The sequence below is a fragment of the Microcaecilia unicolor genome, chromosome 2, assembly GCF_901765095.1.
Source record: "Microcaecilia unicolor chromosome 2, aMicUni1.1, whole genome shotgun sequence".
Lineage (NCBI taxonomy): Eukaryota > Metazoa > Chordata > Amphibia > Gymnophiona > Siphonopidae > Microcaecilia > Microcaecilia unicolor.
The window spans coordinates 560702113-561855545 of record NC_044032.1 but is presented as its reverse complement, the minus strand read 5'-3'; the positions used below and the strand labels follow the sequence as shown (position 1 = coordinate 561855545).

Here is a 1153433-nt window from a genome sequence, read left to right as displayed (position 1 = left end):
AAGACCACCACTTAGTAACACTTAGTAAAAGGAATTAATAAAAACTCATACATTTCAAGGATTGTAAAGATTTTAATAAAGCCTTTGGCAGTGTACTTTGTCTAATGAGAACAGCAGACGTTGTCTTCCATTAGGACACCTATTCAATCTTTTCTTTAATCCAAATGTCAAAGTGCTACTGTGTGGAAGATGATAAACTGGAAAATGAGCACTAATATCTAATGAATATATTGCAAAGAGAAGGCACTTAGGCATTTTATTTCTGTCCATATCTCTGAACGGTACACACAAAGGTGAAGCATTATAGTAGATTAGATACTGTTATAATTTCACAGGACTCAAAAGTTGAGCTGCTGCTGGTTTTCCACTAATTGCCACATAAGAAATGATTGGGAGAATGGAGCAAAAATGGGTGACTTCTCTCCTCCTGTCAGGAATCAAAATACAGGAGATTCTTTGTAGGATGTGGTTTCTTTGTCAGTGGCCTACTTATTGTCATTTTATAAGCATTTCCACTATTAATTGTTCATTCACAAGAAAGCCTGCTAAAATAGAACCTGTCCAAAAATGGAATTTAGGGTATGAGTCTGTTCACTCACATTTCATGAATATTGTATTAGAAATGACTGCATTGTCATTCCATATGCTACAATTTAATAATGATTAAATACAAAAAGCCAGGTAAGAATATTTTGAGGACATGTGAAGGACAATTATATAACCTAGGCATCCACACATAAATACATACCCTCAATATTTAGTGCTATTAACCAGCCAGAAACAATTGCTGACCAGTTAAATAGTGTTTCTGTTGGTAGTGGCCTAGTGGTTAGGGTGGTGGACTTTGGTCCTGGGGAACTGAGGAACTGATTTTGATTCCCACTTCAGGCACAGGCAGCTCCTTGTGACTCTGGGCAAGTCACTTAACCCTCCATTGCCCCATGTAAGCCGCATTGAACCTGCTATGAGTGGGAAAGCGCAGGGGAACAAATGTAATTAAAAAAAAAAATAACCGCTAACATTCAGTGTGAGATAACCAGTTATCTCCGCTAAATATTGCTGGTTAGCACCGAAAAGAGAAATGGCTCTATTGCGTGATAGCTAGTCATATTCAGCGCTGACCGCTAAGTTTAGCAGACAAATCAGACCACCTAAATAGCAAAGCTGTCTTTGGCTGTTATAAACTTAACTGTCCAGTGCTGAGTATTGACATAGCTGGTTAGGTTTGAGCCAGCCAAGAAAAACCTCGATAGTCAGTGTCGGTCACCGGAAATGGCCCAGCATTGAATATCTGGTATCAGCGCCGATCATGATACTTAGGCGGATTGCCTCCCATGGGCTGAATATCGGCCTCATAGAACACTAGCGCTTACCCCCAAATTCTATAAACGGTGCTCAAATTTAGGCATGTAATTAGGTGCACAGTTATAGAATGGGGTCAGTTACACATGTGAACTAATTAACTTAATTGATGATAACTATCCATTAATTGTCCTCAACAAACACTAATTGGCACAAATTAGCAGTTATTCACGTAACAGATCAGCGCCATATTCTATAAACTACAAGCTTGATATTCAGCCAGCAGTAGTGAGTGTTTTGCTCACTGACAATGGAGATATTCCCAGAACGTCAAGTTGGCACCTGTCCAGTCTTCGGCTTTGAATATCCAGTTATTTTTGAGCCAGCTAACACATAGCTCAGAAGTTCCCAAATGTTTTCAGTTCACGGCACCCTTAGTGTTTGAGCAATTTTTTGTGGCACCCCCCCCCCCAGCCACATGGGTCTCCACATCCCCACGGCCACATAGGTCTCCTTTTCTCTGCAGCCCCCTCTTCCCAGAAAGTCCAGCACACCATTCCCTGCAGGCCCTCTCCTCCAATAATCCAGCACACCTGTGTCTTCCCCAAATCCAGCAACTCGCTACCTTCTTTTCTGAAGGTTGAGGATCACTGCCACCCTTCTCCGTCCCCCGCCACCGCTGCAGTGCTTGCAGCTTACATTTTAGGGACGTCCACAATTCATACAGGCAGGCACCCCAGGGCCTTCCCAGTCCAAGTAAAGTCGGCCAAATGCTCGTCAGGGCCGCCCTTCTTTTTTCCATTATCAGCCGAGGATGGCCATCTCTTAACCATGCCCCTGTCCCGCCTTCGGTACACTGCCGACACGCCCCTTTGAACTTTGGTTGTCCCCAAGACGGAAAGCAGTTGGGGATGGCCAAAATCGACTTTCCATTATGCCGATTTGGGCGGCCCTGAGAGAAGGACTCCCATCTCCCGATTTGTGTCGGAAGATAGGCGCCCTTCTCTTTTGAAAATGAACCCGATAGTAACATAGTAAATGATAGCAGATAAAGACCTGTATGGTCCATCCAGTCTGCCCAACAAGATAAACTCATTTTACATGATATGTGATACTTTATATGTATACCCGAATTTGATTTGTCCTTGCCATTCTCAGGGCACAGATCATAGAAGTCTGCCCAGTACTGTTCTTGTACTAAGTTCTGAAGCTAACATTGAAGCCCCTTAAAATTTACACTCCAGTCCATCCCTATCTATTCATTCACGATCATGGCATAGACCATAGAAGTCTGCTCAGCTCCTGTTTTGTTTACCTATTACCGGCGTCGCCACCCAATCTCTGCTACGATGCCACAGAACCATTCCTTCTACTTGAATTCACTGCCTAAATGCCAGTAGTAGTTAAGCATGCCAATGCCAGGTTACACTAATATCCTATAATGGAGTCTGGGCACTCAGATTCTCTTATAGAATGGGCTCTCATTGGATGGCACCTAAATAGAGGCACCCACTTATAGAATTGTTCCCATAGAGGAATATTTATGTTCCAATTATGCTTGTAAATTATTAAAATAATGGCATACATGTGTAAATATTAAAATTCTGTCTAAGTGCTATTCTGTAAATATACATATATCTTACATAGCGAGTATTTTACAAGTAGGTATACACATAGGCAGAGTCTAGGAAGACCATGGGCAGGATATATACTATATATAGTACTGAAAGTTACACTAGTATTTCTAGCAGTTAGGTGCTGGCATTTATAGAATCAGAGAAAAATGTAGGTAGATAAAGACCATATGGCCTATCCAGTCTGCCCATTCATGCCATCTACTCTCTCTATCACTCCTTTAGAGATCCTATGTACTTGTCCCATGTTGTCTTTAATTCAGATACTGTTTTATCACTTCCACCGAGAGGCCGTTCCATGAATTCATCACCCTTTCTGTGAAGAAATATTTCTTCAGGTTACTTCTGAAACTATCCCCTTTCACCTTCATCCTATGCCTCCTTGTTTCAGAGCTTCCTTTTAATTGATAGAAACTTGCCCCTGTACATTTATGCTGTATAGGTATTTAAATATCTCTATCGTATCTCCGCTTTCTTGCTTTTCTTCCAAAGTATACATATTGAGATCTTTGGGCTTGTAAACATATTGAGATCTTTGGGCCTGAACATAGGCATCTTGGTTTGGGGTAGAACAGTAGTGTCCATTTTTAAGCACCTAAAGGTTAATCAACACTTGTTATTCATTTGTCTACATTTAGGTCATTTTGGAATGGTTAGGTGGCATTTATATGTCTGAAAAGCCAGTTTACATGTATAAATTTTAGCAGTGATTGTGGATGTCAAGGGGTCACGCTCTGGCATGGTTTGGACAGCCATTACGTATATTTAAAAAAAAAAAAATCCCCCTAGACATTTACACCATCTCTGAATCACATATAAATGTGAATCAACTGCTCATTTGGATCTAAGGGGGGCAATTGTGCCTATCTCTCTGGTCTTAAAAATCACCTCATAAAGATAAAAATGTAGAAGCTGCATTTTTAATGCGGGAGCACTTCTGTTAAGGTGTTTTGTTGTAAATTGACAATTTGCACGCGTTAGTCATGTGTTATTTATTTTTTATAAATATTTTGGAAGGGGTGTGGCATGGGTTGGGAATGGACATATAAACATTATCCAGCTAGTATGTTTTGATTAACGCATACTAACAAGATAAGAAGGACGTAATGCTGGAGCAATTACCACCCCCTAAATAGGAAACGGTAAGTGCTCCTGCATTAAAAATTTTTTTGCAAGTCCCACACACTAATGGAAAAATTAGCGTGAGACCTGAAAAAAATATATATTAAGAAAGCCCTAAATACCGCAACATAACATCTGGGCTTCATGTGCGGGAAACACCCACATTAAAATGCATTATGCCCAAATTTTAATGTCAACAAACACACTTAGCACGTGAAAAACAGGCTAATGCAAATCAGGTTAAGGCATTTTGTAGTATTTTGCCTGTTTGCACTTTAATTGTCTTTTTAAAATGCTATTTACAGGGGCTGTGTGATGAGCAGAGAATGGGCATGGAAGCAGCTAGCATGTTAGAATTATTGTGGAGTAACTGGTTAACACGTGGAAGGGCATAATCGAATGGGGCACCCAAGTTTTCCTGAGAGCGTCCTCGCAGGACGTCCTTGGGAAGGGGCGGGGAAACCCATATTATCGAAACAAGATGGGCATCCATCTTTTGTTTTGATAATACGGTCGGGGACGCCCAAACCTTAACATTTAGGTCGACCTTAGAGATGGTCGTCCTTGGTTTTCAGCAATAATGGAAACCGAGGACACCCATCTCAGAAATTACCAAATCCAAGCCATTTGGTCGAGGAAGGAGCCAGCATTTGTAGTGCACTGGTCCCCTTCACATGCCAGGACACCAACGGGCACCCTAGGGGGCACTGCAGTGGACTTCACAAATTGATCCCAGGTGCATAGCTCCCTTACCTTGGGTGCTGAGCCCCCCAAAACCTACTCCCCACAACTGTACACCACTACCATAGCTAGATGTGGGTACAGTGGGTTTGTGGTGGGTTTTGAAGGGCTCACATTTACCACCACAAGTGTAACAGGTAGGAGGGGTGGGCCTGAGTCCGCCTGCCTGAAGTGCACTGCAGTACCCACTAAAACTGCTCTAGGGACCTGCATACTGCTGTCATGGAGCTGGGTATGACATTTGAGGCTGGCATAGAGGCTGGCAAAAAATATTTTAAAAGTTTTTTTTAGGGTGGGAGGGGGTTAGATACCACTGTGGGTGTAAGGGGAGGTCATCCCTGATTCCCACCGGTGGTCATCTGGTCAGTTTGGGCACATTTTGAGGCTTGGTCGCAAGAAAAAATGGACCAAGTAAAGTCGGCCAAGTGCTCGTCAGGGACGCCCTTCTTTTTTCCATTATCGGCCGAGGACACCCGTGTGTTAAGCACGCCCCAGTCCTGCCTTCGCTATGCTTCCAACACGCCCCCGTGAACTTTGGTCGTCCCCGCGACGGAAAGCAGTTGAGGATGCCCAAAATCGGCTTTCGATTATGCCGATTTGGGCGACCCTGGGAGAAGGATGCCCATCTCCTGATTTGTGTCGAAAAATGGGCACCCTTCTCTTTCGAAAATAAGCCTGTAAGTTAACACTGGATCACTCAGTGCTTCATAAATAAGTGGCGGTAAATGCTCCCATGTTAGCTTTTTGCAGGTACCATTCACTAATGAAGAAAAATGTTTTTTTAAATGCTGCATAAAATCTGAGCACATGGGAAAGGCCTGCATTACTAAGCCCAGATCTTACCACACTTTAGTAAAAGAGCCCCTTAGGTCAAGTGGTAATGGCTGTTTGCAGATAAAAGACCTGGAAAAGGTGCAATGCTTCATAGTAAATGTAACAACATATGAGGTACAACAACCAATGCAACCTTCTGAGGTAGCTGAACTAAGAACTCAAAGAAAGAAATAGTATCTGAAGTAGTAATGGATGTTTTGCTTTGCAAAATCAATAAATAAATCAGATTCTTACAAATATATCCCCCATATTGTATGGGGTTACTGAGAAGATAGGTAGAAGATCACCGGGAGGAATATCCTGGAGCTCCCTGGGTGGGAAGTAAGCCCAGCCCAAGGGGACGGGTTAGGAAATAAAATGCTGCAAGATGGTGCAGAAAGATGATGTTGGGAGGAGTTAGGAGGAGATAAAAGGGTTATCATGTGCTTGCACACAATTTTTTTGGTGGGCCAAGATTCCCCTGCCTTAGATCAGTGGAGAGAGAAAGGAAAGTCCCAGATTAAGAACTGGCAACCCATGGCTGAGGGGTGAGAGAAGTCATAGTCCACATGGACAGAGACTATCAGGAGCTCTGGAGAGTGGATCAAGGAAATCACTGCCAGAAGCTGGAGAAGGGAATTGGTGGGGTCAGGACACTGGAGCCTGGGGCCTGCGTGAAAAACGAATAGAGCCCGTTGGGGTTGATTACTACTGAGGGGTTGGACAAGAAGAGGTGCTGTATAAAGTGTACATATTTTTGATTTGCATTCCTGTAAATATATAATCAAGAATCAATTCAAACCTGTGTTATACTGTTATCAGTTTCTTTGGCTAGAACAGATTGAACTGCTGGTTGCAGAGGTCAATAAAAGTTCCAGTTATTTTCATATAAACTATCAGACTGTGGAGTGAGTTCATCTTGGACAGGACCGTTGAGGTTAATGGCTTACTGAGGAGGGTTTAACTAGCTGCCAGCTTACATCCCACAGGGGGCTTGAGCCCAAGACTAAGTTCCTGGTAGAAGAAGAGGGTCTCCAAACCCACTAACTTCTTTTTCCCAGGTGGAGACACCGCACACCAATTGAGAAGTGAAAGGGTCCGAAGGAGTCTACCCATCGAGGAGGATCCCTGCCCTCTCAGACCCTGGACCCAAGGAAGCACCATGGAGGCACTGCTGGGATTTTAATGGGCAGAAGATAAAATTTGTGGGATTAGCTGGCTCGAGGAGAACTGTAAAGTGACTGAGAGAAGTACTGGTTTCCAGCAACAGCACTATTTGTGGATTACAAAGTTGCTTTTACTATTGAATTGCATGAACATTTGATTTTCCCATGGATTACAAATTATTTGGACCTGACACATAGGCCTGGGTTTATAAATTTCGTTACCAGAGAGACTGTGGAATCCAGCTTGGTAAAAATTCAAATTTACTACTACTACTCCCAGCTGAAGCTCGCACTAACAGATAGAGTGAAGAGTGCCAAAACTGTGAGTACCTGGAAAAAGGGTGAGTTGATCTTGCATAGGCATTGTGACAGTGATTTCTGAGTCAGCCGGGGAGGAGGAGTGTGGATAGTGCCCGTGATAGTAAACTGGAGAGACATTGGGCATCTGTGGCCATTGCACAGTGGAGCAGGTGATGTCACTTCCCTCTCTCGGAAAGGTGGAGGACAGGCACGAACAGTGGACATGCATTCTCTCCATATAACAGGAGAAGCTGATAGCCCAGGCAAAATGGCTATAGATTTGAGGCTAGGCATGCCCTTCGGTGCAGCAAAACTGGAAGTGACCATTGTGGATGGAAAAGCGGTGGGGCAATTTGTATATAGCCAGTGCAAGGCACAGGGAAAACCTGCATTGCTCCCGTGGTTGTGTGGGGAGTGCAAACCTAAGCCAATGTCTCCAGAGCCCCCGGAGGATGACGACCAAGAGAGTTCCAATGGTGCAGAGAAGTTGAGAGAGATGACTAAATTCCCAAGAGTAGAACTCAGACTGGTCCCGGACAACACTGAAGGGGAGCTGGTTCAGGGGATGCAACAGTTGGGAGAAACCCAAACTGAGCAAGCTTGGCTACAAGGCAGCCCTCGAGAGAATGGCAGACTCCAAAGTCAGGATTCAGTTGAGTGAAGTCAGAGAGGCAGTACAATTTGTGCCACTGCTTCCCTGTGTAGATGGAGGGGCCAATGAATGGCAAGTTGTCCAGAGGAAGTGAGCCTGGGAAATCTGGATGGGGGAAAGAACCCTGGGTGAAGTGTGCCATCCTTGCCTCGCTGGGTATGGCCTGACCTGGAAGGATGCTGCTGGAGATCAGAGTTTTCCCAGTGTTTGAATCAGCAGGTAGACAAGTCTCTCCAGAAGTGCATGGAGGAGGGGACTCGCCACAGTTATACTGAAAGCTCTTTCTGGGCATCCTGGGACCGATGGAATGAGAACTGGAAAGCTAAACCAAAGCCCAAGTAGGACGGATAAGCGCACAGCACTGAGTGGAATTATAATGCTTGGTTGGACTGGTATCCGGGTTTCATTGGACTCATTCAGAATGTGCAGAACTGAGTTGAAGTTTCTGAACTGATGTTGAATTATGGAGGAAATTAAGTAAAGTAAATGGTTGGACAATAGGCCCTTGGAAAATGTTATAGATTATGTGTGGAAATGTTTAGGAACTGTTGGGTCGGGGGGGGGGGGGATAAGAAAATAATGATGTGTTAAAGTAAAAGTTATTAATGTTTAATAAAGTTTCAATTGCAGAGATTCTGAATAAGAAGAGGATGGCTGAGCAGGGTGCCTCCTCTGGCAGGGTGCCTACCATGGCTCAAGCTGGTTGAGAAAGGAAATAAACAGAATTTGCTTAAATAGGATGCCAGCTCTGGGATTGCTGGAGAAACACTGTTTGAAGTACAAAGGGTTGGAGTCTACCTGACCCACAGAAAAGCATTATCTCCCTGTATGAGGAGATTGTGGAAGGAAAGAAAAATGTTTCCCTTAAGGGAGAGACTAGATGAGTGTGTAAAAATAAAATGTAACCTCTTCATTGATAACTTGCCAATGAGTGAGGTAGGAGAGGAGGGAATAGGACTTTCTTCTGGTATGTGATGGGGAAAAAGGCAGTACTGCTTCTCTCACAGGGGAGAGATTCGGGTTTTTAATGTGAAGAGAAAGAAATGTTCTCTTATAGAGTATTTCCATTGATACCCGTACAGTGGAAGAGATAAGAAGAGGCCTTCTTTGGTGGAAAATAAAGTACTGATTCTCTCACAAGGGAGAGATTTGAGTTTTAATATACAGAGAAAGATATGTTCTCTCATTGGGTGAAGGTGTTGGGAGATAGGATGATGTGTGAATGGCTATTATCTCCTAGAAATAAAATGGAGGGGGTAGAGTCCAGGTCCATCCCTTGAGGGCAAGAGATTAAGAAACTTGGGGGAGAATGTAACCTCCCTGTTGCATAAGATTACTGAGATGACAGAGCCCTGACAGAATGTCACTGGGGGGGGGGGGGGGGGGAATAAAATGTAGCAAAATGGTGCAGAAAGATGATAAGTGACATGTTGAGGGGAGTTAGGAGGAGATAAAAGGGTTATGTGCTTTACATGGTCTTTTGGTGGTCCAAGATTCCCCTGCCATTAGATCAGTGGAGAGAGAAAGGGGAGTCTCTGATTAAGAACTGGCAACCTGTGGCTGAGGGGAAAGAGATAGTACACATGGACAGAGACTGTCAGGAGCTCTGGAGAGTGGGTTAAGGGGACCACTTCCAGGAGCTGAAGATGGGAACTCTTAGAGGGGTTGGGACACTGGAGCCCAGGACCTGCATGAAAAGGAGCAGAGCCCGTTGAGGTTGATTACCACTGAAGGGATGGACAAGGAGAGGTGCTGTATATAGTGTATATATTTTATATCTGCATTCCAGTAAATACTTCATCAAGAATCTAGTTAAGCCACTATTGCACTGTTATCAATTTCTTTGGTTTGAACTAACTGAACTGCTGCTTGCAGAGGTTAATGAAAGTTCCAGTTATTTCTATATAAACTATCGGATTGTGGAGTCAGTTAATCTTGGACAGCACCTTAGAGGTTAATAGCTCACTAGGGCTGGTTTAACTAACTGCCAGCTTACATCCCACAGGGGGTTTGAGCCCAAGACTGAGTTCCTGGTAGTAGAAGAGGGTCTCTGAACCCACTGACCACTTCTTTTTCCCAGGTGGGTGCACTGCACGTCAACTAAGAAGTGGAAGGGTCTGCCCGCTTGGATCCCGGACCCGAGGAAGTGCCAGAAAGGGGGCGTTTCACAAAGTTGCATCACTGTTTAGGAATCTGCATGAACCCTAAAGACGTCTGAGAGTACCATAACATTGGCATTAGGCAAAAGACCTCTGATTGTAATGAGGCATGCAGAAACATACAGAGACAGAACATCATTTCACTAGATACATTGTTACCTGGGACCTGTAGAACATGGAGAAAGATTAGAACAGCAACAAAATATAATTTAACCTAAGGAACAGAACTAGAAGGAACTAGATAGTACTAATTAGTAACACACAGCTAGCATTTCTTTATTCTGGATTTCTTGTAATACACTTCAATCTACCAATTTATCCACGTACCATTATGCCAATTTTCAGTCAAACTATCTGTTTAAGTAGATCTACCAAACACGCAGTTTTAAGCTTACATTTATTTATGTATTTACATTAATGTAGCTATTTATATGGTCTTAAATGAATAAACTGAATAGTAGTTAAATGCCATGTTTAAAGTTGAAGCCATGCCCTGGGACACCTTTGATGCATTCCTTTTCTATTAGCATAACCTTTGGCCATAGGTTGAGAAGACTAGCCAAACGTTATGCATTAACTGGCCTTAAATTTTCACCACTAATGATTTATGTGACTAAAATGAACTGCCTATATCACTTTAAAAGCAACCTCTTTCCTTTTTTTAATCTCAATATTGACACTACTTTCACTCCATATTTCTAAAACTAATCAGTCTTCTTCGAATGCCACTTGATCAATAATACAAGAACCTGTATGTACAAAGAGTCATCTGTGATTGAGTTGTACTAAATCCAAGGAAGAAAGTTCAGGTTCCATAAATATTGTAACTGAAGTCTCAAAGCTGCCTTGTATACAATACAAGAGAACCAAAAAACATCTATTATTACAGAAATTTTAGCTAGAACTGCTAGTACTGTAGTACATCAATAAGAATATGGAATGTAAATAAAAGTACCTTTACATAGGGAAAATCGTATTCATGGAAGGACATTTTTATAGAAGGGTGGGTAAGCTGTGAAGCTAAATAAGTGCATATGTTGTGCCTATTTTATGAAGGCCACGCCCCCTCCCCTCACATCTCACTCCTGAAAGTGTATGAATGTTCTGCATACACTTGTGTATATATTTGCATATTTTAGAACATACAAGCATGTCTTGCAACTTCATTCCCAGCTCTGCACAGCCTCCATCTCTCAAGACACCTATGCTTGCTTTGCAAATTAATAAACTTTTAAGCATGTACACCCCAGGCAATTTTACAAGCCCAATTTTACTTGTCATAAAGCTTTGAAAGTGGATTATACATGTAAATTCTTCTGTCAAAGGAACACATGTGTCAAATGAAACATATGCAAAAAATGATAATAATCACATAATTGTTTATTCAGTAAATGACTGCTTTTCAGATCACACCCATGCAGATAAAAATGGTTCCTGCATTTTCATATAAATCACAATTTTTAAATTGAACCTTACCAAACGTTAAATATCTATAAAATTGTTCCATATTTTTTCAGTTTGACTCCTTTCAAATTTGGAAAAGCCAGGGTCACATTTTGAGCAGAGTGAGTATCAGTAAGATTGTTCACAAACATACAATAATTTACTAGCCCTACCGAGTTTTGGTCTGTCAGTGATTTATAAACCATATAAACTATCTTAAATTCTATTTTAGAATTTGAGGGCAGCCAATGGAGACTCTTCAACAAAGAAGAGACTTTCTCAAATGTAATTGTTCTAAAAATTAACCTGTCCATGGTATTTTGAATAACTGCCTTGAGTGAATTCTTTCAAAAAGGTGGTAAATAAATCTGAATAAATAAAATAAATAAAATGGCAGCTATGATAAATTGAGGAAAATGGTTAAAAGGAGCAGCTGCAAATATTAAGAATTTAAACAAGGGCTGCGATCCTGACACCATTTTTGAAGGGTTTATGGTTATTACAACCTATACATTCAGGGCTCATATTCCTAAGACTCCTGACACAGGCAGAAATGCTGAAACAAGGCAACATGTCGAGTGAAGTAGAATCATGCCTTGATAAATAAACATTTACAATAAAAGACTTTTTAAGGTCACTTTTTGTTGGAAGTCTCATCGTAACCCTTACAACTTGTTGATTGTCTGTGACTTTTCCAAGTGGTGTTCATGTTCCTTCACCTTCTATAGCTTCCAGTACAAGAGTTTAAATCAGGCATGGATGCTGTTAAAAATACTATCTTGGAAGCCCAGATCATATGTATTCCACATATTAAATAAATGTGGAAGAAAGGCCAGCATGGTTAAAAGTTAAGATGAAAGACACTCTTCTAGCCAGAGGAATATATTTCAAAAACTGGAAAAAGTATCCAAATGAACAAAACAGAAAGTAGCATAAATACTGGCAAGTTAATACAAAGCATTGGTAAGGATGACAAAAAGAAAATTTCAAAAGAATTTTGAAATACAGGTAAACATTTTTTTTCAGGTGAATTAGAAGCATGGAGTCTGTGATGGAGTCAGTTTTGACTTTTAGATCATCACAAAGTAAAAGGGGAACTGTGTTCAGTACTGGTCTCCGTATCTCAAAAAAGATATAGTAGAATTGGAAAAGGTACAGCGAAGGGCGACGAAAATGATAGTGGGGATGGGACGACTTTCCTATGAAGAGAGGCTGAGAAGACTAGGGCTTTTCAGCTTGGAGAAGAGACGGCTGAGGGGAGATATGATAGAAGTGTATAAAATAATGAGTGGAATGGATCGGGTGGATGTGAAGCGACTGTTCACGCTATCCAAAAATACTAGGACTAGAGGGCATGAGTTGAAGCTACAGTGTGGTAAATTTAAAACGAATCGGAGAAAATTTTTCTTCACCCAACGTGTAATTAGACTCTGGAATTCATTGCCGGAGAACGTGGTACGGGCGGTTAGCTTGACGGAGTTTAAAAAGGGGTTAGATAGATTCCTAAAGGACAAGTCCATAGACCGCTATTAAATGGACTGGAAAAATTCCTCATTTTTAGGTATAACTTGTCTGGAATGTTTTTACGTTTGGGGAGCGTGCCAGGTGCCCTTGACCTGGATTGGCCACTGTCGGTGACAGGATGCTGGGCTAGATGGACCTTTGGTCTTTCCCAGTATGGCACTACTTATGTACTTATGTACTTAACTCAAGGAGGATAAGATCATAGTGTAGAGACTAAATAAATTCTTTGCTTCATTCTTTACTGAGAAAGATGTAAGGGAATTACCCATGCCAGAAAAGGCATTTAAAGGTGATTATTCAGAGGAACTGAAACAAATCTCGGTCAACTTGAAAGACATACAGTATTAGGCCAAATCAATAAGCTAAAGAGCAGCAAATCATCTGAAACAGATGCTATACACCCCAGAGTACTAAAATAAATAAAAAATGAAATTGCAAAACTCATTCATTGCGGAGAACTATCATCAAGATTGTTTATAGTACCTGAAGATTGGAGGGTAGCCAACATAAAACCAGGTTTGAAAAAAAAAATTTTAGCAGCAATACAAGAAACTGCAGACTTGTAAGCTTGATGTCAGTGCTAAGCAAAATGGTAGAAACTATTGTAAACAATAAAATTACTGAACATATAGATAGGCATGGTTTAATGAGAAAGAGTCAATATGGATTTAGCAAAGGGAAGTCTTGCCTTTCCTGTATGCTACATTATTTTGAAAGTGTAAATAAACATTTAGATAAAATTCAGACAGTTGATATTGAGTGGGATTTATTTAAAATGTCAAACTCAAGAATATAAGGACAGTGCTAGTATTTTAGATCAGGAGTTGCTGATGAAGAGCTGGCTGACGTCAGGAGATGTTACAAACCCAGGCAGCCAGACATGGAACGTTGGAGGTGCAAATTATTATTTAGGATTAGTGCTCATTATTGCTTAAGCGCTGTTAACAATGATAATTAGGTTGTTAAGCAAATTAAGTTATGCATATTGTTATAGAATACACTTGGATTTCAGCACGGAATACTGGGTGTCATTTATAGAATATTGTTCTATGCTGATTTTATCTGCACCCAAATCTGGGCACCATTTTTTGAACCTAGTCCTTAATATTCAGTAAGTGCAGTGTGTTAACTGCCAAATGTCTTTCCAGCCCACTCTCCACACCCTCTGAAACAAAATGGAGTTCAAGCATGGCTTACCCTGTGTTAACTGCAAAAATACCCGCAAAGTCTCTTAACACAGATCTGCACTGGAAGTTACTGTGTGTTAACCTTGCGTTAAGTGCTTAAAATGGTTCAGTAAAATGGCCCCTATGTTTTAAAATGATCTAAAGTATTATACTAAAAAAAAGAGAAGAATATTATCATTAATGTTTTCAATAATATTACAAATCAAGAAATTGAAAAATATCAAATAGAGGTATCATATGATTTCACCAGAAGATTGTAGCATTTATTAACAGATTCTAATTATGTATCTCAAAAAACACCATGATAAATTGTCTAAATCCAATATACTTATAAACAATCATAGATTTCAAAAACACAAACATCAGTAAAAATCTGGTTTGAGTCATCGTCAAATATTCACAACAAAACTGGTGATTCTATTGTTTCAGGTCTATTAAACCCTTTATGGTAGCATTTTGGCAACCATAAGACCAAAAGAACATTAGTGTTGCCATACTGGGACAGACCGGAGGTCTATCAAGCCCAGCATCCTGGTTCTATCGGTGGCCAATCCAGGTCATAAGTACCTAACAAGATACCAGAAAAGTAAAACAGATTTTAGGCTGCTTATCATAGAAATCAGCAGTGGCTGTTCCCAAGACCATCTTAATAATGGCTAATGGACTTTTAGGAAATTATCCAAACCTTTTTTAAACCCTACTAAACTAACTGCTTTTGTCACATTCTCTGGCAACAAACTCTAGAGTTGAATTACATTTTGAGTGAAGAAATATTTTCTCCTTTGTGTTTTAAATTTACTACTTAGTAGTTTCATTGTGTGTCCCTTTTCCTAGTATTTTTGGATAGAGTAAACACTTGATTCACCTCATTATAGGCCTGTATCATATTTCCCCTCAGCCATCTGTTCTCCAAGCTGCAGAGCCCTAGCTACTTTAGCCTTTTCTCTTAGGGATGTAATCTTGTCCTGCATCATTTTTTGTCAAAACAAGATGGGCGTCCATCTTTCGTTTTGATAATACGGTCGGGGACGCCCAAATCTTGACATTTAGGTCTTCCCTAGAGATGGTCGTCCTTAGACTTGGCCGTTTCTGATTTTCGGCGATAATGGAAACTAAGGACGCCCATCTCAGAAATGACCAGATGCAAGCCCTTTGGTCGTGGGAGGAGCCAGCATTCGTAGTGCACTGGGCCCCCTCACATGCCAGGACACCAACCGGGCACCCTAAGGGGCACTGCAGTGGACTTCATAAATTGCTCCCAGGTACATAGCTCCCTTACCTTATGTGCTGAGCCCCCCAAAACCCACTCCCCACAACTATACACACCTACCATAGCCCTTATGGGTGAAGGGGGGCACCTGGATGTGGGTACAGTGGGTTTTTGGTGGGTTTTGAAGTGCTCACATTTACCACCACAAGTGTAACAGGTAGGGGGGATGGGCCTGGGCTTGCCTGCCTGAAGTGCACTGCACCCACTAAAACTGCTCTAGGGACCTACATACTGCTGTCATGGAGCTGGGTATGATATTTGAGGCTGGCATAGAGGCTGGCAAAAAATATTTATTACATGTTTTTGAGGGTGGGAGGGGGTTAGTTACCACTGGAGTAGTAAGTGGAGGTCATCTCTGATTCCCTCCAGTGGTCATCTGGTCAGTTCGGGCACCTTCTTGTGGCTTAGTCATAAGAAAATAAGGACCAGGTAAAATTGTCCAAGTGTTCTTCAGGGATGCCCTATTTTTTCCATTATGGGTCGAGGACACCCATATGTTAGGCACAACCAAGTCCCGCCTTTCCTACGCCTTCGACACGCCCCCGGGAACTTTGGTCATCCCCGCGATGGAAAGCAGTTGGGGATGCCAAAATCAGCTTTCCATTATTCCGATTTGGGCGACCCTGTGAGAACATCCATCTTGTGATTTGTGTCGAAAGATGGGTGTCCTCTTTTGATAATAAGCCTGCTAGTCTGGTAAGCTCCTTTTGCTATTTTTCATAATCCTCCTGTGATTTTACATCTTTGAATAACTTTGTGTAATCAGCAAATTTAGGGGCTCTTTTACAATGCCGCATAGAGCTATCATGGCATTGGTACGTGCTAATCTGACACTACTGCCGGCCCATCGTGTAAGCCAGCGGTAGTGCTACCCTCACCGCTTGTCATTTTCAGTGCATCTGGAAATATTTTTTTAACCTTTACTGCCGGGTTAGTGCGGGATCCCTTACCAATTCCTAAATAGAAGGCGGTAAGGACTCCTCCAGGAAATGGCCTTGCAGCAAGTTTGTACTTACCACACAACTGTTTCCTTTAAAAAAAATGCTGTGGTAAAAGGGGCCTCGGCATGCGACAAATCCACACACTGATGCTACCGCAGAGCCCCTTTTACCGCAGATTGGTAAAAGGGCCCCTTAATTAACTTACTAATTATTCCCATCTTTAAATCATTTATAAATATTTATAAATACTGACCATTTAACCCTATTCTCTGATTTCTGTATTTAACCCATTTTAATCCACAATAGGACATTACCTCTTATCCCATGACTTTCTGATTTCCTCAGGAATCTTTCATGAGGTACTTTGTCAAATGCCTTTTGAAAATCCAGATACACAATATCGACTGGCTCACCTTAGTCAACATGTTTATTTACCTCTTCAAAAAAATGTAGTAGATTGGTGAGGCAAGATTTCCTTTGACTAAATCCATGATGACCTTGTCTCATTAATCCATGCTTATGTATATGCTCTGTAATTTTATTCTTTGTAATAGCCTCTACAATTTCTCAAGAGAAAACTGTGGAATGCTTGTAAAAAACAAGCTAAATTAACCTGGAAAACAAGCCAAAAATAAAATAAGTATACCTTCATTATTATTTCAAAAGGATTGCTTAGAAGAAAAAAATGCATGCCTAACCAGCTTATTTTAGAAAGAGAAAGACGCCCATATTTCGACCCAAATCGGGAGATGGACGTCCGTTTCCCATGGCCGCCCAAATCGGTATAATCGAAACCCGATTTTTGGCGTCCTGAACTGCAGTCCATCACGGAGACGAACAAAGATCATGGGGGTATGTCGAAGGTGTGGCAAAGGTGGGACTGTGGCGTGGTTATTGGCCGAGGAGAGATGGGCGTCTTTAGCTGATAATCGAAACAAGAAGGGCGTTTTTGACGAGATTTTGGTCCGCTTTATTTGGACCTTTCTTTTTCAGGTCCAAGTCCCAAAAAAATGCCCCAACTGACCAGATGACCACCGGAGGGAATTGGGGATCACCTCCCCTGACTCCCCCAGTGGTTCCTAACCCCCTCCCACCAAAAAAACCCACTTTACAAACTTTTTTCCCCAGCCTGTATGGCAGCTACAAATGCCGTACCCACCTCCATGACAGCAGAATATGTTCTATCCTGTGACAGCCTTTCCCTGGTTCTGTTGTGGGTCTCGGGTGAGTGTGACACCTTTTCTGTTAAGGGCACTGCAGAGTCACATCAGCAATGCATTGTGGTGGGTGTAGGGTATTGGGCTCCGTGATTCCACTAGCTTGTGTTAAATGCTCACGATGTTGGTAGTTGGTAGGCTCTACTCCCATGGTGCTTTTCCCTCTGCTTACTGGGTCAGAGTGTGCCCTGTTTTGTTTCCGGTAGTCATTGAGGTAGTGGCCATTTGTGTAAGACACTTTTAGGTCCCTTTCATGTGTTAGCCACATTACAGCACTTAGTTCTTACCTTGATTGTTGCTGAAAGAGGGCATTGTGCACCATTCTGCCAGCTCGGACCTACTGCTAATCTCAGTACCAGGGAGACTCGTTGCCAGTGGGGCACATTCTGCAGTTAACTGTGAGTAAACGTGCTTATTCAAATAAAGGACGTTTTCAGCGAGATTAGTCTTCAGGTGTGAACTGCTGTGCCAAGGTTATACAGCAGCAACAAGTCCTGTCCCTGGAGCACTTTTAGTGGGTACTGCAGTGCACTTCAGGCAGGCAGAACCAGACCCATCCCCTCCACCTATAACACTTGTGGTGGTAAATGGGAGGCCTCTAAAACCTACTGTACCCACATGTAGTTGCCCCCTTCACCCCTAAGAGCTATGGTAGTGTTGTACATTTGTCCCTCCCACGACCAAATGACTTGGATTGGGATGTTTCTGAGCTGGGCATTTTTAGTTTCCATTATCGCAAAAAAAAAAAAAAAAACCGCCCAGCTCAGAAAGGACCAAATCCATGGCATTTGGTCCGTCCAAACCATATTTTCGAAACGAAAGATGGATGCCCATCTTTTTTGATAATACGGTCTGTCCCGCCTCTTCACATACCCGTTTTTGGACATAGACGCCCATGGAGATGGGCGTTCGTGTTCAATTATGCCCCTCCATGTATACTTTCAAACTGAGCACACTGCTTCAAGAAATGCCACATGGATATGCGTACTGTTCAAAAAAAGAAGTTATATCGGTTTCCCAAACAATCATTGATGATGTTTCAGCCTAATCAGCCAATACACTGAAAAGATAAATGAAATTAAAAGAAAAAACTTTACCAATGTATTTCATTGTTAAGTCCTGCAGGAACCACTATATTAAAACTTTCAATTAAATGTTGTTCATGGCTTAATAAATTAACACTTTAATCTTTGGACCAAGGGGTTTGAAAAGGTACATCCAAAACTGAAAAATGCAAATTTTCAAAATAACAATTAAATGCTATGCAAGGAAATATTATTCTTATATGGAAGGCTGATTCCCTAGTGGTAGTACTGTAAGACTACTGTTAGAGGTTGGCAATACCATTTTCAATCCATGCTGGAGAGAGCAGGAGCACAGGGGGACCACTTCCACTCCTTGCCACTAGACCACAAGGATTTACCTCCAGGTAAGTTGTGGAGATGGATGAGTTGAGTTGAGGACAGGCAAGAGGAGCTGTACCTCATGTGAGGGATATGGCTAGGGGTTGGGGGAATCAGAGGAAAGATCTACAGTGAAACCTCGGCTTTCGTTGATAATTCGTCCGAAAACTATCGACGAAAACCGAAACTGACAAAAACCGAGGCAACAAGCAATTTTTCTTTTAAATGAATAAAAAAGACTAATATGGCAAAACGACGAAAATTTGGTCAAAAACCAGCAGGGACTTTTATACAGGCACTCAACCAGCAGCAGTAGTAGTGTGGCAAAACGACAAAATTTGGTCAAAAACCAGCAGGAACTTTTATACAGGCACTCAACCAGCAGCAGCAGTAGTGTGGCAAAACAACAAAATTTTGGTCATAAAACAGCAGCAGTGTGATCCCACAACCGGAAACAACGCCCCAGAAGAATGACACGTGAGAACACAAGAATAGCTGCGTGGGCACGCCGATGAAATCCGAGGCGATTGATGAAAACCGAGATGAAAATTTCGCGAAAGAAATCGACGATAACCGAAACCGACAAAATCCGAAGTAAATGAAAACCTCGGTTTTCTTCGATAATTCGTCTGAAAACCATCGACGAAAACCGAAACCGACAAAAACCGAGGCAACAAGCAATTTTTCTTTTAAATGAATAAAAAAGACTAATGTAGCAAAATGATGAAAATTTGGTCAAAAACCAGCAGGGACTTTTATACAGGCACTCAACCAGCAGTAGCAGTAGTGTGGCAAAACGACAAAATTTTGGACATAAAACAGCAGCAGTGTGATCCCAGAACCGGAAACAACGCCCCAGAAGAACGCCCCAGAAGAATGACACGTGAGAACGCAAGATTAGCTGCGTGGGCACGCCGACGAAATCCAAGGCGATCGACGAAAACTGAGACAAAAATTTTGCGAAAGAAATCGACGAATAACCAAAACCGATGAAATCCGAAGTCAATGAAAACCGAGGTTTCACTGTAATTGGGGGTGAGGAGTGCACGGAGGGTTGATTAGAGAATTGGGATTGGGGGTAATTGGAGGGCCAGGAACAGGTGATGTCTTCCCTGGTAGCTGTCATGTTGACAGAATTCAGGCCGTGTTACATGCATGACTTGATAAGGCAAAGGGCCTGCTCTAATGGTCCATGCATGAAATACAGTGCCCGAGCAGGGGGTGCCCCCTGCATTTACTGCATAGGTTTTGCATTTACCCTGCATTCATTTTTGTTGTTTATGCACAGTAAGTACAACACTTCTGCACTTCAATAAAATAACCACATTGTGGGCACTGATTTCCTTTGATACAATTCACTAGATGGTATTGTATGACATATCATATTACCTATAAGAAAGACTGCTTAATTTCATACCAAACTGTATTGTAGCAATCTTCATGCAAAGTTCAGAGATATGTCCATAGTTAATTCATGTTGTCATTGCACTATAGCACTCAAATATTTTTGCTTCTTTAATTATAAAATCAGGAGATGGTTGTTCAGAGCAGGTTGTCAAAATCTGGTTTTATGCAGCTAGCCAGAAAGCAAATAAAGCTATATTTTAGCTGTTAGTGTACTTCACTTCTGAGAGCCACTTCACATTCTACCGAATAAAGTATTGCAGGCAGAAACTGGCTGGTCCAATTTTTGTGATTTGTGGCCTGGGACTCAATCCAGAACCCTATTGAATTGGGATTTGTTTTCATTTATTTCAATACTGGTGTATGAACATGACATACCAAAGGATTTTTCCCTTTAGACTAGGAATTACAGTTCAAAACAGAGAAAAAGGTTATATCTGCCAAATATAATGGTTATGTCCCCACTTTTAGAAAAACATAATCAGTCATGAAGGGATTAGGAAAATAGATATGAGAAAAGAATGGGCCTAATATTTAAAAGAAAACATGCATTTAAGGGCCAATTTGATTGCACTGAAACACCGCTTGTACATGACCCATTATTACACGACTTCGAATAATGCGCAAGCAACATGTCTCCCAGTTTTGTTTATACATGCTCCTTACTTTAAATGCTCTCTTTGACCAGGTCTTCAGCAGTGACAGCTATTTACAGTTAGCAGATTTAAAGTTAGCAGATTTAAAGTAAAGTATCATAATTGAGTTTAGATCTTGCTCAAAAACAAAGGAGACAATCATTGTTCTAATATTGCTGATATATTGTCCACATTAATACCAACTTTTTCTGCGTCTTTTCTCTCTCCTTCTACTCTTTTAGTCTTGTTAGGTATATAATAAATTTTATTTATTGAAGGTATAGCTTCTTGTGGAAGTTTTAAGTTTTCCATCAGGAATCTCTTAAACAATTCTAAGGGGGTCGTCCCCAGAAGTTTAGGAAAATTTAACAAGCGCAGATTCAATCTTCTGTTGTAATTTTCTATTTGTTCAATCTTTCTTTGAATATCCATGTTATCCTTTACCACTTTTGCTTTAAACTCTTGTATTTGTTCTACTTCATTTTGTAAAGTTGAAACCTTTAAAGAAAGTTCTTGTGTAACCAAATCTACGGTATCTTTCAGTTCTTCAGTCTTAGAGTTTAAAGCTTTTACCTCTACTGAATATTGAAGTAAGGTTGTGTCCATTTCAAGAAGTTTCAGCCAAATCTTTTCCAGGCTCACCTCTGGTTTTCTCTCCAAGGATTCAGAAATCACCTGATCCCTGGGTCTCAGCGACGCCTGTAGCGAACCCAGGTCCCCGCTGGGTTTTCCTGCAGTCACACTTCTGGTGTCTGTTTGGATTACCTCTCGGATCGCTAGTGTCGCTGGACACGGAGGTTTCATAGATGTTAGTGGGGGGGACAAAGATGTTTCATTTTCCCGCAGTAGGTCCGCTTCACTGGATCCGCCCACTGCGGGATCTACCCCACTCACTGTTTGAGAAATCCCGGGGAAAAGCGCTCCAGGTTTGATTGAATCGGCGAGGAGGTCGAGGTAGGCGGGGGCACTACCCGCAACGTCCCTTTTCTCTTTGAATGTGGCATTTTAGTTAAGGAAACTATTCCCCCCCTCAATTTGATTATTGTAATGCCTTATACAATGGTCTCAATTGTAAAGCTACTGTATCCATTGCCTTCAGCTTGTGGAAAATGTTGCTATAAAATTGATTACCGGTTCGAGGAAATTTGATCATGTCACCCCACTTCTTCTGGAAGCACATTGGCTTCCCATCAGACATAGAATCACATATAAAACTATACTTTTGGCTTATAAAATCAAAATGTCAGGTGAACCTCAATATCTTTCTCGTTATTTGATTCCATATGCTCCAACACATACACTACGATGAGCAACTCAGTCTCTATTCATTATTCCATCTTTCCATGAAATGTTTCATGAACATACACGGTCTGTTATTTTTTTCAATTCAAGCTTCAAAACATTAGAATTTGCTTCCGCAATCACTGAGAGATCAAGTGAATCTCCAGGCATTCAAAACAGAACTAAAACCATTTCTTTTTTTATGATACTTATGCTTAGAGTATTCATTTATACACCAGCTCCTCATTTATATAGTGAGTCTGAGATGCAGCGCACCCTATCTTTGTACCCAACCCCGCTGTCTTATCGATATTGTAGTTCTGCCCTTATTTCCTTTTGTGTCCGTTTTTACATTTCCTCAATGTTATTTTCCTATTTTTAGTATGTTAGGCACCCAGGAGTCTCATTTTCAAAGCACTTAGACTTTGTAAGTTTAAGTGTTTTGAAAATATGACTCCAGATGTGTTTGCTGATAGGCGGGGCAGAGAATCTATAATAAACTTGAAATGTCTTCCCTATAATCCCCTTTTGCTTATTTTGTCCCTCCAAAATAAAAATAAAGAACTTCAGCATCTGTTGTTAGTTAGTAGCATATTTACGTGTAGGTTTGCAAAATGGTATGCATACAGTTGTAACTTATATATAAGTTGTGAAACACCACGATGCTGGTGTACCTTGCATGATCTCACTTCATCCATGCACTTACTGCTATCTAATGACATCATCACTGGAGTAGTGCTCCTGAGGTCTAAGGTGGGAATGAATGAGGATGGTGCCCTTCTCTGTAAGACATCGGCAGGCTTACGCCGGTTCCAGCAGCCTTCCCTTCCCTCGTTGCAAGTCGGATGATGGCTCCGCCCTCGTAGAAACAGGAAATACGTCAGAAGAGGGCGGAGCCATCATCCGACTTGCAACGAGGGAAGGGAAGGCTGCTGAAACCGGCGTAAGCCTGCCGATGTCTTCAATGCCGGCTGCCCGCGACTCCAGCAAAACTATAATATTTAAAGGTACGGCGGGCGGCGGCAGCAGCGGCGGGGGGCGGGGCGGGGCAGTGGCGGGCTGGGGAGGCTTAGCCTCCCCAAGCCTCTTATACGGGGCGCCTATGAACATACATATTTTATTGTGTATATATGAAGAGGTTCACACTCTTGATAATGATCTATATAAGGAAGGCTCCACACATATGAACACATGGCGAGTTCCAGAGGAGCGAACCGCGCCACGCGGCCCATCTACCTGCAAACGACCAGACCCAGAGCAGCCGAACTCGCGGGGTCGTTTAAGGAGAGGCAAGTGCCCTGACCGAACCGGAAGGGTTCGGACACCACTGGAGCCGAGGGCCTCGTTCCGAATCACCCAGCCTTGCTGATTTGGGAGACCTGATCTGACCCGGAGGCAGACGCTGGATCCGACCTTCCGGGCCACGATTCGGAGATCGATCGGCGTCGGAGAAGACAGAAGGGTAAGCCGCAACTAATCTGGAGACTCAAGCGGCTCGCAGAGAGGAACGCTACCGGGCTAAGAGCCACGGACCTGCCTGCAGAACCCGACTCTCCGAACCCCCCCGCAAGACCGCAGAACCTCACCCGCTAAGCTCCAGCCGACCGTTGAAGCCCAAGACTGACCGGGAAGACTAACCTGCTCAGCACCACAACCAAGGAACAGAAGTCGCACCGCCGTGAATGAACAGAGTAATTAAATGCCTGCTCACCTTAACCACATGCATGCACTGATTTCGCATGATTTAAAAAACCCTCGCTACATCTGCTTTGCTCTGCACACCTTAAAGTGAAAGCAACATGCATGCACTGCCTTAGCATTACTTAAAAATGCTCGCTTGATTTGCTTTATTTGCTTTGCTCTGCTCCGTTTGCCTACTAATGAACTGTTATCAAGTAGTAAGTGCAAGCTGGCCTGCAATAAACTGTTGCCAAGCTTCAAATTAAATTAAATTGTGGCCAAGCTTGCCAAGCGTAAATACAAATACAAACACCACCTAACCTGCCTAGTACGGAACTGCTACCAGCTTTAAATTAATTGTTGCTAAACTAATAGCAATTGCCAGCACTACCTCGCTTGAATTGTAGCCAAGCTTAAATGCAATTGTAAACTTTAACTCGCTTAAATTGTAGCCAAGCACAAATGCAATTGTATACCTTTGTACCTCACTTGAATTGTAGCCAAGCTCGAATGCAACTGTAAACCTCTGTACCTCACTTGAATTGTAGCCAAGCTCGAATACAATTGTAAACTTGACTCACTAAAAATACACCTGATACATATTTGCCACAACGCCTAGTACATAGACATGAACACCAGCAGTGCACTCCTAACTATCCAGTGTCTCACTATACTCCTACACGCACTCACAACCCACAGCCTAGTCAACAACAACCCTACTACTCACAAACCGCATAACACTCACATACACACAATGCACGCCCAAAACAACAACCACAACAACCCGCTTACATCTCACCAATCCTATGCACAACCTTTAAACAACCTACCAAATCAAAGACTCAACAACCAACCAATCGCAATAACCTCCGGACATAAACACCACCGACAAAATGAGGAAAACAATGACAACAACAAATCCAACTACAGAAGAAGCAGACAACTAATAAAAATAAACACGTCACACCCCACCCTGGAACCACATCACTCAATCCAACTAGGATACATCAATGCAAGATCAGCAGTACGCAACGCAGTAGACATACTAGATTGGATCATCACAGACAAATTGGACCTCCTATTCATCACAGAAACCTGGTTCCATAGTCCCACAGACCCTACCATCTTACAAACGTGCCCACCAGAATACAAAATCACGCACTGGACAAGAAATGGAAAAAAAAGAGGAGGCGGAATAGCTATTATATACAAACCTGAATTCACCATCACAATCACAGGCGAATCCACCTCACCACAACTTGAAATTGCATCGACTAGAATCAACCATCCAAGCCTAACAGGACACCTCAGCACAATCCTATTCTACAGACCACCAGGAAAATGGCAAGACGCCCAAACACAACTCGTGGATTTCATCTCGAATACCTGCGTATCAGCCTCAAACATCCTCATACTAGGCGACATCAACTTACACCTAGAAGTTGACACCTTACCCAATACACGAGAATTCAAAGAATTCCTAAAACTCTGGGATCTGCAAACACCTAACATACAACCAACTCACGAAAAAGGACACACACTAGATATCATAACGAATAGATTCGAACCGGACTCATCTATCATACTCGCTAACGTAACATGGACACCCACATTATGGTCAGACCACCATAAAGCAAATGTCACTCTTTACTGGCGAAAAACACAACTAAACACAAACACCAAACACAAACGAACAACCTACACCACGAGAGGAAAAATAGACCCCACAACATTCTGGCAACAGATCTACCAGAACGAATGGACTACAAACGCAGACACCACCCAATTCCTCCAAGAATGGGACGATATAAGCACAAGAACATTAGACAAAATTGCCCCAGTCCAAACAAGAACATCACACAGGAAAAATGCAAATCCATGGTTCACCGAAGAGCTGAAAAAACTAAAAACACAAGTCAGGAGACTAGAACGAGCTTGGAACAAAAAAAGAGACGAACAAACACGAAACGACTGGAAACTACTCCGAAGAAAATACAAATATACCATAAAACAAACAAAAAGACTACACTACAAAACACTAATAGGACCAAACTACAAAGACACACATAAACTCTTCAACCTCGTGAACAAACTGTTAGACACCACACCAGTTACAACCAACGGCAAAGATACACCAAGTGTTGACAACCTTGCGACATACTTCAAGGAGAAAATTATACTACTACGACACAAAATACCCGCCAGCCCTACAGAATACACCACTCTTCTAGACTGTCTAGATCCAGAAGAAGGAACACACCCAGCAGACAGAACCTGGACCGAATTTGAACTACTGTCAGAAGACCTCATCTCGATAACTCTCAAAAGATATGCCAAATCCAACTGCAAACTAGACATATGCCCAAATAGCCTCATGAAATCTGCTCCTCAACAATTCATACTAGACCTAACAAACCATATAAATCACATGCTACAAAATGGACTCTTCCCAAAGGAAAAAGGAAAAATCTTACTCACCCCAATTCCTAAAGATACAAAGAAAAACACGAGCGAAATAACCAACTACAGGCCAATAGCATCCATACCACTAATAACCAAGATAACTGAAGGTATGGTAACTAAACAGCTCACAAACTATCTAGACAAACATTCAATACTCCATGATGCCCAATCAGGATTCCGTTCGAATCACAGCACAGAAACAGTATTAGTCACTCTCATGACCAAATTCAAACAAATAATTGCAACTGGTAACAATATACTCCTCTTACAATTCGACATGTCAAGCGCCTTCGACATGGTTGATCATGGAATCCTACTACACATACTTGAATACTTTGGCATAGGAGGAAATGTCCTGAACTGGTTCAAGGGGTTCTTAACCATGCGCTCGTATCAAGTCACATCAAATACAACCACGTCCAAAGCATGGACACCTGAATGTGGAGTCCCACAAGGATCGCCTCTATCACCAACTATATTCAACCTAATGATGATCCCTTTAGCCAAACTCCTATCAAACCACAACCTCAACCCATACATATACGCCGACGATGTGACAATATATATCCCATTCAAACAAGATACCAAAGAAATCTCCTACGAAATCAATCAAAGTCTACACATCATGAACACATGGGCAGATGCATTCCGCCTGAAACTAAATGCAGAAAAAACCCAATGCCTGATACTCACCTCCCAATATAACACAAATGAATTCAACGCAATAAACACACCAACCCTAAACCTTCCAGTCTCAGAAACGCTAAAAATCCTTGGAGTCACCATCGACCGCCACTTAACACTCGAAACCCACGCAAACAACACAACCAAGAAGATGTTCTACTGCATGTGGAAATTGAAAAGAATAAGACCATTCTTCCCAAGATACGTCTTCCGCAGCCTAGTGCAATCCCTCGTCCTCAGCCACCTGGACTACTGCAACTCACTATACGCGGGCTGCAAAGAGCAAATACTGAGGAAACTTCAAACAGCCCAAAATACAGCAGCCAGGCTCATCTTCGGAAAACCAAGATATGAAAGGGTACAACCACTACGAGAAAAATTACATTGGCTTCCACTCAAGGAACGCGTTACTTTTAAAGTTTGTACACTAGTCCATAAGATCATCTACGGCGAAGCCCCAGCGTACATGTCTGATCTAATAGACCTACCACCCAGAAACGCTAAAAGATCATCCCGAACACACCTAAACCTCCACTTCCCCACTTGCAAAGGCATGAAATACAAGACGTTGCACGCGTCAACCTTTTCCCACAAGAGCACGCAGGCATGGAATACACTACCGCGTAACCTGAGAAGGATTGACGATCAAGCTTCCTTCCGTAAACTACTAAAGACTCACCTGTTTGAACAAACTTATGGAAAGAGCCAACTCACATAGAGTCCACACTCACTATTCATCAATGCATTTTACATCCACTTTGATCCCTCATCCCGCACCCCAATCTATCACGCACCTATCCACGGAACTATGGACACCATATGTCTTTGTCTAACACTACCCTTTAGCTTCCCATTGCCCCCTTCCAATTACTTCTATGTTGATATCCCATTGTCATATTCCAAATCTGATATTTGAATGTCTCTTATACCTTTGCACAATGTAATCCATAACCAAATTGTAACAAATGTATTTCTATTATTCATATCCTATTGTAAGCCACACTGAGCCCGCAAAAAGGTGGGAAAATGTGGGATACAAATGCAATAAATAAATAAATAAATAAATACTAATCCAAATAAGGCCCCACACATGTGATGACGGTCCATGCACGTCATGGTCATCCACTTACTGACGCATCATATATGGGGCAGGATGCCCCTGATCTGCCCATATCCCTCCCACAGCCACACCCCCCTTTTGGGAGTTCTGCATAATATTTACATGCAGATCCAGTTGTGTAAATATACATGTCTATTGTTTAATTAATGCCAATTATCATCAATAACTGATTGCTAGCTCTCATTTATCTGTGTTAATTGGCTTATTATTCAATTAAATTGCTCACACAAATTGGGTGTGCGCCCAAATTTGCACATGCAATTTAAAGCACCATATATAGAATTAGGGGAATGATGTGCAATTGCACAGTCATACTGAGCTGTAGATTTTGTGAACATTTTACCAAGTTCTTACCCTGTCTATACATGTATGTTAGACTAGCTTCTTGTCTTCCCCTCTCAATCTTCATTGATCTTCCTTCCCTTTTACTGATTTAAAAAAAAAATGCCCTGGTCTATTTGCCTTATTCTCTATTGTTCCCTCTGAACTCAGCTTCTTTCCAACTGATACAGCCTTATGCACTCTAATATAATGGTGGATGTCAGACTGAGCATTCTTGGAACTGCTGAGAGATTGAAATACCATGAGAATGACTAGAAGCTATAATATCTACAATATTTCATTGCAAACTAGAAACAACTCATCCGGTACTTGAGATCTGTGGATTGAATTTCTGGTGATAGTTATTTTAGATAAAACTGTAGTTATCTTCAGAGCAGCAACACACTTTTGAACATACTTTGGTTGCAAGAATTCATTCAAAGACAACATGTAGTACAATGTATACAAGTAAATCCCACCTGCTTGCTACAGAACAGCATCTAGTTCACATGGAGGGGCACAATCAAACGGGGCACCCATCTATAAGGGCGCCCATCTCTAATGACGGCCCCATAAAGTGGCGTACTCGACCATATTATCGATAAGGGCGGCCATCTTTCATTTTGATAATACGGTTGGTGCTGGCCAAATCTCAACATTTGGGCCGCCCTTAGAGATGGCCAACATTGGTTTTCGCCGATAATGGAAACTAATGGTGGCCATCTCAAAGCCAGCCAAATCCAAGCCATTTGGTCATGGGAGGAGCCAACATTTGTAGTACACTGGTCCCCCTCACATGCCAGGACACCAACCAGGCACCCTAGGGGGCACTGCAGTGGACTTCACAAATTGCTCCTAAGTGCATAGCTCCCTTACCTTGGGTGTTGACCCCCCCCAAAAAAAAATCCCAAACCCACTCCACCACTATCATAGCCCTTAAAGGGTAACGGGGGCACCTAGATGTGGGTACAGTGGGTTTCAGGTGGGTTTTGGAGGGCTCCCATTTACCACCACAAGTGTAACAGGTAGGGGGGGTGGGCCTGGGTCCGCCCGACTGAAGTGCACTGCAGTACCCACTAAAAACTGCTCCAGGGACCTGCATAGTGCTGTGATGGAGCTGGGTATGACATTTGAGGCTAGCATAGAGGCTGGCAAAAAAATGCTTTTTTTTTTTTTTTGAAGGGTGGTAGGGGGTTGGTGACCACTGGGGGAGTAAGGGGAGGTGATCCCTGATTCCCTCAGGTGGTCATCTTGTCAGTTCGGGCACCTTTTCAAGGCTTCGTCGTGAACAAAAAGGGACCAAGTAAAGTCGGCCAAATGCTCGTCCGGGCCGGCCTTCTTTTTTCCATTATCGGCCGAGGACAGCCATCTCTTAACCACACCCCCTTGAACTTTGGCCAGCCCTGCGATGGAAAGCAGTTGAAGCCGGCCAAAATCGGCTATCGATTATACCGATTTGGCCGGCCTTAGGAGAAGGCCGGCCATCTCCCGATTTGTGTCGGAAGATGGCCGCCCTTCTCCTTCGAAAATAAGCAGGATAGGCGCCTACCTGTCAATTAATGGTGCCTTTTGACACACCTACTACTACTACTTATCATTTCTATAGCACTACTAGATGTACGCAACGCTGTACACTTGAACATGAAGAGACAGTCCCTGCTCGACAGAGCTTACACCTAAGTAGTTCCTACCTCTAGGCACCATTTTATAGATTGGGGTAATTTATATAGGGTGCTAAAAGTTAGGTGCCTAACATTTGTTGCTCAAACAGAAATTAATGGCAGCTAAGCATACAAATTGGGGGGCCGATGACAGTAGATAGGCATCTAAATGCACTTAGACACTTTTTTTTATATATTAAAAAAAAAAACTAACTGTAAAGGGGGCATTAACACAGAAGGAGCATGGGAGGGTCATGGGTATTCCAATACTTTCAGTGTGCACTTTTTGAATATTTGCAAGCACTTAACTGCTGCATGTAGGCACTCACATTTACACATGCCTAGAACAGGCATAAGTGGTGGCTCCTAACTTTAGGCACCTAATTGCAAAATTATTTTAGTATTTAGTATTAGGTACACAAATCTGTTGTTATATAATACAAGCTTAGCGCCTAGATTTTGGACTCCTTGGACCCAATATTCAGACCACCTGAGTTAGTCAGGCTGACTTCCACCATTGGCACTGGGCCCAGATATTCAATGCTGGGCCATTTCCAGTGAATATCTGTTTTATGTTTGGCCGGTTCCAACTTAACCAGCCAAGTCAACATTCAGCACTGGCTGGCTGAGTTGAAACTGGCCAAATATAGGCTTGCTATTTCAGCAGCTGAATTTGGCTGCCAAACCTATCCAGCAATGCGCTGAATATCAGTGGATAGCCAGCTACATCACACAATATAGTCAGTTATTCTCTAAGCACTGACCGTGAATATTCAGTGGGAGATAACTGGCTATCTAGTGCTGCATATTCACGGACAACGCTATTTAACTAGGACCCATTCTTGGCCAGTTCAACAGTATTGAATGGGCTGTTGGCATTACTGCATTACCAGCCACTAATGCAACTTTGTAAACAGGGGCCTTAGCTTGGTATCCTAGTACCTAAAACTACGCGTCTCCATTTACACCAATGAAAACATGGTGTAAATCCTGGCATGTAGATTTAGGCACAGAGGACCATCCTATATAATAAAATGCACCTCCAACATTCTGAAGCTGACTACATGGCTGAGGCATTCCTGCTCTCTGTATCGATCTCCTGAATTGACATCACGTACTTCCGGGTTCATCACAAGCAGAAGTGACCAACCACACGAGGTTTCTCGGCTTCAGAATGTTGGAGGTGCATTCTATTAAATAGGATTGGTCAGTTCCTTGAAGCACAGCCAGAGCTCAGCATCCTGCACAGTAACGCTCAGACACCAGAGAGAGAGGGGGGGGGGGGGCTGACACCAGAGAGAGGGAGGGAGGGGGGGCCTGACACCAGAGAGGGGGGGGGGGAGGTATCTCTGTCACACACACACACTCTCTCTCTCTCTCACAGTCAATGTCTTTCTCTCTCTCACTCTCACACACCGTCTCTCACACACTCCATGTCTCACACTGTATCACATTCACTCTCTATGTGTCACACAGTCACTTACACACTCTCTTGGTCTCATACACTCAGTCTCACAGAGAGTCTGTGTCTCACAGACACTCTCTCTCTCTCGCACACACTGCATCTGTGTGAAACACACTGAGGGGCATAATGGAACAGAAACGCCTATCTCCATGGGCGTTAATCTCCGAGAACGGGTCCGTGAAGGGGCGGACCAAACTGTATTTACGAAAAAAATAGACGCCCATGTTTTATTCGCCAATGTGTGAGCTGGGCGTTTTTGCTTTTCAGCGATAACGGAGAATGAAAGCGCCCAGCTCAAAAACGAATAACTCCAAGGCATTTGTTCGTGGGAGGGGCCAGGATTCGTAGTGCACTGGTCCCCCTCACATGCCAGGACACCAACCGGGCACCCTAGGGGGCACTTTTACAAAAACAAAAAAACAGGTAAAAGAGCTCCCAGGTGCATAGCACCCTTCCATTGTGTGTTGAGCCCCCCCAAATCCCCCTCAAAACCCACTGCCCACAAGTCTACACCATTACTATAGCCCTAAGGGGTGAAGGGGGGCACCTACATGTGGGTACAGTGGGTTTGGGGGGGTTGGACGACTAATAAGCATTAAGCAGCACAATTGTAACAGGTAGGGGGGATGGGCCTGGGTCCACCTGCCTGACGTCCACTGCACCCCCTAACAACTGCTCCAGGGACCTGCATACTGCTGCCTGGGAGGAGGGTATGACATTTGAGGGTGAAAATAAAAAGTTGTGAAACATCATTTTTTTGTGGTGGGAGGGGGTTAGTGACCACTGGGGGAGTCAGGGGAGGTCATCCCCAATTCCCTCTGGGGGTAATCTGGTCATTTAGGGCACTTTTTGGGGCCTTATTCGTGAAAAAACAGGGTCCAGGAAAAGTGCCCTAAATTCTAGCTACAAACGCATCCATTATCGGCGAAGGGCGCCCATCTCTGTTCGGGTGATAACCACGCCCCAGTTCCGCCTTCGACACGCCTTCGACACGCCCCCGTCCACTTTGTCCGCATCCGCGACGGAGTGCAGTTGAAAGCGACCCAAATTCGGCTTTTGATTATACCGCGTTATTCGTTTTTGTGAGATAAACGCCCATCTCCCGATTTAGGTCGGAACTTGGGCGTTTTTCTCGTTCGATTATAAGCTGGACTGTCTCTCTCTCACACTGTGTCTCACATACACACTTGCACACACTCTCATTCTCACACACACACTCTCTCTCTCTCTCACACACACAGTCACTCTCACATACACTCTCTCAAACAGACACACTCCGAGGAAAACCTTGCTAGCGCCCATTTCATTTATGTCAGAAACGGGCCTTTTTTACTAGTATTCTATAACAGTGCATTTACATTTTGAAATGCCCATGAAACACCCATTTCCCTGCCTATAACCACACCCCTTTTTGCCTGCACGCATTAACATTTAGGCACAGTGTGTTACAGAATATGCTTAGAGAGTTGTGCACATAAATTCTAATTATTACCAATAAGGACTCATTATTGCTTGTTAAGTGCTGTTAACAACACTGTGTTAAGCCAATTAAGCTATGTGCACTTTTATAGAATATGCTTGGATTTTGGCGTGGAATACTAGGCACACTACATAGAATCCAGTGGTATGTGTCTGACAGTGATGAATGATACACATAATAAATTAAATATAGGAAATATCCCATGAACTGTGCTTAGAATAAAACTGAATATTGTATTTTAATAAAAAAAAAGCATTGATGAAACTAATTAATTAATCTTCAATGTTATATGTAATTTGTTTAGCTACTAAGAAAAGAAATTGTGAGCAGAATACCTTATATTTTGAGTTGATTTTTTATGACATTTTATTATTTACAGTGTTACGTCTAAAGGACATTTACAAACAGAACAGGATGCTGGGCTCGATGGACCCTTGGTCTTTTCCCAGTGTGGCATTACTTATGTACTTATGTACTTAAATCTTACAGCATAATTTGGACTGCAAAAATAACTAAACTTCTCTGATTACAAGCAGTAGCAGTGTGGCCATAGAGATAGGTCATATGAATCCATTGTGAATTGACACAGAATGTTCCAGAACATTTTAATAAAAAGTTTCCTTGTGCTATTGGCCCCTAACATGTTATAAGAATATAAGTATTGCCATACTGGGACAGACTGAAGGTCCATCAAGCTCAGCATCATGTTTCCAACAGTGGCCAATCCAGGTCACAAATACTTTTCAAGATCCCCAAAAAAGTACAAAACATTTTATGCTGCTTATTCTAGAAATAAGCAGTGGATTTTCCCCAATTCCATTTTAATAATGGCTTATGGACTTTTCTTTTAGGAACATATCCAAACCTTTTTTAAACCTCACTAAGCTAACTGTTTTTACTTCATTCTCTGGCAAATAATTCCAGAGTTTAATTACACATTGAGTGAAGAAATATTTTCTACAATTTGTTTTAAATTTATTACTTTGTAATTTCATTGTGTGCCCCCTAGTCCTAATATTTTTGGAAAGAGTAAACACGCGATTCCTGTCTACCCATTCCACTCCACTCTTTATTTTTTAGACCTCTATAATATCTCCCGTTAGCCATCTTTTCTCCAAGCTGAAGAGTCCTAACTGCTTTAGCCTTTCCTCATAGGGAAGTCGTCCCATACCCTTTATCATTTTCATCACCCTTCTCTGTACATTTTCGAATTCCACTATATCTTTTTTGAGATGCAGTGACCAGAATTGCGTACAATATTGGATGTGCAGTCACACCAATGGAGCAATACAAAGGCATTATAATATTCTCATTTTTGTTTTCCATTATTTTCTTAATAATATCTGACATTCTATTTGCTTTCTTAGCCACCACCACACACTGAGCAGAGGGTTTCCTGGTTTGTGACTCCTAATATAGAACCTTACATCATGTAGCTATACTTCAGGTTCCTCTTTCCCACATGCATCACTTTACACTTGCTCAAATTAAATGTCATCTGCCAATTGGATGCCCAGTCTCCCAGGCTCGTAAGTTCCTCTTATAATTTTTCACAAAGCTTTTGCAATTTGACAACTTTGAATAACTTTGTGTCATCAGCAAATTTGATTACCTCACTAGTTACTCCCATCTCTAGATCATTTATAGATATATTCAAAAGAAGCACTTCCAGCACAGACCCCTGGGGAACCCCACTATCTACCCTTTTCCATTGATAATACAGACTATTTAACCCTATTCTTTGTTTTCTTTTAACCAGTTTTTAATCCACAATAGAGTACTACCCCCTATCCCTAGTTGGGGTGTTATGGAGGCGGCTGTGGTTTCGGTGGTGAATTTTTCTCGGTATATTAGTGCTATGCCTGCACCTCTCTTTTCCGATCTGGTTCGGTGGGTGATTTTGTAACCTGGCGGGCACAGTTCAAGGATTATGGGGTCGTTTTGGTTGTGAATCCATGTTTCATTGATAAAGATGAGATTGAGGTTTTCTGAGGTGATCCAATCTGATATTGTTGTTGTTTTGTTGATTACGGATCTAGCATTGATGTAGCCTACCTGGATGTTTTGGTATGGGGCTTCTAGGTTTGGTGTTATGTGGATTTTTGTTAGTTGTCGTTCCTTGGGTGATGTGTGTTTGTTGTGGTCTTTCCTCTCATTTTGTTGGTGATGTCCATGTTTAGATAGTTTTCCTTTATTGTGATGAGAGTCAGTTTGGTGGAGTGTGGAATGTTTGATCAGTCTTTGGTGATTTTGTAGGGTGGGTATGAAGTAATGTTCTGTGAGTGGGATGGATAGTGCTAGGTGGATCAGTGAAAGGGAGTAGATTACCAGAAGTATTTTGATTGTGTTAGGATATATAGGTTACTCACAGTCAGATGCTTGGGAGTGAAGTCCTGGACAACTATAAGTCAGGCTTACAGTGAGAGTGGGAGCTTAGCAGTTCTCATGGGAATACAGGCTCACAGTGAGAGTGAGAGTTCAGCAGGTCTGATAGAAGTAGAGCCTCAGAAGCAAACTGCCTATTGTGGGAGGTGCTTTCTGGTGTCACCAACAAAGAATACAAAGAATCTCTGTTTTGCTTGGTTTCAGGCAGAGTTTATTGTTCTTTGTCCATTCCTGAGTTGCAGTTAGACAGTCAGTTTACTCAAAGCTGTGGGCAGATCTGTTTCAATGGTTATGAGTATTTGCACATCATCAGCATAAATTTTGTGTCCATCGACTGAAGCAGCTGAGCCAGAGGCTTGAGGTAGATCTTAAATACAATGGGAGACAGTGGCACCCCACAGTCCAGTGCCCAAGGTGATAATATGCTTTGCTGAACAGAACTGATTGTTGTCTATCTGACAGATAGGATTTGAACCAAGCAAATAATTTGCCGCTCCTATTTCTGCCAGTCTTGTAAGCATGATACTATGATCCATGGTGTCAAAGGCTGTTGAGAAATCGAGTAACACTAGTATCGAGGCTGATCCCTTGTCACAGTTTATGTGCAGATAATCAAGAAGGCTCACAAGAACTGTTTCTGTTCTGTATCCAGGTCTGAAGGCAGTTTGACATGGGTCTAGCCAATTACTTTCAATTAGCCAGTCGTATCAGTACATTTGTATTATTATTATTATTATTAATAATAATACAAGCAAATACTATAGGAACAATTCACAATACCATAGTCCAGAGTTATAAAAGTATAAAGTCCATATTAAGAGGTAACAATTTACATGACTATAACCATAAAGGAAAAAAAAATATATAAGTTTCAGGAACAGGCTTCAAACTTATTTAACTTTAAAATGTAAAAAAGAAAAAAAAAAAAAAAAGAAATGGCAACGGAACTCTATGCAAGGAAAGTTAATAAAAACAAGAGGAAAAGGAAACCAGTATAGTTCTTCAAACAGATGACTGAAAAAAATAAATGCAAAATAAGCAGCATTCATGAAGTACTGAAGAATGCAAGAAGAGAAGCATAGAAAAGAATACCAGGCAAAAAAGCAATGAGAGAACTCTGATTATTGAAAGTGCAGGTGGAAGAAAAAATGGCTAAAGATGTAAAGAGAGGTGACAAGACCTTTTTTCAGATATATTGGAGAAAGGACAAAGACTAGAAATGGAATCGTGAGACTGAAAGATACTGAGAACCTCTATCTGGAAAGTGATGCGGAAAAAGCAGATGTGCTAAACAAATACTTCTGTTCTGGGTTCATGGAAGAAAATTCAGAGAAAGCCCCCAGTTGACTAACAAAGGTATATATGGGAATGAAGTAGATATCACACTGTTCACAGAAGAAAGTGTTTATGAACAACTTGAAAAACTAATGCCTCTGTTTACTAAGCTGCCCTATAGGCACGTTAGTGTCTTTAACACATGTTAACCATGTATGCATATTAACCGTGTATGCACCTACAATATCCTTATAGGTACCTACACAGTTAGCGTGTTTGCTAATTGTAGGCACGATAAAAACTCTAATGCACCTTAGCAAACAGGGCTCTAAAAATGGACAAAGTCTTAGGATCAGATGAAATCCATCCCATGATATTGAGAGGATCTTTTAGAAAGGCACGGTAGCAGTTTTAGTGAGTGCTAATGATTAACATGCGCTAAACACTAGAGACGCCCATAGGAATATATGGACGTCTCTAGCGTTTAGCACATGATTATTTTTAGCGTATGCTAAAAACACTAGCGCGCCTTGCAAAAGGACCCCTTAAAAAGCACTGGTGGATCTTCTCAAAGATTTGTTTAATAAATCCTTGGAGACAGGTGAGGTTCTGTGGGATTGGACAAGAAGGAATGTAGTCCTTCTTCACAAAAGTGGTAACAGAGATGAAGTTGAAAATTAAACGCCGGTAGGCCTCATTTTGGTGGTTGGAAAAGTAATAGAGGTTCTGCTGAAGGAAAGAATAGTGAACTACCTGGATTCCAAAGGGTTACAAGATGTGAGGCATCATTGCTTCACCAAGGGAAAATCATGCCAAATAATCTTTGACTGAATGACCAGAGAATTGAATCAAATATATGTGCTAAATGTAGACTACCTGGATTTCAGCAAAGCCTTTGACATGGTTCCTTATAGGAGGCTCATCGATAAAATTTCTATGGAGAAAACAGCAGGAGACAAGGAAGTGGGAAATGAAAGAAGACTCAGCAGGCAATGGGACTTGTGATGACACAATGCTTTATTGACACAAAAATTCCTTAAACTATACAAAACACTTTTCTTTCATAAGAGACTTGACAAAGCACTGTGTTTCGGCTAGTGTCTGTCTCAGGAGTATTACAGCAACTGAAACAAGCATAAACATTAGATAGCTACCAAAAAGGTAGACCGGAGGTCTTTAGAAAGACCATTTTGAAATTGGAAAATATAGTAACACACTTCAAACTTGTTCCTGAAGTCGCCAGCAGCGGTAGCAATTTGCACATGGCAGAAGTAGTGCTTAGATGGTAGTTCCAGCAGTGGGGAAGTGAAACCAATGCCAGATTTCTACAGTCTATGTCCCATATTTATTTATTAGAATTTATTTACCGCCTTTTTGAAGGAATTCACTCAAGGTGGTGTATATGGCAAGACAGAGCAGGATGGACTAGAGTGAGCTTTCAATGGCAACTCCAGCAGTTGGGAAGTGAGACCAATGGACGAACTTTAACAGTTTGTGTTCCATATATGGCAAGACAAATTAGGATGGACTAGAGAAGGCTTCTATGGTAAGTCATAAGTACATAAGTACATAAGTATTGCCATATTGGGAAAGACCAAAGGTTCATCGAGCCCAGCATCCTGTTTCCAACAGTGGCCAGTCCAGGTCACAAATACCCGGCAAGATCCCAAAAATGTCCAAAACATTTCCAGTAGTTGGAACATGACGACAATGTCAGATGGATTTTTATGGTCTATGTCTTATACTGTATATGACAAGAAAGATCAGGATGGGCTGGAGTAGATTTTGATGGCAACTCCAGTAGTTGGAACGTAGGGTCAGTGCAGGGCAAACTTTTATATGGTCTGAGCCCTGAAAATTGCAAGGATAGATCAGGATCAAGTATGCATATTTTTATACCACATTCATATTGTATGCTATGAGTGCAGATCCTGTATATCTCAGTGGGACAGGGAAAGATATCGTAAAGTGGAACTTAGCAAATAAAATGTTGAAATAATACTATTGGATTGTTGGTTCAATAACAATTTGATAATCAATGTGACTGTTCAGCAGATTAGATAGACACGCAAGTCTTTATCTGCCATCATTTACTATGTTACCATGTTATATGGGGCTACATTTTAAAAGAGAAAAACGTCTAAACATTGGCGTAAAGCAGCATTTGGATGTTTTTCTCACAAAAATGTCCAAATCAGTATTTTTGAAACCTATTTTTCAGACATTTTTCTATACTGTTCTTCTGCAGTGCGTCCAAATATCAAAGGGGTGTGTCGTGGGTATGTTAAGGACAGGATTTGGGCGTTCCTAAGGCTTGGACATTTTTCAGCCATAATGGAACAAAACAAAACCATCCAGGACTAAAGCTAAGACGTTTTGAGTTAGATCTGTTTTTATAACGAATACGACACAAAAAGGTTCCCTAAATGACCAGATGACCACTGGAGGGAATTAGGGGTGACCCCCCCAATACCCCCCAGTGGTCACTGACCCCCTCACCCCCCTCCCCCCAGAAAATGTGAATTAAAATATGACTTACCAGCCTCTATGACAGTCTCAGACGTTAAAGTCAGGTCTATTAGAGCAGGAAGCAGGTTCCTGGAGTAATGTAGTGGTCAGTGCAGTGCACAGTGGGGTACCCAGGTCCCTATCTCCCTCTACATGTCACATTTGTAGTGGAAATTGTGACCCCTCCCAAAGTCACCAGAACCTTACTGTACTCAATATAGGTGGCCCCTACACCCATAAGGGCTATTGTAGTGGTGTACAATGGGGTTAGTGGGTTTTGGATGGCTCTAAAGACAGGATAAGGAAGCAAATGTGAGATATGTACCTGGGGGCATTTTTTTTGAAGTGCACAGAAGTGCCCTCTAGGGTGCCCCATTGCTGTCCTGGGATGTCTGGGGGACCAGTCTATTAAAAATGTTGGCTTCTCCTACATCCCAATAGCATCAATATCAGTGTGCGGCAAATCATGCACTGCCACTAGAGCAGGGCCCCCTTTGCCGCAGCTTGGTAAAAGGGTTCCTTAGATTGTTCTATATAAAGAAGTTCACAAGGACAACACATCATATACATAGCATTGCTAGATTTACACATAATGGAGTATGCAATATCAATAAATCTGCTACCCTTCATCCACCAGAAGGATTACCTCCTGTGTGATATCACAAATAGAAAAATGTCTACATTTTCTATGTCCTGCTTCATGTTGGTCCTAGGCAGTCCAAATGTTCGATTTACATAGCTTTTCAAACAAATTTGTGTTACATGATTAAGAAATCATATATCGAAAATCTGCTAAAATTTGATATTCCAATTTAGTTGTACCATAGCTGCTATCTTTCTTGACATCCATGTGTACTTCCGAATGCAGTAAACTGTTGATTCCTGCATTTATAAGTCTTGTGTAAGGAAGACTGAAAAAGCAAGTAAACGTATATGTTTGTGTTCAATTCACACGTGATACACTGCCTTTCTGTAAATGCATTCAAAGTAGTTTACATATTTGCCTTCTAATCATATATTTCATATAGCCATATTCACAAAATGTATTCTGCAAATCTTTAGCTTCTATCTTATATTTATTAGTGATATTACAAACCTGAAAAATGTTTCCACAAAAGCTCTGGTATGTTCTGCATTGAGATTTTTTATGACTTATATGTGTGGTTCATTATTTTTGTTTGTTTTTAAATTAGGGAGCATCCATTACAGATAAGCAATTTAATTTTATCTGATCCTAACCTGTAATAACTGACAAGAGATAAAATTTTCAGATTCTGCTTCATTATTTTTCCTAAATACCATGTCATGTACAATATTGATGTTATTTTTATGCGATTCATAGACTGCGATTTGTAAGAAATTGTAGAACAAGCTTCCTGTTCATAGCAAAGTCCATCTAGAAATATACCTTGAAATAGTTACCTCCAAATTATAGGAGACAAGGTTAGGAAACAAATTGATTTCCAGTCATATGAGATTCTAGCTCTCTGACTGAAAAATAGAAAAATGAGATTATAGGTGACTTAAGTATTGGAGCCTTGGTTAGCCTGGGGCAAGAGGTTTAACATGATTAGCTATTTAGGGCTGCACCCTAGAAAGGCTTTCCTCAGATGTATGCAATTTCAAAGAATGAACCATTCCCAGAAATGTTTCCTGTGTTGCAGAGAGGAACAAGTGGGAATGTAGCTGCTTCTTCTTGATATCTAAGCAATTTTATATAAAACAGATATAAAACCCAGTGAAAAAGGATATTAAGGATTTTTTAAGTACCAATATCAGTGCTTTTACTCTGAGAGTAGAAAACAGCATGCTGAACATGCATGTGCTTCAAGGAAAATAAATTTCATTTGAAAATGCTCTCTAAGAAGTTCAGCGAGCCTTCACTCTATTGAACATATGGCATGAAACAGCTGAATGGCACCTGACTCCGTTATTGCTGGTAAAACAATCCAAGGCAAAAGTCTGCCTGTTAGTTCAAAGCCTTAGCCGCTATCATAGAGATGTTGCTTTCCAAATTTAACCCAAATCATTATTGAACAGAAATTCACTAGACACATATCTGGCATTTGCAGATGCCAGTCTGAAGTTTACATTAATCACCAATGAGTAGAGCCAGCACTGCCACCTCAGTCAGTACAGATACAGATTTCTTTTTGCTAATTTTATTTTTGTCATATGTAACTCACTATTTATGAGGCAAAGTTTTCTGTAAAATAACATGCTACTTGTTGAGTTGCTGAATAAAAAAAGGAATGCAATTATATAAAATGCTTAAAAATAAATAGGTGAGTATTCAAATGTCAATATGTTTGCTTGTTTGTTTTTTATGTCAGCTGCAGTGCTTAAATACATCCCATATATTCAGTAGGGATGTGGATTTGTTTGAAACAACATTGGAAATGTCAACTATATTTTCTATGTTGTTTTTGCACAAAACAAAACATAGGAAAAAAAATCAGTATGTCAAATATAGCGTTTTGGCAGGACTGCAAGGGGCTGTAAACAAATTAAAAAAGAAAAGAAAGCCTCAACGCTCTAACAGGCTACTAAGACAACAGAGCCAACCATTAGCCTGATATTCATTAGAGTCCATTTTCATCATAGACTTAATTGCAAAATGGTAAACAAAAGGCTGTGTGGAAAAATACTCCACCTAATGTGGAGAAAAACTGGACTGCCCCCCCCCCCCCCCCCCCGCCAACAAAAATGATACAATCAGCTAAACCACTTACAATCACAGCTAAAGTCTACTACAAAAATTAAACATGGCAACTTAAAAAAAACATATACAATTAAGGGTGTGGAAATGCAAAATCGCTAGACTAAATAATAATCAAAATCCACTAATTGAAAATGTCTTATGAAAGGAAGGAAAAAGTCCTCAAAGAGCTCATAAATCACACAGATTTTTTAGAGTTGAACAGATCAAAAAATCTTCTCTTCATCATCAGTCAAAAAACCTTCCTTGTTTATATCCATATCTTTTTCTTATTTTCTCTAATTATGTTGTCCATCACATCTAATTCATTTTATCTTTTTGCGTTTTTCTATTTTTTTATGAATATAATGTCCAAAACAAACCTCAGGGCGTCTTTTACTAAGGCGCGTTCATGTTTTTGATGCATGCTAAAATTATGGGCATGCTAAATGTTAGAGACGCCCATAGGAATGCATTGGCAAAAATGTGAGCGTGTCTTAGTAGTAGACCCTCTCAGTGATGTAATCTTGTATCGAGCTACAGCAAATTAACAAAAAGTCCAACTCTTAGCTGTCACTGCCAACTGATGCAATCACACTAGCAAAAGCACAAAAAAGTGTCATAGCATTAAATATTGATTGAATCACTTATTTGAAAGGCATGGTGGCCAGTGTTTCGCATTGCTGCTTCAGGGTCCTGGTAGCGGGGCACTCTAAACATGGAAAAAGAAACAAAATATCACTAATGGTTCACTTCACAACAGTCTCAGTTATGAAACACAGGCAGTCTTGTACTTGAATCTATAGCACGTCTGCTTCTCCATGCCTGACCCAACACCTGAAAGGTTCAAAATAGCCCCCAATATATTACCAAAATGATGTCAGACGCTGTCACTCTTTCCTCCTATCCGAGTGGTGCTAAAAAAAAATGGCACCACTCAATGCGTGCATTGAGTCGAATAGGTTCAAGGGAGTGCACTCTGTAGATCCTCTTCTGTTCCTGCTGAAGTAAAGTTCACTGATGATCTCCTCCTCTCTAAAATCCCAATAAGGCTTGCAAAATTACACATTTCAATTCAAAAAAAGAATGATGATATTTTATAAAGTGTGAAACTAAAGACAAACCAACCTTGCAAAAGCATGTAAGGCACTTTTGTGCTCAGTCAAATGAATAGCTAGTTTTCGGGAGGTCTGCCCTACATACAGTTTGCCACAGGGGCATTCGAGGCAATAGATGATGTGATCTGATTTAAAAGTCGTTCTGGCTCTTAGAAAATAGGTTTTTTGATCAAGTGGGTTAATGAAAACAGTGGTCTCTTCCATAATTGTACAAAAAGTGCAACTACCACATTTATATTTATTTACTTCTTTATTTATAACATTTATACCCCGCACTTTCCCACTCATTAGCAGGTTCAATGCGGCTTACATAGTAAATATTGGCCTGTGATTTCACTATGAGAGACAAGACCGGAAGCAGGATCTGACAAAATTGCTGGACTCAAATATTCTTTCAAATTCCTGCTTCTACAGAATGAAAAACAGAGATATAAATCCTTAAACAGCAGTAAAGTTTGAACCAAAGTCCATTGCTTTCTTATGGCCCTTGCAACCCGTGGAGAAAGAGGGTTAAATTGTATTACATAAGTCAGGCTATCATTATTTTCAACAAGATTGACAGTCTTGGGCATAAGTAGAAGTTCCCAACGATTGAAGTTTGCATGGACATATGCAGTATGAATGACATCTTTGGGATACCCCCGTGATTGTAATTTCCTTGACAAATCCCTGGATTGCTTTTTGAAGTCCTCATCATTTGAACACACACAGCGGTATCTTAAAAATTGTGAGAATGGCAAACTGTTTTTCAAAGCAATAGAGTGATTCAAAAAAGTAATTCAAAAAAGTATTCCTGTCAGTGCTTTTATGGTAAACCATGGTATTGAATCCACTCCCAGTGTTTTTAACTAGTACATCCAAAAAAAGAAATTTCTAAAAAATCCATATGTAAAACAAAATGAATACATGGATGACAATTATTTAAATAGAACACAAAATGCTGCAGGAGGTCTGCACTTCCATCCCATAACAAAAGTATATCATCGATGAAGTGGACCCAAAGGCACACATGTTTATAAAGATCAGCTGTATATACGTATTTTTGTTCAAAATACGTATACCTCAAAAGACCATCTTGCAAAAGGTTCAAGCACTTAACTTCATGCAGTAGCAACAGACAATTTCAAAGCAAATCTTCATCCATGATGATGAAATGCAACATGTTCCACAATGTTCAAAAGCACACCAAACAGATGGTCAAAGGAAAGCAACCCCAACAAGGACCGCTTGTTTTGCCGAGCTGCTTCAGGAGATGGAACTGAATAGAAAAAAAATGGTGGGTTCCTTTCAAACACACACCATCATCTAACCAACCAATCAGAAGTCAAGAAAAGTCTTGAAGGCAGAATGCCCTTCAAAAGAATGCCTGCCACACTTTAGGAACTTTTAAACCACCAGGCTCCCCAGTATCAAGCCAATAAATCCACCATTGCTCATGCTGCCTAGTGCTTCGCTTAATGTCACCCCACTCTCATATTTAATTTAATTTGATCAATGATCACACAACACAAAACCTGAAAATTATGATGGTATTGTACACAGTGACAAACCTTAATTAAATTCCACATTAAGGGCCCTGTTTACTAAACCATGCTAAGAAAAAGTTAGTGTTTCTAGTGTGCACTAATGATTAACATGTACTAAACCCTAACGGGCTCATTTTTGAAGGAAAAGGAGTCCATCTTTCGACATATATCGGAAGATGGACGTCCTTCTCCCAGAGACATCCAAATCGGTATAATTGAAACCAATTTTGGCCATCTCCAACTGCAGTCCATCGCAAGGACGGCCAAATTTCAAGGGGGCGTGTCATAGGTGTAGCGAAGGCGAGACTTGGACATGCTTAACACTTGGATGTCTTTGACTCATAATTGAAAAAAACAAGGACGTCCCTGATGAACACTTGGACGTTTTCACTCGGACGTGTTTTTATTATGATTAAGGCACAAAAAGGTGCCCAAAATGACCAGATGACCACCAGAGAGAATCGGGGATGACCTCCCATTACTCCCCCAGTGGTCACTAACCCCCTCCTACCCTCAAAAAACATCTTTAAAAATATGTCATGCCAGCCTCAGATGTCATACTCAGGTCCATGACAGCGCATGCAAGTCCCAGGAACAGTTTTAGTGGATACTGCAGTGCACTTCAGAAAGGTGGACCCAGGCCCATACCCCCCCTACCTGTTACATTTTTGGAGGAAACAGCGAGCTCTCCAAAACCCACCACAAACCCACTGTACCCATATATAGGTGCCCCCCTTCACCTGTAAGGACTATGGTAGTGGTGTACAGTTGTGAGTAGTGGGGTTTGAGGGGGTTTTGGGGGCTCAGCACCCAAGGTAAGGGAGCTATGTTCCTGGGAACATTTTATGAAGTCTACTGCAGTGCCCCTTAGGGTGCCCGGTTGGTGTCCTGGCATGTCAGGGGGACCAGTGCACTACAAATGCTGGCTCCTCCCATGCCCAAATGGCTTGCATTTGAACGGTTTTGACCAGGACATCTTTGGTTTCGAAAAATCGCCGAAAGTCAGAAATGCTCATGTCTTGGGACGGTCAAATCTAGGGATGCCCAAATTTAAGGATTTGGACGTCTCTGACGGTATTTTCAAAATAAAAGATGGACGTCCATCTTTTTTTGAAAATATGGGTTTCCCCACCCCTGGATTTCACTGTTTTGCAAGGACGTCCAAATTACAACTTGGACATATCTTTTGAAAATGCCCCTCCACGTCACCCATAGAAACATGTAGGTGACTCTAGCATTTAACACACTCTAAAAATGCTAGAGCACCTTACTAAACAGGGCCCTATGGTCCCCAAACCTTCTCTTAATTGTAATTAATTTAATTCCAATTAATAATTTTAATTTTATACCCAGCATCTCCACATAAATTAATTAATTAACTTTACCTGGATCTCCCAATCCTGCAACCCAATCCTGCAATTAAATGGTTCCGTCTTACAACATGAATAAACTTTAAACTAATTTTCATGCCATTAATCCTCCTTTTTGTCATTTCACCCCCTCTCCCTACCCCATCCCACATCATAAATGCACTACCCAGCTGGCATAAATTTCAGCTGGAATGATGCCTATGTTATATTGCCCTCAGGTAATTCATTGGGCTTCCTTTATGGGGAAAAAAAGATTTCTATTTATCCCCACATTTCAAATAATTATTTCCAATTCTTAAATCTAAAGGTCAGGAATTCCATAGTAAAGCAGCCTGACTTGAGAGAGTCTGAGAATGAGGCCTTTTTAATTTAACTCATTTTAATTATAGAAATATTTATTTATGCATGTATATAGATTTTGCTCACACCTTTTTTTAGTAGTAGCTCAAGGTGAGTTGCATTCAGGTACATTGAATATTTCCCTGTCCTCGGAGGGCTCAAGATCTAATTTAGGAATTTCTGATTGTCAAAATGATACACATAATTATCTCTAATTGGAAAGTGAAACAGTGATGTCATATAGCCTGGTGCTAACCCATAGATGCCTCAAGTGCATCTTAAAAATGGCTTATGTACTTTCTTGTAGGAAGCTAGCCAAACCTTTTTTAAACCCCGCTAAGCTAACAGCTCTTACCACATTCGCTGGCAAAGAATTCCAGAGTTTAATCACTCGTTGAGTGAAGACATTTTTTTTCCAATTTATTTTAAATTTACTACTTTGTAGCTTCATTGTGTGCCCACTAGTCCTAGTATTTTTGGAAAGACTAAACAAGCTATTCACGTCTACCCATTCCACTCCACTCATTATTTTATAGACCTCTATCATAGCTCTCCTCAGCCATCTTTTCTCCAAGCTGAAGAGCCCTAGCTGCTTCAGCCATTCCTCATAGGGAAGCCATGCCATCCCCTTTATCATTTTTGTCGCCCTTCTTTGTGCCTTTTCTAATTCCACTATATCTTTTTTGAGATGCAGTGACCAGAATTGAACACAATATGGCCATGTTTTGGCAAACAACCTGTGTCGGTGGTCTCAATCTTCCTGACTGGTTTCACATGGAAAATGAATACGAAAAGAAAATGCTGTCACATCCTCTTTAAGCCTCTGTCGGCCCACTGTTCAAACTGTTGCATAAATGCTGTCTATCAGCCTTGACGTCTTCCCACTGAACTATCATCTCTTTCTGATGTCATAAAAGCATTTTGAGTGTTGATAATTTGAGGGAGGAATTTCTGCATCTTATATCTTCCAGAAAGTGATTTAGCCTATCTCTCCCTGGTTGTTTAGATTGTTGTGAGAGTTTAGGCAGATTTTCTGAGTGACAAATCTAATTCTAGCCTATTTTTATTTGAGATAATTCTACTCCTGCATTGCAGAGAGCTGCAGATATATGACATAAGCCCTAAGCAAAATTAAAAAGAGAAAGAACATAATCAGACATAAAAAAGGTAAATTGATTCAAAAGCAAGGGAGCAGCAAGGAAATGTTTTGACAGCAGCATCTATCCAGTGACAAAAACATAAGCTAAATTACATCTGTTATCAAACATAGAGTCTTTTACTAAACTGCAATACAAATTTTCAGTTACCATGAGACAATTGACCAAATTACTTTGCAGTAACTGCAAAAACTGAGTTAACTCTTCAGGGTGTTTTCAACATCATCTATCCATGGACTAATATGGATAAACAAAAAAGTTAATTTCATAACGGGACACCTAATTTAAGAGGCAAGTAGATGCCTACTTAGGTGCTATTTCATATAAAAAGATGATTATTTTAGCAGCTCTAGTCCTGTTTTAGATGTCTGAAAACTGGCATTTAGATGTCCGTGTTATATCAACGTCCAAATTCTGACTTTATAAAGCTAGAAAATGGACGTATAAAACTGTAGTGCATCCATATGGCAAAGGGGGCGTGGTTTGGACATTTTTTTGAAGGACTAGGGAGAGGCCAAAAGATGGATGTCCAACTTGGACTCCTATTGCAGAAGGGGAAAGGACTTCCATGTCCAAAAAGATAGATGTCCAGGTGCTCAGAAGTCACAGTAGATTTTGTTCTGTCCCTGGCAGACTTACAATTTAATAAAAGAAATAAGGAAATTCAAACAACTACAGTAGGATTTGCACCTGTGACCTCTAGATCTCTGCTCTGGTTCTCAACTGTAATATGGCATACCTATGCTGCCACAAAAATGTTCATGTCCCCTGTTTTGCCCAGTTCATGGTTTGGATGTTTAAATTTCTAAAATGGATGTTTAAGCATCCATTTCTCATGTGTTTTAGAACATGCTGTATGTTAGCAAATCCTTAGATTACGCCTGAGCCTACAACCTTTTAATTTCATCCTATGCCCTCTCATTCCAGAGTTTTCTTTCAATTGAAATAGACTTGCCTTCTGTACATTAATGCCATGGAGATATTTAAATGTGTCTCTTCCACCTTTCTTCCATATTATACATATTGAGGTCTACATGTCTGTCCCTATACACGTCATGATGTATCCCATGACCAATTATCTGGCCATCTTCTGGACTGAATCCATCTTGTTGGTCTCCAGAATTCTACACAGTATTTTAAATGGAGCCTCACAAGAGACTTATACAAGTGCACTATCACTTCTTTTTTTCTGCTGACTATTCCTCTCCCTAAGCTCCCGAGCACTCTTCTTGGCTTTGGATATTGCATTATTTAACTATTTGGCCACCTTAAGATTGAAGGATATGATTGCCCTCAAGTCCCACTCTTCTTTCATACACAGAAGTGCTTCACTCCATGTACTATACCTCTCCCTTGGATTGTACAGCCCAAGTACAAGACCCTTCATTTTTTAGCGTTGAATCTTAATTGCAATTTCTGTACCATTCTTCAAGGTTCATTAGATACCCTCCTCATACTATCCACATCTTCTGGGGTGTGTACAGTATTACAGAGTTTGGTATCATCCACAAAAGGCAAACTTACTAGAAAGCCCTTACACAATATTACACACAAATATGTTTAGAAAAAGCTGACCCAAGGTCAGATCCCTGCAGCATACCACTAATAACATCCTTTTTCCATGGAGAGAATTCCATTTACCAGTACCCTCTGTCTCCTTCCACTTAAGTGATCTGCGTTATCTGCTACCCATTTCCTATACATTCCCCACTCCATTCCATGCTATTCAATTAATACACAAATTAGTACATGCATTGTCATGTTAACTAATAGCACCTAACAGTGTGCACTAATTCCCACATTAACTGCTTAAAATTATTTAGAAATAGGGCCTTCTTTTCAGAATAAACAGTTAAGGGAATAATTTCTCAGTTTATCCTAATTTATATAATCATATATCTTGTAATTAGAGATGGAAGCCCAGAAATATTTTGTTTTGTGTATGTTTTTTTTATTTTGGTTAGAAATGAATGCTGTTAAGAGAACAAACTATGTGCACATACCCTCAAATTCTATATAATGTGATTTAAATTCTGTATGTAAATCCAGTCATATTCTAGATTTGCACACACAATGTAATTAGTTAACAAGCTAATCAATGCTGATCATTGCCACTTAATAAGCAATTATTAAGTGGCAATGTGTATACACTTAAATAATGTGATACACATAAATTCTAGCTCACATAGTTGAAAAGGGGACGTGGCCAAGAATGTGGAATGGGCAGATTATGGGTGTTTCTAAAATCTATGCGCATTGTTATACAATACACCTATCTGCGTCTAATTTAGACACTGGCATTTGCACCAAATTTTACTTGGCATTGCTGCCCATGACTAAATTTAGTCGCCCGGACAAGCACTCAGTGTATTCTATAATCCACATGGAAATTTACATGTATTCTATAAAGTACACCTAAATTTAGGCATACTTTATAGAATACGCCTAGGCATATATATTTCGGTGCAAATTTTTCAGGCCCCATATACAGAATCTAGCCCATAGTGTTCACTTTAAGAAAAGAGTTCATGCTATTTCCACATCATGTGCACGTTATTCTGATATTATATGCATGCATGAACCAGTAGACATGAACAAACCATCACACGTGTGTGCTATCAGGAAAGAGTATGCACTATGTGCAAAAATACTTCATCCTCAGAGGAGAATGTTCCCGTTCTGGACCTCTATATCACCATGGAGACCCCCAGGTAGGCCCTGGGGAGGGTGGGTTACATAGTAACAAGTAAAGTGGAAGGGTTATTTTTGATATGATGTTGAATTCCAAATTGGGACATTTTGCCAAAAATAAATGTCTAGCTCACAGCCATAATCAAACCAGAAAAACATCTAAATTTCTGGTTCAATTATGGCTTTGAGCCAGGTGTTTCAGGCTGAACACATCCATCTGCAGGTAACATTTTTTAAAATAAAAACATCCCAGAGAAAAATGTCAAAAAAACAATCCATAAGGACATCTGTCTGGCAGCATTCTTAGTGCAATGTTTCCCCAAGTCAGTCCTGGAGAACCCCCTGGTCAGTCAAGTTTTCAGGATTTCCACAAAGAATATGCATGAGATAGATTTACATACAGTGGAGGCAGTGTATACAAATCAATCTCCTGTATATTCAACTGTGGACATCCTGAAAACCTGACTGGAAAGAGGGCACTCCAGGACCAACTTGGGAAACATTGTCCTAGTGAACTGGCCACACAGATATCCCAGCAGTGCAGAGGGGCAGCCTAGTGGTCAGTGAAGTGGACTTTATATAAAGGGGCCCAGGTACAAATCCCACCTAAACCCCTTCGTATTGTATGGTGAGCTTTTCAAGAACAGAGATAAACTACTATACCTATAGGTCCTCCACTAGAATAGCCCTTAGGCTTGCAGGTCACTTATATATTTAGTTAGAGGAGGTCTGGTTGGGGGGGGGGGGACTCACATATTTGTACTGAAATAAAAGAGTTAAAGTTGGAATTTAACCTGGGTCCTGTTGTTCACTGTGCACTGCTAGTTGTTTTCTTAGAAATACCTATAATACCTGGAGCTGTCATAGATCCTGTCACTGTCACATCTTTGAGGGATGGGAAGGGGGTCACTGACCACTGAGGTGAGGTCATACTTTCATCCCTCCAGTGGTCAGTTGGTCAGTTATGGCACCTTTTCGGACTTAGTCATGACTGAAACAGGTCTAGATAAAAACTAAGGCTGTACTAAATATTTGTATTTGATTCAGCCCTGAATAGTGCCCCAAATACATTGCTTGTATTCTGAATAGTGATTTGAATTAGAATACAAGTAATGTGAGGCTCTACTGTGCTAAATGCTACTGAAATAAACACTTGATCTCTGATTTCATGCCGATTCTTTTAATGTTTGTTATGCTAAAGCTCAGTGTCCATTATTTGTATTCTGCTAAATAATATTTTCCATTATTTGTATTAAGCCAAATAGTAAAATATGCTATTTGGTACAGCTCTAATAAAAACATATTTCTTTTTTGCACCAGCCCTTTTTTCTGTTCTTTTATTGTAGAAAAATGATCAGATTGTAAATCTGCCCAAAACACGCCTCCAAAAACTCAGTAAAAAAACGTTCCAATTCTGTCTTTCTAAAAGTTGTAATTTAGACATTTTGGAGGGAAACAATAGCAGGGGGGGGGGGGTCAGTGGTGCCGAAGGGACTAAAATGTGCCCCCTCACCTCGGGCTCTGGACCCCCTTCCGCCGAAGTCTGGCTATGCCCCTGGTTGAAGCTGAAAGGCTGATGAAGACCAAGAGTGGCTGGTTACCCCACACTAGTTCCCCAACAGTAGACCAGAGGATTTTGAGATAAAACCAAAAATACTTGTGGAGATTATTGTGGACTGTAAATTTAATCATGAGGAGAATGTCAAGTACCTTGTTGTGGCTGCAAATGGATGAGACTTTGAAAAAAGAACTGAACTGTTATTTATTTGCTAATACTGTATGGGAGAACCTGTTTGAGCTGTGCTAAAAGACCTTGCATTGTACAGACCAAGTTATCAAATTTATCAATTGCTTTTCAAGTTGTGTTAGTAAAGCAAGTTGAAGTTTATTGCAACTGAGACTGTTACTAATTATTGAGTGAGTGCCCAGAGAAAGAGTACCCTCGGCCTACTGGAGTAAGTCCAGCCCCGGCCAGCACACAGCCTGGGTGAACTTGCCAGTGAGAGCTGTATTTGTGGCAGAGAAGATTAATATCTATTTGTGTGACCCCAGCTCTTGGTTAAGGAATGAAGCAACCCTGGGATGAGGAGCTGAGCTGGAGGATTGTGCCTAAGGTTACATATGCATTCAAGATTTTAGAATAAGGGAGATGGGGGGTAGTTTTATAAAGGATAGGTCATGCTTAATACATGTTTTACATGTATAAAAGGCCTCTAATAAAATTAAGTGATGGATCACACATGTAAAATTACATGTGATGACAAGAAGCGCACACTTTTATGTAACTCCAGTGTAGGTGTGTTCTAGAGTACAATTTGGATGGAATGCAGGTCACATACAAGCACTATTGGTTAAATGATTTATACTCTCTGTCACTGAAATCGTATAATGTATTGTTTATATGTTTTATTATGAATGTTTTATTGTGAGCTACTTAGGAATGTATGGATAAGCAGAATATAAATCCAATAAATGAAATGAAATTTGAAGTTCTCACTTGCAGGTTAAGTAGTTCAGATCAAAGTATACCCTTCTAGTCCAAGAGGTTAAGACGGCTAGAACTCTTTAGCCTGGAGAAAAGGTGGCTGAGGGGTGATATGATAGAGGTCTACAAAATAATGAGTGGGGTAGAGCGGACAGATGTGAAGCGTTTGTTTACACTTTCTAACAATAATAGAACTAGGGGACACAAGATGAAATTAGAATGTGGTAGGTCTAAAACAAATTGAAGAAAGTTTTTCTTTACTCAGCGTGTGGTTAGACTCTGGAACTCATTGCCGGAGAAGGTAGTGACGGCAGCTGGCCTTGCTGAGTTTAAAGGGGGTCTGGACAGATTCCTGAAGGAAAAGTCCATTGATCGTTATTGAATTTGGGGTTTTTGCCAGGTTCTTGGGGCCTGGATTGGCCACTGCCGGAGATAGAGTGCTGGGCTTGATGGACCTTTGGTCTTTTCCCAGCGTGGCAGTGCTTATGTACTTATGTCCAAGTACTTTAGCATTAGGCCAGGTACATGGGGCATATGGGGTTAACTAACAGTAGCATATAGGGTTAGCCAACCCTCAAAATGCTGGGTAGGCTTTTTGGAGCTAGCAGGTGCCAAGCTCCTAGGAGAGTTTCAAGCCTCCATCCAAGTAGGTTTTAGTTTCATGTCTAGCCCTAAATGACATTGAGGTTTTATTGATTTACGACATTCATTACATCAGTGGTTCCTAAACGTTTTGGGTTCATGGCGCCTTTAGTGTCTGTGCAATTTTTCACGGCTCCCCTCCCCCAGTACACATTTCTTCCACCCTCTAAGTATGTCTTTGCACCCCAAAAAGGTATTATGGGGGAAAATAGTTTTCATAAGGAGTGTGCCTTTAATTCCAGAATGAGCTCTCTTGTACTCACTGCTGTCTGCTACCGGCTTGTTCAGCTGCTGCTGTGGTCAGGTGCCAGTAGCTTTTACTGCCTATACTGTTTTCCCTTGACCTGTCTCCTGCTCCTGCATGCCAGGACCTGGTTTATCATGTGTTAACGCATTAACTCTGCTTGCCGCTGGCCACGGGTTGGGTCCTTCTTCCTGTCATTGGAAGTTCCTGTGACAGGAAGAAGAACCAGACCCATGTCCGGAGGCAGAGCTGAGCTAACATGTTATTATGTGATAACCCAGGTCCCGGCACACAGAAGCAGGAGACCAATCAGCCTGTGCTTATTATGCCTCTCCCTCCATGGCACCCCTTTTAGTTTGCTGTGGTGAACCAGGATACTGCAGCACACAGTTAGAAAACGCTGCATTACATACTTCTAATATCAAAAGAACCAGCTCAACAGAGATATTTTTCCTTCTACTTCAAGAGCAATTAAACTAATTACACCTACTCATTTATCAGTTCTCATTATTATACCTTTCATCCACATATATCATTAATCCTTAAGACTTAATAAAGTTCTAGTTATATAATCATTTTAATCTAATATACACAGTATTTTAGCATACTTAGGGGCTCATTTATGAAAGAGAAAACCCTCTAAAAATTGGCATAAAGCAGCATTTGGATGTTTTTTCTCACTCAAAATGTCCAAATCGGTAGTTTTAAAACCCATTTTCCAAACATTTTTCTATGCAGTTTGTCTGCAGTGCATCCAGATCTCAAGGGAGCATGTCAAGGGAGTGATATGGGTGGGATTTGGGTGTTCCTAAGACCTGGATGTTTTGCAGCCATAAAGGAACAAAACAAAAACATCCAGGACAAAATCTAAGATGTTTTGAGCTAGATATGGTTTATTAACAACTAAGTCATAAAATAAAGTCCCCTAAATGACACTAGAGGAATAAAGGAAGATCTCCCTTACTCCCAAAGTGGTTACTGACTCCCTCTCCCCCCCCCCCCCCCCAAAGATATAAAAGAAACAGTACATACCAGCCTCTATGACAGCCTCAGGTGTTATAGCCAGTCCTATTAGAGCACCAAACAGGTCCCTAGAGTAGCCTAATGGTCGGAGCAGTGAGCTGTGGAGAAGGGGACCCAGCTCCATTCTAATTGTTAGACTTGTGGTGGAAAATGTCAGCCCCCCCCCCCCCATAAAAACACCAAAAACCTATTATACCCACATATAGGTGACACCTGCAGCCATAAGAGCTATTGTAGTGTTGTACTGTAGATTTTTGGTGAGTTTGGAGGGCTCACCATACAATATAAGGGAGCAACGGTGAGATGGGTACCTGGTACCTTTCATGTGAAGTCCACTGCAGTGCCCCTTAGGGTGCCCCTCTGCTTTGTTGAGATGTCTGTTCCATCCAATGAGCAGTTAAAGGGGTTTCCGGTTTAGCTGTTTTAATGTTACTAATGTATTCCCCATTGTGTATCTTAATCTCGCGCAATGTCTGGCCGATGTACATCAGACTGCATGGACAAACAATGCCATACACCACACCCGCTGAATTGGCAATTTGTTCATTCCTTTAAATAAAATATTCTTGTGGTGTGCAGCATACTGATCCATGAGGTCACCAAATTATACTGGCAATATAAGCAAATCCCACACTTAAAGTGGCTAAGCTCACCACTCACAAACCTGGGAGTGGTGGACAATAATTCACCCAGATTTCTACCCCTTTTATAGACGAACCTTGGAAATTCCCTTAGAACTGCATGATAACCCAAAATATGCTCATTGGATGGAATAGGAACATGACATTTGTGATCTATGCTTTGTGGTTCTTCTGCAGGTAGCAAACCCTCAGGGTGGATCTCTTACTGAAGCATTGATACGCAAGGAACAGAAATTTATATATACAGTACTTGGAACACTATTTATCCAGCGGGTTTAAGCAAGGAAATTGTAGGAGAGCAGTCAATATATGTCAATTCCTTTTGGTTTAAATCCATCATGGTGTGTGCTTTCAGCACACAGTGGTTTCTGTGTTGCTTGGACTTGGATACTCACGGAGACAGCATCCACAAGTATATTTAAGAATTATGTATACGTATATATTTGTGATGAATTTATTACGTAATCGATAAATTGCTTGATTTATTTAATTTGTGTATGTAAGATTTGTTAATGTTTTTTGTTATAACACTGGGGTTAACATTTGGAGTTCCCTTTTGAGAAAGCTCATGGTGAAACTTGGCCAGAGTCAAGTGAATGCCGAGGGGGTTCGCTGCATGATTTAAAGCATGATTCGAAGTTCACAGTCTAGGGCAGTTGGTCTAATGGGTCCGGAGGGACGTGGTCTACATAAAGTAAAATCATCTGGGGTGTCTCTGCTATGAACATTCTACAAGATAAGTAATGTGTTTTATTATATTAGTTTAGTGTTATGGACTTTTTACATGACACTTTCTATGGTTAGAGGTGTTGTATTATATATAATTGTGGTATTGCATATGATTTCCTGTTTGGCATATGATTAACAGACAACTTTTTGTTTGTGTATATACAGTGGGTTCTTGTTTGGCATATGATTAACAATTTTTTTAGGCATATATACACAAGGTATTAACATCTGCTCTCGGCAGACAGTTAACGTATGTACATATGGTTGATTTCAAGGAACAACGAATGTGCAATGATGGTTCCTCCAGTTCAACCAAATGAGCAGCCTTGGTTGTAATGGGTTGAATGGTTTGAACTGAGCACATTTATTTATTTCACATTAATTTTTGATACTTGAGATTATAGTTAGATTGTACTGTTTTATTTAATTATAATTTAGAAGTATGGGGGATTCTTTTTGTTTTATTTTCCCAGTATTTAGTTTTATTAAATTTTAACTGCCAGACCCTCAACCATTACTTTAATGTTTGGAGAATCCTTCTCATTGTTTCTACTCCCTCCTGGGTATCAACTCTATTGGCTATCTTTGTGTTGTCTGCAAAAAGGCAAACCTTTCCTTCCAAACCTTCAGCAATAACTCTCACAAATATATTAAACAGAATTGGCCCCAGCACTGACCCCCCTGATCCACTGATCACCTTCCCTTCCTCCGAGCAGATTCCATTTACCACTACCCTCTGCCACCTGTCGGTCAACCAATTTCATATCCAGTTCACCACTTTTGGTCCTAAGTTCAGCCCTCTTAGCTTTTTCATGAGTTTTCAGTGAGGTACCATATCAACGGCTTTGCTGAAATCCAAGTAGATTACATCTAGCAGAAGTCCTTCATCCAGTTCTTTAGTCACCCAGTCAAATAAGTCAATAAAATTCATTTGGCAGGATTTTTCTTTGGTAAAGCCATGTTGCCTAGGATCCTGTAATTCATTGGCTTCTAGAAAGTTAACTATCCTTACATTCAGCAGCGACTCCATTATTTTCCTACCACCGATGTGAGACTTCCTGGTCTGTAGTTTCCCACTTCTTCCCTGTCTCCACTTTTGTGAAGAGGGACCATATCCGCTCGTCTCCAATCCCGTGGAACCTCTCCCATCTCTAAAGATCTATTAATTAAATCTTTAAGAGGTCCCGCCAGGACTTTTCAGAGCTCCCTTAGTATCCTGGGATGTGTCCTATGTGGCCCCATAGCTTTGTCCACCTTCAGATTCTCAAGCTGTTTATATCCACTCCATTCCCAGATATTCCCTTGGCAGCCAACTGCAGTCCTTCTCTAGGATTTTCCTCCATGAACACCAAAAGGAATTAATTGTTTAGCATGTTCGCTTTATCCTCATCACTCTCTACATAGCCATTCTCATTATCTTTAAGTCTTGCAATCCCATTCCTATCTATTCTTTTTTCTCCAATATATCTGAAAAAGGTCTTGTCATCTCTCTTTACATCTTTAGCCATTTTTTCTTCCATTTGCATTTTCACTAGCTATATTTCCCTCTTTGTTTCTTTAAGTTTAATCCTATAATATTTTCCGTGATCCTCTCGTTGCGTTCTTCTGTATTTCTTGAACAAAGAAATACAGAAGAGGGGCACAGATCAGGCTATTACATGCCTATTCTGGGATGGAAAAAAACGGTCAGCTTTTTGCTGGTGGTATTTTTCTAGTAGTAATACAACTTGCAGCGCTCAGTGTACGATACATTATTCAATTTGCATAATACTGAGATTTGCATAAATTTTCATAATTTGTACCCCATTACTGTGTAACCCGTGGTACTTCACATTAAAGTACATTATGGTACTGCAAAGAGCAATACCATGATCATTAGAGCTATCATGCACCTTAATAACTACCCCTCCTAAATGTTATTTTTAAAAGATAGTATTCTGAATAATATTGTCACATCTAATTATTATTCACATAATGCTGTAGTAAAGGTCTTTGTAAAGTTTAAAAATGTGATTAAATATGTTCATAATTTTAAAAATGATGAGAAAGGATTAACAGGATTTATTGTTCATATTGATTGCTGCTAATTTTTACATGACCTTTTAGGTGTTTTGCCATCCTTTCATTAAGAATTGCCTTTAATACCTTTGGCAGAATTTAAGCCTTGTCTATTAAACTATAGAAATTTAGCTTGTAGAATTTTCATGTACGATATATACTGCATGATCTTTATACTACTTCTTGAATACCCTACTACATCAAGAGACTTATAAAGTATTGAGTGTTGTAAGAACTATAGAGAGGAATTTAACAAAGTGGGCTGCTGTTAAGACATGTTATTTTACCACTAACTCATGCTATTTTTGTTCAGATCCCAATTTATGCAAAGAGACCTAGTTAATAATAACACGGTAAAATAATAAATTGTAGTGATAACCCACATTGATAACTTCCCTCCAAAGTTCATTAAAATCACTAGATGAATGGCAGATGGTTCCAGCCACTGTTCCCTCTAAGCTGAGCTTGAGTCCTCCACCTACAATCCTGCCAGTGGGTGATGCTATTTCACTATCACATTTTTCAATAGTGAGGGACAGGCAAGCTCTGCAGGACTCTAGGGAACCTGCCTGTCCCCAGTGATTGAAAACATTATATTGAAGCACTACTCCTCCCCCCACTGGTAGCAATGCATTTAGATGACTCCTGCTCAGCTTAGAGGTAACAGTGATTCCAGTGCTCTCTTACCTTGGATATATTTAAATTTCACTGTACTTTACACCATTAAGGGAGGACGTTATCACTATGGGTTACCATTAAGACAGGTTATTTTACTACAAGTCAAGTTATTTTAGCACAGGGTCTATATATTTGTGTAAAAAAATTTATATATATATATATATAATATCGATATGCAGTAGTGCTGTAGAACTCTCTAACACGTTACAGTATCTAATGTTAATTTTACATCCTATAGAGTTCCCTTTGAAAATCCACCCAGTGAACACATTCCCCTTAATTTTATAAACTAGCGTACTCAAATTTCCAAGTAGCACGCACATTTGCATGTATAAGTTATAAAATAAGGTCAGTTATACGCGTAAATATTGCTATAGTCTTATAACCCGCAAAACACCACAAAGTTCACTGCGAGAAACAACAGACCAAGACCTATGTTTACTGAGAGGCGCTATGGGCGCGTTAGCATTTTTAACATGCATAAATGGTTTATGCGCGTTAAACGCTAATGCACCCATAGAAATGTATAGGTGCATTAGCATTTAACATGCCTTAAATTTACAGGTACGTTAAAAATGCTAACACACCTTAGTAAACATACCCCCCAAACTGAACAAACATCAAGAATTACAATGTTAAAACCAATTATACATTATTTTCCAAAAATAGAAAAGAAAAACTCAGTTACCACAAATTAATAACATTTCTTAAAAACTGAAGATAACCACAAATTTTTAAGAGAAAAGAATTGCAAAACTGTGCAGCCTGATATGGAAAAGTGGATTGAAAAAAAATCATTTTTGCCTTTACATGGTGAAAAGAAGGAAACTTTAATAAAAATTGATTTCTAGTAGGCCTAGAAATAAAATCAATTAAAAAAAACAAGATGAATGCCTTAATAAGCAGGGGTAGATCCATACAATGCTTGATAGATCAAAGTTAATACCTTAAATTGAAATCTTGCTTCTAGTACTAGCCAATGCAGACAGAAATACAAAGGATTAATGTGGTCATATTTGTCCGCTGCAATTATTGGCTACAATTCACCTTAATTGGCATTAATTGGCACCAATTAGGAATTACATATGTAACTGCCATTAGTCACTATAGATTGCATGCTGAAATTCCAGAGCACCCAACTTCAAGGAGGCATGGACCTGAGAGAGGTGTGGGATGTCAGGGGTGTGCCAGTCAGTAGATGCCCACGGGTTATAGAATTTTATCTTTTACCCACCTATAGTTAGGTGTAAGCATTTTCACCAGCCATTGAGCTGGCATAAGTACTTGTGACTATAGTTAGGTGCGTAAATGCAGACTAACTCTAGTATTCAATAAAAACAGCTGCATGCACAACTGCTGTTATAGAATTCATACTTAATGTGCATCATCCCGACACCTACATTTCGGAAACCTTTTGAAAATTTACCCCATCATGCCTTCATACCAGTAGCACAGAGAGGAAATTGTCAACATACTTTTTAACATAGGTAAACACATATACAAACTTTTGCCTTGTGCTCAGATTAAGTATTTTGCTACAGAGACAAAATGGGGGGAAACATTTTGCTATATCAGGCCTATTAGCTTTGCTCTTTAGGCCACTGTATAGAAAATGGCAGCAGAGAGCTTGATACTGCAAACTATGAATTCTCTTCTTACAATAGGATTGCTAGCATTACTGTCCTTTGTTAGGGAGAGCACTCTTGGTATTGATTGTTATATTTATTTTTACATTAATGATTTGATTGGTCACTACTCTGTGATTTCATTACATTGTAAGCTCTGATGAGCAGGATCTGTCTCTTCATTTACAAGTATACAGTGCTGCGTACATCTAGTAGTGCTATAGAAAAGATAAGTAGTAGTATTTGTTACTTGACATTGTTCATATGCTGATGGTAATATTTGCTGTGTTGTTTTGAATGATGATTTGGTGCTCATAAATTGTTTCCTCTTGCATTCAACAACAAAGTCTTTAAAAAACGGTAAATTGAGCATTTCTTGAATTGTACTTGTTGCTTTCCCTCAGCCTAAGGGAAATGAACTTGTTCTTTTTACCTAAGAAAAAAATTGAATATCTCTGAGTAGAATGCTCTTTCTCTACTGGGGTGATGACAAAGATGTCGCTGAAACCAGGAAGCAGGGGAAGAGGAGGGGAAAGAAAGGCTTATGATTTGGCTCACACTTTTTTCAGTTGTAGCTCAAGACAAGTTAATATTCAGGTGGAGTAGGTATTTTCCTGTTCTTGGATGGCTTATGCTTTAAGGACTCGGGGGCCCTTTCACAGAGCGGCGGTAAGCCCAATGCGGGCTTACTGCTTGCTCTTCCGGGACTACCAATGGCCCTTCGTGGCTTCCAGCGCCATTTCCAAGAGAAAAAGAAACCCCCCTGCAAATGACTTGTGTGGCGGTAACCCAGCGGTAATTGGGCATCGCTGTGTGCTGCCCAGTTACCTTCGGGTTAGTGTGGGAGCCCTTATCACCACCTCAATAGGTGGCAGTAAGAGCTCCCCATCGCAAGGCCATGTGGTAAGAGTTCTCTTACCACATGGCCATGCGTGCCTGGGGTCTTTTTTACCCGCTGCGGTAAAAAGGGCCCTGGCATGTGGGAAAAACAGCCCCCGCCGCTAGTGCAGGGCCCTTTTTCCCGCAGCTTGGTAAAAGGACCCCTCAATATTTAAAGTTATTTATCTGGGTTGCAGGTGCTACTCCCTAGATAAACAGTGTTGATTGATAATTTACAGTGATATAACCTAGGTACGCACACCATGTCCTTGCAGAACCAAAAAAATAACACTGCAAAATAAAGCATTATACATCTGCTACTACTACTACTACTTAACATTTCTAAAGCGCTACTAGGGTTACGCAGTGCTGTACAATTTAACATAGAAGGACAATCCCTGTTCAAAGAGCTTACAATCTAAAGGATGCGTGAGTAGCCAGACTGTGGCAGTCTGGAATTCCTGAAAGGTAAGAGTTAGGTGCCGAATGCAGCATTGAAGAGGTGGGCTTTAAGCAAAGACTTGAAGATGGGCAGGGAGGGGGCTTGGCGTAAGGACTCGGGGAGGTTGTTCCAAGCATAGGGTGAGGCGAGGCAGAATGAGCGGAGCCTGGAGTTGGCGGTGGTGGAGAAGGGTAATGAGAGGAGGGATTTGTCCAAAAATGTTTCATGGCAGAACATTGGCCACAATTTTATTTAACATTGTCACAAAACAGATTAACATTAACCAGCAATTATTAAACTTGCACCCCTTCCCACAGTGTTTTTTTTTTCATTTTCCACCAAACCTTTTGACATGCACTAGTTGATGGACACCTAGATACCAGAAGATACACACACTGAAATATTTAACAAACCCCTTTTTGCACCCTTGTGAGACCTGTGATAATTTGGGGTTCAGCCCACACTTGTGGAAGTGCCAAACACAAGCTAAAAACATGCCATTTTATTTATGTGTATATTTATTTATCTCATTTCTAGCCCACCTATCAACTAGATGGGCTACAATAAAAAACATACATAGAGGGTCATTTTTTGATATGACGTCTAATTCAGACTTTGGATGTTTTGCACTAAATGTCTAAAATCTGAATAGGAAATATAGTACTTTTTGAAACCAGAAAACATCTTTTTTTAATACTATTTGTAACAAGAATTTGTGTATTTATTTTATCAGGCCATTCTTTTAAAAAGTGTACAAGTGAAAAATGTAGAAAGTCAAGGAAAATGTCCATCTTTTTTCAAAAATACCATTTCATACAAGGTTTTGTGCATTGTAGAAAATCAAGCCATTGTGATGTTGGAGGGGCCAGCATTTTTAGTAGAGTGGTCCAAAGACATCCTTGGAGAGCAATGGAGCACCCTAGGGAACACTGCTGTGGACTCCATATACAGTGGGGGAAATAAGTATTTGATCCCTTGCTGATTTTGTAAGTTTGCCCACTGACAAAGACATGAGCAGCCCATAATTGAAGGGTAGGTTATTGGTAACAGTGAGAGATAGCACATCACAAATTAAATCCGGAAAATCACATTGTGGAAAGTATATGAATTTATTTGCATTCTGCAGAGGGAAATAAGTATTTAATCCCTCTGGCAAACAAGACCTAATACTTGGTGGCAAAACCCTTGTTGGCAAGCACAGCGGTCAGACGTCTTCTGTAGTTGATGATGAGGTTTGCACACATGTCAGGAGGAATTTTGGTCCACTCCTCTTTGCAGATCATCTCTAAATCATTAAGAGTTCTGGGCTGTCGCTTGGCAACTCGCAGCTTCAGCTCCCTCCATAAGTTTTCAATGGGATTAAGGTCTGGTGACTGGCTAGGCCACTCCATGACCCTAATGTGCTTCTTCCTGAGCCACTCCTTTGTTGCCTTGGCTGTATGTTTTGGGTCATTGTCGTGCTGGAAGACCCAGCCACGACCCATTTTTAAGGCCCTGGCGGAGGGAAGGAGGTTGTCACTCAGAATTGTACGGTACATGGCCCCATCCATTCTCCCATTGATGCGGTGAAGTAGTCCTGTGCCCTTAGCAGAGAAACACCCCCAAAACATAACATTTCCACCTCCATGCTTGACAGTGGGGACGGTGTTCTTTGGGTCATAGGCAGCATTTCTCTTCCTCCAAACACGGCGAGTTGAGTTCATGCCAAAGAGCTCAATTTTTGTCTCATCTGACCACAGCACCTTCTCCCAATCACTCTCGGCATCATCCAGGTGTTCACTGGCAAACTTCAGACGGGCCGTCACATGTGCCTTCCGGAGCAGGGGGACCTTGCGGGCACTGCAGGATTGCAATCTGTTATGTCGTAATGTGTTACCAATGGTTTTCATGGTGACAGTGGTCCCAGCTGCCTTGAGATCATTGACAAGTTCCCCCCTTGTAGTTGTAGGCTGATTTCTAACCTTCCTCATGATCAAGGATACCCCACGAGGTGAGATTTTGCGTGGAGCCCCAGATCTTTGTCGATTGACAGTCATTTTGTACTTCTTCCATTTTCTTACTATGGCACCAACAGTTGTCTCCTTCTCGCCCAGCGTCTTACTGATGGTTTTGTAGCCCATTCCAGCCTTGTGCAGGTGTATGATCTTGTCCCTGACATCCTTAGACAGCTCCTTGCTCTTGGCCATTTTGTAGAGGTTAGAGTCTGACTGATTCACTGAGTCTGTGGACAGGTGTCTTTCATACAGGTGACCATTGCCGACAGCTGTCTGTCATGCAGGTAACGAGTTGATTTGGAGCATCTACCTGGTCTGTAGGGGCCAGATCTCTTACTGGTTGGTGGGGGATCAAATACTTATTTCCCTCTGCAGAATGCAAATAAATTCATATACTTTCCACAATGTGATTTTCCGGATTTAATTTGTGATGTGCTATCTCTCACTGTTACCAATAACCTACCCTTCAATTATGGGCTGCTCATGTCTTTGTCAGTGGGCAAACTTACAAAATCAGCAAGGGATCAAATACTTATTTCCCCCACTGTAAATACACTCCATATAAATTCTCCCAGGTACACATCTCACTGTTGCTCCCTTATTTTGTCTGCTGAGCCCTCCAAAACACACCCAAAATCCACTACCCCCCAACTGTACACCACTACAATAACCCTTATGGGTGAAGGGGGCACCTTTATGTTGGTACATTTTTTTTGTGAGTTTTAGAGAGCTCACAGTTTCCACCACAAGTGTAACACGTAGAGGAAGGTATGGGCCTGGGTCCACCTATCAACAGTGCACTGTTAATGAAGGCATAGAAGCCAACTCTGAGGGTGTTGTGGGTGTTTCAGTAGGGTGGGGTAATTTCCATTGGGTTTAGTACCCCCAATCATTTTGAAAAGTTGGATCCTATGAAAGGTATCATAAATTGTCATGTCTACTACTACTACTACTACTATTTAGCATTTCTATAGCGCTACAAGGCATATGCAGCGCTGCACAAACATAGAAGAAAGACAGTCCCTGCTCAAAGAGCTTAAAATGTCCCTTCAGATCTCAATACCCAAACTGGCTGATAGTCCTCCAGTGTCTGAGTCATATAAAATGAACATAATAACATAGTAGATGACGGCAGAAAAAGACCTGCATGGTCCATCTAGTCTGCCCAACAAGATAAACTCATATGTGCTATACCTTACCTTGATTTGTATCTGCTATTTTCAGGACACAGACCATAGAAGTCTTGCCCAGAACTAGCCCCACCACCCAAACACCAGCGGCTAAGCTTCTGAGGATCCATTCCATTTAACCAGACCATTTAACATTTTATAAACTAAAATTAGGAGTTTAAATCTAACCTTCTAATAGACAGGAAGCAAATGCAGTTCTTTCAAAGCAGGAATAATGTGCTCAGTACTATTCTGCCCCACCACTAATCTCACTGCCATATTTTGTAGAATTTGTAATGCCCTACTTCTCACCTGCATCAAACCCAGACTTAGGACATTACAATACCCCAGTATTGATAAGACCAGGCTATCCAAAAATCATTGACAGATAACATTCCCCAACACCCACCTCAGCACCTCTCAAATGGCATCCATTCAACCCACAAAAAACACCCTCTGCTAAAATTTCTACAACAATGTTTTGGTCAGGGGTCAGTAACTTCTACATACTCCTTTATCTCTACTGTCACCTGCTCACTGTATCTTCCTCCCACCCAAACTATACAATGTATATTCCAGCCTGTCCCCCACTAACCTTGCCATCACCCATTCCAGCACAACCCTCCTAACATTCCCTTCCTCCTAACAATACCACTATCTCCCCCTCAATGGTAATCCCTTGTTCCCTTTTCCCCATCCCCCCCCCCCCCCTCCATGGCTACAGGAGTGGGCTCAGCCATGTTAAACAGCATCAGCCTAAACTGAGGGCACATATTATCTTGACAATGCCACTAAAATGATCTCTGACTGCCCAGCACTATCCAAATTGTGCTGAGGCAGTGTGGCAGTGGAACTATGGCGGAGACAGGAGTTACCCAAGTAGAGGCCATTGTTAACAAAGTCAAGAAAGCAAAAAGACTGTCCTAAATTTAGTTACCTTCAGGTATCATTCTGAATATCTTTGCCTCTATATACTCAGTTACAAAGCACCAGCATATGGGTGTGGCCCAGTTCTGAAAATCCAGTCAGCCTCTGGAAAAAACAAAAAACATTGACTGCTGTTGGCTGAATATTACCCTCTAAGGGGACCTTTTACTAAGGTGTGCTAACAGATTTAGTGCATGTTAGCAATTAGCATGCACTAAATGATAAGACACCCATAGGAATATAATGGGCATGTTATTATTTAGTGCATGCTAAATTAGTACACACTAAATCCATTATCATACCTTAGTAAAAGGACCCCTAAATTGTGGGTTAAGGGGGTCTTTTACTAAACGTTAGCTCGATTTATCTGCAGCAGGGCTCATTTTATTCCTACGGGCCCTGCTGCAGATAACTCGAGCTAATTTTTAGTAAAAGACCCCCTGAGTAACTTGCCCCAAATCACAAGGAGTTGTAATGGGATTTCAACCAGGCTTCACTGGTTCTCAGATTCTGTTCTCTAACTATTAGGCTTTTCCTCTACATAAAGGAAAAACACATCATTCTGTAAGATTGCCCTTACCTCTACAGGAGATGTGTTCTTTTTTGCCACTGTTGTTGTTTTAATTAGGTTCACAATCAGCTGAACAATATAAAGGGACTGGAATGCATGCAATTATTAAAAAGCTGACATTCTTCAGCAAATTCTGTGAGTGCTGCTTCTTTGTTCCTATTTCTTCACGGTGATGATGTACAATGTCCCACACAAAATTAAACACCTGTGGAATTGCTAATGAGATGATTTTGCCAGGTTTCACAGCTCATTAGCAATATTTTCTGTAGGTTTTTTGAACAGGTTTGCAAAGGAAAAATAGCATATACAAACTTCTATTTACTTTACTTATTTCTTTCAATTTCATTAATCATCTAACAAGAAGCTATAATATAACTTTGTCAATCACACCATCCCCCATACATTAATTCAATCATACAGAATAACATTAAATAATTAGAGTTCAACAATGATAATGGAAAAACTTGGCTGCAGTTTTAATAAATAACTTCTATAGGCAAGGCATTGAATAAATAATTATTATCACTTAATTTAAGTATTTGTTACTAGATGGTGCCATCATAGTCAATCACCTCAAACTTGAAATCAACATTCTCCACTCAGCCTGTGGTGTGGCCAGACTGAAGCACACCGGAGAAGAACTGGAGCAAACAGAGTAGGGACAACCAACAAATCAGGATAAGAAACCTAGATCCCAAGAGCTAATTGAACTATGAACAATAAGTTTCAGACCATCAGGTTTACAAGGACTTGGATTGTCATAGCTAACAGTATTTGGAGAACTGGAGCTCCATAGCATACCAAAGCAAATAAATAGAGTATGGATGGCCAACAAATGAGGATATGAACCTAGATCACAAGAGCTAATTGAACTAAGAACAATAAGTCTCAGACCACTAGGTTTACAAGGACTTAGAAGTTAGATTGTCATAGATAACAGCGTTTGGGGGTGCTCACTGGTACCTGAAACTTAGCATTTTGATGATTTGTTTGTCTGGTTGTTGTTGTTGTTGTCTTTCTTTCCTATTATTAGTTGGTGTTATTTTTGGAATTGAATTTATGGATCATAGTTTTATGTTGTAATGTGCTTAATGGACTTTCCAAGCAGCTTATCAAATAAAATAACCTTGAACCTTGAGTTGTGTTTCTGTATTTCTACCTGCATCAGGAGTCCATGGATTCTAAAACTAAAATTCAAATAAAATCATCAATTCATTCATTATGAAAGAGACAACTAAGAACATATATGTATATGTGTACAATGCAACAAAAATGGTGATGAAAGTAAATACATAACAAATGCCATACTATCATAAAAAACCATAATCGATGAGCCTTTCATTTTTACATACAAATAACCAATAACATATGTATAAATGGCATTAAAATCAGACTATAAATAATCAGAATTTACATCTATCACAGTCCTTTATGTATGCCAACAAAATTTGGGAAAATACTAACAAGGACATACTTCAGATGATACAATGAATAGTGGTGCAGTAAGCACTGTAATATCTTCCAGCAACAAACTACAAAGACAAAAAAAATGGCTTAAACAATATTTGATAGTGCCAAAAGGGAGAATAAGCTTTGTTAAAAAATGTGAGAAACCTTGTGATATTTATTTATTTACATAAGTACATAAGTAATGCCACACTGGGAAAAGACCAAGGGTCCATCGAGCCCAGCATCCTGTCCATGACAGCGGCCAATCCAGGCCAAGGGCACCTGGCAAGCTTCCCAAACGTATAAACATTCTATGCATGTTATTCCTGGAATTGTGGATTTTGCTCACACCTTTTCAGTAGTAGCTCAAGGTGAGCTATATTCAGGTACACTGGATATTATTGTGGGATATATTTTGCCACAATATTTATTTATTTATTTATTTATTTTATTTGTTGCATTTGTATCCCACATTTTCCCACCTATTTGCAGGCTCAATGTGGCTTACATAGTACTGTCGACGTTCGCCAAGCCAGTAGAGAACAAATACAAAATGGTATTATCGTAAAATAAGGTTGATGTGTTACAGACACATTTGGGAATCGTAGAGAGGAAGAGTTGTGTTATGTCCATTACTAGTTTTAGTTACCTGTGTAGCAGGCTTCAGGAAATTAGGTTGTGTCAGTAGGGTATGCCTTTTTGAATAGGTTGGTTTTTAGTGATTTCCTGAAGTTTAGATGGCCGTATGTTGTTTTCACGGCTTTTGGTAATGCGTTTCACAGTTGTGTGCTAATATAGGAAAAGCTGATTGCATAAGTTGATTTGTATTTGAGGCCTTTGCAGCTTGGGTACTGAAAATTTAAGTATGGTCTTGTTGATCCGATTGTATTACACTAAGCCAAATGAAGAGATGTTTGCCTGCCTCATGTTACCTCTCAAACAAACCTTTTCGGTCACCTGAGCAAACTCTTGCTATCCGGCACTCTTCACTATGTGAAGACCCAAAACATCAAGGGTAAATCAATGGTCTTTGATGAGGATTCTGTCCCTTCTGTCTCCTGGTTTCCTCTCATATGGGAGACATTTCTGCAGCTTCCCTGATTTAATACTACTACTACTACTACTACTTAACATTTCTAGAGCGCTACTAGGGTTACGCAGCGCTGTACAAAATAAACAAAGAAGGACGGTCCCTGCTCAAAGGAGCTTACAATCTAAAGAACAAAATGTCAAGTTGAGCAGACTAGATTTCCTGGGTAGAGGTGAAGAGGTTAGGTGCCGAAGGTGACGTTGAAGAGGTGGGTTTTAAGCAGAGATTTGAAGATGGGCAGGGAGGGGGCCTGGCGTATGGGCTTGGGGAGTTTGTTCCATGTGTGGGGTGAGGCGAGGCAGAAAGGGCAGAGACTGGAGTTAGCGGTGGTGGAGAAGGGTACTGAAAGGAGGGATTTGTCTTGAGAGTGGAGGTTACGGGTAGGAACGTAAGGGGAGATGAGGGTTGAGAGGTAAGGAGGGGCTGCAGATCGAGTACATTTGTAGGTTAGTAGCAGAAGCTTGAATTGAATGCGGTACCTGATCAGAAGCCAATAAAGTGACTTGAGGAGGGGGGTGGTATGAGTGTATCGGTTCAGGCGGAAGATAAGACGTGCAGCAGAGTTCTGAATGGACTGAAGGGGGGATAGGTGGCTAAGTGGGAGACCAGTGAGGAGTAGGTTGCAGTAGTCAAGGCGAGAGGTAATGAGACAGTGGATGAGAGTTTGGGTGGTGTGCTCAGAGAGGAAAGGGCGGATTTTGCTAATGTTATAGAGGAAGAAGCGACAGGTCTTGGCTATCTGCTGGATATGCGCAGAGAAGGGGAGGGAGGAGTCGAAGATGACACCGAGGTTTCGGGCAGATGAGACGGGGACGATGAGGGTGTTATCAACCGAAATAGAGAGTGGAGGTAGAGGGGAAGTGAGTTTGGGTGGGAAGACAAGAAGTTCGGTCTTGGCCATGTTCAGTTTCAGGTGGTGGTTGGACATCCAGGCAGCAATGTCGGAAAAGCAGGCTGATACTTTGGCCTGGGTTTCCGCAGTGATGTCAGGTGTGGAGAGATAAAGCTGGGATTTACCCCACAGTAGCACTGAGTAACACAAATAAAGTGAAAGTCGACTAGAAAAAGGGAGGGGGGCCTTTGACAAGACTCATATTCTTTAACATCTGTATCCTGGGGGAGGAGGATAAGAACACATGCCTATGGGTTGATAACACCAGGGGTTGAGCCCATGCTGGGCCTTTAAGAATCAGAGCTTTACCTGGTCATTGTACTACCTTGGGCTGCCAGTTGGTGGCAGCCACGAGTCACATGCCCAGTCTACATTGTTTTTCATTTTTTAATGCACTCACCAATGCATTTTGCTACTTGTAGTTTATCATTTCTCCCTATGCATGCAAACATAGGAGCCCTTTTACAAAGCTGTGGTAAGCATTAATGCGTGCTTACTGCAGCAAAAAAAAAAAAAAGGCATACCACGGGGCACACTGAGGGTCCACAGTAAATTTGCCATGGGTGCACATGACCCACGTGCTAAAAATTAAAATATATTTTTTGGTGCAGGGGGCATGTCTGGGTAGGGGGGGGGGGGGGTGGAGAGTGGGCATTCCGAAGAAGCTGCATGTTTGCATGTTGATGTATCCATTGAAAACAGCACTGAAGATAATGTCACCATATGCTCACAGATAGAGTCATACAGTGTTGGGTTTTGCTCAGACTCCTGATGCAGACATATCCATCACCAAAACATGGCACCGTGTCAAGTCTATGAGTTAAATAAATCCTATATATGACTATTTGGCTCCCTCATATCCTTAGAAGGGTCATTTTTCTGCACTACTCCTTTGACTTTTCTTTTATTTTTGTTTCATCTTCTTCATTGCTCCTTGCTGGTATTTATGGATTATTTTTATTTTCCATTTTGTCGTTCGTGCACATTTGTCATATTTATCTCTAGCAATTCTTTTACTAAGGTGTGCTAAAAATCAGCTGGCGCTAAACATTGAGATGCCTATTATATTTCTATGGGTGCCTCAATGTTTAGCACCAGCTGATTTTTTTAAAATCTTTATTTATCAATTTTTTAACAAATTTTACAAGCATTAAACTTGTGTTCAGAAACACAGCAAAATATTATTCTACATTATTCTCAATCATAAATCAATTTAGAATTTGGTTATATAAAGAAAATATAATACATACTTGAGAATATAAGAATTTAAACATAAAAGAAAATACATTTACACTTTCTTAGACCTCCAAATGAGAGGGGGGAATTATGAAATTAGAGAAGTTATCAAAAAGGAATAAAGATCATTAAGCAAGGCTGACAGACCTCCAAAATATTTCATTAACATTATTTCAATTGTTTCAGGTCTAGAAATGATTTTAGTTGTTCTGGTGCATAGAAAGTATATTTTGTTTGACCCAATTTGACCACACAGTTGCATGGATATGCCAAGAAAAAAGATCCCCCAATCTCCATTGTCCTCTTTTTCAAGCACCAGCTGATTTTTAGCACAATCTAAAAACACTAGTGCATTTTAGTAAAAGACCCCCTAAAACTGCCATTGTTCAGCTTTGCAGCCCGATGAATTAAAAACACACTGTAACATTGTAAGGCTGTAAATTAGATAAAAGTCGTGTGTATTTTTTTTAAAGAAATGACTTGTATATCTAATTTAAGGAAGAGGGTATCTCATACTTCAAAATTATTTATTTTCTGAACCAGCATATAATAAGACAAACAATGTGGAGCTTATTTACGAAGCATATGGATGACTCAAAATGCCCAAATTGATCTCCTTTTGCTCGAAACATCCAAATCCTGATTTTGCAAAGGCAGAAAAAGGACATCCAACACTGTAGTACATCCAAATGGTAAGGGGGAATGTTGTGGGTGTGTTTTGGGCAGGACTAGAGAGAGCTCAAAATCAGGACATCCAATAGAGATTACTGAATGGGAAGAAATGCCTAAACCTAATAAGTTACTTATCTTGTCTTATTTTCAAACAGGTGTGCTCACAAACCCCGACAGGTAGCCTGTTTCGCAATACTTGCTTTGTCAAGGGGGAGCCCTTCACCACATCTGTCAAAGTACAAGCAAATATACCTTAAAATTGCCTTAACTTTTATATAATGTTAAGAATAAAGAGTGAAAATTTTAAGTATTGGTAGGTTGGAGGTAAAAGTCAATGATTATAATATGTATACGGCAAGAGGTTCACCGAGGGAGTGAAGTGACACCAGCCGTTGAGCACATATGAGACTTACCCGTTACAACTTGCTGTAACATACTGTACTTTTCGATATCCTCTACTGTATACATTGTTTTGAGTTTATATTCTAGTAGAGAAGTGCCCTTAAATTTTGACAGTAAACCTAATAAGGGCATCCTAAATTAGACCTGTTTCTATTACATCCAGAATACAAAAAGGTGCTCTGATTGAGCAGCTAACCACTAGAGGGATTATGACATGGTACCTTCTTAATCCCCCAGTGGTTGCTGTCCTCCTCCCTCTCCCTCTCCCTTGAGATTGAAACTGAAAGGGGATACCAGGCTCTATCACTGCTTAAGGTATTATAAGCGTTCTTTGCAAAGCAGGAAGCAAGTCTGAGGAGTAGCTTTATTCAGCAGATATTAAAGGACTCAGGTTCAAATCCTACTTTAACTCTTTTTTTTATTATTATCACGAGCCCTCCAGAAACTGAATCATACTGTACCTAAAAACATAAGCAACCTGGAAACCTGAGACTATTGAAGTGGTGTTTATTCAGGTACAGTATGTATTTTTCTGTTCCAGGAGGGCTCACAATTACAAAATAAGAGCTAAAGTAGGATGTGAACCTTGGTCCCTTGGTTTAAAGTCCACTGCACTAACCACTAGGCTGTCTTTCTGTTCTGAAGGGATGTCCATGTGGCCATTCTTCTAAGAGTGCTGCCAGACAGACGTCTTCTCCCTGCTTTTTTCTGCTAATATGTTGGCCGTTCCAGTTTGTAAAATAGCCTTTCATGCTGGATGTCCTCAGCATATGGATGACCATCTCACATATTTTTGAACAGTAAATCCTAATGTATTTCTTGTTGGAAAATACATTTGGGATGGATGTCCATTTTGGATGCTATGAGCTGGATGTTCTATTTAGTCTTGGTCATCCTTTCAAAAATGTTCATAAATCAGTTTTTTATTTTATCTTTTCAAATGTACATATAAATGTGTGAAAATTCAAGCTGTAAACACTATTAGCCATATCACTCAATATTTCCACATGGCGGTGTCAGATGTGCACTAACATTGAAGATTAATAGTCTTCAATCCCTTTTGAGAAACCCATCATGCAAAACAAAGTGACTGTCAAGGTCTCAACGAGAATGGATGAGTGGATGAGCACACTTCTTAACCTTAGTCCTCCCTGTCATCCATGATCCTTAATGCCTGGCTTAACTGTCTCCTACATCTTCGACTTCCTCACTCTTCCAACCTATCTCTCCCCTTCAAACACTCTTTGCAAAAAGGTGGAGAATGGGCTCAGCCATGTTATACTACCCTCCCTGAACATAATGGATATCAGGTTAATTTTAAATAGGTATTCAATAATTAAATATTACAATATACAAAACTGCAATGCAAATATCAAATAATAACACATATAACAATGTACAAATAAGACAAAAAGTAAAAATTATGCTAACTAACCTTAACATGTCACAAAAAAGAACAACAAACTCAGAAGAAATAGACATGGAGACTCATTTTCAAAGCATATAGACTAAAACGTAAGTCTATATGCTTTGAAAATGAGCACCTAAGTCATATAAGATCAACCATTTACCTATGAAGAAAATGTAACATTAATAAAAATCCTAATCTAAGAACCACTCAAAACCTAAAAGCCATTTCAAAAACCATATGTGTTCTTCTAGGATTTCTCCATCTTTGTTTAAAGAGCATACATACATTCACATGTCAAAACAAATAGCGTTCAAACTCACTGTTGAAGAGCAGCTATCAAAACAAAGCTTGTTATCAGCTTGACTCCTGGTCATATTGCCATAAGGATACCACTAGGGGACTCGTTTTCTAAACAGTGGCATAAAGCAGCATTTGGATGTTTTTCTCACAAATATGTCCAAATTGGTGTTTTCAAAACCTATTTTCAGATGTTTTTCTATGCTGCTCATCTGCACGGCATCCAAATCTCAAGGGGGCATGTTGGGGTGCCTTAAGGGTGGGATTTGGGTGCTGCTAAGAATTGGACATTTTTCAGCCATAATGGAACAAAACAAAACTGTCCAGGAGTAAAATTAAGATGTTTTGAGCTAGACCTGTTTTAGAAAGAATAAGGCACAAAACTGTGCCCTAAATGACCAGATGACCACTGGAGGGAATCAAGGATGACTCCCCTTATTCCCTCATTGGTCACTGACACCCCTCCCACCCCCCAAAAATATGATTAAAAACATTACTTACCAGTCTCTATGCCAGCCTCAGATGTTATAATGCTGTTCAGTGTAGCTTGCAGGTCCCTGGAGTAGTATAGTGGTGGGTGTAGTGCACTGGAGTCAGGTGGACCCAAGCTCATACTACCTCATACCTTTTACACTTATGGTAGAAAATGTGAGCCCTCTGAAACTCATCCAAACCCTATTGTACCCACATATAGGTTCCCCTTTCACCCATAAAGGCTATTGTAGTGGTGTACAGTTAGGGGCAGTGGGTTTGGGGGGCTCAGCAGACAAGAAAAGGGAGCAATGGTGAGATGTGTACCTGGGAACATTTATTTGAACTCCACTGCAGTGCCCTGTAGGGTGCCCCATTTCTCTTCTGGGATGTCTGGGGGACCAGTCTACTAAACTTTCTAGCCCCTCATACATCTCAAGGCACAAAACCTTGTATGAAATGGTATTTTCAAAAAAAAGCTAAGACATGTTCCTTTTTTTGAAAATGGCCTTCATTCCTATTCGGATTTTGGACATTTTGTGTAAAATGTCCAAAGTCGGATTTAGATTTCATATTGAAAATGTCCCTCTAGGTGTCTTAGGCAACATTTTGAGCCCAGGTACCCATTGAGTGACTGGGGATTGATCATGCTCCCTGCTGGACACCAGGGAAACCCCTGTTAAGAACCAGGTGGATCAAGAGGTAGGAGGTTCAAGAAAGTTGTCAGGGACTTGTTCAGAGTAGTGGATTCAAATAAAGGTATCAGGGATGTTGGAAGGGGGATTCTAGTAAAAATGTTGGGCTGTTTGAAATGTATCTGCAGTGATGGTTCGATGCAAAAACAGAAGAAACAGTTCTCCGCAGGAATACAGAATGTCAAACAAACAGCGAAGATGACTTAAAAAATGGACGACGCTCCAGATAAACAAATATCTTTCTTAACAAAGCCATAACGTTGCCGAGTGTAGGAAGAATAAATTAAGATTATAGGTAAAGCCACACACAATCAGGCTTATTTTCAAAAGAGAAGGGCGCCTATCTTTTGACACAAATTGGAAGATGGACGTCCTTCTCACAGGGTCACCCAAATCGGCATAATTGAAAGCAGATTTTGGGCATCCTCAACTGCTTTCTGTCGCGGGGACGTGTCAGAAGCATAGCAAAGGTGGGACTAGGGCATGCTTAACAGATGAGCGTTCTTGGCCGATAATGGAAAAAAAAAGGGTGTCCCTGACGAACACCTAAATGACTTTACTTGGTCCTTTTTTTTTAACGACCAAGTCACAAAAATGTGCCCTAAATGACCAGATGACCACCAGAGGGAATCTGGGATGACCTCCCCTTACTCCCCCAGTGGTCACTAACCCCCTCCCACGCTCAAAAAAATTAAAATAATTTTCCAGCCTCTATGCCTGCCTCAAATATCATACCCAGCTCCATGACAGCAGTATGCAGGTCCCTGGAGCAGTTTTAGTGGGTACTGCAGTGCACTTCAGGCAGGCGGACTCAGGCCCATTCCCCCTACCTGTTACACTTGTGGTGGTAAATGTGAGCCCTCCAAAACCCACCACAAACCCACTGTACCCACAACTACGTGCCCCCCCCCCATTCATCCCTAAAGGCTATGGTAGTGGTGTACAGTTGTGGGGAGTGGGGCTTGGGGGGCTCAGCACACAAGGTAAGAGAGCTATGCACCTGGGAGCTTTTTCTGAAGTCCACTGCAGTGCCCCCTAGGGTGCCCGGTTGGTGTCCTGGCATGTGAGGGGGACCAGTGCACTACGAATGCTGGCTCCTCCCATGACCAAAGGGCTTGCATTTGGTCGTTTCTGAGATGGGCGTCCTCGGTTTTCATTATCGCCGAAAATCAGGGGCAACCATCTCTAAGGACGACCATCTCTAAGGTCGACCTAAATGTTGAGATTTGGGCGTCCCCGACCGTATTATCGAAACGAAAGATGGACGCCCATCTTGTTTCAATAATATGGGTTTCCCCACCCCATCACGGGGACGTCCTACGAGGATGTCCTCAGGAAAACTTGGGCACCCCGTTCGATTATGCCCCTCAATGTAATTCCCAGCACCATAGTTTGTAAATTATGCTTCTCAGGATGAGATTATTGTTATTGCAAGAATTTTAAATGTAAACTTTATAATAACCTATTTGGAAAAGACAATATAACATTTTATAAGTAATATTTATTTTTTAAAAAGACAGATAAATATTGAATATGGTTGGGAAATCAACAAGGCAATGCATTAGAGCACAAGTATTTCCCCTTCAGAAAGCAAGGTGCGATCCATTTTATAAGAAATACAGAAACCATTAAGTGTGCCCAGTAAAAAAAAAAAAAAGACTTGTTAGCAAGATCTTGTGGCCATCAAATCAAGCAAAATGAAGAGGGAATATTTTCCTTGATTTAAACCTGAGATCATGAAAGAAAGTAGTGAGAGTTATTTCTCTACCATAACACCAGAAGAAACCAGATTGCTAAAAATCTAAACATTATAAATATGCCTCCAGCTGCTGCCCAATCAAAAAATAGATCAGTATTCAGCTACTGGCACTCAGTGTTTTGTTGATCACCACCATCTTTATGCATTGTTCGGGCTACAGCATTGAATTTCTGGGTTTATAGAGATGGTGAAACCAGGGGCGTATCTGCGTGGGGCCACAGGGGCCTGGGCCCCCGCAGATTTTGCCCCGGACTCCCCTACCGCCGTTAACCCTCCCTCCCTCGCCTACCGCCGTCACCTACCCCGAGGTCCACTTCCTCCGGCTTTTTAAAATATTGCTTCAGCTGGCGGGGGACCCCAACCCCCCGCAAGCCCAGCCGCGATCTTTAACTTTTTCATCCTCGTAGTGCAGCGCGCTGTGAAAGCTGCATGCATCTTTAGATCCAGTTGGATGGAGTCTGACGTCGCAGCACGTTGTAACGTCAACGTGCTGCGACGTCAGACAGACTCCATCCAACTGGATCTAAAGATGCATGCAGCTTTCACAGCGCGCTGCACGACGAGGATGAAAAAGTTAAAGATCGCGGCTGGGCTGGCGGGGGGTTGGGGTCCCCCGCCAGCTGAAGCAATATTTTAAAAAGCCGGAGGAAGCGGACCTTGGGGTAGGTGACGGCGGTAGGCGGGGGAGGGAGGGAGTGTTAACGGCGGTAGGGGGGGTTGACAGCGGTGGGGTGGGGTTGATGGCGGTGGGGGGGTGTTGACGGCGGTAGGGGGGGCTATAATGTGCCCCTTCACTCTAGCCCCTGCCCCCCCTACCGCCAAACCTCAGATACGCCCCTGGGTGAAACCATAGCTGGTTAAGTGAGATATTCAGTGGCATTCTAGAAAGGATGTTCAACTCAGAATATGGATGTCTAAGTCAGTACATCACAAATGGACGTCCACCTCATTTGTACTTTAGAATAGGATACATCCAATTTTAAAATACATGTGAGATGGACATCCATGTGCTGGAAACCTCCGGCATGAACAACCATTTTACAAACTTAAATGTCCAGATCATGAATGGGGAAATAAGGGACATGGATGTCTGTGTGGCAGCATAGAGACATCCATCTTATAAAATGGCCACAGAGACATCTATGCAGAGTGGAAGGGTAGCCTAATATACCTGAATGTATGCCACTTCAATGGACTTCAGGTTTGTAGTTGTCAGAGACAGTAGTTATTTTCCTGTCCCTGCAGGGCTCACAATTTAAAATAAATAAAAAGAGATTTAGAACACTGGTCTTGACATCCAGAGATTTCTGGTTCAAATCCCTCTACTCCTCCTTGTGATCTCGGGCAAGTCACTTAACCCTCCATTGCCTCAGGTAAAAACTTAGATTGTGAGCCCTCCAGGGACAAGGAAATACCCAGTGTACCTGAATGTAACTCACCTTGAATATAGAATATAGAACCTGGACCCTTTGGTTTTCAGTCTACTACCATAACCATTAGGCTACTCCACAGAGGTGCTTGGTGTTCTGTTAAGAGTATCCATACTACTTGAAACTGTCATAGAGCCTGGTACCCCTTGCCAGTTTCACATTCAGGGGAGAAGGGGGGCAGCAACTATTGGGGTTTAAGGAAGTGTTGTGCCATAATCCCTCCAGTGGATAGCTGCTCAATTAGAGCACCTTTCTGTAATCTGGACATGCCAAGTACCAGGTCTAAATAACATCCATCTTTTTAGATATGGATGTTCCTTTCACTTCTGTGATCGGAGCTGGATGTCCATATTTTGGCCACTCCTTAATCCCTCTAAAACATGCCCACGCCATACTTCCTTGCCATATGTACATACTTCAGTCTTAGCCATCCATACCCTGGCTTTATGTAATCTGAATATGGACATCCATGCAACATGGACATCTAAATGCCAGTTTTCAGATGTTGAAAACCAGAATGGAACTTCTGAATTAATCACCATAGTTGCACAGAATATCCACATTTTGACCTTAGTGCACCGTGGTTCTATCCAGATAGCACTGTGGTAGTCTGTAAAAATTCTCAATAACACTATTTATATAGATCCACTAAGATACATAGATTGTTGCCGCTATGAATAACAGGCCATAAGCATTCAGTGAAGGAGGAAGGAAAATGTGAAAGGCAGCTCGCAGAGTTAGCCAAACACGATGCTTTCAGTATCAATGTCTAGTTTCCTTGAGTGACTAACAGCTTGAAAATGTGAGCCAGGTTTGGATTCATACTATTGATAAGACTCAGGGTAGAGCCATTACATTCAACTGTTCTCTTCCTAATGCTAGCTAAGAAGATATCAAGATTAACATTTTTCCTAATCAAAACAGAAGTAATTTCCCTGGAGCCACTTATCAGTCATAGTGCACACTATTTTTGCCAAGACGACAGGTGGTATTGGCCCATTTTGCACAGAGTATTAGATGTGTGAACCCATTCACACTTCATTGCATTTCTTCCAGGTGGGCATTATTACAACATACTATTTACTGAATAGTATATAATGAATAGCTTGTCCAATGTGCTATAATAATGTCTTAAAAATGCACATTATAGCCTGCATTTAACACATACTTGTAATTAGGCCCCTAATTTGTTGAAAAGTAGGATGAAAGTTCTCAACTCTCGTATAGTGCTAATAATTAATTGCTTACACCTTTCTCACTTTTGCATAGTGTTAGGAGAATTAAGAACAGCTGGCTGCTATTTTTATGCTTGGCTAATAATCTTCTAAAATTAAAGATAATTCATTCATGTTTTAAAGTATGTGTTGCAGAAGAATTTACTATTGTAAATGTGTTATACCTATGACAAACTAAAGGACCTTTTGCTAAAGCTTAGCATGCGATAATGGACTTTAGCACAAGCTAGATGCTGCACATCGTATTTTATACCTATGGGCTAAGTGGCACTTGGCACTTACTGCTGGATTCTATATAGCGCCTAGAGATCCATGCCAAAATCCAGGCATATTGTATAACAATGCATGTAACTTAATTGGTTTAACAAGCTAATTAGCATTGATAACAGCACTTAACAAACAATAATGTACACAAATTGGCAATAATTAGAATTTATACACACAACTCGCTACGTGTATTCTGTAATGAACTGCACCTAAATTCTAATGTGCTCAGCCAAAAGGGGGTGTGGATATGGGCAGGGAAATGGGCATTTCGTGGGCATTTCAAAATTTGCATGCATAGTTGTAGAATATGGCCTAGTATCTGTAGATCTACGTGCATGGATTTACGCCATGTTTTTGTTGGTGTAAATGGAGGCGCATAGTTTTAGGCGCTGGGTTATCAACTAAGCATATTCTGTATATCACATCTAAATCTAGGCACTGCTTATAAAATATGCTTCGGCGTAAATGTTTACCATGCAGATTTTTTAGGTGCCTTACATTGAATCTGGCCCTTAATGTCCATTAGTGCATGTTAAGTTTTAGTAAAATGACTCCTAATGCTTTTATAATATATCCATAAAATAGTTATAGCAAGCAAAATACACTGGACATTGTAAGGGAACTGAAAAATAGGCTGCACAGTGTAAAATATGCATTGGTACTTCAGAGCTTGCTATCATTACATCCAGTGTTTAAAAGAAAATTGCCTACATTATTTCCTGTTAAAATGTTCAGCCCCAAAATACATATATTAAAAGTGCCAGCATGCTCTTGCAATTGCAATTGGTGCATATGGGGAAGCATGCCAAGTACCATGCATACTTTTAAAAATTATACTCCTGAGGATTCCTCTTATTAACCTGAGCTAAAAGCATGGGCATTATGAAGTCTACACTTAACGTTGAACTGGGCAGAGAACACTTTTCAGACCAGTTAGTTTCACCAAGTAAATCACAATTTACTGGCTAAAGGCCTTTTAAAAAATTGTCCTCTGCAAGATGACTTTTTCTTGACATATCTTGCTTTAGGTTTGTCCAAAACCATTTTCTTATAATCTGCATTCAGTACAATGAGTGTTGATACTCCCCCTTGTGGGGAAAATTAAGACTTATCCCCACTTTACCTTTGCTCTTGTTTTTTGAGTCCTAGATTTCATGCAGCTGTCATAATCTGATGTGACTCTAATTAATCACACAGAAATGAGTTTCAGGCAGTAATCATTCCTCAAGGGGGGATTTCTTTTTTTTTTTTTTTGGTCCCCTTTGCACATTGCACTAAACAAACAAACAAACATTTAATCCAACTCACTAGTCATGCCCACCTTGTTCCCTTTGTTGCCCTTTGTATCATTGTGGCTCCTTCAGCAACAAAGCCCAAAGATTATAACAGATGGGGGTTCTCTTTAATTATGTTTCCGTTGTATTAATGGTTATCGGCTGACTGCTAGAGAGTGATTACACAGCCTAATGCTACAAATAAGAGCAGGTGCAGCTGTAAATAGTCCCTGATTAACAATTTCATTTAAATGTTATAACAGACTTCAGTGGGGCAAATTACTCCCAGAGGTATGAAGGTGTACTTTTTTTAATATAATATAATTCACTAAACCAGGAATTTAATTATGCCAGCAATAACAAAGGCTTTCACTGTGCCAAAAGACTCAAAAATATATTGAATCTTAGTATCCAAACAGCTACAGTAAAAACAAATGAATTGTTATTGCAAATGTTCCTGATGGACTCACAACTTAAATTATGTCTTTCAGTGTTGTTTGTGAACCATATGTAGTATCAGAAAATCAAAATTGGAATGAATAGAGAGATTTTTGTTATCTGCTCTTAATAAGAAGGCCACTTTATACAGAATGTGGAGATTGGAATTAAAGCATCTAGGTTAAAACATCTAGTTTGAGACATAGACCCTTTTCTAAAATACCTGCAGGACTGCATTTGTATTTGTCAGCACATAGCGCAGAAACAGTCATTCTAGAAATATGCACGTGAATAAAATGAGCAACACAAACCCAGCAGCTTTCATATGAAAGTGCCAATTTCTCAACTTTCACAGGTTAAGTAGTGTCATTTCCATGTGTAGCTATCCTATTTTGCAAACCTGCACATCTAAGTAGTGAGGCTGCAGTTTTAATTTGATGGTGGAAAGTACGAATAGAGGATTAACAACAATGACTTGCTTAATTCCCCATATAAAGCCTGCTGAAAAGTGAAATAATGTCATGCCTGATAGTTTCCTTTCCTGTAGTCAGGCCATACCATTCCAAATGAGTAGGTATTAACCCATCCTACCAGCAATTGGAGGTAGAGAAAACTTATCTTTTCCAGTGAACTCACCAATATAACCTACTGGTGCTCAGTGGAAAACTCCATTATGCATCTGCAAAGCAGAAGAATGTCCCTGTGTAATGCACACCTATGCCTCATCAATGACTACAGCTGCAATGATCATCAAGTGAGCATACCAACACAGCATGGCACTTGTTACTCTGAATATGGACGAATTGTGTCTCATTTTTTAAAAACTGTAAGGAAAATAGCTGAGCACCCCATGAGCTCCAACATCTTCAATTAACAGAAATATAACATAAAATACTGCTAAATTAATCCAAAACATAAAGTACTACTGTCATAGTTTCCAAAACTATACTGGTCAAAGGAAGGCTTGAACAAAAAGCTATGTTTTTAATAGTTTCTTAAATTGCTGGAAACTAGTAGTTAAGCAAAGCTGACCTGCAAAGTATTCCACATTAGTGTTCCCGCTATAGAGAAAGCTGAGATCTGAGTAAAGACATAATGCACTGAAGATACCAATTGCAAACTCAGATACTTAGTGAAATCCGATCTTAGAGACAAAGTTTTTACTTTATCTACATCTTAGAGACTTTCCTGATGTAGACAAAGTAAAAACTTGACCAAAATACCAAGCTATTTTACTATATATTACTTGATGAATTATGCTCAAAACTTTATGCTGCACTTGATATTTCATGGGTAACCAATAAAGCTGTTTTAAAAGTGTGAAGTAATATGTTCAAATCTAGAAACACCAAATACTAACCTAGCAGCTGAATTTTTACTATTTGTAAAACGTTGATCCTATACTCTGGAACACCTAAATAAAGAGAAGTATACTAGCCAATTTTTGACAAAATCATAGTCTGGATAACATTCCTGAAATCTACTGGACATAACTGGATTTTAAAGGAAACAGCATCCACAATTGATGGAAAGCTGATTGAAGTACATGCATAATTTGTTCTTTCATTGAAAGATGACATTCCAAGATTACACCCAACAACCATATCTCCTTCTGCACTGGTACATCAATTGCACCCACATGAAGAGTCTGAGGCCAACATTTATCCTTCTTTCTCCCTATCACAAGAATTTCAGTTTTATCTACATTTAAATTAAGTTTATTAGCTGTCATCCACTTATAAATTGCATTTATATAAGATGTCAAACGTAAGCACAAGTTCTCCCCATGATACTATTGAAAAAATGTATATAATCAGCGTAAAGCCAGTACTCAACATCTAATATTTCAAAAACTTCAAAGGGCCATATAAATATTAAACAAAAGTGAAAATAAATTAGATTCCTGTGGGACCCTTTCAAAATGGGAATAGATTTAAAAACCCCTCCTCTGCTAACAAAACACAGTCAGACAAATAGGATGCAAACCAATCATACACTTTAAACCCTATACAAAGCTTCCATTGCCTAGCTAACAAGAATCTTCATCAACTGAATTGAAGGCAAATGACACATCCAATGAAGACAATAGCACACATTTTTATTAATACCCCTTTTCATTACATCTACTGTAGAAATTAATAACATCTCCACTCTGAGCTTTTCTAAAACCATATTGAAATCTATTAAATAATCATTGCTTCAGCTTTTGATATGATTGATGTTGAGTAAATTGTGTAGTATGGGCCTCTGTGGCTGTGTATTGGATTGGCTTACTTCTTACTTGACTGGAAGAACTTCTCAGGTACAATTGAATGGCTTCATCTCAGATACATTTGCGGTTGACCAGGATGTTCCACAAGGCTCTGTGCTACTTGTGTTGCTTTTCAATCTTCTTTTGACTTTTTTCGAGAACTGAGTGTTTTGTACAGAATATATGTTGATGATCTGCAATTTTTTCCCCAATGCAGGGGGTGATATGGAACCCAGATTACGACTGAGAATAATTTTGGATAAGATCATCGAGAGGATGTTGAGGCATAAATTGATGTTGGATTTGTCAAAGACCAAAGTTCTGTATTTAGAGAGACAATTGGACCCTACATTACCCACTGTTATCAGAACGTGGATATTGTTGTGATACATCATGTTTGGAGTTTGGGAGTATTTTTGGATTTTGTCTTAGTGATACAAGGTCCAGTGCAACATGCTGTGACATCTTTTTTTTTCAGTCTTAACTTTTAAGTTAAAACCAATGCTGTTTGCGTCTTTTTTTCAGAATGGTTCTACAGAGCCTGGCTCTAACTAAAATTGATTACTGTAATTTACTTTATTTGGTAATGGTGCCAGCTCAGTTTTGGGCTGTGCAGATTGTACAGAATTCAGTGGTGAGATTAATTACCGAGGTGCCTAGTTCTGCTCCTGTTACTCCTGTTTTAAAGACTCTTCTTGGGTTACAAGTTATGTATAAGCTGCAATTTAAACTTTTGCTACTGATTCATCAGATAATATATGCTAACGTTCCTGCATATATTCAGAGGGATTTGAAAATTCACCACCCTTGTTGGACGCTGAGTCCAAAGCAATTAGTGGTACCATCACCATTAGGTTATCATTATGCTGAGACTCATGCTCAAGCTTTTTCTGTTGTAGGACCTGTAATGTGGAACAAGCTCCCTGGTATTTTGAGGCTCTATGCTAATGAGTTTCAAATTAAGAAATATTTGAAGGCTCATCATTTTGTTCAAGCCTTTTAGTATAGAGCTGGCCTGATTTTTATTTCATATTAAGGACAGATTGGATTATTGTTGTTTACATATGTTTTATGTAATTGTATTAAATGTGTTTTATTGTAATCTATTTTGGGTTAAAGCAGAATATAAATGTAGATATATACATATAAATTTCAGGGGGGGATCGGGATAGGGTGAGATAGGGGATCGGGATCCAGGTAAGAATGTTTTCTGCAGAGAGTGCAGTGGAATATCAGCTCTGACCTGTTCAAAAAAACCTGGGCAGGTCATGGGTAGTACAGAAAGAGGCATTGAAGAGGATCTGACTGTTATGTGGGTGCCAGCAACATTCAGTACCAGAACCCACCTAAGCGGCTAAAATTAGGACAGCTTGTTTAGTATTATGAGGATTCCACAAGAGGTCAGGGCAGCTATTTTCTTCAAGCAGTCACAAGGGTCAGAGGCAAGTGGGCTTTGTTCCTGCCCCCATTACCCCCACTGGACCACATGGGAGTTAAGATTGGCTCAGGGAGGTCCTACCCAGACAGGGTGGGTTGCGAATGGGGAGACATTCGTACTGAATGATGTGGCCTGAGAGAGGGAGAAGGAAAGGAGAGTGCTATTTCAAGGGATGGGAGGAGACTCCCAGGGCTTCAGGCATTATTTACATGGGTATGTGGTTTCCAGACAATATTCAGCCGGGGCCCGCATATCTGTCTAATGTGAGGCCCGGCTGAATATCAGCCGGGCCCCACATAAGTTCCAGCAGCTTGCAGCAGGAAAATTAGCTCTACTATGGTGCAGCACTGAATACCTGGAACTAATCTAGCCAGCCACAGTCAGTGTTTAAAAAAATGCTAAGTGTCACATCTGAATATTACCCCCCCCCCCCCCCATAGATATTTGAGATATCTATCATTGAGGAACAAGGAAAACATTAATAAATCCTTCAAGTAAAATGTATGTATTACCAAAAAAATTATTCAAGGAGACGTGGGAGGTAAGTTTAGAACTAGGGGGGTCTTTTACAAAGGCACGCTAGTGTTTTTAGTACATGCTAATGATTAGCATGTGCTAAATGCTAGAGACACCCATAGGAATATATAGACATCTCTAGCATTTAGTGTACTCTTATTTTTAGTGAACACTAAAAACGCTAGTGAGCCTTTGTAAAAGAGGCGCTGACAGCATAAATGAATGTGGCCAGTATATGGGTAAAAGTGGCAGTTTTAAAAGTCCTGATAGCTAGTGTGCTGTGAGTGCTAGACAAACCTCTTCTCTGCCCATGTCCCACCTGGATCACCCAACTCAACCTCCACCTTCATCCATTATAAGCAGCCAGCATGCAATTTCTACCAAGCTGGATGGTTTTAGTATGTGGTGCTGTTAGCTTGTTAACACATGGTTTTGTGCTAATGACCACTGCATGCTAACACCCATGCCAGCAGCTTAATGCAGTTTAATAAACATTCCCCTAAGTTGATACCTGATGCAATAGAAGGCTGTGATTTCCCCAAGTTTGCAAGGAATCAGAGAGCTTTCCTATAATTACTGATAAACTGAGCAAAAAAAGAAGTAGCCTCACATATATGAAAAGGTGCAACAGGTTCTTCTATCACCAGAAAAAAATTGCTGCTGGCAAAGAAACTAGAAATTAAACTTCTTGTAGAATATTTAATAAGAAGCTGAAATCCCTCAGGGAACTTTTTACCAAACTGCGGTAAATGTTGGTCGTAACACACTCTCATGCAGGTTTTTCCCACGCAAACTGTGATCATTTTTACTGCAGCTGGAAAAAGACCGATTTTCTATTTTTTCAATTAATGACCAAAAAAAAAAAAAGCAAGAAAGTTTGCTAACAAGATGGATAACCCAGACTATGGAAGGGCTATAAAAAATCTCAAAATCTTCTCATAACACAGCTACTCAAAATACCTGAGAGTTCAATGGTAATTGTATCTTGAAATACTTTCAAACATTGGCAATCTGAGAAGAGATCAAGGTACAGGCACCTATATAGTGAGGAGGAATTACATTTTGTTTGTCTAGATCTAAATTTGCAGCGCAGTAAAAACAGATCATTGGCAACATGAAAGCAAGTTTGAATTGTTCTATCCAACAAGTATGAGAGTCACTGTGAATAAAAAAGCTAAAGAGATTATGGATGGTTTATATTTATTTATTTGTTGCATTTGTATCCCACCTTTTCCCACCTCTTTGCAGGCTCAGAGTGGCTTACAATACATCATGAGTAGTGGAAGAATGTTAGTAAATAAACATTTAGAATTGCAGGGTTTTGGTCAGCAACAAATCGGAGAAACTTTTTCTTCACCCAACGTGTAATTAAACTCTGGAATTCGTTGCCGGAGAAAGTGGTGAAGGCGGTTAGCTTAGCAGAGTTTAAAAAGGGGTTGGACGGATTCCTAAAGGACAAGTCCATAAACCGCTACTAAACGGACTTGGAAAAATCCAAAATTCCAGGAATAACATGTATAGAATGTTTGTACGTTTGGGAAGCTTGCCAGGTGCCCTTGGCCTGGATTGGCCGCTGTCATGGACAGGATGCTGGGCTCGATGGACCCTTGGTCTTTTCCCAGTATGGCATTACTTATGTACTTATGTACTTATATTTCTTTTCTTTCAGAAAACAAAATGGAGTTTCATTGAGTCACATGCGCAGAAGGAGGAGACAAATGGAGAATGCCAGAGTAAGGCAGTGAATTTTACTACTGTTCTTGCAGTTAACAGGATAATGTTCAAAGTTGTTCCCACTAGTAAAACAGTGTTTTACATGCAGAAATGGAATTTTATATACAGTGAATAAAAGTACATACATAGAGGGGCATAATCGAACGGGGCCAGCCATCTTCAAGGTCGGCCCCTAAAGCGGCGTCCCAACCTTATTATCGAAACAAAATGGCCGGCCATCTTTCGTTTCGATAATACGGATAATAATGGGAGGAGCCAGCAATTGTAGTGCACTGGTCCCCCTCACATGCCAGGACACCAACCGGGCACCCTAGAGGGCACTGCAGTGGACTTCAAAAATTGCTCCCAGGTGTATAGCTCCCTTACCTTGTGTGCTGAGCCCCCCAAATCCCCCCAAATCCCACTCCCCACAACTGTGCACCATAGCCCTTAGGGATGAAGGGGGGCACCTACATGTGGATACAGTGGGTTTGGGGGGGGTTGAGGGCTCCCATTTACCACCACATGTGTAGCAGGTAGGGGGGGATGGGCCTGGGTCCACCTGCCTGAAGTGCACTGCACCCACTAAAAACTGCTACAGAGACCTGCATACTGCTGTCATGGAGCTGGGTATGGCATTTCAGACTGACATAGAGGCTAGCAAAAAAATGATTTTTTTTAATTTTGGGGGGGGGTGGGAGGGGGTTGGAGACCACTGGGGAGGTAAGGAGAGGTGATCTCCGATTCCCTCCGGTGGTCATCTGGTCAGTTGGGGCACTTTTTGGAGGCTTGGTCCTAAAAATAAATGGACCAAGTGAAGCCAGCCAAGTGCTCGTCAGAGCCAGCCTTTTTTTTCCATTATCAGCCAAAGCCGGCAATCTCTTAACCACACCCCCATCCCGCATTTGGTACCCTGTTGACACGCCCCCTTGAAGTTTGGCCGGCCTGGCGACGGAAAGCAGTTGAAGCCGGCCAAAATCAGCTTTCGATTATACCAATTTGGCCAGGTTTAGGAGATGGCCGGCCATCTCTCGATTTGTGTAGGAAGATGGCCGGCCTTCTCGTTTGAAAATAAGCAGGATAGTGTCATTTTATATCTACAGTTAGCTAATGTGTGTGTATGGGGGGGGGGGGGGGCAATGCCTGGGTTTGGGATGTGATAGACTACAGTTTGAAACTACCTGCGTATTTGAATTTTCGTGGCTTGGTCGTAACAAAAAAAGAACCAAGTAAAGTCATCTAAGTGCTCGTCAGGGACACCCTTCTTTTGTTGATTATGGGTCGAGGACGCCCATGAGTTAGGCACGCCCCAGTCCTACCTTCGATACACTTCTGACATGACCCCATGAACTTTGATCGTCCCCATGACGGAAAGCACTGAGAGAAGGATGCTCATCTCCCGATTTCTGTCGGAAGATGGGCGTCCTTCTCTTTCGATTATGCCGCTGATAGTCTCCGTTTGTAAGCACTAGGTCTAGAATAGCACTATCCCATGTCTGTTCCATTACCCACTGCTGAAACAATTCTTCTTGTAGAGAATCCAAGATCCCTTTGCTTCTAGATGACCCCACAGCAGGGGCACCCCAATCGACATCCAGCATATTAAAATTGCCTATCAGTAGTACTTCCCTTTTCCTAGCTATCTTGTGGATACCTTCAATTAAGTCTCTGTCCAATTCTTCTGACTATGAAGGTGACCTGTATATTACACCAATGTAAATATATTTTCCTTTACCTCTTTCCAGTTTAACCCACAGTGCTTCTTCCTTACCCCATATGTCCTGTAGTTCTGTCACTTTAATATTATTCTTAACATATAATTCCACTCCTCCACCCTTTTTCCCTACCCTGTCCTTCCTGAGTATATTATAGCCAGGTATAACTATATCCTAGTCATGGTTCTCCATGAACCATATCTCCATGACTGCCAATAAATCCAAGTCAGCTTCTATCATTGCAACCTCTAGACCTTGACATTTGTTTCCCATACTAAACACAGTGGTATACAAGTCTCTCCAGACATTACTCTTTTTTCCCCTTTCTATTAAGATATTTGGTGTCTTACCTTCCTGATGGTTATTAATGACTTTGTGGCTTTTCTCACCCATCCCCAGCAAATTTAGTTTAAAGCCATCTTTAGTACATTAGCTAGTCTGGTACTGAAGACACTTCATCCCTTCCTTGAGAGAGGGATACCATTGTCGCTCAGTAGCTCTTGGAAAATCATCCCATAGTCCAGGAAACTGAAGCGCTGTTGTCGGTACCATCCACAGAACCACATATTTAGCTCTAGGATATAAGCTTCCCTTGTTGGACCTTTACGTTCAACAGGAAGGATTGATGAGAACACCGCCTGTGCACCTAGGTGCTTCACCTTCTGATCCAGAGCCATGTAGTCACGTTTGATATGTTCAGTAGGATATCTAGCAGTATCATTCATGCCAACATGGATAAGCAGCACAGGATAGTGGTCAGTAGACTTGATGAGTCTAGGCAATCTTTCCGCTACATCTCAAATCTTGGCACCAGGCAGATAGCACACCTACCTGGCAATTATATTTGGTTGGCAGATGGGTGCCTCAGTACCCCTTAAAAAAGAATCTCCAACCACCACTACCTTTCACTTCTTATTGGCCACCGATCTGGCTGCTATGGGATTTTTGATTGTTGTTTCCTCCTGTTCCTGAGATGCTTTCATCTCTTCTGCCACCAGTGCTGTGAACTGAATCTTTAGTTCTACAGAAGATGGAGTTGGGGGGTTGATTTTGCAGGATTTAGTGACCTGTGTCCAGCTATCCTCTTTCTGCATAAGATCTCTCCATTTGCTGGAGATCCCCAATATTTCAACATGCATCTCTGAGATTAGTTTCTGGTTATCATAGATGCTTCTTAGTCTTGCCACCTCCTCCTTTAGTTATTGTACTTCTTTCATGAAGGATCTAATGTACATGAATTTATCACATGACACCAGAATATTGTCTTGGGCCGAGCATTCAGTCTGGATAGAGGCAGAAGCTGTAATGAGACTGCAGTTTTAGGGGTACGGAGTTTCATTGCCATACTTCAAGTGTAGGATCAGTTTGTACCTGCACCATTCACTGAAAAGTGCTTAGCACCAGAATCCACTACTAGATTTAGGCATGGCCATTTACACCAATGCATTTAAATTAAAGGAACACCCCTGATCTGCCCATGGATGAACCCCCTTTTTGTACCCATATGTAAAATTTACACATGTAAATTTTAATTAAATCAAATTAGCACTAATAATTGCTTGCAAAGACCTGAATTATCAGTGCTAATTGGCTCATTATTCAATTAAAATGGGTGTGTAAATTGGGCACATTTTTATAGAATTTGGGTGTTAATGTAACTGCAAAAATATTGCAACGCCCCTTAAAGCAGCAGTGCTCTAGCAGTTACCATACTGTAAATGGTGGATTAACCCCCAGGTTAATCCACCCTTATTTTATCGTCCTCACTTTAATATTTCCTTATCTCTTGTTTGTCCTATTTGTCTGACCTAATTAGATTGTAAGCTTTATCGAGCAGGGACTGTCTCTTCATGTTCAAGGGCACAGCACTGCGTACATCTAGTAGCGCTTTAGAAATGATAAGTAGTAGTAGGTTCTACATATACAACCAAAATTGGGGGCCGATCCAAGATGTGCGCCCAACTAAATTGCCAATTGAGCTAATTAATGACAGTAATTGACACTAATCAGATTTGGGTACACATCTTGCTATGTGCTGCTCTATAAAAATGTGCACCCAAATCCCCTAGCATGCAACCCAAAAAGGGGTGTGGCCATGTGTGGATCTTCTAAAATGTGTGCTTAGTATTATAGCTGAGAATTTGCACCTAAATTAGGCAGCAGGAATTACACCTGGTTTCATCAGAGATAATTCCTGGCACCCAAATTTGGCTGCCGAAATCAGCACTCAATGCTATTCTCTATTCTCTATTCTGCTGATTTTTTTTCGGTGTTGAGTTTTGAGCCTCATTTACTGAATCTAGCTCTGAGTGCTTAATATGGTTTAGTAAAAGGACCCCTAAGTTTAAACCTGTTATTTTTGTATTGGCGCAAGGCTCATTTCTAATCTACAACAGAGAATTATGCATTTCCTTACCTATAGTTATTTGATTTATTTTTGTAACATTTAGATATTTGCAAAGATATGACATTTAGAAAAAAAATATTATTATGAATTCATTATATTTACTTTTCTAGATACAAAATTGGATATGAATATGACCTTTCCAGATGTCAGATGTATGGTGTATCTATTATAGTGATATGGCAAAACTCACAAGTAATTATCATCACATAATTAGGCTAGAAAGATGGTACCACTTTACTGTTTTTATGAACATGCTTTATGACATTGTTTAGCAATACAAATGACACTTTGCAGTAATTTAAATGTGATGTCCATATAAATTATTTTTATGACAGCTTAAACTAGAAGTGTGTTCATGACTACTGCAGATGGACAAATTATGTATAAACTTCATTGATATATACAGTCAGTGGGCTGGTAGTGAATTAATGGCAATGAAAAAGAAGGAGTTGATAAATTCTTACTGTACATTTATATTAAGATATAAAAAATAATATTGATTATACCATGAGTATTATACTTAAGAAATAGCATCTTTCTGCCTGAACAATATTAGATTCACAGTCAATAATCTCATGATTAGTTCATTTTAATCAAATTGAACTTAAGTGCCAAATCATCATTAGTATCTGAAACATTATTAATTTTTTTTTTTAGATATTCTGGGAAACCTTCCATGTGTACATAATAAGGAGAGATTTAAAACTATTTTAGACAAAAAGTGAAATAACATATGTGTGAAACTTAGGAGGATAATTCTCAAAGTAATCTGCTCTGATTTATTTTTTAAGTTTTAGCTTCATTAATAAACCATCTAAAAATTTGCACTTTCAATGATAAAAGACCTATGGCAAAAGACATATAGGTCAATATTCAGAAACATGGTGAAAGCAGGAAAAGCAGCTTTAAAATAACTGGATATTTCTACACCTGTAGTTTGAAAGTCAGAAAATAACTAGATCATTTTCTCAATATCTATGATTTGGCAACTGCATATTCAGACGAGACTGGCCCATAATCACATTAATCAATATCTACATTGGTGCCCTACACACTGGCTACTATTAAATATGACACACAAAGACCTTATTCTATAAAAATTACACTTCTAAATTTACGCTCCTAACATTTATGCTCTCAATTTAAGAGAATAAATTATGCTCATAAATTTAATTTTAGGAGCATAAATGTAGGCGCTTAACCTTTATAGAATAAGGCCCAAAATGGCTATGTGTTGGTCAGTCAGCACTGAATATCAGCAGGGACAACAACTGTATCATACAGTCATATCTCAAAGTAAATAATACTAGCTTGAGACTGACAGGGCCTAACTAGGGTAAAAATGGAACTGACAAGAGATTTCAGAAGTCATGCTCCCAGGTGCAGACGATGTTAAAACTGAGTACGTTGTGCTACATAACTAGAAACAAGCATCCTGGTAACTGGGCATTTGGCATGTTTTCTTGGCGGCTTGCTCCATACCAGAATTCCTGGAAAGGTGCCCCTGGATTGGGAAGGAGTTTTTCCTTAGGCTGCAGCCAATCTGTGGCTGGCAGGTGCTGAGGGGAAATGCCAGCCTTTGAGAGCCATTAGTGGAAAGAAGAAGCTGTCCTGGGCAGATGCCCCACTTATACCAGGAATCTACCTTTAAAAACTGATGGCTCCTCTTTTCCCTGAACAGCATAGAAAGGTTGTTTACCCTGGGGAGAAGGGAGAGAGGAAGCCCCAGTCTTGAAGCAGACTATTCCAAAAGCTGGGGTGGATCTCTAAGAATTGCATGGGAGGGAAGTGCCACCCATTGTCCTTGGAGGACAGCCAGTACATGACTGCCCCAGAGCTTCTGACTGTCTCTGGCCTCCACCCAGCACTAATCTAGAATGGTGTAGAGGAGCAAACCCAGAGGAGAGGGCAAATAAACTGGCAGCCAGCTGATGGGTTTCCAATGCAGTGGGAAAGTAACCCTAAGGGGAAAAACGTCTAGCCCTTGAGGGGAAAGGGTATCTCCTGTTGTTACTCTTTCATTTGGAAGGATTTGTTGGGCTTTATATATCCTTGGGGCTGATTCCTCCATTACTGTTTCTATCACATACCATGTAAATGAGTTTATCTTGTTGGGCAGACTGGATGGACCATACATGTCTTTATCTGCCGTCATTTACTATGTTACTATGTAAAGGAGAAAAGGAGAGAGATCCATAAGAAGAAAGGGTGTGGTGCTCCTGTTCTGCACAGTTGTCTGTTAAACTCTGTTTGCCTGAGATTTAAGTTAACAGATGTTGTGGAACTGATGTTTTTGTTTGAAGTTGCGTCTTGTAGCGCTATATAAATGCTAATAGTAGTAGTAGTAAGTTACCTGAGAAAAGTTATAATTGTTTAGCTGCAGCGCTGTGCTGGACTTATTTTCTTTCATTTACTTTAAAAGCTCTGTCTGAACTGCCCACTATGTTTTAGAGCGTTGCTTGAAGAAATAAGCCTAATTGCCAAAGTGAGTATTTTCCTGGACTGGAACCCCTGGAAGTATTTTGGAGAAAAGACTGTATCTTATTTAGTTAGCCTGTTTAGTTTGAAGGTCAATATCTGCTTATATCCTGTGTTAGCCCAGAGTGCCTGAACAAATAAAGTGTGCACTACACAATACTGCACTGTGAAACAATCTGCAGACTCCCAGTCTGTGTTTTATAGGAGCGGTGTAGATCAGCCTAGAGAGCTAGAGGAGTATGGGACCCAGGGTTCTTATCACAATGTATAAATTCTATTATTTACATGTGGAGATGCTTGTAAACACCAGAATGCTCATGTTTATATGCACATTATCCTCCTAATTTTAGAAAGTTGTGCACCCAAATTTCCAACTAGAGTGCAAATGTGTGTGTGCAACTTGTAGAATAACATCAGTTGCACACATAAGAATAAACTAGCTGCTAATTGGCCTTAACAACCAATCATTGGCTATAATTAGTATTACTAGGTGCTAATTGGCACTAGTTGGTAGTTAAGCATGTAACTGCCTTTAATCAGTAATCTGTAAGTTATGGGCTCAAATTCTAGAGCTTAAAACTTCAAAGGCAGTGTGTTCCTGGGAGGGGCTTGGGCAGGTCGAGGATGTGTCAGGCAGTTACATAAGCAGGTTATACAATGCAGTACTAGCATTTATGCACCTACTGCCTACAGTTTGTTTATTTTCTCTGAATCTGCCTTTGCTAATCAAGCAGCGGAAGCAGTGGCCCGTCTCATCTCTCTCTGGGCAAAGTTACATATGCCCTCCAAATATCTAGCTTTCCCAACCTTGAATCTGCTCATGACAGGCCTACACCATCAGGCAGTATGGACTCTTGTAATTAGAAAGGAACCCAGTATGTAGTAGATATAATAAGATAGTTTATTACAATCTTACCAATGGTAATACAGGTAGGTTAACCATTCACATAATGGAACCGCATATCATGGCACGTCCTCTCTCTCTAGCCTTCTGGAGTCTCCCTTCTCTGTTCGTCTTCTCCTCTCATCTCCTTCTTCTTCTCGTCTCGTCTGAACTAATACTCCTCAAACTGCTGCTTATATACAATTTTGGCCCTATTCATTTCAATGGACCCCAGCTGTCTCAACAGGGCTCCTAGTCCTTATCAGTTGATCAGAATGACTTCACATGTTCCCAAACCTTCCTGTAGCCCCCCCTTTGGATGTTCTCACCTGGGGTGCAGCTGACCCAGCACTATCTCTACATAACCATAGCAACCCTTGCTTATGACGTCTTGCAGGTGCCAATCTCAGGATTGTTTATAGAGTAGATTGCCCCCCCCTTGCCAGTTCAGCACTTGCCACAGTGAAATGTAACTGTGTCAAAGGTGATCTCTGATTTTTACAAGCTAGCTCTCTTTTGTATCAGAGATGATTCTGATTTTAAGAAGCCTAGCTCTTATTATGAGCCATTGGCCTGTATTTTACTGAGAGCAAGGGCTAGCATAACTCTTCAAGTTAGGTGTGAGCATTTACGCTAGCCATTGAACTAGTATAAGTGTTTGGGGCTAAAGTTAGGCATGTAAATGTGAGCTTATGTTAGTATTCTATAATGACAATTGCATACAAAACTGCCATTATAGAATTTGCACTCAGAGTACATAGTCCCAGTTACTAACTTTAGGTGATCCAGAAAATTACCCCCTTAAGAATTGATTCAGTAAATTGTGCTCAAATTTGGGTGCAAAAAAATTGTGTTCTGAGAGCTATTCTATAAACGCTGCTCTGAGATGGGTGCCATAGTGCCAGGATCTATGCCCAAATTTGGGTGCCAGGATTTACACCAACTGAAACCTGATGTAAATCTTGGTATGTAAGTTAGGCACGGATACCCCAAATTTTATAATACTGTGCACATCATTCGTGAACACCCCTGCCCTGCCCACGTCCCTCCCATGGTCACACCCCCTTTTGAGTTGCACTCTATAAGTTCCAAATGATTGCCAATTAACTCCAATAATTGATTGTTAGCACCCAATTAGCTCTATTTGGCTTGTTAGCCAATTTGGTTAAGCACATATTTCAGAATAACATGCAATTTTGCATGTGTAAATTTGTATACCATTTATAGAATTCCTCTGTAAGTGTGCAAATATTTAGAATATTAGCATATACATGCCTATTTTGCACTAACAGGCATATATGCCAGCATGCTGCCTAAGACCTGTTCTGCAAATATTCACTTATCTTAAATAGCAGACATTTTCAAGAGGTCATACACAAGGGCGAAGCATGGGTGGGACAAAGCCAGGGCAGCCAAGAGGCAAACACCCCTCCTGGGGTTCCACATGCACCCCCTCGGGCCCATAACCCCCCCCCCCCCCCACACACACACACACACACACACAAAGGCCTGCTTACTTGGTTGTTTTCTCTCCTGCTAGCTCGACTCTGCTGCACAGGTCCTTCTTCCTGCCATATCCAAACAGAAAGTACTTTACACAGGAGGCGGGACATGGCAGGAGGAAGGACCTGTGGCCGTCAGAGCAGAGTTAATGCCGATAACGCAAATATCTCTGCTTGGTGCGCACAGAAGCAAGATAGCCATGCCAGTGCTGGGTGGGCACCAGGTCCCATTTGGAGGTGAGGCCCTGGGGAATATTGTTCCCCTCCCCCCCCCTCTCGGCGGCCCTGGACATAGGCAGAACTCCCAGTTGGTTATGCAAGTATCTGCCAGGTGTAGGCACTTTCACTTAGACCAGCTTTATGGCTGGCGTAATTATTTGTGCTTAAATATTAAGCATGTACTTTTGCAGTCATGCAAATATTCTGTAATGGAAAGCCCTTTATAAAATAGGCTCCCACTGTATGCCTTTCAGTTACCTAATTGTAGGCACTCTGTTATAGAAATGCCCCCATAATGCTTTATCCTTCCAAGGTTATATCCAAGGTTTATGTTCAACTACTAGAAATGTTAAGAAAAAAAAGTCACATATGTTTATGTTTGTTCCACACTTGATATAACACCTTTCTGTAGATACTGTCAAAGCAGTTTTCATATACTGTTTTTGTAGGTACTTTCTGTTCCAAATGGGCTCACAATCCAAGGTTATTTGTATCTGGGCAGTGTAGGGTTAAGTGACTTGCCCAGGGTCACAAGGAGCTGCAATGGGAATCAAACTCAGTTCCCCAGGTTCTTAACCCACTGCCTCAACAGTTAGGTGGTAGTGGGAATTGAATCCCAGGTCTATAACCCACTATAGTATAACACTAACACTCCACTGACTGCATGAGTACTTTTTAAATGTTGACATTATTAATATTTAATAAAGCACACATTGGCCATATCTTTCTTTTCTGTTATGCAAGTAGGGAAAGCATACAGTTAGGCCTTTCTATAACAGCATCTTGGTGTGTTATCATAACCTGGCATCAGTGTGCCTACATGAGTGTGCCCACAGCTGTATCCCTCTCATAGCTACAGTTGCATAAATGTGGCAAGGGCACCTGTAACTTACAGTACTCTTTATATTGCATATGTATATGGCAGCACTGCCTATAACCCTTCAATCCTCCATTCATGTGAACCCTCCCCCTTGTATTTATGGACCATGCCATTTGCATGAGCCCTAATAGAATGGTAGCAAAGTGACAAAGCACTAACTATATACATAAGTAATTCACTTACCTGTGAAAATGTTGGTGTTCTATGTGTTCACAAGTAGTGCTTAAATGAGGTGCCCAGTTATAGAATTGCCCTTCATGTGTATTTCCTATTTTAATATAGGAATGCACATATAAGACTAGATTCAGTAGATGGCACTCAGAATTCAGCACCCAAAAACATCAGTGCTAAAGGGTAAATTCTCTAAATCACAACTACAAAATTGGCATAGAAAAAGAAAATCACTTAAGTGCTATTCTTTAAACTGTGCTTAGTTAGGCATGATTTATAGAACACCACTTAAGCACAGAGGCCATGTGCAAATTTACGTGTGCCCATTTGCACCAACAAAAATGTGGTGCAAATGCCCCACCTAAATTTATGAGCAGAACACCCTTATTCTATAATTGCATGTTAACTGGAATCCATGTCCACGGTCTGCCCCAAAATATCCATGACCCTCCCATTTCCATGCTCTCTTTTCCAGGACATGCATAACATTTAGGTACGGATCATGTGCCAAAATTGTATTCACATACTTGTTAACTGATTTCAACTAATGCCAATAATTGCTTGTTAAAAATGCAATTATTGGCACTAATTGACTCATTCAATTAAATTTCACTCACACATTGGGCATGCACCAAAATTTGTATCCACAATTTTTGACAAATTTTATAAATTAGGGGGTAAGCATGATTCTATACAAGTTGTGCGCACATTATAGGATCACACTTAATGCCAATTCAACACCAAACTTTTAGACGGCCGATTTATGCCTGGTAAAAACCAGGTATAAATTCTGGTGCCAAAACCTGGGCACACTCAAGCCATATTCTGTAAATCTGTGCATAACTTTTAGGAACACCTCAACACGCCCATGGCCAAACCCCATTTTCAGATATGCACTATAAAGGTTAGGTGCTGAGTCTTATAGAATATGTGTGTGCAAATCATAATTAGTCAATTAACTGAAACAATTTGTTTCTAGTGCCCAATTATTGCTAGCTAAGGGCTTGTTACTCGATTATGTTGTACTCAAAAATTTGGGCACCATATATAGGATCCAATGGTAATTCAAAAAAATTTCCCTGCCAGCTTTTGTATTTTTTCTGAAGCATGCATAAACTTCAGTAAAGTGCTAGTTATGGCCTAGACTTAAAATGACTCATTCACATTCTTAGTTTCCCTTGTTAGCCTTTCAAATATAAAGATTTACCAGGATGTAGTGAAAATCAATAGCTCCACATATAATTGCTGACACTTATACATGGAAGATGCAGAGTGATGATACTCTTTTTCTGCATACAGTATGTAAAAGCTTTACTCCCATTGTATGTACCATGAAATGAGAAAACTGTGTATGCCTTGACCTGAAAATCCTAATTCCTAACTCAACAGCTTGTATAAAATGGGGTTTCACATATTTGTTTAGGTCTTCAGAACAGAAGCAGCATTGGTAACCATATTGTATGCATGTTTAGCACTGCTGACTATGCACTGGAACCCGAGTTTGAATTAATACAATGACTACCACCGCCACTGAAAGTTGACCTAATGAATTATATATTACTGGGACTGGTGCTATTTAACATGTTTATAAATGATATGGAAATTGGAATGATGAGTGAGGTGATTAAATTTGCAGATGACACGATTCAAGGTTGTTAAAACACATGCAGACTGTGAAATATTGCAGAATGACCTTAGGAAATTGGAAGACTGGGCGTCCAAATGGCAGATGAAATTTAATGTGGACAAATGTAAGGTGATGCACCATGAAAAGAATAATCCAAATCATAGTTACTTGATGCTAGGGTCCACATTGGGGGTCAGCACTCAAGAAAAAGATCTAGGTGTTGTTGTAGATAATACGCTGAAATCTTCTGCTTAATGTGTGGTGGTGGCCAAAATAGCAAACAGAATGCTATGAATTATTAGGAAAGGGATGGTGAATAAGACCAAAAATACTATAATGCCTCTGTATCGTGCCATGGTTCTACCACATCTTGAGTATTGCATTCAGTTCTGGTTGCTGTATCTCAAAAAAGATATAGCAGAATTAGAAAAGGTTCAAAGAAGAGCAAACAAAAAGATAAAAGGGATGAAACTCTCTCATATGAGGAAAGGCTAGAGGTTAGGGATCTTTAGCTAGGAAAAGAGATGAATAAGGGAAAATATGATTGAGGTCTACAGAATCCTGAGTGGTGTAGAATGAGTAGAAGTAAATTGATTTTATACTCATTCCAAAAGTACAAAGACTAGGGGACGCTCAAGGAAGTTACATGGAAATACTTTTAAAATAAAGTTGTTCCTAACACTTTGACATTTTACAGCCATAATGCAACAAAATGTAAATGTCTAGTACTATTCACAAATGGAGCCCAAAATGAACAGATGCCAACTGGAGGGAATCAGAGATGCCCTCCCTTTACTCCACACCCAAAAAATGTGAATAAAAATATTACTCACCAGCCTCTGTGACAGCCTCAGATGTTATAGCCAGATCTATTAGAGCAGCATGTAGGTCCCTGGAGAAGTCTACTGGATAGTACATTGCACTGTAGACATGAGGGCCCAGGCCCATACCTCCTTTACCTGTTACACTTGTTGTGGAAACCCACTGTATGCACATATAGTTGCCCCCTTCACTCATAAGGGCTATTGTAGTGGTATACAGTTGGTGGAAGTGAGTTTTGGATAGGTTGTGGAGGGATCAGCAGACAAGAAAAGGGAGCAACGGTGAGATGTGTACCTTGGATCATTTATATGAAGTCCACAGCAGTGCCCCCTAGGGTGCCCCATTGCTCTCCTAGGATTTCTGGGGGACCAGTCTGCTACAAATGCTGACCCTTCTACACCCCAATGGCTTGATTTTCTCTGTTTTTCACTTGAACATTTTTTTTTCAATAATGGCCTGAAAAGATAAATGCACAGAGCACTAAAACTTGTTACAAATGGTATTTTTGAAAAAAAAATAGACTTTTTGCCATTTCGAAAATGGTTATGTTTTTTATTTGGATTTGGCTCAACCCAGTATGCAGCCACTCAAAGAAAACCTTTACACAGTCTTCAGCCTAACTGACCTGAACTTGCAGGATCAGTACTTTCATGGAAAAGACTGTTCCTACCTTGGCAATCTTCTAATCTCTTATACACCCATCCACCCATTCACGCATATATGCACATTCCTCCCCATACAACACCTCCCATGTTCTCTCATAGACATACCATACCCACTTATCTTATCTATATTTTCCTCATATTTTGCATTTAGTATGCAAGTCACATCTACAAGACACGGTGCTTTCTTTTCTCTTGCCCCCTCTCTATGGAATGTTTTATCATCCATGATTTATGACGAATTAGTGTTTCCTAAGTTTCAGTCATTGCTGAAGACTCACCTATTCACTCTCGTGAAGCCTTGGATGTGGTGTAATCTTGCATTTGTACGGACAGATAGGTTGTTATTGTTTTTTCCTTCTCTTCCTATGTATATTTCCTTTAATGTACCTCACTTTTTTCTCCTGGCATATCACATATTGTAGTTCCTTTCTCTTTTTCGATTAGTGTGTAAACTGCTTGGCAAATACACTTTGAAAGGTAGTATAGGAAGTAATTAATAAATATGAACATATATTTATACTTTCCATTCATCCACGCAAGTTCCTTTCAAGTGGATTACAGTGCTACTGCCTCCTAATAGAGAACAGCAATGAGGAACATGAAAGTGCTTTCACCCTTCCCCTCAGGGAGGCTGCAGGTATGGAGAAGTCAGACTATTAGAGGAACTGTAAAGTGGTGCTGTAATGTACAGTCAGGCAGAGGCCCACCAGCGGATATGAGCTGCAACAACACTGGAATCCTTCTCAGCTCAGATCTGTCCACGGGATCAGATAGCCTAGTGATACCCAGAGATGCTTCTTTTATACCCCTTGGGCAGGCCTTATCTCTGGAGATAAGGTGACCACTTCACTCTATTCCAAACATCCTGACTTGGGTAACTCCAAGAATATCAATTTTACCCTCATCCACATTGCATTTCTGGGAATCCAGGCTCCAAAAGTCTTATTTGAGGAATTCGGAAGTCTCTAGCTCCATAGTGGCTGAAAATTATCTTGCCCTCAGTTCATGTTCTGTGCAAGATGTTTCTGATACAAAACTAGTCAACAGGTATATTTGCTGAGTGGGCCACAAGTAGTTCTTGCCAAGGAGCAAATTCGGGCTAAAGTTCGCTCTGCTTTAAGGCACAGTCTGTAGAACAAATTGCAGGAGGTTTCTAAGCTCTCTATTAAAGCTATATAGGCAGGGGATTAACCCATACATAACCAAAAATATCCCTTCTACAATTCTATGTGGAAAAATTCTCCAAACATTTTTAAAAAATCATTTATTTATGGATATTATGTCCCATGAGTCTTCCATATAGGACTTATCATTCCCCCCTTCCCTCTGAAAGTAGAAGTCCAGCATGTTTAAGTGCTATTGGAAAAACAGTAACTGTGTCTGATCTACAGATTCAAAGTTCTATTTTTACAGGGCTGAAAATATTTTTGCAATTCAAAGAAAATCAGTTCTTAATATATAAAGTAATTGCTATATTAACTATATACAACAAGCTATACCTGCTTCCGATCATGATGCTACAAAAGACCCTGAAATACACTGAAAATAGAAAAGCTAATTATTAACCATCAAGTATGATACCTTGCCACCACAATGTCTTCTGCCATTATTATCTGTAGAATTCACATTTAATAAATGGTATCACTGTGATTGATGACCGTTAATGAAAAGCTGCCCAACTCAAAAAGGTTCAGGCTCTTATTTTATACATCATGTGCAGTCAGGAAACACAATTCATTCCAGTTAATTCTGAAAGAACAAGAATTGGCAATTGTCTCTTCTGGGTGGGGGTGGAAACCTTGAGACTGCTATGAAAGGGATATATGATTGACATGGAAACCCCCTTGAAGTTCGTTGGGGGGAGGAAAGTTTTGAAAATAGAACAATTGAAATTCACATTTCTTTCAGTTTTAGAAGGGATCTCTCTCTCATTTTGAGAATTGATTCGGGGGGGGGGGGGGGGCAGATCAACTCATGGGGTAGTATCTACCTTAGGGGAACAGGTGATCTTTTCTTGGTGGGATGTTGAAGGAGACCTAACAAACAGGCCTACATTACTTGAGATATAGTTAAATTTCATAGGTTTAAAACGTAATGGAATTCTATAAAGTAAATGCCAAAATTTATGTGCAAATAAATACACAAATAATTAGATTTCTTTCACATATGTGTAAATGTAAATGTGTGTAAATAGAAAAAATCCATCTAAGATCTATTCTGTAAATATGGAAATATCTTACATGGAGGGGCATAATCGAAAGGGGCGCCCAAGTTTTCCTGAGGACGTCCTCGCAGGACGTCCCGGTGAAGGGGCGGGGAAACCTGTATTATTGAAGCAAGATGGGCGTCCATCTTTCATTTCGATAATACGGTCAGGGATGCCCAAATCACAAAATTTAGGTTGACCTTAGAGATGGTCGTCCTTAGAGATGGTCATCCCCGATTTTCAGCGATAATGGAAACTGAAGACGCCCATCTTAGAAATGACCAAATCCAAGCCATTTGGTCATGGGAGGAGCCAGCATTCATAGTGCACTGGTCCCCATCACATGCTAGGACACCAACCGGGCACCCTAGGGGACACTGCAGTGGACTACAGAAATTGCTCCCAGGTGCATAGCTCCCTTACCTTGTGTGCTGAGCCCCCCAACCCCCAACCCCCCAAAACCCACTCCCCACAACTGTACACCACTACCATAGCCCTAAGGGGTGAAGGGGGGCACCTACATGTGGGTACAGTGGGTTTGTGGTGGGTTTTGAAGGGCTCACATTTACCACCACGTGTAACAGGTAAGGGGGTGGGCCTGGGTCCACCTGGCTGAAGTGCACTGCGCCCACTAAAACTGCTCCAGGGACCTGCATACTGCTGTCATGGAGATGGGTATGACATTTGAGGCTGGCATAGAGGCTGGCAAAAAATATTTAAAAAGTTTTTTTAGGGTAGGAGGGGGTTAGTGACCACTGGAGGAGTAAGGGGAGGTCATCCCTGATTCCGTCCGGTGGTCATCTGGTCAGTTCGGTCACCTTTTTGAGGCTTGGGCGTAACAAAAAATGGACCAAGTAAAGTAGCCCAAATGCTCATCAGGGACGCCCTTCTTTTTTCCATTATCGATCGAGGACGCTCATGTGTTAGGCATGCCCCAGTCCCGCCTTCACTACACTTCTGACACAACCCCGTGAACTTTGGTCATCCCCGCAACGGAAAGCAGTTGAGGATGCCCAAAATCGGCTTTTGATTATGCCGATTTGGGCGACCCTGGGAGAAGGACGCCAATCTCCTGATTTATGTCGAAAGAAGGATGCCCTTCTCTTTCGAAAATAAGCCGTGTAGGTGCTTACGCGCACCCAATGTGTGCCAATTCGGAACTACCACATGGCCCGGGCAGTAATTTCATTTTTTATACGTGGCCACTATGTGCTCTGGAAAATGTATTTAATTTCTGGTGAGCGGCGCTAACAGGGTGGTAATCAGTATTGTACATGTACTGACAAATACCACCCGGTTAATGTGTGAGACTTTACAGCTAAGCCAATGGGTGATGGCAAGGTCTCAGACCCAAAATGGACATGCACCAGTTTTCATGTTGCCACATGTCCAGTTTCGGCCAAAAAAAAGCCTTTTTTGTAGGTGCGCTGAAAAATGAACCTGCACGCCAGTGCAGGCCACTTTTCGGTGCACCTTAGTAAAAGGACCACATAGTGCATATTTATAGGTGGGCATACAATGGGCAGAGACTAGGCAGAGCATGGGTAGGACTCACATAAGAACATAAGAATAGCCATACTAGGTCAGACCAATGGTCCATCCAATATCTTACTTCCAACAGTGGCCAATCCAGGTCACAAGTACCTGGCAGAAAGCCAATTAGTATATATACTAATGTGCCTCTTGACTCTTGACTAGTATTGTATCGGAAACATCTTGCACAGAACATGTACTGAGGGCAAGATAATTTCCAGCCACTATGGAGAATAAGGGGGGGGGGGGGGGAGCAAACAATCATACTCCCTCCAAAATATAAATATTAAACAAAGCAAGAGGAGGAGTAAAGTTAAAGTGGCAGCAAAAAACAAACAGCTTCTTCTATCACAACTTCTAAAAAAGAGGAAGAACAAAGCCTGGAGGCATCAGATAAACATATACCTGCTTATTTTCGAAGGAGATCGCTGGCCATCTTCCGACACAAATCGGGAGATGGCCGGCCATCTCCTAAACCCGGCCAAATCGGTATAATCGAAAGTCGATTTTGGTCGGCTCCAACTGCTTTCCGTCGCAGAACCAGCCAAAGTGTCGGCAGGGTAGCAAAGGCGGAACAGAGGCAGGACAGGGCATGGTTACGAGATGGGCAGCTTCGCCCGATAATGGAAAAAACCAAGCCGGCCCTGACAAGCATTTGGCCGAATTCACTTGGTCCCTTTTTTTTCAGGACCAAGCCTCAAAAACGTGCCCCACCTGACCAGATGACCACTGGAGGGAATCGGGGATCACCTCCCCTTACTCCCCCAGTGGTCTCCAACCCCCTCCCACCCCCCCCCCAAAAAAAAAATAAAAAAATATTTTTTTGCCAGCCTCTATGCCAGCCTGAAATGTCATACCCAGCTCCCTGACAGCAGTATGCAGGTCCCTGGAACAGTTTTTAGTGAGTGCAGTGCACTTCAGGCAGGTGGACCCAGGCCCACCCCCCCTACCTGTTACGGGGGCTGGAGATCCAGTGAACCTCTGGTCTCCCCGATGATCCCCCCCAGGTAGAGGAAGGGCTGGAGATCCAGTGGGTCTCCAGCCCCCCCCCCCCCACCACCTCCCCTCAACATTTCCAAAACAGTCCCTGATGGCCCCCAGTGGGTGACCAAAGCCCCCCAAGTGACAGGGGGGCTAGAAATCCACTGGACCTCCGGTCCCTCCGACGATCCCCCCAAGGTTCAGGGAGGGCTGGAGTTTCTCCCTTATATGGTGTGTAGCCCCACCCAGCACATCCCATAATACGCTGGGCAGGGCTGGGCGCCACCATTTTGTGGCGTCGAAGGACGAGGAGGGAGGCAGGCAGGCTACCTCCCTCCTCCAACTCACAAGATAGGGGGTAGGGGGTAGGTAGGGAGGGAGGAGGATGGATTGATCACTGGACCACCAGGGAGCCTTTGCTGGGGGGGGGGGGGGGTTGGGGCGCTGGAGACCTACCAATTAATTGGGGGGACCGGGGGGGGGGTTGGTCGCCCACTGTGCCGCCAGGGACTGTTTTGGAAATGTTGAGGGGAGTTACGGGTGGCTGGAGACCCACCGGATCTCCAGCCCTCCCTGAACCTGGGGGGGGGATCGTCGGGTGGACCGGAGGTCTCTGGGGGGGTCTTCAGGTTTGCTTTGTTGGGGGGAATGGGGGCCTGCTAGCATGCAAAGAAAAAAGTGAGTTGAATGGATGAGGATACCAAAAAAATGTATTTATTCACATTAAAATTTTTTTTTTAAAAATAACAAATTATACACAGAATGGACCCGACACGGCCGTGTTTCGGCCCTAAGGCCTGCCTCAGGGGTCTTTGTAACCTCAGAAGATATACATCGGAATGTATGCTCCAAGGGAGATATCGAAATGAAACTCTCTTAGGTCTCCTCTCTTCTAAAAAGTGTATATAGAATATGCTAAAAAGCAAAGCGAACTCGTATTGCTCCTCTCCGAAATTTTAGAACGCCCATTTCCATTTCCCCGAGCGCGTGAAACAACTTGCTTGAGGGTTCTGATTGCAGCTAGCATGCAAATGCATGAAAACAGGGCTCACCATTCCTCCCTAATGATCCGCAAACCCTAACGCCAGCTCGTAGTTGGCGTAGGGTTTGCCGCATCCAGCAACCCAATCTTTGGCGTGCTGGTCGCTGATCATTGGGGATGAATATGTTTAGCCCTGTTTTCATGCATTTGCATGCTAGCTGCAATCAGAACCCTCAAGCAAGTTGTTTCACGCGCTCGGGGAAATGGAAATGGGCGTTCTAAAATTTACGCACCTAGTTATAGAATATAACCTAAATCAAGGCACCGATTGTAGAATATGCTTAGTTGGCACTGATTTCAGTGCTGATTTTTTAGGCGCCATATATAGAATCTCCTCCATAATGTTTACAGTACTCTGTATATCTAGTAGTACTATAGAAATGGTTAGTAGTAGTAGTGCACAAATATGGATTATCTATATAGAATCTCGGGGTATATGTATTTCTCGGCATTTACACCAGATCTATGGCTAGTGTTTGTGACTATGCACATATCTACCTGATTATGCTTGTATTCTCTAAAGTAAAATAGGCACCTATTTTCCTTTATAGAATAGGCTTCTATTAAGTGCCCTCTAGGCACCTAATTCTAGGTGCTCCTTTATGGAATTCCCTTCCAAATGTACTACATAATATAAATATGTACATTACAATATTAATGAGCTACTTTGCATGCATTTGCATGTGACACAGCTCATTAATTACTTTTGCCGGCTCCTCTAATTTTTGGCATTATCAATAATGCATACAACATACATTCACGTGTTTTTAAAAAGGAGTTGAATAATGTGTTAACCTGACTAGAAAATAGGCCTCAAGATCTGTAGTTGTGGAATGACATCAGAGATTCTATAGTTTAGTTAGAATGACTGGTAGTGTTAATCCCATTAATATTACTGGTAGTAATATTAATAGGATAATATTAATTTTGAGTGAAGTACATTTCTTTTCAATGACACTCTTTATACATTTACTTATTTATACACTATCTCAAATGGTATGTCTATGAAGACATCTTTTTTACAGCATTAATTTCTTTCTGCAGTAAAGATATTTGGGTCTTCCAGGAAGATATTCATCTATGTCCTGCAGAGATTTTTAATATGCACAATTTTTTGCATATTTCTGAGTTTTGGAGTTTAGAGGCCATGATAAAAATGAAAGTGCCTGTAATTCATTATGTGCCAAGTCAAGATTTATGATATCTTTTAATTTATTCCACAGGTCTAAAGGACAAAAGTATTAAAACAGACAAAAATATTTAACAGAAAGCAACAATAGATTGCATACCAAAATTATAAATGCCTACATAAAGTTGAATTGCTTGCAGGGTTTTATTAGCAAGACTAATTCAACTATTGCTTGAACTAAAAAAAATGAAAACATGAAAGCAAGATTTCCTTCATGAACAGAGTTTACTCATAGAACTTTTCAGAATGAGGTTATGCAACATTAGGCAATAATACAAAGCATTTGAGACTATCCTGCCAGCCTTAGGGATTGCTCTCCTCATTATTTCTCCTTCATCTTGATCCACATCTTAGCAGGCCAGATGCTACTCCTTGTGCCTAACTAAGTTACTATGATATAGGTCCTAAGATTTATAGGTTTTAGTGTCCATGAATAAGCAACTCTAGGCTTCAGAAATGTGAAGGAAGTGAGAGCTATAGGTTGGCCCCTGAGAATACTTAATAATGGATAAAGTACTTCAAACCAATTCCCTAGACAATGGAAAGGCCTGAATCAGATCTTAACACATCTCTAACAATGTGTAAAAATACAGCTATTAAAACAATATGTAGAAGTACAATCATAAAAACAGGAATTGAAAAATCCCAAGTAGAAGTGACTATGGCAATAGATATTTCCAGCAGGAAACAAAAGGAATGTTCCTACCAGACAAACTGCAAAAGTACCAAAACACAGCAGCAGAGTAAAAGTGAAAACTTTTTCAAAAAATTAAATAAATGAATTGTATAGTAAGTTCAATTAAAAAAAAAAAAACTAGAATGTTAAATAACAGCACAAAGTTTATTCCAGTAAAGAGAAGTGTCTTCAGCAGCAGACTGGCTAACTTACTGAAGAGGGCTTTAAACTAGAGTCATTTGAGTAGGGTAATCAAAGCCCCCAGGTAAGTACAAGCCCTCAGGTAAGTGAAGCATTAAAAATACCTCAACACAAATAGGAAAAGGAGCAACGGCTGGAAAGCTATATATACTAATGCCTGAAGTATAGGAAGTAAGGTTTTAGATCTTGAGGCTGTGATGGAAGAGGCTGATTTAGATTTAGTGACGATCATAGAGACATGGTTTATAGACAACCATGACTGGGATATAGTTATACCGGGTTATAATCTGTTCAGGAAAAACAGGGTAGGAAGAAAAGGACGGTGGTGGTATCATATGTTAAAGATAATATTAAAGCCACAAAATTGCAGAAACTGGAAGCCAATGCAACTATTTTAAAAGAGGAGATGGTCTCTCAAATTTATTTATTTTAAAAATTAACCTAGCAGCTGTATTTTGAAGCAGCTGTAATCGACTCAATAGCTTCACAGTGATTTTTCCATATAAAAAATTATAATAATCGAGATAAAGGCCTGAACAACAGTTCTAAAGCTTTCAACCCTAAGAGTAGATCGAATTGCCATTAATTGCTGAAGACGAAAGTCACATTTCTTAACAAGGGCATTAATCTGATCTTTCAGAATTCATTTTGAATCTAAAACTATACCTAAAACCAGACATTTTTAATTTTTAAAATTTCCTCTCTAGTAAGCTGGAAAAATTTTGGAGGTAAAGAGTCAAAATCCACAAACCAGACATTAGTTTTCTGAATATTAAGCTTTAAAAAAATTCTTATAGGCCCATGAATCAATCAAAGAAGTGTTCTTAACCAGAATATTCCTATTGTTTTCAAAAGTGTCCAATGCTGGACAAAAGAATTATATCAACAGAGTAAAATATAATCTAAACAGCAAGAAAGTCAGTAACACTCCAAGCGGCCTCATATAAACATTCAAAAAAAGTGGTGATCATTGATGAACACCGCAATTGGGCAGCCATGTTTTCTTCCTTAAAAATTCCTCAAACCATTTGAGCACCTTTCCACCCATGCCCAATTCTCCAAGCCAATAAAGTGGTCTATAGCATCAAGGGCTGCTGAAATATCAAAATTGCAAAAGATCAGTCTGACCACCTCTACTTCAAACATCCTTAACCTCGGTTACTAGAGTGTCTAACAATCCTGCTTATTTTCGAAGGAGAAGGGCGCCCATCTTCCGACACAAATCGGGAGAGGGGCGCCCTTCTCCTAATGGCGGCCAAATCAGTATAATCAAAAGCCAATTTTGTCCACCCTCAACTGCAGTCTGTCGCAGGAGCAGCAAAAGTTTAAAGGGGCGTGTCGGAGGCACAGCGAAGGCGGGATGGGGGTGTGGTTAACACATGGGCGCCCTCAGCCAATAATGGAAAAAAGAAGGGCAGCCCTGACGAGCATTTGGCTGACTTTACTTGGTCCATTTATTTTCAGGACCAAGCCTCAAAAAGGTGTCCAAACTGACTAGATGACCAATGATGGGAATCGGGGATCACCTCCCCGTACTCCCCCAGTGGTCACCAACTCCCTCCCCCCCCCACCCCCAAAAAACATTTTTTTGCCAGCCTGAAATGTCATACCCAGTTCCATCACTGCAGTATGCAGGTCCCTGGAGCAGTTTTAGTGGGTGCAGTGCACTTCAGGTAGGTGGACCAAGGCCCATCCTCCCCTACCTGTTACACTTGTGGTGGTAAATGTGAGCCCTCCAAAACCCACCCGAAACCCACTGTACCCACATGAGGGTGCACCCCTTCACCCATAAAGGCTATGGTAGTGGTGTACAGTTGTGGGGAGTGGGTTTTGGGGGAGATTTGGGGGGGGCTCAGCGCCCAAGGGAAGGGAGCTATGTACCTGGGAGCAATTAATGAAGTCCACTGCAGTGTCCCCTAGGGTGCCCAGTTGATATCCTGGCATGTGAGGGGGACCAGTGCACTAGAAATGCTGGCTCCTCCCAGGACCAAAGGGCTTGGATTTGACCAGTTTTGAGATGGCCGGCTTCTGTTTCCATTATCGGCGAAAACCGAGGCCGGCCATCTCTTAGTCCAGCAATCTCAACATTTAGGTCGACCATCTGTAAGGTTGACCTAAATGTTGAGATTCGGCCGGCCCCAACCGTATTATCGAAATGAAAGATGGCTGCCCATCTTGTTCAATAATACGGTTGGCTCCTCCCCTTCCCGGGGCCATTCCCGGAGATGGGCACCCTTAGAGATGGCCGCCCCCATTCAATTATGCCCTTCAATGTCTCTTTACTATGTAAATGACAGAAAACATATTGAGAAGTGTTTAACCAATCATTAGTAAAAATGAAATCCTAAAATTGTTGACAAATTATAAATTACATAAGTTTGGCAATCCAAGGAATGCCTGTAATTGTCCATCATAGTTAGATCTGCACTAGGGGATTTTGGTATAGGAGTATGAATTATCTCAGCAAAAGAATTAGAATAACAACCCTCCTCCAAAAGCAACCTCATCAATTCTGTTAACCATTCCACTAAATGTATAGGAATTGACTGCAAAAAATAAGATGGACAATTATCTAATATACAGGACTTCTTAGAAAAAAAAATGTTTAGTAATTTGGTGACAGTTTCTAAAGAAACCCTGAAAAAGGAATTCCATATCCAATCTCCAGGAAAGTTATCCAAATCTGCAGATACTTCAAAACTGTGCTCCAATCAATCATCAGTGCCCATATTAACATTTTGTCTAATTTTTTGTACTTTAGTTTGAAAAAAAATTAGTTAAGCTATCCACAGAAGGTTGTGAATCCTGCAATGTAGAAACTATGGTGTCTAATTGCTTAACTTATTAAGGGGTCCTTTTACTAAGGTGTGCCATAAAATGGGCTGCGCTAGTGTAGGCACGGGTTTTGGGTGTGCACAGATCCAAAATGGATGTGCGGCAAAATAAAAATTGTTGCGCGTCCATTTTGGGTCTGATTCCTTACTACCAGCCATTGACTTAACAATAAGGTCTCACATGGTAACCATGCACACACGTAGAATGATGATTACCAACCAGCTTACACCGTACGCAGGAAAATACAAATTATTTTATGGCGTGCATAGCGGATGCGAGTAAAAAATGAAATTACTACCGGAGCCTCACAGTAGCCGGGCGGTAACTCCAAATTAACATGTGGACATGTGTACGCACCTATATGGCTTAGTAAAATGGCCCCTAAAGATCCAAAATAATTCTTTAGATGAATTTTCAGAATGCAGTTGATAATATTAAGGATGGATTATGAAAATGATAGGACCCCCCAGCTCAGAGGTGAATATCAAGAGTTAAACAAAAAAATGTGAAAATTAGCATAATTTGAAGAAAGGGCAGGACAGATGCATTTAACCTAGTTACAGTTTGCTAACACTTGCTGAATTAACAGTTTAAGTAATGAATGTCCTGATTCAGATACTGGGAAGCGCCACTAAGAATATGTATCTTCTCTCTCTCTCTCTCTCTCTCTCTCTCTCTATATATATATATATACTTCATAGGCGTAGTTTGACTGTTTCATTTGGGGGGGCAAAGGAAGGGGCGGGGCTTATTAGCATATTCATTTGCATATATGCATATACAAATTATGCTAATATGGTGGAAGGAAGGGACCAAGAGCTGGCTTTTTTTGGGAATAACCATAATGAATATGTATGAGATATCTCATACATATACATTATGGTTATTCCCAAAAAAGCCAGCTCTTTCTCCCTCCATTCCTTCCTTCTTTCCTCCTTACCCAGCACTCCCTCTTCCTCTCCAGTAGTATTTCCCCACCCCCTTTCCCATACCACAGATGCACATTTCCAAACACTGACATATTCCAATTAATAAATTCTGAATAAAATACCTTTTTCTACCTTTGTCTGATCATTTCGTTTTTCTATTCGCTTTGGTCCCAGTGTCTTCTTTCCATTTGATATTTTTTCACTCACCATGTCCACCATCCTTCTGTGTCCTTATGCGTCCAGTCTACCATCTGTAGCCCTGTCCCTATCCTTCCTCCAGTTTCAGTATCTGCCCTCAAAGTGTTCCGATCCAGTCCTTAAATGCATGTTTCCTCTCCATCCATATCCAACATTTCTCCTCCAGCAACTCTCCATTCTCCCCTGCCCTCTCCTCCATCCATCCATCTCCAGCAAATTTCCTCTCTCCTCTTTTCCCTCCATCCATTCATGTCCAGCAATTCTCCTCATTCCCCTGCCCTCTGCTCCATCCAGCAACTCTCCATTCTCCCCTGCCCTCTCCTCCATCCATCCATCGCCAGCAAATTTCCTCTCTCCTCTCCCCTTTTCCCTCCATCTATCCATGTCCAGCAATTCTCCTCCTTCCCTTGCCCTCCGCTCCGTCCAGCAACTCTCCACTCTCCCCTGCCCTCTCCTCCATCCATCTCCAGCAAATTTCCTCTCTCCCTTGTCCCCTCCATCAATCCTTTTGTCCAGCAATTCTCCTCCCTCCCCTGCCCATCCTGTTTTTGTCCATCCCCTCCCCCCTTCTATCCAGCGTCTCCCTCCCTCTCTCCCCCTTCGCAGCATCTGTAAAATGACAACGTGGATGCAGCAGCTCACAGGTTTGCTTGCTGTATTAAGTAAATGGCGATGGCTGCGTGGGGGAGTGGAAACAGTGATATCTTCCTTACTTACAGTGGATGAGATAGGCTGGCTCACTTCCATTCCACTCCCGAAGTCGCAGCGACGAACAGGCAGGCAGCGCTGCAGTAGTAAAAGCAACAACGAGGCAGGTTCGACTCCGCCCTTCACTTCCCTACCCTCTGCATCCCGCCGTCCTCTGATGTCATTTCCTTTCAGGTGGGCGGGACGCTGAGAGAGCAGGGAAGAGAAGGGCGGAGTTGAACCTGCCTTGTTGTTGCTTTTACTTACTACCGCAGCGCTGCCTGCCCGTTCGTCGCTGCGACTTCAGGTAAAAAAGTCACCGTTCCAGTTGTCGTCGTTTGGGGAGCAATGCCCCCCTCGCCCCCCCCAGTCTACGCCCATGATATACTTGTTGTTCAAGAGTTCTGTGTTCCATACCAAAATAGCATAGCAACTGTCTGACCTATGCTCTTTAGAATGCTAATAGGAGTTGAATATAACCTCAGCCAATAAGTATCTATTGTTTGTATCTTGTGATGTATGATGTAAACCTGTTGACATGTAACTCATGACCTAATACTTTATGCCAATGAAATGAAGCAGAAAGCTGGAAGAAGTTGAGACAGTTCTGGGTGACCTCACAGTCATTAGAGTGGTGTGTGTGTTGATTTCTTTTCTTTGGCCTCCTACAGATAGAGATAGGAGTAAACAGTCAAGTATGTACATGTTCCAGTGGGGGTCTTGGCAATCACTGTATCTTTTTATCATAACAATCAAGTTTAGCCAAAAACTGAAGCCTTACATTTCCTGATATTAGCATGCCAAAGCATATATCGAGACTAATCTTTAGTCCTTCTCCACAACCTTTCAGTTTTTCTGCGGGTTCTTTTCAGAAGAGGTAAGGATTAAGAATACCAAGGATTATTGTACTGCTTAGCTTTTTATTTTATTTTTTTTTTTTATTAACCCAGACAAGTCTGACAGAACTTTAGCTACCCTGAGATTCCAAACCTCCATTTTTGATTCATGAGTACCAGAATAACCATTTAAAAATAATTCAAGCTGTTTCCAAAATATGGAAGGGTCAAACCATGTACGCTTAACATAAGCAACCCCTTCCATATGAGATGATTTCACTACACATGGTAATTTAACAAAGGTTTAGAAGAAAATGATCTGATCAGGGCACTGGTTTCCAGTCTAAATAATCTAATATTGGGAATGCAAATCTGATAAACAAACTATAAAATCTAATGCATGACCTTTATAATGAGTTGAAGCTATCTGACTTATCTTAATATTTATTTAGCTGATATAAATTGACCAGAATCTTGATCACTAAAACATTCCAGATGCAAATTTACATCTCCTAAAGCAATATGTTTTTCAAAAAAAGTTGCATAATAGGAAATAACTTGTAGCCCAGTTTCCAGGTGGTCTATAAATTGGTAATAAACCCAATGAATAACAATTCTATGGATCAAACAATTTGCAGACCATTAGTTGCTGATATGCATCCACAACTACTACTACTACTATTGAGCATTTCTATAGCGCTACAAGGCGTATGCAGCGCTGCACAAATATAGAAGAAAGACAGTCCCTGCTCAAAGAGCTTACAATCTAATAGACAAAAAATAAATAAAGTAAGCAAATCAAATCAATTAATGTGAACGGGAAGGAAGAGAGGAGGGTAGGTGGAGGCGAGTGGTTACAAGTGGTTACGAGTCAAAAGCAATGTTAAAGAGGTGGGCTTTCAGTCTAGATTTAAAGGTGGCCAAGGATGGGGCAAGACGTAGGGGCTCAGGAAGTTTATTCCAGCGTATGGTGCAGCGAGACAGAAGGCGCGAAGTCTGGAGTTGGCAGTAGTGGAGAAGGAAACAGATATGAAGCATTTATCCATGGAGCAGAGTGCACGGGAAGGGGTGTAGGGAAGTGTGGAGAGATACTGGGGAGCAGCAGAGTGAGTACATTTATAGGTTAGTAGAAGAAGTTTGAACAGGATGCGAAAATGGATAGGGAGCCAGTGAAGGGTCTTGAGGAGAGGGGTAGTATGAGTAAAGCGACCCTGGTGGAAGACAAGACGGGCAGCAGAGTTTTGAACCGACTGGAGAGGGGAGAGGTGACTAAGTGGGAGGCCAGCAAGAAGCAGATTGCAGTAGTCTAAACGAGAAGTGACAAGGGTGTGGATGAGGGTTTTGGTAGAGTGCTCGGAAAGAAAAGGGCGGATTTTACGGATGTTGTAAAGAAAGAAACGACAGGTCTTGGCAATTTTCTGGATATGATCAGAGAAGGAGAGAGAAGAGTCAAAGATGACCCCAAGGTTTCGAGCTGAGGAAACAGGGAGAATGAGAGAGCCATCAACAGAAATAGAAAACGGGGGGAGCATATTAATCAGTGAAACATAGAAAAAAGTTCTTATAAAGAAGCATCAAACCACCACCCCTCTTATCTGGCAATGGGTAGATTATTATTTTATAACCTGAAGAGAAGATATTTACCAGATGGGGAGACCTTAAATCAGGGATCCAAATTTCAACTATAAAAAACTAAGCCTACCTGTGAATCCTGAATCAAATCATGAAAATTAAAGAACTGGGCGACACTCGAACAAAATAGAAGGAAATATTTTTTTACTCAATGAATAGTTAAGCTCTGGAACTCTGTGGTAACAGTGGTTAACTTATCTGGGTTTTAAAATGGTTTGGACAAATTCCTGGAGGAAAAGTCCATAGTCTTCTATTGAGAGAGACATGGGATTTGTAGTATGGAGTGTTGTCATGGTTTGGGAGTACTTGTGACCTGGCTTGGCCACTGTTTGGCCACTAGATGGACCCAGTATGGCTACTCTTATGTCCTTATTACAAATGGGGCGTGCATTTAAATAGAGACATTGAATTGGCAACATACAATCTGAAAATCCAGAAGATGTAGCCACAGAAACAGGAAGGTATTCTCCATAAAAGTCCAAAGACAAACCCAAGAAGTAGAGGATAACTTCCAATGGGGAGTATGGTCAAGTACTAGGCACCAGTGTTTTGGCAGAAGAGTCCACCTACGTCAGAGGTCAAATACAATTGTACTATAACAAAGTCAAATATAAATAATAATTCTTGTGGATTATGAAATCTAGGAAATTAGTTTCATGACAGTCATATTGTAGCTCGAAAGAAAGATGTGAGTCTCGAGGCTAGTGCTGTTTCCATGCCAGTGTATGAAGATGTCATCTATGTATCATTTGTAGAGAACCAAGTTGGAAGTGAATGGATTATCCTCAAGATGTGTTTCTTAAAAGTGGCCCACATAATGATTTACAAGATACCAATCTAGGGTATACGGTTTATTACCAGAGTACAAACTCACACTTATTTCATACATAAAGTACTCCTTACATAAAGGTTTGCAATGTCTGGGGCCATTGCTGCGCAACAGATTTTCAGATAGTATCAGTTAAGAAAACAGATGTAATTCTTGGTTAATGCTACTGTTGCTAATATCATAATTTGTACCTTACACTTTCCCACTCATGGCAGGCTTAATGCGTTAGGCAATGGAGGGTTAAGTGACTTGCACAGAGTCACAAGGAGCTGCCTGTGCCAGGAATTGAACTCAGTTTCTCAGGACCAAAGTCCACCACCCTAACCACTAGGCCACTCCTCCACTCAGGATTGCAGTCTAACCACAGCATGGAAACGGTACTAGTTACTCTCATAAATAATTTTAAACAAATGATTGCAACTGGCAAAAAACATACTACTGCTACAATTTGATATGTCTAGCGCCTTCGATATGGTTGATCATGGAATAGTACTACATATCCTTGAGTATTTTGGAATTGGAGGAAATGTTCTCAATTGGTTCAAGGGGTTCCTAACCACACAATCATACCAAGTGACATCTAATTTGACTACATCAGCCACATGGATACCTGAATGCAGAGTTCCAGGATCCTCCCTCTCTCTGACTTTATTCAACTTAATGATGATACCCTTGGCGAAGCTACTATCAAACCAAAACCTTAACCCATACATATATGCAGACGACGTAATGACCTACATTCCATTTAAACAAGATCTAAAGGAAATTTCCAATGACATCAACCAAAGCCTACATATCATGCACACATGGGCAGATGCATTTAAGCTGAAACTCAATGAAAAAAATACCCAATGCCTAATACTCACCTCGCAACACAACACAAACACATTCACCACCATTAACACACCAAAACTGAATCTTCCAATTTCGGACACCCTAAAAATTCTTGGAGTTACCATTGATCGACACCTAACACTTTAGAGTCACGCGAAAAACACAACCAAGAAGATGTTCCACTCAATGTGGAAATTAAAAAGAGTAAGACCTTTCTTCCCAAGAACCGTCTTCCACAACCTGCTACAATCAATCATACTCAGTCATCTAGATTACTGCAATGCACTCTACGCTGGCTGCAAAGAGCAAATAATCAAGAAACTTCAGACAGCTCAGAACACTGCAGCTAGACTCATATTCGGTAAAACAAAATACGAAAGCGCTAAACCCCTGCGAGAGAAGCTACTCTGGCTCCCACTCAAAGAACGTATCACGTTCAAAATATGCACCCTAGTTCATAAAATTATTCACTGAGACGCACCAGCCTACTTGTCAGACCTGATAGACTTACCACCCAGGACTGCTAAAAGATCATCCCGCACATTCCTTAATCTTCACTTCCCAAACTGTAAAGGTCTAAAATACAAATTAACGCATGCGTCAACCTTTTCCTACCTAAGCACACAATTCTGGAATGCGCTGCTGCCCGTCTCGTCTTCCTCCAGGGTCGCTTTACTCATACTACCCCTCTCCTCAAAACCCTTCACTGGCTCCCTATCTGTTTTCACATCCTGTTCAAACTTCTTCTACTCACCTATAAATGTACTCACTCTGCTGCTCCCCAGTTTCTCTCCACACTCGTCCTTCCCTACACCCCTTCCCGTGCACTCCGCTCCATGGATAAATGCTTCTTATCTGTTCCCTTCTCCACTACTGCCAACTCCAGACTTCGCACCTTCTGTCTTGCTGCACCCTACGCCTGGAATAAACTTCCTGAGCCCCTACGTCTTGCCCTATCCTTGGCCACCTTTAAATCTAGACTGAAAGCCCACCTCTTTAACATTGCTTTTGACTCGTAACCACTTGTAACCACTCACCTCCACCTACCCTCCTCTCTTCCTTCCCGTTCACATTAATTGATTTGATTTGCTTACTTTATTTATTTTTTGTCTATTAGATTGTAAGCTCTTTGAGCAGGGACTGTCTTTCTTCTATGTTTGTGCAGCGCTGCTTACGCCTTGTAGCGCTATAGAAATGCTAAATAGTAGTAGTAGTAGTAGTAGTAACTTAAAAATGATTTATGAACTAGCTAACTTCCAAATTCTACTGAAGACCCATCTCTTTAACAAGGATCAACAAATATGACCTCCTGTACACATATCCAGAACTGCCTTTACAATACTTGCTTGACAAACTACTACCATGTTTTCTCATTATCATGTTACCCAAGATCCTTCTGCTATTACTAAGTGTATATTTTCTCATATATTTCCACTATTCATGACGTATTGTAAGCCACATTGAGCCTGCAAAGAGGTGGGAAAATGTGGGATACAAATGCAACAAAATAAATAAAAATAAACAAGTTGGGAATTTGATGGTCTATGGTGCAGCTCTGTAAAACAGACTCAATAATGTGCAGTGGTTCCAATTGTGGTATATTTATACAAAGGCTGTCAAGGTTACCAGGATGATGTCAGAGAGGTCTCCATCAAAGTTATTCAATAAAATTATCATGTGTCCCGTGTCTCTGATGTAAGACTTAATTTTCGGGACAAACGGTCACAGGAAGTGGTTGACAAAAACGGATAACGGTTCCAACAAGGCAGTGAATTATTATCAATTCTGATAAACCTGTCCCTGCTATTATATATACCCTTAGATATTCACACATAGCAACCAAGATTCAAAAAATCTTCAAAAAGAACTGGCACATTCTTGAGAGCAATTAATGTTTCCAGAACCAGAACCTTGAGATAGTATATTCTAGAAGCAAGAATCTCAAGGACCACATGGTACCTCTTCCATTCCAGTTCCTGTGGAGGACTTGTTTTCAGACATTCACTTGGGACACAGAGCATGTGGGAAGTATAGTGTTTGTCCACAGGCTGTGGAGACTGACATCTTCACTCGCCCACAGATGAATAAGAAGTATCTCCTACACCAGCATTCCAATTGCAATACTTCAAATGTTAACATCATAAAGTGTCAATGTAACCTTTTATATGTTGGTAAGACCAAACGTCAGAATGAGACATGTCTAATTGACCACAGGAGCTGTGTCAGCCAGAACATCATCATTGCTCCCTAGTTAACTACTGGCACTCATTGAATCATTCTATAGATCAGGTTTTTGGTTTATAAAGTTGTCAAAATGTCCTGGAGAATTGGTGACAGATACTGCATGGAATCAATTCAGAGTTAGATTTAAGAACGTTTATATGATGCATTTTTGCTTTCCAGTAACATTATTGCAGAATTTCTAAGTACTCTCTTTTATATAATGATTCCTTGTTTTTAATATATATCTTCTTTTTATGCCTTTGCAGTAATTTCATTACAATTTGTATACATATTCTCTTTCACATATAATCTTTTTTAGATAACCATTTTTTGGTTATAACCGGTTAACCCTATAACCATTTTTGTTTAAACAACCATAGTGTGATCTGCTTTTATTCACTGCCTCATGGCAAAATTAACATCTAATACATTATTCATGTCTTCAGATTTTAATATGTAGCAGTCATGATGTAGTTCCATTTCTTGGAAGCTTTGACAGTGGCATTTTTAGCACCATAGTGTCTGTTTGAATTAAACTACAGGTGAGTTTATTGCCTTCTGTCTTTATGTTTTTAGAGCTTTTTATTTAGTGGACAATATTTTATACACATGGAGGGGCATTTTCGAAAGAAAAGTCCAAGTTGCAATTTGCACGTCTTTGCAAAACATCAAAATCCAGGGGCGGGGAAACCCGTATTTTCGGAAAAAAGATTTGATGTCCATCTTTCGTTTAGAAAATACCATCAGAGACATCCAAATCCTTAAATTTGGATGTCCCTAGACATAGACATCTTTGACTTTCAGCGATTTTCGAAACCACAGACGTCCATGTCAAAAATGTCCAAATGCAAGCCATTTGGTCATGGGAGGTGTCACATCCTTCGCTCTCTCAGGCTGCTCCTCTGCGGGAAGCAAGGGCCAGGAGGAGAGATCCGCAGCCAGAGAGCACTTACCCGACGGTTCCCCGGATGGCCGGCTATCTCGAGTACAGTCGGGGCCGAGCCGGTATTCCTTGCGGCGATGGCCGGCCTTTTTTGAACAGCGGCCAAAAGCCAGGACCCGTCACAGCGATAGCCGCCCTATCCGCGGTCGGGCCCGTAGGCCGGCGATCACGGCTTCCAGGCTCTCAGTCGCCGGCTACGAAGTTTGCGCTTACACTAGTAGGGAAGATGGAGCTAAGATGCAATGGCCAGCGTCTTCTTCATTTTCGGGCACGGGAACCCGAAGCTCCGCCTCAGAAGAACCAGATTGGGATGCCAGTGCTGTAGCTCCGCCTGAGAGGCCGGACGGAACCAACCAGAGGGATTTCTGCAGTAGCCAGGTTCCGATTGGCCGGCCATGTCGGCTGGGGCTGGGCGGTTGAATGCTGACAGTATTTAAGGAGCGGGGCTGAAACAGGACGTTGCTTCAGGTTCTGTTTCCCGAGGCCAGTCTTTGTGTGCTCCTGTTCTCTGTGCGATCCCTTATTTTCCTGGTTTGACCTTTGGACTGTTACTGGACTACCCTGATAGCTGCCTGCCCTGACTTGTTGCCTGTTTTTGGACGACTCTGTTAGCCGCCTACCTTGACCTGCTGCCTGTTCCTGGATTTCTCTGACTTTCCACCTGTTCTCTCCGCTCCCGGTTCCAGTGCTGGGTCAGTCCGTCAACCCTGCGGTTCCGGAAGTCTCGTTGGCCGCCTGCAGCTGGGGGCTCAACCCTCGGTGAACGGCGGTCGCCGCGGGTGAAGACTTGGGGTTGCACGGCTGTCCTCTGAGGTCCTTCGGGGCCTTAAGGGACCTAAGGGCTCACCTTCTTCCCAGACAAGACAGGAGGAGCCAGCATTGGTAGCGCACTGGTTCCCCTGACATGTCAGGACAACAACCGGGCACCCTAGGGGGCACTGCAGTGAACTTCATAAATTGCTCCCAGGAACATAGCCCCCAAAACCCACTACCCACAACTGTACACCACTACCATAGCCCTTACAGGTGAAGGGGGCACCTATATGGGTACAGTCAGTTTGTAGTGGGTTTTGGAGGGCTCGCTGTTTCCTCCACAAATGTAACAGGTAGGGGGGTATGGGCCTGGGTCCACCTGTCTGAAGTGCACTGCAGTACTGACTGAAACTGCTCCAGGGACCTGCATGCTCTGTCATGGACCTGAGTATGACATCTGAGGCTCGCCTAGATACTGTCCGTTGTAGATTTGATAAGGGTATAGATTATTTGATGGTGTCTTTAGATGATTCAGCTGTCTTTGATACAATAAATCATGAATTGTTGCTACTTAGATTACAAGCTCTTGAGATTTCAGGATCAGTCTTGGTTTAGTTCCTTTTGTATGAGAGACAGTTTCAAGTTTCATTAAGGTCTGACGTTTCCTTGTGGACTGATATCTATTCAGGGGTACCACGAAAGTCTTCACTCTCAGCACTGCTATTTAACATCTATATTGCCCCACTTTGTAAAGTTTTTGCCTGTTTAGGGGTGCATTATATTTATGCTGATGATATACAGTTTTCTTCCCTGTCCAAGAGAAGATGGAGGATACATTTGCATTTTTGAGTCAGTGTTTAAGATCCGTAAATCCTTGGTTGAAAGCTAGTAAGCTGAGCCTTAATATGGATAAAACTCAGATTTTGTTTCTTTCTGGGTAGAGAGATGTGGTAGCCATGTTAGTCCACTTTTAAAGGTAATCAATAGAAATAAAATAAAACATAGAAAAGAAAATAAGATAATACCTTTTTTTACTTTTTGATTAGCTTTCAAAAGTAGCCCTTCTTCATCATGAAGAAGGGCAACCTTCGAAAGCTAATCAAAAAATGTATTAAGTTAGTCCAATAAAAAAGGTATCATCTTATTTTCTTTTCTATGTTTTATTGTATTTTGTTTCTTTCTGGAAAATTGAAAAATGACACCCCAAAGCTGTTTAATTTTGATGGACATGCCATTGCTATTGTTGATAAGATGAAATATCTGGAAGTTATATTAGACTCTTCACTGACATTAAAACTTCATGTAAGGAATGTATGTTGAAATATATTTTTTTAAGTTGAAATGTTTGAGATGTCTAGATTTGGTTGAATAATAATAATTTTCATACAGTGATCCAGGACTATATATTTCCTTTATTTGACTATTGTAACACATTACTCTTAGTACTATCCAATATATCTTTAAGAGCATTACAAGTGGCACAGAATGCCACAGCTCAGTTGATTGAGGTTGTTCATGATTTTCACATATTACACCTTATCTAAAACAGCTATATTGCCTGCCAATTGCTTGGCGGATCAATTTTAAAGTTGTCTTTTTGGTATTCAAGTTATTGTTTGATCAGTGTCCAGCCTGTTTAGCTAGTTCTTTGAAGGTTTATACCCCTACTCACATTATAAGATCTCAGAATCAAAATTTGCTTGAGGTACCATCTTTTTGTCAAGTGAGACTTCACATGTATAGGGAGAATATTTTTATGATTACAGCACATAAATTATGGAACGGTTTGCCGCAACACTAGCTTGATGCACAATTGATTCTCCTTTTCAGGAAGTAGTTAAAGGCATTTTTATTCCAGCAAGTTTACACAACTGTGTAATATTCATAGCTAATGATTAGTTTGTATATTTAGGGGTTATTTTACAAAGGTGTGCAAGCATTTTCAGCATGCACTAAAAATAAGTATGCGCTAAATGTTAGAATTGTCAGAATATTTCTATGGGTGTTGCTAGTGTTTAGCGCATGCTAATGATTAGCAAGCCCTAAAACTGCTACTGCGCCTCTGCCTTTAGAATGCCCTCCAAATAGTGGTTAATTGCCACTGAAAATGCCTGGTTAGCTCCAGACAGGTGATTTAAATAGCCAGGAGCCTCTCCTGGCCATTAAAATAATTTTAAATATTGGGCCATAGAAATGTCTCTGCAATTATTTTATTGAATGCTTTCATTACATTAAGTATAAGGGTTTCCCTCAAATCACCACATTGATGTACCACTTTTCTCAAGAAATATTACTATAAAGAATTACTTGGATTTTTGCAACATAATTTGATAGCTATCTGTTTTGAACTGATCAATTAAGCAATATTTTATGGATATATACAACATATACTAATGTTCTAGAATCTTGTTTTCAACAGATTTCCGCTTCTCATTTTGTTCTTGCTTGGTGGCTTCAGACATGAAGCATTATCTATGTTATTTCTGAATTTGGAAGTGGTAAGACGTAATCAGCAACAACCTGTTAAGGAAATCAAATTTTTTTAAAAATATTTTTTTTAATATATAATAATAAAATCAGGTTGCTACTGTAACAGCAAATAAAGATGGATGAACTTGGATGCAAACTGCAGACTCAGTTCAGATCTGGGTTCAATTTGCTAGATCAATGGTAAGTTCAGAGAGCTGCTGTTTTGGAATTTCCATGATAGCTTTGAACCTCCTTATCTTATGCTGACTGAGGAAAGAAATGTAATAAAATGATTTCTGGTATCTCTCAAATATATATACGATTTCTTACTTCTTTCTAAATTATTTGAACATGAAAACCCTTGGTAGGGACATGAACTAAAGATTTATGATTGGTTTTACAGCCATGGCTATAGTATTTGGGGATGATTTTAAAAGCATTCCTGTGTATAAAATAGTATTTTATGTGCTTAAATGACCTCCTTTAAACTTGCCTGTGGTACATTTGGATTTTAAATTTATTGCTTGCCTCTTCCAAATCCATGCTGAAAATGAGTTACATTCAGGCACTTGAGTTATTACCCTGCTTAAAATGGGCTCATAATCGTAAGCTGTACCTTAGGCAGTGGTCGATGAAATAACTTGACCAAGATCACAAATATGGGTAGTTACTGAGCTGCAATAAAGTTTACCAAAATTTCCACATAAGGTACAAACCTCAGTACTTCAGGATAATGATTCATGTAGAAAACTTAATTTTACTTAGCTACAGCTCAGATTATCACACAGTCTGAGAGACAGTAATTCAAAGTTAATGGGTCCCAATTCAGACCCACTCTGTTTTACATGGACCATATTGATATCAATCAATTTCTTACCCCAGTACCTCCTTCTTAGTACCCTTCACATCCTGCCTTATAAACCCATTCGTTTTAATTTCCCCAGCACTGCACTATCCCCCAGCACCTACCAGGGTCTCCATGGTGTCTTGAATGGAGACGGGAAGGGAGACAGGAGTGATTCATAGTTTCTCCCATCTTTTAGGCATCCATGTACCAAATGATGTCTGAATTCCCCTAGAAGTAGTCTTGAAGTACTGCCACAAGGGTCAAGTTGCCAAATAAGAGAGCACCTCACATTTGCAGCTTTATCCCTAATGGTACTGCCTGACTACTGCTAGGGGGATTTGGCTACCATTTTCAACCTGGGAGCCAAAGGGATAGGACCAACTGAGGATTACTCATGTGCCCTTCACCCTCACCCCCATTAGCTACCAGAGAGCTCCATGGTAGTTACCAGGCAGGGATAGATTTATGCATGCTGTGAACCCTAGGCTGTAACATTTGAGCTTCTCCCCCCCCCCCCCCCCCCCCCCGCCCATTAAGTAGGAAGCAAATTTTAGGTTTAGTACTTTTAAATTCTAGTAAAGCGTTAAGTCCTTTGTGATTTGAGGCTCTAAGCTGTAGATTGTCTAGCTTATATGTAATTCTGGCCCTGATACTGGTGGTGGGGAGGGATTAGGGGGAGGGGGGGAGAGGGAAATGTTGGAAAAGGGGATTTTGAAGGATTGAAGGTTGTGGGAAGGAGATGGGCAAGGACTAGTTTGTGGTTGGAGTTTTCAAGAGATTGTAGGTGAGATTTTGTAAAATTGGTATCAGGGGATTGAGATCTACGGATTTTGGAGTAGCAGTATCAGGAGAGGGGGTAAATTGAATCTACCACCAGCCCCATTAAGAGGCACACTGGAAGCATCAGGTCAAATGTTAATGGCTGATGTTCCTAGGGAGAAAAAAAAGTAGGGATGTGCATTTGTTTGAAATGACATAGGAAATGTCAATGGCATTTCCCATGCCATTTCATATTATTGAAAATGAAAGTACCCCCCCCCCCCAACACACACACACACACACACACACACACACACAAAGAATAGTGTTTTTTAATGTGCAGTTAATATAGTGTGTTTTTCTGAAAGAATGCACATTATTCACTGAGTGTGCACTCTTTCTCAATAGTGTGCACCTGCACAAATAGTGCATGCATGTATTCACTATTGGGAAAGAGTGCTTATTGTTTGAAATTAGGGTGCACACTTTATGAATAATGTGCAGGATTTGCGAAAAAAAAAAAAAACAGGAGAGGCAAATTCAAGAAGCACAACAACTAACCAGGCTTGGAGTGGAAGAGTAGCCTAAAGGTTAGTGAAGCAGGCTTCTATCATGGTGACCTGGATTTGATTCTCACTGCAGCTCCTTGTGACCTTGGGCAAGTCACTTAACCTTCCATTTCCCCAGCTACAAAAAATTAGATTGTGCGCCCTCTAGAGACAGAGAAAGTAACTACATATATGGCGCCTAAAAAATTGGCGCTGATATCAAAGCTTACTAAACACATTCTATAATTGATGCCTAGATTTAAGCACCAATTATAGAATAAGCTTAGTTGATATCTCAGCGTCTAAAACTATGCACATCCATTTACACCAACAAAAATGTGGTGTACATCCCGGTCCACAGTTTTATGCACTCTGGGCCATATTCTTTAACTACTTACATAAATTTTGATACACCCAAGAAATGCCCATTTCCCCACCCATAACAATGCCCCTGTTTGCCTGCATGCATTGTTACAGAATATGCTTAGCACGTTGTGTGTGAATTATAATCAGTGCCAATTAGTGCTCATTATTGCTTGATAAGAGCTGTTATCAATGCTGATTAACTTCTTAAGCCAATTAGACTACATACATTGTTTTAGAATCTGCACGTCCATCTTTTGACATAAAACGGAAGATGGATGTCCTTCTCCCAGAGACGTCCAAATCGGTATACTTGAAACCCAATTTTGGACGTCTCCAACTGCAGTCCGTCGCAAGGATGTCCAAATTTCAAGGGGGCGTGACGAAGGTGTAGCGAAGGCGAGACTTAGGCGTGCCTAACACTTGGATGTCTTTGACCCATAATCGAAAAAAGCAAGAGCGTCCCTGACGAACACTTGGACGTTTTCACCCGGACATCTTTTTATTACAACTAAGGCACAAAAAGGTGCCCAAAATGACCAGATGACCACCGGATAGAATCGGGGATGACCTCCTGTTACTCCCCCAGTGGTCACTAATTTCCTCCCACCCTCAAAAAACATCTTTAAAAATATGTTGTGCCAGCCTCAGATGTCATACTCAGGTCCATGACAGCGTATGCAGGTCCCAGGAGCAATTTTAGTAGGTACTGCAGTGCACTTCAGACAGGCAGACCCAGGCCCATACCCCCCTACCTGTTACATTTGTGGAGGAAACAGCAAGCTCTCCAAAACCCACCACAAACGCACTGTACCCATATATAGGTGCCCCCTTCATCTGTAAGGGCTATGGTAGTGGTATACAGTGGTGGGTAGTGGGTTTTGGGGGACTCAGCACACAAGGTAAGGGAGCTATGTTTCTGGGATCATTTTATGAAGTCCACTGCAGTGCCCCCTAGGGTGCCCGGTTGGTGTCTTGGCATGTCAGGGGGACCAGTGCACTACAAATGCCGGCTCCTCCCATGACCAAATGGCTTGCATTTGGACATTTTTGACATGAACGTCTTTGGTTTAAAAAATCACTGAAAGTCAAAGACTTCCATATCTAGGGATGTCCAAGTCTAGGGAAGTCCAAATTTAAGGATTTGGGCATCTCTGGCAGTATTTTCAGAATGAAAGATGGACGTCCATCTTGTTTTGAAAATATGTGTTTCCCCGCCCCTGGATTTGGACGTTTTGCAAGGATGTGCAAATCGCAACTTGGACATTTCTTTTGAAAATTCCCCTCCATATAAACTCGGAGGGATGATGTGTACAGCACTGTGTATGTTTAGTAGCACTATAGAAATGATTATTAGTAGTATAAATTACCAAAACCATTAATAAGGTAATTCCAATTGGCTGTATATCAAACAATGAGTAAACTTTGAAAATATATCTTACATAACATGGAGTGTCTTGAGGAAGGGCCCTATGTAACAGATCTTAATAGATACCTGCAACCAGTGGAGGACACAGAGCATTGAAGTCATCCTGGCATGGGATCCATATTGTATCAAGAGATAGGTAGCCATGTTTTAGACCATCTGAAGAACTTGTAAGACATTGGATGGGAGCCCCAAATAGATTGTGTTACAGTAACCCAGCCATACTAACACCAAACACTGTATAATTAAATGAAAATCCTCTGCAGGCAAACAAAAGGAGTTGCAGTTTGTAAAATGAAGAAGAAAGAAAGAAAAAAAAACAAACAACAACTTGTGCTTTAAAATACAACTGAAAATCAAAGATAACATCAAGGTTATGCACTGAATATAACACAGACAACACTTTGCAGTGTCCCGAGACTTCCATGTGAAGATGCCCTACTGATTCACAACAACTTAGTCATCTAATGACTTCTCTGTATAACCTTTGGCTTGGATGGCTTTTCTTTCTATTTAGCCCCAGTATTGCAGAATGCATTGCCCCTTATCTTTTCTTTTAATTTCTAAAACATGGGTAACTGGTAGAGGGAATACTTTTGTGCCCTGTATGACAGAGATAGTGGCAGTACTATTACTTCTTTTACTTTTCTATTTAATATTTGTGTCTTCTTTTCATTATTTATTTTGGGGTCCTTTTACTTAGGCATGCTTAAAGCAGGGGCGTAGCCAAACCTCAAGGTGGGAGGGGGCCAGAGCCCAAGGTGGGGGCACATTTTGGTCTGCCACCCTGCCACCGCCCTGCTGCCCCCCCCCCCCCCATCGCCCTTCTGCTTCCCACCCACTGCGGTAGCAAATACCTTGACTGGTGGGGGTCCCCAATTCCCGCCAGCTGAAGCATTGTCCAGTGCCCACGCCACTGCATTGCCTGTCCTGCTCTGTCTTCCCCTCACATCTGGCACGCTCCTTTTAGTGAAATTGAGCATGCTCATTTTCACTAAAAGGAGCCTGCCGGACATGAAGGGTAGACATAGCAGGGCAGGTAACATGGAGGAACTGGCACTGAACAATGCTTAAGCAAAACAAGGAGCCACACAGAACATTTGGGGGAGCCCAGGCCTCCATGGCCCCACATAGCTACGCCACTGGCTTAAAGGTGGCTCACGCTACTTTTAGCATGTGGGTTTACCATGTGCTGTGGCCACATTTTGCATGCCAGTAAAATGGCCATGTTTGTGGCAGGGGCGTATCTGGAATCCGGCGGTAGGGGGGGCCAGAGCCAGAGAGGGGGGGCACATTTTTGCCTCCCTCCCCCCCTGCCGCCGCCGCCTCTCTCCACCCCCTCCCCGCCGTCAACCCTCCCCCGCTGCTTACTTTTGCTAGCGGGGGGCCCCAACCCCCGCCAGCCGAGGTCCGATCCGCAATCTCCATATTTCGTCTTCCTCCGTGGCCATGTGCTTCAAGGAAGTAACGCTGCAGTGCTGATTCGTTGACGCAGATACGCCCCTGGTTTGTGGGTTTGTTTAATGGTCATGCGCTAATTTCCCTATTAGACTGTGGCCATTACAGTGGGAGCCCTTGCCAGCACCCATTTAGAAAGCATTAAAGGCTCTCATGCTACTCCTACATTAATCGGGTAGTGCATGATAAAGTGCCAGTGGTACTTGATTAACATAAACACACCTACTCTATACCTATAGACACCCCTCTTTAAACTGAGAAATACAAAATATTTTCCAGTGTGGGATTAGCATACGCCAAGAGGAAAACTACAGTGGGATGCCTCAGCGCGTTGTGCTCAGCCGATGGCAATTACCTTTGACTGCTGAGGCTTTTTCTTCCTTTTTAAAAGGAAAAATTTCAGAATCTAAAGAAAAATATTTTAAAAAATGTTTTTTTTTTCAGTTTCAAGAACAGTATTTATTATCACTGGATTCAATCATTTTTTGGGAGTATATGGTTTCCACTAGTTTGATATTTTAGCTTCATTAAATACTGGAGAACAGTTCATTTTTGTTTGTGCTAAGATATTGGAAACCATCCATGACCACATTAGAAATCAGCAAGAATACAATTTCTCATGGGCCTCCTCCAATTTATAATTTACAGTAAATAGAATGGAATTTGATATTGAGAGAGGCTATGGATATAACAGTGCCTCAGGAAATGATGTGTGGTTAAAAGCACAAAAGGAATCTGTGGAATCATTCTGATCTTCTTTTCCACAAAGGTGGAAGTAGAGGGAGCTGTGTGACTCACAAGGCTAGACCTCTTGTCATAAAATGCTCTAGCTAGAAGACTGAGTCAGGTATTTAATTGCTTGTTATTGCAAAATGTGTCCAGTATGCAATGGCTTGCTATTGTGAATGTCTTTGCATAAGATACCCTTCTATAAGGAGTCAGGTAGGACTATGCAACCAAATACCATCACTTTCTTTGTGGACATCCCTGGGTAGGCCCTCTTTTGTCCATTCCACAGTTTGTAGTCCTATCTTTCCACCTATGCTAATCAATCAAAATCTTGGTGAAACCATTCTACTTATTGTGCTGGTTAACCAAGCCTTTAATGGAAGAAGTAACTAACCTGTTGTTACGTATTGTGTTGTCATTACAATTAGTATGTTTTTTCTCCTATTTTTGGAGTTTTTTTTACATTGGTTTATGAACACTTGGTCCTACTAGGATTGAAAAAATAAATAGGACCAGAGATAAGACTAGCTCCAGTGATAGCGTTGGCACTCATACAAATATTTAGTGAGTTTTATCTCTTGGACGTTTGCCAAGCTTGGAAGCATTGAGGTTTATTTGCATAAATTAATTAAGTGAAACACAAGCTGGGAGGAAAATACTCATGTACCAACTGGTAGGAGTATCAAGAAATAGAATTTAAACCAGTAGTTCCCGTAATTTAGATTAAGTAGTATACCATGCCATATTTTGTATTGTTACTTGAATATTTTTTCTGCTGTAATTGCCTATTGCTCATGTTTGATCTATTCTTACTGTACACAACCTTGAGTGAATTCCTTCAAAAAGGAGGTAAATAAATCCTAACAAATAAATAAATAACCAGGATTGGAGCAACAGAAAATGACCTTGTGCTCCTCAATGCTTTGAACTTGCATTTGTACTTATATCCACAGCCTTTATGTGAAGAGAAATGATAGCACATATTGACTGTAGCTGTAACCGTAGCTAATGTAGGTATACTGGTGCAACCATGCACTTGAGATCATATAGAACTTGACTGGCTGGCTGTCTCCTGGAAGGCTGGTGTTGAAATTACTCAATAAAAGCCTTGTGGGAGGTCAATGGTGAAATTACCCAGTAAGGACTTGGCCTTGTGGAATGCTAGTGTTGAGATTGCCCACTAAAAGAGCTTGGCCCTGTTGAAAGCCTGTGTTGAGATTACCCAATAAGGACTTGGCCTTGTGGAAGACCAGTGTTGAGATTACCCATTAAAATTACTTGGCCCTGTGGAAAGCTGGTATTGAGATTACCCAATAAAGGACATGGCCAGTGTTACTATGATGCAATTGAAGGACTTTGACCCCATGTAATGATGGTGTTGGTGTTGAGACTACCCAATAGGATGCTTAGGTTACACACAAAGGACAAAGAATAATGCCAGGAATAACTGTAAGTGTGGTACTCCTTTTTCCAATCTGATGTACATCCTGTTTTTGGTAAAGAACCCAGCCGCCCCCCCCCCCCCCCAGCCCTAGAAGGGCTATATATACCTCCGATAGAAACATTTGAAAACAGATGGTGCCCCACGGCCGAGTAATTGGTATGCTGCAGAAGCAAGACAGAAATCCTCGCTATTGCATGAGCTAATAGGAATAGCATGTGACTTCTATGCATGATATGTAGGAATCATAGCAAGTGCCTTACAAGTATGTAAGAAACTACAGTGTACATTTGGGAATTATGTGATATATAACAAACATGACATCCGAATGGTATCAAAGTTGTGTACATTCATATTCTAGTGATATATCCAAAAACTGCAAGCTGAAGGCAATTGAAATCAGAGCACCTTCAGGCACAGGTGGTATATAAGAAAACCTGGAAGGCCAAAGGCTATGGAAACAATGAACATGCAGGTGCAGTTAATATATGCAAACTGCCAGACCAAAGGCTATTAGAGCAGTGTAAATGCAAGTGCCATTAGTATATACATGAAACCTGCCAGCCTGAAGGCTATTGAAGCGGCATTCAGGTGTTGGTGGCATATAAGAAACTTGCAAGACAAAGGTTGTTGCAGTAGTAAAGGTGTAGCTAGTATATAAGGAAACCTACAACTAATGTATAAGGAAACCTGCAAGCCAAAGGTTATGAAGCAGTGTACCTCCACGTGCTTGTGGAATATCAGAAAGCATACAAGTTCAAAGGCTATTGCTGCTGTGTAGATTCAGCTGCCGGTGGTATATATACATAGGGTAGTTGTAATGGCAGAGGCTACTGAAGCCATATATGCATGTGTGGGTGGTATGTAAGAAAATGGAAGCCACAGCCTAGGGACGCGTTGTTCATTCTGATGCAGGTGGGAAAAACAAACCATGCTGAAATCTATTGAAATGGGACACAGGCAGTTGCTGGTGGTGTAGAAGCAAACCAGCCATGCACATTCAGCTGCAGATGGTAAGGCATTGTACATTTAGGTGCAGATAGTGTATAAGAAAACCCGCAAGGCCGCAGGCTATTGAAGTGGTGTACATCCTGCTGCAGTGAGTATATAAGGAACCTGTTGGCCGGCAGGCCATAAGGCAGTGTGCATTTTTGTGCAGTTGGGATATAAGAAAAACTGGAAGTCCAATGACTATGGAAGCTATATAAGCTATGATATTCAGGTACCTTTAGTATATAAGTACATTCAGGTGCAGTTAGGATATATATGAAATTTAAAGCAGTAATCATTCAAGTACTGCTAAGCTACAAAACATTGTAGTGCTAGGCTATTGAAGCAATAAGCTGCCTATGAAGCCAAATTAGATGCCTATGCCCTATGGACCAGAAGATATTAGAGAGCCAATTGAAAATGGAGTGATATGTTAAGTTACCAAAACCTGCCCTCATTAAGATACCCACATGGCCTAAGCATCTGCTATGTGATTGAGAAACCTGGGCTTGCAATGATGTTCATATCCCATCAGACATTGGCAGTCCTAGCTATCCACCCTACCCCCAGACTGTCATGTAAGGTTGCTACGCCCATCAACGTTTGGTTACTAAAGTGCTACACTAGAATGACCTCAAGCAAACCAGTAACCTGGAGAAGGTAGGGGGACTAGCATCTAGCGGACAGCAATTGCACAATAGGGAAAATCCATAATCTCCCCCTAGTGTACAATTGCTCTCCTGGAAAGTTTGGGGGACCAGTCTGCTCAAAATTCTGGACCCTCGGTTCCAAGATGGCGCTTTGACCGGACGCACCTGTGTTTGCTGCTGAGGTGACTCCGTTTTTTCCTGCTGTTCTCGCTGCCTCTGTAACCTCTACGATGGGGAAACGGAGGGGGAAAGTCAAGGAGCATTCCTCAGCTCCTGAGGCACCTTTGGCGTGGCGGCAGACGACTCTGCAGTTCCCGAGGCAGCTACCGGGACCTCGGGGAACTTCGACCCCTTCTGCAGCTCTCGACGCGTCGGCGTCGATTGAGAGCGCTAACGGGGCTTCCCTGAGCCCTGTGGAACGCATTGCTCCGCCTCAACCCGGAAGGGAATTGCTGGCAGCCCAAGCAGGGACGGAGAACGAAGGAGTACAACCCAAACTGCTCGAGGGAAGGACTGCAGCGTTAGAGAATGAACCCCAGCCAAGAGAAGTTCTAATTCAATCAGCACTACAGGTATTTCCTCAGGACATTGTTACTAAACTGTCTCAAGTTGGTGCTCAAACTCAACCCTCTCCTGGAGCTTGTGGCATGGTTAGACCAGCAACTGTGACACTAGAGTCACTATGGGATATGGTACATAACATTCAAATCTCTATGCAAACCACATTAAAAGAAAATACTGACAATATAAAAACTCTTTCTGAAGCTGCGCTACTCCAAGCACAGGTGTCTGCGCAGCAGTCCTCGAAATTGGAAAATATGAGTACTAAATTGCAAGAAATGGGAACTTTAGAGACTGCTTTGGTTAAGGACAATATTTTTCTTCATAAACGAACGGAATACTTGGAGAATCAGGCTAGGAGACTTAACCTTAGGTTCCTAAATTTCCCTAAGTCTCCTTTAATTCCACCTGTTGAAATGGTCAAGAAATATATGGTGGACATTTTTGGAATGGATAAGGATTCATTGCCCCCCATAACACGGGCCTATTACATCTGGAACCCAAAGGGAGGTGATGGAAACCCCCCAGTGGTGGGGGATGGAATGAATCTAACCTCATTCCTCGAGAGTTCACTGGAAATTATTACCCAGAGGTCTACTATGCTTGTCACTTTTGTTTTGGAGCCTGATCGCAATGCTATATTAAGACTTTCCTTAAGACATTTAGAAAACTTGTTTATGGGCTCAAAGGTCCGTATTTTTCCAGATCTCTCAAAGCCTACACAAACTAGACGCAGGGGCTTTTTGGAACAGCGTCCTAGAGCGTTGGCATTGGGAATAAACTTTGTATTACGATTTCCTTGTATATGTAATTTACTGCTGGAGGGCAAACAGTTTCAATTTGTTGACCCTAAACAGTTAAAAGACTTTCTTGATGCTAGAGTAGATATGAATGTTGTATGCCCTCCATAAATAGCAGGCTAGGGCCGTTAACCCGAGGTAGCAACTGGTAGTTTTTTTTTTTTTTCATTACCTTTTGTTGTTCACATTTCCTGATTCTTGGAACCAAATGTTTCTTAATTTGTGGACGAATAGGCCTTGAGATTTATTCTTATATGTATTTCCTGTTTGTAATGCCGATTGCATATTCACAATTTGTAGTGAAATAATGAAATATACCAATAAATAAAAAAATAAAAAAATAAAAAAAATTCTGGACCCTCCTACATCCCAGTGGCTTGATTTTGTGCATTTTTAATTTGTTCATATTTTTTAAATGGTCTAAAAAGATAAAAACACAAAGTATAAAACCTTATTTGAAACAGTATTTTGAAAAATAAGATACACATTTTTCTTTTTTCAAAAATGGGTATATTCCCTATTCAGATTTGGTATATTTAGTGCACAACATCCAAAGCCCGACTTAGACATACTATCGGAAATATCCCTCCACATAACTTTGTAAGTTTAAGTGCTTTGAAAATATGCTTTCACATCACAAATGGATGTCCATCTCAGATGTATTTTAGAACAGGATACAGCCTGTTCTAAAATACATGCAAGATGGATATGCTTGTGCTGGAAACATCCAGCATGAATATCCATAATAAATGGTAAATAAACAAGGGACATGGACGTCTGTGTGGCAGCATAGGAATGTCCCTCTTATAAAATGGCCTCACAGACTTCCATGCGCATTAGAGGGGTAGCCTAATAGAGAAGTGGGTTGAGAATCAGAGGACCCAAGTTCAAATCCCAATTGTGCTGTTTGTGATTTTATGTTAAATGTAAGCTATCTGGGAACAAAAACATACCTACTATACCTGAATGTACACCATTTTAATAGCCTTCAGGCTTGCAGATATCTTATATATTTAGGTATTTTTCTGTCCACAGAGGGCTCACAATTTAAAACAAGAAAAAGAGCTGACTTGCCAGTTTTCAGAAGTCCCAAAGAAGACTAGAGCCTTTAAAATAACCATTTTAGTCACTAGACTTTTGACTGTAGTTTAGTTTATTAAAAAATTGACATACCACCCTTCACAGAAATATTAAAGTGATGTACAATATACATTAAAAATCAGGAGGAAAGGAACTACATCGTGAAAAAGAGAGAGAGAGAAAAAAAATCAATATTCCTTAGTCTTGAAAATGAAGACTACAACTCTGCCCCTGGGTCCCCAGGGCCAGAAAAGATGGGAAAAGCCAACTTGAACAGGTGTAGTATTGATATATAGCAGAGCAAAGCTGCAATAAATTAAGCAGGAGTGATGCCAGGTAATGCTGATGGAGGAGGGGAGACCCAGACTTATGCCAAAGGTGGTCCTGATGGCGTAATTGATGTTTAAGCAAATGGAAATCAGCCCAATACCAGGGCTTATGAGAAGAACCACTAGACTGGGAGCAGGAAGGGATAAAGAGGAGTTCCAGAGACTGGACTGCTAAAGAAGTGGCTGAGAGACAAAATCATAGGGGAAGTAGGAAAATAAGGGGGTAAGACCAGAGGAATCTACAGCAGGGAAATTAGGATCCAGAAACAAAGGGGGAGGACAAAAAGGGGGAGGGGATAAGGTCAGTCCAGGGAAGGGGGATAGAAGAAAAGTCAGAGAGAAATAAAAGGATCAGTAGAAGAGGGAAGAACCAAAAACAATACGTGGCATGCCTCATGTGTAGGAAATGGGACATGTTGAACCAAATCGAGATCAGTAAAAAAAATAGAAAGCCGGTACCTATCTAAAGAATATGAAGAGGTGAAAAAATGAGCATTAAAATCACAGAGAGAGAATTACCAGATTCTGGAAGTGTGAAACAGAGAGGATGGAGCAAAAAGGGCCACACCCCTCCCCTCCCCTTTTCTTTTCTTGGTAGAATGGGGAGTAGAGAAAGCCACAGTTTTTAGAGTGGCAGTTCCTTGCGAAAACAGAGCCAGGTCTCTGTACAGAACAGAAGCAAGTCAGAGTATTGTGAAAGAAATTTAAAAAGCTAAGTCATTCAGTGTGGTATGAAAGTGTACATAAAAATAATACTTAGTGGCCTGTATTAAATCATGATACTTATTTAAATGTTGAATGATAGTGAGTTTTGTCCATAGCTGTATGTGTGCACTATAAATAACATTCCGCTTTTCTAAGCAAAAGCTTCTGAAATAGCAACCAAAATGATTAAGGGGATAGAACTCCTCTCTTATAAGGAAAAAGAGGTTAGGGCTCCTCAGCTTGGAAAAGAGATGCCTGAAGAGGGATATTATAGAGGTCTACAAAATCCTGAGTGGTGTAGAATAGATAAACGTGAATCAATTGTTTATTCTGTGAACAAGTACTAAGACTAGGGTCACTCAATGAAGTTACATGGAAATACTTTTAAAATGAATAGGAGGAAATGCTTGGAACTCATTACCACAGGATGCTGTAACAGCGGTTAGTGTATCTGAATTTAAAAAAAAAGTTTGGACTAGTTTCTGGAGGAAAGGTCCATAGTCTACTATTGAGATAGAAATGAGGAAAGCCACTGCTGTCCATGGGATTGGTAGCCTAGAATCTTGCTACTATTTAGGATTCTGCCAGGTACTTGTGACCTGGATTGGTCACTGCTGGAAGCAGGATATTGGACTAGATGGACTATTGGTCTGCCCCAGTATAGGTATTTATATGTTCTTTTGTTAGTTCCCTGAAACTAAGGCATCTGACTCCTCTGTGCTTTATATAACATCACAGACCATATAGGCACCACCTCATCCAGTACCATTACAATGGTTGATTTCCAACTGCCAACTAGCATTCTCAAGTCCTGAGTTCCAGACAAGGGAAAATGTAAATGAAATCCATTGACAAACTATCACCCTCAATTGTTCCTCTGGTTCTATGTATCACAGAACCCAGGCAATGAGTGACTATAGTGCTTATCTTATGATTAAGGTCAACAAAATCCTGAGTGGTGTAGAATGAGTAAAAATAAATTAATTTTTTACTCATTCTAAAAGTACAAAGGCTAGGGGACACTCAAGGAAGTTACATGGAAATACTTTTAAAACAAATAAGAGGAAATACTTATGAATACAATGAATAGTTGAGCTCTGGAACTACAATGAATAGTTGAGCTCTGGAACTCTGCTGGAGGATGTGGTAACAGCGGTTAGCGTATCTGGGTTTAAAAAAGGTTTGGACAAGTTCCTGGAGGAAAAGTCCATAGTCTAATATTGAGACAGTCATGGCCACTGTTGGAAACAGGATACTTGGCTAGATGGACCATTGGTCTGACCCAGTATGTCTAATCTTATGTTCTTATGTTGCTAACTAAAGCAGTCTGCAACTTTTTCTGCATCCTAGAATCAAATCAGTGATGTGTTTAGTCTGATGAGTGAGACAAGCAAGAAACTGGTCAAAACCCAGAGCCATCACTGCTTCTAAAATTTCTGCTACTTCCGCTTGCTAACTATCATTAGCATGAAGATTGACATAACCTATTATCATTGTAGTTTAACAATGGTCAATGTAGCCAGAAACTCTGGTATCTCCAAAAGAGCAGACATATGCATGTCTGGGGGATTGTAGCACAAACATAAAGTACATTTCTTAAAACCAACCACTAATGCCTCACAACCTCAGACTGCCCCAATGCTGCTTTATAAATAAGCAAATTCTCCTGCTCCTCCTGTCAGTTCACTGCTGATGGTTGTTTATGTAGCCAGATAGGAATGTCTCATTCAATAATAGCATGGCTTAGCAATACATCATATATCGATGCAAGTTTTCCATAATCAACTCAGCAGCAGCAGAGGGTTTGTTATGCACAACTCTAGTGTTAATGGCACCATCGAAGCAGGTGAGCTCATAGTCCTGGACAATAATAGATAAACCAACACACTTCATCCTTTTGAAATCCTTGATTGCTCTTCCCCTCCAAATCCTTGGCCCATTGTACACCTCTGCCCCAATACCATAAGAATACATCTATTGCCTAGAGATGGGTTGTCATTTGCAATGACAATGCTGCTGCTAATTCATAGCCATATGCACATTTTCAAGGTGACCAGGATCATATCCCATGTTGCATTGCACATTATTAGCTTATATAGCATTGAGTGCCAAAAGATTTCTACACCTGCGTTAGAAAACTATAAACAGAGCTTCAGTATTGATTATATCAGCTCTTCTCAAAAGACAACTAAATGTATACACACTCATCTTGCATATGCATAAAATTTCTCTGACTTGGTCAGAGGCATTCTCAGGGCAGGATCTGGATAGATTTGGGACACATATATATGTATTTTATGAATATCTTAATTTCTGAAAGCTATGTATGAGCAATTGAATAGTTCCCAAAGTTCACTATCCATAGCTGAAAAAGAGCTAGTGAATAAACCCTATGAGAACAGAAAGCATACTATAAATTGATTTGTCTTTATGACATATATTATAATAACAATGGTTATTCTAATATTTCATAAGCTCCTTGCCATCTTCATTACACAGTGAAATCATTATTCCTGAGATATAATTAAGATTTATTCTGATGAGCAGTGCTAAAGGCATTTTCTTCAGGCTTCTATTATTAAGTATCAAAGCAAAAGAAAAATCCCATTTCCGTACCATTAAATTTATGAAGCACTAACTAGAAAGATAATTTATGCCATTATGTATTCAAAAGTTTGTCATATTTTAACTTTTGACATCAATAAAGTTGTTAAAAACCTTTTTCAAGAATAAAAGCACTTTTTTTGTTTTTTTTTTGTTTGAAAGGATGTTGTTCCTTCTGCTGCTGCACATAAATGTCAGAGCATCAAAGTTACACAGCCTTCAATTTCAAAGTTGACTGTAATTTATCTCCCCTCATGGGTCTCTTTTATCAAGCCTCGCTATTGGTCCTCAGTGTGGCAATGCTGACAAAGCCGTACGGGAACCGCTAGTGCAGCTTGATAAAAGAGGCCCTAAAATTTGCAGGGCAAATGCTGACCTGTTTTGGGTATCAAGGGCTAGATTCTATATATCACGCCTATAAAATAAACACAAAAATATGCTTAATCTAGGCAAAGTTTATAGAATACACCCAGCACCCATTTTCTGCACAGAAAACCTGATATAAATGCCAATACCTAAATTACACATAGAATGGGCATATTCTATAACAGTGCATGTAAATTCTAGGAATGCCCATGACCTGCCAATGACCTGCCCATGGCCTTGCCCTCTTCCAGATCTATGTCTTAGAATTTACGTTCATCGCTTTATAGAATATGTTTAGACATTTGTGCACGTAAACTCTAATTAATGCCAATTAGTGTCAATAATTGTTTAAGTTCAATTATCAGTGCTGTTTGGCTTAAGCCAATTAAGTTGCACACATATCCAGAATATGACCAGATTTAGACGCACATCTCAAGTTGCACTATGTATAATCTAGGGGCAAAGGGGTAATTCTTTAAATGTGCACTATACACAGACACCAGAGGGCAACTGCTTAGCACATAGTCAATAAAGGGAAATATAATCCTACTTTTCTTTTATAGGATACTAAAGTAACCTGGTATATACACATGTAGGTACTTAGATGCGAGCATTTATGCCAGTCAGAGATGTTCCAGAGATGCATGTGTAACTTATAATATTGTATAAGTTATACACATAAATGTGCACCTCTATCCGCTCAGATGCTGCCCATGTGTTGCCTATCTATAAACTACATACTATTGGAGATACATACATAGTTACTGAGTAACGCTGAGGTGGCACATTTCTATATATGCATTTAAATGTACACAAACACCTATATGCTGGCAGTAGCATAGCTACATGGGGCCATGGGGGCCTGGGTCCCCCCAAATTTGCTCTGGGCCCCTGGTTTGGCTAGAAGGGGTCCCCAACCCCTGTCAGCTGAAGCCTTCATCCAGTGCTGGTCTCCGGCGTCACCACATTGCCTGCCCTGCTCTCTCTTCCCCTCATGTCCAGCACACTCCTTTTAGTGAAATTGAGCATGCCTACTGTGACCCATCCATTCCTGAGTTGGTTTGTTCTGTGACAGATGTGAGAAATTGGTTGGATGCTGGATAGTCTTGGAAGCTCCTTCAATTGTTCTTAATTGTAATTTCTGCTGTGGGCCCTGCTTACTAAGCCATGCTGTAGGCATGCAAACTTTTTAACACATGCTAAAAATTAGCGTGCGCTAATGCTAGAGACACCCATAGGAATATAATGGGTGTCTCTATCATTAGCGTGCACTAAAAAATTAGCGCACCTACAACTCGGTTTAGTAAACAGGTCCCTGTTGAACTCCTTCTTTATATTAGCAAGTTGAAGTCAGATGGGACAAGCCTTATGTGGGAATATGCATGTGTGCTGCGGAATGGGAGGTGGACAGTCTAAAATCTTTAAAAAGGGGGCTTATTTGATGCACTGACATATTCAGGATTATCAAACAACATTCTTAAGTAGAGTATTTGGCTAGGAGTCAAGAAATACAAGAGAATACTATGTGAAAGATCTTGACTTTTCTACATGTCTATGACTTAATATACAATTATAATATTGCATTAAATTGGCACGGTCAGGAAATTTATAGAAAACTAGTAAAAAAGGCCCGTTTCTGACACAAATGAAATGGGCGCTAGCAAGGTTTTCCTCGGAGTGTGTATGTTTGAGAGAGTGTATGTGAGAGTGACTGTGTGTGTGAGAGAGAGTGAATGTGCGAGTGTGTGTGTGTGAGAGAGAGAGAGAGAGTAAGTCGGGGTGTGAGTGTGTCTTTGAGAGAGAGAGTGTGTGTGTGAGAGAGAGAGTGTGTGTGTGAGAATGAGAGTGTGTGCAAGTGCGTATGTGTGAGACACAGTGTGAGAGAGAGTGTGTTTCACACAGATGCAGTGTGTGCGAGAGAGAGAGTGTCTGTGAGACACAGACTCTCTGTGAGACTGAGTGTATGAGACCAAGAGAGTGTGTAAGTGACTGTGTGACACAGAGTGAATGTGATACAGTGTGAGACATAGAGTGTGTGAGAGACGGTGTGTGAGAGTGAGAGAGAGAAAGACATTGACTGTGAGAGAGAGAGAGAGAGAGTGTGAGAGAGAGAGAGTGTGTGTGTGTGACAGAGATAACCCCCCCTCTCTGGTGTCAGGCCCCCCCCCTCCCTCCCTCTCTCTGGTGTCAGGCCCCCCCCCCTCTCTCTCTCTGGTGTCTGAGCATTACTGTGCAGGATGCTGAGCTCTGGCTGTGCTTCAAGGAACTGACCAATCCTATTTAATAGAATGCACCTCCAACATTCTAAAGCTGAGAAACCTCGTGTGGTTGGTCACTTCTGCTTGTGACGAACCCGGAAGTATGTGATGTCAATTCAGGAGATGGATACAGAGAGCAGGAATGCCTCAGCCATGCAGTCAGCTTCAGAATGTTGGAGGTGCATTTTATTATATAGGATGGGGAGCTTAACCAGTTAACTGTTAGCTCCTGACTCTAAACACATAATATTGAGATAATACAACTTGCTGTTGGAGCAAGGTTTTTGCTTTCTACTGCACATCAATTTCAAATGTTTACAGAGAGTTTTAAAGTTTCAGGTGCTGTGACCTTTTCCTTACTTGCTTTTGTGTCAAACAACTAAAAACTATAAACTAATTTAAATTTGTAGGCATGGTTGTAATCAGACAGCATTAATGGCTTTATTTAGTACTGAATTCTAAACAGTCACTTTGGCAATTGGAAAGAGATCTAGTTGACAAAAATTTATCTCACAAACATATTAACACTCCAGAAGATGTAGCTTCATCTGATATCTAGTTCAATTAATTCACATTCACTCATTAAGTCACAAACAACAGGAAAAAAAGCCTGCTTTTAAGACAAATTAGATTTATTTTTATTTAAAAAAAGGGCTGAATTTCACAATTTGAAGGGGGGGGGGGGAGGTCTTTTACAAAGGCATATGCTAGCATTTTTAGCACATGCTAAATTCTAAAGATGCCCATAGGAATATATGGGCATCTCTAACGTTTAGTGCATGCTTATTTTTAGCGCATGCTAAACATGATAGTGCACCTTTCTAAAAGGATCCCATTTTCTATTAGATATATGTGTCTAACTTCCTGCTAAAAATTAACCTAAACTTAAGAGCTTAGGGGGCCCTTTTACTAAGCCATGTAGGTGCCTACAAACGCCCAATGCACGTCAATTTGGACTTACCACCTGGCTACCGCGTGGCCCTTGCGGTAATTTCATTTTTGACATGCGTCCACTACACGTGCTGGGAAATAATTTTCTGGTTTGCGGCAGAAACTGGGCGGTAATCATCATCATTCTACGCTCATAGACGATTACTGCACGGTTAACACATGAGACCTTACCACTAAGTCAATGGCTGGTGGTAAGGTCTCAGACTCAAAATGGACGTGCGCCAATTTTTATTTTGCCACATGTCCATTTTCTGCAAAAATTTAAAAAGGCCTTTTTTTATAGGCATGATGAAAAATGGATCTGTGCATGTCCAAAACATGCGCCTATACTAGTGCAGCCCATTTTTCTGCGCACCTTAGTAAAAGGACCTCTAAATAATATACTCCTAAATGTAGGTCAGCCATTCAGTTGCCTTATTTTCTGAATCTAATTCAGGTGCCTAGTGATGAAAATCAGTGCTATTTCCCCAACATAAATCCTTTCCCGTTGCTACCCACGTTTTAGGTTTTTAAATTTGAGCATAGATTTAGGCACTCAACCCTAGTAAATTTTCAATGAGGTCAATTTGAAAACGTAATTATTAGGGCATAAACCCTTTGAATATCGTCTCTTAAGTAGTTTATTATTAAATTAAGATGCTGATTTTAGAAACATCATTTGCATTTTAGATGTGCATAAACCATAACTTAAATGTTTATCTTACATAAATATCTAAGGGGCCCTTTTACTAAATATTAGCATGCGTTAAATGCTAAGAAGTGTATTTTATACCTATGGGCTTCTTAGCATTTATGCCTCAATGTTCAAAGGTACATGTGGGTGCTAGAGGCCATTAGCACTGGACTAGCACCCGCATTTACTATGCAGAATGCTCAGAGGGCTCTAGTGCGGATGACAATGAGCATGCCAGGGGATACTGCCGATGACATTTAAATTAGATTAAAATGAGCTCCTTCCCTATTCCCCCTCATGCTCAGAAAACAATGCTGCAAATTTGGGTGCTCCTACCACTTTAAACCCTATGCCAGCTGAGCTGGCATTAGAGTTGAGAAGGGAAAAGCGGTTCTGAGCTGTCAAGACAATCCAACAAGAAAGGGAAATGGGACTTGATATACAGTCTTTCTGTGATATTTTGCAACTACAGTCAAAGTGGTTTACATATATATATATATATATATACTTATTTTGTACCTGGGGCAATGGAAGGTTAAGTGACTTGCCCACAGTCACAAGGAGCTGCAGTGGGAATTGAACCCAGTTCCCAAGTATCAAAGTCTGTTGCACTAACCCCTAGGCTACTCCGCCACTCCGAGAAGGTCTCAATACTAGCCTTTTTTTTTTTTTAAATGGACAGCAGAAACAGTGCCACTCACTGGTTTATCAAGGACTTGGGCTCCAGCCTGAGAGGGGGGGGGGGGGGGGGGGCAGGCACTGTCCTTCCTGGTCTTGCCAAAAAAAAACAGTGGGAAACCAGTGGTGGTGCCATTCTCCTTGTCCAGAGTTGCATCCTCTTGCAAAATGTTTATTTTGCTGTTCAAATTCACCCAGAAACTGTCCCAAAACTAGTGAAAGCACTTGGCTTTTGGGTCTCCCGCTGTAAGCAGCAAAATCAGCACCTCTTCCTCCTCCCCTTTCAAGCATTCTGAGCATGCGCTGAAGAGCTGTGCTTGACACACAACTCTTCAGCACAGGCACCAGGCATCATCCTTCCCCTAACTTCGAAACAGCTCCCTAATGCTCAGAGCTGATAGTGCACCTAAATTTGCATGACATTAGCGCTGAGCATTAGGGAACTAGTTTGCAGCACTATTGTGATAATATTATTCCGATGTTTTACTGAACTGCGCTGGAGTCACCTTACCCTTAAGAGCCAAGTAAACTCCGTAATAAAGAATATGTTCTACTCAATGTGGAAACTTAAACGATTAAAACCTTTCTTCCCGAGAGAAATTTTCCGAAACCTAATACAATCAATGGTCCTAAGCCATGCAGATTACTGCAATGGAATCTATGCGGGATGCAAAGCACAACTCACAAAAAAACTCCAGACTGCCCAAAAGCACAGCAGCCAGGCTGATATTTGGTAAAACATGATTCGAAAGTGCCAAACCCCCTCCGAGAAAAGTTGCACTGGCTCCCAATCAAAGAAAGGATCATCTTCAAAATCTGAACTCTGGTCCACAAAATTATCCACGGCGTAGTCCCAGGATACATGTTAGACCTCATAGACTGACCAACCAGAAATAGGATCGGATCATCATGATCATACCTAAACCTACATTACCCAAATTGCAAAGGACTTAAATACAAAACAACATACGCATCCTACTTCTCCTATATAAGTGCACAACTATGGAATGAACTCCTAAAAGCTGTGAAAACAATCCATGACCATATAAACTTCAGGAAATCACTAAAAACCAACCTCTTCAAAAAGGCTTACCTCACCGATCCACCGTAAATCCCCACACCCAGCAACACAGCATAACCAATGATAATATTGGACAATATACAATCTTCATTTTCCTCAACACTCATGGTACCTAATACACACCTACCTCATTAGACCACAATATAAGCTTGTATTTGTTATCTACCTACTTGGCGAACACCATTACGGTACTATGTAAGCTACATTGAGCCTGCAAATAGGTGTGGAAATGTGGGGTACAACTGTAACAAATAATAAAATAATAATAATAATAATTTCATTATCATGCTAAGCTTTAGTAAAAGGACCCCTAATTTTACAAAGCCTGGCTATGCAAGTCTAAAACTAAAGAAAGAGCAAAAAGCAAAAGGATATTGCCTGAGCATGTTTTGGACAGGGCTAAGGTTCAATTCAGAAGAAGAATTAATTGCTTTGTCCTTAACAGATCATCATAGGGATTCACATCTGCTACTAGAAGGCTCTAACGCTTTCATTTAATAATAGCAAATTAAGCACTATTTGCATGCTTACATTTAGACAATGTTGCTATCCACACAGTAATTGTGCACTTATGAGCATAAATGGCAGCAGCATTGCTAACCAATATTCTTTAATTATACTACTACTACTTATCATTTCTAAAGTGCTACAAGATGTATGCAGCACTGTACACTTGAACATAAAGAGACAGTCCCTGCTCGACAGAGTTTACAATCTAATTAGACAGACAAACAGGACAAACAAGAGATAAGGGGATATTAAAGTGAGGATGATAAAATAAGGGTTCTGAACAAGTGACTAAGGGTTAGGAGTTAAAAGCAGCATGGCTTACCCCTGGATTCTATATAGTGTGCCTAATGTTCCATGCTAAAATCTAAGCGTATTCCATAAAAAACACATGTAACTTAATTGGCTTAACAAGCTAATCAGCATTGATAACAGCACCTAACAAGCAATAAGGAGACCCTACAGTTTAGACTGTTGGGGCAATAACATTGACTGAGCCAGAAGGAAGGGAGATAAATAGTTAATAGAGGTGAGGGTAGGGAAAAGATAGAATGGTGTGGAAGAAGGAGTTGAGAGGGTTAATGTTGAAGTATGGGTAGGTTAGTAACAGGAGAGGAAGGGGATCCGATGATAAGGGGAGGTGAGGATTGGTGGTTGTCATAGGAATGGTTGTGGGTAAACAGAAGGGTTTTTGGTGTTTTAAAATCATTATTTGGGTGGGCAGGAGTAGGTGAGGGTGGATGAGGAGTTAGGATTTTGTGCCCTTCCCAACCCACCCTGTGTTGTGTGGTTTGTCTTTAATTACAATGGATAGTTGGTGGCATGTTGTGGGTTTATTGTAGAATGATTTTGGTGGGATGGTTATGGTGGGTATGTGAGTTTAGGTGGGGAATGGGAGGTCGGTAGCAGCTTTTGAGTCAGCTGGATATGTGGGGATAAAGAGGCACCAGATGCGGTTAAGTGGATATTGGTTAAAAGATATTTTGATGGAAAAAGTAACTTGTGGGCGGAACCACCACGAGTGAAATGTGGCTTGACAGCACCATGAGTCACATAGAATAAAGGGGGAAATTTTGGACAAGTCAGAGAGCCAGTTTCGTTACCGAATGGCTATGAACTGTTAAACCGCTCTGGGAATGCTAGCATTGGTATGGAAGAATTTAATGCATTGGGTAAAGGTTAAATTATAGAATTGAGTTATATATTTATGTATGGCTAATAAAGCTGTGGCCAAAATTTTATTCCAATGATGAGTTGTGGTATTATTATTTATAAATTAATAGATTGTAAGATGAGGACTGGATGATGTGCAAATTTCAATGTTATGAGCTCTAATTGGCAATAATTTGACTTTAAGCTCATAACTAAGGGCCCTGTTTACTAAGGTGCGTTAGTGTTTTTAGCATGCCTACATTTAGCGTGCACGCTAACCATATTGGCACCTATAGGGATATTGTAGGCACATACATGGTTAACGCACGTACATGGTTAGTGCGTGTTAAAAATGTTAACGCGCCTATAACGCTGCTTAGTAAACAGGGCCCTCAGTGTATTCTGTAATGAATTGCACATAAATTCTAATATGTGCAGTTCAAAAGGGGTATAGTTATGAGTGGGGAAATGGGTATTTCACGGGCATTCCAAAATTTACGCATGTAGTTATAGAATATGGCCCAGTGTGGGTAAATCTACATGCAGGGATTTATGCCACATTTTCATTGGTATAAATGTAGGTGCGTAGTTTTAGGTGCAGGGATATCAACTAAGCGTATTCTATATACTGTGCCTAAATCGAGGTGCCGCTTATAGAATACACTTAGCCAGAGGTGTTTACCGCGTGGATTTTTTAGATGCCTTATATAGAATCTGGCCCTTAGTGTGTAAATGCAGAGGGGCATTAAGAGAGGAAGAACATGGACATGTCATAGGGTTGACTAACATTTCCATGGGCTAATTACAGGATACTGTAAGTTGCAAACATAAATGCCATATGTAGGCATACGCATTAACACCAGGCATAGACCTAGAGTAAATGTGCACATCTGTATTCAGGCATGTCAATACTGGTTTATGTTAGTATTGTAACAAAGCTTTTACACACAAAAGTGTTCTTATAGAAAAGGTGCACTGCCTACACAAATATGACACCTAAAGGAAAAAGAAGAGGTTGTACCCGCTCGAAGGTCCAACAGGCAAAACAGCATAGTAGGGTAATGCAGACAGCCCTTCCAAGTAATGTCCAAAAGACAATTCCAAGGATGGGGACAGAGGTCAATCTTTATTGAAGCATTAAATTAAGTCAAGACTCGACAGCATGAAATACCTGCTTCAAAAGTCACAAAAACTACACAAAAAAGTAATGTCAGGAGAACAAGGGAGCTGGTCTCCAAAATCCAAAAATGTTTCCAGTAGGAGCTGATTTTCGATGCCAGACAGGCAAACACAATTCCCGCCTCAATTTCTCCTCCAAACCCCCAGGTCCAAATGGGATATTTGCCATGATTTATCTGTTATTTTAAACAGGTAATTGCTGTTGGGGAAGTTTTCAGAGGCATATAAATGTAATGCCATTTTAAAATATAAAATGCTTGTATATTTTGAAAGGCCAGGCAAACTACATCCAGAACACACTTTAAATTTCTGCATGCCATGGCAAAAATGTATAAATAGCTCCTCTTCTAAAACCACTACTTGTCTGCACATGTCAATTTGCATGTGTAAATGTGCTTTTTACATGTGCAAGGATGCATAGGCTTCTAAAACCCCCTCCATGATCTAACAGAAAAGTGGTTGTGCAAAAGGCTTCATTTTTATTCGACCATTACATATAAGTAATCATTGCATACAGGTATATTGTTTACTCAAAGATCGGACTCAGCTTGGCACATCGCAATGAGTTCATATTTATTCTTGAAGCTTTTTGATGGTCTGCTACTCAAAGCCCAGCTGCTCTTATTCTGTCATTCTGGATCTGGATGCTTCACTTCATGAGGTAAAGCCAGCCTTGGCAATCTGGACCTAGAAGGCTGGTTTGTAATGTGTCTGTTAGAATGTAGCCATCTATCATCCTTTAAATCTGGACTGAATAGATCAGTCTCTGTGATCCTTTTGCTGGCCCATCCTGAATACAGCCTCTTGGAGACATGTGCATTTGTAGGCTGCTCAATGATCATTGCATAATATAATTAAATGTATTATATGTGCTAATTGTAACCCACTTTGAATGTCTGTGATAGAAATATTTTAAATAAATAAATACAGTTATATTAGGTGGAAGGGTGTTTGCAATCATGCCCCGCGAGAAGCAAGTTGAAGAAGCATTTGTTCCTGCCTTTCCTGTCAGTTGTACCCTTATTCTCTCTACTGCAGCCCTTACTGTGTCCTGGAAGATAATCAAATGCAAGTCATTTGCTATATCTAACAGGTGAACTTCATCAGACCAATGCAGGTCTTGGCAACCATTTGTGTTCAGACTGTCATGCTGCTAAGTACATAAGTATTACCATACTGGGACAGACTGAAGGTCCGTTAAGCCCAGCATCCTGTTTCCAACAGTGGCCAATCCATGTCATAAGTACCTGGCAAGATCCCAAAACAATACAATACAGTAGAAATTGTAGAAATAAGCAGTGGATTTTCCACAAGTCCATTTTAATAATGGTCTGTGGACTTTTACTTTAGGAAGCCATTCAAACCTTTTTAAACCCCACTAAGTTAACTTCTTTTACTACGTTCTCTGGCAACGAATTCCAGAGTTTAATTACATGTTGAGTGAAGAAATAATTTATTTGATTTGTTTTAAATATACTACTTTGTAGCTTAATTGAGTGCCCCTCAGCCGTCTTTTCTTCAAGCTGAAGAGCCCTAGCCGCTTTAGCCTTTCCTCAAAGGGAAGTCGTCCCATCCCCTTTATCATTTTTGTCGCCTTTCTCAGTACCTTTTCTAATTTCATCTTTTTTTGAGATGCGGTGACCAGAATTGAACACAGTATTCAAGGTACATGACTTGAAAAGAGTAAAATATTTTCAGGAAAATGCTAACGTATTCCATTGATACCTGTTTCTGTCAGTCATGCTAGCATGATAACATCGAGACAAATCTCTTGTCTCAGTTTCTGTGAAGATCATCTAGTAGGGATATAAGGACTATTTCTGTTCCATAACCGAGTCTGAATCCAAATTGACACTGATCTAGCCAGTTTCTCTTTTCTAGCCAATCATTAAGTTGAACACAGACTGAGTTTCCCTAGAATGTTGGATACTGGCCTGTAACTTTCAAGTTTGTCCTGGTCAAGGTTGTTTTTCTTCAGCAGAGGGTGGACCACTGCCTTTTGTAATGCTGTTCGTAGCTGCCCATTAGAGAGAGAGGTGTTCACAATTTTTGTGGTGCCTTCTATAAGGTCCATACTTGTGCCATCTCCTTTCCAGTTTTCGTCCTTCGCGTTTAAGGATCCGAAGTTCTGGAGAAAACCAAGGTGAGCGTTTGTGAATGGGGCATAAGACCTTTCTTAGTGATGCTGTTTTCTCTAAGGTCTTGGCTAAGTGTGTATTCCAGATGTCAACTTGTTCTGACATTGTTGTTGTTGTCTTTTCATCCACATCAGTAACTGGGATTGGATCAGACCCTAGGAAGGAGCATTGACTTCACAGAATACAACAAACTTCTGGAGGCTTGCAGGTAGGGCTGCTTATGAGATTCTGCATGGAGAGCTTCTGATGCTGCTACATTTAGAGATCTGAGAAGGAGAAAAACAGCTGTGGAGTTTTTTCTCCGGTTTGATCTGCCACACAGCTACAGAAATGTAGATGACATGCTCCTGCTGCTGAGGATTCTCACCAGATGGGCAAATTCTGTCAGCTGTCTGCTCACACACTATGTTCTTCTGATTGCTGCTATTTGCTCTTATAACTGAATAATGCTTGGCAGAAATGAATCCTGGTGGATTCTTAAAATACCAGAATCATAATTTGATTGTTCATTTCTGCCCTGATGCAGGAGCAGTAGCGCCGAAACATGTAAGGCTTTTTTTTTTAATAAAAAATTGATTTTGAAGTCCAGATATATACACCTGAGACTGCTTCTGTTTGCATTTTAATAACATTGATTTTGAGCCTTTAGATACCTTGCTGTATTTTTTTAAATTCTCTATATTAGATTTGCAGGTTTTGTTTGCCTCTTTTTACATAGCAGAAGCATATACAAACAGTGCCGCAGAAAAATCATTGGAAACCCCTTAAACACTATCTGAGTAATGACATGGTGGAGTAAGTGTATTCCTCTTAATTCTAAAGATAGCTGGCAATATTCAGCTACTATCCATGTACCTATGCAGTTTAATTTAGAACAGTAAGAAGGGTGTCCTAATTTAAACTGTGTAGCTATGTGGCTAGAGAATGACTATTGCAACTGTGGACTAAAATCTGTATATGGTGCTGAAAAATCAGCACAGATAAAAATTAGCCCTAAGTGCTATTCTGTAAATGGCACTGAGAGTTGGGCGCTGCTTATAGAGTTTGGTGCTGGGATATGTGCCCAATATGTGCGAGGATTTACACCAACTGAAACCTAGTATAAATTCTTGTGCCTAAATTAGGCATGGATCTCCGTTATTCTGTAACACTGCACACAAATTTCAGGAATAGCCCTGACCCACCCATGCCCTTTCATGGCAATGCCCACTTTTTGGATCAATATATAAATTTTATGCACAGATTCTAGTGCCTACAGATGCATGTACAAATTTAAATTAATGCGAATTAGCACTGATAATTGATTATTAGTGTCCAATTATCAGTACTAATTGGCTTGTTTATTAATTAAGTTGTACATGCAAATTGGGCATGTGCCCAAATTTGTGCATGCAATTTTGAGCACCATATATATTTATAGCTAGTGGCAGTTAGTGGTCTGTATCTTTATTCAGAGCTACTGTTTTAGATTGGCAACATATTTGAACATAAGAACATAAAAGTAGTCATACTGGGTCAAACCAATGGTCCATCTATCCCAGTATCCTGTTTCCAACAATGGCCAATCCAGGTCACAACTGCCTGGCAGAAAACCAAATTGCAGCAACATTCCATGCTATCAATCCCAGGGCAAGCAGTGGCTTCCCTATATCTGTCTCAATGGCAGACTATGGATTTTTCCCCAGGAACTTGTCCAAACCATTTTTTTAAAACCAGATACGCTAACTGTTGTTTCCACATCCTCTGGCAATGAGTTCCAGAGCTTAACTATTCATTGAGTGAAAACTATTTCAATACTGAGGCTGGTTTAAAAGGGAATAAAAAGCTGATCATGGATTTTAAATGTTGACCCAGAAAATGACAGCATATAAAGACCATAGGGTCTATTTATTCTACTCATCCACAACAGCTGCTCTATTCAATCGCTTCCTTGCTTTCACTATGCCTACTTCAAAAACTAGGCATCATCATTTATATCTGGTCAGAGGCAAACTTAAGTGTCAGGATGGACAGGTATAATGGTAAGTTAATGGCTAATGTGCTGTTGGTTCATTATCTTAATTTGTGTTTTATGTTTGATATTTTTAAATTATGTATGTATGTTGTATGTTAGTCACTTAGAAGAGTAGATAGATGGATCATAAGTGATATGAAAATAGATGAATAGCTAATAAATACATACAAACATAAATAACACTAACCTAAGTAATGCAATTACTTTGTAGAATATATTCTTTTCCAAAATGGTTGTTCTCACTAGATGCATTATATGATGCCCTTGGATTCTATATATGGTGATCAAAATTGCATCTGTGCACAATTTAATTGAATAACAAAGCAATTAGCGCCAATAAGGGGTGCTAATAATTTATTATCTGTTCTAATTGGCAACGATTAGACTTTTATGTGCACATCTTGCTAGGTGCATTCTATAAAGATGCACGTGTAAATTCTAATGCGCACATCTGAAAAGGAGGCATGGCCATGGGAAGGGCATGGGTGGGTCATGGGCATTCCAAGAGGTTGCACACACTGTTACACACTCGATCCACTCCTAATTTAGGCATGGGGCTCAACACCAGGTTTCAGTTGGTGTAAATCCTTGGGCCTTAATGTTAGGCATGGATCCCAGCTGTAGGTGCTAATATATAAATGGTGCCCAACTTGGAGCACTATTGATAGAAAAGCGCTTAGCAATCATTTTTTTTTTGGGGGGGGGGCAATGATTTTTTTCAGTGCCATATATATCATGTTGTCCTACATGTATATTTCCCTAAGTCCTTATGATTTTTATTTTTTTAAAAAAGCTCCACATTCAGTGGAGAAACTGAGAGCCCCTTTTAATAAGCTGCATGAGTGCCTATGCACCCAACGTGCGCCAAATTGGAGTTACCACCCAGTTACCGTGTGGCCCTTGCAGTAATTTCAGTTTTTGCACGTGTCCACTATGCGCATCTGAACAATATTTTTAACCTTCTGGTATGCATAGCAGATGTACGATAAGTGGCATCTGACATGCGTAGGTCATTACCTCCCAAATTCTTTACCGCTAAGTCTATGGCTGGCGATAAGGTCTCAGACCTAAAATGGATGCGTGACAGTTTTGATTGTGCCGCACATCCATTTTCGGCAAAAAAAGACCTTTTTTACAGGTGTGCTGAAAAATGATTCTGCGTATGTCCAAAACCTGCGCCTACACTACCGCAGGCCATTTTTCAGTGCGACTTTGTAAAAGGACCCATAGGGTGTCTTTTACTAGGAACATCTGTTACCAAGGCGCACTCATGTTTTTAGCGCACACTAAAATTATGGGCGTGCTAAATGTTAGAGACGCCCATAGGAACGCATGGGCATCTCTAACATTTAGCACGCCCACGATTTTAGCACATGCTAAAAACAGCGCACCTTAGTAAAAGACCCTCTTAGAAACTGCACACATCCTGACTTGGAGATCTCATTTCCCATCAAGACTCCATATGCAAAATCGAGCTTCAAAAGAATATGTTCCAAGTTTAATTCTAATCTTTCGATGTCATTCTTTTCCATTATAAAACACTGGGTCATGGCACTGTTTTTCCATTGATTTGAAAACATGTTCACTTATGGGCCAGAAAAGGTTTCAAAGCTTTATTGTAGGAACCGCATACATTATTCAGGTTTCACCTTGAGTGGATCACTCTATTGTACTTGTTCCTGTCTGTTGAAAGTGCACCACTTATCATAGCTGAATAAGCTCAAAATATTTTAAACAACTTTTCCATCTTCCTGTTGAAATCACAGATTTCCATCTGTTCATAACTCTAAGGCAAATCTGTATTGAAAGAGTAGAATGCCTGTTTTAAAGTCCATTTCATAGAGAAACCCACTATAAAACTTAGATGTCAACATGCACTTTTGCATTGAATTTTCACAAGACCAATTTCAGAAAACAAAGCAAATTTCAGTTCCCAATAGAGGATAATTCATTATTAGAAACTGTAGTGTTCTATCTGCCTGTGTGTGTAGATAAACGATAAAATCATAAGACTTTAGAATTTTATCAGAAGAGGTACATTAAAAAAAACAATCAATGTGTTTGATTTGTGCTGTGAAATATTCTTACCAAAAGAGCGAAAGTAAAAACCCCTAAAATGATCATTGTATGGATGGTGGGGGAGGGGGCTATTAAGCAAAGCTTTACCACTAAAAAAACTTGCCCTAGTCTAACTTATATGCCATTAGATGGTAACTTGTCAAAAATGGTTTGATTTTCTAAGCCAGCTAAAACCTTACTAACAGAGAGAGCCACATTTAAATGATCAACACTCCTCTAGCTCATCTTATATTGCAAGATATCTGGGGTAGATGGGACTTGCAACTCATAAGCATAATGGACTAGATTCTGTAAATGGTTCCCAAATGTGGGCACTGAAAAAATCTGTGCGGAATGCTATTCTGTAAACAGCAATCTGAGTTACGTGCCATTTTATAATAGTGCCTTAGAGCCGATTTCCGTACTAAACTTTGGGTGCAAGGATTTACATCAACTGAAAGCTGCTGTAAATCCTAGTAGGCATGGATCCCTGATATTCAGTAATATTGAGTGCATGCTTAGTGACTCGCCCTACTCCCTTCCATGGTCATGCCCCTTTTTGAGTTGGTGCTTTGCAAGATGAATGCACAAATTCAAATTGTTGCAAATTAATGCCAATAATTGATAGCATTCAATGATTTGTGCTAATTGGCTTGTTAGCCAATTTAGTTATGTGAACATCTCAGAATAGCGCATAAGTTTGCTTGCATTAATTTGCACACCATTTATAGAATCTGGGCGATGGTGGTTGTTGGTGGCAAATTACCACTGACAACTATTATTATTAATATACTTTTTGTATTCTCAAATAACCCCAGGTAAATAGTGCTGCTGAAAATTCATGCATAGGAGACATACATTTACAGCTCCATTTTATAAAGAATGTAGAAATCAGAATCAACTTTAACCACATAAAATTGCAAAAAATTAGCTGCGGATGTTTCTGCATTTACTCAATTATAGCAGGAGCACCATATATGGAGCAAAGACCATTTGTTGGCTGTAAGATACTTTGAAATGTTTGAGTCTCAACCTCTGATGATGCATTTATAAGTGAAACATGGACCTCATTATTGCTGTTAAAGCAGAAATCATCCAGTAAATGTAGAAGCGTTCGCAGCTAATTTTTGTACAACATCATGTGGTTAAAGTTGATAGTCACTGTATAGCTGAATTTCATCAAATTTGCTGGAAGGACAAAATGACAATCCCTTAGAAAGTACTGAGATCTGGTAGTCAGAAAGGTTTATTATCCCCATTTGATTTGCAATTCCATTGATGTGGTCAGTTGGAATTTGCCTTCAGGGGATCTGCTGATGCCCATATTATTTTCCTGGAATGTTTGAATACAAGTTGTTTAGGTCTGCTTGATCAGGTGTTGTGTTGGTGATCCAAGATGAGATGCTGTTCTCGAGGGTTTTTAAGTCGATGATGACTTTTTCTATGGGCTACACAACGAATGTTTATGTGTAAACAACAGCCATAGCAGTTGAGACTTTTCCCTCATTGGCAAATTAACATCTGCTTTACAAATATTTAGACTCTCTGTGATTCTGCAAGAGAAGCCAGTTTTTTTTTTTTTTTTTTTTGCTTCCTTCCTTGGGAAAGCAGTGTTTGTTTTGTTTTTAACTTGGATATCTTGCAGTTCCTTCTTCAGATGGTCCAAAAGGTAAGGGTAATGTTCCTTCTCTCTGAGGGTTTTTTTTTTTTCATTTTCTTCTTTTTGTAGAGAGGTGTGGTAGCCGTGTTTGTCCACTTTTAAAGGTAATCAATAGAAATAAAACAAAATAAAACATGAAAAAGAAAATACGATGATACCTTTTTTATTGGACATAACTTAGTCCATTTCTTGATTAGCTTTCGAAGGTTGCCCTTCTTCGTCAGATCGGAAATAAGCAAATCTTGGTAGATGACAGTATATATAAGAGTTGATGTATATGTTAGTTTCTTACTTTCTGATTAGTGTGTCTGCAGAGTTTTTCAGCATAGTCAGAATTATAAGTAGTGGCCAAAGGATTTTTAATCTTCTTGAGTCCTTTGAGAATGATATCACTCTTTTGCAGATTGTCAGAAAGCAAAGGTGACTGTTCAGTTTTGTTTCTTTTTCTGTTAGTTTGCTCATTTATTTCTTCATATAGCTGTATGCAGTATCTTCCATCTTGGGCAAAGTGGTAGGGTAGTTGTATTAGTCCACTTTTAAAGGTAATAAATGAGCTCCATCCCAGGATATTGAGAGAACTCAGAGAGGTTCCTGGTGGGTCCTCTCAAAGATTTGTTTAATAAATCCTTGGAGATGGGAGAGGTTCCATGGGATTGGAGAAGAGTGAATGTGGTCTCTCTTCACAAAGTGGTAACAGAGAAGAAATTGGAAAGCCTCTCAACAGTGGTTGGAAAAATAATGGAGTGGGTTACAAGATCTGAGGCAACATGCTCTGGGTTATATGCAAATTTTGATTAATCTATCCATTAGAATCTCCAATCCAAATTCAAGAGAGTTTTTGTTTATACATTAGCCAAATCCAAATAAGATCCTATATAATAAAACTCACCCTCAACGTTCTGAGGACACTGACGTCAGTGTCACTTCCTTCAGGCACTTCCTTCAGGTTCAAAGGGTTCGTGGTGGTGAAGCCACCGAAATCACTGTCTCTGGGCCCCGCCCTTGCATCAAAAGTGATGACATCGAGGGCGGAGCAATGGCGTCACAGAACGAGGGCGGAGCAATGGCGTCAGTGGCTTCACGAGTCAGGAGATGAAGGTGGCATGCGTTGATGAGCTGTGGAGCAATGGCGGTCAGTGGCTTCACAACGCCGAAGTGGTGGGTGGGGGGATTTGGGAGGAAAACCATGCTAGCACCCATTTCATTTGCTCCAGAAACGGGTGTGTTTTACTAGTTATCTAATAAAACAATATTTTCATCTTTATTTCCTACCAAGCACCTAGCCATTGTAATTCATTATCAATAGATATAAGATGACAAACTAATTACAGAATATTTCATAAACTTTTGAAAACTTTTCCATTTTGTAAATTTGTCATTTTTCAATGAAATAAGTTAGTATCTACAGTATGTATTGTAAATTCACAGGAATGCCCAGTTTTTTTTTATGTAAGCCACATTGAACTTAAAAAAGCTAGTGTGGGGTATAAATGTCCATGTAATGTAATATAATTTGTAAAATAACATATGATAGGTCATTGACAGGTCCTATGTTATTTCAAATGAATGCATATCCCTAATTCATTATTTCCCCATTTAAGTGGAGTCTAATGATTAGTGCAGTGGGCTGACAACTGGGAGAACTGGATTCAATTCCCCCTTTAGGGCCTTTGAATTCTGAATATCACCACTATTGAGACCTGAGATCACCTTGGCTCTGCCCACAGACTGCCTTGATAGTACTGGTGATTTTTGGTGGTATTATCTGGATAATGCCTCTTGAAATCAAGGGATGTCCTTACCCAGTGCCACATACCCAGGTAATAGCACTGCTACTGGCTAAATACTTTTGAATATCAAGGTGAGATATGTGTAAGGGCCACCAATTTATAAAACAGACAGAAAACATGTTGTTGTTGTTTTTTTTAACTTGAAAGGCAACAGTAATACTTGGGAGATTACTGATGACAGTCCCCTCAATCCTTTATACAAAGCCATGGCTAAAAGCAGCACTTTTATCAAATTTGTACTCACTTCAGAGCAGGTACAAAAGCTGATAAACACATTATTTGGCATATGTGTGGATTTGTAATATTGTAAAATAGGAAATATACATATAACAGCCCATATCCTACAGGGGCAAGCCGGCTAAGTGCCTCAATTAGCACTGAGCCTAGATTTTCAATGCCGGGCCATTTCCGGTGACTAGAATTGAATATCTGGGGGACTTTTTGTTTCATTTTTTTGTGGCTGGCTTAAAATTAACTGGCAAAGTTAATATTCAGCGCTGGCTGTTTAAGTTTATAATGCCCAAAGATAAGACTGCTATTTATAATTTTATATTTATAATCACACCAAATTGTTCTCTCCCTGTCTCACAAAACTTGAAAATTCTTGGAGTCACCACTGATCGAAACCTCACTCTTGATACTGTTAATATGTGTTCTAGCTTGAGACCTATCCACTGGAATGGTGGTGGGCCAAGCTACACAGCTCAAACCAGCTGAAAAGCACCGACTAGGCCTGATAACCAGCAGATGGCCTTATAGCAGAGAGCCTGCAAGAGCAGGACTGCTTGGTGAGTCTTAATGAAACCTGGTACAACTTTCAAATTGAGTGTAACACTTACGATGTAGAAATTAATGACAAAAATGGTAAAAAGTTTGGTTCTTAAAATGGAGATTGTCTTTATAAAATGGCTCCCTGTATCACAAGATATAAAGACACAGATCTCTCTCTCAGGATTAGGAAAGAGGTTTAAAAAGTGTTGAAATTGGCACTATGAAGCAATCTTTGAGAGGAGGGGCAGGTGGGCACCTGACCTGCGGTTAAGTATGATTCAGAGATGAAGCAAGATTAGAAAAAAGTCCCTCTCCAATTGAGTTGTATGGGGACCAAATACTATATAAGAAGTGGGCATCAGAGCTATCGTTGGAACGTTTCCCCAACGCATCTGAGGGAGCGAAGCTCTGGCCGGTTGAATCCAGAATCTGTCCGATGAATGTACCAAACTGAAGTCCTGATTTGGGTGAGAATAAAAAGACTATTCCTTTCACTAAACTGTTTCTGTCTTTGTTTCAATCTATTCTCTCTCCTCCACCTGTTTCACAGAATACTACACACACACAAGTAAGATTTCTCACTCACATACATTTCATGGGGGAACATAAATGGCCAAAGATTCACTTAGATCCAGATAGACAGAAAGCTGTGGTCATGGGAATTAGATTTGAACTGCGCCTTCTGTTACCCTCCCAGCGCCAACACCCATGGAATGGGGTGTCACTGGAATTCAGGGAGGCGGTTAACAAGATCTTAGAAGAACAAACCCTCTGTACACCTCCGTGTGGAAGGGTCCTGCAGGGGTCTAGAGAGGGGTAGATAAAAACAATACCCACGTGAAAAACATGACAAAAAAGATGTTCTACTCCATGTGGAAACTCAAAAGAGAAAAAGAGTAAAACTGTTCTTCCCGAGATACATCTTCTGCACCCTGGTACAGTCAATGGTAATAAGTCATCTAGACTACTGTAATGCACTGTACGCTGGTTGTAAAGAACAGACTATCAAAAAACTCCAAACTGCCCAGAATACTGTCGCCAGACTCATATTTGGAAAAACTAAATATGAAAGTGCAAAACCCTTAAGCGAGAAACTTCACTGGCTCCCACTTAAGGAATGAATTGCGTTCAAGATCTGCATGATTGTACACAAAATCATTCACGCGGACTCCCCAATCTACATGCTCAACCTCGTAGACCTACCTCCCAGAAACGCCACAAGATCATCCCGCAAATTCCTCAACCTTCACTTCCCCAGCTGTAAAGGACTAAAATACAAGCTGATGCATGCCACTACCTTCTCCTACATGAGCACACAGTTATGGAATGCACTACCTACAGACTTGAAAACAATCAACAAAATAACTATCTTTCGCAAATCTCTGAAGACATACTTCTTTAACAAAGCCTACAATGAGATCCGATAACCGGCAGCATCACTAATATACCTCACAAACCCAATCAGTTATGAAAACCCACCCTCTATAACTACCCTAATCACTCCCTTCCTTCTTCTACCCTCCCTTACTTAAACTATGCAAAATTCTACTCTATCTGATATCCTGGCATGACAATGCTAACATAATCATGTAAACCACATTGAGCCTGCAAATAGGTGGGAGAATGTGGGATACAAATGCAATAAATAAATAATAATAATTTATGCAGTCTGATTTGGCCACTAAACTTAGCCGGTGAAATGCTGATTATTCATGGCTAGCTGGTTATATAGCATAATATAGCCAGTTAGCAACTATCCCCCGGATTCTATATAGTGTGACTTAAGTTGTGTGCGTAAATCTAGTCATATTCTGGATTTGTGCATGCAACTTAATTAGTTAACAAGCCAATCAGTGCTGATAATTGCCAATTAGCAAACATTGATACTAATTGGCATAAATTAGAATTTACAAGCACACCTGTCTAAGCATATCCTATAACTTAATGCAAATAAATTCTAAGTTGCATAGTTGAAAAGGAGGCATGGCCATGGGTGTGGAATGGGCAGGTCAAAGACATTTCTAAAATCTATGCACATTGTTATAGAATACACCTGGTCCACGCCTAATGTAGGCATTGGCATTTACACCAAGTTTTACTTGGTATAGCTGCCTGGGACTAAATTTAGTTCAATGGACAGGTGCTCAGCGTATTCTATAAACCGTGTGGAAATTTAGGCTTATTCTATAAAATAGGTCTAAATGTAGGCCTACTGTATGGAATTTGCTGAGGTGTATTTCATTTTAGTGCTGATATTTTAGGCGTGATATTTAGAATCTATTCCTATGTGCTTTCAGCGAGATAACCGGCTACCTCATACTGAATATTAGTGCTTAGCTGGCTAAGTTTATTTATTTATTTGTGGTACATTTTTACCCCACATTTTCCCACTAGAGCGGGCACAATGTGGCTTACAATGTTACAGAAGGTTACAAAGCAATGAGGGTAATGACATGGCAAGTCAGAAAGACGGGAAAGAACAGGAGGATTATACAAAGATGAATGAATAGATTGGAGTAGTAAACGAGTATAGACAATTAGAGATAGTCGGGGATTAAGCGTTAATTGGTAGCATAAACTTTCTCGAATAAAAATATTTTCAATGATTTCTTGAATAGCTTCAATCTCCTTTAGATGCCTTGGTAGAACATTCCAGGACTTTGGGCTGACGTAGGACAAAGATGAAGAAAAAAACAGTTTATATTTAACTGATTTGCAGCTTGGATAGTGTAAATTAAGGTAGGATCGAGCAGTTACAGAAGAATTTCTGGATGGCAGATCAATTAAATCTAGCATGTAAGCAGGGGCTTCCCCATAAATTATCTTGTGAGTCAATGAGCAGATTTTGAAGGTAAATGCTATTTAACCAGCCAAGAGCCATTCCTGGTCAGTTAAATAGTGCTGAATATCAGGGGGATTGTTTTTTGACCCACCCAAACTATGACTAGGACATACCCCTTTGAATCTCAGTTTACTGGCCCTGGCTTTCTGAAATCATTACTTACACCTGTAGCCAATCTATGCATGTAAATGCTACCTCTTATATATGTAGGTTCTTCTAAAATGACCTCATTAGTGTGCCAGGAGTTTGTGAATTTGTTTAACTCATGCTTTTTCAGGAAATCAACAATCCTACAGACTAAAAATACCATGGCAACAGACTTCATTGCTGGATTATATGAAACCAGCTGACTGCAGTAAACGTCTATCACTTCTTAGACACAGCATGTTCTATTGCTGGCAATACTGAGCTAAAGAAATACTAAAGTGCCTCCAAATAAGTTTCAATATTTACCTGAGAAAGGAAGCAGACAGAAAGTTTGAATTATTTTGCATTTTGTCCTGGGGGGGATTTTGCCAGCATACAGTTTGCTCATTTTCACAGAGCTGTTGAAATATTGCCTAAACACAAACTGGAACAGATGCTGAAATCCCATCAAACTAGAGCAGATGTCAGTGGCACAGATTAGAGCAGATGTTGATCTCCCTTCAGACTGCATGCAAATCTTAACCTGACTAGAGATATTGTTTTAATGGTACATGGAAACAAAGAAAACCCAATAAAATTAAAAACCTATCCCCAGCTAAGGACTAAGAAAAGCACAGATAATTTTGTCATGACAAATGAGAAGTTTCACTGCTCAGCTTATCATTCTTATATTCCCATAATATAAGTAGACGTTGAAAAACAGAAATTTTTGCCTCTAACATGAACAGTTTTAGTCTCTGTACCAAACTTACAGTGCCTCTGCTAACAATTTGTCCTGATTCTTTGAGGCACTTAGAGGTGGATTCTAAAGTGATGCATAAATGTACATGCTCAAAATTACACGATATCCTACATAAGTACATAAGTATTGCCATACTGGGACAGACTGGAGGTCCATCAAGCCCAGCATCCTATTTTCAACAGTGGCCAATTCAGGTCACAAGTACCTGTACATAAGTATTGACATACTGGGAAAGACCAAAGATCCATTGAGCCCAGCATCCAGTGGCCAATCCAGGTCACAAATACCCGGCAAGATCCCAAAAAATGTACAAAACATTTTACACTGCTTATCCCAGAAATAGTGGATTTTCCACAAGTCCATTTAATAACGGTCCATGGACTTTTCCTTTAGGAAGCCGGCCAAACCTTTTTTTAAACTCCGCTAACCTAACTGCCTTTACCACATTCTCTGGCAATGAACTCCAGAGTTGAATTACACGCAGAGTGAAGAAACATTTTCTCAGATTTGTTTTAAATTTACTACACTGTAGCTTCATCGCACGCCCCCTAGTCCTAGTATTTTTGGAAAGCATGAACAGACGCACATCTACCCGTTCAACTCCACTCATTATTTTATAGACCTCTATCATTTCTCCCCTCAGCCGCCTTTTCTCCAAACTGAAGAGCCCTAGCCGCTTTAGCCTTTCCTCATAGGGAAGTTGTCCCATCCTCTTTATCATTTTTGTCGCCCTTCTCTGCACCTTTTCTAATTCCACTATATCTTTTTGAGATGCAGCGACCAGAATTGAACACAATATTCGAGGTGCGGTCGCACGGTGGAGCGATACAAAGGCATTATAACATCCTCATTTTTGTTTTCCACTCCTTTCCTAATAATACCTAACATTCTATTTGCTTTCTTAGCCACAGCAGCACACTGAGCAGAAGGTTTCAAAGTATCATCAACGACGACACCTAGATCCCTTTCTTGGTCTGTGACTCCTAACGTGGAACCTTGCATGATATAGCTATAATTCAGGTTCCTCTTTCCCACATCCATCACTTTGCACTTGCTCACATTAAATGTCATCTGCCATTTAGATGCCAAGTCTCCCAGTCTCGTAAGGTCCGCTTGTAAGATCCCAAGAAAGTACAATACATTTTATGCTGCTTATCCTAGAAATAAGCAGTGGATTTTCCTGAAGTCCATTTTAATAATGGTCTAAGGACTTTTCCTGTAGGATCTCATCCAAACCTTTTTTAGACCCCGCTAAGCTAACTGATTTTACTATGTTCTCTGGCAATGAATTCCAGCGTTTAATTACACGTTGAGTGAAGAAACATTTTCTGTGATTCATTTTAAATTTATTACTTTGTAGCTTCATTGCATGCCCCCTAGTCCTAGTACTTTTGGAAAGAGGAAACAAGCGATTCATGTCTACCCATTCCAATCCACTAGTTATTTTATAGACCTCTATCAAATCTACCTCAGCCATCTTTTCTCCAAGCTGAAGAGCTGTAGCTGCTTTAGCCTTTACTCACAGGGAAATTGTCCCATCCTCTTTAAAATTTTTGTTGCCCTTCTCTATACCTTTTCTAATTCCACTGTATCTTTTTTAAGATGTGGTGACCAGAATTGAACACAATATTTAGGTGTGGTTGCACCATGGAGCGATACAAAGTCATTATAGTATTTTCGGTCTTATTCACTATCCCTTTCCTAATAATTCCTAGCATCCTGTTTGCTTTTTTGGCCACCGCAGCACACTGAGCTGAAGATTTCAGCATATTATCTTCAACTAGTAAAAAAGGCCCGTTTCTGTTTTAAAGGAAACGGGCGCTAGCAAGGTTTTCTTCGGAGTGTGTATGTTTGAGAGAGAGAGTGTGTGAGAGTGACTGTGTGAGAGAGAGTGAATGTGCGAGTGTGTGTGTGTGTGACACAGAGAGAGTGAGACTGTGTGCGAGTGTGTGTGTGAGAATGAGAGTATGTGCCAGGGTCCCCCCTTCCTCCCAGTTGCAGGGTCATTGCCCCCCCCCCCCGGGTCTGTCTCGCAGTTGCATGGGGTTCCCCCCTTCCCCCCTCCCCAGTTCCAGGCTCCCCCCTCTCCCCAGTTGCAGGTTCCCCCTCCCTCCTTCCTCCCTCCGAGTTGCAGGGTATGTTTGTCTCCCCCCTCCTTTTGTCCTCCAAGTTTTAAGGCACTGTCTATCCAGTTGAAAGAGCTTTAGACTTGTTTCAGATGGAACAACATTTTTAAAATGACAATGTGAAGCAGCTGCAAGTTTTTGCTTGTTTTTCAGTGTATAGCAATGACAGCTGCGTAGGGGAGTGGAAACAGAGATTAACCAATGGGCTTCTTTGCTTACCGTAGACTTGCTTTGCTGACTTCCACTCCTGTCTATTGAACTTGCTGCAGCCTTTGTTTTGAGTGAACGGGGATGACGGCTGCGCTGTAGTAGGAGCTGCTCCTCTTTGCCTCCTCCATCTTGCGAGTCGCCAGTGGACCCCGACCCCCATCCTGAGCCCTCACCCGCCTCCTGCAGATTCGACACTCGCCGCAGGCGCTTGCTCGCTGTGTCGCCGCCCTCCCTCTTCGTCCGCTCCGATTGAGGGCGGTTAGTGTGCGCGGGTGGTTCTGGAGGTTCGCAGGCAGTGTGCAGCAATTCCTAGGCAGGGGTAGGAGTAGGGAAACACGCTCTACATGTTTCCCTACTCCTCCCCCTGCCTGGGTCGCTGTTTGCTGTTGGCTGGGTCACGGTTTCCCTGGGTCGCTGTTTTCTGTTGGCTGGGTGACGGTTTGTTGTTGGGCGTTGGGCTGGACTCGGAGGCGCAGCCAATCAATGGCACTTCTTTCATGACGTCACTTTTATCTACTCCACTCCATTAAATAGACCACCTCTGGCCAGAAGCCATGGTTCCAGGCAGCCTCAGAACATTGGAGGTGAGAATTATTATATAGGATGAGACCTAGATCTTTTTCTTGAATGCTGACCCCACAAGGTGGACCCTAGCATCAGGTAACTATGATTCTGATTATTCTTTCCAATGTGTGTCACCTTACATTTGTCCACATTAAATTTCATCTGTCATTTGGATGCCTAGTCTTCCAATTTCCTAAGGTCTTCCTGCAATATTTCACAGTCTGCACGTGCTTTGACAACCTTGAATAGTTTTGTGTCATCTGCAAATTTAATCACCTCACTCGTTCTGATTTCCAGATTATTTATAAATATTTTAAATAGCACTGGTCCCAGTACAGATCCCTGTTGCACTCCCCTGTTCACTCTCCTTCATTGAGAGAAATTACCATTAAACCCTACTCTCTGTTTTCTGTTCACACCAGAACCTTGCCTCCTATCCCATGACTCTAAGTTTCTTAGGAGTCTCTCATAAGGAACTTTATCAAAAGCTTTCATCAACCAACTCACCTTTACATAAGTATTGCCATATGGGGACAGACCAAAGGTCCAGCAAGACCAACATCCACCTTTACCACATTCCCTGGCAACGAATTCCAGAGTTTAATTATATGTTGAGTTTTAAATTTACTACTTTGTAGCTTCATTGAATGCCCCCTAGTCCTTCACATCTACCCTTTCAACTCCACTCATTATTTTATAGACCTGTATTATATCTCCCCTCAGCCATCTCTTCTCTAAGCTGAAGAGCCCTAGTTGTTCATTCATGCCTTCAAAGAAATGAAGCAAATTGGTGAGACAAGGCTTCCCTTGATTGAATCCATGCTGACTCTGTCCCATTAAACCGTGTTTGTCTGTGTGTTCCGTAAACTATTTTGCCCATCACTGATGTCAGGCTTACTGGTCTGTAATTTCACGGATCACCCCTGGAACCCTTTTTAAAAAACAGCGTCACATTGGCTACCCTCTAATCTTCAGGTACTATGGACAATTTTGATGACAGGTTACATATTACTAATAGCAGATCAGCAATTTCATGTTTGAGTTCTTTGAGTACCCTTGGATGTATGCCATCCAGTTCAGGTGATGTATTACTCTTTAATTTGTCAGTTTCGCTCAGTACATCTTCCACATTCACCAAGATTTCTTTCGGTTCCTCCACATTATCACCCTTGAAAGCCATTTCTGGTACAGGCAGATCTCTAGGCATAAACAGTAGAGAAAGGAAAAAACCTCTCACAGATAGTGTCCAAAAGAAGTCTTTATTCAAAAAAGTAATAAAGGAGACCCGACATGACTTGTGTTTCGGCCCTACCGGCATGCATCAAGGGTCTAAAGAATTACAGAGAATATAGATAATATAAAATAATAAAAATTGCATCATAAACATACACATGAATAAGAATGTATATATATAAAAACAAGAAAGAAATATTTTCTCATAAAACATATGTCCATAGAGTAGTCGTTAAACAGGCAACTCTCCTATTAGCCATTTAAAAACATGAATGTAAGAGAAATTGCAAGAGATAAGAACAATATATGTATGTGTATGAAAAAATGGCATATAAATCTATATAAAACAAATGTCATATTTAAAAGCATGAATATACAAGAGATAAGAATATATATATATATATATATATATATATATATATATATATATATATGTGTGTGTGTGTGAAAAACAAATGACATATTGATTACATGAACGTAAATGAGAGAGAAAATTTTTCCAATAACATAATTCAATTTTACAATGGCATTGACTTCACTCCAGAAATTAGCTCAAATTTGATCATTTTATGATCACTGTTTCCCAGCAGAATTAATACCATTACCTCTCATACTATACCCTGCATTCCAATAAGGACTAGATCTAAATAATAGTCCCCCCGTCTTGTCAGTTCCTGGATCAGTTGCTCCAAGAAGCAGTCATTTATTATATCTAGTAATTTTACTTCCACCAATATTGGCATAATTGAGATCATCCATTATTATACTATTGATCAATATGCTAGCTTTCCTACTTTCTGTACACATTTCTTCATTTCTCTGTTTCTGTGTCCTTGTGGATGGTAGTATAGCCCTACCAGTATACTCCTCTTCAAACATGAAATTACTATCCATAAGAATTCCACGCTGCTATTTGTTTCATATAGAATGTTTATTTTATTTGACTCAATTTCCTCTTTAACATATAGTGTAACCCCACCCCCATCCTATTTGATCCCCTCTATCATTGTGATATCATTTATACCCTGTTACCACAGTGTCCCATTGACTGTCCCCCTTCCACCAGGTCTCTGAGATGCCTATTATGTCTAACTCTTTAATTAGTGCTTGTCAGGTTCTCAGGTTCAGAGCCCGCGGGACCGGGCTCTGGAGCAAATGTGAGCCCTTGGGCTGCTGACGAGGAGCGACAGCAGCAGGCAAAACCCACCAACCAATGCTGGGCAAGCACACCGACACTGGCAGGGACTGCAGGCACCGCCCAGTGAGCCGGAACACACGGACTGGAACACTGGACTGGAATTCCCCGGACTGGAGGACACAGGACTGGAACCCCGGACCGGAACACTGGACTGGAATCCCCCGGACTGGAATACTGGACTGGAATCCCCCGGACTGGAGGACACAGGACTGGAACACCAGACTGAACCCCCCTGGACTGGAGGACACAGGACTGGAACATCGGACTGGAACCCCCCGGACTGGAACACTGGACTGAAATCCCCTGGACTGGAGGACACAGGACTGGAACACTGGACTGGAGCACACCGGACTGGTCCACACAGCTTCACCTGCACTTAGCTACTAAGCCCCCCAGGAGTTGAGCTCCTGGGTTCGAGTAGCCGGCAGGACTTACTGGATGACACAGGGACCAGGACTAGAACAAGCTGTAACTGAAGTGCACCTAACTCCTAAAGTGACCAAAAGTGTTCCTAAGCCTAGCACCAACAGAAAAGCTCCTAAGCCCTCCACTAACAGCAGTGCTCCTAACAGAAACTAACAGGGGTGCCCCTACGCCCTACACTAACAAAAGTGCAGGGAAGCCATAAGGGAAAAGGAAGGGAAGACAAATGCCAGACCTAACACTGGTGCTTCCTAAGCACCAAGCTGCAGCAGCTAAACATGGGTTCTCACCCTGGTGCTTCCTAAACACCAAGCTACAGCAGCTAAACACAGGTCACAAGGAAAAGCGGGGAAGACACAAGGAAACAGTCAGGAAAGCCAAATACCCAAACAACAAAAGGTGCTTCCTAAGCACTTACTAACAAGGGTGCTCCCAGCACCAAACTCCAGCACTGCACCAACAGCAGTGCTACTCACCGTAACAACAGGGAAAAACAGGGAAGTCAAACACACAAGTCACAAATGCACACTGCACTAAACTAACCTGGACCTAAAGCAAGTAGCAAGAAGCAAACGCCACCGTTGCAAAGGCTCTGAAGGAAACAACACCACTTCCTTATCAAGGCCCTCCCTGATGATGTCACACTCCCTAGACCTAGGCAAAAGCACACTGACCCAGAGAGGCCCAACCCACACCAATGCAGCACCGTGAAGCACTTGAAGCCAGTACACCCAAAGAGAGGTAGAGCTAACTCAGTCCACCCACAAAGCTGTAGTAAAGTGAAACAATTCACCCCATGTTGCTGGAAGCTGCCAGCACAGAGAGACAGAGCCAGCTCAGAAAGGACAGACAAAAGAAACAGAAGCCAGCTAAGAAGCTGACCCCCAGGAAAGAGGTAAGTTTGAGAGGGGTTCTGACCACGATCATAACAGTGCTATGCACTCTAAATCTCCCATCTTATTTTTTAGGCTTCAAGCATTTGTATACAGATGCTTCAAAATGTGTTTTTTCCTTGCATTTACGAGCTGCTTAGAAGTTGATGGGGATAATTTGCATCCTATACTCCTGGCTGGCTAAATAGCCTGTTCAGGACAAACCGCTAATTTTCAGTGGCATGTAACCGTATAGTGCCACTGAAAATGACCAGTTAGCACCAAAATACAAACTGGCTATTTTGGGGGCTTTCCAGGGGTTTAATGCTGGCAGTGGTCAGTAAAACACTGATTGTAGCCGGCTGAATATATCAGGCCCATGGTCGTCTCCAGCATTTAGCGTGAACTAATCATTAGCGTGTGCTAAAAACATTACTGTGTCTTTGTAAAGGACCCCCTAATTGAATTAAAGTCATGTTAATTTACTTGTACATTCAAAAAATTCACCCATTGATATTCAAAGTGATTTAAGCAGCTAGGAGAGTCTCCTAGCTGCTTAAATCACTTCTGCAGGGCTATCCACGGATATTCTGTGTCACTTAACCAGTTAGTGTTGTGGAATATCAGCACTGACCCGTTAAACTGACAGCCTGCTATTTTGTGGGTAGTTCAGGATTGGAGTCAGCACTTATTCAGTACTTGCTTCTCACAGGTCTCCCACTTAGCCATTTCTCTCCTCTTCAATCTGTTCAAAATTCTGCTGCACGACTAATATTCCGCCAGTGTCGTTATGCTCATATTAGCCCTCTCCTCAAGTCACTTCACTGGCTTCCTATCCGTTTCTGCATACAGTTCAAACTCCTCTTATTGACCTATAAGTGCATTCACTCTGCAGCTTCTCAGTACCTCTCCACTCTCATCTCTCCCTGCATTCCTCCCCAGGAACTCTGTTCACTGGGTAAATTTCTCTTATCTGCACCCTTCTCCTCCACTGCTAACTCCAGACTTCGTTCCTTTTATCTTGCTGCACCTTATGCCTGGAATAGACTTCCTGAGACGGTACGTCAAGCTCCATCTCTGACCGTCTTCAAATCTAAGCTAAAAGCCCACCTTTTTGATGCAGCTTTTAATTCCTAACTCTTGTTCACTTGTTCAGAACCCTTATTTTATCATCCTCACTTTAATATTCCCTTATCTCTTGTTTGTCCTGTTTGTCTGTCCTAATTGGATTGTAAGCTCTGTCGAGCAGGGACTGTCTCTTCATGTTCGTGTACAGCGCTGCGTACATCTAGTAGCCCTATAGAAATGATAAGTAGTAGTAGTAGTTGTACTTGACAGCCAAATTGGACAGTATAAAATATAGCCCCATCTTTATGTGATGTCACAGGGGCCCTTTTACTAAGCCGCGTAGGTGCCTCCATGCACCCAATGTGCACCAATTTGGTGTTACCGTCTTCCTACTGCCTGGCCCTTGCAGTAATTTCATTTTTGTTGCACTTCCGCTATGCGTGTCCAAAAATTAATTTTCTGGCACGCGCAACCTATGCGCATCAAGTGGAATTTGATGCATGTAGGTCATTACTGCCTGGTTAACGTGTGAGACCTTCCTGCTAATTCAATGACTGGTGGTAAGGTCTCACACCCAAAATGAACACACGCCAATTTTTATTTTGCCGCACATCCATTTTCGGCAAAAATTTTTAAAAAGGCCTTTTTTTACAGGCACGCTGAAATATGGATCTGCAAGCCCAAAATCCATGCCTACACTACCAAAGGCCATTTTTCAGCACACCTTAGTAAAAGGACCACTTACCACCTTATTTTCGAAAGAGAAAGACGCCCATATTTTGACCCAAATTGGGAGATGGGCATCTTTCTCCCGTGGGCGCCCAAATCAGTATAATTGAAAGCCGATTTTGGGCGTCTTCAACTGCAATCTGTCACGGAAACGGCCAAAGTTGAGGGGGGTGTTGGAGGTGTGGTGAAGGCGGGACTGGGGCATGTTTATCGACCGAGGAGAGATGGGTGTCCTTGGCCAATAATCGAAAAAAAGGCGTTTTTAGCGCGAATTTGGGTCACTTTTTTTGGACCCCTTTTTTTCACGAACAAGTCCCAAAACAGTGCCCTAAATGACCAGATGACCACCGGATGGAATCGGGATGACCACCCCTGACTCCCCCAGTGGTCACTAACCCCCTCCCATCCAAAAAAAAAACAACTTTAAAAACTTTTTTTTCCAGCCTGTATGCCAGCCTCAAATGTCATACCCAGCTCCATCACAGCAGTATGCAGGTCCCTGGAGCAGTTGTTGGTGGGTGCAGTGGACTTCAGGCAGGTGGACCCAGGCCCATCCCCCCTACCTGTCACACTTGTGGTGGTAAATGGGAGTGCTCCAAATCGACCCCAAAACCCACTTTACCCACATCTAGGTGCCCCCTTCAGCTATAAGTGCTATGGTAATGGTGTACAGCTGTGGAGAGAGGGTTTTGTGGGGGATTTGGGGGGCTTAGCACCCAAGGGAAGGGAGCTATGGACTTCAGAGGTAGTTTCCTTTGTTTTTTTAATTGTTACAAGTGCCCCCTTGGGTGCCCGGTTGGTGTCCTGGGATGTCAGGGGGACCAGTGCACTACGAATCCTGGCCCCTCCCACGACCCAATGCCTTGGATTTAGTCGTTTTTGAGCTGGGCGCCTTTGGTTTCCATTATCGCTGACAAACGATACCGCCCAGCTCAAATCCACACAAATCCGATGCATTTGGCTGGCACAAACCGTATTATCGGAAAAAAGATGGACGCCCATTTTTTTTGATAATACGTTTTGTCCCGCCCCTTCACGTACCCATTCTCGGATATAGACGCCCATGGAGATGGGCATTCGCGTTCGATTATGCCCCTTTAGGCATTCAAGCACTGAATATTGAACTTAACTGCACAAGAGATAGCTGCCCAAAAATGAATATCTGGGAAAACTGCCAGCGGTAGATATAGAAAAGCTAACCACCACTGGCTGAACATCCTTCAAAAAATTGAGGAAAAGTGGTGCACAGAACAAGTGAGATTTAGAAGAAAAAAATCAATGATGTGTCCATATTTCTGACTTAAATCAATGCACACCAATAGGATCAGCACACTCAAACAGCTTTCCAATTCAGTTACCTTTCTGGACTCCATAGGTATAATTTTATAAGAATTTGCCTAGTTCTAGGCACCAAGAATATGTATATGTGGTGTTATTTTAATAATTTCTGTGCACAAGTGGGCACTCACAAACATACATGGCCAATGAAAAAATGTATGTTGTTTGTATGGCACAAGCTTTCACTGTGAGCATAAACATTTATTTATTTGGATTTATTTATTGCCTTTGTGAAGGAATTCACTCAAGGCGGTGTACAGTAAGAATAGATCAACCATGAGCAATAAGCAATTACAGCAGTAAAAAATATTTAAATAATAATAATACAAAGTATGGCGTGGTATACTACTTACAATGTCAACACAATACTAATAGAACATTTTAATTGATAGTGAAGGGTAAAGCAAAGATTGAAAATATAGATAGGTAAGAGAGTAAGAAGAGTTAGAAAGTAAGGTGACTAATTTAAAGAAAGTTGCACATGAGGTCAGAGAGATGGATAAATATTATCTCAGCTAGGGTAGGAGTAGATAAACATGTTCTGCTGCAGTATGTGCAGCCCATGTCACTCCTTGTGTGTGTGAGTGAGACTAACAAGTTAGTTACTTCTTCCGTTAAAAGCCTGGTTGAAGAGCGAAGCTTTCACCTGCTTCCTGAAAGTAGAGATAGTCTTGTGTTAAGCGGAATCTTTCAGGCAGTGCATTCCAGAGTGTGGGGGCTACTCCGGAGAAGGCTCGCTTGCGGGCATCACATCGTGCAATGTCTTCTGGAGAGGGTGTGGTTAGGGATACCCCTTGGGAGGACCTTAGTGTCCTTGGCGTGTGTGTAGAGGATTATCCTATTCTTCACGTACTCAGGACCATTCCTTTATGGGACTTGAAGATCAGACATAGATTTTTAAACATAGGTGGAGTTTAGGTCAATTGAGCATGTATGTACATTTATTTTGAAACAGAATCATTTAAATGCATACTTATAAAATATGGCCTTGGCCATTTATACCAACTCTAGGGTTTTTGTCCTCTGCTGACTGCTTAAGCTATGCTGAGTATCAACCCACTGAATTGTTTTAGCCATTTCACTATTGTTGTTAACTTTTGCAATTAATATTAGAGAGTTTTAGGGCAATGGGGTTTCATACTATGGATGATCATTTTGTTTTTTACAGCTGTGGTGCAGCTGCAGAAATATGGAAAAGGAAGTAACACAAACTCAGCCACAACTCATTAGGAACTGCTGCTGCAGAATCAGTTAATCCTATTTCTTTGTTTTACATTAATTTTAAGAGGTGTTTAAAATAATGAATGCATTATTATATTACTGCTTTCAAGCAAATCAATATTGATAATTCCTGCTTCCATCTTCAATCCAATACTGATATTTTAATAATATATATTAAACAATGTCAATTCTGGAAAAATATCTGAAATTAAGCCTATAATAGTTTCACTAAAAGAAGCCTTGAATTTTCTTTATGCAGATCAGGGTTTTTCCTTAAGAATCTTTGAATAAATGCTAAAGTTTAAGTGCATCAAACTCATGTGCCTCTGGGACATATATTTTGAAATATATTCATGGTTGTTTAAAATTACATATTTTAAGATTTCATAGTAACTTTACTCAATCATTAGATCATGCCTCAGATTTGTGGTATTGCTTGAAGCTAGCAGTAGAATGGTTGTACAACCTAATTTGTGCTCTACTGACTGGAGAGGAGCTGAAAGGTCTTAATATTTAAAAAGATTATAAACTTATATGTGAATTCAGGGAGCCACAATAAAGACAGAGAGAAAAAGTGAGTATGTGTGTGTGTTTGCATGCATGTGAAAGACAGAATATGAGTGTGCGTGTGTGTGTTTACATGCATGTGAAAGACAGAATATGAGTGTGTGTGTGTGTGTGTGTGAGAGAGAGAGAGAGAGAGTATTTTACATTCTGTATATATATGCCAAAGCATAAATGGGTCATTTTACTAAAGTGTGCTAATGGATTTAGCGTGTGCTAACAATTTGTGCATGATAAATGCTAAGAAGCTCATAGGAATAAAATTACTTCTTAGCATTTAGCACACGCTAAATCCACTAGTGCACCTTAGTAAAAGGAACTCAAAATTATTTTTAGGTCTGATGACTCCTCTCACTGGAAAATCCCAAAATAAAGAACTGAATTTAGGACCGTGATTCTAAATGTTATTGCTCTAATTCCATTCTTACTAGCTCCTGATTCCTGATTTTATGTCTTAGTAAACAGATCCCTAAATTTTGTTTTATCTTATATTGTTTTTATTCCATCATATTTTACATTTCAGCTTATATTTGGAAGCAAATTATATAATATACATCAATGATACTCATAATAAACAGTTCACAACTGCCTCTTGGGATTATACCAACCAGACACAAAGAAGTACACCAGTGATATAATAAATAGCTTTACAATTTCAATAATGTAGATGTCCATACAAAGTAGTAGACACCTAAAATATGGGTGCCCTCAGCCTTAAGCTGAAGGGCTGATAACACCGGCTGAGGTTTGAAGAACAAGGGAGGCAAGGGAGAAGGATAGTGAGTGGAGGCAAGAATTCAAGAGATGGTCAGGTAGATATGGAGATAGAAATAGAAGTGAAAGGGGAGACATTGAAGAGGAGAACTGGTTGGAGGTTGAGTTGTGCATAGATATTAAGCTGGTGAATCTGTGACAAAGTTTTAGCAGGCTGAAGGCATTTTAGGATTGGGATATGTTTGGGAGGGAGTGGGTAGCAGATTTGATAATTATAGGTTTTCCTTCCCAACCTCCTTATTTTCATTTGCTATTGGGGGTGGGAGAGACTTATTAGGCTGCTGTTGGTATTTTAACCTCCTAGGCCACAGGAAGAGATCATATTTGAAATACAGGAAGGTCTGGGAGTGTCTGACTGCACCAATATCATGCTCTAGCCTCCTGTACAAAAAGTAGTAGGGACATTGTGTACACGTTGAGTTCTTCATTGCATTGCTTGGCTGTTCGTCCTGGGGTGGTGCAGGTGGGTCAGGGTGATGGGACCTGAACTGACCACCCTTGATATAATCAGTCAAGTGTTCTAGCTGCTAGGCTATCTCCTCCCCTGCCTAGTAGTGCCTCTAGGAAGGGAAATGCAAAATGCTAGCAAGTGAGATGAATAACTCTGGGTGATAGGTGCTAGTGATGTGATTTGAATCGGCTACCCCTATTTCTAAACACTAGGCTACCCTCCTATATTCCATGGCCTCTGCAATGTGTCCAGTATCTTTACAGATCCACTAGGATGGCAAATGTTCATGCCCAGATTGTACGGTTACCAAATAGAAATACAAATGAGTGTTTATTATCCGCAAATACTGTTGAGGTTCAATGTAGATGACAATATAAGAGATCAAACAATTGTCCGGATTAAAATATCACAATAATTGAAAACCCCACATTAAAATAAAAAATAAAGTAAACATTAAAAAATCTTTAGGTGCTTTTTAAACAAGAAATGCAAACTAATTTTCCTTAAAGTAAGAGGTAAGGAATTCCATAAATGACCATATAGGGGCATATATGTCAAGACCTGCAATGTTGATCACTAATCCATCACAACAGTCTCTTTATCCATGTCAGGAGGCATACGTATATACAGACATTGGCATGATATTCTACACTATGAGATGAAGGTGGAGGCAAGAGCAGTCATGTCATGTCAAACAGCTATATGAAACATCTGTCATGGGCCTGGCACTCAACCCCTTGTCTCCAAACAGATGAAAGACTTGAGTAAACAGGCAGGTACCTGTGGCAGCACACACCAGGACTTCCTCTAGGGGGTGCACCATGAGCTGCAGGTCCAGGCAGATGATATTCTACACTGTGAGATGGAGGTGGATACAAGAGCAGTCATGTCATGTCAAACAGCTATATGAAACATCTATCATGTGTCTGGCACTCAATCTCTATGCCTCTCCCTTCCTATCCCTTGTCTTCATATAGATGTAAGACTTGAGTAAACAGGCAGGTACCTGTGGCAGCACAACCAAGACTTCCTCCAGGGGGTGCACCATGAGCTGCGGGTCCAGGCAGTTGAATAGCACTTTAGTATCAAATAGCCCACTTCATTTCTAGCTCATCTCTATGACAGCCACTATATAGCCAATAAGCAAAGGTTGGTCCTGAAACCCCAATGGTCAACTCCCAAACTACAATGCTCACCTTAGAATATTTAATGGTCAAATGTGCAGGTGATGGAAAGTATGACTGTAATCAATGTCTATGTTTTCCACCTTTGTAGCTCAGCTACTATCTGCAGCATCCTCCTGACCTGCTGCCACAGGATCAGGCCCAGTGTCCCTGATGGAAGAGGAAGAAGAGGAGAAGTAGGAAGAGATGGTGGAGAAGAAGAAAGAGAAAGAAGAGGATGGACACACCTCTGTTGCCTGCACAAAACAAATCCTTCCACCTGTTCACCCTGGACCCCATGTGCCACCGCAGGAGTAGATGAACCAGATTCAGTAGGGCTGGTAGCTCTCAGGGACAGGACAATGGCCTCCTGTATCTTTGCCTCTCTAATACAGAGAGCTGAGGCTCTTGCGGTTCCAAGGGCAGCTGCAGGTACAGTTGCACCTTGCCCTGCATCTGCCCCTGGAACTGAGGTTGTGTTGCAGAGGATGGAGTCGATGCACAAGTCCATTGACCGACAACTAAAGGCACTGGAAGCTGGTGTGGCCAGGATATTATCAGCCCTTCAGCAGACTCTTCTCAGAACTCTTAGTCTGCCCCATCTCCTAAGGCAGCTCCTGCAGCTCGGGGGGGGGGGGGGGGCTCTCTCCCTTTCTCCCCCATGCCCCTTTCCCCTCTCTCACCCTTTTTGTTATTGTATATATTGTCAACATTTTTATTTCTGATTAATTTATTACCCTCCCTTCCCTAACCCTTTTTCTAAATATGTTGCCTGTCTGTTACATTTTTGTGTGTGGTTTTATCATATTCTTGAAGTTATGCAGCAAATAGGTATTAAATATAAAAGTTTTATGTGGAAGTTTATATGAGTGTCCTGTGTTTCATCTCAATGCTTATGGCATTGAGTACTAGTTTCACTGTAGCACTGTGAACAGTCGAAGGGAGAGACGGATAGAACGTTCTGTCACAATGTCCTTTCAGATGCATGTGTCACCTGGAAGACTATCAATTGGATAGTTATGTGCAATACATGCTATTCTAAGGGATGGAATAAAACTTGTGTCATATATGAGCTGCAATACCTGATCTCAATGAGCCCAGGTCCCTCCTATTGCCTATTATCACAAAATGATAATAGAGAGGTGTGGTAGCCCGTGTTAATCCACTTTTAAAGTAATCAATAGAAATAAAACAAATAAAACATGGGAAAGAAAATAAGATGATACCTTTTTTATTGGACATAATACATTTCTTGATTAGCTTTCAAAGGTTGCCCTTCTTCATCAGATCGGAAATAAGCAAATGTTGGTAGATGACAGTATATATAAGTGAAACATCAAAGCATTTCAGTGACAGTCTAACAGGATGGGGGTGGATGGGTGAGAGACAGGTAGATATGCATGGAGACAGAGCATTACAACTTTATGGTTTATAATGGGCTAGAAAACCCAGATCTTTGTTAAGTCCTGTCTAGTGGGTGTCAAAATATTTGATCATTCTGACTTCAAAGGTCTTACGTACCTGTATTGTTTTAAAGTTACATAAGTACATAAGTATTGCCATAATGGGAAAGACCAAAGGTCCTTCGAGCCCAGCATCCTGTTTCCAACAGTGGCCAATCCAGGTCACAAATACCCGGCAAGATCCCAAAAATGTACAAAACATTTTATACTGCTTATCCCAGAAATAGTGGATTTTCCCCAAGTCCATTTAATAATGGTCTATGGACTTTTCCTTTAGGAAGCCGTCCAAACCTTTTTTAAACTCCGCTAAGCTAACCACCTTTACCACTTTCTCTGGCAATGAATTCCAGAGTTTAATTACACGTAGAGTGAAAAAACATTTTCTCAGATTTGTTTTAAATTTACTACACTGTAACTTCATCGCATGCCCCCTAGTCCTAGTATTTTTGGAAAGCATGAACAGACGCACATCTACCCGTTCAACTTCACTCATTATTTTATAGACCTCTATCATATCTCCCTTCAGCCGCCTTTTCTCCAAACTGAAGAGCCCTAGCTGCTTTAGCCTTTCCTCATAGGGAAGTCATCCCATCCCCTTTATCATTTTCTTTGCCCTTCTCTGCACCTTTTCTAATTCTACTATATCCTTTTTGAGATGCGGCAACCAGAATTGAACACAATATTCGAGGTACGGTCGCACCGTGGAGCGATACAAAGGCATTATAACATCCTCATTTTTGTTTTCCATTCCTTTCCTAATAATACCTAACATTCTTTTTGCTTTCTTAGCCGCAGCAGCACACTGAGCAGGATTCTTACTATGAAATCACTGGTACAGTGTTCTGGTTTTGTAAAGTGCTGCCCCACAGGTGGGGTATCCTGGCTGGCACTGGCATTTTTCATGTGATGTCTATGTAAATTAAATCTTTTCTTTAGCATCTGGCTGGTTTCTCCATTATAGCATCCTTCGTCACATTTTTTACACTGAATGATATAAACCACATTGGAAGATGAGCATGTAAAGGATTCCTTTATGTTGAATATTTTTCCTTTGTGCATGACTGTGGGGTCCTGTGAAATGTTTTGGCATAGTCTGCAGCTAGATATATTGCAAGGCTGTGTGCCATTTTCTTCTTTTTGAGTCTGTGTTGGGAGCTTACTTCTAATTAGCTTGTGTTTTAAGCCACAGACAGAATCCCCCTTATAGTGACATACAACCCAGAGCTGGAAAAATTAAGAAAAATCATAAAGGATCTACAGCCTCTACTCCAGGAGGATGAATTACTGAAAGAGATATTCCCATCGCCACCAGTGCTGGCTTTCCCACAGCCACCCAACTTAAACACTATTAGACTATTTTAATATCATTTACACAGGAATTTTTAAATTGTAACTTATAAAACTACACGATGGCCCGTCTGATTTTTTTTTCCAGCCCGTAAATTTTACAGTGCGTCTCCTTTACTGATAAAGCTGCACTGGCTTCCTATGGAAACCTGTTGCTGCTTTAAGGTTTGTATGACAATCTACAGAATACTAGATCCAGATTACATGTCTGATTTAATTTGTGTAAAGTCCTCTAGATAACACATTTGTGATGCTGTGCTCCCTCATTTTCTGAGCCCAAAAGGCTTGAAATGCAGGAATAGCTATAATGCTTCCTTTGTGTATCAAGCTCTTTTTATTTGGAATGATCTTCCGTTTGAAATTAGATCACTGCAAAGCTACCTCCTTTTTAGGAAACTTTGAAAACTTACCTTTTTAATTGATTTTTAAGTTCCTGTTAGACTATGATTTTTATAAGTGTATTTACATGCTGATTTTTGTTTGTTATTCTCCATTTATTACTAGATTTCATCGTGTAATCCGTATAAAACCTGAATGGGTTATTGCAGAATAAAAGAATGCATTATCGCACAATTATCAGCGCTGATTGGTTTGTACTTCAATTAAGTTGTGCGTTCAATTTGGAATTTTGGCCAAATTTTTATATAGAATCTGGGGCATAATGGGCAGTGTACATTATTGTTACACCATCACACACCAAACATTGTCATTCACAATGTTTCTTAAGTATAATGCAAAATCTCAGTCTTTATTGAGACTAAATTTCTTCTTCCATTCTGGGAAACTTAACAACACCTGCAAAAGTTTAAGGGGGAAATTTTCCAAGGCATTTCAGTACATAAAATAAGGGTTTACATGGGACGTGCATTCATTAGCATGTTTTAAAAAAATGTAGTGGTGAAAAATGGATTTAACATGCATAAACCCTACAGATTGGCATGAATACAATTGATTTGCATTTGCACCTTGCATTCTCCCTTGAACTAGGTCTCTGGTCAGCCAAAGAAATTGACCAGAAGCTCCATCGAGATCTGTAAATCGCAAGATTCCAGAAACATCACTATCCTCTTTTAGCAGAAACTCCATTAAATTACTCACTGTTGAGGTCATGCAAACTGGTCTGTAGTCCTAGGTTTCCTCCTAATTTCCACTTTTATGGAAAGGAACAATATCCATCCATCACCAGTTTTCTGGGGCCACTTTGAACTATAAAGACGCATTGAAAAGGTCAGTAGCAGAGCCACCAGAGTTTCCCTTTTCTAGTTTGAACAGTATTGATACAGCCATAAAAACTTGTAGTTGCCCTCCTGACATCGGCAAGGAATTAGCTCATACCTTACTTAAATTAGCTATCACAAAGGGGTAATGGGAAAGAGTTATGGGATTTGATATACCGCCTTTCTGTGATACAATCAAAGTGCTTTACAATTATTATATGTAGGTACTTCTCTGTCCCTAGTGGGGTCACAATCTAAGACTAGCAAACTAAATATATTCACTATGTAATAATCCATTGTAATCTCTGCAGAACAACAAATATTTTATTGCTGTCCAACTATTAAAATCATAAATGGCTTGTGTAGTTTGCAACCTACATACAAATGTCAACTAAAGAGTTATCAACACTTTGCTCTTGAGTACTATACAAATTGAAAACCAATTTCAATTAACTAGTCAACATGTAAGCCCTAATAAAAGGCAATGCATAATGCAATAAAGAACTGTGATCAAATGGTCAGACAACTTTATTGATCTCAGCTTGTGGAATCTTCATTAATAAAGAATAGCTCCCAAAGTACAATCATATTATAGGCTCAACTGAACAGTTACACTTGCAATAAGAGAAACGTGGTTTATCCTTTCATAACACTACTTTCCTAAATAAATGATTTTCCCTGAAATATCATTTCAAGGTGAAAATAGGGAAACACATTCTTAGAGGAAAATTCTATTCTACTCTGAGATTTTTATTCTGCTTTTTTGCCTGATAGCAAAAAGTGGATTACAAAATCAAGAAGTAGAAAATCCCAATCCGAAGGAATTTACATAAAATCAACATCCCAATCATGAACAAACTCCCAACACATAACCTAAGACATCTTATTTTGAATCGGGACACTGAATGAAAAATAAATAAGTTTTCAAGGCTGTCTGAAAGGAGCCATAAGATGTAATCAGGCGAATATCAACAAGTAAACTGTTCCATATCTTGGCTCCCTGGAGCGCAAATGAGTGCTCCCATATAGACTTCCAGTTCATCTTCTTCACAGAGGAGATATCAAGTATTAACGTTTTTGAACTTCTCAGATGATTCCTATGAATTAGGAAACAAGATGAGATCTCCTGCCATTTCTGAATATATACCATAAACACTTTTATAAACTAGACAAGACACCTTAAAATGAATGGAGTGGAAGAGTGGCCTAGTGGTTAGGGTGGTGGACTTTGGTCCTGGGGAACTGAGGAACTGAGTTCGATTCCTGGCACAGGCAGCTCCTTGTGACTCTGGGCAAGTCACTTAACCCTCCATTGCCTATCGCATTGAGCCTGCCATGAGTGGGAAAGTGCGGGGTACAAATGTAACAAAAAAAAATATATGAGATTCCAATCTCAACCAATGTAAACTATAAAAAAAGGACTTAGGTATACAGTGAAAGCAATCATTGAAGAACAGTCTGGAATGCAAAAGAATGTACTGATTACTGGTGTTAGAAGATACACCTGCAGCTGCTGTAAGCAGCAGAAGCTCCAAGCCCAAGAGGACTGCCTACAGGTACTGTGTATCATGCAACAGGAGAACTGGGATTCTGGGAATAATATCTGGCAGCAGCTTCTTGAGATCCAGATAGATCTCTATGATTACATTGAGGTCTTGTCCAGCACACTTCCTACCCAGAAGGGTGCTGACCCTCCCAGTGGAATGAGGCCACCATTCCACAAGCACCACCCTCCATATCAGCTTCAAGTGTCACCAATGCCCACACCACCCAGCCCAGCATTGCAGCAACTGCCTCAACTGTAGACAATCAACCAACATTCAAGCAGGTACAGCTGAGGCTCACAGGAATCCCAGGCCAGTGGGTCAACATTGAGGACAGGCTCCTCAAGAGCAGCACACAGGTGGCAAGATTTCCACAGAGCAGCAGAAGCAACTGCATATACTGGTGACTCTGTGTGCAGTAAAAGCACTAGGGGGGGGGGGGGGTCTCTGACACTGTGTTCATTCCTGCAAGGTCAGGATCATTCCCCCTCAACTAGAGGGATGGGGATGGGAAGGGAGATGATGAGGTAGGGTTGTGAGGCACTTCATTTTATTTCTGTGTTTGTGGTTGTGTGGTGTGTGTGTGTGGGGGGGGGGGGGGGCTGAGTGGAAGGGGTGGGGGTATAGAGGTGGTGCTGGTGGATATAAAAGATAAGTGCAGTATTTATTTTTGTCACCATAACTTTACTGGAAATTTCTCTTTATGTTTAAATCATTTTTATTGGTGAACAGAACCATATAATCACTTAATACATCTATTAACCAACTGTTAACCATCCATTTCTTTTTCTCCCCCCCTCCCACCCTTCCCCCCCCTCCCCCCCCCAAAAAAAACAGTTCCCTTATTCGACATTCAGTCTCACTATGCTATTGTATGCTATTGTAAGTTCAAAAGGTAACTTCGTGCTGATGGGGTTAGAGTGTTCCAGAATGGGGTCCACCGCTGTTGAAATTGTATTCCCATTTGCGAGTTGACATCAGGCACGCTCATTCTTTCCATGCGTAACATCCATATCATACGTGTCCTCCACTGTTGAAGTGTCGGGCCTCTCATCGATAGCCACTCTATTAGTATGACTTGTTTGCCCACAATAATAGCTCGTTGAACAAATGATGTGAAGCCTTTTCCTGTGGGGCGGCCTATTATTAGATGACCAAACAAAAGGGTTGAGTTATAAGTCCAACATTGTTTCCAAAGTGAGTTTACATATTTGATGACTTCTTTCCAAAATCTCTCCACTTCTCTGCACTGCCAAAACATGTGCCCCAAGTTTGCTCCTTCTGCTCTGCATTTCGGGCACTCCCCCCAGGGAGAGAGTCCCATATAAAATGCTCGCTTGGGGGGCACATGTGCGCGCAGCACGAACTTGTATTGTAATTCCCAATGTATAGACTGGTATGTGATTCATCTTATTGACAGCACATGGGACCTAATCTGGGCTGCACTAATTTCGGTATGAAGATCTGTTGTCCACAGTCGAGCCAAACGCAAGTAATCCGGCTCTTCTGCTGTATCTTTTATGTGGCGGTGATGGTAAGGTAAGGGTACTTTCTGTTGAGCCCCAAGGGAAAATGCCAATGATATTTCTTCTTGTGCATCTTCTGCCAAGGACTCCCAAGGCAGTGACATCACATAATGCTTCAATTGTTCATAAAAGAATTTTTCATTTTGTTGTATTCCATATTTTGTTTGTATTTCAATAAATGACTTCATGCGTCCTTCTCTAGTGATTACTTGCATTAAGTATTCCATTCCTCGTCTCTTCCACCTGTGGAACACTGCATATAACTGTCCCGGAGCAAATGCTGCATTGCCACAAATTGGTAAATATGGTGTCACTTTTGAAGAAAAGTGGTGGAGTTTACAGATCCACTTCCAGACTGCCACCGCACTTGGCATAATCTTTGTCCGTTTCAAAACACGAGGCATCTGTGTCCCAGCTGAGTGTAAATAATTACTAAAATGAGTCCCCTTTGTGAATTCAAGTTCCAGTGGAGTGTCTGTGAAGTCTGATGTGCCTCGGAACCAGTCATTAATTGTCCTCATACCACTAGCAATGTTTAAATACCTTATGTTCATCAGTCCCAGACCACCATGTTCCACTGGCACGCAGAGCGTGCTAAATGCGAGACGAGCTTTTTTGCCCCGCCAGAGGAATTTCTGCGTCAAGGTCCTCAACTTTCGTTCATGCTTGTTATTTATATACAATGGCAACATTTGCAATACATACAACCACCTAGGTGCTATGATCATATTGAATAAGGCAATGCAGCCTAATAATGAAAGGGGGAGCCCGGCCCACGCCTTCAGGCTAGTTTCTGTCTCTCTCAGAAGCCTATTAATATTAAGCTCATACAAATTATTGATGTCCGCCGGAACCACTACTCCCAAGTACTTTATGTGGTCCTTCGCTTGCTGAAAAGGTAACCTGTCCCCCCAGTCTTTCCCCTCGTCTGCCCCAATTCCCATCGCAATTGATTTGGACACATTTAATTTAAACCCAGAAAGTTTCCCATACTGTGTAATTTTTTGTAACAATTCTTTTACAGACCGCCCTGGACCCGTCAGGGTCAACAGTAGATCGTCCGCGTATGCCAGCACCTTGATACACCGAGTCCCTATGGGGACACCTCTGATTTTATCTTCCTCTCGGAGTGCACACAGTAGAGGCTCTAAAGATAATACAAAGAGCAGGGGCGAGAGGGGGCAGCCCTGCCTAGTGCCTTTTTCTATTTTAAACACATTTTCACGGAGCCCATTGACCAACACCCTTGCCGTAGGATGAGAGTACAAAGATTTAAGCGCTTGTAGATACCATCCTGAGAATCCCATCTGACCCAATACATTAAATAGATAATCCCATCGGACCTGGTCAAATGCCTTTTCTACATCTAAGGCAACAACCAACGCTGGCCACCCCTCCTCCGAGCAAGTTGCCATAGCCAGCAGGAGTCTACGTACATTTTGTGTTGCTTGTCTCTGTCGCACGAATCCTACCTGCTCTGGGCCTATTAAGTTAGGTAAAATGTCTGCCAACCGATTAGCTAGAATTTTGGCAAGTAATTTTATATCAACGTTCAACAACGATATTGGCCGGTAGGACTCCACTCTATCCATTTCTTTCCCAGGCTTGGGGATCAGCGTAATCAGGGCCTCATTAGCATACTGAGGAAATTGACCCCGAGCGATCACCTCTTCATAGTAGTCCAACAAAGCCACCAACGCACTGGGGGGAAGCAACTTCTAATATTCCCCTGTAAAACCCGTCGGGACCAGGTGCCGACCTGACGAGTTTCTGGGATTTAATGGCCTGCTGCAGTTCAGACATAGTCAATGGGGCATTTAATTTTTCAGCTTCTAGGTCTGTTAACTTGAGTCCCTCTAGGAATTCTTTGTGTTGTTGTTGAGATGTCTGCGGGCTGGCTCATATAGACCTGAAAAGTATTCGGTAAACATTGTCCTATACGTTTCTCTAGAATTGGTGAGAGTCCCCATGTGCATCCCGCAAGTAGGTATCGCCCGGGGCCCCCCCCCCAAATTTTTAATAATCCGTGCCAAGAGGGCTCCTGACTTGTTCCCCAATCTGTGTAACCGATATTTTTAATAAAGAGATGACCGTGTCGCTCGCTCGTGTCTGTAAGGTGTTTCAATGTGGTCCTGAATAATCTTTTAGTCATCTACTGTTGTCTGATTAGGTTACTTGTGTATTCCTTTTTTGCCCTCTGTAGTTTTTGTTCTAGCTGCAAGCTCCTCGCCGATCGTATTTTTTCCTCCTGCTACAATAGGCGATAACATCCCTCTTAGGTACTGCCTTTGAGGCGGCCCAGAATAAGTTAATTCGACCCCGAGCCTATTCACTGTTACTTCTTTTCATAGTCTTCCCATTTTTTACATAGAAATATCTTAAAATGTGGATTCATTTATACAAGAACGTTGGGCATCTCCAGCCCCCACCTCCTTGTTTGTCTTGTGGGCCTCTCTAGATCTATCCAAATTATAGAGTGATCTGATATCTCCTCCGGACCCACCTCTGCTGCGGTAACCATAGAGAATAGTGATCACTCTACCATTGTGTGGTCTAATCGCGCCATTGTGCCATGGGCTCTAGATCTATGAGTATACTCTCGCTCGCCTGGGTGTAATATTCTCCATGCATCGACTAAATCCAACATTCTTTGGAACATGAAAAACTCGTTACGCCTCTGCCCCGAGTAATAGGAAGATGACAAACTTGATAGTGTCTTGCTGTGGGTCTGAGACTAGGTTGAAATCTCCCACCACTATTATTTTGTTGTTTTTATATTGTAAACACCTATTAGCCAGACCACTAAGAAACCCAGGGATATGCTCGTTCGGGCCATATAAGTTACTAATATAAATTCAAGCCCTTGGAGCCATATTTTTACGACAAGATATCTGCCCTGCTTGCCTTGTTCAAGCACCTCTACAATACATGATATCCTTTCCTAGTTAGAATAGTAGGCCTCCCCCCCGCCCCCGCGCTGCGACTGAGTGCACTCTGCCTACCCAGCCTCTACCGCAATTTTGAATGTTCTATATCATTCAATCGTGTTTCTTGCAAGCAGGCCACGTCTGCCCTGTGTCTGTTTAGAGCTGCAATATTTTTGCTCTTTTTATGGGGTTGCTAATACCCCCCACGTTCCATGATATTATCCGGGCTGGCATACTGTTATCCCCTTCATCTCCCCTCAGAGAATCCAGCGCGGTCTGTTCCAACTGGGTCTTCTTAAATTTAGGGCTTTCCCCTTGGTCCCTCCATACCCCGATTTCTTCCCCGAATCCATCTGCTTTTGTCTGCCATATGGCCTTCCACAGCATACATAAACTTACAAAACTACAGGAGATCCCGCTTCCCCCCCCCCCCCCAACCTTCCCTTCCCCTCCAGTTGACCCGCTCCCTCCCCTTATTATTCAGGTGAAGAATTACAGATCCGTTTTTGTGCTGGGGTCCCCATCCCACCTGTACGCTGCAACAATAACCTTCATATTGATAAACTATGCAGTTAGTCACATCAGACTTTCTGATATTTCACTTACTCTCTGGGCTCAGAGCCAATTACAGGATTCAATGATATTATGGTCTACCAGAAATTTTTTTAGCTTCAGTCTCCGAGTTAAATGTCTGCCATGTGTCTTTTTATCATGACTCTGAGTCTCGCTGGGTACTGCACTGCAAAGCGGATCTTCTTCGCTACCAGAGTTGTGCACAACGGATGATATTGCCTCCGCCGATCCTGTACGTATGCTGAGAAGTCTTGGAAGATCAGAAGTTCCTCCCGTTGTGCTTGAGTGAGTATCTTTTAAGTCTAACTCCCCTGCAAGATTTCGATTTATGTCTGTAATTAGAGATCTTCGCTACAACAACACGCGGCCTGTTCTGAGTCTCCCTGTTTCCGGCATACACGATGGGCCCTTTCAATTACCAGCGCGCCCATTGTATCTGTTAAGGCAAGTTCTTTTGGAGAGCCAATTTTCCAGCCATACCTCTAAGTTACGCTCAGGGAGGGATTCCTCCAGTCCTACGATACGGATATTGTTCCGTCGGGCGCGGTTTTCAATTATCTTCGATCTTACTCGCCCTGCCTCAGAGATTTGCTGCTTTAGTGTGGCGATATCATGGGGCATAGCCCTGTGAATCATCCTCCAATGCAGATACCGGACCTCTGTGTCCGCCACCTGTGTTTTTAACCCATCGAGCTGTGAGTTGAAGCCTTCAAGCTTGCGGTCCAGGGCCGCCCATTTAGGCTCCAGGCTTTTGCGATGGCTGACAGTTAATTGGTCTAATTGCGCCTCGGTGAATTCTTTTGCCGCCACCGCCATGTCGTCGGCCATCTTGGGCTCCTCTCCGCTCGATTTCGTTTTTTTCTTTTTTGGTGGACACGTTGCGGCCATTCGGCCGGAATTATTTCTTAAATATCTGTCCATACGGTGGTAAATGTCCCAAGTAGACGAAGAAAAAAGATGCTAATATCTGGTATTATAGTGGAAATTTCTCTTTATGAGCATTTGTCTGGTGTGGACTTCCAGCTGGAGTGGTCCCTGCTCAGCTCTATGGCCAAGGGAGAACGGCATCAACCTTTTGGTCTGGAAGCTAATGCTGATGTGCGTCCTCTGACAGGGTTTGTCTTCTTTCCTATGCCAAGCTGTGCCGCATGCAGCAGGCCCATGAAGATCTTGGCAATTTTTTCTGGGTTGTAGAGGAGCTCCCTCCTCAGAATGGCAGAAACATCTAAAATCTATTTTTGTGCTGGTCAAAGGTGTACTCGATGATGGTCCGGTGTTCTTGTGGCTCTTTTGTATTACTCCTTCCCAGTCAAAATAGCCCCCGACAAAATGACCCAATAAAAAAGCCCCCATACAAATAGCCCTGACAAAAAAAATCCCCAAACAAAAAGGCTCCCAACATAATAGCTCCCAACATAACAGCCACTGTCAAAATCGACCTGCCCCAATAAAGCCCCTGACAAATTAGCCCCCAACAAAAGAGCCCAATCAGGCTGCCCAGAATATGGCCTTTGACAAAGTAACCCAAACAGTACCAGACAGGGGAAAACTTACCTTGTGGCACACCACAAGAAGATCTGCCCAAATTTACTTGTAGAAGATCCCTGTATTCGAGGAGAACTTATAAATTTACTTGTAGACAATCCCTGTATTTGAGGATCCCTGTATTTGAGGAGTCTATTTGGGTAAATGCCTTTGTTAAGGTAAGTGGAGGAGTAGCCTAGTGGTTAGGGTGGTGAACTTTGGTCCTGAAGAACTGAGTTCAATTCCCATTCAGGCACAGGCAGCTCCTGTGACTCGGGCAAGTCATTTAACCTTCCATTGCCTCAGGTACAAATAAGTACCTGTATGCAATATGTAAGCCACATTGAGCCTGCCATGAGTGGGAAAGTGCAGGGTACAAATGTAACAAAAAAAATAGACTGTGTTGGAATGCTTAACTAATACTAGTTTTATTACTAATACCTACAATGCTGACAAGCTCATTGTCTGTAGCCATAGTTGTCTGAGGAAATAAAACCTACAAAAGTGATCTAAGTATTTTTTGCCTAATAATCTTACCTTGCCAAAAAGGATAAAGTTGGTAAGACTATGAAAATGATGACCTCACATACATTTTGTCTCTCAATACCAGCACTTAGGGGCATGCACAGGTTTCCTTCTGATTCCAAATTATATAAATCTGGCAGATTTTAAAGAAAGAATCATGAGGATAATCCTCTCTTCAAACACCCTAATGCCTGCCTCCAAGCTGTGTTATTTTTTTCAGCAGTAAGGTAGCTTTGGTTTTGTGTGCTGTTCTCTGCGCCTTGGGAGGGAATATGAAATAACCTCATTAATATCCGCTTGACTACATTTAGCATGTTATGTGTGCTAATCTTTGGCACAAGGTGGCACAGTAGAGCCTCCTGAACTTCTGCACTCAGTAATATGAGTGCTAGTCTGGCACTAATCGTCTCTAGCGCCCCGCTGTTGGGTTCTGGACATCGGCCACCTACTGAGACCTAGCACCAGCATACAGCCCTCACACAAACAGCAGCAGCACACTAGCACTCACTCTCCCAGCACCAGCATAGAGTCCTCACACAAACAGCAGCAGCACACAGTATAGTTTCACACTGGGAGTAGCAAACAGAACAACAATGAGAGACAAACTACAAGCAGTAGGGAGGTAGAATGGAAAGTTTGGGGGTTAAGAGACTGTGAGGGTTTGGTGGAGGAAGGGGGCCAGATAAGTGCAAGGGATGGGTATGGCTGGGAGGGGGGCTATCAGGTGCAGTGAAGGATTTGAGGAGGTGAGACACAAAGAGGCAAGGCAGGAATGTGAGGGTCAAAAGAGTCAGGCTAGGGGTAAAGAAGCAAGGTTATAGACCACTCTCCAGACTTTTTCACAAGCAGCCAATCTACCTCTCCACTTTTCAACTCAGCAAATTCACAAGTGAGTCAAAAAATATGGCATTTTCATTACGGCCCCCAGGAAGTCTATTTGCTATCCATTATTGCAAAAAACAAATCATCACGTAATGCCGCCTTTCTCACACCCAGTGATGTGCCCATTTGAAATTGTACTTTTTTAGATGACTATTAGACTTATAATTTTATTCTGGGTATGATTGATTATATTGATTTGGACATTTTTGTGCGGAGAAATACATCCATCTGCCACTTGTGCCATTTTTTGCTTGTTTTTTTTATTTTGTTTGATTATAAGCCTCATGGATTTTTGTTTAGAAACAATACCCTTAGTCAAAAAGAAGGGAAATCATCTCTATTGCTTACAGAATTGTAGGCCCAGTTTTCTCAGATGCAGTATTCATAGCTATGTCAAAAGCTATAAACATGAAAGGTATACAGTAAGTATATTTTACATTAGGTGATAATATTAAGGGCAGGATCTAACCTGTCAGTTTTTCTTCATATACATTCCTTTTAGCATAATAACATTAATAGAAAAACAGTATTTAAGATAGTGGCATTTACTGTCCTTTTACAGACAATTGTTCAGTAACTGTTTTGGTAGTTCTGGTCTCCCAGGTGAGAAAATTGTATACCTCAGTTACTGTCTTGCCTAAGAATGTAATGAAGTCTCTGTGGTAACCTAATTGTACCAACTTAGCAAGAAAGTGGAATTCTAATTGACAACATAAAGTCAAACAAATTGCTCTATCAGAAGACACATGCTGACTTAAGCCCTGTTGAACACACGTCAAAAACCTCTTCTGTGGGCCTAAAAACAATAGCTACATTACTCTGAAATATTTCTTTCCTCAAATATGTATTGCAAAGCAAGTAATAGTGCAATGGATCTTAGTTCTCAGATAGGTCTTAGAAAGTATCCAGAAATGATTTGTTCCTACTCTGTGTAGATTAGAACACTGAAAGCCCAATGCATTCATAATGTGCAAATTGCCAATACAGAGCATGTCAAACAATGTTGCAGGCACATACCGTTCATGTATTCAAAGTGTTCTGAAAAAGATATTAACCAAAACGCAAATGCATTTTTATTGCTTGAGGTGGACGCCTGGAGATATTAAAAATGGAAACTGCTAATATTATTATGATCATTTGATCTAGTAGGTTTATTCCTCTCATCACCAAAATTTAGGTTTTGTTAAAACAGATTCTTGGGGTCATTCTGTTACCACCTTTAGGAAGCAGCTAAAGTTCATTATCAAGTTATTAACATATTTAATTGACTAGAAGCTGTAGAGGAAAGCAGTGGAATTCTGTGCTGTGCCTAAATAGTGTATTATATTTGCTGGGCTTATTATCTGCAACATAAGGGCAAGGTATAAGAGCATAAGAATAGCCATACTAGGTCACACCAGTGGTCCATCTAGCCCAGTTTCTGTTTCCAACAGTGGCCAATCCAGGTCACAAGTTCCTGACAAAATCCAAATAGTAGCAAGATTCCAGGCTACCAATCCTAGGGCATAGCAGTGTCCTCTCCATGTCTATCTCAATAGTAGACTATGGGACTTTCCTCTGCAAACTTTTCCAAACCTTTTTTTAAACCCAGATACGCTAACCGCTGTTAACCACATCCTCCAGCAGTAATTTCCAAAATATAACTATTTGCTGATGTGAAAAATATTCCTCCCATTTGTTTTAAAAGCAATTCCATGTAACTTCATTGAATGCCCCCTAGTCCTTTTACTTTTGAATGAGTAAAAAAATTGATTCACTTCTACTTGTTCTCTACACCACTCGGGCTTTTGCAGACCTCAACATATCTCCCCTCAGCTATTTCTTTTTCAAGCTAAAGAGCTCTAACCTCTTTAGCCGTTCTCATAGACGAGTTCCATGACTTACAGTATATCATTTTGGACACTCTTCTTTGAACCTTTTCTAATTTCACTATATCTTTAATTCCACTATATCTTTTTTGAGATACAGTGACTAGAACTGAAAGCAGTCTTCAAGTTGAAGGTGTACTGTAGGAATATATACTAGAGGACAAACCCCTGGTATTTAGTCTGAGGTACTTGGACTGGCAGAAAATTACTAATAGCAATTATTCTGGACAGTGGCGATCCTAGCCGGCTGACACTACTCGGGGCGTGAGCGCCGATGGCGCCCCCCCCCCCCCGGGGCACTCGCGCGCGCCCCCCCCCTGGTGAAATGACACCCCCCCGGTGCACGCCGCTGGAGGGGAGGTGCCACAGCGCGCGCCTGTCAGCTGAGTTCGCTAACTTCGCTGGCATGCTCCCTCTGACCCGGAACAGGAAGTCTGTTCTGGTGCAGAGGGACGCTGCAGCGAAGTTAGCGAAGTCAGCGAACGGTCATACGGAGCAGTCGCACGCGCGACAGTGCACCCCCACCAGCGGCATGCACCCGGGGCGGAACCGCCCACACCGCCCCCCCCCCTTCTTGGTACGCCACTGATTCTGGACACATTCTAGTGGATGAGTGTACCTCTTATTTGTCCTTAGTCTTTTCTGACTAGCTGTACCAATAAAAGGAACAATACCACATATATGAATATAATATTTATTATAGATATAAAAATATATCTGGCAAAATGCAAAGCATGTTACAAATATAGACTTGTACTACAAAAATAAATTATCACCAAATAAACTATATGAATAAGTGATAACTAATCACACCACTAATATCCTAAGGAGATTCTGACAACTTACACAACTAAAACATGTTGTGTAAAATACATACTTAGTAGCTAGTAATACCACAACAGACCACAAATCCTGAGACAAAAAAGCCTTAGACTAACTAAACCCGAGCTGTAGGTAGTAATCCACTTCTCTTACCCTTCAGTCCTTATTGCACACTTCCAGTGGTGAAGAATCGGATTTCTCCCTGCAACTCTAGCAGAATCCTCTGGGGTTTATCTCAGTCCAGGAATAAAATCCAAGGTCTATATTCTGTATACAATTATACAGTCTTTTCAGGTGAGGCCTAGTACTGTAGCTGAGCTGACCTTGTCAGCTTGTTAAAAGGTATTCAGTTCACTGGTTTGTTTAGAAAATCAGTCTCTCTCTCTCTCTCTCTCTCTCTCTCTCTCTCTCTCTCTCTCTGGTACCTCTCAGAGCAATCTATCCACAAACCAGTCTTCTGTTCTTTTCCCTTCTCCTCTTCCTCTTCAGTACAACATTGGTATCTTTCTGAGTCAGGTGATACCTATGGACCAATCACAAATGTTGTAATTTTGTCCAGCAGAATTCATGGTGGACAATGAAAGGTCTTGTGATAGCAGAAAGTCTTCAGTCACTAGGCTTCTGGTAGCAACCTCCCTCTTGATTCACATATACTCCCAGAGGCATTTGTCTTCTGTGAGGTAAGCTCCTCCACTCTTCCCAAGAGATAACTGGAGGCTAGTTTGCAGTAAACAATGCATCCTTGGATGAAGTCATCATAGGTATGCCAAGCAGTAATTTTCATTTGTAGAAAAGCTGGTTTCTGATGGTTTCAGATGTATTCAGGTCACAGGCTGTAGAATCCATGCAGATAGTAAAAGATGGTTCAGGCTTGGACAGGCCTCAGACCAGTAAAGGTGAGATAGCAGGAAAATACCCCTACAGTACAATGGAGCGATACAGAGGCATTATAGTATTGTTGGTCTTAATTACCATCCCTTTCCTAATAATTTCAAGCCAATTGTTTGTTTTTTTGGCTTCCACTACATACTGGGCAGAAGATTTTAGCATATTGTCTACAAATGACACCTAGACCTTTTTTTTGGGTGCTGATCCCCAAGGTGGACTCTAGCATTAGATAACTATAATTTGTGTTATTCTTCCTAATGTGCATCACTTTGCAATTGTCCACATTAAATTTCATCTCCCATTTGGATGCCCAGTATTCCAATTTCTTAAGGTCTTCCTGCACTTTTTCATAGTCCACATGTGTTTTAACAAACTTGTATATTTTTATGTCATCTGCAAATGAATTCACCTCACTTTATAAATATGTTAAATAGTGTTATCAGCTGTAGAATGTGAATTATGATGTTTGCATTATATCAATTACTGCCAAATGTGACATAGATCTGAATTCTATTAGTGATAAGTGCTATTCCATAAATGACCCTCAAAGTTGAGTGCCTTTTATAGAATAGCATTTGGACTAGGGGTCTGTGCCTAATTTTGGGTGTGAGGATTTACACCAATTAAAGCCTGTTGTAAATTATTGAAATCCTGAAACCCCGACCTGGTGAGGACTGAGGTTGGACACCCTTGGCCTAGTAGTTTGTGCAGTGGACTTTAAAACAAGGGACCCAGGTTCAAATCCCACTTTAAATATTATTACTATTATTATCATTGTGAGCCCTCTAGAAACAGAAAAATACCTACTGCAATAAATTATACAAGCCTCCTGCAAGCCTGCAAGCTATCAAAGTGGTATACATTTGGGTACAGTATGCATTTGTCTGTTCCTGGAAGGCTCACAATTACAAAATAAAAGAGTTAAGATCTCTTGGTCTAAAGCCCACTGTACTAACCACTAGGCTACTCCTCTACTATGTAGGGGCATCTGTGTGGCCATTCTTCTAAGAATGCTGTCATACAGATGTCTTTTGTCCGTGCTTTTTTGCTGTTCATGAGTTGGACATCCCAGTTTGTAAAATGACTATTCATGTTGGACATTCTCAGCACATAGACGACCATCACATGTATATTTTAACAGCAAAACCTGATGTATTTCTTTTTGGAAAATACACTTGAGATGGATATCTGTTTTGGACACTTTGAGCTGGACATCTCTATTCTGACTTGAACATCCTTTTGAAATTACAATCCCAAAGCTTTACAGTATTTGTAGTCTCTAATTCTGCCCATTGAACTTGATGCTGCAGGTCCCATAATGCATCAGGATGAGATTGTCAGAAATCCAGGACTGCTCTAAAATCTCTGTCCTGGAACTGGGCAACTTGGCAGCTCTGCAGATTTGACTAAATTACATTGTTTGTAATGCACACAGTCACTTTTAGACCAGTAGCATAGCTATTGGAGTCCACAGGGGTTTGCCTCTCCCAAAATTGGCTCTGGGGCCCCTGGTTTGGTTGGCGGGGGTCCCCAACCCCCACCAGTTGAAGTGTTTGTCCTGCGCTGGTCCTCGGCTCTGCCGCATTGCCTGCCCTGCTCTTCCCCTCACAATGCATGTATGCTCGTTTTAGTGAAACTGAGCATGCTCGGCACTTTGCACATGCTCAATTTCATTAAAATGAATGTGTACTTGACATGAGGGGAAAAGCAGGGCAGGCAATGCGGTGGAGACCAACGCTGGTCAAATGCTTCAGCTAGCGGATTTGAAGACCCCCTCCAGCCAAGGTATGTGAGGTGGCAGCGGCGGAGGGAGCAGCAGGGAGGCAAACCAAAATGTGCCCTCCACTTTGGGCTCTTGACCCCCCACGTCAAGTCTGGCTATCCCACTGTTTTAGACAACATACAAACTTGTCAGTATTCTGTACATTTACACATGTAATGAGAACGTAAATGATAGCACCTTGGTCCTGATGTTCAAAACTGTTTAACTAGCTAGGAATGGGTCCTGGCCAATTATATAGTGCTTTAGTGCTTAACCACGCTTATCTCCTGCTGAATACCCACAGTTAGCGGCTAGCCACTAACCAGCTATATCGTGTGACATATATGCAGATATTCAACATCAAACTGGCTATATTTAGTGGTTAAAATAGGCCGCGTAAATAGCAGGCCTATCTTTAACCGCTAATTGGTTAGTGTTGAATATTGGCTTAACTGGTTAAGTTACTGCAGTCAGAAATGAAACTGGATATTCAATGGTGGTCACCAGAAACAGCCCGACATTGAATATTTGTGTTTAATGCCAGCAGCAAACATCAAAAGCATTGCCCATCCCCAGCTGAATATCAGGGGGCTGGTTTATAGAATGCCTTTTATGTGACTTGTCTAAGATCACAAGGCACAGCAGTGGGATTTAGACCCTGATTTCTTTGGTTCTCAGCCTATTGCTGTAGCTGATAATCTACTTCTCCATTCATGTTGAACACTAGAAATCAGAAAGCATGTATGTTAAAAGCAGCCGAACACTAGAAATCAGAAAGCATGTATGTTAAAAGCAGCCACAGATTTTTCCACTTTCTGTTTTTGATGACTGCTGAGCTGGGTCAAAATACTTACATGCACATTTTGTAAATCAAATGGGCACCTGTTCTTTTCCTCTCTTGATCTAAATATGACCATAGGAATATTTTATTTGAAACAACCTGTGAAGGTCTCCATAAGCTTTTAGCTGGACAGAGGATAGTACATTTCAAACAGGTCCATTTACCTGGATAAATGGCTTTGAAAATGATTCTTCTGTGAGCAGTTCCATGCAAATTAACCAAGCTAAATTGGGCATCCATGAATGCCTGGAGATTTTCTATGGAAATTTTCTGTAGTTTAAAGAGCTGGGCTATAACTGGAACTTGATATAATCAAGAGAAAGGTTTTAAAAGACGTATTTTCATATTCAGCTTTTATGATAGACAATTCTAATCTGATATGAATGCAAGTATTTCTATAAAAAAATTCCTAATCCTGGAAGGGATCTGTTTTTAATAAATCAAAAACAAACCAGAAGAATGGCTCATTGAAATTATGATCTGTGAGTCACAATTTTAAATAGCAGCTTCTTTGATTCTAGTTTGCAATCAAATAGCATAAACATGACATATTCTTAGTGACTTAGCCTTTGAGCTCTGAAAGCATGGCCAGCCACTTGTCACTTGTCATTTCAGAGCAGCTCTTAGCAAGAAAGGTTAAATGGAGCAGCTCTCTGTAAGATTTGAGGGTCCAGAAACTTGGAAGGTAGTCGAGATAGGATGAAAAAAATCAAACAAAAAAAAGCAGTGAGAAAAGATAGTGAAGAATAAACACATTTTAAATGAGAAAAAAAATAGTCTGAGAAAGAATAGTTGGAGGCAGTGCTTTTGTATACTTTTAATTCTTCACTTTGTGGCTCACGCAAAAAACGTCCAGTTTTTCATAGTCATCTATGTAGAAATTGGGGAGTTGTGCACATCCTGATATGGACATCCCAAGTATTTTACAAAGGCTTGCTAAAGACCAGAGGGACAATAACACAAGAGAATGTTTAAAGCTGATGAAGAAACAAAAAAAGTTTCATACCTATTGTCAGCTTCAAAAGTAGAAACATGAAAGTGCAGTTCAGTCTTAAATATAAATAAGAGATCACCTCTACATTTTTAAATTGATGGTTTAGGCAAAGCTAAGTATCCAGGAGGGCATAATTTATTTATTTATTTATTTGTATCCCACATTTTCCCACCTTTTTGCAGGCTCAATGTGGCTTACATAGTACCGTAATGGTGATCGCCAATTCCGGTATGAACAAATACAAAGTGATGTTGTGGTAGAATAAAGATCATGTGTAACAGACACATTAGGGAATCATAGGGAGAAAGAGTTAAGTTATGTCCAGTACGAGCTTTGGTTTCTTTGTGTTGCAGGGTTCAGGCATTTAAGTTGGATCGGTAGGGAATGCCTTTTTTGAACAGGTTAGTTTTTAGTGATTTCTGGAAGTTTAGGTGGTCATACGTTGTTCTCACCACGTTTGGTAATGCGTTCCATAGTTGTGTGCTTATATAGGAGAAGCTGGATGCATAAGTTGATTTGTATTTGAGTCCTTTGCAGCTTGGGTAGTGGAGATTTAGGTATGTTCATGTTGATCCTGTTATGTTTCTAGTTGGTAGGTCTATGAGGTCTGTCATGTATCCCGGGGCTTCGCTGTAGATAATTTTATGAACCATGGTACAGATTTTGAACGCAATACGTTCTTTGATTGGGAGCCAGTGTAGTTTTTCTTGCAGGGGTTTGGCGCTTTTGAATCGTGTTTTTTCAAATATAAGTCTGGCTGCCGTGTTTTGAGCAGTTTGAAGTTTCTTTATGATTTGTTCTTTGCATCCCACATAGATTCCATTGCAGTAGTCTGCATGGCTTAGTACCATTGACTGTATCAAGTTGCGAAATATTTCCCTTGGGATGAAAGGTTTCACACATTTGAGATTCCCCACTGAGTGGAACATTTTCTTTGTTGTAGACTTTACTTGGCTCTCTAGCATGAGGTTACGGTCAATTGTAACTCTGAGAATTTTCAGGCTATCTGAGATGGGGAGGGTGTAATCTGGGGTGTTTAGATTGGTGGGTTTGTTCGTGTTGTATTGGGATGAGAGGATGAGACAGTGTGTTTTTTCTGTGTTGAGTTTTTGTTGAAATGCATTCACCCATGAGTTCATGATGTTCAAGCTGAGATTGATTTCATTGGTGATTTCTGTTAGATCATGTTTATAAGGGATATACTGTATATTGTGACATCATCTGCGTAAATGAAAGGGTTAAGGCCTTGGTTGGATAAGGACTTGGCTAGTGGGGCCATCATTAGGTTGAAAAGGATCTGCGATAGTGGTGACCATTGATTAGTCTGCTTCATGATCATAAAGACAAGATTCAGTAATGCAAACAAAATCTAATTTCTGTCATGGATTAAATCAAAAATAGTAGCAATCTTCTTTTCTAACAGAATGGGCATTAACAAGAACAAAAGAATATAACATGCAAGTGTAACTTACTGAATTTCTGCATTTCTGACATTAGGGACAAGAACTCATTCACGAGATATAATAGTTCTACAAAATTGACAAGAAGCCATATCTACCTTGCCCAGTTAACACAGGAATAAAAGAAAAGTTCATAGTTAAAACCAAGTAGTTAGCTAACATAAATTAATATTATTATTATTGCATTTGTACCCTACATTATCCCACCTTTTTGCAGGCTCAATGTGGCTTACAGAGTGTTGTTATGATGCAATCATTACATTATCTTAAATACATTCAATAATCGGTTGAAGGTGTATGGTTTAGGTGTATGGTGCTAGGTAAGGTATTGTGAAAGGTGTTTTGATGCACCTGAGTAATTTGAGAATGGTTTATTAGGATGTATTTAGTAGGCTTTTTTGAAGAGATGTGTCTTCAAAGCTTTGCGAAAGCTAGTTAGATTGTCCATAGTTTTCAGGGCCATGGGTAGTGCGTTCCAGATCTGTGTGCTTTTATATGCAAAAGTAGTAGCGTATGCCTGTTTGTATTTAATTCCTTTGCAGCTGGGGAAGTTCAGATTGAGGAATTTGCGGCCGATTTTTTGGCGTTTCTAGGCTGTAGGTCCACTAGGTTTAACATATAGAGTGGGGCATCTGCATGGATGATTTTGTGGACGGTTGTACAGATCTTGAACTCAATTCGTTCCTTGAGTGGTAGCCAGTGTAGTTTCTCTCTTAGAAGTTTCGCCCTTTCGTATTTAGTTTTTCCAAAGATGAGTCTGGCAGCGGTGTTCTGGGCTGTTTGGAGTTTTTTAATGGTCTGTTCTTTACAGCCTGCGTATAAAGAGTTACAGTAGTCCAGATGACTTATCACTAATGACTGTACTAGGGTGCGGAAGATGTTTCTTGGGAAAAAAGGTTTTATTCTCTTAAGTTTCCACATCGAGTGGAACATTTTTTTCATTATATTCTTCACGTGGGTCTCAAGTGTGAGGTTTCGGTCAATAGTGACTCCAAGAATTTTCAGACTTTCTGAGATAGGAAGTGTGCCGTATGGCCAGCAGAATGATATGTTCTAAGTCAGCTCTAAGGAATGCTCAAAGGTTCTCCTTAGTTGGCATGACAAAGGAAGCACCCACTTTTCTGATACATCATGCATCTGGTGCTTGCCTGCCCTTCTTCACCTTGCACCCTCGAGTGATGTTACTTGGGGGCAGGGCCAGCGATAGTCTGGGGGCACAGGCCAGAATGGCTGCTGACTGGTTACATAGTTCTTAACCAGTTATCCACCAATATTCAGCAGGGGATAACTGGCTATCTCCTGCTGAATATCCCCAGTTAGCGGATAGTGGATAGCTGGTTATACCATGTGATATAACTGGCTATCTGCCAATTTTTAAACCAGGTTTAGTGGCCCTATTTGGCTGCTTGAAAACCTGGTATATCTGGTTTGAAGATAACTGGCTAAATCTGAATATTGACTTAGCCGGTTGTCTTCAAACTGGCCAAAATTAAACCAGGTGTTCAGTGCCGGTCACTGGAAACAGCCCAGTGTTGAATATCTGGGCTTAGCGCCAAGCGTGAGAGTTAGCTGGTCTAACTCCCGCTGTCTGAACATTGTCCCCTGAGTCTACCTGCACATAGGAAGCCATCAGGGGTCGATTCTACAGAGATTATTTAATAGTACTTTGAAGATAAAAGGACTCTCAGGAATGATGTTTGCTTTAAGCAATGTGCTGGAAGTAGAGTTCAGACATGCTTGAGGTGGTGATTATCCCAAGTTGTACTCCACAAGCTTGGAGGAGGTAGGAGAATTTCAATCTCTTTCTGCTGTTCTTATCCAAGTTCTCCTTGTAGTACACTCTTCTTACATTGGAATATTCACTAAAGCATATGGACCAAATGTTTTCCATTTCAACAGAAGGTAAAGAGCAGATTCATCACCACAGACAATCTAGTTGATATTCAAAGTGATTTAAGCAGACAGGAGAGGCTCCTGCCCACTCAAATTTTGTTCAGTGGGCTGGATGCCAATATTCAGTAGAACTTTAGCTAGGCAGTGCCACTGAATATTAGCTCTGACCATCCATTTTTGAAGTGAGCCAGAGAAAATCTTATGAGGGTGGAGTCAGATAGGAACTGGCACCTGTGTGGGTACCGACAATATTCGGTGCCTGTGTTTGCATTGCTAAGCAGACAAATAGGACCACATAAAAAGCAGTCTTAACATTGGCTGTTAGCTATGTGGGTGCTGGCATTGAATATTGGCCAGAACTCGCATAGCTTCTGGGTAGTAGTCGAAGCTGTGGTTCAGTTTCCCTCTATTCTGTCCCCACTAACAAGGCCATACCCCCCTGATCCCCACCACCCCATAGACGGGTTTCCCTTTTTCAGCACATTCCCCCAATAACACACCCAGCCTCAATAGCAGACTTTCCCCTGCCCCCATCCACCCCAGCTCTCTAGTGGTCCATATATAGAAGGCTGACCTCTTGTGGTAATACCACAAGACTACCACTCAGGGCACCCATTTTCTACCATGAGCTGCTAGGAGCAGGAGTAAGTGTTGTTTCCTCCTGCCTGATTGACCCCACTGGAACACCTCAGACCTAAAGGTAATCTCTGGGGATTCCTAAAAGTGGGTGGATGAGGGGGGGACAAGGCAGGGTGTACTATTAGAGGAAGATTTCAGGATGGGGAGTCTGTTACCAGGTGTTTGTGTGTGGTATTGGGGGAAGGTGCCAGGGGGTTGGGTTTTTTATCTAGAGGGGAGGATTGGAATTGGGAGGGGAGGAGGGGAAGGACACTTCCTCTTATATGGGTCCCAGGTGATATTCAATGCTGGTGCCTAGACAGGTCCAGTATTGAATATTCAACAAATTATTTAGTCAGTGACAGCAATTTTTTTTTAAATGCTGACCGCCGCCAGCTGAATTTTAACCAGAATGCTTTTTGGATCATGGGAATAGGCTTTATATGTTGGGTTAGAAGTTGATTGGGTAGAATCATAAAGAAGTAGAGAGATCACGGAGGCCTTTCAAAGTACTCTGCTCAGACAAATGTTGATGGAACACATGAGGGAAGGAACAATGCTAGATCCAGTACTCATAAATGGGGACAGTGTGGCTAATGTCTGAGTGGGTTTGGTTTGATTTAACAGCTAAAGTGGAGGACAGCCACTCAAAACTCAAAGTATTGGATTTCAAACATGCTGACTTTAATAAAATGGGAGAGTACCTGAAGAAAGAGGTGATAGGATGGGAGGACATACGAGAAATAGAAAGACAGTGGTCCAGGCTAAAAAGAGTTACAAAATTGGCTAAAGACCTTTACATAAGGAGAGTAAATGAAAGGCAGAGAAAAAGGAAACCAGTATGATTCTCCAAAGAAGTGGCTGAGAAAATAACAGCAAAAGAGTTGGCATTCATGAAATACTGAAAAATTCAAGAAGAAGTACACAGAAAAGAATACTGGATGGAACTGAAAGAAGCCAAGAGAGATATGCATCTGTCAAAAGCACAAGCAGAAGAACAAATGGCTAGAAATGTAAGGAGGAGAGACAAAAACTTTTTCAGGTATATTAGTGAAATGAGGAAGGCTAAAAATTGAATTGTGAGACTGAAAGATGCTGTGGAGCGCTATGTGGAGAGTGATGAGGAAATAGCAAACATGCTAAATAAATGCATTTGTTCTGTGTTCAAGGATGAAAATCCTGGAGAAGGACCACAATTGGCTAGCAAACTTACATATGAGAATGGAGTAGATATCGCAGCATTCATGGAAGAAAGTGCTTAAGAACAACAAGGTGGACAAAACCATGGGACCAGACAGAATCCATCCTAGGATACTGGGGGAGCTCAGAGAGGTTTTGACAGGTCCTCTTAAAGATGTGTTAATAAATCCTTGGAGGTGGGAAAGGTTCTGTTGGATTGTACAAGAGCAGATGTGGTCCTTCTTCACAAAAGTGGTGACAGAGAAGTAGTGGAAAACTATAGGCTGGTAAGCCTCACTTCAGTTATTGGAAAAGTAATGGAAGCATTGCTGAAAGAAAGGATAGTGAATTTTCTGGAATCCAATGGTTTACAAGATCCAAGGCAACATAATTTTACCAAATGTAAATCATGCCATATACATTTGATTGAATACTTTGACTGGGTGACCAGAGAATTGGATTGTGGACATGAGCTACATGTTATCTACTTGGATTGCAGCAAAGCCTTTGACATGGTTCCTCATAAGAGGTCCTTGAATAAACTTGACAGGCTGAAATTAGGACCCAAAGTGGTGAATTGGATTACAAACTTTTTGACAGACAGATGTCAGAGTGTGGTGGCCAATGGAATTCTTTTCAATATATAAAATTTGTAACAGAGTGGACACTGTGGAGGGAGTGAAAAACATGAAAAAAGATTTACAAAAGTTAGAAGAACGGTCTAATGTTTGGCAGTTAATATTTAATGCAAAAAATGCATTTGGGGAGTAGAAGTCCAAAGAAGCCATATGTCCTAGGAGGTGAGAGGCTGTCAGGAAGAATAATCTTGGGGTGATAGTATCGGAGGATCTGGAGGTGATGAAACAGTGTGACAAAGTGGTGGTCATATGCTAGGCTGCATAGAGAGGGGCATAATTAGCAGAAGAAAGGAGGTGTTGATACCCATGCGCATATCATTGGTGAGGCCCCACCTGGAGTCTTGTGTTCAATTTTGGAGGCCGTATCTTGCTTAGGATGTATAAAGGCTTGAAGTGGGGCTTGCACCAAAAGACATATGAGAAGAGACTGGAAACCTTGAATATGTATACCCTTGAGCAGTGGTTCCCGAACCTGGTCCTGGAGGCACCCCAGCCAGTCAGGTATTCAGTATGTCCACAATGAATATTCACATGATAGACTTGCATGCAGTGGAAGTAGTAGACCTTTAAATACTTGAAAGGTACTAATATTAAAACAAATCTTTTCCAGAGAATTGGAAACGGTAAAACTCAACTAAAGTACATAAATTTAGGTGTGGGGGGGGGGGGAGGGTAGAATTAGTGGTAATGTCAGGAAGTTCTTTTTCACGGAGAACATGGACAATGCCTGGAATGCCTCCCTAGGGATGAGGTAGAGACAAAAATGGTGCTGGAATTCAAAAAGGTGTGGGATGAACACAGAGGTTCTTTAATTAGAAAATGGATGATATAAAAAAAACAAACATAAATGCTGAATGTGTATGGATGTGTTGCATGGTGCTTAGATGTGGACTCCGGCTTGAAGAACTAAGGCGGGTGCAGGATAGACTTTTACTGTCTCCATCCCATATATGTCAATCTGGTTTAGGATGGACTGGAAAGGGCTTTGACTGAAAATTTAGTAGCTGAAATGTGAGGACAGTGCTAGGCAGACTTTTACAGTCTGTGCCCCACAAACGATAAGATGGATTCAGATAGGGTAGAGTGGGCTTCAATTGCAACTCTGGTAGTTGGAATATAAGGACAGTGCTGGATGGACTTCACAGTCTATGTCTCAGAAATGCCAAAGACCATGATCAAGTATTTTATATCTCATTTTTTGTTGGTTTAATCATGAATTGATAATGAGTATGATTGTTGGACAGACTGGATGGACTGTTCAGGTATTTATCTGCTATCATTTACTACCCCCCCCCCCCCCCCCAAATTCTATATTTGGTGCCTTAAGTTGTGCGCAATAATCAATCAGTGCCAATAATTGATACTTAACCAATTAGCAGCACTAATTAGATTTATTTAGAATTTACACATACAGCATTCTAGGTGTATTCTATAGCACAGTGCGTATAAATTCTTATGAGTGTAGTTGAAAGGTAGGTGTGGTTATGGGCATGGAAGGGTGGGTTGTGGGCGCTTAAAAAAACTATACGCACTGTTATGGAATACACCTGATCTGCACCTAACTTAGATGCAGGCATTTAGGCCTGGTTTTAAGTGGCCTAACTGGGTGTTCCTAAATTTCATTACAAGAACAGCATGTGCACATATTCTATAAACTATGCATAACTTTAGGCGTAGTTTATAGAATCACACTAATCACATGATTCTTCGGCACCAATTTTTAAGGTGCCTTTTGGCCCTATGTGTATTACTTGTATGTTACTGCTATGTAAGATTTAAACAGGATGAAATTGGTCCATAGGGGAATATCCAATGTTATTGCAAATGACAGCCCATCACTAATACCATTGGGATAGATTCAAGAAAGTGTACCAAAAATTGGGCACGACCAATATAGGAGCCAGTATAGAATAGATCATAAGCCTTCACACATGTGCGTAGCTTTAGGAGTGTGTACTTGTACCATGTAAAAGGCTGAAACAATGTGTATTCCTTTCCTGAGAGCATACGCGTGTGCAGTGTTCATACATGCGCAATGGTGTACTTTTGCTGGCCACTGCCATCTGAATATTTATCCTTTAGCTGATATAGAGGAGCATAATCAAATGGGGGCACCCATCTCTAAGGGCGCCCATCTCCGGGGACTGCTCCGGGAAGGGGCGGAGCCAACCATATTATCGAACAAGATAGGCGTCTATTTTTCGTTTTGATAATACGGTCGGGGCCGGCCAAATCTCAACATTTAGGTCAACCTTAGAGATGGCCGACCTAAATGTTGAGATTGCCGGACTTAGAGATGGCCGGCCTCGGCTTTTGCCGATAATGGAAACCGAGGCCGGCCATCTCAAAACCCGGCCAAATCCAAGCCATTTGGTTATGGGAGGAGCCAGCATTTGTAGTGCACTGGTCCCCCTCACATGCCAGGACACCAACCGGGCACCCTAGGGGGCACTGCAGTGGACTTCATTTATTGCTCCCAGGTACATAGCTCCCTTCCCTTGGGTGCTGAGCCCCCCAAATCCCCCCCAAAGCCCACTCCCCATGACTGTACACCACTACCATAGCCTTTATAAGTGAAGGGGGCACCTACATGTGGGTACATTGGGTTTTGTGTGGGTTTTGGAGGGCTCACATTTACCACCACAAGTATAACAGGTACGGGGGGATGGGCCTGAGTCCGTCTACCTGAAGTGCACTGCATCCACTAAAACTGCTCCAGAGACCTGCATACTGCTGTCATGGAGCTGGGTAATGCATTTGAGGCTGGCAAAAAAAGTGATTTTTTTTTGTTAGGGTGGGAGGCGGTTGGTGACCACTGGGGGAATACGGGGAGGTGATCCCCGATTCCTTCCGGTGGTCATCTGGTCAGTTTTGACACCTTTTTGAGGCTTGGTCCTGAAAATAAATGGACCAAGTAAAGTCGGATAAATGCTTGTCAGGGCCGCCCTTCTTTTTTCCACTATCGGCCGCGGGCACCCATGTGTTAACCATGCCCCCATCCCGCCTTCGCTATGCCTCCGACCCACCTTAAACTTTCGCCGCTCCTGCGATGGACTGCAGTTGAAGGCGGCCAAAATCGGCTTTCAATTATACTGATTTCGCCGCCATTAAGAGAAGGGCGCCCATCTCCTGATTTGTGTCAGAAGATGGGCACCCTTCTCCTTCAAAAATAAGCAGGATAATGTACAAATGTGCAAAGAAGATCATCAATTTTTGTTTATTTGTTTGGAAAACTAGAGTTTAAAACATGATAGAATTATATTTTTCTTAAAAAAAAAAAAAGAAGAAGATAACTTCACCTCAGTGATTTCATCCAGGAGCTAAAATCTGTTCAATATTTTTCTACCCAATTTATGTACATGGGTAGCAAAATTTTAAGTGATCAGACCAGCAAATTAAGGGACACACTGTGAGTGAATAGTATATTGACCTTAAAGAAAGGTGATGGCCAAAAATACAGCCCTGATTTTTAAGCCATGCTACAGGCACACTAGCATTTGTAGCACGTGCTAGCACTAGAGACATCCGTGAGAAAACATGGCTGTTTCTAGCATTTAGTGTGCGCTAATTTTAGCACACAGTAAAAACGCTAGCACACCTTAGTAAACAGGGTCTATAGATTGGTACATATAATGGAAATTATGTAGACAGGAGGGGCCAAATAGTACATATCTGTTAATATTAAATCTATACGTATATAATCAAATCAAATGTATATAATTAGGTAGACAGATTGCTCCAAATTAATGTAATTCAGTTTAAAAACTGAACAATTCAGCAATTGTTATTAAATAGTATATTAGGAATTTGATTGGTATTTGATAATCCATTTCATATATAGAATTCTTGTTATGGCCTAACTGTAATACCTTATTATTAGTAACTACGTCTAGATGTTTTGTTGCATTTATAACAGATATGCTGTAAGAGGATTATAATAATATAGTTTTCATTGGGAAATTTCTTTACTTTATACTTAAGTTGAACTATGTAATGTATTAAAATTGTTCCAGTTGCATCTCCAAATCCTATTCCATGCAAAAGGGAGATGAAACAGCATTAAATGACATTATTAGTTCACACCATTGAACAGATTATTTCCAGCATGAAATCTATATTAAAATCTGAATTGGTTTATACTACATTATTTAAACGTGAGTATTCAGGCACTACCGCTTGATTAAACATTTTCTTCAGAATGTATGACTGAACATATTTGTAATACATTTTGAGGTCATTTTAGAAAGCGTGCATAGCTTTTACATGTAAATAGCATAATGTGGGCATTCACACACACCATTTCCTGTGTAAATAACAACAAATACAAGAATTGTTCCAAAACAGAGCCACAGCTTTATTTATGTACTTATCGAGATTTATTAACCACCTTTATGAAGAGATTCACCCAAGGCAGTGTACAGTTTCACATAAAACTTACAATTTTGTTAACATCATAACAATAGTAAAATGGCCATATAAAAGCATACATACAATACATGAGGTAAACTCAAAAACTGCAAATTGAAACCTAATAATAGGATTACCATGAAACAGTATCAAAAATATACACATTTAACAGCACTGAAATTCAAATAACACAGGTATAATATGATGTCAGCATAATAGTAATGAAACACCTAATAAGTATGCATTAGAACATTCAAATAACATAGATATGATGCTAGTGCTTTTCTACAATGCAGCTTACTGTATAGCCAAGAGTCCAAGTGAAGATATATATATGGGGACAAGATGGGTGGTACAGAGTCATTAGGGATATATAGATGGCTGGCTAAACTCAAGGCAGTTTGTGTAGCAAGCTGTTCCAGATGCAGAGTGGTGTACAGTCAGTCATCCTGTGCATTAAAAGCTTGGGAGAAGAGCTAGGCTTTCACCTGTTTCCTGACGTTGAGGTAGTCTTGAGTTAGATGTAGCCCCTCTGGAAGTAAATTCCAGAGTGTGCAGGCTACTCTTGAGAAGCCTCGCTGGTGGGTATCACATGCACAATTTCTTTTAATTTGGGTAAATATAGTGATGCTCCTTGAGAGGACCTTAGAGGTCTCAAAGATGTGTAAAAGGCTAACTTATTCTTTAAGTATTCTGGCCCAATTTGTCTTAGAATTTTGAAAATCAAACATATTTAGTAAACCAAACTATAACAATCCTTAACATTCAACAGTACAATGACATCATTCTAACCTAGTAACAAAGAATTCTCTGCATATTATATAATACCATGCTATAATGTATCCTCAGCTCCAACCTATAAACTGCCACATTCGGTGACCTAGCTAAATGGTAACATCCTAACCAAAACGGTGTGCATCAATTGATTATTTCTAGGCCATCCAAAACCCCCTGTAGTGACACCAGGTTACTTGATAAAGTCCAATGGGTCATTCCTTAAAATATCCTAAATACACCCAGCAGTGATACTTGAGAGTTAAAGATCCTCCTTGACCCAAATATTCATATGCATCTCATCCTTCTTAGGCTGGAACTTACCAGGGCTCACAAATATAACTCCACCACCAGCAAAGACAGCAACTTGCCTCCACATCAACTGTAGCCCTAACACTTGCCCCCCCCCCCCCACCCTCCAAAATATCCTGAAATTAAAATGATTAAACCTATAACAGAAGATGGACAGATGGACCCAATCAGGCTGATAAAGACCAGAACAATCAACAAGTCAATGATGCAACAAAACAACTCTAGTCAGTTTATCATTAACTCTCTTCAGCAAACATTCCACTTCCTTTACATTTCTGGCCCTGATGAGTAATGTGTAACCAAATAAATCACACTAAATAGAAAATGACCAGAAATTGTAACCAGATCTTTCATCATCTGCATGATGAGGTCCACCCCTTCAATAAAACAAATCATTACCCTCCAAGTGAATAAATGACCAATAAATGAGACGCCAACCACTCTCAGCTTTTGAAAGAGAAGGTAACTGTGGATCCCCAAGCATCCCATGAGTACCCAACTAATACATCCAGGATCTTGCAGTTGCAAGGTCCAAGTGAGTTCCAAGGTATGACTTCTCCACCAACTCCTGAGCAGAGAGTTGCACAGGGACAGAAATCCAACCCTTCCCAGCCCATCCCCACTGGAATCTAACCCATCCCCATCCATCCCCATGGGGAACCTAGCCAATCTCTGCCCATCCCCACAGGAATCTAGCTCATCCCCGTTGCAAGTAATCTCCTCTGTCACAGCTCCCGGCCCAACAAGCCCTAGCCATGCCGCAGATACCTTGACCCCCCCCCCCCCCCCAAGAAAGCCAGATTCTATAAGCCGTAGAAATACTAGTAAAAGTAACATAAATCATTTTCTTCTATATTCTAAGACAGCATATGTACAGATCAGCACAGGACCCAAAGCAGTCCAAATTCCAAAACAAGTAAAGTCAGAAACAAAAGAGTTTATACCTAATTGTTCAACCACCCTTAGGATTTACCTTTGGGATTAAAAGGCAAAACCATGTACATGTAAGGACTGGATAAGAACTGGATAAATGAATTAAAACAAAGTTTAAAGCAAATGCCCTTAATATGTAATGCTGGATGCAATATTCACATAGCATAGAACTCCCTCCTCCTGTGAATGCCACCTTCTAAATGGTGATGCCCTGTTATGCCCAGTGCATCCAGGATGCACTGATCTGGGCTTCAGTATCATATAAGGGCATTTCTCTCTTATATTTATTTATTTATTAGGATTTATTTACCACATTGTTGAAGGAATTCGCTCAAGGCGGTGTACAGTAAGAATAAGTCAAACACACGCAATGGACAATTACAGCAATAAAAATATTCAAACAATACAAAGTATGACGTGGTATACTACTTACAATGTTAACATAATGCGTAATAAAACATTTTAATAGTAGCATAGGGTGTAAACAAAGATTAAACATATAGATAAGATAGAGTAACAAGAATAAGAAAATAAGGGTCTACTTTAAAGAAAGTTACACGTGAGGTCAGAAAGGTGCTTGAATATTATTTCAGCTAGGGTAGTAATGGATAAACATGTCCTGTTGCAGTATGTGCAGCCCATGCCACTCATGTGTGTATGTGTGTGCGTGTTTGTGTGTGTGTGTGTGAGACAGAGAGAAACTAACATGTTAGATACTTCTTCCATTTAAGGCCTGGTTGAAGAGTCAAGCTTTCACCTGCTTCCTGAAGTAGAGATAGTCTTTTGTTAAACGGAGCCTTTCATGGAGTACATTCCAGAGTGTGGGGGTTACTCTGGAGAAGGCTCACTTGCGGGTATCACATCAATGTCCTTTGGAGAGGGTGTGGCTAGGGATACTCCTTGGGAGGACCTTAGTGACCATGAAAGTGTGTAGAGGGAGATCCTGTTCTTCAAGTACTCTGGGCCACTTTGTACATTGTACGATACCCATTTACACCTGTCATTGACTTGGTGTAAATGATTGCACCCAAATTTAGATGCCCCAGTTTGGATTTATACTAGTATTTCTATAACTTTATTGCCTATAGCACGTGCCATCAAATTATAGCAGACCACTGAATATTATCATTAAGACCATCCGCTTTAATGGACTGTAAAGTAAATATCCAATACTGTTACCAGAAATCAGATGTGCTTTCTTGTCTCCGTCATATGAAGCAAGAATCTGTTCAATAACAACATGGGTATTGAAGCTCCACCCGGCGCATCCCAGGATGCACTGAGCAAGGCAGGGTGCCACCATTTTGAAGGTGGTGCTTACAGGAGGAGGGAGTTCAATTCCTTACTCCTGCTTCATAAGGTATGGGGGAACTAGGTCAACAGGGCTTGGGGGCACCAGGCCACCGGGAGGAGGGGGTAGGAGTGGTGCCCACTGGTTCCCTAGGGAAACTGTTTTTCATGGGGGCTGGGGGATAGAGGTCCACTGGACCATCCCCTTTTCTTGGGGGCCTTTAAACTTTCAAATGCATGCTGGACATGGTTCCCCATTCCTTCCCAATGCTCTGCAAACCCTAACACCAGCTTTGAGCTGGCGTAGGGTTTGCTGCGGGAAAAGAAACCATGTTTGGCTTGCTTCCCATTGAGAATAGAAAAGGAATACCTAATGCCCTGTTTAGCATGCATCTGCATGCTACTTGCACTCAAATCTGATGAGCTTGTTGTTACTCACCAGCTCTGATCATAGGATGAAGGCAAACATGGGCACTACTGTGGCGATAATAGCCTCTAGCACCCATGTTTGCCTTTTATCATTGGCCCATTAGACTTACAAAGTTCCATAGGTTATTATGGGGCTCATTTTCAAAAGTGAAAAACATCCAAAAAGTGTCATAAAGCAGCATTTGGACAGATTTCTTCTCAAAACATCCAAATTGGAATTTTTAAACCTATTTTGCAGATATTTATATACGTAATCCATCTGCTGGGCAATTCAGAGGCGGAATTAGGGTGTGCCTAACACTTTGATGTTTACAGCAATAATGGAACAAAACCAAAGCATCTAGGGTGAAAACTTCAATGTTTTGGTCTAGACCTGTTTTTCTAATGAATAAGACACAAAGAGATGCCCTAAATAACCAAATAAATACTGGAGGATTCAAGGATAACCCCTCCAGCAGTCCCTGACCCCCTCCCACCCCCAAAAAATATGAATAAAAATAGTTCTCACCAGCCTGTATGACAGCCTCAGATATTATAGCCAAGTCCATTAGAGCAGCATGCATATCCCTTGAGTAGTGTAGTGGTGGGTTCAGTGCACTGTAGGCAGGTAGACTGAGGCCCATACCTCCCCCTACCTGTTACACTTGTGGTGGAAACTGTGAGTCCTCCAAAACTCACTAAAAGCCCACTGTACCCACATATTGGTATCCCTTCACCCATAAGGTCTATTGTAGTGGCATACAGTTGGGGGTAGTGGGTTTTTAGGTAGATTTTGGAGAACTCAGCAGACAAGATAAGGGAGCAATGGTGAGATGTTTACCTGGAAGCATTTATGTAAAGTCTACATCAGTGCTCCCCCCTAAGGTGCCCCTTTGCTCTCCTGGGATGTCTGGGGAACCAATTTGCTAAAAACGCTGGCCCCTGTTATATCCCAATGGCTTGATTTTGTACGTTTTTAACTTGTGTGTTTTATTTTTCAAAAATGGCCTAAAAAGATATTTGCACAAAACATAAAACCTTGTTTGAAATTGTATTTTTGAAAAAAAAGGAATTTTTCTTTTTTTGAGAATGGTTACATTTACTATTCGGATTTGGGATATTTGTACAAAATGTCCAAAATCCGACTTTGACTTCATATGGAAAATGCTCCTCTATGTAACTTTGTAAGTCTGTGTGCTTTGAAAATACACCTCCTAGTGTGATAGTGTCAAACTTCTCAATTTATTCTTATTTGGCAGTTCCATGCTGGAGTGTCCCTTTGAAGTTTCTTTTTTTTTTTAATTTTATTTATTATTATTCAAACAAAATCTTTACAAGTTAAACACTTGAGCGAGAAAACGGACAAATATTAACTTAAGTCAGCATAAACCATGAGAATTGTCATTCCTCATTAGATCACAATTGGAGTGACATATTCAAAGGAAAAATCTCAGGAAAGAAGCTTAGAAGAATATTTATCAGGAATGCTTAACACGCTATAACCCCGCCCCCCTACATTGCGTTATAATCTCAATTTACTGGATTACTACCTGTGGTCACTTTTTTAATATCTATAAAGGCACACAATTGTTCTGAAAAAAATACATATTTTAGTCACGTATATTTAACTACACATTTACATGGATAGTTAAGATAAAAAGATACCCCCAATGTCAAAGTTTCCATTCTCAGGACTAAAAAAGCCTTTCTCCTTTCTTAAGTTTGTTTTGTAACATCGTGGAATATCCAAACTTTCCTGCCATAGAATAAAGTTTGTAATATTCGAAAAGATAAACGCTTTACTGCCTCTAAGTCTTGCTCAAATACAAATGAAACAAGTAAGGTCGCTCTTTCAGAATCTTCAGATAGAGATGTCTCTAGTAATTCAGATACATTCAATGAATCTTTCTTATTAATTTCTTGAGGGATCATATCAAAAGTCTGCTTCGGAATTTTTTTTATTTAATATATAATATATCCGATTTATCGAGAAAATAGTTTCTGGGGTATAATTCAACATTTCAAACAAATATTTCTGAAATGCTTCCAAAGGAGTAACACCCGGGGTTTTTGGAAAGTTCAAAAAATGAAGATTTAATCTACTATTGTAGTTTTCAATCTGCTCAATTTTTTGATGTAATAACATTTTATCTTTTATCATTGTAGCTGAAAGATCCTGTAGCTTCTTACTACTACTACTACTTAACATTTCTAGAGTGCTACTAGGGTTACGCAGCGCTGTACAGTTTAACAAAGAAGGACAGTCCCTGCTCGAAGGAGCTTACAATCTAAAGGACGAAATGTCAAGTTGGGGCAGTCAAGGTTTTCTGAATAGAGGTGTAGTGGTTAGGTGCCGCAGGCAACATTGAAGAGGTGGGCTTTGAGCATGGATTTGAAGATGGGCAGGGAGGGGGCCTGGCGTATGGGCTCAGGGAGTTTATTCCAAGCATGGGGTGAGGCGAGGCAGAAAGGGCGGAGCCTGGAGTTGGCAGTGGTGGAGAAGGGTACTGAGAGGAGGGATTTGTCTTGAGAGTGGAGGTTACAGGTAGGAATGTAAGGGGAGATGAGGGTAGAGAGGTAAGGAGGGGCTGCAGATCGAGTGCATTTGTAGGTTAGTAGGAGAAGCTTGAACTGTATGTGGTACCTGATCGGAAGCCTTCTTTAACTTCAACCAATTACTATCTCTGGCTTCTTTATTAGAGCTTCATGCTCAGTTAGAACTCTCGTCAGGACCTGCCTTCTCAGTACCTTGAACCAGAGGCTTACCCTCAACATCTTCCGATTCAGGAGACCTCTGCTGGAGTGGGCATCTTTCAGGGAGAGGCGGTGAGTTGAGAACTGGGGGAGAGAGAGTAACATCCAGTCCTAAGTCTTCATGGTCTCCTCCTCCTAGAGCAACAGCAGGGCACCTCCTGGTATTTTGGACGGGGGTTCTCGCAGCGAACCTTTCAATGGATTGCTGTTGTGGAGAGGAGGTTCTGGCCATCGAGGAACCAGCCTTAACTGTCACATTACACTTGATATGCGGTATCGGAAATGTGGAAAAACTGAACAAAATAGTAACCAGCGAAAGAGCTGAGCCGCGATCAACAGTGTGCCACCATCTTGACACGCCCCTGTCCCCATACACTCCCTTTGAATTTTCTTTGTAGGAGTATGGCAATCTTAAAGTCTGATAGAGAGTGTCCTGAAGGGTGAAATATATTCCTACTGGCTTTTGGAGGTCAGATTTGAGTTAATTTATTCCTTTTATTTTTAAGACTAGCTTGTTTGTCCTATGTAAATAGGAGAAGAGTATTGCTGGCAGATGGTGGCATATATTACATTAGGAGAAGAGTAGATGAATGAGTACCAGCTGTTGTAGTTGATGTTGTTAATTTTTATAATAATGTACTTGAGTAGATATCAGGACAGAAATGGCATTTAGTTTTGTGGAAGAATCTGGTCCCTGAGTTTGTATTCTTACAGTGCAGTGTCTGGTCACTGGAGAATATTTTTTTGAGGTTAATGGATTGTCTGTTAACCAAGATAGGGCTGGCATGCAAGTCCTGTGAATAGATAACATCTTTGTTCAAAATGATTTGTAGGTCCTTGATGATATGTTTCTGTACCAGATTGTTCCTGGGTTTTTATCTAGATTTGTTTATGTTTTCTCATTTTATTGGGTGAGTATTGTTATTTCAAAGATGTCTATGGTAGATCTGCGAGGTGAGAATCTCTCTCAGAGTGTTGGAATCATATGCTTTGGTGTTGACTATAGCTATTAATGGAAGAAGGTGGAAGCATGCAGATATAAATATATTATGCCAGAAATCTACTAAGTATAATACATATGACTCTCATGCAGTTACTCAGAAGTATCAAGACAGTAGACTTACTGTGTATACTGTTCTTGGTTCCACTCGATAGTAGAGTCACATTTGTTAAATTACTGATAATATTTCTCCAGGAGATTCTTAACCATGAGTCAGATTATGAAGATTCTATCTCAGGAGGAGCTGAGGCTTCTGGGTATGGGAACTGAAGAATTATTGTTCATTAAAATGTTAACATATTGTAGGGCCAAGAGGGTACTCCATTGAAGTGCCATTTACTTTAAGATAGAAGTCCTCTTCAATTGAAAATGAATGGTTATGACGTGAAAGAGGCAGTTTGGTGATCAATTCATCTCTAGTGGCATCTAGGATGATATTTCTTAATACATTTAAATTGGTGTTTGTAGGGATGCTGGTGTTAAAGGATTCAGTAGCCATAGTTGAAGGAAGGTAGTTTTCCTTATGAAGTCAATAGTGGCATATAAACTGTTGGGAGTACTGGTGGCATAGGATCTAGGGATGGTATCCATGTTGCCAGACACTCATACTCTGATGATGTTGATACTAGAAACAATGGGATGTCCAGTATTTACTAGGTTATATATTTTGGGTAATAGGTAGAAAGTACTTCATTGAGGCTTGTGTAATAAATATATATAAAATGGTGAATTGAGTAGAACAAGATCATAAGGATCAGCTATTTAACCTTGCAACTAGTACTAAGACTTGGAGTCATGTCATAAATCCACCTTGTAGCAGATTTAAAACAAGTTTAAGAAAGTTGTGAAGATGAGGGTACTGTGAAGATGAAGCTCCCACCTCAGGATCCCAGGTCCCTCTTTCACTCAGGGTGAGCTGATTCCCAGTATGCAGATTTTATGCAAATTAGTCTACTACCCCTTTCTGCTCAGGGTGACCTGCTTCTCGAAAGGCAAACATAGTCAGGTCTCACCACAGGATATTTCTCATACAAATCTTTATTCCAGCCCCCTGGGGCACACTTCTTCCAGCTTAAAACACTTTTACAAGCTTCAACAGTTCTTCCAGCTTAAACATTTCTTCCTACTCAGTTCAATCTTCCAGCTTAAGCACCTGGACACCCAGTCCTTCCTTGTAACCTGGACACCCCAGTCCTTCCTTGTAACCCGGACACCCAGTCCATCCTTGTAACACACAGTTCTTATACCTGGCACTCTAGGGCCTTCTTACCCCAGCCAGCTTCCTTGCTTTGCACACAGTTCACCACCAGTCCAAAGGGCTTAGCCAGTACTTCACATGGGGACCTCCTGCTTCAGCTACCAGCTCTCGTCCTCCGCTGCTAGCTCTCCTCTCCCCCTCACCACTCAGGTGGGGTATTAAGTGTTTAATGGCCAAACAGGACCCAGCCCATAACCTGCTGCACCTGTTTCCACCTCCAGGACTCTCCCCGGTCCCAGCGACCTCCAGCTATACCTCCCCTTACTGGCTCCCTTCAGCGACTCACCCAGCCCTTCTCCCTGGACATTTTAGGGAAACAGCGCCCTCTAGGGGCCTAACCAGGGTAGGACAGCCTCTCCCTTCTCACAAAGTATTTTTTAAGTTAAAGCTCAGGAGAGCTATGGATTTGTTGATGGAGAATATAATCAAGGCTACTACTGTAGCTTGGATTTAAAAAGAATTAAGATTTTTATTTTGCCTGTATGTGACCTCCATATTTTGTGGTGCTGCCATGGACAATCATATCAATAGGTAAATAGTTTTTCTTTAATAATTGCATATCTTGCTTTTTTGGTATTGTGATATGCTTCTTGATTTTGAGGAAGAATTTATATTGTATTTGTATTTAAATCTTTTATAGGAAGTAAATGTAATGTCAGGAAGTATTTTTTCATGGAAAGGGTGGTGGATACATGGAATGCCCTCCCACAAAAGGTGGTAGAGATGAAAATGGTAATGGAATTCAAACATGTGTGGGATAAACACAAAGGAATCTTGTTCAGAAGGAATGGATCTACAGAATCTTAGCGAAGATTGGGTGGCAACGCTGGTAATTGGGAAGCATAACCAATGCTGGGCAGACTTCTATGGTCTGTGCCCTGAGAATGGCAAGGACAAATCAAACTTGGGTATATATATTGGGCAGACTAAATGGAACGTTCAGGTCTTAATCTGCTGTCATTTACTATATTAAGTACAGGCTCATTTTTTAAAGAAAAGGATGCTCATCTTTCGACACAAATCGGTCATCCCAGGGTCATCCCAGGGTCTCCCAGGGTCATCCAAATTGGTATAATCAAAAGCTGATTTTGGATGTCTACTACTACTATTTAGCATTTATAAAGTGCTACAAAGCATACGCAGCGCTGCACAAACTGCTTTCCATCGCAGGGACAGCCAAAGTTCAAGGGGGCGTATTGGAGGCGTAGCGAAGGCAGGATTTGGGGGTGACTAACACATAGATGTCCACGACCCATAATGGAAAAAAAGGGCGTCCCTGATGACCACTTGGATGACTTTACTTGGTCCTGTTTTTCTTACGACCAAGGCACAAAAAGGTGGCCGAAATGACCAGATGACCACCGGAGAGAATCGGGGATGACCTCCCCTTACTCCCCCAGTGGCCACTAACCCCCCTCCCACCCTCAAAACACATCTTTCAAAATATTTTTTGCCAGTCTCAGATGTCATACTCAGGTCCATCACAGCACTTCAGGCAGGCGGACTCAGGCCCACCTGTTATGTTTGTGGAGGAAACAGTGAGCCCTCCACAAGCTCACCAGAAACCCACTGTACCCATATCTAGGTGCCCCCCTTCACCCGTACAGTTGTGGGTAGTGGGTTTTAGGGGGGTTGGGGGGCTCAGCGGACAAGGTAAGGAACTATGTTCCTGGGAACATTTTATGAAGTCCACTGCAATGCCCCTTAGGGTGCCCAGTTGGTGTCCTGGCATGTCAGGGGGACCAGTGCACTAGCAATGCTGGCTCCTCCCATGACCAAAGGGCTTGCATTTGGTCATTTCTGAGATGGGCATCCTTGGTTTCCATTATTGCCAAAAATCAGAAACGACCAAGTCTAGGGAAGACCATCTCTAAGGACGACCAAAATTTCAAGATTTGGGCGTCCCCGACCGTATTATCAAAACAAAAGATGGTCAACCATCTAGTTTTGATAATACGGGTTTCCCCGCCCCTCCATTGGGACATTTTGCAAGGACGTCTTCAACAAAACTTGGGCGTCCCTTTCGATTATGCCCCTCTATGTTAAGATATAAATAAATAAATAATGATAATAATAATAATAGAGTGTAGCATCCTTAGAAATTATCAAACAGAAAGGAGTCACTACCTCTCATTCTGAGAGAAAGCTTTAGTGAATGGATCACTTCATCAGGGTCTGCTAGATACTGCCAAGTGACTTGTACTGGCCACTGTCAAGGTTAGGAGGCAGTTTTGTAACATTAACCCAAGCTGATATTTCTTATGACTGAAAAACCTAAAGATCAGACCTTTGTGCAAACTCTCTCTTCTTATATCTTATGGGATGGATCTCTGTTTGTCATCTGACTCCGTTCCATACCATACCATAACATACAAGCTAATACCTTACAGTTCAAAGCGGGTAACAAAGCAAGACAAACAACAAACCTCTGGGATATAATTAAAAGAGGGGAAAGAAAACAAATTAAATAAATTGTGTTAAAAAAACAAAATTCTGAAACAATGAGGTCTTAACCTTTTTTCCAAACATCATATATGAATCAGAAGAATAAAATATCCAAGCAAGCTCTTTCCACTTCATTCAGTGCCTGAAAGCTAATTCTTTGGAAATTTGGATTCTGCTGGGTTTTTTTTTCAATCTTTGAAGGAACATCTGCCCCCCCCCCCCCCCCCCCCCACCTGTTACTCATTTCCCTTTCCTTTCCTTTTCTTCCATGTTATACTTTTAAGCACAATCGGTACATTTTTGTTTGATAGAACTGATAATGTTTTGTTTTGGATTTATTTATTTATTTTGCAAAATTCTGAATGGTATAGAATGGGTAAAAATGAATCTATTTTTTCAATCTTTCACAAAGTACCCAGACCAGGGGACACTCAATGAAATTACATGGACATACTTTAAAAACAAATAGGAGGAAATAATTTTTCACTCAAAGAATAGATATGCTCTGGAAGTCTTTGCTGGAGAATGTGGTAACAGCAGTTAGCATATTTGGATTTAGAAAAGGTTTGTACAAGTTCCTAGAGGAAAAGTCCATAGTCTGTTATTGAGATGGACAAGGGGGAAGCTGCTGCTTGCCCTGAGATTGGTAGCATGGAATGTTGCTGCTATTTGGATTTCTGCCAAGTACTTGTGATCTGGATTGACCACTGTTGGAAGCAAGATACTGGGCTAGATGGACCACTGGTCTGACCGAGTATGGATATTTTTATGTTCTTAACATTTTTCCTATGTGATAATAAATTGTCTTGCTGTAAATCTTATAGCCTTATTTATTTATTTATTTGCTTGTTTAAAATATTTAAAACTCACATATATTGTCTTAGATATCATGCATAATTAAAAATATAAAACAAATGAAAGCAACACAATTGTATAATAAAATACTCATAACATTACAAAACCAATAATGTTGCCTTCTGCCATTAATGAATCTTCATATCTCTTTTATTTTACTCTATCACTGATAACCAAGGTAAAGTAAAAGCCTGTTTTCCATTTTCATCCAAAAGTTCATGGTATTGTTCAATCCCCCAAATTCTATATATTGTGCCTTAACTTGTGCACACTAATTTGGCCACATGGTCAATTGCATGTGCAACTTAATTAGCAAGCTGATCAATGCCAGTAATAGGTACTTAGCCAATTAGTGGCACTAATTGGCTTTAATTAGAATGTACACGGACAACTTCTTAGGTGTACTCTACAATGTGGTTCATGTAAATTCTAAAGCACACAGTCAAAAAGGGAGCATGGCCATGGCTGTGGAATGGGTGGATTATTTTTTAAAAACTATGCACACTATTATGGAATACACCCGATCTGCACCTAACTTAGGTGCAGGTATTTAGGCCTGGTTTTAGATGACCTAAATGGGTGCACCTACATTTTAGACACATGAATAACTTTAAGTGTAGTTTATAGAATCAAGCTAACCACGTGTTTTTTGGCGCCAGTTTTTAAGGCGCCATTTATAGAATATGGTCCAAAGTATATAATCCAGTGGTCAAGTGATTCCATAAAATTGGTCTAGCAACTGAAAAAATAAGTTCACACATCACAGATGGCTGGACCAACTTAACAGCGGGCACTCGGAACTGCCCTTGACTCTCAGATTTTAATACTCTTGTATTTTGATATCAAGCATATAAACGGCAAGTGATCGACTCAACTGTGAATGCGCAGTAGAGTCGGAACGCTGAGAGTGTAGAAGTCCAAGCCCCACCTCCACCAACAGTATAGCCCAATAGGGAGGAGGGCTTGGACATGGGCGTGGAAATCGGAGGAGGAGGGAGCAGGGAGGGAAGGAGGGGGCGGAACTGAGGGAAACAGATGCTGGGGGGAGGGCAGGGGAGAGAGCAGGGTTGGTGGACGGGGGGGGGGGGAGGCCAAAGGAAAACAAAAAACTAGCCCGTTGTTACGGGCTTAACGGCTAGTTGTACTATAATTTAGACTACACACACAAGGAGGAATTTCTGCATGCAAAGCTTTAAAAATCAATAGTAATGCCTTGAACTTTACCCTCCACACCATTAGAAGCCAATTTAGTTCAATCGAAGTGGGAACAATATGGTCACATCACTGGACGCAAAAAAAGAAGTGAGGACAATCCAAGGAGGATAAATAACAAAGAAGTCTTTATTTGAAATACTAAAAACCGAACCGAAACGACCGTGTTTCAGCCCTAAGGCCTGCCTCAGGGGTCTTGATCAATCTCTGGTGTTGCAGTGCAATATTCTACACCGGAGAAAATAAGCACACCAGTCTTGTGAATCAAATGCTTCATTTGTCTCCTCTCTTAAGAAAAATGCTGAATACCAAATGATGTGCTGTCAGCTGATAAGGATGATGCATTTGATTCACAAGACTGGTATGCTTATTTTCTCCGGTGTAAAATATTACACTGCAACACCAGAGATTGATCAAGACCCCTGAGCATGGGCGTATCTGCGTGGGGCCACAGGGGCCTGGGCCCCCGCAGATTTCGCCCTGGCCCCCCTACCGCCGTCAACCCTCCCCTCCGTCGCTTACTCTTGCTGGCGGGGGACCCCAACCCCCGCCAGCTGAGATCCGCTTCCTCCTCCGAGTCCTACCTTTAAAAATATTTCTTCAGCTGGCGGGGGACTCCAACCCCCGCCAGCCGACCCGAGATCTTCTTTAACTTTCTTCTATCTTCGTCCTCCGCGTGGCCGACGTGTTGCTGCTGTTGTGCAAAGCTGAAATCCAGTTTCAGAGTCTGACTGACGTCGTAACGTGCTGCGACGTCAGACTCCGAAACTGGATTTCAGCTTTGCACAACAGCAGCAACACGTCGGCCACGCGGAGGACGAAGATAGAAGAAAGTTAAAGAAGATCTCGGGTCGGCTGGCGGGGGTTGGAGTCCCCCGCCAGCTGAAGAAATATTTTTAAAGGTAGGACTCAGAGGAGCGAGGGTTGGCAGCGGGAAGGGAGGGGGTGTCCGGCAATGGCGGGGAGGGGGGGCTAAAATGTGCCCCCTCCCTCTGGCTCTGGCCCCCCCTACCGCCGGAGTCCAGATACGCCCCTGCCCCTGAGGCAGGCCTTAGGGCCGAAACACGGCTGTTTCGGGTCGGTTTTTAGTATTTCAAATAAAGACTTCTTTGTTATCCTCCTTGGATTGTCCTCACGTCGTCTTTTTTTGCGTCTCACAGTTCTGTGATGTCCTTTTTACCTCCTTTTTTGTTTCACATCACTGGACCCCAGTTAGGACATTTCCCACCACCTTTTGTATCAATTCCAATTATCAAAGAAGATAATTTGGCATACCCAGATTGATACTATTACAATTATCCAGATATCTTAAGACCAAAGCCTGAACTATGAACTACCAGAATCCAAAAGGGTTTCAATCTTCATGTCATTTTCAATTTATAAAATCTTTTCTAAACTATCAATTTAGCCTGCAGTTTCAATAATAGCTATGAATCAAGCTGTATTCTTATAGGGTACCCTAAGGAAGTTTGTTTCAGACTCACTTTTCCTACGTTTTCCTGTCTCTGATATCCTTTGCTGCTTTGAAAAGATTGAAATTACTACTTCTAATTTAGATATGCTGATGCAAAATGATGTCAGGACAGAGGTAACATCTGTCATCATGTAGCTTATTTGCTACCAAATTAATGAGTCATATTATTATCTTTAGTAACCTCAACAGAGCTGTGATTAAAAACAAAACACTCCAGGACACCAGGGCAATTGCAGAAATGATGCATTTCCTCAGTGCAGCCAATGAGAGGCAAGCCAGCTTTCTTTTCTCTATTCTCATTTGCAATTTTCTATATTTGGGTCCTAGCCCCTGTCATTACATATAAGTGCATATTACAAAGAGAAAACCAATATCCATTTGAATCACTAACTGCAAAGATAAATAGCAGTTTGTTTGTCCCTCAAAACAACAAAAAAATAGCCTCTTTTCTGAGATGGGTGTTTAGGTATTTTCTGTCTCTTTTCATTGGGAGAAAGATAATGGTGATGAAAATATCGATATTTGTGTTGCCAGTAATGAGGCACCGATGCTGTTTAAAATTGATTTTTCATTCGTCAGTGCAAAATGAGCAGAAGGAATATAGTAAGAACTGGGGATTTCTTGTTATCTCTGTGATCAATATTCCCTCTAAGCTGCTTGCAGATCTGCCAACTATTCTGTCACTGGGGCATGCTGCAGCGAGGGGCTGCTATATCTGTGCAACCTACTTGCCCTAGGCAGTACATTCTATGAAAGCTGCTACATAGCCTAAGGAGAGTTTGTTGTTGATGGAGATTAGAAAGAACACTGTGATATATATAGACAAGGGTTTTTATTTTTATACATGATGGACACTTACAATTTTTGTTTCACATCACATGGTTCCAGTTAATTGTTCATATTTTTTGTGTTCTTTTCTACATCTTTCCACTAGATTAGTTTCTTACATTATCTTTCCATATTCATATGTTTCCCTGTTTATTATATGTCAACCAGTACAGAGAAACTCCTTACTTTGCCTGGTGGACATAACAAAACCTCATGCTTGTCTCCTTATTTAAGCTTTTTCACCTAGAGTCCACCAATCACCATGTGGTATTTCTGCATCCTACCTTTGAAAAGCTCTTCTTATGGATTTGAAACTTGAAACATTCTTCAAAAAATTCAAATCTGGGTTCAAAATGACGTATGGCAATAATAAAGCATTAGGTTCTTAATTCCCCTAACCAGCTCCCTTATTTTATTGATATTTAGGTGCTGGATGCTCTGGGGCTGCTGACAGAGAAAGGTTTTTCCTGACGATAGTTCTTTACTTTCTTTTTATTACTACATTATTATAAACCACCTATATTCTGATTTGACTAGGTAATATATGAAATAAAATTGAAACTTGAAATAGTGAAAATATGGAGAGATGAGGACAAATGAAAGGCAGAATCTTATGTGCAAGTCAAAATAACAAAGGAGCCCTTTTATTAAGCTGCCTGGTGGTAATTCTGAAGTTGGCCCATGCTGTTTCCCGTTGTAGAACATTTTTTTTCTATTTTCTACCATGGGGGTGTTCCCGGTGGTAATCGGCAGCTTGGTCACATTGCCTTGCACTGCCTGATTACCACACGAGTAGTGAGTGAGCCCTTACCGTCAAGTAAATAAATGGCAGTAAGGGATCAGGCAATAAATAGCTATGCACAACTTTTAATATTAGTGCACGGCAATTTACTGCCCCATTTAAAAAGGTCTTTTTACTTGCCGCAATAAAAAATGGCCCAAAGCACACAAATTTCGCACTAGTGCAGGCCTCTTTTTACCGCAGCTTAGTGAAATTTTCCCAAAGATTAGCTTTTATATTTTCTTGATCATGGCAGTTCAACAAATTCCTTGTGTATTTTGGCCAACTACATGAAGGTATTTAGAACTGAAGTTTGAATTATTTTATACTAATTTATTTTACTTACATAAAATAGATGAAACCTAAAGAAGATTTGAGGCAATTGGAATTTGAAATTCTATTTTTGTTTATTTTTGTTGGTAAGTGGTTTATCAGTAGCTTACAGGAAGGATCAGTAAGGTTCTATTAAAAACTGCGAACTGGGAGAAGCCTGGTAGCTCAGTGACTGTATGGTGCACTGCCAAGAAGAGAACCTGGATTTATAGTCATGGCCAAAAGCTTATGACCGCCACCATTTTTATTATTTATGACTGATATTTAAGAACACACACATGAAATAAATCAGATTTTAAAACTACAACTTACCTATGTTGGACTTAGCATCTAGTCATTGTCTTCCATATTTTCTGCTAGATATCATTTTCAATGATAGCTATGAATCAAGCTGTATTCTTATAAAGTATACTAAGGAAGTTTGTTTCAATCTTGCCTCTGGTATTTTTTCTATCTCTTTCAAAGACAGAACATTAGCTGCTGATCACCCATAGAATCACTCAAACTCCTTGCCTTAGTCTATAAAGTTCTCTCTTCCAGTACACCCTCTACCTCTCCCACCTCCTGACCGCTTATATGCCAGCAAGGCTTATCCACTCTCAATCAGCTAACATTCTCAATATCCTTTCTCTATATTGTATGTCATAATTTTGTTCATCCCCACATATTTAGTATAATTGGCCATTCCCTCTAAAATGCCTTGCCTGCATCCCTTCACCTGGAAAGCTCCTTTTTCATATTTAAGCAGGGCTTTATAACTTACCTATATACTGATGCTTATAGGTTTTGATCAGCTGTAGTACCAGCCTGGCAGCTGCTGGCTTGTGGGGTCAGCATCCTAGCTCCGAATTCTCCCTCCCTCTCACTCCTATTCTATGAAATTTGTAGTTTTTTTCAGTTTATACTTTATATTTACACTATTGTAAACCACTCTGATAGCTGTATTAAAAGTGGTATATCAAGTCCTAATAACCTTGAAACTTGATATCCTTTGTTCTTAATATCCGTCTATATGAGTTCTGGCAGAATTCTGTAGTTATTTCCTGAGTCCACACAGCTTTCATCCAGTGTATAAGGTCTGCTTCAGATGTAGGATTGTGCATGGGCACTTTCTGCTTCATTAAGCTATGCCTGTGGCATGTTAAGCCGCAGGCATATAACCTTGCCAAGACACTTCTAATTAGAAAGCCAGGTTTTGTTGTTAGGGTTTGTGATTGGTGGGGATGGGGTTTGGGAACAAAGGGTGATGATTGGGTGGGTTTTGCTAGAGAGGAAGAATTGAAGGAGCGAATACAGAATTTAGGCAGGAAGAAAGTTTATTGTTGTTGGATGGGTGGTAGGGAGGTTGGCTAGGAAAAGTTGACCTCCCTCCCACTCATCGGATGGGGCTGTTTTCCTTAGGCTATTGGGGGGGGGGGGGGTATTGGGTTGGGTGGGTGGGTGGGGTGTGACTGTGGCTGTGGCTTGCTGGAAATTGATGACTTTGAATCCAGAGGTGGCAGGGTTGGGAATATTTATAACATCATTGTGGACTGAAGGTAAGCAGTTTATGTGCAACACCACCACAAGTTTGGAATGAGGCCTTTCCGACATTGCAAGTCCTTGATGTAGAAGGGCAAGTTGCTTTGGGGATTTAACATTCTTATAGTTGATGATAAATCCACATTTATGTCAAGTTAACAGTTATAACCACTAGGCTACCACCTGCACCTATAAATCCACATCTATAGTAGATAATACAAGTTATACCCTGGAAAGTTTGATTAAAATCTTAGGTATTATTATTGATTGTAGACTAACTATGGAGAAACAGATAAATCATTTCAAAATGGATGTTTCTGGGTAATGCAAAACATTATAAAGAATCAGAAAATATATTGTTCAGGAGCAGTTTAAATTAGTTGCGTACGCCTTGTAGCGCTATAGAAATGCTAAATAATAGTAGTAGTTGTTCAGTCATTAGTTCTAAGTAAATTGGGTTATTGCAACATAGTTTATTTGGGAGTGAGAAGAGCCTCTTTAAGCGGCTACAAACAGTACAAAATACTGTGATCCAGTTATTTTTTTTTTCTCTAAATACTTCTACTCATTTTACTCCATTTTATTTAATTATTCACAGGCTCCTGGTTGAAGCCCATATCATGTTTAAGCTCAGTAGCTTATTGTTTAAGATATTACAGGTTATATCCCTGGTTATATGTCATCGCTGATATGCAAGCTTACTTCTATGAGGTCTCATCTTCTATGTCATTATAATATATTAACTTTTCCTAGCCCTAATGGTGAAAAATATTTCAGACAGTATTTTTGTATCAAGCGGCTGTCCTTTGGTCATTTTCAGATACAATTAAATCTCTATTTAGTTTTGACCTTTTCAAGAAAGTGATGAAAATGTATCTATTTCAAAAGCATGTATTGGGTATTGTTAATAACCAGTGCATTTATCTATGATCCTAGATGTATGATCTAGCTCTCTTTATGTAATCCGCTTAGAAATAAATTTGGCAAAAGTAGAAAATAAGAAATGTAACTGTTCAAATCTAGGCTGTTGTCCGGCCAAGGATCTATTAGATGTTTACAAGTCAGTCATCCTTTAACAGCTTTTGATCCACGGCATAGTACATCATCCTGCTGGAATGAGTTATGTTATGTATTAGCATAAAGTTTTGCAGTTTCTCCTTCAAAACATTCAAATAAACAGTTTCACTGATTGTGGTATTCTTCATTTTAATTGATTGACTAGATCCTAATACAGCACCCCAAACCAAACGCTTTGGTACTTGTTTCACTGTTAAGTATAGCACACCTTGGGTTATATCTCTGATTTAAAGGTCACCTTACGTGTTTACAGAAGCTGTAGAACTGAGTTAATGTGCTTTCTTCTGAAAACATAATTTACTCCCATTGATCTGCTGTTCACTGCTCATACTGTGACAGGAAATGAGCTGATTGTTGATATTTTTGGCAGACAACTTCAGTTTTCAAGCAGGTCCATAAGATCAAAGTCCAGCATTGAATAATCCTGCATATTGTCCTGTTCCTTGGTTTCTGCAGTGGACTACCTGAAATTCTGCTCTGATAACTCTTGATGATGCTCTTGGGGAATGTTTAGCAGCCTTTATTATCACATTGTCATTTGCACATCCGTAACTCTTGCTTGACTTTAGCGTGCCTAATACTGAAAACTTCATCTCTTTATTTTGTCTGATTGTTGCTATGACAGTTGAATTAGTAACTTTCAGCTTCTTTGCAGTTCTCTTATTGGTGCTTTTTCTTTGTACAGAATTACAATCTGTGAATGTTTCTCTGAGGTAAGCCTTTTCCCACGTACCATGTTGCCGTATGCAAGTGAAAACCTAAAGCAAATCAAGCCAAATACACTAAGGGCCCTGTAGGCGCACTAACTTTTTATTGCGTGCTAAAAACTAGCATTTGCTAATGCTAGAGACACCATCAGGCTCATTTTTGAAAGAGAAGGATGCCTATTTTTCTACACAAATCGGAAGATGGGCATCTTTCTCACAGGGTCGCACAAATTGGTATAATCAAAAGTCGATTTTGGGCGTCCCCAACTGCTTTCCGTCGCGGGGACGACTAAAGTTCATGGGGGTGTGTAGGAGGCGTAGCAATGGTGGGACTTGGGTGTGCCTAACACTTAGACGTCCTCGACCCATAATGGAAAAAAGGATGTCCCTGACGAGCACTTGGACAACTTTACCTGGTCCTGTTTTTCTTACAACCAAGGCACAAAACGGTGCCTGAACTGACCAGATGACCACCAGAGAGAATCGGGGATGACCTCCCCTTACTCCCCCAGTGATCACTAACCCTCTCCCACCCTCAAAAAATCTTTAAAAATATTTTGTGCCAGCCTCAAATGTCATACTCAGGTCCATCACAGCAGTATGCAAGTCCCTCAAGCAGTTTTAGTGGGTGCAGTGCACTTCAGGCAGGCATACCTAGGCCCATACCCCCCCCCCTACCTGTTATACTTGTGGTGGTAAATGTGAGACCTTCAAAGCCCATCACAAACCCACTGTACCCATATCTAGGTATCCCCCTTCACCTGTAAGGGCTATGGTAGTGGTGTACAGTTGTGGGTAGTGGGTTTTGGGGGGGGGGGGCTGAGCACACAAGGTAAGGGAGCTATGTATCAGGGAGCAATTTCTGAAGTCCACTGCAGTGCTCCCTAGGGTGCCCGGTTGGTGTCTTGGCATGTGAGGGGGACCAGTGCACTACAAATGCTTGCTCCTCCCACGACCAAAGGGCTTGCATTTGGTTGTTTCTGAGATGGGCGTCCTTGGTTTCCATTATCGCCAAAAATCAGAAACGACCAAGTCTAGGGACGACCATCTCTAAGGATGACCTAAATTTCAAGATTTGGGCATTCCCAACCGTATTATCAAAACGAAAGATGGACGTCCATCTTGTTTCGATAATACAGGTTTCCCCACCCCTCCATTTGGACGTTTTGCAAGGACATCCTCAGCAAAACTTGGACGTCCCTTTCGATTATGCCCCTCCATGGGTGTCTCTAGTGTTTGCACAAGCACATTTTTATCATGCACTAAAAAGTTAGCATGCCTACAGCACAGCTTAGTAAATAAGGCCTTTAATAATATCTTATAAGTAGATTTAGATTTTCATTTTGTTGCACCTTGTAAATAATGTATATTTACTGTTTGTTTAACAATACAGAATTTTTTACTTAATTCAGCATCAAATTTTAATGAATCAGATTCTTTGTTACACTCAAGTTAATCAAGCAACACTAATACAGTGATCTAAGAGATCATTAAACATCCATTATGACTCACATCTATGACTACTATCTATTCTTATACTGACAAATGACAAATGTTTGATTGTACTAACAAATATATAAACAGGAATAGTATAAGATAACACCTGCTTTTCATGCAGGAATGCAAAATCCAAAATGTAATTATGAAAAAAATGCTTACTTTCTAAGTGACATATATTAAAAATATGTCTGAAACTATTTAAAAAATAAATACTTAATCCAAAACAAATAAAACTATAGTCCCAATTAGCCAAAAACAATATTAGTATTCAAAACCCTATCCAGCTTTTAATCGAAAGAGAAAAACGCCTATATTTCGACCCAAACCGGGAGATGGGCGTTTTTCTCGCAAAGGTGCCCAAATTGGTATAATCGAAAGCCGATTTGGGGCGTTTCCAACTGCATTCCTTCGTCAGTCAGAAACGAATAAAGTTGACGGGGCGTGTCAGATGCATGTCGGAGGCGTGTCCAAGGCGGGACTCGGGCGTGGTTATCAGCCAAGGAGAGATGGGCATCTGTAGCTGATAATCGAAAAAAAAGGCGTTTTTACCGCGATTTTGGGTCACTTTTTTTGGACCCTTTTTTCTCACGAACAAGTCCCAAAAAAGTGCCCCAACTGCCCAGATGACCACTGGAGGGAATCGGGGATGACCTCCCCGGACTCCCCCAGTGGTCACTAACCCCCTCCCACCAAAATGAAACCCACTTTAAAAAGTTTTTTTCCAGCCTGTATGCCAGCCTCAAATGCCGTACCCACCTCCATGACAGCAGAATGTGTTCGATCCTGTCACAGCCTTTCCCTGGGTCAGATGTGGCTCTCGGGTGCAGTACAGGGTCACATCAGCATTGCATTGTGGTGGGTGTAGGGTATTGTGTTAGCTTGTGTTACGGTCTCACGATGTTGGTGGTTGGTAGGCTCTTCTCCCATGGTGCTTTTCCCCCTGCCTACTAGGTCAGAGTGTGCCCTGTTGTGTTTCCTGTTGTAGTCCATGCGGTAGTGGCCATTTTTGTAAGCCAGTTTTAGTTCCCTTTCCCTTGAATGTGGCTGAAAGAGGGCATTGTACAGCATTCTGCCAGCTCTGACCTACTGCTAATCTCAGTACCAGGGAGACTCATTGCCAGTGGGGCACAACCTCTGATCTGCAGTTAACTGTGAGTAAACGTGCTTATTCCAATAAAGGACGTTTTCGGAGAGATTAGTCTTCAGGTGTCAACTGGTGTGCCAATGTTATACAGCAGCAACAAGTCCTAGAGGCCTGCATGTATGCAGGTCCCTGGAGCACTTTTAGTGGGTACCGCAGTGCACTTCAGCCAGGTGGACCCAGGCCCATCCCCCCCTACCTGTAACACTTGTGCTGGTAAATGGGAGGCCTCCCAAACCCACTGTACCCACATGTAGGTGCCCCCTTCACCCCTAAGAGCTATGCTAGTGTTGTACATTTGTGAGTAGTGGGTTTTGGGGCAGGGGGGTTTAGAGCTCAGCACCCGTGGTAAGGGAGCTATGCATGTGGGAGCTTTTTCTGAAGTCCACCGCACTGACCTAGGGTGCCCAGTTGGTGTCCTGGCATATCAGGGGGGCCAGTGTACTACCAATCCTGGCCCCTCCCACGACCAAATGGCTCGGATTAGGATGTTTTTGAGCTGGGCGTTTTTAGTTTCCATTATCGCTAAAAAAAACAAACGCCCAGCTCAAAAATGTCCATTTTTTTTTAATTCGGTTCGGCCCGCCCCTTCACGGACCCGTTCTCGGAGATAAACGCCCATGGAGATAGGCGTTTGTGTTCGATTATGCCCCTCCACGTGGTACAGTTCAAAATTGCTTGGTCGCACACTTCTTGCCATGATTGTAGTTCGTCAGTCAGAATTTCCTAATCTGGTTAGTACTGTGGATTCTGCAAGGCCACATTCACTATGTTGCTGGTGGAACTCATCATATAATTATTTTGCAGTTACCCCCTGATTCTATAAATGTCGCCAAAAATTGTGCACACAGGGTCCCTTTTACCAAGCTGCGGCAAAAGGGGACCTGAGCTGGTGTTGGCGTGTGTTTTTGATGTGCGCCAACGCCCCCTTTTACCACAGCTGGTAAAAGGTAGGTCTTTATTTTTTTAAAGAAATGGCTGTGTGAAAAGTGAAGCACTTGCCATGCGGCCATTTTGGAGGGAACCCTTACCGCTACCCATTGAAGTGACGGTAAGGGCTCCAGCATTAACCTGACAGTAACCGGGCAGTAACCAGGCAGCATGCAGCATTGCCCAATTACCACTGGGGGTGGAAAGTACCGCTGGGCTGCTGTGGTAGACCAGCGGTACATCCTTTTTAGTGAGTGGTAAGCCCGCAATGGGCTTACAGCCACTTTGTAAAAGGGGCCCACAAATTTGGACACATGCCCAATTTGCATATGCAAATTGAATAATAAACCAACTAGCACCAGTAATTGGCTTTTTAATAAACAATTATTGGCACTAATTGAAATCAACTAACATTTCCGTTTGTAAATTTAGATGTATGATCCATGCCTAAATTTTATGCCCTCCGGGGAAAGAGGCATAGAAACGGGAGTGTCATAGGCATCTCAGGACAGTGCATGGATGTGGATTCTAGTTATATGCACAATTATAGAATAAGGGGTTTCCATGTGTAAATTTAGGCGTGGGCATTTGCACCACATTTTTGAAGGTGCTCTGTGCTTTTCTATAAACTGTGCCTAACTTTATTTTAATAAACAGTGTATTTCTGCTTTCGCTCTGGTCTGCATTGTTCTCCTGTGCATTAGGAAGGAATTACGGCAACTAGAAATGATTTGGAGAAAATCTATAGGTAGTGATTTGAGATACGCATTTCTCATTAAATTTAATGAGTATAAGAAGGTTGAAATGCAGGCTAGAAATGACTTTTATCGCTGTAAAATCCAAGTTGCACTGAACAGACCAAAAGAGCTGCTTAGTGTAGTGAGATCATTGATACAAGTAAAAAGTGTAGAGGACAAACACCCAGATTTCATACAACGTGACTTAAGTTGCGTGTGCTAATCCAGTCATATTCTGGATTTGCGCATGCAAAATAAGGCCCTGTTTACTAAGCCGCATTGTAATCGTACAAAACTTTTAGCATGCACTAAATATTAACAAACACTAATGCTTGTGACACCCATAGGAATATAATGGGTGTCTCTATTGTTAGCGCACGCTAATTTTTAACATGTGCTAAAAAGTTAGTGCATCTACAGCGCAGCTTAGTAAACAGGGCCCTTAATTAATTAACAAGCCAATCAGCACTGAGAATTGCCACTTAACAATTATTGACACTAATTGGCATTAATTAGAATTTACACACAGAACTGTCTAAGCGTATTCTATAAAGTGATGCACGTAAATTCTAAGTTGCATAGTTGAAAAGGGGGCATGACCATGGGTGTAGAATGGACAGGTTATGAATGTTTCTAAAATCTATGTGCCTGGTTATAGAATACACTTTGTCCATGCTTAATTTAAGTGTCAGCATTTATGCCAAGTTTTACTGGGTGTAACTGCCAGCGACTCAATTTAGTCGCATGGATAGGCGCTCAGTATATTTAAGTATGATATATAGAATCTAGACCAAAATGTATCCTATTACTCCTGATGATTTGGGCATTTGATGATCATTTAGTAAATGAGGAGTTAGTAGTATCTAATGATTCTGAATGGAATCCCTCTACTCTTGTAAATGAAGAAAGTCATTCAATATTGAAAGTACTGAAAGTGACAAATTCATTTGAGAATGTATGTTCTCCATGTATAATACAAGCAAATGGAATCAGAGTCAGTATTGTTAATACCTCATTGAAAACAGGTGTAGTTCCTACTACTTTGAAAGTTGATACTGTACCACCACTCCTATAGAAACTATCTTTGGAATTAGGGAGCCTCTCTAATTACCTATGATAGTGAAAATTTTGGAGAAAATTGTTCTATGCCAGTTTGAAGATTATTTAAAAAGATTTGATATTCTAGATCATTTTCAATATGGTTTTAGGAACGCTCATAACACAGAATCATTGTTACTTTCTACAGTTGATCTTATGAAACAAGCTATGGGCCAATGTTGTTGATACTTCTTAACTGTGTTGGATCTATCGGGGGCATTTGATACAGTAAATCATGATATCTTAATTGGCCACCTGAGAAATTCTGGTTTATCATGAGTAGTAATAGATTGGCTTTTATCTTTTTTAAAGGAGAGACCATATGAAGTCTTCTTGGTTGCTCAGTTCTGTTAGAAAAAGAGTGTTAGTTACTGTTGAGAATGCTATTCAACGTCTTCAATCTGTATTCAAGGTTGTTATTGAATGGATGAAAAATAATTAATTAATGTTGAATGTGGATGAAACAGAAGTGATGCTAGTTGGGGAAACATATGAAGACTCAATCCCCAGTACTATAGATTGGTTTGGAATAGAAATTAAATTTGCTCATCAAGTATGAAATTTGGGTATCACTCTCAACTTTTATTTAAATATCAAGTTTGCAATGCAGTGAAATGTTCTTTTTCAAGGTACAATTGTTGAGCAAGCTAAAAGGTTATATTCCAGCTGAGGAGTTTAGAACAGTTGTGCAGACTCTTTTTATTAGTGGCCTAGATTATTGTAATGAAAGTATTACAAATCATACAAAATGCTGCAGTTCGACTCATATCAGGTTGTCTTCATTTTAATCAATTACATCTGGTTTAAAACAACCAGTGCAAGAATATATTTTGTTTAAAATACTACTCAAGATACACAAAGCCTTATATCAAAACTCAGTTTATTATCCCCTAGATTCTATATATGGTGCCCAAAGTTGCATGCCCAACTTTGGGTATGCTTCCAAGATATGCACGCAGCTAAACTGAATAATGAGCTCTGGACCATCAGTAATTGGATGTTAACAACCAATTATTGATGTTAATTGACACCCATAAAAATTTGTGCATGCGGCTGGATGTGCACTATTCTATAAGGCACAGTGACTACTCCTGTGGTGTGTATCTCCAGAGGGGGCATTCTGAAAATTTGCATGCGGAAGTATAGAATACTGCTGAACCACGTCTAACTTGGATGTCGGCATTTATATCGCTTTCAGCAAGTGTAAGTTCAGTGCCCAAAAGTTGGCATGGGAACCACACTAAACACTATTCTATATAAGGTATGTGCCCTTTATAGAATTACACTAAGGGGCCCTTTAACTAAGCAGCAGTAAGCCCACTGCGAGTTTACCATGTACCAATCCGGAACATAAGAACTTTAGAATAGCCATACTGGGTCACATCAATGGTCCATCTAGCCCAGTATCCTAACAGTGGCCAATCAAGGTTACAAGTACCTGGCAGAAACCTAAATAGTATCCAAGAAAAAAGGGGAAATAAGAAACAACATTCACTCCCGAATTCAATATAAAAGAAAATAAAAAGTAATGTAAACGTGGCAACTTTTATGTAAATAACCTCATGGTAAAACCCAATGGAAGAAAGGGCCTGGTGATAGTTCCTACCCCTAGCACGTACCATTTCCAAAATATGTCCTATTTCAGTAGAGCTGGAAGTTAACCAGAATTAATTGGGGAGCGGGACAGGGCGTGGTTACGAGATGACCGCCTTCGTCAGATAATGGAAAAAACAAAGCCGGCTCTGACAAGCATTTCGCCGGCTTCACTTGGTCCTTTTTTTTTTCAGGACCAAGCTTCAAAAAGGTGCCCCAACTGACCAGATGACCACCTTTTTGAGGCTGCCTCCTATTCACTTGTTCAGTTCCCGTGTCTGTTTATTATTCCCACCTTAAGTAATTCCCTTATTTCTCCTGTTTGTCTTGATTAGATTGTAAGCTCTGTCAAGCAGGGACTGTGTCTTATATGTTTAGTGTACAGCGCTGTGTATGTCTATTAGCGCTATAGAAGTGATAGTAGTAGTAGTAGTTGTTCAACATCCCAAAGTGCTAGTACAAAATCCTGCCCCCTTTCTAACCTTCTAAAAGAGTGCACCTTTTCTCAAAGTCACCATTCAGAAGGCAGCCTACAAGAGCTATGTAACAGTCTATCTGCTGGCACTATTCTGGCTGCTGAATGACACCTAGAGTTGTGTTTTACTACTATTACATGTGAATGCAGAAATTCTACTGTAAGGACCACAGCTGGAAATGAACTATAAACTATAGATTCATGTCAGTATCAAAGGAGGTTTTATTTCATTTTATAATAAATCAACAAAATTCTAGAGCTTATACTAGAATATTCGAGTGTATGTTGTGAGATAAATTCCACAAGAAAATTCCTGATGATGAAGAGAGCACATTTAGACATGAAAAACATACGAGGTCACTGTTTCAGAGAATCTCCAGAACAATAAAACATATTACACTTGAATATCAAGACACCAAAAGGGATATTCTAGAAAAACATGCAAAGGTCTTTGCTTGTGAGGGGAAGTCTGGAGATGATCTTGTCTGGTTTTTTTTTTTTGTTACATTTGTACCCTGTGCTTTCCCACTCATGGCAGACTCAATGTGGTTTACATGGGGCAATGGAGGGTTAAGTGACTTGCCCAGAGTCACAAGGAGCTGCCTGTGCCTGAAGTGGGAATCAAACTCAGTTCATTAGTTCCCCAGGACCAAAGTCCACCACCCTAACCACTAGGCCACTCCATTTATCCCTTGTCTTTTGAGCAATTTTTCGTTGAAACCTTGGGTATGGATGTTACTGCTGGCCTCTCAGAGTCCATGGAGAGAACATTAGAAATACCTCAGAAATGAAACGGTGAGTAACCTTCATAGGCAAAACACAAAATTAGAACTCTCAGTAAGAGTCCACTAAAATCCCTTACAGGGTTGTCTTAAAGGTCATGTCAGTAGGCTCATAGGAGGTTCCAGGTCTAATTGACAGAGGAGCTATTGGCTGGGCTGGGAGCCGAGTATGTTCTCAACCTTTTGAGAGGGTTGGTGGTAAAAGTGAGTTAAGTTCTTTTTGAAAAGTTGGTGTGTTTTTATAGCACAGATTTCAGGGTCAGGGAATTGCAACGTAAAGGTTTTGCTGTAGATGAGTCTGACTTTTTTGATGGAAGCAAATGGGCATACGGATACAAGTGCTCCAACACTATCTCTGTTTCTTTTCTCAGGTCCAGTGGGTTTGTGGACAACACCCCAAACTGCCACACACAGAGGACCAGTACTGGTGAACTCCACTGCTGACATAGACTGACATCAATTAGAGAAGCAAATCAATGTCAAAGAAGCATTGAGGTAACCTGCATAATGCAACAGTTATATCCAAACACTAATCTGCATTGGAGATAAAGAATGATTTGGGATAACCTGTATAATGCAGCAGTTACACCATAAAAAGCAGTGGTATAACTGTACTGAGCTTCTGAGATGGCTGAGGTCACTTGCATGTTTTTGGACAAGTCTCATTAATTCTGGTATATTTAGGAGATTGATGAAGAGCTTGGCAATAAAACATGGAAGTAGGACCTGGGTGTTAGTTTAGGTATGGGACAAAGTCTTAAAATAGCCTATCAGCAGTGGTGGTAGAGGCCAGAATTTGATTTAAAGCATACTTAGGACAAGTATAAAGGATGGTAGTGAGTAAAGGATTAACAAGACAGGTAAAAGAGAAGATGGGGTAGTGTTGCTATTGAATTACATATGAAAATGTATATGTTTATCTACTCAAAGTGAAATAATCTGATCTAGGCAAACTGAAGGACAAATTGTGTACTTATCTGCTATCATCTACTATGATACTGTATATCATTGCCATGGAGGCAGGTCATACACTATAAGGGTGACTGACTCACATACTCATATGATACTTAGCAAGCAGCTTCTGCTTGGAGGAAAAGTACCAATATCAGTGTTTAGCTTGCTCTATTAGGTCCATCCCATTGATGTCAGCGAGTGATCTGCAAAGTCTCAGAAGGGCTCTGGCATCTAAACATTCCTTTGGGTGGGGGGTGTCTCCAAATTACTTAGTTTTGCACATACAATAATGAACCTCATTCCTATGTAGAGTAAGGTCTAAGTCTGTTGAAATTACTGGTAACCCTTGCTATAGTATTTATTGTAAGATTAAAGAGACTGAGGCCTTTGCTTTCTGTAAGCATTTTGTGGTGTTTAAACATCAACAGCTGGATGACTTCAGTCACTTAAGAAAAGAGTCCTGCAATCCAACAGAAATAATTGGTGACTGCAAAAAAGCCACACAACTCAGGATCAGTGTTCAAACTCAAATGTCAACACTTCCAAAGTGCTTTTTCGACACACAAGCCACCTTAATGATATACTTCAGATGAATACCACCACCACCACTGAGAGCAATATCTACTCCCTGTCTTATTACTTCCATCCCCTGCCTGAGGACACAGCACCTGTATATCCCCACTGCAATTTTTTTGCATACTTCATATACTACCTGAGGAAATCATTCAGGACATAGAAAACATATGAAGCAGTTGAATATAAACTTGTAGAATGACCTTTAATTTTAAATAATTAAAACATTGAACCAAATGCACTAGGAAGTAATTAGTGACCAAAAACAGTTGTCATCTGTTAGCCTTTGTCTGAATCATTGTTGTCCAAATAAATATGGATTATTTTGGAAGTTATAAAGTGTATGTTGCCTTCCTTTTCTTTCTTTCAGATGAGAATCAGGGGACATATGTTAAAGCTCTGTGCATGGTTTCTGACAGATCTGGAGATAGGTATCCAGCAGCATATGAAGAGGGTTTTACAATATACCTGTGCTCTGTTGTAAAATTTGTCATACTGTGTGAGGTCTTTTTCTTTCTTTTTATATAGAGGCCTGAAGTATCACAGTAAGGGGTCCAGTAAAATAAAACTTTCTTTCCTAGTTTGGTGCCCTGAATAGGAGAAGCAAACTGTGATGACTGTTTTGTTTCTGAATTTTTTTTACTTACATATGGTAGGGGGCAGTGGGAATTCTGGTGAGCACAGATTAATATTGGATGCCATGTGGTACTTTACTGTAATGATATGAAGACCAGAACAGGTGAGCACAATCTTAGCCACTTTTTCTTGGGAATAACATAAACAATCACTTGATAAATCTAAACACCTGGACTATATTCTACTATGGAGTGAGCAGACATATGGATCTCATTATAATTGTTGTCTGGTGAATTCTCCATTCATTTTATAGAAAACTTTTAAAAAGTAATCTCTGTCTTATCGATAGTACAGTGTACTTAACTTAAGTGTGATTAGTACTCATGGGACCACTTGCCGACATGGACCGAACCCTGACACAGCTATATACAAAACATACAGCATGTCAGTGAACGGTCCCAGAAGTATTAATCACACTTAAGTTAAGTACACCACACTATCAATAAGAGGGAGGTGACTTTTCAAAAGTTTTCTATAAAATCAATATATTGAAAAAATATGACAAATCAAATCATAGAAAAAAATATGGAGTGATGATAAAAAGAGTTCTTGTTGATTCATTAAAGTAATTAATGACCGATGAAGAAGCAAGTTAGTCAAGAGCTGACTAGCTCTTGAAAACGAGTCGCTACTGAGGTCTTACTTACAAAGTATTTTGATTATGTATACTGATTGTGGTACTGAGATGTGTTAAAAGCATAGCTAGTGCTGGGTGAGTTATAGTGTATTGATATAGGACCCCTGCTACTTAAATATCTATCGTGGCCGAAACAAGAGGCCTTATCCTACAGGTGACATGTGCTATACATTTGTGCATTCTGTTCTATGTATTATATTTGATAGATCGTTGCTATAATAGAAACCAGTTTAAGTTTTGCTACTGTTGCCATTGCTTGGGATATTGAATAGACATCCTATTCTATCTATGTGTGGCTTGAAGAACCTGAAGGAAATATCTGTAGAGTGCTGTACTGCATTCCATCAACTGCACCAATTGCATCTTGACTAAGAGCCAAGATAACAGATCATACATGGGTAAGGGTCATGCATTTGATATACTGCCTTTCTGTGGTATAACCCAAGTGGTTTATATATTATATACAGGTATTTTCTCCATCCATAGAGGGCTCACAATATACAGAGCTCCACAGTTTGACAGACCGAGGCATAAAATAAGATTTGGCTATTTGATGATATTTGCTTGATTCTACAGTAGCTCTTTACTATCATAGGAGATTAATCAATGGATACTGATTACTTCTTGTAGACAGAGCTAGTTGGTCCGGGGACTAAAGATGCCTAGCAGCAGCTCTTTCTTTGTTCTACTTTTCTGTTCCTGTCTTCCTTGTTCCCCAGAGATTGTCTTTTCCTTTGTCTCTGTCACTAACCCCCCTCTCTCATTTTCCTATATTCTTCCTCTGTCTCTTTAGTCTCTCTCTTCTATGTTCTCTATGTCTCGATTATGTGATTGTCCTCTTCTCCACTCCTTAAAAAAAACTTTCATTGGACCCTACCTGTCCTTCCAACTATCGCCCCATTTCCCTCCTCCATTTCCTATCCAAGATACTTGAACGTGCTGTTCACCGCCATTGCCTTGACTTTCTTTCATCTCAAGCTATTCTTGATCCATTTCATCTGGCTTTCACCCCCTTCATTCAACTGAAACAGCGCTTGCTAAAGTCTCCAATGATCTGTTCCTGGCCTGATCCAAAGGTCTCTATTCTATCCTCACCCTTCTCGATCTATCTGCTGCTTTTGACACTGTTGATCACAGCCTACTCCTTGATATGCTGTCCTCACTTGGATTTCAGGACTCTGTTCTTTCCTGGTTTTCTTCTTATCTCTCCCAGCGTACCTATTGTGTATACTCTAGTGGATCCTCCTCTACTTGTATCCCACTGTCAGTTGGTGTACCTCAGGGATCTGTCCTGGGACATCTTCTTTTCTCCATCTATACTTCTTCCCTTCATACTCTGATCTCATCCCATGGTTTTCAGTATTATCTTTACGCTGATGACTCCCAGATCTACCTCTCTACACCAGAAATCTCAGCCAAAATCCAGGCCAAAGTATCAGCCTGCCTGTCTGACATTGCTGCTTGGATGTATCAGCGCCATCTGAAACTAAACATGACCAAGACTGAGCTTCTTATCTTTCCCCCTAAACCAACCTCTCTTCCTCCCCCATTCTCTATTTCTGTGGATAACAATCTCATTCTTCCTGTCTCATCAGCCCGTAACGTTGGGGGTCATCTTCGACTCCTCCCTCTCCTTCTCTGTACATATTCAGCAGACTGCTAAAACCTGTCGTTTTTTTTCTCTATAATATCACCAAAATTCGCCCTTTCCTTTCTGAGCACACTACCAGAACCCTCATCCACACTCTTATCACCTCTCGCTTAGACTATTGCAACTTACTTCTCACAGGCCTCTCACTTAGCCATCTCTCTCCTCTTCAATCTGTTCAAAATTCTGCCGCATCCTATATAATAAAACGTACCTCCAACATTCTGAAGCTGACTGCATGGCTGAGGCATTCCTGGTCTCTGTATCCATCCCTGAATTGACATCACGTATGTCCGGGTTCGTCACAAGCAGAAGTAACCAACCACACGAGGTTTCTCGGCTTCAGAATGTTGGAGGTGCATTCTATTTAATAGGATTGGTCAGTTCCTTGAAGCACAGCCAGAGCTCAGTGTCCTGCACAGACACTCAGACACCAGAGAGAGAGAGAGAGGGGGTCCTGACACCAGAGAGAGGGAGGGCGGGGGGGCCTGACACCAGAGAGGGGGGGGGGGAGGTATCTCTGTCACACACACACTCTCTCTCTCACACACTCTCACACTCTCTCTCTCTCTCTCTCTCTCTCTCACAGTCAATGTCTTTCTCTCTCACTCTCACACACTGTCTCTCACACACTGTATCACATTCACTCTCTATGTGTCACACAGTCACTCACACACTCTCTTGGTCTCATACACTCAGTCTCACAGAGGTACTGTGTCTCACACTCTCTCTCTCTCTCTCTCTCTCTCTCTCTCTCTCTCTCTCGCACACAATGAGGGACATAATCGAACGCCCATCTCCATGGGCGTCTATGTCCGAAAACGGGTATGTGAAGAGGCGGGACAGACCGTATTATCGAAAAAGATGGGCGTCCATCTTTCGTTTCAAAAATACGGTTTGGACGGACCAAATGCCATTGATTTGGTCCCTTCTGAGATGGGCATTTTTTTTTTTTTTAGCGATAATGGAAACTAAAAACGCCCAGCTCTGCAACATCCCAATCCAAGCCATTTGGTCCTGGGAGGGACAAATGTACAACACTACCATAGCTCTTAGGGGTGAAGGGGGAAACTACATGTAGGTACAGTGGGTTTTAGAGGCCTCCCATTTACTACCACAAGTGTTACGGGTGGGGGGGGGGGGGATAGGCCTGGGCCTGCCTGCCTGAAGTGCACTGCAGTACCCACTAAAAGTGCTCCAGGGACAGGACTTGTTGCTGCTGAATAACCTTGGCACAGCAGTTGACACCTGAAGACTAATCTCGCTGAAAACGTCCTTTATTTGAATAAGCACCTTTACTCACAGTTAACTGCAGATCACAGGTTGTGCCCCACTAGCAACGAGTCTCGCTAGTACTGAGATTAGCAGTAGGTCCGAGCTGGCAGAATGGTGTACAATGCCCTCTTTCAGCAACATTCAAGGTAAGAACTAAGTGCTGTAACGTGGCTAACACATGAAAGGGATCTAAAAGTGTCTTACACAAATGGCCACTACCTCATAGACTACCGGAAACAAAACAGGGCACACTCTGACCCAGTAAACAGAGGGAAAAGCACCATGGGAGTAGAGCTTCCAACTACCAACATCGTGAGCATTTAACACAAGCTAGTGGAATCACGGAGCCCAATACCCTACACCCACCACAATGCATTGCTGATGTGACTCTGCAGTGCCCTTAACAGGAAAGGTGTCACATTCACCCGAGACCCACATCAGAACCAGGGAAAGGCTGTCAGAGGATAGAACACATTCTGCTGTCATGGAGGTGGGTAAGGCATTTGAGGCTGGCATACAGGCTGGGAAAAAAAAGTTTGTAAAGTGGGTTTTTTTTTGTGGGAGGGGGTTACTGACCACTGGGGGAGTCAGGGGAGGTCATCCCCGATTCCCTCCGGTAGTCATCTGGTCAGTTGGGGCACGTTTTTGGGACTTGGACCTGAAAAAAAAGGGGCCAAATAAAGTGGACCAAATTCTCGTCAAAAACGCCCTTCTTGTTTCGATTATCAGCTAAAGACGCCCATCTCTCCTCGGGCGATAACCACACCCCAGTCCCACCTTCGCTACGCCTCCGACACGCCCCCATGATCTTTGTTCGTCTCCGTGACGGACTGCAGATGAGGACACCAAACATCGGGTTTCGATTATACCGATTTGGATGCCCACGGGAAACGGACGCCCATCTCCCGATTTGGGTCGAAATATGGGTGTCTTTCTCTTTCGAAAATAAGCTGGAATGTATCTATGTGAAACACACTCTCTCTCTCTCTCACACTGTGTCTCACATACGCACTTGCACACACTCTCATTCTCACACACACACACACTCTCTCTCTCACAGACACACTCGCACCCAGACTCACTCTCTCTCTCTCACACACACACACACTCGCACATTCACTCTCTCTCTCACACACAGTCACTCTCACATACACTCTCTCAAACATACACACTCCAAGGAAAACCTTGCTAGCACCCTTTTCATTTGTGTCAGAAACGGGCCTTTTTTACTAGTGACTAATATTCCGCCAGTATCGTTATGCTCATATTAGTCCTCTCCTCAAGTCACTTCACTGGCTTCCTATTCATTTCCGCATACATTTCAAACTCCTCTTATTGACTTATAAGTGCATTCACTCTGCAGCTCCTCAGTACCTCTCCACTCTCATATCTCCCTACATTCCTCCCCAGGAATTCCATTCACTGGGTAAATCTCTCTTATCTGCACCCTTTTCCTCCACCGCTAACTCCAGACTCCGTTCCTTTTATCTTGCTGCACCATATGCCTGGAATAGACTTCCTGAGCCGGTATGTCAAGCTCCATCTCTGGCCGTCTTCAAATCTAAGCTAAAAGCCCACCTTTTTGATGCTGCTTTTAACTCCTAACCTTTATTCACTTGTTCAGAACCTTTATTTCATCATCCTCACTTTAATATTCCCTTATCTCTTGTTTGTCCTGTTTGTCTGTCCTAATTAGATTGTAAGCTTTGTCGAGCAGGGACTGTCTCTTCATGTTCAGGTGTACAGTGCTGTGTACGTCTAGTAGCGCTATAGAAATGATGAGTAGTAGTAGAACCCTGTGGGACTCTACAATTAGGTATCCAAGTACAAAATACATGTCCAGCTTTTTCCTTACTTGGTACAACCTGTATTTGGAAAAAAAAAAAAACTCCAATCCATTCAAGGATTGATCTGCCTAAACCATAAAAATCCAAGTGATAATAATTTTCCATAATCTACCAGATCAAATATTTGGTTCTGAAATCTAGTGGCAGTATTACTGTTCCTCTCTCCTAATGACTCAAGGTCTTGTTCTATTTTACCTCTCTCCCAGTGCCGTGGGGGGGGGGGGGGGGGGGGTTGTGCCAATTGTTAATGCTTTTTTGTCCCATGCTTAGAAAATGTGTTAGTGATGTCAATGTTGCTGTTATTTTTGTAACCTTTGCCTTGTTTGGGATTTATGATAGATGAGCCTGTATGCAAATGTCTGAGCATACAGTCTGAGCATACAGATGAACTGGCCAGTCCCTAGAAAGATTGGTGTTTGTTTTCTAGTCAGTAGGATTATAAGCATCATCACTATAATTTCATTGTCTGAATGCTTATTATGATGTATCTCCTTTCCTGATTTGCATTGATGGTATTCCTTCCCCCAGAAGGGGAAAACTACTGGAAAATTATTGAGTTCTATTAACATGAATAGCTCAGATTTGTTTAAAAGTACCCTCTAGATGTGCCATCCCAGTCCTGTGTTTTTAAGATGAATTATTGTTGCTTTATACAGCAGAAGACTTGAAACTTATTACCGAACCTAAAATTAAGATACTGTTGCAACAGACCATAATGGATGGATCACGCACCACTTCCATAGATGAACTGGGCCACTTGACATTAAATTGTGATCATATTCATAATAAAAGGGGGGCATGATATTAAGAATGCATTATAAAATGATAGGACTCCCAGCTCAGAAGGGAATATCAAGAGTTAAGCATTAAAAATTTGAAACTGAGATAATTGTAAGACAGAGCAGGACAGATGCATTTAACCTAGTTACAGTTTGCTGACACTTGCTGAATTAACAGTTTCAGCAAGCTTAAATAATGAATGTTTTGTTCAGATGTTGGGAAGTGTCACTAAGAACATGCATATTTGGAAGGGAATAGGGAAGTAAAAGCGAAATATGCAGATGCCTGAACATGCAGATATAATATGGAATAATATATGTTAGTTCTGTATTCCTGTCTCAAAATTCCTCAGGTCCTCTGCTCTTTTATTAAGAATGCATTAAGTCATAAATTAACTGATTACATCACAAATCATGGGACACAAACTTTGAAAAATCATTGACTATATTATATTCTGCTTACATCTGAAAGTTCAGGAGATTCAGCATACTTCCCAAAACTGCTAGTAGTTCCAGTAAAAATCTAACATTTATAGGAATGTGGAACTATCAAGCCCTGGATAGTAAGTCACTAGGGAAGTCACTGGAGGACCTGGGAGGAGTTGATAAGTTATAAACTGGGAAGTTAAGGGGAAAAATTGTCCTTGGTTGCCTAATGTCTGACCTACCTATAGCCCCCTGCCAGGTGATGCTTTGCAGTAAAGGGGGGGGGGGGGGGGGAGGTCCTGTAGTACCAAACCTAATTGATTGGATTCACAGACAGTAAGCTGTCACATTGCATCAACCATTTGAGGAGCCAGAAACTCGGCAGATTGGGGCGTCTGGTCGTAACCGGGGCTGGGATGGTATGCAGTCTATCCATACCGGAAGCAAGACCTTCGGGGTGGCAGCCCAAAGGAAGAGGACAGTTATAAGGAGTCTAGCCTGGATGGTGTTGAAGTACATCGGGATAGTGAAATCCGCTCTGGGATTCAATTAGGCCACAGGACAGGCATAAGGGTTTTGCACATGTGTTAACCCAGAAAGATTATTGCTTGTGATCATCTTGGAAATCAATTGTGAGTTAAAACCTTGACTGTATTAAAATCAATGCAGTGAAAATCATCAGCTATCCAGTTCAATAAATATCCAGTTTTCTTATCCTCTGAGATCTGTGTGGTTCCTGACTAGAAGAGCCGATGGGATCTGGACCTAAGTAAGATGAGTCTCTAGAGCCTCCTTGCCTGGGATACTAAGCCCGGGTTACACTTTGGTCCTCTACATGTCTCTTGAGGTCTTCATTCCACTATTTGTGCAGCTTTGTCCCTCTCACTATGGTTTGGGATCTTTTTATCACTAGTGTTGCCTTCTGCCCTTCTTTTGATGCTATGGTATCTTGATGTTGTGGAATGCCGTTGTCTCTGTGGTTGTTGACTACTAGCAAGTTTTAAGCAAGTTTCTTTAACAAATAGATGGAAAATTCCATTGCTGGAGTGCACAATTGCTGTTTCCATTGACTCCAATTAAACCAAATACAATGAATGAAAAGATTTTGGGGATCCAAAAATGAACAAAAGGGTGAATGATCTGAAAATCAACTTAACTAAAAGTATTTCATGCACATCCTTATGATAAGATAAATTCATCAGTTTCTGTTGATTCCTTCTGCTGGGTAATACAAATACAAATACAGTTCAGTGCAAAGACCCAACCATGAACATCGACAAGCTGACAAAAGTGCTACTGTATAGAGTTGTTGAAAGGCACAGATCAGGGGATAAGTATAAAATAATTACCAAATCCTTGAATATTCCTCAAAGCAAAGTCAGTATGATAACCAAGACCCTACCTAGCTCAGGCCATCCTTCCAATTTATTGGTTCTGCAAAGAGAGTGACTAGTGAGGCAACCAAGAGTCACATGACCATTTTCAAAGTGTTACAGGTTTCCATGGCCAATTGGTCAACAAATGTGCATATGGCAACTATATGCCAAGCCCACCAAAACTCTAGCTCATAAGGTAAGTTGGCAAGAAAGAAATCATTACTCAAGGAACCTCAGTATCAGTCTCATTGGAAAAATTCAGACAACCCCTCACGAAATATTACAGCTACTGTATATGGCAAAAGGTGATATGATCTGACAAAACTAAGAGTGTTTCGCCTGAATGCAAAGTGTTATGTGTAGTGCAAAAGCAACACAGTATATCATCAAGAGAACATTATACTTACTGTGAAGCTTGGTGATGGCAGCAGCATGTAATATAGATATTTCTCATCTGCAGAGACGGGAACTTCTCGGGATGTGTATCCTAAAAATAAAATCATTTTGTTTAATTTCCAGTCTCATTTGTGGGAATTTTATTTTTTGTTTGTTTCAGGCTAATTTTATAAATAGTTTGCAGTCTTTGGGAAGAGTACACATTCATTCTCATTGTGTATGCATGTGCAAATGGTGTACGTATAAGCTCATAACATTGGCTCACAAATAAATAAACACATGACAACTTCATAAATGGATAATACTTGGCCTCAGGTTTGTTAATTAAAATCAAACATTTATAATAACATAAATATTGATATTTTGATACAGCCTTCACTTAAGTTCCTTCTCCTTTGCAAAGCTAGTCAGTGCCAACCCAGCTGCACATAGTTATTCCATCAAAGGTATTAATCATCAATAGCCCATCTTATAAAGTGAAACCTTACTTCCACTCATGGCGGTTTCATACACAAGCAGATTACAACATAACAATCAACATATCAAGTTAATTCATTGTCCTTAAATGAAGGTTTCTTGAAATTTAAATTCTTAAAATTTTAGCACCAAAAGCAATGATAACTTAGAGCTTACCACCACCACTACCCCCAACACCAACTGTGACCAATTACAACTTAACATTAGCTTCTAATAAATCCTGTATTGAATTTTTAAATATATCTAATCCTATATCCAATAAATGTATACCATCTAGTCAATGCAGCCCTGGACAATCAGTTGTCAATAATTCATGTGTGAGCACCTTTCTACCCAAAGAAACAAAACATTTAGAAATCTTCCTATTCACCCACTTACGAAGATGTTCAATTGCTTTCACTCGCTTGGCATCCCTCCATATCAAATCTGGAATAATCTGAGAGCATACCAAGTGAGTGCCAGGAAACAAATGTCAATGATAAAAAAAACACTTTTCATAGATCTAATCAAATTCACACCCTTAACATAAATCATTCCCCCTCCCCCCAAATCAATCAATAAATATCATGATACGGATAACGTTGAGCTTTAAATAATGTGGGGGGCAACTGGTCCCACCACATTCTATGCTGTCCCAACTATAAGGTACTAGACCAAGGGGCTTTTTTTACAAAGGCATGCTGGGCTACCACAAGGGTAGTGTGTACCAAATTGGCCCTACCGCTGAAGTAGCATAGGAGCCCAGCAGTATTTGGCATGTCCAGTTTCCCATGGTAGAAAATAATTTTCTATTTTCTACCAATTGAGCATTCCCGGCAGTAATCCACAGCGTGACCAATTGCCGCACACTGTCGATTGCCATGGGGTGGGCAAATAAGCCCTTACTGCCTACTAAATAGGTAGTGGTAAGGGTTCAAGCAGTAAATAACCACATGCTAATTTTAATATTAGTGCACAGCCATTTACTGTCCCATTTTAAAAAAGTTTTTTTCCCCGCTGAGGTTAAAAGTGGCCCAATACACACCAATTTCATGCACTAAAACTAGCATGGGACACTTTTTACCATGACTTAGTAAAAAGGGCCCCAAAATTCCCCAACGAATTTCTTCTGTATGCTTTGCAGCCCAAAATATATAACAATGGCCATGTAACCAAATATCCAGACATATACCGGATTGATGTACCTAGCAGAAACTAACAAAATATTATTAGTTAATATTCACAGGTCTGACATATCCCAAATATATATTAGAAACCCATCTCCCAACCCAAAAAAGCAATTGTGAGATTTCTCCTCTTCAAGCTGCATAAGAGGCCACCACAATTCTAAAAGAATGTACCCCAAACAATAAGGGATCTAAACCAACAAATGCTAAAGCAGCTTTCAAAATTGCTGCAATTTGAAAATGAGTTAAGGGACTATTGTCTCTATGAATCAACCAATACAATTCTCCTTTTGGGCATATTTGTATATACTGCCCTGCCAATTGGACCGGGCAAGAAACCAACTGAGGAAATCTATATAAATGCAACCAAGTCCCCCACCCCAATTGATTAGTTTTCGATTGTCTAATGCATAAACATAACTTATTCTGTTTTATGACCACATCTTTACTAAAAAAACTTCTCCTTTTACAGTCTTTGATGGTGTAACTAACTCACTCACCCTCATAGCATCAAAACACGCCAAAGAAAAACCGGACTGAAAAAGCTGTGTTCCAAAAATAAAAGATCAAATAGAAGGTAAAGCCCACAGAAGTTTTACCAAAATTTCATGTACAATTGGAAGATGAACTCTTTATACATCTAAAACAGCTGTTTGACTATATCCAGCCATGAACTTACATACTATAAATAAACTCATAAGATCATCAAAATCTCGTAACTTGGAATAAAATGCCAAACCGGTAAATACTGGGTTAATACTCCTTAGGAACATCCTTTGCTTTTTTCAGAAATAAGAAAATAAACCATCCACTCATTTTTAATAGGAAACAAAATTTCTTGACTAAATTCTCTCAAAAAACTCTGAAAATGACTCCAACCAACTGAGTAGGCTTTCCAAGTACTGGGTGCTAATGACTTCTGTAGCAATTGATCAAAAAGTCTTGAACACTCTGCCACAGCTCCACTGACATCTCCATAGGGCACATAGCTTCTACATTAATGGGAGACAGAGCCTTGACCTAGCACACTTGATATATTTGAGTAGGATGGTCACACTGACTGCCCTCTGTCCCATGAGATAACACAGCTATTCACTGGCTATATTTATGCCAGTAACTGCATCCAAATTGTTTGTAGCACCTGGCAATAAATTGAAAACATGAATTCTTTGACAATCCTCCCCATAACCCTATTCCACCTCCCATAGGTCTTCTCACTGACAGGTAAAGGTTGACCCAATTTTTCTGATCTTGATTGACTAGAGCTCGATCCCCTGAAGGACATGTTGACCCCTGAGGAGGTACCTTGCTCAAAAAAACAATGATCTGGATCCAGTCATCTCAGTAAGCCATCAGTCAACATCCCACCATCCCCAACAATCTGATGTATCTTTAGCTAAAGTATGACAAAACTGCTCTTCATAGTTAATCCATACCCATGCACCATAAGTCCCGTGGAGGGGCATAATCAAAAGGGGCATCCAAGTTTTCCTGAGGACGTCCTCGCAGGACGTCCTGGTAAAGGGGCGGGGAAACCCGTATTATCGAAACAAGATGGGCATCCATCTTTTGTTTCGATAATACGGTCGAGGACGCCCAAATCATGAAATTTAGGTCAACCTTAGAGATGGTCGTCCTAAGAGATGGTCGTTCCTGATATTGGAAACTGAGGACGCCCATCTCAGAAAGGACCAAATCCAAGCCATTTGGTCATGGGAAGAGCCAGCAGTCGTAGTGCACTGGTCCCCCTGACATGCTAAGACACCAACTGGGCACGCTAGGGGGCACTGCAGTGGACTTCATAAATTGCTCCCAGGTGCATAGCTCCCTTACCTTGTGTGCTGAGCCCCCAACCCCCCAAAAACCCACTACCCACAACTGTACACCACTACCATAGCCCTAAGGGGTGAAGGGGGGGCATCTACATGTGGGTGCAGTGGGTTTTGAAGGGCTCACATTTACCACCACAAGTGTAACAGGTAGTAGGGGGATGGGCCTGGGTCCGCCTGCCTGAAGTGCACTGTACCCACTAAAACTGCTCCAGGGACTTGTATACTGCTGTGATGATATTTGAGGCTGACATAGAGGCTGGCAAAAAATATTTTTAAAAGATTTTTTTGAGGGTGGGAGGGGGTTAGTGACCACTGGGGGAGTAAGGGGAGGTCATCCCCAATTCCCTCCAGTGGTCATCTGGTCAGTTCGGGCACCTTTTTGAGGCTTGGTCGTAACAAAAGAAAGGACCAAGTAAAGTCGCCCAAGTGCTCGTAAAGGACGCCCTTCTTTTTTCCATTATCAGTCAAGGACTCCCATGTGTTAAGCATGCCCCAGTCCCACCTTCACTGTGCTTCCGACATGCCCCCGTGAACTTTGGTCATCCCCGTGATGGAATACAGTTGAGGACGCACAAAATCAGCTTTCAATTATGCTGATTTGGGTGACCCTGTGAGAAGAACGCCCATCTCCTGATTTGTGTCGAAAGATGGGCACCCTACTCCTTCGAAAATAAGCCTGATAGGCTCTTAAAATTGAATCAGCATATCGCAGTAAACCTGGATATAAAAGTTTTGCTTCACCAGTTACTCTGGAATGTATATTAAAGGCTAATATCCAATTAAAAATTGCCCTATCTACTCACCTTTTCTTCTTTTTCCCATCATCTTTTCAGCACCTTTTCTCTTCTCTCCTCCCTACTTATGATGTTCTAACATGGAGAATAAATCCACATATTTTCCTCTAAGAATTTTCTGATGTAATTTTATAGATAACTGACAATCTAATGGGGCAATTTCACTCAATATATGCCCTCGCCTTGAAAAGTGTACACCCGAATTCCCACCACTCAGCTCACCTTCCACAGAACACACTCTGTGGCAACCTACCTACCTCTGAATGTTTCAGATGAATATGAAAGGGAGGAATCCCAAGAGTCAGAAGACTTCCACACTATCATTGGGTCACCTAAGCTTTGCCGCCTCACTGTCTTTTCATTATCAAGGTGCTTCACTACATGTTTCAGCTGTCTTAAAAAATGTTTATCCTTTGTCCACCTTCCCAACCATTAGAACCCCCAAACATCTCTGACCCAGCCAATTCCTCCATATTTTTTAACTCACCAGCTGTTCCTGCCATGGAAGGACCTATAGATACCCCACCTTCCATGTCCAGCTGTTTCCCTTCAACAACAAGGGCTTGCCTAGCAGAACTCCGACATTGACCACTCTGTGGCACTGTTCTCATGAACTCCTTTCTCTTTCCTGGAAACCCCATTTGAAGTACTAGGCTGCAGATAACAAGCTCTCTTATTAGCAGCTGTCTTAACAGCTGCCTTACAGACTCTTCCTCTTTTCTCTCTACCCGAGCCTGCTCTGTAGCTCCCAAAGCCTCAGCGCCCCATTTTTTTTGGTGCCATACGTAAAACCGGTCTCTATTTTAAACAAAATGAATATAATGATAATTATTATTACTTCAAAAGCAAACTGGCACCTATTTGGCCCACCTCAATAATGAGGCTCTAAAGAAAAAAAAAGTACCACTACTCTACAAAGACCTGGAATCAAGCCCCTCAACTTTCTCCCGGAGAAACAAGGCTACTACTAAAGAAAAAACAAGGTAAACTTCAATCTTCACTATTAAATTCCACTTCAGCTGATGAAAATAAACCCTTCCCAATTTCCTCATATGACTTCATCCTACCTGCCCACCCAAACTCCACAACAATCACCCCCCCCCCCAAATATTTCTCTTACATCATGATTTGATTTGCCCAGTCCCAAGCCAAAACACTACCAATTAATTCTCAGCCTCACTCAAAATTAACCCTTATCACCTCCCAAGACACACAATGTTGCAAAAAAATTACTTATAAATGTAATATACATATTTCCCCAACTTAAATTATAACTAATTATGTATTGAGTAATATTTTGTCCCGTCCCAATATATATAACTACCCCCTATTATTTTCTTTTCCTAGCCTCTTCTCTTAACCACAAACTTCTGAAATACTGTGGCATTACTAATATTATCCACCCAGAGATGAATCTATGGGCTCTATTTATTGAAAAAAAATATTCAGTCTTGAGAAAGAGTGCAAACTGTTTATGAAAAGTGCACAACACAGTCATTTCGTTTTAAAAATGATATTGCCCATCTTATTTCAAGTGATTATACAACCATAATTGGCCCAATCAAATTCCCAACCTCAGTTTAAATGAAAATCTATTGCATGAGTATAAGACCGTTGTCCATAATGCTCCCCATGGAACTTGGCAGAGTTTTTTTTTTAAGTTTTGTAATGAAGAATTGTATAATACTGACAAATCTAGGTAAGTAAAGTTGGTAGCAATTTATCCTAACAAATCTACACTTGTATTTGCTGCAAAAGATGCCTTCACAAATTATTTGGGGGAAGAGGGTGGAGACTTGGAGGGGCATTTTTTATATGGTCTAAAACTGAATTGAGACATTTTGTTGAAAACTTCTAAAAAAAAAAATAATCTGGCCAGAAAAAAACATTTAAATTATGGCTTTGAGCTAGCAATTTTTATACTACAATTATCCATATGAAGTACTTTAAAAAGAAAAAACAACTCAGAGAAAAACATAGAAAAACAAGCTATAGGGAAATCTGTCTGGCAGCATTCCTAGTAAACTGGCCACACAGATATCCCAACAGTGCCAAGGGGCAGTCTAGTGGTCAGTGCAGTGGATTTCTAGAAATCCCACCTAAACCCCTTCATATTGTATTGAGAGCCCTCCAGGAACAGAGAAAACCTACTGTACCTAAAGGTCCAACTTAGGTTGGCTCTTTTTACTAAGCCATGACAAAAAGTGGCCTCAGGCAGTGAGAGCACATTTTTGGGCGCACACCAGGTCAGTTTTTGCCACATTCTGGAAAAAGGGCCATTTTTTAAGGGGCCAGAGAATGGACATGCAGCAAAATAAAAATCAGCACGCATCCATTTTCAGCCTGAGAACTTACTGCCACTCATTGACTTAGTGGCAAAGTCTCACACGCTACCCGGGCGGTAGGCATGCAGCGCGCTTCCACTGACATTTACTGCTGGGCAAGCACCATGCAGTAGAAAATAGAAAATATTTTCTACCACGTGTTTTTGGTGCATGCCAAATTCAGAATTACTGCACAGGGCACACGGTAGCCAGGCGGTAATGCTGATTTGTCATGTGCTGGACATGCATAGGCCCTTATGCACCTTTTAAAAGGGCCCTTCATATATTTAGGTATAGGAGGTATTTTTATGTTCCTGGGTTCAAATATTTGCACTGAAATTAAAGAGTTAAAATAGGAGTTAAACTTGAGTCCCATTGTTCACTGTGCACTGCAGTAACCACTAGGCTACTCTCTCCACTTGGAGGCCATAATATCTAGAGCTGTTATACAGCCTGGTATCTACTGTCACTGGCACATCTTTGCTGGTGGGAGGAGGTCAATGATCATTTGTAGATTAAGGGGAGGGGGTCATGCCTTAATCCCTCCAGTTGTCAGCTGGTCAGTTATGGCAACAAACGTTTTGTGATTTAGTTATGACTGAAACAGGTTTAGAGTCTAGAATCTATAAACACATACTTCTTTGTTTGCCCTGGATGGTTTTTTTTTTCTGTTTCATTATCACTAAAAAAGTGTCTGATTTTAAGCCCACCCAAGTCCCTCCCAAAACACACCTGCAACATGCCCCCTTGTGATTTAAACAAACTACAGAGTAAGGTGTCCCAATTTTGAGTTTTGAAAATCTAGACTTAGATGTTTTTGCAAAAACAATGTCCATATATCACTTTGTGACACTTTTGAGATGTTTTTCTCTTTTAAAAATGAGCGCCTTGTTCAAATACTGTGTTTTTGTGTATGTGTGTGTGTGTTTTGAGTATATGCTTAGTCTCCCAATAAAACATTTTTACCTAAAAACTGTTGGGTATGATGTACTGATGAATAGGAAATAAACATCATATAAATGCAAACAAGTCTTGTGCACTGACAGAACAAAACGTTAACAATTTTGATGGGGGATAAATTTGTTACAATGGACAAGATGGTGATGAACTCAAAGGATATAAGGAAGTCTTTAATATAAAGTGCTTAAGAACGACTCGACACATCATAGAAGAGTTTTGCCGCCACGGCGTTCTGCAGCCCAGTGTTTGTTGATCTTACAGAAGTCACACAGCGACACCTCTCTTGGTAAAGGTAACCAGCCACAACACAAGAGATTCACTTGACCCCTGATGTAGGCCTTGTCAGGTCGTTTTTAAGCTCTTTATATTAAAGACATCCTGATATTCTCTTTGAGTTGTTCTCACTTTCTTGTCCATTGCTTTTGCTTATGTGAGTTTTCCTCCTCCTTTTTGTTTTCCTTTTGAAAAATGTTTTACAGCTATTGTATTAACCTCTATTTTGTAGTCATGTATATTCAAGAGTACAAAGAACATGATTTCTACCACTGTGAAAAGAGATAAAAATTTGGGTAACTGGCTGTGTCAAGTATGTCTGCATAAATGCATGTTGATAACTATATGATATAAATAATACATTGTCAATATTGATTATTTATGGGTAATTTGGGGCTTAGCAATAGAAAATCACCCACCAGTGACAAAATCTTATTATATAAAGGGAAAATTGAGAATTACTGACCAGCCACCTAACGAAGCTATAAATTTTACAGAATTTTTGGAAACCTCTGTTGAGAAGGAGCGTGCAACTTTACTGGTTTCTTTCACTCTTGAGCTGGACAAGATAAATCTGTTGCGGTTATGCTTTCGTCATATAAATGATTGTTTCATGGGGGAGAAAATAAGTATATTTCTGGACCTGGCTAAGGAAACTCAATTGTGAAGGAAAAAACTCTTGACATTTAGGTCAAGGGTTATAGCCCTAGGGGCTACCATCTTCATAAAGTTTCCTAGCAAATGCTGCATTTCCTTTGAGTCCAATAATTATATTTTCTCTGACCCCAAGAAACTGCAAGAATTTGTGGTTAGTAGGGAGCGGATGAGAAACCCCACTGGAGTTGCTTCCCAAATTAGAACTGCTGCCTGATTGTACCGCTGAAGCAGTGCTTTTTTTGTAGAAAAAAAGATGCCGGTACTCATTGTGGGCGGGGTCACCACACATGGCACCGCCCCTATTATAGCCACACCCACATTAGTTACACCCCTTATACCAGCCATGGCGCATATAAACAGACATCATTGAAAATATTATACTAGTATAGGAGAAAAAATAATGTGATTTTTTTTCATTATACATAATTTCTGTAAGCTGTTACAGCGCCAGTATACCCAGGGCAAAATAAGACAAATTCCAAACACTAAAATGAAAATAAAATGATTTTTTTCTACCTTTGTTGTCTGGTGACTTTGTTTTTCTATCCATATTGGTCCCAGTCTCTGATTCTGCTGCTATCTGTTCTCTTAACTCCATTTCCAGGGCTTCCTTTCCATTTATTTCTTTACTTTCTTCCTTTCTTCTTCTTTTGTTGCCCTGCAACCATAAGTAAAAGCTGGGTCCTCCTCCATGGAATTGACTGGAGAAGGTATAACATGGATCCAGCTTTTGCCTATTTTCTCCATCCATGTGCAGTTTTTCTCCTCTTCCCTTTCCCTCATCTCCATCCATGTGCATCTTCTTTTTTCTTTCCTCCCCTCCATTCATGTCCAGCACTTCTCCTCTCTCCTCCCCTTCCATCCATGTCCAGCATTTCTCATCTCTCTTCCCTCCTCTGTATCCATATAAAGCAATAATTCTCTCTCCCCTCTCCTCCATCCAAGTCAGCATTTCTCCTCTCTCCTAGCCAACTCCTTCATCCATCCATGTCCAGCAATTCTCCTCTATCTCCTGCTCTCCTCTCCATCCATTTCTAGCATTTCTCCTCTCTCCCCTCTCATCCATGTCCAGCAATTCTCTCTTCCCTGTCCTCCCCTCCCCATCCAGCGATTCTCCTCTCTCCCCTCCATGTCCAGCAATTCTCTCTTCCCTGTCCTCCCCTCCCCATCCAGTGATTCTCCTCTCTCCCCTCCATGTCCAGCAATTCTCTCTTCCCTGTCCTCCCCTCCCTGTCCAGCGATTCTCTCCTCCATGTCCAGCAATTCTCTCTTCCCTGCCCTTCCCATGTCCAGCAATTCTCTCTCCCCTGCCCTTCCCTCCCATCCCATGTCCAGCAATTCTCTCTCCCTTGCCCTTCCCTCCCATCCCATGTCCAGCAATTCTCTCTCCCCTGCCCTTCCCATGTCCAGCAATCCTCTCTCCCTTGCCCTTCCCTCCCATCTCATGTCCAGCAATTCTCTCTCCCCTGCCCATCCCATGTCCAGCAATTCTCTCTCCCTTGCCCTTCCCTCCCATCCCATGTCCAGCAATTCTCTCTCCCCTGCCCTTCCCTCCATCCCATGTCCAGCAATTCTCTCTCTCTTGCCCTTCCCTCCCATCCCATGTCCAGCAATTCTCTCTCCCCTGCCTTCCCTCCCATCCCATGTCCAGCAATTCTCTCTCCCCTGCCCTTCCCATGTCCAGCAATTCTCTCTCCCTTGCCCTTCCCTCCCATCCCTTCCCATGTCCAGCAATTCTCTCTTCCCTGTCCTCCCCTCCCTGTCCAGCGATTCTCTCCTCCATATCCAGCAATTCTCTCTTCCCTGCCCTTCCCATGTCCAGCAATTATCTCTCCCCTGCCCTTCCCTCCCATCCCATGTCCAGCAATTCTCTCTCCCTTGCCCTTCCCTCCCATCCCATGTCCAGCAATTCTCTCTCCCCTGCCTTTCCCATGTCCAGCAATTCTCTCTCCCTTGCCCTTCCCTCCCATCCCTTCCCATGTCCAGCAATTCTCTCTTCCCTGTCCTCCCCTCCCTGTCCAGCGATTCTCTCCTCCATGTCCATCAATTCTCTCTTCCCTGCCCTTCCCATGTCCAGCAATTATCTCTCCCCTGCCCTTCCCTCCCATCCCATGTCCAGCAATTCTCTCTCCCTTGCCCTTCCCTCCCATCCCATGTCCAGCAATTCTCTCTCCCCTGCCCTTCCCATGTCCAGCAATCCTCTCTCCCTTGCCCTTCCCTCCCATCCCATGTCCAGCAATTCTCTCTCCCCTGCCCTTCCCATGTCCAGCAATTCTCTCTCCCCTGCCCTTCCCTCCCATCCCATGTCCAGCAATTCTCTCTCCCTTGCCCTTCCCTCCCATCCCATGTCCAGCAATTCTCTCTCCCCTGCCCTTCCCTCCCATCCCATGTCCAGCAATTCTCTCTCTCTTGCCCTTCCCTCCCATCCCATGTCCAGCAATTCTCTCTCTCTTGCCCTTCCCTCCCATCCCATGTCCAGCAATTCTCTCTCCCCTGCCTTCCCTCCCATCCCATGTCCAGCAATTCTCTCTCCCCTGCCCTTCCCATGTCCAGCAATTCTCTCTCCCTTGCCCTTCCCTCCCATCCCATGTCCAGCAATTCTCTCTCCCCTGCCCTTCCCTCCCATCCCATGTCCAGCAATTCTCTCTCCCTTGCCCTTCCCTCCCATCCCATGTCCAGCAATTCTCTCTCCCCTGCCCTTCCCATGTCCAGCAATTCTCTCTCCCTTGCCCTTCCCTCCCATCCCATGTCCAGCAATTCTCTCTCCCCTGCCCTTCCCTCCCATTATTTCCAGCGATTCTCTGCCTCTCCCCTGCCCTCCCATCGACATGCAGCAATTTTTCTGTCCCTCCCCTGCCCTCACCTCTCCCATATCCAGCGATTCTTCATCCCCCAGCGTCCTCCTTCACTGCCTACCAGCCAGCGTCGGACGCAGAAGCGAACGGTGCAGGCAGCGATTGGCTGGCAGCGTCGTAGCTTCCCTCTGCAAGTCCCGCCTACAACTTCCTGTTTATGCATAGGCGGGACTTGCAGAGGGAAGCTACGATGCTGCCAGCCAATCGCTGCCTGCACTGTTCGCTTCTGACTCCGACGCTGGCTGGCAGGCAGTGAAGGAGGACGCTGGGGGACGAAGAATAGCTGGATATGGGAGAGGTGAGGGTAGGGGAGGGACGGAAAAATCGCTGCACGTCGATGGGAGGGCAGGAGAGAGGCAGAGAATTGCTGGAAATAATGGGAGGGGAGGGGAGGAGGAGAAAAAGGTGCCGGTACGCCGTACCGTTGCGTACCGGCACAAAAAAAGCACTGCGCTGAAGGAACCTCTGCTCTAGAATAATTTAATTAAAGCAATGCATATTAGCACTTAAAATGTTATAATTCCTAGATCCAGTGGCATTCCTAGGTTGCCTGACACCCGGGGCGGATCGCCGATGCGCCCCCCCCCCCCCCCGGATGCAGTGCAGCCCTCCCCCACCGGTGAAATTACACCGCCCCCCGGGAGCATTTTTACCTGCTGGGGGGGGGGGGGGTGCCGCGCGCCTGTTGGCCGAGTCCGCTCGTTCCCTCCCTGCTGCTTCCTCTGCCCCGGAACAGGAAGTAACCTGTTCCGCGCAGAGGGAGCAGCAGGGAGGGAACGAGCGGACTCGGCCAACAGGCACACGGCACCCCCCCCCAGCGGCGTGCACCCGGGTCAGACTGCCCCCACCCCACCCCCCTTGGTATGCCACTGCCTAGATCTTGGATCCAAAAATTGAGGGTGGAGAATGAATGTTATAATTCCTTATATTTTCTTATATTTTTATTTGTTTGGAATATTTCTAAGATTTCTGTTAATGTTTCTATATGATTGTAAAATATGGAAATAAATAAAGAAATTTAAACATAAAAAAATTAGGTAACTGGTTGTGTCAAGTATGTCTGCATAAATGCATGTTGATAACTATATGATATAATTAATAAGTTGTCAATATTGATTATTTATGGGTAATTGTATTATACTCCTTTCTGGTGTGTTTTGCATTCAACTCCTCTGGTGATAAAGCATCTTATAAACTGCTACATAAACAACTAGGAACAAATATTCAGTTGGTGGTAGTCAGCATTTTTTGGTCACCTCCAGCATTACCCCCAGATATTCAATGACGTGCCATGACTGGGCACTGGAGTTGAATATCCAGGAATATGCAACCGGCTAACACTTACGCAGTTAAGTGCAATATTCTTCACTTTATCAAATAAGGTGAACTGTTTTTTTATGAGGTCCTAAGTATGTGGTTAAGCACTGAATAGCAACACAACAGAATAAGGGCGACTGTGCCCCTGGACCACCCACAAATTATCCTGTTTCTATATATGGCACCTTAAGTTGTGTGTGCAAATTTGGCTTTACGACCAAATTGCACGTACAACTTAATTGATTAACAAGCCAATCAGCACTGATAATTGATACTTAACCAATTAGTGGCACTAATTGACTTTAATTAGAATTTACACGCACAACTTTCTAGGTATATTCTAAAATGTAGTGTATATAAATTCTAATGTGTGCAGTCAAAAAGAGGGCTTGGCCATGGGTATGGAATGGGCGGATTATGCGCACTATTATAGAATACACGTGATTTGTACCTAAGTTAGGCACAGGTATTTAGGCACGGTTTTAGGTGGTCTAAATGGGTGTGCCTAAATTTTAGTCACAAGAATAGTGTGTGAACATGTTTTATAAACTATGCCTAACTTTAGGCTTAGTTTATAGAATCATGCTAACCACATGGTTTTTTTGATGCTGACTTTTAAGGTGCCTTTTATAGAATTTGTCCCTTAGGAACTAACCATAGATATTTAGAGGGGCCCTTTTACCAAGGCTCATAGGCGCCTACATGCATCCAACACAAGTCAATTTGGAACTAGCACCCAGCTACCGCAAGCCCCGGCCGTTAATTTCATTTTTTACACGTGTCAGATACATGCGGCAGAAAATATTCTTTATTGTATACCGTGTGGCGCTAACTGGGCGGTAATTGGCAGTGTAAGCGTGCTGACGATTACTTCCCAGTTAACATGTGAAACCTTCTTGCTAAGTCAATGTGTGATGGTAAGGACTCAGGCCCAAAATGGGCGTGCAACAATTTTAATTTTGCCACACATCCATTTTTGGCCATAAAAAGGCCTTTTTTGTAGATGCACTGAAAAATGGACCTACGTGCGTCCAATACACACACCTACAATGGTGCAGGCCATTTTTCGGTGCACCTTAGTAAAAGGACCCCAGAGACACTAACCAGTTAACTGCCACTGAATATCCACAGTTATCCATGGACATGCAATTTAAACGGCTAGGAGTATCTCCAAGCCTTTTAAATCACTTTGAATATCGACCCCCTAGCTTTTGCCCTTATAGCTGATAGTATATTATCTTTTTTTTTGTTTTATAGATGACACGAGAACAGTACATACTGGCAACACAGCAGAACAATCTTCCAAGGACTGAAAATTCTCAATTTTATCCAGTAGGAATTTATGGATGGCGAAAGAGGTGCTTATACTTCTTTGTCCTTCTGCTGTTGGTTACCATGATTGTTAACTTAGCAATGACAATATGGATTTTGAAGGTTATGAATTTTACAGTGGTAAGTACTGCAGTGGATTTCTCTCCTTTGCTATTTATATAATGAGCTTGAAGTTGTATTTTTTACTCTTTATATGTTATCTTTAAATAATGTATGATGCTTAACTGAATGTTTGGAGTTGTATGAGATTAACAGACACTAGTTATTAGTCTGTTTTATCATTTGGTATTTTCTGTAGGCTTATTTTGAATTAGAAATGACATATCACATTTTATTCTGAAATGAAACTTGTCAGTTATGGCCTCCAAGTATGTGAAGAAAAAAAATCAAATATTTTTTAACAATTCATTACATTGGACTCATAGAAGACATGTTTTGATATCTATCTAGCTTCATTTTCTATTGATGTATCTAGTTTTAAGGTTCATTACACAACATATTTGTTAATGAATGTTTTAGTCTGCTTTTTCTCCATTAAACATTTTGGTGGCTTATTTGTTTTTCTCTGCACTGAAAGATAATTGAATAATATATGGTACCCTCAGTCACATATAGAAGTTTCTGAATCCTGTGTGTGTGTGGTGAGTCTGCAGTCAAAGCTATAACAAAGCATGTTTGAATTGTGGACAATGTGCATATTGTTAGTTAAAATATATTTTGGGAAATGATGAGAAGTCTGTAGTCTTCAGTATTCACGTCTCGATGATGCTAAAAGAATTGGTAAAATAACCTTTCTGCAAGAGATGCAATTGTACTTGAGAATTGCCATCAACCAAAGTATTTCCTGATGATAAAGGAGTTGAAATCCATAGCTCAAACTGTAACATATGTGAATTCTACATGAAAGAAAATGACATTTAAAAAACAGTCTTATTTGCCAGTTCAGAAAACTTTGCTCGGCAAGTCAACCATGATGAAATATAAAATCAAATCTCAACTGTAGTGAGCAAAGCAAATACATCTGTTCGACTGAATCTGCTTATTTTTTAGTGGATTGAAGCCTTTGCTTCAGTAGTTTGAGAGGTATGCATGTGGCTGAAGTAATTATAGAACTTCAAGCCTAATGATTTGACAAAAAATAATGTTTGAAGTGTAATGCACCTTATACCTAAATTCAATCTTTCATGACCTGACTGCATATGGTAGTTTTTCAGTAATCACTTAGCAGTTGTGAATTTTGACAGACTTCCAACATTAGAAAATCATCCAAACATTAGGTACTTGATGTCAAACTGACTGACTTTAATCAGTACAACATACCCGAATGATTCTCTTCTCATACCCACAAAGGTTTGGGGTAACGCCAAACCTCCACCCACTCTCATGATGGCATAACATAAGAGAAGGTTGAAATCCCATTATCCCTAAAGTATCCTCATGCCATTTTAGAATTGCATCAGCAATCAGCATTTTCCTATTACTTTCTCTAAGCTGCAACCCTCTCCTCTCCAGTCCACATCTCCCACTTCCCAAATTAGTTCTGCATCCCAACCACTAATTATAAGTCGAAAAAATCCCACATAGGTGGGTCAGGTGGCCACAACATTTTCAAAATGTGCTCATACCTGAACCTTTACTCTCACCATCTGCCAACCTGCTGAAACAATTTCAAAAGTATGCCAACTGCCACTCACCTGCTCCTTAACCCCTCCCTCTTGCCTCACCATACCAATGAATGCTGCCTCTATTACTCCCTTACTCTATTCCCAACATCCACTCCCCCACTGTGTGCTGATGTGCACCAGCCACATTATCTGTCCCCATCTATATTGATGAAGGCTTTCTTAACATCTGGGCAAATGAATTTAAAAAAGAAATCCCCAAAGTAATACTAAGCAAGAACAAGCCATCATATCCAGCACTAAATGATAACAGTAGATACATTGCTCTACGAACATTATTGATCTATCAGAAGCACGCTTCATCATTAATCCCATAAATGCAAATGCTTCGCTGTTAACATTGCATATTCAATTGAGCAAAATGAAATGAGTATCAAAATGTTCTAAAATACTGGCAAGATTGTTTCATTTCTGGTTGAATAAAATGGCAAATAGAGCATTAAAACAGACACCATATTACAAAACTTTCTCCCCTGTACTGTAGAAGAGATAGGGCCTAATTCACTTCTTCCTTTTATCTATGGGAAAATAGGTTAGTGAATGAAGCCCATAATGGGTTTGTTCAGTGAAATATAATACTATGGGGATGCATTCCAAAGGTTTTCAGAAATGCAGAATCAGATGAAGTGTAGTCTCCAGGCAATGTTTTGTAGAGATGAACAGTAGATTTTTAGATAAGAGGCTAAATTCTTTGTTCTCAAAACTATCAGTGTTCTGAATCATAATATTTATCAGGTATGTTCAGTGCAGACTATCAACGTGTAAAAGATTATGTGGAATTGTGTGAGCATTTTGTAAAGAAATGGCACATCATATTGGAACCCGCATATTACTCAGCATGTAATACCCATAATTATATATGACTGATTACTGTGGAGGGGGGAGGAATTCATCAAAGCTTTAGTGCATGCTAAATGCTAAGAAACCCACACATTTAAAATGGAGGAGTAGCCTAATGGTTAGTGCAGTGGGCTTTGATCCTGGGCAACCTGGGTTTGATTCCCACTGCAGTTCCTCTTGATGTTGGGCATGTTAGTTAATCCTCCATCACCCCACGTACAAAAAACTTAGATTGTGAGTCCTCTAGGGACAGAGAAAGTACTTGTATATAATGTGTATAGCACTGCACATGTCTAGTAGCACTAAAGTAGTAGTGTATTTAGGGGTTCTTTTAGCAAGCTGTGGTAAAAAGGGACCTGCGGTGGGGGCTGTTTTTATCATGTGCTGTGGTCCTTTTTACTGTAGCAGGTAAAAAAGACTAAAAATAACCATGGCCATGCAGTAAGATTGCTCTTCCCACGTGGCCATGCGGAGGAAGCACTTATCACCACCTATTGAAGTGGCAGTAAGGGATCCCACACTAACCTACCGGTAACTAGCTAGCATCTGGGTTAGTGCTGGGCTATAAAATATGGGCCAGTTTTTCCTAGCATGGGAAATGGTGCATGCTGGGGCTGGAACTACTGCTGACACCCGTGTTGGGCTGGCAGTAGCTCCAGATTAGCGCGCAGTAAGTTTGTGTTGGGCTTACTGCTGCTTTGTAAAAGGGCCCCTCAGTGCACACTAATTCCGTTAGCACACACTAAAGCTTCGATAAATTCCCCCCCCCCTGTAATTGCATATATTCACTATAAAAAATGAGGTAAAAAGATTTTTAAAAACAGAAACAAAATTACACTAAATATAGGAAACAGCTTCTTAGTTTGGTGTTTCTCAAACTTTTTTTCTACTGTTACTCCATTTAAGCACTAATTGGTAATAATTAGAATTTACGCGCATAACTCACGACATATACTGTCACTTACTGCACCTAAATTCTAATATGCATATTCAAAAAGAGGCATGTTAATGGGCGGGGAAATGGGCATTTCATAGACGTTCCCAAATTTACACACATTGTTATAGAATATGGCCCAGTCTGTGTAAATCTACGTGCAAGGATTTATGCCTTGTTTTCATTGATGTAAATGGATGTGTATAGTTTTAGGCGCTGGGATATCAACTAAGTGTATTCTATATACTGCGCTTAAATCTTATAGAATACACTTAGGGAAAAATGATTTTCATGCAGATTTTCCATGCGCCATATATAGAATCTCCCCCAGAGCGGATGTATTCTATAATAATGCATATGGATTGTAGAAACACCCACATCCCGCCTATGACCACACTCCTTTTCAACTATGTGACTTTGAATTTAGGCATACCATGTTACAGAATACACTTAGGGGCCCTTTTACAGAGTTGAAGCAAGCCCAACACAGGCTTATAGCTTGCTGTTCCGGGATTACTTTTGGCCCAACGTGGCCACCGTCAGTAGTCCAGCCCTGAGTGCGTGCCATTTCCGAGGGAAAAAGAAAACCCCTGGAAATGGCTTGCATGGCAGTAACTCGGCGGTAATCGGGCATCATTACGTGCCGCCCAGTTACCACCAGGGTAGTTCAGAAGCTCTTGTCGTCACCTCAGTGGGTGGCAGTAAGGGCTCCCCGTCACATGGCCACATGGTAAGAGTTGTCTTACCGCATGGTCATGTGTGTCTGGGGGCTGTTTACCTACTGCGGTAAAAAGGACCCGGGCATGCAGGAAAAATGGCCCCCTCTGCTAGTGGAGGGCCCTTTTTCCCACAGCTTGATAAAAGAACCCATTAGCGAGTTGTGTGTATAAATCTCAACTAATGCTAATTTGTGCTGATAATTGCTTGTTAATGTCCAATTAACAGCACTGATTAACTAGTTAACCAATAAAGTTATGCACATTGGTATAGAATATGCTTCGATTTCTACTCAGAAATCGAGGCACAATATATAGAATTTGAGGGATAATGCTGCTGAAGCATATCAGCCCTGGATCAACCATTAAGCAAAATAATCACATGCATAGGGCACCAAGGGAAGGGGGGGCACCACAGAGTTTTTTTTCCCCTAGCCCTTAACTCTTTCACTGTTGTGTACCATACCAAATATCCAACATGAATTTCAGTGTTTTTCTAATCATTACAAATATATATGATGTTTTGTTTTGTATAATAATTATATTTCTCAGCACTTATTGAGTTGTAGGGCCCTGCTTACTAAGGTGTGCTATCAATTTTAGCGCACGCTAAAATTTAGCACACGCTAATGCTAGAGACACCCTGTTTAGTATTCAGGGCCCTTAATGTCTTATCAGTTAAGCAATGGAAGGGCCAAGGGGCACCATTGTTGGGCTCTGCTTAGGGCATCAGTTGGCCTCAACCTGGCCCTGGTGCACATCCGCATGGTGGCTGCTACTATAAGGTTAAGCACTTTTGAATACTGGTGGTTTGCATGTTTTATTCTGCATTGTCCATTTTGTGATACATTTGGAAATGTTGGACCTTCTCTGTAGTAAACTTTCTACATATGTGCTTATTTCAATTCATAAATAATGAGCTGCTGAGATGCACAAACAACCAATTGCTGTTCACTAGTAATTAATTTTATGAAAATGGAAGAAAAAAAATTTAGTCCTGTTTTTTTTTTTTTTTTATTTTATTTTTTTTATATTTTAAGATAACTACACATCCATGGACAGTAAGATGTATTTGCTTGTTATACTTTTGTGTGTACCTTGTGTTTCATTTTCCAATAACATTTTGCTCTGAAGCTAATTTGCATCTGTATCAAACTTTCCAGTGACGAGACCTCATTCCAGTGGAAAATCCTGAGGTCTAGTACAGCGACCTCTTCATCTTTTAAGGGACAATGTATTGTGGCTCAAGCAGTTATCCTTTTCAGAGAGAAAGAAAATAACCCATTTAACACCATTAGACTAAGTACTGAATGTAATAAGAGGCAAAATGTATTCCAGCTGCTGGGTAACCATAGTTACACGCTTTAACAGAATCCGTATTTATTAACAAGTGGCAACCAGTCCATTGCAATGCTCACAACAATGAGAGGTACCATCAACAGAGCCTCTATTGCATAGTATGGTTAACATATAAAATTGATCTTATGTGTTTACCAGCAAGAATAACACTTTGAATATACATTAATTGCAGTTCATTATGAGCCTGTGCACAAGCATGGCTAATTAAGGGACCTTTTTACCAAGCTGTGGTAAAAGGGACCCTGCACTAGTGGCAGTGCATGTTTTTGCCATGTGACAAAGAGGGGCATAATCGAACGTTGCCGGCGAAATAGATCGCCAGCGATCTATTTTGGCGGCGGCACTACAGCTGGCCAGAACCGTATTATCGAAAAAGATGGCCAGCCATCTTATTTTTTCGATAATACGGTTTAGCCTAGCCAAATGCCAGGACACCAACCGGGCACCCTAGGGAGCACTTCTAAAAATTGTTAAAAAATATATAAATACCTCCCAGGTGCATAGCTCCCTTACCTTGGGTACTGAGCCCCCCAAATCCCCCCCAAAACCCACTCCCCACAACTCTACACCACTACCATAGTCCTTATGGGTGAAGGGGGGCACCTACATGTGGGCACAGTGGGTTTGGGGGGGGGGGGGGTTGAAGGGCTCAACACTTACCACCACAAGTGTAACAGGTAGTGGGGGATGGGCCTGGCTCCACCTGCCTGAAGTCCATTGCAACCAACATAAACTGATCCAGGGACCTGCATACTGCTGTCAGGGAGCTGGGTATGACATTTCAGGCTGGCATACAGGCTGGCAAAAAAGGTTTTTATTTTGTTTTAGTATGGGAGGGGGTTGGTGACCACTGGGGGAGTACGGGGAGGTCATCCCCCATTCCCTCCGGTGGTCAACTGGTCAGTTCGGACCCTTTTGAGGCTTGGTCATTAAAATAAAAGGACCAAGTAAAAGCGGCAAAATACTAATTAATGCCACTTTTTTTCCCATTATCCGCAAAAGCTGGCCATCTTGTAACCACACCCATACCTGCCCATGTCCCGCCTTCGCTTCGCCACCAACATGCCCCCTTGAACTTTCGCCGGCTTGGCAACAGGAAAGCGGCGATGGTGTCAAAAAAGCAGTTTTCAATTATACTGATTTCGCCGCTTTTGCGAGATCGCCGGCCATCTCCCGATTTATGTCGGAAGATCGCTGGTGATCACTTTTGAAAATAAGCCTGAAGGCCTCTTTTACCACAGAGAATAAAAAGGTTTAAAAAATGGTTGTGTGGTAAGTTTGCACTTTCCGTCCAGCCATTCTGTAGTGCTGGAAATGGTGCACGCTGGGGCAGAATTACTGCTGGGCTACTGGAGTAGCCCGGCATTCGTTTCGGATTGGCACACAATTGCTGCACGACAACCCTTTAGTAAATGGGCCCCTAATACATTCAATAAGAATTAGAAGGAAATCTATGTATAAGTGCATTTGTACTAATGCAAAAATGGATGTAATAGAAACATTGAAATATTAAGAAACTACATCTCCCCTTATGTGCCAGTCTATGAAATTGCTATAGATCCTAGTTCAGAAATACTCATTTTCAGTCCTTGAGGATGGCAAACGTATAAGGTTTTCTGGCTGTTGGCAATGAGTATATAAGAGATAGATTTGCATACAGTGGAGATCATGTGCATGCAGATCTATCTCATTCACATTCATCCGAATGTCCTTAAAGCCCTACCTTTTGCGGGCCCTTGAGGACCTTCAATGTGTCTTAATCTATCCATTGTCTTCTCCCCCTTTTGCCCTGCAACTAGGTTCCCTTTTCAGCTTATTTTTGAAAGTAAAAGATGTCCATATTTCGACCCAAATCGGGAGATGGGCGCCTTTCTCCCGTGGGCGCCCAAATCGGTATAATCGAAAGCCGATTTTGGGCGCCTCCAACTGCAGTCTGTTGTGGGAATGAACAAAGTTGATGGGGGCATGTCGGAGGCGTGGTGAAAGCGAGACTGAGGCGTGTTTATTGGCAGAGGAGAGGCGGGCACGCTCGGCCGATAATGGAAAAAAGAAGGGCAGCAGAAGCAAGAATTTGGGCCGCTTTTTTTTCACCCTTTTTTTTCACGAACAAGTCCCCAAAAAGTTCCCCAACTGCCCAGATGACCACCGGAGGGAATCGGGGATGACCTCTCCTGACTCCCCCAGTGGTCACTAACCCCCTCCCAACAAAAAAAAAGAACTTTAAAAACTTTTTTTTCCCAGCCTGTATGCCAGCTTCAAATGTCATACCCAGCTCCATGACAGCAGTATGCAGGTCCCTGGAGCAGTTGTTAGTGAGTGCACTTCAGGCAGGTGGACCCAGGCCCACCCCCCTACCTGTTACACTTGTGATGGTAAATGGGAGCACTCCAAACCACCCCTAATACCCACTGTACCCACATGTAGGTGCCCCCCCTTCACCCATAAGTGCTATGGTACTGGTGTAGATTTGTGGGGAGTGGGTTTTGGGGGGATTTGGGGGGCTCAGCTCCCAAGGGAAGGGAGCTATGGACTTGGGAGGTATTTTACTGTTTTTTTTACTGTTTACAAGTGCCCCCTAGGGTGCCCGGTTGGTGTCCTGGCATGTGAGGGGGACCAGTACACTACGAATCCTGGCACCTCCCACGACCAAATGCCTTGGATGTGTGCTGGGCACCTTCGGTTTCCATTATCGCTGAAAACCGAAACCGCCCATCTCAAATCTGCCCATCTTTTTTAGAAAATATGGTCTGTCCTGCCACTTCGTGTACCCGTCCTCGAAGATAGTCGCCCATGGAGATGGGCGTTCACGTTCGATTATGCCCCTCTTTGTGTATGTCCCAAGTATGCTTGAATTTTGTCATAGTTTTGACTTCAAACACTCCACTGAACGTCTGTTCCAGGTATCTATCATCTTCTTCAGTGAGGGGTCCTATTACTAAAGAGTGTTAATGAATTTAGCGTGTCCTAATGATTAATGTGTGCTACATGCTGCATAGCCCATTGTATACCTATGGGTTACATGGCACTTAACGCTCACTAATTCCTTAGCACATGCTAAATCCATTAATGCACCTTAGTAAGGGGGCCCTATAGTATTTTCATACATTCTTTCTGAACATCCCATCTTACTGCTGCATTTATCATACATTCTTTCTGCATTTCATACATTCTTTCTGAACATCCCATCTTACTGCTTACATTTATCATCCTTTAAAATCTGGTTCTAACTTTATGCTATCTTATTGGAGCCTCTTAGATACTATATACAAACATTTCCTTTCTTTCTTCTGCATCCTTAGTGCCTTAAATTTCTTTGTGTATGATATATAGTGCAGACCATCCATCATTTTGATGACCCTTCTTTTAATTGTGTCATCATTATCATTATCCTTTCAAAGCTGTACTGTATTTTCCTGGATTCAGTATTGAAGATATATTTCTGTGGAATTTTTTATATGGAGGAAATACTGGTTTATTTATTGATTTCATCTATTTTAGACATTTGATTATCCATCTTTCATCAAGAAATCTAAAAGCAAAAGTTTTGTATGTGCACTTGATGCAAAACAGATAAATTGAGAAGTAAAGTTTAATGCTTATTATAAATCACCAACAGTATATCAAATATGACCTTTCAGAAGTTACAACAGCTTGGCATTCTAGAAGATCTTACAGCAGTGTACTAAAATAAATGTCCATCTCATTTCATGCTTTCAGGACATGATATGGCCTATCCACACTGCTCATCTACACCATCTGCTCTTCTTTACAATCCCTTCCTCTGCTTCAGAGATTCTTGTGATTCCCTCATGCCTTCTTGTATTATAATACTGTTTTTGTGTCTGCCACCTCCTCTGAGAGCCTATTCCATGCATCTACCTATCCTTTCCACAAAGAAATATTTCCTTTCATTACTTCTGAGACTGCCCCCTTTTACCTTCAACATATGACCCACTAGTTCCGGGGCTTTCTTTCCTTTGAAAAAGGTCTCACTTTGGAGGATTAAACTATCTCTATTGTATCTCCCCCTTCCTACCTTTTCATCGTTCCATATGCTTAATGACGTAGTTCACTAACCATTTTAAGAGATGTCCTTCATCTGGTTTATCTTTTTGCATATATTGTTTCCAGAACTGTACACAGAACTCCAAATGCTATGCACTGGTCTCACAAGAAACCAGTACATAGCAAATATTGCACTTCTTTCTTACTGCTCATTATCAGATCATTAGACCTACCTCTTTAACAAGGCATACCACAATAATCAAGAATTCTAAATGTAACACTTCTCCACCTTACCTATATGTAGAACTACTTATCTCTGATCTCTTTTATTTGTTTGCTTAATCTACTATGCCAGACATGCTTTCTTTGTAATACAATCTGATATCTAAATTGTTAAGGAGAATGCCATAACCATACAGTGTAAGCCACATTGAGCCTGCAAATGGGTGGGAAAATGTGGGATACAAATGCAATAAATAAATAATCTCAGATCCTATATTTCTGTGTGCAGAAGAACTAAATTGTACTGGTTACATGGGATTTTTGCAATTCAAACCTATCATCCTGGTCATTTATTCACTACACTCAGTGAATGAGCAATCTGTGTTCAGAACTAACACTCCTGTTTACTAAGCCGCACTAGCGACTGATGAGCGGCAATGCTGACACAGCCCATTCAATGTGTCGACATTAGCGTACAGTTTAGCAAACAGGGGGGGTAAGTCTGGATGGGGATTCAGTCCTGTATTGACTGTCAGTTCAATTCTGACTAGGAATTGGCTATCCTGGAGAATGCCACTGAAAATATGGTTAGACCTCTTTGGCACTATCTGGACAGTGCAGGAGTGGAGTTTGACTGGAGCTGGGTGTTACCCAGTTAGTGGTGATATGTGAATCTGTTAACTGAGGACCCCTTTTACAAAGGCGCACTAGCGTTTTTAGCATTTAATAAAAATTAGCATGTGCTAAGTTAGAGATGAAGCACAAGAGAAGTAGAAGCTGGCCACAGACTGAACCAACTTGGGAGATAATGCTGAGCAAAACACTTTATTGATAATTCAAGGGACCCGACACGGTCCATGTTTCGACGCACCAAGGCGTCTGCCTCAGAGGTCGCAAAGGAGATTCACAGAGTACAAACATTAAACAGAATTACAACCAAAGGTGAACTCTATGAAATCAAGTTTCCTTGTGAAAATGTTAGAGATGTCCATATATTCCTATTGGTGTCGTTAGCATTTAGCGCATGCTAATCATTAGCATGCACTAAAAGCGCTAGCACACCTTTGTAAAACACCCCCTAAGTAACTGTCCAGATAAAATTAAGATGGCAAAAAGGTTGTCCTAACTTATTTATGTATTTATTTATAACCATTATCCCTACCCCCCCCCCCCCCCCCCTTAAACCAAAGAGGCTCACAGCAGAACATACACAATATCTTATCTGGGTACATAAGTACATACTTATTGCCATACTGGGAAAGACCAAAGGTCCATCGAGCCCAGCATCCTGTTTCCAATAGTGGCCAATCCAGGTCACAAATACCCGGCAAGATCCCAAAAATGTACAAAACATTTTATACTACTTATCCCAGAAATAGTGGATTTTCCCCAAGTCCATTTAATAATGGTCTATGGACTTTTCCTTTAGGAAGCCGTCCAAACCTTTTTCAATGCATTTGATATACTTCCTTTCTGCGGTACAACCAAAGTGGTTTACATATTATATGCAGGTACTTTCTCTAGGGTTACCATATGTCCTCTTTTTGGACATCTTCAGATACGTCCTACAGGATTTTTAATTTTTAGGAAAATGTCCTCTTTTTTTATGTGCCTATGATCAACACACCTACCCACATGAGAGAAACCATCTCTGGCTTATTAGTCAGTCTGGACACATGGGGGTGCTAAAGGGAGAAAAAGGCATTGCTGATCCCCCTCTCTGCTCCCCTGCTGGCTGAATCTGTGAAAGGAATTTTGTTCGTGCAGAACGATTTTAAGCACATGTCATGCAAAGGACTTTCACACGTATCAAAGAAACCAGACAAAGGGATATGTGCTCTTATGATAAGTACGCTTAGGCTCAGACTCAGTCGAACTCAAATCCAGAAATTCTTGAAAAGTAGAATGTCTACTGCTGTATTGTAAGTAAGTCACTTTGATGTGTGTTCATTAACTACAATTAAATATTTCTTTAGCAAAAGTAGCAACCATTTTTTATTTTTTCTGTCCTTTTTTTGTCTCCATAAATATGGTAACCCTAACTTTCTCTATCCCTAGTAGTAACCTGAATATCACCTATACCTAGATATCCGGTTAGGTAGTGCCTCCCAAGTTATACTTGGATATTCAGTGCTGATCTATGTTAAAAAAAAAAAAACCCAAGGCATCTGGCATTTAAAAAACACTGCTGTGATTTGAATTTTAACTCTTTAATTCCAAAGTCAGTTGACTTTATAAGGAAATGTGCAGCTCAGCGTCATTACAGCTGCACTTTTCCTTCCCCTTATTTTCTGTTACTAAACCTGCTGTCCCCAGTGTAGGCATGCCTAGTGATAATCAGTTAGGACCGCTATCTTGCCATTCACCTACCAATTAGCACATGGTTACAGCATGATCTCTTTACGCCTACTAGAAAATGAGTGCATGGCCATTAATTGAGAAAATGAAACAATGGCCATTTTACAGCTGTTTTTCATGTTCTACTTGTGTGATTTGAGGTGAAGGATTCTTCTAACGTGTACTCTGTCTGTGTAGTGTTAATATGTGTTCTAGCTTGAGACCTATCCACTGGAATGGTGGTGGGCCAAGCCGCACAGCTTGGAACAGCTGGAAAGCACTAATTAGGCCCAATAACCTACTGATGGCCTTATAGCAGAGAGCCTGCAAAAGCAGGGCTGCTTGGTGAGTTTTAATGAAACCTGGTACAACTTTCAAATTGAGTGTAACACTTAAGATGAGGAAATTAGAGATACAAATGATAAAAGTTTGGTTCTTAAGATGGAGAATGTCTTTGAGAAAATGGCTCCTGGTATCATGAGATATAAAAACACATGATCTCTGTCATAAGATCAGAAAAGAGGAAGTGAAAGTGTAAAAGTTGAAATTATTAAGCAATCTTTGGGAGGAGGGGCAGGTGGGCACCTGACCGGAGGTCATGACTCACAGATTAAATAATATTAGAGAAAAAAATCCCTCTCCATAGACTTGTATTGGGACCAAAGACTATAAAAGAGATGAGAATTAGACAGATTTTTGGAAGATTCCCCAACGGCTCTCCGAGGGCAAAGCTCTGTGCAATTGAACCTAGAATCTGTCTGACGAATGTACCAAATTGAAGACCTGATTTTGGTGAGAATAAACACTTTATTTCTGTGAACTATTTCTGTCTTTATTTCTATTTATTCTTTACCTGTCATTTGTGCTACAAAATAATCCACACACAAGTAAGGCGCACTCACTGAACCAAATTGGGTTGATTTTTAATAGTATATATGTGGGAACATAAATGGCCCAAGATACACTTAGATCCTAATAGACAGAAAGCTGTGGTCATGGGAATTAGATTTGAACTGAGCCTTCTGAAGCCTCCCCAACGCAGATACCCATGGGAAGGGGTGTCACTGGAATTCAGGGAGGCGGTTAAAAGGATCTTAGAAGAACAAACCCTCTGTACACCTTCATGTGGAAAGAGCCAGCGGGGGTCTAGAGAGGGTTACATTAAACAGTAGGAATCTGTATCAGTCCATTTTGTTCCAGTTTCCCAGTAGCAGGTCTATTAATAGTGTCTATTCAGTCTCTCGGTATGCTGTTGCTCTAGAATCCAGTGTAATATTTATAACACAGTCTTTTCATAGGTAGATTAGAAATTGTATGGTGTGGTAAATTTCCTATATAGGTTTTGAGTTATTTTGCAAAGTGTAGGCCATATGTGAAAGCAAACTCTGAGGCAAGGGATGTCAGCCCATGCCATCCAAATAAAAATGCTCAAGGCCAGTGGTCTCTTCATCTCGTAGTGTCACCCCACAAACAAGAAGCTGTCTGCTTTTTTTTAGAAAAAGTTTGTTAGTTTACTTACTTTATTTATTAGGATTCATTTACTACCTTTCTGATAGAATTCACCCAAGGCAGTATAAAGCAAGAATAAGCTGAACATAAGCAATAGATAATTAGAGCAGTAAACATATTCAAATAGCAATACACATTTTGTTGTGTTAGTATGCTGCTTACAATGTCAACACAATGCACATTAAAACATATTAATATACTACATATGGTGTAAGCAGAGAAGGAACATATAGACAGATAAGAGTAACAGGAGTTATATAAAAATAAAGATTACTAACTTAAGGAAAAATTGCACATGAGTCTGAAAAGATTCAGGAAAATGATTTTGGTTACAGCAGTGTTAATCCTTGTGTGTGTGACTAGCTAGTTAGTTTGCTGTCCCATGGACTCAATTAAATAAAGGGATTTTGGATTAACATCATTCCTGCTGCTACATGAATATGTGCTTTTAAATAATGGCCTTTACCCTTTGTGTTACCTATTGAGTAATAGGCATAATATATATGCAAATTGTGTGAGATCATTTTTTTTTTGAATCGTCTATATTAGGGGGGGTTGGGTACTATAGCATCTTGATTTCTTAAGTGTTATTATGATTAAAAAAATGCAGCCATATATTAATCCCACTCGGCGGTTCTTGGAATACTATTTTCTAAATATACAACCCCCTTTTGTCAGTAAATCTACAATGTCATAGGTTTTCCCAGATTGTGTCACGACAGTACCTGTATGTCCCCATTTTCACAAGCAACCTGGGCAGTCAGTATCATTATTTAAATCATCCAGTTTTCTCAGTTTTAATCTGAAGATCTGAGTTTTTTATTTATTTTTATTTTCTATACAATCATTGAGGTTCTGAACATTACTAAAAGTATTTCACATTTTATTTCTAAGAACTGAAAGTTGTACAGCTGGTTTTAAGTGTCTTAAAAAGTGTCAACTTAAAATATTATTATTTACCTTAAACATCCTATCTCTTCCTTGCATGTCTTTCTGGACTCCATACTACATAAGTTGTATAAAAATGAAACAGTATGCAAGAATTTATCATAAGATTTTTGGAGGTTTTTTTTTAACTAAGCTGTGTGAAGCAGTTAGCACAGGTTTCACCATGAAGGAGATATTAACAATGATCCTTGCTATTATCTACCGTTCATTAAAACCATCAGCACGGTAAACAACTTCTGCTAGATGCCTAATGGGGGGTAGGGGAGGGAGTTGGGTGTGACATGGGAGGGTTACGAAATGGCTGTCTATCCAGCTTATTTTTGAAAGAGAAAGATGCCCATATTTCGACCCAAATCGGGAGATGGGCGCCTTTCTCTCATGGGCGCCCAAATCAGTATAATCGAAAGCCGATTTTGAGCGCCTCCAACTGCACTCTGTCGTGGGCACAAACAGAGTTGACGGGGGCGTGACAGAGGCGTGGTGAAGGCGGGACTGAGGCGTGTTTATCGGCTGAGAAGAGATGGGCGCGCTCGGCCGATAATGGAAAAAAAGGGCGCCAGAAGCGAGAATTTGTATCACTTTTGTTGGACCCTTTTTTGTCATGAACAAGTCCCCAAAAAGTGCCCCAACTGCCCAGATGACCACCGGAGGGAATCGGGGATGACCTCCCCTGACTCCCCCAGTGGTCACTAACCCCCTCCCACCAAAAAAAAAGAACTTTAAAAACTTTTTTCTCCAGCCTCAAATGTCATACCCAGCTCCATGACAGCAGTATGCAGGTCCCTGGAGCAGTTGTTAGTGGGTGCAGTACACTTCAGGCAGGTGGACCCAGGCCCATCCCCCCCTACCTGTTACACTTGTGCTGCTAAATGGGAGCGCTCCAAACCGCACCCAAAACCCACTGTATCCACATGTAGGTGCCCCCTTCATCCATAAGTGCTATAGTAATGGTGTAGAGTTGTGGACAGTGGATTTGGGGGGGGGGGGGGTGGGGGGCTCAGCACCCAAGGGAAGGGAGCTATGCACCTGGGTGGTATTTCAATGTTTTTTGTTACTTTTTACAAGTGCCCCCTAGGGTGCCCTGTTGATGTCCTGGCATATAAGGGGGACCAGTGCACTACGAATCCTGGCCCCTCCCACAACCAAATGCCTTGAATTTGTTCGTTTTTGAGCTGGGCGCCTTCAGTTTCCATTATCACTGAAAACCGATACCGCCCAGCTCAAATCCGCCCAAATGGGATGCATTTGCCCGGCACAAACCGTATTATCGAAACAAAAGATGGACGCCCACCTTTTTCAAAAATATGGTCTGTCCCGCCCCTTCGCGAACCCGTCCCCGGAGATAGATACCATGGAGATGGGTGTTCGCATTCGATTATGCCCTTCCACGTCAGCTTGCGCACAGGTCGGTACTAGGCATCGGCTGTCATGAGTGCCAATAGCAAGGCTGCACTTCTTGGCATTTTGATATTTCAGTCACAAATTTATGTTGCAGGTCTTACACCCCACATTTCCACCCTCCTTTCTGGTTCCAATTCCCCCTCCCCCCCCCAGCTCCTCGATCCCTCCACCAATCTTTCACTGACCCAATAACCCCTCTGATCTCATATTCCTCAATCTGATCCTCCAATCCAATTAAGATAAACTGCTCTGATCCCCCAACTCCCTGATGCTGCCCATGATACGCCACTTCTCCAACTCCAAGCCCCATCCACGTTGGCATTTTACCACCTCAGAGTTGGTAAGCATCTATTTTAAATTTTACATTATGAACTATATATATATATATATATATATATATATATATATTTGTGTTTTCTAATTTGATTTTAATATACATTCATGTTATTTACAGTTATACTCCTGATGAAGAAATTTTAAAACATAGCCATGTTGGGTGTTTGTTTTCCATGAACCAATAAAGACTTTTGAACATTTTTGTTCTTGTCCCAATCAATGTTCAGCTTGAGGTGGTCAGTACCCCACATATTCAGTGCCAGGCCATGTCTGGGCACCAATTCTGAATATCAGGTGCTAACTTCAATTGCATTGACCGCTGGAGCTTATGTGGGTGCCAGCCAGTATTCAGCATTAGACAGTTATGTGGGCCCCAGCTGAATATTATTTGGGACCCACATAATAATGGAAATGTGCCTTTTCCTCTCTGATCCCCCCCTCCCCACCACTCTGGAGAGATCCGTTCCCCTCCCACCCCCCTCGACATGGCAAGACACCCTCCATCCCACCTCCTCGCACGACCCATACCCGTTTCCATCACCCAACATAGTAAGATCTTGCTCCCCCCTGATGTGGCACGACCCCCCTCCCTCCACCCAAGTGAGGTGGTACTGTGAGACTGCCATGAAAGGTCATGGCAGCCATTATCTAGAGGCAGCTGCTAGGGGCAGGAGGGAGTGGAATTTGCTTCTGTTCACATTGCTCCCACTGACCCACCAGAGACTTTAGGTAGAACTACCTGAATTATTGTGATGGCCAGGGTGGGAGTAGGTATGGACCAGAGGGTGTGGGAGGGGGTCTTGCCATATCAGGGAGTGGGATGGGGTACAAAGCTCACTTGCAGGGTGGGGGGAGGGTTTTGCAACATCAGAGGTGGGAGAGGATAGAGGTTGGATCTCACCAGGGGATGGGAGGGTGGTCTTACATATCAAGGGGATGGATGGGAGGGAGGGAGGGTGACTGGAAGGGAACTATGTGCTTCTGGGGAGGTGAACAGGAGGAAGGGGTTTGAAAACACATTTGGGCAGAACCCAGAAGTTAACCGAGTACCAGCCAATATTCTGATCCATGCTCAATTAATTTCCCTCATAATGTTAGACCAGTTTTTTTCTGTCCTAACTTTATGCAGTTGCTCAGCCAGTGAGCAGACTGAAACTCGCCACTAACCAGATAGCTTCCATTACACCCTATCTTTGCACGTGGACTGCCCACAAACTAATCCGTTTCAGCATGGGTGGTTAGAAAGGATATCCAGTGGCTCTGTCCACTTAAAAGTCAAAGAATATCTCAGTAGCCCCATACAAGTGATTTACATGGCCACAAGCCTCTCCTGTTCTTTTAAATTGCTTTGAGTATATATACTGATGTTGATATGTGAAGAATGAATTATCAAGAAATTATCAACATTCTAGATTATGTATCACTGTACCCCTTGGCCAACAGTAAAATCAGTCCAGAGATTTTAAACATATGATATATTGAAGCTGTCTGCAATGCATTTCTTACAAGAAAAAAGAAACAGAATTTACCTTTTTCTGCCGTCCACAAAATCACTTGTGACTTGAAAATTACAAAAGTCAGATTCATTTCCAGGGGACTAACTATGCACAATTTAAACCTGATGCAGTCAAATTATTTGAAAAATATTTTCAGCGGGAAAAATCAGTAGATTTCCATTTATCAGTGGCATAGCCACAGGTGGTCCGGAGTGGGCCAGTGCCTGCCCACTTAGGGCTCAGATCCACCCAGCAGCGGTGCACCTTTAGTAGTAGCAGGCAGGGATCCCAATCCCCACTAGCTGAAGACCTCCCCCTGATTGCACCAAAAATGCTGCTCTCCACCTCAGCAATTTGTTGCGGCTACCTGAACAGCTAATGCAGGCAGCCGCACATGCTCATTTTTCAGCATATGTGCAAAAACTAAGCATGTACCAGTTCTGGCAGTTCATGGAGCTGAGCAGATTGTCCAGATGTGGAGCAGCATTTTCAGTAGGAGGAAGGGTGGACAGTATGGGGGAGGGGAGAACACTTGGTGCCCATCCATTTCTTATCTAGGCCCATCCAAAATCTACTGCCTGGTTACGTCCTTGCTATTTAAACATTCTTTAACTGAGGAGAGCCCCAGAAAATGTATGGATTTACAACTACTCATATGTATTCTGTGAAAAGAAGAATGCTTGAGAGAACTTATGGGCTCTATCTCTATCTCTACTCTATCTGAATAGTGCTGAAGCACTTAGAAAATGCTATCCTTGTGAAAGGCAGTTCTATAAACTGGGAGCTAATATTTACATCCACATTGCATGCAGAAATGTTTAGAATACTAGCCGTGAAAATGTGTGGATTGATTAATGTCGCTGTCGTTCTACGCGGGGGTATGCCTTGATACAGCTGGAAAGCGAAACATAGTCTATGGGAACAAAATAAAAACCCAGCTGAAGTACATCTTTGAGACGAGTATTGCAAGTTAAACATCTATAGAAATGCTAAGTAGTATTAAAATTACAAGAATGGATTAAAGCTGAAATAATTTTAATATAAATCATCAAAGCAAAAAGATTTAAATATTTAAAATTCGATATTAGAAAATCATTACCATATACCGATGAGGAGGTGGGTGTGTAATTCTTGCTGAATTAAGACATGAATCATTGAGTGACACAACTGAGGGCTGAGGTTTGTGGTATATTTATCGTTCATGGAAGATCAGTAGTTTTGATATTTTGAGAGAGCTCCCCTAATAGAATTCAGTGTCTTTGGGAGGTAGAATACTAGTATATACATGAATATATGTTCACTTATGTGCATATATGCCAGCATGCTTCCTAAGCACTATATTGCAAATACCTGCTTAACTTTCATAGTGCGTATTTTCAAGAAGAGTTTATGCAGGGGAGGAACATGGATGAAGCATGGCCTGGGCATTCACTTACACACATAACTTACTGTAAGTTACCCACATCCTGCCATATTTATATGCCTGCATTTATACCAGCTTTATGGCTGCTGTAAGTGTGGGCGCCCAAAATGTTAGGTTCATCGAGGGTTACCATATGGCTCCAGAAAAAGGAGGACAGATTGAGCCGGTCCAGGATTTACTTCCATTGAAAGAAATGGAAGTAAAACTCCGCCTGGTTCAATCTGTCCTCCTTTCTATGGATAAAGCACAAAAAAGCACCAGAAGTCTTCAAAAATGGGACAAGTTTATTTCACAGTGTAGCTCAATCTTTGTACATCAATAACTCAATCTTGAACATCAATGACCCGACACAGGTCGTTTACACCACACTAAGAGGTTTTGAACAGTGTTGGGATAAGTTTCCTATCTTTTATCACCAGTTGTGTTGCTGGGCAGTTTCATTTAAAAAGACCCCTGACGCAGGCACTGTGCACCAAAACACAGTCCATGTTGGGTCATTGATGTGCCAAATTGAGTTATTGATGTACAATATTGATCTATGCTGTGGAATAAAAGGACTTGTCCAATTTTTGAAGGCTCTTGGAACTTTTTTAGTGCTTTGGGCTGTGTTTTGTGCTTTGAACCCTCTCTGTGTTGCTCCTTTTCCTGAAACCATGGTAACCTGTTCTCTAATATTCTATAATGGAACAAAGGAGTTTATGTTTTGTAAAGAATAGACTCTAAAATCCAGGACCCTTGTTATAAAATTGCCTCCATAGTGGCATTGAATTCCCAGGCCAGCAGTCTTTTATCTTTAGTGACTGCTGGCAAATATTTAAGTTCTCTTGAATATTGACCCTTGTCATACTATTGAGAAAAGTAGTGTAACTTGTTTACTGTATATCATGGGGTGTCAAATCCTGAATGTGGAGGGCCTTTAATCAGCCAGGATTTCAACAAAGAAACAATTTTTTTCTATAGCTATAGTAGCTAGTGCAGCAGCTTATTTAGAGAAATACAGTCTGGTAAATCTTACCACAGTTTTATGTGGTATCAAGAGCACTTTTTCTGCAAAAGTGAAAAGCTAGCATTTGGAAAGAGTGAGAAGATATAGTTCCCCATGGAGAAAACCTTAAACTGAGAGACAGAAAGAGAAATTGGTTTCTTAGGGTAATAGCACCTTAGGAAGCTGTGATAAGAGCAACAGTTGTTGAAAGGGTGATAGCAGCTAAAGATGTTATGGGATTAAAGGTCTGATCTGAAGGAAAGAAAAATGTAAGGAAACCACATGATAATTCACCCTTTTATCAAGAATATTTTAATGATAAATACTTTTTTTTCATGGCATTTGAATCATAGGTTCCAAAATACAGAATTTGAAGGTAGTCTCTCAGAGAAATGTACTAGCTTATTAGTGTACAGTGTGCTTGCATAATAAGATATTGAGGATTTCAGTCTTCTTATATGAACTCTTTTATTGACTGAAGACTCAGGAAGACCATCTGGGTGTATTTTGGATAACAGAGGCACTTCTTTAAGTGGTTGCCTCCATGTAAACACTTGGCCGCAAAGTGACAGCTAGATTCTGTTATTGCAGGGCTACTCAATTCCAGTCCTCGAGGTTCACAGGCTGGCTAGGTTTTCAGGATATTCACAGTAAATATGCAGGAGAGAGATTTGTATACCAAGGAGGCAGTGCATGCAAATCTCTTTCATGCATATTCATTGTGAATATCCTGGAAACTTGGCCTGCCTCTGGACCATGAGGACAGGAATTGAGTAGCCCTGTGTTGTAGAATATTAGCATAACATGGTACCAGTGTGGCTTACATTACATGCCCACAGTAAAACCAGTCATAGACTTGACATAACTGTGGGTGTGTACATGTGGCAGGGATGCATGTAACTTACAGTATATGCATAATAGCAGCCCACCCATATCCTTTGCATGTACATATTATTCCTTGGATGCCATATATTTTATTTTTTTTATTTATTCATTACATTTGTACCCCACACTTTCCCACACATAGCAGGCTCAATGCGGCTATATGGTGCCAGTATATGGCTATATATGGTGCCAGTGGGAGGGCATTGCAGGTATCTACCAACTTTTCCTTGAAAAGTATTTTCTGATGTTATTTCTGAGACGACCCCCTGAAACCTAAATTCATGACCTTTAGTTCTACTGTCTTCCTATCTCTGGAAAAACTCTGTTTGTGCATTAATAGCTTTCAAATATTTAAATGTCTATATCACATCACCCCTATCTCTCCTTTCCTCCAGGATATACATCTTCAGGTCATTAAGTCTCTCCTCATACATATTTTTGGCACAATTCCCATATGATTGTTGTTGCTTTTCTCTGAACCGCTTCAAGTTTTTTTTTTACATCCTTAGCAAGATACAGCTTCCAAAACTGAACACAACACTCCAAGTAAGGCCTCACCAACACCTTCTTACGCGGGCATCAACACCTTCTTTCTCCTGCTAGTTATGCCCCTCTCTGTGCAGCCTAGCATTTTTATGGCTTTGACCATGACCTTGTACATTGTTTTATCACCTTGAGATCCTCAGGCACCATCACCCCAAGGTCTCCCTCCTGAGAGAGACCTTGCACTAATCAAGATCAATTAATATATCTTGCCTCCTATCTCATATATCTCCTTTGGATTTCTGCACCCCAAGTGCATTACTCTGCACTTCTTTGCATTAAATTTTAACTGCCAGACCTTTGACCACTCTTCTAAGTTTTGGAGATCTTTTCTCATGGTTCCTACTCTTACCAAGGTATCCACTCTGTCAGTGATCTTCTTGTCATCTGCAAAAAGGTAAACTTAACCCTTCAGCAATGTCTCTCACAAATATATTAAACAAAATTAGCCTCAGTACTGAACCTTGAGGCACTTCACTACTCACCATCTTTCCTCTGTGCAAATTCCATTTACCACCACCCTCTGTCGGCTGTCGGTTAGACAGTTTCCAATCCAATATTAAGTTTGGCCTACCATTTGAACCCTCAGGTTTCCTCCTTTTTCCCCTTAAACATGCTTAATAGAAAGATCATTATTGACTACCCTCTTTATTAAGTTTCAAGAATGGGTGTAAAGGTGAGTCACAAAATATTGTCAATTGATTGGAAACGGTACTATTCCACTGTTCATGTTCAATTCCCTTCTGTTTAGGTAGTTGGAATCAAGTCTACTAAATTGAGTAGCTTGAGTTTGCAAGATCATACATAATCTGCCAGATTCTATATATCTCACTTTAATTTCTGTGTGGAAATTGAAGTGTATTCCATAACAATGTGTGTAACTTAATTAACTAGCTAATCAGCACCATCAATTGGATGTTAACAACCGATTATCAGCAATAAGATTTATGTGCAGGACTTGCTAAGCATATTCTGTAATGTGGCGCATGTAAATGCTAAGTTGATAGTGGAAAAGGGGCTGTGGCCACGGATAGGGCATGGGCGTTTCTACAATCTGTGTGCATTGTTATAGAATACATTCATTCTGTGCCTAATTTAGGCATTGGGATTTACACCAAGTAAAACGTGGTATAAATAGCCACAACTAAATTTGAAGACAAACACAAACAGAAGAAAAACTCCACTGAGGGAAAGCACCAGGCATCAAACAGTAGAGAAGAAAGAGGAACCTCTCGCAAATAGTGTCCAGGAGAAATCTTTATTATTATTACATTTGTACCCGCGCTTTCCCACATAATGCAGGCTCAATGTGGCTTACATAGTAATTTGAAATACAAAGTTAATAGAATTTTAATAAAAAAGTAGTAAAACAATGTAACGTTGGGCTTAGTAGTGTATGATAAGTTGAGCTAGATAATATATGACTAGGATAAAAGAGGGTAGACAGGATAGGATAGTGTAATTTGGGAGAAAGGGTAAGGAGGGATAAAATTAAGGAGAGATGGAAAGAGAAGGATGGGAGGTTGGTATTTAAGTCAGAACAGAATTGGGGGTGGAAGTTGGCGAGATTAGGTTAGAGCATTTGGGTAGGCTTGCTTAAAGAGATGAGCTTTCATCATTTTTCTAAAGGGCAAGAAGTCGTTTATTAATTGGATTGGTCTGGGTATAGCATTCCAAAGCTGACTGCCCAAAAAGGAGAAACTGGATGCGTAGTACGTCTTGTACTTAAGTCCTCTACAATTGGGAAGGTATAGGTTAAGATAAGTTTGTGAAGAATTAGATCTGCTTCTAGCAGGGAAGTCGATCAATTCATTCATGTAGCCAGGGGATTTGCCATTGATGATCTTGTGGGTCATTGTGTTGATCTTAAAATTTATTCTTTCTTTGATGGGGAGCCAGTGAAGCTTTGCTCAAAGAGGTGATGCACTTTTGAATTTCGATTTGCCAAAAATAAGTCTGGCAGCCATGTTTTGGGCAGTTTGGAGTCTTTTCAGTATTTGGGTTTTGCATCCTAAAAAAACACTGTTGCAGTAGTCAGCGTGGGTAACAACAGTAGACTGTATCAGGTTCCGGAAAGTGTTGAGTGGGAGATAAGGCTTCACTTGTTTCAATATCCACATCATATTAAACATTTTCTTCGTGGTGAGCTTAGCGTGGTTATCAAAAGATAAATGACTGTCTATCGTTACTGATATAAACTATCACAAGGGAGTAAATTTAGTTACGACAGGCATCAAACAGTAGAGAAGAAAGAGGAACCTCTCACAGATGGTGTCCAGGAGAAATCTTTATTAAACAACATTCTTCAAAAACCAATAAAAGGGGACACAGTACGACGCATGTTTCGGCCCTAACAGCCTGCTTCAGGGATCTTATGCACTATCATTACTTTTATTGATTATGTTTTCATGATATATAATTTTTTATACCCCTGAAGCAGGCCGTTATGGCCGAAACACGCATTGTGCTGTGTCCCCTTTTATTGGTTATTGAAGAATGTTGTTTAATAAAGATTTCTCTTGGACACCATCTGCGAGAGGTTCCTCTTTCTTCTCTACTGTTTGATGCCTGTCGCAACTAAATTTGGTCACATGGAGAGGCGCTCGATGTAATCTATATACCACATAGAAATTTAAGCCTATTCTATAAAATTTAGGCGTACTTTAGAGAATACACCTAGGCATATTTTTTTCCATGCATAACTTTCAGGCACCATATATAGCATCTAGCCCAATGGGATAAATTTTCAAACAAGCCGCATAGTTGCAAAGTACAAGGACACTTTTACTACACATATCTTTGAAAATTACCTAGTGGAAAGTATGAGGATTAAATAAAAAGTAAAGCCTCCACCTCCAAAACATTTGTTTAAATGAAGATTATTATAATGAATACAAATTTAAAATAGTGCTTGAAACGTGTTCTTTTAGTACATGTATTTACTTTTCTACGTAGTTGTTTGTTATGACTCTGCCCCGATATCATGCTCTCATTCATCTCGTCCCCTAGTGGTCGCAATGGACTGTCTGTTGATGGTTTTCCCGGTTCCAGAAGTCATGCCAGTCTGGTCCGGATTTTCTAGCCTGCCAGTTGGTCTCGAGACTTTTTGGAACTCAGCTGTTTCCGTACCTGGTGAACTCCCTGGCTGTTGGCCTTTATTAACCACCTGGAAGTGTTTCTAGTTTGCCTTGCAACAGAGGTCCTCAGAGGTGTGTCTTCTGCAGTTGTTTGTTGCTGTGCTTTCCCTGCTACTTTCAGTTTCTGCCTTTGAACCTTTGCCTGGACCTGGACTTTGACTTTGTGTGCCACCTGCCTTTGAACCTTTGCCTAGACCTGGACTTTGACTTTGTTTGCTGCCTGCCTTTGAACCTTTGCCTGCCTTTGAACCTTTGCCTGGACCTGGACTTTTGACTTTGCCGTCTGCCTTGGAACCCGTGCCTGGAGCTGGACCTTGATTTTGTTTGCCTGGCCCCAGTTCTGCTGGGTTCATGGACTGTCTTCCTGCTCCCTGCTGTGGCTTCTGTTCCGGTGGGTGTTCCTCCTGCCGCTGCCACCCTCGGCAGTGGCCCAAGGGCTCACTATCCAGTGTTTCATGTGAAGCGTGACATTGTTGTCACCATTCACCACATGTTTTGCCAACAATGGACAAATATTTGATAGCCGTTGCAAAAGAACTGCACATTGTATCTTTTCAGTTGTTCATAGTCCTTTTCTACTTCTTCATTCGAGTTAAACAGATGCCCCCAAAGGTACTTCCTTGAATTCCAGAAAAAGATGGAAATAACATGGCACTAAGTCTTGGCTGTGTGACATAGGTCTCACAGTCTTACCCCATATTTTCACAATTGACTCTGTGGTGTTTTGTGCAGTGTGGGGCCTAGTGTTGTCAAAATGCAACAAAATTTCCTCCTTGTGCTTCCGAACTCTTGTCAATCATTCCTTCAAAGTGTGAGACTCGTCCGTTGCCATCATGGGCCATCTACTTCATTTTTGATCACACAAAATTGCCCTTCTCTGTCGACATTCTTTACATCTGTTGATAAATTATGGCGTTAAGTGCATTTCTTTTCATTTAACCCTCTTGTATGCACTAGAAATGTTCATGTTCTTTGCTCCTGCTATTTGTATGGGCAATCAAGGGAAGTAGCAGCACCGTTACTTTTCAGAATCATATGTATCTGTCTGCTGTTTCACATCACTGAACTAAATTGATCCCCTGAAAGTTCCTCTTGTTAGCCCAGCAAATAGCATCATCTAGACCTTCACAGGACTAGAGTGTTTGATACTATCTGTGATTAATACCCACCATGCATTTCTACCTGACCATCAATCCTAAGACCTGCAGGGGTACTGTGATCAGTGCTTTTGTGGCTGATCTGCACAATTAGCTGGTCAACATAGTTTGCACAGTTTAACTGCTGGTTGTGATATTTTTTAAAAAATTGATCCGTACAAACTTGTAGCTAACTGCCATTAGGTATATGGAAAGCCGTGACATCCAGTTGCCTTCCAGGTATGAAGATAGACAACCTTACATATTTTTGAGGTACAATTTGAAAATGTGCTGAGAGGAGCTGAATGCACATAGTACAATGTGAGTACCAAAAATACAGATAGAATTTTGTGTAGGAAAATAATGACTGGAACCTCTATATTTGCATTCTAAGAAAGGATTCTAGTTTTCACTTTCAGGACTCCACAGGCAGACTCAACCCAGAGTCTCAATATATACATGAGACAATGATTCAGGAAAGCAAGTGTAACCCTGGCCTCAGCACACACACACAAACACACAGTTCCATAAGGCTGTAGGGTTTTGAGCTGGGGCTTTATTTCTATTTGTTCTCTGTTCTCTTTTTTTTTCTTTACCAGTGTGGGAATAAACAAGTTTCACTCTAACTCACTCCCTAGAGTTATGTAAAAGTAGCCAAAATTTACTGAATGTCTGCAATTCTTTCTTGACGCAAAACAGTCAGTTTATAATCCACGTAATGTCAGATGCAAATTATACTCCAAAGCAATTTAAGGAGAGGGTGTGTCTCTTTAAATGTAATTTATAATTGATTTGATTTGCTTATTTTTTATTTTTTGTCTATTAGATTGTAAGCTCTTTGAGCAGGGACTGTCTTTCTTCTATGTTTGTGCAGCGCTGCGTATGCCTTGTAGCGCTATAGAAATGCTAAATAGTAGTAGTAGTAGTAGTAATAATTCTAAAGTATGCATCATAAAACAAGCAGACCAAAAGATCAAAGGTACTGTGTTATTTATTCAAACAGTAACCTGATGTGGCCATGTTTCGTCATCAGGCTGCATCAGGGGTAATAACTAAAAAAAACAAAGCAATTAAAATCATATAAGAAACATAATGACAAAGCATGTTTTAGAAAGAAGCTTAGTTCTATTGGAACCCAATATAATCAGGGTGAAAATTGATCCCTATTGCTAACATTTTAAAAGGAGATAGAATATCATTTAAATTAGATTACAGAGGCATGCTGACAATTACTATGGAGCACATGGTTCAGACTTCAGTATCTTGAGATTACTGTCAAAACATAGAATTTAGAATATTCTGACAGGCAGGATATGCCAAAGGCAGGTGGTAGCTCAGGTGGGTTTAAATAAAGAGCAAACAAATGCAAATTATTCCAAATTACCAATATCAACTACTAATAATAAGCAGGTTGTGAATAGAAATACAAAACCTACTTCCATTTGTCTGTGTGTAAATGCTAGAAGTATAAAAAAGAGAATTGGATAGTTCTCTTTGATTGATACAGAACAGATTTCCTTTAGAAACCTCTAGGTTCAAATGCAGACTTGCCACTGTTGGGGGAAGGATACAAGGTTTGATAGATCATTGGTCTGACTCAGCAAGGCCTCTCTTATTGGGACAGATATTCAGCATGATTTAACTGGGCAGAAGAGAACAGAGCCACTGAATATTAGCTTTGAATACAGTGGCACTAGCTGGTTACAGCTGAGGCAGTCTAGGAGAAGTTTATTGTTTCAGGCAAGACTTATCACTGTTTAATACTGTAAGCATACAACATCACCAAGACAGAGTCTCAATTCTTGAGCAAATCTTTAATGTAGTAACTTGAACAAGGAGAAAATAACAGTTTATTGCTTGAAAAGTATGTAGACCCTGCTACCAGAGTCCACTCTCAACCAGTTTACCCCGGATGCATGGACTGGGAGAGTGATTTCATAACACACTGAGAGATAGTGCTGTATAGTACAGTAGGAGTGGTAAAAAGACTAAGGGGCCCTTTTACAAAGGTGATAGTCTGTGGTAGTGTAGACACGTGTTTTGGGCACACACAGAATCATTTTTCAGCGTACCTGTAAGAAATGCCTTTTTAAAATTTTGCTGAAAATGGATATGCAACAAAATGAAAATGGGTGTGCGTCCTTTTGGGTCTGAGACCTTACTGCCATCCATTGACCTAGCGGTAAGGTCTCAAGTGGTAACGGCGGTAATGATCTATGTGCGTAAAATGCCGATTACCACCTGATTATTGCCCTCACTTCAGAAAATAAAAATATTTTCTGGTGCATCAAAACTAAAATTACTGCAAGGGCCATGCAGTAGTTTGTTGGTAACTTAAAATTGATGCGTGTTGGGCTCGCATAGGTGCCTACGTGGCTTAGTAACAGGGCCCCTAAATGAAATTGCATTGCTTTTTGGAGGCATGAACTACTTGCTAAGTCATAGGGCTGCTTCCACTATGATCTCGGGGGAGGGGGGGCAGAAGAAAGAAGGAAGGGGGGAACTACAAGCCCAGCATGCTAGAAGGCAAGCAACCGATAGGAAGCATTCCATAAACCCTCTGCCCATCCATGCCCAGCAATTCTCTCCTCAGCCCATCCATGCCCAGCAATTCTCTCCCCTGCCTCCCTCTGCCCATCCATGCCTAGCAGTTCTCTCCCCTGCCCCTTCTGCCCATCTATGCCCAGCAATTCTCTCCCCTGCCCCCTCTGCCCATCCATGCCTAGCAGTTCTCCTCCCTCCCCTGCCCTCCCGCTCCCATCCAGGTCTAGTGATGTCCTTCACCCCCCACCCTCCCCAGCAATTCTCCTACCTCCCGCTCCCATCCATGTCTAGTGATGTCCTTCGCCCCCCCCCCATCCTCCCCTGCCGCTCCCATCCATCAGTTTCAATTACCTGCCTCGAAGCGCCACCTTATTTAAAGTCCTGCTGCCCGTCTCCAGCTGCCTTCCCTGCTTGCTTCTCAGGAGTTTGGTTCGCGCCCTTAGTCCTGCCTTCTGACATCATTCTGATGTCATTTCCTTTTCCCGCGGCGGGACTAAGGGCGTGAACCGAACTCCTGAGAAGCAAGCAGGGAAAGCAGCTGGAGATGGGCAGCAGGCAGGCCTTAAATAATGCGGCACTTCGAGGCACGGAGGCAGGTAATTGAAACTGACAGATGGGAGTGGCGGGGGAGGATGGGGGGGCGAAGGACATCGCTACACATGGATGGGAGCGGGAGGGAGGAGAATTGCTGGGGAGGGTGAGGGGTGAAGGACATCACTAGACCTGGATGGGAACAGGAGGGCAGGGGAGGGAGGAGAACTGCTAGGCATGGATGGGCAAAGGGGGCAGGGGAGAGAATTGCTGGGCATGGATTGGCAGAGGGGGCAGGGGAGAGAACTGCTGGGCATGGATGGGCAGAGGGAGGCAGGGGAGTGAATTGCTGGGCATGGATGGGCAGAGGAGAGAATTGCTGGGCATGGATGGGCAGAGGGGCAGGGGAGAGAACTGCTGGGCATGGATGGGCATAGGGAGGCAGGGGAGAGAATTGCTGGGCATGGATGGGCAGAGGGGGGCAGGGGACAGAATTGCTGGGCATGGATGGGCAGAGGGAAGCAGGGGAGAGAATTGCTGGGCATGGATGGGCAGAGGGAGGCAGGGGAGAGAACTGCTGGGCATGGATGGGCAGGGGAGAGAATTGCTGGGCATGGATGGGCAGAGGGGGGCAGGGGAGAGAATTGCTGGGCATGGATGGGCAGAGGGAAGCAGGGGAGAGAATTGCTGGGCATGGATGGGCAGAGGAGAGAACTGCTGGGCATGGATGGGCAGAGGGAGGCAGGGGAGATAATTGCTGGGCATGGGTGGGCAGGGGAGAGAATTGCTGGTCATGGATGGGCAGAGGGGGGCAGGGGAGAGAATTGCTGGGCATCGATGGGCAGAGGAGAGAATTGCTGGGCATGGATGAGCAGAGGGGGCAGGGGAGAGAAGAGAATTGCTGGGTATGGATGGATAGAGGGGCAGGGGAGAGAGGAGAGTTTCAGGACATGGATGGCGGGGAGAGCAAGAGAAATTCTGGATATGGATGGAGGAGAGGGAAGGGAGAGAGAAGAAATGCTGGACATGGAGGGAAGATAGAGGAAGGAGATTAGATGAGGGAAAAGGAAGTGAGGAGAGAAACTGCACATGGATGGAGAAAATAGGCAGAAGCTGAATCCACTGTACAGTCAAGTATGCGGAGGACCAGAAATGAAGAAGAAAGGAGGAAAGAAAAGAAATAAATGGAAAGGAAGCCCTGGAAACGGAATCAAGGGAACAGATAGAGAGCAGCAGAATCAGATACTGGACCAGCATGATCAGAGAAACAAAGTCACCAGACAACAAAGGTAGAAAAAAAATAATTCTATTTTCATTATAGTGTTTGGAATATGTCCACTTTAAGAATCAGGTGTTGAACGTTAAAAGTTTGTTTATTTACTTATTTATGACATTTTATCCCATATTAAACATGAATTAGATTGGAACCTGGGATCATGTAATTTCTTTTTCCTGGAGAGAGTAATGTGTTGGCCGCCGCCCTCCCCCCCCCCCCCCCCGGGTATAGCCAGCTCTGCAATTTTTTTGGGAGGGGGCACAGAGGTGGGTGGGGGGCGCAGTGGTGGACGGGGGGGGGCACCGAGGTGGATGGGGGGGGGGGGGGGCGCCGAGGTGGAGGGGGGCACCGAGGTGGACCGGGGAGAGAGCCTGTTGTTAAAAATTTACCAGCACACCACTGTATACAGGTACTTTCTCTGCTCACAATCTATGTTTTTGTACCTGGAGCAATGGAGGATTAAGTGACTTGCCCAAGGAGTTTGCAGTGGGAATCAAACCCAGGTTACTAGGATCAAAACACATTGCACTAAGCATTAGGCTACTCCTCCACTCACTGATTGGCCAGTTACATAATTAAATTGTGCATGCAAATCCAGAATATTACCAGATTTGTGCGCATAATTTTAGTCACGTTATATAGAATCCAGGGGTTAATGCATTTTTAACCAGTAGTACTTAGTTTATATTCACTTCTGTGAGGTTTCTGTATAGGAGATATAAGGGGTCTTTTAGTAACGCTTAGCTCGAGTTATCTGCAGCAGGGCTCATAGAAATAAAATGGGCCCTGTAAGCTTTATTAAAAGACCCACTTATATCTTTAGTTGTTTACCATATTATTTGTTTTGTATGAAACCTTTTAGTGTATGCTGATCTATCCTATTTAACTATGTCGTTCCTTTCCAACTTATTTTTAATTTTATTTTACTGTACCCCACCTTGACTTTCTGTAGTGATAAAGGCGGGTTTAGTACATTTTAATAAATGATTAATGTAAATAAGTGCATATCTTATATAACCCATACTTAACAGGTAGATGCACACATAGGTGGAGTCTGGGTAGAGCATGGGCAGAACTCACACTTACATATGTAACATAATATTCTGTAAGTTATGAACATATGCCCAGCATGTAGGCACAAACAGTTATGATAGATTTACGGCCGGTGTGAATGCTCAAGCCTAAATTATAGTTGTGTATTTTTGCTGTCCTGCTAGTATTCTATAAAAATCAACACCTTCATTCCTTTATAGAATAGCTCCTATCGGATTTCCTATCTGCACTTAATTGCAGGTGGGCATTTATAGAATTGTCCCCTCAATGTAGTTCTAAATATGCCTGGTTAGTTATCTGTTTCTGGCACTGAATAGCTAACGTACCCACATGTCTTCTGGGACATGCTGAACATCCAGATGTTCAATGCTCATACTAAGGGGCCCTTTTACTAAGGTGCACCGAAAATGGACTGCAGTAGTGCAGGCACATGTTTTGGGTATGCACAGATCCATTTTTCATCGCACCTGTAAAAGAGGCCTTTTAAAATTTTTTGCTGAAAATGAATGTGCGGCCAAATAAAAATTGGTGCACATCCATTTTGGGTTTGAGACCGTACCGCCAGCCATTGACTTAGCAGTACGGTTTCACAAGTTGACCATGCAGTAATCGTCTACACATGTCGAATTACGATTACCGCCTGTTACAATTGTGGCCGTGACCTCTCCCAGACTTACCTTATTCTGGTGGTCAGCTTCTGTGCTGGCTTCTGTTTCTTCTTTCTGTGTTGCTAGAGCTGGCTCTGTGTCTGTGGGCTGTCTGCTCCCAGCATGAGTCTAATTGCTTTACTATACTGCAGCTGTGTGTGTTACCTGAGCTAGCTGCCTCTGTGTGCTGGTTGCTTCCAGAGTGGCTCTAATTGCTCTGCTATACTGCAGCTGTGGAGGTTAAGCCTGAGTTAGCTCTAGCTCTGTTTCAGTATGCTGCCTGCCTGTGTCTGGTAGTGATGACATCATCAGGCAGGGCCTTGATAAGGAAGTGGTGTTCTTCCCTTCAGGGCCTTTTGCAATGTTTACTTAGTCGTTTGCTTTAGGTCCAGGTTAGTGGTAGTGCAGTGTACACTTTTGATCTGTGTTAGCTTCCCTGCTTTTCCCTTGTGGCTCCCTTGCTTTCCCTTTTGGTACTTTGGAAGCACTTCTGTGTTTGGTACTTTAGAAGCACTTCTGGGTTTGGTGCTTTAGAAGCATTTCTGTGTTTGGGGCTTTGTAAGCTCTGTTGTGTTTAGTGCTTTGGAAGCACTGCTGTCTTCTGTGTTTAGCTTCCCTGTTTTTTCCCTTTTGGCTCCCCTGTCTTCCCTTTTAGTGCTAGGAGCTCTGCTGGTAGTTTGGTGCTTAGGAGCACCGTAGTTAGTTTAGGGTTGTAGAGCTGTTGTGCTTGGTGCTTAGGAGCACCTGTGCTAGTTTTTGTGTTTAGGTTTCCTGCTCTTTCCCTGTGGCTCCCCTGCTTTTCCTAGTGGTGCTATTGGTAGCATTTCTGTTAGTATAGGGCTTAGGAAGTCCTTTTGTTGGTTTATTGTTGGGAACACTTTTGTTGGTTTCTGTTTGGAGTTCTTCTGTTGGTTAGGGCTTGGGAGCACTTATGTCAGTTTAGGATTTAGGAGTACTGCTGTTTCCAGCTTGTTCTAGTCCTGGTCCCTGTGTCATCTGGTATCCGGTAAGTCCTGCCGGCCACTCAAACCCAGGGGCTCAACCCTTGGGGGGTGCAGTGGCTAAGTGCAGGTGAAGCTGTATGGACCAGTCCAGGGTGCTCCAGTCCAGTGTGTTCCGGTCCGGTGTGTTCCAGTCCGGTGTGTTCCAGTCCAGTGTTCCAGTCCTGTGTCCTCCAGTCCGGGGGATTCCAGTCCTGTGTCCTCCAGTCTGGGGGATTCCAGTCCGTGTGTTCCGGCTCGCTGGGCGGTGCCTGCAGTCCCTGCCAGTGTCGGTGTGCTTGCCCAGCGTTGGTTGGTGGGTTTTGCCTGCTGCTGTCACTCCTCGTCAGCAGCCCAAGGGCTCATGTTTGCTCCAGAGCCCGGCCCCGCAGGCTCTGAATCTGAGAACCTGACACCGCCCAGTTTCTGCCATGCAGCGGAAAATAAAAATTATTTTTCAGTGCGTGTAGCAGATGCGCATCAAAAATTAAATTACTGCCTGGGCCACATGGTAGCTGAGTGGTAACTCCAAATTGATGCACATTGGATGTGCGTAGGTGCCTATTGGGCTCATTTTCGAAAGAAAAGGGTGCCCATCTTTTGACATAAACCGGAAGATGGACGTCCTTCTCACAGGGTCGTCCAAATCGGCATAATCGAAAGCCGATTTTGGACGTCCCCAACTGCTTTCCGTCGCAGGGACGGCCAAAGTTCAAGGGGGCGTATCAGAGGCGGGACATGGACGTGCCTAACACTAGGATGTCCTTGACCCATGATCAAAAGAAATAAGGACGTCCCTGATGAACACTTGGACGACTTTACCTGATCGTGTTTTTCTTACGACCAAGGCACAAAAAGGTGCCCAAAATGACCAGATGACCATCGGAGAGAATCGGGGATGACCTCTCCTTACTCCCCCAATTATCACTAAACCCCTCCCACCCTCAAAAAACATCTTTAAAAATATAGTTTGCCAGCCTCAGATGTCATACTCAGCTCCATCACAAACGTATGCAGGTCCCTGGAGCAGTTTTACTGGGAGCAGTGCACTTCAGGCAGACGGATCCATGCCCATCCCCCCCTACCTGTTTCGTTTGTGGAAGAAAGAGCGAGACCTCCAAAACTCACCACAAACCCACTGTACCCACATCTAGGTGCCCCCTTCACCCGTAAGGGCTATAGTAGTGGTGTACAGTTGTCGGTAGTGGGTTTTGGGAGGGATTTGGGGGGCTCAGCACACAAGGTCAGGAAGCTATGTACCTGGGAGCAATTTATGAAGTCCACTGCAGTGTCCCCTAGGGTTCCTGGTTGGTGTCCTGGGATGTCAGGGGGACCAGTGCACTATGAATGATGGCTCTTCCCATGACCAAATTGCTTGCAATTGGTCATTTCTGAGATGGGCGTCCTTGGTTTCCATTATCGCCGAAAATCAGAAACGACCAAGTCTAGGGACAACCATCTCTAAGGACGACCAAATTATTTAAACGATTTGGGCGTCCATCTTGTTTCAAAAATATGGGTTTCCCTGCCCCTGGATGGGGACGTTTTGCGAGGACTTCCAAATCGAAACAAGGACATTCCTTTCGAATATGCCCCTCCACGTGTCTTAGTAAAAGGGCCCATAAGATAAGTGCTGGCACTGAAGATCTGGGATTAATTCAGCTCACGGTGGTCTTTTAAGAAAATGATGATCCTGACCGCTGAATATTGACCAGTGTGTTTTTTTTTGATATATTGATTAAATAAAATTAGTCATGAAATTTTGTTTTGAAAAAAAGAATTCTAACTCTGAAGTAATTAATTATATTTTATTTTAAATCAATGTGACTAGGAATCTTTCAATTTCTTATACTTTGAACTTCAGTACAAATGGTAATACATAATCCTTGTCATTGTGAGCAAACGTGTACAATATGGTGTCATTTGCCTAATGTAACATCATTATTAACTACAACGATTATAATCTAATTAATATTTCAGCTGACAAACTCAGTGTTCGCTAGATATTTTCTGCAATAGATATATATATATCTATTTGCAGGGATATTTATTTTATAATTGCAATGTATACAGAAATATACAGAGTGCATAGAGCAATTGTTTGATTTGGCACACACTTGAACTTATGAACAATATCTTCTTCACTAAAACTTCAGGGACCCTTTTACCAAGCGTCTACATGAGCCCAATGTGCGCCAAAATGGAGATATCACCCAGCTACTGCGTGGCTCTTGCGGTAATTTCATTTTTGGCATGCATCCGATACACGTGTCCGAAAAATAATTTTTATTTTCAGACACACGTATTGGATGCGCACCAATTGGCATTTTACGTTCGCAGGTCATTACCACCCAGTTACCGAGTAAGACTTTACTGCTAGGTCAATGGTTGGAGGTAAGGTCTCAGACCCAAAATGGACGCGTGGCAATTTTCATTTTGTCACTCGTCCATTTTCAAAAAAAAAAAAATTTTTTAAGGCATTTTTACAGGTGCACTGAAAAATGATTCTTCACTCGCCCAAAACACGCGTCTACACTACCGCAGGCCATTTTTTAGCTCACCTTTGTAAAAGGACCTCTTAGTTTTTGCTTCTGCATTCAGTTTTCACATTCAATTCAGAAGCATGGGAGTTGAAACAGAAACTGAAATATCAGATTTTTAGGGATGCCCCATAGTGATGATACTGTGAAACCACCTCTAAATTTTGGATCATAACATAGGCCTGTGTGGGAGCGGAGGGAGATTGATCCCTGTACAGTGCTGTTGAAACACCAGTGAATACCCAGTGAGTAGGTCCTGAGCTGGGTCAGGGGTGCAGGGAGGGTCAAGTTTTAGAGAGACACCTTGTGCTTAGTGGCAGGGTTTTGGACTCGGATAAGATTCAGAAGGGTAGATCTTGATCCAAAGGAGTTGCAGGGGGTGTCAGGAGGGTAGATATTGAACCAAGGGGATGTTGGAAGGGTAGATTTTGAACCAAGGATGATGTTGGGGTGTTAGTACTATATATCTTGAACTGAGGTGGAGGGGGATTTCGGGGAGTGTTAGGAGAATAGATTTTGAATAGTGGAGAGGGAGTGTTAAGATTGTAGGTTTTGAACAGTAGTAGAGGTGTTAAGAGGATGGATTTTGAACAGAAGGTGAGGGAGTGCAGACTGTGAAATATTGCAGGAAGACCTTAGGAAATTGGAAGTTTGAGCATCCAAATGATAGATTAAATTTAATGTGGACAAATGCAATGTGATGCACATTGGAAAGAATAATCTGAATAATAGTTACCTGATGCTAGGGTCCACCTTGGGGGTCAGCAACCAAGAAAAAGGTCTTGGTGTCACCGTAGATAATACGATTAAATCTTCTGCTCAGTGTGTGGTGGCAGTCAAAATAGCAAACAGGAAAGTAATAGTGAATAGCAATAGGATGTTAGGAATTATTAGGTAAGAGATGGCGAATAAGACCGAAAATACTTGGGGAGGGGGGTGGCCAGGGGTAGAACTTGCACCAAGTAATATCAGGTGATGTTGTGGGGTCAGGATGGTAGATCTTGAACAGGGGTTGTCTGAAGGGTATCAGGACGGGATTTGGATGTCAAATGTATTGAAGGCTCTCAGGAAGAGGTTATGGAGACTGAGGGTGTTGGGGGTGTCAGGAGGAGAGATCAGAGTCTGGGGGGTATTGGAGGGATCAGATAACAGGAGATGATTGATGAGAAGATGGACAAGAGGGGAGAATTGTTGGGGGTGAGCTGCCAAGGCAGCTCCTTATTTCTGTGTGAGCCTATACTACATTACACACAGTGGCACATAGCGTGTTTCTGTTCTATCTGCCATTGCATATAATGCAGTGACTGTGACATAAGTGTGAGTTCTGTGCAGTAATTGCAAGGTAGATACTAGGCATAGGCCACTGCATTTACCACACAAGCTTTTCATTTACCTTATCCTAGTTTTTGCAACTAATGCATGGTAAGCGCAAAAACTTCCTACACTTTAGTACAAAGGTCCCCTATGTGTTGGTAAAATATTTAGATCTTCACAGTTATGCTTTATTGGAAACTGATCGTGCACAACATGACAGTTATTCATGTGAATATTATACAGTATTTAATGACCAAGGTTAAGAATTGAAGGATTGCAAAATTATTTAAAATAGTGGGCTTTAGATAAGGGAGGTTCTAAAAATTAAATATTCACTCAAAAATTCAAGAAATGCAAAACTTATGTGCTATATCATTCAATCTGAAACCAGTCCTTGAGTACCTCTTAGCTAGTCTATCTTTTGGGATATTCATATTGAATATGTACAAGATATATCTCTGTACAAAAAAAGGAAACATTTGCCTCTGTTTCTTACATATTCATTGTGGATATGCTGAAAACCAGACTGGCTAAGGAACACACAAGTACTAAATTGAAAACTAGGCTGCTTGAGGAAAGAAAAAAATCACTTTGTCTCTGAAACACCAATTAGTTATATAGCAGTTTATGACATCTGTAGTATAAAGCTTGAGTGTAGGATAAAGAAATAGGTGATAAGAGGAATGATACCATCCAAATGCTATCTTGATAGCTCCTGGGTGGTCTGTAGTTAAGTAAATGTTGTCATCTCTGCTATTGAGTTAGCAGAGATCAGTCTGATAACTGGATATGTACCCAGATAAAGCTAGAACAGTACTTCCTAACTGTTAGAAAGCAGGCTGAACACTACTAGAGTACTTAGCAAGGCGGTGGACTTCACTCCTTAAGAAGCTCAAAGCGAAACAGAGGCTTGCTGTAGAGCATCCCCAGCCAGGCAATTGCTACAAACTCAGATAAGTGCAGCCTATTTCTCTGTACATATGCAACCACAAACAGTGTTTCCATATCAGTCTACAGTGAGTACAAGTGGGAGGTTTTTGACTGATGAGGAGCTCGCCCGATATTCACTTTAAGAAGAAAACTCCTTCAATGGTAGATATTGTAGGCGTCAACCACGTACTGTTATTTCTATCAAAAACAGAGAAGGTTGAGCATCTGAAGTCTTTCCCTCCTCCACAATATCAGTAGCATATTTATGTGCATCTCTCTCTCTCTCTCTCTCTCTCAATATATATATATATATATATATATACTAGCCGTTAAGCCCGTAAAAACGGGCGAGTATTGCAGCCCTCCTCTCTCCCCTGGTCTCACCCTGTCCACTGATTCCCCCCCCCCCCATATCTAGCGATCCTCCTCTTTCCCTTGGCCTCCCCCCCTCCCCCCATGTCCAGCAACCCTCCTCTGTGCCCTGCTCTCACCCCAAGTCCAGCAACCATGGCCTCTCCCCCTTGCCCTCCTCCCATGTCCAGCTACCCTCATTGCCGCCGCTCCCTCCCCCCTCTGTGCCGGGCCCCCTGCACTCTGCTGCTGCCTGCAGTGCTTCCACACGGAGGTGAGAGGCGCTGTCAGGTCAGTGGAGGGGGCGGGAGCGGCGGCGGGGAGGGGGGGAGGTTGTTTCGCGCAATGTTCCTTTCCAGGCGGCAGCGTCCAACAATTCGACTCCATTTCCCTCTCTGTTCCGCCCTCTGACGTCATGACGTCTTGACGCGAGAGCAGGACAGAGAGGGAAGTCTGTACTGCGCATTTGCAAGTGAGTACGGTCACTTGCCGTTTATATGTTTGATATTGTGTGTGTGTGTGTGTGTGTGTGTGTTTGGGTGAGAGAGAAAGTGTTTCTCTCTGGGAAAGAGACAGAGAGCATGAGAGTGAGCTGTCACAGTGGTGGTGGTCAGTGCCTCCTTATATCCATTTTTTTAAAGTGGCAAATGGTTTGTTTGTTTTTTGCCTTACCCCACCCCTTCTTATAACACTGTGTGTGTGTCTGTGTGTGTGTGTGAGAGTGAGTGAGGAAGTGTGTTTCTGTAGAAAATTGACAGTGAGTGTGAGAGTGTGCAGCTAGTTCTCCCTGTCAGAGTGGAGTGTTAGTTGCTCCTTTGTTTTTTTTTTTTTTTAAGTAGGAAATCAGGGTGTGTTTTTCATTTGTCTGCCCCCACCCCTTCTTCTCATATAGTGTGTGTGTGTGTGAGTGAGAGAGAGTGCTAGTGAGCTGTTATGACTCCCTGTCTCAGTGGAGGTTCATTGTGTTAGGCAGTTGTTAGAGCTTTTTGAATGTCAGGTCCTTTTGCAATCGCGTGCCGGTTTTCTCCCCCCCCCCCACCCCCCGCATACATGTTGTTGTTGTTCTGCCCCTTCTGCTGACTCCCACTGTTCAATGAGCCAAAGGGGTGGGACAGCTATGCCTTTGCTTCAGGCAGAAAAGCAGGGCTCCAGCGTGTGTGTGTGTGTGTGTGTGTGTGTGTGTGTGTGCTGCATGTGAATGCACCTCCTTACCTCCTTTCCTTTTTCTGTGTGGCCGATAACATTTTTGGATCTCTTTTTGTTTTCTGCTGCTGTTCTTTGTTTTGCCTCGCCCATGTCACCGTTCCTGCTGTGTCCTTGCACATCGTGGTTCTCTTCTTTCCTTCCTTAGTTTCTCGTCGCTCAGGTCTCCGCTTTGGCTCCTCCCTGGATTTTAGCGCCTCTGCCCATTGGTTTTCATCATTCTTGGCTCCTCCCTGTTGCTCCTCCCACAATCGTTGCGCCTCTGCCCATTGGTTTTCATCATTCTTGGCTCCTCCCTGTTGCTCCTCCCACGATCGTTGCGCCTCTGTCCATTGGTTTTCATCATTCTTGGCTCCTCCCTGTATGTTAGCGCTTCTGCCCATTGCTTATGTTAGTGCAAGTTGCCGCAGTTGCTCCGCCCACGATCATTACGCCTCTGCCCATTGGTTTTAGTTCTCTAATTCGCCGTAGCGGCTCCGCCCATTGACGTTGCGCTTCTGTGCATTGGATAACATTGCTGAGCTCGTCGCTGGTGCTCCGCCCAGCTTCATATTGGATTTTGTTGTTAATCTTAACGCCATGCGAGGGGAGGTTAAACGCATGCGCAGAACGTTCAGGACATGCTCCCTACTGCGCATTTGCGGGTGAGTCGGTCACTTGCCATTTATATGTTTGATTTGCAATATTCAAGGCTATAACAATCTCTACTTCCATCCCCTTGATTTGTAGAAACACACAACCCTTCAAAAATAATCACATACTTAAACATGGAGCCCCTTTTCCTACTTTGTACTAAGCAGTTAGGGGTCCATTTACTAAGCTGCGTAAGTGCTTATGTGCGCCTAATATGCGTCAGTTCCAAGTTACCACCTGGCTACTTTGTGGCCTGGGTGGAAATTTAATTTTTGATGCACATCCGATACATGCATCAGAAAATATTTTTATTCTTTTCCACACGGGCAGTAATCGGCATTTGGACGTGCATTGACCATTACTGCCCGGTTAATGCATGAGACCTTACCGCTAAGTCAAATGCTGGCGGTAAGGTCTCAGACCCAAAATGGACATGCGCCAATTTTCAATTTGGTGCATATCTATTTTCGGCCCCCAAAAAGAGGCATTTTTTACAGGTGTGCTGAAAAATGATCTTCATGTGGCTAAAACACATGCCTATAGCACCGCAGGCCATTTTTCAGTGTACCTTAGTAAAAGGACCCCTTAGTTTGTGAATTAGTAATCAGCCGTTACCACATTAGTTACCACATTAGTACATGACAACAGTTATTATTAGGACTAGGGGGCATGCGATGAAGTTACAATGTAGTAAATTTAAAATGAATCAGAGAAACTTTTTCTTCACTCAACGTGTAATTAAACTCTGGAATTCGTTACCAGAGAATGTGGTAAAGGTGGTTAGCTTAGCGGAGTTTAAAAAAAACGTTTGGACGGCTTCCTAAAGGAAAAATCCATAGGCCATTATTAAATGGACTTGGGGAAAATCCACTATTTCTGGGATAAGCAGTATAAACTGTTTTGTACTTTTTGGGGGATCTTGCCAGGTATTTGTGACCTGGATTGGCCACTGTTGGAAACAGGATGCTGGGCTTGATGGACCTTTGGTCTTTCCCAGTATGGCAATTCTTATGTACTTAAGTATGCTGGCATAATCACATATATGGATTCACTTACAAACCAATTATGTTGTGGGGCAGGATATGAGCAGGTTATGTGTAGCTGTTGGTGAAGATCCCTTAAAATCAAATTCATATGCATTAAATCTCAAATGTACACATATAAATATAGCTACAGAGCAATTGATTTTAAAGCCTTACTTTTAAAAACTGATAGAGATTCCAAAAGAAAAATCTAAACTGAAAGAATGGGTGAGCCTTTGACTGAAATGTGTTAGAATGGCTCTTATAAAGTCAGTTGGAAGGGGTTGGAGTATTAGAAGTCATTAAGATCTGCATGATCAGTGTTTTGAGAATGATGACTGAGTCCTAGACTTCAGGGGTAGATAGTCAGCATTTGAGAGTATATTCCACATAATAATGTTGACAAGCAGGATGTTTCTCTTACTGATCATTATGGTAATCAGCAAGCCTAAAAGGACAGATACAATGACTGACTTGATATGTACATGACTACTATGGGAAAAGACAGATCTTGGTCAAATGCAAAAACAGCATGTGAAGAAATGCAAGATTTACTGGTTATTCTCACCTCTCTTTTTTATTTTCATCATTGATTTTGGAATATTTCCCCAGCATGTAACATGCACAATTTTGGAATAGTGGGGCAGTAGCCTAATGGTTAGATGAGTAAATTGAGAACCAGGGAAGCTCAGTTCAAATTCCACTGTGGCTCCTTGTGATTAACCCTCCATTATCTCAGGTACAAACTTAGATTGGAATACCTCCAGGGAGAGGAAAATAAATACTGGGCTTGAATGTGATTCACCTTGAATTACAAGTGAAAAAAAATAAGATCTGAATCCAAAATCCCTTCCCTTTCCTCTTCTCAATTTCAGCACAGGGACTAGAAGAGTCAGGTTTATATTCAAGCAGAGTTTTACATTCAACAGCATCCTCTGAAAGTATAAAGCTACTATACTTAGTTTTCTACCATTGTATGGATAGTGTTGGCCTGAAACCTCTCTAACCAGCCTGTCATGCTCCATATAGTGAAGGGACACAGGAAGGGTAAAACCAGGGCAGTGCCAAGAAATTGCCCAGTTAGCAGCTATAATCAGCTACTATTCAAATACGCTATGCATTTAGCTAAGACCCACTGAATAGCAGCATTAAACTAATTAGATGAGGGCAGAAGTCACAGCACAAGGGGGATAATTTTATAACTGGGCACTGCTATTCAGGTTCTCCGAGGCCATGTGGTAGGAACCTATACTCTAAGGAAATGGGTGCCTGGGTTCTTTTATAGAATAGTAGACTAACCTGTTATCAGTGCCTAACATCTAGATGCTTACACTTATGCCAGTCATAGATCTGCTGGATGTGCAGCCAGTCATAGATCTGTTGTAATTGCAAGCTCCTAAATATGGTAATGACATGCATAATGTACAGTATTTTATAAGTAACTCATATAAGTGGAAGACCCACCTATATACTGCGAATGTTCCAGCTCTGTGAATGCCTCTTTACAAATGTAAATGAGCAAGTATTTGCAGAAGCATTGACAGAATATTGGCATTTAAGTACATATGTGCATGAATATGCACATATATGTTATCATTCTAAACATTTTATAGATATAACATGCATAAATATAAACATCCTATTTATAGAATTGCCCTTAATGGAAGATGGTTTAAACATTCATACAAAATCAAAAGGAAAAAAGCAGGAGGTTACCCCTATATTTAAACCGTTTTATCTAGGACTGTTCCTTGTTACTCTGCATATTTAGAAAATTTCTTAGTTGTTCTGGTTAAAAAAAAACATATCGCTTATCATTAAATGTTAACAAACACAAATGTTAACAAACACAAATGTTGCAACACTTGCAAGGAAATCTCAGTTGAAAACACGCTTTTAACTCAATTAGTTCTTGCTTCATATCCAAAAACTTTTTTCTTCTCTGTTGTGTCCATCTGGAAATATCTGGAAATATTGAAACTTTATTTCCTTTAAACTCTGGCCGAATATTTTTAAAATAAAGTCTTAATAAAGCTTCTTTATCTTGAAGGAATACAAATGACACAATTAGAGTTGTCCTAGTTTCAAATTTCTCTATAGATTGTTCCAGAAAGTCTGTAATGTTTAATGTTTCTATTACATTATCCTGCTGTGATGTAGCCAATTGTTGTTTTAATTTCAAATCCAGATAGTATATTCTTTGTAATGGTGGCAAAGATTGCACAGAACACTTGTAAACCTCTTGTAGAAATTTAGTAAACATATCTCTTGGATTGATATATTGAGATTGAGGAAAGTTCAATATACAAATATTCAAATTTCTTGAAATATTTTCTAAATTTTCAATTTTCCGGTACAACAATAGACGATCTCCAGAAAGTTGAGCTTTCTAGAACTTTAGCAACTTCTGTTTCTAATTTAGATTGTTTACTCACAGCTTCTTCAACCTTTTCTTTTAAAGTTCTAATTTGTGTTGAATTGTTTAATGAAACAGAAATAAACGATGTACAGACCTTATGCAGAGATTCAAGGGCAGACCAGATTGATTCCAGCAAAATCTCAGAGGGTCTTACTAACGGCTGAACTGCCATAGCACAAAGGGTATCTCCTCTTGTAGCCCGATATTCACATTGGCATTTACCGTTGTTTCACCAGATATCATTACTGGGAGTTGCTGTTCTATCTCCCCTTCCATTGAGATGTTTCCTTTTTCTGCTTCCATTGAGGGAGTACGCCACCCCTTCGAGTCTGTCTCGTCTCCAACACTTGGAACAGCAATTCCTTCTGGTTGCGGTTGGGAGGGAGTAGCGGGTCCTAATGGGCTGAGTGATAAATCACTCTCCTGACTGGAGCTCTTCCTTGCCCCGGTAGCGGAAGCGCCCGCATGAGGAGTTGAAACCAAAAATGTGGAGAGAGACGACTGTCCCGGTAAGGAGGGTATTTGCTTCGGGAGGGGAGGTCCCTTCTGCTTACCCTTCCTTTTTGGCATTTTCTTTAAGGAAAAAGGTTATATTTTAGTGCAAAGTGGGAGGGTCTGTCTCACAAAACCTGCTCAGTTGCCATCTTGGATCTGAATTCTATATTTTTAACAATATTTTCTCTGCTTCAGCTTTAGAAAAACAGAGAAAAAACACACCATGAATATCTTAAACTACCACTGTTCTGATATACAAAGCCACACACAAGGTACACATTATTACCCACTACATGAAAATATAAGCTATTACTCATTTGATATCCTTTATTTCTATGCTTAATTTTGTTAGCTTACCACAGAGTTTGAGGGAACCTTTTTACATATAGTTCAATAACCAAGGTAACATTTTTATTCTATAATAGTGTTGGAAAGCTGCACCTACCTTACTAAAAGGGAGGAAATGCACTGTCTTGTTTTGTAATGTACTTCAGCCTGACATGTTTGGACATTTGAGATCTGCAAAGCAATAGACAGGAAGATCTTTGTAGGAAACTTACTGTTTCTCTCTTTTTATATACATCCTTTAAATTACTTGTGTTAACCTTCATACTTTCAACTTGTCACATAAAATATGGGAAAAAGCAAGAGGCAGTAAACTACAAACCTATTAGTCCAAATGTACCAGTAGGCAATACAAAGTAAAATGATAGCATGGCATCTTGAAACGAGTAGATTACAAGACATCTGCCAACATGGTTTCACAAAGGAAAGATTCTGTCATTCTTGACTGGGTTCTTTAATGAGGTGTCAAAAATAGTGACTCCAGGAGGGATGGTAGATATTGCCTATCTGCAGTTCAGTAAAGTTTTTGACACTGAGAAGCACAGAAAACTAGTAAACAAACTGAATGGTATGGAGTAGAACAGAAAGTTGTAATTTGTTAAAGAACAGATTTTAGGGTCTTGGGGATAAAACGTCTGATCTCCTACCTTGCAGGACCATATTTTAACAGAGACATTGAAAACATCAATGCAACATAATAATGAGGATAATTTTATAACAGCTCATCTACACTGAGTCTGCAAAAAGGCACCTGTTTGTGGCCTGTTTTAGAATGAGCACAGAAATTTCCATGCACCTTTTCACATACTCATAAGACTAAGGAGTATGTTTACTAAGGTGCGTTAGCATTTCTAACATGCCTTTAAGGTTAAGGTGCATTAAACGCTAATGTGACTATACATTTTTATGGGTGCATTAGCATTTAACGCACATAAACCATTTACGTATGTTAAAAATGCTAATTCTCCTATAGCGCACCTTAGTAAACATAGGCGTAAAATTTAAGAGCCAAAAAACTGAATGCTAAACTAGTCTTCTATAACAACAGAGTTGTGTTAAATCCGTTATAGAATATTAGCATAAGTCTGCAGTTATACGCCAACCTTTAGGCACAGTCACTTACACCATGTCTATGACCAGCATAGTGCCACCTAAATGCAGCAGTTGGATGCATAAATGCAATTATTCTATTTTGTACATTAAAAGTATATTAACACCCTCTTTGCATTTGTGTGTGACACAAGTTAGGAGCACTGTACATAGAATGGGGGTATAAGTTTGTTACATGCGCAATACCAAATTAGTGCTTGATAATACCAATTATTAGTATTTATCACCAATTTAGTGCAAATTAGTTAATTATGTTACATGCACCCCTGGCCCTATTCTATAACTGCCTAATTGCACACCTAACTTTGAGCACCATTTATAGAATTTAGTGAACAGTGACTAATGCTGCTATAATTCAAAATACTTCCAGAAAATGAGAGTTCAAAGGGGAAAACAGAGGAGGGGCTCATACATCAGACTCACATCTACATATGGCAGGTCTCAAAATGCAATGCAAAAATCATCATCCCTTGACGTCTCAAAACAGTACATCAACATAGAAATCCAATAGGAGACCTTCAAGCTCTCATATGTATAAACATCCAACAATCATCCTCAGGCAAAGCATAATAATGTCTCTGGGGACATCAGACTCTAAATCCTCTAATGAACCCATCAGTTTCATCTGACCAATGGGCTTCTTTAGGGAGAACTACAATCACACACACACACAAAAAAACAAAATCATCCGTCAACAATGAAATCAAGATCAAAAGTTATATATACATGCAAAGAGACACATCATCCTGCATCCATCTGGACAACTCATGAAAGAATACTAGTGCATGCATATGTCTGCTAAAGAAAGAAAACCTATTCAATGCAAGTGCAGTATATTGCACAATAAAATCAATCAAGAAAGTTACAATTTGTCAAAGAAACAGGTGCCATTAAATTTCAAAATTCAAACCACATGTATCTTCTGTTTTTCCATTTAGAAATATATATCTGTTCACATCTTCACAAATATTTTACAAAATCACCACCCTACAGTAAACAGCCTTCTTCTGCAACAAAGGCCCTTATTTTAGAAGTTCTGTTCATGATTTGACATCTGAAAACTGTGATTTAGACATCCATATTGCATGGACATACAAATCCCAACTTTATAAAGCTGCAGTACATCCTTATGGCAAGGGGGCAGGAACTAAGGGTGTTGGGGCAGAACTAAGGAGGCACCAAAATATGAACATCCAGCTCCAGTTTGGGAAGGGGAAAGAACACCTATGTCCACAAAGATGGATGTCCATATTTAGACCTGGTACTTGGAATGTCCAGGGTGCAGAAAAATGCTCTGATTGAGTAGTTTAAACTGAAGGGAGTAAAGGAAATCATAGTATGTGTTTTTCCGTCCTTGAAGTACTCTTAATTAAAAAAAAATACATTAAAATTACGAAAATCACAAAGAGTTGCAGTAAGATCCTGTGGTTCTCTTCCTTGGCACTCAGCCAACTGCTCTGACCATCACATCAGTGGCGTTCCTAGGGGGGCTGACACCCGGGGCGGATCGCTGATGCGCCCCGTCCCCTGGGTGCAGCGCCCCCCCGGAATAGCGTGACCCCCCCCGGCGAAAGAACCCCCCGATCCCCCGGTGAAAGAACCCCCCCCCCCCCGGGTGCACGCCGCTGGGGGGGGGGGTGCCGCGCGCCTGCCGGCTCTTCGTTTTCATGCTCCCTCTGTCCCGGAACAGGAAGTAACCTGTTCTGGGGCAAAGGGAGCATGAAAACGAAGAGCCAACAGGCGCGCGGCACCCCCCCAGCAGCATGCACCCGGGGCGGACTGCCCCCACCTTGCTACGCCACTGCATCACATGGAGGTCAGTGCAGCCATATGAATGTTCCTATGTTGTTACAATGATGTGCATGTCTCTTGGTTTGTACGGTTCATAGTTCAGATGTTTCAGTTATTAAAATGGATGTTTATGCTGGACATAGCCAGCACTTGGACAGCATGTTTCTCATACATTTATTTATTTAGATTATGCTCACACCTTTTTCAGTAGTAGCGCAAGGTGAGTTACATTCAGGTACACTGGATATTTCTTTGTCCCAGGAGAGCTCACAATCTAAGTTTGTACCTGGTACAATGGAGGGTTAAGTGACTTGCCCAAGATCATAAGGAGCAGCTGTGGGATTTGAACTGGCCACCTCTGGATTGCAAGACTGGTACTCTAACCACTAGGGCACTCCTCCACTACACATTGTAGAACAGGCTATATGTCAGCAGATCCTGTTATAAAATATATGAGAAATGGATGTCCATATGCAATGTACTAACTTGGACGTTCTTTTTCTGAGTTGGGCATCCTTTCTAAAATCTGCCTCAAAGTATCTTAGGTTTTCCACTTTGTGGGAAAATTACTTCCAATGGCACATCAGTGAAACAGAAGCTTTTTCGCAATGCATAGCAGAACAATGTTCAGTAATCTAAGTCGTAATGGCCTGGATAGTCTAACTGGATAGTCTTTCCAATCTACAGTTTTTCAAAATGGGCACATTATAGTATAAATGGCACTAGAAGAAAAAGTATAAAATTTTTGTAACTGATGAGTTTTATGAGATCTTGGAAAGATATATGGAAATTAGTGTGCTTTTTTTTCTTTTTAAAACAAAGCAAATTGAAAATTATGTGAGAATGAGAAATGCCTGAATTCTATATATTTTTCAAAGTTTTCTGTGTTCTGATGGATGAGATATATGTTTTTCCCCTTCACTTATCTGTCTGTATAAAATATAATCTGAAGTCCTATATAAATTGTTGCAGAAGTAAATTTGGATATATACATAGAAGCAGGTGTAAGTAATTGCATGTAAGTGTAATTGCACGTTTTATAAAATACAGGTACACATTGTAATTCTACCTGTCCTTTTACAAATTTATGTTCACCCAAATATACCTATATCCAGGTCTGTAAAAGTATGTGTGTTCTGGTCATCCTACATGCTATTAAGCAGCTATTGGTGACAGGGCAGGAGATTGAGTTTTAATAAATAAACAGATATGTGAAAATGCCTTTATAGAATTACCCTCATGTCTCAGTGAAAGACTATCTATATCTCTTTCTCTCCGTATCTATATATTTATTTATTTATTTATTTGTGACCTGATATACCGCCTTAACTGATGAACAGAGCAAAGCAGTTAACAGTACTAAGGGCCCTGTTTGGTGGGACTATATATCTATATCTATATCTATCTATCTATCTATATATATCTATATATATCTATATATCTATATCTATATCTATCTATCTATCTATCTATCTATCTATCTATCTATCTATCTATCTATCTATCTATCTATCTATCTATCTACCACGTATGTGTGAACTGCAACTGCTACAGTCAGGTAGATCAAGCTCTACTTGGTATCTTGCAAATTTTGTATTTTTGACCCAAGTAATTGCTAGAGACTACACTAGTAACTTTGAAAAATCAGGCCAGGGACAGGTAAAGTGTGCTGCTGTGCTGAGAAGCAGTAAGTTATACAGTAGCCCAGCAGGCCACAAGAGGACATTGTTACATGTATGGATTAGTTTTATATTGCCTTTTTTCTCTTATCTGTGAATGAAATAGGACCCCTGTCCTAACAGCTTTAATAAATGTTATTTTCGTTCACCTGCAACCACTATGTGGCTCTGTCTTACCTAGGCTCCAGGCCTGCCCTCATTCTCATTACCATAAGGTTATAAAAATAGAAACAAACTAGCATACAACTGGGCCTGGTTGCAGACTTGCATGTACTGTAATAACTAGAAGACCCAATAGAAATACATACATTAACAAAGCCAGGTCTGTCTGACAGGCTACTTATAATCTGAGATTTGGCTGATTTTTCTGCTGCATCTACTGTGCTAGTACTGAAGGATAATTTCAATGACTGAAAATCTTGACAATGTCAAGATACAGGCATCCCTGTACTTCAGTGGCAAGGAAAGAATATTTTGATTCTTGAGGATCTCAGAGTCACAACATAGAAAATGAAGACATTTCTTCAAATGCATTTTTAATAAGAAATATGCAAAATATAGTAGAGATAATATAATAAGAAATATGAAAGTCATTATCAGTCTGGTCTATCCAGGGAAGATCAAAGTCACTGGGGATAATACAACTAAAACATTTGAGATTCCTGAAGAACTACAAGGTTATATTGATTTCCTTTCAGAAAACTAAATGGAGTCTCAGTGATTCATATGTACAGAAGAAGACAAACAGAGAATGCCAACATGAGACAGGAAATTTAATGTACTATAGTCCTAACTAAAGAACTCTTTGCTGATTTTTGATTCACATTTTTTTATAGATGTGAATCCTGCTCATGCATTTTTAGCAATAGCTCAAGGTGAGTTACATTCTGACAGAGTAGGTACGTTCTTATCCAGAAGGGTCTTACCAACTAATTTTGTACCTAAGGCAGTGGAGAGCCCAGTTACTTAGGCCAGGAAAATTGCAGTCAGTAAGATTTGAAATCTGGCTTTTCTGGGCCTTAGACTACTGCTCTAAACACTAGATAACTCCTACCAGGGGTTATTGATTACAAGTAAGCTAACTGTAGAAAATCAGTGGGGAATGAGAGAATTAGAAAGAATTACTGTGAGCTGGTCAACATGAAAGTTTTATAATTTGAGAATTTCAGGGTCAAAGACACAATTGTTGTTGTGACGTCTGACTTTGTGAGTCAATTTATTGTAAAAACAAAATGGAGTATTCTGGTATCTTATGCAGTGTGAAAATCTTCCACTGACTTCCTGTGAAATTCAAAGAACAAACACACAGGGGTCCTTTTACTAAGCTGCAGGAAAAAAGGGGTCATTTTTCCTATTCACCAGGGTCCTTTTTACTGCAGCGGGTAAAAAGCCCCCCCCCCCCCCAAAATGGCCATGCAGTAAGATAATTCTTACAGCATGGCCATGCAGGGGGGAACACTTACCGCCACCTATTGAGGTGGCGTTAAGGGCTCCTGCAGTAACCAGGCAGCGTGCAGTGATGCCCGATTACCGCCCTGTTAGCATCACTCTACACAAAAAAAATTTCAAGGGAGCAACAGAAATGGCACTCACTCAACCCGGAACTACTGCCAGTGGCTGCATTGCCCCAGCGGTAGTTCAGTTTTAGAGGCGGAAAGCCTGCGTTAGGCTTACCACCACTTTCTAAAAGGGCCCCATGATGCATCACTTAGGGTGCTGTTTACTAAGCCACATTGTAGGCTCACTAGTGTTTTTAGTGTGCACTAAAAATTAGTGTGCGCTAATGCTAGAGATACCCATATGGGTGTCTCTAGTGTTAGTACGTATTAAATAAATAAACAAGGCCCTTATTATTTATTTATTTATTTAAGGTCTGATATTCTGCCCGCACTGGTTAACAAATTTTAAAGTGCTCTCTATCGCAGACAGAATCAGACTTGGATATCAGTGCAAGGCCTAATCCATGCACCAGTCTCGAATATCTAGGACATGCATGGCCACCAGAAGTTATTTGGGTGCCATCTAATTCTGAGACCAGTATCAAAATAGCTATCTGGATAAAGTTAGACCAGATTTTTTGCTATATTTGCAATGACATAGGAGAGGTCAACAACATATCCCATGTTGTTGCATGTCTCTAACAAACAAAAATGAGCAGAACACACACAGTGAGCACTATTTGCAAAGAGGGTGCACTTTGAGTGCACACTTTTTCTTGTTTAGTGTTCACAGGCACAAACCATTGCATGGGCACACAGATTATCATAAAAGAGAGTGCACTCCTTCCAAAATATCATACCCTGTTAGCAAACAGTGGGGGTATTTTACTTAGGCGCGCTGGTGTTTTTAGCATGCAATAAAAATAGGAGCACGCCAAACGCTAAAGACACCCATAGGAATACATTGGCATCTTTAGCATTTAGCGTGCGCCTATTTTTAACATGTGCCAAAAACACCAGCACACCTAAATAAAAGACCCCCAGTGTGCACACTTTGCAAAGACTATGTCCAAGGCTGCAAACATTAGAAATAAAAGAAAACAAACATTTTTGAACTGCTCACCCCTAGCACTTACCTAATTAGTTGACTGAAAATCAATGCTAATCGGTTTAATTCCTGCTCCACCCTGTTTTCCTCCTCACCCCCCCCCCCCCCTCCACCCAGTGAATCATCCCTGTATTGACCAGTTTGTAAGGTGCTGGCCCTCCTGGATTTTCAGCAGCATCTGGTCAGTACAACGTAACTGTACAGTATCCTTCCTCTCTGGATAAACCATTTTAATTATTTGGACTTTAGATTTTTTTTTTAAACTAACTAAACTTCTTGGTTGATGTATAGCATTCATTCATTAAACAGAAACAGACTTGCTGTCTATCCAACAAATAAAATTGCTTAAATTTATGTGTATGTTAAGATATTTCAATCATTTAAATGGCACCACTGAATGCATGTACAAGTGACAACTAGTAACATGCTTGATTTTAAAGATAAATTATATATTACTAACAATAGTTCAGCAAGTTCATTTTTCAATTCTGTCAATATTTTGGGATGAATACCATCTGATCCAGGCAATTTGCTACTCTTCATTTTGTCAAATTGCACCAGGTTTATAGAGATTTCATTCTGGGGCCCTTTTACTAAGCCACATAGGTTTCTATGCACGTCCAACATCTATCAATTTGGAATTACCACCTGGCTACTACATGGCCTGGTGGTAATATAATTTTTACGCACTTCCACTACATGTATTTTCTGGCGCACAGTGCTAACTTGTGGGAATCAGCATTGTAGGTGCACTGATGATTACCACTGGTTAACACGTGAGACCTTACTGCTAAATGGATGTGCGTCAATTTTTATTTTACTGCATGCCCATTTTTGGCAAAAAGGCCTTTTTTTGCATGCACACTGAAAAATGGATCTGCACGCATCCAAAACACGCACCTACACTAGCGCAGACCATTTTTCAGCACACCTTAGTAAATGAACCCCTTAGTTTCTCTGGTGCATCAGTTTGGAATACCATTTTCTCTCTCAAATCTTCCTCGATGAAGACTGAAGCAAAGAATTCATTTAATCTCTACATTATGACTTTATCTTCCCTGAGTGCCCCTTTCTACCCCTCAGTCATCCAGCAGTCCAACTGATTCTTTTGCCGGCTTCTTGCTTCTAATATACAAATATATAAATATATGTGTTTTTGCCTCCAACACAATCTTTTCTTCAAAGTCTTTTTTTGCCTTCCTTATCAGCGCTTTGCATTTGACTTGCTGTTCCTTATGCTGCTTCTTATTATTTTCAGTTGGTTCCTTCTTCCATTTTCTGAAGGATTTTCTTTTAGCTCTAATAGCTTCCCTCACCTCACTTTTTAACTATGCTGGCTTTCACTTAGCCTCTTTTTTTTTTCCTTTTTAATACATGGAATATAACTGGCCTGGGATTCCAGAATAGTATTTTTGAATTTCATCCATTCCTGATGTAAATTTTTGACTTTCTCTACTGCTCCTCTAAGTTTGTTTCCACCGTTCTTCTCATTTTATCATAGTTTCCTTTCTGAAAGTTAAATGCTATGGTTTTCCTGTGTATATTTACTCTAGAACCAATATCAAATCTGATCATATTATGGTCACTGTTATAAAGCGGCCCCAGCACCATTACCTCCTGCACCAGATCATGCACTCCACTAAGGAGTAAGTCTAGAATTTTTCCTCTTATTGGCTCCTGTACCAGTTGCTCCATAAAGCAGTCCTTTATTTTTTCAAGGAATTTTACCTTTCTAGCTTGCCTTAATGTTACATTTACCCAGTCTATACTGGGGTAATTAAAATTGCCCATTATTATGCTTTATGAGCTTTTGAAGGTATCTCTTCTTCGTCAGATCAGAAATACAGAAATTAGTAAATGATAACATAAAGGAATTTCAATGACAATCTCATGGGGAAGGTAGGGGATGGGTGGGGAGAAGGGTAAGAAATAGGGAGATATGGATTACCTTTGAAAGCTCATCAAAAATGTATTGTTATTCCAATAATAAAGGTATTGTTTTATTTCTATTTATTACCTATTAAAACTATTTTAGAAATGTATGGTAAAAATAACAATTTGAGCAAAAATGGATTAATAACAAAGAGGCTAAGGAAGCTCAAAAACACCCTATATGCAGAACCAAAATGCCAAATTCTGTAATATATTCAAATGTTGGTCTCATTTTTCTTGAAAGATAGTTTCAGAAAAGTTTTCCCTTCAAGAGAGTATATGATTCTAGAAATCTATATATATGAAAAGGCCTAGTTTAGACTGAACATAGAAACTAGAACTGATATTGTATCTCCAGGTCAGGATGTGTCCAGGTTTCTAAAACACAAGGATAAATCCACTTTTATCCTAATTCTATATATAGTGCTCAAATTTGTGTACATCTTTATAGTCACTATTCTATAAAGATATGTGTATACAATTTTCCACGTTAAGTCAAAAAGGGGGTATAGCCATGGGAGGGGCATGGAAAGATCAGAGGAGTTTCTAGGATTTGCACACAGTGTTTTAGGATTAGGGGGATCTGCTCCTAATTTAGGCAAGGGGATTTACACCAGGGTTCAGTTGGTGTAAATCCTCTCACTCAAAATTGGGCAGAGACCCCAACGCAAAGCTCTAGTCTATAAACGGTGCCCAACTTGGAGTGAAATTTATAGAATAGTGCTTAATGTACTTTTTTGGGTGCCCACATTTGTTTGCCATTTACAGAATTGAGTCCTTTATGTGGCAGCTACATACCACTGGGGCATCCATTTTAAAGTTGTCAAAAGACGAAAGCTGGAAAATGGACGTGCGGCAAAATTAAAACAAGCGCATGTTCGTTTTTGGGCTGAGACCTTACTACCAGGCGATAAGCAGCCAACACGTATCAACTGCTGATTACTGCCAGTTAAGTACAACGTGATAGAAAATATTTTCTACTGCATCGCTTGTGTGCACATTAAAAATGGAACTATCACCCGGGGCACGTGGTAGCTGGGCGGTAGTGCCAAATTGATGTGCGTTGGCTGCACATAGGTACCTACACGCCTTTGTAAAAGGGTCCTTGTATTTCTAAAAAGTATATTTTCCATGTATTTATTTATTTCTTGCATTTGTATCCCACATTTTCCCACCAATTTGCAGGCTCAATGTGACTTACGTTATGCCATAATGGCAATCGCCATTTCCAGATAGAGAATTACAAGTGGTATTGCATTAAGGACGCAAGGCGAGCGGGTGGGCGGAGGCAGTGTGGGGGGGTTCAAAGTGGTGGGGGTGCAGTCAGCAGCAGGGGGGGCGACTAAACAGTGCCCCCCACACCTCGGGCTCTGGCCCCCCTCTCGCCGAGGTCTGGCTACACCCCTGCTATAAACTACATGCTTACTTTGCACCTCCACTCCAGTTCTACCCAAATGCAACCCCTGAAAATGTCTGTACATGGACTTCATAAATGTACAGGTGATCTTGTGAGCACACATACATATATGCTTGTATTCACCTGAACAATTTTATAACATATTTGTTGCTTGTAAAATTGTTTTAGATGCAGAAAATACTTTGGGGCCCCTTTACTAAGCTGCATAGGCGCCTCCGCGTGCTCAACACATGTCAAACTGGAGTTACCGCCTGGTTAACGCGTGGCCCTTGGGGTAATTTCAATTTTGGTGCGCATCCACTACGTGCATTTGAAAAATATTTTCTGATGCACGGCAGCTATGCGCGTCAAGTTGAATTTGTGGCACATAGACCATTACCGCCCAGTTACCGCATGAGTCCTTACCGCTAGGTCAATGGCTTGTGGTATGATCTCAGACCCAAAATGGACATGCGGCAATTTTCATTTTGCCGCACGTCCATTTTTGGCAAAAAAGGCATATTTTTGTAGGTGCGCTAAAAAATAATTCAGCGCTCGCCCAAAACATGCATTTACACTACCGCAGACCATTTTTCAGCGCACCTTAGTAAAAGGACCCCAAATAAATTCCCACTATGTCTTCTTTATTGAATTTGATAGATATTACTTTTGTAAAGCAACAGAACATCGAAAAGCTTAATGAGAACTGAATTCCATCGAAGATGCAGTTATTCATACTGCATAATATGCTCCTTATGCCCAAAATTCAGGATGTCCTATAGGAAAGTATGTTAAGGGTGTAGTTAACAAAATAGGATACTGTTAAGATATGTTATTTTACCATTAACTCATGTTATTTTAGCACAGATCCCACTTTACTAATAACTGGGGTTGACAGTAAAACAACCCATCTTAAAGGATTCCTACATTGATAACTTCTTCCTCAATTAATTGATTAAAAGTACAATATAATCTGAGCATCATTCAATAAACAGTGTACTGAATTGCTGTGTAGCATGTAATTCTCAACATCAGCAATCAAGAAAGCCAGTTTTTTCAAAGAAGTTCAACAAGCAATAATTTATGTCTGGTTGGTTAGATGAGGCACAATAATGTTTTTATTTTCTCAAAATAGCAAAATCTTATCAACATTTTAATTGCTCAAGCATGCGGTCTGGAATCACACAGAGATCCTTTCATTAAATTGTTTATTGATGAGCTGACTGAGAAGCATACAGGGAAAGGACCTGCTAGAATAAAGCTGACACATTAAGAGTGCTTGATCATGATTACAAGAGTTTAAGGGGCCCCTTTTAACAAAGGCGCGGTACGCTCTAGGCGCGTGAGTTGCATGTGCCAAAACGATACTACCACCAGGCTAGTGCGCCACCCTGGTCCATACTGCAGGGGCAAATTATTTTTTAAATTTCCTACCGCACTCGGCGTTTCCGGCGTTAATTGGCAGTTGGCTTACGCCAACCAGTCACCATGTGTATAACGTGTGAACCCTTACCGCTAGTTCAATGGGTGGTGTTAAGCTCAAGACATAAACAGGGCGGCCGAGAGGGGGGTACATGGGGGACAAAATTCCACGGGCCCAGGCCTCCGGGGGGGGGGGGGCGCCGCCGCCGCAGTCGCCCTCCGTCACTCCCTGGCATTGAACTTAAGCACCTCACCTTCGAAAGCGCAGCAAGCAGCGGCAGACCACTCCTTCCTTCCGTGTCCCACCCTCGCCTGATATAACTTCCGTGAGGGCGGGACATGGAAGGAAGGAATGGTCTGCCGCTGCTTGTTGCTGCGCTTTCGAAGGCGAGGCGCTTAAGGTCAGTGCAGAGGCCCTGGGAGTGGAGACAGGGCCTGGTGGCGGGTGGAGGGGGGCCCGGTGACCTCGGGTGGGGGGGCCTGGGGTGGCCTTGTCCCAGGCCTGGCCCAGTCTCTCGGCAGCCCTGGCCATAAATCTCACAATTCACATTTCAATTCATTTTAATATACCACCTATAAATTACAGAAATTTAAAATAAGTGATTAGAAAAGGGTGGAGCCACAGTTAGAAGACTAAGTTAAATTTTAAGATATAAGGTATAAAATGGGGAAAGGCTGGGGAATGTAAAATTAAGCCGAGATATATAAGGGATGAAGTGAATAAGAGAGACTCAGACCTAACAGTGTTCAATGAACGCAACAACAGCAAAGTAGTGAAACCCTAGGGGTCTTAATTAGCAAAGGAAAGTGCTTTGATAAAAATGGTAGGTCTTCAGAGTAGATGTGAATTTAAAAAAATAATAATTCATTACATAATTCCATGGGAACCAAGTTCCAGAGAATCAGTGCAACTACTTTCAAGCAGGATATTCTAGCTGAGTAGGAATAACCATAAGATTTTGCCTGCACATTTATGATGCCTATACACAGTCTTAATCTAACTAGACAGGATCTATACATGTTATTTTCCTTAAAGAAATACACATTTGTTTCCTGTATATTGTAGAATAATCTTCCTCCAGATCTTCCTTTTCAGCCTAAATTTAAAACCGCATTGAAGATCTGGCTTCTAAGGTGGGCATTTGAAATTGTTTAGCAGCCCTTTTACTAAGCCATGATAAAAAGTGGCCTGAGGCAGTGTAGGCGCATGTATTAGATTCATGCCAGGCCATATTTTACCATGTCTGCATAAAAGGTCTATTTTTTTTTAATGTGATGGGGAAAAGACATGTGGTAAAACTGAAACCAGCATGCGTGTAAAACCAGCCTGAGCCCTTAACACCACCCATTGATTCTACCAACTGCCGATTAGCACCAGAAATGGCGCACTTGGGAGGAAATAAATAAATAATTCATCCAGGCATTATGGGTGCACGCCAAATCTGAAATTACTGCCAGAGGGTGTGCTGGCCTGGCAGTAGTCTCATTTGGGTACATGCTGCACGCGAGTAGAACCTACCGCAGCTTAGTAGAATGGCCCCGCCAGAAACTAAATTTTATTGTTTTACTATTTTTACAGGATTCTTTTTTTTCCTTTTTCCCTTACCTACATGTGTTCAGTTACTTCTGCTTCTCTTACTATTATATCATAGGTCTGAAGTTTGTTGTGCTATTCATACCCTTCCCATATTATATATTGTTAATTTTTGCTTTATATATTTGAGTTTTTAGGTTCAGTTAATAATACTCTCTATTTTAAACCACCTTGATATCTCAAGATCATTTGGCAGCATAACAAATGGTCAAATAAATAAATTGACACAATGGGAACCAAATTACACAAAAATATAGCAATCCCCAGGAACTAATGCCATATGAGCAACTAACTCACTAAAAATTACTTATAACAAAAACTCATTAATAATAATCATTGAAAGTGAAGTGGAAACATCAGACCTGAAGCATTCAAAGGCTAGATTTGAGCTTTAATTGTCAGGTGACCATTCAACCTGTATTTTAAACTCTAATTTGTCAATTGCTAGATTCTACTATATGCAAAATAATCTTATTTATCACATTTAAAAACTGTTAGCCTGTAATGGCCATCAAACAGCATTTGTCCCTTTGTATAACATCAAATTGCTCCACTGTGCTTAAATCAAAATGTTGCCAAAGAATAAAACAATAAACACCACTCTGAGTATACCATGCTGCACTTGATTATTGCTATGGTTTGGATTACTGCCAATACGCTAAAAAAAAAATACATATCCAAGCTTGCTGTTCAATCATGCTGTTACTCTGCTGTCATCGAATAAGAAATCTATCATAACCTTGTATATCCAAATCCATCATATGCTTCTGTGTTTAACACAGTGCTGGTTTTGTTCATCTAAATTAGGAACCAGCCCAATCAGTTACGCTGAAAGAAAATATACAATTAGAGCAAAGCCAAGCAGCTAATAAATGCAATGTTTCAATTTATGTACAACTGATCTATAGGCTCATTATAAAATAGTGTTGGCTTTTATCCAAAATGTCTATTTCCTCTTTGTATTTGAAATATAGTGGCACAATAGCATTATCAACAGTCAACCACATGACTGACTTGAACTTTATTACACTGACACTATGCACAATTGACTATATTCTAAGTTAAATGGTACTGGAAATACTCATAGATGATGGTATGCATGCCATTCAATGGCTTCATTTAGTCCAGTTAGTTAGTTATATCATTTTTAATTCAAATATCCAAAATTGTCCATGTAAAGTTAACTTAGCCAATCACCAAAAAAACCCCCAAGTTATCTTAATGTACACAATAACTGTGCTTAATCAATACCAAAATAGGCTTGAGGAAATAAATGTACTTTGAGGTGCTTTTTAGAAATAGCCAACTAGCCAACTATTTTAATAATGACAATCTCAATGGTAGTTTATTCCACATCATAGGTAAAGAACAGTGCTGCCTCTGCAGTAACATTATAATATAACTCCGTCAATAAAGACACCACAAGTTGCAATGAATTTTCTGATCTCAAAGAGCAATTTGGTTCATAAATTTGCAATATTCAAGTCAAATAACCAGACATCAAGCCACTCCATTTTTTTTTAAATAAGCAACAACTTAAATTGTACCCTGTTAAAAATAGGAAGCCAATGAAGCGTCATCATTTAAATCATGTAACAGTTTTAACCAGCAATCATATGCACTGCAGCATGCTGCACCATTTGAAGTGTGTGAAGTGTGCCTGAAAATACTTAAAAACAAACTTACAGTAGTCTAATTTTGATAGTACTAGACTATGAATTAATAGATGAAAATCAGATTAGGGTAACATGGCTTAATCAAGCCCAGTATCTTATTTCCAACAGTGGCTTAATCTTACTCAGAACCTTCAGTTGATAGAAACAAATTTGAACCACCCTTGAAATCTGAGCTTGCATGTTCAATTCCATCACTGTCCACCAAAGATGACAAAAATCATGATTAAATTATTCTATTCTTCTTCAGGAGCTGTTTGTGTCCTAGTGGCTAATTTGTTGCAATGTTCAATCAATCTGGTTTTTATCATCCAAGGTGTGCAGACCACATAAACGTTATTGCTTGGACAGTTTTTTTGTTACTATAATTTTAGGGTCCCTTTTACAAAGCAGTAGTAAGCTCAACACGGGCTTACCACTCGCTAAAAGGAAGTACAGCCTGGCTACTGCAGCAGCCTGGCAGTAGTTATCACCCCCAGCGTGCGTGTCTATAAATATTTTTATTTTTGAAGCACTGGTGTGTACCCGATGGTAATCGGGCAGTGCAGGGCCGTGCCAAGGGTCTGTGGCGCCCCCCTGCAGATGATCAGTTGGCCCCCCCCCCCCCGCAGACAAACAGTTGCACGCCCCCCCCCCCCATGAAGGTGATCGCTGCCCTCCCGCTCCCTGGGCCATGTCACAACTGCCCGCCCTCTTCTCCCCCCCCCAACAAGATCCCTTTTAAATTTACCTCCGGGAGCGAACGAAGGCGCAGCGTCAGTGAAGGAGGCGGCGCTCCCGACGTCTCTAGTCTTCCCTTCGCTCTATGTCCCGCCTTCTTCTGACGTCATTTCCTTGATGTCAGAAGAAGGCGGAACACTGAGCGAAGGGAAGACTAATAGAGACGGGAGTGCTGCCTCCTTCATGGACGCTGCGCCTTCGTTCGCTGCCGGAGGTAAATTTAAAAGGGATCTTGTTGGGGGGGAGAAGAGGGCGGGCAGTTGGGAGAGGGCAAGGTAAGCATGGCGCGGCGGGGCGCCCCCCAGAGGACGGCGCCCTCCTGCTGTGCTTACCTCGCTTACTGTGTTGGCACAGCCCTGGGGCAGTGCCACACGCTGTCTGGTTACTGCCAGGTTAGCGCAGGAGCCCTTAACATCACCTCAATGGGTGGCAGTAAGTGCTCCCCTCAAAATGGCCACACAGCAAGTGCTTCAATTGCTGCATGGCCATTTCCTGAAAAAAATAAAAAAAGAAAGACCTGCCTTTTACTCGCTGTGGTAAAAGGGGACCTTGGTGCACATCAAAAACAAACACCGACGCCATTGCAGGCCCCCTTTTGCCACAGCTTCATAAAAAGAGGCCCTTAATGAGTTAGTTGCTCATATGGCATTTGTTCCAATAGATGCTGCTTGGAATTTTTGTTTATTTTTGGTTATTATATATTTTCTATCTATTGCATTTGTGGACTAGACGCAGTGCAGTAACATAGGTGATAACACACATATGGGCTTATTATGTTATACATGTGCTAAGAATAATGTTGTTTATACATGTATATGCCAAAATTACACATAAGCACTATTCTATAAATACCTACTTGACTTCCATAGCATGTGTTTGCAAGGAAGGTGTACATATGGGCAGAACGTGGGGTATGCTTTACATGAAAACACAATTTGTATATGTACTTTATAAATGAAAAGAAAGGTGTGTTATTAAAATTAAATACTAGGTAACCCACTACAAAAGTAATATCATCCAAAAAAAGGTTCCTTATAATCATACCTTAAATATCTTGGTAGACCATCATAAAATAGGTGGGCACTATTTCTCCAAGTGTGAGGCAGAATATTTCTACACCACACTCAAAATCCTCATCAGTCCTTATTGTTGCATATGTTATTGTCACATGTATAAAGTCCACTGTGAAAACAATTCGTTTAGTGCTAAAATTCAAAGTTTTTATGTGTTATAAAACACTTATCACAAACAGGAGCATAATTTCACGCTGCCTTTTACAGTCAGAACTTTAAAAAAACTATGCTTCTGTCTACAAACTGCACTTCAATCCTTATGGTCCACAAAAAATGTTTTTCTAATGTACCTTATAAAAGCATGTGATCATGTATGTTATATGCACATATATTTACACCTGTTCTTAAGCAAGTATAAATGTATTTGGATGTGTTTAACCCACAATTTCTTCAGGATTTGTACTAGTATTTTAAGACACATAGATGGGGCATTTTCGATATGACATCTAAGTATAACAAGTGGGGAATATAGCCATTTTCAAAACAGAAAAATCTCTATTTTTTTTAAATGGCTATTTGCTAGATGCTTTTGTGCTCTGTGTGTTTATCATTTTGGTCCATTAAAAAATGTCCAAGTGAAAAACGCACAAAATCAAGCCATCGGGGTGTAGGTGGAGCCAACATTTGTAGCCTGGCCACAGAAACATCCCAGGAGAGCAATGGGGCACCCTAAGGGGCACTGCTGTGGACTTAAAATAAATGCTTCCAGTTAAACATCTCACTGTTGCTCTCTTATTTTGTCTGCTGAGCCCCCCCCCCCCCCAAACCCACTACCTCTAACTGCACACCACTACAATAGCCCTTGTAGGTGAAGGGACACTTATATGTGGGTACAGTGGATTTCTGATGAGTTTTGGAGAGCTCACAGTTCCACCACAAGTGTAACAGATGGGGGAGGAATGAGCCTGGGTCCACCTGTCTGCCTTGCACTATTCCCATCACTAGACTACTCCAGGGACCTGCATGTTGCTCTAATGGATCTGAGTGCAACATCTGAGGCTGGCAAATAATGTTTTAAATCCTATTTTTGGGGGGGTAGGAGGGGATTAGTGACCACTGGGTGAGTAAGGGGAGGTCATTCCTGATTCCCTCCAGTGGTCATTTGGGGCATTTGTTTTATGGCGTATTCATTAATAAAACAGGTCTAGACTAAAACATCTAACTTATAGCCCTGGATGTTTTCTTTTTGTTCCATTATGGCAGAAAAACATCCAAGTGTTAGGAACTCCCAGATCCTGCCCTTAACACACCCCTGACACTCCTCCTTGTGATTTGAACGCACTTGTGATGGACCTCATAGAAAAACATTTAAACATTGGCTTAAAAAATACCAAGTTGGACATTTTTGTGAGAAAAACATCCAAATGCAGATTTATGCCACATTTTGGACAGTTTTCTGTTTTGAACATGAGTCCCATAGACACCCATGTATCATTATAAATAAGCTGCACATAGATGCCTTTCTGCCTCACGATATAGACAACATTTTATACCCTCAGTACGTGCTTTAAAAAAGTATGGTGTTGTCTGCGTTCACAGATACAGTTCTGTAGGTGTAGATTATATGCCCTTTGCAAGAACAAATTTTCAAATGTTATATATGTAGGAGTTATACCATGAACTAGATATAGTCAGAGTTCCATTTTGGAACACTTTTTTTTTCCTCAGATCAGATATTTCACAGAGAAAATGAAAAGCTCCTCAAAGACCTCAGTGATCCATAAATGGTTGGTGTGCCAGGCTATTTAGTCAAAGTCACTGATCATCTTAATGCACTGAATGCTAGTTTTCAAGGGGAAAAAATGCCATCATTTCAGAAATGCACTCAATTGTGAAAAAATTTCAGCTGAAGCTCTGCCTATTTGAAAAGCACACAAAGAAGAACAATTGTGCACACGTTCCATCACTGAAATCTGCCATTTATGGTTTACAGAAGAAAAGAGCACAGAATCAATGGCATAATACATGTTTGTTATCTCATCTCTTATTTAGGGTTTATAAAGCAATTTGAGGACTTCAGAAACTGACAGAGCCATTCAAATATTCTCAGGCTCCTTCAGAAAGAGTGTACATGGAACATTTGAAAATTCAGTTATAATTAATAGAACTGCACTGTGGTGATATCTTTTGTATCCACCACCATCAAGAAATGGATTTGAAATATAGCTAATACCTTTTCAGTAGAAGCTTAATGCAAATTACATTCAGGTACAGCAGTGCTTTTCAATCAAGTCCTCAAGACACACCCATCCAGTCGGGTTTTCAGGATATCCACAATGAATATGCATGAGATAGATTTGCATGCACTGTCTCCTAAGTATACATATCTATCTCAAGCATATTGCCACAGGCTTAAGGACTTTGCAATCTATCACAGATTCAGGTAAGGTGAGCCCTTGGACCAAAGCCGGAGCTTTGGCAGACTAGTCACTTGGGTTGCAACAGGCAGGAAACAGAACAGACTGGAATAGAATAAATCAGGAGACTCAACAAGGCAGGACAGAGGTAACAAGGCACAATGAACAAGACCAGGACTGTATCCAGGCAAGGCAAGGAAAGCAAGGCAAAGGGCAGAACTTGAACCCAGACAGAACAGTCAGACTTGGAACTGGATTAAAACTGGGACTTGGACCCAGGCAATACACAGAACAAAATTAAAACTGGGTCCAGAAAAGGGCAAGACCAGGACAAGCCAATGACTGGATCCAGACAGGACTAGACTGAATGAGACAAGACAAGGCAAGGCACAACTAGACAGGCAAAACAGGGCAGGAGCGAGGCAACAAGAACAAACAGAAGCAAGACAAAAACAAGGCAGGAAGAGGATTCAGGAATGGACTTGGCTTTAGCAGAAAGCAGAGACAGAGCTTGGCTTTAGCAGAAAGCAGGGACAGACCTTGGTTTTAGCAGAAAGCAGGGACAGACCTTGGTTTTAGCAGAAAGCGGAAACAGAGCTTGGTTTTAGCAGAAAGCAGAAACAGAGCTAGGCTTTAGAAGAAAGCAGAAACAGGGTTTAACTGTAACAAGAGTCAAGAGCAGGGCTAGACTGAAAGCAGGAGCCAAGAGTAGAGTCAAACTGTTACAGACACCAAAAGCAGCGTGTGGCTCTACAGCCAGGCTTTCAGGAACAAGGTTCAAAAGCAAGGCACTCAGAAACAAAGCTTTCAAGTACAAGACTCATAGAAACACAGTTAAACATGAACAAGGGTAAAGCTTCAAGAACAAGGTTTACAGAAGCCAGGCTTTCAGGTACAAGACTCATAGAAACATAAGTAGGAAGAAGACTACACAGGAGAAAAGCTTCAGGAACAAAATTTACAAAAGCAAAGCTTTCAGAAACTTGGTAGAGAGACAAAACATTTAGGGACAAGACTTATAGGAACAAAGCTAGGCAGGAATCAAGGCATGCAGGAACAAAGCCAAGCTGCAATGGGACGTAAACAGGGAACACAAAGACAAGGTTAAGAGACCTCTTGCAAAGGCAAAGCATGAGAGTTCCAAGATGTCTATAAAGAACTTTGCTGATGATGTCACAACTTGGAATGAGGCTTGAATAGACTGGAATAAGGCTTGGATTGCAGGAACAAAGCTGTCCAGAGAAGCCACAGAACCAGATCACTGGAAAAAGGTGAGTCTGGATGCCGAGGCATGGCCACAACCATGACACACATTCATATGAATATCCAGAAAACCTGAGTGACTGGATTTACCCCAATGACTGGGCTGAGAAGCATTGAGGTACAGTAGGTATTTTCATGTTCCCAGAGAGCATGCAATCAAAGTTTGTACCGTAAGTAGTTATCAACATAGGTTACCATTAAGACATGCTATTTTAGTGTTAACTCTCGTTATTAGTATTAGGTTTCATTGCATAAAATGGGACCTGTGCTAAAATATTACAACTTAGTGGTAAAGTAATACTTCTTAACAGTAGCCCACGTTGATATCTACACTCCTAAGTGGCTTGTGCAAGATCACAATGCAATGGTAGTCAATTTAAACCCCAATGTCCCTTGTTCTCAGCTTGCTGCTCTATAGCTCAGTTTGCTGTAGTTTTTTAAAAAGTACTTGACAAGACTCAATTCATCCTGAGACAGGCAACAATTCTGAGCCGAAGGTTCTGTCAACATATATGTGACTCTAGTCTACTTGAAATAAGTAATTGACTTCAAACAAAGCAATAGTAGACTAATCTCACTCTAGTATACAAGTGTGTGTCAGGGGAAAGTCTCATACTGTCACAGGGACATAATGTAATCTACACCCGCAATGTGGGTGGAGCCCTTTTCATGACTCTTATAATCATAGACAAAACCCCCTCCTTCTGAATGTGTTGCTTATTAAAGCATGCACTCTCAAAGTGTCAGTATCCAATCTTTTTAAGTTTTTCAATTTTTTACATAAATCACACTGAAAATGGCAGGCAAAAAGCGGCCACTTGTCTTTGAGATCTGTCAACTCGATGGACCCCAACAGGTTCCTGTTTCGCTGAAGCTTTGTCAAGGGATCTTAAATGGTTGCAGATCTGCTAAGAAAAAGAAACCCGTTAGCTATCACACGAGTTGTACAAATACACAAAACTAAGCTTGAACTGGTGGTTTCTTACATCTGCTTGACTTCTTAACTTGCGCCACCAACAAAAATAAATGGCAGTGGCATCTTATAATGCCTTATAAACCGGAAGTAACTGAAGTGTGCAGAAGGAACTGATGGTACACAAGCGGCAAAACATAGCTGACTCACATGTAACAACCCCATTGCAAGTATGTATTGAGTCCCCTAGGTTCTAAAAAATCAAGACGGTAGATCCAAAATGTTGCTCGCTGCAGCAAACTTTTGTCTATACCTCCACCTCAATGTGTGGGATTAATGTGATCAATTACCATGCATGTCGAATCTTTTGCTGTGTGAGCCATTTGTGTACAATGTTACATTAACCTGCTTTTAATCGAAATAGAAATAAAGCGGTATAATCGAAATCCAAATTTGGACGTTTTCAACTGCACTCCGTCGCGGATGCGGACAAAGTTGATGGGGGCGTGTCGAAGGCGTGGTGAAGGCGGAACTGGGGCGTGGTTATCTGCCGATCAGAGATGGGCGCCTTTCGCCGATAATGGAAAAAAAATATGCGTTTTTAGCGAGAATTTAGGGCACTTTTCCTGGACCCTGTTTTTCCATGAATAAGGCCCCAAAAAGTGCCCTAAATGACCAGATGACCACTGGAGGGAATCGGGGATGACCTCCCCTGACTCCCCCAGTGGTCACAAACCCCCTCCCACCACAAAATATGCCGTTTCACAACTGTTTATTTTCACCCTCAAATGTCATACCCACCTCCCTGGCAGCAGTATGCAGGTCACTGGAGCAGTTATTAGGGGGTGCAGTGGACTTCAGGCAGGTGGACCCAGGCCCATCCCCCCCACCTGTTACACTTGTGCTGGTAAATGGGAGCCCTCCAAACCGCCCCCCAAACCCACTGTACCCACATGTAGGTGCCCCCCTTCACCCCTTAGGGCTATAGTAATGGTGTAGACTTGTGGGCAGTGGGTTTTGAGGGGGATTTGGGGGGGGGCTCAACACACAAGGGAAGGGTGCTATGCACCTGGGAGCTGTTTTACCTTTTTTTTTTTTTAAGTGCCCCCTAGGGTGCCCGGTTGGTGTCCTGGCATGTGAGGGGGACCAGTGCACTATGAATCCTGTCCCTTCCCACGAATAAATGTCTTGGAGTTATTCGTTTTTGAGCTGGGTGCTTTCATTTTCCATTATCGCTGAAAAACAAAAACGCCCAGCTGAAAAAAAGATAAACATTCATGTTTTTCGAAAATACAGTTCAGTCTGCCCCTTCACGGACCCGTTCTCGGAGATAAACGCCCATGGAGATAGACGTTTCCGTTCGATTATGCCCCTTTAAGGGGGCTCCAATGCTTTTCGTGGATATTTGTGAGCGATGCTCAATCATTCTTGCATGCAGTTATCTACCAGATTTCACAATATAAATGTAGTTGCATGGGGTATTTAATTAGATACACTGTATTTGTGGTTTGGCAAGTTGTGTGGTGCCATAAACAGTATGTTTGATCATTATGCAAAAACTTGGTAGTTTGTATTGACATCTTGCAAGTCTTGCAATTTGATTTATTACATTTTTAATATCCTGGTGGAGCAATAGATCTTATAGTCTCCTGTGTGGATAATTGCGCTGGACTTAAGAGCCCTTTCAGGTTATTAGACCTGGAAAATGCCATCCTCAACTGAGGATTTGCAAACATTGGATTCTCATAAAATCCCAATGTTGTTTAGTAATTCTGGCTGCTGCTTTGCCTCCTAGTACAACTCTCATCACAAAGGTCATCAATAGTTCCACTAGCTCCGATTATTGTTTGCCCTGAAGCAAAAGGTCCCTGTTGTTATATTTTGCATGGAGGTATGCCCGTCGGAGTACCTTCTGTGGATACATTCTTTGCCTTAAATTCTGATGGAAACTTTTAGCTTCTGCCTTGAAGTCCTCATCCACTGTACAGATCCACCTGAAATGAAGAAATTGAGAAAATGGTAAATGTTTTTTAATTATTTTATAGGCTAAAAGATTTACGTTGAATAGGCAACTCAATATATGTCTAACATTTATCCATGAAAAATTAGGAGGAGCTGGGACCATTCTTGGAGCAGGACCAACATTTATTTGGATAGCAGTGAAATTCAGCTTCTGTCTGGATAAATTTACCAGTTTAGGGGAAACGCACACAAGTAACAGTGCTAAGTTAAATGAATAGGGACTCTGAGTATCATTTAAAATGAAGATAAATTGACTGCTTATCTTTAAAAAGTACCTGTGCCTCTGAATATTGACCCCATTATGTTTTAATATATTTCAATACTAATAACATATTTACAGACATGTGGCTAAATTAATTTGGGCTTAATTAGAGCAAGTTCATCTAGTTAACCTCACCAAGTGATAGCACTTTTTGAAATATATATAATTAACAATTTGGATGTAATTACTTGCCTTTTCCAAATCCGAGCTCAAGGTGAATTATGAAGGTCACAGCAAGACTGTGAGCATTGCAGCATGGCTGAATTAATAAAGGGCCATTTCATCAGCAGTTGCAAAAGTTGAGAGGGGGACTGCTCCCATACACCTGGTAGCCAATGATTCAATCCCTGGAGCGTATGAGTGGGCTCATGGGCTCTGTTTTCTATTGCCCTTCAGAGTCCCAGGGCAGTTGACTGTATGGTTCTTCCGAGCCCACCTGTACAGATGAGGGGATCTATTTTGATGGTAGCAGCCCCTAAGATATTCAGTTGTATAATGTGCAATGATACTCTAGGAGGACTGTGGGTGAGTTAGGTTCGATATTTGAAGCCACTATAGAGTACCCTCCTAGAATGGGATGATAGATGCAGATCAATACTAGACAGTATTGCCCCAATTCAAACCAGAACCTCACATAGAAAGAACTCAATACCATGGTTCAATGAAGAACTGAAAAAAATTAAAACACAAGTTAGAAGGTTAGAACGAGCGTGGAATCAAAAGAAAGACAAACCCACACTTAACGCCTGGAAACAACTTAAAAGGAAATATAAATATACCATAAGACAAACTAAAAGATTATATTACAAAACTGTAATTGGACCAAACTACAAGGACACACATAAACTCTTCCAACTCATGAATAAACTATTAGATACTACACCAGTCACAACCAACAGCAAAGACACACCAGGAGCAGACAATCTTGTGAGATACTTCAATGAGAAAATCGCACAACTGTGAAAAAAAATATCTGTCAGTACCATCGACTACGCCGTACTCCTTGACTGTCTAGATCCAGACCCTGGTGTATACCCAGCAGATAGAACCTGGACCAAGTTTGAGATATTTTCGGAGGATCTCATCTCCCAAACGCTCAAAAGATTCGCCAGATCTCAATGCAAATTAGATATATGCCCAAACAACCTCATGACATATGCCCCTCAACAATTTATAACAGACCTAACGATTCACTTGAACTATATGTTACAAAATGGACTCTTCCCGAAGAAGAAAGGAAACATCCTACTCATCCCCATACCCAAAGACGCAAAGAAAAGTGCTAGTGAATTAACCAACTACAGGCTGGTAGCATCCATTCCCTTAATAACCAAACTAACGGAAGGGAAGGTGACCAAACAACTCACAAACTATCTGGACAAATACTCAATGTTACACGACTCCCAGTCAGGATTTCGGTTTAACCACAGTACTGAAACAGTACTAGTCACTCTCATGACTAAATTCAAACAAACGATTGCAACTGGCAAGAACATACTATTTCTACAATTTGACATGTCTAGCGCCTTTGACATGGTTGATCATGGAATACTACTACATATCCTCGAGTACTTCGGAATAGGAGGCAACGTTCTCAACTGGTTCAAGGGGTTCCTAACCACACGATCATACCAAGTGACATCTAATTCGACTATATCAGCCGCATGGACACCTGAATGCTGAGTTCCACAAGGATCCCCCCTCTCACCGACCTTATTCAACTTAATTATGATACCCTTGGCCAAACTACTATCAAACCAAAACCTCAACCCATACATATACGCAGACGACGTAATGATTTAGATCCCATTCAAACAAGACTTAAAGGAAATTTCCCATGAAATCAACCAAAGTTTACACATCATGCATTCATGGGCGGATGCATTTCAGCTGAAACTCAACGCAGAAAAAACCCAATGCCTAATACTCATATATCAGCATAATACGAACACATTCACCACCTTTAACACACCAAAACTGAATCTTCCAATTTCGGATACCCTAAAAATTCTTGTAGTTACCATTGACCGACACCTAACACTTGAGAGTCACGTGAAAAACACAACCAAGAAGATGTTTCACTCAATGTGGGAATTAAAAAGAATAAGACCTTTTTTTCCCAAGGACCATCTTCCGTAGCCTGGTACAATCATTGGTACTTAGTCATGTGGACTACTGCAATGCACTCTACGCTGGCTGCAAAGAGCAAATAATCAAAAAACTCCAGACAGCCCAGAACACTGCAGCTAGACTCATATTCGGTAAACAAAATATGAAAGCGCTAAACCCCTACGAGAAAAGCTACACTGGCTCCCTCTTAAAGAATGTATCACGTTCAAAATATGTACCCTAGTTCACAAAATCATTCACGGAGATGCCCCAGCCTACATGTCAGACCTGATAGACTTACCACCCAGGAATGCTAAAAAATCATCCCGCACATTCCTCAATCTTCATTTCCCTAACTGCAAAGGTCTAAAATACAAACTAATGCATGGGTCAACCTTCTCCTACTTGAGCACACAATTCTGGAATGCACTGCCATACAACTTGAAAACGATATATGAACTAACTAACTTCCGCAAACTACTGAAGACCCATCTCTTTAACAAGGCATACCACAAAGATCAACAAATGTGAACTCCTCCACATATATCCAGAATTGTCTTATAATACTTGCTTGTTATACTATTATCATGCTTTATCATTATCATGTACCCAAAATCCTTCTGTAATACTAAATGTCTATTTTCTTATATATTTCCACCATCCATGATGTATTGTAAGCCACATTGAGCCTGCAAAGAGGTGGTAAAATGTGGGATACAAATGCAATAAATAAATTTTATTTATAAATAAAGTTAAAACTGAACGCGGAAAAAACTCAAAGTCTAGTTCTCACTTCCCAATTCAACACAAACAACTACCTTACCATAACCACACCTTACTGCACACTCCCTATCTCAGAAAATCTGAAAATTCTTGGAGTCACTATTGATCGAAACCTCACACTTGATACCCACGTGAAGAACACAATGAAAAAAATGTTCTATTCGATGTGGAAACTCAAAAGAATAAAACCTTTTTTCCCAAGACAAATCTTCCGCACCCTAGTACAGTCACTAGTGATAAGTCACCTGGACTACTGCAATGCTCTGTACGCAGGCTGTAAAGAACAGACCATTAAAAAACTCCAAACAGCCCAGAACACCGCAGCCCGACGCATTTTTGGAAAAACCAAATACAAAAGTGCGAAGCCCCTAAGAGAGAAACTGCACTGGCTCCCGCTCAAGGAACGAATTGAGTTCAAGATCTGCATGACCGTACACAAAATCATTCATGCAGATGCCCCACTATACATGCTAAACCTAGTAGACTTACCGCCCAGAAACGTCAGAAGATCAGCCCGCAAGTTCCTCCATTTGAACTTCCCCAGCTGTAAAGGAATTAAATACAAACAGGCATATACTACTACCTTTGCGTACAAAAGCACACAGATATGGAACGCACTACCCATGGCCCTGAAAACCATGGACAACTTAACCAGCTTTCGCAAATCTTTGAAGACACATCTCTTCAACAAGTCCTACAAAAGTCATCCTTAATGAAACAAATCACTCCTTATACCACCCAAGTGCTTTAAAACATCTCTCACACGACCTTACCTAACACCTTTCCATCTAAATCCTCATCTATCTTCAGCTTATTATCGACTGTATCTAAGATTATGTAATGACTATATCATATTAACACCCTGTAAGCCACATTGAGCCTGCAAAAAGGTGGGATAATGTGGGGTACAAATGCAATAAATAAATAAATAAATAAATACTGTTACTAGAAAAGGCATGGTCAGGGAAAGGGCATCTTCTAATTGCAACTTACTAATTCAACAGGATGTTTGAGCCATGGGGTATAGCTACCGCATTTTGATTAGATTATTACCTTCTGGTCAACTGGCCAAGTTCAGCAGCTGCACTTCATTAAGGGTGACAAATTTCAAAACCATAATAATGACCCACTTTATGTGTGTATGCAAAACACAAAACACATTCCAACTATGGGAAGGAAAAAGTCTCAAGGAGCTCAAAACTAATTAGTCTATAGAGCTTCACATGATCACAATGATCTATACAGCGATCTATGTGATCTATTCCTCATCATTGGCCTGAAAAATTTTCCTCTGTTGTTAAATATTGTGCTTCAAAAAATACATAAACAACTTAAACCATCACCTCCCAGTGACTCCCAATGCAAAAGCATTCAAATTCCAAGAGCATCCTTAATGTAGGGTTAAAGGGTCCACAACTTAACTTGATGTAATTGTTCGTCCTTCACTCTCTGAATCCACTTAATGCAGTTGTTCATCTTTCACTCTCATAATCCTCTCTGACAATCCTCGGGATCAACGTTGGCCAGTGTTTCGCTCCCACTTTAAGTGAGCAATACTGTTGCTTCAGGGTCCACAATCCGAGGCTGCAAGAGATAAAAACATCTGCATAACTGTTGCATCTTAGCAATAATCATCACATACTCCACACTCTGGTCTTACACCAGTGACAGCGTGTCAGCAAACCTTCGCTGCCCGACGATTCCATGTCAGCAAAAAAAATGGCGACTTTTAAAAGTTAACATGACGTCAGATGCTGCAACAGGACATAGTCAATCAAAAAGAGCATTAAAGAAAATGACACCATTCTATGTGGGAGTTTAGCCCCTTAGGTTCCAGAGACCTTAGTAAATAAATCCACTTCTATTCTCTTTGAAGCAGTAATTTTCTAATGTCTCCCCCTCTTCTCAGAGGTTGCTGCTGCAAAACCACACATCGCAGTTCTTCAAAAGTATGCTGGTGATCAATGCAATGTGCCACCACTGGAAGGTTGGTTTTACCCATGTGAATGGCATGGACACTGCAAACAATATAAACACATTTCAATTTGCAAGACGTAGAACCTCTCAAATAATATATTTTTTTGTTTGTTCACTGGATTAACAAATTCTGAGGTTTCCATCATAATGTCACACACTGTGCATTGTCCACATTTCATGTGTTGGCCTCTACCCTCTGCCACTATACTTTGATTATTAAGTGGGATGGGGAGGTTAGAGAGGCAAAAAAGCTCTTTCAGATTTTTACCCCTACTGTAAGCAAATCTCAATGCACTTTCCTTAAATGTGGAAATAGATTGGACCAGCGACCAATGTTTACGTATAGAACGGACAATTCTCAAGGTGCTCCTATTGTATCTCATGACATATATATTTAGGTTCTATCTTCCTCTTCAGTAGGTCTTCTGGGAGTCAACTCCCAGTTGTTGAACTTTGCCCTTCGATATCCTTGTCGTACTTTCTGAATCTAGCTACCAGTCTCCTGTCAAGAGATTTAGATTTAATCTGAAATTCACTGTCTGTAGAACAAATTCTTCAGTATCTCAGAAATTGAGAGAAGGGGAGACTGTTCTTCAGTGAAGGTGGGTGACAACTCTAATAATTAAGAAATATATTTGAATCAGTATCCTTTTTGGAAAATAGTAGTAGAGAAACCGTCTGCAGTCTTCTTAATAAGGATATCCAAAAAAGATATCTCAGAATAATGACAATGCATGACAAACTTAATCCTGGGATGACAGCTGTTCAAAATACCCAGAAAGTGTTGCAAATGATCCATTCCACCATCCCACAGAAGAAAAATATCATCGATGTAGCATACCCATAGGCACACTTTCTCAAAAAGGCTTATTTCACATACAAATTTTTCTTCAAAGCCACCGAGGAAGCCAACCTATTTATGAATGACTTTGAAGAAAAAATTGTATAGTGTAGTGGCAGAGGGGAGAGATCGACACACGAAATATAGACGATGCACAATGTGTGACATTATAATGGAAACCTCAAAATTTGTTAATACAGTGACAAACAAAAAATATTATTGAAGAGGTTCCATGTCTTGCAAATCGAAATGTGTTGTATATTGTTTGCAGTGTCTGTGCAGGAATACTTACATTGGACAAACCTCAAGGGTGTTAAGAGTTCATTTGTTGGAACATCGGAGTGCCATTCACATGGGTAAAACCAACCTTCCAGTGGTGGCACATTGCATTGCTGACCAGCATGCTTTTGAAGAACTGCGATGTGTGGTTTTGCAGCAGCAGCAACCTCTGAGAAGAGGGGGAGATATTAGAAAATTACTGCTTCATAGAGAACAGAAGAGGATTTATAGGTCTCTGGAACCTCAGGGGTTAAACTCCTGCATAGAATGGTGTAATTTTCTTTAATGCTCTTTTTGATTGGCTATGTCCTGTTGCAGTGTCTGACGTCATGTTAACTTTTAAAAGTCACCATTTTTTTGCAGACACGGAATCGTCGGGCAGCGGAGGTTTTCTGAGACACTGTCACTGGTATAAGACCAGAGTGTGGAGTATGTGATGATTATTGCTAAGATGCAACAGTTATGCAGATGTTTTTATCTCTTGCAGCCTCGGATTGTGGACTCTGAAGCAGCAGTATTGCTCACTTAAAGTGGGAGCGAAATGTTGGCCAACGTCAGTCCCAAGGATTGTCAGAGAGCCAGCATTCGTAGTGCACTGGTCCCCCTCACATGCCAGGACACCAATCGGGCACCCTAGGGGGCACTGCAGTGGACTTCACAAATTGATCCCAGATGCATAGCTCCCTTACCTTGTGTGCTGAGCCCCCCAAACCCTCCTAAACCCCCAAAGTTTATTTTCAAAATAGATAGCTGATTCAGGCTTATTTTCGAAATATGGGCGCAACTGGTAGACATTTTTCACCTTCCAGGTTCAATTACTTATAAATTTGTGATACTCAGAGATCAATGCTACCAAAGTTTGCTGACTCATAGTGAATGGACTCTGGTTAACACCATGGTATCCTTAGCATTGAAGGTAATCTTCTCACATTGGAAGTCCTTACATCAAGTCACCTACCAGGAATGGTGGAACCTATTGCTTCAAATATATAAATACAAATCACACCTTGCTAAGAAATCTCCCCATTTTGCTTCATATAGAGAGAAATGGCTACCATTTGTATCTCATTTTAACGCTATACAGTGATATGTACAAAATTGGTGTAACTCATTGTTGCTTGTTGTTATGTTGTGAGCTCTTGTTTATTTTTGTACTGAAAATCAATAAAAGAAATTCAAATAAAATAAAGTAAAAATGAATAGTATAAAAATACAGATCCCTATTGTAAATCAATTGTTTTACTTTTATATCTAATATATTAGGGCAAAATAGGTATTCAGACTTCACTAATATCTGACTCACTAAAATAATATGAACTTAGAATCAACTGAATAAGCTGCAGCTGGCATTTTTGTCCCTTTAATTTGCATATAACAGTGGTAAATATTGAAATATATTTTGTTTTTAATGGAGTAAACCGGTCTTTGTTTAAAAAAAAAATAATCCATTGTTAGCTTTCTCCATCTCTTTATCCAGAAGCCACATGAGTACCAACCAGTCTTGGACCACTGTTTTGTATGTTCTCGCTCAGTAAATCTACATGGTAATTCACTAGTGGGCTTACAGAAACACAACTCTTTTTCTGGGTGTTTGCCTTTAGACCTGCCATCTTTTGATTAGCCAACAGGAATCATTCATGATTGACTGAAATACAATGCTTGCTACTGGCAAATACAAAAGCTAAGTCTGCACCTGTTCCTGATTTTCTTTTGTCAGCCTGAATCGTATCCTGTATACTGGATTCAGTTTCCTTTTTGTTATGTCTGTATCGGTTTCTCCTTCCCTTTCATACCTTGCCAGTCTTGAACTGGCAACCCATAGATTGGCTGTCAGAGACTCTGTTTTTGAAATCATGGAATTTAGATGTGACATGCAAACAGCTACTGTTTTGTTTCATTTCACATGCAATGCCTTTTTATTTTAAATTGTGTTATTTTTTTTTTAATTTTCAGTGCACATCGGGATCCTTTTACAAAGGTACACTAGCGGTTTTAGCACATGCTAATCACTAGAGATACCCATAGGAATATATGGGCATCTCTAGAATTTAGCACATACATATTTAATGCATGCACTAAAAACGCTAGCACACCTCTGTAAAAGGGACCCATTATGACTAGTGTGCATAAACAAGGTAATTTCAGAAAGGGTACCTATCTGAAAGGTCCATAAATGTGCCTGTTATGCCTTGTTTATAAAGGCAACAAGTGTATAACAAAAAGGCCTGATTATATTAATATCTTCCGGACATCAGTGGAGAAACTCAATGGGTAAGGCCCAGCTGACACAGAGGGGCATAATCGAAAGGCGCCGGCCAAATAGCTGACTGGCCATCGCCGGTGCCGCAAGCAGGTGGAGCCAACCGTATTTTCGAAAAAGATGGCCGGCCATCTTTTTGTTCGCTAATACGATTGGGCCCTGCCAAAGATCAGAGTTCGCCGGGGTTGAGATGGCCAGCCTCGCTTTTCGGCCATAATGGAAAAAAATGCCGGCAATCTCAAACCTGGCGAAATCCAAGGCATTTGGTCATGGGAGGAGCCAGCATTTGTAGTGCACTGGCCCCTCTGACATGCCAGGACACCAACTGGAAACCCTAGGGGACACTTCTAAAAATAAAAAAAAATAGCTCCCAGGTGCATAGCTCCCTTCCCTTGGTTGTTTAGCCCCACAACCCCCCCCCCCCCAAAAAAAAAAAAAAACCCACTCCCCACAACTCTACACCATTACCATAGCCCTAAGGGGTGAAAGGGGGCACAGTGGGTTTTGGGTGGGTTTTGGAGGGCTCCCATTTACTACCACAAGTGTAACAGGTAGGGGGGGTGGGCCTGGGTCCACCTGTCTGAAGTGCACTGCACCCACTAAAAACTGCTCCAGGGACTTGCATACTTCTGTCAGGGAGCTGGGTATGACATTTGAGTCTGGCATAGAGGCTGGCAAAAAAGGTTTTTTTTGGGTGGGAGGGGGTTGGTGACCACTGGGGGAGTAAGGGGAGGTGATCCCTGATTCCCTCCAGTGGTCATTTGGTCAGTTGGGGCCCCTTTTTGAAGCTTGGTCGTGAAAAAAAAAAGGACCAAGTAAAGCCAGTGAAATGCTCGTCAAGCCTGGCTTTTTTTTTCCATTATCGGGCGAAGCCGGCCATCTCGTGAGCACGCTCCCCCATCCCGCCCCCGTCCTGCCTTCACTACCCTACCGACACGCCCCCTTGATGTTTCGCTGACTCCGCGACGGAAAGCAGTTGAACCCGGCCAAAATCAGCTTTCGATTATACCAATTTCGCCGGGTTGAGGAGATCACCGGCCATCTCCCGATTTGTGTCGGAAGATGGCCGGCGATCACTTTCGAAAATAAGCTGGACAATCAGATAAGTTGAAATTATATTCTTGAAATATATTTTTCATAAGTTTTGAACAAGTGATTTAAAAAGATGTTTTTAAAAAGTTAAAAATGGACCCGTGATGACAAGGGAGAATAATTCTCGATGGAATAAGAAAATCACACCCATTGAGTTTCCTTACTGAGGTCCAGAAGGTATTATTATAATCTAATCATTTTTGATATATACATATTGTGATTATTGGGTACCTGAAAAAAACTTGCATTGCCATTTGTATAAGTTGTTTATAAAGGCAACATAGGCAGCATACCATGATACCTATTGTAACACAAAAATCTCCTCACACAATTTTATTCCAGCTCCAAATAAAATGTAATATATTTGTGTGTTCTGCGTATCTATATGCAGATTTTATGAAATGCATGCACACATTGGAACTCCACCCCAGCTCCACTCAGCCTATGCTTTCTGGAATGCCTATGCATAGATCACATAAAAGTAGGTACAATCTTGCAGGGCACCTGTATTTTACATGTATACACCCACATGCAATTGTCTAAGTCATTTTCATGTGTTAATCCATTCCATTCCTGGCTTTTTTATCCCACAAGTTTCCCAACAGGAGTCATAGCGAGTTACAGTAAAAATCAGTACAATTTAAATTTCATATTTCAAAATAATGTATCAAATAGGAAGGTTTTCAAAGCTTTCTTAAACATAAAGTAATCCGCAATACCACAAAGCTAGATTGGGTTTGAAAGAACCATCATAAAAGTGTTTATATTGGATCTTATTAAATGCTGGAAGATTTAAATTCAAAGAATAGTTTTATTGGGAAGGCTGACATGATAATGGGTAGGGCACTAAAAATATATGGTCTACAGGGTAACAGCCATAATAAATCTTTTAAGCCAAGCATGCCATCTTAAAGTAAAATCTGGCCCTAATTGGCAACCAATGTAAATCCATGATCAAACTTCATTTGACAGAAAATGCTTTAAGAAATCATCCCCTAAAAACATTTAGGGCCCCTTTTACCAAGCTGCAACAAAATGGGGGCTGGTGCTGGCGTTGGCGCATGTTTTGCATTCGTGCTGAGGTCCCCTTTTACTGCAGCTGGTAAAAGGGAAGCCTCTCCTTCCTGCAGGAAATGGCCATGCGGCAGGTCAAGCACTTCCCACGTGGTCATTTCAGCAGGGAGCCCTTACCACCACCCATTGTGGTGGCGGTAAGGGCTCCATGTTAACCCGGTGGTAACTGGGCAGCGCGCAGCACTGACCGATTACCGCTGGGTACATTCCGGTGCTACAAAAATAAGTAAATTTTTGTAGGACCGGAAATGACAGCATGCTAAGGGTGGGAAGTACTGCTAGCCTGCTGTGGTAGCCAGGCAATTCTTCCTGTATAGCGAGTGGTAAGCCCGCATTGGGCTTACCGCCGCTTAGTAAAAGGAGCCCTTAGTGCATGCTATTTGCAAATATTATTGACATTTTCAATAATTTTCAAATAACAGACTGAACATTGCTAATAAAAACTTTTACTCATGATATCAGCCATCAAGATCTTCAGTCCCCTCTGTTTATTCTGGTTCTACATAGCTGCTAGAACATTAGATTATAAGGACCAGCAATAATAAACTGTCTTGTGTAAACTAGGATGGCCAATTTGAAATGCCAAGAAGACAGGAAATGCTACCATGTTTTAAAAGATTGACCTTTATCTGTTTCCCTTCTTGTTGGATCAATAGCAGTGATGGCAGACTGGTGGCATCAGGTCATAGTAAACACGTGTAGTTTCTATGATTTCTTCAGCTGCTCCATTGCTTTCTGATTATCAAGGAAGAGTGAACCAAGGATGAAGAACAGCAAAAGGTTCTGGAAACGAGTCACCATAACTTTGCCTCGTTTGCCTGCCTGCTATAATGCTGCCTCTTGTATTGAATTATCTACAGCAGTTATGGATTTTGGTCAAGTCTTTGAGTTGTTTAGATCATTTTTGACAGGAAGGTCAGAGGAAGTATGTTTAGATGATACGTTTCTTATCACAAAAATGCTTATTACCAGAGTACCAAAGGGTCAGCATTGTCAGCTGTTCTGTATAATATCTCTCTCTTACCCCTGTGTTGGATATTGAAATCATTGAATGTGCATAACGCTGACAATCGCATCTGCTTCTGTGCTCACTCACAAATAGTGGAATGAAATTTGGCTGCAGTGTTATTTTAAATTATCTACATTACATTCAATTTTAGTTAACCATCTTATGCTGCTAGTCGGTGATGAAAGAGCCACCCAGTTTTACCACTCGCTATATTAAATATTCTCTCTCATATGTATTCCTGTGAGACCTCCAGTGTCAAGGTCTCACCTCAGCTTGTGGTGGTCTCAAACACCAGCATATAATACCCCCAAAGAAAAAATGATTTCTATTGTTACTGAAGGCCACTTGCTAATTGTTCCTAGTTCTTTCCCAAAGCTGTGACACCTCTCCTGACCAATTAACAACCCATCATACAACTGAGAATACATAAGAAACACAATAACCCCGTTCCTATCAACACTAGTACAAATCTCAATAAACAACATGGGGTGGGCTTAAAATTATCAAAATTATGATCTCCTCAGCCATGTTTATACTATCCACCACCCCAGCCCTTCTCCACCACAAAAAACCCTCACAAAATTATTAAACAATAATATCTTTTCTTCCCGCCTTCCCAATTCTCTAAGCAATGCCTGCCTTCCCACTGAGATGCTCCAATCACAATCTGCTCCCATAATCCTGCAATTCCCTTAGCAACACTACTAACTTTGCACCTAATACATGTCTAAATTGATTCTTTCTTAACTCTGCTTCCCCTACCGCTCTAAGTAATATTTAACCATAAAGACTCCCCATTCCCCTTCTGACCCATCTCTTACTGACCTATCCCCAATAAACCTTTAAATATAGGTTTCACTAAATCTGATTCATTTCTTTGAGTGGGTGACCAAAGATTTGGATCGAGGGAGAGCACTAGCGCTATAGAAGTGTTAAGTAGTAGTAATATATTTAAATTTTAGCAAAGCCTTGGACATGGTTCCACATAAAGGGCTGGATTCTATATAAGATGTGGTGAGCAGTGTGAATGCAGTCAATTTATATGTGCTACTCAATTGAGTAATGAGCAATTAATAATGCTAATTGGCCAATAACAACCAATTCTCATCACTAATTAGCAATAATTGGACTTTTACACAAGCTTCTTTTTAGATGTATTCTAAAAAGAGACACGTAAATTCCAATGCACATAGTTAAAGGGGCTGCAGCCATGGGAGGAGTGTAGTCATATCAGGGTATCAATCAAATGTACATGTGTTGCTGTAGAATTCAGGGGAACATGTGTACATTTAGGCAAGGACATTTACACCAGTGGCTTAATATACATTGACACCATATACATGTCTAAATGTATATGCATTCCCCTGGCCTCTGTGCTATTCTTATAATAGACATGGTTTGTAGAATAACACTACCTGCATTATTCTGATGCACCTACATTTTATTCTACATATACAAAATCTGGCCCAAAGTGACTGAATGGGTTAGGAAATGGTTGAATGGAAGGTAACAGAGGGGCGTGGCAAATGGAGTTTACTCTGAGGAAGGGGATATTACCAGCGGTGTGCACAAGTTTGGTTCTTGGACTGGTTCTTAAGATTTTTGTAAGTAATATTGCTGAAGGGCTGTCTGGTAAGGTTTTAGTCCTTTGTGGATGCTGCCAAATCTGCACTAGTATAAACCCCCACCTGATGGTGTGGATAGTATAAGGATGGACTTATCAAAGCTTGAGGAATGGTCTGGAGTTTGGCTGCTAAGATTTAATGCTAAAAATTGCAGGGTTATGCATTTGGGCAGCAAAAGTTCAAGGGAACAGTACAGTTTATGGGGTTAAGAACTTTTGTGCACGTATGAGGATGCAGGAATTGGGTGTGATCAAATGTGATGATCTTAAGTTGGCCAAACAGATAGAAGAGGCGATGGTGAAACTTAGAACAACACTTGGGTGCAGTTGGGAGAGAAATGGCCAGTAGATAATGCCCCTGTATAAGACTTTGGTGAGACTTCATTTAGAATATTGTGTACATTCTGCAGATCACACCTTCAAAAGACATAAGCAGGATGGAGGTCAGTCCAAAGGATGGTTACAAAAATGGTCAATGGTATTCATCACAAATTGCTTGGGGACAGAATTAAAGATCATATTATGTACAATTTGGAAGAAAATGGGAGAAGGGAGATATGATAGAGGACATTTAAATACCTAGGTGGCATATTTGCACAGGAGGTGAGTCTTTCAATTGAAAGGAAGCTCTGGAATGAGAATGCATAGGATGATGGTGAAATACTCTTCACAGAAAGGGTGATAATTCATGGAACAACCTCCCGGTGGAGGTGGTAGATACAAAAACTGTATCTAAATTTAAGAAAGCTTAGGATCTCTAAAGGAGAAGAAGGGAGAGTAGATGGCATGGATGGGCAGACTGGATAGGCATATGGTATTTTTCTGCATTCATATTTCTATGTTTATTTCAGGGATGCTTCTCTACTAAGTAGTTCATTAAGGTATACAGTCCACTTATCTGAATTATGAACAGTTCACATTCCATACATCACTTCCAAACAGTCCACTCTTCCATATGTGGACCACAAAATTTTACAGCAATGAGTGAGGTGCTCAAATATTTTATTTATTTAGGGTGATATATGAAAAGATTTAGCTAAGTTGTGTGGACATGCTCCAACATCTTCTCTTTCCTTGGGATGCCCCTACCTCCTCACCAATGCTTTGTATACTAGCGATGAGATTTCTTAGCCCCATCTCAACTTTAAAACTTTCAAAATCTGAGGATTCTGGACATTTCTCACATGCTGATTCATCAGGTTCTGTGTCTGATCAATCCCACAGCATACATTCATCAGCTGGGATCAGTGCCCCTCCTACTCTGCTCCATTAGCAATTACTTTTTCTGCTACTTGTCTTTTAGCCCCCTATGTTGTACTGCCTTCGTTTTCTCTCTGTGGAGGTAGAAGCAGACAACTGCACTTTCTCATTTTCATTAGGAGCTGCAGTTTTTTATACTCCTTTCTTAAAGAAAGGCATCTGCGACCATCTACTCTGTTTCTTACCACTGGTTTAATTTAATTTCAGCATTTTTATTCTGCAATTGACCATCAAGTTCTAGGAAGATCACACAGCATAATGCAAAATTCAAGGCAATGTACTTGTATATTCAATACGAGTCACATTGTAAGTAGAAAACATAACAATGTAAAATTCATTCCTGTATATATGATTGCAGTCAATTGGATCATAAGTTACTGGCAGATTTTGTCTACACTGGGAACAGAATGTACCAAAACTTATTTAATAAAAAAAAATCTTAAACAAATACAACTTTACTGACCTTCTAAGAGCGTATAATTTGTTCCTGTCTAAACTCAATCTGTACTGCTTGAAAATAAATTGACCTGTCTGACCCACAATTAAGTAGAAAATGATTGCTGAAGGAAACATTAATTTATATTGATGACCTGTCCTATTGGCCCTAGCAGACATAGTCAAAGACTTAAGTTTGCACTATACAAAGGGTCTATTCCATGACGTATCTTGAGTAGAGAGATGTGTAGCCATGTTAGTCCACTTTTAAAGGTAATCAATAGACATAAATATGGAAAAGAAAATAAGATGATACCTTTTTATTGGACATAATACATTTTTGATTAGCTTTCAAAGGTAGCCCTTCTTTCCGATCTGACGAAGAAGGGCTACCTTCGAAAGCTAATCAAAAAATGTATTAAGTTATGTCCAATAAAAAAGGTATCATGTTATTTTCTTTTCCATGTTTTATTTCTATGAAGTATCTTGAATACAAAAACATAAAAGCTTAAAAATATTCAAGGCTTGGATGGATATCCAGTTTAACCAGACTAGAAATGAGATGACCCTGTCACATGGTTGACCTCTGAAAATAGGTTTTGTATCAACATTTTGCAAACTCTGCAACTATTTCAGTAATCACAGTGGCAAACAATTATTACAATAAGCAAATAATGGCAATATCATGGACTGAATTACTCAAAGCATATTATTGGTAGAAAGTTGACCTCTAATTTAAAATATAACTTCCTAACCAAGGCAATATTATGAGTGTCTATATCCAAAGCAAAATCAAGAGCTGTATTTAAAATCTTCAAATATTTCACTAATGGAAGGGCCTTGCTTTGAATTAACAGGTTCAGTTGGGGTGCAGCATTTGCCGTTCCAACAATTCAAAACAAGTTTATTTTTTAAGGAGTCCTTTCACTAAGCCACATAAGCGCCTTCAAATGTGCCAAACGCGTGCCAAAATGGAGTTATCGTCTCACTATCGCATGGCTCTTGCGGTAATTTCATTTTCGGCACGCGTCCAATACACGCGTCTGAAAAATATTTTTTATTTTTGGTCGCGCGTAACAGATGCAAGCCAAGTGGCATTTCGCATGTGAAGGTCATTACCACCCGCTTACCGCATGAGTCTTTACCGCTAGGTCAATGGCTGGCAGTAAGGTCTCAGACCCAAAATGGACGCGTGGCAATTTTCATTTTGCCGCATGTCCATTTTCGGCAAAAATTTTAAAAAGGCCTTTTTTACAGGTGCGCTAAAAAATGGATCATCACTCACCCAAAACCTGCTCCTACACTACCGCAAGCCATTTTTCAGCATGCCTTTGTAAAAGGACCCCTAAGTTCAGTTTCAATTGGTTCTTAGTCATCCATAAGTTAAGTTTTTCTTCTGGCCTGACATCTTTCAGAAACATTAACCTTTTCTCTTCTTTATTGCCATTTTATAGAATTAGGGGATTGCTGTGCATCATCTCTGTGCCTAACTTAGGGGTCTTTTTACTAAGTCACGGTATAAAATGGCCTATGGTACTGTGAGCCCATCTTTTAGGTGCATGCTGGGTCATTTTTTACTGCGTCTAGGAAAAAGAGCCTGTTTTTAAGGAGCTGGAAAATGAACGTGCACTAAAATTAAAACCAGCACACATCCATTTTTGGCCTGAGACCTTACAGTCACCCATTTAACCAGCTGTAAGGGCTCATGCGCTACACATACAGTGACCAGTCGGCACTTGCCAGCTGCTGGTTAATGCCAGAAATGCCGTGCACAGTAGGAAATAAAAAAATAATTTATCCCAGCAATATAGACACATGCCAAAATCGAAATTACCACCAGGGGGTGCGCTGGCCTTGTGGTAGTCTGGTTTTTGCACATGCTGCATGCACATGGAGCCTACCGTGCCTTTGTAAAAGGGCCCCATAGAGAATTACCCCCAATGGGTGCATAAATGTGGGTGCGCAGCTTACAAAAAGTTACACTATTTATTGTCTTCATTTCTGTTTGAATCATTCAGGGACCCTTATACCAAAGTGCGGCAAAAGGGGGGGCGGCGCTGCCATCAGCGCGTGTTTTACACGCATGCCAAGGCCCCCTTTTACTGCAGCTGGTAAAAGGGAAGTCTCACTTTCTTACAGGAAATGGCTGGATGGCAAGTAAAGCACTTGCCGCAAGGCCATTTTGTGAGGGAGTGCTTCCCGCCATCCACTGAGGTGGCGGTAAGGGCTCTTGCATTAACCCACCAGTAACCGAACAGCACATGGCACTACCTGATTACCACTGGGTACACTTCGCCGCTACAAAAATAAATACATTTTTGTAGCACCGGAAATGACGGTACACTAGGGGTGGGACGTACCGCCAGACTTCTGTGGTAGCCCGGCGGTACTTCCTCTATAGTGAGCAGTACGCCCATATTGGGCTTACCGCCTCTTAGTAAAAGGAGCCCTTAATGAATAGCAAATATTTTACAAATGTGGTCTATATTTACAGCCATAATTGAAGCTAGTAGTTCTCCATGCTTTGTAGCATAGGCTTCATACAGAGATAAGAACAGATGCTGAACAATATGGCACATTCAGTTTCATGCTGCTCATGCGTGCCAGTTTTTGACAGTCCTGTGAGTTCAGAGGATTAGTAAAACTCATTCTGTTGGAACACTGGGCATGTACAGTGAGTTGCTGGCTCAAATTAAGAACAGTACATTTAAAGTAACAAAAATATTTGGGGGTCCTTTTACTAAGCTGTGCTAAAAGAGGCCATGCACTATGATTAGTGTGTAGGCTTCCCCGTGCTCTGAGGCCACTTTTAGTGCAATTGTAAAATGACCGTATTTCCATTTTTTTCCATTAACGACCAGGTTCTAATATCCCAATTACTGTGTGGCAATTAGCACGTGAGCCTTTACCAACACCTATTTAGTATGTTCAAAGTGTTCACGTACTAACCATGTGCTAATGGTTGGTTGAGGTCTACAACATCCTGAGTGGTGTAGAACGAGTAGAAGTAAATCGATTTTTAACTCTGTCCAAAAGTACTAAGACTAAGGGACACTCAAGGAAGTTACATGAAAATACTTTTAAAACAAATAGCAGGAAATATTTTTTTCACTCAATAAATAGTTAAGCTCTGGAACTCATTGCTGGAGGATGTGGTAAGGCGGTTAGCCTATCTGGGTTTAAAAAAGGTTTGGACAAATTCCTGGAGGAAAAGTCCATAGTCTGCTACTGAGGCAGACATGGGAAGCAACTTCTTCCCCTGGGATGTGTAGAATGAAGTGTTGCCACGATTTGGGTTTCTGCCAGGTACTTGTGACCTGGTTTGGCCACTGTTTGGAAAACAGGATACTGGGTTAAATGGACCACTGGTCTGACCCAGTATGGCTATTCTTATGTTTTTATGTTCTAGCCAATCAGCACTGGGAACAGCTACTCGTCCCCCCCCCCCCAAAAAAAAAAAAAAAACATGCTCTCAGAGCTAAAACATACAAATCATCAGATATTCAAAACTATTTAACCAGCCAGGAACAGTTCCTGGCTGGTTAAACAGCTTTTAAGTGCCTAACCATGGATATTCAGCAGGAGATAACCAGTTATCTCCTGATGAATATTCTGGTTAGTGGCTAGCCGCTATCCCCCAGATTCTATATAGTGCACTTAAATTTAGGCACCAAAATCAGCATGGATTCTTTAATACTGCACGTAACTTAATTGGCTTAACAAGCTGAGTGCTGATGCCAGCACTTAACAAGCAATAATGACCAGTAATTGGCACTGATTAGAATTTAAGCACACAACTTGCTAAGCATGTTCTGCAATGATGTGCACCGAACTTCTAATGTGTGCAGGCAAAAATGGGTGTGGTTATGGGTGGGGAAATGGGTGTTTTATGGGCATTCTGAAATTGAGGCGCCTAGTTATAGAATATGGCCCATTGTGCCTAAATTTGCACATCATGATTTATGCCATTTTTAGTTGGTGTAAATGGATGTGCAGTGGCGTTGCAAGGGCAGCTGACACCCGGGGTGGGTCGCCGCTGCATACCCCCCCGGGAGCAGCGCAGCGCACCCTCCCCCCTCCAGAGCGCAACCCCCCCCCCTCCGAGAACATACCTGGAAGGCGGTGAGGGGTGGGCGGGAGAGCCAATCCGCCGAGTGCATGCCGCTGGGGGGTGTCGGCGCCTCGCTGGTTCCCTGCTCTCTCTGCCCCGGAACAGGAAGTAACCTGTTCCGGGGCAGAGAGCAAGGAACCAGCAAGGCGCCGACACCCTCCAGCAGCGTGCAGCCGGGGCAGACCACCCCACCGCCCCCCCTTCCTACGCCACTGTGGATGTGTGCAGATTTAGGCAGTGAAATATCAGCTACACTTATTCTATAATCGGCGCCTAAACCTAGGTGTCGATTATAGAATACGCTTAGTTGGCACTGATTTCAGCGCCAATTTTTTGGGTGACATATATGGACTCTTCTCCTATCCGGCTATATTGTGCAAAGTGTGATCTCTTGGAGACCAGTCAAGCTTGGAAGCATTGAGGTCCAATTGGATAAAAGTAGTAATTTGGACATCTGCTGGGAGAGCAATACTCAAGTACCAATTGGGAAATAGAATAAGGAATGGTATACTACTTGCAATGTCAACACAATACGTAATAGAACATTATAATTGGTAGTGAAGGGTAACATATAGATGGGTAAGAAAGTAGGAAGAATTAGAAAGTGAGATGACCGATTTGAAGAAAGTTGCACATGAGATCAGAGAGATGGTCAAACACCATCTCGGCCAGGGTAGGAGTGGATAAACGTGTACCGCTGCAGTATGTGCAGCCCGAGTCAATCCTTGAGTGTTTGAGTGAGACCATCAAGACAGTTACCTCTTCCATTAAAGGCTTGGTTGAAGAGCCAAGCCTTCACCCACCTCCTGAAGTAGAGATAGTCTTGTGTTAAGCAGAGCCTTTCAGGCAATGCATTCGAGAGTATGGGGCCACTCTGGAGAAGGTTAGCTTGCAGGTATCACATCATGTAATGTCTTTTGGAGAGGGTGTAATTAGTGAAAGTAAAAGTTAGTTAAAAAAAACCTTATATTTGTTTCCATATCAGTTTCAATTTTTTGTACAACTGATGAGTGTGAATAGGCTGTGTTGGCATTGCCGCATGGCAATCGCTAGCATGGCCATGTAAACAGGGAGGGATAGACTTGCAAAGTTACATAGGTTACTAGTAACTTTGTAAGTCTATGTACTTTTAAAATGAGCACCTTTATTATTTTCGTAATCCCAAACTTATATTTTATGTCAGTTGATCCAATTATGAAGACAAAGATAAAATGACAGAGGGTTATGGTTTAGCTCCATTTCATAGAAGCCAATATATTTTAGTTGATTGACTTTAAAGTGCCCTGACTGTGGAGATATAAATGAAGCATTGGTAAAGACAATTTTCATTATTCACAATGTTGAATTTACAATCTTAGGAGCCCATGGAAGTGGAATTTATTCTAACATTGAATTACAATCCTTAAACTGATAATTGTGATTCATATTGGTTACATTAATGAATTTGACCATTTATAGGCAATTTAATTAAACATGCCAGAAATAGATACATAAATGTGGGGAAAAAAGAACTTGCTACTTTTTCTTTGATGTTCCCAAAAATGTTGAAAGAAATGAATATCTTTTTTGAAGAAGCTAGCACACCCCTATAATTTACATTTTCCATCAGATGAGCCTGATCATTTCATGGACTTATTTAAATTCACTGATTGTGGCATTTCCTGTGATTAAACCATTTTTAAACATGGAAAATGATTCTAAAAAGTATTGCATGGAGATATATAAGAAAAAATATAGGCATACAGAAAAATAACACCTACTTTTAAACTTGATATGCACATAAGTATGCTAGGCTCATAGTTTGGGAGGAGCAGGGACAAAGTAAAATATGCATATATGTGCTTAGAAAACACACACGTTTGCACACACCTCAATACAGGTGTAAATTTGTCGAAAGCTTTTGTTAACTTCTGGAGATAATTCTGGGAGTCTATTTAATAAAGGCACATAAGCATCTAATATTGCATTTATAAAATAGGCATAAATTAAAGTACAGGCACCCTATTATAAGATTACTGCCTTAGAAATTAGGTCCAAAATATCAATAGTTAATGAAATGAAAGGAAAAGATATTCAAACTCGGGGGCCCTTTTTTAAGCAGCGATAAGCCCGCCGAAGGCTTGCCATGCTCCAGTTCTGAACTATCGCCGGGCAATTTCAGGAGCCCAGCAGAAGTTCCCATCCCTAGTGTGCACCATTTCCGGTACTACAAAAGTATGATCTATTTTGTAAAGCCAGAACTTAGCCGGTGATAATCTGCCCAGTTACTGCCGGGTTAGTGTGGGAGCCCTTACCGCCATTTCAATGGGTGGTGGTGGTAAGGGTTTTCCCCTAAAATGGTCGCACTGTATTTCACTTACCACATGGCCAATTTTTTCCTAAAAAAAAAAAGACAGCTTGTTACCCAGTGTGGTAAATGAGGTCTCAGTGCACGTCAAAAGCACACACTGACCCTAGTGTAGCCCCTCTTTTACCACAGCTTAGTAAAAGGGCCCCCAAATGAGGCAATAAGTAGCAGCATTTCACACAAGGCATTATACAATTTGGGCATTAAAAAAGATGAGCACTGAGCACTATTCTATAAATGACACTCCAAGTTGGATACCGTTTATACGATAGCTCTTTGCTCTGGGATCTATGTCCAATTTTGGGCACGAGGATTTACACCAACTGAAACATGGTGTAAATCCTCATGCCTAAATTAAGTGCAGATCTCCCATATTTTCTTAAACTGCACGGATGTTTACTGAATATCTCCTGACACAACCATGCCCCTCCTATGGCCACGCCCCCTTTTCAACTGCACGCTGAAAAAATTATGAGCACATCTTTAGAAACAGCGCCTAGCAAGATGCACAATTAGCCCCATAATTGATTGTTAGCACCCAATAATTTGTGCTAATTCACTTGTTATTCAATTAAATTGCGTGCACAAATTAGGCATGCACCTAAATTAGCACCTGTACTTTTGAGCCTCATTTATAGAATTTGGGGGTATAGATGTATGTGTAAAGCAAACAGTTGTACTGCAAAAATCAACAAACACTCAGAGGGAGGAAGTTATCCATAGACTACTATTAAGATGTGTTTTTTACTGTTAACCCCAGTTACATTATTAGTCTTGTTTCATAAAATGGGACGTGTTCTAAAATAGTATGAATTAGTGGTAAAATACAAAAAAATTATCTTAGTGGTAGCCCAAATTGATAATTTAGCCCCTCAGCATTTAGGGTAATATTCTATTTCTTTGTGTTGGTGCAAAGGCCTTAGGCACTTTATACCAGTGGAATTTACAGCATAACCATTTCAAAGTGAAAATCACATGCTTATTTTGATACTGAGAGAAGTAGAAATAAGCCCACAAGTAATTGAGGAGTCCTTTTACTAAGCTGCATTAGGTGATACTACCCCATGTTTCCCTCATCCCAGAACATCAACCAGTCAAGATAGACCTCATGCTTAAAATAGGGTCCGTGGTGGTCTAGCAACTAGTTCAAGCAAGTGTGAGCCACACTCACTCCTGCCCATGTTGGCTCCTGTTGCAAAATGACTGCCATGATCTTTAGCGACAGTCTCACAATATTAATTTTAGCTAACTGGTTCCACCTTGATTCTGCTGGATATAGCACACACTAGGGGTGAAACTACCACTGGCACCCGCATTGGGCCAGCGGTAGTTTTAGGTTGCCACATGGCAACCCATTAGTAAAAATGCCCCTTAGTTAACTACTCTCATGATATATAAATATAAGGCTAGGTTTGCTAAAGTGCATCACTATGCAGCAGGAATTAGTAGGTCTTAGTGAATTAAGAGAACTAGCAGTAAATAACCTGTTCTTGTAAGCATTTGGTAATGTGGAGGGGCATAATTGAACGGGGACAACCATCTCTAAGGGCGCCCATCTCTGAGGAGTCCCAGTGATTGGGCGGGGCATCCCGTATTATCGAAACAAGATGGGCGTCCATCTTTCATTTCGATAATATGGTCGGGGACGCCCAAATCTCAACATTTAGGTCAAGCTTAGAGATGGTTGACCTAAATGTTGAGATGGTCAACATTAGAGATGGGCAACCTTGGTTTTCACCGATAATGGAAACCGAGAACGCCCATCTCAAAAACGACCAAATCTAAGGCATTTGATCGTGGGAGGAGCCACCAATCATATTGTACTGGTCCCCCTCACATGCCAGGACATCAACCGGCCACCCTAAGGGGCACTGCAGTGGACTTCAGAAATTGCTCCCAGGTGCATAGCTCCCTTACCCCCCCCCAAAAAAAAAAAAACCTACTCCCCACAACTGTACACCACTATCATAGCCCTTAGGGGTGGAGGGGGGCACCTACATGTGGGTACAGTGGGTTTCGGGTGGGTTTTGGAGGGCTCACATTTACCACCACAAGTGTAACAGGTGGGGGGATGGGCCTGCCTGGTTCTGCCTGCCTGAAGTGCACTGCACCCACTAAAAACAGCTCCAGGGCCTGCATACTGCTGTGATGGAGCTGGGTATGACATTTGAGGCTGGCATAGAGGCTGGTAAAAAAATGTTTTAAAATGTTTTTTTGGGTGGGGGGGGGGGTTGGTGACCACTGGGGGAGTAAGGGGATGTCATCCCCGATTCCCTCCAATGGTCATCTGGTCAGTTCAGGCACCTTTTTGAGGCTTGGTCGTGAAAAAAAAAAGGGACCAAGTAAAGTCGGCCAAATGCTCATTAGGAAGCCCTTCTTATTTCCATTATTGGCAGAGGATGCCTATCTCTTAACCACGCCCCCGTTCTGCCTTCACTACGCTGCCGACACGCCCCCATGACTTTGGTCGTCCCCGCGACGGAAAGCAGTTGAGGACGCCCAAAATCGGCTTTCGATATGCCGATTTGGGCGACCCTGAGAGAAGGACGCCCATCTCCCGATTGTGTCGAAAGATGGGCACCCTTCTCTTTTGATTATGCCCCTGATTGGAGCACATTTTAGTAAATCATGTACATGGTCATTATTAGTATCTTGGTTCAGTAGGAACCATTGTTGGGATAGCAGACAGTTCTCAGTAGATGAAGGAAATACATTTGAAAATACTCACATTCTTGAGAATACCACCATTGACAAGTTTAGCAGCAGACTCGTGGGGATGGATGTCATGTCAAGTCCCCACCATGGGAAGATATTTGATGGCTTTTTCAACTCATTTGGATCCAAAATGGCTCCAACTTAAAAAAACTTAGTGAAGACCACTGCCTTAGCACTTTTGAACAGACTAAAAATCATCTCAGTGTCATCTCAGAAGCTTTTCACTACACAGAATTGTTCCACTATTTGTTGGTCATTGAATCTGTAGAACTTTGAGTCATCTACAAACTGTAGGTGTGATGTAACCCCTGAATCATTAATGGAGTAAAGTTAAACCCATAGCCCTAAGATTATTCAATGGATTAATTTTCATACCAATCAAAAGTAGTGATAGGAAGTTCCCCTGAAATATGCCTCATTGGATCTTGATGTTAAGAATGCAAATTGTCCACATTTTAGATGGAATATGGTTTGCCATATTTTCATAGTGAACTTGATATACTTGACAAATCAAAACAAGTTACTATTCAGGGAGGTGAGATGCTATCAAAGACTTTCTTATAGTTAATCCATACTATATTTAGATTTCTGCTTTTCTTCTCACTGGCAATGTTGGTTTTATTTAGAATTTAACTGGTCTTTGGTTTTAAATGCTCCCTTCATATTGCCCTTTTGCTCTACTGCCATGATCTTATTGGAATCAATATGATTGTATATTCTATTGACATTTATTGTAGTCATCATTATCTTATTGACAGTAAGAAAGAAGTAATGCAGTTGCTAACTAAGAAATACATGCATCATTTATAGACTTTCCTGGCAGTAATTTCAGATTTGCGCTCACCCATAATGCGTGGCTGAATGGGTGGCATTAAGGGCTCAGACTGGTTTTGGGCATGTGCCGGTTTCATTTTTACCACAGGACCTTTTCCGGTCCCATTAAAACAAAGTCATTTTTTGTAGCTGTAAAAAACTGTGTGCACCCAATACATGCGCCTACACTACTGTAGACCACTTTTTACTTTGGCTTAGTAAACGGACTCTTTAGATTCTGAGCCCAGTAGGAACAAAAAAAAGTACCTGCAACTTTTTTTTTTAATTTGTACCCCGCGCTTTCCCACTCAAGGCAGGCTCAATGCGGCTTAGGTACTTATTTGTACCTGGGGCAATGGAGGGTTAAGTAACTTTGTATTGTTAGTTGAATATTTTTACTGCTGTAATTGCCTATTCCTCAGGTTTGAACTTTTTTTTATTTATTGAACATCAAACATATAAATGACAAGTGACCGACTCACCCGCAAATGCGCAGTAGAGACTTCCCTCTCTGTCCCGCCCTCGCGTCTAGACGTGATGACATCAGAGGGCAGAACAGAGAGGGAAACAGACGCTGACACTGACGCTGGAGCCTGGAGACGAAGGAACATCTGCTGCCTGCTGCCTGCAGCGCTTTCACACGGAGGTGAGAGGCGCTCTCATGTCAGTGCAGGGGGCCCGGCACAGAGGGGGGAGGGAGTGGCGGCGAGGAGGGTAGCTGGATATGGGGGGGGGCAGGGGAGAGATGATGGTTGGTGGACGGGGGGAAGCCAGGGGATACAGGAGGGCTGCTGGACATAGGGGGGGAGGACAGGGGAGAGAGCAGGGTTGCTGGGCATGGATCAGGGGAGGGCAGGGGAGAGAGGAGGTTTGCTGGACATGGATGGATGGAATGATTAGGTTCCATTTACACTTGTTAAAAGCTGGTTTATATATGTACATACAAAAAGTTCACACCAGCCAGAAAATTCAATCAGAAGATCTATCTGACACAATATATTATGTGTTTTTCAATATCACATGCAGCGACTGGTTGGCGTGCGCCAAGTGCCAATTACCGCTGGAACCGGCGTACATAGGAGGAAATAAATACATAATTCATCCACACATTATGAGTGAGTGCCAAATCTGAAATTGCTGCCAGGAAGGTATGCTAGCCTGGCATCATTTGGGTGCGCACTGCATGAACGTAGAGCCTACCGCAGCTTAGTAAAAGGGCCCCTAAGCTTTTGAACCTGTACATATCTTTCAATAAAATGTAAGTATGGACAAATCAGTCTTTCATTTCTAGTGTTTTTCTTGTAATTTTATATATCAACAGCAGTGTGCATCATAGAATATTTGTAACAAAAGTGAATTCTGATTTGCAGTTTTTTTTTTTTTTTATGCATGTCAGTGATATTCACTTTCTGTTCTCAAAGTCTGTTAATGGTTTGAGTTTTCAAGATGCCTATACATAACAGCCCACCTCCACAAAACATCCCTGCATTGAATTTGCAGTATTAGGGTTATGGCTGAAGGAGGGAGATGGAGAGGAAGTAGGGGAAGGGAGAGGGATTGCAGGTGGGGGAGGAATTTTGCCTGGTATAGCTGACACTGAAGAGTAGGAAGTCAGTCATTGGTTGGGGCTGCTTAGGCAGTATTTTGCACTGAGATGTTCTGCCTGCCCTTACCCAGTTAAGGGAAGGCTCCAGATCATGGTTAACAATTGGGAATGGGTTAGTTACTGCTGTAGCTTTTAGCAATATTTTGGGGAGAATACAATATCCCTCCCTTCAACCTTAGATCAGCATGGAAGAGAGCAACGGAGGAGCAGAGTGTACTTCTATAGCTTATGGGGCTTGTGTGTCATTGCTATGTGTTGTGGGGGGGGGGGGGGGCGGGTACAGGGGAGGCTCTGTTTGAAAAAAAGATACACCCCAACCTGGCATCACAGCAGTCTAGGAAGTTGGGGAGGCTGCTGCAGGGTATGGTACCCAATTACAGCTAGGTTGGCACCAGCTAGTGGGAGGCTGAGTATGTTGGCATCCAGAGATTTAAGGGATAATGATTATGGGATATGCTGACCAGGGAAAAGAAACCCCAGTTGATGATGTTCTGGATGTTCTTTATTGCTATTATTGTTATGGTGGTTTAATTTCAAATAATGCTGTGGCATGATTTTCCAGTACCTTTTTGGTTTCCTGATCAGATAGTGTAAGCAGAAAAAATAAGGGGCATCTGAATGCCCATTATAAATATGCATGAAACAGATTTACATATAATACAGAGATTATGCATCTAAATCCACTTTATACCTTTCAGACACACCAAATTCTTTAGGGAGCTCTCTCAAAACATCAATACTATTGATTTCCCATAAACAATGAATATACCAAAAACCTCAGTGGTGTCACTCACTGGTTCATACCTTAATTCAGCAAGAATTGCACACCCACCTCTTCATTGGGCTATGGTAAGGTTCTCCAAATATCAAATTGTAAATATTTAAGTGCTCCTTTTACTAAGCGACGGAGTGCATCTGCCCAGTTACTGCCGAGTTAAAGCAGGAGCCCTTAACACCACCTCAATGGGTGGCAATAAGCCCCCCCCCCCCCCCCCCGAAATGGCCGCATGGCAAGTGCTTTACTTGCTGCATGGCCATTTCCTGCAGAATGTCGAGACTTCCCTTTTACCAGCTGTGGTAAAAGGGGGCCTCGGCAGTCTTTGATGTCTAAATCCATCTTATACATAATTCATTAGGTATACCCTGAAACTCTGATCCATTAGTGGCCCTAGAGAACCATGCTAAAATAGTTGCTTTATTTTTAAAAGTCAATTTAGAAAATGTTTCCTTTGCTAATATTCTATCATTTTCATATACTGTAGTGTACCAATTTGCATTGAATGTTGTGGTCTGTTATTGAAATAAAGTGGCCATTAAAAAAAACAAAAAACAAACCTTGGAATATCTCTCTGTGGTTAGCAGTACCTCATTGAACTTGATACTAACTGTTAGTGCCACAGAATAGATAAAAAAAAAAAAGAAAATGATAGTAATGTCTGGCTAATATGCAATCAAGGTATTTTACAGTTACTTTGAAGAGTTTAATTTACTACACGGCTTTCTTAATATTTCACAGCATAATATTTCATAAGAATATGTTAATAAAGCAAAAGTAAATAATTAAACATATTCTGGCAGGTTCATTTTGCAAATTTTATTCATTTCATATTTGCAGCACATGAACAAATGATATTGTGATTCAATAATAGTTGTACAACTTTTTAGCATGGATGATATAATGGTGCAGGGAGGCGGGGTTAAGATTTGTTAACCCCGCCTCCCTGCACCATTATATCATCCATGCACCAATATATCATCCATGTTAGCAACTGGGCAATATTCTGGGGAAGGGGGAGCCTATTCTGGAAAGATGGGCTCCACCTTAACAGGATGTAAGCAGGCTTCTGGCATCAACATTTAAAAAGGAGATAGAGCAGCTTTTAAACTAGAAAATGGGGAAGGCCGACAGTCGCTCAAAAGATATCACCAAAACAGAGAAGATAGGCCATCTCAATAGAGAGGTTGCAATAAAGACCACAGTAGACTATTGGGCTTATTTTCAAAAGAGAAAAACATCCAAAAAAATGTCATGATGCACCATTTGAATGTTTTTCTTTTTAAAACGTCCACATCAGTATTTTTCAAACCTATTTTGTAGACATTTATCCATGCAATTTGTCTGCAGTACGTCTAAATTACAAGAGGGCATCTTGTGGTCATTTCAAAGGTAGGATTAGGGCATGCCTAACACTTGGATGTTTTATAGTCATAATGGGGAAAAATATAAATGTCCAGGTCTAAAACTAAGAGCCCACCCCCCAAAAAAAAGAAAACAGTGGTCACTGACCCCCTCCCACCCCGAAAATGTGAATAAAAATATGACTTACCAGCCTCTATGACAGCCTTAGATGTTAGTCAGGTCTATTAGAGTAGCATTCATGTCCCTGAAGTAGTGTAGTGGTCAGTGCAGTATGGAGTGAGGGACTCAGGTCCCCTTTCTGCCTCTACATGTCACACTTGTGGTGGAAACTGTGACTCCTCCCAAAGTCACCAAAACCCTTCTGTACCCACATATAGATCTATTGTAGTGCTGTACAGTAGGGGACAATGTGTTTTGGGTGGGGGTTTGGAGTGCTCAAGGGACAAGATAAGGGAGCAAAGGTGAGATGTGTACCTGGGAGCATTTTTATGAAGTGCACAGAAGTGCCCTCTAGAGTTCCCCATTGCTCTCCTGGAATGCCTGGGAGACCAGTCTACTAAAAACACTGGCTCCTCCTACATCCCAATGGCATGAATCTCTATGTTTTGCACGTATTCATTTTTTTTTTCCAAAAATAGACAAAAAAAAGTCCAAAGCACAAAACCTTGTTCGAAACAGTATTTTTGAAAAAAAAAAAAAAAGATATGCAGTTTTCTTTTTTGAAAATGACTTTCTTTGCTATTCAGATTTTAGACATTTTGTACAAAATGTCCAAAATCAGACTTAGACATAATTGAAAATGCCCATCTTTATGGTGCTCATTTTCAAAGAACATAGACTTACAAAGTCCTATAGGTTACTGTGGAACTTTGTAAGTCTAAGTGCTTTGAATATGCGCCTTCCAGGTGTCTTTTAAATACAGAGCAGACAGGTTTTAAAGATTGTAAATTATCACTGTCAACTACTGATCAAGTTGTAAATTAGAATCACAAACATTGTTTGAAATGTCTCTATGCAAATGCAAGAAGCCTAAGAAATAAGATGGGAGATTTAGAATATATTGCACTACATGAAAAGACCAAAAATTCAAATAGTGGATCGATAACACTTCAAATAAACTCCAGGATATGGAATATAAAATAGTAAGAGCAGACACATTATATTTCTTCTGTCTTTTCTTAAATATCATTTTGCTTTTCTTCTTTTGTTCTAAAAAAAGGAGAAAAAGACCTCAGTTGGCTGTGACTGTCTTACCTAACTGAAAAGCAGGCAAACCTGTGGTAAGGTAGACATTTGTGATTTACACACAGCTCACAGTTCTCTATCATTGGTCTTAAAAAACCTCCATGCTTTTTAATTTGAAGTATAGACATAAATTCTTCTCAAATCTTCTCATGCGTTGGAAAAATCATTTAACAGCAGGAGCATCCAATGGGGACCCATTTCACCTCATAGGCTTCCTCAGGGGAATGAGCTCTCTGTCAGCTATTTATGCTGCAAAAAACAAAATATATTTAAAAAACTTGAACTGAAGGCAACAAAAAACGACGCTCACAGCACACTGTTTTAAGCAAGGAATATACATGTTGGATTCAAATAAACTCACACAATACTCACCTGCCGTCACCTTTGGGCAGACTGTAACGCACTTAAAGCCCCATTTATTAAGCGGCGGTAAGCCCAACGCAGGATTACCGCTCACTAAACAGGAAGCACCATCAGGCTACTGCAGCAGCCCAGCAGTACTTTCCCACCCCTAGCGTGCCGTCATATCCGGTGCTACAAATATATATTTATTTTTGTAGCGCTGGAGTGTACCTGGTGGTAATCGGGCAGTGCCGCGTGCTGCCCAGTTACCACCAGTTAGCATGGGAACCCTTACCGCCAACTCAATGGGTGGCTGTAAGGGCTCCCCCCAAAATGACCATGTGGCAAGTGCTTTACTTGCCGTATGGCCATTTCCTGCAGGAAAGAGAGACTTCCCATTTACCCACTGCTGTAAAAGGGGACCTCGGCCCTGCGTGAAAACACGTGTCGATGCCACCGCAGGCCCCCTTTTATTGCAGCTTGGTAAAAGGGGCCCAAGACTGAAATGGAGCTCCGAAGCTTTTAAATTTAAAAGGACCCCAGCACTTCCGCAAAGATGTTCTTCAACATCACAGAATAAAAAACCCATCATTTTAAAAAATGCCACTCATTCAATCAATACTCAGTACCCTTTAAGTACTATACAAAGGATATTGAGAAGGAGTGATTGGAGTTGGGTAGTGATAAGGATTAATTAATGATAAACCCCCTCCACTAAGTTTGCAACGATACTATTTAAAGTGATAATTCATTCAATCATGGCATTCAAACCTCTAGGTTATACAGAATGCAGATGATGGATCCAACGTTGTTCAAGCTTGGAATAGTTTTTTTATTGATGTTACCGCCTATGATTTTATGCAAAACTCTATCAATTACCCAACATCTGAAATCTTGGAAGGAATGTGACTTAGCTATAGAATGAGCTACAAGAGGTGTTCCTACTTTATGCTGAGTTATATTGTGTCTATGTTCATTCATACGATTATTGAGCTTCCTAGTAGTTTTACCAATGTAGATCATACTGCAAGGACACTGCAAGATATAAACTACACACTCAGACTTACAATCGGTGCGTGTCTTTGAATAATAGATTTTTTTATCCACAGGATTGACAGTTATTGCTCTCTAATATAATGTGAAACTAAAATAATAATGTCAATCCCTAAATAAGATAGTGAATATCTAAGGATTAAACAGGGTGCTCACGGAGGACATCTTGAAAAATCTCCTGAACTCAGTAAACAACTTTTATGAGAGTTAAAGGAGGATTCAGTCTAGGCTGTGCATACAGCTGAGCCAATGTTTCATTGAGTCACACCGCAAGGAAGCAGCTCACTTGAAAAGCTCTGTACATCATAGGGTATCCTCCAAACTAAACTCTCTATGTGCTTTTATAAAGTGAATGCCCAAACCCTAATGGTAAAAAAATCAATTACCAATTAATAAGTTCTCCTCGAGCATACTGTGTCCCCAGAGGTCACCTAGAGCAGGAAAACTGTATGAACAAATTCTTTTTTTATGCTTGAGCATAGTCTTGATTTATACAAAACCTTCTTTAACTTGGAAAATAGACATGGAATAAAGAACCCAATAGGAGCTAACTTATCTGAACTGCAAATGCGTTGTTTATTCTCTGTGGGTCCAACACTGTGAATAAGTTTAGGAAACTAGTCCTCAGTGGAGCACATGACTGATGCAGGATGTAATAGTGCTAGTGCACTTGATAACAGCTTCACTGACCAAGTTGGGGCTCTTCTTTGCCTCCACAATGGCTATGTCTGTCAAAGGAGGGACCACAAAAGCTGCTGTGGGGTCTGACATGTTAACTAGACAGACTGGATAGGGGGAAGAGATTTCTGCAACTTGCCCCAACACGTAGGCATACGAAGTAAGGTGAGAAGGAAAGGTAAATTGAAATTAACCACAGCTTGCTCCCAGTATATCTCATTCAGATGCCATCTTTATCTCCTCTGTGCTGTTTATTCTGCTGTGTCTAGACAGACTCTGCTACTGGAATTGAAACACTAGTTTTTGGTGTCATTGTAGACAATCAATTTATATGCTCTGCACAATGTGTGGCAGTGATGAAAAAACAAGTACTTGTTAAGAATTATTAGGATAGGATTGGAGAATAAAACAAAGAATTATAATAGAGATTAATGACATTATGAATGTGGAAAAAAAGGGTTAATAGGGATTGGTTGTTTATTTATTTTTATATTAGTAGGACCAAGAGGACATTCAAGCAGAGGAGTAGCCGAGAAGTGAGCTGAGAATCTGAAGGGCTCAAATCTAATCCCCATGTCAGCTCCTTGTGGCCTTGGACAAATCAATTAACCCTCTTTTCTTCAGCAGATGTCAATGGCAAACCACTCCTGTATCATGCCAAGGAAACCACAAAAGGGTGTGGGGGTCCCTTACTGTGGTGGTCATCAGGAGTCAAATTTCTTATGAGGCACATCTGAATCTGAAAGAGTAATTCAATTAAAATAAATGCATCAGATTTAAAACACATTGGAGAAGTATTTATATTCAATGTACAGCTAAACTGAAATTTGTTGACAGAGGATGTTCTGAAAGCATCATAGCTGGGTTTACTAGGAGTTAGAACATATCCTAGAGGAGACATCCATACACAGTTATTAGCCAGATAAACTTGGGAAGGTGATTGCTTAGCACTGGTAATGAGATGCAGGAATGGATTAATTTCTTGGGATCTGCCAGATACTTATTAGTGACCCAGACTGGCTATAGAGACCGGATTCTGGGCTCAGTGGACCTTTGGTCTGGTCCAGCATGGCATGTTCTTAAAAAGCCAACATGTGTTGACAGCCACAATATATCTGTGTTTTGCTATTTGGAAATGTAAACAGACTACAGATATATGAACATTGTTTTGATATTATGTAGTAATTCTTTAGTGAAGGATTATAAAGACGCTATACAGTTTTATTTTTAAATTGAGATAGGACTAATAAAAGATCTGTGCTATTGTATATAATAAGACAAGAATTATTACTCTATTAACATTAATGACTTTAAAATTAAAATATGAGACTACTTTCAATTTAACCATGTCACTAACTCTGTATTAAAATAAGACTCAATGATTAGCTTTTATTCAGATAACAATGATATAAACAGCAAGCTCCAGTTGCAAAATATTCAATACTTAACATCAGCGGCTGAGCATTGTTGGAGCAATATGCAATAATTCAAAATGATGGAAAACTGAAACGGTTATAGATTGTGAATGTAAAGGTGTAAATATTATCTAAAACTGTTGAGAACATCAAATCTGACTTTGATTGATAACTTAGGACCCCTTTTACTAAAGCATGTAAAGCAGAACTAACACAGAAAAGCATGCCCACATAACATTACCACCTCATTCTATAAACTTGCTACCTAAAGATAGGTGCCGATTATAAGCATAGGTTACAGAACACTAACATATGTGTATAACATATACTTACACATGTAAGAGAGACACTATTCTATAACTTATGAGTACAAGTCACTCACAGATTCTATAAAGGGCTTGTGATCCTGTGATGTGCGAGGAATCTAATTGATTACTGAGCAAATGAAACCAATAATTAAATGTCAGCAATCAGTTATTGATGTTAATTGGCACCAATTAGGGTCATGCACACATGGCTGTGCACTATTCTTTAAGCCTGAGTGCTCAAATCCCACAGTGCACAAATCAAAAGGGGACATGGCTATGGGATGGGCATGGCAGTTTCAAAAGATGCACCCAGTATTATAGGATTCTGTGCTGAGTGTGGTTCGATCTGCGTTCTTCCAGCTTCACTTATTGGTTAAATTAATAAATTTGATTAAAATGTGATTTTCAGTCAGTGTACAGAGTTTGGTGATCTTTCAAATTGATTTCTGCAAAGCGCTGAACCTGGATTTGACCAAATCTAAGATGTAGGTTTTGCAGATGATACAGAATGCGTCTGCTCGGTTGTTAGTGGGCATGTCTCGGTTTGGAATATGTTTCTCTGATTCTTCGTGCATTGCATTACTTACCTGTTCACTCTCAAGTGTAATACAAGATGATACATCGGATTCATCAAGTATTGTATTCAAAATGTGTCCCTTGCTATCTTAAAGAGGTGATTCGTGTGTATCATCCTTTAAGGTTATTGCAATCTGAAAATGTGATGTTATTGACAAATAATAAACTGTATACTGTAAGATATGTTGGTACTTGGAATGCAGCTTGTATATCATGGCGAGCCTGGTGTGGACCGGACCCTGATGTAGCATAAGCAAAACATGTTGCAAGTCAGCCAGCGGTCCTATCGTCTATAGCAGGAAACAAAGCTAAGTAGCATATCATTATAATGCTTTAGGAGATATGAGCTAAGCAGTGTAATCTTTGGGTGTCAACCATCTTAAAGTATAAAAATGCAAAAACTGGGAAAGGCAAGCTAAGAGTTGATCTACCTCTTATGAAACGAGTCATCACTGAGGTCTATGACTTTTTACCTTAAGAAAACCCTGCTCTAATTCTGGTTCTTGGAAATATAAGATTCTGGGCTATATGAGACTGCCACTGCATGATATTGTGGTGCCTAGTTAGAGAATTGCCCCATTGATGCATTAGTTTGACACTTAGAGCTGTTATTCAGACTGCGGGAGTTAGCCCAGCTAACTCCATGTCCACACTAATGCTTGCTCATAGAGAATGACACGGGGACAAACTTTGTCCCCTACCCTCCCCAATCACATGAGTTCTGTCTCCCGTCCCCACCCCATCCCCTCAGGTTTGTCTCCGTCCCCGCCGGTTCTGTCCCCATTCCTATAGGCTCTGTCCTCATCTGTAGAAGCCTCGAACAATTATGATTTTATATTTAAATCTTTTTATTAAGGTATAAAAAGGAACAATATGCTGTGCAACTCTGTGTATAAATTACAAATAGAAAACTATAATAACAGCAAGCAGCTATAATAACCTTCCTCATCCTCTACCCTTCCAACCCCAACAATAGCTAATTTCTACTACTCCAGGAATCCTAATCCACCCTGTTAAAATGTCCAGGGGTACAAAATACAACCTGTTCTATATGCCCTAGAGGGGAAAATATGTCCTATGAAGCACTGTTATGATTTTTCATCATTGGATGAATAAGAAGTTATCAACAATTTCAGGATTCAGTCTAGCTCTCCTGTCTTCCACAGTCCTTCCTGCAATAGAAGATGTCTTCTTAGAAGGTGTTCTAGTAGCAGGATGTACAGGATCCCCCATGCAAATTTTGCTAGCTGTGGCCAGCATGTTGGTTGTTTTTCCCAAAAAAACAAAATATCATTGTCTGCATCACTCAAACATAAATAACAATCCAGTTCATTGACAGGCTTCAAAGTAGAAAATGACACAGGGACAAAGTTTGTCCCATCCTGTGGGCTCTGTCCCCAACCATGCGCTGTCCCCGTGGGACGTGTCCCCGTCCCCACCCCATCCCCTCCAGTTCTGACCCTGTCCCCATCCCGCAAATACTGCAGGTCCCATCCCCATGTCATTCTCTACTTGCTCATCTAAAGTAACAACAGTGAGAATTTAATGCATGTTTTGTCTTTTTGCTGACAGCATACAAGACCTGCAACGTTTTTCTGACCTCTATGAAAACCATGGGTTAAAAAAAAGGTGTGCTGGAAGAGCCATATTGTTCAGAGCACTCTGGTCTTTGATAAGGGAAGCTAGAACTGCACACAGGTCTGAGAAGAATGTAAGATCAGCATATACCTGCTCACATTCTAAAATGCTATTTTAAATATCAATATTGTAGGTAATTTATGCACAAAATAGGATTCCAGCAGATGCACAAATATGTGGCAATGTTTTTTTTTTCTGCTTAGACACAGGTTTAGATACCTTTAGCACAAAACTAGTGTTTTTAAGCATTTGGTGGGCTTGCTCAGATTTCACATAAGTTTTGTGCTGGGCCTATTTAAATATAATTGATCACTGCATTGACAAGAAAAAAAATTGATGGTATACTTGTGTTAGGAAATACTGTACTGTCAGTGTATGACTCTAGAGTATGCTTACTGCATTAGCCCCTGGGTAGAGATATCCCCTTTACTTAGTGTACCATGCATTCCATTCTGTTGAGGAGGTTGTCATCTGTTGGGTTCATAGGTACCATTTTCTCTTAGCTTGCATCACCCCCTGGCTCCATGCTCTCTGTTAAGTTGTTCAACTTATATATGGACCTTTTATGTCAGCAGTTCTGGACTTGGGATGTGCATTACAGACTGTATGCAGATGATATGCAGTTCTTTTTGTTTCTTTATTTTCAAAATTTTCAGATGCCTGTCTTAAGTTGCTTCGATGCCTTTTTTTTGTGTGGTATCCTCTTGCATGGCATTGAATCATTTAGGGCCTCTTTAACTAAGCTGTGCTAGTGATTCCCGGTACGGCAGATAAAAGGAAATCCATTCAGTTCCTATGGGATTCCTCTCATTTGCCACATGGGAATCGCTAGTGCGGCTTCATAAAAGAAGCTCTTAGGCACTGAACATTTCCAAGTAAATGTTTATTATGTTTTGTCAATATTTTTTAATCTATATTCCTCTTGTTTGGTTATTAATGACCACTCCAAATGTACTGTCTTGACAAATTGCTAGTTTGGGTGTGATCTTGGATTCAGAACTTACTATGGAACTTCATGTGGTCTGGTATAGAAGCTGCTTTCTATCATCTGCAGTGGCTTAAATAGGTTAAAGCCAACGTTAATATGACTGATTTTTGAACTGTTTTACAGACTCGATTTAGCAATAGTTCATGACTAAAATATCTTGTATCTAGGTCTCTATCAAAATCAGTGTCAAATGGCCCAGAGTGCTGTTGCTAGCCTTATTGCTGGCATGCTGAAGAATCATCATATTTCTCCAGCTTTGAGGGAAGTTCATTGGTTACCTGTTTTTTTTTTTCAACTAAAATTCAAAATTTATCTCTTTGATATTACATTGCAGCTTTGTTCAATTATTATGTTCATGTACTATAAAGGTATTTTTTTATTTGTCTTTTTTTAAATTAATTATGCATGTATATGTGTAATCGATCTTAGAAGGTAAACAAAATGTAAATCTAGTAACTAGATAAGTAAATAAATAAATTAACTAATTAATTAATTGTAGCACAGCAGATAATGATGAACAGTATCAGTAGGTGGCCTTAGGCGCATCCACATCATCTGCAATTCACTTATCTCATGTGGTGTTAACTCAATGGCAAGATGCTCAATATGCTTTCAACATTTAATGGAGAGAATTCGCAGATACCACCAATACATTTTGGCCATTAATGTATAGAAACTGTAAAATTTAATGTACTTTAATAAATGGAGTTATAGGGCAGGTGTGGCTTGCCTAGGGAATTATTTAAACCTATTCATGTTACAATTTGTTGGCAATAAGTAGTCCGAGAAAAAAGACTTCTGTGCACATAATGACTTAGGGCCCTGTTTGCTAATCCACAATGTAGGCATCCATAGGAGTATAATGGGTGTCTCTATCGTTGACACATGCCAATTTTTAGCGCATGCTAAAAAGTCACACGCCTGCAGTGCGGCTTAGTAAAGAGGGACCTTAATGTGGCATAACAGAAATTGCAAACACAAACATGAGGAATATACATTTTCTAGCAGCAGGCTTGTTACAAAGCATTATCATATATAAACTGATATATAATTTCCCTAATTAAACCTAAACCAATATATCAGAAAATCAGATGTGCTCCTCCAATACGAAAGGAAAAAATCTCTAGCAGACACCAAGCCAAGATGGAAAATAAAAACAGCCTTACAACCTTATGGCAGGGAAGGATGCCAACTCCAGATCCAGTTCCAAGAAGCAGCAGCTGCTCCATGTACATGCCAGGAGTTATTTCTTTGATGGTTCCCAGCCAACCCAATCTTGGGACAGTGAGCTTGAGTGTAAGAGCCTAAAAAAGTAAAGCCCTGGTGAGATAGAGAGGAGTAAGTGAGAAAGTGCAGGTCTCCTGGGAAGCCTGTGAGTCTTAGGGCATTGTCTTGGATGGCAGCACAAAGATGGATGGCAGCAGAAGTAATGGCCAAAAGCAATGCTTTGTCTCTGCAAGCATTTTTGTAGTTTCTGTTTATTGTTGTGTGCTGTATGCAAATGTATGAATATTGGAAATAGTCTGGCTTCTGATTTGCTTCTGCTACATCGGTAAGCTCCAATCCACCTCTTATTGGTTAGAGTGGAGCTTAATTGGGTATTCAAGAATATATGTAGTTTTAATTGGATATTAAAAAAAAATAATTTACAAATTTTATCAAATTATTGAAAGCATTCATCTTGTACATCATAAGAACAGAAGAACATAAATGTTGACATACTGGGACAGACTGAAGGTCCATCAAGCCCCGCATCCTGCTTCCAGCAGTGACCAATCCAGGTTTACAAGTACCTGGCAGGATCCCAAAACAGTACAATTCATTTATGCTGCTTATCCTAGAAATAAGCAGTGGATTTCCTCAAGTCCATCTTAATAATGGGTTATGGACTTTTCCTTTAAGGAAGCTATCCAAATCTTTTTTAAACCCCGCTAAGCAAACTGATTTTACTACATCTCTGGCAACAAATTCCACAGTTTAATTACATGTTGAGTGAAGAAATATTTTCTTTGTTCTAAATTTACAACTTTGTAGCTTTATTGTACGTCCCCGAGTCCTAGTATTTTTACAAAGCATAAACTAGCGATTCACATCTACCTATTTTTTCACCGTTCTCATTTTATCACTATCACTACAATATAATTTGTATCCTGGTTTGACAGTGTCCCACTGGTTATGCGCCTGCCACCATGTTTCAGAGATGCCTATTATATCTAATTTTTCACTTAGTGCAGTATTTTCTAACTCTTATTTCTTAGAGTTCTGGCATTTGGATATAGACATTTCAAACTATTTTTGTTGTACCTATTACAACTTGCTTAGCAGGTTGACAGTGAGAATTTGCAATTTTTTGGTCTACTTTTAATTTAAAGACATCTGGCTTACTATGGTCTGTATTGCAATCTCGCTAACGGGATACCCTATCTTCCTGTTTTGGCGATATCTTTGAAAGATACCTTGTTCCAAACCATGCACTTTGAACGAATGTCGGCCTTTCTCTAGTTTCTAATTTAAAGCTGCTCTATGGCCTTTTTTAAATGGTGATTCCAGCAGCCTGGTCCCACCCTGGTTAAGGTGGAGCCCATCATTCCAGAAGAGGATCTCCCTCTCCCAGATGTTGCCCAGTTCCTTACAAATCTAAAATACTCCATCAAAACTTGCAGAGCACCAAATATAAAGGAAATATAGTATGAAAGAAAAGAAAATTACCTGAACATTCTAAGATCAAAATAGTGAGAGGCAAGAACTAAAACCTATATTTGTCGTACTATTGATTTCTGAATGAAATAGAGAAATTGAGGCAGTGAGCAGGATCAAGACATATTTAAGATGAAATATTTAGGTAGTGATTTTAGAAGCTTAGGTGCTACTTGAAAGTGCATATTAGAAAATGCAAAAGTGCAGGCTTACATGGAACAACATTCAGTTTTAGATGTCCATAGGAGTAGGGGGAAGATGCCTATTTGGGGTGTGTTTGGGCGTTACATATGGTTAACTATTCTGAATGCCATATACATACAAGGTGCCAAATGTTCAAAAAGGTTGTTTGGTGCTGTGTTAATCCATCCCTACCTTTTTCCTTGAGACTGCCTTTGAAATGTATGTTTCATTATATTTGCTCATATTGTCCTGAACTGAGGAAAGTGGTTCTGGTCTTTGACAGCTAGTCACAAAATGTGGGTTTAGCTCAATAAAAAGAAATCATCTTCTTTTTTTTTTATTTGTTTTATTTTTATTTCTAAAATTTAAATGTTAGCTTTATACCTGCTGCAAAGCACACATACAAATTTCCATAATTTACCATTGTGACCTGCTCCTTGGTGAGGTTTCTCTGTTGGAGAACATTTGCTGGCACATGCTGTCCTTGATTTTTACTCCCTATTATTCTTCATTCCATTTCTCACTTTATGCTCTTCAGTCCTTGAAAGCCCTTCCTCCTTTTTCCTGTCTCCCTACTTCTCTCTCTCTCCTCCTCTGTTTGCTTTGACTGTGTGTTGATTTGTCTGTTTTTCTTGATTATAGTCTTTTTTTCCCTGAAACTTGTCAAAACCTTTTTTAAACCCAAATACGCTAACCACTGTTACCACATCATCTTTCAGTGATTGGGTGAGTAACATAAAAACATACAAATACTACTACTACTACTACTACTATTTAGCATTTCTATAGCGCTACAAGGCGTACGCAGCGCTGCACAAACATAACCATAATGAGTCAGACCAATGGAGGTAAATCTCACTTATCTGTACCCTTCTCCTCCACTGTCAACTCCAGACTCTGTTCCTTTATCTTGCTGCAACATACACCTGGAATAGACTTCCTGAATCAGTATATCACACTTCAGCTCTGACCATCTTCAAATCTAGGCTAAAAGCTCACCTTTTTGAGGCAGCTTTTTAACTCCTAACTCCTATTCACTTGCTCGATACCCATGTCTGTTTTGTCATTCCCACCTTAAGTAATTCCCTTCTCCCTTATCTATCCTGTTGTCTGTCTTAATTAGATTGTAAGCTCTGTCGAGCAGGGACTGTCTCTTATATGTTCAGTGTAAAGCACTGAGTATGTCTAGTAGCACTATAGAAATTATAAGTAGTAGTAGTAGAAGTGGTCTTTGATTCTCACTGAAGCCTCTCACACTTGGACCACAAAACATGACCAATCAGTGGGGGTTCCATAGACATAGGCCCTATACCTATAAAAACTACCTTTCACAAGCACCAGATGTGCCCCTTACATAGAACAAGCCATGGTGCTTTTAGGGAATCTGACTATGCGGTCCTTACAGTAGACATGATATAAGAGGGTTCTGCTTGGAGTCTGCCTTGCCACTCTAGCAGCCACAGCATTCATACAAACTGCTTAAGTGGCTCTATTCTATTAATGACACCTAGCCCTCAGGGTTCACAAGACTATATGCCATAGACATAACTAACGGACATATGGACTTCTCTCATGAGGGAAACAAACATGTGGAATAAAGGTAGTCAGGAGAGAAGAATTGACACGTTTTCTAGTTCCACAAGATAGATTTGAGGTCAGTCTATGATTTCTGGTCCACTGTGGGACCAGTCTCTCAGATTTACATGGGCATAACCAAGGAACACAAACATTAAACATCTTTGGGCTGGTAGTTTCAAAAAAACCTGGTCATTCCACAAAGGATCCTTCCTGGTGTAAGTTCTATAAACTGCATGCAGATTCTAGGAACACCCCTGACCTACCCATGCCACTCCCATGACCACATTCCCTTTTGTGATCCACATAAAAGAATTTACGCAGCATCTTTATAGAATACTGACAAGGAAGATGAGCACATAAATTCAAATTGTTGCTAATTAGCAACAATAAATTATTGTTAGCACCCGATTATTGGCGTTAATTGGCTCATTAATCAATTAAATTGCAAGCACTTCCAAATGCATGTGCACAACTTTGAGTACCATATATACAATTTGGGTGTTAGCTTGCAAAATTGCACATGCAGGTTATAGAATAATGGTGGTTATGTGATACCTTAATTTTAAATTAGGCACTAATTGGCACTAACTATGAATAATAGACTATAAATGGAGCTTGTAGATGCTAATTGGCAGTACTTTGCAATTATTCACCTAACTGCCCTTAGTTATAATTCTGTAACCTTAGTGCATAATCCTTTAACATGCAATTGCTAGTGGATTGTGGATGTGGAAGGGGCATGGGTGAGACAGAGCCATGCCCAGCCACGGCTGCCGAGAGACAGACCTGGGACCAAGACAGAGCTGCCGCCACCACCCCCCATCAGTCAGGCCACCCCTGCTCCCGCTCTCGGTCCCTCCCCACTCAGGCAGCCACTGCCCCTGCCCCGCCTGAGCCCAAAGAGGGTGAGTCTGAAAACTCATCTCTTCTCCGCCCTCCTCAGCTCCCTTCCGTTGTTTACACCCTGTGCAACTGGTGGTAGTGTCCCGGAACCACTGACATGGCTAGTCTCTGTGCATGCTTTAGGGTAGGGCAGCAGTGGCTCTGGCTCAGCTGCTGGATGGGTGTAAGTGTTCTTTCTGCTGAGAGCAGATCTTCAGCTGGCGGGGCTTGTAGATCCTGGCCAGCCACACCTATATAGCACTGATTTTGAGTAGGCCTGATCCCAAAGTGGAGGGGCCCAGGCCCTGGCCCACTCAGGCCCACCCTTGGCTACCTGGTCTGAAAGAGACAGACTGCGATGCTGGGCCCCCCCTTAGAGGCTGGGCCTAGGGGAATCTTAGACAGCCCTGTGCCCATCACTTATACACTTTGGTTCTAGACTACTGTCAGTTACATGTATTGCTGTAACTGGTGTAAATGGCACAAGCATTTATACCAGTCTTTGACATTATATAAGTGCTAACAACTAAAGTTAGGTACTAAAATGAACACATTAATATTTTATAACAGCAATTACATGTGCAGTTTCCAGTATAGAATTTGCACTTCAGCCATTCACCCAGTAATGTAAGCTGGGGATCACGCGAGGTGAAGAATATTGTTCCGTCAAAGCTGGGTGGGAGTTCTCCAACTACATTGTTGCCAGTGAGGGGTGGTACTTCAATATTATGCTTTCAATCTCTGAGGACAGGCAGGTTCCCTGGAATCCTGCAGAGCTTGACTGTTCCTCACTATTGAAAAAGTGATACTGAAACAGCATCCCCTACTGGCAGGACTGTAAGTGGAGGACTCCTGCTCAGCTTAGAGGGAACAGGTGATTCTAGGTGTTCTGTCCTACTTTTATGTCTGATTTTTACTTGAACAAAGAATGTTGTGCTTCCCTTGGGCCCTTTCTTTCTTGGTGTTGGACTATGGAGATTCAAGATCATGAACATATTCATGACAGATATCTTGTTCAGTTCATTGACTAAGGAAATGTAGGTAGCTTTCAGGTCACTAGTCTCCTGTGAAAAGCTGCAAGCAAAGAAGGAGGCATATCCAGAATCATCATATTTGGAGATTAATAAACAAGACTGGTCACATAGGCTTGGATTCAGTAAATCACTCTCAAAATTCAGAGCCCCAAAACATCAGCGCTATGTGCAATTCTATAAATGTTGTGCATGCTTTATACAATTGTGCTTTGAGTCAATTCTGTGCCAAACTTATAGGCACCGGAATTATGCTTGCTAAAAACGAGGTGTAAATTCAGGTGCTAAACTTGGACACTCAGGCCATATTCTGTAAATCCGCATATAACATTTTGACATACTCCGACATGTCCCTTTTCATATACATGCTATAAAAGTTATGCACCAAGCCTTATAGAATAGAGCACAGCTAGATGTGCATCCAAATCCTAATTGGAGCCAATTAACAGCAATAATTCATTGTTAGCACCAAATTATTGCTAGTTAAGGGTTCATTGTTCAATTACATTGTGCACTTATCTTGGGCACACACCCAAATGTGGGTGAGTGTCTTTGGGCACCATTTATAGAATTCAGGGATTATGTCTATTAAAGGTATATATATATATATATAAAACATTCTAAATTATATACAGAAAAAAGCAAACATAAACAATAAATGTGGTTTTGATTCTTAGGGAGCAAAGCTATGTGCCCTCAGTTGCAATACTGTGGAGTCAAGGCGTGAATCTCTGCCCTTACACATTTATTGTAGCTCTGTTACAGCTGTGGTTGGGATGCCCTGGCACTCTCTGAAACCCTTCAGAATCTCTTCTATTGTTTTTAGGGCCAGAGGAATGACAGAGTCAGCCATTCTTATTCCTCCTTTCCCAGGATCTCCTGTTCTTCCTCCTCCTTTTCATTTTCTTGCTCTGGGGCTTCTTCGTCCTCCCCTTCTTCCTTTTCATGTTCCTCCTCTTCACTCTTCTTCTTCTTCTTCCTCCTCTTGCTCCTTCTTCCTTGCTGACATGGTGGCTGGGCAGCTGCGGAAAAGGAAGAATACAACGATTGTAAGACATCAAAATAAATACAGACCTCTTCACCATTAATAGAGCATCCTTGCCATGTGAAGACATCACTCAAGATAACATTGCTATGAGTTCTGTAGGGCAAATGTCTATACATTACTGGATCCATATATGAAAATCTTATAGAGCTCATATGTTCCTGAATGTATAATCACATGATCGGTTAGTGTTAGCACTATTTAAGGAGTATAGCAATTTTGTAGATATATGATATGTTTTATTGGACTGTTTGATGGATGCCCTTAGTATGGGAAGTAAATTCTGGAGTTAGAATTTGTACTAGAAGAGGTAGACTTGGCAACAGTGGCGTACCAAGGGGGGGGGTGGTGGGGCGGTTACTTCCTTTTCCGGGGCAGAGGGATCATGAAAACGAAGAGCCGGCAGGCGTGCGCCCCCCCCCAGCAGCGTGCAATCGGGGGGGGGGTTCTTTCGCCGGGGGATCAGGGGTTCTTTCGCTAGGGGGGGGGGGCGTCGCGCTGTTCCGGAGAGGTGCTGCACCCAGGGGGCGGGGCGCATCGGAGATCCGCCCCAGGTGTCAGCCCCCTAGGAACGCCACTGCTTGGCAATATATTGGTGATTATGGAGAGATGGTACACAAAGAAGCATTCAACAACAAAAGAGTGGAAGACACCAAGACAATATCTAAGATGAAAAGTCACTTTATAAAAATGTAATAGAGATTCAATGTAATTGGATGTATTAACAAGAAATCCCTTTGTTAAAATGCAATAGAGATTCAATATAATCTTCACATGCAGTATAAAGGATACATTTGACAAGAAATCCTAACACAGGCCGTGTTTTGGCATGTATGTCTTCCTCACAAGACCTGTCAAGATGATGCATGTCACAACACTGCAAGTTGTAAATATGTTTGTCACACAGTGTGCAAATATTAATTCTCTTAGAAGCTCATGAAACATAAACATCATACAACAGCATTCATAAAAAGGCCCAGAAGCATGACTGGAATATAATTATATTGGGGTATAATCTCAATAGGAAGAACAGGATAGGCGAAGAGGGAGGCAGAGTGATGCTATACATATGTAAAAAAAAAACAATAATAATAATATTATTAAAGCCACAAACTATAGCACTTATGAGGTAAAATGGAGACACTGTGGGTTAATCTGGAAAGAGGGAATGGAACATCTATTTTGCAAAAGTAATCTAAGGAAATATTTCTTTACAGAATTATTAGCATGTGCAACAGCCTCCCGGTGGAGGTGGTAAAGACAAGAACAGTATCAGAATTCATCAAGAAAGCATGGTACAAGTGCTGAGGATCTCTGAGGAAGAAGAATGGGTTGTGTAGACAGGACTGTTGGTTTGGATGGAAATAGATTGGCTAGGCAAATGTTTGTTTTTTGTTTGTTTTTTCTCTCTATTGTCAAATTCTATGTTAGCTCATGTTGTGTATCAGTACAGCTAACAAAGAGATACACTATGGACCAGATTCTATATATGGCACCAAAAACATTGGTGCCAAAAAACACGCTTACTGCTATTTATAAAACTCGCCTGAAGTTAGGCATGGTTTCTAGAACGTACATACCGTGTTTCCCCGAAAATAGGGCATCCCCATAAAATAAGACCTACCGAGGTTTTTGGTGCCCTTAGAAAATATAAGGCCTCCCCCGAAAGTAAGGCCTAGCAAAGTTTTGTTTTTCCCGGTAAGTAGGGTCCCCCCCCCCCCTGAGATCGCCGGGCCCCCCTCCGTCGTTCTGAAACTAACCCCCCACCCGAGGTCATCGTCCCCCACCCGAGATGGCGCCCCCACCCGAAGTCGCCGGACCCCAACCCCCTCTGTCGCTCCGAAACTAACCTGCACTTAAGCCTCCTTTCACTTTCCTTCCAGTTCGCAGCAAGCAGCAGCAGTAGGAGGGCAGGCCACTCCTTCCTTCCGTGTCCCGCCCTCGCCTGACGTAACGTAACGTCAGGCGAGGGTGGGGCTCGGAAGGAAGGAGAGGCCTGCCCTGCCCTGCTGCTCCTGCGAACTGGAAGGAAAGTGAAAGGAGGCTTAAGTTCAGGTTAGTTTCTGAGCGACGGAGGGGGGTGGGGTCCGGCGACTTCGGGTGGGAGCGCCATCTCGGGTGGGGGGTTACCGGTAGTTGCAGGAGCGACGGAGGGAAGGTGGGCGGGCCAACCGTGTTTCCCCGAAATATTAAGACATCCCCTGAAAATAAGACCTAGCGCCTTTTTGGGCGCAAAAATTAATATAAGGCAGTGTCTTATATTCGGGGAAACACGGTAGCAGCCATTCCCACCACTAAAATGTAGGAGCGACCATTTACACCAACTAAAACCTAGTAAATGCACGTGCCTAACTTAGGTGTGGATCGGGCATATTCTATAACAGTGCATGCAATTTTAGGAATGCCCACGACCCGCCCATGGCCCTCCCATGGCCACACCCTCTTATGATCTGCGCATTAGAATTTACGCACACCACTTTACAGAATATGCTTCGAAAGTTGCAAACATAAATTGTAGGTAGTGGTAATTAGTGATGCTAATTGCTTGCTAGTGGCCAATTATCATCGCTGATTGACTTGTTAAACAACTATGTTGCACACGTAATTTGGGCACACTGCTACAATATGTGCGCAACTTCAGTCACCATATATAGAATTTGGGGGTATGAGGACAATTCTATAATGGCATTTGTTCATCAAGACACTGTTATAGAATATTAAGTACATAAGTAATGCCATACTAGGAAAAGACCAAGGGTCCATCGAGCCTAGCATCCTGTCCACGACAGCGGCCAATCCAGGCCAAGGGCACCTGGCAAGCTTCCCAAACGTACAAATATTCTATACATGTTATTCCTGGAATTTTGGAGTTTTCCAAGTCCGTTTAGTAGCGGTTTATGGACTTGTCCTTTAGGAAACCGTCCAACCCCTTTTTAAACTCTGCTAAGCTAACCGCCTTCACCACTTTCTCCGGCAACGAATTCCAGAGTTTAATTACACGTTGGGTGAAGAAAAATTTTCTCTGATTTGTTTTAAATTTACTACACTGTAGTTTCATCGCATGCCCCCTAGTCCTAGTATTTTTGGAAAGCGTGAACAGACGCTTCACATCCACCTGTTCCAATCCACTCATTATTTTATATACCTCTATCATGTCTCCCCTCAGCCGTCTCTTCTCCAAGCTGTATAGCCCTAGCCTCCTTAGTCTTTCTTCATAGGGAAGTCGTCCCATCCCCGCTATCATTTTAGTCGCCCTTCGCTGCACCTTTTCCAATTCCACTATATCTTTCTTGAGATGCGGCGACCAGAATTGAACACAATACTCAAGGTGCGGTCGCACCATGGAGCGATACAACGGCATTATAACATCCTCACACCTGTTTTCCATACCTTTCCTGATAATACCCAACATTCTATTTGCTTTCTTAGCCGCAGCAGCACACTTAGCAGAAGGTTTCAGTGTGTTATCGACGACGACACCCAGATCCCTTTCTTGGTCCGTAACTCCTAACGTGGAACCTTGCATGACGTAGCTATAATTCGGGTTCTTTTTTCCCACATGCATCACCTTGCACTTGCTCACATTAAACATCATCTGCCATTTAGCTGCCCAGTCTCCCAGTCTCGTAAGGTCCTCTTGTAATTTTTCACAATCCTGTCGCGATTTAACGACTTTGAATAACTTTGTGTCATCAGCAAATTTAATTACCTCGCTAGTTACTCCCATCTCTAAATCATTTATAATATATTAAAAAGCAGCGGTCCTAGCACGGACCCCTGAGGAACCCCACTAACTACCCTTCTCCATTGTGAATACTGCCCATTTAACCCCACTCTCTGTTTCCTATCCTTCAACCAGTTTTTAATCCACAATAGGACATTTCCTCCTATCCCATGACCCTCCAATTTCCTCTGTAGCCTTTCATGAGGTACCTTGTGAAATGCCTTTTGAAAATCCAGATACACAATATCAACCGACTCCCCTTTGTCCACATGTTTGTTCACTCCTTCAAAGAATTGAAGTAAATTGGTCAGGCAAGATTTCCCCACACAAAAGCCATGCTGACTTGGTCTCAGTAATCCATGTCCTCGGATGTGCTCTGTAATTTTGTTTTTGATAATAGCCTCTACCATTTTCCCCGGCACCGACGTCAGACTCACCGGTCTATAATTTATTTATTTATTTATTTATAGCATTTATATCCCACACTTTCCCACCCATGGGCAGGCTCAGTGTGGCTTACATTAGTTCAAAAAGGCTAACATCAGTGTAAAAAGGCTTACATCAATCTAGTAACAAACACCTAAATTTAGACACACCCACTTTTGCCAGGTCTATAAGGATGCACTTAAATACAGCAGTTATGTGCTAATTTATAGTATTCTGTAAGCAGTCTGCATAAACATTAGATATGCCTATGGCTCTCACATATTCCTCCCTGTGAATGCAAAAAAAAAAAAAAAGAGGGAAACAGAAGGCTGAACAACCAATGGGACATGAAGATAAAGCAGTACTTTTATTCATGTGACACATAAAGACAGTTTCTATGTGAAGCACATCACATAGACTGCTTATGCATCTTCTTTCTGTAGGATCATCTTTAGAGAATTGTTGAAAAATATATTAGCATTTTGTGCACAATCTTTTTAAAGACCAGCACATATCTATCATTGTAGCTGTTGAGATCCAACTGTTGGACAAAACTACAAGACTCCTGAGGTAGGCTTGCTGTGCCGAAACATGGTGCCGTGTTGAGTCTTTTATCTAACAGCAACAGCAAATTAATCAAGGAACTGTCTTATGTGTCATATAAATAAAAAATACTGTTTTATCTTCATGTCCCATTGGTTGTTGAGCCTTCTTCCCGCTTTTTATTTTTTGTATGTTTTCCATGAGATTCCTGTGTTTAGCTACTTCGTGGTTTCCTCTCTGTGAATGCCCCACTTGCAATTACATATTAAATTACGTGTTAAAAATTTGTATGCTGATATTATAGAACATGCACATAAGTGCACACTTACTTTGCATAAATGACAGTGCTCTATAAATGTAGACACACAAAAGGCACCTAGGACCCTGTTTACTAAGGCACACTTGCGTTTATAGTGCAAACTAAAATTTAGCACACACTAACGCTAAAGACACCCACATATTCCTATGGGTGTCTCTAGCATTAATGCACGCTAATTTTTAGCATGCACTAAAACCACTAGCGAGCCTACAGCTTGGCTTAGTAAACAGAGCCCCTAAATTTAAGCAATCAGTTTTAGAATTTAAGCAATTAGTTTTAGAATGAGGGAGTATATGTCCCAGTGTATTCTACATTGAAAAATACCTGTTTACTCAGGCAAAATGCCTTTAAAAGTAGTTTGAGTAGTAATATCCTATGTTAGTCACAAACTCAGTGAAATCATACTTCAGGCAGAAACTTTTAAAGAGATTGTGCCCTATTGTATTTGGCAGATCTGATTGTTCTTTCCTTTCTTGTGAATACAATTAAAGATTATCTCTGAAGCTATTTTTCCTTGGATCTTTTTGGTAATCCTCAAAAAAAATGCTGGGGGATGAATAGTGCTTGACAGTCACTTTGTCTTTTTCAGTATCTTGTAAGCCTGCTCAGACAGAGACTTCAGATTCAAAATGTGATGTTTTCTTTTTCATGGCCAAAGGTGCCATCTTGAAGCTCAATTTAAGTTATAGTCTAGTCAGACAGAAACAGCATTAGCTGTTCCATTTCTGCAGACAGACAGTGTGTGGAAGAACAATAGCATGTCCGTTTAGAAATGAAAGCCATTGGGCTCTATTCAATAAAGATGTTTCCATGGTGAATGGTTGGGGGAGGGGGGATAAGGCCCACCATATAAAAATAAGACATTCAGTTTGAAGTTTCATAAATTGTCAGAATTTCAAATGGTATTTACTAAGAAGTTAATTTTACAACAGGGTGCAAAGGTACATTTTGTACATGTGTGCCTATCACATATATGGGCCTCATTTTCAAAGCACTTAGACTTACAGAGTTCCATAGGTTACTAATATGTAACTTTGTAAGTTTAAGTGCTTTGAAAATACACCTCCATGTGCCTTTATAAAATGATCCCTGCTTCAAGGCATATTTAATTATGTGTACACTAGTGCCGGTAAGAATCATCACATACTTGTGTATCTTATAAAATATGTGCATAATTTATTTAGATTTAACTCCCACCTTTTTCAGTGATAGCTCAAGGTGAGTGGATAAAAAAAGTGGGAGTTAAATCTAAATACATTTACTAATAAACTATTTGAGCCAAGATTGAGTCTTTCCAGTCTCTGGTACCCAAGGTCCATCTCCCACCTTTTTTTTATCCACTTGTATTCTCCCGTGGGAACATTGAGTTCTCTGCATCAGCAGACTCTCTTTGGCAGCTCAGGGTGAGTTACATTCAGGTACAGGTACTTCCCTGTCTTTGGAGGGCTTATAATCTAACTCCTCTGTTTACTAAGCCAAGTGGCAATGCCGGAGACTTAAGTGATTTGCCTAAGATCAAAAGGAGCTGCAGTGGAATTTGAACTGGTCTCCGCTTGGTTGTGAACCTAGTGTTTTAACCACTAAGTTACTCTTCCACTTGTGCCATTCCCCCCCTTTATTCCAAATACTCTCTCTCCCTAGGTGCATGTATGTATATATATATATATATATATATATATATATATATAAGGGAAATAATTCAGCGCTAAGTGCTATTCTTTAAAGGACACACACGTTATGTAAAATAGCTCTTAACTTTTGGACACTGGACTTACACCTGCTGAAACCAGGTGTAAATGCTGCCGTCCAAGTTAGGTGGCTTAGGCCAAATTCTGCAAGCCCACGCACAACTTGGAATGCCCCCGACATGCCTCCAGCCACATCCTATTTTCAGAGAAGTGCTAGAAAAGTTGGGTGCCGATCCTTATTGAATCCAATAATCAAAATATCCCAAACACCTAATGTTAAATCATTTTTATGTATAATCGATCCTATCACAGTATACTCATTTATACATTCATTAATATAACTAATCGGGGATATTCAGAATCTTTAACAGCGCAACCATCCAAAAAATCATTCTTCAATATAATGATGGTGCTGTTTAACTCGTCATAATTCAACCCATTTTCTTTTTTATTTTTCCATTATTATTAATATTTTCTTAGATAGTAAACTTCTCAGATAGTAGACTTTAAATAAACAATTATAACTTAGCTTTTTAGCAGCTATAAGCAGCATTAATTCTCCAGCTTCAAACCTCCGCCGACTTGGCCAGGTTTCGAATTTCTTCGTCAGGGAAGAGGTTTGCTGAGAAGGAAACACAATCTATCAAAAAGATGTCCCCAGTAGTATTAATATTTCCTAATACTAACTCACTGTGAAATTACCGTCTTAGATTTAACTTCAACATCACAATAAAATGGCTGCGGCGTCTCATCTACCCCATCAATTTAAATAAACCACAGCTGATTCGAGTCCACCAGTTATAGTGCAGCCACGTCATACCTGGACCCACCAATCAAAGAAAGAAGGGAGAGTCATGCAATCTTAAAGGCATAAATCAAATTAAAGACCACCAATCTATTTCAGAGTTAAGTCCATAAGGATGTAACGTATGAAGATGAAAAATCCACCTTTGTTCTTTAGAATTTAGTAAAAATTCAATATTTCCACCTTCCCAACCTAGCTGGATATAGTCTATAATTCGCCATCTAATATCTTCAATTTGATGATTTTTTTCTATCCAGTGCTGAACTAAAGGAGCAGTCAATACTTTATTTTTAATCCGTGACTTGTGCTCGTTCAATCTGATTTTAATCGGGCGGCTCGATCTGCCTATATAGATCAAAAAAGCATATCGTAGAGCAAAATTTGCTTGTAGGGACTGGCTCTTACAATATAATGTGCGACAGGCAGAAGATAAGCTGGTTTTGGTTATTCTGTACTCTCCTTTGAGTTCGAACATCAATAGAAGTATACACTGGTATTGGAAAATGTTACAGGTTCATCCCTGTTTTGAAGATCATCCGATTTGTGCGTTTAAAAGAGGGGAAAACGATAGGTGAGATGTTGACCTACAAGAGGTTGGATTATATGGTATCGGATTCTGAGATCTTGGGACACTTTAAATGTAATTCATGTCAATGGTGTCAGTTCACCATTGAAGGAATATCTTGGACATCTCCTGGATCTACACAACCGATAGTGGCACGGGCTCGAACTAACTGTAATTCATATAATGGTATATATATCATTGTATGCCCGTGCCAATTGATCTATATAGGCAGATCGAGCCGCCCGATTAAAATCAGATTGAACGAGCACAAGTCACGGATTAAAAATAAAGTATTGACTGCTCCTTTAGTTCAGCACTGGATAGAAAAAAATCATCAAATTGAAGATATTAGATGGCGAATTATAGACTATATCCAGCTAGGTTGGGAAGGTGGAAATATTGAATTTTTACTAAATTATAAAGAACAAAGGTGGATTTTTCATCTTCATACGTTACATCCTTATGGACTTAACTCTGAAATAGATTGGTGGTCTTTAATTTGATTTATGCCTTTAAGATTGCATGACTCTCCCTTCTTTCTTTGATTGGTGGGTCCAGGTATGACGTGGCTGCACTATAACTGGTGGACTCGAATCAGCTGTGGTTTATTTAAATTGCTGGGGTAGATGAGACACCGCAGCCATTTTATTGTGATGTTGAAGTTAAATCTATGACGGTAATTTCACAGTGAGTTAGTATTAGGAAATATTAATACTACTGGGGACATCTTTTTGATAGATTGTGTTTCCTTCTCAGCAAACCTCTTCCCTGACGAAGAAATTCGAAACCTGGCCAAGTCGGCGGAGGTTTGAAGCTGGAGAATTAATGCTGCTTATAGCTGCTAAAAAGCTAAGTTATAATTGTTTATTTAAAGTCTACTATCTGAGAAGTTTACTATCTAAGAAAATATTAATAATAATGGAAAAATAAAAAAGAAAATGGGTTGAATTATGACGAGTTAAACAGCACCATCATTATATTGAAGAATGATTTTTTGGATGGTTGCGCTGTTAAAGATTCTGAATATCCCCGATTAGTTATATTAATGAATGTATAAATGAGTATACTGTGATAGGATCGATTATACATAAAAATGATTTAACATTAGGTGTTTGGGATATTTTGATTATTGGACTATGTTTTAATCCCCACACAAATAAATACGTGGTCCCTCTAAATTAGATCCTTATTGAATAGCATGCAGCCAAATGCGTGCACAACATTTGGGCATGATATATAGAATCCAGGGCATACAGTGTAAAAGTGGTTGGCTATGATTTATCTGTGCCTACATTTATGCATCTTACATCTGACACTTTTATAGAAGTCTATTTGAGCTTGTTAAATACTCTCTTCCCATATAAAACCCCTCCTTAATTTCACTAATAGCTACTGCTCAGAAAATATAGAGTGCAATATCCAGCTAGCAGCAGTCACCATATATTTAAATACTGACCACACTCAGAATGTCAAAAAAACTGTGCCTTATCTTGAAGTGTGTAGAGCAAATATTTGACTTATGCCAAAAGCTTAAAACTAATGAAACCTCAAACCTCCAGGGCTGTTACACATTTAACTGTCATCCCCAATGGAGTCCAATCACAAACTTCAGTCAAGAATTCAGAGGGGAAACCCAAACAGTGAAAAAAAACCTCACAAGCACCATGTACATTAAACTAGTGTTATCTCCCATTATAATGGAGATTACTAAGTGATGCCAACCCTTCCCTAGAGTCAATGGGGGGAGGGAAATTGTTTGGTAATGAAGATATAAGAAGCCCAGCCCCAAGGGGGGTGTTTGTGGAATAGTGCAGGGGGAAATGTTCCTTGTTGTTGAATCAGAATCAAAAATATGAAAACCCCAGAATAAATCACTGGTAATATAGAATCAAGTAAAATACTGAACCAGGGTCCCTGTCAGTAATGGGTACTATTGAAAGAGCAGATATAATTAACTAAATAACAGTGAATCTAAAACAATAATTAATATTTGTGTTGGAGTAATCTCAGAGGAAATAACTCACCCAAGCGACGAAATGCCAAAGCGATTTAAACCTCTAAGGGTGGATAAGCTGCTCAATCACTGATATACTCCGTGATTTTAAATTTTAAATTATCTCAAGTGAGTGAACACCCAGTGCTCTAAAAATAAATTTCTCACTCAAATAACTGTTCTCTCATAGTCCCATACTAACTCACTCACACTAACACCAAAAATAATAGTACTGTAGAAATCCTATATTTTAATTTTTTTTTTAATCTCCAAATACCCCCGTAGTCTATGTATGACATGTATGCTTTCTACTAGGGGGGGGGGGGGGGGAAACAAAGGAGAAAAACTATCCTGAGGCACTTAGCTTTTTTTGAAGGTGGTCCACTGTCATGTCATCCTTTAGTCCAAGATTCCTCTTGTATCAGCATTAATGGATCACACCTGCACCTCTTTAAAGCCAATAGCAGACGCTGGGAAAGTCACAATCTTTTCAAAAACTCCCTCGCGTTACTATAGCTCTTGATATCCACTCAAACATTCAAAATAGTTTTTTAGTTGTAATCCACCTCAAAACTCTGCATTGTTTTCCATTATCGCTGAAAAACAAAACCGGTGATCTCAAATCTGGCGAACTCTGGCATTTGGCCGGGCTAAACCGTATTATCGAAAAAAAAGATGGCCGGCCATCTTTTTCGATAATATGGTTCCGGCCAGCTCTTGTGCCGCTGCCAAAATACATCGCCGGCGATCTATTTTGCCGGCGACATTCGATTATGCCCCTCCACGACACATTTTAGAAACTCAAATAAAGAACAGGGTTTATGGTTTATTTTGTTTAATATACTGCCTATAAAATATGATCTAAGCCAAGGTTTCTTAACCAACGGCACATGCATCCCCAAAAGGTACAGGAAGAAGTCAAATGGGGTGCTGAGAAGAGTCTTGAAATCTGAGGCAATTTCTTGGAACATTCTAGACAGAGTGAAGGCAGTTATTAAGACACGTATTGGTCTGTACTACTGCAATTTTAGTGACAGTAGTTAGCATTGTTAGTGGCTAACAGTGACCTATATTAGGAGGCAGATGCAAGAGTTTCATTGATCAAAGGAGTGCGGATCAAGTAGCTAACCAGGCAGTAGCAATATTTATCCCAGTACCTGCTAGCTAACCAGATAAAGTTAATAAAGTTAGGATAGCAAAAAGGTGGCCTTAAAAAAAACAGATATTAAAAAAAAGAAAGACTATTATAATGTCTCTGTTTCACTCCATGAATATCTCACTGTTACTCCATGGTGAGACCTCATCTTGAGTATTGTGTGCAATTCTATTTGCTGTATCTCGAAAAAGATACAGCAGAATTAGAATAGTTTAAAGAAGAGCAACCGGAATGAGGAAAGGCTTAAGAGGTTAGGGCTCTGCAGCTTGGAGAAGAGATGGCTTGGGTGGGGGAGGGTTATGATTGAAATCTACAAAATCCTGAGTAGATTCATGGATAAACGTGAATTGATTGTTTACTCTTTCAGGGCCCCTTTTACCAAGCTGCGGCAAAAGGGGGCCTGTGCTGCCGTCGGTGTGTGTTTTGACACACGCCGAGGCCCCCTTTTACCACAGCTGGTAAAAGGTAGGTCTTTCTCTTTTTTAAGAAATGGCTCTACGGCAAATGAAGCACTTGCTGCGTGGCCATTTCAGGGGGGGAGGGGAGCCCTTACCACCACCTATTGAGGTGGTAGTAAGGGCTCCAGCGCTAACCCAGCAGTAACCGGGCAGCATGCCGCACTGCCCGATTACCGCTGGGTGCACACTGGTGCTACAAAAATCAATATATTTTTGTAGTGCCAGATATGAAGGCGCGCTGGGGGTAGGAAGTACTGCTAGGCTGCTGGGGTAGCCCGGCATTACGTCCTTTTTAGCGAGTGGTAAGCCCGCATTGGGCTTACTGCCGCTTTGTAAAACGGACTCTCAAAAAGTACAAAGACTAAGAGACACTCTATTAAGTTATATGGTAATACTTAAATAAGAGAAACTATTTTTTTTTCACTCAACAAAAAGTTAAGCTCTGGAACATGTTGCCAGATGATGTGGTAACAGTGGTTAGCGTATTTGGGTTTAAAAAAGGTTTTGACAAGTTTCTAGAAAAAAAGGTCTATAATCTACGATTAGAATAGACATGGGGAAATCCCTGGGATTGGTAGCATGCTACTCTTCGGGATTCTGCCAGGCACTTGTGACCTGGATTGGCAACTGTTGGAAGCAGGATATTGGGCTAGATGGACCATAGGTCTGATCCAGTATAGCTATTCTTATGTTATTATGTTAACTTTACCCTTTTTATTAACCATGTAGCAGGCTGAATATTGGCTGAAATATTTGGTCAATCCTGCCCCGAACCCCCTCCCCCAACAGCTCCCTTTCCCACACTTCCTTAGAGCATTGCCCTCATCCTGTACCCCTTCTCATGATCTTACTGCCCCTTCCAATGAGCAGCCCACCTCCTGCAACCTCACCCCCTGTAGGCCTGAAGGTGAAAGGGGACAGGCTCAGAAGTAACCTGAGGAAATACTTCTGCATGGAAAGGAATGACCTCCCAGTGAGGTAGAAATGAAAATTGTATCTGAATTTAAGAAAGCTTGGGACAAGTACATAGGATCTTTAATGGAGTGACAGGAAGAGTAGATGGCATTGATGGGCAGACTGCATAGGCCATATGTCTTTATCTACCTTAATTTTTTTCTGTTTTTCTGTTTCACATGTGCCTTCCAGGGAGTCTGCATGCTTTTGCCTTCATGCACCCTTTCCTACTGTTCCAGAGTGCAACCCCCTTAGAAATGTCAAGTGTCAACCATTCGGAGTGTGTCCTACCGAGAAGATGCCTGTTTCATACTACCATTCTTTCTGCCTCTTTTCTGCATGCTCAGAACCACAGTACTGATCCAGATTCATCTGTTCTTGAGATGAAAGTCTGAGTTAAGGAGAACCTTTATTTCTCAAGCAGTTGAATGACATTAGAGCACACCTTCCTGTGAAGTTTTCCTCTCTCTTCCCTAACAGATATCTATGCACATATTTATTGCCATTGTGTGTAGTGAATTTTCAAGTTGATGATTTGTGGTGACTGGTCCTCATATTATCTCTACTCCACTTTCTTTCACCAGCCTTCATAAGGGCTATTCACAGTTATTGTTGGTCTATTTTTCTATAGGAATGCTGTACATGTTGTATGTTATATACCGTGGAGACACTGTCTTAAAGATCTCACTATTTGACATGGAAACTCTCGTTCTTAGGGGATAGTTCCCCCTTCCTTGCTCATCTCCCTGTTGGCACTTTGTACATTTCTGGAGTAGGATGCCTTGCAATTAAAGCATCTGGCCAATCTTTCCCATGCTTGACATATTCTAGGCATAACCGTCCTCTGCCCTGGCACTGAGAACATGTGGTTGTCCTGTCCCCAGAAATAACCTGGGGAGGAGAAGGGTGTCCTGATCTCCAAAGTTGAGCTTTCTAACTCTGGCTGCCATTTTGGAAGTGTTTCCAAACCTGCTGCCACACCTGCACACACATCTTGTAAATACACAGGTACCTGTCACAAAATCGGTATATGAAGGGGTAGGGTTACCATATTTGCGGAGACAAAAAAGAGTGGATGAGTGGCCTAGTGGTTAGGGTGGTGGACTTTGGTCCTGGGGAACTGAGGAACTGAGTTTGATTCCCACTTCAGGCACAGGCAGCTCCTTGTGACTCTGGGCAAGTCACTTAACTCTCCACTGCCCCATGTAAGCCGCATTGAGCCTGCCATGAGTGGGAAAGCGTGGGGTACAAATGTAACAAAAAATAAAATAAATAAATAAATAAAAATGGTAACTTTGCTAAAAAGGGGGGGGGTAAAAAGGGGGGTATATACATGGGTAGGACTCACACTTACACAATTAACTTATATAAATAGTATACACATATCCAGGGCCAGTCTTAGGGCGAGGCCGAGGCATCCGCATAGGGCCTTGTGCCTTGTGCTCAAGGGGGCCCCGCGTAGCACGCCTGAACTCTGCCCTCCCGCCCTTGCGGAAACAGGAAATGAGGGCGGGACCAGAGCTGAGAGAGAGAAAGGAAGGCTCCTGAAGTGCCGAGCTCACACGCTTTTCACTGCTGCTGCCTGCCGCTGTAACCCGACGAGGTAAGAAGACTTTTAAAATTCAGAGGGAGGGGGACTGGAGCTCAGAGGGAGGTCTCGGAGGGAGGGAGGCAGGCCTCGGAAGGAGGGGAACCTTGGAGCTGGGAGGGAGGGGCGGAGGGGGGCCTTGGAGCTGGGAGAGAGGGAGGGCCATGGAGGGCCTTGGAGCTGGGAAGGAGGGAGGTGCCCTGGAGCTCAGAGGGAGGGGGGCCCTGGAGCTCAGAGGGAGTGGGGCCTCAGAGGGAGTGGTGGCCGGCCCTGGAGCTCAGAGGGAGGGGGACCCTGGAGCTTGGTGGGGTGGAGCTAGGGTGGGCGTGGAGCTAGGATGGGGTGTCACGTCTGTGGCCGTGACCCCTCTCAGACTCACCTTATTTTCTGTGGTCAGCTTCTGAGCTGGCTTCTGTCTGTTCTTTGTAAGTTAGTTCTGTCTCTGTCTCTGTCTCTGTGTGCTGTTCTGTCTCTGTCTCTGTGTGCTGGCTGTATTAGATTGTCGGTGTGCTGACACCCATTCCAGAGTTCAGCTCAGTCCAGCCTGGATCTTCCAAGCAGCCCGACCCTTAGTTGCCTGGTGATTGTTGCACCTGAGTCTCAGCTGCCTGCTGGGCTTATTAGCCATTTGGAACCTCTCTGCCTTTGCTTTGCATCTAAGGCCCTGGTATGTTGGTGCTTGTTGCACTTCTGCTAGTCCAGTGATTTGTCTGAGATTCTTGCCTTTGTTCTTGCCTGTTTCTAGTTAGTCTGTGTTTGGTTTAGTTTAGGTTTTACTTGTTTTCCTAGCCTTGTTTCTTGTTTGTACCTCAGGGTTTAGTTTCTGTTTGTGTGCTGGCTTTGTGGCTGCTTGCAGCTTTTAGTTCTGTGTCTTGTTGGTCAGTGTTTTGTTCCCTGTTTCAGTGGCTGCTTGCAGCTTCCAGTTTCTGTCCCCTAGCTTGTCCTGTCCCTGCCTTGTGTTGTGTTGTCTAGCCCAGTTTCCTGCCTTGCTGCCCCTGTTCCTTCCTTTCCCCTCTGACACTCAGTCCCTGTGCTGCCTAGCGGTTATCTAGCTCCTGCCCTGTCCTGCAAAGTCCTGTCAGACACCTGAAGCTGGGAGCTCAACTCCTGGTGGAAAGTGGCCAGGTACAGGTGAAGCCTAACTGTTGTCTGAATGCTGCCTTGCCCCTGGTGTGGGGTGGTTTTGCCTGCCACTGCCGCACCTCAGCAGTGGCCCAAGGGCTCACAAACCAGTTTCCAGCTTTGAAAACATGACATGGGGCCCCATCAAATTGGTCTACACAGGGCCCCGCACTTGCTAAGACCAGCCCTGCACATATATGTTGCATTTAAGTGCTTAAACTTGCATCAGCTCTGTGTCTGGCATAAGTGTTCATGCCAAAATTCTAATCATGTATACTCAATTAGATTAGTATTTTACAAAGGAAAGTAGGTGTCTGTGTTCATTTATATAATAGGCTCCATTTAGACACCCTGTTTTAGAATTGCCTTCCGAATGACTTATGAACAGAAAAGAAGAGTTTTTGCGACAATGAGTAACATGTATGCCACAAGAATGAGGATGACTCAAGACTTTTTCAGTGACTACTTTTATTTTCACATAAACACTATGGGGTCGATATTCAGTTGGCAGTATTCAGAGGTTTGCTGAGTGCTGCGCCCATTATGCTCAGAAATTCAACATGGGGACATGTCCCGGCTCTAACATAGAATTTCCAGGTTTCTGGAGCTGGCTACACTATAGCCGGTTAAGTGTGATTTTCAGCACTTAAGTGGCTATGAAGCACCCCATAAAGATAGGACTGAGGTTTATACAGTTAGGTAGAACTTGGCAAGTTAAGAGCTGAATATCGACACTTAAATGACCAAGGGCTGACTCTGCACCTGGAACACCCCAAAAATAGCTGGCTTTGCTTTAAGCACTAACTGGCCATTGTCAGCGGCCTAAGCAATTAAGTGCCACTGAAAATGACCGGTTAGCCCCAAATAGGAGATTTAACCAGCCAGAAGCAGTTTTGGCTAGATAAATTGCTCTGAATATCAACCCCTACACTAATAAAGAATGCTGTTTTTAATCTGGAATGAGTGATCAAACATTTATTTTTATTTTTCTATTTCTATGCTTATTTGCTCACTTTAATATGCCCCTTCTGTTTAAATTGCAAGGTGGTAGCAATGTTCCATAAAAAAGCGAGACACTTTATCTTTCATCATACATCACAGGGATGAAATATGCTTTGTTTGCCTTTATTCATGACATCAAAGTGCCCTTCCTGTCTTTTTTCTGTTTTGCATTTATTTGTGTGCTTTTAATAGAATAACAATTCCTTCTGACTTTTGTCTCAGTGCAGTGTTTGTGGTTAGTGCATTAGGGACTACATTCTATATGTGGCACCTGAAAAACTGGAGCTGAAAATATTTCTGCCTAGACGTATTCCATAAACCGCAGCTAAATTTAGGTGTGGTTTATAGAATATGTCTAGCAGCCATGCCTGCACCTAAATCTAGGCACATCCATTTATGCCAAGTAAAACTTGGTGTAAATAATGGCGTCTAAGTTAGGCACAGAGCAGGTGTATTCTATAATCATGCACATAGATTTCTGGAATGCCCACAGTCCACCCATTTCAAACCCATGGCCATACCCCCTTTTGGCAGCATGCATTAGAACTTATGTGCACCACTTTACAAAATACACCTAGCAAGTTGTGCACATAAATTCTAATTAATGACAATTAGTATCAACAATTGTTTCTTAAGAGGCAATTATCAGTGCTCATTGGCCTAAGTAATTAAATTGCATGCACAAATCCAGAATATGACTGGATTTGCATGCACAATTTCAGCCGCACTATACAGAATCCCGGGGTAGGGCTTTAAATTGTGAAAGAATGGTCTACTATGAACAAAAGAATAGCCATATTTGGTCAGACCAATGGTCCATCTTGCCTAGTATCCTTCTTCCAACAGTGGCCAATCCAGGTCACAAGTACCTTGCAGAATCCCAAATAGTAGCAACATTCGATGCTATGGATCTCAAGGTAAGCAGTTGCTTCCTCCACGTCAGCACCCAAGAAAAAGATCTAGGTGTCATTGTAGACAATACACTGAAATCTTCTGCCCAGTGTGCGGCAGCCATAAAAGCAAACAGGATGCTAGGAATTATTAAGAAAGGAATGGTAAATATGACCACAAATATTATAATGTCTCTGTATCGCTCCGTGGTGCGACCTCACCTTGAATATAGCGTTCAATTCTGGTCACCGTATCTCAAAAAAATATATAACAGAATTAGAAAAGGTTCAAAGAAGAGCAACCAAAATGATAAAGGGAATGAGACTTCTCTCATATGAGGAAAGGCTACAGAGATGGTTGAGGCGAGATATGATTGAGGTCTATAAAATCCTGAGTGGTGTAGAATGGGTAAAAGTGAATTAATTTTTCACTCTTTCAAAAAGTACAAAGAACGGGGACAGTCAATGAAATTACATTGAAATATTTTTTTTTAATAAATATGAGAAATATTTTTTCACTCAAAGAATATTTAAGCTCTGGAACTCATTGCCAGAGGATGTGGTAACAGCAGCTAGTATATCTGGATTTAAAACAGGTTTGGGCAAATTCCTGGCGGGAAATCCATAGTCTGTTATTGAGATGGACGTGGGGAAAGCTATTGCTTGTCCTGGGATAGATTCCATGAAATGTTGCTACTATTGTGGTTTTTGCCAGGTACTTGTGACTTGTTGACCACTGTTGGAAGCAAGATACTGGGCTAGATGAGTCATTGGTCTTACCCATTATGGCTATTCTTATGTCTATCTCTGTAGCAGACCCTGGATTTTCTTCCAGAAAAGAAAGAAATACACATACAGAGCCATTAGAAGAATTGACAAGTGATTGTTACATTTTAAGTGCAATTTTGTAACTAGGTGCGTTTATGTGCCACTTGCATGAACAAGTGTACATTATGCTAGCACTTTTGTGGGTAAATGTGCACTTATCTGTATAAGTGGCAGCAAAGTGACTATAATGCTCATTTTTGAAAGAGAAACATGTCTAAAACCTGTATTTTTGAAACCTATTTTTAGATGTTTTTCTATGAAGTCCATTAGAAGTGCATTCAAATTACGAGGAGTGGCCTAGTGGTTAGAGCACCGGTCTTGCAATCCAGAGGTGGACGGTTTAAATCCTACTGCTGCTCCTTGTGATCGTGGGCAAGTCACTTAACCCTCCATTGCCTCAGGTACAAGTTTAGATTGTGAGCCCTCCTGGGACAGAGAAATATCCAGAGTACCTGAATGTAACTCACCTTGAGCTACTACTGAAAAAGGTGTGAGCAAAATCCAAATAAATAAATTAGAGCATGGAAGTGCTACATTTTGAATGGATAGTTTTCTTATAGAAACATTGAGCAGAGCATATATCTGGAAAAAACTGAGTATATTCATAACCCAAGTACTGTCACTGTTCACCCTTTATCATGCTAGTGCTGTGCTATGCCAGCATAACTAATTCAGTGCCAAATGAATTTATTATTTGGCAGTAAATTAATGAAGCACATTATTATTTTTTCACTTTTTAAATGCGAGGGCATCTGAGGCTGGCATTATAAATACTGCCAGCATCAGTGTCAGAGCCAGTCTTCAGGTTAGGAGAAAGGTAGGAAAATATACTTCCCCAGCAAAGTCAGAAAGTTAGCAAATCAAGAAAACCACCTTGATGGTAAGTCAAATCAGTGGGGGGAAAAAACCCTCATATAACAGAAAAAAATAGCTCCTAAATTTAAACATCTATGCCCATTATATTCCTCTGGATGTCTCAGCATTTACCACCAGCTGATTTCTACTGCAAGCTAAAAACGCTACCACAGCTTAGTAAAAGCCCCCCTATGTTAGGTGACTACATTTTCCCCTATTTGAGTCAAGATTGGGGGCCTACGGAAGCCATTTTAGAAGGCTTAAGTAGCATTTACATTTGAAAATATTGGAGTACCAAGTAAAATGGCTCAACACATTTTGATAAGGAGGTTAGATAGATCTTCAGGAGAGGAACTCGGCACTAGTTCCCTTTTTTCTGGATAATACAGGACTAATGTTCTATTAACAAGCTTTAAAAGTTTAAAGGAATCCATCAACATGGTGTACTTGTTTACCACTAGGAGTGGCCTAGTGGTTAGGGTGGTGGACTTTGGTCCTGGGGAACTGAGGAAGTGAGTTTGATTCCCACTTCAGGCACAGGCAGCTCCTTGTGACTCTGGGCAAGTCACTTAATCCTCTATTGCCCCATGTAAGCCGCCATGAGTGGGAAAGCACAGGGTACAAATGTAACAAAAATAACATGCAGTTCCTTTTACTACTTAAGAAATAGCACATTAACATTCCTTAATCCCATCTCTGAGGACTCCTCACAGGAAGTAAGTATCCTTTGTTTGTCTTTATTCATGGCATCAAAGTGCCATGCCTGTTTTTTCTTCTGTCTTTTGCATTTATTTGAGTTCATAATATCAATACCGTCTGCATATTTTTAAAAATCAGGGGAGAGGATGTAATATCCTGTTGTGGATTGAGAACTGGTTAAGATAGACATCAAACACTCAAACCAAATAATCCAAAAAATCACTAGTAAAATGAAAATGAATTTAAGGAGGAGTGCCCTCAGATGTTTTAACACACCCACTTGGTGGTCAACTTCAGTGACCACTAAAGGGTGAAGTATTGCACTTTATTCATCGGGCAACTCACTCCGAGTGATATTGTCTGCGCAATCATGTGCCCAACTGTGCTATCAAATGAATGTACAGAAATATAATGCAATAACAATATAATATGAAAATGAATGAAAAAATATTTATCTTATGAGCCTGGCGTCAGCTAATGTTGAATGACGCCATGGGCTCCAGCAGGTACAAAACTTCCAGGATATATCAAAGATCACACCAGTTTGCTGCATGCACTGTCTTCCACTATCTCCACTGGCAAATTTTATTATCTCCAGTCTTGATTTTTTTTTTCAAGACCAATGTGTATAGGAGCAGGTCACTTCAGGCAGCCACCACAACAAAACTAAATGTGTGACAACAGTGAGAAAAATAATAATTTAAAGTCCCATATTAGCAATTCATTTCTTAGCAACACAGTAGAACAGGAGATTAAGCAATGTAACCAAAGACCGTAACGGACATTACCTGACTCTTCTTCCCCCTTTCCCTCTCAAAATTCCCCCCCCCCCCATATATGTACTTCATTCTACCACAATATCACTTTGTATTCATTCATACCATATATTTGTTCAGACCAGAATCGGCTAACGCCGTTAACAGTTATATGTAAGCCACATTGAGCCTGCAAAAAGGTGGGGAAATGTGGGATACAAATGTAACAAATGATAATAACAATAATATATATTTTTAAAAAATGAGACTGCAATTGAAATGTAGCTGGAAAGCAAGAACCACAATTAGCAGTTTAAGTAACAAAAGTTGTGATTTTTCAAACCTCGATGGTAGAGGCAGACTTTGATATTGTTACTGTCGCAGAGATATGGTTCAATGACCCCTAAGTACATAAACATTTCCCTACTAGAATGAGCCAAAGTCCCATCAAGCCCAGTTCCAACAGTGGCCAATCCAGACATTTACAAAAGGAGTTATAGTGGGATTTGAACCTTTGTCCCTTGGTGTACTGTCCATTGCACTAACCACTAGGTTAGTCCTCTGCTCTGTAAGGATGTCTGGCCATATTTTTTTAAATGATGCCAGGAAGACTTTCATGTCCCTGTTTTTTTGTCATTCAAAAGTTGGATATTTCACTTTGGAGAAAAGCTATTCATTTTGGATGTTTTCTGTGCAAAATCTATCTCACAGCAATAATCAAACAGGAAATTAAGACTTGTTCCTGTTTGATTATGGCTGTGAGATGGAGGGGTTTTTTTAGACGTTATGAGCAGTATGTTTATTTTTGGACTTAGATTTTTTTTTTCAATGCCCATCACTATGTAATTTGGAGTGTGCAATTTCATGTTATCATGCTATTTCATCTTAAAATGTGTGGGGGAGGCGAGGAAGAGCTCATGCTTGATGGCATATAAGAATTGATTTGCTCATCTAGGAAACTAGGATGACAGGATAGTCCAATTTGGTCTTTTTTCTGCTTGATTCTGCTATGAAGCTGGGTTAGCCCCTTACTTTTAAAATGTAAGCACCAGTGCCTTTAAATCTTGTGGCCTCTTTTAATATTTGAGTCCCAATTGCTTCAAATCCAATGTTTTCTTAAATTCTGATAATATAGAAAACAAAAGAGAGATGTTCAACACCAGCTTAGGGTTATTAGCTTTAGTTCAAGAAGCTCATCTTATAATTTGATATTTTGTTGGATAGACATCAGGCAACAAAACACAGCTGCCTCCTTATTTCACAGTGTACATGGAATTAGTGTAATACAAGCACAATCTGTTTCTGAACATATTGTGATGCAGCTGCAGATATCTAAATAATTAGGTGCTTGATGGGGTGTTGCATTTCTTTCCTTAGAATTACATTGATTTATTTAAGCAAAGAAAAGGTAGTAATGCTTTGTGCTTTTGAACATTTGACTATGATCAAAATGGCCTTCAGACAAGTTAATTAATAAGTTAATCAACACGTTTAATTATTTGAAGGTTAAGATTTTTATGTCACTCTTAAATTAATGAGACTCAAGCAGGCTTAGAAAAAAAGGATATTTGATGTGTTATGCCTTACTAAACTGTTTTAGTTACTTCATGGAAGCCCCATGTTTCTTTCAGAATGTCCAAGATAGATGTTGTAGTTATGAATTTTGATAAGTCTGGTGGTGGGATAAGCTAATAAAACTAATAATTGCTATAAAGGCAACTACAGATTCCAAGATGCCCAAGTTCAAGTTAACAAAATGGTGTTTGTTTGGTTTTTTGTTTATTGTTAAACTATAGAAACAGAAATAGGCCTCACTACAAACTTCCCAATAAAGTGGATAGATAAAGCCTAGTCATGTTGTGATTGTCCTGGTTTGACTGTATCATTCTCTTTCCTGTCACAATGATGTAGTTCCTTTCCTACTATTTTGTATTTTGTTTTTAATTTATTTGTAAACCGCTAAGTTCTGCAGTCAGTTTAGGCGATATATCGAGTTTTTATAAACTATCAGAGATGGACAGAGTACTCCTACCCCCATCTCAGTCCACTCCCTACTCCTAGGGGTGAATTAGGTCTCAAGAGGAGAAGGAGGGAGAGCCAGGCATCAGGTGGAACTTTTTTTTGCATTTTAGCGCCATGTTGGGGAAGGAGAAGGGATATTGGGCCAACTGGACCACCAAAGATCTGAAGATCCATGCAGTGTGTCCTCTAATTTTATGCAATGATTAGAGCACACACTTTTCATCTTATCTACTTTACCAGGGACTCTCCAATGAGCTATTTAGTGAAATGCCTTCTGAAAATCCAGATTCATTATATCAACTAGCTTACCATTATATTTGTATTTATATAAATGTTCTTGTTTTATTATTTTAGACCACTGATGCAGGCACTTTGTCACCGAAACCGGCCCTTGTCAGGTCTTGTCAATAAAGTACTTTTCACTGTCCTGTTTCTGGAGGTTGATATATGATTTTGTTGTTGTTGTAGAATACACCTATAAAGATATATTTATAAATTTTAATTAAAGCCAACTAGTACCACTAATTGCTTGTTAAGTACCAATTATCAAAACGGAATGGCTTATTAATCATGTTGTCCACGCAATTTGGCCATGCTACCAAATTAATGCTCACAACTTCTAGCATCATATATAGAATTTTGGGTTATGAAAACAGCAGGCATAAATGTGCCTACCTAAATGTGGCTCTTTAGCATGTAACTTACAGAAGTTACATGTGTAAATATTGGTCCACCCTCCCCCAGTGTCCCATCCATGCCCCTTCCCTTTGAATACCTCTTTGCATTTACATGCTTAGCAAGTTGTACATGTTATCTATAGAATTGTGCTGAACAGCACTCATGCATATAATTGTGCATTTATCTGCACACAATATAGTAGCATAAAATAACACACTATTTATATTAAACAATCACTCAGCTATAAGGTTCAATGTGGATCACAGTGATAAGAAGCTAGAACATTTCTCGGAAATTACAACTTTAAAAATAGGAATACATTATGTAACTGCTAGCATTCTATATTATAAATGCTGGATTCTATAAATCATGCTCAAAAATGGGCACCAGAAAAGACTGGCACTAAGCACAATTCTATAAAGGGTGTATTTGCTTTATAGAATTATACGTAGCATCGATTCCCATGCCTTAACTTTGGGTGCTAGCTGAAACCTGGCTGGTGCCCAAGTTGGGCATGCTGAGCCTGCATTCTGTAGCAACACACACAATTTCTTCCAATGCCCCTTACCCATCCGTATCCCTCCCATGGTCATACTCCCTTTTGAGTTACACACTATGGGATTTGGGCAACAAATACACGCCCACATGTGCACACAAATCCTAATTGCTGCCAATAAACATCAATAATTGGTTGTTAGCATCCAGTTATTGACAGTTGGGGGCCCTTTTACTAAGGTGAGCTGAAAAATGGCCTGCGCTGGTGGAGGCACTTGTTTTGGATGCACGCACGTCCATTTTTCAGTGCGCCTGAAAAAAAGACCTTTTTTATGGACGAAAATGGATGTGCAACAAAATTGAAACCAGCGTGCATCCATTTTCGGCATGAGACCTTTCCGCCACCCATTGACTTAGCGGTAAGGTCTCACATGTTAACTGGACAGTGATCATCAGTGCACATACACTGCTGATTACCGCCGGGTAAGCACCATGTGGTAGAAAATTTCTACCGCATGTTTTGGACACACATCAAAAATGGAATTACTGCCCAGGGCATGTGGTAACCGGGTGGTAGTTCCAATTTGACGTACATTATATGCATGTACGTGCCTCCGCGCCTTAGTGAAAGAGCCCCTTGATGACTTATTAAGCAATTAGGTTGCACATGCATCTTGGCAGTGTGCTCATATTTGGTTGCCATGTATAGAATCTACGCACCCAGTTATGGAATGAGGCAGAAGGAATAATAATAGAAGACATATTGGGGAATGATTTTCTGACTGATAATCAGAAGCATTAAAAAATGATAGCAAAGATCACATTGCCAATCCTGTCTGCTCATTCACACAAACTACTAATCCCTGCATTCCCTCCCTCTGTTTTAGGGCTCCCCTGTAATTTATCTCATCCTATTTTGAATCCAGTTATTTTATTCATCTCTACCACCTCTATTGAGAGTCTTTTCCATGTAACTACCACCTCTTTCATAAAGAAGTATTTCCTTAGATTAGTCCAACTCTTACTCTTTTTGTATTCTTCCTATGATCCTTTATTCCAGAACTTCCTTGAAATTAAAAAGAGGCTCACCTTATACTGTATGTATTTATACAGTGGTGGTATTTAAATGTTTCTATCGTGTCTCCATTATCCCACCTTTCATCCAAAATATCTATCTATATATCTATATCTATAAATCTTTAACTCTGTCCCCATATGATTTATGACAAAGACCACTGACCATTTTAGGGGCCCTTTTATTAAGCCGCGTAAGCATCTGCATGCGCCCAACGTGTGTCAAAATGGAGTTACCACCTGACTATCGTGTGGCTATTGCGGTAATTTCATTTTTGGCACGCATCTGATATGTGCATCTGAAAAATATTTTTTATTGTCGGTCATGCATAACGGACGCGTGCCAAGTGGCATTAGACACGCTTAGGCCATTACTGCCCAGATTTTTTACCACTAGGTCAATGGCTGGTGGTAAGATCTCAGACCCAAAATGGACGCATAGCAATTTTGATTTTGCGCACATCCATTTTCAGAAAAAAAGCCCTTTTTTACAGGTGCATTGGAAATCTATCGGCATGCACCCAAAACCCACGCTTACACTACCGCAAGCCATTTTTCAGTGCACCTTAGTAAAGGGACCCATTAGAGGGGCATAATTGAAAGGGGCACCCAAGTTTTCCTGATGACGTCCTCGCAGGACATCCCGGCGAGAAGGCGGGGAAACCCGTATTATCGAAACAAGATGGGCGTCCATCTTTCGTCGGGGACACCCAAACCTTGACATTTAAGTCATCCCTAGAGATGGTCGTCCTTAGACTTGGTCATTTCTGATTTTCGGCGATAATGGAAACTAAGGACACCGACCTCAGAAATGACCAAATGCAAGCCCTTTGGTTGTGGGAGGAGCCAGAATTCGTAGTGCACTGGTCTTCCTGACATGCCAGGACACCAACTGGGCACCCTAGGGGGCACTGCAGTGGACTTCAGAAAAAGCTCCCAGGTACATAGCTCCCTTACCTTGTATGCTGAGCCCCCAACCCCCCCCCCCTCAAAAACAACCCACTCCCTACAACTGTACACCACTACCATAGCCCTTATGGGTGAAGTGGGCACCTAGATGTGGGTACAGTGGGTTTCTGGTGGGTTTTGGAGGGCTCACATTTACCACCACAAGTGTAAGAGGTAGGAGGGGGATGGGCATGGGTACGCCTGCCTGAAATGCACTGCACCCACTAAAACTGTTCCAGGGACCGGCATACTGCTGTGATGGAGCTGGGTATGATATTTGAGGCTGGCAAAAAATATTTTAAAAGGTTGTTTTTTGAGGGTGGGAGGAGGTTAGTGATCACTGGGGAAGTAAGGGGAGGTCATCCCTGATTCCCTCTGGTGGTCATCTGGTCAGTTCGAGCACCTTTTTGTGGCTTGTCATAAGAAAAAAGTGTTAGTCAGGGATGCCCTTTTTTTCCATTATGGGTCAAGGACACCCATGTGTTAGGCACGCCCAAGTCCTGCCTTTGCTACTCTCCGACATGCCCCCGTGAACTTTGGTTATCCCAGAGACGGAAAGCAGTTGGGGACGCCCAAAATCGACTTTCCATTATACCGATTTGGGCGACACTGTGAGAAGGACACCCATCTTGCAATTTGTGTCAAAAGATGGGCGTCCTTCTCTTTCAAAAATAAACCTGTTGTAGTCCAAGCGGTAGTGGCCATTTTTGTAAGCCAGTTTTAGTTCCCTTTCCTTTGTTACCCATGTTAGAGAACATAGTTCTTACCTTGCATGGTTCTGAAAAAGGGCCTTGTACACCATTGTGCCAGCTCTGACCTACTGCTAATCTTAGTACCAGGGGACTCTTTGCCAGTGGGGCACAAACTCTGATCTGAAGTTAACTGTGAGTAAACGTGGTTATTTCAAGCAAGGACTTTTTCAGAGAGATTAGTCTTCAGGTGTGAACTGGTGTGCCAAAGTTATTCAGCAGCAATAAGTCCTAGAGGCTGTATGCAGGTCCCTGGAACAATTTTAGTGGGTGCAGTACATTTGTGGGTAGTGGGTTTTGGGGGGGGGGGCTCAGCTCCCAAAGTAAGGGAGCTATGCACGTGGGCGCTTTTCTGAAGTCCAGCGCAGTGGCCCCTAGGGTGGCTGGTTGATGTCCTGGCATGTCAGGGGGGCCAGTGCACTAAAAATGCTGGCTCCTCCCACGGCCAAATCCCTTGAATTTGGCCGGGGTTTGAGATGGCCGACATAACTTTCCATTATTGCTGAAAAACAAACCCGGCCATCTCAAACCCGGCGAACTCCACGGCATTTGGTCGGGCTAAACCGTATTATCGTAAAAAAGAGATGGCCGGCCATCTTTTTTGATAATATGGTTCCGACCAGCTGTAGCGCCGCCGCCAACATAGATCGCCGGCAATCTATTTGGCCGGCGACGTTCTATTATGCCCCTCATGGTGTTCAAAGGTATCCTTGTAGAAACAGTTGATAGAAAAAGAAAGGAGGCTTATTCAAATTTGATAATCATGATATCCTTAATACATGTGGAAGGACATTTTTGATATGACTTGTAAGTATAATTTTGGACATTTTGCACAAAACATCATTTTCAAAAAAAGAAAAACATCTTTTTTTTTTTTTTAATACTGTTTCAAACAAGGTTTTGTGCTTTGGACGTTTTGTTTTGTTTTGGTCCATTTTTGAAAAAAATAATAAGTACAAAATGTAGAGATTCATGCTTTTGGGATGTAGGAGAAGCCAATATTTTTAGTAGATTGGTCCCCCAGACATCCTAGGAGCAGGAGAGCAATGCGGCACCCTAGAAGGCACTTCAGTGCACTTCATGAAAATGCTCCCATGTGCATATCTCACCTTTGCTCCTTATCTTTTTTCCTAAGCCCTCCACATCCCGCCAAAAACCCACTGTATACCACTACAGTAGCCCTTAAGGGTGAAGGGGCACTTATAGGTGGGTACAGTAGGGTTTTAGTGAGTTTGGGAGGGCTCACAGATTCCACCACAAGTGTGACAGGTAGAGGGAGATAGGGACCTGGGTCCCCCACTGTGTACTGCTCTAGGGATACTTGCATGCTGCTCTAATAGACCTGCCTTTAACATCTGAGACTGTCATAGAGGCTGGTAAGTCATATGTTTATTTACATTTTTGTGTAGGGGGGGGGGGGGGGAGTCAGTTACCACTGGGGGGTATTAGGGGGTCTCCCCTGATTCCCTCCAGTGGTAATCTGGTCATTTAGGGCACCTTTTGTGCCTTATTCATTTTCAAAAGAGGTCTAGTCCAAAGTGTCTTGGTTTTCGTCCTGGATGTTTTTGTTTTGTTTCATTGTTTTGTTCCATTATGGCTGTAAAACATCCATGTTAGGCATGTCCTAATCCCACCTTTGAAACACCCCTAACACGCTCTCTTGTGATTTGGATGCACTGCAGATGAATTGCATAGATAAATATCTGCAAAATAGGTTTCCAAAATACAGATTTGTATGTTTTGAGAAGAAAAATGTCCAAATGATGCTTTATGACACTTTTTGGACGTTTTTCTCTTTTGAAAAGGAGCCCCGTAGACTCTAATTTAGTGGATATTCTCTTGAATATAGATAACCTATGGTCAGAAAACAGTAGTGGTATTCTGTCAGCTAATATGCTAACTAGTTATTTTAGAGATAAGGTTGCAAGGATGCATGAACAGCTGAATTTAAACACTGCCTGAGACCAGGAAATACTTGATCAGTTGGCTAAACGTTCGGCAGATAGCAGGTGGAATAGTTTTGAATCTATGACTACAGAGGACTACAGAGGAGGTTAAACAGCTGCTGATCAGATATTCCAAATCTAATTGTAGCTTAGACCCATGTCCGGCTCATTTAATGAATTTCACAAATGATGTCTTTTAGTTGGCACTGACATTTTGGGTTAATTACTCTGTATCCAATGATAATTTGCCTTCTCAATAGGGGGAGATTTTGCTTACACCAATTCCAAAAACTCCCAGTAGAGATTTGCAATTACTGTCACCCAATTGCTTCAATATCACTATTTGTGAAAATTATGGAAGCCTAAAATACTCTCTATATATTTGAATAAAGTAGCATCTTACATCCAACTCAGTTGGGCGTCGGGCTTCCGCAAGAACTATAGCATTGAATCACTAATAGCTTCCATCATTGCTGATGGTAAATCATTGTTGAGCACAGGTCAGAATGCAATCCTAGTTCAGTTTGACCTACCTGCTGCGTTTGACCTAGTTGATCATAATCTTATTGTCTAGGTTGGGTGACATAGAGGGGCATAATCGAACGTCGCCAGCGATCTATTTTGGCGGCGGCGCTACAGCTGGCCAGAACCGTATTATCGAAAAAGATGGCCAGCCATCTTTTTTTTCGATAATACAGTTTAGCCCGGCCAAATGCCAGAGTTCGCCGGGTTTGAGATGGTCAGTTTTGTTTTTCAGTGATAATTGGAAAAAATCTTGGCGATCTCCAACCCAGCGACATCCAAGGCATTTGGTCATGGGAGGAGCCAGCATTTGTAGTGCACTGGTCCCCCTCACATGCCAGGACACCAACCGGGCACCCTAGGGGACACTTCTAAATATAAAAAAATATATATACAAATACCTCCCAGGTGCATACCTCCCTTACCTTGGGTGCTGAGCCCCCCAAATTCCCCCCAAAACCCACTCCCCACAACTCTACACCACTACTACTACTACTACTACTACTACTATTTAGCATTTCTATAGCGCTACAAGGCATACGCAGCACTGCACAAACATAGAAGAAAGACAGTCCCTGCTCAAAGAGCTTACAATCTAATAGACAAAAAAAATAAATAAAGTAAGCAAATCAAATCAATTAATGTGAACGGGAAGGAAGAGAGGAGGGTAGGTCCTTATGGGTGAAGGGGGGCACCTACATGTGGGTACAGTGGGTTTTGGGGGGTTTGGAGGGCTCAACACTTACCACCACAAGTGTAACAGGTGGGAGGGATGGGCATGGGTCCACCTGCCTGAAGTCCACTGCAACCAACATAAACTGTTCCAGGGACCTGCATACTGCTGTCAGGGAGCTGGGTATGACATTTGAGGCTGACATACAGGCTGGCAAAAAAGGTTTTTAGTTTTATTGTTTTAGTGTGGGAGGCGGTTGGTGACCACTGGAGGAGTACGGGGAGGTCATCCCCCATTCCCTCCTGTGGTCATCTGGTCAGTTTGGGCACCTTTTTGAGGCTTGGTCGTGAAAATAAAAGGACCAAGTAAAAGCGGCGAAATACTGATTAAAGCTGCTTTTCTTTTCCTTTATCCGCAAAAGCCGGCCATCTGGTAGCCACGACCATGCTCGCTCATGTCCTGCCTTCCCTTCACCGCCAACACGCCCCCTTGAACTTTCTCCAGCTTGGTGACGGGAAAGCGGCGATGGTGTAAAAAAAGCAGCTTTCGATTATACCGATTTCGCCGCTTTTGCGAGATCGCCGACCATCTCCCGATTTATGTTGGAAGATCGCTGGCAATCAATTTCGAAAATAAGCCTGATAGGGATAGCTGAGAATGTATTAAGCTGGTTTAGAGGTTTCCTCACTATTCATGTTTGGGACATCTGAAAACCAGCATTTAGACACCCATATGGCATGGATGTGCAATTCAGGCCAGGATATGGACATCTGAAACTGTAGTATCTCTTTATGGAAATGGGGTGTGGTTGTTTTGGGTAGGACTTGGAAGAGGCCAAGATATGCACATCCAACTGTTGTTTCAGAAAGGGAAGGGACATCTAAGTCCAAAAAGATTGGCATTGATATGTAGACCTGGTACTCGGATGGTACAAAGATGACCCCATGATTACAATGAATAAGAGGCAGTGTGTTTTGTGGAAAGAAAATAAATTCTGCCTTGGCCATCCAGGTAGCAATGTCAGCCAAGCATGCTAAGATTTTAGAACTAAATTCCTAATGAAATCCCTGTATAAGGAGGTATATATGGGAGTAATCATTATAAAGATGGTATTGAAAGCCATGGGAGGAGATAAGAGGACAAAGAACATTGGAACAGATCTTGGAGAAGGCCTAGAACTGAGTTCTAAGGCACAACAACTGATAGTGGGATAGTGGTAGAGGATGATCGATCAGCAGACACACTAAAAAAAAATATGAACAGCCAATGGTCTGTCTGACCCAGTATCCTGCTTCTAACAGTGGCCAACCCAGGTCGCAAGTACCATGCAGAAACCTGAATAGTATCAGCGTTCCATGCTACCAATCCCAGGGCAAGCAGTGGCTTCCCCCATGTCCATCTCATTAACAGACTATGGACTTTTCCTCCAGGAACTTGTCTAAATCTTTTTTAAACCCAGTTATGCTAACCACTGTTATCACATCCTCCAGCAATGAGTTCCAGAGCTTAACTATTCTTTCAGTGAAAAAATATTTCCTCCTGTGTTTTAAAAATATTTCCATGTAATTTCATTTAGTGTACTTTTAGAAAGAGTGAAAAATTTATTCAGTTTTACCCATTCTACACCACTCAGGATTGTGTATACCTCAATCATACCCCTCTCCCAGCTGTCTATTTTCCAAGCTGCTGAGCCCTAACATCTTTAACCTTTCCTAATATGGGAGGAGTTTCATCCCCCTTATCATTTTGTTCACTCTTCTTTGAACATTCTCTAATTCTGCTATATCTTTTTTGAAACAAGGTGACCAGAACTGAATGCAACACTCAAAGTGAGGTTGCATTATGGAGTGATACAGAGGCATTATAATATTCTTGGTCTTATTTTGCATCCCTTTCCTAATAATTCTCCACATGGGTAGAGGATTTCAGCATACTGTCTACAATGACACCTAGATCTTTTTCTTGGGTGATGATTCCTAAGGTGGAACCTAGCATCGGGTAACTATGATTCAGATTATTCTTCCCAATGTGCATCACTTTTCATTTAGCCACATTAAATTTCACCTGCCATTTGAATGTCCAGTCTTCCAGTTTCCTAAGGTCTTCCTGCAATTTCTCACAATCCACAAAACAAGGTATTTTGACAACCTTGAATAGTTTTGTGTCATCTGCAAATTTAATAATCTCACTCATCCTTCCAATTTCCAGATCAGTATAAATATGTTAAATAGCACTGGTCTTACTACAGATCCCTGCAGCATTCCACTATTCACCCTCCTCCATTGAGAAAAATGGCACTTTAACCCTACCCTCTGTTTTCTGTCCAATAGCCAATTTCAGCTCACATTTATTCACACCTTCAAAGAAATGAAACAAACTGGTGAGGCAAGACTTCCCTTGACTGAACCCATGTTGACCCTACTACTATAAATCATTTCTATAGCGCTACCAGTCGTACACAGTGCTTCACAATTGAACATGAAGAAAAGACAGTCCCTGCTCAAAAGAGCTTACAGTCTAAATCAGGACAGACAGACAGGACCAATAAGGATAAGGGTAGAACAGACAGAAGGACACATAGGGAAAGGGACTATTGAAGAGAGGAAGACAAGATAAAGGTTACAAGCAAGTGACAAGTTAGCAGTCAAAAGCAACATCAACCAGGTAGGCCTTTAGCCCGGATTTGAAGGCGGCCAGGGACGGAGCTAGACTCTATGCCATTAAACCATGTTTGTCTATGTGATCTGTAATTTTATTCCTTATAATTGTTTCCACTATTTTGCCTAACACTGAAGTCAGGCTTACTGGTCTGTAATTTCCTGGATCACCCCAGAACCCTTTTTAAAAATCAGCATTACATTGACCACCCTCCAGTCTTCAAGTACTATGGACAATTTTAAATACAGGTTACTGATTACTAACAGCAGATCAGCAATTTAATGTTTGAGTTTTTTCAGTATCCTGGGATGTATACCATCTGGTCCAGGTGATTAATCACTCTTTAATGTGTCAATTTGACTCAGTATGTCTTCCAGGTTCAGTTATATTTCTTTCAGTTCCTCTGCATTGTCACCCTTTAGAACCATTTCCAGTAGAGGCAGATCTCCAACATCTTCTTCTGTAAAGAACAAAGCAAAGAATTAATTCAAACTCTCATCTATGGCCTTGTCCTCCCTGAGTGTCCCTTTTGCTCCTTCGTGATCTAAAGGTCCCACAGATTGCCTCACAGGATTTCTGCTTCTTATGTACCTGAAAAAGTTGTTACTGTGAGTTTTTGTGTCTGCATCAAGTTTTTCTTTTTTAGCCTTCTTTCCCAGTGCTTTGTATCTAGCTTAACAGTGCTTATGTTGCAGCTTATTTTCTTCATTCAGATCCTTTTCCATTCTTTGAAGGATGTTCTTTTGGGTCTAATAGCCTATTTCACTTCACCTTTTAACTATGCTGTCTGTTGTTTGCTTTTCTTATCACCTTTGTTAATACATGGAATACATCTGGTCTGGGCTTCCACGATGTATTTTTAAACAATGTCCATGCCTGATTTAGGGCTCCTTTTACTAAGCGGTGGTAAGCTCAATGTAGGCTTGCTGTTCGCTATACAAGAAGCACCACCGGGCTACCACAGCAGCCCAGCGGTACTTCCCACCCCTAGCGCACCGTCATTTCTGGTACTACAAAATGTATTTAGTTTTGTAACGCCGGAGTGTACCCAGCAATAATCAGGCAGTACTGCACACTGCCCGATTACGACTGGGTTAATGTGGGAGCCCTTACCACCACCTCAAAGGGTAGCAGCAAGGGAATCTCCCCCCCCCCCCTGAAATGGCCATGTGGCAAGTAACGAGGGAGCCCTTACTACCACCTCAGTGGGTAGCAGTAAGGGCTCCCCCCTCCCGAAATGGCCATGTGGCAAGTGCTTTACTTGCCACGTGGCCATTTCCTGCAGGAAGGCGAGACTTCCCTTTTACCAGCTGCGGTAAAAGGGGGCCTCGGCACGCATGTAAAACACTCGCAGATGCCAGCACTGACCCTCTTTTGCCGCAGCTTGGTAAAAGGGGCACCTAATGTCCTAACCTTTGAAGCTGATCCTTTTAGCTGAAGAGAGAGCAAAGTAGAAAACTAAGACAATACAGAGTTCTGAAATTCAAGGGAGGGCACAGTATTAAGGAGCAAGTTGTGATCAACAATATCATAATCAAATGAAAATACCTGGCTTTGTCCACAATAAGTTACTGGGGTCTTCAGCAAGGGCTGTTTCTTTTAAACGCAGAGGATTAAAAGATCTCAGAAGTTAAGAAGTCAGCTTTGGTAATGCAAAATACCAGGGAAGGCTGAGGGCTACAGAAGGCAATAGCTCCTCACTGTAGTATCTTAACAGGATTGTTACAGTGACTGTGGTCTGGCTATTATTGCCTAAATATGCAACAGGATAATTAAGTAAATGGATGGTGTATTACTGATTAACAATAGTTCAATATAAAATAAAGCAATTAGTACTCTTAGTTCAGTTATTTGGATGTCATGGAGGAAACAAAATGTTTATCTCAGGGTTGACATATGAACGGTTGAGCATCTGAAGTCTTTTCCTCCATGACATCCAAATAACTGAACTGAGAGTACTAATTGCTTTATTTTACATTGAACCAAATATGCAACAGACAAGATAGTTACCACCCCCATTTAAATTAAAGAAGACGTATGAATAATGAATTGCTTATTTTGGTGTGAATGACTGACCTGGTTAGGACTCAACCAATTTATTAAGCATTTGTTTTATTCTCCCTAAAAAAGAAACCCTGAATGTGTTTATATACTGCTTCATGAACTTCTTGAAGTTCAATCAGACTTTCCCTGTCAGATTTTGTCTAATGGAACTATAGCTGATTAGAGGGGAAAAGGTTACATTTTTTGAAATGTCAGAATATATCTTAAATAACACCTTAAGTTTCAGTGATCATCCCTATGCATAGATTTTACACATTTCTGAATTTTGTGGAATACTGTCATTAAATCCGAGGAGCTAATTTTATATATTTTTCAGAATCCTCAATCAAAAGGAATGCTTCATTTTCACCAACTCCTACAGTATGCTTATTCTTTTGTTCTTTAAAGATTTTAATGTTCATTATCAAAGTGTTTTCAACTTTCATGTCTGCAAAGAGTATGTAGGGATTAGGAGAACAAGAGTTTTCTGTTTCTACTAATTGTTTGTCACTATGTAATTACATTTATCCATAACCTTTCTGTAACTAATTATAGTTAGAACTAAGGCAACTTCTGAGTAATTTAGTGCAATTTTCAAAAAATGTAAGTTATGGAAGAATATGTGTGATTGTTGCTATTTTCATTAGCTGTTGTTTGAAACAAATGTCATTTGCTGGTAATAATGCACCTGCTTATTAAAGAATACACACTATGCACCAAATTATATATATTGTGCTAAAACTTGTGCATGGATATGTGGGCACGTTACCAGCTTTTGCACGCAATTTTTTTGTTTAGTGAGCCAGTCAGCACCTATAATTGGGCGCTAATAATTATTGACACTAAGTAGCAATGATTTGCAATTATGTGCGTAACATGCTCCGTGCTGTTCTATAAAGATGTGCACATAAATTATTTAGCGCACAACAGAAAAGAGGGTGCGGTTATGGAGGGAACTTGGGTGGTTTAGAGGCATTCACAAAAGACACATGTAGTATTATAGAATTTTGGAGGATTAGTGCTTTAATTAGGCATGGCGATTTGCAGCAGGTTTTGGCTGGTGTAAATCTTCTTACCTAAAATTTCAGGGCACATCCCAGTTTTACATGCTAATCTATAAATGGCGCCCAACTTGCAGCGTCGTTGATAAAGTTGCATTCGGTTCTGATTTTTGCAGCCGCAATAAACAGCGCTCAACTTTGCTTGCCTATGTCATTTGGGACTTAGAGAGCATGTTGTCATGCTGTACAGTGGAATCATGTTCCTCGACACAGCACCTCTTTGGTGCTTCACAAAGATGTGTCCTACCTAACCATGAAAAGCTTGGCTGTGAGGAGTCGGGTCCCAGGATTCTAACATGCTCAAGGGCAGATAATATGCACCCTTGAGAATGATCGAGCCTGGCCACAATAGCTTCCATGGCCTTTTGTCACAGGTCAATGGCCTCTGACATTAACCCCATCCTTTCCAGCACAGCTTTAGTTCTTGTGGCAGGTGCAGTGCAAGATGGGTCTGTACCTGCAGCTAGAACCTCAGCTCTCTGCATTGCAAATGGTGGGAAGAGACGAGGCCATTGTCCTTACCCTCAGAGATTACAAGCCCCCCTGAGGCTGGTCCAGCTGCTCCTGGGGTGGCACATGGGGTCCAGGGTGAACAGGTGGGGGGTGGTACTTAGTGCTCTGGAGGCTGCTGCTGTCTGCAGATCCTCCTCTATTTCCTCCATGTCCTCCTGTTCTTCTTCTTCCTCCTCTCCTTCTTCTCCTTTTTTTTCCTCCTCCTCATCCTCTGCTGGTCCTGGCCCTGCAGCAGCAGGCCTGAGGGGGGCGCTGCAACTGGTGGATAAGCAACAAAGTTGTGAAACATAGACCTTGGCTGCATATTTGATCATTACATATTCTACCACGGGCATTGTAGTTTGGGAATTGGCCATGGTATATGAGGGTTAGACACCAACCTTTGCTTATTAGTTATACATTGCCACCTATACTTTGTGGCACCATAGATGTTTACTTGCACCCACATGGCTGCCATAGAGGGGCATTTGACACTGCAGTGTTATTCACCTGCCTGTGCTTGCAGCTGGCGTCTCCCCCCCCCCCCCCCCCCGAGATATTCCACAGATATTCCGCATTATGCTGCCATTTCATCAAATCCTTTGTCTGTATAGAGACAAGGGAGGGATGGGAAGGGAGAGAGAGAGGGAGGTTGAGTGGCAGGTAAATGAGAGATGTTTCACAGTGCTACCTTGCTATGCAACAGTGATCTGGTCCTAAGTTATGGAACACTTTGTCTGTCAACATTAAGTCTGAATCCTAGCTTCTCTCTTAAAAAAAAAATCTTAAAACCTGGTTATTTGGATGAACTTTCTCTCATTAATTTTTTACTTCTGCATTTATTTTTCTCTTACTTTCTTCTCAGTTTTTTTCTTTATTCTTTCTTTTCTGTGATACCCTTTGTGGGATTTTAATTTGTAAGCTGCTTTGATACAACATTGCAAGCAGTGGTATATCAAATGTTTGTAAATAAGTAAATAAATTTTAATTCCAGGTCAGAACATAAGAGGCAAAGGCAATCTTGATGCTCTAAAATTAACATGCTGCCCTCCTGATGGATCAGTATAGATGCCTTACACAGTGTGCTATGGAATGGAGGCAGTAGACCACTGATTAAAATAGTGGACTTGGCATTCAGTAGGGCTGGTTCAAATCTCACCACTGCCTATCTGTCATCTTGAGCTATTCACTTCACCACCCATTGCCATAGGTACAAAATTAGCATGCAAACAGTGCTTTCTTGTACTGGGATCACAGCTGATATGTAGAATCAGTAGCTTACACTTATCCCTCTAGGGTAGGATGCTTCCATGTTATAGGAGGTGGTCAATCTCTGCCAGGCCCTCCTATATGACCTCCTCCTCCAGGAATGATGAAGAACATTTTTAGGTGCAATGGCATGGACTATACTATGAAGTTGTTTGTAGCTGAGGCTCAAGCTGCTTGTAGAGGTTCCTGATGAAGATTCCCTCTGATAAGTACAGGAGTTAGATTCTGGACTTTAAATCTTATGGTAAGGATGCTGCCTCTTAGCCCGCCTCTGTGCTCTCTGCCGTCCAAGCATAGATGCTTGAAGAAACCAGTCACTGATGGCATTCATTTTGTAGCAAGACCCCAATATCAGTGCCATAGCTATACATAAAGGGACATGCACCCTTCTATCACAACCATAGGAAAACATCCAAACCAAAAGACTGAGTGGGATCAAAAAAAGAAGAGGCAGAGAAAGATATGAGGGAAGGCAGGAAGGGATTTTAAAAGATAAAGGAAGAAACAGAAGTAGTGACAATCAGAGAACAGCAAATGCCAGCAAAAGTCTTCCAACAAACCCTTCACCAAGCATAAAGCCATGAAAGACTGTTTTGTAAGTATTTGTGTATACTTTATAGCAGATATATAAACCAATATTTAAAATTGATGTTTTGAACATAATCATAGTATGTATAGCATGGATAATCTGAAATACCACTCCAAACATGCCTTCTCCACAAATACGTAAAATCTTGTATTGTGCCATCCATACATATAACTATAACCTTTTCTAAAAATGCTACTTAAATGCATACACCACTTTCCAGATATAAATTTGCTGCTCAAGATAATGAAATAAGCCCACACAATACTGTCCTTCCTGCAGCAGAAAATAGCAGATTAATGAAAAAAAATTATCCTTATCTTTCTTCTTGGAACTTAGGTGCATCACCTCCATTACATACCTGAGTCTCACCAGCCCCAGTGTGCAGAAGGCTTGGACTTTTTCTATGCTATAGAGCTCCTATTGAAAACAGTGTAACTCTGCCTCATTTCTAACATCAGCAGTTGCCTTTATAACTTTTGTACCTTCTAGCCCAGGTGGGGGGGGGGGGGGGGGGAGAGCAAACAGGTCCTACAGCTCCAGGGGTTCTTGTGGTCCAGCATCTCCTCCCTTTTTCCTCACCACATCTGACATCTCCCTCCCAGTGTGTGCTATTCTGATAGGCTGTCTGCACCAATCTTTTACTTCTCCAACTGCTGCATTCCACCCAGGCAAAAACAGGATGTTGTGTCAGAGGAAACAGAATACAGCAGAGGGAAAGGTCAGAGGTTGAAACATATATCCTATCAGAATTGCTGCTGTGCCAGTATGCTCTATAAAGAAATGTCTTATAAGGCAGCCCAGGAAGAGAGGAATATGTTGGATGAGGCAGGGTGAAAGAGAGGAGATGGCAGGCCCCTGGAGCTGTTTCAAGGTAGACAAAGCTGGGGGTTGAGAGAAAGGGGAAAATGCTAGACTGGTGATGGGGAGAGGGGACTGAAGAAAGAAATTATAGACTGGGAACAGAAGGGAGGAAGGGAGGGAAAGAGAGATGGTGGACAGTGGGGTGGAGGGAGTGAAGAGAGTGGAAAATGTTGGACTCTGGAATGGAAAGGAAGGAAGGAAGGAGAAACATTTAGTGGACAATGGGGTGGAAGGTGGGAAGAGAAAGGAAAAGTTGTGGATCCTCTGGGGAGAGGAGAGGGAAGAAAGGAAATGGTCAACAGTGGGATGGAGGGAAGGAAAAGAATAGAAGAGATGTTGGACCCTAGGGAAGTGAAGAGGGAGGAAGAGAGAGAAATGGTGGACAATGGGATAGAAAGAAGGAATGAAGAGAGAGGGAGAAAGATGTTGGACCCCAAGGTAGACTGGAGAGAGAGAGATACTGAACAATAGGATACAGGAAGGGAAGAGAGAGGGGGAGATGTTGGACCCAGGGAGGGAGGGGTGTTATGCTTAGGGGCATGAGGGAGGGAAGATAAGTGAGCAGGAGAGATGCTGGATCATGGGTGGAGGAAAGAACAGGAAACAGACAGGATGAGATGCTAGACTATGGGTGGGCATGAGGGAAGAGGGATAGGTCAGGAAGATGCTGGGGGTAGAGGGAAAGAAGGGTGCAAGGGTGGGGGAGGAAGAAGAGATGCTTTGCTATGAGTAGAGAGAGAAGAGATAATGGAAATGGTGGGACCATGTGGGAGAGACGGGGTGGTCTCTCATGAGTACAGAGGTTGGAAATGTGGTAATGTAGCATAGATGGAATATGAAATGGAATAAATGTTGACTCTATTCCATTAAACCATCTTTGTTGCACCATGGAACAATACAAAGGCATTACGACATTCTCATTTTTGCTTTCTATTCCTTTCCTAATAATACCTAACATTCTCTTTTCTTTCTTCACCGTCGCTGCACACAGAGCAGAGTCTTTCAAAGTTTCATCAACAATGACACCTAGATCCCTTTCCTGGTCGGTGACTCCTAAGACGGAACCGTGCATCACATAGCTATAATTTAACTTCCTCTTTACCACATGCATCACTTTGTACTTGCTCATATTAAATGTCATCTGCCATTTGGATGCCCAGTCTCCCAGTCTCTTAAGGTTCTCTTGCAATTTTTCACAATCCTCTTGCAATTTAACAACTTTAACTTTGTGTCATCAGCAAATATAATTACATCACTAGCTATTCCTATCTCTGTTTCATTTATAAATATGTTAAAAAGCAGCAATCCCAGCACAAGTCCCTGGGGAGCCACACTTTCTACCCTTCTCCATTGAGAATACTGACCATTTAACCCTACTCTCTGTTTTCTATCTTTTAACCAGCTTTTAATCCACAACAGTACACTTCCTCCTATCCCACGAGTCTCTAATTTTCTCAGTCTTTCTTGAGGTACTTTGTCAAATGCCTATATTTGTATAAATCCAGATACACAATATCAACTGGCTCACCTTTATCCACATGTTTGTTCACCCCTTCAAAGAAATGTAGTAGATTGGTGAGGCAAGATTTCCCTTCACTAAATCCATATAGGCTTTGTTTTATTAATCCATGCTTATGTATATGCTCTGTAATTTTGATCTTTATAATAGTCTCTATCATTTTGCCAGACACCGACATCAGGCACACCGGTCTATAATTTCCCAGATCACTTCTGGAACCTTTTTAAAAAATTGGTATTATATTGACCACCCTCCAATCTTCAAGGTACCATGTTTGATTTTAAAGAGAAATTACATATTACTAACAATAGTTGTACAAGTTCATTTTTCAATTCTATTAGTACTCTGTGATGTATACCATCCAGTCCAGGCAATTTGATACTCTTCAATTTGACAAATTGCCCCATTACATCCTCCAGGTTTACATAGATTTGATTCAGTTTCTCTTTTAATAATATTTTCCAAAATCAGTCAGCCATTTCCATCTTAGAGATCAATTTTCAAAAGGGAGTTAACCAGTCAGGAGAATCTTCTTCCCAGTTAAACCCCACTAAGCTGGACCTTCCTGGATATTCAGCAGCCTTTAACTGGATAATGACCCCGAATATCCCTTCTGACCACCAAAGCACTAACTGGTGAGATTAGGGTGGTCCTGGAGCAGAGTGTGAATGAAGCCAGCACTTAACCAGTTACTGGTGATATTCAGTCCACTATCTGGATAAGTGAGTAGATAAAGTTAGGACAGCTGAAAGGCTGTCAGAACTTTATCTGCCAAACCGCTAGGTATGAATTGGCCGGTATTCTGTTAGCTTGAATGGTTGCTGCACTAGTCCAGATATTCAGTGCCAGAGGCCAGATATGCCCCAGAATTGAATATCTGGGTTTAATTCAGCCACTTATCACCGTAGTATCAACCTCATAAATATCATATCAACTTTCCAGTGCCTACCTAGCACCCTTGGTAAAGAGGGCATTTATATTCTGAAAGAAACTTCATCAACTGGCAACCCAAATGCTTTCAGAGAAGCATATTGCATTGTCCTTCAGTGAAAAAAAATTGTTTCCAACAAAATTCCTCCAAAGAAATTGTCACATACAGTTCATTTTATTTTTCCAATGTCATTATTTTGTCAATTTGTGCTGGAAAATAGACTTGCACATTTCTGTGCCATTTCATTTATTGTGCCTAAGTTTTAGAGCCAATAGTTGTGATCACTTATAAGATATACTTGGCAGAAGGCGAGTACAGATGGTATGCCCTGCATATTATCTTTGAACAGCCACGGTATCAACTCTGTAGATGCTTCCCTTATTGGCTTCTACTCAGTCTCGGTTTTCTGCTAGTCTACCAATCAGATGTGGGGGCTGTTATTGATTGGCAGACATACCCATCAAACTAGCATTTGTTTTTTAATTGTGCAGAAAGAACAATAACCAAGAATATCCCCCTTGTACAGAAATTGACCTATTTCCAATAATAATAATACAAAGAAAGTATTTTGGGAAAATTAACAAGTCATTCACCAAAGTCCACATTGGGGTGGGAGGAGAAAAGCTATTAAAGATTCTAAACAAGAAAAATACCTAAAAAGGAAACCCTTCTATTAAGGTGTGCTGAGCCCTAATGCAGGCTTAGCATGATGAAAAAGGCTTAACACAGAACATGCTAAAGCATCTTATGGTAGTTTTCCTTTTTGCGCATGCTAACCACACAGTATTTAATTTTTACAAAATTTATTTTTGGAAGGGGGTTGGGTGTGGAAATGCTATTCAGATAGCATAGTTAATGTGAAGCTTTTAGTGCCTTCTAAATAGGAGTCAGTAAGTCCTCCCACATCAACTATTTGCATTTGCAACACACTAATAACAGCACACGATCTGATACTAGAGTCCACCTTGGGGGTCAGCACCCAAGAAAAAGATCTATGTGCTGTTGTGGATAATATGCTGAAATCATTTGCTCAGTGTGCGGCGACGGCCAAAAAAGCAAAGAGGATGCTAGGAATTATTAGAAAAGGGATAGTAAATAAGACTGAAAATACTATAATACCTCTGTATCCCTCCATGGCATGACCTCACCTTGAATATTGCATTCAGTTCTGTTCGCTGTATCTCAAGAAAGATATAGCGGAATTAGAAAAGGTTCAAAGAAGAGCATCCAAAATGATAAAGGGGATTGAAATTCTTTTATGAGGAATGGCTAAAGAGGTTAGGGCTCATCAGCTTGGAAAAAAGAGGGATGAGGGGCGATATGATTGAGGTCTACAATATCCTGAGAGGTGTAGAACATGTAAAAGTGAATCGATTTTTTACTCATTCCAAAAGTAAAAAGACTAGGGGACACTCAAGGAAGTTACATAGAAATACTTTTACAACAAATAGGAGAAAATATTTTTTCACTCAACTGATAGTTAAGCTCTGGAACTCTTTTCTTGAGGATGTAGTAACAGAAGTTACTGTATATGGGTCTAGATAAAGATTTGGACAAGTCCCTGGAGGAAAAGTCCATAGTCTGCTATTGAAACAGAGATGGGGACACTACTGCTGCCTGGGATTGGTAGCATTGAATGTTGCCACTATGTACCTGTAACCTGGCTTGGCCACTGTTAGAAAGGATACTGGGCTAGAAGGACCATTGGTCTTACCCAGTATGGCTATTTTTATGTTGCCTGTTTGTGTGTATGTGTGTGTCTCCAGATACTTTTGCCTGACGTGCATATCTGTACCTGTGTATTTTTAACTCGGTCTGTCTGTCTGTCTGTCTGTCTGTCTGTCTGTAGATATAGTCCTGTGACATAGTTGGTGGTGGCCACCAGGTGGCACTCGCAGTGTGTGGTAGGTGCATTTGTTTTGAAATTGATACATGATTGATAGTGAGCTGTTTCAACTGTAGGTGTTGACCTTAGGAGACAGAAGCAACACAAGAGAAGGAGAGGGTGTACAGACCTAGAATACTGGAACTGATTGAGGAGCAATGTGTTGCAGGATCAGGTTTAATAAGGACACAATAGTACATCTCTGCAACCAGCTGGAGTAAAGCCTTGAGCCCACTACCTGGAGAAGACAAGCCCTGCCGGTCCATGTGAACGTGACCACAGCCTTAGAAATCCTGGCAATAAGAACCCTTCCAGATCACCCCTCCCCAAACTAGTCATCACTCAACACATGCCTGAACCATAGAAAGCTATGATGAAAGACAATGACAAAGATAAAGAAGGGGAGCTTTGCAAACATCAAGATCTAACACCTCCACAGGCATACCAGTGAGAACTAGCTGCAAGAAATTAGCTAATACTTACAAATTTCTTGTGAGAAGATGAGTAATTTATTTATGCTGTAGACATGTGCATATATGTAACCCTTCTCCCCATTGCAGTGACAGTGATAAAAGGTGGTGCCAACCAGAAAACAGTAACAAACCCCTGATTTCTTTACAGTGTGAATACAATGTTCTGTATGGGGCTGCCAGTGCAAACCCCAAAACAATACTGTGGAACTGCATTTACCAACACTTTTATGGGAAAGTCCAACAAAATCACAATGTGTATGATCTATGGGGGGGGGGGGGGGATATGCTGCATAAAACATACAAAAAAGGGCCATAAAATATTGCAAGGCTCCTGGCAGTACCATTGCCCAGATCAGCCTTGAGAGAGGTGTGGAGGGGCATAATCGAACAGGGCGCCCAAATTTCCCAAGGACGTACTTGCAGGACGTCCCGGCAAAGGGGTGGGGAAACCCATATTATCGAAACAAGATAGGCGGCCATCTTTCATTTTGATAATATAATCAGGGACACCCAAATCTGGAAATTTAGGTCGACCTTAGAGATGGTCATCCTTAGAGATGGTGGTCCCTGGTTTTTGGCGATAATGGAAACCGAGGACATCCATCTCAGAAATTACCAAATGCAAGCCCTTTGGTTGTGGGAGGAGCCAGCATTTGCAGTGCACTGGTCCCCCTGACATGTCAGGACACCAACCGGGCACCCTAGGGGGCACTTCAGTGGACTACAGAAATTGCTCCCAGGTGCATAGCTCCCTTACCTTGGGTGCTGAGCCCCCAAAACCCACTCCCCACAACTGTTCAACACTACCATAGCCCTAAAGGGTGAAGGGAGGCACCTACATGTGGGTATAGTGGGTTTATGTTGGGTTATGAAGGGCTCACATTTACCACCACAAGTGTAACAGGTGGGGGGCGGGCCCTGGGTCTGCCTGGCTGAAGTGCACTGCATTACCCACTAAAACTGCTCCACGGACCTGCATATTGCTGTCAGGGAGCTGGGTATGACATTTGAGGCTGGCATAGAGGCTGGCAAAAAATATTTTTAAAGTTTCTTTTAGGGTGGGAGGGTGTTAGTGACCACTGGGGGAGTAAGGGGAGGTCATCCCTGATTCCCTCCGGTGGTCATCTGGTCAGTTCGGGCACCTATATGAGGCTTGGTCACAAGAAAAAATGGACCAAATAAAGTTGGCCAAGTGCTCGTCAGGGACGCCCTTCTTTTTTCCATTATCGGCCGAGGACGCCCATGTGTTAAGCACACCCCACAGGGGCGTAGCCGGACACCCAATTTTGAGTGGGCCTGGGCCCAAGATGGGTGGGCAGAAGAACCTTCCTGTCCCACAAGTGATTTGGTCTCTTCCTCTCTCGCCTGCATGCCATAGGGTCTCTCAAACATCCCCCCTCCCCCGCATACCATTTATATAGCAGGTTTTCACCAGCAGGGAGCAGCAGCTAATACACACTGCTCATAGTGGCCCCACAGCCTTCCCTCTGATGCAACTTCCTGTTTCCACATAGGCGGAAATACATCAGAGGGCAGGCTGTGGGGCCAGTGTGAACAGTATGCATCAGTTGCTGCTCGCTGCAGGCAAAGATCTGCATGCAAGAAGGACAGTTGTTGCGAGTTTTCGGCCGGTGGGGCTTGGGGATCCCTGCCAGCTACATCATAGGTGTGCTGCTAATGGATGGGCCTGAACACAAAGTGGGTGGGCCAGGGCCCACCCAGGCCCACCCTTGGCTACGCCACTGACGCCCCAGTCCCGCCTTCGCTATGCTTCCGACACGCCCCTGTGAACTTTGGTCATTCCCGCGATGGAATGCAGTTGAGGACGCCCAAAATCGGCAACCCTGGGAGAAGGACGCCCATCTTGCGATTTGTATTGAAAGATGAGTGCCCTTCTCTTTCGAAAATGAGCCCAATAGTGACCACCATAGACCCTTTACTTTTTTCTCTTTCCATGTCCACACATCAGTGTTGGGGCCTGCAGATGGCTGAGTTGGGGGGGCACAGCTGTAGAAGGAGGTCCACCTCTACCCACCCCTAATAACCTCTCTATGAAAACTGAGTTAATCCAGGCATTAAAGCACAGTTCTGGTTAGCTGCACTGTGGAGTGGGGAATAGTGGGCTAAAGACAAGTGTGGAATGTGGAGAGGAGTGGTCTAGTGAGATATTATGAAATAAGCTGCTAGATGACAACCAGCATGCCAGCAGCCAGAGAAAGTGGAGTGAGAAGGTGATTAAAGGTCTGGAGCTCTATGGCAATGACTGAGTATGGTCACACCCGCCACGTGGGTAGAGCTCAGCCTTTAGCTGGGCCTGTTGGTTTTCAATGTTATCAGCAAGGATTCTAATAATGTCCTCATCCACCTCCTCATCTAGCTTAGGGCTGGTGATGTCAGCTGCTGCAGCATCCTTGGCATGCTCCTTCTTCTCCCAATGATCTGTCTCCCCTGCTGGCTGCACACCAAAAGGTTTCTCATCCTCCAACTCTTCCTCAACTTTCTCCTTGACCTCCTTTTCCTCTTCCTGCTCAGTTATCTTTTCATCATGATATGATGTGATATGACAGAACATTTATAGTCTGCTAGCTCCCAACAAAGCTGGTTCGAAGCAGAATACAACTAACTCTAAAAAGAAATCAATAAACTTCAGTAAAAAGATTAAGTTATCAAGTTTTTACAAAAAGATAGGTATGCAGGCATAGTTTTAATCTCTAAAGATAAAGAATTCCAAATCTGGTCTGCTTCCTCTGCAGCTGTTGGCTCAGGTGCTTAGGAAGCCACTGTATAAATTGTTCTTTAAATTGTGTGTTCCTATTTGGGTACCTGCTCAATTTAGTGCCCAACTGAGTTAAAGTTACACACCAAGAGTTTATGCTTATCTTTGTTCAAAATTCTTGATTTATCATCAAAATTGGACTGGCCAAGATTAGGCAATGTACAAATAAAACTCAAAAGAAAATAAAAAGGAATCTATTATAATTGGAAAGACATTTCAGGCAGATTAAAAAGAAAGAGAGGAATGAAGGGGAAAGGAAAAGAAGATAACAGGAAGGGTGCATTGATCGTTGCCATGATCTATCCAATACTCTCAAAAAATACTGAAGTGCTTATAGCTCAGCCCAAAGCTGCTGAGACATTTTTTTTCCGCAAGACAAGGGTCAGGAAAAAGAAAGCACAGATATGAGTGGCCAGCAACCAGGGAAAGTGGAGTGAGAAGGTAATTGATAAGCTCTTGATAAAGAAGGAAGGACCCCATTCTAGAATAGAGTGTATTATTTTACACTAAATCGTTGGCAATAGTGATAGTTATTGGGCCATGGACATGTCAGAATGCACCAACAGGTAAGACCCTCCATTCATTTTATTTATTTATTTCCTTGTTTAGGAAAACATCATCTGTGAGAGGACTTTTTTGGATCCATTGTGTGTGTGCGCATTTATTTATTTCCAGCACTTGATATACCACAAAATGTCCATATGGTGACTATCAGGCTTATTTTCGAAAGAGAAAGGTGCCCATCTTCCGATACAAATTGGGAGATGGGCATCCTTCTCTCAGGGTTGCCCAAATCGGCATAATCGAAAGCCGATTTTGGGCGCCCTCAACTATTTTCCTTCGCGGGGACGACCAAAGTTCATGGGGGCGTGTCAGAGGTGTAGCAAAGGCGGGACTGGGGCATGCTTAACAGATGGGCGTCGTCGGCCGATAATGGAAAAAAGAAGAGCGTCCCTGATGAGCACTTGGCCGACTTTACTTGGTCCACCTTTTTTTCATAACCAAGCCTCAAAAAGGTGCCCGAACTGACCAGATGACCACCGGAGGCAATCGGGGATGACCTCTGCTTACTCCCCCAGTGGTCACTAACACCTCCCACCCTAAAAAAAAAAACTTTAAAAAAGTTTTTTGCCAGCCTCAAATGTCATATCCAGCTCCCTGCCAGCAGTATGCAGGTCCGTGGAGCAGTTTTAGTGGGTACTGCAGTGCACTTCAGCCAGGCGGACCCAGGCCCATCCCCCCTACCTGTTACACTTATGGTGGTAAATGGGATCCCCCCCCCCAGTGGTCACTGACCCCCTCCTACCCACAAATATGTGAATAAAATGGTATTCACCATCATATATTACAGCCTCAGAAGTTATAGCCAGGTCCATTAGAGCAGCATGCAGATCCACAGATTAGTATAGTGGTGGGTGCAATGCACTGTAGACAAGTAGACCTAGGCCCATACCTCCCCCTAGCTTATACACTTGTGGTGGAAACTGTGAGTCCTCCAAAACTCAACAGAAACCCACAGTACCCACATATAGAGCTATTGTATTGGTGTACGGTTGAGATAGTGGGTTTTGGAGTGCTTAGCAGACAAGAGAAGGGGGTAATGGTGAGATGTGTACCTGAAAGAATTTATATAAAGTCCACAGCAATGCCTCTTATGGTGCCCCATCACTCTCCTGGGCTGTCTGGGGGACTAGTTTGCTAAAAATGCTGGCCCTCCTACATCCCAATGGCTTGATTTTCTATGTTTTTCACTCGTGCGCTTTTTTTTAATGACCTGAAAAGATAAATGCACAGAGCACAAAACCTTGTTACAAATGGTATTTTAAAATAAATAAAAAATAAATAAATAAAGGTAGATGTTTTGCTTTTTTTTTTTTTAATGGTTACATTTGCTATACAGATTTGGAGCGTTTAGTACAGCCCCCACTTAGTCCATTCTCTCAACCCTCCAACCCCTGCCTCCTTTTCTTCCTTTTCTGAAATCACTGAAGAGGAAACTACACATCTTGTTTCCTACTCGAAACTAACTACCTGTTCGTCTGATCCTATTCCCACCCATCTACTTAACATTATCTCTCCTACTGTCATCCATTTTATCTTTCATATCCTCAATCTTTCACTTTCCACTGCAACTGTTCCTGATGCCTTCAAACGTGCCGTAGTCACACCACTCCTTAAAAAACCTTCATTGGACCCTACCTGTCCTTCCAACTATCGCCCCATCTCCCTCCTTCCTTTCCTATCCAAGGTACTTGAACGTTCACTGTTGATTTTCTTTCATCTCAAGCTATTCTTGATCCACTTCAGTCTGGCTTTTGCCCCCTTCATTCAACTGAAACAGCGCTTGCTAAAGTCTTCAATGATCTGTTCCTGGCCAGATACAAAGGTCTCTATTCTATCCTCATCCTTCTCGATCTATCTCCTGCTTTTGACACTGTTGATCACAGCCTACTCCTTGATACGCTGTCCTCACTTGGAAGGGTTCTGTTCTTTCCTGGTTTCCTTCTTATCTCTCCCAGCATACCTTTAGTGTATACTCCTCTACTTCTATCCCACTGTCAGTTGGTGTACCTCAGGGATCTGTCCTGGGACCTCTTCTTTTCTCTATCTATACTTCCTCCCTTGGTACTCTGATCTCATCCCACTGTTTTCAGTATCATCTTTACACTGATGATTCCCAGATCTACCTCTCCACACCAGAAATCTCAGCCAAAATCCAGGCCAAAGTATCAGCCTGCCTGTCTGACATTGCTGCCTGGATGTCTCAGCGCCATCTGAAACTAAACATGACCAAGATTGAGCTTCTTATCTTTCCCCCTAAACCAACCTCTCCTCCTCCCCCATTCTCTATAGACTGTGGATAACACTCTCATCCTTCCTGTCTCATCAACTCGTAACCTTGGGGTCATCTTCGACTCTTCCCTCTCCTTCTCTGCACATATTCAGCAGACTGCTAAAACCTGTTGTTTTTTTCTCTATAATATCACCAAAATCCACCCTTTCCTTTCTGAGTACACTACCAGAACCCTCATCCACACTCTTATCACCTCTCGCTTAGAGTATTGCAACTTGCTTCTCACAGGTCTCCCACTTAGCCATCTCTCTCCTCTTCAATCTGTTCAAAATTCTGCTGCACGACTAATATTCCGCCAGTGTCATTATGCTCATATTAGCCCTCTCCTCAAGTCACTTCTCTGGCTTCCTATCTGTTTCCACATACAGTTCAAACTCCTCTTATTGACCTATAAGTGCATTCACTCTGCATCTCCTCAGTACCTCTCCACTCTCATCTCTCCCTACATTCCTCCCCGGGAACTCTGTTCACTGGGTAAATCTCTCATATCTGCACCCTTCTCCTCCACTGGTAACTCCAGACTCCGTTCCTTTTATCTTGCTGCACCATATGCCTGGAATAGACTTCCTGAGCCGGTACGTCAAGCTCCATCTCTGGCCATCTTCAGATCTAATCTAAAAGCCCACCTTTTTGATGCTGCTTTTAACTCCTAACCCTTATTCACTTGTTCAGAACCCTTATTTTATCATCCTCACTTTAATATTCTCTTATCTCTTGTTTGTCCTGTTTGTCTGTCCTAATTAGATTGTAAGCTCTGTCGAGCAGGGACTGTCTCTTCATGTTCAAGTGTACAGCGCTGTGTATGTCTAGTAGCACTATAGAAATGATAAGAAGTAGTAGTAGTAGTACAAAACATCCAAAGTCTGACTTAGATGTTATATATCGAAAATGCCCCTCTATATGTCTTTATAAAATATTAGCAGGTTATCAATAGAAATCAAACAAAATAAAACATGGAAAAGAAAATAAGATGATACCTTTTTTATTGGACATAACTTAATACATTTCTTGATTAGCTTTCGAAGGTATCACAAATCCTGCAGAAGACTGTGCCTAAAATGAAGCCAGAGACATTATGCAAGTGCAGATATTCACAAGTAAAGTACATGTAAATATGCATATTCTTATAAAGTGTGCACATACATTACAACTCCACTCACACTCTCCCTAAACTCAGCCCCAGAACTCCCTTACATTAGTTATATAGAAGTGTGTTCATTCCTGTCATTGTGTATACGTATATTGGCATATACACATGGATTTGCCTTTTAAAATTACCCTCCATGTGAGCACTATTTCTTTCACTGCTTAATCATAGCTCTAGAAATAATTCCTCTCTGTGCAGGTAAAAGTAAGTATATTGTGGTATAACACACGCATGTTAACCTGCATTGAAGGTGGGCAAATTTCAGCCAGCCATCTTACCCTTGCAAACTAGAATCTGCCTTTAACAGAACTGAAAATTATCCTTCTCATGTCAATGTCAAATATCCTCCTCATTGCCTTCATGTCAATGTGCGCTAACAGCTATTAATACTTGTTAGTGAGGATTATGGGTTTAGGGAATAATTCTATGTAGATGCTGCTTAGTTTTTGGTGGAAAGAACATACAGAAATGCCAGTATTCTAGACATTAATGTGGATGCACATGTGTATAAATGACCATTTACCAGCGACACTGAGATGCGATGGTATTTTACAGGTGGCATTCACAGTTCAGGCAGAGTGTGGGTGGGATTCACACTTATGCACGTAACCATGAAATCTTAAAATCTATGTACATAGATTTTACATTGTAAATCTAGATGTGAGGAGTATTTATACCAGCTCTATGTCTGGTGCAATTTTCTGCACCTGTAAAGCAGGCATGTGCACGGTGGTTCATGCTAGTATTCTCTAAAGAAAAAGGCAACTACTTTTCTTCCTAGAACAGGCTTCAAATGGGCACCCCCTTATAGAATTACCCTCCATGGAGTCTATTTCTTAAGGTGTGCTAGCTTTTTAACATAAGGATTAAAAATCTTTGGGGCCCTTTTAATAAGTCGCATAAGCACCTACGTGCACCCAACGTGTGCCAAATCTGAGTTACTGCCCGGCTACCACGTGGCCCAGGCTGTAATTTAATTTTTGACACGCATCCCTTAAAAGGCATCTGACATGAGTAGACCATTACCGCCCGCTTAACGCATGAGACCTTACCGCTAAGTCAATGGGTGTGCGGTAAGGTCTCAAACCCAAGGTGGTCGAGCGTCAATTTTCATTTTGCCTCAAGTACATTTTCAGTCAAAATTTTAAAAAGACATTTTTACAGGTGTGCTGAAAAATAGATCTGTACATGTCCAAAACCCGCGCCTACACTACTGCAGGCCATATTTCAACGCACCTTAGTAAAAGGACCCCTTTGACAACAGAAGACAATGCAGAGCAGTTAAAGCTACCTAAAAGGTATAGTTAACTGCATTGCTAACATTGGTGGTCTTTTACTACAGAGTAGTGCATGTTATATGCAGCAGGGCCCATAGGGATAAAATAGGTCCTGTGGCAGATAACAGGCACTAGCCTTTAGTAAAAGACCCTCATTACTAGCTGTGCTGTTAATACACAGGAGTGACATGTTCTACTACTACTACTACAAATAATTTCTATAGTGCTACCAGTCGTACACAGCGCTTCACAATTGAACATGAAGAAAAGACAGTCCCTGCTCAAAAGAGCTTACAATCTAAGTCAAGACAGACAGACAGGACAAATAAGGGATAAGGGTAGGACAGACAGATAGGACACATAGGGATAAGGGACTATTGAAGATAAAGGTTACGAACAAGTGACAAGTTAGGAGTCAAAAGCAGCATCAAACAGATAGACCTTTAGCCCTAATTTGAAGGCGGCCAGGGATGGAGCTTGACGTATGTGCAAAACTGCAAACTGGTGGCAATGAACTCACTTAACAGTATTATTGGCAGTTAAAATCAATTAGTGCCCAGTTAAACAGTCGCAAAATTGTGCACCCAAGTTTATAGAAATTCCCCCGGATTCTATGTAGCATGCCTAGAGATCCGCACCAAAATCCGGGTGTATTCTGTAACAGCACGTGTAAGTTAATTGGCATAACAAGCTAATCAGTGTTGATAACAACACTTAACAAGGGGCCACCTGGCTTTCGATCGCCTCTGGTATCCCGAATTGGTTGAGCCCTCTTCATTTCGTCCTTCGTCCAGCACTGCCTCCTCTACAACGGACTAACAGCTGATGAGCTCTTTCCTGCCGCCTTCACTGTTTTGTCTGCTGGAGTATCTGGAGAACGGTTCCTAGCCATGATGTGAAAATCTTCATCGTTTGGCCTCCCGCAAGATCTGATCTTCTGTGTCTCGGCGAGTTAAGATCTGATTCTGTCCTATTTTTCTTTCCTTTCTTTTTGTGTTCTTTTCCCTACCTATTTGCTTAACTTTTTGTATTTATATTCCCTTCCCTTTTGCCTTCAACTGTCATTGTGATTCTTTTCCTTAGTTCATTGTAAGCCGCTTTGGGGCTGCGTTATGTGGCAAAAAGCGGGGTATAAATGATCTAAAATAAATAAATAATAAGCACTAATTGCTAATAATTAGAGTGTTCTCTGTTTTAGCTACACAGTTACTTTCCCCAAAGTGCAAAGAAATGTTGCCAGCAGTTAATGCAGGGGGTTTGCAGTTGCAAGGCATTTTATTTGGATGTTTCAATATATAAATCTTTGAAGTTTAGAAAACAGTTAGCAAATATTACCCGTGAATAGTGCAAGTGCTAAATAACACATTAGATTGAATTAACATGTTAATGCAGGTTAGTAAATAAGGACCTACATTTAAGAAGATTGTACAGTGTAAAATGTGTTTTTTTCTTTACACAGTACAAACACAAATGAAAAATTGTAGGTAATAACTTCACAGAGCATTAGAGAGCCCTTAAAATTATTGTGAACTAATAACTGCAGTCTATTTAAACTGACAGTGAAACAATATTAAAATGTCTTATGGCCCTCTGAAACACAGGAAGAAATTATAGCCATTTAAAAGTTAAAAGGTCCCTTAAGATTTGCGCTTTACTATATTTTATTGTTCCTAGTATTTTAACTTACCCACTTGAACTATAGAAGAAGCCATTCTGAGCAATAAATGTTCTGTATCTTATTAATGTCTGAAGTCAATAATATAGAGGACACTATTATCATTAAAACATGCTACTTGGTAATGGATGCCAACAGTGTGAGATATTGCCATTTCCAGATGTTTTGCTAGCGCCTTTAAAAAAAAGACAAATTTTCAACATACAATGAAACAACAGATCCTAAGCCCTGAACAAGTGATGCCTTTAACTATCTTTACATCTTAATAAAATTAAAATATAATAAAATATTTATGTTGAGGACCTGCTTGCTGCTCTAATAGGACTGGCCATAACATCTAAAGTTGTCATAGAGGATGGTATGTACTGTTTCATTCACATCTTGAGGATTGAGAGGGGGTCATTGACTACTGGGGGAGTAAGGGGTGTTATTTCTTATTCATCCAGTGGTCAGCTGGTCATTTAGTGCACCTTTTTCTGGCTTAGTTGTGATAAAACGGGTCTAGACCAAAGCATCTCAACCCAGGCATTCACATACATCACCCTATCTAACCAGTCAGCATTATTATTCACACATTTTGATATGAATATGAATTTTACACTGAACATTAATTTATAACTTGCGATTTTTCATTTGTTATATGGTATGGAACTAACAATATTCACCAACCAATCATAACACCTAAATGAAAGGATCTCCGGTGACACAAGACCATTCCATTCATTTTCCCCTCCCCCAAGGTCCATGAAAGTGATGAACTTCACCCAATTCCACTTAACCCCACTTTTTCCCATCACTACCAGTGATAACTCTGCTTGTCACCCCCCCCCCCCCCCACACACACACACACACACCACACCCACACACACCCACACTTCTGCTGCAGACTGGTGAGGCTGGACACAAGCTTCCAAGATATCTTGAATGACAAAAATATATCTAAGCTTATCTCTAATAAATGAATCCCATCACCCCAAAACAAACCAGAACAATCCCCAGTAAGTAAATAATGAATTAATATTAAATCCACCAACATACTAACAAAGCAGGCAACTTCAGAATTCACCCTTTTCTGAAGTTTTGCAATGCCCTTAACCTTCCTTGCGTCCTTCCAGACCAAGCACAGAACAATCTGAGACCAAATTAACTGTGCTGCTGAAAAGGAACAACGTGCCATATGAAATGCTCTTTTCATTTGATGAATAAGATCTATGCCTTTAAGAAAACATATCAATTGCTGCCTCCCAGGTGTACTAAAATAATAGATGTTGTTGAAAAATGTGTCATCTGCAGCAAAAGCGGCAACAGTTTCTCTTACAGCATGTCTGATTCCCATCCATTGAATGCGAAGCCCCAGGTGATTCAAATACAAGTTAGGACCCCAACAGGATAAACAAGCTCTTTTCGGTACACAAAATATAAACGAGTGCACAGTAATCCAGTCACAAATCTCTGAATTAGGCAAACCTAGAAAAGAAAAAAACTGACAAGAGTTAGTGAACCTTATGCTCTGCGTCTACCCAAATATAACTGTTATATCTGTTAGAACTCCATCTCCCCAATTTCGTGATTAAAGAAGTTGGTGCTCCCCACAATGCCATCAAGGAAGCAGCACCTATTCTAAAGGAATACATTCTATAAACTGCTGGATCCCAACCACACATCATCATATAATGTTTAAATACTGCAGAAAACTGAACTTTTGTCAAAGGTCACCCATCTCAGTGAATCAACCAAAATAAAGCTCCCTGAGATCAATGTAACAAAAAGACCTGAACACAACTCCAGAGGCACATAGGTAAAGTAGAAACCCACCACAACACCAGTGTCACCCCATTCCTCAACTGGTCAGTTTTGAACAGTGCATTTTTTTCTAGTGAAAAAGGTGCCAGTACTCAAATGCCATACCACCCTTCAGGGATGGGGTGATCCTAATGGAACAACAATGGGCGGGGTAAAAACCATTACAGGTGCCAAAAAATATCAGAAAAACACATACAACTGATGCAAACTTGAATTCTGAAAATGGCATATGATATGCAATATTTTCCACCTTACATTTGGGCAGAAAGCTGGTCAGAGATGAAAGTTATCCTTATCGCATAGGTGATGCAGGACCTTTTCACACCACTGTACATGAAAGAGTATTGAAATTTTTGAGTAAGGAAACGGGGGCTAGTTCCACACTGACTAGCACCAGAAAATTGTTAATTTAATTAAAAGGTATTTGCTGTGTTAGATGACATTAGTTATGTACTTATTTATTTGCATGAAGTTTAAATAAAACTGTGGCCAAAGATTATTCCACCATAAATTGATTGAGAGTGTTTTTTGTTATTGTGAGTGAGTACTGAAGAGGATGCGATTGTCAATGTTATGTGCATCCTTTACCCTGCTCTCTCCTTAAATACACCTGCTTTTCTTTCATAATTGTTGAAACCTGAATGTACTGGATTTTTGCTGTTGAACATAACTTCAGAATGGGCAAGATGTGATTTCTAAAGAACATTTCCTACATTTAAATGAAAGGGATTATCATTTATAGGTTGTGGATTTTAGAAATCCAAAGTCATGAGGATTTGATTGAAGATTCAGTTTATTGACAAAGTTTAGGTGGCCCATACATGACCTAATAAGCCAGAATGTACCAAATATATGCTTGGTAGCATTCCTAGGAAAGAGCAAGCTTTAGATTTTAAAACAAAGGGAATTCTCATCAAAGACTTGCGATCACTGATCGCCAATTACCACTAACAACAAGGGTGCCATTCAAGTATCTCTGTAATTAAGGGGATCTTAAAAATGTCCATAGGAATCAGAAAAAGAAACAAGTCTAATTGGAAAATTTTGCCTAAGCTTCAGATTACAACGTGTCTGAATTGTGTCCGTCTGCCAGTCATCTTCATCTGCCTTTAACAGAAAAAAAAACTTCATGTGAACATTTCATTACTTGTAAGAGAAACAAACCTTTATACATGTGCACAGGCTTCTCATTAGGTTTTCTGTTTTCTTACTTTTCCCCAATTTTCAGATTTTTTTAGGATTGTTTCACGCCTTCATTTTAATCAAAAATGTTAGAATACATTTCAGTTGTTTTAACATGTAAATTGATTATATAATGTTAGTTCATGGGTTAACATATTAAGGGGCTCATTTTCAAAACAAAAAAAAGTCAAAAAAATGTCATAAAGTAGCAGAAGTGCAAAAAAACCCCCCAAAAAGTAGAAAGAACTCAAAAGTCCCACGCACTGAACAAAGTCAGAGAACAAGGAGTGGGAACTGGATCAAGCGCTTCAAAAAAAACAGACTCAAGACTCCAAAATGGAATTACAGGTGTTCACCTATAATTCCATTTTGGAGTCCTGAGTCTGTTTTTTGAAGTTCTTGATCCAGTTCCTACTCCTTGTTCTCTGATAAAGTAGCAGAAGGACATTTTTCTCTCAAAAACATCCAACTTACGATTTTCAACACCATGATTTTAGAGGTTTTGCTCTACAATTGGTCTAAATTTCAAGAGGGCAGGTTGGGGCTTTTGGGTGGGAAATGGGCGGCACCAAAAGATAGATGTTTTTCTACAATAATGGAACAAAATAAAAACGTCTAGGGCCAAAATTAAGACTTTTTGGATAGACCTGTTTCAATTGCAGCTAAGTGACCAAAAGGTGCCCTAAATGATCACTGGAGGAATTACTCCCCTAGTTGTCTCTGACCACATCCCCCCCCCCCCCCCCCCCAAGATATGAAAGAAACAGTACATATCAACCTCTATGACAACTTTAGATGTTATGGCTAGTCCTTTTAGAATATCAAGTTGGTCCCTGGAGTAAACTAATGATCAGTGCAGTGAACTTTAGAGAAAGTGACCCAGGCCCATATCCCACTCTAACTGGTACACTTGTGGTAGAAAGTATGAACCCTCCAAACCCCACCCAAAGCCTACTGTACCTTTATATAGGTGACACCTGCAGGCATAAAGGCTATTGTATTGGTGTATAGCTGGGCACAGTAGGTTTATAGTGGGTTTTGAAGGGCTCACCATACAATATAAAGGGGTAATGGTGATGTGTGTACCTGGAACCTTTTATGTGATATTCACTGCAGTGTCCCCTAGGGGGCTGGGATGTCTGCATGGCCAGTCTACTAAGACTGCAGTTCTCTATACATCCCAAAGGCTTGTGTTTGTGCGTTTTTCCCTTGGACTTTTTTCAAAAATGATCCTGAAATATAGATGGCCCTTTTGGACATTTTTCTGGTTTGAAAATGACCATGTTCGCTACTGGGGTTTTGTATGTTTTTCGTAAAATATCCAAAATCAGATTTAGATGACATATCAAAAATGCTCCTCCACATGTTTATTAAAGTGTGCTCAGCAATTAGCGTGAGTTTTACCAAGCACTAGATGTAAGTGCAAGCTCACACTAACGGCTAACACATACCAAAATACAGGGCCATGCCAATATGGTAAGCGGGGTAAGCTCCGCAGGGAGCGCCGACCTCTGGAGGGTGCCGCCACGGTGCTTACCCTCGCCGCTTACCTGAGCTCCGCGCCACTGAGGCCTTTAAACCTTTTACCTCCGAGGCTCCGACTGTCGCAGCAGCGTCAGTGAAAGTGCTGCCGACGTCTCCCCTTCACGCTCGTTGGTTCCCTCAGTGTCCCGCCTTCTTCTGACATCAGAAGAAGGCGGGACACTGAGGGAACCAACGAGCGCGAAGGGAAGGGAGACGTCAGCAGCGCTTTCACTGACGCTGCTGCGACTGGAGGTAAAAGATTTAAAGGCCCCAGGGCGCGGAGCTGAGTTAAGGGAAGGGCAGAGAGGCATGGATAGGAGGGCAGGGCCCAGGGAGAGGACAAATTGCTGGAAATGGAGGGGAGAGAGGTGAATTGCTGGCTATGGATGGAGGAGGGAAGGGCAGAGAGGGACAAGGATGGACATGGATGGGATGACGGGGCCCAGGGAGAGGACAAATTGCTGGAAATGGAGGGGAGGGGAGAGAGGAAAATTGCTGGCTATGGATGGAGGATGGAAGGGCAGAGAGGGACATGGATGGGAGGGCAGGGCCCAGGGAGAGGAGAAATTGCTGGAAATGGAGGGAAGAGAGGAGAATTACTGGCTATGGATGGAGGAGGGAGGCAGAGAGGGACAAGGATGGACATGGATGGGAGGACAGGACCCAGGGAGAGATGAGAAATTGCTAGAAATGGATATAGAGCAAGAAATGAAGAAGAAAGGAGGAACGTAAAGGAATAAATGGAAAGGAAGCCCTGGAAACGGAGTATGAGGACAGATAGCAGCAGAATCAGATACTGGGCCAGCATGATCAGAAAAAGAAAGTCACCAGATAACAAAGGTAGAAAAAAATCATTTATTTTCATTTTAGCGTTTGGAATATGTCTACTTTGAGAATTTGCATCTGCAATCTTATTTTGCAATGTATAGCAATTTGTTTCTAAGAATATTGCTGACAATTTCTGTCAGTGTGGCAAGTGGTGAGCGAACATTTTCACGGTTAAAAATCATAAAAAATTATTTGTGATCTATTTGTTGAGCAATGCCACAAAGATGCACTCCATCTTTCAGCTCCTATTTCCTTTGCATCTTGTGCCACACGGGGGGGGGGGGGGGGGGGGGGCGCCAACTGATAGTCTGCAGGGGGGCACCAGAGACCTAGGCACGGCCCTGCCTAAATAGCCAGTGCTATTAAATCCCATGCTAACTGCTTAGTGTGAGATGGACAGGGGGGAATTGGGCAGGGTATGGGTTGAAATTGCGCACAGAATACACATTGCAGACAGCAGAGAGTAAGTAGTTTGTGCTGTCAAACATTGAGAGGTGGTGTTAGGTGTATCCGTGCTAATCATGCTACTTCTACAAGGAGAATAGTGATGTTTCTGGAATCCAATGGATTGCAGGACTGGAGGCAGCATGGTTTCACTAGAGGCAGGTCTTCTCAGACAAATCTGATTAATTTTTTGGGGTGACCAGAGTTGGATCGAGGGAGAGTGCTAGATGTGGTGCACTTAAATTTTAGCAAAGCCTTTGGCACGGTTCAGCATAAACGACTAATAAATAAGCCATGTGCCTTTGGTATGGGCCTTAAACTGACTGTGTTAGGAACTGGTTGAGTGGAAAACAACAAAAGGGAGTGGTAAATGGAGCACATTCTGAGAATGGGGATGTTACCAGTGGTGTACTGCGAAGTTTGGTTCTTGAGCCAGTTATTTTTAACATTTTTGTAACTGATATTGCTGAAAGGCTGTCTGGTAAGGTTTGCCTCTTTGTAAATGATACCAAAATCTGCAATAGGGTAGACATCCATGATTGTGTCTAAAACATGAGAATGGGCCTAGCGAACCTTGAAGAATGGTCCAGAATTTGAAAGCTAAGATGTAATGCTTAAAAAGCAGGATCATCCATTTGGGCTGCAAAAACCCAAGGGAAAAGTGCAGTTTAGGGGCAAAGAACTTTATGTGCAAAAGAGTAATGGGACTTGGATGTGATCATATGTGATAATTTTAAAGTGGCCAAACAGGTAGAAAAGGTGACAACAATAGCTAGAAGAATGCTTAGGTGCATAGCAAGTGGAATGGCCAGTAGGAGAAAGGAGGTGATCATTTCTCTGTATAAGACTCTGGTAAGACCTGCACCTTCAAAAAGATAAACAGAATGAAGTTGGTCCAGAGGGTGGTTACTAAAATGGTCAGTGGTCTTTTTCATAAAGCATATGGGGACAGGCTTAAAGATCTCAATATGTATACTTTGGGAGAAAGGCGGGAGAGGGGAGATATGATAGAGATGTTTAAATACCTCCATTGCATAAATGCACAGGAAATGCTTCTCTTTAAATTGAAAGGATGTTCTGCAAGAACATAAGAGTAGCCTTACTGGGTCAGACCAATGGTCCATCTAGCCCAGTATCCTGTTTTCCATGACTGTAAGCGACTTAAAAATCGCTTAAAGCTGCAGGCTAAATATTGACCCCATAGTCCATGACTTTAGATAACAACAAACATAGCCTATCCAGTCTGCCCCACCTATCTTTGTTTCTAAAATCATGGCTATATAGTATATAAGAAAATGTTGAATATTATAAGGTTTGTAGGATAGGATACTTTTGTAACTATGCACTTAATTACTTAACAAGGCTTCTAGCCTAATGTACTGGCAAAGCTGGTTTTCATTATTCAAAGTCCATAGCTTAGAATGTCAAGTAGCTTACAAACTGTGCCATTTTAATTAAAATCATGTTGTTCTCGTATTCTATATAGAGAATTCTTATGTTCTGTCACCTTGGTTCATACAGGATTTTCATCACTAGGACAGATGCAAATGTAATGCTTTAAACTGCAAATGATTTCTCCACAGCTTGTCATAATTTCAGATTAAAATAAATGTCATGGGAAATAGAATAGATCACTGTAACTGGAGACATCTAATGCAATGCAGACCATGTGCTTGCATAATGATCAGATTATTTGCAATGTTGTAAAAAATAGTCATCAAGAACAGTTTTATAACTGCAAATTTATCTGATCTGAAATGTTAATTGAAAAACTATATTAAGGTTTTATAGCAATATGCTTTTTTTTCTTTTTATGTTTAAATAGCAAAGGCAAATGCTTTGTGACACAGATGAGCACATGCTCGTCCAGATTGGGGGGGGGGGGGGGTTGGAATTATCAAGGTGTTGTAAAGGAAGTCAGCAACCATCTGTAGCACAGTACCGCAGGCTGCTGACTCCCATTGTAAATGAATAACGCTGCTTTCAATCAACATCGTAAGCAACATTATTCTAACATCTTGGGAGCATCGGGTCACAAGCCATATCTCATGCTCCCAGGCAGTTAATAAAGGGACAGCCAAAGAGTCAGTCAGGTTCTTTTCCCTTATATGGAAACCTGACACCTATTGGTGTAGCCGTTAAGGCTACACTACTGTAGGAGTTGCCAGTTTCATTTGGAACCCAGAGCTGGCAAGGCCAGAGGTGACAGGGGATCACTCCGCTCAATTCCTATAGGGACAAGGATCTTCACGGTAGGCTCGGAGGACTTTTAGGAAGTGAAACTCTCAAAATGACTAGTAAGGACACCCAGATATGGGAAGCCCTTAATTGGGGAGCTTCCGATGAGAGGGTCTTTCAGTAGAAGAGAAGTTTCTGGGTCAGCAGGATCTTTGATTGGAAGGACAGCTCTCCTGGTGTAGGGGGTCTTAAGTGGATGAGGGCTCCAGATCAGAGGGGCTATCAGTGGAGGTCCTTCCAGTTGTGGGGGAGGGGGGTCCTTGGATTTGAAGGTCCTTGATAAGGAGCTCAGATACAGAGGTACTCCAGGTTTGGTGGGTTATGATTAGGGCGTGGGGGCCTCAGGCAATATCAGTGACCTTTTGGCAGTCTCTTTAAGAAATAAACTGGAGCCATCGGGCCGAAACTGCGGGCTCAACCAGGGCTGTAGCTAGGTGGGGCCATGGGGGCATGGGCCCCCACAGATTAGCCCTGGCTCCCTCTACTTTCAACCTTCCCCCACCACTTTTGACCCCCCCCTCCCGCCGCCGTCGCCAGGCACCTTTGCTGGCAGGGGTCCCCCAACCCCCGCAACTGAAGTCCTCTCAGCGCCGGTCTCCGGCACGTTCGCTGATCTGTTTCTGTGAGCCTTGACTCCTGATGTGCAGGACATCAGGAGTCAGGACTCACAGAAATAGATCAGGAACGCGCCGGAGACCGGCGCTGAAGAGGACTTCGGCTGGCGGGGGGTGGGGACCACCCGCCAGCAAGGTACCTTGTGGCGGTTGCAGTGGTGGGGGGGGGGGTCGAAAGTGGCGGTGATGGTGGAGATGGGGGGGGGTCGAAAGTGGCAGGGGAGGGGCGGTGACGCGGGGGGGGGGTCGAACGTTGCTGGGGGGTTGGTGGCACCAGAGGGGGGTAAAACGTGCCCCCTCACCTCGGGCTCTGCACCTCTTTCCCGCCGAGGTCTGACTACGCCCCTGGGCTCAACGATCCTAGAGTGGTAAGTTTCCAATGGCCTATGGTGTTCACCACAAGCCATGCTAAAGACACTACGTAGTAATGAGTGTTTGCATCACTTTCATACTTTACATCTCATACTATGTACTCTATGGTAACGTAAATAACCCTGAGTCATGACAATGAAACTTGCATTATCGTCCTTTAACATGTGTTAACGGGCACATAACATGATATTGCCATAACACAGCATGATAACTACCCCCTTAAGAGGGTAATTTTTATAACATGACACCTAGTTTAAGAGGGCAAGTAGGTGTCTATTTAGGAACTAGTTTATGAAGACCCTAAGGGGCTAAGTTTTGAAACAGAAAAACATCCAAAAAACAGAACTAAGTTTCAGATGGCCTTTTTTTCGCAAAAACATCCAAATCGCTATTTTTCAAAACTCATTTTAAGATGTTTTTCTATGTAGTTTGTCTAGGAGGTGCAATTTGGAGGTGTGTTTTGGGCGGGATTGTGGTGGGCCTACAATTTTGACATTTTCCTGCTATAATAGAACATTGTAAAAATGTTCAGGGCAAAAAATATGACATTTTTGGCTAGACATGTTTCAATAATGACTAAGTGCTAAAAAGGTGCCCAAATTGATCAGTGAAGGGATAAAGGCATGACCCTCCCCTTAATGGTTACTGACCCCCTCCCACCCCCTAAGAGGTGAAAGTGACAGTACATAGGCTCTATGATAGCTGCAGATATAATGGCCAGTTCTCTTAGAGCAGCAAGCAGGTCTCTGGAGTAGCCTAGTGGTTGGTGGAATGGACTGTAGAGAAGAGGACCCAGGCCCCTATCCCACTCTAACTAGTACACTTGTGGTGGAAAGTGTAAGTGCCCTAAAACCCGCAAAATACCTACTGAACCCACATAAGGTGACACCTGCAGGCCTTGTGACTCTGGGCAAGTCACTTAACCCTCCATTGCCCAGGTACAAATAAGTACCTGTATACAATATGTAAGCCACATTGAGCCTGCATGAGTGGGAAAGCACAGGGTTCAAATGTAACAAAATAATAAAATAAAATAAAAATAAGGGCTATTGTAGTGGTGTACAGTTGGGTATAATACCTTTTTTTTAATATTCTGGAGGGCTCACCATTCAATACCGGGGGTTATAATATGATGTATACCTATGACATTTTATATGAAGGTCCCAGTGCCCCCTAGACTGCCCCACTGCTCTTCTGAATGTCTAACAGGCTTATTTTTGAAAGAGAAGGGCGCCCATCTTCCAACACAAATCGGGAGATGGCGTCCTTCTCTCAGGGTCGTCCAAATCGGCATAATCGAAAGCCGATTTTGGGCATCCTCAAGTGCTTTTCCGTCGTGGGGATGACCAAAGTTCACGAGGGGTGTTGGCACTGTAGCGAAGGCGGGACTGGGTGTGGTTAACAGATGGGCGTCCTCAGCCAATAATGGAAAAAAGAAGGGTGTCCCTGATGAGCACTTGGCCGACTTTACTTGATCCATTATTTCTTGCGACAAGCCTTGAAAGGTGACTGAATGACCAGATGACCACCGGAGGGAATCAGGGAAGACCTCCCTTTACTCCCCCAGTGGTCACCAACCCCCTCCCACCCTAAAAAAAACTTTTTTTTTTTTTTGCCAGCCTCAATGTCATATCCAGCTCCATGACAGCATTATGCAGATCCCTGGAGCAGTTTTAGTGGGTGCAGTGCACTTCAGGCAGGCGGACCCAGGCCCATACCACCCTACCTGTTACACCTGTGGTGGTAAATATGAGCCCTCCAAAACCCACCCGAAACCCACTGTACCCACATGTAGGTGCCCCCCTTCACCCCTTAGGGCTATGGTAGTGGTGTACATTTGTGGGGAGTGGGGTTGGGGGGTGTTGGAGGGGGCTCAGCACCAAAAGTAAGGGAGCTGTGCACCTGGGAGCAATTTCTGAAATCTACTGCAGTGCCCCCTAGGGTCCCGGTTAGTGTCCTGGCATGTCAGGGGGACCAGTGCACTATGAATTCTGGATCCTCCCACGACCAAAGGGCTTGCATTTGGTCATTCCTGAGATGGGCGTCCTCAGTTTCTATTATCGCCGAAAACCAGGGACAACCATGTCTAAGGTTGATCATCTCAACATTTAGGTCGACCATCTCTAATGTCAACCTAAATGTTGAGATTTGGGCATCCCCGACCATATTATTGAAACGAAAGATGGACGCCCATCTTGTTTCGATAATACGGGTTTCCCCGCCCCTTCGTGAGGCCGTCCTGTGAGGACGCCCTCATGAAAACCTGGGCGCCCCGTTCGATTCTGCCCTCCATGTGGCCAGGCTAATAAGACTGCTGGCTCCTGGTTATCCCAGTGGTTTGTTTTTATGTGTTTTTCCCTTGGACATTTTTGTTTAAAAATGGCCTTTAAAGAAAGATGCAGTAAGCATAAAAACATCTAAAATACGGTGATTTTTAAACCAAAAAGATAGATGTTTTCTGGTTCTAGAATTACCATGTTTGTCACTGGAGTTTTGGACATTTTTTTGCAAAATGTCCAAAATTGGATTTGGCCATCATATCGAAAATGCCCCTCCATGCCACCTAAAAGTCTTTACCAGTGTAAATGGCAGAAATAGAGCCTACATTGCAGGCACAGTCATTTACACCTCCCCTGGAGTAGGTCTTAATGTCTGCACCTATCATTTTTATGCATACATGTAGATCAGTATATTTTATAATGGAGATAATATTCAGCCCGTGGCAGTAAATGACTTGTAAACTGTTCCAGTTACGGAGCTGAACTAACATGCAAAGAATGCAAATTTAGATCTAGGCAGATGAAAATTCATTTTGGTTCTAAGGATCTTTCTTGTCATGTGTTGAATTGTTAAGTGTTATTTTGTGTTGAGTTATGTCAATAAAACTGTTGTCCAAAAAGCTGAATTTAACATAACCAATGGTTTTTGGGAGCAGAATAAGAAAAAAAAGGGTGGAAGAAGACACTAATAGTCTGTTATGTGGAGGCATAGAGTAGAATGCTTTATGTTATGTATAATTGTCAAACCTATAATTAAGAGAAAAGGTAAAATTATGTATAATCATACCTGATAATTTTCTTTCCATTAATCATAGCTGATCAATCCATAGACTGGTGGGTTGTGTCCATCTACCAGCAGGTGGAGATAGAGAGCAAACTTTTGCCTCCCTATATGTGGTCATGTGCTGCCGGAAACTCCTCAGTATGTCGATATCAAAGCTCCATCCGCAGGACTCAGCACTTAGAGAATTACACCCACGAAGGGACACTCTGCCCAGCTCACCACCGCCGAAACGGGGGAGGGGAATTAACCCAGCTCATCCCCACACAAGTGGGGGAGGGGAATCCGTCCAGCTCATCCCCGCGGAGCGGGGGAGGGACACCACACCCGCCGATGCGGGGGGATCTGGCTTATCCTGCAACCGCAACCGCGGGAGGAGCTGACTGACCCTAACACCGCCGAAGCGGGAGGGGTACAAAGCTGCCCTACAGCCGCACGAAGCGGGAGGGAGTGCCGGCAGAATTTATGTCTCAATCCAGCCCCGTAAAACGGAGGGGAGAGGAATGCAGCAGCTCACTGTAACACAAAGTCGTCTCAACTCTTGAAGAATCCAAGTGAAAGAAGAACTTGAACACGAAGTCCCCTGAAGTAACTGAAGGCTAAACTTGAACCTAAAATTCAACCAGAATATAAACAGTACAGATATCTGGGAGGGGCTATGGATTGATCAGCTATGATTAATGGAAAGAAAATTATCAGGTATGATTATACATAATTTTACCTTCCATATCATCAAGCTGATCAATCCATAGACTGGTGGGATGTACCGAAGCAGTACTCACCCAGGGCGGGACATAGAAATCCCTGACCTCAACACTGAAGCTCCAAACCGGGCCTCCGCCCCGTGCAGCCACAGTCAAACGGTATGCTTGGAGAATGTATGAGCCGAAGCCCACGTTGCCGCCTTGCATATCTCTTCCAAGGAGACGGATCCGGCCTCTGCCATCGAGGCCGCCTGAGCTCTCGTGGAGTGAGCCTTCAGCTGGATAGGCGGCACCTTCCCCGCGGCCAAATAAGCCGCTGCAATGGCTTCCTTGACCCATCTTGCCACTGTAGGCTTAGCAGTCTGCAGACCCTTACGAGGACCTGCAAACAGGACAAACAGATGATCCGATTTCCGGAAATCATTGGTCACTTCCAAGTATCTGATGATGACTCGTCTCACATCCAGATATTTAAGAGAAGAGTACTCCTCTGGGTAGTCCTCCCTACGAAGGAAGGGAGACAGAGCTGCTGATTCACATGGAAGCGAGAACCAATCTTGGGCAGGAAGGAAGGCACTGTGCGAATAGTCACTCCTGCCTCAGTGAACTGCAGAAAGGCTCTCGACATGAGAGCGCCTGGAGCTCGGAAACTCTTCTGTCTGAAGTGATAGCCACCAAAAAGACTGCTTTCAACGTCAGGTCTTTCAGAGATGCCCTCGACAAGGGTTCCAAAGGCGGCTTCTGCAATGCTCTTAGCACCAGGTTGAGATTCCACGCAGGCACCACTGAGTGCAGAGGAGGGCGCAGGTGATTAACTCCCTTGAGAAAGCGCACCACATCTGGCTGCGAAGCCAGGGAAGCACCCTTCAGGCGGCCCCTGAAGCAAGCCAGAGCCGCTACCTGGACTTTAAGGGAACTGAGCAACAGGCCTTTCTCCAGACCTTCTTGCAGGAACGCCAACACTGAAGAAATTGGAGCAGTGAAGGGAGAAAGTGAGCCTGCTTCACACCATGCTGCAAAGATACGCCAAACCCTGGCGTAAGCAGTAGAAGTAGAGCGCTTCCTCGCTCTCAGCATAGTGGCGATGACCTTGTCTGAGAAGCCCTTCTTCCTCAGACGCTGCCCGCTCAATAGCCAGGCCGTAAGACCAAAGGGAGAGGGATCCTCCATCACCACGGGACCCTGATGTAACAGGCCCTGCTCCACTGACAGCCGCAGAGGATCGTCGACCTGAGAGCCTGAACAAGTCCGCATACCAGGGACGTCTGGGCCAATCCGGACCCACCAGGATTACCCTGCCGGGATGCTTTGCCACCCGGTCTAGCACCCTGCCCAACATGGGCCAGGGCGGGAACACATAGAGGAGCTCTTGTGTCGGCCACTGTTGGAGAAGAGCATCTACTCCCAGGGATCGAGGGTCCCGTCCTCTGCTGAAAAAGCGCGGCACTTGGCCATTGGCCGATGACGCCATCAGATCTAGGCTCGGCTGGCCCCAGCGCTCGTGATGTCAAGAACGCCTGAGCAGATAGTTGCCACTCTCCGGGCTCCAAGGTATGGCGACTGAGAAGTCCGCCTTGACATTCATGGACTCCGGCAATGTGGGCCACTGAAAGCTGTTCCAGGTTCGCTTCCGCCCACTGGCAAAGACTCATAGCCTCCTTGGCTAGAGGGGCGCTCTGGTACCTCCCTGGCGGTTGATATAGGCCAGAGCGTGGCATGTCCGACAGGACCCGTACAGGCTTCAACACAGTACCGGGATGAACTCCAATAACACCAACCGAATGGCTCTGCGTTCCAGGAGGTTGATAGACACTTGCCTCTGCAGGAGACTAGAGCCCCTGCGCTGTCCTTCCCAAGCAGTGGCTCCCCAGCCCATCAAAGAGGCGTTCTGTCGTGACGACCAATCCACTCCGGGGTCACCAGAGGCCAATCCTGCAGACAACTTGTCTGTCTGAGTCCACCAGCTCAGCGCCTTGCGCACTGCTGGGTCCCGGGAAGGCGCACAGCATAATCCTCCGACACGGAGTCCAGCGCAGCAGCAGAGATAGCTGTAGTGGTCTCATATGAGCCCTGGTCCCAGGGCACTACTTCCATCGTGGCCGTCATAGAGCCCAACAGCTGCACGTAGTCCCAAGCCCGAATAGGAGAGGCTACTAGGAACTAGTCCACCTGAGCCTGAAGCTTGACAATCCGATTGTCTGGCAGGAACACTCTGCCCACTTGGGTGTCGAATCGCAACTCCCAGATACACCAGGGACTGAGTCGGGCGCAGCTGGCTCTTCTTCCAGTTGATGATCCATCCCAGGGAGCTCAAAAGAGCAACTACCCGGTCCATAGCTTTGCCGCACTCTGCATAAGAGGGGGCTCGGATCAACCAGTCGTCCAGATAAGGATGGACTTGTACTCTTCCTTTAGCAGGAAGGCCGCTATGACCCCCATTACTTTGGAAAAGGTCCGCGGAGCAGTAGCAACCCGAAAGGGAGGGCTCTGAACTGGAAGTGTCGTCTCAGGACTGTAAAACGCAGAAAGCGTTGGAGAGGAGGCCAGATGGGAATATGCAGGTACGCTTCCTTGATGTCCAAGGAAGCCAAGAACTCTCCTGCCTTCACCTGCCGCTATACAGAGGCGGAGAGTCTCCATGCAAAAGTGCCTCACTTTCCAGGCCCGATTGACCCCTTTGAGGTCGAGGATAGGCCGGACAGAACCTCCTTTCTTTGGAACCACAAAGTAAATGGAGTAACGTCCCTTGCCAATCTGATTTTTTGGCACCGGAACGACCGCACCCAGGCGGATCAGGTTGTCCAAGGTCTGCTGCACTACCACAGCTTGACCGGGAGACTTGCAGGGAGAGAGTACAAACCCGTCTCTTAAGGGTTGGCAGACCTCTAGCTTGTAGCCGTCTCTGATGACTTCCAGCACCCACGCGTCTGAAGTTATAGTGGTCCACTCGCCCAGAAAACGAGGACAGCCGTCCTCCAATCTGCACTGGGGCGTGGACCAAGGCCCCGTCATTGGTACGAGACCCTGGGGGAGGAACCGGAGGGAGCACCTCCGGGACGGCGGTCTCTGCGAAAGGAATGCTGCTTGGGGGAGAAATTCCTCTTGAAGGAGAGGGGGCAGAGGAACCCGACTTGCCCGGGCGGTATGGAGGTATCGGGACGAGTACTAACCCGAGCCCTGACCTCTGGTAATTTCTTGCCCTTAGACGTGCCGAGATCGGTCCCGATTTTGTCCAGCTCGACCCCAAAGAGCAGCTTGCCTTTAAAAGGCAATCTAGCCAGGCGGGATTTAGAGGCGTGGTCAGCAGACCAATGTTTCAGCCAAAGCCACCGCCGCACAGAGACTGTCTGAGCCATGCCTTTAGCTGAGGCTCTCCAGACATCATACAGCAAGTCTGCCAAATAGGCTAAGCCCGATTCCAGGGCCGGCCAATCAGCCCTCAAGGAATGATCCGAGGGGGAAGCCCGCTGCACCATAGTCCGGCACGCCCTGGCCACATAGGAGCCGCCAACTGAGGCCTGCAAACTTAAAGCAGCTGCCTCCAAGGACGACCTTAAGGCCGCCTCCAATCTTCTGTCTTTGGCGTCCTTTAGGGCCGTGCCACCTTCCACCGGCAACGCCGTTTTCTTAGTCACCGCAGTGATTAAAGAATCCACGGTAGGCCACAGATAGCCTCACGTTCACTCACAGCCAAAGGATAGAGGCGGGACATAGCCCTAGCCACTTTAAGGCTCGTTCCGGGACATCCCATTGAGCCGAAATTAAGGTGTGCATGGCATCATGCACGTGGAAGGTTCTAGGCGGGCGCTTCGTCCCCAGCATAATGGCAGAGCCAACAGGGGCTGGGGAGAGACGTCCTCCGGAGAGGAAATCTTCAAAGTGTCCATGGCCTGTAACAACAGGTTGGGCAAATCCTCTGGGCTAAAAAGCCGCGCTGCAGAGGGGTCATCCGCTCCATCCGAGCGGGGATCTATCTCCTCCAAGGAATCCGCAATAGGATCGTTGGGAGACCTCAGACACGCTGCCCTCATCTAATCGGAGGAGACAAAAGTCCTCCAAGGCCTGGAAATCAACCCGAGGGCGTTTACCTCTGGGAACCTCAACCCTTTATCAGAAGAGGGAGCAGGGCAGCGTTTTGCATGAGGAAAAGCCTGATGCAGCAGCAAAACAAACTCGGGGGAGAAACCCCCCAGACTGTGCACTTCCGCAGCCTGGGCAACAGCCCTAGACGCACTCTCAACCGGCGCTCGCAATAGCGGGGGAGAGACATGCTGCGCATCCAAAATGGCGTCCGGCGCGAAACTCCGTGAAGGAGCCGCGCGGGAAGAACGGCGCTTAACTTTAGCCGCTTTTGTGCCGTCGCCCAAATTAAGGGCGTTCATGGCATTAATGTCTCCAACCTCAAGGGCGGCCCCGAAGAAGCCGTTCGAGCCGCGTGGCCGGCCAAGATGGCGGAGGCGAGGAGCGGGGGATGGGCGTTTATGGCGGTAAAAAACCGCCACGCCGGAGGAACGACCGGGACATTCATCGGTCACTAAACTATCACCCATCAAGGGCGAATCAGGTTGTAAAACCCCCGCATCCCCTCTAGAAGCGCTCCAGCGATCCGGGGAGCGACCCTTTGCGCCCTCGCCCTCCGACGCCATTGCACGAGGAGAAGAATCGGGGAACCCCCTGCCCGCTATAAAAGGTAAAATTACCTGCTTGCCGCTCCGAGCTGTAACGAACTGGTGTCCCAGTGAGTAGCTGCAATGAACGTTTAAAGAAACGTCGAATTAACGCCTTTAAAGACGTTTAAAATATATTTTTTTTTTTTTTTTTAAACGGAGCCAGCGGGAGGGGGAGAAAAGGAGGGACCTGGCACCACCAGGTTTGCACTTGCTCAAAAGAGCCCTCAACCCCAGGCCTCAACAAAACCTAAGGATTAGGCTTGGAGGCCTAGCCAGAGCTGCTGCTGTGTGTGACCACCACCTGCTGAGATAGAGAACATACTGAGGAGTTTCCGGCAGCACATGACCACATATAGGGAGGCAAAAGTTTGCTCTCTATCTCCACCTGCTGGTAGATGGACACAACCCACCAGTCTATGGATTGATCAGCTTGATGATATGGAACAGTAATTAAAAGCCATTAGAAACTGCAACAATTACATATGATACCCACTTGCTGCTAAAGAGGATCCATGTGCGTGGAGAACTCAATAGATCCCACGGGACAGCAAACAGAAATAAAAGAAGTGGGAAAAGTGAACCAGGCTTGTCCAAATAACTGGGACCAAACAAATATTTAATGATAAAATCAAAACAGTTTATTAATATTTCCTTAGAAATGACTCGACACAACGTTGTGTTTCGGCCTGATGGCCTGCATCAGGAGTCTTATATCTTAAGGAAAGACTGATGGTCTAATCTTACATTTAGGTTGAAAAACAGACGGCTTGAAATAGCAACATAAAGTTGGTCTTAAAAAAGACCGTTGTGTCTACTACTACTAATACTACTACTTAACATTTCTAGAGCGCTACTAGGGTTACGCAGCGCTGTACAAAATAAACAAAGAAGGACGGTCCCTGCTCGAAGGAGCTTACAATCTAAAGAATGAAATGTCAAGTTGGGGCAGTGTAGATTTCCTGGGTAGAGGTTAGGTGCCGAAGGCGACATTGAAGAGGTGGGCTTTAAGCAGAGATTTGAAGATGGGCAGGGAGGGGGCCTGGCGTATGGGCTCGGGGAGTTTGTTCCATGTTTGGGGTGAGGCGAGGCAGAAAGGGCGGAGCCTGGAGTTGGCGGTGGTGGAGAAGGGTACTGAGAGGAGGGATTTGTTGAGAGCGGAGGTTACGGGTAGGAACGTAAGGGGAGATGAGGGTTGAGAGGTAAGAAGGGGCTGCAGATCGAGTACATTTGTAGGTTAGTAGCAGAAGCTTGAATTGAATGTGGTACCTGATCGGAAGCCAATGAAGTGACTTGAGGAGAGGGGTGATATGAATAAACATAAGGCACTGAAGTAAGCACTATTGTATCATGATGCTATTTCAAGCCGTCTGTTTTTCAACCTAAATGTAAAATTAGACCATCAGTCTTTCCTTAAGATATAAGACTCCTGATGCAGGCTGTCAGGCTGAAACACAATGTTGTGTCGAGTCATTTCTAAGGAAATATTAATAAACTGTTTTGATTTTATCATTAATTATTTGTTTGGTACCTGTTATTTGGACAAGCCTGGTTCACTTTTCCCACTTCTTTTTTTTGTTGGCTTTCTACCCACTTGCTCCTGCCTTGTGCCCTCCTGTGAATCAAAGTGCCCATGAAGTAACACCGTGATATTACTGTTAGGTGTTAGGTTTCCATATATGGGGGAAATGCCCATACATGGAAGTCTGACCCCCCCATTTATTTATTTAATGTATTTATTTATTTATTGAGATATATTAACCGCTTTTATGAAGACATTCACCAAAGGCAGTATACAGTAGGTAGAGTTTAACATAAGACTTACAATTTTGTTAACAGCATAACAATAGTAAAATGGTCAAGTATAAACAAATACAATAAATGAGGTAAACTTGAAAACTTCAAATTGAATCCTAATAATAGAACTACCATGAAAAAGTATCAAAAATATGCACATTTAATAGCACCTAGAAGTAATATTGTAGTTTTACTAGATGTTACTGCTAGAGGTGCTGGTGGCCATTTTGATTCTCAGGAGGGCATGAAGTGGAAGCGAGTGGGCATTGCTCCTATTCACTAGATACTAGGGATCCCCAGCAAGTCTAGGGACTGGGTTGTGGGGTAGGAGGTGCGAGAACTTAGAGTCGAAGGACCACCTTCATGACACTTGAGCCTCGGGGAGTGGAGTCCATGGAGGATGCAATGTGTGGGGCTTGCGCCTTCATGTGGGAGCCTTCCCAACCAGGGAATAGGTCTGGGGGTCTTGGGAGGGTGGTCTCAGTGCTGGCAGAGGGGGGTCACACAGCTGGTGGGGTAAGGCTCTGTGATACTAAGGGGGATGATCTGTAATTCCAAGGGTGGGGGGGAGATGCCAGAGTGTGCTGGAAGGGGAAGAACTTGTAGCATGAGACCCAATACAAAAGGATGTACCAATGTTGACTCTAATCTGTGAAGGAGTCCTTCATCTATATTCCTGCCAGTTGGGATGTTGTATCAATATCACATTTTCAATTGTGAGGGACAAGCAAGTTCTGCAGGATTCCAGAGGATCTGCTTTGCCCTAGCTTTTGAAAACACAGTATTGAAGCACCACACCCCACTGGCAGCAGTGTGCTTGAAGGACTGCTGCACAGCTTAGAGGAAATACTGGGATGTACTTACCACTGAATCTTAAGCAGGCACTTGGGTGTGCCTTGGAGCAGGTCTACATCTGACATGTGGGTTTCGCACTGCAGATGTGCATTCCCTATATGCAATAAGGAGTGGATGTCTGTAGTGTTGACCTGCCCAGACAGCTCCCTCTTCCTGCCCTCCTTGTGTCCCCTTACGAACTGGATACACTTGATTTCCTGACATCTGAAAGGCCCCCATTCTAAAAATGGCTTTTAAATGTCTGGGCATCTCCAGACATTTAAATGAAGGTCTTAGACATGTATGATTCTAAAATGGATGCTTCTGCCACAACTAGCTGGTGCATAAATGTATTTTAGAATAGGCTTTGTTCTAAAATACAAGCAGAACTTGAGACATCCCAGCCTGGACTTCTTAATTCCAGTTTGTATGTCCTTTTTAAAATGCTGCTCTCAGTGAATGGAACCAACTTTAAAATGTATATTTCAAACTTTCAAAAAGCACCCAAACATCCTCATATAAACAACAAATCAAAAAGTTGTCATTCACCTCAGTAACATTCACACGCAGTTATAGATCACAAAATGCACATTGGTGTATCAGTTCTGTTATACAACTATCTATTGAGGCTGGAGTTGATTCTTGGTATTTAGTTACCCATTTACTCTTTTCCCAGGCCTCTGGGTTTCTCTATCTGACAGGACATAGACCACATCACAGAAGGTTATATGAGTGCAATATTCTACAATGTTCCGCATGTGAACAATGAATTAAGAAGCCAAATTCATAAAGACATTTTTTTACATTTTTAAAGACATTTTAAATACAATTGCCCCCTCATCACACATCTATATTGCAGGCTGAAAGGAACAGTTTGCTGGCCTTGGAGGAAGTAAAAAAGCCAATTAGGAAAAAAAAATAAAATATGTGTATATCCCTGTCCAAAATCTACATATTTAAATAGGAGTATTGGAAAACTGGTGTTTACAAAAGTATACACTAACACACAATGAAGGAAGTGAGGTACATAATAAATCAAACAGTCAAACAACCCCTCACTGAAAAATAGTGTACAGAAATTGCACAGTGGAAAAAGACTCAGCAAGCCTTAACCATGCAGAACGTGGTCATTTCAAGGCTTAATTGCAATCATAGGCATTAAAAAAAAAACCACGTCCATTATGTGAATAATATTTTTACAGTTGTTATATTTAATTTGAAAACACTTCATACTTAACTTATAGCAAAGTGCCCATCTTCACAGCATCACTTCTTCGGCTGACTATCCGCCTCCGACAATGACCAGCGTTTTGATAATTGCATCGGGGAATTGACAGAATTATTTCAAGTTAGGGCACATTTTGAAATCTGCTCTGCGTATATTGCTGCTTCTCCACATGTGCAGATGCCACACTGCCTTAATCTCCTTAATGTGTTAACTCACAGTAGTAAATAGAGTAATTAGGGGTCCTTTTACTAAGCCGCATAAGCATCTATGCGTGCCCAATGCGTGCCAAAATGGAGTTACTGCCCAGCTACCACATGACTTTTGCGGTAATTTCATTTGTAGTGCGCGTCCAATACACGTGTTATTTTCAGACATGCATATCGGACGCGTACCAAATGGAATTTAATGCGCGTAGGTCTTTACCGCCTGGTTACCGCGTGAGTCTTTACCACAGGTCAATGGCTGGCGGTAAGGTCTCAGACCCAAAATGGACTTGCGCCGATTTTGATTTTGCCGCATGTCCATTTTCGGTCAAAATTTTAAAAAGGCATTTTTTACAGGTGCGCTGAAAAATGTTTCTGTGTGCACCCAAAACATGCGCTTACAGTGCCGCAGCCCATTTTTCAGTGCACCTTAGTAAAACGACCCCTTACTTTGTTGGGTACAAACTAATTTTCACCTAATATCTTTACTGCTTGTGTATGCTGAAATTTAAAGTGAATGCAGGTGTACCTCTTATACAAGCTCTTGAGCTACGATAAAGATCCAGGGTGGCTATAATGTCACTACCCCATACTATCAAACAGGGATAACAAGCAACATCAGTTTATGAAGCCTATTAAATGGAAAGTGTGTACTGCAATATATTTTACAAGCTAATATCTTTTACTTATATGGCTTGTCAGAAGTAATGTTGACATACTTTAGAAGGTGTCTGATTGAAATGACTCTAGACTGTGCTTTTTACTTCTGTTCCTGTTCGACAATATTTTCAAATTCACTCAACTAAAAGGAAGATATTTGTCTTTTTCCCTCTCTAATAGATTTTACTATTATCTATTTTCTCAATATTTGCATTGTTAAGAATCTTTTAGTTTATCAAAATCTTTTAGCTAATCATAATAATCTGTTTTCCTCAATTTTGCCACAAAATATCATGAGACATGTTAAACAATTTACTAACGCTAATGAATATTCATTAACACACTTTTGCAGTTACAGAATGTTATAACAAATCTCTTCAAGACTAATGGTCCTTCTAAATTTCTAAATAGTACATTTATATATCAACTGTCTCTTTCTCATGCATATGCGAGGGTATTCTATATATGGCACTGAACATTAGGCTCTACTTCTGCACTGAAATTTTGGCACTGAAAAGCTTTCTAATTGATGTAAGACGCCGAAACAGGACAAAAAAGGCAGATCTGAGTGAAAACACACTTACATGCTCATTTATGGAAAAGCACCTAGTGCTAAAAGTTGAGCATGGATCCCTGTGCTACCCACTATTCTATAAAGAGCACCTACCCCAGAATATATTTTATAGAATACCATTCAGCGCCAATGTTTTTGGTGCTATATTTTGAGTGCCATGTACTGATTCTAGCTTCTGGAGGGTAATTTTATAACAGGGATGTTGCACCTGGTTTATAAAAGCAGTGTGCGCCTATTGGAAAGCAGTAGGTCCACTGTATGGCTGATGTAACTGTGGGCACAAATTGGCCGATATTCAGTCCGCAGGAGGCAGGCCGGCTAAGTCCCATGACTGCACCAAGCCTGGATATTCAGGGGTCCTTTTACAAAGCTGCGGCAAAATGGGGTTTGCGCTGGCATCAGCATGGGTTTTTGACATGCTCTGAGGCCCCCTTTTACCGCAGCGGGCAAAAGGCAGATTTCCCTTTTCTTAAAGAAATGGCCATGTGGCAAGTGAACCACTTGCCGCGCAGCCATTTCAGGGGAGAGTACTTACCACCACCCATTGAGGTGGCTATAAGGGCTCCCACGCCTGCCCGGTACTTCCTGATTACTACTGGGTAAACACTGGCACTACAAAACTTGAAATATTTTTTCAGCACCAGAAATGGCGCACGCTGAGGGAGGGAACTACCACTGGGCTGCTGCAGTAGGCCTAAGGTACTTAGCGAATGGTAAGCCCTCGTTGGGTTTACCACCACTTCATAAAAGGGCCCGTAAATGCTAGGCTATTTCTGGTGAATATTCATTTTGTTTTGTTTTTTGGCCGGTTTTAAAGTTAACCATTTCTGGGTGGTTAAATAGTGCTGAATATCAGCCGGCTAGATTTTAAGTGCCCTGATACCAGGCTGGGCTAGGATTCTAGAATGGAATCTGTTTGCCCAGATGCCATTACAGAATAGGCTTTTAACATGTGGCATCAAGGTGCCTAAAGGAAGCACCAATTTACTGAATTACCTCCAGTAATGGGCAATTTTATAACAGGATGCTTTATTTTAGGCACCCCAATACAGCACAGGAAGCACTTATCCTATAACAGCATCTGATTGCCTCAGTTCTGTTATATAATCTAATATAATAAAACGCACCGTGAACGTTCTGAAGACAACGTTCTGTGAAGCCGGAAGCTTGAAGCCGGAAGCCTAAGTTCTCAGGACAACGTTCTGTGAAGCCGGAAGCTTGAAGCCGGAAGTCTGAAGCCTTGAAGCCTTGAAGCCTGAAGCCTGAAGCCTGAAGCCTTGAAGCCATCTGACGTCACTCCCAGGCTGAGGCTGAAGGGTTCGGGGATTCGTGGTGTGAAGCCTCCCTTCAAGCCAGCCAGCCAGCCGTCTCTGCCCCGCCCTCGCGACAAAACAAACAAATCCGGAAGCGAAACGTCAGGGAAGGAGGCGGCGCTCCCGACGTCTAGCCTTCCCTTCGCTGTGTTCCGCCTTCAAAACAAGGCGGAACACAGCGAAGGGAAAGCTAGACGTCGGGAGCGCCGCCTCCTTCCCTGACGCTTCGCTGCACGAACCGCCACGGAGGCAAAGTTAAAAAGAATTAAAAAAAAAAAAAAAGGGGAGGCATGGATGCGAGGCATGGATGCGAAGGAGGGGGCATGGATGCGAAGGGGTGGGGGGGCATGGATGCGAGGGGGGGGCATGGATGCGAAGGGGTGGGGGGGCATGGATGCGAGGGGGGGCATGGATGCGAGGCATGGATGCGAGGGGGGGGGGAAAGAAGAGGGCGGGCCAGGCTGGGACATGGGAGAGAGTGTAGCATGGATGCGAGGGGGGGGGGGTCATGGAAGGGCGAGAGGGGACTTGCTGGAAAAGGATGAATGGAGGCGGCAGGGGACAGAGGAGCATGGATTACAGAGCAGGCCTCAGGCAGAGAGGGGAAATGCTGGATAGGGAAAAATGGAGGGGCCAGGTGACAGATGAGCATGGATGGGCATGGATTGGAAGGGCAGGACTCAGGGAGAGGGGAATTGCTGGATAGGGATGAATGGAGGGGACAGATGGGCATGGATGGATATGGATTACAGAGCAGGCCTCAGGCAGAGAGGGGAAATGCTGGATAGGGAAAAATGGAGGGGCCAGTTGACAGAGGAGCATGGATGGGCATGGATTGGAAGGGCAGGACTCAGGGAGAGGGGAATTGCTGCATAGGGATGAATGGAGGGGACAGATGGGCATGGATGGATATGGATTACAGAGCAGGCCTCAGGCAGAGAGGGGAAATGCTGGATAGGGAAAAATGGAGGGGCCAGGTGACAGAGGAGCATGGATGGGCATGGATTGGAAGGGCAGGACTCAGGGAGAGGGGAATTGCTGGATAGGGATGAATGGAGGGGACAGATGGGCATGGATGGATATGGATTGCAGAGCAGGCCTCAGTCAGAGAGGGGAAATGCTGGATAGGGAAAAATGGAGGGGCCAGTTGACAGAGGAGCATGGATGGGCATGGATTGGGAGGGCAGGACTCAGGGAGAGGGGAATTGCTGCATAGGGATGAATGGAGGGGACAGATGGGCATGGATGGATATGGATTGCAGGGCAGGCCTCAAGCAGAGAGGGGAAATGCTGGATAGGGATGAATGGAGGGGGCAGGTGACAGACGAACATGGATGGCCATGGATTGGGAGGGCAGGGCTCAGGGACAGAGGGGAATTGCTGGAAAAGGATGAATGGAGGGGGCAGGGGACAGATGGCCATGGATTGGGAGGGCACGGCTCACACTCTCTCTCTCATATACAATGTCTTTCTCACTCTCACACACTCTGTCTCACACTGTATCACATTCACTCTCTATGTGCCACACAGTCACTCACACACTCGCTTGGTCTCATACACTCACTCAAACAGAGAATCTGTGTCTCACACACACTCTCTCTCTCGCCCACACACACACACTCTCACTCACACTGTCTCTCACATACACACTTGCACACACTCTCATTCTCACACACACACTCTCTCACAAACACACTCACACCCAGACTCACGCTCTCTCTCACACAATCACACTTTCACTCCGACTCTCAAACAGTCACTCTCACATACACTCTCCCAAACATACACACTCCGAGGAAAACCTTGCTAGCGCCCGTTTCATTTGTGTCAGAAACGGGCCTTTTTTACTAGTACTAACATAAACCCATATTTGTGCTCCTGAATTTAGGTTTGACCATTTACACCAAATCTATGGCTGGCATAATGGACACACCTAAGAGCACCACACAATGCGCATAACTTATAGTGTTCTATAAGTTGTGGTATTGGAGACATGCCTGTTCCCCTCCAATGCTCTGCCCATATGTTTGCCCCTTTGCTGTTACATGCTAAAGCACTGCCTTACAGAATAGCAAGTAGTGCACTTAGGTGGATAAATGCTGTTTTTCTGTGCACTTATGCGTGCAAAGCATGTGTAACTGCACTTGCCCATTTATAAAATGGCTTTCAAATATCTATCCAATGCATGATTGAATTTTGTAGTTTTGGTTCCTATGTCTTTACTGGATGACTGCTCCAGGTGGTGTACAGTATGAAATGTCACAATGCAATATAAACAATAAAAATTATTAAAACTTCTAATAATCAATGCAAAAATCTGATGATCAAGATCATTGCTCTTACAATACAATACTCATAAGAACATAGGATCATAAGTGGTGCCATACAGGGACAGACCAAAGGTACATCATGCCCAGTATCCTGTTTTCAACAGTGGCCAATCCAGGTCACAAGTACTTGGCAAGATCTCAAAACAGTGCAATGCATGTTATGCCGCTTAATCTAGAAATAGGCAGTGGATTTTCCCATGTCCATCTTAGTATTGGCTAATGGACTATTCTTTTAGGAAGATATCCAAACCTTTTCGCTAAGCTAACCACTTTTACCACATTCTCTGGCAACAAATTCCAGAGTTTAATCAGTGCAGATAAAATCAATACATTTTCTTAAATAGCCAAGTGTTCAAAACTTTCTGAACTGGTAAATATCTGGGAGATTGCTACCTCTTATCTGATATAGCTTACTGGTTTTGATGTTTATGTTTTTGAATACCAACCCTGTACCATACATAAGGACAAACACACTCCCCTCCCCCCCCCCCCCCCCCCCCACACACACACAAATACATAGCCAGACATCCCCAGAAACACATACCCGAGACACAACAACACAAGTAAAACACAGGTATACATAAGGTGAGTAAAAAAAAAAAAGTAATCCCCTAGAGTTTTTTGCCATTGTCTCAGCAACTGCTTTGAATTTAGTCATCATACTTGCATATTGCTGTTAAACAACATTTAATTATCTTCAGCTGTATTGATATTATTGATATTTTAGCACATTTTAGCGATTTTTGCACATTAAAAATGTTTAAGCTAAAATACAGTAAAATGACATCATTCAAATGACACCATTAACAATGTGTCGGAATTTTGTTGTCACTGTGAATGCTCAGTGTCCATCCCGCAGGTTTAACCTCGCTTTGGGAAGTTCTTAACAGCCTTGTCGGTTCGTCTATGTGGCAGGCTGTCAGATCATCTGCAGTGCTTCCTTGAGTTTGGCTATTGTTTGCTGCTTTGGGTGGAGCTTGTGATAGGCCTCCAATATTGCTCCCCTGACTAATGCCTACACCACTGTGATGTCATTAACAGTAAGTTGGTAGCCCATATTTTTTTTTTCAAATAATGGTAGTTTTACAGTGCTAATTTTTGAATGCTGAAGAATCTTTATCAGAAACATCTGAAAGAGCTACTTTGTTGGTTTCTTTAATAGTTGAGCAAGATCTTAATACAATTAACTGGTTTTCCGTCATGCATCTGAGTTATTTCATGGGAAAAATATCTGGATTTATCCCGGTCACAAAAATTACCCAAGGAATTTGTTTCTAGTTATGAGGAAAGAGACAAAAGATTTGGGTGCAACATTTAAGTTGGCATACCCATGCAAATGTGTAGTAAAACGGAGGGACAAACTCTTTACCCCGGAGCAATTGAGAACTTTACTGAATATAAAGAACATCATCTGTGTGCCAGCCATACCCCATCTATATCCATAACCCACCTGGATCCTGCCCCTACCCATGCTAAGTAGCTACTAGCATATGGTAGCCATTGGCACGGGTCTGCAGCAGGGGCATAGCCAGACTTCGGCGGGAGGGGGATCCAGAGCCCGAGGTGAGGGGGCACATTTTAGCCCCCCGCCATTGCCGACACCCCCCCTGCCATTGCCGATCCCCCCCGCCACCGCCGCCACCACCACCAACAAATATGACCCCCCCCCCCTGCCGACGACCCTCTCAACCCCCCTCCCACCACCAACCCTCCCCCGCCGCCGCCTTCACCTACCTTTACTAGCTGGGGACCCCAAACTCCGCCAGCCGAGGTCCTCGTCATCCTTCGTTCTGTTTCTGAGTCTGACATCCTGCATAAACAACGTGCAGGACTTCAGACTCAGAAACAGAATGAAGGATGAAGAGGACCTCAGCTGGCGGGGCTTGGGGTCCCCCGCCAGCAAAGGTAGGCGATGGCGGGTTGGCGGTGGGAGGGGGGGTCGAGAGGGTCATTGGCAGGGGGGTCCAGGGCCAAATCTATGGGGCCCAGGCCCCTGTGGCCCCACGTAGCTACGCCACTGGTCGGCAGTAACAGCTCCTACATGTTAATACCCGCACTAGTTGCTTAGCACAGTTTAGTAAACATCCTCTTTAACATAAAGGACTAGATTCAATATAGGACACCTGAAAAATCAGCGCCGAAAATATTTATGCCTAGGCATATTCTGTAAATCATACCAAGACGCAGTTTACGGAATATGCCTAGCGGGTTTATAGAATATGCCTAGTAGCCATGCTTGCACCTAACTCTAGGTGCATCCATTTACAAGAAGTAAAACTTGGCATAAATGCCGGTGTCTAGGTTAAGCACAGAGCAGATGTATTCTATAACCCTGCGTATAGATTTTCAGAATGCCCATGCCCTGCCCATTCCACACCCATTGTCACACCCCCTTTTTGGCAATGAATATTAGAATTTACGTGCACCACTTTACAGAATGCACCTAGCAATTTGTGTGTGTAAATTCTAATTAATGTCAATTAGTGTCAATAATTGCTTGTTAAGTGGCAGTTATTGGTGCTGATTGACTTGTTAAGGGAGTCTTTTACACAGGTGCGCTAGTGTTTTTAGTGTGCGCTATTCATTAGCACCTGCTAAAATACTAGCGTGCCATTGTAAAAGGACCCCTAAGTAATTAAATTGCGTGCACAAATCCAGAATACAACTGGATTTGCACATGCAATTTCAGTCTCGCTATATAGAATCCAGTGGAAAATGGGCTTCATGGGATTCTACTTGGAGGGTAATTTTATGAACAGGGGTCACTTAGGTTACAAGTCCAATTGCACAGAATTTCATATAACAAGCATTGCCACAATTATGTGTAAACTAGTAAAAAAGGCCCGTTTCTGACACAAATGAAACGGGCGCTAGCAAGGTTTTCCTCGGAGTGTGTATGTTTGGGAGAGTGTATGTGAGAGTGACTGTTTGAGAGTCAGAGTGAAAGTGTGAGTGTGTGTGTATGAGAGAGAGAATGAGTCTGGGTGCGAGTGTGTTTGTGAGAGAGTGTGTGTGTGAGAATGAGAGTGTGTGCAAGTGTGTATGTGAGACACAGTGTGAGAGAGTGTGTGTGTGTGTGGGCGAGAGAGAGAGTGTGTGTGAGACACAGATTCTCTGTCAGAGTGAGTGTATGAGACCAAGCGAGTGTGTGAGTGACTGTGTGGCACATAGAGAGTGAATGTGATACAGTGTGAGACAGAGTGTGTGAGAGTGAGAGTCAGAAAGACATTGTATATGAAAGAGAGAGTGTGAGCCCTGCCCTCCCAATCCATGCCCATCTGTCCCCTGCCCCCTCCATTCATCCTTTTCCAGCAATTCCCCTCTCTCCCTGAGCCCTGCCCTCCCAATCCATGCCCATCCATGCTCCTCTGTCACCTGCCCCCTCCATTCATCCCTATCCAGCAATTCCCCTCTCTCCCTGAGCCCTGCCCTGCAATCCATATCCATCCATCCATGCCCATCTGTCCCCTCCATTCATCCCTATCCAGCAATTCCCCTCTCCCTGAGCCCTGCCCTCCCAATCCATGCCCATCCATGCTCCTCTGTCACCTGCCCCCCTCCATTCATCCCTATCCAGCAATTCCCCTCTCTCCCTGAGCCCTGCCCTGCAATCCATATCCATCCATGCCCATCTGTCCCCTCCATTCATCCCTATCCAGCAATTCCCCTCTCTCCCTGAGCCCTGCCCTCCCAATCCATGCCCATCCATGCTCCTCTGTCCCCTGCCCCCTCCATTCATCCCTTTCCAGCAATTCCCCTCTCTCCCTGAGCCCTGCCCTCCCAATCCATGCCCATCCATGCTCCTCTGTCCCCTGCCCCCTCCATTCATCCCTTTCCAGCAATTCCCCTCTCTCCCTGAGCCCTCCCAATCCATGCCCATCCATGCTCCTCTGTCCCCTGCCCCCTCCATTCATCCTTTTCCAGCAAGTCCCCTCTCTCCCTTCCATGACCCCCCCTCGCATTCATGCTCCTCTCTCTCCCATGTCCCAGCCTGGCCCGCCCTCTTCTCCCCCCCCCCTTCGCATCCATGCCCCCCCCTTCGCATCCATGCTGTCGTTTCTCCCCTACCCTCCCGCTCCCATTGTTCAACTTTACTGCCCACCCTCTTCTCTCCCCCCAACATCCCTTTTTTTTTTTTCTTCTTTTTAAATTTACCTCCGTGGCGGTTCCGGCAGCGCAGTGTCAGGGAAGGAGGCGGCGCTTCCGACGTCTAGCCTTCCCTTCTCTGTGTTCCGCCTTCTTCTGACGTCATCCTTGACGTCAGAAGAAGGCGGAACACAGCGAAGGGAAGGCTAGAGACATCGGGAGCGCCGCCTCCTTCCCTGACGCTACGCTGCCGGAATTGTTTGGGTTTTTTTCCGCCCTCGACGTCATGACGTTTGACGCGAGGGCAGGGCAGAGACGGCTGGCTGGCTTCACACCACAAATCCACGAACCCTACAGGGAGTGTTTGAGTGGCTTCAGAACGTTGTCTTCAGAACGTTCACGGTGCGTTTTATTATATTAGATGTTTGTATCCAGAAAGAAATGTATGAAATATTTGAGCATCTCCTCATTACTCTTGTATTAGACTTGGAATGCATACATAAATTATGTGGAGTACAAATATGTCAGTTGTGACAGAATGAGTATTTGAGAGAGGTGTAATGGTGTTATTTATATGAGAAAGAGTATAACAGAGGTGCTTAAATATTGTTTGAAGCAATGTAGGCCAATGTACAGGTGCTGTGCAACAGTACATGAACATTTACCACCGGCTAAAATGATATATTGAGCGTTAGCCTGAGAGATGATGGATTCCCAAGGGGAAAGGGGGAGAGGTCAGGGCAATTAATATATGATATTTGTATTTTTTGCCAGTTTTGATTGCCTCTTCCACTAGCAACCAGAACAATTTCCATTACCCACTGAAGGGCCGGGAGCAGGACTGCAGAAGACAAAGACAAACACAAATAGGAATGAAGGGGCGGTAGCCCCTGAACAATTTTCAGAGGATTGTGTTCATGAGGGGCTGGCTAAACTAAAGGTGAACAAAGCAATGGGGCCAGATGGCATACTTTTGAGTTTACTGAAGAAACTTAGGGAAGTTCTAGTGGTTCCACTCGTTGACCTTTTCAATGCTTCTCTAGAGTCGAGAGTAGTCCTGGAGAACTGGAGAAGAGCAGATGTGGAACCCTCTCCATAAAAGTGGAAGTAAGGAAGAGGTTGTGAACTGCAGGCTAGTAAGGCTGACTTCTGTGATAAGTAAATTAATGAAAATGTTTTTAAAACAGAGAATAGTAAAGTTTTTGGAATCCAATAGATTTTAGGGCCCGAGGCAACATGGTTTCACTAAAGGCAGGTCTTGTCAGACAAATCTGATTGATTTCTTTGACTGAGTGACAAGGGTGTTGGATTGAGGGAGAGCACTAAATATGAGGTATTTAGATTTTAGCAAAACCTTTGACACTGTTCTGCATGGACCACTAATAGATAAGCTGGGTATGGGCCCTCAAGTGACTGTATGGGTTAGGAGCTGGTTGAGTGGACCGGAACTAAATTTAAAACCCTGATCCACCAATTAATTAATTAAAATATTAATATAAAGTGCCAGGGGTACGGCAAAGATGCAGAGGGGTACTCTTTATGTGGACATAATTTGTGGTGCAATTTGCATTTAAATTGCAATCACACTTGTGCAGAAAAACCCGTGTGTGGCTCACAGTTATGAGCAATGGCTGCTGTGAATCAAGGGGGGGCCAGGTACAATGCCCAGAGAGCCTGATTTTGGTGTGATTTTTCATGCTTGCATTTTAACTATTGGGAGACTGCAAGAATACCTGCTCCCTATATTAAATATTAAAAAATGCAATTTGTAATTTTAAAAGGTGTAATGGTGGCCAAAGCAGGTGTTGTGAGTTCCCTTATGTGTGCTGTGTGGTTTCTAGGTGATAGCAAGGCTGCAGACGCTTACATTTAATAGTAAGTATATAGAGTCCAAAATAAATTTCTAAATGTTGCCGAAGTTGAAATTTTTTGATAAAAGCAGAGTTTAATGGTTACTAACCTGATTTAGGGGTCCTTTTACTAAGCTGCGTAAAAAGTAGCCTACGGTAGTGTGGACACACTCATCATTTTTACCACAGCTGGGAAAAAGAAGCTTTTTTAAATGGGGCAGTAAATTGCCGTGTGCTAAAATTAAAAGTAGCGCTTGACTATTTACTGCCTGAGCCCTTACCGCTACCCATTGACCTAGCGGTAAGGGCTCATATGCTACTCATGCAGTAATTATGCAAAGTGCATCAATGTGGCTGTAATGCAATTACCACCAGGAACGCCTTCACAGTAGAAAATTATTTTCTACCGTTGGAAACAGCATGCGCCAACTTCAGAATTATCACCGGGTGCCCGTGCTACCCCAGCGGTAGTACCAATTTGGCGCAAGCTACCTGCACGTTAGCCCTATGCTGCTTAGTAAATGGCTTTTCTCGTTCTATTTACAAGCAATGTAAGCTGCAAGTTGATTGACTGCACTACTCCTTGAAGGAACCTGTGCCTCAGAACTGTATGTAACAAATTACAGATCACAGAGTGACCCTTGGGGAGATGCTGAGAGTGTGTATGAATGAGAGAGATAAAATGTTAAAGAATTACTAGGGTTTGACTAGTATTTGTCAAGGAGCTTTAATTAACTGATAATTAGAGTATATACAGGCTTTAAAAGTAATTTTGGAAAAGAATCCACATGTTCTTTTGTTGAGAGAAAGAGAAAGAAGTAAGGTAATTGTTGGAATTCTAATTTAAAATAGATGTAATCAAATAACAGATCATTTAATATCTATTAAGTCAGAGGAGAAATCTGTTTCTCAGAAAATTATTTTAAATAAAATATTGCTATATATTAAATGAGATATTAATTTCATTTTAAAAAGAGAATATTTTGACAGTCTTGATTAAAAAAAAAAAGCTAAGGTCAGAATAATCTGATTGGGGTTCTGGTATGAACAACACAGCACAGAGAGGGTCCAAAGTCCAACGTCCAAATAGCAAAAGAAAGTACCAAGAGCCTTCAAAATCAGGGCAAACTATCTTTAATCACATAACTTGGATAACAATCTTCCAAAAATGACCTGACACGGGCCGTGTTTTGGTGCACAGCGCCTGTGTCAGGGGTCGTAATGGTTGTAGTAACTAAAAACGTATATTTGCTTTTAAAGTTAGAAATAGGTAAAAGAAGAAGAATAAAACTTTAAGAAAGAATTCCAAGACAAATGAAAAGAAAGCAGTAATACAAGAAAGCAGGAAACAAATAAGTGGACAGCATGTACATGGACATTTAGGGCCCTGTTTAGTAAGGTGCACGAGCGTTTTTAGCATATGCTAAAGTTAGCATCCGCTAACCATATAGATGCCCATAGGAATATTATGAGCATCTACATGGTTAGTGCATGCTAATGGTTAGTACGAGCTAAAAACACTAGCACACCTCTAGTGCAGCTTAGTAAACAGGGCCCTTAATTTTTCACATCAGAGAGAGAAAAAAAATTGAGCTCAGTGTATACACAGACTAACATATTTACTTGATAGCTTGAGAACAAATATACACCAATGAAGTCAATAATCATATTCTGGTGTTGACAAATACATGTTTTTCAAATTAGTTTATGTACACTGGATCCAGTACTGGTAAATGGACTTTTAAGGCTCGGTTTACTAAGTTGCGCTGTAGGCGCACTAACTTTTTAGCATGCACTAAAAATTAGCACATTCTAATGCTAGAGACATCCATTTATTCCTATGTGTGTCTAGCGTTAGGGTGCACTAAAAGGTTAGCGTGCCTACAGTGTGGCTTAGTAAACAGGGCCCTTAAAGTGTTAACATATTTTAAAGACATTTTAGATATTTTAACCTACTTTTTATTGTTTTTAGCTTTTTAAACATTTTAATCTGGTTTTAATGTTTTTTAACCTATTGATATTAAAAAATGTTTTAATTATAATGTGCAATAAAAACAACATTTTGCACACAATCAACTCAGTGTTACTTTATTTAGCACCTACTTCTGTAACACTGATCTAAGAATTGTGTAACACCTCTCTGATTCTTAAATCTAAATAAACCTAAAAAAAATTCAGATTGGAGTTAGCCTATCTGAATGATATCAGTCTTTAATGTATTTCCCTTTTTCCTGAGAAACAGGATTTGGTCTGAGGTATAAGTCATTGCATTAATTACATTTTGGGTAACAGTAGGACAAGCCCTGAGGGATTGGTATAGTTTGTGGGTAGAGACCTTTTGTGCAGAAAAGAGGAGCAGGACTTGAGTATGATCATATATGATGATCTTAAGGTGGCTAAACAGGTAGAAAAGTTGACGGTGAAAGCTAGAATGATGTTGGTGAGACCTCTTTAATGGTCAATGATCTTCATCATAAAACCTATAGGGACAGATTTAATGATCTCAATATGTATACTTTGAAAGTAAGGTGGGAGAGGGGAGACATTTAAATACCTACATGGCATAAATGCACAAGAGGTGAGTCTCTTTCAATTGAATAGAAGCTATAGAATGAGGGGGCATAGGATGAAGGTGAAAGGGGATAGACTCAGAAGTAACCTGAGGAAATACTTCTTCACAGAAAGGGTGGTGAAATCATGGAACATCCTCCTGGTGGAAGTGGTGTAGACGAAAACAGTATCTGAATTCAAGAGAGCTTGGGACAAGTACATAGCATCTCTAAGGGAGTGAAAGGGAGAGCAGACTGGATAGGCCATATGGTCTTTATCTGCCTACAGTTCTCTGAGGAGTCCTTTTACCAAGCTGTGGGGGAAAAGGGACCTATGCTAGTGGCAGGGGTTGTTTGTCCAGCGTGCCAGGGCTGTTTTTTCCACAGCCAGTAAAAGCCCCCCCCCACCCCCAAAAAAAATGGCCATGCAGTGAAATAACACTTACCATGTGGCCATGTAGTGGGGATCCCTTACCACCACCCATTGAGGTGGCAATAAGGGCTCCCACACTAACCTGGTGGTAACCAGGCAGCACACGGAGATGCAAAATTACCGCTGGATTATCAACGCACAAGCCATTTCCAGAGGTTTTATTTTTCCCCCGGAAATGGCGCTTACTCGGCCGCATTGGGCTGGCGGTAGTCCCTGAAGATCAAACGGTAAGCCTGCATTGGGTTTACTGCTACTCTGTAAAAGGGCCCCTATGTTTCTACTATTAGAATGTGGCACCAACCTGAACTTTGTAGGAAAACACCTCTAAACTGAATTTACAAACAGATTTTGCATTCTCTGAATAGACTGAAATGCATCTTGCTTAAGAGTAGTCTGTTGCTTTGAAGACCAGAGTATCTTTTCTTCAAAATTACCTCTAAAGTTTTAATGGTTAATTTATAAATATTAATTATTTGATGTACTGTTCTTGAGCAACAACATATATGTTCTATTTTAAACTGCAGTAAGGGTGAACTTGTTTTAATTTGTATGCAAGTAAGGTAAAGAAAGCACTGCTAGGATTAAATCTGGTTTTGTTCTGAAAGCTCTCTGTTACATTTTACTTTAATTACAATTTCTGCTAATTGAATTTTGGATTGATTGTCTTGCTGTTTCAGGTGTTCCTATTTGATTAGCAGAAATTATTTTGTCTTTCTGTATAGTTTTTTTCTATTCATTATTTTTGTATAGGCTTTTCCCTATTTCAATCCTGACATAGAAAAATAGATTACGACACCAAATAGACTGCTAGATCCATGTAGTTTATTCATTTTGGCTATCTGCTGGCAAAACCTCACATCATACTTCATCACTGATTTTATTATTACTTTAAGGAAATGGTACTTGATATATCTCCTTTCTGTGGTTTTTGCAACTACATTAAGGGGCCCTTTTACTAAGCTGCGTAGGCACCTATGCGCGCCTAATGCACGCCAATTCAGAACTACTGCCCGGCTACTGTGTGGCCCGGGCATTAATTTCATTTTGTACATACATCCAGTAGCCATGCAGGAAATATTCCTGCACACAGCGTTAACCAGGTGGTAATCGGCATTGTACGCGCATTGATGATTACTGCCCGGTTAATGCATGAGACCTTACCACTAAGTCAATGGGTGGCAGTAAGGTCTCAGGCCCAAAATGGAAGCGTGCCAATTATTATTTTGCCACACGTCCATTTTTGGCCCAAAAAATGTCCTTTTTTTGCAGATGCGCTGAAAAATGGACCTGCACACGTCCAATACATGCGTCTACACCAGCACAGGCCATTTTTCAGCGTACCTTAGTAAAAGGACCCCTAAATGTGGTTTACATAGTATATACACATACTTATTTATACCTGGGACAATGGAGGGTTTAGTGACTTGCCCTGGGGAATTGAAGGGTTAAGTTACTTGCCCAGAGTCACAAGAAGCTGCAATGGGAATTAAGCCCAGTTCCCCAGGATCAAAGTCCACTGCACTAACCACTAGGCTACTCCTCCAAGAGTGTAAGTAGGCACTCCAAGAGTGTAAGTAGGCATCCATTTCAAGCCTATTCTGTTAAGAAAAGTAGATGCCTATTTTTCGTTATATATTACCACTTACTTTAAAGGTGCAATCACACCAGCGCAATAGCTGATGAAATGTCCACACCTAGATGTTAACCATAGCACATGTAAATTATAGTGTTCTAGAATTCATGTATTTGCATGCTCTACCCAAACTCTGTTTATGCACATGCCCACCGGCAAAATAGTGCCATCAAAACATGATACATACTTTTTCTGTTAGTATTTTAATAAGAGGTCTTTTGCACATGTAAGTGGCCACTTACATGTATGAATGACTAGAATACCTCCATTTACATACATTCTTGATGCCTATAGACTTACCATCTAAATCATAATGTGGCACAGTTAATGCCACCTGAAGTGGTGCAGCTAACTGCATGGCATTATCTGCTATTCAAGATGAAGTTAAAAAAAAATATTCTGCATTAACGTAGGGGTCCTTTTACTAAGCAGTGCTAAAACATGGCCTGCAATATTTTTAGCATGTGGGGTTCCCACGCACTAAGGGCACTTTTAACGTGGAAGTAAAATGGCTGCAATTTCTAATTTTCCATTAATTGCCACACACTAATTTCCCAATTACTGCATGGACATTACTGAGTGAGTCCTTACCACCACCTATTTTGTAGGTGGTAAGGGTTCACTCGCTAACCCCATGCTAATTGGCAGTGTGCGGCAATTTGTCTGTACTAACCAATTAGCACAGGGCACGCCTACTCTACACCCTCAAATACACTCACACACTAATAAATATTTTATGTTTTTAGTGTAGGTTTGACTTACACCGATCCCAGAACTATTGAGCACATCCTGCGTACAGTAAGCACGCATTAATGCTGGCCGCTGCTTGTAAAATGGTCCCTTAGTGACAAAATGTTAGGATTGCCATTGATGTTAACATTAATTAATTAATTTTGGCCATTAATTCCTGGTAACTGAAAAAACCTTACCATACTTTAGTAAACAGGGCCCCTATTGATGTAAATATATATGTAACCTAGAGCAGAGAAGAGCTGACCAGATAAAGAGGAAATAAAGAGGAGAAAGAAATGCAATGCACGAAAGGAAAAATAATGCATAACAAACAACTTTTTTCTCCCAGACTAATACCACCAAAAGCTCCTGATACTTTGTTCTTATTTTAAGAATAAAGTACTGTGGTCAGAACATACAGGTTTTCTCTGATGTGGCTAGTGTCATGCAGGCGAAGTGGAAACATTTTTGGAAATTAAGTCGTGTCTTTTGGCTACAGGGGTTTCATTTTTTTTTTTACATTTCCTTATAAATGTTTAATTTCAATTCATGGAAACCAATATGTTTTGGGATTTCTTTGGTTATCCTGGGCAGTTACAACAGTTTAGATATGGGTCTGCTACCTGAGGGGCCCATTTACAAAGTGGTGGTAAGCCCAACACAGGCTTACCGCGTGCTAATCTGGAGCTACCACTGGTCCAACATGGGCACTGGTGGTAGTTTCAGCACCAGGATGTGCCATTTCCCGTGCTGGGGAAAATAGGGCTGTATTTTTTAGCATGACGCTAACCCGGCGTGCACTACCCAGATACCACTGGATTGGGACGGAAGACCTTACCGCCACCTCAGTGGGTGGTAGTAAGTGCTTCCCCTCGTATGGCCATGCAGTAAAAACAATCTTACCATGGCCATGGCTGTTTTCAGCCTTATTTACCCACTGCGATAAAAACGGCCACAGCGTGCAGTAAAAACAGCACCCCCCTCCCCCCGCTACTAGTGCGGGGCCCTTTTTACCATAAGTACATAAGTATTGCCATACTGGGACAGACCGAAGGTCCATCAAGCCCAGCATCCTGTTTCCAACAGTGGCCAATCCAGATTACAAGTACCTGGCAAGATCCCAAAAGTGCAATACATTTTATGCTGCTTATCCTAGAAATAAACAGTGGATTTTCCCGAAGTCCATTTTAATAATGGCTTATGGACTTCTCTTTCAGGAAGCTATCCAAACCTTTTTTAAACCCTGCTAAGTGTAATTCTTTTACTACATTCTCTGGCAACAAATTCAAGAGTTTAATTACACGTTGAGTGAAGAAATATTTTCTCTGATTCATTTAAAATTTAGAACTTAGTGCCCCTTTTACAAAGAGGCAGTACCTGTACTGCTGCTTTGCTACGTCATTTCGGCACTACCAATGGTCCACCGCAGAAGGTCGCGGTAGTGCTCTCCCCACTGTGCGCCATTTCTGACGTGACAGAATTTTATTTTTGCACTGGGGGCTTACCTGGCAGTAGCGGTGCTGCCCGGTTACCACTTGGTTAGCGTCAGATCCCTTACCACCTCCTAAATAGGTGGCAGTAAGGGCTCCCTCTAGAAATGGAAGAATGGCAAGTGCACACTTATTGCACAGCCATTTCTATTTTTTTTTTTTTTTTTGCCCTTTACCTTCTGTGCTAAAAGGGGCATTAGCTTGGTAAAAGGGGTCCTTAGACAGGGACAGTATAAAGAGGGATATGTAGAACAGTCTTGTAAATGCACAATAAAGTGTATTTGTTTGCCTTATTTAGGGGTCCTTTTGTTAAGCTGTGGCAAAAAATGGTCTGTGGCAGTGCATGCACATCTTCTGGGTGCGTGCCAGGCCAGTTTTACTTTGTCCTAGAAAAAAGACTTTCTTTAAGGGGCCAGAAAATGGACGTGTGGCAAAATAAAAACCAGCCTCAGCCATTTTTGGCCTGACCTTACCACCACCCATTGACTTAGTGGTAAGGTCTCACCCACTACCCAGGCAGTAGGCATGCAGTGCAACATCCACTGCTGTTTACCGCTGGGTAAGCACCATGCAGTAGAAAATAAAAAATATTTTCTACCATGTGTTTTCAGCATGCACCAAATTCAGAATTACCACCCGGGAAACATGGTAGCCGGGCGGCAATGCCAATTTGACACAAGCTGGACTCGTGTAGACCCTTACACGCCTTTGTAAAAGTGCCCCTTATTTTTTGTAAAATAACCATCTCTCGCTTCCCCTAATGTGAGTATGAATCGTATTATGTTGTTTATGAAAGTTGTTTTTCCTTTTCCTATTGGATATTTCTGAAAATGTATGTTTCTTTAGAAACTGATACAAATAAAGAGTAAAAACAACAACAACTTTTTTCTAATTAAAAGTGGATTTTAATATATAAGAACATTTTAGTTAAAAGGGAATAATTGTATAAAGTCATTTTGAGCTTGTTATAAAATATTGACTAACATAAAAACAATGATGTGACACGATAGTACATAGTTTCCTGATAGGCCAGTATAGGTGTGGAGTTTGGGCAGAGTTTACAAATACACACATAGGTTATAAAATAATCTTGCCAGGTGTTTGTGACCTGGATTGGCCACTGTTGGAAACAGGATGCTGGGCTTGATGGACTTTTGGTCTTTCCCAGTATGACAATACTTATGTACTTATGTAATTTATGCACAGACATATGTAATCTAGGCACAATTTTTGCTGCTTACCCTACAATTTTATAAATACACATAGACACCAATATAAGAACATAAGAATAGCCCTATTGAGTGAGACCAGTTGTCCATGTAGCCTAGTATCTGGTTTGCAACAGTGGCCAATCCAGGTCACAATTACCAGGTAAAAACCCAAATAATAACAAGATTCCATCCTACCAATCCCAGGGCTTCCCCATGTCTGTCTCAATATGGACTCCAGGATCTTGTCCAAACTTTTTTAAAACCCAGATATGCTAACCGCTGTTACTACATCCTCTGGCAAAGCATTCCAGAGCTTAACATTTCATTGAGTGAAAAAATATGTTCTCCTATTTATTTTTAAAGTATTTCCATGTAATTCATTGAGTGGGTTGTTTACTAAAGCTTAGCTCGAGTTATCTGCAGCAGGGCCCATAGGAATAAAATGGGTCCTGCTGCAGATAACTCAAGCTACGTTTTAGTAAACAACCGCCTGAGTGTCCCCTCGCCTTTGTACTTTTTGAAAGAGTGAATAATCGATTCTTTCTACTTCTTCTACACCACTTAGGATTTTGCAGACCTCAGTCATATCTCCCCTCAGCCGTCTCTTTTCCAAGCTGAAGAACACTAACCTCTTTAGCCTTTCCTCATATGAGAGGAGTCCCACCCCCCTTTATCATTGTGGTTGCTCTTCTTTGAACCTTTTCAAATTCTGCTATATCTTTTTTGAGATACCGCAACCAGAACTGAACACAATATTCAAGGTGAGGTTGCACCACGGAGCTAGGCATCCAGTTATAAAATTACCCCCAAAGTGGCTAGACTCGGGAATAAAACAACACATTTCTAATGGAGTTGTGGATGTATGGAATAGCTTCCCAGGGGGGTTGGTAGAAACAAAATGAGGCACCAAATCAGAGGCGAAGTAGTCTGCACAGTAAATGTGATCCAAAACAAAAGCATTACAAGAAGCAGCCCAAATGTACAAAATCTTTTTTCCCAATAAATAGTTAAAATGAAATACAGCAGCCCAGTGTCCAGTCACTTCTTCTGTACCAGTATTCACTCATGGTTCTAATTCCATTGACATTCCTTGTGATCTTGCGCCTCAATCACAAACTTAGATTATAAGTCCACTAAGGACAAGAAATGCCTGGAATACCTGAACGTGACTTGCCTTGAATTACAACTAGAAAGACATGAGCTAAATCCAAATCCCCATATAAGTCACATCTGCAGCTCTGTCAGCAAGACTGAAAAGAAACAGTATTTCCTCTCTGTTTATAGTTTACAATGGGCCTGATATTCAGAAAGCACTTACACATCTGAAAAAGGAATTCTATAATAAGACACTCAAAGTATGTATGTTTATATATAATTTCACACTGTCAATGTATATTCCTTCTCATTCTATAACAAGCAGCCTAAGTGGAGGAGTAGCCTAAGGATTAATTTATTTTTTTTTTTTGTTACATTTGTACCCTGCACTTTCCCAGTCATGGCAGGCTCAATGTGGCTTACATGGGGCAATGGAGGGTTAAGTGACTTGCACAGAGTCACAAGGAGCTGCCTGTGCCTGAAGTGGGAATCAAACTCAGTTCCCCAGGACCAAAGTCCACCACCCTAACCACTAGGCCACTCCTCCACTCCAATGCAGCAGGTTTTGATCCTGTCAACATGGGTTCAATTCCCACTTCAGCTCCTTGTGACCTTGGGCAATACACTTAACCCTCCATTTCCCCAGGTACAAAAAAATTAGATTGTGAGGAGCCCCCTAGAGACAGAGAAAGTACCTGTATATAATGTGTACAGCACTGCGTACGTCTAAGCGCTACAGAAATGATTAATAGCAGTAGTAAGGTGCCAATTGCATGCATAAGCTATAGAATACCAGCACTTATGCACATATCTGTAACAGTTACGTGTGAGTGCTAGGTGTGCACTCAGCAGGATTGCACAACCTTACACCCAGTAGGTTGCCCAAATTTGGGTTTCTGCCATGTACTTGTGACCTGAATTGACCAGTGTTAGAAACAGAGGGCTCCTTTTAATAAGTGGCAGTAAGCCCAACGATGGCTTACCACTCACTATAACGGAGGTACCGCCAGGCTACCGCAGTAGCCCAGTGGTACTTCCCACCCCTACCAAGCTGTCATTTCCGGCGATAAAACAATTATCTATTTTTGTAATGCTGGACTATACCCGGCGGTAATAGGGCAATGCCACATGCTGTTCGATTACCACCAGGTTAGCGTGGGAGCCCTTACTGCCACCTCAATGGGTGGTGGTAAGGGCTCCCCCTCCCAAAATGGCTGCGCGGCAATTGCTTTACTTGCCACCCAGCCATTTCCTGCAGGAAAGCGAGGCCTTCCTTTTAACCAGCTGCAGTAAAAGGAGGCCTTGGCGCGTGTGTAAAACACGCACCGAAGCCAGTGCCGGCCCTCTTTTGCCACAACTTGGTAAAAGGGGCCCAGACTATTGGTCTGAACTAGTATGGCTATTGTTTATTAAAACTTGCTATACTACCTATACTGATTGTGCAGAACTGGGTAGTTTACAATCAATAAAAGAAAGAACTGAAAGCAATTAAAAGAACTACAAAATTTATGATAGGAAAGAGAAGTAATAGCAGTCATAACAAGACATTCTTAACAAGCCAAGATAGTAAAGGGAGAAAATGAGGGAAACCAAGGGGAAAGACAAGTATATAGTGCAAGATGAGGGAGGACGGGTAGGAGTCTGGTTCCTAAATGTGATATTGGATCTACACTTAGGCACAATTCTATAAAGAACACACACCTCTTATAGAATCACATTTAGCTCTAGTTTTGAGTGGCGTATACTGAATCTAGACCATTAACCCCAGCATTCTATATATTGCGCCTTAATTTCTGCTTGGAAATCAAAGCGTATTCTATAACAGTGTGCATAACTTAATTGATTAACTAGCTAATCAGTGTTGTCAATTGGATGTGAGCAAGCAATTATCAGCACAATTGGCATTAATTAAGATTTACGCGCACAGCTCGCTAAGTGTATTCTGTAACATGGTGCACTTAAATTCTAAGTTGCAAAGTTGAAAAGGGGGCATGCCCATGGGTGGGGCATGGGCATTTCTAAAATGTGTGCTCTTTGATATAGAATATACCTACTCTATGACTAATTTTGGTGTCAGCCAAGTAAAACATAGCATATATGGCCGCGACTAAATTTGGTCGTGTGGAGACGCACTCAGCGTATTCTATATACTGCACAGAAATCTAAGCCTATTCTATAAAATATAGGCTTTGGTTATGGTACAGAAACGGTCCTTCTATCCCTACTAGATGATCTTCACAGAAACTGAGACAAGTGATTCGCCTCGATATTAGTACCGCTTGACTTCTCAGCAGCTTTTGACACCGTGGATCATGATATCATGCTAGCACGACTGACAGAAACAGGTATTAATGGAACTGTACTTGCTTGGTTCAGATCCTACCTATCAGACAGGCAACAATCCATAATGTTTGGCAGCAACTCATCACCACCATGGACACTGACCTGTGGGGTACCACAAGGATCGATACTGTCACCTATTCTTTCAATATTTACCTCAAACCACTAGCTGAGCTGATTCGGTCATTGGACACTCAGTTCTACATCTATGCGGATGATGTGCAGCTACTCATACCCACTGAACCTGACTTACCTACAGCCTTGAATAAACTGATTACCTGTTTAACATCAATTCAAGAATGGGCTAAACACAACAAACTTTGCCTGAACCCAAGTAATACCAAGCTTCTCTGGGTCCCAAACACAAGTGGATACATATCTGACATCAAAATCCCTTTTGGGAAGTATGAACTCCTCCTTAAATCACAAGTTCAGAACCTTGGAATACAGTCAGATTCAACACTTACTCTGATTCCCCAAATCCAAGCAAACTTCAAGAGCTGCTTCTACTATTTGTGACAGCGATGCTGCCTCTCTCCTTACATCAAGAAGGTAATTCTTATCCCAGTTGTACATGCCATGATAACATCAAGACTGGATTACTGCAATGCACTATACAATGGTCTGACTACAAAGGGCCTGCACCAGCTCCAGTTGATTCAGAATGCAGCAGCAAGACTCATAGAAGGTTGCAAACGACTTGAGCATATCACACCATTTTTGCAAAAGATTCATTGGCTACCAGTACAACACAGGGCTAAATTTAAAACTCTATGTCTGATCTTCAAGGCCCTGAGAGGAAATGGCCCTGAGTACCTGAAAAATAGGATGATCCTCCACACACCGCCAAGCATAGGAGCCAAGTATTCAAAATTATTGGGGGTGCTAAGTCCAATGAAAATAACCCCTCCCTGGACACATACAAGGAATTTTCTCAATATTAGGGGTGCTCAAGCACCCACAGCACCCATAGAGTCGGCTCCAATGCCGCCAAGGACACTAAGGTTCTCCCAAGGACTTTCACTAACCACACCCTCTCCAAAAGACATTACACGATGTGATACCCGCAAGCGAGACTTCTCCAGAGTAGCCCCCACACTCTGGAATGCACTGCCTGAAAGGCAAATACACATTCAGCAAACATTTTAACAATTGAGTATTTAAATAACAATGTCAAAACCTTAAACTATGAATGTTTCAACAGGGAGCAAATGCAATAGAAAAAGATTAGGAGTTACAGATCAATGCACTTACATCCTTTTGAGCCAGCTGTAATGCATGCAAAGTTATCGCAGAGAGACCACAATACAGTGAATTACAATAGGCCAAAAAGTAGACAAATTACTTCATAGACAGCACAACTGTGAAATTCAGAAGGTTCCAGCACAGGCACAATTGGTGTGTGTGTGTGTGGGGGGGGGGGGGGGGGGTAACGAAAGCAGACTCAGTGAGGCCTACCAGCTCCTTCCACCTCCAAAGGGGTGGGATATGGTAGGCCTTGAGCATGTGCAGATACTCAAGCTGCATGTTGCCATGATGTGGTAACAGTGGTCAGCGTATCTGGGTTAAAAAAAAAAAATGATTTTGACAAGTTTCTGCAGGAAAAGTCCGTAGTCTGCTATTGAGATAGCAATGGGAAAAGCCATTGCTATCCCTGGGACTGGTAGCATGAAATCTTGCTACTATTTGGGATTCTGTCAAATACTTGTGACAACTGCTGCAGCTAAGCTGAGCAGGAATACTGCAACTGAATTGCTGCCAGTGAGGGGGTTATGCTTCAATATTGTGTTTTCAATCACTAGGGACAGGCAAGTTCCCTGTAGTGACTGTTCCTCACTATTGAAAATGTGAAAGTGAAACAGCAACCCCCACTGGCAGGACTGTAGGTGGAGGACTCCTTTTTTAAGTTTAATCTCGTTATGGAAATTTTTAAAAGTTGTCATACAAAACCAGAACATATGTTCTGTACTAACTTAGTAAAATAATACAATATGAAATATATATTATGCTGCAAGAACATGATAATGTATGATCAAGAAATGACACTAAAGTTATAAACTGTATGTAAAGGAAGTGACCTATAACCAATAACAGCTTAACAACAACAACAACTAGGGAGCAGCTGTGATTCTCAGAAACAAACATGAAATTACAAGTTAGATTTCAAATTTTAGGTCCTCATAATATGGAAAAGAAAGACAATAAGATTAAAGATTATCAACAAAAGTATCTATAGTAGACCACGTTTTTGGATTTTTTTTGGTTATCACTACTAGGTTAGTAACATTAGCTAATTCAAGTTTTTTTTAGTAAGGCAGACTAAATTCCAACAATGGTTAAGGTGAATATTAGATATGTTTTCCCATGAGTTCAATATAATTTTTAGTACTAGAGTTAAGAATAAGCCTACCAATCAACATGTTAAGTGATCAGATAGACATAAGTGGGTAGAGCACCAAATAAATACAGCTAAAGATATTTCTGTTTGAAAATGACCAATTTCCTGTATCTTGGACCATACTTCATTCCAGTATATAATGTGAAGTGAACATTCAAAAAGCATGTGTGATAAGGTACCTGGCATAGAGTTACAGTGCCAACATTCATCAGAAGGCACACAGCTAATCAGAAATAGGTTCCTCAGGGTCCATTTAATAAGGTGTGTCACATAAAACAATGATTTAGCCAATGAGGTGGACATAGGAATCTTTAAAACTTTAGACCAGAATAAGGTCCAGTTCTCTTGGGACAAAGTGTGACCAATGTCTCTCTCCCATATTGATTGCATAGTGGTCCTGCTGTTAAATGTCTTATCAATAAGGGCTTTGTAGACATGTGATGTAACATGACCAGTAGCTTTAAGCGATGAAATCGCCAACAATATTTATTTATTTATTTATTTATTAGTGTATTTACCGCCTTTTTGAAGGAATTCACTCAAGGCAATGTACAGTAAGAATAAATCAAACATAAGTAATAATTACAGCAGTAAAAATATTCAAATAACAATACAAAATATGGTGTAGTATACTACTTATAATGCCAACCCAATACCTAATAAAACATTTTAATAGACAGTGTAGCGTATAAGTAAAGATGGAATATATAGATAGGTAAAAGATTAAGAGGAGATAGAAAGTAAGGGTGTAGTCTGGATTGTACTGGTAGCCAGTGAAATTTTGCAAAAAAAATGGTGTGATGTGGTCACTTTGCTTGTAACCTATTAGTCTTGCTGTAGTATTCTGAAGCAATTGGAGCTGGTGAAGACCCTTTGTAGTCAGACCAGTGTAGAGTGCATTACAGTAATCCAGTCTTGATGTTATCATGGCGTGCACAACTGGGATACGATTTACCTTCTGAATATAAGGAGAGAGGGAGCATAGTTGTCTCAAATAGCAGAAACAGCTCTTGAAGGTTGCTTGGATTTTGGGAATCTAATTGTATTCCTAGATTCCTGGCTTGTGATTTGAGGGCGAGTTCATACTTCCCAAAAGAGATGTTGATGTCAGGTATGTGTCCACATCTGTTAGGGACCCAGAGCAGCTCAGTTTTACTTGGGTTCAGGCAAAGTTTGTTGTGTTTATCCCATTCTTGAATTGATATTAGACAGGTAATCAGTTTATTCAATGCTGTAGGTAAGTCAGGTTCAATATGTATGAGTAGCTGCACATCATCCATATAGATCTAAGTATCCATCGACCGAATCAGCTCGGCTAGTGGCTTGAGGTAAATATTGAACAGAATAGGTGACAGCATCAATCCTTGCGGTATCCTTCAGGTCAGTGCCCATGTTAGCAATAAGGTGCTGCCAAACATTATGGACTGTTTCCTGTCTGATAGGTAGGGTCTGAACCAAACAAGTACTGTTCCATTGATACCTGTTTTGCTAGTCATGCTAGCATGATATCATGATCCACAGTGTCAAAAACTGCTGAGAAATCTAGCAGTACTAACATCAAGGTAAATCCCCTATAGATCTGAAGATTATCTAGTAGGGCTACAAGGACCATTTCTGTTCCATAACCAGGTCTGAATTCAGATTGACATGGGGTCTGAATCCAGATTGATATGGATCTAGCCAATTTCTCTCATCTAGCCAATCATTGAGTTGAACACAGACTGTTTGTTCTATAAGTTTTCCTAGATATGGGATGTTGGATACTAACTGGTAACTTTCAAGTTTGTCCTGATCAAGGTTGTTTTTCTTTGGCAAAGGGTGCACCTCTGCCCTCTTTAGTGGATGAGGGAGAGGTCTTGGCAGCCTCGTCAATGGCTTGCATATGTGATAAAGCATGCCTGAGCTGAAGCAATTTAATGTAGCAGGAAATTGGTAAACGATATGAAGTGTGAAGGGAAGAAAAAGTAATGATAGTTCTCCCAGCAAAGATATGATGAAGAGATTTGATGCCACACTTGATCCATTTCATCCAATATACAGGTTGCTTATTGATGCTTATTGATCTTTCACCTGGACCGATATACTCATATCACCCCTCTCCTCAAGTCACTTCACTGGCTTCTGATCAGGTACCGCATACAGTTTAAGCTTCTCCTACTAACCTACAAATGCACTCGATCTGCAGCCCCTCCTTACCTCTCTACCCTCATCTCCTCTTACGTTCCTACCCGTAACCTCCGCTCTCAAGACAAATCCCTCCTCTCAGTACCCTTCTCCACCACCACCAAATCCAGGCTCTGCCCTTTCTGCCTCGCCTCACCCCATGCTTGGAATAAACTCTCTCAGCCCATATGCCAGGCCCCCTCCCTGCCCATCTTCAAATCCTTGCTCAAAGCCCACCTCTTCAATGTCGCCTTCTCCACCTAACCACTACACCTCTAGTCAGGAAATGTTGACTGCCCCAACTTGACATTTTGTCCTTTAGATTGTAAGCTCCTTTGAGCAGGGACTGTCCTTCTTTGTTGAACTGTACAGCACTGCGTAACCCTGGTAGTGCTCTAGAAATGTTAAGTAGTAGTAGTAGTAGTAATTTGTGGATTATACCATAACAATTGATAATTGGAGGTCAGTCGGGTTCTTAGTAAAAGAATCAATTATTTCTAAAGCACATTTAGTAGATAAAAGTTCAGGGTTGTTATATTTGGCTGGGATCTTACGTGGAGGGGCATAATTGAACGAAAACGTCTATCTCCATGGGCGTTTATCTCCGAGAACGGGTCCTGAAGGGGCGGACTGAACCGTATTTTCGAAAAAAAATAGACGTCCATGTTTTATTCAACAATTTGTGAGCTGGGAGTTTTTGTTTTTCAGTGATAATGGAAAATGAAAGCGCCCAGCTCAAAAACGAATAAATCCAAGGCATTTGTTCGTGGGAGGGGCCAGGATTCGTAGTGCACTGGTCCCCCTCACATGCCAGGACACCAACCGGGCACCCTAGGGGGCACTTTTACAAAAACAAAAAAAAAAGGTAAAAGAGCTCCCAGGTGCATAGCACCCTTCCCTTGTGTGTTGAGCCCCCCAAATCTCCCTCAAAACCCACTGCCCACAAGTCTACACCATTACTATAGCCTTAAGGGGTGAAGGGGGGCACCTACATGTGGGTACAGTGGGTTTGGGGGGGTTGGACGACTAAGCATTAAGCAGCACAATTGTAACAGGTAGGGGGGGGATGGGCCTGGGTCCACCTGCCTGAAGTCCACTGCACCCCCTAACAACTGCTCCAGGGACCTGCATACTGCTGCCAGGGAGGTGGGTATGACATTTGAGGGTGAAAATAAAAAGTTGTGAAACATCATGTTTTGTGGTGGGAGGGGGTTAGTGACCACTGGGGGAGTCAGGGGAGGTCATCCCCGATTACTTCTGGTGGTAATCTGGTCATTTAGGGCACTTTTTGGGGCCTTATTCGTGAAAAAACAGGGTCCAGGAAAAGTGCCCTAAATTCTAGCTACAAACGCATACTTTTTTTCCATTATCGGCGAAAGGCGCCCATCTCTCCTCGGCCGATAACCACACCCCAGTTCCACCTTCGCCATGCCTCCAACATGCCCCCGTCAACTTTGTACGCTTCCGCGATGGAGTGCAGTTGAAAATGTCCAAAATCGGCTTTCCATTATACCGATTTATTCGTTTTTGTGAGATAAACGTCTATCTCCCGATTTGGGTCGAAATCTAGGCGTTTTTCTCTTTCAATTATAAGGTGGATAGTAACATAGTAGATGACGGCAGAAAAAGACCTGCATGGTCCATCCCGTCTGCCCAACAAGATAACTCATATTTGCTGCTTTTTGTGTATACCCTACTTTGATTTGTACCTGTGCTCTTCAGGGCACAGACCGTATAAGTCTGCCCAGCACTATCCCCGCCTCCCAACCCCAGCCCCTCCTCCCAACCACCGGCTCTGGCACAGACTGTATAAGTCTGCCCAGCACTATCCTCACCTCCCAACCACCAGCCCTGCCTCCCAACCACCTGCTCTGGCACTGACCGTACAAGTCTGTGCAGCATTATCCCTGCCTCCCAACCACCAGCCCCGCCTCCTGATCTTGACTAAGCTCCTGAGGATCCATTCCTTCGGCACAGGATTCCTTTATGCTTATCCCACACATGTTTGAATTCCGTTACCGTTTTCATTTCCACCACCTCCCGCGGGAGGGCATTCCAAGCATCCACTACTCTCTCCGTGAAATACTTCCTGACATTTTTCTTGAGTCTGCCCCCCTTCAATCTCATACATGAAATGATTTCTGAAAGGTGAAGATGAAGAATTAGTTGCTCTTCAATGTATACTCAATAAGGAGGAGGTATATCTGTTTGAGAATAAAACCACCTTGTTGCATAATGAATGTGGTATGATAGGAATAAAAGTTGGGAAATGTAAGATCACCACCAGTGCAAAGTATTTTCAGTTTGCATAGTGCCAGTCTAGGTGAGTAGTTGATAAGAGGTAAAAGCATAGTTTGTATTGTCTCCATGCGCCTCCACCAGTTGAGAGTTAAAGGGGACAAACCTGGTGATCACATCTTTCACTTTGTCTAAGAGACAACCTCTCTCTTTATGTACGGTTGTATCCACATTCATAAAAAATGTAATACCTAGATATTTGACTCCAGAAAACCCCCATTGAATACCAGAAAGTTCTGTGCCAGCTTTAGTGCAGTGAACATTCAGAGGAAGAATGATGGATTTCTCCCAGTTCACTTTATATCCAGAAATTTTGGAAAAAGTATTGTACAAGTTCCATAAATGGTGGTAGGGATGTCGATATGTCCAAAAGATATACAACCATATCACCCACATATAAGGACACTTTGCACTCAGTACCATGCAGGGTGATACCTGTAATCCATGAAGACTGTCAAATCGCCATCGCTAGGGGCTCAAGCTCAATGTCGAAAAGCAGTGGTGACAACAGACATCCCTGGTGGGTTCCACTGAAAAGATGAAACAGTTGTGATAGTCCTGAATTGATCTGCATTCTTGCAGTGAGAGCCTCATAACATGAATCATTTTGATAAATAATGCACCAAGGTTGAGGCACTCTAGCACTTGAAACAATAGGACCACTCCAAGCGGTCAAATGCCTTCTCCGCATCTAGGAAAAAGGCAGCCATTGATGATGATGAAAGCTTGGCTCCATAAAGGATGTTCAGAAGCAGACAAGTATTTGAACATGAATGCTTGCCTGGAATAAATCCAGTTTGATCCGGATGAATGATGGAAGCCTTGTAAGCCTTGTAGCCAAAAGTTTGGTGTAGATGTTTGCTCCAACATTAATGAGGGATATTGGTCTATAGTTCTTTTCTGTAGGGTCCCAATCTGGTTTGGGAAAAACTAATATCATAGCATCAGAGAAAGTAAAGCCAGTAGGTGGATTACACTGGTAATAGTGGAAAAAGTTCCATAAGCGTGGAAGCTAGAATATCACTGAAAAGTTTAAAACTCAATTGGGCAACATACCAGGAGATTGATTGGAATTTACCACTTTGATAGCAGTAAGAATCTCTTGTGTAACTTAAATGGTTAATTTAAAAAGTCTCTATCAGAAGCATAAATTGTGTTATTTGGCAATGAAGAAAGGAAAATCTTAGTTTCAGATCACATATCTTTGATTTCTGAAGTATAAACATGTTCATAAAATTGTTGAAATTGTTCAGAGATCTCGTGATCTGAACTGACCGCATTCCCAGCAGGGGTCTTGATACTGAGAATAGCTTGATGTAAGCATTTCACCCTGAGATAACCTGTGAGGATTTTTCTATATTTGTTTTCATAATATGCAGAAGATTTAAATACTACCGAAGCAGATTCCTCAGACCACAGCTTATTATACTCATATTTGTGAGTTTTAAGCTGTTGAAGAATAGTGCAATCATTTGAAGCTATATGAAGTGTTTCAAGCATCTTAATGTCAGCCTGTAAAGAGGCCAACAGCAGTTTGCATTGTCATTTACGATGGGATACATAGCTGATGATATGTCCTTGAAGAGTAGCTTTGAAGGCGTTCCAAAGCATGGAAATAGATATGGATGTTGAAGCATTTTCTGCATAATAGGACTGAAAATTATCCTGAACAAGTCATTTAAACTCATCCTCCTGGAGAAGACTAGAATTAAGCCGTCATCTGGGCATAGCAGAAGTCTTTAACAATGGAGTAAATGGTAGTCCAATAGCAACATGATCCAATATAACAATACTATGTATAGAAACATTAGTAACATATTGCAATAACATCTTAGACATTAAGAAGTAGTCCATATGTGAATAGGTTGTAAAGACTGAAGAGTAGAAAGTATAATCTCTGTGCTGGGTTAAATAAATGCCACAGTTCAACGAGATTATAGTCCTGCATAATAGATATCAGTGTAGATCTAGCATCAAATTTAGAATGATGAATGACATTTTTGCCAAGCAAGGGATCCGAAATAAGATTAAAATCTCCACCAATGATAATAGGGTCCGCGTCAGACAAAATATTCTGACAAACTAGATTTTTAAAGAAAGTGGAATCATATATATTAGGAGCATATACACATAACAGATGCATTGATTGATCATTAACTTTAACGTGCAACTTGACCCATCTACTTTCTTCACCATGAATGTATCTCAGAACTTGAGCCTGAGCGTATTTGGAAATCAAAATTGCAAACCCATTATGTTTATTTTTAGCAGCAGAAAAATATGCATCTTTAAACCAACTTTTCTTAACTTTTAATGGTTCATTATGGTTAATATGGGTTTCTTGAAGAAATATAAACAAAGGATGAAATTTACCTAAATATGTTATTTGGGTTATTCAAACCATTATAAAAATAATGTAAGGGTAGAAGATGAGATAATCACACAAAATATAGTTTAAATACAATCCTCAATTAGATTGAAATCTTCATTACACATCCACTAATATACTAATAATAGTGGGTGGAAAAAGCCTCAAAGAGATCCAGAGAAACCCCTTCGGAGCTAAAAACTCTTCATCAGTGGTAAAAAAAACCACTCCACATATATAAGTGCAAATGTTTACATATGCAATGAAAATTTACAACTTTCTAAATGATATAGACACAATCAAAATGCACTTATCTTGCCTCCTCCAGCTTAAACAGAAAAGTCCCCCAGCCAACACTGGCCAACATTTTTTGTTGCTGTCTTATGGTCAGGACATGCTGGAGTAATGGTTACTGATCACCTAGAGGAGATAGGAAAGGAGAGATATGCTGGACAACCTTGGTGATGAGAAGAGATGCTGAACACCTGGGGTGTAGGTAGAGAAGGAAAAATGCTGGACTACTGGGGAACAGGAAAGAGAAGGCAGACATGGAGGGCAGGGCCTTGACTTGTCCTTTGGTGTGGGGTTGAATGGTTGAAGGCTTGCTTAGGATATCAGTCACCCTTGGGCCAGCCCAGATACAACCAATCCAGTTTGCCTATACATACCCGCTACTAAGCTCTACATTCCCTTCCTCTCCTTAGAGATTCTTTGCGCTTCTTCCATGCTTTCTTCAATTCAGAAACAGTCCTCACCTCTACCGCCTGTGTTGGTAGGCCAGTCAATGCATTCACCACCCTTTCAATAAAACATTTTTCTTTGGATTACTCCACTTTCACCTTCATCCTATATTGCCTCATTCTAGGATTTCCTTTCAATCAACAGATTCCCACCTCCTATACATTTATCTAAAGGATTATGGATTTGATATACAACCAAAGTGGTTTATGTTTATTTTATGCAGATACTTTGGCCTTAGTGGGCTCACAATCTAAGATTTTGTACCTGATGCAATGGAGAGTTAAGTGACTTGCTCAGAGTCACAAGAATCTACAGTGTGAATCAAACCCAGTTTTCTAGGCTCTCAACCATCTGCACCAGCCATTAGGCTACTCCTCCACAACATATCTTTTTATTAATACTTTATAGTACTTTCAGTTTTATCAATATTGTCTCACTAAATGAAAAAAAAAAAAACAACTTCAGCATACCACAATCATTACCTATGTGTATTTTGATATATTATTTTTTTAAATATGGCCAATGAGTTATTTGTACAATATATAGATAGTCAATTGATGAAGAAAATGTAGAATTCCAAAACCAAAATTTTATTGGAGTAACTTCTGAGGTTACTCAGGTATATTGAATATCGACCTTAGAAGCCCTTTTACAAAGTAGTCGTAGAGCTGGTGGTACTGCTGCCCTCACTGTGCATCATTTCCAGTGCACTGAAAACTATTTTTTAATTTTTTTCCACTGGGGCTTACCTAGCAGTAATTGGGCAGCAATTACTGCCAGGTTAGCATGTGAGTCCCTACCACCTCCTAAATGGGAGGCAGTAAAGGCTTCCCCAAGAAATGGCCACATGACAAGTATACACTTAACACACAGCCATTTCTTTTTTTTTTCACAAGACACTCATTGTGGTAAAAGGGGCCTCAGCAACTGGGAAATTCATGTGCCGAGGACACCACAAGGCACCTTTTACTGCAGTGTACTAAAAGGACCCCTTAATGAGGTCATAATATTTATTTATTTTATGGCATTTGTATCCCACATTATCCCACCTCTTTGCAGGCTCAATGTGGCTTACATTTCGTCATGGGTACTGGAAATAGCATTGAATATACATTTGGTTTACAGAGGGTTTTGTGTTACATGGTAGTAAGATAGATGAGGGCGTTAGAGCAGAAAGGCATTATAAAACATTATAAGACAGTCTGGAAGTTTTAAGACTATACAGTTACACATGTTGAATTATACAGTTACACATGTTGATCTTTGTGATATATCTTGTCGAAGAGATAGGTTTTCAATAGTTTGCGGAAATTGGTCAATTCATAGACCGTTTTCAGGTTACGTGGCTATAAGGCTATAAGAACATAATCATGTCAGACCAAGGGTCCATCTAGCCCAGTATCCTGTTTCCAATATTGGCCAGATATTGACCATTCCAGGTCAGAAGGACCTGGTAGAAACCTAAAATGTAGCAAGATTATGTGCTACTTAACCTCAGAGAAAATAAGTGTCTTTCCCCGGTCTATCTTTATTATGATTTAAGCACTTTTCCTCCAGGAATTTCTAAACCCAGCTACATCAATTGCTAAATATCTATTGACATGGTCATTTGTATGCTTATTATCACTTGATATTATGTTTTATACAAGCATTCACATGTAGTAATGAATGAGAGATGGACAGTTTAACAATAACATCATTGAGTACATGGACTCCCGAAATTATCAACAACATTGTATAATCAAATGAAAGGTTGTTTAATAAAACAGCAAAACTTTAACATTAGGACTAGCATACTGCGCCATCTTAAACATTAATGCCATTAATACATCCATACTAATTTTCTATTGTTGTGAGCATTTACTATGTAAAGTACCTGTGTTAGGCAGTCCTTAGTGCCCTAACAGAAGGAGTTAAAGTTCCTCAATTTGCCTATGGCCACTCAGTTTATCTAGACCAAGACATCAAAGGCTAGCTAACATAATGGTCTTTCATGCTCTAGAGATCAATATTAGTATTGATTTTGATGCCCATAGAGATAAAGCACTGCTATCGATGTTGGAAGTAAACCTTATCCTCTGTGTCTGTAAGGATTTTGCACTGCTGCCAGCATCCGTATTGATGCGGATTAAGGTTGACCATGGTAAATAAAAGAATGTGAGCCTCCTGTTTACAGTCCTACAAAACAATCTTGAAGGGACAGATCAAAGAGAATATAATGCTCAACTGGATTCTTATGAAGAAAATATAAGCGAGAGCATGCAAGTAAAAGAGAAATGAGTCAGAGAGATTGCCTGTATTTCTGTCTCTGTATATGATTCTACTAGACTGCACAGGCAAACAAAAAATGGTTTCTTTTCAGAATTTTGGGAAGTTTTATCATTTATTATTTCACTTTAATTCACCCAGCTGGCAATTAGGCACGCAAATCCAGTTATTGTATAACTTCACACCTATTTTCTGGGAATACTACTGCTACTACTACTTATCCCATCAGGGGCATAGATATGTGAGGCCCCTGTAGATTTGGCCCTGCCCCCCACCGCCAACCCCTTCGACCCCCCCCCCCCCCCACTGCCACTGTCGGGTACCTTTGCTGGCAGGGGTCCCCAACCCCTGCCAGCCAAGGTCCTCTTCTCCAGCGCGGCCGTGTTGCTGATCTGCAAGCGCAAGCTTCTGTTTCTGTGAGTCTGACATCCTGCATGGCGGTGGCAGGGAAGGGTTGGCGGCAGCAGGATGAGGGGGTTGAAAGGGATGGTGCAGGGGGGGTCAAAGGTGGTGGTGGCAGCGGTGGGAGGGGTAAAAAATGGCAGGCGGGGGGTTAATAATGGCGCTGGGGGGGATAAAATGTACCCCCACCTCGGGCTCTGGACCCCCCTCCCGCCGAAGTCTGGCTACGCCCCTGCTGCCCATGCTCCTACCATTTCCAAACCCCCTTTGAGTTGTGCTCTCTGAAATTTAGGTGCATATGTTATAGAATAGGGAGAAGGGAAGATCTGTGTGTAACACTTAATTACTGCCAATTAAGTACTTGTTAACACAAATAATTGATTGTTAGCATTTAATTGACCAATTATTTTACATGCAGATCCTGGAACTATGCCCAAATTTGGGTCACCTGTGCAGAATCTGGGGGATAATGCCTAGTTTACTGTGCTAGTGCAGAGCCACATTAAGGGGCTTTGTGCTATTGGCCCAGTTAATGTGTGTTAAAACCAGACTTTAAGTAATTTTTGTACCAGGGGGCATAGCATGGATGGAGAGTGGGCATGGAAGTACTAGCTAGCTAGCATAGAGGGGCATAATTGAACGAAAATGTCTATCTCCATGGGCGTTTATCTCCGAGAACAGGTCCGTGAAGGGGCGGACCGAACCGTATTTTCGAAAAAAATAGACGTCCATGTTTTATTCGACAATTTGTGAGCTGGGCGTTTTTGTTTTTCAGTGATAATGGAAAATGAAAGCGCCCAGCTCAAAAATGAATAAATCCAAGGCATTTGTTCGTGGGAGGGGCCAGGAGTCGTAGTGCACTAGTCCCCCTCACATGCCAGGACACCAACCGGGCACCCTAGGGGGCACTTTTACAAAAACAAAAAAAAAGGTAAAAGAGCTCCCAGGTGCATAGCACCCTTCCCTTGTGTGTTGAGCCCCCCAAATCCCCTTCAAAACCCACTGCCCACAAGTCTACACCATTACTATAGCCCTAAGGGGTGAAGGGGGGCACCTACATGTGGGTACAGTGGGTTTGTGGGGGGTTGGACGACTAAGCATTAAGCAGCACAATTGTAACAGGTAGGGGGGGATGGGCCTGGGTCCACCTGCCTGAAGTCCACTGCACCCCCTAACAACTGCTCCAGGGACCTGCATACTGCTGCCAGGGAGGTGGGTATGACATTTGAGGGTGAAAATAAAAAGTTGTGAAACATCATGTTTTGTGGTGGGAGGGGGTTAGTGACCACTGGGGGAGTCAGGGGAGGTCATCCCCGATTCCCTCTGGTGGTAATCTGGTCATTTAGGGCACTTTTTGGGGCCATATTCGTGAAAAAACAGGGTCCAGGAAAAGTGCCCTAAATTCTAGCTACAAACGCATATTTTTTTTTCCATTATTGGTGAAAGGCACCCATCTCTCCTCGGCCGATAACCATGCCCCAGTTCCACCTTCACCACGCCTCCGACACGCCCCCATCAACTTTGTACGTTTCCGCGATGGAGTGCAGTTGAAAACGTCCAAAATCGGCTTTCCATTATACCGATTTATTCGTTTTTGTGAGATAAACGTCTATCTCCCGATTTGGGTCGAAATCTAGGCGTTTTTCTCTTTCAATTATAAGGTGGATGTTATACTTACCACATGCTAACTGGCTAAAAAGGACGTAGTAAGTACTCCTGTGTTAGCTCAGAGTTGGCACCACAGATTAATCCAATTGATAAAGCACAACCTCCAATTAAAAAAAAACTGTGGGAAAATCACTTCTTGATGCAGCATTATTTTGGGGTTTGCTGTACTTTAAAATTCAGCATTATAGAGTATTAAACCTCATACCTAATGCACCTTAGTAAAAGACCACTTAATACATTTTGAATCCTTTAAATGTCAGCTATGCCTTTATGTTTGCAGGATGGATTGCTACATTTAAGGATTTTTTTGGCAGTAGGCATTTTATTTGGCAATAGTGAATGGGATTACAAAGGAGGAGTTAGAAGTGGTAAGGTAGCAAGAGCTGGTGGTAGGTAAGAAATTATTGGAAGGTGAGGGTCAGAGATGTTTGTTGGAGTTTTCAGTTCCGTCTGAGGAGGTTTTGTATAGGTTAGTTGTAAAATTGGCAAAGAGAGGAAGTCCAGTGGATCTGTATGGTTAATTCATGCTCTGCCAGTGGTGTGTTATCAGTTTTTTCCATGCGGTGGTTTCAGGATCTTTTTCAACTGGGGTGTTTCTAGCACCTCTAAATTGGGCTGTTGTGCACCCGCTTTTGAAGGTGGGGCTGTTTCTTTGAGTGATATGGGGAGCTATAGGCCCGTTTCTTATCTTTCTTTTCTGGGGAAGCTGATTGAGTCTTGTGTGGCTCTCTCCAGCACATTCTGCAGCACAACCTGCAGCTGTAAAATGAGACAGCTACATATGGAAGTGTCAGCACTTGGATGTTGTAAAGTTGTCACTTTCACATATAAATGCTGACATGCTGACACCTCCATGAAGAAGCTTCCAGGTCAATGTCATTTCTTTTTCCTTCAGATCTGCTTCTTTGTTTTTACTATTTTACAAGCATACATATGTAATGCCCCCAGTAAGCAGTGAGGCTGTAATTTTAATGTGGTTTCATTTCAGAAGTAGACAAAACCTACATGGGTTTAAGGAGAATGACTCCTTCATATAAAGACCTGGATGAAATGAGCACTTCTAAAAAAACATATACATGCCATTGAGCAGGTATAAAAGCCAACATAGATCTGTTCCTTATGCACATGTATTCCCTTTGTGAAATGAGGAACAGATGTGTAGGGGTCAATTATTCAAAGGGATTTAAGTGGGTAGGAAAGGCTCATGCCTACTTAAATCATCTTCAGTGGGCCAGTCACCGATATTCAGTGGCACTTAACTGGGCAGTGACATGGAATATCAGCACTAACCAACCATTGTGAAAGTGGGCAGGAGAGGGCCATTATGAAGACAGGGTTGGGAAGGAGCTGGGAGTTATACAGATATTGGCAATTTTCAGTGCCAGGGCATGCAGAGCTAACTGGTTATGCAGGACTGCAAAAATCAATCCTAACTTTGCCTGGTTAGCTACAGGTATGTGTATGCCAGAACTGAATATTGCAAAAAAAAAAAAAAAAAAAGGAGAAACTCCAGTCCTTTTGAACATAAAAACCAACAAAAAGGAGTGAAGAAACAAAAACTGAGGAAGCCAAAGCTGAATGGTGTAAAAATAATCTTGTTTATTTTTTCCAAAGTATTGCTAACGTATAATCAAAGGACTCAGCACGACTGTGTTTCAGCAGCTGTGCCTTCGTCAGGAGCCCTAATAATAAATATATATAAAGATATTTTCTATTTTTGTGGTGCTGATTCTTACTCTGTGCTCTTACTGCTGGGTTAGAGTGGGAGCCCTTACCTCCACCTCAATAGGTGGCAGTAAGTGCTCCCACTGATATTGTCACACGATAAGTGCTTCACTTACCACATGGCCATTTCTGGTCAAGAAAAAATGACAGCCTTTTATCTGCTGTGGTACAAGGGCGTAGCCACAGGTGGGCCTGGGTGGGCCAGGGCCCACCCACTTAGGGCTCAGGCCCACCCAACAGTAGCACATGTTTAGCAGTAGCTGATGGAGATCCCAAGCTCTGTCAGCTGAAGACTTCCACCTAATGGTAACAAAAACGCTACTCTTAACGATACCGGAACCTGCGTATTCTCAGTTTTCAGCACATGCCTTCTGCAGACTGAAAAGGTGGAAAGAAGCATTTTCCTGCTAGCTTACATATTTGTTTGGTGGTGGTGGTGTGGAGAACACTTGGTGACCACCCACTTCTTGCCTAGGCCCACCCAAAATCTGTTGTCTGGCTACGCCCCTGCTAAGTGCCATGTTAAATCTGGGCTTAGGGTACAGGAGAGTCCCATTTTAAAACATGTTAAGTCCAGGTTTTGCCTCACTTTAGTAAAAGGGCCCCTAAATCTCTAATGCATGCTGCAATAGAATAGCTAATGCTGATTCGTTAGATTTAACCAATTTTTTTTCCGATTGCTCAGGACAATATTTCCTCTTGAGCTTTCCTTCTGTTACATTATCAAAATTTACTTAAATTAGGGGGTCTTTTTCAAGGCAGTGGTGAGCCCAACGCGGACTTACTGCATGTTAAATCTGAATTACCGCTGGCCCAATGTGGCCACCGGCGATAGTTCCTGGTCAAGCATACACTATTTCTGGCACACCAGAAATGTTTTTTTTTTCTAGCACGGCTGTAACTCGGCAATAATTGGGAAACTCTGTCCACTGCCTGATTACCATCGAGTTACCATGGGAACCCTTACCACCACCTCAATGGATGGCAGTAAGTACTCCCCAACGAATGGCTACATGGTAAAAGTTATTTTACTTCATGGCCATTTTGGGGGGGGGGCTTTTTACTTGCTGCGGTAAAAAGGGCCCTGTTGTGTGGGAAAAACGTAGGGCCCTTTTTCCCACAGCTTAGTAAAAGGACCCCTTATTATCTGAAGAAAACTGAGCATTTTTGTGATCTGCTTATCCAGATTTTTCCAAATGTGGCAAAGTCAACAGAATTGCGGCAAACTTAAATTGAAGCTGAGAGTTTTTGCATTTGATGCTATTTTATTTTATTTTTTGCAGTTCCCCTGCAAATACATAGTAACATGTAACATAGTAAATGACGGCAGAAAAAGACCTGCACGGTCCATCCAGTCTGCCCAACAAGATAGCTCATATTTGCTGCTTTTTGTGTATACCCTACTTTGATTTGTACCTGTGCTCTTCAGGGCATAGACCATATAAGTCTGCCCAGCACTATCTCCGCCTCCCAACCACCAGCCCCTCCTCCCAACCACCGGCTCTGGCACAGACCATACAAGTCTGTCCAGCACTATCCCTGCCTCCCAACCACCAGTCCCGCTGCCCACCACCTGCTCTGGCACAGACCGTATAAGTCTGCCCAGCACTATCCCCGCCTCCCAACCACCAGCCCCTCCTTACGATCTTGACTAAGCTCCTGAGGATCCATTCCTTCAGCACAGGATTTCTTTATGCTTATCCCATGTATGTTTGAATTCCATTACCGTTTTCATTTCCACCACCTCCCGCGGGAGGGCATTCCAAGTATCCAAGTATCCACTACTCTCTCCGTGAAAAAATACTTCCTGACATTTTTCTTGAGTCTGCCCCCCTTCAATCTCATTACTTTTCACGACCTATGTTAAGTTTATTTTGATGCTGTTCAATTAGTGAATTTTCTAATTGATAAAGTAATTGCTTTGAGAGAAGAAGTAAGACAATAAGGATTTATACATGGCGGCAGGTTGAATGTGGATCATATATATCACATTTATTGATAGTCTTTCTGTTAATTGCTTCCTCTGTCCTTCTTGACATGGGCTGGGTGTAGTCTAGTATTTTATTTTTCTTTTGTTATTTATGGAGATCAAACGAATGGATAAAGTTTTTGGAAGGTCAAACTTATTTGCATGAATTAACCAGTTGAACCCTAGACTGGACCTAACCTTCAGTAAAAATATAAAGTATAGGGGACATTCTCTGTACATTAGCTTAAAAGCAAGGCAAGGAATTTTAAATTCAATATGGGGTGTATAGTATACCATCAAGTGGTTAAATATGTGTTTTTTGAATCAGTTCAACTTTCTGAATTTATTACAGCCAGAACTCCTTAGAGGTTAGCTCTGAATGGACTATAGACACAGATATTAGACCGGTTTAATTTTCCTTTGAATTTACCTAATTTAATTCTCCAAATAGTTAATCTTGGACCTACAACTGTGGACTTGAGTGTACCTAGTCAAGTTAATGTTTCTTCATTATTGTTACTAAGATGTTATTGATGAAGGTACCTTTCCTTGTTTCAAATATGATTGTTATAAATATTTGAAATTAATAAATATATTTAAATATAAATTCAATATGGGCTTCTACTGGCATCCAATCAAGGATGTTAACAAAAGCATCCGCCTATTAATTTTGACTTACAAAGGATGAGCTCAGCAGCAGTATTATAGAATAGTCGCAAGCTTAATTGCTAGTCACAAATCTATTAAGTTACACCCACAAAAAGGTATCACCTCTTGCTTGTTTGCTTAAGTTTATTTTTCATATTCAAATGATCAAACATGGTAACAATCGGGTATGTTTACTAAAGGGCACTAGGAAATGGTCTTAGTGCATGCTAATGTGTTACTTTCATGTGCACTAAGCCTATTTCTAGCATAATGAGGATATAGGGCATTTCAATGTTCTTTTTTTCCAGGTCATGTGCAAATGTTTTGTATTAGGGAGTATTATCTGCAAAAAAAAAAAAATAATGAGGGAGCACTTAACACCTCTTATATATGAGGCAGTAAGGGCTCACACATTAAAAGTCTGCATTTACCAGATAACACTCACAAATATGGATATCCTATCTGATTAATCCTTCACTGCCCATGCCACACCACAGCACAATTAAACAAAAATAGAAAAAAGAAATATTGTGTGCTTAGCATGTGCTGAACAGTTACCTACTGCAAAATTCTTTAACACATCTTGTGGTAAGCATGGTCTCACATTCTAAGCATGTGTTAGGGCTTAATGCCCTTTAGTAGACATACCCCAATACTTTAGGATGTTTCCTATGTGAAACCTCAACTAATCAAAATCTGATCAACTATGAACTATGAAAGCCATTGTGGAAAGCATGAGAGTGTATAATACCTAGAGATAGTGGGAACAGTGTTGTAATGTGCATTCATTAGAATGCGAAATTGATGATATGTCCATAAACCTATGTATTAATGCACATACAATCAATTTGCACTCATTAGAACAGGGGTGGACAACCTCAGTCCTCAAGGGCTGCAACCTAGTCAGGGTTTCAGGATTTCCCTATAAATATGCATGGAAGCTATTTGCATACAATGGAGGCAGTGCATGCAAATAGATTTCATGCATATTTATTGGGGAAATCCTGAAAACCTGACTAGGTTGTGGCTCTCGAGGACCGAGGTTACTCACCCCTGCATTACAAAGCTCTAATGTTTGACAATTTGTACATTAAAAACACATGTATGAAATGTCCCCCCCCAAAAAAAAAAAAAAAAAAATCCAGAAACTGTGAAATATTTGGAAAGCTTTAAAAACAGACTGAGCACCCTGTTTACAAAGGCATGCTAATGTTTTTAGCATGCGCTAAAAATTAGCATGTACTGATTGTGTAGATGTCCATAATATTCCTATGGGCATCTACACAGTTAGTGCATGCTAAAAATGCTAGCACACCTTTGTAAACAGGGCCCTGAAATTATACAGTATTTTATCAATTCTCAAAATAAGTGGAGAAGTAGCTTAATGATTAGTGCAGTGGTCTGAGAAGAAGGGGAACAGGGTTCAGTTCTCACTACAGCTCCTTGTGGCTTTGGGCAAGTCACTTTCCTTTTACCAAGCTGTGGTAAAAGGGGGCCTGCACTGGAGTTGGTGCATGTTTTGTTGTGTTCTGAGACCTCCTTTTACCACAGTGGGTAAAAGGCAGGTCTTTCTTTTCTTCAGAAAATAGCCATTCAGCAAGTGAAGTTACCCAGAGGCAACCGGGCAAAGTGTGACAATGCCCGATGACCGCCGGGTACAACCGGCGCTAGAGAAATTAAAATATTTTTGTAGTGCTGGATATGATGGTGCACTGGAGGTAGAAACTACTGCTGGGCTGCTGCGGTAGCCCAGCAGGACTTCCTTTATAGCAAGTGGTAAGCCCACGTTGGGCTTCCTGCCACTTTGTAAAAGGGCCCCTTAACTCTCCATTGCCCCAGGTACAAAACCAGTACCAGTACATAATGGGTTAGATTCTGTGTATGGTGCCAAAAAAATCAGCACAAAAAAAAGTGCTAAGCACTAGTCTATAAATAGCTATTCTAGAATAGCATTTGGTGCCAGGATCCACACCCAATATCGGGCACAAGAATTTACTGGTGTAACTCATCATGCCTAAATTAGGCACAGATCTGCCTTATTCTGTAACACTGAGTGCAAATTCCAGGAACACCCTGACCCTCCCATGGTCATAACCCTTTTTCAGATCTGCACATGAAAATTTATGCACATATCTTTATAGAATAAGAACTATACAGGTATACATGTAAATTCTAATTATTTCCTATTAGTACCAATAATTGTCTTTAGTGCCCAATTCTTGACATTAATTGGCTTGTCACACAATTAAATTGCTCACACCCAGATTTGAACATGCAATTTTGAGCACTATATATAGAATTAGGGGAAATATGTAAACTGCTTTGATTGAAACCACAGAAAAGTGGTATATCAAATCCCATCTCCTTTAATTAAGGCCCCAATTTTGCAAGGCTTTTTACCTATTCTGTATGATTGAAAATAAAAGCTTGAGGACCCCTTTTACTAAGGCACGCTGGAAAATGGCCTGCACTGGTTTAGGCACGTGTTTCAGGTGCATACAGGTCCATTTTTCAGCATGCCTGCAAAAAAGGCCTTTTTGGGGGGGGGGCCGAAAATGGATGTGTGGCAAAATTAAAATCAGCGTGCATCCATTTTTGGCCTGATACCTTACCACCACCCATTGAGTTAACAGTAAGGTCTCACGCATTAACCAGATGGGTAAGCGCCACATGGTAAAAAATTTCTACCACGTGTTTTGGACATGCGTCAAAAATGGAATTATTGCCCAGGGCACGCAGTTGCCGGGTGATAGTTCCAATTTGACGTGCATTGGATGCATGTAGGAAAAGGGCAACTCAGAGTCTTTTCTCAAAAAGCTGTGGAATGTCAAAAATAACCAGGTTACTTTACTAGTGAATTCTACTGGCTCAATTCATAGCTGAAAAATTGGCTAGCTAGATTTAGGCCAACTATTTGTGTGACTGGAGTTGTACAGCTAATTATTTTTTTTTCCAGTTAATCCTGAAAACCCATGCTGTTTGGCTAAACTGACAGCTTTTCCCCTATGAATGCCTCCAAAGTTTCCTTTCCTCTGACTAGTCAAATATGGCACTTATTGATTTCTGTGCATAAATTTAGGCAGTCAAGAGGAGAAATCTTTCGCCTGGTTAACTTCTGAAGTTAGCTGGGTAATCATTTTCAAAAGTGGCTTAGTAGTAAAACATGATCTAAGTTTGTAGCAATGTTTCTTTAACTCAAACATATGAAATATGTGCTCTACCATTTGTAGGATGGAATGGGGAACTTACGAGTCACCAAAAATGGGATCCGACTTGAAGGTGTATCTGAGTTTCTACTTCCACTGTATGTGAAAGAAATTCATTCACGAAAGGTAAGTGTTGATGGTTTATTATCATTTTTAAAAAACATTTTAACAGCTTCTTTCCTTTTTTTTTTTAACTTTGGTAGAGAAACTGCCATTCTGTAGCAACACAAATTGATATTTCCTTCAGGTGTCACCAACCTTTAGTATTGAGGTACTTGCAGTTTAGTGACTCCCATGGTAAATATTGCTGTAGTCAAATGTGTTTGACCTGCATTATGAGGAAATAAATTTGATGGTATTAGACCATTCCTCATCGTTCCAGGTGACTATTAGGCATATTTTCAAAGCACTTAGCCTCCCAAAGTTCCATAGAAACCTATGGAACTTAGCCTCCCAAAGTGCTTTGAAAATATTATGTCACTCTCAGTTTTACATTCTAAATCCACATTGTGTACCACATCAGATTGTAAAGACTCATAAATGTTGTCAATCCTTGTTCTAAAGTGGTCAATAAAATCCTCATATGTAGGTACAGCTGCATATGTCTCTCTTCACAGTTTCAGGAATGTGAAGCCTGCGTGCATCCTACATGTGTCAATTTTGAACTGCCGCCTGGTTACCACATGGCCTGGGTGATAATTTCATTTTTTACACACGTCCACTAAGCATGCCGAAAATGGCCTGCAGTAGTATATACATGTTTTGGGCGCACGCAGAATCATTTTTCAGTGCACCTGCAAAAAATGCCTTTTTAAAATTTTTGCCAAAATGAAAATTGCCACATATCCATTTTGGGTCTGAGACTTTACCGTCAACATTGACCTAGCAGTAAAGTCTCACACGGTAACGGGACAGTAATGACCTACACACGCCAAATGACACTTGGTGACCGTAGCTGATGCACGCCAAAAATGAAATCACTGCAAGGGCCATGCGGTAGCCATGTGGTAACTCCATTTTGGCGTGTGTAGACACTTATGCGGCTTAGTAAAAGTGCCCCTTAATTACTTAATAAGCCAATCAGCGCTGACAATTGCCACTTCACAAACAATTATTGCTACTAATTAGCTTTAACTTGCAAGGCGTAAAGTGGTGTGTGTAAATTCTAATGTGTACTGCTAAAATAGGGGGCATAGCCATGGGCGTGGAATGGGCGGATTGTGAACGTTCCGAAAATCTATCCACACAGTTATAGAATACACCTACTCTGTGCCTAACATTAGTGTTGGTATTTATACCAAGTTTTACTTGGTATAAATGGACGCGGCTAGAGTTAGTTTCAGGCATGGCTGCTAGGCATATTCTATAAACCGGCTAGGCGTAGCCTATAACCTATGCCTAAAACTAGACATGCTTTATAGACTACGCCTAGGCAGAAATATTTTCGGTGTCCATTTTTCAGGCACCATATATAGAATCTAGTCCTTAGTGTATGAAAAAATCTAATATGTGTTAACCTATGAATTAACACATGTACAACTAATCTGCACGTGCTAAAAAGTTCTAAAGTGTGTTTTAAAAAGTTATTAAAACAAATGTTGGAAACTAACTGAAAAAAAACTTCAACATGGGAATGTTTCAATGCTCTTTGAGTTGTAGACTTGTGCGTTCTATGTCCTGAAAATGGCAAGGACAGCTCAAGATAAAAGTATGCATATGTTAAATCATATACTCGGAGTTTATCTTGTTGGGCTGACTGGTTGGACCATGTAGGTCTTTATTTACCTTCATCTACTATGCTACTATGGGACTCATTTTCTAAAGAGAAAAATGTCTAAAATGTGGCATAAAGCAGTATTTGGTATTTTTGAAATCAATTTTCCAGACGTTTTGTAATGCTGTTCATCCTCAGTATGTCCAAATCTCAAGGGTGGAATGCTGGGGGTGTGTTAAGAGTGGTATTTGGACGTTCCCAGTGGCGTTCCTACCCTCGATGACACCTGGGGAGGATCGCTGATGCGCCCCCCCCCCCGGGTGCAGCGCCCCCCCCCCCTGCGAAATGACACATCCCCCCCCGGCGAAATGACCCCCCCCGGGTGCATGCTGCTGGGGGGGGGGGTGCTGCGGCGCGCGCCTGTGGGCTCCGAGTTCGCTACGCTAACATCACTGGTTCGCTGCAGCTCCCTCTGCCCCGGAACAGGAAGTAACCCAGGGCGCCCCCACCACCACCCCCCTTGGTACGCCACTGGACGTTCCTAAGACCTGGACAGTTTTTCAGCCATAATGGAACAGAATGAAAATGTCCAGGACTAAAACTAAGACATTTTCGGCTGATATTACCCCCGCGGGAACTTAGGGTGACATGGTAAAATAACCCATTTTACCTGTAACCCACAGTGATAACTTCCCCCTTACTGTATCATATTTATCAGTTATCTTTAAATATTGCAGTGGCTTATTGAAGAGAAATAAAGGTCAACAGAAAAGGTATCTTTCAACTGGGTTAACAAAACATTTCTGATCAGCTTCTGTCTCTTTCTCATTGAAGTAGATTACTTCAGCAGATTTAAGTGGACTAACAAAATGTCATCATGCCACTTTTAAGTTATGCTATAAGAAGCTATAATTTAGGGGCACTTTTACTAAGCCGCGTAGGCGCCTGCTTGCATCCTACATGTGTCAATTTTGAACTACCGCCCAGCTACCACATGGCCTGGGTGATAATTTCATTTTTTACGCACGTCCACTAAGCACGCCAGAAATTTTCTGGCACACGGCGCTAACTGGGCGGTTATCGGCATTGTACGTGCATAGACCATTACTGCATGGTTAACACATGAGACCTTACTACTAGGTCAATGGATGGCAGTAAGTTCTCAGTCCCAAAATGGACGTGTGCCAATTTTCATTTTGCCGCGCGTCCATTTCTGAGCAAAAAAAAGAGATATATTTTTGCAGATGTGCTGAAAAATGGACCTGTGTGTGCCCAATACACGCGTCTACACCTGCGCAGGCCACTTTTCAGCGCACCTGCATAAAAGGCCTTTTTTGGGCTAAAAATGGACACGTGGCAAAATGAAAATTGTCGCACGTCCATTTTGAGCCTGAGATCTTTAAGGGCCCATTAATTAGCAAATCTAAATATAATATGCATATATTTTTCAAAGGAGCATTTTTAAAAGAACATGGTAAAAATGCAAACTCTAGATGAATATATACTGCAAAAGTTTATAGTATATGAGCTATCCAGTATTAATAATATAGAAATTCAATTAACAATCTTCACCACACATGGGTGTATTCTGTTTTGGTGTTAGCTCAGTGCACCAATATGTCTCAAAGAATGAGCGGCATCAAATTAAAACTTTAATGAATAATGATGAAAGATGAATTGGAAATGAGCTGAGGCAATGGAAAACCTAAATTAGTTCTTGTGCCAAGATGATGAAAGAGTGCTATGGGTTTTAGATTTCTGAATTATCTGAAGAGCACAGAAACCTTCCTGTAAAGATATGGATATAAAAGAATGTATCTGAGTTATCTTTAGTAAAATTCTACTTATAAGTTAAATAATTGCATTAACTGAGCCATTGCTAAATTATTTTTCTATGATCTCTTTTGTGTGGTATAATAAAAACGAAGAGGTAAATATTCAGAAGCACTTACCCATATAGGGCTAAATTCTATATATGGTGCCAAACAAATTGGCACTGAAAAAAGCACTATTCTATAAACAGTACTTAAAGGGGTCCTTTTATTAAGGTGTACTGAAAAATAGCCTGTGCTAATTTTAGGAGTGTGTTTTAGGCATGCGCAGATCCATTTTTCAGCGCACCTGCCAAAAATGGACATGCGGCAAAATAAAAATTGCTGCACATCCACCCAAAACACATACTAGGAAATGTAGTTGGAAAGCAATGACCACAAATGCTCACAGTCTAAACAATAAAATTCATGACCTTCAAGCCCTGATGTTGGAGACTGACTTGGACATAGTTGCAGTCACAGAGACATGGCTCAATGGTTCCCATGAATGGGATGTAAACATACCAGGCTATAATCTTTTTAGGAAGGATAGAGAGGGACGTAAAGGTGGAGGAGTAGCTCTGTATGTGAGAGATGATATCGCAGCAACTGAAATGACAGGGAAGTGGGGAAAGGAAGAAGCGATATGGATCACCTTAACAAGAGAGGATAGAACCTTGGTCCACATGGGTGTTGTCTACAGACCCCCGACACAATTGGAGGAACTGGATAAAGATCTGTTCACTGATATTCAAAAGTTGGGGAAGAAAAGAGAGGTCCTGTTGTTGGGAGATTTTAATCTGCCGGATGTAGATTGGAAGGTTCCTTCTGCAAAATCGGAAAGAAGTAGAGAGATTGTGGATGCTTTCCAAAGTGCTCTGCTCAGACAAATGGTGACGGAATCCACGAGGGAGGGAGCGACGCTGGATCTGGTGCTCACGAATGGAGATAGTGTGTCAAATGTCCAAGTGGCTGCGCACCTGGGAAGCAGTGACCATCAAACGGTTTGTTTTGATATAACGGCTCATGTGGTTAGCGGCCACTCTAAACTCAAAGTCCTGGACTTCAAGCGAACTGACTTTAACAAAATGGGGGAAAACATGAGGAAGGAGCTGATGGGCTGCGAGAACGCACAACATGTGGAAGGACAGTGGTCCAAGCTGAAAGAAGTAATAAACAGGGCCACAGACCTTTATGTAAGGAGAGTAAATAAAAGCAAGAGAAAAAGGAAACCGATATGGTTTTCAAAGCAAGTGGCTGAGAAAATAAAGGCTAAAGAGTTAGCGTTCCAGAAATACAAAAAAACTCTAGTAGAGGAACACGGGGAGGAATACCGGATGAAACTGAAAGAAGCCAAGAGAGAGGTACGTCTGGCGAAGGCGCAAGCGGAAGAACAAATGGCTAGAAATGTACGGAGGGGAGACAAAAACTTCTTCAGGTATATTAGTGAAAGGAGAAAGACTAAAAAGGGGATTGTGAGACTAAAAGATACAGCAAAACGCTATGTAGAAAATGATGAGGAAAAAGCCAATTTGCTAAATAGATACTTTTGTTCTGTTTTCACTGAAGAAAATCCTGGGGAAGGACCGAGAGGGACTGGCAAAAGTACACCTGAGAATGAAGCGGATAGAGCACCGTTCACGGAAGAGAGTGTGTATGAACAACTTGGAAAGCTAAAGGTGGACAAAACCATGGGGCCGGACGGGATCCACCCCAGAATACTGAGGGAGCTCAAAGAGGTTCTGGCGGGTCCTCTCAAAGATTTGTTTAATAAATCCTTGGAGACTGGAGAGGTTCCGAGGGATTGGAGAACGGCGGAGGTGGTCCCTCTTCACAAAAGTGGTGATAGGGAAGAAGCTGGAAACTACAGGCCGGTAAGTCTCACTTTGGTTATTGGAAAAGTAATGGAAGCCATGCTGAAGGAAAGGATAGTGAATTTCCTGGAAGCCAATAAGTTGCAAGATCCGAGACAACATGGTTTCACCAAAGGGAAATCGTGCCAAACAAATCTCATTGAATTCTTTGACTGGGTGACAGGAGAATTAAATCAAGGACGTGCTATGGACGTCATCTACTTAGATTTCAGCAAGGCTTTTGACACGGTTCCCCACAGGAGGCTCTTGAATAAATTAGAAGGGCTGAAGATAGGACCCGAAAGTGGTGAACTGGATTAGGAACTGGTTGACGGGCAGATGCCAGAGGGTGGTGGTAAATGGAGTTCGCTCAGAGGAGGGAAAGGTGAGTAGTGGAGTGCCTCAGGGATCGGTGCTGGGGCCCATTCTGTTCAATATATTTGTGAGTGACATTGCCGAAGGGTTAGAAGGTAAAGTTTGCCTTTTTGCGGATGACACCAAGATTTGCAACAGAGTGGACACCCCGGAGGGAGTGGAAAACATGAAAAAAGATCTGAAGAAGCTGGAAGAATGGTTTAAGGTTTGGCAATTAAAATTCAATGCGAAGAAATGCAAAGTGATGCACTTAGGGAGTACAAATCCAAGGGAGGCGTATGTGTTAGGTGGGGAGAGCCTGGTAGACACGGACGGAGAGAGGGATCTTGGGGTGATAGTATCTGAGGACCTGAAGGCGATGAAACAGTGCGACAAGGCGGTGGCCGTAGCGAGAAGGTTGCTAGGCTGTATAGAGAGAGGTGTGACCAGCAGAAGAAAGGAGGTTTTAATGCCCCTGTATAAGACGTTGGTGAGGCCCCACCTGGAGTATTGTGTCCAGTTTTGGAGGCCGTATCTTGCGAAGGATGTTTAAAAAAATGGAAGCGGTGCAAAGAAAAGCTACGAGGATGGTATGGGAGTTGCGTTCCAAGACGTATGAAGAGAGACTTGCTGACCTGAACATGTATACTCTGGAGGAAAGGAGGAACAGGGGTGATATGATACAGACGTTCAAATATTTGAAAGGTATTAATCCGCAAACAAATCTTTTCCGGAGATGGGAAGGCGGTAAAACGAGAGGACATGAAATGAGATTGAAGGGGGGCAGACTCAGGAAAGATGTCAGGAAGTATTTCTTCACGGAGAGGGTGGTGAACGCTTGGAATGCCCTCCCGCGGGAGGTGGTGGACATGAAAACGGTAACGGAATTCAAACATGCGTGGGATAGGCATAAAGGAATACTGTGCAGAAGGAATGGATCCACAGAAGCTTAGCTGAAATTGGGTGGCGGGGGGAAGAGGGGTTGGTGGTTGAGAGACTAGGATAGGGGAGGGCAGACTTATACGGGGACTGTGCCAGAGCCGGTGATGGGAGGCGGGACTGGTGGTTGGGAGGCGGGAAATACTGCTGGACAGACTTATACGGTCTGTGCCCTGAAAAAGACAGGTACAAATCAAGGTAAGGTATACACATATGAGTTTATCGTGGGCAGACTAGATGGACCGTGCAGGTCTTTTTCTGCCGTCATCTACTATGTTACTATGCTATGTTACATCCATTTTGGGTCTCAGACCTTACTGCCAGCCATTAACTTAGCAGTAAGTTTTCTCACGTTAACTGTGCAGTAATCGCCTACTTGCGTCAAGTCGGAGTTACTGCCCAATTTTCACTGTGCACCAGAAAATAAAATATATTTTCTGGCCCCCGTAGCGGACATGCATCAAAAATGAAATTACCGCACAGACCATGTGGTAGCTGGGTGGTAACTCCAAACTGACATGCATCAGGCATATGTAGGCGCCTCTGCGGCTTAGTAAAAGGGCTCCAAAATTAGGGGCAGTATATAGAATAGTGCTTATGCCTTGGAATCACTCCTAATTTTAGGCATGGCCACTTGCACCAACTGAAATGTGGTACAAATGTATGCACCTACATTAGGTGCATATCCTTGTTATTCAATTTATTTATTTGTTGCATTTGTATCCCACATTTTCCCACCTATTTGCAGACTCAATGTGGCTTACAATTTTCTGTCATGACTTATGTCATTTCAGAATACATTTACAATTGGTAATATATATAGAACATGAATTCTAAATGAACAGTCAGGTAAAAAAGGGAAAATATACAATTGGTATCACGTATTGAACATGGATTGCATATTAAAATTAAACAATACAATATAGGGAGAACATAATCCGATTGTTAAGTAAATGATGGTGAATTACAGTTCCAATTATAAGTCATTATGGTATATCTTATTAAAGAGATGTGTTTTCAGTGCCTTACGGAAGTTAATTAGGCTACAAATTATTTTCAGGTCCAATGGTAGAGCATTCCACGACGTGTGTTAATTGTAGGAACAACCCTGTTCCATCCATGACCCTCCCATTTCTGTGCCCCCTTTTCAGATCACGTGTAAAATTTAAGCATAGATCCCGTGACTAAATTTATTCACGTACCGTTCGATTAAATTAAATTTAAATTTAATAATTGCTTCTTAAGAAGTCAATTATTGGCACTATTATTGAATTAAGTTGCATGTGCAAATTGGGTGTGTGCCCAAATTTCTGTGCACAATGTTTGGTGACTTTTACAGAATTATGGGGATAGTGACAACCACTATAGAATGCCCAGTCTGTGAATTTTTACCAGTATTATACAGAAAGTGCAGTCAAAGCTTCTTAACAGACCACCCTGACACAGTTCAGATAGTACTGGGGTGGAGTGTGTGCATTCCACCTAGTTCTACAGGTAATCACTAAGCAGTTCTTTTACTAAGCCACAGTAAAAAGTTGACTACAGTAGTGTGGGCAGGTGTTTTTGGCATACACAGGGCCATTTTTTACCGTGACTGGGAAAAAAAGACTTTTTTAAAATGAGGGCAGTAAATGGCCATGAGCTAAAAATAAAATTAGCACGCAGCTATTTACTGCCTGAGCTCTTACTGCCACCCATGCACCTAGTGGTAAGGGCTCACACGCTACAAATGTTGTACTCGTGCAGCGCATGCTAATGTGCACACACTGCCGGTTACTGCCAGAAACGCCCCAGTGGTAGAAAATAGAATAATATTTTCTAACACTGGAAACAGCACGTGCCAACTTCGAAATTACCACCAGGTGTGTGCACTAACAGGGCGATAGTGTCTCGCTCTACACATGCCGCTTTGTAAAAGGGCCCCTAAATAGACTGTCTTAAAATAAACTGCATAGTAAGAAATAGCTCCAAAATGTATGCACCAGAATGATGCATGCTAAGTGTGAATTCTATAACAACAGCTCTGCGTGGAATTGCTGCTATAGAATACTAGCATAAATGTGGTCTAAGTTCTTGCACCTAACTATTGGCAGGTAGGCACTACTACTACTATTACTACTACTACTACTTATCATTTCTATAGCGCTACTAGACGTACGCAGCACTATACACTGGAAATAAAGAGATAGTCCCTACTCAACAGAGCTTACAATCTATTAGGACAGACAAACAGGACAAATAAGGGATATGGGAATTACTAAGATGGGAATGATAAAACATGGGTACTGAACAAGTAAATAGGGGTTGGGAGTTAAAAGCAGCATCAAAAAGTTGGGCTTTTAGCTTAGATTTGAAGACGGCAAGAGATGGAGCTTGACGTACTGGCTCAGGAAGTCTATTCCAGGCATATGGTGCAACAAGATAAAAGGAACGGAGTTTGGAGTTAGCGGTGGAGGAGAAGGGTGCATATAAGAGAGATTTACCCAGTGAATGGAGTTCCCAGGGAGGAGTGTAGAGAGAGATAAAAGTGGAGAGGTACTGAGGAGCTGCAGAGTGAATGCACTTATAGGTCAATAAGAGGAGTTTGAACTGTATGCTTAAACGGATAGGGGGCCAATGAAGTGACTTGAGGAGATGGCTAATACAAGCATAGAGACACTGGTTGAATATAAGTCGTGCAGTAGAATTTTGAACAGATTGAAGGGGAGAGAGATGGCTTAGTGGAGGACCTGTAAGAAGCAAGTTGCAATAGTCTAAGTGAGAGATGATAAGAGTGTTGATAAGGGTTCTGGTAGTGTGTTCAGAAAGGAAAGGACAAATTTTGGTGCTATTATAGAGAAAAAAATGACAGGTTTTATCAGTCTGTTGAATATGTGCAGAGAAGGAGAGAGAGAGAGGAGTCGACTTAATATTGCCATGGTATTTTAAGTCAAGTGGTGTTAGGACCCTTTAGGTCATGTTAAATAACACTTAACATCGCTTGATGAATCCCCCCTTTATGAGTTGGTCTCAGTATGATTCTGCTCTATGCATGGGTCACTCTCAAGTAATAGGACAATCAAATGGTACTGCACAATCCACAGGTCTCAGGTCTGAGAGTAACGCCTAGTATTATATACCTGTGTGCCTGTCCCTGATCCATTCATGCCCCTCCCATGTCCTTACTCTCTAGAAGTTGCAACTTCTAGAACAGCAACTAAGGGTAGTTGCATGTACAAATTCTAATTGGTGGCAATTAACGCCAATTACCACCAATTAAGCTAATAATTGTCCAGCTGCAACTAGCAGTCAATAAGTTGTGTACGCAACTGCCCTTATTCTATAACTTGCATGTGCAAATTTGCAGCTAGTTATAAATTTGGGTGTATAAGTTTATAGAATCTATGGGATGGTGTCTGAATACCACCACTGTCCTTATAGTGGAGGAGTGACCTAGTGGTTAGTGCAATAGGCTAAGAACTAGGGAATCAGGTTCAATTCCCACTGCAGCAAATAGTGACTGGGACCTTTTTACCAAACTGCAATAAAAAGGGGACTGCGGTGGTGTCAGCGCATGTTTTTGACGTACAATGAGGATCCCTTTTACCGCAGCAGGTCAAAGGCTGGGGGGGGGGGGGGTTGAAAAGAAGTGACTGTGCGGTAAATTAAGCACTTGCTGAACGTCCATTTCCAGGAGGAACCTTTATCACCACCTACTTAGGTGACAATAAGGGCTCCTGCGCTAACCTGGTGGTATCCAAGAAGCACATGGCACTTCCTGATTACTAAGGAAGCACAAGGGCAGACGGTCTGCAAACTCCAAGACGGAAAATGAACAAAGCAGATAGTTGAGAAATAAAACGTAATTTATTGATATAAACCAATTAAAACATATGTGTATGGGCTGGTTTAATACATGTATACATACACATATGTTTTAATTGGTTTATATAATTAAATTATGTTTTATTTCTCAACTTCCTGATTACTGCCAGGTAAGCCCTGGTGCTACAAAAATACAAAACTATTTTTGTAGAACCATAAATGGCGCACTGGGGATGGGAACTACTGCTAGGCTCCTGCGGTAGCCCGGTGGTAGTACTGGATTGGAATGTGGCAGGGGCATAGCTATCATGGGGCCAGGGGGGCATGGACCCCTGTAGATTTGGCCCTGGACCCCCCTGCCGCCTCCCTCTCGACCTCCACTTCCTGCTGTCAACCCTCCCCCACCACCGTCGCGTACCTTTGCTGGTGGGGGACCCCAACCCCCGCCAGCCGAAGTTCTTTCCTCGGCCACGCGGCGTTGCTTGCTGAATGATCTGATCAAGTTTATGTGTGTGCATCTGACGTCCTGCACGTTGTACGCACACACAGAAACAGATTCAAACTTGATCAGATCATTCGACAACGCTGCATGGCCGAGAAGAGGACTTCGGATGGCGGGGTTTGGAGTCCGCTGCCAGCAAAGGTACACGGCAGGAGAGGGTTGGTGGCGGGAAGTGGGGGTTCGATAGGGTTGCGGTGGCAGTGGCGGGGGAGGTCAGCGACGCCGGGGGGGGCTATAATGTGCCCCCTCACCTCGGGCTGTGGACCCCCCTCCCGTCAAAGTCTGGCTATGCCCCTAGCATGTGGAAAGCCCATTGCCATGTGCCACCCTTTTGTAAAAGAGCTCCTTAATCCTCCATTGCCCCATATACAAAATAAGTACCTCTTTATAATATGTAAACTGGTTTGATTGTAACCACAGAAAAGCAGTATATCAAATCCTATCTCCTTTATAACTGGTATCAGTCAGTGGTCCCTACATATATTTGGTGCCACTTGCTACATAGATACATAAGAACATAAGCGTTGCTATACTGGGACAGACCGAAGGTCCATCAAGCCCAGCATCTTGTTTCCAACAGTGACCAATCCATGTTACAAATACCTGGCAAGATCCCAAAACAGTACAATACATTTTATGCTGCTTATCCTAGAAATATATGTGCTGAATACATTTTTTAAATGTAACATTCATTTTTTTAAACTGCTTGATGCAATTTGCTGAATATTGATCTGGAAGTATGTAACAAAGTCCCTGTGGTATATAGAGAAAAACATTCCATGTTTTAGAATTTGTATATGTTTTTTGAAAATGTATTTTTTTTGTTATAGTATTATTGATCTTATAATTATTTTGAGGTCTTTGAGCTGAATGCACAGAAAGTTTTATGGAACAATACTTTTGATTTGATTTGCTCTTAAAGTAGTATCCACTGTAGTTCTTACAGGGTTAAGTCAAGTCTCTGGTAGATATGCTTAGTACAGAAAGAAAAAAGTATGGTATGGGCTTAGCTCAGTGTGCTGCATCCAAAATTTTGATGCTTCCATGTCAGTGTAGTTTGGGAAAAGGGAGCTATAATACAGTACATTCAATTCTTCTGCCTAGCTTTGGAATATATGAAATTCTGAATTAAAAAAAAAAAAAATAAAATTGCACTCTCAGGGCCCTGTTTACTAAGGTGCATTAATGTATTTAGTGTGCCTTCACTTAGCGCACACACTAACCATGTGGGCACATATAGGGATATTGTAGGCACGTACATGGTTAATGCACATACATGGGTGACACACGTTAAAAACGTTAACACGCCGGTAACTCTGCTTAGTAAACAGGGCCCTCAGTGAGTAATTTTATAAGAATTTTAATTTTTAAAAAAGTAAAATGAACAATTAAAAATATCTGAGGGCTTATATTTGTAAAAGTATGAACAGTATCAAGAAGGTGTGTACTTTATGCAAACCACAGGTATGTGTGTTCAGGGGTTGAGTTTGGTCATAGCCTATGTGGAGTCCTGATTTATGTATATAACAACCTGTGGCTTCAAATCAAGGCCTATTTGAGATAGTGCATTGAGATAAGAATTGAGGTGTCCATGTCAGGACACATTCAGTTTCCCCAACATTTCACCAAAGGCTCTGCTGATCTTGGAACCTTTAAGGAACGTTAAGTAATGCATGTCAAATTGGGTGCATGGCCAATTTACTGTATGTGCACCACTTAATTGAGTAACAAGCCAATCATTAAGGATAATTAGCTGATAACCAATTCTGACTAATTGGCAATAATTGGAGTGTATGCCGGCTTTTTAAAATATTGCTTCAGCTGGCGGGGAACCCCAACCCCCCCGCCAGCCCAGCCGCAGTCTTCTTTAACTTCTTCATCCTCGTCGTGCTGAAAGCTGCATGCATCCTTAGTTACAGTTGGACGGAGTCTGACGTCGCAGTACGTTGACGTTACAACGTGCTGCGACGTCAGACTCCATCCAACTGGAACTAAAGATGCATGCAGCTTTCAGCACGACAAGGATGAAGAAGTTAAAGAAGACCGCGGCTGGGTTGGCGGGGGGTTGGGGTCCCCCGCCAGCTGAAGCAATATTTTAAAAAGCCGGCAGGAGGAAGCGGACCTCGGGGGTAGGTGACTGCGGTAGGCGGGGGAGGGAGGGAGGGTTAACGGCGGTAGGGGGGAGGGTTGACGGCGGTAGGGGGCGGCGGCGGCAGCCGGGGGGGCTATAATGTGCCCCCTCACTCTAGCCCCTGCCCCCCCTACCGCCGAACCTCAGATACGCCCCTGCTGGAAAGTAGAGCCTTCAGCTCTATCAAATGAACACTGCTGAAGCTTTTTAAAATTGCTGCTCCTGACAAAGACAAACCCCCATCCCACCACCCACCGACAACACAGTGCCCCCCCCCCCTCCTCCCTCTGAAGAATTTAACAACTGTTGTCTAAGGGTAAAGCTGCCAAATAATGGTGCACATCCCTTATTTGACAGTTTTACCCACAGAAATTATATTCCAGCTCTACCATTAGGAGTTGACTGGATCTATTTTGAACCCCAGCTTCCATGGGGAAGTGTGTCCAGGGATTGCTCCTACCCCTGCCTTTAGCCATCTGGAAAACCTCTGGTAGGTGCCAGAGTGAGATCATTGGGACAGGATGGGAGATTCCTTTCTGATGGGAGGGGGGATTGGTGAGGTGAGGGTTGTACTCTGTAGTAAAAGGGTATCAGGGTTGCAGGGTGGGTACTGTTTCACCCCTGCCCCTTTGTTGGCAGCTGTGTGTGTTTTCTGGCAGGTGGAAAAATTAACATGGAAATTACTTCAAATAAACATACTCCCATTGAAAAATGGGACTGTCCAAACCTCGTCACTATCACAACCCCTAATAAACTAGACATCCCAAGGATCTAGTATCTACATGAGCAAATAGTGGTTGCATGAATACAAGGCCTATTTATGGCCGGTTTAAATTTAACTGGCCAGTGCTTAATATCGGCTTGACTGGCTAAGTTTGAACCAGCCAAAAATAAACCAAATATTCAAAGCCGGTCACCAGAAATGGCCTGGCATTGAATATCCATGCTCAGCACCGACTGCAGGAGCTAGCCGGGCTAGCTCCCACGGTCTAAATATGAAGCCCAGTAAGACCAAAAAATCTGCATCTTTGCCTTTACACCTGCCCCAAGACATGAATATGTACTAGCTTGAATGGGGGATGTGCATGTGCACAGGCCAATGGAAGTTCTCACACCTGAACCCTCTCAATTCCATCAAGAGAATCTCCTCCCCTTCCCTAGGCCCACTTGCTAGTATCAGAAATATCTCACTGAATCCCCTGTATCTCCTGACAAAGGTGTAGTAGCATTTCCACAACTTCCCTTGTATTGCTCCAACAAAGGAAGATCCCCTGACAATGACTTTTACTGCCCCCCCCCCCCCAACTCTTTCCCCAGATCTTCCCAGGAATCTCCATGATGTCTAGTAAGGTGTAAGGCTGATCTCCAGTTGATCCTGCTCCTCCTGGTGTCAGGTTCAAAATGGCAGTGGTTAACTCCTAGTGGTAGTCTTGTGAAAATACTGCAAGAGAGACAAGCTTCCAAATAAAGAGAAATACCCTTATTTGGAAGCTTTTCCCAAGCAAAACTATTGCAAGACAACCAGTACAATTTTCAACCAGGCACCAGGAGGGGCAGGAGCATAGGATATCACACCTGCAACACACTATGGAGGGCCTGTGGAAAGATTTGGGTGGGAATCATTAAAGTCAGAGTCTTCCTTATTGGGAGGTGTGGTGGATTCAGGGGTGATGTTACAATGCCTTTGTTGGTGAGTGCAGGGACATTCAGGAAAATGTTTTTGTTGTTACTGAGTGAGTTGTTGGGGGGGGGGGGGGTTCTGGTGCTATCAGGTGATTTGGTGGTGGAGGAAATGTTTCTGATGTTATTCATTGTATTTGAGGAGGAATTTCTTGATGCCTTTGAGGGGTGTTCTAAGGAAGAGAGTAGATGTTTCTGATGCTGTTGGGTGGTTTTGGAAATGGAGAGATGATTCTTGTGCTGTTGAAAGGAGGGCTAGGATAGGGGTGGTTCAGTGCTGCAGGGAGCATCAACTTTAAAAGGCTGCATATGTGGAGATTTGGAGAAAGCAGGCCCCACTTTTTCTCCACTTGCATCTTTTTAAAATTGCTGTTCTTACTGGACATGCCAGTAGATACATACTGTATGCATTCATATACGTCGTCATGGTATTTTTCAAAAGGCTATGCATTTTGAAGAGCCTTTTGTAATATACCAGGGGAATTGTCAACATTTTGGCCAGGGTGTCTCAATTCCCATCTCAACTTTCTATGTAAAATTGGGCTTAAGTATGGGGTAAATGGTTTAGTTTCTTGTCCTTAGATTGTGACTCATGCCATTCATCAAGCATGCTTTATGAAGTTTTGAATATTTCTATAACATATTAACATTAGAAGAGCAATTTTGCATAACTGAAAAGGAATAATGATGTTGATTCACTCTTTAATGAAGCCTATAATGCATTCTGCAAATCAGAAACAGATTTTTCTCAAATACCACATAAGTTCATTAAAAACCTATTCATCTCTTTTTGGGCTCCCAGTAATGGATTTTTAAAACAGCACAGAATTTTAAATATTTACATCACTTTTTTTTGACAGTTATTCACCACACTTCCCTTCCCCTCTTCTAAACAGCTGAATTGCCCCATCTTCTTTGAAACGTCTAGTTATATTTACTCACATATTTATTGACTTAAATTTGGCACAGACATATTCTATTGATGACATTGTCAATAGGTTTGTAAAATTCCAGTTCTGTCCCATTGCACATATAGTCTTGTATTCAAAATGGTTTAACCAGGCAGGAGAGGTCTAGTGAAATCCTGCTGAGAAGATCAGGAGGTGATATTCAGTGGCCCTTAATTGAGCAATGCTGCCAAATCTCCCCTCTGACCAACACAGCACTGTTCAGGCAGTATTGGGTCAATCTAGGTGTAGACTCTCTTGGTGAAGCCAGGAGTTCTACAGACATCAGTGAAATTCAGTATGGTTTACTGCATAGCTAACCGGTCAAATAGGACTGCTTAAATAGCAGCCCTATCTTTGCCCAGTTAACATGGTACTGAGTTTCAGTTGTAGCTGCATAACTTCCAGGTTTTGCCACTGTCTCAATATGACCTGGCATAGAATATCTGGGTATAAAAATGCTGACTGCCTCTAGCTCAATATTGACCTGTTTGATTTTACGAAAAGCAATTGGAACTCATAACTTCAAGCAAAAGGAAAAAAGACCAACTTCAACCTCTCTGGGAGTTTTAAGATATTGAGTACTTTGTACCCTTGGGCCTGCAACTTGATTTTTTAAGGGGAAATTCCCTGAAGACTGTCCCTTTAGAAATCTGCTGGCAGGTAGTCACTACTCATCTACTTAAAGATGCAATGTATGCAGGGTAAAGAATGTGTTAGCATTTCAAAATGAAAATCTTGTATATACTTCAATCAGCCCACATTTTTCTAGCCCCCTTCTCTCTGCCTTTTCCTTCCATATCGATGAAGGCAAATTTCAAAAAAGATTATTTCATAGGTAAACTCTCATTTACCAATGGAAATCCCTTGCAGAGTTGCTTTCATAGTGAATTAGAATCAAAACGGGATTTTATTTATTTATTTGCTGCATTTGTATCCCACATTTTCCCACCTCTTTGCAGGCTCAATGTGGCTTACATTATGCCGCAATAACAATCATAGTAACACAGTAACATAGTAGATGACGGCAGAAAAAGACCTGCACGGTCCACCCAGTCTGCCCAACAAGATAAACTCACATGTGCCATTTTTTGTGTATACCTTACCTTGATTTGTACCTGTCTTTTTCAGGGCACAGACCGTATAAGTCTGCCCAGCACTATCTCCATCTCCCAACCACCAGCCCCGCCTCCCACCACCGGCTCTGGCACAGACCGTATAAGTCTGCCCAGCACTATCCCCACCTCCCAACCACCAGCCCTGCCTCCCACCACCGGCTACATTTCTGGGGATCCCTTCCTTCTGAGCAGGATTCCTTTATGCTTATCCCATGCATGTTTGAATTCCGTTACCATTTTCCTCTACACTACCTCCCGCGGGAGGGCATTCCAAGCATCCACCACTCTCTCCGTGAAAAAATACGTCCTGACATTTTTCTTGAGTCTGCCCCCCTTCAATTTCATTTCATGTCCTCTCGTTCTACCGCTTTCCCATCTCCGGAAAAGGTTCGTTTGTGGATTAATACCTTTCAAATAATCGTCATTAACGGTGTGAGAAGAGCACATATCTGTAAAATATGGAACTTGTTGGCAACCCAACCTGTAGAGCCTTAGGGCCCTGTTTACTAAGCTGCGCTGTAGGTGCAAACGTTTAGTGTGCACCACTACAAGAGACACCTATAGGAATATAATGGGTGTCTCAATTGTTAGATTAACAAGCTCTAAAAGTTAGCGAGCCTACAGTGCAGCTTAGGAAACAGGGCCCTTAGTTATTTTAGAAACATGATGGAAGATGAAGGCCAAATGGCCCTTCCAGTTTGCCCATCCTCTGTAACCCCTATCTCTTCCTTTTCCTAACCGATCACACATGCTTATCCCATGCCTTCTTAAATTCTGACACAGTTCTCAACTCCACAACCTCCACCGCGAGTCCATTCCACGTTTCCACCACCCTTTCTGTGAAATAATACTTTCTTAGATTACTCCTAAGTCTTCATCATATGATCCCTCGTTCCAGAGTTTTCCTTCAATTGAAAAAGGCTCACTTCCTGTACATTAATGCCCTTGAAATATTTAAACATCTCTATCATATATCCTCTCTCCTTCCTCTCTTCCATTTTATACATGTTGAGGTTCATAAGCCTATCCATATATTTTTTGTGTTCAAGACCACTTACTAATTTCATAGCCACCCTCTGGATCGACTTCATCCTGTTTATATCTTTTTGTAGGTGTGGTCTCCAGAACTGCATGCAATACTCTAAATGGGGCCTCACCAGAGACTTACACAAGGGCACTATCACCTCCTTTTTCCTGCTATTCATCCCTCTCTTTATGCAGCCAAGCATCCTTCTGGCTTTGACCGTGCTTTTTCTACCTGTTTGAAAGCTTTGAGGTCATCAGACACAATCACCCCCAAGTCCCTCTCTTCTTTTGTACACAGAAGCACTTTACCCCCTATATTGTACTGTTCCCTTGGATTCTTGTGACCCAAATGCATGACCCAGCTCAGATTATAATGTGAGACTCAATTGCTTGCTCAGATGCTTTATTTTACAGTTTTACTATATTGCTTGCTTGATTGTCTTGTTTTGAATTGCCTTTTGTTTGTTTTGTTGATTATATTATGCATGTTTTTATTATAACCCATCTAGATTGGGAGGATAGAGTAGGCTATAAATATTTTACATAAATAAATATGACCTGAATGTTTTTTAACTCAGGGCCAGAATCTGGTGATTTTGGCATGGAATTTCAGTCAAACCCCTGACCTGATTTTAGATAAGCGACCCAACAGAAACCAAGTATCTCCAGAGCTATACAGTATATACAGGTTCCTATGCAATCTGGAGGATTGGCAGATCCATTGAAGCTCCATAACCCTGCAAAGAATCTGGCTGATATTTAAAACCATTTAACCGGCCAGGATTGGCTCCTGGCTGGTTAAATGGTACTTAACCAGCTATGCAGTGATATTCAGCGGGAGATAGCCAGCTATCGCCTGCTGAATATCGCTGGTTAGCGCTTAGTGGATAGCCAGTGTGGTGGCCAAATTTGGCTACCAAAACAGCAGGTATATCTTTGGCCAGATTTAACTTAACCAGCCAGCGCTGAATATCAACATAGCTGGTTAAATTTAAACCGGCCAAAATACACCTGGATGTTCAATGTTGAATACCGGAAACGGCCCAGCATTTAATATCCGGGCTCAGCGCAGACTGTGAGAGGCAACCTGGCTGCCTCACATGGTCTGAATATCAGGCCCAAAGACTATACTTTTTATTCACATGCTCACTTGCAAACTGATTACTTTTTAAGGTCTGTCTGCCTTATCCGTTTCCTTGACATAGCCAACATAGATAGCATTTTTCTCTCAGACCATGCAGGAATGTTACTGTGTCTAGATGTTCTAGGAAATGAGCTGCACTGCTTGCTCTGGCACTTTAATAGAGCCTTATTGCTCAGTGATGAATTTGTGAATCACCTGAAGGAGGCAATAAAATAATTTACTGAGTTAAATGATCCCTGCCCCTTTCTATAACATGTAAAATGAAAGACGTTTAAGGCAAGCTCAGGAATAGCTATCATCAGTTTCACTGCAATCCAACATAAATGACAAAATCTAGAGCTCAGCCAATTGGAATAGGACATTAGGACTCTGAAACTGGAACTGATGATAATATAGAATATGATGGGCCCTTTTACTAAGCTGCGTAAGTACCTACGCACGCCCAATGCATGCCAATTCAGAACTATTTCCAAGCTACCACGTGGCTTGGGCGGTAATTTCATTTTTTATGCGTGCCAGAACTTTTCTGGCACACGGCGCTAATTGGGCGGTAATCTGCATTGTACGCAAGCTGACGATTACCACCCAGTTAACATGATCAGGACAAATTTGAAAATAACAGGCCAGTATCCAACATCCCTTTTCTAGGGAAATTCATAGAACAAACAGTTTGTGTTCAACTTAATGACTGGTTAGAAAAGAGAAACTGGCTAGATCCATGTCAATCTAAATTCAGACCTGGTTATGGTACAGAAACGGTCCTTGTATCCCTACTAGATGATCTTCACAGAAACCGAGACAAGGGATTCGCCTCGATGTTAGTACTGCTTGATTTCTCTGCAGCTTTTGACATCGTGGATCATGATATCATGCTAGCACTACTGACAGAAACATGTATCAATGGAACAGTACTTGCTTGGTTCAGATCCTACCTATCAGACAGGCAACGATCCATAATGTTTGGCAGCAACTCATCACCACCATGCACACTGACCTGCAGGGTACCACAAGGATCAATACTGTCACCTATTCTGTTCAATATCTACCTCAAACCACTAGCTGAGCTGATTCGGTCATTGGACACTCAGTTCTACATCTATGTGGATGATGTACAGCTACTCATACCCATTGAACCTGACTTATCTACAGCCTTGAATAAACTGATTACCTGTCTAACATCAATTCAAGAATGGGCTAAACACAACAAACTTTGCCTGAACCCAAGTAAAATCGAGCTTCTCTGGGTCCCTAACACAAGTGGATAGATACCTGACATCAAAATCCCTTTTGGGAAGTATAAACTCCCCCTCAAATCACAAGTCAGAAACCTTGAAATACAGTTAGATTCAACACTTACTCTCATTCCCCAAATCCAAGCAAACTTCAAGAGCTGTTTCTACTATTTGCGACAGGCACGCTGCCTCTCTCCTTACATCAAGAAGGTAAATCTTATCCCAGTTGTACATGCCATGATAATATCAAGACTGGATTACTGCAATGCACTATACAATGGTCTGACTACACAGGGCCTGCACCAGCTCCAGTTGAATCAGAATGCAGCAGCATGTGACCATATCACACCATTTCTGCAAAAGCTTCATTGGCTATCAGTACAATACAGGGCTAAACTTAAAACTCTATGTCTGATCTTCAAGGCCCTGAAAGGAAATAGCCCTGAGTACCTGAAAAATAGGATGATCCTCCACACACTGCCAAGGACACTAAGGTCCCTCCAAGGACTTTCACTAACCACACCCTCTCCAAAAGACATTACACGATGTGATACCCACAAGTGAGCCTTCTCCGGAGCAGCCCCCACATTCTGGAATGCACTGCCTGAAAGGCTGCTCATAACACAAGACTATCTCTACTTCAGGAAGCAGGTGAAAGCTTGGCTCTTCAACCAGGCCTTTAATGGAAGAAGTAACTAACTTGTTAGCCTCTCTCACACACACAAGGAGTACTCAGGCTGCATATACTTAAGCATTGTATAAAGATGCACCTCTGAGTATTACTACAAGCCCAAAGATATATCTTAAGTAAATAAGTATATAAGTATTGCCACACTGGAACAGACTAAAGGTCCATCAAGCCCAGATTCCTGTTTCCAACAGTGGTCAATCCAGGTCACAAATAGTTGGCACGATCCCAAAAAAGTTGAATACATTTTATGCTGCTTATCCCAGAAATAGTGGATTTTCCCTAAGTCCATTTAATAATGGTCCATGGACTTTTCCTTTAGGAAGCCGTCCAAACCTTTTTTAAATTCCACTAAGCTAACCGCCCCTACCCAATTCTCTGGCAACGAATTCCAGAGTTTAATTAAATGTTGAGTGAAGAAAATTTTTCTCCAATTAGTTTTAAATTTACCACTTTGTAGCTTCATCGCATGCCCCTAGTCCTAGTATTTTTGGAAAGAGTAAACAAATAATTCACGTCTACCCGTTCCACTCCACTCATTATTTTATAGACATCTATCATATCTCCCCTCAGCCACCTTTTCTCCAAGCTGAAGAACCCTAGCTGCTTCAGCCTTTCCTCATACAGAAGTCGTTCTATCCCCTTTATCATTTCCGTCACCCTTCTCTGTACCTTTTCTAATTCCACTATATCTTTTTTGAGATGCGGTGACCAGAATTGAACACAATATTTGAGGTGCGGTTGTACCATGGACCAATACAATGGCATTATAACATCATCATTTTTGTTTTCCATTCTTTCCTAATAATACCTAACATTCTATTTGCTTTCTTAGCCGACGCAGCACACTGAGCAGAAGGTTTCAACATATCATCAACAATAACACCTAGATCCCTTTCTCGGTCCGTGACTCCTAACGTGGAACCTTGCATTACATAGCTATAATTTGGGTTCCTGTTTCCCACATACATCACTTTGCACTTGCTCACATAGACGTCATTTGCCATTTAAACACCCGGTCTCCCAGCCTTGTAAGGTCCTCTTGTAATTTTTCACAGTCCTATTGCGATTTAACAACTTTGAATAACTTTGTGTCGTCAGCAAATGTAATTACCTCACTAGTTACTCCCATCTCTAGATCATTTATAAATACATTAAAAAGCAGCTGTCCCAGCACAGACCCCTGGGGAACCCTACTATTCACCTCTCTCCATTGAGAATACTGACCATTTAACCCTACTCTCTGTTTTCTATCTTTTAATCAGTTTTTAATCCATAATAGGACACTACCTCCTATCCCATGACTCTCCAATTTCCTCTGGAGTCTTTCATGAGGTACTTTGTCAAACGCCTTTGAAAATCTAGATACACAATATCAACTGGCTCACCTTTATCCATACGTTTGTTCACCCCTTCAAAGAAATGTAATAGATTCATGAGGCAAAATTTCCCTTCGCTAAATCAATGTTTCAGGCTTATTTTTGAAAGAGAAGGACACCCATCTTTCGACACAAATCGGAAGATGGACGTCCTTCTCACAGGGTCACCCAAATCGGCATAATCAAAAGCTAATTTTGGGCATCCCCAACTGCTTTCCGTCGTGGGGACAACCAAAGTTCACAGGGGCATGTCAGAGGCGGAGCGAAGGCGGGATTTGGGCTTGCCTAACTTATGGGCATCCTTGACCCATAATGGAAACAAAAGGGCATCCCTGATGAGCAATTGGACGACTTTACCTGGTCTTGTTTTTCTTATGACCAAGGCATATAAATGTGCCTGAAACTGACCAGATGACCACCGGAGAGAATCGGGTATCACCTCAACTTACTCCCCCAGTCATAGGAGCCGACTCTGTGGGTGCTGTGGGTGCTTGAGCACCCCCAATATTGAGAGAATTCCTTGTATATGTCCATGGAGAGGTTATTTCCAATGGGCTTAGCACCCCCAATAATTACAAAAAGTTGGCTCCTATGCCCCCAGTGGTCACTAAACCCCTCCCACCCTCAAAAACAGCTTTAAAAATATTTTCTGCCAGCCTCAAATGTCATATTCAGGTCCATCACAGCAGTATGCAGGTCCCTGGAGCAGTTTTAGTGGGCTCAGTGCACTTCACTCAGGTGGACCCAGGCCCATCCCTCCCTACCTGTTACACTTGTGCTGGTAAATGTGAGCCCTCCAAAACCCAACACAAACCCACTGTACCCACATCTAGGTGCCCCCCTTCACCCATAAGGGCTATGGTAGTGATGTACAGTTATGGGTAGTGGGTTTTGGGGGGCTCAGCACACATCGTAAGGGAGCTTTGCACCTGGGAGCAGTTTCTGAAGTCCACTGCAGTGTCCCCCTAGGGTGGTCGGTTGGTGTCCTGGCATGTCAGGGGGACCAGTGTACTACGAATGCTGGCTCCTCCTATGCCCAAAGGGCTTGCATTTGGTCGTTTCTTGAGATGGGCGTCCTTAGTTTCCATTATCGCCGAAAATCAGAAACGACCAAGTCTAGGGACGATCACCTCTAAGGACGACCTAAATGTCAAGATTTGGGCGTCCCCAACTGTATTATGAAAACAAAAGATGGACGTCCATCTTGTTTTTTGATAATACGGGTTTCCCCGCCCCTCCACCAGGATGTTTTGCGAGGACGTCCTCAACAAAACTTGGGCGTCCCTTTCTATTATGCCCCTCTTTGTCTCATTAATCCGTGCTTTTGAATATGCTCAGTAATGTTGTTCTTTATAAAAATCTCTACCATTTTACCTGGCACTGAAGTCAAGCTCACCGGTCTATAATTTCCTGGATCTCCTCTGGAACTTTTTTTTAAAATCGGCGTTACATTGGTCATCCTCCAATCTTCCAGTACCATGCTCAATTTTAAAGATAAATTATATATTACTAACAATAGTTCTGCAAGTTCATTTTTCAATTATATCAGTACTCTGGGATGAATACCATCCAGTCTAGGAGATTTGCTACTCTTCAATTTGTCAATTTGCCCTATTACATCCTCTGCCCAGAGCTTTGATATCGCAAAATAAATACCTATTAGACATTCCCTCCTTTCACCAGGTTTGTTTGGATGAAGATCATTAATACATTTCTTATTGATAGTCTGAGTACGTAGAACGATCTTCAACTATAACTAAGAAAATTAACATCTTTAGTCTGTTTTAGGAAACAGCTTAAGACTTTTTTTTTGCCAACCCATTGGTTAATAATGAACAGCAGTGTATCATAAAAAGAAAAAAAAATGATTACCATGGTGATAAGATTAATAAGGCATCTTATTTAAATGATAGAGGATGAATGTTTAATTGTAATCTTATTTTTGTTGTAACATGTTTTTGACTAGATTTTATTATGGATGTGATATTGTAATCTGTTTGTACAGATAACAAGGGAAATATATATGATTAAAAAAATAAATAAATTATACTGTCACAGATCGAAGAGATATGTGCTTGATGAGCATTTTTATATTTGTCATGGTGGGGACATATGGAAACTATCAAGTTGTTTATTACTCCCACAATATTATATAAAATAAATGTGATATGCATATAACTTTCATCCTATTATAAAAAGAATAGATACTGTACTGCTCCAGATTACTTTGGAGCAGTGGTGTAGCCAAGGGTGGGCTTGGGTGGGCCCAAGCCCACCCACTTTGGGTTCAGGCCCACCCAGTAGCAGCATACCTATGATGTGGCTGGCAGGAATCCCCAAGCCCCACCAGCCGAAAACTCCCAACAAGTGTCCCTCCTGCATACCTTGTAAGTAGCAGATCTTCGCCTGCAGTGAGCAGTGACATACATACTGCTCGCACCGGCCCCACAGCCTTCCCTCTGATGTATTTCTGCCTAGGCGGAAACAGGAAGTTGCATCAGAGGGAAGGGTGTGGGGCCAACATGAGCAGTGTGTATTAGTTGCTGCTCGCTGCTGGTGAAAATCTGCTATTTCAAAGGTATACGGGAGGGGGGGATGTTTGAGAGACCGTATGGCATGCAGGTGAGAGAAGGAGAGACCAAATCACCTGTGGGATGGGGTGAGGTTCTTCTGCCCACCCATTTTGGGCCCAGGCCCACCCAAAATTGGGTGTCTAGCTACGCCCCTGCTTTGGAGAAATAAGATCACTTAGAGGGGCATAATCGAACAGAAACGCCTATCTCCATGGGCGTTAATCTCCGAGAACGGGTCCGTGAAGGGGCGGAGTGAACCGTATTTTCCAAAAAAATAGACGCCCATGTTTTATTCGCCAAGGTGTGAGTTGGGCGTTTTTGCTTTTCAGCGATAATGGAAAATGAAATCGCCCAGCTCAAAAACGAATACATCCAAGGCATTTGTTCGTGGGAGGGGCCAGGATTCATAGTGCACTGGTCCCCCTCACATGCCAGGACACCAACCGGGCACCCTAGGGGGCACTTTTACAAAAACAAAAAAAAGGTAAAAGAGCTCCCAGGTGCACAGCACCCTTCCCTTGGGTGTTGAGCCCCCCCAAATCCCCCTCAAAACCCACTGCCCACAAGTCTACACCATTACTATAGCCCTAAGGGGTGAAGGGGGGCACCTACATGTGGGTACAGTGGGTTTGGGGGGGTTGGACGACTAAGCATGAAGCAGCACAATTGTAACAGGTAGGGGGGGATGGGCCTGGGTCCACCTGCCTGACGTCCACTGCACCCCCTAACAACTGCTCCAGGGACCTGCATACTGCTGCTTGGGAGGAGGGTATGACATTTGAGGGTGAAAATAAAAAGTTGTGAAACATCATTTTTTGTGGTGGGAGGGGGTTAGTGACCACTGGGGGAGTCAGGGGAGGTCATCCCCGACTCCCTCTGGGGGTCATCTGGTCATTTAGGGCACTTTTTGGGGCCTTATTCGTGAAAAAACAGGGTCCAGGAAAAGTGCCCTAAATTCTAGCTACAAATGCATCCATTATCGGCGAAAGGCGCCCATCTCTGTTCGGGTGATAACCACGCCCCAGTTCCGCCTTCACCACGCCTCCGACACGCCCCCGTCCACTTTGTCCGCATCCGCGACGGAGTGCAGTTGAAAGCGTCCAAAGTTCGGCTTTCGATTATACCGCTTTATTTGTTTTTGTGAGAAAGACGCCCATCTCCCGATTTAGGTCGGAACTTGGGCGTTTTTCTCGTTCGATTATAAGCAGGTTAGTATTGCATTAAATAAGTTGTGGCTTCCTAGAGACAATGGAGGAGTTAACTTTCCTAACTTTCTTTTTTATTATCATGCATTCTTAGTATGCCAGGAGATGTGTTATTTGATATAGTACGATGTCCCCTTACATGGAGCTATAAACTCCACTCATTCCATGAAATCAGTTTGTGAAAGTAATTAATCTGCCTTCCTACCCCTACCTCTCATCCCTAAACCACAAAAAAACCCCAAAAAACATAAATTATACTCCTGATAGAAAAAAAAAGCTGTCTAGGGCAGATGAAAAAGAGTAGGCAACTTGGAGTGAGGCAGATACTTACTTATAATGTTTCTACAATCTTTTCTCTACCCCCTAAAATGAAATGAATTGAAAAACTCAGCCTTGATAAGGAAGGGGATGGGGAGAAGAAAAGTAACTGTAATCCTGAAATACATGTATACATGTAATAGGAAAGTTGCCGTGCTGAAAGATTAATGCAAAAGTGAATTCTCTTGTAAGTACTGCATTAAGGGGTGGAAACTCGTTTCTACAAAGTGAAAGAAAAGAGATCCAGAAATATGGTTTATGGTTATACCTATGGCTCATTGTATTTGCTATACGGCCTTTTGAAAAAAGCAAGTCAAGGCAGTTTACTATTAAATACAAGTAGAAGAAGAAAGCAGAACTTCAATAAATTAACTGGAAAAGATTGTAGAGGAAACAAAGTCTAGTCAGAAGTTAATATCCTGTCAATACAATATAATACAATATTAATATTTGTATTAAACATTACCCAACATATTAATTCAATGCAGATTATGGGAGAGGGGAAGGGAGGGAAGATACCAGTACAACTCTGGGAAGTGCATTTATTAATATTTTCTGAGAAGTTCTGAGAGAAGAGGACATTTCTCTGGTAAGTGAACATTTTTTTGTACTCTGTGCTTTGGTGATTTAAAGGTTGGGGTTTAAAAGAGGTAAGATAGGTTTATTGATAAAGAGAATTTTAAAAAACAAACTTTATTAACTAGTATCCCTACCCTTTCCCCCATAATTTCCCACATCATAAAGCATTAACAGATAGCCTCTAGAAAGCACAGCCTACGCACCCCAGTCTTTATTCCTACCCACCCTCCTGAACTCCCACCCACCCCTAGCATATCTCTTCATTTTCTTAACTAATAGTCAATTATTGTAATTAGGATAACAAAATGGGAGTTTTCATTAGCGTTTTAATTACATATAATGACGTTATGAGAAGAAAACAGTAAATAACTCACACAATAAACCATATAATCTTAAGGTTCTTTATATTAATGTAATATACCTAGTACCTTAAGAAGTTTAAACAACACATTAATACTAAGATGCAGACAGTCCAGCAGCAAGAGGAGTGCTAGCCAATCTTTTGCATTGTGTCACATGTATGATCATCTCCAAGTTGGCAAGAGGTTTAGATCTAATTTAGATCTTTTTCAGAGAATATGTCCCAGAGTGTATTGGTTAAATCTGAACTTTCTAAGCCTACATTTTTGAAGTATGGTGTACCATACTTTATTGTCACCATTACTTTTTAATGTTTATGTACACCCAGTTATTCATATTGTGCTGAGGTATGGAATTCATATCCATTCATTTGCTGATGATATTCAGTTATACATTTTGTTGGGATCAGCCCAAGAGCACCAATTGAAGAAATTGTGGATTTGTCTGAAATAAAAATTGAATAATGTTGAATAACTTGCAATTGAATGCATCCAAAACTGAATTTTTATGGATTAATAGAGATAATTGCCAGTTTTCTCATCCATCTTTATTATGGGAAGGGTCTAATATGGTGGCAAAAGACCAAGTACGTAGTCTGGGAGTTTTGTTAAATGCCGGATTATCTTTTGATAACTGTATTTCTCAGTTGGTCTCTTCCTCATTTTACTATCTATATCAATTATGCAGGATTTGAACTTATTTCACAGATTCTGATTTTGCTCAGCTGCTTTATGCTTATGTAATTTCATGCATTGATTTTTGCAATGCATTGTTTGTGGGATTACCTGATAAGAGTTTTAAAAGACTCCAGCGTGTTCTAAATGCAGCAGCTTGACTTCTGAAGAATTTAGATTTGTGAGATCATATTCCACTTACTTTTTCTGCTTTGCATTTGCTTCCTATTAAAAAATGTTGCATTTTCAAAACACTGGTGTTGGCATTTAAAGTGTTTCACGGCATGGAACCAAGATATGTTTCCGATAAGCTGCCAATTTATACTCCTAAGTGATCATTATGTTCTCAGGTTGAGAGGCTTTTTCTTTTACCTCCTGCTAGATCTTTTCAGTTGGAGTGTGTTTCGAGCTTACTCTTATTTCATGACTTGGTTGTGGAACTAGGCTTCTCCCTCTGTGAGATCCATTAATGATTTTTTGGGATTTCGTAGGGCTGTTAAAATGTATTTGTTTTAATTTAGCAATTTTATGAGTTGAAATGGAAATTGTAAAACTGGAACTATTGTCTAATTTTATTTTATTTTGTTATATGTTATATTGTTTTATTGTATTATGACTGCAATTCTGTAACCCCTTCTGAGGGGATGGACAAATGAAAATCTTGAATGGAGCAGAGGGCTGTGGATTGGGTTTATGGTGTGATTAAAGGAGCAAGGTAAAGTGGGCTAGCGTAAGAATTTTGAATTGGGTCCTATAAATAGAATGGGGAGCTAGTGGTAACAAGAGGTTTAAATGTGATTAAACATTTGGGAGTGTGATAGAATCCAAATTGAAGTGTTTTAAACCAATTATAAAAGTTTAATCGAGGTAGAGTTGAGGCCAGCATAAACTATGTCAAGGTGACTAGTGCATAGAGAAGTGTCAGATGGGCAGATTCTTTAAGGTAACAGTGGACTGCCAGGAAGTATGTTAAAGCTATGACCTTTCATCTGCATTCACCACTTCCTTCCTCTGTGTTTCTTTTCTTCACTTTCCTCATGTCTCTTCTTGTCCCTTTCTTATAAGCAGTCCTTGTACACTCTTGTTTTTAACCTTCTTATAAAGCAAGATCACTTGATACTAAAGAAAGGAGAAGAGGGGCTCTGTCAGGCAGGGGGATCACAACAGATGAGTGGAGAGGGGCATGAATGAAATACCTTCAGATGCAATCTGGTTCTCCCCCACTGGTTTCTGCTGCTGAAGGAATGCATTCAGCAGCACAGCAATGTAGTAGAGGCAGTAGTCTTATTGGCACATCACAGTTCTGCAGCACCACTGGATCAAGTCATGTCAAAAAAGGCTGCCTGAAGGATCCAAGTTCTTCCTGTACAGCAGACCTGGTAGTTCCCAAGAAGACTTCAGGAACACAGTCACTAAGGAGAGCCAAGTCTACCAGAAGCGAGAGCATCACATTCAGAGACTTTAGTCAGAAAGTGGGACTATGCAGGTAGGCCTCACAACTATCAATAGGTCATCTTGGCATTTGTATGCTGGCTTCAGATTTCTCACAATCTGCTGCGCCAAGGGGCTCTATTGTCTTCCCTATTGGGAAATACAGAGGGGTTCACAATTTCTTCCTCACAGTTAAAATCACCACTTTACTGGATAGTGAAGAAGAGCAAAGGGATCAAGTGGCAATGTTAGTGACTCGCTGACTCTGCCCCTTATAGACTAGCCATTTTTATTGTGATATGAGCTTCTGATGTGTGAAAGGGAATATTCAAGATATATGGGCGGGGCTGATCTTAAGCAGGGGCTACAGGGGCAGTTGCACAGGGCCCCGCTCTCCTAAGGGGCCCCGCATCTCTGGCACGTCCGTCTTCCTGTCTCGGAACACTTCCCAGCTCCGTACCTTAATGTGCATCCACATTTCAGTAGAGAGCATCAGGCAGCGGCAGAGATTCTCTTATCCCATTAGCTGCCAAGCCCAGAGCCTCCTCACTGCTGCATCCCACCCCCTTTTGATGTCACTTCCTGCTTCCGCAAGGGTGAGATGCAACATCAAGGAGGCTCTGGGCTCAGCAGCTGATGTATTATGAACATCATTGTCACTGTCTGCCGCTCTCTACTGAAACTGGTGGATGCACATCAAGGTATGGGGTGAAGTGGGGTACTGAGAGCGCTAAACCTCCTTGTAAACTCTGATAAATTATGGCTTATGGTGGCAGGCGGGGGGGGGGGGGGGGGGGAACTGAACTGGTCTGCACAGGGCCCCGCAATTGCTAAGACCGGCCCTGTATATGTGGGGGTTTATGGGGGTGTTCATAGATATTTATAAAGGCAGGTGAAAAGATACACAAAGTATACAGAGGAAGAGCATCATAATACCTTATTAGGTTCCTCATTTCCACTCCTAGACCTCAATACACAAAGGGTTGATAGCCTAATGTCATACACACTTTTTTGTTTTACTTTCCAGAATCTAAAAACATTCCTTTTGTCAAGACAGCTAAAAACATATGCATAGTAGGGCAACATATGCACTTATAGTCACATTTAGAAATGTTCCTCAGGCTTTGTTTTGGGCACAGCGTTTGTTTTTAAATGCTGACCATGGCCAGCTAAATTACCCCCAATTATTCAGTGTGGGTCATATGTTGGCACCAGAATTGAATATCCAGGGCAAACAGGCCAAGAATTTGCCGCCTAGATTTATGCAAGTTCTGAATAAGGTGCTTATGTAAGTCCCAACTGAATATCGACTGGGACTCACATAAAATGATTAGTCTTCCTCTCAGATCCACCCACAATATAAATCCCCCCAATACCAAGCCCCCCCCCTCCAGATCTGTCAATAGGCCCCTTCGGGCCTACCTTTACCTTTAAAATGGCGACTGTGACTCTAGTCTCACATATCTACAGTTAGAGGACAGCAGTCTACTTCTAGAGTCACAGCATAGGCGCCCCGTATAAGAGGCTTGGGGAGGCTTAGCCCAACCACGACCTTCCCCTCGCCGATGCTGCTGCTCCCCCCCCCCCCAAGTGAAGTGCTGGCAGCTCTCAGACGATGGTCCCTCCTTCCTTCCTCAGCTCCCCAACCGGCAGTCCTCCTTCTCTCCATTCCCCCCCCCCCCCCCCCCCGCGAGCATACACAAACACCCTTTTACTTTTCGTTGCAGCGACGTCAGTCAAGAAGAAGGCACTGCGGGATCGCCTCCAGCTTCTCTCTTCCCTCTTTGCACAGTGTCCCGCCCTCGCGGAAACAGGAAATGCATCATCAGGCGGGACACACTGTGTGAAGAGGGAAGAGAGAAGCAGGAGGCGAGCCTGTGCCTTCTTCTTGACCGACGTCGCTGGCACGGAAAGTAAAAGCGGTAAACGCGAGGGGGGCAGGAAGGAGGTCTGTTGGGGAGCTAAGGAACTCCGGTCATACTTGGCAGGAGGAGAGAGCCAGTTCCCACTTAGTCCCACAGTCAGGAAAGTCTCACAGACCGTGGAGGAGCCAGACTGACTGAAAGAGTCCAGCCAGCTCCAGTGCAGATAAGTTAATGTACACAGAATGGACGTAAATTATCAGGGCCCACAGCAGCAGGACATTGAGCAGAGCTTGTCAGAAAGAGGACAAACGTGGTCGGCAGGCTCTGACATTTACCTCCAGCTAGAGCAACTGGCTGCCGTAGAAGAAAGCACCCACCTTGAAAACAGTTCCATATTCCTGTCACTTATACGAACAGCTAATCAGAGAGTGATGCAGGTAGGAATTAAGGAGTTTGTACGATCTAGATATCCAGTACCAACGCTCTGCACTGTCAGCTTTGTTGTTTAACCTATACATGTCATCATTGGGGAATCTCTTGAATGAAATGCAAGTGAGTTATAGAATGTATGCAAAAGATGTACAGTTTTTCTTCCCCATAATATCAGAAGAGGATGTGTGAAAAGTTATATGAATTGCAAGGGGGGGTGGGGGGGGGGCTGGATGGAAACTAATAAATTATTGCTGAATCTGATGAAAGCTGAAATACTGATGATTGGGAACAATACGAAGCATTTACTAGATGTTAGTTGTTTGTTGAATGGTACTTGCACAACAGCAAATGAGAAGTTTGGGTGTCATTTTGGATGCCCATCTATCTTTTAAGCAACAGGTGGGGCAGGTTGAGATCTGTTTTTAAATTAAAACCAGTGTTGTGTACTTATGTCTTTCGGATCATGGTACAATGTGTAATTTTAACTAGATTGGATTATTGAAATGCTTTGTACTTAGGAATAACTAAATCATAGGTTGGAGCACTTCAGTTGATTCAGAATGCAGTAGCCAGAATGATTATTGCAGGTAGCAGGTTTGCACATGTTAACACCAATGTTAAAAAACAAACAAAAAACATTACATTGACTGCATGTAATGCATCGGATTCAGTATGAGGTTTTGACACTGCATAAAACAGAAGACACTGGGACCAAAGCTAATAGAAAAACTAAATGCTCAGACAGCAAACGTAGAAAACATTTTTTTATTCAGAATTTATTAATTGGAATATGTCAGCTTTTGGAAATGTGCATCTGTGATATTGTGCATGCAAATTTCAAATTTTCTAGTATTGCTGCATGCTCAGTCTGACTTGAGTTAACTTTCCAGTTCAGTATTTTGCCTTCATATTTTTTTATTTCTAGTTCCTTGTGTCATGTCTGTTGTGTCATGTGTTTTTCATGTGTGATCAAGATGCAGTATTCTGCTAGCGTGTAGTATTTGCAGCCCTTTTTTTTTTTTTTTTTTTGTTTCACTAGGTTGTGTACTGGTGTTTTAGAGCCCGGTGTAATTACAGTGCTGCCTTTCCACGCATAAAGTTGTAGCTCGTCCTGTCCTTGGAATTAGTGCTGTTATGGTTTGGTAAGGTTATGAGTGAGTTTTTGTACAAGTTTGTGTATAGTGTCTTGCAGTAGAGAGATTGTGTGTTGGCCTTACTGAGGTGGCACCAAAATATCAGAAAGGGTGCAGAGCCTAAATCATGACACACTACCTCTTGAAGGATCTACATATGATCGTTAATAAAAGGAGCTCATTGTTAACACTATCCACCCTAAAAGGGTGTTTTGTGGCTCTACATGAGAATTGTGATATTATGATCCCTTGTTTCAAATTGTTGACGGTCTGCATTTTCCGTATGGGTGGTATATTGGTGTATTAGGTCTGCCCAGTGTAATATTTATGGTACAGTAAGGTTCTGAATGTGTTTTTGCACAAAGTTGTGCATAGTGTTTTGCAGTTGAGCGATTGTGGTTAGTATATGCTTTGAGCAACCACTTTATTCTTTTTCATATGATATATATCTAATATCTAAATTTAATAAAAGGTATTAATTGTGACTATTTTATTTTTACTTTTTTTTCTGTGTGTTGTCAGACAATTATGGATGTAAGCTCCGCCCCTGGCCCCACCCTTATCCCCACCCCTTTAGCTTCCCCAAACATTTGGGCCACCGACCGCCTATGAGTCACAGCTACCATTTTAAAGGTGCAGCTGCTAGGGGCAGGAGCAAGTGGGGTTCGCTCCTGCCATGAAGACCCACTCGACCACCATAGAGGTAAATGTAGGACTGGGGGAGGGGCTACCGACAAATGGGGAGGGAGGCTTGGTATAGGAGGGATCAGAATCAGGAGGCAATATCGGAAAGGGGAAAGGCATTTGTAATGGTTGAAGGGTTTGCCGAGGTGGGGTTGGTCATGTTGGGGGGAGGGCTTAGAAGGGAGAGGAGAAGAGGGAAACACATTTATGCAGTCTAGACATCACTGACAGCTATGTGGGTGCCGGATAATATTCAGTACTGGCACCCGTGTAGCTCCCAGCTCTCCCCAAGTTTGCCTTTGGCATGCCCCTCTCCGGCCTACCTAACGCATGGCTGTTCAGACTTGATATTCAGCGGCACTGCCCGGTTAACTGCCACTGAATATTGGTGCCCAGCCTGCGGAACATGACTTAAGTGAGTAGAAGTCTCTCTTGCCCAATTAAATCACTTTGAATATTGGGCAGAGTATGTTTTGACTCCATTTTCAATCTACTCATCTTATTTTCTATTAAGATAGTACCTGCACAAAATGCAGGTGCAAATGTTTGCTGGTACAACATGTTCCAAAATGAAAGAGTAAACCTATTTTATCTTTGAAAATTGATGCTAAGTAGGGATGTGCAACTGGGAAATGTCCATTCTGTGTCATTTCCTGTGTCACTTACATGATGTTTTATTTTATTTGGGTTTTCTTGGACAGTTTGTTGTTATGGGAACAATGTCACTAATATCACACACTGCAAATAGTGTGCTCCTTCTTTGCATGAAGTGTGAACTCTTTGTAAAGATTGCAAGTAGTGTATAACATGTGCAAAGAGCACACACCATAATTGGCAAAAGAAAAAAAAACACAAAATGTAATGGGGTTTTTTTTCTGCTTGTTAACAACATATAATGTGTTCAATTCTGGTCACTGCATCTCAAAAAAGATATAGTGGAATTAGAAAAGGTACAGAGAAGGGTGACGAAAATGATAAAGGGAATGGGACAACTTCCCTATGAGAAAAGACTAAAGCGGCTAGGGCTCTCCAGCTTGGAGAAAAGATGGCTGAGGGGAGATATGATAGAGGTCTATAAAATAATGAGTGGAGGGGAGTGGAACGGGTAGACATGAATCACTTGTTTACTTTTTCCATCAATACTAGGACTACGGGGCACGCAGTGAAGCTTCAAAGTAGTAAATTTAAAACAAATCAAAAAAATATTTCTTCACTCAATGTGTAACAAAACTCTGGAATTCGTTGCCAGAGAATGTAGTAAAAGAAGTTAGCTTAGTGGGGTTTAAAAAAGGACTTGGGGAAAATCCACTGCTTATTTCTAGGATAAGCAGTATAGAATGTATTGTACTGTTTTGGGATCTTGCCAGGACTTGTAACCTGGTTTGGCCACTGCTGGAAACAGGATGCTGGGCTTGATGGACCTTCCGTCTTTCCCAGTATGGCAATACTGATGTACTTATGTACTTATGACATGGCATATTTTATTTCCTATGTCGTTGCAAATAACAGCCCATCCTTAGCATTAAGTCACCAAGGGGCCCTTTACTAAGTTATGTTAAAAAGCAGCCTTAGTGCACCCTTACACTGCTCTTTCCTGTGTGCTAAGGCCATTTTTACTGCATGAGTAAAATGGCCATTTTTTTATTTCCAACATTAATGACCATGTGCTAATTTTCCCATTAGCATATGAGCACTTAACTACACCTATTTTGTAGGCAGTAAGAGCTCACGCGCTAACCACGTGGTAATCGGTTAGTGCATGGAAATGAAGCTGTACTAACTGATTAGCACAGAACATGCCTTCTCTCTGTCCTCCGACCGACTAAAAACATTTATTATTTGCATGTAGGAAGCACGCACACATGCAATAATTACCATGGGGATGCCTGAGCACGCCCCACAGTAAGTCCTACATACATTAGTGCTTAGTGCAGCTTAGTAAAAGGGCCTCCAAGTAAAAACTATCCACAGAGTTTACTTCAATGCAGGCAATATGAAAACTGCCTACTGAATAGATTCAGCCCTGCTCATGTGTCTTAAGCTTAGGGTCATATGCTACCACATCTAAAAAAATTTCTATAAATGTTTCATGAAGTGATTTATTATTTTTTTCTATAATGGAAAAAAATAGGAAGCCATACTTTTTCATATGATCACATGACCTGAGAAGGACTCTGTAACTTCAATGTAATACATACCTACTGTACTTAGGGGGGTCTTTTACTAAAGCTTAGCTCGAGTTATCTGCAGCAAGGCCCGTAGGACTAAAATGGGCCCTGCAGCACATAACTCGAGCTAAGCTTTAGTAAAAGACCTTCTTATTCCCTTCAAAGATCTGTGCTGCTTCTCTGTAAGAGATTGCAGCTCTTACCTTTGAAATATGGCTTAACTCCTACCATGGTATCAAATAAATATAATTCTTGTTTTCTTTTAAATGTCTACTATTACTAATTCTCTCTCATGCTTTGGCATACTTTCACAACTCATGTTTACATGCTGTGCTGTTTAAAGGAATCAATATCATAAACAGCATTTTGCACAGCATCCGGACAAAAGATATACAATATCAAGCCTTAATACCTAATTTCAATATTTGCACTTACTATAATGCGCTTACTCTGATAATATCCCTCCAAAGGATTTGTCAGACTTATATTGCACTCATAGTTGTAGGCATTATTGAAGCATACAAAGATCAGCAAGAATTTTACTTTCAATTTTTTTTCTAGATCAGCGCCTTGCGAACCTCACTAAGGGCCCTTTTTGCTAAGCTGTGCTAGCGCACCTTAGTAAACAGGGCCCTAAATTTTACAGCAACAATGCTGGATTCATTAGCATATACAAAAGAAGACAGTTACATTTAACAATGTCAAAGTGTCCTTGAGCCTGACAGGCAGTGTAGAAATACAGGAAATATTCAGGCAACCATGACACTATTGTCCTAAAAAGATGGTGCCTGGCCTAGTCAGAATTTGGTTCATAGACCTCAGTTGCATAAAAGGTAATACACCGAGGACACTCCTACAAAACACTTTAGCATGTTTTGCAATAAGCCTTTTCTTGTTCACTAACCCCCGTTAGGGCTTAGCACATTTTAGTAAAGGGCCCCCTTACTTTGTTAGCATGCCTTATCGAATTTAGTGCATGTAAAATTAATCCCCACTAGGAGTTATCCTTCTATATAAGGAGCATTTCTCACTTTTTAAGCATTTTCCCTTATATGGAATGATGACCCCCCTCCCCCTGAAGGCTAGTATCATAAGATTACTGCTAGGAGTCATATCTACTATTTTGAACCAGGCACCATACTGGGGCTGTAGTGGAGGGGGGTCTGCTCCTACCCTAAACCATTAGACTCTCAAGGAAATCCTGAGATAGACCTATGATGGTTGGGGTAGGGGTTTATGACTTGGGGAGGTATGATAGACTGTGGCAATATTGGCAAGGAGATGTGACTTGGGAGTACAAAGGGAGAAAGTGCATGGCCTCACAAGAAACTCCCAAATAGCTATAGATAGTCCCATTGGAATTGGGGGGGGGGGGGGGCAAGTTGAGAAAGTGAGGCATGGCCAATTAGAAAATTCCTGGGACACTTGGGATTAAGTGTTGAGAATGTACCCTAATAAGAGCCATAATCATGTATAGAAAGAAGGTAGTATATCCCTGCAGGTGTGTAGATTACTAATCATATAAGTAGCAAATGGACATTCAGAACACTGATATGTGGGTGCTCATTGGAGTGGCAGAAATCCATGTTGCAAGATTATGTATGCCTGGATGCTGGCTATATGCATGCATGGATAATAACCAAGTATGTGCATCATTATAAAACAGCAATGCTCAGGGAATCAAAAAATGAAGAGACCTGCATAACAGAGTCTGCAAAAAAGAGACTACTTGATATTGTGAAGAGCCTGATGACAACTTACCTTCACCTCCCCACCCCCCCCCCACCCCCCCCCACCCCCCCCCCCAGAGACGGATGTACTAGCCACCTTCAGCAGATGAGTTATAGCTTATGCCACATTCCGCAATGCAAACTGGCTACATTATAGCACTCAGCCTTTATAATTTTCTAATGCAACCCACCCATCCATCTCCACTATGCCTTCATCTGTTCCTTACCATCTGGAAACGAGGGCCCTCATCTAATATAGGAAAGAGCACTTGGGCTTTGCATGTCATGCATCCATTACTGTTGATCTATATGTATTGGTGACATCATGATGATTTCCACAGTGGAGTCATGTTTCACTTCCCCCATATTACCTCCTTTCCTTCTTCTACCTGGGCATTCCTAAAGTGCAAAGTTGTGAAGCAAGCATAGCAAGATGTTTGGTTGTGGAAGGGGAAAATAGGGCATATGAGGGTTATCACATATTCACACAAGTCATATGGATGGTGGATATCATGAAGGAATGCAACACGCCTGTGCATGCTATTGCACATATGGTAAAGGAAAATACTTTTTAGACACATTGAGCATACTATCATAATGAAATACATGAAGGGGGAGGGGCATTAAAGGTACACAGTATACTTTGTGCATGTTAACCAGTCACTTACTTATAACAAATGTATCTGGATGAGTTATTTCTTGGAGCCACTGCATGCTGGTATGCCTGTGGAGAAGCCAGGTTCTGATGTTGCACATCCTCCCCTTTTCATTGCTGTCTGTGCCTGGCAGCAGTGGTCCCTCTGGATCTGGGAATACACATGTAGCTTTTGGTTCCACATAAGCCCCACCCAAACCATATCCGCTTGCAATCTATACATAGTACAGATCTACAGCTGTAAATACTGGTTTTACATATGTATGTTATATACACATTTAAATGCCAGATGTAAGTTGTGAATAGAGCTTCTAAATTATGGGCCATAGCTGCTGGAGATGACTATTCTCCATGGGTATTTAGCATGCACACCTATCCAGATACTACTACTACTACAAATCATTTCTATACTATGTGTATTTTTTAAACATCAAAGCCAGCATTTAAAAAAATTGCTCACTGCCATGGTTGAAGATTGAGTTTTTGGTTGCTGCCCTTCCTTCAACCTTCCTCTGCCCTCTCTCTGCTCCTTCATTATATGGATAGTGCTTGGGCAGTTAGAAGTGTCTTCACTATCCATATAGTTTCAGTATCTACGGACAGCAGAGTTACACCTTCACCGGCCACTGGTAAGCATATAACTCTGTTTTAAAATTGACTCCATAGTTTCATTCAGTAAAGGAACAGAGGTGGGGAGAAAAATATATTTGTTCAGATCTGCAAGGTTTTCTCTAGGAATTATTATCATATTATCCTATGTATTGGTGTCATGAAAACTGAAAGATAATTCTGCCCTTTTCTTGAGAAGTTAGTCATGCGAAGGCAGTGAGGGCTTCAAGATGAGACTAAAGAATATAGAGCCAGGTCAGATATTCTATTACAAGGACACTGTTGTGATGGAAGCACTTAGGGACACCATTATGCCAATCAGACATTTAACCTCCAATTATGTAAGCAAGTGGAACTGGATAGATTAAAGGCATTCATTTTTCATTAGCTTTCTTTGCCGGTGCTTCATAATCTTTATCCATTCATCATCATAATCTATGACATTATCAGGACTTTAGAGAATTTTCATAAGAACAAGCCCTTCATGTTTCTAGCCTTAGAAAAAGTATAATGCAAGCAAGATCCTCAGAAACTGTGAAAAGAAGATAGAGACATGGATGATCTCGTACAGCCTTTTCTTCCAACTTTGTCATTTTCAGTAATGAAGCAGACATTCAATATGCACTCAAGATGGGAGAGTGTGCATATATTCTGTGCTTTGGACATCCTGTATATTAACTTAATTATACATTCTTCTCTAAAACATGACTGGCATATATAAGGATGCTTCAAATTGCCCTTGAAGTCTGTGAGCATTTCAGAAATTCTGCCGGAGCTACAAAAATAAAATGATTTGCTACAGAATCAACAGAGGCAGGTAGATATCAGACTTCAACATATGATACTGAAACAATTAATCATCATCTTCACTGTAATACTGGAAGGGTAATTTTGTAACAAACAACACCTTACTTGAACACCCAGGGGCCCTCTTACTAAAGGGTGGCACATGGCAATCTAGATCTACAGCCGGGCTACCACAGGAGCTCAGAGGTAGTTCCCATCCCCAGTGTGCTCCGTTTCCGGCGCTACAAAAATATTTTCTATTTTTGTAATGCCAGTGTTTACCCAGTGGTAATCGGGCAGTGCTGCATGCTGCCCGGTTACCTCCAGGTCAACTCAGGAGCCCTTACCACCACCTCAATGGGCGGTGGTAAGTGCTCCCCCCGAAATGGTAATTTCTTTTAAGAAACAACCTTTTATCAGCTGCGGTAAAAGGAGGCCTCAGTGCGCATCAAAAACACATGCTGATGCTAGCGCAGGTTCCTTTTACCATAGGACACCCCAAATAACTTAAAGGGAAAGGGAAATGGAACTTGATATACTGCCTTTATGTGCTTTTTGCAACTACCTTCAAAGCGGTTTACATAGAGGGGGATAATCGAATGCGGACGCCCATCTCCATGGGCGACTATCTCTGAGGATGAGTTCGTGAAGGGCGGGACAGTCCATATTTTCAAAAAAGATGGGCGTCCATCTTTTGTTTCGATAATACGGTTGGTGCCGGGCAAATGCATCTGATTTGGGCGGATTTGAGCTGGGCGGTATCGGATTTCAGCGATAATGGAAACCGAAGCCGCCCAGCTCAAAAACGAACAACTCCAAGGCATTTGGTCGTGGGAGGGGCCATAATTCGTAGTGCACTGCTCCCCCTCACATGCCAGGACACCAACCGGGCACTTGTAAAAAGTAAAAAAAAAATTAAAATACCTCCCAAGTCCATAGCTCCCTTACCTTGGGTGCTGAGCCCCCCAAATCCCCCCAAAACCCACTACCCACAACTCTACACCATTACCATAGCACTTATGGGTGAAGGGGGCACCTAGATGTGGGTACAGTGGGTTTTGGGGGCGGTTTGGAGGGCTCCCATTTACCAGCACAAGTGTAACAGGTGGGTGGGGGGGTGGGCCTGGGCCCATCTGCCTGAAGTCCACTGCACCCACTAACAACTGCTCCAAGGCCCTGCTGTCATGGAGCTGGGTATGACATTTGAGGCTGGCATACAGTCTGGCAAAAAAAAAGTTTTTAAAGTTCCTTTTTTTGGTGGGAGGGGGTTAGTGACCACTGGGGGAGTCAGGGGAGGTCATCCCCGATTCCCTCCGGTGGTCATCTGGCCAGTCTTTAATTTTCAAGATCATCCCTGGAATCATTTTTTAAATTCGGTGTCACATTGACCACCCTCCAATCTCCAGGTACTATGGATGATTTTAATGACAGGTTACAGATTACTAAAATGAGACTCCCAATAAACTTAAATCACTTTATAAAGGCATAATCAGTTTTCTAATTTTTCTAATTTTTCAATTTTATACTATAAAAATAGGGAGGAAAAGCCTCAACAGACTCCTTCACAGTTGAACTGCTTCTTGGCACAAGAGCCGTTAACTCTTAACTCTTAGGAGTGCTTGTTGTTATCATAGGCAGAAAACCCTCCCCAATTGTTTTAATTACAAAGTCCAAACAAAATATCAAAAACTATTCTCATGAAGATGCACAGACTCTTCCCGCTGTCCATGACTGACAATGGCCAAAGTTTTGATAACTTTGGCAGGGTCCGTGGTGCATCAACTCACTTCACTCTACAGCTGTCTGGTTCAGCTCTACCCAGTTTGTACAAAAATTTAAAAGTAACACATGGAGAGACAAAGTGATGCCATACAGGTGTCTCAAACATCAAAGCATCCATTAGGCTGAGGTCCCGACTACTGCACAGTATTAGATACTCCGTGGTTGGGTCTCCAGAAGAAGCTGCCGCAAAACAGGTCCCCGTCAGGACCTCAGCCTAATGGATGATTTGATGAAACAGTGATACAACTAGCTGTGCATCTTAAGCTAAGTTAAGTAATTTTTCTTTGATTGTTTGGTGGATATTATTTGGGACAATAAAGTTGAAATGTGTTTTTGGATCCACTAAACATTAAGTCAATTTGGGATGTTTTTCTGGCCCATGATTATTGATGGACCAGCCACATTAATGAACAGCTGTACTTTAAGACAGTGGTAATTGTGGACTTTGGTCATTATGAGGTCTTTTCCTCCCTATTTTTGCATTTGGTTTCTTCATTCTATATTATATTATATATACCAATGTTTTATATAACATTGTTTATTTTAGACAAATTCTATAAGTTTACACTTAATATTTTTTTTAATATTTATTCATTTATTCAACTTATTACAAGAAACATCTTGCTTAGGAAAGTATCCAATAATAAAGACAAATATATAATAATCAGGATAAATAAGAAAATATACATTTTCAAAGGTAACTAATACTCAAGTCCTTAAATTCGAGATCCAAGATTTAGGAAATCTACGGGAGTAAATAACAAAAAGGAAAATATACAGGATAATGCAAACCTTGCTAAGAGGAGTTAACTTATTCTTTAACGCTTATCCACTTTTACTGAGGCTATAAGTGCCGATACGTGAGCAGGTTCTGTAAATACATATTTCTTCTCCCTAAGCTTTACTATGCACTTAAAGGGATATCTTAAAAAAAGGTTCCCCCCAAGTGCAAAATTTCAGGCCTAAGGAGCAAAAATTGTTTCCTCCGTCTTCTAGTCTCCTTAGAGACGTCAGGAAATAGTAATACATTAAAGCCCAAAAAAGGCTTATCTTTATTTCGGAAAAATAAACGAAAGATCCAATTTTTGTCTGGTAGTAATGCAATTATCGTCGTCACTAATGTAGCGGCAGTTGCAAGTTCAGAGTCAGAAGTCTGAAGCAAAAGAGAAACATCAATCGGATTATCAGGTTGGTTCAAGTCCTTCCCAGGAATATAATATGCCTTAGTTAATGGTGGTAAATTCGGGTCAGGAATCATCAAAATTTCACGCAGTTGACACTTAATATTAATGCCAGTAGTTTATAAAATAGTAATGCTTATGCACATACTTGGTGCCAATAATCATCATATATATATCATCATATATCATCATATATATCTACTATAATAAAACTCACCCTCAACGTTCTGAGGACACTGACGTCAGTGAAGCCAAGCTCTGACTTCCTTCAAAAAGGTTTGAAGGTTCGTGGTGGTGAAGCCACCAAAATCGCTCCGGGCCCCGCCCTCGAGGGCGAAGCAATGGCAGAACAACGAAGGGGTTGGCAGGGAGGGAGGCAGGGAGGCGGGGGGTGGGAAATCGCTCCTGGCCCCGCCCTCATGTCAAACGTCATGATGTTGGGGGCGGAGCAATGCCAGAACAACGAAGGGGTTGGCCAGGGAGGGAGGGAGGTGGGTGTTGGCGACGAAAACCTTGCTAGCGCCCGTTTCATTTGCTCTGAAACGGGCTTCTTTTATGTATGTATATATATATAAAAGTGCTAGGTGCTCATCTATAAACAACGGGCCCAATATCCACAGTGAATTAAATGGCCAGGAGAGGCTCCTGGCCGTTTAAATTGCTTGGTGTAGACTAACCAGCAAAATTTATTGGACCTAAACCAGACAGTACCACTGGTCTTTTTCTGCCTACATTTTTATTGGCCCTAAACCAGACAGTACCACTGGTCTTTTTCTGCCTACATTTTTCTATGTGTCCTGCAAATGACAAAACGGATTCAGATAGGCTGGAGTTGGTTTCAACAGTAACTCTAGTACTTGTAATGCAATTCCTAGCTGGCGAGTTTAGGGGTGGGCTGGGGGCAGAGATTGGGCAGGGCATTGCCCTAGCCTGTTAGTGGCAATATTCAGACTGCAAACTGGCTAAGAAAGCACATAAAGTTAGGGTAGAAAAAAAACTGTCCTAACTTTATGCACCAAGTTTAACCAAGTACTGGACTGAATATTGGTCAGGGCTTGGTTCAACTCATATCACACCTGGAATCTCCCCCCCCCCCCCCCCCACTCACCTCCCAAAGAAAATAAAAACATGGCCAAGTCCCCCCTCACCTCACTTCACCTCATCTTACCTTCGTAGGCCCCTGGCCTCCATGGAGATGACCCTGGTAGTCTAGGGGGTACTTGGGCAGGACTCAGGAGCAATATCCAGTCGCTCCTGCCCAGGACTGCCTCTTCTTGGAAATGGCGCCCGTGACCTCTAAGCAGGGGTGTGCTGGTAAATTGTTAACAGGGGGCTCTCTCTCGCCAGCAAAGTAAAAGAGAATTCAGGAGGGGCCCAAGCCCACATTTTGGGATCCATTTGTTAAAGTAGCCATGGAGAACCGGCTCCCAAAATTCTTCAAAACTTAACAAACGGCTTTCGAGAGCCTGTGAGAGCCTGCTCCAGCACACCACTGCCTCTAAGTATCACATTTAAAATAATTGCAGGCTGAATATTGACTAAGTGTGTCTAAATCGCTTAATTAGCATGCAACTGTCAGACAGATGTACATGTGAGCAAAGCATGGGTGTATCATAGATGTATGGCCAACCAATGAGACAACTTATATAATGCTATTGAATTCTATAATGATTTAGACATACCCACTTACTCCAGAATTGACGCTAAATAGCCCCTAAAATGAGATGCCAATGTATAGAATTACCACCAAAGCCAGGATATTAAAATACAGGAAAATATGTAAACAAAGACACTAAAAACTGGGCTACAAAACATTTATAAAGTATTTATTGTTAATAAAAGGCTGACCTAATTAAATTGGTATAGGTGCCATCTTGAAAAGAGCAAAGCTTTGTATATATAACAGCACCAGATTACTTATTTTAACAATCAGCTAAAACATGCATATTAGAAACCAGGACTTGTCACAGTGGTCAGGTGTAGATGGTGTCAAAAAATGTAATAAAAATAGGTTATTGAAAAAATCATGCTGAAATTTCTAACCTAAGTACAAATAGCCAAATATTTATAAATGGAATCATGGAAGATTTATAAGTCAGTTTCAGCAATCTCATTCATCAGGAGTGATGCCAAAATCTCAAAATATTTTAAAATCAAAATCATAAAGTGAATGGTACAGAAAATATACTTGTTCAATGCTTCCTTCAAGCAGTATCCGGTGACTCTCAAGAGTGCGTTAGTAGCAAAAAAGCACATTTAAAAAACACTGTTTATGCTTATTGCTGTAAATACTTGTTTTCCTGTGTTACAAACTCAGCTACAAACAAATATGACATATCTTAAACAAATATTTGTACATCAAATTAATGTTTTGTATCACTACAATGGAAACTCTAATTTTTTATTTGTATCTGAAAAAAATAAGGCCATGTAGAACTGGGATATAGTTGTGCTTATGCATCTATGGTTTCCATGGTAGCAATCCCCAGCAAAATCTCTCAAAATCATCTTTAGGGGTGAATTTATCAAAGTGTGTTAGGACCTTACACGTCATGTTATTTGGCTTTTAAAGCAGGAGCAGGACATTTAGGTACAACCTTTTAGGCCCCATTGTTTAGGCACTGCTGTTAAGGCGCAGGACATTTAGGGGCAACTAAGTGGTGGACTAAGTTACCTGCATGTATAAGTCATCAATCTAATTACATATTATTCCAGAAATCTTCAAAAACTTGACTATTTCAGAAATTTGTTTTACCTTGAATGTATCACTCTTTTGGCTTTTGCTACTGTATTTTAATAATTAGGCATCAGAGAGTAGTGCCTCTTCTAGTATTGTAATATTCTAGGACTATTCCCTACTTCTTTTAATTGTAAGCCACACTGATCTATTTACTGGTTGTAGATGGCATATAAGTATTAAATGTAATATAAAAGACTTACAAAGTGACGTGGAGGGGCATTTTCAATATGACGTTTAAATCTGACTTTGGACATTTTGCTCAAAACATCCAAGGATCGAGTAACAAGCACTGACAATTTTCAAACTGGAAAAAAAATGTCCAAGTGAAAAACACACAAAATCAAGCCATTGGGATGTATGGGGGCCCAGTAGTGTAGAAAAAGTGGGAGAGCGACCAAGGATACCAGAAACTGGAAGATGTTCGTTAATAAACAATTTTATTGAAAATTTGAAGACTCGACACAACATGCAGTGCTTCTGATGGACTTTTCTAAAACAGTCTTTTTAAAGACTGAAGGATCATCTTCATTGTTATTTCGCAATACTTTGCGCTAGAGACTGCTGTGAGATCTCCAAAGGTTTATCATCATCATTGCTCCGCAGCACTGTGCAAAGCAGACTCCTGATGCAGGCCTGACGGCCGAAACACAACGTTGTGTCGAGTCTTCAAATTTTCAATAAAATTGTTTATTAACGAACATCTTCCAGTTTCTGGTATCCTTGGTCGCTCTCCCACTTTTTCTACACTATTGTTTTTACCGTGGGGCGTTTGAGTTCTCCGCTTGTTGGCAGATTTTCTCTCTCATGTATGGGGGCCCAGCATTCTTAGTACAATGACTACACAGACATCCAAGCAGAGCAGTTGGGCACCCTAGGAGTCCTGCAGTAGACTGCATACAAAAGGTCCCAGGTACACGTCTCATCCTTAACCCTTTATATTGTATGGGGAGCTCTCTTATAACCACCAACAACTTACTGTACCCAACTATACACCACTACAATATCTCTTATGTCTGCAGGTGTCACCTATATGTGGGTACAGCAGGATTTTGTTGGGTTTCGTGGGGTTGACACTTTCCACTACAAGTATAACAGAGTAGATTGAGGACCTGGGATCCATTCTCCACAGTGCACTGCACCATGCACTAGGATTCTCCAGGGGCCTGCTTGCTGCTCTAAAAGGACTGGTCATAACATTTGAGGCTGCCATAGAAGCTGGCATGTACTGTTTCTTTCACATTTATGGGGGTGGGATGGGAGTCACTATCCACTGGGGGAGTAAGGGGGTCATTCCGTTATTCCTCCAGTGGTCATCTGGTCATTTAGGGCATTTTTTTGGCTTAGTCATTATTAAAACAGGTTTAGCTCAAAACATCTTAGTTTTAGTCCTAGGTGTTTTTGTTTTGTTCCACTATGGCAGAAAAACGTACAAGTGTTAGGTATGCCCAAATCCTGCCCTTAACACACCTTTTTGTATATGGCATTGGCCAGGCTGGAACAAAGGGGAATCACTCCTGCCTGGTGATAAGTGGGAGCAGGGAGGCCTTGGGGATAGAAGGGAGCAGTGTGGGGGGAGAAGATCAGGAGGGAAGGATGCTGCATGGGGAGGGGGTGGATCGGGAGAGAAGGATGTTGCATGGGGGGAAGAACAACTGAATGGGGGGGCCATTACAAGGAGCCTCACAGCCCCGTGCACATTGGGCTCAGAAGCATCATGCACAGTTGTTTAGCTCAATGCTCCCAGACGCATAGAATAATGATGCTTGTGAGGTGGCGGTACTGAGTTCCTTCAGGTTGCTAAATCCCATGGGAAATCAATGTGCAATAAAAGACGATCTTTTATCGCACATTGATGATTTCCCCCCTAATGTCCAACAAAAAGAGGCTACGATCTGCCCAATTATGCAAACCAAGAGAATAGCTGATCCAAATACAGAAAGGAACATATAAATATTAATTGTACAAATGTATCTCTATATATCTATGTATATCTATACCTACAAGTTTCAACTGATTACTACTATTATTTTCAGATACTTTGGGCTGGCTTTAGTCTTTGTTGTGGGCTGAATATTTTTTTTTTTTTAAATAGTTTCATCCATCTTCTAAATAAATCTCACTTAGAAGGTATGAATTTGGTGTTTTGTTTTTCATAAATACATATTGGATTTTGCATTACTGCATGGAAAGTATGTGCTACTTTTTAATATTCCTATTTGTAGCAGTGCTAACTGTGATTGAGAAAAGAGGTTCAATGATCTCTTAGACCACTGTATTAGTGTTTGATTAACTTGACTATAACAAAGAATCAGATCCATTAAAATGTAATGCTGAGTAGAGATATCGGTTCATGAGAAGTACAGAAAGTGCTGATGGTGTCGATATACTATAGAAGGAAGATCCACAAACAGTAGCCAGAAGACAACTTATATCCATGGTAATATAAGTCATTATAGGTCTTTGCAACTTTGTATATTGGTCAGCAGTTAACACAAGTGTGGTATTATAGATAGATAGATAGATAGATGATTACCACATTGGTTTCCCTACACACTGAGGCTAATTTTGTAAAATGGCCACATTTTCATTTTTCTATTAATGGCAAGGTGCTAATTTCCAAATTAGCATGTGGCCATTAACTTGTGATCTCTTACCAAAATCCTTTTTAGTAGGCAGAAAGGGCTCACATGCTAACCATGCTCTAATCGGTTGGTGTGTGGCAATGTAAATACCGGGCATGTCCACCCTCTGCCCCCCTCCAAACATGCTCCCAGCACCAGGGAAGCATGTGCAGATGCCTGAACCACCGCAAGGCACCTGAAGGCACACCCTGCAGCAGTGCATTTTAGTGCATGTGAAGCATGCAATAGTGCTTACCGTCGCTTAGTAAAAGTAACTCTAAGTCATTAAGGGCCTCTTTTACTAAGTTGTGTTTAGCGCTTTCATACCTAACAGAGCGAAAATGACCTAAAGTGAAATAAAAATTAGCGTAGAGGATCTACTGGTGACCCCATTAGGTAGAAAAGGGCCAATCTGCAGTATTAATACAATTTGATTTATCAGTATTCAGCTTAGTTGACCACAACCTGCTTTTAAAGTTTGATTCTACTGGAATAACTGGATAAGTCTGGTCTTGATTTCGATGTTTCTAAAACAAATCTGACATAATATATCATGAAAAATGGTGTGGTCTTCTCAGCTTGGTATCCCTGGATGCAGAGTTCCTCAGGGCTCTCCTTTATCCCCAATTCTGTTTAATTATTTTCTTCAGTTCATTTGGCTTAGAACTTAAAACCTTAGGTCTGGCATATTACATCTATACAGATGATTTACATATCATTTTCTGTAATTTCTTCTGTAAATAGTATTTTTGAATTCATGGATAGCTGCTTTCATAAAAATTTCAATTTGGATGTCACAACATTTCTTCAACTAAATGCAGAAAAAGCTACTTTGTGGGTTTCAATGAACCTGACTAATGTTCCAAATATTAATCTAAAACGTAAGAGCAAATTGCCCTTTAATTGAAAATTCATTGTATGGGTTTGTGATTGAACTCTTCCTTAAAAGGAGACTACCAGATTAAACATTCGAACCTCTTCTGTATTTAGACAGTTTCATTTTTTTGTGAAAAATTCAGACTTGTTTTACAGTAGATGACCTACAAAAAATTGTCCTTTCTATGATTTTTTTTCTCGCTAATTCTCTTTACATTAATATTATCAATAACTCCTCTCTAGATTGCAGTTACTTCAAAATACAGTAATAAAAATAACCTTATTCAAGTCAAAATATGAGGATGTGACTCCATTATTGAGATGTCTTCATTGGCTTCCTATGGCTACATGTGTGGAATTTAGGACCCTTTTTCTAAGCTGTGGTAAGCACTAATCCATGCTTACTGCAGCAAAAAAATGGCTTTATCATGGGGTGTGCTGAGGTATCCCATGGTAAGTTTTGGATATGCATATGTTAAAAAATAATGCATTTTTGGTGAGTGTGTGTGTGTGTGGGGGGGGGGGGGGGGGGGGGGGATAGTAACATAGTAGATGACAGCGGAAAAAGACCTGCACGGTCCATCTAGTCTGCCCAACAATTTAAACTCATAAGTGCTACTGTGCTACTTTATGTGTATACCTGACCTTGATTTGTATCTGCCATTTTCAGGGCACAGACCGTAGAAGTCTGCCCAGAACAAGGCCCACCTCACAACCACCAGCCCCGCCTCCCCCCACCGGCTCTGCCACCCAATCTCGGCTAAGCTTCTGAGAGTGTCTATGTTCTACACCAGTGTATTCCAGATCTAGCCCTGGAGTACCCCTTGCCAGTCAGGTTTTGAGGATATCCATAATGAGTATGCATGCATGAACTTGGTTTGCATACACTGCCTCCATTGTATGCAAATCTCTTTCATGCATATTCATTGTAGATATCCTGAAAACCTTACTGGCAAGGGATACTCCAGGGAAACAATGCTGTACACTGATCAGTTATTTATTTATTTAGATTTTGCTCACAACTTTTCAGTAGTAGCTCAAGGTGAGTTACATTCAGGTACACTGGATATTTTTCTGTCCCAGGAGGGCTCACAATCTAAGTTTGTACCTGAGGCAACGGAGGGTTAAGTGACTTACCCAAGATCAGAAGGAGCAGCAGTGGGACCGGGATTGCAAGACCGATGCTCTAGCCACTAGGCCACTCCTCCACTCCACTAATTATATTGTGTGCATTAACCGATTAGCACATAAGTGGTATGTGAACCCTCACTGCCTACATAATGGGTGGCGGTAAGGGCTCAAGCACTAATGGCCATGACCTAATGGGAAAAGTAATGTACAGCAGCAGTAAAAATGACCTTATCATGTGGAAATGAACAACACAAGGACGTGCTAAGGCCACTTTTTACTGCAGTTTGCTATGTTTAGTATTCAAGATTCTTTATGGCTACAGCCCACCATACATGCTCTCATTCATTCATTTATTCATTCAGTTAAGAACTGAGTGATGCCCTTGTCGCTCAATCCACATGAAAAAGCTTTACTTTCTACCTCCTAGTACTCTTAGATTGAAATGCTTCAAGTTGCCATACCAGGTTATGTGATTTTTTTTATTAACAGAGATTCAAATGGAACAACATTATTTAAAGTTCTTTAAATTATTAAAGTCCTGGATATTTCTATTGGAAGACTTAATGTAAAGGATTGCTGGTCTGGAACAATAATTATAGGAGTAGCAATACAGTAGATAAGTTAATTTATAAAAGATGTAGGATTTATGACAATCCTGAAAATGAATCCCATTATTGTAAACTATTCTGAGCCACAGGTTGAAAACAGTATACTAAAACCCTATGTTATGCTACGTTATATTATGTTATAGCAAGGACAGGTGTGGAGGGAATACAAAGACTGGTGCAGATATCTGTGGCAGCATGGTTCTTGGCTGGCTGCAGGACCTCACACAAATGTGGCAGACTCACACACAAGTTGCAGGTAAAAGTCAAAGGTACTTTATTTATGTACACAAAGTGGTTGTAGTCAGCTCTGTTACTTCACAGGATTAGTCCTTTTCAGTAGAATGTCTCTTTTCCTCCGTACAGTCCTAGTCAATACTTTTCATAGAGGAAAGGCTAAAGCAGTTAGGGCTCTTCAGCTGGGAGAAGAGACAGCTGAGGGAAGAAATGATAGAGGTCTATAAAATAATGGTGGAATGGGTAGACATGAATTGCTTACTTATTTACTCTTTCAAAAATACTAGGACTAGGGGGCACACAATGAAGCTACTAGTATAAATTTAAAACAAACCAGAGAAAATACTTCTTCACTCAGCATATAATTAAACTCTGGAATTCATTTCGGAGAATGTAGTAAAAGGAGTTAGTTAGCAGGGTTTAAAAAAAGTTTGGATCAGTTTCCTTAAGAAAAGTCCATAAACCATTGTTAAGATGGACAAGGGAAAATCCACTGCTTATTTCTAGGATATGCAGCATAAAATCTGTTTTACTCTTTTGGGATCTTGTCAGGTACTTGTGACCTGGATTGGCCACTATTGGAAATGGGATGCTGGACTTGATGAACTTTTGGTCTGTCCCAGTATGGCAATGTTTATATTGTTATATAAAGCCTTGAAGAAGGGATCAACAGTGATCCCCATGAGTTGTGTATATTTAGTATATTGATAGGGGTCAACTCCAAGAAAAACTCCTTTCCATACACTTACATATCTTACAACTTCTGAATGGTGATAGAATATTCTAATTCACCCTTGAGAGTGAGAACCTCAATTGGGGATTTTAATTAATCACTGAGGACCAGGCCTTCCACTGCCTAATAGGGAAGGTGATGATAAATGGGTTAACCCTGTGGTAAGAAAGCTCAAAGCTACAGTTCTGTTCTCTAGAAACCCTTTCAGACAATTTCAGAATAAAATGCTTTCATTACAGATGATACTATCCTTACATTCTGAGACAGGGTTTCTGTCAGCCAATATTCCTTTTAGACTTATGAGAGAATATTTATGAGGGCTTTCAAAAGACTTATGCCTTGAAAAGATATGTAGGCTACTGATGAGATATCTAAAGATGTTATGTAAATCATGTCTTACTCAATTTTCTTAATAATCCTGAATGCAGATACACTGCATTAGAGGTGTTGGTATCTCCCTCATAGAGGATGCAACTAATGAGCTCTGCAATCTTTTCTTCTCCATTAGAGATCTTTTGTGTTTATACCATTCTTTCTTGAATTTAGATAATCTTTACCACCTATGTTGGGATGCTATTCCAGTTATCCACTCCTTTTTCGTAAAGAAATATTTCCATAGATTACTCCTGAATCTTTCACCTTTATCCTGTGCCCCTTTGTTCTATTGCAGAGTTGTCCAACCTTGGTCCATAAGGAGGGGCATAATCGAACGGCGCCAGCCATGTAGATGGTTGAACCCGTAAAGAGGCGTCTCAACCGTATTATTGAAACAAGATAGCCAGCTATCTTCGTTTCGATAATACAGTCGAAGGCCGGCCAAATCTCAACATTGGGCCGCTTTAGAGATGGCCAGCATTGATTTCCGGCGATATTGAACTAATGCCGGCGATCTGAAACCCGGCGAAATCCAAGGTATTTGGTCATGGGAGGAGCCAGCATTGTAGTGCACTGGTCCCCCTCACATGCCAAGACACCAACCGGGCAACCTAGGGGCACTGCAGTGGACTTCAGAAAAAGGTCCCAGGTGCATAGCTCCCTTACTTTGGGTGCTGAGCCCCCAAATCCCTCCAAAACCCGCTCTCCACAACTCTACACCACTACCATAACCCTAAGGGATGAAGGGGGCACCTACATGTGGGTACAGTGGGGTTTTTGGGGGGGGAATTGGAGGGCTCCCATTTACCACCACCACAAGTGTAACAGGTAGGGGGGTTGGGCCTGGGTCCACCTGCCTGAAGTACACTACACCCTCAAAAAACTGCTCCATGGACCTGCATACTGCTGTCAGGGAGCTGGGTATGAGATTTCAGGCTGGCATAGAGGCTGGCAAAAAAATGTTTTTAATTTTTTTTTAGGGTGGGAGGGGGTTGGTGACCACTGGGGGAGTATGAGGAGGTCATCCCCGATTCTATCTGGTGGTCATCTGGTCAATTGGGGAACCTTTTTTGAGGCTTGGTCCTAAAATAAATGGACCAAGTGAAGGCCGGCCAAATGCTCATCTGAACCGGCCTTCTTTTTTCCATTATCAGCCGAAGCCGGCCATGTCTTAACCACACCCCCATCCTGCCCCTGTCCTGCTTCCATACCCTGCCGACACGCCCCCTTGAATGTTCACCGGCTCTCTGCGTCAGAAAGCAGTTGGAGCCAGCCAAAATCGGCTTTCGATTATTTTAGTTTATTTATTGCATTTGTACCCCACATTATCCCCACCTGTTTTGCAGGCTCAATGTGGCTTACAGAGTGAGGTTATGATAAAGTCAGTACATGATTTAAATACAGTTGGTCATAAGCTGAAGTAAGAGAGGTGATAGATGGGCTGATGTTGGGTAGGTTGTATGAGAAATGTTTTAGGTGTGTTTGGGGTGATTTGGGGGATGAATTGTATCATTGAGGGTGGTTATTGTAAGCTTTGTTAAAGAGGTGTGGTGTTTTATACCGATTTGGCCGGGTTAGGAGATGGCCAGCCATCTCCCCGATTTGTGTCGGAAGATGACCTGTGATCTCCTTCGAAAATAAGCAAGAAGGGCTGCAATTCCAGTTAGGTTTTCAGGATTTTCCCCAATTAATATGCATAAGATCTTTTTGTATGCACTGCCTTCAATTGTATGCAAACAGATCTCAATCATATTCATTGGGGAATTCCTGAAAATCCAACTTGGCGAGGGATGAGGATGGACACCCTTGTTCTAGAGCTCCCTTCAATGGAAAGAGGCATGCCTCTTCTGCATTTATGCAATGGAGGTATTTAATGTCTCCATCATATTTCTACCCTGCTGCCTTTCTTCCAAAATATTGAGTCGGTTCTCATACGTTTTTATGATGAAGATCATGACCATTTTAGTAGCTACTGCAGTGTTTGACATCCTTCTGTTATATAATTTTGAAGGTGTGCTCTCCAGAATTGTAGACAGTAACTCCAAAATAAGATTTCACCATTCTTTTTCTGCTGACCCTTCCTCTCCTTTTGCAATCAAGGATCCTTCTGGCCTTTGCCATAGCCTTTTCCTGCTTGTTTGGTTATCTCAGTATCATCAGATGCAACACCTCCTGGTCCTGCTCTTTATTTGTTCAAAAGAATTGTGCCCCCTATTTTTGTACCACTCTGTTGGAGTAGGGCAATAATCTCACTGGGCATCTACTGGTCAGTGTAACATAAAGACTGCAGTACTACATTATGGTAGTACTCGGAAAATTATATAATATTATTCACACTTGAAGTTCTCATGCCTTATCTATGTTTAAAACTACTAAACTAAAACCATAGAATAGAAAAGATTTTTGTTATTATAAAGAAATAGAACTATTTACAAAATGGAATATTGGCTAAAAGTGGAAATAGGATAAATGTAAGAATAGCCAAAAGTAGAAACAGTTCAAAATCACTATAATAAAAAAAAGTGTAGAAGAAAAGGGCACTTTAAATGCAAGAGTAATCATTAACCAATATTGGGACAAAACACACATTTTACCTGAGACCACACAAAAATTGGTGTCACCGTCTATACCCCAGTGGGAGTGATTATAGAACTTGGCTTATACCTGGCAGTGAGGCAAGTCTCTTCTACACAGGGATGACTGGAACTGCAGACCATGATCACAGGCAGTGTCTGGCACTGGGTATTCCATTATGATCATCTCCTTTCCTCCAGGGTATACATGGTTCAGGTCCGCAAGTCTCTCCTCATACGTCTTGTAACGCAAATCCCATACCATTCTCGTAGCTTTTCTTTGCCACCGCTTCCATTTTGTTTACATCCTTAGCAAGGTACGGCCTCCAGAACTGAACACAATACTCCAGGTGGGGGGCCCTCACCAATGACTTATACAGGGGCATCAACACCTCTTTTATTCTGCTGGTCACACCTCTCTCTATACAGCCTAGCAACCTTCTGGCTATGACCACCGCCTTGTCACACCTGTTCGTCACCTTCAGATCCTCAGATACTATCACCCAAGGATCCCTCTCTCCATCCATAACTATCAGACTCTCCCCCCTAACACATATTTCTCCGTGGATTTCTACTCCCTAAGTGCATCACTTTGCATTTCTTTCGCCATTGAATTTAATTGCCAAACCTTAGCCATTTCTTCTAGTTTACCGCAGATCCTTTTTCATGTTTTCCACTCCCTCCCCCGTGTCCCACTTCTGTACAAATCTTAGTATCGTCCGCAAAAAAGGCAAACTTTTACCTTCTAACCCTTCGGCAATGTCACTCACAAATATATTGAACAGAATCGGTCCCAGCACCGATTCTCCTGAGGCACTCCACAACTCACCTCCCCCTCCTCCGAGCGAATTCCATTCACCACCACCCTCTGGTTTCTGTCCGTCAACCAGTTCCTAATCCAGTTCACCACTTCAGGTCTATCTTCAGCCTGTCCAGTTTATTCAAGAGCCCTCCTGGTGGGACCGTGTTCAAAAGCTTTGCTTGAAAATCTAAGTAGATTACGTCTCACAGCACATCCTTGATTTAATTCTCGCAGTCACCCAGTCAAAGAATTCCGATTCGGTGGACACAATTTCCCTTGGTAAAACCATGTGGTTTTGGATCTTGCAACTTATTGGCTTCCAGGAAATTCAGTATCCTGTCCTTTAGCATCGCTTCCATTACTTTTTCAATAACCGAAGTGAGGCTTACCGGGCCTGTAGTTTCCAGCTTCTTTCCCTATCACCACTTTTGTGAAGAGGGACCACCTCCATCGTTCTCCAATCGCACGGAACCTCTCCCGTCTCCAAGGATTTATTAAACAAATCTTTAAGAGGACCTGCCAGAACCTCTCTGAGCTCCCTCAATATCCTGAGGTGGATCTCGTCCGGGTCCCATGGCTTTGTCCACCTTTAGGTTTCCTAGTGTTTCATTTCCCACTCTCTTCCGTGAACGGTGCTAAATCCACTCCACTCCACTCTCACATGTACTTTTGTCAGTCCCTCTCGGTCTTTCTCCAGGATTTCTGGCTATGATCAACATTTAAAGATATATTGACCTCTACCAGCTGAACATCAGGCCCAAATGTTTCCCTGAAATCCAAGTATACCACTCCCTACTTACACTCCAGATTTATGCATCTGGTTTTGTATTCCTAGAAATCTATTGGATTCATTTGGGCATACTGATTCAGATCCTGTGGCCTTCTGTTTTCAAGATGCTTTGCAATCCTATCAATAAGAAGATTCTATTAATGTTTTCATCACCGAAGTGAGACTAACCACCTTGCAATTTGCAATCTTTTAACTGATACTATGTTTTCAAAAGATGGACAATATCACCCCCTTCTACCGTCCTGTAGAACCTTATCCTCTCTTCAAGGAATATTGGAAGCAGGTCCTACAACAGACCCACCACAACCTCTCTGTACTTCATGAATATTCTAGAACTGTGGTTCTCAAAACTGTTCTGAGGGAACCCTCAGTCATCAGGATTCAGCATATCCCTAAAGAATATGCATCAAAGATATGTGTATATAATAAAGTAGGAGGTATTCAAATCTCTTTTATGCTGTTCATTGTGGATATCCTGAAAACCAGACTGGCTGGAGGTCCCGCATGACAGGTTTGAGAACTACCATCCCTAGGATGTATCCCATCCCTCTTCATGGCTTTTTTCATCTTGATCATTTGCTTATACAGTAAGAAAATTAATTTTCTCAATTTTATGTCTAATAGAAGGCAAGTCCTTGCAACCATTTGATAGAATACTGGAGAGTGAGTGGGTTAAGAAAACAGAATAAGTCAAATGGTCCTCTCTGAAAGGATTTTTAATATTTAATCTTTTTTTATATTTTAGTTTCTCTACCGCTTTTCTCTGCTCACCAGTTAGAGCGGTATAGTAAGTATAATAAAACTATAAACTTTAAACTTTAAGATTGATCAGTAACAAACTGGTATAAAGTTCCAGTGTTCGTCATCTGGGGGAAATTTCATTAGTCTTAAAGCATAAAGTCTGAATTTCAGGTTTTTTCTGCAAAGTTATACTGAGAGCATTATTATTTTGTCTCAGATGTTAATGACATTGATCCAAATTCAAGGAGGATATGTTCCCTCTATCTTTTTTTCCTTCAGACACAAACATTTGCTACTTCATCTCTTCAGAAATATAGTCATCCAAATGCCTTCTGTCTGCTGCTACTACTTCTAAGGCTATACCTTTGCCTGACCTTACTGTAGCAATTATACTTAATCTCCACAAAATGTCATCTAGTGGAAGTCAAAATAAATGTTTAACGCTTAAAGCACAGTTTCAACACCTGCTAAGTGACTAATCTATCTGGGTACTTCTGTCCGATGTTCAGTAGAACTTATTCAGATAAATCTGCTATTGAATAAGGATTGACAGCTGTAAAAAATTGTTTCCTTTTGGTTCTCAGGTCATTTAAATGAATTTTTGTAAAGTTTCATTACAAGTGTCTGGTAACACATGGAAACAACTCATTTTTTTTTTTTGGATCTTATACATTTTGAGAATTTTTTCTTGGACAAATCTACAGGTTAGAATATTGATTGATGTGAATATAGCTTGCTAAGTGCAGGTGTTATATTTTGGGTTAGTATAAGTTTCTTTCAGCCTGTATTTGATGTAATTGGAATTGAAAATGCTTTCCTATGGACTCATATGCAGTAATGTGATATTTATGCCAACCCCAGCTTTGGGGGGCTTTGTATGCCTTTCTTGCATATTTCTTATTATTCTTGCAACATATTGAAATGTTTTGAATACAAAATAAAGAATTGCTGTAATTGGAATTTTTTAGGCCATTTGTGCACTCTTTGCAAATAGGGGTGAATTCTATATATGGCACCGAAAAAAGCACTATTCTATGAGCCACGTTTAAAGTTAGGTGTGGTTTATAGAATAGTGCACATGCCTGGGACTGAAACATGGTACAAATGTACTTGCCTAAATTAGGTGCGTATTCTATAACTCACTATATTAAACTTGGGTTCAAAATAATTATCTTTTTTTATTTTATGTATGCACTTTAAAAAAATACTATAAAGTGTTTTAAATTATTTTAAATGTGCTCAGACCATACCGTTTACACCCATTATATCCCCAAGAGGAATATGTGGTAGCATTGTGATTGGTTATGTAAGATATGTGGGGGAAGTGAGATCAGGGTGTCATGAATTAACAGTTACCTCCTTTAGGTTCAACAAATGTTGAATGGTAATGTTTTATTATCCATGTATTAGATGGTAATAAGGAAAGCACCATAATTTATGGGTGAGGTTTGAGCTCAAGTCTAGCAACATTTAATGTGAGTAGTTTATGACCTATACATATGTATTATAAATATACGCATACACCGGTGATTAAGATCTACTTGGGCTCAGCTGTATGTACATACACAAATATTAGGAGGTGGAACATCATATGTGCAATGATGGTTCCATTGTGACACCACCACATATTCCTCTTGGGGATATAATGGTGTAAACGGTATGGTCTGAGCACATTTAAAATAATTTAAAACACTTTATAGTATTTTTTTAAAGTGCATACATAAAAATAAAAAAAGATAAATTATTTGAACCCAAGTTTAATATAGTGAGTTTAAGGTTTAACCTTGGTTTGTGGATTTGTTCTTCCTGATTTTTTGTGATTTGTTAAAAGCGTATTCTATAACGCCTAAATGCTAGGAACAAACCCAATCTGCCCACAACCCTCCTATTTCCACCCCCCCTTTTTTTTTACTCACGTGTAAAATTTTGGCATGTGAATAAATTCCAATTAAATCTAATTAGTGCCAATAATCACTTGTTAAAAAGCCAAATATTGGCACTAATTAGCTTGCTATTCAATTAAATTGCATGCGCAAATTGGGCTTGCATCCAATTTTGTACACACAATTTTTTGTGACTTTTATAGAATTAGAGGGGTAGTGTACACTACTTGCAAAGAATGCATCCTCTTTCTGAAAAAAATGTGCATTCTTTCCCAATAGTGTGTGCATGTGCACACTAATTCACACCTGCCCGATGGTTAATCCATGTGTGCACTATCAGGCAAGAGTATGCATTCTCTCTAAAAGAGTGCACCCTCTTTCTACATAGTGGGCTAGCTAGTAATGAATAATATAAGAACTGTGCATATTTTACCCTCAATATATATTAGAGATATGCAATCATTGGTGTGCGTTTGATTCATTATTGTACCTTTAAAAATCTGCTGCTCACTAAGGAGTCCTTTTACTAAAGTGTGCTGAAAAATGGTTTGCGGTAGTGTAGGCATGGGTTTTGGGTTTACACCAATCCATTTTTCAATGTGTCTGTAAAAAAGGCCTTTTTCTTAATTTTTGCCGAAAATGGATGTGCAGCAAAATCAAAATTGCCATGCGTCCATTTTGGGTCTGTGACCTTACCGCCAGCCATTGACCTAGTGGTAAAGTCTCATGCGGTATCCAGGCGGTAATGGCCTACATGGATCAAATGCCACTTGGTGCCCGTCCGATATGTGCATCCGAAAATAAAAATTATTTTTTGGCCGTGTGTATCGGATGCGCTCCAAAAATGAAATTACCGTAAGAGCCACGTGGTAGCTGGGCAGTAACTCCATTTTGGCATGCGTTGGGTGTGCATAGATGCTTAGGTGGCTTAGTAAAAGAGACCCTAAAGGGAGAGGGGGAGTTATCAATGTGGGCTACCATTAAGATATTTTATTTTGCAGTTATTAGAAACTAGCTTTCATTGCATAAACTGGGATCTGTGCTAAACAGCATCAGTTAGTGGTAAAAGAGCACATCTTAATGGTAGCTTACATTGATAAGTATTTCTCTAAGTTTCACCATACGTTAGGAATGCCTACACGCTGGCCTGTTTTTCTTGCATATACATTGTTTTCAACCAGTGAAGAATACTCACCAGGTCACAGGTTTCTTAAAAAACACAGGATAATATATATCCAAGGTAGCCCTTTTTATTCCTGGCAGGAAAATAGGATGACCTCTTCAGCCATACTCCACAGAGACATATTGAGGGCCAGTTTCATTATGACGTCTTAAATCGATTTTTAATGTTTTGTGAAAACATTCAATAATCCAGTAATGAACAAGGCCATTTCCAAACCAGAAATATGTCTAACATTTTGTTTCGAAAATAGTTGTTTTTCTGCTCATTCCCACAAGTTTTATATAGCACACACAGAGATCTGCGCTAAAATCCGGGCACGTTCTATAACAATGCACAGAACTTAATTTGCTTAACAAGCTAATTAATGTTGATAACAGCACTTAACAAGCAATAATGAGCACTAATTGGCAATAATTAGAATTTATGTGCACAACTCACTGAGTGTAGTCTGTAACACAGTGTGCCTAACTTTTATTATGCACAGGCAAAAAAGGGCGTGGTTATAGGCGAGGAAATGGGCATTTCATGGGCATTCTGAAATTAACGCACATTGTTATAGAATATAGCCCTCTGTGCCTAAATCTATGCACTGGGATTTACGCCATGTTTTCATTGGGGTAAATGAAGGCGCGTAGTTTTAGGCACTGGGATATCAACTAAGTATATTCTATATATCATGCCTAAATACAGATGCTCCTTATAGAATACACTTAGGCGGAATTATTTCTGCATGGATTTATCAAGTGCCATGCATAGAAATCAGGCCCATCGCGTCTATCATTTAGGACTATTTTCACACACACAAAAAAAAAATCAAGTGAAACATGCACAAAAACAAGTCATTGGGATGTATGGGGGGTCAGCTTTCTTAGTAGACTGGCTACACAGACATCCCAGCAGAGCAGTGGGGCACCATAGAGAGCACTGCAATGGACTTCACATAAAGGTCCCAGGTGCACATCTCACCATTATCCCCTTATATTGTATAGTGAGCCCTCCAAAACACTCCAAAAATCTAGTGTACTCAACTGTACACCTCTAAAATAGCCCTTATACCTACATGTGTCACCTATGTGTAGGTGTAGTAGGCTTTTGGTGGGTTTTGGAGGGCTCACACTTTCCACCACAAGTGTACCACTTAGAGTGGGATATGGCCCTGAAGCCCTTATGTACAGTCCACTGCACCAACCACTAGGATACTCCAGGAACTTGCTTGCTGCTCTAATAGGATTGGCCATAACATATGAAGCTATCAAATAGGCTGGTATATACTGTTTCCATCACTTCTTTAGGGGGTGGGATGGGGCCAGTGACCACTGGGTGGAGTAAAGGAGGGTATCATGCCTTAATCACTCCAGTGGTTATCTCATCATTTTACACACCATTTTGTGACTCAGATATGACTGAAACAGTTCTAGACCAAAATGTCTAACTTTTAACCCTGGGCATTTTGCTTTGTTCCATTATGGCAGAAAAATGTCCAAGTTTTGGGAATGCCCAAATCCCCCCCCCCCCCCTCAACCCTTTCCCCCAAACATGCCCCCTTGTGATTTGGATGCACTGCAGAGAAAAACGCCTCACATCTGAGTTTTGAAAATCAAAATTTGGACTTTTATTTCAGAGAAAAACATTTTTGAGATGTTTTTGTTTGTTTGAAAATGAGCTCCTTTTTAATACAGTGTATATAGGGGATGTATACAGGTCAAAACTATTTTGCTAGATTTGGTTCATGTGTATTCTTCCCTTTTTTCGACTTTGTTTCAATTATTTTCACATACTATTTAAATAAAAAGGTTTTAATGCACATTAGAGCTTTTTAATGTAGATAATCGACTCATCACACATTAATTTGCAGGTTAAACACGTTAAAATGATTTAGGGGTGTAGTTATCAATGTGGGCTGCCATTAATGGGTATAGTTACTAACATTTTAACATGTGCTATTTTACCATTCACTCATGATATTTAGCACATCTCATTTTATGCAATGAGACCTAGTTAAAAATAACTGAGGTTGACAGTAAAAATAACACATCTTAATGGTAGTTTACATTAATTGCTACATCTCTAAGACATGTTATTTTACCACTAACTCATGCTATTTTAGTACAGGTACCATTTTATGCAATGAGATCTACAAGCTGCTTTACTGAAGAAAACATGGTACTGCACAAATATATTCCATGTTGCTAAACCCTGCAATATTTTTTTAAGAATTTTCCTCTGAGGGGGCATGTTATGGGTGGGGAATGATCATTCCAGTGTTGTCCAGTTAGCATGTTATGATTAGCCTGAGCAAACTGGGTAATGTAGAGTTAGAAGGTGGTAAGTACTCAAGTGTTAATTTTATTGCAGGCTCCACAGACTAATGGCAACATTAGCTGATGACCCACAAAAAACCCCCCCCCCCCCACCAAAAAAAAACCCAAAAACAAAATAACAATGACCAAAAAAGTGCTGCATTAAATCTGGGTGTAGCACATGGGAAAATTCTATGTTACAGTGCTCTAAGCTCAGATTTTACTGCACTTTAGTTAAAAGGCCCCCCTATTTATTAATAACTAGAATTAACTGATAAATAGCATGTCTTAATGTAGCCCGTGTGCAGGATATTTTTAAAGGTGCACTAGTGAATCAAATGAACACTAATGATTGCACATCCCTAAAACCTATTGAGCATAAAGGGGTCCTTTTACTAAGGTGAGTTGAAAAATGGGCTGAGCTAGTGTAGGTGCGTATTTGGCCGCACACAGATCCATTTTTCAGCACACCTGTAAAAAAGACCTTTAAATTAGTGATTGGTCTTTCCTTGCATTTCGTTTTGATAAACAAGAACAACAACAACAAAATCCTGTTATAAGGAATGAGTAGCTAGTTTTACATTTTCTTGATGAGTCAGTTATTGATGATTACATTTATGGCACCTATATATCCTAAATTCAATGTCTTCGAAAAAGCTGACAGCTGGCCTTGTGGTAAAGGTTGGCTTTGCATTATGAAGGGATGCGCGGAAGTGATTTATTGGCCAGGGTAATTTTCTACTAGATTACGGCAATTAGAATAAATATGAATTGTCAGAAAGCCAGACAATTTGTCTTGACCTTTTGAAAGCCCTGTGCAAATAGGCACTATAGTACATTTGGAGCAAAGGCAGCTCAGGGACAAACATGCTGTAGGTAGCATGATTCATATCCTATCACATTTTCTATCACTGAAATTTGTCAATATAAAATGAGTTGTGCAGGCATCAGCAGGTGTGACACTTCATGAATGTCATCTGCATTCTGGTAGACCTGAATGCAGATGCCGCAAAACTGTCAACAGTTAATATAAACACAGATGTCTCATTTAGATTTCATAGGGAAACATAAATATTATGAGATTCAACAGTGATACAATCATGGTTAAATACAGGAAAACCACATAGAAGAGTTCAATATCACAAACAAAATGATATTCAGTAATTGGGAGAAAAAAAAACCCTAGCTTTTATACTGAGAGATTTACTGAAGGGTGCTATTATGTGAGTGTGTACTAACATACATTAACGTATGAAATTGACCTCAGAGCCCATTTTGAACTAGATTCAGTAAATGACACCCACATTTGGGTGCCGAGAAAAATAAACGCTGAGAGCTATTCTGTAAATGGTGATCTGTTGGGTGCTGTTTATAAAATTGTCCATGGCACGATGATTCATATCAACTGAAACTTGGTGTAAATCTCTGTGCCTAAATTAGGCGTGAATCCCCTGAATCCTATAATAGTGTGCACATCTTTAATTAACGCCCTTGATTCGCCCATGCCCCTCACATAGCCATGTTCCCTTTTTCAGCTGTGTCCTAAAAGATTTACACGTGCATCCTTATAGAATAGCACCTAGCAAGATGCACACATAAGTCCAAATCGTTGCCAATGAGCACTGATAATTATTGGTGCTAATTGGCTCATTCCTCAATTAAATTGCATATGCAGATTTGGGTACGCTCCCAAATTTGCTTGCACAACTTTGAATGTCATATACAGAAACTGGGGGATTATGCAATGAGACCCATTTAAAGATGGTATGAGTTAATGGCACTAGTGCATACAAATACAATAGCACCCTTTGGTAAATCTAGCCCTGACAGTAGTTAAAAAAAAAATAAACTGAGTACCTCATGCTGACAGAAACATATCAGATTTGAGCAAGACTGAGCATTTCTTTCTGAATAAAAGTCCTTAACATTTGAATTTAAGGGACCAATTAACTATTTTGTAAATGGGTCTCGCAGTAAATAATGAGCGTTAATGCTTGTGAGCACATGGCAACATAGTGGCATATCTACCGTATTTGACAACCAGAGCAGATCTTTTTTTAAACCCTTCCTCTCCTCTTAGACCAGTAAGAGATTTCCTCTCTACCCTTCCTGTGTTAAAATTAATAGCTTGGCTGGCATGGATGTCCAAGCCTCACCAGTGGAACAGGTCCTCAACCCAAGCCCCCCCCCCCCCCCCATGCCATCTGAACAGCGAGAAAGTCAGCAGCACCTTCCAGCTGCTGATGCATGGCACTTCCTGTACATGCTTAGTTTATACACCCCCTTATCGCCTGCTTCCGGGGCGGACCACTCCCACTGCTTCACCCTTGATACACCACTGTCTTGGTGTTGGGCTATGAAGTTTGGTTCTTCTATGTTTTGCTTGACAGTACTGATAGTAGTACAATTTAGGAAACGTAACCCATGGTGTGCATGTGGTAAAAGCAGTTAGGTTAGCAGAATTTAAAAAAGGTTTGAATAATTTCCTAAAAGAAAAATCCATAAGCCATTATTAAGATGGACTTGGGGAAAATGCACTGCTTATTTCTAGGATACACAAATTAGAAAAGGAGAGCTTATTGACACAACAGGGATGTATCGAAAATATATAAATATATATGTATATACAGGAAGCGTCTCATACAGTCACATGGACACTTGTATGTGTCTGGCTTTTGTTGAGCCGATATATTTGTGACAAAGTGTAATCATGGACTGCCCCCTACCACCTGTGGTGCACGAGCATTGCTTTCTGTGAAATTCTTTGTACTTAACTCTAAATGTGTGTGCTTTGATATCTTATTGTGATTATCACTCTTTTTAATATGTTTTTTTCTCTCAAGTGCACTCACGGGGTTTTGTGTCTTTTCTTTAAAAAAACTTATTGTCCTGTTGTAGTCATACAAAGCAATATAGGAAGGATAAGTATATATTTGACTTATCTCAATTGTCTCATAGAAGCTGCGGGTTACTGTGTTGCTTTCTTCCAGCAATTGTTGTACCCGTCGCGCTTCGCTTGTAGAAACTTGATCAGATCTCTCAGAACAATGCCCACCCGACAGGAGCCTGTTTCGCTATTGTTTGCTTTGTCAAGGGCAATAGGCATGTATCTGTGTGAAATATAAAAAACATATGCTTAATCTACAAGACTGTTGATAGATATTAGATATTTACGTACCGTATGAATTTATGGCGTAAGGTCTTACTTTAGCAGCATTCGATATAGGCAGTAATCTGATACAAGATGGCGCTGGCGTTCAACTTTTAAATGCAAATAGCTCCGCCTCCTAATGGTGACGTGTAGAGCAACTACACGTCACAGCAGCTGTGAGAACAGCTTTTTCACGGGCTCGCAATTTAAATGAATTATTGAGTCCAGCAGACTTGCCTCCACTGGGTTTGACACCCACTAGACAACAGGGTAGCCATTCTAAGTGTAATAAAACTGGCTGCAAAACTTGCCTTTCAACCATTGAGTTCGTCCAGTTGCATCACAACGGCACCTTATATCAATTGCAACATCAAACCACGTGCCGTACAACAAACATCATATACTACATTTTATGCCCTTGTGGCAAGGCATATATCGGCAAATCCAAAAGATCTTTGAATGCACGAATGGTAGAACATAGATCATGCATATCTGCAAAAACTATGGGCGCCCCATTAGTCCAACATTGTATTAATAATCAACATTCCAGTGAATCTCTAAAATGTATGGTTATCGACCATATAATTCCTAATGCTCGAGGTGGCAACATAGATAGGTTACTGTTACAAAGAGAGGCACGGTGGATATATCGCCTCAACACATTAGAACCACATGGCCTCAATACCTCTTTACATTGGACCTGTTTCTTTTAAGAACTGTGACGTGTAGTTGCTCTACACGTCACCATTAGGAGGCGGAGCTATTTGCATTTAAAAGTTGAACGCCAGCGCCATCTTGTATCAGATACTGCCTATATCGAATGCTGCTAAAGTAAGACCTTACGCCATAAATTCATACGGTACGTAAAATATCTAATATCTATCAACAGTCTTGTAGATTAAGCATATGTTTTTTATATTTCACACAGATACATGCCTATTGCCCTTGACAAAGCAAACAATAGCGAAACAGGCTCCTGTCGGGTGGGCATTGTTCTGAGAGATCTGATCAAGTTTCTACAAGCGAAGCGCGACGGGTACAACAATTGCTGGAAAGAAAGCAACACAGTAACCCGCAGCTTCTATGAGACAATTGAGATAAGTCAAATATATACTTATCCTTCCTATATTGCTTTGTATGACTACAACAGGACAATAAGTTTTTTTAAAGAAAGGACACAAAACCCCGTGAGTGCACTTGAGAGAAAAAAACATATTAAAAAAGAGTGATAATCACAATAAGATATCAAAGCACACACATTTAGAGTTAAGTACAAAGAATTTCACAGAAAGCAATGCTCGTGCACCACAGGTGGTAGGGGGCAGTCCATGATTACACTTTGTCACAAATATATCGGCTCAACAAAAGCCAGACACATACAAGTGTCCATGTGACTGTATGAGACGCTTCCTGTATATACATATATATTTATATATTTTCGATACATCCCTGTTGTGTCAATAAGCTCTCCTTTTCTAATTTGTGTAAGCTACAACCATATTGAGGTAGAGCTCAGCCATTTTTTTTCTTTCTTTTTTTGTATTTCTAGGATAAGCAGCATAAAATCTGTTTTACTGCTCTGGGATCTTGTCAGATATTGTGACCTAGATTGGCCATTGTTAGAAACAGGATACTGGGCTTGATGGATCTTCAGTCTGTTCTAGTATGGTGACACTTATGTTCTTATGTAACCTCTAATGATTCACCACAGGGAGCTAATTCTGTGATGGTAGTTAGATTTGGGTGTTGGCACTGTAACAATTATCATTTATTGGGCATAGGGAAGATCTTATATTGGGAGAAGAAAGGGCCCCATATGCACAAATTGCTGCTTGGGATTATGCCTGAGCTAAGCAGCTTTGTTCCTTTGGTGACTTAGCACAGAGAAAGTGAAATCAGTGATATATAGAAGACGGACATAATCTGCATATTATTTGCTTGCATAAATGTGCCAAACAGCTCATTTCAATACATACATTAAGATTGTCATCCACCAGTTATCATTCAACTTTTCAATTTATAACATAGTTGCTCTAAGGTACCCATCTTCAAATTGAACATGAATTTTGTCAACTAGATGACAAAATTGTTTCTAACCTGTAAGCTGCAAGGGTGTTCAAAATGTTGACTACCCTTCCTTCACTGTTTTAACCATGTTTATCCCATCATCTGCTCCAAACTAACCAGGACAAACATGGCCAATCTCTTGACTACTGGTCACTCTTCCAGCATTTCCCTTATTTCTGTTAAGATATGGTTCTACGGATGGCTATCATCTGTCACCGGGGTGTGCAGCACAACTCAAAGGTGCCCTTCTGCTGGTGTACCCTGCTATACAGTATCTGCAGCATGCCCCATCTCATCCAGCTGCCATTAGAAAGAGGTAGATGTGTGTAGCATTCTGACCAGTCCTGATGTTGCTGATGAAATGCACGTTACTCCTGTCTGTCTTTCCTAGGTCTTCCTTCCTGCACCCAGATATGCAACTGATTATAGATGCTGGGAATCACTCCCCTTCCCCCCCCCCCCCCCCCCCCCCCGTCTCTTTACTGTTTTTCCCATTCTCTCCTCCCCATTTTGCTCTTTCTCTTGTTAGTTTATTTTTGTTGTTAACTGCTGTGATATGCCTGTGGGCACTAACTACATTATAGAAAATGCTGGTAAATAAATACTAAAATATGTTTTGTAGAGCACTTGGTAATTGGGAGGTAAGAGATGCAGCAGCCTCGTAAACCCCACATTTTGAATTACTGGCAGTGTCTGGTCATTCAAGACACTCATTTCTATGATACACTGTGTTACTGCCTTTGATGATTCATGCTGCTTGCCCTGGGATAGTGCTTCCAAATATCAGTCCATATCCGCTATGGTTACTTGTTTAGATGCACAGAAGAGAAACAGGAGAACAACAAAAAATTCCTGCAGAAAACAGAAATGGCAAAAAGCAGAGACGGCCAGGGGTAATGATATCACTGGAGCCACACTCTGTTTATAAATTTTATTGTTTACCCGACACGGCTGTGTTTCAGCAAGTGCCTGGGTTAGAGGTCCTTGTTTTTCAATGTGAGTAAACACAATGTACTCACAAACCCTAGTCTCTCATATAATCAGTCACTCCAACAAAATACTGCTACACCATTCAAAATGGCACAGAGACTGAAAATCGTCACAAACTCACTCTTTAGTGGTCTGCTAAAACAGAGTCAGGTCAACACTAAAATTTATAACCAAAGTGTGGCTCCACTGGCATCATTACCCCACCCTTAGCCCGGCCATCTCCATTTTTGCTGTTGTTGCTTAGATGCACGAAAGGACTTCTAGCTGGCCACACGACTGGATAACAAAGCTGAGGGCTTAGCTTATGAAATGGTTTTTTTTTCTGTAGTTTTTACACCACTGCAACTTGCACTATTAAATGGAGATCCAAGCCTAAAATGATGGCCTATAAGCATTCCTCTGCTAATGGCCTTCCTACAGTAACTGCAATCTGCATGCCACAGTGCTGAATAATTTTAAAAAGCCTTTACATCACTGAGGTGTTATGAGACTTCCTCCCTGGTTCTTGAAAGCCACTACTGCTACTGTTGGACCTGGGACTGAGGACACAGAAAAGGATGAAAAGTCAGGGGTATCATTCCCATTCTCTATTGCCACCACTGCTTGCGGGGTCTTATTGGCCCTGTGAGATTCCACCAAGGCACAGAAATGCCAAGATCCCACGATGAAACAACAGCAATGAAAAAGGAGTGGGAAATAGACCAGGCTAACCAGAGACAAATGAGGACACTTCAGTCAACTGTAGATAATGTATTGGTTTACATATTTTATCCTAAAGACTCCTGATGCAGGCAACCAGCTGAAACATAAGTACATAAGTACATACAGTGGGGGAAATAAGTATTTGATCCCTTGCTGATTTTGTAAGTTTGCCCACTGACAAAGACATGAGCAGCCCATAATTGAAGGGTAGGTTATTGGTAACAGTGAGAGATAGCACATCACAAATTAAATCCGGAAAATCACATTGTGGAAAGTATATGAATTTATTTGCATTCTGCAGAGGGAAATAAGTATTTGATCCCCCACCAACCAGTAAGAGATCTGGCCCCTACAGACCAGGTAGATGCTCCAAATCAACTCGTTACCTGCATGACAGACAGCTGTCGGCAATGGTCACCTGTATGAAAGACACCTGTCCACAGACTCAGTGAATCAGTCAGACTCTAACCTCTACAAAATGGCCAAGAGCAAGGAGCTGTCTAAGGATGTCAGGGACAAGATCATACACCTGCACAAGGCTGGAATGGGCTACAAAACCATCAGTAAGACGCTGGGCGAGAAGGAGACAACTGTTGGTGCCATAGTAAGAAAATGGAAGAAGTACAAAATGACTGTCAATCGACAAAGATCTGGGGCTCCACGCAAAATCTCACCTCGTGGGGTATCCTTGATCATGAGGAAGGTTAGAAATCAGCCTACAACTACAAGGGGGGAACTTGTCAATGATCTCAAGGCAGCTGGGACCACTGTCACCACGAAAACCATTGGTAACACATTACGACATAACGGATTGCAATCCTGCAGTGCCCGCAAGGTCCCCCTGCTCCGGAAGGCACATGTGACGGCCCGTCTGAAGTTTGCCAGTGAACACCTGGATGATGCCGAGAGTGATTGGGAGAAGGTGCTGTGGTCAGATGAGACAAAAATTGAGCTCTTTGGCATGAACTCAACTCGCCGTGTTTGGAGGAAGAGAAATGCTGCCTATGACCCAAAGAACACCGTCCCCACTGTCAAGCATGGAGGTGGAAATGTTATGTTTTGGGGGTGTTTCTCTGCTAAGGGCACAGGACTACTTCACCGCATCAATGGGAGAATGGATGGGGCCATGTACCGTACAATTCTGAGTGACAACCTCCTTCCCTCCGCCAGGGCCTTAAAAATGGGTCGTGGCTGGGTCTTCCAGCACGACAATGACCCAAAACATACAGCCAAGGCAACAAAGGAGTGGCTCAGGAAGAAGCACATTAGGGTCATGGAGTGGCCTAGCCAGTCACCAGACCTTAATCCCATTGAAAACTTATGGAGGGAGCTGAAGCTGCGAGTTGCCAAGCGACAGCCCAGAACTCTTAATGATTTAGAGATGATCTGCAAAGAGGAGTGGACCAAAATTCCTCCTGACATGTGTGCAAACCTCATCATCAACTACAGAAGACGTCTGACCGCTGTGCTTGCCAACAAGGGTTTTGCCACCAAGTATTAGGTCTTGTTTGCCAGAGGGATCAAATACTTATTTCCCTCTGCAGAATGCAAATAAATTCATATACTTTCCACAATGTGATTTTCCGGATTTAATTTGTGATGTGCTATCTCTCACTGTTACCAATAACCTACCCTTCAATTATGGGCTGCTCATGTCTTTGTCAGTGGGCAAACTTACAAAATCAGCAAGGGATCAAATACTTATTTCCCCCACTGTAAGTAATGCCATACTGGGAAAAGACCAAGGGTCCATCGCGCCCAGCATCCTGTCCACGACAGCGGCCAATCCAGGCCAAGGGCACCTGGCAAGCTTCCCAAATGTACAAACATTCTATACATGTTATTCCTGGAATTTTGGATTTTTCCAAGTCCGTTTAGTAGCGGTTTATGGACTTGTCCTTTAGGAAACCGTCTAACCCCTTTTTAAACTCTGCTAAGCTAACCGCCTTCACCACTTTCTCCGGCAACGAATTCCAGAGTTTAATTACACGTTGGGTGAAGAAAAATTTTCTCCGATTTGTTTTAAATTTACTACACTGTAGTTTCATCGCATGCCCCCTAGTCCTAGTATTTTTGGAAAGCGTGAACAGAAGCTTCACATCCACCTGTTCCACTCCACTCATTATTTTATATACCTCTATCATGTCTCCCCTCAGCCGTCTCTTCTCCAAGCTGTATAGCCCTAGCCTCCTTAGTCTTTCTTCATAGGGAAGTCGTCCCATCCCCGCTATCATTTTAGTCGCCCTTCGCTGCACCTTTTCCAATTCTACTATATCTTTCTTGAGATGCGGCGACCAGAATTGAACACAATACTCAAGGTGCGGTCGCACCATGGAGCGATACAACGGCATTATAACATCCTCACACCTGTTTTCCATACCTTTCCTAATAATACCCAACATTCTATTCGCTTTCTTAGCCGCAGCAGCACACTGAGCAGAAGGTTTCAGTGTATTATCGACGACGACACCCAGATCCGTTTCTTGGTCCGTAACTCCTAACGTGGAACCTTGCATGACGTAGCTATAATTCGGGTTCTTTTTTTCCCACATGCATCACCTTGCACTTGCTCACATTAAACATCATCTGCCATTTAGCCACCCAGTCTCCCAGTTTCGTAAGGTCCTCTTGTAATTTTTCACAATCCTGTCGTGATTTAACGACTTTGAATAACTTTGTGTCATCAGCAAATTTAATTACCTCGCTAGTTACTCCCATCTCTAAATCATTTATAAATATATTAAAAAGCAGCGGTCCTAGCACGGACCCCTGAGGAACCCCACTAACTACCCTTCTCCATTGTGAATATTGCCCATTTAACCCCACTCTCTGTTTCCTATCCTTCAACCAGTTTTAATCCACAATAGGACATTTCCTCCTATCCCATGACCCTCCAATTTCCTCTGTAGCCTTTCATGAGGTACCTTGTCAAACGCCTTTTGAAAATCCAGATACACGATATCAACCGACTCCCCTTTGTCCACATGTTTGTTCACTCCTTCAAAGAATTGAAGTAAATTGGTCAGGCAAGATTTCCCCACACAAAAGCCATGCTGACTTGGTCTCAGTAATCCATGTCCTCGGATGTGCTCTGTAATTTTGTTTTTAATAATAGCCTCTACCATTTTCCCAGGCACCGACGTCAGACTCACCGGTCTATAATTTCCCGGATTTCCCCTGGAGCCTTTTTTAAAAATGGGTGTTACATTGGCCACCCTCCAATCTTCCGGTACCACGCTCGATTTTAAGGATAAGTTGCATATCACTAGCAGTAGCTCCGCAAGCTCGTTTTTCAGTTCTATCAGTACTCTAGGATGAATACCATCCGGTCCAGGAGATTTGCTACTCTTCAGTTTGCCGAACTGCCCCATTACGTCCTCCAGGTTTACCGTGAAGTCAGTAAGTTTCTCCGACTCGTCCGCTTGAAATACCATTTCCGACACCGGTATCCCACCCAAATCTTCCTCGGTGAAGACCGAAGCAAAGAATTCATTCAGTCTCTCCGCTACGTCTTTGTCTTCCTTGATCGCCCCTTTTACCCCTCGGTCATTCTTTTGCCGGCTTCCTGCTTTTAATATACAGAAAAAAAATTTTACTATGTTTTTTTGCCTCTAATGCTATCTTTTTTTTATACTCCCTCTTGGCCTTCTTAATCTGCGCCTTGCATTTGCTTTGACACTCCTTATTCTGTTTCTTGTTATTTTCAGACGGTTCCTTCTTCCATTTTCTGAAGGCTTTTCTTTTAGCCCTAATAGCTTCCTTCACCTCACTTTTCAACCAGGCCGGGTGTCTTTTGGACTTCTGTCTTTCTTTTCTAATTTGCGGAATATGTATGGCCTGGGCCTCCAGGATGGTATTTTTGAACAGCGTCCACGCTGTTGTACAGTTTTTACTCTCTCAGTTGCCCCCCTAAGTTTTTTTTTTACCGTTCTTCTCATTTTATTATAGTCTCCTTTTTTAAAGTTAAACGCTAACGTATTTGACTTTCTGTGTACAGTTACTTCAAGGTCGATGTCAAAACTGATCATATTATGGTCACTGTTATCAAGCGGCCCCAGTACCATAACGTCCCTCACCAGATCATGCGCTCCACTAAGGACCAAGTCTAGAATTTTTCCTTCTCTCGTCGGCTCCTGCACCAGTTGCTCCATAAAGCTGTCCTTGATTTCATCAAGGAATTGTATCTCTGTAGCATGTCCCGATGTTACATTTACCCAGTCTATATTTGGATAATTGAAGTCACCCATTATTATCACATTGCCCATTTTGTTCGCGTCTCTGATTTCTTTTATCATTTCTGTGTCTACCTGCTCATCCTGGCGAGGCAGACGGTAGTACACTCCTATCACCATTTTTTTCCCTTTTATACATGGAATTTCAACCCACAGTGATTCAAAGGTGTGATTTGTGTCCTGCTGAATTTGTAATCTATCTGAGTCAAGGCTCTCGTTAATATACAATGCTACCCCTCCACCAGTCCGGTCCACCCTATCATTACGATATACTTTGTACCCCGGTATGACAGTGTCCCACTGGTTATCCTCCTTCCACCAGGTCTCAGTAATGCCTATTATATCCAATTTTTCATTTAGTGCAATATATTCCAACTGGTATATATATATACCCAACTGGTACTGTGTTGAGTTTTCACCAATAAATTATCTACAATTGACTGAAGCCTCCTCATTTTATTGCTGTCTTATTGGCCCTGGCTCTATAAGTACTACCTACTCATCACTAAGTCAGACCTTATTTTGCTATTAAACTTTTCAATATCTGATGCTTCTGATTTAATCCCTCATATGAGGATCCATCAAATTCAGTATCTGCTTCTGCCTTCCTTTGCTCCTTTGTAGAGTGGGAGCTAACAACTGCTCTTTAATAGTTGCACCAGAACCTGCAGCTGTTAATTCTCTCCTATAAAATAAATACTTCTTTAGTTTGGTTGGTGAACTGCAGAGAGTTATATTCTTAGAATGCCTTCTCTCTTGCTCTACACATGTGCTTCTGGTCCTAGATGTCTTGAGTATCTTTATTCCTTCCCTCTTCTGCCTCTATAGCCATTTCCTTGCCTTCCTAAGCATAAAGAATGATTCAATTACACTAGATTTTAAGTTATGTAGAACAGGTACTGTCTCTCTTTTATATGTCTTTACAGTGCTTGTAACCTGATAATGCTGTGTAAATGATTAGCATTAGTAGTGGTAGTAGTAGATGTTCCTTTTCTGAGGACCAGGAAGGTGAGAGATTTTCATAAATCACTTGTCTCAGTTTTTGAGACAGATTCATTGATGACTATTTGAATCAACGAGCCCTGTCTGCTCTTTATGTAACTCTGACAACTTACTGACTACTATGCAGACACAGATCAGTAAATATTCAACCAGTGGCAGTCAGCGTTTTTTTAAAGCTCTGACTACTGACAACTAAGTTAGGCATAGATATTCAATGCCAGGCCATGTCCAGACATTGGCATTGAATATCCAAGTATGACCAGACATGTGCCGACCACCAGTGCTTACATGGGTCCCAGCCGAATATCAGTCAGTAACCACATAAAAGGATCTGTCAGCCCCCCCCCCCCCCTTCCATGATTCCAATACCCCTGATCATGGATGATCTGTCATTACCAAATTCCCTCCTCCTTAACCCTCCTCCTCACAAGAATCCCCCCAATGAGCACTGCCCACTCAAGAACCCCACCCCACCCCCCAGCCTACTTTAAAAGTGCCTCATGATCTAGTATAGGAAAGGCGGGAGTGATCACCACTTGCTTACCCATGTGGCTCTGATTCAAAATGCCTGCCACAACCTCTAGGAAAGTGATGCATGTCAGATACAGAAAGTCAAAGAAACTGTATGCAGTAGGAAGGGAGATGTTGAGTTGTATAGGATAGGAAAGAGATTCTGGAGTGATAATGTCTGATGATCTTAAGGGATTTAAAAATGTGATAAGACATTGACCAAAGTCAAAGGGATATTACACTGCATATAGAAAGACATATCCAGCTTAAAAAAAAAAAAAAAGTTGATGCTGATTGTGATGGAGTGCATAGGAAACTAGCAGACCCCCTTAAACACGTTCCCTCACAGGGACATTTTATGTTATCGGGCCAGAGAGTACTTACTACAGAGGATGTGGTTCACTCAGGGCAGTTTAAACCCCAGAAGGGAGACAAGCCAGGGAAGCCAGAGCAGGAAAAAGCAAACCTTCAGAGTGTGCTTACAAAATGTATCTTTGAAGAACCTAAGGGAAAATGGTGAGGTAGGAAAGCTTTTTATTTTGTAACTGTTCACACTGGAATTCTTTGTGGTCTGGTAAGAACCAGGCTCCATTTTATTTGGTTGCTATTGCATTCCCAGCAGCTTATGTGCAATATTGAGCTAGCAGCCTGTGAGAGGAACAGGTTTCTGTATGTTTTCTGTTTGAGTCACTTTTTGGGTTTACTTTTAAACCATGATGTGGCTGTGTTTATAAAGGCTCCTTGGTCTATGTTCGCTCATGTTACCACAATGCCCCATACAGGTTGTTCCTGAGGCTTTATTTGGATTACTGCATTTCGTTGTGTAGGCTATATCTCAGTAAAGATATGAAAAGTCTAGATGTGGTCTATGGGGAAAAAACAAAATAATATGAGTTCTACACCAGAAAAGAAAAAGCGAGGAAGAACTGGAAATATATAATATTGATATGTTACTGTAAATACTTGAAACATATTAATGCACTAAGAAATCATTTTCCAAATAAAAGGAAGCAATAGAGCTATGGAACATGATATGAAATTTCAGAAATATAAGTTCAAGAGTAATACCAGGAAACACTTTTTCATGGAGTTAGTGCTGAGGCCTGTAATGCCCTTCCAGACAATGCAGTGGGACCAAAAATGGTGATGGAATTAAAAAAGGAGTAAGACTTACAAGGAGGACCCTTAAATGACATGAGTACGGAAATCACGCAATAAACATTTAGGTCAACACAGCAGTGAGTTTAGCTTTTGCTCTTGTAGGAAGAAATGGGGATTAGCATGCATGGAGCAGCAGCTAACACGTTCTGTGAAGGGATAAATCTGCATAGCATGCAAGTTGTAACCCTAACTACCTTAGTGGGAACACTGGAAGGGACATTTCAATTTCTGCCATTACTAGAAATCTTGAAGCATAGTAATGTAGTAACAAATGGCAGATAATGACCAAAATGGTCCGACTAGCCTGCCCAGCAACGTGCAGGTTGTCTCTTCTGTGCTTTTGTTTAGGTTTGTTCCTGCTGCTGCTTGTGGATTACGCCCCCCCCCCCCCGGCTTTTTTTTGAAATGTACAAGTAATTTGTCTTGCTTTGATCCTATCCTCTTGCTAGATAGGAATCCACAACATTTACCCAGCATCGTTTTGAATTCTGTCACTGTTTTTGTCCTATCACACCCACTGGGAGAATGTTCTAGGCATCCACCACCCTTTCTGTAAAAAAGTATTTCCTGATGTTGTTCTTAAGCTTTTCTTCTTGCAGCCTCATTTTATGCTCTCTAGTTCTATAGCTTCCCCATTTTTGATAAAATATGTTGCTCCATTAATATTTTTCAAGTGATAAAACAACTGTGTCATATCACTCCTGTGTCTCTCCTCTTCTCTAGGGTATACATATTAAGCTCTTCTTCTATAGGTGTTGCTATGAGGTGGTAAGGATGGCAAATGTCACCCTAAAAATGGTATGCCACCCCAGTTGCAGTGTATATAGCTCTTCTACTGCTTCTGTTTCCTGTGACACAGAGCAGTGATAAAGCAGAGTGAAGCCGAAGAACCTTCCATCTTGCATGCACTGCTAAAGGCTCAGCCAGTCTAGGTCATTTCTACTCAAAAACAGGAAACAACTTCAGAAGGGGATGGGACCAGGACAGGTAGACCCATTGCAAGATGAAAGACCCTGTGGCTTCATTCATTTTACTTCCAATGCCTCCTGCACATAGCAGGAAACAGAAGTGGCAGAGGAGGCAACAAGGAGAAGAGAGGTGCAATATTGGATTGTGGCTAGGTGTGGAAAGAGGAGTTGCTGGATCAAGGGAAGGGAAAAGAAGGAAGATGTGCTTGGTCATGCAGGGGTTGGATACTAGAAACTGGTTAGGCAGTAGGGTGATAGAAGGGAAATGATGGATTAGGAAGGAGAAGTAAATGTTGGCTTAGGATCTGGAGAAAGAGAATGAAGGTGTTGGATAGGGTGGGAGTAAGGGGTAATAAGGGAGGGAATTGTAGAAAAATGGGGGAGGGAATAGTGTGAACTCTGCACCTACTTGTTGATCCTGTGTTTTCCAGATCTGCTTGGCTTGCTGCCTCTCCACCTGTCTCACTACTGCTGAGGTAGCATTCCTGGAAGTCCTACCCACCCAGACCCACCACTCAGCCAGTAGTGCTATTTTTAAGCCACTTAGTAGCGGCGGATGCTGTATTAGGTGCATGCTGCGTGTGAGCGCCAAAGGAGCATACAGAGGAACAGGCCCTGCTTCTTTGTATGCTCCTTCATGCACCATGAGTGTATGTTTTCAGCTACAAAGTTCACTTTGGCATCATGGAATTTTCTAACTAGAACTACGCTTTTAACTCTTTTAAGTCTTCTTCACTTTTTCATGTGCCTAGCACAACCTAACCCAGTTATCTGTGGCCAACCCAGAGCATTCGTCCTTTACCATTCCAGGACAGGTAAGATGCCTTACTAGTATTACTCTTTCTACCATTGCTGCATTAGTTTGTCACCCACCCCCCTTTCCCCCTTAGCATCATCTTGTGCTCTCCTTCAATCACTACTGGTCATTGGAGCCGACTCTGTGGGTGCTTGACTACCCCCAATATTAAGAAAATTCCTTGTATGTGTCCAGGGAGGGGTTATTTCCATTGGGCTTAGCCCCCAATAATTTTGAAAAGTTGTTTCCTATGCTACTGGTGGATTTCTGCCTTAATTCCCCCAATCCAGTAATTTTGGGGGACTTCAAACATCCACCTTCAGGATTCTCTGTCATCTTTGTCTAAGGATTTTCTCACCTTTATATCAGATCATGGCCTGATACAACATGTTAACAGCCTGCTGGGAATGGGTTGAGACAAGAAACTGGTCATAGCGAACCAAGGAGATATCATACAAATACAATGCAGTGATACTTCCTTAGCTACCAAAAGGAGTTCCATAAACCATGAACTTGAGTTGATGTTACTGATAGGAAGAACTACATTAGAAGCAAGTGAAGAAGGCAGCATATTATGGCCTGAATAATAGTGGCAAATTTTGAAGATAAGTTCTGTGGCTTGTTTGAACTGTATTATTGGACAAAGTGGAGCTTTGTGCAAAGAAGTTTGACTAAAAGAAGATATGGACATTATTCAACTTTTTAAAAAAAGGGAATGTTTGACCTATGATTAAAAGTTGGGCATTTTATGCTATAATGCATTTTGCCCTGTGGTGATGCAACAACCTTGCAAGCCAAATGAGGTCTTTTCTCCCATGAAATCCAATAACGTCTATATAAGTAAAAAAAAAAAAATTAAATACTGCAATCTCCACATCAGAACTAGCCTGCCCAGTCAAAACTGAACTGCAATGATTTTCCTGCATACATTGCCAACAAAATAACCATGAGTGTACAAACTTGCCCTCTCACACAGACATATTAGATTCTTTTAACCCAATAACAGAGGAGGGCCTTGAGAAAATCCTAAGAGGCCTTTAACCAACTACCTTCTCCCTCAACCCTTGCCCATTAAAGATAGTGCAACAGGCAAAGGGCAACTACCAACAGCATTAAAAAGGACAGTGGTGCGTTCTTTGCTAAAGAAGAACAACCATGACCATGAAAAGCTTGAAAATTATCAGCCAATATTTAATATCCTTTTCTAGGAAAACTTATAGAACAAAGAGTCTTTGTTGGACTCAACAATTGGCTAGAAGAGAGATACTGGCTAGATCCATGACAATCTAGATTCAGACCCAGTTATGGAACAGAAATGATCCTCATAACTCTACTAGATGACTGTCACAGAAACCAAGACAGGGGATTTGCTTTAGTGTTAGTACTGCTAGATTTTTTAGCAGCTTTTGACACTGTGAAACGTATCATACTAGCATGTCTAGCAAAAACAGATATCAGAGGTCCGTCCATACTGTTCAGTAGCACCCCTTCACCACTATGGGCACTGGCCTGTGGTGTATGACAAGGATCGATATTGTCAACTTTTCTGTTCAATATTTACCTCAAGACACTAGCCAACCTGATTTAGTCAATGGACACTCAGTTCTACATCCACATGGATGGCGTGCAACAACTTATTCCCATTGAATCTGACTTACCTACAGACCTGAAAAAAAACTGTCTACCTGTTTAACAGCAATTCAAGAATGAGATAAAAGCAAACTTTACTGAGCTTCTACGGGAACAGAAGTGAACATATACCTGACTTCAAAATTTATTTTGGGAAATATGAACTCCCCCTCAAATCACAAGTCAGAAGCCTTGAAATATAGCTAGACTCAGCACTTACGCTGATTCCCCAAGTCCAAGCAACCTTGATGAGCTGCTTCTTTCATTTGTGACAACTACACTGCCTCTCTCCTTTCACTGAGAGAAGGCAAGTCTTGTCACAGTTGTAAATGCCATGATAACATCAAGACTGGATTACAGTAATGCACTCTAGATCGAACCCAATATGTTTCTGTTCTCATGCATGAAGCTGGCTAAACTCTGGATATTGTCTTTGCTCGTTACTCATCCTTTCTCTACTACAGACCTTTCTAAAGAACCCATCCCCTGGACAGACCATTTCCTTCTTCACTTTCGTTTGGAACTCCCCTTGCTCATCCCCCATCCCAATTCTACTCTCATTTCCACCCTAATTTTACTGAAGTTGACCCTACTACCCTTCCGCTTTTCTTTACTCTTTTCCCCTCTGACTTTACAACCCATTCTCTATCCAAACAGTTTTCTCTCTGGAACTCTACTTTATCTGCTGTGGTCTCCTCGGAAATACCTTCTTGTATGACCTAGAGGCCTCTCTCATAAGCTCTGGTACCGACGTAATCTTAGACTGATTAAACGACAGCTTCACAAACATGACCGGAATGCCATAGAACTAGATCCCTTTGGGATTGCCACCGTTATATGGCTACTTTCCATTTCTATAATTCAAAAAACAAGGTTTGTAGAAAATTGCCAAGACTCAATTCCCTCAGGGGTCCTGTGTAATATAACTCATTAAATAAATGACACCTCAAAACTCCTAGTAGAGGACAATAGAACATCTATTAGGCAACCTCTATCTTACAAGAAGCCCTGTTATTATCACTGGTGACCAGAGAGAAAGAAAAAAGAATCAGTGTAAAAAAAATTCCAATGGAGAAAGACAACTGATTAAAGAAAAATATATCTGTCTCAATCACTAAAGCAGGCAACACCCCATGTGAATGATCCATGGCTTTAAAAAACAAAAGGGTTCCGCAATAACATACAAAAAATATCAGAAATACCATAACAGTGATCACAAATTACCAGAAAAGCAAGCTAACCAAGAAAAAACACATCTTGTAAGAAGAAATGTGTCTTCCAGCAATCCCCTGCAGAAACTCCACTGCTACTCTGATGCCTCCAGTGCCATGGGAATTCTGGGGCCCTTTTACAAAGGAGCATTAGGGTCTAAGTACATCCAGAGCATGCTAAATCAGCATTACCACCCGGCTACCACATGCCCCGGGCAGCAATTTTGAACTTGGTGCATGCCAAAACCACACAGTAGCATGTGAGACCTTACCGTTAAGTTAATGGGTGGCGGTAATGTCTGAGGCTAAATATGGATGCATGCTGGGTTTTATTTTGTCGCACGTCCATTTTCAGGCCCTTAAAAAAGGCCCTTTTTCCAGGACACGGCAAAAATTGTCCCATGCAAAAAAGACACGCTTGCACTGCTGCAGGCCACTTTTTTGCTGTGGCTTAGTAAAAGGGCCCTATAATTGAAGAAGCTCAGTGGTGTCAACACACTCCTTCATTATAACATCTATTCACCGGCAAAGCTTTAATGAGAAAGTGTGTTGACACCACAGAGCTTCTTTAATTACGGAGTTCCCACAGTGCTAGAGGCAGCAGAGTTGCAGTAGAGTCTCTGCATGGGATTGCTGGAAGACACATTTCTACATACAAGATACATTTTTTTTTCCTGGCTAGCTTGCTTTATGGGGGGCACCTTTTACTAAGTTGCATAAGTGTCTATTCACGCCCAACGCACGCCAAAATGAATTTACTGTCCACCTCTTGTTGTAATTTTTGGCGCGCGTCTGTTACGCGCATCTGAAAAATATTTTTTATTTTTGGATGTGCATCTTCAACTGCAATCTGTCGCGGAAATGGCCAAAGTTGACGTGGGCGTGTCAGAGGCATGGTGAAGGCGGGAGTGGGGCGTGTTTATCGACTGAGGAGAGATGGGCGTCCTCGGCCGATAATTGAAAAAAGAAAGGCGTTTTTAGTGTGAATTTGGGTCACTTTTTTGGACCCTTTTTCACGAACAAGTCCCAAAAAAGTGCCCTAAATGACCAGATGACCACCGGAGGGAATCGAGGATGACCACCCCTGACTCCCCCAGTGGTCACTAACCCCCTCCCACCAAAAAAAATAACTTTAACAACTTTTTTTCCAGCCTGTATGCCAGCCTCAAATGTCATACCTAGCTCCATTACAGCAGTATGCAGGTCCTTGGAGCAGTTGTTAGTGGGTGCAGTGGACTTCAGCCAGGTGGACCCAGGCCCATCCCCCCCACCTGTCACACTTGTGGTGGTAAATGGGAGCGCTCCAAACCGCCCCCAAAACCCACTGTACCCACATCTAGGTGCCCCCCTTCAGCCATAAGGGCTATGGTAATGGTGTAGAGTTGTGGGCAGTGGGTTTTGGGGGGGGGGGGCTCAGCACCCAAAGGAAGGGAGCTATGTACTTCAGAGGTAGTTAACTGTTTAGTTTAAATTGTTACAAGTGCCCCCTAGGGTGGCTGGTTGGTGTCCTGGCATGTGAGGGGGACCAGTGTACTACCGATCATGGCCCATCCCACGAACCAATGCCTTGGATTTGGTCGTTTTTGAGCTGGGCGCCTTCGGTTTCCATTATCGCTGAAAAACGAAACCACCCAGCTCAAATCCGCACAAATCTGATGCATTTGCCGGGCACAAACCGTATTATCGGAAACAAGATGGACACCCATTTTTTTTCGAAAATACGGTTTGTCCTGCCCCTTCACGTACCCATTCTCGGAGATAGACGCCCATGGAGATGAGCGTTCGCGTTTGATTATGCCCCTCCACGACTAATCTTCATGGTTCTTAAAGGAAATGGCCCAGAGTACTTGAAGAAAAGGATCTCCATCTGCACACCTTCAAGGTCACTATGGTCCTTCCAAGGAGTCTCCCTAACCACACCCTCTCCAAAGGACATCACGTAATGTGATACACACCATCAAGCCTTCTCCGGAGTAGCCACCATATTCTGGAATGCACTCCTGAATTTTCAATGTCATTTATAGAATCTGGTCTTGTGTGTCCACTTTATATACTGTATATAATTTGCCCTCCCAGGTGACAAATTGCAGACAGGGCAAGCTTAACCATTAGGCAGTCTAGGCAACAGCTTAAGGTAGCAGGTCTCACCTAAACATTAAAGGAGAGTGCTGTAGTAGTCTAGTGATTAGAGCAGTAGGGTGGCAGTTCAAATCCTTCTGAAGCTTTTTTGTGACCTTGGGTGAATCACTTCATCTTCCATTGCTTTCCCTCTGGGGACTGAGAAATTCCTACCAGTGGCGTAGGAATGGGGGGCAGTGGTGCGGTCCGCCCCGGGTGCACGCCACTGGGGGGGTGTCATCTCCGTTGGTTCCTTGCTCCCTCTGCCCCGGAACAGGTTACTTCCTGTTCAGGGGCAGAGAGAGCAAGGAACCAATGGAGCCGACGCAGCTCCCAGCGACGTGGACTCGGGGGCGGATCGGCCCTCCCGCCCGCCCCTCGCTTCTAAACTAAGTAAGAATGCGCTCCGGGGGAGGGTGCGGGCCGGAGGGGTGTGCGCGCCAAAGGGGGGTGCGCGCCGAAGGGGGGTGCCATGCTGCACCCGGGGGAGGGGGGGTGCGCAGCAGCGACCCGCCCCGGGTGTCAGCCGCCCTCGTTACGGCACTGATTCCTACTGTACCCGAGTATGACTTGCCTTGAGCTAGAAAAGAAAAATGTGAGCTAAAATTAAACAAGGTCCCATTAGCCTCTCAAACTCTAAGTACCACCAGGACATAGTTTTACCATCAGAGAGCCAATGATAAGACAAATGATATGTGACTGTCTCTAGGAAAAGATGATTAAAGCAGCGTATCCAAAATGTTGAGAATGACCGTTTTTTTTTTTTCATGCCATGTGTCCATAAGCAGTCTGTAAAATTTACACATTTGAACTTTTGTAACTTATTCTTTTTTATTATTATTTTTACAAAAAGGATGGGGTTTGGACTGTAATTACAAATGGTTGGCTCTAGCAGATTTTTTTTTTAAACCTTATGAATTTAAAACCTGGTGAATTAAGTCACTTTTTCCCCAGAGATGGTCACATGTGACTGATTTTGAAAGATTCTAGGCTTATTTGGGGGGTACATTAGGGGCTTGAACCACAACTTAACCCTTGGCTCAAGCAATTCTACTTCTGCTTTGTTAAGAAATTATAGTAACTACAATATAAGCAGTAGGGAAGGATCCCATGAATATAAATGCAAGAAAAGGATTTATTTTTATGATATTTAGAGTGAATTTTCAAATGGATTTATATCCTTATTTGGCTGCTTGATCCCTATTAGTAGTACTGTACAGATCAAGAGGTGCCATTTTAAGCTGGCATCTGAGGAGTTAGGAGCTACAAGATATAATAATTACTCCTGCCTTTTCACTAGACAACAGATAAACTTATGGTAGGTGTGAGGAGGGGGGAGTCTTGGTGATCAACACTGATGGGGGGGGGGGGGGTAGCAGTGGAGGGAGTGTCATGTCAGGGGTATCTGGGGATATAGGATCTCTGTATACAAGCCTCTTTAACTGATAGCTGACCTGACTTAGAGCCCACTATCTTTGCATTGATGCAGTCCTGAACATGTGATATTCCTAAATGCACCATAGAGTAGTAACTGGTATGGTAAATATTCTGTAGTAAAATGCATTATTCTACCACAATTTAGTAACTACTAGCCTAAGATTCTGGCTGGCTAATTAAGCAATTTTCCAAGGCATCAGGCACACAAACCTCATTTTATGTGCTCTAAAGCCAGCTAAGCTTTTGATTATTGCCATATGGTATGACTGAACCAGCTTTGCTGTTTGCTTCTCATCTTTAATCCAATACCTAGACACTGACAGTAAAATAAGTTCTCTGCTGAGATTCAGCAAAGGATGTTTTTGCTTCATTGAAAAAAGAGACAATAATCAAAGACTGCAATAAATTTTCCTTGGTTATTTCACAAAATCATTAATTTAGATTATTCTTACATTTTCAGGTGATCTGGCATAATAAGCAGGTATTGATTTCTGCTATACCCAATAGCAAGTTTATTGAGCTGCAAAGTTTCTGTTGATATTGTGTACCAATAAGAAAATGTAATATGTTGTATTTTTCTCCACTACACTGCAATAATATATTATTTTTCTTCATGGTATTTTTCAAGGATTTTTTTTATTAGTAATTTCAAGATGGAATGAGAAAATATTATTTTCAGTTATGCTGTTGTTCTACCTGGTGAACCTGTCTTGTTAGCAGCTGCAGCCCAAAAGGTCTCCACGGTAGTTCACACTTGTTTTGCTTTCCGATTTTCAGTTTCCTCTGCCCTTACCTAAGTAGGTCAGTGGCAACTACTTTGATTTTTACTTCAATAAGCAATTATTTAGATTATTGTAATGTCCTTTATAATGGTCTTCTAGAGTTTTTGCTTTGCCGACATCAGCTTGTCCAAAATATTATGGGTCAATATTCAAAGCAATTTAACCAGCCAGAAATGGCTCCTGATTGGGTAAATCACCTATTTGGGGCTAACTGCTAATTTGCATTGAGCTGGTTAGTGCCTTGAAAACATCCAGTTACATTCTATCTCAAAATCAGATATTATGGGGGCATCGAGGAGGGGGGGGGGGGGGGGGGAACCAGAACTTGGCTGGCTAAAAAGTGCCGATATTCAGCACTTAACTAGCCAGGGTAACTGCATAATTAGAACCACACAAAAGTCAGTCTTATCTTTATTTAGCCAGCCAATGTCAAAGCCCAGACATGGTCCAGCATTGAGAGGACCTTTTACTAAGGTGTGTAGGCACCTACATGCATCCAGCGCATGTCAAATTGGAACTACCACACAGCTAACGCATGTCCCGGGTTGTAATTTCATTTTTTACAAGTGTCCAAAACACACGATAGAAAATATTTTACATTTTCTATTGTGTGGCACTTTCCCGGTGGTTATCAGCAGTTTACGAGCACTGATGATTACCGCCCAGTTAATGCGTGAGACCTTACCTCTAAGTTAATGGGCGGCGGTAGGGTCTTATGCTGAAAATGGATGCACACTTGTTTTAATTTTGCCATATGTCCATTTTTGGCCACAAAAAAGGTCTTTTTTCCAGGTGCGCTGAAAAATGGACCTGCAGGCATCCAAGACATGCACCTATACCAGCGCAGGCCATTTTTCGGAGCACCTTAGTAAAAGGGCTCCTGAATTTATGAGCATGATACCAGCAGCATGAGACTGCTGCTTTCTTTCTCTCAGATGCTAATTCCATGTCATCCTACTAAAACCTTGAGATCTCAGACACAACATTAGTTGATCCTTCCCTCTCCTTCTGTTTCATAACATGAAAGTCTCACCAAACAGCTTTTATTTTTCTTTTTGGCCCCTGCCCCATGGAACTCAATCCCTACTTATTTTCAGGTTGAGAGCAGCCTTAATAGATTTAAGAGGGAGCTTAAAGCGTACTATTCTATTTTATTCTAGCAATTGAGTAGGAATAGGACTTAGGGTTTACTGGTCTCATGTCATGAGATTCTCAGCAGAATTATCATTCATCTTTTTTTCTCCTCTTCAGTGTTCCTTGTTTCTATTCCCTTCCCCTCATATTCCGTTTTCACCTTTCTTCTTAATTTATTTTATTATTGAATAACTGGCCTTGGTTATGCTTCATAAAGGCAATATATCAATGTTAAAATAAAGATAAACATAAACACTTGGAAACACTGCTGATGGTTTATTCTATGATTCAAATGCTATACATTGATCTTATTGAACTCCAATAAAAATTAATAGAATAATCCAATAAATATGAATCATATAATGGATTTAGGGGTGTAGTTATCAACATGGGCTACCATTAAGATGTGTTTTTCTATCACTAACTTGTGCTATTTTAGCACAGGTCCCACTTCATGTAATGTAATGTAATATGATTCTTTGTATCCCGCTAACTCCCACAAGACAGTGGTTCAAAGCAGTTAACAAAAGAATAAAAGAGAGAATAGATTGACAGACAGACCATGAGTTTTTTAAACAGATCAGTTTTCAATTTTTTTTACAAAAAATAAATAAAATAGAGATGCTTGCAAATCTAAGGGTAGAGAGAGCCAGAAGCACGCTGCCTGATAAGAGAAATAATCCTCCAGGAATCTTCTTGTAAAAGAAGGAAAAATTAGATGATACGGGTTTCTAGATTTTGAGGATCTGCAGTTAGATGGAAAAGACAGCAGTCCAAAAAAGTATCCTGGAGAGGACCCATCAAACACCTTATATACAATACACCCAAGTTTACAAAGAAGACAAACCTATATAGGAAGCAAGTGAAGAGAAATCAGTACTGGAGAGACTCTGTCATATTTCTTCAGATGAAATGCTAATTTGATGGCTGTATTCTGGAGAATCTGGAGCTTGGTGCATTGCCTAACTGTTAAAGACACATAAAGACTGTTGCAGTAATCTAGATGATATAAAATTATAACCTCAACCAGGATAGAAAGTGTTTTCTGTCAAAATAGTGCCGAACATTGTGCAGTTGCCGAAGTTTAAAAAACACTATTTGGACCAAATGGTTTTCTTGTGGCTCAAAAGAAAATAAAACCCATGATCTTAGAGGTCCATTCAATCTTTAGACACAGCTTATTTGTTATTATTAATAAACTATCTGGGATAGAACTGATACCACAATCAACCCAAAGCAGTTCAGTTTTGTTGGTGTTAAGTTTAAATCCGTGTATTGAACTATAGTGCTCTGTGACACCCCGAGAGTCTCCCACAAAAAAAATATTCAGGCCAATATTCAAAGGGACTTATTTATTTAGGGGCCATTTTACTAAAATGAGTAGGTGCTTATCCTGCTTATTTTCGAAGGAGAAGGCCAGCAATCTTCCGACACAAATCGGGAGATGGTCGGCCTTATCCTAATGCCAGCCAAATCGGTATAATCGAAAGCTGAATTTGGCCGGCTTCAACTGCTTTCCATCGCAGGTCCGGCCAAAGTTCAAGGGGACATGTCGGCAGTGTACCGAAGGCAGGATGGGGGTGTGGTTAACAGATGGCCGGCCTCGGCTGATAATGGAAAAAAGAAGGCCGGTCCTGACGAGCATTTGGCCGACTTTACTTGGTCCCTTTTTGTTCAAGACCAAGCCTCGAAAAGGTGCCCGAACTGACCAGATGACCACCGGAGGGAATCGGGGATCACCTCCCCTTACTCCCCCAGTGGTCACCAACCCCCTCCCACCCCCCAAAAAAAAATTAAATGCATTTTTTTGCCAGTCTCTATGTCAGCCTCAAATGTCATACCCAGATCCATGACAGCAGTATGCAGGTCCCTGGATCAGTTTTTAGTGGGTGCAGTGCACTTCAGGCAGGCGGACCCAGGCCCATCCCCCCTACCTGTTACACTTGTGGTGGTAAATGGGAGCCCTCCACCCCCCCCTCAAAACCCACTGTACCCACATGTAGGTACCCCCCTTCACCCCTTAGGGCTATATGGTAGTGGTGTACAGTTGTGTGGAGTCAGTTTTGGGGGGATTTGGGGGGCTCAGCACCCAAGGTAAGGGAGCTATGCGGCTAGGAGCAATTTGTGATGTCCACTGCAGTGCCCCCTAGGGTGGCTGGTTGGTGTCTTGGCATGTGAGGGGGACCAGTGCACTACAAATGCTGGCTCCTCCCACAGCCAAATGGCTTTGATTTGGCTGGGTTTGAGATGGCCGCCATTAGTTTCCATTATCGGCGAAAACCAATGCCGGCCATCTCTAAGGGCAGCCCAAATGTTGAGATTTGGCCGGCCCTGACCATATTATCGAAATGAAAGATGGCCGGCTATCTTGTTTCGCTAATACAGTTGGGTACGCCACTTGACGGTGCCATAGTTAGAGATGGCCGCCCTTATAGATGGTCGGCGCCGTTCGATTATGCCCCGTAAGTACAACACACGTCAAATTACAATTATCGCCTGGCTACCGCATACCCCAGGCGATAATTCTAATTTCTATGCGCGTGTAAAACACACAGCAGAAAATAATTTCCATTTTTTACTATGTGCGCTGACCAGGTGGTAATTAGCAGGTGCTGACGATTTCTGCCCGGTTAACGCATGAGACCTTACCGCTAAGTCAATGGGTAGCGGTAAGGTCTCAGGCCCAAAATGGACACGAGCTGATTTTCCATTTTCAGCAAAAAAAAAAAAAAGGCCTTTTTGAAGGTACGGTTAAAAATAGACCTGCGTGTTTCCAATACACCAGCGCAGACTATTTTTCAGTGTACTTTAGTAAAAGAGCCCCTTAAAGGGCAATTATATAAAGCACTGTTCCCTCTAAACTGAGCGGGAATACTCCATCTACAGTTCTGCCAGTGGGGGGGGGGGGGGTGCTGTTTCACTATCACATTTTCAATAGTGAGGGACAGGCAAGTTCAGCAGACTCCAGGGAACCTTCCTGTCCCTAGAGATTTAAAACAGAATATTGAAGCACCACCAGTTGGAGGACACCAGCTCAACTCAAAGGAAACAGAGCTATAAACTAGGCACTTACATGTACATTAAGTACATAAGTAATGCCATACTGGGAAAAGACCAAAGGTCCATCGAGCCCAGCATCCTGTCCACAACAGCGGCCAATCCAGGCCAAGGGCACCTGGCAAGCTTCCCAAACGTACAAACATTCTATATATGTTATTCCTGGAATTGTGGATTTTTCCCAAGCCCATTTAGTAGCGGTTTATGGACTTGTCCTTTAGGAAACCGTCCAATCCCTTTTTAAACTCTGCTAAGCTAACCACCTTCATCACTTTCTCCGGCAAAGAATTCCAGAGTTTAATTATATGTTGGGTGAAGAAAACTTTTCTCCGATTTGTTTTAAATTTACTACACTGTAGTTTCATCGCATGCCCCCTAGTCCTAGTATTTTTGAAAAGCGTGAACAGACGCTTCACATCCACCTGTTCCACTCCACTCATTATTTTATATACCTCTATCATGTCTCCCCTCAGCCGTCTCTTCTCCAAGCTGAATAGCCCTAGCCTCCTTAATCTTTCTTCATAGGGAAGTCGTCCCATCCCCGCTATCATTTTAGTCGCCCTTCTCTGCACCTTTTCCAATTCTACTATATCTTTCTTGAGATGCGGCGACCAGAATTGAACACAATACTCAAGGTGCGGTCGCACCATGGAGTGATACAACTGCATTATAACATCCTCACACCTGTTTTCCATACCTTTCCTAATAATACCCAACATTCTATTCGCTTTCCTAGCCGCAGCAGCACACTGAGCAGAAGGTTTCAATGTATTATCGACGACGACACCCAGATCCATTTCTTGGTCCGTAACTCCTAACGTGGAACCTTGCATGACGTAGTTATAATTCGGGTTCTTTTTTCCCACATGCATCACCTTGCACTTGCTCACATTAAACGTCATCTGCCATTTAGCCTCCCAGTCTCCCAGTTTCGTAAGGTCCTCTTGTAATTTTTCACAATCCTGTCGTGATTTAACGACTTTGAATAACTTTGTGTCATCAGCAAATTTAATTACCTCGCTAGTTACTCCCATCTCTAAATCATTTATAAATATATTAAAAAGCAGCGGTCCTAGCACGGACCCCTGAGGAACCCCACTAACTACCCTTCTCCATTGTGAATATTGCCCATTTAACCCCATTCTCTGTTTCCTATCCTTCAACCAGTTTTTAATCCACAATAGGACATTTCCTCCTATCCCATGACCCTCCAATTTCCTCTGTAGCCTTTCATGAGGTACCTTGTCAAACGCCTTTTGAAAATCCAGATACACGATATCAACCGACTCCCCTTTGTCCACATGACCTTCCAATTTCCTCTGTAGCCCTTCATGAGCTACAGAGGAAATTACATTGCATATGTAATTTTTTTAAAATACTGGCATATACACACATACAACTCATTGCCTTATACTCTCACTATAACAAGTACAAACCCTCAACCTTAATCACTCCTGAGCTTGCCCTACCAATCTCTGTGACTCTAACAATACTAGGAGTAATTGTTGATAGAAACTTAACACTAGAGCAACAAACAAACTCCATCACCAAAAAAGTATTCTTCTCGCTTTGGAAACTAAAACATATAACGCCTTATTTCCCTAGAGAAGTGTTTCGCAATTTAGTTCAATCACTAGTTTCAAGCCACCTTGCAATGGAATATACGCAGGGTACAAAGAAATGCTTCAAAAACATTACAAACTGCACAGAATACAGCTGCTAGACTGATCTATGGAAAATCAAGGTTCGAAAGTTCAGACCACTACGTGAGAAACTGCACTGGTTTCCTTTCAAGGACCAAATAACTTTTAAAATTTGCTCCCTGGTGCATAAAATCCTCTATGGTGAAGCTCCAGCTTATATGGATACCCTTATCAACTTGCCACCAAGGAATACTCACAAATCATCTCATTCGTACTTAAATCTCCATTACCCAACATGTTATGGCCTCAAATATAAAACCACTTACGCATCCACCTTTCCCTATATTAGGGCACATTTGTGGAATGGATTACCTAAATCTGTAAAAACTACTCACGATCCTCCGACTTTCAGAAAATCACTCAAGACCAACTTATTTGGTAAAGCTTACGCCAAAGTACCCCCTTGTATCCATAACTCCTGAACTGTAGCTATCATATCGGCATATTGAACTCTATTACCCTTTCTCCTTGTCTTCTCCTCGGTAATTACTCACTAACCTCTTCAACTTCAATGCACTTGATTGTTTGTTACTGGATTGATGTATGCCTTTTCAGACTGATGTAAACCACATTGAGCCTGCCCGTGGGTGGGAAAATGTGGGATATAAATGCTGTAAATAAATAAATAAAAATAAATAAATAAATATGTGTGCACTTATGCATTTATAGGTCAGTATACTACATAAATGCTATTCTGCAAATATCTGCTTAATTTATATATGTGGAAGGGGGCATACAAAGAAGTGGGACATAGGCAGGGTTCCCACTTATGCACAGGATATATAGAATACTATAAGTTACACATTTCCCTGCAACATTTATGTGCCCACACTTACACTAGCTTTATGTTAGGAGTGCTACCAAGGTTATGCTACTATTCTATAAGGATGACCTCTAATGGCAATGGCAATATACTTAACTCCAGCAATAACAACATATCATAAATTGGCATACTGGAGTTTAAAGCTCATCATGTCACACCACTCAGCAAGCCTCCTTTTCAGATCCGTGTGGTATAATTTACATGGATTACCTTATAGAATTCTGTAAAGGGGTCTGCTTCCTCCGCTCTGGGTTGGGGCCGGCAGCCATGTTAGGCTCACAGGTTTCCAGCAAAGAACCAGACTGCCATATGGACTTAAGATCAAAGTGCTTTATTTTCAATTCAGTTCCACTCTCAAATTTGAAATGCAGTTCACAAGCAGGGTTCAGGCCAGGTTCAAAACTCCAGCCAACATTCAGTTCCTTAACATTTCAGGCCCACTTCCTTTGCACTACCTTCCCCTCTCCCTCAGAAGGGCTCAGACAAAGTTCAGCCTGCTGTTCTATACATCCCAATAATTCAACCCTTTCATCAACAGTCTCTTCAAAAGAAACCACTACTTAATGCCCCTGTCCTCTTCACAGCAACCAGGAGGACCCTGTACCAAACAGGGCTGGCAGCTTTCCTCTTACCTCACAGCACCACACCCCTGTGGCCTCTCACACTGCCTTCATGTGCTGGACAGGGCTACATCTACATTCTCCCACTCCATGGCAGCTTACTCTTCCCCCGCAGGGAAGCTCCAGTGGCAGGCCCTTTCTGTCCTCCACCTACTCCATGGCAGCTTCTCTCTCAATCAGTTTCCTCTCCCTTCTGGTGGCTGGGAGCCACCCGGAAATCTCTCTCCCCTCTCACAGCTGCAGGGAATTATATACTGGTGATGTAGCTAAGGGACTGAGCTTCACCTCCCCTTCTCCCTCTAGTGGGGATGGGAGTAACTAGCTCCCCTAGCACTGAGCCACTGCTCCCCCTGCTGGGGTCGGAAATCCATTCCACCCTTTTGGGGCTACCCTCCTCTCTCCTGCTTGCAAGGGCTTCTGGAAACCATAGTTCAGAGAGCAGCTGCTTCTCTGTGGGGCCCCGAGTACTAGCTTTGTCACATAGTGCTTATAAAATACTGCATGAAAATTCTAATTAGTCCCAATTGGTGCTGATAATTGCTTGTTAACATTCAATTATCAGTGCTAACTGGATGATTAAGTTATAGGCACACTAAGAATCTGGAGGATGATTCTAGTTATGTATTTTATGTCGTCATTTGTCCTTGTGAATTCATTTAGGTCGGACAAACTATTAGAAAAATTAGAATTATTTTAACAGAATATTGAAGCCACTTATATACGGCTACTATAACAGCTCTTTTGGTGCAACATGTTTTGCACCATCAACATACAGTTGAAAAAAATAGTGGTTCATCATAGAGCACATATTGGAATCTCCAGTTGGAGATGACAGGGTGGGAAATGTTTGGATTCACCAGCTGGGTGCAACTACTCGATGAGGTTTAAATGAGACTATTGAGTGGAACACTATAATATAGATGGTATCTTTATTTACATGTTTCCTTTTATCTGATCAGCATCTTTAATCTTATTCAACCAAGTATCACTTTGGTATAGAATGGGTTTTTTTTTATTAAAATTGTACTATTTATCAAATTTTGGAATATGCTATCATTACATCATTGATGCACGTGCTGTTTTTGAAGAAGCTAAGGAAGGCGATCCATGGAGGCGTTGGGTAAGCCCGTGTTATTACACCTTTGTTGAAGTTTGAGCAACTAAAAATTAAGCATTTCGGACTGATTAAATATTGGTAGATGGAAGGAATGCCAAATTTAGGTCCCTGAAGAAGGAATTGAAATGAGACACCTCATTGGACGACATCTGCACACCCGCTTGGAGCAGTAGATAAGTTGCAAGCATTTATGATATACCTCAAGAACAATTTATGAAAACGTTATAAGTTATAAGGGCTCAGAGGGCTAGCTTGAAACTTCTCACACATATTTTTGTACATCTAGCACAGTGTGTTTGAGTATAAACTTACAAATCACATACAGTGTTTTATTTAAAAAGGGGGAGGGAGACTAATGACATGTGATTAAATTGACAGGTAGAGCTGAATGGTTTACATTTTGTCATTACCCCCCCCCCCCCCCCACACACACACACACAATTCTATATATGATGCTTTGAATTGTGCGTGTAATTGGGCATGTACCCAATTTGTGTAACCCACTTAAATTAAATAATGAGCCAATCAGCACAGATAATTGAACAATAACAATCAATTAGCACTAATTGACAATAACTAGAATTTACACATGCATCTTTTTAGGTGTATTTTATATAGAAGTGCGTGTAAATTCTACTGCGCGGGCCTGAAAAGAGGACATGGCCAAGGGAGGAGCATGGACGAGTCGGGGCATTCCTGAAATTTATACGTGTTGTTATAGAATTATGGGAATCCACGCCTAATTTATGTGTGGGGATTTATACCAGGTTTTCATTGGTGAAACTTGTCACACTGAAATGTAGTCGCGGTTCCCAGTGCTAAGCACTATTCTATAGACCACAGCTAACTTTAAGCATGGTTTATAGCATAGAACTAAGAGCTATTTATTTCAGCACCAATTCTTTAGGCACCACATATAGAATCTAGCCCCATATGAGTGCACTTGCCGGTGAGTATTTGGAAACACATAAAGCCTTTTCTCCTTTCATTAAAAAAAAATATATATGATAAAATATAAAACATGAACTTAATAGCATCATACACTGTGCTGGAGTTGTACTATTTGAGAGTTAATTTTTGGAGAATGTTTACAGTAATGGCATTTACGTGCATATGAGTGCACAAAACACACACCAATGCCAAAAATCTGCAAAAACACAATTCTGTAAATATGCACATAACTTACATTACATTACAGGACAGTTATACCCCACACATACATCCTGAGGTAAGTGTGGCTTACATGTCAAGAAGAATGGGCATTGCCAGGAATATTACAGTAGGTTAAAAAAACATAATAATATGCCAAATTTAAAATTAGAAGAAAAAAAAATCACATTAAAAATAACGAAAATGAAAAACCAAGACTATGCATAACAATCATTAAATCAGATAATTTCTAAATAAAAAGATTTCAACAACTTCCGAAATGTGACATAATTAACCTGACTTCTAATATTTTATTTATTTATTTTATTTATTTGTTACATTTGTATCCCACATTTTCCCACCTATTTGCAGGTTCAATGTGGCTTACATAGTACAGTAGAGGCGATCGCCAATACCGGTATGAACATAATTAACCTGACTTCTAATATTGTGAGGAAACCTATTCCAATGAGAAGCAGTTTGATATGCAAACATACTAACTAAATAATTCTTGGTTTTAACCCTTTTTAGGTTAGGATAATGGAGCAATAAAAATTCTCTATATTTAGGTACCTGAAGGGTGCCTATTTTATGAAACAAAGTAGGTACCTATTTCTTTTATAGAGTACTAGAACAAAGATAGTGTGTAGAACCACAGATGGGAGAACAAGACGGAACTAAAGTTCAAGGGAAGCAGTTTATTTCCCCAGGTACTTTCTAGGAAATATGCAAATGTTTAGTTAGTGTTATAATTGATCCATATTTGTTACCTGTTATTGTTTGCTATTTGCACTATTTTGTTCCACTGTTCAATATTTTTAAGAGAATAAACATACTTGTTTGTTTGTCCTGCTTGTCTGGACTGATAAAGAATCCTGGTAGTTTGTGTGTTAGGTCTGTGAGTGCTTTATGGGAACTGTGAGACCACTGGGAGTGTGGCCCCAGTAACCTTGAAATTACTAGGGATAATTTGAAAGTGGGAGACTTGCCCAGAGGCAGTTGTTACCCAGTCGATGGGAGGAGGGAGCTAGTGTAGAGCACAGGTGTCAGGTGCAGTCTGACCTGAGCTATGCTGGGGATAGACTCTCTAAGTGGCCGCGGGGGAACCCTAGGTGGGTGGCTAGGCATTTTGTGACAGATATGGACTAAACATTGTGGTTAGTTACATTATTCTACTGCAGGGGTTCCCATGCATGTCCTGGGGGAACCCCAGCCAGTCATCTTTTCAGGATATTCACAATTACTATGCATGAGATAGACTTACATATCAACGAGGCAGTGAATGCAATTCAATCTCATAAATATCCATTGTGTATATTCTGAAACCTGACTGGTTGAGGTTCACCCAGGACAGATTTTGGAATCACTGTTTTACTGTCACTGTTGGAGGTTGTGCAGCTACCTTAGTGCCTCCTAAATAGGATGTGGCAAGTGCATCTACACTAACTGTGAATGTAATTGTATAGGGAATATGCTGGAGTGCCCCAACATTTAAAACACAGGTTTTAACATTTACAGTGTATTTCACATGCCATAAGTTCAAAAAGTTACCAGACTTTAATGAACAAGCTCTTTAGGGCTGTTTTGTTTGGTAGTATATGAATTGAACTAAACTAAACCAAATTTCCCACGTGTAAGTATTTGAAACATAATTTATTCTGTCCAAAGTTTCATTTGCTGAAACCAAAGAAACTAAAAATGTCAGCACAGGGAATACTCATTTCACCTCCAGACTGTTTTTATTTCACTCATGATTTTTTTGTGATTTGGAGCACTATTGTTTGACTTACCACATTTCTGTGTAATTGATTCAATTATAGATAATGTTTTTTGTAGGGACAGATTGCTTCGACTCTTCTCAAATCATCATTTTATCTGCTTTTGGGAAATATATCTTGCATCCTTGCAGGTACACTTTATTGTAGACATTCCTGAAATGGTTCTCTGTTGATAAAAGTCACTGTAAAAATAAGCCCATCAGGTTTCTGCATGTAGCTACTCTGAGTTTCAGACCACACAGTGCCAGCAGTATAAAACTGTTAACATCTGCTAGGCCTCAAACGTATGCCTAGCAGCTCCATTAAGTTCAGTGGAGCTGTAGTTTGTCCACAAATCTATTTTAGCTGGCGGCAGTGTGTCTGATTGTTTAATCGTTTTCTTTATGTGCTCTATTATTACATAGTAAAAAGATGTTGTGTCTTTGGATAAGTTGCTGGGAATCTAACATCATTAGACATTGACAGCTGTTTGTCAGCTCCTGCAAGAAATCATGAAGAGCTCTGAAAGCTTCAACAGCCTTTTATTTCATCTAAGGGCTACTTTAAAGCATCTTGAGGCCTGCCCCTCCTTTCCCTGTGAAAGTAATGTATGTGACTTAAGTTATAGGTCACTGCTTGCTTTCTGCAGTGAAGTTTTTATTAGCTAAGATTTACCAGCTGAGCCTGCATGCTCCAATTTGAAATCTAAATGAGACGTTATAAATATAATATAAAAAAAACAAGTTACATATTGTGTACACACAGTCTACAGGCACTGCACTTTGTAAACAAAACTACAGTCCTATTTGCAAACCTGTGGTAAAATAGTAAGTTTGTGCACTATTTTATTGATTGAATATTTACCGCTGGATTCAATTAAAAGTTGCCTAAATTTGGGCACAATCCTGAGATGCGTGCACAACTTAATTGGTTAATGAGTCATAAACAAGTAATAATTGGATGCTAACAATCAATTATTGATATTAATTGGCACCAATTAGGAGTTGAACGTGCATCTTACCTAAACCTCCACTACCCAAACTGCAAAGGACTTAAATACAAAGCAACCTATGCATCCAGCTTCTCATACATAAGTACACAACTATGGAACACATTGCCTAAAGCTATGAAAACAACCTATGACCACCTAATCTTCAGGAAATCATTAAAAACCAACCTGTTCAAAAAGGCATACCCCACCGACCCAACATAAATATCTACACTCTGGAACACAGCAAAACCAAAGCTCGTAATGGACACTATATAACCTTTCCTCTCTTCGATCACCTTTGTACCTGAAACACATGTACCTTTATTTGACCACAATATCACCTTGTATTTGTTTCTCTACCAGACTTGGCGATTGCCAGTACGGTACTATGTAAGCCACATTGAGCCTGCAAATAGCTGGGAAAATGTGGGATACAAATGTAATAAATAAATAAATAAATAAATAAATCTTCTTTCTTGTTATTTTATAACTCTGGACATTCAAGTCGCATAGTGCGCAACCAAAAAGGGGGTATGTCCATGGGTGGGGCATGGGTGGATCAACGACATTCATAAGAACATAACATAAGAATTCCAATACTGGGACAGAAGGAAGGTCCATCAAACCAAGCAGTAGTCAATCCAGGTTACAAGTACAAGTTACATTTTATGCTGCTTATCCTAGAAATAATAATGGCTTATGGACTTTTTTTTTAGGAAGGTATCCAAACATTTTTAAACCCCGCTAAACTAACTGCTTTTGCCATATTCTCTGGCAACAAATTCCAGACTTTAATAACACATTGAGTGAAGAAAAATGTTCTCCAATTTGTTTCTAATTTACTACTTTATAACTTCATTATGTACCCCGTTCCACTCCCCTCATTATTTTATAAACCTTTATCATATCTCCCCTCAGCCAACTTTTCTCCAAGCTGGAGAACCCTAGCCGCTTTACCCTTTCTTCATAGGGAATTTGTCCCATCCCCTTTATCATTTTTGTCGCCCTTCTCTGTACCTTTTCTAATTCCACCATTGGGCTCATTATCCAAAGAGCAGGACGCCCATCTTTCGACATAAATCAGAAGATGGACGTCCTTCTCACAGGGTCGTCCAAATCGGTATAATTGAAAGCCGATTTTAAACGTTCCCAACTGCTTTCTGTCGCAGGGATGGCCAAAGTTCAAGGGGGCGTATCGTAGGTGTAGCAAAAGCGGGACATGGGCGTGCCCAACACTAGGACGTCCTCGAGCCATAATCGAAAGAAACAAGGACGTCCCTGACGAACACTTGGATGACTTTACCTGGTTGTGTTTTTCTTACGACCAAGGAACAAAAAGGTGCCCGAAATGACCAGATGGCCACTGGAGAGAATTGGGGATGACCTTCCCTTACTCCCCCAGTGGTCACTAATACCCTCCCACCCTCAAAAACATATTTAAAATATGATTGCCAACCTCTATGCCAGCCTCATATGTCATACTCAGCTCCATCACAGCAGTATGCAGGTCCCTGGAACAGTTTTAGTGGGTGCAGTGCACTTCAGGCAGGCGGACCCAGCCCCATCCTCCCCTACCTGTTACGTTTGTGGAGGAAACAGCGAGCCATCCAAAACCCACCAGAAATTCACTGCACCCTCATCTACATAAGTACATAAGTAATTCCATACTGGGAAAAGACCAAGGGTCCATCGAGCCCAGCATCCTGTCCACGACAGCGGCCAATCCAGGCCAAGGGCACCTGGCAAGCTTCCCAAACGTACAAACATTCTATACATGTTATTCATGGAATTGTGGATTTTTCCCAAGTCCATTTAGTAGCGGTTTATGGACTTGTCCTTTAGGAAACCGTCCAACCCCTTTTTAAACTCTGCTAAGATAACCGCCTTCACCACTTTCTCCTGCAACAAATTCCAGAGTTTAATTATACGTTGGGTGAAGAAATATTTTCTCCGATTTGTTTTAAATTTACTACACTGTAGTTTCATTGCATGCCCCCTAATCCTAGTATTTTTGGAAAGCGTGAACAGACGCTTCACATCCACCTGTTCAACTCCACTCATTATTTTATATACCTCTATCATGTCTCCCCTCAGCCGTCTCTTCTCCAAGCTGAATAGCCCTAGCCTCCTTAATCTTTCTTCATAGGGAAGTCGTCCCATCCCCACTATCATTTTAGTCGCCCTTCGCTGTACCTTTTCCAATTCTACTATATCTTTCTTGAAATGCGGCGACCAGAATTGAACACAATACTCAAGGTGCGGTCGCACCATGGAGCGATACAACGGCATTATAACATCCTCACACCTGTTTTCCATATTTTTCTTAATAATACCCAACATTCTGTTCGATTTCCTAGCTGCGGAAGCACACTTAGCAGAAGGTTTCAGTGTATTATCGACGACGACGACGACGACACCCAGATCCCTTTCTTGGTCCGTAACTCCTAACGTGGAACCTTGCATGACGTAGCTATAATTCGGGTTCTTTTCTCCCATATGCATCACCTTGCACTTGCTCACATTAAACATCATCTGCCATTTAGCCGCCCAGTCTCCCAGTCTCGTAAGGTCCTCTTGTAATTTTTCACAATCCTGTCGCGATTTAACAACTTTGAATAACTTTGTGTCATCAGCAAATTTAATTACATCGCTAGTTACTCCCATCTCTAAATCATTTATAAATATATTAAAAAGCAGCGGTCCTAGCACAGACCCCTGCCCCTGGATGGAGACGTTTTGTGAGGACGTTCTCATCAAAACCTAGACGTCCCTTTCGATTATGTCCCTCCACATCTTTTTTCAGATGCAGTGACCAGATCTGCAAACAGTATTTGAGGTGTAGTTGCACCATGGAGCGATACAAAGTCATTATAATGCCCTCATTTTTATTTTCCATTACTTTCCTTATACTATCTAAAATTCTATTTGCTACCTTAGCCACTGCACTACACTGAGCAGAGCGTATCAACGTATCATCAACGATGACACCTAGATCCCTTTCCTGGTCGGTGACTCCTAAAGTGGAACCTTGAATCACGTAACTATAATTTGGGTTCCTCTTTCTCAAATGCATCAACTTTGCACTCACACACATTACACGTCATCTGCCATTGGATGCACAATCTTCCAGTCTGATAAGGTCCTCTTGCAATTTTTCACAATCCTCTTGCGATTTTACAACTTTGAATAACTTTGTGTCGTCAGCAAATTTAATTACCTCACTAGCTACTCCCATCTCTAGGTCATTTATAAATATGTTAAAAAGCAGCGGCCCCAGCACAAACCCCCGGGGAACCCCACTAACTACTCTTCTCCATTGAGAATACTGGCCATTTAACCCTATTCTCTGTTTTATATCTTTTAACCAGTTTTCAATCCACAATAGGACACTACCTCCTATCCCATGACTCTCCAATTTCCTCTGGAGTCTTTCATGAGGTACTTTGTCAAACGCCTTTTGAAAATTCAGATATACAATATCAACCGGCTCACCTTTATCCACATATTTGTTCACCCCTTCAAAGAAATGTAATAGATTGGTGAGGCAAGATTTCCCTTCACTAAATCCATGTTGGCTTTGTCTCATTTATCCATGCTTTTGAATACGCTCTGTAATTGTATTCTTTATAATAGCCTCTACCATTTTGCCTGTCACCAATGTCAGTCTCACCGGTCTATAATTTCCTGAATCTCTTCTGGAATCTTTTTTAAAACTTGGCGTTACATTGGCCACCCTCCAATCTTCCGGTACCATGCTTGATTTTAAAGATAAATTAGATATTACTAACAATAGTTCAGCAAGTTCATTTTTCAATTTTATCAGTACTCTGGGATGAATTTCATCCAGTCTAGGAGATTTGCTACTCTTCAATTTGTCAAATTGCCCCAATACATCCTCCAGGTTTATAGAGATGCCCCGAGTTACATGTTAGACCTCGTAGACCTGCCTCCCAGAAATGCTAAAAGATCAACCCGCAAATTCCTTGATCTACACTTCCCCAACTGCAAAGGAATAAAGTACAAGCTAACACATGCGACTAGGATTATACATGAGATCAACACAATCTTTTTTTCGAAGCCCCTCTTTGCTTCCTTATCAAACTTTGCATTTCACTTGCCATTCCTTAAGCTTGTTCTTACAGGATAACCTGACGTCAGGAAGTTGCAGGCGTTTTCTCCCTTACTATAGGATTTAAAATAAAACAGGGGTAAGTTGTGATGTATGGCAAAGAGCTCAAAACTCTAGATTCCTTTTTTTTGTTTGTTTGTTTGTTTCTTTTTTTTTATTTTATATTTATAGAATTTAAATATTTCAGCAAGAAAAACACCATAGAAAACAGGTGAAATAAGAAATAATACACTCTATGAAAGAGAAAGAAAAGAGAAGGAACATCTCAATACAAGAAAAATATGAATACAATCACCCATAACAGTACACTAGAAGTGGGAGATCTAAGGCACAATACCAAGAAAATACAAAATAAAAATCACAGTATGCATGCACTATACATGCACCTTTGGTAAATCTCTTCATAAAGGCGGTTAATAAATCCCAATAAATAAATAAAGAGTGAAATTTCTTCATATTAAGGAATAGATGTCAATCCCATGGTCTCTGAAGCTACTTTTCTTAGATAATAAAAAGGCATTTAGATGAGGTAGATCATAAAAAATATATCTGACTACAACTTGATAACACATTTACTTATGTATTAGGATTTATTTACCACCTTTTTGAAGGAATTCACTCAAGGGGTTTACAGTTTACATGGGAAATTCAATCAAAATAGCCCACCAAATTGTAATACACTAGATCTCACTTCAACAAATAATTTTTGTCTTTTCTGAGTTGTGTGGGCCATGTCTTTAAACTCTAAATTCTGAAAGGTGATTTTTTTTTTTTCTCCATCAACTCAAAAGGCACCTTCATTATTGTTTATATGGTAGCTAGGACTCCAAGACTCATGGCCTGCAAGAATGCATTAATGTAAATGATGTGAAGCAAGGAAGTACAGATAATCTAGCTATCAGTCTTCATTTGGGGGGCAGGGAGACTTGTTTGTCATCTAGTAAATAGACAATAAATAAAATCTGCCACAGTGTAGCATAACAGTTGTACAGCTGGAGGTGCCTGATGCTATCAGGGAGGAGAGTAAGTAGCTGCCAGCACTCAGGCAATTAGAGTAGAAGGATGTCAGAGAAAGGACCTAGGTACCTACAGTTGGCTGAAAGTAAATGATTAAACATAAGAACATAAGTGCTGTCATACTGGGAGAGACTGAAGGTCCATCAAGCCTAATAGCCTGTTTCCAACAGAGGCCAATCCAGGTCCAAGTACCTGGCAAGGTCCCAAAAGAGTAAAACAGATTTTATGCTGATTATCCTAGAAATAAGCAGTTGATTTTCCCAAGTGTATCTTGATAATGACTTATGGACTTTTATTTTAGGAAATTATAGCTACCATGTCCAAATCTATAGGTAGGTACAATTCCAGTGAGGCACCAAGGGGATTGGTCCAAGCTTTTCATTATTTTGTAAGCAATATTGTGGAAAGGCTGTCAGGAAATGTTTTCTTCTATGGGAGATCCCAACAGGGTAGATATCCTGGAAGGTGTGAATAACATACGGTGGGATCTAGCAAAGATTGAAGAATGTTTTAAAGTCTGGCAATTAAGATTTAATGTAAAAAGGGGGGGGGGGATAGGTCATACATTTGGGCAACAAAAAACAAGGGAGCTATACAGTATAGGAGGTGAAGTATCTTTATGCATGAAAAAGTGGGACCTGAGAATATTCTGATGATCCTAAGGTGGTCAAAGAGATAGAAAAGGTGATAGCAATGTTATGATCGTGGTCAGAACCCCTCTCAAACTTCCTTGTGCCTGGGGGGTCAGCTTTTTTAGCTGGCTTCTGTTCTGCTTTTCTGTCCTGTTTGAGCTAGCTCTCTCTCTCTCTGTGCCGGCTGCTGCCAGCATGGGGCTAATTGTCTCACTTCACTGCAGCTGTGGGTGTAGTCTGAGTTGCTCTCTCTTTGGGTGTACTGGCTTCAAGTGTTTCACGGTGTTGCATTGGTGTGGGTTGGGCCTCTATGGTTTCAGTGTGCTCTCTGGGTCAGTGTGCTGTTGCCTGGGTCTAGGGAGTGTGACATCATCAGGGAGGGCCTTGATAAGAAGTGGTTGTTTCTTTCCTTCAGAGCCTTCGCAACATTTGCTTCTGGCTACTTGCTTTAGGTCCAGGTTAGTTTAGTGCAGTCAGGTGCACTTGTGACTTGTGTGTTTGACTTCCCTGTTTTTTCCCTTTGGCTCCTCTGCTTTCCCTTTTGCTACGGTGTGTAGCACTGCTGTTAGTGCAGTGCTGGAGTTGGTGCTGGGAGGCACCCTTGTTAGTAAGTGTTTAGGAAGCACCTTTGGTTGTTTGGGTATTTGGCTTTCCTGCTTGTTTCCTTGTGCTTTCCACCGCTTTTCCTCGTGACCTGTGTTTAGCTGCTGCAGCTTGGTGCTTAGGAAGCACCAGGGTTAGGTCTGGCGTTTGTCTTCCCTTCCTTTTCCTTGTGGCTTCCCTGCACTTCTGTTAGTGTAGGGCGTAGGGGCACCCCTGTTAGTTTCTGTTAGGAGCACTGCTGTTAGTGGAGGGCTTAGGAGCTTTTCTGTTTGGGGCCGGGCTTAGGAACACTTTTGGTCAGTTTAGGAGTTAGGCGCACTTCAGTTACAGCTTGTTCTAGTCCTGGTCCCTGTGTCGTCCAGTAAGTCCTGCCGGCTACTCAAACCCAGGAGCTCAACTCCTGGGGGGCTTAGTAGCTAAGTGCAGGTGAAGCTGTGTGGACTAGTCCGGTGTGCTCCAGTCCAGTGTTCCAGTCCTGTGTCCTCCAGTCCAGGGAATTCCAGTCCAGTGTTCCAGTCCGTGTGTTCCGGCTCGCTGGGCGGTGCCTGCAGTCCCTGCCGGTGTCGGTGTGCTTGCCCAGCGTTGGTTGGTGGGTTTTGCCTGCTGCTGTCGCTCCTCGTCAGCAGCCAAGGGCTCATGTTTGCTCCAGAGCCTGGCCCCGCGGGCTCTGAACCTGAGAACCTGACAAGCAAAAGCCAGAAAGATGCTTGGGTACCTAGGAAGAAGAACAGCCAGCAGGAGAAAGTAATAATTCTTCTATATAAAGCCCTCATGAAATCTCATAGATTAGTGTGTTCAGTTCTGGACACCACACCTTCAAAATGATTTATTTCAGTACTTATAACCCACAAACCTAAACTTCTATGTAAACAGGCTGGAGTTGGTCCAGAGGGCAGCTAATAAAATGGTCAGTAGCCTTCTTCATAAGGGAGGTCTGGAGCAAGGGTTCATAGCATGAAGGTGAAGAAAGCATGGTACAAGTACAGAGGGAGAGGAAAAGATTGTAGATCTTATCAGTGTGGATAGGCAGACTGGACAAGCAATATAGGATTAGAGTCTATATATGGCGCTCAAAAATGTGGCAACGATTAAATGTGTGCTAAGTGAAATTCTGTAAAGTTTGTATAATTTTATGCATCTTGCAATCCACGGGAATTCACCGAAGAGGAGAATTCTGAGATCCCATGAGATGCAACAGCAGTAGAAAAAAGTGGGAAAACAACTGTAGACTCCAGTCTATCTTATCTCTGAGGTCCACCGTCGTTTTTCCACTTTTTCTACTGCTCTTGTAATCCACATAAATCTGAATGCAGTGTATTGAATACACCTATTTTTCTAAGCCTGTCTTTCTCCATGCAGTATACAGAATACTCCTAAAGGGAAGGGAATGCCTTTCTGTGTTTTTTTTTTTTTACAACTACATTCAAAGCAGCTTACATTGTATATACAGATACTTATTTGCACTTGGGGCAATGGAGGGTTCAGTGACTTGCCCAGAGTTACAAGGAGATACGATGGAATCAAACCCAGTTCCTAGGGTCAAAGTCCACTGCACTAAACCCTTGGCTACTCCTCCACTCCCATACCTGTGTAGTATTTAGAATATGCCTAAACATCTGCACATTATATAGAACCTTATCGGCACTGATTTGACATCAGCACGTAAAAGCGTCATGACATCATGATGTGATGGTGCAGGGACATTTGCGAGAATGGCTTCAAAAAGGAGAATGCCAAATTTCTCATATCAAAATAACAAATTCCTTGCTATGCTGTTTCTCTGGAAGGAGAAATGCTGTCTTATCATCCCAGGCCACAGAAGAAAATACCTCAGATACTGAAGGGCCTTGGAAAGACTCACTGTGAGCTACAATTCCTAAGCCTCCATCCCCAGGGATGTAAGTATACTAAGTACTGTATAGAAGTAATGTCAAAATAACATAACTGCAGCCTCCTTTCAAGCAATATTGCAGTTATGTTATTTGGATTGCTATCCTGATGAAGAGCAGCAAACCTGGCCATATGTTCTGAGGTTCCAAGACAACAATAAGAAGAATATGAAGCATTTCTAGACACACTTTCTGTTGGTGTTAAAAATATATTTCGCTAGGTGATAATAAGGTAACTCTGCAGTGTGAGAGATTATCCTATTTAGTGGATTTATGAGGCAAGAACATGTAAGTTGGGGAAACCCCACCAGTGACAGAAATTTGAACTCCTCACCCACAAGAAAAAAATAAGGCAAGCATTCTAAGTACTCTGCCATATCCTTCCTTGTATAGAAATTTCCCTTTCAATGGGAAACCGCATCCCTTAAGACAGACAAGCAAAATGAATTCATTTGGGAGAAGACACTAGTGCGAGAACATAAGAGTAGCCATGCTGGGTCAGACCAGTGGTCCATTTAGCCCAGTATCCTGTTTTCCAAACAGTGGCCAACCCAGGTCACAAGTACCTGGCAGAAACCCAAGTCGTGGCAACACCATACTACAAATCCCAGGGCAAGCAGTTGCTTCCCATGTCTGTCTCAATAGCAGACTATGGACTTTTCCTCCAGGAATTTGTCCAAACCTTTTTTAAACCCAGATACACTAACCATTGTTACCACCTCCTCTAGCAAAGAGTTCCAGAGCTTAACTATTCATTGTAGTGAAAAAATATTTCCTCCTATTGTTTTTAAAAGCATTACCATGTAACTTCCTTGAGGTCCCTAGTCTTTGCACTTTTGGAATGAGTAAAACATTGATTTACTTCTACACCACTCAGATTTTGTAGACCTCAATCATATCTTACCTCACCTGTCTCTTGTCCAAGCTGAAAAGCCCTAACCTCTTTAGCTTCCCACCACAGGAATAAGGCAAGTGCTCTAACTACTCTGCCACCTTCTTCCAGTGGCGTTCCTAGCCTGCATGACACCCGGGGCGGATTGCCGATGCGCCCCCCCCCTACGAAATGACACTTCCCCCCGGCGAAATGACCCCCCCCGGGTGCACGCCGCTGTTGGCGGAGTCCGAGTTCGCTAACTTCGCTAACTTCGTTCGTTTGCTGCAGCTCCCGGAACCAGAAAGTAAACCTGTTCCGGGCAGAGGGAGCTGCAGCAAAACGACATGAACATAAGTTTAGCGAAGTTAGCGAACTTGGACTCAGCTGACAGGCACACGCCGCGGCACCCTCCAGCGGCGTGCACCCGGGGCGGACAGCCCCCCACCCCCTTGGTACGCCACTGCCTTCTTCACTGAGTAGTAATTCTTCCTAGAATGGGAGAGCCTGCATTCCTGAGGCACCAAGTGCAAAATGCATGCAGTTTGGGGGTGGGGGGAAAGAGAGGCAAGTACCAAGGACAAGATTTGAACTGCCTACCACAGAAGGATAAGGCACTTCACAACCCCAAATATGTCAAACATCAGCCCAAACACAGTTCATTATGTGAGCACACTCTAAATTCTACAAATAATGGATTTTAGCACTCTGACCCTCAGCACTGAAAGTACTGTTTCATTATTTCCACACACTGTATAATGGCAAATATATCTGCAAGAAGGAGACAGCCTAAATTTCTCTTTTGCAGATACAAAATTGCTGGCCAGACTGTTTCTCACTAAAGATACATTTATTTTATAGTCCCAGGCCATAGGAATCAACTTGAAATATAGAAGGGTATGGGAGAGGTTAACTCAAGTGTACAATGACCAAGCCTCATTCTTCAGAGATCCAGAGAGTGGGAAAGTCAGAGGCAGATGACAAGTAGGTGAGGAGCATCCTATAACCTCTACACCCATAAACAATAGATCACATCTCTCCTGTTTGTCCACAGGTGTGTGACCAATATGAGCCCAGCGGTCTGAAGGAGGACACTTGTAAGAACTGCCACCATACAACAAAAGGTATATTAACCTCATCTCCTCTCTCTTCAATACAGGTGACCATGGCTATCCCCTAAAGACATGGCGATGACCCGATCATCAATCCCAGAGGCCAGAGGAAGGTTCGGTACAATAGGGGCCACAAGGTGCTACACAGGGCAGTCATAGAGCAAATATTTGGCAAACATGTGGCAGCGAGCTATTATACAGTCCCCACCAAGTATGTGACATTGTTAGGCCTACTATGTGCTGCATATTTGGCAAATAGAAGGCAGATAGCCCGAGCAGAGCTGGGCACAGCCAGGGAGGAGGAGAGTGAGACTGAAGAGGAGGAACCCCACCTGGGGGACCTGCCACCTCACTGGGCCTACCAGAGAGGCCAGCAAGTGAGAGAGAACCTCATCCAGACATTTGGTTAACAGTGGGAATATTAGTATAGCGAGGTGACAATGACTAAATGTGAATTCACCCAGCATTCACTAGTTCCACCTCATAAACCCCACAAGCTTTGCCCCACGGGCCCCAGCCAGAAGAGGAGTCCTACTGTATGGTGGAACTGGAAAAACACTCTTAATGGGATTTTCTGTGGTACATGGTACTAAGTTGTGACACAAATCTCTCGGTCCCTGGCCTATAGTATCCTTGTCTAGCTAACACTCAAGCTATATAGTTCGTAAGTGGGTAAACAGTGGATAAGGTGGGGATTGACACTACTATCCCAGGTTCCTAGGCCACTGCCCTACCACTAGGCCCATGAGATCACTTCCAAAGCACCATAAATATGTCATATTTTTACCACTGTGGAGTTTCTATTCCCAGTACCAACTTTTCACAGTATGCACCTTATCCCCATGATCCATTTCAGCAATAGCAGAGGATGCCAACATTCTGCTGCTATAGGCAGATGAGGACACCGATTGGAGGAGGATGTTCTAAAGAAGAAGCCATGACCAAAGGAGAAGGAAGTGCCTGAAGATAATGCCCCACATGTCCAGATGAAGGTTGTGGCCACCCTGAGAAAGAACTAGAAGAAGAGGGGAGAGAATGTAGAGCAGTTGTGGAAGACAGATCATTGAACAACAGGTCTTGCTCAGGGAAGAGGACGCTGGCATGTGGGAGGAACTTGGTGACATCTGCCAAGAGCAGGCTGGGGTATGTCAGGAGATATCTCAAAAAAGATATAGCGTATTAAAAAAGGTTCAAAGATGAGTTACCAAAAATGATAAAAGGGATGGAACCTCCTCTTCATGTGAGGAAAGGCTAAAGAGGTTAGGGACTCTTCAGCTTTGAAAAGAGTCAGCTGAAGGGAGATCTGATTGAGGTCTATAAAATCCTGAGTGGTGTAGAATGGGTAGAAGTGAATTGATTTTTACTCGTTCTAAAAGTACAAAGACTAGGGGACACTCAATGAAGTTACATGGAAATACTCTTTAAACAAATAGGAGAAAATGTTTTTTCACTCAATGAATAGTTAAGCTCTGGAACTCTTTGCTGGAGGATGTAGTAACATCAGTTAGCATATCTGGGTTAAAAAAAAAGGCTTGGATGAGTTCCTGGAGCAAAAGTCCATAAGCTACCATTGAGACAGATTTGAGGAAGGCACTGCTTGCCCTGAGATTGGTAGTATGGAATGTTGCTACTATTTGAGTTTCTGCCAGGTACTTGTGAACTGGATTGGCCACTATTGGAAACATGATTCTAGGCTAGATGGACCATTGGTCTGACATAGTATGTCTATTCTTATGTTCTTATATTCTTATAGGAGGGGAAGGGGAAGAAGGGAAACATGGGATCAATATGTTACTTTTTATCACTTATTTGACTGTACTGCACAATGTGGGTGGGACAGGAGAGGGGGGAATGGTGTTTGCAGTTTCTATGGGTGTTCTATGTTTATATGGCTACCCTATCTGATACCAAGGTGCTAAGATACAGACCCTCCTCTAGCATAGTACCACAGAATGACAGAATGAGGAAGAGTTTATGAGGCCTTTATGGGCCTTTCACAATCACATTAAACAGAACAGGCATTGATAAATGACAACAGAGTCAGTAGAGTTCAGCAAATGGTATGAGACAGATAACAATAGAGACTAATTGGGAAAGTAACACAGAAGTCTGCTTGAAAACAGAACCATGATGCACTCAGGCCACTGACTTGTGCACTCTCTTCGTTACTGTAATGGAGCATCTGGTCTCATACCTACACACCCTCTCCCCCACTATTGTAATCCTGTTTCTAAACTAGGAGCCTATCAGGTTTATTTTTGAAAGAGAAGGGCGCCCATCTTCTAACACAAATCGGGAGATGGGCATCCTTCTCACAGGGTCGTCCAAATTGGCATAACCAAAGCCAATTTTGGGCATCCCCAACTGCTTCCCGTCGCAGGGATGACCAAAGTTGACGGGGGTATGTCGGCACCGTGGCGAAGGCGGGACTGGGGCATGATTAGGAGTTGGGCGTCCTCGGCCGATAATGGAAAAAAGAAGGGCATCACTGACGAGCACTTGGCCGACTTTACTTGGTCCATTTTTTCTTGCGACTGAGCCATGAAAAGGTGCCTGAACTGACTAGGTGACCACCGGAGGGTATTGGGGATGACCTCCCCTTACTCCCCCAGTGATCACCAACCCCCTCCCACCCTAAAAATAAAATTTTAAAAACTTTTGTTGCCAGCCTCAAATGTCATACCCAGCTCCATGACAGCAGTATGCAGGTCCCTGCTGGAGCACTTTTAGTGGGTGCAGTGCACTTCAGGCAGGTGGACCCAGGCCCACCCCCCCCCCCCACCTGTTACACTGGTGGTGGTAAATGTGAGCCCTCCAAAATCCACCCGAACCCACTGTACCCACATATAGTTGCCCCCCTTCACCCCTTAGGGCTATGGTAGTGGTGTACAGTTGTGGGGAGTGGGTTTCGGGGGGGTAGGGGGGCTAAGCACCCAAGGTAAGGGAGCTATGCACCTGGGAGCAATTTTTGAAGTCCACTGCAGTGCCCCCTAGGGTGCCTGGTTGGTGTCCTGGCATGTGAGGGGGACCAGTGCACTACAAATTCTGGCTCCTCTCACGATCAAAGGGCTTGGATTTGGCCGTTTTTGAGATGGGCATCCTCGGTTTCCATTATGGCTGAAAACTGGGGACGACCATTTCTAAGATCGACCATCTCAACATTTAGGTCAACCATCTCTAAGGTTGCCCTAAATGGTGAGATTTGGGCGTCCCCAACCATATTATCAAAACAAAAGATGGACGCCAATCTTGTTTCGATAATACGGGTTTTCCTGCCCCTTCGCAAGGCCGTCCTGCGAGGACACCCTCATGAAAACTTGGGTGCCCTGTTCGATTATGCCCCTCTTTGTGCCACAAACAATGAGGACATGTGGTAGAGATAGCTAAGTCCAGTACTCACCACTTGCTGCTGCTGAGACACAGTCAGCAGAAAGCCACTGAAAGAAGACAGCACTAGGAAGGAGGACTGGTTAATTCTAGAAACTTCCACCTGCAATTAAGATTCCTCAAAGCTTTCCAATTCTAAAAGCTTCCCGCTCAGATGTTCAGCACTGAGGCAGAGGAAGACCAAGAAGAAGAAGGGGAACTGGAACATGAGGCACATAATATTGCTGTATATCAGCAGTAGTGGGGTAGCTAGACCTGCAATTTTGGGTGGGCCCAGAGCTAATATGGGTGGGCATTATGCCCCAATATTCAGACCACATGAGCTAGCCGAGCTGCCTCCCACAGTCAGAGCTGAGTTGAATATTCAATGTTGGGCCATTTCCAGTTACTGGTATTGAATATCTGGTGTTTTTGTTTTGTTTTGGGGTTTTTTGGCCAGTTTAAACATATCTGGCCATGCTGATATTCTGTTATATTAAACTGGCCAAAGATATTCCTGCTTTTTGGTGGCCTAATTTGGCCACCATATTTAGATGCCAATGCACTGAATATTAGCGGATAGCTGGCTATATTGTGCAATATAACCAGTTATCTGCTAAGTGCTAACCGCCAATATTCAGCAAAAGATCATCAGCAATCTCCCACTGAGTACTGCCGAATAGCCGGTTAAATGCCATTTAACCTGCCAGGAGTCATTCCTGACTGGTTAAATGGTTTTAAACATTGGGCAGACTGAGCACACAAAATCTACAAAACATCTAGGAAATGGCCATTCTCTAAACAAAAAGGTTTTCTTGTTCGAAAATCTCTCGTTTCACCATTTGATTTTTGGTTGTTTTCAGCAAAACGTCCAAAGTTGGATTTAGACATAATATCAAAAATGCCCCCCCCCCCCCCCCCCTCATGTGTATCAAAGGCGGCATTTGGGTTTAATAGAACTAATAAGACATTTCCAACAATCATCAACTATGCCCAACAAAACAGTTTCCGTACTATGGAACTTTCTAAACCAGACTGAAACTCAGAAAGAACCCCCTGCTTCTCAAGAAAATCAAGCAATTGTGTTAAAACCACCTTTTCTAAAGCTTAGGAGTTAAAATTGGCAAATTGGACACTAGCCTAAAATTACTTGCTAGACCTGTCACAGCCTACAGCTAAGATGTTTCCTCTTACAGTTTTCCATAGAACAAATTCTGGTAGGACCTCTGTAATAGCAACACAAAATCCCGTCACTGCCAGACAGGGGCGTAGCCACGGGCGGGCCTGGACAGGCCCAGGCCTAGTCACTTTCCCTCCAGGCCTGCCCACCCAACATCCTTCAGTGCTGTTGCTGCCTTTTCTCCCGCAGCTCCGGGTACAGCCATCCGGAAGGCAGCGTTCAGCATTGCCTACCTGCTCTGAAATAATTCTTCTCCCCAGGCTCTGCTGCATTAGTCCCTGCATGCATTCTCTTTTTTGCCCATCGCGCAGCACTGCCATTCTCACAGGCAGCTCCGCTCCCCCCTGCCACGTCCATATGGCCCTACGTAAACAGGAATTGCATAGAGAGGGCCGGATGGGGGCAGCAGGGGGGAGCGGAGCTGCCTGTGTGAATGGCAGCACTGCGCGACGGGCGAAAAAGAGAATGCAGGCAGGGACCGATGCAGCGGAGCCTGGGGAGAATTATTTCAGGGCAGGTAGGCAACGCTGAACGCTGCCTCCTGGACGGCCGTACCCGGAGCTGCGGGAGAAAAGGCAGCGTCACAGCAGCGAAGGATGTTGGGTGGGTGAGCCTGGAGGGAAAGTGGCTGAGAGCTGCTGGACATGAAGGGAGGGAGAGTAGGAAGGGACTGGAGATCTGCTGGACAAGGGAGGAAAAGGAAGGGACTAGAGGGAAGGGACAGAGCTGCTGGACATGGGAGGGAGAGTAGGAAGGGGCTGGAGATCTGCTGGACAAGGGAGGAAGAAGGGACTGGAGAGAAGGGAGAGAGCTGCTGGACATATGGAGGAAGAGGAGGAGGGGACTGGATGGAAGGGAGAGAGCTGCTGGATGTGGGAGGAGGAAGAGGGGGCTGGAGAGAAAGAGCTGCTGGATGTGGGAGGAAGAGGAGGAGGGGATCTGGATGGAAGGGAGAGAGCTGCTGGACATGGGAGGGAGAGGAGGAAGGGCTGGAGAGCTGCTGGACAAGGGAGGAAGAAGGGACTGGAGGGAAGGGAGAGAGCTGCTGGACATATGGAGGAAGAGGAGGAGGGGACTGGATGGAAGGGAGAGAGCTGCTGGATGTGGGAGGAGGAAGAGGGGGCTGGAGAGAAAGAGCTGCTGGATGTGGGAGGAAGAGGAGGAGGGGATCTGGATGGAAGGGAGAGAGCTGCTGGACGTGGGAGAAAGAGGGGGAGGAGAACTGGAGGGAAGGGAGAGAACTGCTGGTACAGCACAAAGAGGGAGGGAAGGGAAACAGAGATACCAGACCAAGGAGATGAAGGAAAAGGGAACAAATACTAAATCTACAGCGTGAGGGAGGAAGGAAGGGAGGGCGGGCAGGCAGGGAATCAAGCAACCAAACCAGATGCTGGAAAGGGGAGGGAGGGAGAGAAGCTGGATGGGGTAGAGTAAGAGAGGGTAGAGATATAGTGGCACTGGGGACAAAGAGAGGGGAGAAGCTGGACAGAGAAATATAGGGACACAGAGTAAGGGAGATACTAAACATGGAGAAACCAGAGCCTGGGACCAACATGATTTGGAAAAATAAAATGGGCAGACCACAAAAGGTAGAAAAAATAATTTTATTTTTCTATTTTGTGATTAGAATATGTCAGATTTGAAATGTACATCCTGCCAGAGCTGGTGTTAGAATATGGCTGGGGCCCAAGGTAGATATTTAGGAGGGGACCCCAAAGCTTACTAACAGGCTGTACCTTCTTCAGCTTCCAGCTGGCCTGGGGTTCTATCTGGCTAGGGGGCCAAACGCAGTTGCCCTAGTTGTACCTCCCCTAACACTGTCTCTTGCATGTGCTATCATATTTTGCACAGTATAGGAGAAAATGCATCTCTTTGTATTTCTCTGTGCTATGCTAAATGCAAGGTCTGACTTCTTGGGATTTTGATTTAATTTGTTTATGGTTTGTGGTCACTTATTCTGTATTTGGCATTTGTGTTCTGTGTGTGTGACCAAAGTATTCTGTTAGCATCAATTTTCTATGTAGTATTCTATAGTACTTTGTCTTGTTCAGTTTTCTTCATAGATGTATTGATATTTTAGGGCCCCACTGTAATATTTAGGGCACATTTGGGGGAAGCATATGTGTGTTGGCGGACCGTGGCTCAGTGGAGGATGAAGAGTGCACCCTCTTATATTTCCCCTAGCTCTCAATGTGGCCTGCAGCCACTGAGGCCAGCACTGCTACTCCCATTGAAGTTATTGGGAGTGGGGTAGGTGTGCGGTAGGAGTAGGGGCGTGGGCAGGGCATATCAGGTGGCAGGTGTTTCTCTAGTGCCCATCCATCCAACCTGTTGGCCCACCCAAAAATTGCCTTCTGGCTACACCACTGCTGTCAGATTCTTTGTGAAGTAACATTAAATCTTATGAAGAAGCTTTTCAGAGCCTATGTAGCAAACCTTAACCACTCCAAATCTGAACACACAAATATCAATAACTATGAATATACACAACAGCAATATGTGTGCAATTGGAAAAGACAGACAAGTCAGACTCATATAGATCCCCACACAGACCACATGCCAGAAGAATCTCTTACCTTGGGTCCCATGCAGAACACAGACAAATCCTCACCAATTTCAGAATAAAGGATCAAAAATTAGAAAGCATCAGCCCTGCCATTCCTACCCCCATAGCACAACATCAGCCCTTCCATACCCCTCATATTCTGGCAACAGCCCTACCCTTCCCTCCCTCCCCTATAGTCTGACATCTCCCCTACCCTTCCCAATCAACCCCCCCCCCACACACACACACACACACACACACACACACAAACAAAGCCCACCAACATGAAATATAAAACTTAAAAAAAACCTGGACATTGCAGAGCCCATCTGCATTAAATATAGAACTTTTTTTTTTCTCCTGAGCACAGTGCAGAGAAGTTTCCACTGCAGTGATTCCAGAGAAGTCTACTGGCCTTGATCAGTGTGCACGTGGTGCAGTGCTGGAGATTGGCCACAGGGGAGTAGGCTTCATGTCAATGCCACTACAGAGGCTACTCACACACACTCCTGGAGTCTGGGACAGGAATATTATAAGTGCCCGGATTTTCCCAGCTACACAAGATGGAGCCAGCCAGGACAGCTAAGTTAAAGGCAGCATTGGCTGCCAGGGCTCCTGACTCCCCAACTTTGCCACAGGTTTGAGTCCCGGGGGCTCACTGGAGAGACTCGGAGACCCTCACCAGGAAGACACAAGAAGAAAATCCAGGCTGGGATCACATTTATGTCTTTATTTTCAGCACTTGATATACTGCAAGTGGTCCCTCTCGTGGCTCATTTTCAAAGAACTTAGCTTTCCAAAGTTCCATAGGTTTCTATGGAACTTTGGAAGGCTAAGTGCTTTGAAAATATGCGTGGTTTACAGTTTCTATTACAGGTACTTTGCATCGTCCCTAATGGGCTCACAAGTTATATAGGAGGGCTAAGTGACTTGCCCAGGGTCACAGGAGCTGAGAGGGAATTAAACCTGGTTCTCTAGGACTTTAATCCCCTGCTGGCCATCAGGCAGCAGCAGTAATCAAACCTAGTTCCCCAGGTCTGCAACCCACTGAACTAACCATTAGGCTGCTCCTCCACTTTTTTTTATTTTCAACCATGTAAATCACTGGAGTGGAGAAGGCTGGGGTCACTGAATGTATTTTACACCGTGTAGAGCATTGTGGGGGGGCGAGGGAAAGTGTGTGTGTGGGGGGGAGGGAGGTTGGGGTCATAATCACCATTTGTCACCTGTATATCATACATATTCGCTCCTTTTTCCCAATAGATGTCTGAATGAGGTTCTCTCTCACTTGCTGGGCTCTCTGGAGGGTCTGGTGAGGCAGCAGGTCCCCCAGGTGGGGTTCCTCCTCTTAACTATCACTATCATCCTGCATGGCCTGTTGGCTTGGTTGTGGCTCTTGTTCTGGCTCTAGCTCTGGCATCTGCCTTCTAATTCAAAATACAAAAGCAACAAAAGCCTTCAAAAGCAGAACAAGTATTTTAATTCACAACATAGCGATGCTGCATTGGAAATTTAGTACAGTGTTTGGATCAGGTTCTTGTTTCTTGCCTTCAGCTGACATGCTAGGCATGTTCATATTGGATAAATGTTTTCACACGACCCCTGACACAATTGCTGTGTGCAGAAAAAAACAGCCCATGTTGGATTATTGATGTACGAGATTGATTTATGTTATGAATTAAAAGACTTGTTCCACTTTTGAAGGCTCTTGGTGCTTTTGTGCTTTGGATTGTGTTTTGTACTTTGAACACTCTCTGTGTTTATTCACCTTCTAATTGCCAGATTGTGTAGCATGCAGCAGGCTGTTACAATGTCACATACCTTGGTGGGACTGTATAATAGCTCACTGCCAGAGCAGCGGTCAAGACAGCAGAATCTTGTTTTGAGAAGGCCAAATGTTCTCTCTATGACTTTCCTGGTAGTATGTGTTGCTTTATTGTACCGAATCTCCTCTGGCCTCTGGGGGTTGATGATCGGGGTCATCAGCCATGTTCTTAGGGGACAGCCATGGTCACCTGTATTGAGGAGAGAGGAGATGAGGTTAGTTAAGATACACACACCTTTTGTTGTCTAGCGGCAGTTCTTACAAGTGTCCTTCAGACCACTGGGACCTTACTGGCCACAAACCTATGGAGCAAACAGAAAGATGTGATCAATTATTAGTCATCCACCTCTGATTTCCCCATTCTGGAAGGCCTCATGAATGTCCAAGTGTGACAGCACATAGGAATCATGGCACGATCCTGGATAGTTGGCACATACATCTGTAATCTCAAGCGCTGCATTGCAAATAACCTGCACGTTGATGGAGTGGCATGCCTTTCTATTGTAATAGTCAGCTTCACTGTCACCTGGTGGCCTGAGGGCCACTTGACTCCCATCAACATCTCCACACACAGAGGGGAAACGAGCAATGCCATAGAAATCTGTCATTGTTTCCTGCTTTTCAGCTTCATGCATGGGGAAATGGATATCCATGGTGCCCCTTTTCCAGAAGGCCTCCAGAAATTGGCTAATGATATGGGAGGCAGCTAGCTGGCTGATCTCTGCTGTAGCTCCTAGTGGAGTCTGAGAATTTCCAGTAGCCACAAAGGCCAGGACATTGGTCACTCGTACATGCACTGACAGGGCATGCCCCCTACAGGCACTGGACTCCAGTTGCAGCTCCTCATACAGGTGTGCTATGGTATCCTTATGAAATCTAAACTGAACTACACACTGCTCATCTGTTAGTTCCAGAAACCTGGTCCTGGGCCTGTATACCAGCTGCTCCTACCATTGCTTTCTCTCTCTCTTCCACCCCCTTCTCCCTCCCCTGCTTGCCCCCCCCCCCCCCCCCCATGGACCATCAACCACCACAAGAATGCCTCTGCCATCATTGTGTGTTGCAGTCACAAATACACATACAAATACTCACACACTTATATAAACACACAAACAATGGGACAGCAACAATGGCAGGGACAACAAAGACAAGTGGCTGCAGCACACCACACACACACACACACACACACTATGCCAAATACTACTACACATAATAATATACACCAATACTGACACACCCACACACAAACACACCAAGTTGTATAAAGGGATGATAGATAGGTTGGGGGTGGGAGAGGGGGGATAGGGACGGAAGGTAGTGGGAAGGGATGCATGGACAGAAGTGGAGCAGGTATAGGTGGAAAGGGAAGAAATTGGAGATGAAATAGGTATAGGATTGAGTCACAGCACACTGCAAATTCACCAAGTAACACCAAAATCACAGAAGAGCATGCAGACGTACTCTCTGGAGCCCTAAAGACAAAATGGCATCAATTTCAGTACTAATTATAGCATCTGTGGAGACTGGAGTGGTAATTAAGCATAAATGCATCATTGCATATAGTGGAATTAGAAAAGGAACAGAGAAGCACAATGAAAATGATAAAGGGGGTGGGATGACATCCCTATGAGGAAAAGCTAAAGCAGTTAGAGCTCTTCAGCTTAGAGAAAAGATTGCTGAGGAGAGATATGATAGAGGTCTATAAAATAATGAGTGGAATGGAATGGGTAGACATGAATTGCTTGTTTATTGTTTCCAAAAGTACTAGGACTAGGAGGCACGCAATGAAGCTACAACATAGTAAATTTAAAACAAATTAAAGAAAATATTTCTTCACTGAACATGTAATTAAACTCTGGAATCATTGACAGAGAATATGGTAAAAGCAGTTTGTTTGTGTATTTATTTATTCATTCATTTTTTTTATTCATTCATTCATACTTATATCCCACAATTATCCAAAAACGAGTTTCGGTGCAATGTGGCTTACATTTAACAGTTGTTACAGATTACATTGATTCAATTACATTTACAAATTTACAAGGTTGTATGATGCAGTGTTTTACAGTGGTTGGCAAGATAACTATTAGTGCATATGGAATAGTCATTGGGTTTCTTGAGAAGATATGTATTAGTTCATTTCTTAAATGAAAAGATGCATTATAGTTAGAGGTTGCATTGTGTATTGCTGTTTCAGAATATTTAGTGCATATTTTACTCATAGAACTTCCTGAAGAGGTAGGTCTTTAGGACTTTTCTGAACTGGAGGTAGTTTGTGGTGCTTCTTATGACTATGGGAATTGAGTTCCATCATTTTGAGAACAGGTAGCTAAATCCTGCCATATAGGTGGACTTGTATAGTATGATTTTGCAGTTGAGCAGGTGAAGTAGTAGGTAACCTCTGGTTTCTGGGTTTGCATTTCTTGATGATAGTTTGATCATATCTAGCATTTTCCATTTCCATTTTGCTCATACCTTTTTCAGTAGTAGCTCAAGGTGAGTTACATTCAAGTACACTGGATATTTCTCTGTCCCAGGAGGGCTTACAATCTAAGTTTGTACCTGAGGCAATGGAGGGTTAAGTGACTTGCCCAAGATCACAAGGAGCAGCAGTGGGATTTGAACCGGCCACCTCTAGATTGCAAGACTGGTGCGCTAGCCGCTAGGCCACTCCTCCACTCTATTGTTCCCATTGTGCCTTGTACAGTATCTCACCCCTCGGTAGTGTTCATGTGAGAATTCCATAGAAAGCCGAAATCAGACCCCTACCCTTATGCCCGTAATAAAACAATTCTAATGGAGTGAGAGGTCTAAGAAAATCCTCTTTATGGGCCTGGAGATAGTGGTAAACCTGTGATACTGGGAAGACCCTTGCTTTCAGTACTATACCCGGTCCTAACTCCTTCCGGGTCCTAAACTTCCCTTGGCTGATATAATCGTACACCCTCCCCATGCCCAACTCTGTCATCCACTGGAATCTCTAAGAGTCAACCCAGCCAGGCTGAAACTCCGGGTCACTCAATATATTCTTGATAGGGGAGGAAGCTGGGTTAATACCCATCTCTGGAGTTATGTTAAACCATGTCTCTAGCATGGGACCTACTAGTCTATGTTCTCACCAGTTCTGGAGGAGTAGCCTAGTGGTTAGTGCAGCAGACTTTGATCCTGGTGAACTGGGTTCAATTCTCACTGCAGCTCCTTGTGACTGTGGGCAAGCACCTGTATATATGTAAACCACTTTGAATGCAGTTGCAAAATACCACAGAAAGGTGGTATATCAAGTCCCATTTCCCTTTCCCCTTTCCCTCCTTTGAAATAAGAGGAAACTCAAAGAGTGGATTCCCACCCCTCCTTCCTCCATCTGTGTCCAGTGCTGATCCGCAGTACTCCACTGCCAGAAGTAAGCAGTACGGAGTTGGGCGGCCCAATAATGCAGAGCTGAAAATTAGGGAGCGCCAACCCACCCGCCTCCAGTGGTAACTTCAGAGTCTGCAGTGCTACTCTGTTTTTTTTTACCTCCCTGTATGAATCTGAATACCATGGAGTCTAATTAGCAAAAGAAAAATCTTGGAAGAGCACAGGGCAGCATTGAAAACAAAAAGAGCAACTTTGGCAAGATATTCATCCTAATAACGTTAATTCTGGTCAGAAGAGAAGGAGCTAAAAAGCTCCATCTTATAAAATCTGATTCCATGACCCTGAGCATCTGAGGATAATGTAAGTGATACAACTCTGACAAGTTCGCTGAAACTTGAACCCCCAAATATCTTATTCGATTATGCCACTGAAATGCATGTAGTATGATGACATGCCAAACAGTATTTTGAAGGTGATTGTGCTGGTTTCATCTTTTGAATATCAATCTTGTTACTGTGTTTTGGATGGTCTGCAACAATGGTAGTAGGTTTTCTTTGCAGCCTACATATGCTACATTACAGTAGTGTAGTTGGGACAATATCAGCGTCGGTACTATAAGATGGAATGACTGTCTGGGGAAATAATCTCTGATTCTTCTCAGTTTTTATAGTGTTTTGAAGCTTTTTGACATGATCGCAGCAACTTGGTGTTCAAGGGTCAGATGTTTGTCAAGAATGATTCCTAGTATTTTTATTTGTGTTTTGATTGTATAAGATTATTGATCTATTATGAGGTTTTGTTAAGTAGTGGGATTGTGGTGGCTGGATAAAACAAGGAGTTTGGTTTTGTCTTGGTTTGGTTTAAGTTTGACAGTTGTGGCCCAATTTTCCATGAGGTTGAGTCCTTTTTTGGTCTTGTCCAGTATCTCTGTGATGCTGTTGTTGAAAGGTTTGTAGATGGTGACATCATCTGCATATATGAATGGATAAAACCCCATTTTTTCCAGCTTCTTGCCAAGTGGATCCATCAGGACATTAAATAATATTGGTGATATCAGGGAACCCTGAGGGATCCCATATTCAGGGATTCAGGAGGCTGAAAATTCATTTGACATCTTGACAAGGTAAGACCTAGTTCTTGGAAAACCGTTGAACAAGGCTGCTACTGCTCCAGTTATTCCTATGTTGCTCAGCAGGGTCATTAGCATTGTATGATCTACTAGGTCAAAGCCGCTTGACATATCAGATTTGTATATATTTTAGGGTATCCCCATTCTTCCCAGTATAGTGGTTCAGCCACTGATTAACTAGAAATGAACAGGATATCCTAGGCTGCAACTATGTTTACCCAATTTATCTAGACTCCGTCAGTGCCCAGTGCAATGCATTTACTCTGAATAAATAAGAAGACTATAAACAGGGTAATATTAGGAATATGAGAAAGTAGCTCTTTTTATTCAACACTCACCAAAGCAGATTATATCTAAGACTCCAAAGAATATACACGAGACATGTACAATCAATTGGTTATGGGAATATAGTACCCCAGCTGCACATAAGTGTTTTCTGGGTCTAAGTCTTTAATGTTATACTTTATCACTCAAAGCCTTGGTAGATATAAAAGACTCAAAGTTATTCATGAGAAGGCAAATGGATTATTTGCCAATTCAGGTGCAATAGATTGGTTTATCATGGAGAGAGCAGTTGTGACCGTCTCTCTGGCTTGAAGTAGGAAGTACACTCACTTTTATATGTCCATTCAGGATACAGGTAATATGACAGTAAGCACACCTGATTGGATCTATGTTAATGTCATAGTTAACACTGATTAGCTATGGTAATGAGTAGCTTGAACTCCTGTAAACATGTTTACATCTTTATATTCTCTACCACAAGTTTGTTCCTGAACCAATGAAACTTCAAAGTGGCTTTTTCAATGAAGTCTTCTTGAATGATTAAAAGTAATCTGGTGAATGTTTTTTATGATTTCATGTTTTATATTTTCTACTTACTAAACATAAATCAATATTAATATCTCTCTGTACATTGTCAACCATTTTCCTGATATAAATAAATATTGAAAAACAATCATGTGCAGAAAAGCTCCAAGTATAAGTCAAAATAATCATTTATTTTATGTGCTTAATTCTGCATTTAGAATTGTTATACTAATTTTACAGTTGAATGTTTTGTTTTGTTTTTCATTCATGTTCTTCTCTTTCTCTTTGTGTTAAACATGTCACAGGATAGCCCACTGGTCTTACAGTCTGACAGGAATGTAACTGTGAATGCAAGGAATCACATGGGGCAGTTAACTGGACAACTGACAGTAGGTGAGTGCTGTGCTATGATAAGAATGTATTAAATTAAGTCCTTTCCTTTCATATTATTTCATAGCCTGCTGTTGCATAAGACCACTAACTATAAACAGATAGTACATGGTGTATAAAATAGTTTCACACCTTTTAGTATTTAATCTTTGTCCTTTTAGTGCTAGTTTCCTTTATGCCTGACCAGTCTAATACAATGGATTAAATCACTCCTCACAGGATATAGAGACAGAGCTATATGTATATGTAGACTGATACAGCCAGCAAGTCAGTCAATATTCTCTGTGTCCCAGTGGCGATCCTTGGTCGGCTGCCACCCAGGGCGGATTGCCGCTGTGCACCCCCTCCCCCATTGGGTGCAGCGGCATCTGTCCCCCCTGGGTGTAGCACTACACCCCCCGGTGTGCTTCAACACTCCCCAGTGTATCATACCCCCTGTTGTATCACCCAAGCCCCCTCTGGGTGCATACTTGTCTGCTGGGAGCAGCCGCGCAGCTGTGGGTTCCACTGGTTCCCTGCTCCCTCTGCCCCTGAACATGAACCTGTTCAAGGACAGAGAGAGCAGGGAACCAGCGGAGCTGACAGCTGCGCGGATGCTCTCTGTACCCCTCCAGCAGCGTGCACCCGGTGTAGACCGCCCCCCACTGCCCCACCCTCGGTACACCACTGCTGTCTCCAGAAGATGGACAGATGTACAGACTGATGCAACAATGTCCTGGGTGGAGCTGGTTCTGGGTGGATTTGTGTAATACTAGGAATCTTGAGACAGAGGTTCTAGTGAGTCTACTTTCAAGTGGAACCCAAGGGCTAAGGTCAAGAAGTGAAGAAAAAATGACAGTTACATATGACTGTCACATAACCTTTCAAGGCCAGCATTCCATCCTATAGCAGTGAGATCATCTATGTCCTATAAAGCAAGAGAGTCGAGAGCTTTGGCTTCACTATGCTTGCAGCAGTGTCTACTTTGAAACAGGAAGAAAAGGCAGCAGCACAATTGGCAGGCCCCAGCTGAGCTTCAGCGCCCAACAAAATAGTTATGTTGGGGATGATGACAGGTTACCTGAAGTGCAAGCCCTGATATTCTGCAAAAGGAAAGGAATGGAAAACAAAAATGAGGACATTAAAATTCCATTGTATTGCTCCATGGTGCGACCACACCTTGAATACTGTATGCAATTCTGGCCCCTGCATCTCAAAAAAGATATAGTGGAATTAGAAAAGGTACAGAGAAGAGCAATGAAAATGATAAAGGGGATGGGACGACTTCCCTATGAGAAAAGGCTAAAGTGGCTAGGGCTCTTCAGCTTGGAGAAGAGATGGCTGATGGGAGGTATGACAGAAGTTTTGTAAAATAATGAGTGAAATGGAATGGGTAGATGTGAATCGCTTCTTTACTCTTTCCAAAAATACTAGGACTAGGGGGCACACAATGAAGTAGTAAATTTAAAATTAATCAGAGAAAATATTTCTTCACTCATTGTGTAATTAAACTCTGGAATTCATTGTCAGAGAATGTAGTAAAATCAGTTAGCTTAGCAGGGTTTAAAAAAGGTTTGGAAAGCTTCCTAAAAGAAAAGTCCATAAGCCATTATTAAAATGTCTTGGGGAAAATCCACTCCTTATTTCTAGGATAAGCAGCATAAAATGTATTGCATTGTTTTGGTATCTTGCCAGGTACTTTTGACTTGGATTGGCCACTGTTGGAAACTGGATACTGGGCTTGATGGACCTTCGGTCTGTCCCAGTATGGCAATACTTAGGTACTTATGCAGCTGTCTGGGAGAGGTATGGCACCTGTCTTTCTCAGGGGTATAGAAACATAGAAAAATGTAGGAAGATAAAAAAAAACATATGGCCTATCCAGACTTCCCATCCATGTCATCTACTCTGTTATTCCCTTAGAGATATACTTGTCTCAAGCTCTCTTGAATTTAGATACTGATTTCATCTCTACCACCTCTACCAGGAGGACATTCCACAAATTCACCAGCCTTTCCATGAATAAGTATTTCCTGAGGTTACTTCTGAGTATATTCCCTTTCACCTTTATCCTATACCCCCTCATTCCAAACCTTTCTTTAAATTGAAAGAGACTTGCGTCCTGTGCATTTATGCCACGTAAGATTTTAAATATCTCTATCTCCCCTATCCCATCTCTCTTCCAAAGCATAAATTTTGTGATCTTGAAGTCTGTCCCCATATGCTTTATGATGAAGATCTCTGACCATTTTAGTAGCTGCCTTCAAGAGTAACTCCATCCTGTTTATACCTTATTGAAGGTGCCGTCTCCAGAACTGTACACAATATTCTAAATGAGGTCTTACCAGAGTCTTATATAGGGGCATCATTATCTTCTTTTTCTTGCTGGTCATTCCTCTCCCTATGCACCCAAGTATCCTTCTAGCTTTCGCCATCACCTTTTCTATCTGTTTGGCCACCTTAAGATCATCACATACAATCACACCCAAGTCCTGCTCTTCCATCATACACAAAATTTCTTCACCCCCTAAACTGTTCTGTTCCCTTGGGTTTTTGCAGCCCAAGTGCATGAAGAAGTGAAGTTCAGGTTCTCAAGTGGGTCTGGAGAGTCTGTAAAACAAAAATTTAACACAAAGAATCAATTCCCTGCTAGAGGAAAATTAAGTCATTTAGTGGGATTTACAAAGAAATAAAGAAATGTTACTTGATCTTATCTGATAGCCTAGATATAGGTGTGGGGATACCCTTCTTCTTAGAGAAGGTAGTTCACTGAAAGTTACCTGAAAGACAAATTTATTAATTGATAAAACATTGTTTTATGTGAGAAATCCTGTTGTTAACATTTGCAATTCAAGCTTTTGAATAAAAATTCACACTTTTAACCAAAACTGGTGTCTGACTCATTCTGGTTAAATCCTGTAATTTAGCTTTTATGTCCTGCACCTGATTCAGATCAGATATACATGACTAGTAACTCTGAACCCCCTCACTGAATAGGAACAAGTTTGAGGTAATTGGTCATAACTACTGGGTAAAGTAGAACTTGAGCACTCTTCAGAAAGGGAGGGGGGGGGGTTCAATCATGTCATCCACACCATCAGGGGTGTCTACCCTAGTGCAGATTTTGGTATCATCCACAAAGAGGCAAACATTACAAGACAGTCCTTCAGCAATATTACTTACAAAAATGTTAAAAAGAACAGGCCTAAGAACCAAACCTTGCAGCACTGGTAACATCCTTTTCCTCAGAATGAGCTCCATTTACCACTACCCTCTGTTGCCTTCCACTCAACCAGTTCCTGTCAGTTTAAGGCCCATACCAACAGTGTTCAATTTATTTGTCTTCTACGCAGAACTGTGTCAAGGGCTTTGCTAAAATCTAAATACAGCACATCTAGCGTTCTCCCTTGATCCAACTATTTGGTCACCATTTTGTATTGAAACATAACTTGTTATACATTATTGTGAGTATATATTCCTAGTAATATTTTATAAAAATATTTTTTAAAAAGGGTTAGAAAAAATCCTCCTCCTTCCCTCACTGAGGGGCCTTTTTACTAAGTCGCATAGGCGCCTATGCACGTCCTACACATGTCAGTTTTGAACTAAAGCATGGCCCGGGCAGTAATTACATTTTTTACGTCCACTAAGCGCGTTGTCAATTTTCCGGTGTGTGTTGGTAGCCGGGCGGTAATTGCCATTGTTAATGCGTGAGATTTTACCACTAGGTCAATGGGTAGCGGTAAGGTATCAGACCCAAAATGGATGTGCAACAATTTTCATTTTGCCGCATGCCCATTTTCAGCGCTGAAAAATGGACCTGCGTGCGTCTAATACATGTGTCTACCCCAGTGCAGGCCACTTTTCGGCGCATCTTAATAAAAGGACCCCTCAGCAAACTCATCTCTGTGATATGAAATACCTTATATGGCAGCATCTGTATCACTAATTTTGCTCTTTAAACCAATAATTCTCCATCTTGTCCTGGGGAATCACCAGCCTGTAGGGTTTTGGGAACTCTACAATAAATATGCATGAGATAGATTTTCATTACAAGAAGATAGTTGACATGCAAATATATTCCTTATTCAATGTGGAAGTCCTAAAAATCTGATATGCTGGTGGTCCCCCAGGGTAGGTTTGTAAAAGCAAACCAAAAATGTTGGATTTGCCTACTTGTAATAGGAATGCTCTCACATATGTAGTATCAGTGTTTAAATCTAAAAGTATATTGACAGTGATTATTTTAATATTTTGATGATACATGAAGAGCTCTTATGCAAAATTGCCATATGGAATCAACTGCTTTTGACTGTGAAATGTCTAAATGCAAAACTAAATTGGTGGATATATTGATGGTTCTTAGCAAATAAAATTGATCCTTAATAACCGGAAAGATACTTTGCAGAAAACAGTGAATGTCTACTTGAATGATGCATGGAAGTATGAAGCAGTGGTTGCAAAAAGACTTGGGATACTTAATAATTCTATTACAAAGTATAGAAACTTATTGATGCTTTCATTTGTTGTAATGGGACAAATGCCTGGATATAGTCCACAGGTTTAGGGAATCAGAGCAGGCAAAATTGTTCCTAGACTTGAGGATCAGAGAAAGTAAGAAGGGTTTGGGGAACAGTGACACTAAGGGGATCATTTTCAAAAGAGAAAAGCATCCAAAAACTATCATAAGGTGGCAAAAAGACATTTTTTTCTCTCAAAAACATCCAAGTTGCAGTTTCCGACACCCCAATTTTATACATTTTGCTCCAGAGTTTGTCCAAATTTCAAGAGGGCAGGTTGGGGGTGTGTTTTGGATTGGACATGGGTGGCACCAAAAAGATAGATGTTTTTTCTGCAATAGTAGAACAAAATTAAGGGCCAAAATTAAGACTTTTTAGGCTACACCTGTTTCAATCACAACTGTGACCAGAAGAGATTAAAGCATAACCCCCCTTACTCCCCTATGGTCACTGACCCCTCCCACCCCCATCCTCTCCGCCCCCAAAGATGTGAAACAAGCCAGTATGTCAGCATCAGATGTTATAGCCAGTCTAATTAGAGCAGCAAGCAGGTCCCTGGAGTAGCCTAATAGTCAGTGCAGTAGACTACAGAAGGGGACCCAGACCCCTATCTCATTCTAACTGGTACACTTGTAGTAGAAAGTATGAACCCTCCAAACCCCACCAAAAACATTCTGTACCTACATATAGGTAACACATGCAGGTATAAAGGCTATTGTAGTAGTGTACAATTGGGTTCAGTTGGCGTTTGGTGGGTTTTGGAGGGCTCACCATAAAATATAAGGGGGTAATGGTGAAATGTGTACCTGTGACCTTTTATGTGAAGTCCACAGCAGTGCCCCCTAGGGTTCCTCATGCTGTGCTAGGATGTCTATGTGACCAGTCTACTAAAAATGCTGCCCCCCCCCCCCCCCCCCCATATACATCCCAGTGGCTTGTTTTTGTGTGTTTTCCCCTTGAACATTATTTTTTCAAGTATGGTCCTAAAAGATAGATGCAATGAGCACAAAAATGTCTAGCAAATGGCTATTTTAGAAACAAAAGTTGGACTTTTTCTGGTTTGAAAATGGTGTTGTTCCTTGTGGATTTTTGGACGTTTTTCGGAAAACATCTCAAATCGGATTTAGACGTCATATCAAAAATGCCATTCCACATCAACTATTGGAAGGCCCCAGAGAAAAAGCACCAGTAAAGATAACATGTCTGTTATTAAGCCTACACAAGATGTAGCTGCAGACATGTTGAGCAAATTGTTGTGACAGCACAAAGAGGAGACAAAAGAGAAAGACCTTACCCAAAATATTTATAGCAACAGGCCCACAAAGGTGGAACAGAAAAATTCCCCCCCCCCCTCCCAATGTCAAAATACCCTGAAATAACTAAGTGTACAACCAGAAAAAGAATCAGATTTCAATGCAGCAGATGGCAGCGAGGACAGAGAAGATGACCCTGCCCTATAAAACTGTCCCTTGCCAACATGGAACAGCGGCTACACTTGGGTGAGATCGTGCCAGTTGAAAAATTAGGTGTTTGGGATGCACACTTCTAGTCCAACCAAGATCTACATCCACTGCCTGTAAAGCTGACTATGTTCTATATCCTGTAGTAACACTAATAAAATTTCATTCAGGTGTCACCAATAACTGGGCATGTTTCTTTGTAATAACCCTGGACTGAAATGCAGTAAGGGGTCCTTTTTAGCATGTGCATTAAATATGCGTGCATTAAATGCTAGAGACACCCATATATTTCCTATGGACATCTCTAGCATTTTAGCACGCACTAATCATTAGTGCAAGGTAAAAACACTAGTGTGCCTTTATAAAAGGACCCCTAAGTGCAGAAGAGCCTTTCAGCGATAGCAACATTGTTCAACTGGTAAACAAAAAATAAAATAAAAAAAGCAACAACAACAAAAGCTAATTTGATTTTGCTTGTAATAAGTGAGAGATTTACATCTCAAGAAGTTATTATTAATATATTCTATCGGGTATTTCATTTGTTCTTTGATTGTATTTTGCATTGAAAAGATATATTTAATTAACGTTATATTAAAAACATTTCTGTCTAATACTAAACCTCCTCACAGATCATTTTTAACTTTATCCTTACCTAGTCTCATTTGTTCTTTTTCCCCTCCTTTCATATATCTAAGGAAGAATTTATCTCCATTATTAACAATAAACAATTTTCATTTCCAGTAAGTACTTATAGCACATTATTGCCTCAATTTATTATTCATGGTAATTAAACCTGTTCCTCTTTGTGTTATATGTATTTTTATTTTACCATCTCTATAACCTCTTTAGAGATCCATCTTGGTTTCTTACTATTGCCTGGCATATGGATTTTGTGTTTATTTATTGATACCTTTATTTTTGAACCAGGTTCTTCCATAGTCTTCATTTCTCAGCATGCCAGTAGGATCACTGAAGCATTATTACTCATCCACTTAAAATCAGCCCTCTTGAAATCTTAAGTTCCAGATCCAATGCAGTCTTTCTTCAATCAGTTTCATATGAAATGCCCCTTGTATGGAGTCTATGACTTCTCCAGTCATAGCTGACATCACTACAGACAGGATCTAATCCACATCTGTAAGATTAAAGTCACTTTTGGCAGTATCTTCCCTTTCATATCCTATGCTAGTATTGCCTTTCATGTTATCTGAGTCTATCACTTTCCCTGTACTATACTATACTATAATATCGGGCTCATTTTCAAAACAGAAAAATGTCTAAAAAATGGCATAAAGCAACATTTGGATGTATTTCTCACAAAAACGTCCAAATCAGTATTTTCAAAACCTATTTTTAGACGTTTTTTTCTTTGAAGGCCATTAGAAGTGTGTCCAAATCTCAAGGGGGGGGGGATATCAGGGGCGTGTCAGGGTGGGACTTGGGCATTCCTGAGACTTAGACGTTTTTTCAGTCATAATGGAAGAAAACAAAAACTCCAGGACTAACTCTAAGATTTTTTTGAGATAGACCTGTTTTATAATGGATAGGACACAAAAAGGTGCCCTAAATAACCACTGTAGGGAATCAGAGATGACCTACCCTTATTCCCCCAGTGGTCACTAACCTCCTCCCACCCCCCCAAAAAATGTGATGAAAAACATTACTTGCCAGCCTCAGATATTATACTCAGGTCCATTAGAACAGCATACAGGTCCCTGGAGTAGTCTAGTGGTGGGTGCAGTGCACTGCAGACAGGTAGACCCAGGCCCATACCTCCCCCCCCTACCTGTTACACTCAACAGAAACCCACTGTACCCACATATAGGTGCCCCTTCACCCGCAAAGGCTATGGTAGTGGTGTACAGTTGGAGGTAGTGGATTTTGGGTGAGTTTTGGGAGGCTCAGCAGACAAGGTAAGGGAGCAATGATGCGATATGTACATGGGAGCATTTTATGAAGTCCACAGCAGTGCCCCTAGGGTGCCCTATTGCTTTACTGGATGCAGGGGGATCAGCTCCTCCTACATCCCATGGCTTGAATTTGTGCATTTTGCACTTGGACATTTTTTTTCAAAAATGGACCAAAAAAGAAAATGTCCAAATCACAAAACCTTCTATTTTCAAAAACAAAAGATAGATGTTTTTCTTTTTTGAAAATGACCTTCTTTGCTATTCTGATTTTGGATGTTTTTTTGCAAAACATCCAAAGTTGGACAGACGTCATATCGAAAATGCCCCTCCATACTATGCTATACTGTTATTCCTATACCGCAGTAACCAAAATTAGTTCTAAGCAGTTTACATCAAGACATCATCACAGGCATACCTGAGGAAGATACATATCTTAATAACTCACATTTAAAATATACAGTGATTATGTTAACCTTAAAATATAAAATACAGAACCAAGACTAATTAGCAATTCAGAAGTTTCTCAACTACGTTTTAAGTACTTTTCTAAATTTTAGGATGCTAACAGTCTAAGAAGAGGTCATTCCAAAATTTGACCCCTATAAAGGAAAAGGAGGAGTGAAAAGTTCTTTTATACCTTATTAACCTCGGAGATGACAGATGCAGAAGCAAAGAATTACGTAGTTGTACAGTAGTGGTCTGACAAAGAATAGTAATCAAAGCTAACAAATACTCAGGAGCATAACCATGTAATATTTTATAAATAGCTCACAAAAATGTCCTTGATTACGTTTATGATCAAGGTAAGGGAGCAAAAAAGATATGGATAAAGGAAGTGGGGAACTTTCTCCGGGTAAATTGGAGGAGATATACCTTGATACAGCATTAGTTGCGAAACGTGAATTCATGTCGGTATGAGATCTCCGAGATGAATGAACAGCATTTTTAAAATACCTTGATGAAGGAGTCCTGGGTGGTGACGCTACAGATAGAAGCTAAGTGCTTATGCTTAAGTAAAAGAAACAAAAGAAAAAATAGAAAAAAATATTGATTTAACTGGTATTAATTGGTATTAAAATTTGTGGATCAAATGAGGAATACCTACCCACCATAAAAAGTGCCTGGCTCACAATATTAGCCTGTGTGGTGGTGATAGGAGAATCTGAAGGATCCTATACTATGTAATAAATATCTTTAAATACCCTTGATCATAAACGTAATTAAGGACATTTTTGTGAGCTGGGTAATTCTTGCATGATATACTATGATACCCCCTCTATTAAAATAACGACACCATATTTTTGGATATTTTATAAATAAGCATACAGACTTTAAAATATACCCTTGCCTAATTAGGTAACCAGTGTGCTCTGGTCAACAGGGGAGTAACCTGATCAAAACCCTTAGCAGAATACACCAGGCGAATGCCACGTTCTGTAAAATGTGTATCCTCTTTAAGATAGTTTGTGAACAGCCAGCTAATAAAACATTACAGTAATCTAGCTGACTTAAAATTAAAGCCTATACAATCAATTTGAACTGCAAAGGTTCTAAGGAGTGCCTAATTCTTCTTAATTTTCTTAAAGAAAACTTTTTTTTAGTTAAACTGGGCTACTTGTTTTCAAAAGAAAGTGAAGTATCTAACATTATACCCAAGATTTTGCGCTCTGGTTCCACTGGAAAGTTGACCTTATCTATGGTTATCATTTAGTATAAAACAGCTTGATGTGAGTTATAAGCTATAAAACATTTTGTTTTATCTACATTCAGTTTTAGACTGTGGGTTATAACCCACTCCTCCACTAATTTAACACAGTTTGCAGCTGAAGACTCCAAGCTTGATGCCCCCTTCTCCAATGCTTATATAAAATTTTTCAGTGCATTAATAGCCAAGATTTTGTATTATTATTTCCTGATGTCTCCAAGGAGACACGTAGACGAAGGAAACAATTTTTGCTCCTTAAGTCTGAAGTACTGCGCTTGGGGGGCACCTTTTTTTTAAGATACCCCTGCAAGTGCATAATAAGACTTGTTGAGAAGAAATATGTCTTTACAGAACCTTCACATCTGACAGCCCTGATAGCATCGTTGACTAGGGATAAGCGTTAAATTATAATTATATTAACTCCACTTAGTAAGAATAATGTGATTCCTTAGTTATATATTTTTCCTTTTGTATTTTTACATGATTTACTCCCTGAATTCCTAAATCTTGGATCCTAAATTATGGACCTGAGTATCATTGCCTATTTAAAGGAAAAATGTATTTTCATTTTCTGTAATATGATTATCCTTATTTTATGATGCTTTTCCATCAAGATGTTTTCTTGTATAATATGTTAAAAAAAAAAAATAGCCAAGATTTTACCAAGAGATGAACATCACTATGTTGTAAATAATGGGTGATAATGAGGATTCCTGGGGGACACCCCATCTTTGAGTCCATGGAGCTGACAGCTCATTGTTCATTTTAACCTGATAGGATTTAAGAGTTAAAAACTCCTTGAACACTGAGGCTGAGATGCCTAACCCATTTAGTAACCATATAATCAGTTCATGGTCAATTACATCAAACTCTGCTGACAGATCAAATTGAATCAATAGCACTTGAATACCCCTATTGATCCAATATTTTGTTTCAGATACCAGGGCACATAAAGCTGTTTCAGTGCTAAAATCTTTCCTGAATAAGTACATAAGTATTGCCATACTGGGACAGACTGAAGGTCCATCAAGCCCAGCATCCTGTTTCTAACAGTGGACAATCCGTGTCACAAGTATCTGGCAAGATCCAAAAAAGTACAATACATTTTATGCTGCTTATCCTAGAAATAAGCAGTGGATTTTCCCCAGGTCCATTTTAATAATGGTCTAAGAAATTTTCCTTTACAAAGCCATCCAACCCTTTGTTAAACCTCACTAAACTAACTGTTTTACTACATTTTATGACAATGAATTCCAGAGTTTAATTACAAATTTAGTGAAGAAAAATGTTCTCTGATTTATTTTAAATTTACTACTTCGTAGCTTCATCGTGTGCCCCCTACTCCTAGTATTTTTGGAAAGAGTAAACAAGCGATTCACATCTACCCATTCCACTCAGTGTTTTATAGACCTCTATCATATCTTCCCTCAGTCGTCTTTTCTCCAAGCTGAAGAGCCCTAGCTGCTTCAGCCTTTCCTCATAGGGAAATCTTCCCATCCACTATCATTTTCGTCGCCCTTCTCTGTACCTTTTCTAATTCCACTATTTCTTTTTTGAGATGCAGCAAGCAGAATTGAATACAATATTCGAGGTGCAGTCGAACCAAGGAGCGATACAAAGGCATTATAACATCCTCATTTTTGTTTTCCATTCCTTTTCTAATAATACCCAACATTCTGTTTGCTTTGTTAGCGCCACTGCACACTGAGCAGAGGGTTTTGAGGTATCAACAATGATGCCTAGATCCCTTTCCCAGTCGGTGACTTCTAATGTGGAACATTGCATTACGTAGCTATAATTTGGGTTCCTCTTTCCCACATGCATCACTTTGCACTTGCTCACATTAAACATCATCTGCCATTTAGATGCCCAGTCTCCCAGTCTCATAAGGTTATCTTGTAATTTTTCACAATCCTCCTGCAATTTAACAACTTTGAATAACTTTGAGTTGTCAGCAAATGCAATTACCTCACTAGTTACACCCATCTCTAGATCATTTATAAATACATTAAAAAGCAGCTGTCCCAGCACAGACCTCTGGAGAACCCCACTATCTACCCTTCTCCATTGAGAAAACTGACCATTTAACCCTACTTTCTGTTGTCTATGTTTTAACCAGTTTTTAATCCTCAATAGGACATTACCTCCTATCCCATGACTCTCTAATTTCCTCTGGAGTCTTTCATGAGGTACTTTGTCAAACGCTTTTTGAAAATCCAGTATATAATATCGACCGGCTCACGTTTATCCACATGTTTGTTCACCCTTTTAAAGAAATGTAATAGATTGGTGAGGCAAGATTTTCCTTCACTAAATCCATGTTGACTTTGTCTCATTAATCCATGCTTTTGAATATGCTCTGTAATCTTGTTCTTTATAATAGTCTCTACCATTTTGCCAGCACCAACGTCAGGCTCTATAATTTCCCAGATGTCCTCTGAAACCGTTTTTAAAAATTGGCGTTACTTTGGCCACCCTCCAATCTTCCGGTACCATGCTCGATTTTAAAGATAAATTACATATTTAGCCATAATTCCAGAAGTTCATTTTTCAATTCTATCAGTACTCTGAGATGAATACCCATCCAGACCAGGAGATTTGCTACTCTAAAATTTGACAAATTACCCAATTACATCCTCCAGGTTTATAGAGATTTCATTCAGTTTCTCCAACTCGTCCGCTTTGAATACCATTTCTGGCACTGGTATCTCTCCCAAATCTTCCTCAGTGAAGACTGAAGTGAAGAATTCATTTAATTTCTGCGCTATGGCTTTATCTTCCCTGATTTCCCCTTTTTACTCCTCGGTCATCTAGCGGTCCAACTAATTCTTTCTTGCTTCTTGCTTTTAATATACCTAACAAAATTTTTACTATGTGTTTTTGCCTCCAACGCAATGTTTTTTTCAAAGTCCCTCTTTGCTTTCCTTATTAGCGCTTTGCATTTGACTTGACATTCATTATGCTGTTTCTTATTATTTTCAGTCGGTTCCTTCTTCCATTGTCTGAAGAATTTTATTTTCGCTCTAATAGCTCTAATCCTGAATGAGATGAAAGAATGAAAGGATGCTATATGGATTTAAATAATCCACATGTTACTGTCTAACCAAAGCCTCTAAGATTTTAGCAAACAGGAATCAATGCCACTGGTCTGTAATTGCAGACCTGGGATTATAGCCCAGTAGAATTTTTCAAGATTATAGTTAAGATTATAGTTAAGATAATGTGACCTAGATAACTGGTATAGTGCTCCTGAGCAAAACATAGCAATTCAGCTTTTCCTTGTTCTTCTTTTATTTCAGTGGCTATTATTATATTTCTAATACAAAGAACTTCTTCTCCTATTTCTCTTTCCTGTATCTTCTGAAAAGATTGTATCCTGAGATGGTCAAATCCCAATTCTGGTCACTATTACAGTAAGAGGGGCATTTTCAAATGACATAAACATCAAAAAGAGTCATAAAAGGCACTTGGACAAATTTTTGGCAAAAAAATGTCCAAAGTGTATAATCAAACAAAAGAAAAAAAAACATTCCAAAACACCAGTGTGTCTGGAACTGAACATTCCCAAAGTTGGGCGGTCTTATGTAAGGCACCCTGACATAATAGCCCTGACAAAATTGCCCTGACAAAACAGACTTGTAACAAAATAGCCCTTGACAAGATGGCCTAGAACAAAATAACCCTTGACAAAATAGCTACCTAGAAACAAATACATCACAAAAAAAGATGATTAACTACAAGTGAAATCTTCATTGATAAAGAGGGGAATTTTTGAGATGACATCTAAGTCTGACTTTGGACGTTTTGCAAAAAACGTCCAAAATCTAAATAGGAAAGAAGGTCATTTTCGAAAAAGAAAAATGTCTCTTTTTTTCCTGAAAATACTGTTTTGTGATTTGGACAGGGGGGGGGGGGGGGGGGGGTTGGACATTTTGTGATTTGGACTTTTTTTTTGTCCATTAAAAAAAAAAAGTCAAAGTGCAAAACGCACAAAGTCAAGCCATTGGGATGTAGAAGGAGCCAACATTTTTTGTACACTGGTCCCCCTGACATCCCAGGAAAGCAATAGGGCACCCTAGGGGGCACTGCAGTAGACTTCATAAAATACTCCCAGGTACACATCTCACCATTGCTCCTTTACCTTGTCTGCTGAGCCTCCCAACTCCCCCCCCCCCCCAAAAAAAAAACCTACTACCTCCAACTGTACACTACTACCAGGGGGGTACCTATATGTGGGTACCATGGGTTTCTGGTGAGTTTTGGAGGGCTCACAGTTTCCTCCACAAGTGTAACAGGCAGGGGGAGGTAGGATCCTGGGTCCACCTGTCTGCAGTGCACTGCACCACTACTCCTATTCTAGACTATATGATATTCTAATGGACCTGAGTATAACATCTGAGGATGGCATTGAGCCTGGCAAGTAATGTTTTTCATCACATTTTTAGGGGGTGGGAGGGGGTTAGTGACAACTGGGGGAATTAGGGGAAGTCACCCCTGATTCCCTCCAGTGGCCATCTGATTATTTAAGGCACTTTTTTGTGCCTTATTCGTTATAATACAGTCTAGCTCAAAATGTCTTAGTTTTAGTCCTGGACGTTTCTGTTTTGTTCCATTATGGCTGAAAAACATCTAAGTCTCAGGAACGTCCAAGTCCCGCCCTGAACAAGCCCCTGAAATGCCCCCTTGAGATTTGGACGTACTTCTGACGGACTTCATAGAAAAACATCTAAACATAGGTTTCAAAAATACTGATTTGGACGTTTTTGTGAGAAAAACGACCAAATGTTCCTTTATGCCACTTTTTAGACATTTTTCTGTTTTGAAAATGAGCCCAAAAGGCTCCTACCAGCATTGCATTGTGTAAAACATATATAAATAGAATTCTATAGCTACCAACTGGTATTCATGATCTGTTCTGCTGTATATGGAAACTATTCTTCCATTAACATGCTAATTAAAATATATATATATATATATATATATATATATATATATATATATATATATAGTCATCATTTTCACAGTCTTACCAACCTTATCTTGTTTGGCAAAATAAGGTTATTAGGGGAAAAATGTATTTATTTTGAGGTTTGTTGGGATTCAATTAATTAACAAAATAGTCCCTTAGAAAAAAAATAACACATCACAAAAAAAGATGATAAACTACAAGTAAAATCTTCACAGATAAACATCACCAGCCGAACCCAGAACTCTTATCTCTATTGCTACTTGCTGTTACTGCATAGGGAAGACATGGCAGAGACAAGCCAGAGACAAGACTTCTGGGGTCGGCTGGTGATCAGTTCTCCTTGAATACAGGGATCATCTACAAGTAAATTTGGGCAGATTCTCTTGCAGTGTGCCACAAGGTAAGTTCTTTCCCTGTCTGGTACTGTTCGGATTACTTTGTCAGAGGCCATATTCTGGGCAGCCTGATTGGGAGGCTAATTTGTTGGGAGGCTAATTTGTCAGGGGCTATATTGTGGGCAGGCCATTTTGGCAGTGGCTGTTATGCTGGGGGCTATTATGTTGGGAGCTTTTTTGTTTGGTGATTTTTTTGTCGGGGCCATTTTGTGTGGGGGCTTTTTTATCAGGGCCATTTTGTCGGGGCTTTTTTGACAGGGCTATTTTGACCGGGTACTCTTATGGAATAAACGTCTCCAGCACATAATGGATAGCCAAACAATTTCCTACTGGTGGAAAAAAAAACATCCGCAATTAGACCTGCTTTAGAAGCGCCTAGGATAAAAGCCATCTTGTCTTTTGATCGATTTCCGATTTTGTGGAGTTGGAGAGTGGAGAGCTAGGAGCATTGGTAATTAAGAAAGTGTTACTGAGTGCTGTGTTACCTTTTGTCTGTTTGCCCCAGTCTCAACCTTGTCACCCTTACATTCCCTGACTTGCCTCCTCTGTGTCTCACCTCCTCAGCTTTTTGCCCACCCCTGCCAGCCTCTACCCAGCCACAACCACCCCTTCCTCTGTATCTGCCCTCCCCCATACTCACTGACTCCAAGTCCACACACCTCCCATTATACCCACTTACCTGTTTGACTTCTGTCTATCCTTGTTGCTCTGTTTGTCCTGTTTGCTGCTGCTGCTGCTGTGTGTGTGAGGATTGTTGGTTGCTTTTATGTGTGAGGATTGTTGGGTTGTGCTTAGTGGGTGTGTCATGAGTATTTGCTGTTGCTGAGAGAGTGATTGCTGTGTGCTGCTGCTGCTGTGTGTGGGACTGCATTGTTTGTCAGTGGTGGGAGATTGAGTGATTGCTTCTGCTGTGAGCGCTGCGTACGACTGGTTGCGCTATAGAAGTGATTTATAGTAGTAGTAGTATAAGGACTGTGTGCTGGTGGTGGGAGAGTGAGTGCCAGGTGGTGTTTGCTGGTGCTAGGCCTCACTAGACAAGTAGGTAGAGGTGTGCACAGTGGTGTGTTTGGGGTTAGTGAGTTGCACCTGTGGTGGTGGGTTATGAATGCACGGAATGTATTGAATGCACTGGTGGCTCACAAGTTGGAGGAGGTGGAGAGTTTGAAGAGGAGGCCCTGCAGGAGATACCCCCATCCCCGAACATTCAGGCCCTGCACCTGTTTCAGTGACCTCATCAATGCCCAATGACTCAACAGGTACCGGTTTGACAGGGCTACCATTCAGCACCTGTTTGACCAGCTCCAAACCCTCCTTCAGCCCAGGACCCATAGGATCAATCCCATCCCTGTTCACCTTAAGGTCATTGCATCCCTCTCTTTTCTGGCCACTGGTAGCTTCCAGTCTGTTCTAGCTGTGAACACGGGCCAGACCCAGCCTGCCATTTCCAATTGCCTAACCCAGTTCCTTGATGTCTTCCTTACTCATACCTCAGACTACATCACCTTTACTACCCCCAGACCCTGCAGAACAACATGACTCAGTTCTATGGCATAGTTAATTTCTCCTCAATCATAGGCATCATCGACTGCACACACATCGTACTCAGAACCCCGCTCCTCCCCAGGGCATGCAAGGCCACCTATAGGAATAGTCTTTCACTCTATGAATATGCAGATTGTATGTGATGCCCAGGGGAAGATTGTGGATGTGTCTGTGTGTGTGCCTGATACTCAGGTTCAACCCATAATGCTTAAATACTGCAGCATTCTGGAATCTACCGCAGGTTTGACTGAGATCACCAGCGGATGGCTCCTAGGTAAGTGCAACAGGGATCACCAACCCCATGCCCCCTCCTCATAAGTACATAAGTAATGCCATACTGGGAAAAGACCAAGGGTCCATCGAGCCCAGCATCCTGTCCACGACAGCGGCCAATCCAGGCCAAGGGCACCTGGCAAGCTTCCCAAACGTACAAACATTCTATACATGTTATTCATGGAATTGTGGATTTTTCCCAAGTCCATTTAGTAGTGGTTTATGGACTTGTCCTTTAGGAAACCGTCCAATCCCTTTTTAAACTCTGCTAAGCTAACCGCCTTCACCACTTTCTCCGGCAAAGAATTCCAGAGTTTAATTATATGTTGGGTGAAGAAAAATTTTCTCCGATTTGTTTTAAATTTACTACACTGTAGTTTCATCGCATGCCCCCTAGTCCTAGTATTTTTGGAAAGCGTGAACAGACGCTTCACATCCACCTGTTCCACTCCATTCATTATTTTATATACCTCTATCATGTCTCCCCTCAGCCGTCTCTTCTCCAAGCTGAATAGCCCTAGCCTCCTTAATCTTTCTTCATAGGGAAGTCGTCCCATCCCACTATCATTTTAGTCGCCCTTCGCTGTACCTTTTCCAATTCTACTATATCTTTCTTGAGATGCGGCGACCAGAATTGAACACAATACTCAAGGTGCGGTCGCACCATGGAGCGATACAACGACATTATAACATCCTCACACCTGTTTTCCATACCTTTCCTAATAATACCCAACATTCTATTCGCTTTCCTAGCTGCAGCAGCACACTGAGCAGAAGGTTCAGTGTATTATCGACGACGACACCCAGATCCCTTTCTTGGTCCGTAACTCCTAACGTGGAACCTTACATGACGTAGCTATAATTTGGGTTCTTTTTCCCACATGCATCACCTTGCACTTGCTCACATTAAACGTCATCTGCCATTTAGCCGCCCAGTCTCCCAGTCTCGTAAGGTCCTCTTGTAATTTTCACAATCCTGTCGCGATTTAACAACTTTGAATAACTTTGTGTCATCAGCAAATTTAATTACCTCGCTAGTTACTCCCATCTCTAAATCATTTATAAATATATTAAAAAGCAGCGGTCCTAGCACAGACCTCTGAGGAACCCCACTAACTACCCTTCTCCATTGTGAATACTGCCCATTTAACCCCACTCTCTGTTTCCTATCCTTCAACCAGTTTTTAATCCACAATAAGACATTTCCTCCTATCCCATGACCCTCCAATTTCCTCTGTAGCCTTTCATGAGGTACCTTGTCAAACGCCTTTTGAAAATCCAGATACACAATATCAACCGGTTCCCCTTTGTCCACATGTTTGTTTACTCCTTCAAAGAATTGAAGTAAATTGATCAGGCAAGATTTCCCCCACAAAAGCCGTGCTGACTTGGTCTCAGTAATCCATGTCCTCGGATGTGCTCTGTAATTTTGTTTTTAATAATAGCCTCTACCATTTTCCCCGGCACTGACGTCAGACTCACCAGTCTATAATTTCCCGGATCTCCCCTGGAGCCTTTTAAAAAAATCGGCGTTACATTGGCCACCCTCCAATCTTCCGGTACCACGCTCGATTTTAAGGATAAGTTGCATATCACTAGCAGTAGCTCCGCAAGCTCATTTTTCAGTTCTATCAGTACTCTAGGATGAATACCATCCGGTCCAGGAGATTTGCTACTCTTCAGTTTGCTGAACTGCCCCATTACATCCTCCAGGTTTACCGTGAAGTCAGTAAGTTTCTCCGACTCGTCCGCTTGAAATACCATTTCCGACACCGGTATCCCACTGAAATCTTCCTCGGTGAAGACCAAGGCAAAGAATTCATTCAGTCTCTCCACTACGTCTTTGTCTTCCTTGATCGCCCCTTTTACCCCTCGGTCATCCAGCGGCCCAACCGATTCTTTTGCCGGCTTCCTGCTTTTAATATACTGAAAATGTTTTTTACTGTTTTTTTGCCTCTAATGCTATCTTTTTTTCTTAATTCCTCTTGGCCTTCTTTATCTGCGCCTTGCAAATCTTCAGCACTGCCTCCCTCCAGGTGTTTCCACAACCCACAATTCCCACCCCACTGCAACAAGGTACCCAGACCAGCCAATACACACCCATGTCTCTCACTTTGCTTCCTCACACAGGTGACAGGATACCCACGGTGGACCTGGCTCATGACCCCGCTAGTGTATCCCCAAACTGCAGCAGAGGAGGACTATAACAACAGACATCAGACCACATGCAAGTTTCAAGTTTATTTCTTACTTAATACACAGCCCAATAGAAAACCATCAGGAGCAGTGGCGCCTAAACAATTTATAAATAACTGGAAAGACAAAGGAAAATAACTAGGTGGTTTGACCTAAAACAGTCAATCTGCTGTAGGTCAAACCACCCCCCTCACCACCACCACCATTGGGCCCCAACCAGACACCTATGTCCCAAAAGCTTAGCAAAACAAGTGAGTCTTGAGTTTAGCCTTAGCCATTCAGTGACTGCCTTAGGCAGAGATCCAACGGAAGGGCATTCCAGAGATGGGATCTTTCCTGCACCGAAGGATCCACTAGACCGCCAGGTTGGCTGCCTTCAGGTATGTGCTGGGATCCTATGTCTCGGGGGAGGAGAGAACAACCAGGTTGCAAAAGGTTAAAAAATTGAACAACCAGTTCTTGCAAGCCAGTGTGAGCTGGCTCCAGCCACCACTGCCCCCATCACACATAATCCTCCCACTCCCCCCAGCAAACTCCCCATCCCCCAGTACCCCCTCCCCGTCCCCTCCATCCAGTGCACAATAGCATAGGAAGGATGGAATCAGGACCCCTACCTACTTTCCCTTTTCCTTCCCCCTCCTCCCCCTTCCCCATCCCCTCTGGGAAGCACCTCTGCCCCCATGTCCATGAGCAGCTGCACATGGGATGCCCTATCCAGCAGCAGGCACAGAGTCTCTGTCCTCCCCATTGCTGCTGCTTCCACTGTCCCTGCTCTTCTCTGAGGTGCTGCAGGCTCTGCTGCTGCCTGAAAGTTCAGCAGCCTGGCTATCTGTTGGTCAGAGGGTGTATGTAGGTTGACCCTGAGTGGAGGAGTAGCCTAGTGGTTAGTGCAGCGTACTCTGATCCTGGGGAACTGGGTTCAATTCCCACTGCAGCTCCTTGTGACTCTGGGCAAGTCACTTAACCCTCCATTGTCCCAGGTACAAATACATACTTGTATATAATATGTAAACCGCTTTGAATGTAGTTGGAAAAAACACAGAAAGGTGGTATATAAGTCCCATTCCTTTTCCTTCCCTTCACTCCTTTGGACTGCTGGCCTTTTCTGGAAGTGCCAAAGTGGGCCTTTTGGCTGGTGGTTGAGGCCTAGGGGGTGATGCACGCTTGCTGGAGGGTGATGGTGGCATAGTACCAGTGGCCTCTGAGGCAGACGATGTGCCTGCCATGGCCACTGCAGATACCCGGAGATTGAAGGGGGCAGACTCAAGAAAAATGTCAGGAAGTTTTTCACGGAGAGAGTGGTGGATGCTTGGAATGCCCTCCCGCAGGAGGTGGTGGAGAGGAAAACGGTAACGGAATTCAAACATGCATGGGATAAAAATAAAGGAATCCTGCTCAGAAGGAAGGGATCTCCAGAAGCTTAGCCGGTGGTGGAAGAGAGGGCTGGTGGTTGGGAGGTGGGGATAGTGCTGGGCAGACTTATACGGTCTGTACCAGAGCCGGTGGTGGGAGGCGGGGCTGGTGGTTGGGAGGCGGGGATAGTGCTGGGCAGACTTATATGGTCTGTGCCCTGAAAAAGACAGATACAAATCAAGGTAAGGTATACACAAAAAATGGCACATGTGAGTTTTTCTTGTTGGGCAGACTGGATGGACCATGCAGGTCTTTTTCTGCCGTCATCTACTATGTTACTGCCAGACCCCCAGATGGCCGGACAGGAAGTGACTGGCCAGTTATAGCAGCTGGTGAGGGATAGCAGCTGGTGCTTGTGGTGGCGTGGCCCCCTCCATCCAGCCTGTGGTTCCTTAGCTGTCTCCTCAGTGACCCTGGACCCAGCAGCAAATGGGGGGGTAGAACCCCAAATTCATGGTGTTCATCTTCCCCTGCAGGTATCTTCTTGGTGTGGCCCTCTCCTGGCCCGTCAACACTTCCACTGCCCTCCTGTGAAGCCATAGCTGGTACAAGTTCTGCTCCTGGGTATAGGGTATGTGGGGGTGCAGCCCTTCCCTAGCAAATGCTAGATGCCAGATATTGGGCTGCCAGCTGCTGGTTCAGGAATTTGTTTTCTGACACATGTGCATGCAGTGGCAACATTCCTGTAACATGTTTATCAGACAGTAGGCCTTCCCATCTCACCAACTGAGAGGCCAGCCTGCCCCCAGGACCTAGCAGGGCAATATGTGGCCCCTTGACAGGGGTCAGAAAATGTCACACTCCCATAAGGCTTACAGCCATGAGCTGGCAGAATTGATTGGAAAGGGAGACAGCAGGCATGTGGATCCTAATCCCCTATCCCCCCTCGGGAGGGAGGTTTAAAAGTCCCTGTATCAAATGCTGTGGTGGAAACCTTAATTCAAATGGGGACACTTGACTTCACTTAAATGCAGTATAATAGAGATCCTCAGTATGATGGGTTGAGGTGTGTGCTGAGGAAAGAGGGGGGGGGGGGGGGCAGTTGTGAGACCTACAGGGCCTTCCTCTGCTACAGGGCCCATTGGAGCCCTGCCCTGTGGTACAGCATTTGACATTCAGGGGGAGCTGCTCTGATTGTGCACAAAGAAGACCCTTTGCACACCCCCTCTCCCCATCTGTGGAGCCTTTCCCCTTCCCATTTCTGCAGTCTCTCTGTTCCAGGGTTTGCCTAGTACTTTTGGCAGCACAATACCAGTCAGCCTGACATTTCAAGCTATCAACACAGTGTGCACAATGTAGAGACACAGACCTTTGCATGCAAAATTTATTATTATTACATGCTGCAATTATGACCACTAATAAACTATTTACAAGGGGGTGGGGCAGTCCTTTTCTCTCAATGAGTTTAGGGATGCTTCTTAAGGAGCTCTGGAAAAGGTTGGTAGCCAGGAGCAGGATCTGCTACTGTAACCTCATCTCTTGCAGCAGTTTGTTCCTGAGTCTTGCCAGCTCCTGCAGCAAGTGTGTCTCCATGGCAGCTACTTGCTGCTGAAGCTAGAGCTGGTGGTTTGCCTGTGTGGGTCCTCCAGCAGGCAGTGGAAACGTTGGGCCTGAACTCTAGCCACCTGTATTTTGCTGTGGCAGGGGGTAGGGAGTGCTGCTGTTCTTTCTCCTCCTCCTCCTCCTTCTCTTCACCCCCCTCCAGAAAGGGAATGCCCTCTGAAGGGTCCTCCCTCTCTTCACCCTCCACTGGGGGTGGGGGGGGGGGGTGATGATGGGAACATCCCATTCCCCTGGGTCAACCAGTACATTGGACTGAGCCTCAGCAGGGCTGGAGAGTGGTCCTGGGCTTGAGGCTGGTCTGCGGCTTGAGACTGGTCTGAGGCTGCTGGCTGATCCTGGGCTGGAGGATGGTCCTGGGCTGGAGGCTGATATGGGGCTGGAGCTGGTCCAGGGCTGTTGGCTGGTCCTGGACTGGAGGGTGCCCTGTGAGTGTAAAAGGTTTGCACTTTATTTTACCACATCCTACATGGCTTGCATAGTAGTGCAGCTGGCTGTCGATAGACAGGGGTGGAGATAGGTGTCGGCAATAGTGGTTACCTGGGAGATATGTCTAAGGTGTGGCATCAATGAGATGAGGTGTGGCATCAATGTCTGGCAGTGGATGTACAGGGTGCATTGGCAGTGCCCAGTTCTTTTTCAGCTGCATGCTTGGTGTAGGCGTTAGGTTTATTGGACATAAATATAACGGTTGTGGGTTTGATTCCCACTGTGGGAATTTGTGTAGCTTTTTTAAATTTTTTTTATTTAATGACTTTCAAATTATACAATCACATCCAATAAATGCAATTACCAGATATTCAGCAAAGAAAATCAGGAAACAATATCGGGGGAAAGAAAAAGTAACCACCTCAACTGTCCATAATAAAGGAAATGGATCCAAGAACAGATAATAAAAGAAGAGCAATAACTCTACTTAAGTGGTAACTTTTTTATTTCCCCTCTGTAGAGGTTGCAATGTGCTAGGTAGGTGTGTGTACTATGCAGAGCCCTTTGGTTTTGGTGGCTGGTGGAGTTTGAGCAAGAGGTTCCTCCATCCCTGTTCCTTTCCATGTCATTTCATAGGTTGGGTGTTGGGTGTAACACATATGGGGGCACACTCTAAGGAGGGTAACTATATCCTCAGCCCTTGATCTGAGACACATGTATTATTATAGGGGTGTTTTGATTGTGGTACTTACATTGGACCTGGAGGTGCTCCCGCATGAAAATGGGGTTCTCCCTCCAAATATGCCAGTACTGTGCCGGAGCAACTCCAGATCCCAATGTACATCAAACCGCCTACAAAACACAAGTTGGTAGAGATGGGGTTCAGGTGACAGGCCTTCTTGCCTTCACGTACATTATTCTATTTTAAGACAAGTTGTGCAATGCTCCTCACATAGGCTATGACAGACGGCAACAAGCAGATGGGGGGGGGGGGGTCATTGCTTGGGCTATCTGTTACACAGGCACAGGTGATATGTAAGCTGAAGTGTGTGCAGTATTGCAGGGATATGGTGATGGGCAGTAGGGTAAATTTGGTTTTCCTTTGGGCATCTGCATATACTTTAGGAAGCTACTGCCAATGTTCCCATCACTAGGTAGGTGGGGATCAGGATAAGGGGGGGGGGTGCAGGTCTGTGCAGCCCCTCATTATAGCTCTGCATGGTTAGTGGAGTGAGTGGCCCCCATACTTTCTAGACATTGGATGTGGTGTACATTCTGATTTCAGCAATGAATGTTGTGATTTCTATTTCTCCATTCTGTATTTATAGATGTGTACCATTTACAAACTTGATTTCCTTGGATTGAGATATACAGTAAGGAATTAGATTGGTAAGGGAGCAAGTGCATGTCCTGCAACATGAAAGGGACTTCAGTATTTGACCCTGTCTAAGTCTGGTGCTGTGATATGTGGGGTGGGGGGTTGGGGTGTACTGCTGGACACTTAACTTGTCAGGGTGTCTCTAATCATTCTCCACCTTCTCATGGAGACATAGGGGGTAGGTGGTGGTGATGCTTGAATAGCTCCCTCCTGTGCCTCTGACACTGAAGGACCAGGAGCTGGGTCTCCTCAGGGGAGTAATTGGGCTCCCTTCTTAAAGACAAGCTTTCCAACTGAGGAACATTCCTTCACATGCAGAGCTGTATAAGATGTGTTGCACACGGAGGGGACATCCTGCTATGACCATACATATTTTCTTGATGCGGGACCATATAATGATGATAGATATTTTGCATAGTGTATTTTTGAATGGAGGAGATGTTTTTTATCGCTGCTTGGGGATGTATTATTTCAAGAAGTATATTTTGCCTATTTTTAAATCTCTAGATAGATAGATTTTATTTTTTATTATACCCCTTTTACTTTGAACGTTTTATGATAAACGTCTCTAATGTCATTTAGATATTATATCGAAATGCCCCTCTAAGACTCAGAGATTGCAACTGTATCCAATTTTGCCTCTGCCTTGCTAGCAACAGCTTATTATTAGAGGTTCAGTAAAATCTCATGCACAGTTGGCTATGAGGCCTTTCTGCTAAAGGGTATTAAGCACTTAAGGGCAGAATTCTATAAATGGCACTTAAAAATGGGCACCGGAAAAGATTGGCATTATGTGCTATACTATAAAGCACACAAACCCTCTATAGCATAGTGCTTAATGCTGATTCCCACACCCAACTCTGGGCCCCAGCAGAATGCCCCTGACTCGTCCATGCCTCTTCCATGGCCTCATCCCCTTTTGGGTTGTGCACTATAAGATTCAGGTGCCCATCATTATTGAATAACATGCAGCCAGATGTGCACACAAACTCTATTGTCAATTAAGGTTGATAATTGGTTGTTTAGCATCCAATTATTGATGATTAACATCTCATTACCCAATTAGGTTGTGTGTGCATCTTGGAAGCACACCCAAATCTAGGCACTATATGTAGAATCCAGAAGTTAATATACAGTTAATGCATGGGAATAGGCTATCATGCAACCACTTTAAGGAGGTTGTGGTAGTTTGCCTGTTTCTGCACATTAAACCATGCATTGCTGATTTTTTAAAAGTTTTTCTATCAGGGGGCATGGTAAGGACAGAAAGTGGGTATTGAAGTGTTAGTCAGCTAGTTGAGGCATGACACAAAATTCAAAATTGAAAAGACATGCACTTATCTGAAAAATCGTAGCGCTATTAAGATCAGTCCTTTCATTACACCGTAGTAATCAAGCCATTCCAACAGTGTTTAAAGTCGCATTTCCTCAACAAGAGCGCCTTGTTTCGTTTTTCATCTTGCTGCATCTTTTGCTTTCTAGCACTGTCTTATAATGTCTTTTGCTTTAACACCATTATATAATTCACCACCATGTAACACAAATCTTCTGTAAACCTAATGTATATGCACTCCTATTTCCAGTACCCATGATGTATTGTAAGCCACATTGAGCCTGCAAAGAGGTGGGATAATGTGGGATACAAATGCAATAAATAAATAAATAAGAAGAAGACATAAAAGAGGACGTTGGATCCTGAGAAATAGTGAATTCTTCATCAAAATTCAGCATTTTTCTCCCAGTGCTAATAGTTATGAGGGGAAGTCCTCTACCTTTCAGAAAGAGATATTCTGCCTCTTGAGAGTGTGCTATAGCCAATTCACCAGTTGTGTCTTGTATTTCTGACTGATTGATTTCAGCAATCCTTGGAGTGGAGGAGTAGCCTAGTGGTTAGTACAGTGGACTTTGATCCTGGGAAACTGGATCTCACTGCAGCTCCTTGTGACTCTGGGCAAGTCACTTAATCCTCCATTGTCCCAGGTACATATAAGTACCTGCATACACTATGTAAAACTTACTTTGAGCAGTCCTAGGTCTTGTATTGTTATAGTCTAGTACACAAGCCTTAGAAGTTCCTGTTAGGGACACTGTGATGGAATTAACCAGCCAAAGTAAAGTCATCTAAATAAAAAAAAAGCTTATAGAAGAACTGAGCTAAATTTGTGTCTAACCCAAAAGGACAGAAAAATAAAACCCTAAAATGTCAGGTTTTGTTTTTTTGCAGCATTTTTCAGTTTTACCTTCAATCCCCAGTGTTAATACCCATGAAGCATAAGGTAGCCTTGAATCTGTGACACTTGGGATCAGGGCTGCCGAGAGGGGGGCAGGGGGGGACAAAATTCCCCGGGCCTCTAAGGGGGGCCCGGTGCCGCAGTCTCTGGTCTCACCCGCCTGCCCTCGGCTCCGTCAACCATTCGCCACTGGGCTGGGCCCCCTGCATTCAAATCACAGCGCCTCACCTCCGTGTGAAAGCGCAGCCGAAGGGAGGTGATCTGCTGCTGCTGCACTTACACACGGAGGTGAGGTGCTGTGATTTAAATGCAAAGAGCCTGGTCCGGTGGCGGACGTAGGGGGGCTGTTGACGGGACCGGGGGTGGGCGGGTGGAGACTGGGGACTGCGGTGCAGCGGCTTCAGGGGCAGACAGTGGCGACCTCAGGGGGGGGCAGCGGCGGGTCTCTCGGCGGCCCTGCTTGGGTTGAGACACAGCTGCCTTCCAGTCTTGATAGTCTGTGATACAAGGCAGTCAGAAATGTGTTGGCTATTTCTGATAATCTCAGTTCCTGTTTTGTGATCAGTTCAGCAGGAACCAGCTCAAAGCAGGTTTGAGCATTTCTTATCCATGTCTAGGCTTGTTTTCTGTTGTTTCAATGTTTTCTTATCCAGTTGTGATGTGAAAAAATAAAAATAAACAAAAAGAACATATATAAAATCATAATGAAACAAAATGAAAAGCCTTCAAATGGCACAGGAACTAAATACATTTTTTTTTGCCTCTACATCCCTAGGACAGATTCACTATGGGGTCCTTTTAAAAAGCCATGCTAAAAAGTGGCTGGTGTTGGTGTCAGCACTTGGGTTTTCCGTGCACTGCGACTACTTAGCGTGGCAGTAAAATGGCCACCATGCCATACTTTTTGTAATGGCCACACACTAATTTCCCCATTAGTGCATGGCCATTACCACAAGAGCCCTTAATGCCACCTATTTAGAAGGCGGTAAGAGCTCCCTTGCTAATCGGGTAGCACGCAGAAATGTGCCCACACTACCCAATTAGCATAGGCATGCCTACTGTCTGTCCTTGGGCATGCCTCCCGTTCTAGAAAATAAAAAAATATTCTCCAGTGTGGGATTAGTACATGCTGAGTAGAAACTACCACAAGATGCCTCACCGCATCCTGCGGTGGGGCCCATTTAGCCCGTGGTAGGCCCATGTTAGGCCTACTGTGCCTTAGTAAAAGAGCCCCTATGACAGGCCAAAACTTTTCTTTCTGTAGGTCTTTGAACAACCAGATACTAAGAGATATATAATTTTCACAACATTTTGCACTATGTTGGCCTAAACTTTAATTATATTTAAGTAAGAATTTCAAAACAGCACAATTCATGAGATATCCAGCATTATTATGTGGCAACATAACGTAAATAATCAATGTGCTGTGAAGTGGATTTAAGGAAAGATTAAAAGACCCTTCATAGAGAATAACTCAAAGACAAAGAAACAAGAGGTTAGGTGATTCATGTTCTTATTCTATCATGGTTCATGATTCATTAAACACACTTCCTTTATCCTATTCAGAAATCTTATTTTTTTCATGTGCTATTGAGCAGAATCTTTCTTCAACAACAAATCCAATCACCTGAAATGAAATAAGTGTGGGGATTTTGATGATAAATGATGATCCTATTGAAATTTGCTAATTAAATATGTTGTTCCCATAGAGGCACTGCAGAATGTTTGAACAGTTAATGTAGATTAAGAGCTTATGCTACATGAAACAGATCTAGTAAATGGACCTCTCATAATAAAAATAATAATACATTTTTGCTTTCAAAGGAAATAGCTAATTAGCTAAATTTTTCAGTTAATTCGACATTCAGTGTGTGTGTGTTTGTGTGCATGTAGATATATATTCTATTTAAACATTTTCATCTATTAAAAATTTTCATCTACTGCTTGTTATCTTTCCCTTTTCATTAGGGGTTCCTTTACAAAAGTGTGTTAGCATTTTTAGCGCATGCTAAAAATAAGCATGAGCTAAATGCTACAGGTGTCCATATATTTCTATGGGTGTCTCTAGTGTTTAACACGCACTAAGGGCCCCTTTGACCAAGCAGTGACACAAGGGGGCCTGCACAGTTTTGATGCACGCTGAGGCCCCCTTTTATTGCAGCAGATAAAGGGTAGGCCTTTCTATTTTTCAGGAAATGGCTGTGTGGGAAGTGAAGCACTTGCCACATAGCCATTTCAGGGGGTGGGGAGAGCCTTACCGACAGCAGTAAATCACCGGGTACTTTGACATATTCCCTGCTAGGCAGGAAATGGCATCTGGGTTCCTTTAGAGACTCCCCCCTCTATTCTAAGTGGGGAACTGTCACCAGCTACTTTCCTTTCTCTCTAGGAAATAGCTGTCCAACTCCTTCTCCTTCCAACAGAAGGTGCTAGAAAGTTGGAAACCTTCCCCCCCCCCCCCCCCCCCCGGAAAAAGAAAGTCCTCAGCAAAATTGTTCAGTAACCATAAAGGCTTCTTTTCACTCCCACAGTGAAGCTAGGTGGGGGACGAGAGGTTGGTGGTTGGGAGGCGAGGATAGTGGAGGGCAGACTTATACGGTCTGTGCCAGAGCCAGTGATGGGAGGCGGGGCTGGTGGTTGGGAGGTGGGAAATACTGCTGGGCAGACTTGTACGGTCTGAGCCCTGAAAAAGGCAGGTACAAATCAAGGTAAGGTATACACATATGAGTTTATCTTGTTGGGCAGACTGGATGGACCATGCAGGTCTTTTTCTGCCGTCATCTACTATGTTACTATGTTTCCTTTAGGGTGAGTGGTTCTCTAAACAATGCTTTGGTCCTCTTTTCTGGTAAGTGAGAAAAAGGCTCTTTCTTTTCTAGTTCATCTCCTTTCTTTCTCAATATGAAAAAGAAGGAAAAATAGCCATGCCCTTCATTGAAGATCAGGGAAAAACCCGCATGCAAATTAGTTCAGGTTCCTGCATTCACTTCTCTCCTTCCCCACCAGGGTCAGTCTAACTTTCCATGCCTGTCTCTTGGCAGCTTTTTTAAAACAAAGTCATTCAACAGTTTTGTTTGAAACAAAAGAAAACTCGTCTTCTGTTTTCAACAATGTATTTACTACAGTTCAGAGTCTTAAAAAAAACAAAACATTAGTTAACAAGCCTTCTCAGTCTTTTCTTAATTTTAACAAACAAAATTATTCACAAGAAAAGGAGTTTGAGCCCTCTCCCCTAGTAAACCTAAGGCTCAAACACTGGCAGACCCTAAACCCTCTACTCCCAATCCAGCAGGCTTATGCTGCATTGGGACCCATCCCACTCTGCCAGCAAACAAAAACCTGAAAAAAAACACAAAATTGGAACTTATTTCTTCATAGGTTATTCACTCAGTTCCTTTCTCTGAAGCACTGCTTAAAACTCATGACACTAACTTTATAGGAAGTTAACTATATTGAACTGCCATCTTCTCCTCTGGGCTTTGGACATCTGGTACACCTTCCTCATAGTCTTGAACATCCTCTGTTCTGGGATATTTCTGGACCTTGATGGGCTCGCTCATCTGTCACCCATCTTCTGCTTCAATGTGAGTCTTTATATGCTCCTGCTCCACCCTTGGAAGCCTCTCCCCCACTGGGCGGTACCACCAGGGTTTTTCTGACATCCCTCCCTCCTCCTGGCCTAAGTGAGTCCCAGTGCCCTCTGCTGGGAGAACCCTTCATTTCACTGAATTTTCGTCGCTGACCTTTTTCCCTTGAAATAAGAGGGAAATGGGGTGGGCCTATGGAGGTTTCTCCTTTTGCTCCAGTTTCCCTCTTACAGTACACACTGACGCTACAACAATAAAAATATTTTTGTAGCGCTGGATATGACACGCGCTGGGGTGTGGGAATTACCACTGGGCTGCTGTGTTAGTCCGGCGGTACTTCCTTTTTAGCGATCGGTAAGCCCACGTTGACTTACCACTGCTTTGTAAAAGGGGCCCTAAAAATGCAAGCACACCTCTGTAAAAGATCCCTTTTGTTTTTGGAGGTCTGCTGTTATCCTCAGTTTCAAGTTTCTTGATTGAAAGGATTTCTCTATTTTGCTACACTGACATAAGTCTTACATCAGGATGACCACAAGTAGGAAATGTGTGCAAAATAGAAGAAAGCTGACCTGCATATTTTTCAGTAATTATATATTTTTTTCTCTTTAATCATCTTCACATCTTACTCTAATTACTATGTCAATATCCTGGGAGGAATGCAGGATGTAAACCTTTTCTGAATAACTGGAGTTGAGAAGCAGTTCAAAACCTACTGCCAGGGGCGTAGCCACAGTGGGCTGGATGGGCACAGGCCAAGCCACTTTCCCTCCAGGCCCACCCACCCAACATCCCCTCGCATATCCTCCCCGCCGGCCAGTGGCATAGCTAGGGGGAAAAGTCGCTCCCCCAAACAGAGTTTTCAAAAAAATGGCGCCTATGCAGGCACATTTGTTTTTAAATTTGTGCTTTCTCCCCTCCCTTTCCTCCCACCCCACCTTTCCAAAACACGCCTCCAAGTCCCTTCCCAAGCCTACCACCAACCACTTTCTGTTCTCCCTCTCATTCTCCCACCCCTGGGCCCCGACTGTCAAGCTTACTTACTTTGTCTGCAGCAATAACAAGCTGATTGATTTGAGCCCGGCCGGCGTCAGATCCTTCTCTCTGCTTACATCACTCACGAGTCCCACCCTCGCGCAAACAGGAAGTGTCTGAGTGAGAGGAGGAGGAGCGAGATGCAGTAGAGCGAGAGAAGGATGTGACACCAGCTGTGGCAGTGTGCTATCGTCGCTGCTAAAAGGTTTGATGGTCGTGGAGGGAGGAGTGACAAAAGGGGCGCTGGACACAGGGATAAAGAGGGAGAGAGAGAGGAAAGGAGGGGAACAAAATGGTGCTGGACTCGGGGGGGGGGAGAAAGAGGGGAAAACAAAGTGGTGCTGTACTCGGGGGCGGGGCCGTTGGAGAGAGTGGAAACAGCGGTGCTGGACTCGGGGAGGGAGGAGGGAAACAAAGTGATGCTGGACTGGGGGGTTGGAGAGAAAGAGGGGAAACAGCGATGCAGGACTGGGGGGGATGGAGAGAGAGAGGGGAAACAGCAATGCTGGACTGGGGGGGTTGGAGAGAGAGAGGGGAAACAGCGGTGCTAGACTGGGAGGGATTTGGAGAGAGGGGAAATGGTGGTGCTGGACTGGGGGGGTATGGAGAGAGAGGGGGAAACAGCGGTGCTGGACTGGGAAGGGGGTTGGAGAGAGAGGGGGGGGGAAACAGCAGTGCTGGACTTGGGGGGGGAGGCTATCTAGACTTAACTCACAACAATAGTAAATGCTATTGAAAACAATAGCAAAATGATTATTCGAAATAAGGGACTGCCTATGTGTGGGTCCATCTGTAAGAAGCCTAAAGCTGTTCTAGTTGGATAGGCAGTGCCTTAACAGGTAGAGGACTATATATATATATATATATATATATATATACAGTGGGGGAAATAAGTATTTGATCCCTTGCTGATTTTGTAAGTTTGCCCACTGACAAAGACATGAGCAGCCCATAATTGAAGGGTAGGTTATTGGTAACAGTGAGAGATAGCACATCACAAATTAAATCCGGAAAATCACATTGTGGAAAGTATATGAATTTATTTGCATTCTGCAGAGGGAAATAAGTATTTGATCCCCCACCAACCAGTAAGAGATCTGGCCCCTACAGACCAGGTAGATGCTCCAAATCAACTCGTTACCTGCATGACAGACAGCTGTCGGCAATGGTCACCTGTATGAAAGACACCTGTCCACAGACTCAGTGAATCAGTCAGACTCTAACCTCTACAAAATGGCCAAGAGCAAGGAGCTGTCTAAGGATGTCAGGGACAAGATCATACACCTGCACAAGGCTGGAATGGGCTACAAAACCATCAGTAAGACGCTGGGCGAGAAGGAGACAACTGTTGGTGCCATAGTAAGAAAATGGAAGAAGTACAAAATGACTGTCAATTGACAAAGATCTGGGGCTCCACGCAAAATCTCACCTCGTGGGGTATCCTTGATCATGAGGAAGGTTAGAAATCAGCCTACAACTACAAGGGGGGAACTTGTCAATGATCTCAAGGCAGCTGGGACCACTGTCACCACGAAAACCATTGGTAACACATTACGACATAACGGATTGCAATCCTGCAGTGCCCGCAAGGTCCCCCTGCTCCGGAAGGCACATGTGACGGCCCGTCTGAAGTTTGCCAGTGAACACCTGGATGATGCCGAGAGTGATTGGGAGAAGGTGCTGTGGTCAGATGAGACAAAAATTGAGCTCTTTGGCATGAACTCAACTCGCCGTGTTTGGAGGAAGAGAAATGCTGCCTATGACCCAAAGAACACCGTCCCCACTGTCAAGCATGGAGGTGGAAATGTTATGTTTTGGGGGTGTTTCTCTGCTAAGGGCACAGGACTACTTCACCGCATCAATGGGAGAATGGATGGGGCCATGTACCGTACAATTCTGAGTGACAACCTCCTTCCCTCCGCCAGGGCCTTAAAAATGGGTCGTGGCTGGGTCTTCCAGCACGACAATGACCCAAAACATACAGCCAAGGCAACAAAGGAGTGGCTCAGGAAGAAGCATATTAGGGTCATGGAGTGGCCTAGCCAGTCACCAGACCTTAATCCCATTGAAAACTTATGGAGGGAGCTGAAGCTGCGAGTTGCCAAGCGACAGCCCAGAACTCTTAATGATTTAGAGATGATCTGCAAAGAGGAGTGGACCAAAATTCCTCCTGACATGTGTGCAAACCTCATCATCAACTACAGAAGACGTCTGACCGCTGTGCTTGCCAACAAGGGTTTTGCCACCAAGTATTAGGTCTTGTTTGCCAGAGGGATCAAATACTTATTTCCCTCTGCAGAATGCAAATAAATTCATAAACTTTCCACAATGTGATTTTCCGGATTTAATTTGTGATGTGCTATCTCTCACTGTTACCAATAACCTACCCTTCAATTATGGGCTGCTCATGTCTTTGTCAGTGGGCAAACTTACAAAATCAGCAAGGGATCAAATACTTATTTCCCCCACTGTATATATATATATATATATATATATATGTTTTCCATCTTGGAGTTTGCAGATCGGTTACCCTGCTGTTTTCTTAAAAATGTAGTGCATACTGAAACAATTAGGCTGTCCTAGAAAGCTCATACGCGTTAATGTTTTTTAATTAAAAAATGAGCCAAAAAAGTCTTAAAATCAGGAAAAATCCCAAACACACCAAAAGCAATCCAAAATTATTTGCTTTGTGCATATCCCTACTATATAGTATTGAAGACCTAACAGGAGAGGATGGATTTCGGGTGCTCCGGTCCCTTTCATTTTCTTGCCAGTTTTTATGAATGTGCTTATTTTTGGCAATTTGATCACTAGCTATGGGGACCTTTTACTAAGATGCACTAAAAAATGACCTGCAGTAGTGTAGGCATGAGTTTTGGGTGCGCATAGATCCAGTTTTCAGTGCGCGTGCAAAAAATGCCTTTTTTTTTTTATTTTTGCCAAAAATGGATGTGCAGCAAAATCAAAATCTGCGTGTGTTCATTTTGGGTCTGAGACCTTACCGCCACCCATTGACCTAACAGTAAAGTATCACGCAGTAACTGGGCGGTAATGACATGTGCGTATCCGATACACGCGCCAAAAATTTAAAAAATATTTTTGGGGCTCGTGTATCGGATGCGCGCCATAAATGACATTACCGCAACAGCAATGTGGTAGCTAGGCAGTAACTCCATTTGGCACGCGTTGGGAGCGTGTAGGCTCTTATGTGGCTTAGTAAAAGGACCCCTATATTGGCTTGTTTCTATATGAGAGTTATTTCTCCAACACACAATGTCCTTATTACAACTTATCAGCAATATATACTGGATTCTTCCTCAATAGGTTCAAAATGGGAGAAATTCCTTAGTAGCCTGGTCCTAGAATGATCTCTTCTAGTATAGATTTGTATCATGTTCTGACTATATACTATTTCACATAGGACCTATTTTACTAAACCATGCTAGCGATTCCCAGAGTGGCAAATGATAGGAAGCCCATAGGAACTGATTGGGCTTCCTCTCATTTGCCGTGTGGGAATCGCTAGCACAGTTTAGTAAAAGAGGCCCTTTGTTAAAAACAGGCCAAACTGAGGTACTGAATGCAAGATCTATTATTGCTCATATTTTTGTCTAAAAAAGGAAGCCACACGAAGTGTGGAGGTGCGCTTAATCCCCATGAAACAATATAGGGAGAAAAAGAAAAGAGTGGGGGAAGATAGGCTCTTTCCAATCAATAGGAGAGACGTATATTTGAAAAAAGTATAATATTTATTATTATAACAGGTTGACTCATATTTTTTTCCATTATTTAAGATTTATCTTCTTTTTAATGATTGCAGGAGCTGATGCGGTGGAAGCCCAGTGTAAAAAATTTGAAGTAAGAGGGAGTGAAGATGACAGTGTGTTGTTTTCTGCAGATGAAGATGAGATCATTATTGGTGCTAACAGACTGAGAGTAACAGGTATAATTTTAACTCTGAACTAACTATAAGTCATTACAAAAACTAGATGAAGCAGCTATGAGGTTGATCTTTAGGCTCATGCCACGTATGCACAGACCATTCACTTCTGACAATGCTCTAGAGGGAAAACTAACAACCATTCAGGAACAATAAAGTGAACAGGCCACCTAATTTTCAAGTAAGATGTGCATGCACTTTCCTTCCAAAAGTATTCACAGGTACAAAGAACTTTGGGAGTCTTTTACTAAGGCGCGCTCACGTTTTTGGCACGCGCTAAAAATGTAGGTGCGCTAAATGTTAGAGACGCCAATGCATTCCTATGGGTGTCTCTATCGTTTAGCGTGCTCACAATTTTAGCGCACGCTAAAAACATGAGTGCGCCTTAGTAAAAGGCGCCCTTTATGTCTGCAATATGTAGCTGTGGAATTTAAGAGAAAAATAACATGCATGTATTTGAAAATCCAGTTTACTCATGTTACTTTGATATTGAAACAACTCATCACATTCTGATAAAAATCATGCATGCTATGAAAACCTCCTATTAAATAGGCACCAGTCAATGTAAATATAAAGGAAGAGGCAAAAACATGCACAGTAATAATAAGCCCAGCTCCAAAAAATATTTTTCTTCAACGAACACTTTAAATATCAGTTGTAGAACTACTATTGGATCTGTCAGATGTGCATGCTTCAACCATTAGGCTAAATTAAATGAGCATGTAATCGTCATCTTTAGTTTTTCTTCCCCAATTTACAATAAATAACGAGTACTTAGCTCAGTTTCTTTTTATTACTTCATCATGGGATTCATATAAAATCATAATAGGAGACACATTATCACTGACATGAATTCACGTTTCACCAATGGTTGTCTCAAGGCCTGTCTTCTGAAATAGTGAAAAACAACTTTACAGTATAACATCTTTAAAATTATTTATGTATCCAACAGTTTAAATACCAACTGATGAGTCGGAGAACTGAATGAAATCTCTATAATCTTAGAGGATGTAATGGGGCAATTTGACAAACTGACGAGAAGCAAATCTCCTGGACTGGATGGGTATTCATCCCAGAGTACTGATAGAATTGAAAACTGAACTGGCAGAACTATTGTTAGTAATGTGTAATTTATCTTTAAAATCGAGTGTGGTACCAGAAGATTGGAGAGTAGCCCACGTAACGCCGATATTTTAAAAAGGTTCCAGAGGGGATCCGGGAAATCATAGACCAGTGAGCCTGATGTCAGTGCCAGGCAAAATAGTAGAGACTATTACAAAGAACAAAATTTCAGAGCATATTCAAAAGCATGGATTAATGAGACAAAGCCAACATGGATTTAGTGAAGGGAAATCTTGCTTCACCAATCTATTACATTTCTTTGAAGGGGTGAACAAGCATGTGAATAAATGCGAGCCGGTTGATAGTATATCTGGATTTTCAAAAGGCATTTGACAAAGTATCTCATGAAAGACTCCAGAAGAAATTGGAGTGTCATGGGATAGGAGGAAGTGTCCTATTGTGGATTAGAAACTGGTTAAAGGATAGAAAACAGAGAGTAGGGTTAAATGGTCAGTATTCTCAATGGAGAAGGGTAGATAGTGGGGTTCCCCAGGGGTCTGTGCTGGGACCACTACTTTTTAACATATTTGTAAATGATCTAGAGATGGGAGTAATTAGTGCAGTAATTAAATTTGCTGACGACACAAAGTTATTCAAATTTGTTAAATCGCAAGATAATTGTGAAAAATTACAAGAGGACCTTACAAGACTGGGAGTCTAAATGGCAGATGACATTTAATGAGAACAAGTGCAAAGTGATTCATGTGGGAAATAGGAACCCGAACTATAGCTACGTAATGCAAGGTTCCACGTTAGGAGTCACCGACCAAGAAAGTGATCTCTGCGTCGATGGCACGTTGAAACCCTCTGCTCAATGTGCTACGGCAGCTAAGAAAGCAAATACAATGTTAGGTATTATTAGGAAAAGAATTGAAAACAAAAGTGAGGACATTATAATGCCTTTGTATCAGTCCATGGTGCAACTGCACCTTGAATATTGTGTTCAATTCTGGTCGCCGCATCACAAAAAAGATATAGTGGAATTAGAAAAGGTACAGAGAAGGGCGACGAAAATGATAAAGGGGATGGGACGACTTCCCTATGAGGAAAGGTGAAGTATCTAGGGCTTTTCAGCTTGGAGAAAAGATGGCTGAGGGGAGATATGATAGCAGTCCATAAATTAATGAGTGGAGTGCAACGGGTAGACGTGAATCATTTGATTACTCTTTCCAAAAATACTAGGACTAGGGGGCATGCAGTGAAGCTACAAAGTAGTAAATTTAGTACGAATCAGAGAAAATGTTTTTCACTCAACATGTAATTAAACTCTTGGATTCATTGCCAGAGAATGTGGTAAAGGTGGTTAGCTTAGCGGGGTTTTAAAAAGTCTGGTCGGCTTCCTAAAGGAAAAGTCCATAGACCATTATTAAATTGACTTGGGGAAAATCCACTGTATTTCTGCGATATGCAGCATAAAATGTATTGAACTTTTTCAGGATCTTGCCAGGTATTTGTGAACTGGATTGGCCACTGTTGGAAACAGGATGCTGGGCTTGATGGACCTTTGATCTGTCCCAGTGTGGCAAAACTTATGTACTTATGTACATTCATTGTGGTTTGTAAAATGGCCGCAGTGTTTTTTGGTCTTTTATATTCAGCTCAACATCACATGAGTATGAGAGCACCAATCAGAGACTAGAGGTAAAGCAATTCCACCCAATCTAAAATCAAGCTTAAATCAACGTCATCCATTAAATTTCATGGTTCAATTCTCCAGGTATAACAGTATTCAAAGTAAAAATCCAGAACTGGTCTCTATAATTAAGTAGTTTTTCTAAATTTCCACCCTTCAGTAATATGATCAATAATCCGCCATCAGATGTCTGAAATTTGGTGTTGGTATTGAATCCAATGTTGGGCCAATGGTGTCTCTACTCTGACTTTTACATACTGTCAAAAATGCACCTCCATGTGTTCTGTTATTCTAAATTAATATTTTTTTTATTACCGTCTGATAAAAGGATTGATTCTAGTGTACAAAGCATTATATTTTATGTCCGGTACAAAAGATAGACCCTTCTGGAAAATCAGCTTCTCTGAGTTCGAAAGAGATATGTTGGATAAATTAACCCCCCTGTTTACTAAACCATGCTAGTGGATGCCACGCAGCAATGTCAACACAGCCCAGCTGCTAGCATGGCTTAGTAACAGGGCGGGTAAGTATTTACTATGAGGGTGATGTGAGGAATAATGGTCTTCTGGGCCTCTTCTGTTTCAAAGAAGGGAACTGTTGTGTATGGTCTGTGATCTCCTTCCCCTCCATTCCCAATTATTGCACATTCTCTCTAATATATATATATATACTATTTAGCATTTCTATAGTGCTACAAGACGTACGCAGCACTGCACAAACATAGAAGAAAGACAGTCCCTGCTCAAAGAGCTTACAATCTAATAGACAAAAAATGAAGTAAGCAAATCAAATCAATTAATGTGTACAGGAAGGAGGAGAGGAGGTTACAAGTGGTTACGAGTCAAAAGCAATGTTAAAGAGGTGGGCTTTCAGTCTAGATTTAAAGGTGGCCAAGGATGGGGCAAGACGTAGGGGCTCAGGAAGTTTATTCCAGGCGTAGGGTGCAGCGAGACAGAAAGCGCGAAGTCTGGAGTTGGCAGTAGTGGAGAAGGGAACAGATAAGAAGGATTTATCCATGGAACAGAGTGCACGGGAATGGGTGTAGGGATACTGGGGAGCAGCAGAGTGAGTACATTTATAGGTTAGTAGAAGAAGTTTGAACAGGATGTGAAAACGGATAGGGAGCCAGTGAAGCAACTTGAGGAGAGGGGTAGTATGAGTAAAGCACCCCTGGTGGAAGACGAGATGGGCAGCAGAGTTTTGAACCGATTGGAGAGGGGAGAGGTGACTAAGTGGGAGGCCAGCAAGAAGCAGATTGCAGTAGTCTAAACAAGAGGTGACAAGGGTGTGGATGAGGGTTTTGGTAGAATGCTTGGAAAGAAAGGGGCGGATTTTACGGATGTTGTAAAGAAAGAAACGACAGGTCTTGGCGATCTGCTGGATATGAGCAGAGGAGAGAGAAGAGTCAAAGATGACCCCAAGGTTTCGAGCTGAGGAGACAGGGAGAATGAGAGAGCCATCAACAGAAATAGAAAACGGGGGGAGCAGGGAGGTGGGTTTGGGGGGGGAAATGAGAAGCTTAGTTTTGGTCACGTTTAATTTCAAGTGGAGTTGAGACATCCAGACAGCAATGTCAGACAAGCACGCTGAAACTTTGGTTTGAATGCAAGGTGAGATATCAGGGGTAAAAAGGTAGATTTGGGAGTCATCAGCATAGAGATGGTAGGAAAAGCCATGGGAAGAGATTAATGAACCAAGGGAAGAAGTGTAGATAGAAAAGAGGAGGGGACCAAGAACAGAACCCTGAGGTACGCCGACAGGCAGAGGGATAGAAGTAGAAGAGGATCCACCAGAGTGAACACTAAAGGTGCGGAGGGAGAGGTAGGAAGAGAACCAGGAAAGGACAGAGCCCTGGAATCCAAGTGAGGACAGGATATCGAGGAGTATGCTGTGATCCACAGTGTCAAAAGCAGCAGAAAGATCAAGAAGAATGAGGATGGAATAGAGACCTCTGGATTTAGCCAGTAATAGGTCATTAGAGACTTTAGCAATCGATTGTGCAGAACAAACAAAAATCAATAGCTCACATATATAATCTGGCATCAGTCTTGCCCTTCCCTGGCCTTCCCAATCCCCCTTTTTCTTCCCCTTTCTTTCTCAAATTCAGGTTTTTTTTTTCTTATCTATTTCTGGAGAGGAGAGGCTAAGGAGGTTAGGGCTCTTCAGCTTGGAAAAGAGACGGCTGAGGGGAGATATGATTGATGTCTACAAAATCCTGAGTGGTGTAGAATGAGTAGAAGGAAATCGATTTCTTTCTTATTCCAAAAGTACAAAGACTAGGGGACATTCAAGGAAGTTACGTGGAAATACTTTTAAAACAAATAGAAGGAAATATTTTTTACTCAACGAATCGTTAAGCTCTGGAATCCTTTGACGGAGGATGTGGTAACAGTGGTTAGCTTATCTGGATTTAAAAAAGGTTTGGACAAATTCCTGGAGGAAAAGTCCATAGTCTGCTATTGAGACAGACATGGGAAGCAACTGCTTGCCCTAGGATTTGTAGCATGGAATGTTGCCATGATTTGGGTTTCTGCCAGGTACTTATGATCTGGTTTGGCCACTGTTTGGAAAACAGAATACTGGGCTAGATGGACCTTTGGTCTGACCCAGTATGGCTACTCTTATGTTCTTATGTTGTTTTGTCTTGTTGTTAAATGACATTTTTTTCTGATCTTTCCTAATCACTTCTGTTATCAATTCATGAGCTCCTATTGTTTTGTGGCCCTAAAATTTCTGGGACAGTGGAATAACACTGCTTGTCAAATTTATTGTACATTGATAACTACCCCCTTTAATATCGATTGTATGATTTGATTATGTTTAATTTATTAAAACATTTTATCTTTTTATATATGTTTTATTTTTGTTTTGTTTGATGCTGCTTCTTCTTTTCCCTTTTCAGTATTTACAGTACCAGTATCGCCTTTGATTTTGTTGTTTCATCATTCCTAAAATTCATCCATATATATAAGGCAATGAAATGTTTCTTCAATAATTAAACTATTACTGTAAAGTGGTATTTGTAAATTGGTACCTGCTCATTACCATTATCCAGGAAAAGAATTTGGATAGAAAGCATTGAGGGGCATTTTCGAAAGGGATGTCCAAGTTGCGATTTGAAACAAAAAAACAGCACCACGGGCCTTTAAAATGGAACAAAGTTCTTTAATGAATGAGCCTTGACCCGACCCAAGTTGCGATTTGAACATCCTTGCAAAATGGCAAAATCTAGGGGTGGGGAAACCCGTATTTTCGAAACTAGATGGACATCCATCTTTCATTTCAAAAATACCGCCAGGGATGTCCAAATCCTTAAACTTCACCGTCCCTAGATTTGGACGTCCCTAGACATGGACGATTCTGATTTTCGGCGACTTTCAAAACCAAAGACGTACATGTTAAAAATGACCAAATGCAAGCCATTTGGTTATGGGAGGAGCCAGCATTTGTAGTGCACTGGTCCCTCTGACATGTCAAGACACCAACCGGGCAACCTAGGGGGCACTGCAGTGGACTTCAGAAATTGCTCCCAGGTACATTGCTCCCTTACCTTGTGTGCTGAGCCCCCCCAAAACCCACTACCCACAACTGTACACCATTACCATAGCCGTTACGGGTGAAGGGGGCACCTAGATGTGGGTACAGTGGGTTTCTGGTGGGTTTTGGAGGCCTTGCTGTTTCCTCCACAAATGTAAGAGGTGGGGGGGGGGGGGGTGGAGCTGGGTCTGCCTGTCTGAAGTGCACTGCACCCACTAAAACTGCTCCAGGGACCTGCATAGTGCTGTAATGGACCTAAGTATGACATCTAAGACTGGCATAGAGGCTGGCACGGCATATTTTTAAAGATGTTTTTGAGGGTGGGAGGGGGTTAGTGACCACTGGGGGAGTAAGGGGAGGTCATCCCCGATACCCTCAAATAGTCATATGGTCATTTTGGGCACCTTTTTGTGCCTTAGTCGTAAGAAAAACAGGTCCGGGTGAAAACGTCCAAGTGTTTGTCAGGGACATCCTTGCTTTTTTCGATTATGGGTCAAGGACATTCAAGTGTTAGGCACACCCAAGTCCCGCCTTCGCTACGCCTCCAACATGCCCCCTTGAACTTTGGCCGTCCTTGCGATGGAGTGCAGTTGGAGACATCCTATATCGGGTTTCGATTATACCGATTTGGACGTCCCTGGTAACAATAATTCTAACTTCAGTCTATTCATTTTAGGAACTGAAGGTGCTGTGTTTGAACATTCTGTTGAAACGCCTCACATCAGAGCAGAACCATCTCAAGATCTCAGGTTTGTTTGTCCTCTATTTATTTTGACCCTTGCACATCAAATACAACTTTACTTATTGATGAATAAAACAATTGCATAGCTAATGCTGTGTATAATAAGTAACTGAGTTTAAGAAATGCAATTAAACAAATACCAAAGGAGATTGATTTATGGTATTTTCTAGCAAACCAGGAAAAATAAAGGGCCCTGTTTACTAAACTGTGTTAGTGCGCCTCCACTTGCCATGCATGCACGCTAATCATATAGGTGCCTTTAGGGAAATTGTAGGCACATACATGGTTAATGTGTGTACATGGTTAATGCGCATTAAAATCTCTAATGTGCCTATAACGCTACTTAGTAAACAGAACCCAAAGTATTTGAACTAATTCTAAGCAGAAAGTATCATGGAACTTGATATTTTTTTTTCTGAATCAGGATAATCATGATGTTTTTTTCTTTTATACTAGTGCATTGATAATTTAACTTTATTGTACGAAAAATATGCCAGTGGTGCACAATTCCAGTCTTAAAAGGCCACAAACCAATGAAGTTTTCAGGATATCCACAGTAAATGTACAGGATAAATATTTGGATATACGTAGATGTAAATATGGGGGCCAACATCCTCTTTAAAAATGTTTTTCCAATTGTATATTGGTTTAGCCTCATGAAATGGATTGCTAAATAGCCCATGATACAATTGCATTAAAATATTTGGTGTTCATCTTTATTTTTATTGAGTTTTTTTTTTAAATTATTTAACAACAGTACATTAGTAAAATAGTCCTTCTCAAATAAAAAAAAATCTGGTGTTCAACAAACAAATACAGTAATAAGAGAAATAGATCCCCATTTTAGATAGAGGTTAGTGATCAGAATTGAGGCATCCAGGTGGGCAAGCTCAATTCTGATGGTATTTTAGAAAAGGATCTGCCAGTATAGAGATTTTTTTGAAAAAATTGCAGGGCTGCACATGGATGTGATGGCTACAAAGGAGGAGCATCCATTTTATATGTATAAATATGGAAAATAACAATGGCAAAAACAAGGCAACTTACATGTGTAAATGTTGACAATTTGGCATGAAAGTTGTGACTGCTAACTTAATACAAGCAAACATTGGCATGTGTATCAGCTACAGAGGAGCACTGCAGGACAGGGGATGTGAGTTGGGAAGGGTTAAGACTCAGCTCCACTATAAATGCTCTTCTCAGCTGTATTAGTCTTTAATTTTACTCCTTTTCTTTCTCAGGATAAAATTCAGTTCAACATGAAACATTCAAATATACAATGGGAACGTAACTGTTGAAATGCTTTCAGGATACTTCTCAGTTCTTACGAACATCCAGAGTTTCTTTGCTCTCATAAAAAATAGAATAGAACAAAGGAAGATTGGTGTAGATAAGCACATATGTAAATTACAGTAGTTCCTGTAGCCACTTTAGACTTTGGCAATTAAGATCCTAATGGGACCAATGATTCTGTCTGATTCCACACAGCAAATAGATTCAATTTATTCAATAGTGTTTCCTTTACAGTTCTGGAATTAATTCTTTATACAGTGCTTAAAGTTTTGTATTGGCTCAAAACAGGGGTTGAAACAACCTAGTCAAAAGAAAGAAACACAGATTATCGTCCACCCCATGGCTGAATTGCACTGACAAAAATAAATAAATAAAACAAACAACAAGAGAATAGTTCACCTATTTGTATTCCTTTAAAGTACCAGTCTTACAGACCATTGTTGGCCACTGTCCTAACACATTGTTGGCTATTTTTTCCCACAGCTGGTAAAAGACCCCCCCCCCCCAAAAAAAATGACCATGCGGTGAGATAGCTCGTATCTTGTGGCCATGCGGCGGGGAGCCCTTACCGCATTAACCCAGCAGTAACCAGCCAGCATGCGGCAATGCCTGATTGCCGCTGGGTTACTGTGCAAGCCATTTCCAGGGGTTTTCTTTTTCCCTCAGAAATGGTGCATGCTCAGGGCTGGAATACCGCCGCGTTGGGCTTACTGCTCACTCTTCTGGGACTACTGCCAGCACAATATAAAAACTAAACAAAACAACAGGGGGTCCAAAGTACAATTTGCAGAAGTCAGACAGTAAAAACATTACTAAAGCAATACAATTTGGCACAGCATGGTTCCAAAAATAACCTTAGGTGGAAACACCACTTCTCAGCAGTTTATTTGTTACTGGTTCCCAAGTCTTCTCTATCCGGACTAGTTGATTTAGCTTGTAAGTGGCAGCCCACTTGTGCTTGTAACACAACAAGACAGAATTCGTAAATTCTTCCAATTGCCCAGGATATGCTGAAAAGCTAGGGAGATTAAGATGTCCTACAACTTATTGGTTGAAGGTGCATAATGAAGAGTTTTCAAGAAAGAATGGAAAATGAGAAGGAGTAGGAATCAGCTTATCAGGGATGAATTTATATACTATTTTCCAACCTTCTAGCCAGAAGTATGAATTTCTGGGCATTCAAATAGTATATGGGTCAGGGTGCCAGTTGCCTGACCATGATACCAACATGTTGAAGCTGGTAGCAGACCTGCTCTATGCAATCTACTGGGTGTCCATGATGTTCTGCGCATGAGGAAGAATAAAGTTTGCATTAAATTTGCTGACAGGGTTGGTCTTTTTATGGAAGTCCAAAAGTGATCCCAATGAGCATCAGCTGCAGAGATTTGGGTCTCTTCCACCCATAGGGCATGGAGAGCTAAGTGTTTAGCATGGGAGTTACACAAAGTTTTGTAGCACAAAGAAGCAGTGTACCCAAAAAGCTTACTTTTACAACGAAGCTCTAACAGCATTGGAGCTGGCTGAGCAAGGGTATTGAAGAGGAATGAAGCCTGGAGACAATGACACAATTGCTGCCACTGAGTGTAGGGTTTTTAGTAGATCATAATAAGTTTGTAGGGAAGACAATCTTCTCAACACTGAGCCACCAAAGTGTTGGCCAAGTGTCCAGATTCTTCTATGTGTCCAGGCTTTCTAATAAAACAGCTATTTCTATGTTTTCAAGTACAAGTTCCTCCAAATAGGTGGTGCTAGTTCTTTGGTCAAAAGGACAGTTTGCAGTGCATCAGCGAATCCCAGTGCTATACACATGTTGTGTATTACATAATGATATTTAAGAGATTTTGGAATGACCATAGCTCATAAAAGCAAGACAAGGAATGGGCTGTGCAAAAGTCTTTGAGTTGCAGCCACGTGGGTGTCACATCTGTATCCGCTTCATCATTCAGCCAACATAGACCATAGTTCATTAATTAAGAGGTGTGGTATAGGTAAAAATTGGGAAAGTTAAGGTCCCTAAATTCTTGCGATCTCTTTATTTTAAGGTTAGCAATTCTAGAAGGTATGTTGGTTCAAAGGGATTGGAGCAAGGTTAATTTGCAGTGCCTTGTAAAATGTTTGAGGAAATAGAAAAAATTGTGGGATCAGAATTTGTGGGATCAGCATTAATTTGTGGGATCAGCACCATTTCAAATCAAGTCCAAACACCCCCCACCAAGTCAGATGTTTAACAGACCATGAGTGTGTTGCATTCTGCAATATTGCCTCTATTTTGGAACAGGGGCGTATCTGAAATTTGGCGGTAGCGGGGGCCGAAGCCAGAGTGAGGGGGCACATTATAGCCCCCCCCCCGCCGCCGCCATTTCCGACCCCCCCCCTGCCGCCGTGGGTACCTTTGCTGGTGGGGGACCCCAACCCCCACCAGCCGAGGTCCGCTTCCTCCTGCCGCTGCGAGGTTTTTTAAGTTCTTCATCGGGATTCGTCCTCCGTCACTCTGTGCTGCTATTCAAAGAAGCTGCTAGCTGAATGCAGTTTCGGACTGAGTCTGACGTCGCTGCTGCACGTTGTACGTGCAGGACGTCAGACTCATGTACAACGTGCAGCAGCGACGTCAGACTCAGTCCGAAACTGCATTCAGCTAGCAGCTTCTTTGAACAGCAGCACAGAGAGACGGAGGACGAATCCCGATGAACTTAAAAAACCTCGCAGCGGCAGGAGGAAGCGGATCTCGGCTGGTGGGGGTTGGGGTCCCCCGCCAGCAAAGGTACCCACGGCGGCAGTAGGGGGGTCCAGGACGAAATCTGCGGGGGCCCAGGCCCCTGTGGCCCCACGCAGATACGCCCCTGTTTTGGAAAGCAGATGTTTTGCATTCTTTGTGATATTTCTAAACAGTTCCATTCCCAGATATGTAATGCCTGCACCTGCCCATTTGAAGTTAGTTACTACATGGTGCAAACAAAGGCTGTTCACTGGTATTAGTCCTGATTTACTCCAGTTGATTTTATAGCCAGAGAAAATTGAGTACTTGGAAATGATTCAAATGACTGCTGGTAAGGACTGCTTGCATCATGCAAAGAAGGCATAGGCAGCTAACTTGCACACCACTCCAGTGGTATCAATACCTTAAACAGTTGGATCGTGACAAATTGCTGAGAGCAGGGTCCCAAAACAAGGTTAAAGAGGAGGGGTGACAAAGGGCATTATACAGTACTGAGACACAGTTCAAGAAAACGTCTCCAAATCCAAGCCATTAAAGACCAGTGGTCAGAAATGACTATTCAGCACAGTCAAATGCTTTTTCTGAGTTGACTTTTAAGGTCACAGTTGGAGATTTCTGCTGCTGTGCTGCCAAGAGAAGTTTGTGAAAGAGTCTTGCATTATCAGTGATACAACGGTTCTTGACAGACCCGACCTGATCTGGGTAGATAAGGGTCCCCAGAGCCCTAGAAAGCACTCTTATTGTGAAAAATTGTGGGAAGAACTTAGCAAATTGGAAGTCTGGGTATCCAAAAGAAAGAAAACATTTAATGTGGAAAAATGCAAAGTAATGCACATTGGGAAGAAGAATCCAAATCACAGTTACTGTAGATCCAAGGTCATGTGACAACATTAATCAGTTTAAATGTTTTTTGTAAAGGCATTCTTGGAAGAATGACGAGTACTGTAAGAAGTGATTTTTCTCTTTCTGTAAGAATTTTATTGATGTTTGTTTTTTGTTGTTATATTTTTATTGATTATGTATGTTGATTTTGTTTCCCGCTTTGGAAAAATGTGGAATACAAAAAAGTGAAATAAATTGATACTAAGATCTACCTTAAGAGTCATCACCCACGAAAGAGATCTAGGTGTCACGGTAGACAGTACGCTGAAATCTTCTACCCTGTGTGTGGTAGTGGCCACAAAAGCAAATAGGAAAGGGATAGAAAATAAGACAAAGAATATTATAATGCCTCTGTATTGCTCCATAGTGCGACCAAACCTTGAGTATTGTGTGCAATTCTGGTCACCATATCTTAAAAAAGATATAGCAGAATTAGAAAAGGTTCAAAGAAGGGTGGCCAACATGATTAAGGGGATGGAACTCCTCTCATATGAGGAAAAGCTTAAGATATTAAATCTTTTCAGCTTGGAAAAGAGATGGCTGAGGGGGACTATGATAGAGGTCTACAAAATATTTAAGTTCCTGTTTACTATGCTGCGTTAAGGGTGCACAATCATTTTTTAGCACTTACTAATGATTTAGGTTGCCTAAAAACGCTAGTGCACCTTAGTAAAGAGGGCCTTTAATGGTGTAGAATGGGCAATTGAACTGGCCAATAGCTGTTTCTGGCTGATTAAATTGCTTTGAATGTCGACCTCTCAATGTCAATCGATAGCAGGAATGCTTTAATACAACTCCTCAATGACCTCACAATATGTTTTGACCACCCTCCAAAGAAGAATTCTATCTGAATCTTTTTGGGTTTCAGAAGCAGATGTTCTAAGATTGTGTACCACTGCCCATCTTGAGAATACGTGGATAAATCAAGCTAATCTGGGGTACTTATAAGTGCATATTGCATTATTTCAGTTTTCATTATTTTTTTGCCTTTTATTCTGCCTAGTAAGTACACTGTGATACTGTACCATTACTACTCTGTTTTATGTACCCATACTTTAATAGAAGAGTGACACACGCACTTGGAAACAGAATCAATGTGTGTGTGTGCCCCCTGACCTTCCGATTAAGGTTGCTGTGACCCTGTGGCACATTAAGGACTGCTACTCATTTCTGTGCATGCATACAGAATGCAAGACTTAGAATATCCTATATAATAAAACACACCTCCAAGATTCTGAAGCTGACTGCATGGCTGAGGCATTCCTGCTCTCTGTATCCATCTCCTGAATTCACATCACATACTTCCGGGTTCGTCACAAGCAGAAGTGACCAACCACACGAGGTTTCTCGGCTTCAGAATGTTGGAGGTGCATTCTATTAAATAGGATTGGTCAGTTCCTTGAAACACAGCCAGAGCTCAGCGTCCTGCACAGTAACGCTCAGACACCAGAGAGAGAGGAGGGGGGGGGGGCCTGACACCAGAGAGTAGGGGGAGGGAGGTATCTCTGTCACACACATTCTCTCTCACACACACTCTCTCTCTCTCACAGTCAATGTCTTTCTCTCTCTCACTCTCACACACTGTCTCTCACATACTCTATGTCTCACACTGTATCAAATTCACTCTCTATGTGTCACACAGTCACTCACACACTCTCTTGGTCTCATACACTCAGTCTCACAGACAGTCTGTGTCTCAGACACACACACTCTCTCTCTCTCTCTCTCTCTCTCTCTCTCTCTCTCGCACACTGTTTCTGTGTGAAACACACTTTCTCTCTCTCACACTGTGTCTTACATACGCACTTGCACACACTCTCATTCTCACACACACACTATCTCTTTCACAGACACACTCGCACCCAGACTCACTCCCTCTCTCTCTCTCACACAGACATATTCGCACATTCATTCACTCTCTCTCTCTCACACACACACACACTCGCACATTCACTCTCTCTCTCACACACAGTCACTCTCACATACACTCTCTCAAACACACACACTCCGAGGAAAACCTTGCAAGCGCCCGTTTCATTTGTGTCAGAAACGGGCCTTTTTTACTAGTAAGAACATAAGAATTGCCATGTTAGTTCAAACCAAAGATCCATCTAGCCCAATATCCTGCTTCCAATTGTGGCTGTTAATATGTGTCACAACTTGAGACCCCTCCACTGGAATAGTGGTGGGCCGAGCTCTATAGCCTAAGTTGCTGAAAAGCACTGACTAGGCCTGAAAATCTGATGATGGCCTTGCAGCTGAGTGCCTGCGGAAGCAGGACCACTTGGCAAGCCTTATTAGGATCTAGTATGACATTCAAATACAGTGTAAGGGCTAAGATGGAGGAATTAATGGCTAAAATAGTAAGAAGATTGGTTCATAAGATGGAGTCTGCTTTTGTTAAGATGGCGTCCAGTTCATGAGATATGAATACTAATCTCTGTATGTTAGGAAAGATGTTTACACCTCAGAAAATGGCAGTTATGAAGAAATAGGAGGGCACCTGATCTGCGGTTAAGCAAACTGTCAGAAAGTATGATTCACATAAGAAAAAAATGTGTGCCCATTGAATTGAATTGCCGGCAGATGGTATATAAGATTTGCAAATCTAGGCGCAGTTTGGAATTTTCCCCAACTCTACCCAGAGGGCAGAACTACGGTCGGTCCACCTGAGAATCTGACTGATGAGTGTGCCAGATTGAAGTTCCAATTGGTGAGAATCAAGATTATTTCTAACACTTACTCTCCTGGTCTGTGTCTAAATTTCTTGACTGCCTATCTGTTTCTTGGAACATTCCTACACAAATAGTGTTCACATAAGTAAGGAGGCTCCTACTCCTTAGTGCACTATGTGGGAGAGTAGATACCCTAAGATACACTTAGACACCAGGAGTCAGAAAGTCGAGGTCCGTGGTAACAGACTTAAAATGAGCCTTCTGAAACCCACTCTTCATCTCCGTGGGTACGGGTCCCCCGGAGGTCTAGAGAGGGGCAATTAAAACAGTTAATTCATTCTTACGGAGCACATCCCCAATGGAGGACCAGGAAGTGAACATCAGCACTAGTTATTTTAAACAATGTCACAAATAAACAGTGTTTTAGATGGCATATAATATAGAACCTTTCAGCTCAATCTACTACACAGACATTTAAGTACTTTCGCAATGTATTGCCTGAATGAAATGAGACAGTTAGTCCAGAAAAACTGTACACTCCAGACACATTGTAAGGGAATGCCTTCATAGTAAATATCTGGGATAATTATGCAATTTTCAAAGAACACATACACGGATGCACACCTATAAAATTAAAACTGTAAGTGGATCTCCTTAACTAAGAAGTCTGTTATATGATAGCTGAATAAGAATGACAAGTATGTCCAGTATATCTGTCTTATCCAGATTTAGAATCCGGATGTGAGTACCGGAGCCAACAATGATAAATTATCGAAAACCTTTAATCTATTTATAGCTACTAGAACTAAAAAGTGCTCTGATCTCTAGTGAAAGCAATTTGCTGGAAGTAAATAACAATAATTTTTATTTATTTTTGTTATATTTGTACCCCATGCTTTCCCACTCATGGCAGGCTCTATGCGGCAGGCAATGGAGGGTTAAGTGACTTGCCCAGAGTCACAAGGAGCTGCCTGTGCAGGGAATCGAACTCAGTTCCTCAGGACCAAAGTCCACCACCCTAACCACTAGGCAACTCCTCCACTCCAATCCTATGTCACAATACTATGTCACAAATCAAACAACATTGCTTAAATGAAATAATATACAATCCTGGGAAAAAAAACACTCCTTTGAGATTTACTACCACTGCAGTTGATAGGCAATCTCGCGGGGTAACCTTAGATCACTAATTTAAAACTAAAGAAATGATTCCTTAATAACTATCTGGTTTAGTTTATGCCATTTACCACAGGACACACAGGAACATATAGACATAAAATTAAAACAGTAACCTAATCCTGATAAGTAGAAAACTTAAAGTTTAGAAGAGGAAGCAACATATTTCCAAATGTAGTTCAAAACCAATCACTGGAATTGTGCACGGTTAAGGAATTGATTAGGGTTTCAAAACAAAAGACATAAAAATAAATATTCCAGTAGCCAATCACAAGTCACAGCACACAGACAGAATAGAAAAGGAAAACCACACTCATACACATACATAGTAATTGTCCCACATACAGAGCTGTCTCCGTGTATTGAGGACAAAGTTTTAATCCTAAATTTGGTAAAATAAAACATTTAAGTTAGAGCTAATCTAAAAGTCTATGAAAGTATACAACGGCAAGCTTATTAGTAACACATGCAGTAAATGAAAATATACTCACGATTCGTGCAATGTAATCTCCAGCGCAGAAAGTCAATTGAGAAAGAGGACAGTTAGCGGGATCACCACGCACTTCCGAACTCTCGGTGGCGTAGGGGGGGGGGGTCAACCGCAAAATAGAAAGGTCTGTTTCAGAAAGCCCCTACCAGAGATCTAAATAGATGTCAGATCACCAGTATCTGGTGTTGGGGGCGGAGGAGAAGACATGATATGACGGGTAGTGAACGATATTACCCAATATGTATAATAACGGGACCTAGTGAGCAAGTGGTCTACAAATAAGCTCCAGACCTGTAACATGCTATAGAACAATGATCTAGAGTAGTAATATATATATTGACCAGACCTAGAACCTGGTTCAAGGTCAGTGGTTCAAAAGGCAGCTTCAGAGATAGCAGGGAGACCTAGAAATGATAATGCTAACAGTTTACAAAAATATGCAATGATTATCCTGATAGTAGAACATGCAGAGACATAACACGATCATACTCACGCATCTGCTAATGTGCTCCAACGTAGGGACCCAAAATAAAAATTACTAATTGGCGGAAAGCTCCACGCTTGAACCGCAACTGACAATAAAAGGGAGAGAGACAAAAACTGCAAACAGAGATGTGTACTCGAGAAATAAGTGAGTAAATATTTAGTGTCAGCTAATATATGATTGCCGTATCTCACCGAGACCCGGCTCATTTCCTCTGTGTTGCACTTAACCTAATTGCCCCTCTCTAGACCTCCGGGGGACCCGTACCCATGGAGATGAAGAGTGGGTTTCAGAAGGCTCATTTTAAGTCTGTTACCCCGGACCTCGGCTTTCTGACTCCTGGTGTCTAAGTGTATCTTAGGGTATCTATTCTCCCACATAGTGCACTAAGGAGTAGGAGCCTCCTTACTTATGTGAACACTATTTGTGTAGGAATGTTCCAAGAAACAGATAGGTAGTCAAGAAATGTAGGCACAGACCAGGAGAGTAAGTGTTAGAAATATCTTGATTCTCACCAATTGGAACTTCAATCTGGCACACTCATCAGTCAGATTCTCAGGTGGACCGACCGTAGTTCTGCCCTCTGGGTAGAGTTGGGGAAAATTCCAAACTCCGCCTAGATTTGCAAATCTTATATACCATCTGCCAGCCATTCAATTCAATGGGCACACATTTTTTTCATATGTGAATCATACTTTCTGACAGTTTGCTTAACCGCAGATCAGGTAGGTCACAGGTATCTGGAAGAATCCCAAGAAGTAGCAAGGGTTTATGCCAGTATCCCCAAGGGGTAAGCAGTGCCTTTCCACCAATCAGCCTTAACAACAGTTTAAGGATTTTACCTCCAGAATCTTATCAAACCCTTTTAAACCAAGCTACAGTGACTGTTTTTTTACCACATTCTCCAGAAACAAGTTTGAGTGTTGAGGGAAAACATACTTTCTTCTATTTGTTTTAAAGTATAGCCATATAAATTAATGGCATACATCCTACACGTTAACAGAGAAAATCTTAGATTCACAAAGATAGTGTGTGCATACCCGTTATCCTGTCTTTCATTTCCCTGTCTTTGATGGTTCTCTGCTGTTTTATATTCAAGCTCCTCATTATGAACTCTGTCTTCTACTATATAGTCTGCAGTTGCAGCATACTTAGCTTCAGGATTTTTTTTTTTTCTGACACACAGACTGAGGACCAGATGCACAAAGCTTACCGTGCTATTAACGTTTGCTTTAGACTGGTTCTAGCCAGCAAGCAATTATGCAGCTAGTAATACACAAAGGCGTTTTTCATGGCTCTAACCTGTGCCGTTAGCTGCCATCGAGAACCCCATGCAAATAATTACAATGAACTCATTAGTATTCTAATGAGTTCATTAATATTCTAATGTGTATTCCAGGGGATGTACAGCTCCAGAGCAGCCATAATTTAATGAGAAAATTTAACAGCTGTTCTGGAGCTATCAGAGAGGAGGGAACTATAAGCAGGCAGTTGCAAAGGCTGCCTGTTTGTGCTTCCCACCTCTCATCTCCTGGTGCCCCCCCCCCCCCCCCCACCCAAAAAAAATCTTTTTTTAAATTTCCCTGGTGGTCCAGTGCACCATGACACTGCCCCCATAGCCCTCCCTGGTGCCCCCCCAAATCTTTTTTTTTTTAATTTCCCTGATAATTCAGTGCACCATGACATCCCCCATGGCCCTCCCCAACTCTTCTTTTTTTTGTAATTTTTCCTGGTATTCCATTTGACCCTGACACCCCCCCCCCCCCCCCTCTCTGTAACTCCGCCAAATCTTTTTTAAAAACATTTCCCCTGTGGTCCAGTGAACAGGACTCCTGTCCCCTGCACTTGCACACACCCCCTCCCGGTCCCAACCCCGACCCCACCTGAACCCCTCCCTGTACCTTTACAAGCTGGAGGCAGGAGAGCCTGCTCAGAACAAAATGGTGGTGCCCAGGCTCTGCACAGTGCATTCACTATATGCTCATCGATTTGATTACACTAGTTCTCTCCTGATTCCTTCTATGGACATTCCCAGACAGAGGGGATATTCAATGGTACTCTGCAGTTAAGTGCCACTGAATATCCAGGGATGGCCTGCTCAGGGTTTAAGCAGATAGGAGAGAGAGAAGGGCGACGAAAACGATAAAGGTGATGGGACAACTTCCCTATGAAGAATGGCTGAAGCGGCTAGGGCTCTTCAGCTTGGAGAAAAGACAGCTGAGGGGAGATATGATAGAGGCCTATAAAATAATGAGTGGAATGGAACGGGCAGACTTGAAACGTCTGTTTACGCTTTCCAAAAATACTAGGTCTAGGGGACATGTGATGGAGCTACAAAGTAGTAAATTTAAAACAAATTGGAGAAAATGTTTCTTCACTCAACGTATAATTAAACTCTGGATTTCATTGCCAGAGAATGTGGTAAATGCGGTTAGCACAGCAGAGTTTAAAAAAGGTTTGGCCAGCTTCTTAAAGGAAAAGTCCATAGATCATTATTAAACTGGACTTGGGGGGAAAATCCACTATTTCTGGGATAAGTGGTATAAAATGTTTTGTACTTTTTTGGGATCTTGCCAGGTATTTGTGACCTGGATTGGCTACTGGAAACAGTATGCTGTGCTTGATGGACCTTTGGTCTGTCCCAGTATGGCAATACTTATGTATGTACTTATCAAATATGTGGTCATGTCCGAAAATACCACAAGGTGGGGCTGAAAAAAGCTATCAAAGAATAACAAAAGTAAGCCATGAGACCAGTTCAGGTGGTAGGCAGAGAAAAACTATCAGAGAATAATGAACGCAAACCACTAGAGCAATGTTCTCTCTAAACATTTTAACAAGTAGGGACAGGCAGGTTCTCTGGAGTCCTGCAGAACTTACCTGGCCCTCACTATTGAAAATGTGGTAGTGAAACAGCACCCCCCCCCCCCCCCCCCCCACACACACACACACACACTGGCAGGACTGTAGATGGAAGATTCCTGTTCAGCTTAGAGGGAACAATGCACTAGGGTAGCTCAGAAACCTGATAAGGCCAGGTGGGGACCAGCATGTGCATCTACTACTACTACTATTAAACATTTCTATAGTGCTACTAGACTTACGCAGCGCTGTACAAATTAACATGAAAAGACAGTCCCTGCTCAACAGAGCTTACAATCTAAATTGGACAGACGAACAGACAGCTAGGGGTGGGGAAATTGCAGTGGTAGGGGTGATAAGTGAGGGTGTTGAGTAAGAGAGCCATGGTTAGGAGTCGAAAGCAGTAGCATCTCAGAAAATCTAGCACTCTCAAATCTTCATTCACGCCTATGGAAGAACATGAGCTCAGTTTGTACCTCCTTGCAATCTCTTTCTCAGTATTGTATATAGCTAGATCAGACACTGAAGTTTGCTATCCGTGGCCTTTGAAGATGAATAGCCATCTCCTCCTGCTTCATTGCTCCCTTCCCTTGGTCATTTGTCTGCACTAGTAGGCAAATTTTGACCAAGAAAATTATTTTGCTATAGGCAAAAAGAGACCTGCATATGTGGGCTTTAATTAGCTGAATTGCTGATGAGATATGGCTTTATTTTAAAATATATTTATATTTATATGCTTCATTTAACCTGCATTTTAATGTTCTATTTTAAATGTGCCACATAAAACAATAAATGTTCATCAAATTCTCATTTACCTACACCTCTGCCGCCTTATTTACACATATTTTTAAGTATGATTTCATAACCCCAGAGGTCAAATTATGAGCTAATTTGCATGCATTTCCATCTGACTGACATATTTGCATGAGCATTAGAACAACACTTACTGTGTTAACTGTTAGTTTGCTGCATTAAACTCTAATACAGCTATCATTAGTGGAAGAGTGGCCTAATGGTTAGTGCAGTGGACTTTGGTCCTGGCAAACTGGGTTCGATTCCCACTGCAGCTCCTTGTGACTCTGGGCAAGTCACTTAACCCTCTATTGCCCCAGGTACAAATACCTGTATATACTATATAAGCCACTTTGAATGTAGATGCAAAATCCACATAAAGGCAGCATATCCAGTCCCATTCCCTTTCCCTCATTGGATTACATTCATAAAATGTATATTAACATTTCCTTTATGTGCATCTTTAGTGCAATGCTTCTTCTTGAACATGTAATTTAGGTGTAATTTTAAAGATCATTTACACATATAAAACACTGGTTTATACTCATGTAGGACTTCTTTTAAATTGCCCAAACTATATGCAGGTAAAACTATCCACTTTTTGTGCACTCTTTACCCATGATGAACAGGAACATTCCTGATGAAGGATGTTTATACACATAAACTTTTGAGAACTATTTGTGTGACTTAAATGGCAGGTATTGTATGGGGGTAATTTCTATGGGATTATTTTCAATGTGAAACAACATGTATACTTTTTTCCTGCTAGAAAATGTATTTGTATACAGGCCACACAAGTTAGTAACTTTTACTTTAATTAATTAATATTTGATATACTGCCCTTCAGGCAACAATCAGCGCAGTGAACAACAGGACTGCCGAGGGGGGGGGGGCAAGGTGGGCAAGATTCCCCAGGGCCTGGCGCCAGCATAGCTGATTGGTCTCCTGCTCCTGTGTGCTGCAGTGTTGGGTTATCACATTAACTCTGCTCTGCCAGCTACAGGTCCTTCTTCCTGCATCATCCTGCCTCCTATGTGAAGTACTTCCTGTTTCCCCAAACACGAGAGGGGATGCAGCCAGAAGAAGAACCTGTGTGGCAGAGCAGAGTTAGTGCAGTCCTGGCACACAGGAGCAGGAGACAAGTATTAAGCAAATAAACGGGCCTAGGTGGCGCAGTCAGGGGAAGCCCGGGTGCATTCAGGGGAGGGGGCCCTCGGGTGTTTGCCCCAGGCCTGTCTTCGTCTCTTGGCAGCCCTGGTGCACAATAAAAACAAAAGGAAAGGAGCTACAAACATTCAAAACACAGAGAAAAATAAACTAGAGAGGAGAGCGTTGGTAGCTATTTGGCAAAACTAAAATATCTGCTTCTGTTCAACTGGAAGCAACAAATGGCTGGCTGAATCAAGTACAGAGGTTATAAACATGGAAAAGATAGTTTTAAATGGACAGACTTAGTGGTGTAGTTATCACTGTGGGCTACAGATAAGATGTTATAGTGCTATGAAGGTGTTATAATGGAGCATGAACATTCTACCCAACTATATGGAGAGTAGTGATATTGAGGGAGGAAGTTGTCAAGCTGTATTAGAGCTTTAAGTTGCATTATTTGCCCCTTAGCAAGACTTAAATTGCGCTGGCTATATTTAAGTCATTGTTGGTTAAATAGTAATGAGATACAAAACATGTATTACTTGCAGGTCACATTATAGGTAGAAAATGAGGTAAAATAACCCCAGCCAAAAGGAAAGGAACTACAAAAATTAAAAACAAAGAGAAAGCACAGAGAGGAATAAACTAGAGAGGAGAGCATGGGCATAGGAGTGGGATGGGAGGACATTTGGAGGCTTCATTGGGGGTGGGGGCTTGGATTGAGAGGTAGGAATGTGCTATGGGGGAGGGGCTTAGATTGGGGTTCGGGATATGCTTTGGGGTTAAAGCCCTATCTCTGACCCAGAAGCATGAAGCTGCAGCTTTGGGGTTTGATACTCCCGGGCTGCTGGAATAAAGCTGCTTGTGAAGTGGCTTACAAGCAGCATTATTCTTTCACTAAAGGAATCAGAAAACTGTGGGATAACAGTCCTGCAGGTTGCTGAATCCCATGGTAAATAAAGATGCAGTAAAACCTTGCCTTTTACCGCACCTTGATAACTTTCTCCCTACATCTGCTATCTTTATAGCTTTCTGGATAAATTTATCCTTTCTGATGCAATTTCCTGTGGGTGGGCACCCAAATCCCATAGTGCATAACTTATAATGGAGCATGGCCATGGGAGGGGCATGGAAGGATCAGAGGTGTTCTAAGAAATTGAGCACACTCTTACAGAATACTGGGTCAGTGCACCCAAATTGGGCACCAACATTTACACCAGGTTTCAGTAGGTGTCAATCTGACACCCTTTATAGAATCACACTTAAGAACATAAGGACATAACAAATAGCCATACTGGGTCGGACCAATGATCCATCTAGTCCTGTATCCTGATTCCAAGCCAGGTCACAAGTACCTGACAAAAAACAAAATAGTGACAACATTCCATGCTACCAATCCCAGGGTAAGCAGTGGCATTCCTATGACAGTCTCAATAGCAGACTATGGACTTTTCCTCCAGGAACTTGTCCAAACCTTTTTTAAACCCAAATATGCTAACCACTGTTACTACATCCTCCGGCAAACAGTTCCAGAACTTAACTATTCATTGAATAAAAAATTATGTCCTCCTATTTGACACTCAATGTAACTCAGTATCCCCTAATTTTTCTACTTGGTGCTGATCTTTTCTTGGCACCCATTTTTGAGCATGATTTATAGCATCCTCCCTTACGATATTTTTAAAAGCATTCATTTTGTTTTGTTTCCCGAAGTATTACAGAAAAAAAAACAAGTGGAAATGACTGAGGATAAACTTCATTTGTAACACGTGAAAAAAAGTACTCTCAGACATTTTAGCCATGTGGGCAGTATGAAAACTGCCCTTAGTGGGCACTGATGTATTTACAAACATTACAAATTGATTCCTTTTTTCAAAAGTGCAAATATTGGATGAAATAGAGGTTATATTTCATTTCAATGTTTCTCCCAGCAGCATTATATCAGAAATGGCTCATTTCATTCCACACATTTGAACAAAAGTGATGATGCCAGTTGGTTACGATATGCTCAGTGATCTTTCCATTATCCATCCATCCATACGCAGCTGCTTTCCTGTACATGCATGGCCAGGAACAACACGTCCAGGTCAAGAATGCAGATGCATGATTAATCTGAATTTCTGGCAGAGTTCCTAACAGCTGCTGACTGAAGAGGAAAACCCATGGCAAACATCACAGGAAGTGCTAGAGAGGTGATGAGGTGAAGAAGCCGGAAGGAAGAGGAAGGCTGGAGGAGATGGATGGGAAGAGGGTGTGAAAGAGAGTAAGGCTAGAAGAATGGGAAGGAAGAGTTGACACCTCCCTCCCCTGCCTTCATACCCTTCAGCTTGCTCTTTTCTGCGTGGTAATTACACAACGCTTTGCATAGATCTGCTTTCAAATTAATTTTAAGAAATCATGCCGAACATGAAGCAAATAAATCTATGGTTCAGATTTTTCCTTTTTCATCTGCATAAATTAGATAGAAATGTTTAAAAAGAACTGCCATATTACAAGATGCACAAAATCATTCTAGGAATTGTTTCAGATCTTTAAAGGGCCCTTTTACTAAGCCATGGTAAAAAGTGGCCTGCGCTAGTTTTGTTGTGTGAAATTGTCACGCACCGGGCCATTTTTACCATGGTGGGAAAAAGACCTTTTTTTTTTAATGAAGCAGTAAATGGCTAAGCACTAATATTAAAATTAACGCATGACTATTTACTGCCTGAACCCTTACCTTCACCTATTTAGAAGGCGGTAAGGGCTCACATATTACTCATGCAGTAATCGGGCAGCATGTGGCAATGTGGGTATGCTTAGGGTTACCATATTTTGTCCCCCAAAAAGGAGGACACATGCCCCTCCCCCTTTCACACCCCACCCACCCCACCCCGCCCCCTTTCACGGCCTCGCTCCACCCCTGTCACATTTTCCCATCCCCCTCTTTCCTGCCCAGAGCACTGCCTGCATGCATCCTTCCTGTTCATGATCTCGGCGCCGATTCAAAATGGCCGCCGAGAGTTGCAGTCTCGCGAGGTCACTTCAACTTTCGGCGGCCATTTTAAATTGGCGCCGAGATCACAAGCAGGAAGGATGCATGCAGGGCAGTGCTCCAGGCAGGAAAGAGGGGGTTCTTTCCTGCCCCGAAGGCGGAAGGGGTCACTATACCATCATGGCAGTAGTAAGTAAGGGGAGGGGAGGCTAGCAATCTGCCCATTTGTCCGGATTTCTGGACAAACGGGCAGATTGGCAAAACCCGTCCGGGTAAATCCGGACATATGGTAACCCTAGGTATGTTGCCAATTACTGCTGGGAAAGCCCCCTGGTAGAAAATTATTTTCTGGTGTGGGAAACTGCGCACGACAACTTCAGAACTACTGCTGGGAGCCCATGCTACCCTGACAGTAGGGTGGATTTGGCGCACACTACCCACCTGGTAGCCTTACCGTGACTTAGTAAAAAGGCCCCTAAATCTAGTGTCATACCTCAAAATAAAATTGTTCATCACTTCCACCATTGTCTCTGTAAAGCTCAGTTGACCAAAACTGAGGCAACTTTCATTTCTATGTGGACAACAATAAATCTTCTCCAGCTTTTCTGGTGGGGGTAAAGGGTCATGGATTTGATATACCACATTTCTGTGGTACAGTCAAACCTGTTTACATATATTAGATGAAGGTACTTTCTCTGTCCCTAGTGGGTTCAAAAGCTAAGGGGCCCTTTTACTAAGCAGCAGTAAGCCCAACTGCAGGTTTACCGTGTGCAAAATCTGGAGCTACCGCTGGCCCAGTGCGTGGTAGTTCCACCCCTAGTATGCAACATTTCCACTTCTAGCGGAAATATTCAAAAAATATTTCCGCAGGGGGTTAACTGGTAGTAATCAGGCAGCACCACGTGCTATCCAGTTACACCCTCACTGGGTGGTGGTAAGTGTTCCCCCCTCATGGCCATGCTGTAAGAGCAATCTTACCGCATGGCCATGTCTTTTTTTGGCCTTTTTATCCGCTACGGTAAAAAGGGCCTCAGCACACGACAAAAACAGCCCCGTCACTAGTACAGGACCCTTTTTACCACAGCTTAGTAAAAGGGCCCCTTGGATTTGTACCTGGGGCAATGGAGGGCTAAGCGACTTGTCCAGGTCACATAGAGCAGCAGTGGGAATCAACCCTGGATCTTCAGGTTCTCAGCCTTCTGTACTAATCAAGAGAGTCTAATTTACCTAAGCCTCTGAGAAACTGCCCAGGAAAATAGAAAATGCTACAAGTATGGCAAAAGGAAAAAGACACCCAAGATCCTTTTTTCTCTGCTCTTTGTACATGCCCACACTTCACTTTTTCCCTTTTTAATTCAGGAGGGAATTTCATCATTTCTACCGCAAGCTATAATTGCTAACACAGTTTAGTAAAAGACCCCCTTAGAGCCTAAGGGCCCCCTTTACCAAGCTATGGTAAAAGGGGGCCAGCACGTTGGCACTTTGGCATCCACACGGGGGTTATCTACAGACCTCCTGTGCAAACGGAGAAGTTAGACAAGGATCTGATAGAAGATATTCAAAAGATTGGTATGAAAGGGGAGGTGCTACTGTTGGGAGATTTCAATTTGTCTGACATGGATTGGAACGTCCCTTCTGCGGATTTGGAAAGAAGTAGGGAGATTGTAGATGCCTGTCAAAGTGCGTTGCTCAGACAAATGGTGACGGAAACCACGAGGGAAGGGTCGATGCCGGATCTAGTGCTCACAAATGGAGGTAGTGTTTCCAATATCCGGGTGGGTGCCCACCTATGTAATAGTGATCATACTACTACTACTACTTAACATTTCTAGAGCGCTACTAGGGTTATGCAGTGCTGTACAGATTAATAAAAGGACAGTCCCTGCTCCAAGGAGCTTACAATCTAATGGGAGAAATGTTTGAAATAAGGGTGCAGGCGGAGTGCGGACGCACAAAACTCAAAGTACTGGATTTCAGACATACTGATTTTGATAAAATGGGGGAATACCTGAAGAAGGAGCTGTTGGTGTGGAAAGGCGTAGGAGAAGTGGAAAAATAGTGGTCCAAGCTAAAGGCTGCTCTAAATATGGTGACTGATCTTTTTGTGAGGAAAGTAAACAAACACAAGAGAAGCAGAAAGCCTCTATGTTTCTCTAAGCAAGTAGCTGAAAAAATAAGAGCAAATGAGGCTTTGTTCAAGAAATACAAAAGAACGCAACGAGAGGATCACAGAAACGATTATTGAATTAAACTCAAAGAAGCGAAGAGGGAAATACAGCTAGCGAAAGCATGAGCAGAAAAAAAATGGCTAAAGATGTAAAAAGAGGTGACAAGAACTTTTTCAGATATATTGGAGAAAGGAGAAGAGAGAGGAATGGAATTGCGAGACTGAAAGGTAATGAGAATGGCTATGTGGAGAGTAATGACGATAAAGCAAACGTGCTAACAAGTATTTCTCTTCAGGGTTCACAGAGGAAAATCCTGGAGAAGGACCGCGGTCGGCTGCTGAGGGAACATCTGAGAATGGAGTGGATACTGCGCCGTTTACGGAAGAAAGAGTTTATAAACAGCTTGAGAATCTGAAGGTGGACAAAGCTATGGGGCCGGATGGGATACATCCCAGGATACTGGGGGAGCTCAGGGAGCTCCTGGCGGGACCTCTTAAAGATTTATTTAATAGATCTTTAGAGACTGGAGAGGTTCCACCGGATGGACGACGAGATTTGGTCCCTCTTCACAAAAGTGGAGACAGAGAGAGTGGAAAACTAAAGACCGGTAAGTCTCACTCGCGGTGGTAGGAAAAATAATGGAGTCGCTGCTGAAAGAAAGGATAGTTAAATTTCTATAAGGCAACAGGTTACAGGACCCAAGACAACATGGCTTTACCAAAGGAAAATCCTGCCAAACAAATTTTATTGACTTCTTTGACTGGGTGACCAAAGAACTGGATGAAGGATGTGCGCTAGATGGGAACCAAGCAGCACAGAGGTCTCAACAACATTGGTGCTTCCAAATTTTACAACATTTGCGATGAAGATGAAGCACCAATGTTGTTGGGACCTCTGTGCTGCTTGGTTCCCTGACGAAGACAATCGAAACGGGACCGTAGGAATCAGCGCATTATTTGGAGGACAACATGGCAAGATAAGTGTAATCAATAGACTTGCGTTTTTTGAAGACATTGAATGTTTATTTTTAAAGGGATATGAACTATTAAATTGAAAGCATTGATTGAAAAAATTGAAAAAAACATTAATTGAAAAAAATTATTGAGGGTTTTTTAGTCTGTGATGACTTTTTCTACGTGCAATTAAACAAATAAGAATTTTTGAATGTTGCCGTAGCAGTTGACACTTTTCCCTCGTTCACATACGATCACTTTGAGAATTTACATCTGCTATCTTATTTTGCAATGTATAGCAATTTGTTTCTAAGAATATTGACTGAACAATTCCTGTCAGTGTGGGCAAGTGGTGAGCGATCATTTTCACGGTTAAAATCATAAAAAACTAGTAAAAAATGCCCGTTTCAAAAGGGAAGGAAACGGACGCTAGCAAGCCATCCCCCACACCTCCCTCCCTCACTGTTCCAGACTCTGCCATCCCTCCGTTTTCACCCCCCCCCCCCTCTCCCCGACCCAGTCGACCCCCCTTCCAGCAAAAACGTTCCCCGCGGATCCCGTACCAGTGCTGACGGGGGACCCCAACTCCATCAGCAGAAGTCCTGTGTGGCCTTCGAGGCGTTGCTTCTTCAATGATTTTGTGTCCAAGTTGCTCTGCGTGCGTCTGAATGTTTTTAACTGATATTGATTTGATATTATATTTTATTGTATTATGTTTTTAGATTTAATCTATTTTTATTTTATATGATGTGATAGTGTTTTTAGATATGTTTTATTATCAAATATACAATGTGAGTTACTGTTTTATTCATTATGTAGTTTTATTTTGTCGGTTTTTTTTTTTACCCCTGACTGCAGCCTGCAGGCGCGAAATATGGCCACGTTGGATAACTTGTAATAAACCACTTCTTCTGTTACCCTCTTGTTCTATTTTTTTGCCTTTTTTGATCTGCTTTTTTTTCTTTTGATTTGCTATTTCTTTGGCAGATCTTTGCCTTTTTTTTGTTTCTGTCTGTATTTTGATAACATCCTCAACTATCTCCTATATGTTTATTCCACTTTTATATATTTTTTCCAGGGGGGAAGTGGAGATTCATTGATTTTACTCTGCACATACATATCTTGTAAAATATGGTTCATTTTCTGCACATTTTCTTGAACATGTTGATATCTACACATCCATGACCTATCTAAAATAGCTCTGTAAATATATTATTTATGTTACACAGAATCTTTTTTTTTTCTTTTTACTGAAAATATGCTATTCTAATAGAGATATCTTGAACAACAAAATAGGCTTTGAGAATCCAAAGCAAATTTTTCAAATTGGCCTTGGAATTCAATATTCAAGAAACAAATTTGAAAATCTTTCAAAAATGTTTCCATGTTCATTGAAATATTTAACATACCTGCTTTAAAGATACCTTAATAGCACAAGATGGAACTATGTTGAAGGGGTATGTTGTTGGTCATATTTATCACATCACACGAGTGTAAAATATTCATTTAGAACTCCATACCTCAACTCATGAATAAACAGATTAAAAAGTTAGGGCCCTATTTACTAAGGGATCCTTTTACTAAAGTGCACTGAAAAAATGGCCTGCGCTAGTGTAGGCGCGGGTTTTGGGCGTGCACAGATTCATTTTTCAGCATGCCTGTAAAAAGGCCTTTTTTAAAATTTTTGCCGAAATGGACATGTGGCAAAATCAAAATTGGCGCACATCCATTTTGGGTCTGGCATCTTAATGCCAGCAATTGACTTAGTGGTAAGGTCTCATGCGTTAACCGGGTGGTAATGACCTATGCACGTCAAAAGCCACTTGAGCGTGCCCGCTACGCATGTCAGAAAATAAAAAATATTTTTCTTATGCACGTAGCAGGCGCGTGCCAAAAATGAAATTACTGCAAGGGCCATGTGGTAGCTGAGTGGTAACTCCATTTTGGCACACGTTGGGCGCATGTGGGCACCTACGCTGCTTAGTAAAATGGCCTCTAAGTGCACTAAAAATACTGGCACACCTTAGTAAACAGGGACTTAAGGGGCCCTTTTACAAAGGCATGGTAAGCTGTATGCGCATTCAGTATATGCAAAAAGGAGACTAAAGCCAGCTAGCGCACCTCTGTGGTGGTAATTTCAGGTTTGGCACATGCCACTGGGACAAATTAATTTTTAAATTTCCTACCACGTGCAGCGTTTCCAGCATTAATTGGCAGTTGGCACATGCTGACCGGTCACCGCGCGTGTAGCACATGAGCCCTTACCGCTAGATCATTGTGTGGTGTTAAAGGCTCAGGCTGTAAGTAGGCGCACACTAGTTTCAGTTTTACAGTAGGCCCTTTTCCTGACCCATTGAAAAAAAAAACAACTTTTTCTCAGACACGGTAAAAACTGGCCCGCTGTACACCAAAAACACGCACCCACACTACCGCAGGCCACTTTTTGCCACGGCTTAGTAAAAGGACCTCTGAGTCTTTTACAGTCCATAGGTGACTCTTGGAAATTCGTTGTTAAAATAATTTTCTAGACTGATAAAGGAGTAAATAAAAACAACATAATTTGAGGCTGAGTGGTCAATATGAAAGACAGAACGTGTCTGGTTTTGAGTTATTAAGAGAGATTCAAACTGAAATGTCAGCCTAGAGCAAACATTCTGAAGGTTCTCCTTTTCCAAACAATTGTTCTTTTTTTTTCTCTCTTCCAGGCTCTCTCCTATTTGCAGAATGAATCTCAAGTCATTTGAAAGCTATTGCTTGTATATAAAGTCTTGTATATCAGCAAATAGTAAAGGTCAAAGTCTAGAAAAAGTGGTTTAGAGTGAAAGATTTTTGCAGAAAGTTTTGTTATTCTGCAATATGGAGTACAATCAATTGACTGCATGAAAGCTAAAATTGTGATTTATGTATGTATTTCGTTCATCGTCCTGGCTAAGGGCGGGTTGTAAATAACAAATTCAATTCAATCCCACTCCAAAATTCAAACCCCCAAACATGTAGGCTGGAGTAAAGAAACATGCAGTGTACACTACCTGCTTGGAGGGTTATCTTGTAGCAGATACCAGGCCAAGCAGGCACTTATGATAAACCTGTTTTTTATAAAGACACATGGGTGCCTATCACGTATCTATACAAAATTGCTTCAGAAAGCTGCCTAAATTCATAGCTACGATGAAGAAATTGACATTTATGCCTGCTCTAGAACAGGTATGAAATGTCTATGCAGTAAGAATATGTGAATTTGCATAATTTAGAACATATGGGCAAGATTCTCTATATGGCACCTGAAAAATCCGCATGGAAAATAAATACGTCTAGGCGTATTTTCTAAAGTACACCTACATTTTATAGAATCGGCTTAAAGTTTCACACAGTGTATAGAATACGCCAAGTGGCTCTCCAGGGGAACAAATTTAGTGGCATCCATTTAGGCCATGTTTTACTTGGCATAAATCCCAATGCCTAAATTAGGCGCAGAGCGGGTGTATTCTGTAATAATGCGCATAGATTGTAGAAACACCTATGCCCATGGCTATGCATCCTTTTCAATTATGTGACTTAGAAGTTAGACACACCACATTACAGAATCACTTAGGGTCTGGCTTACTAAGGTGCACTAGCGTTTTTAGTGCATGCTAAAAATTAGCACGTGCTAATGCTACAGACACCCGTAGGAATATATGGGTGTCTCTAGCATTAGCACGTGCTAATTTTTAGCATGCACTAAAAATGCTAACGCACCTATAGCACAGCTTAGCGAATTGTGCATGTAACTTTCAATTAGTGCCAATTAGTGCTGATAATTGCTAGTTATGCACATTCTTACGGAATATGCTTAGATTTCTGCACGAAAATCTCAGTGCGATATGATTATCACAATGCGATATGATTATTATGTGATATAATAGAATCCAGGAATGTATGCATAAATTGTGACTCTACCGGTACTTCACTCAAACTCAACCCCCCAAACACACCTCCACCTAAATAGGTATGTAGGTCATGGTCATCGCAGAGGAGGCATTCTATGCACATTTTTGATCAGTTGTGGATGTGAGAAATAAACAAGGAAGTGTCAGTATGGTTGATAGGGACCATTATTTTATAAGGCCAGGGCCCTTATTGTAGAAGCTCTATTCATGACCTCAGTGACATTCAGCGGGGTAAAACAAGGTACATTGAGATCATTGTGGCAGTATAGGAGCATCCGTGTTATTAAAAATGACTACATAGACATCCATATAGAGTGGATGGGTAGCCAGGGGACCTTGGTTCAAATCCCATATCAGTTCTCTGTGATTTTATTTTTATTATTTGTGAGCCCTTCAGGGACAGAAAAAGCCTTTGGACTTGCATTGCAGGTTTATTATGTACCACCTGAAAGCCCAAGGTTATTGAAGCTTTGTATATTCAGGTAATGTAGATACTTTTCCGTCCATGAAGTACTCATAATTTTTAAAAAATCACAAAGATCTGATATTCTGTTTCATATATATATGCTTATATCCCCATAATCCAAATGGAGTTTGGTTCTATGTGGCTTGCAGTGAAACAATAAACAGGTTACATTGAAACAATAGGCTGCCTACAGTGAAACAGTAATAGGCTACAACAATCAGTCAATTTAGCAAGTAACTGTATTTATTATTTATTTATTTATGCATTCTTGTATCCCACTGTTTTCAGTTCAAAGTGGCTTACAATTCCTTTCTGGGAAATTCTGAGAGGATAGTACACCACCAGGGGATGTACTATCTTCTTGCACCGAGGATGTCTCCAAGTTCTGCCCAGGAGGGAAAGGTTAGAACAGCTGTTGTAGTTGCTGATTTGATCATTAGGCATATAGATAGCTGGATGACTGTGGATGTGAGGATCGCCTGGTGACTTGCCTGCCTGGTACAAAGGTGGCGGACCTCACACATCACCTAGACAGGAGCTTAGATAGTGCTGGGGAGAAGTCAGCTGTCTTGGTACATGTGGGTATCAGTGACATACGAAAATGTGGGAGGGCAGTTCTGGAAGCCAAATTCCATGCACAGGATTTGGGCGTCCCCAACCGTATTATCGAAATGAAAGATGGATGCCCATCTTGTTTCGCTAATACGGTCGGGGACAACCCTATATGGGGCCGTCCTTAGAGATAGTCACCCTTAGAGATGGGTGCCCCTGTTCGATTATGCCCCTCCATGTAATCATTAGCGTGTGTTAAAAATACTAGTGCACCTTTGTGAAAGACTCCCTGAATAAAGTTAAAATAGTAATTCAGAAAAAAACAAATGCAATAAAATGTGACTGAAAAACATAAGGGAGAAGCAGTAAAACATGTATGATTTTGATTAATGGTGATATATCTGTTATTGGATAACAAAGTACATATAATGGATGATTAAAATAAATAGATACTTTTCATTAAAAGCCAACTTTCAATTCTTCTTACTTATTTTAAGGAAACTATGAAGCAGGGCCGTGCCAACACAGTAAGCGGGGTAAGCAATGCAGGGGGGCGCCGACCTCTGGAGGGCGCCTACCGTTTCTTGAGGTCAGCTCGCTTGCAAAATGTTTTACCTGAAGCTGTGATTCTCCTCTCTCCCCTGCCCTCCCCTCTTCGACCACAGTGCTCACTGAGGCAGGCAGACTCTGCTGAAGTTGTTTAAAAGAATACAACCAGTGCTATTTATGTCTTTGGTGTGGGACGAACTCCTCATTCAGGGTGAGCTTGAACAACATTCAAATTAAAGAGAACAGCCAGGTTTGGAGGGAGGTGTGCAAGTGAGACTGGGGAGAAATAAAAACTAAATAGTGTAATTGTTAAAATCTGTAAGTGGTTCAAAGTTTTTGTGTTTTTTTCTCTGAGCTTGTACACCAGAGGACTGCAATGATGTTTGCATAATTATAGGTAACCAGATATCTACAGCTAAAAGCCATTTCATTGGCTGATGGTTCCAACAATAGTTTCAGAGGAAGCTTTTAGCTGACGTGTAGTGTAGAAGAGCTGGTAGGTGAAAATCTGATTGTCTTCAATGATTTTGTGTCCAAGTTGCTCTGCGTGCATCTGACATCAGACGCATGCAGAGGAACTTGAACCAAAGATCATTGAAGAAGCAACGGCGTGAAGGCCAGCACAGGACTTCGGCTGATGGGAGTTGGGGTCCCCCGTCAGCACAGGTACTGGACGGCGACGGGGGACGGTTTTCGCCGAGAAGGGGGGTCGACTGGGTCGCGGAAGGGGGGTGCAGTGGGCTGTAACACAGGGGGAGGAGTAGGGAAACACGTGGAGCGTGTTTCCCTACTCCTCCCCTTGCTTTGGTATTAGCTGTCACTGACGTCACTGACGTCAGTGCGTGCCTACCTAGCAGACCACCTCCGAGGGAGGCACGGTCCAAGGCACATCCTGTTGGAGGTGAGAATTATTATATAGGATTATTTGCGATCAAGTATTTCACAAGAAAGGCTTGTAAGCCTTGCTATGATTGCTATTGAGAATGATATATGTGTTGGATTATTTGTAGTAAATAATTAGCAGATTTTTAGTACACACAGCTTCAGCTTTAGAAATGTTAATTTCTTTCTTCATCTCTCTCTCATTCACCCCTGAATAATTCACTGCTGAGTCACTTTAAAGTTGAGTAACAAAACATCTGTTTACTCACAGTTGTAGTAGATATAATCAGACAGGCTTATATACCTATTATATACATTTGTATTATCAGCTCTTTCCATGTGCTTAGATGGTAATGGATGCTCACACCACCATAGATCTCTCAGGTTAGGAGAGATCATGAGCTCCATGTGCTCCATGTGCTGCCTGTGCTGCATCTGCTGTGTCTAACCCCCACAGGAAGTGCATAGCAGTGTGACCTCTCTAAGTAATTCACATCAGAGGTCACAGGAGTAATCACAGAGAAATAATAGGTGACAAGCCATGCATGTAAAAATACAATACATTCCAACAAACCCCTTCTTCATGCATACTGTCATGCAATTATTTATCTCAACAAAGTCCAAGCTTTATACGCAGATTCACAAAATGTTCTCTGGGTAACGGTTTGGTCATGATGTCAGCTGTCATCTCACTGGTGTGACAATAGTGTAGGACTGATGACCCCTTCTTTCACCAACTCTCGCACGTTGTGGTATTTCGTTGCGATGTGCTTGGTGCTGACTGAACCTTGTCATTCTGTGACAGTCGGATGCAGCTCTGATTATCTTCCTTAACTGGAGTTGGTCTCTTTTCAGCTATTCCGAAATCCAGCAAAAGTTTTTCAATCCACATCAGTTCTCTGCACGCTTCCGATACGGCCACATATTCAGCTTCTGGTAGAAGACAGACTCACAATACTTTGTTTATGACTGGCCCATGAAATTGTACATTTCCATACATAAACACATATCCACTTGTGGATTTATAATCAGAATGATCCCCTGCCCAATCTGAATCACAGTAACATATTAGTTTGGATTACTATTGGCTGAAATCTTTAATTTACAATCAATGGTACCTTTAAATACCTTACCATCCTTTTAACTGCAGTCCAATCTGATTGGTAGGTGAGCTGACCCTTCTGCTCAAAATTCCTACTGCATTTGCTATATCAGCCCTGTATGTGGTAGCTAGATATAAAAGCTTACCTATGGCTGATCTATATTGGATGTTATCTGGTAAAGGTTCTCTTACTGTTTCATCCTTCAGAAAATCAGTGATCATGGGAGTGCTTACAACTTGGGCATCTTGCATACCTAAACTTTCAATAAGCTCATTTATTTTCTGCTTCTGGCTTAGAAGATAAGAACCATCATTTTGTTTCTCAATTTCTATACCAAGATAGTATGACACATTACCAAGTTCTTTTATCTCAACATTGTGGTTTAAACACTTTACAATGTCCTTGTACTCTTGCTCACTTTTGCTTGCAATGAGCAGATCATCAACAAAAGCTAAAATGTATGCATATTGTCCATTTGTGCACCTAGTGTACAAGCATTTATCTGCTTTTACCTTGCTTAAATCCTAATTTGTCAATATTTCATGCAATTTTTCATTCCAACATTTTGCACTTTGCTTTAATCCATAAAGACCTTTGTTTAATTTACACACTAGCTGTCTTGTTTTGTATTTATGAAACCTGTTGGCTGCTCCATGTACAAGTCTTCAGTTATATCTCCGTGAAGAAACGCTGTTTTCACATCAATGTGTTTGACTTGCATGCCTTTGAGACTGCAATGCTCAGAAGTGTTCTTATTGTCGTGTGGTTTCACTACAGGTGCAAACACTTCATCAAAATCTTCTCCATATTTTGAAGATATCCCTGTGCGACTAATCTGGCTTTATACCTTTCCAATTTCCTTGTGCATTCCTTTTTAACTTGAATACCCATTTGCATCCTATAGCTTTCTTGCCAGGAAGGTAATTTGTAAGAATCCAAGTATTATTTTTATCCAATGCATCAATTTCTTCTTGTGCAGCTTTATGCCATTCAGCAGCTTCTTCTGCTGGCATTTTCTCAATCTCATCCCATGTTAAGGGCTCTTGAGCTTCTGCTGACTTTGTTAGGTAAGACAGTCTTAGGGGTGGAACACCTTTGTTTTCCCTGGATGAGCGTCTGACAACAGGTTGGTCTGACCTTTCCGCATCCTCTAAATCTGAGAGTTCTTCTCCAATTGATTCCCCTTCTCCAACTGTACTGTCTTCTTCAATGATCCTTTCTGTGTCTGCTTCCTCTGCCTGTTCCTCGTTAGATACAGATGAGTTGCTTTCAGACATCTGCCTTGGTATGGCATTTATATACACTGGCATGTCTATTATGGTTCTAGTTTCATATTCTGGATGATAAGGCTCATCTGGGATAATCCAGCCTTTATCAACCCTTTTGTTTTCATCAAAATATGTAACATGTCTTATGCCAACAATGCCAGTTTTCAGATTCAAAATTCTATATCCTTTGTGTCCTGGAGCATAGCCAACTAAAATGCCCCTTTCTGTTGTGGAATCCAGCTTATGCCTTCTTTGCTTTGGTACATGAGCATATGCTGTACTTCCAAATGTTCTTATGTGTGACAGGTTTGGCTTCCTACCATGCCATGTCTCATGTGGTGTGCGCTCAGCGCCTTTAGTTGGCATTCTGTTTTGTAGGTACACTGCTGTGAGAATGGCTTCCCCCCATAGTCTTTTAGGGAGATTGCTATCTGACAGCATACATCTGGTCATTTCCACAAGTGACCTAAATTTTCTCTCTGCAACAGAATTTTGCTCTGGTGTATAAGCTACTGTTGTGATATGTTGAATGCCTTCTTGTTCTAGAAATGTGTGCATGCTTTGTGAAGTGAACTCACCACCATTGTCGGTCTGAAGAACCTTTGGTTTTCTTTCAAATTTATTGCTCACCATGGCTACGTATTTCTTCAGCATGTCTGTGACTTGACTTTTCTCTTTCAGCAAATAGGCCACACAATATCTAGAGAAATCATCCAAGAATATTAGCACAAATCTGTTATTTCCCAATGATGGGATATTAAACGGTCCACATAAGTCACTGTGTATTAAGTCCAGTACTTTATTACTCCTATTTCCTGTGTATGCAGGAAATGAGGGTCTCATACCTTTTTGAGTAACACAGTCTATGCATTTCTCAATTTTACCAGCATCTGCACTTATCTGAATGCCTGTGGCTAGTTGCTTACTGTAAAGATCCTGGATCACCTTAGAATCACGATGTCCCAGGCGGCGATGCAAGATTTCCAGACTACATTTACCATCATTCTTCCTTACTTGCGCCATATGTGAGGCTTCACCTGAAATGTTCAGCTTATAAACATCATTATGCATAAAAGCTTCAGCATACACTTCATCATTTTTAGAGATTGTGCACTTACTTTTTCAAAATGAATCACAAATCCCTTCTTATCTAATGTAGATACACTAAGCTATTGCAAACTGCTTGGGGAATATACAAGACATCACTACAGGAATTTCTTTAACTCATTAGACACTTGCATTTTAAGGATCCAATACCTTTTGCTTGGATCTTAGCAGTCCCTGCGTTTGCAGTTTTAAGAATACCTTCCTCTGGACACATTTCCTGAAAGAAATTCTTACAATTGGTTAAATGGCATGTGCTCCCTGAATCCAAAATCCAAGTACTTTCATTTGAATTATTATTTACCATAGTCAAAGATTTTTCTGCCATTAGAAAGCCCTTGTGTTTATCTTTGTCCTTCATACATTTTCTGGTTGAAAATTCTTAGTTTCCATTGGCTTATGTGAGCTAGAGGGAGTGTTTTGTGTTCCTTACACCATTTAGATACATGTCCTCCTTTCCACATGAGTAGCAAATCAGCTTGCCCTTGGGGTGGAGTTTTCCCATAGCTCCGCCTTCCTCTGTTCTTGCCAAGAAAATTTGTTTCATTTCTCTCTGACTTGCTTTGAGAACACATCTCCTCAGAATCATTTATTATGCATTCCTGCCTTAGTTTTGATGTTGCCTGTTCAAAAGATTGCCCTTCAATGCCTCATTTACAGACCTAAAAACATCAAACTTCTTGATAGTGAGGTAAAAAGAAATGCTCTTTTCAATGCATCACACATGGGAATTCCTGAAAGTTCTAACTTTTGAAATGAAGACATAAGATGCATAAGTGATCATTACATTACTTTTATCCCTTAATTGGTTTTCATTCAACTCTGCCACCAAATTGGTTGCTGCTTTGCATATGTAGTTGCATACATAGTTCTCAGCTTACATAAAATGTCCTTTGGTGTATCTTTTCCCTCCACTCATATGGCTTGTTTCTCTGAGAGAGCTTCCAAAAGCATGCACTTCACATAATAGTTGCATTGTCCCATTCAGCAATATTTTCAGCTGTTCTGTCTTGGTCTAAGCATATATTTAATCTTTTTGCTCGAAGGAGACTATGAATCTTAATCCCACTGCCGATAATTAAACTCAGTTAATCTAGGCACCTTGAGAGAATAGAAAAATGGTGAATTTCTTCCTCAGCCATTTTCTTAGCCTTCTGTCTGCTGTGTGGGGGGAGGAGAGAGACAGACTGAATCTTTCCTTAAAACTTAAGAGAAAAATGTGGCCTTTTTTTCTGCATGGTAATATTTCTCTTCTTTTTCAATTCCTGAGCCCTGGGCCCATATCCTTTTGTTGGATTATTTGTAGTAAATAATTAGCAGATTTTTAGTACACACAGCTTCAGCTTTAGAAATGTTAATTTCTTTCTTCATCTCTCTCTCATTCACCCCTGAATAATTCACTGCTGAGTCACTTTAAAGTTGAAGTAACAAAACATCTGTTTACTCACAGTTTGTAGTTAGATTATAATCAGACAGGCTTATATATACATATTACTATACATTTGTATTATCAGCTCTTTCCATGTGCTTAGATGGTAATGGATGCTCACACCACCATAGATCCTCTCAGGTTAGGAGAGATCATGAGCTCCATGTGCTCCATGTGCTTGCATGGCTGCATCTGCTGTGTCTAACCCCCACAGGAAGTTGCATAGCAGTGTGACCTCTCTAAGTAATTCACATCAGGAGGTCACAGAGTAATCACAGAGAAATAATAGGTGGACAGGCAATGCATGTAAAAATACAATACATCTCAACAATATGTGCCCAGTTAGATATCAAAAATTTAATTACTAATTTCGTGAACATGAAAGCACAAAAAGCTAAGTGGTTGTAACCCTCTATTTGGTCAGCAATCCACAAAGATGCACTCCATCTTTCAGCTCCTATTTCCTTTGCATCTTGTGCCACACGGGGGGGGGGGGGGGGGGGGGCGCCAACTGATAGTCTGCAGGGGGCACCAGATACCCTAGGCATGGCCCTGCTATGAAGGGATGTTACCAACATGGGCTACCATTAAGATGTGTGAATTTTACTGTTAACCCCAGTTTACTAGTAACTAAGGGGCCCCTTTTACTAAGCTGTGCTAGTAAATGGGCTTCAGGGCAGGCTCAAGAAATGGACTAGGTGAGGCATTGGCTCAGGGTGCCAAGCCTCAAGGGCATCAAAAGTCTGCCTCACTTGCTCCCCTGCAGTGGCCAAATCCTCCATCCCTGGGTCTGGCAACCCTCCTTTCTCTCAGGCCCACCCTCCCTCCAATCTACCTTTAATGTGGTTGTTATCCCCTCCTAAGCACCAGTATGGTTTCCTCTAACGTTATCCACACCAGCTCCAGTGTCTTCCTTCTGCCATGTCCCACCCCTCTTTGATATAGATTCCTGTTTCCACAGGGAAGTGACAGAGGGAAGATGCCAGAGCTGGTGTGGGTAACTTTAGGGGAAAGACTGCCAGTGCTCAGGAAAGGACAACAACCACCTTTAACGGCAGACTGGGGAAGGGTGGCCTGAAAGAGAGAGAGGGGGAGGGGGTTGTGCATCGATGGGATGGGGCATGGAGGGTGGGGATACCAAACCAAAGGTTGAACTGATGGGCTTTTGCAGACTTTTCCCACGCACTAAGCCTGTTTCTAGCGTGGCCATAAAAGAAGCAATTTTCTATTTCTTGAATACATGGTCATGGCTAATGTTATCATTAGCATTTAATAAATCTCAGTTTGAATGTCTCAGTAAACTCAAAATTGCAGGGGTGACAAATTATGTAATTAATAAAACCCAACACAGAAAATTCCTTGACCAAATCTTATATGTATGATATGCCCAAACTCAATAAGCATACATTACATAGTAACATAGTAACATAGTAGATGAAGGCAGAAAAAGACCTGCACGGTCCATCCAGTCTGCCCAAGACAAACTCATGTGTATACCTTACCTTGATTTGTACCTGTATTTCTCAGGGCACAGACCGTATAAGTCTGCCCAGCAGTTTTTCCTGCCTCCCAACCATCTGTCCCGCCTTCCATCACCGGCTCTGGCACAGACCGTATAAAAGTCTGCCCTCCCCTATCCTCGCCTCCCAACCACCAACCCCTCTTCCCCCCACCTGCTCTGCCACCCAATTGTAGCTAAGCTTCTGAGGATCCAGAGCCTTAGTAATAACTCTTTTCACATAGGGTACACAGCCCGTGTCGTACCTAACTCGTTATCAGCTGTCATCGGTAACACTTACCATGTGTGCTCCTCAATATTTATAGAAATCATAAACCAGCTTTAATAGTATTGTAGTAAGTCACTTATCTTTCTTTGTATTCAATATTCAAAAGCACAAAGGACTGTCACCAACAAGACTCATGTTTCAATGTTACTGCATCAGGGCGATGGTCCTACAATCATAAAACCATATATTTTTTTAAAACTACAAAATGTTAAATCTAATGCGCATATCAGTGGTTTCCAAACCTGGTCCTGGAGGCACCCCAGCTAGTCAGGTTTTAAGGATACCCACAATGAATATTCATGAGATAGATTTGCATGCAGTGGAAGCAGTGTCCCTTTATGACCAGGTTTGGGAACCACTTGCGCATATCATACTTTGTTGTGAAGAAGTGATTGGCTGTTACATCATAGATGTAATTCTATTGGTTTGCCAAGGCTCTCTCAATGTGTGTTTATTGAGTTCGGGCATATCATACATATGCATTTTAGTCAAGAAATTTTCTGCATTGGTTTTTATTAATTGTACTAATGAAAGAGCTCCTAAGTCTCATTGCAGAAAATGGGACCTAAAATAAAAACAGCACAAGTTAGTAGTAAAATAACACACGCTAACAGTAGTACACATGGGTAACTATGTCCCCAGGTCATCATAATACTCACTTTTAAGTTAACACTCTTTTTAGCTAAATGCATCTGATATAAAATGAGTAGCTTAAAGTATAGTTTCAATTGAAAAATAAGAAATTAAATTGAAAAAGGAAGAATTATATTTCTATTTTAATACACATTTCAATGTTTGTTCCTATATCTCATTTTTTATTGCATGCATTCACATGAACTCAGTACATTTTGCTACTGAAGGACTATCACGTAGGTCAGTTTGACACTACTATGCTCTTTAAGATCAGGATTTCTGCTTGTAAATTAATTGAATCTGACTTCCACTAACTGAGGCAGGCATCTCAAAAGAATCATGCTTCAGATTCAGTAATGGGATTGATACCTTCGTAATTGAATCTGCTCTTTTTCTTGGTAACTTTCCCTTTAAGCTTGCAATCAGTAAAACATAGTCAAGATTATAAACCATATTCTCATTTGCATAATAGCACATTAAAAGCATTTGGCACTAATTGCTAATTGTCTATGCACGTAAGACTCAAGCAGTTATTTTATGCTGAAAGCTCTGCCTTCAGTCATCTTCTTAATAGGGTTAAATTACTTATTGTAGGGGATATTTTTTTACTCTTTGGGCCTTTGGGGAGAACAAGAAGAGCACCTTTTAATAGCTTATTTCTTTCTTGTTGAGGCTAGTATTTCATTGACTATCAGCTAATCTGAAAGCTAATGCAAAGGCATAATGAGATGGAAATTGATCAAGCGGCACAGAAATGTCTGAAAGCTTGTAGAATCAGAATTTCTTGCTAGTCTGAAATTAAAGATACAGAAGTGGCATACAGTAGCTTTTATGCTTTCCACAAAACCATGATAAATAATTGTCAACTACCTTAAAAACATACCTACCACCCTATTTAAGCTAAAGTCATTGTTCTTGTTTATTTCAAGCAGAATTCTTATAAGTAGAACATTCACATACATCCCTTTCCCTTATTCAGTAAAGGAGTAGACACAAATATATGGCCAAAACAGGGCCACGGCTTTATAAACACAACATCTGTTATAACCTGGAATTGCAACAATATAATTGTTCAATCAAGACTATCACATCCCTTTTTCCAGTATAACTAAATTTAATATATTGCCAATATGTCACTTAAAGCATATTGGCAATTGCCACTTAAAGCTGCTGATTGGGTGTTAATTGCCAATTATCAGCACTGATTGGATTATTACTCAATTAAATTGTGCATGCAGTTTGGCCCTGTGGCCAAATTAGCACGCACAACTTGACCGGTGCCATGTATAAAGGTTAGGGTTGGTGTCGGATGTTGGAGGGCCCATCCTCCAAACCCTACTTTCCCGACTGTGGTAGTTTCTTAGGAGGTCACTCATTCCTCCACTTTGGTGCTTTTATTTTCTGTGATGAGTGGAGGAGTCATATGATCAAACCTTTTCTTATTAAATAGCAGTTTAATGGCTGTATTCTAAACAAGTTATTATCACCTAGTCTTGGATAAGGGGAGACCATGGGAAAGGGAATTGTAACAGACTATCATACTTTTATCTATAAGAGACTGGGCAGTGTTCTCAATGCTGTTGAAAGACTCCAGAGGAAACTGGAAAGTCATGGGATAGGAGGTAGTGTTCTATTGTGCATTAAAAACTGATTAAAAGATAGAAAACAGAGAGTAGGATCAAATGATCCAGTATTCTTAATGGCGAAGGGTTGATAGTGGGGTTCTGCAGGGGTCATGCTGGGACCACAGCTTTTTAACATATTTATAAATGATCTAGATATGGGGATAACTAATGAGGTAATTAAATGTGCTGATAACACAAAGTTATTCAAAGTGGTTAAATTGCAAGAGGACCTTACGAGACTGGGCATCCAAATGGCAGAACACGTTTAACATGAGCAAGTGCAAAGTGATGCATATGGGAAAGAGGGGCCTGAATTATAACTATGTGATGTAAAGTTCCACATTAGAGTCACCAAAAAGGAAAAGGAATCTAGGTGTCATCATTGATGATATGTTGAAACCCTCTGCTCAGTGTGCAGCGGTAGCAAAGAAAGCAAATAGAATGTTAGGTATTATTAGGAAAGGCATGGAAAACAAAAATGAGAATGTTATAATGCCTTTGTATTGCTCCATGGTGCAACTGCACCTTGAATACTGTGTGCAATTCTGGTTACTGCATCTCAAAAAATATATAGTGGAATTGGAAATGGTACAGAGAAGGGCGACAAAAACGATAAAGGGGATGGGACAACTTCCCTATGAGTAAAGGCTGAAGTGGCAGCTTGGAGAAAAGACGGCTTAGGGGAGATATGATAGAGATCTATAAAATAATGAGTGGAGTGGAACAGGTAGATGTGAATGCTTGTTTACTCTTTCTAAAAATACTAGGACTAGGGGGCACGCAATGAAGCTACAAAGTAGCAAATTTTAACAAATTAGAGAAAATATTTCTTCACTCAACGTATAATTAAACTCTCTGGAATTCATTGCCAGAGGATGTGGTAAAAGCAGTTAGCTTAGTGGGGTTTATAAAAAGGTTTAGATATCTTCTGAAAAGTCCATAGGCCATTATTAACATGGACTAGGATAAGCAGTATAAAATGTACTGTTTTAGGATTTTGCCAGGTCCTTGTGACTTGGATTGGCCACTATTGGAAACAGGATATTGGGCTTAATGGACCTTCGGTCTGTCCCAGTATGACAACACTTATTTTTCTTATGTTCTTAAGAACTGTCATATGCCTCATTTAGTTGTACAACTAGACAGTCATCCTAGCCAAAAAATGAGTAAATTGATTAGTATATAGCTAGGCAGTCTGAACTGCTGTGGTGATGCTAGGTTCAAGTCAAAGTCATTACTAAACTCATTAAGTGAAGACTATTCAACTCCCTAGTGGTAATGTTAGAAGTCATAGGGCCTCCAAATCCCATATTTGAATGCTTCCATTCTCCCTAGGCTGGAATTGACGGGGCTCACATACACAACTCCACAAGGAGGGAAGTCTACAACAGCTTGGACTCCTCATCTTGGAGAAGGGATGGCTGAATTGAGATATGATAGAGGTCTATAAAATACTGAGTGGAGTGGAATGAGTAGATATGAATTGATTGATTACTCTTTCAAAAAAATACTAGGACTAGTGGCCAACAATGAAGCCACTAAGTAGTAAATTAAACCAGAGAAAAACAGAGAAAACATTTCTTCACTCAACGCTTAATTAAATCTGGAATGTTTTTTTGCCAGAGAATGTGGTAAAAGCAGTTAGATTAGCAGGGTTTAAAAAAAAGGTTTGGCTAATTTCCTAAAAGAAAAGTCCATAAGCCATTATTAATATGGACTTGGAAAACCCCACTGCTTATTTCTAGGATACACAACAATAGTGGGACAAAACTTGTATGTGGCAATATATATCTTCTAGGCTGTAGAGGTTATCTCATAGCATTTTTAGCGACTGTGTATATCAGCATATCATATGCCTCACACGTCTGCAATTGTAATCATAGACTACCTCCAGCCAGCCAGTAGTTTCGTGTTATATTTAGACTTTTAATTGAAACGTACTGCTGTCTCAAAAACTTAACATTATTGCACACATAAAAAGCAAATAATGCACCAATTCGACTTAACTTAAGGGCTCCAGACTTTATGTGTTGTCTTCGGTAGTGAAAGTTCAACAGTTTGAATCCCAAATTTGTGGAGCCCTTATAGGCAACTCCGTTGTTGTGGTAAGCCCGACAGGACCCTGTTTCGCGGTCTCAAGCTTTGTCAAGGGCAAAACCTAGCAACAGTGTCTTCTATCTGAATCGCGATTCAGATATCTGGGCGATTCAGATAGAAGACACTGTTGCTAGGTTTTTGCCCTTGACAAAGCTTGAGACCGCGAAACAGGGTCCTGTCGGGCTTACCACAACAACGGAGTTGCCTATAAGGGCTCCACAAATTTGGGATTCAAACTGTTGAACTTTCACTACCGAAGACAACACATAAAGTCTGGAGCCCTTAAGTTAAGTCGAATTGGTGCATTATTTGCTTTTTATGTGTGCAATATGTTAAGTTTTTGAGACAGCAGTACGTTTCAATTAAAAGTCTAACTATAACACGAAACTACTGGCTGGCTGGAGGTAGTCTATGATTACAATTGCAGACGTGTGAGGCATATGATATGCTGATATACACAGTCGCTAAAAATGCTATGAGATAACCTCTACAGCCTAGAAGATATATATTGCCACATACAAGTTTTGTCCCACTATTGTTGTGTATTCATACAGAGCCCCCTTGGGAACAAAACATAGCCATTGATTTTGTATTTGTATATATTTCTAGGATAAGCAGCATAAAATCTTTTTTTACTGTTCTGGGATCTTGCCAGGTACTTGTGACCTGGATTGGCCACTGTTGGAAACAGTATGATGGCAATGTTTATGTTCTTATGTTCTTACTCTGCAACAAATCCAACAAAACAACTAGCACAGAAGGGAGGGCAGGGATTCTCTACCTAAGGGGACAGAACAAATATGACTGTTCCAGTTTTTCTTTTGTTCCCCTGATTGGCTACCATCTTTTCTAGTTTGAGGTAACCAAGCACTAGGGGAAGGGATTTTGTTCAGTTCTCATTATTCAGCCCCAGAATCTGGGGCTTCTTTTCATATGGGTATTCACATAATCCCTTTTGCTCATTCAGGAAAACAGCAGCACAAAATATATGGCAAAAAAACATGGCTAAAGCTTTATTAACCCAATAGCCAATATAATCTTTAATTACAACAATATAATCAAGACTAGTATATCCCCCTTTCCAATATATCAAATATTGTATATTGCCAATATGCCACTTAAGGCAGTTATAAGAATGGTCATATTCCTCCTTCTGCCACCTGGCTAGAGGGTGTCATCCTAGCCACAAACTGAGTGCATTAATTAGTATAGTTAGGGCATCTGAACTTGTGTGGTGATGCTAGATTGTTCAGGTCAAAGACCTTACTGATCCTTTCAGGGAAGCCCATTCACCTCCCCAAAGGTAATGCTAGAAAGCCGTAGGTCCACCTAATCTTACATTCAAATACAGCCATCCTTCTTAGACTGGAACTAATGAAGCCCTGTACCAAACTCATTGGGGAATAATGTGTGACCTAACTAAGCACATGGTAATTGATCATGAATCCACCCCAAATCCTTCTTTACCAATCTTCTTTTAACAAAATGTGTCATTAACCCCCCCCCCCAAAAAAAAAAAAAAAATAAAGAATTAAAAATAGATGTGAAGCTGCCAACCATATTCTGACCTGCAAAAGAGAATGTAACAACTTTATCCAATCCATTCCATGTATACCCAACCAATAGATCTAAATTCCTGCTAAGGCAAGACCCTAGTGAGATCCCAAATGCAACGTTTCAGCCTATTTCTGAGCACATGAATAACCACAGATTCATATAATAAACTCTTCCATCCAATGAACTGGAATAAAAGAAACATAAGCTGGCAATGCAAAACATGCTAGCCTACATAAGACTTAAAACACACATCCTCTGATATTCTGCCAGCAATGGTCAATGATTTTTAAAATGCTTACTGTTGATGGCTAACTTAGCCCCCAATATTCAGTGCTGAGCCATATCTGGGTATCAGCACTGAATATTGGGGGCTACATGAGGATACAACCATAGAAGAAAGGAATGCCAATAATAAACAGAAAGAAAACCACACACACACATATGCACAAAAAAGGGTTTTCCATTAAAAATAGTGTTCCTCAAAGCCTTGCAACATTACTCAGCATCCAAGGACTGGTCTCCATATGCTAAATTAAAGTAATACGCTTTGAGAAAACATTTAAAGTTTTTGAGCATGGGTTCAGAGTGAAGAGAAGATGGTAAATTATTCTAATGTTTTGGGGCTAGGAAAAAAATTTCTTGAGGACTCATAATGAGCTTTCCTAGGGACTTGTAAGACTAAATGATGGGAGTCTAAGAATCTCAGTGAACACAATGGAGGTATAAGGATTAGTCATCTTTGACAGATAGGAGGGGAGTCCTGAATAGTAGGTCATAGGGTTAGACAGAGAATTTTGAACTGAAGGATAAACACAAAGGAATCCTGTTTAGAAGGAATGGTTCCGTGGAATCTTAGCAGAGATTGGGTGGCGACACCGGTAATTGGAAACAAAACGGGAGCTGGGCAGACTACGATCTACACCCTGAACGTGACTGAATAGATAAGGGATGGGCTGGAGTATAAGTTTTAGGGGCTTCGATGTTAGCTTCAGAACTTATTACAAGAACAGTACTGGGCAGAGTTCTACGGTCTGTGCCCTGCGGAAGGCAAGGACAAATCAAACTCAGGTATACATATAAAGTATCACATACCATGTAAAATGAGTTTATCTTGTTGGGCAGACTGGATGGACCGTACAGGTCTTTATCTGCTGTCATTTACTATGTTACTATGCTTTCTTCCAGTTATTTGGAAAGGAGCCGGTCAAAAGATTTTGAAAAATTGTTGAAAGCACCAGAGGTAAAAGCCCATGTTTAGAAATGTTAGCCACAAGGATGGCAGGGGGTCAAGAGAGCAGGTGGTCAGATAGATGGAAGTAAGAATAGTTGGTAAAGATGTCAAAGTAGGTACACTAAAAATGATGTCCAAATAGTAAATAGTGGGACTAAACAATCTGTTATAAACCCTTTCCACATATGTCTTAATACTGAACCTCACAATCCAGAGATCAGTAGTTTCCAGATGATCACCCACTACAACATTAGGAAACACTTCCCCCATTTATTAAGCACCAGATCCAGTATGGCCCCATCAGGCATTGGTTCCCTTTAGAGCCCGACTGAAATTCAGTTTTAGTTTCGGTTCTGATGCCAAACCCAAGTCAAAAAGTTGTAATTTGGCAAGTTTCTGTTTCTGCAAAAAAAAAAAAAACGTTTTCTGCATGGTATCGGTTACGGCCAATACTGGTCTCTTGCTTATTGTGGTTGCTGAAACCCCACCCCACCCCCAGGCCTCACCTCTAGCAGCAAAAGAAGCAGCTCACCGTTTCTGGCAGCAAAAGGAGCAACAGCAGCTCAACTCCACTTAACAAAAGAAACTCACCTCCGGCAGAAAAAAATGTGTGCTCTAACTGCTGCTGCTATGGACAAGACACTAATGTTCAGTAATGACCCCAAGAGTGCAGTCAGTGCATCAGAATAATAGCAAGCAGAACCCAGATGCAAAGAAATTCAGAATCAATACATTTACTAGCAAAACAGGTTCTAAATGTGACACACTTAAGACTCTGAGACTGCATTGAAATAACATGTATAGCATAATTCCCCTTCAAGCAGCCTATTTACCTTAGCACAGTGTCTTCTACGCATTCCAGCTTTGAGCAGTCAATTACGCTCTTACCACTGCTGTTATGGGCAACATGGGTATTAATAAATTTGTTCACATTCACATAACAAGACTTAGGCCTTTTTCTATTACTTCAGTTTCCATTCTGGACGAAATCAAGCACCTAGTTTCGGCTACATTTTTGGTTTTGGTCGAAAATGGACAAATAGTTTTGGTGGCAGTTTCAGTTTTGCCTGAAACTGAAAAAAGTAGTTTCAGTCGGGCTCTAGTTCCCTTACTAACTGTTGAAACAATTGTCCCTATAGAGAATCCAGGATCTCTCCACTTCTATATGACCTCACAACAAGGATGCCCCAATTAACATCTGCCATATTGAAATTACCTATTAGTAGTACTTCTGCTTCCATAGCTATAGTGCGAATGTCTTCAATTAAATCTCTGTCCACTTCTTCTGCCTGTGAAGAAGACCTGTGTGTCACACCAATGTAAATAGATTTTTTAGAGGGGCATTTTCGATGTGACATATAGGTCAGACTTTAGACATTTTGTGCTAAACATTTCAAATCTGAATAGCAAATATAATGATTTTGAAAAAGAAAAATGTCTTTTAAAAAAAAAATACCGTTTATAACAAGGTTTTGTGCTCAGTGCATTTATCTTTTCAGGTCATTTTGAAAAAATAATGCACAAGTGAAAAACGTAGAAGTCATTGGGATGTAGAAGGGGCCAGCATTTTTATCAGACTGGTCCCTCAGACATCCAAGGAGAATAATGGGACACCCTAAGGGGTACTGCTGTAGAATTCAAATAAGTGATCCCAGGTACACATCTCACTCTTGCTCCCTTATCTTGTCTGCTGTATCTGGCGGTATTCAGGCAGTGTCGCGCGCTGCACGGTTACTGCCAGGTGGCGGTAAGTGCTCCCCTCAAAATGGCCATGCGGCAAGTGCTTTACTTGCTGCATTGCCATTTCTTGCAGGAAGGCGAGAGATCTCTTATACCAGCTGCGTTAAAAGGAGGTTTCAGTGGCCGTGTAAAGCATGTGCTGATGCCAGTGTCGGCCCCCTTTTGCCTCAGCTTGGTGAAAGGGGCCCTATATGCTAGGCTGATGTAACACGGTGGCCGTGAGTGAACTGTGTGCCTTGTGCTGTAATGCAGATTTTCACATGGACATTAAAAGAACTTAGATTATTCCAGCATAAGACACAATTTTACCTATTCAAAAATTGGACAGTAGATTTGGTTATGCAAGAGCAGATGCCTCAATATGTGTAATGGACTTGCAGTCTCAATTTTATTTTCTAGCTACATTACATGTTTATAATGTAATTAAAATGCCAATAAATGTAATGTTATAGAGGAGTTAGCCATAGACAAGTTGTACTTATGCACATGTAATGATTATGTGGTCTGCGGTTCACTCTTGAGATCATAACATCCTAGTGATGTAGCAGATGTAGGAGTGGACCTTGGATTCTTAGACCTCTGCAAGAGACATGGAGAAGAAATGGGGAAGCCACTGCTTCTCCTGGGATTGGTAGCTTGGAATGTTGCTACTATCTGGGTTTCTGCCAGGTACTTGTGACCTGGATTGGCCACTATTGGAAACAGGATACTGGGCTAGATGGACCATTGGTCTGACCCAATATGGCTATTCTTACGTTCTTATGTTTATCTCTTATCACTGTATCTTGTGTCTGTACACTGCTGCTTAATCAGCAGTCGTGTATATTTTCAGTAAGGTCCAATAATTTTGTTTTATTTTAAACTCAACAGTTAAATACTGCAATTCATAGAGAGCAATGAAAGTAATTGCTGACAATTCTGTGATAGATATTAATTTCTGAATTGCTTAATAATACTTGAAAAATGCAGTTAACTCCACAAAAAGCTTAAATCATCTGCTGTTGCTGCTGAATTATCCATTACTGCATTAATTAGAGCCATATAATTCACTTAAACATACTGTAGCCAGACCTCCAAGCTTTTTTGATCTAAACACAATTGCTGTCAAAACTTCATTGGAGCTTAAACTTGCTCTTTAGGGAGCTGGATTCATTGGGCTGGCTTCATAACAGAGAGTTATCACCACATGTCCATTTCCTGAAAGACAAAGCTAAAAACTCTCAGAGAATGAAAACATCCACTTACTAGCATACTTTCATAACACCCAGACTAGACCAGTATTGCCTTTTGCACAAGCTAACAAAAAATTACCTTGATAAGTAATAGTTTTGCTCCCCCCAAAAAACATAGAAGATAAGTTTGTATAAGTTGTCTATAGGACTCAGTTTCAAAAGAGGAAAAACAGCCAAAAGTGGCATACATCTGCATTTGGATGTTTTTGTCACAAAAAGTCCAAATTGGTATTTTCAAAACCAATTTTTAGATGGTTTTCTATTAAGTCTATCAGATATGTATTCAAATAACAAGGGAACGTGTCAGGGGTATGTTAAGGGTGGGATCTGGCGTTCCTAACATTTCGACGTTTTTCACCCATAATGGGCCAAAATGATAAAGGGGATAGAACTCCTCTCATATGAGGAAAGGCTAAAGAGGTTAGGGCTATTCAGCTTGGAAAAAAGACGGATGAGGGGAGATGTGATTGAGGTCTACAAAGATGTAGAATGAGTAGAAGTAAATCATTTTTTTTACTCTTTCCAAAAGTACAAAGACTATGGGACACTCAAACTCAACAAATAGTTAAGCTCTGGAGCTCTTTGCCAGAGTATGTGGTAACAAGGGTTAGTGTATCTGGGTTTAAAAAAGGGTTGGACAAATTCCTGGAGGAAAAGTCTATAATCTGATATTGAGACAGACATGGGAAGCAACTGCTTGCCCTGGGGTTTGTAGTATGGAGTGTTGCCATGATTTGGGTTTCTGCCAGTACTTGTGACCTGGCTTGGCCACTGTTTGGAAAACAGAATACTGGGCTAGATGGACCATTGGTTTGACCCAGTATGGCTACTCTTATGTTCTTATGTTTATGTAAAACAAAACCATCCAGCACTAAAACTAAGACTTTGAGCTAAACCTGTTTTATAACGAATAAGGCACAAAAAGGTGCCCTAAATGACCAGATGACTGCTGGAGGGAAATCAGGGGTGACCTCCTCTTACTCCCCCAGTGGTGACTGACTCCCTCCCACCCCCCCCCCCAAAAAAAAAAATAAATGTGATTAAAAACATTACTTACCAGCCACAGATGTAATGCTCAGATCCATTAGAGCAGCATGCAGGTCCCTGGACTAGTCTAGTGGTGGATGCAGTGCACTGCAGACAGATAGACCCAGGCCCATATCTTTTCCACTTGTGGTGGAAACTATTAGCCCTCCAAAACTCATCAGAAATCTGCAGTGCCCACATATAGGTACCCTCTTCACCCATAAGGGCTATTGTAGTGGTATACAGTTAGGGGTACTGGGTTTTGGGTGGGTTTTGAGGGGCTCAGCCGACAAGATAAAGAGCAATGGTGAGATGTGTACCTAGGAGCATTTATTAGAAGTCCAGTGCAATGTCCCCTAGAAAAGCATTGAACATCAAATTCCACGCTCAACTTTGGTGTAAGGACTTATGCCAGCTGAAACCTGGTATAAATTCTGGTTCCTTGCCTTGACCGTGTCTCCTTTTGAGTTGTGTGTGATTAGCACCCAGATCATAATTAGTGCCAATTAAGTACTTGTTAACTCCAATAATTACGGGGCCCTTTTACAAAGGGGCGGTAGATGTAGTTCAGACTCTTGCCGTGCACCAATTCCAGAGCGAGAAAATAGCCCGGTTACTGCTGGGCTACCGCCAGATCCCCTACCGCCTCCTAAATATGCTGAAGATCAGACCAGGACCTGCATAACTCTTTTTTTTTGTTTTTTGGTAAAAATTCTCCCGACCCCCTGCTCCCCATAACTAAGCCCCCTCATTCCCTCTCCCCTCCTCCCCTCCCTAAGCTCACACAAGAAAGGTCCCCTCGAACCCTGTACCCTGGGCCTACCTGTACCCTGGTGGTTTAGCGGTGGTCGTTGGGGGGCAGGAGTGCAGCTCCCTTTGCTTCTGCCCTTTGCGGTACCATTCTAAAATGGCTGCTGTGACCTCTCACAGCAGCTCACAGTACTTCATGTAGTACTGTGAGCTGCTGCAAGAGATCATGGCACCTATTTTAGAATGGCGGCACAGTGCCAGCACCCATATAATCCGGAGCTCCTCTCCAGTGCCGCCTCAATTCCCTGCCCATTTTTTAGTTGGGCAGTCTTTTGGGATATTCAGTGGCACTCTCTGGTTAAGTGCCGCTGAATATCCCCACTTAAGTGGCGGGAAGTGATTTAAGTGGGCAGGGCAGGCTCCTGCCCGCTTCAATCGCTTTGAATATCGGCCCCACTAGAAACATAGAAACATGACGGCAGATAAAGGCCATCGGGCTTATTTTCGAAAGTGATCACCGGCCATCTTCCGACATAAATCGGGAGATGGCCGGCGATCTCTCAAAAGCGGCGAAATCAGTATAATCGAAAGCTGTTTTTTTGACACTATCGCGGCTTTCCCGTCGCCGAGCTGACAAAAGTTCAAGGGGGCATGTCGGCGGCACAGCGAAGGCGGGACATGGGCGGGCATGGGCGTGGCTACCAGATGGCCAGCTTCAGCGCATAATGGAAAAAATGTGGTGTTAATCAGTATTTCTCCGGGTATACTTGGTCCTTTTATTTTCACGACCAAGCCTCAAAAAGGTGCCCCAACTCACTAGATGACCACTGGAGGGAATGGGGGATGACCTCCCTGTACTCCCCCAGTGGTCACCAACCCCAACCCCCTCCCACACTAGAAAAATAAAAACCTTTTTTGCCAACCTGTATGCCAGCCTCAAATGTCATACCCAACTCCCTGACAGCAGTATGCAGGTCCCTGGAACAGTTTTTGTTGGGTGCAGTGGACTTCAGGCAGGCGGACCCAGGCCCATCCCCCGTACCTGTTACACTTGTGGTGCTAAGAGTTGACTCCTCCAACCCCCCCCCCAAAAAAAAACACTGTACCCAAATGTAGGTGCCCCCTTCACCCATAAGGGCAATGGTAGTGGTGTACAGTTGTGGGGAGTGGGTTTTGGGGAGGATTTGGGGGGGCTCAGCACCCTAGGTAAGGGAGCTATGCACCTGGGAGCTATTTGAATTTTTTTTTTGTTTAATTTTTAGAAGTGCCCCCTAGGGTGCCCGGTTGGTGTCCTGGCATGTGAGGGGGACCAGTGCACTACAAATGCTGGCTCCTCGCACGAGCAAATGCCTTGGATTTCGCCGGGTTTGAGATGGCCGGCATTTTTTTCCATTATCTCTGAAAAACAAAACCGGCCATCTCAAACCCGGTGAACTCTGGCATTTGGCCGGGCCAACCCGTATTATCGAAAGAAAAGATGGCCTGCCACCTTTTGTGATAATACGGTTCGGCCAGCTGTTTGCGGCACCGCCAAAATAGATCGCCAGCAATCTATTTTGATGGCGCCATTCGATTATTCCCCCTCCATATGACCCATCCAGTCTGCCCATCCTCTGTAACCCCTAATTTTTCCTGTTCCAAAGCAATCCCACATGCTTATCCCATGCCTTTTAAAATTCTGGAACAGTCCTCGACTCCACCACCTCCACCGGGAGGCTATTTCACGCCTCCACCACCCTTTCTGTGAAATAATACTTTCTTAGGTTACTCCTAAGCCTATTCCCTCTTAAATTTGTCATATGCCCCCTCATTCCAGAGCTCTCCTTCAGTTGAAAAAGGTTCTTTTCCTGTACATAAATGCCCTTGAGATATTTAAACGTTTCTATCATGTCTCCTCTCTCCCTCCTCCCTTCCAGTGTATACATGTTGAGGTTCATAAGCCTGTCCCTTTAATTTTTCCATTCAAGACCGCTTACTAATTTCGTAGCTGCCCTCTGGACCGACTCCATCCTGTTTATATCTTTCTGTAGGTGCGGTCTCCAGAACTGCATGCAGTGCTCCAAATGAGGCCTCACCAGAGACTTATACAACGGCACTATTACCTTTTTTTTCCTGCTGGTCACGCCTATCTTTATGCACCCAAGCATACTTCTGGCTTTGGCCGTCGCTTTTTCTACCTTTTTGAAATCTTTAAGGTCGTCAGACACAATCACCCCCAAGTCCCGCTCTTCCTTCGCACACTGAAGCACTACACCCCCCCATACTGTACTGTTCCCAGGGTACAGGGTTCGAGGGGACCTTTCTTGTGTGAGCTTAGGGAGGGGAGGAGGGGAGAGGGAATGAGGGGGCTTAGTTAGGGGGAGCAGGGGGTCGGGATAATTTTTACCAAAAAAAAAGAGTTATGCACAAGTGCATGACCCTGCATTTTTTGGGATTAAACCTTAGTTGCCAAATATCGGTCCATTCTTCTAGCTTTGCTAGGTCCTTCCTCATGTCATTCACACCCTCCAGGGTGTCCACCCTGTTGCAGAGTTTATCTGGATAGCTAACTGGATAAAGGTAGGATAGCAATTTTCCTGGCCTGAATAGATATCTAGATAACAGCAGTTTTAATATCACCACTTTCCAGATAACTGTTGGCTATACCTATACCTATACCCCTCCCACACACTATGCAGATAGTGCTGCTGGATAAATGCTTTGAATATTAAGCCCCATGATTACAGCTTTATAATCTACCATGAACTTGAATGGGGCCCAGATGGGCAGGGTGATAGCAGTATAATAGACATGTAATGATTTTTGTTGTTCTCTGATTTCATTACGTATGTTACTTTATGGGCCCCTTTTACCAAGCTGCGGTAAAAGGGAGCCAGCACTGGTGTCATGCATCGAGGCCCCCTGTTACCACAGCTGGTAAAAGGGAAGTCTCGCTTTCCTATAGGAAAATGCCATGCGGCAAGTAATGTACTTGCCATGTGGCCATTTTTGGGGGAGCCCTTACTGCCACCCATTGAGATGGCAGTAAGGGCTCCTGCCTTAACCTGGCGGTAACCGGGCAACACACAGCACTGCCTGATTACCACCGGGTACACTCCAGTGGTACAAAAATAAATATATTTTTGTAGCACCAGAAATGACAGTGCGCTAGAGGTGGGAAGTACCGCCGGGCTGCTGCGGTAGCCCGGCAGTACTTCCTGTATAGCAAGTGGTAAGCCCGCTTTGGGCTTACAACCGCTTCGTAAAAGGAACCCTTAAGTTTTAGGTGGACTAAAATGCTTGAAAATAAATAAATGCCTGGTTAAATTAAATATGATTGAAAATATATGCCAAAAAAAGATGCTGTGCAGACATAAACTCACTCTCTTTTATGTGATCTGCATAACAAGAAGGAACAATATGGTACTTTCTCTTGTGACCTTGGAACATAAATTTAATTTCTCAACAATTGAACACAAGGAAGATATGGATGTTAAGCATTCCCGTCACGCCAATGGAATAATCATAAATGTGCTCTTGATAATTCCTGTAGGGCAGTGGTATACACTGATGGTATTCTAGGACCTCAAATAGATCAGGTTGTCAGGATACCCCTATTAATTATGCATGGGATAGATTTGAATGCATTATTCATCTATTGTGTACAAATTTGTCATGCATTTTCTTTGAGGATAACCTGAAAATTCTGCCTGTTTGCAGCCCTTGAAAATTGGAAATGAATACCACTTAGGGAGTTTCCTCTCTAGGAAAACACTTTCTATATCAAGTTGCTTAGAGTCCATTGTAGTGATTACTATCCAAGTTGACCTTCATTAGTATGCCATTTCCATTGCACTCGTGGCACAAATTATCAGGCATAGGAAATAACAGAACAAATATTGCTAAAACCTAGTCTTCATTCTAGTGTGGGGAATGAAAAACTACCAAACAAGGAATACCATTTTTTTTCATTGTCTCCTAGAAGAGACAGGAGAAGGAATTAATACGTTTTTCATCTGCTGTAGAGGAAACATAAATTAGTCTGTAGATTAGAGAGAAAAATAGTCAGGTCTCTCCTTTCATATTTTTTCATATCAAACAAGACTATATTAACCATCTTCCAAATGGCAAGAAAATTAATTTGTAAACCATTCCATCATTAATCATGCACATTAGAATGAGATTGACCACATGGAGGGTAATTTTGATAGACAGTTCCACAGGTAGATCTGTGCTTTACATGCAGAAAGAGGTTTTCATAAAATTGCCTACGTGATATGCATCTCTAAGAGAGAGGCAGGAATGTTTTGCACTTATAGCCTGTATCTGTAAGGGAGAGGCAGAAATGTTGTGTGCTGATAGCCTATCCAGCTTATAATCGAAAGAGAAAAACGCCTATATTGCGACCCAAATCGGGAGATGGGCGTCTTTCTCCTATGGGTGCCCAAATCGGTATAATCGAAAGCCGATTTTGGGCGTCTCCAACTGCAATCCGTCGCGGAAACAGGTAAAGTTGACGGGGGGGTGTCAGAGGCGTGGTGATAGCAGTATAACTGGGGCGTGGTTATCGGCTGAGGAGAGATGGGCGTCTTTAGCTGATAATCGAAAAAAAGACGTTTTTACCGCGATTTTGGGTCACTTTCTGTGGACCCTTTTTTTTCACGAACAAGACCTCCCCGGACTCCCCCAGTGGTCACTAACCCCCTCCCACCAAAAAAAAAACCCACTTTAAAAACTTTTTTCCAGCCTCTATGCCAGCCTCAAATGCCGTACCCACCTCCATGACAGCAGAATGTGTTCTATCCTGTGACAGCCTTTCCCTGGTTCTGATGTGGCTCTCTGGTGAGTGTGACACCTTTTCTGTTATGCGCACTGCAGAGTCACATCAGCAATGCATTGTGGTGGGTGTAGGGTATTGGGCTCCGTGATTCCACTAGCTTGTGGCAAATGCTCACGATGTTGGTAGTTGGTAGGCTCTACTCCCATGCTGCTTTTCCCCCTGCTTACTGGGTCAGAGTGTGCCCTGTTTTGTTTCTGGTAGTCCATGAGGTAGTGGCCATTTTTGTAAGCCAGTTTTAGATCCCTTTCACGTGTTAGCCACATTACAGAACTTAGCTCTTACCTTGAATGTGGCTGAAAGAGGGCATTGTACACCATTCTGCCAGCTCTGACCTACTGCTAATCTCAGTACCAGGGAGACTTGTTGCCAGTGGGGCACAACCTCTGATCTGCAGTTTACTGTGAGTAAGCGTGCTTATTCCAATAAAGGACGTTTTCGGAGAGATTAGTCTTTAGGTGTCAACTGGTATGCCAATGTTATATAGCAGCAACAAGTCCTAGAGGCCTGCGTGTATGCAGGTCCCTGGAGCACTTTTAGTGGGTACCGCAGTACACTTCAGCCAGGTGGACCCAGGCCCATCCCCCCTACCTGTAACACTTGTACTGGTAAATGGGAGGTCTCCAAAACCCACTGTACCCACATGTAGGTGCCCCCTTCACCCCTAAGAGCTATGGTAGTGTTGTACATTTGTGGGTAGTGGGTTTTGGGGGAGGGGGGTTGGGTGCTCAGCACCCGTGGTAAGGGAGCTATGCATGTGGGAGCGTTGTCTGAAGTCCACCACACTGACCTCTAGGGTGCCCAGTTGGTGTCCTGGCATGTCAGGGGGCGAGTGTACTACGAATCGTGTCCCCTCCCACGACCAAATGGCTCGGATTAGGACGTTTTTGAGCTGGGCATTTTAGTTTCCATTATCGCTAAAAAAAAACAATCGCCCAGCTGAAAAATGTCCATTTTTTTTGACAATACGGTTCGTCCCGCCTCTTCACATACCCGTTTTCGGACATAGACAGCCATGGAGATAAGCGTTCGCGTTCGATTATGCCCCTCCACGACTCTAAGGGAGAAGAAGGAATGTTGTGCGTTTTAGACTATATGGATGTAACTTTACCCAGGCTAAATGAAGCCATTCCTGTGTGTAGATTTGGAGAGGGGTTTGCAGTTTTGTGTATTCTTTTGAAAAAATGTGACCATATGCCTGTGAATTAATCTATAACATTTGTGCATGATAAGGACCAGGTGTGGATGTAAAAATAGAATTCTGCATCTTTCCTTTGGATGTATACATATACTAGGCATGTATTAAGTTATGCATGCATGTATGCATTTATGACGCCCTCACCACGCACACACACACCTTAGCCAGTAATGAGTCTATCTAGACAGGGATCTACCACTCAGAATCTATGCACTCATCCATGTTCAAGCAAGTTAAACTCTGAGGAGACTTCAGGAAACAATCCCATCTTTAGACAAACCATGGCCCATCTGTCATGACAATTCTGTGTAAGTCCCACAGGCAAACCAGCAAAGTAGGGTAATGCAATAAATCTTCCAAGTAGAGGCCAAAAGGAGTCGAAGGACAGGCTCAAAGATTAATCTTTACTGAAGTGTCAAACTATATTGAAGCATCAAACTAAAAGGACACTCGACATGGAACCATGTTTCGGCATCAAATGCCTTCTTCAGGAGTCACAATAACTACATACAAACAGAAAACACATAAATCAATTCACATGTATAAAACTACTAAATATGTAAAACATAACACTTAAAAGAAAAGATGCAAAAAGTATGTACCAAAGTAGTGTATCTAGGGACCATAATGCAATGAAAATAGCCAATGATGAGTGTCTAACAGTAAATTAATTATAATGAATAGCCAACAAATATATTTTATATTGGACAGCAAAATTAATATGATAATAAAAGGATAAGAGAAACAGAATATTGGTAAAATAAATAAAAATATATCATTTTAAAAACAATGACATAGCTTGATTTAAAAACTGACCTGTTTGCTTACTTACAGTATCTATACATGGTTGATATCGCCGTACTGGAGATACACACGACTAGAGCAGCAAAAAGGCAGCATTGCCCAAAGAACTCTTGAAAATAATTGAAAAGAGACACCCATGAATATATGGGTGTCTCAAGCATTTAACGTGCACTAATTTTAGTAAAAAGGCCCTTAATTTTTTTAATAATTAGAATGATTGCATTAGCTAAATTGATGTTATCCATTGATCTAAACTATATGATGTACATATTATATTTGCACAGACAAGCTATTTTAAAAGTCAACAAGCCAAAGTATAAGCCTAGAGTATCTAACCCACAGAAAAATGTCAGGAAGTATTTTTTCACGGAGAGAGTAGTGGATGCTTGGAATGCCCTCCCGCGGGAGGTGGTGGAAATGAAAACAGTAACAGAATTCAAACACGAGTGGGATAAACATAAAGGAATCCTGTTCGGAAGGAATGGATCCTAAGGAGCTTAGCCGAGATTGGGTGGCAGAGCCGTTGGCGGGAGGCGGAGATAGTGCTGGGCAGACTTACACGGTCTGTGCCCTGAAAAGGACAGGTGCAAATCAAGGTAAGGTATACACAAAAAGTAGCACATATGAGTTTATCTTGTAGGACAGACTGGATGGACCATGCCGTCATTTACTATGTTACTATGTTACAGTAAAAAAACAAAAAGCACATTTTTCTGATACTTTATTGCATGAAATTTTACTTTAAAACTGCAGGTGTTTATTATTATTATTATTATTATTTTGTATTGTTACACCCAGAAATATTACACATTCCAGCTATAGCAATGCTAATATAGCAGGTCCCAAGTCAACCCACCATCTTGTAAAGAAATGGCTCACACTGCAATAAATTATCTATCTATCTGTCTATTTATCTATCTACATAAGTACATATAAGTACATAAGTAGTGCCATACTGGGAAAGACCAAAGGTCCATCTAGCCCAGCATCCTGTCACCGACAGTGGCCAATCCAGGTCAAGGGCACCTGGCATGCTCCCCAAACGTAAAAACATTCCAGACAAGTTATACCTAAAAATGCGGAATTTTTCCAAGTCCATTTAATAGCGGTCTATGGACTTGTCCTTTAGGAATCTATCTAACCCCTTTTTAAACTCCGTCAAGCTAACCGCCCGTACCACGTTCTCCGGCAACGAATTCCAGAGTCTAATTACATGTTGGGTGAAGAAAACTTTTCTCCGATTCGTTTTAAATTTACCACACTGTAGCTTCAACTCATGCCCTCTAGTCCTAGTATTTTTGGATAGCGTGAACAGTCGCTTCACATCCACCCGATCCATTCCACTCATTATTTTATACACTTCTATCATATCTCCCCTCAGCCGTCTCTTCTCCAAGCTGAAAAGCCCTAGCCTTCTCAGCCTCTCTTCATAGGAAAGTCGTCCCATCCCCACTATCATTTTCGTCGCCCTTCGCTGTACCTTTTCCAATTCTACTATATCTTTTTTGAGATACGGAGACCAGTACTGAACACAATACTCCAGGTGCGGTCGCACCATGGAGCGATACAACGGCATTATAACATCCGCACACCTGGACTCCATACCCTTCCTAATAACACCCAACATTCTATTTGCTTTCCTAGCCGCAGCAGCACACTGAGCAGAAGGTTTCAGCGTATCATCGACGACGACACCCAGATCCCTTACTTGATCCGTAACTCCTAACGCGGAACCTTGCAAGACGTAGCTATAATTCGGGTTCCTCTTACCCACATGCATCACTTTGCACTTGTCAACATTGAACTTCATCTGCCACTTGCACGCCCATTCTCCCAGTCTCGCAAGGTCCTCCTGTAATCGTTCACATTCCTCCTGCGACTTGACGACCCTGAATAATTTTGTGTCATCGGCGAATTTAATTACCTCACTAGTTATTCCCATCTCTAGGTCATTTATAAATACATTAAAAAGCAACGGACCCAGCACAGACCCCTGCGGGACCCCACTAACTACCCTCCTCCACTGAGAATACTGGCCACGCAATCCTACTCTCTGCTTCCTATCTTTCAACCAGTTCTTAATCCATAATAATACCCTACCTCCGATTCCATGACTCTGCAATTTCTTCAGGAGTCTTTCGTGCGGCACTTTGTCAAACGCCTTCTGAAAATCCAGATATACAATATCAACCGGCTCCCCATTGTCCACATGTTTGCTTACCCCCTCAAAAAAATGCATTAGATTGGTGAGGCAAGACTTCCCTTCACTAAATCCGTGCTGACTTTGTCTCATCAGTCCATGTTTTTGTATATGCTCTGCAATTTTATTCTTAATAATAGCCTCCACCATCTTGCCCGGCACCGACGTCAGACTCACCTAGTGCTGTTTTCAGTTCTAAGAGTTTTCTCCCATCTTTCCTAATCTCATAAAATTGAAGATGGTCCCAGAACAGCGTTCTCAACCCAGTCCTTGAGATATGCCAAACAGTATTTTGAAGATGATTGTGCTGGTTTAGAAAAATAGTCTGGTCTTCATCGGGAGCCAATGTCGCATTATGAGTAGTGGGGTTGATCTATCATATTTCTACTTTTTGAATATCAATCTTGCTGCTGTGTTTTGGATGGTCTGCAATGATCATAATAGGGTTTCTTTGCAGCCTGCATATGCTGTATTACTGTAGTCTAGTTGGGACAATATCAGCGTCTGTACTATAAGGCGGAATGATTGTTTGGGGAAATAGTCTCTGATTCTTCTCAGTTTCCAGAGGGCCCCCTTTTACAAAGCAGCCGTAAGCTCGACTCAGGCTTACCACTCGCTAAAAAGGAAGTAGTAGTAGTAGTAGTAAAAAGGAAGTACCGACGGGCAACTGCAGCAGCCTGAGGGGCAGTTTCCATCCCCAGTGTACCATCATATCTGGCGCTACAAAAATATTTTTATTTGTGTAGCGCCGGTGTGTTCCTGGTGGTAATCGGTAAGTGCCAGACGCTGCCCGATTAACGCCGGGTTAGCGTGGGAGCCCTTACCGCTACCTCACTTGCTGCAAGGCCAATTCCTGAAAAAAATAAAGACCTACCTTTTACCTGCTACAGTAAGAGGGGGCCTTGGCATGTGTCAAAAACATGCACTAACGCACAGGCCCTTTTGCCACAGCTTGGTAAAAGAAGCCCATAGTGTTTTGAAGATTTTTGATGTGATTGCAATAAGTTGGTCTTCAAGGGTCAGATGTTTGTTGAGAATGATTCCTAGTATTTTTATTTGTGTTTTGATTGTTGATCTATTATGAGGTTTTGGTAAGCAGTGGGTTTGTGCTGGCTGGATAAAACCAAGAGTCCTTTTTTGGCCTTATTCAGTATCTCTGTGATGCTGACTTGTGTCACAAATCACCTAGCCACCTGCTTGGGGTTACCCCGCAGCCACTTAGAGTGTCTGTCCCAGCACAGCTCAGGTCTATCTGCACCTGCCACTCATGCTGTACACTAGCACCCTCCTCCCACTGACTGGGTCACAACCACCTCTGAGCAAACCTCCCACTTTCAAATATTCCCAGTGATTTCTAGGTTACTAGAGCCACACTCCCAAAAAACACTCACAGACCCAACACACAAACCACCAGGATTCTTTTATCAGTCCAGACAGTCAGAAAGAACAAACAAATGTGTGTATTCTCAGAACTTGGAACAGTGGACAAAAAAATGTGCAAATAGCAAATCGTAACAATTAAATGAAATATTGATCAAATAGAAAACTAACTAAACATTTGCATACATCCTAGAAAGTACCTGGGGAGTTCAGGACATATGTCTGTTCACAGAGTTTCAGCAAAGAGATCTCTCTCTCCTTCTTTCGGGCTGAAACTGAATCAACAGCCAGCATCTCTGGATAATTTCAAACACCAGGCCAATCAAAGCCCAGAACAATCAAGTTTCAAATAAAAACTGGTTACATCTCTACAGGAACTTCTTATTATCTGTGTGCCACCTAAAAGAAAGAGGTCAGTCCTCTATAACAGCTTTAAACATAAACATGCACCATCTGCTGGCCAAATAGGAGAAATACATGTCAGAAATATTTAAAATATCCAATCATTTTACAGGCTTAAAACACACGGTTTCTTCACAGTCTGTGTATACAAATGGGTTTAAACCCATTTTTTCTAGTTTCTTGCCAAGTGGAGCCATCAGGACATTGAATTATATTGGTGATATTAGGGAACCCTGAGAAACCCCATGTAGGGATCGAGGAAGCTGAAAATTCACTGGACATCTTGACAAGGTATGATCTAATTCTTAGAAAACCATTGAACCAGGCTGCTACTGCTCCAGTTATTCCTATGTTGATGAGCAGGGTCATTAGTATTGTGTGATCTGCTAGGTTGAAGGTGCTTGACATTACATTTCAAGGAAACAATTTTGCCTTTTTTTTCCTGGTCAGATGGAAAACATTTTTTGTTAGATAAAGAATCAGATGTGTCAAAGACAAAAGGTAAGAGTTAGAATTAAAAGGTTTAATATAATGCAGCAGGAATTATACTGTAATAAGCATTGTTTGCTTCTTATTTTTGTATGTAAATTGACACTCTGTACTCCCATTGATGTGTGTTTAAGAATTTAATTATTTTTTATTTTGTTGATTCTTTCTTTATTCTTTATAATTAATTTCTTTGGAAACTCTAATAAAAAAATTTAATCATTGATTGGGTACAACAATCTGAGTGTAGGGGGAAGGGGTATGTGGAGTACAAGTATGGTATCTACTCTATTAAAAATATTTTTGATCGATAAGGGTGAGGTCATTTTCAATTGTGTCAGGCTTGCAAGTGCTAGAAAAACCTTGCATAAGCGTGGTCTCTACACACTCCTTGCATTTATATGATATTTTAAGTGCCAGATAAATATACAGAATATTTTAACTTTATTTTCATGTGATGTGCATAATATAGCACCCATATTTAGGAACCACACCATACTTCTTGATTGTGGATTATTCCATGGCCATTTCCTATCACTTTCAGTGACTGAAGTAACAGGCATTTTATCTCTGTATCTTTCTTTGTTTCACTACCTCTCAATAGATATATAGGTATAGAAAGATACACAATTATGGATTAGAGTGCATATATTGATAACAATTATGATTTTTACCATTCCAAATTATGGTGTTGAGATGATGCTTTATGACAAATCACTGATATTGTTAGCCATAAAAATCAGGTTGGCTGCGGATCACCATGACAACTATAAGTATCAATAGCAACTATTATATGCACTGCCAGCAGCTGACAACTGTCAGCAATTCATGGATAACTGACGGTTTTATGGGCTGTGATAGCAAACACTTCTCGTTCCATTGATTTTAGTGGCATTCTAGACACTGCAGTTTGTCAGGCCTTTTATGAGGACAATATGTAAAATGGACAGTAGTAGATGGTCATGAAAAATGTTTTACAGAGAGAAACAACTTCACTTGCTGACAGAAAGGCAACATCTAAACTAGAACCAGGAAATTTTTGAATCTGAATTAAGAAAGCTTTACTTTTAAGAATTTGTCCTATCATTTTTCATCTTGGCCATTCTGAACCAGTACAGCAAACCCTTATTTCCCCTCCCCTTCCCTCTTCCCTGCAATTCTGAAACAAATAAACAAAATTTACAAATACTGCTTTATAGTAGAACAGCAATTGTAGGTGGGGGGGGGGGGGAGTGGAATCTTTATTCTACCAACAGATCTGGAAATCAAGTTAAGGAAAACTTCTCACGGTTTCTTTCTAAAATGTGGCGAACTGCAAGAAACAAGAAGATTTAGGGGTAATTTTACAAAGGCGCGCTGAAAAATGGCCTGCGGTAGTATAGGAACGGGATTTGGACACGCACAGAATCATTTTTCAATGCATCTCTAAAAAGGCCTCTTTTTTGCTGAAAATGGATGTGCAGCAAAATCAAAATTGCTGCGCGTCCATTTTGGGTCTGAGACCTTACCGCTAGCCATAGACCTAGCGGTAAAGAATTTGGGCGGTAATGACCTATGCGCATCAGATGCCACTTGGCGTGCGTCCGCTATGCGTGCCAGAAAATAAAAAATATTTTTCAGACACGCGTAGCAGACGTGCACCAAAATTGAAATTACCGCAAGGGCCATGCGGTAACCGGGCGGTAACTCTAATTTGGTGCACATCAGGCGCACGTAGTTGCCTATGCAGCTTAGTAAAAGGGGCCCTTATTTATTTATCTGTTTTATTTGTTCTTATATCCCACATTATTGAAAACAAGTTTCTATTCAACATGGCTTACAGCAGACAGTAATATAACAAATTGCATATAATAGACTGTATTGGACTCATATTGCAGGTTCTACAGTGCAATATATATATAGAGGAAGAAACTCACTGTGATATGAAAAAAACTCACCATACTTTGCTTCCCATGACACTGTCCCTTTTCAAATTTTTACGACAATGTATGCTGTCATTCAGTGCAAATATTTTACTCACATTTTGGGGCACAATTTTCAAACTGCATTACTATGAAAGTAAATATAAGTTTACTTATTTAAAAAGTTCTGAAATGGCCCTCGAGGGCATATGCTCTTTGGAATATCATGGCTTTTCTCATTGCTCACAGTGCATTATGGTAACCCTTTGACCTTTTCTAGACTAGCAATGGATGAACTCTTCTTATTATGTTCTTTTTCCTTCCACTTAACCTCAGGTATTTGTTCTCCTAAAATGTTCCGCCAGTTCCTCATCTTCCTTTCCACAGTTTCTAGTACATGGACGGGGCATTTTCAAAAAGATGTCTAGTTAAAAAAAAAGAAAAAGTCCAACCCATAATGTCCTAAAAAATTGTGCAATAATGGATAGAGACCAAAGGACATTTTCATGTGTACCAAAATCAGCACAAAACGTCTAAAATCTGAATGCACTGCAGACTGACATGGACATTTCAAGATAGTTGTTCTCCCTAGGTTAAAATAACCTAGTGAAAGTGACTAAATGCGGAAGTGGACATATGCTGGATGGATGGCGTGTGCTGAGATAAACGGGGTGTCCTTCTCCATATGAAAAACATCTATGTCCAGTGCACTTTATAGAATAGGCCTAAATTTCCACGTGGTTTATAGAATCTAGCAAATAGCGATGCCTGAGACTAAATTTAGTCTCAGGCAGTTACGCCAAGTAAAGCCTGGTGTAAATTATTTCACCTAACATAGGTGCAGACTGGGTGTATTATATAACAATGCATATAGATGTTAGAAAAATGACCCACCTATTCCATGCCCATGGCTACACCTCTTTTTCTACTATGCAACTTAGAATTTACATGCAGCACATTATAAAATACACTAAGACAGTTCTGCGCATAAATTCTAATTAATGCCAATTAGTGTCACTAATTGCTTGTTAAGTGGCAATTATCAGCACTGACTGGCTTGTTAACCAATTAGGTTATGTGCTATTTATGGAATATCCTTTGATTTCTGCATAGAAATCTGAGCATGATATTTAGAATCCATTGACAGAGAATGTGGTAAAGGTGGTTATCTTAGCAAAGTTTAAAAAACGTTTTGGATGACTTCTTAAAGGAAAAGTCCATAGATCATTATTAAATTGGACTTGGGGAAAATTCACTACTTCTGGGATAAGCAGTATAAAATGTTCTGTACTTTTGTGTGATCTTGCCAGGTATTTGTGACCTGGATTGGCCACTGTTTGAAACAGGATGCTGGGCTTGATGGACCTTTGGTCTGTCCCAGTATGGCAATACGTATGTACTGTGAGAGTGCAGGTGAAAGGGGATCCGGGAAGGCACGAAGAAAGGGGGTACAGGGAGCCGGGGAATCCCAACGGGGCAGATTTCATGTGCACAACACCCACATTCAGAAAGCTGAGCTACCGGAGGCAGAGAGGTTGGCTGGGTTAAGGAAGAAGGGGAGGAACTACCAGTCCCAGAATCCTTCTCTTCCCCACCCGGCTGTGCAAGAGTTAAGGGAGGAGATAGAAGATTGGGAAATGGTCTCTGAGGAAGGTGATGAGGGCCAGCTGGAGAGATTGGGGGCGGGGGAAGTTGGAGAGGAGGATAAAATGGAGATTACTGAAGGGCTAGGGGAGGAACAGATGGAGATTGGAGCCCTGGCTCAAACCCAAAAAGCTGCTGTAAGAGGGTGGCTAGCTGTACCTTAGAGAGACTGGTGGAAGACCGGAGGAGAGAGGCTGAGGCACTGGGGGAAATCTCTACTAAAGAGGAAACAGGTGCAGCCTGTGGGAGAGAAAGAGAGCTGGGCACAATTGAAACCCCAGCCTGAACCAGGTGGGAATAAAGCTGTGTAACCATGCTGTAAGAAGGTGCAAGAAAGACTGTGTAAACTGTTTCATACTAAAAAGGTCTGGGCTGCAACCTACCAAGCTATTGGGGTTTTCCCTCTGATAATGTACTGTTCCCTTAGTGACGTAATCTAAGCTAAAGTGAAGTGAAGTTATATGGACTGTTTTTGAAGCTGAGTTTGAAGTTATATGGACTGTTTTTGAACCTGAATTTGACTGTGTTGAACCTGAATTGTGCTCTAGGCTGCTGGCCTAAACAACCTGGAGTGAAGGGTGTTTTGTTTGATGTGAAGCAAGAAAATAAAAGCTCTTACTTATAATCATTGGGCTTTGAATGTGCCTCTGTGAAAGGAATGGAGGGAGGAGGAAGTCCTGGGAGTTCGCAGGGCCTGGAGCCAAGGCTCAGAGGAGCCAGATTGCTGTGGAGTGAAGGCAGCAGTCATGTGGAGGAAGAGGCAGCTAAGCAGGGTCAAGCCTGGCTGGGTCCTGGATGAGTGACCCAGCTATAGTACTTATGAGATAATGTTTAAATGAGTACATTGTGTATGATTCAGCTGTTAGGGGAACAGATTTTCTCATATGCTGTTGATATTTCTCTATTGATTCCTGTGCAATTGCTTACATCATTTCATTGTAAGAGTATTGAAGATTTTGTAACAAATTAGATGTTGGTCTGTGAATTATAGATTAAAACAACACAGAGAAGGTGAAATTTTTATGGTTTGGTTTGGAGACGGATATTATTCCAGAAGCTATTTGAGTACCTAATGGTACTAATTTTAAGATTGATACTGTTTCTAGAGTATTGGGTGTCCATTTGGATTCCTCATTAACCTTTGAACCACAGGTTAATATAGTTGTAAAAAAAATCTTTCTACAAACAATTATGGTTAGTTCATTCATATTTTCATCAAGAACATTTTAGAATGCTAGTTCAATCAGTGATTTTATCGCTGTTGGATTATTGCATTTCTGTATATACTGGGTTATCAATGAAGTTTATGAGAAAGTTATGTAGCTGGAGCTGCCAGTTGAAGTACATGTTAAATTCAAATTATGTTGTTTGGTATTTAAGACATTGTGTGGAGATGTTTCTGATAATTTGTTTGTTGAGTGGTCAATCTGGAACTCATAGTCATAAGTATTTGATTTTATCTTTTCCATTTGTTAACGATATTAGATATAAGAGGGTCCATCTAGAGTTATATTATTATTCTGTGGCTGAGCTTTTGAATTTATTACCCTTGTATGTCCAGAAGATTACATTTTACCCCAGCCCAGTAGTTGTTAGAGCTCCTGAGGCCCTGGAGACCGTAATTTGCTGTTCCAATCTGTCTCATGATTGATCAACCTCTGCAGCTTCCCAGAAGATGGGATTTCTGCTTCAAAGACTAGTTGTAATGGAATATCCAGCTCCATTCTCTCTTATGACTTGGCTTTTGAGAGCTCATGATAAAGACGCTGGGATTACACATAGAAGGTGGTACCATGCTGCTTCAGTCTAGGAACCATACACAAGGATTTGGCAAGTTTTTGATGCATTTGTTCGGAGAGAGCAATTTTCTTCCTTTTGGTGTGTCTTTGCTTACATCTTTGTGTTTCTTTAGAATTGACCTCCAGGAGATCCTTTAAAGTTAAAGTAGCAACTTCGTTATTCTTTCAAGGCTGTCTGGGTAGATTCTCTAGCAACTCATCCAGGTTGATATACATCCTATCTTGGAAAGGGACATCACGTTGTGTATTCCTCCTCTTCTAGGTGGAGTTTAATTTGGTTCTTAGTGTGCTTTGGAGCCCCTTAAAACAGCAATTTTGAAGGATTCATACTCAAAAAGATCTTCTGGTGGAATATCTTCATCTTGGAGGATTTCTGACTTAACAAAACTTTTTCATGCAAAGATTCCTTCTCCAGTTTATGGAAACAAGTTTTGATCAAAATGGGTCCATCCTTCCTTCCTTCCTTCCATAGATGATGTTGTCATTCCAAGTACATCAAATTCATTTTGCTGCCAGTCAGTTAACATAGAAACCATACAATTCTGGGTTAACAGAGCAGACAGTTAGGTATCATACTCTGCTGCCATCATGGGCCCCTTTTAGCATATTCATAAATTAAATGTATTTGCCTAATTGAAAAGTTGCTGTTTCAGTCTTCCCTAAGGATTGTTCACACAAATACTAAAATGGCTGCCTTTTATTTGGGAATGAAGCTGCAGTGGATTCAGTATATTCTGCTATGCAGTCATAAGAGGTAATAATCATTTTGTATGAAGATAAACTCATATTAAACCACAAAAAAAGAGGTTTAATTATTGCTTCTCTGTTACCTCAACTTCAAATGCAAGTAAAAGATGGTGTTAAATACAAAGCATGTATTATAATTGCATTATGAGTACCAAATATTCAAACAAATTCTGTGAGGAATAAAAAAAAATAGGCTTGCAGTCTTATGGGTATTTTCTTACCTTATATCCGGGGGGGGGGGGGGGGGGGGGAATCAAAATTGTGGACAATGTCAATAAGATTGTTGGAGCAGGTATTAGAAAGGGAAGGTTACAGAATTACCTTTTATCCCCCTAATTCTATAAAAGTTGCCAAACCTTATGTGTATAGTTTATTGAATAAAGAGTCAATTAGTGCCAATAATTGGCATTTTAACAAGCAGTTATTGGCACGAATTAGATTTAATTGGCATCTACATGCATAAATATAGGTGTGGGATCCACACCTACATTTTACACATGTCCAAAACAGGGAGTACAGAAATGGGAGGGTCATGGGCATTTCAGGGCAGATCGGGGGCATGGTTTTGAGTTACGCACATAATTTATTATTTTTATATATTAGGATTTATTTAGCACTTTTTTGAAGGAATTCACTGAAGGGGTGTACAGTAAGAATAGGTCGAACATGAGCAATAGGCAATTACAGCAATAAAAATATTCAACTAACAATACAAAGTGTGGCATAATATACTTCTTACAATGTCAACACAATACATAACAGAACATTACAATTGATAGTGAAGAGTAAGGCAAAGTTGTGTGGGGGGGGGGGGGGGGTGAAATAATAGGATAGTGTAAGGCTTGTCCTTGGAAGAATACATTGGCTCCTATTAGAGAAAGGTGTTTATTTAAGTTCTTGGTAATTATTTCTAAGTTATTACAGTCTCAAAGTCTAGAATATTTGTCCCTGTGCATAAGACCTGATAAAGCTTGAAATGTGATCATGTCAGCATCCACATTTGTCAGCGCTCAAGTTAAGTTGCTTAAAGAATGATTCTTTCAAGTAATAATAACAAAAATAATAATAATTAGTTGTTTGGGGAGCTATGATTGAACATTTTGGTTTTCTCTCATTTATTCTGATGGTACTTTTTGCTACACCTTTCTGAGTTATAGTTTATGTTGTGTTAAAATTATCATGTATATATATATATTTTTTTTGGGGGGGGGGGGTTGTATTTAAAGAATGTGTATTTAAGTTCTACCCCTCTTTGTTGAACCTTCTATTATCACATTTTATAATACAGATATTCCTATTCTGCCACAAAGAGGTTCATGTCCCTTGTTTTACTCCATTCATGGACATTTCAGTTTGTAAAATAGATATTTATGCTAGACATCACCAACACATGGAGTCCATTTCTCATGTATTTTAGAACAGGCTGTGTGTTTGCAGATCCTGTTCTAAAAAACATGACATATGGATATCTATATGTGATGTGCAAACTTGACATTCATATTCTGAGTTGGATGTCCTTTCTAAAATACCACTCTCTATGTTTAGCATATATGTCCGGGCTGTATGCTTCAGGTCATACTTGGTTTTGCACATCTAGCCCAAATGTGTACACTAGAGAGGGAATTCTATATGTGGTGCTATAAAAATCAGCACTGAAAAAAAAAGCACAATTCTATAAATCACAGTGATCCTCTCTGTCCTAAGCTGCAGAGGTGTGGAGAAGACCATGAGAGTGAGCAGGCAGTTACAGGGCACCCTTGGATTAGGACTTCTTTGACAACATTGGAAGGTCCCCGCTGAAGACTCATGTGCAATAGCATTTGCAGTGTACAGCATCCAAATATGGCCGCCACACTTAGCCAGCTGAGCGGTGAAAATTGCTCGATATTGGCTGATATAACTAGCTATCTTTAAGCTACTAACCGGCGACATTCAGCTCTGGATACCTAGCTATCTGGCACTGAATATCGCTGGTAGCTGGTGAAGTGCCGTTTCACCATCCAAATTGTTTTCAATATCAGCCTCATTGAATTTTACTTATACTCATTTACTTTCATCAGAGATTTTTTTCATAAATACTGTATATTAAGGAAGTGATGTCTTTGCCTAACACTGACTCTCTGTTATTGTTTAGTTAATTTATGACTGTATTTGTCTATTAGAGAAATTGCTCAAATTGTAGAGCAGGGTGCCATTGATGTGATGGGATCTGAAACTGATTTGGATCTTATAAAAGTTTTTGGAGAGGTCTCAGGTTGATTTCCCTTACCGTGCTATTTTCCTTGTCACATTTGCTTGTCAATTGATAATGTTTCTGTACTGAAAGCATATTTGAAACATAAGGATTGTTTGAATTTATCCTGATGTAGCTAAAGCCACGCAGATATGATATGTCAATTTTTGGTTTAAAATCTTATGTTTTGCATTGGGATCTTTTTATTTTTCCTTTTCTTTCTGTTGTTTGGACATTCCCATGGAAAGGCTTGATTGATTTTCATGAGTAAAATGATATTTTCTTTGATTCATTAAAGTTAGAGATGTTTTTGCTAGATAAGGAATCAGATGGGACAATGACCAATGTAAAAGCTTAGAAATTAAGGGATCCTTTCACTAAGATGTGGTAAACGCTAACACGTGCTTACCACAGGTTAAAAAGGACTTACTGTGGGGCAGGCTGAGGTGTCCTCTGAGTAATTTTGTACTCTGCTCTCACACATGCCATTCGCTAAACAAATTATTCTTTATTTTTTTCATGGAGGGGGCATGTCTGGGAGGTGGAGAGTGAGTGTTTCTTGCTAATCAGTTAGCGCATTGGCTTTAATTGATTACCGGCACATAGATTTAGGCACAGAGGGGCATATTCTATAACAGTGCAAGCAAATTTTGGAATGCCTATTTTCCCGCCCATAACCATGCCCCTTTTTGACTCTTTGCATTAGAATTTAGGTTCTCTGCTTTACAGAATACGCTTAACGAGTTATACACGTAAATTCTAATTATTGTTAATTAGTATCCATTATTTATTGTTACATGCTGTTAAAATAGCTAATTGACTTATTAAGACAATTAAATTACATGCGTTGTTATAGAATATGCTTGGATTTTGGTGCGCAACACCAGGTGCGATACATAGAATCGGGCAGATAGTCTGGGTAATTTATAAAAAGTTATTTATTTGCATAAAACATGCTTTTACCCAACAGTACATATTTCTTAAAAATAACGTATCCGATGTGTGTATGTGTGTGTGTGTGTGTGTGTTGGGGGGGGGGGGGGGTAGTAGGTTATAGTGAAGCAAAAAAAGGAAGGAGATATTCAAGATGCTTTGCAATACAAGTGCTCAGAGGGATGTTCTAAGCACTCAGAAAAGCATGGAAGTGACTCAAGAAGATTAGAGTTGTCAGGGAAAACAAAGTTCTGAATACAATGGCAAATAGGGGGAGGACAGTTAGCAATGACAAGCTCAAGTTTACTGTTTCAGTATTGGGTGGGAGGAGAAAGAGAATGGAGTGGGTCAAATAAGTCAAGCGTAGAGATCAACCTGACAGGCAGGGATCTAAAAGCTTGTCAGACTGTCTAGACAAGAAAGTAAAGTGAGGTTTAAGAGTAGGTTAGCAAGGAATGTATTTACATTTGTAAACTGATGGTATCTTACTTAGAAAATTTTGTGTATTAGCCATTGCAATTCATGACCTAAGCACTATTTAAAATGCTATTTTTTTAGTGAATTTAATAATAATTTGTTTGTCATGCCACTGGTGTGCAGAGTGCTATGTAAATCTATTCTTATGAGGCTTGATTATTCCAAATTATTTTGAACTCTGGAAAGCAAATATCAAGGAATTGTTGAATTACCAGAGAATGTGGCTGGAGACAGAAAAGCATGGAATAACTAGATTCAGTGAGGAATCTAGGGACCCTTTTACAGATCTGCAGTTTGCCCAACGCGGGCTTACCGCGTGTTCTTTCAGGACTACTACTGGCTCAACGCAGCCGCCAGCGGCTATTAATCCCGCCTCCTAAGCACTAGCCCCGCCTCCCAACTACTGGTGCTGCCACTCAATCTCTGCTAAGCTTCTGAGGATCCATTCTTTCTGAACAGGATTCCTTTATGTTTATCCCACACTTTATGTGTATACCTGACCATGATTTCTATCGGCCATTTTCAGGGCACAGACTGTAGAAGTCTGCCCAGCACTAGCCCTGCCTCCCAACCACTAGCCCTGCCTCCCACCACCGGTGCTGCCACCCAATCTCTGCTAAGCTTCTGAGGATCCATTCCTTCTGAACAGGATTCCCTTTATGTTTATCCCACGCATTTTTTAATTCCATTACCGTTTTCATCTCCACCTCCTCCCGTGGGAGGGCAATCCACATATCCACCACTCTCTCCGCGAAAAAATACTTCCTGACATTTTTCTTGAGTCTACCCCCCTTCAACCTCATTTCATGTCCTCTAATTCTACTGCCTTCCCGTCTCCGAAAAAGGTTTGTTTGCGGATTAATACCTTTCATGTCTGTAACATATCACCCCTGTTTCTCCTTTCCTCCAGGGTATAATGTTCAGGTCAGCAAGTCTCGCCTCATACATTTTGTAACACAAATCCCATACCATTTTTGTAGCTTTTCTTTGTACCGCTTCAATTCTTTTTACATCCTTAACAAGATACGGCCTCCAAAACTGAACACAATTCTCCAGGTTGGGCCTCACCAATGACTTGTAAAGGGTTATCAACACCTCCTTTCTTCTGTTGGTTGCACCTCTCTTTATACAGCCTAGCAACCTTCTGGCTACAGCCACCGCCTTGTCACACTGTTTCGTCGTCCTCAGATCCTCAGATACTATCACCACAAGATCCTTCTCCCTGTCTGTACATATCAGACTCTCACCGCCTAACACATATGTCTCCCATGGATTTCTACTCCTTAAGTGCATCACTTTGCATTTCTTTGCATTGAATTTTAATTTCCAAACATTAGACCATTCTTCTAGCTTCTGCAGATCCTTTTCCATGTTTTCCACTCCCTCCAGTGTGTCCACTCTATTACAAATCTTGGTATCATCCGCAAAAAGGCAAATTTTACCTTTTAACCCTTTGACAATATCACTCACAAATATATTGAACAGAATCGGCCCCAGCACCGATCCCTGAGGCACTCCACTACTCACCTTTCCCTCATCCGAGTGAATTCCATTAACCACCACCCTCTGGCGTCTGTCCATCAAGCAGTTCCTAATCCAGTTCACCACGTTATGTCCTATCTTCAACCTGTCAAGTTTATTCAAGAGCCTCCTATGGGGAACCATGTCAAAAACTTTTCTGGAATCTAATTACAAGGGATAAGCTGCGCTATGAAGTGACTCTATTTTTAGCATGCAGGTTTACTGCATGCTGAGGCCACTTTTTTTTCAATTTACCCCTTAATGGCCACACACTAATTTCCCAATTAGTGTGTGGCCATTATCACGTGAGCTCTTATCGCCAGCTACTTACTAGGCAGTAAGGGCACCTGCACTAAACCCAGTGCATGGTGATTTACCAATTAGCGCATGGCACCCCTATTCTATGCCTCCAAACATACCCCTGTGTTAAAAAATATCTTAGGGGTCCTTTTACTAAGGTGTGCTGAAAAATGGCTTGCGGTAGTGTAGGCACAAGTTTTGGGTGCACGCCAAACCATTTTTCAGCGTGCCCGTGAAAAAGGCCTTTTTTTGTCGAAAATGGATGTGCAGCAAAATCAAAATTGCCCCACATCCATTTTAGGTCTGCAACCTTACCGCCAGCCATTTGTTGGAATGTAATTGTATTTTACATGCATTGCCTGTCACCTATTATTTCTCTGTGATTACTCTGTGACCTCTGATGTGAATTACTTAGAGAGGTCACACTGCTATGCAACTTCCTGTGGGGGTTAGATGCAGCAGATGCAGCACATGGAGCACATGGAGCTCATGATCTCTCCTAACCTGAGAGGATCTATGGTGGTGTGAGCATCCATTACCATCTAAGCACATGGAAGGAGCTGATAATACAAATGTATAGTAATATGTATATATAAGCCTGTCTGATTATAATCTAACTACAAACTGTGAGTAAACAGATGTTTTGTTACTTCAACTTTAAAGTGACTCAGCAGTGAATTATTCAGGGGTGAATGAGAGAGAGATGAAGAAAGAAATTAACATTTCTAAAGCTGAAGCTGTGTGTACTAAAATCTGCTAATTATTTACTACAAATAATCCAACAAAAGGGTTATGGGCCCAGGGCCAGGAATTGAAAAAGAAGAGAAATATTACCAGGCAAAAAAAAAAAGGGCCACATTTTTCTCTTAAGTTTTAAAGGAAAGATTCAGTCTGTCTCTCTCTCCCCCCACACAGCAGACAGAAGGCTAAGAAAATGGCTGAGGGAAGAAATTCACCATTGTTCTATTCTCTCAAGGTGCCTAAATTAACTGAGTTTAATTATCAGCAGTGGGAACTAAGATTCATATGTCTCCTTCGAGCAAAAAGATTAGATATATGCTTAGACCAAGACAGAACAGCTGAAAATATGGCTGAATGGGACAATGCAAACTATTATGTGAAGTGCATGCTTTTGGAAGCTCTCTCAGAGAAACAAGCCATATTAGTGGAGGGAAAAGATACACCAAAGGACATTTTATATAAACTGAGAACTATGTATGCAACTACATATGCAAAGCAGCAACCAATTTGGCTGGCAGAGTTGAATGAAACCAAATTAAGGGATAAAAGTAAATGTAATGATCACATTATGCATCTTATGTCTTCATTTCAAAAGCTAGAACTTTCAGGAATTCCCATGTGTGATGCATTGAAAAGAGCATTTCTTTTTACCTCACTATCAAAGAAGTTTGATGTTTTTAGGTCTGTAAATGAGGCCATTGAAGGGCAATCTTTTGAACAGACAACATCAAAACTAAGGCAGGAATGCATAATAAATGATTCTGAGGAGATGTGTTCTCAAAGCAAGTCAGAGAGAAATGAAACAAATTTCTTGGCAAAGAACAGAGGAAGGCGGAGCTATGGGAAAACTCCACCCAAGGGCAAGCTGATTTGCTACTCATGTGGAAAGGAGGGACATGTATCTAAATGGTGTAAGGAAACACAAAACACTCCCTCTAGCTCACCTAAGCCAATGGAACTAAAGAATTTTCAAACCAGGAAATGTATGAAGGACAAAGATAAACACAAGGGCTTTCTAATGGCAGAAAAATCTTTGACTATGGTAAATAATAATTCAAATGAAAGTACTTGGATTTTGGATTCAGGGAGCACATGCCATTTAACCAATTGTAAAGATTTCTTTCAGGAAATGTGTCCAGAGGAGGGTATTCTTAAAACTGCAAACGCAGGGACTGCAAAGATCCAAGCAAAAGGTATTGGATTCTTAAAATGCAAAGTGTCTAATGAAGTTAAAGAAATTCCTGTAAGTGATGTCTTGTATATTCCCCAAGCAGTTTGCAATATGCTTAGTGTATCTACATTAGATAAGAAGGGATTTGTGATTCATTTTGAAAATAGTAAGTGCACAATCTCTAAAAATGATGAAGTGTATGCTGAAGCTTTTATGCATAATGATGTTTATAAACTGAGCATTTCAGGTGAAGCCTCACATATGGCGCAAGTAAGGAAGAATGATGGTAAATGTAGTCTGGAAATCTGGCACCGCCGCCTGGGACATCGTGATTCTAAGGTGATCCAGGATCTTTACAGTAAGCAACTGGCCACCGGCATTCAGATAAGTGCAGATGCTGGTAAAATGGAGAAATGCATAGACTGTGTTACTCAAAAGGGTGTGAGACCCTCATTTCCTGCATACACAGGAAATAGGAGTAATAAAGTGCTGGACTTAATACACAGTGACTTATGTGGACCGTTTAATATCCCATCATTGGGAAATAACAGATTTGTGCTAATATTCTTGGATGATTTCTCTAGATATTGTGTGGCCTATTTGCTGAAAGAAAAAAGTCAAGTCACAGACATGCTGAAGAAATACGTAGCCATGGTGAGCAATAAATTTGAAAGAAAACCAAAGGTTCTTCAGACCGACAATGGTGGTGAGTTCACTTCACAAAGCATGCGCACATTTCTAGAACAAGAAGGCATTCAGCATATCACAACAGTAGCTTATACACCAGAGCAAAATTCTGTTGCAGAGAGAAAATTTAGGTCACTTGTGGAAATGACCAGGTGTATGCTGTCAGATAGCAATCTCCCTAAAAGACTATGGGGGGAAGCCATTCTCACAGCAGTGTACCTACAAAACAGAATGCCAACTAAAGGCGCTGAGCGCACACCACATGAGACATGGCATGGTAGGAAGCCAAACCTGTCACACATAAGAACATTTGGAAGTACAGCATATGCTCATGTACCAAAGCAAAGAAGGCATAAGCTGGATTCCACAACAGAAAGGGGCATTTTAGTTGGCTATGCTCCAGGACACAAAGGATATAGAATTTTAAATCTGAAAACTGGCATTGTTGGCATAAGACATGTTACATATTTTGATGAAAACAAAAGGGTTGATAAAGGCTGGATTATCCCAGATGAGCCTTATCATCCAGAATATGAAACTAGAACCATAATAGACATGCCAGTGTATATAAATGCCATACCAAGGCAGATGTCTGAAAGTAACTCACCTGTATCTAACGAGGAACAGGCAGAGGAAGCAGACACAGAAAGGATCATTGAAGAAGACAGTACAGTTGGAGAAGGGGAATCAATTGGAGAAGGACTCTCAGATTTAGAGGATGCGGAAAGGTCAGACCAACCTGTTGTCAGACGCTCATCCAGGGAAAACAAAGGTGTTCCACCCCCAAGACTGTCTTACCTAACAAAGTCAGCAGAAGCTCAAGAGCCCTTAACATGGGATGAGATTGAGAAAATGCCAGCAGAAGAAGCTGCTGAATGGCATAAAGCTGCACAAGAAGAAATTGATGCATTGGATAAAAATAATACTTGGATTCTTACAAAATTACCTCCTGGCAAGAAAGCTATAGGATGCAAATGGGTATTCAAGTTAAAAAGGAATGCACAAGGAAAAGTGGAAAGGTATAAAGCCAGATTAGTGGCAAAGGGATATCTTCAAAAATATGGAGAAGATTTTGATGAAGTGTTGGCACCTGTAGTGAAACACACGACAATCAGAACACTTCTGAGCATTGCAGTCTCAAAAGGCATGCAAGTCAACCACATTGATGTGAAAACAGCATTTCTTCATGGAGAAATAACTGAAGACTTGTACATGGAACAGCCAACAGGTTTCATAAATACAAAACAAAGACAGCTAGTGTGTAAATTAAACAAAGGTCTTTGTGGATTAAAGCAAAGTGCAGAATGTTGGAATGACAAATTGCATGAAATATTGACAAATTTAGGATTTAAGCAAGGTGAAGCAGATAAATGCTTGTACACTAGGTGCACAAATGGACAATATGCATACATTTTAGCTTTTGTTGATGATCTGCTCATTGCAAGCAAAAGTGAGCAAGAGTACAAGGACATTGTAAAATGTTTAAACCTCAATGTTGAGATAAAAGAACTTGGTAATGTGTCATACTATCTTGGTATAGAAATTAAGAAACAAAATGATGGTTCTTATCTTCTAAGCCAGAAGCAGAAAATAAATGAGCTTATTGAAAGTTTAGGTATGCAAGATGCCCAAGTTGTAAGCACTCCCATGATCACTGATTTTCTGAAGGATGAAACAGTAAGAGAACCTTTACCAGATAACATCCAATATAGATCAGCCATAGGTAAACTTTTATACCTAACTACCACATACAGGGCTGATATAGCAAATGCAGTAGGAATTTTGAGCAGAAGGGTCAGCTCACCTACCAAATCAGATTGGACTGCAGTTAAAAGGATGGTAAGGTATTTAAAGGGTACCATTGATTGTAAATTAAAGATTTCAGCCAATAGTAATCCAAAACTAATATGTTACTGTGATTCAGATTGGGCAGGGGATCATTCTGATTATAAATCCACAAGTGGATATGTGTTTATGTATGGAAATGTACACATTTCATGGGCCAGTCATAAACAAAGTATTGTGAGTTTGTCTTCTACAGAAGCTGAATACGTGGCCGTATCGGAAGCGTGCAGAGAACTGATGTGGATTGAAAAACTTATGCTGGATTTTGGAATAGCAGAAAAGAGACCAATCCAGATAATGGAAGATAATCAGAGCTGCATCCGACTGTCACAGAATGACAAGGTTCAGTCACGTACCAAGCACATCGCAACGAAATACCACAACGTGCGAGAGTTGGCGAAAGAAGGGGTCATCAGTCTACACTATTGTCACACCAGTGAGATGACAGCTGACATCATGACCAAACCGTTACCCAGAGAACATTTTGTGAATCTGCGTATAAAGCTTGGACTTTGTATGAATAAATAATTGCATGACAGTTATGCATGAGAAGGGGTTTGTTGGAATGTAATTGTATTTTACATGCATTGCCTGTCACCTATTATTTCTCTGTGATTACTCTGTGACCTCTGATGTGAATTACTTAGAGAGGTCACACTGCTATGCAACTTCCTGTGGGGGTTAGATGCAGCAGATGCAGCACATGGAGCACATGGAGCTCATGATCTCTCCTAACCTGAGAGGATCTATGGTGGTGTGAGCATCCATTACCATCTAAGCACATGGAAGGAGCTGATAATACAAATGTATAGTAATATGTATATATAAGCCTGTCTGATTATAATCTAACTACAAACTGTGAGTAAACAGATGTTTTGTTACTTCAACTTTAAAGTGACTCAGCAGTGAATTATTCAGGGGTGAATGAGAGAGAGATGAAGAAAGAAATTAACATTTCTAAAGCTGAAGCTGTGTGTACTAAAATCTGCTAATTATTTACTACAAATAATCCAACACCATTGACCTAGTGGTAAAGAATCCAGGCGGTAATGACCTACGGGTGTCAAATGCCACTTGGCGTGCATCCATTATGCGCGTCCAAAAATAAAAGATATTTTTCAGATGGGCACCAAAAATGAAATCCGCAAGAGCCACATGGTAGTCAGGAGTAACTCCATTTTGGCGCACATTGGGTGCACATAGACGTTTACGAGGCTTAGTAAAAGGGCCCCTTATATTTTTTAGTGTGGGATTGGCACATACTGATCCCAGAACTATCATGGGACACCTAAGCGCATCCCACGGTACTGCCTTTTAACATACAATAAGCATGCATTAGTGCTTCCACTGCTTAGTAAAAGGGCCCCATAATATATTCTGCATATGCAGTAGACATATTTGTTGACAAATCTTTATTCTGAAGAAATGATTATTTTCCATCTGGATGCTATGTATACACCTCAATTATTGCACATCCAAACTTTGATGTTCATAAAACAGTAAACATTTTAAATTTTAATCATTTCCTTTCCTTTTCTGTTTTGTTTGTTTTTCCTTCTGCTTGACAGAGAGGGAATAAGTGTGAGAAAACAAGAACATTTCAGATCTTTTTCTGCTCTCACCAGCATTACAAATTTACCATAATAAATAACATCACAGTACAACAAGCTAGTACTGCACATTGGTGAGCCAGAGATAGTATTTTATAAAGCATAATAATATTGCAGCTCAAAACACACAGACACACACACACTGGTTTTCCCCTGGTCTCTGTAGTTAGATTTGCTTTTGTTTTTGAAATGGACTATAAACTTGTAACCACAGAATGAAGGGTAAGTCTCATTCAGGGGCCCTTTTATTAAGACACGCCTAAAAGTGGCCTGTGCTGGTTTAGGCACGTGTTTTGGACATGTGCTGGTCCATTTCCACAGCGAGCCTTGAAGAAAAGCATTTTTTTGTGTGTGCCGGAAAATTGACGTGTAGCAAAATTAAAACAAGTGTGTGCGTCCATTTTCGGCCTGAGACCATACTGCCACCCATTGACTTAGTAGTAAGGTCTTACACACTAACCAGGTGGTAAGGTTTCAAATCACGTAAACTGCTGATTATTGCCGGGTAAGCGCCATGCGGTAGAAAATAGAAAATATTTTTGACCGCCTGTTTTAGGCACACACCAAAAATGGAATTACTGCCTGGGGCAGTAGTGTCAATTTGACATGCATTGGAAGTGCATAGGCACCTACGCACCTTAGTAAAAGGGCCCCTCAATAACGTGTTTCCCCCTTAATCATAAACTTCCAAATTCTACACAGTGCAACTAGAATTGTGTGCTCAAATCTGGGCATATTCAACAACAATTGGTTAACAAGTCAATCAGCACCACTAATTGGTTGTTAATAAGCAATTATTGGCTCTAATTGGCACTAAGTGGCCCTTTTACAAAGGCATGTATGGGCCTAAGTGCATCCAGCATGCACCAAATCAGCATTATCCCCGGCTACTGTGTGCCTCAGGTGGTAATTCTGAATTTGAAACTTGCTGTAACTCAGAAGGGGCGGGGGAAGGAAAGGGGACAGATACTGGAACTGGGAGATGGTAGAAGGAGAAAGGGGAGGGACTCTGGTACCGGGAAGGATGGAGAGGAACGGAAAGGGGACAGATGTTGGACCTGCCAGATGGAGGGGTAAAGACAGGTAATTGATCCCAGGATAGAGATATGGAGGTGCTAGTCTACTGGATCTGAGGGCGGAGGGGAGGGAGGGACAGACAGGAAGAGATGCTAGACCCATGGATAGAGAGATGGAGGTGCTGGTCTACTGGATCTGAGGGGAGGGAAGGGAGAGATGGACAGATAGGAAGAGGTGTTGGACCCAGGAGTTAGAGGGAAAGGTAGAGGAATAGGGATAGATGCTGGACCAGATGGGGGAGTAAAAGGACGGGAGAGGGTGAGAGAGACGGAGACTGGAGGGGATGAAAGGAAGAGGGGGGAATACACTGGACCAAGGAATGAAAGAGAGGAAAAGACACTGTACCTAAGAGGGAGATGGTGGGCTAAGAGAGAGAAGAAGAGAAGGTGAAAGATACTGTCTCCAGGGTAGGGGATAGAGGATAGGGGATGTAGGGAGTGGGAGGTGTCCACATATATAGAAAGAGGCTCTAGTACATATATAGAAAAAGGCTCTAGTTCTGAATAATGATTCCTATAAAGTTCCAGTATTCTAGTACGTCTAGTAGCGCTATAGAAATGATAAGTAGTAGTAGTAGTAGTAGTACTATACACTACAGAAGGTGCACAAAACCCTTGTGAACCCCCCAGGCCGACCAATATACTATCGGTCGACCTGGGGGGGTTCACAAGGGTTTTGTGCACCTTCTGTAGTGTATAGAATACTGGAACTTTATGGGAATCATTATTCAGAAATTGGAATTCCTTTTGTGTGATCAGACTGTTAGCATAAGCTGCTCCAGTAAGCTGAAAAATATGTACCTTTAAGGTCTCTGTAGGATCGATATCTAGTTCCACATAATCCAAACTGTTCAGGTCCAATATAAACCTGTTTTGGTCCAATATTAAGGGGCGTTATACTACTAAAGTAGGAGGGTTTTTTAAGCCAATGATGAAGCAGTCCTGCTCCCACAGTTAAATGAGGCTGGGAGCTTCTTTCCTCCTCACACTTCTTAATTATTCTATAAGTTAGACCCTGAGAAGAGTATCTCTTGTTTGGTAGACTTGTGTAGATTGACTAATTTGAAGGGATCTCCCCCTTGTGTTTAGATTTAGTTTATATCCATGTACTAATATTGCCATTAGCAAGTGGTCATTACCAAATATTTATTTTATTTTTATTACATTTGTACCCCATGCTTTCCCACTCATGGCAGGCTCAATGTGGCTTACATATACAGGTACTTATTTGTACCTGGGGCAATGGAGGGTTAAGTGACTTGCCCAGAGTCACAAGGAGCTGCCTGTGCCTGAAGTGGGAATCAAACTCAGTTCCTCAGGACCAGAGCCCAGCACCCTAACCACTAGGCCACTCCTCCACTCCATTTGTACATGAGCCCTTACCAACATCTATTTGGTAGGCGGAAGGGCTAGGGTTACCATATTTTGTCCCCCAAAAAGGAGGACACATGCCCCCCATTTGACACCCCACCCCCTTTCACACACCCCCTTTGACACCCTCGCTCCGCCCCTGTCACATTATCCCCTCCCCCCTGTCATACACCCTGTCACTCCCCCTCCCTTTACCTTACTACTGCCCTGGTGGTCTAGTGACCTCTTTGGGGCAGGAAAGAGCCCCCTCTTTCCTGCCTGGAGCGCTGCCCTTCCTGTTCGTGATCTCGGCGCTGATTCAAAATGGCCACCAAGCGTTGAAGTCTCGCGAGGTCACTTCAACTCTCGCCGGCCATTTTGAATCAGGGCCGAGATCACGAACAGGAAGGATGCATGCAGGGCAGCGCTCCGGCCAGGAAAGAGGGGGCTCTTTCCTGCCCCAAAGGCGGAAGAGGTCACTAGATCACCAGGGCAGTAGTAAGTAAGGGGAGGGGAGGCTAGCAATCTGCCCATTTGTCTGGATTTCTGGACAAACGGGCAAGCTGGTGGGCGGGCCGTCCGGTTGTCCGGACATGTCCTCAAAAAGAAGACATGTCCGGGTAAATCCGGACATATGGTATCCCTAGGAAGGGCTCATGTGATAATGTAGCTGCTCTTAATGATTAGCACAGAAATGTTTTTTAGCACATGGTTTGTTCATGTACATTCGGAAATTAACACAGGACACCTCAGTGGGTTCCGTGGTAAGCCCATTTAAGCCGCAGTAAGCACATGTTAGTGCTTATTGCAGCTTAGTAAAAGGAGCCTTTGGGAATGTAAAATCCTGATTCTCCCTGATCTTACCAAGGTCATTAGCAGCGCACAGAAATAAATCCTGGCATTCAGACATTAACAAAAAATAATGGGAGCTCATTATGGGATGTTTCACCCTCCTATAATGCATAAGACTTTCATAACTTCACTCATAGTTCAAATACTAGCTCTTCTGAAACAAAAAAATCATACTTGCCTGAAAAAGGGTAAACTTGCATGAGCAATAAATTTAAGTACATAAGAATATACAAATATGCATACTGTGTCAGACCAATAGTCTATCTAGCCTAGTATCCTGCTTCCAACAGTGGCCAATCCAATTCGTAAGTACTTGGCAGAACCAAAATTAGTAGCAACATTCCATGTTACCAATCCCAGAGCAAGCAGTGGCTTCCTCCATGTCTATCTCAATAACAGGAACTTGTCCGAACCTTTTTTAAACCCAGATACGCTAACCAGTTACATCCTCCAGCAACAAGTTCCAGAGTTTAATTATTCTTTGAGTGAAAAATATTTCCTTCTATTTGTTTTGAAAGTATTTCCATATAATTTCATAGTGTCCTTTGGTCTGTGTACTTTTTGAAAGATTGAAAAATCGATTCAATTCTACCTATTCTTCACCACTCAGGATTTTATAAACCTCAATCATATCCCCCCTCAGCTGTCTCTTTTCCAAGCTGAAGAGTCCTAACCTCTTTAGCCTTTTTCTTATGGGAGAAGTTCCATTCTCTTTATCATTTTGGTCACTCTACGTTTAACCTTTTCTAATTCTTTTAAGCTATATCTTTTTAACTTGAAAATGTAAGGTTCTTTATGAAAATTAAAATGAGCAATGAAGTTTAAGAGAATACTATGAACAGTTCTTGTTACATCTTGAAATGTACTCAACGTTTTAAACTGTTTCCTCTTCATAGATTTGTGCTCCTTATTGGCAAGTTTATTATTCTACACTTTGCCTCTTTATTTTTCAGTCAGAGGATTAATTCTTTAATTCTTGCTCGTTGCTGCATGTGTCTTATTTATATGAATGCAAGTGTGGAACACCTGATGAACATTGTCTTTGTCAGTTATTTTGCTCCTATATGGTATGGAATGGGTAAAAGTAAATGGGTTGCTTACTCTTTGAAAAGTGCATATTGTAGGCAGTCAAACACCTTACTACAACTACTATTTAGCATTTACAGGAGCTAAACGCAAGAATTACATAACATCTTTCAGTATTCCACCAAATTCAGCATACAGGTTTCTCCCTATTCTAGTTATATTGACTCATTTCTTGTACACCTTCATGAGTTCTGAGATCTCAACAGCGCTTTTTGACTGTACCCTCATTTAGACAAATAAGATTTGATATAATTTGTTCCTCTATTTTCAGTGTCACCACTCCAACACTGGACCAACTTACCCACCTTTTTAAGGTTGGAACCCTTCTTCTAGAAATATAAGAGTACTTTATACACCTACATTTTTTGACAAAACATTCAAACCAAGTTCAAGTTTGATTTATTTTGATATACTGCACTATAGACACTCCTTCTGCAATAGTACCTGTGACCTGGATTGGCTACTTGTTGGAAACAGGATATTGGACTAGATGAACCATTGATCTGATCCAGTATGGCTATTCATATGTTCTTAATTCCAACTGTGAAAGAAAGGAAAGGAACTAGTGAACATAGGACAGAGGGGAAGAAAAAGGGAAGGAAGAAAATACAGATCCCATAGACCCAGTCCAGAGTATCCACACCTCTGAGATCCTAGTGGTGCCTTAGGCATCCTTAAACAAAAAGGCTATTAGCCTAATATGCCTAAGTATGCAGAGGTTGGATGTGAACACAGGGCCCTGGCATGAAATCAAACTGCAAATCACAAATTTTGGCTTCAGGTATGACACATTGCACAGAAAATATTTGGCATCTTAAGTCCTTTCACATATTACATCCTTATTTTTAAATCCTTAGCAATGACAGATAACCTATCTTGTCAAAACTAAAAGCTTTTGAGTTTATTACTTGATGTGGCCACCCTGAATGTCTTTGGAGGTTGGAAAAAAAGCACAAACTTGAACGCCCAATTTTGGCTGGAATTCAGTCTGTCTTACTGCAGCACCAGCTGCTGCTAAGAATAACAATGTGCTGCTGTTCTGTATATAATGGTCCTCTTTACAAGATTATCTTGATAATTTGTAAGATTTCCAAGATATCCTGTTACGATAGTTTACCACATATGTGCCACTGCAGTTATGCTCATTTGCAAGGGTATTTTGAATATTTTTGTGTTTGATGTTTTTATGCTGCTTATATATTGGAATTGAAAGAAAGATTGAATCATCACTATTGCATTTTCAGCCTTTGATGAAAGTGCTAACTAATCTTAGATGGTAATATTCTAACAGATCACCCATGTGTGAAGGCCTTATAGCTGCCTACAGTATTTAACCTAGTTTATAAAGTGTTTTAATTACCTCTTCTTATAGACCTCTTTCTGACTCTGTCACACGGGGGACTAAAGGTACTTATTTCATATATCAGGTTCTGTATAGTTTCTCTAACCTCCATTGTCACCCAATCACAAGGGGGTGGCATTAGGAGCCGTAATTGAAAACTAATTCCCATAACTACTGCTTTCTGTCCAAAACTGAGTGTCACTTGTATGTGATCTACCTTGTAGGCTAAATGTTAGGTAAAGAGAAGATAGAATCAATAAAAATAGAGACAGAGATAGGTTTAGATAGATAGGTACATTTTATTTCTTACCCAAACACAAGTCTTCAAGTTGATACAAATACAGACATCAGATTCTGGGTTTATCTGCACAGCGCCCTGCCGTCTGAGAGAAGCGTTGGGGAGGAGTTCCAAACTAAGGCAAAATCTCCCCTCTTTTATACACAAACCTCTCCATAGAAGTGAATGGTGAGAAACCTTGCTCCTAATCTTTCTCACTTTCTGAGATCATACTTTCCCACGCGATCTGCTATCTGATGTGCCCACCTCCTTCCGTTCTCAGCTACTGCTAATTATCAACATGTTTTGGGAAGCGTTGAGATAACAGTTTCACATCTTCCGGCTGCAATACTTTTCATACTTTTCATACCTTTCATACCATTTCATGAACTCTGTATTACCTCTGTATCATTGTATACCAAAACTAATAAGCTCCATTTTATTCATCTGATCTTTCATTACAGGTGCTATATTTGATTTAAAAGTTGTACCAGTTTGTATCAGGACTCATTGTTCAGACCTGCTTTTTTCAGATTCTCAAATATTAATTCACTTGCTTGCTGTTCGGCCTAGTCAGTATTTTTTTCAGTTGTTCTAGGCTGCATAGCTTTGGCCATCACTATTCCAGTGGTAGCCTTAAAGCTAGGCCATATATTAACATTCCCCTCTTCACCCTATCCCATAGGGTGACACCAGGGTTAACGTACCTTGGTACCATCCATTCCAGAAGGTATTCTATGAGGCCATAAAATTATCTGAGTCTTAAGATCAACTGGTACAATTTGTTTAGTTTTCGGTTGAGACTTACTCAAACCTGTAGCGAGAAATGTTTTTATGAATGGGACTAATCCATGAGCTCATTTACAAAATCCCATGAAATATAGGTATGCGGGTAATAGCAATTTCAGGTGGATCATACTAATAGGCTGTTTAAGGTTGTAGGTATTCAGAATCCTTAAACAGGTCGGGATTCCTGGACCTTACTAGTACTCATCATTGGCATCCAATCATGAGCACTAATAAGTGGATAGCAAGTATGAGGTTGCCTCATACAGCAAAAATGGTCAATCCTAGGAAAATTTATATTAACCAAGGTCATGCATGGATCTTGACATATGCATAATGACCTGGAAGTATGGGAAGCATTGTATATATCCGTTACCCCTCTTGGAGCTTAGTCAAACCTACAGAAAGACATGCAGCTCAAGTAAGCCTGCACCAAAGTTAAACAATTGCATAACAGGTTGATACTAACAGAGTTTACATCTACATTATGATATCTTAGCCAGTATAATGTTACCCTTGTATCTGAACAATATCAATTTCAATTTAAATTACATAAACAGAAATAACGGGGAAACTCGTGGAAAAACATTTAGAACAATAAAGGAAATAAAACCTTTTCACTATCTAGACAGGATTATTGCTAAACTGAAAATAAAACATAATATGAATCTATAATGTCCATAAACAGCAACAGTAGTTCTCAAATTAAGTATCAGTTCAAAAGTTTCTTTCATCGAACATGGTCGAGGCGGTGGAAGCGTTGAAGAATCTGGACGGAGTTCTGGAAGATCCAACAGGGCTGGGTTTTCAGGCTGGCTTGCTGAAGGAAGTGGCCGGTCTTGAGATGGTTAGGCTCGTAACATCTGGTTCTGCGGCTGAGTAAACACGTATATCTTTCACATGGACCCAAGACTTGTGGTCCAGTAGTTTGCAAGGTGTAAAGGTCATTGCCACAACCTTGGGGGATCTAACATCATTTGGGCCAGGATAGATTTTGAAGACGTACTTGTGGTGTACAAAGTGGGATCTTTTCATGTCTTTATTCTAGGCATACACCATCATAATCAGTCCATCAAGAGCCAGAGGCTGGCAAAGGAATAAGCAAAATAACTGTATGCCTGAATGATACATTGCTATATCTTAGTGGGCATAATGCGGTGTGAATTGAATAGACATGAAAGACAATGTCAACATGGAGAAAACAGTGTTAATTAGGTGCAAAAGCAAAAGGGAACCCAGAAGGGTTCAATAATGAAAAGCCAATTTACATAAATGCAAGACAGATTGGTAATTATTACAAAGGCATGATCAAATAACAATGGTAAAGTATATGGAACAAAAGAGAAGATTAAAAAAACAATTAGAATTTAGAGATGATGGTAAATGTTCAACTATTGATGTATGGAGGGCAATGCATCGCAATCTATCGCCAATAGATATGGAATCTTCACCTACGATGACTACCATTCACCAAGGGTTGAGCCCTCAGCTGCAGGAGGCCAGCAGGACTTACGAGCTAGATGATTCAGAAGGAAGGGTAGAGGCCAAAGCTTTGTGTAACTCCAGCAAGTGGAGAGCCTATCTCTTTTGCTCATGGACCAATTGATGCATCTGTCGAAACTCACGCTGAATAATGTCTCGTTTCTCACACCAGGTAATGTTGGGGTCTGTGCATCTGTCTTTTAATTTAGCGATTCTTTGCTGCAACATAGCCTTCAGATCAGATACATTATCGGGTAGCTCTTCTTTGCTAGCAGTCGTCTCCTCCATCTGGGGAAAGGCAAAACTTAAACAGACCAGTAGTGCAATTTATGTGGTTAAGTTATTGAAAGAAGTCAGAATGCTAGGAGGAGGGTCGTGGGTATAAATGGGGGCCAGGAAGGAGGCATGGTAAAAAACAAAGCATCGAGAATGGAAAAAATTAAAAAAATTAAAAAAGCACCCTGAAGGGTGTAAGATAAAAATAGGCTTAATAATAAAAAAACAAAATATGATACATCTGAATTGCAGCAAGGCATATTCAGAAGGCAATGCCAGAAAAAGGTTCCTTGAAAAAGACAAATGAAAAAAACATTCAAAAGTGCAGACACCAGTGATTGACCTTCACATAGAGTTTAAGTAACCCTTTTCAATCAGACAAAGAAGTAGGAAGAAGCATATCGCTTCAAGACAAATCCACCACGCGGCAAGAGTTAGTTGAAGCAAGGTGTTAGTTAAATACACAAAGCATGAATTCCAGGACCGTTGCACCAAATAATCTACACCAGTTTGTCTCACAATCACTCGCAGTGAAAGACAGACAGATAAAAAAAAGCAATAGTTGGGGTTATTGTGATTACCTGTTGTAAATAGAAAGGAATTAAAAAGTGGAGTGCATAATTTTCCTTATTCATGTCCGAAAGCTTCACCAATTCTCTGTTCAAGAATACTACAAATTGTATGATCAGCGCAAAATGCTCCCCCAAATGGCCAGTTCAAGGGAGTATTTCTCGCGTTTTTTCCATATAACGGATAATGGTTAGTAAATATGTCTTCTTTCTTAGACAAGGAAATAATGAAAAGCTTTCAGATGTCACACATATCATAGAGAGATTTCAAAAATGAAGGCTTTATATTCATAAAAAACTAAAGAAGTAAATGTCACATCAATTTAAACAGCTTAATAGTTAAAGCAGAAAACATTTTAACAATGAGCAATATACAGCTTTTATTTAAAAGGGATCTCGTATAAAGTAAAATGGCATAAATAAGTCAGTTCAGGTATATATATAAAAATAGACATAAATGAATATCCTCTGGGGATCGCTCATCCCTGCAGTTGATAAGAACTCCCCAGGGAAGGTATGCATAGAAACAACTAAATAACTTGCTGACTCAGTTAGGTCATTTGTATGGTACCATAAATATACACTTGAAATTAAACCAGGAGAAATATAAAATAAAAACATGTCACCTGTAATAGAAACAGAAACATCACACCAATACATATACAGAGAAATGGTTTCTGGATACTAAATGAGGAGCTGAGTATCATGAGTAAGTGTGAATTACAAATCATTATGGACGGGTGGGTAATATTGATCCCTAGGTCTGTGGTCACTGCGGACGGCGTTGATCTGAGTTCACAAAGGGAATGACTGCCGTTCTTGCCGTTGATTTCGGCGAATTTGATTTCTAAGTCCATTTTGTGGAGGTAGCGCGCATTCACGTGCATAATGACCGTATTGCTGACAGCGATAGCACTGGACATCTGGAAAGCGACCAGGACTAGGCCGGGAACGGTAGTCTCTAGGTCGTCTATTAGTGTCGGGGGGGCCTTTTTCAGGTTGAGACCGGCGGCCATGATTATCAGGGTAATCATTCCTACAGTCTTGGAGATGTGAGTTATTTAGCGAGGGGAGGTCATTCGGTCGCCTGCGGTCTCTCTGTGACTGTCGTATCTGCATCCGGGAGACACGTAGCGATGGGGAGTCCAAAGGAGGTTGACAGTATTGACTATGAGGAAAGTGCCAGCACGGACATTCCATGGCGTAATGCCCTAATTGGAAACAACGGTTGCACTGTACTTCAGTTCGGTGGCTGGGAGTAGGCTGAGAGCGATAGTCCCGGCACTGATTGTTAGCACTAGGACCATTGAATTTATGTGGAATGGGTGAATCGGCTCTTGCAGGGGGCCGTCTACTAGGCCGCGGATTAGGATTGGCCTCACCAGGTATCAATAACGATGTCAGATCGACAGTGTCTGGGATCACGTGATCAGTGATAGTCGATACCCATCTACTGAGGATCTGATAGTGGAGATGACGGGTGGAATCGGGTGTGTATGTGTAAATAAAGTCGAATAACCTTTGCAGAGTTTTGGTATTAAAGGTGCCTTTACGGGGCCACGAGAGTCCAGGCTGAAACTTATTCCAGGAATGCCATATTTGGCAAAACTTTATAAGGTTTATGCGGTCTCCTGGGAAGTGATTTATCACTCTTTCAAGAGGCAGCATAATGAATTGGGTACCAGAACTCTGGTATGATAGAACACCGATATCTGGGTTGTGTCAAATAATATTGGTAAATTTAGTCTTATAAAACACTTATATCACTACTATCTGTTACTATAAGTATATCCAAGGGGGCCAGATATACCAGTTACGCAAAATCAAACACCTCACTAGAGGACACCTTAAAACAGGTGTATATTCCAAAATCTATATTTTTAGTTACTGTCACCCCAACCACGGTTAACCTGCCTATGGCAGATATTAGTCCCAATATGGGGTGTTTTACCGCAATTCCAGCTAGTACCAGTAATTGTCAATTGTTCTAACGTATTGCAAGATATAGAAATATAAAAGGTATAGAGTATAGGGAATTGGAGTAAAAATTTCCCAATTTTAAATTACAAAATGTAAACAAGGACCTGGCAATAATCTCCAGCCTGGAACAGCAGAGCTTGGCATCAAGTCTGTATATGTACGTATATGAGGGACGGACTGTATGGCACCTCAAGGGCGGCAGCCGATTCTGAAGGCTTTAAGGATCCAGCTGCGAAATAAAAATAAAGTGTACATATTATATAGTAAAAACTGGGCCTACCTAATTGGTAATGTAAGGCAGAAAATAAACTGTAAAGTTATGTTGGGAGCTGTGTATGGAAACAAAATATAGATAGTAAACAAGACATGATACTTCTATATACTATAATACATCACCCAATATATATAATGACGGAACCTGGTAAGCAAGTGGTCTAAAAATAAGCTCCAGACCTGTAACATGCTATAGGAAAAAAAAATGAACTAGATTAATAATAATATATATTGACCAGATCTAGAACCTGGTACAAGGTCAGTGGTTCAAAAAGCCGCTTCAGGGATAACAAGGAGACCTAGAAATGATAATGTGCTAACAGGTTACAAAAACATGCGATGATTATCCTGATAGTAGAACATGCAGAGACATAACACATTCATACTCCAACATAGGGACCCAAAATAAAAATTACCAATTGGCGAAAAGCTCAACGCTTTAACCGCAAGTGACATTAGGAGAAAGCAAGACAAAAACTGCAAACAGAAATGCAACTAAAGAGTGGGTGTATAAGTGAATAAATACCTAGTGTCAGCTATTATATATTTATACTACTCTACCCCTAATTAATGAAAACTACTCCCCAGAGTGTGCTTCTAAAGGCATAAAGAAACCCGGTTTCCCAGCCTACCAAGAACTATCCCGTATACATGGCAGAGCCCCCAAAAAGGGACCTTGCAAACACTCCCAAAAAGGACTCAAGAAACCAGCGAATAAGGTGTCATGAGTCGAAGAGCAGCGGTCCAATGGGTTTTCGCTAACTAGTGAACTTCTCGTGTACGTTTGAACTTCTCGTGTACGACTAATCACCCCAAAGGACCTGTAGTTTGAGAACTTCTCGTGTACAACAACCCACTCAAATTTTTATGGTTAGGGAACATCTCGTATACGAATAACCAAACTACAACATTGGAAAGTTAGGAAACTTCTCGTGTAAAAGCTAACCATCCAAAAATATTGAATGCCCGAGTCAACCTGTATACAATCTCAACCAATGTCTTAGGCGTCCCTGTATTGCCACAGCGATCATCTATACAGGTAACCCCTATATGGGCAATAATGCCGAATCCGCAGGCCACTCCGAAAATGGAATGGAAGCCTGCCCCTAATAATTAAGATGCCGTCATCAAAGTTAATTGCATGACACTAGTACAATAAAGTAGAGAAAAAAATATTAAGAAATAAAGGAAGAAAGAAAAAAGGAAATAATAAATATCGCATATTCGTAGAAAGAACCTCTGAAATCTAATCCAGAAGTAGCAAGCAAAAAAAAAAATTATTTTAAGGGGAAAAAACATGTAAGCTCTTCGGGTAAGGCACCTTAACTTTACCGTGTATACTAAGGTTGCCACACAGCAAACTATGAAAGGAAAGCTTGAAGGTGGTAGAGCAGAACAGGAAGGAACAGTTTTGGTATACGTAGCTTAATGTTTTCTTGTATGGCTGATAAGATTAGTGTTATAAACATGTAAAGATTATAGATGAGCAGCGGACCAGCGCAGCCATCACGGAAGTAAAAGTTATGAAGATTTGAGCACAAATATTTTTACAAGAAAGAGTCTGTATCTAATATGCCTTGGAAACCACGCTATACCCCTGTGTCATAGAACACAAGCACAATATGATATCATTTAAATAGAACAATAAAACAAAATATGCAACAGCCTTCCTAAAATACTGCTGGTTAAGCATTCAGCAAGAAATACATTATAGTGGACTATTAAGACATATATCTAGGAAGTGAGTAATACCATTTACAGTATAAGTCATGGGGGGGGGGGGCCACTAGGACAAAGAAGGAAAGAGCCGGTTTTTAAAGGGTAAAGTCAAGTAATGTATGTTTGAAGGTGTGGCACGATAAGGTCTATCAAACCGTCACTTGCAGCACAAAAAGAAAGAAAAACCTGTCTCGGGGTTAAAATCATGGCTCAGAGACAAAAATGAGAAAGCATTAGAGTCTCAGACGGTCTATTGTTTAAGGGAAATGAAATAAAATAGAGGGCAACGCCCAAAAGTTCAGAAATTTTGGGGAGTGGGAGACAACCAGAGAATCAGATAATCTCATCGGCGTTAAGGGAAGGACCCTTGCATAAGTCCACCAATTTCGAGGGGAAACCGGATTTGAAAGATATGAAAAAGATGGATTCAGGAGCAATACAGTTGACAGAGGATAGACAGTGAGAGGTTAAAAAGAATATCTGTGTAAATGACTGTTTAACTTGTACCACTTCAGCATAGAACAGGGACAAAAACGAACGGAAAAGAGGGAGAGAGGGGAAAAAAATCACTTTCTTAGCTTTTAAAAGTGAACTGTAGAGCCTCCTCTGCCAAAGCAGTGCTGGACTGATAAGGCAGCTAAAGTGGGCAAGCTTCCCAGATTCTCATGTCCTTGAGATAGTGAACTACAGCACTTGTTAGGGAAAACCTTTAAAAGCTACCGAAAGAAATGGCAGTTTCGGAAGCCTGGATAAGGATATTAAAAAATGTGAGAAAAAGGGGTTTAGAACTTACAACTCTTCGGGCAAGTTTAAATAGATTTACAAAGGCAGATTCGAAGCCCAAGAGGGAGTATATATTTACTAGTAATGTAATAAACTTTGTCCCGGAAAGAGAATCAAACCTCACAGCACATGGGACTGAGAAGGAAAAAGAAAAGTTTTCTAGGAAATAAAAAAATAAAAATAAAAATGATTTCTGGTTTGCACAGGAAGCCAAAAAAGGTGTATGTAAGGTATTAAGTTACCCCAATTGGTACCGTGCGGGCCACACCCTTATAAATTTTACACGGACCGCAGACATATAGTGTAGGAGTCGGTAGAGCACCAGAGAGGAGGGCAGGGAGGATTATTGTGGCAGAAAAAGGGGGACAAGAACAAAATGTTGTGGAGGAAGGGATTCAGATTGGACTTAAGGAAAGAAAAATGGCTATGGGGGTGGGGTGAGAGCACAGGACTGAACAGCTGTAAAAAAGAGCAATCAGTTGAACCATGCAGTAAATAATAAAGATTTTGACAGGTGGAAATGAGAAATAAGAAAAGCAGAGACGGCAGACAGAGTGCAAAGACACACACAAAGATGCAAAAGGAAAAAGAACGGAATAAGAGATACTACGCAGTTATTCATGCTGCACTATGAAAAAGAGCCGAGAAAAGTGTGGACAGGAAGGGGGGGTGTGTCTGGGCTGAGTGGTTAGAGAGAAAGCATAGTTCAGAAGACTGAAGGAACTGATTAGATAAGAGGAAAACAGCAGTTGGACGACGGTAAGCAGCTACAAAGCTGAACACCGTAATTACTGTTTCCAATAGGAAAAAAAAATGAGGAGGAATAATAAAAGGGACAGTCCCGAGACGTAAAAAGAATCTCGTGGATAACTGTCGCACACACAGAGTGAAGGCAATAGCAGATGTGAAAAGGTGGGGGCTGTCTGTCAGTTTTGAAGAGTGGTTATAAGAACAGAGAATTCAAAAGGATTTTAAGGGAGAGAGCAATTTGAAAGCGTGCTGTTCTCCTAGAATAAAGGGACTTCCCTCGATACGGGAACATACAGAAGAGAAAAGAGCAGGATTAGACCCAGGGGACTAATAGGAGAGATAGGTAGAAGAAGTTAGGATGAAGGAGAACAGGAAAAGGGATTGGGGAGGAAAATAAGGTCGACAGAAGAAGAAAGAACAGAATACATGATAGTTCAGCACAGGGCATGAAGACAGCAAGAAGGTAAAAGAATAAGATAGGGGTAAGAACAAGAAAATTGGACAGAACAATAGTGCCCAATACCCCTAAAGTGGGCAGTGTCCATGATAGAAAAAAAAAAGGAAGGAATAACAGCAGGGAAAGATAAGAGAAAGAAAACATAGAACCTCAGAAGGCTGCGTGTTCGAATCACGTCGGGGTCACCACTGTTTTAATTACCTCTTCTTATAGACCTCTTTCTGACTCTGTCACACGGGGGACTAAAGGTACTTATTTCATATATCAGGTTCTGTATAGTTTCTCTAACCTCCATTGTCACCCAATCACAAGGGGGTGGCATTAGGAGCCGTAATTGAAAACTAATTCCCATAACTATTGCTTTCTGTCCAAAACTGAGTGTCACTTGTATGTGATCTACCTTGTAGGCTAAATGTTAGGTAAAGAGAAGATAGAATCAATAAAAATAGAGACAGAGATAGGTTTAGATAGATAGGTACATTTTATTTCTTACCCAAACACAAGTCTTCAAGTTGATACAAATACAGACATCAGATTCTGGGTTTATCTGCACAGCGCCCTGCCGTCTGAGAGAAGCGTTGGGGAGGAGTTCCAAACTAAGGCAAAATCTCCCCTCTTTTATACACAAACCTCTCCATAGAAGTGAATGGTGAGAAACCTTGCTCCTAATCTTTCTCACTTTCTGAGATCATACTTTCCCACGCGATCTGCTATCTGATGTGCCCACCTCCTTCCGTTCTCAGCTACTGCTAATTATCAACATGTTTTGGGAAGCGTTGAGATAACAGTTTCACATCTTCCGGCTGCAATACTTTTCATACTTTTCATACCTTTCATACCATTTCATGAACTCTGTATTACCTCTGTATCATTGTATACCAAAACTAATAAGCTCCATTTTATTCATCTGATCTTTCATTACAGGTGCTATATTTGATTTAAAAGTTGTACCAGTTTGTATCAGGACTCATTGTTCAGACCTGCTTTTTTCAGATTCTCAAATATTAATTCACTTGCTTGCTGTTCGGCCTAGTCAGTATTTTTTTCAGTTGTTCTAGGCTGCATAGCTTTGGCCATCACTATTCCAGTGGTAGCCTTAAAGCTAGGCCATATATTAACAAAAGACATATAGGTTCCTATAGGTAGAGGTTACAGTAGAAGCATCCCCATATGTAGATAGTTGCATTTGCATGTGTAGATCATATACATATGAAAATAGACTGGCTAATATTCAATTGGAGGTGGTCAACATGTTTATGTCCACCATCAGCTATATTCCCAGATATTCTATGTCTGGGCATTGGCACTGAATATCTGGTTTTAGGTTGGTCACTAAAATGTATGTGGTTAACCAGCTTATTTTCGAAAGTGATAGCCGGCCATCTTCCGACACAAATCAGGAGATGGCCGGCCATCTCCTAAAACCGGCCAAATCGGTATAATTGAAAGCCGATTTTTGGACACACTCGCCAGCATTCGGTCGCGGAGGCGGCTAAACTTCAAGGGGGTGTGTCGGCAGGGTAGTGAAGGCGGGATGTGGGCGTGCTTACGAGATGGCCGGCTTCAGCTGATAATGGAAAAAAGAAAACCGGCGATGACGAGCATTTGGTCGGTTTTACTTGGTCTATTTATTTTCACGACCAAGTCTCAAAAAGATGCCCAAACTGACCAGATGACCACCAGAAGGAATCGGGGATGACCTCCCCATACTCCTCCAGTGGTCACCAACCCCCTCCCACCCAAAAAAAAAACTTTAAAACATTTCCTTCCTAGGAGGGGAAGCCAGTCGGCCAGCTCGTAAAAAAAAAAAAAGGATCTTGCTGATCAGTTATGTTATGACTTACTTGTTCTGGAGTGCTGTATTTTGTGATACTGTTTTGAGAAATGTTCAAGAACGACTTCATACAAATTAAAAAAGTCCCTACCATTCATTTTCCTTTGATGGCCGTCCCTGACGTGCACTTCCCTTAATGGCCGTCTTTCTCCCCAAACAGGGAAATCAAAACAGGTTTTTTTTTTTAGCAGTAACAGTGGGATTTGAACTAGCCACCTCTGCATTACAAGACCAGTGATGTAACCACTTGGCCACAGCTCCACATACTTGGCTCTCCCTCCCTTTTGATTATACCCCTTCAGGTCTCTCTCAGCCAATCACAGTGTGTTAAGCTGTCTGTGAGTGGCTGAGAGAGACCTGGAGGGGTATAATCAAAAGGGAGGGACACACAAGTAAGTGGAGCTGTGGCCAAGTGGTTACATCACTGGTCTTGTAGTGCAGAGGTGGCTGGTTCAAATCCCATTGTTACTACAAAAAAAGCAGTATGCAAAAACTTTTGATTTCCCTGTTCAGGGAGAAAGACGGCCATCAAGGGAAAATGCATGGCAGGGACTTTTTTCATTTGTATGAAGTCTTTCTTGAACATTTCTCAAAACAGTATCACAAAATACAGCACTCCTGAACAAGTAAGTCATAACATAACTGATCAGCAAGATCTAAACATCCAGAAGTACCAGTGCACTACGAATGCTGGCCCCTCCCACGGCCAAATGCCTTGGATTTGGCCGGGTTTGAGATGGCCGGTTCCAGTTTCCATTATCGCTGAAAAACAAAGTCGGCCATCTCAAACCCGGCAATCTGTGGCATTTGGCCGGCCCCAACCGTATTATCGAAACAAAAGTTGGCTGGCCATCTTTTTTGATAATACGGTTCCGGCCAGCTGTTGTGGGGCCGCCAAACTAGATCGCCGGCGATCGATTTCGCCGGCGTCGTTTGATTATGCCCCTCCACGTGCAATATTCAGCCCTTGACCACATAAACTGAACCTCTTAAAGATAAGACTGCTATTTATGCAGCCCAATTTAAGTGGTTATATTATGCGGTCAAGGATGGTGACAATTCTGCCCTCGGAATGCCCACAAGTACATAAGTGTTGCCATACTGGGACAGGCGAAAGGTCTATCAAGCACATTATCCTGTTTCCAACAGTGGCCAATCCAGGTCACAAGTACCGGGCAAGATTCCAAAACAGTACAATATATTTAATGCTGCTTATCCTGGAAATAAGCAGTGGATTTTCCCAAGTCCATTTTAATAATGGCTCGTGGACTTTTTTTTGTAGGAAGCTATCCATAACTTTTTAAACCCCACTAAGCTAACTGCATGTACCACATTCTCTGACAACGAATTCCCAGAGTTTAATTACACATTGAGTGAAGAAATATTTTCTCCGATTCATTTTCAATTTACTACTTTGTAGCTTCATTACATGACCCCTAGTCCTAGTATTTTTGGAAAGAGTAAACAAGCAATTCATGTCTACCCATTCCACTTCACTCATTATTTTATATTCATCTAACATATCTCGCCGAAGTCATCTTTTCTCCAAGCTGAAGAGCCCAAGCCATTTCAGCCTTTCCTCATAGGGAAGTCATCCCATCCCTTTATCATTTTCGTCAGCCTTCTCTGTACCTTTTCTAATGCCACTATATTTTTTTGAGATGCAGTGACCAGAATTGCACACAATATTCAAGGTGTGGTCATACCATGGAGCAATACAAAGGCATTATAAGATCCTCATTTTTATTTTCCATTCCTGTCCTAATAATACCTAACATTCTATTTGCTTCCTTTGTTGCCAAAGTACACTGAGCAAAAGGTTTCAAAGTATCACCAACAATGAATCCTAGATCCTTTTCCTGGTCGGTGACTCCTAACATAGAACCTTGCATCACACAGCTATAGTTCGGGTTCCTCTTTCCCACATGCATCACTTTGCGCTTGCTCACATTAAACATCATCTGTCATTTGGATGCTCAGTCTCCCAATCTCGTAAGCTTGTCTTGCAATTTTTCACAACCCTCTTGCGATTTAACAACTTTGAATAACTTTCAGGTTTATTTTTGAAAGAGAAGGGCGCCCATCTTTCGACACAAATCGCAAGTTGGGCGTCCTTCTCACAGGGTCACCCAAATAGGCATAATCGAAAGCTGATTTTGGGCATCCTCAACTGCTTTCCATCGCGGGGACGACCAAAGTTCATGGGGGCATGTCGGAAGCATAGCAAAGGCAGGACTGGGGCGTGCTTAACACATGGGCGTCCTCGACCGATAATGGAAAAAAAGAAGGGCATCCCTGATGAACACTTGAACGACTTTACCTGGTCCTTTTTCTTACGACCAAGCCACAAAAATGTGCCCTAAATGGCCAGATGACCACTGGAGGAAATCGGGGATGACCTCCTCTTACTCCCCAGTGGTCACTAACCCCCTCCCACCCTCAAAACAAATTTAAAAAATATGTTTTCCAGCCTCTATGCCAGCCTCAAATATCATGCTCAGCTCCATGACAGCAGTATGCAGGTCCCTGGAGCAGTTTTAGTGGGTACTGCAGTGCACTTCAGGCAGGCGGACCCAGGCCCATCCCCCCCTACCCGTCACACTTGTGGCATTCAGTTTCCAGGATTTTTTTTGGCCACTAAAGCCAGTTAAACTGATAGTCATTGGCTGAATTACTAAGTTATAGTGGCCAAAGATAGACCTGATATTTACATGGGTCCAAATGGCTGCCGGTCAACCAGTGGTTCCCACACTTTTTCAGTTCACGGCACCCTTTGTGTCTGAGCATTTTTTAGGCCCCCCCCCACGGCCACACAGGTCTCCGTGCCCCCCAACAACACAGGGAAGGGAAACAGAAACTGACCTATTGGCTTCAACTTTTTGACTTCATCTCGTCTCCTGTTTTCATCCAACCTCCTTGGCAGTCGCCTCTGCAAGTCCCGAAGGCTGTCTGCTCCCTGTCCCCATTGTCACGACAAAAAAAAAAACAAGCACAGGGCTGCTGCAGTCCTGCGCTTGCTTTTTTTTGTTTCTGTTTTTCTGCCACTGCTGTCTGCAGTAGCGGTTCGGGTGAGAGGGAGGTCAGGATTTGCCGTGGCACCCCAGAGAGTTTGATGCGGTGCACCAGGGTGCTGCAGCACACAGTTTGAGAAACGCCGATATAGCTGGTGACCTGGCTAGCCACTAAGCAGTAATATTCAGCCAAGATAGCCAAATGGCATATTAAGGTCACAATTCAGGTGCCACACCCAGTCAAGGAGGGGGAAGGACTGCTTTGTACACCAGCTAAAGTCTGTGGCATCTTCATGGTATGTTGCATACTCCACAACCTAGACCTCACTCACAAGATTCTAGACCCAGATGGTCCACTGTGGCTAGGGCACAGACCACAGCAATGAAAAGGAGGTGGCTGTGCAACCTCGGAACCTGACTCCCACACAAGCATACCAATGTGCAGTAACTGCAAGAAATGAACTCATCGAGACATATTTCTTGTATGTAAGTGAACATTTATTACATGTGACCCAAAGTACAATATTGTCCTGCCTCTCTCCCAGTGTCTCAATATGATATTTCCTCTCCCTGCTATGGCTACACATTTGGGGTGGTGCCTTCAGACACATACTAAAGAACAGAGATTGCTGGGGTGATGAGAGCTGCCCTGGAGAGGAAGGTCCACCTTGATACACCCCAGAGTCATGTTTGGCCTCCCCATTGAAGTCAGGGAAGTCCAGATATTGGTGTTTTGCACCAATAGGGTCAGGCTCTGAAGTGAGGTGAGGTGGTCTGAAGTTGGGTAAGGGACATATTGGGGCAGAGATGGATTATGAAAATGCCGCTGATGTTGATGGCCACTGCACCTGTTAGGGAACAGGGAGTTTAGGATCAGGATCAGGGTTTGGAGTTCCATAGTGTTGATCACAAGATTAGCATTGATGTTACATAGTCCCATTTGTTCTTTGCCTCCTAGACATCCCTGTATAGGTTGCAAACCTCTGTTCTGAGATGGTGTTGTTGCCAGATGTCACTTGAAAGCACTGATATTATGTCGTCTTCCTGCCCAGGGCCACTGATGGAAGGCACTGCTGTGTCCTCTGCCTTGACTTTCTCCTGATGTTCTGGTCTGTCCCATGCTGACTCCCATGCATGATCTTCCTCATACTCCACTTCCTCTTCTGATAGCATCTCTTGCATCTCCTTCATCGCTTTGTTACCATATTCCTCTCCATGGAAATCTGCTGGATCTCCAGACGCTGCTTCCTCCAAACATGAGTCCTGGATGGTGCCAGGCAATGATGGTGGTTTCTGCCTGTTGGATTCCTGAGAATGAGAGGGGCCAGACTCCTCGACTATGCTGACTTACTCGCCAATGGGATTCAGCGTTTTCAGGATAAAAATAAGTGAAACATTATTAAGTACAGACTTCTGACAAAGTAAAGTTCTGCTGGCCAAGAACTGGCCTGGAGTGGATTCTCAACAGCAGATCACAGACATTGACTCTACTACTACTACTACTACTTAACATTTCTAGAGCGCTACTAGGTTACGCAGCACTGTACAGTTTAACAGAAAGGACAGTCCCTGCTCAAAGGAGCTTACAATCTAAAGGACGAAATGTCAAGTTGGGGCAGTCTAGATTTCTTGAATAGTGGTATAGTGGTTAGGTGCCAAAGACGACATTGAAGAGGTGGGCTTTGAGCAAGGATTTGAAGATGGGCAGGGAGGGGGCCTGACGAATGGGCTCAGGGAGTTTATTCCAAGCATGGGGTGAGACGAGGTAGAAAGGGCGGAGCCTGGAGTTGGCGGTGGTGGAGAAGGGTACTGAAAGGATGGATTTGTCTTGACAGCGGAGGTTATGGGTAGGAACGTAAGGGGAGATGAGGGTAGAGAGGTAGGTACTCTAATGTTGCTATTTATAGTATTGTTGCTGGAAAGCTGGAGCCTTAGTCCAATTCATACCAGTACCTCATGACACCATGACCATGCTCACAAGAGGCCTAGCACCAGTGAGGCAAATGATACATTGTGTTACCACACCAGTACATTAATAATTCCTTGCAATCTCTCCAGTGTATGCCTGTCAGCTGAACCAAATGCATGACTATATTAATCTTGTTATGCTTGCTTTACATATTTGCACTTTAAAAATGCCAAGGTAGAGGGAGGGAAGGATTATAGGATAGGGGAAGATTCCAGAGTGCAAATTGTCATGCTTTCACCAGTACATATAGGACCACAATTAGGGAGGCATGCTATACCAAGCTGAAGTGCCCTTTCCTATATTAGATGGGGGAGGGGGTGTTCTTATTTCCAGATGTGTTGGAATATGTGAGGGCATAGAGGGGAGTGATTGGTGGTGTAGGATGAAAAGCATATTGGATGAGCACTACCAATGTAACATAGATCATAACTCACCTGTTTTCCTGTGCGTACCTGCGTAGAGTATGTAAACCGCTTTGTATGTACCACAAAAAGGTGGTATATCAAGTCCATGACCCTTGAATCTTGTGCTGTTTCACACTCAGACCCTTTCAATGGTATCACAGTTATACTTGGCAAGGAATTCCCTCTCCAAGGTCTGTGTATGGGGGGGGGGGGGGGGGGGAGTATAAGGGTTATACAGCTGACAGAGCACTATCAATGTTGAGTGGCCTCCTTTTGCAGGCCTCTCTATTTTTTGTTGGTATATGGCATTCAGGTACCAGCAATTGTCATGCCATGGCAAGATCTGATTCGCACTGACACTTGCCCCAGCAGCCTCATGCAGCACATTCTAGTGCCACCTTACTACCCTGATCAGGATTCTGCCATCTTTCTGGCCAAAATTTGCATTAGCTGGCTTCCCTCCTCTGTACCATGTTGATTGCAGTGAGATCAAGTCAGGTGCCAATACACCTATTTTATAATGACACACATAATTGGCAATTATCCATGTGTGCAGATGGCCAACTATTAGGCACTTATAATCTAGCTGCACAAAATTAGCAATAAAATTGCTTACTTCTGTGATGAGCACCCACATATCTGTGTTCTGAGCATCAATTTACTAACTCTGTCATTAATAATCTACACATCCCACAGGGGAATGTTCTTAACCCTCCCCACATGGTTATGTCCCTCGAGGGGCTGGTGGTTGGGAGGCGAGGATAGTGCTGGGCAGACTTATACGGTCTGTGCCCTGAAGAGCACAGGTACAAATCAAAGTAGGGTATACACAAAAAGCAGCAAATATGAGTTATCTTGTTGGGCAGACTGGATGGACCGTGCAGGTCTTTTTCTGCCGTCATCTACTATGTTACTATTAGGGTGCATTCTTGGCACTTCATCACAAGTGTTCTATGACTTTTCTGATTAGCCATGCCTCAATGGATAGCAGAATGTATGGGAATTTTAGCTGTGTACACTCTCTCTAACTGTCCCCTACTTCAATGGGCCCATTCATGGCTAATTTGGGAGTTCCTAGTGGTCCCATATGTATATATTTATTATTTATAGCCTACCTCTCCCCCTTTGTTCCTCAGCAGGAGCATTCATCACAGTAAGCCTGCAGACATGTGTCTCTATAGGTGTCACTCACACTAAGGAAGCAGCTCTGAGTTGGTGAAATGCCTTTTTATTGTGTTTATGGACATCATAGATCTGCTCTCCACACAGACATTTCTGATGCCAAGCAAACAGCTATTTATGGTCCATTCCTGCTCCATGTTTGCCCCATTCAACTGCCTTCATAGAATTTAAGTGGCAATCATTTTACAAGCCAGAGGGATGTATCATTGCTAGGGCAACATCAAGGTATGGATAAATGTAGCATGTGCCTAGTGTCATGCATTTAGACGGATGTCCTTTTGCATGTGTTAATTCCATGGGAAACAAGGTAGAAATCTGGCATGGTAAGGCAGCCACTGGCAGAAAAAATAATAAGAGATGGTAGACAGGAGCCACTACAGCCTTCAGAGGCTAGACTTTTCTCCCAAACCCCAGCCCATTGTCCTCTACTTTCAGAGATAGAAACTTACCCAGGTTGAGGAGGAAGACTTCAGAAAAGTCCAGGATTTCTGACAATCCTATCTAGGATGTTAATTCAAAACCAGGACTGATTAAAAGAATTACTTCCTCATCTCAGGTGACTTCATATCTATTCAGAAGGGCTTCCCTGGCTGCCTAGCTACCTTATCTTCAAGGGGATAAAGGTATATAGTTTCCATAGACACATATCTCAATGAGTGAATTGCACAGTCTGACTCTGCATACATAGAGTTTGGAATGCAGCCGTACAATGACAAAGATAGTAACTGCTGGGGATGTGGGATGTAAAGCAGTGGCGTAGGAAGGGGGGGCGGTGGGGCAGTCCGCCCCGGGTGCACGCACTGGGGGGGTGTCTTTCTGCCCCGGAACAGGTTACTTCTTGTTCTGGGGCAGAGAAAGCAGGGAAGCAGCAGAGCCGATGCAGCTCCCAGTGACGTGCACTGGGGGCGGATCAGCCCTCCCGCCTGCCCCCCCGCTGAAAGGTAGGGTACATTTCGGGGGGGTGCGCTCCGGAGGGGGGGGGGGCGCCATGCCCTGTACCCGGGGGGGGGGGGTGCGCAGCGGAGACCCACCCCGGGTGTCAGGCACCCTCGCTATGGCACTGGTGTAAAGGCATTTTAATGTGACAGTGTGGACCATGAATATGCTTTCTGGGATCAATGTGGGTCACAAGCATTACATATGCCTCTCAATCACCCCATGATATGATTGTGCATATCTTTACATTGACTTCCTCTGGAGCACCCTGTAACATGTTTAAAGAGGATAGGGTTAGAGGGGAAGGATGAGCGTGAGGAGAAGTGGAAGCAGAGGGTTCACGACATGTGGTATGGCCACTGTCCTTGGGCCCTTACTCATATCAGGTGTCATGTTCTGCCTTGCAGATTAGGAGTAGGCTTCCTCATATTTAGCCAGGTCCATGAGTTATTCCCGAGGGGTGTCAGGACAATGCCCTAATGACACAATCCATAATTACATATGACCTCTGGAATGATGTCTGATGCATCATTTATCTGCATTGCTATGTATTTCTGGTTGTAGGATACAGTGCTTACATATGTTTAGGACTCAGGAACATGGCTTGGTATAGCTGCAGAAATGTATGTGTTGTCAACCTGTAGATAACACTTACCACGTCATAACACATATGTGTTCTGTGAACTTGGACATCCATCTCATGGGATGGTAAGGATGTGGTGTGCAGGTCTGGAGTTGCTCAAGCACAGCATACTGCTGATTGTCCAGTATTATTTCATGAGCCCAAAACCATGTGGCTATACCATTGCTGTAACTTGGAGTCTCAGGGGGGGGAGGGGAGTCATATGCTCACTGTAATGACTGTACATTAGAGCAAAACTGTTTTTTCTATGTGTCTTAGCAAACAACCATGTTGTGAGTTCTCGCTCTGTATTAGGCAAATAAAATTTACCTTTTTGAAATAGGTTGTAGGCTCATGTGTCTGGGGAGGGGACACCTACAGTGGTAGTAGGACAGCCACACACTTTACATGTCTTGTACATGGGTAATCTTGATGATCAGGAGCTGTAGTGATGGCTGGGATGGTAATGGTGTAAGATTTAAGACATACAGGGGATATATGGAATGGAGGCAGTATAGTCATTGCTGCTGAATTTCCTCATGTCAGATTAAATTCCTGCTGTCATGAAAGATTACAACTCTACCCAGCTCCTTGACTATATCTCCACTATGTTTACGGATGCAGATCCTTAGCCTCTGGTTTAGAGCCTCCTGCTGCAGGGCCATCTTCTACACCAGTTCAGCTAGTGTATCATCTCTTACAGCACACAGGGTTGCAGACTGAGCTTCCCTCCCCCACCCCATAAATGCTACAGGGGATGGTACATGGTTACATGAGGAGCAGGGGGTGTTGGCTGCTGAAGGACTTGGACCTTTTCACTGTTAGAGATTATAACCACATTCTGATTACCATCATATCTTTCTGGGGTGGCATAGCGGGATGACTAGGGCTGGGTGGTTGGGAGACAGGGTGGAAAAAGCTGTGAGTGATGGTTGGGAGGGAGGGGTGGAAGGAGCTGTGAAGGACTGTTGTAATAGAAGGGCACAGGGAGATGTGAGGGATGGTTGAGAAAGAGCTGTGAGGGACTGCTGTGATAGAAGGGTGAAGGGAGCTGTGAAGAATGGTTAGCAGGGTGGGGTTGGAGGGGCTTCAGCAGCCTCTGGCTTCTCCTCTCTCTTTCTCTGACTCTTCTTCCACCTCCATCGGTTGTGGGACTGAATGAATAAATCTTTTGGACATTAATTTGAATCCATTGACTTTTTTTATTTATTTATTTGTTACATTTGCATTTTGGCGACTTCTACCCCATTTGGTTCATCTGTTGACTTTCTGTGGAAGGTTTTTTTTCCCTTTTTTGTGTGTGTGATCCACATGAAATAGAGTTGGCATAAGGACCATGGCTTTTTCAGGATATTGGCAAACACACCTTCAGACCAGCAGTGCAATGAGACGAGGCAGGTGAACCGTGTTGAAGAGGCTGAGGGGTGAGGTGGCAGCGTAGAGTGATGTGTTATGCCTGTTGTTCGCAGGTACTTTCAACTGGCATAAACTGGATCTGGAATCTCACCTTGTCAGATCACTGATCAATGTACTATAGCTGTTGCAAGTCACACAAAGGCCGAGTCTACCGTGGTCACAGCAGACATGCATAGATGACCTCAATGTGCCAGCATATGAGTGCTTGCTTCTTACCTGTTTCATCTGGACATGGACCCTTTCAACTGAACCGATTCATGTGGTACAGATTCCCAGCCCGCTTCTTCGAGTTCTCAATCTGTATGTAAAAATAGAGGTGGAGAGAGAGGTTGAGTCACTATCACCCCACAGAGGTTCCTATCTGCTACCATGCTCGGTCCTCCATGAACTCTGTGAAATGCTAGGGATTGCTTCAGCCCATGCTGTCTTCTTGGGGTTCATAGGTACATATGTGGCACAGGAATGGATCTGCTTGACTACTACTACTTAACATTTCTAAAGTGCTACTAGGGTTATGCAGTGCTGTACAGTTTAACAGAGAAGGACAGTCCCTGCTCAAGGAGCTTATAATCTAAAGAACAAGTGTACAGTCAGTCAAATAGGGCAGTCAAATTGGGGCAGTCTAGGAACATTGACATGTCAACCTGTCCTACATTCTACCCACTTGTACCTTCTAGTCAATCTCCCTCAGTGTGTTGTGCTTTTATGTGGGCTTTATATATGCCACTTAAACATTGTAGAAGCAAAGGGTCTTGTGTTTTGAGATGGAGAGTTGAAGCCATACATTACATGGAACATGCAGTGTGTGGCCCTGCTAAAATGTGCTGTTCCTGTGGACATATGTGCTCCACCTTCACCTTTAAGATACTGAGAGCTCCTCCCCCTCAACCTTGTATTTGTTATTCATTGCAGGTTTGTCCTGCAGGTTGTTGACCTATTTCTCACTCCCACTTTGTTGCCCTCCTCTAGTGCTGTAGCACTGAACTTGTGCAGTGTTTTCTAGTATTTGATCGTTTGGAGCGATGTGTGGGCATAGTGCATGCTAGTGGGCCAGGCAGATGGCAGACATCTGAGCAGTACTTCCTAGGTCTTTGCTCTCTCCCCTAGGGCTACATTAGCTGTCAAACTGTAGCACATATAAGGAGTGACTACATGTGCAGACTTGTATTTAGGCAGATGTGGTAAGATGTGCCCCTGTGAGAACTGTTGGATCATATGTCCTGTCACCATGTTATATCCTCTGTCTTTCTTATAGTCCCCCATCCAATCCTGCTGTAAGAGTTGGTGATATATTTGTGGCTCAAATGCCAATCTAACCCGTTTATGCATGGGTGCCACTTCTGACCCATCTGTTTCCCAATCATACAGTATCCAATCTTGTACTGTTTCCCAAGCTCTGCCCCTCTGTTGGCACTTACCTTTCCAGGGAATGCAGCATTTCTATTAAAATACCTCTTCAGGATCTCCCAGGCCCTCCTCATTTTTATATGAGCCCTCTCCTGCCAGTCAAGTTCCAGGTTTATTACCATTTTGATTTACCACCCTTGTACAGAGGCCTTCAGAGCAGTTTACATAATAAATATAAAAAGTTAAAATCAAACGTGGAGAATAGAAGAGATGAGAGTAGACAGAAATAAGTGATAGAAAGATGGAACTCCATTTGGTATGGGACAGGGAAGAGCAGTATTAAAATTTAAGCAAAGTCACAGAGAACAAATTGTTTTCCTTTCTCACGGACACCCTGGCCAGGATGAGAGAATGTCTGATGCCCCAAAATTGGGTACTCTCCTGGTAGCAACCATTTTGTAGTGTCCCTGCCTCTGTGACATCAACATGCAAGTTGTGTACAACACACACACACACGTACAAGCAACTGCACATGCTGATCATTGGACATTCCACGACATGTGGGCACTTACATTTGTTACAGTATACGCACATTTTCTGTCAAGGACATGCCCAACTGTGCGCCTTTTATAATATATATCCACTCATTTTGATGTTGCCATTTAGGTGCACCCTTTATAGAATTGCCCTTCATCTATATTAGTGCACTCTGGGGCCCTTTTACTAAGCTGTGGTAGGGCTAACGCGCGGGTAGTGCATACCAAATCAGTACTACTGCCAGGGTAGCGCGGGCGCCCAGCGGTAATTCTGAAGTTGGTGCGTACTGGTTCCCCCAGTAGAAAACAATTTTCTGTTTTCTACTGTGGAGTCGTTCCTGGCAGCAATCATCAGAGTGCCCATATTGGTGCACACTGCATTATTACCACGCAAGTAGCACATGGTCAATGGGTGGTGGTAAGGACTTAGGCAGTAAATAGCCACTTGCTACTTTTTTAGCGCACAGCAATTTACTGCATTTATTACCCCATTGAAAAATGCCTTTTTACCCAGCCACGGTAAATAAAATGGCCCGGCACGCACCAAAAACATGCCACCACACCACCGCTGGCCACTTTTTACCACAGCTTAGTAAAAGGGTCCCTCTATACAGTACCATACTTTGGTAAATTTGGGTCATAGTCTAAAGCAGTGCATGTCAACCCTCTCCTGTAGACATCACTAGCCAGTCAAGTTTTCATAATACTACAATGAATAAACATGAGAAGCATTTGCATATATTGGAGATGCACTGTATACAAATCTACTGTATCTCATGCAAATTCATAGCAGTAATCCCAAAAAACCCAACCAGCTTGTTGTGCAACCAAGAGTGGGTTGGGAAGTACTGGTCTAAAGTTCCAAAGGAGATGTCGTACAGCAAACATTCATGGCCACATCCAGTATAACCCAGTCTCCAATACCCTAATGCAGGAGCGAAACACTGGCCACCATCGGCTTGGGGCAAGAGGGTACAGATTACTGAATGAGTGAGCAGAGGAGCCGCTGTACACAGACTCAACGCATGTGCATGAGCATGAGCACAGAATAAATCGATTGGTTCTTGAATGAAGATAAGTGCCTTTTGATTGTCTAAGCTCACCCAATGGTAGCTGAGTCTGCGTTGAGCCTGTAAATTAATTTAGCATAGAGAAACTGCAGAATTGATGTAGTGTGAATTATATACCACATTTCTTGCAAACTATATTGTGTAGGCAGTACTCTATCCTTGAAGGTTTTTCACGGCCAGTGATGAAGAGAGGATCAGCTGGATCCGATTAAGCTCTATAGATACAAGATATCCTTGAGCTCTTTGAGGCCGTTTTCCTTCTGTAGAAATTCCAGCAGGAGATAATTTACAGGTAGCTAAACACAGATTCTACCATTATGCAGTGGGATTCAGTATTTAATTATAGTCTAGCGATTTGTTGATCCCATCCCTTGAATAATAATTTAGTGAATATAATTTTAGGCCACTCCTATTTGTAAAATCGCTCTTGATGCATTCTGACATTTCTCCTGTTTTGCTAATAGAAATACTTAGAGTAAAGAAGTTATAGTGCTTCCCATGAATTAAAGTCATTTGTAAGTTTTACATATTGAGCTTTGTTCTGTTAGGCTAGAGTTGGATATTATTATTCTCTGGCTCCTGTTCATGAGAACAGTTTAGGATTTTTTTCAACAGGTTTGCCCTTGACTTGTGAGAAAGATAGCAGTAACATTGATCCAATAAATATCAGGCTGTTACTTGTTATAGACTAAAATGATTTTTTTTTGGCCTGTCACATTTGATAATGCACTGTGCCTTTCAGTATAATTAAAGTGTTTAATTTTTCTTTAACAAAACGTGAAGCCTGTCACAGGATTTAAGCCTTCTCACATCTTCTCTTAAACATGTTTTTATAAATCTGAAAAAAACTGTATTAATTCAAACAAAGGATGATGAGCTTATTTTAATTTTATTATCTTATTACAATGTTTCTTATAACCCCCTTAAACCTTTTAGGTTATAGGAAATTAAAAATGACCCCCTCCCCCCCCCCAAAAAAAAGAAAGAATTAGAAATAGATTTGAAGGTGATTGAAATATGATTTTTAGGGCTACTTCAGCACTGCAAGCATAGGGATCCTTTTACAAAGGTGCACTAGTGTTTTTAGCATGCGCCAAAATAAGCATGCATTAAACGCTGGAGATGCCCATATATTCCTATGGGTGTCTCCAACATTCAGCAAGCAATAATCATTAGCCCATGCTAAAAAATGCTAGCGCGCCTTTGTAAAAGACTCTCATAGTGCCTTAAAACCAAGGCACTGGAATAATTATAGAGAACAATGGCAAAAGCCATGTAATGGAAGCCCATAATTCTTGGCACACTAAACTACTCTATTTTGTTTTATTGCTATCATAATTGATAATTGTACTTCTCAGACATGTTGGAGCAGAAGAGAAAGTATATATTTTCTCATAATTTTTTTATTATTATATTTTCTCGAGACATAGGATCATATAACACCTAGAAAAGTAGTTCTGCCTGAGCAATTTTTATAGATATTTGATCTGCCCTATTTTAAATTCACAGACTGGAAATCAATGAACCGATTTTAAGAACCCTGATAAAGATGGTTTTCAGAGGACCTGTGGAGGGGCATTTTAGAACGAATGTTCAAGTCCATACTTCATATATGGACATCCATTTCTCATGTATTTTAGAACAGGAACTGCTGATATGCAGTCTGCTCTAATATGTATGAAAAATGGATGTCCCTGTGCTGGTGATGTTAAGTGTGAACATCCATTTTATACACTGAGACATCCAGAGTTTAATACTCAGCCAGCGGTGCTCAGTGTTTTGCTGACTGCTGCTAATGTTTTGTCCAGAAATTCAATAAAAGGTCATGACTGGGCTTCAACATTGAATTTCCAGGATTACAAAGCTGGTTTAAACATAGCCAGTTAAGGGGCCCTTTTACTAAGCCGCAGTAAAAAGTGATCTGCTATTTTGGGGGCAGTCTGAGGGTGGAATCAGCACTTAGCCGGTTAAGTGCCAATATTCTGCACTTAACCGGCCATGATCACTGCATAAATAGGACTGCATAAAAGTCAGTCCTATATGTGGTGTCCCATAGCCGATTAAGGGGCCCTTTCACACATGTGCAGCGCTCACCCAAATGAGATTATCGCCAAGCCAGCACACCCCCTGGCGGTAATTTCAGATTTGGCTTATGCGCATAATGCCTGGATGAATTTATTTAGGGGCCCTTTTACTAAGCCGCAGTAAAAGTGGCCTGTGGCAGTGTAGGTACGTGTAATAGACTTGCGCTGGGCCAGTTTTTACCACGTCTCCAAAAAGTTTTCTTTTAATGCAACTGTAAAACGGCATGCAGTAAAATGGAAGCCAGAGTGCGTCTAAAACTGACCTGAGTCCTCAATGCCACCCATTGATCTAGCGGTAAGGGCTCACGCACTACACATGTGGTGACTGGTCGGCACACCAAATGCCAATTACCGCCAGAAGTAGCGTGTGTGGGAGGAAATAAGGGGCCCTTTTACTAAACTGCGGTAGGCTCTATGCACGTGCAGCACACTCCCATATGAGACTACTGTCAGGCCAGTGTGCTCCCCTGGCGGTAATTTCAGATTTGACACGCACCCATAATGCCTAGATGAATTAATTATTTATTTCCTCCCACGTGAGCCATTTCCGGCAGTAATTGGTGTAGCTCATGAGCCCATACTGCTGGATAAATGGGTGGCGTTAAGGGCTCAGGCTGGTTTTAGACATGCTCTTTTCCCGTCACAATAAAAAAAAAACACCTTTTTTTGTAGATGCAGTAAAAACTGGCCCAGTTAGTGCTGCTGCAAATACCTTCACCTCCAGGAGATACTACATAAGCTTTTTTCTTTCACGAAACATTTATAGCCCTCTTTACTAAGGTGCGTTGGCGCTTTTAGGGCCCTGTTTTCTAAGTTAGTGTTTTTAGCGTGCCTACACTTAGCACGTGCACTAACAATTTAGGCACCTGTAGGGATATTGTAGGCATGTACATGGTTAATGCATGTTAAAAATGTTAAAGCACCTATAATGCTGCTTAATAAACAGGGCCCTAAGTGCATGCTAAAAATTAGTACGTGCTAACGCTGGAGATACTCATATATTCCTAAAAATGATATAATATGAATGTTGAGTTCTATTTTAATGTTTTTTTTTAATATTTATGTCTAAAAATGGTAGCACACCTATAGCACAGCTTAGTAAACAGGGGCCCTTATCATCATGTCCATTTTCTAACACTTCTGATGTCATCCAGCCTTCGGCATCAGATCTTGCTATTTATTTTACTAATAAAATTCAAGTTATTTACAGCAGTTTTGATCGTGGAGTCATCCCCATGTTGCATCCCTCCTGTTGTTCCTCTTTCCCTTCTCTGATGCTAATTCCTGTATTTTGTATTAATGTTGCTTAATAGACTATTGTACGCCACATTGAGCCTGTCCATGGGTGGGAATAATGTGGGATATAAATGCCATAAATAAATAAATATATCAAGAGCAGGCATTCCCAGGAGATAGATGCTGGGTATTACTTCATACTGTTACTAGCACTGTTGTACTCCTTAATACTCTCTAAATCTCCTTGCTTTCTAGATGTGTCCAGTATACGTTTCAGTGAACTCGTTTAAATTTGTTGTGGATTGGTTAACTTCTTTGGCTAATATTATCATGCAATCTGGTTTATTCTCTCCTACATTTGGGGATATTGTCTTCACACTCATTCCAAATGCTAGAGGACTGGACTTATCGCAACCATCAAATTTTGGAATGGCTGCAAGTATTCCTTTTTTTAAACACTGACCTTGCAAAATTGACATTTACACATAGATGACATTTTTATGTGTAAACGCCACTAGTTACACATTTGGGGATGTAGTTATTGGTAGTTGCTGTTAAGATGTGTTGTTTTACCACTACCTATTTTAACACAGGTCCAGTTTTATTCATTGAAACTTAACTACTAACAAGTGAGGTTAACAATAAAATAACACATCTTAAGGTTAGACCACATTGATAAATTCCCTCTTCAGATGCTGTGCATCCTTTCTAAAAATGTGCTCCAAGGTTTTTATTTTATTTTAAAATTATAGTTTTGCAGTTTTTTTTCTATTCTCTGTAGCTATCCAGAAAACTGATACTGTTTTATTTTTGATGTGATAAATCATGTTCATTTATGCTTGCAGAATGTATTGTTTATTATAGTTTTGCTTTCTTGATGGCTATTTTTTCAGACTTGAGTCTCCTACACGGTCTTTAACAATGGAGGCACCCAAGGGAGTTCATATTAGTGCAATTGCTGGAGACTTCAAGGCCACCTGTAGAAAAGAACTGCTGTTGCAATCCACAGATGGTGAGGTAAGCCAAACACTGAATCTAAAAGACAAATGGAGCCGATATTGAGAACATGGGAGGCAGCCTGGCAACCTCCCACGGCTGGCGATGAGGCTAGATATTGAATGCTGGTCATCGGAAATGGTATTGAATATCCAGTTCATTTTTGGTTGGCTTAAACTTAACCGGTCAAACCAATATTCAGTGATGGACAATTAAGTTTATAGCAGCTAAAGATAGATCTGCTATTTGGGTGGCTCGATGTGGCCACCAAACTTACCTCTATGTTTACCAAGTGGTGCTATGGGCGCGTTAGCGTTTTTAATGTGTGTAAACGGTGTACGTGCGGTAAACGCTAATGTGCCCATAGAAATGTATAGGCGCGTTATTGTTTAACACGCCTTAAATTTACAGGCACGTTAAAAATGCTAACACACCTTAGTAAACATACCCCTTAGCCAGCTATGCACTGAATATTTGAGAACAGCCAGTTATAGTGCACGATATAACCAGTTAACCACTAAGGGCCAGATTCTATATAAAGCTTCTAAAATATCTTCCTAAACGTATTCTATAAGTGGCACCTAGATATAGGCGTGGTATATAGAATATGCTCAGTTGATATTAAAGAATGACACAGGGACGGGGACCCGCAGTAACCACGGGGATGGGGCGGGGACAGATCCCATGAGGATGGGGACAAACTTTGTCCATGTGTCATTTTCTACTTTGAAGCCTTTTAATGAACTGGACACTTATTTATGTTTTAGTGATGCAGACAATATTTTGATTTTTTTTTTTTAAACAAGCAAACATGCTGGCCACAACTAGCAAAATTTGCATGGGGGATCCTGTACATCCTACTACCAGCACATCTTCTAAGAAGACATCTTCTATTGCAGGAAGCATTTTCCATCTCACAGATAGGCTGCAGAGAATACCTTCTCCTGCTTTAGACTTAGCCTGGCCTCAGAATGACATCCTATAGTATATCTCCTATCAAACTGAGCTCTCTTTTTCATCAAGCACTGCCATTTCCTCCCCTCACCCTCCCCACTGACAGTTTGAACTTCGTGGGTGTGGCTTGGATCTCTTTCAGGGAGAGAAAACTAACAACTTATAGCAGCAGCTTCAGAGAGCATTTTCCATCTCACAGATAGGCTGCAGAGAATACCTTCTCCTGCTTTAGACTTAGCCTGGCCTCAGAATGACATCCTATAGTATATCTCCTATCAAACTGAGCTCTCTTTTTCATCAAGCACTGCCATTTCCTCCCCTCACCCTCCCCACTGACAGTTTGAACTTCGTGGGTGTGGCTTGGATCTCTTTCAGGGAGAGAAAACTAACAACTTATAGCAGCAGCTTCAGAGAGCATTTTCCAACTCACAGATAGGCTGCAGAGAATACCTTCTCCTGCTTCCACCCACCCTACCCCTCTACCCACCCACCCCTAGAGTGACATGTCTTATATAACCTCCCTATCAACCCACTCATTACTTTACCTCACCCATTTCTATTCTTCTATCACCTTCTCCAACCAGAGTTACACCTAATCACACTGACCACCCTTCAACATCTTCTGTCCTTCTGTGACTGTTCTCTTGTGCTTGACTGCTTAAATATTTTAAATTTAAATGCTTTACTTTTTGTCTATTAGATTGTAAGCTCTTTGAGCAGGGACTGTCTTTCTTCTGTGTTTGTACAGCGCTGCGTACACTTTGTAGCGCTCTAGAAATGTTAAATAGTAGTAGTAGTAGGAAGGACTGTGGAAGACAGGAGAGTTAGAATGAATCCTGAGATTGTTGATGACTTCTTATTCATCCACAGATTAAAAAATCGTGCTTCATAGGATATATTTCTCCCCTCTAGGGCATACAGAATGGGTTGTATTTTGTACCCCTGGACATTTTATCAGAGTGGATTAAGATTCCTTGGGGTAGTAGAAATCAGCTATTGCTGGGGTTGGAATGACAGAGGGTGGTGGTGAGGAGGGTTATTATAGCTGCTTGCAGTTATTATTGTTTTCTGTTTGTAACTTATACACAATAGTTGGACAGCATATTGTTCCTTTTTATACTTTAATAAAAAGATTTAAATATAAAGTCATAATTGTTCGAGGCTTCTGCATGTTAGTGGTGTACAGTTGGGGGTAGTGGGTTTTGGGGGGCTCAGCAGACAAGGTAAGGGAGCAATGGTGAGATATTTACTTGGGAGCATTTTATTAAGTCCACTGCAGTGCCCCCAAGGGTGCTCTATTGGTTTTCTGGGATGTCAGGGGGACTAGTCTACTAAAAATCCTGGCTCCTCCTACATCCCAATTGCTTGATTTTGTGCGTTTTGCATTTTGATGTTTTTTTTTAATAGACCAAAGAAAAAAACGTCCAAATCACAAAACCTATTTTTGAAAACAAAAGATAGAAGTTTTTCTTTTTTGAAACTGACCTTCTTTGCTATTCGGATTTTGGATGATTTTTTGCAAAACGTCCAAAGTCAGACTTAGACGTCATATTGAAAATATCCCTCTATTTGTGTAAATTTTAGAATGCCCACAAAATGCCCATTTCTCTGCCCATAGCCATGATCCTTTTGAACTGCACACATTAGACTTAAGGCACAATTCATTACAGAATACGCTTAGCGAGCTGTGTGCCTAAATTTGAATTATTGACAATTATTGCTCATTATTGATTGCTAAGTGCTGTTATCAATGCTGATTAGCTTGTTAAGACAATTAAGTTACACATGTTGTTATAGAATATGCATAGATTTCAGTGCTGAATTCTAGGCGCGTTATATAGAATCTGGCAGTAAGTGCCGACCATGAATATTCAGCAGGAGATAACTCACTTATCTTTCACTGAATATTCATGGATAGCCAGTTAATTTCTATTTGACCAGGAGCCATTTCTGGCTGGTTAAATAGGGCTGAATATGGGGGGGAAATGTCTTTAAAAAAAAAAAGTAGCAATTCCCTGTATTTTAATACAAGATATTATGGATTTTATTGAACAGCAATATATCAGTACAAACAAATGGCCCTGTTTACTAAGCTGCGCTGTAGGAGCGCTAACTTTTTAGCACACTCTAAAAATTAGTGTGCGCTAATTCTAGAGGCACCCGTATATTCCTATGGGTGTCTTTAGCATTAGCATATGCCTTTATAGGTTAGTGCGCCTACAGTGTGGCTTAGTAAACAGGGCCCAAAAAGTATCTATGAACATACCTCAGTATTTTGAAAACAGTTGTAACAATTCCTTAGCATTGTTATACATATGTAGCATTGAAATCAGCATAACTTTACATTCTATTTTTTATACTACATTTATCATATTCCGCATCCCTGTGGAAAAAAGTGGGATATAAATGTGCAAATAAATAAATAAATAAATAATCGAGACTATCTCATTCCCTCATGAAACCTAATAGGATAAAAACCATACAAAGAAAATGTTGCCAATAGCAGACAAGTAAACATTATTAAGATCCATATAATATTAGTTCACAATCATAGGGGATCTTAGACACTATTTAAAGCTTAAAAACCCTTGACAACAGATTAACTTTGGGGCCCTTTTACTAAGCTGTGGTAAAAAGTGGCTTTAGTATATCCTTACACAGGTCATTCTTGCACCTTAAGGCCATTTTTTCTGCAGGGGTAAAATAGCCGTTTTTTCCTATTTCTAGCACTAATGGCTGCACATTAATTTTTCCATTATTGCATAGCCATTAGTGCATGAGTCCCTACTGCCACGTATTTTGTAGGTGGTAAGGGCTCATGTGCTAAACATGCACTGATTGGTTAGCATATACTAATGTCGCTACATTAACCAATTATCCCAGAACACACCCACTTTCTGTTCCTCCCCTTGACCCACCCCAGAGATTAAAAAATTAATTTTAGCACATGGTAGCTTGTACCAGTCCCTAAACTACCATAAGACGCCTGAGAGTGTCCCATGGTAAAGCATTTTTAGCATATAAAAGAAGAAAAAAAAAAAGAGGTAGGGGTAGACCAAATGTCTGTCCAAACAGTAGGTTTATTAAAAAAGCAATTCCAAAAACCACAGGTTTGTACAACAATTCAGTTCCAAAGACTCTACGCAGTCCTGTATTTTTTACGCTAATCATTCCTTCCTTAGCAGTCAAATGAAATATCTCTGTACAAAAAATATAGACATACATGTAAAAAAAAAACATTAAAATAGAACTCAACATTCATATTATATCATCAAATAAAACATAAATGAATTGATAAATATATTAGAATATGAATACATAAATTGTTGCATATGTGTATTTAAGTGTGTAAGTATATCAATCATTAAATGTACAAATCATAATTATAAAAAATTATCTAAAATTACTATATAAATGATAAAAAGTATATAAGAACGCATCATGTAACTTACTATTAAACCCCACAAAGTAATACAGAAATGAAACAAAACATACCAGCCACTGATGATAAAAAGACAAATTGGCTAGAGAATACAAAGTAGAGTATCTAATAAGGATTAAGAAGTAATCAAAAATATTATGACTTCAAAAGTAAACAATAATTACATAAATAATAAAACTTCAATAAAAAGCTGAAACAGAAATAAATAAAAAATATCAGATGAAAAAAGCTATAAGCTTAAGTTGATTTATATAATAAAAGTGTGTTATAATTGCATCAATGAGCAAATCTCACAGGAAGGAGTGAAAATAAAATTATTTGTAAAAGATCAAGGAGATAACAAATCTTAAAAATATATAAAGAAAAAAGAAAAGATGGGGATGAAGAGCTTAGCAGCTGCATAACAGAATCACTGAAACAAAATAAAACAAAACAAAACAAAACAAAAAGAGTAGAAATGAAAAAAGCAAAAAGAAGAACATTTTCAATGATAACATTAGTAGTGTTCTATGAATGTAGGTGTGCTGACAAAAATGTGAATATACAGTAATAAAATTTCAATAAAAATATACACACAAGAATAAGAATGTGGCAAGAACTGACACTTATACATGATTTAAAAATTATGAGTTCTGTTAACGATGGTATACTGTTCAACAATCAATACAATGACATCTCAGCGAACCAGCACATTCGGGAAGAAAGTGCATTGCTGCAAATACACAGATGCATCATTTTGAAGAAAAACTAATTAATTGATTGTATGAATAGCCATTTGCTATCACATACATAGAAAGACTATCATCATGGAATCAACCAGAACACAGTGGAAAAGCCCGTAGTGAAATCAAGTTTATGAATAGTCACAATGGTGTTTAGCTCACATGAAAAGATGTATAAATATATGTAAAACACAATATAATATTACTTTGGAAATCCGCCATTTAAGCACGCATATAAACAATTAAATGAATATAAGTACTGAGTTCAAAAATGCAGTGAAGATAAATGATTATAAAAAAACTGCTGACAATATAAATTTATACAGGATAAAACACTTTTAAAAATCCAATGCAACATACAGAATATTGTTGCACTAAAGCATAAATGAGAAGTGCTGAGAAGAAAACTTTACTTACCAAACTGGAACAAAATAAAATCTAGTCACACTAGCACAGATCCAAATAATCTGGTTCACAAGATATTTATATATTTTCATTCCCCTTTTTTGAATGTAGGTTCCCATGTACAGTCCTTTTTTTCATATTTAATTTATATTTAGATTTGACACTTTTTTGACTAGTTTTTTAATATTGTCCATAAATAAGATGTGGATTTGACTTTGCAATTCAGTTTTCTAGCAAAAGCCTCATTCTTTTTCCATCACAATGAGGCTTTTTACCATTTTTGCTTGATAACGAGGCTTGGCATTCCACCGTTTTAATGTGGATTCTTTCCCAAATCAAGGCTTGACTTTCTTTTTGAAAACGAGGTTTGATTTATTTCCTTTTACCATTTGTCACCAGTCTTTACTTTTTCACACCATTTTCAATGGTGATTTGCCAATTAGCTCACTCTTTTATTTTAGACCCTCACTTTTCAGCGGTTCATGCTTGTCTGCTGTTAACACGCATTTGGCTCTGTGCCGGTTTAACTAGTTTTTATTGTGTTCCATTTTGGTAAAGACAGTTTTCTTTTCAGAACTTCTCATTTATACTTTAGTGCAACAGAATCCTCTATGTTGTGTTGAGTTTTAAGAGGAATGTTTACTAAGGAGCGCTAGGTACTGGCATTGTCCAAAATCCAGACGCCAAATCCAAACTGGTGAAATACTTAGCCCCTTTGATAGTAGCAAGATTCTGATCCGGAGGTGCCATAGGCCACCTGGACAACGGTACCCACTTGTTTAGCTGATAGTAATCCAGTGTGAGTCTCCAGCTGTTATTCATTTTCAAAATGGGCAATGGAGGAGAATTGTACATACTGTTACATTGCTTAATAATGCCCCTGGCCTCTAAAATGTTGAGAATCTCTTGAACTGATTCATAGAAAGCTAATAGAATCTTATACTGGTGCACAAAGACAGGCTTGCTATTTGACTCAGTAGGAATTCTGGTGACATGCAGGTCCATAAGCCTACAATCATATGAGTCTACAGCAAAAAGGTCCTTGTACTTATATAGCAACTCAGTCAACTATCCTGCTTATAATCGAACGAGAAAAACGCCCAAGTTCCGACCTAAATCGGGAGATGGGCGTTTTTCTCACAAAAACAAATAAAGCGGTATAATCGAAAGCCGAACTTTGGACGCTTTCAACTGCACTCCGTCGCGGATGCGGACAAAGTTGACGGGGGCGTGTCGGAGGCGTGGTGAAGGCGGAACTGGGGCGTGGTTATCACCCGAACAGAGATGGGCGCCTTTCGCCGATAATGGATACGTTTGTAGCTAGAATTTAGGGCACTTTTCCTGGACCCTGTTTTTTCACGAATAAGGCCCCAAAAAGTGCCCTAAATGACCAGATGACCCCCAGAGGGAGTCGGGGATGACCTCCCCTGACTCCCCCAGTGGTCACTAACCCCCTCCCACCACAAAAAAATGATGTTTCACAACTTTTTACTTTCACCCTCAAATGTCATACCCTCCTCCCAAGCAGCAGTATGCAGGTCCCTGGAGCAGTTGTTAGGGGGTGCAGTGGACGTCAGGCAGGTGGACCCAGGCCCATCCCCCCCCTACCTGTTACAATTGTGCTGCTTAATGCTTAGTCGTCCAACCCCCCCAAACTCACTGTACCCACATGTAGGTGCCCCCCTTCACCTCTTAGGGCTATAGTAATGGTGTAGACTTGTGGGCAGTAGGTTTTGAGGGGGATTTGGGGGGCTCAACACCCAAGGGAAGGGTGCTATGCACCTGGGAGCTCTTTTACCTTTTTTTTTGTTTTTGTAAAAGTGCCCCCTAGGGTGCCCGGTTGGTGTCCTGGCATGTGAGGGGGACCAGTGCACTATGAATCCTGGCCCCTCCCACGAACAAATGCCTTGGATTTATTCGTTTTTGAGCTGGGCGATTTCATTTTCCATTATCGCTGAAAAGCAAAAACGCCCAGCTCACACCTTGGCGAATAACACATGGGCGTCTATTTTTTTTTAAAATACGGTTCACTCCGCCCCTTCACGGACCCGTTCTCGGAGATAAACGCCCATGGAGATAGGCGTTTCTGGTCGATTATGCCCCTCCATGCCTTCTATATATCAGTAGTACAAGCATCAGCCTGTTCCACCTGGTCTTTCACCACGGCATCAAACTCTGAGAAAGGTTGATTGGATGAAATGTCCACTTGCTCTTCAATTCCTCCTGTAAAGATGAAATTTCAACAGATTGCACCACTCTAGGCATCTGGGGTAAATACATCCTTCTAGACAAAATCAAGAAGTCATCGCCCAACTGCACTTGAGAACACATTGCATCATATGGTCAGACAAACTCAAGAGAGATGAAACCTCTGAGGGAGGTAAAAAAGATATTCAGGTGTTTCTCCATCTGGCAGGTGCTCCAAGAGGAAGGCAGCCTATCAATAATAAGCAAACTGATCTCTACATGAGGAAAGGACTCTCCCACCAGAAAACCAAGAGTTTTTCCTGCAGAAAGAACAACTTGATCAGGCTGAAGATTTGTGACTAACAAGTGAAAGGAAGAACCAGTCACCTCCAGACGTGGCAAAGTGCCAGTAGAAAACCCAAGGTCCTGAAAGAGAGAATGAGGACTGAAAAACACCACCTTGTCTAAAAGACGCTGACCCTGAGCAAGGCAGAGCTTGAGGGAAAAGTTCTGAACTCTTCCTGGGATCCTCACATCTTCAGCTCAGAGCACCTCACAGTCCTGGGGTACGGTCTATCCAGACTTCAGGCTGGAAGTCACAGTTTCAGAGTACACTGGGCTACTCTACAGGATGTGATTCACCAGGTCCACATAAACTCCCAGTCTGATGAGGTAATCCGACCCCAAATATAAGGGCTGTTGCAGGCCTCAGACAATAGTGAAGTGGTGGGTGAAACTCTTTGTTCCCAAGGTCAAGGGAAGACTGCAAATTCCTACAAGTGGCTTGGCACCTTGCACAGACACCTGTACAAATGTGGTGTGGCACTTCACAGATGGGATTTGCAAAGACTTGCGAAGAAAGCTGTAAAGAGTGTCACTGATGAAGAAAACATCACAAGGTAACAACAAAGAGGCCTGAAGTGACTGGGTGCCAACCATCTGGACTGTGATGGTAAAAGCATCATCCTTCTGTTGAATGGAAGTTAACATGTGAGGATGTGCATATCAGGATTAGAACGAGAAGAGGCTCCTTGAGGTATGTCAGTAGCAACATCCGCCGGGTCATATGCAGCAGGCGAGTCATTCAAAACAATCTCCAAATTGTCAATATGAAGAACAGTGTCAGCTATCTGAGCTTTCTGGACTGTGATTACTTCACCATGCTCCTCCCCGCCCCCCCTTGAAGCATCATCCAACCGGAGCTCCAGAATGTGAGAGTCTATTGAATGCTGGAAATTAATTCAAATGGAAGTGTCCCTAAGTTCTACAGAGATGGAACCTTTGCAGATCCTGACATGGAAACGTCTGTTGAATCAACAGATCTAAAGTATATCTATAATACTTAGGAGTAAGTTTACCCAGAAAATACCTGTGTTCCCTGATAGAGTCCCATGAAGGAAGCCACTCTAGGTCAGAGGGCTGGGTCCCTGCATACATCACAGCAGGCTCTTCAATGGCAGGATGCAGAGCAATAACTTGATGGTAGAGATGGAAGCCTGTGAAGAAAAGGTAGATATAGTTACTCATGCTGCTCCTCCTCGGAAGAGGACTGAGCAACCACCTCAACAGAGTTAACACTAGGCCCCACAGCAGGTTTGGGCCCAGAAGATTTATCCTTGGGCTGCTGGAATTTCCCTCCCCACTTCTGTGAAGAGGGCAACTTCTGATGGGGACTAGGGTCAGATGTATGTTGTTTTGCCTCAAGTTCAGCAAGCTGTGCTTCTAGAGCCCACATCTTCTCCGCAGCCCACTTCTTGCTAAAGCACTTCTTTTTAGACTGACACCAGCCTTCTCCATCCATGTGAGTCACCGTGCTGCCAAGCTGGTGATTCTGGGTATTGCCAACAGGTACCTATGAAGAAGAAGCAGACACATTACTCTCAAGAGAAAGTATGGATGTAGCAGCACAAATACTCACTTGAGCATCAGGCCAACCTTTAGAAGCTAAATTGGTGACAGGCTCAGCAGACAGTATGCAACAGATATTAAAAAATATCCTCTGTCTGCTTCAGAAGGCTGGAAAAAGGCTTTCTGTTTTCAATTCACAAAAAGATTTCAGAAATCACCAAATTCAAGATCCTTGGGGTGCGTTTCGCTTCTGTGGATCCACAAACAAATCATACCTGTTCTTTAAAGCCTGCTGCACAATAAGCAGGTTAGGGTTGTCTGCCATTATAGCCTTTAGATAATTCTGATAATCTTCATGAACAGTCCTTTTGAGTAAAGCCTATTTATCTGTAACAGAATGGACCTGGGGGGTTTTAAACAGGCCATGCACTGAATCCAGGTGAGCCTGTATAGATATATTGGACGATTCTCTGAATGGAACAATCATTGTTCAGTAACTTCATTATTTTTGACTGCTTTTCCAGATATAGCAAAGCTCCCTTTTGTGACTGCAAGCGGTAACACATTTCACCAGTAGGAGAAGAAAGCAGTGGAGCTTGTTTCTTGTGATATAGTCAGGGACTGTAGAGAGCTGAGACCTGAATGGACGGAGCATGTGATCAGATTTACTGCTGATGACTGCAAAACCAGACCTGACAGTGTTGAGTGTAGGTGCTGACACTGATCAATCCCAAGAAGGTAACTGGAAACTGTTATAATCTTCCGCCTGTTCCTGTCTGCTGCTAAGATCAAAAAAATAAAACTGACCTGCTGAGGAGCAGAAACCCGTTCAGAAGGGGCTAGATGAGTGCACTGAAAATGCAAGCTCTCAGAGGCAGAAGGCTGCCAAGCTGATGGACAATCCATAGGAGCATGAGGACTAGAAGACCATGAACCAGAAATGCTATTAGAGTACAAATGTGCTAAGTCAATTTCACAGTGGACAGTGAGCAATTCCTGTCTCACAACAGTAAACTCCTCCTTGTAATTTACCAGGGATGTGGAACAAGCATCTCTTTTATAAATGGCTAGCTTTAAGCACAGAGTGAGTATGTTATGTTTCTCCTGGAGGTTATGCAGTTCCCTATTAGCTCAGTGAAGGGCCTGACTGGCAGTGTCATATTCAGTAATTGACTTCCATAAGTCTCAGTTCAAAGCCCAGATGTCAGCCTCAGACTTCAGTTTCAGTTCCTCTGAGAGGGAGTGAAACCGGGCAGCCTGTTGTGTCTGTGCATCCAGCACCGCCTGTAAGTTAGAGACCTTCAGGGACACAGAACTGAGAGAGACTTCTTTCTAAGCCAGAGAAGTCTGCAAGGCTTGAATCTGAGCCTCTAACATAGATTTATCAGTCAACAAAGAATCGCATCGACCCTGAAGCTATTGACATTTAGTGTAGGGCAGAAAAAGGCCATCCACAGGAGAGCCATAAGTACTAAGTATGCCCTCCCCCTCCCCACCACACTCCTCAGCCAAGACCAGGGAAGAAGGGGGACGGCTGAGCTCAGTAGCCTGAGAAGTAGAGCTGCAAGTCAACTTTCCGACACTCAATCTCAGTCACTTTTACCTGGCACTGAAGCAATTCAGCATAGAGAGTATCACACTTAGCAAATCAGAAACTAAATGATGCTTCAGTGTGAATAAAGCATAGGACAGGTCCACCAAAGACTCAGTGGAATCTTGAGTCTTAGACTTAAGCACATTGTTCAAAACAGTGCCATAGGCAGAACTCTCATCTTCACAACCCCCTGAAACAAATTAAGCAATGAATCCAAATAAGACTCCAGCGTAGATTGCCCCAGGACAACAGTAGTGATCCTGGAAATAACAGACAGCTCTAGCTCGAACAACAAAGGAGAAGCAGATGCCATAGCACAAACAAAAATGCTACCAAAATGCCAGAATAAAACCTAAAGCTCCTCAATAGGTACAAAGCACAATCCCTGCACAGGAGCAGGGCAGCAAATATCCATGCAAGAGACAGCAATCCTTAATCCAAAGGACAAGTCCTCAGTCTGTACATAGTAACAGAACAGCAGAAATACCTGCAAAAGAGACAGATACTCTAAACAAGTTCCATACATAAACAGAAGCAGTGCAATAAAGTGCTTTCATAGACAGAATGCTCACAACCAAATGAGAACCCCATCTGTAGGTACTGTAGATTAGCAGAGAATCATTAATATAGTAATTAATCTGGACTTGTTTGACAAAAGGGGATGATCAGTACCTGATATATGTGGCCCTTAGATTATTGTGAGGCTGCCCAACAATGAAAGGAATAAAACCAAACTAGAAATATATTTATTATAGATATATTTTAAAATATATAAAAATATGGCAAATGCAAAGCAAGTTACACAACTATGTACACTATCAAAATACTGATTACCAATAGATATATGTATATGTAATTACACAACTATCCTATGCAAAGATTACCACCTTAGCAACAAAGTTAGGCTACTGACCACAAGTCCCGGGAAAACCAATCAGTTACAGGCAAAAACCTAAGCTAACTAATACCTGAGCCATAAGAAGGGAAGTTCTGAATCTCATCCTTGCAGTCCCGTAGGTCCAAGTTCAGGTGATGTGCAGAATCTGCTTCTCTTCTAGGCTCCAGCAGATTACCTACGAGCCCTTGTAGATCAAGATAGTCCAAGGTCCATGCTCAGTGCAGCTGGTTACTCAGACTTTGGGGAAGCCACAAAGTTGTGGCTGAATTGGATCATGTCAGCTATTAGCACAAGGAATTGCAGTTCACAGGTGTTTTGGGCAGATCAGTCTCTATCTCCTCTAAGAGAGATCCATACACTAGGCAAGCTTCTCGTCTGATTTCCTTCTCTCTCTCTGATACCCAGCATTTGCATTCCTCTGGGTCCAGTTGACACATATGGATCAATCACCAACCCTGTACCTCTTGTTTACCCACCTTCCAGCAAGAATCTCTCATCAGACACAAGCCTGATGGTAGCAAACTCCTCTTCATGGTTCATAGATGTACATGAGATTCTGTCTCTGTGACAGCTGCTCCTGTGCACCTCCCAGGAGATAGCTGAAGGCTAGATCAAAGTAAACAACATGACCTTGGGTGAAGCCAGCAGCACAGCTATGCCAAGTAGTTTTCCTTGAAGAAAGCTGTTTTCTGTTGTATCAGGCCTCAAGCTGCAAAATCCATATTGGTTCAGGAAAAGATGGTTCAGGTCTAGCAAACACAGCAGGAAAGACCCCTACAATTATTATCATGCAAGGTGTTTATTAGTCTCTCTGGAACCAATAGAAGACATGCAACAGAAAGGTAACACTATTTTGCATCAATTGTAGTTCTCATGAACTTGTTACAGTGCTAGCCTCCACTATTTTAGACCTTGTCATCTTCCTGTTTTAGTCTTTCTATTTTGTTTCTTAATAAGATAGTTGTTTTTCCCTCTATTTGTATTTATAATTACTCTTCAGATTCCCCTATTACATTAATTTATTTCAGTATTAAGGTAACCTAAACTATACCTCATGTGCCAAATGGGGACTTTCCAAATGTATTCACAGTTTAATTAATACTTCCTCATTCTTGTGGTTGATATGCACTTTCTATGCTTAAGAAGTCATAATACCTTGCTTTATTCTTTATGAATCTGTAATTACTTTTTTGTTAATTTAATTGAACTACTAAATCTTTTTTTTCTTATTTGCTTCTCAAATCTATAAATTGCTAAAGGAGAACTCTAATTTATTACCCAGTTACCAGGCATAATTCATAGTATGTTTTTCATCCCAGACAAATGTTTTCCCAACCTTCCTTTAAAGAAACCCTTCAATTAATTTTATACCCCACCCTCAGGTAATGTTCATTATCTACTCATTATCTACTCATACGATTAGAAAGCTTTTTAATACCTAACCTAAATCTCTTCTGTTTTAGTATGTCTATTAATTGATGTATATTTCTCCCTGGATAATAAAAATAATTCATTGCTTTGTATAATGTAACCCTTCTACATACAGGTACACATATACATATATATACATATACATCCACATATATGTTTTTCTCACAAACATATCCAAATCAGTATTTTTGAAACCTGTTTTGCAGACATTTATCTATTTATTTAATCTACCCAATGTTTGCTTTTGAATTCAAAATCTAATATCTCTAATGCAAACTACAAAGTACCACACAGTCTTAGCGGTGGAGAGCAATAAAACAGCAGACACTGCGAGAGGGCAACAACAGCGGGGGTTCAGCTCCTAATGAAGTGAATGCGAAACAGGAGCTCGCTGTAGAGCGAACCTACTAGAAAACGCCCAAAAAGATAAGTGCGAATAGTTGCATATAAAATATAAAAAGTGTATGTGAATTAGCAACACAAAGAGGATTTTAGACTGATGAGGATGCCCGCCTGTAACCGTACTGGTAAATCAACGAACCAATGGCAGAGCGGAGCGGTGCTTTTCAATACAGAGTGAATTTGCACCGGGTATTTGAAGTCTTTTACCTCTTAACAAAAGACTGTGTGGTACTTTGTAGTTTGCATTAGAGATATTAGACATTTATCTATACAATTTATCTGCAGTTCATCCAAATCACAAGAGGGTATGTCAGGGACATTTCAGGGGTGGGATTAGGGTGTTCCTAACACTAGGACATTTTAAATCCACAATGAAAGAAAATAAAAACATCTAGGCCTCAGACTTCAATGTTTTGATGTAGACCTGTTTCTAGAACAAATAGGGCACAAAATTTTACCCTAAAACAAAACGGATAACCAATGGTGTTTTCATGTGGATTTGTCATTTCTGGCCTGTTTTCATACCTTGCGTCCATTAGAATATTTTTCATTCTGAAAATTCAGCATGGATGTAGTGCCTAGCATTCAGCACCATATATAAAATTTCTCCAGTTGTGTACAAGTTTGGTCAATGCTTCTCAAAAACGATACAGCTGTATTAGAAAAGGTATAGAGAAGGGCAATCAAAATGATAAAGGAGGTAGAACAACTCTGCTATGAGGAAAGGCTAAAGAGGTTACAGCTCTTCAGTCTGAAGAAGGGACAGCTGAGTGGACATTTGATAGAGGTCTATAAAATAATAAGGGGAGTAGAACAGGTAGGCATGAATTGATTGTTTACTGTTTCCAAAAGTACAAATACTAGCAGGAACACAATGAAGTTCCTAAGTAGTATGTTTAAAACAAATCAGAGAAAATTATTCTTCACTTAGAGGCCAATGTACAAAACTTATCGAACTTTCAAAGTTTGCTTTAGACTGGTTGTAGAGCAAACACTATTAAGTGAGTAATGTACAAAGGGGTTTTCTTTGGTTCTAACGTGTGTTGTTAGCAGCTACTGAGAATCACAAACAAATATATTAAAACGAGTTCATCAGTATTAAGAGTATTCCATGCAATGCACAGAAAGGAGTGCGTAGCTTTAAGGAGTTAGATTTTACTGCAGCTCTGGAGCTGTTGGAGAGGAAGAAAATACAGGCAGTTGCAAAGGCTGCATGCTTGTGCTCTCTACCTCACTGCACTTTCCCATAAAAATCCTTGGAGGTCCAGTGGACCCCCTTGTGACTAGAGAGTTGCACAGGGACAGAAATCTTACCCATCCCCATTGGAATCTCTAGCACCTCCTTAAAGGAGACTTTCCGCATCTGTGCTGTTAAAGCAAGGAGAAGGAGGAGGAGGAGACATCACTCAAAGAACTTGGCACTCGGTACACTTCCATGGGAACCCTCCTGGTGCTCCCCATGACCTCCTGAATCAAAAATCCCTGGTGTTCCAGTGGACCCCCTCCTGACACCCCGCTGGTGGCCCTGAATCAAAACTCCCTGGTGGTCCAGTGGACCCTCTCCTAACACCCCAGTGCTCCCTGCACCCCCTAAATCAAAAATCCCTAGTGGTCCAGTGGACCACCTCTTGAGCCCCCTCATTCTTGTGACCCTCTTACTCTCCCATCCCCATACCTTAAAATGTTGGAGGCAGGAGGGTAGGAGCAACACCTCCTCCATCCTACCTCTGGCTCGCCCTTTACAAAATGGTGGCATGCAGCCCCTGCCCAGTGCATCACTGGAAGGGGCTAAGCACCATATAAGGAGTCACAAACAGTGACTGATGCACAAAGGGGGATCCATGCATCTTATTTGCATACCATTCCCTTTGTGCATCAGCAGCTGCTTACAACTTAACTTCTTGCCGGGCTGCCATTTTAATGGAGCCTTTGTGCATTGGGCTTTCAGTGTATTATTAAGCTTTACAATTTGTCAGAGAATGTGGTTAAAAGTGGTTAGCATGGCAAGGTTTTAAAATAGGTTTGGACTAGTTCCTAGAAGAAAAGGCTATACACTGTTATTAATGTGGACTTGGGAAAATCCACTGCTTATCCCTGGTATAAGCCAGTGGCGTAGCCAGAAGGCAGTTTTTGGGTGGGCCAGTGGGCAGGTTAGGTGGGCATGCATTTCCTCTTCCCTTCCCCCCTCCCCCAACCATGAACTTAAAAAAAATGAAATACTTTAGCTGGTGAAGATCTCTAGCCTACAGACCCCTGTTTAGAAAATCACAGCAGTCAAAAGCACTGCTCCATGCTAGTGACACTGGCTTCGGCACCATAGGCATGCTCAGTTCTCATGCATGACATATTCCAATCATTAAATAGAAAATAACATTTTTTCTACCTTTGTTGTCTGATCATGTTATTTTTCTAATCATGTTGTCCCAGTCTCTGGTTTCTGCATTCCTCTGTCTTCTCTTAACTTTTTTTCCAATATCCTCTGTCCAATTGACCTTTCTTCTCTCTCCATGTCCACCATCAATCTCCCTTCTGTGTCCATGTCTTTATCCTCCCTCTGTGTCCTTGCTCTTATCCTCCCTGTGGCCATAATCTCCCCCTATTCCTTACCTCATGTCCAACAAGTCCTGCACCCTGTCCTTCCTTGTGTTCAGATTCTTCTCCCATTCTTTGACTCATGTTCATCAACCCCTCTCTGTGTCCAGTCCTTCCCTGCATCCATTCTTCCCCCCTCCGCCGTTCCTTCCCGCATTCCTTCACTTATCCAGCAACCCTTGTGAGAATTCATTCTGGGTATCCAAAATCTTCCACCATTCTTCCTTCATAACCAGCATGCCCTCTCTATGTCCTGTTCCTCCCTGTGTCCACCCCCCATTCCTTCTCTTGTGAGCAGCATTCCTTCCCTATATCCCGACTCCCAATTCAGCATCTCCTCTATTTTCTGTCCTCCTCTGTGTCCTTTTTCCTCACCCCCAATCCAGCATGTCTTCTATTTTTCAGTCCTCCTCGGTGTCCGTCCTTATGCCCAGTTTTTCCCTTCTTGTTCTCTGGCACTTGCAAGTCTTCCTGTCCCCTACAGCAGCTCTCTCCCCTTCAACTGCCAACAGTCCTTACCCATGATTACCACTACTAAACCCAGCAACGATGCAGTCCTTGGAAGGCGGCGTAGGACCTCCCAGACACGTCATGCCGATGACTCTGCAGTGTCTCACCCCTAGGACACAGATTTCCTGTTTCTGTGAGGGCGGGGTTTCTGTGAGGGCGGGAGGGGCGGGAGTCCCGCCCCTCCTGCCCTCTCAGAAACAGGAAGTTCGTGTCGGGTGCCGCAGAGCCATCAGCGTAACGTGACTGGTCTGGGAGGTCCCGCGCTGCCTTCTTCCAGTTCCACGGACTACATCATTGCCGCGGCGGGCCCTCGAGCACATACCGTCCTTTTGCAGTGATCCTCTCTCCCACCCCTGCCGCAGCACCTGCCTTGCACTTTGTAGATGTGGCATCCTGCTCCAGAGCCCTCCTGCCGCTGCACTGATGCAACTTCCTGTTTACACAGGGACACGGGAGAGAGAAGGCCCCGGAGCAGGACGTCGCGTCTGTGAGTTGCTGCCAGGCAGCGCCGATAGTAAAGTGCAAGCGCCGCGGCAGGGGTGGGAGAAGGTGAAAAAGAAATGGATGCATGTTTTTGGGTGGGCCTGAGGCAAAATTGGGTGGGCCCAGGCCCACCCGTAGCTACGCCCCTGGTATAAGCAGCATGCAATCTATACTATTTTGGGATCCTGCCATATACGTTAAACCTGGATTGGCCACTGTTGGAAACAGGATGCTGGGCTTGATGAATCTTTGTCCTAGTACAGCAATACTTATGTACTTATAACATATCTGGGTAAGTGGACATTATTCAGCAATGGCATACCAGGATAAGCAGCTATTTTGCAATCCTGTAACACAGATATTTGTCTGAATACTGGTGTAGAATGCTGCCCATACCTGTATAAGTCCCAGCTATACTTTGACTCTGTCTCAGACCGTCCCGACACTATCTGGATAGCATTGTGGCAGCCAGCAGTGATTTTTAGCAACATTATCTACTGTAGATAAAACTCCCTGAAAATCAATGGCTAGCCTCAATGAATGACATTATCCTTGTAGGAACCACTGAAGATTGAGCCCATTCTTTATTGTATACTACAGTTCTATCCTTTTGCATATACCATTATTTAAACCAGAGGTGGACACTCTACACTCATCATTCTTGAACACAAACAAATCAGGTTTCAGCATATCCTAATGAATATGAGTGAAATAAATTTGCATATGCATAATCATTATACATAAACGCAGCTGTGGAATGCATTGCCACTTGATCTGAAAACAGTTTGCAACATTATTAACTTTCGTAAATCTTTGAAGACTTTTCTCTTCAATAAAACATACCACAACGATCCTTAATAGGAACTATAATGCATCTCCACTTACCTAATTATTCTGAATGTTTTTCCCTCTATACCAGTTACTTAATTCTATTATATCATCCATGTTCTTATGTAATGCCGATTGTATCTCTTACTCTGGAATGGCAACTGCCATGACAGAACATTGTAAGCCACATTGAGCCTGCAAATAGGTTGGAAAATGTGGGTTACAAATGCAGCAAATAAATAAATAAATAAACTGAAAATCTGACCAGTTTGTGTCTTGAAGAATAGAGTTAGCTACCCCTGATTTAAAGCCTCATGAACTCACTTCGGGCTCCTGTATCAGGAGTAGGTTTGGCAATTTCCAGAACATATGTACTCTTCTCTAGAGTCTGAATGCACCACTTTGTCTTATTGACCTGAACATGTATTCCCTGGAGGAAAGGGGGGGGGGGGGGGGGCAGAATATTACATAAAATAGAAATCAAAGTGAAAGCAGCTACTGAAAACAGCTTAAGCATTACTTATGTTTTAAAATACATACCTAAAGAGGTTAAATCAAAAAGTACACTTCTCTCTAGAGTAACAGTGAAGTTGAATTTTAAAAGCAGATATCAAATCAGTCTTACCAGTATCACAGAAAACTTTGCAGCAAATCTTCCAAGGATTCTCCAGCAAATCAACCTAACCTCTCTGGAGGTTTAAACTTCATAGCCAAAATTCAATTCCAAAAGTATAGAAGGGCTAAAAGACCTTACATGCTTTTTGATTTGATCTCTCTCTCTCTACACACACACACACACACACACATTATATATATATTAGTCTTTGGGTGTTTTATATAGTTATGCATGGTTTTATAGGACTTTCATTATTATCATTTTTAGTAATTTATGGTTTTATTGTTTCATAATATATGATTTTGCCTTTGATGCAGCTTTGCTTTTTGATCCTCTATAGTTGTGGGCCTGGATGTTTGTTCTGCTTTGTTTGCATCGCAAAACTTCTGCCTCTTTTGTGTCCCCTGTTTAAATCGTTTCTCGAGGGCTAACTGAACATATTCAGTAGCCCATAGCCTGATAGTGCCTCTGAATATCCCTAGTTAGCACCTAAGCCAAAACCGGCTACTTTGTGGACATTGCAGGGGCACAGTCAGCACTTAGCTGGCTGAAATAACTGAATAAATAAGACCACATTAACACAGTCCTATTTTTATGCAGTTCATCTTAACTAGTTCATTACTGAATATTATATTTAAGCAGCTAGGTATTATCTGGCCACATATGCTCAGATTGGGTATACAGTGCCAGTGCCCGGACATAACCTAGAACTGAATATCTGTTAATAAATCTGGCAACAGTCAGCATGTCACTGCTGGCTGATTAATAGGTCCTAATTGTATAAGAGTTTTGGGGGTGTTCTACTTCGGGCTAATACAGTGTTTCCCAAACCTGGTGCTGGGAGTTCCCCAGCCAGTCCAACTTTCAGGATATCCACAATAAATATTAATGAGAAAGATTTGTATGCTCTGCTTCCACTGTATACAAATCTTTCTCATGAATATTCATTGTTAATATCCTGAAAACATGACTGGCTGGGGAGCCCCCAGAACAGCTTTGGGAACCACTGGGCTAATATAAATTTTGGATGGGAACTCAATGTCAAGTCAAAATGTATCTGTTAAAATCTAGGAGGGATCTGGGGCATTCAAGGGTTGGGATGAAAATCTTCACAGATAACGGCCATCTTTAGCTGCTATCCAGACAAATGTATTCATTTAGGAGGAAGACACAAATAATGGTCCTCACTATCATAGCCCAAGTTATTTGTTTAAGTATAGGACTTCATATTTAGCAACCCTCTCCATGTTTATGGGGCTGCTGAATATATGGCATAAAGATAAGTACGTAAATGTATAATAGGATCTTCTAATTAAGCCTATTTTCTGAATATTATGGTATATTGTATTGTATTCTGTGTTCACTTCTTATTTTGGGGGTCTTTTATTAAAGCTTAGCTCAAGTTATCTGCAACAGGGCCCATTTTATTCCAATGGACCCTGCTGCAGATAACTCGAGCTAAGCTTTAGTAAAAGACCCCTTTGTAACCTGCAGTGAACTGTAATGGTATTAGCGGGCTATATGTTCTGCATAAATTAAATAAAAATAAATAAAATTATATTTATGTGGTAGCTTCAGGTTGGAATATTGATCTCCCTTAAAAATAAGTTAGCAAGAAAACTTGAATTCAACTGAGATTGAGAGATGGAAACCAATATCTCATTTCTTTTGTTTTCTAGATATTTCTAAATGCTGATACAATCCGACTAGGGAATCTACCACAGGGTTCTTTTTCGCCATCCACACCTGGCTCTACCAACCCTCGACAGACTGTCTATGAGCTGTGCGTCTGCCCCAGTGGCAAACTGTATCTTTCTCCGGCAGAAGCAGGCTCTACTTGTCAAACCAGTAGCAATGTCTGTTTATGGAGTTGAAAAAGACTTGGAGATCTCACACCAGAATAGCCTTTTGTTACTGTCCTTCTGCTTCACAGTCCTGCTTGATTTCCCTTGTGATAACTCAGAAACTTCAAATAGCCATGCAAGACCACTTCTTCCAGTATAAGCAGGAAAACCATACTGCCAACTGTTGTGCCCTATGTGACATCTGCCATAGAGATAAAATAAAGACTTTAAGAAGTAGACTTCATCAAGAAACGTGGCTCATGCTATTATCTTTCAAAAGGGAAAATAACTCAGGTGCCTTTGCTACTTGAAGTGAAGCACACGGTTTTAAATTTTTGCAGGAACTGGACAAGGACTGCATATCAATATAGTGTATACGAGTATACTGATCTTGCCCAATTTGGGATGGGGAGATGAGTTATCAAATTCTGTGTGATAAGTAACTTTACAGTTTGAAAGCACAATTTTCCATTCAACCTTTTGGATGTAAACTTTTATCCCCAAATTTTAACAATTTTGGAGCATTATGTGATGCTTGCTTTACTAAAGAATTAAATTGACTATATTGTTTGTAACAAACAAAAGGACCCAAATCCCTTACTGATTTTGATTTATGTTTCTTAAATCAACTGTTGATACATGTTGTCAGTTTCATGAAATTGCACTTTAAGATATTTTTGGGCCTATGTACTAAACACTGGCATGCATGCTAAGTCCATTTAGCAAGCTATAAAAAGTAGTGTGCTAAGGACTATCAGCCTAGCATGAACACTAACTGGTTACCTCTACATCTTAGTGGGATTCCTGAACAATTAGAACACCTCCAGAAATATTAGTTTGGGTCATATGGAAATGACGCTGTGGTAGCCATACCTGAAATAGAAGGCATGCTGTCCTCAGCTGCTATTTTGCACTTGCCAGCCAAGGCCAAAATATTTTAACATTTGTTTCAAAGCAGGTACCTTATTGCCCAACATAACAATTCCCCATGATAACTGGCCCTGAAATGGAAGGATTGGTTGGCAAAGAAGATTTTATCAACCCAAATCTCCCCTACAAAAGTGGATCCCCTCAACAAGTCTGGAACCTCCGATCAAGATCCATATAGCGGATCAATTCCTTACTATATCTGATATTTACCTAACTCCACTCAAGGAAGACCCCCCTCCCAATATGTTAGACCTTCTTGATCTTGACCTTCTCTTATCTTTTAGAATAAGTGTGCACCATTCCAGAGGGTCTGAACTTCACTGATATGAGAAAGTTGTCTAGTTGATAAGAGCAATGGATTGAAAACCAGGGGTCCTATTTACTAAACTGCGCTATAGGCGCACTGTTAGCACATGCTAAAAATTCGTGCATACTAACGCTAGAGACACCCATAAGAATATATGGGTGTCTCTAGCATTTAGTGCATGCTAATTTTAGCATGCACTAAAAACACTTGTGCACCTCAGTAAACAGGGCCCCAGGGTTCAAGTGTTACTTCTTCCACTGACATTCTTTGTAACCCTAGGCAAATCAATTTATTTCCCATTACCTCAGATACCCAATTTAGATTGTAAGTTTTTTGAGGCATAAATGCATTATAAAGGTGTGGATAATAGATGTGACAATATCATAAGACAGCCACTTGAACACAAACAGTTGGAGAAGATCACAAAATATTGACTTGAAGATGGAACTACAACTACAGAATTGCTCCGGTTCGTGTAATAATTGGTACCCTTAGCAATATTGGAAGACCTGGAACTACTTTGAAAACATTGGGCATTGACAAAATCACCATCTGTCAACTACAGAAGGCTGTATTGAAACTAGCCACATGCTGTGATGATACTACCGAATATTTAGGTTCTTGGGAATTACTTGATATTTAGATATCGTTATAATGAAATTATACATACAGCATAACAAAAAGATTTATATGGTATCACTAGAGAATTTGAGATTCACCTAAAAGCTTAGGAATTTTTCAGGTATTACTGCAAAAAAAAAAAAAACTTTTTTTTTTTTTTGTAAATCCACTTTTGTCAAATACAAAATTAAAGGTTTTGTAAGAATTTGTCCAGACTTGATGCAATTCCACGCAAGGCTCCTAAAACAATAGGTATGACAATATAATTTTCAAAGCACACAACAAAGGGAAAAAAACAACAAAATAAGGGGGGGGGGGGCACCACTGAAGTTTCAACTGCGGGATATTTATTAACAAATCAAAACCATACAATAAACACCCTAAAAAAGCTGTGTATGTATAATTGAATAGAGTATCTGTCTAAAAATGCAATGCTTGACCCACACCAATATGGCTTCCACAGGGCTCATAGTACTGAATTATTGATTGCTGCCACGGTGGATGAATTGCGGGGTGGTCTAGATAGGCATTTGCATTTGGATTAATTGTATGTTGATATATCTTTAGCATTTGATACTTTGGACCATCATATTTTGCTGTTGTGCTTGAAAGAATGTGGCCTTGTGGGAGATGTATTGCAGTGGTTTCAAGCATTTTTAACAGCTGAAGCATATCATGTACGAATTGGGGATGCAGTGTCAAAAATTAATATACAAAGCACTGAAGTTCCTCAAGCCTTAGTGCTTTCCGATGTGCTGTTTAATTTGTATTTGAAACATTTATGTTTATTGCTTAAAATTAAGGAGTGTCCTATTGAATATATGCGGATGATATTCAGTTTTTTGTTCCAGTACAATCATCCATAGTGACTGCAATATTACAGACACAAGAGGTGCTTGAGGGAATTCTGCAATGGATGACTGTTAACTATTGGTGGTTAAATGTGGGGAAAACGGAGTCACTGATATTTAAACCTCAAATTCAAGCAGTAGTTAGGAATTCACGACCGTTGAGCAAGCTTAAATCTTTGCTACCTAGAACTGATTTTTGAAAGGTTGTGCAGGCCATAATCTTTAGTGTTTTAGACTATTGCAATACTGTGTATCTAAGCCTGTCAAAGTCTTGTTTGTAGGCATTGTAGATAGTCCAGAACTCGGTGGCTCGGTTGTGACTGGCCTTGCATGGTTTGATCATATATCACCCATGTTGCAACAAAGGTGCTGATTGCTTGTGGCTGGTTCATCAGGGTTTATATCATGACTCTCCCTGCTATTTGTGTGCAGCTCTTTAGCATTATTTACCATCAAGGGTTTTGCGTTCCACTAATGCTGATTTGCTTATTATACCAGATCTAAGGTGTCTGCAATTACAACTTACAAGAGCTGCTACTTTTTCTGTGGCTGGACCTTAGGCATGGAATAAACTTCCCTTTTCTTTGAAATTCAACAGAACACTGCATCATTTAAGCAGATGTTTGAATGTTACCTGCTGGACCATCTTGTTGATCAATGATGCTTTCAGGTGTCTCTTGCTGCTGTACTTATGTTGAATTGTGTTAATGTATTGATTAGTGGTCTGTATTGCAGTTGTTTCTTTTTTATATTATGTATATTGTCTTGTTACACACCTTGGATATAAGGCAGAATATAAATAAACATATACCTAAATATGACTTGATGTTTCGGCACAGAAGGCACCTGCCTCAGGAGTCTTAGGGATGAATTAGTATACCAACTTGTATGGATGTCAGGATACAGCAAAATATGCAATAATCACCACCAAAAGAGGTAGCGTTATCAGCTGACACAAGACAAGTCAAATCAGGTCAAATCAGCAAACAAATGATATGACAAAATTCAAAAACACAATCTGCTAAATGTTGGTTTACTAATTCATGCTTAAGACTCCCGAGGCAGGCACCTTCTGCGCCATAACACAGGACTGCATCAAGTCATATTTAGGGTTTTTATTGTATGGTTTTGATTTGTTAATAAATATCCCACAATTGGAACAGCAGTGGTCACCCTCCCCGCCCCTTTTTGTTGTTGTTTGCTTTGTGTTGATTTTTCAAAGGGGATCTCTTCTGCTTTTATTTTTCTTAATATAATTTTCTCCAGATTCTTGCCATTTCTAATATCAGGTTTTGGATTTCATAATTTTTCCAATTCTTTCTGGCCAATATTTAAAAAATGGCTCCTGGCCTGTTAAATAACCTAAACCCTGTTAGGCACTAATATTCAGTGTGAGATAGATGGCCATGTTGGCTGAATATTACCACTTAGCAGCTAGCCCAATCACCAGCTATGTTGTGCAACATAGCCGGTTAATGCCAATATTCATTGGCTGACTGGCTAAGTTTAGAGGCCAGATAGACCCATGAAAATAGCAGGTCTATCTGGCTGCTAAAACTTAGCCAATCAGCAGATGAATATTGGTTTAACCAGCTACGCTTTTAGAAGCCAAAAAAAAAAACTACCTAGAAATTCAAGGCAGTCTCCAGCTACGGCCCCAGCCTTGAATTTCTTGGTTCACTGCTGACCACAGGAGTTAGCGGTGCTCCCTTCCGCAGTCTCAATATTGGCCCCTTTGCCTTTAATTATTATATCTTTTGGTATCACTATGCTGATGAAAGTCACAGTATTAGTTTCTATTACTGTTATATTGTGTGTTATATTCCAAATGTTGGTCCATTTGAATTTGAAAGTCCTGTAAAATCTTGATAATTTTTATTTTCTGTGACATTTTCTACATGGTGGTTATACCAGTATTTGTACAAGCTCCAGTGGATCATTGCAGCTACCCTATTGTGACATTGTATGTAATCAGTTTGGGTGATACTACTACTGAAAGAATGGACAATGAAATATTGCACAGTCCACATCTGTTATTAGTTGAAATATGTTGAATGCTCACTTTCATGCAGTCTAATATTTTTCCTGAGCAGCAAGCAAAAATCAGTCCTTCTGTTAACCTTCTTTTTTTATGGAGCTCAGTTGCATCTATTTTCATTTCCTGGTATTGTCCACAGTATTTCACTAAGGTATTATTTATTTATTACATTTGTATCCCACAGTTTCCCTCATAGCAGTAGGCTCAATGTGGCTTACAAGTTCCGGAGAGGAGAGTACCAACTTCAGGAATATATACAAAGTGGAAAATAGAGTAACAGTAGGTGCAAGGAAACTGATAAGGTTCCGGAAAAGAGAATACAACTCTGGGTCGAATATATAGTAGCATATAGAGAGAAGTAATCCCAATGAGGCTGATAAGTCTCTGGGGATGGGATTACAGCTTCTAGTGAGCAGTACAGAGTAGGATAAGGGTAAAAGTACACCCAAATATAACTGGAGTGGTAAAACTCGTACAGTTTGAAGTAATAGGATTAAGTGGAAGGGGTATTGTTCATTTCTTAGTTTGATAGATGTGATGCATTGTTCATGAATTATCCATGAAAGGCAAAGCCTTTCTAGTTAGCCATATGTTTTCCCTTTGTTCATTTCTTTATTCAATTTTGTCTCTATCACCTTAAGGATGTTTTCCCTGCAAACTTCAATTAGCCTTTTCTCAGTACTGATGCTGATGTAATCATTCAGTCCCTGTCTTACCTCTTCAACAGTTGGTATAACTTGGTGCAGACCATATTCACAATTTTTCATAATACAATGATGAGGATGATTTTAATGGCTTTGCACAGCCTGCCAAATGTACTTGGTTGGGTTTAGCACTCTAAATACTGAATCCTTCCCCAAAACCTAGGATAGTCAAAGGAGATATTGTCAATATCTAGAGTGCTCACATGTTATTCCAGGCTTTCAATATGTCTTCAAGAGACCACAACTGCAAATTTTTGCCAGATTGGTGTACTTAACTTCAATCTGCAAGTCTTGATATTTTGAAATCTTCTCCAACTGTTTGACTTCAACATGGCTGGCTCTTGATTTTGTCAATGATCCACATCTGCTTTTTTTCAGCCATAGTGATCAGATGCATTGTATGGCAAGTATTTGTCAGTCTGTATCCCAAATTCCTGGAGAGTTTTCGCTTGCTCATTTTCTACCAAAATTTTGATTTTGTGGTTACAAGTAAATAATACTTTCAGAAGATATTCCAGTATATCATGCCCACTTCTTTGTTCTGTCTTTCCTCTAGTCAGTCTGGGTGATCTTTTTGCATCCAGTGTCTAAGGTCCACAACCTCTTTGGCTTCTTTGCACAGGGGGCAATTGCTGCCATTGGATGTATTGTCTATTATTTTTATTATTCCAGTCAATATTCAGCCAGCATCAGTTACATATTTTTAAACGCTGACCTAAGTCAGACATAGATATTGAATGTTGGGCCCTGTCTGGGCATTGGACAGGTCTGACTGCACTACTGCTTCCATATATTGAAGGCTGACTTCTAGGGGTAGTATCGTGAGATTACCACTACAACAAGAGGCAGCCATTTTAACACATGGAGCCACTAGAAGCAGGAGTAAGTGGAGATCGTATACCCCAACTGGACCATAGGGATGTAGGTAGAGCCCCCAAAGGGGGGCATCTGGTCTTGGGGGTCCAGTCTCAGAGTTGATCTTGAGGGGGTGTCTGAAATGGCAGGGGTTTTAGGAGGGGGGATCTGATTGTGGGGGAGTTGGGAAAGGGAGCATTAAGGAAGGGAGATTATCCAATGTTAGCCACTACCCGGAAGCTATGCAAGTGCTGGCCAATATTTAGTACAGCACAATCATAGCTAAGTGACCAAATTAGGACTGCTTTTTTTATGTGGTCCTATTTGATTGATTATGTGGGCACTAGCACTGAATAGTGACAGCACTCATATAGCTGCCAGTTCTTCCTCAATTCTGCCACTGGAATACCCCTTTCTGGCCCATATTATAAATAGATGGTTAGTGCCAATATTATTCAGCAGCACTGCCTGGTTAGGTGACGCTGAATATAGATGGCCAGCTTGCAGAGCATGTTTTAAGCTAGCAGGAGTGTTTCCTGCCCACTTAAATCATTTTGAATATTGGGCAGCTTGTTTTTTTATTAATCCTCACTGACTCTAATATAGCATCTGAAACAAACTATTAGATGGTACTTTACGGTGATGGTAGTGGATAACATCAAATTACAGTTTAAAAATTTAAAAATAGGAACTTGAATAAAAGAGATATAAAAGCTGTATTTTTAAAAAATGCCTTAATAAATACGCCTTCAATTGTTTCTGAAATAGTGGATAAGAAGAGATCAATCTAAGATCAGCAGGTAAAGAACACCGCACAGAAACTGCTTGGCAAGGAAATTAAGTCAATAAAGACTTTTTATATTTAACTTTCACAAAAGATGGAAAATAGATAACACAAGAATCTATGACTTGGGATGAAGGAGACAATGGAAAGGAGAATAAAGAAAATAAATATTCTGGACGTGTACCTCTATAAACATCTTTTAAACCCAACATGACAATTTAAAAATAATGTGCTTTAAAAGGTAGTCAGTGAAGTTTTATCACAGTGGGTGTAATACGATCTGAGCTCTTCTGTCCCTGAATCATTTTAGCTACAAGGTGTTCTAAAACATTTGTAATCTTGCAATGAAACTAGCTGAAAGAAAACAATATAAACCATTACAGTAGTCCAGCATTGATAGGATCAGACCTGAGCCAGAATTGAAAAATGTTTTACCTAGAATACAGTTTATAAAAAGTGGATTTAATAACTGTGTCAATATGAGGTTTCAAAGAGATTTAGCAAGATAAATGCCAAGTATCCTTCAATATAAGCCCATCAGGCAAAGGCAGTTCTTTAGTTATATTTTGACCTACACAATCTAGCCAGAACAACTTGTCTTCTTTGTTTAATTTAGATCCATGTGCTGTACTTAACACTTCAAACTTTCCCGTACAAAGCAATATCTTAAATAAAGGTAATTGTAATAAATCCTGGATCGGTATCAACAAAAACATATCAGCATACGAAAAAAACTTGGCCCCAAGAAGGGGAAAATTATAACAAAAGGATGTCAAAATGATACTGGAGATTATAGAGAATCTTGGTGTACTAACATCATGGCTTCTGGGGGTCTTCCTTGTGGGAGCATCTCAATTAGGCTCATAAAGATTTCCCTTGGGGAGGGGGCAGTTTTAATTCTGCAAGGTACAGAGCTTGATCGGGGAGGTTAGCACTCTAAATTAGGGCAACGCTATTGGTAAGGTGTTTGACCATGACTAGTGGTAGGGGATGGGGGATAGGAAATTTCCCCTGTTAACACTTCTGACCAGACAGCAAGGGATATTTTGATATGCATTTAGTATTTGCTGCATTTTTTTTTCTTACCACGGATGCCTGCTGAAGTGGCTTCCTTTTAGTGGTTAAGCAAAATGTTCTAGTACGTCCTGCATTAAGTGGATGTTCAGCATGCACATTAAACTTAATACTGTGTGCATGTTAAATAAAATATTCTTATTTAGTACATAGGCAGCTGTATGCGTTTGCTGCTACATTACCTACCTTGCCTAGTTTCACATTAGCATTCTTGTTATTTGTTATTGCCTTTCCAGTATACTTATGGGGGTAATTTTATAACACCCTTATGTGAGAAGTCATCTGATTTAAGTCTATTGTATAAAAGCTAAACATCCAAGGCACCAGCTTTAAAAGTACTCAATTCAAGAGGTAAATTCAAATCAATATACAATTCAAAAAAATTTAACTTTTTTATAACAAGCTCTTAGAGGCAAAATGTTTTATTCGCAGTTCCTCAAAGATATATCCCCCATAATTACCATCAGGTCAAAAAAAGATTTTGATATAGTGTCCATTCAAATACATTTTTTTATATATTAAGGGGCCCTTTTACCAAACTACAGTAAAAAGTGGCCTTAGTACACCCTTATGCAAGTCTTTCCCATGCACTAAGGCCATTCATACTGCAGGGATAATATAGCCAAATTCCCTGTTTTCCCATGAATGCCCATGTGCTAGTTTTCTGATTTTTCAGCACCTCTTATAGAATCTACTTGGCGCCAAAAAATTGGCACTGAAAAAGTTAAGCACGAGCGCTATTCTATAAAGGATCCACATCCCTTATATGTGTATATATATATATATATATATATATATATATATATATATATATATATATATATATATATATATATAATAGAGCCAAGTATGTAATGTCTAACTTTAGGCACCGATCAAATCTATTCTGTAACAATGCATGTAAATTCTGGGAGTACTCTGGAATGCCCCCTTGAAATTAAATGCTATAGGAGTTCTGCGCACAGCGTTATAGAATTAATGGCAATAATTGGTTGTTTGCAAACAATTATTGGTGCTGATTGGCTGATCAATTAAGTTGCACATGCAACTCAGCTGTGCACACTGATTTGCACACGCAACTTTAAGCGCCATAGATAAAATCCAGGGTTAAGTGCTTAATGTGGTTTAGTGAAAGGGTCCCTGACTTAACAATCTTGCCTTACACAACCCACACAAATAATTCCTAATGCATTACATTCTAGAGATGACCCTGTATGCAAAAGTATTTTAAAAGTACAACCTATCAAAATTACCACTGCTATAGTTGTCCACAAGCTCTGTCATTTGTCCAACTAATTTGAGCTTGAGTCATTTACTCCTGTATAGCACAGATCAATAGCATAAGAGAAGAGATATTAATGAGGCATACATGGCTGATCAAATGATCATTTTCCAAGATACAATTACTAAAAGATGAAACCCAGAAAAATTGCATCATTTATGTTTTATTTTAAAGCCTATCTCATGGCCAGCTTTGTTGAATACTTGTGGTAGAACTATTATAAAATCAAGAAAGCTTGAAAACTAAAGAATTAATATTGTCTGCTTTAAGTGGGTGGGAGAGGCTCCTGCCTATTTAAATTAGGCTGATCAGGCCGTCTGCCAATATTCACTGGCGTTTGACTTGGTAGTGCTGTTTGATTGGCTCTGACTGCCCCAGCATAATCTGGGCAGTGCCAGAGCAGTTCTGGGGTGGAGGTATAAAATATGTGGGTACTGAGGATATTTAGGGGCCCTTTTACTAAGCTGCTGTAAAAAGGACCCTGTGCTAGCGGTGGGAGGCATTTTTGCCATGCGCCGAGGTCCTTTTTACTGCAGTGGGTATAGAGGCTGAAAAAAGACATGGCCATACGGTGAGACTGCTCTTACTACATGGCCAATCAGGGGAGAACACTTACCACCACCCATTAAGGTAGCGGTAAGGGATCCCAAACTAATCTAACAGTAACTCCTTGTGGAACTATTTCTGCTAGCCTCGGAAATGCCGCACACCGGGGGGTAGAATTACCACTGGCACCCTCGTTGGGCCAGCGGCAGATCTAGAATGGTGAGTGGTAAGCTAGCATTGGGCTTATAGCCACTTAGTAAAAGGGCCTCTCAAACATTTTTGCTCAGTTATCTATTGGGAGTACTGGTACTGAATATTGGCCGGCATCCCCATAATTTTAACTTCTGCCAATACAACATGACCCGACATTGAGGGGCCCTTTTACTAAGCTGCGGTAGGGCTAATGTGCAGGTAGCATGTGCCAAATTGACCCCAACGTTGGCAAATTACAGGCACCTGAATATCTGTGTGTAACTTAGCCAGCAGCAATCAGCATTTAAAGAAATGCTGACCGAGCTGAATATTGACCTGTAAAATTGTAGCCTCTAACCTCTTATCCATTTTTTCTAATATTATTTGTTAATAACTTGAAATAATAGTTAAAAATGCATTGAATTGTGCTGATCCTATCTCACACAATGTTTAACAAGCACGCCGTATATGTAAAGAGGTAATTCACTGTTGTACCTAGCATCTAGTTTTCATATTATTAGGTTATGTATTGTTTGGCTCTGGAGCTTACAGTTCATCATTATTTTTCATAAATTACTTATTTGATAAATTTGTTATTGATAAAATGCAATGTTCACGTTGTTTCTGCTTGAAAAAAAAAAGAGTCTGGCTATAACTACACAGCATGAGCATTTAGAAACTTGTACACAGACGTCACATACAATATGAAGGTGTCATGACTGCTGAAAGGTAAGACTGACTTCTGAATACCTTCACCTTTATCATAATTGTGTCTTCCTCTTGTAGACTCAGATAACAGTCTGAAAGAACATGAGGAACCTGGAAAGTGCACTTAAAAGAAGAAAGAACAGTACCATAATCATATCTATCCTTATTTTGTAGACAAAGGACTTAGATACTGTACCACAAATTCTTCTCTAGAAAGAGTTAATTCAGTTTTGTCATGTTGATTATTAGCATATCAGCTGTTATTATAGCTATTAACATTTCTAACTAATTTTCATCAACTTCTTCCATCTGTGAAAGAGTAAAAAAAATGTTAGCACTCATGCATGACACATTACAATTACTTCTTTGTTTATATTGGCCTATAATTTGTAATACAAGTAAAAGAATTCATAATTTTCTATTTTTGTTTTGTGGTTGTACTATGATGATAAAAGCTATGCCAAGCTAAATAAGGCAGACCACCATCTAAACAAGGCACGATAATAAATCTAATTAATTTATTAGGGTTTTTTTTTCTTGAACATGAAAAGTTAACAACTACTTTGATTTGCTACAAACCTAGAAATATATTTCACTAATGTGCTCTAAATTTACAGGTCCATTAACTTTAAACCTAAAAATAAATGGGAAAATATTCAGAAAGGCTTACCTTGTTAGCAGGACCTGATAATTGCATAAGTCCTGCTGAGTCCAATATTCAATGACACTATTAGGATAGTGCTGGAACAGGCCATGGGGAGCAGGGAATGAGCTGTCACTTCCAGACAGTGGTGATTTTCAGTGCTGCAATCTGCATAAGTCTCTGAGAGGCCCTTTTACTAAGCCACAAGAGGTGCCTACACATGCCCAATGAGCGCCAATTCAGAGTTATCGCCTGGCTACTGCGTGGCCCATGCAGTAATTTCATTTTTTACATGTGTCCATTACACATGCCAGAAAATATATTTTATTTTCTGGCATGTGGCAAAAATCAGACAGTAACTCCAACTTGATGCACGTAGGTGATTACCACATGGTTAACGTGATAGACCTTACTGCTAAGTCAATGGCTGGTGGTAAGGTCTCAGATCCAAAATGGACACACCAATTTTTATTTTGCCGCATGTCCATTTTCGGCAAAAACTTTAAAAAGACATTTTTTGCAGGTGCGCTGAAAAATGGATCTGTCCGCGTCCAAAACTCGCGCCTACACTATCGCAGGCTATTTTTCAGTGCACCTTAGTAAAAGGACCCTTGAGAAACTTAGGACAGAAAGACTGTTCTGGCTATCTAGATAGCAGCTGACTATTGCTGTTATCCAGCCGCAGCACTGCCTGCAAACTCCATATATTCAGCAGCTGCTGTTATCTGCAAACTGCTACAGAAGGTTGTTTTTTTTTGTCAGAAAAACCTATGTGTGATTTACACATATGAGTAGCAATGTTTATGTGTGTATATATATGGCATACATTTGAAAAAACTTGATTTTAGAAAACCAGTAGTTACACATATACATCTAGATCTACATGTAGATTGCAAAGGGTGCATGGCTTAGGCAGAACCGCAATCTACACATGTATTTCCCATTTGAGGAAGGGGAAAATCCCCTGGATTGTATATAGAGTGACTTGCATACACAAATCCGGTTGTATTCTGGATTTGTGCGTGCAACTTAGTAAACAAGCCAATTAGTATCGATAATTGCCACAAGCAATTATTGACACCTATTGCCATTAATTAGAATTTACGCAAACAACTGTCTAAGCACATTCTGTAATGTGATGTGCATAAATTCTAAGTCACATAGTTGAAAAAGGGGCATGGCCATGGATGTGGAATGGGTGGGTCATGGGCATTTCTAAAATCTATGCGCATTGTTATAGAACATACCCTGTTCATACCTAATCTAGGTGTTGGCATTTACACCAAGTTTTACTTGGCATAACTGCCCAGGACTAAATGTAGTCACGTAGATGGGCGCTCAGCATATTCTATAAACCGTGCGGAAATTTAGACATTCTATAAAGCATGCCTAAATTTAGGTATACTTTATAGAAGATGCCTAGGCAGTTTTTTTCAATGCCTATTTTTTTTAGGCGTGATATATAGAATCTAGTCCAATATGTGTAAATCATGATGTTTCAGTATCAGGATTTACAGATGCTCCATGGCACATCAATGTTTTACAACAGTGTTTTTTTCACCCAATCCTTTACTGGATTAAATGGGTTCTCCTCATTAATGGCCTGCTGCTAATTTTCCACTCCAAATAGTTTATAATTAAGGATTGCGACCTCTGTTAATTAGTGGCATATCTACAAGTAGATTTTGATGTGTCAGGCAACATGTATACGTGCCGACACATATATGTTGGAAATACCATCTTACACTAATAAATGTCACCATCTAGGCAAGTAAGTTGCCATGGTTGCTCTGTTCAGAATTTCAATATCCATCTTTGTAAAATGGTCATGCCTGCTGCATGTATAAGCATGTGCACATGTGCATCCATTTTAGAAGAGACTCCACATTGGCAGATCATTTTCTAAAACACTGTTGAAACTGGACACATTCTGAACTGAATTAATGAATTCTGATTTCTATGTCCTATCTAAAATGGGGCTGCACACATCAAATTCTCTACACATCTCAACAAACACCATTGGTAAAATATTGTTTTCCACCATCTCATTTTAGACTTTTCTGACCTTGCATATCAATAACAGAAAATGAGTTTACCATAGAAAAACTGAATAGCATGTGTACATTTCAATAGAGGCAAATGGAAAATTATAGTACTGATTTTAACAGTTAATAAAGTACATTATGGCCAGGTAATATATATTTTTCTGTTTAAATTCAGTTCATGCTGCCTTTAAAAATGATTTCGTTTACAAAGATAAGTAAACTGTATTTTCCAATGGTTTAGAATATGGTCATTTCAAAAACTGATATCAGATAATTCATCTTGAGTATTTTCCTTGAATAAGGCATTAAATACAAAAACAAAAATCAAACAAAATGAATCATTTGCTATAGTCACTATGCATAAGTAATGAATCACACTATAAAGAAAAAAAGAAACTTAGTGACGTGCAGGACATAATGCAAGAGGTGGTGGTGTTGAGTCCCCTGGGAAACAGTGATCATAACATCATCAAGTCTGAGCTACTATCAGGGATGAACTTGCAAAGGAAGTCTACTGTAGCTGCATTTAATTTTCAAAAGGGTGAATATAATAAAATGAGTAAAGAAGCAGCTAAAAGGATGGGCAGCTAAGGTTAGGACACTAAATCAGGTGTGGATGTTATTCAAAAATACCATCTTGGAAGCCCAGTACAGATGCATTTCACGTATTTTCAAAGGTGAAAAAAAAAAAAGAGAAATGACAGCCAGTGTGGTTAAAAGGTGAAGTAAAAGAGGCTATTACAGCCAAAAGATTGTCCTTCATAGAATGGAAAAAGGATCCAAATGATGAAAATAAGAAGCAACATAAGAACTGGCAAGTCAGATGCAAAGCATTAACAAAGAAGGCTAAAACAGAATATGAAGAGAAACTTGTCGCAGAGGCTAAAACTCACAGTAACAACTTTTTCAGGTACATCAGAAACAGAAAGCTTTCAAGGGAATCCATGGGACTGTTTGGATCATGAAGGAGCAAAAGGGGTGCTCAGGGAGGACAAGGTCATAGCAGAGAAACTGAATGAATTTTTGCTTATGTCTTTACGAAAGAAGTAAGAGACCTGCTTGTACCGGAAATGGTTATCAAGGATGATGATGCGGAAGAACTGAAAGAAATCTCAGTGAACCTGCAAGATGTACTGAGCCAAATTGACAAATTAATAAATCACCAGGACTGGATGGCATATATCCAAGTGTACTCAAAGAACTGAAGCATGAAATTGATGATGTTAGAAATATGTAATCTGCCATTAAAATAATCCATAATACCTGAAGATTGGAGGGTGGCCAATGTAACGCCGATTTTCAAAAAGGGTTCCAGGGGTGATCCGGGAAATTACAGACTGATAAGCCTGACATCAGTGCCAGGTAAAATAGTACAAACTATCATAAAGAATTAAATTACAGAACACATAAATAAACATGGTTTAATGGGACAGAGTCAGCATGGGTTCAGCCAAGGGAAGTCTTGCCTCACCAATTTGCTTCATTTCTTTGAAGGCGTGAATAAACATGTGCATAAAGGTGAACCAGTTGATGTAGTGTATCTAGATTTTCAGAAAGCTTTTGATAAAGTTTCTCATGAGAGACTCCTGAGAAAATTAGAGTCATGGGATAGGAGGCAAGGTTCTGATGTGGATTAGGAATTGGTTATTAGACAGAAAACAGAGGGTATGGTTAAATGGTTATTTCTCTCAATGGAGGAGGGTGAACAGTGGAGTGCCACAGGGATCTGTATTTCGACTGGTGCTATTTAACATATTTATAAATGATATGGAAATCAGGACGACTGAGGTGATTAAATTTGCAGATGATACAAAACTATTCAAGGATGCATGTGCAGACTGTAATATTGCAGGGAGACTTTAGGAAATTAGAAGACTGGGCATCCAAATGCACGGTGATACACATTGGAAAGAATATTGTGAATCATAGTTACCTGATGCTAGGGTTCACCTTGGGGGTGAGCACTCAAGAAAAAGATCTAGGTGTTGTTGTAGATAATACGCTAAAATCTGCTGCTCAGTGTGCAGTGGTGGACAAAAAAGCAAACAGGATGTTAGGAATTATTAGGAAAGGGATGTTGAATAAGGCCGAAAATACTATAATGCCTTTGTATCACTCCATGGTACGACTGCACCTTGAGTATAGCGTTCATTTCTGGTTGTCGTATCTCAAAAAAGATATAGCAGAATTAAAAAAGGTTCAAAAAAGAGGAACCAAAATTATAAATGTGATGGATCTCCTCTCATATGAGGAAAGTCTAAAGAGGTAAGGGATCTTCAACTTGGAAAAGAGACAGATGAGGGGAGATACGATTGAGGTCTACAAATCCTGAGTGGTGTAGAATGAGTAGAATTAAATAGATTCTTTATTTGTTCCAAAAGTATAAAGACTAAGGGACACTCGAGGAAGTTACATGGAAATACTTTTAAAACTAATAAGAGGAAATATTTTTTCATTCAACGAATAGTTAAGATCTGGAACTCTTTGCTGGAGGATGTGGTAACGGCGGTTAGCGTATGTGGGTTAAAGAAAGGTTTGGACAATTTCCAGGCTGGAAAAGTCCATTGCCCCAGGATTAGTAGCATGGAATGTTGCTGCTAATTGGGTTTCTGCCAGATACTTGTGACCTGGCTTGACCAGTGTTTGGAAAACAGGATACTGGGCTAGACAGACCATTGGTCTGACCCAGTATGGCTACTCTTATGTTCTTATGCTAATGTGCCTTTATAATTAGAAATTGAAATGAAATCTCAAAATCTGCATAGTGCTCTATTAATATAATTACAAATATATATGATCAAGTCTACCTATTTGCAGACATTCACATTAGTGAGATTGTCTTGAATTTACTGTAGTAATGTATTCACCCTGTGGTATGCTGCCATAACAGACAGAGAGAGGCATAATCGAACGGCGCAGGCCATCTCCGTGGCCGGCTCCGTAAATGGGCGGAGCGAACCATATTTTCGAAAAAGATGGCCGGCCATCTTTTCCTTCGATAACACGGTTGGCGCCGGCTAAATCTCAACATTTAGGTCGAATGTTGAGATGGCCGGGTTTAGAGATGGCCGGGTTTGGTTTTTGGCCATAATGGAAAGCGGGCCTGGCCATCTCAAACCCGGCAAAATGCAAGCCTTTTAATCATGGGAGGAGCCAGCATTTGTAGTGCACTGGCCCCCCTGACATGCCAGGACACCAACCGTGCACCCTAGGGGGCACTACATTGGACTTCAAAAATTACTCCAAGGTACATACCTCCCTTTCCTTGTGTGCTGAGCCCCCAAATACCCCCCAAACCCACTCCCCACAACTGTACACCATTACCATAGCCCTAAGGGGTGAAGGGGGCACCTACATGTAGGTACAGTGGGTTTTGTGGGGGGGTTTGGAGGGCTCAACATATACCACCACAAGTGTAACAGGTAGGGGGGATGGGCCTGGGTCCACCTGCCTGAAGTGCACTGCACCTACTAAAAGTGCTCCAGGGACCTGCATACTGCTGCGATGGACCTGAGTATGACATTTGAGGCTGGCATAAAGGCTGGCAAAAAAAAATTTTAAAGTTGTATTTTTGAGGGTGGGAGGGGGTTAGTGACCACTGGGGGAGTCAGGGGAGGTGATCCCCGATTCCTTCCGGTGGTCATCTGGTCAGTTACGGCACTTGTTTGGGACTTGGACCTGAAAAAAAAGGGAACAAAAAGTGGACCAAATTCTCGTCAAGGCCGGCTTTCTTTTTTCGATTATCGAGCGCAGCCAGGCATCTCAATGCACGCCACCGTCCCGCCTTCGCTACCGTGCCGACACACCCCTTTGAACTTTCACCGTCCCCCGCGACGGAAAGCAGTTGGAGCCGGCCAAAATCGGCTTTCGATTATACTGATTTGGCCAGATTCAGGAGATTGCCAGCCATCTCCCAATTTGTGTCGGAAGATGGCCGGTGATCTCTTTCAAAAATAAGCTAGATAATCTCTTTGGGTTTCACTAGGATGTAGTTAGATATAGAAAATTGTAAAGATTGGCATCTTCTTCAGTTGCCCAAGAAACCTCTCTTGAATGGAATATTGGCCTCACTATCATATCTTCCAGTATCTGCCATATATGGATTAACTTACTGGAAGTACAAAACATCACATTTTGCCTCGGTCCTGGAAAAGATGGGAGTGTAAGAATTTCCAATAAAATTATCTACCTCCTCTTTTTTGAAACATAGGACTAGCAGGAGCATGCAAAACATTGTTTCAAATACTGCCACAGTAAAAGTAAAAGAATGAAAATATAAATATACATGCATTAAGACTACTTCAACGAGAAAATTATAAAACTACGATCCATGTTACCACTTAATGCCACCGACCACAAAATATTCATTAACTGTCTGGACCCAATCCCCAATGAATACCCAGCAGACCGAATCTGGACAAACTTTGAACTACTGACCGACGAAACCATCACCCAAGCAATCAACAGGTTCGCCAAATGCCACTGAAAATTGGACATTTGTCCCAACAACCTTCAAGGCATGTATTTACCACAAATTTAGACACAGGTCTGTTTCCTGCTTGTTAGTCTACATTATGCATCCATTACACACATATATGCTTAGAATAATGGCATTTATTCATGTATGTGCTCATATATGTGTAAATATCAAAAGTCTGCGTAAACACTATTCTGAAAATACCCATTTTAGATAGCATGTATTTGCATGGGCTTAATCATGGGTGGAGCATAGGCAGAGAATGGGTAGGGATCAAACTTATGCACATCACTTATAGAGTACTATAATTTCAGATGTATCAATGACATTTAGCTGCAAACATTTACACCCAATCTATAGCTGGCATAAGTGCTTGCATCTGACTCTCACGCATGTATATACTGAGTTGCACTAATATTCTATAAAGGAACATAGATGCCTGCATTCCTTTATAGAATAGTCTCCTACCAGGTGTCTTCTGGGCACCTAATTGTAGGCCTCCTGTTATAGAAATCTCCCCCCGCCCCAACACTAACCAGGGTCACTTTTATAAAAAGATCAAGTTAAGATATTAATTTTTGCACATGGAGATTAAATAATAGGTGGGGATTTTAACATGCTGGTAGAAGCTATCCTGGACCACCCCAAAGGGACTGGAGCTCAAAACATGGAAAAGGCATGAAGCACCTGATGAAGGTATTCAACTTGGTAGATGTTTAGAGGTTACAGCATGTGATAGAAAGAAAAGGGGTACATATAACCTATGTCAGTAATGATAATCTGCTGTCAACAGGAACTTCAGAAACTGGAAGAATATTGGTATTTGACAACTGTCCAGTGTGGATGGAGTTATAGAGATTTGGAGGAAAAGGGGAGGTGCCATTCTGGAGACTAAACAAATCTGTTTTCAGTAAGAAGGTTGTAATATAGGATGTGAGGAAGACTATTTTAGAATTTGTGGAAATTATTTGTAACGTGCAGGTAGTACTGTGAATACTTTGGGATGCCCTCAAATTGATAGTCAGGGCTCTTTTGTAAAAAAGGGCAGAAAAAAAGGGATTAAGAGAAAAGAAAAGTGATAATAGATTGCTAAAGCTATTGAAACAGCATAAAATGAGACAGTCAGCAGAGAATCTAGAAGAACTGGAGAAAGTGAGAGCAGGAATTAAGAGCCTACAACTAGAAGACATTAACTTTGGCAGAGGTTCTATGAGAGGAGAGATAAACTGGGTAGACTGATGAGGCAACTCAAAGTGACGACTATCACAGCCAATGAGCGGAGATGTAGGGGAAAGAAGACAAAATGATTTACTATGGTGAGGGCATTTGGGCTCAACTTGCCCAATTCTATATGAATCCAGTGCTTTTTTTGTGCCGGTACGGTGTACCGGCACCTTATTTTCCTAGGGTTCCCAGACCTGCAATCCGTGCCTGCCGCCTGCTATACATTCCTGCTGCCCGTCGAGATCCAGCGCCCCTGCCCCAGCTGCCCGCCCTCTTGGCTTCCTGACAGCCCTGCTGCTTTCCGGTCCAAACCTCTCCCCCCCCCCCCCCCCCCGCGATGCGTTTCAATCTTTTATTTTTTTTTACGTGCAGTCACAGCACCGGCGTTGCTGAGAGGACCAAGCTCGCCTCCTCCTGCCTTCCTTCCCTTCGCTGTTCACTGCCTCTCAGTGTCCAGCCTTCGCGGAAACAGGAAACACATCACAGGAAGGCGGGACACTGAGAGGCAGCAAACAGGGAAGGGAAGGAAGGCAGGAGGAGGCGAGCCTGGTCCTCTTAGCAACGCCAGCACTGCGACTGCACGTAAAAAAAATAAATAAAAGATTGAAACGCGTCGCGGGGGGGGGGGGGAGAGGTTTGGACCGGAAAGCAGCAGGGCAGTCGGGAAGCCAAGAGGGCGGGCAGCTGGGGCAGGGGCGCTGGATCTCGACGTCAGGTGGGCAGAAGGTCTGATGTGGGGGCTGGATGAATGGCAGACCCTGGGGATGGGAGAACAGGGCACATGCTGGGCACTAGGGGTTGAGGAGAGAGAAGGATATTTTGCTGGGGCTGGGAGAAGGGAGCTGATTTAGGGAGAAGAGTCTGACTCTGTGGCTGGAAGAAAAAGGGACCAAGGACAGACGCTGAGGTTTGGGGCTGATCTGTGGAGAAGGGTCTGATGCTGGGGCTGGAGAAGGAGGGGAGGGGAGGGGAGAGGATAATCAGTGGACATGGATGGCAGGGGAGGACAGGGGGCAGAGAAGAATGGCTGGTCACGGATGGCAGGGGAGGACAGAGCAGAGAAGAATGGATGGCAGGGGAGGACAGGGGGCAGAGAAGAATCGCTGAACATGGAGGGGAGGGCAGGGGAGAGAGGAGACATGCTGGACATGGATGGATGGAGGGGTTGGCGGGGAGAGAGGAGAAATGCACTTGGATGGAGGAGAGGGGAGAGAGAATTATTGCTTTATATGGATACAGGGGAGGGAAGAGAGAGGAGAAATGCTGGACATGGATGGAGCAGAGGAAAGAAAAAAAGAAGATAAACATGGATTGAGATGAGGGAAAGGAAAGAGAGGAGAGAAACTGCACATGGATGGAGAAAATAGGCAAAAGCTGGATCCACGTTGTACCTCCTCCAGTCAATTCCACAGAGGAGGATCCAGCTTTTACTTATGGATGTAGGGCAAGAAATGAAGAAGAGGAAAGGAAAGAAATAAATGGAAAGGAAGCCCTGGAAATGGAGTTAAAAGAACAGATAGAGAGCAGCAGAATCAGAGGCTGGGACCAATATGGATAGAAAAACAAAGTCACCAGACAACAAAGGTAGAAAAAATCATTTTATTTTCATTTTAGTGTTTACATCTGCTGTCTTATTTTGCACTGGGTATACTTGGAGCTGTAACAGCTTACAGAAATTTTTTATAATGAAAAAAATCATGTTATTTTTTTTCTCCTATACTAGTATATTTTCAATGATGTCTGTTTATATGCGCCATGGCTGCAATAAGGGGTGTGGCCAATGTGGGTGTGGCTATCATAGGGGTGGAGCCATATGTGGTGACCCCGCCCATAATGAGTACCAACACCTTTTTTTCTACAAAAAAGCACTGTAGGAATCTATACGCTAAGTCAGATACTGGTGGAAGATATTGATGGGAACCTCTTGGAAGCTGGATTTTGTTTATAATGTGAAGGGACTAGTAGAAAGGTAAAAGGAGTGGGAGAATTAGGAAGGGGGTGAAGTCTTGGGAATGTGAGAATATATAAAAAGTTAAAGAGTTCATAATTGTGGAAGTGATATTGTGCTGTTCTTAAGATGGGAAATGACAACTGAAAATAAATAAAGCTATATAAAGAATATTGGGTGCTTCAAGAACTGGAGGGGAGTACTGTGTCCCTCTAAGCTAAGTGGGAGTCCTGCCAGTGGGTGGGGGGGGGGGGAGATGCTGTTTCATTATCACATTTTCAATAGTGAGGGACAGGCAAGTTCTGAAGGACTCCTGGGAAACCTGTGTTTCTCTAGCAATTGAAAACACAATATTGAAGCACCACCCCCTATAGGTAGCAATGCAGTTGGAGGATACTCGCTCAGCATAGAGGGAACAGTGGAGGAGTGCAGGGGTTACAGGGTACTTAGATGTGGGAATGATGGAGGGGAACAAAATGTTGTTCTCCTAGAGGTCTTTATCAAACTGCAGTAAAAAGCGGCCTTAGCACTTGTGGACTATGTTGTTTTGTTTATTCCTGTTCTACTATTGCCTAGCTAATGATGTCAGTTAGCAAGTTTAGAATTTTAATTTCCACAAGGTTCTTTTTCTCTATGATTGTTTAGCTAATGATGTTAATTGGCACATTCAACTTTGTTATTATTTCCTTTCAAAGTTGTTGTATTACTTTTAGTTTGTATATTATAAATGTAAACAGACAAACAAAAGTAGTCATTCCCACGTGCAAAGACCATTTTTGAGTAAAATGGCCACTTTTTCTACTTTTTGAATGGTCACATGCTAATTTTCCCATTAGCACATGGCAATTAGCTTGTGAGCCGCTATCGCCACCTATTTTATAGGTGGTAAGGGCTCACATGCTAAACATTCACAAACTGGTTAGTGCATGGCAATATAGTTGTGCTAACCAATTAGTATGGAACATGCCTACTTTCCATCTCCCGACCCACCCCCAGCGGTAAAAAATAGAATCTATTTTTAGCACATGGGAAGTGTGCAAAATTACCACGGGATGTCTGAGCATGCCCCATACTAAGGCATTTTTTGCTGTGATAAACATGTATTAGTGCGTACTGCAGCTCAGTAAAAAAGACCCCTTAATTTGTGTTAGAAATGCTGGATGCAAAAGGAACAATTGTACTCCAGCTGGTTGTTATTATAAGAAAACATACAAAAGGAAATGAGAAAAAAAATGTGAAAAGGGAAAAAAAGAAATTAAGGGGCCATTTTAACTAAGATGTGTTTAAGCTCGAATGTGCTTAACATAGAAAATATGGCCTAATGCACGACACACTAAAATGTTCTGTGTTAGTTTTGCCGCGTGAATGTGCTATGCATGCAATATTTAAATAAATTTTTGGATATGAATGTCAGGGGTGGAAAATGAGCATGGAAGTACTAGTTAGCTAGCATGCTGACATCACCTGCATGCTAACTGGTTAGTGCATCCATAATGCGGGAGCCCTTAGTGCTTTCTTAATAGGAGGTAGAGGAGTGTGGTAGCCATGTTAGTCCACTCTTAAGGTTATCAAGAGAAATCAAACAAAATAAAACATGGAAAAGAAGATGATACCTTTTTTATTGGACATAACTTAATACATTTCTTGATTAGCTTTCGAAGGTTGCCCTTCTTCGTCAGATCGGAAATAAGCAAAAACATTTTTTTGCTTATTTCCGATCTGACGAAGAAGGGCAACCTTCAAAAGCTAATCAAGAAATGTATTAAGTTATGTCCAATAAAAAAGGTATCATCTTATTTTCTTTTCCATGTTTTATTTTGTTTGATTTATATTGATAAACTTAATAGGGGGTAGTAAGTGCTCCTGTTAATTTTTTTTTTTTTTAAATGGCTGCAGGTTAATGCCAATATTTGCATGGCCAGACATTCAACAAATGGAAAAATACCTATTTTATGGCCATTCTGCAAATAGACTTAGTGTGTGGGAAAGTTCTGCATTAGGCCGCACTAAGGGGACCTTTTAAAGAGCTACTACCGCTTTGTTGCGTGCCAATCTGACACTTCCACTGGCTCACTGTGGGAGCCAGTGGTAGTGCCATCCCCACCATGCACCATTTCTGGTGTGCCGGAAATAATTTTTAAATATTTTCCACTGGGGGCATACCTGGAGGTAATCAGGCAGTGCCACGCGCTGTCTTGTTACCATCTGGTTAGAGCAGAATCCCCTACCGCATCCAAAATAGGAGGCAGTAAGGGCTCTCCCAGGAAATTGCAAAGCGGAAAGTATACACTTACCGCAAAGCCATTTCCTTTTTTCACAAAAACCCTGCTGTGGTAAAGGGCCTCAGTATGCAGCAAATGCATATGCTGAGGACACCACAGGGCCCTTTTACCACAGCGTAGTAAAAGGACTCCTAAACGTTCTCTTTACAAACTATATAAGTTTGTACTACAATTAACAAAGGAAGAAATATATATCATTTATTTATTTAGATTTTGCTCACACCTTTTTCAGTAGTAGCTCAAGGTGAGTTACATTCAGGTACTCTGGATATTTCTCTGGTCAGGAGGGCTCACAATCTAAGTGGAGGGTTAAGTGACTTGCCCAAGATCACAAGGAGCAGCAGTGGATTTGAACTGGCCACCTCTGGATTGTAAGACTGGTGCTCTAACCACTCCTCCACTCATACCAAACATTCCTACATACTGTATATTGGAATTTAAAAAATGATTGGAAGACATTATAACATGAAACAAATGTATTTGATTTTTGTTTCCAGCTATGGATTATAACAAATGCTATTCTGATGATTTCTGTGATTTGGAGTGGGGGGTAGGGATGGGAGTGTTATACATGATGGAATTCAGGAATATATAAAGAATTCTCCCAGTGTTCCTGGAGTGACCAGAAGAATATATACCACAAAATGAGCCAAAAATAAAATGTGCATCAGTTGCATTTAAAATTCTTATGATTGCACAGTGCTTTTTATAACATAATGAACTTCAATTTGGACCAATTTAGAAATGGAGGAGTATTAAGTATTGATTGAAGTTACAGCTATAGCAATTCCAGTAAACTAGCGAGTGCTGCTACAGATTATAATAATGGGTGATTTCAATTACCCCAATATTGACTGGATAAATCCTAGATGTAAGAAATGAATGCTTCCTGGATCAACTAATCCAAGAACTGACAAGAGGGAAAGATATTTTAGACCTAGTCCGTAGTTGAATGCAGGGCATGGCATGAGAGGTAACAGTGTTGGAGCCATTGGGAAACAGGATCTAAATGAAGAAAATAAGCAGCAACATAAGCAACGTCAAGTTAGATGCAAAGCACTGACAAAGAAGGCTACAAAAGAATATAAAGAAAAACTTTGTGCAGCGACAAAAACTCACAGTAACACCTTTTTCAGGTAAAATAGAAGTAGAAAGCTTGTGAGAGAATTCATGAAACTGTTAGATCCCGAAGGAGAAAAAGGGCCATAGTGGAGAGATTGAATGAATTCTTTGCTTCAGTTTTTACGGAGGAAGATGTAAGAGATACCAATACTGGAAATGGTTTTCAAGGGTGACAATGCGGAGGAACTGAAAGAAATATTGGTGAACTTTTAAGATTTACTGAGCCAAATCGACAAGTTAAAGAGTGATAAATCAACTGGACAGGATGGTATACACCCCAGGGTACTAAAATAACTCAAACATGAAATTGCTGATCTGCTGTTAGTGATCTGTAACCTGTTGTTAAAATCATTTGTAGTACATAAGGAGGGTGACCAATGTAACGCCAATTTTTTAAAAGAGTTCCAGGGTTGATATGGGAAATCACAGACTGGTAAGCATGACATCAGTGCCGGACAAGATAGTGGAAACTATTATAAAGAATAAAATTACGGAATAAGTAGACAAATATGGTTTAATGGGACAGAGTCAGCATGAATTCAGCCAAGAGACGTATTGTCTCGCCAACTTGCCTCTTTTCTTTGAAGGTGTGAATAAACAAGTGGACAATGGTGAGATGGTTAATTTAGCATATCTAGATTTTCAGGAAGCTGTTGACTAAGCTGCTCATGAGGGACTCCTGAGAAAAGTCATGGGATAGCAGGCATGTCCTTCTGTGAATTAGTAACTGGTTATTGGACAGAAAAGATAGGGTAGGGTTAAAAGGCCATTTTTCTTAATGGAGGAGGGTGAATAGTGGAGTGTCACAGGGATCTGTACTGGTACACGTGCTATTTAACATTTATAAATGATCTGGAAATCATAATGAAGAATGAGGTGATTACATTTGCAGATGACACAAAACTATTCAAAGTTATCAAAACACATGCAGATTGTGAAAAACCGCAGGAAGACCTTAGGAAACTGGAAGACTAGCAGGCTCATTTTCGAAAGAGAAGGGCGCCCATCTTTCGACACAAATCGGAAGATGGGCGTCCTTCTCACAGGGACACCTAAATTGGCATAATCGAAAGCCGATTTTGGGCGTCCTCAACTGCTTTCTGTCGCGGGGATGACCAAAGTTCACAGGGGGGTGTCAGAAGCGTAGCGAAGGCGGGACTGGGGTGCGCCTAACACATGGGCGTACTCGACCGATAATGGAAAAAAGAAGGGCGTCTCTGACTAGCACTTGGGCGACTTTACTTGGTCCATTTGTTTTACGACCAAGCCTCAAAAAGGTGCCCAAACTGACCAGATGACCACCGGAGGGAATCGGGATGACCTCCCCTTATTCCCCTAGTGGTCACCAACCCCCTCCCATCCTAAAACCCCCAACTTTTTAAATATTTTTTTGCCAGCCTCTATGTCAGCCTCAAATTCATACCCAGCTCCATGACAGCAGTGTGCAGGTCCCTGGAGCAGTTTTAGTGGGTGCAGTGCACTTCAGGCAGGTGGACCCAGGCCCATCCCCACTACCTGTTACACTTGTGGTGGTAAATGTGAGCCCTTCAAAACCCACCACACCCACATCTAGGTGCCCCCTTCATCCCTTAGGGCTATGGTAGTGGTGTACAGTTGTGGGGAGTGGGGTTTTTTTTTTTGGGGGGGGGGGTTGGGCGGCCCAGCACCAAAGTTAAGGAAGCTATGCACCTGGGAGCAATTTCTGAAGTCCACTGCAGTGCCCCCTAGGGTGCCCGGTTGGTGTACTGGCATGTGATGGGGACCAGTGCACTACGAATGCTGGCTCCTCTCTTGACCAAATGGCTTGCATTTGGCCATTTCTGAGATGAGCGTCCTCGGTTTCCATTATCGCCGAAAATTGGGGACGACCATCTCTAAGGTCGACCTAAATTTTGTGATTTGGGCGTCCCCAACCGTATTATTGAAATGAAAGATAGCCATCTTGTTTCGATAATACGAGTTTCCCTGCCCCTTTGCCAGGACGTCCTGCGAGGACATCCTCAGGAAAACTTGGGCGCCCCTTTCGATTATGTGCTTCCATGTCTTCATGCGAGCATGGAGATCCATAAGCAGCAAAGGTGAGTGTGAAGCATTGCCTCCCCCCACCCAGGATCACAGCACCACTCATGTGGAAGCACCATACATAGGGGGTCACATGCACCGAGGTCTCTTGGTTGATGCAATACATATTATTGCTTTTACATAAGGAAAAAAAAACATTACTGGAATCACAATGCACAGAATATCCAGTGACAACTAATTATACCCCCCTCCATTTACCTTGCAATGCTAAAATTAGGAGGATTCATCTTTTTGAGGTTGCTTTTAACTCCTATTCACTGTTCAGTACCCATCTGTTTTATCATTTCCACCTTAAGTAACTCTCATATCCCTTTTTTGTCCTGTTTTGTCTTTCTCGATTAGATTGTAAGCTCTGTCAAGCTGAGATGTCTCTTATGTGTTTAGTGTATAGTGCTGTGTATGTCTATTAGCACTATAGAAATAAGTAGTAGTAGTACCCCCCTCATCCTGGCCCATGCCTACATACTGATGATAATGTTGGCAGCAGCTCACTAAAGTACATTGAGACACCAAAAAGCACACCTGCTTTACCCCACTGCCCATACACTTCCCAGCAACAGTGCACATTTTCCACAGAAAGGCCACCATGCCACCCTATGTCCCCATGGCCACCTCAGCTCACAAAGCAGCTGTGCTTGTGTAATGTATACCCACCCCCTCACCCCCCCCCCCCCATCTGCATGTTGTCAGAGGCTATGTGAGGAGCATTGCACAACGTGTTCTCCGAAATAATAATGTACTGTATGTGACATCAAGAAGGACCATCATCTGGAGTGGAGGAGTGGCCTAGTGGTTAGGGTGGTGGACTTTGGTCCTGAGGACCTGAGTTCAATTCCCACTTCAGGCACAGGCAGCGCCTTGTGACTCTGGGCAAGTCACTTAACCCTCCATTGCCCCATGTAAGCTGCATTGAGCCTGCAATGAGTGGGAAAGCACAGGGTACAAATGCAACAAAAAAAAAAAACCCTGTCTACACCAACTTGTATTTTGCAAATGCTTTGGAATTCACTGGACCTTGAGTTACCCTGGCACCGGTATAGGCATGTCCAGGGTGAGGACCCCACCCTACTCCATGCATGTGGGAGAGCCTCAGGGCCTAACGTAAGTACCACAGACATGGCACCCTTATTAACAGCTCTGACCCCTATGAAAGCCTGAGTATATAGCTACCCTCCTTACAGTGCAACCACAACCTTCATATCTACTAGAATGTGTTGTAGCGAACCCCCAACCTGTGAGATTACATATAAATTAACGGAGGGAAGGGAGTAAGCCCTTTGGACAGCATTTTCCAGTGACCACTACAAAAGTGTCCAGCATGTCACATACTCCTACCTAGTATATTGGAGCAGCCATGACGGGGGAAATAAAACAGTAACCCCAAACACCCATACTAGGAATTGAACCCATGTCTCCTGCAGTTAGAGCACACAGCCCTAAACCCTACACCAAACACCCCTCTGACAAAGGAGTGCTCAAGGAGGACAGTGTATTGACCATAAAGGGCCATCATACCATCAGTTCCCCCCCCCCCCCCCCTCCAACATATGAACATATATTCTCTCATTCCCCCTAACCCACACTCACAGGATATACCATTGTCTGCTCTACAGTTTGGTATGCTGCTCTGTGAGACATCCCTCAAGGCCAAAGCTGAGGGCCCTTTAAATCTCCACATTATAGTGGGCCCCCAACGCCCACTATGGAAACTCCCACTTATGTGTACACTTCCGTTCCTTCCCCCCAGGCAGCCCAAAGTATGAACATGAGTCATGGGATGATATGCAGCCACCTACATTAGTGAGGGTCCTAAAGCAGCTAGCATTAGTACCCCACAGATAGATGCCCCCAAACCCTGGTTTCCTACCTTGATGTCTGGAAACTGCCTTTCTCCTGAGAGTCCCAGCAGAAGTGGCCAGAAGAATGGGCGGCTCTGACAGGGTCCCCTGTCATCTCACAGACACATAGGCATGGGGACGCACATGTGGTTTCTTGCTATGTCATCTCATTTGTGCTATACCTCAGATATGCCCCCCCCCCCCCCCAAGTAACAACTGCCCCAGGTATCACTGTCCCTGCCTTCCGAAACCCAGCTGCACCACTATGCAAGACGTAGGATGTATTGATCTCAACTGCAAACCCTTTACACACACAGGACACCATCCAGTTTTAAAACAGCCAACACAGGACCAGCCTCCCCCATCAGACCTTCCACAGAACCAGCCCAATCCACCAGAGCCTGCACAGTACCAGCCCAGCACACAAGAGCCTGCCTAGGACCAGCCTGCCCATGAGAGAGCATGGGAGGAGGGGTAGCTGTAGGAAGTGTCACTCCCCCACAACCTGTGGAGACAGAGGAGGGAAAGGAACCCTGGAGGGACATGTCCCCACTTGAGGGGGAAGAAGGGGTGCAGGATCAGCCACCCCTACACACACACACCGATGCTGGAGGGAATAGCTGCTGAGGGATGCCCTGAAACAGCTGCCACACCTTCTGGTGGGCTGACCCTACCAGACCCCCCAATTCCAGCTCCTGCAGAAAGTCTCAGCTATGCACAGAGACTTGTTGCAGGAGCTGGTGGCAAACACCAAATAATGGGCAAGATTGTGGGGGAGTTCAGAATGCGCCATCAGGAGTGGGTCAACCTCAATAAGGTCAATGGACAATAACCATCAAGTATGTAATTTTTAGTGTTTATTTGGGACAAATATAATGACTACAGTTTTTCCACATACAAATGTTTGTGTCTCAACACTGCAAAAAATGTATTGATTTCCTGATATGCAAGCGGACAGGTGCTGTGCGCTATTAGAGGTCCAATAGCTTGCTTTGTGGGCTGTCTGATGCCTCTGTTTTGTCCTCTTTTTAAGTGAATGCTTTGAAAGCATGAGTTTGAAGCATATTGAAATTAAAAATTATTATGAATAAAGGTTTTTGTTTTGGATATAAATACATTTATTTTTGAACATAATATGTTTTAGGCATGAGATAATTAAACATTGCAACACTGGTAGTACTACTGTTTTGTCCTGTCTTCCGCCGGGACCAACGCGCGCCTGCTCGCCGCTGGCGCCGGTGGACCATGGGGCCCGGGGCCGCCAGGGATGGCCGGCCTTCGCCGCGGGTCCTCCAGTGGCTGGCCATCGCCAGCCAGGAGGGAGAGGCGGCCATTACCTTTAGTCCGGCTGCAGAGGATCGCTGGTTGTTCCCGCCTTGTTCCCGCCGATGGCCAGCTTTCCAGTTCCGCTATGGAACCCCTGCAACATGGCGCCGGCGGTGGATAGCCGGCGTCTCTTACGGTTGCGGGGCCAAGCAGGGGAAGCGGTGACTGGCGTCACCTTGGATTGGTTACATAAAGGCTCAACCGCAGGAAGCACCAGCTCGGGCCCCACGCTAATGGGAAGGCCTACTTAAGGAGCACCACTCCTCCTGGCCAGTGCTTCGGCTTCTCGTTCCTGAGAGCTCCGCATCATTGGATGGAACTCTGTACCTTGCTATCGGACTTTGCCTGCCTCGACCACTGCTTGCTACTGACTCTCCTTGACCGCTGCCTGCCTCGACCACTGCCTGCTACTGACTCTCCTGGACCACGGCCTGCCTCGACCACTGCTTGCTACTGACTTTCCTTGACCGCTGCCTGCCTCGACCACTGCCTGCTACTGACTCTCCTTGACCGCGGCCTGCCTCGACCACTGCTTGCTACTGACTCTCTTTGACCGCTGCCTGCCTCGACCTCTGCCCGCTACTGATTCTCGTCGACCGCTGCCTGCCTCGACCCCTGCCTGCTACTGATTCCCCTCGTTCGCTGTCTGCTTCTTCCAGAAGCCCTGTCCGCCCCCTGTTCCCGAAGCCCTGTAGGCTGCCCGCACCTGGAGGCTCAACTTCCAGGGAACGGCGGCCTTCCCAGGCGAAGAGTAGGGGTGGGTCGGCTGTCCTCTGGAGAAGGAGGGGTTTACTCCGCCGTCTCCGGCCGGATCCAAGAGCTCACACCCGTAAGCTGCTCATCCTTTGGCGGAGCAAGACAGTTTTTAATTTAGGATTTATTCTGAGGAGTGGCCATTTTTCCCCCTTTTGTACATTTTGAAAGACTTTGAAATAGACAGGGCCCACCATGTGCCTTCTAATCATGACCTACACTAAATATCCATGACCAGCAGTCTTGAAATTATTACACTACTCCCAGGTAGTAGAAATCATGTAACATTCTCGTTTAAGTGCTCCGGTCAAATATGAAGGTAACATAATTCAATTTCTTCCTGATTTTAATACGAACACGGCTAAACTTCGCAAACTACTTGTCTTCCAACCCAAGCTTAAGGAAATAAACACCCAATTTGGGCTGCTCTACCCCGCTTATATGCGGGTGACACACCATAATCATAAAAGAAATTCTGATGACTCAGCTGCTTTGGCAAACTATTTGGAAGAGAGATCTACTATTAAAACAGATGCTACTTGAACATTGTCAATGGGCTTTTCTGTGTACAACTACTCAGATTTTCAAGCATTTACACCTCAAGTACCATTCCTTCTATGGATCTCTTATGTTAGTATCATGACTTTATATAAGCTACTTTGCTCATTTCTGATATGTCAGCATTAAACTGTTTGATATCTTTTCTGTTTAAACATAATGTATACTAACTAGTGAGTCAGTTCGTTTGCCGATATTTCACTGGGCTCCTCATCTCATGTTGTTTCATTATGTACTATATGTTAACATAATGTTTTCATGCATATAGTTAACTGGGTGTTTTTTTATCTCTTCTGATTTTCTTTATAATGTTGATATGCTCATAAGCGCTGCTTTACTATAATTAACATGTTTTCACCTCTGAAATGACCCTAACTTTTGTATCACTTAATGTTAAGAGTTTTAACAACTCAATTCAATGAAAAAAAAAGTTTAACACAATTATTCAAACAGAAACCTGATCTTTTACTTTTTCCAAGAAACTTACCTTACAGCTACTGTATCCTTAAACTGCAGACAAATTGGTCTCACCCACCTATTTACTCTCCTGCACATGGGGAAAAATGATCTTTTACTAGTTAGGAAAAGATCAGACATAATTATTGTATCAGGTGATAATGATGTCTTTGGGAGATGGGTAAACATCATACTTAAAACCCAAGATAAGTTGCTTACTTTGTTTAACATATATTCTCCAAATGTGGATGATCCTGCGTGAACACTGGCTGACTTAGTTACTAATGAGGGCTCTGCACCTTGTGTTATTGGTGATGATTTAAATTTAGCTTTGGATCCTGTCATGGACAGATGCTCATTTTGCTCTTACAAAAAATCCAAAGCATGGCTTACACTAAATGATTTTATCTCTCAACCGAATCTCCAGGGTGTATGAAGGGCTGGACATTGACTGATAAAGATTACACAACACCTATTCCAGTGTAGATTATTTTTTTGTTTTCCCCCTCTTTGCTAAATAGTGTTATTTATTCTAATATCAGATCATTCCCACATAACCATGCACTTAGATGGCATAGACCACCCTCCAACTCAGCCTCAATGGCATTTCAATGCCTCTTACATAGTAACATAGTAACATAGTAGATGACGGCAGAAAAAGACCTGCACGGTCCAGTCTGCCCAACAAGATAACTCATATGTGCCACTTTTTGTGTATACCTTACCTTGATTTGTACCTGTCTTTTTCAGGGCACAGACCATATAAGTCTGCTCAGCACTATCCCCGCCCCCCAACCACCAGCCCCACCACCGGCTCTGGCACAGACCGCATAAGTCTGCCCAGCACTATCCCCGCCTCCCACTACCAGCTCTTGCCACCCAATCTCGGCTAAGCTCCTGAAACGTTTGTTATTTTCCTTTGTAATGATTCCTCTTAGTAATATAAATTATTACTGTTGAGAATTGAGGGGTCCCGAGCCCCCCCAAGAAGGCTAGAGTGACCTTAATCTGACTCCATCTCCAAATAGCATTAGTACTGGGGTAATCAGGGAGTTGTGAAGTTCTAAGAGGAATTGCCACTGAGAGAGACGTTAGGTCTAAGGGACCCGCATTAGTCCGCCTCTCAGCACTGGCAAGGAATAGATACCAGCCTTATGACAAACTGGATTTAGGCTACAGGTTATACAATGCAGCGAATGATAGCCTGATACAGCAAAAGCATTTATACTTACAGCCTTTCATCATTAAGTGAAGCCCACAAATCATCATTTGGAATGAGGAGTTTATTTGCTAAGGTATAAGTCAAATCAGTGATTGACAACAGGCATGTACAATCAATTAATTATAGGAATATGATAAGCTGCAAACAGGTGTTAATTATTTGCTAATCTTTTATAATTTCTTTTACCAATTAGAGGTTTTACAAGGGAAAGCAATTAGGTAATTTGTCAATTCTGCTGGACACATTGGTTTCCCTTGGAGAGAGAGTGCCAACCCTTTTCTCTCTAACTCAAACCAGGAAATACCCTGATTTTTATAGGTGCCCTCAGGATATGGGTAATATGACAGTAGATATACCTGATTGGATCTATGCTAATGTCATGGTTGTCACTGATTGGCTCATGCTAATGTGTAGCTTCTATCTTGCTAACATGGTTTTATCTTTAGCTCGCTTAACCACAAATCTTAAGCAAGACCCTGCATCCAGCTACGCCTATCCTGCTCACAGGAAAGTCTCCCTCCTCTCTTGGACAGCTAGTTCCCTATTTTCTTTGCACCTGCTATGACTCACTCATTTCTCAACTTGTTTTTCTAACTTACATTAGAGAAAATTCCACTTTGTAACAGATACGGGCTTCCATTTTGTGCTGAAATCCTCCATTTTGTTTCCATATCTATTAACTTAACTTTTAGGCCTCAATCTGGGCTACAAACTAGGTCATACTTTTCCAGTAAGCTCCCAGTTATGTCAGCCATCAGATTTCTGACTCAGCCAAGGTCTGTAATGGCCTGAGCTCTATGACTGGGCCCCCCACCATTCCGGTGGGGGGGTCTCTGACTGTACCATAATTATACATTCCCCACTTGTCACCCCCTCTGGGGAGGGGTGACACAAAGCTTGTCAAGCTTGTCATCATCCATTCCAGAAGGTGGCAAGCTATCAAACGAGGGGGCGAGTTTTGGTCTTACAAATTGCTAGAAGATATGGTGCAAGATAGGAAACTTCATTCTCAGGTGATATATTATTTGGGCATATGGAATTCCCTTTATATTACCCAATCCCTTGGGCCTTAATCCTGATGTCATCTCTCTTGAGACTTACTCAAACCTGTAGTGAGAAATGTTTTATGAATGGGACAAATCCATGAGTTCATCTACAAAATCTCATGAAGTATAGGTATGTGGGTAATAGCAATTTCAGGTGGATCGTACTAATAAACACTTTCAGGTCTTTCTATGGCTTCTATTGTATCTGTTGCATAGTGCATGGGGAGATAATCTAATGTATCTATCTCAGTGGTCTTGGGAAGGACTAGTGGTTTTGATTAAGCATTGTTATGGGCTCAACAAATATATGGTTAGTACTCTGTTTGCAGGCTGTTTTAGGTTGTAGGTATTCAGAATCCTTAAACAGGTCGGAATTCCTGGACCTTACTATTACTCATCATTAGCATCCAATCATGAGCACTAAAAAATGGATAGCAAGTATAAGGTTGCCTTATACAGCAAAAATGGTCAATCCTAGGAAAATTTATATTAACAAAGGTCATGCATGGATCTTGACATATGCATAATGACCTGGAAGTATGGGTAGCATTTTATATATCCGTTACCCCACTTGGAGCTTAGTCAAACCTACAGAAAGACATGCAGCTTAAGTAAGCCTACACCAAAGTTAAACAATTGCATAACTGGTTGATACTAACAGGGTTTACACCTACATTATGATATCTTAGCCAGTATTAGGGTTTGATGTTACCCCTGTATCTGAGCAATATCAACTTCAATTTAAATTACACAAACAGAAATAACGGGGAAACTCTTAGAAAAACAATTAGAACAATAAAGGAAATAATAGGAAAATAAAAATAAAACCTTTTCAATATATAGACAGGATTACTGCTAAACTGAAAATAAAACAAAATATGAATCTATAATGTCCATAAACAGCAACAGTAAAACTCAAATTAAGTATCAGTTCTGAATTCTCTTTCATCGATCATGGTTGAGGCGGTGGAAGCGCTGAAGAATCTGGACGGAGATCTGGAAGATCTAACATGGCTGGAGTTTCACAGCAACTTGGGCAAGGAATCAGTAGAAGTGACAGTCTTAATACTAGGAATTGGGATTTGCAGAATGTATCCCCACTTCTGGCTTGCATAATATGCAAGACAGATTGGTAATTACTACTAAGAGATGATCAAACAACAATAGTTAAGTTTATGGAACAAAAGAAAAGGGCAACAAAAAAAAAACAATAAAAATTAAAATTTAGAGATGATGTTGATTGTTCAAGTTATTGAGGTATGGAGGGTCAGGAATATGGTGCACAAAAATAGTCAAAAGGCACGGGCAATGCATTGAAATCTATCGCCAATAGGTATGGAATCTTCACCTGCGATGACTAACATTCACCAAGGGTTGGGCCCTCAGCTGCAGGAGGCCAGCAGGACTTACAAGTTAGATGATTCAGGAAAAAGGGTAGCTTAGGAAATAGTCATAGTCAAAGCAGAAGACTAATGTGCAGAAATTTAAAACTCATAACTAGTCCAGGTGATGGAAGTATCTTGTGGAATCACGGTCGCTGTCTGTTGTAATAGAGAGCTCATACGTAAAGTGCCATGTAGGTTTTGGAAAAGATGAGCAGCCTGCAAAAATATTTAATACAATAGAATATTTAAGAGCATAACCAAGAAGGTCTAAATTAATGACATCATTTGGACAAAATAAAATTCTCATTGGAGAAGTTAGCGCTTCTTTTTCTTGCCAGAGGTCAGTTGTAGCACAAGTACCAAACTGGAATAGAGGCAGTAAACCAGGAATTGGATTAGCAGTCTTCACTCAACCTACAGAACTTAATAAATAGAGCTGATATAAGAAGTAATATCTAGTAGTCAAATCTCAGTACAGGACCATTAGAAAGAAAAAAATCAAAGAATGCATTGTTAGTTCCTTGGGGCACCAGTAGGTGGAGCATAGTCTCAATATATAAAATCACAAGTTACAAGTAGAAAACAATTTTTTCCTGTAGATTAGATATTGCTGGCACAGGAAGTCAACAGAGTCTGAGGAAACATTGTGGTCAGAGTCTGCTCCAGGAAAATACAGCAGCCTTTAATATGATATTTAGAGAGATAGAGAAAAGCCAATATCAGAAATGTAAAAACTATATATTTCTATGAGGCCTCCTCACGTGACCTTTACAAGGTTTAAATAGGTCAAATGAGAAGGACAATAACCTATAGTCCTCTGTAATAGTTCAGAACCAATTTGGAAAATGAAAATAATATTAATTTCGAAACTGATCCTTTCTATGCTTTCACAATTTGGGCTCTAAATTATGACAGCATATCAAGATTCACATTCAGAGGGATAGCTAAAAATAAGCTTATATATTCCCAGGAATCAATTTACAATTTAGAGTATATTTTAAATACAGAGGAGGAGCCGCTTTATAAGCAGGAGACAAGTAGGAGCATGTCTTAAAACATTTTAGTAAAATTCAAAATTCAAAAATCAAGAATATAATAACAATTTTTATTAATGCAATAAATGCATAAATTGACCAGTAGGATATGTGCATATGGACCAGTATGATAAATGGAACAGCTTGTAAACCTACATTGTAAATTGAATTCTAAACAAAGAGTAGCCAGGATAACACAGAATCATAGAAAAACCCATCTAGTTATTAAAAATCTGAAACACGTAATGAATTCCTGTATCATATACTGAGTCCAAAGCTTTTGTAAAAATGAACTTAAGAGAAAATAAGAATTTCAAGGGTTAATCTTTGTCATTCGGTCTTAAGGAAATCACGAAATAACGGTGCTTCCTGTGTCTAATTTGAGTTTACTGCTCACTGCAAGCATTGGATATTATGGTGACTGAAAATAGGGCTATACATCAGACCAAAACTGTAAGTTTTTATATTAATACTTCATGCTGGTGTAATTAGTCTTCATAGAATTAATACTTCAGGAGAGGAAAAGAGGAGAAGGTTATTACTTTATCTGCTACCAGAGGTACGGTTTTCAATAAAAAGGAAGTTGGCAATTGTAGCTAGTCTTATCTGAACATAGCTCTAAAATAATAGCAACCTGAATTTCTTTAGTTCTGATTTACCAGTTAGTTATGTTATGCAAGGGTTAATCTCTAAACCCGATTGCATAGATAATAAGGCAGGCACTGTAGTATTATGGAATCCGGAAATGAAATTTAACTGCGCCATTTGAGGTTTGAGAACCACAAAGGCTGGAATTCTATACAATAATATATCTTAAAACTATAAATCTTTAAGAGGCAGGGAAGGAAGTTTGAGAGTAGTAGATAAGACGTGAAAAGAAAAATTAAAACAGTTAATTCATTCTTACAGAACACATCCCCAATAGAGAGCCAGGTAGTGAACATCAGCATCAGCACCAGTTATTTGAAACAACATTTTAGATGGCATATAATATAGAACCTTTCATAGTAAATATCTGGAATAATTAAGCAATTTTCAAAGAACACATACACGGACGCACACCTATAAAATTAAAACTGTAAGTGGATCTCTTTTACTAAAAAGTCTGTCATATGATACCTGAATAAGTATCATGTCCGGTATATCTGTCTTATCCAGATTTAGAATCCGGATGTGATTACCGGAGCTAACAAAGATAAATTATTGAAAACCCTTAATCTATTTATAGCTACTAGAACTAAAAAGTGCTTGCATTTCTAGTGAAAGCAATTTACCGGAAATAAATAACAACAATCTATTTAATATCATGTCACAAATTAAACAAACATTGCTTAAATGAAATAATATACAATCCTGGAAAAAAACACTCCTTTGAGATTCACTACCACTGCAGTTGATAGGCAATCTCGCAGAGTAACCTTAAAGCACTAATTTAAAACTAAAGAAATGATTCCTTAATAACTAGCTGGTTTAATTTATGCTATTTACCACAGGACACACAGGAACATATAGACATAAAATTAAAACTGTAACCTAATTGTGATAAGTAGAAAACTTGAAGCTTAGAAGAGGAAGCGAGATATTTCTAAATGTAGTTCAAAACCAATCATTGGAATTGTGCACGGTTAAGGAATTGTTTAGGGTTTCAAAACAAAAAAGATAAAAATAAATATTCCAGTAGCCAATCACAAGTCACAGCACACAGACAGAAAAGGAAAACCACACTCATACACCTACACAGTTATTGTCCCACATACAGCGGTGTCCCTGTGTATTGAGGACAAAATCTTAATCCTAAATTTGGTAAAATAAAACATTTAAATTAGAGCTAATCCAACAGGCCATGAAAGTATACAACGGCAAGCTTAATAGTAACACATACAATAAATGAAAATATACTCACGCTTCGTGCAATGTAATCTCCAGCACAGAAAATCAATTGAGAAGGAGGACAGTTGGCGGGATCACTACGCCCTTCCGAACTCTCGGTGGCGTAGGGAGGTCAACCGCAAAATAGAAAGGTTTGTTTCAGAAAGTCCTTACCAGAGATCTGAATAGATGTCAGATCACCAGTATCTGGTGTTGGGTGCGGAGAGGAAGATATGATATAATGGGTAGTGAACAACATCACCCAATATGTATAATAACGGGACCTAGTGAGCAAGTGGTCTACAAATAAGCTTCAGACCTGTAATTTGCTATAGAAAAAATGAACTAGATTAATAATAATATATATATTGACCAGACCTAGAACCTGGTACAAGGTTAGTGGTTCAAAAGGCAGCTTCAGGGATAACAAGGAGACCTAGAAATGATAATGTGCTAACAGTTTACAAAAACGTGCAATGATTATCCTGATAGTAGAACATGCAGAGACATAACACAATCATACTCACGCATCTGCTAATGTACTCCAACATAGGGACCCAAAATAAAAAGTAGTAATAGGCGGAAAGCTCCACGCTTTGACCGCAAGTGACATTAGGAGAAAGCAAGACAAAAACTGCAAACAGAAATGCAACTAAAGAGTGGGTGTATAAGTGAATAAATACCTAGTGTCAGCTGTTATATATATATATTCTACTCTAATAAAAGAAAACTGTCCCCCAGAGTAGGCTTCTACAACTAGGATTCTGCTCTACTAGCCGCCAAGATTCGCTCCATTGGCCATGATTCACTCCAATGGTAGAACCCTCAAAAGAGGGGTGGCCACTACTCCTTAAAGAGTCCAGGAAGCTGCGAAATAAGCTCCCTGATCTCAGAGGACAGCTATCCTATGGATTTTCGCCGGTTCGGAAGATTCGCTCTATTCAAATGAAGATTCGCTCAATTCAACAAACCTCCATAGGATACTTAAATATACAACTAAAAATTTAGGACGAAGATTCGCTCAATTCGACTGAAGATTCTGCTCTATTCAACAAACCAAAATACACGTAAGAATTTAGAATCACCCGAGTCAACCTGTACACAATCGCAACCAAAGTCCTAGACGTCTCTTTATTGCCCCAGCGGTCATCTGTACAAGTAACTCCTACGTGGGCAATAATGCCGAATCGTGGAAGGCAGGCCACTCCGAAAATGGAATGGAAAATCTGCTCAAACTCTAATAATTGAGATACCGTCATCCATCGAAGGGTCTCCGACCCTCGGATGGGTGTAAGCCCCAGGCATCGATATCAAAGCCAATGGTTATAGCGTGACACTGGTACCTAAGAAAATAATAAAAGTATAGCATGTCCCAGGGAAGAATCCCTAAAACCTACTTCAGAGGTGGTAAAAAGAGGATAAAAAAGGAAATATTTTAAAGCAAAACAAAACACATGTAAGCGCATCGGGGAAGGTACAACCATAAAAAGAGCCATTAGTTGGAACACCTTAGCCAGAACAAAAAATGTGAAAAATTCCACGTTCATCATTCACTAGACAATATATTTTCCACTCAACAAACCACGAGAAGGAAACTCAAAAGCACTAGAGCGGAACAGTAACAATAAGAAAGCCTGCAATGCAAGGGCAAACAGTACAAATAAATTCATTCATGCAGTTATACCTGTAGTAAAAGAAGAACTATTTAGGAAAGATAAGGAAGGAAAAAAACTTTGCAGCTTGACAACACATCTAAATTCTAGCATTGAAGTCTAAAAAAAAAAAACGACATACTGTAAAACAGGAAGTGGGCGGGATTAATAAAAAAAAAAATAAAAAAAATTGACAGACAACCGTTGCGAACCGATGAGTAAGCAGTTGTATAAGGCTGAGCTAAACTTAACGCTGGCAGATAGCTCAGAGAAATGGATTTAGCATAGCAATCAATAAGTAGTCCATGAGATATACACAAAATAAATTTTGAAAGCCCTGTAACAGCATGGTGAGCAAGTCTTATTTAAGCTGAATTAAGGAATAGCAAGGGATAGAGTGAGAGTTGTAAGACAGAGCAACCAGGGGCAGTGCTTTAGGAGAGTAAGTAAGAGAAGAAAATTTTAATATGAAGGATGGCTAGGCACCTGCTGAAAAAACTGCTAAAACAATCACCAGCTAAGGGATAAATGCAGAAACCATAAAATACATGCAGCAATGGCAGGGGCTCTACCCACTTGAAAAATAAAATGTAAGGGACGTAGGGAAAAAATCCCAGGTAGAAACAAATTGAAATCAGGCTGACAGACTGGCAAGAGATTCAGTGAAACAGGAAATAAGCAGCGGAAACTGTTGCCAAGCAATAATGAGCATCTTAGAAACAGTTTCTACAGAGAAAAGGGAAGTGAAAAAATGTCGCAGCAAGTTTAATATACCCAAATAATGTTTAGACAAAAAAGAAACATAACTGGCAGTATGGGAAAGTACAATAAGTGAATGTTGGAAGCAGCTTTGGAAAAAAAAAAAGTTTAAAAGTAAAGTTAGTACTGAAAACAGAGAAACTTACAGTCTCCAACAGGAGGGAAGGGGGTATAGAGAGTGGAGGGAGAGAAAAAATCTCTCAGGAAGTATAAAAAAAAAAAAAACTACGCAGGAGAAATAGAGATAAGATTTAGTATTGAGAACTCCTCTATTAAGGAAAAAGAAGCAAACTTTTAAAACTTTATAACCACATTGTGGAACACGATAAGATCTATCAGGCTGTCTCTTGCAGCATAAAAAAATCTGTCTCTGAGTTTAAACGAAACCAGGCAACAGATTAGATTGCCAAATAAAGCATCTTAATTCTGAAAGACTCATAACAGTTTTAGAAAGAGAATAAAAAAAACCAAAATAAAACAGCAGTTTATAAATTCAGCCAAAAATTATGCTATGCAATGAAAATTAAACCCGGAAGTGCAGCTAAAGTGGCTACGGGGAACAGAGACGGAATACAGACCGGGACTTCTCAAGTGGAGATTTATGATATCATGAAAGTTTCAGACGGAGGTTTCCAAAGCAGGCAGGCATAGAAATAAGTGTGGTTTATCAAGTATAAAGCTGTATGACAGGAAGGAAAAGGGGGGGGGGGGGAAAGTGCCCATAGAGCCTGGCAGTAACAGAAAGATAAGGAAGCAAGACTTACTACGCAGTTTTAAATGTGAAGCAGGAAATGCCAACGTACAGCTAGAAAGCTGGCAAAGAATTGTAAGATTTAAACAGAATCAGAGAGCATGAAAGGTAGAGGTTAAGTACCTCTCAGAGGTTTAAGTACAGCACAGAGGAAATGAGCCCAGATCTCTATGAGGGACAGCAATCAATTGGAAGATAAAACAACAGAATTTTAGTCAAGAGCTATAATCAACCCCCACTTTGACAAAAATTCTCATGGCGTGTTCAAATCTAACGCTGGGTCACCAATGTTGTGAATTGAGGGGTCCCGAGCCCCCCCAAGAAGGCTAGAGTGACCTTAATCTGACTCCATCTCCAAATAGCATTAGTACTGGGGTAATCAGGGAGTTGTGAAGTTCTAAGAGGAATTGCCACTGAGAGAGACGTTAGGTCTAAGGGACCCGCATTAGTCCGCCTCTCAGCACTGGCAAGGAATAGATACCAGCCTTATGACAAACTGGATTTAGGCTACAGGTTATACAATGCAGCGAATGATAGCCTGATACAGCAAAAGCATTTATACTTACAGCCTTTCATCATTAAGTGAAGCCCACAAATCATCATTTGGAATGAGGAGTTTATTTGCTAAGGTATAAGTCAAATCAGTGATTGACAACAGGCATGTACAATCAATTAATTATAGGAATATGATAAGCTGCAAACAGGTGTTAATTATTTGCTAATCTTTTATAATTTCTTTTACCAATTAGAGGTTTTACAAGGGAAAGCAATTAGGTAATTTGTCAATTCTGCTGGACACATTGGTTTCCCTTGGAGAGAGAGTGCCAACCCTTTTCTCTCTAACTCAAACCAGGAAATACCCTGATTTTTATAGGTGCCCTCAGGATATGGGTAATATGACAGTAGATATACCTGATTGGATCTATGCTAATGTCATGGTTGTCACTGATTGGCTCATGCTAATGAGTAGCTTCTATCTTGCTAACATGGTTTTATCTTTAGCTCGCTTAACCACAAATCTTAAGCAAGACCCTGCATCCAGCTACGCCTATCCTGCTCACAGGAAAGTCTCCCTCCTCTCTTGGACAGCTAGTTCCCTATTTTCTTTGCACCTGCTATGACTCACTCATTTCTCAACTTGTTTTTCTAACTTACATTAGAGAAAATTCCACTTTGTAACAGATACAGGCTTCCATTTTGTGCTGAAATCCTCCATTTTGTTTCCATATCTATTGACCTAACTTTTAGGCCTCAATCCGGGCTACAAACTAGGTCATACTTTTCCAGTAAGCTCCCAGTTATGTCAGCCATCAGATTTCTGACTCAGCCAAGGTCTGTAATGGCCTGAGCTCTATGACTGGGCCCTCCACCATTCCAGTGGGGGGGTCTCTGGCTGTACCATAATTATACATTACTTAGTAATATTAATTCAAAAGGAGTGAAGCCTGTGAAACTGGGATTACCTTAATCAGTGGGAATTGGATTAGAGACTCAATAATTTCTGGTTTTAAAAGAGAAAAAAATGAAATTAGGTGTACTATTTCTACTAATATTGGACAATAAGTATGTTTTCAATGAAATAAAGTGAATATACACCGTTTTGGGTTTGAAGAAGCCAATCAGACAATCAATGTGGAATAATGATTCAGATAAATAATAACTGGGGATAATCAGGTTAATACCACGTTTTTTCTGCTTACTGATTAAATTGCTCAACCTGATTTTCAAGAACTAGTCTTATACCATTAAATAATATTTTCTATTTAATACACTGCAAGACTCCTCCTGGATAATGATATGAGATGCATTTAAGGCTTATATCTGAGGTACAATAATATGCTGGATTTACACATAAGAATAATGATGACTTAAGTAACCTAGCCACTTCTATTAAAAGTCTGGAAGGTTTGCATCAGGCTAATCCTTCAGATATGCAAATACTTGATAATTTAAGGAAGACTCGCTTTCAATACAATTCTCTATGGAAACAGCCTAACAAAGAACTATTTATGCAATCAGCCAAATATTACTCTGAAAGAAATAAGTCTGGTAACTTATGAGCTAATTACTTGAAATGAGTGTAAGACTATCTCTGCTATTAAAGATGAAAGTGATAATGTTCTTACTAACAATATTGATATAGCTAACAGATTCAAGGCCTTCCACACTAAATTATATGCAGCTGAAGTAGATTTTTCAAAAGCTGACCTTTCTTTTTTTGATGCGTAAAACATCTTGCCCTTACTTTAGATGACAATATAGGAATCTCAGGCTCTATTACTGAATCCGAAGTCCTATCTGCTTTGAAAAACATGACCCTTAAAAAGGTCCCAGACACAGATGGGCTCATTGTAAAATTCTATCTCACATTGTCATCCTTGTTGATTCCCAAGCTGTGTCCATTTTATAAACACCTCACTCAGGGCATCTTTTACTAAGGCACACTCATGCTTTTAGTGCATGCTAAAATTGTGGGCGTGCTAAATGTTAGAGATGCCCATAGGAATGCATTATTTTTTAATCGGTCCCAAGCACACTTACAGTTTAATGATCTGGAACATTATACAACAAAGTATTTTATGGAGGATCTTCAGACCTAATGCATCTCAGCTACCAGATCATATGATTTTTATGTAGTTAGATGCAAATCCTCATTAATCCTCTTAAAGTTCTTCAGTCATTTAAATGAATATTTTTTTCAATATTTTTCAACTTTTTTACTTTTGTTTAAATCTTATTTTACTCTTATTTTAATCATCTATTTCTTCACATCACTGAAATTGACAATCCATGTGTTACTAACGCCTTATGCTTACAGTGTAGTTAAATTCAGCTTTAAACAATAATTCCTGCCACAACATACCTATTTCTTCTCCAGTTCCCTTCCTTGAGTAAAACAAAATGGCTGCGGCGTTTGCCTACTACGCCCGCCCTTAAATCTTTGTCAGCTGATCCAAATCTCTAACTTCCGATTAGTGGACTGCCATACCCTCTGCACCAATCAAATGACAGACCACCAACCTAGCTCCAAATTTAATCCTCCTGGATACAGTATGTTCAAATCATAGGAATGCATTGCATCTCTAACATTTAGCGCACCTACAATTTTAACGCATGACAAAAACGTGAGTGCGCGCCTTAGTAAAAGACCCTCTCAATCTGGGGAAATTCATGGTTCCTTCACTGAAGCCACTATTATAGTTTGATTAAAACCTGTTAAAGACCCTCTCCAAGTACAGAAGCATTGTACCTTATCTTATAAATATTGATGCCAAAATATTTTCAAAAATAATAGCTCAATGTTTACTTACTGCATTAATCAAATTGATTAATACTGACCAAACTGGATTCATGCCTGGTAAATTTCTTCAGATAACACCTGTCTATTTACCGATGCATTGTTACAAGATCAGTTATCGTCAGAACCAATTGTAGCTATTAGACTTGATGCCAAGAAGGCTTTTGATCATGTTGAATGGGAATATATGTTTTATAATGGATTGTTTTTTCTCCAGAATTTATCAATGTGTTCAAAACACTATGGGCTAGATTCTATATATGGCACCTCAAAATTCTGTGCAGAAAAAAAATACGCCTAGACGTATCCTGTAAAGTATGCCTAAATTTTATAGAACAGACTTAAATTTCTATGCAGTATATAGAATAACACCGAGCACTTCTCCATGCAACCAAATGTAGTCCTAGCCATTTTCATCATGTTTTACTTGGTGTAAATCCTGACACCTAGATTAGGCACAGAGCAGGTGTATTCTATAACAACATGCAAAGATTTTAGAAATGCCCATGCCCCGCCTATGGCCATGCCCCCTTTTCAACTATGCAACTTGGAATTTAGAAGCACCATGTGACAGAATACACTTATCGGGTTGTGTGTATAAATCTTAGTGCCAATTAGTGCTGATATTTGCTTAACATCCAATTAATAGCATTGATTAATCAATTACATTACACACATTGTTATAGAGTATACTTCGATTTCCACAAGGAAATTAAGGCAGCATATATAGAATCATGGGGTATATACTAAACCTACTACTAGAATTTAATTAAATAACATTGTCTGAGACTTTTCACCCTACTAGGAGCACTCGCCAAGACTACCCATTATTGTCTTTGTTATTTAATTTAACTCTGGAACTTTTTTTTTTACTTGCTATTTGGAAATCCCCAAATGTCCATGGTTTTCCTTTTAGTCAGCACATGACCAAAGTATCTGCTTATGCAGACGATGTGTTATGTTACACTATCCCCTCATCTATACCTGTGATTTTGGATATAATTTCCAAATACACTGCTTTATCTGGTTATAAATTGAATGCCACTAAGACTAAACTGATGCCCATTAATTGCCCAACTATCAAACATGAGAAAATGCCCTATAAATTAATTTGCTCTCCAGAGTCTATCTATTATTGAAGACACCATGGGTAAGATTCTATATCTGGTGCCTAAAAAAAAAAATTAGTGCTGAAATCAGCACTAACTAAGCATATTCTATAATTGGCGCCTAAAGTTAGGCACAGATTATAGAATACACTCTTATATTTGTCTAAATCTATGTGCATCCATTGACACCAATGAAACATGGCATACATTTAAGCATGTAGATTTAGGTGCACTGGGCCATATTCTTTAACTATGTACCTAAATTTTGGAACACCCACAAAACACCCATTTCCTCGTCAATAGCCATGCCCCTTTTACTTACGCATGTTAGAAGTTCGGTGCACATCGTTACAGAATACACTTAGCGAGTTTTGTGCCTAAATTCTAATCAGTGCCAATTAGTGCTTGTTAAGAGCTGTTATCAGCGCTCATTAGCTTGTTAAATTGAATGCATTGTTATAGAATCTGCACCTGTTTCGGCCGCCGATCTTTAGGCGCACTATATAGAATCCAGGGGCATATGACTGAACACTGCTTATATTTTGAAGATCACTAAAGATCTGATGCAGAAAAGGTCTCCTCTACATTTAACCTGGTGGGAGCGCTTGGACACAATAAAAATGATGATAGTTCTGAAGGTGAACTATACACTCTGTATGCTGCCTTTCTTTCTACGACACGTGCCGTGTTTCGCCTCATGGCTTTTTCAAGGATATGCCTCAAATTATAAATCAAAAAGCAATACCTTATACTGCAGCCATCAAAGTTGCCACTGTATTCTCATGACTAAGGTGGCGTCAAAGGTACTCTTATATAGAAACTTTTCATATTCAGCTGATTATGTGGCAGCTGATCACAGCATGGCACAGTTATAGTAAACAAATTCCACTCAGTCTCAGCATTCAATGAGTACAGACTGTATTTAAAGAAAACATCTACCTCTGTCCCTTATAGTTAAGGTATCTCTCACAATTACCACCTTACCAACCTCCCTCCATTTCATTCAATATACTTGACGTGTTCATTCAAATGTAGTTTTACTGTTCGACTCACTAAGCTAAGTCTATTATACTATAAGTCTATCATATTATGAAAGTATTATTGAATTTATTTGAACTCAATGAATATGATCTATACCTCAAAGACCGATGACAAGAGAGCACATAAAGCTTAGAGCAATGAACATTTGAGAGCTCGGCTTGGTGCTGCTGAGGTCTGTTAGTTAAGAGGTGAATCCCTTCAAAAAGGTGGTAAATAAATCTTAATAAATATATAAATAAATAAATGTTTGAGACTTGCCAATGCTAAATAGTGGTGGATGTATGGCATGTTTTGTGGATAACTATTTGGGACAATTATTGGAGTCTGATCTATAGGCCTTTATTTCTACAGCATAGCACATATAAAGCCATTGAGAGTATTTTGTCTAAATTCCTATGGGTGAACAAATCTCCTTGCATTGCCTTAAAAAGATTGAAAGCCAATAAAAATAGAGGTGGGGTAAATGTTCCCAGTTTTTATGATCATCATGTGGCTTTCTTACTATGCCAACATGCATCCTGGATAACTGCTGTTGATTTATCTAGATATCCCATATGGATGCAAATTGAATCAGATGGATTCTCTCATACTCTATTGTGATTCTTACCTTGGGCATATATAAAAAAATCTAAACCCAACCTTATAATTTCAATCACTCAGGCAATTTTTGCGGAGATTGGATGCTGAGAATGCTGAGCATCTTATCACTCTTAAACACTACTAACATCCCCATATGGAATAATTCTCTCTTTAAAATTAATAATGGTCAATATGGCAAGCTGCCGGGAACCAACTCTTGAGTGGAGGAGTGGCCTAGTGGTTAGGGTGGTGGACTTTGGTCCTGAGGAACTGAGTTCAATTTCCAGCACAGGCAGCTCCTTGTGACTCTGGGCAAGTCACTTAACCCTCCATTGAGCCTGCCATGAGTGGGAAAGCGCGGGGTACAAATGTAACAAAAATAAATAAATAATGCTGATTGGCTTCCTTTAAGACTGTGTATACAGTTTAACCTAAATCCCATTTACTATTTTCAATGGTTACAGCTCAAACATTGTTATTACCTCTTGCTTAAATGTAAGCAAACTTACTATGGATACACCTAGTTACTGGCAACTGTGCTCAGTGCTTGCCAACATTCCTGGTGCTGCATCTAAATGCTATAAACATACACCAATGGAAATTCCTGAGCTCCACTGGTTCTGAATCAGTATGGGAAAAAGATCTGAATACTAAGTTATCTGCCACACAATGGCAGGACTTTGGATTGCATTAACTAAAGCTACTCACTCTGTTGCTATATCTCAATCTATGTTTTTTCCTGATACACAGGGCCTTATGGACACCATACAAAGTATCCAGGCTGGCAGATAATAGAGACAACACATGTTGATCCTGCAAAAACATCATTGGAATACTTGAGCACATTATATATGCTTGTCTTCACTTAAAGATTTACTGGATGTCTGTATGGAAAATGATATCCCAATGTCTGGATTGTCATGAACCTTTTTCATTTACAATTTTAATTCTAGGCCCTGATGGCTTGTCTTGGCCTGTTGACAGATACAGATCCAAACTGCTTAGGATCTTTTCCCATGTGGCTATTAAGACAGTGTGCCATTGTTGGACAGACTTATCCATGAGCCTACTACTACTACTACTTAACATTTCTAGAGTGCTATACAAATTAACAAAGAAGGACGGTCCCTGCTCAAAGGAGCTTACACTGACGCACAGTGGCGTAGCAAGGGCGGGGTGCTGGAGGTGGTGGGGGCGGTCCGCCCCGGGTGTCAACGGGTGGGGGGTGCATCCATCCACCCCCCCCCCCCCGGCGCAGCGCCTCCCCCCCCCGACACGGTCCCCACCTTTCTACGAGCTCCATCCATCTGCAGCGCTGCTGTAAAAATTGCTTTGTCGGCCCTTCCTTCACTCACTGTCTACCGCCCTTGAGGAAATAGGAAGTTAAGTCAGAGGGCGGGACACAGTGAGTGAGGGAAGGGCCGACGAAGCAATTTTTACAGCAGCGCTGCAGATGGATGGAGCTCGTAGACAGGTGGGGACCGTGTCGGGGTGGCGCTGCGCCGGTGGGGGAGGGTCCACGCTGGTGGGGGGGTGTCATGTTGGTCTGCACCTGGGGGGGTGCAGTGGCGATCCGCCCCGGGTGGCAGCCGCCCCCGCTACGCCACTGCTGACGCAGTTGGGAAAATGTGGGGTATAAATGTGATAAATAAATGATTCATTATCTTATATATTGGAACTTCTTATGCTTCACAGCTAAATATGAAAGAGTGGTGACAGACCGCTCAAGAGCATTACAATTGTATGAAAAGGTTTGGGCTCCTTTAGCTGAATTCTCATATTACCCTTAATATTACTTGACTTTTTTCTACTTCATATTTTATAGACTATGTTAGTTTCTTAATGCTTATTTATAATGCCTACACTTTGTGAATTTTATATTGGTTACACTTCACATCCCCATGTGCTTTTGTTTTATTATATTGCATCTGTTCACATGTTAATTGCTTTTATAGCTCACAAACCTTGAATAAAAATATTGAACTTAAAACATTTTGGGTTGTTTTAAGTATGCAGGTACGTTTCTTTATATTATCAGTATGAAAGCTTTTAAATTATGATTTATACTAGGTTACAGTATTATCCACTGATACAGACCAGAAGAGTATGAAACACGGCCATGTCGGGTTTAAGTAAACTCTAAATTTTAAACTTCAGTCTTTGTTATCTACTTTCTTTTATTGTTGCTTTGTTAGTTTTGCTTTCACTCATTCATATACATTGTACATTGCTCACCCTGCATGCTACCGGTATCATAACATGTAGTCAGGGTTTAATTCAGGGCCAGTTATGCCAGCTTCTCAGGACAAAGCCATTAAGACCAGGGGAAGTTATTTCTTTACCCAATACTATAACTTATTTCACTGCACTTAGAATATTTACTTCATCATCAATTGGTACAAGTAACAGACTCAGCATGCATTAATGTATTGTAAAATTCAATCTCTGATTACAATACAGAAAAGAACAGTATTTCACATTTTAAACCACAGGTTTTGTAAACGTGTTTTACTTCTAACACTGTCACAATGGGGTTTCCTTAACTGTATTTCCCCTTTAAGAATATTCTGTTGGTTCACTTCTTCCATATCTGAAATGAAAGGGTCAATAGCGCTGCAATCCACTCAGATTTCCCTGTTCTCAGGCCTATGGTTATTCTATTGGTATTACAGATTTGTGCAACTATTCCATGAGCTATTTCTTTGACTATTGTGTGTATATATTGTTCCTAAGTATGGCTGCTGTGAAACAGCCACATCCAGCTGAGTATGCTGTAGGCTTTTCTTTCTCTCAAGCCTTCTTATAGAAGAAATTACAATGTAAATAAAAATCATGGTTGTTAGACTAGCAACTCCTCATGCCCTATGATTTAGCAAATTAAGGGTGATTTCTTTGTCATTGTATTAAATATTTGTTTGCATGTGTGCGAGTGATGGTACATAAAGAAGGGGTGAATTAGTGTTTTAGAGTTTACAAATGAAATGGTATAGTGATGGTAAAGTAGACTGGCTTACTTGCCTTCTTTGCCTTACATAATTAAGGTATCAGGATACAAACATTCAGTGTAGTATCCATATCATTTTTTTTTATGGAGACTGGTGTTATTAAAGGAACTTTGCATGACTAGTATGGAATAAAGAGACTCATGCAAAAGAAAATAAGATGGCAAATTTCTAAGTAGTAATTTTTCTGTATGTAGGCTCTCTTTTCCAAGTGGAAAAAAAGGTTTTTATACAATTGTGCTGTTATATACATGCCTATATGAATGTACAGAGAAACCAAACACACTTTTAAATATGCCATGAGTAGGCATTCCTAGGATATAGTTTGGGTGGAGCAGGGGTGAAGTTGTGGTGTATGTGTATATTCTATAAAATACACATGTCCACACATAGAGGACAATTCTACAGCAGTGTGCCTATACTTAGAAGGCTCTTATCACAAAACAACACAGTAAATGATGGCAGATAAAAACCTGCGTGGTCTATCCTGTCTGTCCAACAAGGTAGCCAGAGTTGTATCTGTCATTCTGTGCATAATACACATCATAATTACCATATTTTCTCATATATACCCCACACCTGTATATACCCCACACCTATATATAACCCATAGGTAAGCATGGTTTAGGTTGGTAAGTTGTTGTACAGCCTGCACCCTTGGAGAGCCCACACCTATCTATAGCCCGTGGCTGTATATACTGGTAGAAGGTGTATCAAGCCGAAAAGCAAGTCATACACTATGGACTTTCGGCAATCGAATATGCCAAGGTTAATGGAAATCATGACATTGGGCAATTTTTCCTGTGGATGAAAAATCAATCCGCAAGTGTGGAAAGGAAGAATAAATGTTGGTGAAATTCCACTCACAAAAATGCACTCAGTGAGGTAAACCTCTAAAATTGGCCAACCATAGAAGTGAACCTCAAAAATTGGGTAATTACACAAAGAGAAAGTTGCAGCATTGTCTCCACCAGAAACATTAAATAGAAGGCCAGATGGTTAGCTACACAGATTAAAGTTACTGATTTCAATGGAGGGAAAAACTGGATCCATAATTACATTAGGAGAAATGGAATATCTGTTAGAGCATATACAACTGTAGGACAAAAGCTTACCATTCATCTCTCCCTACATTCCTCCCCGGGAACTCCGTTCACTGGGTAAATCTCTCTTATCTGCACCCTTCTCCTCCACTGCTAACTCCAGACTCCGTTCCTTTTATCTTGCTGCACCATATGCCTGGAATAGACTTCCTGAGCCGGTACGTCAAGCTCCATCTCTGGCCGTCTTCAAATCTAAGCTAAAAGCCCACCTTTTTGATGCTGCTTTTAACTCCTGACCCTTATTCACTTCTTCAGAACCCTTATTTTATCATCCTCACTTTAATATTCCCTTATCTCTTGTTTGTCCTGTTTGTCTGTCCTAATTAGATGGTAAGCTCTGTTGAGCAGGGACTGTCTCTTCATGTTCAAGTACGTCTAGTAGCGCTTTAGAAATGATAAGTAGTAGTAGGACTAGAAGAGAAAGTGGCAAGTTTCCGCAACTTTTTCATGGAAGAATGAAAGAAAGGCAATATTCAACCTGGAAATATAATAAATATGAATGAAGTGCCCATGGCATTTGACATACCTGCTGCACAAACAGTCACTGAATATGGCACCAAAACAGTGGCTATAAGAGGCCATGAAAGGATCAACTTCATGGTGGTATTCAGCTGTGCTGTGAATGATAAAAAACTGAAGCACTTGGTAATATTCAAGTGCGTAATGATGCCCTGTGAAAACTTTCCAAGAGGTGTGGTTGTTATATGCAACAAAAAAGGATGGGTGAATGAAGAGGTTGTGAAACACTGGATTGATAAATGCTTCTGAAGGAGACTAGGAAACTTTTTGTACCAAAATCTTTTGTAATATTTGATGCAATGGCCTCTGTGATATCTCCCATTGGGATGCCCCTTCTGGCTACAGGGATAAGGCTTCCTTCTGCTCTAGGAAGCCTCCCCCCACCTTTTGGGTTGCCCCCAATGAGACACAAATTAAGACCATTCAGGGTTCCTTTTACTAAGTGGCAGTAAGCCCAGCGCGGGCTTCCACTCGCTATACTTGAAGTACCGCAGTAGCCCGGCTGTACGTCCCACCTCTAGCACGCCGTCATTTCCTGCACTACAAAGATGTATTTTTATAGCACCAGAGTGTACCAGGCAGTAATTAGGCAGTGCTGCATCCTGCCTAGTTACTGCTAGGTTAACGCGGGAGCCCTTACCGCCGCCTCATTCTATATATTCCTGCAACATCTTACTTAAATCTCCTGTTTGACCTTGCTTGCACACACAATCCAAACCAGGTTTTCTTACTGGTCTTATACAGCATAGCTCTAAGCACAGCTTACTTTACAAACAAGCAATCAATTGGAGTAGCAGGCTTTGATCCTGGGTAACTGGGTTCCATTCTCACTGCAGCTCCTTGTGACCTTGGGGAAGCCACTTAACCCTCCATTGCCCCAGGTACAAATAAGTACCTGCATAAACTATGTAACTGCTTTGAATGTAGTTGCAAAAACCGCTAAAAGGTGGTATATCAAATCCCAATCCCCTTCCTTTCCCATATCATTTATAATAAGGATCAAATCACATTCCTTTTCGACCATTCAAGTAACTAAGGGATATTTCTTAACAGACTTTTCCCCCACTGTGCTACCTTACAGATTCAGGGTTAACCACCATTTCTTTTCACCTTTTAAAATTGGCCACAGGAGTCTGGATTTTCCACTAGCCCTTCCACCACTGTGTTACCACGTAACCAGAACAAACACCATTCTTTCATCACTTGAAATAACTATGGGGTTTCTGCATTTCCACTAGCCCTTCCCCCACTACGCTATCCATACCAGGGTAGTCTCTGTGCTCATTCCCACAGAATTTCATCAAACCCCTCTCCCCTTACCACATCACTCAGGAAAGCAAACACAAAGCACTGTCTGGGAACTTACCTTAACACAAGGAGCTCCTCTGGGTTGAGTGGAACTTCAACCCCCAACACTTAGCTCCTTAAACCCTGTTACAGCATGAACCCTCCTGTCCCAACCACTGGACTGGCTCCTAGCATCAAGGAATCCTGCTCCCTCATCCCAGGCACTGAACTTTCTCTTCACTCATCCACTGGAGTACTGCCCCCTCTTTGCCTCTCTCCAGGCTAGGGCTCCTTCAGCAACAGAGAGTTATCAACCCTGGTTTCCACCCTTTACTGGGAAGAATTTCCTTTCCCCATTCCAAGCACTGTTGTGAGCTGACAGGGTTGAACCTTGCCCTGTCCCAGTGCTGTACCAAGGGGGGGGGGGCGGTGGGGGCGGTCCGCCCCGCATGCATGCCGCTGGGGGGGGGGGTGCCACGGCACGCGCCTGCTCCGAGTTCACTAAACTTCGTCGCTCGTTCGCTGCAGCTCCCTCTGCCCCGGAACAGTTTACTTCCTGTTCCGGGGCAGAGGGAGCTGCAGCGAAGTGAAGTTTAGTGAACTCGGAGCGGGCGCGCACCGCGGCATCCCCGCCCCCCAGCGACGTGCACCCGGGGGGGAGGTGTAATTTAGCGATGGGGTGCGCTGCACCCAGGGGGGGGGGCACATCGGTGCTCCGCCCCGGGTGCCATCCAGGCCAGGAACGCCACTGCCCTGTCCTCTAACCTTAGAGCTCTCTCTTAGAGCCTCTCTAGAACCCTGGAGTACTGCTCTTCCCCTTGGGTATGTCTCCCACTAAAAATTAACATTCCTTTTAAATTCCTCTTCCAAATTCCAGGAAGGAACTGCTAAGTAGCCCAGTTGGAAGCCTGATGAGTCCACATCTTCCCCTTCTCTGAGCACAGCCCTCCAGGCTTCACAATGCATAGCCTTCTGGGAATTTAAGTCAAACCCCTTTTAAAGGGACCAAACTAAAAATACTTGAACAGAGAATTTTCCCTGTTATGTTCACTTTTCTGACCACATGCGCAACCCCAGGCTACATGCCATACCTCACATAAAAAAAAAAAAAAAAAAAGAAGAGTCTGTGCAGAAGCTGTTAAATAGTACAAGAGTGTATATCACTGTTATACCTGGCGGACTTACCAATAAGCTACAGCCTTTGGGCATTTCTATAAATCATGCATTCAAATGCCTCATTCATCAACAATGGGAAAAGTGGATGTGTGAAGGCAAGAACTCATTCATTCCTTTAGGGAAGCAACATCACACCACTTCTGCAGAAGTGTATTCCTGGGCGGAAACAGCCTGGGAAGCAGTAAAATCCTCCATGAACATCAAACAATTAAAAAAGGTACTCAGATGGATGCTCACTCAATGACAACTCTTGGGAAGATGATTATATTTTCTCCCATGAGGAACCAGCAGCTTTTGCAGCTGAGCATTTTGTAGATTCTTACCACAGAATCTGAAGGGTTCTCCACGGATGACACTGATATGTCTGATAGAGATAGTCCTTGTCACAAAACTACGGCTGCCTCTGGGACCCTGTAACTCATGTAAATATATATTGACCACTGTCATAAGGACAAAAATTTGTACTATTATTTCTTTCTAGTACTTTGAAGCTTTAAAAATATGTTGACCAGTGTCAGAACAAATACATTTTGTTTCCTTTCCATTATATTTTTTAAATTGTTGAATTGTTGAGATTTCAGAAATAAAACAACTTTAAACATTTAAAAATGTGTCAATCAGTGTCTGTTGTTTAAATTCATTATTCTGCATATAAAAGCTTGTATTGCCCACACTCAAGTATAACCAGCTGCACATCCCTTCAAAATGTAAAATCTTGTATTAACCTTGGGTACACATGAGAGAATACAGTAAACCTGACTTAGCTACAGCCTTGAATAAACTGATTACTTGTCTAACATCAATTCAAGAAAGGGCTAAACACAACAAACTTTGTCTGAACCCAAGTAAAACAGAGCTTCTCTGGGTCCCTTACACAAGTGGATACATACCTGACATCAAAATCCCTTTTGGGAAGTATGAACTCCCCCTCAAATCACAAGTCAGGAACCTTGGAATAAAGTTAGATTCAACACTTACTCTGATTCCCCAAATCCATGCAACCTTCAAGAGCTACTTCTACTATTTGCAACAACTATGCTGCCTCTCTCCTTACATCGAGAAGGTAAATCTTATCCCAGTTGTGCATGCCATGGTAACATCAAGACTGGATTACTGCAATACACTATACAATGGTCTGACTACAAAGGGCCTGCACCAGCTCCAGTTGATTCAGAATGCAGTAGCAAGACTCATAGAAGGTTGCAAGCGATGTGACCACATCACACCATTTTTGCAAAAATTCCATTGGCTACCAGTACAATACAGGGCTAAATTTAAAACTCGATGTCTGATCTTCAAGTCCCTGAAAGAAAATGGCCCCGAGTATCTGAAGAATAGGATAATCCTCCACACACCGCCAAGGACACTAAGGTCCTCCCAAGGACTTCCACTAACTACTCCCTCTCCAAAAGACATTACACGATGTGATACCCGCAAGAGAGCCTTCTCCAGCGTAGTCCCCACACTCTGGAATGCATTGTCTGAAAGGCTCTGCTTAACACAAGACTATCTCTACTTCAGGAAGCAGGTGAAAGCTTGGCTCTTCAACCAAACCTTTAATGGAAGTAGTAACTAAATTGTTAGTCTCACTCACACACACAAGGATTGACTCGGGCTACACATACTGCAGCGGGACATGGTTTATTCACTCCTAGCCTAACAGAGATAATATTTAACCATCTCTCTGACCTCATGTGCAACTTTCTTCAAATCAGTCACCTTACTTTCAAATTCTTCCTACTTTCTTACTCATCTATATGTTACAACTTTGCCTTACCCTTCACTACTAATTATAATGTTCTATTACGTATTGTGTTGTCATTGCAAGTAGTATACTATAATCTATGATATCTCACTCCCAAGGATTATCAGATGTGTTGACCAAGACCTCCAATGTTTAATCCATGTTGTTAATTTACCAAAATGACCTCAACACCTCCACCCCTGGTCTATCACCAACTGGTGAAACAGAACCTTAATATAAGGATTCCAGGGATTCTGTGGGGTTGTTCTTATCATAGGTCTTTAATACCCAATTGTCATAATTTTAACCATGCTGGGACAAACTCTTCTCGAGATAAAACCCAAGCCTGACAAAATAATGATCTTACCATGCACTGGCTGTCTTATGTCAACACATACTGTTACACCTTACATCAAAATTTATTTCTGTCTTAACAAAACTAATTATTTATTTATTCCATATCCGAATACCCTCCTTATTTTACTACTTTTGCCTAACCACACTCTCCCCTCAATCCCCTATGTAATACACTTAGCTGGTTTCTTTAATCTTCTCCAGCCGGCTGGTAAACGTTCTCTTTTCTTTCCAACAACGTCTCCTGTTCATGAGATCATGAGATCTGTGTGGTTATATTTTCAGTGGCATAAGTGGATTCGGTTCTCCTCATGGCTCCGTTCCTTCCGAATCCACTCATGCCAGTGGTGGAGGTGTTGAGGTCATTTTGGTAAATTAACAACATGGATTAAACATTGGAGGTCTTGGTCAACACATCTGATAATCCTTGGGAATGAGATATCATAGATTATAGCAGACCAAGGAACCCAATTAAAGGAAAAATAGAGAGGTATTGCGCTAAAGTAGTATACCATGCCATATTTTGTATTATTACTTGAATATTTTTACTGCTGTAATTGTCTATTGCTCATGTTTGATCTATTCTTACTGTACACCGCCATGAGTGAATTCCTTCAAAAAGGCGGTAAATAAATCCTAATAATAAATAATAAACACTGGCATTACAAAAGGGCAGTTGACAATTCGCCAACATGCCAGCCACCCCATATAGGCAGTTATATATGATGTGATCCAACAATATTGCTAGCAACATTTTATGCAATAATTTTGACTTTATAATGATGTCCCTCTCCGCCTTGAAATGCACAGCACCCACAATCATGTGTGTGTATGTGTGTGTAGCTCATGTAAGTTTTATTTTGATTACATCCTCTGTATTTATCTCATGCATTTTTGAATCCTGTCTGCTTTTGTCTCCATAACCTCCACCAAGATGGTATTCCAGGGATTTTCTAATTAGTGTTAAGAGCCTGTTTTATAAATGAAAACACTCTATTGGACAATTACCGGAGTTCGCCAGTTACAGATAAGTGCCAGACAGTGCCTCAGTTTTTAATTTGGATTTGCTTCAGTGGCTTTGAGATGTTTGGGAGCAATTATTAATTGAAGATGTAAATTGACATTTGTGGTGATGTTTATAGAAAAGACACCTAAAATCATTATATTCATGTTTTCACTTTTATCCAGAGGGAAATAACGATGTATGAGAGAATTTGTGGAGAATTGTTAAATGACAGTTGATTCCAAAGTTAAGCTCAAAGAGCTGCAGTGGCAGCCTATATACTGAATATTCCCTACTTAAACACAAATTAAGGGCCCTGTTTACTAAGCCGCGCTAGAGACACGCTAGCATTTTTAGTGCACGCTAACCATGTAGATGCCCATAATATTCTTATGGGCGCCTATACGGTTAGCATGCGCTAATTTTTAGCATGTGCTAAAAACACTAGTACACCTTAGTAAAACATGGCCTTAAGTGTTTCTCTTTATCATTATACGTTTTGTACTAAGGGATTGGTTCTATTGATATTGGTTATAGAATTACCTCTTCCTATTTTGGGGTTATAGTGTTTGAAGTATGTGCATATACAGACATATATACTAGTATTCTAATGATCTATGTGCATATTTGGCATGTAAATGGCTCTGTCTTATTTATATAACTGCCTTCACGGAAGCCCTATTGCTAAGGTGTGTAAAGCTGTTATTGTGCAAATTAACATGTGTTAACTGCTACCACACATATATGTCAAATGTTAGCACAGTATCAAGCCAGTTAAGAGAAAATTTATTATGGGGGTTGGAACAAGGTGCAGAACGGATGGGGACTGCAAATTACAGATAGCAAGCACTACTTATGTCATTTCTGCTGTTAGTTGGTTTATCTTTGCACTCTTTGCAACTATGTTTAGGTGCATTAATGAAGTTTTTAGTGTCATAACTGCAGAAGACATGTTGGGCACACTCCCATAAATTACCAATTTTGCACATAGCACAACTTAGCAAAAAAAAAAAAGACTCCCATACAGTGCATGCACATATTTTTAGCTGCCTTGAAAAAAGTATAAATTTATGCCTTGCCTTTGTGCTCTATTGGGGCTGGTTCTGGGAGCTTATTTTATAAAGGCACATAGAGAACAAGAATATTGAGACAGAAATGTAAATTCCAAGAAAGGCATCAAACCTGGATATCCACAATAGAATGCTTGGATCTTAGAACTTATTCCCAAAGTAAAAGGACCCTTCACTTTGTTATTACTAAATGTATACTATCCCACATCATTTTTTGTACTACTAAATACAAGAGGTTTTTAGCCACATTGACCCTGGTCTATTGGGATAATGTAGGACATCATTGAAATAAATTAAAGTTAGGCACAGTTTATAGAATAGCGCTTATGCCTAGGTATTGTGCCTAACTTTAGGCATGGCCATTTGCGCCCTGAAATGTGGTGCAAATCCTCATGCCTAAATTAGGTGTGGATTCCCCTCTTTCTATAATTATGTGTGTAAATTCTAGGAATGCCTCCAATCCACCCATGGCCATCGCATTTCCACACCTCCCTTTTGGACTCATACACAGATCAGGTGCCTAAGTTTATGTGCATACATTTGTCCCGTCCTGGGTCCTTACCGGTGCTCCCGCGGCGGGGAGCGATGATCGCCGGGGGGCGCGGGCTCCAGGGCGGCAGGGACAAGCCGCCGACGGGGCCATCATCACCGCGGGTCGCTCTGAGGCTGGCGACCGGCGGGAGCAAACGCCGGCCTCGGGGAAGGGGAGACGCCGGCCAAGATGGCGGTGCCGGCGTCGTCGTCTCCCCGGCCAGAGCAGCAGCAGGCAAGTCACGCCCACTCACGCCGGATTGGTGCGTGGTAGGGGAGTCTCCGCCTGGTAGGCAGGACCGCCAATCCGGGCGCTCCTTGCCTATCAGGGCCGGCGGGATTGGCTCCCTTCCAGGAAGAGAAGAGATGGGCGGGGGATTTAAACCCCGAAGCAAGAAGGGCCCAGCGCTTCCGTTTCGATTGTCAGAAGCCGACGCCGTGGAGTGCAGAGACTGTGTCCCTTCAGTTAGCCGTCCTTGCTAGCTACCCCAGTGACTGTCCTCAGCTAGCCGTCCTTACTAGCCACCTCCAGAGACTGTGTTCCCTTCAGCTAGCCGTCCTTGCTAGCCACCTCCAGAGACTGTGTTCCCTTCAGCTAGCCGTCCTTGCTAGCCACCTTCAGTGATTGTGTTCCCTTCAGCTAGCCGTCTTGCTAGTCACCTCCAGAGACGGTGTTCCTTCAGCTAGCCGTCCTTGCTAGCCACCTTCAGTGATTGTGTTCCCTTCAGCTAGCCGTCTTGCTAGCCACCTCCAGAGACGGTGTTCCTTCAGCTAGCCGTACTTGCTAGCCACCTTCAGTGATTGTGTTCTCTTCAGCTAGCCGCCCTTGCTAGCCGCCTTCAGAGACTGTGCTTTGGCAGCGCTAGCCGTCCTTGCTAGCGGCTCTGTCGAGACTGTGTTGCTGGCGTACAGCCAGGCCGGCCATCATCCCGCGGTTCCAGCAGTCCCGCTGGCCGCCTGCAGCTGGGGGCTCAACCCTCGGTGAACGGCGGTCGCCGCGGGTGAAGATCCGGGGTGCGCGGCAGTCCTCTGAGGTCCTACGGGCCTCAGAGAACCTAAGGGCTCACCTCTACCCAGACCGGACAGGAAACGGAAGCCATGAGCTCGCCGACGCAGCCTGATCTACGGGACCTGGCCAAGGTACTTCAGCAGCAGCAGGAGCAGCTGAACGCCCTTTCAGGAGCGCTTCAGAACGTCTGCTCTCAACTTTCAACGCTTCAGGTACAGAACCAGGCCACTGCGGTCCAGGGAGCCGCAGCAGCTCCCCATTCGGGAGGGTTCCGCACGGGACCTCGGTTCCCTGAGCCGGCATGATATGATGGGGCCCCCGGAGGTTGCCGGGGGGTCCTCAATCAGTGCAACCTGCCTTCCGGATGCAACCGGAGACATTTGCTTCAGATCAAAGTAAAGTGGGGTATATCATGGGCCTATGTGCAGGGAAGGCTCTGGCCTGGGTGGCCCCACTGAATGAACAACAGGACCCCATCCTGGATGACTATAGTGAATTTCAGCGCCGGTTCCGTATGGTGTTCGACCTTCCGGGGAGACCATCTTCTGTGGCGTCGGAACTGCTGCGAATTCATCAGGGGGAGGGGACGGTGGCCGATTATGCCATCCGTTTCCGGACTTTAGCCACGGAGCTCCGTTGGAACCCGGAGTCCTTGATGGCAATTTTTATGGAAGGCTTACAAGAACGAATCAAGGACGAATTGGCAGGATGAGAGGTCCCAGGCCAGTTGGATGCCCTGATTTCGCTCTGTATCTAAGTAGATACCCGGTTCCAGGAGCGAGCCAGAGCCCGGGCAGAACGGCAGAAGTGGACGCGGGGAACGTCCCGGACTGCTAAGGGGCCGTCTCCTCGCAGTGGGAACCGGGACTTCAAGGAGAGTGGGGAGGAGCCGATGGTGATGGGCCGGCAACGGCTGGCTCCCTCCGCTAGGAAGAAACGCCTGTGGGACGGACTGTGCCTCTATTGTGGTGAGGCTGGACATTTTATCCGAGCCTGTCCCTCTCGGGCGGGAAACGTCCCCCCCAAGGCACCTTGAGGGGAGGGGTCTTGGGGCATTCCGCTCCCCTACCGGATGCCTTGATCACTCTGCCAGTAACCCTACGATGGCACGAGACCATGATCCAGACCCGGGCCCTGGTGGACTCGGGGTCAGGGGGCAATTTCATCGGGCACGAGCTGCTGCAACAGATGGGCTGGCCCACGCTCCCACGGCGGCCGGCACTGCAAATAACCTCCATCCAGGGAACGACGTTACCGCAGCCGGTCACTGAGATCACCCCCTATTTGGAACTACAGATGGGGGAGGACCACCGAGAGGAGGTCCGATTCCTGATTCTATCCCGGACCATTCATCCAGTGGTCCTAGGACTGCCATGGTTACGGAGGCATTGCCCTGTTATTGACTGGACCAGGGGAAGCATCCAAGCTTGGGGTAGTGCCTGTCGGGAGAACTGTTGTAAGGGCCGGACCGGCAGCTGCCCTGCCCTGGCGGTGGTACCCGGGGGGGCACGGGTAGAGCTGGGCTCGCTGCCGATGGACTATAGAGACTTTGCAGATGTATTTAATCCCATGGAGGCGGAGGTTCTACCGCCCCATCGGTCGTTTGACTGTGTCATTAACTTGATGGCAGACACCGTGCCGCCGCGGGGTCGCCTATATGCCCTGTCCCGAGGAGAGTCCAAGGTAATGCAGGAATACATCCGGGAGAATCTGCGGAAAGGCTTCATCCGGCCCTCTACGTCCCCGGCCGGGGCCGGATTCTTTTTCGTCACTAAGAAGGATGGCTCCTTAAGGCCCTGCATTGACTATCGGGGGTTAAATGCCATCACGGTAAAGGATCGTTTTCCTCTACCGCTCATCCCCGAATTCTTCGGCAGGTTGCAAGGAGCCCAGATGTTTACCAAGTTGGACTTGCGGGGGGCCTACAACTTAGTTCGAATTCGGCGAGGGGACGAATGGAAGACGGCCTTTAACACCCACGAGGGACATTTCGAGTATCGGGTGATGCCCTTTGGCCTGTGTAATGCCCCTGCGGTATTTCAGCGACTTATCAACTTTGTGCTTGAGGATTTTTTGAACTCCACAGTGATTGTGTACCTGGATGATATCTTGGTGTTTTCCCAAAACCCCACGGACCATGTGAGCCATGTTTGCGCCGTGCTGCAACGGTTACGGCAATACCGCCTGTTCGCTAAGCTCAGTAAGTGCGCTTTTCATCAGAGGTCGCTACCATTTTTGGGACACATTCTGTTACCCGGGGGGTTACAGATGGAGCAAGATTAACTCCGGGCAATTCGAGAGTGGCCACAGCCGCTGGGATTGAAGGCCCTACAACGTTTTTTGGGATTCGCGAACTACTATCGCCAGTTTATTCCTCAGTATTCCCAACTGACGGCGCCGCTGACAGCCCTTACTAGAAAAAATGCTAACGTCCGGGACTGGCCGCCCGAGGTGCAAGTGGCCTTTCGCCAGGTGAAAGAGGCCTTCAAATCAGCGTCCATTTTGCTAGCCCCGGATCCAGAGAAACCCTTTATTGTGGAGGTGGACGTGTCCGCGTTGGGAGCCGGGGCGGTCCTCTCTCAGGTGAATCTCAAGGGCCGGCGCCAGCCTTGTTCATTCTTCTCTCGTAGATTCTCCCCGGCAGAGTGTAATTATACCGTGGGGGATAGAGAGCTCTTAGCATTGAAATTAGCCCTGCAGGAATGGAGACATCTGCTGGAGGGAGCGGAACATCGGTTCACGGTGATCACCGACCATAAGAATCTACTATATCTGCAGGAGGCCCAGCGGCTCAATCCCCGACAAGCCCGGTGGTCATTGTTTTTCGCTAGATTTCATTTTCAACTGGTCTTTCGGGCGGCCGCTCAGAATACCCCTGCGGACTCTCTCTCCAGAGCATTTGAGGTCCCAGAGGAGACAAGGGAGATCCATTCCATGTTGGACCCGGCATGCCTCAGCGCGGCCGTAGGGGAGGTCGCGCCGGTGAAGACACTAGTGCCGGCCGCTGATCGAGCGAAGGTAATGCAATGGGGGCATTCGTCCAGGTGGGCGGGTCATTTTGGGTATCACAAAACCTTGCGTCTCATTGCCAGACAGTACCGATGGCCTCAGATGAGGCGGGACATTCTTCACTTCGTCACCACCTGTCCTGTGTGCGCCCGGACTAAACCGACCATCGGGACCCCCATGGGCGAGTTGCAACCACTGTCCGTACCGACAGGCCCCTGGACGGAGCTTTCCATGGATTTTATCACCGACCTCCCCAACTCCCGCGGACACACGGTGATCTGGGTGGTGATTGACCATTTTTCCCGGATGGCCCATTTCGTTCCCCTGCCGGGCCTTCCGTCGGCGGCCGCGTTGGCCCGACTTTTCATCCAACACATTTTCCGACTTCATGGGCTGCCTCTTCGGATTATTAGCGACCGAGGTCCTCAATTCACCTCGCGTTTCTGGAGGGCCCTGTGCTCCGCTTTAGGGGTGAAGACCCATTTTTCCTCAGCATACCATCCCCAGACCAATGGCCTGGTCGAAAGGGCGAACCAAACCTTAAAAGGGTTCCTACGAGCGTTTGTCAACAAGCGCCAAGATAACTGGGTCTCCCTACTTCCGTGGGCCAAGTTTGCATATAATCACAGTGTCCACTCGGCCTCGGAAGACTCTCCATTTTTCTTGGTATATGGACGACATCCTCGACTGCCAGCACCTTTCCCGTCTGGTTCTACGACCCCCATGGTGAAGGTAACTCTGGCGGACCTGCAAAGAGTCTGGGAGATGGCCCGAGAACAACTGCAGAGGGCAGCTGCCAAATACAAGGTCTTCGCAGACCGCCACCGGAGGACGGCTCCCGTCTTGCAACCAGGGCAGAAGGTATGGTTAAGCACAAAATACCTCCGACTCCGGGTGCCCTCTCGGAGATTGGGACCTCGGTATATTGGACCGTTTGCAATCCAATCACGACTTGGAGCTGTGACCTATCGGTTGCGACTACCGAGGACCCTGCGAGTGCACAACGCTTTCCATATCTCCTTATTGAAGAATTTCCGAGGGTCTCGATGGCATCCCCAACAGCAGGAGTCCAAAGATCTAGAAGCTGACCCCGATCCGGAGTATGAAGTGGATGAGGTTCTGGACTCAAAGAAACGGCGGGGAAAGCTATATTATTTATTGTCCTGGAAGAATTTTGGTCCCGAGGACAACTCCTGGGAGCCCGCGGCGAATGTACATGCCCCGGAGCTGATCAAAGTCTTCCACACCCGGCATCCGTCCAAACCCGGGCCCGGGGAAAAGGGGGCATCCGGGGAGGATACTGTCCCGTCCCGGGTCCTTACCAGTGCTCCCGCGGCGGGGAGCGATGATCGCCGGGGGACGCGGGCTCCAGGGCGGCAGGGACAAGCCGCCGACGGGGCCATCATCACCGCGGGTCGCTCTGAGGCTGGCGACCGGCGGGAGCAAACGCCGGCCTCGGGGAAGGGGAGACGCCGGCCAAGATGGCGGTGCCGGCGTCGTCGTCTCCCCGGCCAGAGCAGCAGCAGGCAAGTCACGCCCACTCACGCCGGATTGGTGCGTGGTAGGGGAGTCTCCGCCTGGTAGGCAGGACCGCCAATCCGGGCGCTCCTTGCCTATCAGGGCCAGCGGGATTGGCTCCCTTCCAGGAAGAGAAGAGATGGGCGGGGGATTTAAACCCCGAAGCAAGAAGGGCCCAGCGCTTCCGTTTCGATTGTCAGAAGCCGACGCTGTGGAGTGCAGAGACTGTGTCCCTTCAGCTAGCCGTCCTTGCTAGCTACCCCAGTGACTGTCTTCAGCTAGCCATCCTTGCTAGCCACCTCCAGAGACTGTGTTCCTTTCAGCTAGCCGTCCTTGCTAGCTACCCCAGTGACTGTCTTCAGCTAGCCGTCCTTGCTAGCCACCTCCAGAGACTGTGTTCCTTTCAGCTAGCCGTCCTTGCTAGCCACCTCCAGAGACTGTGTTCCCTTTAGCTAGCCGTCCTTGCTAGCCACCTCCAGAGACTGTGTTCTTTTCAGCTAGCCGTCCTTGCTAACCACCTCCAGGGACTGTGTTCCCTTCAGCTAGCCGTCCTTGCTAGCCACCTCCAGAGACTGTGTTCCTTTCAGCTAGCCGTCCTTGCTAGCCACCTCCAGAGACTGTGTTCTTTTCAGCTAGCCGTCCTTGCTAGCCACCTCCAGAGACTGTGTTCCTTTCAGCTAGCCGTCCTTGCTAGCCACCTCCAGAGACTGTGTTCCTTCAGCTAGCCGTCCTTGCTAGCCACCTTCAGTGATTGTGTTCCCTTCAGCTAGCCGTCTTGCTAGCCACCTCCAGAGACGGTGTTCCTTCAGCTAGCCGTCCTTGCTAGCCACCTTCAGTGATTGTGTTCTCTTCAGCTAGCCGCCCTTGCTAGCCGCCTTCAGAGACTGTGCTTTGGCAGCGCTAGCCGTCCTTGCTAGCGGCTCTGTCGAGACTGTGTTGCTGGCGTACAGCCAGGCCGGCCGTCACCCCGCGGTTCCAGCAGTCCCGCTGGCCGCCTGCAGCTGGGGGCTCAACCCTCGGTGAACGGCGGTCACCGCGGGTGAAGATCCGGGGTGCGCGGCAGTCCTCTGAGGTCCTACGGGCCTCAGAGAACCTAAGGGCTCACCTCTACCCAGACCGGACACATTTCAGTTAAATCAAATTAATTCCAATGCTTGCCTGTTAACAAGCTGATTATTGGTGCTAATTAGCTTGTATTCAATTAAATTGCATACGCAAATTGGGCATGCGTCCACAATTGTCTGCACAATTTTTATAGAATTCAAGGGAATATGAAGGTACTTTCTCTGCCCCTAATGGACTCACAATCTAAGGTGGGGGGGGGGGGGATATGTTCCTGAGGCAAGTGAGTTGTCCAGGGTTACAGGGAGCTGCAGTGGGAATTAAACCCTGTTCCCCAGGATATCAGCTCACTGCACTATTAGGCTACTCCTTCATACTAATCTAAATGTGCTAGCTGGATAATACTTCCACACTCATTCCCTGCTCATGACATACCCAAAAATATTTTTAATAAATAACACACGAAGAGCACACACAAACTAGAAAATCAAGGACAGCTTCATGGAACAGCTAGTTCAGGAGCCGACAAGAGAAGGAAAAATACTAGACTTAGTCCTTAGTGGTGCTCATGATCTAGTGCAGGGGGTAACGATACGAGGGCCGCTTGATAACAGTGATCATAATATGATCGGTTTTGATATTGGCATTGAAGGAAGTGAAACTAGGAAATCAAGTACGCTAGCGTTTAACTATAGAAAAGGTGATTACGACAAAATGAGAAAAATGGTGAAAAAAAGACTGAAAGGAGCAGCTCGCAGAGTAAAAAACTTGCATCAGGCGTGGATGCTGTTTAAAAACACCATCCTGGAGGTTCAGGACAAATATATTCCACGTATTAGAAAAAAGGGAAAAAAGACTAAACGTCAGCCGGCGTGGCTAAACAGTAAGATAAAGGAAATCATTAGAGCCAAAAAACAATCCTTCAGAAAGTGGAGAAGAGAACCAACTGAAAGTAACAGGATAGATCATAAGGAATGCCAAGCCAAATGCAAAGCGGAGATAAGGAGGGCAAAAAAGGACTTTGAGAAGAAATTAGCGTTGGAAGCAAAAATACATAGTAAAATTTTTTTAGATACATTAAAAGCAGGAAACCGGCCAAAGAGTCGGTTGGGCCGCTGGACGAAAATGGTGTTAAAGGGGCGATCAAGGAGGACAAAGCCGTAGCGGAGAAATTAAATGAATTCTTTGCTTCGGTCTTCACCGAGGAGGATTTGGGGGGGACACCGGTGCCGGAAAGAATATTTGAAGCGGGGGAGTCGGAGAAACTAAACAAATTCTCTGTAACCTTGGAGGATGTAATGGGTCAGTTCAGCAAGCTGAAGAGTAGTAAATCACCGGGACCTGATGGTATTCATCCCAGAGTATTAATAGAACTAAAAAATGAACTTGCGGAGCTACTGTTAGAAATATGCAATCTGTCCCTAAAATCGAGTGTAGTACCGGAAGACTGGAGGGTAGCCAATGTTACTCCGATTTTTAAGAAGGGTTCCAGAGGAGATCCGGGAAATTATAGACCGGTGAGTCTGACGTCGGTGCCGGGCAAGATGGTGGAGGCTATTATTAAGAATAAAATTGCAGAGCATATACAAAAACATGGACTGATGAGACAAAGTCAGCACGGATTTAGTGAAGGGAAGTCTTGCCTCACCAATCTAATGCATTTTTTTGAGGGGGTAAGCAAACATGTGGACAATGGGGAGCCGGTTGATATTGTATATCTGGATTTTCAGAAGGCGTTTGACAAAGTGCCGCACGAAAGACTCCTGAAGAAATTGCAGAGTCATGGAATCGGAGGTAGGGTATTATTATGGATTAAGAACTGGTTGAAAGATAGGAAGCAGAGAGTAGGATTGCGTGGCCAGTATTCTCAGTGGAGGAGGGTAGTTAGTGGGGTCCCGCAGGGGTCTGTGCTGGGTCCGTTGCTTTTTAATGTATTTATAAATGACCTAGAGATGGGAATAACTAGTGAGGTAATTAAATTCGCCGATGACACAAAATTATTCAGGGTCGTCAAGTCGCAGGAGGAATGTGAACGATTACAGGAGGACCTTGCGAGACTGGGAGAATGGGCGTGCAAGTGGCAGATGAAGTTCAATGTTGACAAGTGCAAAGTGATGCATGTGGGTAAGAGGAACCCGAATTATAGCTACGTCTTGCAAGGTTCCGCGTTAGGAGTTACGGATCAAGAAAGGGATCTGGGTGTCGTCGTCGATGATACGCTGAAACCTTCTGCTCAGTGTGCTGCTGCGGCTAGGAAAGCGAATAGAATGTTGGGTGTTATTAGAAAGGGTATGGAGTCCAGGTGTGCGGATGTTATAATGCCGTTGTATCGCTCCATGGTGCGACCGCACCTGGAGTATTGTGTTCAGTACTGGTCTCCGTATCTCAAAAAAGATATAGTAGAATTGGAAAAGGTACAGCGAAGGGCGACGAAAATGATAGTGGGGATGGGACGACTTTCCTATGAAGAGAGGCTGAGAAGGCTAGGGCTTTTCAGCTTGGAGAAGAGACGGCTGAGGGGAGATATGATAGAAGTGTATAAAATAATGAGTGGAATGGATCGGGTGGATGTGAAGCGACTGTTCACGCTATCCAAAAATACTAGGACTAGAGGGCATGAGTTGAAGCTACAGTGTGGTAAATTTAAAACGAATCGGAGAAAATTTTTCTTCACCCAACGTGTAATTAGACTCTGGAATTCGTTGCCGGAGAACGTGGTACGGGCGGTTAGCTTGACGGAGTTTAAAAAGGGGTTAGATAGATTCCTAAAGGACAAGTCCATAGACCGCTATTAAATGGACTTGGAAAAATTCCGCATTTTTAGGTATAACTTGTCTGGAATGTTTTTACGTTTGGGGAGCGTGCCAGGTGCCCTTGACCTGGATTGGCCACTGTCGGTGACAGGATGCTGGGCTAGATGGACCTTTGGTCTTTCCCAGTATGGCACTACTTATGTACTTATGTACTTATGTACTTATGCTTTAATGCATTTTATAGTAAGCCTTTTTTTTCACATGCTAAACACACAGAGGTTAATGCCCTTTAGTAAAAGGGCCCCCCTACATTTTTTTTAGGTTTAGTAAAAATTTCCAGTTTACTCCTAGCCAATTTCAAATATATCTGGTGGTATAATGTAGGGGGGGGGAGGGGGAGCATCCAGGATCTTACAAGAAAACACATGAAACAAGAACACCACGCAAAGCAGAATATTCATTTTTTACAACACTGATTCTTACTAGCCACAAATAAGATAGATGGAGGAGTCTCTTAATAAAATCTGTTTTTACTTGCTCCAAGAGTGGAAGAAAATTGAATTTATAACTCTTCAGTAGATCTGCAAGGATATCGGTACTTAAATAAGAAAAAGAACTGTGTATCTATTTAAATTGAAAATTGTACTCTGAATTTGTCCTTTACTTTTCAGGGATGATTTATTGGAGGAATAATAGAATTTTTAAATATTAATATGAAACTTTGATAATCTTCCAAATTCTGAATAATTACAAAGCATCAAGACATGGAACAACTCCAGCTGTAGGACAAATAGTGCTTCTGTGGCACCCCCTTTATACTTCAGACATTTTCTCTCTCTTTTTCCTAATCCCTTCAGACCTTCCCCCTCTTTCAATCACCATTTCCCTTCCATCTGTTCCCTTAGGCATAGAAGCCAACTTTTTAAAATTATTGGGGGTGCTAGGCCCAGTGGAAATAACCCTTCCCTGGACACATACAAGGAATTTTTTCAGTATCAAGCACCCACAGAGTCGGCTCTTATGCCCTCAGGTATGTGACCAAATAGGTAAATGAACCAATGGTATAAACTAGAAGTATTGATTGTATGCACAGAGAGAGGAATGGCTAGCAGAAAAAAAGTTGATATTGCTCCTGTATGTCTCTGCTGGGACCTTATTTGAAGTACTATATACATTTCTAGAGCATGCATTTCAACATGCTGCTAGCTAGGAATCTGGCAGTTCCATTTTTTTTTTTTCAAATGTTGCTATTTTGGTACAAGCAATTGGGGATTGCTACTGCCCCGTTGGACTTCCAGTGATATTTAAGTAAGCGTTGAGAGGGAATGAAAGAACAGGTCTGGCAGGGTCAGTGCAGTATTTCATTTGGAGGGGCCAAACAAATAAATCTACAGCCTTTCCCCAAGCTCTCTAGTTATTAATGTTGTGTTGGGCAAAATATTGATTAGGCCATAGTCCAAGTGGCCCTCCCTATTCTACTGCCTATAGGAGTGGCACTTGTTAACACTCATCTTTCCATCTTACCACTGTTCCTCTATCTGTTTGAAGTTGTAATTATTTGTCTCTTGTTCTGTTTCTTTTGTATATTGTTTTGTACTGATTTTCATTGGCCTGTTTGTACCCCTTTAAATTATTTTTACTTTGCAAACCACTCAGACCTGCTCGAACTTCAACTGGCAGCAGTAAGTGGTTTTTTAAACACCGACTGCTGCATGCAGAATTAGGCCCCAATATTAAATGCTGGGTCATGACTGGGCACTGATATTGAATATCGGCATCTAACCGGATGTGATCAGGCCATCAGCTCTTATACGGATCTCGGCAATATCAGTTGGGACTAGCATTATGCATGTCTCACCTCCAAAATCCCTGCCCTCATCAGGTATCAGCTCTGATTCTTGTCCCTTATTCTCACCTGGCAACAGCTACTACTACATCTTTTTTGAGATGCCGTAACCAAAATTGCACACAATACCCAAGATGTGGTCTCAACATAGAGTGATACAGAGGCATTGCTCTGTTTTTGAAAAGTATTCCTAACACCATGCTTGACATTAAGTTTAAACTAGAGTATAGAACATCACTATGAAAAGACTCAACTCTTGAATCAAAATCTTCTTTAATGCAATAATTAAACAAGGAAAAATAATTTACAATTCAGATATGCTGGACAAGAGTTTTTGGCGTTGCAAACTAGGGGGTCCTTTTCCTAAGATGTGTCAAAAAATGGCCTGTGCTGGTGTAGAAGCTTTAGTAAAAGACCCCCTTATTGCTGCGCAGCAACCCTTTAGTAAAAGGGATCCCTAACCCTCTATCGACCCAGGTACAAATAACCATAGATTGTGAGCCCCTTAGAGACAAAAAAGTACCTGCAAAAAATAGTATATGTAAGCAGCTTTGACGGTATCTACAGAAAGGAGGTATATGAAGTGTACAATAAACATAACCCACGAAGACTAACTAATATAGGGGGTTGTTTATCAAAGCTTAGTTTGAGTTACCTACATCAGGGCCCATTTTATTCCTATGGGCCCTGCTGTAGATAACTCAAGCTAAGCTTTAGTAAACAACCTCCATAGTTACCAAACTACAGTAAAAAGTGATATTTTACTAAAGTTAGAACACAAAACTGGATATCATTCACCGAAATAACACAGGTAAAAAATCTTTAAACACAAAAGTGAATGTTCAAGTTCTTGAAAACTCTCAATCCAAATATTAAGGAGGAAAAAGACCTCATAAAACTGTAACGGAAATCACAGCTTGTATGATAAATCCTACCAATAGTTAAAACAGTAATCATAGGTCAAAAAACCTCCATGGCAAAATAGTGTTCAAAATCAAAGACATACAAAATGTGAAACTATTAGCAGTGGCGTTCCAAAGGGCGCTGACACCCGGGGTGGATCGCTGATGCGCCCCGCCCCCCCGTGCAGCATGACCCCTCCTTGGCAAAGGGACACCCCCCCCACCCCAGCAAAAGACCCCCCCGGGTGCACGCCACTGGGGGGGGGGGGTGCCGCGTGCCGGTCAGCGTCGTTGGTTTCCATGCTCCCTCTACCCCGGAACAGGAAGTAACAATCATAACACTTAACTGCAAATTGGAGAGCACAGTAAATTGAATTGTGTATTGCTACAGTTGGGAATAATGTGAATCCCTTGCTGCAGCATGACAAAAAAAAAAAGGTGGCCAGGAAGGCTTGCTTTCTTTTAAAGGGCCAGGACAATGTGTTGCAAAATAACTGTTCTACCCCTTGATCTACTACTCAAACCTCTTTCCAAAGATGCCCCACCCAACTGAACCCCTTTAATAAGTTACTTCCATACCCAATCTTCTTTCCAAACCTACCCCTCCTGTTCACTTTTTTAAAAATTCATCCTCCACCCCATGATCCCTTTCTCAAAGGTTCTTAGCTGCCTGATTTCCTTTAAATTCCCCACACTTCTTCAAGCACCCTCCAGAGGTCTCCCTGCCGGGTAGTGAGCAGGGGTAGGGAAATGGGTGGAAATGGGAGGAACAATTTCCAGATCCTCCTTCTATAGGGTCTCCCAGTTTCAAAATGGCTGCTTATTTTCCCTACTACTAGTGCTCAGACTGCCAAATAAAGAATCTCCCTTTGTTTGGTAGCATGACCCTTTAACAGAGGTGCCATGAGACTAACACTAGAGGCTGCTATTTTGAAGCTAGGAGCTACCAGGAAAGGAACATTCTGAGATAGCTTCTGCCCCCTACAACTGAAGGTTTGTGTGTATTGAAGGGTGGAGCATTTCTAAAGGGGATCAGCTCCCTGGAAATATTGAGCTATATGTTAGTGGCCCAATTCTCCAAAGGAGGAAGAATAAGAACCCCTCTTGGGGTGGCATTAACTTTCCATGAATAACACACAGTTCAACATAAGTTGTGTTATCTAGTTTGCATAATAAGAAGATGATTTGCAAACATTTGCATGCTTTTCATTTCAGCATAGTTAACATGCACTCCAGTAAAAAATGTGTTTAGGGAAAATAACATATGTTAATACTAATTAACTAATACTATTTGGTAAATTACATAAGTCATTCCCTTAACACACCTTAATAACTTTCCCTGGTAATAGAGAATGACATGAGGATGGGGACAGAGGAGAGCCCATAGGTATAGAATGGACTTCTAGGGCCCTGTTTACTAAGCCATGATGTAGGTCTGCTAGCATTTTTAACATGTGCTAACACTAGACACCCATATATTCCTATAGGTGTCTCTAGCATTAGCGTGCGCTAAAACACTAGTGCACCTTAGTAAACAGAGCCCTTTAGGGGTCCTTTTACTAAGCCACGGCAAAAAGTGGCCTGCAGTAGTGTGAGCAAATCTAGGAAAAAGGGCCTTTTCTTAAAGAGCCGGAAAATCATGTGCACTAAAATTGAAACCAGCTTGCATCCATTTTCAGCCTGAGACCTTACCATCACCAATTGACCTAGTGGTAAGGTCTCGCATGCTACCCGTGCATGAACATGCAGCGCGTGCCAACTGCTGTTTACTGCCGGGTAAGTGGCCTGTGGTAGAAAATTATTTTCTACTGCAGGATTCTACTAGCTGAGCGGTAGTGTTGATTTGGCATGTGCTAAAAGCAGCTTAGTAAAAGGGCCCCATAGTATTTAGTGCATGCTAATTTCTTACAAGCATTAAGGCTGGTTAGAGGATTTTAACCTAAGTGGATTTAACCAGTTAACTGCTAAAACTTGTCATGTTTTTTTTTTGTCCTTTAATGGTGCTTTCACATTTCTCAGCTGCCACTCTCATATCTTTGGATTAAACAAACCTTGTTCCACCAATATGTGTGCAATTTTTCCAATATTTTTATTAGGTATTATCACAAGGAAGTTACAACAGATTAAAAAATAACTAAACAAGTGGCATTTTTTACAGTGTATAGTAGGGAGAGTTTTTGTGATAATATGTGTCTGGCTTTTCTTCTAGCTTCATATCAACCATCCGGGCACTAAGGGGGTCTTTTACTAAAGCTTAGCTCGAGTTATCTGCAGCAGGGCCCGTTTTATTCCTATGGGCCCTGATGCAGATAACTCGAGCTAAGATTTAGTATTTATTTATTTATTTGTTGCATTTGTATCCCACATTTTCCCACCTATTTGCAGGCTCAATGTGGCTTACATTGTTCCGTCATGGCAATCGCCATTCCAGAGTGAGAGATGTAAGTGGTATTACATAGAGAACATGAATAACAAAATAGTAAAAGACCCCCTTAGATCTTCCAGCATCAATCATTTAATGGCCCCTACTGAAGCTCATGTGTGACTCAATACTTCCCGTGACACAGTTATCTATTGCTGTGCACTATCACTCTGGAATAATCTCCTTCCAGATTTGAGATTCATCGCTTCTTGACCCAAATTTATAACAGCCCTGAAAAGTTAGCTTTTCAAACAGGCATTTGATTCCTTTATCTCTTGACAAGTTTTTCTCTCTTTTTTTTTTAAATTTCAAATAATTAAGCTCTTTCTTTTTTCAATTTCTTGTTGGGTCTCTATATAGTCTGTTCTTTTCAGGCCCTTCTATTGATCTATAAAGATTCTTTTTTGTCTCTTCTCTCTTGCCTCGTGATTAAGGTTTATTTTGTTGTGCTGTACTCATTGCCTTCTTTCAAAGCCTTTATGTTGTTTTTATACTTTTATATTTTGCTGACATACTGGTATTTTGTAAACCACCTTGATATCTAATGATGATTTGATGGTATTAGAAATATTAAAGAAATAAGTAAAAATTAAAAGAGTGAATCTCTTGTCCTTGTCCTCATGGGATAAGTAGTATGAAATAACATTGACCCAGCTTTCAAGTCAAACATGTTTAATGTAGATATTTCAGACTTCTTCAAAAGAAAGGCATCTTTAAGCTGAAAATGATTAAACTATGAAATATGCTGCCAGCACTGTGCTGGTCTTTTAGCCTTTTTAAAATTAAGCTGGCTGAGTTCCTAGAATTTAATGATATTAACTGATTGTCTTATTTGTTGATATTAAAATCTGTATGCACTGATCTAGAAAGTTGTTCAAATTGTCTTACCAAACACCAGAAGGAATTTTTATCCTATACAATTTAAGGGCTACTTTTATTAAGCGGCAGTAAGCCCAACATGGGCTACAGCAGCAGACTGGTGGTAACTCCCACCCCTAGTACACCATCATTTCTGTAGCACCGGAGTGTACCTGGCAGTAATCAGGCAGTGCCGCGTGCTGCCCGGTTACCATCGGATCCCTTACCACCACCTCAATGGGTTGTAAGTGCTCCCTCCGAAACGGTCATGCAGCAAGTGGCCTATGAACCAGAATGCATTCCTTCACTTCACCAGTTATCATCATAAACTTAAAAATAATTTACCTCTTTGCCAGTTTCTACATTTGAAGAGGATATGCACAGATTTCGAAGACTTCATTCAGCAGTCTGATATAATGGCATGCAGATTTGAAAATAGGGAATATCCTAAAAAGCACATAGCAACCAGATATGACATGGCACTTAATGAAGATAGAAACACCTTGCTGTCTTCAAGATCCGAAAAACCTGCACCAGATATAAATTCTCACCTCGCTAGACATATACAAAACTCCATCAGACACCATTGGCACATTTCAGAAAAGCATGAATGTTTTAAGAATAAATGCCTGGTGGTTGCCTATTCCCGTGAGAAAATTCTGAAAGAAATCCTAGTTCCATCCAGTCTTCCAGAGGTCCTTCCCGAAGTTCAGACCGATATACAATTAGGCCATATGAAATTTGGCAACTGCAGCAAATGTTCACATGCTGTGGAAATTACACAGTTTATGAATCCAAGTACTGGAGAAATATATAAACTTAAACACTTCCAACTGCACTTCTTTAAATGTCATCTACATTATATTATGTCCATGTCCTCTAGCCTACATGGTAAAACCAGGAGGCACGGATCATTGAACATCAAAGTTGTCTAAAAAGAAACGTTGAATCTGGAGACAGCTAAATACTCCATACATGATCTTAAATTCTTTGTCTTCAAAAAATTTTAAGAACTGGTGTAGAAGTACAATAAATAATATGCTGATACGTGAGGAACAGAGATTAACTTTTCAATTGCATACACTGGAACCTCATGGTTTAAATGCTGTTATTGACTTCAGACCTTTTCTTTAAATACATAAGGTGCATCATTAATTTGCATCTACAGTCAGTTTTACTTTACACATCCCAGCATTATATAGATTTTTTTAAAGTTTATGTTCCATGAAGACATGTATAATTCTTAACTCCCACCCATTACATTGCTTTATTGTCTTTTTCATTAAGGCATAAATATATAAAAATTTTATAGATTTGTCTTACATAAAATATCTAATTCATAGACTTTGGATGATTCACCATATATACAAAACAGGAGCATGTTTCAATGTTGTATGCAAACTTATATTTGCATAATGCTCTTTCAATTAACCTTTTTATTTTCTTTGTCGGTTTCATTTAAAATGTTATGTTTAGATTCATGATGTATTAGGAGTCACTACTGCATTTTCATGTCACCTTTAATCCTAAAGTCTCTGCCTTTACATACACATTTCAACCATAAACACCATTTGCCCATTTTGTATGTATCCAAGTATGTTAATTTCAATACAGTCAAGAGTATTTCGACAGATTGTCTGTATTGTGCGACATTGAAATCTTTGTATAACCACAAAATACTTATATTATAACTCCCTTTTACATATTTTATACTTGACCTGAGGCAGACTATGCTACACATGCACAGATAGAGCATTTTGGCGTGATCTGGCTATTTACATAACTGACGCTACAATGTGTCTGGTTTTGGACATTCTTTCGGCTCATTCTGACAGTTGTTGGAAGTGTCTGCTTTACACTTTGGTGAGTATAATATGATATACCCTTTGCTCTACGACATAGTACAATGCTTCATACAATTACAACAAAAGGATGCAGTCTTTAAAAAGACTATCAATCGGTTCAGCGAATTGAAGAGCAATCAGAGCAGTATAAAGCTCTGTATAGTTTTTCAGGATTGATACATGTTTTTCAGCTGTTTGCACCGAAGCCAAAGCAGTACCATACATTATTTTGTAATTGTAGGAAGTATTGTGTCCTACTTTTAGACTCTATCATATATGTACAGACTCCTGAGGCAGGCACTTTAGCCGAAACATGGTGCCTGTTGAGTCATTTCATTTATGAAATAAACTGTATGACATTTTCCGTCTCCTTGGTATCACTAGAAGAGTCTTGTTGATCACGCTACTTCCTTGTCTGACTTGGCATGTTCATAGTGGATCCTGTTCCTCCACTTCGGTGGTTGACCTCTACCAAAATATAGGCACCAGGATGATGCGCTTTGAGCACAAATTCTATAACCACCATTACAGAATGCTAGTGTAAGTGTTTGGTTTTGCACCTATCCTTAGGTGCAAGCACTTACACCATGTCAAAGGCTGGTGTAAGTGCCCATGCCTAACTGTTAGCAATGAGGCACATAACTCCCAGTATTCCATAATCTGTGTGTATAACTTATAGGCTTGCCCATTACCCACCCATGCTCCTCCCATGGTCACACCCCCTAGAGTTGTACATGTCAATAATCATACATTCATCTTCTAGAGTAGTGACTAAGGTCAGTTGAGAATGCAATTACCAACACCAATTAACAAACAATTATTAAATTAAACTGTCCACACAGCTGACTTTATTCTATAAATTGGATGCCCAACTTTGTGTACTAACCCCAAAATTTTATATATCATGCCTTAATTTCCACATGGAAATCAAAGAATATCAAAGCATATTCTATAACAATGCACATAACTTAATTAGGTAACTAGCTAAACAGTGCTGTCAATTGGATGTTGACAAGCAATTATCAGCACTTTTATGATTTGTGCCCAACTCACTAAGTGTATTCTGTAACGTGGTACACGTAAATTCCAAGTCACATAATTGAAAAGAGGGCATGGTTATGGCTGTGGAATGGGAAGGTCATGGGTGTTTCTAAAATCTATGCACATTATTATAGAATACACCCGCTCTGTGCCTAATACAGTTGTTGGGCTTTATGCCAAGTAAAACATGGCCTAAATGGACATGACCAAATTTGGTTGCATGGAGAGGCACTCAGCATATATTCTGTAGAGAAATTTAAGCCTATTCTAAAATTTTAAGCGTACTTTAGAGAATACGCATAGGTGTATTTTTTTTCATGGATTTTTTAGGTGCCATATATAGAATCTAGCCCTAAGTGAAAAGTTGGGTGTCCAATTTCATACAAGTAGGTGGGGAAATGTCCCATTTGAGCAGGTCAGACAATCACATTAGGTGCATGGTCTAGAATTTGTGGGGGTTGCACTCCTTATGCATTCCACTACAAGTGATGACCATGGTAGAAGCCAAAATTGATGCATGAGTGCATGACAAAATTTTCAGGAAACTAATACCTGACCCTGCTATGTCCATTACACCAGAAAGGATGACTATGGACTGCCAGTTAAGAACATAAGAATAGCCATACTGGGTCAGACCAATGGTCCATCTAGCCTAGTATCCTGTTTCCAATAGTGGCCAATCCAGGTCACAATTACCTGGCAGAGAATGTCAAAGAGGATGGTCTATTATGAAAAATACTGTAAGGATCGTAGATATATATAGACAGAGCGACATAGTTGGTATCCTGTATCATTGGTGGAGCCACCATTAAAAACTAGATCCTGCCTGGTACTGTATCTGAAGAAACTGATTGCTATAACAAATTGTTCCAGGTTGTGAAAACTGTTGTATTTATTAGTATTCTGTGCTGAATTTTGCTATTTTTCCAAATGTTCTATGGTATGTGGTTTCTCTATGCTCGATGTCAGATGCAGAAAGTTCCTGTTGATGCAGAAGAGGGCAGTAGAGAGTGATACTGTTCACAAATGAAATGGTTTAAATTTAATATATCATGCGCTTGGCTTAACTGATCACCAGTTGATGGAAAAACATTTCTTTAATTGATATCTGGTTCTGCACAGGCTTCAGAGTTTAGGCTAAAGCTAAATCAGAAGAGTAAATTCTTAGGGGTCCTTGTATTAAGGTGCGCTGAAAAATGGCTTGCGGTAGTGTAGGAGCGGGTTTTGGGTGCATGACGATCCATTTTTCAGCGCGCCTGTAAAAAAGGCCTTTTTAAAAAGTTTTGCGAAAATGGATGTGTGGCAAAATTAAAATTGGTGCGTGTCCAGTTTGGGTCTGAGACCTTACTGCCAGCCATTGACCTAGTGGTAAAGTCTCATGCGGTAACTAGGCGGTAATGACTTATGCATGTCAAATGCTACTTGGCATGCATTTGATATGTGCATCTGAAAATAAATTTTTCAGACAAGCGTATCAGATGTGTGCCAAAAATTAAATTACTGCAAGAGCCATGTTGGGCACGCATAGTGCATGTGGCTTAGTAAAAGGGCCTCTGAGTTATTACGAACCCATTTGACCACCATCCTTATAGTAGTTTTAGTGTTGATCATGTTTCTTATCCTTTGGATATCACTTTTAAAATATTAAGGGTCATTATAGATCACCTCACCTTTGATCCTTCGTTATCCTCTTATTGTCAATCTTTTAGTTACCTCTGGAAACTGAAATGTGTTCAGTCTCTTTTCTACTGATGTCTTCAGGCTACTTGTACAATCTCTTGTTCTGTCCCAGTCTGATTACTACAATTCTATTTATGCAGGTTGTACTGAATGTTTGTTACAGAAATTGCAAATTGCCTAGAATACTGCAGCCAGTTTTGTGGAGGAGTAGCCTAGTGATTAGTGCAGCAGACTTTGATGCTGGGGAACTGGTTCAATTTCCACTGCAGCTCCTTGTGACTGTGGGCAAGTCAACCCTCCATTGCCCCAGGTACAAAATAAGTACCTGTATATATGTAAACCACTTTGAATGTAGTTGCAAAATACCACAGAAAGGCAGTATATCAAGTCCCATTTCCCTTTCCCTTCACAAGGTTCATTTGCTCTGGCTTCCTATTAAGGCCAGGATTATCTTCAAACTCTGTGCTCTTATATTTCAGATACTATATGGAGTGGCTCCAGACTACACATTGCCCCTTATTAATCTTCCTTCCCATAATGCAGCCTTTGGAGCTAGAGGCTATATATGGCTGCAAGTTGTTAAGAAAATGGTGTACAAGTCAATCCATTCTGCTAGTTTTGCTTATCAGGGTGTTCGGTAATGGAACATCTTACTGGATGTTATCCAGTATCAGCAAGATTATTTAGTATTCTGCAAACTTATGAAATCCTCTCTTTTAAAAAAATTCCTGTTAATAGATTACAAGTCATAATTCTCTCTCATATGATGAATTTTTCCTCCTTGCTTCCCTTCCCTCCTGCTTGTCCTTATTCTTCTGGATTTGAGGATTTGTGGTTCATCTTCCTTCTTTTCTGTATTGCATTGTTTTTATGAATTTCATGTTACATTTGTGTTGACTCCTCTTACTCATTAGCCACATTGAACTTAAATTTGTATGGGATAATGTGGGATATAAATGTCATAATAAATAAATAAATATCTATGATTATTACATCTATATTGACTTTGAAATGGGTTTTACTTTCTAATTATTCAAGCTTTCTACCTCAACCCTTATAGAATAAATGCTGAAAGGATGTTTTAAAAAAATATATTTATAATACATAAACTAGCATCTTTATGCTTCTGTAACATATTAACTAGGACTAGCTTCCAGATAAATTCAGGAAGTTTATAAAAATGCAGTAAGGAGGCACAAACAAAAGGAGGGTAATTCTAATGAGTGCTTTCATGATAAAAGTGGTAGAGTGAGAAATGCATACGTTTAAAACCCTGATATATCTTTATTTGAATTGTGAGAGTAAAATAGTGGCATGGAGCCAGGTTGCCATCTAATATAATGATGTCCTGCTTCTTTACAGTGGGCCTTTAAACTAAAAGGAGGATCCACAAAATTGTAAATATTAGAATGTTAGCTATAGAAATTAAATGGTAGATATTAGTAATTATGGAGAAACAAAGTCTCTTCCCAGGAGATGAATTTGATATAGGTGGGTCTCCATCTGGTAAACAATTATGTATCGAGTTAAATATACAGGAAAATTCTCCAGCCAGGAGGTAACATAGGAGGGCAAGTTTATGAGGTGTATGTATAAATATTAATGATGTTTAGATTTATTAAACATGGAAATGACCCAGATGTGATCTGCTGGAGGGATCCTGCGCTCCCTACCCTGGAGAGCTTACCTGCTTTAGGGACCCTTTTACTAAAGCTTAGCATATACTAATGGAATTAGCACATGCTAAATGCTGCATGTCCTATTTTATATCTATGGGCCATGAGGCATTTTCAGTGGCACGAGGGAGGGGGCAGGATTCTATAGCAATGCACCGATGTGACACCTATTCTATAAGAGAATATACTTTCATAATGTGACTAGATTTAGTCATTTTCAAAGTAAGCATTCCTCTAAAATTACAGTCATCACTTTTGTGCGTATTTTACTTCTGTTTTGTGAGATCCACATAGTATTAGGACTTTTAAATCACAAAATGGAAATGCAGCTATGTTCTATCAAATGTAAAAATCAGCCTTTGAAATACAAAGGTTACATCAAAAATGGAGTCAGTCAAGTGGTAAAAAAATACTTTGTAGTAAAAATGTATCTGTTCATCTAAGAGCAGAAGAGTGTAGAATTCTTTATTTTTCACTCAGTTACTGTATAATAGTAATATAAAATTCAGACCGGCCAATATTCAAAGAAATGCAAGCAGGCAGAAGAGGCTCCTGTCCGCTTAGAAACATAGGAACTTGACGGCAGATAAGAGCCCAGTTGCCCATCCACAGCAACTACTATCTTCTCCTTTCCCTAAGAGAACCCATGTGCCTGTCCCATGCTCTTAAATTCAGACACAGTCCTTGTCACCACCACCTCCACCAGGAGGTGATTCCTACTACTACTACTTAACATTTCTAAAGCGCTACTAGGGTTACACAGCGCTGTACAATTTAACATGGAAGGACAGTCCCTGCTCAAGGAGCTTACAATCTAAAAGACAGGTGTACAATCTAGAGACAAGTGTACAATCTAAAAGACAAGTGTAGAGACAATCTGATAGGGCATACTATATTTCACGAAAGGTTAGGTGCCGAAAACAGCATTGAAGAGGTGAGTTTTAAGCAGAGATTTGAAGATGGGTAGGGAGGGGGCTTGGCGTAGGGGTTGAGGAAGATTGTTCCAGGCATAGGGTGAGGCAAGGCAGAATGAGCGGAGCCTGGAGTTGGCAGTGGTGGAGAAGGGTACTGAAAGGAGGAATTTGTCCTGTGAGCGGAGGTTACGGGCGGGAACATAGGGGGAGATGAGGGTAGAGAGGTAGTGAGGAGCCGCAGACTGGGTGCATTTGTAGGTAAGGAGTAGAAGCTTGAATTGTATGCGGTATCTGATCGAAAGCCAGTGAAGTGACTTGAGGAGAGGGGTGATATGAGTATATCGGTTCTGGCGGAATATAAGACGTGCGGCAGTGTTCTGAACAGATTGAAGGGGGGATAGATGGCTGAGTGGGAGGCCGGTGAGGAGTAAGTTGCAGTAGTCAAGGCGAGAGGTAATGAGAGTGTGGACGAGAGTTTGTGTGGTGTGCTCAGAGAGGAAAGGGTGAATTTTGCTGATGTTGAAGAGGAAGAAGCGACAGGTCTTGGCAGTCTATTGGATATGCGCAGAGAAGGAGAGGGAGGAGTCGAAGATGACTCCGAGGTTGCGAGCAGATGGGACGGGGAGGATGAGGGTGTTATCAACTGAGATAGAGAGTGGAGGAAGAGGAGAAGTGGGTTTAGGTGGAAAGACGAGGAGCTCGGTTCCACCTGTCAACCACCTTTTCTGTGAAAAAGTATTTCCTTAGATTACTCCTGAGCCTATAAACTCTTAATTTCATCCTATGTCCTCTCATTCCAGTTTTCCTTCATTTGAATGAGGCTCATCTCCTGTACTTTAATGCCACAGAGGTAATTAAATGACTCTCATATCCTCTCTCTCCTGCCTTTCTTCCAAAGTATACATACTGAGAGCCTTAAGGCTGTCCCCATATGCTTTATGAAAAAGACTGCTGACCAATTTTGTAGCCGCCCTCTGGACTGACTCCATCCTGTTTATATCTTTTCATAGGTACGGTCTCTAGAATTGCACTCAGTGTTCTAAATGGGACCTCACCAGAGACTTATACAAGTACACTAACACCTCTTTTTTCCTGCTGGCCTTTCCTCTCCCTATGCACCCAAATATCCTTCTAGCTTTGACCATCAACTTTTTCTGAGTGGAAGAGTGGCCTAATGGTTAGTGCAGTAGGCTTTGATCCTGACAACCTGAGTTTGATGCCCACTACAGCTCCTTTTGACCTTGGGCAAGTCACTTAACCCTCCATTGACTCAGATACAAAAACATAGAATGTCAGACCTTTAAGGACAGAGAAAGTACCTGCATATAATGTGTAAAGTGCTGAGTACATCTAGTAGCATTATAGAAATGATTAGTAGTAATTGGCCACCTTGAGATCATCAGACCTAATCACCCCCTATCTCAGAAGTACTTCTCTATAATATAAAATGAGAAGTACTTCACCTCTTATATTACCTTTCCCTTGAAGTACTTATCTATAATATAAGAAGTACTTCACCCCTTATATTATACCTTTCCCTTGGATTTTTGCAACCTAAGTGTATGACCTTGAATTTTTTTTAGTATTAAATGAGTTGCCAATTGCTGGACCATTCTTCAAGATTTGCATATCCCTCTGCATGCCATCCACACCCTCCGGGGTGTCTATCCTATTACAAAGTTTGGTATTGTCCACAAAGAGACAAACCTTACCAGACAGTCCTTCTGCAATATCACTCACAAAGATGTTAAAGACCGATCCCTGCCATACACCACTGCTAACATTCTTTTCATTGGAGCAAACACCATTTACCACTACTCTGTCTCCTTCCACTTAACCAGTTTTTAACCCAGTCAGTCACTTTAGCATTCATACCAAGGGCACTCACTTTATCAGACACCTATGTAGAACCATGTGGGCTTTGCTAAAATCCAAGTACACTACATCTAGCACCCTTCCTACATCCAACTGTTTGGTCACCCAATCAAACCAATCAGATTTGTCTGACAAGACCTGCCTTTAGTGAAACCATGCTGTCTCAGGTCCTGCAGTCCATTCGATTCTACAAACCTCATAATCCTCCACTTTAGAAGCATTTCCATTAGTTTACTCAACACTGAGGTCAGACTAACAGGTCTGTAATTCCAGACATCCTCCTTACTACCACTCTTATACAGTGAGACCTCATCCACCCTTCTCCAGGCCTCTGGGAACACTCCAGACTCTAAAGGAGCATTGAAGAGGTCAGACAATGGAACTGCCAAACCTTCTCTGAGATCTTTGAGCAACCTCGGATGTATTCCATCTGGCCCCATCGCTTTGTCTATTTTTAGTTTAGCTAGCTCCTCACAAACATAGTCTTCTGAGAATTGGTCCTGGTCTACCAGTCATCCATTCCCATTAGCATTTGTTTTCTGCAAAACTGTGAACACAGAAATGATTGTTAAGCAGTTCAGCTTTATCCTTATCAGCTTCTACATATTCCTCCCCTTCACTCCTGAACCTCACTATGCTATTTTGGCACGTCCTCCTATCACTCACATATCTAAAAAATATCTTGTACCCCAGTTTTACAGTACTGTCTATCTTTTCTTCCATTTGTATCTTTGCTTTCCTGATAACTCTTCTAGCTTCTCTAGGTAATTTTTTCCTGTCTTCTTCTTTCTGCCAGGCTCACATAAGTTCTGGCAATGACATGGCCTGGCACTGAATATCAGAGGATAATTTAGCTGGCAATGATCAGCATTTAATAAAACTCATCACTGCCAGCTGATTTTTTTTTTTTTTGGGGGGGGGGGGGGTCAGAACACAACTGGAGCTACAACACTGCTTTCGGGTATAATGGTAAAGTTGCCTCATTGGCTGAAAAATCTCCCTTAGTAAACAATCTTAATGTACATTACTAAATATTCAGTGCTTGATCACACTGGCCCTGATATTGAGATAGTGGCAGTTAGACCGGCTAACTCCCGCTGTCGCTGGTGAATCCAGAAATTCAATGCCGGGGCCATTTTTAGTGAACAGCATTGAATTTCCAGGGTTTTTTTTTTTTTTTTTGACTCTGCAAGCAAAGCTGACTAAGCTGATTTTCATCGGCTGACTGGCTACATTCTAGCATCCAAAGATAGACCTGTTATTTACGCGGTCCATCTGGTTGCTAAACCTAACCGGTCAGCCAGTAAAAATCAGCCGTGACCAGGCAGCTGGTGACCAGGATATTCAGTGGGAGATAGCTGATTATCTCCCACTGAATTTCAGCAGATAGCCAGTTTGAGGGTATTTAATCAGCCAGGTGCTGTTCCTGGCCAGTTAACTACTTTTGAATATCAGGCAAACTTATTAACATTCTTTCAAAATATCTTTAAAGTCCATCAAAAACAAATAGTAATTTGCTTCAAATTCAAAGGCACTTATCTGCATAAGCTTCTTTATGCTGGTAATATGGTCCCACCAACAGTTGCCAGTGTTTCGCAAAAGTGCTGCTTCAGGGTTTTCAGGACCCTATTTCTAAAAAGCACAAACATTTTTCAAAAACAAATACTAAGCACTGAATAAAAGTAACCTGTTCTGGGGCAGAGGGAGCATGGAAACGAATGACGCTGACCGGCGCGCAGCACCCCCCCAGAGGCGTGCACCTGGGGGGGGTTCTTTCGCCGGGATGGGGGTGTCCCTTCGCCAGGGGGGGTCACGCTGCATGGGGGGGCGCTGCACCCAGGGGGGCGGGGCGCATTGGCGATCCGCCCCGGGTGTCAGCGCCTCTCGGAACGCCACTGCTAGTCACTGTTAATTAGAACATACAAAGCGCAATTTTCAAACATCCTTAACATGAGTAATAGGCAGTCTCAAAATTGTCTACTCTTTCCCAGGTAAAACTATGTACAGGGATCAATAGCACATGTGCTTTTACCTATAGGGAATAGAAGGCAGCCTTTGGGTGGATTAACGTGGATAAAGATAATAACACATACAATCTGACATTTTGAAAACTGCATTTATCATTTTTCATTGAAAACGTACCTGCATAAAAAGCATGCGTTCATCTTTATGTTTATACATATAGGAGGGAATTACGGGAAAAAAAGCTATTCTACAAAAAGTGTGCACCCTTTTTAGAATAACACATAGCATCGATTCCCGCTATATGTGCAAATTTTCAGAATGCCCTAACATGCCCATGACCACACCCCCTTTAAGTTAAATGCTAGTAGAGGGTGTATTTTACAAAGGAGTGCTAATGATTAGTGTGCCCTTAATGCTAGATATGCCCATAGGAATATATGGGCAGCTCTAGCATTTAGCACACACTTATTTTTAGCGTGCACTAAAAATGCTAGTGCACCTTTGTAAAAGGGACCCAGAGCTAGGCACCATGCCTTATAGAATAGTGCACATATGCACACGTAAATTTTAAGAGGTGCCAATTAACTTCAATAATAGGTTGTTAGCACCCTTTATTCATTGTTAAGGGCTTGTTAATTAATTTGCATGTGCATCTTGGGCACACACTCAAATTTGGGTCCATATATAAAATCTAGGAGATAATTTCCCCTTTGAGAACTGATGCAAAACCCATGGGTAACAAGTACCTCATGCACTGCCTGCAGTTTCAAAATATGATCTGGCTACAAAGAAAACATTACAGAGCCTTTCACCTTTAACTTGCTTGTTCAAAACCATCTCAGGTAAGTATTGACTTTAAAAAGCACCCTTTGTGCAATCAGTCAGCAGCCTAAATCCATTTCCAGTCACCACAGCAGAAGTTTACACTCTGCAACCCCTGTGGTATTCTCATGAATTTGGCTGTGCATCCTTTCACTGATTTCTGCCTAGGCAAGAACATTCAAAGCAATTAGTTTACCATCCTTCAGCTCATTTAGGAGCAGATATATTAAGCTGCTGGCTTTTCTGTGAAATAGTGGCCTGTTTCTAGTGAAATTTTAACCGATTCCTTAGCTGAGTTCTTGTAGAAAACTTTCAATACGAGTTTGCTACTGGATCCAACCAAAATATTTCATTGATGTTCTGAATTAATGAGCTATTACGATGCAATATCATGTAAAACAGGTCATTAATTCAGAATCAACCAAAAACCAGCATATGAAGACATCTTCATATAGTTATCTTTATTGCAAAAACCAATCTGCTAGCACATCTTCACATGCTGGTGGTTTTCATTTTCATTCTGAGTTAATGAGCTGTTTGCATGGCATCTCATTGCAACAGTTTATTAGCTCAGAATTTTAGTAAACTTTTGTACAAAATGGACTACATGTGAAATTTCACTAGCTGCTAAAGGGTGGACTTGTGAATAATTTTGTAAGGGGAGCTTCATATTAAAAAAGAAAAATGAACATTTTGAAATTTCGGTGTATTTGTGCAGTTTGACGTATTTCTTTTACTACATATTTTCTCCATATAGTCCTGTTTGCAAATTTCACAAGTTCAGAGAGAAATAAAAATCTTATGTCTCATATTTTATCTAATCGGTCAGTAAGATATTCAGCAGCAACACATCAATAGATAAATACATAAAAACTAACATACTGGGTGAAACCAAAGGTCCTTCAAGCCCAGTATCATATTTCAAATAGTGACCAATCCAAGTCAAAAGCTCTTCCGGATGCAATAGAATCAATCCTATCACAGTTACGTACAGCCAGGAATAAGCAGTGGTTTTCCCCAAGTCTGCCTAGCTAATTATGGTTTAATGGTCTTTCCTCCAGGCAATCAGTTATATAATTAACTTTTATGTGGGTATAAAGCACTGCCCACCCATGGGTATGGGACTTGGTAATTACTGCCTACATGATGGTGTGGGTTGAGTGTCCATGAAGACTTGCTAATCGCTGATGAGTTGGTGGTATGGGTCAAGTGCCAATGAAGACTTCTCCTTGTGATTCTTCAGACTCTTGTTAGCACAGAAATCTCTATCCTCCAAATCAACAGATGGTCATTATGTGGTTACCTTCACTTAATCTCCATCGAGACAGTTTCCAGCAAGGTTATCCAGAGGGGCCCTAGGCCCATTCCCGGACTATTTCCCCTCTATGGGGTTTAACAAAAGGATCCCAAAATTCAAGCTATAGTTCTATATATGTACACAATAATATCCAGGAAGTTGCCTTTTATCTCACACTTCATTATGGTTCACAAAAGAAACAAAAACAAATCTCATATTTAGGATCAGGTCATTTCCCAATCTGCCCACCTACCACCACTTGTGCAGTTCTGCTTGCAGCAATATCCACCTGCTGGCATGAAAATACTGTCATTTAAGCTTATTCAAAACATACCAAACATAGGTAGTCTATGGGTAAATAAACAACAAAACCCACAGGTCAACAAATGAATGAGACAGTTCCCTACCTTCCATCAAGGGTTGCCAGCTTCAGACTTGGCACCAGCATCCTTCACCATGGCCTCTTCACCAGGAGACAGAGCATTGCTCCAAACTTTCTCCTCTTGTAGTGCAGTAGACACCTCCTCCAAGCACCACCCTGGAACCAGATTGGAGAGGAATACCTGCCTGTTGTTCCTATTGGAAGAATGGAGGGCTTGTCTTTAAGGCTCAGGTGATTACTCCTTCCTAACTGTTCCCTCAGATTGATTCTACAGTTCACAGATCAAGCTTGTTCTGCAACTTCCTATTGGGTCTGGAACTGATTCTTGGTTTCTGGTCACCACTTTTATTTTATATTTCTTAGTTCTTTAACATGAAAGAATGTAGACACTCTCACATTTGGCAATTTTATAACCAGGTGTCTCCATTTACGTGGCCCAAGACTATGCGGTAGGGACCTATCCTATAACTGAACCTGGGTGTCCAGGTTCCTAAAGAATACTATCGTAACCCAGTATTGGCTGGTAAAATATAGGCGCTCACAGTTCTAGTATTCTGTAAATTATGTGCGTAAGTGAGAAGTCCACCAGGTCCCACCTATTCTTTGTCCATGTTTATACCCTGTTGCAAATATGCATTATGTAAATTATGTGAGTATTTGCAGAACAGCACTTAGGTACCGTGCTGGCACCTTTGTGAGGATGTATACAGATACAAGTGTGTTAGTATTCTAGACAATTATGCATGGAAGGCATACATTTATGCATTGATGTGGGTACCTAGATTATAGTACTTCATATACTCCCTCAATCTGTAATTGGTTTCCTAAATTTAAGTGCCTTTTGCCTGCTTAAATTTAAATATTATTGCCATCCACATTGCTAAATTTTCACATACGTGCATGGCAGTACCGTGTCTAAGAGCTATTCTACAAGTATGTTTTTTGCTTGTTTGCTTTTATACATATATGTGAATATATATGCCTGTATATGCCAAAATTCCAGCTAAACGCTATTCTGTAATTACATGTGTATCTTGTATAGTATGCATTTTACAGGTTGGTGCCCACATAGGCACAGTCTGGGTACATTGTGAGTGGGACTCACTCACTCTTACATGGATCACCTTGGAGGAATCTGTTCATAAAGGCAGTTAATAAATCCCAATAAATAAAGAAAGAACTTATAAAATCTTATAAAGTACATGTGTGATCTCTGGAACTTAGGTGAATACACTTATTCTAGCTCTGTGACTAGTTTAAATGCATGCACCCACCTTATAGGGATATATTGGAAAGTAGGCGCCTATTTTCCCTTAAAGAATAGGATCCTACCAGGTGCTCAGTTATAGAATTTGCTCCCATAAGCTAAAAACATATTATGCTGTGGGGCTTCAAAGCACATAGTAAAAGAGTCACTAAAGATCAGGGCTTCCTAAATTTGTCCTAGAGACCTTACAGCTTGTTCGGCTTTCTGGTTACCCGTAATGAATATGCATAGGAAAATAGTAAATGATGGCAGATAAAGACCAACATAGCCATCTAGTCTGCCCAGTAAGGTGGTTAGAGTTGAACCTGCCATTCCCTGTAGGATATCTGCAGCTCCATCATGTTACCTCCCTTTATGCCTTTTTTGAAGTGTGAAAGTTTAGCTTTGCTTTGAGTGGAGATGCTATATTATTTTGATTCCATCATCTTTTGCAATACACCTTTTTGAATTCTGCTGCAGTTTTTGTCCCCACTAACTTCACTGGGAGGTCATTTCAGTCACCCACCACCCCATCCATGACAAATATCTATACCTATATCTGTATCTATCTATATGTTTATGTTTTTGTTGTTGCTTTTTAAGTTTATCTCCTTGCAGCTTCATTTCATGCCTTCTAGCTCCACAACATTACCATTGCTGGAAAATGTTTGTTTGCTCTCTGCTATATACAAATTGATATCATGTATATTTATTTTATTTATCCATACAATTTTCTTAACCACATTTCCAAAAAAATTAATCGGAGTAGTTTACAATAAAAAAAGAAAAATAAATTCATTGTTGAGATCTTGAAAATCTGATTGTCTCTGGGATCCCCTGGGCAGCTTTGGGAAAGCCTGCTCATTATCACACTCTCAGACATCTCACATATAAATGAGGGAATATCATACCCAAAACAGTGTGGTATATTCTCAACATCTGCTATTTTTTGAGAAACCAGTAAACCCCCCTAAATTAACAACTTCCTTGTACAGGTGTTAGTTTAATAGCTTAATTGCTTACATTATGCTTAAATCTAAGCGGATCTCAAATAACATACATAATAAAAGCACAGCCCAGCTGTGCCCAAAATTATTTCTATAAACCAGTGGTTTTACTTTGAACCTTGAAAAAAGTATTGACCCCCCCCCCCCCCCCCCCCCGAGCCACCCCTGCATGCACAGCAGGAAAATTTTCTTCACCACTGGCATACTCCTCCAGAATATAAACATCATGACTTCACATTCCCCTCCCCCATCCTCCCACAGAAGCAATCTCTTGTGCACAGCAGCATGCTCCTTTCCCACAGATACTTCATACTCATAGGCCTTCTTTTTCGATAACTGGGACGACCCACCCTCCTACCATTCCAGAACTTGGTGGCACAAGCCTCAAGCAACAGGATCATCTTTGTCAGATGTGATTTCAGAGAAATTATAGGCTAGATTCAATATATGGCACCAAATAAATCAATGCTGAAAAAGTGCTATTCTATAAACCAAGTTTAAAGTTAGGCATGGATTACAGAATAGTACTTATGTCCAGAAATTGCACTTAACTTAAGATGTCTCCGTTTGCAACTACTGAAACGTGGTGCAAGTATCCCCATTGTTCTAAAACAATGTGTGTTAATTTTAGGAATGCCCCTATTCCATCCATGCCCCTCCCAATTTCACGACCCCTTTTCAGATTGTGTGTAAAATGTAGGCACAGATCCTTTAGCTTAATTTACACATGTAATTGCCAATTAAATCTAATTAGTGCCAATAATTGCTTGTTAAAAAGTATATTATTGGTGTTAAATAGCTAATTATGCAATTAAATTATGTACGCAAATTGGGTGCACTCAAGTTTTGGTGACTTTTATAGAATTAAGGGGCATAAGGGTATTTCAATAACTTGGCACCTAATGGTAGTCTCAAAATAAAGAGCTGGGTATATCTACAAATCTAAACATTAACCATTTATGTGAAATATCCAAAAACTGCATGTGTAAACATTTATAATAATGCTAAATGGCACCTTCTTAATCACTGCACACTTCCATAATTTAACTTGCTCCAAATGTCAAAAATAAGTTCTCTCAACCAGTTGATACCCAAAATAGTACTTAGCTTGAAGTGTAGAAGCTTTCCCCTGAAATCTATAAAAGTCCCTAAAAACTGCAAATGCAAATTTCAGCATGTACCCAATGTGTGCATGCAATTTAATTGAACGAGCTAATTAGTACCAATAATTGGCTTGTTAAAAACCAATTATTGGGCACTAATTAGATTTAATTGAAATATACACTTGTAAATTTAGACACAGGATCTGCGTCTACATTTTACACATGAATTCAAAAGGGGGTGTTCTGCACACATATTCTTGGAGACAGGGTATATTGTAATGTATATTTAATATGAGTATTATTTGTATCTAATTGCATGGTTTGTATAATAAGACTGTGTATTAGGACTGCTTTTCCTATAGTTTGAAGTTTCTGTGATTGACTCCTTGTGTGCTTTCCCTATTGATTGCTAGCTCTGAGCTAGGGCCAGCCCTCCCTCTCTGCCCCTGCAGGCTGTGTGAGAGAGTCCAGTCTTCCTAGCATGCCTTTCTGATCAGCAGCTGTTCTAGGGGTTGATCCATCTTTAATCTACTGTAATTCCATCAAGATTTTTCACCATCTTCCCAAGGCATCTCCTCAAGTCTTTCCCCAAGACATTCCCCGGGACATTTTTCAAGTCATCTTTCCAAGACATCTCCCAAAGACTTACCCAAGTCATTTCCCATTTATTTTCTCTGAGTTCTTCCCCTTATTTTCCTTGAGTGTTTCTGGCCATCTCCTTGCCTCTGAAGTGGCTAGAAACAGACTCTATGGGCAGAAGGCCACAATTCGTTTACAAACAACTGAACCATAAGTTGGATTGTCTTTGTTTATTCTGAATACTACAATAAAGAAGATTTGCTACTGGTGAAGCTTCTGCTTGGGGATGGTTTATACTGGTTGTTTAAGTTACAATACATCGTACCTAAAAAGTACAGGGAGTGCAGAAATGGGAGAGTCATGGGCAGAATGGGGATGTTCCTAAGATTTATATTTGTTCTTATAGAATGAGAAGGATATGTGCCTAATTTAGGTGCATACATTTGCACCATGTTTCAGTTGGTACAAATGGCTGCACCTAAAGTTAGATGAGATTCTCCAGCATAAGCACTATTCTAAAAACTGTACCTAACTTTATTTATTTTATTTTATTTCTTTATTGCATTTGTATCCCACATTTTCCCACCTATTTGCAGGCTCAATGTGGCTTACATAGTACCATGCTGGCGATCGCCAGTTCCAGTATGATAAATACATAGTGATATCATGGTAAAGATCATATGTGACAGACACATTATGGAATAGGAAAAGAGAAGAGTTATGTTGTGTTTATAGAATAGCACTTTTTTCAGTGCTGATTTTTTGGTCGCCATATATAGAGTTCACCTATTTGGGTCAGTCTGTGCCTGCGAGAAAACCTTCACCACTATGTATCTAGTAAATGGTGTTCAAAAATAGCACTGAATGCCAATTTTGGTGTCCAAATTTGGGTCCCAGGACTTACATCTGCTAAAACTAGGTGTAACTCCTGGTGCCCAATTTGGGTGCATATCCCCAGTATTCTATAACACTGCACACAAATTTTAGGAACACTCTGATCTGCCCATTCACTTCTCATGGCCATGCCCCCTTTACGATTGCACACTATGGGAATTGGCCACACATTGTTATAGAATAGCGCATAGCTAGATGTGTGCACAAATTCAAATTGGTACTAATTAGTGTCCATTAGCAACCAATTACTGGCTCTAATTGGCTCAATAACCAATTTAGTTGGATGCAACCTTGGATGAGTACCCAAATCTTATGCCCAACTTGGTGGGGTAAAAGCAGAGCCATAAGTAAGCAGTTGGAGCAGCAGACAAAATGGCAACTGCAACCTTCTAATGCCACCTTTACTGTCTCCATTAGCCACCTTCTTTCTCCTCCCCCTTGAACTTGTTTGTTCCCTGCCTCCCTGTCTCTCCTCTCTCTTAATACCTTTCCCGTTCCTATCCCTGACCCAACTTGCTTATGTCTAAGCATCCTAATCCCACCTCCCCATCCCCCTCCCCTCCTCTGGCGTGCTTGGCCGCCGCCCATTTGTGCTTGTGACCACTTAATGTTGGGTCACTATCCTAAACTTGAAAACTCACGGTCTCCAATGCAAAACCCAATGAGGCCATTTGCACATTAAATAAAACAGGGGAGAGTGATGATCCCTGAGGACTCCACAATCTGTAATCCACCTCTCAGAATATAATCTATTCATTTTTGCATAGGAAACCTCAAAAACAATGCAGGACAAAGCCTGTTAGACCAGAATAAGTGGAACTGCCACAGAGTTCTATTTTGTACTGAAAAAAGTACCAAGACATCAGTCAAATACATTTCCCAAAGCTAGCATATTGTACCTAAAAATTTCAAAATAAACCTTTGTTGACTGGGAATTTTAGTTTCCAAGCACGTTGGTCCCAGTTTCTCTTTTCTGCTTTCCTGCCTATCGTCTGCTCTCTTTCCAGTGGGTGCTGTCCATTTGTCCTTTCTCCACTTTTATACCTTTCAAATATTTGAATGTCTGTATCATATCACCCCTGTTTGTTCTTTCCTCCAGGGTATACATGTTCAGGTCAGCAAGTTTCTCATACATCTTGTAATGCAAGTACCATACCATACCATTTTTGTAGCTTTCTTTGCACCGCTTCAATTCTTTTTACATCCTTAGCAAGATACGGCCTCCAAAACTGAACAGTGGAGGAGTGGGCTAGTGGTTAGGGTGGTGGACTTTGGTCCTGAGGAACTGAGTTTGATTCCCACTTCAGGCACAGGCAGCTCCTTGTGACTCTAGGCAAGTCACTTAACCCTCCATTGTCCCAGGTGCAAAAAAGTACCTGTATACAATATGTAAGCCGCATTGAGCCTGCCATGAGTGGGAAAGCGCGGGGTACAAATGTAACAAAAAACACCCACAATACTCCAGGTGAGGCCTAACCAACAACTTGCACAGGGGCATCAACACCTCAATTCTTTTGCTGGTCACACCTCTCTCTATACAGCCTAGCAACCTTCTGGCTACAACCACCGCCTTGTCACACTGTTTTGTTGCCTTCAGATCCTCAGATACTATCATCCCAAGATCCTTCTCCCCATCTGTACATATCAGACTCTCACCACCTAACACATACATCTCCCATAGATTTCTACTCCCTAAGTGAATCACTTTGCATTTCTTCGCATTGAATTTTAATTGCCAAACCTTAGACCATTCTTCTAGCTTCTGCAGATCCTTTTTCATGTTTTCCACTCCCTCTGGGGTGTCCACACTGTCACAAATCTTGGTATCATTTACAAATCTTGGTATCATTCCCTCACTTCATCCACCTCTGACTTACTTCCCCTTTCTCTCTTTTCTGTCTGCTCACTCAAATTTCGCCCTGTCACTCTTCAGTCCTCCATCTATATTTCACTTATCAACTTTACATCTCCTCCTCTCATCACCTAGCTATCCTGTCTCACTTCTTCCCTGTCCTCTGGTAGTTTGGGAATAAGACCACTGTTTGAAAGACTTCTAGAGTCTGTGCCCCAAAAATGGCAAGGACAGATCAAGATCAAGTATGCATATATTATATTTCATCATACTATATGCTATGAGTTTATCTCATTGGGTAGATTGGAAAGACCATGTAGGTCTTTATCTGCCATCATCTACTATTTTACTATTTTAGTCTCCTTTACCAACCATAGGGTTCTATAGAGATTTCAGGTTCATCATTGCAATAGGATGGTGCTGTCACTCCCCATAAGGATAGGACAATGTTACAATTTGGTAATTTAAAGGCAACAACATTTTCTCTGTTTCTTTTTGTATTCCCTTCCTTTTCCACAGTCATCCCAGCTTGATTATTGCAACTTTCTTTATACCAGGACACCAAAACAGCTCAACCAATGACTGCATTTCATCCAAAACACTGCAGCTTGAATATTGCTAAATTTAAAAAAAAAGGGAAAATATTACCTTTACATTAAAATCCTTGTACTAGTTCCAAATATTTTACTAATTGAAAATGCATGTGCTTGTCTTAAAGGTCTTTAAAGATTCTGCTCCTGCTACTTTACTGTTTGCTTCATTTTTTTGTATCTTCGGCCCAAGTTTACCTAATATAATCTAATCTAGGCATTTGTTGACTGCCTATTCCAAAAATGTAGTGAGCAGTGTACATTTAAGGAGCCAAAATAAACCTAGTCATTCCAACTCCTAAGAAATTGAGGGCCCCTTTTACCAAGCTGCGGCAAAGCTGGCATTGGGGCGTGTTTTTGACACGTGCCGAGGCCCCCTTTTACCACAGCCATTTAGAAAATGGCTGTGCAGCAAGTAAAGCACTTGCTGCATGGCCATTTCGGGGGGGAGCCCTTACCGCCACCCATTGAGGTGGTGGTAAGGGCTCCTGCACTAAGCCGGCAGCGCGAAGCACTGCCCGATTACCACCGGGTACACACCGGATATGATAGCACACTGGGGGAGGGAACTACTGCTTGGCTGCTGAGGTAGCCTGGCAGTACTTTAGCAAGTGATAAGCCAGCGTTGGGCTTACTGCCGCTTTGTAAAAGGGGCCCTGAGAGTCAAAAGAACAAACAAACTAACTTCTTAGGTTCAGTACCAAACCCTGTGGAACTCCACTTATCAGACTAGCTTCTAGCCTGCTAGTCTTCAGAAGACTACTAAAAATACACATCTCACTATTCAAAGCCAAATACCCATGTAGCAGCTGCTGCAATACAGATATTGGTGCTGGCTGCTGCTGTGCGTCAATATTCAGTAGCTGTATATGTATAGTTCTGATAAAATATTTTTGCAAACCATCTTGACACATTTTGAGTATCTGCCCGTCGATACCTGGTCAAAATATCCCCAACAAAAAGGCCCAAACACAAATAGTCCCAACATATAAAGGAGACAAAATAGCCCCCAACAAATCAGCCTTTAACAAAAGGTGCTGCCCACAATTTGGCCCCTGGCAAAAGAGCCCCCTGAAAGAAAGAGCCCGTCCCTGAGTATTTTACCTGTTCTGCTCCTGCTGCTGCTGCTGCTGCTACTGAAACTGTGTGGGTGGAAAGGAAGGGTAAGAGATGCATTTCCAGATTATGGGAAGGCGAAGAAGGTAGAGAGATGCCAGAATGCAGGAAAGGGGGTAGTAGGACAGAGATGAGAGAACATGGTGGTGGGGAGAGAAAGATGCTACACTGGAGAGGGAATTGAAGGAAGAGAGAGCTTAAATGAGGGAGTGGAGGATAGAGGGGGGAGAAGATATGCTGGACCCCCAGAGGGAGGGAAAGTTTTTACTATACTTCTTTTTGACAAGGGCTATGGGTTATTTCATTACAGGGGCTATTTTGTCAAGGGGTTATTTTGTTAGGAGCCATTTTGTCAAGGGCTATTTTGTTACAAAGCTATTTTGTTGGGGCTATTTTGTTCAGGCTGTTATGTTGGGGTTCCCTGCCTATCTTATCTGTCTTACTTGAAGAGTATATATATTTTTATTTAGTTATGGGCTCTCTTCTTTTCTCTGTTTGGGGTTATAATATCCAGATAGTGACAGGGCAATACAGGGGTGAAGCATATGCAAAAACGATGTCCGCAAGTCATTCAGATTTCAGACTCATCACCACTCTATCCATATATTCAGTTCTGCTTGCAATCCAGATAGCAGCACTGAATATCTATAATAATTTTAAATGTAGTGGTTGCTGTTTAAAAAATAAGCTGACAGTGATGTTTCAGTATTGACCTGATATCTCTCTGAAGCAACTTTAGCATCAGCAGCTGCAATTTGGCATTTGGCCTGCTTCTCAAGTTTTTCTCTTCCTCCAAATCTCTAAATTGACTGTTAAATAGAAAAACTGTTCATTGGCACTCCCAGTATTATTCCCTGTGCTGTATTTTATGCCTCTACCTCAAGGTGCCTTATCCAAATCCCATCTATAGAGAATTTTTCCTGAATTCATCACTTATAATTCTGAACCAGAATTATCTTGTACAATATTTTGCTTTTTAAACATCACTTGGATTGCTGATACAATATAGATCAGATAATACCTTTATATATATATATATATATATATATACATATATATGTATGTATATATATATATATATATGTATATATATATGTATATATGTATATATATATGATGTATATATATATACATATATTTATATATATATATACATCAAACATATGGTCTAACTTTAAGCTCTGTAGTTGGAAATGTATGAAATATTAAAACCACCTCCCTCTCTCCATACACACACCACCAGGGTCAGATTAAGGCCAATTGATGTCTTAAGCACAGCCCTACAATGGTGCCCCTCAGTCCTATCATTGCTTTCTGGCAAGACATTAATACTTAATATGTGCTGAGAAATATCATTATTGTATGAAACCAAACATCTTATTTATAATGATTAGAAAAACAGCGAAATTTGTGTTGGATAATGGATGTAGCAGATGGCAATTAAAGAGTTAAGGGCCTGGTAGCTAGGGGAAAAAATTCTGTGATGCCCCCCCCCCCCCCTTCCCTTGGCTTATTTGGCTTAGAGGCATATTTTCAAAGCACTTTGGGAGGCTAAGTTCCATAGGTTTCTATGGAACTTTGGGAGGCTAAGTGCTTTGAAAATGAGCCTGTTAATGATTTAATCCAGAGCTGCACACAACATATATGGAAACACAAATGGGCAACCCCTTACTACAATCATTTTTAAGAACATAAGAACATATGCATTGCCATAGTAGGACATACTGAAGGTCCATCAAGCACAGTATCCTATTTCCAATAGTGGCCAATCCAGGTCCCAAATATCTGACAAGAACCCAAAAGATAAAAACAGATTTTATGCTGCTTATCCTAGAAATAAGCAGTGGATTGTCTCAAGCCATCTTAATAATAGCTTATAGACTTTTAGGAAATGGTAAAACCCTTTTTTTAAAACCCTGCTAAGCTAACTGCTTTAATCACATCCTCAGGCAACAAATTCCATAGTTAATTACACATTGAGTGAAGAAATATTTTCTCAGATTGGTTTTAAATTTACTACTTAGTAGCTTCCATGCATGTCCCAGTGTACTGCTATGAATTTACAGCCTGTCTCAATGACACAGACTACCCAATAATTACCGTGGATTCTTTTGGATTCGTATTAGATACATGAAACCTTTATTACAGGTGCTAAAATCTTCAATGATTAAGATATATACAATGGTTAGCTATATACACACAATGATTAGCTATATAAACAATCATTACATCATTGGTCTCTACATCTAAGCAATGCTAAGAGTTCTTAGACCAGGAAAAGAAACAATAATACGCTATACATATACATATTATACATACAACATCACTGGTCCTTACATCATCCAGACTCTTATCATCAGCTGGGGGGGCCCGTTACAGCGAAAGCCAGGAGCTTTTTAGACCAGGAACAAGTCCTCTGTGCAGTACGTACGTTACTCACAGATGAGCTCCCAATTTCACTGAAAGAAACTCCCCTTTCTATAAGGCTTAGAACTCATGTTCAGAGCTAAGGAAAATTACAAGAATGTACATGAGGATGCAGTCACATGCTTCCAGTCCAAGTAAACAAACCACTGGCCAGGTGGCTCATCTCCTGAACTCCGAGCATATCCTGTTTCCCTCCTGCACAAACTGAATTGGTCAGAGATGTGCCTTGTCTTCCACATTCCAACTTGTTTTTGTATTTACAAGGAAAGTTACTTTTGGTCAAATACAAGATTTCAGAGTTCATTATCGATCAAAGCAGGGTTGAAAAGCAATCCTTTAAATCTTCCATTACACCCCGGAGTCCTTGTATTTTGGGAAAAAGTAAATAAGCAATCCACATCTAACCATTCCACTCCACTCAGTATTTTATAGGCCTCTATCAAATGTCCCCTCATCTCCAAGCTTGAGCCCTCGCCTCTTATCCTTTCCTCATAGAGAAATTGTCCCATCCCCTTTATCGTTTTCATCACCCTTCTCTGTACCTTTTCTAATTCCGCTATATCTTTATTGAGATGCGGTGACCAGAACTGCATATAATAATTGAGATATGGTCATACCATGGAGCGATATAAGCCATTATAATATTCTCAGTTTTGTTCGCTATTCCATTCCTAATTATTCCTAACATTCTATTTGTTGTTAGTGATCTGTAACCTGTTCTTAAAATCATCAATAGTACCTGAAGGTTGAAGGGTGGCCAATGTACTGCTGATTTTTTAAAAAGGTTCCAGGAGCTGATCCAGGAAATTACAGACTGGTAAGGATAACTTCAGTGCTTGGGAAAATAGTGGAAATATTATAAAGAATAGAATTATGGAACATAATTACAGAACACATAGACAAACATGGTTTAATGAGACAGAGTCAGCATGGATTCAGCCAAGAGAAGTCTTGCCGTACCAATTTGCTTTATTTCTTTGAAGGCGTAAACATGTGGCTAAAGGTGAGTCAGTTGGTGTAGTGTATCTGGATTTTCAGAAAGATTCTGACACATTTCCTCATGAAAGACTCCTGAGAAAATTTAAAAAAGTCATTGGATAGGAGGCTATCCAGCTTATAATTGAAAAAGAAAAACGCCTATATTGCGACCCAAATCGGGAGATAGACGTTTATCTCACAAAAACGAATAAAGCGGTATAATCAAAAGCTGAATTTGGACGTTTTCAACTGCACTCCGTCGCGGATGCGGACAAAGTTGATGGGGGTGTGTCAAAGGCATGGTGAAGGCGGAACTGGGGCGTGGTTATCGGCCGATCAGAGAATGGAAAAAAAAATATGCGTTTTTAGTGAGAATTTAGGGCACTTTTCCTGGACCCTGTTTTTCCACGAATAGGGCCCCAAAAAGTGCCCTAAATGACCAGATGACCACTGGAGGGAGTTGGGGATGACCTCCCCTAACTCCCCCAGTGGTCACAAACCCCCTCCCACCACAAAATATGCCATTTCACAACTTTTTATGTTCACCCTCAAATGTCATACCCACCTCCCTGGCAGCAGTATGCAGGTCACTGGAGCAGTTATTAGGGGGTGCAGTGGATGTCAGGCAGGTAGACCCAGGCCCATCCCCCCCCACCTGTTACACTTGAGCTGGTAAATGGGAGCCCTCCACACCGCCCCCCAAACCCACTGTACTCGCATGTAGGTGCCCCCCTTCACCCCTTAGGTCTATAGTAATGGTGTAGACTTGTGGGTGGTGGGTTTTGAGGGGGATTTGGGGGGCTCAACACCCAAGGGAAGCTCTTTTACCTTTTTTTTTTTTGTCAAAGTGCCCCCTAGGGTGCCCGGTTGGTGTCCTGGCATGTGAGGGGGACCAGTGCACTACGACTCCTGGCCTTGGATTTATTCGTTTTTGAGCTGGGCACTTTCATTTTCCATTATCGCTGAAAAACAAAAATGCCCAGCTCACAAATTGTCGAATAAAACATGGACGTCTATTTTTTCCCAAAATACGGTTCGGTCCGCCCCTTCACGGACCCGTTCTCGGAGATAAACGCCCATGGAGATAGACGTTTTCGTTCGATTATGCCCCTCCACATCCTTCTGTGAATTAGGAATTGGTCATTAGACAGAAAACAGAGGAAAAAGTTAAATGGCCTTTTTTTCTCAATGGAGGAGGATGAATAGTGGAGTGCCGCAGGGACCTATACTGGGACTGGTGCTACTTAAGATATCTAAAAATTATCTGTAAAACAGAATGACAAGTGAGGTGATAAAATTAGCAGATGACACACAACTATTCAAATGCAGATTGTGAAAAATTGCTGGAAAACCTTAGGAAACTGGAAGACTGGACATCCAAATGGCAGATTAAATTTAATGTGGACAAATTCAAAGTGATGCACATTGGGAAGAATAATCCGAATCATAGTTACCTGATACTAGGGTCCACCTTAGGACTGAGCACTCTAGAAAAACATCTAGGTGTCATTAAAGACAATAGGCTGAAATCCTCTGCCCAGTGTGCAGCAGTGGCCAAATAAACAACAGGATTCTAGGAATTAATAGCAAAGGGATGCAAAATAAGATCAAGAATATTATAATGTCTCTGTATCACTCCATGTTGCGACCTCACCTTGAGTATTTCATTCAATTCTGTCTCTGTGTCTCAAAGAAGATGTGGAGGGGCATAATCGAACGCCCCGCCCAAGTTTTCCTGAGGGCTTCCTCGCAGGACATCCCCATGAAGGGGAGGGGAAACCCATATTATCGAAACAAGATGGGTGGCCATCTTTCATTTCGATAATACGGACAGGGACACCCAAATTTCCACATTTAGGTCGACCTTAGAGATGGTCGTCACTAGAGATGGTCGTCTCCAGTTTTCGACAATAATGGAAACTAAGGATGCCCATCTCAGAAATGACCAAATCCAAGCCCTTTGGTCATGGAGGAGCCAGCATTTGTAGTGCACTGGTCCCCCTCACATGCCAGAACACCAGCCAGGCACCCTAGGGGGCACTGCAGTGGACTTCAGAAAAAGCTCCCAGGTGCATAGCTCCCTTACCTTGTGTGCTGAGTCCACCAACCCCCCCCCCAAACCCACTCCCCACAAATGTACACCACTATCATAACCCTTAGGGATGAAGGGGGGGCACCTACATGTGGGTACAGTGGGTATTGGAGGTCTCACATTTACCACCACAAGTTTAACAGGTAGGGGGGGTTGGGCCTGGGTCTGCCTGCCTGAAGTGCACTGCAGTACCCACTAAAACTGCTCCAGGCACCTGCATACTGCTGTCATGGAGCTGGGTATGATATTTGAGGCTGGCATAGAGGCTGGAAAAAATATATATATTTTTTTTAGGGTGGGAGGGGATTAGTGACCACTGGGGGAGTAGGGGGAGGTCATTCCCGATTCCCTCCGGTGGTCATCTGGCCATTTAGGGCACATTTCTGTGGTTGGGTCGTAAACAAAAAAGGACCAAGTAATGTCAGCCAAGTGTTCGTCATGGACGCCCTTCTTTTTTCCATTATCTGCCGAGAACGCCCATGTGTTAAGCACACCCCAGTCCTGCCTTCACTACGCTTCCGACATGCCCCCGGGAACTTTAGTCATCCCCGTGATGGAAAGCAGTTCAGGGCACCCAAAATCGGCTTTCGATTATGCCGATTTGGATGACCCTGGGAGAAGGACGCCCATCTCACGATTTGTGTCAAAAATAAGCCCAATAGAGGAATTAGAAAAGGTTCAAAGAAGAGCAACCAAAATGATAAAAGGATGGAACTCCTCTCAAATAAGCATAAACTAAAGAGATTAGGGCTCTTCAGCTTGGAAAAGAGATGGTTGAGGGGGATATGATTGAGATCTATAAAATCCTGAGTGGTGTAGAACAATAGAAGTGAATCGATTTTTCACTCTTTCAAAACATATAAAGATCTTGGGACACTCCATAACATTACATGGAAATACTTTTCATTTTTTAACAAGCTCTGGAACTTGTTGTTGGATGATGATGTGGTAACAGCAGTTAGTGTATATGGGTTTAAAAAAGGTTTGAACAAATTCCTGGAGGAAAAGCCCATAATCTGTTATAGAGATGAACATGGGGGAAGCCACTGCTTGCCCCTGGATTGGTAGCATGGAATGTTGCTACGAATTTTGTTTTTTTTTTGCCAGGTACTTGTGACCTGGCTTGGCCACCGTTTGGAAAACAGGATACTGGGCTAGATGAACCATTGGTCTGACCCAGTATGCTACTCTTATGTTCCTATGTTATATAGAGGGCTGGAGACAAAGCAGAGTGCGGTGGGGCTGTGGGCATGTACTAAAATCTTGCTCTCAAAAATCGGGACCCCTTGGCAGCTCTGTATATTATTCTTCTGGGCCACATAGCACTTAGCACATGAAAATGTCCATTAACACATGCTAAGCTTTAGTAGAAGGGCCCTTAAGTCACTGAACTACCCACTGCCATTTAAGAAAAAAAGTTCAAAACTGAAAGACTGTAGTATCGAAATTATCATACCTTCCTTTGCACTGTTCCATGAAGCTCTAAACTACTCGAAGGGCTGGCAGCAGCTGGCTCTATGTCAATAGTTTGTGGCTGTTCTGGAAAGCTGTGATCTGAAGTCTCCACCTCCATGAGATGCTCAGCTTCTTCCATCCTGCTTAAGAGTTGTGGCTCCTCCCAACCCCCCTCCTTGGCCATGACATAATGTTTATGTATCCTTGGAAAATACTCCACTTTATTACTCCTCTTCCTTAGGGGACATGCTAAGTGCCTGCCCCTTCCAGCTTGATTCTCCTTATCCTCTCTTTAGCTACAGTTCAGTGTTTCTTACCCAACAATCATCTACCCTTTTTATTTTTTCATTTAACAGGGTCTTTTATTAAGGTAATATGCAGTACAACACAATAGAACATAACAAGGTAACTAGCAATAACCAACATACGAGCAATGCCCAAACTAAACTAGAGAACTATCCCAATCCAATATGGTAACTATAAAATAAAATAGGTGGGAACAATGTATGATCTCACCTTTAAAGATTTAAGCCCTCCCCACAAACAAACATTATCATTACAAAGCCCAACCCCTCCCCCTCCCCTCCCCTCCCCTCAGAAATGGTAATAAAGCAATTATAGGGGGAATGAAGAAGGAACGTGGTTATCGTTTCCCCAGAGTTCTTTTGAGAACCTGTCCTCATGACTGTGCATTCATGCATAAAATACATACCTTTGCTTTCATCAATTCTGGAGAAAGTGTGATTGTGTCTACATTCCATGCATGTTCCCTGCCATATAATCCAGTATTTTCTTTTTAAAGAGAAGTAGATGCCTACTCTTGTGTTCAATTCTGGTCACTACATCTCAAAAAAGATTTAGTGGAATTAGAAAAGGTGCAGTGAAAAGTGGCAAAAATGATAAAGGGGATGGGACGACTTCCCTATGAGGAAAGGCTAAAGCGGCTAGGGCTCTTCAGCTTGGAGAAAAGATGGCTGAGGAGAGATATGATAGAGGCCTATAAAATAATGAGTGGAGAGGAAAGGGTAGACGTGAAACGTCTGTTTACTCTTTGCAAAGATACTAAGACTAGGGGGAATTCAATGAAGCTACAAAGTAGTAAATTTAAAACGAATCAGAGAAAATCTTTCTTCACTCTACGTGTAATTATACTCTGGAATTCATTGTCAGAGAATGTGGTAAAGGTGGTTAGCTTAGCGGGGTTTAAAAAAGGTTTGCACGGATTCCTAAAGGAAAAATCTATAGACCATTATTAAAATGAACTTGGGAAAAATCCACTGCTTATTTCTGAGTTAAGCAGCATAAAATATTTTGTACGTTTTGGGGATCTTGCCAGGTATTTGTGACCTGGATTGGCCACTGTTTGAAACAGGATGCTGGGCTTGATGGACCTTTGGTCTGTCCCAGTATGGCAATACTTATGTATTTATGTACTTATAAGGTGCCTATTTGGTAGCTGGATTATGAGTAAGGTGTCAACATGGGTAGAAAAGGAGCTATGTAGGACAGCAGAGCACAAGTAAGAGGGACAGAGGCACTGATGTATATACCATAAAGATCTGAACTTTGTGTATGGTCCTGTATTTGACTGAAAACTTGTATAGAAGACATTCAAAAGATAGGGGTCCTTTTACAAAGGTGCGCTGAAAATGGCCTGCGGTAGTGTAGGCGTGGGTTTTGGGTGTGCGCAGAATAATTTTCAGTGCCTGTAAAAAAGGCCTTTTTTTCCTGAAAATGGACATACGGCAAAATCAAAATTGCTGCATGTCCATTTTGGGTCTGAGACCTTACCACCAGCCATAGACCTAGAGGTAAATAATTTGGGCGTCCACTATGCCTGCCAGAAAATACAAGATATTTTTCAGACATGCATAGCTGACTTGCGCCAAAAATGAAATTACCACAATAGCCATGCGGTAGTCGAGCGGTAACTCCATTTTGATATGTATTGGGCGCATAGGAGCCTACGTGGCTTTGTAAAATGGGCCCATAGTGAGAATATAAAGCAAAACAATAGAGAAGGTGACAGGTCTTACTGAGAGAACTATAAATGGAAAATGAAGTAGAACAGACTGTGCAAAATATTTATAGAATTTCTTAGAATTAATTGTGCCCTTGTCCAAAATATACACTTAAAGAGATTAGCTTTTATGTTCTTTATTTTATCTTTATCACTAAAATATGTACAAAACACTTCTGGACAAACATAATCAATAAAAGACAACTATGTTTTTTAATTCAGGCATATTTTATATAGTTTTCAAGACTTAATTTGCAAATCGTTGTAAAGTAGCTTAACATTTTATGGCCTAGTGACAGGGGACGAATTTAAAGTAGAATAAAAGAAAATGGAAAAACTGTTACCGGCCAGTTACACTAAAATCTGCACTATCTAACCTAAAAAAATATTTGCCAATTTTCTTTATAGTTCTATCAAGCATGTTCGAGTAGATACTGTGATAAATATTTCCATTCTGAAAGTTTAACAATATACTAAAAAGGATGGTCAAAACATAAATGTGGCAAGAATTAGGTACTGGTCATGTTAGAGCTTCTGTGTAAATTTTCCATCCTGCCCACTTAAATCATTTTGAGCAAGCCTGCTGCTGATATTCAGCAGTATTTAACCAGGCAGTGCTGCTGTATATGGTCTCTGATCACCACAACTTCCAGGGTTGTGCTGCCTGCGGCAGAGCTGAGGAAGCTTGGATTCAGAGGGACTTGAAAGTGGGATTGGGCAAGGGAATCAGGGGCGAAGGACCTGTCACATTACTGACACACCTCCTTATCTGGGTCTTCACTTATATTCTGCTGGAACCACAATAAGTGGCTTATCCAGGTCCCAGCTGCATAACTTCCGGGATCCGGTTAAGTGCTGGCAACCTGCACATACCTGAATATGCCTGGATATTCAAAACCAGAGCCTGGTCATGACTTATGGCAGTGTTTTAAAAAATGCTGATCGCCACCAGCTGAATACTGGGAGGATATTTATCATATACAGCATCTTTATTGTTTTGAATTGAGGGGTCCCGAGCCCCCCAAGAAGGCTGGAGTGACCTTAATCTGACTCCATCTCTAAATAACACTAGTACTGGGGTAATCAAGGAGTTATGAGGTTCTAAAAGGAATTGCCACTGAGGGAGACGTTAGGTCTAAGGGACCCGCATTAGTCCGCCTCTCAGCACTGGCAAGGAATAGATACCAGCCTTATGACAAACTGGATTTAGGTTACAAGTTATACAATGCCGCAAAAGATAGCCTGATATAGCAAAAGCATTTATACTTACAGCCTTTCATCATTAAGTGAAGCCCACACATCATCATTTGGAATAAGGAGTTTATTTGCCAAGGTATAAGTCAAATCAGTGATTGACAACAGGCACGTACAATCAATTCATTATAGGAATATAATAAGTTGCAAACCAATCAATTTGCAATTATCAGAATCATACAGTTCAAAACTATTTAGGTACAATTAAGTTTATTGTAGCTGATGTACCGTGTACTTCAGACCATGATGCACAGGAAATAAATAGAGGTAGCTATTAAACGGTCCATTGTATTTATCATATACAGCATCTTTATTGACTACATAATGTATAATTATGGTACAGCCAGATGCTGTATATGATAAATACAATGGACCGTTTAATAGCTACCTCTATTTTTTTTTCTGTGCATCATGGTCTGAAGTACACGGTACATCAGCTACAATAAACTTAATTGTACCTAAATAGTTTTGAACTGTATGATTCTGATAATTGCAAATTGATTGGTTACATGAAAGCAGGATGTCTTATGTAAACGCTGACACCAGAAAAATATGGTCACCAATATTTACTAAGTACAGTGATTTAGCTTATCCCTTCAGGCTTCGGAATTTTATGTAAACTGATTTGGTTGTACCACAGAAAAGTGGTGTATCAAGTCCATGATCCTTTGACCCGTTAATTGTGCACATTATTTTAATTTTAATGTGCAGGTGCAGGTGAAAAGCCAATTTGTGTTCGATGATAACCCCTTAAATGTTTATCAATTTCTATGCTATTTATGATGAGGTGTTGTTGGTGCTCACCCCGGATGTTCAATGGCGATCCATTTCTGGAGACTGCCATTGAATATCCCAGTTTATTTTGGCTGCTAAAAGCTAAAGGGCTCTTTTACTAAGGTGCACCGGAAAATGTCCTGCGCTGGTGTAGGCGCATGTATTGGACGTGCGCAGGTCCATTTTTCAGAGCACCTATAAAAAAGGTATTTTTTTGCCGAAAATGGATGTGCAACAAAATAAAAATCAGTGTGCATCAATTTTAGGCCTGAGACCTTACTGCCACCCACTTACTAAGTGGTAAGGTCTCACGCGTTAACCGGGCAGTAATCATCAGCGCACATACACTGCCAATTGTCGCCTGGTTAGTGTCACACAGTAGAAAATAGAAATTATTTGGATGTACTTCCAAATTAGAATTACAGCCCAGGGCACGTGGTAGCTGGTGGTAGTTCTAATTTGATGCATGTTCTACATACGTTGGCACCTACGTGTCTTAATAAAAGGACCCTTTAACCGCTATGCCAATATTCCATGCTAACCAGTTAACTTTGTAGTGGTCAAAGCTAGGCCTGCTAACTGGGATATTCAGTGGGAGATAACTGGTTATCTCCCGCTGAATATCTGTAGTTAAGATCTTAAATGCTATTTACCCGGCCAGGAGCCATTCCTGGCCAGTTAAATAGTTTTTAATATTGGGGGCTAGTCTTTAGTTTTATCTTCATTGTATAATTTAGGAAAACAAAATTTGTTCACCTAAATTAAATGGTCAACTTTGGATAAAAATGAGCTGAAATACTATGAGTTATGAAACATCTCATAAATATTCAGAAACTTGCATCTGTAACCTACTTAAATATATTGGTGTTTTTACTAAATGCCATGGGGGAAAAAAGCCCAGAGATTAGTTTATGCCTTCTCATTTTTTTTGTTGGCATTTTCCCTTATGTGAGTAACATAAAGGTAAATGAAACATTTTTCTAAAAGTTTATATAAAAACTCGGTCAAGTAAAATTGCTATGAAATACAATTATATTATTAAAACTACTTAGCAGGTTTTGGAATCCAGAAATATGAGTGCTTTTGACTACCAATAACCAGGCTATAACATTTTCATCTTTCCTTTATTTATTTTAATTACCCAAGAATTACAAACATGTAAAATGTCAAGGTTCAATAAATAAATTAATATAATCTTTCAAGGGAAAAGTGTTTGCTTTTAATTTTTAAGTTGCCCTGTTTAATTCTGTTATCTGCAACTCACAGACCTGGTTAGCACTTGGCCTCAGTAGGAATTCAGACTGCTTCATAAGAAACATTTTCAATGCCTGGAAGTTTATTATGCCTTATAAAAAGAAAAAAAAAGGAAAAGAATAAATGCAATTAATGCTATTATAATAACATGGTTTCCAGTGAATCAAGCAATTAACCAACTGGATAAACATTTTTAGTGCAACATCTCTCTTGTGTTTTTCATTATATAAATTGTTTACAAATACAAAATACAATTCTATTCACATGACTGTGTAGGGATGTTGCTTAGTTCTATCCTAACTAGCTTAAAAGAAAAAAATATGTTTTAAGATTTCCAGAATAACCAAAAAAATTGTTTACTGTACACTTCAAATTAAAACCAATGTATACCAGTTTATACAAAAACTGGTGTAACCTGTCTCAGGATTGCCGTTATTGAAAGAGGAATACCCGATACTGACCTAAGTCTCACTTCTTGTTATCCGACAAAGTCCTCCATAGCTTCAATGCTGGGCTCTCCAGTGGGGGCATGAAGGTGGGTCAGGCTTAGCTTACAAAGCCTTGTGTAGAATGTGTTAGTCTTATTGAGTTGTGAGTGGTATACCAACATGATTTTAGTCAAAATTCTTGCAGTAACTATGTTTATATTTATTAATTTGCTTAACTGCCTTTCAAAGAAAAACATCCTTGCAATATATCCAGCTGCAAACTATGGCAAAACATTTCACAGGACCCCCACAGTCATTCTCAAAGGAAAAATATTCAACATTAAGGAATCTTTCACATGCTCATCTTCCAATGTGGTATATATCATTCAGTATAAAAAAATGCAACGAAGGCTGCTACATTGGAGAAACAAGTCAGATGCTAAAGAAGAGATTTAATTTATATAGACACCATATGAAAAATGCTAGTACCAATAAGGATATCACCCCTGAGGGGCAGCACTTTACAAAACCAGAACACTGTACCAGTGATTTCATGGTAAGAATCCTGAAAGGGAACTTTAAAACAATACAGCAATGTAAGACCTTTGAAGTCAGAATGATTAAATATTTTGACACCCACCAGACAGGACTTAACAACGATCTGGGTTTTCTAGCCCATTATAAACCATAAAATTGTACTGCTTTGTCACACTCCTATCTCCATGCATATCTCCCTGTCCCTCACCCACCCGACTCTTCCTGTCTCTCACCTATCCACCCCCATCCTGTTAGACTATCACTGAAATGCTTTGATGTTTCATTTATATATACTGTCATCTACCAACATTTGCTTATTTCTGATCTGGGTAACCTTCGAAAGCTAATCAAGAAATGTATTAAGTTATGTCCAATAAAAAAGGTATCATCTTATTTTCTTTTCCATGTTTTATTTTGTTTTATTTCTAGTGATTACCAAACAAAAACAACAAAGCTATGTACACTCAATTTCAATATATTCCATCTTTATAACACCAGGCTTCCCAAGACAGATTACAACAATAGTTAAGATGAACCCAATCAGGAAACAGGATTTCCTCACTGAAATTTGGCCATCTGTATTGCATAGAGAAGTGTAGAAAAATTAGCACAACATGTAGAGTTTATAACTGCTGTTTCTACCAGCCACAATAATTTTAAGCTGTTGCTATTCAATTTTTATTTTATGAAAACTAAACATAAAAGCACATATAAATATAATGAAAGAAACAATATTAAAATAATCATTCAAGCTAAAACAAAATAGCAAGAACAGTGTAAAATTCAACAGTTAAATCTTGGATCACATAGAGCACCCATTCATCCCTGAACATCAGCCAACACTCCAACACCATCAATTTTTTAAATTAAATAAGATCATAAACTATGGTAAATAAATGAATTTCAAGAACTTGTACAGACAAATGAAGCCACTTGATCTACTGTTTCTGTCCACACTAGTTCCTGAGAACACTACAGATTTGTCTGCACTGGAATACATGTCAAATCTAATAGAATAACCTATATGTATCGCACTAAAAGGAGCAAGAACCTACCTCGCCCTACACTTTCCCAAATGCCAAGGAATAAAATACAAATCCTCATACTCCATCAACTTCACATATATTTGTCCCAAATTCTGGAACCCATTACTATTAGCCCTAAAATGCACAAATAACTACATAATCTTCCAGAAACAGCTGAAAGCTCACTTGTACAGAATATTCTTCTATGATGGACCAACATAATTGACTAGAACAGCAACCAACACACCACAATGACTGACCAATTGTGGACTCTGATCTAAGCCCACGTCTACACCAAAAAAATATTGTATCTGGTCTATTCAAATCAATCTATAGGCCGACAACTAGATTGGAAAATGTTGGGTATAAATGTAAAAATGAAAATAAAAAATAAAATAAAGATACAATGCCTATGATGCTGTAACTGATTTACAGATTACAGAAAGAGGAAGACAGGTGACAATATCTGGAAAAGCTAAGAGAAGCTGGTAAACTACTCAGGAAAGCAAAGATGCAAAAGGAAGAAAAAAATAGCCAATGCAGTAAAATAGGGGGGAAAGACATTTTTAAAGATATGTTACTGGTAGGAGGAAGTATAAAATTGGAATTGTGAGACTCAAAGGTGAAAGGGAGGAATGTGTACAAACTGATAAAGATAATGCAGAATTGTTTAACAAATATTTCTATACAGTGTTCAAAGCTGAAAGGCTGGGAGCAAGACCGCAGACGACGAATTCAAATAGGAATGGTGGGATGGTACTCACTGAATGATTTTCAGAGGACTGTGTCTGTGAGGAGCTGGCTAAACTAAAGGTGGGCAAAACGATATGACTGGATGGCATACATCCGAGGGTACTGAAGGAACTCAGGAAAGTTATGGCAGCTCTACAGAGGACTGGAGAAGAGTGGTTGTGGTCCCTATCCACAAAAGCAGAAGTAAAAAAGAGGTTGGGAACTATAGGATGGTAAGTCTGACTTGTGTGGTAAATAAATTAATGGAAAAGCTTTTAAATCAGGGAATAGTGATGTTTAAGGAATCCAAAGGATTGTAGAACCCAAGGCAGCATGGTTTCACTAGAGTCACATCTTGTCAGACAAATCTGATTAATTATTTTGACTGGATGACCAATGAGTTGCATTGAGGGAGAGCACTAGATGTAGTGTACTTAGATTTTAGCAAACCATTTTAGTAGCTGTGCTCTGATCTGACTCCATCCTATTTACATCTTTTTGAAGGTGCAGCCTCCAAAATTGTACACAATATTCTAAATGAGGTCTCACCAGAGTCTCATACAGAGACATTATCACCTCCTTTTTCCTGATGCCCATTACTTTCCTTATTCACCCAAGCATCCTTCTAGTTTTTGCTGTCACTTTTTCTACCTGTTTGGCCACCTTAAGCTTATCACATAGATCACACACAAATCCAGCTCTTCTTTCGTATGCAAAAGTTCTTCAACCCTAATCTATAAGTCTTCCTCGGGTTTTCAAGCTCAAATGCATGACTCTGCATTTTTTATTATTAAATCTTAGCTTCCAAATTCTGGGCCATCCTTCAAGCTTCACTCGATACATAAGTACATAAGTAATGCAATACTGGGAAAAGACCAAAGGTCCATCGAGCCCAGCATCCTGTCCCCGACAGCGGCCAATCCAGGCCAAGGGCACCTGGCAAGCTACCCAAACGTACAAACATTTTATACAAGTTATTCCCGAAATTGTGGATTTTTCCCATGTCCATTTAGTAGTGGTCTATGGACTTGTCCTTTAGGAATCCGTCCAACCCCTTTTAAAACTCTGCCAAGCTAACCACCTTCACTACGTTCTCCGGCAATGAATTCCAGAGTTTAATTACGCGTTGGGTTAAGAAAAACTTTCTCCTATTTGTTTTAAATTTACTACACTGTAGTTTCATCGCATGCCCCCTAGTCCTAGTATTTTTGGAAAGCGTGAATAGACGCTTCATATCCACCTGTTCCACTCCACTCATTATTTTATATACCTCTATCATGTTTCCCCTCAGCCGTCGCTTCTCTAAGCTGAAAAGCCCTAGCCTCCTTAGTCTTTCTTCATAGGGAAGTCGTCCCATCCCCGCTATCATTTTCGTCGCCCTTCGCTGCACCTTTTCCAGTTCTACTGTATCTTTCTTGAGATGTGGCGACCAGAATTGAACACAATACTCAAGGTGCGGTCGCACCATGGAGCGATACAATGGCATTATAACATCCTCACATCTGTTCTCCATACCTTGCCTAATGATACCCAACATTCTATTTGCTTTCCTAGCCGCAGCAGCACACTGAGCAGAAGGTTTCAGTGTATTATCAACGACGACACCCAGATCTCTTTCTTGGTCCGTAACTCCTAACGTGGCACCTTGCATGACGTAGCTATAATTCGGGTTATTTTTTCCCACATGCATCACCTTGCACTTGTTCACATTAATTGTCATCTGACATTTAGCCACCCAGTCTCCCAGTAATTTTTCATAATCCTGTTATGATTGGGGTCAGAACCCCTCTCAAACTTACCTCTTTCCTGGGGGTCAGCTTCTTAGCTGGCTTCTGTTTCTTTTCTCTGTCCTTTCTGAGCTGGCTCTGTCTCTCTGTGCTGGCAGCTTCCAGCAGCATGGGGTTAATTGTTTTACTTTACTACAGCTGTGTGGGTGGACTGAGTTAGCTCTACCTCTCTTTGGGTGTACTGGCTTCAAGTGCTTCATGGTGTTGCATTGGTGTGGGTTGGGCCTCTCTGGGTCAGTGTGCTTTTGCCTAGGTCTAGGGAGTGTGACATCATCAGGGAGGGCCTTGATAAGGAAGTGGTGTTGTTTCCTTCAGAGCCTTTTGCAACGGTGGTGTTTGCTTTAGGTAGGGTGGTGCAGTGTGCACTTCTGACTTTGTGTCTAGTTTCCCTGCTTGCTTTTGCTAAGGTCCAGGTTAGTGTTAGTGCAGTGTGCACTGGTGACTGTGTGTTTAGCTTTCCTGCTTTTCCCTTATGGTTCCCCTGCTTTTCCCTCTTGGTTTTGGAAGCATTGCTATGTGTAGGGCTTTGGAAGCTCTGTTGCTGATAGAAGTACTTCAGGGTTTGGTGTTGTTAGGAACACTGCAGAGTTTGCTGTTAGAAGTACTTCTGGTGTTTGTGCTATTAGGAGCATTGCAGTCTTTTCTGTTGGTGTTTGGTGATTTAGAATCACTTTTGGCTTATGTGTTAGCTTCCCTGCTTTTTCCTTGTGGCTCCCCTGTCTTCCCTTTTAGTGCTAGGAGCTCTTCTGGTTGCTTGCCAGAGTAGTGCTTAGGAAGCTCCTTGTTAGTTTTGTATCTAGCTTGCTAGAGCAGTGCTTAGGTAGCTTGTGTATAATTATGGTACAGCCAGAGACCCCCCCACTGGAATGGTGGTGGGCCCAGTCATAGAGCTCAGGCCATTACAGACCTTGGCTGAGTCAGAAATCTGATGGCTGACACAACTGGGAGCTTACTGGAAAAGTATGGCCTAGTTTGTAGCCCACATTGAGGCCTAAATAAGCTAAATTAGGAAAAGTTAATAGATATGGAAACAAAATGGAGGATTTCAACACAAAATGGAAGCCCGTATCTGTTACAAAGTGGAATTTTCTCTAATGTAAGTTAGAAAAACAAGTTGAGCAATGAGTGAGTCATGCCAGGTGCAGAGAAAATAGGGAACTAGCTGTCCAAGAGAGGAGGGAGACTTTCCTGTGAGCAGGGTCTTGCTTAAGAAGCGAGCTAAAGATAAAACCATGTTAGCAAGATAGAAGCTACTCATTAGCATGAGCCAATCAGTGACAACCATGACATTAGCATAGATCCAATCAGGTATATCTACTGTCATATTATCCATATCCTGAGGGCACGTATAAAAATCAGGGTATTTCCTGGTTTAAGCTAGAGAGAAAAGGGTTGGCACTCTCTCTCCAAGGGAAACCAATGTGTCCAGCAGAGTTGACAAATTACCTAATTGCTTTCCCTTGTAAAACCTCTAATTGGTAAAAGAAATTATAAAACATTAGCAAATAATTAACACCTGTTTGCAGCTTATTATATTCCTATAATTAATTGATTGTACATGCCTGTTGTCAATCACAGATTTGACTTATACCTTAGCAAATAAACTCTTCATTCCAAATGATGATTTGTGGGCTTCACTTAATGATGAAAGGCTGTAAGTATAAATGCTTTTGCTACATCAGGCTATCATTCGCTGCATTGTATAACTTGTAGCCTAAATCCAGTTTGTCATAAGGCTGGTATCTATTCCTTGCCAGTGCTGAGAGGCGGACTAATGCGGGTCTCTCAGATCTAACGTCTCTCTCAGTGGCAATTTCTCTTAGAACTTCACAATTCCCTGATTACCCCAGTACTAATGCTATTTGGAGATGGAGTCAGATTAAGGTCACTCTAGCCTTCTTGGGGGGGCTCGGGACCCCTCAATTCTCAACATTGGTGACCCACCGTTCGATTTGAACATGCCATGAGAATTTTTGTCAAAGTGGGGGTTGATTATAGCTCTTGACTAAAATTCTGTTGTTTTATCTTCCAATTGATTGCTGTCCCTCATAGAGCTCCAGAATTTCCTCCCCGGTGTTTCATACCCCTTATTACAGCATTCTGCTTTCTCTCTCTAACCTTTCACTCTTTCCTGTGGTTAAGCCACTGCCAATTTCCCTTCCGTTATACTTTCCTATTGCAGTCAGTGAATTCTGTCCGTCCTTTCGTATACTCAGTTCTTTTCTCCCTGTTCTCCTGTCCCTCTTCCTCTTATTTTCATTCTCGTTATGTTCTTCTCCATCCCTGGCCGTTTTGATTGTGGTCCTACTCTGGTCTGTGATACTCAAGGTAGTTCTCTATAATCTTCTATCTCTCCCTTCAAATCATTCTGGTTTGTGTGGTATCTGTCTTATGCTTCAACACTGACAGGCTTGCCCCCACCTCTGTCCCTGCTTCCTCAGATGCTCACTCTCGCCTATACGCTTCTGTTACCTCTGTCTGACTTTCATCTGCTTAATCCTGACCCGATCGGGTGTTAGATTGGGTTACCTTTTCCTGTCATTATGTTGTTTGCAAGCTTCGGTTAATGGCGCTCTGCATTCTAGACACTTTAGTTTTGTGTTTAGCTTGTTAGTGTAGAGCTCTGCTTGTAGCTTGGTGCTTAGTAGCACCTGTGTTAGCTTTGTGTTTAGTTCCCTGCTCTGTTAGTTTAGGGCTTAGGAAGTCCCTTTCTTGAGCAGGGCTTAGGAGCTCCTGTTTAGTATAGGGCTTAGGAAGTCCTTTTGTCAGTTTACTGTTAGGAACACTCCTGCTGGTTTAGGGCTTGGGAGCACGTAGATCAGTTTAGGTTTAGGAGTACTTCTGTTTCCTGTCCTGGTCCCTGTGTCATCTGGTATCCAGTAAGTCCTGCCGGCTACTCGAACCCAGGAGCTCAACTCCTGGGGGGCTTAGTAGCTAAGTGCAGGTGAAGCTGTTCGGACCAGTCCAGTGTGCTCCAGTCCAGTGTGTTCCAGTCCTGTGTCCTCCAGTCCAGGGGATTCCAGTCCAGTGTTCCATTCCGGTGTCCTCCAGTCTGGGGGATTCAAGACCATGTGTTCCGGTTCGCTGGGCAGTGCCTGCAGTCCCTGCCGGTGTGCTTGCCCAGTGTTGGTTGGTGGGTTTTGCCTGCTGCTGTCGCTCCTCGGCAGCAGCCCAAGGGCTCACGTTTGCTCCAGAGCCCAGCCCCGTGGGCTCTGAACCTGAGAATCTGACAAATCCTTTTGCAAGTTAACTTTGTGTCATCAGCAAATTTAATTACCTCGCTGGTTACTCCCATCTCTAAATCATTTATTGTTGGATTATTTGTAGTAAATAATTAGCAGATTTTAGTACACACAGCTTCAGCTTTAGAAATGTTAATTTCTTTCTTCATCTCTCTCTCATTCACCCCTGAATAATTCACTGCTGAGTCACTTTAAAGTTGAAGTAACAAAACATCTGTTTACTCACAGTTTGCAGTTAGATTATAATCAGACAGGCTTATATATACATATTACTATACATTTGTATTATCAGCTCCTTCCATGTGCTTAGATGGTAATGGATGCTCACACCACCATAGATCCTCTCAGGTTAGGAGAGATCATGAGCTCCATGTGCTCCATGTGCTGCATGTGCTGTGTCTAACCCCCACAGGAAGTTACATAGCTGTGTGACCTCTCTAAGTAATTCACATCAGAGGTCACAGAGTAATCACAGAGAAATAATAGGTGACAGGCAATGCATGCAAAATACAATACATTCCAACAAACCCCTTCTCATGCATAACTGTCATGCAATTATTTATTCATACAAAGTCCAAGCTTTATACGCAGATTCACAAAATGTTCTCTGGGTAACGGTTTGGTCATGATGTCAGCTGTCATCTCACTGGTGTGACAATAGTGTAGACTGATGACCCCTTCTTTCGCCAACTCTCGCACGTTGTGGTATTTCGTTGCGATGTGCTTGGTGCGTGACTGAACCTTGTCATTCTGTGACAGTCGGATGCAGCTCTGATTATCTTCCATTATCTGGATTGGTCTCTGTTCAGCTATACCGAAATCCAGCAAAAGTTTTTCAATCCACATCAGTTCTCTGCACGCTTCCGATACGGCCACGTATTCAGCTTCTGTAGAAGACAGACTCACAATACTTTGTTTATGACTGGCCCATGAAATTTGTACATTTCCATACATAAACACATATCCACTTGTGGATTTATAATCAGAATGATCCCCTGCCCAATCTGAATCACAGTAACATATTAGTTTTGGATTACTATTGGCTGAAATCTTTAATTTACAATCAATGGTACCCTTTAAATACCTTACCATCCTTTTAACTGCAGTCCAATCTGATTTGGTAGGTGAGCTGACCCTTCTGCTCAAAATTCCTACTGCATTTGCTATATCAGCCCTGTATGTGGTAGCTAGATATAAAAGCTTACCTATGGCTGATCTATATTGGATGTTATCTGGTAAAGGTTCTCTTACTGTTTCATCCTTCAGAAAATCAGTGATCATGGGAGTGCTTACAACTTGGGCATCTTGCATACCTAAACTTTCAATAAGCTCATTTATTTTCTGCTTCTGGCTTAGAAGATAAGAACCATCATTTTGTTTCTCAATTTCTATACCAAGATAGTATGACACATTTCCAAGTTCTTTTATCTCAACATTGAGGTTTAAACACTTTACAATGTCCTTGTACTCTTGCTCACTTTTGCTTGCAATGAGCAGATCATCAACAAAAGCTAAAATGTATGCATATTGTCCATTTGTGCACCTAGTGTACAAGCATTTATCTGCTTCACCTTGCTTAAATCCTAAATTTGTCAATATTTCATGCAATTTTTCATTCCAACATTTTGCACTTTGCTTTAATCCATAAAGACCTTTGTTTAATTTACACACTAGCTGTCTTTGTTTTGTATTTATGAAACCTGTTGGCTGTTCCATGTACAAGTCTTCAGTTATATCTCCGTGAAGAAACGCTGTTTTCACATCAATGTGGTTGACTTGCAAGCCTTTTGAGACTGCAATGCTCAGAAGTGTTCTGATTGTCGTGTGTTTCACTACAGGTGCAAACACTTCATCAAAATCTTCTCCATATTTATGAAGATATCCCTTTGCCACTAATCTGGCTTTATACCTTTCCACTTTTCCTTGTGCATTCCTTTTTAACTTGAATACCCATTTGCATCCTATAGCTTTCTTGCCAGGAGGTAATTTTGTAAGAATCCAAGTATTATTTTTATCCAATGCATCAATTTCTTCCTGTGCAGCTTTATGCCATTCAGCAGCTTCTTCTGCTGGCATTTTCTCAATCTCATCCCATGTTAAGGGCTCTTGAGCTTCTGCTGACTTTGTTAGGTAAGACAGTCTTGGGGGTGGAACACCTTTGTTTTCCCTGGATGAGCGTCTGACAACAGGTTGGTCCGACCTTTCTGCATCCTCTAAATCTGAGAGTTCTTCTCCAATTGATTCCCCTTCTCCAACTGTACTGTCTTCTTCAATGATCCTTTCTGTGTCTGTTTCCTCTGCCTGTTCCTCGTTAGATACAGGTGAGTTGCTTTCAGACATCTGCCTTGGTATGGCATTTATATACACTGGCATGTCTATTATGGTTCTAGTTTCATATTCTGGATGATAAGGCTCATCTGGGATAATCCAGCCTTTATCAACCCTTTTGTTTTCATCAAAATATGTAACATGTCTTATGCCAACAATGCCAGTTTTCAGATTCAAAATTCTATATCCTTTGTGTCCTGGAGCATAGCCAACTAAAATGCCCCTTTCTGTTGTGGAATCCAGCTTATGCCTTCTTTGCTTTGGTACATGAGCATATGCTGTACTTCCAAATGTTCTTATGTGTGACAGGTTTGGCTTCCTACCATGCCATGTCTCATGTGGTGTGCGCTCAGCGCCTTTAGTTGGCATTCTGTTTTGTAGGTACACTGCTGTGAGAATGGCTTCCCCCCATAGTCTTTTAGGGAGATTGCTATCTGACAGCATACATCTGGTCATTTCCACAAGTGACCTAAATTTTCTCTCTGCAACAGAATTTTGCTCTGGTGTATAAGCTACTGTTGTGATATGTTGAATGCCTTCTTGTTCTAGAAATGTGCGCATGCTTTGTGAAGTGAACTCACCACCATTGTCAGTCTGAAGAACCTTTGGTTTTCTTTCAAATTTATTGCTCACCATGGCTACGTATTTCTTCAGCATGTCTGTGACTTGACTTTTCTCTTTCAGCAAATAGGCCACACAATATCTAGAGAAATCATCCAAGAATATTAGCACAAATCTGTTATTTCCCAATGATGGGATATTAAACGGTCCACATAAGTCACTGTGTATTAAGTCCAGCACTTTATTACTCCTATTTCCTGTGTATGCAGGAAATGAGGGTCTCACACCTTTTTGAGTAACACAGTCTATGCATTTCTCCATTTTACCAGCATCTGCACTTATCTGAATGCCGGTGGCCAGTTGCTTACTGTAAAGATCCTGGATCACCTTAGAATCACGATGTCCCAGGCGGCGGTGCCAGATTTCCAGACTACATTTACCATCATTCTTCCTTACTTGCGCCATATGTGAGGCTTCACCTGAAATGTTCAGCTTATAAACATCATTATGCATAAAAGCTTCAGCATACACTTCATCATTTTTAGAGATTGTGCACTTACTGTTTTCAAAATGAATCGCAAATCCCTTCTTATCTAATGTAGATACACTAAGCATATTGCAAACTGCTTGGGGAATATACAAGACATCACTTACAGGAATTTCTTTAACTTCATTAGACACTTTGCATTTTAAGAATCCAATACCTTTTGCTTGGATCTTAGCAGTCCCTGCGTTTGCAGTTTTAAGAATACCTTCCTCTGGACACATTTCCTGAAAGAAATCCTTACAATTGGTTAAATGGCATGTGCTCCCTGAATCCAAAATCCAAGTACTTTCATTTGAATTATTATTTACCATAGTCAAAGATTTTTCTGCCATTAGAAAGCCCTTGTGTTTATCTTTGTCCTTCATACATTTCCTGGTTTGAAAATTCTTTAGTTCCATTGGCTTAGGTGAGCTAGAGGGAGTGTTTTGTGTTTCCTTACACCATTTAGATACATGTCCCTCCTTTCCACATGAGTAGCAAATCAGCTTGCCCTTGGGTGGAGTTTTCCCATAGCTCCGCCTTCCTCTGTTCTTTGCCAAGAAATTTGTTTCATTTCTCTCTGACTTGCTTTGAGAACACATCTCCTCAGAATCATTTATTATGCATTCCTGCCTTAGTTTTGATGTTGTCTGTTCAAAAGATTGCCCTTCAATGGCCTCATTTACAGACCTAAAAACATCAAACTTCTTTGATAGTGAGGTAAAAAGAAATGCTCTTTTCAATGCATCACACATGGGAATTCCTGAAAGTTCTAGCTTTTGAAATGAAGACATAAGATGCATAATGTGATCATTACATTTACTTTTATCCCTTAATTTGGTTTCATTCAACTCTGCCAACCAAATTGGTTGCTGCTTTGCATATGTAGTTGCATACATAGTTCTCAGTTTATATAAAATGTCCTTTGGTGTATCTTTTCCCTCTACTAATATGGCTTGTTTCTCTGAGAGAGCTTCCAAAAGCATGCACTTCACATAATAGTTTGCATTGTCCCATTCAGCCATATTTTCAGCTGTTCTGTCTTGGTCTAAGCATATATTTAATCTTTTTGCTCGAAGGAGACATATGAATCTTAGTTCCCACTGCCGATAATTAAACTCAGTTAATTTAGGCACCTTGAGAGAATAGAACAATGGTGAATTTCTTCCCTCAGCCATTTTCTTAGCCTTCTGTCTGCTGTGTGGGGGGAGAGAGAGACAGACTGAATCTTTCCTTTAAAACTTAAGAGAAAAATGTGGCCTTTTTTTCTGCCTGGTAATATTTCTCTTCTTTTTCAATTCCTGGCCCTGGGCCCGTAACCCTTTTGTTGGATTATTTGTAGTAAATAATTAGCAGATTTTAGTACACACAGCTTCAGCTTTAGAAATGTTAATTTCTTTCTTCATCTCTCTCTCATTCACCCCTGAATAATTCACTGCTGAGTCACTTTAAAGTTGAAGTAACAAAACATCTGTTTACTCACAGTTTGCAGTTAGATTATAATCAGACAGGCTTATATATACATATTACTATACATTTGTATTATCAGCTCCTTCCATGTGCTTAGATGGTAATGGATGCTCACACCACCATAGATCCTCTCAGGTTAGGAGAGATCATGAGCTCCATGTGCTCCATGTGCTGCATGTGCTGTGTCTAACCCCCACAGGAAGTTACATAGCTGTGTGACCTCTCTAAGTAATTCACATCAGAGGTCACAGAGTAATCACAGAGAAATAATAGGTGACAGGCAATGCATGCAAAATACAATACATTCCAACATTTATAAATATATTAAAAAGCAGCGGTCCTAGCACAGACCCCTGAGGAACCCCACTAACTACCCTTCTCCATTGTGAATACTGCCCATTTAACCCCACTCTCTGTTTCCTATCCTTCAACCAGTTTTTAAACCACAATAGGCCATTTCCTCTTATCCCATGACCCTCCAATTTCCTCTGTAGCCTTTCATGAGATACCTTATCAAACGCCTTTTGAAAATCCAGATACACAATATCAACCGGCTCCCCTTTGTCCACATGTTTGTTTACTCCTTCAAAGAATTGAAGTAAATTGGTCAGGCAAGATTTCCCCACACTAAAGCCGTGCTGACTTGGTCTCAGTAATCCATGTCCTTGGATGTGCTCTGTATTTTGATTTTAATAATAGCCTCTACCATTTCCTCCTCATGATATTCACAACATCAGGGGTGTGCAACCTACAGCCGATTTTGATATCATCTGCAAAAAAGGCAAACCTTATCAAACAGTCCTTCAGCAATGTTGCTTACAAAAATGTTAAAAACAACAACCCAAAAACTAAACATTGCAGCTCACTGCTGGTAGCATCATTTTCCTCATAGTGAGCTCTATTTACCGCATTTATTGCATTTGTATCCCACATTTCCCCACCTATTTGCAGGCTCAATGTGGCTTACATTGTTCTGTTATGATGATCGCCATTTCCGGAGTGAGAGATACAAGTGGTATTACATTAAAGAACTTGATTGGCATAGTAGATTAAGCAGTCAAGTATAAGGAGTTCAGTTATTATACAAATATTCCAACCTGTTGCCTTCCACAGTCCACTCAACCAGTTTCTAATCATGTCAGTCATTTTAGAGCCCAAACTGAGGGCGCTCAGTTTATTAGATGTCTATGTGGAACCATGTCAAAGGCTTTACTAAAATCTAAATGTTCTCTATCCCTCAATCCAAATCTCTGGTCACCCAGTCAAAAAAGTTAATCAGATTTGTCTGGCAGGCCCTGCCTCTAGTAAAACCATGCTGCCTCGGATCCTGCAATCCATTGGATTCCAGAAACCTCATTAGTCTCTATTTTTTTTTTTTTTTTGATAATTATAACATTACATTTATGTAATAACATAAATCACACATCAGGAAATAATATTACAAAAGGAAATCAGTATTTAAGGAAAAGAAATAAAAAATTTTAGTCCACAATTGTTGATCCAAGAACAGGAAATTTAAATGGCCTCATACTTATCGGAGTAATTAACTTCTTACTTAAGCAGAGAGAACATGAAAATCGCTAACAGGTATAACGCTTACAATCCAAGATTAATGCAATATTATTCTTTTGTTGCAATAAATGCTTTTAACTTCTCTGGATCAAAATAAACATAATTTACTGAGTTCAAAGAAATATAACATTTACATGGGAACCTTAGCATAAAGGTCCCACCTATACGCAAAACTTTCTCTTTTAATAACAAAAATTGTTTCCTCTTCCTTTGAGTTTCTCGGGCAAAGTCTGGAAATACTTGAATTTTAGAGCCAAAGAATAATGAATTAGTGTGGCGGAAAAAAAGTTTAAAAATATTGTTACGATCTAATTGCAGAGCAAAAGTAACCAATAATGTAGTTCTTTCTGTTATAGTCTCTAATGAGGATTCTAATAATTCTGTTATATTCAGATCATCTTGAGAGTTAACAGGTAATAATTTCCCTTGTGCTCCAGAAATATACATTACACGAGTAATCGGAGGGTACATCTCAGATGGTATACCTAATATTTCATTAAGGTATTTCTTTAGCATGTCAATTGCTGGAACCAATGGGCTTTTAGGAAAATTGAGGAAACGTAAGTTGTTAGCCCTCATTTGATTTTCTAAATATTCCGTTTTGCGTTGTTGAAGATTACTATCCCTCATTAAAACATTTATAGAGGAATTAATTGTTTTAACTTCTTTATCAAAATTCTCCATTTTTTTTATTTGTTCTGCATTTTTCGACTGTAAATCAGATTGTAGACTCTTTATATCCACCACAGCACCAGACAAAGTACCTGAAATTTGTTGCAAGCTGGTATTCAATCTTTGGATTGCATCCCATATAGAATCCATCGTAACAGTAGTTGGTTTCATAACTTCAAGATTCAAGGGCGATTCCCCAGGGCTTTTTTCAGACAAGATCCTTGTCGAAGCTGGCAACTGCACTGGCGTCGACGCGGCCGCGGGGTCTCCACACCCAGCCGTTGAAGACCGACTTCCGGATTCAACGCGCCGTTCTCTCGAGGCCGCCGTCTCTCATCCCGGTCTTGGAGGCACCGTCAAAGAAGGAGGACTTAAAGATACTCCCTCAGCGCTTAGGTCTAGTTGTTCACCCGGACCACCATAAGCGAACATTCCGGTTCCCGGCGGTTGGAGTCCCGATTCTTCCAGCGTCAACTGTCTCAAAAGAGGGGGATCAACCCGGCCTGTGGAGGTAGGCACTACGGATTTACCCTTTCTCTTACCCATAACGGGTCTGAGAACACTCAATTGAGAAGTTTTTCGGTGGCTTTCAGGAGCTCTTTCCCACACATCTGCTCAGGCAGCCATCTTGGATCTTTGGGCTCCTTTTACTCAGCGGTGGTAAGCCCAACCTTAGTCTCTATTTTAAAAGTGTTTCCATTGATATATTTACCACAGAAGTCAGACTTATTGGCCTGTAATACCCAACTTCTTCCTTATTTCTACTTTTGTGGAGAGGGATCACAGCTGCCCTTCTCTAGTCCTCTAGGACCACTCTCTACTCTAGAGAAGCATTGAAAGGTTGGCCAGTGGAGTCTCTGGAACTTTCTTTCTATATATTTATCTCCTTCACCCTGGTGTCTCACAATGCCACTTTTCCACTTCCTCCTATTACTAATAGATCTAAAAAGAAAATGCCTCGTCTCACCATTTTACTGTATTGGCTATTTTTTCTTCCATTTGCATCTTTCTTTTCCTGGTTACTTTACCAGCTTCTCTTAGCTTTTCTAGTTAGTGTTACCTCTCTTCCTCTTTCTGCACTCTCTTATAGTTTATGAGTATAATAACTAACTTCTTTTTCCTTACATTTTTCAACTACTACATTTAAGAATGAATGTGGACTTCTTTGTCTACAACATTAGCAAAATTTGCCCCTTCCTCTCTGAATACGCTACCAGAACCCTTATCCAAACCCTTGTCACCTCTTGCTTGGATTATTTCAATTTGCTTCTCACTGGTCTTCCGCTCAGCCACCTCTCTCCTCTCCAGTCTGTCCAAAATTCTGCGGCACAACTTATTTTATGCCCAAACCATTTTACCCACACTAGCCCACTCCTCAAGTCACTTCACTGGCTCCCTGTCTGCTTCCGTGTACAGTTCAAACTTCTCTTACTGACCTTTAAATGCATCCATTCTGCAGCCCCCCATTACTTCTCATCTCTCCCTACATTCCTCCCCGTAATCTCCGCTTGCTGGACAAATCTCTCTTGTCGTCCCCCTTCTCCTCCATTGCTAATTCCAGGCTTCGTTCCTTTTCCCTTGCAGCACCTTATGCCTGGAATGGTCTTCCTGAGCCTGTACGCCTAGCTCCATCTCTACCTGTTTTTAAATCTATGCTGAAAACCCATCTTTTCACCACTGCTTTTGGCTCCTAACCACTACTCAATTCCCCTATCCTTGTTCCTTTTCACCCAGTACTTTCCTCGCCCTTAATTGTCTTATCTGTCTGTATTTTTAGATTGTAAGCTCTATCGAGCAGGGACTGTCTCTCTGTCAGGTGTTCAGCGCTGCTTGCATCTGGTAGTGCTATACAAATGTTAATAATAATAATAAATAATAATAATTTTATTTACTTTCCTTATATAAAGGTTGCTGCCCTTAAAATAACTCCTTTCAGTTTTGCCCACTGCTTTCCTACTTCTTCCAGATGATCTCATCCAGCTAACAACTCCTTGAGGTAATCCCCCAACAAAGTTAGCATATTTGAAGTCTAAGACCTTCAGTTTTGCATGAACCCTCACCACACCTGTCTTAATACTGAACCACACCATCTGGTTATCACTGGATGCCAGATGATCAACCACTATAACATCAGAAACACTCTCTCTGTTTGTAAGCACTAAGTCCAGTATGACTCAGCCCATGTGGGTTCCATTACCAACTGCTGGAAAAAAATACTCCCTTTAGAGAATCCAGGATCTCCCTTCTTCTAGTAGACCCCACAAAAGGGATACACCAATCAACATTTGACATATTAAGATCACCTATTAGGTTCACAGTTATATTTTGAATATCATTAATGAACTTTCTGTCCATTTCTTCTGTTTCTGACGGAGTCCTGTATATCAAACCAATTTAAATACATTTTCTATTCTCTTTTTCCAGATTGACCCACAGTGCCTCTTTCTTATCTTATAAGTCCTACAATTATTTTCCTTTAATATTAACTTTATTGTACAATGCTACTCCTTCATTTCTTCCTACCCTGTCTTTCCTGAACAAATTATAGCCCAATATAATTATATCCCAGTCATGGTACTCTATGAGCTATGTCTCCACGACTGCCACTAAATGCAAATCAGCCTCTTCCATCACAATTTCTAGATCCAGAACATTATTTCCCCCACTATGGGCATTACTAAACACTGTTGCCCGTCTTTCCCATTTGTGTTGAGGTATTTAATGTTTCACTTGCCTGGGATCTTTGATCTTCCAGCCTCTACATTTGTAATTTAAAGCTCTCTTCAGTTTGGTTAGCCAGACTGCTGCTGAAGATACATCTTCCCTTCTTTGATAGATGGACACCATCTCTGCTTAGCAGCCCATAGAAAATCATCCCATGGTCCAAGAAGCCAAAATTCTTTTGATGACACCATCCACACAGCCATGCATTCATCCCCAACATTCAAACTTCCTGCTTTGGCCTTACCCTCAACAGGGAGGATTGATGAGAACACCGCCTGTACACCTACATGCTTGACCTTCTCTCCCAGAGCCATTAACTCACTTTTGATAAATTTGGAGGCCCTAGCAGTATCATGTGTGCCAACATGAGTGAGCAGCATCAGATAATAGTCATTAGGCTTGATGAGTCTTGGCAAACTCTCCATAACATTTCAAACCATATCTAGTCTGCAGATGGACACTTTTGTACCCTTCAGAAGGGAATCAACAACCACCACTACATTTCATCTTCTAGTGGCTACTGATCCAGCAACTATGGGGATTTTGAGTTTTACTTCCCTCTGTGCCCAGAATGCTCTCACCTACTCCACTCCCAGGTTGCATACTGGTTCTTCAGTTCAAGAGCAGGTAGAGTAATGTATCAATCCTGCAGGGTCTTGCGATCTGTAGCCAACTGTTCTCTTCCAGCAAAACTACTTCTTCTGCACTTCTGGAGACTTTTGATGTAAAATGAAGCATTTCATCAATGTATTTCTCATTATCACAAATGCTTCTCAAACTTCTCACCTCCTCTCTCAGTTTTTCCACTTCTTTTATGAGGGGTTCAAGCTGCAGACATTTCACACACGAAACCAACCCCTATCCTTTGTTGCCTATGTTCTCTTCTAGAAGCAGATTTTTAAACTTCATTTTCAGCAAAGTGTATTGTGAAAAACTATGGAATATATTTGGTATTTTCTGACTGACTACATTTTGAGAAATTTACTGGAGATCACACTATAAGTTCTCATCATTCTGTTTGTTTGTTTCTTTTGGAAGGGGTACCATCTGTTCAGCTAGATTTAATTTTAATAACTTCCACTAACTTGTTACAATGAACTAAAGCATGTTATTAGTAACTAGGTATCAGAAAAAAAAAGCACAAAGAGCTCTCAAAAATGGAACAAACATATGAGCTTTATTCACGGATCTTACACAGGCTGTGTTTCAGCATCACTGTGCCTGCGTCAAGGCTCAATCATGAAACAGCACATAAACAATGTACTAAAGTAGACCTAGGCAATCAAATTTGAAAGCTGCTCAGAATGGTCTGCCTAAAAAAACATCAGATACAGAAAATTGTCAGACTGGTGGGATGGGCCTGGGTCCGCCTGCCTGAAGTGTACTGCACCCATTAAAACTGCTCCAGGGACCTGCATACTGCTGTCACGGACCTGAGTATGACATCTGAGGCTGGCATAGAGGCTGGCAAAAAATATTTTAAAAGATATTTTTTGATGGTGGGAGGGGATTAGTGACCACTGGGGGAGTAAGGGGAAGTCATCCCCAATTCTCTCCGGTAGTCATCTGGTCAGTTCGGGCGCCTTTTTGTGGCTTGGTTGTAAGAAAAACCAGGACCAGGTAAAGTTATCCAAGCGCTCATCAGGGACGCCCTTTTTTTTTTCATTATGGGTCGAGGACGTCCATGTGTTAGGCACACCCAAGTCTCGCCTTTGTTACGCCTCCGATACGCCCCCTTGAACTTTGGCCATCCCTGCAACGGAAAGCAGTTGGGGACGCCCGAAATTGGCTTTCGATTATACCGATTTGGGTGACCCTGTGAGAAGGATGCCCATCTTCCAATTTGTGTCGAAAGATGGGCGTCCTTCTCTTTCGAAAAGGAGCCAGATAGTAACATAGTAGATGATGGCAGATAAAAACCTGTATGGTTCATCCAGTCTGCCCAATAATATAAACTCATTGCATATGGTATGAAGTGATACATCATATGTATATCTGATCTTGATTTATCCTTACCATTTTTAAGGGTATAGACCGTAGAAGTCTGCCCAGCACTGGCGTTGTTCTAAAATCTGAAGTTGTTGTCAAAGCCCCTGAATAGCTCCATTCTAGCCCATCTAAATCTATTCAGCCTCGATCAGAGCACAGGCAGTAGAAGTCTGCCCGTCACTGGCTTCCCTGCTTAATCTCCGCTAAGGTTCTTTGGATCTGATCCTTCTAAACAGGATTCTTTTGTGTTTGTCCCACACATTTTTGAATTCCGTTATCATTTTCATCTCTACCACCTCCCGCGGGAGGGCATTCAAGGTATCTACCACCCTCTCAGTGAAAAAATACTCCCTGACATTATTCTTTTCAACCTCAGTTCATGCCCTCTGGTTCTACTACCTTTCCATCTCTGAAAAAGGTTTGGTTGCGGATTACTATATACCATCATATGAAATAAGACTTGTGGTAAACTAATTCACATTAATGGTATTTAGCACATATTTGTAACTGCAGCCCTTTGTTTGGTAAAGATATGATTCTTCACTTTATTGTATTCATCGCTTTTGTTTCTATTCAATTCTGGCTTAACATCTGTTCAATTATAAAGTGTTCTTGTTTTTCCTTACCTTGTATATGTTTACACATGCTGCTACAGGGCTTGATGCTGACAGTACATTGTGAGAGGGATGGGGGAGGAGTGGATAGGTGTTGCTATTTGTGCTCTTTGATTGTGTTTTTGATTATAATTGCTGTACTGATTGGCTTATTATTTCTTGTCAGGTTTGTGTATTTTTGGCATAAATCATTGAAAATATTAACACAATGGTTTGATTAAAAAATAGAAGAACAGGTAATGACTTACAAACCATATAGTAGGGGTGAGGGAGGAGGATTTTTTTCTGTTGGTTTCTTAGCACAAGAACCTGTATGCAAGTATGTTTAAAAATTTGACATTGACCTTTGAAAGGTAAGCATTTTAAAAGTATTTGGTAGCTAAAAAAAAAACCCCGTTTTTTCATATTTTTTAAATCTTTATGAAATTTTCAAAACTTTAGGAACCCTTACATGAGCTCACCAGCTCTGAACATTGGGTGCTGGCAAATGCAGGCGCTAGTCTGACGCTAATGGCCTCTAGCACCTGTTTTTGACTTTGGTCGTCTGCCCAACGGAGACTGAACTGGTGAAGAGAAATTTCCTTCCTGCTCCACTGAAAGTACATCTGACAAAGAGGAAAAGTCTTCCAAATGCCCCAACACAGGAGAAGAACTTCCTTCAGAATGCTGTACAGGCAGATCTAACTTTGAATATATGTGCTGTAAAAACACCTGCCACAACCGCTGAGAAGGAGAAATGGAACACATGCAGGCTTATTTTCGAAAGAGAAGGGCGCCCATCATTTGACACAAATCACAAGATGGGCATCCTTCTCACAGGGTTGCCCAAATTGGCATAATCGAAAGCCGATTTTGGGTGTCCTCAACTGCTTTCCGTCACGGGGACGACCAAAGTTCATGGGGGCGTGTCGGAGGCATAGGAAAGGAGGAACTGGGGTATGCCTAACACATGGTCGTCCTCAACCGATAATGGAAAAAAGAAGGGTGTCCCTGACGAACACTTGGACGACTTTACCTGGTCCTTTTTTTCTTATGACCAAGCCACAAAAATGTGCCCTAAATGACCAGATTACTCCCCCAATGGTCACTAAACTCTCCCACCCAACAAAAATTTTTTAAAATATTTTTCCAACCTCTATGCCAGCCTCAAATGTCATACCCAGCTCCATGATAGCAGTATGGAGGTCCCTGGAGCAGTTGTAGTGGGTGCAGTGCAATTCAAGCAGGCGGACCCAGGCCCATCCCTCCCCTACCTGTTACACTTGTGGTGGTAAATGTGAGCCCTCCAAAACCCACCAGAAACCCACTGTACCCACATGTAGATGCCCCCCTTCACCAATAAGGGCTAAGGTAGTGGTGTACAGTTGTGGGGAGTGGGTTTTGGGTTTTGGGGGGGGGGGGCTCAGCACACAAGGTAAGGGAGCTATGCACCTGAGAACAATTTCTGAAGTCCACTGCAGTGCCCCCTAGGATGCCCAGTTGGTGTCCTGGCATGTCAGGGGGACCAGTGCACTACAATCGGTTGGGCTGCTGGATGACAGGGGGAAAAAGGGGCGATCAAGAAAGATAAAGATGTAGCGGAGAGATTGAATGAATTCTTTGCTTTGGTCTTCACCGAGGAAGATTTGGGTGGGATACCGGTGTCGGAAATGGTATTTCAAGCGGATGAGTCGGAGAAACTTACTGACTTCACGGTAAACCTGGAGGACGTAATGGGGCAGTTCAGCAAACTGAAGAGTAGCAAATCTCCTGGACCGGATGGTATTCATCCTAGAATACTGATAGAACTGAAAAATGAGCTTGCAGAGCTACTGTTAGTGATATGCAATTTATCCTTAAAATCGAGCGTGGTACCGGAAGATTGGAGAGTGGCCAATGTAATGCCAATTTTTAAAAAAGGTTCCAGGGGAGATCCTGGAAATTATAGACCGGTGAGTCTGACGTTGGTGCCGGGGAAAATGGTAGAGGCTATTATCAAAAACAAAATTACAGAGCACATCCAAGGACATGAATTACTGAGACCAAGTCAGCATGGCTTTTGTGTGGGGAAATCTTGCCTGACCAATTTACTTCAATTCTTTGAGGGAGTAAACAAACATGTGGACAAAGGGGAGCTGGTTGATATCGTGTATCTGGATTTTCAAAAGGCGTTTGACAAGGTACCTCATGAAAGGCTACAGAGGAAATTGTAAGGTCATGAGGTCATGGGATAGGAGGAAATGTCCTATTGTGGATTAAAAACTGGTTGAAGGATAGGAAACAGAGAGTGGGGTTAAATGGGTAGTATTCACAATGGAGAAGGATAGTTAGTTTTTAATATATTTATAAATGATTTAGAGATGGGAGTAACTAGCGAGGTAATTAAATTTGCTGATGACACAAAGTTATTCAAAGTCGTTAACTCGCGAGAGGATTGTGAAAAATTACAGAAGGATCTTTTGAGACTGGGAGACTGGGCGGCTAAATGGCAGATGACGTTTAATCTGAGCAAGTGCAAGGTGATGCACGTGGGAAAAAAAAACCCGAATTATAGCTATGTCATGCAAGGTTCCACGTTAGGAGTTACGGACCAAGAAAGGGATCTGGGTGTCGTCGTCGATAATACACTGAAACCTTCTGCTCAGTGTGCTGCTGTGGCTAGGAAAGTGAATAGACTGTTGGGTATTATTAGGAAAGGTATGGAAAACAGGTGTGAGGATGTTTATAATGCCATTGTATCGCTCCATGGTGTGACCGCACCTTGAGTATTGTGTTCAATTCTGGTCGCCGCATCTCAAGAAAGGTATAGTAGAACTGGAAAAGGTGTAGCGAAGGGCGACAAAAATGATAGCAGGGATGGGACAACTTCCCTATGAAGAAAGACTAAGGAGGCTAGGGCTTTTCAGCTTGGAGAAGAGATGGCTGAGGGGAGACATGATAGAGGTATATAAAATAATGAGTGGAGTGGAACAGGTGGATGTGAATCGTCTATTCACGCTTTCCAAAAATACTAGGACTAAGGGGTATGCAATGAAACTATAGTGTAATAAATTTAAAACAAATCAGAGAAACGTTTTCTTCACCCAACGCATAATTAAACTCTGGAATTCATTGCTGGAGAATGTGGTGAAGGCGGTTAGCCTAGCAGAGTTTAAAAAGGGGTTAGACGGTTTCCTAAAGAACAAGTCCATAAACCGCTACCAAATGGACTTGGGAAAAATCCACAATTCCAGGAATAACATGTGTAGAATGTTTGTACGTTTGGGAAGCTTGCCATGTGCCCTTGGTCTGGATTGGCCGCTGTCATGGACAGGATGCTGGGCTCAATGGACCTTTGGTCTTTTCCCAGTGTGGCATTACTTATGTACGAATGCTGGCTCCTCCCACGACGAAATGGCTTGGATTTGGTTGTTTCTGAGATGGCCGTCCTCGGTTTCCATTATCGTCAAAAAATCGGGAACGACCATCTCTAAGGACGACCATCTCTAAGGTTGACCTAAATTTTGCGATTCAGGCTTCCCGACCGTATTATCGAAACAAAAGATGGACGCCCATCTTGTTGTTTCGAGAGGACATGAAATGAGATTGAAGGGGGGCAGACTTAAGAAAAATGTCAGGAAGTATTTTTTCACAGAGAGAGTAGTGGATGCTTGGAATGCCCTCCCGCGGGAGGAGGTGGAGATGAAAACGGTAACAGAATTCAAGCATGCGTGGGATAAACATAAAGGAATCCTGTTCAGAAGGAATGGATCCTCAGGAGCTTAGCCGAGATTGGGTGGCAAGAGCCGGTAGTGGGAGGCGGGGATAGTGCTGGGCAGACTTATACGATCTGTGCCAGAGCCAGCGGTGGGAAGCGGGGCTGGTGGTTGGGGGGCGGGGATAGTGCTGGGCAGACTTATACGGTCTGTGCCCTGAAAAAGACAGGTACAAATCAAGGTAAGGTATACACAAAATTTGGCACACATGAGTTATCTTGTTGGGCAGACTGGATGGACCGTGCAGGTCTTTTTTTGCCATCATCATCTACTATGTTACTATGTTTCGATTATATGGGTTTCCCCGCCCCTTCGCCAGGATGTCCTGCGAGGATGTCCTCAGGAAAACTTGGGTGCCCCTTTCAATTATGCCCCTCTTAGCCTGCCAATGCTGTGGCAAATTAAACAGCGATGGATATGAATGCAAAAGTAATTTTTCAACTTTGCGCCACTTAACAGAGGAGCTGGCAGCTGACTCCTGAGCAGAAGCACATGACCTCTGGCCCTGCACCACATCAGGTGATGCCTTGACTATCAGGCCTTCCGACACTTTGGAGGCTGAGCCTTTCAGGTCTTGTGGCACCAAGGCTGACTCTGCCTGCTGCAACAGCTCAGATGCAGGGGCTCTCTCAAATCGCTCTTCCTCTCCCCTGCAAAGAAAAGAAAAAAAATCTAATTAAATTTAAGAAGGCCACACTGAATCTGAGCTTAGTGCACAAGAAAGTCCCACATTAAACCCAGATTCTAATAATGCTCTCTAGAAAAGGGGCCTGTTCCTGTGATCTAACTCAAAGTAGAATCACATCACCAAGGGTTCTGCGACATAATAGCAGGGGATACGCGATGCCTGGCATACTGTCCAATATAAATGATGCTTTTCTGATGCTGCAGCTGTTGGACACACATAGGTGCCTACACGGCTTAGTAAAAGGACCCCCAAAATCCAAAATTTCTGTCCAAAACAAGCAGCTGACACTTACGTGTGCCTCAGGAATACATGTATATATTTTGTGGGGTCACCCGAACCACAACCCCTTAAAATCTATGCATCTCATAGAATCCACATGTATAAATAGTTCTGTTGTAAAAATGGCATAAACATGTGTAGATGCTGCTTTTTACATGTGTAGATGTTGTGCATCCATTCTAAAATGGCCTTCTCTATGTTATGGAAACTCATTGCTGATGTTAACTTGCATTTTTCAGTTTTGATGAGAACATGTTAGTACTTTTTAATAGGAAAAAATATATATTGGACTTTAAACTTGCAGAAAAAGTTAACTTTGCAAAATGTATTAGCAATGACTTTCTGGCCCAATCTTGCTGAGTTCATTTATTAAGATCATTTTACACATGGTTACTGCTTTGTGAAAATAGAATAGAGCTCTCAAGAATATTTTTCAGAGTTCCCATCACATAAATAACATCTGTCAGCTTTCTGATAAGCTCCATAAAAAAAATATCATGTAGAATGCTTGGCCTGGGATACTGTAATTACTCAAAAATGCACATCAAGTCAAATACACTCTAACTGTCTGAATGAGTAATTAATTTGTTGATAAAATTCAGCAGCATAAGAGCAATTTTAAAGCAACATAATACATGTTTAACTAGCTTCTTTGTTCCCTTAAAGTGTGAAAAACACACAGTACAATATACTTGAGTGAAAATAAATTCTACCGAATACTATGCCACCTGCCATGATACAAAGTTCAAATAATCGTAGATTTGAAACTTGAAAAAATGGAAACTAATAACTATAGTAACATAGTAGATGATGGCAGAGAAAGACTTGTACGCTCCATCCAGTCTGTCCAACAAGATAAACTCATATGTGCTACTTTATGTGTATACCTGACTTTGATTTGTATCTGCCATTTTCAGGGCACAGACCGTAGAAGTCTGCCCAGCACTAGCCCCGCCTCCCAACCACTAGCCCCACCGGCTCTGCCACCCAATCTCCGCTAAGCTTCTGAAAATGTTGGGGGAGGACCATTTTGTTTTCAAGTATGTACATGTCTGCCTGCATATTGTGCTGCCTTAGGTCTTACCTGATCTTTGGTCCTTTCATTTCCTTCTTCCAGCTCTGTAGGCCCTTTTATCGTTACTTATGTTTAATTCCTCTATTATGTCCATGAAATCTATTTAGTATGCTTGGCAAGATCTCCTTGGTGTGTTCTGGGGATGGAGAAGTGGAGAATAGAGAGAGTGAGTGGGGGGGGGGAGGGGAAGATTAGCACTGATGTTCACATGCACCCTTTTGTTTTAGCATATGCATGTAGATAATTGTATCTGTCATTGGAACAGGTATAAATATGTGTGCCTAATTTCCCTAGGGTACTATTATACAGGCAAATAGGAGGAGGTGGTAACAGTGGTTAGTGTATCTGGGTTTAAAAAAGGTTTGGACAAATTCCTGGAGAAAAAGTCCATTGTCTGCTATTGAGAGAGACATAGGAAAAAACTGCTTGCCCTGGGATTTGTAGTATGGAGTTTTGCCACGATTTGGGTTTCTGCCAGGTACTGGTGATCTGGCTTGGCCACTGTTTGGAAAACAGGATACTGGGCTAGGTGGATCATTAGTCTGACCCAGTATGGCTACTTTTATGTTCTTATGTTCAAATATGTTGCCAATCTAAAATTGCCTTGTTATCCTTGTTGCTCTATTATAAAATGACCCTAAACATAGCACAAATATTTATAATGCATTAAGTACTAAACTATAACTTTAACAATATTTTCAATACAACAACCAAGGAGCTTATTCAATAAATTTTGTAGTAAAAAATTTTACTTAGCTAAGTACCTATTGAAATTCTTGCCTTTAGAATTTTGCATGAATGAGGAAAGCTACATTAACATACTTTATCAGGAGGTTTTTTGCCTATGATGAAGAAGTCCTAGCCCTCTTAATGCAACAGTGAGCAGAAGAGGAGCTTCTTGAGGCTTTTTCCTCCTTGTTTTTCATATGCTTACAGTAATTATAAATTGCTAATGTTTATATTTAGGATTTGTGGGCAATAAGCCAATTAAATAATTAATTAATTCTCCAATTAATTGAAGGATCCTTTTACTAAGCTGCGGTAAAACAAGGCCTTAGTGTGCCCTTGTACAGGTTTTTCAAGTGCGCTGAACCATTTTTACTGCAGCAGTAGAAATGGCCTTTTTATATTTTCCATATTAAAGGCTATGTACTACTACTACTTATCATTTCTATGGCGCTACTAGACGTACGCAGCGCTGTACACTTAAACATGAAGAGACAGTCCCTGCTCGACAAAGCTTACAATCTAATCAGGACAGACAAATAGGACAAATAAGGGATAAGGGAATTACTTAAGGTGGGAATGATAAAACAGACATGGGTACTGAACAAGTGAATAGGAGTTAGGAATTAAAAGCAGCCTCAAAATGGCTTCCCAAACTGGGGGTCACAAACCCAATTGGGGTTACCATCTAGTCAATCCTGCCATAAGAGTCAGTCTTTTGCACTGCCTGGGGGTCACATCCTTTCAGCAGCCGTGCAAATTGGGGTCAAGGCTGCAGAAAAATCGATTAGCACAGTGCTCACCACAGTCATGGGTCTGGCCATGGAAAGCAGCAAGTGTCCCCAGTAAAATTCTACTTTATAGCATTGCACACCCTCACATTATACTGTATATAAATATAAATAAATATATTCATGTCAGTTAATAATGTTGCCATTAGCACATGGCCATTTAAAAAAATTATCACATGCACACTTACTGCCACCCATTTTGTAGCCTGTAATGGCTCACGTGCTATTCCTGCACTAACTAGTTAGTGTGTGGTAATGTAGCTACACAGAGTAGCACAGAAGCACCCACTCTCAATTCTCAGACATGCCCCTCAAAAAAAAAAAAAAAAGATATTTTTTAGCGTACACACATTTGGCACTTACCACAGTGCCAAGTGTACATTGCATACCACAGGATGCACTTGAGTGCGTCCCATGGTCTACCATTTTAAGCTGCATTAGGTGCACATTAGCATCTAATGCAGCTTACAAAAAGGGTCCCTAAAATAGGTAAAATTAATTAATCTTTATTTTTCAATGTCATTTTATTAAATTTATAACCCACTTATCAAATTTTCACCTAAGTGGACAATGTAAACAGACAGATACTGGATAGAACATGCAGGGACAAATGTCTAGGACAGGCAAGGGGGGAAGATCCAACATCGTAAAATCAAGTGGCAAATGTAGGGATTTCCGAACTAGAAAAAATGTCTTATCTTTTGTTTCAAAAATTTCCATCTTCTAGATGTTTTTGTGCTCAGTGCATCTATCTTTTTGGACCACTTTTGGAAAAAATAAAATTCAAAGGGAAAAAAACACACAAAAACAAGCCGTTGGAATGTATGGGGGGGGGGGGGGGCAACATTCTTTGAGGACTGGCCACTCAGGCATCCCAGCAAAGCAGTGTGGCACCATAGGGAGCACTCCAATGGACTTCACATAAAAGGTCTTAGGTACACATCTAACCATTGCTCCCTTATATTGTATGGGTAGCCCTCCAAAACCCACCAAAAACCTACTGTACCCAACTGTACACTACTATAACAGCCCTTTTGGCTGCAGACATCATCTATATGTGGGTACAGTATTTGGTGGGTTTTGGATGGCTCACACTTTCACCACAAGTGTACCAGTTAGAGTGGGTTATGGGTCTGGGTCCCCTTCTCTACAGAGCACTGCACTGACCACTAGGCTACTCCAGGGACCTGCTTGGTGCTCTGATAGGCCTGGTCATGACATCTGAAGCTGTCGAAGAGGCTAGTATGTACTATTTCTTTTGTATCTTTGGGAGGTGGGAGAGGGTCATGCCTTTTTGTGACTTAGTTGTGATTGAATCAGGTCTAGACAAAAACATCTAACTTTTAGCCCTGAGCATTTTTGCTTTGCTCCCTTACGGAAAAAAAAGTCCAAGGTTTGGGAATGCCTGAATCCCACCCCTGACATGCTCCTTTGTAATTTGGACTCACTTCAGATGAACTGCGATTTGGATGTTTTGCCAAAAAAAAAAAAATCCGTCTGCTGCTGTGTGCCAGTTTTTGGACATTTTTCTGTTTCAAAAATGAGGCCCAAAATGTCCAAAAAAATGCACTTTGAAAACCAAGGTACTTAGACGGGAATGTGGCCACATTAAAAACATGTAAGTTGTAAAATGGCAAACTGCAGTTGTAAGTGGTGGCTCATACACATATAGGGAAGCAATAAGGTGCATAAGAGCTACCCTCTTAAAGGACCTTACTGGCTACCCCTTAATCACATCTTCTTCCCACCCCACTCAAGATTACCATCACAATCATCTCCATGATCACACTCCTCATACCCCTGATCAAAATCCCCCCCTGTGATCAGCATACCTCCCAAACAACACCCCATCTCCAGTTACATCTCATCAAGAACACCATATCTGACCCCTGATCCAACTATCCATTTAAGAACAACATGCCCCCCCTCCAATCTGTAGAATTTCAAATATGGAAGGTGTCACCCTTTCCAGAGTCTATTCCTTAAACCCATCTCCAAGCCCCTTCCCCTTGTTCAAAACCCACTCCTAGGACATACCTAGAGGTTCAAGCTGGTTTAGGGTCCAGGGGCAGGAACAAATCCATTGCACTCCTATTCTATGCTGTGCCAGCTCCAAAATGGTGGCAATGCCCCTAGCAATAATCTCATGGTACTACCGTTAGGGTCATTGCCACCATTATTTGGATGTCTGTACACAACCATGTAATGGTTTCTCACTTTGTCAATGTCTGTTAAATGTCTCCTTAAAGTAACAGCTGTGTGTCCACTCTATCAATAGGTCTGGGTGGCTGGGGAAAGGAGTGAATTCAGTGGTGGTTAATGTAGGATACTATTCAAATGGCCTATGAATGGGCAAAAGTGGATAGCAGGGACTGTGGTGAGTGCTGATATGACAGTGGTGCAGGATCAGACCTCACATGGCCTATATGGAGTGGACAAATTGTATCCTGACATCTCATATCATAAAAAATATGGCTGCTGTCTTGACAAATTGCAGCCCCTTGTACCCTGGGGAAATCAAGCATATATCTGCTGTAGGGGTTCTGCACCACATGAGTAATCAGTTTCTGCATTTGTTTGATGAGTATTAGCTGTGCAATAATACCATCATACAGTTATTAGTAACTGACTTCCTTGTCATTCTCCTTATGCACAGTGTCAGGTGAACCTAGGTAAATATGAACTGCATAAAGGAGTAGTAGCACATGGGATCTTAGTGACCACTTTGGAGAAGGCACACATACAGAATATTAGGTTTAGGTTTAGCTCATGTTCGAAGTGTGCGTGTGTGTTGTCTCTCTCTCCATCACTACAGCTTCAGAGTTGAGAGTTGCACGGGAACAGAAATCTTACTCATCCCTGCCCGCTCCTGCTGGAATCTTACTCATCCCCACTGGAATCTTATACATCTACACCTATCCCCGCAAGAATGTAACCTGTCCACACCCAGTCCTGCAAGAATTTAATGATACATAAAACAAATTCTGGACAGCTCTCTCAGTCTTTCTTTGGGTTGGAGCTGCAGCACTGCACGTAAGGAAGGAATGGAACTTGGAACACTCAGACTTGTCTCTGATTCACTGGCACTGTGTGCTGAGAGGTCGCCACATGCACTTGCCAGTAGGTCAGGTGACATCTGATGTGCATGCCTGTGTCAGAGCTGAGGTCTGCACATCAGCCTGGGAGCAGAGAGGATTAATAGTAACATAGTAAGTGATAGCAGATAAAGACCTGAACGGTCCATCCAGTCTGCCCAATAGTCACATTCATTATCAATTCAAGATTAAATCAGCAATGAATGTGATATTATATACTTCATTATGGTCTTTCTTTGACATTTCTGGGACATAGATCATAGAAGTCCGCCTGGCCCGATCCTTATGTTCCAACTGCTGGAGTTGCCATCAAAGCCAGCTCCAGCCTATTCATCTTCTCATTTGCGGGACACAGACCGTAAACATCTGTTCAGCACTGTCCTCATGTTCCAGCCACTGAAGTTGTTGTTTAAGCCCTTTCCAGCCCATCCTAAACCAGATTACCATATGAGACACAGACCATACAAGTCTGCCTGGTATCGGCCCTAGTTCATCACAGCCAGAGTCGCCATCTAAGTATCACTTGACACATCCACATACATGCAGTCATTTAAGTTTAGGTTTTTTATAACTTCCATTTTCTAATTAGAGATCCTCTGTGTTCATCCCACACCTTTTTGAATTCCGTCACCGTTTGTGTCTCTACCTCCTTCTTAATGGAAGACTTTCCGCTTCTGTGCTGTTAAAGCAAGGAGGAGGAGGAGACAGCACTTAAAGAACTTGGTACTTGATAGGTGAGAGGCTGGTGCAGGTGCCGCTTACACTTCCATGGGAACCCAGCAGGAATTGTTTCCGTCCCTAAGGGAACCCTGCAAGAACTGCTTCTATCTCCGCAGAAACCCCACAGAACTGCTTCCATCCCCATGGATTCCTGCAAACCCCATTTCAATGCAGGCCTCTACTTCAGAGTAGTGGCTATGTACCACTTTAAGTGCATATGGAGATGTCAGAGGGAATAGGGAAACATATGCAACCAAATAAAGAGAACTTGGCAAGAGTGGTTTACAATTTCATAATGACTTATTCCAAAAAGTTAAAATAAAATATTTTGTTAAGAGAGGACAGGTCACAGGGGGAAGAAGAGATAGAGGGGGAGGGAGGGAAACCACACCAGGGAGAGGAGGAGGAGAAATATCAGGAGGTGGACAGGCTGAGGGTCATGAAAGGGGGGGGGGGGGCACCTGGATGATGCCAGTGTACTCTAGGGCAAATTCCAGGTTTCCAAGGGTATCCAGCATGTGCCCTAGAATGTGTTCCATCCTCTTAGTACATTCTTTTATTACCTTTACTCTCCTGCTGCCAGGCCATCTCCTGCCCTTTTGTAGCTACTTCCTTATCTCCTTTTGTAAATGGGATTGTACCATATGCCACAGGATATGGTGCATTGGCTGCATGAGGGATAGGGGATGGGGCTAGTGGAAGGCCTGGACTTCAACCCTATCAGTTATTATTTTTTTTGTTACATTTGTACCCCGCGCTTTCCCACTCATGGCAGGCTCAATGCGGCTTACATATTGTATACAGGTACTTGTACCTGGGGCAATGGAGGGTTAAGTGACTTGCCCAGAGTCACAAGGAGCTGCCTGTGCCTGAAGTGGGAATCAAACTCAGTTCCTCAGTTCCCCAGGACCAAAGTCCACCACCCTAACCACTAGGCCACTCCTCCCTATTACCACCACCTCATCATCCTCCTCTTCCTGGGGTAGTCCAGCAGGATGGCCAATGCTAGGTGACTGAGATGGAGGGCTGGAGGAAATTGTGATGGATAGTTATGATGGAGGGATGGATGGAGCTATGAAGATGGTTGGGATGGTGGAGTGGAGGGGTTGGAAGGGCACCAGTAGCCTCTGCCTCCTCCTCCTCTTCTTCTCTTTCCTACTCCTCTGCCCCTTCTTCCACCTCCATCAGTTATGGGACTGGAAGTAGGCCTGCACCCTCTTCTTCAGAAGGTCCAGAATCTTGATGGGCAATATTAAAATGAACCAGAATGGCAGCTGACAGATTTATGAACCTTCCACCTTTTTACTTTTTTTACTGCAAGCATCAGACTTAACTGAGTAAAAGTAGTATAAGTTGGCAAAATTATTACTTCAGTAAAAATAAAAAATGTTAATAGATTGAAATTAAACCCAAATAAAACCAGGATCTTATGGTTTTAGAATCAGAATGTTATTGTACCTTCTTCTTTTAATCTATCTAATTGTAAAGTTCTCTCCATTGAGTCAGAAGCCAGAGTTCTAGGTGTAATTCTCCCTATGTGCAGCCAGAACACTTATGTAGGTCCCAACTGAATATCCACTGGGGCCCACATAAGCGATACAGGCACCCTCTGCTCCTCTGATTTGCCCTTCCCACCCCTATGTTGCCAATCCCTACTCTCTCCCACCCCTGGTGTGAAGAAGGGTGACCAAGGTCCCCCCACCCCCCACCCTCAACCCTCATGCCCCACCCCAGGGCCTACTTTGTCAGGTTCTGATGGTCTAGTGCAGTCTTAAGGAGAGCAATGATGCCTACTTGTCACCTTTCTTTCGTGGCTCCCTTTACAAAATGGCTGCCATGACATCTAGTGTCAGCTTCATGGTACTCTTAGTAACCACTTTGGAGAGAGTACGTTTTGCAGCGGATATACAGATCCAGGACCCAGTTGCTAGGTATGCTTGCAAAGCAATGCATATGCATATTCAGGGTTAACAAGGAGATCATTCTCTACCTATGCCACTAGCTAGAGGCTCAGCTGCAGCTTGCGACTTGGCTTCAAGACCACTCTGGGAGCTATAGTCGGCATAAGGCAGTCAGTCATCTCTTTCAGCATCATTCAGTTTCTATGCACATTTCTTAAGAAAGCCAATCAATATATTGTTTTCCCTCAGGAGGAGCAGCACATTTGTTTGAGCTGGCTCAGTTTTCATTATTTACAGGCAATTGATTGCACACAGTCTGCAATCAAACCATCTTTGGGGAGTAAAGGCAGCTAGCATAGTCACAAGACCTTTCACTCCCTCAGCCTGTAAGCAGTTTGCAATGTCACAGGTCCCATAACTAACATATGGCCATGCTTTCCAGGCTTCTGTCATGTCTATATTTTGGTGTAGTCAGGCATACATGATTGGTTTGAGCATGGCAAAATCACTAGTGGATGGCTGTTAAGTAAGCAACTGCCTATTATACTCTTTCTCTACCTTAATGCCTATAATTTCTATCCACAGAACACTCTGTGATCTTTTAGTCAAGGAAGCACCGGTGCAGTCCTAGCTATGCCTACCAACCTCTTACACATTATTGATCACTCAGCAGCTTTACCTTGCCCTACTCAGAGCATGAGGATAATATTTAGAAAATGTTTCTACAACCCTCAACCCCAAACCTCAGAGTAATGCAAAATTGCTCACAGACTTACAAAGGCAGTAATATAATTTTTGACTTGTTGAAGACATACTTCCTGTAACAACATATCTGGGATAGAGCTCCTCCACCACCTCTCCAAGGCATGTGGCATCTTCACAGCCTGCTGTATACTGTACATCCTGGACAAGACTTGCAGGCAGTCGTCTTCTAAGGTATTTCAGCTGGTGATGGGAATAAAGAGGAGAAGGCTGAGTAATTGTTGGAAACTTGGCAACTCCCAGGACATGAGTTGAGATGGATAGAGATTAGTAAGTTCACACAATCAAATGTTTCCAGTAGCAGCTCCCTGTTTGTGGAATAATTATCCAGTTGAACTTCACTAGGAAGTTCAATTACTGGGCTTTTCACAAAATGATTAAAACTTGTCATATTCTTTCCAGCATCCTCTAGATGACTCCCAGATCCTCTCTGACCAATTTGGGCTTCCATTGCTAGTATCCCACTCTCCAATCTGCTTGCTAGAAGGCATGTACCATATCAGTCCTATCTCCTCAGCTTTGACTTTTTCTTTTACTCTTCTATTTCATATGGCTCCATTATACTTTATCTCCCTAATGCTGCTCTTCCAAATCATATTCCCTACTTTAAACCACTGCTGGCCTCAATTCCACACTACCCATTTTCTACGTTCTTTACCTCACCAGACATTTGCTCTTCTATCCACTCCTCTGCTTTTGAGCTTCAGTGCTTTCTTTCTCTTATGTAGCCATCTCCATTTTCTATGACAGTATCTCATCCTCATCACTGTTGTCATGCCTCCCCTGTCTTTTCTGTATTCTCATGCTTCTACTCCTCTCTGCTGGGAATATCAATCCCTCTTAGGCAACACTCACTTCATCTTTGCAGATCAAAGTGCAACCTCTCCAATGACATCCATATCCCTCTCCTTCCTCATTTTTCTCCTCCTTTCTCGTGTGCCCTGTGGAATGTTCACTCTGCCCTCAACAAGTTTGCCTACATTTACAATCTCTTTATTTCTCATATCTATTTGCTCTGAGACTTGATTTTTTCTGAAGTCTCTGTTCAAGGAAGTCTCACGAGGTCACCTCTTGAAATCTCAGCAGCCATTTTGAAGAAGTTGGCAGTGCCAGTGGGCAGGAAAGAATGGGGTTATTTCCTGCCCTGAAGAGGCCACTAGACCACTAGCATGCTTTTCATTAAGGTAGGTTCAGGGAGGGCTGTGGGCACCTGGTAGCGCAGGGCCCTGTGCGGCCGCCCCTGTCACCCTTGCCTAAGACTGGCCCTACTCTTCACCTTCTCTCTTCTTCTACCTTTTCCCACACCTCTCACCAATAAATCTATTCATCAGGTAAGTCACACTGATCTGTACTCTTCTCCTCCATCACTAACTTCACTCTCCATATTGCTGAAGAGCAGTCTGATAATGTTTACCTTTTTGCGGATGATACCAAAATCTGCAATATGGTAGGCACCCCTGACAGAGTGGATAACATGAGGAAGTACGTAGTAAAGAATAGTCCAAAATTTGGCAGCTAAGATTTAATGTTAAAAAAAATGAAGGGTCATGCATTTGGACTGAAAATCCCAAGGGAACAATGCAGTTTAGAGAGTGAAGAACTTTTGTTAACTAAAGAGGAGCGTAACTTGGGTGTGATCGTATGTGATGGGAAAGTCAACGAGAGGTGGGTTTTAAGTATAGCCTTAAATGAAGGGAGAAAGATCTCTGTATGTAAGAGTATGTTCCAGAGTGTTGGTCCCACCACACTGAGCATCACCTTCAGAAATATAGAAGATGTTACGGTATGCAATGAAGGGATAAACAGTAGTGATTGCTGGCTAGTGCGTAGAGGCCATCCAGGCACATAAGGCTGCAAACTAGATGACAAGAAAGCAGGCAGCTTTGTATAAAAAATCTTGAAGACCAGAAGCAATATTTTATAGGTAATGCAATGTTCCACCAGTAACCAGTGTTCAGTTTTCAGTAAGGGAGTCACATGGTCATAGTAGCATAGTGACTGCATCAGTTGCAGTCGCCTGGTCTCTTTCTGACCTATGCCCCTAAAAAGAATATTACAGTAATCCAGTTGTTGCATGACTAAGGCATGAATTACAACATACATAGCCTTTTTATCAAAAAGATGCTGCACAGAGCATATCTGACATAACCTAAAAAAACATGCTTTGACCATTGCAGAAATATGAGTCCTAAAAGATAGGGTAGAATCCATCAGCATACCCAGGACTCTAACCGTGTCATTAGGCTGTAAATACATATCACCAAAATTCAAAGTGAGCAATGGAGATGGTGATGAAATTTTATGAAATATTTGGGAACGTGTTTTATTGTAAATTAAGTACTAATTTATTCCATACAAACCAGAACTCATAAGCACCGCCGTACTGGGAAAAGACCAGAGATCCATCAAGCCCAGCATCCTGTCTCTGACAGCGGCCAATCCAGGCTTCAAGAACCCGGCAACTCCCCCCCCCCCCCCCCAAAAAAAAAAAAAAAAAAATTAATAATGTTCAATGGACTTTTCCCTCAGGAATCTGTCCAAACCCCATTTAAGTTCCGTAAGGCCAGCTGCTGTCACTACATTCTCCGGCAACGAGTTCCAGAGTCTAACTACACGCTGAGTAAAGAAAAATTTTCTCCTTTGTTTTAAATCTACCATATTCTAGCTTCATCTTGTGTCCCCTGGTTTTATTGTTTGAAAGTGTAAACAAACACTTCACATCTGTCCGCTCTGCTCTGCTCATTATCTTGTAGACTTCTATCATATCACCCCTCAGTCGCCTTTTCTCCAAGCTGAAGAGACCTAACCTTCTCAGCCTTTCCTCATAGGGAAGCCGTTCCATTCCCTTTATCATTTTCATCGCCCTTCTCTGCACCTTTTCTAATTCCTTTATATCTTTTTTGAGATGCGGCGAACAGAATTGGACACAATATTCGGGGTGCAGTCGCACCATGGAGCAATACAACGGCATTATAACATCGTCGTGTTTGTTTTCCATCCCTTTCCTAATAATACTCAACATTCTGTGCGCTTTCTTAGCTGCCGCAGCACACTGAGCAGAAGTTTTTAACGTCTTATCCACAATGACTCCCAGATCCCTTTCTAGGTCCATAATTCCTAACGCAGAACCTTGCATGACATAGCTGTAATTCGGGTTCCTCTTACCACATGCATCACTTTGCACTTGTCAACATTGAACTTCATCTGCCACTTGCATGCCCAATCCTCCAGTCTCACGAGGTCCTCCTCTAATCTTTCACACTCCTCCTGTGACTTGACGACCCTGAATAATTTTGTGTCATCTACGATTTTAATTACCTCACTAGTTACTCCCATCTCTAGGTCATTTATAAATATGTTAAAAAGCATCGGTCCCAACACAGACCCCTGCGGGACCCCACTAACTACTCTTCTCCACTGAGAATACTGACCATTCAACCCTATTCTTTGTTTCCTATCTTTCAACCAGCTCTTAATCCATAGTAATACCCTACCTCCGATCCCATGACTCTCCAGTTTCCTCAGGAGTCTTTCATGAGGCACTTTGTTAAACGCCTTTTGAAAATCCAGATACACAATATCCACTGGCTCCCCATTGTCCACATGTTTGTTCACCCCCTCAAAAAAAATGCAGTAGATTGGTGCATTTTTTGCTGTTTAAGCTTACTCACAATGTCTATCATGGAATGATCATCAGGCTTATCCAAATGTATGAAAATCTGTACATCATCAATGTACAGATAAGGTATAAATCCCAATTTTTGTATCAGAAAAGCCAAATGTGCCAAAAAGATATTGAATAAAGCAGGTGCAAGGAGAGAACTTTGTGGCAACCCACAGGGCAGCTGGTGATTCGATCATTAGGCATGTAGATAGCTGGGTGACTGCTGAACATGAGGATTGCCTGATCACTTGCCTGTTTGGTGTGAAGATGGTGGACCCAGTGGTGTGCTGGTAAATTTTTAACAACAGGCTCTCTCCATGGTCCACCTCGGCGCCCCCCCCATCCACCCCGGCGCTCCCCCCGTCCACCACTGCGCCCCCCCCCCAAAAAAAAATAAAAATTTGCAGAGCTGGCTATACCCCGGGGGGGGAGGGGCAGCCAACACATTACTCTCTCCAGGAAAAAAAAATTAAATTATCCCAGGTTCCAACCTAATTCATGTTTAATATGGGATAAAATGCCATAAATAAATAAGTAAATAAATATAAACTTTTAACGTTCAGCACCTGATTCTCAAAGTGGACATATTCCAAACACTATAATGAAAATAAAATTATTTTTTTCTACCTTTGTTGTCTGGTGACTTTGTTTCTCTGATCATGCTGGTCCAGTATCTGATCCTGCTGCTCTCTAGCTGTTCCCTTGACGCCGTTTCCAGGGCTTCCTTTCCATTTATTTCTTTTCTTTCCTCCTTTCTTCTTCATTTCTGGTCCTCTGCAGACTTGACTGTACAGTGGATCCAACTTCTGCCTATTTTCTCCATCCATGTGCAGTTTTTCTCCTCACTTCCTTTTCCCTCAGCTAATCTCCTTCCTCTATCTTCCCTCCATGTCCAGCATTTCTTCTCTCTCCCTTTCCTTCCCTCCATCCATGTCCAGAATTTCTCTTGCTCTGCCCTCCATCCATGTCCTGAAACTCTCCTCTCTCCCCTGCCCCTCTCTATCCATCCATACCCAGCAATTCTCTTCTCTCCCCTGCCCCCCTCTACCCACCCATGCCCAGCAGGTCTCTCCCCTGCCCCCCTCTACGCACCCATGCTCAGCAAGTCTCTCCCCTGCCCCCCTCTACCCACCCATGCCCAGTAGGTCTCTCCCCTGCCCCCCTCTACGCACACATGCCCAGCAAGTCTCTCCCCTGCCCCCTCTACCCACCCATGCTCAGCAAGTCTCTCCCCTGCCCCCTCTACCCTCCCATGCCCAGCAAGCCTCTCCCCTGCCCCCCACTACCCACCCATGCCCAGCAGGTCTCTCCCCTGCCCCCCTCTAGGCACCCATGCCCAGCAAGTCTCTCCCTTGCCCCCCTCTACCCACCCATGCTCAGCAAGTCTCTCCCCTGCCCCCCTCTATGCACCCATGCTCAGCAAGTCTCTCCCCTGCCCCCCTCTACCCACCCATGCCCAGCAAGTCTCTCCCCTGCCCCCTCTACCCACCCATGCCAAGCAGGTCTCTCCCCTGCCCCCCTCTACCCATCCAGCGATTCTCCTCCCTCCCCTGCCGCTCCAAAGCATGTCCAAAGATGTCCTTCGCTCCCACCCTCCCCTCCGTCTATTTTTAATTACCTCCGTCGAAGCGCGTGCCATTTAAAGCCCTGCTGCGTGCTGGCCGTCTCCAGGCTTCCTCTGCTTGATTCGGATGATGTTCGTGCCTTAGTCCCACCTTCGCAAAAAAAGGAAATGACGTCAGAATGAAGGCGGGACTAAGGCACGAACATCATCCAAATCAAGCAAGGGAAGCCTGGAGATGGCCAGCATGCAGCAGGGCTTTAAATGGCATGTGCTTCGATGGAGGTAATTAAAAAAAGATGGAGGGGAGCGGGAGGGGAGGGTGGGAGAGAAGGACATCTTTGGACATGCTTCGGAGTGGCAGGGGAGGTAAGCATGGCCTGTGATGGCGCCCTCCTGCCATGCTTACCTCCCGCAATGGAGCCGGCTCACCCCCAACAACAACCGGCTCGCAAGAGCTGTCAAAATTTAACAAGCGGCTCTTGCGAGCCGGTGCGAGCCGGCTCCAGCACACCTCTGGGTGGACCTCACACATCACCTAGGTAAGATTTTAAATAGTGTTGGGGAGGAGCATACTGTGCTTTATGTGGTTCCTTTTCCATTTCACTTATGCCTCACCTTTTACCACATTTTAACAGCCCAATGAGTTATTGTTAGCCTTTAGAGAATAAGGTGATTCAAAGCCCATCTATATATATTACTCTATTATGCATTAATTGCATACATACCCCATAATTGCATGTATACCCCTTAAAATCAAGCATGGTACCGGAAGATAGGAGGGTGGCCAATGTAACACCAATTTTTTAAAAAGGTTCCAGAGGAGATCCAGGAAATTATAGACCGTGCGTCTCACGTCGGTGCTGGGCAAAATGGTAGATACTATTATAAAGAACAAAACTACAGAGCATATTCAAAAACATGGATTAATGAAACAAAGCCAACATGGATTTAGTGAAGGGAAATCTTATCTCACCAATCTATTAGCATTTCTTTGAAGGGGTGAACAAACATGTGGATAAAGGTGAGCTGGTCAATATTGTGTACCTGGAGTTTCAAAAGACGTTTGACAAAGTAACTCATGAAAAACTCCAGAGGAAATTGGAGACTCATGGGGTAGGAGGTAGTGTCCTATTGTGGATTAAAAACTGGTTAAAAGATAGAAAACAGAGAGTAGGGTTAAATGGTCAGTACTCTCAATGGAGAAAGGGAGATCGTGGGGTTCCCCAGGGGTCTGTGCTGGGACCGCTGCTTTCTAACATATTTATAAACTGACACAAATGAGACGGGCGCTAGCAAGGTTTTCCTCGGAGAGTGTATGTTTGAGATAGAATGTGAGTGAGAGATGGAGTGTGTGTGTCAAAGAGAGAATGAGAGAGAGACAGAGACAGCGTGTGTGTGTGTGTTTGTGTGAGAGAGAGAGTGTGTGAGAGACAGTGTCTGTGTGTGTGAGACTGTGTGTGTGTGTGACAGAGAGATAGAGTGTGATAGACAGGGAGTGTGTCAGAGAGAGAGTGTATGTGAGAGACAGTGAATGAGTGAGTGAGTGTGAGACCCACCCCCCTCTCGCAGGGTCCCCCTCCCCACCCCCACCTCTCTGGTCTCAGGATCCCCTCCCCACCTCCTTTTCCCCTGCCCCCCTCCAGCCATCCATGTCCAGCGACCCTCCTCTCCCCCTGCCCCCCTGCAGCCACCCATGTCCAGTGACCCTCCCCTCCCCCCTCCTCCAGCTACCCATGTCCAGCGACCCTCCCCCCCCCCCGCGCATCAAACCCCCTCGCCACCCGCAGCTGCCAGTGGTAATGCTGTCCGGCCACTGCTGCTTCTACTGTAGAGCAGCAGCGGCCGCTACAAAAAGAAAAAAAGCAATAAATGTTTTTAAACCCAGCCCAAATCATTCGCAAATGCCTGAGTCTTAAAATGCAGTCTCTGAAGCTGCTCCTCCTCTCGCCTGTCACGTCGCTGCGCTTCTCCGCGATCTTACTCCAGGGGGCAGTGACGTGGAGGTGAGAGGAGGAGTGGCTGCAGAGATTGTGTTTTAAGACTCGAGCATTTGCGAATGACTTGGGCTGAGTTTAAAAACATTTATGTTTTTTTTTCTTCTTGTAGCGGCCGATGCTGCTCAACAGGAGAAGCAGCAGCGGCCGGACAGCATTACCAGTGGCAGCTGCGGGTGGCGAGGCGGGTTGATGCGCCTGGGGGGGGGGTGTTGATGTGCTTCGGGTGGGAGAGGGGGTGTTTGATGTGCCGGGGGGGGGGGCTTGGGTGATGCGCTGGGGGGGGGGGGGGGTCTGTGGTGCCGCACTTGTAGTTTTTTGATGCGCCGCTCCCTGCCACTTGCTCCGAAGTGGCAGGGAGCGGCACACTGACAGCTGATTCCCAGGCAAGGGGAGGAGTAGGGAAACGAGCATGTTTCCCTACTCCTCCCCCTGCCTGGGAATCAGTTGTGAGTGACGTCATCCTGGCTACGGAGCCTAGCTCACCAACTCCAGGAGCCACGGACACAGGCAGTCCCACATTAGAACGTTGGTGGTGAGAATTATTATATAGGATGATCTAGAGATAGGAATAACTAGTGAGGTAATTAAATTTGCTGATGACACAAAGTTATTCAAAGTTGTTAAATCGCAAGAGGATTGTGAAAAATTACAAGAGGATCTTACAAGACTGGGAAACTGTGCATCTAAATGGCAGATGTTGTTTAATGTGAGCAAGTGTGATGCATGTGGGAAAGAAGAACCCAAACTATAGCTACATAATGCAAGGTTCCACATTAGGAGTCACCGACTGGGAAAGGGATCTAGGCATCTTCATTGATGATACGCTGAAATCCTCTGCTGGGCTTGGTGGACCTTCTGTCTGTCCCAGTATGGAAATACTTATGTACTTATGTAGAACACATTGAGGCATATTTTCAAAGGTTTCTATGGAACTTTGGAAGGCTAAGTGCTTTGAAAATATGCCTCATTGGCTCCTATGCACTCAGGCACTTTCCTACACTGTTCATTGTGATAGTACAGTCCAACTATACATATCATCCAATTATAAGCTTGTTTTTTATTTCAAATTTCTTCCATACTACAGTACATTTTAGTTCTTATGTAATCTCAACATACAGGCACTCATTTGATTTTTTAAAAGATAGATCTGGGCCTATGGTAGAAAACATATAGCTACCACTTCAGTCCAGACATCTCTCCATCCTTTGGTATTTACCTTCATTCAAATTAATTATGAGCCAATATTGTTTGGTTTGCATAGAAACACACAAACTTTTTTTAATTCATGTATTCTCTATGTCACAACTAAGTACTTTAGGTTGCATTAGTTCCAATGTACACCTTATATCCAGGAGATTGATTCCTTCAGCTTGTTCATGATGTCACTAATGCATTTTCGTCACTCTCACGTTAGCATTTTCATCTTTGGCGCCTTTTTTATCTGTATTTAATCCTTTTCTTGGCATTCTGCTACTTTTGGCACTACGGTGATACTATGATGAATCATTAACTCTTCACGAAAGGCCTTTTTCAAGGAAGACAACCTTGTTACATTCATAAATTTAATACATTTCATTACTGAGGTCTCTAATTTAACAATAAGCTGCCTGGCAGTTATGATAACTATCTACACACTAAAAGCTACATTTTTTTTTACCTGATCAGTTTTTTTCGTTATGTATGCATGTATGTATGTAAATCGGCCCTCTTTGTTTTCCCACACAACATTCACTTGCTCCATAGCCAGGCACATTCGCAATTGCTTTTCTTAGACCAGGCTGTTACCTCCGTATTTTTAATGTTTTCAATATGAGAACATGTAACCTACTTCTTATTTAGCTCTGTTTCCCTTTGTCCTGTCTGTCACCAATGCGCTCCTTTCCGTCCCCAACACTTTTTTCTTTTTTTGCCCCGTGCCTTAAACAGTCATCGTTATTTACTATTTCATTTCATTATTTTCAATTCTACCTATGGGTTTACTCAATTTTCTGTTCTCCTCTCTGCACATTAATGATAATTCCTATGGTTTTATTTTCACACCATTGCATCCATTATTTCCATCACAGTATTGAGCTTTATATCAATAGTGTTTTTCCACTTCACATCTCTGCACTACCTCTTTTCTGCAGTCACATAAACATTCCATTCTTATGTGTAGTCACCTTGGTATTGATTTGTTTTGCATAGCAGTTTTCTTCTACCCCTTATTTTCTTCCACCTTTTTCCTATTCTTCACTATCTATACAACGGATCATTCTCCTTGAGTATACAGTACATTTTGACTCATTTCACATCAAGTTAATAGATGATAATTTATTCTTAGGTAATATTTTTATCATATATCTATGAATACCTTTTGCTTAGTCTCTATACTGGGTCTCTTCATTTATATCTAATGTTCCAATATCACATTGATGTTTTTCCCATAGACCAGTTTTTACAACTATCATTCAAGCACAAGTTTCATATGGGAGTTCTTGTACTTCAGACAAGTTCAGGTGGTTAGTCATTTTCAAATTTGCTTCCATTTTTTTTACACATTATGGTAATGCAGCATTTTGGGTCTCATTATTCATTATCAGTGTATATAGAGGTTTTTTTGCTTTTAGCTTAATATGCACTTTTAGAATATTGTATTGAAGTGTTTACTTTTGGCGTCAGGTATAGTTCACCATTGATGTTTATATTACCAATGCTTTATTTGTTTTTTTGCTGTATTTGTTTTCTATGTGTCCGAAAACATGTTATGCAGATACAGAAAACAATGTGCTTTACTCCAGCATTAGCTATCAACAAATGTCTTGTGGTGTGGTTCCCTGAGGAAGATTACCGAAATGGGACCGTTGGAATCAACGCGCAAGCTGGAGCATATAAGTTTTATTCGTGCACTCTATGAAAGATTGTGATTCAAGAGCAATTAGTGCATCAACAGATTTAAATATAATAAAAAGATTTAAAATATTTTAAAAATTACGGGGGATTTTTTAGTCGATGATGACTTTTTTTTGCGTGGAACTGATTGTTTTGAGTTGTTGCCGCAATAGTTGAGACTTTTTCCCCCTTTTCAATATAGACACTACAGCACTGCCAGTTTTGGTTGTTGAGACATCAATATTAGTGAGCAGTGTTTTGGGATCTGGGTATGGTATTTTGTATTTACATCAAGCCACACAATTGTATACATCAAACCTTTTTAGCTTTTTTGCTTTCTTGAACTATTTTAAGAGATACACATGTATCTTCTAGGAAATATAATATTGAAATTATATATTTCTCTGTACATATCATTTTATGTTACCAATCATTTTATGCGTGCACCATTATCTTTTTCAATATCAATATTTCATGTATATGTGCATTTTTTAGACTCCTGAGGCAGGCCTGTGGCTGAAACACAGTACTGTGTCGAGTCTCCGATCAATAAAATCACATTGAATGATAAGACTGCTATCTCTGGCTCTTGAGTTCATAGTAGTTTTCCTATTGCCTGTCTCTCCCTGCATATGTCGCATGAGAATTCAGCATTCTTCCACCCTGGTGGATTTTTTCTCTTCTCTGGAGACATGCAGGAAGCCATTGTCCTCTCCTTCAGAGATATCTCCCCTTTCTGGGGTAGGTCCTACTGATCTTGAGGTCATACAGGGAGGATGGGGTGGGGTGTTGGATTGGGGGGCAGCTGCTGTCTCATTCTCTTCCTCCTCTCCCTCTTCTTCTTCTTCCTGTCCTCCTTTTTCCTATCTCTCCCCAGGGTCTGCTTGAGTTAGCCCTTTGCCAACCGCTCTGGGGAGTGATGCAGCTGGTTGATGACCTACAAAGGCAGGGAACATGGATATAGGTTCAGTCATATTGTTCCTCAGTTGCACTCTGGACCATTATAACCACAAAATGGAGTGGGATCCAATAGTGTGTACATGAGGCACTGCAATATTACTCACCTAGCTCTGCCTACATTTGTCTCACCTCCCCAGAGGTAGTCCATCTTCCTCTGCCACAGGTAGCACCCCGGCTGTCTGTATGGAAACAAGGGGTGAGAGGAAGAAAGAAGTTGAGTGGCAGGAATATGACAGATGTTTCAGAATACTATATTGTTATTTGCAGTGGGACTGTACATAAGGGAGCGATATCATGGTGGAAAAGACTGTTGAGTAGTAAATTTAAAACAAATTGGAGAAAGTTTTTCTTCACCCAACGTGTAATTAAACTCTGGAATTCATTGCCGGAAAATGTGGTGAAGGCAGTTAGCTTAGCAGAGTTTAAAAAGGGGTTGGACGGTTTCCTAAAGGACAAGTCCATAAACCGCTACTAAACAGACTTGGAAAAATCCAAAATCCCAGGAATAACATGTATAGAATGTTTGTACGTTTGGGAAGCTTGCCAGGTGCCCTTGGCCTGGATTGGCCGCTGTCGTGGACAAGATGCTGGGCTCGATGGACCCTTGGTCTTTTCCCAGTATGGCATTACTTATGTACTTATGAGGTGGTTTCAGTGATCTCGTTTTTAGGTAATATGGCAATAGATATTTCACACTCATACATGAACAGGCAGTCCTCTAATAGATTCAGTACAGATGACCGAAAGAGAGGGTTGTGTAGAATATGGTGTAGCCTAGTGGTTAGAGCACTTGGCTTATCATTCATGGATGGAGGGCTCAAGTCCTCTTATTGGGGCCTAGCACTTGAAGTTCACTTCATTTTCTATTGCTTAATTTAGAGAAGTTGCATGCAAAAGAGTGCATTCTTGTACAGGGGTCGGAGCTGACTGATGTTTTCATGAATCTTAGTCTGGTTGCTTGCACTTACCTCCCTGGGGTAGGAGGCTTCATTGTTGTACCTCCCAGTCAACCTCAACCAGGCCCTCCTATAGGAGTTACATATCCTTTTCTATAGCCAGGCATAATGAAATACTTGGCTGGCATTGTGAGGAAGAACCTGGCCAGCAGCAGTTTGACTCTAAAAAGTTTGGCTGCCGCCGCATGGTGGCCATTTTTCTTATTGTCCCCACATGGATGACATCATGATGTTTTGCATGCTGATGTTGAAACTCCGGTTCAGCCTGGATCAGGAATTTCATGCTATATAGAACTATGTTCACTGTGAATGTTGGTGCTATTACTTAGCTGCTAAGATCAGTGATTGTGCCAACATTCTATATATAGCGCATTCTATACATAGCACATTCCCTTTGTGGAATTGTGTTAAGCCTGTGAATTTTTAGGCACCATTTACAGAAATTACCCCTTAGTGTATCTGGGTTTAAAAAAAATGTTTGTACAAGTTCCTGAAGGAAAAGTTCATAGTCTGTTATTGAGATTGACATTGGAGAAGCCACTGCTTGTCACAGGATTGGTAGCATGGAATGTTGCTACTATTTGGGTTTCTTCCAGGTCCTTGTGACCTGGATTGGCCACTGAAGGAAGTAGGATACTGGGCTAGATGCTATCATTGGTCTGACCCAGTATGGCTATTCTTATATTCTTACATAATGCATGTAGGTGGGCTGTGGAAGGTATACAGACTTGCATCCTGTTAAGAAAACATTTTATTAAATGTATTAACACGCTTTTGCCAGTGTCCCCATTGTTCCTATACTAGGTTGCCCTGTAGTTTGAACTGTTAGCTGTCAATGAATCCCACAATTCTCTTTAGCATTTTTCGTTTTATGAGAGTTTGTTTTCTCTTAAAATAAATATTTTTTTATTTCTTTTCATTTTTATTTTTCCTCACTTTATTTGATAAAGTTGGGCTATTTAACTATTTTTCTTTATATTTCAAGGTGGTAGTATGGTAATGAAAGTATGGGCCAGGGAATTTTTTTTAATATTATATCCTCAGCAAGAATTGATATAATATATTGGTGGCAGCATTCTCAGTGTATTTCCTCCTCCCAATTACAGATGTTAGTTATGTGGGGATACCTCAGTATTCCTGAAAGAGATAATGAAGTCATGCATATTGCAGTAGGGTTAAAAACAAATCATATTATTCTGAGCAGGGGACAGTCTCAAAGCCAGCCTGGTATTTATACATGAGCACTATGTCTTTTTGTAAAGCCATGAACGTTTCTATTCACAAAACAGCTTTAAAAGGAAAAAAACCCACTTGGTAGTAACAATATAATGACAGATTCTCAAGGTACTGGTGAAGATTAATGAATACAAAATTGCTGTTTGGCTAAGTGATATCATTAATAAACTAATGACTCATCATTAGCATCCTCGTTGTCTTGGAATTCAGGCTTTCTAGCAAGCAAACAGTGTCAGATATTGTACATGAAAAGGCAGAAGTAGGCAAAAAAGCACATAACAACTCAGGCCTCTTAGACAAATCAAATTAATCATACATTTCATTACCTGCCTTTTGAAAGGCACCTTTACCTTCTCCCATGCCTATAGTATCATAGAGACTCAGTCAAGGTGAATGACAATCTACCACATCTCAGAGATAATATCAACCAATATTTTTTTATTAAAAAACCAATATAAAAAAATTCCATTAAGAACACAATATCTAATCTCATAAGGAACAATCTAAAGTCATCTCCCAACAACTGTTTAAACAGCTGCTCCCAAAGTGGATGCAGAATCTTTATAGTTAAAAGATCTTAAATATACTGCTTTAAAAAAATATACACAAACTTCTACTCCCTATACACCATAAATATGCAATCTAACTCTCTAAGGACTCAAAATCTTTTAAGCATATACTTTATGAAACCAAAACCAGATATCCCTCAATACCATTCATACCAAATTGCAACTTTACTATAAAAGGATTCATAATCTTGCACCCAAAGCCTTTCACCCACATCACCATCAACCTTTTTAAAATCCTAAAAGCAACCTCTCATACATACTCATACAAAAGATAAATATAAATATAAGGACAGACCAAAGCACAGTATCTTAATCCTTAAAAATTCGCTAAAAGGCAAATTTTTCTTCAACAGTCTACTGTGACAACTGTTGAAATGATGCAACTAGTTCACATCGGTCAGTTTCCTATACACATCTGTGTGAAATTCTCCATCCTTATGGGAAATGAGTATGTCCAAAAATGGTATCTCAAATTTTCTGTATTCTATCTTGAATTTAAGATTTTCATTCTGGATATTAAGCCATCTGTGAAACTCCTCTAAGGCTTCTTCACTTCCTTTCCATATTAGAAATATATCATCTATATACCTTTTCCAGGTGAGTAGTTGTTGACTGAATGGATGATCTGTCAAACAATCCTTTCAAAATTAGTCACATATAAACTGGCAATAGAGAACGCCATCATGCAGCCCATGGCTGTGACCTTAACTTGTGAATACCTATCAAAGCAAAAATAATTATGTTTGAGTACATAATTATTGCTAAAGAGTGTTTAAACTTGACTGGTACCTTTCTGAAATGTTTGTTGAGCAGCAAATTGTCCCTAATAATGTTTAATGCTGCATCTTGTGCATTAAGAGTCCACATCGAGTGTTTCCAAGTAACATTCATCATCTATCTTGTATTTACTGAGAAAGTTGATCATATCTGTTGAGTCCTTCACATAAGAGGGAATTAGAGTAACTAATGGTCTTAAAAGTGTATCTATAAAGATTGATACTGGTTCCAATATGGACTCATTTCTGGATACTATTGGTCGACCAGGTGTGTAAGCATTTATATACCTTTGGGAGTATATAAAAGCTTGGAGTGCATGGATGTCTCACTGTTAGATATTCAAATTCTTTGGTAGTAATGTATCCTCCTTCTAGTTCTTTCTTTATAAGTGTGTCAGTTGATCTTTCTATACTCAGGCATCCTGCATTAAGTGCCAAATGCGAGCATGTTAACCATGTGCTAAAAAATATTTCAGTGGGTTTTTTTGAGGGTGTGTGTCTAGGGGCAGAGAATGAACGTTTCTGTGCTAATCAGTTAGGGGCCATTTTACTACAGCATGGCAGGCCTAACGTGGGCCTACTATGTGCTAAAATGGCACTACTGCAGAACATGCTGAGGCACCCTGCAGTAGTTTTCCACTCATCCAGCACTGGAAAATATTTTTTATTTTCCAATGTGGGAGGCATGCCTGTGCTAATCAGGTAGCATGGGCACATTACTAAGTACTACCCGATTAGCACAGAAGTAGCGCAGGATCCCTTACTGCCTCCTAAATAGGTGGCGATAAGGGCTCCCATAGTAATGGCCATGCACTAATGGGGAAATTACTATGTGACCATTATAGGAAAATATGCCAAGACAACCACTTTACTGTCACGCTAAAAGTGGCCACAGTGCATGGAAAACCTGCATGCTGACACCAGTGCCAGCTACTTTTTAGAACGGCTTGGTAAAAGGGCCCCTTAGTGCAGCTATATTACCACACGCTCACTGATTAGTGCAGAAATAGCATGTGAGCCGTTGCTGCCTACAAAATGGGTGCACACACACTGATTTTTCTTAATGGCTGCACACTAATGGCAGCATTAATGCATGAAATCACAACCATATAAAAAAGGGAATCCTAACTTCCCACTCCAGTCCAGTCCTTCAAATTCTTCTCAATCATTTGCCCAATAGTTTTAGCAATATAAGCTGTGTTTCATATCCCTTGTGTGAAATTAAAACCAGTTTTATAAACAATCTTAAAGAGTCTTTAAGCAACAAGTAGGTTTTTATCTTAAGCAGTGCTGCCCAAAGGGGACAAGAGTTATTGATTGCCTGGATCATCTTAAAAGTATAAAGGCCCTGGTCCCAAAACAAATATATTCTGTTTATGTACTAGATTCCTACCACTCCTGTCATACACAAGGCAACTGTGTAGGTGATACATAAACCCAGGGTTACACATGTGCCACATTGACAGTTTGATATAAGTAGATGTGTTTTTTCTGAAGCTTTCTGATTTTGATATAAGGGATTATGTTTTTGATATGATCATTCTATGGATGGAATTGGGTATATATTTATACATACCACAGCAAACAGGAAGAGGCTCTTTTTGTCTGCAGCAAATCACAAGGACAGACCAAAGCAAACAGAAGTCCAAACATCGTTACTGCACAAGTCCAAAGGAATCTTTATTGCACATAAATTTTTGCACTGATATTCTGCATGGAAATCAGCTCCAACATCAGCTTGTAATGAGTGATGACATCATGTGAGTATGGACACTATTGAGCTCCTTTTCAAAAGAGAAAAAAAATGTCCAAAAAATTGGCATAAATCTGGATTTGGACGCTTTTCTCACAAAAACATCCAAATTGGTATTTTCAAAAACAATTTTTAGACGTTTTTCTATGAAGTCTGTCAGAAGTGCATTCAAATCACAAGGAGGCATGTCAGGGGCATGTTAATGCTGGGATTTGAGCGTTCCTAACACTTTGACGTTTTTCAGCCATTATGGAACAGAACAAAACCATCCAAGACTTACGCTAAGACATTTTGAGCTAGACTGTTTTTATAATAAATAAGGCACAAAAAGGTGCCCTAAATGACCAGATGACCACTGCAGGGAATCAGGGGTGACTTCCCCTTACTCCCCCAGTGTTCACTAACTTTCCCCCCAAAATGTGATTAAAAACATTACTTGCCAACCTCTATGCTAAGCTCAGATGTTATACTCAGGTCCATTAGAACAGCATGCAAGTCCCTGGAATAGTCTAGTGGTGGGTACAGTGCACTGCAGACAGGTGGACACAGGCCCATACTTCTCCCTACCTGTTAAACTTGTGGAGGAAACTATGAGCCCTCCAAAACTCACCAGAAACCCACTGAACCCACATATAGGTGCCCCCTTCACCCATAAGGGCTATGATAGTGGTGTACAGTTGGAGGTAGTGGGTTTTGGATGGGTTCTGGGGGGCTCAGCAGAGAAGATCCATCCTTGACCCCTACGTCTTGCCCCATTCTTGACTATCTTTAAATCTAAATTGAAAGCCCACCTCTTTAACATTGCTTTTGACTTGTAACCACTCGACCCACCTACCCTCCTCTCCTCTTTCCTCTACACATTAATTGATTTGCTTGCTTTATTTTTGTTTATTAGATTGTAAGCTCTTTGAGCAGGGACTGTCTTTCTTCTATGTTTGTGCAGCGCTGCGCACACTTTGTAGCACTATAGAAATGCTAAATAGTAGTAGTAGTAGTAGAAGATACGGGAACAATGGTAAGATGTGTACCTGGGAGCATTTTATGAAGTCCACTGCATTGCCCCCAGAGTGCCCTATTGCTTTCCTGGGATGTCAGGGGGACCAGTCTACTAAAAATGCTGGCTCCTCTTACATCCCAATGGCTTGATTTTGTGTGTTTTGCACTTGGACGTTTTTTGTTTGAAAATGGACCAAAAAACAAAACATCCAAATCACAAAACCTTCTATTTTTGAAAACAAAAGATAGACGTTTTTCTTTTTTGAAAATGACCTTCTTTCCTATTCAGATTTTGGACATTTTTTGCAAAACGTCCAAAGTCGGACTTAAACGTCATATCAAAAATGCCCCTCCATGCAAAATGACAACAGGAAGAAGGCAGCTCCAATTTTCAGACCATGACACCCTTCTGCCATCCAGGCTTATCCTGCACAAGTGCTGCAAGCTGTTCCTAATTACACCACTTAGCTATGACCCCAGTACAAGAAACCACAGTTTTCATGCCACATCTGTATCTGTGGCAACAGAGGGTAAAGTAAGTAACTCAAAGTGACAAGTACCATTAATGGAATTTGAACCCACCACCCCTAAATGATAAGTGAAATGTTTTAACTACTAGTTTACCTCGTTTTCTATGCAGCAGCGTATCTCAGTCATCTGTAGTGATTCATTAAGAGGGCAGTATGATCATGTATAAGATTGCCATTGCCATGTATATTCTGACCTACAAATAAGATCACAAAAGGCACCACAGCAGCCTCTTCCCCTATGTAAAGGGGGAAATATACAGACATCAGCATGACAATCTATACTGTGGCATATGGAAATGCAGGCAGCAGGAGTCATTCAACACAGTAATGTCAATCCCCATGTGAATAGCTAGGTAGCATAGAGGGGGATAATCGAACGGGGGCGCCCATGTCTAAGGACAGCCCTGTAAAGGGGAGGGGCAACCCGTATTATCGAAACAAGATGGACATCCATCTTTCGTTTCGATAATACGGTCGTGGACGCCCAAATCATAAAATTTAGGTCGACCTTAGAGATGGTTGTCCCCAGTTTTTGGCGATAATGGAAAGCGAGGACGCCCATCTCAGAAACGACCAACTCCAAGCCATTTGGTCGTGGGATGAGCCAGCATTTATAGTGCACTGGTCCCACTAACTGAAAGGAAAAAGCCCTTCCCTTACTGATCCGGAAAGGAATGGGCATGCATGAAGGAAATTGCATGCAAATGAGCTGCTTGCTGTTAGCTCATTTGCACACGATTTCCTTCCTAAGGAGGGGAAGTGATGGCAGTTGAGGACATCCAAAATGTGGATGTTTGTGAGAAGAGCATCCATGCCTGCTGTGCCTCTGACACCCCCTTTATTTATTTATTTGGCTTTTGGATCACAAGTAGCAGCAGTGGGATTTGAACCAGCCACCTCTAGATTGCAAGACCACTGTTCTAACCACTAGGCCACTCTTCGCCATGCCCTTGAAATTTGGCCATCCCTGTGGGGGGGGGGGCAGTTGAGAACATCCAAAATGTTTGCAAGAAGGACGTCCATGCCTTGGTTATGCCTCCGCTGACACACACATACCTCCCTCCCCAGGGACCTGCATACTGTCCCCCACACACACACACACAGGGATGGCCAAATTTCAAGGGAGTGGAGTGGCAGAGTGGCCTAGTGGTTAGAGCACTGGTGTTGCAATCCAGAGGTGGCTCGTTCCAATCCCACTACTGCTACTTGTGATCCAAAATCCAAATAAATAAAAAGGGTGTCAGAGGCATAGTAAAGGCATGGATGTCCTTCTCACAGAAACATCCACATCTTGGAGGAGAGGCATAGCAAGGGACATACTCTAAACAAAAAAAAAGACAAAAGTTCTGAAGTTTTTTTTTTTTTGGGGTGGGAGGTGGTTAGTGACCACTGGGGAAGTCAGGGGAGGTCATCCCCGATTCCCTCCGGTGGTCATCTGGTCAGTTCGGGCACCTTTTTTATGCTTGGTCGTGAAACAAAATGGACCAAGTAAAGTCAGCCAAATGCTCATTAGGGATGCCCTTCTTTTTTCCATTATCTGCCGAGGACGCTCATCTGTTAACCACACCCCCATCCCGCCTTCTGTACACTGCCAACACGCCCCCTTGAACTTTGGTCATCCCCACGATGGAAAGCAGTTGAGGACGCCCAAAATCGGCTTTCGATTATGCCGATTTGGGCGACCTTAGAAGAATGCCCATCTCCCTATTTGTGTCGGAAGATGGGCGCCCTTCTCCTTCGAAAATAAGCAGGATTATGAAACACCTGTCATGTACTTTCCACTCAACCTCCCTTTCCCTCTCCCTTCCCACCCCTTGTCTCCATACAGATGGAGGATCTGAGGAAAAGGAGCCAATACCCGTGGCAGCACAAGCAGGACTTTCTCCGAGGGGAGGGGTGGAAGACACCAGCTGAAGGCAGAGGCAGATGAGTAACACTGCAGTGTCAAATTCACACACCATTGGCTCCTCTCCACATCGCATCTCTGTGGCAGCCACTTGGGGGCAGTATCCATCTATGGTGCCACAAAGTACAGATGTTGAATAAGGTCCTCTAATATATGTAAAGGTGTTTGGGCTAGATATAGTATAGACAGCACAACAGGTACCTTTAGGCAGCAGGCCCACATCCTGCTGCCTATAGGTACCTAGGGAGGAGGAGGAAGAGGAGAAGACATTTGGGGAGCAGGAGGAGACATCTGTAGAGGAGGACAAAACCAGGGAGGAAAAACAGGGCCAGACTGCAGTTTCACCCCCCCCCCCACACACACACACACCACCACCACCCCATCATACCCCCCTTCTACTACCCCAGCCCCTCTGTGCCTCCACAGGAGCTGCAGGACCACTCTGAGGAGAATGTCCCCTCTGAGGGAGAGGACAATGACCTAACACACCATGTCCCATCTCCCCCACAACAGAGAGCACAGGCTTTGACATTTCCAGGGGCAGATGTAGCCCTCCCTTGAACCTGTCTCTGGAATTGACGCTGTGCTTAAGGAGCTGGTTATGATGCAGGAGGCCATTGACCACAGGTTATGAGTGCTGGAAGCGGCTATGGAGAAGCTTCAGCATAGTTCTGGGGGCATTTTTGCTGCCCTTAAGCATCTGGGATCAGAGGACCCCACCTCTCCCAGAACCCTTAGTCTGTCCCACCTCCTGAGGCAGCTCCTGGAGCTCTTGGGGTGGCCTCCCTCCCTCCCCCTTTTGGCCACAGTGGTCCATCCCACTTCTCTAATCCTTTTTCTTCAGTGTTTATATTTTTATATATTTTTTTTACTAAACTTATTTGTGACACATTTTTGTACCTTTACTTTTCTTGTTTTAATCATAATTTATTTTTGTATTCTTTTTATTGATTATTATAATTTTTTAATATTTATTCTGTATTGTTACAATGTTATTCTATATTTTTTAAGTATAAACGAGTTGTTTGTTAATATGAGTAGTCTGTGTTCTCCTTTCAATGCCTTTGGTTGCCCTAACTGATATCAAGGTTCAGAGGTTACTACACAGGTTTCCTGCCCACTGTGAAGAGCAGAAGGGAGGGAGGGAGGGATAAGGAATACTCTTACAACACCCTGTCTGATGCATGTGTCACCTGTATTTCACAGTAGCACTACATGCTGGATCAGAGCTTATGTGAACCCCTATCATGTCTCATCCACATTTCCCTTGAAACAACTACTTGAATGACCAAATCTTTTACCTGCGCTGGTCCTAGTAGGTAGGCCAAAGGGCAACAATATCGACACTAGGCCCACATGCCCAGGTTCTCTATGCACAGTGGGAATATGCACCCTGCACAGACTACAAGATCAAATGCCTGAGCCTACAGACAACAACCTCAGAACAATTTGCCAAACTTTGCTGCAGAAGGTCGTCAAAGATGCATCTCACAGAAGATGCAGGGGCAGCCTGAGGCAAGATGCTGCCTGAGGCAGGGCTGAGACGCTGCCACCCCCAGACTTCCTACACCCCGTTCCCCAAGTTTACTGTCTTTCTTCATGTTCCAAAAGCCGGTAGAGGAAGGCACAGTTCTCATATGCTACCTTGCCGTTAGCACCAGCCTATTCTCTACTGTTGCCACTTCTGAGGAAACAGGAAGTTACATCAGGGAGGCAGCCGCAGTAAAGAGAAGAGACAGGTGTTGGCGTAAAGGCAGGTATAAGACATAGAGCTGGCATAGATGTGGATGTAACCACATGCATAAGTGTGAATTCCACTCACACTTCACCTATGTGTATGTCTGTCTGTAAAATACTATTTAAGATATGTGCATATTTACAGAATAGTGTTTATGAGGTGTATTTGCATAAACACCAATTTGTTTACATACATATGTGTACATCAGGGGTTCTCAACCCAGCCAGTCAGGTTTCTAGGATACCCACAATAAATATGCATGAGATAAATTTGCTTACAATGGAGGTAGGGCATGCAAATCTATCTCATGCATATTCATTGTGGTTCCCCTGAAAACCTGACTGCCTGGGTGTGGTTGAGAACCCCTGGGGTATATATCTCTCTATATAAAATGCACCTCCAACGTTCTAATGAAGCCTCCAAAAGTCCCAATGTTCTAAATCCGTGGTGGTGTAGATCGAAATTTGCCCATGAGTGTTTGCCCCGCCCTCGCGTCAAACATGATGACGTCGAGTGCGGAGCAATAACACTCAGCGAATCACATCGCTACCAGCAGATGACAAGGGATCGCCGAACCGCTGCTACGCAACGAAACCTGACGTCAAACACTTCGCGAAACATAACAAGCACGAACAACTGCATGGGGACAAGGGAGGAGAATGAGCAGCACAAGCGGTCAATTTCTAAACAGCACGAAGACGACGAACATCGCTGGAAGGAGATTACAATTGTCAGGCCCATGCTCCAGCTCCCGGTATGAGCAGCATCCTTACAAAACGCCCTTCAAGAAAAAACTACCCACAGTCCCGACGTCTCCGGCACCTCAAACAAGTCGCCTACCACTTCAACCCCCCCCCCCCCCCCCCAACAAAATCAAAACCCAGCCTTCCACACAAATGGGGGGAGAGGTGGACTGGCAAGGGGAGAGGACGGATGGGAAGAGGTGGCGGGGGGGGGCAGGAACTTAGATGGGAAGAAGTGAGAGGGGTTTCTGGAACTCAGAAAGGGGTGGAAGGGGAGAGGGGGAAGGAAGGAGGGAGGAAGAGGAGGGGGCAAAGGGGAAGGGAAGAGTAGGAGGGGGGAAGGGAGAAGGGGGGAACCACACTATCTCTCTGTCCAACACACTGTATCTGTGTGAACATTCTCTCTCTCACACACTCACTGTGTCCAACATACACACTTGCACACAGTCATTCTGAAACACACACTCACTCACAGATACACAAGCACCCAGTCTCAATCTCTCTGTGACACACAATCGCACAGTCAATCTCTCTCTCTCTCTCTCTCTCTCTCTCTCTCTCTCACACACAGTCAGTCTCACACACACACTCTCTCAAACATACACACTACAAGGAAAACCTGGCTAGCACCCGTTTCATTTGTTTCGGAAACGGGCCTTTTATACTAGTATATATATGATGGTATTCTGGTGTGTTAATGTTGAGCTTACATCATAGAATTATCCTAATTATATTCTGATCCCCCCTCCCTTCCCAGGACTGCCTTCCTAAATGCAATTAAAAGTATGTGTGCTGTGAAACATTATGCATAGTCTGTCGCATTGAGGGAAGACATTTTCAGACAGAGAACGTTCATTGCCAAATCAATATTTACCTACATAAATGTTTTTACAAATTGTCTTCTCCATTTCTCTTTTGCTTCTTCAGTGAGTCACAAAGGCCAGCTTTTCCCTGGATGGCTAATCACAGAAGTCTGAACCACCTCCATTCTTACTGTGTTTTATTAATCTAACAAAGTAGCTAAATTAACACCCATTCCTTATTAAAACCAACAAGTTACAACTACTTACATCTTCAAACCATGTACAGTGGGGGAAATAAGTATTTGATCCCTTGCTGATTTTGTAAGTTTGCCCACTGACAAAGACATGAGCAGCCCATAATTGAAGGGTAGGTTATTGGTAACAGTGAGAGATAGCACATCACAAATTAAATCCGGAAAATCACATTGTGGAAAGTATATGAATTTATTTGCATTCTGCAGAGGGAAATAAGTATTTGATCCCCCACCAACCAGTAAGAGATCTGGCCCCTACAGACCAGGTAGATGCTCCAAATCAACTCGTTACCTGCATGACAGACAGCTGTCGGCAATGGTCACCTGTATGAAAGACACCTGTCCACAGACTCAGTGAATCAGTCAGACTCTAACCTCTACAAAATGGCCAAGAGCAAGGAGCTGTCTAAGGATGTCAGGGACAAGATCATACACCTGCACAAGGCTGGAATGGGCTACAAAACCATCAGTAAGACGCTGGGCGAGAAGGAGACAACTGTTGGTGCCATAGTAAGAAAATGGAAGAAGTACAAAATGACTGTCAATCGACAAAGATCTGGGGCTCCACGCAAAATCTCACCTCGTGGGGTATCCTTGATCATGAGGAAGGTTAGAAATCAGCCTACAACTACAAGGGGGGAACTTGTCAATGATCTCAAGGCAGCTGGGACCACTGTCACCACGAAAACCATTGGTAACACATTACGACATAACGGATTGCAATCCTGCAGTGCCCGCAAGGTCCCCCTGCTCCGGAAGGCACATGTGACGGCCCGTCTGAAGTTTGCCAGTGAACACCTGGATGATGCCGAGAGTGATTGGGAGAAGGTACTGTGGTCAGATGAGACAAAAATTGAGCTCTTTGGCATGAACTCAACTCGCCGTGTTTGGAGGAAGAGAAATGCTGCCTATGACCCAAAGAACACCGTCCCCACTGTCAAGCATGGAGGTGGAAATGTTATGTTTTGGGGGTGTTTCTCTGCTAAGGGCACAGGACTACTTCACCGCATCAATGGGAGAATGGATGGGGCCATGTACCGTACAATTCTGAGTGACAACCTCCTTCCCTCCGCCAGGGCCTTAAAAATGGGTCGTGGCTGGGTCTTCCAGCACGACAATGACCCAAAACATACAGCCAAGGCAACAAAGGAGTGGCTCAGGAAGAAGCACATTAGGGTCATGGAGTGGCCTAGCCAGTCACCAGACCTTAATCCCATTGAAAACTTATGGAGGGAGCTGAAGCTGCGAGTTGCCAAGCGACAGCCCAGAACTCTTAATGATTTAGAGATGATCTGCAAAGAGGAGTGGACCAAAATTCCTCCTGACATGTGTGCAAACCTCATCATCAACTACAGAAGACGTCTGACCGCTGTGCTTGCCAACAAGGGTTTTGCCACCAAGTATTAGGTCTTGTTTGCCAGAGGGATTAAATACTTATTTCCCTCTGCAGAATGCAAATAAATTCATATACTTTCCACAATGTGATTTTCCGGATTTAATTTGTGATGTGCTATCTCTCACTGTTACCAATAACCTACCCTTCAATTATGGGCTGCTCATGTCTTTGTCAGTGGGCAAACTTACAAAATCAGCAAGGGATCAAATACTTATTTCCCCCACTGTAAATATGCTCAGTGCATACTTTAGCTCCATTTGCTGCAGCAGCACCAGAAACACTGTAAATCTAAAATTCCTGATTGCTACTGATTATTTTCTCCTTTCCTGGGAATAGAGATAGCAATTGTGGAAGTCCCAGATGTAAGCAAGGTGCAGTGCCCCAACAGGTGCACGGAGCCGCCTATAACACGGCGCTGTGCCCCGATGGGCATGCGCACCGGTGCTAGCGGGGTGCGAGCGAGGCATGGCGGGCATGTTCCCGCCGCCCAATGGCACCCCGCTGGTAAGGGTGGGGAGCTAAAGGGCTTTAAAAGCCCCTGGGCGGAGCCCGGACGACCTCTTCAGGCGTCCGGGCACCACCATGCGAGGGACGCGAGGGAAAAGGCCTTTGTTATCGCCTCTTGCATTCTAGCAACCACGATCGTTCCCCGCACATGCAGCATGGAGCCTGCATCGCCAGCAAGCCCTTCTTGATGACGCGCATTTTCGCCCGCCCCAGACAACAACCTACCCGAAGCTCCGATCCCAGCCGACGCTATTGCAGGTTTTTCAGTGGTTTTCTCTCTATCCTCCCCGTTGGGTAGGAGTGCGTCCAGCCACTGCACGCTGCTCGCGCTGAGCTGTGAGTACCGAGCGCGGCGTAAGAGCCGGAGGAGTGATTGGGGTTTCCAGGCAGAGCCTCAGCAAGGTAGGACGTTATATTCGGAGCCACGCAGGCATCGAGCGCAGTCCTGGGGACTCGCAGTAATTACATGAAGTAGGAGTAAACTGACATCTAGCCACAGGGTTCATGGGGTCGGGATCCCCCCCAGTCTCAGTGTATGCGGTAGATGGAGTGCCATGCGGCAGGGTCGGGCTAGAGCAAAGCGTGTATGGCCGACCTCTCCCATTGCCTTACCTTTGCGCTGCTTCCCTTCTGGCCATTGCGAGAGCGGCAGATCACATGCGCCACATGGAGTCTCGGGCCCTTGCAGCCAGTGTGTCTGGAGCACCATGCGGACAGAACGGGGTCTGGTTGGAGAGTCGCATGTGCGGCCGGCCCCGCCCATTGCCTCCTTTGCTCTGCTCCCCTCCCGGCCTTTATATTTAAAAAAAAGCCAAAATTTTGGGAGTCGCGAGCGTGGAGCTCGGCGCGTTGCGAGTACGATGAACATAACCCAGCGCTGCGCTACTCTTTTAGAAGGTTAAACAAAGATGTGGTCAGTCTTGCTAATGACTGCGAACTGGGTTGTATAACGAGCCAGAGGCTGGATCGGCTTGGGTATACCTAGGGTTAAGATGTTTTTGTATCTAAATAAAGCTGCGGCCGAGTTGTGCCATGTTAAGAAAATACCATGTGTCACGTTATTATTGTGTTATTATTGTAAATATCAGAAAACCTTTAGGCCCGAGGAGTCTCAGTTGCCTATGTTATAACTTATCTATTATGCAACAGGGGCAGGCTATATATTAAATGTTAGTGGGATTACTTAGTTGAGGTTATCTAGACTGGAAAACAGATGTTTATGAACCCTCCCCCTTCCCCTTGAGGTGGGTTTTGTTGAGAGTAAGGAGAGAGATAAAATCTGGTTGAAGTACTTTAAAAAAATACAAGAAGGTTTATTATTTCTAAGGTAAACTGTCAGCCTGCTTGCTGTAGTGGAGCTGGCCAGGAAGTGCTGAACTTGTAAATTTTTACAGGAGGAGGATGGGTCTCATAGCTTCCTACATGCAAATGGAGGCAAACAAAAAGGCTGATGAGAGTATTTCCAAACACTTTGAAGGGGATTAATTCACTGAAATAAATAAAGCTTGTGGAACAGATTATGTATACACACTGTATTGGATGAGCTGAATCAGAATAAGGGAAACAAAAGCCTGCTCCACATGAGCTAGGGGAGAGGCAAATTGGTGGCATGGTAAGAATTCACTAGTAGAGTTTATACTTTAGGAGGGCTTGATTCATACTGAACCATCTGTATGGTTCCCACTGACTCCTCTAGACTTGGCTGCAGAGAATGTGTTTTGCATCTGCCGTTTATTGGAGAGTTTGCCTATTTTCTGTATTTTGCTTTGATGGTGTTTGAGTGTTTTTGTTTGGCTCCTGTCTGTTTTTGCTTTGTAAAGAAAGGTTTGTAAACCCTGGAACTGGAGATATCAGAGCCTTGATAAAGGCTGGTAGATCTGAATCCTGGCAGGGAAAATACCCTTAGAGACTTCTCTGAAGTCACAGAGAGTGAAAACCCTTGGGAGTTGGGCTCAAGGTAAGGAGGCCTTTCAGAGTAGCTCAAAGCAGAAAAAGGAGCCACAGCCCTTGAAGCAGGCATAGCTCAGGGCAGAAGGAAATGACCTTCAGGAGCACTATCAAAGCCTATGGCCGGGAAGAGCATAGGTAGCTATCTAGAGAGGATCCCAGGGACTGGTGGTTGCAGAGCCCTCTTAAGGGCTGATAGTCTGAACCCAGCAGGGAGAAACACAGGAGGTACTTCTTGAACATAAGACAAGGCTGCCCTCTCTCTCCCTTGTTTGTCCTCCCTCCACAGTTCAGCATCTAGGTCCCACCTTTCCTCCAGCCATGTACCTTAAGAACATAAGTACATAAGTATGGCCCAACTGGGACATACCGAAGGTCCCTCAAGCCCTGCAGCCTGTTTCCAACAGTGGCCAATCCAGGTCACAAACACCTGGCAAGATCCCAAAACAGTACAATACATTTTATGCTGCTTATTCTAGAAATAAGCAGTGAATTTTCCCCAAGTCCATTTTAATAATGATCTATGAACTTTTCCTTTAGGACGCCATCCAAACCTTTTTAAACCCCGCCAAGCTAACCACTTTTACTACATTCTCTGGCAACAATTTCCAGAGTTTAATTACACGTTGAGTGAAGAAATATTCTCTCCGAATTGTTTTAAATTTACTACTTTATAGCTTCATTGCATGCCCCTAGTCCTAGTATTTTGGGAAAGAGTAAACAAGTGATTCACGCCTACCCGTTCCACTCCACTCATTATTTTATAGACCTCTATCATATCTCCCCTCAGCCGTCTTTTCTCCAAGCTGAAGAGCCCTAGCTGCTTTAGCTTTTCCTCATAGGGAAGTTGTCCCATCCCGTTTACCATTTTCGTCGCCCTTCTCTGTACCTGTTCTAATTCCACTATATCTTTTTTGAGATGCGATGACCAGAATTGAACACAATATCCGAGGCACAGTCGCACCATGGAAAGATACAAAGGCATTAAAATGTCCTCATTTTTGTTTTCCACTCCTTTCCTAATAATACCTAACATTCTATTTGCTTTCTTAGTGGCCGTCGCACACTGAGCAGAGGGTTTAAACATATCATCAACAATGATGCCTAGATCCCGTTCTCAGTCGGTAACTCTTAATGTGGAACCTTGCATTTCATAACTATAATTTGGGTTCCTCTTTCCCACATGCATCACTTTGCACTTGCTCACATTAAACATCATCTGCCATTTAGATGCCCTGTCTCTCAGTCTTGTAAGGTCCTCCTGTAAGTTTTCACAATCGTCATGCAATTTAACAACGTTGAATAACTTTGTGCGGTCAGCAAATATAATTATCTCACGAGCTACTCCCATCTCTAGATCATTTATAAATATGTTAAAAAGCAATGGTCCCAGCACAGACCCCTGGTGAACCCCACTATGTACCCTTCCTTCTCCATTGAGAATACTGACCATTTAACCCTACTATCTATTTTCTATCCTTTAGCCAGTTTTTAATCCACAACAGGACACTACCTCCTATCCCATGACTTTCCAATTTCCTCTGGAGTCTTACATGAGGTACTTTGTCAAACACCTTTTGAAAATCCAGATACACAATATCAACTGGCTCACCTTTATCTGGATGTTTGTTCACCCCTTCAAAGAAATGTAATAGATTGGTGAGGTAAGATTTCCCTTCACTAAAACCATGTTGGCTTTGTCTCATTAATCCATGCTTTTAAATATGCTCAGTAATTTTGTTCTTTATAATAGTCTACCATTTTGCCCAGCACTGACATCAGGCTCACCATTCTATAACTTCTCAGATCACCTTTGGAACCTTTTTGAAAAATCTGCGTTAGATTGGCCACCCTCCAATGTTCCGGAACCACGCTTGATTTTAAAAATAAATGACATATTACTAACAACATATTTTAACCTCTGGGGGGTCCTGGGGTGTGCACCACAGTCCTGCAGTAGGTACAGATGCTCTGGAGCAGCAGACTTGTTTTTTGTAGCTGCAGGAGTCCCCACAACTTTGCCTCAAGGCTCAGGCAGAGCCAAGGTTTTTCATAAGTCTGCCGCCTACAAAAATTGAGCCTCCCACAGCTCCAAAAGCAAGTGTGCCTTTGCAGAGCACCCACACCTGCAGGGGGACGATGGCTTATGCCCCAGGCACCCCCCCCCCCAGGTTAAAACAAAACCCCTCAGGTTACATTTGGGAAGCTTTCAAATAAATAAAACAGCTGCCAAATTTTATAAAAAAGGGACTCATAAACCTCACAGGTTTGCTATTGTTTTCAATAGCATCTGTGAATGTTTGGGGAGATGGCTTCAACTGTTTGATGTCATGCTGTCTCCTATCATAAAGCCTTGGGACCTACCTGTCCCTAGAGATTGAAAACACAATATTGAAGCAGTACCCCCTATTGGTAGCGATGCATTTGGAGGACACCCATTCAACTTACAGGGAACAGTGCTCTTGACAACATCAACATGACACTGAATACTTTACAAGCATGAGGGATTTTTGAAAATTGTCCTCATTAATACCAAATTCAATGCTATTATAAGTGGTGTCAACTTATTTTCAAATAGAGGCCCTTTTAACAGACAGCGGTAAAAAGTGACCTTAGCACACTCTTACTCTGGTCTTTCTCACATGCTAAGGCCATTTTTTTTCTGCTAGGTTAAAGTGGCTGAATGTTCTGGGTTTTATATTATTGGCCACTATTCTTTATTCAATTTCTTACTATACCACATTTCTAAACGAGCAATCAGAACAATTAACAAAAAAATAGCTACAGAAATCAAGAAAGGAAATACAATTAATGATCATGCATAGCCATTAAAACAGATTAGCGTGAGAGCCCTTAATGCCACCCATTATGTAGGTGATAAGGGCTTACATGCTAAGCTTGAACTAATTGGTTAGCATGTAAAATGTAGTTGCACTAACTGATTAGTACAGAACATGCCCAGCATTGCAGAAGAACCTGAACTAGTGTGTTATCTTTATTTTCTGATGGTCCAGCTGCCAACATTGGCCATGTTTCACCTTTGGCTGCATCAGGGCGTGGTCCTCAACTTCTAGTTCGGGCTCTTCTACAATGCAGGCAGAGAGTGGGCATGTTCTGTGCTAATCAGTTAGTGCAACTTATATATAAAATTTAAGAAAAGAATAGATTTTAAAATTAGTTTGTTATTACAATGGAAGAGTTATAAATGAGAAACAATAAGCAGTGACCAATGAGGAGGCAGGCAAATCATGGACTGAGTGGTCTGTGTGAAAAAAATTGCCACTAAGGTCTGAAGACTGTGATATAGTATGTTGTTGTGATAAATGTGTTTTTTAGTGTTGGATGATATATGGCACGCTCTCTATCCCCCGACATGCCCCCACCGTAAAAATAAATACATAAATAAATAAAAATTAAAAAATGGCATGTAGGTATCATGCACACATCCCAAGATTACCGTGGGATGCCTCAGCACACTCCACAGTATGCCATTTGTTTATTTGCCTTTTTTTGGCAGCTTGACTCTTAGTGGTAAAATATCGCTGGGGGGAGAAGTTACTGGTATGATTTTGAACCAAGCATTCCATGGGGTGAGAGCATCTTGGAAATTGTTTCTGCTGCCGACTGGATACCAGGGAGACCCCCAGTAAGACCTAGAAGAGGGCTATGGATGGTGATGTTCTTCGGAGAATCCTAGGAGAAGAAGAAAAGGCTAATAATTAGGGGATAGAGGGAGGTGATGAAAAAGCTAATAATGTTGATAGAAATGTAGAGGAGGAGGAGAGGTTATAAAATAAGCCCTTTGCAAAATCTATGTTTTAACTCTTGAGGGTGTTCCTGGCATCTTCCCATAAGGTTAACACAAAGATAATACACTTATCATCATGAACTGCATTGCAGATAACATAATACAGTTATTATTATCATCATCCACAATTCATAAATGATGTGTCTTAGCCAATGTTGGCCAGTTCCCATCATCAGGATCTGAGCCCTACACAAAGGCTTGGAAATCATGAAGATAGTACATAATAAAGTAAGATGTGCCTAATAGTATCTCTCCCTCTTCTTCTTCCCCCCACCCACTATCCAGTACCCAGTATCTCCTCCTCTCTCTTAACCTCCCTCTGCCCTCTTCTGCCCCCCCAGAAACAGGAAGTTGCATCAGAGGGGGTGGGATGCTGTAGATCGAAGGCTCTGGACCAGGTGCAGGCAGCATGTGTAGATTACTGCCGCTGCTAGTGCCATCTAAGACTTGCAAGGTAGATGGGGGAGGGGAGGTTGAGAGAGAGAGGAGAAGATACCAGATTGTGGGTGGGGAGAGGGAGTGGAGGGAGAGATATTGAATTGCGGGCGGAAGGGGGACAGAATAGAGAGGGAGAGATGCCGGACCAGGATTTTATTACCCTTTATTACCTGGTCAATAGTTTGAGTCAGTCCTGCACATTCTGCAGTAGCCTGTTAGTGTGTGTTAACCATGTGTTAAGGGCCCCGTAATGATAAAAACTAAAACAGAAATTCAAAGTAGCCCCTAAGTATTTCATTTCCAAACATAATAGAATAATATGATCTCCTAATATCATTCCAAACAAGTGAAGCTAATTCACAAGTTTCTACCAAAGCTTTCAACTTTTTCCAATTTAAAACTAAGCTGTTGGACTGCATCCATTGATCAATGGCTATTAAACCTTCATAAATCATGGAAGGCAGCCTCACTAAGTGCTTAGGGACTGGAAAATAAGCCATGATGTCACCTGCATGCATCCTAAGGGCAATACCTATCCTCCTTAATAATGCACGGCTGGATAGCATATAAATATTAAACAAGAGGAGAAAGGGCACATCCCTGTAGAACCCAGTCTGAAACAGAAGCATTAATTTTCACCTGAAATGTGTGATTTGAAAAGAAAGAATTGAACCAGTTTGAAACCTTGTCACAAACCCCTATTTCCAACAGCCTTTGAAGCAAAATAAAATGATTTATTTTATCAAATGCTGTTGCCACATTCAGAAAGATCATAAGCACCTACTGAAGTGGTGTTAACTGTTCTGTGTTATCTGTCAGATTAACAGTTAAGCTGCAATAGATTGCCATGAATTAACCGGCAGCTACTCCTCCTCTGTGCCCCCTTCTACCCATGAGCCACCCGTACCAATAGTATGGGTCTGAGCTAATGGTTACTGTGTTGTAAAACCTGTGATAGTTGCTTGATGAAGCTTAGTAAAAGGTACTCTAAGCAGATAACATACTTTAATAATTAATGTGCGTTAACCTGTTTTAGAATGTTAATGCACATTAGTAAGTTTAGCCATATGTTCTATAAATCGACCAGTCAATATTCAGTTCACAGCAGTCAGCGTTATTGTAAACACTGCAATGGGCAAAATTAGCTCCATATATTCAATGCCAGGCCATGCGTGGACACTGACATTGAATACTTGGGGCTAATTATACATGTGTTGGCTGCCAGGACTTATGCAGATCCTAGCCGAATATCAGCTGGGACCCAGGCAAGAGATATAGGTGCCCTCATCACCTCCAATTCCCCCTCCCTCCCCCACAAACCCAATCCCCCTGCCTCCCCAAATGTCATAAAGGCCCAAACGAACCCCCATTCCTTCCCAGGCCTATCTTGTAGATTCCTGGTGGTCTAGTGGGGTCTTACAGGCAGAAGCAATGCCCACTCACTTCTGCCCGTTGGGACTCCTTTCACAAAATAATTGCCACGACTTCTAGTGACAGCCTCAAGGTACTAGCAAAAATATTTCTGATTCTAATGTAATCTCAGTAACAGCAACATAAACACTCTACATTCCAGGTATGTTGTGAAGTATCTCTTCAAAAAGTCACACAGGGCCTAGAATAAATCACCATGCCAGTATTAACTTCCAAATCTCAGACAACAAATACTCTACTTATGAAAAGGCAGTACCCTTAATAATACAGTGACCTTAAACTGCAATACACTGATTGAGAAAATTAAAGAAGCTGGATTAAAACAGATCGCTACTTAAAAAGTTCATGCTAACAGAATACTTGGCCTCAGTAATGTACAGAACAGAAACAGACCGTCACCAATTACAGAATAAGTGACAAAAAATGAAAATAGAAATCATAGACAAAATTAAACTGAAACCCCATCAAGCCAAATGCTGCATGCAATGCAAAACCAAAGAAATAGAAAAGAATGCATTTCCCCTTTACTGTGCAAACCACAAGAAAGAAAGCCAATGTCAGGGCTGGTGCTAAAGCTAGGGTAGGGTGTAACCAGGGAAATTACTTTGAGCCCACAGGCTAGATATGACCCCGAACCCAGGGCCGCAGAGAGGGGGGGCAGGGGAGACAAAATTCCCCGGGCCCGGCCTCCAAGGGGATCTCGGCGCAGCAGTCCCTGATCTTACCCGCCCTCGGCTCCATCGACCGTCCGCCACCGGGTCGGGCCCCCCCGCATTGAAATCATCACAGCGCCTCACCTGTCACCTCGCATCCAGCAGCGGCAGATCAGATTCGCCTCCCTTCGGAAGTTACATCAGACGAGGGTGGGACACAGGGAGGGAAGGCCCGAAGGGAGGTGAATGCGATCTGCCGCTGCTGGCTGTGCTTTCAGTCATGGAGCAAGGTGACAGGTGAGGCGCTGTGATGATTTCAATGCAGGGGGCCCGGCCCGGTGGCGGACGGAGGGGAGGGCGGGTGGGGACTGCGGCGCGGCGGCCTGGGGGGGGCGGCGGCGATGACAACCTCGGGGGCAGGGCCCCGGAGGCGGCCTTGCCACGGGCCCGGCCCTGCCCAAACCTGATTAAATCTGAAGAAGTCACCATCTGCTACTAGGTTTAGGGGTACCCTCCCAAAATTCTTCTCTGGGTCACAGCTATGTCTAACAGAGGCCTACATCAGGATATATCCATATTTTTTGTCCACAAAAAAGCTTCGTAAAGTTTTTAAAGTACAATCTCAACAAAGCATTCAGATCTTGTTCGAATATGAAGGAGACTATTAGAGTTCTTCTTAACCTCTGACAAAGACTCCTCTAATAAAGCAGATATATCCTGAATCCCACTAAGGGGTAGGTTCTGTGAAATCTCCGATCTCAGTTTTGCTGTTTTCGGTGGAGGTAGATAGTAAACTTTATTCAAAGGAGGAATTGCTTCCTGAGGATATCTAAGTGTTTCTATAAGATATTTCTTGAAGAAATCCAATGGTGTAATCCCCATTGCAATAGGAAAATTTAATATCCTCAGGTTTAAACGATGATTATAGTTTTCTATCTGCTCCAATCTCCTTGAGATCAATAATTTGTCTTTTATCAGAGTTTCCGTTGTTGTTTTTAAATTTACAACTTCAGACTGTAACTGTGTAGCCTTTACTTCAGTATCTTGCCTAAAAGTCTCCAAAGATAATGATAAATTTTCCACTTTACTTACTAGGGAAGTAGTACCTTGTGCAGTCTTAGTAAGTGTTGTAGACATTTCTTGTATAAGTTCCCAAATGGATTGTAATGAAACCAGCTTGGGAGACGCCATTGTTGTCTCCTCGATTTTATCTCTTGCTGGGTCCAGTCGTGGGATACCGCCGTCAGAAGCTCCCCGAGTCCCCGGTCGCCGCCTTCCGGCTCCAGTGAGTTTCCACCCTCTCCACGAAGCTCAGCAGGACAAGGTGGTGGATTAAAGTCCGGTGAGGATAAAAATGTCTCAGTCCCCAGTAGTTCTGCCGCTCCTCCAGCAGAACTAACAGCAGGGCTTACACCAGTAACTGGAGTGCTTGTCGCTTACCTAAGGATCGTCTGTTGAGTCGGGGTAGGTATTCGAGTTGACGGTGGTAAATCCTTTACCGTCCCCTTCCTTTTAGTGTGCGGCATTTGAAAAAGTTGTAAATTCTGAAGAAACAAGGCTCTAAAACAGACTCCGTTGGAAACGCGATCAAGCTCTGGACGCCATCTTAACTCCTAGAAACACATTTTCCATAGAAGGGAAAATGATAAAGCTAGAAGACATGAATTGAGGTTGTGGGGCGGTAGACTCAGGAGTAGTGTCAGAAAATTCTTTTTCATGGAGAGGGTGGTTGATGCCTGGGATTCTTTCCCAAGGGAGATGGTGGAGAAAAAAAAAACTGTGGCAGAATACAAAAAGGTGCGGAATGAACACAGATCTCTATTTAGAAAATGAATGATAAGAAAAACAAAACTTAAAGGGTTGCATATATGTTTGCATGTCAAGTGGTGCTTAGATGGCAACTGTGACTGTAAAAACTAAGGCCGGTGCTGGGCTGGCTTGTATGGTCTGAGTCCCTCATATAGCAAATGGTTGTAGAATGGGCTGAATAGTTTTAACGGAAACTCCAGTAATTTAGAACATGAGGATAGTGCCAAGTGGACCTGTATGGTCTGTGTACCACAAATGGCAGGATGGATTTGGATAGGCTGGAGTGGGCTTTGATAGCAACTCCAGTAGTTGGAACATATGGACAGAGCCAGGCGGATTTCTATGGTCTATGTCCCAGACACACCAAAGAAAAACCATGATCAAGTATATTATATCACATTCATTGTTGATTTAATCTTGAATTGATAATGAATGTGACTGTTGGGCAGACTGGATGGACCACTGAGGTCTTTATCTGCCGTCATTTACTATGTTACTATGACTCTATCTGCCCTCAAACTGAAGAAACATTATGCAACCCTGGAAGTGGAGGAGGTGTAAGCATCCCAGGTACAGAAGGAACTGAAGCTCAAAATCCCCAAATTTGCCAGAGCAGTGACCACTAGGAAGCAAAAAGTAGTGATGTGCTGTCTGCCAAATGCCAAAATTGAAGATGTTATGGAGAGCTTGCTGAGACTCATCAAGCCTACTGACCAAATTCCAATGCTGCTCATCTGTGATGATACAAATCACACTGCTAGATACCTCTACGAACATATCAAAAGTGACTTTATGGCTCTGGCAAAGAAGGTGAAGCAGATAGGTGTGCAGGTGATGTTCTTGTAAATCCTTCCTGTTGAGGGTAAAGGTCAAGGCAGAGAAGCTAGCATCCTGAAGATGAATGCATGGCTGCACAGATGGTGTCATTGAGAATGTTTCAGCTTCCTGGACCATGAGATAATTTTTGAAGGGCTGCTGAGCAGAGATGGTTTCAACTATGAAAGAAGAGAAGAAGTGTCTTCAGCAGCAGACTAGCTAACCTACTTGGAAAAAAGGCTTTAAACTAGAATCATTGGGGCTGGGAGATCAAAGCCTCCAATCATGGTTCACAGAGAACCATGACTGGGATATGGCTATATTGAGCTATATGTGCTAGGAAGCAAGAAGACAGACCAGGAAAGGGACTTTGGGGTGATAGTTTCTGAGGATCTCAATGCTGCAGAATAATGGACAAAGCAGTGGCCATATCCAGAAGGATGTTGGGCTGCATAGAGAGAGGAATCACCAGCAGAAAAGGGAGGTGTTAATGCCCTTGAACAAGTCATTGGTGAGGCCCCACTTGGAACATTGTGTTCATTTCTGGAGGCTGTGTCTTTCAAAGGATGTAAAAAGACCTGAAGCAGTCCAGAGGAAGGTGAAAAAAATGATATCAGAATTCTGCCAAGAGACATATGAGAAGAGACTTAAAGACCTGAATATGTATACCTTAGAGGAAAGAAGGGATAGATAGAAAGAGGAAATGATCAATACAAAACTTAACACATCAACAGCTATAAGTTAATTTATATTGCTCAGGAATGGTACTTAAATGGCAGCCTCAGCAGCGGGCAAATGAGGGCAGTTGTGAACAGACTTCTACGGTCTGTGTACCCTGAAAGGAAAGATAGATCAGGATGGCCTGGAGTGATTTTCGACAGCAACTCCAGTAGTTGGGAAGTAGGATTAGAGCAGGGCAAACTTTTTTATCGTCTGAGCCCTAAAAATGGGAAGGACAGATCAGGAGCAAGTATATGTATTTTATAGCACATCCATATAGTATGAGTGTGGGTCTTGTATATCTCAGTGGGAAAGGGGAAGGCATCGTATAGTAGAACTTTAGTGAATAAAATGTAATAATTCTGTTGGATTGTTGGTTCAATAATGCTTTGATAATGAATATGACTGTTGGGCAGACTTGGATGGGCCATGCCAATTTTTATCTGCCTTCATTTACTATGTTACCATGATACTATAAGCTCTCAGGTAAGTGAAACATTAAATATATCTATGCAATATGATATTCTTTATTTTTATTCTCTATTCCTTTCTTAATAATTCACAATATTCTTTTTGAATTTTTGGCTGCTGCCACAGAAAATTTCAATCCTGATATTCAAAATCATTTAACTGGCCAGGAACAGCATCCGCCCGGTGAAATAACAGTTAACCAGCTATCTGGTGATATAGAGCGGGGGATCGCCAGTTATCGCCCCTGAATATCCCCAATTAGTGCATAGGAGATAACTGGCTACGTATATCGCATGATATAGCCAGCTATCCCCAAATAATCAATTTATATCCTGCTATTGTAAGCAGCCACATTAGATCGCTTAAATAGCTGGTATATCTTTAACTGGTTTAAAGTTAGACAGCTAAGCTAGTTAACTTTAAACTGGCTAAAAATAAACTGGATATTCAACAGAAACAACTCAGCATTGAATATCCAGGCTGTCCGCCGACCACGGGAGTTAGCTGGGTTCCTCCCCACAATCTGAATATCAGCCCCAATGAATATACAGTATAATGATGCCTAGATTTTGTTTTCCTAGGTGGTGACTTATAATGTGGAAACTAACATTGTGTGCCTATAACTTGGGTTACTCTTTCTAAGATGCACCATTCTTCATTTGTGTACATTGAATTACATCTGGCATTTGGATGCACAGTCTCCCAGAGTGCTCTTGTAATTTCTCATAAACCACATGTGATTTAAGAACTTTGAATAATTTGGTGTTATCTCCAAATTTGATGGTCTCACTCACTGTTCCTACTTCCATATCTTTATAAATATTTAAAAAAAAAAACATTAGTCCATGTAAAGATCCATGAAGTATTCCACTATTTGCTTCCTTGATTGAAAATATTGACCATTTGAGTCTCTCTCTGTTTTTTATCTTTTAACCAGTTTTTAGTCCACAATAGGATACTGCTTCCTGTCTCATGACTTTTCAATTTCCTTAGAAGTCTTTCATGATATTCTTTGTCATATGCTTTCTTAAAATGTAGATACGTTGCATTTTTTCATATACTTATTCATGACTTCAAAAAATATATAGCAGATTGGTGAGTCAAGATTTGCCTTGGCTAAATCCATGTTAGCTTTGTCCCATTAAACCATGTCATTTGTTCATTAATTTTGTTCATTATAATAGTGATACAGTAACACCAGGGTAGATGTTGAGGGGCATTTTTCAATATGATACCCAAATCCAGTTTTGGGCATTTTGCAAAAAACTTCCTAAACTCCAGTGCCAAACATGGTCATTTTCAAACTTGAAAAATGTATATCTTTTTGGTTTGAAAACTGACCTATTTTAGACATTTTTGTGCACAGTGCATTTTTCTTTTAGTTCCATTTTCAAACAAAAATGTGCAAGGAAAAACAAAGAAAAATACAGCATTGGGATGTCTGGGGGCCAGCAGTCCTACTAGACTGGCCACATAGATATCCTAGCAGAATACTGGAGCAGCCCTGGGGCACTGCAGTGAACTCTACCCATTAATTCTCTTGCCCGTTAATGTCTTGTCTGTCTGTTCTACCTAGATTGTAAGCTCTTTAAGCAGGGACTGTCTCTTTATGTCAAGTGTTCAGCGCTGCGTGCGTCTGGTAGCGCTATACAAATGCTATTAGTAGTAGTAGTAGTAGACCTGGGGCACTGCAGTGAACTTCACATAAAAGGTCCCAGATACACATCACATCATAACTTCCATATATTGTATGGTGAAACCTCCAAATATCAAAAAATATACTGTACCCAACTGATCACCACTACAATAGCCCTTATGCCTGTAGGTGTTTCACCTATATGTGGGTTCAGTATGTATTTTGTGGGTTTCGAACTGCTCACACTTTCTACCACAAATATACTAGTTAGAGTGGGATATGGGCCTCCTTCTTTAAAGTCCACCTCGCCAACCACTAGGCTACTCTAGGGACCTGCTTGCTGTTCTAAGAGGAATGGCCATTCTATCTGCAGCTGTCATAGAGCCTAGTATGTACTGTCCTTTTCACCTCTTAGGGATGGGGTGTGGGAGAGAGTCAGTGACCACTGGAGGATTAAAGGATGGGTCATGCCAGTAGTCACAGGTGTAGCCAAAAAAAATCCTATTTTTTGTCCTAGATGTTTTTACAATGTTCAATTATCACAGTAAAATGTCCAAATCGTAAGCTTCCCTGAGTCCCACCCAAAACACGCCTCCAACATGTCTCCTTGAGATTTAAATGAACTGCTATAGAATAACATCTTTAAATGAGTTTTGAAAATAACAATTTGAACGTTTCTACAAAAAAAAAAACCTTCCACTTGCCTCTTTGTGAGATTTCTTGGATGTTTTTCTGTTTTGAACATGATCCCTATAGAGTCTGTAAGTTATAGGAAGTTAAGTCAAGTTAGGTTTTGCTGGTAGGCTGCTAGAAAACTAGGGCCCAGATGCACAGCGGTCCCGTTAAGAATCTGTATGTATTTCCAATTCAATAAAAATTTACCGATTTGGAGATACAGAGGAATTCACAAAGAGAATCGCATGCAAATGAGCTGCTCTTTGCTTTTGTGACCCAGCTCATTTGCATGTGATATGGGGGAAGCCAGTTGGTGAGCTGAGCATGCACAGAACACTCAATCGCTATGTGTGGCTGCTCTGCACATGCTAAAGACGGCTCTCATACACGCAGACAAGCTGCATGTATGAAAGCAGTAGGTGTAGCCCTTTTTTTTTTTTTTTTTGCAAGCACAAAATCACCTTTTTTGTTGATGGAGCAGCATGTAGGCAGGGGCGGGTGGGACAGCGCTGGCTAATGTGCAGTGACTGGGCAGCTGACGGGCAGACCTGTGTTGGGGCTCCCTGCCTCACTGCTGCTGGGAAAAAGTGGGAAAAGTGTAGAATATGCTCTGTTCTGCTCAGGGCTGTCATTTTCTGTGAGAAATCAGCATAAGGGCTTGGTTCCACCCCCAGCTGTTCCTGCTGCTTCCTTCTATTAGGTGGCCGACATCCTGGAATGCCCTAGCTCCCTGAAGATGGACTCTCATTGGATGGCTGCTGTCCCTACTCCTCCTCCCTGCAGGGCTTCTCTGATGACATCACTCTAGAGCTGTGAGCTGATTGGATCTGAACTTCCTGGTGTCCCTCTCCAGTAGTGAGTGGGTGGGGCATTCCAGGCTGACATTGTCCAATTGGTTTAATCCTCTCTGTTGTGCTTCTAGTATGGGGGATGCTGTTTCCCCAGCAGATGCTGTTTGACAGATCCTTGCCTTCATTGCATTTTTGATAAGTCACCATTACTTTTATGCTTTACATTTCAGCACTGCAATATTTCTTTTACGCAGTAGGCACTAGTGAAGTTTGCACTATTTTTAATTGCAGTACTGCCCCCCCCCCCCCCATGATTTCTTGCCAGTAAAATGTCATTTGAAAGAGAAGCATGGCACGGCTTTCATACACGCAATGAAGCTGCGTGTAAGCCGGTGTACTTTTTTTTTTGGTACTCCATCTTCTCTGCCTTGTTTCTCCCCTTCTCCTACTTGCAACTGACAGCTCCAGACCTCCTGTTAAAATTTCCATGTTAAAGGCAGGGACTGCTTTTGTGCATGGGGTTGGAAATGGCTGTGCATCACCTTGCATGCACATTATAATACTAATTAGCTCATTATAATAGCTATTAGATCATTTGCATTCCGTTTTTGTCAGCTGCTGCTACCATGACAGGAAAATGGCTCGGAGAACCCTTTCGTGCATGTCTTATTTTACTACTTGCTCACTAAACCGGCTAGAACTAGTTTAAAAACCATGTTGCTGGCTCATTAGGTTTAGTGCATCTGGTTCTAGGCCTGAGAAGAAAATTAAGGGAATTGATAGAAATTAACTGTCAGCAATTATTGATCCAGCTGCTATGCTATGCTTATATGGAAGTTTGAATAGTTTATACTAAAGTCATAGAACATGGGAGAGTTATTTCAGAACAGCGTAAGGTCAGAACAACTTAATAAACCCACCAATGTCTGATCAGAAAAATAGGTCTGTTATCTAAATTATGAAGATTCATCATTAATAGACCTATCAAAATGATGCATTATATATACTTAAGCTAAATGTACCCTGCATCATAAGACAAACAACCATGACTAAGCACAGCCCATTAAGCTTTATGGTAGAAAAGCCCTATGTTAAAGGTACTTTTGGGCTAAAATCTAGAGAGAAGAAAAGAGACAGAATGGGAACAGAGATGGAAGAGAAAGAAGGACATTGAAGCTGGTATCCTCAGTAACAGCCCTTGTAAGTGACAGGGTGCATGAGAACTTGGCATTAGGCATGCTGTAAATCTTTGCAGAGTGCTGGGCTGGTAGCCAAGCATCAAAGTAATGAAAATATGCAGTGTGGTTTAGCTAGGTAAATAGTTAAAATTGATCCAGTGTGCAAATATTTGAAGGTTATGGTGTATTATAATAATATTGAGAACGTGAATGAATTATTAGGGAATTCTGTATATGGTGGTGCTTAGCATTATGCGCTATTTCTGCACCGCGTTTTTGGGTGCGGAAAAATTTTATAATGGAAGCAAGGTGGTGAAATGGCCCCAAAATTTACTGCAGTAAAAGGGGGCCTCGGTGCACATGTAAAAGACGAGCAGAAACCAGCTTCGGGCCCCCTTTTGTCGCAGCTTGGTAAAAGGGGCCCATAGTACTCCCACATTAGGTCAGTGTCATCCAGTTAACGTGTGCTAATGCGAACTCACTAGCTAAATAATGCTTACACACCCATTTCTCACCCATTAAACATCCCTTCCTCACCCATTAAACATCCCTTCCTGAAGAGTAAAGTAAATGCCAAGCAATTAGCATGTGCTGACATGGAAAATTACTGTAAAACATGTTAACATGTTTTGTAGTAAGCCTTTTTTCCACATTTTGCACATTAGCACTTAACGTGGTTTAGTAAAAGGGCCCCTTAGTGCTTCTTAATCCTTTTTATAGTAAAATATGGTTTAACTTGAGACTAAACACTATCCGCCTGATATTCAAAGCAAGTTAACTAGCCAAAAATGTCCGCCAACTGATTTTTGGCAGCTATCCAGTCATTTCAGCAAAGATAATCAGTTAAGTACTGTTGAAAATGACCAGTTAGAGTCAAAGTGCAAGCCAGCTATGTCAGCGGCATTTCAAGGCAGAATCTGGTTAGCTCCTGATATTTAGAGCTAACCAGCCAGTGTCAGCGCATACATAGGACCACATAAATAACTGTCCTATTTTTATGCACTAATGAATGGCCAATTAGCTTTGAATATCAAATTAACCGCCATTAAAAAACAGATATTCAATGCCGATGATCAGATATGGCCCGGCATTGAATAACCAGGTTCAATGCTGGCAGTAGACATTAATAGTGCTGCCTGTTGTCGGCTGAATATCGGGGGGGGGGGGGGTATAAAAGTATCCCCAACTAGGTGCAAACTGACAGTGGTCTGGGTCCCAGGGTAATAAGCATCATGTGCCCCTAACTGCCCATCAAAAATGATTTAACTAAGTGGAGGCTAGGGGAGAATGGGCCCCCTACTGCTGTGGGCTCTCGGGCCCTGCCCTTTTCTTCCATTGGTCAGTCTGCCCCTGCCCCCAACCATCTAAAAATATGTGGAGATCATTTTGTAACAAATGACTGTCCTGTTCTACACCTATTTTAAGCCTTTTTAAAAAAAGGTAGCATAGGCTCCAAGAACTAGCTCAAACAGCATACGAATACCCATGCACAAATTTACATCTGCTCCAATAAAGGTGTAAATATGTACATGAACTCTGAGTACATATGTGTTTTATACAATACAGGTGCATATCACAACTCCACCTTCAATCTAATCAAACCACACTCCTTGCAGATCACATCAGAGTAGGTGCACCCTTCCTGAGCTCCTACTTTTTTCACATGTATTTAGTCACATAATTGTATAAAAAGCTTTTTTTGTGTGTATAAAATAGGTTTCACACATCCAAAAACTTTATAAAAATACCCTCGACAAGGTACTCAGAAAAATGACATATACATTCCATTAATCAAATATCAGGTGCATGTGAAAGTTCTTTTTAATCACTTCAATCACTTAAAACTTATGCGATGGCAGGCTTTGGTTAGGACATCCCCCAGTCAAGAATGTGGATGGCGAGCACTGCTCCCTCTAAGTTCAGCAGGAGACCTCCACCTGCATTGCTGCCAGTGGGGTGGGTGGGTGCTCTTTTAATATCACATTTTCAATAACAAGGGGGAGTCCAGTTAGCACCTTCCTCTGGCAGCAATGTAGTTGGAGGAATCCCAACAACAACAAAGAGAGTCCAAATCTCCTGTAAAAAAACAAAAAACAACAAGAACGGAAGATGTACAGAAAGACCAAACTAAAATCACAAATGTAAAAGAGCCAAATTCATTTATTAAGACCCTACACGGTCCGTGTTTCGGCCAAAGAGGCCTTCTTCAGGGGTCTATGGATTGGCATATATAGCTATTCTTCCAAAGGTTCACTCAAATTAAGACAAATCTTCTGCAGCTGAACACCAGGGGAAGCTCATGTATCTCCCTGCTCCCCTTTCGCCGGTCTCACTTTTGCGGTGGTGGGCAAGAACGAGACCGGCGAAAGGGGAGCAGGGAGCCGGGAGGTACGTGAGCTCCCTCTGGTGTTCAGCTTCAGCCATGCAACGGGCTGTAGTGTATAGAGCTGCAGAAGATTTGTCTTAATTTGAGTGAACCTTTGGAAGAATATTTATATATGCCAATCCATAGACCCCTGAAGAAGGCCTCAGTGGAAAGAGTTTGTCTCTACTGATATGGTACCATGATCTGATTTTTGTGTGTGTGTGTGTGTGTGTATGTGACAACTACTGTGAATGGAAAAAAGTCTATTTCTGTCCAAGGCTTCTACTGGAGCTCTATCTCATCCTGAAATATTTATTTTGGGGTTGATGATCCCTAGACTTTACTTCCATACTAAAGTACTGATTGAATGGTGCTATCAAAAAGTTAAACAGTAATTTCACTAGGTGATAGAAAAGATTTCTTTATAGCATAGGATGTTTTCTTGTAGTCTATTGTCTACTATAAAAGGCTTGATTATGCATATTCTATCTCTTTCCTTAGAGAAGGGGCAGGCTGCTTTGCTTTCTCTTGGAAGTTATGCTTCTGATTTTTGCAGAATAGTTTCCCCATGCTCATGCCTTCAGGACCACAACCATCACAACCACCTTATATGTTACAGTATAGCTAATAAGATTCAATTTTGCACATAATACATTCATAAAATATAAATTACCAATTAATCAATTCCTTACTGCAGTTTACAGAATGATATATTTTAATAACACTATTTAATGCATAATCAATGTACTAAAATACATATTTTATAACTACTGAACCATTCATCCCTACCTAAACATATCAGTTTCCAAATTAAATCATCTATCAACCTGGATCACAAATGACTTGGCAGGTCCATGAATTTGAAAACCTCATCTCATGCTAAACAGTTTGAAAGTACACATTTACAGTATAACACAATGGCACGTTTCCCCTGTCTCCATTTACAGATTTAGAAAGTAGTATGAGTGACAGTTGTGTTAGTGATTGCATGTGCATCTATGGGAGTGTGTTTGTGCTCTGGGTGTTGGAGTGTGCAAGGGGGGCAGTGGATATGTGTGGGTGTGTTGGTATGTGTGGGGGAGGATGTTTTGGTATGCATAAGGGTAGGAGGAATGCGTACATGCTTCTCTTTTATCTCTTCCCACTCTGTAATTCCCTCTGCTCCCTTCACTCCTCCATTCTTTGTTATTTCAACCTGCTTCACTTCACCTGCTGTCAGTTCTTCTTTGGATGGTGGGGCCTGGGATTCTGGTTACCCATGGACTCACTCTGTGTTTCCACAAATGCATCTTTGGGTGACCAGGCCTACTTTTGCACTATCATATCAATTCATCTATACCACTTTGACGCTTTGGCCTCCCTATCTCTCCAATACTTCTTCTGTACCATTCTACCATTTCTTTTAGTTGAGGGACTTGGTCTCCCTACTACCCCACACTTTGTCTATCACTGGCACCCTTTCTTTTTTAGGTGATGGAGCATGGCATTCCTGCAATACCTGAATCATGCCCTCCTGTTTCGCTGTGTGCAACTCTGTTCATGTACACATGTGTAAACATGTGGAGATGGATGCACAAGACAGACTGAAATACCCTCTACAACAGGTTATCTTGCCTGAAAATGTGCCTTATAGCAACCATTATAACATTCCCAAAACAGATAGCGTATGACTTGACTGAGCGTACGCCCAGCGGTTGCTGGCATTTTATATAGACCGTTTGAATATCCCTGTCTATATACTGTGAAGATATACTCTGACCCCTAAGGCAGGTGCTTGTGAGCCGAAATACGGCCCATGTCGGGCCTTTTTATAATAAAGGACGACTGTTATCTCTTTCCTGAAGGCCCATTGTTGCTTTTTTTGTTTGTGTTGTATGCTTGTATGCTGTAATACCCTCTCTTTTGTGACCAAAAAAATATCTACACATATATTCTATCAGTGCAGATCATAGTACACACATTCTATTTATGCAGAATAATCACCTTCAAGTAGATCTTTAGCCAACCAATTATTTGAATTAAATCTTATCATATAAATAACTGCTAAAAATATCAGTTTATTCTATATCTCTCTTGGACCATAGATTACTTCCAAAAGTTTGAATAAACAATCATGGGGATGGCTTTCCTTAGTTTATAAGTGGTTGACAGTTGGTACAAAAGACATGCTATCTTAAAAAAAAAACAGCAACAACCAAACCCAGCACTTACTATATGTATCACCAAAATTCATCCTTTCTTATATGTGAAGGGGCATGTTTAGTACGACTTTTTAGTCTAACTTTGGATGTTTTATCTTTTTGGTCCATATTAGTTGTATGGGACTTAGAAGGTTTTGGAAATAAGTCCTTCAATTGCAGGACTCCATCCACCCTATTCAAAACCCTCTCCCCCTAGCCTCATTGGCTGACAAAAAAATGCTGCCTTCAGCTGCCACTCACTTACTACCTACTGTCTCTGCTCAGAGTGTGCTTTGCCCCAGTGTTGCCTTATTATTATTGACCCACATTGTGCTGTCTGCCACAGCTTCAACACAACAGACAATGGCATTTTTCAGTCACTATCCCCTTAATTTTATAAAAGTGACCCAAAATTGTGCTTGCAAATTTGGTTGTAAACTCAATTTGTATGGACAATTTAATTGAATAATGAGCAGATTAGTGCCAATTGACTTTTTAACAAGCAATTATTGGTGCTAATTGGAATCAATTAAGATGCACATGCATAAATTTAGGCACTTGATCCATGTCTAAATTTTACATGTGTCCTGAAAAAGGGGACACGGAAATGGGAGGGTCATGTGTGTGGTTTGGGGTTACACATGCAATTATAGAATAAAGGGATTCTGTGCATAAATTTAGGTGGGGGCATTTGCACCACGTTTTTGCTAGTGAAAATGGACGCATCTAAATTTACACATGACCCCCGGGACTTATGCCCTATTCCATAAACCTAACCGATAAACCTCACAAGACTTCTGCGGAAGTCTTGCAAGGCTGTCGCTTGAAGTCTCGGCAGCTGTTTTGAAGCTGCACCGGCAGTGAGCAGTCAGCGGCAGCACCGGTTCTTTCCTGCCCCAAAGGCACCAATAGACCACCAGGGCACGATAATGGTATGTGAGGGGAAGGCACCCTGATGCCTGCCAGCCAGCTAGCCTGCAAACCTGTACAAACAGGCAGGTTGGAAAAACCCACCCAGACATCCTGCAGTGCCCTCAAAAAGAGGTCATGTCTGGATAAACCCAGACATATGATAACCCTAGGCATACACAAAGGCAGAACCTGGGTGGGACTTCCACTTAGGTGCATAACAGAATACTGTAAGTTACGTATGTATCTCCGACATTTAGGCACCAACACTTGAAAAGGGTCATAGTCCTGTCACAATTTAATATGTGTATCACAGACTTTAATCTGACTAAGCCTGAATCAAAGGCCTAAAGCCATCAAAATGGATTCTCTGCATCAAAGACTTTTACATTTCATCAGCTAAGGATAAATATTGACTCTGTTCAGTGACTCAGATAACATACAGCCTGGATGATTCAAGATAATCTTGAGGAAGGATAATTCCATCCTATTTCAGGATATCTGAGGCTGACATGGCAGGATCCTACACGATACCTTGCAACCCTCTGCTCAGTGTGTGGCGGCGGCGAAGAAAGCAAGTAGAATGTTAGGTGGTATTAGGAAAGGAATGGAAAACAAACATGAGGATGTTATAATACCCTTGTATCACTCCATGGTGTGACTGCACCTTGAATACTGTGTGCAATTCTGGTCACTGTATCTCAAAAAAGATATAGTGGAATTAGAAAAGATATAGAGAAAGGTGATGAAAATGATAAAGGGGATGGGATGACTTCCCTATGAGGAAACGTTGAAGGGGCTAGGGCTCTTCCATTTGGAGAAAAGATGGCAGAGGGGAGATATGATAGAGGTCTATCAAATAATAAGTGGAATGGAATGCATAGACATGAATCACTTGTTTACTCTTTCCAAAAATACTAGGACTAAGGGGCATGCAATGAAGCTACAAAGTAGTACATTTAACAGAAATCAGAGAAAATATTTCTTCACTCAGTGTGTAATTAAACTCTAGAATTCAGTGCCAGAGAATGTGGTAAAAGCAGTTAGCAGGGTTTAAAAAAGGGTTGCATATTTTCCTAAAAGAGAAGTCCATAAGCCATTATTAAGATGGACTTGGGTAAATCCACTGCTTATTTATAGAATATGCAACCAAAAAAATGGCAGAAATAAAGTCAACTGGTCACCAAATTTGGTGACCAGTTGACTTTATTTCTACCATTTTTTTGGTTGCATATGTATACATTTGTGGTAGAGTACCGCCACTAGCATTTTGACAGTATTTATAGAATAAGCAGCATAAAATGTACTGTTTTGGGATCTTGCCAAGTAGTTGCGACCTGGATTGGCCACTGTTGAAAACAGGATACTGGGCTTGATGGACCTTTGGTCTGTCCTAGGATGGCAATGCTTATGTTCTTATATTCTTATGATTGACTTGCTAGTGTAAACAAATATACCAGCCAATCACCATCCACCATGCTATCATAACCTGAAGTACATGACTGATAACATAGGAGCCAACTTTTCAAAATTATTGGGGGTGCTAAGCCCAATGAAAATAACCCCTCCCTGGACACATACAAGGAATTTTCTCAATATTGGGATGCTCAAGCACCCACAGAGTCGGCTCCAATGACTGATAATAAACTATATATAAAGTCATACAGGAACACAGCCAGGGAGTTCCATCTCCTGTGACCAGGTCTGTCCTCATCCTGTCACTACTGAGAAAAGAGAAAGCTGCACTGCCATCTACAGGTCATATATGTGATCACATTTGCATCTGTGTTTAGTTAGTTGTTTGGGGTTTTTTTTTTTTTTACCATAAATTGAAATGTTTGGTTTTTTTTAAAATCAAGGGTACAATGCTTGCTTTCATTAGCTATAAGTATTATTAGTAGGAAATATTAGAAATTATAGAAATCTTTTTGCTGCTTGCTGATCCTGGCTAGTTAAATGCCAGGATTGTGTTTAAGTAATTTTGGAAACCCAGGAGATATACTTGGTATATTGTGACAGACATTTGCATTTTTTTTTTACCTTTACATATCAAAGGCTCTTTGTGGAAGCTTGGTCACCTACAAAATAGGTGGTGGTAAGGACTCATGCACTAATGGCCACGTGCTGATGGGGAAATTAGTGCATGGCAATTAGTAGGAAAAATGAAAATTTTGGCTTAGGAAAGACTCACACTGGGATAGCTTTTTATTGTTGCTTTGTAAAAGAGTCCCTTAATCTGCTAAAGTTGAGCTTTTTTGACTGACATCTTTTTCTCCATAATACTAATTAATAACATTTTTCCGAGCTCCACACAGCTTTTTGGTAGGTGCACATAGAAATTTGCAACATTTATATGGCCCCCAGTTTTTTTAATGAATGGTCAAGAAGCTTGAGATTTGGATATCAAGTAAGTTGTGTTCATTTTCCACTTCTGATATGAGCAATTGATAAAGACTTTGAGCTGTGAATATTACAGACTTTGTTCTTCTTGTAATATTCTCAATGCTTCCTACTTGCATCAGATTCTTTTTTTTCAGCAATTTATTCTGGTTTTGTGACAGACTTAGATCCCCTAGACCAGTGCTTCTCAACCCATTACTTGGGGTGCCCAAGTTTTCCTGAGGACGTTCTCACAGGACGTCCCCGTGAAGGGGCGGGGAAACAACATGGGCGTCCATCTTTCGTTTCGATAATACGGTTGGGGATGCCCAAATCTCAACATTTAGGTCAACCTTAGAGATGGTTGTCCCAGATTTTCGCCGATAATGGAAACCGAGGACGCCCATCTGAGAAATGACCAAATCCAAGCCATTTGGTCGTGGGAGGAGCCAGCATTCATAGTGCACTGGTCTCCCTCACATGCCAGGACACCAACGGGCAACCTAGGGGGCACTGCAGTGGACTTCAGAAAAAGCTCCCAGGTGCATAGCTCCCTTATCTTGTGTGCTGAGCCCCCCAAAACCCACCACCCATAACTGTACACCACTACCATAGTCCTTAGGAATGAAGGGAGCACCTAGATGTGGGTACAGTGGGTTTGTGGTGGGTTTTGAAGGGCTCACATTTACCACCAAAAGTTTAACAGGTAGGGGGGGGATAGGCCTGGGTCCGCCTGTCTGAAGTGCACTGCAGTACCCACTAAAATTGTTCCAGGGATCTGCACACTGCTGTCATGGAGCTGGGTATGATATTTGAGGCTGGCATAGAGGTTGGAAAAAAATATTTAAATTTTTTTGGGGGGTGGGAAGGGGTTAGTGACCACTGGGGGAGTAGGGGGAGATCATCCCCGATTCCCTCCGGTGGTCATCTGGTCATTTAGGGCACATTTTTGTGGCTTTGTCATTAAAAAAAAAGGAACAAGTAAAGTCGGCCAAGTGTTTGTCAGGGACACCCTTCTTTTTTCCATTATAGGCCGAGGACACCCATGTGTTAAGCACGCCCCAGTCCCGCCTTCGCTATGCTTCCGACACGCCCCCGTGAGCTTTGGTGGTCCTCGCGATGGAAAGCAGTTGAGGACACCCAAAATCGGCTTTCGATTATGCCGATTTGGGTGACCCTGGGAGAAGGACGCCCATCTCCCGATTTGTGTCGAAAGATGGGCACCCTTCTCTTTCGAAAATAAGCCTTCTACTCTCATCAGGATTTCAGGATATCCACAATGAATATGCATGAGATAGATGTGCATGCACTGCCTCTTTGGTATGTAAATCTATCTCATGCATATTCATTGCGGATATCCTGAAAATCTGATTATACTAGGTGTGCCTCAAGGACTGGATTGAGACGCACTGCCATAGGCAATGCCTCACAGCTGTTCTCACCTCAAGAACCTGAACCCAAACCCATAGCTGGCAGTCATTGCATCCTCTGAAATTGAACCCATTTACTTCCACAGAGATTTTAAAAAAAAAGGGGGGGGGGGTTATACAAAGTACGCCTCACCTTTGTTCCCACGTATGGGAACAGAGCAAACGTGCAGTGCAAAATTATCTGTAGAACAGCAATGTCATCAGTGCCATTTGAGAACTATCTTGAAATCACAGGACAAAATAATTGCTGTCCTAATTTGCCTGTGCAGTTATCTGGCCAGATAATTTGGATGTTCAGCAGACTACACGGAAATTTAATGCCACTACCGAGAGAGTGGCCGATACTGAATATCCAGAAATATTTTTAAATGTCTACTATAGAGCTTAAATATTGACCCATCTGTTCTTACAAGGCTAAATGTAATTTACCATTGGAACATTTTATTTTTCAACTTTTCTAGCATATTCCAGACACATACATTGTTTTTTTTTTCTTTTACAATATTGTTATTAATCAAGCTGTGCACAAAATTACTTGGCATGCATATCTAAAGATTAATGATAAGTGAAGTGCAATACTTATATCTCATACAATTTTATTTCACAGGGAGAAAGAACAAAACATTTCTAATCACCAAAAACAATGTGTGGCTTTTTATTGGGATAAATTTTGATGAACACAAAAGATGCAATTTATCACAATGCATGCAAATAAAGTGGGGGCCCTGTTCAAAAAGTTTCAATCTTCTCAGTGTGAAATAAGTGTTCTCCTAGCAGTACTTACACTGGATACAGTAAAGAAAAAACATACCATTTAAAAATTATTAGAGACGCTCATTTTCAAAGCACATAGATTTACAAAGTTACAAAGTGCGGATTGGATTGGATTTATTGATTTGATATACTGCAATGTACTTCTGTGTTGAAACAGTTTACAATAAAAGAAAATATACATCATACAAGCTATAAAACAGGTACAAATTCCAGATTACATTCACTAAAATACTTACATCTTCAAATACAAATACACCATTGACCAGGGGCGTAGCTACGTGGGGCCACGGGGGCCTGAGCCCCCGTAGATTTGGTCCTGGACCCCCCTGCCGATGACCCTCTTGACCCTCCCTCCTGCCGCCAACCCTCCCCCGCCGTCGCCGTGGGCTACCTTTGCTTGCGGGGGACCCCAACCCCCGCCAGCCGAGGTCCTCTTGCTTCCCACGGAAGGCTTCATTCTGTTTCTGACGTCCTGCACGTTGTACGTGCAGGACGTCAGACTCACAGAAACATAACGAAGCCTTGCAGATCAAGGCTTCGTTCTGTTTCAGTGAGTCTGACGTCCTGCACGTACAATGTGCAGGACATCAGAAACAGAACGAAGCCTTGCGCGGGAAGCAAGAGGACCTTGGCTGGCGGGGATTGGGGTCCCTCGCCAGCAAAGGTAGGTGATGACGGCGGTGGCAGGGGAGGGTTGGCGGCGGGAGGGGGGTCAGCAATGGCGGGGGGGGTCAGCGGCGCCGGTGGGGGCTAAAACGTGCCCCCTCACCTGGGCTCTGGACCCCCCCTCCCGCCGAAGTCTGGCTACGCCCCTGCCATTGACTATTCACTGAAGGGGTCTTTTACTAAGGCGCGCTAGCATTTTTAGCATACGCTAAAAATAAGTGCTCACTAAATGCTAGAGACACCAATGTCTAGAGTGGAGGAGTGGCCTAGTGGTTAACTGTATGGTTAACTGCGTCAAATGCTGCAGATATATCAAATTGTAATAATACAACCTGTTGCCACTGCACAAAAAGTGTTTTTTCCTTGTAGTAAGAAATAAGAGTAAAGTTTCTGTGTTATGTTTAGACCTAAACCCATGCTGGGTGTTATGTAGAACATTATACGTCTCTTTAAAAATTTGAAGTTGTTCATTTACCAAAAACTCTAATAACTTAGCCACCCAGGGAATACTTGCAACAGGACTGTAGTTCTCTACTGCAGTCAGATCAGCTCCTAAAGGTTTCGGAAGAGGAGATAAGATGATATCTGAAAGGTTTTTAGAATAACAACCATGTTGTAAGACCTCATTTACAAACTCAGTAAACCAATACAAAATATCTAATGGAATCTCCTTCAATATATAAGAAGGACAAATATCTAAGGAGCATGATTTCTTGGAAAATTTAGTCAAGGTCATTTTAACTGACTCTAGGGAAACTTTATCAAACCTACTCCAAATTCTATCCCTAGAAAAACTATGTAATTGATCACACAATGGTAACATTATGGTATTTTGCAAATTAATCGCTGGAAAAGAATGTCTAATTTTTACCTTATTCTGAAAAAAATGGCTAGATTTTCAGCACTAGGTTGCAGCAACTCAAGGATCATAAGCAGACTATCACTATTAATCAAATTATCTAAAATTCTAAAATGTTTCCTACTAAACTTCTTTTAGCCAAGACAATGTGTGATTTATATTCCCTAATTTCCTTTTTCCAGTTCAAAAAGTACTGGTGGTCCTGACTTTTCCTCCAAATCTGCTCCAGTCTCTTACAACACCTTTTTTTCCTTGCAAGTAGCTCATCAAACCACGGGTTATTAACCTTGTTTAACTTTTTTTTCTTTAAAAGGAGCCTTCTTGCCTAATATAGCATTAATAGCACTATTCCATGTGTTTGATTCAAAATTTTGAAGTTTAGTATATAGTTGAATATTGACTGCTTGCCAAAATTTAGACGAGTCAATATTTCTCCTTTGTGGCTTACTTAAACTGTTGAATAGAACTGGAATGCAAAATAAACATTTTTAAATACAATGTAAGATGTAAATGGTTTGACCAAATCAGGGGCTCCCAGCAATAATGTTCTACTGAAATATTTGCTAATGTTCCTGAATAAGCAAAAAAAAAGTCTAATTTGTGACTTTTATCATGTGTATATGTGGCAGATTCCAAAATAAAATTTAAGGATGTCATAAATGATGTGAATTGTAACACATGAGAATCTGTTGTATCTTCCAGATCTTTGGTTACCCAGTCAAAGAAATCAATCAGATTAATTTGTCAGGATTTTCCTTTGATAAAGCCATGTTAACTCAGATCCTGCAGCCTATTGGATTCTAGAAAGTTAACTATCTTTTCCTTCAGCAGCGACTCCATTATTTTTCATACCACCAATGTGAGGCTTACTGGCCTGTAGTTTCCCTGTTTCTGCTTTTGTGTAAAGGGACCATATCCACTTGCCTCCAATCCCATGGAACCTCTCCAATCTCTAAAGATCTATTAAATAAATCCTTAAGAGGTTCTGCCAGGATTTTGTTGAGTTCCGTCACTATTCTGGGATGTATCCCATCTGGCCCCCATATTTTTGTCCACTTTCAGATTTTCAAGTTGTTTATAAATGCTTTCTTCCATGAATGGTGCAATATCCACTCCATTCCCATATATACCTTCGGCAGCTGACTGCAGTCCTTCTCCAGGATTTTCTTCAATGAACACGTAAGAGAAGTATTTGTTTAGCATGTTTGCTTTATCCTCATCACTCTCCACATAGCTTTTCTCAGTGTCTTCCAAGTCCATTCCTAACTTTTCTCCTTTTTCCAATACATCTGAAAAAGGTTTTGTCATCTTTCTTTACATCTTTAGCTATTTTTTCTTCCACCTGCACTTTCACTAGCCATATTTACCTCTTTGCTTCTTTGGGTTTATCCCACTAATCTTTTAGAGCTATGGTCTAGTGGTTAGAGCACATACCTTTGAACTTAACTTTGTGGGTTCAACTCCCACTTTAGGAATTAGAAAAGCTTCAAAGAAGAGCAACCAAAATAATAAAGGGGCTGGAACTCCTTCCAGATGAGGAAAGGCTAAAGAGGTTAGGGCTCTTCGGTTTGGAAAAGACAAATGGCTGAGGTCTATAAAATCCTGAGTGATGTAGAATGGGTAAAAGTGAATCAATTTTGTGAGTGGAGTAGCCTAAAGGTGAGTGCACCAGGCTTAGATCCTGGCAAACTGGGTTCAATTTCTACTTCAGCTCCTTGTGACCTTGGGCAAGTCACTTAACCCTCCATTGCCCCAGGTACAGAAACTTAGATTGTGAGCCTTCTAGGGACAGAGAGAGTACTTGCATATAATGTGTATAGCTCTGCATATGTCTAGTAGCACTATAAAAATGATTAGTAGTACTAGTAGCAATTTATTGCATGCAGCCTCTTTTGCCCTTATTTTTTCAGCCACTTGTTTGGAGAACCATATAGGCTTCCTTTATCTCTTGTTTTTGTTTACTTTCCTAGTATAAAGATCTGTTGCCATATTTAGAGCAGCTTTCAGCTTCGATCACTATGCTTCCACTTCTCCAATGCTTACCCAAGCCATCAGCTCCTTCAGGTATTCCCTCATTTTACCAACATCAGAACATCTAAAATCCCCAGTACTTTAAGTTTTGTGCATCCACACTCCGCTTTTGCTCTTATATCAAACCATATTGTTTGATGATCACTATGGCTTTAATGTTCTGAGCACCCTTTTACACTATGGTACATTGGCCAGCGTGGAGGAGTGACCTAGTGGTTAGAACACCAGTTTAGGAATCCAGCTGTGGCCGGTTCAAATGCCACTACTGCTCCTTGTGATCTTGGGCAAGTCACTTAACCTTCCATTACTTCATGTACAAACTTAGATTGTGAGTGCTCCTGGGACAGAGAACTATCCAGTATACCCAAATGTAACTCACCTTGAACTACTACTGAAAAAGGTATGAGCAAAATCATCCCTGAGGCACTCCACTACTCACCTTTCCTTCCTCCGAGTGAATTCCATTAACCACCACCCTCTGGCGTCTGTCCGTCAACCAGTTCCTAATCCAGTTCACCACGTCGGATCCTATCTTCAGCCTGTCAAGTTTATTCAAGAGCCTCCTGTGGGGAACCATGTCAAAAGCTTTGCTGAAATCTAAATAGATTACGTCTTGTGATAAAGTCACCTCCAGGATAGTTGGGTTAAGGCAGTTTCAGTCTGAAATACAAGTCCCAGAAGGCATTGCAGGCAAGGATCCAGAGGGGGAGATGAAGAACCCGGACTGGACTCCTAGCTGCAATCAAGGAAGACATGGGTGTAAGCTGACAGGTTGTGTAGAGTGGCTGCCACTAGGCAGAAAGAGAGTTAGGAAACCCTGTGTGCAGGAGCTCATCATTGGTCTCATTAGTCTAATGCTTAACTCAGCTGGTTTGGGTGTGAGGAAGCTAATTGATGGAGAATGATTGGTGGTGGTAGCTGAAGCCAGGGATTGATTAGGCATGTGGGAAGGAGTCCCAGGAGTTCAGTTCAGGAGAGAGGAGCTGAAGGACAGAAGCAGTTGCAGGCTGAAAACCCTTGGGCAGGGAGGTCCCTAAAGTACTGAAGCAGGCTGAAATTCCTTGGGTGAGAGGAAGTCCCAAAAGTATTGAATTCACTGTGAAGCTGAGGCAGGGGAAAACCCTTGGGTAGAAGGAGTCCCTAAAATATTGAACTCTCCTGAAGGCAAAGATGATAGAAGGTAGAAACTGCTACTTGGTGACTGAACTGTGATGATGAACTGAAAGAACGGTAACAGAATTCAAACACGCGTGGGATAAACATAAAGGAATCCTATTCAGAAGGAATGGATCCTAAGGAGCTTAGCCGAGATTGGGTGGCAGAGCCAGCCGGTGGTGGGAGGCGAGGATAGTGCTGGGCAGATTTATACGGTCTGTGCCAGAGCCAGTGGTGGGAGGCGGGGCTGGTGGTTGGAAGGCGGGGATAGTGCTGGACAGACTTATACGGTCTGTGCCCTGAAGAGGACAGGTACAAATCAAAGTAGGGTATACACAAAAAGTAGCACATATGAGTTTGTCTTGTTGGGCAGACTGGATGGACCATGCAGGTCTTTTTCTGCTGTCATTTACTATGTTACTATGTTACTATGTTTGTCTTGGGAATTGAATTACTGTTTATTGTGCACTGAATAAAGAGCCCAGACTGGAGCCTGTAAGCCTGTATTGAATCCTGGTATGTGCTATGCTGCTGTTGGAACTGTGTGCTAGAATCCTGCATGGAATAAAAGTCCTTAAGATTGAAGTTACTGGTGGACATCTATTTCTTCATTGTACTGGGAGCCTGTGGCTGGAGGAGATTGTTCTATCCTTGGCTGCACAAGAGAGGTGCCTGGTTACAGTCTATAGCAAGTCCCTGATTCAATTCTACGGTCACCCAGTCAAAGAATTCAATGAGATTCGTTTGGCACGATTTACCTTTGGTAAAACCATGTTGTCTCGGATCTTGCAACTTATTGTCTTCCAGGAAATTCACTATCCTTTCCTTCAGCATTACTTCCATTACTTTTCCAATAACCGAAGTGAGGCTTACCAGCCTGTAGTTTCTAGCTTCTTCCCTATCACCACTTTTGTGAAGAGGGACTAAGTCCACCGTTCTCCAATCCCATGGAACCTTCCCGTCGCCAAGGATTTATTAAACAAATCTTTAAGAGGACCCGCCAGAACTTCTCTGAGCTCCCTCAATATCCTGGGATGGATCCCGTCTGGTCCCACGGCTTTGTCCACCTTTAGATTTTCAAGTTGTTCATACACACTCTCTTCAGTAAACGGTGCTCTATCCACTCCATTCTCATTCGTGCTTTTGCCAGTCAATCGCGGTCCTTCTTCTCCAGGATTTTCTTCTGTGAAAACAGAACAAAAATATCTATTTAGCAAATTTGCTTTTTCTTCATCATTATCTACATAGCGGTTCACAGCATCTTTCAGTCTCACAATTCCCTCAATCTAATGCATTTAATTTTTCTTTTTTATGACTACAATACTGAAAAGCTTGTGCATTATTGCAATCCCTGCAGTTAACAAATCCCCATCAATGAGAGCAAAACTGAGCACATTGTGGAATGACGCCGATATTTTTACTTGCATACGGTATAGTAAAATTTTCAAAGAGCTCATTTTCATAGGTAAAACTTATTTTATCTGTGTAAATAAGTTCATAAATTACTCTGTGTAAGATACAATTTCTAATTTCATCGCAAAAAAATGGATATTTGAAAATACATGTAAGAATGTATTAATAAATTATTTTCTTTCATGTTTTCTTGAGCATTAATAGAAATGATGTGTCAAATGTAACTAAACTAATGTGAAAAGAGGACACAAAAAGGACTTGTAAGACATATTTCTTTCAATTAAAAAACAAACAAACAACCTAACAACCCTTCAACAAAAAAGAAGCCAATGATATCATTCATGTGCAGTGTTCACTAATCCTTTCATTAATCTCATGAGATGAAGTTGGTTCCAGACAATAAAATTTGTCAACACATCAATAAACAAAACATTTGAAAACAATCTCTCTCTCTCTGATAAAGGCTAAAAAACCTATTAAATTGCTCATCCCAGATGGCAACACTGACTGCATTAAAAAAAACAAAAGCAATATTGTTCTCTGAATTTCAATTCACAGGCCATTTTGCCTCGTCTAGGATTTGGATTTAATGTGTGTATAATAATAATAAAAAATCCTCCATGAGGTGGCTTTCTGTAATAAACTATGCAACTAATGGTGTGCTCAAAGTTTTATTTTGTACATGGTGTTTATGCTCAATAAACCGGGTTCTCATAGATCATATGGTCTTATCAACAGATATCTTTTTACACAGGCATAAAATAATGCGTAAACTCATCTTGGTAATGCAATTTGAAATGGTTGTAATTGGTAGATTTCCATATCTGGATGAATAATAGACAAAACATGACAATATTCATGTTTAAAGGTGGCAATTATGATAAACTTACAAGGCTGCATATGCATACTTAATTAGTTTGCACCTCTGAGATCATTTCCAGCAGTTTCTCTTTGAAAGCTTATCATGATGCAAACATTAAAAATGGCCTCATACATTTATACCTGTTATTTATATGGTTGGTTGAAAAGGTATAAAATGACATCAATAGATTTGAACAATTATTTCATTATGGGGCCCTTTTACTAAGCCATGGTAGGTCTAAAGCAGGCCTACCACATGGTAAAAGAGCACTACCACGGGAAGCGCTGAGGCATTCCACAGTAGTTTGGGCAGCAGCATATGCTACTTTCATGGTAAAAAACAAACAAACAAAAAAAAAAAAAAAAATATATATATATATATATATATATATATATATATATATATATATATATATATATATATATATATATAATTAATTTGGTTCACTTGTATCCCACATTTTCGCAGCTTATGCGGGCTCAATGTGGCTAACAAAATTACTAGAAAATTGCATAATACAACAGGATAAAATTGTTCCAGTAAAAAAAAAGTTTACAAATTTAAGTACAGAGTAGCTAAAATAAGAGAATACGGATGGGAATACAAGAGCAACAAAAGGGAAGCTGACAGAGGGTAAAATGTGGGTAAACTAACAAAATGGGAAAAAATGGGGGTTAAAAAACATTGTTGACTTCGGGGTAGGATTTACTACTATGGGAGGTCTGTCTGGGGGCAGAGAGTAGGCGTGCCTCCTCTAATCGGGTAGCGTGGGCACATTACCTTGCGCTATCCAATTAGTGCAAGAGTAGCACGAGAACCTTTACCATCTCCTAAATAGGTGACGGTAAGAGATCCCGGTGGTAATAGCCATGCTGTAATAGGGAAATTAGCGCGTGGCCAAAAAAAAAACCCCACATGACCATTTTTCAGCCACGCTAGAAAGTGGCCACAGCCTGCGGCAAACCCATGTGCTAATCGTAGCACTGGCCACTTTCTAGTACAGATTGATAAAAGGACCCCTATATGCAGTTTGGCCCCCAACTTAAACATGCCCAAAAACATGTGAACTTTTAGACCTGGCAAGGGGGTGACAGTGAGCAAAGATATGAGCTCATCAAATGAAGACCAGAAGAGGGAACTCAAACTCTATCATAGCTCAATGCTATGGAGAAAAGACTGAAGATAGTCCTGCAAACTGAACATTTCAAAGACCTCTAAGACATTTGTTATATGGATGTAGTGTTATGCCAGTATAGTTAGTAAAAATAAACGATAAGCGATAAACAATATAAAAAGCTTTTTGCACTGGTTCCTTGTCCCAGTGCTAAAAGCTTTTGAAAGCATAACAGACATCCAAATGTTTCAGGAATTTTAAACAAGAATGACAAACAGCTACCATGGGACCAAAACTAATATTGGTTAATACTTCTTCAACGTTCTTGGGAATGGCCAGTTCATGGATATATCTTAAATAAAAAGTGATAGTAAAGTAAAAAAGCTTTGCTTAACTAATAGAACAATTTAAGGTATAAAGCCTCTCTTGCCCTGTTAAACCTCTTTGAAAATTGGGCCCAGGGAGAAATGTGAATCCCTGTGCTGAGGGTGGGCCAAGCTAGGAAGATTCCTTTTCAGCCTGTACAGGCTCCCTTTCTTTTGTTGAACCTTCAGGCACTAGTGGCCAACAGAAATTAGAAGGAGTATCAAGATGGACAGGCTAGTATGCAGGAAGCCAGATAAATACTTTCTTCTAGACTGAATGCAGGAGACAGAAATAGATAGAAACATGATGACATGCCTATCCCATGCTTCCTTAAATTCTGACAAAGTCTTGTCGCTACGACCTCCACTGGGAGGCCATTCCATGAATCCATCACCTTTTCTGTGAAAGAGTATTTTCTTAGATTCTTCCTAAGCCTATGTCATCTTACCTTCATCCTATGCCCTCTCATTCCAGAGTTTTCTTTCATTTGAAAAAGGCTCTCCTCCTGTACATTAATGCCACTGAGGTATTTAAACATCTCTATCATATCTTCTTTCTTCCACCTCTCTTTCAGTGTATACATGTTGAAATTCATAAGCCTATCCCTACAAATTTTCTGAGACCGCTGACCAATTTTGTAGCTGCCCTTTGGACCGACTCCATCCTGTTTTTATCTTTCTGTAGGTGCGGACTCCAGAATTGCACACAGTACTCTAAATGCGGCCTCACCAGAGATTTATTGAAGGGATCTATCACCTCTTTTTTCCTGCTGGCCATCCCTCTCCTTATGCACCTAAGCATCCTTCTGGCTTTGACCATCGCCTTTTCTACCTGTTTAGCCACCTTAAGATCATCAGAGACAATCAATCTCAAGTCCCGCTCTTTTTTCATACACCGAAGCACTTCACCCCCTATATTGTACCGTTCCCTTGGATTCTTGTAACCCAAGTGCATGACCCTGCATGTCTTAGCATTAAATCTCAGTAGTTGTGTTTCAAAGACAACTGCTTCTAAGACTTCAACTCCTGTTATTGTAGTCCAGGTTACATGTTTTTCCTGCTTCCAAGATTCTAGCTCATAGTATTGCTGTCCTGGGGCTACAGATTGCTCCTGCCCCAACCCTATACCACTGATCTCCACAGTAATTTCTGAGGAGGATTGACAGCCTCTTTGGTGGGGGTGGGGGATGTGATACTTTGTCTACTGCTGGTGTGAGGGAGGATTGGAAGTGGTAGCAGCTGGTTGTGGCCTGGGTGATGCTCTTGGGGGGGGGGCAGGTTATCATCAGGAATTTGGGTTGTCATAGGGGGCTTGAAATTGTTGTCTCAGAGCTGTTTTTCGGGGGGGGGGGGGGGAGTACAACAAATTAACAAATTTGCCCAGAAACAAAAATTTATCTGAAAAAACCGTATCTAGTTAAGCTGATTCATCCAAATCTAGCCAGCTAAAGTTAGCCACTTACAATTTGTACAATCAATAAAATTAAGAGCCTGTTTACTAAAGTGAGGTCCGATTTTGAACCGGTTACTGTGCATTTGCAGCAAAAATGAATACACATAATTGTAAAGTCTGTGTACTAAGGGGTTCTTTTACAAAGCTGCAGTAAAACCTGCCTTAGCACGCTGTTACTCAGTCTTTTCTGCATGCTAAGGCCATTTTTACTGTGGCCATAACCCACACACACACATTTTCTTTTTTTTTAATTTTTAATTTATGATTTTATAATTTTACATCCATATTATAAATGTAATAGATATAAGAAATATGCATTTTATGAAATAACTATCTATACAGATTAAACTAATTATTTCAACATTGACCACAATTTGAACCACAATTTGAGGCAAGATACTAGGAATTTAAATTAACAAGAAAAAAAAAAGTAAATATGATCTAATCATATTACAGAGAGGGAGGAAAAAAACACTTATGTTCGCTAGTTGATGTTAACAGCATATTAAAATGTGGGGCTTCAGGTCTGAGCACCATCCTTACACTCTTCCTTAGATTCTACATCATTTTGCATTTTCTTCGGGTCAAGAAATACATAATTTACTCCTTCAACAGACACAAAACATCTATAAGGATATTTTAATACAAATGTCCCACCTAAGGCGAGAGTTCTTGGTTTTAACACCATGAATTCTCGTCTTCTCTTTTGTGTCTCTTTATTCCAATCTGGAAATATTTGAATCTTGGATCCAAAACATTGTGCATTCATATGTCTAAAATATAAACGAAAGATATTATTTCTATCAAACTCAAGTGCAAATGTCACTAGGAACGTCGTACATTGAGTTATTACTTCTAAAGAACTTTCGAGAAACTCGGTTAGATTTAATTCAGATTGAGATTGAGGTATCAAGGGCTGAGCTCTAATTCCAGATATGTATCGAGCTCCAGTAATGGGTGGAAAACCCTCCACTGGAATTCCTAGAATTTCTCCAAAATATTTTTTAAGCATATCAATTGCAGGAATCAAAGGTGATTTGGGAAAATTAAGAAATCTTAGGTTATTTCTCCTCCCTTGATTATCAAGATACTCCAGCTTCCTAGCAAGAGTGTCTCTGTCTTTTACCATAGTTCCTGTTAAGTTTTGCAACTTTTTAATCTCTCCTCCCAGTGATACAGTTTTTTCTTAATTTTCTTGTATTTTCCCTGGGAGGACGGAAAAGTAGTGTAGGCTGCTCAAGTCCTGGTGGGGAGCATTTGGGGCTGTCTTCAGGCGTTGTGATGTGATTCAGGTGTTTTCGAGTCCTGATTAGGGCCGGTGGTGGTTGGCGATGGTCGTTCGGAGGGGCCCGGGGTGTCCTGGTGGGCCCGGGTCTGAGCATCTTCGGGCCTGTGTTGGGCCGGATCGCAGCAAGTTAGAGGGACAGAGTGAGGACTGGGTGGTTCCGGTTCAGGAGCGCAGTTCACTCATGTTCAGCCATGATCACGCGGGGACACGAGTGAAGGAGAGAGAGAGAGTCAGGCTCCCAGCAGGGAAATGGCCAATTTGTGGCCTACTCTGCCGGGGGGGGGAGGGAGGATGCAGCGTGCACATGCGTGCCGTGCGCAGCATCCATCCCTGGAGCTCCGGTAGGCCTCACTGAAGCCTGGGGCTCGAATTTTAAGCGGGCCCAGCCGGAGTTCCAGGGATTTTCAGCTTTTGGGGGGTTTTCTTGTTTTTGATCCGTTTTTCTAAAAACTCCATTGGGACCAGATTGTTTGGTGGTCGTCATGTGAAGAGTCCTTCAGGAACAAGTTAAGGGGTCAAGTTTTGGGATTTCTGGTTCTGGGGAGGAAAGGGTTAATTGAATTTTAATTTTTTTTTTTTTTTTTTGTAGATTTGGGGTCTGTGAATTTTATTAATATTTTCTGGGGGGTTTAAATTTGTAAAATAAGGTTTTAAATAGGGGTTTCAGTGAGGGAGCTAAAAAGGAGTCAAAATTGGGGTTAAAAATTATAAATTTGACGGTGAAGGTGCAGGAAGGATTAATTTAATTTTTGAAATAGAAATTAATGTTTAAATGGATATTTTTTTTTTAGAAAATGGTGAGGCAGACATTAAAAATAATTATTTTTGAAAAATAAAAACATGATTCAGGGGAGAGTGAGGGGCTTAATTGTGGTAGAGATTTTGGTACAGTTTGGGGAAAGCTTGTATTTAATTTTGAAAGAAATTTCAATTTTTACATTGATTCCTATGGGGAAAAGAAAAAAGAAAATGTAGACTTGGCTGGGACAGTTAGAATTCCAATGACCAGAGGGGGAAAAAAAAAGGAATTCTAAGAGACAATTTTATTGGCTGGGAGACTACTGGTGCTCAAGCCGAGATTCCGTTGGCTTGGTAACGCTGATGCTGATGCTGACAGTTGCCAGAAGGAGCTGAAGCTGAGGGACTGAGAGGTTGGGTGATGCTGTGTGTCAGGACTGATTGATTGTTGAGTTAGGAATTAACTAATAGAGGTTGGGAAGTGGTTGAAGTGAAAGAGTGAGCTCTGAGAGTGGGTTTCTGAAGGTAAAGTGTTATTTCCTCATTTGGTTTGAAAAATAATTACATATTGTTAGTTGGGTGGCTGAAAGCAGAATAGTAGCAAGATGAATGGATGTGTGAGATGTTGACACTTTAGTATTGCTGAGACAAGGCTCTGGATCTGGGGTAATTAAGGAGGAGTGTCTAATAGGGTGTGAAGGGGTAAGATATCAAAGGATAGAATGTTCTTTGAAAGAGAATGTTGAGAGGGGTGCTGCATGAGAAATAGAGTGTGGGAGTTTCTTGGCCGCTCCTTTTAGAACAGGGAAACAAAATGAGCATAGGTTTGGAAGGAAAGGGTATTTTATTTACATTTTGTTTTGGTTCGTATATGGCCACAGTCTTTGATTCCCTAAACTTAATGTCACATAGAAGAGAGTATTCTATAAAGATAGGGTATTGCCTCCCATTTTATTTCATTAAGTAAGGTGTAGGAGGAAAAGGAACCCTGGAGACCGGACGTCTAGAAAAGTTCCTGGGCCCCCACGAAAGCAAGACTTCTTTCCGCGATCTCCGAGAGACTGAATAACAAACTTTCACAGCTAAGTGATATTTGAACCAAACCAAATACAAGCGAAAATACTTACCTGGTGAATAGGTCGAGTCCTTAATTCCTGAGGAGGGCAGATGACGGCCCTATAAAACAAAAGTGGTGCACAAAGGATCAAATTCTTCACAAATATAGACAAAATCAATTAAAGAATTTAAAGCAACATTACAATTTTGATTGGGAAAGACCAAACGTCCATCAAGCCCAGCATCCTGTTTCCAACAGTGGCCAATTCAGATCACAAATACCTGGCAAGATCCCAAAAAGTACAAAACATTTTATACTGCTTATCCCAGAAATAGTGGATTTTCCCCAAGTCCATTTAATAATGGTCTATGGACTTTTCCTTTAGGAAGCCATCCAAAGCTTTTTTAAACTCCGCTAAGCTAACCACCTTTACCAAATTCTCTGGCAACGAATTCCAGAGTAAGGGAAAAAAGGGGGATACGTATCTAATGGAGGTTGATGGATGTAATGGTTGAAGTAATCCTGTTAAAATACAAAGAAAATGAGTTTTGTTGCAATTTTATCTTGATACAGTTATATTCTGAAATTTGGGGGAAAGGCTGGGTTGAAGGAAAGAAACATTGTTACTTAAATTCAGTACAGTTATAAATGTCTGGGTATTACAGTTTGTTCTAAAGAAAAAATAGTAATTGAAGAAGGAAATATTACAATTAAATGTTTATCTTTTATGAATTATAAATTGTTTGGTTGTTTCTTATCAAGAAAAGGGGAATAATCCTAAAATTTAGCTTTCATTCCTCCCTCACCCTTCGAGGACGTGAGACGTGGTTAGTTTTTTTTTGTGTCATCTCTCCACTCCTGGGTAATGTGTTCTCAGAAGCTGGCCACGACCACTATCATCAGCTGAACCGGAACATATTGCTATGTTAACTCAGGAGTGGGGGAGAGATTACAGGTACATATAGGCATGCTCATTTTTTGGAACTACAGAAACAACTCCATCCTGAAAGACAATGCTTTAAACTTGAACGATCAACAGACACAAGGTGGAGTTCAAAATCTGGCTCTGTGAAAAAAATATTGATGCTTTTTGATGTTATTCTTGAAGTACTTGCTGAATTTTCAAATGCTGCTGGACAGACAAAACTAGATTTCCTATCTCTTCTACATCAGATAGAGACAAAGAAATTCTTATTTCTGGCAGTTACATTTGGGAAATTATTTGAAAGCAGTGATTTTGCCACGTTGTCTGTTACAGATTGCATTAATCTTATAGAGTGTGTAAAAGAAGCTTTTGTTCAGTTTAGGGAGAACACATCAAATGATTTTGATAAAGTTCTTAAGTTAACATTATATGATATTGAAAAGTGGGATGTTTGGTGATTCATAGTTTTTTTTTTCCACTTTGGGTAAATCTTCTTCTGTTCAAAGCAATGAAGATTTGAGACATCTGTGGAATGAGATTATTGACTGCTAGCTACGTGAACTGAATAATCATTTTCAAGATGATGCTTATGGAATGATGGCTGCTTCTGCTGCCTGTATATCAACATCTGAGGCTTTTGGCCGAGGAGAGAGTCTACTGCCCCCGTGCACTTTATACGGCATTACAAAAGAGGAAGCTGAATTAACAGTGTTTGTTCAGCATCTAAAACGCAAAGTAGCAGAAGGTATACATTTTCCATCTTTAATCGAAGTACTAGACAACTGCAATGTGGACATTTTCCCAAATGTCAATGTCCTTTTTAGAGTACTTATCACTCTACCGATGTCAACTTGCACTGTGGAACAACTGTTTTCAACTGTAAACAGGATCAAAACTGCATCAAGAGCCTCAGTGCTCACCAGTCGCCTCCATAATCTGTCACTGTTATCATTTGAAAGAGAACTATGTGATTCATTGGACTATGACAGAATTATTGATATATTCAACACTAAAAGACGGCGCCACATTCTTTAGTGAGCATAGTTTCTCAACTTAATTTGCTAGATACTATTATACAGCTTTGGAATTGTACATTAGCACCAAATTCCAATTTACTTTATCTAAAACATCACTAGTGGCTGCCCACGAGGTACTTTTATAAGCCTATATACAGAGAGGCTCTTAGCCTTTGAGAAGGCCGAGCTGACTATAGAGGATATACCTTTTGTCAATCCCTATTAGACATGTGCTCCTTATTTAAACTGTATTTGATTTTTTTCTTTGTCTCACTACATCAAACACATATGTAAAAAATGTGTTTTGTCCCACAACACAATATGCATTCCATATTATGCACTTACTGTTTTTGCATTAAAGCACACTGCACTGTTCTTTTTAAATAGTTACACTTCTTGACTGCATGTAACCACACCTGTAGTTTCTACATTTGATAAGAGATTGCTTTGTTCTTGTTTGTATTTTAAACTTTGGTGTTGTTGTTTTTTTACAAATGCCTCTGACATAGCCTTCAGGCGAAACATGGTCATGTTGGATCATTTTCAGTAAAGTTTTTTGGTTTGTTCTTCATCTGTGATTCGTTCAGTCCTTTGATATACGTTTCTTATACAGCAAAGTTGAAGGATATGTGCCAAACTGTGGCAATTTTATTTTGTCAGCATCAGAATAGAGAGAAAGCAGTAGAGCCAAAGGAAGGGAAAAAGATTTCAAAGGTTTTCTTCCTGTTTTGATTAATCAGGCATTTACATTTGTTATAAGCAAAGTATATGCCATTGCTGTAATTATACTGTTATTATGTGTGTTGACATATTTGCCATTATAGTAGACATATCAGAAGACATATCAGATCAAGTTTGATTATATATATATATATATATATATATATATATATATATATATATATATATATATATATATATAGTGCCCACCCATATTAGCTCTGGGCCCAGCCAAAATGTCAAGTCTGTCTGCGCCTCTGCTTCAAAAAGAACATTCAAGACATCTAACAAAAGGCAAAACTTGGCTTACGTTTGGTGGAAACTCGGACCTCAAAATCCAAACTAAAGCTAAGTAAAGAAAAACCTAAATTCATGGTCATTACCAACCTATTTGCCTATTTGACCAAAACAACTACAACAGTTTCACAACTGACAACACTTCATTTGCCATTGACAATATTCTGAAAATTCTAGGTATAATTATAGATAAACATTTACTTTTGATACTCAAGTTTCCTCAGTAATCACAAAATCTTTCAGCTCTGTTTGGAAACTAAAAAGGATCATACCCTATTTCTCATCAGAAACACTCAGACTATTAGTACAATCATTAACATTATCCCAATTCGATCTTTGTAATGACATATATGCTGGCTGTAAAGAGTGCCTGTTGAAAAAACTCCAAACAGCTCAAAATACTGCAGCCAGGTTCATATACAAAATCTCTCATTTTGGAAGTGCCTCCCCTTTATTAATCAAATTACACAGGCTTCCCATCAAAGTGAGAATCACCTTCAAATTATGTACCTTTATCTTTCAAATCCTAAATGGCACTGCTCCAGACTATATGGTGCCATTAATAAACTTACCTCAAAGAAACACTAAATATGAGGCAAGAAACTATCTCAGACTACACCTCCCAAATTGCAAAAAAGTGATCTGCAAAACTGTCCACTCTGCGGACTTCACTTACCTAGGAACTAAATGGTGGAACTCCTTACCACCCAAAAAAAGAAATATATAGGAATATACCAGATTCCGTTAAATCCTCAAATCATTCCTATTCAAACAAACCCTCACAAAGAACAACTATATTTCAAACAACTAATTATTGCCTGAATTGGTTATTACTCTACTTACTATTAACTTTCTCTGTGCTTCATATACAATTTCTCATTCATAATAGGTTTTCTAAATGTTAAACATCCATAGTTATCCCAGTATGTTTATGATACTGTATTGTAAAATTGGATTCTTACAACAAATTACTTTCTTGTGCACTATTCTTTGTTTTGTATCCTATACTGTTTATTGTAAGCCACATTGAACTCAGACTTCTTTGGGATAATGTGGGATATAAATGTCACAAATAAATAAATAAATAAAATATTCTATTTGTCTTTATTTGTTCATTTCTGACCTGAAGGAAGTATTGCCTTCAAAAGCTAGTCAAAAATATGTTTAGTCCAATAAAGAGGTATATTTGTATCTTCTCTTTTGTTTTATTTTATTACTAGTTATTATTAGAGCCTTCATGAAATGACTCTATTGGTTATTAGAAATCACTGACTGAGGTCTTTTTTTCTACATTTTTTTCTACTTGAGATACCAGCTACCACTGGTATTCATATGCTTACAACACATTTTTGGTAGTTTTCTTAGTATTTGAATCTGCTGTCTTCCCTGTGATTATGGGTATTTGAAATCACTTATTACCATTGTGTTGCCAAAATTAGTAATTTGTGTCCTATTTTCTTTTATCAACTGTCTGTTCATTCTGGCCAGGTAGAGGGTAGCATACCCCCCTGCCATTATTCTCTTCACATATGAAATTTGTACCATAAAGATTACACGGTGCATTCTGTCTCTTGTAGAACTTTTATTCTATTTGACTCAATTCCGTCTTTAACATATAGCACTGCCTATACACCAATGTGGTTTATCCTACCATTGTGAATTAATTTTTACCTTGGTATCACAAGTCTCTGGGAGGCATTTTGCTAACTACCTCTTCATTCAGTGCTATATTTTCTAACTCTTCCATCTTATTATTTTAGCCTTTTAGTTCAATTCCCACTGCAGCTCCTTGTGACCCTGGGCAAGTCACTTAGGTGCCCTTTTACTAAGCTGTGGTAAAAAGTGGACTGTGCGCGCTGGGCCATCTTTTACCATGGCAAGTAAAAAGGCCTTTTTAAAATGGAGCAGTAAATGGCTGTGTGCTAATATTAAAAGTAGTGTGCGACTATTTACTGCCTGAGCTCTTACCGCCACCTATTTACTTGGCGGTAAGGGCTCACGCATTACTCATGTAACAATCAGGCAGCACACAGCAAAGGCCGCGTTGCCTGGAACGTACCCACGGTATCACTGGAAACTGCGCGTGTCTACCTTAGAATTAACACCGGGCACCCATGCTACCACGGCGGTAATGTCTATTTGGCGAGCACTACCCACGTGTTAGCCCTACTGCAGCTTAGTAGAAGCCTACTGCAGCTTAGTAGAAGGGCCCCTTAACTCTCCGTTTCCCCCAGGTACAAGCTTAGGTTGTGAGCCCACTAGGGACAAAATATGTACCTGCATATTATATATATATATATATATATACAGTGGTGGAAATAAGTATTTGATCCCTTGCTGATTTTGTAAGTTTGCCCACTGACAAAGACATGAGCAGCCCATAATTGAAGGGTAGGTTATTGGTAACAGTGAGAGATAGCACATCACAAATTAAATCCGGAAAATCACATTGTGGAAAGTATATGAATTTATTTGCATTCTGCAGAGGGAAATAAGTATTTAATCCCTCTGGCAAACAAGACCTAATACTTGGTGGCAAAACCCTTGTTGGCAAGCACAGCGGTCAGACGTCTTCTGTAGTTGATGATGAGGTTTGCACACATGTCAGGAGGAATTTTGGTCCACTCCTCTTTGCAGATCATCTCTAAATCATTAAGAGTTCTGGGCTGTCGCTTGGCAACTCGCAGCTTCAGCTCTCTCCATAAGTTTTCAATGGGATTAAGGTCTGGTGACTGGCTAGGCCACTCCATGACCCTAATGTGCTTCTTCCTGAGCCACTCCTTTGTTGCCTTGGCTGTATGTTTTGGGTCATTGTCGTGCTGGAAGACCCAGCCACGACCCATTTTTAAGGCCCTGGCGGAGGGAAGGAGGTTGTCACTCAGAATTGTACGGTACATGGCCCCATCCATTCTCCCATTGATGCGGTGAAGTAGTCCTGTGCCCTTAGCAGAGAAACACCCCCAAAACATAACATTTCCACCTCCATGCTTGACAGTGGGGACGGTGTTCTTTGGGTCATAGGCAGCATTTCTCTTCCTCCAAACACGGCGAGTTGAGTTCATGCCAAAGAGCTCAATTTTTGTCTCATCTGACCACAGCACCTTCTCCCAATCACTCTCGGCATCATCCAGGTGTTCACTGACAAACTTCAGACGGGCCGTCACATGTGCCTTCCGGAGCAGGGGGACCTTGCGGGCACTGCAGGATTGCAATCCGTTATGTCGTAATGTGTTACCAATGGTTTTCGTGGTGACAGTGGTCCCAGCTGCCTTGAGATCATTGACAAGTTCCCCCCTTGTAGTTGTAGGCTGATTTCTAACCTTCCTCATGATCAAGGATACCCCACGAGGTGAGATTTTGCGTGGAGCCCCAGATCTTTGTCGATTGACAGTCATTTTGTACTTCTTCCATTTTCTTACTATGGCACCAACAGTTGTCTCCTTCTCGCCCAGCGTCTTACTGATGGTTTTGTAGCCCATTCCAGCCTTGTGCAGGTGTATGATCTTGTCCCTGACATCCTTAGACAGCTCCTTGCTCTTGGCCATTTTGTAGAGGTTAGAGTCTGACTGATTCACTGAGTCTGTGGACAGGTGTCTTTCATACAGGTGACCATTGCCGACAGCTGTCTGTCATGCAGGTAACGAGTTGATTTGGAGCATCTACCTGGTCTGTAGGGGCCAGATCTCTTACTGGTTGGTGGGGGATCAAATACTTATTTCCCTCTGCAGAATGCAAATAAATTCATATACTTTCCACAATGTGATTTTCCGGATTTAATTTGTGATGTGCTATCTCTCACTGTTACCAATAACCTACCCTTCAATTATGGGCTGCTCATGTCTTTGTCAGTGGGCAAACTTACAAAATCAGCAAGGGATCAAATACTTATTTCCACCACTGTATATATCAACCACATTGGTTCTACCAACAGAAAGGCAGTATATCAGATCCATTACCCTTTATGGAGTGGAGGAATAGCCTAGTGGTTAGTGCAGTGGACTTTGATCCAGGGGAATTGAGTTCAGTTCCCATTGCAGCTCCTTGTGACTCTGGGTAAGCCACTTAACCCTCCATTGCCCCTGGTACAAAATAAGTACCTGAATATATATAAACCACTTTGAATGTAATTGCAACCCGGCTGCGCAGGCTTCTGTTTCTATGAGTCTGACGTCCTGCACGTACGTGCAGGACGTCAGACTCACAGAAACAGAAGCCTGCATGGCCTCATTGGTGATCTGCAAGGGCAGGCTTCTACATGGAATGTTGCCAGTGGAGGAGTAGCCTAGTGGTTAGTGCAATGGACCTTGATCCTAGGGAACTGAGTTCAATTCCCACTGCAGCTCCTTGTGAGTCTGGGCAAGTCACTTAACCCTCCATTGCTCCTGGTGCAAAATAAATACCTAAATATATATAAACCACTTTGAATGTAGTTGCACAAACCTCAGAAAGGCAGTAGATCAAGTCCCATTTCCCTTTATCTTTCATAGAATAGCGCTTACTGCTCATTTTTTTCCTATGCTGATTTTTCATCAACATTTATAGAATAGGGCCCTATATGCACACAAGAACTTAAAAATGCACACAATCATTTATACTTGCATTCAAGCAATTTGCACACACTTTAAAGTTTTAGGTGTCCAAATGAGTCAAATGTGTACTTATGAATGTACACCCCAGGAGGTAAAGGATGAGTGCTAAAGTATGTGTGTGTATGTGTGAATGTGTATCTGTAAAAAAGAGTGAGGTTCAACAGAGGGGAAAAGAAAGCTAATTGATGCCAATATAGCGGAGGGGGTGCTCCCTCCAAACAAAACAAACAATGCTTATGCCCTTAATATCTACATTATTGCAGTAAAAATACATCAATTATTCTAACAAGCACCTCCGGTGCTCCTGATATTACTGCGTGAATTCCAAACCTGGTGATTGTAGTCAGGCCTGGTTTCAGGAACTCACTGCAAAACACCGGAGATGTTGTAGAAACACTATCCTCGTCTTCTGTCCTCTAAGGGCGGAAGAGGAAAAAGAAACTAATTTAGGATTTAGAATGATGGTATTTCCCGAATTCAATGGCACCAGACACCATCTATATATATAAAAGGCAACCCCAACGTTCTCAAGCTTCCACGGAAGTTGAGGCGCCCGAGATATCCGGTGTGCCCTGGAGTGTCTGCACCGCCCTCGCGTCAAAACGTCATGATGCGTCAAAACGTCATGACGTCGAGAGCGGAGCTATTGACACTCGAGGGCCGAAACGGCCCACAGCGAACAAGGCAAGTAGCTTCGAGGGACGGAGGGAGGGGGCCCCTTGCTAGCGCCCGTTTCATTCCGCTCAGAAACGGGCATTTTTTCCTAGTTTATTAAATAGTTCACAGATATTTTATCAATAATCAATCACTTCAAAATAGAGTAAATATGTAATCAATGTATTCAGAACAAAGTTTTGCTTATTTAATTGTCCAAAGCCCTAATACTACTAATTTTATTTTCTTTCTTCCGTAGAACAACACATTAACAACTAAGACCAACAATATCAGATAAGTGTTATATTTTTTCCTTAAAACTCTATTTTCTAACCTATGTATTCTTATCCAATCAATTTACTCTCTTTAATTTCTATATACAAGAATTTGATTCTTTCTGTGCTTTTTGTATTTTTCAGGATTCACCTTCGTCAAGAGAACCCAGGATCTCAGGTAAGTATATATGTTTAGATTGGTTTGTGTTTCAAGTCACTTAGCTGCTATTAAACGCTGTCCTTCTCTGTAGCGCAGGAGTCTTTCTTGCTTTGGGGCCCAGTTGCTCACTCCACTCAGCGTCCGGACGCCTGGCTCTTCACCCTAAACCTAATCTTAATAACTCAAAGTGAGAGAAAACCATATCTCCCTGCAAGGATTTTCATTTAAAATCTCAGGGTGTCAATTAGGAAGAATTACACTTTGGCCATATAGCTCTCCAAAAATAAAATAAATTAAATTTCCCTATTCTACTAGACCCATTCTATTATTTATTTGTTCCCTGTTCTAGAGGAGCACTAGCACCACTCACTCAAACAACACTACACCCTTTAGCTAATTCACCCCAGCCCCAATGAACCCCAATCAAACCCCTTTAAAATTTAATTATATTTCCTATAGCACTCCCCTCCAGCATAAGTACATAAGTACATAAGTACATAAGTAGTGCCATACTGGGAAAGACCAAAGGTCCATCTAGCCCAGCATCCTGTCACCGACAGTGGCCAATCCAGGTCAAGGGCACCTGGCACGCTCCCCAAACGTAAAAACATTCCAGACAAGTTATACCTAAAAATGCGGAATTTTTCCAAGTCCATTTAATAGCGGTCTATGGACTTGTCCTTTAGGAATCTATCTAACCCCTTTTTAAACTCCGTCAAGCTAACCGCCCGTACCACGTTCTCCGGCAACGAATTCCAGAGTCTAATTACACGTTGGGTGAAGAAAAATTTTCTCCGATTCGTTTTAAATTTACCACACTGTAGCTTCAACTCATGCCCTCTAGTCCTAGTATTTTTGGATAGCGTGAACAGTCGCTTCACATCCACCCGATCCATTCCACTCATTATTTTATACACTTCTATCATATCTCCCCTCAGCCATCTCTTCTCCAAGCTGAAAAGCCCTAGCCTTCTCAGCCTCTCTTCATAGGAAAGTCGTCCCATCCCCACTATCATTTTCGTCGCCCTTCGCTGTACCTTTTCCAATTCTACTATATCTTTTTTGAGATACGGAGACCAGTACTGAACACAATACTCCAGGTGCGGTCGCACCATGGAGCGATACAACGGTATTATAACATCCGCACACCTGGACTCCATACCCTTCCTAATAACACCCAACATTCTATTCGCTTTCCTAGCCGCAGCAGCACACTGAGCAGAAGGTTTCAGCGTATCATTGACGACGACACCCAGATCCCTTTCTTGATCCGTAACTCCTAACGCGGAACCTTGCAAGACGTAGCTATAATTCGGGTTCCTCTTACCCACATGCATCACTTTGCACTTGTCAACATTGAACTTCATCTGCCACTTGCACGCCCATTCTCCCAGTCTCGCAAGGTCCTCCTGTAATCGTTCACATTCCTCCTGCGACTTGACGACCCTGAATAATTTTGTGTCATCGGCGAATTTAATTACCTCACTAGTTATTCCCATCTCTAGGTCATTTATAAATACATTAAAAAGCAACGGACCCAGCACAGACCCCTGCGGGACCCCACTAACTACCCTCCTCCACTGAGAATACTGGCCACGCAATCCTACTCTCTGCTTCCTATCTTTCAACCAGTTCTTAATCCATAATAATACCCTACCTCCGATTCCATGACTCTGCAATTTCTTCAGGAGTCTTTCGTGCGGCACTTTGTCAAACGCCTTCTGAAAATCCAGATATATCTTTCCTTACCAGCACTCAAAAAGTTTTTATTTTCTTTCTCAAATACACCATTCAGTCCCCACTAACACCTATGTTATTCCTCAACCTCAGACACTCAGCCAGACACATCCACTCACTTCGGTGTCTTCAGCTCCTCTGACCAACTGTCTGCGGCCAATGTTCCAAGGACCCTTCAACCAATCAGCTGTGCTTCCCAAGGTTCCGCTTCCCTCCGCTGACCCACGGAATCCTGAGCAGCACAACTGATTCTCCATTTTATTTTTACTTTTCCCATAGGAAATAATGGGAAAAACATTTAAACCTGAATTAAAAAGTCCCAATTCACCCGAATTTCACCAAAATCACCCCCACATACTAAACACTACCTCCTCTTTTAAACCCTGTTTTTAAAATTGAAAACTAACATTTCTTTCTCGTCCGTCCTAATTTTTCCCCAAAAACACCCCCTTAAAAATCCCAAAATTATTTTTAAAATACCCCAAAAATTCACTCACCTCCCCCTTAATCTACCCCGTCGAATTAAAAAAATTAACACTTTCATAACCACCCTAAACCAAACCCCCTCCAAAAGTCCCCTTAAAAATATCAAAATTCAAAAATTAACCCAGCTGAAAAATCAACAAAAATTCCCCGAACCTGAATCTGGAAACAGACTTTAAATTAAACAAATCCCTGATTTTTAAAAAATAAAAAAACGCATTTACACAATTTTAAAATAATTAAATTAAAATTTTTGGTCAACAAACCCCTTACCTGGACCAGGCCCCGGCTTCGGCCTAAATGTGAAAACGTGCGCCGCCGATCCATGCATGAGGCGCGCTGCCTCATGCACACCCGCACAGCTCTCCCTCGACGTCCTCTTCGCCGGCAGCCCACGCATCAGAAGCTCTGTCATCTCTTCACTCCCGGGGACGTGCCAATCAGAAACTGCGACACTGTTTCTCCTGGCGCCCATCTCCTTCCTCCAGCCCCGCCAGTCGCCCTTCACTCCCGGGGACGCGCTCCATCGCCCCGGGAGTAAAAAAAAACGTCAAAGCTGCCTTCAGCAGCGTATCCAGCCCGCACCAGCCCCGAATCCCCAAACTCAAATGGGAACGCTGTCCCCCTCCAGCAGCGCTCTCCTCACTCTCATGGGCTCACCATCAGCCCCTAAAACTACCCCCAGACCCAGGCCTCCCTGGACCACCACCTCAGCCGCCCCCAGCCACAAATAAAAACCCTGGAGCCCTCTGACCCTACTGGAGCCCCAATTCAACGACACTGCCTCCCCAGGTAAGTTTTTATTTTTTTTTCCTCTAACCCCCTGTTACATTATTAGAGTAAAAATACACCTACATTATTACAGTAAAAATAGACCAATCTTTCAGGAGAAACAAATAGGATTAAAAGCTACTAATGCTATCCTGTGCCAAACTATTTAAATTAGTGATTCCCCAAAATGTTCCTGGAGGCACCCCAGCCAGTCAGGTTTTCAGGATATCCACAATGAATATTAATGAGAAAGATCTGCATGCAGTGAAGGCAGTGCATGCAAAGCTCTCTCATGGATATTCATTTTGGATATCCTGAAACCCTGACCAGCTGGGGTGCCTCCAGGACCAGGTTTGGGAATCATTGATTTCAGTTCTGTAATACTTGATTTATAAAGCTTTTCTTTTACATTTTATTTATTTGCTGTAGTTTCCATTCATATTGGGTCTCTCAGCTGATTAAAATGCTTACCATTGTTTGAAATACAGAAACGATCAGGATAGCCATAGATTTCAAAGGCCATCTGGTGACAGAACATTAGATATATGACCATACTGTATATGCAGTCTTTGACTGATGTGCTTTCAGTCCATCGAAATAATGACTTCTAGAACTTAGTTCATCCATGATTTACTGTACATCACAAATAACTAGTTTGATATGGTTGGGAAAGAAAGATACAGCTTTAATTAGCAATTTTTCTTGTAGTTACCTTGCACCTTAGATAATTGCAAGGCATAAATATCTTGCACACTGGCACACCAGCAGATCTTGTTTACCGGCTTGCTCCCATCATCTTAACTCAAAAATTCCAACCACTGTGGTAAAGAAAAAATAGCTTGGAATTAATTATTTTTCCCTCCAACTGTTCTTGTTATTTTCTCTTAAACTTGTCAACAGGTACTTATAAGAAACCTTTCCGCATATTTGTCTGATGGTGCCAAATCTCAATTATAATCACATCAACTGAAGAGAATGTGTTTTAATAAAAAATAAAAAAAATGAGAGAGAGAGAGAGCTCTGTTTATTTCTCACACCTCAGTTTATTATTCAGCTTGTGAATGTTTAAAGTCAATGATATTAGAAAAGAGTTTGAGTCGGTGCTGTCACTTATGCACCATGAGTAGCTCTTAACATAATATAAATATTTAGCACCCCTACTCATATAGGGGCCTAACACTGGTTTACCACATGCTAATCTGGTACTACCGTCAGTCCAATGTGGGCGCCGATGGTAGTTCTAGCCCCTGCATGCGCCATTTGCCATGCTAGGGAAAATAGCTGGCTATTTTCTAGAGTGTCACTAACCCGTCGGTAACTGGGCAGTGCCAAACGCTACCCAGTTACCACCGGGTTAGGTCAGAAGCCCTTACTGACACCTCAATGGGTATATTTTATCACAGGGCCCTTTTTATCATAGCTTAGTAAAAGGATCCTATAGGCAGCAGAGTTGAATATAGGCATTCAGCAGTGACAGAATCAGTGCGGTGTTTCAATTTAAGCCTGCTAGCCAGCAGAGTGGCTGAATGTCATCACTAGGGAAGCAATTCTATAAAGAGCACCCAGCATCATAAGGGGTGCACCTAAAGGATAGCATCAAAGTTTGCTTACATTCTATAAAGGATGTGCAGGTGGATGCACCCTTTAAAGAATACTTTGGCAAACATGAGCACTCAAATGCAGTGGGACATCTAGTGAATGCATTTACATTGTGACAAACATGCTGCTATGGCAGAGGCAGAAACATCCCAAAAATTGCTATCACCACAGAAGCCAACTCTGTGTGTGCTTGTAGGGCCGCCAAAAATTCCCTGGGTCTGGCCTCCAAGGGGGAGCCCAGGTCCGGTGCCGGCAAGCTTCTTCTTGCTGCCTGCTTCCAGGTCTGTCCTCCCCTGCTCCTGTGTGCTGCCCAGGACCCGGATGATTGCATTAGCACTATATCACATTAATGCAATCATCCAGGTCCTGATTCTCGGCACGGACAGGTGCAGGAGAGGACAGACCATGGGAGCAGGTACGCAGGAAGCAGCTTGCTGGCACCAGGCCAGGCTCCCCATTCCCCGGGAATCAAAGACAGAAAGGTAAGGGGGTGGGTGGGAGCAGTAATGCGAGTGGGTGGGGGCGGTCCAAGTGGGGGTGGGGTGGCTTGCAGTGGTCCGGTTCTGTCTAGGGCCCGGTTATGTCTTTCAGCGGCCCTGGGTGCTTGAGCACCCCCAATTATCGACCAACTCCATGACAGTGTCCAGGGAGGGATAATTTCTGTTGGGTTTAGCAGCCCCAATTATTTTGAAAAGTTGGCTTCTGTGGCTGTCACCATCAGGCTCCACAGCTTCAGAGCAGTAGATACCCTTCTCTTGACCAGGTTTCTCCTGGAACAGGAACAAATGTTGTTCTTTGTGCCTGACCAGAGGAGGGAGCACATTAAAATGTGGAGGGCCTGGATGAGGCTGAATCATAGATTCAATAGGCATGCTAGTGCCCCTAGAGAGGTAAGTGCCAACAGGAGGTCACAGCAGGGAGGACAGGAACAGTCTTGATATGTATGAAACTGTACCCATGTAGACGAAAAGCACACAGGGGCTAGATGGGAAGATGGGACAGACATAATGCCAGCACATACTCACAGCAGGATTGGATAGGGACAGTGAAAGTAATAGAAGGAGGACATCACATGTGGACAGATCATATATGACCCAGCAGCACTCACAAAGGCATATCCCATCTAATCGGTCAAAACACAAGTCCCCATGTGCACTTGCTGCATATACATGTATGTGCTGCTATCTGACAGCACATGTAGCCCTAGGACAGGTAACCTCTTCAGTCTTAGGACATTGTATTTCTCTGGTTAGTGTTTGGGCTTATGATCATCTGTTGAAATTAAATGCGGAAAAGACAAATAGTTTATGGTTTAGTAAGACACTATCTAGTATCTTGGTTTCTGTTTCTTTGCAAAATGGAAAGTGTTTACCAGTGGTACATAAAACGACAGTTTTGGGTGTCATTTTCAATTCAACGCTACTACTACTACTATTTAGCATTTCTATAGCGCTACAAGGCATACGCAGCGCTGCACAAACATAGAAGAAAGACAGTCCCTGCTCAAAGAGCTTACAATCTAATAGACAAAAAATAAAGTAAGCAAATCAAATCAATTAATGTGTACAGGAAGGAGGAGAGGAGGGTAGGTGGAGGCGAGTGGTTATAAGTGGTTACGAGTCAAAAGCAATGTTAAAGAGGTGGGCTTTCAGTCTAGATTTAAAGGTGGCCAAGGATGGGGCAAGACGTAGGGACTCAGGAAGTTTATTCCAGGTGTAGGGTGCAGCGAGACAGAAGGCGCGAAGTCTGGAGTTGGCAGTAGTGGAGAAGGGAATAGATAAGAAGGATTTATCCATGGAGCGGAGTGCACGAGAAGGGGTGTAGGGAAGGACGAGTGTGGATAGATACTGGGGAGCAGCAGAGTGAGTACATTTATAGGTTAGTAGAAGAAGTTTGAACAGGATACGAAAACGGCTAGGGAGTCAGTGAAGCGACTTGAGGAGAGGGGTAGTATGAGTAAAGCGACCCTTTTGGGATCATGTTAAGTATGTGATCAGAAAAGTGTCCTTTAAATTCAAAAGCTAATATCCATACGCCCTTAAGAACATAAGAATAGCCATACTGGGTCAGATCAATGGTTCATCTAGCCCAGTATCATCATTTATCATTTATTCATTTTATATACCGTTTCTTATTGCAACTGCAAAACAGAATGGTTTCCAAGAGTGGCCAATCCAGGTCACAAGTACTTGGCAGAAACCCAAATAGTAGCAATACCATGCTACTATTCTTATCAGGAACATTTTGTTTTAGTGGTTCAGGTGACTATTTTGTCTGCCTTAGACTACTGCAATATAGTATATTTTGCTATTCCTCAAAAATTAATGTCTAGATAAAAGTTACTTCAAAGCATGACTACTAAACTGATCTATCATTGTTCTAGATTTGATAGGGTTACCCCATTGCTGCAATCACTACACTGGCATCCTATATCTGCTAAAGTATGTTTTAAGATTCTGTTTTATTCATACGGCTATTTATGCTTTTGTGCCTATTGTCCTATTAGATTATGATAATGTGTGCCCAGACAGGGCATGAAATCCTCAGAAAACACAGAGAGGGCAGTGCAAAGGTCAAAAGGAAAGGCTTTATTCTATACCACAGGGGAAAAAAACATGCCTGTTTCCTCACAGGCTCTTTCTCTTAGTAAAGTCTGTCAAGCTCAGTACAGTACAAACACAGTCTTTGTGCTTCTCTCTGTACCCTTTCATGACATGCTTAGTACTACTCTCTTCCAGGGCTGGCTCCCAGCCTAGCCCAACACAGGGTCCATTAACACATTCTCCCGGGTTCCCTCTAAACATACAACCCAGCAAGTATTTCCTGACTTTAATTCAAGTGTCTCCCACCTTGGACATGTTATGATTCTCTTGAGGGACTCTTTCCTCCTTTACCTCTTCTCTGGGCCTCAGTATCAGGGCCTCTTGCTATCTCTTTCTCCTTGGGACCTCTTGTTCTGACCTGGTTTTACAGCCTGCTTTACTAACACAGACTACTCAGTAATTACTGTTGATTCTTTTGAATCCATATTAGGTAAATGAGACTTTTATTGAAGGTTCTAAAATACACAATGATTAAGATATATACACAATGATTAGCTATATAACTGAAAAGAAACAATAATAACTATCTATAGTTAAACAATACCTATCTATAAACAATCATTACATCACTAGTCCCTACATCCAAGCAATGCTACGAGTTTCTTGACCAGGAAATGAAGCAATAATACACTATACATACATCATCACTGGTCCTATATCCAGGCTTTTTACATCAGCTAAGAGAAGCCCCTTTTTCAGCGAAGCCAGAATCTGACCAGGAGTCTGGTTCTATGTGATGCGTCCACTCATAGATGAGCTTCCAGCTTCACTGTAAGAGGCCACCCTTTTTTATTAGGCTTAGTACTCATTTTCACAGCTAGGGAAAATTACAGAATGCTTGAGAAGTTCTCTGTTTTGGTAAACAAGCCATACTGTGGGAATGTGGTCACATGTTTCTTAGTCCAGGTGGCCAGTCTGAACTCGAAACAGGCTCCACCTCTTTCTTCACAAACCAAATTAATTAGAACTGTGTCTTATCTTCTACATTCCAACTTATTTTCATACAAACAGAATTACTTCTAATCAAAAATGCAGAACCCGAGTGCACTTGTCGGTCAAGGCAGAGTTGAAAAACAATTTTTAAAATTCACTTCTATTGCACCTCTGTATCTGGGCCTCTCCTCTCTGAACTGCCTGAGGGCTTTTAGCTCCCTCCTGGCCTGAGCCCAGCTCCTACGGCTCAGGATCAGCCTCTGCAGCAGCATAGCACCACCTGCCTCTGTTTGGCTAAATTGAATCAACCTCAGCCTCTGCCTCAGCAGACTAGCACCATCTGCTGAAAAGAGGCTGAACTTTATTAGTGAGGGAGTGTTTCATGCCCCTACACTGCTCACTCACTCACATACCCTCCCCCTCAGCTTGGCATCCTGAGGTGCCTGGTTCAAATCCCACTGCTACTCCTTGTGATCTTGGACAAGTCACTCAACCCTCTATTGCCTCAGGTACAAACTTAGATTGTGAGCCATCCAGGAATAGGGAAAACACCCAGTGTACCTGAATATAACTCACCTTGAGTTACTACTGAAAAAGGTGTGAGCAAATATCTAAAATAAATAGTTCAGAGGGGGGATTACTGAAGATTGGATCAGGGTATCAAGATTAGCTTTTATCAAAAACAAACACAAAGTTTCAGTTTTCAACCCGGACAAATTGGATAACTTTTGCTGTATGAAAATACCTCCGCAGAGTTGAATCCAGATTTTCAGCCTCTGACTTTACTGCCAGCAAGGATTCATTTGTGAAATATTGGTAGGCTAGACAAAAATCTTCATCTTGTATAGATTCACTTTGAGATAGTAGCAGTTCAACTCAAACAGCAGAAGACCCATTATTAATCTTGCTTAGGGTTCCCTGATCCTCCACACTAAGCATTAGATGGGATCAACGTGTTATGTAAGCCACATTGAACCTGATCTTTCTTGGGAAAATGCGGGGTAGAAATGTCATAATAAATAAATATATCTATCTATAAATAATTATCTATGCCTATCTATCAGATAGATAGATAGATAGATAGATAGATAGATAGATGAGAACCCAAATTAAGTTTATGATCAGTTCAACAAAAAGGCTTAGACAAAAGCTTAAATAAGATCAGCAAGGGCAGCGGTTCTCAGCCTAATCCTTGGGACACACCCAGCCTGTCAGTTTTTCAGGATACACATAATAAAAATGTATGATATATATATATACATGAATGAAAACATGGTGTAAATCCTGGTAAGTAAATTTAGACACACTGGGCCATATTAAATAACTAAGCATGTAAATTTCAGAACACCCACAGAATGCCCATTTCTCTGCCTATAACCATGCCCCTTTTAAACTGCATACGTTAGAATTTAGGCACAGTTTATTACAGAATGTGCTTAGTGAATTGTGTGTGTAAATTCTAATTACTGCCAATTAGTGCTAATTATTGCTTATTAAGAGCTGTTAACACTGATTAGCTTATTAAGTCAATTAAGTTACACGCATTGTTATAGAATACGCTTGGATTTGGGCTTGGATCTCTAGACTCTATATAGAATCCGGTGGTTATTGTATTGTATTGTTTTAGGGCCTCTTTTACTAAACCACGCTAGGAATTCCCGATGTAGCAAATGCATCGCAGCCCATGGCTATGTCACATTTGCCATATCTGAATCACTAGGATGGTTTAGTAAAAGAAGCCTTTAGTGTCCAAGATGGTCAGTTTTTTATGAGCATATTAACACCCACCCCTTAATATGTTAAGCAAAATAAAGGGACCCTTTTACAAAGCTGCACTTAGAAAATAGCTAAGCCCATTTTTTTTGCACAACTGTCAAAAATGTTTTTCCCCCCATTTCTTGAATCTATGACCATGTTGTACCTGTGGAACAAAGTACATTATTACAATTTGCAAGTTTTCATCCATTTAGATTAAAGTATAACCTTCCAGTGAGCCAATTCCACTGCCTGCGCCGGATTTATTCGTCCTTAGAGGACTTTAAACAACAGGCAGAAGTATTGAAAACAAGATTTTTGTCATAGGGCTATCCAAAATCTGCTGTCAAGAAAGCTTACCTAAGGGCAAGATTTGCACAGCATGGTTTATTTATTTATTGCTGCAAGAACATAGGGAGATGATGGAAGAGACTTTAACTTGTGTTTTATCATTTTCCCGCATGGTGCAGTGCTTTGTTCAGATACTGAAAACACATTGGCATGTAGTCCAGCTCTGTCCAATTTTTCATGCTTTTCCAGTTATAGCTTATTCAAGGGGATCATAGGGGAGCAATTAATAGGTCAGTGATATGGGAAAATAGATGAGAATATGAGGGAGTATTCCCATGAGTGTTCTGGGCATTGTCAATAGTGTCAGAATACATTAACGGCGAGATCCAACCCAGCACCTGATTATATCTCATTCTGATACTAATTGTGGGAGTAAAAATTTGGTTTACATTATTGTTTGTCCCTGTGATTTGACTTATGTGGGTGGCAGCCCCTTAAAGATTAGATTAACTGAACATAAATCACATATACTGACCGAGAACACTCAAGCTCCTTTAGTACAACACTGGATGGTTTTTCACCATTCAATATCAGATATAAAATGGAGGGTAATTGATCAAGTGATGTAAGGGTGGGAGGGTGACACTGTAGAAAAACTTTTCAATTATAGAGAACAATGTTCCAGCTTAAATCAGTACTTCCACAGGGTTTAAATTTGGAGGTAGAGTGGATGACATTAACTTAAACCTGGAGGGCCCTGGTAAGGCGTGCGATGGCAGCTATAGATTCTCTGAGGGTTAGTTATCTGCAGTCGTGACTCACCCCCAGGACTCTTCAGCCACACAGGGAGGGAGGTACAAATACAAAGAACAGGAGAGGAATAAAAACTAAATTAGGATAACTCTTGAATTCAAATGACACCAGACTTTTAAAGCGAACCCAACAACATTTATTTAATGCAAAAATGTGAACAAATAAAAAAACTTGTAAATTCTTTTGTTTTATAATGGTACCATTTGTATTAACCAACCTTTCTAATTGTTAACATTTTAATATAATTTCATTCTAGACAAACACAGTCCTTATAATATTGTAATTACCTTTCCCTTTATTTACAGAACCCCTTTATCAGCCACCACCTTCACTAAAGATATCAGATAAGTATTAGATTTTCATCTATTTTTTATATTATACCCCAGATTCAATTCATAGAATTATCCTGATAAAAATGAATTGATTCTTTGTGTTTTCCTTTTTGTTCCCCACAGGATTTCAAAAAGTTTCTATCTCCGTTCAGGTAAGTATGAGTTCTTTCCCTTCTTTAATTTGTGTTAGCTGTCACTTAGCTGGAGCTTCACTTTCAATTCGTTTCCTCGTAGTCTTTCTTGCATTGGGGGCCCTTAAACTTCTTCTAGACACACAGCTGGTAGAATTCTTCCCAGGATTAACTTCTCCGTTCACCTTCTTAATAAACATAAAAGGGAGCAAAACCCTATCTGCCTATCTGAATTAGATTTTCCTTCTTGGTGACAAAAATGATTTTAATTATCACACTGTGGCCCAGCACTAACTCAAAATTAAAATAATCAAAACACCCTTTCTTTGAGGCCTAAGCTTTTCCTTTGTGTTCCCTGTGCTAATGAAGGAGTGCCTTCAGTGGTACAGGAACCCAACCACACAAAACACTTACACCAGTGGCGTAGCCAGAAGTCAATTTTTGGGTGGGCCAACAGGTTGGATGGGTGGGCACTAGACAGTGGTGTGCTGGTAAATGTTTAACAACAGGCTCTCTCCCCGGTCCACCTCTGCGCCCGTCCACCTCCCTCCCCCCCCCCCCCCCCCCGTCCACCTCCCCTCAAAATTGCAGAGCTGGCTATAGCCGGGGAGAGAGCCTGGGGGGGGGGGGGGGCAATGCATTACTGTCTCCAGGAAAAAAAAAATTAAATGATCCCAGGTTCCAATTTAATTCATGTTTAATGTGGGATAAAATGCCATAAATAAGTAAATAAATATAAACTTTTAATGTTGAGCACCTGATTCTCAAAGTGGACATATTCCAAACACTATAATGAAAATAAAATGATTTTTTTCTACCTTTGTTGTCTGGTGACTGTTTTTCTGATCATGCTGGCCCAGTATCCGATTCTGCTGCTATCTGTCCTCTTAAGTCCGTTTCCAGGGCTTCCTTTCCATTTATTTCTTTACTTTCCTCCTTTCTTCTTCATTTCTTGCTCTATATCCATAAGTAAAAGCTGGGTCCTCTGCAGACTTGACTGTCTAGTGGATCCAGCTTCTGCCTATTTTCTTCATCCATGTGCAGTTTTTCTCCTCTCTTCCTTTTCCCTCATCTCATCTCCTTCCTCATTCTTCCATCCCCTCCATCCATGTCCAGCATTTCTTCTCTCTCCCTTCCCTCTCATCCATCCATGTCCAGCAACCCTCCTCTCCCCTTCCCTCCATCCAGCAACCCTCCTTTCCCCTTCTTCCAACATATCCAGCAACCCTCCTCTCCCCTTCATCCAGCAACCCTCCTCTCCCCTTCTTCCACCATGTCCAGCAACCCTCCTCTCCCCTTCCCTCCATCCAGCAACCCTCCTCTCCCCTTCTTCCACCATGTCCAGCAACCCTCCTCTTCCCTTCCCTCCATCCAGCAACCCTCCTCTCCCCTTCTTCCACCATGTCCAGCAACCCTCCTCTCCCCTTCCCTTCATCCAGCAACCCTCCTCTCCCCTTCTTCCACCATGTGCAGCAACCCTCCTCTCCTCTCCCGTCTGCCTGTTTCCTCCCTGCCCCCTGCCGTACTTTTAAATATTATAGATTTGCTGGAGTCGCGGGCAGCCGGCATTGAAGACATCGGCAGGCTTACGCCAGTTCCAGCAGCCTTCCCTTCCCTCGTTGCAAGTCAGATGATGGCTCCACCCTCGTAGAAACAGGAAATACGTCAGAAGAGGGCGGAGCCATCATCCGACTTGCAACGAGGGAAGGGAAGGCTGCTGGAACCGGCTTAAGCCTGCCGATGTCTTCAATGCCGGCTGCCCGCGACTCCAGCAAAACTGTAATATTTAAAGGTACGGCGGGCGGCGGGGGGCGGGGCAGTGGTGGGCTGGGGAGGCAGATGCGGGATCGGAGCTCAGCCTGCTCCCTCCGCTCCGCTGCCTCCACTGCTGGGTGGGCCTGAAACAAAACTGGGTGGGCCTGGGCCCACCCAGGCCCACCCATGGCTACGCCCCTGACTTACACTCTTACTTCTATCCTTATTACTACTTCTTATCTTCTAATAATATCATATAATCCCTTCCTTACCCAGAACCCACTAACACTACTCACCCCTTTCTGAACCCAATTAATCACTAATGCAATCCTAACCCCTATTTATATGAACTACCTAAAAAACTTTATTACTAAAATAGCAACACAATCACTCCTTCCTCTCTTTCTTTCCCTTTCTTTATACTCCTTTTCGAAGAATTCCTCCCCGTGTTACCCTATTTTCCCACTTATCTCTCCTCCTTTCTTTCCAATAGCACCAGCCTCTCCTACACACATCCACACTCAACGCAATCCCAACTCCTTCTGGTAACTGCCAGCGACTCCGTATCCTAGGTTACGGAATTTCCGCTAGCAGTTCCGAAGACCCTTAACCAATCCATCGCCACTTCCAAGATTCCAAGATTCACTGCTGACCAACGGAATGTTGGCCAGCAGTGCTAAATCTCCATTTTATTTAATTAAATCCCATAGGAATTAATGGAAAATTCTTCCATTAACCTAAATTCCCTCTTAACCTTAATTAATTTACACCAAAATTTCCACACTAATAAAACTTCCCGTCCCCTATCAAATCATGTTTTTAAAATTTAAAAATACCCATTTTTACTATCCGCCTACCCTTATTTCACCTAAATCCCCTTTTAAAAATCCCAAATTCCGTAAAAACCCGATCAAAAATTAAATTAACACTTCCTTCACATACCCGTCAAATAAATTAAATTAACCCTTTCAGAACCCCTTAAAACAACCCCCTACCAAAAACTCCCACTAAAAATATAAAAATTCAAAAATTAACCCACCAGAAAAATTCTAAAAAATTCCCCGACCCCAATTCCAAAAACAAAATTTAAATCCGTCAAACCCCTGATTTTTTAAAAATAAATAATGCAATTCTCACATTTTAAAAATAAATAAATTAAAATTTTGAGTCAAACAACCCCTTACCTTAAAGAAGATTTTCTGCTCTCACTACCTCTCCCTTCATATTCGTTCCAGTTTGTCTCCCGACGAAAACGGAGCCCAAAATAGAAATGACGCCAAAAACCGGTGAATCTTCCGAAGCTCCGGCAAAAAAAATCGAGGCCCAGGCTTCTAGGCCTCACCAGAGCTCCTTTAAAAAAAAACCCAAAACGAGCACGCGCACGCAGCCGGCGCATCCCGAACTCACCGCCCCCTTCTGCCTGCACTCCTTCTTCGCCGGAAACGGCCCTGCTGCAGCTCTTCGACTCCCGGGGACTCGTTCCTTCGCCCCGGGAGTACAAAACTTCCACGCTGCCTTCAGCAGCGTTTACTGACACCGCACCGGCCCCGAATGCGCCTTCACTCCCGGGGACTTGCCCAATCATCCCCGGGAGTCAGAAAAACGGCGAAGCTGCCTCAAGCAGCGTCCCCCACGGCCCCAAACGCCTGGATTTAAAAAAATAACTCGCCGCTTCTTGCAGCTTTTCCCCAACCCAAACGACGACCCCGCAATGGTCCCCAAGCCTGCCACTGGCCATTCACCCTGGGCAGCCTCCTGGACCCTCCAGAGCCCCCCAGGTAATTATTTTTTATTTTTTTTCTTTTCTTAACCCTTCGTTACAGTAGGAGGCGCCAAATGAATAGTGATGTGAACACGTAGTTAAAAGGGGAGGAAAGATGCCATCGCCATTATGCTGAGATCATGAGCACTGACTGGTAAAGCTGCTAATAAATGTATGCAGGTAAAAGTTTCTTCATGGGAACTACAATTGTAAATTTCATATGAAACGATATTAGAATGGCATTTAATTATGATTTTTTGATTGTAGGCAATCTTCCTTAAAACAGCTTGTTTAGAAGCAACCCCTGCTCAAAGATTGAGTAGAGATGGGTTTACCTTCTACTTGGTGATAAGTGTCAATTGTGTCACGGCCCTGTAGTGACTTCTGCCCCTCCCCTATCACAGTTACCACTCCAGTAGCTCTGCGGTCTGCAATCTCCATTCTGATGGATGCCATCCTCCTAGATGTGCAAGCTTGAAGGAGGCTCTTATTTTGTACAGTCAGCAATGTGAATCTCCTGGGAGAGCCTCCCCATGATGTCAGTAGTTGCCTCTTTGATCAGGACATCCGGTACAATGCTGGATGCCTTTGCAATGAGGTTTGCTTGTGTTCTAGTTCCTCCTTGTACCAGTTCCTGCCATGCCTTGCCTTGGCTCCAAATTATTGCCTTGTCTCCAGACCTTGCCTTGCTTTGCCCTGGACCTTGCCTACCTTGCCTTGTCTTTGAGTTCCTGCTATGCACCAATCCTGCCTTGTTTCTGAGTTCCTGCCAACCTCCAATCCTGCCTTGTCTCTGAGTTCCTGCCTTGTTCCAGTTCCTGCCTTGTCTCCATGTTCCAGTAAAGCCCCTGCTTTTACTCCAAGTCCTTGCCTTGTCTTTGATTCCTTCCAAGCTCCAGTCCTGCCTTATCTCGGAGTTCCTGCTGAGCTCCAGTCCTGCCTATAGTCCCAGTCTTGTCTATCTTGTCTGGTCCTGTTCGATCCCATTAAGATCTAGTTATTACGCTGCCTTGTCTCGAATTGTCTGGACCCAGTTCTGGCCTTGTTTCCTTGTCTTGTCTTGTCCTGTCTGGGTACAGTTTTAGCTCCATTGCCTTGCTTTTCCGTGCCTCATCTGGATCCGGTTCCTGTCTTGCCTGTCCTGCCTAGTCTTGTCTGCCTCAAGTACCTGCCTTGGTTCCAATCTTGCCTCAAGTTCTTGTCTTGAATCACCTTGCTTGGGTCCCTGCCCTGTGCAAGCCCAGAGGGCTTGTCTGTTGCGGTCGGAGTCCATCCATGGCCCAAGGGCTCACTTCCCTGAATCCATGACAGATTGTGGAGGCCATGAGCCCAACAGGTCCTCCGTGCTGGGAAAAGCAAGGATGTCATGGATCTCCTATTGGGAGAAAGGCTACCCCAAAGTAGGACTTGTTCACCTTCTGTATCCAAGATTTTTGGCCTTGCCTGGAAACTCTCCTAAGGATTTTCTTCAAATTCCAATGTCATGTACTGTGCCTCAAGAACCGGACCATAGGAATGTGGTCTAGGACCCCTCTCATTTCGGAAGGGCTTATGGTTTTAAGGAAAGTTCTTGGAAGTCTGCTAGTTGTGTTCCTGAGTTGGTGCTATCTGTGACTCTCTTCCCTGGAAAGAGGTGAGGAGGCCTTTGATGAGAGGATAATGTGATGGCACTGCTGTGACCTCCAGCATGACCCCCCCCCCCCCCCCCATCGCATTTACTGCTCCAGCATCTCTACAGCCTGAAAGCTCCATTCTGGCGGTGCAGTGGCAGACACAATCCTCCTAGGTGTGCGCGCATGCAAGAGTCTCTTCCTTTGTACAGTCAGTGATGGGAATCTTCTGGGGGTGCCTGCCCATGATGTCAGTGGTCGCACCCTTGATAAGGGTGTCCAGAAGACTGCTGGATGCCTTCACAACAAGGTCTCCTTGTGTTCCAGTTCCTGCCATGCCTTGCCTTGACTCCAAGCCTGATAGCTTCTATTGATGCTTCACCAAAAATATGCAAGTAATTTCCAATAAACCTCTTATGAAATAGAAGAAAACATCAGTATGACAAAATCTTCTTTATTAGAAGACAATATCATTCAACAAGACCCAAAGCAACCAGTTTTCAGCAAGTGCCTTCAAAAGAAGAGTGAAAATATCACTGGGCAGGAAACAATAAAAAAAAAATAAACTAAAGCTGTTAAGTAGCATTAAATTCCAATGTCAGCATCAGAATAACATAAGGCAAAGTAGAAATCACTAAAACACCAACAGGTAACAAGGCAGGCTATGCTGGAGCTGGAGGCAGGGCAGGCAAGGCAACAAGACAAGGCTGCCTTGAAGAGAGACTAGGCAGACTCAAGACAAAGACCCATTGCAAAGGCAGTGAGAGAAAAGATCCTGTTGCCTTAAATGAGCCCCAGGCATGCCTAACCCATTTTTCTGCCATGTCACTCAGAAAAGGAATGCTGGTGCACACTCACGCACACCTAAGGATGCCGCTGCCAATTAATGCAGGAAGCTAGAGAGAGGCAATGTCCTTGAGCGACAAGGCCCCCAGGTGAGCCGGGGCATGGAGCACAGCGCGGGGCTGTGACAGAAAAACAGCTTCAGCAAAATCATATGACTCAATTATGAAAGATATCCAACTAAGTGTCCAGGGCCTACTGAGGTCAGAATTGAGCCAACAACACAAAAAAAAAAAAAGCTTAGAAAAGACCAAAAAAACCTGAGGAGCATTTTTAATAAAGCATGGTAAAATCTGGGCTTAGCGTGTTCTAGCACAGGACTTTCTCGAACGCTAAGCCTAGATTTAACACAGTATGCTTTCAAGGCTTTTCATTTTCGTTCTCTTTTTTTCTAGGTCATGTGCTAATGTTCACATTAGCCTGCAGTACCTCCCAAAAATTAAGGAGAGAGCATTACCACCTCCTATTTAGGAGGCGCTAAGGGCTCCTGTGTTAGCCCAGTGTTATTTGATTTGATTTATTAAACTTGATGGATCACTTTTTACAATAAGGGACAAAGTAATTTACAATATATATTAAAATCAAGAAGGGTTAAAAGAACACCAAATATTTAAAGAAAAAGAGAGAGTGGAGAGAGAAAGCAGAGAAGAATACAATGTACTAATTCTAACACACTAACTGGATAATGGGTCCTATTCTCTTTTCACCTATGACACACCCCCTCCAAAAATATGCACAGGATACTGCACACTAACAGAAAAATACCATAAAACGTGTTAACACGTTTTGTGGTAACCTGTTGGCATGCACTAACTGCTCATTAAGGGCTTAATGCCCCTTAGGGAAAGAGTCCCTAATTCGGCTATCAGAAAAAGACACTGCATGACTGTGATAGAACTTGCTCAATTAATAATGAAAAATATGGAAAAAAAATGCCTCAAAATTTTTACCTGATGTGAGTTGAAGGAGAGCACCAAAAAGGGTGACTATTAGGCTCCGTGAAAAAATGACAACAGACTAAGACTGTAGGTAATTGCAAACCATCCCAAGCTACTAGGAGCTGACCGTATATAAAATGTGTTTTTACTATTATTGTTATTATTTTTATTATTAATTATTATTAGTAGTAGTAGTATTAACAGTGGCAGATATGAAGGCATGTGCATACACTGTAGAATACTCTCAAAAATTTTGCTGAAGCTAGAGAGCTGTTCCTACACATGGCTTCATCAATTGACGTCACCCACCTGTGAGTATATTGCTTGTCCTCAGAGAATAACTTTTACAGAGGGAACACTAAAACTTTTCTTCATTAATGCAGCCTAAGTGTCAAGCTGGATATCATGAAATCCTCTATGCAAGTCAGTCCTAACTGAAAGAGAAGTTAGTACAGTGTACTTGAATATCCTGGACTACAAGTGTGAACCTGGCAACTCCTGACATCCATCCTGCTGCCTTCCATTATCCATCAAATGCCAAGGGTTTCCAATTCATGATAATACTCACCTATAAGCAAAAGTATGATGATGATGACCCAACCCCTGAGCACGAGGCCAACAACCTTTTTTAATACCCTAGCAGAACTATAGGGCCCAGAGGTCCTATATTCCAAATTGCTTCCTCCTTCTGGAGGGTGTTTGCCTTCTGCTACCTCATCAGTAGAGTGATCTGCCTTTCTGCTTCACCACTAGAGCTTTTAAAAATGGCACCAACTGACCTCTTGCACTACCTTCATATACAGTTTTAGTGATGGATCTCTGGCTTCATATTTCCACTTGGGGGGTGAGGCTGAGAGGAGGGATTGTCATTTGCCTCATACTTCTGTTTCAGGGTAAGGAGGAGGAGGAGGAGAGAAGAGAAATAGACCTGAAAGGCTCATTGTACTCTGTGGAATGCCCGTTCTGTCGGCAACACACTTTCCTACATCCACAACCTCTTTATCTCAGTTTGGGCTTGCCCTAACTGAGATTTGGCTTTGCCCTGAAGACAGTCACAGCCCTGTATCATGGAGGTTACTTTTCTCCCATACACCTCACCTGGTTGACCGCAGAGGTGGTGTCAGGCTACTACTTTCACCCTCCTGAAGATTTCAACCTCTTCTTCCATCTCAGTCACACTGCTTTTCTTCCTTCTAAGTCCACTCCATCTGTCTATTCACTCCTTTGCCTCTCCAAGTAGCAGTCATTTAAGTTTCTTTCTTCCTTTCTCAATTAATTTGATGCTTGGCTTTCCTTCTTTCTTGAACCTTCTCTCCTTCCTTCATTCTTGAGGATTTTAACATTCATGCTACTGATCCCTCTGACTCTTATGCTTCTCAGTTTCCCGCTTTAATGTCCTCTTTCAATCTTCTACTGTGCTCCATTACTCCCACTCACCAGAATGGCCACTGTCTTGATCTTATCTTCTTCTCCAACTGCTTACTCTCCAGTTTCTACACCTCAGCTCTTCTCCTCTCTGACCATCATCCAATCTCAACCAATACATCTAGGAATCTTCAGCCTATTGACCCTTATACTTTGTCCTACAGTGTTTCAAATCTCTTCTCAACCATTATGTTATCCAAGTCTATCAATGAGGTTGTCTCTTCCTATAATACTACTCTCTCCTCTGCTCTGGATACTCTCACTCCTCCCATTTCTGTATGGTGTACCAAACCCGAGGCTGACCTCTAGAATCCGCTTCTTACATTCCTCTGCTTGCTTTGATGAATACCTTTGGATGAAATTCCAAGCCCATGCTGACTTCATACATTTCAAATTCTTGCTGACCTCCTTCCAGTCTGCTATTTCACTTGCCAAAGAGGACTATGGCAAATATATCCAGTTGACAAATCCTCTTGCCTCAAACCATCAATGTCACTTTGCCACAGTGAACTCTCTCCTCAAAGTGCCTTCACCTCCAACTCCTCCTTCACTTTCTCCCCAGACTGGCTGAGTACTTTCATGATAAGGTTCACCAGATTAAACTTGAATTCTCAACCAAGTCACCTCCACCTCTCCTTCTCTTAGTCCATTCTCTCAACCCTTCTTCAACCCCTGCCTCCTTTTCTTCCTTTTCTGAAATCACTGAAAAGGAAACTGTACATTTTCTTTCCTCCTTGAAACTACATAAGTACATTAGTACATAAGTAGTGCCATACTGGGAAAGACCAAAGGTCCATCTAGCCAAGCATCCTGTCACCGACAGTGGCCAATCCAGGTCAAGGGCACCTGGCACGCTCCCCAAACGTAAAAACATTCCAGACAAGTTATACCTAAAAATGCGGAATTTTTCCAAGTCCATTTAATAGCGGTCTATGGACTTGTCCTTTAGGAAGCCATCCAAACCTTTTTTAAACTCCGCTAAGCTAACCGTCTTTACCACATTCTCTGGCAACGAATTCCAGAGTTTAATTACACGTTGAGTGAAGAAAAATTTTCTGATTCATTTTAAATTTACTACATTGTAGCTTCATCGCATGCCCCCTAGTCCTAGTATTTTTGGAAAGCGTAAACAGATGCTTCATATCTACCCGTTCCATTCCACTCATTATTTTATAGACCTCTATCATATCTCCCCTCAGCCGTCTTTTCTCCAAGCTGAGAGCCCTAGCCACTTCAGCCTTTCCTAACAGGGAAGTCGTCCTATCCCCTTTATCATCTTTGTCGCCTTTCTCTGCACCTTTTCTAATTCCACTATATCCTTTTTGTGATGTGACGACCAGAATTGAACACAATATTCGAGGTGCGGTCGCACCATGGAGCGATACAAAGGCATTATAACATCCTCATTTTTGTTTTCCATTCCTTTCCTAATAATACCTAACATTCTATTTGCTTTCTTAGCCGCAGCAGCACACTGAGCAGAAGGTTTCAACATATCATCAACAACGACACATAGATCCCTTTCTTGGTCTGTGTCTCCTAATGTGGAACCTTGCATAATGTAGCTATAATTCGGGTTCCTCTTTCCCACATGCATCACTTTGCACTTCCTCACAATAAACGTCAACTGCCATTTAGACGCCCAGTCTCCCACTCTCGTAAGGTCCTCTTGTAATTTTTCACAATCCCCCCGCGATTTAATGACTTTGAATAACTTTTTATCATCAGCAAATTTACTTACCTCACTAGTTACTCCCATCTCTAAATCATTTATAAATATATTAAAAAGCAGCGGTCCCAGCACAGACCCCTGGTGAACCCCACTAACTACCCTTCTCCATTGAGAATGCTGACCATTTAACCCTACTCTCTGTTTTCTATCTTTTAACCTGTTTTTAATCCACAATAGAACACTACCTCCTATCCCATGACTCTCCAATTTCCTCTGGAGTTTTTCATGAGGTACTTTGTCAAACGCCTTCTGAAAATCCAGATACACAATATCAACCAGCTCACTTTTCATGTTTGTTCACCCCTTCAAAGAAATGTAGTAGATTGGTGAGGCAAGATTTCCCTTCATTAAATCCATGTTGACTTTGTCTCATTAATCCATGTTTTTGAATATACTCTGTAATTTTGTTCTTTATAATAGTCTCTACCATTTTGCCCGGCACCGACGTCAGACTCAACGGTCTATAATTCTCCAGATCTCCTCTGGAACCTTTTTTAAAAATCGGCGTTACATTGGCCACCATCCAATCTTCTGGCACCACACTCAATTTTAAGGATAAATTACATATTACTAACAATAACTCTGCAAGTTCATTTTTCAGTTCTATCAGTACTCTAGGATGAATACCATCCAGTCCAGGAGATTTGCTACTCTTCAATTTGTAGAACTGCCCCATTACATCCTCCAGGTTTACAGAGAATTTGTTAAGTTTTTCCAACTCGTCAGCTTTGAATACTATTTCTGGCACCAGTATCCCACCCAAATCTTCCTTGCTGAAGGCCGAAGCAAACAATTAATTTAACCTCTCCGCTACAGATTTGTCTTCCCTGATCGCCCCTTTTACTCCTCGGTCATCTAGTGGTCCAACCAATTCCTTTGCCTGCTTTTAATATACCTAAAAATATTTTTACTATGTGTTTTGGCCTCCAACACAATCTTTTTTTTTTTTAAGTCCTTCTTAGCCTTCCTTATTAGTGCTTTGCATTTGACTTGACATTCCTTATGCTGTTTCTTATTATTTTCAGTCGGTTCCTTCTTCCATTTCCTGAAGGATTTTCTTTTAGCTTTAATAGCTTCCTTCACCTCACTTTTTATTACTCAGAATATATTTGGCCTGGGCTTTCAGGATGGTGCTGTGGAACAGCATCCACGCCTGATGTAAATTTTTTACCCTTGCAGCCACTCCTTTATGCTGTTTTTTCACCGTTCTTCTCATTTTATCATAGTCTCCTTTTTTAAAGTTAAACACTAATGTATTTGATTTCCTATGTATATTTACTTCAAAGCTAATATCAAGTCCAATCATATTATGATTACTGTTATCAAGCGGCCCCAGCACCATTACCTCCCGCACAAGATCATGTGCTCCACTAAGGACTAGATCTAGAATTTTTCCTTCTCTTGTCGACTCTTCTACCAGCTGCTCCATAAAGCAGTCCTTGATTTCATCAAGGAATTTTACCTCCCTAACGTGCCCCGATGTTACATTTACTCAGTCAATATCGGGGTAATTGAAATCACCCATTATTATTGTGTTGCCCAGTTTGTTTGCATCCCTAATTTCCTTTAACATTTCTGCATCCGTCTGTTCATCCTGACCAGGCGGACAGTAGTACACTCCTATCACTATCCTTTTCCCCTTTACACATGGAATTTCAATCCATAGTGATTCCAAGAAGTGCTTTGTTTCCTGCAGAATTTTCAATATATTTGATTCAAGGCTGTCCTTAATATACAATGCTACCCCTCCACCAATTTGTTCCATCCTATCACTACGATATAATTTGTACCCTGGTATGACAGTGTCCCACTGGCTATCTTCCTTCCACCAGGTCTCAGAGATGCCTATTATATCTAATTTTTCATTTAGTACAATATATTCTAACTCTCCCATCTTATTTCTTAGGGTCCTGGCATTTGCATATAGACATTTCAAACTATGTTTGTTGCTCCTATTTACATCATGCTCAGTACTTGACAATATTAATTTGCAATCTTTTGTCTGTTTTTTATTTTTATTTAAGGACACCTGATCTACTATGGTCTCTTTTGCAACCTCACTATCAGGATACCCTATCTTCCCTGTTTTGAAAGATACCTTATCCCGAACCTTGAGCTTTTGAGTGATTATTGGCCTTCCCCCCATTTCTAGTTAAAAGAAGCTCTATCTCCTTTTTAAATGCCGATGCCAGCAGCTTGGTCCCACCCTGGTTAAGGTGGAGCCCATCCTTGCGGAATAGACTCCCCCTTCCCCAGAACGTTGCCCAGTTCCTAACAAATCTAAAACCCTCCTCCATGTACCATCATCTCATCCACACATGGAGACTCCAGAGCTCTGCCTGTCTCTTGGGCCCTGCGCGTGGAACGGGTAGCATTTCAGAAAATGCTACCCTAGAGGTTCTAGATTTAAGATTTCTACCTAAGAGTCTAAATTTGGCTTCCAGAACCTCTCTCACACATTTTCCTATGTCATTGGTACCCACATGTACCAAGACAGCAGACTCCTCCCCAGCACAATCTAAAATCCTATCTAGGTGATGCATGAGGTCTGCCACCTTCGCACCAGGCAAGCAAGTCACCAGGCGATCCTCATGTCCACCAGCCACCCAACTATCTATATGCCTAATGATCGAATCACCAACTACAACAGCTGTCCTAACCCCTCCCGGGCAGCACTTGGAAACATATCCTCGGTGTGACAGGTTAGTACATCCCCTGGTGGGCAGGTCCTGGCTACAGGAGTACTTCCTACTTCACCAGGGTGATGCTCTCCTTCTAGGAGACTTCCCTCCTCCAAGGTAGCATAAGGGCTACCAGAGTAGAGGTGGGACTTCCCTGTAGGTCTCCTCTATGTACCTCTCTGTCTCCCTCAGCTCCACCAAGTCTGCTACTCTAGCCTCAAGATAATTGATAAGAGCTAGGAGCTCTTTGCATCGGGCACACACATATGACATCTCACCAACTGGGAGATAATCATACATATGACACTCAATGCAAAAGACTGGATAGAGCCCCTCTTGCTGCTGGACTGCTGACTCCATCTTAGTGTTTTTGAGTTTTTCAATAATTTAAAACTTGCTACAGTATTTAGGATATTAGTCTAATATAAAATGTCTTTTAGTTTATGTAGTATATTGTATGATTTATTTAGTGTTTCCTTCTTAGATGTTAATGAAATGTATTTAAAACTCTGTAAGAGTACTCCTTGCTTGTTACCCTAATTATAATAACTGACTATAAATGAGTTATCCTAGGAGTGGGCGGGTGTTGGGCAAAGTGGGTGGGAAGACTAAACTAGATCCTGCAGTGCCTGCTAGAGTCTAATTGTTAATGCTGTGGTACAAAGTTTTCAAAACTAAGGGGAAAAGACTATGGAGATTAGTTGATAAAATTTGCTTTTTTATATTTTTATTTTGCCTATCGCTAACCTACAGTTCCTCCTTTAAACCCCAATCTTTAAGTTTCCAAAGCATAAAGCAAAATAGTGTTCACTTACCAGAGAAATGTCCTCTTCTCTCAGAACTTCTCAGAATCACCACTATCAGTTGTTGTACTTCAGGGATCTCTTCTTTTCTCCATCTATACTACTTGCCTTGGTACTCTGATCTCATCCCATTGTTTTTAGTATCATGTAAATGCTGATGACTCCCAGATCTACCTCTCCACACCAGAAATTTCAGCAGGAATCCAGGCCAAAGTATCAGCCTGCCTCTCTGACATTGCTGCTTGGATGTCTCATCGTCATCTGAAACTAAACATGACCAAGACTGAGCTTCTTAACGTTCCCCCTAAACCATCCTCTCCTCTTCCCCCATTCTCTATCTCTGTGGACAACACTCTCTTCCTCCCTGTCTCATCAGCTTGTAACTTTGGGGTCATCTTTGACTCCTCTATCTTCTTCTCTGCACATATTCCGACAGACTGCTGACTCCTGTCATTTCTTTCTCTATAATATCACCAAAATGTGCTCTTTCATTTCTGAGCACACTACCAGAACCCTAATCCACACTCTTTATAACCTCTTACTTAGACTACTACTACTACTACTAGACTATTGCAGCTTGCTTATCACAGGTCTCCCACTAAGCCACCTGTCTCCCCTGCTGCACCACTTATATTCCACAAGTGTCACTATGCTCATATTAGCCCTCTCCTCAAGTCACTTCATTGGCTCCCTATCCGTTTCCACATACAATTCAAACTCCTCTTATTGACTTACAAGTGCATTTACTCTGCAGCTCCTCAGTACCTCTCCACTCTTATCTCTCCCTTCACTCCACTCCGTGAACTCCATTCACTGGGTAAATCTCTCTTATTTGCACCCTTCTCCTCCACTGCTAATGCCAGACTCTGTTCCTTTTATCTTGCTGCACCATATGCCTGGAATAGACTTCCTGAGCCAGTACGTCAAGCTCCATCTCTGGCCATCTTCAAATCTAAGCTCAAAGCCCACTTTTTTGATGCTGCTCTTAACTCCTAACCCTTACTCACTTGTTCAGTACCCATGTTTTATCATTCTCACCTTAGTAATTCCCTTATCCCTTATTTTTCCTGTTTGTCCATCCTAATTAGATTGTAAGCTCTGTCGAGCAGAGACTGTTCATGTCCAGTGTACTGCACTGCATACGTCTAGTAGCACTATAGAAATGATAAGTAGTGATAGTAGTATATCTTTTTTCTCATTCGGATGAAAGGGTGTACTACTTTCAGCAAGATCTTTCTAATACCTTGAGGTGCCATCTGAATGTGCACACTAAAACCTTCCTAGGTAATAGTTGAAATAACATGGGAAAACTAACCTTAGTGTTCTTTAAGGGGTTGGCATACAACCTGCAGTGGGAAGCACCTGGTAAACTGCTTCTGGCCGTGGGCTGCACTAACCTCAGATATTCAGTACAGAGACATGTACATTGCATATTTGGGTATAACCACCAAACCAGAAGTTAACTGGGCACCTGCTGATATCTTGATATCCAGACTCATATTCGGAAAAACAAAATATGAAAGTGCAAAACCCCTAAGAGAGAAAATTCACTGGCTCCCACTTAAGGAACGTATTGTGTTCAAGATATGTACGATTGTTCACAAAATCATCCACGCAGACGCCCCAACCTACATGGTAAACCTCGTGGACCTGCCTCCCAGAAACGCTAAAGATCATCCCACAAATTTCTCAATCTGCACTTCTCCAGCTGCAAAGGACTAAAATACAAACTGACACATGCCACTACCTTCGCTTACATGACCACGCAGTTGTGGAATGCATTACCTACTGACTTGAAATCTATTGACGAAGTAACCAACTTTCGTAAATCCCTGAAGACATATCTCCTCAACAAGGCCTACAAAGAAAACCCATAGCCTTACTAAACTACCTCGCCAACCCAACAAGTCAAGTAAATCTACCTGCTATACCTACCCACCCAACTCTCTTCTTTTTCCCCTTACTTAATCTTTGTATATCACTAATTGTACCTGCTATCCTGGAATGACAATGTCATAACAGAACTCTGTAAGCCACATTGAGCCTGCAAATAGGTGGGAAAATGTGGGATACAAATACAATAAATAAATAAATAAATAGACTGGTACCTGGTTAATTTGCTGCATAAGGTTAGGACATCTGTTTTCCTGTCTTAAATTTATGTGGTTACTTACCTGGTTAGCAGACCAAATATTGCTGCTAACTGGTAACTTGTCACTCCATCCTGGCCCGCACCGAACCTATCCATGGGTTCAGTCAAGGGACATCTTGCCTCACCAATTTGCTTCATTTCTTTGAAGATGTAAATAAACATGTGGATAAAGGTGAACCAGTTGATGTAGTGTATCTAGATTTTCAAAAAGTTTTTGATAAAGTTCCTCATGAAAGACTCTTGAGAAAATTAAAGCCAAGGGATAGGAAGCAATGCCCTGTGGATTAGGAATTGGTTATTGGACAGAAAACAGAGGGCAGTGTTAAATGGCCATTTTTCTCAATGGAGGAGGGTGAATAGTGGAGTGCCACAGGGATCTGTACTGCGACTGGTGCTGTTTAGCATATTTATAAATGATCTGGAAATCAGAACAAGTGAGGTGATTAAATTTGCAGATGGCACAAAACTATTCAAAGTTGTCAAAACACATGTGGATTGTGAAAATTTGCAGGAACACCTTAGGAAACTGGAAGACTGGGCATCAAAATAGCAGGTGAAATTTAATGTGGAAAAGTGCAAAGTGATGCATATTAGGAAACATAATCCAATTACCTGATGCTGGGGTCCACCTTAGGAGTCAGCACTTAAGAAAAAGATCTAAGTGTCATTGTAGACAATAAGTTGAAATCTTTTGCCCAGTGTGCGGCGGCAGCCAACAAAGCAAACAGGATGCTATGAATTATTAGGAAACAGATTCAAAATAAGACCAAGAATATTATAATGGCCTCTGTATCACTCCATGATGTGACCTTACCTTGAGTATTGTTTTCAATTCTGGTCGCCGTATCTCAAAAAGATATAGTGGAATTAGAAAAGGTTCAAGAAGAATGACCAAAATGATAAAAAGAATGGAACTCCTCCCATATGAGTAAAGGCTAAAGAGGTTAAGCCTCTTCAGTTTGGAAAAGAAATGGCTGAGGGGGGATATGATTGAGGTCCACAAAATCCTGAATGGTCTATAACTGGTAAAAGTGAATCAATTTTTCACTCTTTCAAAAAGTACAAAGACCAGGGGACACTCAATGAAATTACATGGCAATAGTCGCCTTGAAAGCTCATCCATTACAATTATTTGATCAATTTCATCTCTCTGTGCAGAGAGTCCAGGGTCTAAAACCTTTCTTGGAATGATCAGTTCTCATGGGCAAAAAGGTAATTCTCAAGTACTGGATAGGAGTGGAGCCGCCTACCTCTCAGCAGTGGCGGTCTAGGATGATACATTTATGTGCGTTGGAACGCAGAGGGGTCGAAGATCTAGCCTCAAATAAAGGGGAAGCATACTGTCAGAGGTGGTCACCATTTTGGGACTCTTTAACCCCAGTGGCACGCAGTAGAATCTTGAATTCGTAAGGGTATATCATGGAGCATATGGGAGGGGGGTTGGGGGAGGGGCAAGGGGGGGGCGTTATGTTGGTGTTAAGTGAGTACAAGGTAAAGGTAGAGGTGTGATAGGTGTGCAGAGGGCTATAAGAGTCAAGGCCCGTGGTGCTCCGTTTTGTATAACATGCCTCTATGTATCACATTGTTGCCTTTTGTTCTGTACCTGTTCATTATTTGGAAATCTTCAATAAACAGATTCAAACATAAACAAATAGGAGGAAATATTTTTCACTCAAAGAATAGTTAAACTCTGGAACTCATTGCCCAGAGGACATCAGCATATCTAGGTTTAAAAAAGGTTTGGACAAGTTCCTGGAGGAAGAGTCCATAGTCTATTATTGATATGGACATGGGGAAGCCACTGTTTGCCCTGGGATTGGTAGCATGGAATGGTGCTAATAATTGGGTTTCTGCCAAGTATTTGTGACCTGGATTGGCCACTTTTGGAAGCAGGATACTGGGCTAGATGGACCATTGGCCTGACCCTGTATGGCTATTCTTATGTTCTTATGTATCCAGTTAATGGTGGCCGGTTAATAGTGATGTGTTCAGCAGCACTAATCGATTAAATGCCAATGAATATTGGAAGCTGGCTCACTAAGTAGGGTTTAACTAGGCAGAAGCCTCTCCTGCCTGGTTAATTCTTTTTGAATATCATCCTCTAAACTGTTTAACTTCAATAACTAACTCCTGTTCTTATATAATACCGGAAAGATGTTGAACTTCATTTGGAGATATATGGAAGAATGTGCATAAGCCATACATTTATACTGTATTTGTATTAATCCTTCATCAGAAATATGAAAGTAATTTCCAATAAACATCTGACATGATTTGGGAAAGAGAACCAATGTGACTACAAATATTTTTAAATACAACCCTAGGCAAAAATTGGATCATAATTCATTGTTCAGCATTACTATCTAAACCAGTTATATGTAGACATTTGCATTCCAACAGAAAAGAAATTAATTTATCAGAGTGTCTCTCATCTCAGTAGTAAAGTTTATAGAGAAGAACAATTTATTTTGTGTCATTAATATGAAAAGCAGACATGTTTCCAAACTGTGTACTATTTCATAAAGTTAGGAAGAGAAATAGCTAAGTTGGTGATAAACACCCTGATATAATTAGTGTATAAAGCAATTTTATTCTCGCCTCATCAATTTTAAGTGCCAAGATATCTGGTCAGTCTCTTACTCTTTGTACAAAAGGCTCCAAGGACAACTCAAATAAAGGTGGTGACAATATGCAGTCTTAATAAATGACACAGTATAAAAAAGGATCACTTTTAGCACTGTTAAGCTGATTATAACTTGCAAAGAGTTACATAAAGCATTTACTCTCTTCAAAATACCAAGAGGAAAATTTATTTTCCTTAGGATAGCTTCCAGATGGTACCAGCTATGCTAAAAATGAACCAAAGGAATATTTTTGTTTTAATTAAAGAAACATTCTCAGATTGGACCTTGTACAGCCTATGTTGATTGGAATTTGGAATGCTACAGAGGCAATGTTCGTAGCCCTTGATGATCAATATTAAGAGTGTCACCTAGGGGCCCTTTTACTAAGCCACATTAGCACCTACAAGCGCCAATTGGAGTTACCGCGCGGTTACCGCATGGCCCTTGATGTAATTTCAATTTTGGTGCGCGTCCGCAATGCACATCTGAAAAATATTTTTTATTTTCTGGCACGTGGTAGCTATTCGCATCAAGTGGCATTTAACGCACGTAGACCATTACCGCCTGCTTACCATGTGAGACCTTACCGCTAGGTCAATGGCTTGTAGTAAGGTCTCAGACCCAGTATAGATGCGTGGCAATTTTCATTTTGTTGCATGTCCGTTTTTGGCAACAAAAAAGGGCATTTTTTGTAGGTGCGCTAAAAAATAATTCTGCGCGCGCCCAAAACATGCGTCTACACTACCGTAGGCCATTTTTCAGTGCACCTTAGTAAAAGGACCCCCTAGTGACCAGGTTCAGGGCCCATAATAAATGGATCTAGCTGTAGGACCATTGCTAAACTGGAATGAAGGCTCTATTTTAGTTACAGAGATAAATCCTTGCATAACCATGGAGGAAGATTTATAGTACCCAAATCCCAGAATTAAAGATCTCAATATGAATTTTTTGGGAAAAATAAACAGAAAAGAGAGATGGAGATATTTAAATACTTCCAAGACATAAATGTATAGGAGGCAGGCCTCTTTCAAATGAAAGGAAACTTTGGAACAAGGCAGCATAGGATGAAAGTGAAATGGTATAGCGTGAGGAATAATCTAAGGAAATATTTCTACATGGAAAGGATAGTGGATGCATGGAAAGGCCTCCCAGCAGAGGTGGTAGAGAAAAAGATAGGTACAGATGGATTCTAGAGGAGAGGAAATGATTGTAAATTTTGTTAGTTGGTATAGATGGACAGATTGAATTGGCCATATGGTATTTATCTGTCACTAGGTTCTGTTTCTGTGTTTAATATCTTTAAAAAATTGACACCAAAATATTTACCTAAAATATAATATGTAAGCCAATGGATCTTCATACACAAATTTAAAGGTATATAAATTAATTGATGCCCAAGCTCTTATATTCACCTCTGACCTATATAGGTCAGAGGTGAATTTAAGAGCTTGGGCATTAATATTGGCTATGTATATAGCCAAAAGTTTTCCCTTGTGCACAATGGGCTAGATTCTATATTTGGTGCCAGAAAAAAATTGGTGCAGATGGAAAAGGCGCCTAAATCTATTCTATAAACCGCACCTAAAGTAGACATGGTTTACAGAATATGCATAGTGCCATCTACACAACTAAAATTTAAGTACAGTCATTTACATCAATGAAAACCTGGTGTAAATGCCTACGCCCAACTTTAGGTGTGGAATGGGTTTTTCTATAACATTGCGCATAAATTTTAGGAATGCACACGACCTTCCCATGCTCCTCCCATGGCCATGTCCCCTTTTGAGATCCACACAGTAGAATTTACGTGGACTACGTTGTGAGTAGTGCATGTAAATTCTAATTAGTGCCAACTAGTGCCAATAATTGCTTGTTAACATCCAATTATTGGCGCTGATTGGCTTGTTAACCAAATTGAGTTACATGTACAAATCAGTATACGCTCAGATTTGTACATGCAACCGAAGTTACACTATATAAAATTTGGGGAAATATGGGCCAGATTCAGTAAATGGCACCCAAAGTTAGGTACTGTTAAGATCTGTGTTAAGCTAGTACAGAATATTAGCATAGCATGCTTCCTGCACCTAACTTTGGGTGCAAGGGCTTAAGCCTGCCAAAAGCTGGTGTAAATCACTGTGCCCAAGTAATGGCAGTTGGGCATACAAATTCAAGTATTTTATAATATCATGCCTAATTTCTGGGAATGCCCCTGACCCTCCCAAGTACCTTCCAATTATCCCACCCCTCTTTTGAGTTTCATGCTATAAAATTTAGGTGTGCATGCTATAGAATAAGGCACAGGGCAATGCAAATGTAACTTAAAATGAGTGCCAGTTAACGCCAATTATTGATTCATAATACCTCATAATTAATTAGTTTATGCTTGTATCTGCAATCCATGCCCACATTTGAGTGACTTATACAGAATCTTGGGATAACTGTTTCTTCCTTAAAAATCATTTATTGCATGGTTTAATGGCTTGAATGCATATTTAAAAGTAGTCCCCCACATTTGACAAGTACAAATTAGAGGTTTTGGACATACTGCTTTTGAAAGACAGTCAAGGTATATTGACCTCACTTTACCATAGGTCTTCAGGCAAAAACAATGTATTAATGTTTAGCAGTCATCATCCATCTTGACTCAAGAATACTTTGCTGATTGGCCAGTTTTTAAAATATGGTGCCTGTGTTCAACATGGAAAATTTTTAAAGATAAGTGGTGATTCTTGCCCATAGATGTATTGAAAGATGTTATATAATTTTCATTATCAAGAGAGTATACAGGCAACCCTTATATGATCAAAGTGATCTCTTGTTAGATTATAAGCAGATGAGTGTAGAAGATGAACAATTAGTTTCTGTGCTTCCTTATTTGGTAAAGATTCACAAGTAGAACAAACTATTCAACAACACTGATCAGTGCTAAGAGTACATAAGTGCATGTAAATGTTTTGAATAACCGTGTTTGCACATGTATATCTGCCAAACTTCCTTGCTTATATACAAGTCAGGGGCGTAGCCAGACCTCGAGGTGGGAGGGGTCCAGAGCCCAAAGTGAGAGGGCACATTTTGATCTGCCTCCCCGCTACCCCCCCCCCACCCCCCCCACCGCCGCTGCTGCTGCTGCACATACCTTGGCTGGCGGGGGTTTTCCAGCGCTGGTCTCTGGCATCGCCGCATTTCCTGCCCTGCTCTCTCTTCCCCTCATATCATGTCCAGCATGCTCGTTTTAATGAAATTGAATATGCACACATGCTGCCAAGGGTGACAATGTATCAGACTAGCAATTTTGTTATCAGCATCGACAGCATGGCCAGACCAGTCAAGGACTCTTGGAATCTCCCTTGCAGCCATAGAGACATTGTGGCTGGCAAAACTGTACATTGTTTATGAAACCCCAGCTCCACATCAAGCTGACCCCTTCAGTTTGGTGCCAGTAAGACAATCATGTGGCCCTTGAAGCCAAAACGTTTGGGGATAAACAAAGTTACTGTATGTGTGTGTGTCACCCCCAAGTCCAGAATGCATGTTATTAGCCCAGCTGCAGCTAGTGATTACTGTTTAAAAAAGGGCTTATATCTAATACAAAGGCTTCTCTGTTGACATTCCATCTGAGCAGTCCTGCTGTCCGTCTGACTGACAATCTGAGGACCACTCTAGTTGCCATGTCTTTTATAAGTCTTTTATAAGTGCTGTGGATTTAGAGTGACCCTCTGACTTAGGAGACTTAGCTTAGAGATATACGTGCATTTACTCTGAACTGTTTATAGGATGAGACTTCCATTGTTTTCATTCTTGCCTTCTTAGTACATTATCTTTCCTGAAATTGTAAATAAATAAGAACTCTATTTCTTATACTACCCATGGTGTGGAGTTAGCTCTTTTATTAATTTGAGCTTGGATTTAGTGATAAGAGGGAACATTTGCTTCTGACACTACTTGTTTGATGCAGAATGTTACAGAGTCCTGTTCTTTTGTAATTTCCACTAAGTGTCAGGTTCCCCATTAACCCCCCCCCCCCCCCCATATGGTTGTTATCTGTGTATGCTCCACAGTACAATCAAAGCAGTTTATATATATTATATGCAGGTACTGATGCCTAGCATAGTGCAGTATGGTGGGGGGGGTTATGATATATGTAAAAAAAAATGCCAATAAAAAAGATAGCAATGTCAGAAAAAGAGGATAAGCATTAACAAAATGAGTGATTATTATTATTGCAATTATTTATCCAATTTATAATATATTTTAAATCATCTAAGAATCCGACAGCAGTGTTTTTTTTTAAACTACTGCTGGCGTTATTCCTAGATATTCAATGCTGGCCATGTCTGGGAACTGGCATTGTATATCCAGGTTTATGCAGCAAGTTATCTCTTATATGGTCTACGTTACCCACCTAGCCTGAAGACTAGGCAGGCCCCAACTGGCAGCAGGCGAGTCACGCCCTGCAAAGATGTAACCAGAGGATGGCTCTTAAAAGAACCCTTGGGGGTTGACCCAAGAGAGTCAAGGTCAAGGAATGGCCCTTAAAAGGGCCCTTGGGGCCTAGCCCAATGAGGTCATAAACAGGTGAAGCAGAGTCAGAGGGCCCGAAGGCTGGGAACAACACACAATGAGACGCAGGCAGGAATGAGACGGAGGGCACAGACTGGATTGAGACAGCAACAGGACCAGAACAAGGCTGGAACAGGGCAGGCACACAAGCAGGAACAGGACTGGAACTCAGGTTGCAACACACACTAGACAACTCTAGGAGACCTGTTGCAAGGCACTGGCTGAGAGTCAGGATCTTCCTTATATACTATCAGACAGGAAGTGATGACATCATTCAAAGCCCTCTTGCAGGGCTATAAAAGAAGTGCAGGGTTTCCAGGAAGTAAACAGATTCTGGAGACCACAGAGAACAGGTGAGGGGCATGATAACTAACCAGTTAAGAGCCACTGAATATCAGTGGATAGCCCCAAAGAAGTGATTTAATCAGCCAGGAGCTATTTCTTGAATATTGATCCCTTCCTGTTTCTGTGTGCAGATGACCAGAAAATTACAAGCTTATGCATTAAGAACAGCAAAAACTGTGGACCGTATCAGGATAACTTCCACCTCTGTTTGGTATGTACAGGTTTTGCTTACATTTCAGAATACTCCCAGTGGGGGTGGTAGAGATGAAAACTTTGAATTGTTTTACATCATCTGCAGATTTAATCACCTCAATTGTGATTCTAATCTCTAGATCATTTATAAATATGGTAAATAACACTAGTCCCAGTACAGTTCCCTTCAGCACTCCACCATTCACCCTCCTCCATTGAAAGAAATGGTCATTTAACCCTACCCTCTGTTTTCTGTCCAAAACCAATTCCTATTCCACAACAGAGCATTGCCTCCTATCCTATGACTTTTTAATTTTCTGAGAAGTCTCTCATGAGGAACTCTGTCAAAAGCCTTCTGAAAATCTAGATGTAATATATCAACCCGCTTACCTTTATTGACATATTTATTCAAGACTTCAAAGAAATGAAGCAAATTGTGAGGCAAGGCTTTCCTTGGCTGAATCCATGCTGACTCTGGTCCATTAAACCACATTTGTCAACGTGTTCTGTAATTTTATTCTTTATAATAGCTTCTACTATTTTGTCCAGCACTGAAGTCAGGCTTACAGGGTGTAATTTCCTGGATTACCCCTGGAATCCTTTATAAAAATCATCTTTACATTGGTTACAGATCACTAACAGCAGATGAACAATTTCATATTTGAGTTCTTTCAGTATCCTAGGATACATGTCATCTGGATAAGGTGATTTACTGCTCTTTAATTTCTTGATTTGGCTCAGTACATCCTCCAAGTTCACCAAACTTTCTTTCAGTTCCTCCACATCATCACCCTTGAAAACCATTTTTGGTAGATGCACTAGTTGTAATGAACTTGGATTTCAGAAAAGCCTTTGATATGGTTCCTCACAGAAGACACTAGAGCAAGATGAGAGGGCTGAACTTAGGACCCAAAGTGGTGAGCTAGATTGGAAACTGTTTGACCGACAGGTGGCAGAGGGTGTAGTAAATGGAATTCTCTCAGAGGAAAGGAAGGTGAGTAGTGGAGTGTCTCAAGGGTCAGTACTGGAGGCAATTCTCTTTAATATATTTGTTGTTACAGTCACTATCCCTGATGACGCTACACAGTGAAACACAATTGTGTAGGGAGTGACAGAGGATACTACTCATACCTCCGAAGGGAGGCAAAAATAAATAATGAAACAGGCACGCAGAGGACTTTTGGAATTAGAGACTTAAAAGATGAAGTTATAGAAAACACACTATATTAAGGTTTGTGTTTCAAGACAAGCTTTGGATTTGGCGGTTCAGCGAAATATAAGAATGAACAACAAACAAGAGACTTTTTAATTAAAGAGAGTCTATAAAGAGAAGAGTAAATGCAACAGAAGTAAAGGAGGACCCGAATGATAGGGTCCAGTTACAGTCTAGGATTGGTTTGAATTCAAGAAGACATCTTGTAATCTAGAAAAATCTGTTGTATAAATATTGAACATTCAAAAGAAAACTGAATTATAGAAAACACTTTATTAATATGGTTGAAAAAAGTACAGTCAATAAACTTAGCTTGTGAGTGAGTGTGGGTATGAATGAGAGTAAGGAATATTGTATCAAGCATTGAAACAGTTTTGAATTGAAGTTGTGATATTAACAATAATAAAAACGGGAATATATTATAATGATTACTGTGAAATGTATGCTATTGGTGTAATCAGAGTGAAATCTAGATAACTCAGAGTAAGGTTAATATATTTGTGAGAGATATTGCTGAAGGTTTAGATGGAAAGTTTTGCCTTTTTGCGAATGACACAAAGATAGCCAATAGAGTAGATACCCCACAAATATTAGAAAAAAGAATGGTCAAAGGTCTGGCAGTTAAAATTTAATACAAAGAAGTGCAGAGTGATGCACTTGGGGTGCAGAAATCCAAAGAAGATGTACAAAATAGGAGGAGAGAGATTGATAAGCACAGCTCAGGAGAGGATGATGGTGGCGAAACAATGCAACAAGGCGCTAGCCATGGCCAGAAGGATGCTAGGCTGCATAGAGAGTGGTATAACAAGCAGAATAAAGGAGGTGTTGATGCCCCTATACAAATCGTTGGTGAGGCCCCACTTTGTGTTCAGTTTTGCTAAGGATGTAAAAAAGACTTGAAGCAATTAAGACAAAAGTGACGAAAATGGTATGTGGTTTGCACCAGACAACATATAAGGAGAGACTTGATGACCTGAAGATGTATACCTTGGTGAAAAGGAGAGACAGGGTGATATGATGCAGGCATTCAAATATTTTAAAGATATCAATATACAAAAAAACCCTTTTCTAGAGGAGGGAAGGTGGTAGAACTAGAGGACATGAATTTAGATTACAGGGAGGCCAAAAAAGGAATAATGTCATCAGGAAGTACTTTTTCATGGAGAGGTTGGAAAATGCCTGGAATGTCCTCCTACTGGAGTTGGTGGAGATGAAAACGATAACAGAATTCAAAAATACATGGGATAAACACAAAGGAAGCTTAATGTTGATTAGATGGAAACACTAGTTATTGAGAATCAAAGCCAGTGATGGGCAGATTTCTATAGTCTATGTCCTGATCATGACTGGACAGATTCATATTCAGTAGTTCAGGGCAAACCTCTATGGTCAATGCCCCTAATCGTGGCTCAATAGATAGACCACTGCCAGACAGACTTCTATGGTCAGTGCCATAGGCGTAGTTTGACTGTTTCATTTGGGGGGGCAAAGGAAGGGGCGGGGCATATTAGCATATTCATTTGCATATATGTATATGCAAATTATGCTAATATGGAGGAAGGAAGGGAGCAAGAGCTGGCTTTTTTGGGAATAACCAGTGTTCGTTTGCCAATGGATAGCCACTGAATCAGAGAGGCAGCGGGTTTGGCGACAGGCAGTGGTGTGCTGGCAAATGTTTAACAACAGGCTCTCCCCCCAGTCCCCCTCTGCGCCCCCCCCCCCCAAATTGCAGAGCTGGCTATAGCCGGGGAGAGAGCCTGGGGGGGGGGGTATAAATAAGTAAATATAAACTTTTAATGTTGAGCACCTGATTCTCAAAGTGAACATATTGTAAACACTATAATGAAAATAAAATGATTTTGTTCTACCTTTGTTGTCTGGTGACTGTTTTTCTGATCATGCTGGTGCAGTATCTGATTCTGCTGCTATCTGTCCTCTTAACTCCGTTTCCAGGGCTTCCTTTCCATTTATTTCTTTCTTCCTTTCTTCTTCATTTCTGGTCCTCAGCTTCTGCCTATTTTCTTCATCCATGTGCAGTTTTTCTCCTCTCTTCCTTTTCCCTCATCTCATCTCCTTCCTCACTCTTTCCTCCCCTCCATCCATGTCCAGCATTTCTTTTCTCTCCCCTGCCCTCCATCCACCCAGTCCAACAGTGACCCTCCTCTTCCCTGTCCCCATACCCAGTGGCCCTCCTTTCCCCTGCCCTCCATCCACTCAGTCCAGTAGTGACCCTCCTCTCCCCTGCCCCCATGCCCAGTGGCCCTCCTTTCCCCTGCCCTCCATCCACTCAGTCCAGCAGTGACCCTCCTCTCCCCTGCCCCCATACCCAGTGGCCCTCTTTTCCCCTGCCCTCCATCCACTCAGTCCAGCAGTGACCCTCCTCTCCCCTGTCCCCATACCCAGTGGCCCTCTTTTCCCCTGCCCTCCATCCACTCAGTCCAGCAGTGACCCTCCTCTCCCCTGCCCCCATGCCCAGTGGCCCTCCTTTCCCCTGCCCTCCATCCACTCAGTCCAGCAGTGACCCTCCTCTCCCCTGCCCCCATACCCAGTGGCCCTCTTTTCCCCTGCCCTCCATCCACTCAGTCCAGTAGTGACCCTCCTCTCCCCTGCCCCCATGCCCAGTGACCCTCCTCTCCCCTGCCCCCATACCCAGTGGCCCTCTTTTCCCCTGCCCCTCCATCCACTCAGTCCAGCAGTGACCCTCCTCTCCCCTGCCCCCATGCCCAGTGGCCCTCCTTTCCCCTGCCCTCCATCCACTCAGTCCAGCAGTGACCCTCCTCTCCCCTGCCCCCATACCCAGTGGCCCTCTTTTCCCCTGCCCTCCATCCACTCAGTCCAGCAGTGACCCTCCTCTCCCCTGTCCCCATACCCAGTGGCCCTCTTTTCCCCTGCCCTCCATCCACTCAGTCCAGCAGTGACCCTCCTCTCCCCTGCCCCCATACCCAGTGGCCCTCTTTTCCCCTGCCCTCCATCCACTCAGTCCAGCAGTGACCCTCCTCTCCCCTGCCCCCATACCCAGTGGCCCTCTTTTCCCCTGCCCTCCATCCACTCAGTCCAGCAGTGACCCTCCTCTCCCCTGCCCCCATGCCCAGTGGCCCTCCTTTCCCCTGCCCTCCATCCACTCAGTCCAGCAGTGACCCTCCTCTCCCCTCCCTTCATTCCGCCCTCTCCCCGTTCCTTCCCCCCGCGAGCCAGTTCTCCTCCCTCCCTCCGGATCCGTCCCTCACCAACGATCTTCAAATTTTTCACCTGCCCGGCCCGCTAGCGCTGACTCTCCACTGCCGGTTCATGCTTCAAAATGGCCGCCGAGACTTTTCGCGAGCCCGCCTCTGAAAGTCTCGGCGGCCATTTTTAAAGCGCGAACCAGCAGGGGAGAGAGCGCTAGCGCCTAGCGGGCAGGCAAAGGATTCGAAGATCAGGTCGGTGAGGGACGGATACGGAGGGAGGGAGGAGAGACGGCTCACGGGGGGGCCGGGGGGGAGGAGAAGGAACGGGGAGAGGGTGGGGTGAAGGGAGAGCTGCCTGTTGCCGGCCCTGCGTTTGGGGGGGCATTGCCCCCCCTCGCCCCCCCCCCAGTCTACGCCCATGGGTAAGTGCCCCGATCGTGGCTGGAGAGATTTGGATGGGCTGGAGTGGGCTTCGATGACAGCTTCAGTAGTTTCAAAATAAGGCTAGTTCCAGGCAGATTTCTATGGTCTGTGCCCTGAAAATAGCAAGGACAAATCTAGATCAAGTATGCATATGTAGTATCACATCATACCTTTTACTATGAGTTTATCTTGTTGGCAGATGATGGAAGATGAAGACCTGTACAGTCCATCCATCTGCCATCATCTACAGGTAGATCTCTTGCATCTTCTTACATGAAGAACAAAGCAAAAAGTGTATTCAGTCTCTCCGCTATGGCCTTGTCCTCCCTGAGTGCCTCTTTTGCTCCTTCATGATCTAACAGTTTTATGGATTCCCTCACAGGCTTTCTGCTTCTGACATACCTGAAAAAGTTGTTACCACGAGTACATCTGTTTATAATTGTTTAGTACATCTGGCCTTAAATCTGAAAATGCGCTCATAGCCGGTCTTTAATAAAAACTATAAAACATCACTGCTTATATTCATTAACGTTACTCAACAATACATGTTTTCATGAGAAGAATAACAATTTGATTATATAGTTTTGGCAGTGTGTTGCATGCCAAGATCAAATAATTTAAATGTTAATCTACACTAATCTCCAAGATGAATAATAAAAGCTAGTAGACTCCAATAGCCTCATTTATTTGTGCAGCACTAACTTTTATTGCATGATTTAACTTGAGAAAAGTAAGTGCAACGTGAAATTTATTGAGCATAGTCATCTAACGGTCTCATTTGCATGAGGAAATCATTTCAATGTGCAGTGCAATTGCAAGTCTGTCTGCTCCGACAAGGTCAGCACAAACAAAATTTGATAAGTAGATTGCTAGTAATTTTTATGATAACTTTGACTTTTGATCTTACTTCATCTTGATTTTCAGGCATTAGCAGAACTTACTTGTAATTAATGAGGTTTCCCATGTTGTTATACATATTTTTTTCAGTGTAGGAGATAACTATTTGAATTATCTATGGTTCTCTAACAACCGAGAAACACATAAACTATTACATTCTGTGCTTAGTATGCTGCAGGTTAGCCTTGTACCAGCTGTCTCATTGATCATGCACTGTCAAAAATATTCCAGATTGTATTTATCGTGAAATAGATAAATAATGTTTACCACCAGGATTAGTTCTGTCTCTTCAAGGACAGATAGCAACAGTGGAAGATTCAAGATTTCAGTAATTTCCTGTCATTTTATATTAACAGTACTGTTTAGACATACAATAGCTCTTTTAAATGGCATAATATTGTTATTCTATAGTATATTCAGCACTTGCATATCGTTATTCTGTAGTAAAAAAAATTATTGAATAACTGAGCATTTTTTCATTATAACATTTTTGCTATTTGATTACCTGGTCTGTGAAATATTGATGCTGAACCTCTAATCATACTCCTAGGATTTAGGGGAGGTTGTCCCTATAATCCCTCAGTGATTGATGTCCTACCCAAAAGTGAACCTGGCAAGGGATACCAGACTCTGAGACAGCAATTGGGAAAAAATATTCTAAAATGGCTGACTATACATATATGTTCAGGCACATAAATGTGTATATTGCTATTTCAGAATATATATATGATATTTTAGACAATCATGGTTCTAAAGTGGATGTGCCTGCACCACATAACTGGGGAATAAACGCCCATTCCTTGATTTTATAGTACAGCAGGCTATACGTAGGCAAATTCTATTCTAAAGTACTAGTGGATCTTCAGATGTCCTGACCTGAACATCTCAATTCCAATTTGTATGTCCTTTCTAAAATACCACTCCACCTATACCAAAGAGGGGAAAATGTATTATACCTGGTGATTACTAAACAATATTTGATACATTAATTCTTATAAAGAAATGTTATGTCAGTTATAAACACAATAAAAGTTTAACCATTTACTTAAGTACTGTCCAGTTTATTTGTGAGATCATATACCAACCCCAGGACAAGCAGTGGCTTCCCTATGTCTATCCCACAACCAGACTATGGACGTTTCTTCCAGGAACTTGTCCAGACCATTTTTAAACCCAGACACACTAAACGCTGTTACCACATCCTCTGGCAACGAGTTCCAGAGCTTAAGTATTCATTGAGGGGCTCTTTTACTATGCCACTTAGGTGCCTACGTGCGCCCAACACATGTCAGTTCAGAGTTACTGCCCAGCTACTGAGTAGCCCAGCGGTAATTTTGATTTTTACATGCGTCCACTACGCATGCTGGAAAACCAGGCAGTAATCGTCATTCTATGTGCATAGACCATTACCACCCAGTTAACGCATGAGACCTTACCACTAAGTCAATGGGTGGCAGTAAGGCCTCAGGCTCAAAATGGATGTGCACCAATTTTTATTTTGCCACGCGTCCATTTTCAGCCCCCCCCCCCCCCAAAAAAAAAAAAAAAACCAACCCTGCGCACATCCAATACACACATCTACACCAATGCAGGCCATTGTTCAGTGCACCTTACTAAAAGGACCCCTGAGTGAAAAAATATTTCCTCATAATTGTTTTAAAAGTATTTCCATGTAACATCATTGAGTGTTCCCTAGTCTTTATACTTTTTGAAACAGTAAAAAATTGATTCACTTTTACCCATTCTACACCACTCAGGATTTTGCATACCACAATCATATCATCCCTTAGCCGTCATTTTTCCAATCTGAAGATCTCTAACCTCTTTAGCCTTTCCTAATGTGAGAGGAGTTCCATCCCCTTTATCATTTTAATGGCCTTTCTTTGAACCTTTTCTAATTCCTTTATATTGTATTTGACATATATAGCAGCATAAGAATCATATTACCCACATGTGTAATCACTATCAAATGAGCATTATTGACAGTGATTACACATGAGCTTATGGAAGCTCAGCTGTAATGTTTTGAATACCATTTTCATGTAGAACAGTATTTTAGAAAGGTCATCCAGGTCAGTGTGACGCCATTAACACTGAGTGCATAAGAATGAACAACCAATTTACAAACCAGAATATCCAAACTGGGGATATAGCAAAAACAGAACTTGGAGGGCTACATGAATGGCCATGTTCTAAAATGTAAACAAAAACTTCCATGTGCTGGGACATGAATGTTCATATCAGCCATTTTAATACCAGAAGCATCCATCATTCTCAGAACTGAGACATTGCCCCATTTTTTCTCTAATTTCATTTTCATGGAGGTTGGTAACCAAGAGGAGAATATGGAGTGAACCCTCAATTCCCTCCAGTGAAGCACTGCTCAATCCAAGCATCTTTCCATGACTGGATGTTCAAGGGAGCAGGACTAAATACCTATGTCTGCATTTGTGAACATGGATGTTCTTTCCGCTTCTGAATAAGGAATGGCTGGGACATGGCCATCTAAATGTCAGCCACTCCCTAGTCTCACCCCCCCTCTCCAAAACAACCACCCAGAATACCACTCCATGCCATATGGACATTCCACAGGATGAGATGCCGTAATCTGGTGTTGCAAAATCAATATTTATTATTTATTTATTTATGAGGGTTTTTTTACTAAAGCTTAGCACACGTATGCTAAGATACCCCGGGGTATAAAAGCATTAGTAAAATGACCCCATGGAGGGGCATTTTCAAAAGGTCATTTAAATCAGATGGGACATACTGCCCATAACATTAAAAAAGAAAATTCTCACAGTCATTTTCAAACAAGAAAAATGTCCAGATTTTCTGTTTGAAAATGACTGTGAGGTGGACATTTTTGTGCTGAGAATGTCCAAAATGAATAGCCATTTTCCAAAATGAAATGTCCAACATATGAACGGCAAAAAAAACAGGGATGGGGAGGTCTGTCTTGTGTCGTCTTGAGAAAAAATGACCACACAGACAACCAGGCAAAGCAGTGGGGGAATCTAGTGGTAAGTACAATGGACTTTGAACCAAGGACCCAGGCTCAAATCCCACTTTAACTCTTTTATTTTATTTCCCTCCAGGAACAAAAAAATACTTACAGGATGATGCAAAAAAGTAAACCCCTATAGTTGTTTGCAGTTTTCTCAGCAACTGTTTTGAATTTCAATGAAAAATTTTACCTACTTATTTACAGTTACAGTTGCAGTTATTTCATTTATAGCCCGCTAATACCATTCATAACAGATTACAACTAAGACACTAGATCTCAATTTTTCTAGAATGTAACAATATTGATCCAAATTTACCATAGGTATTAATATCACAATCGTCAATATACTACACACAAACACGTATTCATTAAAATAATACTAACACTTATACTAACAATAACACGTTCTAACAACATAGGGAGACCTTGCTCTGAGGTGTCTAGTTCAGTTCTGAGCCACAGGACACTTATCAACTATGAGTCCTTATTGTTGCACAAGATGCTCTCCTGCCAGCATACAGATTGTTGTCTTTTGAATTGTGCTGCTAGTGCTGACACCAGCACTTTCTAACAACATCGGGAGACCTTGCTCTGAGGCGTCCCGCTGAAGGGCATGATAAATGTGCACATCCCTTTGTGCATTCCTTTGGGCAGTGTTGGGCATGGCTTGTCAGATTAGGGCAGTTCCCTGGCCCTTCATCTGCCCTGGACAATCTGTAAATGTGAGTTTTACCATCCTGCGTCAAATGAACTTTGTTCCTTGGCTCTGCTGCTTGTTGATCTATGCACTGTGGCTCTGTCCTCATGCTGCTGCGCTGGAGGTTCCATGTTCGATCCCTATTCTAATCTCTTGTAGGATTAGTCGCTCAGTCCTTGCCCATACAACCTTGTTCCAGTCATGTTTCTCTCGTGCCCATGCCAGGCAAGGCATTTCCTTCTCCAGATGCCATTTAATCACCTTATCTTCATTTAGTTTAGTCTGCATCTCCTACCTCCCTATTCCAATTGGTTATGTAAATGTTAGGTCAGTGGTCAATAAAACTGATTTTGTTAGGGACTGGTTGGTGGAGAAACAATTTGGGTTGTTGCTGGTTTCTGAAATGTGCTTTTGTTCAACAGAAGATCTTTTATTCAATGCTTTATGTCCCCCAGGTTACAAGGTCCTTCATCAAACTAGAGCTAAAGAGAGAGGGGGTGGAATTGCCATCATTTATAAGGCCTTCTTCAAAGTTGAACATTAGCGTATTTAACACAAATATTTGAGAAGAATTCAGTAAAATAGCTTTCCGAGGCAGACCAGCTTCCTGGAGGGCGATAGAACAGAACAAGGCATAAGGGCTTCAGCAATGCTTAATTTGACTGTACTGCATATAATAATTTTACTATTGACAACTCCATTATTATGCAGGCTGCACTGGTTGCCCATTAAAGCCAGGATTATTTTTACATTATTTGTTTTTGCCTTTCAAATATTATATGGCATGACACCGAATTATATGCAGCCCTTAATAACTATTCCCCTACACAATATAACCTCTGGCTCTAGGGACTACCTTAGACTTCATCTTCCAGATTGCAAGAAGGTGCATTAAAAGTCAGTTCACTCTGCTGACTTTAGACTCCAGGGTGCTAAGTGGTGGAATTCACTGCCAGTTGCAATCAAGGGTCAGCCTGATTACTTCGTATTTCATAAAAGACTGAAAACTCTCCTCTTTGAGAAGTTTCTATCCATTGATGGAGTATCTTAGATTGCATCTGGCCAACAATGGTCTGTATCTGATATTTTGTTTATAGCTTTGTAAACCTTGTCTGTTATTTATTTACTGTTAGCCACATTGAACTCAAGTATGTTCAAGATAATGTGGGGTATAAATGTCTAAATAAATAAATAAATAAACTGCTAACTGCTAACGACAGGTTTATAAAACAACAGTGTCTTTAATCCCTTGTTAAAAGTATCATAACTAGAAATATGCCTTAGTTTAAATGACAGAGACTTCCAAAAAACAACATGCTGATATGTGAAAAAAACAAGTAAAATATTTCCTGGAGGTAATCGCCCTTGAGCTAGGAAAGGAAAATGAAAACAAACTTTGAGTATTATAATTTGCCCTACATTTGAATAGCATACAAGAAAAATCATATATTTAGGAATCAAGCCTCATTCAATCTTAAATAATAAGTATCCTAATTTAAATAGTATCCTAGCTTCAATAGGGAGCCAATGCAGCTTAGTAAAATATGGTGTAATCCTGTCTGATTTCTTAACAGAAAAAAATCAGGCGCACAGCCACAATTTGGATGGTTTGAATTTTTCTCAATAGACGCTTCGACAAACCCAGGTATACAGTATTACAATAATCTAATTCATTGATAATCAATAATTGTACCACTAGTCTATACTTACATATTACTATTAAATAACATTTTCAAAATGGAGCAATGTGCAAAAATGGCACAAAACGGCATTTGAACGTATTTTCCTCAAAATGTCCAAATCGCTATTTAAAAAACCCATTTAAAAATGTTTTCTATGTAGTTCATCTGAAGTGCATCCAAATCACAAGGGGGCATGCCAGGAGCATGTTAGAGACAGGATTTCAGTGTTCCTAACACTTGGATTTTTTTTCTGCCATAATAGAACAAAACAAAAATGTCCAGGACTAAAACCTGATGTTTTGGGCTAGACGTGTTTTAATAACCACTTAAGGATCCTTTTACTAAGGGATGCTAACAGATTTAGCGCAAGCTAATAATTATCATGCACTAAATGTTAAGATGCCCATTATATTCCTATGGGCGTCTTAACATTTAGCACATGTAAAATCCGTTAACGTGCCTTGGTAAAAAAAACTCTTGTCATAAAAAGGTGTCTCAAATGACCACTGGAGGAATTAAAGCTTGACCCCCTTTACTCCCCCAGTGGTCACTGACCCCCTCCCACCCACAAAAGATGTGAAAGAAACAGTACATATTAGCCTCTATGACAGCATCAGATAAGGAAAATGCTTAATAACAAATACTAAAAATTATATACATTACTACATGTGCACAGAAAAATTGTATCACTTAGCTTATCCACTCGGGTGGTCACTACAGCAACTGGGCTGCTACAAAATATCCAACCTGGTAAAGCTCCAAAAGTAGATCAACTGTAGCACAATGCAACTCCTTGACAAGGGGCCCCCTTATTTCGCTTCTGCCTCAAGAGGAATCCACCAGAAAAGAGTTTTTTCAGTCTTTCAATTTGGCAGCAAAATGGCGACAGCCAAAATAAACGCTCTCAGAGGGAACCACCCCTTAATGACGTCAGTAGAAAGCCAACCATGAATCAATGAACCACTACTCTTAATAAGATGTAAATGAAGTCTACTAAGAGACAATACAAACACACTTTGAAATCTAACGAAAGCATTTAGGGGTCCTTTTACAAAGTTGTGGTAAAATGTGGCCTGCGGTAGTGTATGCTCGTCTTTTAGGGGCACTTTGAGCCATCTTTTACCATGGCTAGGAAAAAGGCTATCTTTTTAATGGGCCGGAAAATTGGACTGCACTAATATTAAAACTAGCGTGTGCCTATGTTTGGCCTGAGCCCTTACCGCCACCCATTGACCTAGACCAGTGATGGGCAACTTTTTGAGTTTGGTGTGTCAAAATTCGCCAAAAAACCGAGCATAACTCGGGTGGTGTGTCACTTTGAGAAAAACACCATAATTTCGCGATATTTATAGTTTAAATAACAAAAATGTATAATTGTAATATATAACTGTATTTAATAAACCAAAACCTAATTATTTAACTTACCTGCTTAGTGACTTCTTTGTTCATCTGTCAGTCGGTTTCTTTTGTTGGTCTTGATATTATTTAACTTGTGTGGGGTGCCGTGAACTAAGATAAGTGAGGGGGAGGGGGAATTCTTTAACTAATCTGCCTATTAGTGACTTTTTTGTTGCTGAATTTCATTGGCTAAATCTTCAATTGAAGGTTGGTATTTTGTACACTTCAAGCCCAAGCAAGCGCTACTAACTTCATCTTTCAATCTGTTTCTTTTGTTGGTTTTGATATTATTTAACGCTGAGAATAAGGTTTCACAAAAGTACGTAGAGGGAAAAATTGTGAGTAAAGCCATTGCTATATTTTTCAGGGTGCTAAAAGTGTCTGGTAATCGGATCCAGGCACTCCAAATTTCCTGGTAACTCAGATATTCTCTTAATAATTGCATCTTTATTCTGCATATCGTGAAATAGAACTGGTGCACATCTTAGGAGAGTTTCTTTAATAAATCCTCCCTCACTGAGTGCTTTTCCATGCTGAGCTATGGAGTGAGCAATGCTCAAACTTGCAGATGTTAAATTTGTAGAACCTTTTACAAATGTAAGGATGGAATTAGATTGGCTCTTATAAAAGTGTAGCTGCCTGGAAATGTACTCCTTCCTTTCATCCTCACTTTTTTTCAAGAGCTGGGAATGATTAGTTTCAAAATGTCTATTTATATTCCACGTTCTGCTTACTACCGTTTCAGTACATAGAACGCAAAATGATCTGCCATTTTTTTCTATAATGCCATACATCTCGGTCCATGTCTCTTGAAAGGGTCGGCTACTGCTACTACCACTTCCTTTACTTAACCTTGTTTTTTTATTTTTTGGGTTCTCCATCAGGGGGGCAGTGACAGAAGATAGAATTATAGATAGCCTGTTAGCCCTGCAGGCAATTAGGGGTTAACTAGCCTAACTGACCACCTTATGTAAATTAAGATGGCTGCCGCTATTTCTAATGGCGGGAAACGGCACCCATAGCACATGCCCTCGCCTCTCCCAGCCTCCCCCTCACCTATCTCAGTAATGATGGTCAATTAGAAATCCACGACACCCCAGAACAGTAGATTGGATGATGGTTGCTGTGGTTATGTGGTTGCTGGTAATGGCGATCACAGGGTCCTCAGAGATGCGTCCCCCACGGCATTCCGCTGCTCTCTGCTCCGCCGGCCGGAAGTGAGGTCAAACGGCCATGCAGGAGCCGGGACAGAGGGAGCAGCAGGGAGGGAACGAGCGGAGGACTCGGAGGGAGCCAATAGGAGCGCACACGGGTAAACATGCACCGGGGGGGGGGTGTGATTTCGCCGGGGGGGGGAGGTCGCGCTGCACCTTGGGGGGGCGCATTGGCGATCCGCCCGGGTGTCAGCAAGGAATGCCGCTGCTTCTCTGTATGCGGCCACATGCGGCCGCGTGTCATCGAAAATGGCTACTCGTGTCAGTACTGACACACGTACCATAGGTTCGCCATCAGGGACCTAGACGTAAGGGCCCATGCGCTACCCATGTGGTAACCATGCAGCACATGCCAACATGGGCACACTGCCAGTTACTGCCAGGAACACCCTGTACAGTAGAAAATCAAAAATTATTTTCTACCATGGGATTCAGAGCACACCAAAATCAGAATTACTGAAAGGTGCATGTGCTACCCCAGCAGTAGTGCTGATTGGGTGCATGCTTCAGTGTGTTAGTCCTCCCATGCCTTTGTAAAAGGGCCCCTAGAATCATAGCATGATCAATGACATGATGTCAAATTTCTAATCAAATTTCTAATTATAGTACTCTTTGAGACACTCCTTTAGTCCTCAGAGTCCCACTGTCATATTACTGGTTGGGATCAAATCTAGATAGATAATACATACTTTGCAGGCAATTATTTTTAGAAAGCCAAGTACTTTGGATATCTTAATTGCTTGACTTGACATTGCATCAAAATTTCAGTGCAACTCCCGGTACTAAGCTCTTTACCATTCACCTTATAAATATTAGAACTATTTCTATTTTTGACATTTGAATTTTAAGCATGTTATTAATACATATATTATGCACAAGATATCGACACAGCACACTTGTGGCAAGAAAGTTACTGTTTATCATTTTATGTTAAAAGGTACTCCATTGAGACAAGTCACAAGGTCAAAATATAGGATGCCAGCAGTCTCTGCAACAGATGTATGCAAATAAATTGTGTTTTGCCATTATGCCTTGAGGCTAAATTTCTATTTTTACCCTTGTGGATATATAAAAAGATTTTATATGCCACGCATATACTGCATCATAATTTGAGCTGTTTCTACTGCCCTCAGGCAATGACTTCTTTGTATTTTACATAACATATTCCAAAGTAAAAGTTTCCTTATCCTAAAAATATTCATAAATGACAAGACCGGAAAGTGTGACTGTAATCGTTAAGACAGATTTAGAGTGCTAAAGTACAAGTTTGGAAATTTAGCATGTCAGATTGTATTTCTCATGATTTCTTAGTGTCCAAACTTTTTTCCCCAGACAGCATACCTGGATGACGCAGGATCCCTTGCTGGCTACTGGCTGGAGGGAAGTCCTCTGGATATGGAACTAAAATATATTCAGCAACTAGATTTAAAATAGCAATCGACTGAACCAAGGCATCAGATTTGGGATTCAGTATAGTAACTTTTTAATGCCACCAAGCCATAGTACTGATGAGCTATTACTTTAATATCTCTTTCAACACCTTACCCTGTTTACCTTCAGGTGAATATTGAAAAGGTTTCACTGGCTAATTTTGCACTATTCTTTTTAAAAGACTAAATGGACATTAATAACACATATGTGGTCCCTCTTCACAAAAGTGGAGACAGAGAAGAAGTGGGAAACTACAGACTGGTAGGTCTCACGTTGGTGGTAGGAAAAATAATGGAGTCACTGCTGAAAGAAAGGAGAGTTAACTTTCTAGAAGCCGACAGGTTACAGGACCCGAGGCAACATGGCTTTACCAAAGGAAAATCCTGCCAAATGAATCTTATTGACTTCTTTAACTGGGTGACCAAAGAACTGGATGAGGGATGTGCGCTTAGGGTTACCATATGGCTCCAGAAAAAGGAGGACACATTGATCCAGTCCAGGTTTTGCTTCCATTGAAAGCAATGGAAGTAAAACCCAGACTGGCTCAATCTGTCCTCCTTTTTCTGGAGCCATAAGGTAACCCTATGTGCGCTAGATGTAATCTACTTGGACTTCAGCAAAGCCTTTGATATGGTCCACCACAGAAGACTCGTGAATAAGCTGAACGGGTTCCACTTAGGACCAAAAGTGGTGAACTGGATAAGAAACTGGTTGACCGACAGGTGGCAGAGGGTGGTGGTAAATGGAATCCGCTCGAAGGAAAGGAAGGTGAGCAGTGGAGTTCCTCAGGGGTCGGTGCTGGGACCTGTTCTGTTCAATATATTTGCGGGAGATATTGCTGAAGGGTTGGAAGGAAAGGTGTGCCTTTTTGCGGATGACACGAAAATAGCCAATAGAGTGGATACCCTGGAGGCAGAAGCGTAGCTAGGTGGGGCGCAGGGGGAGCGGTCGCTCCCCCAAACAGCTATTTTGAAACAAATGGCGCCTATGCACCCCGTGTGTGTTGCTCGCGCCTTCCTGAGTCAATCTTTTCCAGTCTCTTCTGCCCGTCTCTCCCGTCCGCGTTGTGGTGACTTTTTAGCATATTCTAAACACAATTGCTCAACTGTAAAACACTATGCACAACTTTGTGCAAAAACACACTCAGAACCTTACTGTACCATAAATATTACACTGGGCAGAACCTAATACACCAATATACCACCCATACGGAAAATGCAGACCATCAACAATATGAAACAAGGGATCATATCATCACAATTCTCATTTAGAGCCACAAAACACCCTAATTCATGTTTAATGTGGGATAAAATGCCATAAATAAGTAAATAAATAGAAACTTTTAATGTTGAGCACCTGATTCTCAAAGTGGACATATTCCAAATACTGTAATGAAAATAAAATGATCTTTTCTACCTTTGTTGTCTGGTGACTTTTTCTGATCATGCTGGCCCAGTATCCGATTCTGCTGCTATCTGTCCTCAGTGCAGGTCAGGAAATCATCCTCTTTAAATATCTCCCTGGCAACCCAGAACACCTTCAGCCAACCTCCCTTGTTCTCCCAGCAGTAAGGTAAACAAACTATAAACCAATTTCTACAACTGGTTACACAAGGCTAGAGGGCTTTCACTGCAGCTCCTGCTGTGAGGATGGAGGTAAATCAACAATTTAAACCCCTCAGAGCACAGCAGGGGAGGCTTAGTCTCTCCAAGCCTCTTATACCGGGCGCCTATGTGCGTGGGATAAACGTAAAGGAATCCTGCTCAGAAGGAAGGGATCCCCAGAAGCTTAGCCGGTGGTGGGAGGCAGGGCTGGTGGTTGGGAGGTGGGGATAGTTCTGGGCAGACTTATACGGTCTGTGCCAGAGCCGGTGGTGGGAGGCGGGGCTGGTGGTTGGGAGGCGGGGATAGTGCTGGGCAGACTTATACGGTCTGTGCCAGAGCCGGTGGTGGGAGGCGGGGCGGATGGTTGGGGGGCGGAGATAGTGCTGGGCAGACTTATACGGTCTGTGCCCTGAAAAAGACAGGTACAAATCAAGGTAAGGTATACACAAAAAATGGCACATGTGAGTTTATCTTGTTGGGCAGACTGGATGGACCGTGCAGGTCTTTTTCTGCCATCATCTACTATGTTACTATGTTACTATGTTACTGTGCTGCTCTTCCGCCAAATTAGAAACTTGTTAAAGAAGATGATCGGGAGAGAGAGAGATAATGATGCTGGGGGGGGGGGGGGAGACAGGATAATGATGGAAGTGGAGATGGGATGATGCTGGATGAGGAGCAAGATTAAGAGATGATGCTGCATGGGGAATGAGATGGAGGATGAAAGGGAGACAATGATGCTGGGTGCGGGGCAGGAAGAGACAGACAAGGTGATGATATGGGGGAGGAGAGGGGGTGATTTTGGATAGGGAGGAAGCAGGTGAGATGTTGGATGGGGAAGAGAGAGAGAGACAAGGAGATGGTGAATGGAATCAGAGATAGATGGGGTGAAGCTGAATTGAGTGGAAGACAGAGAGGGCAATGCTGGATGGAGGAGAAGAGAAAAAGACACTAATGCTGAATGGGGGAGCAGAGAGAGATATGGGACAATTCTGGATAATAGGGAAGAGAGAAAGTTGGGGCAATGCTGAATATGGGGAAGTGAGAGAAAGGAAGAAATGGAATGATGCTGGTTGGCAGGGGGAGAAAGAAAGAGAGTGGAGATGAGAAAGAGATACTAAGAGGAGATGCGGCATAGAGGAGGAGGGACAAGGGGAGAAAAAGAAACAGAGAAGATGTTATATGACAGGGGGAAAGAGTTAACGAAAGACTGGAGAATAAGAGAAAGGGGAATAGATGGGCTTAGGTGAGGGAAGCATGGAAAAATGAAGGTAGATTCAGTGAAAAAAGGGAGCTTAAAGACTGAATAGTAAGAATGAATAAAATCTAAATGGATAGAAATGCAGAAAAAATAGAAGAAAACTGAAAGATGAGTGTCAAGACATGAATGTACTGGAGGAAGTGTAGAAGAAAGGAGAGAGAAAAAAGGAGAAATGTACAGAAAACCCTGGCAAGAGAGTTAAGAGAATACTGAAGAAGCAGAAACCAGAGAAACTAAATGGCCAGACAAAGGTAGAAAAATAATTTTATTTGTAATTCTGATTAAATTAGTGTGGTAGCCATGTTAGGGCTTCTTTTACAAAGCTGTGCATGTAATTCATGCGTGGCAAATGAGAGGAAGTCCATTGGAATTGAATGGGCTTCCTCTCATTTGCTGCGCCGGGAATCGCTAGTGCGGTTTAGTAAAAGAGGCCCTTAGTCAACTCCAAAAGTTAATAAAAATAAAAAAATTTTAAAAAATGGAAAATTAGGTGATACTTTTTATTGGATCAACTTAATATATTTTTTGACCAGCTGTCAGAGGCCAAAACCACCTTCCTCAGGACAGTATACCATGAAAGCATTATACCACCCTGGCCTGAGGAAAGAAGTTTTGGTCTTTGAAAGTTAATCAAAAAACTTGTTAAGTTAGTGCAATGAAAATATATCACCTTATGTTCTGTTTTTTTATTTATTTGTATTTGTTAATGTCTAATGTAGTGATTGGAATATATCAGTTTTTGAAATTTGCAGCTGCAATCTTTGTTTGCACACATCGCTGTTTCTTTATTTCTGGTGTTGCAATGTATTGAATGTCTGGCTTCTTGGAGGTTCAGATTAATATTTGTCTATATATTTATATTTTTAGGTTATGGTTACTTATTCTGTATATGATGAGGGTCTGTATGTTCTGTGTTTGTGAAGGAGGCTAGGTATTCTGTTAAGCACTGAATGTCTGTGTAGGATCAGTCTGTATTAATCTGGCTTGTTAATCTTTTTCAATAGGTATATTGATGTTCTAGTGCCCACTACAATATTTATGTTGCTGATTTTTCCTAGGTAGACCCTTGTTATGAGATTCCTAGATGTTAGTGCTATTATAGTAGAGTTGCTCTACTGTTCCCGAATGACTTTTGTAGGTTTTTATATTACTTGGTATTGGATGTTGTGTTTGTATTTAGCTCATACCTCTCATAGTAGTAGCTGAAGGTGAGATGCATTCACGTACAACAGGTATTTTCCTGTCCCTAGAGGTTTACAGTCTAAGTTTATACAGGAGGCAATGCAGAGTTAAACCTTGCGCTCATACCAGGTCACATCAAATTCAACTACATCTGCAGCATGGACACCAGAATGTGGAGTACCACAAGGATCATCCCTCTCACCAACTATATTTAATCTAATGATGACACCCTTGGCAAAACTTCTATCAAACCATAACCTCAACCCATACATATATGCTGACGATGTAACAATATATATCCCTTTCAAACAGGACACTAAAGAAATCCTCAATGAAATCAACCAAAGCTTACAAATCATGAACACCTGGGCAAATGCATTTCGATTGAAACTGAACGCAGAAAAAACTCAATGCCTGATACTTACCTCCCAATACAACACTAATGAATTTACCGCAATAAACACACCAAACCTAAACCTTCCAATCTCAGAAACCCTAAAAATCCTTGGAGTCACTATCGACCGCCATCTAACACTCAAAACCCACGCAAGCAGCACAACCAAAAAGATATTTTATTCCATGTGGAAACTGAAGAGAATAAGACCTTTCTTCCCAAGATCCGTCTTCCGCAACCTAGTGCAATCACTCAGCCATCTCGACTATTGCAACTCACTATACACAGGCTGCAAAGAGCAAACACTGAGAAAACTTCAAACAGCCCAGAACACAGCAGCCAGACTCATCTTCGGGAAACCAAAATACGAAAGCGCAAAACCACTACGAGAGAAGCTACACTGGCTCCCACTCAAGGAACACATCACTTTCAAAGTATGCACACTAGTCCACAAAATCATTAACGGTGAAGCCCCAGCCTACATGTCTGACTTAATAGACCTACCACCCAGAAATGCCAAAAGATCGTCCCGAACTTTCCTTAACCTCCACTTCCCAAATTGCAAAGGCATAAAATACAAAGTGATGCACGCATCAACCTTTTCCTATATGAGCACGCAATTCAGGAATAAACTACCACGAAACTTAAGAACGACCTACGAACTAACCAACTTCCGCAAACTACTAAAGACTCATCTCTTTGAAAAAAATCTATCAAAAGGATCAAAGCACATGAAGTCCACACACACAGTTGGCAATGCATCAACACATTCTCTTAATACTCATATCCCCGTAATTCTACTACACCCAGCCTTTTTCTCTTCTCCATTGTTCCCTCCCCCTTATCGATACCTGGACATTGTTTTAACTCTACTCCTCACAATGTAACTATAATCATGTTATAACTTATTGTACTTCCATTGTTACAATGTATTGTAAGGCACACTGAGCCCGCAAATAGGTGGGAAAATGTGGGATACAAAAGCAATAAAATAAATAAATAAATAACTTGCCCAAGCTCTCAAGGAGCAGCAGTGGGATGTGATCCCTAGCTTCCCTGGTTCTCAGTCCACTTCTCTAACCCATTAAATAACAGTTAATACAGATAATACTTTTCCAAACATGTTTGGTAACTGTACAGTAAACTAAAGACCAGCAGATCTAAAGCCTATTGGCCATTTGGCAACTTACTAAAAAAATTGATAGGCTACTTTATGGTTGCCAGTAACCACAGAATTTCTGAATTCCACTGTTCACTTAGCCAACAGGAAGATGCTGGACTGGGAGCTAGGACTGACTAGGAGTCCAGTGTTAAAGTACCTGAATATATTTCCAGAATACTACAAATACTGGCCTGTTTAATCATTTCCATTATTGTGGTACATTATTTGGATGTTTTCGGCACATAATTCTCTGGAGTGTATTCAGTGTGCATAATACCATCAGCAATAGAAATACTAGGGGGAAAATAGCTGGTGCATATGCACCAGAGACACAGCGAAAGGGTCCTTCACTGCTGTGTTCAAAAGTACTCCTACTATCCCTTTACTGCTTACATGGGTATTGCCCCCCACCCTAAGGATTTTAACTAGCCCCACCCCAACCGCACCCTAGCCTCCCAAAACAGCTAAGTCACTGCCTCTGCCTGCATATGCCTATGAGGATTTTAACCCTCCCCTCTCTCCCAGTCCTTCATCCTTGCACTGGCGCCTATTTTAGAAAAGTCTGCTCCACCTGATGTCAAAACCTGGCTACGCCTCTGCCTGGTGGGAGTGGAAACGGTGAGAAGGGATCTCCGAACGTTAGAAGAATGGTCGAGGGTCTGGCAGTTAAAACGTAATCTCTTCACATATAAGGAGATAAGTATGGATCCCCGGAGTCCTGTTCACTTAACACATAGCCATAAAATACTCCGGTCAAAAGTTTTTTTTAAATAAGTTTCTCATACTCAATTTATTATTTCAACGTACTATTACACATATAAATTTTTGTTCCTTTTTCCTTTGAGGCTTAGGATCAGCACACTCTCACTCCACATTCACAGCATTGTTCATTCCTCACTCTCCTTATTATCCAAATGGACAAATGCATTGAATATTTTGATCTTATACACACTGTCACTTGTTAGTTACATTATTTAAACATATACAGTTTGTTGAGTCCCCAGCACCTGTTATGATCTGCAAGTTTGTAATCCAGATGTATGATAAAGTCACCACTTATCTCTTATAGTGTCCTGTATACTGCACTTATGGCTCAGGAGCCACCTCTCAATGTCTTCAAGATTGTGTTGGCCTCAAAATGGTCGCCATTCTTTTACCAAGTTGTTAATTCACAGTGTGCCTTCTTGTTCCCTCCATTCACATGAACGCTTAGACGTGGCTGAGAGGCATCTACATACTCCTCCAAATGAAAGCAAATTACTGATTCATCATCGGTTCCTCGATGCAGGACCACATTTTGTGGTACTTCCTCAGGAGGAACCACTTCTTAATCTATAACAATTCAATAACACGTATCCTAATTACCACTGCTCTCTTACATAACTAACTCAGTTCAACTGACATTAATCATACATATAAATACATATGAATAATAATAATATTAGTGGGTGCTTACCAGCGGGACTGTTGTCCTGGCGGACTATCGAACTTCCACCATTAAAACTTCCTCTCTCTTGCTATTACTTCCAGTGTTAAATACCCAACCTTCTAAGTGCTACCTACCCTCATTTAAAGAAACAGTGAATGGTGTAAAAGTACAAAGATTAGGGGATACTCAAGGAAGTTACATAGAAATACTTTTAAAACAAATAGGAGGAAATATTTTTTCACTCAATGAATAGTTAAGCTCTGGAACACTTTGCCAGAGGATGTAGTAACAGTGGTTAGCGAATCTGGGTTTTAAAAAGGTTTTAACAGGTTCTTGTTATTGAGACAGACATGGGGAAGCAACTGCTTGCCCTGAGATTGGTAGCATGGAATGTTTCCATGATTTGGGTTTCTACCAGGTACTTGTGACCTCCCTTGGCCACTGTTGGAAACAGGATACTGGACTAGATGGGCCAGTGGTCTGACCCAGTATAGCTACACTTATGTTCTTATGTTACCACGTTACTATGTTATAACCATAAGGAATGATCAACATTAACAAGAAAGAAACCAGCATAAGAAGAATTCATATCTAATAATATTAGGGGGGGGGGGGGAATCATAATTCTGCTGATACTAGCCCACATTAGTGGAGAGTCAAAGATAAGATCTGGAAACAAACTGGGAAATAATGAATAAAATAATTCTTCCACCTAACCAATGCCTTTTATTAGATCTAATGACAAGCAATAAATCCCCTTATTAACTATCAGCTATATCAAAAACAAAAACCAATCTCCAACATCATCTGCTTGAAGTAAAGTCTCGAAGTGGTCACAACTGAACCCTTCCTCCTTATTCTCTGATGTGCCTATCCTACACGAACCTTCTACATTGTCACTCTGTATCTGTTATACCGGAATTGGCGATCGCCATTACGGTTATTATGTACGCCACATTGAGCCTGCAAATAGGTTGGAAAATGTGGGATACAAATGCAATAAATAAATAAATAAAATAAATAATTGTACAAGATCAAAGAAAGCAAAATTGGATAAGCACCTTAAGAAGTATTGTGTAAAATCTGTGCATTTGTGGCACTGGCCTTCCAAGGATCTGATGAGCTCTTTCAATTTTCAAATCTGAAGCGATTTGATCTTTAGATAACATTATTCCTCCCAGTTCAATTTTCTAAATGTCCTATGTTGTTAGCCCTTTATGCAAAGCACTGTCAAAGTCGTTTAGGGTGATCTATATCATTCTGATTAGTAAAAATATCATAGAAACATGATGGCAGATAAAGGCCAAATGGCCCATCCAGTCTGCCCATCCTCTGTAAGCCCTAACTCTTCCTTTTCCTAAGCGATCCCGTGTGCTTATCCCATGCCTTTTTAAATTCTTACACAATCCTCGACTCCACAACTCCACCGGGAGGCCATCCCACGCTTCCACCACCCTTTCTGTGAAATAATACTTTCTTAGATTACTCCTAAGCCTATTCCCTCTTAACTTCATCATGGAGCATATGCTCCCTCATTCCAGAGTTTTCCTTCAGTTGAAAAAGGCTCACTTCTTGTACAATAATGCCCTTGAGATATTCAAACGTCTATCATATCTCCTCTCTCTCTCTCCTCTCTTCCAGTGTATACACGTTGAGGTTCATAAGCCTGTCCCTAATTTTGTAGCCACCCTCTGGACCGACTCCAGACTGTTTATATCTTTCCATAGGAGTGGTCTCCAGAACTGCACACAGTACTCTAAATGGGGCATCATGTTCAACTGCTTCAATTCTGTTTATTTTCTTCACAAGTTCTTATCTTACTATCTCCAAGATCTGACTAAAATTGTTTTACTTGATTATTTAGAGTCATATTACCTGGTTTAATTTATAAAAGGATTGTAGCTAATTTAATAACACAAAGATTCAGAATGGAAGTACTGCAGGAGGAATGTTCAAGCTTGAGGGTGAAGCTATCCTACTGCTATCTTGTACACTCACTTAATAGCTGCCAGGTAGAATTTAGCATTTTACTGGCATGTCACTAGAAGAGCAAGCTGTCTGAGGTCCTTTTCCTCATAAAAATATAAGCACCATTGAGCCATAAATATTTAACGTCAAGCTGAGCAATATATATGATGCAGAGATTACCCCTGATGAATGATGGTGTTGTTAGGACAAAAAGGCTCTGGTTGACCTTGCATCCATGAAATGGCTGAAGTGAGAAGCTGGAACTCTGCCTTTGAGCCACTGTGTAGTTTTGCTGAATTGAAGCTGAACACTCATAAGGGCAATGTTCTAAGCTATGCAGGTACACAACAAAACAGCTTATTTTCATTGCTGATCAGTCAAAGTTACCCAGCCAACAATTTATTTTTTATAGCCCACAATGCCTCACTGTTCAATGTGGATTACAAAACAAGAAGCTGGACAAACCAGGAACACATAATTTAATGACAATCAAAGAAATATAATCAGTTAACATTAATAAATTCAATTTCTAACACATTTTTGAAAAAAGGATGTTTTAAGCAAACGCCTAAAATTTACATACCCCGATGCCTGTAAAACCAAAGAAGAAATCTCTTTACTTAATTTAGCTGCCTAAAAAGGTAACACACATCCACTGCATTACTTGCCTGGACTGATTGCGCAGCCCTCCATGCTACCGCCCAGGCATGTAATAAGGTGGCTGTGCTTTAACACACAGCATAGTTACCTGTGGCAGTTCTAACCATTCCCTTCCCCCTAGACTCAAACTTGGCCCCCTGATCAGGCCCATGATCCCCACATTCACTTCCCAATGATCACCCTGATCCCCTAAACACCAGCTTAACATCTCTAATGATCACTCCAACACCCTTTATGATCTCTCAGATCCTCCCAAACTAACCCTAGCCAGCCCCAACACACTAATCCTGCCTCCAAAATAAACCTGACCCCCCCACCACACACACACACACACAGAACTCCAAACCCTTAGTCAACATCCTGATATCCCCAAATCCCCCCCTCAACAGTCATGACACCCCAGTTGCCTGTCTCCTCAACACACTGCCCCTCCAACCTAAAAATAAACCTACCCCCAATGCCCTATCCTCCCTCTATCCCTGATACCCCTGCAACTTACCCAGGTGCTGTATTGGTTGTATAGTGGAACCCAGGCAGCATCGATCTCCTCTGCTACCTCCCAAGTCAGCATTTCAATCCAAAATGGTGCTGATGAAACCTAATGAAGGAGGATTGCTGTTGCCTGGGTTTCACTGTACCACCGATGCTGCATGATCTGTGACATCTCACTGCATGACCAGACTACCAACACACTAACCCAACCTGACCCTGTGAGAATTGAAATGATCATCGGGAGGGTTGTAGTGATCATAATTTAGTCCTCTTTAGAAGTGTAAAGATAGGCAGGCTATAAATACAGCTAATAAAATTAAAATAAATGAAATTACTTATTCTCTTGTTTTGATCAAACTTGATTATTTGAACTCTATGTATGAAAGCTTGAAATTAGCCTTGCTATGGAGGATGCAACTTCTACTAAAATTAAGGCCAGTGTTTCAACCAATGACGTTTAATTGACAGGAGACAATGTCAAGTGACAAGGCTGATGCCGTCTATACCGAAGGAGGTTTCATTGCTTCTCTAGGAAGCAGCCGCCATCTTGATACACTCAAAATACATTACTTTGTATGGTGGCAAGCTCCACCTACTGGCTCCAGGTCAGATAATGGGCCAAGCATGCTCCCGCTGTCTCCTGTCAATTAAATCTCCTTGGTTTCAACCATGCCATCCCTCTTATTTTTTCATTTCACTGGCTTCCTTTTACCTGTAGCACTTTTCTTCAATGCCAGGCCTATGAACTATTAGCAGACAACATAAACCTCATAGAAGCCCCATTCAACACCCCCCCCCCCTCAGATACTCCCCTGGTGCCTTCAGGGCTCCTCACATCCCCAAGACATCCCCCTAACCCTCCTGAATACTATTCTGATTCCCCCTGAGTTCCCTCTTAACCATGTACATAGGAGCCGACTCCGTGGGTGCTGTGGGTGCTGGAGCACCCCCAATATTTTTCAAACCTGTCCTCCTTGCCTTCCTGCCGCTCAGCCAGTGCTTAAACTCATTTTACCTTTCTGAACTGCAGTGAAAGAAGCAGAGTACAGCCGGTTACGTCTTCAGCAGCTTTCTCCTTCCCTCTCAGCGTCCCGCCCTTCCGTAAACAGGAAATGAGGGAGGGACCACAGCTGAGAGGGAAGGAGAAAGCTGCTGAAGACGGAACCAGCTGTACTCTGCTTCTTTCACTGCAGTTCAGAAAGGTAAAATGAGGTTTGTGGGGAGTGTATTAGCCGGTTTTTCTGCATGAGATTTCCTTGTAGCTACCTTGTCGTGGATAGTGGGATGCTAATTAGTTTTGCAGGACTGACAGAAAACTTTTTGTGGGGTTTGTCGTTTGGGCTGGAGATGTGAGCCTTTCTGCGTTTGAAAGGTTTTGAGCTTCCTTGCTGGGAGTTGCTGACCGGGCCGCCATTTTGGAGCCGGAGCTCAGAACCAGTGACAGGTCAGCGCTCACCTTACCCTCTGGGTCAGGGCTGGTGCTGTTAAGAATGACAGAGCGGTGGCCTGCTCTATCCACAGAGTTAAACTTTCCTCACCCTAAAGGGAAGATTTCACAAGCGTGGGGAGGGATACTCTGAAGATTGCTCCCAACTTCAGCTGTCTTCCATGGATGTTAATCCTTTTCTTGAATAAATATCACCCTAGACTTTTCTTTCCTTCTCACAGGCACCCCTGGAAAGTAAGCTGGCAGGGATTTCTAATCTCAGGCATAATGATAACTTGCCAATGCCAATGAAACCAATTCTGCGTTTTCTGAAATAGGAGGCTAGTATCATGGGTTCAAAGATGAAAGATCTGTCCTTAGCTTGTTCTTTTCGTAAGCAATATGAGGAAGGTTTTCTTTTGCAGATGATACCAAGATCTGTAACGTCATGGAAGGCATGGGTAATGTACTAATGGAGGTCAAGTGAAGCTTGACAGTCTAGATTTTGGCTGCTAAGACTTAATCCTAAAAAAATGCAGGTTCTTGAATTCAGGTTTTCGGTGGAGTACATGGGATGAAGCATTGTGTACGAACGAGCAGGATCTATGGGTGATAATATCTGATGAGTTTAAGTGACTAAGCAAATAGATAAGATAATGCTTAGGTATAAATGGACAGGGGTAGCAAGCAGACAACAGGAGGAGATGGTAAAAGGTTTTAGTAAGACTTTACATGGAGTATTGTGTGAAGTTCCTTTTAAAAAAAACGGTAAAAACCAGATGGGGTCCATCCAGACTCTGGTTACTAAAATGGTCAGCAGCCTTCATTATAAGTGGTATAGTAACAGTTAAAAAAAATACTCTGGAGGAAATGCAGGATGAAATAAAGACAGATCTGTTCAGAAGAGCATGTCCCACCGACCCAACATAAAAATACCTGGACACTTGCGACACAATGTAACCAAAGACCATAATGGACATTACCTGACTCTTCTTCCCCCTTTCCCTCTCTAAGTTCCCCCCAGTTGTACCTACCATACATGTACCTCATTCTACCACAATATCACTTTGTATTCATTCATACCATGTATTTGTTCAGACTGGAATCGGCTAACACCGTTAACAGTAATATGTAAGCCACATTGAGCCTGCAAAAAGGTGGGAAAATGTGAGATACAAATGTAACAAATAATAATAAATAATAAAAAGAGGGGAGAAATCGCTGAACATGGATGCAGGGCAGGGAAGAAAGGAGAAATCGCTGAACATGGATGCAGGTGAGGGGACAAGGAAGATGGGAGAAATCGCTGAACATGGATGCAGGGGAGGGGGCAGGGAAGAGGGGAGAAATCGCTGAACATGGATGCAGGGGAGGGCAGGGGAGAGGTGAGAGTTGCTGTACATGGATGCAGGGGAGGGCAGGAAAAATGCTGGACATGGAGTGGAGGAAAGACAGGAAGTAGATGCACATGGAGAGGAGAGGAGAAATGCTGGACATGGATGGAGGGAAGGGAGGACAGGAGGAAATATACATGGATGGCAGGGAGAGAGGAGAAATGCTGGACATGGATGGAGGGGAGGGAAGACAGGAGGTGATGCACATGGATGGAGGGGAGAGAGGAAAAATACTGGACATGGATGGAGGGGAGGGAAGAGAGGAAGTGAAGAGAGAGGAAAAATGGTGGACATGAATGGAGGAGAGGGAAGAGAGAGGAAGGAGTTGCATATGGATGGAGGGGAGTGAAGAAAGAGGAAGGAGATGCATACTGACAGATGAGGGAAAGGGAAAAGAGGAGAAAAACTACACATGGATGGAGAAAATAGACGCTGGATGGAAAGAGGGAAGAGAGGGGGCAGACACGGAAAGGAGAGAAAGAGGGGTCAGATGCTGGATGGAAAGGAGGAAGAGAGGGGGGGCAGATGCTGGAAAGAGAGAGGGGGTAGACGCTGGATGAAAAGGGGGAAAGTTAAAGATTGAGGAAAGAAGAAGAAACAAAAGACTGGGACCAACACAATTAGAAACAATAAACGGCCAGACCACAAAGGTAGGAAAAAATGAATTTTATTTTTAGTTTAGGATAAAGTAGTGTGGTACCTTTGTTAATAAATACAGAAAATGGAAGTAAGGTGATATGCTTACTGGACTAATTTTAATACATTTTTGACTAATGTTTGGACGCCAAACCCTCCTTTCTTGTGTCAACAGAATACCATAACAGCAGTATACTGTCCTGACCTGAGGAAAGAGGTTTTGGCCTTTGAAAGCTAATTGAAAAATGTATTTAGTCCACTAAAATGATATCATATTTTCCATTTTTTGTTTTATTTGTTAACCTATAGTATAGTGATTGAAATATGTCAGTTTTTGAAATTTGCATCTCTTTATATTTGCACAGTACAGGAGGACTGAGGGGTGGGACTGTTCAGGGAAGAAGTCCTGGTGCAGGTTGCAGGCAGCCTATGAGTGGCGCTGCCACTGCCCAGGTGAAGACTGCAGTAGACAGAATTTTAAGGTATTGAGGGGGGACGCACTAAAAAAAATTTCAGCACCCCCAATCATTTTGAAAAGTTGGCTCCTATGACCATATAAGCACTCATCCCACCCCTCTAACCTCTCCACTTCACTTCTAAAAGTAGGCATGACGCTCAATCATTCCTACCCTTGTTGCTACCCTAGCAGTAAATTGTATCACATTACTAAGGGTCAGTCTGTCAAATAAGGCAATGTGTCAATCACTGTACTAAGGAGTACTACCACTTCAGCTCATACTAAAATTAACACACATTACTTACTACAGGTTTCATTTTTTCCTAGTGCTATAGGGCACTTTAGAAAGACTAGCCCTATTTTCTACTAAAAGAAACAGACTTGTTATTTAGACATTCATATCTGGTCATACCATAACATAGTAAAATATGACCTGATACTGTAAGTAAGTTATACATTTACTGGCGAGTGGCAAACACATAACTTGCCTATCTAGATAATTTTATAAATTATTTGACTAAAATCAGGCTGTATATATCATAGTTTAAAAAACAGAATTTATTTGGATAATAAGGGGCCAAATTAAGGAATAGCAGACATGGTAATATTCTTAAAAGTGAAGCTCAGAGATTCCATGTTCTTTATTCATCCCTAAACTCCTTTTCCCATAGCAGTCCATCCATAGGCTCATGCACATCCAGAACTCAGCAAAATGACCTTACGAGACTGGGAGACTGGGCATCCAAATGGCAGATGATGTTTAATGTAAGTGCAAAGTGATGCATGTGGGAAACAGGAACCCGAATTATAGTTATATAATGCAAGGTTCCACATTAGGAATCACCAACAGGGAAAGGGATCTAGGCGTCATCGTTGATGATACACTGAAACCCTCTGCTCAGTGTGTGGCGGCGGCCAAGAAAGCAAATAGAATGTTAGGTGTTATTAGGAAAGGAATGGAAAACAAAAATGAGGATTTATAATGCCTTTGTATTGCTCCATGGTGCGACCGCACCTCGAATATTGTGTTCAATTCTGGTCACCGCATCTCAAAAAAGATACAGTGGAATTAGAAAAGGTACAAAGAAGGGTGACGAAAATGATAGAGGATAGGATGACTTCCCTATGAGGAAAGGCTAAAGTGGCTAGGGCTCTTCAGCTTGGAGAAAAGACAGCTAAGGGGAGATATGATAAAGGTCTATAAAATAATGAGTGGAGTGGAACGGGGGGCATGCGATGAAGCTACAATGTAGTAAATTTAAAACATATAGTAACTTGAGTAACATAGTAGATGACGGCAGAAAAAGACCTGCACTATCTATCCAGTCTGCCCAACAAGACAACTCATATGTGCTACTTTTTGTGCATACCCTACTTTGATTTGTACCTGTGCTCTTCAGGGCACAGACCGTATAAGTCTGCCCAGCACTATCCCCGCCTCCCAACCACCGGTTTTGGCACACGAATCAGAGAAAATAGTTCTTCACTCAATGTGTAATTAAACTCTGGAATTCGTTGCTGGAGAATGTGGTAAAGGCAGTTAGCTCAGCGGAGTTTTAAAAAGGTTTGGCCGGCTTCCTAAGGAGAAAGTCCATAGACCATTATTAAATGGACTTGGGGAGAATCCACTATTTCTGGGATTAGCAGTATAGAATGTTTTGTACTTTTTTGGGATCTTGCCAGGTATTTGTGACCTGGATTGGCCACTGTTGGAAACAGGATGCTTGATAGACCTTTGGTCTTTCCCAGTACAGCAATACTTATGTATTTATGGGTAGAAGTGAATTGCTTATTTACTCTTTCCAAAAAATACTAGGGCATGCAATGAAGCTACAAAGTAGTAAATTTAAAACAAATTGGAGAAAATATTTCTTCTCTCAACGTGTAATTAAACTCTGGAATTCGTTGCCAGAGAATGTAGTAAAAGCTGCTAGCTTAGCAGGGTTTAAAAAAGGTTTGGATGACTACCTAAAGGAAAAGTCCATAGACCATTATTAAAATGGACTTGGGGAAAATCCACTGCTTTTTTCTAGGATAAGCACATAAAATGTATTGTACTGTTTTGTGATCTTGCCAGGTACTTGTGACCTGGATTGGCCAATGTTGGAAACAGGATGCTGGGCTTGATGGACTTTTGATCTGTCCCAGAATGGCAATACTTATGTACGTATGTAGTGCATGTTAGGGGTTGAATGCCCTTTAGTAAACATGCCCCCAGGTTTGGAAGGAAACTGTTATCTTTCTTGAGTCAGAAGTATATTATGACATGAAATATAATTGTCTGTAAAATGGTAAATTTTAATCATGTTTTATTAAATAGTTGACATGATTTATTTTATAAATCATTTGGAACATAAAGCAGTAGCATAGCTAGACAGCAAATTTTGGGTGTATCTAGGGGCAGAATAGGTGGACAAGAAATATTCTCTCTGCCCCTCTCTCTCTCCCCTACCCCCTACCTTCTACCCTCCTAACTCACACTACATATTCTAAACTTGGCAGAGATCCCAAGCCTTCACAGAAGACCTTATCCAATCCTCCAAAGGCACCCAGTGGGCAAAAGCCACATGCTGTCAAGCTCTGCACACATGTAAGAAGTGATCATGCTAGGTGCTAGGTCATGTTCTGGAATGTTACAGCTGAGTTGACTGTAGAACATAGTGGCATGGTATTCTGGGCTGCTGGGTGCCTTCAGAGTACTGGAGGAGATCTTCAGCTGGCAGGGCTTGAAGATCCCCGCAAGCCACAGTAAGGGTATGCCATTACTGGGTGGTCCTGAGCCCAAAGTGGATGGGCCCAAGCCCACCCATGGCTACACCTCTGACAACGTAAAATATTACAAGGGTTTGTCCTACTAACCTTTGGCTTTATCCTTACAAAATTTGCAGTTGAAAACTTCACTCTCGCTGAGTCCCACACAAAATTTGATCAGGCCAAAAGAGAAGTCCAGTGAGGAGCGCTTATTTTCATTGCTGATCAGTCAAAGTTACCCAGTTAACTCAGACTACCAAATACCAGGCTTCATTCATGGGATAATCCTCTAATTCCTGATATAACCCTCTCCCTGGTTGTGGAACATGATCCTGGAATCATACACCATTGAAAACAAATTTCTTTTAGCGGTGGCAGATTGGATGAAACAGCACCAGGCATTTAACTGTAAAACATAAAATGTCCTAGCAAAATGCGAAAAACCTTCAAAGTAACATACCATTTCCTCAGAGTACATAAATCAAATCTGAACTGCTTTTTTTTTTTAATTTCCCTGTGTTCATTGTTTCCTTGATTGTTTTGCATTGCCTGCTGACACCAGTTGACAGAATTTGACAAGCCTTTTTTAAAGAGTTGAAACATAACCATTATTGCAGAAAATTGCAGTATAAAAATTAAATATCTGTCACTTCTAGTTACAAGTTACTCATAGATATATGTTGATTATATTTTACTGCTTCTAAATATCTACAGTTCTTGCCTCCCATGACACCAAACTGCATTAGGGAAAACATTCTGGCATTAATATTCAAAGATACAGTTACTGCATGTGCCATTTCCAGTGCTACAAAAATATTTTATTCTTGTAGAACCGGTGTTTATCCAGCAGTAATTGGGCAGTGCTGCGTGCTGCCCGGTTACTGCCAGGTTAGCGCTGGAGCCTTTTACCTGCTGCAGTAAAAGGGGGCCTCAGCACACATCAAACATATGCACTGACACCAGCGCAGGCCCCCTTTTGCTATAGCTTAGTAAAAGGACCCCAAAGATAAGAAGATGATTTTAAAACCCATTTTACATAAAGGTGTAGATTCAAGAAAAGACATCAAAAGTTAGTGCTGAACAAGTATTCTATAACGGCAAAGTCTGGCACTGAAGCTGTTATAGAATAGTAGTGTAAGTCAGTATTTGAATGCCTAACTTTAGGCAGGGCCGCTGAGCAGGAATGGAATGAGGGGGGACAAGATGATCATGGGCCCGGCCTCCAAGGGGGGCCTGTCCATAAGCACCACTATAAGATAGCACAAATGGCTTTGCCACCCCAGTTTTACACGCAAACTGGCATTTCTCCCCTGCCCAGTTCAGCATCTCTCTCCTCCCTTCGACAGTGTTCCTGAAGGCTACTGGCAGCATCTAAAAGGAAAGCAGCCTGCCTCCGACTGGCCTCGGAAGTGTTCCCGCTGCTTTGTCCCAGCTCTACTGACACAACTTCCTGTGTCCATGCAGGTGGAACACAACAGGGCCGCTGAGAGACTGGGCCGGGACAAAGGCAAGGCCGCCCCTGGGGCCCCGCCCCCAAGATCATCATCGCCGCTCCCCCAGGCGGCCGCACCGCAGTCCCCCTCCATCCACCACCGGGCCCCCTGCATTGAAATCATCACAGCACCTCACCTGTCACCTAGCTCCGTGACTGAAACCGCAGCCAGCAGCGGCAGATCGGATTTGCCTCCCTTCGGGCCTTCCCTCTCATGGACCTTCTGATCTGACACAGTATAACGGTTCTTATAAGTTAAATGTAAATATGCTCTGCACCCATAAAAATACACCCCCCCCCCCCCCCCCATCAACAGGTACAGATGAGAATTAAGACAGTTGTACGTGGAAATCACTCTACAACACAATATACTGATTCTCATGTCATCTGAGCAAAAGCAAAATAGATATTTCCACTACCAGTCATATTATGAAATAATACAAAATCTGAAATAATCCTAACTCAACATACATGTAGCAAAGTTGTTATAAAACAGTAGTACTAATTTATGATTCAAATAGCAAGAACCCTATCTATGAATAGGCAGCACTGCAAATGTTACATTGGGCCCTAACATACCAACACACCTTCCACAAGTAAAAGAGAACAAGTGGGATTGCTACAGTCTACAGATATCTACATAGAAATACCAATTCTCTGTCACATGCAAAAATATAGACCCTCACCAAATACAAGAAAGGGATCACAAATTAGAAATATGAAGGCAAAAATTGAACTGGGAGCTCCAAAAAGTCAAACTCAGCATATACTGCAACACTGGAAAGATAAAAAACAGAAAAACATTCCCTCTTCTAATGTACATAATACAAAGCCATCCGCAATGTGCATTTCCCAAACTTACATATTCCTTCTCTCTTTCCTCCCTCCTTTTCACCCCTAGGTCCAATTTCTCTTCCTCTCTCTTTCCTCCCTCCCCCCTCAGAGTCCATTGTCTCTCTTGCCTCCCTCCACTCTTGGTTCAAACATCTTTCCTTCTTCCTTCATGAAAGCATTGTTGAGCATCTATCCTCACCCAAATGTGCGGTCTGACATGTGCCCCCCATGCATGGTCTGGCATCCTTTTCTCCCTTCCTCCCCATGTGCATGGTCCAGCTACTCTCTCCCTTCCTCCCTCCCTCTCTCTTCCCCTCATTCACAGTCTGGCATCTCTCTCTCTCTCTCCCAGCACCCCCAGCCTGTGCACAGTTTGCCATCTCTCTATCCCTCCCTCCACCCTTGTACAGTATGGTATCTCTCTCCCACTTCTAGTTCCCCCTCTTGTACAGTCCAGTATTCCTCTCCCACTTCCCCCTTGCATGGTACATCATCTTTCAGTCCAGCATCTCTCTCCCACTCCCCCTTTCCCCTTCTGTAATCCAACATTTCCTCCCACACCCTACTACCCTCCATGGGTGGTCTGGCATCTCTCTCCCACTCCCCTACTTTGCATGGTTCAACATCACTCTCCCCTTCCCCCACGTGCAGTCTGGCATCTCTTTTCTCCCTCTACTGCCCTTTCCCGTGTGTGGTCTGGCATCTCTCTCTCCCTCCACCCCTCATGCATAGCTCAGCATCTCTCCCCAGCCCCTCCTGTTCCCCTGCCTATTCACAGTTCGACATTCCCTCCGGTCTGGCAATTTCCCTCCAATCCCCATCTACCTTACAACTTCAGCTTGTCTTCATGTTTTCTGGAGGTCCTTGGCAGTGGCAGCAGCAGCAGTAGTGGATAAAGGTGAGCTGGTTGATATTGTGTATCTGGATTTTCAGAAGGCGTTTGTCGAAGTACCTCATGAAAGACTCCAGAGGAAATTGGAGAGTCATGGGATAGGAGGTAGTATTCTATTGTGGATTAAAAACAGGTTAAAAGATAGAAAACAGAGAGTAGGGCTAAATGGTCAGTATTCTCAAAGGAGAAGGGTAGTTAGTGGGGTTCCCCAGGGGTCTGTGCTCGGACCGCTGCTTTTTAACATATTTATAAATGACCTAGAGATGGGAGTAACTAGTGAGATAATTAAATTTGCTGATGACACAAAGTTATTCAAAGTCATTAAATCATGGGAGGATTGTGAAAAATTACCTTACGAGACTGGGAGAATGGGCGTCTAAATGGCAGATGACGTTTAATGTGAGCAAGTGCAAAGCGATACATGTGGGAAAGAGGAACCCAAATTATAGCTATGTCATGCAAGGTTCCACGTTAGGAGTCACAGACCAAGAAAGGGATCTAGGTGTCGTCGTTGATGATGCGTTGAAACCTTCTGCTCAGTGTGCTGCTGCAGATAAGAAAGCAAATAGAATGTTGGGTATTATTAGGAAAGGAATGGAAAACAAAAATGGGGATGTTATAATGCCTTTGCAGTGCTCCATAGTGCGACCGCACCTTGAACATTGTGTTCAATTTTGGTCGCTGCATCTCAAAAAATATGTAGTGGAATTAGAAAAGGTGCAAAGAAGGGCAACAAAAATGATAAAGGGGATGGGACAACTTCCCTATGAGGAAAGGCTAAAGCGGCTAGGGCTCTTCAGCTTGGAGAAAAGGCGGCTGAGGGGAGATATGATAGAGGTCTATAAAATAATGAGTGGAGTGGAGTGGAATGGGTAGATGTGAAGTGTCTGTTTACGCTTTCCAAAAATACTAGGACTAGGGGGCATGCGATGAAGCTACAATATAGTAAATTTAAAATGAATCAGAGAAAATGTTTCTTCACTCAACGTGTAATTAAACTCTGGAATTCGTTGCCAGAGAATGTGGTAAAGGTGGTTAGCTTAGCGGAGTTTGGACGGCTTCCTAAAGGAAAAGTCCATAGACCATTATTAAATGGACTTGGGGAAAATTCACTATTTCTGGGATAAGCAGTATAGAATGTTTTGTACTTTTTTGGGATCTTGCCAGGTATTTACGACCTAGATTGGCCAGTGTTGGAAACAGGATGCTGGGCTTGATGGACCTTTGGTCTTTCCCAGTATGGCAATACTTATGTAGTGATCAGCATACAATGTTTGCAGCCTGCTCTGGAGATTTCCCTATGAGCTGTTCTGCTCTGCAGAAAGCAGAAGTTGCATCAGAAGGGGCCAGATGAGCCAGAGGAACGGTTCCAGAAGAGGCCATAGACAGCATATGCCCATCTCTGTGGTCACCGGTGAACTTCACTTCAACAAATATAATAGAGAGAAATTTTAAGGTTGACAGGGGACTGAAGGGGGGGAATTGAGAAAATACATGGGCGGGGTGAGAGGAAGAGAGTAAGAGATGCCGGCTTTGGGATGGAGAGGAATAGCAGCAATGGTTACAGGCAGTGGCTAACAGAAATCCAGGGGGAGCAAATGCTCCCTCTTACCCTCCTTCCTACGCCCATTCCTCTAACTACTAAGCCAAAATCAGCTATTGCCTGGGCGGTCCAGTGGCAGAGTTGGCAGTTAAATGAATAAGTGCTGATATTTGGCCCTTAACTGGATAGTCTAAGAGGACAAATAGGACCAAATAAATTAAGGACTGAATATAGGCATTTCTCTAAGTGCCAACCGGCCACATATATTTGGATATTTAATACCAGTACTCATAGTTGCGTCACATAATTTTTGTTAGCCCAGTAGCAGCATTTGATTATTGGACATGCAAATTGGTTTCCTTTCTAAAATAGGCATAACTTATGAGCATATCTACACTATTGTTATAAAATTGCTCCCCATATGCATGTTAACATGTGAATTTTAATGTATAGAAAAATGATGCATGCTAAAACACACAAACTTTAACACAGAACCATTAATGTAAAAATGCAATTGTACTTTGGCAAGATGTAGTTAAGCTTGTGTGCTAAAGTCCCATTAACATGCTAGATTGAAAATATGCAACTCATTTGCATGCAATTAACATGGGTCGTTGATGTCTGTTAATAAACTTTGGCACTTGTGTTGCATTCCTTAAAAATAGAGATACTGGAGAAAAAGAGCAGCAGTTTTTTATTATGTAAAATATTTTAATATAAAGCACAATTAAAAAAAAAAAAAGATCAAAGAAGATATTTAATTAACATATCTCTTAGGAGATAGCAGTGCCTTTAAAAAAATACATCTGCTTTCCTTATAAAACATGCCAGGTTATTTAAGCACAATTTATATATTTTTCTGTACCCTCATCTCTTCATATGCTACATTTTTTACCACTGGACTGCATTCAAGGACATGCCAAATGAGACGTATTCCTAACACAGATAAGGGCTGATAGAAATGTAGGCAAAGTCAAACAACCTAAATATTATCCAATGTGTGAAGAATCAAAAACTGCAAAAAAAAATGCAGTATTAAATTTAAAGATTACATGGATCTAAGGGGCCCTTTTACAAAGTGGTGGTAAGCCCAAAGCGGGCTTACCGTATGCTAATCTGGAGTTACCGCCAGCCCAATGTGGGTGTGGCAAATTGGCCCATATTTTTTAACATGGCACTAACTCAACGGTAATCAGGCAGCGCTGCGTGCTACCTGGTTACTGCCGGGTTAGCATGGGAGCCTTTATCGCCACCTCAATGAGCAATCTCACAGTCTGGCCTTTTTTCAGCTTTTTTTCCCCACTGCGGTAAAAAGGGTCTCAGTGCATGACAAAAATGGCCCCCACCGCATGCAGGGCCCTTTTTACTACAGCTTAGTAAAAGGACCACTAAATGAACAAGTGAAAAGATATTTTTACTTTAAATGAAGATCTGTTATATCCAGGGCGTATCTGCGTGGGCCACAGGGGCCTGGGCCCCGCAGATTTCGCCTGGCCCCCCTCCCCGCCGTCAACCCTCCCCCGCTGCTACTTTTGCTGGCGGGTCCGACCCGCAATCTTCATATTTCGGCTTCCTCCGTGGCCATGTGCTTCCAGGAAGTACGCTGCAGCGCTGATTCGTTGAATCTAGTTCGGCGTCTGACGTCCCAGCACGTCAGACGCCGAACTAGATTCAACGAATCAGCGCTGGCAGCGTTACTTCCTGGAAGCACATGGCCACGGAGGAAGCCGAAATATGAAGATGCGGGTCGGACCCCGCCAGCAAAAGTAAGCAGCGGGGGAGGGTTGACGGCGGGGAGGGGTGGAGAGAGGCGGCGGCGGCGGCGGCGGCGGCGGCGGGGGGGGGGAGGCAAAAATGTGCCCCCCCTCTCGGCTCTGGCCCCCCCTACCGCCGGATTCCAGATACGCCCCTGGTTATATCTCAGTATAAAGAGTATTGTTACCTGAGTAGCAGAACACTATCCCCCTGATATTCAGCCGGTGGCGGTGAGGCATTTGGCTGGCCACCTCCAGTGTTATTCCAGGATATTCATACTGGTTCCTTGTCCAGGCTAACACATGCTGGTTAAGTCAGCATTCAGCCCTTGACCGCATGAGCCAAACCATTTAAAATAGGACTACTATTTATACGGTTGTTTTAGTGGTTACTTATGCAGTGAGGGACTGAATATCAGCACTTAACCTGACTCTGCCCCTGGAATGCTTACAAGTTAACTGCTTTTGAATTCGGTGTGCTAACTGGTCATTTCATTGAGGATAACCGGTTAAATGCGGCTGAAAATGACCAGATAGCTGTGAGCAAGTTGAGTTTAACCAGATGGCGAACATTTTCTGCCTGTTATCAAGAACATAATAACCAGCCATACTGGGTCCATCTAGCCCAGTATCTTGTTTCAATCGGTAGCCAAGCCAGATCACAAGTACCTGGCAGAAACCCAAATCGTGGCAATGCTCCATGCTACCAATCCCAGGGCAAGCAGTTGCTTCCCCATGTCTGTCTCAATAGCAGACTATGGACTTTTCCTCAGGAACTTGTCTAAACCTTTTTTAAACCCAGATTAACTACTGCTGTTACTACATCCTCTGGCAATGATTTCCAGAGCTTAACTATTTGTTGAGAGAAAAAATATTTCCTCCTATTTGTTTTAAAAAGTATTTCCATGTAACTTCCTTGAGTGTCCCCTAGTCTTTGTACTTTTGGAATGAGTTAAAAAAATCAATTTACTTCTACTCATTCTACACCACTCAAGATTTTGTAGACCTCAATCATATCTCCCCTCAATCCGTCTCTTTTCCAAGCTGAAGAGCCCTAAACTCTTTAGCCTTTCCTCATACAAGAGGAGTCCACCCCCTTTATCATTTTGATCATTCTTCTCTGAACCTTTTCTAATTCCACTATATATGTTTGAGATACGACGACCAGAAATGAACATAGTACTCAAGGTGAGGTTGCACCATGAAGGATATAGAGGCATTATAGTATTTTTGGTCTTATTCACCATCCCTTTCCAAATAATTCCTAGTATCTTGTTTGCTTTTTTGGCTGCCACTGCACATTGAGCAGAAGATTTCAGCATATTACCTACAATGACACCTAGATTGTTTTCTTGGTTGCTGACCCCCAATGGTGGACCCCTAGCACCAGGTAACTATGATTCGGATTATTCTTTCCAATGCATGACCTTGTATTTGTCCACATTAATTTCATCTGTCACTTGGATGCCCAGTCTTCCAATATCCTAACGTCTCCTGCAATATTTCACAGTCTATACATGTTTTAACAACCTTGAATAGTTTTCTGTCATCTGCAAATTTAATCACCTCACTTGTTGTTCCAATTTCCATATCATTTATAAATATGTTAAATAGCACTGGAATTAATATATTAGGCAGTGTCAATAAATATATTTAACATAGAAATAAACCAAATTATTGGCTGTCCAAATAGCTACTTTGAAATATAAAGTAAACTTTAGAGTTGTTTTTATTGATTGTAAAACTAATAAGGATTTATATTAAAGACAATGGGTCCTGTTTACTAAGCCATGCTATAGGTACGCTAACTTTTTAGCATGTGCTAAAATGAATGTACGCTAGGCTAGAGACAATCCCATTATATTCCTATGGGCGTCTCTAGCATTAACGCATGCTAAATTTTAGCACATGCTAAAAAGTTTGTAAGCCTACAGCTGGCTTAGTAAACAGGGCCCTAAGCTTCAATTATAATTCTCCCAACAATTTCAGAAACATTTTCAGGGCTATCATCAAAACAAGCATTTCTATTTTTTCTGTACAGATAATTACTTTGAATCGACCTGAACATTAAAATACAGTGTGCAATTTTTTGCAAGATCTAGTACCTAATTAGGGAGTTAGGTAATCTAGATCCTCATTTGCAAAACCATATTATTATTGTAAAAATTCAGGCCAGGTCCTGGTTAATATCCCTGGTTAAATTACAGAAGCTGTTAAAGCTGTAAGGTCTTGGCTCTAACAAGGAACCATCAGAATGTTAGGAAGGCAGTACTTACAGAAGGCAGTACAGCACAGTGAAGCCGCTAGCAATAGCTGGGAAACTTCCATCAAACTAATTCAAATAGAGCAGAGACGGGTTTCCCTTGAGAGACTTGCTCACTCTAGACTGAGAAACAAGGGAGCTAATAAAAGGTTATAATACATTTTATTAATATTACAGACCCAGAATGGAGGTTCTGGGATTATGCTACACTGGTAATGGAAACAATCCATTTGCTAGGAAAATGAGTAGTGCTTTTTAAGTTTAAGCAGACTTTTGCTAAAGCACTAAAATTGGCAAATTTACTAGTTAATTTGGCTTTAAATATCAATTGAAAATGGGGTGCCTTGGCATGAAAGTGCAGTTGTATAACATAAGTAATTTTGAGGGAGAGTGATAGGAGGGACTGTAATTACTTGTTTCTTTGCAGTTTAGATAGATAGGGAAAGTCCTAGAGGCCTATAATCTTGCAAGCTTTCCCAAGACAGTTAAGGTTTTCCATTTTTGAATTGGTAAAGTCAGGGAATAGCTGTTAAAGGAGAAGAAGGAATCGCTGAGCTCCAACAAAAGAAAGGTGAAGGCAGAAGAAAAACCAAGAAAGGCTGGTGAGATAAAGTTGAAATACAGACAAAAGACTCATAGAAAAAGGAGAATAAAAAAATGAGCTTTACTTACCCAGGAGAGATCCTGGAATCCTGAAGCACCTGTCTTCTTTTTTTTAGGAAATGGCTGTGAAGCAAGTAAAGCATTTGCCGCAGCAATTTCGGGGGAAGGCCTTACCACTACCCATTGAGGTGGCAGTAAGGGCTCCCACGCTAACCTAGCGATAACCGGGCAGCATGCGGCACTGCCCGATTACCACCAGGTATGATGGCATGCTGGGGGTGAGATTACCGCCAGGCTGCTGTGGTAGTCCAGCGGTATTCTTTGTAACAAGTGGTAAGCCCGTGTTGGGCTTACTGCCGCTTTGTAAAGGGTCCCAGAATGGAGTAAGTTATATGCACCATTGCCACATTTGGCTATCCACAGTTATACCAGGCCGGTAGCTAGTGTAATTACTGGTGCCTAAGGGGCAAGCTGTGCTAGGACTTTCAGTCTTGTTATTTACCCCTTAACAAAACTTAAAGGGCCCTAATGTAGATTGACAATTTACCACGGTGATATTAGTTGTCGTGGGTTAAATAGATAGCAATTTCTCACATTCTCAAGAGTCATTAGATAATTGGCTCATTGGTCCACAATGCTGGCTTAGGATGTGTTAAGCTGATACTTTTACAATTATCTGATTCACTAGTGCTGAAAGTAGGTGTGAGCGACTGTGTTTTCTGTGAAATTTCAACAACTCAAAAGAACAAGAGCACTTTATGGTGTGTACTGTATACTTCATTCAGACACTTATTTTCAAATTTTCATAAACGTTCCTAGTCTTTCCTCCTTTACCTGTCAGTTTTCCAACGTCGTGCAATAATGTAAAAATGCATATTACTGTCAGAAAATTCTTCTTAAATATTAATGTCAAAATTGATTTGAATATTCATAGGCAGGGTCAAACTAATGGAGGCCAGCTTCTAGTGGAGCTGCATGAGGGTTATTTTTTGGATCTTATAATTCTAACATACAATTAGTAAAGATGGAACAAAATGGATCTACAATTTGAAACCATTGGATCCTTTGGGACTTAGCATGGAAATTGAGTGCTGCTTTTCTTTGAATTTACTGATGAATGTTTTTGATATTTACTGATGAATGGTTTGCTTTCACCAATCATTTTGATTGGATTATTGTTAAGATGTGATATGCAGGGATTAAAATCCTTTTCAGGGTCCTATAAGCAACACCCAGTGTCTTTTTGTTGTTGTTGTTTTGCATTTACAAAGATATGAGTTGGCTACCCATCTCAAGGAAGCTGAATATTATATAATTAAGTAGAAATCATTCTTATAAAATGAATAGTTTGATAAGCTTTATTAGTTCCTATTTCACTCTTAATTCACTAGAATATTGTCCCAAAAATAATCCATAAAAGGCTGGCCATCATTGGTTTGGACCCTACTATGTATATCAATTTTGACATAAGTTTAAGACTGTAGCACATTAGAGTTTTAACAAAGGAGATTTTTGTGACCTATGATGTTAGAAGTTTTAAACTGTGATTTGCTGTATTAATGTCGCTGAGATGTTTTCCTCCTAAAATCCTTACATATATTTGTGGATGTGTTTAGTTCCATCCCTTGGTGCTTGGCTCCTGTGTACCCTGGCTGTGCTTTCAGTGAGCTCAATGGCTATTCCTGGCAGTAGAACATTCCTGGAAACCCTATCTAGTCCCTCATCATTTTTCCTCTGTGCTTAGCAAGATCATTACATAGGTGTTTGGGCTCTGTGACCTGATCTGCTCATCTCTCCAGACTTCCATGATCTCACATCAGCCATGAAGGTACCAAGAGCAGAGTGTCTTTATGTGGCAACTCAGAAGCATGACATCCTAGCTCATAATACATAGCTTTTTCCTTTCAGTTAGCCTCTGTTCCTACCCTCTCTTGCCAAAGGCTATGTCTGGCTCCTGAGTGCACCCCATTATAGGTTTTTAGTTTTTAGGGATAAGATGGTTATCTATTGAAATGTTTCTGTACATGTATCCAGACTCAGGCCAGGCTCATTCATCACCTTCCTAAGTTGAAGTTTCCTGATAAAGTCATTTTTTTTAGATTTCAGAGGATCTCATTGGGTGATTTTAAAGGCCAATCTATTAGATTAGCCCAAAGATTCTTGGACAATGGATACATATTATTGGTTGTAAAGCAGGCATATATATATAAGCTAGATTTGTTCACAGAGACATGGATAAATTAAAAAGAATGATATTTGTTTTCCCATCATTCTCATACATCTTATCAGATGGTTACATATGTGACACAGCTTTGACAAGATCTAATCTTGCATAAGAGTTTTGAAGAATGCTCTTTAGTTGCATATACCAGAGGCAGAAATATTAGAAAATTTGATTGCAAGTCCTAATAACGTTTTACTAGTGACTTATAGAGATCGGCATGGTGGCCATTCTAGTGGAAAATGAAAAATGTGTGAACAGAGCATTGTTGAAGTAGATGAAGTAGATTGGAAGCATCCAGCAGATGGATGAGTTTTTACAGCACATACAAATACATCATGTTACTTGGAATTTAAGAATTATATAGTGATCTGTTCCTGACAGAAAGTTTATTTTGGAAGAATGATAGGGATGATTAAATTAAAGTCTGAATGAATATTGTAATAGACTGACTTCAGGAAATTCATCTACACCAATAGTTGAACATTAGCAAACCACAGTAAAATGTAAGATCTTCGGTGGTGTGTAATAGACTAGGGAGGGGGGGGGGGGGGGTCTAAAGCTTAGCTCGAGTTATCTGCAGCAGGGCCCATTTTATTCCTATGGGCCCTGCTGTAGATAACTCATATAACATAGAGGGGCATAATCGAACGTGAACGCCCATCTCCATGGAAGTCTATGTCCGAGAACGGGTACGTGAAGGGACGGGACAGACCGTATTTTCGAAAAAAATGGCCGCCCATCTTTTTTTTCGATAATACGGTTTGTGCCCGGCAAATGCATCGGAGTTGTGCGGATTTGACCTGGGCGGTTTCATTTTTCAGCGATAATGGAATCCAAGGCATTTGATCGTAGGAGGGGCCAGGATTCGTAGTGCACTGGTCCCCCTCACATGCCAGGACACCAACCGGGCACCCTAGGGGACACTTGTAACAATTAAAAAAAAAAGTCAAATACCTCCCAAGTCCATAGCTCCCTTCCTTTGGGTGCTGAGCCCCTCAAATCCCCCCAAAACCCACTGCCCACAACTCTACACCATTACCATAGCCCTTATGGCTGAAGGGGGGCACCTACATGTGGGTACAGTGGGTTTTGGGGGCGGTTTGGAGGGCTCCCATTTACCACCACAAGTGTAATAGGTAGGGGGGATGGGCCTGGGTCCACCTGCCTGAAGTCCACTGCACCCACTAACAACTGCTCCAGGGACCTGCATACTGCTGTGATGAAGCTGGGTATGACATTTGAGGCTGGCATACAGGCTGGAAAAAAAGTTGTTAAAGTTGTTTTTTTTTTGGTGGGAGGGGGTTAGTGACCACTGGGGGAGTCAGGGGTGGTCATCCCCGATTCCCTCCGGTGGTCATCTGGTCATTTAGGGCACTTTTTTGGGACTTGTTCGTGAAAAAAAAGGGTCCAAAAAAGTGACCTAAATTCGTGCTAAAAACGCCTTTCTTTTTTCAATTATCGGCCGAAGGCACCCATCTCTCCTAGGCCAATAAACACGCCCCAGTCCTGCCTTCACCACGCCTCCGACACGCCCCCGTCAACTTTGTTCGTTCCCGCAACGGAGTGCAATTGAAGACACCCAAAATCGGCTTTCGATTATACCGATTTGGGCGCCAATGCGAGATGGGCACCTATCTCCCGATTTGGGTCGAAATCTGGGCGCCAATCACTTTCAAAAATAAGGCTGATAGTAACATAGTAAATGACTGCAGATAAAGACCTATACAGTCCACCCAGTCTGCCCAACAAGATAAACTCATTTTACTTTATATGTATACCTGAGTGGGATTTGGAACAGGCAATTGGGATCCCTTAGGAAAAGGAGGAATTAGTGGTTTCTGAGGAAGGGCATACTGGATGGGCCATTTGGCCCTTATCTGGTGTCATGTTTCTATGTAACAGCACTTTATCATTATCATTATTTGCTTTACTGCTTAGCTTATCCAGAACACAGCAATATACAATATATAAAAATCATAAAGATATAAGAAAATAATGCCAATCATCCACAGGAAAACACAATCAGACATAAAGAAAAAGCAAAAGCTTAACATTCAAGCAAGATAAAACTGAATGCACAAACTTTATGATGTTAGGAGTGGGAGGGAGGGGATAGGGAGCACTTTATGGTGTCAATCTATGGGAGAGAATAGACCAGGATCATTTTGGGGTGTTAGGAGTGGGAGGGAGGGGATCAAGAGCACTTTGTCTGATAATACATCATGTGACACTTTTACCACGTGAAGGTTACCATAACATGTTATACTAAACAAAGCAGTGATGGATTTTTTTTATCCTAGCAATCTCTAGAATTTTGAGTGTATTTTATAAAATACATGAATGCATCTAACTCTGCCTCAATCTATACCTGTGGAAATGCCCATGCTCCGTGTTGTTGACATGTGTCGTGACAACGCATGGTAATGAGCTATTTGCTGTCATAGCCAGCCACATATCTGCCCCCTATGTCATGCCCAGATCCTGCCCACTATACACGTGTTCAGCTGTACAATTTCAAAACAGCCATTTTCTGCACATATCACATGCTTCGTAAAGTTACCCCATATTGCATTAAAGTAGACACATATATCCACATATAGGAGCTTATCACTTCACTGCCTAAAATGCAGTTCTAAACCCTCAAGTCTCTTATTCAGAGCTAGAGATGCTGCAGTCTGGAAATGGCTGCTTATAAAAATAGGTAACAGTGGCCACTAAGACATAAGAAATAATAATAATAAATAAAATAAAAATAATGAAAAAACTAAGATAGAAACAAAAGAACCTGCTGCCGAGACAGTTAACAAGACGCCCATGATAACGGTGGGGATAGCGTTAAAAAACATGAGAAGAAGTAAAAGAGACTACAAAAAAGGAAAACCAAAAATCAATATAGTGTGGTGTAGAGCACAAAGTACCCAAAGGGGGTCTTACCTAATCACAGAGGTATCAAAACTAGAAAGTTCGCAGGCACAGTCATATCAAATGCACAGTAAAACACCATGTAGTACGGAGACCAAAAGATATAACGTCACACTAATGTATGCAAATATAAGCTGTATAGGCTGTGACATAACATTGGTACCAGAAAAAAAATATATTAATTAATACAAGACCCAAGTTTTTGCCACGCTGTTAAACTGGCTCATTCACACACAACAAAATGACACATTCTATGTTATATGCTTGGTTTAAGGAAAAAGCATGTTATGATCTATGCTCTTGGGCAAACTAAAGAGACTTGCAAAATTAGTGCATGACCATTAATATGAAAGTTTGAAAATCAGCCATTTTACTGCTGTACTAAAAATGGTCTTTGCGCAGAAGAAAACCTCACGTAAGGGTGCGCTAAGGCCACTTTTTAGCTCTGCTGTGTAAAAGGACTCCAAAGTTAGGAACATAAATATGAACTTAATAATAATAATGCCTTGTTGAGGTAGTTTGTGTATGAGGCAAACAGTTGGGGTTTTTTCACATTTGCTAGTCTTGGGTTCTATCAACTGCTTCTGACCAATTGATATCCAAATCTGTGAGGTCCTTTGCAACTGTCTGATGTCATATCTGTCTTGGCCCTCCTGGACCTTTTTTCCCTTCTGGTTTCCAGTTCATGGCATGCCTTGGTATGTCCTATAATCCATCCTTTGTAGGTGCCATAACCATCTGAGTTACTGTTGCTGTAGTATTTACCAACTGATGGCTACTTAGCTTTAAAACCAAAGCTTTAAGACAGTTTACTATCTTGCCACTTGACATGTGGGATTCTTCTTAAACTATCAGGCTTATTTTCGATAGAGAAGGATGCCCATCTTTTGACACAAATCACAAGATAGGCGTCCTTCTCTCAGGGTCGCCCAAATCGGCATAATCAAAAGCCGATTTTGGGTATCCTCAACTGCATTCCGTCGCGGGGACAACCAAAGTTCATGGGGGCGTGTTGGAGGCATAGTGAAGGCGGGACTGAGGCATGCCTAACACATGGGCATCCTCAACTGATAATAGAAAAAAGAAGGGCGTCCCTGACAAACACTTGGACGACTTTACCTGGTCCCTTTTTTCTTACGACCAAGCCACAAAAATATGTCCTAAATGACCAGATGACCACTGGAGGGAATCGGGGATGACCTCCCCTTACTCCCCCAGTGGTCACTAACCCCCTTCCACCCAAAAGAAAATTAGAAAAAAAATTTTTCCAGCCTCTATGCCAGCCTCAAATATCATACTCAGGTCCATCGCAGCAGTATGCAGCTCCCTGGAGCAGTTTTAGTGGGTGCAGTGCACTTCAGGCAGGCAGACCCAGGCCCATCCCCCCCTACCTGTTACACTTTTGGTGGTAAATGTGAGTCCTTCAAAACCCACCACAACCCCACTGTACCCACATGTAGGTGCTCCCCTTCACCCCTAAGGACTATGGTAGTGGTGTACAGTTGTGAGGAGTGGGTTTGGGGGGGCTCAGCACATAAGGTAAGGGAGCTATGCACCTGGAAACAATTTCTGAAGTCCACTGCAGTGCCCCCTAGGGTGCCCGGTTGGTGTCTTGGCATGTCAGGGGGACCAGTGCACTATGAATGCTGGCTCCTCCCACGACCAAGTGGCTTGGATTTGGTCATTTCTGAGATGGGCGTCCTCGGTTTCCATTATCGCTGAAAATCAGGGACGACCATCTCTAAGGATGACCATCTCTAAGGTCGACCTAATTTGGGTGTCCCCCGACCGTATTATCGAAACAAAGATGGACGCCCATCTTGTTTCGATAATACGGGTTTCCCCACCCCTTCACCGGGACGTCCTGCGAGGATGTCCCTCAGGAAAACTTGGGTGCCCCTTTCGATTATGCCCCTCCACGTGAATCAAAACTAGTCTATTTTGAAGAGCTTTCATTACTGGCCTGAGTGGATATCAAGTACAATTATACATATGCATCTTCGTTTGAGTTGTTAGTTCCGTTTGTCCCAGATCTTACGCAATGTGTTCACAACTGATGTTGCTTTACCAGTTCAAATGTTCATCCCTTTTTACAGTATTGTCTTCTGTTACCGTATTCCTCAGTAGGTGAATTCTGGCACTTTTTCTAGTTCAACTAATTTTAATTTGATTTGCTATGATTACAATCATATTTTTGCTAGATATAGTTACATGAATTGGTTTTAAAATAGTAATCGGAGTCAAGCAAGGTAGTTTGTTGTCACAATTGCTATCCAGCTTAACCACTGGCTGGTTAATGTGGAATGTAGTAGGAGTTAAAAATACAGGAATTACATGACTTGAAAACATGCAGTTAAAAGATTTGGATTTTACAGATAATGTGGCTTTATTGGAGAGTTTTCTTCATGCAATACAAGCCAAGACAGAATAATGCATTTTTGGTAATAATAATTACAGTACATAAAAATTCCTGTACACTTACAATTGTATATAAACACCTACAATTGTGAATAAATACTTTGTTCTTTTCTCTTACTGATTATGTGAAATTCACCTTCTCTATATCTGACAAGACCCAAATGTACACTAGGCTGTCAAAAGAAAGCTATTACATTTTTTATAGCATCCTGTGCTGAAGATTTGAAGACACTCTTTGAAGATTTAGATTATAGAGCCGCTCTGCATTTCAATCTTTCCTGTTGTTATCTAATGCACTTTCTTCCAAAGAAATCATTTGTTCAAGTAAACACTGCTATCTAGTTTAAAGATCAGAAAAATGATATGCCAAATTATGTTTGCCTCAGTATCGAATTATGGAAACCACTGGATGATGAGTATAGTTAATTTTATTGTGTCACTACATATTTCCGTAAAAAGCTGTCACTGGCCTGTGCCCTTGAGCAAAATAAGTTTTATCTGGCACACCAAGTTTCTTTTTCTGACCTTATATTGATTTTCATTCTTTTCTTTCAAAGAGTAGTGTGTTCAGCTTGTGTTTGTAACCAGTGCATTGAAAGAATGCTTCTCTAAAAATAAGTTCTGTCTATGGAGTTTGGTAGTTTTTCCAACCAATTTGGATAATTAATTTGGTAGAATTGTGACTGGGGTTTTTTTTTCAGATAGATAGATAGGGAGATAGAGACATAGAATATTCAAATTTCATGAGATGTAAAAACCATTCAAAAATGTCATGATCAAGAAAGACTGGCAAGAGAAAAGGGGGAAAAGAGGAAGTTCTTCACTGAACTAATGTAATCTAAAAACAGCACATTCCTGGTTTCTAGGAATGTGCCACAGCTTGGCTGAGCTGATCTGTGGTTGGCTTAGTCAAGGAATTAAGGGGGTCTTTTACTAAAGATTAGCTTGAGTTATCTGCAGCAGGGCCCATAGGAATAAAATGGGCCCTGCTGCAGATATCGAGCTACTCTTTAGTTAAAGACCCCCTCAGGTAGGAAAGTTGGAAATGACGGTTGTGTGGGGGGGGGGGGGGGGAAGAAGTGTGAGATGGCATACTGACAGGTTTAGGGTCCTCTGATTGGTGGAATGCACTGTGATTCCACTAACCAGGGGTGAGCAGCATAAGTGATTTTGGCGGGTTTCTGAGTATGTTTGTGAGTTAGATTTTGTGAGGGGAGCTCAGGAGAGGACGTGATTTATGAGTGGTGCCTCTAGAGGTTGAAATTGAGTGTTTTTTTCTTACCTCTGTAGGAGGACTTGTGTTTCGGCATCTTGCCGAGTCCAGAGTGTCAGGCGGTGTGTTCTGCTTGTCCGTGTATTGGGAGGTTTGGATATTGGGATTTCCAGGATTTCCTTGCTGGTGTTGGGAGTAGGAGCAGCAAGTTTTGTTGGTGCGTCATGGTGGCTATGCTGTCAGGCACTAGCAGTGCTGCTGTGTTCTGTAGCAATCAGGGCCAGTCTTAGGGCGAGGCGACCGAGGTGACCGCATAGGGCCTCGTGCTCAAGGGGGCCCCGCGCGGCGCGCCTGAAGTCGTTTTGAGAGCGGGACCAGAGCTGAGCGATGGGAAGGGAAAGGAAGGCAACCAAAGCGCCGCCCAGCAGCTTGCACACTGTTTCACGGCTGCTGCTACCTGCCGGCTGCTCCGACGTCGACGACGAGGTAACTTAAAATTCAGAGGGCAGGGGGCCTTGGAGCTGGGTGAGAGCTGGGTGGGGGGGCCTTAGAGCTGGTGGGGGGGAGGGAGAGAGAGAGAGACAGGACTTGGAGTGGGGAGGGAGGGGGCCTTGAAGTTGGTGGGTGGGAGGGGGAGAGAGAGAGACCGGCCAGCCGGCCTTGGAGCTGGGAGCGGGCCTTGGAGCTGGATGGGAGCTAGGTGGGGGGCCTTAGAGCTGGTGGGGTGGGAGGGAGAGAGAGAGAGACAGGCCTTGGAGCAGGGGAGGGAGGGGGGCCTTGGAGCTGGTGGTGGTGGGAGGGAGAGAGAGACCGGCCAACTGGCCTTGGACTGGAGGGAGGGGGGCCTTGGAACTGGCTGGGAGCTGGGTGGGGGGCCTTGAAGCTGGTGGGTGGGAGGGAGAGGGAGAGAGAGAGAGAGAGACAGGCCTTGGAGCGGGGAGAGAGGGGGCCTTAGAGCTGGTGGGTGGGTGGGAGAGAGAGAGGCATTGGCCAGCCGGCCTTGGAGCTGGGAGGGAGGGAGCTGGGGAGCCCAGCCCTGGAGCTGGGGAGCCCTGGGGATGGCCCGGGAGCTCGGAGGGAGGGGTGGCCGGCTTGGAAGATAGGGTGGAGGCGGGGCTAAGATTGGGCCCCATCAGATTGGTCTGCATAGGGCCCCCACTTGCTAGAACCGACCCTGGTAGCAGTTGTGGCAGTCTAGAAGGTTAGTGTTGGAGTGATGGCTCATAAATGAGAGAGTCAAAAGGGTTTGGTTTGTAGGGGTGGGAAAACTGACAGGGGCATGGGTAAGAGGTTTGTTAGACTGCCTGTGAGATTTTGGAGTGAGATGGGGGTGGGATTGTGGAGATTTGCGGGGCAGTTCACCGGGATGTGTCCTGTGACACCTATTGATAGGGGAGGTAGAACTCGGGGGAGGAAGGGGGTTCTCATGAGGCTCAGATCAGTGCTGTAGCTCAGAGATTTCTTCTGGACATGGTGGGAGCAGTTATGGAATCTGAGCCTACAGACTTTCTGACTGGTGAGTCTGAGGTGGAAGACTTGGCCTGTATTAGGGTATAAGAAGGCTGTGGGGGGATGGGTGGCTCTTGGTGGGGAGAGTTGCCATGGGTAGGAAGACTTTACCTCAGTCACTATGGATAGGAAATTTCTTAACAATTGTGATGGGTGGTTAAGAGGTTGGACAGGGAGAAGTTCTTGTGGTGGGCTATTGGCTCCAGTCCCTTACAGGTGTGGGGATCTGATTCTTCTGATTGTAGAGTCCTTTTCTTCTGATTGGGCCATTGATGCAAGGTCTGGGATGTGGGAGTCTATGGTATTCAGTACAGTTGGGTGTGCTGTAGGGCCTCAGGTTTCTAGATGGGGTCATACTTTATTTGCTATTGCTCCATTGGTTAGTCAGGTGACCCAAATGCTGAAGCATAGAATTTTGCAAGGTAAATATGTGGATGTTTTTACATTATTGAAAAGGGATGGAGATGTTAGTGACCATAAGAAAAGAGAGGAGGGTAAGGAGGATGATAAGAAGAAGAAGAAGAAGAAGCATAAGGTGCCTATTTTTAATTGGCTTCTGGGTTTTAATATTTATAGTGTGCTGGGGGAGATTTAAAAAACACGAGCTTTACCAAGGGTTTCTTAAATATTCTGATTTAATCTTGAGGATTTACAGAACATTTGGGATTTGGGCTTGGCTCTCATATGATGAGCATTTTCAGAAAAGGTTGGTTACAGATAAAGCAGATTCATGGGGTTTTAAGAATGTGGACCTTTGGTTGGCTGCTATGACAACCAGTTCTTCATGGCCTATTCAAAGGTTTGGGGTCTGGCTATAGTTTTGGGACACCTGGTACTAGTGCTGGGGGTATGTCAGGTCCTGTTGCTTCAGGTTTCAGGAGGACCTCTGGTTTTTCTGTTCACTCAGATTGGATTGCGGGATCTTCAGGGTGTGTGATAGGGAGGGGTAGGGTGTCATCAGAAGCATTTTCATGCTTTGGCACTTGAAGCAGATGCTCAGCCAACTCTGATGCCTGCAGACCTGTGGAACTTCATTCTGGGGACTTAGCCTGTCTGTTGCAGTCCGCATTAGCAGTGAATACTTGGAAGCGATACAATTTGAGATGGCAGCATTTTCAGACTTAGAGACCAGTTTTTCTTTATCTGGTCTATTTTCTTTGGATTGCCTTCTAAGTTTTCTGTAGTTTGCTTCTTTCAATATTGGTTGCTGCTGTTTATTGTTGAAGCAGCATTGGCTAGTGTTCATTTTCTATCCTGAGTTATGGAATGGGAGGACCATTCAGCTGATTTTTTTAATGAAGGAACTGTCAGGGTTATCATAGGTCAGTGGGTCCCTCTCAACGTCGTGTCGAATGTCTTCCCCTGTTGCAGGATCACCTTGCACAGTTATTTGTAGTTCTATCAGATATGTTTGTCTCCTTATGAAGTGTTAATGTTTCAGACTGCTTGTGATTTTGCATTTTTTGGAGCGTTCCAGATAAGTAAAATTGTTGCTGCTCATAAGCATGCTTCTGGAGACAGAGGTTTGTTAGGTTCAAATGTTCACTTTACAGCCAGTCATGTTTATCTGCTGTTGCATCAGTCTAAGACTGATCGATTTGGGAAAGGCTTTTGGATGGTCTTGCAAAAAGTGGAAGGTTTAAATACCTGCCCTTATGGTTGTGCATGGCAGCTTGCGTCTTTGCAGCAGTTGTCAGCTTTGTTCTGGTTGGTGCATGCTGATGATACACCTTTTGACAGCTTTTCAGTTTGCAGCAGTGCTTAAACAGTGCTCGCTGTGGATTGGGCTGAATCCTCACTGTTTTGGCACTCATTCTTTTTGGACTGGGGCAGTCAGTATAGCATTTTCATTAGTGGCTTCTGTTAAGGTGATTCAAACTTAGGCTGATGGAACTCCAATCAATTTCGGGAACATATTTGTAACACTGTTACTCCTGTATCTTACATTTGACTTCTCTGTACTAACTTTCCTTTGTTTCAGTTTCTCTTGCAAGGCCTGTTTTTCCTGACATTGTGGTCTGGGTGTGCAGTCACTCTTTTGTGTCTTGGTCCACTCTCATAAGAATTTGGGTTACCAAAGCATCAAATGTATTTCAATAATTTTTCATCAATTTTTCAACTTTACAATTTAACATTAAAGTACTGTTAATGATCATAATTCAAAGAAATGTGGAAAAGGACCTCAGCAACCTTTTTCAATGCAGATCATGGGATTTATTGTCAGCTAGAACTTTAGGTTCCTTTTATCATTTATTGTTCCTTAAAAACTGCATTCAAACAGTTTAATTCTTTTTACTTTATTTTTCAAAATTGTTCAGTGCAAATAATAAAATGCTAAAATGCTATGCAATAGAAAAATTAACAGTACTGAACATTAAATTGGAAAAGTTGAAAAATTGATGAAAAATCATTGATATACATTTGATGCTTTGGTATCCTTGATTCATATGAAAGTGTATTATTTTTATTGATTTGAGTTTGTCTCTTTTTGTTTTGTATTGACATAATCTGGCCCTCATCCTTTCCCATCGTCATTCACTTCCAATTCATCCCCTCCCATCCCCATTCACTTTTGACTCATCCCCCTCACCCATCCCCATGATAGTAATTAATTTTTCTCCATTCCCATAGATTCCCGTGGGTTTCCCATTGTCCCCATCCCCATGCACCTCTTTAGTGTGAACTCACCTATTTTATTAAATGCATAGACGTATCACAACTCTGCTACTTCGCCACTCACACTATGTGCCTGGGAATGTCTACAACCAGAATGCCTTGTTATTATGTGTACTTAACAGCATGTATAGCATGGTGTATTTTATAAAAGGTTTTTGCCACTTGTAAAACACTTTATGCATGGAAAAAATCTGCATAAAATCACCATCTGTCAAGAAATGCATGACCCAGTTTCACAAGTTTCAACCTCTTTTGTTCTTTACTTTTAGTAAGTATTATTAGCTCTGTCAGTTATGCAATCTATGCATAGCAACTTTTGAAGATGAAAATTCTTGAGAGGATTATTAGAGCCATAGAGCTCTAATAAAAAGGTAACTGGTAAAAAGGTAAATAACCACTCACCCTTCCCCTACAAGGGATTCATTTTAATTTGGAAAGGTATCCTGCTGTTTTCTAATATAAAATGCATTCTTAATTAGGTGTGGCACCATGGGACCACTTAGATTGCTCCTACCCTTTGAATACAGGGAGAATGTGGGCACAGTTTATTGGAATATTTCAAGTTTGATCTAGGACTCTATAAATGCCAAGTGATGTTTCACCATTGGGTCTACTTTCAGATATTTTGATTCAAAAAGTGCAAAGCAGGATTGAATAAAAGAGAGACACTGGCATGAAGTTCATTATAAAAGAATTCCATTAGTATACCAGCTGGATATTTCATGATTGTAACTTTTACATTTATGCTAAGAATAATTTTCTCCTCAGATTTAATTTTAAAACAGCATAAATCTCAGAATTAAATCAAAGTTTGTTAGCAAACCCAGATATTTATTTCAAGGATTCAGGGGTGCAGTGAAAGTTGGTCTTTTATCACACCTTGATTTACCACAGAACTCAGTAACTGATGGTAGCCCACTGTGGCAGGTTATTGACTCTGTGGTAATGGAATAATGCTGCTTGAGGGCCACCTCACAGGCTGCATTATTCTACCAACCTGAGAGTATAGGGTCAAATCTTAAAAGGGCTACTGTAGTAAACATATAAGATGCCCTCTCAGCTCCCTCCCCTAGTCACATGCACCTCTTCCATGGTAATCCACCCCTAGCTGTCATCCCCCCAAAGTGGATCTACAAATCATTGTCCCCCAATAGAAGACCCACCCCCAGTTCATAGCCCTCCAGGAAGTGCCCCCTACCCTGAAGGGGACCCCAGGATATCTTCCCCCACCACACACACACAGAGATGACTCCAACCTGGAAGTGACATCCTAGGCCAAGCCTCCCCCCGTCCCCCAAGTTAAAGGCCCTCCCCAGTAGGCCTCCTATACCTCAAGCCCCCCACCTGCCACACTGCCCTCCCCCTTCCAATGCCTACCTGGACCTTTCCCTAGTATCTAGTGGGATCCAGACAGGAATGATCCCCTGTTACTCTTGCCCTCACTAGTGTTGAATTCAAAGTGACACCTGTGACCCCTTGCAGTAGTCTCACAGTACTGCTGCTAGGAATCAGGTTTCCATATAGTATGTCCTTATATGGAAACCTGACCCCCTGATGGTAGTACTGCAAGACTACTACTAGGGTTCACCAGTGCTATTTTGAACCTGGCACTGGAGAGTGTGTATGGTTTATTGGGATCTGATATACTACCTTTCCTGACATGAAGTCAAAGCAATGCAAAATATATAAAAATACACACACAAAAAAAGGAACACCATCCTAGGACAGGAAAGAAAATCAGCACACATTCTGAACATGCAAACTCACAGGAAAGCAGCTCGGAAGATAGAGCTCTGCTGGGCCAATCATGAAAAGTTCTCCAATTATTCCCCAAAGGCCAAACTAAAAAAGTGTGTTTTAAGTATGGCTTTAAATTTCACAAGAGATGATTTTGAAAGAAGAACAAAAGGTAGAGCATTCCAGTGTAGCATGGCACCCCCAAAATGGTGTAGTGTGTGATGGATGCTAGGCAAACACGGGAGGGAGATGGAATGGGAAGCTGATATGCCAAGGTAGCAGAAACTGAATGGGGAGGTTGGCAATAAGCGACTAATGCAGCAAGGGAGGGTGGGTTCCTAATATACAATGCATTAGGTGCAAGAATGAGAACCTTATAAATAGCACGAAAATGCACAGGCAACTAGTGACTAGACACCAGGGAACGGTCCAGGTAGGCAAGGGGGAGGGGGACTACTGGTGGGTGGGGGTCTTGCACTGGGTGCAGCCTACTGGGGAAGGACTTCTATTTTGGGGCTATTGGGTCTAGATGAGTAGAGCTTGATCTAGGAGGTCACTTTTGGGTGGGGGTCACCTCTAGGGGGCCCCTTCTAGTGTGGATACTTCTGGAGGGATCTTTTATTGGGGGACATTGATGTGGGGGACTGCTTTGGGAGGGAGGATGACAGTGGGAGGGGGGACTTTGGAAGGAATGTGTGTGACTAAGGTGGGGCACCTAGAGGGTGCATCTTACATTCAATATTGCAACCCAGGAGCATAGGGCTGCAGCGTTGTGGCCTGATGCTCCCAGGTGGTAAAATAGCCCCATCTTTTTGCTGGGGCTATTTTACCAGCTATAATACAGCTTGCAGTATACTGGGTTTCACTGCAAGCTATGTTATCAAATTTAAATAGTAATGAGCTGCTTTACATCCATTTGCATGTTTTGTATTTCATTACTATGTACTACAGCCTAACCTAAATAATTAAAGCATTGGAATCAACTTTAGAGCTCTTTAACACATATCAAGGGACAGGTAACACATGTTAGGGCCCTGCTTTCTAAGTATCCCCCTGTGATACCCTAAGCAAGGATTTAGGGTGGACCTCTGGAATAACACAGCCAGACAAAGGGGTGTAAATGAAAACAAGTGTTTATTTAATTGGATCCTGAGCCCTGTTAACATCACAGGGCCTGAAACACAGGGAAAAACACCTCTGCAGTTCAATAAGTAGTCTTAAAATATTGCCTCAGTGCACCTAACTTTGGCAACAGCATTTGCACAAGGATTTAGCAGGCGTAATAAGTCTGGTGCCTAAGTGGTATTCTATAAAGGCCGCGTGCCCTTTATAGAATAATGCTTAGCACTGATTTTCTTCCAGTGACCATTTTTGAGCACCGTTTATGGGATTTCACCCTATGTTCATACTTGCCACTCAACTTTAACTGGCTTCATAAAGGATTACCTCCTATAGCCTCCATGTTCTTGAATTTGCCCACAGTTTGTGGTCATTCTTGAGGGCAGTGTTGGATATGTACTTATGCAAATACTTTTTTTAAATTCAAAAATATGCACATACATTATCCCCGGATTCTATATATCATTCTGAGATTTCCATGCAGAAATCGATGCGTATTCCATAACAATGTGTATAGCATAATTAGTTAACAAGCTAATCACCACTGATAATCAGATGTTAACAATTTACATGCACTACCCGCAAAGTGTATTCTGCAAAGTGGTACATGTAAATTCTACTGAGTTGTGCTGAAAAGGGGGTGTGGCTATGGACGTGGAATGGGCAGGTCATGGGCATTCTGGAAAACTACATGCAGGGTTATAGAATACACCTGCTCTGTGCCTAACTTAGGTGCCCGGTATTTACACCAAGTTTTATCTGGCATAAATGTCCACGCTTAGAGTTAGGCTTTGTCATGGCCATTTGGCGTTTTCTATATACCGCAAGGAAATTTAGGCTTATTTCCGAATTAAGGCATACTTTATAGAATGTTGTTAGGTGAATTTTATTTTGGTGCCAAATTTGTAGGCAAAATATATAGAATCTAGTCCTATATGTGTTAATAGCAGCTGAAAATGTGTGTGCATATTTTTCCTGAAGTAATTTTTAATGTAGAAGTTGGAAAATCCAGCAGAGTTTGTATGAAGAAAAATATGATTGTGCTTTTGATTAGTACATGCAGTTAGAAAATTATCACCTAAGGGGAGTAGTTAATAAGCTATGTTAAAATTCACAATTTTGAAGGGACAGTGGGAAGTGGATCATAAACTTTGAGAGCATGACTGCATTTTGCTGCAGGTTTTTTAAAGGTCTTTTCTACAAATTTTAACACTGGTAGCTATAAGGAAGACTAGCTTAGTACCTCTAGGTCTGTATAAACTGTTGGCCCTTTCATTCAATGGAGTTACTCCATTGTAACTCTAGGAGCAAAAATACCTCTTTGGTCCAGATTCTAGCTTACCACTTTCTATCTCCTGTGTTCTTCATCTTGTTCCATTAGTACCACTTCTGTGTCAGTTCTTTGGGGTTGCTACTACAAGTGCACAAAACAGGATCCAAGACTCCTCCAGAAGCTTGTCATAGGTCTTAGACATCTTCTCATAAGACAGTTCATCTACTCAAGCACGCATGTTGCCAAAACTCCTCCCTTCCTCAGATTAGAAACTGAGTACTATGAAACTAAAGACAAGGTGCCCATATCCCACTTCCATTTCTTACATCTTTTTTCCTATTTTCTCATCCTCCTCCTTACCTTCTATGTGGGATCCATCCTTTTTTTTAAACAGGAGAAAGTACCAAATATGTTCCTCCACATAGAGAGAGCCATCATGTACCACTTTCAACAGGTTCTCTTTTGTCACTCCCTACAGATCAGGGTACTTCTCAGAGCCCATAAACTGAATGGGTAAAGAAGATTAGAAGCTAGTAAATGATAGATTAGTGTTATCCCTATGGATAAAATTCTTAGGGGGTCTTTTACTAAAGCTTATCTTGAGTTATCTGCAGCAGGGCCCATATGAATAAAATGGGCCCTGCTGCAGATGACTCAAGCTAAGCTTTACTAAAAGACCCCCTTAGAGCTGTCTAATATTTGAAACAAGCAGTGTCAAGCTAGCAGCCTCAATTACACCCTGTTTTCAAAAAGTAGAAATGCAAGACTGTATTAATGAAGTTTCTATGGAAACAGTAAATTACTGAGAGGTAAAATGCAAAACCATTAAGTATTATTATCTATTACTTTATTGCAAGTGAGTGATAATAGCCTCATCAACATGGAACTAGTATGAGGAAGGCAAAAATTCAAAGATATTTTTTGGAATTCAGGACTATTAGTTGGTGCATGTCAACCAATCCAGTTTCCCATAAATTACAAACTAAGCCCCCCTTTTGCAACTAACTGGTAGATGGTGGGGATGGGAGAAGGCTTCATGTTTAAAAAGGATCTGATGTTGGGGATGAAAGGAGGAGGCTGGGGATGGAAGAAGAGACTAAGTATGGCAGGTGGTGGGAATGGGAGAAGGGGCCTGGCTGAGGTTGAGTTGGGAGAAGGAAGCTGGTTAATGGAGAAGTATCTGATAATGGGGCTATGAGAAGAGGGCAGATGCTGGCACATGGCAGCGGAAAAAGGAGGCTGCTGTAGGGGAGGGAGAAGGGAAAGCAAGATAATAACTGGGGGAGGGGCAAAGCAAAGGTATTTGTAGTAGAAGGTAAACATGGAGGAGCAGAAGAATAGATGCTAGGGTGAAGAAGAAAGACAAGGTAAATAAATATAGGAAAAGGGGGTATGTGCACAGATCCTGGAGAAAGGAGCAGAGAATGAATACTAGGGATGTGGGCGAGATGAGAAATGGATGCTGTGGAAAGGACAGACAGAGGAAGAGAGCTATAAAATGGATGAGAGGAAAATGAAGGGGATAGGTTTTAAAAGGAGATGAGATAGTGGAAATGGGAAAGTAAAAGGAGGAATGAGCCTGGATAAGATGGTAAGACATAAGAAAGGAACAGGAAGTGGAGACAGGAAGTGGAGATAGAAAGGAACAGGAAGTGGAGTCAGGGCTTGACACACTGCACTGATTCACTCTGCTGAACTAACACTACTCCAAGAAGAGTGCTGGAGACACTTTTTTGTGAACACTGTGCTCCTGCTTGATGTGATTTAGAAGATTTTTATGATTTATAAGGACTATAATTTGAACCTTTAAGGACAATATCTAAGACACAAGTGGAAGATTTGATATTGAGGAAACAACAATTGGGGAGCATGTACACAGATTATGGATATATAGAAATGTGCCCATACAAGGTTTATGTGAATGGGTGGTGAAGTGAAGGGTGTGACTGGGCAAGTTCCGGAACTTACACAGCATAAGTGGTTTTATGTGATATATGTATTGTAATAAAAGAAATTAAATATTTTAAAGGAAGAACGTTTTTTGTGATATAGTTTTGGGATCTGTTCTTCTAGTTTAAATATTTATCGCCAGTAATATATATACCACACTACCATGTACATCTCCAAATAGGTTCCAAGGAAGCTGGATTCTGTGGGAGGGCAGGGCTTATGTCCAAGAGTGTTTTTTGAAAGGCAGTGGGAATTGAATATGAGCAGGATTTGAATCTTGAATGAGGATCAGGACAAGGGAGATATCAGTGAGCATATTGATATTTCATAGGAGAATTAGACTGGGAGAAATGTCAAGGGTAGGTGTGACATGCTACAGGACTGCTGATAGCACAGATGAACTTAATACTACCTCTTGACTTGGCATTAATTCTGGTCATACTATCAGTAGTCATAGCTCCTAGTGGTTAGCTGTCATTGATATATACTTCTCCATTCCACTGCACTACCTATATTAAGCAGCTAGCATGGGATTTTTATCATGCTGGCCATTTTAATGCACATTAAATATTGGTGCAGCTCAGTAAATATACCCCAAACACAGTTACCATCTTTGTCTCCTTCAATTGCTGATGTTTCTATTCTGTTAAAGAAAATGTTGATTATTCTAGGAGTAGTGATTGATACACATCTTACTTTTCAAGCCCATATTTCTAGACTTACTAGGATATTCTATTTTCTTTCTGTAGAAAATTTGTACTCTTAGGTCATACCTAGAAGAAAACTATCTCAAACCTTTAGTACAATCTCACTGGAATCACTGCACAGCTAATGGGAAGATTGCAATTCATTCTGAATACAACAGTGTTAATTTGATGTAATGCTTACAGGTATGACCATGCCACACCATCACTGGCAGATCACTGCAGGCTTCCAGTTGTTTTGAGAATCAAATTTAAGGTTCTGCCCCTCCGAAGGGACACCACCTTGTAGTGGTGGAGGGGCTTCCATGTTTCATTGACTCAGGGAGCTATGCTGAAGGGTTACCCATATCAGACAGGCCTCTGAGGAGAAACCAAAGAGAGTCCCAAACTAGGGAGAGTGGAAAGATGGTGACCTGAGGCTCGTACGCTCAACGGCCCAGCTGTCCTCTGAAGTTCTGTCTTTGTTTACTTGAAGTTTCCTCTTTGCATTTGCAGCTGCCTTAACTGAGAGGAAGGGGACAATGGGGGGTCAGCCGCCGATGGCCAGCGTTTTATCCCCTGTGCAGCAAGTGTGGGACCGCTGCGCAACGAGCTGCCCACAGATGACTGGGTTGATGAGTCCTTTGATTAGCACCAGCGAAGGAGCATCGATGCTCTTGGACTTGGAAACAACTTCATTGCTCTCAAATCATTTAACCACCATCACCAAAGGAGAGGAGGAGTGAGTTAGGAGTGTATGCTGAAACGGAAGTCGTTTACAGCTGAACCCATGTCGGCGGTGCCACTCCTAAACCCGTAAGAGCTATCAGCTTGGCGTTTTTGGCTCCCGTGGAGGTTACATTGAATATCATCTGGAAGGCGTGCCAGGACCTAACGGTGGTAGTATATAATTTTGCTTCAGATATAATCTTATTAGTGAGCCACATGATTAATCTAATCGAATCCTTGGAGAATGAAAAATTGATACAGCAAATGAAGTTCTACAGGAATAGGAAACGGTTAAGATTTTAAAAATGTTAATAGATCAGAAAAATTTGAACAAAATGAATATTATTACAGATGATTAATATCGAGATTGTTGTTTTCCCAGAGTTCCGGGTATGACTCCTAAATTTTTTTTCCTCTGAAATGATTCCTCTTAGTATATTAATTCAAAAGGAGTGAAGCCTGTGAAACTGGGATTACCTTAATCAGTGGGAATTGGTTTAGAGATTCAAGTGTATAGTGTATTGTATTCAAGTGTATTGTTAAATAATTTCTGGTTTTAAAAGAGAAAAAAATGAAATCAGGTGTATTATTTCCACTAATATTGGACAATAAGTATGTTTCCAACAAAATTAATTGACTATACACCATCTTGGGTTTGAAGAAGCCAACCAGATGATCAATGTGGAATAATGATTTAGATAAATAATAACTGGGGATAATCAAGTTAATACTACGTTTTCTTTGTTTACTGTTGTTTATTTGATCTCCTTGTCTTATTTCACTCTCCCTATTTATTTTGTGGTCTAAGAAAGAGAAAGATTGTATATAATCCATTTATCTAGTTGAGATTGTTTTCTTCTAATATAGTATTATTGTACAGTCATCTCTGTATTACTGTTTGCAAGTGACCCTTGTAAAATGAAAAATTATAAATAAATGATTAAAAAAAAAAAATTAAGGTTCTGACCTTGGTGTTTAAGACTTTAATGACTGCTCATCCGTTCAGTTTAGCTGAGATTCTTATCCAATACCTATCTTCTTGTATAAATAAATAAATAGGACTAAATTATCTACTGCTCATTCTAAGGCTTTGACCATGACTCCACTCTGTAACAGCTTAGAAGACAATAGGATTTCTGTCAGCTTAAAAAACAGTTAAAAGTGCTAAGGACTCATACTCTAATCCCGCGCTAATCAGTTAAAACACAGCAATGCCCACCCGCTAAATGATTAGTATAACCATGCCCACCCTCCACCCCTAAATACTAAAAAATCAAAAAATCAAATTTATTTTTTAGCACACGGGTACCACGCGCACATACAAAAACTACCATGGGATGTCTGAACGTGCCCTACGGTAACACATTTTAACCTGTAGTAAGCATTTGTTAATGCATACCACAGCTTCATAAAAGAGCCCCTTTGTGATTTAAAATAATGACGTTTTATCTATTGATTTGTTGGCAGTGTGGAGGGTAATTTTATAATCAATCTAGACCGCTTCAAGTCTTCTTACAACTTTAGCAAGACACGTCCTCCAAAACTGAACACAATACTAAAGGTGAGGCCTCACCAATGACTTTTACAGGGGTATCAACACCTCCTATTTTCTTTATACAGCCTAGCATCCATCTAGCAATGGTCACCACCTTGTCACACTGTTTCGTTGCATTCAGATCTTCAGATATTAGTCCCTCTCCCAGTCTGTGCATATCAGCCTCTCACTGCCTAACACATGGATTTCTGTCTAGTAGTGCTATAGAAATGAGTAGTAGTAGTAGTACTCCCAAAGTGCATCACTCTGCACTTATTTGCATTGAATTATAATTGTCAAACATTAGACCATTCTTCTAACTTTTAAAGATCCTTTTTCATGTTTTCCTCTATCTCCGGGATGCGAAGGCGGTAGAACGAGAGGACATAAAATGAGATTGAAGTGGGGCAGACTCAAGAAAAATGTCAGGAAGTATTTTTTCACGGAGAGAGTAGTGGATGCTTGGAATGCCCTCCCGCGGGAGGTGGTGGAAATTAAAATGGTAACAGAATTCAAACACGCGTGGGATAAACATAAAGGAATCCTGTTCAGAAGGAATGGATCCTAAGGAGCTTAGCCGAGATTGGGTGGCAGAGCCGGTGGCGGGAGGCGGGGATAGTGCTGGGCAGACTTATACGGTCTGTGCCAGAGCCGGTGGTGGGAGGCGGGGACAGTGCTGGGCAGACTTACACGGTCTGTGCCCTGAAAAGGACAGGTACAAATCAAGGTAAGGTATACACAAAAAGTAGCACATATGAGTTTATCTTGTTGGGCAGACTGGATGGACCATGCAGGTCTTTTTCTGCCATCATTTACTATCTCCGGGATGTCCACTCTGTTACAAATTTTGGTATCATCCGCAAAAAGGAAAACCTTACCTTCTAACCTTCAGGCACTCCACTATTCACCTTTCCTTTCTCCAAGTGAATTCTATTAACCACCACCCTCTGACATCTGTCTGTCCACCAGTTCCTATTCCAGTTCACCACTTGGGGTCCTAACTTCAGCCTATTCAAGAGCCTTCTATGAGGAACCTAGTCAAGGCTTTGCTGAAATCTAAATAGATTACATCTAGCACACATCATCAATCCAGTTCTCTGGTCATCCAGTCAAAGAATTAAATCAAATTTGTTTAGCATGATTTACCACAAGACTACTCCTTACACTTGCGCTACTCTATTAAGAATGGTCATAATACCTGAAGTTGTCATAAAGCCTGGTGTCCACTGTCACTTTCAGTTCTTGGAGGAGCTGGGAGAAGGTGAGTAACCACTGGGAGATTAAGGAGGGATCATTCCTTCATCCCTCTAGTGGTCAGCTGCATAATCAGGGTACCTTTTTGTACCCTGGATATGACTGAAAAAAATCTAGTTAAAAATATCCTTCTTTCTTACCATGGTCATTTCTTCCAATTCCAATATTGCTGAAAGATGCCCTAAATTTCTGCTCACCTTAGTCCCACACAAAATACACCTCCAACACACCCCCTTGCTATTTGAATGAACTGCAGTGTAAAACGTCCAAATTCTGCCTTTTGAAAATCACGATTTGGACATTTTTAGCCATTTTGAGATGTCCGTCTGCTTCGAAAGTAAGCACCATAAGCACCTGTGTGTCACCTACTTATCCTGTTAAATCTTGCACTCTCCTATAAAATTACCCTCTTGCTGTTAAATTCTCTTAGGCACACCCGTCTATGGAGAAACACTTGGATATACTTTCATGCACCCTACTAGTGGGATAATTTCACTGCAGAGCTCCAATCCTAACCTAACCTTTTGATGCTTTTTATCAAACACCCAGAGTTTTTATGCCAATGTGCGTGTCTCTTGGCTACTCTGCTGATGCTTTAGACTCTTCCTGAGAATGTTTTATTTATTTGGATTTTACTCACACCTTTTTTCAGTAGTAGCTCAAGGTGAGTTACATTGGGTATTTCCCTGTCCCTGGAGGACTCAAAATCTAAGATTGTACCTGAGGCAATAGAAACATAGAAACATGACAGCAGATAAAGGCCAAATGCCCCATCCAGTCTTCCCATCCTCTGTAACCCCCAATTCTACCTGTTCCTAAGTGATCCCACATGCTTATCCAATGCCTTTTTAAATTCTGGAACAGTCCTCAACTCCGCCACCACCACCGGGAGGCCATTCCACGCCACCACCACCCTTTCTGTGAAATAATACTTCCTTAGGTTACTCCTAAGCCTATTCCCTCTTAACTTTGTCATATGCCCCCTCATTCCAGAGCTCTCCTTCATTTGAAAAAGGCTCTCTTCCTGTACATAAATGCCCTTGAGATATTTAAACATTTCTATCATGTCTCCTCTCTCCCTCCTCTCTTCCAGCATATACATGTTGAGGTTCCTAAGCCTGTCCCTATAATTTTTGCATTCAAGACCGTTTACTAATGTTGTAGCCGCCCTCTGGACTGACTCCATCCTGTTTATATCTTTCCATAGGTGCAGTCTCCAGAACTGCATGCAGTACTCCAAATGGGGCCTCACCAGAGACTTATACAACGGCACTATCACCTCCTTTTTCCTGCTGGTCATGCCTCTCTTTATCCACCCAAGCATCCTTCTGGCTTTGGCCATCACTTTTTCTACCTGTTTGAAAGCTTTAAGGCCATCAGACACAATCACCCCCAAGTCCCGCTCTTCCTTTGCACACTGAAGCACTTTACCCCCTATACTGTACTGTTCCTTCGGATTTTTGCGACCCAAGTGCTTAACAACTTGCCCAAGATCACAAGGAGCAGCAGTGGGATTGAACCAGCCACCTTTGAATATCAAGACCGATGCTCTAACCATTAGGGTCCTCCTCTACTCTCCCAATGCTTTGAGATCTTCCTGTTAAGTTTCGAGTGGCTTTGCTGCTCTTGATGTGTCTTTCAGAATGCTTCTGTTTGTACCTTTTGCTCAACTTTCAGTGCCATGCACGGGCATATGGAGGAATTTCTCCAAGGGGGGGAGGGCAACATTACCCAACAGAGCAGGTTATAATAGGGAAAATTGAGAATTGCTTCATATATGGGGGGATATAACATTTTATTATGCTCAGGTAGACTGATGCAAACAACTGTTACAGTCATCAACAGGCTTTCATTTCCTTATATAAAGAAAACTTAGCATACTCTGATTCTAGTTTCATCTGAATAACATAAATCCTCTCAGTACAAGAAATATTGTGAAATAATAGTGGAAAGGTGGCACCATAAATATTGCAATGAGCCCTAGAACATCATTACACCTATTAGGAAAACTGAAAAAGGACAAATTACTACACATTCTTATATAGAAACTCCATGTTAACAGAATATACAGCTTTGCTTGCACACACAGAACACAGACAAACCCTCACCAAATAAAAAAGGTGCACTATCGGTTTCAACACACTCTGTGTAGATGCCCATAATATTCCTATGGGTGTCTACATGGTAGCACATGCTAAAACCACTAGCACACCTTTGTAAACTGGGCCCTAAATGACCACAAAGTGAAAATAGAAAGAGATTCATTTTCCCCTGTACTGTGCAAAATATAAAGACAGCAGATGTAAGGGCCTTTGTGCATGTGTGTTGGGGGGGGGGGGGGGGGGGGACCAAGACAACTGCCCCAGGCTCCTAAGCTAGAGGGAACTCTAAGCTTGCCTGAAGCTCAAGACTGACTGCCAGTAGGCTTTGGAATCCCCTCCAAAATGACATTGCAATCACTAAACAGAAAATAACATTGTTTTCTGCCTTAGCTGTCTCGCCATTTTATTTTTTAAGTTGTGTTGATCTCAGGCTCTGGTTGTTTCTGCTTTCCTTTATTTTGTTTTTTTTATTAATTCTTTCCAGTGTCATCTATCCATTGGCTATTTCTCTCTCCTCATGTCTTCGCTTCCTCCCTTACATCCATCTATAAAATAGTTCTTCCTTTCAGATTTCTTCCATTTATTTTTCTGCTTCTGTATTTTGATTTAACTCCTTCTTGCCAAGGAGCCCTTAATCGCTCTCTTTTTACCTACAGCTACTTACTTTCCATCTCTTTCCTTCACCTCTACCCCATACTCACATTCCCCATCAATCTTAACTTCTCCAATCTCTAATTAGCTTCCTCTTTTCTCACTTCCTTCATCCCTTCTTGCCTCTCCCTCGTTCCTGGTTCAGCATCCTCTCTCTGTATCTCTAGTCCCCTACCTCCATGTGCAGCATTCTCTGCCTCTCCAGTGTTCTCATCTCTCAATACATATATGCTTCTCTATACAGTATTAAATCCAAACATGTATTATATACATCCACATAATTCCCTGTCCCCTTCCCCAACAATGGGTATAAAGCAGAGCTAGGAGATTTCCCCATAAAACTAACTATATAATTATCTTCTCTTTCATCCAGATTTCTTCTATTTACTTTTCTGCTTTCCTATTCAGATTTCATTTCTTGTCAATCACTCTTTAATATCTCTGCCTCTTATATCACCTACTACAGCTTTCTTTCCCTCACCCCAGCCTTCCTATCCCCTATCACCCTCATTCTCTAGCCTTTCATGAACTTAATCTCTTTCTCCCCCTCCTTCTTATATGGGAGCTTCCTTCACAACCCCATAATCCAGCATCTCCTTATTCCCCCTATCCCCAGCATGCCCTCTGTCTCCCTGTCCTCCTTTGTCCATCATATTTTCCCCATATCCAACATTTCCTCTATCTCCCTATTCTTCCCTGACCAGCATTTCCCCTATCTATCCCCTTGTATGAAGCATCTCCACCATTGCCCTATCCTTTCTATGTCCAACATGCCCTCTCTGTTTCCATATTCTCCTGTGTAAATCATATTTTCCCCAAGTCCAGCATCTCCTCCATCTCCCTGTTTCCTCATTTCTCCCTTGCAGCATCTCTCTCCATCTCCAACACCTCCCCATGTTTCCCCCTCCCTATGTCTAAGTGTCTCCTTTTCCATTCTATTCTCACCCCATTTCTCCTCCAGTGTATCACCAGCCAGTTTGTATTGCTGCAAGCTGGTGGCTGCTTCAACCCTTCCCAGGACTTGTGGCAGGCTGCAGGATCACAGCGGCCATAACAGTAAAGAACCACAGGGCTACATCAAGCCTATGAGTATACCAAAAAACAAGCCTCTGACACATCTCACCCCTTCTCATTCTGTTCTGGTGGGGTGGAACACAACAGAAGCTTATTTTGGGGGCACTCTCGGGCTCAACAGAGCACACAGTTCTTTACTATTATGACCGCTGGTGCTACAGCCTGCTGTAAGTTCAGGGAAGGGTTGATGCAGCCATCAACTTGCAGTAGTACCATTTGGATGGCAAGTGAGGAAGGGAGTTACTGGATTGAGACACTAAAATCCAAGGAGGAGGGCAAATGCCTCCTTCTATATGCCCATGGGTCTTAATGGCATTCTTGATGCTTTGAGTTTCTGCTACCTTTAGCAAGTTTGACTAAAAAGGAATGGGATACCTCAATGTCAGACTACAAGATTTCTTACCCTAATGATGTCAATAGAAATGAATGCAACAAATGATCTTAATAATTCAGAATCCGAGAAGAAACTGAACTGAATTTCTTTTTTGGTGTACATGCCAACTAGCCAACTAAATTTAGCAGGCTAGGAGTTTTTTTTTCAGCCTTAGCCTAAACTGCTAGCCTGCAACTGATAATCACCTAAGATATTCAGCTAAAACATAGCTCATTATCTTAAATGGTCTGCTTTGAGCTAATTATAAGGTCTCTTTTATATAAAAAGAATAAAAGATGCCATATACATGTTTTTACTGTATCTTGAAATGGATTTTTGTAGTTGGTCTTCTGGGATGACAGAATCCCTTTCAATTTTATACTAGAGCTGTTAAATTCATAGTACAAAGAATAGATACCAGAAAACAAAGAGCCCTAGTAAAACTATACAGATAGTATTTAGGGATATCTATTCTAGATACACATCCTAGACAATTCTTTCAATAGCTTTCATAAAACAGTGAAATTTCAGTGTGTTGAGATTCCTGGAATTAGACTGCCATCTTCAGGCTCAATATTTTTCTTAGTTTCAAATTTTATATCAAACCTGATATTTAATAACTAAAAAAATAGTAAGTATATCCTATATAATAAAAAGCACCCTCAACGTTCTGAAGCTGACTCCGTGGCTTCATCTCAGTAAGTTCCACCCTCGCATCAAAACGTCATGACGTCGAGGGCGGGTAAAACGGAATAAAAGAATCGCGCCGCTTAAGCTTCCATCTCAGTAAGCACTGCCCTCGCATCAAAACTTCATGACGTCGAGGGCGGGTAAATCGGAATAAAAGAATCATGAAAAGGTTTTAAAAAAAAACTAAACTCGTGAATCCACAACAACCGCGCCAGTGCAACGCATACCCTGTCTCTCGCACAAAACGACTCGCATTCACAAAACAAACCTGCCTCTCACTGTCAACGTCTCATGTGCCCACACCAAACACGCATGCGCATCGACTATGCACACTGTGTCTCGCCGCTTGCGCAAAGCACCAGTTGTCATTTCAAACACTGACAGCCGATACTCAACCATTACTTTTAAAAGAAACAGGGAAGAACGGTGTGGTGCAGAAAAACGGACCAAATTCTTTCAGCAGACAAAAAGTTTATACGAGTGAGTGCCCAGACTGCCACACAGATGCCCCTACACTCCCCACTCCCCCAAACACCATACACAAACCATAACAACCTCCACACACACCACCCCCTACCATCACCACCCACTCACATCATACAAAAAAATCACCAAAGGAGGGAGGAAGAGGAGGGGGGCAAAGGGAAAGAGAAGAGAAGGAGGGGGAAAGGGAGAAGGGGGGAAAACACACTCTATCTCTGTCAAACACACTCTCTCTCACACAATCACACTCTCTCCCACACACGCACTCGCACACAGTCATTCAGAAACACACACACTCACTCACAGATACACAAGCACCAAGTCTCAATCTCTCTCTCACACACAGTCACTCTCACACACACAGTCACTCAAACATACACACTACGAGGAACACCTGGCTAGCGCCCGTTTCATTGGTTTCAGAAACGGGCCTTTTTTACTAGTATGTATATATATTTTCAACTTGCTTTCCTTCCATCTTCTGAAATTTGTGGTCCTTGCTAGAAGATATTATTTTTATTTATTTGTTGGACATTTATACCATGATTTGCGCAAGGAGACTTGGCAGAATTGCAATATACAAACATGATCCCAGACATTGTACAGTTGAAACACAGGCAAATATGGCATAGCTGATGACAAGAAACAGCGTGCAGTGGTTCCCAAAGTGGTCCTGGAGGCACCCCAGCCAGTCAGGTTTTCAGGATATCCACAATGAATATTCATGAAAGAGATTTGCATGTACTGCCTCCACTGCAATCAAATCGCTCTCATGAATATTCATTGTGGATATCCTGAAAACTTGACTGGCTTGGGTGCCTCCAGGACCAGGTTTGGGAACCACATAGCATAACAATTACAATTAGGATCAAACTATATGTCAGTGATATAAGTGAATACTGCTTATCTTCAGACGTCTTTAGTGACACCCACCAGCATGCATTAGGTCAGATTGAGAAAGGTCTAGTAAAACAGTCAGGTTTTTAACCCTTTTTTTAATTTCCTTACACAAATACCAGTGGAAGGGAATTCCATAATATCAGAGCCAAATAACAGAAGGCAGCCTAATGCATAGTCTAGCTGAATTATATAAGGGGGAGGGAGCACTAAAATGTGCATTTGGAAAGACCACAAAGATCGAGAGGGACTTTATGGAATTACTATTTAATACAAGTAAAAATGCAATCCTGAATAGAATGGATGATGGGTAAGAGTAAAGATTTTAAACCTTATGTAATAGGAAAGGGGCAGCTAGTGGTGTTCAAAGAGTAATGGAGAGATATGATCACTACTCTTAGCATTGCACTGGAATTTGATGGTAGTGTTTTCGACAAGTTGGAAGCACTTGAAACTGTAAGAAGGAATGCCTGCTAAAAAGGAACTACAATATTCAAGGCAATTCAAGACTAAGACATGAAGCAAAACCTTGACGACTTTAATGTCCAGCAAGGGTTTAAGAGGTTTGATCATCCATAAAGCAGAAAAAAAGATGTCTTTACCACTGAGGAAATAGAGAGTGCAAAAGATAGAGAGGGATCTATGATGACTCCAAGAGAATGCACGGAGGCTTTGAGGGGAATTATGGTGTTTACAATAATTGATTGATTTTTATGCAGTTGCAGTCTCAAAGGGAACCAGATAACTTTGCAAATGTTTATGAAATGACTTTGCTTAAAAGGCTCCAGTCATTGTTAACTGACAGAAACTGGAAAAAAAATATGCACTGAAATCTTTGCCCTGGATCAGTATTACAAGGAGAGAGGATAGAGCCCTGTGGCATACTAGTCATTGCAGAAGACGTATCATTGATAAAGACTCAGAGAATATATGACAAAAATAGAGTGGTACCTGGAAAACCTTCTTCTAATCTATTCAGTAAAAGAGCATGTTCTACCACATCAAAAGCAAAACTGAGAGCTAGTACAAGCAGGAGAACATTCTTTTCTCTGTTCCAAGTTGAATAGGTCTCATTTAGCATTGCTAACATGGCAAACATGGTACTCGTGTCTCCTGCTGAAACCAGACAGACAACTAGTCTTATCATCTCAAAAAAAGTAGATAGTTGATATATATATATATATATATATATATATATATATATATATATATATATAAATGTATATATATATACACTCATAGGAGCCAACTTTTCAAAATTATTGGGGGTGCAAAGCCCAGTGGAAATAACTCTTCCCCTGACACATACAAGGAATTTTCTCATTATTGGGGGTGCTCAAGCACCTATAGCACCCACAGAGTTGGCTCCTATGTATACTACTTTCTTTGTGACCAATGCTAGGAAAAGAAGATTAGAAATGGGGCGGTAATTTGCTAGATAAAGAAGATGTAGGGAAGGTTTCTTCAGTAATGTACAAATAATTGATTCTTTCCAACACTATGGAAAAATGCCCTGTGATAAACTAAAGTTCACTATTTGATGCATACTGCCTATAAGGTACTGTAAAAGAGTTTTCCAAAAATAATCTGCTGAAGCATCAAGTCAAATACAGAGGAAAGATCCAGATTCGCTAATATCACTGATTGACGTCTATCTATATTAATCTAATCTGAGATACCAAGGAAAGTAAACATGCCTCAGTACTATAAAACTTAAGTACTCCTGAAGATAATATGTTATGAAGGCCTAGATAATTATGTTTAAAAAGATAGATTTGCAATTGGACAATAATTAGAGAATAGTGTAGGAAACTTAGACGTATCTTTCAGATAAGGAAAGAGAGTAATCATACCAAGTGAAGGTGAAAAACATCCCAGCTCAAAGAGTGAGTTCAAGAAAAAAGACAACCAATATAATTCCTCAGGTGGAAGATGTTTTTAGCACAGAAGCAGGACAGGGATCTGCATCACAATTGGACTTTGATACCAATTGTTGTAATAAAATCTCACCATCAGTTGGTAAGAACTTGTCTCAGATATAGTCAGATATGTTGAATAATTATTTTTAATTCTTACAATATCATCAGTTTGCAAGTTTAACATTTGTGCTCTGAGAAACAACCTTCTGTTCAAAGAAGTAAGCAAGCTCTGAAGCGAATGGCTCATCAGCAATAACAATTTAAGTAGTTTTTTTTTTTTTTTTATAAAAGCTATAGTAATTGAAATAGATCCCAAGATTCCTGGGAATGTGCTTGTATTTTCTTTGCATAAAACATTTTCTTAGATTCTAGTATTTCTGTTGCATATATTTTAACGGTTTCTCTCCAATAAGTTCCATTCTGATTAAATCCAGTTTCATAGCAAAGTCTTTCTGGTATCCTGCATTCTTATTTCCTCACTTGTTAACTCTGGAGTAAATCATGGAGAAGATAAAGCATTATTTTAAAAGGGGCTAATTTTCTCTCACATTACTCAACTCTGTATTCCAACTGTCAATCATAACAGATATATCTGGAAGCCCTCCAGGGACAGGGAAATAAATACCTAGTGTACTTGAATGTAACTCACCTTGAGCAACTATTGAAAAAAGGTATGAGCAGATTCGAAAAAAGGAAATTAATAAATAAATGAAAGGGCTCATTTTTGAAAAAGGAAAACATCCAAAATATGTCATAACAGGAAGATATTTTTCTTGCAGAAAAACATCTAAGGTGTATAATCAAACAAACAAAAAAAATCATTCAAGTCCACTAGTTGCTCCAAAGAAAATGTTCCCAGAGGAGCTTTCTGTGGGCATGACATGGGCGGTGTTACATGATGAAAGGTTTCTGCCTATAACAGCAAAATGACTTCCTAGAGGTGGGAAGAAAAATGTCCAGAATTAGACTTGCTTTAAAAGCATCTAAGGTAAGCCCAACCCTGTCTTTAAACCCATTTGTGATTTTTCTGAGTTGGAGAGTGGAGAGGGGGAAGTGGTTATTTGTGAAAAATAGTATAGAGTTGCAGAGTGCCTTGTTACCTTTGTCTGTTTGCCTTAGCCTGAACCTTTTGACCCTCACATTTCCTGACTAGCCTTGTCTCTGTCTCAGCTCCTCAAGTCCTTGCCCACCCCTGCTAGCCCCACAGCCACACCCATCCCTTCCTCTGTATCTTGTCCCCTTCCCTCATCCAAACCTTCGCTGTTCCCAAACCCCCACACTGCCCATTCTAGATCCCTACCTGTTTGTCTTCTGTCTCTAATTGTTCCAATGTTTGTCCACTCCTAGTTTGTCACTGTGCTTTTTGCTGCTGCTGTTTGTCTGAGGGCTGTGTGCTGTTCCTGGGAGTATAGGGATTCCCAAACTATATTACTCCTACCCTCCTAAAATTCAACACATCCGTCACTCTATATGCCCCCATAACCCCCAATCATTACCCCACCTCCACAAAGTTACCATACCAGCCAATGCACACGTCTGATTCTGCTTCTCCCCACAGGTGACAGAGGCTTCCCCCAGTGAACCTGGCTCACGACTCCCATAGTCCACCCCCAAAATGAGGCAGAGGAGGAGTAGAACATGGGTATAAGAGCACCGAACCATCACAGAACACACCTTAGGCCAGCCCAAGAATAGATTCCAATGTCTAGACCATTCCGGAGTGGAGTTCCTCAACAGACTAAAAAAGGTGGCCCAAATATTCATGGCCTACTGCATGCTGCAAAACCTGGCTCTCTGAAGAAAGCAGGTCCTGCCAGAGGAGGGCCAGCAACCATAGCAGCAGCCGCCAGACCCAGAGGATGAGTAGCCCTCCTCACCACCCCCCCCCCCCCCCGCGCCACACACACACACACATACACAGAGCTGACCAGGAAGCCCAGCAGCTGGGGAACCACACCAAAGATCCATTCAGATAAATTTTCAATAAAGGTAAGTGTACAATATATTTGTGCGCAACACCTCTAACATCCCCCACCCCTTTCCCCTGCATAAACACACACACACACTCTCCCCCCAAAACACAATCCATTTCCCTCTGCACAGATATCTCCCATCACTCCATCTGTGCACAAATACTCCCACCCCTTCCCCCCAGATCACACCACCACAGCATGGCAATTAGGTGGCTTACAGCCTTACTTCTCCCTCACCCTCCCCATCCCCTCTGGGATATACCTATTCCACCGGTCCCCCTAGCTGCTGTCGATGACCCAGCCCTAGCAGCAGCAGAAAGTGTATCAGAGTCCTCCATGTGGGGTTCCCACTGTCCTTACTGTCATCACTCCATCCTGCTGCCTCTGCTGCACCCTGAAAATCAGGCCACCTGATTGACCACTCTGATGTCAACTCTGCTGCTGGACCCAGCACACAACAAGGGAGAATGTGTTGGCCCTGAGGGACCTGGCCTCTTGGTTGTCCTGGGGTGCTGTGTGTCCCATCCTTGGATGTTTTAAGGTGGCACTGGCAGGTGCAGTGATGCTTGGCTGTGCTATGTGGCCACTGGTGATACTTGTGGCTGGTGTGGAGAGTGTTGGTATAGAAACTGGTGGTCTTACTGGTTGCAGGTTGAGGCTCAGGTGTTTGTTGTGTCATCAGGTGGCCATGTAAACCTGGAGATCATACCGGACCCCCAGAAGCTGCTGCCAGATATTCTGGGTTGCCTCCCGGCTCTCCTGCTGCATGCTCTACAGCAGCTGTGCACATTCTCTGTGCACTTTGACTCCCTCCAGCAGCAGTTGTAGTTTCTGCTACCTGTAGTCCACCATATGCAAATTCTGTACCAGCAGTTTGTTGACCAGCTATAGCATCTACCACCTATGGCGGTAAGGTCCTCTACGGCCGGCTATGGCTCATCATCATCAGCCTCTTCTGCCTCTATTGAGCTATCTGCAAATGCTGTGGGGAGAGGAGGTTGCACCACTAATTGCTCCTGCTCTTCATCCCCTTCAGGTGACTCCTGGATTGGTGTCCTCTGGCTGTTCTTCCTCTCCCACAATGCCCTCCTTTGAGCACTTAGCTGCCACTGGCTGCTGGTTTCCAGGATCTCCATTGGACTCTGTGTCCTCACCTGCGTAGTGAAAGCAGAGGAAATGTGTCTGTTGCACTAGCTAACCTGGCAGTCTACTGCAGCCTTTCTGAACATGCCCCTCCATGTGTACTTCTAGAACACAGCTCCATTCCCAGATGCCCTACAGCTATGATCTGGGAGAAGGGAGTGGAAAGGGAGACTGCAGTCATGCTTGTTCTGCTCCCACCTCAGGGAACTAGGTAGCAGCTTGCATAGACCTTACACTTGTGTCAAGTGCTGTGGTGGGCAACCTGAGTTCCACCTTTATCACTGGCTGTGGCAGGCCCTAAGACATTTGCCGTCACTTAATTTTGACACAGCATAATGGTTTGGGGTGTGACCTGGGATCCTGTGGGGGCCAGGTTTGAGCCCCACAGGGCCTTCTTCTGCTGCAGGGAACATTAGATCCCTCTCCATTAGCACAGCTCTCTGGTCGAGCACTTGACATTCAGGGGAATCTGCTTTGATTGTGGACACTGACGTCCCTTTGGAAACATCTCTCCCCATCTGCCCCCCCCCCCCCCCCCCATTTATACAGTCGCCCTTTCCCAGGGCTTGCCTAGTAATGTTGGAAGCACAGTACCCATCAGCCTTGCATATCAGGAAATCAACACATTTTTTTTTTGTACATCAGGACATCAACACATTTACAGAGTGGAGACACAGATCTTCGTAAGTTAAAACTGTAAACACTATATTTGTAACAAATAAACCTGGAAAACTATGTATACAATGCTTATTGTCCATTACCCTTAAAACTGGAACCACTCCTGACACTCTAGGTGTCCTCCCTCTCACCCTCCACAGGTTATGGGGGGACTGGTACCTCCCAGTGCCCAGAGTCCATCTCCATCTCCTTCCATGCTCTCTTGGGGCAAGGCTGGTCCTGTGCAGGCTCTCGTGGGCCAGGCTGGTCCTGTGCAGGCTGTGATGGGACAGGCTGGTCCTATGCAGGATATTCATCAGCTGGAGGGTGCCTTGTGTGTGTATAAAATGTTTTCAACTGAGATCAACTGGCTTCCTGTTCATGCTAGGGTATATTTTAAAGGCTGCACAATTATTTTCAAAATTCTATATGGCTCTGTTCCAGAATACTTGCTGTCATAATTGTTTTTCCTTGTTGAAACAAGTTTATGTCATTGCAAAATACATTGCTTCTATACCTTCCATCAGCAAGATCAGTCAGATAGAAAAGATTGTTCTCTTTTATATCACTGTTCTCTTTTATGGGAATTAAGTTTTGGAATGATCTTCCCACAATTGTTTGTTCTAAAAGTCTACCTCGATTTAGAAAATTATTGAAATCTTGGTTGTTTGAGAAATATCTAAATTGAAATTTCAATGTATGTCTGTTTTTTAAATATTTTTTTAAATCAATTGAATTGATTGTATGTTCCCAGGTATGCCTGGTATCATTTATTTGTAAACCGCACAGAACCATTATAGAAAGATTAGATTAGATTAGATTAGATTAGATTAGACCAACACATCCTATACAGCTTTCATAATGGTGCAGCTGGCTCTTGGGAGGCAGGGACAGGGACAAATCGGGGCAGTTGTTACCTGGGGGTCATGTCTGAGGTATAGCACCAATGAGATGACATAGCATGAAAAGGCGGAGGGGTGGTCTGCCTATAGGCATGCAGGATGGGTTTTGGGCCTGCTAGAAGGCCTTGACTGAGCAGGTACTGGCTGAGAAGTAGGATGGCACTGCATTGTTGCACTGATGGGGCCATTATTACCATTTTTGTCAGGGATGTGGATGTGTGTGCATCCCTATCCCTATGTGTCCTACAACTGGTTGGGAGATGGCAGGGGATCCTCTCAGTGCCACCCATCCTTCTGGTCAATTCTGCTGGGACCCCCAGGAGAAAAGCAATTTCCAGATGTCAAGGTGGGAAACCTAGGTTTGGGGGCATCTATCTGAAGCTAGCTGTTTTAGTGCTCTCATTGATGGTGTTGGCTGCACATCACCCATGACTAATGCCCATACTTTGGAGCTGCTGGGGAGAAGGGAAGTGTACACATAGCTGAGAGTTTCTATAGTGGGGGGGGGGGGGGTGGGGGACCACTATAATGTGGAGATTTCAGGGGCCCCCAGCTTGGGCCTTGAGGGATTTCTTACAGGGCAGCATACAACCTTTTGAGCAGACATATATTCTATGAGTGGTGTGAGTTAGGTGGCATGAGTGAACATCCATTTGGGGCCAGTTATTCTGTGACAGACTCTGGTGGCCAGTGTACTGTCTTCCTGGAACATTCCTTTGTCGTATGCATGCTTGGTGTAGGGGTTAAGGCTATGTGCCTTGAATGCAGAGTACGTGGCTTGATTCCCAGTGTGGGTTTTGGGTCACGTTTAGTTTTTTCTCCTGCCATGGTGCCTGCAATGTGCTAGGTGGTGTTGTGAGTACGCTGGGCACTTTTATGTTGGTGTCGGAGGCTGCTGTCCAAAGGGTTTCCCCCTCCCCACTTCCTTTCCATTTCATCTCATAGGTGGGGGATGGCTGCAACACATTCTATTAGATATGGGAGTTGTGGGCACACTGTAAGGAGGGTACTGCATATTTAGGCCTTGATCAGGGACAGAGCTGTTATAGGGTTGCTATTTCTGTGGTACTTGTCAGGCCCTGAGCCATTCCCACATGCACTGAATTAGGGCGTGGTCCTCACGCTGATCATGCCTGTACCAGTGCTAGAGCGACTCAAGATCCCGGTGAATTCCAAACCATCTTCAGATCACAAGTTGGTAGAGACAGGGTTCAGGTGATGGGCATCTTTGGCGTCACATGCATTATTATGTTTGACAACAAGCTGTGCAATGCTCTTCATGTACCCTATGACAGATGGCATCAGGCAGATTGGGTGGGAGGCTGAGGGGGTGGATATACATTACACAGGCACAGGAGCTGTGTGAGCAGAGGTGCCCATGGGGACAGAGGGTGACATGATGGTCTTTCTGTGGAGCATGTGCACTGTTGCAAGGAGGTGGGGATGGGCAGTATTGGGATAAAGCAGGTGTGCCTTTAGGCAGCTCAATGTACTTTAGTGAGCTGCTGCTGCCAATGTTCCCATCGGTATGTAGGCATGGGCCAGGATCTGGGAGGGGGGGTACAGGGGGTCTAGATATGTGCAGCCCCTCATTTTAGCATGGTAAATGGAGGAGGACCATAATTAGTTGTCCTTGGATAGTCTATACATTCTGATTTCAGCAAAGTTGGGTTTTTTTTTTCTTATGAAAAAGCAATAATATGTATTGTAATAAAATAGGGACCTCAGTGCATGTGACCTTGCCTATGTATACTGCTTGCACATGAATGTTGCTGTGATCCTGGGGGGGGGGGGGGGGGGGGGGGAATGCTTCACACTCACCTTTTATGCTGCTCCTTATAGATCTCTATGCCCTCGTGGAGACATTCCTCCCGATATTCAGTGCTATTTAACTGGCCAGAATGGTTGCTAACAGCTGACCAGTTAAATAGCGCTTAACTGGCTATCCGCCAATATTCAACAGGGGATAACCGGCTATCCCCCACTGAATATCCCCAGTTAGCAGCTAGCAGATAACCATTATAATGTGCAAAATAACTGGCTATCTGGGAGCCATATTTGGCCACATGAAAACCTGGTATACCTTTGGCTGGTTTAAAGAGAACCAGTTAAGTCTGAATACTGACTTAGCAGGTTATCTTTAAACCAGCCAAAAGTAAACCAGATATTTAATGCCAGTCACTGGAAACAGCCGGGCATTGAATATCCAGTTTTAGTGCCGACTGTGGGAGTTAGCTGGTCTAACTTCTGTGGTCTGAATATTGGCCTCATTGTGTGAGGGCAGGTTGTGGTGGTGTTTCATTATTTGTCTCTTGTGCTTGAAACACAGGAGGACCATTATCTCTGTTTCCTCCACAGAGAAATTTGATTTCCTTCTCATAGAGATAGCTGGGCACTCTGAGGAACGTTCCTCTATGAGCAGAGGTATATATGTATCTAGAAAATAAGGAGATATCACAAGAAATAGCATCAAAATGTATGACTGAAATAACAATCACTGAAATGGTCAGGACATTTTACAGAGGAAAGGCCTCGAGAAGCCCCCAGCATTACTAAAGCTTCAGGGGCTGGGCTTCTTCATCATCAGCCAGAAAACCTCTGTGAATATATCTCTTATCAGTTTTTAATTTTTACTAAGTCGCTTAGTGCAATTTAATCCACACCAGATATTACTTAGCTTCATCAGGTGTTTAAACGTGCGGGTCCTTCTTACACTCTGACCACGACCAACGATGGCCGCCGTTTCGAAGACCTGCCTCAGGGTTCTGTGGTCCGCGTATGATCTCCGCACTCTGTTGGGAGATTTGACATCTATCCCCCCCCCCCCCCCCCCACACACACACACACACACTTTGCATGTTTCTGTGTCTGAAGTGTCTGACGACATCTAAAGGCTCCTTTTCCATCTATAAGAATGAGCTGCTACTGCAGCCGAATGACAGAAAGGACATTATGAGTTTATCAACAGGCACTCTGTTGGGAGACTTGATGTCTATTGGGTGTTCCTGTGCCTGTGGCATCTGAAGTCATCTAAAAGTGCCCTTTTACATCTATAAGAATGAGCCATTACTGTGGCATAACTGCAGGGCATGGCCATAGAACATTCCCTAAGGGGCATGCTAGGCCCCTTGTGAACCCCTTGGAGCACCAGGGAGCAGGGCCACTGAGAGGGGGGCAGGGGTGACAAAATTCCCAGAGCCCAAGCCTCCAAGGGGGGCCCGGCGCTGCAGTCCCCTCCACCCGTCCCCCTGAGTTCAAATCATAGCACCTCACCTCAACCTCGTTCCATATGAAAGAAGCGCAGCGGCAGTCTGCAGATCGCCTCCCTTTGGGCCTTCCCTCCCTGTGTCCCGCCCTCGCGCAAGTTACATCAGACGAGGGCGGGACACAGGGAGGGAAGGCCCGAAGGGAGGGCGATCTGCAGACTGCCGCTGCTGCGCTTCTTTCACATGGAGCGAAGTCGAGGTGAGGCACTATGATTTGAATTCAGGGGGACCCGGCCCAGTGGTGGATGGAGGGGGACAGGTGGAGGGGGGCAGCGACAATGACGACCTCGGGGGGTGGCGACGATGACAAAGACCTCAGAGGTGGCAGGGGCAGGGCCCCGGGGGTGGCCTTGCCCCAGGCCTGACCCAGTCTCTCGGCGGCCCTGCCGGGGAGCACTAAGGAATGCCTTGAAGGATTCTGGAGCTTTCTACTTTGGTTGGTTCGTACCTTGATGATCTGGTAAGACTGGTTCTCTATCACCTCTTGTTGAGTGGAATGGAGAAAAAGTGGAAAAATAAATCTGAATCAATGGTAACATCTACCCCTAAGGTTGTTGGTTCTATAGACAAGCATTTGCTGGCTGATCCTACTCCAGAAGGTTTGTTAGGGAGCTCATTTTCAGACCAAGCTTCCTTGAGTCCTCCTGCTAAAATTCTTCCACCCTAGCTGATTGGTCCTGAGATCCCTGGGGAGCAAAAACTTTTGGAAGGAAATTTTTCCCTGGTATCAACAGTTTTTCCTAAAGAAGTGACTCTTCCATCTAATTTAACAGCCATACCTCCTATTTCTAATAAAGAGATAACTCTAAAGGACTTTTGGTCAGTTATTACTTAGACAGAGACTTTGCTGAAGGATGTGGTCCCTCAGCTTTGTCAATTTTCTTCTGATTCTGTCCTTAAATTTAAATAAAGTTGGACAATTATCTGCTCAAATGGAGACTAAGATGTCCTCTTTTCAAAATACTAATCTCTCTGCAATTAAACATAGTCTCTATTTACATTTTTAAAAAATAGAGATTTTAGAAAACAGCTGAAAGACCTTATCAAAACATTTCCTACACAAGCGCAGCCTCACCTGAAGAAACTCATACCAAACCAGCCTTCTATGGGCACATTCTACATGCTACCCAAGATCCACAAACCGGGAAACCCTGGCAGACCAATCATATCAGGTATTGGCATACTCACGGAAGAAATATCTGGATTCATAGAGGGAATTCTGAAACCTCTCGTACACAAAACTAACAGCTTCATACAAGACACCACAGACTTTCTGAATAAATTAAAAAATATCAAGCAACTACCACCTAACACCCTTCTGGTCACGATGGATGTAGAATCACCATACAGCAACATTCCACATGCAGATGGCATAGCTGCATGTGGGAGACTCCTAAAAACATCCACACTGAACCATCAATACTCACCAGAAACTATTACAAAATTAATCAAATTTATTTTAACTCACAACTACTTCCACTTTAACAATGATATCTATCTACAAATAATGGGCACTGCGATGGGCACCAGGACAGCACCCCAATATGCCAACCTTTTTATGGCTGAGCTGGAAGAGACATTTCTGAATACACACCAGACCTAACCTCTAAAATACTACCGGTACATCGATGACATTTTTATGATTTGGACGGAGGGTGAAGAAACTCTGAAACAATTTTATTCTTCCTTCAATACATACCATCCTACAATCAGATTCAAAATGGACTACTCCCCCAAAAAATTCAATTTTTTGGACACCACGGTCTCAATCAGTGATGGCTGTATACAAACATCTATATACAAGAAACCCACAGACAGATGCCGCTACCTCCACAACTCCAGCTTCCATCCTTCACATACAAAAAGATCCATCATTTACAGCCAAGCCACAAGATACCACCGTATCTGCTCTGACCCAGGGGACAGAGACAGACACCTTAAAAGCCTGACTGCATCCCTCAAACAGAAAGGCTACAACCCCAAAATAATCTCCAAAAATATTGCCTTCTCCCTCAAAACACCCAGGGAGAATCTGCTACAGTACAAGGAGAAAAAAGCCACAGACAGAATCCCCCTTGTAGTGACATACAATCCAGAGCTGGAAAAACTGAGGAAAATCATAAGAGATCTACAACCTCTACTCCAGGAGGATGAATTACTGAAAGAGATATTCCCATCCCCACCAGTACTGGCCTTCTGACAGCCACCCAACTTAAAACACAAGCTAATCAGAAGTAAACTTCCATCACAGACTGAAAAGGAACAGAAGGGCACACTTCCCTGTAATTTATCCAGTTGCAAACTATGCCAAAATATTTCACAGGACCCCACAGTCATCCACAAAGGAAAGATATTCAACATAAAGGAATCTTTCACTTGCTCATCTTCCAATGTGGTATATATCATTCAGTGTAAAAAATGTAACGAAGGATGCTATATTGGAGAAACAGGCCAGATGCTTAAGACAAGATTCAATTTACATAGACATCACATGAACAATACTGGTGCCAGTAGGGCTCCCACCCCTGTTGGTCAGCATTTTACAGGACCAGGACACTGTACCAGTGATTTCATAGTGAGAATCCTGAAAGGTAACTTTAAAACCATACAAGAACGTAAGACCTTTGAAGTCAGAATGATTGAATATTTTAACACCCAACAGAAAGGACTTAACAAGGATCTGGGTTTCCTAGCCCATTATAAACCATAAAGCTGTATTTCTATGTTGATCACCCCTCCCCTCACCTATCCACACCCATCCTGTTAGAATATCAATGATATGCTTTGATGTCCCCTTGCATACCTCCTACCTACCCCCATCCTCCCACCCTGTCAGACTGTCATAGTAATGCTTGAATGTTTTCACTTATATACACTGTCAGCTAGCACATTTGCTTATTTCCGATCTGACGAAGAAGGGCAACTTTCGAAAGCTAATCAAGAAATATATTAAGTTATGTCCAATAAAAAAGGTATCATCTTATTTTCTTTTCCATGTTTTATTTTGTTTGATTTCTATTGATTACCACACTCCTCTACTTAATTATTAGGAACCTTTGTTTCTTTAATTTTCCTGTAACTCACTTTTTATCTGCAGAGATTTTGATTAGGAAATATTTTAAAGAGGTTCTTGGTCTGAAGACATTTCTTTAGTAAAATATGAATAATTTCTTGTAGTAAAAAGTGAATATTGGAGGGTGATTTGATTAAAGCAGGTCATTCAGGCAGTGTTAATTTAATTGCCTTCTTGGAGAACTCTGCTTATACCATCTTGACTAGATCTACTCTGCTGGTCACATTTTTGAATGAAGTGGATAAATCAGTTATTTTGAGATCATATTTCAAGAAGAAATTAACATTATTCTATGGTAAGATGGTTCAGCTACTCAATTGCAAAGAAAAGCCTTCGTGACCCTAAAAAGCTGGGTGGTTGCTGAAAGGGCTACATTTTTTTCTTTGTTTCCCCTGTAAATATTTGGTCACATATCAGGGGAAGCAATATAACTTTTTTGAGTCTCTGTAACTTGAGAAATTCTTGCAGGAAACTAATTCTTAAATGTAGGCTAGGTTATTTCTGTAGGAGTTATTTACCCTCTTTTACAAAGTCTGAGACAGCACATTCACTTTGAATAGGCTGTGTCTGCAAGACCGCACCAGCAACCGCTAATGCGGCTTTCTGAAGGGGAGGGGGAGTTAATTAGTTAAAGCATTCGATACCAAGATATGAATCTTGTCTGATTTCTTCATTAATTTGTCTTTCTTTTTCTCTTGTCCTTCTCTTTCCTTGATGTGGGCTTAACTCGGTTTGTATTTCTTACATGTATTTTTCTTTTTGCTGTATTTCAGTGATATTGATATACCTTTGTATTTTCCTGTTGTTTGATTATGGGAAATGTAGTTTGCATAAAAGCAAAATAAAATAAAATCGATATGATCTCATTATACACCTGTTTCAGGTGTTACAGACTATTCCAGAAGTGCTACACAGAAGGAATCCCCCACAGAAAATCTCTACTGATTTTTTATTACAACTGGTAGAGTTGGCATTCATAGCCATGTTGCCTTATCTTTTCAAATCACTGGTGCATGTAGCACAATGCATCAGGATGGAATTATCAGGAATCCAGGACTGGCCTAAAATCTCCTACTCTCAATTGACTCATCTGGTAACCCTGGTAGAATAATTTCCCTTGTCTTTTACTCTAGCCATTTATTTATTTAGATTTTGCTCACACCTTTTTCAGTAGTAGCTCAAGGCAGTGGCGTTCCTAGACTCGATGACACCCCCAGGTGCAGCGCCCCCCCCCCCCCCCGGTGAAATGACACCCCCCCCAGGTGCACGCCGCTAGGGGGGGTGCCATGGCATGCGCCTGTCGACTGTGAGTTCGAATCGCTACGCTAAATTCTCTCGTTCGCTGCAGCTCCCTCCCTCTGCCCCGGAACAGGAAGTAACCTGTTCTGGGGCAGAGGGAGGGAGCTGCAGCGAATGAGAGAATTTAGCATAGCGATTCGAACTCGCAGCGGCGCATGCCACAGCACCCCCCCAGCGGCGTGCACCCGGGGCGGACCACCCCCACTGCCCCCCCCCCTTGGTACGCCACTGGCTCAAGGTGAGTTACATTCAGGTACTCTGGATATTTCTCTGTCCCAGGAGGGCTCACAATCTAAGTTTGTACCTGAGGCAATGGAGGGTTAAGTGACTTGCCCAAGATCACAAGGAGCAGCAGTGGGATTTGAACCACCTCTGGATTGCAAGACTGGTGCTCTAACCACTAGGTCACTCCTCTACAGACTTTGTATTAGACACACCTTGTATTAGAATTAAATAGGATAACATATGAGGTTGCTGGTGGTGAACTTTGCTCTCTCGGACTCCAGAGTTTTAAATAATAACTACTTGCATGTTTCTTTAATCTTACTGGTTGCTAGTATTTACAGTTTATTTAAAAAACAATGGTTACCCATTATTCACATCCATATGGTTTACAATAAATCATTTTAATAAAAGAAGAAAGCCTAAAAAGTTACAAAATATAAAAGAAGAAACAAAAAGTAAAATAACAAAACCAGGGTTCCCTTCATGTCATTCTAGATGCCAGTGATATCCTTATATTATGACTTAGATGATGTTACCATAAAAATGCATTACCCACAGACCTGAAAACAATCAACGAAACAACTATCTTTCGCAAATCTCTGAAGACATATTTCTTCAACAAGGCCTACAATGAGAACCTATAGCCTCACTAATCCACTTCACCAACCCATTCAGTTATGAAAGCCCACCTTCTATAATTATCCTAATAAATCCCTTCCTTCTTTTTTTCTTCCCTTAATTAATCTCTACACAATACTAACTATACCTGATATACTGGAATAACTAAGTTAACAATACTATGTAAGCCACATTGAGCCTGCAAATAGGTGGGAAAATGTGGGATACAAATGCAATAAATAAATAAATAAATTCAAAAAGGAATGCTTTTAGACCTTTTCTGAATTTAGTCAAGGATAATTCAAGACGTAACTGTTCATGTAGTGTATTCCAAAAACTTGGAGATGTTACAGAGAAGATAGTAGCCCTAATGGTATCAAAACACACATGTCTCAATATTGGTACCTCAGAAAATTTTGCTAGAAAAGTATGATTGAGATTCCTATGTTATCTTCCATTGTCTGTCTTAATGTATGAATGTTAGTACAACATTCATATATTAAATCTCAATAGGCCTCATATTCAAAACTAAGAGGCCAGAAATAGCTGCTGGCTAGTTAAATAGTATATTCAGTGCCAAGCTGGTTATGTTTAGTGGTTAAAATAGGCCATAAATAGCAGGCCAGTCTTTGGGGGCCTTTTTCAAAGCCATGCTGGCATTTTTGGTTCATAGTAAATATCAGCTGACTGTAAACACTGAGACGCCTGTAGGAATATAATGGGCATCTCAGCGTTTACAACCAGCTGATTTTTAGTGTGAGCTCAAAATGCTAATACAGCTTTGTAAAAGACCCCGTTTAATTGCTAAGCACTTAACCATTATTACTGAATATCGGCTTAACAGGTTAAGATGCTGCGGTCAAAAATGAAAACGGATATTCAGTGCCAGTCATTGGAAACAGCTCGGCATTGAACATCCAGGTTTAATGCTGATGGCGGAGAGCAAAAGCACTGCCTGCCAATGGCTGAATATCGGGAGGGTATGATTTTTGGTACAGTTCTTTTGTTTTAGTATACAGACAAGATTCTGTAATAAGGAATGTTAACCTCAAGATGTCGCTGTGTGCTTACTTTTTCCAGTATAAAATCAATGTGCTAGGATGTGAATGTCAAAAATATTTTGAAAGAAGAAATACTAACATTCCAGTGTAATAAGCTTAGTGTACTTTGTTCTCCCATTTTAATGTACATTTTTGTGAGCTAAAAAATGCATTAAACTGTAGCTAAAAATGTGCTTTAAAATCAGCTCAGCCCCATGCAAATCCCATTTAATCATAGGAATTTGTTATTACTCCCCAATTCAGAGAAGAACCTTAGGAGCCCTTTTACTAAAGTTTAGGGGGTCTTTTACTAAAGATTAGCTTGAGTTATGTGCAGCAGGGCCCGCAGCAGGGCCCATTTTATTCCTATGGGCCCTGCTGGAGATAACGCAAGCTAACCTTTAGTAAAATACCCCCTTAATGCGCACCAATGGACATTAGCATGTGCTAAGTGTCACGAGGCTCATAGGTATAAAATAGGACATGCAGCCTTTAGTGCGGCTAATGTCTGTTAGCACATGCTAAGCTTTAGTAATAGGGTCCCTTAATTTCTAAAAACTTAACTCATTGCCTTTTTAATGCCGGAAATTGAATTCCAGGATCAGAGGCAGAGTAGACTTAACTCAGATCTCTGGGGTTGGTGAGGAGGAGGAGTAGCCTAATGGTTACAGCAGTGCAGGGGTGTATCTGCGTGGGGCCACAGGGGCCTGGGCCCCCGCAGATTTCGCCCTGGACCCCCCTACCGCCGTTAACCCTCCCCCGCCTACCGCCAACCGCCTACCGCCAACCCTTTCCCCGCCTGCTGCGACGTCAAACTCCGTCCAACTGGAAGGATGCATTGCAGATTTAACAGCACGAGAATGAAGAAGTTAAAGACCTCGGCTGGGCTGGCGGGGGTTGGGGTCCCCCGCCAGCTGAAGTAATATTTTTAAAAAACGGCAGGAGCGGACCTCGGGGGGTAGGTGACCGCGGTAGGCGGGGAAAGGGTTGGCGGTAGGGGGGGAGGGTTAACGGTGGTGGGGGAGGGTTAACGGCGGTGGGGGGGAGGGATGGCGGCCGGGGGGGTTATAATGTGCCCCCTCACTCTAGCCCCTGCCCCCCCTACCGCCGAACCTCAGATACGCCCCTGCAGCAGTGGGCTAAGAACCAGAGAAGCCGGGCTTCAAATTTCACTGGTATTCCTTGTGATCTTAGACATGTCACTTTACCTTCTTAGGGGCCCTTTTACTACTACTACTACTAATAGCATTTATATAGCGCAACTAAATGCACGCAGCGCTGAACATTTGACATAGAGAGACAGTCCCTGCTCAAATAGTTTACAATCTAGGTAAAACAGACAGACAAGACATTACGGGCAAGGGAATTACAGGGTAAAGAGGAACAGGGGAGGAGGGCAAATGAGTAGCGGTTAGGAGCCAAAGGCAGTAGTGAAAAGGTGAGCTTTCAGCATAGATTTAAAAACAGGTAGAGATGGAGCTAGACGTATTGGCTCGGGAAGACGGTTCCAGGCAGCTGCAGCCTGCACTAAAACAATGGGCTCAGCTCATCCTTACGTGGGCCTTTCCCATGTGCTAAGCACATTTCTAGCATGACCATCAACAAGGGTCTTTTCTTATTTGTTTATTTCTGACCATGTGCTAATTTTAGCTTTGGTGCATGGTCATTTTAAACAATTACCCCAAAAGCACTTACCGCCCCCTATTTAGGATGTTACTGCACTAGCTGGTTAATACATCCACACCCATTCTCTGCCCCTGACATGTCCCCTCCAAATTTTCTTTTTTTTTCAAATTAAATACCACACAGTTAGCATGTGCAGATGACAAAACTAACATAGAATGCATTAATACTTCCGTTTTAGGCCATTTTTGCTTTATTACACACAAATTAGCACCCAACTCAGCATAGTAAAATCTCCCCTTAGACTCTAAGCCCATTGGAGACAGGAATTTATCTACTGTACCTGAGTGTAACTCATCTTAAGTTATTACACAAATGACATGAGCTAAATACAAATTCTCTTTTCTTAAAATAGGTCTATTGTCCTGTGTTAGCATTGTACTAAACCTGGAGTTATTCAGATATGCATTCCTTAGTGGTTTATTTGAACCTAAAAGGGGCACACAAAATTAACTGTACACGTGGAGGGGCATTTTTGATATGACGTCTAAGTCAAACTTTGGATGCTTTCCGTCCCAAATCTGTATAACAAATGTAACCATTTTAGAACATGCAAAATGTCTTCTTTTTTTTTTTTTTTTTTTTCAAAAAATGCTGTTTGTACCAAGGTTTTATGCTCTGTGCATTTATTTTTCAGGCAATTTTTGAAAAACAAAATACACAAGTGAAAAACAAAAATCAAGCAATTGGGATATAGGAGATGCCATAATTTTTAGCAGACTGGTCCCCCAGACCAGGGGCGTATCTGCGTGGGGCCTCAGGGGCCTGGGCCCCCGCAGATTTCGCCCTGGACCCCCCTACCGCTGCCAACCCTCCCCCTCCGTTGCTCGCCTACCTTCGCTGGCGGGGACCCCAACCCCCGCCAGCCGAGGTCCGCGTCCTCCTGCCGCTGCCGGCTGCCTTTGGTGCTTTCATTTGTCCATTGAAGCTGGCGCCGATGAAAGTTTCTTTGAGTCTGACGTCGCTGCACGTTGTACGTGCAGGACGTCAGACTCAGAAACATTTTCTGAGTCTGACGTCCTGCACGTACAACGTGCAGCGACGTCAGAGTCAAAAGAAACTTTAGTTGGCGCCAGCTTCAATGGACAAATGAAAGCACCAAAGGCAGCCGGCAGCGGCAGGAGGACGCGGACCTCGGCTGGCGGGGGTTGGGGTCCCCCGCCAGCGAAGGTAAGCGAGCAACGGAGGGGGAGGGTTGGCAATGGTAGCGGCTGGGGGGAGGGGGATCGGCAATGGCGGCGGCGGCGGCGGGGGGGGGGGCTATAATGTGCCCCCTCACTCTGGCCCTGGCCCCCCCTACCGCCGCAGTTCAGATACGCCCCTGCCCCAGACATCCCAGGAAAGCAATGAGATATGCTAAGGGGCACAGCTGTGGACTTCATGTAAATGCGCCCAGGTACACATCTCACCATTGCCCCTTCATCATCTGCTGAGCCCTCCAAAACCCACTACTCCCAACTGTACACCATTATAATAGCCCTTATGGGTGAAGGATGCATCTTTATGTGGGTATAGTGGGTTTCTGGTCAGTTTTGGAGGGTCAGTTTTGGAGGGTTCACAGTTTCCACCACAAGTTTAACAGATAAGAGGAGGTATGGGCCTAGGTTCACCTGTCTACAGTGCACTGCACCCACCACTACACTATTCCGAGAACATGAATGCTGCTCTAATGGAACTGGCTATAATATCTGAGGCTGTCATAGAGGCTTGTGAGTACTATTTTTATTCACATTTTTTGGGGGTAGGAGGGGGGTCAGTGACCACCGGAGGTGTAAGGGGGGGTCATCCCTGATTCCCTCCAGTGGTCATTTAGGTCACCTTTTTGTGTCTTATTCATTTGAAAAACAAGTCTAAACCAAATCATTGAAGTTTTCACTCTAGACATTTTGGTTTTGTTCCATTATGGCTGTAAAACGTCCAAGTGTTAGGCACATCCTCAACCCACCCTAATCCTGCCTTCAAAATGCCCCAACACACTCCCTTGTGATGTGGACACACTGTACACAAAATGCACAGATAAATGTCTGAATAGAACAAGCAAACTATCTCTGTTATCTAGATAACCTTTTAATTAGTGGAGGAAAAGACTTCAGAAACTCTACAACAGCTGATCCAACTTATAACAGGACTGCTGATTGCTCTGCTCTGGCTGGTGGCTTGTGGAAGGTGCTGTGAAAAGATGTAAAGTCCGGCCCCTTGGAAGCATTGAGCGAAATGGGGGCTCGCTGTTGGGTGAGGACATTCGCTACCATTCCAGCACAGCCACAGCTAAGTATTTGTTCTATATTTTTTTTACACTGCACAGCATGTATAAACAAATTTTAAAATGTGAAAAAATATATATTACTGCTAGTGCTAGTGAGAGAGGATTTGGACTGATGAGGATTCTCGCCAGCGTGAGTTGAATAATTGGCCACGCAGAGCAGAGCAATCAGCGGTCCTGTTATAAGTTGGATCAGCTGTTGTAGAGTTTCTGAAGTCTTTTCCTCCACTAATTAAAAGGTTATCCAGATAACAGAGATAGTTTGCTTGTTCTATTCAGTGATTTGTATGTTCAAACTCAGACAAGCACCAAGATTATAGTTTAACAACAGATAAATGTCTGCAAAACAGGTTTTGAAAATACCAATGTGGACATTTTGGGAAGAAATCCATCCAAATGGTGCTTTAAGACACTTTTTGGACCTTTTTCTCTTTTGAAAATGAGCCCCATAGACTTACAAATCTACATACATAAAAAGTTCTGCTGCATATACATGGAATGCATATAAACCTAGAAATCTACATACATAAAAAAGTATAATGTATAAAGACTTTTATTACTAAAATGATGATAGTATAATGAGTGAGCATAGACCTAGTTCAAGGGACCACTAAAATTGCTAGTGCCTGTCTTGTGAAAGGCAACTGCTAACAACACTAAATAGAGCCGTGGTGCACCTTGGAGTGGAGGAGTAGCCTAGTGGTTAGTGCAGTGGACTTTGATCCTGGGGAACTGGGTTTGATTCCCACTGCAGTTCCTTGTGACTCTGGGCAAGTCACTTAACCCTCCTTTGCCCCCCGGTACAAAATAAGTACCTGTATATATGTAAACTGATTTGAATGTAGTTGCAAAATACCACAGAAAGGCAGTATATCAAGTCCCATTCCCCTCCTACTGAAAAATAGCTCACTTGATCAGGGCAAGCTCAAAAACTACAGACCAGTCTCTAACATTCCTTTCCTGGCTAAACTTATAGAACAGACAGTCTGCATTCAACTCAACGACTGGCTAGTTGAAAGTAATTGGCCAGACCCATGTCAATCTGGCTTCAGACCTGGGTATGAAACAGAAACAATTCTTGTGTCCCTTCTTGATGATCTGCATAGAAATTGTGACAGAGGATCTGCCTCGATATTAGTGTTGCTGGATTCCTCAGCAGCCTTTGACACTGTGGATCATAATATCATGCTTACTGTAACCCGAGGGGTTAATAAAATAAGTAAAATTACTCAAGTTGTCCCAGGGTTCCATTGTGGCCAGCAGCACAGGTCTTAGAATTAGCTGAGAGCTGAGCTTCTGTTGGCTTCGCAACAGCTTGGCTTATTGTTACAGAGAGGCTCTCTGGCTGGCAGTTGGGAGATGGAACTGCAGCTGTGGAGAGAGAGAGGATGTGAGAGGTTGGATGGCAGAGTGTGTGTGACTGAGAATTGAGGTTTTATTTCTCATAGAGAAGTGGGAAAGGGGTTTAAAATAACAGGGAATAATTTAAAGGAGGGTTGGAGTGGGTGATGTTGTAATGGGGAAAACTGATGTAGCTTTTGACCCAAAAAGGGAATAGCCTCCTGGGTTTTTGTTATGGAAGGGTGAAAGTGTGAGTGATCCAGATAGGATTTACTAGTGTGGTGAGAAAATTGGGACACTGAGGAGAATAGAAAGAAAATCTATGTCATATAAACATATATAGGAATGTAAAGGGTCCCAAGGGACATAGGTTTAAAGGATAGAATGTTCAGTGAATTGAGAGACTGAGAGAGTCACTGCAGAAGGAGGTGAGTGAATGAGCTGCAGGACCGCTCCTTAGAACAGGGTACCAGTATATTAGCATAGGTTTTGTAAGAGAGAGGAAATTGTTTATATTTTGTTTTAGCTAACTCCTGACCACAGTGTTGATAATATTAAGAGTAAAGTCACCAGGTAAAAGGCATTTTATGTGAATAGGAAGTACATAAGTACATACAGTGGTGGAAATAAGTATTTGATCCCTTGCTGATTTTGTAAGTTTGCCCACTGACAAAGACATGAGCAGCCCATAATTGAAGGGTAGGTTATTGGTAACAGTGAGAGATAGCACATCACAAATTAAATCCGGAAAATCACATTGTGTCTTTGTCAGTGGGCAAACTTACAAAATCAGCAAGGGATCAAATACTTATTTCCCCCACTGTAAGTACATAAGTAGTGCCATACTGGGAAAGACCAAAGGTCCATCTAGCCCAGCATCCTGTCACCGACAGTGGCCAATCCAGGTCAAGGGCACCTGGCACGCTCCCCAAACGTAAAAACATTCCAGACAAGTTATACCTAAAAATGCGGAATTTTTCCAAGTCCATTTAATAGCGGTCTATGGACTTGTCCTTTAGGAATCTATCTAACCCCTTTTTAAACTCCGTCAAGCTAACCGCCCGTACCACGTTCTCCGGCAACGAATTCCAGAGTCTAATTACACGTTGGGTGAAGAAAAATTTTCTCTGATTCGTTTTAAATTTACCACACTGTAGCTTCAACTCATGCCCTCTAGTCCTAGTATTTTTGGATAGCGTGAACAGTCGCTTCACATCCACCCGATCCATTCCACTCATTATTTTATACACTTCTATCATATCTCCCCTCAGCCGTCTCTTCTCCAAGCTAAAAAGCCCTAGCCTTCTCAGCCTCTCTTCATAGGAAAGTCGTCCCATCCCCACTATCATTTTCGTCGCCCTTTTCCAATTCTACTATATCTTTTTTGAGATACGGAGACCAGTACTGAACACAATACTCCAGGTGCGGTCGCACCATGGAGCGATACAACGGCATTATAACATCTGCACACCTGGACTCCATACCCTTCCTAATAACACCCAACATTCTATTCGCTTTCCTAGCCGCAGCAGCACACTGAGCAGAAGGTTTCAGCGTATCATCGACGACGACACCCAGATCCCTTTCTTGATCCGTAACTCCTAACGCGGAACCTTGCAAGACGTAGCTATAATTCGGGTTCCTCTTACCCACATGCATCACTTTGCACTTGTCAACATTGAACTTCATCTGCCACTTGCACGCCCAATCTCCCAGTCTCGCAAGGTCCTCCTGTAATCGTTCACATTCCTCCTGCGACTTGACGACCCTGAATAATTTTGTGTCATCGGCGAATTTAATTACCTCACTAGTTATTCCCATCTCTAGGTCATTTATAAATACATTAAAAAGCAACGGACCCAGCACAGACCCCTGCGGGACCCCACTAACTACCCTCCTCCACTGAGAATACTGGCCACGCAATCCTACTCTCTGCTTCCTATCTTTCAACCAGTTCTTAATCCATAATAATACCCTACCTCCGATTCCATGACTCTGCAATTTCTTCAGGAGTCTTTCGTGCGGCACTTTGTCAAACGGGTTTTGCCCCCCATTTTAGTTGCTTAAGAAAGGTTTAGGAAGAAGAAACATCTGGAAGACGAAACACCTGGACGAACGGGCCCCCACGCAAGCAAGGCTGGAGTCACACCTCCTCAACTAAGTGGCATTGGTCACAAAATTGATAAAAGAGACTGAAGTGGATTGGGAAAGTGTATGCTGAATTTATAAGTAAGCTGCAGAGTGATGCAAAGTTGTGTTGAATCCTGTGTAAAAGAAAATATATGAGATCAAAAGAGTATGGTTGCATGTCAAATCTTCCTAACTGTACATTGAGATTTACCAGTTAACATTTATTACATTGTTGTACAGACACTGTTCAATTATACTTGCTATTGTGGCAAATGTTATTACTGAAGCATATGTGCGGTTAAGTTTCTAATTAGTAAAAAAAATCTTTATTCAACTGAAGAGTGAACTGGTGTGTCTCTTCCAAAATCAGGAAAGATTCCGACATTTAGATTATTTCCTCACCTACCCTTTGAGGGTAGGTGACGAGGTTAGTTTTTGTTGCTTGCTCCTCATTCCTGTGTGCTGGGTTTCTGGGAAGTTGCCACGACTACCAACATCAGGCTAACTGGAACCTTGCTTTTACCTTACATCACCCGCAGGATTGGGGGGAAGGACAAGATTACGAGGCTGGCTGAAACAGGTATCAGTGGCACAGTATTTACATGGGTGGCACAGCATTTACATGGTTCAAATCCTATTTGTCAGACAGACAAAAATCAGTTCTTTACAGCAACATCACATTATTACCTTGGGCACTGAACTGTGGGGTGCCTCAGGGATCCATACTGTCTCCCATTTTATTTAATATTTAACTCAAGCCTCTGGCTGGGCTGCTTCAGTCAAGGGACACAAAATTTTATATCTGTGCTGATGATGTGCAACTACTCATACACATTGAACCAGACCTACCCACAGCTTTGAGTAAACTGATTGCCTGTCTAACCACAACTCAGGAATGGGCAAACAACTACAAACTCTGCCTGAACCTAAGCAAAACAGAGATTCTTTGGCTACCTAACACAAGTGGACAAACACCTGACTTCAAAATACTGTTTGGGAAGTATGAACTCTCCCTAAAATCACAGGTCAGGAATCTAGGAATACTGCTAGACTCATCACTCACTCTGATCCTGGAAATTCAAACAACCTTTAAAAATTGTCTCTATCACCTGCAGCAGCTACGAAATCTCTGTTCATATATTTGAAAAGATGAATCTGACCAAGTGGGTCATGCCATGATAACTTCATGACTAGACTACTGTATTGCCCTGTATATTGGTCAAGCCAAAAAGAGTTTGGAAAAGCTCCAACTAATTCAGAATGCTGCAACATGACTGATAAATCGTTGCAAGCAGCGTGACACCATTGTAATTGACTGGGCCCAGAAAATCTACTTCCAAATCCTGTTCTTTTTTGTTTTGTTTTTTTAAATATACTGACATTTTGGAAAGTCACCTTGTCTTAATTATCTACTTAGAATACAGCCTCCTTGGAAGATAAGTAATATTCAGGCTGATCCTGTATTACAAAATATATCACATTAGTTATCTGAAGTGCAATGTGGTATTTGCTTTTTAAATACATTTACATGTGAGAGTGTAGAAAACCACATTGCCATGAAATTTGCATGAGATTATGATGTAGACAATGTCCACAGTATGCTAAATTGTGATGTGATTTTACTAAAATTAAAAAAAAAATCCATAAAATGCCTGGAAATGGTAAAAATGCCACAGACACTTTGTGTGTTTTTGTGAAGTGACTTTGCAAAAATACACTTTGTAAGTAGTTAACTTTCATACAAAGTCCATTTTGCAAAAAATGTTTATGTAAATTTGGCATTAATGAGCTGCTGCAATGCAAAATTATGCAGATCGTTAATGCAAAAAAATGGTGATTGGGCCAGCCTGCCCTGACATGACCTAATTCTGAATTACGGAAGAACCAGGACTTCAGGAACATTTTATTTATTTTATCCATGTTTCGGGGCTGGTAAAGGGTGAGCCTTTAGGGGCCTACTGGGCCAACAAGGAATTCTTGTCCCCTCAAGTGAAGGGTTCCAGGGAGACCTCCATTTCAGGCAGGTACTCTATTTAATTTTCTCATGTTACACTGTGGAAAGATACTATTTTGCTTTCTCTTTTTCATGTGTTGCCATAGCCTGAAACACATGAAGTTTCTGGTTGTGGCAATACTTCAGAAAATTATGTGAAATTTAGCTAAGGATGTAAATAAGCTAAATTTCTGCTGAATAGATACTAACGAAACTAGCAAGCATTTTCATAGGTTAGTACGCAGGTCCCAAAGATACTTAGAATTCATTCAAGTTTAAGTCTGCAAGGCTTTGAAAAGCGCAAATACAAATGATAACCTCCTGAAGATCCAAATTAGATTGATCAAATCTTTAAGCTACTGAAATTACTAATATCTGAAAAATTCACAATATAATTTTGGATTAAGTACGTTCAATATGTAGGAATATGGGATTCTTTTTGTTGAAACTATGGAAATGCATTTGTGAGATGTTGCTTGGTCCAAAACATCATCAAGGACTAGATTCTATAAATAACGCTGAAAACAATTGAGAGCTCAGCAAGGGATGGACAAATATTTCAAACTCATTATAAGGGGATCAGTGCTTTTTCCAGTCAGAATCCTAAAAATGAACTGGCTCTAACCATCAAAGGCTTTTCAAATGTTTTGGAAGAAAATCATATGAGGATGGCACTGAAAGGATGTGAAGATGGTACATCTGCTTGTCCCTGACTTTGGCCTCATGTTGTTTTCCACAAATTGACTACATTTCTGTGACTGGTTTCTTTCCCAGCTAAATTCCCCACAGATGAAAACTGCTACAGACCAATTTTCCAACTCAAACAAACCTTTCAAACCTTCTATTTTCTTTTTAACATGCAGCTTCTGCCTAAATGAGGGGTCTGTGCCAGCAGGACCATGCAGCATTATTCAATCTGGTAGGTCCTGATAAACTAGGAAATGGGACTTGATATTTCACCTTTCTGTAGTTATTGCAACTACATTCAAAGTGGTTTATATAGTATATACAGGTACTTATTTGTACTTGGGGCAATGGAAAGAAAATTCACTGCTATTTCTGGGATAAGCAGCATAAAATGTATTGAACTTTTTTGGGATCTTGCCAGGTATTTGTGACCTGGATTGGCCATTGTTGAGAATAGGATGCTGGGCTGATGGACCTTTGGTCTGTCCCAGTGTGGCAATACTTATATACTTATGTACACCTAAAAATTCAGCACCAAAATGAAATTTGACTAAGCACATTCTATAAAGTATGCCTCAATTTATGTGTACTTTATAGAATAAGCCTAAATTTCTGCATGGTTTATATACACCAAGCACCCATACATGTGACTAAATTTAGTCATGGGCAGTTACCCCACATACAACCTGGTTTAAATGCTGATGCCTAAATTAAGTGCAGACCAGGTGCATTCTATAACAATGCGCATAGATTTTAGAAACACCCACAACCTGCCCATTCCATGCCCATGGCCACACCCCCTTTTCAACTAATCAACTTAGACAGTTCTGCGCAAAAATTCTAATTATTGCTAATTAGTGTCAATAATTGCTTGCTAATTGGCAATTATCAGCACTGAATGGCTTATTAACCAATTAGGTTATGTGCATTGTTTTTTTTTTATTATTTTATTTATAACTTTTGAAAATAATACATTCATATCACTATAAATGCAAAGTTTAAGATTAAATTAAACAATATTATCATATCAATGGAAAAGGGAAATTAAATCATATACATAATGACCACCATAATTGGGAAAACAAGATATCAGAAAAATAGAAAGGAAATAAATTCAATCAGTCAAGGTGGAGAGTGTTATCCACACACTAGCAGGCATTAACAGTATAATTTCCTATGTTGTCATTCAGGGTTGAACCTTCCCCTCTTCCTTGGCTTTTATGAATACAGCCATTTTTTGAGGGTCTAGAAAAACATAACTAACATTTTCAAGTGTAACCAAGCATCTACAGGGATACTTCAGCATATACAATCCGCCTAGGGCAATAATCCTTGGCTTTAAAATTAGAAACTCACGACGTCTTTTCTGAGTATCCCTGTTGAGGTCTGGACAAATTTGAATTTTATCCCCCATAAATTTGGCTTCCATATGCTTAAAATACAAACGAAAAATATTATTTCTATCCACTTCGAAAGCAAAGGAAACTATAAGAGTCAATCTTTGTGTCACTGTCTCTAAAGAGTTCTCCAAAAAAGCGGATATATTTAAATCAGGTGGGGATTCTGGTAGACCAGATTTAACTCCAAAAATATACTGCGCCTTGGCAACCGGTGGTAAAGCATCCTTAGGAATATTTAAGACTTCTTCCAAATATCTCTTAAACATGTCAACTGGAGGAATTAATGGTATTTTAGGAAAATTAAGAAGTCTAAGGTTATTCCTTCTTGCTTGGTTGTCTAGGTATTCCACTTTTTTAACCAGTATCTCCTTATCCTTGAGCATTGTAGTTGTTAAATTATGGAGAAATTTAATTTCACCATTCATTGTCCCAATTTGTTCTTTGTTTTTCTGTGCTTGGGAAGCGGTAAGATTCTGAGAAGTTTTAAGGGAAATTATATCCTCTTTCATAACATCAGTTACCTGAAGTAGGTTGTTGTTCATGCCCTGGATGGCGTCCCATAGGCTCTCAAGAGTGATCACTGCAGGTTTTACTGGTTCACGAATACCCCCAGAGGCACTTCCCGATTCACTGGTGTAGAGAGGGTTTACTACCCCTTAGTCATAACTGGGGTCGCCATTGTAGAAGGCCCTCCTCTCACAGCCTGTCGGCTTTCCTCTTCGGATGGCTCAACAGGCTGGAGTCCCGCTGCAAGCAAACTGCTTCCGGGTCATGGAGGAGCAGAGAGTAGAGGCGGGCTTAATGATGCCCCCTCGATACTGCAGTCCGGCGATCCAACGTCGGAGCTAGCCTTCGTGTGTGTCTGCGGCTCAATTCTCTGTACTCCGCAACTCTCAAGTGTCAGCTGCCGGGGAGTAGAGCTTACGGGAGCTGAGGAGGTTAGCATCACCGTCTTCCCTTTCCTCTTACCCATGATGTCCGTCGGGTAGGGAAATCTCAAACTAGAGCTTAGCGAGAGTCAGGAGCTCAGAGACCAACATCCTCCTTGAACGCCATCTTGTTTTCTCCACGACGACCAGGTTATGTGCATTGTTATGGAATATGCTTCCATTTCTGCATGGAAATCTCAGTGCAATATATAGAATCTGGGGGTAAGGGCATAAATGGCACCTAAGATTACGCCTGATGAAATCAGATGTAAATGATGTCAGATAAATTAAGTGCCGATGGGGTCTATTCTGTAACAATGTGTGAAAATTCTGGGAACACCCCTGATAATGCCCCTGGTCACGCCCCCTTGAAATTACATGTTATAAGATGTTCATGTGGAGCATTACAGAACACAATCTGCATGTAAATCACAATTAAGTCTAATTAATGTCAATAATTGGTTGTTAGCAGCCTATTATTGGCATTAATCAATTAAGTTACACGCCAACTTTTGTCACCATCTATAGAAGCCCCCAGCAAATTGATGCTATGTATGATCTGAGGAACAACTGGACCCTTTTACATAGATTTAAGCTATAGGTCTTATCCTTTATGACAGGGGTCCACAAGTCCAGTCTTCGTTTTCAGGATTTCCTGGTTTTCAGGATTTCCACAATGAATATGTATGAGATCTATTTGCATGCAATGGAAGCAGTGAATGCAAACCGATATCATACATATTCATCAAAGACTGGATTGAGGTTGACTTTTATCTATCCAGAGTTTACAGTTTTAGCATTGCTTTCAAAATGTATTTAAATCAAATATTCCTTCCTAGATATGAATCTTCTTTGAATCGTTGTCTTAAATCCCTGAATTAGTAATCAGTATAATATAACGCACCTGAAATGAGTTTGATTGGAAGGTTTCTTGAATATATTTTTATATGTAAAACATTTGTCATGAACTCATGAGAAGGTCCATTATTTAAAACTCAAAGTAGAAAAAAGTATGGAAAATTATTTAAGTAGAGGACCTCTCTGTTTTGATTTTGTACAGTATTCAATTTCATGAAACTGCAATGTGCATCACATGAAATGGAAGAATCACTGGTGAATGTACAGAAACTGTAAACTCAGGTTTGACAGGTTAGCAAATGTTTAGTTTGTATAAGATGAAACAATATACAGTAAACTTCTGTGTGGTTCTTGCAGAAACCTGATTAAATTACAGATTTTCTGCTGTGCTTTCCTTTTGAACAAAACATACTTATCAATGCTGGCCATCTTTGTTTCCCAGAGATTAATGTGGTGATTTGTGTTGAGAGAGTATCACATTTGCCAGACTTCTGCTCGGAAGCCTGAAATGAATGCTAACATGGCAAGATTACTAAGCACCCAGAAGAAAGAGACATTCTATGAAATTTAATTTTCTTTATCGAATGACACATTCTATGTACAAAATGCTAAGGCATAATATGATTTGGCAAAAACTATATGCCGGTCACTAATGGATGCAATGGCCCCTAACTGCTAATGCATGGAGAAAATGTCAGTGCCTGATTCAATCTCTCTCCAATTGCCACAAGGAAAAGCCTGCTTGTAATTAATTTCTAACAGGAGAAATGAACTAGGACAGTCCTGTTATTATGTATTAATCTAGAAAATAGACATAAACTAGTTAGACAGTAATTTAATATGAGCACTATACAAGCATTAGCTTTTCACAGTACTGAAAAGCAGTAAGCTAAAGTATAGAGTATTTTATAGTTCATTAGAATAATTAACTCTCTCAGGGCTCCTTTTACTAATTGGCTGTAAGCCCAATGTGGCCATTTCCTGTAGGAAGAGAAACTTCCCTTTTATCAGCTGCGGTAAAAGGGGGCCTCAGCGTGTATGTAAAACACGCACCGACGCCAGTGCCGGCCCCCTTTTGCCGCGGTTTGGTAAAAGGGGCCCTCAGTCTGATCTACTATATCTAAAGCAAAGTTTAAAGCAGGGCCGCTGAGAGGGGGCAGGGGGGCAAACTTCCCTGGACCCGGGACTCCAAGGAGGACCCGGCACCAGGGTCTCTCACCCTCTCCTGCTCCCAGGCTGCTGGCGCCACAGTCCCCAGTCTCCACCTGCCTACCCTCAGCTCCCTTCTGTCTGCCACTCGGTCCACTGAATTTTAAAATTCTCGAAATCGGCAGCGCAGCGCCTTCTGTGTGAAAGCGGCAGATTGCCTCGGGTGGGCCTTCCCCCACTGTGTGCCGCCCTCGCGGAAATAGGAAGTTACATCAGAGGAGGGCGGGACACAGTGAGGGAAGGCCTGCCCGAGGCGATCTGCTGCTTTCACACAGAAGGCACTTTGCTGCCAATTTCGAGATTTTTTTTTTTAAATGAAGGGGGTCAGATGGCAGACAGAAGGGAGCTGAGGGTAGGTAGATGGAGACTGGGGACTGCTGCGCCGGCGACCTGGGAGCAGGAGAGGGAGGCGACAGCAGTAGCGATTGGGGGGAGGCAGGGGCAGGGCAGCAGCGATCCTTGGGGGGGGGGCTGGGGGCGGCCTTGCCCCAGGCCCAGCTCAGTCTCTCAGCGGCCCTAGTTTAAAGCACTGAGGATCTATTTTACTAAGCAGCAGTAAGTCCACCATGGGCTTACTGTGCTTCATTCTGAAGCTACCTCTGGCCCAATGCAGTTGCTGGTGGTAGTTTCACCCCAGCACGTGGCATTTCTGGTACTAGTGGAAATATTCAAAAAATATTTCCATAGGGGGTTACCTACCACATGCTACCTGATTACCGCTGGGTTAGCGCAGCAGCCCTTACCACCACCTTAATGGGTGGCGGTAAGTGCTCCTCCTCTGCATGGTCATGTGGTAAGAGCAATCTTATTACACGGCCATGTCTTTTTTTTGCCATTTTTCCCGCTGCGGTAAAAAGGGCATCAGTGTGTGGCAAAAACAGCCCCCACCACTTGCACAGGGTCCTTTTTACCTCAGCGTAGTAAAAGGGCCCCTGAGTAAAATAGCAAGCAGTATTCATAATCACATACAGCATACCAAAGGAGTCTTATTAATTATAAAAACAGTTTGTGTTTTTTTATGTGCCAAAGCGGCAAGGAAATCAAATAACCCTCACTCTTAGGTAGATCTCTGTAAGAATTCATACTCAATAGGGATGTACAATTTGTACCTAAAATGTTTTAGCATGGGAAAATCAACTGTACACACATATACCTTCAAATTAGCATATGTAAATTGATTTAGATGTGAAAACAAAAGGTCTACCATGCATAAAATGCACACAATAAAAACGTGCGAAATAACCAAAACATAGCATCCCAAAATTGAAAAAAATTTGGGAAATCTGAACAAAAACAAATTTTTTGGTATGTATTTCTTTATTGGCCATGCACATCCCTACTACTCAATAGGATTTGTTCTTCAATTGATTATCTAACCTTATAACAGGAATAAGTCAATCTTGAATGGCTTGGCAGCCATTTAACTTATGGAGGGTGATTTTATAAAGTCAACAGTAAAGGTTTGATTTACTCAACATTTCTGGTCCCAAATTATTTGCTACTTGTCTTGGGGAAAGTCTTAAATTGTCACCGCTTGGCTTGTTGTTTGGGAAAACTGTAGAATGTGGTTATTGAATAAAGGGGAAAGATTACTACTGACAAAAGCTTGCATAGTAGCGGAAAAATGCATTATGCAACATTGGTGGGAACAAATCACCATCCTACGTTAAGACAGCCATTACTGTGGCCTAATGGTTAGTGCAGCAGGCTTTTATCCTGGAAACCTGCATTTGATTTCCACTGCAGCTCCTTGTGACCTTGAGCAAGTCACTTAACCTTCCATTGCTCCAGGTACAAAAACTTAGATTGTGAGCCTGCTAGGGACAGAAAGTCCCTGCATATAATTTGCGCAGTGCTGCATGCATCTAGTAGCACTATAGAAATGATTAGTAGAATAAGAGGGATACTAGTGACTAGACCATTCTCTAGCATTGTATCAGCTTTTTTTCTGTGCCATATTTTCCCACTATTCACCCACTCAATGGATCAAAGTCATACATGTGCATATACAAGAGATTGTTTTAATATATGGGCAACCAGTAAGCAATAATCAAATAATGTCTACATATTTAAAATGTGATGGCTCTGATAGTTCGTACAAATATCGTCCCAAGATTCCTGAAGAAATCAAATACATAAAATTGCAGTTGATAATTCCAGTCAGTGAAAAGATGGTCTCTTTCATGGAATCTCTACTTACTTAATTCTTTCTGCTTCTGTTTTACATATCTGTTCTGAATGTAGTCAGGCATGTGTTCAACAATCTCCTCCAGAAAGAACTCAATACATCTAATGACAGTCATGTCTTCTACCACCTTCTGCAAGGTACAAGTAACTATATATATATTTTTATTGCATTTGTATCCCACATTATCCCACCTATTTGCAGGCTCAATGTGGCTTACATAGTTTTGTTAACATTGTCATTGCAAGGTGACATGTACATTTAATGTTGTGTAGAGGTTAAATGAGGGTAAAAGAAGAAGGAGAGGAGTGATTAGGTAGCTATATTAGATGAGATATCTTAATTGAGTGGATTGTCGGGTGGATTATTGTGGCTATTAGTTCTCATTGTATGCCTTGCTGAAGAGATATGTCTTAAGAGATTTGCGAAAGATAGTTGCATAGTAATAACTTTACCTTACACAGAAAAACTGAGCTTGCTGAATATGGAGTCCAAGCATCTATGGAGCTTCTCACACAGCTTGGGGATAAGAGATTTAGTTATGCAGAATACAATCATTCTATCTGAGCTTCTCCAAATATACCATTAAATGGAAAATTGTCAAACATAAAGTTCAGGATTTTCAATAAGGTATGAAAAAGTTAATCATGTAACCTCTGTGCTAAAATTAGAACATTGATTGCCTGTTTTGGCACATATACAGTGCAAACTCTTGATTTTAGCTTATAAAGGTCTACAATCTTCCATGCCTGATTATATTGCCAATTTATTACTACCACATTAGCCCTCTCATTCCCTCTGTTCTTCTCAGCAGTCTTTTCTGTACCTTCACCCTCCATCTGTCACACATTACTCAAGAGACTACAGTACCTTTGCCTATACCACACCTCAACTCTAGAACTCACTGCCACTTGAGTTAAAATTGGATCATAATACACCACGTTCAAAAAGCTACTTAAAACCTGGCTTTTCAGCAAGTATTTAATTATCTCCCCCCCCCACCCCCCCCCACACACACACAGAAACTGGTTCTCTCTTGAGCCTTTTATTTATAAACGGCTTTGCTGTTATAATGTGAAGGACAGTATATCAAGTATTTGTAGATACATAAAACAAAATAAATATTAGATGCCTTGCTAAACTTACATAGGTATACATCAAATATATAAAATTCTAAGCTAGACTCAATCAAAGGAAAACCATATTCCTCTCTATACAGTTATTTATATAGGTATGTATTTATGTTTGTAAGTTTAGAAAGACCTCTCAATTATGTGGTTGTAGCAGATGATGTGTTTCATCTATGTTAAATGAGTGGAGACAGGTGTGATCCTTTTAAATTGCTCTGTGGTGTCATCCCTCTGGAACTGCTTCACAGTATAAAATATAGGAACTGGCATGGTTTTTGATGCCAGAATACAGAATACAACCCCAGTTTGGTTATGTGCCTAGGTGGCTGCCCAGTGCATGTCCCAAGTGGTGGGAACCAGGTACATAAACATATTTATGGGCCCTTTTACTAAGGTGCGCCTAAAAGTGGCCTGTGCTGGTATAGGTGCATTTTTTGGATGCACACAGGTCATTTTTTTTCAGCACGCCTGGAAAAAAGGCATTTTTTTGTGGCTGAAAATGAACATGTGGCAAAATTAAAACCAGTGCACGTCCATTTTCAGCCTGAGACCATGCCTCCACCCATTGACTTAGCGGTAAGGTCTCACTAGCTAACCAGGCCGTAAGCGGCCAGCACACGTAAACTACTGATTACCGCTGCTGGATAAGTGCCACGCAGTAGAAAATAGAAAATATTTTCTGCCACGTGTTTTGGATGCGTGCCAAAAATGGAATTACCACCCAGGGCACATGGTAGCCGGGTGGTAGTTCCAATTTGGCGCACATTGGATGCACATAGGTGCCTACACACCTTAGTAAAAGGATCCCTTAGATCATGGCATTAGATTCTTATATTCCATATATACCTTGACAAGTTCAATGTGATCACAAATAAGAAGCAGGACATTCTTCCAGGAATTACAATAAAACAGATAGCAAACAGAATTAGACAAAAATCAAACATATAGTAACATAGTAGTTGACGGCATAAAAGACCTGCACGGTCCATCCAGTCTGCCCAACAAGATAAATTCATATGTGCTACTTTTTATTTGTACCTGTCCTCTTCAGGGCACAGACCGTATAAGTCTGGCCAGCAGTATCCCCACCTCCCAACCACCAGCCCTGCCTCCCACCACCAGCTCTGGCACAGATCATATAAGTCTGCCCAGCACTATCCCCGCCTCCCAACTACCAGTCCCGCCTCCCACCACCAGCTCTGGCACAGACAAAACCTAATTGCACAATACATATTTTTGGAAAAGAAAAGTTTTTAAAGATTTATTGATAGCCAAGCCTGGAACTGGAATAATCCAGGAGGCCAAATACGCATTTTGGATCAGGCTTGTCGAAGTTCAGTTCCGGAGGACTGCAAATAGGTGCTCACATGTCATTAATAAAATAGGCACTCACTGCCTGGCATTGGATTGCCTAAATGGGGGCATCCACTTATAGAATTACCTATCATCATTTTCTCTGTTTCCTAGATGTTATGTGGTACTTGTTCTTGTATTTTTTTTTTCTGGTGATATATCTTATCTTCTAGGCCCTGTTCACTTACTTCTGAGTCTGAGTATTTTTCTCACCATAATTCAAACATTCTTTTTAAGTAGCCTTGTTTTAATAGGCTTGATTTGTAGAAGCACAGAACAATTTCCCTATTTTTAGAAATCGCGTATTTTTGTCAAGTTTATGGTTGTTCTTCCAGTAGCTCTGCAGAATCAATCCCTGGTTGGACAACTGAAATCCTGAGTCATTAAACCCATTAGTGACCAGATGTCTAAATACTCTAACAGCTGACACAGTCCATGCTGTCCTGGTCCACGAATGATCGGGTATAGAATTTGTTTTTCCTGTTCACACACTGTTTTGATGGGTTTGAGACACTCTTAGTCTGGCTTCTCCCCAGAGGCCTGTCTAACATGGGTGACCCTAAACCTTAGCCATCTGATTCTTAGAAGCTTCCAAACCCCTTGATCACAGCACAGAGGTGATTATTAAGAAGAAGAAGTGCTAATAGATATAAGAACATAAGCATTGCAATACTGGAACAGACCAAAGGTCTATCAAGCCAAGCATCCTGTTTCCAACAGTGCCCAATCCAGATCACAAGTACCTGGCAAGATCCCAAAAGAGTAAAGCAGATTTTTTTTGCTGCTTATTCCAGGAATGGCTTATGGACTCTTATGAACTTGTTCAAACTTTTTTAAACTTTGAATGGGCTGTGTTGGCATTACCATTCCAGCAGCTGCTAACGCATCTTTTTTTTTTTTTTTTTTAAGGGGGGGGGGGGGGGGGTTGTGAGTTAAATACCAGCTGGGCAATTTTAGCTAAATCTTAGCTGCCAAATTCTAGACCATTCTTCAAATGTTTTAGATCTCTCCTCATGTTATCCACACCATCAAATGTCTACCCTATTGCAGATTTGTTTTAATCATCCACATACAGGCAAACCCTACCAGTTGACTCTTATGCAATATTGCTTACAAAAATGTTTAATGAATTAATGATAGTATGTAGTAAGTGATATAAAAGTGTGTAATGCAAAAATAATTTTTGCAGGACTTGTATTAGCAGTCTTATTTAGAATATGATAAATGTTATTTCCTCCATAAAAGCATGACCTCCATTTAGTAACCAGCTAACTAAATGATTTCATAACTGAAGGTGTGATAGCTTCATTCTACACAACACTAAAGCCTGTGAAATTCCAACTCCCTCATCCCTCCCCTCTTAGCTGTACATATGCATATTAAATCTTTAAATAGGCACTCACATGATCAGGTCAATAAAGCTAGAGTGGTTTGACTGCTTGCACCAGCATTCTGTGAATAATCATATTCCTGGTGGTTTCCTTACTATACCAATGGTCTACCTCTTGAAAATGCTCTGGATTTACATGAATTCCATGAATTACTGTACTGAAAACCAAGATTGTTTTTCACCATATGGAACACTCTTTATTTTTTTATTCTTCTATTTGGCAAAGGTAAGAATAACCTTATTGTCTTGCAATACCTCCCTCATTCAGTGTCAAATGTGAAAATAAAGCCTCAAATTCCCCATTGACAGAGGATGGTATAGATAGAATCAGGATTTTAAAATAATATTCAACTGTACATTCTTTAAAAAATTTGAGAATTCTGTAAATATGCTTTCTTTATGTTGTAAAGTCTTAATGTATTTTGGGGAGAGACATGTCAATGACATTTCTAATTTCCATGAGAGGGTTAATAAAATCCCATCCTGCATGTACATTTTACATAAATAGGATTCTGTTAATAATATCAAGCAGGATAACATAATATGAGCTTCAAGACTGAACTAATCTCTTTTTAAAGTAAGGTTTACATAATAGTTTCACCCTTTCTATAATGGTTATTTGCATGCATAAAACTTTAAAGGCCCTGTTTACTAAGCAGCATTATAGGCTCGTTAAAGTTTTTAATGAACGTTGATCATGTACCTGCCTACAATATCCCTATAGGTGCCTACATGACTAGTGCATGCCCTAAGAGGGTCTTTTACTAAGGCACGCTTACGTTTTTGGGGCGCGCTAAAATTGTGGGCACGCTAAATGTTAGAGACGCCAATGCATTCCTATGGGCATCTCTAATGTTTAGCGCACACTAAAAACATGAGTGCGCCTTAGTAAAAGATTTCCTCAGTGTAGGCGCGCTAAAAACACTAACATACCTTAGTAAAGGTGATAAGTGATACTGGATGGCTGTAGAATTCCTCAACAACTTTATTTCTATAATAATCTGCAAAGCATATGAACTCAATTTAGCATAAAACTCCCAATATTTTATTTAGGTGTTACAAGAGCACAGAAGCACTCTGTTGGTGGAGAGCAGCCTAATCCATGTGATGACAAATGCCAAGATCTATGGCCTCTAAGGCTTAAACCTAATTGAATGAACAGACAATATTATTTTACAGCTGCTCTTATTTTCCTAATGGACTGTTGTGTTTTATTATTCCTTCAAGTAATTGCACATTCACCCTTAATTTAAAATCTCCTGTGTAGCTGCTTTAAGGGAGGGCAAAGGTCTTGCATGTTTATGTGTTGGAGATTTAAATTGTCAATATGATATATTGAGTTGCTACATTTTAAGTGTAACTGACTAAAAATCATTAGCTGCCTCCTTAATCTGTCTTTTCCTTAATTCTGGAATTTAAGTAACGGTAGATTCAACAGCTGAAAGTGATTTATGTGGTTTTCAGTCTAGTTAGTTAAGTGCTCTCAAATCTTAAAATATTTTAGAGCCAAGACATATTTTAGCACGGTAAGCATCATAAGTTGCCATACTTCATTTTTTTGTATCATTTATGATTTTTATGTGGATAGCTCCCTTATTAATAAAGGGGCCCCTTTACTAAGTGCAGTTAGCATTTGCCAAATTGGCCCTACCACCAGGGTACTGCGGGAGCCCAGCAGTGGTTCTGAAGTTGGCACCTGCAGTAGAAAATAATTTCTATTTTGTACCACAGGTGCCATTTTGGGCGGTAATTGGCAGTATGGCCACATTCCATGTACTGCCCAATTACCACACAAATAGCACCTGAGCCCTTACCACCTACTAAATAGGTGGCAGTAAGGGCTCAGGTAGTAAATAGCCACATGCTAATTTAAATATTAGCGCACGGCCATTTACTGTCCCATTTTTAAAAAGGCCTTTTTCCCACCACAGTAAAAAGTGGCCCAGCGTGTGTCAATTTCATGCAGCCAAACTACAGCAGGCTGCTTTTTACTGCAACTTAGTAAAAAGACCCCTAAATGAGGTTGCTATTTGTATCTGACACAGTGGAGGAGTGGCCTAGTGGTTAGAGTACTGGTCTTGCAATCCAGAGGTGGCCAGTTCAAATCCTGCTGCTGCTCCTTGTGATCTTGGGCAAGTCACTTAACCCTCCATTGCCTCAGGTACAAACTTAGATTGTGAGCCCTCCTGGGACCGAGAAATATCCAGTGTACCTGAATGTAACTCACCTTGAGCTACTACTGAAAAAGGTGTGAGCAAAATCTAAATAAATAAGTGACTTGCCCAAGATCACAAGGTGCAGCATTGGGATTTAAACCAGCCACCTCTGGATGGCAAGATCAAACCACTAGGCCACTCCTCCACACTTAGAGCATCCCCTCATTTCCAAGTCCTGAAAAACAACAACTTTCCTTGTATGTGTTCCTTTCTGTAGGCTTATTTTTCAAACAGAAAGTATGCACATACCTTTGCTCAAACAATTAGCATGATTCTTGCACTTACCTGCAACACAAATTAACTGGCCTGTTATTAAATTATCCACAGAACTTTGAAACCTTATTCTTTAAAAAATAAAATGTTTATGAATTCATATCCAAAATATGGGCCCTGTTTAATAAGCCATTCTATAGGTGTGCTAGCGTTTTTAGTGCACGCTAAACACTAGAGACACCCATAGGAATATATCGATGTCTCTAGTATTTAGTGTGCGCTAATTTTAGCACATGCTAAAAACACTAGCACAGTTCAGTATACAGGGCCCTATATTTGAAAGAATGGAAACTCAGCAAATACAAAGAAACAATTATAAAAAGGAAATATAAGAATATGGTTTATTTCTGGATTATGCTTTATTTAATTTACTATACTGCTCTTCAAAAGTGTACAAATTAGGTTAATAAAATAATAAAATTTAGTAGAAATGAATGCTACTTCAAATAGAAAAGAGTTAGTAGTAGGTAGAACAGCAATAGCACTTTGAATGGGCTGTGTTGGCATTGTCGTGTAGCAGCTGCTAGTGTGGCTTTGTAATCAGGGGTGTTAGTAGATTAAACAATGAAAACTTGATGAAAGAGATTGCCCAGGAACCTGTTCCGGGGCAGAGGGAGCAGGGAACCAGCGGAGCCGACAGGCGCGTGGCTGCTCTTCACCCTTCCAGCAGCGTGCACCCGGGGCGGACTGCCCCCACCACCCAGCCCTCGGTACGCCACTGACCAAGACATTTTCCCTCTATCACCCTCAAAGGGCCTCTTTTACTATGCTGTGATAAAAGAGGCCCTGCGCTAGTGGCAGCATGAGATGTTTCCACGCTCAGAGTCCCCTTTTACAGCAGTGGGTAAAAAAGTGGAAAAAAGAAATGGCCGTGTAGTAAGTTTGCACTTGTCATACGACTATTTCACGAGGGAGCTCTTTCCGCCAGCAGTAAGGTCTCCTGTGTTAACCAACAGTAACTGGGCAATGTGTGGCACTGCCCGATTACCACTGGGTAACCCTCTGCGATGATAAAAATTGAAAACTTTTGGCAGCACTGGAAATGCCGCGTGCTAATATTTTCTTTTAGCTCTAATAGCTTCCTTCACCTCACTTTTTAACCATGCCAGCTGTCGTTTGGTCTTCCTTCCTCCTTTTTTAATACACAGAATACATTTGGCCTGGGTTTCCAAGATGGTATTTTTGAACAGCATCCATGCCTGATGTTAATGTTAGACATTTGCAGCTGCTCCTTTAAGTTTCTTTTTCACCGTTCTTCTCATTTTATCATAGTCTTCTTTTTGAAAGTTAAATGCTAATGTATTGGATTTCCTGTGTGTTCATAGTCCAAAGCCGATATCAAATCTGATCATACTATGATCACTGTTATCAAGCAACCCCAACACCATTGCCTCCTGGACCTGATTCTGTGCTTCACTAAGGACTACGTCTAGAATTTTTCCTCCTCTTGTTGGCTCCTGTACCAGCTACTCCATAAAGCAGTCCTTGATTTTGTCAAAGAATTTTCCCTCCCTAGCGTGTTCTGATGTTACATTTACCCAGTCAATGTTGGGGTAATTTAAATCACCCATTATAATTTAGACTGTTTTGCATATTTGTAGACAATTCCAACAGCTATAGTGACCAATAAGGAGGAGAGGTTTGCTTTATCCATCCCTAGATGATACTATAACATATGAGACAGAGTTTGGAACAATTGAATGTATATATTTAAATGCTAGATCTTTTTGTAAGTGGGGTTGACTTTTATCACAGAAATCTAGTTACCTGACTTGAATTCACCTTATAGTTTAGATATTTGTCCTGTTTGTTATAAAATTTTACATTGCCCAAGGCAGGATAGGAAAGGTGGGGGCGTAGCTATAAACTTTAAGAATTTTTTTTATAATTAAAAATAGTAGAAAATTTTATAGAGCCAGGGTTAGAATCGATGATATGCCAACTATTAGATTCTATGAAGAGAGATTATTTAGGGATCATTTTAATTTATCAACCACGATATTGATTGTTTGAGATTAGTGCTTATTACACTATTGATTTTAAATAATTAATTGTTCTAGTAGACATAAATATTCATCTGGAAGATTTTAATGATCTATCTACTAGACAATTTTTAGAATTTTTAAATCAGGTGCATATGGAGGGGTATTTTAGATGTGACGTCTAAGTCCTACTTTGGATGTTTTGCAGGAGGAGCCAGCTTTTTTAATAGACTGGTCCCCAGACATCCCAAGAGAGTAATGGGGCAACCTAGAGGGCACTTATGTACACTTCATGAAAATGCTCCCAGGTGCACATCTCACCTTTATTTCCTTATCTTGTCCCCTGAGCCACTCAAAACCTACCCAAACCACACTGTCCCCCACTGTACATGACTACAATAGCCCTTATGGGAGAAGGGGGCGTCCATATGTGGGTATAGTAGGCTTTGGGAAGGGTCACAGTTTCCACAATAAGTGTGACAGGTAGAGAGATATAGGGACCTGGGTCCCCCACTCCATAGAGCACTGCACCGACCACTACACTACTCCAGGAACCTACATGTTGCTCTAATAGAACCGATTTTAACATCTGAGGCTGTCATTGAGGCTGGTAAGTCATATTTGTATTCACATTTTGGGGGGGGGGGGGTCAGTGACCACTAGGTGGGTATTGGAGGGGGTCACCCTTGATTCTTTCCAGTGATCATCAAATCATTTAGGGCACCTTTTTGTGCCTTATTCATTGTGAAACTTCAAACAAAATGGCAACCACTTGTTAAGACATCAGTAATATCAAATTGTACTCTTCAAGTGTCCAAATAATATATACCTAACACACTTTAAATACAAATTTACATTTCAAGTATTGTTCTTTCTTAGCTCTATAGAAAGAGGTGGACAATTCTGAATAATTAACCAATCATTTCAAGCTATCTCCATAAAGTACATAAGTACATAAGTAATGCCACACTGGGAAAAGACCAAGGGTCCATTGAGCCCAGCATCCTGTCCACGACAGCGGCCAATCCAGGCCAAGGGCATCTGGCAAGCTTCCCAAACGTAGGAACATTCTATACATGTTATTCCTGGAATTGTGGCTTTTTCTCAAGTCCATTTAGTAGTGGTTTATGGACTTGTCCTTTAGGAAACCTTCTAACCCCTTTTTAAACTCTGCTAAGCTAACCGCCTTCACCACGTTCTCCTGCAACGAATTCCAGAGTTTAATTGTGCGTTGGGTGAAGAAACATTTTCTCCGATTTGTTTTAAATTTACTACACTGTAGTTTCATCACATGCCCCCTAGTCCTAGTATTTTTTGGAAAGCGTGAACAGACGCTTCACATCCACCTGTTCCACTCCACTCATTATTTTATATACCTCTATCATGTCTCCCCTCAGCCTCTTCTCCAAGCTATCTTATATTTTATTTGCAAGTTTATCTTAAGCCGATGCAAGTTATGTAATAATGGAATAGCCTTCTGATATTTACCCAGTCCAAATATTAATCTCACTGCTTTTGTAAAAATAGCATTTTCTTAATGAATTTACATGTGACACCATCATATAAAGAATTACAATAGTTTCAATATGACAAAAGGACAGCCTGTGCCATACAACTGAAACTATATGGATGTAACATTGATTGTATGGCCCTTAATTGTCTAAGGTGAATAAAATTTTCTCGTAAGAGCTTTTAACTGTAATTCAAAGGTCAGACATGAATCAACCAATGCTCCAAGAATCTTGGAGTGGCTGTCTATCTGCAGGTCTTCTTCTGAATCAAGCACAAATTTCTAATAAATCATAAGGACCAAACCAGACTATCTTAGTCTTCGACCTATTCAATTTTAAGAAATTTTCATTAGCTCAGGAGAAAACTTCATTCGCTCCTTCCTCTAGTGGCTGTAACAAAAAAATGGCTGTCACGGTACTTGGTATGTCATGACAACCATTTTGTTGAGGCATTCACTAGGGGCAGGTGTGAGTGGGGTTCACTCTTGTCTCTACCACCCCTTCTGGACTTCTAGGGATCTTAGGCAGGCTCACAGGGGCTTATGGTGACTAGAGGGGTTGGGAGGTGGAGTCTATCCTTGCCAGGAGGAAGAATTGTTTGGAAGAGGGCTGTTCCCAAGAGGGTGGGAGGGGGATACAAAGGTGAGGACAGTCTTATTCCTTTCATGCAGCATATATTCCATAATCAGTGCCTGGTTAACCTCAAAGCATTAAATAAGAACAGCTTTTATTCTATTCTAATTTTATGCGGTTGCCTAGCCGGCTAGCTGACTGAATATGACCAATAGCTAACTAAGTTGCTGCTCTGCCCTGATTCCACCCCCTACTAACTGCTAACCTTGCCGTTTAGGGCATGGCCGGTTAGCAGGAATATTCAGTGGCACTATCTGGTTGAGTGCTGCCGAATATCCTCACTTAGCCCTGGACAAACAATTTAAATGTCCAGAAGCCTCTTTTGGCCATTTAAATCACTTTGCATATCTACCCCAGGAGACTGTTGTAATGAAAGAAAAACAACGATGTAGAAAGTAGATAATGGCAGCTCTGGGAAAAAGTATGCAAATAGGCCAGATGGAAAACCTCTTAGAAGAGGTTAATATAGTTCCTGGGGCAGACTTCTGGGATGAAGAGTGAGACCAGAGATCAAAGTTACTTTCGTTCTAATATGGACAGCCTCACTTTCCATAGAAAATAGAAACTGTTGAAATTGTCTGTATTCTTTATGTTTTATACTTTCTTACTGATGTAATTCTTGATTGAATGTCATTTTTATTTGTTGTGTAAACTGCTATGAACCCTTTGTAGGAAAATAGCGGTCAAAAAGTAACACAATGATGTTCTGTACCCTGTGGCTGAATAGATTTGGACGGGTTGCAGTGGAGCTTTTCAGGGCTGTACATTGCTGCGAGAATATGTGCATTATAATGGTGGGTCTGAGGTGGTCTGTAATATAATTAATGGCATTGGGCATATATATCATTACATCTGTTCCTCTTGGCTGATCACATGATCTATTTGAATTGTAAGACCCTGTGCGGGGGATGAACTCACCACAGAAGCGCCAGCTTATGTTCAAGGAAATGGCACGTTTAAAGGCAGATGTGGCTCTGATTCATGAGACGCACTTGCTCACATGATATGAATACCTCTGTGCTTCTAAAAAATATCCTCTGATTTATTTTTCCTCCAATAAACAAAATACCAAAACCAGAGAAGTGCTGGTGGCTTTTCCAACCGCGCACAATTGGGAAGTAAAAAAGATTATAAGGGATAGAGATGGGAGATATGTTTTACTTATCTTCAAACTGGGGACTAATACTTTTACTATATTGAATGTTTATGCTCCAAATGATTCTCCACAGGCCTTTTGGGAAGATCTCTCCATGCTGTTGCTCACTAATTTAGAGAGTGAAGTCCTAGTGGGTGGGGATTTCAAATTGACATTACGACCACACATAGATAATTCGGCGGGGGGGGGGGGGGGGCACAATATGCTCAGCGTGCTACAGAACACTTACAGAGTATTTTAGACAACTGGAATTTAGTAGATATTTGGTAGCATCATCCATCCCAGCAGGACTATACTTATTACGCCTCCATACATAGGACCTGCTCTAGGATAGACTATTAGTTTGGTTACCCATCAATGGTATGCAGGATGGAGTTCTCTGATATTTCACAATATACTTGGTTTGACCATGCCCCATTGTTACTTGGATAAAATGTGATGCCTGCAGATTTAGGTACCACATATTGGCAATAAAGTGATGCCCTTCTCGGGATGTCTGAGAATGTGCAACAAATAGAAAAAGAGATAGCGGAATGACATGTGGGAAGTAGCTCTGGATACCTTGTGGGAGAGCCTCAAGATAATGATCCGAGGTAAGCTTATTGCTTTACAGTCCCATCTCTCAATAAAACTAGAGAATGCCAGGAAACTGCTTTCTTGGCTCCATTGCAGGGCCTGGAACAGTGAGCAAAGCAACAGGGATTAATCTCAGCCTTACAACAATCAATCCATGAAACGCAGATTGAGCTTCAGATGATCTGTCTGGCTGAGATCACAGATAATCTCCAGAGGGTGCGTAAATCCCATTTTGAGTTTGGAAACAAGGCCAGCCGCTTATTGGCACATAAATTGCAGAAACAAATGACTAGAAATTATGTTCCCAGTATTTGGGATGAGACAGGAGCTCTCCAAACAGATAGTGCATCTCTCCATAGGGTGTTTTTACACTATTATTCTCAGCTCTATACACCAGATATTAATCCCACTGAATTAGAGATCCAACAGTATTTAAATAAGGTTGCACTGCCCAGATTTTCCTCTGTGGAGGTACAGTCTCTGTCAGACCCAATCACTTTATCTGAAATTCAGGGGGCTATTAAGGATCTTCCATTAGGCAAAGCCCCAGGCTATGATAGTTTTTCCAACAGATTTTATAAACGTTATATGAAAATCCTGTCTTCGGTATTGCTTTGAGTTTTCAATGGTCCGATACTCCTTTCTGAGCTTCCCCATTCGTGGTGGCTGGCATTAATATCAGTGTTAGCTAAACCAGGGAAGGACCCTTTACTGAGTTCCTCTTATCCTCCCATATATCTTTTGAACCACTGATTATAAACCTTTTATAAAACTTTTGGCTAATTGCCTCCAGCGCTATCTTCCTTGATTGATACATGAAGACCAGGCTGGTTTTATTATGGGGTGCCAGGCCTTTGACAACATTCGCATGGTCCTCCATCTAATGCACATGGCAAAGATAGACCAGACCCTGATGCTTTTGCTTTCACTGGATGCAGAGAAGGCTTTTGACCGTGTACATTGGCCTTTTCTGTTCCAGCTACTGCATCACATGGACCTCAGAGGCCAATATTTACACTGGTTACATCTACTCTATATTAATCCTCCAGGTAACCTAAAAATCGATGGGGCATGCACGCCTGTCTTTGCCTTTTATAGGGGGACAAGGCAGTGATGTGCTCTATCACTGCTGCTATTTGCTTGGGTTATAGAACCCCTAACCAGCTTGATACGACACCACACTGGGATTGATGGAGTCACATAGGGCCCAAGAATATATAAATTATTACTTTTTGTGGATGATATCCTACTAACTATCACTCAACCAGAGGAATCCTTGACAAATTTGGTGGAAACATTGGAAGCCTATGGACAGATTTCTGACTTTAAGATTAATATGTGGAGGAGTAGCCTAGTGGTTAGTGCAGTGGACTTTGATCCTGGGAAACTGAGTTCAATTCCCACTGCAGCTCCTTGTGACTCTAGGCAAGTCACTTAACCCTCCATTGCCCCTGGTACAAAATAAGTACCTGGATATATAAACCACTTTGAATGTAGTTGCAAAAACCTCAGAAAGGCAGTATATCATATCCCATTTCCCTTTCCCTAAATCCAAGTTCCATAATATAACAGTAAATGGGGAGACAGCTGCTGTTTTGCAGAGAAGGCTGTCCTTTGATGGGCATCCAAATGGATCCATTATTTGGGAGTTAATATTACCCCGACAGTGGCACAACTATATATATTGTCATACTGGGAAAGACCAAAGGTCCATTAAGCCCAGCATCCTGTTTCCAACAGTGGCCAATCCAGGTCACAAATACCTGACAATATCCCAAAAAACTACAAAACATTTTATACTGCTTATCCCAGAAATAGTGGATTTTCCCCAAGTCCATTTAGGATCGTTAGGAGGGATTAAATCTTTCTTGGCTGGGTAGCATATATCTGTGCTCAAAATGATCATATTGCCAAAATTGCTCTATCTTTTTAGGGCCTTCCCTCTCCCTTTCCTGGAGCAGATTTTTCTTAAATTATGTAAGCAAACTTTTACTTATATATGCAAAAGACGCTCTCCAAGAGTTCAGAAAACAATCTTGTATCAGCCCAAAATTAAGGGGGGTATGGGGGTTCCTAATTTTAAATTATACTACAAGGTGTCACGATGGTGACTGTTTCCTTGTCTGTGCTCGCCTCACCCTCTGGTGGCCAGAACCGGTTGCTGCTATGAACTGTCACCCGTTCCAGACTTCAGCCCAGTCCGGTCCAGATCTTCCGGGCTGCCAGACATGCTTCTCTTGTTTGTGCCCGAACAGCACCCGTAGCTGCCTTGTGATTCCTGCATCTGAACTTCAGCAGCTGAGGGGCTTTATTAATCACCTGGAAACTTCTATGCTTGCCTTTGCATCGTCTAAGGTCCGTGGTTTGTTGGTGCTTTGTTGACCTTCTGCCTAGTCTGGTTTCTTGTTTGAGTTTCTTGTCCGATTCTAGTTAGTCTGTGTGTAGTTTAGCTTAGGTTTATTGCTTATTTCTTAGTCTTGTGTCTGGTTTGTATTCTTGGTCTAGTTTCTGTTTGTGTCTCTTGCTTAGTGGCTGCTCTGCAGCTTTCAGTCCTGTCTCTTTTCTGTCAGTGTTTGTACCCTGTTTCAGTGGCTGCTTGTCAGCTTTCAGTTCTTGTCCTTTAGCTTGTCCATTTCCTGCTTTGTGCAGTTTTGTCTGTCTGTGAGTCCTAGCCCGTTTTCCTGCCTTGCTGCCCATGTATATTCCTTTCCCCTCTGACCCTCAGTCTCTGTTCAACTTAGTTGGTATTCAGTTCCTGCCCTGTCCGGTAAGCCCTGCCGGCTGCCTGCACCCAGGGGCTCAACTCCTGAGGAACGGTGGTCAAGTGCTGGTGAAGTCTAGCTGTTCCTGTCAGAGTGCTGCCTTGTCTCTGGTGTGGGGTGGTTTTGCCTGCCACTGCTGCTCCAAGGCAGTGGCCCAAGGGCTCACGAACCTAGTTGCTGCCATGAAAACCTGACACAAGGTGGCTCAGCTCCACATTCTGACATAGTGATTATCTAAATCTTCTAAAGCGTGGCTACACTTTGAACAATCATGGGTGGAAACTGTTCCTCTTTGGTCATTGCTATGGCTCCCAAACCAGGATTTGATTGGCCTTATAAAATCTCTCCCAGTGAGCCTTCAATTTCCCTCGCGCACATGGTATGGGGCTAGATCCTCTTTTTATCTTAAATGGCTATATTTTTTACAGATGGCTGTCAGGCTCCAGGGTTTTTGCTAGGTCCTATGGATCCTACCTACAAACGGTGGGAGCACCAGGGATTTTGTATATTGGATCAAGTTCGGGAGGAGGGGGAATTTATCTCTTTTTTTCAGATTTGCAACAGGAATATGGGTTGGTGGAGGTGGATAGATTTAATTATTGGTGGCTATGAGACTTTATTGCACATAGGGTCTGTTGAGAACTGGCTCTTGTAGAGACTTCATTGGAGAAAGCGATGTGGGGGGTGGTGCCCGGGGTAGTATCACACAATAATATCAGGCTTTACTTAGCTCAAATTCTCCTATACAGTTTTATATACAAAAGTGGGAAAAGTGGGAACTTCAGCAGTGGGAAATTATTTTTAGGTTATTTGCTTAAGGTTTTGATAGCTAGTAGCTTAATGGAGAATAGTGATAAAATTATGTATCGTTGGTATTACACCCCCCTCCTGCATTGCCCAAATCTTTAAAACAGGCTCTGGATCTTGTTGGAGAAAATGTGGGCATCGGGGGACTATGTATCATATATGGTGGTCTTGCCCATGGGTACAGCCCTTCTGGACTTCTTTGCTACAGACTTTGTAATGAATGCTTTAAGTGACTTATCTGACTGGGGTGGAATATTGCCTGCTTCACTTTAAACCGGTGGACATTAAAAAGGAATTACATAAATTGGCAATCAGTTTCTTTATGGCAAGTAAACTGGTACTCATGGCAGCTTGGAAGAAGCCGCTCCCACCCTAGATGCCCCAGGTTATACAGAAAATGGATTATATATATCAGATGAATAAATTGTCTGCTTTGCGGACCAGCCAGTTGCTCTCCTTCCACAGGACATGGGACAATTATCAGCATTGACGCTCACAGTGGGTGTCAGGTCCCAAATAAAGATTTTATTATAGCCAATAATTTGGAAATTTGTTGGGGGGT

At 41.6% G+C, this 1153433-nt stretch overlaps 1 protein-coding gene across 2 annotated transcripts; it reads left to right on the top strand.

Moving 5' to 3' along the window:
* Positions 1–257665: 257665 nt before the first annotated feature.
* Positions 257666–782669, top strand: SGCZ (sarcoglycan zeta). Of its 2 annotated transcripts, XM_030192644.1 has the most exons (8): positions 257666–257674; positions 259350–259544; positions 490149–490250; positions 612079–612166; positions 646563–646685; positions 653651–653723; positions 761781–761904; positions 782475–782669. In XM_030192644.1, exons 2-8 carry the CDS (start codon positions 259350–259352, stop codon positions 782667–782669), a joined length of 900 nt encoding a protein of 299 aa, XP_030048504.1. In that variant the 5' UTR covers positions 257666–257674. The 2 variants fall into 2 exon arrangements, with proteins under 2 accessions (XP_030048504.1, XP_030048503.1); XM_030192643.1 differs by lacking the exons at positions 257666–257674; positions 646563–646685.
* The last annotated feature ends 370764 nt before the right edge of the window (positions 782670–1153433 follow it).

Bases quoted from the DNA above. Each gene is read 5' to 3' on its own strand.
- SGCZ (XM_030192644.1), top strand. From the start codon at position 259,350: ATGACACGAGAACAGTACATACTGGCAACACAGCAGAACAATCTTCCA. The intron at 646,686-653,650 runs GTATAATTTTAA...TATTCATTTTAG, and splicing joins TAACAGACTGAGAGTAACAG to GAACTGAAGGTGCTGTGTTT. The intron at 653,724-761,780 runs GTTTGTTTGTCC...CTATTTTTTCAG, and splicing joins GAACCATCTCAAGATCTCAG to ACTTGAGTCTCCTACACGGT.